Here is a 1068379-nt window from a genome sequence, read left to right as displayed (position 1 = left end):
GTGCACTTGTGTCCTCTCATCTTACCCCCTACATAAGAAATGGGTGGACCTCAGTGAAACAAGGTATGATTGGGAAGCAGAGATCTACTACACCTGTTCTTTTAAAAAGACTAGCAGTGAGTTATTTCTATTCTCTTTGGCATTCCATCACTTAGGTTAATAGAAATTGACTGCTTAATAAAGATTTATGAAATGTAATTAATTATTAGCTTTGAATGGTTTTGTTTCCCCCACTGAGGGAATTAATTTTGTTACTTGTTCTCCAGCTTTTGTGTTAAAGTCAGCTTGATTAGCTGACAGAGAATTTCAACTTCAGGGAGTTGCTTAAGTCCTGCCCTCTTCTTGATGCCTGGCAAAAACATATGTGATCCAAAAGGTGCAAAGACAGAAGTCACCATCAAGCATTGAGAACAGTCTAAGTGTTTGTACTGTTATTTGCAAAGTATGTCACTATACTATTGTAAAAAAATACATTGCCTTAACTGTCAAAACAATATAAGAATACTTATAAACAAAAAGAATATACTGAAGTATAGAATAGCATGTGCAAAGTATGTCTGTAGATTCACAGGCCCTTTTTCTTTAAATAAATAGTAAAAGAGGAGTTGAGAGCTGTTAGAAAGCCTTACAAAGTTCTCTTTTGCTCTTGAGATTGCATGTTCTTAAAAATGTGTGTTTTGTGGGGAGAGGTTCTGCTGTTTCATAGTATAATAAAGCCTAAGAGGAAGCATTATGCTTGTTTCTTTTAATAATCATTGGAGAGGGGATGTTTGGTTTTTTTAACATATAAGCTTTTTTATTTTTATTGCCTTTAACTTGTAAATTTATTTTTGTTTTGTGGATAGGCAAAATGAATAGCAAGTTTGATTTTAAGAACATCAGTTCAAGTCAGATGCCCATTATGGGTGATCTTCAGAGACTTCTTAGCCAAGGAGAATATTACCCTTTTTCTCCCTCAGCTCAACAGGGATTACTCATTCATTTATTCTCACTATTATTGTTCTCTGTTTTGTTCTCTCACTAGTATTGTTCTCTGTTTACTACACATGTATGGACATATTTCCCTTCTCTGTATAGACTTATTCTGTTCACACTTTAAAGGCAGTAGTTCAGAAACCCAGCAGCAGTGCTGCAAATTAGAGAAGGACAAAGAGTTATGTTTTCACTCTCCCTTGTCCCTGCTCTCCTGTAGCAGCAGCTAGGACTGAAAATTTTTTCAGCTAGGACAGAAAAATTTATGATTCTGTGCTACCTCATTAAGGTTTTTAGCCATCAACATCAATTCAACCCAGTCAAAATCAAAGCCAGTCTTTCCCGGGCAATCTCCCACCACTTGCAATTTCTAATATCCTTGCAGGGACTATCACGACCCTGCCTGTCACCTTAAGCACTGGCCAAAGAACCCTGCAGGACTCTGGCAACAGTCTACACTCCTGCTATTCCACATTCACAGTGTGTCTAAAATATATGAATTCTATCTACATGAAGAATCTCAACAGTGTTTTTCATAGGGTTTCATTACCTTACTTAGTGATAATTGCAACATCCTTTGGTCTTGGCTTGATTAATTAAATCTTGCATTGTTGGTACACATGCAGAATGTTGATGAGCTATGAGTCTCCATTTTCAGGGTACTTTATGATTTATCCCTGCTTTATTTATCAGACCTCATTTACTACAAAGGAGATAGTTGCTTTAACCAATCAACCCAAGAAAATAACCCCATCACTGACTCATTTACATTAGAATAAAATTTTAAAATAGCCTTTGTTCCTTTTTTACATGCTGTCTCTCACATTTTGGAGGAGATTCTAATAGACATCCACAAATTTACTGCACTGTCCTCCCTCAAATTCCTTCCCTAGATCACATTTTTTCCCTGATGGCTGTCAAAACCAAATCCTGAAAATGGTACATAACATATGATTCAATTATACTTGTCAGCTTATTCTTACCTTCTTGTATTTTTTGTTTTTCTCTCTCTGTAATTTCATTTCTTACACGTAAATTACCTGGGATCTTTCTCTGGTCTGTTTTAGTACAGCACCTAGCAGGATTCTGGTTCATAACCAGGTCCCACTAACATCACAGTAACACTGACAAAGACAGTAAATCATCAGAACTGTCTCTCCTATCACCTTTACACTAAGAGAAATGTATGGTAATGATACTTAAGAGGTTTCTGACCACAGTAATCAGATATCCAATGATTTTGATTACACAAGAACAAGTGATATCCAGTCCTCCTTTATTCTTTTTCAACTTCTTTCCCTTCTTTTCATTTATACGTATTCCTGTCTCCTTATTCCACATTCCCCTCTCTCCTCACCAACACAGTACACAAGCTCTAGTCCACCTAGCCATGAAATGTATCGGTAACATATTCTCTGATAGATCATATGGCAAATGTCAGCACTGATAGGGCTTTTTTTGTTGTTGTTGTTCAGGTTAATCGGAAAGGGAAATCAATTTCTATCCATAACCAACCCAACTGTGTGATCACTGGCCTCTGTGCTGTCAATCCCTGTTCTCCAATGCTCAGTGTGATGCTGATAGTACACCAGGTGCCCATGTCCCCACAGGAAAGAATGACAAACTTCTGGAAACTCTCACAGCAGCCATCCCACAGGAAACATCTAGAACTTACCAGGTGAGTTAGCACTGAGAAGGGTTAAATATTTCTCTGAAGAGTAAATAAGAAATATGAATGTATTTTCCATTTCCATACAATGTTTTTCTTCTTTTAAGGTTCAGTTTATTAACAGACCTCATATTTGCACTGACTCTTTGTCTCAGCACTAACATCATAAAGCTGGGAGAAACAAATTTCAAGTATACATCTTTTGGCCCTTCAGGCCAATGCTACCCACATGTGTATAGATAGGCAGTGGCTATGAATACTTAATAAATTTTTTGTAAATATATCAGAAGCTGAAATCTGGTAGCAAGATTGAGAGTATAGGATTCTCAGAGAATAAGACAGTGGAATAAAGACATTGTAGAGAAGCCAATGTCCTTTGCCTCTGTTCTGTGCACTGCTGACCAGCATTTCTTCCAGAATCAGATAGAGGCTCTCCTCGAAACTTGTGGAACTCTGTTCACAGCAGAGATAAGCACCGCCTCAAGTTAAAACTACTAAATTGACATTCCTATTATTTAGAGCTCTGTGCCCTGCCAGAGTACCAACAATGCCTATTCCAGCTCTGGCTGAAGCTCATCTCTCTCTTGAGATCCCCAGAAAATACCAGCAATATTGAAGTCAATGCAGAATGCAAGAACTTTGGCAATTGTCACAAGAAGGCTCCCAGCCCCAACAACCCACCAAGTAATGCAAGTCTTTAGCAAATAGATATAAGGAGTTCAAGTTGACGAATTAGAAAGTATCACTTGTGCTGATCTCTCTCAAGACAAAGGTTTTGTGTGCTTTGAAGAAGCTACACTTCTGTTTATCAAAATAGCTGACTTGCAAACTCCCTACAGAATTTCAGGGCAATGGGAGTGACGATGCTAGTCACACCATAGCCCTGATAAATTTTTACAAATCAATAAATAACATATTACTTATGGCTTGGTGTTTAGTTTTCCCTTCTGGTTGGGGTTATGTTCTTAAATGGTTCTTTTTGACTGAGTTCCAAAACCCACTGAAAAAATACAGAGAAAAAGACATGGCACAGACCGTGCAGGGACAGACAACTAATAAGCGAAGAGGACAAAGTCATTTGATCCATTCAAAGAACAGAAAGAGAAAGCTCTTGAGATAAATCCTACACTAAGCAGTCAGACACGCAGAAGGCTGTTTGGTGTAGCTGAGAGAGACACAAGGAGAACAGTGAGGGTCAGCAAAAATGCTTCAGGAAGTCCTAAGAAGAACAGCACACACAGATATTTCACTAAAAGTCAGAAGGGACGTCTTACCTTAAAGTCACAATTAGAAAGGAAAATGGATGGTTAACGATGCTACTCAACATTATCTAAAGTTATTTCCCTTAAGTTCCAAGCAAACATTTTGTCAGCACAGGAATTGATTGGTCTTTAATTCCCACTCAAGCCAACTCAGCTCTCCCCTGAGCAGAGGCATATCCACAGGGAGAAGAAAAAACCAAAATCACATGGCCAAGGCTCAGTGCTACATGTACTTCTTTTCTCTGCACTCAGGAGCTCCCATCTTCTCCCTGGCCATGAGTAGCAGAGAAAAGAAATAACTCCGTGCACATACAGCAGAAAAAATATGAGGGAACTAGAAAAATATAATTTTGGAAGAGGACAGAACTGTGACAATTATTCTTTCAAGAAAAACCAATGACGAGGTAAAGGGACGACTGAAGAAAATGTAAAGTGAAAACTAGCACATTCAGGTTACACTTACAGAAGGTGTCAGACTCAGATTTGACTGAAAAATCAGCACAGACACATCTCTGGTTAAGAGAAAGTATAGATGGTGAGAAAGTAAGTATGGTATTTATAAAATTTCTTAATTGATATTTTCCTGCTTCAAGTATACCTACAGAGCCACCATTCTTCTGTTGCCAAAGATTAGATCCTTGTACCAATTTCAGGACATAAACTGACCTGACATGAATCTCAGCTCCTGAGTGCACAGGAAACATTACTATTGATTCCATATTCTACAGTCAAGATCCAGAACTAGAATCTATATTTTTCTTTGCAGAATAGACATCTTATTTTTCCAGTCCATTCAGCAGTGTTTCAATACCTTGCAGTGTTGGCTGTTACTCACTATTGGCTTTCCTACTGATAGGCTTTAACTTTGGATTTTCTTTTATATTATTACATCCTCCCTGTTCACTTCATGCTTAGACAGAAAGCTGTCTGCACATGGGACACTTACAGGTATCCCTGCCTCAGCTACTTGAAAGAAGGGGACCAGTCTAAAAATCAGCTTCCAAGTAGGAGCACAAAGAGAAGAGCAAAAGCGTAGAAAAGATGAAAACTAGGAATGTATGTTTGTCAAATGAATCTAATATACTTAGTTTCTGCTGCTGCCTTTGAAAAGTAAAATGTTTCATATTTTTGTCTTCAGAAAATATAGTATTGCAACACATTTTTAGGGTCACTGTGGTTTTCTGTATGCTTTAATGGATTAGGAAGCTGAAGAATAGAGGTCGGTGTTCCCAAACTTTGGTTTCTCAAATGTTCATGGCTCTTGAAAGACCATTCCTTCTGCCCACCCTCCCACCTTCTGGGTTTGCAAAGATGGACAGTCAAGCAAAAGTGCATGAACATTCATGCTTCTCATGCAAGCAACTTTCAGAACATTGCAGTGGGACAAGTGATACAGAGAAATATCATGTAGTGGGCACAAAATCATATTAACACAGGGTTTATTTCTGCCAGTGAACTTCTATAAATCTGGGCAAATCACTCTTCCTATTGTTCCTCAGCTTCTTCATTTGTAGACTAGGATAGACAGACCTCTCTTGAAAATTCAATGTACTAATGAGAACCATTATATAAGGATTTGGTATTGTCATTACTGTCACTATTATCTAGACACTAAAAATATTGCTATTCTATTGGAATATTGAGCAGAATTTTTGACAGAACGTACTTGCTGCACTACAGATCATTTTCAATTTGAGCAAACTAAGTATCTGCTGCTGCTCTTGCTACCCATCACTGGGACATTTCTGTGTAGTTCACAGCATGTGCAGTATTTTACTGAAGTTTTGAAGCGTAAGTTCTGCACATGCACAGTGAACTATAGGAGTTGGAAGACACTGTATACTTTCCTCCAAATGAGCACAGAGGACATACATAATTCACAATTTCTGAGGAGACAAATGTCAATCTAAAGTTCCTTGGGAATATAAATTAACTTAATACTCTTTGAGGGCAGCTCACATGTAATCAGATTCCAGTCTAGGATGCTGTAAGAAACAAGTGGTGGCAAATTCAAATTCTAGATAGCACACTTACTGTGAACAAGAATGAAATACTATTCAACATACCTGGAAATTCCAACATTATATCCCATGGGGAAACAAAAAAATCTAGACTCTGTTTATCAAAAAAGCAAAGTAGTACTTACTGACAAGGAAGAAACTTTCAGGCAGTCCCTGACAAAATGGTTGTACAGCATATTTTCTGCTCCAGGGGCAGTAAGTACTTGAATGACACATGACTTACGAAGTGCTGCTGTGCAATACAAGAACAAGTTTAAAATATTGCAAAAATACAGATCTGTAACTGTATTTTCACTATCATCTACACACAGACTGGGTGCAGATGCTTACCATCAGTGAATTCACACTAAACTTACACACTAGAAGTGAAGGTGAAATGAAAATTGTACAACGCTGGTAAATTGATGATACAGATTTTGAATATTCTTAGATAGAGTAAAGCGGTTTGTATTAATCAGAACAATAATTTTGCTAGCACAGAGATAATAACTGAATAATGTATCAAGATATGCTATATATACTAACTAATAAAATGGAATGCAATAAATTAAATATTTAATTAGGAATACCTCCCTCATAAGCTAAATGCCACATCTGGAGAAGCATTGCACACTACCTACAATGATACATTTAGTTTGCATTCAAACAACCTGTCTAGATGCAAACACTAAGGCCATCAGAAATAACCTCATCCTAAGGAAAATGTTTAAATCCATCAAAATACAGGGATCAGATACCCAGGCACATTTTGAGAAGAGTGGTTTTCAGATGGGAAACAACATTATTGAGTTATACTCTTTTGAATTCTCAGAGCTGAATTGCTGCTAAGTAAATGCATTTGTCCCAATTACAAGCACTTGTCACAGCAGAAGATAAGCTGATGAGCCAGGACTGGAGAACTAACAAAATACTTTCGCAAAGATTTACTTCATGCTGCGGTAAATGAGACAAAGGTGCCCACGAAGCTCAGGACATTTGTTCAGAAGTCACTGATGTGACAAAGCAAGACTAGAATAACTACTCTTGAGCATTGTTTCTCTTGTCTGACTGGCCAGGTAGAAATCGTCCTTTGCCTGCAGAAATCAGGATTAGTCTGAGAATATACTGTGCTGCCAAACGTTGTCACTCTTACATGCATAGTACCTTAATATGTGGTGATGTTGACAGAGCTTGAAGAGACAGGGTGTGACAAAGGACTGCTGCGCCATGCAAATGGAACTACTATTCAGCCTCAGTTTACTGGAATCCCATCTAAAATGCTCTCAGGTAATACTGCAAAGAACAAAGAACTTCAGATTATTGTGTTTCCCAGACTACAACAGTGGGAAGGATGAATTGCCTGCATTGCAAGTGCAGTAAAAAATACCTCTTAATTGCTGTGCCTGGAGCAAAGAAAAATAACTCAGCATGGATGCTTGCTGGCTTACACACCAAAACAGTCTTATACTGAGCTGATTCAGTAGACTGGTATGCAGTGTTGGCTCACTGAGCCAATAGTCTGTCAGCTCCTGTGAAAGAAAAATTACTGCTGGGAGAATGACAGCCATTAAAGGTCCTGCAAGCAGGAGAGCTACCAAGCATAATGTGTTTGACTACACTTTTCAGGAAATACTGCGAAATAGAGCTGTATTCGTGCAATATAATCCAAATCAGTTTTTGCAACTTTCTATCAAGATGCAGGCTCATGAGAATGGTAAAGAATTGGCACTGCAGCTTACAGATTTATCCAAGGATAATGAAGACCATCCATACAGGTTCACATAGCTATGTGGAAATGATTATTCTGTTACTATCAAAACAACTTCTTTCTTTCTTAAACATGATTGTGTAGCTGCTATTGCTTTCTTAAAGGCAATTAAGTATACCAGCTTTGCTTATGGCAACATATCACAAACATATTTTGGTGCTATCTTCCATAATTCACTCTCACAAATCAAGCAGCTATGCCTCCGTGGCTCAAGAGGTGTTAATGGAAACCTGTTGGCATCTTATAAGGAAAATATTATGTAGGGGTCAGCATGGACTCCTACAGAGAATCTGGATGACATACCTGAATTTCGTCTGTGCCGTGACACTCCAGCTTTATGCATAAGAGGAAATGACACAAGAAGGATTTTTCTGAGCATGTTTCTCAAAGGAAAAAAGTTGGTCTCAGTTTCAGAATATTTCCAATAAAACTTACACAGTTATAGATCCAAATAAAACAGATTTTAAGCAACAATTCAAATGCTGAGGAACAACAGACATGCTGGCTGGCAGTTAACTGCCCCAGATATTATTTTTAATCTGCTGAAAGGAAGTTTGAAAACTAGGTGAATATTCGAACAAGGGTTTTAAGAAGAATAATTTTGAAAGTGATTCTGCCTTTCATGATTCAGACATTCATGTTGTTAAAGGTACAGCAGAGAATAGCAACAAATCTTCTTGTGTCAGTTGTTAAAATATAAGAGGGGTGTGACGACCCTTAAGGGAGGGTTGTCACACAGAGATGCACAAACTAAAAACCTATGCCAAATAAGACTGTTAAATAAAGCATAGCATGCAAGATTATGTCAGTGAAAACTTAGAAAAAGAGAACAAGAAGGAAAATGATGATGTTGTTTATGTATGTTTTACAATATCTTACAGCTGCCTAACTGCACATCTAGTTTGCTTTCAAGAGAAAGATTTATTGCATTTCAGGTTTATAGAATATGTGAACAATATACTGTATTATCACAGTTTTGGTTGATAAATATATAAAGTTTAGGTTGATAAATATATAAAGCTCAAGTTATACAGTGCAGCATTATCAGATCAGAAGGTCTCGTCTTTAACACAATTACCACTACTATGCTGCCCTTCAGGAAAGATGATCACATGTGGGGAGAACCTAAAAACCACAAATGTTTTATTTCAATAGGATTTACCACCTAAATATTTTCCTTAGGCAGTATCAACCTTTTTATTGGTTCTTTTTGTTGCTTCTTCCCCTATTTTATCACAGATGTCTGAATTATCTCATAGGTTTTTATTTCTTCACAAATAGAGGAAGAACAAGAATCAATAAACAGATACAAAGAGACAGATAAGGTAATTGCTAATTTGAGTATAACTTAATAGGGGAAGTGAAAACAGTGGAAGAAAGATAATTTTTATTACCCATTATTTGTCTGGATTAAAAATAGGGCCCCAAACTGTTACATTAACAGTCTCACTTCTAGTTTTTATTTGAGGCACCCATCTTCTGGGAATGATTCCTATTTTTAGGGTTGAGACCCTGCATTGAGAGATGAATAATATTCCCAGAGTTGAGACCTCTCTTCTGGAGATTAACTTTTTTCTACAGCTGAACTTCTGCTGGCTTTATGACCCTATTTGTAAATACTGTGACCTTACTTGGAGTTGTACAGTTTTGGATTTGAAGGATTAAGGAGTGGCAGAGGACACTAGATACTAGAGAGGAAGATGTTTTGGCCACATAGATGAAAGTGAATACAGAATGAGATTATTGGAGAGGAAGTAAGGAATAGTTCTAGATGCTATCAAGGAGACAAGCCTAACTATGCTTGAATCCTTAGAATTTGTTGTCCTAGTTCAAGGAAGGCTGAAACGAAACTGGATTGCTGTTTTTATTTCAAAATTCAGGGTTTCTGTTGCTGGGTTGTGGAGGCCAAGAATTTTTAGGGATTTTTTCTTGCTTAATGCAGAATTTGGCTTATGAACTTCTGTGTTTTGCACTCTTCTTTGAAACACTATATATAACCAGCCCTACAGGTGGACTAGTACTCCTGTTACATTTTTTCAGATGACTGATGCATGTGTCCTACTTAGGGTTAAAACAATGACCAGATTTGTAGTCAGGAGGTATCAGATTGCTATAAATCAAACTGGAAAGTTCATTGGGAGATGCTGTCACTTCTCCTGAAACATATGAAGAATATACAGACAAGGTTTGAGCAGGAAGGAGCTCACTTTCACTCATATTCAGTTAAAGGTGACATTTAAATGTGATTAACCAAGGTATAAGCTAAAGGCCAAGGGAAAAATTCCTGTGAAGTTCTCAGAGACAGGAGGAAAATAGTCTAATCAGGTAGATGTCAGACATGAAAGTAGAGAGATAAAGAGAAGAGAACACACTTTCCCAAAACTGTGCAAGAATAAAAGATCTAGAAGGGTAATCAAGATAATAAAACAACCAAGCAACCAAACAGCAGAAAGGTCAAGAAAGAGGATGGAATACAGACTCTGCCATCAGGCAGACAAGAATGCTTTAGGGATTGCATAAAAAATATTTTGGCAAATAAAGAGGGATGATACCTGCTTGGAAGGTATCCAAGACGAGATGGAAGAGAAAGTACATCTGCCGTAGAATGGATGTTCAGTGAGTTTAGAGATAAAGAGTTTAGAGATAAAGGGGAGGAGAGTAATGGGGCAGACAGATGGGGATTACTTCTCCAGCCCACTGACATAAGCACTGTGTCCAGTGTGGCTCTTCTGACAGAACTCCTTTTTTCTGTCTCTCTGTACAACCATTCTTGGGCTGTAAAGCATAAATTCAGTTCACAGTAAGATAAAAAGGAATTTTTACCTGATCCTTCAGTGATTTTTCATTTCCCCTCCAGAGGGCAATGGTTTCAAAGAAAACATTTTGTCCAATGTTTGGCCGATGCCTCAGCTTGAGTCAGAATCGATTTTTTCTTTTCTATTGATTGCAATCAGCCAGATTTAGATTGATAAACAGTTATATCTGCACCTTGCTCGCAAACAGTGACACTAATTAATGTCAAATTCAATTCATCAAAGATGAGCATTTTCTTTGTTAAAAAATATTTGTCTGTAGAATGAACGCATCAATCTTTTGTAATAAATAAAGTAGCCTAAATACGTTGGTTCTGTAGTTGCAAGCATGCTTTAATGTTTCCATAATCCCAAATAGTAAAATAATGGAAAAATGTTGGTTAAAATCAAAAAGTTAAAAGATCCAAGGTCACAAAAGGTACCGCTTTAATATTTCTTTTCAGTTCCTTTCTGCTTAAAAATAATAATTGAAAACATTGAACAAGAGATGGAACAGAAAGCCTTATAGTACTTTGGTAAGTAATTTTCTCAGTTCTTTTAAAAGCTGTCTTAGTAGATCCTCATAGGAAAGATTAATCAGCTAAGACAAAACAAAGGAAAACTAAAAGCTTTGATCTTACCAATCATCTCTCCATTGTTCTTCCTCATCCTCCCATTCACTTTCTTTATCTGTATCTTTTCTGTTTTATTTGCAGATTTTGTTAAATTCCAGCTAAAATGTTGATTTTCTGACACTAATGTTTGTGTTCTCAGTGTACCACCAAATAGCACCCACAAGGCAAAATGAACCATCAGAGCTGTCTATTTAAATGATTCAACACAGAAAGGTTATCTGTGTCTTTACAAATAATGCTGCTGATCTCTATTGTGAATCGTTTTCAGGTATGACAACTTCTTGGCCTGACAGAGTATTTTAATCTGTTGGATAGAATTAGCCAAGCACGCCTCATTCAAATGCCTTATGAATGGATTTGCCAGCTGGGCAAGGGCTAATATTAGGTTTTGTGGAGGCCAGAGGGAGGAGATTGGTTACCAAAGAAACAAACAGATCTTTAAGCAGATATATCCAAGAGTTATCCCAAGCTCAGTCTTAACCTGGTCTGGTAACCCCTTCTGGCAAAAAAAAACACTTCAGCTACAGATGTAAGACAGTAAAGGAGGGAATGTAAATTCTAGAACTGATGTGAATCCTTCTCTGCTCTATGACAAATTACACACCACATTGAAGAAAATTCCCTTATCCTGGTTTAAAAACTGGCTAGTGGACAACATGCAAATTGGAGGCAATGAGATTTTTTGTGTGAGGAAGTACAAATGCTGTCAGTTGTGGGAAACTGCAATAAGGCTTTTTTTGTCTGATCATCCCAACCTTGGATGTAGAAAAGAAAGTTAAACTAGTGGTCAGTTAGGATGAGGATGACAACAGTAAAGAGGCAACTGATGAACCTACCTACTTTTTGCAGTCATTATAACTTCTAGGCAAGTATCATATTTTGAAAAATTCCTCTGGTTCTCAGGTCTTTTGACAAAGTGGTTTGAAAAAAAGATTCACATGAACTTTCACCATTTTCATATGAAGGTGAAAAGAACCATGCTTGGTGCTGCTCACCCACAACTTACCAGTGTCATTTTTCCTCCCTTTCTATTTCCCAAGTAAATAATTCTGCAGTCCAACATTTGTATTTCCTGCAGTGCTGCAGTTGTGCTCACTTGACACAAAGACCCTCATTATTGATCAGAACAGAAACAGCTGATTAAACGCAATTACAAGGCATTGCTGCTCTGAAAACAGCAAACAAAAAAAGACATCCTGGGGAGTTTGAGCCACGATATGAAAAGGTAGAACACTTTCAGTTTCCTTTGCAGATAGATGGACAGGATGTACCTCAGTGTCAGGTTCAGCTGGCCTTTCCATGCAACAAGAAAACCATAAAATTATAAAATTGGCCTTTGTGTCTGTCTTTATAACGGATCCAAAAGAAAACATAGTATAAGGTACAACTACAGAAAGTCTGGATTTCACTAAGAAGAATGACACAGAGTTAAATGACATAAATTTAAATATGGTTAAACTGAAGAAAGGAGAGATGGACTGAATAAGTATCTCTTTAGGACTTTTTAGTGATCTAAGAATGCCTTTTTTTACTTGTCTTGTTATATGGAACATTTCTTCTAATGCCTCAAGCAATGATCTAGCCACAGGCAATGATCTAGGTGGGCTAGCCTGAAAAACCAGGGGAGTGAATGCACTTTGCAGTTCAAAGTCAAACTAAACTGCAGCACGCTGAAAATATGTTTCCCTGTTTCTGTACAACGCAGCCATGGATACAAACCACCCGGTAAAACTACTTTTAACCTCCTGTTCCCTTAATTCTTCCAGACACTCTGTCATGGGTACCTTCTATCCCTCAGCTTCCTGAAGGCAGACTGGACTCTCAGAAGAGATAAACACTTTTTCACCCACAGCAGGCTCCAGCCTGGCTGAGGCATTCAAGCTTGGGCTGCGGCTGCAGCAGGAGTACAAGGGGAGCGGGGCGATGACAAGGAGTGTGGAGGGAAAGGGGGCTGCAGTGGCCTGGCGCGGCCGGGACACGGGACAGCTGCGGCGGGCAGGAGGCGGCAGAGAGAGCCGTGCTAGGGAGGTGGGAGACGGCGCAGGGAACAGACTGGACTGCAATGGGCTGCCCAGGGAGGTGGTGGAGTTACTGTCCCTGGAGGTGTTTAAGGGAAGACTGTATAGGGCGCTCAGCGCCATGGTCCAGTTGACATGGTGGTGTTCGGTCATAGGTTGAACCCGACGATCTCAGAGGTCCTTTCCAACCTAGCTGATTCTGTGAGTCTGTGAGGAAGGAGATACGGCAGCACTGCCACGTCTCTTGTGTCCGCTTCAGCCGAGGGCACCCCCGCCCGCCCCCCAGCCCCACGGCAGCCGTCACGGACAGCCCCGCACTCCCTGCCCGGCTCCGGCCACAGCGCGGCGGCCCCGCGCGTGCGCGGCGGGACGGGGCGGGGCGGCGGCGCAGGGGCGGGCGCGGGGCCGGGCCGGGCTGGGCGACGGCTGCGCAGCGGGGCGGGGGCTGTGGCTGTGGCTGTGGCCGGGGCTGTGGCCGGGCGGCTCCGCGGGGACGGCGCGAGGCGCGGGAGACCCCGAGTTCCACCGGGCGGCCGGGTTGGAGCGTGTCAGCGGCGGCGACGGACGGACGGTGAGCGCAGCGCCCGTGCCTGCGCCCGGCGTGCGAGCAACAGGTCCCGCCGCGGGGCCGCGAGTCTGGGCTGGCCGGAGCCTCCCCGCGGCCACGGCGCCCGCGCAGGCCCGGGGGTCCGGCCGGGCCGCGGCCAGGACGGACGGCGGGGCAGAGCGGCGCTCGGTGGCTCTCGGGGCACAGCGCCGCTCCCCGCGCCCCGCCGGCGACGGCCCGGGCTGTGTCCCGGCCGGGCGGGGCGGCCCGGGCGCGGCGGCTACAGGTGCCGGCGGCGCTGCCCGAGTGCGGGGGGCGCCCAGACGGCCTCCCGAGAGCGGCTCGCTCCCTCCCTCCCTTCCATACTTGGGTGCCTCCCGGGAGCTTAGGCCTGGGAGGTGTAAGGAAACCTCCCGCACCTAGCTGTGCGCTCTCTGCGTGGTTACAGGGAGTGTTTTAGCGAGGGGGGAAACTTGAGGGCCCCTTGTCTGCGCTTCTGATCCCTTGGCAGCTCTGTGTTTGGAAATGGTGCCTCTGTAAAGACATGGCTTCATTTTGGTTTATGAAGGGCTAAGTTAAAACAGTTTAAACGTGGGCGACTTCCAGTGCGTATTTTATAGTCAGCAGTAGTTAGAGGTATCCCGGCTCGGAACAGCTTTTCCGAAAGGCTGTAGTGATAATGCCCTGGCGGTGCTGGTGTTTTCCTTACGGAGGGACCGAGGCGGTGTGGTGGGAGAGACTCCACAGACAAGCAACAAAGAACGCGGTGACTGTGAGCTTAGTGAGACAGACCGCATGAGAAGACTAAATTAACTTGTAGTTGACCTTTTTGAAAAATATTTATAAGAATGTTCTTAGATGTCTCCCATGAAAGAGATCCACGAAAAATAACTTAATGAGGAATATCACAAGGGGTAAATATCAACCAGTGTTATGAGGGTTTTTTGTACATGATGATATATCAGTGACTGCAGTCAGACTTCTAACAAGTGACTGGTGATCTTTTTGCTGCTTCAGTGTACAGCTTCCTATGCCTTAAAGAGACCTCTCTGCCTTTTTGGAGGATTGAGGTGTTTTTACTGACTTTGTAAAAAATAGGATATCTTTGTATTGTCTTTAGACATCTGAGTCCACAAGCTTTTGGTTTTAATCTGTCGTCGCAACTTTCACATGCAGTATTTTTTTCTTAAGATCATATTAGAACTGTTATTACAAATCTGAATGTCAAACACTTTAGTGTCTGGCTGGTTTATACAGATGTAAACTCTTTTCCAATGTACTGTGATCAAAAAAAAATTCAATATTTTACACATTAAAATCTTAGCTGATGGTTAGTATGGTAGTTACTTTTAACAAGGCATCACAAACATTACAGCACTTTGAAGCAGTGTAGCAGAAGGTTAATTTACATTACTGTTAATAAACTTACACAGAGTTAAATGTTAATACATGATAAATGAATTCTTTTCAAATTTGTTCTTTCAGATTTTACGTCCTTCCAATGTGTGTCACGTTGTCTTGCAATGTATGGAATAACAGTGATGGTAATTTTTTCTGCATAGAATTAGGTGATGGTAAAGACTGTAATTTTACTTAGTTTTTATTAGATTTCTTCTCAAAAGTTCTGAACTTACTTAGGAATTAACATCAAGATATTTCTTCACTAGACTGATTTATCTGCCTTAGGAATCTGCAGGAGTTTCTCAGGCCATTGAGGGGTGACAGGCATCTTTAAGTACCACAGCTATATGTGACTTAGAAACTGTGAAAATGCAGTGTAGAGGTTAGCGTTCATACCAAGGGCTATGGACACAGAAAGTTTAATGTAGTCTGAAGTTCATATGCATCCATTTATTTTCGCATGTAAATAGTTACATTTTCCTAACACCTCTATTTGCTGCTTTTTAATTAAAATCTCCTGCTATAATTTGAAGTTGCAGGCTTTTAAAAAACCTGCACCATTTTTGGATGCAAATTCTGTTACGATGTATCATCAAAGGTTGGAACTTAACATCGCATGCTAACAGTTGTAACTACCTGTTTCAGCTACCATTTGTTTTTTCCTAATTTTCACTTTTAAGTGCTTCCTTTTGCAGAGTTAGCCTTTTAGAATGCTGAAGGATGAAATTTCAAACAGTCTGCTACTTCTTAGATAACAGGATTTATATTTGTGTTCATGTGTCGTTTAAAATTTTTAAATGTTCTGTCAACTGACTATTTTAAGTACTTTCTCAGTGTGACAGGTAGCGTTGCAGAAGGGCTTGACATTACGGTATTCGGAAGACTAATTACTGCCTTGGTCGTGCATTTGGAAACCTCAAGACTTTTTGTAAATATTAATTAAATAGTGCTGTCTTGTTTTCTTTTTATTAGTGGGTAAAGAGAGGCATTTGTATATTTGAAAAGGTTTGCAGCCATGTCTGCAATAGAAAACTCAGTGGAAGCAGTTTACATGATGGTTTAACATCAGTTATCCTGGCAGAATTACTTTTCTGATGTAGTTATCTACTTTGCAGCTTTCTTCAATACAGCTATTCTGACAGCAGGAGAATTTTATGTACACCTTCTACTTCCTGCCCTCCCAGTATAGCTAGGCAAGCTACACAAAATGTCTTAGGTATAGTTCAGGATAAAGTATGAAGCAGGAGAAAAAGGAAGTTATAACTGAATAAATAGTTTATATTGAAGAATATTATAAAGTAAGTTTTTGGGGTTTGGTGGTTTTTTAATCAGAGGTAATCAGGTGTGTCTGTGGTAACAACTTGTTTTATACTGCTGGAGTGTCTAATTGCACACTAACACATAGCTGTGTGGGAAGAAAAAGTGCTGTAGCTCTTAAGGCTTGCATCAGTTAAGGTAAAAAGCAAACAGCAGTACCATTGGTAATGCACACTTCTACAAGGAATACTTTTCTTCTGTGAAGCAGGAAACACAGAAAGGCCTAATCGTGCACACTTATCTTTTGGCAGAAAAAGGATGTTGCATTTCTTTACAGGTGCGTAAATGGTTTAAGTACCTGCCCAGCATGTTGAGATTTGGGTTCAAATCCTCCTGCTTTTTGGGGGATCTGCCAGTTCCCAAAGGGAATGCCTAAACCACCAGGTCACTGGGTGTTTGAGCGTGAAGTGCTTTTATACACCAGGCAGTTTTATTCGTGAAGAGTAATATTCACTTAGGAAAAGAGTGAATGGCATGTGTAGCCCAGAGAGTGGCTTCATCAAGTACAAATCAATGATATGGACACAGATTTCCTTGCTACAGGCAAAGTGTAGAAAGAGTAAATGAAAGGGATTCTTCTTGGTAATGTTTTTTTTTTATCTCCCCAGCATGGCATGAAATTCTGGAGACTTAAATCTCTGATCTTTGTTTATTCTTGGCTAACTTGGCCGGTTCCTACTAATGTTGAATATTAGATATTTGAACAGCACTTATAACATGCCCTTTTCATTGTAGGGCAGAGCTTGGTTGCTTATCTGTGGGTTGTGGAGTCTAGTAGGTGGCATAGCATTTAGATTCTCTTGTGGATCTAATTCTACTTTCTTATAAGATGCCAGATAATTGGACAGAGAAATGTAACTGTTTTGACATACCTATGCTTATCATCTGTTGTATTAAGATTATCTCAGTATCTTGTGTTTCCTTAAGTGATTTGCCTGTTGCATTATGTATCTGTTCTGGTTGGCCATAATTGTCTTCTAAAGAAAAAGTAATGAGTAAGAAATAGTTAATGTGATTTTATGTTATCATTTTTAATACTTGATTTTTGCCTCTAGTGTTTTCTGTTTAAAATTTCGACCCTAGGGTTAGAGAAAAGGCTTGAAAGTTAATACATGTGACCATGGAGCTCATGGTTCTTATTGAATTCACTATACTTTACCAGCATAGATGGTAAACTTGTCATGTCTTGCAGGGGTCTAACAGAAGAATAGATGTTAGGTAGAAATTCTGGGAAAAGATAATTCTTAAGAAAAATGAAACAGAAACCAAACTCTAAATTTCATTCTTGTATCGGGATTCATCTTCTGGGGAAGCTGTTGAAAGGCCATTCTTGATTATTTGGCCATAAGAGATAATTTAGAAGACTCAAGTCTGGAAGTTTTTTTGGGGGAAAGCAGTTTAAAACTAGGAATGATTTTTGGCAAGGATATATTCAGACAGCGAAGGGATCCTTTACAAAAGGCATTACGAGTACTCAAATGTGGCAATAGTCAGTATGTTAGCATCTAAAGTATCAACCTGTGTACATGAATTAACGGAATAGTCAGTGTGAATTGTCTTCTTTGTGTAGTGTGAGGTTGTTCAGTGGTTTCTTCAAGCACCTGAGAAGGTTCAATTCAGCAAAACAATAAACCTTTGATAACTGCGAAGTGCCAGTGCAACCTCAGCATCTGCTCTTTGACCTGGCAATGGTGCTGGGAGGTGGCTGTATGCATTCGGAGTCTTTTTCCAAGGATAAGTGTATATTTTTATAGTCAGGAAGGAGATACTGGAAAAGTATTCATTTAGATACCAGTGGTGTTGAGTGGAGTTCCCAGTACAAGTGTGTGAGCTCAAAGGAGGACAAGGTAAGCCAATGCCTAAAAGTCACTTCTCATATTAACAGTATATTATAAAGAATGCAAGTGATACATATGAGAGCTGTTGTTAGCAGTATGATGCCACAGAAGTGACTTGTCTTTATTGAGGTGTATACTAGAGAGGAACTTTATTTAAAGTTCACCTTGTTCAAGGCTGAAGGCAGATAAAATATAACTGGCATGACATCTTGGTGAAAACACTACGGAGAGAAATTACTTTTGATGTTTCCCTGGAGCCAAATCTTGATCTGGGTTTGGGTGGCAGAGATCAGCAAGTCAGCCCTCATCTGAATATTCAAATGTAAACCCAAGCATTCTCTTGACTGGGATGATCTTCACAGTTAAGGTCAAATGCTTTGGTAATGCCTTCTCTGTTAATCCCTTTATTTAGAAGGTGGTCTTCAGTGTGGCAGAGGAGAAAACTAGGGAGAGAAGCCTGTTTTTCTGCATGGTGTTTGTAGTACTGAGTTAAATTCTTTAGCATAGCAGATACTATGACAACTTCTTCTTTAGAATGTGATGCCTTTGTGTATAAAGCTAAGGCCTCACCTTACATGCTGTGTTCCTGCAGTGTTGTGATTGAGAACTTGATTGTCCTTGTTTGTTTTGTTTTGTCAAATTGCCATTTACTTGTCAGGTACTGTTAATGAAACTTGAGGTAGATTAATCATAGATTAATTCAGTGTACCTTGGCTAAGAAAATTCAAGTTGCTTTTGTAGAAAAACTGTGTTACAGATAACTGAATTGTGTGCTGTAGAAATTAACCACATCTTGTATTGGCTAAGAGAGCGTGTTGCTAATTCCTCTGGTATATCTTTCTAAAGGTTCTCTCATCTCTGAAGGCAAGCTCAAGCTTTTGGGTTAAGTATCAAGCTTTCAAACAGATGAGGGTTTGGATTGTTTAGGTGTGTATAATTTTGATTGTACTTCTTATGGATGTATATCCTTGTTTTCAGAGAGCAAATCTCTTCTTCCTGGTGTCTGAAAGGCTGTGTGATGTCAGCAGACGAACTCAGTCCTCTGTTAATGGGACAATATAGCATTAGTGGACATCACATGCGTTCTGCAGAATCAGTTCCTGTAGGATCAAGTGATGCTGGAGTTGCTTAGTGCCTCTATGCAGTGGAATTTACATTTTGTTCGAATGGTATTAGAAGTCCTCAAATGCAGGAGGTAAGGAAATTGGGTTGAAATGGAACTGGATATATGGTGATTATTGTACAAGAATATAAGACAAGCTCTTACCATTTTTTTTCAGTAATCAAGATATGTTCTAAATTAGTAACCTAATTACTTACAGGGAGGAATTAGCACAGTGTCTTAGCGTAAAGTGAGGTAAAAGCTGATCAGCTTGACATTGTCTTCTTGGGCTGCCTGACTAAATGACTTATGAGTCCAGCAGTGTTGATTTTGTTTTTGACAAGCGGAATAGTCTGTTTCGCACATTTATTTTTTAAGAGTATAAACAGCACTAAAAATCCACGTAAGCCTAAGCTGGTTTTAGATTTTTAGACTTTTTCTGCTGAATTATCAATTTAATTCTTGCTTGTTCACAGAATATTAATTTAGTGTGTGTTGGGCTCTTCTCTTAAGACTTAACCTATTGTCATCAACCACTTTGTGGTCAAGTGTGTTGCTTCAACTGGTATGATAAGGGCTAGATGAGAACTCAGAAGAGACAAGTTACCTGGCTTCAGTGGAAAGAGAAGGAGAGTGGAAATCTGAGGATTCTGCAGTTGAGTAGACACTTTCCTGCCTTTTAGCTTACTTAAATTTCTTCTTTCTTCATGAGCTCATCAAGCAAGATGTAAATATTAAGGATGAAAGTGTATCTCAAGGAAAGCTGGGAATTGAAAAAGTAAATGTCACTTGTCCTTCCTCCCAAAAGAAAAAATCCTGGATCTTAGGATAACATAACAGGCAAAAAGCTATTCAGCTAAAGGCTGGTTATTTTGGTATAATTTGTAGGTCATTACTTTCTTTAACTTTTGCTAGGTAAGGAGAGGTAAAAATGAAGTGCAACAGAGAGCTGTTTTTTCTTGACTGAAAAAGAGGACGTCTAATTATATGATACTTTGAAGCAGCAGTTATTTTTTGTTTATAGATTATGAAGTATTTTTTAGGTTAAACTTTCCTTTTTGATGTCTTTTTTATCCAGGCTAGTAAACCTACTGCAATTAGTGATTAGACATATGATCAATTTTGAAGAGTCATGATGTACTGTTTTTCTTAGATCTTTCCTGGTTTAGTGTGAACTTATATTTTTGATGCTGCTTTTTTTGGCACATTATCTGTTGCTCATCTTCATGCATTCTTTCCTTCTGCAGACCTCCAAACATGAGTCTTTCTCAGTCTCCTCTCTCTAAATAGGGAAGATGGACAATATTGGGAAGGAAACAAAGATTCTGTGTGCGGGTCACGTAATTTCTTTACTCTGTTAAGTCTTGTGATCTTTTGCTTTCTCATCATGTTATTGCCTTGTGTCTTCAGGATGGATTGGCTTGTAAAACAATACCTATACTTAGCATTTCTTTCGTTCTGCAGTCCTGGTTCTCCTTTTGATCTTCTGGTGCTTGTGTTCTCTTACCTCTCATTACAGCTTTGATATATTCAGGTACCTGTTCTGTTTCAGTGGGAATATTTTTCTGTAATAAGAGTGACGTTGAGCAGAAATACTGCTTTTAATGGGACATAATGATGACTATTATCTAGTGCTGTGCAAAGCAGGGTAGTTCAGTGCTAGGAGTTCAAGAAATAATTTTAGTGAGTGGTGGGATGGTTTGATATTTGTGAAGTGCAATTAAACTGAACCAGACTCCTTGCTTTTATAGAACTGTCAAAAAAGTTATCTTTAACCCTAGTGTCTGTTTGTTGTGCTTTATGTAGTGTGACAGCCATAAAGCTAACAAAATGCTAAATGTATCAGGAAAGGCATTAAGATGACAGAAGCCATCGTATTGCAGCTATGCAAAACCCTGCTGTCCTCATTCTTGTGTACAGTTCAGGTCTCTGCATTTAAAGGAATACACAGGAGAAGTAAAAAAGATGAAAAAGGGCAACAAAACCAGTCAAGGGGTGGAGCCTTGCAAGAACAGACTAGGAAGATGGGAACCCCTCAGTTCAAAGGGGATGTGATTGAGATTTTAGAGAAAACAAACAAAAAAGGCCATGGAGGCAGTGGATCTCAAAAATGCAGGATGCAGTTGATTAAAATCATAGGTTTGAAACAGGTACTCTTCAAAGCTGTTACCTCACATACTGGGTGCAGAACTACTGACATTTGTTGTCATAGGAATTTGTGGAGGTAACCAATATCAGCAAGTTTAAAAATGGGGTTATACAGATTTCCAGACAAGCAGATCCATTGACAGATATATTTAATCATTCATAATTGAGTAGGCAGGGACGTAGCACCATGCAGGGACGACGTCCTGCAATAATTGAGCTTCTGGATGCACAAGTTATCCCTAAACAACATGTCTGGTTGCCACTGTCGGATGGAGACTTTTGGGGCTTGATTGACCATTGGTCTGACACACCAGAGGGGTTCTATGTTGTTGGTAGAAACCATGTTTTACACCTTGCTGAAATTTGTCCCATAAAAATATGGTAGATATCTCACCCAGATGCTGTGCTGGACTACAAGATTGTAACAAGTTGCTTTTCTTTTTTTTTTTTTTTAGGTTGGTTAGTTTTCAAAAAGGGGGGACGTGAAGAGCTGGAAAATCTCAATTAGAGATTAACAAAACAATACAACAACAATATAATAACTGTGGATTCTTTTCTGCTAAAATGAAATGCCATATTTAGGATTCTGTGTTGATGGCTCAGTTTTGATCAGTGGCCAGTGTGCAAAGGGGGGTAGGGCCCTGTGTTACAAATGCATCTGCATGATGCTGAACTTCTGTATGATGCACTTGTTTGAAAAAGCAGTCTTAGGAGCTGAATACCTCAGTTGAAGTTGGGATGGGGCAATCTGCAAAAATTAAGTTAGACCTGCTCATTATGTACTAAGCTCTTTTTCAAGCTTCGAGTATGTTTTTCATGGCTAATTAGTGGTTCATAATTTATAAATCTTATGTGAAGTAAACATTGTATGTGTTTCATTTTAATAAAAGCTACTAAGGCAATAAGAATTTTACTTATTAGGTTGTATAAAATCTGCAATAGGACATCTGTAGTGGGAGAGGATTAAATATTTGCATATATGTTTTTTTAAATTTAAAAACTTGAGTTGAAAACTTGAATTTATGTATACTTTGTCCCCTAAGCCAGTCTCTGACTTCTGTTGGTAAGAACTTCATACAGTTTCTCCTTATGTCAATATTTTTAAAGTCTTTTCTATACAAATATTTAATGAATGCAGCTGCATACCTAAATGGTTGGGTAGTAAATGTAGGCTAGTTTGTGTTCCCTCTTAAGTCACACTCTTGTCAAATCTTGCAAAGATATTTAATGCTGTTCATTTGGTATTGCATGTGTTAGTGCTCCCTACAAATTCTGTTGTTGGGACTTCATGTGATAATTAAAATTCCATACAGATCTTCAGTTCTTAATTCCTTAAGGCTGATTTGAAATTGAATATTTAGCCTTTTAAGTACGTAACATGACTAATTGCTGCCTGTTAAACCTAATAACTAATTGTTTAACAGTTCACATTGTGCTTCTGACACTTTTTGGCGAGAGCGTGTTTTTATTCTGGAATGGATTTGTGACAATTGGCACAGCGATTCTGGCTACTTTAGAAAAAATTTAGATTGCAACTATAGCTCTGGGAAATCTGATTTGATGTCAGTTTTATGCCTTTCTCTGCGCAACTCCTCTGCTCTAGTTCATTTGCAGAGTTAACAGAACTGCTTTTTCCTTGCTCATTACAGTTCATACTGTGTTCTCTGACTGAAACTACCATGCCAGTCTTAGCACTGAGGTGGCTGAGGTGTCAGCACATGTTTCTTCCTGGCAATTCTACTTTTGGTATCAGTGACTTCTGATGGGAGCAGAGTCTACAGCTGAGGATAGTAACTTAATCTGCTACAACAAGATTTGCTAGAGCTTGTCTATCAGCATGTTTAATTTAAGCTTGCTGTTCTTTTAGTTCAGCCCCTTATGAACCTTTATTTTCTTCTTTATTGAAAAAAATAAGGCAAGGAGATATAATAATTTGCCTTATTTTATAATCTCTTCACAACAAATTCCCTGGTTAGCTTCTGACTTGTACTTTGAGCATATTACTGCTGACCATTACACCATTTTAGGTTTCACAGATTTGTATGCCATTATATTAATATATTCGTACAGGTATGTTTCTGAAAATTTTTGTTTAACAAGTAAACCATCCAGAAATGTACTGTATCAATTCAATATACGGAACCACAGGGTGTGCAGAACCAAAAGCCAAATAGAGACATAAAAAAGTTTAAGAGTCTTAAAAAAGTTTAAGACATACTATTCTACGACTGAAATATTGTGCATGGGAGCTGTGTGAATAGGTGCTTAAAGTTTAGAGGAATAAGAAAGCATTAAAAGTATGTTCATGGGTTTAGCTTGTTAAAACTGAAAGTTCTCTAATAAGTACCCCTTGTTTGTATTCAGAATTCCAGAACTGATCTTGAAAGAGTATAGGTGCATACTTAGAATGATTTGAGTTAGTGGAGCATGAAGGTATTCATAAATCTCATTGACCTCAAATAATAGATTCTGATTTCAATACTTAATTTGTAACATGATTTTTTTTCTGTAAGTAATCATATTTTTCATCTGTGAATGATAACTAAGTATCTGGAAATAATTATATCTCTTTTCATAGATTTAGAATTCAAGAATAAAAGAAATTATGAATGCTGACTCTGTTGGAAGTTCTCTAGATAAATCTGACTAAATAATTTTCTAATATAAAATGTGAGCTTCAGGTAGTAAATACATCTCAGATAGATAAATATCTTTCCACAAATTGGTCAATTGGAAAAAGGCATATGAGCTTTTGGTTCAAGTTTCAAAACTCCTGGAAGTGGTGGACTGCCTGTGGAGTTACCTAAAACTTACCAAATTGTGGCATATCTAAACCTTCCTAATTTTGCTTTATTATTTCTGCTTTTCAAAAATAAATTTTGTTATTGCAGACATTCTGGCCTTGATAGTGCTGGAACAAAAGCCTCTGCCTGCATTACTGAGATCATTTGCAGTCTCTGGGGAGAACTACAGCTGCTCTCAAATGCTTTCTTTAAATTGAGTGGGATAAAACCATTTTATTAACAGAATGTCTCTGGTAAACAGATGTGTCATAAAGATAAAATGATTGATTTGATTTCAAAAATGTAAATTTCTGCACCTTTGAAGCAAAAAATTGTAGACATCACTTGAAAAATTGAAGACATTATTGTAAGTATTGGGTTTCCTTGGTGATTAGTCTGTTGTTTCCAGTGATAATCATCAATGGCTGTTGCATTGATCATTTTCAAATTTTCAAGTGGATTTAAGGTTATAATCTGACCTAAATTGCATTGTAATAAGTGTTTGAAGTGACAAAACAGAAATGATGAATAATAGCTAATTTCCATCCCAAAATTAATGTAGCTGATCGTAAAACGTAACAATAAAGTTTAGAAAGTCCATCAAGACTCATTGAAGCTCAGATATACCTGCTTTGATTTGCCTCACTAACACAGTTGGTTGATTTGGCACTAAAGATTAAACCCAGTGACCAGTCTTGCCAGTTGGTTGTTCTGAGTATAGAATCGTAGAATATCCTGAGTTGGAAGGAATCTCCTGATCCTATACAAAACACCCCAAGAATCACAACATGTGCCTAAGAGTGTTGTCCAAATGCTTCTTGAACTCCAGCAGGCTGGTGCTGTGACCACCCTGGGGAGCCTGTTCCAGTGCCCAGTCACTCTCTGGATGAAGAACCTTTTCCTAATATGCAACCTAAACCTCCCCTGGCACAGCTTCATACCATTGCCTTGGGTCCCGTCACTGGTGACCAGAGAGAAGAGATCGGAGCTTGCTCCTCTGAGTAATTGCCATGTGAACAGTGTTGCATCTCTTGTTCAGGAGGCCAGTATTCTTCTGACATTATTTGAAAAAGTGCCTACTATTTTACATGCTCAAGTTCCAGACAAAATGGTGAAGTCACCATAGTGTTCCTGGCTTCTTTGGGAAAAGTAAATGGTTTTGGGGCTTTTTCTGTTTTTTCCATCTATGAAAAAATATCAGTCTTAAATACTTCCTTAGGATAAGTACCCATGTTCTGACTCTGCAAAATTATAAAGCATGGTCTTTGAACCTTGCTTTTTTTTTGTAGTATCAGACAGAGTGCATGTAACAAGTGCTCAAAAGGGGTGCTGAAAAAGAAAGTAATATGCAAAGCTGTTAGTGAAAAATGTCTGTCTGTGAGGCATTAGGACAATCATCAGAGGAGCTGCTTTCAAGTAAGGTACCAGTGCTGTTCACAGTGTGCATGCTGGGTTAGAAGCTGGGCTAACCTGTTGGGCTTTTGAGAAAACATACTGCTTCATATTTCTGCTACCCTCTCATGAGGAACTCTAAGCCACAAAGATTTGCTGTTGTACGTCTGACAAATGGAAAATATAAAACCATAGCATCTGCTGTTACTTTTGGAACTTTCTTACTATGACAAAATAATTCCTGAAATGATTTTACTGGCCTCATATGTGGCATTTCAAATCTCAGTTAAAATTCTTTGTTAGTATTTTCAGTCTACCCAGCTTTGCCTGAAAGACCGTATTCAGTGGCTTTATAATTGGACTGTTTGGTGTCTGTAGAAACAACAGTTGCGTGTTCTAGTGAATAAAAGAATTTAAGGTTGGTGCCCAGACAGTGACCTGTCACCTGGCCAGCACCCTGCAGAGCCATAGTGCCGGATGTGCTGGAGTGCCAGGGAGGGAGCAGTCTGTTTTCTGAGAGCCCTTGTGATTAAAATGCAGGTGCCTGAGCTAATAAGTTGTTAAGAACTTGGAGAGCCTAGTTAGCATAGCAGGGACAGAAATTAAATTTAGCATGGTTTATTAATTTTAGGCCACGGTCAGTTGTGCTTGACCCAAGAACTTCCCAGTGTCACTTGATTTTAGTCCTCTAAATTCATATCTACAGTCTTTGCTGCTATGCAAAGTCTCTTACTGCTCTCTGGGACTACAATATTTTTATTTTAGATTTAAAATGGATTTTGCTTCAGCCATTATACGGAGTGGTACTTTGAAAATTGTGCTAGCAAACTGTTTTTAATTGACCTGTGGTCATGTCAGTCCTCTTGATTATACTCCCTCAGTCCTGTAGTGGAAAAAAAATTTACTGGTTAAAAAAAAATAATTGTTGAGACAGTCCGAGGTCCTGACACCCTTCCCCTTGACATGAGGGATGAAGGGAGCCAGCAGCATTACCCTAACAATATATTTGCATGTCTTTTTCAGTTCACACAGCTATTTGGTTCCTTTTGTGCACTGGCTTTAATAAAATCTTAAAGACTTTTGTAAGCAAACCACTTTTTTGCTCTTAACGTTTGTCGAATAACCTTTTATTTAAAAATGCATGAATTAACTTCTGTAGCCTGTTCATTATCTGTACATCCATTTGTGTATTTCTTTTGTTTCGTGTGTAAATCTTGTTGTGTCTTTCTAATTTACACTACTGATCTCTAGACCCTTCTGGTTCTTTTAAGAAAATAAGGAAAACCTATTCTGGGTGAAAGGTTTGCATTGTTTCCTTACATAAGAGAAAGCTGAAGTGTTCCCTGTCTTCTATAAATTATGTTGATTCATTTATCTTTATGGAGACTAGTCTAGTTTCTTTTTTTAGATGAAAGGATCAAATATTTTCCTCATAATGTGACCTAGTACGTTTAAGAAAATGTCACTGACGGCAAGTAATTTAAAATAATCTGCAACATTTCAGGTAGACATCAAGAAAACACTGCTTAAGTAGTGGTCTTGTTTGTATTGGGTGACATTATTGGCTTGCATTCTAATAGATTCTATAATTCTTATTTTTGCCAAAGCCCAGAAAAATCTCATTTGTATGTGGGACCCAAAAATCCTAATCTTAGTCTTAAATTCATGTTTGTAAAGTTCTTCTAAAATGGAGAAGGCATATACCATGGGGTGCATCTCTATTCCTGAATCATTTGTTGCTGATCACACAGCACAGTTCTGGAATGGTTTTGGATTTTATTTGTTCTATCACTTAAATACTCAAGCACATACAATTTTTTGTGTGCAGACTTGGTATGATTTTTTGGGGTATAAATGGTCTACTCTATACCAAATAAGAGTTTATAACAGTTAGGTTTTAAAAATCTGTAAGTCATCAAAAATTGCAACTGTTTTGGTGATGGAGAGACCACTGTTTAATATGTAGATAATCTCTCATGGTCTCAGAGCGTTTTGCTACTGAGAATGAGAGGTATCTTTCTCTTGGGTTTATTTTCAGCCATTTTATTCCAATAAGACACCTCATGGAGAGCTCTAGTGATACCAAAGCCAGTGTAAAGGTAAGTGGGGAAGGGAGTTTTGGCATAAGGTAAAAGGTGTCTCCATCTTGCAGAATCATATCCTAAATTGAAGTGAAAAAACTGGTCGGAAGAAGTAGAGGCTGTAACTCAAGATTGTTCTGAAACATGGATATATGTGCTTGTTGAGGCATGGGTTGTGTGTATTGCTGCACCCTGGAGGTTTCCAGCTGTGCTGCTCCAGTGCATTGTGACAATTTGCTGCTGGGAAATCTTGACAAAGTATGTTAAGGAAAACTAGTCTTCCACTTGAGGTCAAGGCTCCTCAAATTGCTAGGTAAAGGAAGGACCAAGTATTTTCAAACGTAGCAGTGACGAATGCACAGACAAGTAGTAACTAGAGTACTTGCAGCCTGTCAGATGCTGTGGTTAGGGTCTGGGTAAACCTGCCTGTTTCTTAGGGTCACTGCAGTGAAGGTGTAAGAGTGTTGTGCTGTTGTTACATACAGCTCTAGTGCTTCACAGTGATATTCAGAGTTTTGTCTTCAAAATTTGTTGCTTTTTCTTATTACTTACAAGATAAATGCACCAGAGTGGGTAGTTTTAATTTTTACATACGTAACCTTTTCAGTTTACTTTTCATCACATTTCTGATTCATACCTAAATCAGAGAAAATATGCTTTATTTCTTTCTTTCTACTCCCCTGTCATAGAGAGGAAACAGAGTTTATCTCTTCCAGTAGACCACAGCTTTCACTCTTTTCTGTTACCATTTGGCTGACCTCTTTGATCTGAAAAACTTTGTGTAAAGACAGTGGCAGCTTCCCAAGCAGCATACTGAAATGCTGATATTGGCCCTGAGCCCCATATCCAGTTAGTGTTCTTGCTGTCTGTTCTGTCATCTTAGCCTTGCCCTTTGACACTGGATCCTGCTTTTTATATAAGCAGGGAATCTAGAGTACTTCTACCTTGCTATTCTTTTGATTATTGCTTGAATGAAAAAATTACTCTGGTTTCTTCAATAATGAGCTACTCTCTGTATCATTTGGTTCTAGACTCTTCCTTTTTTTCTCGCCATTTTCCTCCCTGCATTTTCATTCTTTTCTCTGGCTTCTCTCAGAGAAAAACAAGTTGGGTCCTCCTTAGCATTTCATATTGTGTGCAGCTTCTGGTGGTGGTCTGGAGCAGCAGTTGAAGTCCTGACACCTGGTTTAGCAGTAGGGCAAGGCTGCCACTTTTGGGTCAGAAACACTAAGAATATTTCAAGCTGTCCTGACTGTTATTGGTGGTGAATGCCAGTATTTGTGGCACATTTTAGTAATGATAGGATAACTTCGTAATTGTAACAGTTTCCGGAATGCTTCGGTATCATAGTGCCAGTGCAGCCTTGTACATAAGACTGGTGTTAGGTTAGTGATTTGTCTCCATCTCTAGAGGAAAACACCTGTCTGTGTGGTCTCAGCATGAGAGGGCAGCATCCAGGATTCTCGTTTTGCTGAAGGACTTAAGTAATACTTTCACTCAAAAGTTCACATTTTTACAGTTACATAAATGTGAATTTAAGAAAGAAATACCTTATGCCCAGTGTTACAGTTCTTTTTATTCAAAGGATTAGTATAGCAAAACCTGTTAAAGACTAATTTACTGAAGACTTTATTATTTAACCCAAAGGAGAACTGCCAAATATGCTGCTTACATTCTTAGATAAGCTTAATTAGGAAAATTTGGCTCTAGAGTTTTGAATTTAATAGCAGTTTGTGTTCAGTTGGGTGGCATCATTATGTTCTTATGAAGCTCAAACTTCTAATAAGTGGGTTCCAAAGGGGTGATTCTGGAATGAAACTAAATAATGATTAAGTCACTGCCATCTAAAGTAGCTATAAATGAGACAGTTTACCGTTCACATCTTCGGGATTTGGGACACTGAGTTCCTTCTGATTCAGAAGTACCTGATGACCGAGTTATAGATATTGGGGCAATAAAGTGTTGTTTTCTTTAAAGAGATTTTTCAGCTGTGTTGGTGTAATGCTTATAAATGTGTTTGCATCACTGTTATATGTAACTTGTGCAAGCTTAATCTTTAGGTGTTTGTTTAAGCGGTTGGGTGTGTGATGGATTCTTCCAAGTATTGCTCCGTAAATGTTTTGAAGGTATTCTTAATGTTTAGTGCCCTTTTGTGTAATACCTATGCAATTTACTCAGTGGTAAAATGCAAAGATATCCTGCATTCAGCAGTCGAAGGTGGTCTTACCTCTCTTCCTATTTTCCTGTTACACATTATTTGAATTGCTGAGTTCTGATATTAGCACCAGGAGGAAAACTGTTGTAGAGAAGCTTTCTTATCTTGCATCCATTAGATTTTGATTCAGCTTATTTTTTATGCACACTCATTTCAAAGCGACATCTAAATAACTTATCTGTTTTCTACTTGTCTGTTGAGGAACTTGTTTCAGGGGTGACACAATAAAAATGCTTGAAAGATAAAGCAAGGACAAGAATTTTGAACTCGTACTTAAAACTAGGAAGACTGTTTCTGGATTGAGATTTCCATTTTCTCTTGCTGTTACCATTTTCTTTATTACAGTGGGTAGTAGTAGATAATATGAGTTTTTGGAACAAGTTTTAGTTGTCAGACTATGTCTGATAACTTTAGTTGTCAAACTATTTCATAGAGTTCTAATGATGCGACAAAATTTATGTTGAGTTTTGAGATTTTTGGGGGTTTTGCTTTTGTCTTTGTTTTCTAATGAGTTACTGGGTGTTTGTTAATACAAGCAAGTATTAGTATGGGTTAACATACATTTCACTATTTATCCATTTCACTGACAAAGAATATTAAAGATAACTGAGATTTTTTTTTTGTATAAGAAACAAAATGCAGTATTCAGCTTTCAACTCACAAGTTGGTGAAGGGAAGAAGGCTTTAAAGATGCTACCAAAGAAAGAAAAGATTTTAAACAGAGTTTACACCACCACTGTTTGAAGAGTCATCTTCAGCTTGATTACTGTAAGAATTGAGTTCAAATGATGTGTTGGAAGTTCATTACACTAAAAGATTCACTCCTTGATCTTAGGCAAAGAAGCGTTTCAGCTGAATTGCACTTTCCTAAGTGTTGAATCTTTGTTTCTTACCATGATTTGAGAGTTCTGAGGAGGGTCTTAGATCACTTAGCTTGCCAGTGTTTTTCCCTGACTTGCATAGTGATGTTTAATATGTATTAGTTCAACAGCTCAAGTGATGACATGGTTTTCTGGACAGGATTATTGCACCAATACATACTAAAAAAATTTGTCTGCCTTCGCATAGAAAGGAGTTTTACATTCTTGTGAATTTATCACAAATTTCTAATGTTTTCTTAATAAAAAGAACATGTACTTTAACAAGGTTTCGGAAACCAAATGTACTTTCTTTGATTTAGTGAAAGACTGGAACTGTGAAAGAGCTCTGCAGCCACAGTGCTTATGTTCCTGAATTGAGTTTGCAAAGTGAATTCGTTCCTGTCAGGATTTTATCTTCATTTGTGTAACGGATTGCTAACATTAGGCCCAAGAGTCCACTTAGATTTAATAGGAGACTGTTTTTATGAGGCACAGAAAGTCTCTACAATGTTATGTCTTTATAGCCTTGTGAAGCTTTCTCATGCATTTTTATTATGAGATCTAGTTATTTACAGAGCATTTGATTTTCACATCCCATAGTGAAATTTTTGTAATATTCTACATAAAGTATTTTTCTATGGGTTTTCCTTGTGGTCTGTGTTTCAAGTTACTAGATGCTATAAGTTTGTTCATCAGCCTTGCCTTATAGTGTGACTAAGAAATCAGCACAAGTTCTTTGGTCGTGGTTGAAATTGTTCATTCAAGTTTAACAGCTCATTGGGATAAATGCTAGAAAGAGTGATTTTTAATTTTTGTCCATTCCCAAGTTGTTATCCATATATAAATTCCATTTTATGCCTGAGGTACTATTTTTTTATTTCTGTTAGTGTTCATCTAGTAGGTGTGCTGTTTTATGCCTTCTGCTGCAAGTACCCAGAAAATTAAGATTTATCTGTTATTGCTGTCCACTGAAAAAAAAAAAAAAAAGGCGTTTTCTTCTGAGTCCTGGATTCTCATCTGGTGTGTTTATACTATTTACACAAAGGTAATAAGTTGAGAATACTAGCTGAGTATCTTAAAGTAATGAATGTGCAGAGATGTTCAGCTGTTGAACTCACCATGTTAAACACTTGGGTGTTTAATTTATCATTTTTATTTGAGAGGAAATATCCTCAAAGAGAAATGCAAGTTTTGTGGTGCTTTACACCCACAGTGTTTCAGAGAATGCTTTTGAAGAGAAACCAATACTTTCTTTTAACTGTCCTGTTCACATAATCAGGAAGAGATGCAAATGGTTGTAGGTGTGTGGTTGCTTTTCTGTGGTGGGTTTTTTTTGTGGATTTTGTTTGTGTTTTTTAGGATGAAAAGAATGGGTAGTTGTTTGAGATGTTTTGAGGGGTGAGGGGAAGTGGATGAACTCACAGAATATGGTTCCATGAGGTGCAGTCCCATTTGGAGTTGTCCCTCTGCTGCTGGGGTGAGGAGTTGCTGCTTGTCTCTGTCCTCACCTCTTTACCTCCCTGGTCTCAATCACTTACTCCTAACCCTTGTGTCAGTCTTTTCACCTTTCAGAGTATTATGATCTGTTTTAGCATGCAAATTTGACCAAAACCGGACAAACGAAAGTGTTTTATGACATTCTGCAGTCTTGTTGAATTAAAATGCCTTAGTGATGGATTTGACAGGCTTCGAAGCTATGAGAGAAGGTGTTGGCTGTACAGCCCAAAAGTGGAGAGGGTAAGGGAACAGTCAGGAGGTATGAGACTGCAAGTCTTTAGCAGCAGCAAACTAGCACAGCTTAACAGTCCAAACAATCATACTGACAGTATCTTTTTTTGGTTGTTGTCATAAATTCATGATCTATGAATTCTGTTTGGAAGGATGCAAAAGTAGGGCACACTTGAAAGCCTAGTCAGCTTTGTTCTGTTCTAGCAGTCGGGGAGTTAGCTGCACACAAACATGAATTATGTGAGTTCCCTCAAGAAATTACTGAAATGTTTGCAATGTGACTGACACAGTATTAAGAAACTACAGCACTGCAAATTCTGAATAGTTGTTTCAGTCTGCAAAATTCTGAGTTCTGACTTCACTACTTGCCTTCTCAGGAGTGAGAAGAATCCCAGCAGGTTTCATGGGCACAGATTCAGTTAAGCATAATCCTCAGCAAACTTTGACTGTCACCAGTCGGTTCTTTGGGGGTTATATTTGCCATAGTTATCCATTCAACTTATCCTGATTGAGGATGATTTTTTTCTTCTGTAGTAGCAAGGGCTTTTGTCATCTTCATCTTACAGGACACCTCATCACAGTTGTAATATCGAAACAGATATCATAGGAAAAAAATCAACATGCATGGCTGGTAGGCCTTGCTTACAGTGTCTTCCTGAAAAATCAGCTACAGGTTATATTAATTAGAAAGAGAAAACCTTAGGGAATTATGTCCATGAAGAGAAAATACTTCAGAAGGAAAATTTTAAAATTTATGCAGCAGTTTTTTAGGGATTTGCTCAGTGAAACAGTCACCATTATCTCAGATGAGCTTAGGAATGAAAAACTTGGGACATCAGAGATCTAAGTAGCTAAAATAGTTTGTGGTTTAGGGTTTTCTATCCTATAAATAACAAAAGAGCTCAAATGAAATGTGGTTGTTCTGTGTTTGTGGTATGTAAGTGACTGTGAGTTCTGTGAAGTGCAGAGATCATCCATTAGTTGTATAATTTTGTGATTTATGTTCTGTTTTTCATAATGTCAATCTCTAGAAGTCTCAACTTACTTTCATGGAAAGAAAAAAAAGAGTCAGAAGATCCTTGTCCTCTCCCCTCCCACATACCTATGAATAGTACAGGGCTAATCAGGTTAAATCATTAGGGAGAACTTAAAAAAAACTTAAAAATTACTGCTGACACACATTCAGTTAATATTGCAAAATAGAGTTGAAAAGAGCCTGAGGAGGATGGCCACATGAAAGAAACTAGCACATGAATCTTTGTTACATAATGGTGAGAGACTTTTTGTTTTTTTGAACTTGCAAAGCCTATAGCTCAATCATATAAAAATTAGAAGACAGTCTTGATCCCTGTATACTCTCTGAAGACTGCTGAATTAGATAGCTAATGTTTTGGAGGTTTTGGATGAAAGCTTTAGAGAAATGGCTATGTTCCCATTTTCTTTAGACTATGTTTCTAAATATGTTTATCGAATTCAGTGGGTACTGGAATATTAAAACATAAATAAGGAAGAAATTTATCTTTCTTTAGAGTATTGTAAATACCGCTTAAGGATAACTTGCTATGGAGGACTAAACTAATACCATTTTGTATGAATTTAAATGTCAAATGAGATGGAAATTATGGAACTTCAATTGTATCTTCAGTTTAATTTGGGATTAGTTTAGTTTCGGTTCAGTCACCTCTTTGAAGTGAAAGTGTCATATACATACTAGTACCCATGAACGTTTACTCTTACTACTGAAGCAGTGGCAAGCATTGGCATAAAAATAACATGCTAAAAATACAGAGATTAAAATGAGACCAGGGTGCAAGAGCCTGAGCGAACAAGGATACAGTTTGAAAGGGATAGGGGAATCTTACTAGAGAACTAAAATAGCAGCAATCTTTTTAATTTCAGAAAGAGTATAATCCCTGTTTAAAGCAAGGACAGGCATATTTACTTTTAAGACAATGAAAGCTGAAGTCTAAACTGTGAATAGGTGATAAGAAATGACTGTCTTGTTATCATGCTTCTTGCTGCCCTGTGAGATCTGTTAACAATCCCTGGAATTCTAGGAATTTCTTTAGTCTTCATTTGTTATGCTTGAAGGTTTCTAAACATTTTAAGTAACTGCTAAATGAAAGTAATTCCTTTTTATTTTCACTGTTCTGTCATCTTTTCATTGCAGCCTGGAGACATCCATCTTATCTACTCATATCTATGTATAAAATAATTGTTTCTTGTCACAGGGATTGTTGTTGCTAAAGAATTGATTAGATATGGATATTCAAAAGTATGCATAGTTGTAGCCTATTAATCTAAGCTATAGTGGGATGCTAGGGTGGCATATCTGTGTGCTGCTTTGGGGTGATGTGGTGTCAGACCATTTAATGAGCCGTAGTTTGGATGCTTCTGTGAGCTCCTTTTTGAAATAGCTTTGTTCCTTTTTTTCTCAGGTTCTCATTAATTGCTGCAGAGACTGCCCTCTGCTGTGCTCCTCACCACAGTTTAGGGCTTGTCAGCACCTAAGTGTTCGACTATGTCAGGGCTTTATTGAGAAAACAGATGGCAAAATATGTACAGAACCTAAATACTATATCACTGAATTGTAAAATATGCTTAAATGACCTTGGCAAGAGTCTTTAAGTTTTTCTGTCTAGCTGTGATTTTTAGCAATAACCTCCTTGAGGCCTGCTCAAATTTGCTTCTGTTGTCATTCCCTCTCAGCCCAGCTGAAACTTTATTCCCCTTGCTGTCTATCTTTCATTTGGTCTAAAAAGCAGAAATTAATGATGATGTGTAAGTGGTTGTGTATATTTTAAATTAAAAAGGAATTATGGCATGTAAAATGTCTATTCTTAGTGTTTTCAACAGTTTTTAATCTCAGTCAACTTTGGAATCACTTTAGTTATTCATGTAACTGAAAAAAAAAAAGTATTGATAAATGCAGTAGAAAGCCAGATTTGTTACAACTAAAGAAAGCTTCCTGTTTGATCTGTGCTATCACTTTTAACTGATTAAAGGAGCTCACTACTGCGGTACTAACCAAGGAAGGTTGTTGCTAATGGAGTGTGCAGCGTATGTTTTTCACAGAGAGCTTAGCAAGAATTTAAATAAGCTTTAATTGTTCATTCCTCTTCATATTACTGCTGCAAAAGTATCTTCCATCTGTTGTACTGCAAAGGTGCAGTTGCTGTAGAGAGGTCCCGGGGATGTGGATGTTGATTTACATGATGTACTTCTCCTATCAATGCATGTTTTTTCATGAAAACACTGTTCATATGTCTTTTGTAGGGAGTAGACCTGTGTCTTTTGAAGTTGATAATGTAGACTGTCCAGTTCTTGAGCTGTCACTTTTTTGATTGGTGCCACTGCCTTAACAGATAAACAAGCCTAATAAAATTAAATGTCTAAATAGACCACAGTTGTTAAATGTAATACCAGTGTGATACAAAAATGCGCTTATAATTTCCCAGGCTTGCATGTTGAGCAATTTGTTAATAAAATTTATGAAAGTGGAATCTAATCTTAGAACCTCAGTTTTCAGTTTCATCAATTTCTTTGTGCTTTAATTCTTTGTGCTTTAAAGTTGTAAGTTAACATTGTTATTTCAAAAGTGCTTTGTTATTTAGAAAGTGCTAACGATGATAATTACGTTCATTTTGAGGCATTAGCCTTTTTTGCTGTTGATCCACATATCTTGCACATGTTAAGTGAGCATGGAATGTTAAAACCTCTTGGCATGTCTGAAAGCCCTTTGAAATTCACATTGTACAGAGTTACTGTGCTTGCCAGGTGTAATAGTGAACTCTGTTCTGAAATTACTAGAGCTAAGAGTCAGCCGGATATTAAAGGAAGAGTTTTCTTCCAATACCAAGTCTATGCTGGAACATCTAATTACAGGAAAGAATAGTCTAAATAATAATAGTAGACTGAAAAAAACAACCTGCACCAGAAGTCACATTCAAGAATGTGTTGCAGAGCTACTGTAAAGATAATTATTTTTTCCATTAAATTTTTATTTTTTAAATTAAAGAAAAAAAGTATGAAGTTATCAGAGGTTTTGTAACTTTTACTTGTTTTTGAAAAACATCAGGCTGCTCCAGTCTGTACCAGTTATTTCAGGTACTACTAAGCTTCATAGGAAATATTGAAGTATTTTCTGTCATAAAGTCCAGTCTTTAACTCTCATCAGATACTGATGAATTTTATGCTGTGTAACGTGATTTGTGTTGTGTTTTGATTTATGTAATTGGCTTCCAAGTCTCTTATTTTTGGAGATTCACTTGAAGAAAAAAATTCACCACTGAAGAAAAAATGGTGCATGGGAGATGATGCAAGGAAAGCTGGGAATTATTTTTTGTTTCTACACTGAGCTTCCATTTGTGGAGGTGTTTTACTTTGTTATTTTGTAATTTTTACGACTTAGGTTTTGCTTCCTTAGAAATCTGAAATATTGAGTAAAAATACCAAAAGGCACACCATTATGTGAGCCATTAATATAATACATGGCAGAAATCTGTAGCATAATTTTATGCTCATATTTTATTAGTAATTCAGATATCAGGAAACATCTTGTATGTGATTTTAATCTAACTTCTAATTCACTTCAGCAGCCTAGAATTCATCTTCCAGTTGTTTTTAATTAATGTTTTAATATACCATGTCTCTCATAGTATATGGCTTTAAGCTGATGATAAATCTTTTGCACTGTGCTGATGTTAAATATATATTTTTTGTGTTTATATTATAATTACAGATGTAGGCTGGGCTTTTATACTCTAATCTGTGCCATAACTAATGACATTCAGTTGGAGGTAAGCACTGAACTTCTTGCAGTCGTTCAGAATTTGTAGCTTTAATGAATTTTACAAAGGGAACTATCAGATCTAATCATACTTCTAGCACTGAAAGAATTTTAAACACCACCGAAATGTAACACAAAACCTCATCCTCCAGAAAATGTCATTTTTGCTCTTTGGAAGTTGCTGAAGCAAAACAAATTTAATTTTACTGTACAGAATTTAGTTGTTAAAGCAATTAGGATTGCTATGCACACCAGCCACAGTCCCCAGGAAGCAAGTGAAAATGTAAACCACTTTACAGCACTTCTGTTGCTGTCCCTGTCAGTATGTATTTTATACCAGCATCTACGTTGCACACAGTTATGTATGTTTGTTCTTTGACAGAGCTTTCAGGGTCTGTGCTTTGTTTTGTATATTCAGGGTGTTTAAAAAGATGATAGGAACCTGACATTGTTAGAACTCAGCATGAAGAATGATTGGTGGCTTGTAAAATACAGTATTTTTGAGAGCAGCAGGTATAGTTAGCTACACAGTAGTTGTGGTTTTTTTCTTTAATTTTGCTGGTTTGAACTTTCATCAGAAATATGGTTTGTTTGCTGTTTATAATTACTTCATAGTCAGAATCTGATGATGATATTACTTCATAGTCAGAATGTGATGCCTGATGGTGATCAGAGTGACTGAAGTGCTCTTTCTCAATGGCTGTACTAACATTATCAGTTTATAAAAACTCTCCTCTGTAGGCCAAAAGTAAAAGTAATCTGTGAAGAAGAGACTTTCACATGTGCTTTTCAGGACTGTGTTGGTAAGACCTGTGATATGAAGTTGGACAGACAGAGCCATAAATCTCCTTTGTTTGGAAAGCCCTACATGTCATGTGGAAACCCTGATTCCCCAATTAGATATCGGCAGTTCAAAGGAAGATGGTCAAAGCCACGATTTAACCCTATTAAACTTTAAGCAACCAAACTCTGTGTAATAGAGACTTGTACATATCTAGAAAACATAGAAACTGTTACTACCAAGTTCTAAAGTGGAAAAGAATTCTCTTAATTACAAATGTTGTTATATAGATTGTACATACAAAGTAGTAAAAATTGTATTATAGAATATGTCTGTAAATTGTCCTCCATAGTTCTAAGTATTAATTTAGCAAAATAAGCTTCTCTTGGCATGAAAAGCTGTTTTATTGGATGATCTGCAACTTGCAGAGAACAGACTTGGTATAACAACTTATTGCCACTATCATGGAATTTTTAAAATTGCAAAAGAAACTTTCAGAAAGAAAAGCCAAGAGTTTCTGAAATTATTCATCGTAAGACTTTTGATGCCATGCTTATTGCTTAGAATAAAATTTTATGTTCCTGGTGCCTGCCTTAAGTTGAATCTTATTTTTAACCTCAGCTACACCACACCCTTAATTTGAGGACCAGGTTAACATTTTATCATTGTCATGTCTTATATTTTACAGTTTACATTCTTAGGACCATTGTAGAGAGGGACTTCAGAGATTATCTGAACTTTTTTCCTTATGTGCTTATTTCATTTGTCACAGTTGGGCAGTAGTATTTTTCCAGAACTCTTGGAGATGAGGCTTTGTGATGGCTGACGCAGACTTGAGACAGTAGAAGGAAGAATGGGCTTGGGCTTGGAAGGGGTCACCCATTTTCAGAAGTTCTTTGATTAAAGGAAGTTGTTCAGCATTCCAGACTTGCAGCATGCCTATGTTTTTATGGATTACCAGCTGGTTATATTTGGGGGACCTGGTTTTTATGTAGTTGGTTTGATGTTTCAGTAACATCAAATTTTAGGCTGCCCGATCCGTGATATTTTGTATCATCTGTTGTATTATTGGAGTGGTTTTTTTGCTGTACTGTTTATTGCTTGTTTCGGAGGTATCTGGCTTTCTGGGAAATCTAAAATACTTTGTATTAATATTCCGAAACTCTTTTAAATTTTATTGTGGTTTTCTGACTATTGCTGTAAAAGTGTGACTGCAGGAGAGTTCTCATTTTCTGTAACTTTTGTTTCTTTCTTACCTGATTGACTCAGATCTTAAATACTGAAAGTAAGCAGCTATTATTACAGACCACTTAAATGTCTTGGTTACCCTGTTCCAAGAATTTATATACTCTTTGTGTCTTGCATGCAGCTTATACTGAAGTGTAAGCAATGTTACTAAAGTTGCCTATTAATATTTACTTCAGACTATATTTTTGTTTCTCTGGTCTTCAGTGCTTATTACTAAACTAAAGGGGTTTTAAATCTTCTCGTTCTATATACAAATATTTGAGGTTTAAGTGTGCCCTTTTTTAGCTGGTACTTTTAAATTTGACGGAGGAGATGTAGCTAATCTCACTGTAAATATTTTTGATTAGTTATTAAATATTTGCCATCCACTTAATTTTCTGATGATTCTTTCTGATTAAGATTCTTTAGTGAGTGTGACGTCATTTAGCTTACACGTGCTTGAGTGTAAAGTTGCATTTTACTTACTGCATATCCTCAGATATTGGTTTTGACTTTTTTAGTGCTGATTAAATGGATATTATTCATTCCCTCAAATTGTTTCAACACCTGTTGGTTGTACCATATAGGAATGTGAGTTTTCTTTCAGCTTGTCAGAGTTGAAAAGAGATGGGTGTAACTTTGAAAAGTCTTCAGACAAGCTATGACCAGTACAATGCGGATGAAAAAGAATTTCAATTAATCTTCCACCCACAGTTAAATTAGAGTTCTTTGCAATTTTATTGTACCTAATGAGACTTCCTTTTTTGGGATTGGTATTTCTGTACAGTGAAGTTGCCCTTTCAGAAGGGGAAATGTGGCTTTCTGAGGATCATTTTGCTTAATTGTTATCTGCCTTTCTCTGAATTTGAGACTGTTTTTTTTTTAACATGGTGCTTTATATTAACCCTGTCTGAATGCTAACTTTGTGATTTTATTCTTTGAAAAGCTGTTCTTTTTAAGTTGGACTTTATCTGAAAGCTTTACAGGCACTAAATAATTGTGAAGTACATGCAGTGCTGGCCCCAGTACCATGCAGGTTTTGATCGACTTCTTTGTTGCATGTTTCTTTCCTGAATGTGGGAATGTTGAACATATCAATGCAGTACAATTAAGTGTCTTTTAAGGGCCAAAAAGGGATTTTTACTACCATACAATGTTTTAATTTAATTTTCTTCTTCAAAGATTTTAGTAATAACTATTTTAGTATTGCCTAGACAGGAAACAATTACAGGAAATTGTTTCAATGTTGCTGTATGTAGCTGTGTGCTACTCCTTATGAAAATGAGAAGCTGTACTTACTTAGAATTGCAAGCTGGCAGAAATTTGCGTAGGAGTTTCTATTGCTGCTCCTCCAAAACATTACTATAGATATTTAATTTTTAACTTAATTACAACATAAGTATCTTTCTCTTACTCCTCCAAACACAAACATTTAGTTTAAGAAAGTTGGTTGTTGTTTTGGGGGATTTTGTGTCTCAGTGCTTCCAGTGTATCTAGTGTATAATAAAACTTTGAGATATTTTCTAGTATTTCCTTTCAGTAACTTAAAAAAAAAGATTAAAAGTAACTTGGAAAATTAAGTATATTGCTGGTATGGTACACAACTATCTATTAATTTTATGATGTTACATTATCCTCAATCTAATTGAATCACTGGCTTTGTAATACAGAAAGGCAATGTGGTACAAAACTCACTGTTATATGTAGTATATTCAGGAGCTGAGTGGTTAATATTTATCAAGACAATTAAGTTCTTTAGCCCGAATCATCAGAAATAAGAAACCAAGTTAAGATGGATGGGGTATAGTGGAACGTCACTACTTAACTGTAGAAACTAATTGTTATTCTCTGTCAAATCCGTACATCCGTACACCCACACAAGGATTTTTACTCTTGTTTTTAATTCTTCCTGCTTTAATGCATACCTGTAGGAAGTATTAAGAGTAGCTGCTAACCAGAACTGCCCAACCCTTTTCCTAGGACTTTATTTGGAAATGTGTAAGTGCAGTTCCAGACCGCTTTATATAGTATCTTTTGGAAGAACTCTATGCCAGACCTGTCTTCTCTGAACCTGGGAAGCAATGTTTACATAAAAATGCCTCAATTTATGGACAGTAAATGCAAATATCTTTACTTGCATATAACATCCTAAACTACTTATGAGTATGTTGTTTATAACAAGTTTTTCACATTTAGTGTTTCTAGGATTGTAAGCATGGTTTGTGTTAAAATTTTTTAGAATGAAAGAATAAATTCAAACTGGGTGGAAATGCTCAGAAAACTGCTGGTTTGCAATTGTGTTAAGTACAGAATCGCCACTGCTTTCACTGGGGAATGTAAGAGGCTTTAATATTAGTTTAAACAGTGTTCCTTTTCTAACACTGGCACATGAAGTTTACTAAAACGTGTGAAAAAGATTTATAAGGATTCTGTAGTTCTTAGTAGGGGAAGAAGTGCTATGTAAATGTGGACGAAAAGTTCCATTGTCCCGATGCCTGGGGACCTTAGGTGTTTTCTTACTAATGCAGTTACTCATTAACTTCTTTTGAATATCTTTCATTAGATTTTCCTCCTGGATGTTTCTCAAGCGTCTTGTGATGGAAGGGAAACATTTTTGAATTTATGATGGATTTCACACAACATCATAACGAAAACTGGCCAAATAGCAGCATTTGTGTTTGAAGAGCATAAGCGTTATTACAAATAATCATGACAACTTCTCATATGAATGGACATATCACAGAAGATTCTGACAGTGAGACAAAAAATGTGGATCTTGCATCTCCTGAGGAACCTCAGAAGCACAGAGAAATGGCTGTTGATTGCCCTGGGGATTTGGGCTCCAGGATGATGCCCATGCGGCGGAGTGCTCAACTTGAGCGAATCCGTCAGCAACAGGAAGACATAAGGCGCAGACGGGAAGAAGAGGGAAAGAAGCAAGAACTGGACCTTACTGCTTCCATGAGGCTAAAGAAACTAGCACAAATTCCTCCTAAAACTGGTATAGATAATCCCATATTTGACACAGAAGAAGGAGTTGTTTTGGAGAGTCCTCATTACACGGTGAAGACACTAGGTAGGTAAAATGCAGTGAGTGGGCTAATGGAATAAATATTTAGTTGATGTTAATGTTCTTTTAGGCCACTGAAAACCTAAGTCAGCTGATTTTTCCTATACGGATTTAAAGTCTGGTCCTTTGTATTTTTGGTGGCTTGGGTTTTTTTATTTAGTCAAACATGAGGCTATGTGCCTCAGCAAAGGGGCTTTTCAAAACTGATGCATTCAGGAAACAATGAAATACCCTGTAGATAACTAATGAATTCGGTCGATGTCTTTATATTCTTAAGGCTGGGGAAAACAATGCAAGTAATACCCACTTTTGTGGCGTTGGATGAGCCACAGACCAGAATAAGCAATAAATAAACACAGATTGTCATTTAAAATAAAAATACAAGAGGTTTTAATATTTTAAAGAGAAACATGCTGGTAGTTTTTTTCTCACTCTGTGTTACATTGTGAATTGTCATCTAATATAAATGTCACACCAATACTTCTCTTAAAGTTGATAATGAAAATCTGCTTACCTTGGCCCTTAGACATTGATGAAAATGTAAAGTCAATAATTTTTGAAGAAGTAGATGCTAAAACTTTCCATTTCGTATCTGTCATTGTTTTAACTGTGCTTGTGTAGAAAAAGTTTCTAACCTTTCTTCCTTAAACGTAAGTATCTATTAAAATAAAATACGTTGTGTCACTGGAGTGAAAAAGAGGTATTTGGAGTTTGTAGGAGTCCAGTTCAGATTTCCAAATCTATACCTGTTTGGAGATCCAAACTGCTTTAAAAAGGCAGCCCTTTCTTTGGGCTGCACTAAACATTCTTGCAATTTTTTTTCCTATTGGCCAGTAGTTGAGAACACAGAGTGAAAAATAGCTATGGAATTGCCAATTTATTCTTTTTTTACTTCATCTATTTGTGTGCCCAAGCAACACTTCTGCTAAAGACATGTCTCAACTCCATAGCCTCTGGTAATCCTTATTGTACAAATCCCTCTTTAGGAAAATTTAGATTAAAAGGGTCATCAGGAAGTCATCCTGTTCAACCTCCTGTGGAAAGTAGGGTCAGTTACAAACAAGGCAGGTGTGCCTTGTTTTAGTGCACAGCTTGTCAGCTTCTCTCTGAGACATCTCTTCGTAAGAAGCAAATTCCCTCATTAACTTTGTGAAGTGTTAGGTATTCGATTGTGAAATTCGCTTCTTAGAGGGAGCACGAAGCAGAAGATGCAAAGATGGACATCAAACAGTAGAAGTGACTTCAGTTGGGACTTGCTTAGCCACAGACACACAGGTCAATATTCTCACCTAAAAGACGTATCTTCAGAAGAAGCTCTATGGATTAACACACGCACACACACAAAATAAAATCAGTATTGTAAAAAATACTGAACAAGGGTAGTTTAGCACCTCCATAATTCACTAGCACCTGTCCAGGCTTATTTGGGGTTTTCTAATCAAGCTCAAAAGCTCTGAAGACTTACTGCTGGAGGAATTGGAAACTGGAACTGCAAAAGGACAGAAAGAGTAATTCGGAATTAGAAAGCTGGGGCTGGCTTTCATGGCTGAGATGCTGAGAACTTGGAGGGAGGCCTAGCGGGTAAAACAGCTAGCCATGGAAGCTAATAGGGATGAGAAAGGAGTAATATGTATGGGTCTGATATGCTTGAGAGCCAGTAAGGAGTTGGAATAGACTGAAGCTGTTTGAACAGAAGAGATAACGGTGAAGAAATGACTGTGATGATGAAAGGTGGGTTTTAAAATCTTTCAATGTGTTAAAAAGGGTACAGGCTGCAGGAGAAGCTGAGGGATTGTCAGAGAAAGTATTTGTGAAAAGCTGGAAGGAGGAAACTAGTTTTGGCTCAGCAAGTGTAGAAGGGGGGAGATTGGTGTGAATCAAAGTAGGATTCTGTGAATACTTGATGTAAGAAAAGAGAAACACCAAACACTGGAGACAGGAAGAATACAGAGGTATGTGGAAAGAGGTAAATTAGGAAATAGCAATATATGATATAGGATGCATCTTGAAGGAAAATGACTAGGTGATTTTTGTCCACAAGAAAAAAACTTTACTTTTGTAATTAAAATTTGGTTCTTGTCATTGTTTGGATCGGATAGACTTAAGATTGAAGAAGAGAGGATTTATAGTTTAGCACTCTGTGAGCCAGCAGTGTGCCCTTGTGGCCAAGAAGGCCAGTAGTACCCTGGAGTGCATCAGGAAGAGCATGGCCAGCAGGTCGAGGGAGGTGATCCAGTTCTTCTACTCAGCCCTGATGAGGCCTCACATGGAGCACTGTGTCCAGTTCTGGGCTCCTCAGTACAAGAGAGACATGGAGCTCCTGGAGTGGATCCAGTGGAGGGCAAAAAAGATGATTAAGGAACTGGAACACCTCTCATGGAGAAAGGCTGAGGGACCTGAACCTGTTCAGCCTTTAGAAGAGATGACTGAGAGGGGATCTCATCAATGTCTATGAGTATCTAAAGGGAGGGTGACAAGAGGTTGGATCCAAGCTCTTCTCAGTGATGCCAAGCAATAGGGTAAGAGGCAATGGGCTGAAAATGATGCACAGGAAGTTCCACCTGAACATGAGGAAGAACTTCTTTCCTGTGTGAGTGACTGAGCACTGGAACAGGTTGCCCAGAGAGGTTGTGGAGACTCCCTCACTGGAGATATTCAAGAACTGTCTGGACGCAGTCCTGTACCACGTGCTCTAGGGTGACCCTGCTTGAGCAGGGAGGTTGGACCAGATGACCCACTCTGTGATTAAGAGTGGTGCTTTTGATTGTACTCAACTGTGATGTTGAGTTGTTGCAAACATAGGAGAAAATAGTTGTAAGTGAAACACTGCGGTCTTCTAACATCTATAGTCCCTAAAGAATGAAAACTAGGTTAAATTTTAAATTTAGCTTGTGCAGTAGCTTGAACTCTTCCAAAATTTTCCTCTACTATTAAGCATATGTCCAGTTTCTGGAGTAATCTTTCTAACATCTGACACTAATGCTGAATTTCAAAGGAAGAATATTTTTTTTTTCCCGGAAAGGTGTCTGTTTCTGGTTAGTATCAAGGCTAGGGATATTGTCTTCTCCATATGTATTTATATACACATACACTCACAGAATAATACAGATTCGTAGAGGGGATTTGAGTCCATTATTGTTAATACTTTTGCTTTTTTTATTCAAAACCTGAATTAGGCCAGATTTTTTTAAATTTACGTATACAGCTTTTTGGTCTCCAAGGAACTTACTAGCTTATAACTTTATTAAAAAAATAACTGCTAGCATGTGAACTTTTTGTAGTTGTCTCTTTGGTTTTACTGAATTTCTGATCTACACTGCTCCTGCTCTTTCCCTCTTTCCAGTTTTGCTGTCCAGGTTAGAGTGCTTAGTCACTTTCACAAATCTCTGAGCTTGATTAGAAAACCCCAGATAAGCCTGGACAGGTGCTAGTGAATTATGGAGGTGCTAAACTACCCTTGTTCAGTATTTTTTACAATACTGATTTTATTTTGTGTGTGTGCGTGTGTTAATCCATAGAGCTTCTTCTGAAGATACGTCTTTTAGGTGAGAATATTGACCTGTGTGTCTGTATTTTTAATTTTAAAAACATTTTTTGAGTGCCAATGTCTAATTTGGCAGATCTTTGCCAATAATGTTTTCTTCATTAAAAAAAAAGCAGACTAGATTAAACAAATCAGATTTTATTTACAAAAATAAAGGAGGACACTTAATCAAAAGAATTTTAAAGGGCATGTTTATTATCAAAACAGTATATGATTTAGACAGCTGTCTCAATAGAAATAACATTCCCTGCACCTAGAACATGTGCATATAAGTATTTAACAGACTTTTTCACAGCAGTACGCTTCTATAAAATGTAGACTCTTTTTGTTTGCTACAGTTCATTCAGGTAACTTAGTTAAATGAGTAACTGTCATTTCACGGAAGTAAATCCTTTCTGACTTCAGTGAATTTTTTTTTAGGGGAAAAGCCGGCTATTTTTTTGCTTTTTATACCTTGGCCAAAACTTATTTATAAATATGTTATAAGTAGACTTTCAGAAATATTGTTTTATCCAAACCTCCTTTTTCTTAGCCCCATGATTCAAGTTATATTTGGAGAATTAAAGTGATGGCGCCAGCACATAGAGTACTCTAGAGGTCTATAAAAAGGCTTGGGAATGAAGATATTGGTGCTGACATATAATAAAACCCATCTTCTTAAGCTTGCTGTTCTTAACTTTTTGTTTGAGGTGATAAACAACATTTATTTTCTTTTCCTTATTTTCTAATCTAACGTTAAGCTGTGACTGCGGGTCCTCCCCTGCAGTTGCATACTTCTGCCCTGGCAGTCTTTTGATTAATGCGTATATTGCACAGTGCTCAGTCACATTCCAGCCATTTCATAGTCTAATGGAAAAAAGGCTGCAACACTTCTTGTAAAAGAAGACTTGACAAAAATCAGTATTTGATTGCTGATTGATCTACGATTAAAAAATGGACTTATTCTGCAAAAGAACCCTGACTTTTCTGTGAGTAAATGCAGATGTTAGTCTTTTTCTGAACTTCTTTTTTCCTCAAGACAACCTTTCAACAGGATATAGCTAGAGATGGAGTCTTTCATTACCTGGCTTTTTTTTTAAATTATTGTTATTTTAAAAAGACCAAAACCACCAAAAAAAACCAAACTCTGCACCAAAATCTTATCTGTAATCTAGAATTTAGAAACAGGAACCTAGAGAGAATTAGGCATGCATAAAGCCAGATTTGTATGTGGGTTTATGTGTATGGTTTTTTTATTAAACAAGTGACTAGGAAATTGCTGTCTTTTGAGGAATATTTCATTTCACTCCTTTCAAGCATTATTTCTCTTTTATAATTGTGCTGAGGGGTATATTTGTTTGTTTTTTTGTGGTGGTGGGAAATCACTTGGTATAAGGCTTTGGCATCCAGCAGGTGAAGCCTCACTATAGAAAGGAATTATATGGGGAAGAGAGTACTGTGGTAGTTTGTAAGAAAGGGCAGCACAGAAGGAACTAGCAAAGTGCTGAAAAGAGAATATATAAAGGTATCTAGGAACAGGATGTCTTTGTTATAGATACAGTGTAATATGTCTTTCTATATGAATTTATATCTTATATATGTATTAGAAAGAATTATGTGTGTATATGTGTATGTATTTGAATTGTCAGATATGTAAGGAAGGAGAGACAATTCAGAAATAATGGAATAAAATAACAACTGCAGGATGAGTTAGAAAAAGTCCGTTTCTTCTCTAGCACCTCACTGCTTTTTGAATCCAGCAAAAGTAACAAATAACAGAATTTTGAGTTGATATGTTTATTAATTGAATAGGTATCAATGGGAGCTATACAGTAACATCTGTTTTACACATCTTTTTTTCTTAATGCTTGAAAATAGTGCCCTTCCTCAGACTTGAGAGAATGAGTTGCAGAGATGCTTTAGTTCTCTGCATACTTCACTAGATGAGAATTTTGCCAGCTGACATCATCCTATTTAGCAAATATTCTCACTTGCAGTGTGTTCTTTATCCTTCTCTCCAAATGATATTTCTCCCCATGTGGTTAGCAGTATATTGTGTACACAATTTCCTGGTGAGACATTGGCTACCTTAATTAGTGTTGTGAGTTGTACTGAATTTCACCAGTGGAATATCCTGCACAGCTGGTATCCAAGCTTTCTGTGCAACTACTGTCCTTTGTTCCCTTGGTGGTTACAGGAAGAAGCCCTTGACCTGTGGTGGGTAGGATGTTTTTAGCGTGTGTGAAATGGTTTTGGAGGGGTTTTTATTACTTTTTTTTGTTGTCCTGTAGACAGTAAAGAGTAGTAGCTCTGGCTTGTTTGTTTCCTTTTATAATACAGAAGACTAACTTGCAAACTTAGAATTGGCAACAGATATGTAGGTATGGTTTGTCCGAAATAAAAACCATTAAACTTGTTGGAAATACATATTTTATTAGGTCATATGGTTTTCATGTGCCCATTTATCAACCATTTTTCATCTTGTTCTTGACAGTTTTGAATCTAGGCTTGTGTTCAGTGGACTGATGAATTCGAGGTTAAAAATATGTAAGGGAAATTTCTTAGCAGAAGTATTCATGTGAGTTAACAGAATCTACTGTGATTTTTTCATGTAAAAAGCAACTTAGTTGATGTCTTGATAGCGTTCCTAATTATTTTAGCTCATAATGAATAAATGAAGGTTGCTAAAACTTAAATCATTCTCAAAGCTGATATTTTGATATCAGTAAGGGAGATGAAAACTCTCAGTTGATACTGAAGTCAAAATTTGGGATTTTCTTTGTTGTTCATTTTTTAAAGCCACCAATATTCAAAAGTTCAAACTTACTTGCATTTATTAAAATATAAGATAGCTGACCAGCCTCTTGTGGCTGAACAGGTTTTTTTCAGATAATGTGTGTTATTTCAGGCTCAAAACATCCACTGGTTTTTTTGGTCTGCTTGAGGATTTTTCACCTGGGTTTGATTCACATTCCTTGTGTCAGGTGGTTTCTCAAATACTTAATACTGAGAAGTGACATACTTTGCACAAATTTGGATTGGTTTAAAAAAATATAAAAGTCTTTGAAAAGCACCTGTAAAGCATCAGATCAATTCTTGAAACTCAAGAATGTAGTACATGAGTAGTATTTACAAACATATAGAAACTGGTTATTAAGATGTAAAATATTTTATTGCCCCAGCAGAACCCATACTCGTGCAGGTAAAAGATATGGACTTTTCTCTGGTGTAGATAACTTTCAAAACTCATAGATGTTCATACATGATATTTTTTCATTGTTTTTATTTTAATGTGCTAAGACTGAGCATAATTTTATGTTTATAAATTGAATGTAGTTAACTTATCAAACACACATTTTATAAGTAGGCAATATTTGGTTGAGATACATACATATCTGCCACATGTGGCAGCTGCAAATGGAAGGGTGGATCAGTGAATATTCAGTGCATCAAGATTAGGTTAGCAAAGTGGTTATTTTCATATTGCAGTGTAGTCCCTCTTTCACATTTAGCTATACATGAGCTGCAGTTATGGGATCTTTCACGTATTAGCAATTTCTTTTGTGGAAGAACTGCTCCTGCAATAGGAATTTAAATTTGAGCAGTGTATCAGCTTTTTTCTCTCTTCCCTTACTGACTTGAGGGTTTTTTGTTTGGTTTTTTTCCTACTTTTGTAATTCAGTTACATTCTGCTACCAAACATTAGAGTGAATATGGATAACTAATAAACTTGCATACATCACTACTGATTTAAAAACTGAACAGCAGTATAAATCTTAATATAAACATTCCTTAATTATTTATCTTGATAACTCATATCCTATTTGTATTTTGTTATTTCTTACCTAGAAGTGGAAGAACTGCTAACTTCTCTTAAGCATATCCAGCACGTTTTGGTAGACCCTCAGAGCCAAGAGGACATCTCGCTCATTTTACAGCTTGTCCAAAATAGCGATTTTCAGAATGCATTTAAGATACACAACGCTGTTACTGTGCACATGAACAAAGCCAGTCCTCCATATCCTCTCATCTCCAATGCACATGAACTAGCACAAGAGGTATGTACAGTATGCATCCCTGTGATATATGTGAAACCTATAATCATAGCTACTGCTGAAATATGTACTCGTCAAGCTTGTCCGAGTTACTGAATGTTGAATATGAAAGGAATTATAATAGTCACTGATTGCTGTATCTGGTTTTTCCAGATTTCCAAACAGTAACCAGAAAAATACTTTGGGGATAGGGACTCCATTTTTAGCATGGATAGATATGTAACAGAGAAGGTACTATGTTTAAACATAGGAAAAAGAAGCGATTGTGAAAATTTAACTCTCTTACCATCGATATTCTTTGTTTCAAGTGTTCAGGGATTGAGTTACAGTTCTCTCTTACTGTGGCTTTCCTCTGAATTGAACCATGGTTCTTAGATGGGGAAGCATCTCTGAAAAAACAACCACACTGGAAACAAGCATTCTGCTTTAAAGTGAGCAACATACTTAATTTCAATGTTTTAATTACTGCTGTGATGGTCAGATTACACTTAATTTTTTGTCTGACAGATGACAGCTCTTTTATAAGATTTGATGTTTTTTAGAAATTGTTAAAATATTCTGAGGGATTGCTCAGTAACTTTTGTCACAATTTTCCTGGTTCGTGTATATATTGCAGTGAAGTGTGGCTACATCTGAGATGAATACCTGTTTGTTAACTTTGAACTAGGTAGCTTAAATACCAGTATCAGTGCAAGTCTAGCACTGTAGTTCAGCAAAACCAGATCTCAAGGCTGGATAAAGGCTCCAGCATTTAGCACTCGGTGAATCAAACTGACTCAGGTACACTGGTTGGGGTATTTCAGTATGGCAACAGGTTGTGGGTATTGGTGGGTGGTTTTGGTTTTGTTTGTTTGTTTTAGTGTCTGGTTTTCTTTCTGCATGAGGCATTTTTTTTCAACAGATTTTTCCACTCTCCTTCCTTTTTCTAGACTTTAGCCTTGTAAGTCAACAGTATTGTAGCAAGTTTGAAGTTCTTTTGCAGAAGAAATCACTGATTCTTGAGGGACATCATTTAAATGCTATCTAAAGCTGCACTTGCTGATTAAACTGCAGCTTAGGATTTTCCTGTTTAGGTTTGTCAGTAAGACTGTGCCAAAACCAGGTGGGAGTATTTTACATATGAGCTTCCCTCCATCTTATTCATCAGCCTGTAGGCTGCTTCAGAATCCTCATTAGGCTTCTTCAGTGTCTGGAAGTCTGAAGGAACCTTTTCAGTTAACTTCTGTTTGTAAGCTACTTCCCCAAACATCCACTATACTTAGGCCTAGTTTGGGATTTCATTCAATACAAGCCAGAATTTTTGAACCTCCTTTTGTAATTACAGATTTAACTCTTAAGGCTTAACTCTTAAGAAAGCTGTTTTTTCCCCTTTGTGAATATGATGTCCTTTTATTTGCTACTTAATAGAAGTTTCCAAGAAGAAAATATGCCTAGGAAGACTCTAGGTCTGTTTTCAAAATTTCACATTCCTCCCCATTTTTCACTACCCCTTACCTTCCCAACATATTCTTCTCTTTTTTTCAGGTGATTTGGTAAATCCTAAAATCAGAAGGTGGTGCAAAGCCAGTTTTGTGTCTCTTACCAGTCCATGAAGAAGGTTAAGCAAAAAGAAAATATTTCATTAATCCAAAGTTTTTAAACCAACACAATTTGATCATCACCTGCAAGACTATTACATAAAAGGCAAACATATCACTGCACTCATTTTGATTCTTCATCTCCCATCCCTGTCTTGTCCAGCCTTGAAATTCCTGAAAAGTCAATATTTTGCATATGTCTGTCCCCGTTTTCAGATGTAATCTAGTTTCCTAGTGATTCAGCTTCTCATGTATTTAAGTGACTTGTATTTTGCAATATGTTAAATAACATCCTAAAATGATAGAGCCAGAAACTCAGGACAAATATTTCTGTGTCTGACAGAAGCGTCTCAAGAAGGAGGAACACCTTGAGGCCTTCATTCACATCATTCTATACTTCCTTGTCTTGTCTGAATAGAAGATCTTATGTTTGCTTTTCAGATCTTTTATTCATTTTGGAAAGACTTCTGTATTTGTTATGGTAGCAGTATGGGAGGAAGTTATTTCTGCTTTAGAAAAAGTTGGTGGTGTTTTTGTTTTGTTTTGTTGGGGTTTGTTGGTGGTGTGTTTTTTAACCCTGACAGTGTGTCTATCTTGCATGCCCAAGTTTTTTCTTGTACTCTGATTTTTTGTTGTCTTTTGCTTTTTCCATCCCTGAGCATGGGTATGGGAAGCTCCCCCAGAAAGCAATTCATTTACTTACTTCAGGGTGTTTTTGAAGAGACATTTGCAGAAGCCTGGATTTAAGATACTGATAACATCTTCATGATAAAGCCACAAGACATTACAAGGAAGAAAAATAGCAGATACATGCATGACATTAATTTTAAATGGCAGGTAGTGCTAGTGTGCATATTTTAGTGCACAGGTCATCAGTGACAGTGTATAACTCTGAAACTGTTTTGGAGTGTGTGCCCTAATTTAAAGCTGCAGACATATTTTGTTTGAGGCTATGTGCTGTGGAAGAGAAGAGCTCTAACAGGCAAAGACAGTTTGCAATACAATTTCAGAAGGCAACATGAAGCATCCTTGCTTTTAGAACAGAAGTAATATTAGTTACGTAAGTGTACTTTTTAAAAAAATTTTCTAGTCCTCTTTTGAAAATACTTAAAATTAGTAGTACACCTGTACAGTTAACTTTTCCCGCCAATTCTGATAACCAGACAGAAATAGGTCAAGACTTTTCCTTTTTTTTTTTAAAGAAACTTTAATTGAATTAAAAAGGTGGAATGAAGCACTTGAGCTTAAGGAATTTATTTGAGAAAAGCTTATCTTCATGTAATGGGGTGTAGTCGAAATCTTAAATAAAAATAGCCAGTAAACATCAAGTGTAATTAAACTGATTTTAAATCCATTTAAACTTGACCAAGATGGGGGCAAGGATTATGGGAACATGGTCTGAATCTTGACCTTGTGAGAATATTTGATGCAGCATTCCAGACAGTTTATAATTTTTGGCCTGTAACAGGACATACCAAATACCTTAAAGATGTTCTTGGTATTAAGTGTACATAATAGGTTCAATTTATATAGGCTATGTTTCTAAATGTTTTGGATTTGTTACTGTTGCTTCTGCAAATTCAAGCAAATAAACCAGATCAGTACTTTTGAGGGGATGCACTGGAAGCTTTTAACTTCTGGTTTAAGTGCACTAATATGTGTATGTACATTCCATCCAACAGTCCTGCTCACCTGAGAGTAAACAAAAACAGGATTTTGCAGGTGCAGTTAAATTCTGAATGTTTAATATCACTCCAGCACATGCCTCCACCATACGTGCCTCCAAACTGTGGTGTGTATAGTGAAACCAAATTGATAGCTTTTGGAGGGCTGCTTGAACTAAAGTTAACATAATTAACAATAAAAACTATTCTGAAGAGTTAAGAAAATACAAGCATTGCCACATATTCAGTGCAATTAATGCTTTAGGTGGTGTTTTGCTTCTGGAATGACAGGCTACTTCAAATTTCTTAGTCTGATAAAGCTGTGGGATTCATTACCATGAGTTACAAAGGACTCTGGCATGCAGCAATACTGGTGTGATAGGTGGTGTATTTGGCAGCCTAAAGCCTTCCTGGCGCTTCATTAAATAAACAAATAAGAGATGTATCTTTCTCTTAAAGAAGGGAGGAGCCAATAAAGTTTTGAATAATCAAATTATTCAAAGACGAAATTCAACTTGAATAAAGGATGTTCACCACACACAGAATAACTGGTTGAACCAGGTTGCTTTCTTTTCTACTGCCAAATCCCCAGCCTCTGACCTTGCATTCAGAAGGTCGTCTTGCTTGCAGGACTTTCAAGTTGCTTTCTGAGTAGGCTTTCCTGCAAAAAGGTCATAAAGATTGGATAAATAAGGCTTTAAATTAAGCTTCTTGTGTCTTCTTCAATAAAGGAATTCGAAGACCTTTGAAAGTTAAGAGACCTTAAATAAGCCTCTATGAGAAAGTCTGTTGTATAGAAGACTCTTTTCTGTTTACACAGGGCAACTTGTTAGTGAAATATGTCCTTTACAGAGCTCTGTCTGCTATGTGACACTCTAAAATTTGCTCTAAGCCAGGCATAATAGCTTCCTGGCTAATTCAGAGGTATGACTGAAGTCCGACGTCTGTGAAACTGACTTCTTTCTGTTCTCTATGATTTTAAAGAAATCACTTTAAAATAATTTAAATCTGTCTTCTTGTTTGGCTATTCTGAGGTAGACTACATTCACCATGAGATATGCTCTAGGGATGTCAAAAGGAAGGCATTAGGAGGTTATGCCAGGTTTATTGCTAAGCATGGGAACTTGTTCCACGTGGCAGTGTTTGGTTGGCTATGTGAGGATCCTGCTCCATGGAAACAGTTCATTTAGAGGCTTCTGCTAGAATTTAACATTTTCTTGACTTTTCTCAGTACTGCCATCTAGTTGCATCCAAGAGAGTTGTTAGCATTTCTGTAGATAATTGCTTCTAGGCTAGAGGCTTTCCCTTGGATGTTGCTAGATCATACAAAATGCTTTATTTTCTCTTTGAAACTTTTAGTTTCTCAATTCTCTGATGGCACGTTACCTCATCTGTAGGAGTAAAAAGCTCTTGGAAAAAAATGTTTTCTATCTCTGAAAGCTGCTCCTCTGATATGTATAATCTGCTCTTGACGTGTCTGTATTCATTTGTGCTGTTGGACTTGTGTGCCTTTGGTCAGATTAAGCCAGAGGATAATGGTTATGGAAAGTATCTTCTTCAGCCTCGCCTTTACATAAGGAGGACTTCCCTGCTCCTGGCTTTCTCTATGAGCATACCAGTATTTGCAAGAGATGATGGCAAGGCTTGTTTGGTAACTGTATGAGACAGAAAGCCTATTTTGGCAATGGAAGCTGCTTGAGCAAAACCTGTCCTTGTGTTAAGGTAGATGATTTTGGAACCGGCCAAAGAAACCAGGTTTTCAGGGAGGGACTTCTTGAAGTTTTGCTTTGTACACTTGAGACAGGAGTTCTGGATGCATTGCAAAACCTGTCTCAGAATCTTTGGCCTTGATGTTGGTGGAAATAGTTTGCGTAATAAGGATATCATAGTCTTCTTTTAAGGAAGAGACAGGCTTGTCACGTTAAGAAATTACTCCAGTTTAAAAGCCCAGCATATTCACATAACACATTGTGATTGATTCCACTAATGTGAAATCACTAACTTTCACTAACTTTCTAGAGTTTAATTCTTTTTGTGTGCATTTTTGTGATACCTGAGCTCATTGCCAGTCTCTGGTATTGACAAATCTGTGTGATATACTGGGTACCAGCTTAGATTTGGTAGATAATTACTGAGGCAAGATGTGCTGGATTAGTCCTGTGGTGTCATTGCATGTTTTCCTGATGTGTACCAGATTAACTTCAATCTGCAGCCATTGTAACTACATGGATATACTTTATTTTCAGTGAAATGAGTAATGGGAAGTAGAGGGTTGTGCTTGAGTAGACAAGGGAGAGTTGATAAATCACTGGGTAGATTGAGAGTTTTACTACTTGATTTCTTTTTAGGTACAGTGTGTTTTGAAACCCAGCCACCATAAGGATGGACAGGAGCTTAATGCTTTGCTGAATGCCCCTCACATGCAGGTAAAACAAAATGAAACTTCTAATCTGATGGATGTATTTCTTATTGCTGTTTTCATTTGCAAAAAATAAGTTATACTGTCTTGGGCTGACTGGGCAAGGATGGATTTTATGCCTCAACCTTCATTTTTCTAGGAAGAGGTGTTTCCAATTTCCAGAAACCAACAAAAATTTCTAATCAAGTGTAGTTTATTATTATATTTAGCCCTTGCTACAGTCTACAAGTTTTACAGGATAATTTGCACAAAAACAATGTAGCAGTTGATCAGTAGCAACAGGGCAACACATGAGCTGCTTTGCTTATCTATGTTTTTACCTTTGACAGCTGTTTCATGCTTACCATAGGATGCATAAAGGGACTTTTGTCCTGGGGTGGTGATGTAACTGGTTTTCACTGCAAAACTTATTATGTCTGAATCTGCAGTCGCATACATAGTAAACTAGTGTCTGGGGTTTTTTGTACAGAGAAGCTAGAAGTACAGTCACAGTTGTGTTCAAAATTGCTTTTTTATTATTTTCCAATTTGAAAGAAAAGTTTTGAAAAGCAGTAGGTGCTACATAGCTGTGATAAATTATTTTTTTTATTGCTTGAGTCAGTTTACAGTATTCTATAACCTGCAGAGACTATTGGAATTGCAGAATTTCGTTGAACTGTACTATTTTGTATACATATCAAGTGTGACATTTTCTGTAATTGAACTGATTTTGTTTAACACCAGGCACTTTTACTGGCTCATGATAAAGTTGCAGAACAAGAAATGCAACCAGAGCCTATGACAGATGAAAAAATTTATGAGAATGTTGGTGTGTACGGAGGGGAGACGGTTAAAATAGTTCGCATTGAGAAAGCTCGGGATATTCCATTGGTAAGTACTGGTACTCACTAAGTTATATGTAAAGGAAGTAAGCTCTTTTATCCTTTTCAGATTGCTATGAAACTTTTGGAATTTGAATGTGAAGGTAATGTTTGACTTGTAAACACTCTTCCTCCTTCCCTCCAAAATGAGAAACAGTCACAGACGGTAAACCTGTGTTTAACTTCATTTAGCAGTAGCCATATGAACATGTAAAATCTGTTCAGCTTCTGTAAGCTTGGATTTGGACAGATCTTCTTGACATGAGTCACTATACCAAGCTTGGCTGAAGGGGAGCTTAGAGCCTTGTGCCAACTGGGTGTGAGTTTTTATGGTTGGTTGGTTGGTTTAGGGTTTTGGTTTGGTGTTTTTTTTAGTGATATCATCTTCTGTTTGCATCTTTCAAATGAATGTTTCCTTAGGACTATGTTTCTAAAAAAAATAATCTTATGGTGCGGAGCAATTAAATTCTTCAGTTTTTAGTGAAGGAGTTAAGCAGTGTTTTTCTGAATTGGAGCATTGGGTGTATACATCTGAGCTGTTAACTTGCATTTTCTTTCAGCATAGTTCCTTCACTGTCTTGGAATATATACAATAGATGGCTTTGAGTTTCATATATATAATAAATTCAGAATGTGTTGCTACTATACAGGGTGCTACTGTTCGCAATGAAATGGATTCTGTTATCATTAGTCGAATAGTGAAAGGAGGTGCTGCGGAGAAGAGTGGGCTGTTACATGAAGGGGATGAAGTTCTGGAGATCAATGGCATTGAGATTCGTGGAAAAGATGTCAATGAAGTTTTTGACTTGCTGGTAAGTTGAAACACTTCTTATTTTCTGTGCAACAAATAGTCATTTCATAAGTCTAATGCCTGTTCACTCTACTTGTCATTTTACTCATATTTAGCTTCAAAAATATTGTCATTCTAGTAGCTGGTGTTTATACATAAAGGGCCGTTTCAAGTTTTCTTTCTGATGCATAAGATGATGTTGATAAGTATAATGGCAATTATCTGCAAAAGTGAAGCCCACAAATGTGGAAGAACCAAGCTGTTATCTTTAGACTTACTTCTAGTGATTTCTAAGAAAACCTTTGTTTAGCTCTGAAAAGCCATGACTTTTCATCTTTGTCTTTGGTTGAGTCCACAATTAATAAATGTGTGGCTGTGTGATTGTGGTAGTGTGTGGCTGGGATGGAGGTAATTTTCTTCATAGCACTTTATATGATGCTGTGTTTTAGGCTGGTTTTAGGCTGAAACAGTGTTGATAAGCACCAGTATTTTAGCTGTTGCTGAACAGTGCTTGCACAGTGTCAAGGCCTTCTCTGTTTCTCACTCTATGCCCTGCCTGCAAGTAGGCTGGGGTGAGCACAGGGCTGGGAGGGGACACACTGGAACAGCTGACCCAAATTGACCGCAGTGATGTATCTTGCCACATTATTTCATGCTGAGCAGTAAAAACTGGGTGGTGAGTGACTGCTTTTGCATTACTAGTTGGGTTGGGGTTTTTCTCCTTCACTTGTTGAACTGTCTTTACCTTGACCCGTTTGATCTTCCGATTCTCTGCCCATCCTGCTGAGAAGCGAGAGTGCATTAGCAGCTAAGTGCTTAAGTTGCAAGCCAGACCAGACTTAACCCACCACAAATTGTATCACATGGGATCTTTACATGACTAGACTTCTTATTCTTTCCCTCCTGATAAAAGCCCTTTTGTCTAGCAGTTTGCTAACAAAGAGATGTTTTTCTGTTCATTACACCATTCATGACAAGAATTCAGTTGAAAAGCAGCTGGGCAAAACTGCAGGCAAGAAATCTGTCAGGAATCAGTAAATGCAGAGGTACTTGTTTTCAAAAAGGTCCTGTGAGACAGAATGTCAAAAGCTGGCAATTACCAGTATTTTCTGTTGCCCAGTTGCACTTGCTTTCTGTTTTCCCTGACACCTACTATGGATCAGTGTCCAAGATGGGACACCTGGAACTTAACTATGAATCTGTTGTCCAGTTGGCAGCAGGCAAGACCATTCTGTCCAAGTGAAAACAGATGCAAATGACAATTCTTTTTGAAGTTAATTTATAACTTTGACACAAAACATTGGAAATATGAACAAGCACTTATTTAATAGGGTTCTTTGGGGGGAAAAAAGAGAGGAAAAATACATTTAGTAAATCTTCAAATCACTTAGTAGATTTATGTTCTACATACATACAGAATCAGGAAAAGACCTGGGTTCTGCTCTAAGTTGTGTCATTGTAGGAAGAACAGGCAGCAATATCCATAGATGAAATTGTCTTATGGTACACTAAGACACTAGTTTTTAATGGACAATTTTCATCTTCAGTTGGACTTTTTTCTGAAATTTGCTGATAGAATTTTTCAGCTAATTCATGCAATGAGGTCAAGTGGAAGGAAGTAGAGGAAGAAATGTGTGGAGTTTGGAGGTTTTTGTCAATTGTTTTTGATTTTTATGCTGTTTAGAAAGATTCTTACAGTTCTTTGAAAAGCCTTCGATGTCCATGTGTTTTTTGGATCAGAGGTACCTGAGATTCTTTATATTCTGTAATTGTCTCTGTTTCCATCTGTTTGGGTTTTTTTCAAGCCATATTTAGCTATGTCCTATACTTCTGAAAATAGTGTTGTGTAGGTGATTAACAGGTAATTCAACTCTGGCAGTTTAGTTCTCTGCAGAGACCTTATTCTGCTCCTGAGCAGCTCCTGCAGCCTAGGGTTAAAGAATAAAAGGTTTCAAGCCACAATACATTAGTATAAGAGAAAATTACTTGCTGAAAATAAAAAAAAATAAACATAACCGTATGTTTATATTTCTTTAAATATATTTTTAATACAATTAATTTAAAATAATACTTTTAATTCTTTATATGTTGTCACTTGTATTTTTTAATGTGGAAATAAAGTTTTAAAATACTTTAGACCCCCCAGAATACTTAAGCACCGGAGAAGGAAATTACTGACCTCCTTAGTTTTGCCTCATTACTTGCTAGTCAATTGATAATAAACTACATGTGACTTTAGACTATTCACATGATCACTGTGAGATTATATACATTCCTCATGGAACTGTGCATGCTGACTGAAAATAGTGGATTTTCCTTTCCCACAGCCTCATCATGTTATGTTCAGTTATATTTACTTTTTTTAAGCTTTAGGTCTGAATTTTTTGAGATACATGCATTTTGCAAGGGTGACTACAGTGTTGATATCAAGTACTTCACATATGCAGGATTTGAGTATATTAGTTACATTTTTAAACAGTGTTTTGCATTCTTTAATAATGCTAACAGCATAAAATCGTAGTAGAAATCTTTAGATTTGAATCTACTGTTCCATTTAAACAATTCTAGAAAAATAATATTTTTAATATATTTTTTCTTCCCAGTGTAGATCCACTTGTTGGTATTTTTGAACAGAACAAGAGAATATTGTTATCCATTTCTCCTGAGTCTCTGCTTTACAGAATTCCAGCTTCTCCATTTCAGATAGAAGCAGTTAATAGAATGCTAGGCTTTTAAAATCTGAGTATCAACATTTGTCTTTCTAGCCTGACAGAATCACTGCATCTGTATCTGTACTACGTATTTTAAACCAGTTAAGGGATAGATGATGCGCTGTTAGGAGCAACCCTTTATGGGGATTTTTAAAGCATTTCCTAAAATACATTATTTATTAGAATTCCTAAGGTTAAACCATATTTTGATACTGTATATGAGGAGTGTATTTTTCCTCTCAGGCCGACATGCACGGTACTCTGACCTTTGTATTGATTCCCAGTCAGCAGAGCAAGCCACCTCCTGTGAAGGAAACAGTTGTAAGTAGCTCTACATGTGTTCTTGTGCTTGGTGATACATAATTTATTTTACCAGTAATGTGTAGAAAGTTCTTCACTAGGTCATTTACATTGTGGAACAAAACCAAAACTTAAACATTTAACTTGATTTGTTACCAGACTGACACCTGAATTAACTGTTGAAAATAATTGATGTCTTAAGCTGAAACTCTCAGTATGATTTTAACTGAGTTTCTAAAATAGGAAGAAGTTGTAAAAGTAGAACTTTGTGTGGTTCTGAATTTATTTTGAATTTACGAATTTCTCTCTCTCTATATATATATGCATGTATGTATTAAAAGAAAATGGATCAGTGGAACTTGCAAATATGCTTTGAGAGGAAAAGTTTGTATACTGGAAGCTTTGTTTATTATCTTTTTGTCTAACATACTTTTCTTGAGATGGTTTTAACAGTTTGAAGAAAAAATGCCCAGACATTAGTGATTGGTGACAAAATACTGTACAAGTGAAACTTCACTTAAAGCCCAGGATATTAGTTTCAGTCTGTGTGTTTATTAGGTATTTTAACCAATTAGAATATCTCTGATAATTTTTCAATGCAAAGAACTTAAAATCAGTAGATTGGGGCGTGGGGAGGTTGCCTCCTGAAATGGTGAGGAAATTTCATGGAGTTTAGAATTACCGAGAGTTAAATTCAAGCCTTTATGTCCAACCTAGCAAAAGTGTGTCTTTTCCATTGCTCACATAGGTAATGTTTTCATTCCAGTACTCCTGTATGCCCCAGATAAAGTTTGCATTTTATAGAATCTTGGAGGTTTTAATATATTGGAGCTCCAGTGCAGTCAAGGAAGAGGGGGTGTAATTCTTCAGAAGTCACTGGGGTGGTTTTTTTTCTGATTTTACATTTGATCTCCCACAGATACATGTGAAAGCGCATTTTGACTATGATCCCTCTGATGACCCTTATGTCCCCTGCCGAGAGTTAGGCCTGTCTTTTCAAAAAGGCGACATTCTCCATGTGATCAGTCAAGAAGATCCAAACTGGTGGCAGGCTTACAGAGATGGAGATGAAGATAATCAGCCGTTGGCAGGCCTTATCCCTGGTAAATAAAGCTCTAGAAAAAGCTTGACAGTTCTCATAGCCACAGGAGCTGTCAGGTTTTCAAAGACTTGTATACCCTTAAATATCCATTGCCTCAAATGTCTGTGACACTGAACCTTTTGCATCAGAGCCTACTGCTGGTTATATAAGTCACTTAAAAGTTGACTTTTTAAAGGCATCGCTACGTTATTGCTGTTAAACCAGAGTAAGGCTGCTGCTGCCACTGCAGGTCACCTTTCAACAGCTAATGTCCTCTTCCTTTATTCCTCCACCCTGTGGGGACTCTGGATTCAGAGTTCCCTCTGGCTGCAGCAGAGACAGGGGACTGTAACCCAGTTCTCTGGAGATGGGTGCAGCTGTGAGGTTTCTTACTTTGTTCAAACTACTTGATACAGTATCTTTTTTTGGTGACTTTTCTGTATATTTTCACTTACCGAAGGGCTTTAGTTGTTTGTAACAGTCAGGCTTTCTTTCTCATTGTTGAGGGCGTTCAAGTAGCAGGGTTTTCAGAGTTTTGACTTCAAGTCAGTTTATAATTTTTGCATTGCAATATTATTGTGCTCTAGTCCATTTAAGATCTGCTGATCGGTTAAACACAGCGAACAAGAGACTTTTCAAATTCCATAAAATACCCCACTGTTACTTTATGATGTTTGAATAAGTTGAGAGAAGCACTGATTTAAATATAGGCTAATGTTTTTAAACTGAAGTTCAAAATATTTCATATAAATAGAACACATTTGACATACAAAAATAGTTAGAAAACCATAGCATCATGGTGGGAAAGTGTAGTCTTTCCAGGCTACAAATGCTCTGCAAGTCTTTCTTGATTAATATGTTTTTTAAGTATTAAGTTCTGTAGTAATTTTAGTTTCTCCTTTTAAATTTTAATTTCTCTTTTAAAATTTCTTTTGTATGTTTTATTCTACTGGACCCTTCAGAGATGTAAAAGCTTAGGAAAAAGTCAAATGAGTAAGTCATTATGAAAAAGCATGGACGTGGTTTCTAAATGTTAATGGCTCTTGTGCTTTTTCGGGTTTTTTTTTAATGCATCAAGGAAAAAGTTTTCAGCAACAAAGAGAAGCAATGAAGCAAACCATAGAAGAAGACAAGGAGCCTGAAAAATCAGGTTGGATATATGTTTTCCAAGGGAAAAAAAATCTTTTATGGAGGTGCTAATTAGTGATATATATGGAATCTTGTCATTGTGGAATTGTAGAAAATTATTCTGTTTTTTTGTAATACAAGTGGGATGATTCTTTGAAAGTCTTCATGTAATTATGGGTCTGAATTTAGCACTTAGTTGTATAAATCACATGGGATTTTTCATAACTGTGCAATGTAATTAGGATGATGTAGGGAATTTGGAAAGCCCCTTTTTTCTTAAAGAATTTTATCTGCCATGACTCAGTTTAAGTTCTTGACATGAGTATTTGCTTAATACACCAGACCACTGTAATCAGCAGAAGGATATTATGCCTTTTCAAAACTGCAGAATAAAGATCCAGATAGTGGGTAGAATAGGAGGATTTTTGCTGTATGGGTGTTTGATTATGGTGATTTTTGTTTTGGAAATAAAATTTTCAGGAAAACTCTGGTGTGCAAAGAAGAACAAAAAGAAACGGAAAAAGATTTTATACAATGCAAATAAAAATGATGGTGAGTAACATGTTTTCCAGAATATGTGTAGTTATACACATATAACTATAAAAGATTCCATAACTAGCCTTGTGAAAACAATTGCTTAAATTCAGGATATGATGTTAGAAGTAATAGCTGATGAAGTTCTCTGTGAGAGCAGTAGTATGTTTTGTTATAGCATTTAGTGAAAGATGTAAAAGAGGTGACAGGATATGTAGGGTCATTTAGTGTCTTTAATAAAGGCCAGATTATAGGGGTAAAAAATAGATAGCTTTTTAGGCATGGAAGCACTCATAATTTTACAATAGTGAATTAATTCGTTATGGTTTTGTAATGTCATCTCACTCTGCCTAATTAAGTTTAGTAAACAAAAACCTTCTCCACAAAGATTTTATAGGCTATTTATACTATATTTTTACACAAGTACTTTGGGATTGGGATGATTTTTGTTGTTGTTGGGTATAAAGTGTTATTCTTATACTAGATACTTGTTCCTTGGCAAGAAAGTTGTTTCCTGAATTTATGCTACTACTTATGTGAGTAATAGTAAGTGAAGACACATTTTCTTTCCCAAGAAAGGGAGAAAAAGAAGTCTGATCTTACTGAGCAAGTGATGGTCTTTGGGGTTCTGTTGCTTTGGTGACACAGAGATGCTGGGCAGAGAGTTCGGGAACTGCCTGAAACTTTATACTGCATGACAGGCAGTACATGCAACTGTTAGCGAAGTATTTGTGACTGTTTTGTTGTTCTCTCTCAAGATTATGACAATGAGGAAATTTTGACCTACGAGGAAATGTCACTGTATCATCAACCAGCAAATAGGAAGCGGCCCATTGTCCTGATTGGCCCACAGAACTGCGGCCAAAACGAGCTGCGGCAGAGACTTATGAATAACGAAGTGGATCGCTTTGCCTCCGCAGTTCCACGTAAGTTTGACAGGCAGATAAGATTCTGTATTCTAAACACTGTCTGCAGACAAATCCTGTTGGGTTGAAAATAGTAATTAGGATCCTGGGGGCTGTGAGCAGTATATATTGAGCTCTTGAAAAATGGGCAAGGAAGGTGACCTCTTGTATGGCAAAAAATAGCTTTGGTAAGTGATTGCAAATCCAGTGTCTCAACACAGTGTTATAAAGACATTATAAGGCATGCATTTATTCCAGTTTGCATAAAATTGGAGTGAGTTACAGAAGTGTAAAAAAGAAACTGGTATATAGGGCAAAGAACTTTTAACCAAATGTCCTGCATAAATTTAAGTTTAGGTGGCTTTAGTGCCTTTCCAAACTACTTATATTTCAGTGATGATTATATTTTTAATGTCTCATGTACCCTAGATTATGTTTACAAACAGCTTAGCAATATATATTGTTATAAACAACTAATGGCTGTTTTCACATTCAGATCACAGCTGCCAGTTAAAACTATTCTTTTTGTAGTTTACTACTTTTTTACCCTCTAGATAATGTAAGTGAAACCTTTGAATTAAGTCTGACGACTTAATCTGACCATGGACATATATTGTATAAAATAAAATACGTGGATTTCTTGGATATTTCATATGTTGGTGGAAGTTTTTTTGCTTGATTAGCAACATTTCTCCTAAGAGAAATGCTGATTGCTTTTCTTCAGTTCTGCAGGTGTATCACTCTCTCAATGTCTTTTTTTTTTTTGTTGCTCTTGCTTGTAGATACTACTCGGAGTAGGCGAGAGACTGAAGCAGCTGGCAGGGATTACCATTTCGTTTCTCGACAGGCATTTGAGAGTGACATAGCTGCAGGGAAGTTCATTGAATATGGAGAGTTTGAAAAGAACCTCTATGGTACTAGCATAGACTCCGTGCGCCAAGTAATCAACTCAGGCAAGATATGCCTTTTAAATCTTCATACCCAGGTATGGCAAAAATGTTGCCTCTCGTGTTTTAATTGTAGAAGCTGCTGTGAGAACCTACAGAGCTCTATTTGGTTTATATAAAATGAGTGTGTTTTCAAGGTCCATATTTATTCCAAGCTTTCTTTCAGTGATGTTCAGTTGACTATACAGTGTATTGTACAGCCTTCTTGTTCCTTGCTTGTAAATATGCACATCTTTACCCGCTACAGGTATTAGGGGCCTTTTCACCAGCTTTAAGTATCTGGAAACTATCTGAATTAAAAAGATGAATTAAAATAAGATTTGTGTCTCTCAGTCCTCCAATTATTCTGTGAGCTCTGAGGTTTTTGAATATGGAGAGGAAATTGTTTGTGATTATACTTGGAAAGTGTTTTTTGGGACTGTTAATGCAGTTTCCAAATCCAGTTCAGGATTAAAGTATATGACATCATTAATATTGAAAAGCTGTTTAGCTGTGACCTTTCGGTTATGGAGAGGAAAACTATGCTTGCAGACCTCAACTTGGAAATTTAGTCAAACATGGGAGGAGGCAGAGTCCTGGAACACAGCCCGTTTTCTGATACACACGATATGTGTGAGGTCTGCTGCTGTTGTAGATCTGCAAAAGAAGCCCTAAAACTCAGACACATCAGTAAAGTCTGGTAGTATTGAAGCTGTAATTACTCAACAATTAGTCATCACCAGTTGGAACCATGTGATACTTTACTAGAATACCTTGTGGGTATTGCAAAGCATGTCATAAAGTGAAAATTCACAACTCTTTAAAAATTTGTTAAATTCTGTGGCTAAAAAATGTGTTTCAGAGACAAGTTGTTTGTCCTGAGACACAGAGTAGGCCTTTTGGAAAAACCGAATGACAGTTTGTATTTCTTTACTTCCTGTCTCTCAATATAAATGTAACCTGACAAAACAAAATGCTATGCATACTGTAGTAGTGTATCTGATACTTGTATTTTAATTTTCAAACAGAAAGGGTTGAACTATAGTCTTTCAAGTAAACTGTAGTATGTAAAGACTCTTCTCTCTGTTCGAAGCTGATACCATTCCTTAGCATTCTAAGGACACTTACCTCAATGCAGATGACTTTCTCTTTGCTTTTGGATACCAAAAGATCAGTTCCTTCAGTTTAGTTAAGAATAATATTCTTGAACAAAAGTAAATGTTTCAGTTCTGTGAAGCTGAAAAATGTTGGAATATCAATTTTGTAGGAAAAGGTGACTTAACTGTGAGTGGTGATGATAATACTGTTAATTAATTATATTGCTGTTAATATATTGTACAATTTTCGTGTTTGAAGAGTATATTATCAATATAACATGAATAATGCATCGTTAAATGCCCTTTTCATGGGTGGAACTGTTAAATATTTAATAAATCCTATTTCTGCAGTCACTGAAGACACTACGTAACTCTGACTTGAAGCCATATATTATATTTGTTGCACCACCTTCACAAGAGAGACTACGAGCTTTATTGGCCAAAGAAGGGAAAAACCCAAAGGTAAGGTGTCCTACACGTCTTCTGAAACCATGTTGGCTTTGGTAAATGTGTGCATTTTCTTTGGAATTGGGACCCAGTACCTGACAATTACCACTGCAGTGAAGCAGTGTGGTTGGGATCTGTGTGTTCCAGGTTAGTAGGCAGACCATACTAAAGGAAGGGTTCAGGATGCTTTTGTCTAATGTGATGCAAGAGGTATTAGAAATGAAAATGCACTGCTAAATCAGTAATCCTGGGGCCCAAGGTCTGTGCATTGGGATCCCTGCATTCGGGTACCAAAATATGAACTTTTATTTCAAAACTGTGGAAAACCCAGCTTTGTCCTCAAGTAAACCTGGGAATAATTCTGTGGAGCAAAGGATTACTGTTTTTCTTTTGAGAATTTACCTGCCCTTGGGAAAGCATTTGCTTGAAAATTCGAAACTATTCAGATAAAATTATTTTAATGCTTGGTCCTGTAGGATCACTTTTCATGTTCAGCCAGAGTCATACCCAAGATTTGAACTTATCCAGTTAAGATCCAGTTTAGTTACTGAGAAGGTAGTTCTGCAGAATGGACTCAAAAGCCATAGATTAAACCAGGACATGTGAAAGCTCAGAAAGTTTCTTTATCAGCTTATGATATACAAAGTGCTCATTGCTAGGACAATGAAATAGCTTTTCAACTGAGATCTACCCTGCGGGGGTTGGTGGGAGCCCTTTGCTACCATGGTATCTTCAGAGTACTGATTGAGCATAATGTGGTTCATACTGAGGAAAAACATTCTTCCCAGCATAACTCAGAGGGACTCCTGACATAGCTGTTGGTCAGGGATCAAACCTCACTGTGTTTCGTGGCTGTGTTTTTTTGCTTACTTGGATGCAAGACCTAGAAGTCCATTAAAGTCCAAGTGTTAAAAGAGAGGGATTTTTCTTTTTTCCTTCCCCCCCTCACCCTTGAGTCAAATGGAATCATAGTCTTTAAATGGGTGTGTTTCCTCCTTCATGTTTATGCAACTAATGAAACTTTATTTTATATAAACATTGCATCTTATGTAGGTTCTGGATTCTTACTGCAGTAGTCAAGGAATCCATTTGCAATAAAAAGGAATACATGTCTTGGTGTTAAAGAATGCCTGTTTTCTTTCTGATTAATTGTATTGGAGTTGTATTTATTTCAAGGGGGTACATGCTCTCATGTTAAACCCCCTCCCCAATAAAGAAAAGGGTACTTCTTGCATGTATGCTTGTATGTCACTTTGATTTTATCAAGAGTATATAATGACTAAGAAAAAAAATCTTAAAGGCCTGAAGTCCTTTTTGAAATTATCCTTTCTAGAAAATTAACTCAAAAATTATACCTGAATATTCCTTTATACAATAGAAAACTAAGTTGTGGAAGAGGAAAATAAACACACCTCTAGTAGCTAATTGTAAAAAAAAAAATCTGAAGTGAAGCAAAACATTTCTACTTCTCCCTTTGTATCATTTATCTACATCTGCAATATTCTTGCTTTTGACATAGTCCCTTCCAGCTCCTAAATGGTGTTTTTCATTTCTCTGCAATGTTATTCACTGGGTGTTATGGTGATTTGGTCAGCTTAAACATTTAACTCTCCCTGTGGTTCTCACTGCTGTTTGTTGAGCAGTTTTCACCAATGACAGCTGTCGCCTTCGGCTGTTTGGCATTTGTAGTGCTGCACCTTCAGAGGAATGTCGTCTTGTTCTACACCATTCAGCCTTTCTCTCACACTATCTCTGTCACCTCCAGTCTTTTTCAGAAAGGATAATGAGCTTAGCAACCTCACTTATTTTTCAGAAACATGATTTAAGAACCTCAGTAAGATCAGTGTTGTGCAATGAGCAGTGCTGGATCTTCCTCATTTTCCTCAGCCGGGGGCAGTTATTTACAGTTTGCCACTTAGGGCAAATCAAACAGGGTTGTCTTGAATGTCCTTAGCTTTCAAATATGTATCATGGTTCAGTGTTACTGTAAACTTTTCCATGGCCAATAGCAACACCATGAGAGTTTGTGTAAAAAAATTGAGTTGTTACCTTTCCCTACTCTGTTACTGTGAGAGGCTTGCACACCTACACTAACTCTGTTTTTGATTGCAGCCAGAAGAGCTGAGAGAAATCATAGAGAAGACAAGGGAGATGGAACAGAACAATGGCCACTACTTTGATACAGCAATTGTGAATTCTGACCTTGATAAGGCCTATCAAGAATTACTTCGGTTAATAAACAAGCTTGACACAGAACCCCAGTGGGTGCCCTCTACCTGGCTACGATGAGAGCAGTTCCAAGGGACAAGTGGACTTTGATCTAGTTATCTTTCCAAGGAGATTGTGTGTAGGCCTGCCCAATTCTAGTATAAATGCATGTGAGCTGTGAGCTCTACACCTCAGTGGCTGCATCCTTTGCCAGTGAAATTGCGTATTAACGAAAAATACGCTACTCAGCTTGTGAGCCAATTTAACTGATTGTCCAAGTTTTCTTTCTCTGTGGTCTAGAAATGGAGACTATGTCAATACTAAATTCTAAGGCTTTAGATAGATTTTTCTAGCAGCTACTTTTATACATAAATCCACCTTTTTTAACCTAGTCACCCTTACAACAAAGATTTTAAGTGTGTTTATGTGTATATATATATAGTCCATGATGTCACATAGTTATAAATATGAATATTATTTAACACTTAATGACTTTGTGGGACATGATGCTAGTTCAAGAGCATTCTACAGATCACTGGGCAGAGATATAATCTACATGTGAAAAATGTTAATATTAATGAGAAACCTCTCCTGTTCAAAAAATACACAGAATGAAGATGCTGCTCTGATCTGGGGCTGCCCTGTGAGGCTTGAGTTAATATTTTAATTCTCAGACATTCCACTTTCTAATAGCACTGTAATTGGAAAATGTGTATAATGTAAATATTTCAATCCTTGCATCTTTTTAGTCAGACTTTTAAAATCAGATTTAACTGCACAGTAATTTTAGGTCCAAAGATGACTGTTATATTGATCTTTTAGATGTGATATTTTTATGATATTTTCTTTAAAACACTGATTGACTGATTGGAGCCACTGTTTTCCAAAGATCTGTAGAGATATTTAGAAAGGCAGAGCTTATATTTTTGTGAAAAGGTATAGTTATAAGACATGCTACTTGAAAGTCAACTAAAATTCTCATGTTTTATAACAGAATACTGACTAAAATAGACTGATGTGCTGAACACTGGAAGACAGCGTGGTTTTTTAATCTCTGCAAATGGTTCATGTTGTGGCTGTTGGACTAATGGACAACTAACTGGAAGTCAAATAGCTGAATGTAGCTACTATGTTATGAGTATTTTAATTCACTAGCCAACTTATTGTCCTGCGTTTGCTCAATACTGCAGTGAAAATATGTGTAAAACACTGGTAACTGACTGAGAAGTCACAAAAAAGGGGAATATTTTTAATGGTTCAAACAAAACAAACCAACTTGAAACAAGGGAACAAAAGGCAAGGTCTGTCTGTATCCTGGTGCATTCTGCAAAGCAGATGGGAACATCTCTGCATCCTCAAATTATTCTGGCTGTGAAGGTTTAACTACTAAGTCTGCAGTAGGGCTGTTGTTGCTGACCCTAACTGAATAGTAGTATCATGGCTATTTTGGTTTTGGGTAGCACAAAGAACCTTAACTGTGAATATCTTTTCATTTTAGCCGTAGTGTTTCCTTGTTCCTACAGGTAAAACACTGGAGTTATGTCAGTGTGTAGTTCACTCCTGTCTAATGTTGAAGGATGAAAAAGTAGTTAATGTTTTCCATTCTATCTTGCATATATTCTTTCTTCAAACTTAATGGAACAAATTCATACCTGTAGCTAGAGAGCTCAGAGTGTAGAGCAGATATAAAGAAATTGTCAGATAACTATCCTAGGTACTGAACAAATATTCAGTACATTTTTGTATTGAAAAATGGAAGGATAGAGTGCATTCCTGTCTTGTTAGAAAGCAGATTGATTTGCTAGTTTAATTAGTATTTACGGCTGAAAGGCAATTAAGCAATTAGTGGGGATTAGTAATGACCCTTCAGAAAGAAAAAGGGGTGCAAACTTGAATATCTTTAGTTCAAGTTAGTGTTAGAAATAATAATGGATATTCAAAATAATGGCTTTTTGCCTCACATTGCAGGCATGTTCTCAGTTTCATCCATAGTTTATGAGAACTACAATGTTCAGGTATATTGGATATACTTTATTGATTCTACCCATTAAGAAAGATGATTGCCAGATGTATTAGGCTTCTGGGTATTGACTGTTTCATAGGTGGACAAGAAGGTGGGAAGCAGTAAAATGTGTGTTGAGTAAGGGTAACCTAGCTCAAGTTACATAGGTGCTGTCTAAATTCTTGCAGTCACAATCAGCTCAAGGTGGTTGCTGAAGTCCCATAGGTATTCAGTGTTCATAGGCAGCATCAGTCTCAGTAAATCATGCCATTAATATTATTTCACCAATGTTTGTCTCCCCAGTTTTTCTGAAATGTTGTACAGAATGTTTTTTTACAAATGAGCTTTTGAATGTAGACTTAAAGCATATTGCTTGAAGTTCAGCTTTACTCTTAATTCCCAAGGCACACAGTACTTGTTGACGTCCATGTAGAGAGGTGCTATGATAGTTTATAACCGGTGTTAGCAATGTATCCTGCTGACAGGAGGGGTTTGAGCAGCACTGAAATAATGTACCTGGCTGTCAGTCTGCTGTCAGTTTGGACCTGGAACTACCTTGTGTAAGAAATCATTGTCTCTAATGAAGAATGTGTGCTAGTTCCCTCGAGAGTAAAAGAAAATATGCAGACTTCACTGATGAAACTCTTTGACTTTATCACAGGTTATGTAGTGAGCTGTATCAGACTGAAATGAGGGTATCTGCATTTTTACCAGTCCAGATTTAATTAAAAATAAATGTTAGCTGAATTGCATAAAAGAATTTTTGAATGTAATTAAATGTGACTTTTCAAAATATTAGATAGGGGGTTTCATGCCTTAAATAATTAAGGTAACTTTACTGAGACCTGTGGTTAGCCCCACTTGTACTTTTATACATGTATCTGCACTCTGTATTTTGAGACATCATGAACTGCACACTAATGTAAAAATGTAAAATATTTCTAGATTTAAAATAAATCACTGTACAATTTTATTTCTCATACCGGATCTTCTTTCTGCCACTGTGCTGAATGTGTGAAACATGCTGTGACCCATCAGTGCCCTAGGGGATGTCCTGTGCTCCTTCTGACGGAGAGGTAACAACATGTCCAACATGTCTTTCTTTCAAACTAATCTGTATCTTACAACAGAGTATGGCCTTACTGTTCAGCTGTGCTGTGTTCAGCTTCAAAAAAGAAGAGGCCTTGTGCTTCATACAGTTCTACAATGACTTTTAAAGGTGTTAGTAGAAATTCATTTCCTTGCACTTACCTTGCATCTGCAGTTAAGTGCTGGATCATGTTTAAAACAAGATGCTTACCCTGAACAGACTGGTAGTACTAGAGACAATATACTAGTGTTAGCTCTGGGGCGTGTTTGGTTTGCTGATTGCAATCCAATGTCTTCAAGAACAAAGAACACAACCATTTGTGTTCAAGAAATAACTGGACATGGCCCTTAGTGCTATGGACTAGCTGGCAAGGTGGTGACCAGTCAAAGGTTGGACTCAGTGATTTTAGAGGTCTTTTTCAACCTAAATGATTCTGTGATTCTGTCTTTAGGAAAACACCCCTTCAAACTGAGCAGAAGTTTTATTTTGAAATCAACACAACAAGCTTTTAAGACCACCATCTTCTAGCAACTTGAGCCAGACGCCGGGTATTTGAACATTTAAAATTTACACTTGTTTCTAGCACAGACAGTACACTAGTTGGCAGAACCTCTAATTAAAACCGTAGATGTTTTAGGCCAATGGTAGCAATCGTGCAACAAAAATATATAACAGAAGACTGTGGATTTCATCAACAGGTTAGAAAACTGAGTTTCCTTTACTGGCATTTGACTTCAGCTGTGCCAATACTGGCTTTAAGCAACTTGAACATTAATAGCTCAGCAGTAAAGAATATTACATGCATCTCCCACCCTAAGCGACATTTTCCTCCTCTTGTATGAGGAAGGGGAGCAATTTAAGAGGAATCTGATTAGGCAAATCCAGCGCCATCCTGCAAAATATATAGCTATCAAAAGTCATTGTTACTAAGTGAAGAAACAGGCTGACCACAGAAGGCTTGCCTGGATGATAGTAAAGCATCTGACACATTTCTCCTTTTCTGCCTATGCTATAGTCAAGTTCCCAGATTTCTAATCTCCCAGGAGAAATCCACAATCCATTCAACTCAAGACCTGGACACCAAATGAGAAGCCACATAAGTATCTTGTAGGCAACATGTCTTGAATTATATTGTAATTGGACATTCTGTATTCTGGGCCCCCTACTCCATACACAGCAACTGTGCAGGGTTACTCAAAGAGAAGGTCTTCATCCTTCTCCTCTGCTAAGAGATTGGCTGGTTCAATTTCCCCACCAGCAGCCCTCCGCAGCTCCCGTTCTTGATCAGATTTTTCTTTCAATACTTTTTTCTTTTCCTGGATCTTCTTTAGCCTGCGAAGAGAAATCAACTTATCTGTGAAACAAATACATTTTCATAAAACAGGCTGGCAATAAAGATGCCATACAACCTGGATATGATAAAGCTGCCTGGAAAAGTTCTCTGGGAAATAAAAATTCTGTAACAAATGGCAAATTTGGCAAAATGGCAAAAATAAAAGGCTTTTATTGCTAGCTGCTGTAATCGAGAAACTTCATCCAAACTATAAATTATATTTTTGACTCTAAACACTGCTCTGTTTGTCTTTAATGAACTTAATTCCTCTTTCGTTCATTCCAGGTTTGACATTATTTGCTTCAGGTAGCCCAGAACACTGACCTCTGTAGCAGAGGTGTCTTTAAGGCAGAACACCTCAGTGTACTGTATCACATCATTCCCTCTGGAAGAATGATGACAGCTATGTGCAACTTAGTGGTAGGGATTCATTTACAAGTTTCAGACAAATAATTGCAGATGCCCAAGTGCCCAGCTCTGAAAACTCAACATGCAGTAAGAATGAGGTCCTGTTTACTTGTTGCCAGATTTGGTGAATAGTTCTCCTACGTCCCTTCTTAGGAATGGTCTATTTCAGAAAGAGACCAGTCTAGTCTAGATGTTTACCTGTAGAACTCCTCTCGTTCTCGTTCATCCAGTTCTGTGATGATATAAGAAAGAGTACGCTCGATCCTGGGAATAATCACTAGAAACATAAATAAATAAGTTTTTGGACTGCTGTTATATTAGCCAGGAAGTTATATAACAGAGCGCACAGATGTTGTTTGAAGTCAATCTACTAATTATTTTGACAAGGGGAAATTTATGTCTTTCATGGAAGATCATACTATTTTCTGATGGACAAGTACACAGAATTGTTTTCTTTAGTAAGTCCAGGACTAAGCTAGGACTCTGAACATCATAAAATCTCCCACAGCGTGTTCTTTTAAAAATGCAATGGAATCAGTAAGCACTGATCCCTGATTGTTAGTAAGATTTGTTTTTCCCATGGAAGTGGTTAAAAAAAACCCTGCAAGAGGTGGGCTAAATTTGAATTAAAACTATGTTCTTTCATCACATTCTTTCAGAAACTTCTGTTCAGTATAGCACTTTTACTCACAGAATTATCTAGGTTTAAAAAGGCCATCATGAAAACAAATATTCAAATATAACAGTATCACAAGGGAAGAGATAAGACACTAAACATAGCTTTAACACCCAACTGGACAAGCTATGTGTCAGAGTCCCTTTTTGAAAGGAGAAAGCTGTTATCAGCACTACCAGTGTTATTTGGAAGGCTGCAGAGGAAACCTTTTCTAAGTCAAATTCTCAAGAGTGATGATAAGCTGCAGTTAAGGCCTGCATGTTCAAAGGAACCAGTCTATGGAAAACAGTACTGAAAAGGACGGTTTAGAAACACAGACTGAAATAAGTTATTGCGTACACACAAAGATGATTAAATCTAAGCTATCAAAAACTCAGAAGGGAACTTGAAATAATCAAACACTGCAGCAAAAGGAATCACAGCAATATTCTGGTTGAAGTACTACTTAAGAAAGGGCAAGAATTAAATTTACAAACAAGAACAGGAAGGATAAAGAATCCACATCAAAGAAGAATACCAGGGTATTGACATAAGGACTGTTCCATCCAAAATCAAAAAAAAGTCAACAGCTCCTCACTGGGCAACAGTATTACAATTTTAAAGTTTATTAAAGTGATTTAAAGTTAAATCTATTTTGAAATTATTTAAAGTTTATTATGCTAGCTATTGGAACATCTTAACACTTAGAAACATATCTTTTGCCTCTAGTCAACAGACCTGACCAATTAAATCAAAGTCATTAGCAGAGATTCCAGAATGCATTTGTGAAACTTTTGTCCTTTAGGTTCTCAATACGGTTTCCTGATTACTTTTTTATGTTTGCATATTCATTTATCTATGTGTACTCCATTCTACTGGGCTTTTCATTTTTTTCTTTCTTGCAATATGTTTCATTGTAATGCTTTCTAGAAAGAGTTCTTGAACTGCTTAGAAATTCTACTAATAAGCAAGAGGTCAAATGAGTGGCTTCCATGACCCTGATCCTCATTTTGCATGGAGACAGAAAAATGTTATGCATCCCAAATGGAAAATACTCACCATGTTCAATTGCATTCACACGTCTGTTTGTTATTTTAATGGCTTCGTCCAAAGTAATAAAGGATGTCTGATGGAATAGGATTAAATAATTAATACATAACAAGACAAATTCAGCATTTCAATCAATTCTTCACGGAAAACTGAATAGCACTTGAAAGCCAAGTCTGTAATGTAGCTTTACAGACTATGTCCTTGAGAGAAGCAGAATTTTTTTCCACCAATGTCACTAGCACACTTCACATCAGCAGTTACCCACTCTCCAAAGAAAGTTTCTTCCTAGTATTAAGGATAAGGCCTTCTTTGAAGTGGTAATTGTTTTATGGCTGAAAAAGGTTTGCAATTTTGTACAGCACCGAGACTAGAGTATGCTACAATTACTGAGACATGTTACTTTCTTTTCAGAAAAGTGAGAAATCAATGATGCCCTTCTTTTTTTTCTTCCCACCAACCTGTAAGGAGGCCAGTTCCACAAGCAGCTCCACAGCTTTGGCATAGTTCCTCTTCAGCTTAGCTAACTGTTCTCCACCTCTGGCCAAGCCAGTCAGCTCATAGCCTGAAAAAAAATAACTTTGGTTACTATTGCTACTATAGTATTTTTTTACTAGATAAAATTTAATACTTTACAGCGATACAAACAGCTCAGCAAGTGAGAAGCTAAAGCCTTTGCCCATTAACAGATTATCTCTATAGTGGTTTATGTTACTACAGATCATTGTTGTGCATGTCCACAGTAAGACTTAGCAGTCTCAAAATCTGGTACCTAAAGACAAGTCTTCTCATCTGAAAAAGTCACTGATTTAGAGAAGTAAAATTCACTGCAGTCCTTAATAATCCTTCCACGTCACAGGAACAGGGCAAAGCAGCAAAGGAAGGAAGTAAAGCCATGCCTATGATGTAAACTGACTTACTACCATCAAGACATGACAAGTATTTTTGTATTAGCATGGAATTGTGTAAATATGTGCAAGACAAAAAACCACTTGGTTTGTACTTACTGTCCCCTCCTTCCTGGTAATGCTCAAAAACTGGCAAGGTTACACCTGACAGGAGTGAACAAAAATGTAAGAGACATAAAGGGCTACAGATTTGTTAAGTACCAATCACTTTTACACCCATTTGCTTCCAATTATGTAAGATTATTTTTCAAAATCTTCCTATATGGCTTGGAACGATTGGGTCATGCTGGTGCTCACATATAACACAGAACTTCTGAATTGTGTTCAGATCACAGAGATCTAGACCCTGAAAAATTCAGGGAAGTATTCCAGTTTGTTCAGTTTTATTATCTTTCTGTTTGGTAATGTATTCTCTTTACTTAAGGAATATTTTAAGCATTCAGTCATCTTTTTTGTTTTCTTCATAGACAATTACTGATATTTAACTGCCTGAAATTTATTTAATTTTGGTACTTAATTTCCCAATCTATTTTTCAGTAAAGCTCTATGGAACTTATACTTTGTCCAAAAATCTAGAAATTGGACACATTCATTTACACACATTCATTTAATTTTATGAGGCAAATAACTAATTATAAAAATCATACACTGTATGTGAAAAAAACCCTAACCAATTACAAGTGTTCCTACTGTTAGATAAATAAGAGAAAAAAAGATGAGGAGACAGCATTTGGATACATTCCTGCATACTTCCAAGTGTCCTTCCACAATTCCCTTGAGTCAAAACACTCATGGCCTGGAAAAGTCACCTGCTACATTGTCTTTCTTAGCTCTGATCTTGACTTGTGCTTTGTTCACATTTTGGATCACAGTGGTACTGTAAGGAAGAGAACATACAGGAAAGCTGAAGTAGTTCATTAAGTCATCATTATATACAAGATGAAGCAGTTACCAAATAGCTGTAAAGACCTGGAAATTGTTGTCAGCTCAGTTCTCTATGCAATTCATTGTACAGACTTTGAAGCTAACACAGAAGCTTTGAAAGAAATAGGTTTCCAGCAGTGTCTGGAAATGTAAAAGACACAGAGTCTGTGAATGTAACTTTAAAAATATCTTAGACCAAGTATATAAAGCATAGCTAAAACTAGCCAGTTATCTGGCAAATTATTTTAATAACATCGAGTCTAATCAACCCGTGAGACCTTTTTCTCAATAAAAGTCAAGAAACTTCAAGGCTTTAATGCAGACCAAGGCCACAACACTTTGTTCATTTTAGTTTGTATGTATTTGTTCTTTCAGAACATCAGTCAGTATGTTTACCCACTGACTAGGACATAAATAAACTTGAGCTTGTACAACAATTCATCTTGAAAAATTCTGAAGTATCTCAAGGTCTTCCAAGAATACGTCACTGGCTAACTCTTCTGCCTAAGTCCAGTTTACTTTACAGGGTGGAATCTGACTACTGTTTACAGCTAAACACTGTGACTAGTTAGGACAGGAAACAGAACAGCACCACATCCAAATGAAAGGCCAAAAAGACTTTTCTTCAGCAGCACACAGATTACTCCTGTGTCTGATCACTCAGTTCTCCATCAGTTGGTAGTACCATCAGCTGAATCATTAACACTTCTCCAACTTTATTTCACAAGGTCTAAGCACCCTTGAATGAATTACACAAACACCCTGGACAGAACTGTAATCTATTTAAATACAATTAAAAATATCCTACTAGAGGAAAAAGATTTGTTTCCCCTCTGGCATACAGCCCTCATGAACCCTAGTGAGACAAGAGGTCAATGAGACAGGAGATTAGAACAACTGGTAAAATCACTGTGTGACTTTCTGGGAGAACACAGATTACACCTGTCCTTCAAATTCACAAGCAAAACCAAATTAACAAATACCACAATACTCTGCTATAAATTCTCACTTCCCTGCATATTTGATTCCAAGCTGCAGAATTCAACACCTTCTCAAATCAAAGACTTTTAGGTAAATTCAGTTAGTCTTTCCACTTTGTTTAGCTTCCAATGGAGTCTATGTTTTCATCATGCAACTTATCTCTCTCCTGCAGTGATGTCTCCCACCTTTAGCTAAGGGAATTCAGTTCATCCTGTCCTACCTTGTCCACTGTCTTTTTTTTCTTTTTAAAGTGCATTTAAGAACTTTACTTTTTCCAAAAGAGAAAATAATAATTTGTCAATCGCTCTTTCCCATGGGTATGACATCTACAAGCTCAGCAACCCTCACCTGAAGTCTCCTGCTGTAAACTTTGCCTCAGCAAGTGAAAAGGCAGCTTCTCTCATCACCTCACCCATCAGCATCTTAGTCTGTTTAAAAAAATTAAAAAAAAAAAAAAAAGGCAGCAAATACAAGGCATATCATTACTCCTTTTCCAGGATAAATAACTAACAGCATAACGAGAAGAAAACTGAAAGAAATTGAAGAGAGTGAGAAAGTTCTATGTAGATAGCTTACTTTAAACTGCAAATTGTAATTCCCAGGTGACTGGCAAATACTTCAGCTATTTCACTGATCCAGCAAAAGATTTGCCTGTCTTCATAAGCATAAGATTCTATTACATGGGGGTTAAATCACAACAGTAAAGTGGCTCATTAGGAAAACACTCTTTCTTCACATTGTATGGAATACTATGAGAAAGGTGAAGCTGTTTTTCAACATACAGATGTATGCAGCTTTGTGAAGCTGCACTCTCCTCCTACTCCATTTTTTCCCAATTTTTTACAGATTTGTAGTCCTTGTAGTTAAAAAACATGCTATTGAGAAACAACTGCCTTTGTGTGTTAGACAATCTGTAGGAAACAATGATACAGAGTGCTGAGAACTTGTCTACAGCATGGCAACAAAGCACTACTGCTAACCATGGATATTGTAGCAGTTGCAGCCAAAACAGTACAGCTAAAACCCACCTGGCATGGTGGAACACAAGACATATTAGGCTCGACTGTGTATCTTAGATTTGTCATCCATGTTGCAGAGGAAGAAGCAGGGCTCTGTTTCCTCATAAAGGAACAAGTTCAATCTGGACAAAACTTCTGCTTGCTAGTGTACCTAGTCATGCAGGAAACATTACACATCTGCAGTGTACTCTTAAGCTGGATAAAGCAACAAAAATGGGGCTACAGAACATGTTAAAACCACTCCTAAACTATTTGGCAGCATCAGAGCAAAGTCCCTGTAATGTAGAAGAGATGATAAGGAACTTGGAACACAAACCAAAGCAGAACCTAAGACTGTCTGGAAAGAGGTGAAGAATATTAAGTCTTCCAAAGTTTCTATATCACTGCAGCCAAAAACCCCATAATTCTGCTCATGTGTCCTCAGTAGTCTCGCTTATAAAAAACAGGTTATCCACAAAGTTGTTCTATGTTCCAGCCTACCTAATGAAGTCAGCAGAACAGGAATGCAAAACTGAAAGGACAGATTTCAAATAAAGCAAGCCAAACAAAGGAAAATTCTAATTTACCTACCTCAATAATTTTCTTGAGGATCTGCCTGAATCGAAGTGTCAAAGCATCAGATTTTTTTTTTAAGAGGTTACGACCTGTTTGGGCTCCTTTTAAACGAGCCTTCATGATGGTCTGAGCCCTGTTAAACAGAGGAATAAATAAAAACGTTCTGCATCATCTGAAGGGATTAGGAAAAAATTTATGCAAAGTTTTCTGATGTGGATGTGACTGAAATTATGAAGCAATCAAGAAACATCATTGCAGCAGAGCAGGTTGGCCACTTCAGGATAGGGTTTCACGTTCTCGTTTAAAGTCAAGGGAATTTATTATATTTATCTCCATCATCAATGAGAACTACAAGGTTATTATCTGTAAAGTCAAAGATCATGGAAAATTGATGAGACATTTTTCAGCGCTTCCATAATAGGTAATAAGAGTTTTCATTTTTCTTGATGTCTTACAAGTACCAGAAATCAAACTACCCCAAAAGCCCACTGTTAGTGTGACACTGGTATTGCTTTTAAGCTCTTTTACCACTATGTCACCTTCTCAAAATCAGACAACACAGCAAATTCTTCATGTGACCATAACTGTTGATGCTGTGTTCTGATTTTATAGAGCAAGACGATACAGCAGTTGTACATTCTGGTTTGAAGAAAGTCAGAAAGTACCATAATTCCTTATCTTCATATGCTGCATAGGAGATTTACAAGCTATTTGAGACAATCAAAGGCAGCAACAATTGAAGAGGTATATTAGTGAGTTATCTGTAGTTTTGCATATCCTTTCTATCAATAGCACTCTTGAAGGTTCCTTGTATGAAATTATGCACTGAAGAAGGATCCAAACCTTGCTTCCCTCTCTGCTGTAGAGTATCTTTTACTCTGAAGAATCTTTTTGATTTAAGTTAACTAGAATAGCAGGAGTTATACTACAAAAAGGACAAGCTGTGCTAACTTAAGCTACCACTGTGCAGCCACTGTGCACAAAGGACAACACTCAAGTTCTTACTTCCACTCTGACCTTGGAAAAAGTAAGTGTAACTAAGATTCTAGCTACACGTTACTGTCCACATCTACTGGCATGTGATGAGAATAGCTCTATTACCATCTACCAAATACTTATAACTGAAAACCACAAACACTTTATGAATGTTTATGATTAAAAACAATCAGAGTAAAAAGGCAACTTTACTTTTCCAACCAGCAGGTGTCTTGAACTAACCTTGAACTAACTTGTTCCTTCTGTTCACCACCTGCCAGAGACTGGCCGACCTTCTAGTCTGAGTAAGATTTCACCGGCTCTGAGAGTGCACTAAACAACATCTTGTTTACTCTCAAAGAGACTGAGCAGTTTCTGAACTGATGATATCCAGCACAGAAGAGGCTCACATCAGCAAGCCACTTCATAAAGATTAAAAAAATTAAAAAAAAAAACCAAAACCAACATAAACAACAAAAAAAGCAAACCTTGTGAAATTCTCTTCTGTCAGTTAACAAAATTAATTGTTGCAAACACAGGCCATCTTTATTTTACCATTCTAACTTACATTCCTCTGGAAACACCAGCCACATTATTGGTCTATTACCTCCTTTGAAGCAATGCTTGTAAATATTAAGCCTTTCTACATGAACACTCTCCTGTCACAGTGGCAAATCAGCCCACAAAACCAGATACCTTTTAAAAGCAACTGAAGTGCCCCCTCTTGGACGAGTAAACTGAATGAAAAGAGTGCTACCAAAGAGCAGGAGTGAGACCAGATGATTTAAGTGTATGCAATAATTCATTTCTGTGTATGTAACACTTTATTCCTGAACTAAGTTTCAAAACAGAACCTTTACCATGTAATGTATTAATCTTTCCATATAAACTGTCCTGAGCTCACACACGGGGGAATAGTTATTATTCTATATTTGAGGTTTTCTGTCCTGCAAGGCATGTTTTTATAAAGATTACATGCAGGCATCAACTCACTTTTTATGCAAGATTTGACACAGCCTTTCATGTTAAAGCAAAGTCTTTCTGTCCTGGAGGGTTCTAAAAAGAAACTGAACAGCATTATTAAAACAGCAATTTTGTTCAACTGTGTTTGTTCCAATGTTGGCAGCTTTGTAAGCCTTGTCAGGAGACATATGATCTAATGACAAATAGTCTGCTGTCAGGATCTGGAAAATTACCTGACTGTCCACTACACTTTGAGCATTTTACTTCCTTCTTTTTTAACGCTTTATGGCCAACCTCTCGCACAGCAGTATCGTCTGTTGCAAAGTTAAGGGAAGCTATGGCTCGATTTGTCCATTTTCCCTTTACCCACACATTTTACAAAATGTTCTTTGTTAAGTCAGGTTTACGTAATGGCATGATTTTAAATACCACACCCGGCATGTTTGTGCCGGACCCCTCCACGGCCCTCTGAGGGTTGACAGAGCTGATGTGGAGCCTAAAAACAGAACCTGAAGGAGAGAACTAAGGGCGGCCTCCGAGTGCTCGGTCACGGCACCGCGGGGGAAGCGGGCACACAACGGGTGGAACGACGGCCAGCGCCGAGAAGCCCTGAGAGCCCCGCGAGCCGCCCCGGGCCCCGGCGCTGCCCCAGGCCCGGCCCCGCGCCCCCGCCGCCTCCCTCTCGGCGCTATCCCGGCCCGTCCCGGCGGACACTCACATCCGCGAAGGGAAGATTTCGATGCGGTCCTTGCCCGACATGACGGCGGCGGAGCCCGGTCCGGCTGTCACGGCTGTCGCCGCTGGGGCCGCTCCGGCGTCGCCGCCGCCGTCACGTGACGCGACCCCGCCCCCGCGCGCAGGGCAGCAAACCCGGATGCCTGCGCGGTCCCGCGCGCGCCGCCGGCCGTCACGTGTCCCCCGGGAACGACGAGGAGGGGAAGCGATTGGCTGAGTCCCCCGCTCCGCCCACCGCGCGGGGGCGCTCGACGGCGCTCGGCCCGTTCCGGCTCTGCGCCGTGGCCCCGGCGGCGGCGCTTGCGCAGTGGTGCGGCGGGGTGCGGGCGCACGCGGCGACAGGAGCGGGGCCAGCGCGGGACCCCCCGGGCCGCAGTCACAGGTACCGCCCGCGGGCACCGCACACGGGCACCGCCCGCGCCGCACCGCGGCACCGCCCGGGCGGGGACGGGCCGGGACCCGCGCAGTTCAGAGCCCGGCGGGACGGGACCGGCACCGCGCCCGCCAGCCCTGCAGCCGGCGGGGCCGCGTGTCCCTCGCCTCCCGCCCGCGCCGTGCCGGCGATGGGCATTGCCGGCCCCCTCTCCGGTGCGGCGGCCGTGGGGCAGCGCCCGAGTCGGCGGCGCTGGGCAGGGCTGGCTCCGTTCCCGCAGGGGTGGCTCGGCCGCCAGGGCCGAAGCCTCGGCCGAGGCGTGTCCAGTTTCGAGGAAAGATGATTTCCGGCTCCGGCGCGGTGGGCGCAGTGCTGTTCCTGGGAATCTTCCACAGAAGGCCAGAATAAAAACCTTGTGACTGTGGAGAGAGGAGTAACTGTGACTGTGGAGAGTGCTGTGTGTGCAGGGCGGTGTTTATCTGCTCTCGTTGTGGCCTGGGGTTGTTCTTTGCAGCGCAGCTTCCTTATGCATCCTCTAAGTACCTGTAGGATTGAGCAGAGCTGCACTGAGGGGACTAGAGAAGAGAACTGGAAAGTTTTTATTTGTACCATTAGAGTTCCATATTCAACTTCCCATTACATAAAGTTATACAAAACCTTTAGAGGAATGTTTTTATAATCCTTTACCAGTCTGTATTTCACTTTTCTGAAAGTTAAGAATGGAAATAAGAGTGGACAGTGTTCTGAATTTTGTGGCCATGTGTATGTAGCATATGGCTTTACCATCCTACTCTGTTTTTAAACTTTTGTATAGCTAGAAAACATTGGTACTGCTGTAAAGATCAGGACTAAAACTTCAAAATGGTGACTACAACAAACCTTCTAAAGGAGTGATGCATTTGACTCTGCATCTTAGGCTTCTACTGCTGTAGAAAATTTTCTGTGTGAAACTTCAAGGCAGAGACAAAAGAAATTGAACTAACCTCATTAGAAGTTTAAAAGCATGTGGATTCATCATCAGAAAAGTGAAGCAGTTTAAGCATTTCTTCTTACCACTACTTGGTTATGAAGTGTTGTTTCTGCACTGTTTTTTTGAATGTATAATAAAGGAATCCGGTTTTTTTCATGTAGTTTTGGCAGTTTTTTTCTTCCCTCCTGACTTGCAGTCTGTTGGTGGGGTGCTTTTTTTTTGTTTTTTAGTACTTCATTCAGGCTAGGCTAGTTCTGTTCTGATTAATGCCTTTGTTTTCTTTGCTGACAGTTGGCCTCTGGAGCAGGTCTTACAGGATTATCCCAAACATCTTATGCTGAGTGTAGAAAGTCATCCTCTGGAGTCTGCTCCTCCTCAGTACTACAGAAACTTCCCTCTGCCTCTTATTTTCTTAGCCTCACATGCTGTCTTATTATGTGCACACAAAAACCTTCATGAGCACTGCAGGCTTCTTCTCTCCCATGTCCTCCTGCTCTTACAAGCCAATTGAAAATATTACACAACCTTGTGAATTTAGATGAGTGTAAGTGCCACCTTTCCACCACTTGAAGCCTCTCCAGTGTGCTGTGTTTAGGTAGTACAACAGTTGAAGTGGATAATGAGGTCTGGGTAGCAAGCTTTTTCTACTTTAGTGCAAAAAATTTGGCATCTTAGCAAATGATCGTGGTAATACTACTTAAAATACTAGTTAATTTATTATGTAATTTCTATTAAAACCTGAGCACAAGCCTTATCCTAATTTGCAGTCTTTTGTGTTGGTGTTGTTCTCTGTCCTCCCCTGTCCTTGCTGATTTGTTGCCATGTTTGTAGGAGAAGGCAGTGATGTGCTGTGAAATAAAATCTTTGGGATTTGTGCTTGAATTCCAGAATGCCGGGACTAAGCTGTAGATTCTACCAACATAAATTTCCAGAGGTGGAAGATGTAGTGATGGTCAACGTCCGCTCCATTGCTGAAATGGGCGCCTACGTCAGCCTGCTGGAATACAACAACATTGAAGGCATGATCCTCCTCAGTGAGCTGTCCAGGAGACGGATTCGTTCCATTAACAAACTCATCCGCATCGGGAGGAATGAATGTGTTGTGGTCATCAGGGTTGACAAAGAGAAAGGTATTTGGGGATATTGTGGGTATATCAAGATTGAATTCATAGAGAGAAATGCAGATAAACCAAGCGGTTTAGGTATTTGTGGGTTTTATCAGGGCTACTTATTTTTAGGGCACTTAAGCAAAATAGACCATCACTGTGCCATCTGATACCTACGATCCTTCTTCTGATCCTCTATGTTCTTTGGGAATTGGCTTAATGAAAGTGATTCATGTCAGTAAAGATTTGTTCAAGTGGGTCCTCACCAGCTCAGTAAATGAACCAAAGTGAAGAGGAATTTTCTTTTGATATCTTCAAGTCTTAACCAAAGAGAAGGATCATATGCTGTATAGATAAAAATCTACATTTTTAAGCATTTAGTGTTCGCAGTCTGTCCTGTTCGTTAACAAGTCTCAAACCTTGTCAATAAAATAGATGACAAGTATGTAATTATTGTGCCACATTACCTCTGTAGGGTGCAAGCTGATATTGTACAAGCAGCTTTGTCTCTTCCTATCTTTCAAATGTTTGAATCTTTGATAAAACTTTTAAATATATTTTCTATTTAGAAGATGTTGGATTTTGATAATACTGTTCCATGCAATCTCTAAAATCTATATCCAGGTATAAAGAAATAATAAAGACTGAGCACATCTCCTAGAAGTGTTACTGTTGGTGTGATGTTTCTCAAGTAATAGGCTTTTCTAGAATACTTCTGAAACTGCAGTTAACTCTGAAATTCAGTATTAAATGACAGGATAAGGAAAAGCAGAGAAGAAAGAAAGACAAACATAAGCTTATTTCAGATAGATCTGAAGTGAAATAAGTTTCCGAGCATCTCTAATGAAAGAATACTTCCTTTTACAAGTTAATTTTATTCTCATACTAACAGAGAAACACATCTGGAACTCACCTAGTGGTCTTTTATTGAATACATGGAGGAACCTATAATTTGTGAGAAATAAGTGAAGGCCCTTTCAAATTTAGAAGAGGTGGTACAAAAGAATTTTTTACATGGGCATTTCTCCCAAAAGGGTATCCAAGAAATTAGAGTCCGAATTTCAGTCCAAGCCTATTTTATTAGGAAACCGTTCAGAGCTAAACAGGTGGAGTGCCAGCCTTGACTGAAATTGCATTGAACACTGCAAAAATATGCATTAAACTTGCTTCTTTGTATGCTGCTATGTTTTTTTCCCCAAACTGTGTACAGCAATATACAAATGGATCACAAATTGCTGAGATATTATGAAAATTAGTTCAAAATCTGCAGAGAAAACATTTAAGGCAGTAATTTAAAGAAACACCATACAAAGTATTTGCTATTTTAAGTATTTGCAGTTGAAAGAAAAAATTTATATCCTAATTTGGATCACAATTAGTTCAAATCCATTGAGATTTGGTCTTGTTACTTTCTGTAGCAACATATAGGGATAGTGTAGGCAAGGGGCAAATCCTGAGCCAGAGTGTTTATGAGTTTCTCTTGAAGCAGTCAGACTTAATTTGCACTATGGCTGACACTTTCAAAATCATCTTCCTCAATAGGTTATATTGACTTGTCCAAAAGAAGAGTATCTCCAGAGGAGGCAATCAAATGTGAAGACAAATTCACAAAATCAAAGACTGTAAGTTGCGTGTCTGTATTCAGGCACTGTGTATTTCCAGCTTCTTTCTTGAATGACCAAAATGCACAGACATAAGATAATATGAAAATAAAGTGTTGTTCTTGTCTATTAGGCATACTCTAATTTTCATTTATGCATGCAAGGATATATAAGCAGTTCATCTGTCCATGAGTTCTTTGGTAAACTGCTTCTTAATTAATGAATAGATCAAGAAAGGTGTCAGTTGAAAATTTATGATGTAAAGGGGTATATTTAAGTGATTTTATTTAAACCCAGAAGTATAGGCTGGTTTAGCACACTGTGGCAACTATTTATTGAAAAGGCACACACATAGCTTCAGTCTCCCATCCTTACTGCTGTATGGTCTTAGCACTTCTGAGCAGAAATTTTTGTCTGTTTTCAGTATTCGTTTTGGTTTTTGTAACACTCCTGTGTTCCAGGTTTACAGCATCCTTCGCCATGTTGCTGAAGTCTTGGAGTACACTAAGGATGAGCAGCTTGAGAGTCTGTTCCAGAGAACTGCCTGGGTATTTGATGACAAGTACAAAAGACCGGGATATGGTGCTTATGATGCATTCAAGCATGCAGTCTCGTAAGGACACCTTTTATACTTCTAGGGGCTTATTTCAAATTGCAGAGAAGTGTTTCCTGAAATAGAACTATCATCACATTCTTTTGGGTTGTTTTGTTTGGGTTCTTTTCCCAGAGTCAGTATTGAGAATATACTGATCAAGTAAATCTAGTAAATTTTTTTATCAGTCTTCCAGTTGCTTATTGTAGGTTTCTCTGTCTTATTGATTTTTTTCAAATTCCTGATTTTTATTGCTACAGATGAGTCTGTGACAGTTCTAACAGGAAAAAGCACTGATTTTGGTTTGTCTGTCAGAATTTGTCTGTCCCAAGCAGATTTTATCAGAAATATCTAGCTCTGTGTCTGAAGATATTTCTGTTCAGGGCTGATTGTCACTCTTCCACTGCCTGTGCAGTGGAACAATTTCTTTTTTAAATGCAACGAACTGGCTTGTTACTTCTCTACACTTCCAAACTTAAAGAATGGGATCATGAACTTAGAAATGGAAATTTTAACAGAAGGAGATGAAAATTGTGATGCTAAGGAAATATATACTGAGATAGATTGCTTTTATATTTTTAATAGTCTGATATTGTAATTTTCTTTCAGAATTAAAGTATTTGGTTTCCCTCTAAAGAATCTGTTGTGAAATTGCCAATCCAAAACTAGATTTCTCAATAAACATTTTTAGTTTTATGCCACATGAATTGGAGTTGAACGCTAGATGGCAGTAATAAAAGTTTCAGAAATTGTGTTGACTTTTAGGAAGTAGGAGGGCACTTGATGGTATTTTTAAATAGCTTAAAACCATCTCTGTGTTTTGGAGGAAGAGACAGCTTGTGTCCTCGTTTAGACTGTGTTTTGTTTCATATAATAATAATTTTCTGATGAGAACAAATTAATTGGTAAAGGGCAAATCTGGATACAGTGCTGTAAAAGGAATTCCAGATAACTCTTACCTGATAAGTACTTAGTTAAACACCTGTATACCAGAAGAAAAATAACCACCCTATAGTTACACTGGCTGTTTTAGGTTTTCTTGTACTCAGAAAAATTCCTGAGCACAGGCCTTTTGTTGCCCATTTGCTATTCAGTTTGGAGCACAAACTTCTGAAGCTGTCTGTTCTCAAAACATCTTTCCATCAATAATGCCTTAAGATTTCTGACAATGGACTGCAATTTTTATTTGTTCATGTTGTGCTCCTACATAAACATATAACAACAGAGCAGAAAAATGTGGATATTGGTGCCTTCTTATTCTTGCTGAAGTGCTGCATGAGGTTTAGCGTTCCCTCTAAGAATTTGACTTACTGTTCCTTTCATAAAGATTAGTGTTTTGGGGTTCTAGACAGCAAAAATTGGAAAGTATATTTACCTTATGATTAGTAAAAAATTAAACACTGGGGACCTATTTGGTGAAAGCCTACCAAGAGCTTATGAAAGTAACTTGAAGATTTAACAGGATCGTTTGTAAATAAAGCAGAATTTGTATGTCACATAAATCACTTCTGCCATACAGGTTCATATTTTGATGTGTTAAACCTGTCATATTTTTTGATTCTGTTTGCTTGTTTGGCCCTTCTACTATCTCTATTGAGTATACAAAAACATGAAAGATGATGATGTATTAGCAGCAGAGACCAATCTCCATTACTGCATCTGGGTTTTGGGCTGTTTTGTTTCATGTTTGCCTGCTGGTAATATTGTAGGTGGTCTGGAATTTTTTTCAGAAAACTGCCACTCTTATCTCTGCAGAACAGCAACGGTTTTTGTGAGGAGTTTTTTGGTTATGTTCTCAGTTTCAGATATATTTGGGATAAGTTTAATACAGCAATAGAAAATTGACACCACTTCTTCAAACAAGAACTGCTAATTTATACTGGTGAACAGGAGTTTGCTTTTGTGATCTCCGAATTTTAAACTATTAGCTTGCAGTTTAAAGATCCGTTACTCTTTCTTTAGCCAAGAATGTAGCCAGCAGATAAGTATCTGTCTGATCCAGTTACTGTTAAAAAGGAGTACAGAATAACATGGAATGAGTATGGGTTACTTTGTAGAATGACAAAAATCTTGTGTTTGAAACATTAAAATAATTCAAACCCCCAAATTTATCATGGATTCGCTTTCATGTGATATGGGTTTATCTTCATATTGGAGGAAACTTAAGTATCAATAGATACTTGTCTCATTCCATGTATCATATACAAATGGAGGTGGACAAATGTCATTCCTTTGCTTTTAAAAAACTTAAAAATCATTCAGATGATTCCTTCCAGGAACAGATTGAATAAGGTACTTATCTGCTTTGTTTGCCGATAGAAAATATTTTGAAAATAGGTGTATTTATTTTCTTCCAGTGTTTCAATGAGCTCTTTAGAAACTTCCCTGTTTTGTTTGCGTAGCAGATATCTAGGATTATTTGCAAGAATATAGAAATAGTCCCTGAAGTTAATGTTGTGTTATATTCCACTCCAGTATAACTTCTGTAACATTGCTTTGCTTGGCTTAGAGACCCTGCAATCCTGGATAGCCTGGATCTGACAGAGGAAGAGAGACGTGTATTGATTGACAATATTAACAGACGTCTGACACCACAAGCAGTCAAAATTCGAGCTGGTGAGTTCTTCCCAGATGCTCATTGAACACATCTTGATACTTAGTGTATCTTGTCGCAAACTATAAATCCAGTTAAAACTAGTGGTTTGTAATGCTGATATTTGAGTGGAACTGTTCAGAATTAAGACACCTTAATCAAGGATTGCTTTCAAAATGTCTCTGTGGGTTCTACCCCAAAGTACAAGGTGATTTGGCTTTTATTTTTCCTCCAGAACTGTGGATTCCTTGGGACACAAAGTGGTAGTCATGACATATTGCATTGGCACACAATGAACTTAAATATTTTATAGTTATTGTTGCATCTACAATATTCTTTTTCGTTATTCAGAGTTTTAAATTAATTGATTCCCTGACAGGATGATTGATCTCTGTCAGCACAGCTACAGCATATATTTTAGCCACTTGTCCATGGACATATGAAAATGGTATTTCTAGCTGGTTGATTGCAAATCATTCAGCAGAATGTATCAGCTCAAGCCTAGCACACCTCTGATGTATTCGCAAAGCGTATGAGCTAATTGTGTCTCTTAATAATTCAGTATGGGCAGAAAAAGCACAGGACTGCATTACTTAGGAAGACATACTTCAAAACTGTAAATCTGGCTGAACAGCCACTTGCTGTTAAACAGATAGTCAGTGTATCAGAGTCATATTTTTACCCAGATTGTGAAATCGCCTCTGCTCTGCAAGGATATATTGAAGAGCATTAACACTTGTTGATTACTGTGGAGAGAAAAGATAAGCCTTATCCACATGACACTGAAGTCAAGAAGAGAGTACAAAAAGTAAGGTCATGAAAAATTCCCTATTACTTTAGGCTGCCAGGACTTAACATAGGCTTCAAAAATGTAAGTAGGATTTGACTGCCCTGAAGAATGAAATTGCTAACATGAATAGCACTTCATTAGTTTTGAAAATAAAGTTACTTGATGAGCATGTGTTCTTACTTCCTTTGTGGTACCTATTTTGTTCTGATGGTCTAAGTCACTGTTCATTTTGTCATCAAGACAAGTGTAGAAATTTGCCATTGGCTTCTGTTCTCATCCTAAGGCTGATTGGAATGCACCTCTATGAACTTGTTTCTTATAGCTGAGAATTAGCAGGTTGCTGTGAGTCACTTGGAACTGAGACCAACTTCTTTGTAGCTTAGTCTTGTACCACTGCTACATAGGTAAAGAAATCTTTGTCTTTACACTGATCATGGTATTACAGATACAAATTTCCAAACATCTACAAAAAGCTGTAGCCAGTTATCATTGTAACTGTATGTTAATATAACTTACCTTTTAAAAAGAAATTTTAATGCTCCTCGAGTGATGCCTCTCTGCCTCTGTTGTAATTGCTGAGAGAATTCCATAAACTTGTGCATGTGTTCGTTTTCAAGTTTCACTTTTCTTGATCTTTCATTTCTCTGGTATTTATTACTTTTATATCTTCATCTCTCCATGTGAAATAAATTCCTGTTGAATTTATTGGATGAGAAGTGACTGAATGTGGGTGTATAATTTTGTATACTGGCTTTTCAAAGCACAACATAAAATGTTATATATCTGAAGAATTTATGAACACCTTTACCTCAACTTACGAATCAAGGAAGTGAAATACCTTCCTCAGATTTGGGAGCTACTGAGGCTCACATTGTGGATAAACACTGGTTGCTAAAAAGATTTAAAGTTAAAAAGCTTTAAAGATTTTACAATTTTTGGTAACCTTAAAGTTTCATTATTTGTATTTCTCTGTCCTAGATATTGAGGTGGCCTGTTATGGTTATGAAGGCATAGATGCAGTAAAAGAAGCTTTGAGAGCAGGCTTGAACTGTTCCACGGAGAATATGCCCATTAAAGTAAGTGCCAGTCTTAATAATGGAATCAAAAGCAAACTTTTCTGATGCCCTCAGGTACCAGTAGCATGCAATTGCTTGTCTCAATCACCTAAGTGAGCGTGGGGAGCCATGTGCCTGCTTTCCAGTTCTTCTCTAGCAGGTCTGTAACACACTTCCTTTCAGCTATCTGCTGACAGTTGTTCCTATAACTGTGCAGTGGCTTTCAAAGTTCCAGAAACTATTTATTCTGTTCAATTTGTTGAAGTCTAGTATTGGCACACTACACACCTCCTATTCCTTTTATGCAGCCTTAAGCAGGGAGCAATGCATTTTATTTTCAGGTATAAGATTGTATAAGAAAAGGAAAGTTTGCTCCACTTATGTTTGACTGTTGATAGAATGGCTACTGTAGCCAGGCCTGTTTTTTCTTCCCCAACAATTTGAGGATATTAAGTGTATTACTGAATAAGTGTTTTTAAAAAAACTTGAAAGTACTCCCTTCTTTGAAAATTCTTACAGTAGTTTCTTGTAACAAAAGAAAAAAATTACTTATTCAGTCGTCATAAGAAATAGTACGTGTTGTAACACCTTTAATTGTATTATCTAAATAGACATATCAACATATCATTTTTGGCTTTGTTACTGAGTTTGCTTTTTCCCCCCAATCCCTACAACATGATAGATTAATCTGATAGCCCCTCCTCGTTATGTGATGACTACTACAACACTGGAGAGAACTGAAGGACTGTCTGTTCTGAATCAAGCCATGGCTGTAATTAAAGAAAAAATTGAGGAGAAGAGAGGAGTCTTTAATGTGCAGATGGAGGTGAGAACAAATTACATTCTAAAATACAATTTTTTTCCTTGCAATATTTCTAAAGTAGAGCAAGATCAGTAACTCTACAAGAAATTGTAGCGAAAAGGTATTAAAGAAAAAAACAAACCTGAACTTCCATGTTCTTTAAATAAACAAATGGCCAAAAATTCTAACTGTCTGAGTTTTGTTGTATGACTTGGTGATATATTTTATCTCTTGCTTTTTATGTGGAATCAGAGTCTACAAATACATGTGATGTTTCTTTGACTGTTTACCACGTGTTTTGGTTTGGTTTTTTTCAGCCTAAGGTGGTTACTGACACAGATGAGACTGAGCTTGCAAGGCAGTTGGAAAGATTGGAGAGGGAAAATGCTGAAGTGGATGGGGATGATGATGCCGAGGAAATGGAAGCCAAAACTGAAGACTAAATGTTCTGGAATACTTAGAAGAGAGACCACATGAAAAATTAGAAACCCCATTGCAAACACTCTGGACTAAATGTTTTACAGTATTGAAAACTTCAAATGCAAATACTTGAAGTGTTTTACTGTTTTAAAAAGACCAAAATGTAAAAGGCTCTTCTAAATATCCTTTGATGCAAAAACTTACACAAATAGAATCCTTTGAAAGGAAGGTTCCTAGTCACAGATCTGTCCAGAAGGAGTTTGCAATCCCATGCTTAACACTTACATACATAAAAATTCCTAATTGGTGATTACAGCTCAGTGCATCTGTTAATGATCTGTCATGGGAGCAGCAAAAACAAGCAAGCTGAACAGTTCTATTCAAAATGTATTTCAGCAAATATTCAATAAATTTCTGGGCTATGTAACTCCAAGGTTTTGGCAATTTTTCTCCTCTTTTGTCACATGGCCTAGAGTGGTATGAATATAAAACCTGGAACAGTATAATCAATGAGTGACTCCCTTTTAACATGGAAAGGTCTTTTTGCTTTAAATCAAGCCAAGAATGAGTGGAACAAAATGTTTGTCTTGCAAGTTTGTTGATGCAGACTTGTTTAAATGAGCATTTCCTTTGTTCATCATCTGCATTTATGGACTGAGAACTTGAAAAGTTTGAAAATAGCTTGTTACCATTCCAATAAACATAGCTACTAAATGAAAAGTTACATAAAGTTGCACTTTGATCCTATAGCTGAATATAGCAGGAACTTTAATGAACTTACTGATACTTCAAAATGGGCAGCACTGTCTTGTGACCTCACTGCTGCATGACCTTCAGTTCTACCTACGCTAAATCCCAATTATACTGGACTGAGCTGTTCACTCTAGAAACAACCTGTTTATCTTCTCTGAAGAAGAGAAACAAGATATGCTTTCTAAATTGGAATTAAAAAAAAAATTAAATCCTGTTTTCCTTGTCAGTGGTAATTGAGGTGGAAGTGTTGGGCTTGTTTAAGTAACCTTTCCAAATTGCTAAATTTTTAAACGTGTTCGTATATTTTTTTTTAATTGTCATGTTGCATATTACCCATCTCCTTTTTTTCTTAATATTTTGTGCTGCTAGAGGAAAATGCATGAAAAATTAGGCTTTGAGCCTTAAATAGGAATTTTTAATACTGCCACAGTGCAAACAATATAATTGCTCTGTAGTGTTGGTAACAAAAGGCATTCCCAAAGGACGTATATACTGCAATCCATGCTGGGGTGTCAGGGAAGTTCACGTGTACCCAACTCTTAACAGTAATGCAAAGCCAAGAAGGTCAAATAACTTTCAGTCTTTGCAGAATGTGAGAAAATACTTGAATGTGCCATCACAGAATGAAGTAACAAATAGTTTTTAATGGTTATTTTCTCAAATTGTCTTTTCAACTGCTGTGTATGACAGCCTTGTTGTGATAATGTAAATTTCCTGTTTGAACAGCTCTTCCAAACTGTGCCCGTTCACTAAAATAGTGATTTGACTTCCATTAAACACAATAGGTGGGTACTCAGACTAAATAGCGAAGTATTTTGAAACTTTGTCACCATGTGATCTGCATGGCAAAATAATGCTGTAAAGAAAAGCACTGAAAAACCAGCCGCATGTGCTCCAAGGAGGGAAGGAATGCTGTCAAGGGATTACATTTGTTACAATTTCTAAGAGCTGTTTCAGTGTGTCAATAGGTGAGCATTGTTTCTGTCAGTAACTTAGGCAAAAGTTTGCTAAATTTTTTTCAGTGGCTACCAGAGCTTTTCTAATTAGAGCTGGAGCACTCTGGTGGGCACAGTTCTGTGTCAGGTTTGAGTGCCTGAAAAAAATGACCAAGATGGTGAGGGCAATAACAAAGCAGGTTCAACTGAATGCGTTTCAATCACTCACTATCCTGACGTAAACCCAGATTCTCCTGATTCGCTCTCCTGAGCAGATTTTAACCAAGAAGCTTAAATAATACAAAAGACAACCCGGTGAATCCCCCTCATGCGTTGCAGAAGCTTGAAGGAGGAGGTGTAAGGTGGGTGTTCCGGAGGCCTTTCAGCAAGGGGTGCACAAGGGAGTGCTGGGGGTCAGCTGTGCTCCATCACTTAAGGACATTAGAGTTGCTGAGATGATACCTTCTATCTCAACCTGTCTCTTTTTTATTTGTGGAACTGCCTTTGCTTACCAAGTGCTTAAAATAAGGGTCTGGGTTTTGTGTGAATGCCTTTGTTGAGTTGCTAAAGCTGGGTAGCACATTCCTGCTGCTCATTAGGTGCTGTGCTGTTGACTCAGTTGTAATCACAAGGCCAACATCTCCACTTGCACTCATGTAGTTAATGGACTAGTCAATGGAAAAGTACAGGTATACCTGTGGACAGGGCTTGGCTTGATGTGTTAATTGTAAGGATCTCAGCTTGACTTTCATACCCCAAATTAATTTTGTAAGATTGACAGCTTGGGAAGAGTTTTACTTACAGCGTCTAATAAGGACTCATTAATAAAAAAAACCCCTAAACAGGGTTACCAGCTCACAGTCCAGTAACACACAGCCCAGTATCCTGTTTCTGGTGAGGGGAAATAGTGGCTGAAGAAGGGGTGCCCTGCTTGCTTGTGGTTTTTTTCTTTAGGTGCAGTGGAGCTGGCATGTTATTCTTCATAGCAGAATCTGAACTTTGGGGTTTAATTTCTGATAGGTTTTTTTTGTTTGTTTGTTCCAGAGCCTAGACAATTAAACCACTGTTTCCAAACACTCCACCTTTCTACAGTTGATTCTGAAAGTGCTGTTATATCAGAATTCTTTTGAATGCTTGTTTTCTTTCACTTTTATCTAGAAATGTTTCATCGTTCTTTGTTTTGATGTGGTTTGTTTTCATCATCTTTCACCCCTAATCCACTAAGGAACTAAATATTTAATGGAGTTTACACTGGAGGGCAAAGTCCTGGCACTTAAGAAGCTGATTTGAAAAAGCTGGTATATGCAATGCCCCATGTGACACGATGCTGGACACAGCATTGCAGAGCATGCAAGGAAGGTTTTCTTTTGGTCAGGTTCTCTTAATCAGCTGTTCGTGGCTTCTTGAAGGACTGGCTGGGAGGTACCAGCAATGTCTGCCAGGTCAGTCAGCTGAAAAAACAGTCTGCACTCAGAGCTGGCTGCTCCTGCCCTCCTCTGGAACCCTGACTAGCTTCCTGTGGTCTTGAAGCTGGCTGGCTCTTCCTGGCCATTCTGATGCATATTTTATAGTATACAAAGTATTTTGGGGTCACTTTGAATGGAAGAAAATGTCAAGCACTCAACTGTTCTTGTTGTTATAATAGTACATGGACATGTGGAAAACACTCTAAAATGGATCTGAGGACATGGGTACTCCTCCTTCAATGACTAAGTCCCACGGAAGACTTGATATCGAGCTCCCTAGGTTTATACAGATGGAATGAGTCATGTCCTTTTCCAGCAGAGGAGTTCAATGCCAGAACTTGCCTCCCCAGCCCATGTGTGAATATGGCAGTCCAGATCTACTGACTCATTTTACACTGTATGACCTTGCAAGATCTGTGTTTATTCAGCCTCAGGGAGCAATATAAGGGCAGTTTTTCAGCCTTGATTAAGTACAGAATGAGAAGGGGGAAGGGGTGTGTATGTATGATAAATATGCAAAGTGTTGAAGAAATACTTAGAGTTATTGAAGGAAGTGAAGGCTCTAGATAATAAAAGGTAGTTGATACAAAACCTATTGTTTAATGACCAGCTAAAACAATATTTGCTTCACCATTCACCACCAGTTTGACAATAGAATTCTTTGTTGCTAATTTTAGTTTTGCCAAGATTCATCTGCAGGGCTGTGGGTGGTCTGCATGCTGGAGAAAAAGAGCTTGTCAGATCCTCAGCAACGACTGGTTATGGAGCAATTTTGAGATCACTGTCTGAGTGAGAGCCCCCTGCAAGCTCCTACCTGCCCTCTCTAGTATGAAATAGCACTGTGTAATAAATTGCCTGCAGTAACAAGTTGAACAATGTAATTCAAACCTCAAATACCAAACTGTGGAACACAGTATTCCTGGAGCTGAAGTGCATGTCCAGGAAATGCATGCAGCAGTAATGTCTTGTATACGTAGACTCGAATTTTCTTCTTTTTTCTCCAGTTTAATTCTGATGTACAGAACATTGTGAGCTGAAAATAATCTTCTTTATGTTCTCTGCTTACTGCATCAGCGTTTTTTCCCAAAATTCTGCTTCTGAATACAACTTTTTACATACACACATATATATATACACACATACAGATAGAGATTATTTTTTCAATTAAAATAAATACATTCAGTTAATTTCTGCTTTATTTTAAGGCAAAATAATATTTTTTTAATTACAAAAATTTCCATTGATAACTTTTAAAATACTACATACCAGCAGCAAAAAATACTCTTCTAAGTGTTCTATTAAACTTACTGTACTTACTTTAGGTGAACTGAAGAACAAATATACTGGGCCATGACTTATGCAGCCGGTTTCATCGTGGCTGACCGCTTTTTTCCCCAGAGGCAAAGGGTGTACAGTAGGAGCTATGTAGGTAACTTCCATATGGGTCACCCTGCTTTTGAAATCTCAGCCAGCATGTTTTTTCTTTATACACAATCAATTTTTCTAACTTCAAGTAGTGTTCAGTCACTTGTATTTTCATGATCTCTGCAGCACTGTTCTCTGGGTTGTCTCCTGTATGGTGTCAGTTTCAATTCTTCCGTGTCTTGCTATTCCTTACTAAAAATTATAAAAATGCCAAAGAGATAAAGAAATTATTTGTTTGTTCCTTTTCCTTGGTGCATGAAAATGTGCCCCGTAATATTTGAGTCATTTGTCTTACTGACCTTTGGACTCTTTACATAGCAACAAGTGCTTTTGTTTATTTGTTATATTCTACCTTGTACTTCTTATCACAGCCATAGCTCTGCCCACATATATCACCTTAATTTTAGTACAAGTCAGGGAATGCTAACAGTACAGCAAATTATTTCTGAGCAGCAGTGCTGTCTGAAATACTAATACTGGTTTATTTCATCAGGACAAAAGACAAAGTCTTCAAAAATGCAATAAACATCTAAGCTTGTATTCAGACACACAAAGGCACTCTGTTTCAGAGGTGCTCAGGAGGTACAAGAGGTCACTGCACAGTGCTCACGAATCAGACTGCCTTACGGAAAGCCCAGTTATGTACGGATTTAGGATATTAGGTTGAGAGTCTTGGTTTATATGTCCAGAGGTCACTGAAAGTAGAGCAGGCTTTTAGGTGCTCTGGTCCTTCTTCAGTAAAATAAATTTCTAGCAGAAGAAGTTACTGTAAGCTTTGTAAAAGTCTCCTTGTAATCTTAATATTCCACATGTTATACAGCATGCTGATCTGCAGAACTCCTCTGAGATGTGTTTTTTAGATAAGAAATTTTAAGAAAGTTGATTAGTCTGAAGTTTTGAGGGATGCTATTTTATAATTCTACTTCTCCCTCCCATGCAATACCTGATTTGTCATCATGTAGCTACTTATATTGGCCAGTGCATTCTGTGTAGGTTTTTCTCTACTAAATTCTGTGAAATTCTTTCAAGGTTTTTTTAGGCATCCCTTTGTTTTACTTCCCAGGGGGCAGGTAATGTATAAGCCAGCTCACTGCTTAACTAATGTCTCACAGATAGGGAGGGAGGGAAAAAACAGGGTAGGGAGAGTACGTCACATTGAAGGAGGAGGGGAGCAAAGAAAAATGAGCTTTCCTAAACAAATCATGTGCAGAGGGACAGGCTGCCAGTGCTCAGGCAATCCTCAGCGGTGGCTCTGCTCTATTCCCTGCTGGCCATGATGCAGGAAGAAGCTGGAGTCCTGAAGGAGGGCTTCCTTGTCAAACGGGTAAGTGCTCCGGTTCCCCTTCGTGTGGTTCTACTCAAATGCGGAAGCAACCCCTGAGCAGGGACTGGATCAAGCCAGGACTCATGGCAAGGCAACCCGTTGGGTGCTGGGTTTGAGGGGCTCCTGCCTTCTCCTGGGAAAGGAGCTCCTTCAGATTTGTGCAGATGCCTGCCAGGGGAGCTGCATGAACTGCAGGTGTTCACTACCCACCCTCAAGTTTCCCTGTGTTGGCATTTACCCAGAGAAAAGTGAATTAGCTATCAGGATTGCTCAGGTGTTAGAAAGCCAACATGTCTGCACCTCGCCCACACCTCTGCAAAGAGCACATACGCGGCAGCAGCAGGAGCGACCATGGGAGGACTGAGAGAGGGGAGATGTTTTGACAGTCTCTTAAGATAGCTTGTGCCTTCTTTAGTGATCCAGCTGAGCAAGGTTTCCCATTTCATACGAGAGAATGGAGAACAGATTATCCTCTTTGAAGGGGCTCAGAGCAATGCAAACATAAAAATGCATTTGAAATAACTTCTTTCTTCCACAACCTCAAGCCAAAACGTGGTGAAAAGAGCTGAAAGATGGTGTCACAGATTTCAGCCTTCCCAATGTTTCTCCCCACAAGATCAAGTCAGTTACAGCTGGGACACAAGAAGGCAATTTAGGAAGTGACACAAACTGCTCTTAGTACCATGACTCTGTCTCAATGATTAATATGGTCCTTGATTTCATACAAAAAATGTGATTCAGAGGTTTGTTCAAAGCTTTGCCACGCCTTGGGAAATGCTTTTCTACAGTACGTGGCAGTGTTTCTGGTGCTAACACGAAGGTAATCCTGGTCAGGAGCTCTCCTGGCAGGGCTCCTAGCCAGTCAGGCAGCCAGTCACTGGCCACATGAAGCCATGCTCTATGTGGAGAAGGGGCTATTCCCCTTCCTCCCTTATGCAGAAAGGGCAGAGCAGTCCCAGCTCTTGGTCTCTTTTCTGAGCTATAGTTGTATTTTTTGGCTCTTAAGTGACTACTGAATTCAAGATGGGAAGCCAAGGCACCAAGTGCATGAGAGGAATAGGTTATCACAGCACACTAAACTGTGACTGCCAGCAGTCTGTACAACATCACTGAGACACACAGTTTGATAGGACAGACACCACAAAGAAAGCAACTAAGGGAACTGAGGGAGAAGGTCTCCAGGGATCCAGAGAGAAAAAAGGAGGAAGGGGTGGGATCAGGTAAAGAAAACAGAGCTTTCTTAAGAAGAGAGCAGAAGCCAGGAGATGATCTAAATGGATTATAAATTACTGAATTATGTATCGTAATGCATTACAAATACAAAATCAATGTGTGGAAGTCAGATAAAGATAAAGCAAAAAAAGTAAGGCAGCCTCTTGAAACAGCGAACATCTCCAAGAAGGAAAGAAAGGAGCCATAGCAAAGAACATGCAGGAAAAATGTCCAAGGGACTTTACAACACAGGATACAAAGGGAAGGAGAACAAACGCAAATTAGATAAACTGTATTTAGTATAGACTAGAAGACGTTGGATCTAAAATGCCCTGGATTTTAGAGACTCATTACCCCACCTTTACTTGGAAATTGCTGAGTTTCCCCTTCATTCACAGATAATTAATGAGCTTTGACTCCTGCCACAACTGGACCTTACATTTTCCTTTCTTCTAACCATGCCCACCCTCTACCAGGTGCCAGAGATTCTTCTACCCCATGCTTTGCCTGCTGACTGTAATATTCCACTGCCTGTAGAAACACAAGTCAGGTCTTCACACGGCAAAGCTGGACCTGACACCATCTGACAAGACTGAGCCTGCCAGTGCCAGCCCCCGCTGGTTTTGCTCATCCTTTAGCCAGACTAAAGAGACCTGGGGGCTGTTTACAGAGAGGAAATAGGAGGTTTCGTCTGTATTTTGATATAACTCAGGAGACACTCAACAGCAGCCTTTATTCAGGCTTTTGTCAGTAAAAAACATATTTCTTTTGCAGGAAACAGTAGCACATGGAATGTTTTAGCCCAGGAGATTGGAGGCAGGTAGGATAGAAATTAACTACTTATTAGTAGTAAGAGGGGAGGTAAGGAAAAGCTAATTCATCAAGCAAAGCATTTGCAAAACCACTTGGCATCTAGAGTCACAACAAAATGAAGAAAAAAAAGACTTCCCCTAGGGTCACTGTAAAAGAGGAATTGGTTGTCAAGAGCCCTCACACATCTTGTATTTAGCCCTGTTCCTGCCTGTACTCTCAGCAGACAGGTGTGTACCTAAATGACAGCTCTTTATAATTCATGTGAGTTTTGCAAGAAACAATTCTTGCCATCAAAGAAGTTTTCCTTGCTGAAAAAAGAGCAAAGCACTTTTCTATTGTTCTGTGATTTTTATAGTGATGGAGCTGTTCTATTTTGTTACTAAAAACGTGTATTTCAGGGAGAACAGGACTCATGGTGACTTTTTGTGTTTCTTTTCATACAGTTTCCTGTTAGTTCATGGTATTTTCACAACAAAACAAAAAGAAGGGAAAAAAAAGAAAATATGGCAATTTCTCTATGCTTTTGTTAAAGTTTGCTATGTGCATTTCTTCCTTTCTAGGGGCATGTTGTTCGTAACTGGAAAGTGAGATGGTTTGTTCTGCTTCAGGATAAGCTGCTGTATTACAAAATTGAAGGAGGCAAGAAGGAGCCTTCTCCAAAGGGCAGGATCCTTTTGGATGGCTGCACTATTACCTGTCCATGCCTGGAATATGAGAACAGACCGGTATGACTGAAAATACATATCTCTTCTCGATGTCACTCACTTTCTAACTTCTCACTAGTCTTTTCCTCTCCTTCTGACTTCTTTGATTACTGCAACCATACCACTGGGGTGCTTTCAGAATTTGGCCCAGCTAAAAGCAAGCTACCATTAGCAATGTAACCCAGACAGGCAATGAACCCCCTCTTTGTGTCTTTGCTCTTCCCTATGCCCAAATGTGAGTCACAGTCATTAACAAAAAAAAAAAAAAAAAAAAAAAAAAAAAAAAAAAAAAAAAAAAAAAAATCACTATTCCTGTGCACACAGTTCATTGAAAAAATGCAAATGCATCAGCCCAACAGTGTGCAGAGAGAGGATATGAACAGTTCAATAAAAGCTGAGGATGGGAAAAAGGGGAAACATTATCTATGGTAGTTGCCTTAAAACATAGCTGTATCCATGGGGTGCCCCCAGGCTGGCAGATCAGACTCCCTTTTCCTTCATCAATGGCACATTGCTGCTGTAGAAATTTTACAGCAAGAGGGCTCTGGAATGTAAAGTACCTCCTGCACTTCTCTGCTCGCCCATGGATAGCGGCAATACAGACTTCCTCTGCGTGGGGCCAGAACGGAAATGACTGGAAGTTGCTGATTATTTCAGGACTTCTCATGGCAGAAAGAGCCTAGGGATGGTTTGTAGTTGTTGAGACCTGGATGTAAAAAGCTCCACAGTCAGCGGCACACTCCAGTAATCCATTCTGTGGTCTGCTCTCTTAAGTACTGCGACCTCCATGGATGTGAACCATGCTTGGAATTGAAAATCCAGGGATTTGAGGGGGATGGTAACAAAAACACAAAAAAAACCCCAAACCCAGAGTTGTGCCCACAATCCTTCTGAACAAGAATTGTCCTAAACTGCTCAGCTGGGATCAGACTTCTTTGTGTCTCTTTGGCCAGTGCTAAAAGAAGCAAAATGCAAGAGGAGGGAAATAGCTAAAACAATGTTATTGCTTTGCACTTCTTTCTCCACAGCTACTAATCAAACTAAAGACAAAAACCAATACAGACTATTTCCTTGAATGTTGCTCCAGGGAGGAGCGTGACTCCTGGGCTTTGGACATCACTGGAGCTATTCATGCTGGTCACCCAGTACAGGTACAAGAACTTCACAGAATGAAGAACTCTTTCAAACTGCTAGATAATATCAGCCTCCAGTAAGTGTATGCCATTTCTCCTTCTATTGCTCTAGTTCACAAAGCACCTGAGCTGATGGATGGGGAGGGTCAAGGGAAGCTCCACTGCACTGATCCACTCCCATGTGGCCCGGATGCTCTAAATTGGCTGCCCTGTCCTAGGTTTGCACATATTTTTGCCAGGGGATGCACATTTTCCTGACCATCATCTTTCGGGAGTATGTGGATTCTGCACCAACACCTCACTGCTGGCTTGGAGACTGCAGTGACTCCCTAGTCAGCTGCAAATGTTCTCACTGGGGAGATGTATTACCTCAGAAGATGAATTATCAGGGAAAGACTGGATAGTGACATTGTTCATGGCATGTTGGTGAGCTTTCAAAGCTGGTAGCTGGAATCCAGAGTAAGATTTCATGTTAAACAAGAGGAAATAGAGAACTGATTAGGACATTGAAAAATTTCATTAATTTTATTTGTCTTGAGCAGGTAAATCAAGGCTGACTATAGATCAGTTTGAAGTACTTTAAATTGTAAAATACTTCGTGAGGCATCTTGTTTAGTGCTGCTGTTGGGAGAATGAAGTTTTCCTAGAACTTATTTAGGACAAATATTCTGGGGGAGTACCTAGAATGCTTCTTATCTTTATACGGGTAATTATGAGGACACCCCAGGAGCTGACAGAAGTACATGGCAATTTCTGCCTGTCTTTCTCATCTACTGATGTGCTGTACTCTCGCTTACAGTGACATAGTGGAGAGAATGTATGACAGCAATACTGGAATTAAACTGACCCGCAACTTGGATCAAGGCAACAGATATAAAGAGACCTTCACAGGTACACCTACTGCAGGCAAAGAGCCACCTCACATCTGACATGCCACACTGTAGAGGCAAGGGAGCTACTATCCTGTCTTTCATAGTGGGATCGGTTGTGGCCCGGTGGTGCAGCCAAGCTCTCCAACACCTTTCTCTCTTGGCTCTTTGGTTATATGGAAGCGCTCATAGGACCCCACACAAGGTCAACCTCGCACTTCATTGGCAGCCTTTGTGATGGTGTCAAAATGTTTCAGCAAGTGAAAACATGTGGCAGGAGACCATCTGCCTTGCCTCAGAAGAGCATGCTGTGTTGGTATGAAAGCTGCCTTTATTTCTGCAGGTTCTTCCCTGGTGGACTGGCTCATTTCCAATAGCTTTGCTGTGTCACGATTCGAGGCTGTCACCTTGGCATCCATGCTGATGGATGAGAACTTCATCAGGCCTGTGGGAACCCGCAGCACTGAGGCCATGCGCTTCAGCGACCCCTCTGAGAAATTCCTTGATGACTCCACTGCACTGTACATGTTTGTAAGTGATGCAGCTGCCAACAGAAGCACATCCTCTGCCCCCTGTCGCATGCTTGATTTGAAACAGTGGTGAAGAGAACACATAGAGCTTGCAATCAAAGGCAAAATATGCAGGCTGAGAAAGTAAATATGCAGAAGGATCATCTCTAGGCTGTTAGTAGTACTAACACTGGCACATTTGCTGGAGGCATGTAGCTACGTGGTTATGGAGGCATCTACAAATTACATAATTAGGCATTAAAAGGGGTGTGTCCCTGGAGTGCAGTGCTGTGTCTGCATGTATCGGAGGCCATGCTGCAGTTCTGCTTCAACTCAGGGTCACAATGCATGTACACGTGCTTGTTAATCTTGGGACTACAAGGCTTAGCAGCAGAGCTATGGAATAGAATTAGCTCAGGAAATATGGGCTAAAAACAGCTCAAGGAAAATAAAATGCAGAATTTTGTACTTAAAAGTGTGTTTAGATTGAAAAAAAAATGAAACCATCTTTACCCTATCTGCAGGCTGAGAACAGTAAGAAAAATACCAGTTCCAAGGAAGAGGTACAATTTAACATCTCTGAATTAAGTGGCACAATTGTGAAGCAAGGATTCTTAGTGAAACAGGTAAGCACAGTCTTTGAACCTGCACTGGGAAACAGAAAAAATGACAGCTAGTAGGGTTTCTTAGAGAATAAATGTGATTTACACGAGCCAGGCTGAAGAGTGGTGGCCAGTAGAACTAGCTTGCCTGTCAGAACTACTACTAGAGATCATGCAGTGAAGAGGATCTAGTTTTAAAGAAGTGAGGTATGGAACCTGCTGCTCAGGCAAGATTAATTGGATATTCTGTATATATTGAGTGTATACTGAAAGGTACAAAACAGTATCAGAAGCAAAAGTCCCACATAAACTCCAAATCATACCAGAGGCGTTACATTCACTTTGATGCAGAGCCACTGTTCTCTGGTTTAACATATCCCGTCTGGGTAGTGTGAGCAGTGACGATTCTTTGCTGGCCGCAGACAAATTTCAAAGCTGAGTAGTTTGCCTTTTCTATGAAGTGGATATTTACCTGTGGGCAGTCACTCGTGTACATGGGGGTGCTCTGGTGGCGGTGAAAGCTGTTGGCAATAATTGTTTAAAGGATTGGTCTGCAAGATTTAATTTCTGACCCTTGCTGTGAACAAGATGAGAGGCAATCATGCTGTTTCAAAGCATAACACAGCCACCTGCAGATGGAACCCCACCTGCACTGTATGGCCACATTCCTCCTCTGGAGCTTTGTACCCAGAGCTCTGACTTTGGTGTTGTGCAAACTGGATCACCAGATGCTTCCCAACCCTCTGTTCTCCAGCTGCCAGTGTGCCACAAGGGTTGCTGGGGCACTGGGGGATCCTCACAGGTTGGCAGGGCAGCCCCTCCATCGCCATAGGACATAAGAGCTGTCCAGGAGCTTCTTCCCATGGTCAGCAGCAGCAAGGGGCAGCCCCCAGAACCTCAAAACCAGAGCTGCAAAAGGATCTGACATAATCCCTTCAGAGCAAACACGGCATGAGTTTTTAATCTGAGACCCATATTTAATATTAAAAGCAGAAATCAGGGATATATTCATTTGGTCCTGTCACTTTGCTTTCTTAGTTCTCAGCGCAGGGAAGGAAGAGAGGAAGGAATTATCCATGTGTGAAGAAGGAAGATAAGCAGAAAATTCTGGGAACTACCAAGATGTCAGGAAAGATTTTTCTCTGTTGGCTCCAAAAGCTCTTTTTTTGGTACATATTTATGTCTCCCCTACAGCCTGCAGGAAAATGGCCATTTCAGGGGGTGGTAACTTTAATTCTTCCATTTTTCAGGGGCACAAGAGGAAAAACTGGAAGGTGAGGAGATTTGTTTTGAGAGCTGATCCTGCTTTTTTGCACTACTATGACCCCACTAAGGTACGTGACTGGGAAGTTACCACCCCTAGAAATCCTCTTGAAGACCTAAATATTATAATGAAAATACAGTTATGCTGTAAATATTTCTCTCATACAGATCTCTTTCTGGGTTCCTCTGTCCATTTCCTGGAGAATTAGACCTCTCTGGCCTTACCCTAGGAGGTGGACCTTGTAGGATTTTGTATCTTGCATCTTCCATCCTGTCTTTTTCACAGTGAGATTCCTTTTCTTTAGCCAAGGGGCAGAAGTCTTCTTGTAATTGGTCTTTTGCTGTACCCACACAGTCTGGGACCATGGTCCTGCAGGGATTCTTCCTGGGATGTGATCTTTCTGGGCTGATATCCCACCACTTGAGGGTCATACTGGTACCAGGATTTTTTACATTCTCATTCTAACATTGAATAGGGTCTCCTTGATGACAAAGTATTTATAGGAATTTCTACTACTCAGTTTTAAACTTGCTCATGGAATAGTAGAATTTATTTTCATGGATATAACAATCAATATGAGCAACCCAGACGCATAGGGTACTACACTGCCTGTTCCTTTGTGTTTTTTTTTTCCAATGGAACTCATCCTTATCGTACTATAAACTCAAACTGCAGAACCTGAAGGCAAGAAACAAGAGCACCAGCCAACTAGCGAAAACAGTCAGATTTTTCCCATACAGTCTCACAAAAAGCAGCAAGCTAAAAACTTACAGAAATATATATATAATATTCAATGTGTGTTGTTGATAAAACTATACATAAATTTGAAATGATTGCCTACCCTTGTGCTTTTAACTGATCTCCCCCATGCCCAGCTACCTCAGATAAACATCTACGATTAAAACAATATAGTAATGCTTTTAATTATATGTTCTAATTGACTTTTTTTGTGACATGGATGTGTCATGGGTGGAAGGACTGGCATTACATCCCCAACTTCCTAAAAATAATGTATGTGCTCTGGGAAGTTATTCTAATGATATTTTCTAGCTAAGTCTTGTTTCCCTTTTCTTTGCAGGAAGAAAACAAGCCAGTCGGTGGATTCTCCCTCCGAGGCTGCCTTGTCTCAGCTCTAGAGGACAACGGAGTCCCAGCAGGTAAGCACAAGCCTCTAAACTTTTGTACATACATATTTGTGATACAGCAACACAGTCTTTAGGTATGGGTTTGTGCGTATGGCTGTTTGTATGCACAAGTGTGCTGTCCCTTCATTTCCCTTCACAAGCAGGAGAAGAGGCATGTCACAAATCCCTGTGCTGCTGGGTTGTCCACACCAAAGGGGACTTTTTTTAGCATTATTTCCACATACTTTGGGCGTTTCCAAGGTTTTATGGGCTTTTTATGGGCTTTTCTTAGTTATATGACCTCTGAGACAGTCCTAAGACACTGATTAATATTTCAGAGTTAACAAACAAAGAGGAAACACCTTCATTTTGGATGTTGTTTAATTCAAAGTTTTGAGGCATCCTCTGATGCCATCGCTTTTCTGCATGTCCTCTCTGCTTATGCTATTACCTCTTCCTTTTTGATCTGCTAGAATCCAAATGTAGGGGAGACATAAACACAGCAATACAAAAACCAGTTCTGCGAGAGCATATGCTTAGCTTAGGCAGTTGTCTAAAACCTTGGCCTCGCAGATGAGTGTTTCTGCTGTGAAAGCAATTTATTTTATGAGAGCAAGAACAATATGCGGATCTCAAATACTGAACATCTTTTAAAGAGAAGGTCTAAAAAAGCTTTGGTCTGGAGCAGGGGGACATGATAGACAATAGATTTCCCTGCTAGGAGGAACCCAAATATGGGCAGGAGCAAATCTATCTACTGTACAAACTGGTAGGGAGTTCATCCCTCCAGTGTATAACTCGAATAATAGTCTCCATCTAAAGAGAGACTACTGTACATTTGTTGCCTAGTGCACAGTAGTTCATACAATCTATGGCAGGAATGTCTGTACTATATCTTTATTTTCATGGAATCACAGAATCATCAAATGGTTGGGGTTGGAAGGACCCCACCAATCATCTTGTTCCAACACCCCTGCCACGGACAAGGTCATCTTCCTCTAAAGCAGTTTGCTCAAAGCCCTATCCAACCTGGCCTTGAACACTTCCAGGGATTTTGCAGAAAGAAAATCAAAGATGCAAGAGCTTTAGAGGTCTTATCCATAACAAAAAGAAAAGATTTGATTGCGTAATTCACTAAATTTAAATTCTTCCCTATGAAACTTCATATTTGCCAGAAAACCTTTCTCTGCGTACTGTCCTGATTTTTTTTTTCTCTGCAGGAGTGAAGGGCAATGTGCAAGGCAATCTCTTCAAAATCATCACCAAAAATGACATTCATTATTATATCCAGGCCAGCTCCAAGGCTGAGCGAGTGCAGTGGATTGAGGCAATCAAACCACTGACATGAGTAACGTGGACTCCATGCCAAATGACAAATCACATTTGTGACCAAGTTTTCTGCTCTCATTTTCTGGGAGTATTGTTATCCCTTTGGTAGTCTATTTCTGTTATTTGAATTACCATAACACTTAGCAATTCCTGGTAGACCAGCATCCTAGGCGTCTTAAAGTCATATAGACCGAGAATAATTTTCCACCAAGAATTTACCGTCTAACAAAAAGACAAAAGACAATAGGTGGACACAGACAAATGGGGCTTTACAATGAAATGATGAGATACAATATTTCAAGATAGAAGAAAAGAATCTTTTGTACAAGTATTCAGTTTATACCTGACAGATCCACATTGTGCTTTATCTTAAAGCAGAAATATCTTGCTCATTTCCCCTCTATAAAGGGGCTCATAAATTAATTAGTTAAGACTGAAACATCAAAGTCATGAAAGGTGCTGATGTCTGAGGCTGCCTTTCTTGGTATACCACACGAATCTTGTGCTAAGCCAAAATCCAGCTGCCAGGATAATCAGTACTGCTAAACAAACAAGGGATCTGTCTGTCCATCCATCTGCTTTACTGTTTGGCTCTCTGTTAGACTTGAAAAAACCCAAAGCATCTTCCTCTCCACTATACAGATTGCTCTTGTGCTGGTGATGATACCAGAGCAGTACAAGATCCTGAGTATCAAATCAGACCAGTAGCAGTTCCAGGCAATTGCTGGTACTGAATATATTGGAAGAAATCACTCAGCTATAAAAGCGAGACTTTTCCTTCGATTATCATCATAAGTTCATTTATGTTGGACAACCATTTGGACTGAGAATTACAGTAGCAGATATGGCTATTGATTTTTCTATCTTAGGTCATTAGTTCTTCCATTATTTGTCTACTAAACTTGTCTTTGATATCATTAAATATTAAAAAAAACTAAACCCCAAAACCAGTGCATTTGAATATCCTGTGCTCTTTAGAGATATGATTTTTCTCAGAGGGCAGTTTGAGTATATGAAAAATAATGGTTTCATTCACTGTAATTTTAGATTTATACATAAACTGAGACACCAGAGGGTAAAATGGAATGTAGGAAATTATTAAAACACCTGATATACTATTTTCATAAAATTCCTAGTTTTATCTTAGTACCTGTATCTGACAGCCAAACTCTTCAGAGCCTTCAAAAGCCCTCTGAAGGCAACATGCTATATCTTCCCTGAAGTCACAGAGGAATTTGATAGCTCTCTGTCCACAGTTTCATCTCTTCGCAGATTTTATGTTCTCCAAGTTGTGTACTAAAAAAAAGTCTCATCACCAAAGGCAGCATATGATATATGCTTATATATTTATTAGAATAGCCATGTATGTAGGACTTTCTTCAAAAGCTACAGCAATAAAATAACAGCACAATGCTTACATGTGTTCAAATATTTAACAGAGTTTATTTAAAGAAGTTTGCCAGCAAAAATGCAGTTTTAATTAGATACAAAAGTGGGCAATGCAGTTTCAGCTACAGATACATTTCCTAGGCCTGGTCCAGAGAAGACTGTGAAATCCACAGCTGTTGAAACCCTTCAACTCAGGAAAAGCTACCTGGAAGAGACAGGGATGTTGATAAGGAATTTATTGCTCTGTACTCGGAAGCCCAAATAGCTTTGTGTTGATTGAGCAGAGCTTCCAGAAAAAGCAGTTCCCTCCTGACAATGTGAGCCTTGCTGGGGACCATCAGATTCCCTTATTGACTTACAAGAAAATCTCCTGCTTCTCTTTTCTCAGTCCCATTACCTGCATAATGCCCAGTTCTAGTCACAAGGCTAGCAGCCACCCCATTGCAGAAGACTGAGCTCTGTCACCTGGCATGCATGGGAGGTTAAGGAATCATAAGAATGTGAGATACTGCACAGCATCACAAATCTTGCAGTTTGGGAGGCCAAAAGTGTATCTCAGCAATAAGTCTCAGATTTACCCAGACTAGCCATAGCTCTGCAATTGCTGACTGTGTATGAGAAAAAAAAGCTTATATCTCAAACACATCAGCAAATTAAAAAAATATAGTTCCCACTCTCCAGAATCATCCAGAGGAAAGAGATAAAACATTTCTCAGACAAGAAAAAGTACATATTCCTCTGTTCCCCGGTGATATTGAGGTCTCCTCTTTTCAAGCCACTTTGGTAAGCTTGATGTCCCCTGAGATCTGCAAAACTTTAACCAAGTTCAGAGGCTGAATGCGGTGAGTGAAGTCACAGAGCTGCCGTCCATCAAGCAGGACTCGTATTTGCTGGTGTTCACATAAGAGCTCCATCTGCAATGGAAAATGACAGGGGAGGGTGTTAGAGGTCAGCAGCAGGGTTGATTTCACCAGCATGGACTTCTCCAATTGTTATGGGGAGAGTGAAGCACAGAGTCTACCATTTCTTCTGAAATCCCCTAATAAATAACTTACCCTCTGCTGAGATGATACTGCAGAGCTCCTTGCAGGGAGTACTCTCACTAAGATTAGAGAAAGGAATGCATCTCTCCCATCAGGGCTTGAACTGTTGCTGTCTGTGCCATACTAGACTAGTTAACCTGGCAATGTCAGTAGTTAGCTATTTTTGGTCACATAGCCTTCAGCCTTTCTCCCCTCCTTTTCTCTACTCTATTCATAGTACCAAAAAATTACCTTGAACGTATCGCCTGCTGTAAATGGAAAGTAGGGAATAGTCTTCTCTTCTTTTCCCCATTTCCCACCAATTCGTGCATTTCGGGTGATGGATTTCTCACTGAAGTTAACTGTAAATAACAGCCCAACATCTTTGTTTGCATCCACTGGATCACAGAGCAGAGCCAGCGAAAAACTGAAAAAAAACAGTTAAATGACTGGAACTTTCAGAAATGTTAAAGGACATGGTTAACATGACATGCTTTTAAAGACTACAGACAGCTGTTGATTTCATGTCAGACTGGTTTTTAAATGATGTTGATTCCAACCCCCAGCAGACAACCAAGATGCAGGTTGAGAATTGCACCTCTTCCTGGAGGAGAAATGCCACTTGTGTGCTCCCTTCCAGTTCACATTAGATAAGGGCAAGGAGTAGAAAATCCTGTCAGGGCAGCCAGAAAGGTCAAAGAGTAAACTCCTCCTTGACCTTTAATCTAAGTGCAGGAAAACTAAATAAAGCCATAAATTATTAACCTGTTTGATTTTCTTCCTCCAAAGAGCATAGACCTCCAAGAAAGCTTCTGAATTTAGAAAATAGGTAGGAGCGTGTATGACATGGTGAAGCCCCCACCAGTACCTTCACCTACCTCTTTGGGTTGGAGTGTACAATGCCTATGACTGTGAGTTTCATGGCTGGTCTCAGGCCACCTTTAATTTCACCAACATACTGCTCCACCTGCAGGGAACAGCGAAAAAAAATTACTGCAGTGGGTGATGCAGGTAAAGAAGTTTTAACGGCTGCTTTGGTCACCTGATATACATTGGGTTTCTTTTTACATATACAAAAGAACTCAAAAATATTTCTGGCCTGAAGTACTTCTTGCACTCTCAGTATAAATTCTGTATTCTGGTATCTGAGGGAAGCAGGAGGGCTGCCATAACTGAGTGCCTGGTGACAAGGCACTGGCTGCCTGACAGGACTGCCGGCCCCCCTGGGCAGCATCCGACCAAAACTGCTGTCAGCAAGGGGAGTGTCTACTGTCCTTGCTCTACCTGAGTGACCTGTGTGACAGAGGCTCCTGGAGGCCCAGCTCTGGAAACAGCCAGCACTGCCTTCAGGCGACTGATGCCACTCTCCAAGACCAGAGCAGGTACTGCAGGAACTGTGGTGGCCCACGTGCCTCACAAGGGACGGGACCCAGATGGCTGGTACACCTGGGATGAGATGGCAATGGCTGCTATGGTCTGATGACACAATAAAACTCGTTGCAGTGCTCCATGCAGCAGATGAAAAGCATTGTGGCAGCATGATGCAGAGCACAGACTGCATGAACTTAGTGTGCCAGCTCGAATTCGTTACCAGATTTCAGTGGGCTAACTTGGCACCAGCAGGCTTTACACCAGGCCAGGTGGCCTCTGTGCTCCACCATAAAAGTGCAAATCCAACAGAGATGCTGTTCTGCCGCTGCATGTTCACCACACCCTCACAGGTGACTGAAAATCACACTCTTTCAAAGGCTTCTTGGTGGATTTACTTTTGTTTTCACAGAGACCTGTAGCTGCAAACTCCACCCAAAGATCTGAGCTACATTCACTTTTTTCATGTAATTCTCTAACAGCTTTGTTGGTCAGTGGAGGAAATAATACAGGCCATAGCTGCCATGGAAATATTAAAGAGAGAGCTTGGAAACAAGTGATGGGGAAGTTTTGAGACTTCAGTTTCAGAAATGGCTTTAAAATGTAAATGTCAGAATACCACACTGCAGCATGTAATCACTCCTTATGCAGGTTCACTTAGAAAGAAGCTGCTAAAAAACACTAAACGTTATTAGCAACTTGTGTAACATTGATAATATTCCAAGGCAATGCACAACAGACCCTGTTTTAGATAAAGAGAGCTTTATCGTTCCAGTGTTCTAAGGTAAAAATTCAGACAGCTTTGCTAGAAGATCTGCACAACATGCACACATAAATTCAAGACAAAAAAAGTCTTGCCTATACCTCATTTCCTAATTTCAATATATTAGTTGTATCTTCTGCTAAGATGACCTTATGCAATTTATTTTCCCGCTTTGATATTTACGTCCAGCTACTTTTACAGCTTCACAGATATATTAATAAACCTCTAATTCCTAACAAGAACAATATTGGAAGAAATTAATTAAAAAGTACCTTTAAAAATGACAGTAGTACTGCTGATTGTTAATAATGTACATTTACCCTTGCAGAAGTGGGCAGGTGACTCCTGCGGGTATGTTTTGAACTTTGTAAAAAAAAGAAAAGCATCAAGCACCTGACATGTCTAACACAAGGAAGGAGTCTGCCTGTAGGGAGATACTTCAAATTGGATAAATCAATTAGAGTGGGTAATAAGTATATCCCAGGATAAATGAAGTCCATCCTCATACAGTTTCCATGTCCCACTAAAGCTCCTTCCTTGCCTAGAGAAGAGACAAGATACAAAATAATACCTCAGACTGAAAGTATAGGTTGAGAAATTGCTTGTGCAGAGCTGTGCCATAGCAAGCACCATCATTAAAGGCACAGGGTATCAGAACTCAATAGATTGAACAACAACGACATCGTCTCATAAGTTACAGCTCATCTGGCATGGCCGGAGAAAGTTCAGAGGCATGACTGCCCACACACCATTTATCTGCTGATGTGGAGTTGACAGTACAGGTGAAAAATACTCAGGAGCCGTAGGAGGTAATGGTACGAACTCCTGCAGCATCTTATGCGGTTTATTGGTGGGTCCCAGCATATGCACATGGACATAGCTCCCTTCCCGTATTTTCCGTTCAGGAGCCCTGGGGACTCGCTCGGTCACTTACTTTGGCACACCTCTCCTCTGTCATGACCGCTCTGCCTCTTACACTTGCCTCGCCGCAGCACTCCACGGAGGAGTTTTTGTTTTGTGCGTCAGGACAAAAGCAAACAAAAAGCCGGAATAAAGGGAGGATGCTGGGGGGGGGGGGTGTCTTATCTCTGCCAAACACCGGCTGGACACCACCCAGCCCAGCAGCTGAGTCATGGCCCTCTGCACCTCGTCCCGCTGGGGGAGCTCACAAATAACAGGGTGAGAGGGCAGGGGGGCCCGGCCGCCCCACACAGGAGCGCCTGGCCAGCCATGGCTGGAGCTGTGTCTGCACCTGCACCTACACGTTTTTATACAACTCTTTAAAATTCTGTGTGTGTGTGTGCATAACATACTGTATTTGTATATGTAATACATATAAACCCCAAGTCATTTATTTATTGATACCAGTTCTGTCTTCTCTCAAATGAGCTAAAAATAATAATAATAAAAATATATACAGAACTTGCAGAGCTATATATACACCTATATATAGATGTATACATCTATACAGGTCTAGGTGGCTACATTGTATATAAACACCTGTATATGGGTGTATAAGCTGTAGGTATATACACCTATATATGTGTATAGGTATATATATGTATAGGTGTATATATGTGGGTATAGATATGCGTGTGTGTATATATATATAAATATATATGTATATATATGTACCAGAGTGAAGTATACATACAGTATACCTACACGGTTATACAGCTATGCAAGGGATAAATGTACGCGCCGAGACGTGTATATACCCCTGTATGCGCACCTCTCTCTCTGTGTCGGTGTGTACAACTGTACACCCCCACACGCATCTCCCCACGACGGAGGACGAACAGAAACCCCGACGGCCCCTCTCCCTCACGGATCCCCGCGTCCCAACTACGGGGCGGAGCTTCGGGGGGGAGCCAATCAGAGTCAGGCGAGGCCCGAGCCCGGGACGGAGCTGGCGCATGGGACGGTGGGCGGGGAGGGGCGCGGTTAGCGGGGAAGGGCGGGGCTGGCGCTGCTCGGGCTCCTGCGGCGGCGTCAGGCGCCCCAAAGAAAGATGGCGGTTTATTTACATCCCTCCGCGGCGCGGCCAATGGACAGGCGCCTTGCCCGCGTGCCCGCCCGGCGGCGCGGTCAGCTGAGGCGGCGGCCAAGATGGCGGCGGCCAAGATGGTGGGGCTCTGGGGCGGAGGTGCCGGGGCCGTGCAGTAGAACCCAGCGCCGCCGGGGCGGCCGCGCCTGCCCCTATAGGGAACGCGGCATCGCCTGCGCCTGCGTCACCCCTGCCCCTCGTCCTGGGAAGATGCATTCTTTTGGGAGCGAAGAAGCAGTCTCGCTGGAGCGTCTCTTTGGGTTCTTCTGCGAGTGCGTGCGGCATGGGTACTGGGAGCTGGCGCAGGCCTGTGTGCCCCAGCTGAGCCAGGGGCACGGCGATGGCCCTGGGAAGGTGGAGGCAATTCTTCAGGCTCTGGTAGCGTGCCCCGTGGGGGTGAGGTAAGTAAGGTACTGCTCTGGCTGAGCAGACTTGAGTGTGAAGGGAGGAGGAGCAGTTAGCTTAGTGTTGGCTGTGGGGAGCCGGGTAGGATCTGGGAAGCAGCACCTATTTCACTGCTGAGGTGCCTTCGGTGTGTTTAGTGGTGCTGTTATGTGAACGTTGACACATTATCACTGACCAAGAACTTAGCAGGCTTTCCAGCCCACTGGGATAACGAGCTGTGTTCATTTATGTGGCTGACATGGTAATTGAGACAAGCTTAAAACTACTTGTAAGCATTTCAGAACTGATTTTGTTAGATTTTGCTGAAGGAGAAAGAACAACTCTTGAAATTATGTTCCTTTGACACTGGGCTTTGGTTAATTTAGAAATGGAACCACCAAGATGAGCCCTATAGTTATTTAAAATGTTCTCTTGTTTCCAGCTCTTGAAAATCCTCACAGTTTCTAAAAATGTAAACACTAAAAAACTCAAATTATGCTGTCGATTTCCTATTTTTCTCACACCAGAATTTGAAATGCCATTTGTTTTACTCAATCCTAGTTACGTTTTATCAGTGCTTTTCAAGTAGATGCATGTGTAAGGTGACTTTCTGGCACTTCAGGGAACATCGGTATTCCCCCTGTATAATCAGATGATTATACTTCTTCACATTTAAGTTTGTGGAACATTTTGGTAAAGGTTCCAAGAAACAATTTACATTAACAGCAGTTAAAGAGTCTGGAGGAAGGTGTGCACGTGGTTAGATGAATATTGCTAATAGCCATGTCAGCCATAAGCATTTTCAATCTTTTTATCTTTGATAGAAAGGCTATCACATCTAAAGGTTTTAGTTAGTAGTGCTGAGATTTTTAAAGGACAGTAAAATATATTGTCCTTTTTCTTTTTCCTAGTCCCTTTTAAAGTACTGAATATATTTCCTAACTGTACAGACTTTGGGATGTGTATATAAGTACTGGAGCACTTGAAAAGCTGAAGAAAATTAGAGGGATTCTTTGTTTAATTGGTACATTGCTTCACTTTTAGTTTGGGCATAGAGCTGCACTTGGGCTGCTGTGACCTAAACCTTAGTTTCAGTTTTTCGGATAAAAATAGACAGAACAGGAAATAGCAGTGCTTGGCAAGTGGTCACATTTCAGAGAAATCTGCTGAAGTGCTCCAAGAGGACTATACAGACTGAACTTTAGACCAGAAATAAATTTAATTGTTTTGAAGAACTATGCCTGTGGTATTTGGCCAATCTAAAAGCAGTTATTTGCACAGCAGAAATCACTGAGTTAATGTGCAAGCAGCACCAATATTCTGGTTCCTCTTCATTCTTTTCTGTCTGATTTGTTTTCAGCTTTTTAGTTATCTTTGGTTTTATTTTGCACAAAGAAATACAAAAATCAAAATGATCTCTGACAGTGTTTTCCTGAATTTTGGACCTTGTATAATCCAGTGTACGTGCTTCTTGCTTTTGTAGATGGGGACAGAATTCTAGCCCATGGAGAACAGCATGGCTTTGGCTTCTTGTGCTGGAAAAATGGCTTGCCAGGAATAAGGTACAGAAACATCTAGCTGACTTGCAAATGCAGTTTGTAGCTCTGACTTCTAGCTGCCTTCCAAGTGCAAAATGTCTGCCCAGTTGCTTATAATGGAACTAAGTTCTCAAGGTGTCTGGAGACATGCATTGCTTTTACATTTAACAAATTTGCCAAGAAACAACTGTTAATCTTCACACTGGAGAGAAAAATTGTTTTGGTTCCTTTTTCAAGATATCAGAACTTGGCATTTTAGCTTTGAGCATTCATACAAATGAAAAGCATGAGTGTATCAACTTCTCCATTTGTGTAGCACCCTTCTTACATTAACAATGAAATAGCTCAGGCGTCAGACAATTCTGTATAAGTTTTAGATGGTGAGGGATGTGTGTACTTCTTTTAAAATTAATTTGTCCGTGTCACTACTTAGGCTTGCATTTTTTTTTTTACGTTCTGAGGAATTGATGGGTTTGTAATTCTTGATAAAGTGACACTTATCTCTGTTTCCAAACGTATGGATGAATAAAATCAGCTGGTGTGAAAGCAGAACCTAGTTGCGGAATAGCCTTTGACTGAGAATAAGGTATCTTCAGAGCAATATTTCACTCTGCCTCACAATGTTAATGAAACAGCTAAGATAGATTTATATGGTAATGTAGATAAATAAAAGCTTTATTGACTAACATCTTTCCCATACTCATATATGGTTTCAGAAAACTGTTCCAGCTGTTCTTCAGAGAGAAACTGAATTTTTAGTGTTCTTGGAAGAACTACAGAAGGATATTTCTGAGGAAGTCCTAAAGGTGAGCTACTTCTGTGCCCTGTTTCTTCTTGTTAGTTATGCAGAATGTCCAGTTATGCAGAATGTGGGATCGAAGTTAATGCTTCTTGCTAACTTGACTGCCTGAGAGGTTAATGTGTTAATAATCTTCCAGGCAGTTGAAAGAGTCTGTAATTCAGATCCCTTTCTAAAGTTAATCCAATGTGCCTGCAAGCGATTTCTCTGGTCAGAGTGGAGGCTGCAGGCAGGCAGCACAGGTTTTTCTACATGGTATTTCTAACACACGTCAGTCCTGACTGCAACTACTTGCCACAGTTTTATATCTATAGACACCTGTAATAATCATAAACCTAAAACCCACTGTGAGCTAAAATAAACTATAGTCAGCAAGCACATTTTTAAATTATGTCTATTTTCTTTTATTTTTCTCCTGAGATCTTAATTTTCATCTCCTGCACACCCCTTTACCCTGTTCCTGGAAGTTTTTGAATGCTCTACTGTTATCAGTAGTGTTGTTTGGTAATTGGTATGATGTGTGCTCTGAGGTCCAGGACCCATTTTTACATTACTAATTAATACATGCGGACTGATTTATTTGAGAAATGCATGGAAATATGCAAAGATGGATTAATATAAAAACCAAGTATAGAGCAGAAAATCAGGAAAATTACTAATTATAGAACTGCCCTAATTTGGTGTTAGTTACAACAGATTTAGGCCTGTGTCTGAATTTGTGTGAAATGTCATAAGATGTTGCTTCTAGTCCTGTAGATTCTAACTCTTTAAAGATTTTTTTTTTTTTGTTTGCCATTTTCAAGAGGAAAATGGGAAGTTATTATATTCAGAAGCTCTTGGTAACTTTTAAATATGAATAAGGAAGAGATATTCAATACTTTCCTAAAGATACAGAACTAGCAATTACAGGATTAAAACAATCAAGATAAACTTGAATGTTGATTAAAGTAAATCTCCTGGAAGTCTGTTAGTGAGTAATGAAGTCTGTGCCTGTTGCCATCTAACCTCCAAGGTCATGAATGATTCCACCATTGTCCACAGTGTCCACCAGCGTTGCACAGAAACATGAGATTCAGCAACCTCTTTGTCACAATTACTGTCAGAGGCATGTTGGTAGATAGAGCTATGTTTTGATCCAGCAAATGAAAAAACCTGGGTGTTGTTGACTTCTATTCTCATTTTTTTATGCACACCAACCACCTCTCCCGAGTAGTGCCACAAGTGCTGCTTAAGTGATATTCAACTGGCTTGTCCCTCGCCTTCCCACCTGTTACTGGGAGAGCTAACTGGGATTTTTTTTGTTTGTGCTTGTTTTCCCATTCCTTGTTCTCGATTGTAGGTATGCTTCTGTTAGGAAGAAAAGTTATTGTTGCTTAAGAAAGAAATGGCTTCTGAATCTGTTGGTCAGTTTTAAACAAGTTTGGAAAATTGATGAGGATGATGTGGTTGGCAGATAGATAGTATGAATCTGGATAAGTAGGATTAAAAAAAACCCCACTGATCATTATGCTCTTAGTGGCTTATGAAGTTACATCAGTATATTGCTAAGAGGTGCCTCAGCCACCCCATAGGGACTGCCTGTGACTTATAGTGTACTTGTGTGTTATAGGATTCTTTACATTTTGTTACATATTCAGACATATCCACTCTTCTAGGAAGGACATTGGATAAGGTGGACCATAAAAAGTGGATTTCCTAGGTAGTACAGTGTTTCCAAATTGATTTATCTGTTTGCTTTCAAGTTTCTTCTATTTTTTAAAATAATTCATTTAATATATTAATGGAGTCTAAAAGGCTTACTCTTTTATTATTTCCCTACCAGGAACTATTTGAAGCATTTGAGTGCACCCAGAACGAGCACATCACAGACAGCAAAAGAAGAGATGACTGCTCTCACAAATTCAGTTTGGATGTTGCTTCAGCTCTCCGGAAGCTTTTGGTGCGGGCTCCCCAGAGGGCAAAAGCCCTGCTGGAGTTCTTCCAGGAGGAACAAGGCACACACAGCTCTTCACTCCAGCAGTATCGTGCTCTACAGAACATCTTCGTTGAATTTCTTTGTGACTCCTTGAAATCTCTGCAGAGGCTCCAGGGCAGTTCTGAGATTTCAGCCAAACTAGATCAAAGAGAACTAGTAGATACAATTTATGCTGCTCTCAGTATAGTGACTTTTGATGTGGAGCATCAGGCAGATGAAGTAAGGCACCTATTCAGGGAGCTCTTGGATGTGTGCTGGGCTGAGGGAAGCCCACTGAGGGAGGAGAAGCTACTAAGCTGTATGCTGAGGAAACAGAGCCATGGTCTGTTAAGCCTTTATAGCAGTGTTCTCACAGAAAGAACAAGAGAAAAGTTTTTGTTGTCAAAATCTATACAAAAAGGTTTGTTTCACTTTTTGCTTTGTTTTAATTTCCTGTTTAACAAAACCAGTAAGGCATTAAACAGGCAAATTGTCAAGAAGTCAGGCAGTGTTCTTGCTAAGGAGCCTTAATAAACCACAGAATCTTGTGAAAGTTGATGCTAAAATGATCCTTAAAGCAAGGAATTGGCATAGGAACACCAGTTCTCTCTCTACATTTCTACAGTCTATGCTATCTTCTTTTCTGATCACTTCCTTTACCACCCCTCTATTTCAATCTGCTCAGCATTTCTCTTGATGAAGACCTTGCTTGTAAGAAGATTGACAGTCCTTAGGTATGTAAAGTATGACTCCAGCTCAGGGTCATCCATGTTGGAGGATGTTCCATTTCTGGCCAGTAACAGTTCGGTTACCTCAGTAATCCCAGAATGTTCAAACCCCTTAATACTGGAAAAGTAAACTTCTGAATGTGTAAGGAGATGTGGAGTGGGCTGATATCCCATCTGGAAAGAAGATGCAGTTTGATTACCTGCTCACTTGTCAGAGCCCAGCTGTTGGTTTTGTACCAGCCATAACTTCACAGCCTCTGTCTAGCTCCCTATGACTGGTACATTTAGTTGTAACTCGATGATCCTGATGGGTCCCCTCCAACTCAGCATATTCTGTGAGGATCTCAGCTGAAACTGAAAGGCAAGTGATGCCCATGATCTTGACAGTAAAGTGGCAGGTGAGTGTGCAAGGAGGAAGAACTAGAATGCCTACCCTCTTTTACTCACCTCTGTACACAGAGGTGTAAGTCAGTGCGGTTTGTATCCTTTCTTCTCCCTTCACTCATAGGGGTTCCTGAAGGGAAGTTCAGGCTAGTGCGGCCAGCTCTGGCATTTCTGATAATAACTACAGTTCCTGCTTCCTCATGGGGGAAGAGAAAGGGAGATCCACATTCCTTCACTCTCACTTTGCACAGATCTGAGAAGTTCCTGTGCTGGACAAGTCCTTGCTAAGGCCCTGCAAAGCAGCACAGCATCTCAGAGCACAAGAGAGAATTCACGAAACATACAGAGAATATGTGTATGGCTAAACAAAGTCAGGCAGGGTGATCTGAGCTGATGCAAACAATCTGTGTGCTCAGCAGGCTCTTGCTATGTTAATGACTGTCCAGACAGTTTCCTGGTTTCCAGTCTGACCTTTTTATCAAATTTTTCTGCTTGGCCTTCTTATTTTCCAGTAACAATACTTGAGAATCTTAGCTGTTAACATGTAACAGCTGGTTAGTGTTTGAGAAAATGTTGAGTGTTTCTCAGTTTAAATCAGTAGCAATTATGCCTCTGTTAAAGATACCCCTCTCTACTGGAAACATGTTGTGATGTTTTTTAGGTTCATCTGAGCAGCTGGATACAGAGCGAACTGTGATGAGTTTGTTCTCAGATCCCATAGAAGCTTCTTCTTGGAAGACAGCCTATTTCTACTGCTTGAGCAGCAGCAAGCACTTTCTGGAACAGATTCTGGTACAGCCATAAAATCATTAACAGGGAAACCCAATGGAGGCTAAAGTCAGTCCCTGTATTGATCATATCTTGGTGGTGCACAGCAGCATTCTGTATTCATACAGTGTTTACCAGGGGTTATGACTAATTGGAACAAGGGGGTAACTGGTGATAACTCCCCGACTTGCATCTGTGTGATGAACATAAAACAGCTAGTGAGATTTTGGGAAAAGCTCATCTTCATGCAGACTGAAGATTAAGTCTTCAGGATTTAAGAAGTCCCGTGTTCTGCTTGTAATTTTGTTGGATACTCAATTTACCTTATTACCTTGAACTTGTTACTTTGCTTTTCTGATGCTGGTAGACTTGGGGCTGTGAGATTAGTTTGCATGGTAGATTATGTTTTAATTTATGTTAATAAGTTATGTTTAAAAATTTATGTTTTAAAGAGCTTGAAGACCTGATGAAAAATAGTGTTTGAAATTTATTGATTCGAATGTATTTACATAGACAGAAAAAGTAAAATGCAGAGAGGTGGTCACTATTAAAATGAGAGTTTTGAGGGTTGAACATATTTCCACTTCGAAGTAATATGCTCATAGAAGTCTCCTACATAATGTCCTTGACAGAGACATAATCACTAGGAGGAATGTAAAGATAATGTAGAGTGAGTGCGAGTTGGCTCTTTAGTAAGCTTTTGAAGTGATGTTTTTTTCCTTAAGACAACTTTACTGATGAGTAATCTGATGGTTTGGAAAATGTAAGTTCAGGGAAGTTCCAGATGCAGAACTTCCCTATTTTTGAAGCTAATATTGAAATGGCTACTTGCTTACATAGTCTGCCAGTACTATGGGTCTCTACATTCTGGAAAAAGAAATACTTATTCCTTTTGTTTTCTAGGTGACTGCATTAACTTTACTGAAAAGAGAAGACTACTCAAGCCTGAACAGTTTGTTGAGGAGAGAATTCAACCCCCTTAGCCGTCTCTTGGTGTTGCTAGGATGGACTCATTGTCAAAGCTTGGAATCAGCAAAAGCATTGCTATGGACTCTACACAAAACTCAGGTGAAAGAAAGTGACAGTATCCCAGTCTGAGTCCAGATAATGCAATTTGGTTGCAAAAATAAGTAAAACCACGTCTTCAGTGAGAATGTTGGTCTTTCTCAGAATGGGATTTTAGAAAGCTAAGATGCTACAGTTATGTGTAGGTAACATAATTGGACACTTTCCTTCCTTCTTTTTGGTCAGCTGTGAAGGGAGTGTGATTGCACAGGAGACTCTGAAAGTTTCTCATGCATAAACTCTACAGCTTTTGCTGTTAACAAAGAAAGAAAAACAGCAATGGTTGTTGATGTTTTGAAAAGACCTGGGGGTCTTTGTTTTGTGTAATTTCCTCCAGTGAGTCATCCTTGGATAGTGGCTAACTCTGGTCACAGCTAGCCTGAGTTCAGCAACAGAGTAGCTTGGAAATTCCCCATACTTATTCTCACAGTGAAATGATAAATTACAAGAGTTGTGAGTGGAAGATCCACCTTGTTTGTGGGCAGCCTTCATCTGTGCAGAAGAGAGGGTGCCAGCTCTGAGGGTGTAGTTGCACTTCAGATGAAGTCTTCTGGCTGGCAAGTGGCTTAGACGGCAGAAGTGTGGAGATGATGAGCCTTGTGCTGCTGGATCATGGTGTAGATTGAGGCTGATATTGCCTTAAGGGAGTTATTGTCTATTCAGTAGCCTCTGCAAAGTGAAACTTTGAGGTCTGATTTTAGCAGGCAGTCATCTTTAATAGAAAAGCACATGGAAAAGGAGAATAACTGTCTGCTACTCAGTATGTCATCTGTTCTAATACATGATTAGTTCTAGAGTTTTTGGATTGTTACTAAGAAGCATTAATTTGCATTTTGAAAGCTAATCTTGAAAACAGATGTAGCCACCTTTCCATGGTCTGTAGATGTGTCAGGGGGAGGCTGACTGACCTCTATGTTCCATCAGAATAGCCCTTCTTTGCTGACTTTGTAATTAAACTGGCAATTTTCTGTATTCGAAAGTTATTATCTGGGTAAAGAAGTCTTAGGAACATACCATATGTGACACAGGCTTGGTTCTACTGTCTGATTGAGGGATTTGTTGTAAAGAGGTTCTTTTATTTGTCTTTCCGTTTAGGATCTGTGCAATGATTCAGTATTGAAAGATTTTTGTGATGGGCTGTGGGCTCATGTGGAAGTTCTTGAATGGTGCATGCAGCAAAACAGGTAAAGTGATGAGAAAGACTTTTTCCAAACTGTCTTGCCAAATCTACCTATTAGTTTATGTATGCAAATAGAAAAGGTGTTATTTTCTTGGCTAATCATCTGACAGTGACTCTATATCACAAAGGCTCGAAATTGCTTCATGGGCTGCAGTTATGCTCTTTGTTTTTCTTTTTAACTGCAGTAGTTTGGTTCAGTCAGAATTAGAGTGGTAGTTACGTCTTTAAACTTGACTGAGATCTAAATCTGTGCCACCTCTTTGTTCTCTCTTCTAGTATTACTGTCCCAAGGAAGGTTCTTTTGCAACACTTGCACAGTCTGGATTGCCACACTGCAGTGTACTCTCTGCATCATCTCACTAATCTTCTGGCACTGAATGAAGACGATGTTATTGAGCTTCTTCAAAAGGTTCCTGCTAGAGACCAGGGTAAATGTGCAGGGTAAATGTGTAGGGTCGTGAGAACACAGAAAACTCCCGATCCATCAAGTGTGTATACTCAGTATTTCTGCCAGGAAGAATCTGTTCTTTTGACCTGCTTCTGTGACTGTGTAAGATAGTGTTTATCAGCTGTTTTGGAGAAGAAATCTAGAGAGTATGTGGAAATTATTTTAGAATTCTTTTAGGAAGTAAATTGTCTCCCAAGAAGGAGTTATGAGATCTCATAGATCTCTGAAAGTGCTTCAAAATGGTAACAAGACTTTGCATGTGTTCCTAAAATGTGCTGCTCATTGTAACTTCTATACTGTGTAATACCCTTAGTTTGAAGTGTATATGTATGGTTTGGATTTCAGTCACCTCTGCACTCAAATTTAAAATCAAAGGGCAAAACCAGATGAAATAGACAATATCTCATACTACAACATCTTCATTTTTGAAAGATACAAAAAAGTTTTTTCTTTCTTCTAATAATAAGTGCTACCAACTTTACTTCAATATTTAAATCAGTAAGGCTTACCTACAGGCTGTGTTTACATAACTCCTGCCTCACTTCTCTCACCTTCCCATGTTCTACTTGGGTGCCTAAAATACCTGAGATTACTAAACACGTTAGTTCACTTAGAAGTGACTCTCCCTGGACACTCTGGATTGCAGCCTGTATCCATGTTCAGCTGCTGCTATTTTAAGGCTGTTTTCTCTTAGGGCTTCTGAATAATGATGTAGAAGCTCAGTCTTCCTGTGTGTACTAGAACCTAAGAAGCTGCAATTCTTTGTGCCTTATTCCTTCTATGGTTTGGGATTTGTACATGTGTAATTTCAACCCGAGTTGTGTAGAGAGCTCTCAGTGATGGATCTTGCACAGATCTTTCCAGGTTGCCTAGTGGGAAGCAGTTTTGTCTCCTTCCAGTATCATATTGTTGTGATGTTGGTTCCCAATTCTACTTTTACAGGTTTTGGTGTTTAAATTATCATGACAGTTGTCTTGAATAGTCTCAAAAGATGTAATGATTGAGACTCTATATAGATCTTAATTTTCAGTGTCCTGCTTTTTGAAATTATTTTGTTGCTGCTGGTGTTGGTTTTGGGTTTTTTTAACCAGTTCTTACATTTTATTTCTCTTCTGCTTAAATTCTTTCAAAACTTCAAAAACAGGAAGAGGCAGTCCCATCATATCTTCTGGGAGCTGCATGACTGTAGCAAAATAACTCTGGCTGTGGTTTCTCTTCTTTTTTTTGTATCACAGTAATTTATGGAACTAATTAATTAATGGAAGATAAGTCCTCCTTCTCTTTTCAACTCAGTGATTATTGCAAAATTCAGATAATTCTATAAACACAGTCTATTAGAATCTCCTTTAAAATAATCTATTTCAAAACTTAAAAGGAAGAGAGGAGTCATAAAGTTTTGATTCATCTGACATGGTAGTGTTAACAGGTCTCCTCCCCTCACCCCACATACTTCCTCATCTTCCCCTTCTTTCTCATAGACATCTGTCAGCTGCATTACTGTAACCAAAGTAGTGGTATTGGTAGACACTTGTGTTCAGGCCATGGGTAACACTGGCTTTGATCAGTCACACTAACAAAAGAAATGGTGGACAGCAATTTCCTCATGAGTTACAGTATTCAAGAATAAGGTGTTAGAATTTCTGGCATAGGAAGAAAAGTGCTTATCGTTAAAGAATAGTTCTTCAGTATTGGTACAATGAAAAGGATTAATTTAGATGGAAATACTGACAGAGACTCACTGCATCCAAGTCTTTCCACATGCGAAGCAAAAGTGTATTAAACTTATTTTTTATTACCAGTGTGTATCTTGTAGTATCTCCAGCTAGCTATTTCTCTATTTTAGAGGATTGTCAAATATCAGGCTTTACCTACCTGAAGTCCTCTTAAGACATTGGTATTGAGAGCTTTTTGGGTGTCTACATATGAATGTCAAGCTGCTGGTGAACTGTAGGATTTCCATGGCTGTGTGGGTTCTGCAAAGGTTTCATACTTGGATGTTTCCTCAGTTCTGTCTATACTTTCCACCGTTGTCGCTGTTTAGAATGACAGTGATAGGGAATAATGGTTTCCAACTGTGGTCTCAGTCATTTTGTCTTGGCTGCTCTGTAGTTTTCAGAAGTGTTCAGACTGGTGCTTTTTTTTGCAGTCATGCTCAAACCTTGTGGAGGACAGTGCTGAAACACTTTCTAGGTTAAGTAATGCTGTTCAGTCCCGGGGTTTGAATGCGGACATTATCAGTACATTGTGCTTCATACTCGTGCTTCATTTAAAAAAACTTGGCTAATGCTTTTCCTGTATGACAGTAGGCGGAGGGACAGTCTACCCCTTGTATAAGAATACAGGAGAGTGGATTCCAAGCACCAATTTAACACCCTGTGTGATTGTGTGTGGTTGTCTTTTGTTTGTTTGTTTGTCTGTTGTGGGCTTTTTGTCTTTTTTAACCTTTGTACAGTAGTTGGATAATTCATAACAGAATATTGTGTGACTGGGTGAAGGGGATGATGATGTGACTTTTACATAATTTGCAGTTCTGCTGTTCTGTTGTACTAAGGGATCATTTCTGGCATGTGATACTTTTCCTCAAAAAAAGGGAGAAGTGCAGTACTTCTCTAAGTCACCTTTAGCATAAATGTGTGAAGGAGACTTGTGGGACTGTACTTTTTCTTGAATCGATTGCAGATTGTGTTTGATCTCTATGGCCAGCCATTGTGGGTAGAATCAACTGTGATACCTGTTTATTAGCACAAATCTGTAGCAGTGGTGGTACTCTATTCTCATGATGATCATAGCCAGTCTACACTGTCTCCCTACTTATCTACTGTGTACTAGAACACAGAATTCTAAGATGCTGAAGTGACAGAGGGTTTGTCCCTCTGTTGTAAATGAAGCGTTATAGCTTAACCACATACTTCTAATGAGACTCGTTATGAGCAGATTTTGGTCATTCTGTGCTGTAGCCAGGCCCTGTTACACAAATTCAGAGAAAATTTTCTTTTTAGAAAGGTATCCAGACCTGACTTTTCTGTGCCCATCTGTTGTGGGTTGGGTTGTTTGGTCTTTTTTCCAAAATTAACAGTGAGATAGATCAAAGATGAGGTGGAAGTGACACTGAAGAAGAAAGACTGGATAGATATTGCTGTGCAGGAACTGCAGGAGAAAATTAACTTTTCTTGTCTACATCCTACCCCCTCACTGCTCTAATTTCCCTCCACAGCAGCAACACTCGCTAACACCCTGAGTCAGCAGCGCAATCTGGCGCTCTTCCGAGCGTTTTGTGCCATGAAGTATGCTATCTATGCTCTCTGTGTGAATTCACATAAGCATTCCAAGTGCAAGGATTGCATACGCAGCCTTTTTGGTCATATCCCTGAGGATGCAACTTCTGAGGAACCAGCAGGTGAGTGGCCTCCTTTCTCAGGTTCAGTAGCTTGTGCTTCTCCAATTGCTGGGCTCTGAATTGGAATAATGTTGCACCCTGTGTACATATGGTGGTTTTATTCAGTGGGCTATGGATGCTTTGCAAACAAGCATAGTGGCATTTCTTTGAGGTGCTGTTATCTTTAGTAATAACAGATATAAATAAGCTACCTGCCTTGTTTTAAAACATTTAAGGTAATTGTCCAAAAACTACAGTGCAAAAAGAAAGTGATATAGGATGGTAGTGGCAGGGATGCTTTTGCAAGAGCTTTTGATTTCCAAGAGCTGAAACTGAGTCAATGACTAAAATGGGTGTAATCTGAATTTGCACATCATTGAACAAAGTGATAATTGGCATTACTCAGAGGGAGGAGGCACGCTACCTTTTTAAATGTAAAATATTGGACATATGTTTACTTGATTTGTGGAGGAGTGATTTGGTCTGAGCCACTGGGACACTTTCCTCTGCTAGGATTTTCTTAAAAGGAACCCCTGAAAAATGTAGTAAATGTTCTTTTCTTTTTTTTTTAATTATACAGATTGGTCTTCAGTATTTCCTCAGTACATTTTGAAGTGTCAGCAGTTTTTAAGGAGCATTCCTGCTCCTCTGCGCCTGGAGGTTTTGGAGAATATTTTCTCCTTACTTTTTGTTTCCTACAGTGATCTCCATACTGAGACTCTTCTACCTGAGGACTATGCAGAGGATGAAGACCTTGACAAAAAGAGTACTACTAGGACTGTAGAAGGCAGTGCTAGTTGTTGGTCTTCCACCTCAGAAAGTCCACAGCACCTAATAGAGGGTGAAAAGAAGTTAGAGGGGCACCTGCTGGCTGCACAGACAGTTCACACAAATACCCGAGATCTTTGTGACTTGATGTTAGGTGGCAAAAGCTGTGAAACCTCTAAGCTGAGCTACCTGGATCTGAAACACTTCACCAATGATGTTACTGGATTTTTAGTGGATGATGTGGCCATGGATGCCTTCCTCACATTGCTTCTCAACCATCTGGAAGAAATTCAGAGTTCTCTCCCGTGGGACTCCAGTAATGTGCTTCATGAAGAACTGGAGCTTATTGAGTGCTTGAACCTTTCTGCAAGCAGAGATGCCTTTGGAAATCGCATGTTACAGTTTTCCAAATACCTTTCTGAAGCTCACTGGCGATTCAAGGTGGTGATGAGTAACAGAAATGCAGGTAGGCTTTCTATTTTGCACTTTCTGATATATCAACCCTGTTCTTTTACAGCTGTCCAGGCAGTGATCTCATTCAGAGACTAAATTCCCTGAGCATCTTACTGAGGGAGCACATTCTGGCAGATACTGGGAGAGTGACCTAGTTGAAGATCGCTGGGTTCTTGTAGCATTCTCCAACAGGAGCAATCTCTATGCCAATCAGAAGTTTGGGGTTTCTGTTTTCCCTCCCCTTTGTGGACACACTGCTTCTGTTTGCTTGTCTTTCTCCCGCTTCTTTGTCACAAGTCACAGTACAGTGATATGAAGACACATGGTGGTGTTAGATCTAGTGCAAGCCAAATAGTCTCAGCTCTTTTCTGGACAGTGTTGATTTAGCCTAGTCTGGAAATTTTAGGAACATGTAGCAGAGTTGTTGACTGGGTCAGGGTTAATACTACCCTGCATTACTGAAGAACCCAGTTGCTTCAGCAAAACAAGTCAAACTCTCTCTTTTACTATTATAATTCTTATCATTTTTGCTTTGTTTCTAGCTCCTTATATACTTAAACGATAGATATTTTTCTGTATAGTTGGAATCATTTATGTTGGAAGAGCCCATTAGTACTCATGAAGGATGTGTGGAAGGTAGAGTATGTTCCAAGCAACTTTGGATGTGAATGTGAAAAATACACTGTTGGTTAAATTGCATCAAAATTACAGCAAGGTGCTGGTTTAAACTTTACTGCAGAAGAGCTCTTAGCTGAGATAACTCTGTTTCCTTTGGAGATTTGCCATCAGAGTTCTGCCTATGTAGATGTGCTGCTAGATTCTTTAAAACAGACAAATAAGAGTTGATGGCCATTTGGTAATGTTTTTGCTTAAATCTTTCACAGAACATCAGCTTGCAGCCTCCAGGAGATACTGCTCTTTAATCAGGTGCTCCAGCCTTAGGAAACGGAGTAGATCTCGAAGGTACAAGACAGGTAGGTTGAAAAAGTGACTTGGAGAAGACATCTCTGAAATGCACATAATTTTGCTGAGCTCACAGCTGAATGCAATTAGATTTAATGGCCAAGGAGTAGAGAACTAGATTTATTTATGTTGTTTTTCTGACTGGTTTGAAGTATCTTAGTACAGTCCCACTTGGATTGAGATTGTTTTCCTAAAGCTCACCTGTTTAAATAATTTCTTCCATACGTAGTCTGATTTGGGGCAGGGGAAGACTTCAACTACAGTACCAATTTTTCCCTTTCTCCACTCCAATGACTGGTATATTTTCTTTCCTATCACAGTATTATCTAGGATGTGAATTTGCAGGAGTTTGTGGTGTAAATTGACAGCCTTAGGAGAAAGTTGTGTTCCTCACCATTTCTCTATTTAGCCTTTAAAAGGCATGTCTGGTTTTGGAGTGGCATGTTCCAAAATAAGAAGCTTTAAAGTACCTAATGTGAGTCAGATGGGCCACCCCAACATAGTCTCTTGCCCAGCATTTTCTTCAAATCAGCAGTTTTTGCATTTACCCTAGACATCAGTGGTGGCTGATTTGTGAGATACTCTTGAGGTTGCCCAATCTTTTATTTGCAGTAAGTTTTAATTACCTTTTCTGGAAAAAGTGCATTTAATATGCTGGTTTTGATTTGTTTGCGTTTTAGATGGGAAAGAGGGAATTTCCAGTCCGTCATTAGAAGGTACAAGTAGTGAGCTAAGCACCAGTACCTCAGGTATTAACCCACAAAAGTAGTATTTCTTTGTCTTGTCAATGTGCATGATACTAGTCAAGTATTTGCTTGACTAGTTAATGTGAATTACTGCTCTATGCAGGACAGAATTATAACTTTTCACTTCTCAGAGCTCCCATTTTTGGCTGACTTTTTCTAGTTAGAATAATATATATGTCTTCTTCTGGAATAAGAAAATTGGATTTTTCTTGCAATCTGTGGCTTGCAGGAAACAGTATGCAATGTAGTGATGTGCAGACCATCAAAAAAGTTAGTGGACTGGTAGCCATGTAACCTAAAACATGCTTAGGCATGATGGATTGATTTAATAGGTCCAATACTTTAGACTTCTCCCTTTATCCAGATTGAATCAGTGCCCTAGCACTGCATGCATGTTATGTAATTGCTGAACAATGTTACATTGGGCTGGGATCCAAACTGGAAGTTCTGACCAAATAGTGAAATATTATGAGTGTTTAACAAGATGTTGATCTCTTTACCCTAAAACTTGCTTGTAACTCTGCTCCTATATTTTTGTGTTAAATATATGAAATGCTGTTATCTGATAGTTTGCTGTTATCAAGTGAAATGTGTTTTCCTTGATATGTACTGATTAATTCTCTCTTGCAGAGGGAAGTACCAGTAGTGTGTCTGGCTCGAGTGATTTGGAAAGCAGAGCTAGACCACATCAGCAGAACCCCCTCATTCCTATGATGCTTTCCCCTCCAGAATCACTGTTAGTTTCTTGTGTTTTGAGAGGAAACTTCTTAGAAGCCCATCAGGTAAATGAGTTGCATGTATATTTTGATTTTTGAATGAAGTTCCTACTTCTTCTGCATTTAGCAAGCACAGGGCTGAAGCATCTGCATTCCAAGTGAAAGAATGACTTCAGAAGTAGAAGCAAGTAAAAGGAACAAAGATATTGCAAACCAACATCCCAAGGATTCAGGTGGTCTTTTGCCTTTTTATATAAAAATACTTTTCTCTAAACCTGGGTTCTCAAAGCATGCCGATGTTTGATGAGAGCTAGCCAAGCACAGTGTTTCAGCTGAATGAAGAGCACAAAGAGCTCATGTGAAGCCTCATGAGGAAGCAGCGTCTGAACTGCTTTTTAGTCAGTGATTCAAAACCACAACATTCTGCCACTTGTAAGCTTGGCAGAAACATGCAAACGTATTCCTCACCCAAAGCAGAGCCAAAGTGGAGATTACATTTATTTGACAGAGGTATGTTTTGAGGCTAAATTCATGGTATTGAAAACGGACAGAAAGACTTGAAATCAACAGTCTGCACATTTGTAGTTCTTTGTTCCCTGACAACATACCTTTGTCTGTGTGGCTTTTGGGTTGATGCTCTAAAAAAACATCTTGATGTGCATAAATGATTGGATCTTCTGCAAAAAGCAGTGACATGGCTAAGTTTCAGATAGCCGTATCAGAGCAGTTAAGATCATTTAAGCGTTGCATTAACATCAGCTTAGTGCTCAACCCATTAGTTCTGTTTGATGCCAAACCTGCCACTTCATCTTTTCCCTACTTGCAGGGCCAAAGAAGCATTTTATTTTGCTTTGTTGCCTCGATTTTCAGTATCGCTGATGATAAAGAATTTAAGCTTGGTTTGTGTTCTGTTGTTTTGATAACAGGAACTTGCACTGCTCTGCGTAGCTACTCTGTGTTTAAATTTCTAGAAGGTATTCCTTCCTGAGTAAGAATTTGTTTAAAATAGTTTACTTGGGAGGGCAGGCTTAATAGATTTCTCTTGTTACATAGTGTATTGAAATTGTGAAGAGTCATTTTGAAAGCTGTGGTTTATGGAAATTAATTCAACACTAGCCCTGCAGCAAATAATAGCTGAGCTTTATAAAAATAATTGAAAAATGTCTCTAAGGTCCTTTTTTTTCAGGTACTTAAAACTCTAGAAAAAACCCCCACCATTTCAGCTTGTTGTCTGTGGGGACATTTTTCAGTTAAAGTACCTGTTTTATTTTATTCCTTCATCTCTAAAAGCCACTAAAGTTTTCTGACCTTTGAAAACTTCTTTTGACATGCTCCGTAATTATATCTATTGTTATTTTTGTAAGGTGGCTTTGATGTTTAATCTGGATACTTCCCCTTGCTATGGTGAATTAGTCTTCATGGAGCGCTACCAGGAGGCGGTACGAGAAATGGCAAGAGTGGAGCACAACATTGAGAATCAAGTATCAGATGGCACTGGAGGCATCAGGAAATCTGGCAGTGGCCGTTCAACTCTGCAAGCTATTGGGAATGCAGCAGCAGCTGGTAAGGACAGGGCTTTTTGAGTTGTTCTCATAAAAGGTGAAGTGGAAAACAGGAGAAAGCAATTTAAATACTTCCAAAATAAATAGTGTTTGTTCAGAAGAGTATGTGCTGGTTCTTTGAGTCAAAAGGAGACTAAGGATGCTGAAACTTGCTGTTGATGCCAAATTAATTGTATCCATTCTATGGTGTTTGGTCCATGAAGCAGGCCACCTGCTTTCTATAAGCATTAAAAATAGTAACCCATGAGAGGATCTGATATAATTATGCTGTTTAATTAGTGATTGTGTATTTTGATGACACATGTAGGTATGGTATTTTATTCCATCTCGGATGTTACTGATAAATTGCTTGCAACTTCTGGAAGTCTTGCCCCTACCCTCCAAGAAAACTTCTGGATCAGGAACATCCAGCTGGAGCATACTGATCCTCTGCGGGAAGCCCTTGAGGACCTCAGTCCTTCAGCAATGGCAGCGTTTGACCTAGCTTGTACTCAGTGCCATCTTTGGAAGACGTGCAAACAACTTTTGGAGACAGCAGAAAGAAGACTGTACCACAGCCTGGAAACTCGGGGTAGGCTTTTGATTTTTGTGTTTATCAATATGGGCTTGGGAACAGAAAGTGTCTCTCTGTGCTGCGTCGTTTGTGCTAACATTGAGTTTTAATTAAATCTCATTTTGTACTTTCATGTTAGCTTCTCCTTTTTCCACTCCTAACTTTAACTTTGTCTACTTTTGCACAATGACTGTTCCAGGCCACCGACCTGACTTTGTCTTACTGCACTCTGAGGGTGTAAAAGGTTTCCCAGCAGTTCTCCAGCAAATAAGTAAAATTCTCAACTATTCCTGCACATCACAAGGTCAATCCAAGCCAGGTAGTGTACTTTACTGATAAGGCTTTCTGCTGAAATGTGCTTAAATCAAATTTTTGCCTTCTGTTGCAATGGAAATTCGAACTTTCCATTTTTTAGCTTAACATTTAAAATAAAAAACAGAGGGGGGAGATGACCCAAGCTCAATTCTGAATAAACTTTGAAATGCTTTGAATTTGTTGTATCATAATACAGTTTTGGTTCTGTGGGCCTTTTTCTATGCAAAACATACTTCTTTCTTAGTTACAGTTGCCGTTTCTTTCTCCCTCTTTGTAGAGTTCTCAGATGAGAAAATAGGGAGTCATTTTCGATGCAGTATTGTAGACCTTCTGCAAGCTTGCTATCCTGCCTTGACTGAAGAAAGTATTACTAATGAAATTGTTTTATCACAAAATCTGGATCAAATCCTAAAAGCACTGACACATGTTGAATGTTCTGTGGGTGAGTTATTTTTGTGATCATGAAGACTGATATATGGCTCTAAGTTTTTGCTTTGGCCTTTCCAGGCAGCAATAAATCTAGTAGTAATGCTCTTTGACATATGCATGAATATATATTTTAAAAATCATAATTGCAAAGTGTAAAATTTATCTGTAATTCTTATATTCTGGGCATTAGTTTTCAAAGCTAAAGTTCTGAAACTTGTCAGAGAAATTATTATTTGTCCTATTTCTCTTCAGTCCTAGCAAGGAATTCTTTAAGTGTATTTTAATACAGCAACTTATAGATAAATAGGTGTACCCTTACTGTTTTGTTTTTGGTTTTTTTTTTTAATAAGAAAATGGAGATAAACTTATAAAACCTTTGTAATATCATAATACCTTCTAATTTTCATAGAGCTTTCGTAAAACTTTTCAGAAGAAGTCTTCCACAGTTGCTTTTTCTCACACCCCTCTTTACTATATAGTGCTGGTGGTTTTTTTCCATTGTTTTTCTCCCATTCACCAAATTTCTAAATGGCTTTTTGGTGTTTTTAAAATATTAAAGAGCAAAAATTTAAGTGAGCTCTAAGAGCTAAATGTTGTGGAGCACAAGGACTGGTCAACACCTATGTTTTAAAATAAGTGTTAACAACACAGAACTAGATATGTTTTGGGTCATGGTTGCCAATTTAGATGAACTGAAGATTTATTCTGCTGTGAAAACTTCTCTTGCTTTCAATTAAATTATAATGCTTGTACTGAGATCTATAATTGCAGAGAGAAAATTAGCCTAAAGCATTTCTCTCTCTTTCTCCCCAACCTGTCACCCCCCCTTCTTGACATTTAATCCTTGAATCTTGGATGTACGTCTGTTCTCTTCAACTAGACTCTAAAGGGAGTCTTCTTGGCACCTTGATGGAGCAAGGCTCTCTCAAACCTGCAGAGCTGGAGAAGCACCTTGTTTGGAATCAAACACAGCTTCTGCTGAGAACTCTTGACCAACATGCCCAAACCATGCCAGAGAGCAATACACAGACAAATTTTGTGAAGGCCTTCCTTGACTACATCACTACACTGGCTGCTGTTGTGCTACGAAGCCTGAATGCAGAGCTAGGTAAGAGGTTTCTACAGAAAAGTCTGAGCTGAGGTGCAGGTACCCAGACTGGCCTGATTCTGGAAAGTAATTGTGCAAAAACTGTTCCTTGCCAAACGTGCCTACTACCTGTGCATAGTCAGATCTTTTGATTTCCACTGATTATTACATTTTTTCAAGTTTGTTTCTTAACATCTAGGACACCCACAGCTCAGATAAAAATAGCCGATGGCAGCAGGAAAATGAGAACAGATTCTGCACTCCATTTAGACAAAACAAACAACCCCTGACCTCCAAAAATTCTTAGCACTGCCCTGTAAGGCGAGATTGATTTTCACATGCAGTGGATCAGCATACTGTACACTTTACAGCTTTAGAGACAGCGAGTGCCCTTCTGCTCCACAGGGATAAGCAAAGAATGTGTAGAAGGCCACGCAGAGGTAACTAGGCAGAATTTTTTCATAGAATCAGCAGATGATGGTTGTCCATGAAAAGGAATGCACCATTAGCACTTAAAGCTGTCAGAAGAACAGAACAACTCACTGTGCTAGGAGAAAAAATGCTTGTCTGTTTTTTAAAATTGACAGTAATTGAGCTGCACTACTGTAAAATACCACAGCACTGATTTCAGAGAATACCTTCCCAAGAGAATAAGGAGAAAGGGTGAAGATCCATTTACAGACATGCTGGTTCAGTTCAGATCACTGCCGTGCCAAATGTAACTTCTACCTGGACATGATTCAGTCCTCACCGACTAATTGCCAAAGCCAAAAATTGCACAATATTTAAGGGCTGTGTGAGTTTTGGGGAAATTTTATTGTACTGGAAGATAAAAGGTAACTTATAAGAATATGTTCAGAGTTACTTGACATAACTTGGTAGAGGATACAAATGCTTTTTAGCAATTGTGGCCAGGGTTTCACTCCTTGTGTAAAAGTAGCTGTACACCTGTGAGTTCCCTCTGCCTTTGCTAACTGACTTGAATAGAGCATGGTCTAACTGATGTATATCCAGAGGCTCCTCAGAAACTAATTCTGCACATTCTCTACCTCTCACCAGAAATATATTTTTGTGCAAGTTTGAAGTAGAGTTGCTAAACTGTTTGAATCTAGATCTTGCTTAAAGGCCCTCCAAAGAATCTTCACTCTGCCTGTTTTGGTAATAGGTCCAGTAAAATGTGAACCAGTGGTGCCACATTTGAGAGGCATATCATAATCACAAATGCCTTGCAATTTACTCTGGATTTTACCACTCTAATGTGAATTTAGACCTCTGTGAATTTATTCAAAGTGATTTCAGACTCAGGCTCTTAAAATTTGTGTTTCTAAAATAAGAGTTGGTTAGTACATTAAGTGAATGTATTTGTATTATAATAAATATTCTGATTTTTTTTTAAGATATATCTTCAGAAGTTAAAGTGGGGAACCCTTTCATACTGTTGCAGCAGAGTCCATCTCAGCTGCTTTCCCATCTTGTTTTTGAGAGGCAAGTTCATCCTGACAGGTTGGTGCTTTTCAGATAATATACTTCTGTACGTTATTTTGGTGTTCTTGACTTAGTACCTCAGACATGATTAAATTCTTCTCTGGCTACTTACCACAGGTAGTACAGGTACAGCCTGCTGTGTCTCACCACCTCATCACTTGATGCTGCAAGGATTAGTGTGTAGGGAGGGGCTTAGTCACTGGCTTCTCCACCAACCTGAAGATTTTTTGATAGGGAAAACAGTGGCTCCATATTTTTAACAATTACTATCTGTTGTGAAGTGAGGATGCATTTATGTGGATTTTTTTTTTAACCGAATGTGTGACAGTTCAGAGGAGTGCCCTTGCAGCTTAGCAATGTAATAAAATAAAATAGACCAGTAGGGCTTATTAAGAATACCGGGCACGACTCTTGCCCTGTTTTGCATTGATAAAAGTCAATGTTTGAGGAGTAAGTTCCTTTTCTGTAAAGGAATGTCAGCATAAGCCCTGAGTTATCGATATTGTGCTCTATGCAATTTTTTCATACTGAGTAAAAATGGGATATGTAATCTTTCCCTGTATGTACCTGGGAAGAATATTAGGGGGCTTGTTTCTCAAAGCATTTAAAATATTTATGAAAATATGTAAGTGTAGATTGTGCCGGGTAAGCCAGTTCTATTTTCAATCCTACAGACTTTCTTCTCTCCTGGCTAAAGAAGAGTTGAACTTGAATGTGCAGCAGGTTATTGTTAACTGTTGCTGTGAGCGCCTGTCCTTGTGCAGTGCAAGGCAAAACAGCCAGGCAAAGTCTCTTCTGATGAACCTCAGCAACTTGGCACACCATTGTGCCTACCAGTGCCTGCCAGATGTTGAAATACCTGTTCACAATTCTGCAGTGACCTCTGAGGATATCTCCACTCAGGCCCCATCCTCTCTGAATGACTTGAGCCAGCACACACTGACTGCCTCCTCCCTGGACTTCCTAAAGTCTCAGTCGAAACTAATGGCCACAGTGGCATGTCTAAGTGCATCTAATATACAGAAAATTCACAAATCAAGTTTGTCTTGGATGGAGTTTCGGGGCAAACGGGAGGTGCCCTTAGGTTTGGAACAGATTTCCAAGGAGTGTGAGGCATTGTTGAAGCAGTTCCCAATATTGGAACGATTTTTTTTTGCTATGATTGAGCCCCTTCAGAATCAAGAGGAAGGTAACAGTTTGGCTACTGTATTCTCTGGCAAGATATACATATCTCTGGTTCTCCTAGGATTACATTCCACTACAGCTGTTAAAGTATTAGCGGAAGTCTTTGAACAAACTCTCGCTGCAAAAGATTGGGACAGGGCTCTGAAAGTCTTGGATCTGTATTGTCAGGATGTGGAGGAAGTGGTCAATGTGAAGGATGCTGTGCTGAGCTGTGCAGCTGCTGAAGGTAAGAAGGATTAAGTCAGACTTTTTTTACCTTCATCTTTTTTCTTTTTAATGAAGAATGCAGCCTGGATCAGGAAGTAGAAACTGAAGTAGTGGTCCTTGGGCAAATCCAGAGATGGAAATAGATCCTTTTCCTTTCTTTGTCCTGAATTTTCTTTCTCTGATGGTGTACTTTCTGTTTTGCAAATGTGCAAATCCCGACCAATTTAGTACAAGAGAACTGGAATGCATCTGTGGTGTTATTTTATGTGAAGAGCTGAATACATCAGGAGACAGTGATCATTGTACTGTTAAAGGAACATTTCTTACAGCAGTATCATTGTCATGCATGGATAATGTGTCCTGTGAAAGGAGGTGCCTTTTGGAGTCTGAATAGTAAATATCTGATGCTAACTTTGGTTACTTCCCACAAATCTGATGCTTGGGATGACTCTTACATAAATTTTTCAGCCCTGTACTGTTTTGGTGGTGTGATCCAGCAAGGCTAGGGATTTATTTTTATTTTCCAAATTATAGAAACTGAACTTCAAACTAGTGTTTTGTTTCCTCCACAGATAAGGATGGTTGGCAATACTTGTTCCCAGTAAAAAATGCCGTGTTGAGAAGTAGGCTGGCCCTGCGCTGTCTGGAGAAATGGCCCCTTGATGCCTGTTTGGAAATCCTAGCTTATTGCATCTCTGACCAGGGTGTAACCAATGAACTGAAAGCCAGTCTGCAGAGCAGGAAGAAAGAACTTCAGGTTTATCAAAAGGTACAAAGTCGTCGTTCAAGTAACCAGTGAGATGAAATAGGCAGCAGGAAGCTAATATGCTTGCCCTCTGAAAAGTTTTAGCCCTTCCTTTGTTTTAGATCATGATAGCTTTTCAAGTCTTTCATTGAAAACAGTTCATGTTAAGTAATGAAGTATCCAATTAACACTCAGCTTTTTCCTTTGTAACTGTCCCACTCTCCCATTAGCATTCAGGTCTGCAAACGTGATTGGATGTAAACATTTATGTGAGTCTGCTTGTTTTGCAAAGTATTTGTTTTTTCATTCTATACAAATGCTACAGCCTCTATAAGCTTTCCATGGCAATCCATAATTATATAAGAGACATGCAGACAGTGTACAAGACTAGTGGTCCAACGACTGAGTTTGTATTGCAGTCAGTTCTTCTCACTGCAAGGTAGTGCAGATACCCAAGTTGAGTCAGACAGGCTGGCCTGGAGTTCAGCATGGACTGAGAAGCCAAACAGAGCAAAAAGAGGAATCATCCTAGCTAAGCTCTGTCTAGTGGGGGTTCTGCTGACAGTAGTTGTCTCTCTGGTAGTACCAGCAATGTCTGCAGTGTACGTGTACTTTTACATCCATAATTATTGCCATATAATCTTTGAAAAAACTTCGCTTATAAATGTGCTTTGTAGACTCATGCCTCTGAGACAATTACATAGTTTTTTTGGAGTGCAAGGGCATTTCATCATCCCTAAGATGATGAAAGATCATTGTGGGTCTCCTTTTTGACTTTTTCTTTCTATGAAGCAGCTTTTGAAGTGATCAGCTCAGCTGTTTTCATAGACTATTGATTGCTGTAGATTAAGCTTTTAAAATTTGTGCTACTCTAATATTAACTTTTTCAGATTTTGAATGTGCAAAATGAACCACTGTGGAGTGACTGGCAGGATCTGAAAAAAGCCTGCAGTGATGACCCCCAGACTGTCATGAATATCATTCTGAAAGCAAAGGTTAGGCATCATTAAGTGAATTTTTTTGGAGTAGAATACATTAAACTTTGAGTAGATGAATTCATTGAAATAGCATCTTAAAAAATGGATCAGTGGAGATTACCTTGGGAGGAAGGATTTCTTTACTCAGTTCTGTGCTGCAGAAACACATGCAGATCTGTGTTTAATGTCAAGATTTACATGTACCTAATAATTCTTAAGTTATAACTCTTACTCTGAGATAAAACCTTTTCTTTTCTTTTACAATTTTGCAGATTTTAAAATAGTGTTACTATGGGCATAATACAGCCTTGATTATTAGGTAAATGCTAACACTGCAAATCTGACTGGTTTTAAAAGTGTCTCTCTAAAAAACCAACTTGCTTACTGTGAGATGAGAAGGTATTTTCAATGCAAGCTGTGGCTGACAAAATTGGCTATCATCTTCTCCCCCTTGTCAATGTAATTATTTACTTTCTGCATATGGTAGAGGAGTCTAAGCTACAGAATTTCTTGGAGTTGATCAGAACTCTGGGAGAAACAGCTGTATCAGGAAGGGCAGAGTTTGTCCTTTTATTTTTATTTTTTACCTTTTTTTTTTTTTTTCCTTAATTCTTTAGGATTATGAGCTGTGTGAGGAGTGGGGACACTTATATCCTGTCCCAAGAGAAGACTTGATCAACCTGCACCATGAGCACCTTCTCCACTTACTGGAGATGGGAGACATGGAAAAAGCATTGCAGGTAATAGTAAGACTCTCTCAGCCTTATTATCCACAGGTCAGATAAGTTGACAGCTGTTTTCCCTGCCTTCTTTGTGTGTGTTTTCATGGTCTTTTTGGTTCCACCCTTAAGAGATGCTATTTGCTTAGATATGCTTTCAGGATCCTGGCTTTCCCCTGTTCTACTTAAGTGAAAATTGAGCTCGGCAATCTAATTCTTGGACCTTATAGCTTAGTGTCACTTACAATGGATGTAAGTGGAAATACAAGGCTTCTTCTGTTTGAAAAATAATAATGAAATGTGTCTGTGCTGCTCAAGTAGAAGAACCAGGAGCGAAACTAATAACATGAATTTCTCAGTTGTGCTTCAGTGCCCAAATTAGTGAAATGTGAATTCTTTTGGTTTTGGTAATCATGAAGCTGTCACTTATAACAGAGTGTGTAAAATAAAGTGAATGCTCTCTCAGCTTACATAGCTTTGAAAATACTCTCGAAGCAAAGTGAAGACTTCTCATCACTGCTCCTTCTGTCCTATTCCTTGCGTAATTTTTTTCTTCCTTTAATTTTAAAAGTATTTTGATTAATAAATGGAGAAAATAGGCAGTGAGTAGTCTATAAATGGATTTTTTAAATCATCCTTATGTATATAAGACACTTGTACCAATTAATTTGCTTGCTGGAACATTGTAGGATAATAATGTGTCAGGGACTGCCTTTATAAGGCTACCTTCCAGGAATGTTATAGAGTTTCAATGTATTTTGTTTGCTTTTGTAGCTTTTACAAAGAATTGAAGACCCTAGTATTTGCCTTGCCATCAGTGAACAGTCCCTTGACCAGCATCCAAACTTGGCAGCCTCTCACTTCTTGGCTGATTACCTCACAGCTTACTTCTACGCGAGTTTGACAACAGCACGCCGCAATGAAATCCAGGCACTCTACATAGGATCCAAGGTGAGTAACACTCTTGCACTGTGGGATTAATGGCAGTATAGAATTGTATAAGTAATTTTATAATGCATAATATTGTCATAATATGAAAAGTCTGTAGGTATTACCAGAGCATTCTCACCATATTGGGTCTAAGGTCCTGAGTCTCAGGATCCAAAGGAAAGTTAGAGATGCCTTAAAACTTCTCTTCCGCTTCTCCATCTTTGCAGTATGAACAGAGCAGTCTTGTGTTTGAGTTGTAGGGAGTAGAGGAACACACAGACTAAAAGAGGGTAGGGTAGAATAAAATAAAATTGTGGTGTTTATCAGAACAGTTGCTATCTTTGTCCCAAGTGAAGATACTTGGGACTCAGCTGATACTCAGCTTACTTTCTGTGTCAATAACACCAAGTGTCCTATATATGCCACCTGTGTGGTGTCTTTGACACTTCATGTTTCTCCTGAGTGCCTTCCAGAGACAGACAGTATCACTCCTTTTTCTGGATGGCCATTGTCTTTGCAGGTTCTGTGCTCAGCCTGGGAATAGATGCATTAATCAGTACATTACCTTAGTTGAATGCTTTACATGTAAACAAAATATAGTGTAATGTCGGTTTTGGTGTAGGACTACAAATAGCAGCTCTCTCCAGTGTGTGCCACAACAGTATTCTGCTGGGCTTCCTGTGTCCTTATTTGTTCCTTTTGAAGACATTATTTAATTTGAAAAGTGTTCATATTAACTGTCTATCTAGAGGAGAATTGCTCTTATTTTCTCCTCTTAACATTTCCTCAAATGATGGAAAGATAAGGATTGGGCTCATATGCTTTTTATAAGCTTATTTTAGTAAGAAAATGTGCTCTACTCTCCTACAACATACTTGTCACGGGGTCACAAAAGGTTTCTACTCTTCAATATCCTCTGAAATGAGGCAATGTTTTATAGAATAGAAAGTGGAAACTGAGTAATTTCTGCAAATCCACTCAATAATTTATAACAGAAGTAGGAATGGGTCTGAGAAGTCCCACCTCCTTTTTTTTGGCCTCCAGCTGTTATTCCGTTCTCTGCATAAGCTACTGTGCTAGTTTCTTGTCAACACAGATTTGAAGGTGTATAATTTTGTCATACACTTTTTTCTTGTGTCTCAGGTGCTGCTGACTCTACCTGAGCTCTCCCGTGTTAACTACTTCCACCTCTCTTCAAGGCCACTGCTCATGCTGGAACAGCTCCTCATGAATATGAAGGTGGACTGGGTAGCTGTCGCTGTGCAGACACTGCATCAGCTCTTGGCTGGGCAGGAAGTTGGTTTTACTGTAGAAGACATTAACAATTTGCTTTCCAAGTATGCAGAAAAAGCTCTCAACTTCCCTTTCACATTAAAAGAAAAGAGATCAGGTGACTGCCTATCAGAATGCTGTTTTTCATTTTGGAAAGAAGGGCCAATATCCCCCCAGAATCATTTCAGCAGTCATGCCACAACATTTTTAGATGTGTGCCTCCAGTCTCCCTCTATCTCAGATCATGTTCTTCAAGTCTTTGCCTTTCTTGTAAACAGATATTTTCAAGGACCAACAGCTTCAAAAATTTCTTGGACTTTTCCTCTATTGCTCCTTCTTGGGGTTTTCTTTTATTGCATGATACTGATCAATTTTATTTTATTCTTGTTTAAAGTGAAGTCACTGATTGACTTAAGCAGTTCTAAAACCTGCAGCCAACTGCATCTTCCCTCAAGTAGAATGGGGATTGAATCTTCTGTAGTATTTTCTCCTACCACAGTCCTATTCTTTTTTCTCATATAGAAGACTTTTAAACTTGTAATTCTGTTTAACATTCTCAATCTGGTTCTTCCTTCTGGTTTGCCAATCCCTTTTCATCCAGGTTGTCTTTGGTTCTCCTACATTTGGCTCCTATTAAGGTTTTAGGGTTGGAACAGCAGAGGGTGCTACAGATCCAGTCCAGTGCTTTAAGTGTCACTGTATTAAAAATATGTGTACCTATCTATATCTATTTATACCTACAGATATGGTACCAACTTGCATTATGCCAGTTTCCGAATGTTGACTTCATTTTGTGATTTAAAGATGCAGCTCTTTCTAATGTAAAAGCATCAGACTTATCTATCTCTTCCTGCCAAATGACCCATATATTTGAAAGTATGTACATTCCTTCCACTGCAGTGTGAAGCTTTTTTTGCCATGAGGATCTTGTGTCAACCAGTTGTTTTTACATCTGAGATTTATTCTCTGCTGCATTATTCCCGTACCTATCAGTAATCATTGCTTTGATAAAGATCCCTTTCTTTGTTTTTTAGGTAATTGAAATTTATATAGTTTTGCATTAATTGCTGTGGACTCATTTTCATGAAAACAGTAATTTTTAATTGCATGAATAGTCTTGTGTTGTGCTGACATTCTTATGTACTCCTGTGAATGGATTCCTCTAATCTTGAAAACAGGTAGATGTATTTGGCCAGTGTTGTCCTAATTTTTTTTTCCTTTCTTCCCTTTGTCCTAGATTCTCTGATACGTATCCAAGAAAGTCTCAATCAGGTATTGGAGTGTGAAGCATCGTCTAAGTCGGGATCATCGGAACTATCTCCTGTCAGCTTTACTGGTAAGATAAAGACCTTGGTGCCCATCATGGTTTAACCTCAGCAGCACCTAAGTATCACACAGCTGCTCACTCACTCCCCCCACCAGCCCCTTCACAAGTGGGACGTGAAGGAAAATTGGAAAAGAGTAAAACCTGTGGGTTGAGATAAGGATAATTTAATAACTGAAATTAAGTTTAATACAATAACAATAATGATGAAGATACTGATGATGAAAAGGGATATATGAAAGTGAGGAATAAAACCCAAGAAAAACAGGTGCTGCAAAATACAATTGCCCACCACCCGCTGACCAATGCCCACCCCATTCCCCAGTAGCGATCAGCCCCTCCCAGCAAATTTTCCCTAGTTCGTATACTGGGGATGTTGTTCTATGGTCCTTAAATTTAGGTTTTTTCTGTGACCTGAGGAAAATAGCACACCTTGTTTTTTCTGAGAGGCTCCACTTACAGTTCTTATACACAAATAAGTAGAAACTTAAGCAATTTAAGCCAAAACAACTGAAGAATATTTGTAGCTAGGAAGCAACCACAAATTCTTCTATAGGTTCTGTTCAGCATCTAATGCAAGAGGTGCTCTCTTTGTAAGAGGTGGAAAGCGTGGGTAGTGTTTTCTGGTACTCAAGACCCCATCACACAGCTTAAATCCCATTCCATGCTTTTCATGGCCTGGCTCATTTTCAGGTGTAACCATATCTGCAAGTCCCAGAGACAGGAGTCTGCAGCAGAATTTGTTTCCTCAAGAATTTGTGCCTCCTGAGAAGCCACCACCGAAGCAGCAATGGATACCTGATGACACTGAAACGATATGTATGGTTTGCAAAACTGAACGCTTTACTATGGTAAGGCACAAAAACAAAATACAGACAATCCTAGAACTGTGACCTTAATATGAACGCTTCCTCATAATCTCTCTTAAGATACACTGGCTAGTTTAAGCAAGGTTATCTGCATCACCATAGGCCTGATAAGATTGCCAGTCCTTTGATATTTAACCTTTAGTTTCAATTTAGTGTAGTTGAGGAGTCTGGCAACAGTTAGCTCCTTTTAGAGTTCTGTGAAATGATAGAGCCTAAAGAGGATCTGGTCATCAGAGAGAAGACAACTATGACATCTCAAAAATGTGTAACAACAGCAGTATTAATATTTCAAAAGGCTGTCTAGTTGACTGTGCTGGTTGGTAAGAAATACCATGATCATCATATAATTCAGGTTACCAGTATAGAAAATTAAATCTTTGCTGTTGGTTGCACTTTTCTAAAACGTACTGTTTCAGAGTATTTAAGCAACTGCATTGGTACTCTAAGGGAGAAGATTAATTTTTAATCTTGCAGGCAATCTGTTATCTTCTACTGCTTAGAAACAGTACTGTTTTCTCAAAGTAGCTGTTGCTTCTGAATTTTGAAACTACTGAGATGGTGTCAGAAAAACAGTCTACAGCTTTCTAACTTTTCCAAGAGATGATCTGATTGTGATAAAAATTGGGACAATTTAAATAATGGAAAGCCCAAGACTGCAGCAAACGTATTTTAAATACTGGCCTTTGGGTTTTGGTTTTTTTCTTTGCCATGCCCTCTTCAGAAAGGAATTGTAACAGGGAGAATCAATCATTGTGTAGTTCTGAAAAGCCTTATCCTGCATGATGTTTCCTCTCTTCAAATGGAGTAAGTTTACTCATGAGTGGAGATAGATACAGGAGGGGACTTCAGTAAATTTTTTGTGGCTCATCCATAACCTCTTTTGCTTAGTTTAACAGGCGCCATCACTGCAGGCGCTGTGGGAGGCTGGTGTGCAGCTCTTGCTCCACCAAGAAAATGGCAGTAGAAGCTTGCAGAGAAAATCTGTCTCGTGTGTGTGATCAGTGCTATGGCTACTGCAACAGAGAAGGTCTGCCTGGCTCAGTGCAAGACACAAGCCGGTGAGTCTTTCTGCTCAAGTTCTCCTCAGTTACATGTACACAGCAGAGTACGTGAATGGAATGAGAGAGGCATAAGCATTTGGTTTATCTGGATAATATAATAACATGAGTTTTTTGGCCTCCAGCTGTTGAGATTTCCAGGTTTAATAGGTGTGGGAATGTTCCTTGCGCCTCAGTTTACTTTTCACGTTAGAAAGGACACTGGAGAGCAAGACAAGTCTTGAATTCTTTAAGCATCAATTAATTATTAACTTAAGAATTGAATGCTTTGATGCAAAACATAGCACATACTGCTACAGTGTGACAAAGTTTCTTGTGGTATACTCCGTTCCTGGATTAGCATTGCATGTTGACAAGCTCTACTGAACATATCAATGTTTTAATGTTATTCCTTAATCCCTTGATTTTTGACTCCTTGAACCCTTGGGGATTAAAAAGCAAGTTTGTGATTAGATAGGCTTTGAAACTGCCTTTATTAAAAGGGACAGCTGTGATGACATATTTTCATGATGTGGTTGCTTTAAACTGAGAATAGGACTGAAATTTGTTGTGAGTATGTAGGTCAGCTGCTGAGAAGTGCAACTGAAAAGAGTTTTACTCTCTGTGACCTTGAGCAGGCTTGACAGGGTCACAGAGTAAGATTTGCTCTTTCCAGCCACGCTTTCAGGTGCATTTCCTCTTTTCCTAGCAAGCCTGCAGATAGCAGTAACCACTATGGCAGTATCGGCCGACTTCCTAGGAAAAGAGCAATACTGTGCAGATCTGAAGAGGAACCTGTGAAAAAACAAGGAGTCACTTCTAGCTGAACCAGTTTGCATCAGAACAGTTGCTTATGCTGCCATATTAGGTCAGCAGAGCCTAACTGTGAGCTTGAATACCACCTGTCATGTTTTAATTCATTAGTGCCTGGGTTTTTTTATATTCACCATATTTGTGTATCAAAACCAACTGCATCTTAAAGACAGAGACCCAGATGCCAAAGACTTCATTTTAGCTCTGACGTATCCTGATACTGTGCAGTTCTCATTCTCAGTGTCTGCTTTTTTATGATGTGTGCAGCTATAGTACTATTCCTACAGAAGGTCATAAGAGCCAGTTACTTAGTGCAGTTGCAGAGGTGGGATCTTAGATTTCCAGACAGAAGGGGTAGTGGCAGGGCAGTGGGTTGGATAGGACAGGGAGGAATAGATGTTAGATTTTTACACAACAGTGTTCTGAGAAGGCTAGCCACAGTAATGTCTTTTAAAACTGTGTTTCCCCCAGTGTGCTGAAGTAGGCATGATGGTTCTTTCTGTCATTTTATTGCAGAAAAGAAGAAGATCAGGACCAAGTGGAAGGTAAGGAATGGAGTAATGTTAAACCTCTATTTTTTAAAGCTCCTCATTAGCAGTTAGAAACTGGAAGCTGATACATCTAGAAATATCTAGTTGCAGCTGAAGAGTGATCAAAACTTCAGTTACATAATATCACTGATGATTTTTGCATGTACAGGCTGAAGGGAGCATTCCAAACTTCCATAAATTGAGGTTTAGCGGAGATGTCTGAACAGTATTGAATGTGTTGGATGGCTGTAAAAGATAGGAACTGAAAAACAGCTATTGGAGTATGCACTTTGCATTCGAGAAACAGTCAGAGGCTGTGATATGAGTAGGAATTAATTATCCCACTACAGAGCTGTTCTGAGTGGTTCTCTTTTTACAAACCATGACAGTACAATTCTGAATACTACTCAGTGTGCTGTGGTGTTTTATACCCCATGCTGGCTGGACGTAGCACAGAATGAGGCCCCTCTCATGGGTCTGGTTGTGTCCTGAGTTCCATTTCTTGTGCTGGTTGTGTGAATATAGTAATTTTTCTTTAATGTCTGTTTCCACATCTAATATGATAAAGTGTCAGGAATAATAACAAAATTTAATTGACTTCTTTTCTCTGCCATACCAGAAGGTATTTACTGTATTTTTTCCTTGTTCTAGTGTTTGAGGTCATTCTGCAAAATTTTCCTACACCGATGTGAAATTCTGTCAGAACAAGATATAGTTATTTGAAGTTATAACAATGACATGAAACATGGTGCAAAATCTGCATTCATGTGTGTGCTACAAAGCAAATGAGAATATTTTTCCTCACTTGTTCCTTTTTCAAGTATGATGGACTATTTGAGCATTTTTTCCCCCTGCTGTTGATGGAAGTTTGCGTTACTGCTACCTTTGTTTCAAGACTGAAACAGCTAAAATGCAGGTTTTGAGCTGTTGCTTCTGGTTAGATCTTTCTCTTAGCTTGCAGCATTTCTACACATTACTGGACCTAATATGATCCGTTCAATAAGAGTGAATAAGAACAATGTGGAAATCCTCAGATTTAAGAGGGAAAGAGTTTTATTTTGCTTTTCTGACTTATGTGATGCCATTGTGAAGAAGGCTTATTGAATGTTTTCAAGCCTGGTTTATTTTTGTTAATCCAGTTTCCTATTCAGTTTAGAAATGGGTGGAGGGGATGCTGGCTTTTGGTTTGGGGCTTGTTTGTTTATTTTTATTCACCCTACAGTTTTAGAGTTACTCAACACTCTAAAAAGTTATGTGAAATCTAGATCAGTAAATTTTGAGACTTCCTTTTTTTTTCCATTTTCTTTTTCCCCCAGGAGGAAGTTGATCAGGGCAAGTTGGCGTTATTCGCCATTTCTTGGCATTGTGAGATTGGCCATTGTTTTTTTGGAACCACGGTCATAAACTTAAGCATCAGAGGGCTTGTGCATTCTCACCTACACTCAGATGACAGACAGTATTTGATTTGAAGCTATTCTGGGTTATGAATTTCAAAACAGATATTTCCTTAATCTGCAGGAAAGAAAACGACTTTTCACAGAAATTAAATGTCTTGAGTCATTTGGTCAAAACTCCAATTTTCTGCAGTACTGTTTTATATGAAAATCTAACATTAGAAGTTAGGTCATTTTCTCACAATCTTTTGGCTTAAAGCTCCTGGACTATATGTTCAAATAACCTGAATTATAGAAGATAGAAGCAGTTTTAAGTCAATTTAGCCTGTTTTTCTGTTTCCCTTTTGAGCCAAAACCCACAGCTCTCATATTTCCACTTGCCTCCTCAGAAATATTTAATGAGTTGTCTGAGGGAAGGCTAAAGAGTGGAGTTTCCTGTGCTTGATGCCCAGTAGGATAAGAGTTGGATAATCATTTGAAGATGTGTTACTGGAACCAGGTTTTGGTAACAGTTATAGTAAGTTTAGGTACAATTTGGCAGCCTGCTGAGGAATGGAAATATTTCTGTAATCTGTGTGCTGGACATATGATGCTGGTAGGAAATGACACAATGAGAGGATTATAGACAGCAGTTGCAGGACAGTGTAGGAATACTCTGTGTTATGTGTCCTTAGCCAGGTTTCTTGCTTCTTGTACAGGGATTTTAACTGGTGTTTTCTTTTTTGCTGCAGAAACTTCTAATAATGAATATTCCACAGTGGTGCGAACACCCAAGGCAACTGAGCTTGAATGGATTTTTTCCCTGAATGAAGAGGAGAATGAAATTGTACGCAGTGAATTTTATTATGAACAGGTGAGAAAGAGAATGCAGTATAAGCAGTTCCCTGGAGAACTACGTTGATACCTATATTTGTCTGTCTTTCCTCAAATTGTCAGGCTCCCAGCTCTTCCTTGTGCATTGCCATCCTTAGCCTGCACAGTGACAGTGTAGTGTGTGGCCACCAACTGATAGAACACTGCTGCAAGTTGTCCCAGGGGCTCACTAATCCTGAGGTGGATGCTGGTCTCCTTATGGACATCATGAAACAATTGCTCTTCAGTGCCAAAATGATGTTTGTAAAAGCTGGAAGGAGCCAGGATCTAGCTCTCTGTGACAGGTGACTTAATCAGTTGTTCACTAGGATGTATTGAGATACTGTTGAGAGCATTATCCTTTTTCACTGGGAGTGGAGGGTGGGAGGGTTGTTTTGTGTTTGTACTGTGGACATTTTAAACAAGAAGTTCATAATGTAATAATAATATAAGAGTTCAAATAGTAGAAGTTCAAGTAATATGACCACTTAACAGTTACTGAGGAAATTCTCTGATTAGGAAGAAATTATTCACAAAGACTAAGGTAAATATTTCACTTCTGATATTGTGTATCTGCTTTCAATCTATATTTTAATACAGGATTTTAAACCTGTGCTTCCTGTGAATGAACATTTTACACCTCTTCAAGTTTTGTCCTACAGAACTTGAGGTGCCAGGTGTAATATATAAATTTCACATGTACTGTTTTGATTTGGCAAGATAGAGATGGTGTCTGCAATTAGCATGTTACACTGAACATGGCAAAAAACCCTCAAACAATAACAAGTGGTTTGAATGGGATAGTATGATGGATAGAGAAACCTGGTACACTGGTGCTTAGGAACCACTGTTCTAAGAGATGTCATTGACATAAAGTTCTTTACTGTATGATAATAGTGAAAGTGTATGTATTTGTTTAACCTCTAGCTACATCAGCAAAGTGGATGTGTTGAATATTTTGGTTGCTGCTGCCTACCGTCCTATACCGTCTTTGGATCAGATTCTTCTCCCAGCAGCAGTAACAAGATTAAGAAATCAGCTTCTGGAAGCAGAGTACTATCAACTAGCTGTAGAGGTAATGCCAATGGAGGGATGTCAGTGTTAATGCCTCTGTACTGGCTTCTGTTTTTCTCCCTCCTGAATTCAGATGGATATGATGTGTGAATGGACAATATTTAAACAGTTACAAACTGAGATTAAGTTTGTAGACAAGGAAGAAATAATTATCTGGACATGAGAAAAAATTTCTGAGAAGGGAAAATCCTGCTGTGGAGCAGGCTGCAGAAGGGAAAGGTAGCGACCTTGCTTTCTGGTACAGTTAAGGTTGGAATGGACTAACTGCAAGAAAGTCATTAAATGGAGGAATTTTGCATCCAGTAGAAGGAATGAGACATCCTTTGTGGCAGGACTTTATCTGAAGCTTGTATGTTTGATTTTATTTGTCTGTAATCCCACAGCAGACAAAAGTAAGGCACCTTTTCTGACTTGGAAATCAGCAATGTTGACAAATCAGTGCATCAGAGCTCATCTGGTGTAGTTTATCATATTCTATCTTCCTCCTACTCCCAGGATATTGTACTCCTGTATGATGGCATTGCAATTTGTTAAGTACAGTATTATGATACTACAAACAGGATTATGATTTTTTAAGGGGTAATAAACAGATGACCTATATGAATAAAAAATATTAATAAATAGATAACCTATATGAATAAAAATTGCTCATATTTAAAAGCAGCTGGTCAGCTGAAGAAAATCAGGAATAAATTTTATCAGCAAAGTTGTATGAAATAAAAAATATCCTGGCAGTTCGTGAAGCGTCTTCTGTTGCTTTTTTTAAAACCACAAACCTGATGAATTCTGCTCTGTAAAAATCATGTGCTTTAGAAAAGCACATGTGAAAATGTCATGTTTTAAAACTGATGAACTGAAATTCCCAGATAAACTTGTACGATAAAAAATACTTCCACATTTGGAGATCCTGGGTGTTTTGGTAGTTGGCCTTTTGTGCCAGTAATATGGTAATAATCGGCATGAGTTTTTCATGTGTTTTTTTACTGTTTTTTTGTTTTTAATGGGAAATGCACTCTAAGAAGTGAAAGGTCACAATCACAGACTGTATGATAAGCTAGTTTTCCTATTTTCTGTGCTGGGACTGTGTTGCATTACATTTTTACATCATTTGCAATAACAAATTATTTTGATTTTAGGTTTCTACAAAATCTGGATTGGATCCAGGTGGAGCATGGCATGCCTGGGGCATGGCTTGCCTTAAAGCTGGAAATTTAAGTTCAGCAAGAGAGAAGTTTAACCGATGTTTAAAGCCACCTATGGACCTAAACCAGCTGAACTATGGTTCAAGGCTTCTCCAGGATGTGATACAGTACCTGGAGGCCACGGTGAAGCCGATACTCATTGCAGTAAGAATCTTCTGTCTGCTCTGAAGGGCTATAGCAAAGCCAAGTAATGATGTTTTAATACACATCTTATAGCAATGCATGTTGCAATATCAGGTGTTAGGGGTTTTTTCCTTCTTTGTCGTGATTGCATATCACAAAACAAATACTGTTGAAAAATTTGTTAGGTGTTTCATCACAGGATTTGATAGTAATTTGGGGCATACTTTGTGGAGGGGAAAGAAGCTGTACTGCTTAACATGTTATTACTACAGTTTGAGGAAGCTAAACTCAATCCCTGCAACATATTGTGATTCTACACTGATGCAGTTTTTCTACCGAAACTCTGATAACTTTGCAGGAATCCAAAGGAGAATTTCAAATGCTGCCCACTCTTCTTTTCTCATGAAAAAACACAATTACATGGTTTGGAATTAGCTCTGGAAGTCCGGATTAGGGACCAAAAAATTACTTTTAGGATCTAAATAACTGCAGAATCATAATGATTAAAGACCACTTAGTAGTACATATTTTAGGAGAATGAAAAAGCCAGTTTGAACTAGGCTATTAAGTAGCTGTAGGCAGTGGAATTGTGTTTAAATAAGCCTTCTGCTTGTCCTTGGAAACAGCCATGCTGGCTACAGCAACATTCAGCACCTCTGTTGATAGCAGGGTTCCAATGTAGTGTTTATGAAAAGCATTACTGGATTCTCATCCCTCTAAAATAATACATATTTTAAAAACAACAATAACAGAAATGCTTTAGGGCTGAGTGACAAGACCTAACTGAGAAGAAAATTTTTCTCTTACCACTTGTCATTGATTCTCTGTGTTAACGGCAGGATGATGATTACTTTGCCACATTGAGGGAACTTGAAGCAACACTGAGAACAAGAAGTCTGTCTCTGGAGATGATGTGTGAGGGGAAGATTCAACACAACAACTACTATCAGGAGTGCTTGTTCTATTTACATAGTTATGGCACTAATCTGGCAATAATAAGCTTTTATATGAGGCATGACTGTATGAGAGAAGCACTGCTTCACTTGTTAAATAAGGTGAGTAATTTAATTTGCCATCACTGAAACTGAAATTTGAAAAATGGTAATGAGCATCATGTAGTGTTCTGGGTAGTTTTCTGCACAGGAGTTTTCTGAGGTCCTGAATGTTGTTATACAAACTATCCAGTGACTGACAGTTCAGTCACATGAAAAAACAACTTTGATCTTTATATCTCGTGTTTAATCTCTCTTCCACGTTGTGTTGAAACAGGAGTTTCTAGAGAGGAGAAAACTCTGCTTCTTTTTTTTTTTTCATAGATGTTCTGCATCAACAGCACTTTGTCTTTTTTTTCTAAAAAGCTGAATACATGGGACTGTTGTCATACAGTTCAGAGGACATGGAAAATTTGCCTTTGAAATATGTCCTCTATACCAGTTTAAATTTGCTTTTTAAAAAAATTGCCTATTTTTGCAATGTTGGTGACATAACTTTACTGGTTAAGTAGTAGACTTAAAAAATTCTCTAGGCATACAATTTGATGGGTAAGTTTTGGGCAAGGAAACTGGTAGTGATCATGCAAACTAGAGAGCAGAGTTTGTTACCCTGAAGCTGTAAGGTACTGAGCTTCTGATGAAACATTTTGCAGTTGGTTGGAAACATTTTATTTGTATACTTGTATCTTATTCTGAGATTTAAAACAAAAAAAAATCAAAAAAATGTCATATCAAGTTTTTAGAACATATATACAGGCCATGTTGACACATATTAATGTTACTATGAAAAGAAACACATGTGAGGCTGCATTTGTGAGACCATAGTCAAGAGAACAAGGGGAGTAAATATCCCCCTCAACTCACTGCTTGTAGGGTTTCATCTGGACTACTGTACCCAGTCGTGGGTTCTGAAGTACAAAACAGACACTGTCAATGTGGAGCAAGTCTAGTGGAAGGCCACCAATGGCTGGGGGCCTGAAGCACATGATGTAAGAGGAGAGTGATAGAGCCAGGTTTTTCCAGGTGAAAGAGGAGGCAAGAGGAGACCTATGTGATGTTTTCAGCTACCAAGTGGGTGATTAGAGGGAAAATAGAGCCATGCTTATCTCACATGCATCCAGTAAAAGGGTAAGAGACAGTGGACACAGTCTGAAGCAAGGGAGATTCCAACTGGATATAAAAGAAAAGTTTTGAGGTTTTTTTCAGTGCATGTATTTAGACATGGGAACTGGGCTGCAAAGAGGCTGTTGAATCACCCTACTTTGTCATGCTCAGAACTTAACTGGACAGGTCCAAGAACAATGTGACCTAACTTGGAAATCATTCTTTGAGTGGTGTTTTGAACAACATGACCTTGAGAGACTCCTTTCAATATAAATTAGTTATTAATTTTATGATCTCTGTCACTTAATACTCCTTTATGTTACATAAGGAAAATAAGCTACAGTGGCTATGCTTCAAGCTAATTTTTGTTTGTGTAGGAATCCCCATCAGAAGTGTTTATTGAAGGGATCTTCATTCCAAGTTATGAAAGTGGAAAACTGCATATGCTGGAGAACTTGCTGGAAACCATTGATCCAGGATTGGAGAGCTGGGGAGTTTACTTGATTGCAGCCTGCAAACACTTGCAAAGAAAGAACTATTACCATATTCTGTATGAGCTGCAACAGTTCATGAAGGTAAGTTGAGGGACAGTGCCATCTTTTTCAGTGAAATGTTGAATACTCTCAGACTTTGGGTCATTTACTTTGGTGTAAATCTCTGTGCTGGACAAGTATATTTTTGCTACTTTACAGTCCTGAAAAACAGATAGAAAGGCTGAGCCTCACTGAAGCTGACCTGCTGTTTGTGTCATAGATCTGACACATTGCAGTAACTTAACTGTGCTTAGAAGAAAACAGAGCATTACCTGCTTTGTGTGAGCACTTTAGTACAATGATTAGTTTGGTCCATGTGATCTGCAGTACATTTCTTCTAGGATCATGTCCGTGCTGCCATGACCTGCATTAGATTTTTCACTCATGGAGCAAAGTCTTACACTGAACTGGGAGGAAAACAGACGTGGCTTCTAAAGATCAAGGACCACCTCAAAGTCTACCTGCAGGAGGTCTCAAGAAGTTCAGGAAGGAAAAAAATGGCATTCACTTTCCGGAAGAAAATGTCTGCTACAGATGTGTCGAGGTATCTATAAACAAAAAGTTGAGTTATAGGAGAGGGGAAATTCAGGCTTTAGACTCTTTTTTTTTTATTGATTGCATTTAAGTTGGCTTTAGCTAACGTGTGCTGGTTGTGCCTGACCCAAATCTGACTTTTATGTAGTTATAAGTATAGGATTCCCATCACTTTTTCCCCCAACAGCCCAACCCAGGAGGTTGTTGATTGTTTCTACCAAAAATATGTCTGTGTATCAGATTATCTTCCTTTAATTTAAAAACCAAAAACTGTACAGTGCATAGACAATTATACATTAATCTACAATTTTTTTTCTTTTTCTCTTCCTTTCCTCTCCAAAAAGCAAGCAGCTTTATGGTGCTTCGCTGTCTACTGGAGTTAACTCACAACATTCAACTATGCACAAGTTATAGGTGCTAGAGATAATAGAATCCCTGTATTCAAAAATCAAAGTGTAAATTTAGCCAGATCTCTCATGTACTTGAGGTTTTATATCTTGGTTTCCTTAGGGGCTTTTTTCTTTCTTTTTTTAGGCTAGACACAAACTTGGGGGGGAGTGTGTGTGATGAAATGAAAAAGTGGGTGTGGATATTTATTTGGAATCCAGATTGTCTGGCTCACTTCTTTGAAATAATGTGAACAATTGCTTAACTTCAGCTTGTCATGCATGTTAAGCATACAGATCTGAAAGGCAATCTCATTGCTGCAGACTTGGCTGCACAAAAGACAAAGTCAAAAATAACTAAAATAATTCTTTATATCTTCTTTTGAAATTTCTTGAAAAAATTAGTAAGTTCACATAATTAATAATTGACACTTTCTCTATTGCAAAATAAAGTCAGAATTTTCTCACTCTCTAGGCACATCAATACAGTTGATCTGCAGATGGAAGTAACAAAATTCCTGCATCAGTGTGAGAGCTCAGGAACATCTCAAATGACAGGTTCCTCCTTGCCCACACTCTTTGGAAACAATAACATGAAAATGGATGTTGCTTGCAAGGTACTTACTGCTATTTTAAAGACAGCTCTATTTTCCATCAACAGTACTAACTTGATATGAAGGTTGAAGCATTTGATGGCTGGGGCAGCCAGTTGTGTTTTTCATGGGCAGGTTACTTATGCATGCATGCAACCCATCATTTATGAAAAGTTCATGATTTTCCTCAAAGTAGCAGAGAACATGAGAACTTGGAGCTCCTCTCCTCAAAGTTCCAGTTTTCAGAGGCAGAGGATCCCAAATACAAATAGTAATATGCCTTTTGATTATACATCCTATTGTGTTCTGAAGCAAGGCAAATACTGCTGCTATTCTAACCATTCTTAACTTTAGCTCATCTCCATCTCTAAGTTGCCTAACATCCCACAGGGAATCAATCAGTATGTGTGACAATAGACCCTATATTTGCTGTACTTGTTGGGATGGTGCTGTTTCCTGTTGAAGTAATGCATTGTCTTTTGACCTCTGGGCAAAATCTGAATTTGCATTAATATTATTTAACTGTATGTAATGAAAAAGGCATGTGCACCCCCAGACTTGTCTGTGCCTTTCTTTTCAGGTCATATTGGAAGGCAAAAACATTGAGGAGGGGTTTGGGATTGCATTTAGAGTTCTCCAGGTATGGAAAAGCTTGATATTATTACAAAACAATATTATTACAAAGTAACAATTACAAAGTAATAATTACAAAAGCAATATTATTACAAAGTAACTCCTGCAAGTAGCAATTGTTTAAACAAAAGCCCTTTTTTTTTTTTTTCCAAAATGTATTTTAAACCCCAACATAAAAAACCTCTTGTGAAGAAAAGTCACAAGTTCAAGTTTTATATGTCCATGTATTTGGAGGAAACTTGGTAAGGAGATTAAGATGCTGCTTCAGTAGGACATGTCCAAACTAATTGGGTCCTACAAAGGAATTAAGTACAGCTTTTCCTTTGCTGTACACCTTGTTCAGTGCCTTAACGCTGGCAAACCACAGTCATAGATGTGTGTGGGGAGCTCTGACATAGTAGCTCTCTGCAGTTCATGAGAGCCATGCAAAGACACAATGCATACATAAGGCCAGGGCTATCCCTGTACTATTCTCCTGATTTGAGACAGCAAAGCTGATTACCTGGAAACTCTCTGGGGATCTCTCTTTCTTCATATCTGGGTAGAAGTTGAGGTACTTATCAGTCAGCATAGCTCATGAGCCTCCTAAGTCTTCAGAGTGTTTTTTATCCATATGGTAAGATGGTAGAGGAGGGCTACTTTTGGACAGAGGTGGCACATGGAAAGAGTATTTATGGATGTGGCAGGCCCTGCTCCTTCTTTCAGGGCACAATGTACAAGGCAGAACACCTGTTTGTAGTGAGATGAAGAGCCTCAGAAAAATAGCACTTCTTAGCAGCAGCAGTCACTATGCCCCGGTAAAAATGGAGCGGCGAATCTAGCTGCCCAGCATAGCTTCTGTTTCCATCCTTTTTTTCTTGCCTTATTCATGGCGGGATCAGTCCGCAATTTTTATCATCTCTTCCTTCATATGGGAGCTGGTCAGTTCATATGTACAATGGTCAGTTGCCTCCTGTTTCTTGGAGTACACAAAGGGTGACTGCTGGTCAGTGGCTGGAGAAATGTAGTGTGAACATACTAAATGAGGGAGAGGTGGGTAGAGACCTAGGAAAGATCTTTTGCCAGAAGAAATAAAATTGATTTTTTGCCACCCTGAAAAGAAAGCGTTAACAGCGCTCTTGTTCTTAAGCAAAATTGATTTTTACCAGTCTGGTTATAGAAAACCTTTCAGCCAACCCTGAGCGTTAGTGACTGGAAGACCAGAGGCTCCCAAAACAGCTTTGACTTTTTGGAGCATGGTGTGCTATTTTGTCTTTAGGAGAGATTGTCTCAATTGTATAGACTCTCTGTGAGAGAACCTGCTGAGAACATTAAACACGTTGCTCCACTATTCCAACTACCTCTAGGACTTCCAGCTGGAGGCTACAGAAGTGTACAGCAAAGTGGCCAAGCAGCTGGTGAAGCAGCAGAAGTACAGTGAGATCCGGCAGCTCCTGAAGTGTGTCAATGAGTCTGGAGTGGCAGCAAAAAATGATGGGGATAACATTATCCTGAACTGTCTAAATGAGTTCAAGAACATTCCCGCTGAGGTAATTCCATCCTGGGTTGTGTCCCTTTTGAAGTAAAATGGGTATATACAATACTGCCTGCAGGGAAATCTGGTGCCTGTGCTGCTCTTCTAGTGAGTTTTTCAGATCTTCTGGCTCCGTACTTTGTGCATAGCTTAAAGATGGGAGTGCATGGTTTGCCTTATACAAGGTACTCCGAGAGGAAACAAGAAGTAGCTGTATCATGCTCCTGCCCTGCACTTCCCAAATGAATACCCATGGTAGGGAGAGAACCTTTGCTTCACAACATCCTGCCAAATGCTGCTGTTTGGAGTGGGAGGTGTTCCCTTCAATGGAGCTTCCCTGGCTAACTCAGAGAATGTGTCAAGGCAGAAGCCTTCTGCTTCCATAGGAGACAATTTTATGATTCCCTTTGCCTACCACAGTTTTTTTCCCATCACAGTGAAGGAAAGTGCTGCACTCTACTGTTCTATTAATCAGGTTAGGGGACACAATCCACCCTTTGGGTCAGGGTGGGCCATGGGGCCCAACTCCTGCTGGGGTGTAGAGAACCTACAAATTCATTTCATGTAACATGAGCCATGTCCCTGGGGGACTCCCAGGCTCATAGCATTCTCTAGAGATACCCCATAGACATGGAAGGCAGGAGAAGCTGTGGTCGAGGGAAGAATTGGAATTTTTATTTTTTTGTATTTTCTACATCTGTAGCCTTTGCAGTTGGGACAGTGCAACCACCTGCTGTGATCTCAGCAGCCCTTTCTGTTCACAGGGATTTGATCTCTGATGGGGTAGAGATTTGCAGACTATTGTCAGTTTAAATGTGAACACCTTTTCCCTTCTTTGGATACAGGATCTCGATAATCTGATTCAGGATATGGACAGTGATGAAAACAAGGTAAGTAAAAGTACAGTAGAGGAACTCTTTTAGCAAGAGCTGAACAGCCAAGTCTTGGTCTACAGCCTGTGGGTTCTCTTTCACGATCTTTTTCATCTTCATGCAAGCCAGACTTTTGAAGGCTACTTCCTAGATTGTAGAGATCGTAGCGAATTCCTCAAGGCCCTGGTGTTTGTGACTGTAGAGCTGTGACATGAAGGTACCAATTGGTACTATCCCTGTTAGCAACTTCAGAGTCCTCAGAGTGAGAGCTAGGCATTTGCTGTAGTGAGAGGAAAAGTGTTACAGAGGGGCACGTTGGTGGGTTTTTTGGTTTTGTTACTCAACTTTTCACATAGGTGCATGCAAGTTTCTAGTAACGGCAGACAGCTAATGATGACCATTTCAGCTTACTGTTTCAGGATTATACTGTTTTATGGTGATCAAGAGTTAGATGGTAAAACTTCTCCAATTTTGATTTTTTTTTTCTCTTAGAGGAAGTGAGGCCTAAACTACTTTGTTTCTTTGCTAGCTTTCATAGCAGCTGCCCAAGCCACTGGAAAGTCACACATAAATATGTGAACTATAGATACATGTTTATAGAGGTGGCTGTGGCTCAGCGTTTGGGGATTCTTGTAGATCCTGAGTGGCATAGCTGGGAATGAAATCTTAAGATTTGTGACTGTCCTTTGTCCTGCTACAAATGGGCTTTTAATTGTGCCTTTCTGTAAGATCTATCACTGAAAGATGGGAGCTGTTCTAGAAACAGCAATAGAAGAAAATGACAGGTTTAGACTCCTTGCTATGAGGATATGGTAAATTAATGCACAAGATAGGATTCGTGATGCTATTTTCAAGGTCTTACAATAAAGGAATTTCTACAAGACACAAACGTAATAACATACAGCTGTCTGTCTGCCTTCTTCATTGGGATTTGCTTCATGCCATGCTCTGTTCAGTAATATGGTACTACTACCACCTTGTAATACAGACTTTTGAACTGGGTATTTCCTATGAATCCCTCGCTTAGGCTTGTCCAGTTACTTTACTACAGATTTCTAACCAAGGTCCGATTGCCTCTTCTGCTTCAGATCCAGGCCTACGTGATGTGTAACAAGCTGCGCTCTGCCTATCTGGTCTCGGTGAGGCAGGAGAAGGGCAGGGCGGTGCAGCTGGTGCAGCACGTGCGGCAGCTGGCCGAGAGCAGCGGCGATGACGTTGTGAAGGCCATCTGTGCCCAGTGGCTCTCCGTGCACCAGCCCAAGATGAAAAATCGGCTTGCCCAGGGCACCAGGAAGTAATAAGTAATTGACATTCGCCATCATACAGGAGGAGAAGGCTTCGAGACAGCTCAAAGGTTTCTGGTTCAGTACTTCTTGGTAAAATGGAAGTCTCTTGACTCATGCTGGTGGGAAATGGATGCTGCTAATGTGCCTTTGGTGGGGAGGGAACTAAATTACAAGTGCCAGTCCTGTATTTTGACACAGTCACTACCTCAGGGTGTTTTTTGACTCTTTTTCTGACAGAGGTGGGGGAGGCAGTTTCAAACTGAACAAGCAAGGATTTAGGTGTATGGAGAGAGCACTTCTCTTTCTGTTTCTGATTTTGGCTTTTGTTTTTTGTTAGTTTTTAATTTTTTGGGGGGGTTGATATTTTTTGAAAAGCACTGAACTTAATAATATGGGCTTTATTTTTAATCCAGAAAACATGTAGAGAGGAGAGAAAAATTTTATCAACTCAATGTAGCCTAGAGGATAAACTTTCTGATTATGGGTTTCCTGTAAAATTTTTCAAGATTGGAGAGATCTTTGGTTACAAAGACTAAAATTCAGAGATTTTTTTAAGCCTCTATACAAACCATTGCTACTTTTTTTTTTTATTCCCTTCACTAGTACAATGTACCCAGTTTCTTTAGTTTGTTTGAAAAGGTAGGAACTGATTCTTTATAGCCGGTTTTGTACTTACCAGTCACACTGTGTGATGTGTGCCATACATATGGCACTTCAGCCCTTACTAGATGAATGAAGCTATAAAGGGCATATGCTGTAAGGGGAGTACAAAGGGAAAATAAGCCTTTAAAATATCTGAAAAATCATGTACCTCTTTCTTTGCTATGGCAATACCCAAAAAATTGTTGTCATGCAGCTTTATGACTGAGTAGTTGACAGTAAACTTCCACAGTTTTTCATCAGGTATAGCAGAGAATATTTGATAAAGCAAGCTGTGGCAAAATTTAACAGGTGGTCTTCTATCCCTGTCACACAGGGATTTATTTATTTATTACCAGGATAATCTGTCCCTGTTAAGTACAATAGAACACCAAACTGGACCTACTGTATAGACAGGCTTTGCTCTGGAAGTGTTAGGTTAATCAGTTTTATGAAAAAAGCAGCAGTCTTCGTGTAATGGCCGTGTAATGAGGGATGCTGAAAAAAGCAGCTGCTTCCCTGCAACTGTGATTGGGACGTGAAAAATTGGCAGAAGTGTGGTAGACAGTAGTATGACCTTCAAAAAAAAGAAAACCAGAACAAAACATGGCGTTCCACAACAGTTTGTCTTTACTGTTTACATGTATTTCAGCAGAAGTAGGAAAACTAATTCACTTTTTTGTTAAAAAGTTGTTTACTTCAAAAGAAATGACAGGTTTTCTGAAGTGTAACCGAATTGTAAATAGTTTTATTACATAAAATAATTGAGACTGTCAAGTAAGAGTTTTGCACTAACCCCAAGCTCACTGTAATGAAAGAACAGACTTCCCTGGTATTGGAAAGGATTCGGTCCATCTTCAGGGTTTCAAGAGCAGTGCCCCACTGACACAAACACCTCTCTTTGGAGGCACTCTGCTCACTAGAGCAGAGCTAGAAATGTCTGAGTAAAGCAGTCAGAAATGACCACATGGAGCTTTCAGAATCCCTTGACCACAGATTTACGTTATCTCATTAGTGAGCAGTACTAATGAAAGCTTTTGTTTCCTTGGCCAGACTGACGTAGCTTTCCATCAGCTTACAGCTGTTAGGCTAATCCTAAAACGTGACACTACCTATGTCTTCAATCGTTTTTAAATCTCTAATTATGGGGAGGAGGTTTTACTGCTTGTGGGTATCCAGATCTGCATTTCCGTTAACACCTTCTTTTCTGCTCGAGTTCCTTCAGCTGTACAGAGCACAGAGAGTGGAGTTTGCTGTGCAGACATGTCAGCTCCGTACCTGCCTTTCTTCCTGACCTCTTTGCACTGTACCTGATGCACTTTATATAGTGTTTGCTGTAATTTGATGTTCTTAACCCAGAATCATAGGGATCTTTCTCATACCAGCAGAACCTGGAATTTTGATCCTGACTAACTGCCTTGTGTCACGAGTAGTGGAATTATCAAGGGGGTTTGAATTTTTGTCAGTAAAAAGGGATTGACTACTGCCAGTTAAAAAGAACTTCTCTGTTAATGACTAAGGTTTGTTTACAGTGATAAAAGAGAATAAAATATTGTGACTGTTAATGTATCTCCTGTTTAATTTTTATTTCAGCATAGCTGGGGGTCTCTTTCTAGATCTGCATTTTGCTTTTGGCTAGGCTTAGCAAAGTAATTAGAAGGGGGATAATTTTTCTTTCATGCCAAATCTGCTACCGTGTCCTCAACATTTAGATCAATTGGAACATCACATCTTTAGAAGTCCTCCCAGCAGCTAGGTAGCTAGTTCAGCCTCATACGTGTACTCAGTAATCCTCTTCAGAGAGCTTTGCTAGTTAATCTAACTCTTCCTTACAAGCTTCCCTTTGACACAGCTAAATGAGCTTTAGTTCCCTCATTTTTTTACAGATCAGCTGAGAAGTATAAATGACTTGCTCAAGGTCAAAATGAGTGGTTGTCTCTCTATGGAAATGTGTAATTTAATATGTCTTAAGTTAAATCTACAGTCAGACTTCTTTGCAGAGAGAATTGACCTGCAAGGGCAAAAATATTTCACGCTAGAGACACTTTCTGCTTTTTAAAAAATGGTTTCTCTTGCTCCTGAAAACTACTTTCAAGATCAGAGAATCGCACAGAGAAAGCAAGCCTAGTCTCCAATGCTAGGTAGCATTCTACTGCTACATTGTAGTTGTTGATTTAGCTTCATAATCAGGGTGAAGTGGAAAGAGGGAGGGGAAAAAAGGTAGAGTGACAAGGAGGAACACAAATGGACTCTGAAATGTTATCTGAACTGAGTTCTCTACATTAGTAAGGCAGGTGCAGATAATAGCAACACCAAATAAACTGATTCAACATTTCTGAAAGAAGATACGGTCTCCTGTTGTAAAAGGAAAATAGCTTTATTTAGTATTGCTCAGAGGTAGCACAGGACTGATCTGCATAGATAACATCCAGACAGAAAAAAATTAGAATTAGCATTTGTTTCCCAAAACTGGCAGTTGGTCAGAGTCGCAGGCTCATATGCAAGTCCAAAAATTTCCAGACTTTTTTTCAGAAGCAGAAGATAATCCAATGAGATGTGGCACTTGGTCTCTGACTGCTTAGATCTTTCAGAAATAATCTCTGATTATGGATCAGACTCTAGCAATTTGCACCCAAGTAGCACTAGAGTTCCAAGGGAGCAATCCCATTGCTATGTGGACTGACCCAGCTGCCCTGTGGAAGTGCAAGCTGTGTGGTCCTGCTCAGGCAGACTGCCAGCCACGGCCAGTAACTGCTGGGCAGACAAATGGCAGGATTTGTCTTACCTTCCTGTGCTGGAGCTGGCTCAACCGTAATACCAAGATAGTCCCAACTCCTGCTTCAGCTATTTAGCTCGGCAGTTTGGTGTCATTTAAAGCTCAAGTCTCAGCTGAAGTTGTTTAATATTTTTTAACATAGTTTAGATGTTTTTTACTCACTTGGTCTCTTTTCTAGGTTCTATAGTCCTTTAAAGTGCAGCTGGGGGGGGTTACTGTGACAATTTTTACACCATCTTTTGCTCAGTGTTTCACAGGAGAGATGTTGATTTCTTTAATAAGATAATTTGGCCATGCACAATTCTGACAATCCTGCAACTTTTAACCTCCCAGTCACCTGCATTGAAACCTGAGTTCTCGGAAGATATGCCCAGCCCTCAGTGAACTTACTGCAATTAGTGGGCACTTAGGGCCAAGATACCTCAGTGGCTAGGCTCCAGCTACTTAGAGAGAAAAACTATTCCACTTAGAAACTTTACCTATTGCTTGGCACAGAAAGGCCCACACCTGTTTCTGTGTGCTTGAGAGCATTTGTATTGCATTTACTTGCCAGAAAATCTAATATCCTAGAGTACTTTCACTCTGCCAGGTCAAACTGTAGGAACTGAACATAACCTTAGGTAATAAGTTTAGAGTCCTACCTTTTTACTATTGCTGTTAGGAAAAAACCCACAATCGAACTTTATTTAAGGTAATTTTTTTTTCTTCACAATCTAAACCTAAGACTCCAACCTCCCTTTCTATTCTAAAGCCAGAGGACAATAGCCTTGGGCTGCTGTGTGAGATACCCAGCAAAGGTTGCTCCCTGTATCAGTGCTTTAATTCTCCAGCTAGGAAAAGGGAGTGATTGCTTACAAATCTCAATTCTTAAGTGTAGTATTCCAGAAATTCAAAGTAGGTTGTGCCCATAGAGCCATCATTGGGGCAGCTGAAGTACAGCATTCTGCTCCTGAGGTCTCTCAGCAGTGCTCTTCCCCAGAGAAGCATCACAGGTACACAGGAGGTCTGCGCTGCTCAGTCCCACTGGATGCCAAGGAGCTCACAGCTCACACTCCAGAGCTTCCTTGCTGTCTCGTCATCCCGGCCACGTGGAGATACGTATGCTGGCTGGCAATCACTGTAAGAGGAACATTCTTTTAATTCGTTAAGTCAAAGATCTCCATCTGCATTAGCACACTGAAATGTCTGTGTTAAGATAAGGGAGTTGCTTTCTATCAGTTTAGTTCAAGACCAGTTGAAGAACAGTGGGAAGCTACACAGCAAATGAGCAAGGGTTGGTGCTAAGCCACCATGAGAAAGCTTTTAAGGAAGAATCTCTCCCAAAAGCACCAAGAACAAGTCTAATTTTATCTGTTGTTTTAACTCTTAAAGAAACCTCTTTAGTTTACATTCTCATTAATACCACTAAAATGGGCTATTAAGGCTAACCAAGCTTCTTCAGGGCACCTTTTCTAGCAAACACTACAAAAAAGCCATTCAAACAGCCCTTCATTCTAAGCTATTTATCCCATCCTATTCATCCCATGATATGCCCAAGAATAATCACACTGTAATAACCATGCATGGTTATCCCCTTTTCCATTATCCTCTGAACTGTGGCTCCTTTCTTCTCAGCACTCTGTCTGGAATAGAGATCCTGTGTTCTCATCTGTAATGCTAGATTGTGCAATAAGTGGGAGTTTCAGAGCACAGAGGAAATGGCATCTTGTAAGGTTTCCATTCAGCCCAGTGTTTTTAGAACAAGTGCACAATCTTTGATGTTCCTGAAATGACTCTGGTGTACTCTACCTGTCTTCTTGTAGCATGCAAATTCCTTTCCTAATGTCTGTACTTGTGCTTTATACTCTATTGCCTGGAAAGTGAAAATAATTTTAGGCTAGTCCAATGTTAACTGTGAATTACTGTTGAAGCTACTAATTTCCCACCAAGTCCAAAACTCCCTTTTTTCCTGAGTTTAAAATCCATCAGTTTTCTGTACTCCAGCACATAAAATGCTACATTTTTATCCTGGGATGGACAGTCATTCAGGGAAGATTAAGACATCTATTTATATGTTCAAGTCTGATTAAGATACTACAAACTCCCAAATAAAGATCAGGCAAAGTCATTACAGAGACTAATCTGGTCACGAATTACAGGAGGAAAGCTCTGCAAAGACACAAAGGCTCCAAAGGCATCCATGGGAGGGGGGTGAGGGGAAGACAGAAAAATTTTCACATTCATTTCCCAAAAAATGAGATTGTTACAGTGCTCTACACCCAGTGGGAAGCTGACAGACATATCTGCATGAATCTGTTCAAATGGCAGTCTTCAAATCTAGGATGATGATGATTTGGAACTGCTCCAGGCTATAGCTTTGGTGATGGGAAAAGCCATGACTGTGCAGGGTCCTGGAGTAAGTCAAAGTAGCCAAGAAATAACAGGTTTTGTAGTGGGAGCTACACAAGACCGTTTGCAGGATAGAGTGACAAGCATCCCAGCAGGAGTCCCTGCCAGCTCGTGGGTCTGTCACGCTGGAGAATCAAATTATTTTGTCACATGCCAGACCTGAAAATCTCACCTCCTAGCTCTACAGCTCCATCAGCCCTCACAGCTACCTGGGAGCACAGGCCCCTTCTGCTCCAGTGGGGTGAAACTACAAAGAGAACCGAAGTGGTCTTTCCAGAATTGACTCAAGTGACCTCATTAACTAAACAGTTCTTCAGAAAAGTGATTTTTCCCAAGTCTCAGATCAGATTAAAGCTCTGAGCATGTGACAGCCATTTCTGTACTTTGATATTCCCGGCACTAAAGGACCTGCTATTGCATGAAGTGTTACACAGGTCAGGGATTTTTTCTAACACAATTGCAACAGAGCTGGCAGGGGTAATGTTGTAGTATCTGTCACCCTCAGTCTTACCAGGCAGCCTCATACCCAGTCCCTTTTTAATGAAGAATGAGAGTAACTCTCATATTGCCGAGCCAACAAGGTAGCCTTCCACAGTGTATCACTTCTTCAGCTTGCACCCACCTGAAATACTGTCCTGTCACAGAGTCTAGTTCCTCAGCTACTGCACAGTAGACACTGGTCTGAGCTCCTTCCCAAGGTGTCTTCAGGAAGAAGGAGAATATCTTCCACAGCCAAGTCATTACAAATGAATGCCGGACCAACTCAGAAGAGACAGAACCAGGATGGAGAGCATTTGCTGTGACTTTAGTGCCTATGGCAAAATAAAGTAGTTCAGGACAAATCTATATGCATCAAAGTGTCTTTAAAAAGATATATATATACTCTTCAATTCTACCTGCAGATATTCTGTAACTTAAAGGAGGAGTCCAGACTTGGATATAGAGAGAGCTAAGTGAAGTCCTCTGTAGTTACTGCTTGCTGAATGTCACAGATACACTTGACCTTTTAACCAAACCAGCAGTAGTTTGGTTAAGGCCTGAGCCCTATCTGGGCCAAGAAGTTCTCTAGGAAACCCACAAAGAGGACAGTGAGCATCAGTGCACAGGAATTTGGAAGAGCATTATGCAGTTAACACAAGTAGCATGTGGCTTTTCCAAGACTGATTTATCAAGGAACAAAGAGAGTTGTGGATACAATGACTCTCATGTGTACCTTTCCCACTGTATGCAGTTTGACTACCAGCCAACCACTTTATTCCATGAGTATGACAGCCAAAGTGAGCCTTCTCTGAGCTCTCCCTACCAGGCAGTGTGACTGCATGGTGACGATCTCCCCTTAAGCTGAGTCACTTCTCAAGGTTGCTCCTCAAGGCAGAGACCTTTTCGCAACAGCATACCTTTGGATGAGCCCATCTGGAGCTGAGCCCAAACTGCAACTGGACTGCACACCAGGTGACTCTCCCCTTGATCATGGATGCCTCTCAAGGTTCCTTACCTGAGACTAAGAAAGCCTTCCTTACTCAGGCGGAGAGATCCTTGCTTGCAACAGGTCCTCAGTAAGTGACTGATGGCATGCTGAATTAATACTGAGGAAACATTACTAATCCATATAGCTACTCAGTATTAATTACTATAAACTTTGTATAATTCCATTAGACATGAATCATTGTCCAAGTCTGAGACTAAGACTGGACCTAGCCACATCTAGGCTCCCTAAGGAGTTTAGAAAGCCAGGGGGTCCAATCTGAACTTCATGACTCAACAGGAGGGTCTTCCTTACCCTTTATGTTTCTAGACCTGTGTGAATCATTCTAACTCAACTTTTCTTAATAAATTTCTTCCACGTAGTGAGTAATAGCGTGAACCTTGCCATTGAACTCTGTTAAGTCATACTTTTATGACATCATGTTAAAACCACTGTTGCTAATACCTTGATGGTGATTCTTTAAGCGTTCTAAATTGCTCATCTGTGACACTGGAGCAGTTTCCATCAGGCTTTCGAGAACACCTGTTTCTTTTGATTTACTCTAATAGTAATTTCCTAAGGAAGACACTGCTTCTGTTTTAGTAAATAAATACTACTTAAGTTGATGAGTGAATGACATGACTGTGACAGATGCTGTGACTTAAGAGGTAGTGTCTAGTCTTATGCTTGTTCTACCACCCACCAACATTTAAGGCAACTGAGTGTGCATTAGCTTTTCTATTTGGAGACTGCAGTTGTAGTTCTGTTTTCAGCTTCCACTCACATACCACAACTGTCTGCGTGGATGCAGCTAGTTTTTGACAAGCACCAAAGAAAAAGGAGATACATTCAACTGTGCCAAGCTACTAAACTCTTCTGTCCTGTTGTTGTAAAGACAATTAGTGTTCTAAGTCTCCTGGTTCCACAGACAGGAGATACCTTCTTCCTGCAAAAAGCTCTCAGTGACACCTGCCTCAAACCATTCAATTTCTGCATAGTTGATTTCCAGACCTCTCTTCAATCCACTCTCCCCATCCACAGTGCACAAAAACCCAAGCAGAAAAACACTCCACTTGGCTCTGGAACTTGCCTTGCAGCCGCCTCGCCAGCTCCCGGGTGAAGAGCACGTTAGCCAATTTGCTGTGACAGTAGGCGAGGCCACGGTTGTAGCTCTTCTCACCATGGAGATCATGGAAGCGGATTCGGCCTCCGTGATGAGCCAGCGAGGACACGTTCACTATGCGGGCTGGGGCAGACTGCTTCAGACGCTCCAGCAGGAGGAAAGTCAAGAGAAAATGACCTAAGGGTGAGATGAAAGGTCATCCTCTGAAGGGTCCCCCTGCTTGCTTATATGTTGTATCTTACTGCTGCCCTCACTTCAAGACCAGGAAAAACAAAACCCCCTGGAATTAACAGCTAAACTTTTCTGGGGCCTTCAAGTTCTGCTCCTCATCTTCAAAAAGTTGGAGTTGTCATACATTTCAAAATGTCCCAAGTAACATGTACAGATACTTAAAATGGATCCATGATAAGCAAATACACCACATTGCATCTCCAGAACTCTAACTCTGGCCTTCCATCCTTCCCCAAGAAGGAAGAATGAGAAAGAGAAAATCTGAAAGCAGGATTTTCCTTTGGAATTTCGCCACAGATATTGGTGTTGAAAGACGACAATCTTTTAGGTCCTTTCCAACCCAAACTATTCTGTGATTCTATACTGAGTACAAACATGATTCCACTGGCCTTACCAAGATGATTGACTCCCATATGCATCTCAAAGCCATCAGCAGTCTTGGAATAAGGGCATAACATTACCCCAGCATTATTAATGAGAATATGGAGTTCCTTCTCCTCTGCAAGAAACAACAGACATCCTTAATCAGGGAAACAGAGAATGAAGAGAGACAGCACAAGTCAGCCAAAAAATGGCTTGCTGTCTGAGTTGCAGCCACATCGCCATAAAAAAAAAAAATCGGATAAGTCTCCTACCACAAACTAGCTCATGGCCTCTGACCTGCCCCTGCTGGGAACCACAGTACCCAGCATGGTACAGAGATACACAGGGCAGGGATTTAGCATTGGCTAGAAGAGCAGATGGCAGTCCTTGGTAAAATATTTTCACTGAAAAGAATGATCTAGAGACTGTACCTGCTAGAAATTTCTCAGCAAACTCGCGGATGGACTTCGTATCAGCCAAGTCCAGCTTTTTCACAATGACTTGCTGGTTCCCTGTCTCAGCTCGGATTTCACTGGCTGCAGCTTCTGCCTTTGCAATGTCTCTGCAAGCAATGATCACCCTTGCACCTGCAAGGAGGGGAGGGGAGAACGACAAGAACAGAAACATCACTGGAGCACACTGGATGATCAAGGCTACAACAAGCAGGCTGACTATGCACAGCATTACGAGCAATATATTTTTTCTTTGGGGAACTGGCATCAGTCAGGGGAGCAGCTGGAAGGGACAAAGCCTTTCCTACTATATTGTAAGCTACGATTCAACCAAAGGATGCTTTCAGACCAAGAAGAAACATCTGAAGTGCCTCTGTCCAGGTTCTTCCAGGTCAGGAGTATGTACTACAAGACTGGTATGAGAATGTCAAATCAGGGGCACATAGAGGTACTTGGATACCAGCGTAATTTCTAAACGGATTGTGAACAGGTAGTTTAATCTTCTTATCAGTTACCCAAAAAAACAAATTAGCTTGAAACATGAATAAGTAAAGCATACAGCAGTGGACCTACAGCATTTCCCAGCTTCATACAAGCAGAACCCAGTGATAACTAGGAACTTCCCCAGTCCTGTCAAACCAGTTGCAGTGCAGAGCATTTCCATGTACCCAAGGCACATTTTTGGAGTTCAAGCAATGAAACCAGTTGAGGAACTGGGGACTTGCACCTCAGTAGTTACAGCCTCTGGAAGACCAACACTTGGGCTCATCTGCAATAACTCTGGAATCAAATTGACTTCAATGTAAGCATGAAACACTCCTCCCTTAGGTCCAAAAAAGGGACTACTGACACACAGGCACGGCCACTCCAGCTGCACAGGGATGCCTGCTGATGAACTGTGACTTGCCTCTCCGTGCGAGGTCTCTGGCAGTCTCCTTCCCGATGCCTGTGTTGGCTCCTGTGATTATCACCACCTTCCCCTCCATCTTTGCTGTCGACTTACACCGTCCTCCAGCGACATACCTCCTGCAAGAGGGGACGGCACCTGTCACCTCAACCTCCTTAGGTGGCTAGGGCCGGGGCTAAGCGCCCAGAACCGCGGCGTTCGCCCCAACACTGGGGCTCACCGCTGCGCTCAGGGCCCCGTGGGGTTCATGGGCGTCGTCACCCGGGGAGGCCGGTCACGGCCGTGTCGCGACCGTGTCGCGACCGGGGCATCGGGAGCGCGCCCCGAGCCTCCCGCTTTGAAGAGCCAGGCCCCGCCCCCCGGTCCCGCCCGTGCGTCAAGTGGGGCCACGGCTCCCATTGGCTGCGGCCGCGCGCTCCGGGCCTTTTGTCCAATGGGCTGCGCCGCCGCGCCCGAAGGAGAACGCGGGCCCCGCCCCCCGCCGCCCCTCCACGAGCGCCGCCGGTGCGGGGCAGGGACAGACCCAGGGGAGCGCCGGGCGGGGGGGGAGGAGGGCTGGCTGCCAGGGCTGAGCCCCGTGCCCCGAGCATTCCAGCTCCTGCCGTGAGCGCCTCAGTGGCACCGGAGCACTGAAGCTGGGGAAGCCTGAATGATTCCTGAGCGCAGCGCGGGCTGGAGAACGGAATTCCCCCTGTTCGCACTCCCACCACACGCACACGCACGCACACAGACTCACACGGGCGGGCACACCCGGTCGCCCTCAGACGCGACGCGCGCCGCCTCCGCGCCCCTCAGCACCCGCCGCCGCTCCGCGGGGCCGAGCGCGCGCGAAGAGTCGAGGCCGCGCTCGGTAAGACGCACCTGATGTAGGGCGCTGCCACGAAAAGGAGGACGGGGACGGAGACGGCGGCGCCCAGTGCAGCTCCCCAGCAGTTGAGCATTGCTGCCGCCGCTACCCGCGCTCTGCCGGCGCCCGGCGCTCCGCTACCACACCACCGCCCTGCCCCGCCCCGCCCGGCACCGCCCGCCCGGGACACGCCCACGACACCTCGGGACACGCCCCTCGCGGCACGCGGAGCGCTCCTGAAAAAGCCGCCGCAGCAGATGTTCCCGGGGTTTCCGGTGCCGGACGCTCTGCGAGTCGTGCTCCCCGCTGCAGGAGTGTCCCCGCCGGGAGCACCCGCGCGCAGCGGGAGGCTGGCCGGCTTCACACCAGCAGTTCGCTGCTCTTTACCCCGGGCAGAGCACGGCTCCGACCCGCGTCCCTGTGTTCATCCTGAAGCCGCAGTCATACTCGGACTCCGCAATTACTAAGCCGCGAAGTGTCTGCAGAGGCAGCGCAGCGGCGGCTGTCGGCGGCGGCTGTCGGCAGCGGCTGTCGGCAGCGGCGCTCGGAACACCTTTTTCACACCTCCGCCGAGGTTTCTGTTATTCCCCCTCGCAGAGCGCAAGCAGTGATGCCCAAGCGGGTAGGGCCGAGGCCCGGGAGCAGCAGGGCGGCGCCGGCTCCCGGCGCCGGCTCCCGGCGCCGGCTCCCGGTGCCGTGTTGGCGGCGCCGGCTCCCGGTGCGGTGTTGGCGGCGCAGAAGCGCCCCCGCGCGGGGCGGGCACTCCCCCCGGGACTGCAGCTCCCGGCAGGCAGCGCGGGGCGCCCCCGGTGCCGGAAGCGCCGGTCGGGGCGGGGGACGGGACTGGACCGTCCGGGGCAGCGGGGTTATGGCGGGCCGCGGGGCGGGCTCCTCGGAGCACCTGGAGCGGCTTCATGAGATCTTCCGCGGGCTGCACGGAGACCTGAGGGGTGTCCCCGAGCGGCTGCGGGGCAGCGCGGCCGGTGAGGCGGGGAGGGGGCGGCCGTCCCACGGGGCCGGGGCGAGGGCACGGGCGGGGCTGCCCCGGGAGTGGGGCTCGGCCGCTCCCTTGACATGGCCGGCCCGGTCCCTGTCGCCGGGGCCGCCGTCCCTCCGACCGGGACGGCCTCGCCGGCTGCGGGGCCGTGTCGGGGTCGTTCGGGTGCTGCTTGTCAGACAGACGTGTCTGTGTAGCCGGGGGGGCAAAGTCCCTCCGAGACACCCTGTGTACGGGGAGATTTGCAATTGCAGGGATTCGGGACTTCGCTTTGGGTAGCACTTGCTTGGAGGGGGCGGGTGGCCGTGCCAGGTCTGGCCTCGCCGTGTGTTGTTTTCAGCTGCTGCCGTGTCCTGGTGGCTTTGCAGGTGTGTGCCTTTACTGTCCTGGAGCAGCTCCTCTGGGCTGGCAAATTTCAACCCCAGAGCCAAGCGCAGCCGTGCTGGGCTCAAAGCATCGCCTCTGAGGTGGTGGTGTTATTTGGATGTTGTTTTGTGCTGTTTCTAGTTGAACTGGAGTTGTTTAACATGGAGAAGAGGAGGCTCAGGCATAACCTTCTCACTCTCTACAACTATCTGAAAGGAGGCTGTGGCCAAGTGGGGGTTGGTCTCTTCCACCGGGTAACAAGCGGCAGGACAAGAGGACCTGGCCTCAAGCTGTGCCAGGGGAGGTTCAGGTTGGACATCAGGAATACTTTCTTCACAGAAAGGGTGATTAGATATTGGAATGGACTGCCAAGGGAGGTGGTGGAGTCACTGTTCTTAGAGGTGTTTAAGGAAAGACTGGATGTGGCACTGGATCTAGTTGCCATGGTGGTGTTCACTCATAGGTTGGACTCAATGATCTCAGAGGTCTTTTCCAGCCTAATTGGTTCTGAAACAACTGCAGTGCCCTTGGGGTTTTGGGTTTGGAGTTTTTTCCTTTGTGTGTGTATGTGTGTGTTTGGCTCGTGTTTAAGAGCTCATTGACAGAATTAAAATTAGTTTTTACTATCACAAGTGCCCACAAGCATCTGTAGGGAATTTCTTTACTGAAGAAGGTTTATGTTTTAAATTACTCTTTTAAAAGTCTGGTTTGTGCACTTCGTATCCACAAAATAGAAAAAATCTATGTATCTAGCCACTCAAAGTGGTATTGGAGCACAACCTGATTTTATGGGTACTCTTTATATCACACCAGGGGCAGAATACTTCTCTGTAAGGCTTTGTGCTTCTGATTCAGTTCTCGATATTTGCAGTGTTCTGAGAACCGGAAAGGGAAGTGATCTGACAAGGGGAATTTTACCAATGTGACTGAATGCCTCTGGTTTAACTCTTCTTATGAGAAACATGATACATGGCTGTCATGAGCTGCTGTAGCTCAGCTCGGATTTTGTACCCCAGCAATGGGTAGGGGCTGTCATCCATGCTCTGCTCTCTCATCTCATTCTCCCACAATTGATGAATTTTGTGTAAAATCATAAAAATGGTTATCCAGAATATACCAGGCTGTGCTAGATAACACAGGCTATGAAAAGCTTAATATCCTGTTTCTTACCTGGCTTTCTATTTAATGAGTTAAATTCAGGGTCACAGACCTTGTCATCAGCATTTCCAGAAAGTTTGATGCAAGAAAGGTGTTCAAACCTGCAAATAATTTCAAAACTGACTTAATTTCACCAGGATAAAAAGCATAAGAGAAGAAATACCCCTTCTGGTAGAAATCAGTATTTCCCTGTAGAACAGGGAATGGTCAGTTTCTTGGTGAAATAAAACTTTGTCTCCTTGGAACTGCAGTAGTATTGAGCAATGAATTCTGAGCCATTGGCTTAAGTGCAGTATTTACAGGCAACAGATTTTGTAATGCTTTTTTTGGAATTTTTTTTCCCCAACAGAACTTTTAGACATGCTAAGGAATTTTACTGTGACTGTTCTGCTCTTTAAATTTGTTCCTGAAAAAATCCTGATAATATTTTTTGAAAGTGTTTCTAGGAGAGTTTAAGATAAATCAGGAATTTGTCTGGTGTAGACATTCCACTCTCCTAATGTGTTTAGTTTGCTTCTTTTACTTATGGGAAGGGAAGTATATCTTTATTTTTTGAGTTATCTGATCCTGAAATATTCAGGAGATGATAAAAGGTAGCTTGGAATACTCTTTTAAGATGATTGACACAGTCCAAAACTTGAAGGAAGACAGAATCTGTAGTCCTTGGGATGTCTTTGAGGACCAAAGGTTTGGAAATGCTGTTTCGTTCTATATAAACAAGATGACAAATTCCTAACTGTAGAAACACTTTTTTTTTCTTCTAAATTTGTAAGAAGCATTTTGAACAGCCTGAATCATTTCAAATACAGATATTTTCCTCTAAATTATTTCAGTTCACTGTACTTTACTACTGAATCTGTTCCTAACTGATTGGAAATAAATCAGGTGAATGCTGATGAGCATGTGGGTAGCACTGCTGTGGAGTGGGTACTTTTGCTGCATCTGTCTGTGCACTTTGAGTCACAGTTCAATCCAGAGGGATGGGAACTGAACCATTCAGTGTGTTCCAGCATTTCTGTGCACTGGACAGATCCAGCAGAACGCTTTCAAGCTACATTGCCAGATTTCTTGTTGGCTTATAAACGAAAAAGTTTCGAGCTGTTGCTGCTTGGCTTACCTAAACCACTCGGTGATGCTATCCCTTTTGGAAGCTGGCATTTCTTTGGCTGCATGTTTATAAGTGCAGCATCTTCTTGGTCCGTGCAGGGGACACGAAGCAAGGAAATGCAGCTTTTGCAGTTCTGCACCGGGTTTCCACGAGTTTGAGGCAGCAGTGGGTTTAAGAGGGCACTGCTTAAATTGGATTAGTGAAATGACCTATATGAAACAAATTATTGACTTTTGAAGGGTGTTTGTCTGCACTTCATGATTTCGCTTGCAACCCAGCTACACAAACAAGGGCATCAGCACAATTGCATATGGAAGAAGTTGAAGAGAGTGTATTTAGGAACCTTATAAGTCAGCATTTCCTCCTGAATAAACTAGGATGTGAAACTGTATTTCCTGATACCAGTTGATGTCCTGATGTAGCTTAGTCTATAATAATTCCTTGTAGTAAGTGAGAGCATAACTTCTGCTTAGATGATGGTTTTTAATTCTGTCTTAAGTTCTCTACAGTTCAAATTCTGGGGCTTAATATGAATTTGAACTGAGAAGGAAAGCCTATAGCTGAGGTGTGTTGTGTATGTGAGAGGAGCTATATAACCATGTTCTGATCACTTCAAATTTTTTCCTATTTTCTGTTGAGAGCTCAGTGGTTTAAAAACTCCTTCTTTTGCAGAGGACTGTGTTTACCAAAAGGTATTATCAAATAAGTTTTTTTACCACAATGAAGTTTTTGTAATGTTGTATTTCATTTTGCCTTTAATCAAATTAGAGGAATTTTACCGAGATGACAGTCTACATGTTTTACTACCCAAAATTGTACTTAAGACTTGATTATACTCTTCTGAGAGAGATGAATTAAGCTAGGTGGATATTTGTCAGACTCCTGATAAAATTTGGGTTCATTTGCAGTATTCTACAAGAGCAATCTGGTGTTCATCTTCAATTTTTTTGCAAAAGCTTACATAACTTGTTTTGTCTCCATTGAGATAAGGGAATTTTCAGATTTATACTTTCATTGATCGTGGATGCTCGAGAGATACGGTAGATTTTTAACACATGAAAAATACAGATCTTAAGGTTTTGTTTAAAAATAGAGTAACAGCAGTGAAACCCATTCTTTGGTCTCCAAAGCCCTAGGCACATGGATCTTAGTAAATGACTGTCTCAAATAACTAAAATGTATAGTTTTGTTGGCTGATCCAAACAACTAATGTCATTCCAGAAGAGGGAGGCCTTTGGGCTTTAATCCATGAACCCGAGGTGATATCTTGATGGCATCTTTTATCTCAGAGAACTCTAGAATGCTTACCTCATGTACTTGGGTACCTTATGACCATGAGAATGCAGAGTACTGGGTCTGCCAGGAACTTCAGGGCTCACTTGGAAATGTAGATTGACTTGATGTTCTGTTCAAATCCAAATTATAGTTTCAGCCTTCAGTAACCTTGCCAAATACTCGCAAAAAATAATAAATATTTATGAGCTGTTCACTAATGTGTGCTGTTTGCTATTCTTCCACGCTGTTTTTCAACATGCAATTCTGTCAGTGGACGTTGGGGGCAGTAGGTCAGAAAAATATTTCAAGTTTGGAAAATTACTTCTTTTGTGTACCAGAGGTAGTGGCCAGCGTTTGGAAGAGTGGTTTCTGCTCTCTTGCCCACTCCCTTTTGAAAAGTTATCATAAGAATAGGCTGTTCCTGTTTGAGTTGAATTTTGACTTGACGTCTCTGTAATCAGCCACCTGTAGTAGCTTCCTTGTTTTTAATGGATTGAGTTGGAGTTCTGTTGTCATTTCTCTGTAGTTTATCTGATATACTGCTTTTTCTTTCACAGAGGAGAAGAAAAAACTGGTTCGAGAATTTGACGATAAACAGCGCGAAGCCAATGAGACGGTAAGTGTAAGGCTGGGCTTCCGGCCTTCCTGACAGTGGAGATACTGTGGCCTTAAAAGGACAGTACATCCAAATGTTAATTTTTTTGGGTTCTATTCTGGCAGGCAGATGTTTTATTTTTTTAATGTTTGATTAATTGCTCTGATAGGTGTGTCTGTGTTCATCAAGACTGTTGTATGTAACTGTATAGATACATAAATATGACAAATATTCTTATGTGCATTTTGAGGGGTTTTCGAGTGCTTGGTTTTGATAGCACCTCTGCTTTGTTGAACAAAGGAGAATGATGGAGGTGCAGTTAAAGTTGCTAGAGATTGTAGGGCAAGCATGTAGAGAATCTGCTGCTTGGGGTTTTTTCCCCCTAACGTTGGTTTTAGCCCATTTGATCTTGCTAAACTAGTCTGATAGTTAAGTATCAGGGACCTTGAATATTTGAAACCTCTATTGTATATGCTTGCTGGACAGCAGGTGATGTGGAACAGCACCAAAGCAGCCATGTGACTTGTCTTTTTAAGCCAGACATTATGGATTAAGCTTTCTTTTCATATTCAGGTACTATTTGTTAGGTTGTTTTTGAGTCACAGCTGAACATGATACTTTATTCCCCTAACTTCTGGGGTTTATTGACGGGTATCTGTGTAGGTGATGTATGAGTTGTGGAGCTCATACTATGAGAGAGCTCATGTTGGCATACAGCTTTAAGCACTGTGAATTTGTTATAGCTGTCACTAGAAGTTGATGTGAAAATTCGTGCATCCAAAATCTTAGGGTTTGGAAATCCTAGCTCCAGTTGCCAAGCTTGGATGTTCCGAGTGTGAATTCAGTGGCATGGCTACCTGTGCAATGGATCCAGATGAGGAGAAGGCTGAGGTACTCAAAAGCTTGTTTACCCCAGTCTTCAATGGCAGCCTCACCTTCCCACACCTCTCGAGTGAGTGGACTGCAAGATGAGGATTGGGGGAGCAAAGTCCTTCCTTTAGGGCATGACCAGATTCATGACCACCTAAGAAGCCTGAATGTGCATAAGTCTATGGGACCTGATGAGATGCATCCTAGAGTCCTGAGGGAATTGGCTGATGTGCTAAGCCACTCTCCATGTGTTTGAAAAAGTCGTGGCAGTCAGGGGAAGTGCCAGGTGACTGGAAAAGGGGAAACATTGCACCCATCTTTAAAAAGTAGAAAGGAGGGCCCTGGGAACTGCTGACCTGTCATCCTCACCTCTGTGTCTGGGAAGGTCATGGAACAGATCTTCCTAGAAGTTATGCTAAAGCACATGGAGAACAGGGAGATGATTTGAAACAGCCAGTACAGCTTCACCAAGGGTAAGTCCTGCCTGACCAACCTACTGGTCTTCTTATGAGCAGTGATTCCCTCAGTGGACAAGGGAAGGGCTACAGATGTCATTTATCTGCACTTCTGTAAAGCCTTTGACATGGTCCCCCACTACATCCTTCTCTCTAAATGGGAGAAAAATGGATTTGATGGGCAGACTGTAGATGGATAAGGAATTGGTTGGATGGTCATATTCAGAGGGTAGTGGTCAACAGCTCAGAGTCCCGATGGACATCAGGGACAAGTGGTGTCCCTCAGGGGTCTAGACTGGGACCAGTCTTCATTAAAGACATAGACAGTGGGATCAAGTGCACCCTCAGCAGATTTGCAAACACCAAGATGAGTGGTGCACTTAACACACTTGAAGGACAGGATGCCATCCAGAGGGACCTGGACAAACTTGAGAAGTGGGCCTGTGGGAATCTCATGAGGTTTAATATGACCACGTGGAAGGTGCTGCCCCTGGGTTGGAGCAACCCCTGGTATCAGTACAGGCTGGGAGATGAACAGATGGAGAGCAGCCCTGCCAGAAAGGACTTGCGAGTGCTGGGAGATGAGAGTCTGGACATGAGCTGACAATGTGCACTTGCAGCCCAGAAAGTGAGTTGTATCCTGGGCTGCATCAAAAGCAGCGTGGCCAGCAGGGTGAGAGAGGGGCTTCTCCCCCTCCACTCTACCCTTGTGAGACCCCACCTGGAATTCTGCATCCAGATATGGGGTCCCCAGCACAGGAAGGACATCAACCTGTTGGAATGAGTCCAGAGGAGGGCCATGAAGGTGATTAGAGGGATGGAGCATCTCTGCTATGAGGAAGGACTGAGAGAATTGGGATTGTTCAGCCTGGAGAAGAGGAGGCTCTGGGATGGCCTTATTGCAGCCTTTCAGTACCTAAAGGGGGCTACAAGAGAGCTGGAAAGAGACTTTTTACAAGAGCATGTAGTGATAGTACAAGGGGTAGTGACTTTAAACTGACAGAGAGTAGGTTTAGATTTGATATTAGGAAGAAATTTTTTACTTGGAGGGTAATGAGGCACTGGAACAGGTTGCCCAGAGAAGTGGTGGATGCCCCATCCCTGGAAGTGTTCAAGGCCAGTTTGGATGGGGCTCTGAGCAACCTGCCCATGGTGTAGGGTTTGGAACTAAATGATCTTTAAGGTCCCTTCCAACGAAAACCATTCTGTGATTCTGTCTGTGTTGCACAGATGTGATACAAAGCTGATACCCGTTGTATTATGGGCACTGAAGAAATGAGGCTGCGCACACCATTATTTGGTTTTCAGGATTCTCTGCAAAGCCCTCTCTGCATTCCCTCTTTATTAACCTCTTCAAGTAAACAGCACCTGGTGTTGCCATTCAATTAACTAGAATTCCCAGGACTTTTTGCAAACTCAGTGTTTTGATTCACACACTTCTTCTCAGCTCCAAAGCCAAAATAGTCCCTTTTGGTTCTAATCAACTGAATCCAGGTGCATCTGGCTGAGCTTGATCCCACATTGTATAAATGCTTAAACTATAAGAAATTGAGAACTGCAAATTTTGAAGTTTAAAGTGATGTTTCAGGGAAAAAAATGCAAGCACTTAAGCTTGGCAACTTTTTTTTTTCTTGAAGCGTTGAGTGTCTGAAAATCCATGTGGGCCGAACAGCGTTGTTGTCCTCGTTACTAGATAGAGGTATAGGGTTTCAGGTTAATCCCCCTCACCCAGTCCAATAAAAACATATGAATCCCTTCATCTGATGGTGAGTTTTGAGTATAGCTGCTGCTGAGAATAGATTTGGTGCTTTAAAAAATAAACATACTTTCTTTTGTTAAAGCTGCGTGAAATGGAGGAAGAACTGAAGTATGCTCCCCTGCCTTTCCGCAACCAAATGATGAGCAAAATCCGAGCGTACAGAAGAGACCTGTCCATGTTCCAGAGAGAGATGAGAAGCACAGATTTGGGAGTGGGCCATGGAAGTCAAGGCGATATAAAATATGGAATCTTCTCCACAGAAAATGAACAAAGTGTGAGGATTAGATGTAAATTTTATTTAACTTTGCTGTGATTGTTTAAAAACAATATTGCAGATGTATTGTTTACAGTTTTTTCTACTTTAAACCACTTCTGTGCTTTTATAACTCCCTGTATATCTCTCTGCATGTAACATGAATATCTCAGGCAGGAGAAAGAACACCTGGAACTCAGAGGAGAGTTTTGCTGTTCTAAAACAAAGATAGGAGTATAATCAAAATGGAACTCCCTGAAAACCATGCAGTTAGTAACTTGCACAACATTCTGTACTGAAATGCTTCATTTAATCATCCCCTACAGAAATGAAAACATAAAAGTGATGCTACTGACTGAAAAAAAAGGTTAACTTACCTAGTTTTAGTCTCCAAAACTCTCAAAGTGTGAATCATGCATTGTATAGGTTCTTTATAGGTAAAATTCTCTTTTAAGCAATCTCAGTGTAAGTAATTTTAAGAAAATATAAGAACTCTTGACCCTCTTAGCACTTTGTTCACTGTGGTTTTGCTGCTACAGTGCAAGAAATATACCAATTTCTTTGTTTACCAGATATGCATAGAGATATCTGAGCTAGCGAGACTGAATCTCCTCATTATTTTCAAAGTGCTGTGATCTGTACAGAAAGTTCATGGAGGTGAGCTCTTTGTTTCTCTGCCCTAGATAAGGAAGGTTTGAGGGAGGCTTTTTCCTTGGTATTTCCTTCTGTGGTAGCTTGGTAAATTTTTGCATTTGATTCCTCTTGACTGAATCCTCTAAAACTTGAGAGCAGGGTGGTAGCTTTCTGAAGCTTAAGAAAGTACTTTATTTTGAGCTACCTTTTGATCCCAAGGTCAGCAAATATTCCTTATCCTCTAGCCCAGGCTACTGGCACGAAAAGATCTTTGTTACTTAGCAGTCCATCTGTTAGTGCTGTTTGTTTCTAATCCTTTTGACTGTAAACTCTTACTGATCTCCCTGGCAACCAACTGTGAATTCACAAATAAGGCTGACTTTAAGATATGAATGGAAGGACAAGGTAGCATCTGAAAAGAAAGATACTATTTTCATGTAAATGTTCTTTGATGGAAAAGTAAATTGTTGCAAAGGCAGTTTTTTGTAACTGTTTTAACTCTTTAGAAGCATATACTTTTTTGAGATTTAACCAGATTTGGCCATAATCTTACCATGTAGACAAGGCTGTGTCAAAATTAACTGGGCCACATCATTTAACATAAGAAGCATGTACAGCTAATACAAATGAATGGCCTATGGAGTCACATCCTAACTTTTTAATATGTCAGAAGCCTAATACTTCTGTCTTTGTGCTTAATAGTTAATCTTACATTATTTTTCAGACTAATCTGCAGTCACAGAGGGTGCTGCTTCTCCAGGGAACAGACAGTCTGAACCGAGCCAGTCAGAGCATTGAGCGCTCACACCGGATTGCTGCTGAAACAGATCAGATTGGCACCGATATCATCGAAGAACTTGGGGAGCAGCGGGAGCAGCTGGAACGTACCAAGAGCAGAGTAAGCAGGGAAACTGTTGGCATGGCTTTGAAACAACCTGATGGTAGTTTTGGGGGAACTGTGTGCCAATAATTACTCTGAGGCACTCCCCTAGACATAGTAATCCAATGGGATGTTTCTACAAACCAAATCCAGACTGCCACATTTCTGTGCTGTCCTCATTAAAAGGAAAATAATTACTGTAGAAGGGCCCAAAGCACAGTGGTCAAATGTCTGCTGCTGTGCCTGTACAAGATTAGATATCAGACCTATAAACTAAAAAAAAATAGCATTACTGAAAATATTACAGATTAAAAAATTGCTGAGGAGTTGCCCAGCACTAGATTACTAGTAAAAGTTTAGATCTAGGAAGCAAATTTAGCAAGTTTTTGTAATTAAATTAAATTTAGTAGAAGTATCATGGCTAGGCTTCACGAACGAAGATTTGGGAAGGCTCTATCCACATTTGCTACAGGCACGCTGGTGGCTTATGAAGCCAATACGTGACAGACATATCCGATTGCAAAAGGCACAGCAGAAAGATTCCTTAGATGGTGTATTCTGCAATACACGGTTCTTTCTGCGTTGCCTTTTTTCCTCGAGAGTAGAAGTATAATTACTTAATTACTATCCTTCCAATATTTGTAGGGAGGGAGAAAGTGGTGTCAGACAAGATGCCTGTTCTCATCCTTAGTTCAAGACTCTGTTTCTACTATAAAAGCTTCAAAAACTGCTTCACTTATTTTGTTTACACATATATGCAAAACTGAAAATTTGATTTTTGAAGTAACAAGCTGATGGGAGTTTCTGTGTGTACAAGGGATCCTGACTGTAAAGCTTTTAGGTGAGTGACTTGTAGGGGGATGGCTGAGTTTGGCAAGTAAGCACACTCAGCCAAAACAAAAAGCATACCCCTTTTCTTAGAAGTTCTCTCTACTCATTTCAACAAAGCCTGTAGCTTTTTCATCTGTCATTTCAGTCAGAATTTGATTTGTCCTGTTCCCAGATTTGGGTTGGAGAGCAGGAAAGGAAATTTATCCTAAGATTTGTAGGTGTAGTTTTTGTCCTTTTTCTAATAAAAAATATTACTGTCCTTCAGGTGTCTCAGTCTATCAACAGATTGCTCACAGAAGCATGGAATTGTTTAGGTTGGAAAAGATCAAGTCCAGCCATTAACCCAGCACTGCTGTGTTCATCACTAAACTGTGACTTGTATTGTGACCCTTTTAGGCAATGTGTTGCTAGATTGTGTGAACCACACGTTTCAGCTGGAAGCAGACTTTCTTCTTGTTTGTTCTTTCATAGTGAAGACTGGAAATCTACTAAGCTCTGAATGGGCTTGGTAGCTTTCTTCCCAGCTTCATCCAGTCCGTCTCAGTGCAGAGTAACATACGTACAGGGCCAGTTTTCCAGTTGAGGGCAATAGTTTAAAGCACAGAGGAATTGTGCAGGCAGGTGTCTGTGATGTAAGACCTGGCTTACCCTTCACTTCCTTAGGTTTGGAAGTGGAATAGCGAAATCTTACCTGGAGACCACACATCACGGATCCTGCCTCTGTCTGTGAGGCAACACCTTTTTTAGTTGGCTATAACCTCACCTAATTACATGCTTCTTAATAGCTGACTGGATACAGTTAATTTCTGAGCATTACAAAGTTGAAATGGATCGTCTGTTAACAGCTAGAGCTGCTACCCACTGGGTCACTTAGACCTATCAAGGCAACACAGTTCTTTCTTTGCTAGAAATTGAGAGGCATTTCAAAGCAGTTTGATATGCACTGGGAGGGAACATGTCAGTATAATTTTCTTATATTTCAACTAGAATAATGAAATGAAATTTAATGAAAGGAGCTAATTTCTGATATTTCTAGATTAACTAAAGGGGCAGAAAGAGGTCCTAAGTTGCATATCTTTGTATGTATCTCACAAAAAGAATACACAGAAGTCTTACTTTCTCCTTAGAAAAGAGGCAGTGATTCCAGATGGTATTGTGTGCAGAAAGCAATGTTGTCTCGGAATTTTGGGAGTATATGATTATCCTTGGTCCCATTATTAATTGCAACATTTCAACACCAGCTGCTTTCAGGTACATTTTTATAGAGCTGGTGTGTTTGTTCAGCTGATTTCTGTCCTGTTCAAGTAACTTCTGTCTCTTCTTAGTTGGTGAATACAAGTGAGAACTTGAGCAAGAGTCGCAAGATTCTACGTTCGATGTCCCGGAGGTGAGTAGCATGGCTGACAGCCGCATGGATCATTATTGCCTGCTGGTTTTAGAGGGAAAAAAGTAAGTGTAAGTGTCAGCTGGGACCACAGGGAGGTTTTAGGGAATGTGTAAATATGTGTGCCCACATGCAGATGCTAATTTGTGTGTTTTCCTCCCTGGTAGTTACTTACAGGCACTTGAACACTACTGAATTATGCTGCTAAGTCAGGATAATGTGAAATCTTTAACCATCCAAACTGTGGTGAGGACACAAGCAAGTTACAGTGAATTGCTAATGGTGACTTTAGGTGCAACTCCTCCTTATTCAGGTCGGAAAAATCGTGCCATAAATCACAGCAGCATTAAGCGAGTTAGATGTCTGATGACACAGACAAATCTGTTTAGGCCACAGCACTGCCCTAGAGTAGCTAGGCTATCCTATGAGACACTCTGAGTCTCATCATATACTATTTTGATGACTAAAGCCTTGGATGCTTAAGTGGATTTGCAGTTTCTTAACTATATTGTTTAGTTGGCCTTACAAACCAGTTCATGGATTGTATTTCCAGTAGGTACTTATCCCCTAACAAGCTTTCCTTTACAGCCATTGCTGAAGGAAGTTACAATAACTATAATTTTCAATAGTAAAAGTACATTATTATTTTGATATTTTAGTTTTATTTCAACCACATAGTTCCAGGGAAAAGCACTGCAATGAGAGTTTTAGCATTTAAGTGACTTTATGTGACATTAAAGGATTTAGCATTTAAGTGACATTAAAGACTTCAATTGTTGTTTTCCTCTTTGCTTAATTGAATGAGTAGGCACAGATAGAGCAGTTATCTATCTTTTGTGGGGCAGGGGAAGAGGGACAGAACTGCTACTGTTGAAATAGAAGATTTAAACAATTTCCAGGAAAACACAAGTAGTAAATTGCTCTTTGTCCCCTTCTGCTTGTTAAGAGCTATTTGAGAAGCACTGTGGGGTCTAGCTGAAACAGGGAGTATACTTACAGAAGGCAAGATGGTGATCTAGATCTAGAATCTACTTTCATAAACAAGGGGGGGGAAGCTATCTTGGATTTTTATTGATTTTTTTAAATTATTTTTTAATTCCAGAATAACCACTAATAAGTTGTTGCTGTCAATTATCATCATCCTGGAACTGGCCATCCTAGGAGGTGTGGTCTACTACAGATTCTTCCGCAGCAGATGAATCTTCATGATGGAGATGAACTTTTCCACTGTTGAGGAACAGGATGGGCTGTCTGTTCCCTTTGATTGTCTGAGGATTGAACTGAGTGGTGAGACAGCACATTCACCTGAAACTGTACTGACACTAAAAAGACAGAGAATGGGAGTAAAAGGAAAATGCAGAGACAGACTTGAACTACCGGTAAGATTAATAAGAAGGTAATAAATATTTTATTGTCTCATTTTGTATATACTTAACTAAATGAATAAATTTTGGTATGTAATAAAGTAGCCACCAATCAATGGAAAAGCTAGTTTATTTAAAAATTGAGAAGTTAACAGTATTTGCCAAGTGTTGACAATCTATCCACTGAAGTGCCTCAGCCGAGCTCTGCAATGTCCAATATACCCACTGCTTTGGGTTCTTAAATCCTCACTTGCTCTTCACTGTCAGATTCATCTGGAGAACTGGGTGTTGGGAGTCCATCAAAAGCGGTGTGTGCTCCTTCTCTTGTCTGCCCAAAGCACGATGCTATCACATCAACTGCAAGACTAGCAGTTGCATTCACTGCTTCTTGAGAAGCTCCAAGCAATGGATTGACTTCAACCATGTCTACAGCTGAAAGCATTCCTGTGAAAGTGATTCACAGCTTCATTACTCTGACAAAGGGTACAACATCCTGCAAGGTCTCTTTAGTAGCCTTTTATTCATTGCAGCAAGTCTGGTATTTGGGCTTGTGACCTACTCTACCCTTTGGACAAGTCAGACTGGCTCTGAAGTGAGGGATTAGGTTATTGTTCTCAGATGCCAGTTTGTGTTTTTAACTTGGTTCTTTCCTACATCACCACTACCTCATCCATTCATGCTTTTAGCATTCAGAAAAACTAAGTTTGATGTTCCATACACATTTATGAGAGGAATGTTTTTTAATTTTGTTTTCTCCCAGTCCAAAAATGAGGGGATATAAAAAGAGATCTCACCTAGTATTCTTTTGCCATCCTATTCATGATTCTATTGACTCTAGTGTCTGGCTGTGATTTTTATTTCCTTCTTTCACTACAAATAACATTGTTTAAACACATTAAATAAAATCTCCATGGCATAAGATGAAAAGTCCTCATATATCGAGTCAACTGCAGTATATTTTGTGAAAGCTTGATTTGTTAGCCTTGAATCCTAGAATGGAACTTCAGACTGTTTAAAATTGTTTGCACCCATTTTTTTATTCTCGATCCCCCTTTTTACATCTTACCTCATGTCTTTAGGATTAGGGGACAGTATTACACATTTCTGACATTAGTTGTTAATATATTGTGTATTTTATTTCCTTTTCCTAAGTTGAAGTTGTTGATGGTTAAGCTGCTTCCAACACCAAGGGTATTGCCCAACCATAGGACTACTTTTGCCCTTACTAAAGGCTGAATTGACTTTACAGGCACCTTTGCTTTGACTACATTTATCTTATGTAGTTATGCAGGAAAAACAACCAATACGAGCTCTATGTATCTTGTCCTGTCCTTGCTTAGCCCCATACTGCTGTTCAGCTCCTACCTGTGTTGTGTATTTCCTCTGTGATGTACATGCCTTCTCTGTAAGTTAATCCACCTAGAACAGGAGTCCCCGTTGCTGGAGCCAGTGAGGGATCAAAAGCATCAATGTCAAAACTCAGGTGAATTGGTCTCTGTCTCCTGAGACAGAATAAAACAAGAAAAGCAATCTCAGAACCTTAACTTTTTCTGCTTGCATTTCCTACTGTCCAGGCTGATCAGCAAAGTAGCACTGAGCTCAGTGATGCTAAAAGCTTCCCCTATGCCCTATACCATGTCTCATATACATTTAAAAGGATTCTTTTTTTTAAATATCTTTGGACTCTGAAACATCTATTAGCTCAGTACACATGGGGAAAACAGAAGTTCATCTATCTAGTTTGACTGAGCATCTGCTCAGGTGTGATTTGGTTGAAGATAAGTACTTTAGTTCTAACCACTTTATCTGATATTTGTCTCCTTAGTTGGAAAAATGTAGAGAAATGTATGATACAATCCAGCCTTTTCTCCCTTTGTACAGAAAGCCAGGGTGAAAGGCTGAACCACTGATGTGCATGGCATCTAGGATGGAGGAAGCACCAAGCTTGAGGATTTCACTAACAGCTCAGCAAGATGAGCATTTTTCAGGTCCATAGTTGAAGACTGCCTCCAAGCCATACCATGTAGCCTAGCTGATGAAGAAATAAAGGATAATTTTTAACCTAAAATGTTAGTTACTTACTATATCAAGTCTGCCAACTGATGACAGCTTAATAAATTGGACACTGCTTGTCATGAGTTATTTAAGTGATAGACTGTACTTCCAACTTACTGCAGATGCTCAGTAGGGAGAAGCATCTGGATTAGCATCTTTTTTACTTGGCCCAGCTGCAGCTAGGAAAGGTGAGCACACCTTTAGAAAACAACAGCATGCAGCACAGGTCCTAACCTGTGGTGAGAGGTTGCCCTAACTCTGACCCTCTCCCTGTTCCTAGACTATCATGATACGCTCCCTGACTGGGTTCCCCAAACTTGAACAAGGTTAGCAAAGACAGCAGTAGTGAACTGCAGTAAGGGAGTGGTTACAGTGAACTTTACCAGCTGCACTGAAAATAGCAGCCACCACCAGGACAGCATGGGTGAGCACAGTCTAAGGAGGACGCCTTTAAATGCTTCCACCTCACGCGCTAACAGCTGAATTTGAGTTACTGTCAAGTTGCTATATTATTTTTTAAAGTGTAATGGGTATCCTGGACTCTGAGTTGATTCAAACATCAAACTGCAGAAAAATGCAGAATTCCTTAAAAAACAGAACCAAAACGTATAAAACAGAGCCCCAACTGTACTCACTAATGTAACCTGTCTCATAGCTTTTTGCCAAACACTGCAAAATGGTTGCAGTTCAAGATGTGGAAGTCGAGGACTAAAGACTTTGCAATTTACTGGACATTGTCACAGTTCTGTACAGCTGCCTGACATCAAGTGACCTTCACTTAAATAACTTTCAGGAAAGTAGATATTCAACAAGAGTAGTTTAAATCAGATAATAGTTTGTTACCTGCCCATCAGTTGTTCAAATGTTCTTTCCATAACTTTCCGAATTCCAAGGCGATCAATATCCCTCATGGAAAAATACTGGATGTCATACTTCTTCAAAATATAGCTGTTAAAATAATTTTTTAAAAACAACTGTTACCAGTCTAAGCTTAAATCTAGCAATGCTTGTGAACATGATTTCAAGCTCATGATTTCAGCCTTTACAAAAAACTCTTTAATCTAAACCAACTTACTATTCAGCAGGATCCACATCCCTCAAACCAATGTACACAATATCAGATGCTGAAAGACAGGGCTTTATCCAGGAAAAGCCAGGAAGTTGTGGTACCTGAAAGTAATGGTTTGGTATTACATTAGTTTAATGACATATACAACAAAACTGTATTTAATGCTTCCCTCAGAACTTGGTATTTATTTATATCATCCTTTCTCTGTCTAAACAGAGAAACTTGAGAGTGGCATCCTGATGTAATCAGTCCTTACTTTCAACTCAGGTAAAGTGGTACGACTTTACCTGAGTTGAATGTTAATGGTGAAGTTTTTAACTCTTCTACATTCTCCAGTTTGAAGAAGAGGAGGAATAAAAAGCCCAAATCCACAAGCAGTAAGTAATTATCATCAGTGAGTGTAAGGGGGAATGATAAGAAACTAGATACCCAGATGCAGATCACTTACCCAGTGCATTTAATGGCAGTGATGTGTAACTTACCCAGTATATCAGGCTTAAATGGAAAAATGAAAACCAAGGCACCTCTATGTTTTTAGGAGAACCACCAAAGTCATGGAAACTTTGTTCCAAAACCAGTATTAAGAATGGACAAATTCAAAGTAAGAAGTTAAAAACAAAAAAGATTAAAAAAATGAGCAGGACAAGATGTTGGGCCTCCACAGTGGGCTACATCATACTGGTTTTAATACAGAACTGAAGAGAGCAGATCTAGGACAGCAACTGAAAGATTACGAGATCACAATTTTTCAGCTTTGGTAATTAAGTAGTCATGTTATGCAATATAGAAATCATTCAGTTAGTAATATCTACTAAGTTTAGGAGTGCTTTAAATTAACTCATGTTTCTCTTCTTCTCCCAGCTCTGAAAATGGCTACAGCCAACACAGCTGTCACACAGCAAGGCGGTTTTGTTTCCCTCTTATACTTCTCAATTACTAATTTTATTCTAGTTACAATATTGGATTTGTTTTTGAAGGCTAACCCACACATAGCTATATTTAGTTACATTGGGATTAAACTGGCACAGATTATGAAAGTATTTGTTACTCTGGGGCAATGAATTCAGAAGAGGGATAAATGGAGACCGCTACGAAAAATAATTCAGGTTTCCAAAATGAACAACCACAAAACCCGTAAACTGAGCATAGTATTGATAATATTGTCAGATACTCTCTAGTGTCAATGATTCAGCAGATTTAATACTGCCAATTTTAAGTACACCTCTTTGACTGTACATAAATAAAACTGCCTTAACTGCCTTTGGCAGGCTGTGTTTTTGCTTTGTTGCAGTAGAAAAGGAGTTGCTGATAGTAAAAGCAAAGGTGCAGGCATTTTCATGGTAAGGTATTAATAGCAGTTTGTGAGTTTGAATGGTTCCAGGAGCCCTGAAGCAGTCAGGAAAGGAGGACAGTAAATTTTTTTGTCCCATTATCGACTTAGCTGCTCTACTACATGAGAGTGAGAGAGTGAGCCACATGCACTTGTGCACACATATCATGGTTTGCTCCAGAAAGTCAAGGCAAGTATTAGCCAGGCAAACTATTGGGCAGACTATCGGCAAATGATTGACCAGACAAGCTGAGGCACATTCTGCTACTGCTAAACAGTTGTTTAAAAATTTATATTGTTGTGGAAGCCTTGTGGTACCAGCAGGATATATGTTGGTTTTCCTTCCTCTAAAGAGGGTAAGAAAACCCCCTGAGTGCACACACGTTTGTGTAACTGCACACCCAGATCAAGGAGCTTGTGTCAGATGCTTCTGCACAGCATCCTGACTGCTAGAATTTAGGTGGACTTGTGACGAGATATCAGAACCAGCCCCATGCCTGAGTAGCTTGTCTCTAAGCATAGCCCAATCTTACTCTTTGTTTACTGCTGCCACTGGCAAGAGTCCTGCTCCCCCACTGACCCCAGAAAGCTCATAGTAATCTTTTAGCATGTTGGGGGTCAAGGGGAAATATAAAAAAAAATTACTGCTTTTCTGTGTTGCTCAAGAACTGGAGCTCAGCACACCAGAGATCAGTAATGGATACAGAGGAAGCCAATTTCTCCTCCTTCTTCAGCTATCAGAGAACAGTTTTGTTCTGTTCTCACCAAACTGTTCACCTTAGGTGAGCTCTAAAATTCACAAATTTTTCTCTTGCTCTTCCTTTGTCTCCTGCAAAAGTGGGTATAGTTGCCAAAAAGAAAAAAAATCACCCCCTTTAAACTTATGGGCAAGAAACTAGAAATACAGTAACCTTTTATATTAACCTTGTGTTCTGGGGGTACTCCAAAAAGCCCCATTAATTTTGCATTACTTTGGGAATTCCAAATTGTATAGACCACACAAGAATTACTAGAAAGAGGAAAGTATGTAAAAACACCAAGTGACTTGTGGATGGAAATCATTCAAAAGAATTTGCAGGAGAAGAGCAGAAGAGCTTTACCATACAACTGCAGTATTGCCATGCTGAACAGGTACTAACACAGCAGTATCTTTAGTAGCCATAAAGATTTTAAACATGCTTGATATTGTTTGGAAGAGGCATACTTTCAGCAACACAGCACCCCCAAATTTATCAGAGAGAAAAGAGAAATCTAACAGTAATAACTAGCAATGCAGAATGCCAGAATAAAGTGGCCAGGTTTTCTGCAGCTCCAGCATCCATTCTCAATATGCAGTTGCTGATCCTGCTCCCACTCTCCAGCCTAAGCTTCAGCAGAAGCAGATTGTTGTATTTAAGTCCCTACTGCAAAGGCCTCGGCTGCCACTGCCACGTCTTCAGTAGATGCTGTAGGTTCCTGAACAGGGCAATACAGCCAAGCCAGAAAGGGTTCACAGGCCACAGGTCAACCTACTCTTAAGCATCTTGACAGCAGCAAAATCAGGCCATGCACGTGTCCCAGTAAACAGCTCTTTTTGATAAATTTGACCTCTTTCCAAGACTATCTCTTTAAAAGCACACTGTAAGCAGGTACAGCTGTTCTGATTTGTAATATTTGCCAGTGGAGACAACACCAGGGACTTGATCATGCAGGAGCCGGCCTTGTCAGGCCCCAAGGTTGTCAAAACATGGAGGAGCCAAACTAAGCAAAAGCAGTGTGCCAGATATACAGGAACCAGCTGTCACTGGAGGTGAGCTCAGCACAGCTCTCACAGGCTGGCCTGGGGGGGAGGTTCCTGCTCATTTGGTAGCAGTGCTGCCGTTGCCCAGCCTGGGCAACAACTCCACTCATTCTGTAGAAGCAACGCCACAGTCAGCTGCTGCATACAGCTGGTGTGAACTCTGGCTCACTGTACAGCCCACAAGGGGGCCAACATCATACAGGAAAGCTTTTTCTCATTCTTGTTTTTAAGTGTGTGTATCTGTATTTACATGTGTGTATGGCACTTGTGTGTATGTGTGCATGCATGTGCACATGTACACACACAACAATACATGGGTTTTGTTGTGCTCAGATAGAAAAGGTCTGCATTTGCAGCAGGTAAGAAAGTACCTTACACCAGAAATGGTAAAATGTTATGAGGATGCCATACAGGCTAACTGTACAACCAGGACACTTACTTTATCTTGAAGCTCTCTCAAGAGAAATGAGAGAGGTTGTCCATGGAGGCTTCCAGACTGAGTTGTGAGAGGCGTGTTGATATCAGCATGTGCATCCACCCAGATCACTCCAAGGTGTGGGCACTGCTGTGCATGGCCACTGACGGAACCAAGTGCCAAGCTGGAAGTACAGTAGCAAAGTCTTTAGTCACCATTTCTCCTTCAGAACAACTGCAAGGACAATGGGAAGTCTCTGCAACTTCAGTCAGCCATATTGTCATGTTTGCAAACATCAGACAGGTGTGACAATTAAGGGTGCATCCCATACAAACTGCATGGCATGCCACTGTCGTGATTCCAGGAGACTCCCAAGTAACTCTACGGGACTATACTCTTAGCTCTCTCTGCTGTCAGCCTTCCCACACTCTTAATTTTCACCTGCTCTAGATCCAAATAATCTAGAAAATCTAGTCTGCTATTCACCCATTTTTCATTCTAGTCATGACACCTCCACCCACAATTCATTCTTACATGCCCTACTTTCTTCAACCAATTCTCAGGCCAAAGGTTAGTGAAAAAGAGGAAAAAGATTCACATGTTATAAGATCTATAACAAAATTGTCTGCGTGCAGGCATTACAAACCTATCCTAAGAGCTGATGGGCAAAAGAGATGTCACAAAACATTCAACAGTAAAGAAACTAAAGCAGTTGCTATAAAGAAACCTGATGACACAAACCTTCCCAAACAGGAAAATCTCATTTGTATGTCTGCAGATCACTGACCAGTCTAGAACTAAGCAGAACTGTCTTAGAAGGTCAGGTTTTTGTAACTGTCTTCTATGTTCCACCCTAAAAGCCCATACCCTATGGTATTGCAAGGAAATTACCCCAAATTGTAAGTCCCCTTAATTTTTAATTAAATTCTTACACTTCAAATGTCAACCTGCAGCATGAACCACTACTTGCTTTTAGTTCAGCTCACCTGTGATCACCTCCTAGAGTCACACATCTGTGTCCAGCAGCTACTGCTCTGCTGACAGCATCAGCCAGTACCTGGCTGGCCAAACCCACCGACCGAGGATACAAAACCAAGTTGTTGTACAGTTCATCGTTGGGAACTTGAGTGAAATCCAGATCTCCAAAGTCATGCACTTGGCATCCTGGGAACACAGCAGCAAAAGGAGAAAGTGAGTTACTTAGGTAAGTTCCCAGAAAAATGTTCAAAATGAGAAAATCAGTTGGGAAAGTATGAAAGGAACAACAGGAAGGGAATGGATCCATTTGACTCTTTGCATGCCCTTGCAAACTGGCACAGCTTTCTAGATTATAAAGCTTAAGACAACATTATCACTTTAATTTAGTGATAAGTTAAACTATGCCAGTCATAAAAAGTCACTTAGAAGAACAGTTTGGGGTTTTTTAAAATTATTTCTTGGCCATTTTTAACATGAAAAATTACAGTTTGTATTGCCATCTTCCTTCCCATTTAGATAGTATACAGCCTTAAATGAGCTCAGCTGCTCAAAGATGCTTAGGACTACACGTTTCACTAACTACATCCAAGTCCTAACAGTTATTTTCCATTTTCAAGGCCCAAAAAAATCCAGGCAATTGTATCACGAAGCTCCATCTTCAGATCAGTGTAAAACAAAGACCCAACCATGCCATCTTTCATTGCACTTTAAAGAATTGGTTAAAACTTTCAAGGCAGGCCACACATAGCAGATTCTAGCAAGTGTGTTTAGAGAAGTATCAAGTGTTCAAGAATTTCTTTCTACTTTACCCTGCCATCCTCCCTGTTCCCATTGTAGGGCAAAAAGACTTGGTTCAGCTTCTGAATAAAAAAAGCCATTAGTTTCCTAGGATCACATCAGGTTCACCTTAACATGTGGCTATGGTAGAGATAGATGGACAGAATTTTGGGGTCCAAAATTCTGCGATCTTGTCCACTTTTTGTACACATGGTACTTTTATAACTTCCTCTAATTATTTTTATAGAAAAGCCTAATCTCTGTTAAAGACATTAGATGGCTTCAGGTTTTGTTACTATCTTCTTTACTACTATCTATTATTTTGTTACTATCTTAGGGTTCATAAACCTTGTAGCAGTTTCTTTTCTCAGCTTTGTGCATCCCTCTTCTTTAAGCCCACTGTTTTTATGTGCTTGCAGAGGACAGCTCAAGTTTCCCAGGGTGATAAGGAATGTTTTCAGTCAACTATACAAAGGCTATCTGATAGCCTGTTAATTTCAGAAGTACATGCTAATCCAATACTCAAACATTAATATCTTCTCTTCCTACTATTTGTTTTAATTGTGCCTAGTGTTTTGAAAACTAAGATTAAATGACCTTAGGGCAAAGGGAAAGCTTAGTGAATAGATAGTATACAGACAAAAAAAATTCATAGTACGTGGTTAAACCATGTATCCCAAACTGATTAGAAGTGTGCATGCACCCGTGCACATTTTTTTTGTTTGATCAGATATTAGAGAGATGAAATCAACATGCACTTTGTCTTAATGCTTACCAAACAAAGAAAAATAGTTCATGTCAAATTATTAATTATTGACGTATTCTCTTAGCTTCTATTTACACTCTCAGATATAAGTCCAAAACTTAAAGACCTGAATTGTTTTCCATTTCATCTGTCTGCTTGCATGTAGTTTTAAGAAATAAAAAACTTAAACTTTTTCAACTACATTATTTTGCACAACACAGAAATTGCTCAATGAACAGACGTGCTGTAGTGCAGTGCAATGTCGTGGATCTTGCTGTTATTTGGCAATCAGTGGAAGATTTTATGATGTACCTGACCAAGCAATATCCTCTTACTTTCTTTGTAGTAGGGGCAATAAGATACTAACACTTATAAATGAACAGCTTTCTAAATCCACACAGAAAGTTAAGATGAAGAATATATGGAGCCTTTTAAAAGACTGTAGATGCAAGTCCTGAAAGCTAGAGAAAGCTGTGGGCAGATAGAAAAGCCAGCTTTCTTACATTCATTAGAAAGCACAGTATCCATGCCATTTGTCAGTAAAACAGATTAAGTCTAGCCAGAATTGAAGTTCTTTTAAAATGAAAGTGTACCATACAGTACTTACAGAGTAAACACCACAGATATTTTGCTAGTAACTAAATAATATGAAATTAAATGTGATCAAAAGTCTTTTGTTCACGCTTTCAAGCTGTAACAGAAATTACATTCAAATGAAAAATATATTCTGTTTGATCCATTAGTCAATTATCAACAGCACATAATTTATAACACAGAAAATTTATAACAACCAAATCCATACAAGTCAGCTCCATCAGCACTCTAGCTTAAGAGGAGATCCCTTTCCCTTTTTGAAACAAAACAGCAGGCCTGAATAGTCTATTTCTGTTGCAGGAGTGTGAAAGATATCAGGGAGATAAAGGTGCAATCTGAGTATGAACACACAGTATAGTTCCATAACTAAGATGCACATATACACAACAGTCCTGTCAGTATGAATGACCAGCATGTAAAGGCAGCACCCTCTCTTCTATGGCTTAGGAGTGCAATCCCCCCTCTGACTGAGTTTCATCAACAGCGCTACCTGGTGGCATATTTCAGCCAAAAATTAATAAATTAGCTTGAAATAGTTTGTACAGTAGATCATTCCCAGGTTAACTTCTTTTGACCAGCACAGGTTAGGGAAGGTTACACAGGCATTCAACCAGCAGACCAGGGGACAGACTGCAGTCATTTATCTGGCATGCACAGCCAGAACCAGAACCTTACCTGTATCAGGTAAAAGAAATCCACATTTTTCCTACTTAGAAGCCTTACTCAGACTTAAAGGAAAAAAAAAAGGTAGAAATACTAATTAAGAACATACTTAAGAAAATAAAGCTCCCGGCCTGCCTTTTCAAATAAGTTAGTGATGTAGTACTGAGGCTCAACTCGATGATGCTTATAACAGGGGCATAAGATGTCATACAGCTTTGCTAAAAAGCAAGGCTAAAGATCACTTCCTATCATCTTAAGCAAAATACACACAGTAGGCAGCAGTTACTACAGTAATTTCCCTGCACAGATTTAGAGACAACTTTCTTCTGTAAAAACAGGTGGCATTTAACTGGAAAACATCTGGGCAGCAGCAGGGAAAGCCTCCCCTCTAGTCCTCTTCTACTAGGAAACTGCACCAGTGACAGATGCAGCAAACTGACAGTAGAAGATTCAGCTTTCCAAATCCAGGCTGTCTGCTGACATTGCCCCATGGCACCCTCCTGTAACAAATATAACAACTCTACAAGGCAGCAAATGGGAACTGGAACAAAACTACATGGAACATGATATAGAAATGGTCTCCCAACACTGCCAGTATACACTGGATCTTTGTGAGCTGGACATTTAAAAAAGTCCTAAATTAATGGGAAAAGTAAATCTTTCCTCTTCAGGGTGAACTACTTCAAAAGAATCTGGAAATCTCAGGTAATAGACCTTAGTTCATACTATGTGTTATATAAAGCTGTTTACATGAAAGCATCACTCCTGCAAACTGTTTTCTCATATTATAGACCCATTTATCAAATCACCAGACACAGAAAGGCTTTTTCAGAAGCAATGACTATTATGAACAATGTTTATAGACAAACTTAACATTTTACTTCCTGTGAACAAAACAAAGTTAACATCCTTTTCAGTGTAAGTCTATTGGCTTATGGTGCAGACTTTATAATCATTTCTCAGAGACACTGTCAAAATGTTACACAACAGCAAACAAATGGCTCAATTCATTATGAGGAGTGCATTCAGAAAGGTTTTTTTTAAAGACAGTTTTAACCATCCAGCATTATCCAGGGCCTGTGCGCGTTAAAACTATACAAAGTGCAAAGTTAGGCTAGCAACTAGGTTAGCAAGGTTCTTACTACAAGAGACTCAGAGTTCAGCAGCCTAGTTTAATCATAACCTTCTTGCTTGTAAGTTCATTACACAGCATCTAATTCTCTTTAAACTGAATACGTATCTGCTGAAAGAAATCTCCTACTGGATACAGACATTGGTTAAATAGGTTTCTGTCATCTCTAAAATTTCACTTCCTAAAAGGCAAGTTCTTGTCTAAGCAATTCCCACCCATTTGTAATTTTGAAAGGTCTGGTTTAAGACAAAGTTTCTGTAGTGTATACAACAGTAACTAGCAAACCCAATTCCAACTGCTACCATAAGTCTCTAGTCTCAGGTTGTCCCTTGTATGAAATGAGGAAAAAAAGTATTTTGCCAACCCCAAATCAAGCAGCCACCTCATTTCCCTTTGAAAACTGCTTGTAACTTTAATCTCTTATGAAATCCAGTGCATTTGACCTGAAGAGGTCTTCAAAAACGTCAGTATCAGCTGTTGGGAAACATTTGCACTGTGGCTTGCATCAGAGAGAAGGGCGTAGCTATTGCGTCTGCCACATGACCAAACCCTGCACAAATTCTAATTCCCTTCAAATAAGCTTAACCCAGAAGCAGTTCCTGATAACTAGAGCACAGTGGGGCACTTATAGCCACAGAGAATCATAATGCCAAAACAACTTTCCTCAGCAACAAGCACCTTGTGCTTTAGGTTGCTACAGAAGTAAGTAGTTATTATATTAGTTAACCCAGACAGGTAACACCTGAGAAGAAGGGAGAGCAGAATATATCAGAGATTACTAAGTTGTCTTCCTCCCTCTTACCAGCTGCAAGAAACTAACCACTAATCTAATCACTTCACTTCTTCCTATTCAAATGAAACTTAACTCATTACCTAAGTTTTCCCTCTGTCATCTCTCTTTGTGCCCCTCCCCAATAACTCCACTCCTTCAATACCATTCATAGTAGTAAAAATAAAACAGCATGGGATCTGAATTTACTCCAATCCAGAGAGAATTATATATGTGCAGAAATTCAGCTGTCATGTATTAAAACTAATTTTATAATATAAAAGTATCAAGGATGAAGGGCATCACAATAAACCCAAAGAAATACAAAACCTCCAAGAGCTCTGTTCATTGGTCCTTGCATCTAGTCTCCCTTTATTGAAAGATCAGAAAGAAATAATCAGTTCAGGTTTCCTGATCTTCATCAGCATAGCTTAATTTTTTAGATGTATTTAAACAAAACCGATACATGGAACAATTACAGTTAAAGCACCAAGTGACATTTACCCCAAATTAACAAAGCTTCTTTTAAAGCCAACTTCATAGATAATTCATAAGCTCAACTGTGCATCAGCCAAGTGGGAAAGGGAAAAACAAAACTGACATAAAAATCAAATCAATGACTGACACAAAGCCTTTTGTTCGAAAGCAAAACCAAGCAGATTTACACTCCATCAGTGTGGGGAAGGGAAGATAATCAGAATCAACCTACTGCAAGGACTGCTGACTCTATACATTTTCAGTGTTGGCATTTTTCTTGTAACTTCCAAGGCTAGTTGTTATCATGCAAATATCAAGGGGTACAGCATTCAAAAGGGTAATCCATAACTGCTCTCAGAGCACACTTCTCCAGCTCTAGAAGCTTAGCCTCTCGTGCTCAAGGCAAGCTAGCAGATGAGGTCTGTGGGGAAGCATAACCTAAAAACAGCCTCGGTAGAGGCCTTCCCAAAACAGCTCTCCTCCAAAACCCCAGCAGGGCTCCTTCTGCCTGCCTGGTCATCAGAGGTGGTTCCTGGCTGCCTTCCCTCATGGAGTGGAGCAGCACCTGCCCCGATGCATTCTGACAACTGGCATCATTTCAATGATTCATTGCAAATGAACCGGCCCATTTGGCTGTGCTTTGATTTTTGACAAACCACTGGTCTTTGAAGCTAACCAATCATAGCTAATCCATGTTTGAGAAGTAAACAAGAATAAGAGTGTCTTGGATCTTTATCTATCCCTGTATATGAAAAAAAAAAAAAGATGTAACTTATTCTAGTTCCAAAAATAAGCTACAGTACTACATAAGCATGTTTTACTGCTATTATTAAACAGAATTGTTTAGGCATGCTTGTGTCTAAGGGAAAGAAAGGAAAGAGGACTGCCATTTACTCATTCTGTTTCAGGGGAAAAAAATGGGGAGGGAGAGAGCATGCCTGGGTAAAAAAAGTGCATTCTTATTTCTGCTTTGTAGGGCAGAAGACCTAGCTGTTAGTCTAACCTCTTCATGCTATATCCAAAATAATTTTTTCCCTGAGAATGTCCCTAGCAAATGAATACTTAGCTTTGATAGTACTGACACCAGATGCAATCAGAAAAAAAAAAAATACAAGCAGTAGCATTTCTTATCTCAGCAATGCAGAGATCTAACTAAACAACATGTTGCTTAAGTGCCAGCAGTTGATTAAAATTTTGTCTGTCTCCCATTTCAACTTTATCAACAGCAGAAAATGTGAGGACAGTCTAAAAGAGCCAGATCTTGATGCTATCTACACAATGAATTTAGACTTTATTGGAATTCTACAGATTAGAGATATTTGACTAATGTCTTTACAAGCCTAAAATACTGAGTTTTTAAGAGAAACAGTTGAGGTAAGAGCTAGTGCTAAACTAGAATCTAATCCAAGAACACTGCATTCCTGACAGATCTTGTTTCTAACATAAATGGGTCTTTGTCAAACTACAGACTGTAAATGCAATCTTAACTCAAATATAGGCAAGCAGAATAATACAAATATCGAATTCTTCAGGGATACAGGCAGCTCTTTGAACATATATTTACTGGATGGACTGATGAAAATTATTTTCCCAACAATGCAGCTGTAACTCTTGCCACTGCACATGTGCTGAACCCCAGTACCTGTATGCATAATTGGTACATAATCAAAAAACTGCTTATCTTCCTCCCAAACTCTTCACCCAAGAAGATTTAGGTGGAAAAAGAGGAGATATATGTAGAATAAGCTGCTTCATGATTTATTGTTAAGACTGAAACTAACCATATGGGCTATGTTGGTGAGACAGCAAAGTTGAATTCTATTTTTGGGGATTAGCAGCTCCACTCCTCTTTTAAAGGAGGTTACTCCTTTCTGAGTCACTATACTGACCTCATGAAACCTATTGCTCCCAGAGAAGAACTTTTTCTGGTCAAACAAAAGAATAGTGAGATGACGGTCATTCTCTGTGACAAATCTAGTTCTACTCTGTGTGTAAGCCACATGTCTCTGCAGTCCACCAACTTGTCAAGCCAGCAACTCAGATCCAAACTTTGTTAATCAATTCTATAGTAATCCAAGCCTGACTAAACTCAGCAACCCAGCTGTATCCAGCTCTAAATAAAGAAAAAAAAATTTAATTCAACAATCAACAATAGTCAACATACAAGAATGAATGCTTGGGAAGAAATCGTACTAAAGTTGTTCCCATGTTAGCAAGAGCAGAGCAGAGCTGCTCTAAGTCACATCAGGTGCTACAGAAGACACAGCAGCTATCCATTATGTAAAAAAAATTGAGAAAGATCCTTCTTTCCTTCAAGTAAGAGGACTAGGCAACACTCTGGATTAAAGTTTGATTAGATACTCTGCCTAATCTGCAGCAAACAGGAGAGGTCCAAGAAATTCTTACTTTAAAAAACTTCATACTTAGCACCTTCTATAGCTTAGGTCAAATGCATCTGTCACTTATCTTCCCCACTCCTTCCCACCAAAAGTCCAAGAGACTCCACATACTGCACCTATTTCTGTTTACTGTCAGAGCAATACACAGCCCTACACGCTTTTCTCCCCCATGCCAAGGAGTTATGGGTCTCTATTTCCACGTAGCACTTTTACTTCTTTGGCAAGATGGAAGGGTCCTTTAAGGTGATAATATTTTAGTTTCCCTTAGGAGAAGAACAAAGCCAACAGACAAACATCACCAAGGTGAATAAAAATCCCCATAGGCATAGTCAGTTATATCTTAAATTATCCCTGCTAGACTTACACACCCACTGTTTTTGGCTTGGGAGCTGGACTCCTGCTACAGTAACTCTCTTCCCGAGTACACCTCCAGCTACTACCAACACGTAACAGTGTTCTCTCTGCTTCTAACAAGGGGATAAAAGTCAAGTTGGTGGCTCAGATTCATCTCTGACAGTCTGGTGCAGACTAATGATAACATCTGCCTCAGAGCTCCCTCCTCATATTTCAGCCTAAGCATAAACAAGCCATTCATAGGCAGTCACTACTTGAGGCGGTGAAGAAGTTACCATACCATGTAGGTATAGTCACACAATCTTTCAAGGGAGGGATCCCCCCGCCCCCCAAAAACAGAAAACAGAATAGTAGCTCAGAACACTGCAATAAGACTACGAAAGAACAGAAATTAGGATAGGGTGAAGGGAACAACAAAATCGCCTCCCAGATACACCAGCCAGTGAAATCAAAGCGCAAAACAATGCAAAAAGAGGAAACAGAAATATCTCACTCTCTCTGATGTGGCTTGAGCACTATAAACTGAAGTCACTGAATCAGGCACACATGCATATGAAAAGCCATGTAGCTGCTCCATATTAAAAGTAACAAACACAGTGCATGCATCTCACTATCTGAATGCTACCTTTTAGAGGACACTCCAGAGCACATTCATTTTATACAGGTCGAATTGAACTTGAATTACAAATGGAAAAATTAATAAATCAAACTTTAAAATTCCAGGCAAACAGAAGAGTCTGATCACCAGAAATCTCTTCCACTTGAAACAAGGCAAGAGCAATTTTGACAGTTACTATTAATATAGAGTTTTCATTACAGGAACACTGCCTGTTTCCTCCCGCTATACTTCTTTAGACTGCCCAGAATCCACCCTCACTCTTCTACTGGGAAGCATCATTCCACATCTGACCTCACGCCTGGTTCCAAACTTGTAATGACAAGGAAAATCAAAGTTATAGCATTCTCTCACATCCGAGGAGGGAATGAGGGCATGCAGCAACAAACACTTTCCACGTGCACACACACACACCGTAGACCCTATGGTCACAAATGCTTCAAAATCAGCCAATTTGACAAAGACCTCTATCTTAGATAAATGTTATTTCTTTTTAGTGGAGAAACGTGGTCTGCTGCAGTATAAGTTGCCTGTTCCTGGAAAACAATCAAGATCTCATGAAAATTATTAACTCTTGTAACAAAACAGATAAATAGAACATCCAAGTTAATAATGAGAATAATACTGTGGCTCCATTGCCTTCTTCAGAGTATGAGAAGAAAATTATAGTGTTAGAAAGACAAAGCAGCTGAAGTTTTACTGCCACTTCAGCATACCACAGCACTCCAAGTAATGGCACTATCATCACAGTACTACAGCCAAAGCTATGTTGCCAACCCAAGAAAGAAAAATAAACAGCCCCCACACAAAACCAAGCATTTGTTAAGTAAGTTTCCATGAACAATATGGAAATACAATAGAAAAGGCTACATGGTAGTGTCCTCCTTTATCTACCACCCTACCCTCAAGCAAATTGTTTTTGCTCTGTAAACCATTCCTCCGTGCATGCTGGTGACTGCCATTGTTTCAGGATGGGTCCTCACAGTAGAACCTGTTCTTTAAAGAGCTGCAGAGATTTAAGCAGCAGTAGACCAACCCCAGCTGACAAAAACAGACCAACCCTACCCCAGTGGAAGAACATGCCAGCAATAGGAAACTGCAATTGCAGAAGGAAGAAATTGTAAGGGAACAGCAACAAAATATCTCCATGTGCATTACTGATTGATGAGCAAACAGTCTATAAGCAACTAAACAGTCAAAGTATTTTTCACCTTCCACTTTTTTTTTTTTTTAGTTTAGCTTGCTTCATTTCTATCCCCACAACATTTTGTCACTGGAGTCCAGAAAAAACCTTGAATTCTCTTTTCTTTCTGTCTTCTACAAGTTCCTTTGAAGTGAGCTTATGTCATGCAAATGAGAGGGCTTTTTCTCCTAGTTTTTAAATTTGTCGGGTTTTGTGGTTTGGTTTTTTTTTTCTGCTAAAGAATTCTTACAAAATGGAAATATTAGCTCTGAACCACTTGAAAGAGAACTCCAAGCCTTCCATTATAAAAGTCTGTTATTAATATGAAATAAACTGTTGCCTACAGTCTTATTTTGAGTAACATCCTCCTTTCAAATCTGGTAACTTGCTAGTTTTAAATAAACTCTAAGCTCAGTAACTATTCCAGTATATAAGACTTCTTTTAGATGCCCTCTTCAACATTTTCTGAGCTTATACATCATGCTCAGCAGAATTCAAATATTGCCAAGGACAGCATGTGTCTCTACTTTGCACAAAACAAGACAGGAAGAGAATGCCTACTCGTCTCATTGCAAATTGGGACTTTTCAACTTGTGAATCACAAGATATGCAGGATAAGCCTACAGGATTTACCAGAATAAGGACTACACATAATAATTGCTTTTGTTTTAAAGAGATCTTAAAATTCAGAATAAAATCGCTAGAGGATTATTAGGATTATTATCTCTGTATGCATCTTAACTCCACTGACTAACCCCACAGAGAGCAGATAACAGTTCTTTCTGTGGTCCAGCCCTGCAATCCATCCCCATCATACAGTTTTCAGTTAACACTTCTTAGGTTAAAGATTCTCCAAGACAGAGTTTGGCTTTAGAAGTTTCTATCCCTCATGTCCTGTTTCTAATAAACTGTGATACAGTTTTCTGCAGGTCTCAGCTTGTAGAAGGATTAGATGGAGAAGCTGAATCACAAATAAGTGCATGGGTTTCCTTGCACAAAAAGACCAGAAACTCTCCATTCACAAAGTGGTATTTGCAAGTTTTCAAAGTAAAGCTGCAGGCAAGACGTCATACACAAAACTGCAGATTTCTCCAGAAAGCTCTGAATTTCATCACCTGAAAGCATACAAGCACTTTAGGAACAAGCTACGTAGCTGGTAAGGTACATGGGAGAGAAAAAAAAACCAACAACGAAAGAAAAACCCAACCCCCCCACACCTACACAGTGTGAGAAACAGAGGATCTCGTCAGGGGTTACTTTGCTGGATGCACAGAGCGCACACAGCGTTTCGAACGGTCTCTGGCTTCTCCAGCTTCCCGGGAGTCACCACGGGAACAGCACACGCCCCGTGTGCCGGTGCAGCGCTCGCTGTGCGGCACAGCCGCTCCCGGCTCCCCGCTGCTCCCGAGCAGCCGGAGCGCATCGCTCGGGGAGCCGGAGCATCGGCCTCTCTTTGTTCTAGGGGACCCCGCGAGGCCCCGGCGCGACTCCGCCGGGTGCGGAATGCGACAAAGCCTCTCCCTCCCGGCACCGCGGCCAGGCTGCGGGCATCGCCGGCCCCAGGGCACGGCGGGTTCCGGGGAGAGCTGGAAGCGGGACCCGTCTCCCCGCACCCCGCAGCGAGCGGTTGAGTCACGCTTTCCCGAAAGGGGAGGGGGGCGATGCGGGCATCCCCGCAGTCCCCGCCGCCACCCCCGCCCCGCCGCGCCGCGCGGTGCCTCACCGAGCCCGGCCAGCCGCTCCACCAGCCCCGCGGCGCGGAGGGTCGCGGGGCCGTGGTCCACTCCCCGCCGCTTCTGCGAGACAAAGAGAAGGGGAACGCGTCAGACAGCGCTGCCCGCAGCCAGGCGCCCCCCGCCCCGCGATGCCCCGCGATGCCCCGCGATGCCCCGCGATGCCCACCTGCCCCCGGGACAGCGGCGCTCCCACCAGCGCCACGGAGCGCGCGCGCCGGGGCGGCTGCGGCGCCGTGTCCGCCCGCGTGCGCAGGAGCCGCGCGAGGCCGCCGCGCAGGGACATGGCGCGCGCTGCCCACCGGTGCCGGGCGATGCTGCCGCGCGCCGCTCGCGCGCCGCTCCTTTCACCGTGCCCCCCCGCTCCGCGCGCGCCGCGGCCCCGCCCCCCACACCCCCGCGCCGCCCGGCCAACGGCAGCGCGCGCGCCCGGAGGTGTGTCCCGCCCCCCTCCGCGGCGCACGCGGCTCGTCCTGCTCCTCCCGCTGCTCCTCCTGCTGATCCCGGGGTTTTTCCACTCCCCGCCGCCTCATCCCGCCGCCGGTGCGGGCAGGGCTGCCAGGCCCCCGCGGGGCGGCGGTGCCGTTGGCTCCCCCCGCAGCCCCGTCGGTGGGGCAGGTGCGATACCGGCGCCCCTCGCGCTGCCGGGGGGACAGGCAGGGAGCGGGGCAGGGGGCACCCGCCGCGAGGGCTCGGAGCATAAGCGGGATCTCGGCCACGCAGAACTCCCGAGAGCTTTCGTGCGGGAACGCTGCTCCCTGGCTTTAGTGAAGGAAAAGCGGGGTGACGCTCCTCATCTGATGACCTTGATAACACAGTGAAGAGCCACCTCTCCAGCACCTGCCTCGAGTATCTCGTCTCGGGGGGTCGTGGCCTGAGACGATTCTCAAGTCTGAAAGCTCCAACTGTTCCTATTAACGGCATATTTGAAGGATGGTTAACAAATTATTTCAAAACGAGTAAAGGCCCTTGTTTTTCCCCTTTGTGACAAGGCAACAGGCCTCCCACTGACAAATGAGCAGTCTTATGTACACGCTTGAAAGGAAAGCTGACAGTGTTCATGAGATGACAGGGCACAAACGTGGTTAAACTGGGACTTGCCACTGATAAAAAAAAAAAATCCAAGCAAACTTTTGCTTTTTCCTCTTAAGATTTCCAAGTCCTCTCCTTGCCTCTGCATCTCAGTAATTCCCCATGTGTTGTCGCTATTGTGAATTACCATTACGACTCCTCCAGGAGCTCATGTTTCTTTTCCCTTCTATCAATGACCTTGCTCTTCACACTGCTTTTACCTCTTCTACCCTGTACTCTGATTTCTCTTTCCCCTTCTCCCTGTCCCCATCTCTGAGGCTGTCATACCAGAGCTTATTTATTTCAGTCCTTCTCATCTTTCTTCCCTCTTCTAAAAACTTATAACACTGTTTTCAATTTATTACTTTTTTCCCCTTTCACTCCATCCATCAACTTCTTTCACCCTCTTTTGAACTTCAACATTTTCTCCTTCATTTCTGCAGTTCATTGCTTGCTGTTATTTTTTCCCTCTCCAGGTCAGCTCACCTTTCCTCTTCAGAGTTCCAGACCATCCTTCCATCTGGTCTCTTGTGTCACAGTGAGATCCTGGACATACGGCATGAGTGTCCCACTAATGCCAACCATCACCCACTCCTCCAGACCAAACAAAGACCTTGGTAGTAATTCTTTAATGCCCCTTGGTTTCTCATCTCTGTTAAAGACTCCTTTGCTGCCTCTACAAGAACAAGTTAATAGGTTTATATATATAGTATCTACCCAAGATCTCTGAAGATATTGTGAATGAAGAAAATTGCTCACAGAAAGATGGCACCTGCAATTAAAGCTAAGACTCACTCCAAAACCATGAGAGAAGGGAAATAATAAAAAGACCAAGGGAGTCAGGATGGCAGTTTGGAAGTTACAGAGGTGTAGCTTTATATCACTGCCAGGTAAGTCACATGAAGTAATAACTGAAATGCATTATAGAGAACACAATACAAAGACTCATTAAGTCTGTGTATGCAAAGCCAAGTCTCCAATTCATTATGTACTTGGCAAGGAACCAGAAAACACTGCTTTAAACTCTGAAAAAAAATTACTGAAAAAAAACACTCAAAAGAGCTTGTAGCTAAGCATGGTACAGACAAGAAAATACATTTACGTAGTCACAAATGGTGAAGACGAATGAGGGAAAGAGAATCTTCTGGAGAAGGTTGTGAGGAAGCTTCATAGCAACTTTCCAGTATCTGAAGCAGCCCTATAGGGAAGCTGGAGAGGGACTCTCTCAGGAACTGTAGTGATGGGACAAGGAGTAATGGGTACAAATCTCAAAAGGGGAAATTTAAATTAGATATTAGGAAGAAATTTTTTACTGTGGGGGTGGTGAGACACTGGAACAGGTTGCCTGGGGAGGTTGTGGATGCCCCAACCCTGGCAGTGTTCCAAGGCCAGAGTGGATAAGACCCTGAGCAACCTGGTCTAGTGAAAGGTGTCCCTGCTCATGGCAGGAGGGTTGGAACTCCATGATCTTTAAACTCCATTCCAACCCCTTAACATTCTATGATTCTATGAAAGCCTCCGTCTCTTCATCGCGGCAAGAGATACACACAGCACCACTAAAACCTGTGTCCTTTAAAACTGATATTCAAAAAACAGAGGGAAGCGGGCAGTGAATTATCAACATGTGCAAAGCGCGGAAACTTCTGATGTCATCGCGATTAAGGACAGACGCCTAGCGAGGCTCAACCAAGCGAGACAAACCCTCGGCACCACCCCGAGGCAGAGGGGGGCCGGGCGCGGCGGGGCGGGCGCTGCTCGGGAGGCGGCCGGGGAGAGAGTGCCGGGCCTGGAGGGCTTCCCTCGGCTCAGGCTCCTCCCGCACGGCCGCGGTAACTCCGTGGGGCCAGGCCCGGCGGGATCGGCCCCGCCCGCCGCTCTGGGGCCACGGCCGCGGCTCCGCCTTCCCGCCATGGCGGAGGAGCAGCGGTTCCGCTCGGCCTGCGGGGCGCCCATCGCACTGCGGCGCCGCCAGCACAGCGCGTCCTGCCGGGAGCTGGCCGTGCGCGGGCCCCGCCTGCAGCTCCGCTCGCTCAGCGCCGCCACCTCCGCCGTCTGGCTGGCGGCCTACGGGCTGTTCGCGCTAAGCGAGGTACCGACCCCTGCTCGCCGCCCTCGGACCCCTCCGCGGATCAGGCACCGAGCGGTGACCCGGCTGCACCCCGGAGCCGCCGTCCCGCTGGCACACCGGGGCGGCCAGGGGCGCCCGGGGGCCTCGGCGGCCGCGTGTGTCCCCAGATCCCGCCGGGCTGGGGGAGCCGCGCAGCCTTCGCCGAGCGGCGCCCGGAAGATGGAGGGCGGCCGGAGAGGTTGGGAACGCGGTCATCGCGTTTCCTGGGCATTCCCCCGCGCCCTGGGAACGCCTGGCGTGATGGTTTCGTGATGAAAAAGAGAGAGCTGTTGCCAGCCTGAGGGCCGCAGGCTGCCACCCGCCAGCCTCTAGGGGCTTCTCGAGTGCCTCTCTTGGTTTGTAGCCTCTTGATAGATAGGGTACATATCCGAATGGGTGCTGAGTGATGCCTGGCGCATGCGTGTGAGTCCACGTAACAAGTAATGGCTATTTGAAGAAACAAGTTGTGGGAATCTGGAATAAAGGATGTATTGAAGAAGGTGATTGTTAATTCCCAAAAGGAATTTTCCAGAGTGACTCAGAGAGCACTGCACCATGGATGTCATCACATTTCACAGCTGAGGGAAAGATGTTGGCAGTACAGATTTCAAAAGCTGCTGATATCTGAGCTAATACCTTTGGATTTATCAAAAACTGGACCCAGACCAGTTATCTCCAGACTGAAGTCAGTAGCTTGACCAGAGAAGTTGGTCACTTTGACCTGTGCTTTGACTGTTGCACATTTTTTCAGTAATCTTTCCCAAGCAATGAAGACAGAGATTGCAATGTGAGTCAGTTAGCAGGCATCAGATATGAAAAGATGGTTTGTGTTCCTCTTCCTGGAAGAGAATCTCTGTTCCAGTTTCATATTTTACAAAAGCGTACACCCCAGCCAGTGATTACCACCCGCTCTCCTCCTGCTCGGCTGACCACTGCTCATGCAGCCTATATGCAAGTGACTGCAATTCTTCCTTCCATTAGGAACCAGATCAGAAAGTCTGAAGGTGTCTCTCTCTTTGTGCGGATTTCAGTGTCTGTAGTTCATGACGGGGTTTTTTTCCATGATAACAAACTTTTGGAGTCCTGTATGTTTTCCAAATCTATGGCTTCCTTAGCTCACATAGTGGCCCGGGCGCAGCTTGAGTGGTAGGGCTGTGCAGTTCTGGTCCTTCAGGAAGTGTCAGTTAGAACTTCAATTCATATATATGTGGTCTGGAGCTCTCTAAAACATGTCCCAGAAATAGATTGTAGGTTGCAGACCTTGAGAATTTATTACAAAGTCTTCAGATGACTTACTGGTGACTATAGTTTCATCAGTTATATATTAAAATGTAACAGCAATCCCGAGATTGCAGCATGCAAAAGACATTTTTGCCCTGAGACAAAGCACAGGAGAGTGCAAATGTTCTTTAGATTGGTGTTTAAGGCAGGAAGAGAGTGAGGTTTGAACAAGTTTAGACTTGCAGTTCATAAGAAGAAAACCACCAGGGCAGTGGTTTTTCCTGGAGGAGGGTTCTTTCCCTTTGAGAATCCACCTTCGGTTCTTTCACAACACTTCTTTGTCAATGACATCATCCCTATAGACATTGGTATTTTACACAGTCATTGATACAGCTAGCTTGTGTTGGTTGAGATTTCTGCACTAAATTTACGAGAGAATAGACTTTTCTCACAGTTTTCAGTTTCAATTCCCAATTCTTTCAATCCATACTGTGAAGACTGATTTAAATCTCATTACACGTGTCAGCCAGCCCAGTGGATAAAAGGGCTGACTCCACTTAAAATTGCTTAGTAACTGTAGCTTTAATGTTTTAATTTACTGTGCAATTCTACTTTCTCTAAAGCTATGTTCAATTAATTGTAAGACTAGACCTCTGCCTTTGCTTGGCTTGTGTTACAGAATAGTGTGGTGCTTTCTGCCGCAATCTTCATCTCACTGATTGGCCTGATCATATACCTGCACTTCGTCAAAATTGACCAGGAATCCCTGTTGGTCATTGGCTCACTCGGCATTCAGGTGACTTCATCCTACGCTTCAGGAAAAGAGAGCACAACCTTCATTGAGATGGGTCAGGTGAAGGATGTGGTTATCAACGAAGCCATCCATATGGTAATGATACACAGCCTTTCTTCTTGTCTCTGTAGGCACACTCACATCCATTGTATTTTCATGAGCATGGTTTACCAGAGCAATTAAACACAGCACCATCCATAGCTTTACTGACATCAGGAACTTTGTTTCAGATTTCCCCCTTTATTTTCTGATCTGTTTTCTCACCGTTAAAGGAGAACTCAAACCAAAGGAAAAATCTCAAAAAGCCAAATCCATCCCTTAGACAATGCCACTGACATTGAGCTAATGATTTTAGTTCTTTACATTATGCTGTTCTCACAAATCCTGATGGCCAACTCTGTATGTAGTCAAGACAGAGATGAGGAGGTAGAAGACACAAATGATGATTTTTCCCATTGCTGGGGTTTTCTGCAAAGCTCCTGTAGAATAGCAGACCTTACCCTTCCAGCATATGCGTGTTCTTTTCAGGTTAAAAATTTAATAGAAAAAAAACACAGGTAAAGTTATTTTTTTATTGTGTGAAAACTACAGATATAAATTGGTAGACTTGACTGTGGCCTGGGATGATTGGCTTTCAACTCAGTGAGTTGAAACAGTTCCTCTTTCTGTGCTAACTCCAGGCAGTTTGATAGCTTTTTCAAACTCCAATGATTGTGTCTGTTTGTCTTGTAGCAAAAAGTTATCTACTACCTGTGTATCCTCCTCCAGGACCCTGAAGATCCTCAGGGAGTATCTGAGGTTGTGCCACTCTTTCAGGTGAGTTTGACTGACTGGTGGAAAAATCCAGATCCGTGGTCTGTGTGTGCACACCAGTTGTCCAAACATATCTTTATTCCACTACAGATAGCTGATTACAGTTGCCTTTCCCTGGCTGGGCTGTCAGGGTGGCTGGTATTAGAAGCCTCATAGAACTACGTCCTGGGGATGTTTTTTTCATTTGCTCTCCATTCAAAGAACAGGGAGTTGTGTCAATCTGAACCCAGCCAGGAGTTTGCATGAACTAAAGTCTTTGGCTCATGTAGGGTACTGAGGACTCATACAGCTTTCTGTGTAGTCCTGTGCTCAGTGTTACCATTCTTTATTCTTCTATAATTTACTGTGCAATTTTAATTTTACTTTCTCTAAAGCTGTGTTCAAATAATTGCAAGACCAGAGGTCTGCCTTTGTTTGGCTTGTGTTACAGAATAGTATGGTGCTTTCTGCTACAATCTTCATCCCACCGATTGGCCTATGGCACTGTGCTGCAGTTGATTTTTCTCTCAGCTCGGTGTGCCAAAAGTGTTCATAAAGCCTCCTTGGCATTGGAATGACTTCCCCTCTCTTATACATTGACAAAGATCACAGGACAAGCTGTGACCAATTTGCTTAATGTATAATAACTTGTTTGTGTTACCGTTACCCTGTTTCCCCTTTCTCTTCTCTTGCTAACTTATTCTGACTGTTCATAATCCCATTTTTGGGATGGAATTTCTTTGTGTGTGTTCATGCCTAACACAAGAATGCCCTGAACCGTTGAGTGGTGGTAAGCAGTACAGAGGTACCTCACTTTTTAGACCACTGAGCTGTATAGCCCTCTCTGTCCTTAATTCATCTACTGTTAGTGACTATCATTTTGTAATCTACATACAGTTTATGACTGGATAGAGTTAGTCTTCTAAAAACTTACAGGTATAAACAGGCTATTCCATTGATTCTTACTGCTAACTCAGTCCCACAATTGTAAAGACTATATTACTAAGAGTAATATAAATTAAATATTTCACACATAAACGAGGGAAAGAAGGGATTTGCTGGAAATCAACAACAAATAAATTCTAGAGAGCTGCATTCAGGAACCTGGTTTTAGATATGCTCATTTCCAGCTTCAAAGAGGCTACCTGGCATCTGTATAGTTTCTTTTTTTTTTATCTCAACTCTGAACAGTTTTATTTTCATGGAAACATCTTAGTACTGCTAGAGTTGACTCCACCAGCAAAGGAGGTACAGAACTGTGGTAGTTTGCGAGTAAGTACCTGTCTGTAATTCTTACTTTAACGTGCAAGTTAGTATGTTACTTAGTTTTGAAGAAGCAATGATTATTTGGCTGTATTGTGTCACCTTCATTAGGTTCATGTAAGTTGTGTCAGCCTTCAGAAATACAGTTTCCCGTGTCACTGAGCCCAGGGCCCTTCTGCACTGAATTGACCTTTTGTTCTCTTAAGAAACACTTGCAAGGAGGCATTTGATGGACTTTACACAGTAATGCTGTTCCGGGAGCTCAGAAGTCATGGGATCATAGGGACTGTGGAACTGTGAAACTTTCACCTCCTTGCTGGTTTTAATTTAGTGCAGTTTAGAATTGATGAAAAATTATTATCCTTTGACCACCACTTGCTGTTTGTGTAAAATTAATTTATGTTTTCAGTTAACCTTCCATTGTTCTTATGTTGACAGTACTAGCAGAGGCCAAGGGTCAGATGTCTAAACTCCCTGTCCTGAAGGTGGATTTTTCAGGGTGGAGGTCTTCTAGGATGGTAGATCCAGTGTATGGAAATCTGCTCTTCATTAGTCTCTAGAGGGAGTATGGCCTAACAGATAGGGTCATGGGTGGGAAACTGTGGATGTTCTTCCATGCTGTCACTGTGAACTGTGAGCTGAGAAAGGAGTGGCTTTCAGATTTGGTGAGAGATTCAGGCTAACTGCAGAATGGTGCTGCATGTCTTGACCTGACAACTTTAGGGACTGGTGTTTTTCATCACAGAGCAGGTTATGGCTTATGGAATCACTTTGCCTTCCTGTATCACCAGCTTACATCAGACACCTCCTGGAGTCTGGATTATTTCTCAATGAACATGTACCAGTCTCCATTGACTTGATGTGAGAAAGCTCACGAGCTACAGGTGTCTTACTGTTGCACTCCGTACACATACACACTTCTGCTAGCTTTGTTGGCTGTCTCCACATTCCTACCTCTGCCTGTCTCACTAGTGGGAAGTTACAAGCTTTCCTGTTCTTTTACAGCCAGTCCAGAACCTGATTCTCTGTTGTTTGACTTCTAGAGCTCCAAGCCGCGTCTGGACTGCTTGATAGAAGTGTATAAAAGTTGTCAAGAAATCCTGGAGCAGAGGAAGACAGCTCCACAGTCAAGTGGAATAAAATAGCTGAAAAAAAACCCAAACAAGGGAGCAGACTTCCAGCAGAACTCAGAGGGACCCATGGAAAAGCAAGCAAAACCACCCCATGGCTTTCATTTATTAGATGAGTAGAAAGTGGTGCAGTGATGTTAGGGCTAAAGGCCTGCACAGCTTCATAGAATTGTTAGAGAAAATGTCAGCTCAAGCACAGAAGTGAACCTTGAAATCCTCTGCTATGAAGACAGGTGAGCAGAACTTTTTAGGCTTAGACAGAAAAGAATTACAGAGAAATGGGGCAGAGGAAGACAAAAAAATGCATTGATTGTTTACTTTTTTGTGCATCTGAAAATTATGCTAAAATCATAATGTAACTTTGTCTGGACTGCCAAAAAGATGCATTCTTTGGTTGCTATTTAACCCTTTGTTTGAAAAAACCACTCTAAATACCAAAGCTGTTGTGTAGGCTGGGATGGCAAATTACCGATCACAGGAGAATTTCATAAGGACAATTACAGAAAATGAAAACATACTGTTGCATTCAGTTACGTTTAATGAAATAAACATAAAAGAGCAGACTTACCTCTTCAGGGATCTGCTTGAAAGAGTCCCATGGGATGGGGTCCTAGAGGCAAGAGGGGTCCAAGAAAGCTGACTGATAATTAAGGATCATTTCTTCTAAGCTCAAGAACAATCCTTCCCAATGAGCAGGAAGTCGAGCAGAAATGCCAGGAAGACTGCATGGATGAACAAGTTGCTCCTGGCAAAACTTGAACACAAAAAGGAAGTATACAGAATGTGGAATTAGGGACAGGTAACTTAGGAGGAATACAGCAACACTATTCAAGATGTGGTTAGGACAGTTAAAGACTGTCTGGGGATGAATCTGTTGAGGGATGTCAAAAGCAACAAGGATGGCTTCAGTAAATACTTAAGTATCAAAAGGAATACAGGGAAAATGTGAACCCATTGCTGAATGGGGCAGGGACCTGGTGACACAGAACATGGAAAAGATGTGGCATTAAAAGGGCCACATCAATTACTCCAAGAATATGAGGCAGCTTGGAGGCAATGTGTTGTTGAAAATCATGGTAATGACAATGTGAATAAAGCTTTATTGATCTGTGCTCTTGGGAGTAACTTAAAGTTGGGAAATTCTTCTTTGTTGATAAGCTAAAAGTCTCTGTAACCCTTAACTGGTATTTTTCTCTCTTTCTTTTTTTTTTTTCCCATGACTCCTTAGAAATATAACTGAGCTAAACCCACAAGTTGGCAGGAACCTGGGGTCATGCTTCATTTGCATACAATGCTGTATTGTGCTTGTCTGCATTATCTGTAAATAAAAGCATGTGTCAATATACCATCATGCAATAGGGTAGAGATAAGGTGATTTGGTTTTCTACCCCATGCAATAGGGTAGAGATAAGGTGATTTGGTTTTTTTTCGTGGTGCCATGAGGTTTGAAAGACACAGGTTAGCTCATGTCACAGGAAGTATTCTGGTTGTCCAAGTGAAAGGCAGCAGCTTGGGGATGTGCCACTGGCTTTTGTGTCAGAAAATAAATGATGTCTCAACAGAATGAATGGAGTCTTAGGCTTAAGAGTGTGCAGTGAATGCTGACTATGCTATAAAAATGCCATGAAGTCCTCAGAATGTGCACTGAAGAAATCACCAAGAAGCTGTGTCACAGGAGGAAGTCTGAAAGATTGCTTTAGCAATCTTTTGAAGGAGTGAACATCCTGTGCCCATAGTTTAGTCATCCACTGAAGCTGAGAAATCAGCAGAGGGAAACAGGAATCAGACTAGGGCAGGTTTGCACTAGGTATGTGCCTGGATACCAAACACAATCTTTGTTCATTTTTGTTTACATTGAGAATATTTTGGCTTTTAAAATAGTTTCTTTCATTTTAAGAATAATACAGTTCAATTCATGATAGCTGCATTTTATTAAGAACAAACAGAAATCTCACAGTATATTCCAGGCAGCCTTCTATATACACACAGCAGTTAGGAAAACAAAGGCTTTTGTCGTCTCATTCTATGCTCCATCAATAGTCAAAAGCATTGATTAAAATAAAAAACTGTTTTCTCTACCAAAGAATCATACAAAACAGATATCTACACTGGGTGGGTTGTTTGTTTGAAGACAGGTAAGCTATAAATAGGAGGGGTGTATGCATCCATCAGAGTGGGGTGGTCCCTGAAATACTCAAGTATTCGTGAATATTTTTAAGAAATAAGGAAGGAAAAGAAGTTCTATATGTCACGCTTCTCAGTTTAAAGTGCAGTTATGGCAGAAAATAATGAGCTTCAGGACAGCTCCTGTTTATTTAACATCTCTGCTTCCTGTTTACCCTGGTATGAGTCTCTGAGGACATGAGTGTTAACACTGTAAGGAAATACAGCCTCTGAACTGTGAACTGGAGACTTCTATGCCTTGAGCACCTCCAGCGCTGATGACAGCTGGGACATCCCACGGCTTCAGCCTATTCTAAAGCAGCTTTGTCACTGGTGGGATACCAGAAGCAGGCTGCCAAACAGACCTTCAGATACAGGAGAACTTGTTAGGCACAGGTGTGAGTGAGGAGGAATAATACTTCATGTATTCAAACTGACATAACTATACTGAGATCACTCTGTGTGTGTGTGTGAGAGAGAGAGGAAATACAAACTACTATCAGGATATACAGTCGCTTAAAAGTATCAAAGGGAAAACAAAAAAGACTAAATACCTTCTTAAAATTATTTTTGGCTCAGAAAGCTACCCTCTTCTGTACCTTCAAGGGATGGTCTTTAAATTCATAGCAAGTGGCAACATTACAGTATGTGCAAATCAGGTCACTGTTCATACAATCTTTTCCTGTCTTATGTCTGCCATAGTGTTTCCATAACCCACCATGGGGTGGTTTGGGGTTGGGTTTTTGTTTGTTTGGGGATTTTTTTTATTTTATTTTTTGTTTGTTTTGTTTTGTATTACAAAGAACAATTTTTGTCTGTCCCATACTCCTAATTTGTGGCTTTGCCCCCACCTAAGCATGAAACAAAAATGTATCAGCTTGATGTATCAGCTCCCTTGTGTGCATTAGTTGGATGTTTCAAGGTTGGTGGCAGGTACTAAAAACACTGGTATGGTTGTTTTGTTCATTTGCTTTGTTCATAGCTTTGGTTTGCTATTACTGAATTCATTCTAGTGGTTGGGTTCACACTGTTTTAATTTGGGAAATTTGCCCAGGAATGCATAATTATTATGAAGTTGCACATGGTACTTTTGAAAGTACAGTTATTTTTCCTTAGCTTTTTTAGAATGCTTATCAAAAGAGCTGAACTCAAGCTACGTAGATTTAGATTTTTCATCAAGAATTGCTATTTTTCTTTTACTTGTTTAAACTTCAATAACCTTCTCAAAACAAAGTCCCTTTGAAACAGATAAAAAAATTAAATCTACCACAATTCTTTAGGAAAGTCAGAAGAACAGTACTTGAGTACACACTTGCTGACTACCTCCTCCTTGCTTATGGTAGCATGAAGGAAGCAGGAGTTTGAAAGGAGCAGCTTCTGTCAAGTCAGAATGGCAGACCTTATTTGGGAACAAGATCTGTTCTAGTTGCTGGAAGACAGAAAAAGTACAAAATTTGCTTGTCTTGTCTTCCCTTGTCTGAGATAATGTGCAGTTTCAAACACATCTACAGTGATTAGCAGAAAGTCCTTGAAAGTGCTTGTCTGACAGTGGAGCATGGGACACAATCAGCCCTGCAGCATCAATTTAATGTTCATCTATTGCGTAGAACAGTGTCAGCTTCTAAAATGCATCAGTCCTGTAGGAGCTGACATGCTCTGACGCTGTTCTAGTCTCAGTTGTTCTGAGTCCTCAACATCTAAAGACACTAGGATTCCACTTTCATTTAAAGTTGAAAACATTCTTAAGTACCACTGAACTCTAATTCTATACCCCCTATTTCAGGTCTAAAATCACCCTTGACTTGCATTGGAATTATTCTTGTCAGTTTAGTTCCTCTTCTTTCTCAGTAATGTCTTTTTTCATGTCTGGAGCAAGGACTTGGAAAGTTTCTGTCTTCTGCAAGCTGCAAATGTGAGGGATCAAAGAAAATGTATGTGTTTCTACAGCAAAGCAGAAAGGTACGAGATGGAATAATCAGTGTAAGGAAAGAGAGCAGATGTAATGTAACTGGAGCACTGTGCAGGTAAATGACCTGAGGCATGGTATTTTGGATGGAGTGTGTCATGGAAAGGAAACTCCTGCACAGTCCCCCAAAATAACTTCCCCCTCCCCCCCAAGAGAAAGGACACTGCCTCTACCTCTAAGGAACTTTGTCTATTATTATGGAAAAAGAATCAGAGTCCACATTAAAGTAGTGGTGTGTAACCAGAAGAATCATAGCTCATTTGGAATGAGCCCTCAGAGCAGGGTGGGCCCCTTAGTGCTTCGGGGCATGGAAGGAAAAAAGCACCGATTTTCAGTCTCCCAGAGCTTCTTAGCAGGTGTTTTGCTTTGGGAGGGCTGTGTAGAAGACAGGAGTGAAGGTGACGAGCGGTAGTTAATGTAGCTGGCAATAAGAAGTGTTGCTTCAACAATCTGGGGAAAAAAGAAAATGATTAACTGTAAGTCAACTAGAGGTAAAAGTGCCCTTTGATTTTTAGAACCTATTTGACTGCCTAACTTTTATAAATGGATTTCTCACATGGAATTGTTCAGTTTGGAAATGAAAATCTGTCTGTAAGAGTTAGGTAAAGTAAGTCTCGTGGTCAAAGGTTCCAGCTTACAAGGGATTTGTTGAATGTGTATAGCTAGTGCAGTACTCACAAGTACCAGTCCCCAGGGCTTATACAAAACACCCAGTTCTGATGCTGCCAGCTGGACAGAATCTCGCTTTTCATTTTGTAATTACCTTAGGAACTGCCATTGTGAAGAGGAGTTTTTCAGTGCTATTTTTTCCAGAACTGTTTTCTTTCATTTGACTGACTACAATCATGAAGTCATCTCGACAGCCTCCAAAGGTCAGCACAGAGGAGTATGAATAAGAGACCTTCAGATGCTGCAGATAGAGAATTTGAAAAAGTCATAGTTCTGTAAAAAGACCAAAATGCCCATCTTATAATAATGTATTAATTTACATTGCTGCTTCCTGCAAGAACACCGGATCTCCAGCAGTAACATGCACTACAGGCTCTATAGGTAACAGCTGGCAGAAAAAGCTCAAGTAACAATTGCATTTCTGTTTTTCTCCTGGCTCGCTTGATACCTCAATGATTCATAGTCCAAATTTTGTTATATCCCAGATGGTGGTAGCAAAACACACATTACTGAGATTTTTGCAAAGATGTATGAGCATGTTTGCTAGCCTACCTTACACTGCAGCTGTACTTTTCCCTTGTCTATGCAGTGTTCAAACATAGCACTGACTTCCATCATCTGACTTTTACAAATTAACTTCTGGATCCATTTGAAGTTAAAGACAAACTTTTAGTGACTTTCAGTGGACTCGGGAATGTCTTTCTGGGGCAGGGTAAGGTATTTTTCTCAACGTACCATTGTGTTATAATCCAGTATGCTGATACCATCTTCATTCACAGCTATCCAGACTGGACAGTCTTCCAATGAGGAAGGCAAAATAGGCTAGACAGAAAGAAAATTATTAATTCAGGTATTTCTTGATGACCACAGAAAGATGTTTCTGACATAAATGTTGGATTCTAAGGATAAAGTGATGATGAGAAAGAATCCTATAGGCTTACTGGTGTGACCTGGTTTGATTTTTAAGAGGGCTTTTCTCAAAATTTGGAATAATATTTTCAGATTTACATACAATTTTCAGAGTAGCAGCACAAGAGATACAAGGATAACAAAGGCTTTGAGATTAATTAGATTCCATTGGTGTAGTTAAAATGGAAGGAAATGCTAGGACAGAGCAATAAAATGCAGCTCTGCTCTGCACGTTTTTATACTGCTCCTGTTGGTCTGTTGGTTTCTGTAACACCAGGGCACCCAGTACCATCACATCAATGCAATTTCATTTCCTACAGAGTCTTACAGACAAATGTGCATCAATTATCTGTTAAAGATGAGTTGTGATGGCTAATGACATAAATCTTTCCTAGGAATCAGCAATTACATGGCTATTGCCATAGGCTTTGCTGCTTAACTGTTGAAAAGTTATAAAATATGCTGATCGTCAGAAATACCAACATTATTTAAACTGTGGGTGGAACTATTCTGTATTCTGATCCTTCAGCATCCATAACTTCAAATACCAGTAACTACCTCTGCTTTTACTCCTGACAGTAGAAATAATTATCTTTTCAAAAACTTTTTGTGTGTTTACTCAAGAGGTCCATTTCATCCTTAGACTTTATTCCATAACTACAGCAGCTTTGACTTCAAAGCAAGAGATATGTAACCATGAAGAAGACCTAGCTCAAGCTTTCAACAGGGGAAGTTTCTGCTGGGATGGGGAAGATAGTTAATGCCAAAGTAAGATTTCTCAGACAGCTGTCATGTGCTAAGACATCAGTTCAGGCAAGGGTGATAGGTACAGAGCTCTAGCCTGAGATTGACTGAGGGATGGACAAGCTCCTGGGAGAAGTATTCTCTCCAGATATTCTTTGCTCTCCTACTGATGCCTGTGGGCTGGCAGCTTACCCAGTACATGCTTCAGTTTTTGTTTCTGCAGCAGGACACTAGCAGTGTTTGCCTCTCTCATGTGGCAAGGAAAGCATCCAGCTCTGTGTCAAGCAGAGAACAGGACTGAAATACCCCTTGTCCTTATAGCTAGCATCAGCTGCCAGGTGTGACTTATGGAGGACTCTTCCCTTCCACCCCCACGGTGGTATGTAAATAGTATTTTTTAAACTATCACTGCAGCTGTGCTGACCAGGGAAATTCCTGCCTAAGCAAGCTTTGGCAAGGTTTGTAAGGACAGGTAGTACTCTGTATCACGATCAACTGACACAGCCACGGAACCTTCAGTATTTATTTACTGAACGCTAGCAACCCCTAGTGTTTAGAACATACTTGCCTGCCTTCTATTTCAACCTATGTGGTACCAGAGCTGTTTCTTCAGAACAGAGTATTGTTCAATTTTTTCCTTTCCTGAAGTAGCAGCATTTTCAACCCAGAGATTGTAGGTATATTTTTGCTCAGGTAGTTCACTCTTGGCAACAGAAAAAGGTGTTGTCCAGTTACCTTAGCAGCAAATATTTTGGTTCCAAAGAGAGGCCATTTCCGGGCCACCGTCAAATAAATTCGAATGCATTCTGGTGGAGAGCATCCCTGCAGCACCATCCACTTCATTGCCAGCCTGTCTGTCAGTTGCCTTTCAGAATCCAAAATACAAGACAGTATTATTTACTAATGTTTTCCAAGGAAAGGTGTGTAAAATTATAACAGTTAATAGATGTACCTCTTTACTCCAAAAGGGCTCTTCTACACAGCTCTTACAGACAAGGCTGTTAGCACTATCAGTTAAAAGGATTGTACAACATGAGTTTATTTTCTCTACTTCCATAATTATTTTATTACTAGTTATACCATAATGCCCAGGAATCCTACTCACATATAGGTTGCTCACTGGTATATATATTAAACAACTGTAACTACAAACACTGGGTCAGGTGTTATAGTAAAACCCTGTAGAGCTTGTCTTCATATGCAGTTACACTCTTGCCTTCCTCATACCTTGCTGTAGTATGCTCTATATGGAATGGCAATATATATTAACTCACTCTTGATTTGGCTCACTAGGGTGGTTTGGCAGCTACCTCGCTACATGCAGATGGAATTTGCTCCCAAAAGGAGGTAACTGTGTTAGCTACACCACTGCATTCCTAAGTAGCTTAGGTTCTGGAATAAAACCATTCTCTCACTTTAAAACAGAAAAATCCGAGATCCGTGGCAGCGTCTGAATTCTGTACTTGAGCTCTCTGCACTGTGTGTGAGAATTTCCAAGTCAGAACATCAAAAAGCCCTACCAAAATATGTCCTACCAGAACTACTGCATGGCCTGAAGCAACTCATATGTGCTGGCACTATGACTCATTGCAAATGTTAGGCATCTGGATTCAATCGACACTTGGGGAAAGGGTAAAACAAAAACTCAGGAAGAGAATTCATCCTAGGCTTAGGTTAATTTGTTGGAACTGAGATGCCTAATTTGGAAGTGAAAGACATAAACTTCTTGTCTAGGGGAAAATTAGTTGGTGATTTGGCTATTTTTGTATTAGTTTTTCTTTTAAGGGAACCTTTTCCTGACACTTTTGTTTTGTTTAAGTTTCTACATCAAATAATCTTGACAGGGCTCCTTGAAACTACTTAAATATAAGACAGAATTTTGCAAGTAAAAGCTGTTTTCAGTGCAAAGTTTTGAAGAACCAACAATTTACCTGAGCTGTTCAGGAGTAATGTTTTGCTTGTAGTGTTTGGGGTAGAATTTATCTAAGACCTGATGGAGAAGATGCTGCATTTTTAATTGTGATGTTCCCCCAGGACTTGAAGATCCTGATCGATCCAAATCCCCATATTCCACCTAAGACAACATTATTATTTATAGTGCAACAGAACTATGGTGTTTTTAATGCACTAGAACATTCCATGAATTCCCATACCAATAACTACTGTGTTTATTAGTCATGCAAAAAGACATAGTTAGGCTGGGGAATTTTGTTTACAGATTTACCATAGTAAATATATACAAAAGAGAACTACTGAGAACATGACTGCCCAAGGAATTATTTACTGATCTAAGAAAGTGAAACAAGATCTCAGCCAGATACTTGTAAGGAGACACATCCGTATAACTGCCAGGCTTTGGGGGTTAATTTCAACTGGCCAATTAAAACAACAGCACATTTGGACCACATGCCCAGGTTATACATCTCAGTTTACACTGCTTCAACAAATACAACAATCAGTTTCAGCTCAGTAAGAAATTATTATCCTGCTTATCATGGCCACAACCCACATTGTGTGTTTTATGTGGTAAAATGCTAAATGCAAACCTGGAGGTCTAATGGAGGATCCTACAACATGCTCATCCTGAGTAAGAGGGTACTGGCAGTGCAACAGGGAAAGTTTTTACTCTTAATGGAATTCTAGCAGTGGTATTCTAGTAGTGGTACTGTTTCCAGATCTCTGCTAAGGTACTAATTGGAGCAGTTTAGGTGATATTCCAGCCTGGCTGTTTTTTCCAATATTTTTCTTGAGAAGTAAAGGACAGGCACTCCTAGAGCAAATTTCCCTACAGCAAAAGGTGTTCTAACATATGTATACTGGTATAATGTATTTGGCATGGTGCATCTCTGTATGTGTGGTGAGAAGCAGCACTTTTGATGTAAAAGGTAACTGCTTAGTCAAAGATACTCAGTGTACAGCTGAAGGAAGACAACAGAAAGGATTTCTGCCCACAGCCATACTCACCTGAGCCATCAGAGCCACCATTTCCAGAGCTAATTCCTTATTAACAGGAAACCTTCCATTGGCTATTTCATTGCTGACTTGGAAGGCCAGTAGCAACCGCTCACGGTCTGTCTCACCTTTGGCCTGGCTCCGAAAATATAGTCTAAAAAGTAGAGATGATTGTAAAGGTAAAAAGACATAGTGAACTGAAAGTACAGCTGGGAACTTTAATCAAGGTGAGGCAAAATAAAAGTGGGTTATTCTTTTTTTTATTGAGGGGGTACTGGACAGATTTGGAAGCTGAGATGCTTACATTATGAGCAAAATTTGGGCAAGGAGGCTTGAAACAGCCTTTCTAGCTTTGGAAGCTCTTTGAATTCTGTAAGACAACCACTTCTAGACAGTGAACCCTTATTAAACACAGTGTCCATTGGTCCCCATCAAGCACAGGCAGGCGATCTTTAAGTTATGGCCTTCTGTGCTTATCACAGAAAAGAGAACTACCTCTGCTCTACATGTATAAGTTTCTACAAGACAGCCTTGTAGACTTGCCACCTTGGATTTGACCATTTACACTGAAGACTTATTAAAAAAGTCTTCAGTTTGCTTCAGCAGGAAATAAGAGACTCAGCAGGCTTTATTTCAAAACTTAAAGAAACATGCTTGTACATCAAAGTTTCCTACTATTTTTTATTCCATCCACACTTGCAATTTTTTTGATGTGGTATAGCAAGATTACTAATGGGGGTTAAGACACCAGTTTGGAGAATGCTTCCCAGAACCATTCCTTATGCATGCCAACTTACAGTGCATACCACCTAATTCAAATGTTAATTTAAAGCTGCATCTATGGCTATCTATTCCACAATACTGCATGAGATATTAATTCCAGTGGATCAGTTTGTTTATTTTTATGTCACTTTGAGATTAACAACACCATTAGGACCATATTGACCTGACACATCTCTTATCAGAGTCTTTGGTGTTAGAACAGCCCAACCTTGGAAATACCTTATCAAAACATCCTTGCCGTCCAGTCTGGGCACATTCCAGTCCAACAAAATAATATTTGTTTCACGCCTGAAACAAATACTGCCTTCAAGGTCAAAAGCAGTAATTTCTGCTTCCACCTCTATTATACCAACTAACAAAGTTGACAGAAGTTTGTTTCCACTATTACAGTCAACAAAATCTTCATATGTTCAATACAGAACTTTGTCTCTTTTCAGTTTTGGAGTAGCCTTTGTTTTGCCTGCACAGAGGATTCAAATGCAGAACGCCATTCCTTGTTCTCGTACAGCTCTTGATTCAGTGTAATTCAGAATTCTTGTCTGTATTATAAGTGATGAATTTGTTCCAGTTTTTTATTTAGATCTTTGTCTTGTACTTGCTTCTCTACCGTCTTTCATCATCTAACTTTTAACATTTCTTTCTTTATAAAGTTTGGGCACTGCTACTACATCCCTTCTACAACTCATGTGATTTAGAACATTGTTCTTGTATCTTTTTCATCTTTGTGATTGTTCACTTAATTGCAAGTTGCAGCATATTTGTTTTCACTAGTGATTTTTCCTCTAGGTCTCTCACATTATTAATTATGTTTTAGGATCTAGGCAAATGAAATTGTCCAAGTATGTCTTATTGTACTAGAGCCAGTTCTTAACTCTTTTTAAGTCTATTCTGCTATTGCAAAGTGTTTTGGGTTTTACCTCTAGGCCATAAGCTTTTGTATATGTAACACACAAAATTCATCACATCTCATGTAGGTTTTAAATGCATCTTAGCTAAAATAGTTTTGGCACTAATGATACTATAAGTTTACTGGTCATCTACAGAGATATATGCAGTCTAGAATATTTTATTAACAGCACTAGTGAGGCCACCTAACAAACAACAGTACCTGTTCTTATAGGTCAACTTCACAATTCTTGTGCCACCTTCGTATTTCCCAGGGTGCAATTCTTTTAAGGCTTGTTCCCATTTAGAAATGACATCACAGATCTTTAAAAAATATGAAGGAGAGAGGAGACACAAACTGAGATAAGATGTATAGCCAAGGCTTGAGGGGAAAGTAAGTGAATGAAGTGTTGTGGAACACAGAAGATTAAAGAAACAGACTGGATCAGCATAAACACAGCCAAAAGTGACAAAACACTTTTTTCTGTTACACAATATGTAAAAATTAAAGCATTCCAACTGAAAACTCCAGCTCTAATGTGCAGGGGGGCACGTTTAAATGAATTCTGGTCTGGTAGTAACTCTTGTGGTTATGTCTACACTAGCAAATAGCAAAGCTCAGGAGGAGCAGATACGCACAGAGAAACACCCATTCCTAAATCTCTATGCCCACACTATATGAGTTTTAAAGGATTTTCCACTGGATTAGCTTTAGTCTGATTAAGAGACCTGAAAGCTCACTGCTATTTTGGGTCACACCTTCCAGTTCATATTTCACATAAAAGGAATCAATTTCATGCTCTCAGGTTACTCCTTAATGTGAGTCAAAGTGTGGTTAATAGGAATGATTGGTAGGTTTGCTTCAGAAGTGCCCTCCCAAGCTAGACTAAAGCACTAATGTATTCTCTGAACAGTAGCTGTCTACACCATGGCTAAACCAAACCCTTGGATGCAAATGTCCAAACTTTGGTCCTGGATTCCAACTTTGTAACTCAGACATATTTTTAGTAATAACATGGTTAATTCAGTTCCATTCAGCTCCTATTGGTTATTCCAGTCCTTTTCTAAGTGGTTTAATGAAGACCCCTACTTCTCTTTTGATGGCATCTCAATAAAAGGAATGTGAACATAAGAATCCACATGAAATACATAATCAGATCTCTAAACCTCTCTTAAGAAGCTATTGAGATTGCCTTGGCAAGTAAATGATAACTAGTAAAAGTAATGCCTTTGATTGTCTCAAGCTCCTTTGTTTACTCTGATACCTCATCTCTCTAGATGGTGGTCCAATTACAAGCAAAGCTCCAGATTATCTGATCTATATCAGGCCATGAAAGCAAACAATTATTTTGCCAAATAATTTGGCACTGTCTGTGGCAGTTTCCTTTTCAAATCATCTAATTCAAAGTTATTGGTATCTTCTCCCTCTGTTGCCTAATGTGAGATTTTACACTGTGTAACACTGATTGTTTAAGTTCCATAGAGGTATCAGTCTATTCAAAGTTGCCACTACAACTATTCTTCCATCAATTCTGTATGACAAATTATTCTCCCAGATTTGTACTAAAATCTGATGTGTCTCATTCATGGTGGCTAGCCTACTCAATTAAGGCAGTCATTCAGCTGCAGCATGGGTAAAAATCTCCATATGAAAGACACAGATGTTAATACTTTATCCTGCTTTGCTTCTTCCTTGATCGGAGGCACTCTACTCTTAAGCCATACTCAGCAGAGCTTTCTGCGCTAAGTACATCAACAGTGAAAGCCTGAGTTATCTGGAGACAGCAAGGGGATACTTCATAATCCAATAGATGGAATTTATGTAGACATGCCAAAAGACTCACAGCCTAACATAAATTTGTCTCAATTAAGAGTGTCACATTTGATGTCAGTTGTGATATCATGCTCATGCTGACTAGTTCAGTCATATTTCAATTTTGTCATCAAGACAAATTAAACTTTAATATGTGCTAAAATCTGAGTTAAAGACTTTTTTAAAATTGACCAATTTATCATCTGCTAAAATTAGAACTTGCTTTGTATTAAGAAGTCTATCAGATTAGACTGAGCTAATTATAGGATCACCGGATCATTTAGATTGGAAAAGACCTTTAAGATCTGCAAGTCCAACCATTAATCCAGCACTGCCACGTCCATCACTTAACCATGTCCCCAAGTGCCACATCTACATGTCTTTCAAATTCCTCCAAATACCACCACTTGCCTGGACAGCTTATTCCAATGCTTGACAACTCTTTCACAGAGAAGTTTTGCCTAATAGCCAATCTAAATCTCCCCTGGAGCAACTTGAGGCCATTTCCTCATCCTGTCACTTGTTACTTGGGAGAAGAGACCATCCCCCACCTCCCTACAGTCTCCTTTGAGGTAGTTGTAGAGAGCAATAAGGTCCCCCCTTAAACCTTCTTTTCTCCAGGCTAAATGACCACAGCTCCCTCAGCCACTTGTCATATGACTTACCCTCCAGACCCTTCACCAGCTCCACTGCCCTTCTCTGGACACAGTCCAGCACTTCAATGTCTTTCTTGTAATGAGGGGCCCAAAACTGAGCAGAGTACTTGAGGTGCAGCCTCACCAGTGCCAAGTACACAGGAATAATCTCTTCCCTGGTCCTGCTGGCCACACTATTTATGATACAGGCCAGGATGCCGCTGGCCTTCTTGGCCACCTGGGCACACTGCTGGCTCATGTTCAGCTGGCCATTGACCAAGACCCCCAGACCCTTTTCCCCTGGGCGGCTTTCCAGCCACTCTTCCTGTAGGGTTGCATGGGGTTGTTGTGACCCAAGTGCAGGAATTAGTATCTCATCTGTGAATATTAATCCAGATAGACGATATCCAACTTTATTTGATCTCGATTCATTAAGAAAAAATTATTAGCTATTTAACAGTTTATTAACCATTCAGCAATTCTTCAAAGATGTATACTGAAGGTAGCGGAGGGGAAAAATAAATACCTTCATGTTGCCCTGCAAACAATGTTCCAGATTCCTGCCAGAAGGATCATCTGTGAAGAGAGAAAATCCCATGTGGGATGGCTTCCTCATTCCTGTCTCCTGGTTGAGTCGCTGGATGAATTCATCAACTGTTGAAGAACCATCAAAACCTATAACCTGCAATGAAAGAGGAATTAACTGAGGATACAAGAAAAATTCAAGAAACATGACACTGATGGGTATCACAACTAATGAAGGCTGGTTTTCTACAGATTAATGTCTCAGGATTAACTGCCAGCTCCAGTGACAGCACTATTGTCTCCCTTCACACCGCATTCTTTCCCATATTGAGACACTTTTGACATCTGTCCATTTTCCTCAGCTATCTTTTCTTCCTAAGACCTGTAGAGCTGGGGCTGGATTCCTTTCATTTTCTCAGGGAAAACAGCTAAAATGACAAGGAGGAGAAGTAATGTCTATCTCCCAATATCTGATATGTGTAATTACCATGGTTCCACCCATATGAAGGAGGCAGGTTATGGTGCAGTCCTCTAGTGCCCAGAAGAAGGGCAGCTGTGGTGGCTCACCTGGTAGGTTCCATTCATGAAGTGCACTGGGATGCTGAAGGGGAGTGAGTGGTGGTAGGGATTTCTTAGCAGGATGGACACAATCTCCATCCGGGAGGGCTTGGCTTCCCGCTCTCCAGCCTGCACCGTGCGGTCTACTGATCTCTGGCAGTAGATGGCATACTTGCCTATTTCACTCCTAGGTGAAGAGGTGGAGAAAAACACGAACATGCTCTAAGTGCCATGTTCTCTTCAATTTCCCATGTCATGACAAAGCATTCCTCCCTCAGGCTTTTTCTCAAGCAAAGATATATCTCTGTGCAGGTGTATTGTTCATCTCAACAGTCTAACAGCTCAAGTGAAAAGCTACAACACAAACCTGAGCTCCAAGGACCTGTAAAATTAAGGTAGACAATGGACTCTCCAGGAAGCACAAGAGCATTCCCTACTTCTAGGTGGACTGGACATAGTATAGGAATATTCTCTTCTGTACCCTACTGCCACCATAGTATCCGTTAAGCCAAGACTTGTTCACCCTCAAACTCGCTGTCATGCCAGTGGAATTTAGTTACTATTATATCAAATCCTGGTAAATATTAATAATAGATTGTAATGCATTAGTCTCACAGGATTACACAAGTTGTATTTATCAATTTACACGGTTATGCAAATTATAAGTTCCATGTATTAACCCTATCTGCCAGTCAAGAGACTTGACAGAGATTCAAAGCAAGCTTAGATTTGTTGATAGTTCAATAAAGGATAGGTATAGTTTACTGCCTACTAAAGAGAGTGCACCATTGAACAGCACCAAAAAAATGTGTCTCTAAAGCCAAGCAGGAACGATCAACTATACCTTTTAAAAAATGTTAAGAATGTATACACTGAATAAGTTTTGAAATGGAAGGACTTATATAGATTTATAATCATGCCATTACTTTGCGGGAGAAACTAATCCCATTCAAGATGCCCTTAGCAGCTCAGTACATGATTAAACCTCTGGTTAAATCCCTGCAAGCAACATGGAAGTCAGGAGTTCTGGCTTTTCACTGTAGCAATGTATTGCTTACCTCCCCAGTAATACGTTTGGACAATTTTCAAATAGAGAATCTTGCTTCAACAAGAACCTGTTGTGTCTGGCTTCCAAATGCTCCTGAGCCCTGTTGTCTTCTCCCCTAGAACTCTGCCCCACTTTGCTTCCTCTTTAAGAGACTGGATATACTCTAAGGTCACCTTTCATGAAAAACAATACCTAGAATTAAGATCTAGTATAAGTCTAGACCATAGACATTATGCAGTGTAAACATTCGAGTATCTTGCTTTGCTGTATGAAATGGAAAGTATATCTATTTAACTAGTCAAGAAACAGCCAAAGAGACATATGTATTCCTAGAGCTAGGCAGAAGGAACCAAGCTGAGTCATACTTAGCAACTGCTCTAAATCTAATGTAAACTACAGATGAATATAGACACGTTTTCATATAATTTCTGGGTTTTTTTTCTAGCCCTAATAATTGTTTCATAGCTGGATTGTGTAAATAAATTTCCTCTTTGCTTCTGCTTAGAGGATATTTGTTGATAAAGGTACTTTTGGGCTAAGAACCTGGTAGACCATCAGCATAGTAATGTTTGAAACTTGATTAAATAGATCAGTTTCACAGAGCCCAGCACATCCTTATGAAATTCAATAGTCCCCCACAGCAGCTTCACAACTGGATTGAATGGGCCAGTCTGGGAGCTGGTAATGCACACAGGTTTGAAGAGATGGTTTCTAATCCTACACAAAAGATCCCTAACATGTTGTCTTAGCAAACAGAGAGAGAACCTGAACATTGAGGAGAGCCCAATATCCATATTTTCACTTTTGAGAAGAAACTGCAAATGTGAGGCAGCATTTAAGAAAATAAAAAAGACTTGATAGGAGGACACAGATTTCTCTGCAGTGCCAGGAAACTTGTGGCTTGAGTTCCAAGGCAGACTTAGAATTATTATTAGAATATGAATATTTGTTTGAAAGGAAACAACTCTTTTACCTACGGCTTAACAAGAGTATATTGTTGCAACAGACAACTAGACATCTCTATCTGTGACCTTCACCCTAAGGACACAGTGAGATATGTTGAAGATGAGATCAGCATGGAAACTAACTAAGAGCACAGCATGAACAATGGAGAAAAAGTTACTGCCCTTACTGTAGATCTAGTACTGTTTTCTTTCAAGGGAAAATGGCAACAGAAAACATTTATTTCAGTTCTGTTAGTTTTTCCTAACTTTTTACAGTTTCCTGAGATGTCTTCTGCCTCACTTTTGTTCTGTCAGTATGCCTGCTAACCTGACAGCAGAATGTTATCACCTAATATTTGAATAATTAATTCTAAATAATTACTTTGATCTGTCTTTTATCAATAAAAGAAAGTTGCTGCATTAGGAAAACATGTCCCTGTGTAGCTCCAGTTATATCTGCAAAAAGTTCTTTTGCAAATATAGGTCACTCTGTTTTGTGAACTAGCTTAGTCTAAGTGACAAATTAATGTGAATGACTGAAGGGACACAGCTTTATACCAATGGAAACCTGTCCTCTCTCTCAACATGTTTTTGCAGGTGTGTGTTACAAATGCTTCCCTCTTTATTTGTTGTGGATGCAAAAGGCAGTCGGCTTAGCAGAAGAAAATGCTGTTGCAGTCCTTACCTGGGGTCTGCATGTCGCTGCAAGTGCTGTTTGATGTACCAGAGGAAGTGATGTTGAGGCAGGAACAGAGGAGCACATAAAGCAAGGAGCTGCCAGCACTGTGAACATAAAACTGGATATCATCCTTGTTTTGTATTTTGCTTCAAATTAGACCCATTATTCTTTAACCTGATTTTAATTTCTCATTTGAGCTGGGAATATTATAAATGAGTATGCCCGTTCATACTGTAACTTATTTATTTAATTTATCCAGTAATTATAGTGCAAAATTCAGATTTCATGCTTAATAGTAATATTCACGATTTGTGTTCTGTTGATTATCTAAAATGGAAGACAAAATTAATACCATGTGACAGTTATAGCTAGCCAACACAAGCTATGAATTTTGATTCTGAATATGGTCTGAACAGACCATTTGCAACTGGTAAATGGTTACATTTAAACTAAAACTTATTTTGCACATGGTTACATTCTTAGTGTTTTTCTGTGCACACCAATGCTGAGACTCTCCTTCCTCTAGCACACCTTTAGCGCTAGCACAATTTTGTGAGAACCAGTCCCATTGCTAATTATTAAAACCAAGGAATTAAATAGCAGTATTTGCAGAGTGGAGGTAACAGAAGAGGAGCTGACCTGAATGACTGAGTGGTTCTGGGGTTGTCGGCAGCTGGTCTGTTTAACAAGTTGACAGTAAATTTCATTCTGCAGCTCAGTATGGGTCAAGCAGACCTGCAGTGCCGTCTGGGCAAGCGACACGTGGTAATCAATAGAGGATGCCTCCACGGGAACGTTGATGAACAGCTGACAGGACTGTAAAAGAATGGAAGTTAGTCAATGCCATGAATACAGCAACTCTTCTCTGGTACTTTCCAGGCCAGGTTCTTCAGATGCGTTACAGACAATTTAATAAATAACCTTGAGAGGAGGAAGGAGAATCAATACTTAATTCCTATTCCTACCTCTTCAATTATGGCAACTAGAAAATTCACTCAACTTCCCCCAGTCTGAAGAACTTACAAGTCAGCAAGAGAATCAAGGGGAAAATGTGCTTTCTGCCTTCCATGCCTGTGCTTTACCTTGCTCACACTGTCCAGTCCTACTGCTGATCTTATACTTGTAGAGTGCAGAAATGCAATCTCCAGTGGCTTCACCACTGGTCTTACTGAGTTTGCCAGTAAACTGTTTCTATTTCCTTCAATCCAACTACTGGAGAGGAAAGAGGAAGATAAAGCTAACTTTGAAGGATAAAGTTTGTGGGGGACAGTACTCCTAAACCCAGATTACGCACAAAAAAATTAAACCTCCAAAGAATGAATGACACCTAATATTCAACTATCCTATTGTAATTAAATAACCCAGCAGGCTTGTCTAAAACAACCAATAGCAACAGTAAACGTGAAAACATGACCAAATACTGTTGTTGCCCCAACAACAGAGCAAAATAACTGAAAATCATGCAATGTCCCTTTAAGTACCTTAAAAAGTTTCAGAGCTTCAGTCTGCAGAGCCTCCGATGGCAGAGTGGTGAGGGATGTATGCAACCCGTCTTTACTGTAGCACAACATGGGATGTTTCCACAGAGGAGAATCTGAGGTAGGAGACGGGCAAAAACATGCAGTGTCAGAAACAAAAGAAAGACAACAGTGCCGATGTTGACGAGGAGCCTTGCTGAAATGGCAGAGCACCCAAGGAAGCAGCACTGCACTAGGCCATGTTATTTGGTGACACTTCACTGCTTTCAGCCAAGCCTGCCATAGATAAGGAGTCACCGGCAGCATTAGCCATCAGCAGAAAGTATTGCCATCCTCAACTGTGCTACATCAGATCTTCTCATCAGCTCTTCTGGTAAGAAGCTGTTCAGCTGTGTGTTCAAACCAGAGACACAAACCCTGCCAGGGCAGCTGCCTGCTGGTGTTCTTCTTTTTTAGTGCAGGTCACTGTTCAACAGTAAGCAAGGTTCACATATAGGTCCAGGAATATGTGAGTGTGCAGGAATAGAGGATTAAGTACGAATGCATAGGTTAATACATATTTGAGAACATGGTGCATAAATATACATGCATGAGCACGTATCAAAGATGAGGAGGAACAGACAAACATGGATGTATGTGTAAGGGTTTATACATGTAGACAAACAGATGTGAAGGTAATTGTGTGTGAGTGTATTTAGAGGAAAGAGCATGTGCTTGTATGGTCAAGATTCCCTGGAAAGGAAAATCAAGACCAACAAAACCAAGAAAAAAATCCCCCTCCAGTTCTTTATGTTCATTTGAATTAACATTACATACATTTCAGAGGCTTTGATAAATGATGTGACAATGAGATGGACTTGTCTGGGAACTAGGGGAGAAGGACATTATATAATATGATGTACTACTGAAATCCCCTTCCCTCACCTTTGGCTGGATTAAAACTGAAAGTTGAAATTACTCTTCTTAATACTTTGCTACCATGGAAGAGTTTGTGGTTTCTACTTACTAGGGTCTCCCTCTGCATCCAGTAGTTTTCCAATGAGTTGCTCGTATGATGTGCCCACTGTGGCATTTCTGCTACCAGCTGCAACGGTCAGATGGTACAGCCAGGTATTCTAGGCATAAAGATGAGAACAGTGTGGGTCAATTCAGACCTCTTTTCTACAAACAGGTTCAGCCTGTATGACCCCTTTGTTCACTATTACCAAACAGACTCTTCTCTCCAAAAAAAAGACTGTCTTTTATACCTTCTCCTGTTTGGTGCGGATGAGTAAGTATGTGGGACTCTGGTCCTGTGGGTGAATCACCAGTGTACAGTGGGATGAGAGAAATCCTCCACCAGTGGCTTCATAATCCTCATCAGAGTCACAGGAACGGTCTACTTCTTCCACTTTGGACTCACGCATAGGCAGATGCCCTAGGGGACACTATAAGGAGCAGAAGTGAGTTAGATAAGTGTAGCTAGAGCAGAAGCGAGTTAGATAAGGGTAGCTAATCTTCCAGTATAGGCAGGGAATACTGGGAAAGAAAAGCCAGATCAAAATGTTGGCAGTTCTGTAAAATGTAAGGAATAAATAATAAATTTGGTGTTTAGCTAATGTAATCTTGCATTTCTATAGAATTTCTTCTCTTTCATAAAGTGTGACACTTAGAAAGTATGCCACTACTTTTATTATTTTTCTTGGGAGAGCATCTACAGGTCAGAATGAGAATATGCAAATAAAAAGATGGCTTTTCCCATAAGGTACTGTTTTCTTCCCATTACACTTGATGTCAGTTACTCAGTATCTTGAGCCACTGTTTTCTGATCCTGGTGAGACTTTCTGCTTGCTAATGGAAAATTAGTACTTCTAAAATTACATAAGTAAGTAGATTAAGATAAAGAGAAGACATCTGCTGTGCTAACTCTGGAGGTCAATCCCAAATATGAACAGTATTTCTTGATATTCTAAAACTTGGGTTTTGAGATCACCAGGACAAAGCAATGTACTATTGGCCCAAGCTTCCAGAAATAGAAGGACATTCTACTAACTAAATGACCCCCCTTTTCCCATATTGTTGCTATTAATTTTCATGACAGTATGCAGATATATCAGCTGCTGTATTAAAGTCTGCTCTAAAGGCTTGACAAGACCAAATGGAGAAAGTGAGTAACAAGATATACAGTGATATGAGAAAGTTCAATCACTTGCCTTTTAAGTCTGCTGTCATTCTAGTTTAAAAAAAAATAAAATCAGAGAAAATATTGATTCTCTTTGTGGAACAGATGCTGTTAGAAGAGGAAAAGTACAACCAAGGAAGAGCTTGAAGCATGAGACACAGAAGCAGTAAAAGGAAAGAAAGATTCATGAGAAATGTGGAAAAAGAGTTCAGAAATAAAAAGGGAAAAAGGAATTACTTTATCTTCATGATTTCGATAGTAGTAGAAAGTTTTTCCAATCAGTGCACACCAGACCAGCTTAGAGTGACCATGCTTGACCTGTAAGGAGGACAAAGAAATACACGCTTTTAACATCAGCAGTGTTGGTGGAACAATTTTCTAGAATTTCAACTTCCAATTCAACTCTCCCTTAAAACCTCGCATATGTTATTTGTCTTATGCTAATATAAAGCTTCTCTCAAAACATACAGGGCACCACTTCCAAAAGCAGGAAAGTAAATCTAAGTAGATGGGACATAGGTGCTTATGGAAATGGGTCTAAGATTTTGTGAAGTATTTTACTCATTCATAATTTATCATTTCTGAAATACAATATGAAGAATTTCTGTATTCTGAGATACAATATGAAGAATCACCTATTTAAAATTATAAAACCAAATCAGTTCTTCTCACCAGGAAAAGACCAGTCAACCTGTAGTGTGGAGAGCAACCTGTGTTGCAGACAACCAACCTTCAGATGCAGGTTGTCTTTAGCCATCTTAGAAGCTAATCAGAAATATATTAAAATATTCATAGTAACTTGCAATGCAAAACTAATCTATGGAAATGGTATAAAGCATAAGAATTCTCAGCCTTTGTACTTTGCACTAATGTACATGCAGTCTGTTACGACTGGAATAAATGCTAACCTAGAACTATACAAGCCATTTCCTTGGAACTCTCCAAGTTACAGACCAACTAAATGTGACATTTAACAGTTCCCTGATTTTTTTGCTGTGATATGCTGTGAATTCTGTTGAAGAAAAGCATACACAAGCTAGGTATTTGTTATTACTTACTATTTGACAAAGTCAGTATCTTTCAGTAGCCTTGTTTGTCTCATTCCTTATCATTTATATAGACGGGTTTTTTTTGAAATGCAGAAATCTACTGACACTTTTCTTTCTTCCCCTACTCTTATAGGGAGTATTGAAATACTAATTTCTTGCTCACGTTTACTGTACAAACCAAGAAGCTGGTACACTGTCAATGCTGATCTAAACTGAATAAAGTACGAAATATTATTTTACCTTGGTTAGCCAACCTTTCACAGTAGGTTTATCATCACTGTGAGGAACACCAACAGGACTGGTCACTTGCACTCTCAGGATACTCTGTAGGACATGAATCCATTCCTCTAGGATGTTGGGTGAGTCTGCTGTCAGGAAGTAAGTCCTCTTTTCTGTAACAAGCTGGAAGGAAAAGGAGTGAGAAAATATAAATCTGCACACCTACAAATCTTTTCTTCAGCTGCTGAGTTTCTTTATCCCACAGAGATTTTTTCTTTTTGGTCATTCAGGAGGGATTTTTTGAGGGTAAGAAAAAAGGTGCTCATCCTCAAAGCCCAAGTGAAAGAAATGAAACTCAAATCAATCAAATTCTCATGAACTCTCTTGCTGTTTCTCTTGGATATTGAGGCTTTATGTCCTCTCTCATCTTTTCTTGTTTCTCAGTGCTGCTGCTAATTTTTCTATTTAAAGGTGTCTACATAAATGTGGGGTTTTTGCTGCCTTCACTTTGTGTTGCATTCTGCATTCACTACCTTGTGACTCTGAAAGGAAAGATGCAATGAATTTAATAGCATTAAGTCTTAGCAACTTCAATTCCATAAGAGCAGAAGGTAGCTCACAGGTCAGGCCATGTGCCTTTCAGAGTATGAGAGAAACTTCAATGCTGCCTTTATAATAAAGTCCCCTAACATAATGATGTAAAACTGAATCCACTGATGGGCTAACTTCTAGTACTTCAAAAGTAGGAATCCAACACTTCAGATGTTTCTTCAGATACTCCAGGCATGTAAAATCATGCTAGAGATCTTGTAAGAGTTTTTCAAAAAGAGGAGAACCTAGGTACTATCTCACACAGCCAGTGAGTGTGTATGGTTATCTGCAGGATAAAAAGCAATGCCTACCTGGAATGTTTGGGACCCTTCACCTCTGACAATTTGGCATGAGGAATTCAGCTCCATCTGCCCTTGTGGTTTGCGGATAACATCGCTCTGAGGAAAGAAAAGCAGTTTTTTCAGCGGGAAACCTCAGATGGATCTTAGAGTACTTATATAGAGCATAATATGCCTGTGCAGGTCAGAGTCTGCATTCATGAGATGGAAAGGACAGCTGAAGCCTTCCAGGTTGACTATGAGACAGTGTGATCCCACTGCAACGATGAAGCAAGTCTCCTCAGTAGTGGCAGACAATATAACAAGGGTAATGGTGACAAATACTGTCTTATGAAGTTCGAATTGGACATTAGGAAAAAAATCCAAACCACCAACAGACTAAAGCCTTTCTCACTGGGAAGGCAATACAGTACCAAACACGTACCAAGATGGTGGCTGAATTTCCACCTTTAGAAGTTTTCAAGACTGGGCTAGATAAAACCATCTACAGCTGATGACAGTCCTTCTTCAATGTGTTAGTTGGACTAGGGTCTTCCAGAAATCACTTCCAACAACAGTCTAAATTCTAAGTATTTATGAAATTATATATATATATATATGAATATAATATATATGTATAATCTGCTTGTGCATTCTGATGGATAAACCCAGTGTCAGAAATAAAGGTGTCCTGTGCCCTACGATGTATTTTTTCTTGTTAGAATATGACAACTGAGAAAATGAAAAAGTTGAAAATCAATTTTCTCAATATTCTTGACTTGTAAGCTAATATGTGTATAAACACAGAAGTACTGTGTAATTATGCAGGTATGGAGGAAATTACTGTCCAGAAGAAAAAATTGTGGAAGGTGAACATCCCTAAGTATAATTCTCTGTAATGTAGCTAAATACAGCAGAATAATGAAGGCAAACAATAGCAGTATTTTATCATACATACAAATATTGTCTGCATGACAATATTTTCAATTTTATTTTCAATTTTACCCTAGTTTTCTAGTACTTCCATGTCCATGCAGCAGGGTGAAAAATGAAAGAATCTAGCTTTCTTTCCCATGGAAGCTGTAGTTTTCCTCAGAACCCCATGTACTGACTGATGAGTATTTCTCTGTGCCTCCAGAGAATAGTAAATGTATCCCAGTGACTTACCGGAGACTTGTAGTACATGATTTGTCTGTTTCTAAGAACAAACCATCGTCTCTTCCACATCTTTACCTGGCTGCCCATTTTGAGCAAGTAACCTGATTTCTCCATGGGTTCCTGGAGGGCAAAAAACAAAGCGGAGAGGAGATTATCCTGCACCTCTCAAAATACAAATGAAGGTGAGCTGAAGTCAAGCCCAGACGTTTTCTGCATCTCCATCATTTTCTGCTTTGTTTAGTAGCAGCCATCAAAGGTCAGTGCTCTCTGCTCAGCTTGGAGAGAGTCCTAAACTATCTGTGTAGCTGCAAATACCACTTTGTGTTGCTTTAGTAAAGAAAGCATCTGAAGATAATTTCACTGGTTGTTTGATGCATTGTAAACTTACTTGTCCTCCTACCAAAGCACTGATTTTCCAAACAGAAGTGAAGGCTGTCTCTATGCCATGATTAGACTCCTGTTCCTTGTCTGCTTGATCTCTCACATTCAAGAGTACAGAATTTAATGCTACCCGTGTTTGAGGTTTTTTTCTAGGCCAAAATATTATATCCTGTCTCATTCCTTCCTCTGAATTTCCAAACTTGTTTTGTCCCAAAAGTGTAAGGCCATCATTAAAGTAGAATATGACTACAGGAAATCAATACAGGCCATCAGAAAAGAATACAGCCCTTGAGGCACATACTTTAATCTAACCACATAAGAGAAATTGCACCTTCTTCTGAAACATCAGATAGTGTCTTTTGATACCTACCAGCTGGACCAACAGCCCAGTCTGTCAGAGCACCACTTTGCAGGGGATAACTCAATATATTGTAGTTATGCTTTTTCAAGGCCAAGGCTCTGTTTGCATTCCTTTACAACTGTAATGTAGTAAGACTTACAGTGCAGATGCCACCATCAGTGGAATAGGAAGATGTTCGCTGTAGCTTATGTTCTGGCTCTGAATAGTCATCATCCAAGGAATAGGCATCAGGAGGGATGGCATAGTCACTCTCAGAGCTCAGTGAGGACATAGATACACCTGTTTAAAATAAAGGAAGGAATGAGAATCATGGCTAGACAGAAGCATTCACTGAACTTTTTCCCACTCTGAAAAAGTTTGAGTTCACCACTAAGGCTTTTTTTGTTCAAGAAGAAGAAATCAGATCAGACTTTGGAAACCCAAATCCCATTAACCAGACTTCTGAGAACTCTTTTCCCTAGTTACACAAGTAGTGAAAGTGAGTTTTGGATACTGACAGTGAAATAAATTTATTGTTGAATAAAGACAGAATAAAAAATATTTAAAAAAAAATAAACAGACCTGTTATCTAAAGGACAGACAGATTGTTTGCAGCTCTAAACATCCATTATAGAGTCTAAAGCCCCTCAGATTCCAGCTAAGGAAAAGGCTCCCTCACTAACAATGGGGCTTTGCTTTCTGTGAATCTTCCACCAGTGGTCCTTGGCAACGCAGAGATACATCAGCCAATGCATGCAAGTTAAGACTACATGAAATATGATTCTATTTTACTGACTACCAATTATAATGAAAATTCCATTTGAAGATCCCATTTAGTCTTCCCAGCAGGTAAGAAAAAATGTCCTAATCAGTACGCAAAGTACCTGATGCCTCTCAAAGATACAAAAGATTTCCTTACTGGTCAAGCAATTACCAGCCAGTGACAAAGACAAAAAAAGCATTTTCTTTACTATGCCAGTACTAGTTTGCTTTCAAGGAAAAGTCACAGAAAAGGTACAGACGACTGGATATGTGATGAATTTGGGAGATAATCCTTCCCACAATCTAAGTTTAGCAATTGCCTGAATGGAAATCTATCATCAGTAAAAACCACCTAAGAGAACAGATTTCTACTGAGTAGCTGTTGATGTCTGCACACATTCTGGGAGAACTCCTTAGTAGCATCACTGTGGCTGAACATTTGCTTGTCACTGATGATGCTGTTCGGGGCATCTTGCCTCTCCTGTCATGACAAGAGTTCATCCTGCTCAGTAGCAATACTCCCACTTTACCTCTTTTCACTGCACGAGGGCTGCCTGGCATGCTAGCTTTCCTGTTCTCGGATCCAGCAGTAGAAGTCCTTAAGCTGGCATGGGAGCCACAGTCATCATCAGATCCTGAAGATTCATCTAAGAAAGGCACGTTGCTGATCTGTGTGGCTTTCTGGAAAATAGACATGTTAGAGACGTGTTAGACACGCTGTTGGTTAGCGTGTGAGAGAAGAGTTTCTTCAGGACAATCCCTACTCAATAAGGAGGCAGAGCAATCAATGCCCTTCATTTTCACAACACCTTGCCCACTTCTCCCCTGGGGTTCTTCATTTCCTCCCCTTCTGGTCTGAGAACTTCCATGCTGGACTGTCTAGTCCCATCTGTTTGGGTCTCCTCTGGTTACGCCCTCATACTGTTCCACAAGCCCTGCACTCCATTTCATTCTTTAGGCTGCACCCACCATCACCTCTAGGTTTCTACAGCCTCATAGTGCACACTGCAGCTTCCTGGATCAAAACTGCTGCAGTGTTCTGTATTCCTAAACACATTTATCATTTGCTAGTCCTTCGGCATTCTTTTGGTGTCCAGTGCTTCCCAAGATTCTCTAATTTTCATTCCTTCGCTGCACAGCTTCATCCTGTTTTCTCTAAAATTACTAGCAGGCCTGGACCATGCTTTTCATAACAGGAAAAGTGAGGTAACTCCTTACCCCCTTCAGTGTAGTGTAGACTGGCACAGTGACGTTTCTGTAGATAAGACAGGTAAATGGCCCAGAAGTTGAACACGAGAAATTGGAAACTGGAAAAATTCAGAGAGAAAGCAAGAGAGCAAATAATACAAACTGGTGAAAAAGTTAAGGTTTCAGTGGAGAAGCATATCAAGGATTGCCATCCTGGAAAATCTGGCCTCAAAAAGGCCAAGGAATGTGTTATTAATTACATACAACTCCCACAGAGAGCTGCAAAGTTCTCTCCATTTAGCCTGTAAGATGTCTTACCCACTCCATGGTACAATGGCAATCTGGTGCCCCATGTCCAAATAGATAAAAGCCCTAACAGGGGACAGTGATGGTGAATAAGACTAAAAGCAGGCCACAGACACGCAGAGGCAGAAGAGTGGCTACAAAAGTGATGAAGGAGATAATGGAATCCCTAAACATGTCACAGAACAAAGAGGCACAAACAGCCCAGTACAAACCATTCCTGAGATCAGATGTGTCCTCCTCCAGTCCTTTCTTTATCATGGCTATCTGTGAGATCAAATTTACTTTGAAAACAGGGAAGGAAATGAAGACATGTGAACAGCCAGAAGCCCAGGTACCACACTGGCACCATAAACCCCCTCTAAGGATGGATCGTGTCTAGAACTTACAGCATCTGGAAGTATCATTCACCATGGCCACTTCAGACAACCTCATGCCAGACTTGGCCACAGCATAGATTCGGCTCTCCTGAAACAATAATACCACGAACAACAGTGATCAGAAAAAAGGTGATTCTTGCAGAAAGAAATGCTCATGTCACAGAATCACGCCACAGTCACACCTTTGAGCAGGAAGGAGGGGCTCTCTGAGATTGCTGTATTCCACCCTATGTTGTGTGAATGACCATTAGTGGAAGCATGCTACTCTGTGTGAATCCCCACAGATATGGGGGATTCACAGAGATGATATCACAGACTGGAACACCTACACACAATTATCAATAAATTACTATATCACAGCTTGGAAAAAGATGGGAGTTTTCCACTTTATAAACAATGCTTTAAAATGAATAAAGAACTGCCACAAACCAGGACAATTTATTGAGTCACCACCTGCAAGGATGCTCATTCTCTGATAACGGAATGAAAGAAATGCCTGGAATGATCTCAATAAGCCTGTGTCTCAGTTATAACAACATACGGAGCTTTCAGTTCAAAGGCTCTCCAAGTGCTTCACCAATTGGTAACAATTCCAGCGGGAAAACCCAAATCTGTATCTAAATGCAGTATTGTGACTAAGACATTAACCATTCTGAAATGGATAAAATCCAAAGCTAGGAAATCTCTTGCTGCTCCTAAAAGCATACAACCAATCACTATGAAATAGCAGACAATACATACACATGGAAGTACCTAAGACTGCAAAGTCAAGTACACACACAAAAAAAAAGAAATTACAGAATAAGTATTTTCTGTATGTATTTGCACTGAAATTTAGTTTCTAATGAAATACTATGTGAATCTTTTTCCCCAGACAACTCCTATTCAGGGAATGTAATGGATATTTCTTACTGATTATGCTACTATTTATTATTCTATTCATGACTTACTGTTACTTAAATTACTATACTTAAATTTGCCCTACTCAGATACATTTACTTGATTCTAGTCTGAAGAAAAAATACTGGATTTTTCATGTGTTACTGACAATAATAATGCAATGCTTCACAAAAATTAATAAAAAAATTTACATTAACCCTGGGAGGGACAGTGATAGGTGCTATCAGAAGAACTCAGACATAAGTTTTTCAGAAGAACTCAGACATAAGTTCTTTGAAGTACTGAATAACTTTGGAGTACCCATTTCAAGATGTCCAAGATGTGACTTTTTGAGAATTTAGCATCATATAACATTGTAATGAAAACAAATTAATACAGTTGCAGCACAGAAGTGATCAGCACTTCTGTAATCAAATTTAGTTGCCAAATTCAAGTTAGACATTCAGAAGAATGTGTGTGGAGCTGATAATCACCTGTGAAAAATCAAGCTTAAGAGACTAGAACTTTATATGGGAACTCTAGATCAGAGACAGGAATAGTAGCCAATCTCCGAGTCATATTTCCCTTCTTCCAAGTGAGTACCCTGTTCATTGACATTTTTCTGACTTCTGCAGCAAATGAAACAGACATCTTGAAAAATTGCAGTTTCTTTTACCACACTATCCACCTTCACTCCCAGCACAGTTCCATATTATGGACTGAAAGAAAAGAAATTCCTTTGGAAAAGCGGATGTGATTATACTGGGGTTTAAATTGGTATCATAAAGGATACAGCCAAAGACCACAATTAACATTTAGTTTTCCTTGAAAATAAATTTATAAAACATAAGAATTAACAATGAGTGTTTGACTTTGCACCTTCAATAAATCACTTGTTTGCCCATGCCTTTTAAAAAAGCAAATAAAAACAACAAAATCATCTCTTTTGATACTACATTGATTTCCACCAGGTTAGACTAATGCAGACTTTGGCCTCTTTAGGAGCCAAAGTTGACAGAGTCCCTTGGGAGTCAGTCCTGAAGGGCAAAGGGGTCCAGCAAAACTGAACATTCTTCAAGAAGGAAATCTCAAAGGTGCAGGAGCAGGCCGTTCCCATGTGCTGACAGATGAGACAGTGAGGAAGACTGGCCTGGCTGAATAGAGAGCTTTGGCTTAACTCAGTAAAAAAAGTGGAGTTTATGACCTCTAGAAGAAGGGGCAGGCAACTTAGAAGGACTACAGGCAAGTTATACAGGGAGAAAATTAGAAGGGCCAAAGTCCAACTAGAATTTCACTTGGCTACTGCAGTAAAAAACACTAAAAGATTTCTATAAATACATGAGAAACAAAAGGAGAATAACAATCCTTTATTGGATACGGTAGGAAACATAGTGACAAAGGATAAGGAAACAACAGAGGTACTTATGCCTTCTTTGCTTCAGTCTTTCACAGTAAAGCCAGTTGTTTTCCAGGTACCCAGCCCTCCGAGCTGGAAGATATGGACAGGGAGCAGAATGAAGCCCCCACAATCCCAGGAAAAATGCTCACCCACCTGCTAACACCACTTAAACACGCACAAGTCTATGGGGCCAGGTGGGATCCACAGGAGGGTGCTGAGGGAGCTGGCTGAAGAGGTCACTGAGCCACTGTCCATCATTTACCAGCAGTCCTGGTCAACTGGGGAGGTCAAAGGTGACTGGAAGTTGGCAAATGTGACACCCATCTATAAGAAGGGCCAGAGGAGGATCTGAGGAACTACAGACCTGTCAGCCTGACCTCAGTGGTAGAGAAGGTCATAGAGCAGATCATCTTGAGTGCCATCACACAGCATGTACATGATAACCAATTGATCAGGCCCAGCTGGCATGGGTTTATGAAAGACAAGTCCTGCATGACCAACCTGATCTCCTTCTGTAACAAGGTAACCTGGTCAGTGGTTGAGGGGAAGGCTTTTTCTTTTTTCCAACCTAAACAATTCTATGACTAGCAAACAATCCAGCTAACAAGTAACTGAAAGCAAGAACAACAAACCCCTTTCTCACATACTGTAAGCAACAGGACATGTATACCACTTTACCAAAGGCTTTCACAAAATTTTCCTAATAGCAGAAGCATACCATGAGATAGGAATGCTGAGATCTAATCCATGTATTTATTCTAGTATTCACAGATTTTTCTCACTCTGGAGCTATCTTGTCTGCTTCACTGCATTTATGAGTAATTTTTCTATCTTACACATGTGACAACAGAACTAAGGACTAACTTTTGATGACCCATAATGATAAACCACAATGCAGCACCTCTTGACTTCCCTTTATATTCCTGTATTTCTTGAGCACTAGTTTTTTCCATGAATTTTTTTCCCCTTATAAAGACAAAAGGAGAAAAAAAAAATTGTCAGTGGAACCAGCATGCCCCTGTCATGCTGGAACTGTCAGACTTGGTGCTTCAAGAATGTAACCTGTGATGTCCACAGGTAACAACTGCTTGAGCTGTTGTAGCCTAACTCCTGGGCACTACTCAAAGATAAGCCCCACTTCTCAGCCTGTCGTCCTTGCATTTCTTACCCATGATGGGAATCTGTGCAGCGGTGGTGTTGGAGGTTTACCTCCTGGGTCAAGTATGCCAGCCTCAGAACTCACAGCTTCTCTCTGCCCTGCAGGTAAGTCCTCACACGCTCTAGCTTCTTCCCTCAGCAGTCCACATTCTGTATCCATCTTCTCCAATACTCCATCATCATCAATATCTGTCTCCTCCACGAGCCCATGGCAGGCTGGAGGGTCTGTTATGGGCTGGAAAGTGCTAGTCTCTAAGTGCATTACATGATGGAAGGAATTAGCCCCTGGCTGTGGTTGGCTGTGATGTCTCTTGGCCAGTTGAATACTGTCTCTTGGTGTATTGGGTGTTCGTATTTTTGGAAAGGTCATACTAGTCCCAAGGCTGCATTCCCTCCCTGCACAGGAGGAATGTGCTGTAACAGTTGATGTTGACACAACCAGGGGTGGTTCAGCAGTCTGGAGATGGCCCTCAAGCATGCTCATTATTTCTCCTGAGGAAGAGGACTCCAGCCGGTGGGAGTGGAATCTGGCACTCAGATCATCAGAGAAGCAGGTGCCATCAACACCCACTTGTTTCAAGGTGCTCACAGCACTACAGTTTTCTTTCAAAGATGACTGGAAGGTCAAAGCCTCAAGAATTCTTGTGGTCTCAGCTGGAGGGTCCACTGATACAGGATCAGAGCACCCTAAACTGTGTTCAGAACTTACGGCTGGAAATACATCCTTCTCTGTGGAGAGATTCCAGCTTGATGGGTCAGACACAAGCTTCAGCTTATTCTGGGAAAGCAGAGATTTATCCTCTCCATTCTCAGTAAAGGTGTCATTGGCAAGGACTGTATTTGCTGAAGAAAGGACATGCTTGGTAGGTCCTGTCTGACGCACCTCTCTGAAACCAGATGCAAGGAGCACAGATTCCTGGTCTATCTTCTCAGTAAAAGAGGCCTGTGATGCTCTAGGCTTCAGGGAACTACAGTTCCAAAGAGATTCAAAGGGAGGAATGCTGGTCATATCTACAAGGGAGGAGAAGATATGGTTAGGGCATTCAAATCCTTTAATGTCTTAATTGTTGCTTCCTAGTGTATGTTCATGCCAGTTGTATTTCAATAACACCCTGGCCTGGTTAGGACTATACAGAACAGGAAAGAGATTGCTGAGCACAGTTATAACAAAAGTGCTATACATTTATAACTGGGAATAGCACAGAAGAGATGAGCAGGAAATGATTAATCACTGTTTCTTACAAAAGTAGAATTAAGGGGTGCCTAATGAAATTATCAAGCAGCGCATTTGAAATTTACAGAAGGAAGGGTTTTTTCCAGACAAAAAAGGAAATACAATGTTGCAGATATGCCAGAAAAACTAATGTATCAGTAGTATGGAAGCTCTGGCCTAGAAATTTCCTAAACTACTGACAGCAGAAGCTGGAAGGGTAAATGGAGAGGAGGGCAGGTTTACTTGCAGTATTTCCTACACTCTGTCCTGAAACATCCACAACCAGCCAGGAGATGGGATACAGGCCTAGGCAAGCTTTCAGTCTAATGCAATATAACAGTTTTTACTCTTACCTATATACAACTATGTCTCTTCTCTTAAAACAGCCATGAGAAGGAAGTGCATTTACCACACAATACTGTCAAAAAACATCCAGGTGGCCAGAACGCTGCTTAGCATTGCTTTTGGCTTTAGTGGACTACAGTGTTTTAAGTCATCAAATAAGATGGTATGATTCCACCCTTCCCAAGGGCTACATGAGACTTCCAGGAAAGGTATGGATATCTTCTTAAGCATCACACCAATCAGTGAGGTTACTCTTTTCAAGAATTTCCCTAGAGCTTTTTGCTATCCTTTTGTGCTATATGACCCACGCAGTGCTTTTTGTCACAAAGTTTTATAATAGTTTCTTACATGATTTTGCTGTAAAATCTTTTTTTTTCTTAGTTCTTTCTCTGTCCTTTCAGTTGCTATATTAGAAGATGACATAAAAAATAGATCCTAGATGGCTTCCATTGTCCTTTTTCTATTTAGTACCCACACTTTATAATTCTTGTATTTTTTCCTTTCCATAATCACCAGATTTAAAGACTATCTCAGTTCTACAATTTCTTCTGAATAGTAGCTTTAGGGTATGAGAAAGTGTGGATAAAACTTGGAGTGGCAGAGGATGTTTGACTGATGTTGGCATTTATACACTGCCTGACTGAAAAAGCACCAAATCATTAGATGCTTTAGAAATTGCGAAATATGGGTGAGTGTGACTCTGCATAGGTATCGCTGAAAATGCTGCCTTAACATCAAACTCTATGGGTGTTGCTTAACCAGCAACGGTTAAGGAATTAGGAAGTAGAAACAAACTGAAGACACAAAATTACAGAGGGAAGAGCAAACAGTAGAATACATTACTGTTGACAGTGGAGAGGATGAAACCTGCTGAGAAAAAGACAACCATGAGACCTTGGTGCTTGAGTCACAAGGAACTGAATGTTAACAAAGCTAACACATACCACTGGCACACAAAAATCTTGGCACACATTTCCCCTGACCCTGAGGTAAATCATTAGTGTAGACTGAAAAGAGGCCATTCATTTTAAATATTGCTGGTATTTTTGCAGCCTCCTAGATGTGACAGGAGATTAAGAAGAGGAAGCTGTTACTATTAGCATAGCAAGCAAGAAGAGATTTGTCTCTCTGCAGAGGCCTCTGACTTCAGCCTGGCATAGTGAGACTAGTGAGGCATAAGAGGAGAGGGCAGTGCTGTTTACTGCCCAGAGAGTTGGGATCCAGGGAACACTTAATACCAGATTATTAACGCAGCTTACCAGGCATTCTCCTTTTGTGAACAGTCAGAGCCAGAGGGGATGAGAAAAACCCAGTCATAAAGCATTTCGCTAGAAATGTGGCAGGATTTAGAAGGAATTTTGCCCTATTCCCTTGCTGTGGAGTGATAGGAATGGCGGGAAGACTTCTGCAGGAAAGAAATGCCCCCTGCCTGCATGCCCAGTGAAGTTCTGGAAACTAGCTATCTTACTGTGACCAAACCAAGCTCATGAAAAACTAAAAGGAAGAAAATCGTTAAGAGAGAATTTCCTCTGCAAAGTGTGTTGCAATGAAAGGTGCTGAATACAAGCCCTGGAGACTAAGTTTTTCTATCTGTCCACCAGAGAAGAACTGCAAAAGCCCAAACACCATAAGCAGCTTTCTCCAATCCAACCTGATAGCACAGAGGATCCCAGCATCCTAAAGGCAGACCAGACATCTGCTGCCTTGGATTATTCAATTACTCAGCTCACGTGACAGCAGAGGTTCTGTGGGGATGAGAATGACTCACATGTGGAAGTAAAGTGAAATACCTCAGGGACTTCTCCCCTCCAGCACTGAAGTGAATGTACTTTACTACGTACTTCAATGAATGCTTCTAATTCAGGAGCTCAGTGGCTTATTTTAATGGCAAAAGCAGATTTTTAAAAAAGGGTTCTGTGTTCAATCATTAGTGGGAAAACAATTAAGAGTTTAAGGCAGGTAAGCATGGTATTCCCATCTTAAAAATAGATCCACTGAGGAACAGAGCAATTCCACTGCTTGCTGTTACACGTGTTAATTTCTGACAAAATTAAGAATACAACCTGGGAATGCTAACTTCCACTCTTGTGGTGGTTACTAGGCTACAATGCCAGGTGAGCACATTTACCTTGCAACGTATCCTGAAGGGCTTCAATTTGCTCCATCAGCCTCTGATTACAAGTTTTCAGGTGGTAATTCTCTAGCTCAAGCTATGAAAAAACAATAATAAAAACTGAAATATAATGCAAAACTGTGTGTGCAAGTGATCCACTATACAGAATATGTCTTCATCTTTACCACATTCAAGTGTCTTAACAAGGAAAAAAATGACGTGTGAGTCTACCAGTCATCTTGAAATCCTTCTACTCAGCAGCTGCACTGGACAACCCACTTAAACATTTAGCTGTGCTTTCTCAAACAGCCTCTGCATATACCATTGTGCTTCTCAAACAGGCCTTCTAATTTACTTCCATAATATTGTTTATCATTTACTCCTGTTGCAGAAATAACTGTCACAAAAGAGAGAATCAAAAAAAGCATTACCCTGAAGGAGCGTTTTTCCATCTCACCCTGTATATAGTAAAAGAAGGGGACCAAAGAAAAAAGCCAACAAATGTTAAGGGTGCATTTACATTTCCAGCTAGGGCATGAGAGATTCTTTGCAAATTTGCCTTATGCCTTTACTTTAAGTGTCTCAGCATCCATTCTTAAACACAGCAGTGGTGCACCCAGACAGGCTTCCTTCTTGATGGCAAAGTTGAAACCACACCTGTGGTGCTGTCTAGAGTAACCCATTTGCAACACAGACTCCAAGTTCTCCAATTGACAGTGCTCCACTTTTGCGTGGTATGCACCTAGAATCAGCATCTGGCACAAACTTCATTGGCAGTAAAGACATAATGTGAATGTATGGCTCTGGATTCACAGCAGACCACACCAAATTAATCCCCGTGCTTCCTTCTTTGTGCTGCACCAGTCAGTAATGTAAATGCACCTTAAGTTATCTCATACAGGAAAATGAAAGAGAAGCAGCCCAGCAGCTTGATGAAATATCTAGGCAATTCAATGATATTACAAAGTCCCATCATAACATAATTAGTGCCCACAAAGACTTCTTCTTCCAACTTCAAGAAATTCCCTTTCTGGCATAAACTGGGAAATACATGTCTTTAACTTGGAATAAAAGACCAGATAGCCCCACTCCCAGTTGTAAACTATTACTGCATCTTCAAAACTGCATGCTGACCACTATCTTTGTTTTTCTAGAAGGTAGGCCCAGATAGAGGCACAAGTCCATTGGATGGATAGGACAGAAAGGTTAGAGATGAGAGAATACTGGGCAGTAGGAAAACACCATTAGTCAGAGATGGTAAATTAAGGCAGAGCAAAGGACATGTTTGTGTTACAGCTGGTTTGTCAGAAAGATAGAAACTGCACCCAGAGAAAAAAGGGAGAGGCAGAGGAAAGCGAGGTGAAAGCCACTTGTGACTACTAAATCTTCTTCAGAGACTGCTTTTGGGCACTGGTGACTTCACGGTCATTTATAGTTTGCCCAATAAAGTCAATAGCCCTCACCCAAGAGTGATGACCCTAGCTCTACAACAGAGTATGCATAGGGCCAAGCAAGCAGAGAGCCTCTGTGGCAGATTGACCATCCTCAAAGTACTGTCCTATACAGGAGCCCACTGGCAGTGCAGCCACTGTACCTACTCACAAGCCTTGAAACTTGGCAGTAAGCTAGAGACTTACCTCCCTGAGCTTAAATGTTACCCATTCTTTGATCTTGGCAGCTTTCTCTTGAACAATTTTCGCTTCTTCAGTCCTCAACTGTTTCTGTGCCAAAAAACCAAACCCAACATTACACACATTAGGAGAATACAACAAACTGTTGTCAGTAAGTTACTGCACCGGGAGCGACTGAAACACTGACGCTCCCATTCCAGATATAAGATTTAAGACTGTTAATTGGATATTATTATTTAGCTGGCCTTTGAAAAAAATCAAGCTCTAAGTTGTCTTACGTGGTCTCTAGAGTTAAATTCAGAGAGTTGTTTCAAGAGTTTGTTCTGGAATAGCAAAATCCAGCTCAGGTAATGATTGCTCACCTACCAGAGTTTGAGTACAGTCTGCAACTTTTTCTGTTTCAGATGGTTTTGTAATGTTTGCTATTGACATCTGTAGTGTTACCCCAGCCTACACACACATTATTGCCCACAGTTAATAAGAATTAAGCAATGCTTATAAGTGTTTTATAAAATCTAATCATTCCAAGCAAAAGGGATTCAACTGCTGTAAGCACAGGTGTAGGGCACGGACTTTCAAGATACACAAGATGGAAACTAATACCAACAATGTATTTAACACACACACACACAATATTTTCATTGAGAAAGTAAACTAGGAGAAAAAAAAAAACAAAACCAAAAACCCAGCTCCAAAACTTGACCTGCTAGGAGGTTTTCAGATGGTGTAAGTGGTTGTACCTTTACATACCCATTAAAACAGGTTCTAGTCCGCACAGAGGTGTTATGGCAATACTGTTTGTTTGCACAATGAACATTTTCCCCCCAAATATCTGCCTGTGCAATATTGCTACATCATTTTCGCAGCTGTGTTTTCTCAGCCATGTTTTTAACTTTTCTGGAAATTTCCTTTGAAAGATGCTGGATTAATACCATGAACATCTGAAGCCTTCTGTTTATCTCCTGTGTAGCTCCATCAGAAGCAACATCACTGAAAGCTCTCCTATCTACATAATGATTTAAACATCTGCAAGAAGAAATCAGTTCTAGGAGCAAGGGAGGGAGGGAGGAGGAATATATGCTACATGGCACATTCAGCTCTGGTTTCTCCAATTAATGGGCAAAGACTTTCGGTAGCTCTTGGTGGTTTCCCTGCTAGATTGTCTTTTCCTGATGTGAAAAAATACTGGTAATTATGGTAATAAAAATGTCAGTGCGTCCCCCCACTTTAAGTTTTTCAAACTGATGAATACCATATAAATACACAGTAGACTGTGCAAAATTCCCCACATCCTCACATCACTTTTAATCACTACATTTATCACCACGACTGCACATTTAAATGTTCCTATTCAAGTATGTTTGCTGACTTTAAAACAGGCCTTAGCAACATTATAGGTAGTAGTAACATTTGTAGTCGAGCATAATGAAATAAAAGCAATCAAATAACACGCTTTAAGAAGAGGATTTATTTAGCTTTTTTCCCTTTTATATGACTGTGTGTGTTCCTAATCATCAGGTCTCAACCTCTGCTGGAGTCAGAATACTAGATGTGCCTACAGGTCTGAAATGATCTGGCACATATAGTAGACCTACCATCTCTGAATATCTGTCATACGTGAAATGGCTTTGAATTCCTAATGACCTGGACTAGTCTCAAATCAGGGTCTAAGAGGTAAAAGATTCAGAATATTACTATGGTACATGGCAAAGTGCAATGCCAAGATTTTATTTAGGGTCCTAAAGTAGAATAGCAGTATGACACCATCATTGTCATCAAGCTCAGTAAGCCCTGCTTCTAAGCAGAACCAATTCACTTAGGCATGGCACCCATAGCAGTTATTGTGCTTTAAGATCCAAAGGCAATTAGAGATTCTTTGTGTCCCACACTATTGTGTGGTCCAGACATGACCTCAGTGTTCTCTTAATAACACTCTGAACTCCACAGCTTTTCCCATCCTAGTGAAAACAAATAGGATGCCTTACAGGGATCCTTAGTGACCTTCTAGCATTGTCACCATCTCATCCCATTCTGAAACTAAACCAGTGACTCTGACAAAGAGTGTTTCTTCTCTGGAATTGCCAAGCTTTGGCTTTCATTTCTAGAATCTCATTTTGCCTCTTGCTGCTGGGACAGGAAGATTTCTACTAACAGTCCTTGAAATAGGTGTCAATTAGTTAAATGTAACTCAAATGGCCGTTTTTTGTTTGGTTTAAAATTCTACTGAACTATTTCTATTTAAAAGTAATTTACTTAGCAACATATAGGAATACCTCATTCCTCATGTTATACAAACCACAGAGGAAACCCTTTACCAGAGCCAAAAGAGAAGCCCTGCTGTAGAACTAGCTCCTTCCTTCGACCAACTGAAAATGGAAGAGACTAAGAAGTATCCATATTGGGAAACAGCTGCTCTTTTACAATGAAGACATCTGACGAGAGATCACAGAATCAACTAGGTTGGAAAAGACCTCTGAGACCATCGAGTCCACCTTGTCTACTAGACCATGGCAAAAAGTGCCACATCCAGTCTCTTCTTAAATGCCTCCAGGGACAGTGACTCTGTGACCTCCCTGGGCAGCCCATTCCAATGCCCAATCACTCTCTCTAAAGAACTTCTTCCAAGATGAACTATGTTAAAGGATTGCTGAAGACTGGGAAGAGACCCTTCTCAAGAAGCAGCATAAACAGAGTCAGAGATGGGCTACATAATGATTTTGTAAAGCAATCTATATGCTAGGAAGCCAGGGAAACACTGTGACCAGATGGTAGCATTACAATTTAGGGTCTCAACACTAACATAAGGAAGCCCTTTAAACACATTGACCGACCCCCTATAATGAAGAGACATGTACTACTGAAGTAGAGTGGATGTTCTGTGTGAAAAGGAAGAGAGGATCTCGTACTCAGCAGGCATCATTTTAGAGCTGATCTGAATGCAACTGAGAGGCTAACGTGCAAAAAGATATAATCCATACCTTTGAACCACACATTACAGAATCTCTCTAACTCATGAAAGCTGCAGGTCTCCCTGTAGAAAATATCCCTACCTGTTTTGCTAGCTCTGTCTCCAATCTGCTGATCAGATCCTCTTTTCCTTGCACTGTGCCCATCAGGTCTTGGTATTTCCTGTACAGGGTGCTGTCTGATTCACAAATCTTCACATTGGCTAGTTTTATCTTCTCTTCCATAACTCTGACCTATAATAATAATCAGAAGGAGATTAAAAAAACCCAAACAAAACAACAAAAAACAAACCAATGTGTTTCAACAAACCAAAAGTGTTTCAGCAACGTCTGTCTTTCTGACAAGTGTTTTCTCCAGACCTACTAAGGAGTTACCATGTTAGATATTTCAGAAGATTTGCCTATCTTTGAGCTCCTGCCAGTGCCAACACTTTTTCATCTCAGCGAGAGAAACACCACTGTAATGCTCCTTCACTACAAAGTTTCAATGCACTAAAATCTAGCTGCTGTTGAAGCATTTCAGGTTTTCAGAAAGTTTTTAAAATCTCTTTGCTTTCTTCAAAACCTATGTCTCTCAGTAATGTCACTTCATTTTACTGTTACTTCATTCTATTGCAAAGGATTAAAAGACTTTATAAAGATGAATTGAATCCCCTTAACTCAAATGTGCTAATTGCAGAATTTGATGATGGGAAAATATCTGGTTCCAACACCAGCTTCTTCCCAAAGAAGCTAAATCTGTAAAGAAACCAACTCCAGATACCATTAATTTAGCATGAATTTAAAACCAGAAAGACAAAACGCAGGCAGCAATCCGAGCACATCTCTGCAAGAGAGTTACTCATGCTCTGCTGAGCAGCCTACACTTCATACTTGCAGAAGCTGTGTTTTGTCCTCCTGTCTGCCTGTATTAGGCAGAGAAACCTACTGCCTCTTCCTCATATTGAATCAGAAAGGTAGGCGCCCAACATCTGAGCCAGAAAACTAAGCCTGCTGAGTCGGATGTGTTTTCATTAGAGTTTAGGGTGATTACAGTAAAAAGAAATGGCCCATCCTTTCTGTCTGATGCCCAAATGCTGACTCTGTACTAGAGGCTCAGCAAGGGGACTGCAAACATGTGATTTCCTTAATTGAGGTTGGCAGCTACAGGGAGTCCATTGAATTAATAAATCCAACCCCCCAGACTCCTGGAGAGAAAGATAACAAGGGATTTTGCACTTGATGTGGAGCCCTCTCATTTGTCAGCTGCTTCTCATTCATGGTGAATGTACTCATTAGTGAAAGGGAATGGTCCTGCTCTTATGCTGTCACTTCTTCAGGCTGTCAGGCAGCAATGAAGTATTTCTCTAGGAACACTTATCTCTGGATGTGGATAAGGCTGCTGTAAAGGCAAACATTGAGGGTTGCTAGTCTTTAGGACCTGCCAACATATGGCTACAGAACTGCTGGTGGCAGGTGAGTGAAGGCAACCCTCATTTCTGCAGGTGGCAGGTGAGTGAAGGCAACCCTCATTTCTGCTACATCTTCCCAGACAAGTTCTCCCTTTCTTGCCCATTCTTGGACCTGGATTTGACTCGCTCTCCATCTTCTCCCTTGTTGTCATTGCATCTTACCATATCATGGACACTGTCCTCCTATCATTCAAGTGTCTGCTAGTATGAAACCTTCTTCACTGGCCTGTGGTAATAATTGTATTTCCTGCTAGTGCTGTCACAGCTGTCATTTTTGCCTGCATTATGTTACCTTTGCCTATCTTGGTTGGGTGTGAACTTACTGATACCACTCTCAAGAATAATTCTTGTTCTTGGTTGGCAGTTGCTGATCTAGCATAGAAGCCAACAGTGTGGTATCTAGACATAGCATCTTTCCTATAATTAAAATGGTCAGCAAAAAAATCTTGATGTCAATATCAAACTGGCATAAAAAAAGTATGTTTTGCAGACAGAATACCTTTCCCAGTACTTTAAGTTCTTGATTCCTAGGCAATATGTTTCCCAGTGCTTATAACACTGCCTATTCAGTCCTTCACTACTGAAGTCATCTTTGACAGCCATTCTCGGCCATCCTGTACAGCTTTTAGTTCTGTGCTTTAATCTCTGACTCAATGCTCAGTCCTGCAGCCTTGTCCAGCTGGAGGGAGCTGCTTCACTTCAAACCTTCTCTTCAGCAGCATTCTGCAGTGATGCAAGAGCCCAGACCACTTAGCCCTTCTTGGCTCTTTTGTTTCTATAATACTCCTCACAGTACAACAGTCTGCTTCCCAAAGGTCCTTTGTTCTTTATAGCCTGTTCACAAGATGAAGTCTCTCCCCTTCTCCATTATTCAAGAAGCATAGAAGGACTAGCTTAGACAACATGCCTAATTTTGTAGATGGTTCCAGTAACAGGCAATGAATCCAACTCACTGTTTTTCTCCATGGGCTCCTAAGCCAGAGCAGTAATTAACTATAAAGAATGTCCAAAACAAGTGATAAGGGTGTGTCTGCAAAACCTACTTCTTTCATAGAAGCTTCTCTACTTGTAGACAAGTCCTTACCAGTACTCTTAAGTATTTGTTTTCTGAGGACCTGCCAGGTAGCTCTATCTTTGTGCTTTAATCCCCTTCCTTTTCCATAACCAAGCACGCCTATCACAGACTAGGGGGTAAAGGCTGTGATGCTGAGAGGCAGATCTAAGGTGCTGCTTTTCACTTAGGGTCACAGCTAAGGCTCAAAGACTGGCAATTAGACCAGAAAACCCATTCACTACTGTAAATCAATGTTTCCCTAGCAGGGCGTAGCACGGCAGAGTGCTGTCTGTATGCCAGGCCAGAAGGAACTTAGAGGAAGTTACTGGTGGATTTGTATCAAAGCAACCATAAAAAAATCTCTTACCTGTTTCTCTGCCTCTTCAGCTCTTTGCTCTGCTTCTATCACTCTCTGTTCCAATTCCTGCATCTTCAGAGCCAGAAAAGAAGATGGAAGAGGGGGAGAGAAAAAAATAAATTAACATCACCTGAAAATTCACCTGTTTTACTCAGAAATCTCCCATTTCTTGTGCAAATCTACAGATTTTCTTTGGCATCTTTTGGGTTAACTGGACAGCTCTGACCAGGGGAAAAAAAAAAAAAAGCCTTTGATCTTTCCCAGTCTTCTACTCTACTTTGAATTTACCGGAACTGTTGTCTCATTAGTGAACTTCATCATTCATTACATGGGTCAAAGGAATAGTCCCAAAGTCTTGACCTCAACTCTACAATTTACACACCATGGGCTGTCCCTGCAAGAAGCCTGTCTACAGTGCACCATTATTCCCTGATTTTATTTTAGCTAGGATTCATTCACAATGGTAAATAAAAATTAATACATCTTGGAAAGCTCACGGCAGGTTCTCTATGATGCCACATTATGACATATGAATATTTTGCATTTCCTTCAAAAGCATCATAGGCTCATAACTCATAAGATTAACAATGATCTTAACTTTCCTATGCTTCTTTGCAATTTAAACAGCTTTGCAAACTGACAATTCGGTGATTTCACATCTGAGCATTGGTGCTATTGAAGTCAAAAGACACTGAATAGAATTTTATCCTAAATGTACATAAACCACTCCACTCTCATGAAATGTAGATACCCCCCATACCTGGGGTTCCTCTAATAATTTACCACTAGAGCCCATTTTTTGAGTTTTTGTTGTTTTTTTTTTTTGAAGCAACCTACTATCCAATTTGGTGCTTTCAAGGTCATCTTTCACGATCTGCCCTGCTTCGACGGGTCTCAGATTTAAGCCCAGAATTATGAAATCAGTGACACTAAGTACCATCCACTAAGCTGCAAAATTTGAAGAATTTCCAGCACCTACTTGTGTTTTACTACAGAAAGAATGACACAGAAGCACCTTCAGAAGATTAAAAGAATCAAGCTTCAAGAAGAAAACTAACTATTAAAGGGAACTGAGCTCCTTTTTTCTCCAATGCATTTTACAGTTCTTGATAATGCACTGGAGTCAAGTATTCAGGTTGGTCACTAAAAGGACCAAACCAGTACTTCTGAAAATGAGACTTGTTCCTCTTGGGTTGATCACCCAGAATGGATGTGGCAGCATTCCTGCCTTTCCATTTCCCTTTTTCAGACAGCAACAAGACAATTCTTCTTTCCATTTGCACCCATTGATCATAAGAGCAGATTGACACCTATCAACAAACATACCAGAAAGGTACATATATGCAGACATCTCAGTAGTCATGTAACTAAAAAAGCAATGACAAATTCAAACCATGAAGATCAGAAAGTGACACATTTAGCACGATACCTCTCAGGTTTACTTTTTCAGTAGAGCAATTAAGGATATCACAGTCTATGTAGCTTAATATCCAAATTAAGGATGCTTGCTTGGCAGAGGATCAGAGAGATGCCACAGAACACTGCACAGACAATGCCACTCTAACCAAAGACTATTAAGAGTCTTGGAGGAGACTGAGCTCAAGGCAATCTAACACTCAGAGCAGTGGTCTGTGCTACAACATGAGTATGTGTCCCTTAGGAACAGTGATGTACCCATGCATTTATCTGTTAGTCTCTGGGTAGTCACCACCACAGACAGGTAGCAGCAAAATATATTGGCAAAAGACAGATGCCAACATAACTATTATGGAGACATAATACACTTTATGAAACAAAGGCTGTTTAAGACAGTAGCTTCAGAATCAATGATCTCCATTAGTTTTCTGATTAATTGACAGGGTCTACATTCACAGCACAGAAGGAACTCTGAGCCTTTTTCCAAAGGTGGGCAATCTCCATGAAAGACTCAGGTTATTTTAAGACAGTACTGTTCTGACTGAAAAACTCATTGTTGTCCCAGCCTCATGACAGTTTGCTTTGCATTGCTAGCAGTTCTAGATCCTGATCAGGATAGAGAATGTATGTTGGGACCATCCCTGATCACTAAAAAGTTCTTTTGCAACCAGGATGACTTGGCTACGTTCCAGTCAAATCAATTACTTTTGTCACCCTAATTCCCTCTGTAGCCTTAAATGAACTTGTACTTTTCTTAACTTCCTGTACTACATTGTTGGGTTGTCCTACTACTACGAACTGTGTTTCTCATGTACACAAAATTATTATTTTGCTCATCCCCAGTGTCAGTGGTCTTACTGCAGCACATTCAGATTTAATACACCCATGCTTGTAAGGCTCTTTCAAATCCCTCAATGAATTAATAATAATGCTTGTTACTTACATGGGTCCTTTCATTCAAAATGCTTTATAATTTGACAAATGCCACTCAGCAAGGTGACCCAGGTCATATAAAAAACTTAGTGACCATGCCCAATTCATTAAACTCTTCTCCCAAACATCAGCCCAGACAGTCTGTATGGGAGAAACAGGACTAGTTGAATAGCCATGCTTGCACAACACAAAAGAGCCTTTTTCCAAATGTTCATTGCTTATTGAAGTAAGATAAAAGCAGGTTAAATGTTACCCAGATGGCCCTTCTAAAAGCTGCAAAAGATCCTCCAATCAACCATTCACAGAGGCTTTCCCTCTCCTGATGGCTCAGAAGAGGCTACATAAAATTGAGTGAAAAAAATTTCTGCATGTCTCAGCTTCCTTTTCCTCCTGTTGTTCTGTTCCAGTGCTCACTCCTAACCAGGCCAACTTGCTGCCAAGGCAACGATCTACTATGCCGCTCACCAACAGAGGAGTATCCCTTTTCAGTGTGTGTGTATGAGACAGTCAGAGTGAAAACAACTGCCAGTTTCCAAGGGGAATAGATCCCTGCTAATGTCTACAACAAGGTAGGACCCAGGGGCCTTGTGCCCTATGGGGGTCCAGCAGGATGGCAGGGCTCTGTCAGGGAGACCAGGGGCTGGGGTCTTTCTGCTGTACTGACCAACAGCCAGGCTCTGCCCAGCTTGGGCAGCTCTGTTCGATAGCTGAGACCAGGCTATCAACGTGGAAGTTCACACCATGTGAACTAGGGCACTGGCGGTTAAACCACTGGGTTTTAAATTCCTCATGTTCTGAACTGTGATCTAGATTATTCAATCTAAGCGGATTTTAAAAATCTCAAGTACTTAAATTGTTGGAGCACATTGTACTACCAATGCCAGGCGTGAGTGGTTGGGGTTTTTTGGGAGTTAAAATAGTAAAACTTGTCTTTAAGTAATAAAATTAGTTATAAAGAATAATTTAAAATGTGGGGGATCAGGTTTCCAAGCCTTTCAATCAGTAACTTCCAAACCCTTGAGACAACCTGGCTGGTAAGCAAGTATCACACCACTGTTAACATTGTTCTTCACTTTCACCATCTAAATCACTTTTTTAAAAAATAATTTTCCTGTTGCTACAAACCATATTGGGAGTATCTCAGGACAATGTTCACCACAGGTTGGCAACACAGATTCAAACTGTGCCCACTACATACTTTTCCAAAATCATCCCCCCACACTACCTCAAAAAACCTTTTTTGAAATGCAGGACTCTCAAATAAGTCTGAATCTCTTGATTCTCTCAGATAGAACAGTGAGAAAAAAAAGATTAAAAATCACAGTTGCTATAAAAATCTGTGATAAAAATCCCTGAAGCTGGCATCACTATTGAAAACCATTTACTTCCTTCAGTTTTGCATCACTGGCCACCTGAGCGGGAGAAGGATGCAGCACAGATACAAGCCCCTGTTGCTGTGACTGCTGGGGAGCCCTGTGGTGACTGAGAAGGGAAGATCTCTGAGCAAGTTGTTACAGACCACTTGGGAACCTGAGGCAGAGGACACTTCCCAACAACAGTGTTCAGCATGAGCACTCTGTGCGGAGCAACTGCTCTGGTGCCTTGAGTCCACCTGCAGCAGGAGGGCCTGCTGGAGCTGCCCCACGGTGTCTGAGGCTCTCCCCTTCCCACATGACATTCAGAGAACTGCAAGCCTGCTAGCTCTTTGAACCTTCAAGTAAGCCTACAACAGTTCTGTACAGGTAGTTATAGAATAACCTGATCACTGAACCAAGCTATTCCTTAATTTTAACAAAGGGAACATCGCTTTGACTGAGAGGCTGGATTAATGGCAGTCAGGTCCCTTCCTTGAGGAGCCCCCTGAAGAAGATGAAAATTTCATTCTCTGCCATGGAGCCCCTCCCTAAAGAAATAGTCAAAAGATACCTAGCAAGTCTGTTCTCCAGAAAGAAAGTCTTCTACGTAGGTTTGTTTTGTGTGTGGGTAGTCAGAAAGCTTCTCAAAACAGATATTAAGAAAGCACAAGGACACAGATTCCATAACACACCAAATGAATACTGATTCTCTTTACCAGACCTGGGCCGCATCTATAAATTATTTTTTTAATGTGCCTTTATCTAAGTGGACTTTACAACTACTTTCAATGTTTTTCAAGGTAAGTAATCACCAAGGTCCACCTCAGAAGCTACCTTGAAGAGATGAAAAGGGTGATTAAAATTGCATAATTCATTAAAATATGATGGGTAGAATGAATCTCATACACTATATGGCATTACTAAAAATGTAATTACAGTGAAAGCAAGGATGAAAATTACTCCACTCTGAAGTAGCTGACATTTTGATGTTTTTACATCCAAAATCAACAAACAAGAATATACACACAGAAGTTATGTAATACAAAATAGGGCAAAAGTGAGTTTAGAACGTATCTGTCATCAGGTACAGTAAACTGTACCTAGTTGTACAGATTTTAATATCATTAGTAAACTGTGACTGAAGGAATCTGTTCTCACTTTCCAACAGTAAATATTTGAGCAATATCTGAGCAATCTTGGACTGGACTGTAATAATGTAAGCCACATTTGGAAAAAAAAGAAGGAACCCCACAGCAACCTACAAACTTGGATTTTATACAAATTTAGTGAAAAAGCTTTAATTCAAATTGAAAAAAAACTCAATCTAAGGTAAAGAAAAAACACAAAACATTCACACCATGATGAAAACAAACAAAAGAGAAAACTCCAACAAAACCCTCAAATCTTGCCAGTCCTCTCCCCTAGGATGTAAACAAATTCACTGAGTACACTTGAAAGAGATTAGTAGGAGATGCCTCTAAAACCACAGATGCTCAGCAAGTTTCTAATATTCAGATCTCGAAATATCTGGCCCTGCTCCTCAGCATCCCCAGAATGTTTTGACTGGATATAAAATGTTATTCTAACACTATGGCAATACATGTACCCTTGTCTAGTTTTTTAACATTATAGCATAATTTGCACTCCTATAAGCTTTTCTGTTGCCAGCCAAGTCCCAATACTGATGTTCTAACCCACAGCATCCATCTTTGCTCTGCAGCTGCCTCAGTCACTTTAGATATCCAGAATCTTGCTGATATACTGTTTTCCACCAGAGTCCAAATACTTGGTGATTTTGCAGTAAACAAGGCCAAATTCTTATTTTCACTAATAAAGAATTTATTCTCACCACTCAGACAGGCACATCTCTGCATCTTGAGTAATAAGCAGAGTGCAAAAACATACTGTAATCGAGAAAGAAATCATTACTGCAAGTAACAGTTCTGTTGGATACCTCAGCACTTACAGACTTTTTGCTTTCATGTCATAACTTATTGCAAAGCAGAAGTCATCACCACTGCCTCACCTTCTCAGCTAACAGCTCTCGGATCTTGCTTGCCTGCAAGCGGAATTTGAAGAGCTGGGACTCCAACGCAAGGCATCGCTTTTGCCAGTCCATACAGCTGCCATTTTCCAGTGTGAGTTCTGCCATTGTGAAGTTAATCACCCATTTAGGATGTCATCTGAGGTGCTCCAAAAAACCTACAATATAGAAAGGAAAAAAAAACACGTATTTTAGAAGGACAAACTTATCACCCCCTGTGTCTAGTCTTCCTAGACTAGGAACTTATCACCCCCTGTGTCTAGACCATCTTACAGAACTGGTAACAAAGGTCATTTCTTCCCCAAGCAGAAGATGAAGTGGTACTATCCCAAGTTATCGATATTGCCCTCTGCCAGAGGTTACTCTTAATGGATAAACTTTTACCTGTAGAGTGAGTAAATAATTTACTAATGCATCATACTGTATATTCCAGAAACAGCCTTACCGCTACCCTTACAGTCTTGCTCAGCTTCTACCCAGAGATTAGTAGCTTTACTTCTGGCTTCTTTGTACCAGTATGGTACCTTTGTTCTGTTCCCTACACTTCTCTTGCAGTTGTCTGAGAACAAACACCATGTCTGTGGTACTCCTGTTGGCTCTGAAACCACACTGACTTTCAGGTAGAATTCCTTCTTCTATAGCGGGTATGAGTCTGTTCAAGAGTATTCTTGCCAGGATTTTGCCAGCAATGGAGAGCAGAGTAAAACCACGGTAATTTGAGCAATCTGATTTAATTCCTTTCTTCTTATACAAAGTGATGATGACTGCATCACGTAGGTCTGATGGTAGTTCGTCTAGTTCCCAACAGCGCACCACAAACTCGTGAAATTTGGCATGGAGTGCAAGGCCCCCACGTTTCCAGACTTCAGGTGGAATAATAAGGCATTTGTGAACAAAAAGGTTTTTAAGATCAACTCCGTGTCTGTAGTCCAGCAGCCAGCTGTATTATTCTACAATAATGAATGTTTACATAGCCAGAACAGCTATTAGCTCAACTTCATCAAAACAATTAAATCCTTGTTAAAGGAGCTTCTCACCTGCCCATAGACAAACTTGCAAGTCCCAGGCTGTGACTGACCAAGGAACAGACCAAGACTTGAGAGAGAGCAATGAAGTCACTCAGCCTCATTGTCTTTACATCTGCCTTTGCAGAGTGGAAAAGTTTAAGATGCCCCTCTAGTTGTACCCACTTGTCATTTGCTCCTAAGACTTGAGATTCAAGTTACCCTGAGAATATATAATAGTGTGAGAATACATAACACAGCAAGCCACTCTATTCAGCTATATCTCTGATGTTCCAAGTTAAGGAAGACACATTTTATACCCTTTAGCTACAAACACTACCTGCAAGTTATTTTATGGACAGGTTGCTTTGTTCAGTAATAGAAAGTTTCCCAGACAGCAAGTTGTCTACCTTTCCAATGAATATGGAACACTATTCCAGGTCAGAAGGCAGGTTTAAGTAAAACAAGGCAAAGGCACACTCATGTGTCCAGCACTGCATCACTGAAAACATTCTGCAACAGGAAAGAAGACCACTATTCTACAAGCAGCACACTTACAGTTTTACAGAAACAAAGGCCATCCTTTTCCACAGCCCGTCCAGCACATCGATCTAATCTCTAGCCCTAGCTCCTTGCCATGCATTTAACCAGGTTACCTTTGGTACCCATCTCAACACTGTATGGTTTCCCTCTAAGGTATTGCTATCAATAGTCTTTCCCAAGCCAAAAGAGGGCACTAAGTCATGGAAGGATGCTACACCACCATAAGTTTGTTTACAGCTAACTCTGTTTTGTACATAATAATTCAGCTCTCAAATGAAATTTTGTTCTCTTTCATACAAGTATAAAGAGATTTTAGTCTTTATTCATAAAGCTTAAGTTCAAAAAGGACATACAAATGAATGGGATGAACTCTAATGGCACAAAGCAAAATGAAACTGATGTACCACACAGCTTATGCCAGAGCAAAAGTAATTTTCCCATATAGTCCATAACTTTTGGTTGAACTAAAATATCCTATTCTGAATAGGAAGTCTAAGACTGGGATAGATATCCTGAATCATTACACCTCATTCCTTATCACTATGGACAACTGCATCATATAATCCCTTTCATAAATGAACACTCTCTTCCCTAGAACTGTGCATGCAGTTTTGCTCCCACTGTTCCTGTTGTTCTAGAACCTCACCCCTCTAACGAGCTGCCTTCCAGTTACCAGCATAAATATAATCATAATCAGCCTGTATCTGTTCATTCTTGTAGATTAGTGCCCTTCAGCTTAGTTAGTATTTTTCCCCTTCCTCATATTTACCCCTTGATGTGTTTGTAGATATCAAAAGCTTCCCATAAGAGACCCGATTTTGCAAGGCTAGAGATAAGGGGCTCCTCTAGTCTCCTAAGAAAAGCTCACCACTCTCGCTCTGCACCTGTTCCAGCTTCAGACCACATCATATAAAAGGGCCAGGTTTTATCTTTCTCCCTCCCCTTCACAGTCATGGGTGACCACAACTGCATCTGAAAGGCAACATGCACCCATACCAAAGCCTTGTGTAAAGGCATTTAGCACTTTCCATCATATTATACTGGTGGTCGACATTCACAGACAAATTGACACAACTGGAGCAGAAGACTCTCAGCTGGCTTTTCCTTTGCAAATGCCAGACTTCGGAGTGCAGGAGGGTAATTACAATGGCACTAGAACAGATTAATAAAGCTCATGTCTGAGTCAGATCTCCAAAAGATCAATATTCTCTGTACTGCTGGCCATTGTGGTATCACACAACAGGACAAGAGACAATGGGCAGAAACTGATGCACAGGAAGTTCCAGATAGACATGAGGAAAAACTTCTTTACTGTGTGGAGTCTCCCCCACTGGAGATATTGAAGAACCGTCTGGATGCAATCCTGTGTAATGTGCTATAGAATGACCTTGCTTGAGCAGGGAGATCAGACCAGATGGCCCACTGTGGTCCCTTCCAACCTTATCAACTCTGATTGCAAAATTCAACAGGCCCATGGTTACCCTGTGATTGATTAGCATAACCATATCTTTTCCTCCTCTGCTGATTTTAAAGAGTGCTCTTCCAGGTTTTATGCCCACTTTATTACTACTTCTAACGCACAATTTTACTTTGAGTCATTAGATTAATCCCCTCTGTCAGTCAACTGTTCTAGTAAAATACCTACCATCTAATAGACCCTTCTTCACCACTGTGTTGTCACATTCTCTTTTCTCATTTGTCTATCTTACCATTCTTCTATTAATCCCCATCTCCTCCACTTAAGCTAATAACTTCCCCATGTGTCATCATACCAAATTATTTCTGAAGGCTAGAGACTAGAATTACAGCTTTTCCCCTCTAGCAAAAACCTTATGCTTTTTCAGAGAAAGATTTTGTATCACAATGTCTGATACTTACTCCTAAATTATAACTTTATTTACAAAATTTATTCTGAAATTTCTTTTACTGTTAAAATACATTGTTCCTTCTCCCCCATTCTCCTGAATGTAAGCAGTTTGTCTCACTCTCTGAATTACAGTATCAACTTTATTTTGATAGACTGACTTTAAATCCTTTCTGTTGGATCTGCCATTTCACATGCCTTTTTTCATAATTCTTAACAGTCTTTATTCACTACATTCTTTGATTCCCCTGCCTTCCCAGATATTGGTCCTTTTCATATCAGATAGAGAATTTATATGGTTATCTAAACCATATTTATATATTTATGGTTATACATTCATATAAAATTTATTCATATGTCTTTTTTCCCCTAGACATATGAATAAGTTGGGAGTCAGATATTTTCAAATTTCCTCTTACTTTAGGAACTTGGAAAATAGGAAGCAGCCACTTTTTTCAAACAAGCTGAGATTTTCAAAACTTAATTCTTAAATGCACACAGCTGCTTCTTAAAGAGCAACTTGATTTTCAGTTCTAAGCATCAAACATATTAAACTGCCAGTGAAGATAATGGGAGCTACGAAATCCTTAGAACTCACTGGGGGGGAAACGACTGAGCCAAGTGCTAAATGCAGTCAAAACTATAAGTCTCATGCATGTATCTGTCTGTTTTGACCAACATCAGAGACAGTTCTGACACTAAATGTAATATACAAAACAAATATTTACTTGGAGTGCCCATATCCAGTTGTAATTCTGATGAAGCTAAAATTTATACCAAGATGTCACATGGTTGTTTTTTGGGGTTTTGAGGTTTTTCTGAGCTTTGGGTTTTTTTGTTTGTTTTTAGACCAGGATCAAGTGATTTCCCAGATGTAGGTGGATCCAGACTAGAATTCACAACACTTCAGAGACTTTGTATGTTTCCATCTGAAATGCCCTTTAAGAATAAAAACAATTAATCAACATGAAGACTTTCAGTTGCAGATATAAATGCAAGTAAAGTGTTTGCACTTTGTTCATTCAGTGCAAACAAAGAAGACAAGTGAAACACTATTTCCATATTTCAAATACAAACGTCTCCTCAGCTCAGCAATCAGTTTATCCAGGCTGTCATAGGGGATTCAGTCAGCACAGGAGGACTGCAGTTCTGAGCACCTGCCAGTAATATGCACCAGACCCTGCCTGAACACCAGACCTGAATACTGGTCTAACTTTTAGCTACCATCTTACTATAAAAGAATCAGTAGAAATGTGATAAATGTAACACATGAAGGGAGAGAGGTTTCCTCCGGTGTCACTGCATCAGCACCAAAGGGGTCAGCAGTATGGGCAAAACTCAGTGGAGAAATCCCGTACTATTAATCAAATCCCTGTCCACAGCCACCTCATTTTCCACTTCATAACCAGTTTCACCCCCCAGCTTTTTAGCCCTGAGGCCATTGGAATTGTTCAGCCACACAGTCATTTCCCGTTCAGGAATGCGGCCTGGGATGTGCAGAGCATGGAGGGGAAAAAAAAAAATAACACAAAAAGCCGTGAGAAGGCCAGGGCTTGTCGCGAGCCGGGGAGTGGAGAGCAGGGAATAATTTCCCCTCTACATTAGTGCAGGTGGCTTGGCTACTAAGAGTGCCAGGAGGCGGGAACAGGGGCTCCCGGTTGTGCCATTTTACCTGCGGAGGTCTTGCCCCCTACACCGAAGCTTACCGGAAAGGCAGAAGAAACCGCAGGACTCAGACACATTTACACTTGGGCTGCGTTTTCCCCCTCGTGTGGCCATTCCTCCCCCCATCTCTTCCACGCCTCTTCAGGGCCAAAGTCCCAGACCCGAAGGCAAACCTCGGTTAACAGAGATGACACAACATCACCTCCAGAACGCTCCCGCCAGTCCCCTTACCATCACCTTCGAAGAAAGCCAAGAAGGGGAAGAAAGGCTGTGACAGCCAGCCCCGCACAGACCGGCCCTCCAGAGCACTCGGCCGCCCTCTCCCCGCCCGGGGCGCCCCCCCGCCCGCGCTCACCTTGGCGGGCGCGGGGTCCGTGCCGGCGGGGCCGGGCAGGGCAGGGCAGGGCAGGGCCGGGCAGGGCAGGGCAGGGCAGGGCAGGGCAGGGCGCCGGCGGGCGCAGCCGGCGGCCTCCCGGGGCTGCCGGCCCGCGGGGCTGGCCCTGGGCGCGGCGGCTGCGCGGCGCAGGGCGGCAGGCAGGTGCCCGGCACGACTCCTGTCCCATTCAGCACTTTGCCATTCCCTCCTTGGTTTCCCTCGAACGGGAGAGCCCGGCTCAAATATCAGAGCCGGCCCTCCCGAGGAGCGCAGGAACTGACATCACCCGCCCCGGGCTTTTAACCCCTTCTCGGGCTCGGTCGTGAAGCAGGTGGGGCGGGCGGCGCCGGGTGCCGGGGCAGCCCGGCCCAGAGGAGAAGAGCGGCAGCCACGCTCTGCCGCGGGCGGAGACATCCTCCTTTCCACCCACCCCGCACCCTCAGGGGTTGTCACCGAGTCTCCTGAGATCGCCCTTGCAGTTACCTTCCAGCCCTCGGAGCCGATGTTCCCAAACAGACCGCCAGAGTTGTGGTGTTTTTTCGTGGAGCAGCCGGGCAGGCAGCTGCCCTCCACACCAGCACGCTGCCCTCCACACCAGCACGCTGCCCTCACCGTCCGCTGCAGCCGTGAGGGGATGGTGGCTCGTTCCAGGCTCCAGCCGAAGCACCCTTCACTGCTTGTAGGCAGTCCCAGGGCATGAGGTTGGTGCCGGGATAGAGATTAAAATCTAAGTAGTGTAATGACACCTCTCCTGACCAGAGGACACCATCCTGCCCCACGTACTTGTGCTATCTCCCATATGAAATGGCTCAAACAAACAGGTCCAGGGCCTCAAGCATTTCTAATGATAGCTGCCAGCACACAGAATATTTTATTCAGTCATCAGGCCACCACGTATAGAGCTACTTCACATGCAGCAATCCCTTACATGAATATACAGTGACTTACCAGAATTTATATTACGTGTGTTATACAAAGACCTGGTAATCTCGCTGCCTGTTGGGGAAGGGCTGCACCAGAATGATGATGTCTTGAACGATTATGAGAGATCCACGAATGCTCTGAAACTCTACCTCGGTTCCTGTTGAGAGCTCAAGCAAATGAGCTCTCGCAAAACAAGGCAGGCTGAAATAAACAGGCTTCAACAATCTGTGGAGGAAGAGGCAGGAGAACTGAACAAAAGTATCTCCTAGTACAGTAAGCAACACTATTCACTAGTCCTGGTTAAACAAGATCTTAATTGTTCTGTTTATTAAACTTGCATTGTAAATTCTTTCCTCGTGTTGATAGTGTGCTTTCACTGATGTCTCAGCAGAGAAACAGTGGGTATCAAATCACTTACTGTAAGCACAAATGAAAAGATTGATGTGAATAAATGGTTAAAATATAAAAATATAACTAAAAACATAAGGTCAAGATTTGGACACTGGAGTGAATAAAGGCAGACTCTGAAATCTATACCTCATTATCCAAATAAATAGTCAGATTTCCAAAGACTCTGAGGACGCTGCAGTTTCCTAAAGATGGTTTTGGTTTAGATTTCTTATCAATTTCCAGTTTCATGGGAATTTGGTTGAATGAAGTTGCCTGTTCCTTTCTAGCTAAAAGACAAAGCATACATTATGGAGCTGGTTCAGGCATAGAGCAGGATAACACTAAAAAGAGGTGGCTGGAGAGCCAAATGGAGACAGGCAAAGAACTGAAAAGAAATAGGCATCTGGTGAGGAGCTCTCTCATTTGGCCAGCTGAGCAAGGACAGGCAGGAATATAGCCAGAGATGGAGCTGGCTGTTGGGACAGTATCACCCAAAGAGATTTCTCTGCCAATTCCCAGTGTAAGGGACTCCAGTTGCCTACAATCTGTATGTTGAGTGTGAGCCTGTATTAATCATTATTCCCAGTTATCAAAGAATTGTAATAAATAACCAGAAGCAGCACAAATTGTATCTCCCTTTAGGTATTTCAGAGGGCAAAAGCTAACTTCACCCTTTACAGAATCCCCTCCTGAACTGAGGCTGACCAAAGACAAAGTGGGAAAAGCAGCTATTCCCTTCATGTTCCCCATCCTATTCCTGCTCCTTTCAGCCACAGCATGCAAACACAATACTTCTTAATCTGAATTTTATGAGGTATTTTTATTCTTCCTTTAAAGGCACTGGTCAAGTTCTCTCATTTGCACCAGCAAAGCCAACCAGATCGTATCACTTACTGAAATGTCAATCTGGCCTTGTGTTTTTCCCAGGCAATGAAGCTTGACTGCCAGGACATTCCTCAGCCACTGAACTTTATACAAAGTACCTCCCCAAGAATTGCCTGCACACACACCTTGCTTTAACCCCTGGAGGCCCAGAACCACATCGGCACTCACACAACCTGCTGCCGTGTATTTAATGCAATTATTCTTCAAAGCCGTGCCTCCTTATGTCTTCTGTTGCTTCTGTTAAAGTATTTTTAAAAATTATTATTAAAAAAAATAAAATTGTGGCTTCCATTAAACAATGCAAATAGAAAAGTAGTTTGGAGTTCAGATGGAGAAGGTTGTAAGAAGAGCAAGTAGTATCTCATTGTTCCCAAGTGATTTCCCTCGGCAGTTATCTTTAATATGGCTGCTCAAGCACTGTATATCTGGTCTTTCCAATTTGCAGACAAATCATTCAGCAAAAAATAAAATTTACTATAAACAGCAAATATCTTATTAACAAAACAAATTCACTGGCAGATCCAAGAGAACTAGTACTGTTAGACTATCATTATCACAACTCAAGCACAGGCTGCTTTGTTAAGAGGACCATATCCAAGATACCGAAATAGAAGGACAAAGAGATAAATGAGAACGAGATGTCAGAAGATGAGAGCAGAAGAAACTCTTTCTCTTAGTAAGCAAAATTGTCACAGTTCTGCAGGTGGGAGAGAGCATTGCGTTCCAGACACAGCACTGCTGAAAACTTACCAAAGGGGCAAGGACACCAGCCAGACCAAAAGTCCATGCGTCAGAGCTCCACAGAAGGCTCAATCCTATGTGGGAAAAAACTTGCACAAAAACAAGACAGGACCTTGAAACATGTGTTTGAGGTACTTATCTCTCTCCACAGGCAACTTAGGCTTCATACTAGTTCTCTGAATTCCACTGATGTTACAGGCTTCAAGATGTTGAAAATAGCCTTTGTGCCTAATTCCTTTACTCTCTTTCCCCTGGGCTTGCAGTGTGCTGACAGACAGAACACAGACTTGCAACCCCCTGCCTTGCTTCCCTTCTAATCAGCAATGACAAGCTCATGCAGCAGAAAAATAAGAGACTGGCAGCTGTGGATCACCTCACTGCAAACTAGTTGCTCGTGGGAGGACCCAGTGGGAGGGCCAGGAAACCATTGCCCTCAGGTACTTTGTCAGCTGGTTTTGATTGCATTATGGTCATCTTGTCACACTTCACACACAAAGACACTTATGTCTACTATTCAAGCCAGAATTTGAGCGAGAGCATATGTTTTATATATACAGTCTTGACTGGCACGGAGCAAAACAATGGAAAATTCCCATTTTCCTTAGGGAGTCATCCCAGGGGCAACTTCAGTGTTATTCTCAGTACTAATAGCTCTCCCCTTGCTTCATCTCTGGATTTCTCCAGTTCCGGCTTCCACATACCAGATTTCATTATGTCTTTTCCTGATAGAATAAGAAGCCATCAACTATCATTAAAGCAGCCTGTGATAAAAAACTTAACTTTCTCTTCTATAAAAACACAATAATTAATGTTTTCTAATGCTTGTATTCTCATTGGTTTATCTAGAACATAGATTAGACAACTGGTGCTTAAAAAGTCAGTTTGGGATTGTTATCAGCATGTTGGTGTGTACCTGTTCAACTCCTGTTTCAGAGTGGGGAAGAAAGAAGGATGGCATGTGGGAGTCTTCAAGCTGAGAAGGAAAACAGTCCTTGCAAGTATATTTGTTTTGTGTGGTCTTTTTGTGCCTGGCATTGGCTGGTATGCAGCCCAAAACGTTCCCACATACCACAGCACTCTTTGAATCTGTTTCTGAGTCTACAGCCTACAGCAGTAACTGCTGTGCAACTGCTACTGTACATGATGTATGTCACAGGTAAACTGTGTCACGTCCAGATGCTGCAACTATGCAGACAGAGATGGCTCAACAACACTCACAAAACTGAATGTTGTTGCCCTAAGGTTGAGGGGCCTGGCTGCTCATGCTGAGGTAAAGGAGGCATTGAAAGAGGGTGGTGGAGCTGTGACAAAGTGCTGGAAGGAATCGTGAAGATCCCTGGAGCGTTGCACCTGTGGCTCTGGCAGCCCCGGTGATGTGAGGGATGGCCACAGTTCTGCTGCAAGAGAGAGAGTCCATATCCCTCAGCCCTTCCTTGAGAGGCAGCAACAGGTCTTTCCCTTTCCAGAGAGAGGGAAGCTCGGGCAAAGTAGGCAGCAGCCTATGGTAATTTTGCTTCCCCAGGTATCCTGTGAAATGTAAATAGGCAAATACCTATCTACAGAGTTGTCTCTGGAAGCACAGTGCAAAAAGCTGCACCAGAGAAAGAGACCCAAACAACATGGGGGAGCAAGGAACTGATTATAGATTACTGGTTTGAATTCAAGCCAAGTAAAAGAAATATCCTCTGGTCAGCTACCCTCTGACATGCAGCAGCAGTGACCGCTGTATGGACAGACTGGTCATCTCAGCCCAGTTCTTAAACATCACCTGTCTGAGGCACATGTTTATAAGGAGTGAGTGCTGAGGAGGTAATAGTGGGTGCTGCAGGTCACCAGAGGAGCTCCATGGTATAGCATAGACCCGTATTACTGCTGTTGTTCATTACAGTTCTGCATTGACCCATCACTGCAAATAGCTTCTCAGCACAAAAACCTAGACATGAAGAGATCATGGGGAGTGAACTCGTGTGTCTGATCCTCACTAGAGTTTGTGAAAAGAGTTGCTGGATGGAAGAGGCTTGGGTAGGCCAGGAGAAGGTGTTGTCCTTGTCCATGGCAGAGCTCGGGGAAATACCATTTCAAAAATTGTTAAATCAATACTCTCAGTAAAGAGGAAAGCAGGTCCCAGCTTGCCCTCTGCTGGGTGCTGATCCAAGAACTTTGTTGGGCACCTGGGGCAGCTCTGTGGTCAGAGCAGGAGAGGCTGCAAAAGACAGCCTCTGATGGAGGATCCCTGCATCTCCATGACCAGTAGGGTGGCCTGTACTGGCTGGGAGTGGGGGACAGAAGACACTGGTAAAAGATGGCACTAGTCTGTGGGAAGGGTTTTGGCTGCGTTCCAAGTCTTGCACTGAAGTCATGCCTACAGCTGCCAGATGTCAGGATGGGGTGTGGAGAGGAACACGGTTCCCTGCCCCAGGACTCCTACTTGCAGAGCCTATGTTGCTGAAACCAGGGAGGAGGCTGTCCTCCATGGAGAGCAGGAGGCAGGCTGCATTAGCTGGAGAGGTTTTTGGCTCTGTTCCTGGTCTCACACCAGAGCCAGGCACACAGCTTCCAGATGTTTGTGATCTCTGCTCTGGGATCTTTCAGGTTTGTCAAGACATTGCATAAAGGAAGGAATTATTTCACTTCCACATGGAGAGTGGAAATGTCAAGAGCCCCACAGAGATCCCTCTACCTGCTTCTCCCAGGATGGGTCACTTCCAGGGAAGGAGCCTTGGAGAGGGTTCTCTCTCTCTGCAGATGAGACCCCCGGACAATGCACTCTCAGAGCAACAGTTGCTGAGCTTCCCTGGCATGACTCTGTTCCTGGCAGTTTCCATGGTGATCCAACAAACCAGCAGAAAAGTACAGATATCTTTTGGAAGACAAATAACATAATGTGATAGTGCATATGCCTGGGGAGGGGAAACAACCTCACTTTCATACTGTCAACTGAGTTCTGGGATCAGTTCTGGGACTTGCCTCCCTACCTCCCCAGGTTGTCAAAGAAAGCATTTTTGTACCCTTCCCAAAGAGCTCAAAGCAGTAACTCCCACTTGTAGGTGTCACAAGCTGCCATAGGCAGGTTCAAATGGTATTTCAGATTGATTTTAATGGACAGCACTGGCAAATGATGTCAGCAGGCAGCCCAAACGAGCAGTCTCTGATAGTATTTGGATTGGATGGAGTTAGCAGGAAGTGCTGATGAGGAGCCCAAGATGTACCACAACAGGGCCCAGCATGCAAGCACATACACAGGTATGATCTCAGAGGTCCTTTCCAACCCAGCTGATTCTATGATTGTATGATTCTATGACATACCTGTCAACCTAAAGAGAAAACCTGCACTCTGCCCTGTCTCCTGTCAGGTCTGAAAGCACATGGCCAAATCTCAAACCTTTCTTCTTGGTCATAGAGAGAAACTATCCAAATGCAAGAACAAATGCACAGTCTTACCACCACAGTATCATGCCACCAAGACTTCAGCCACTTCCCTCAAAGTCTCACCCTGCCCTCGGCTTCATTACAGAAGCAGTATTAGCGAGCACACTCTTCCCCATGCAGTTTGGAGGTGCCTGCCTGTCTGATACCCCCACCCACCCCCTTGCACGCAGCAACAACTGCCAAACAGCACAGCTGCCTGGATGAAAGGACATGGAGGGAACGGGTGGATGGGTAGCTTTTCCGATCTGCATCATTTTTGTGATGCAGTTTACAGTTTCCAGAAAATTCTGGAGAAGGGGAGGGGTAAAAGTTATAAAGGATAATATGGCTTTCAAATACAGCCAACATGCATCTAATTTTGTGTGCCTCTGCCTCTGGGCAAAATGTTCTTGGCTTGGTTTCAAAGGTGCTGGGAAATTCAAGGGTTGGGTATCTCTGAAAACCCATTTCAGGGTGTCTGCAACAGGGTGATCTGGAAAAGGTGCTGTTTTTGAAAATATTATCTTAATTTTTTTTTTTTAAATTTTGTAATTTCCTATCAATGAACATTCCTTGGGATGCTCAGGGATTGATTTAGTACTTGTCTTTATGTGCTGTCTGAGGCAGAAATCCTTGTAAGAGAAATGGCACCTTAACTGTAGATTTCAGTGGTGCTTGGATTTCATTGCACTGACTGCATGTAAGAGATGTAAGAGACTCCCACTGATTTCCTTGTGCTGTGCTCCCTTGCCCAGAATCCTGTGAGTCTGCAAAGGAGCTTCTGAAGTTGAGGTCATTGCCTGGCCTCTCCCTCTGTCCGTGATTGCCTCCCCTGCTCTGGGGCAGCCCTGTAATGTCAGTCCTGGTGTAAACGAGTACTGTGTCTCCTTGCACCCTCAGAAGCCCATGCCAGGATGCAGCTCTAGACAGACAGCTAATTAAAACAGCTCGAGCAGCTCCAACACAAAACTGAGTTAGGACCTTCTGCAGAGAATGTCATGGGTAATTTTTAATTATTTGTTTAATTAGTGTTAATTGCACACAGTAGGAGGTCAGAACTCAGCCTGCAAATGCTCAGTTGGCTATGAAATGTGAGTTCCCCAGCCATTCTGGAAACACCAGTCGAGGAGCAGGAGAAGGAGGGGGATTTGCACTTGGCTGTCATGATGGCAGTTTCATTCACAGCAGGTGAATGAAACTTCGGGGACATTTTTCTGGACCAGAAGGAGGAGGAGAACAAGAACTAAAAGAAGCTCATCTGAGGAGCCACCGAGGGGGTTAGTGGGCGCCTTGGGCCCCCTCTGCACTGGAGAGATCTCAGCCACAGCTTCCTGGCTGCCCAAGGCATGGGCACCACAGTCCCACAGGCAAGGGCTTGCTCTAGGTATCTAAATTGGGGGTGTTCAATTCAACCTTTCCCTTTTGGGGTTTTCTTTTTGTCAGAAGTGTCTTTAACATTTGCAGCTATTATAAAATATACTGATAATTTTATGTATCCGTGTTTGCATTTTTGTATAATAATGTACCTCCGCTGCATACATATCACACATTATCTGTAAAACTGCAAAGTGGCTCATACATTACAGCACTAAGTGTACTCATAGCAGCGTGGAATTCCTATTGGGCTATTCCAATTATATCATCATAATATCAGCTATTACATAAATCATGAGTTATGGGGACTGATATAGCAAGTTAACAGGTCAGTGAAGGCAGGGCGGTTTTAAGAAACCAGCTATGTATCTTGCAAAGAAAACCTTGTAGAAAAAAAAGCTATGGAATATCATCAAATTAAGCCCTGGAAGAGACCGTTTTTGGAGCAGCGACTTCTCTTTAAAATCAGCAATAGTACGATGTGCTCCCACCACCCCGAGGAGCGGCAGGACCCCGCTGCGGCCCCGCCCGCCGCCGAGGGGCCGGGCGCTGTGCTCCGGCGCCACCTGGGGGCGGGAGGCAGCACGGCGGGCGGGGCTCCGGCGTGTTCCGTTTTGGTCTACCGAGGGGATTCCCCAAAAACGAGGGTCCTGAGAGTGGGCAGTGCCTTTGGCTGGTTTCTGCCTTACCAGGGAAACAAACTTCCCAGTGGGAAAGTAAGGCATTGCCCTCTGACAGACATAAACACAAGCTCTGTTAATTATATCTAATAGAGATCTTTCTTCATCTGGAATAAGTAGAAACCTTGGATCAGACAAACACCCAGGCCGTTCCTAGGGAGCATCATGGGGATAGAGCTCTGAGGAGAAAGGGCCGTAATTTGTTATGTTATGGGCTCTCTGTTGGAGGGGTGCTAAGACTTAGCCCAGACCATGTCTCTGATACACTGGATGCACATGCTAACACATAATCTTGATTTAGCAGGCACCTGAGTAATTATTCCTAAAAAGCAGATAACCATGGGATTGTTTTACCAGATAAACATATGGGACTTTGTAGGGGAATTGAAAAGGTGTTCCTAAGTCAATGATTGCATGCACTAGCTATATTCAGTTCAGGCATTAGTTCAAAGAACCTTTTTCTCTTTGATGCAAATAAGCAAAGCATCTTAAGACTTTTTTTCCCCTGATTTTCATTACAGTTGGACCCACTTCCACTCTTACAACAGGTCAAAATTCAAGCCTGATGTTTCTGTACAAGCCACTTGTCTCCTCTCAGCCTTGATTTTTTTCTCATAAGGGCAAATTGACATGAGCCATTACCATTTATATTTGCCCAAAGATTATTTAGCTTCTCAGAAGACATCACAGAAATAAAAAGCCTTATATTAAACCTTTTATAAGTTAAGAACTTTAACAAAATATTTTTGTGCTGGATCAAAATTATAATGTCATTCTTCTAATAAGCAAAATAATGCCACCATTACCACAAGGAAGGGTTGCTTTTGCTTTTAAATCTAGGAGAGCTTTTGAGCCTGTACTGCTAACTTTACATTCCCTCTGCAAAGCACTCTGCAGCCTTACAGAAATGCAGAATACGGACTCCAGATTTCTATAATCTTGTCTGAAATCAGTGCCCACAGTTTTCTATCTGGGCTTAGATTGATTAGATTTATGTTTAAGGTAAGCCTGCTGCCATAAAAAGTACTGTGTGAATTGTAGCCATGTAGGCGTAAAAGGAGAGAGGATTCAGGACATCTTCCATCACTTAGCTTGCACAGGTTCAAGCAACATCTGCCTGCTTGCAAGAGGTTATGTTCACATGGATTTGTGACTGAGTCACGTCTTACAACCTCTGCAGGGTCACGTCCTACAACCTCTGCAGAAGAGACAGCATGTTTTGGATAGCACCAACTATGCTACTCCTGAAAGTCCATATTCGTTCCTCCCAGAGACCAAAATCTCTGGGAACTGCCCTGAATTTCCAGTAGCTGCTTACACCATTATCACAAAATCAATCACAGATGGTGCTTTTGATGCTGGCAGGTTGGAAAAAATAATCTCTTGGCTTATATCCTGAGCACATTTGATCTGGACTGACTGGGTGGAATCGTGACAGCCCATCATCTTGCCATTGGAACAGAAACACTTTCCTGATTGCAACTAACCCTAGGGCAAGGATGAACATTTTCCTTTAAATAGCAAACTTCACCCTTAAATAGTTACACTTTGCCCTTGCTGTTTGGCTCTCTTGCATACCAAAGACTTAGCTCTTAGCAACATGAAATCCAATCCTAATTAGCTACTGTTAAACAATACCACTTTGTACCACTCTCAGAATGCTAAGCTCCTATTCTGGGGGTACAGAGGAGGGGGAGCATTTTGTAGCAAGCTCAATGCAATTCAAGCTTCTTTCTGTGAAATTTGATTTTTTTCAAGTTGAAAGTAGTCCTGTGTGTTAAACCCGAGCAACTCCGTGTAAGTAGAAGTAACACCCAAGAAATTAAAAACTATTAACCAAAGATAGCCCAGTGTAAGCACACAAAACTGCTGTAAGAAGTTCTGAAAAATTCAGCAGTGCCATAAATTCAACATAAATGGTGCGTGCTAGACATGAAACTTGGGCATAAGTGGTCAGGTGGTATAATTCCTTTCAATTTGCCACTCAGCTGGAGAGAAAAACGTGTATCATTTACTCACTGGGGAGTCAGTGAGCATATATGAAATAGAGCAACTCACACATACAAATAAGCCATCTTCTGCATTTGCATCAACATTTCCAAAACTTCCCAAGACTTTTAGTACCAAAAGTAGCTCTGTTTAAAACAAGACAACTCTTTGAAAAGAAGCAAGGTTTTGGCATACCTGACCCTATACCTCAAACAGCTGCCCTTTCATGTCTCACTGCAATATCAGTGTATTTTCTGATGACAAAACTTCCCCATATGACTGTTTAATGGATCCATTGTTAGAAACTGTTCATGAATATATGGACAGGCAAATGAATGTCAAAGAGAAAAAAATAACAGACTTCACACTGAAACCTTACAAATATTGAAATAACTGACCATCTGAACATATAGGGCTGGCATTTATTTATTTATTTATTTATTTATTTATTTATTTATTTATTTATTTATTTATTTATTTATTTAATTGCAGGCCTGGAGAATCACTTGCAGAAAGCATCAAGACCTATGTATCTCCCTAGAATGAAAAATGTACAGGATGACACATGCAGCTCTGCCCACCATAAATGCCAGTGGCTAATGATGATCATTCAAATGTGGTTTTGCATAGGGTCCTTTTTTTATGCTATTATAAATATTTTCCTCACAGGATAGTCCCTGGATTCAAGTTTCTTTCCTGGTGCCATCTGATGATACACAGAATGACAAGGCCAAGCTGTTTTTCTTTTCATCCTTTCAAGAAAGCTTGTTACAATCTGTTTCACTTACTATCCTTGAAACTTTGACCTCATTTCCATCTCACAAATTTACTCTGCATAACATTGTTATTCACAATAATGAAGACTGTATGATGACCCCAAATAGATCTATTTGCTTTGAGTTCTAATATTTTATCATTATGTAGAATTCCATAATTTTCTGTACATTGTGAAGTTGTGCAACCAATGTGTTCACATTCTTTGAAAGAAGTCTTCATATCTTTTAAAGTGAACAAAAGAAACACTCCTTGAAATGGGTTTGGTGCCTATCTTAAAAGGAAAAACTCCACTGTTATACGACACATTCCAACCACTGTAGGTAAGTATAAAACAACCTGGAAAAAAATTTTCCTCAAAAAGCTTTGCTGAGATAAACCTAAGGCTGCAGGTTTTAGTCACTGTAAATTGGATTGATCTTGGTCCTGTAATATAACATTCAGCAAAGCTTCCTTTTTCAGATCCCAGTGCCCATAAAGCCCTGGAGTCGGGGGCTGAAATTTGTTGAGATAATTCCAACACGTTTTGGTCTTTTAAACTCACTGAGTGCACACATGAAGTGCATTGACCTCCTGCTCCATGGGGACGCAGACAGCTCTGCAGAACTGTTGTTTTCCTCAGATGATAGAGCTAAAAGACCATGTACTTAGCCAACTCTGGAGTCTAAGGGCTAGCCGATGGAGTTGCTTCCAGATAAGATTTTTGGAAATTATTCAATGTCATGCAGAAATCTTTATTAGCTTCTGTCAGTGATAGAATTTGTATTTGTTACTCAGCCTGGTAACATGTACTTTTTTTTAAATTATTACCTTTGGATACCCAGATATCAGCATAAAAGCCACAGATTGCTGCTCTAACACTGTAAGAACTTTCTGCAGATAAGTTTTTTTCCCTCTGTCATCCAGCAGGTGGGAGAAGACCAACACAAACAGTGAAATATAGGGTTACTGGGTGTATTGTTCCCTGAGGATGTCTGGTTTGCTTGTGCACAACTCAGGGCATATCCAGTTGCTCTAATTTTTATACAGCTATCTGCTGGCCTCAGGGAACGTGACAGAGCCATCTTTTTACTCTCTTGGAAAAAAAGGAGTTGGATGTCAGAGTGTCAATATTCAAAGGGACACAGGAAGCCCATCAATGCCTGCTGCACCTTGGAGTTGCCAGCTGGGGTTACAGGACTGCTGTCAGCAGGACGGGGCAGCTTGGACAATGACTCATCTGGCTGCATCTTTTCACTGATTGTGTGCACATCAGTTTTAGACATTTTTAAGTTTAATTCTGTAAACATACCTTCTCGGGACATCCAGAAGGCATTGTACAGATGTGCCAAAAATGCCCTGAAAAAAGATAATTAGCACAAGTCTAGTGAAGTTGCTTTGCCAGAAGGTCTTGACTGCTGAGATGCTCACCTGGTAATGAGCTTCGGTCATTTTTCCCTATCCTGATCATGAGGTAAGGGCAGTGAGAATATAGAAAATGTAAAAATTGGCAGAAATTTCCTCACCTGTTTTAGCGTGAGGAAAAAGAAGTGGGGCCTGTGATTTCCTAGTTTATCTAAGTTTTATTTGTGGTGCAGTGAGGTTTGCAAGTAACAGCTAAATGTTCACAGAATTATGAGCACATAAATGTTTTATAGGCAGTGCGATACAGTTAATAGTGCTGGCTCATGTCTCGAATTATGCTAGAGAAACAGCTTATTTGGGGAAGATGTACTATTTCTTTGTCCTTTGGTCTTATCAGGGGGTTGAGAAGAACATCAATTGATGGTGAAGTCTGTACCTCTGAGACTGGCTAATAAAGAATCCTTAATTGCTTGTATTAGGATAGATATCCCTTAAGAAAAAAGCTTACTGATAATGTAGCTGACTCCAAATGGATTTTATAAGCTGATATCATCTTTGGCTGTGTTAAAGTATGATAGAATATTTCTGCCTAATAGCATGCCCAGTGTTACAACAAAATTTAAAATGGCTTTGAACCAAAAAGCAACTATGGATTTTTTTTCTGAAAAAGCAAAATTCAGTCCTGACACTTTTACTCTCAAATTACTCCTCTCTTAGCTTGTATTTTTCCTTTGGAAGGATGTAAAAGAGGACATTTAGTTCCCATTTGCAAAGACAACTATGAGACAAACTTCTGAAAGCATTTAATGGCCTAGGTGTGACAGAGGTCAAATTATGAGAGTGAGATTTACTTATGCATCAGAGCCTAATTTGGGCTTCTTTCTGACTCTCATTTGACCAGTTTAGGACCTGTCCCATGTAGTCAATCAAGATGTTATGAAACAGAATGTACCTAGTTTGACTGTCAGTTTGGGATTATTTTGACTGACATTAGCTACCCAGGAGCCAAGAAATGGGCCTGAACTACTCATCTGGCTCCATCTATCAACAGTGGGGATAGAGGAACTTGTTTGCTCTCTTTAGGATGGAGCACATCATCATCCAGAAGTGTCCGGTTCTCACGACTGAGTAAATAGGGAATTACAGCAGTACTGTTAACAACTGGATCAGTCCATAGATGAAGAGTCACAATTAATTGTGCAGATGATTTTCACAGCTGGGGATCTCAAAGGTGCATCAGGACCTTTGCTCATGTTCAGCTCACTTGATCTGGTTCTGTGCTTATATTTCTGAGGTTGATTTCTCATTACCAACATCAGTTATACTCGTTGTAACTGGAAGTTTTGCAGGATGTCTAGGATTATTTGGTATCTGGAACATCATTTCTGATTTCTTCTAGTATAGAAAGTCCTATAAATTATGGGTTTAAAGATCACTGGACTGAATATTGTTAAGGTAGCATTCATAGTCAGTGTCATATCTGATAATTGCAGATTACAATATGACAGAAAGTCTCATTTCTTTTGGACATATTATGAACTAAATATTCTACAGGACTATGTATTTACTTAATCTCATTAAATTTTACACAAAAAGTCTCCTTAATAACTTTCCAAAATGAAAATTTACTTTTTAGACAGTATCATGGCCTTCCCTATGCAGTCTATGCTATCAATGGGGAGCTTTGCTGTATAAGATACAGATGAATATTTGATGAAGTAATTATTTATTTAGCATATCTGAGGAGAGAGATGGTCTTTATCATGTGACTTTTCTTAGTAATCAAAGAGATTTGGGACCATTAGACTCCTACCCCACCTGACATGTTGACATTTGTTAGGATCATGTGCTTATTGTGGGACTGCTACCAGCACAGTGACAAGATCTGAAAGCAAAGGAATGAAAGGAAAAAGCTACTTTTTAAAATAGTGCAGTAAACTCCCTGCGTATCACTTTTGTGTATTCTTCATCATATGCATGCATATGGCAGCTGAAATAGATGATGAGATTAGGTGGCTGCTTGTCCAGGTTTCTGGATATTATCTTCAGTCCTGTGTGATGAACTTCATACTTCTCTGGGCCTGAGACTATCTGGTTGAATGGGAAAAATATTCCTAAGTAATGCATTCAGAAAGTGACATAAAAATAAGATAACAGTGAAATATCAGCTAATATATTCAGTGAACGCTGCAAAAGGACTCTGCTTGTAGTGAAACTGTTGTATAACTCATATATTCATTGTTAATAAGAAAATTAATTGATGTTAATTCTTAAGAAGAAAGACATTCATATATTCATTGTTAAGAAGAAAATTAATTGAACCAGCATTCTGAAAACTGCTGTAATAATTTATACAGTAAAATTTCTTGGTTTAGTTTATCTGCACTGAAGAAGTAAGTAAAAGAGGAGTACAAGAAGGAGAGAGCATAAAGAGGATATGCTCTCTCTTAAGTACAACCTTTGAGTATTTTGGAATTATTAGTAACTCAGACCCACAGGTGCTTTGATGTGCATAATGGCTTAACGTACTAAATAATAACAAAACAGAAGATACTATTGTGGAAGAAGAGTCTCTCAGAGACCACTGAATCAGATTAGAGAACAGGACAAAACACATCAAAGCTGAGGAATAGAAACTCAGGTTGAAAAATATGGCAGATAACCAAAAGCTGTTTAAGAGTCACTGGATTTTAAAAAGGTCCCAATTTCCTAAGCATAATAGAGAACAATATTGTTTAAAATGCCATCATGGATCAATGTATGAAGTGAAGGCATGGTTAGAAAATAAAAAGCCTACATAGCAAATGGTTAAATGGGAAATATTTAGCAATCATTATAAATTTATATAATATAAAAATAGACAAAAACGACAGCAGAGGAAAATCATCAGCTGGCAGGCCTTAAGGCACTAAAATGAGTTAAGAGTATATTACGAACAACAGAAGTCTTAACAAGGGTACATGCTGCTACTTGATGCAGATGATGAAATTATAATGTTGCAGAAAAGGCAAATATTCCAGACATATTTCTATTGTACATTTGAAAAGAAGAAAGATGATGAATTTATATCACATAAGCTGATGAAAAATTTTCCACTCTATCAGTGACCAGGAGGAATGTAAAGTATGTACTGGGGGTAAATATTTTAAAATCAGCAGGTCTGGTTGGCTTACATGGGAATACTAATAGAGCTTATTTAACTGATTCTCTAGCCTGTTGATATTGATATTTCATAAATCCTCTAATAGCAAGAAAATAGCAGAATACTAAAGCAGTGTCTGTTCTATGGCAATATTAAAAAAACGGCAAAGTCAACAATCACAATAGATGTGCACCAGCAAGGCTAATGGCAGTTCATGGAAAAAAAAAATCAACTGAAAGAGAATTCTTTGATGAAGAATAAGAAAATGCAGATATGTACTTCCCAGCCTCACCATAATCTTGAAAAACCAAAAAAACAACCAATAAACCAACCAACCAACCAACCAAAAGAATAATTTAAGCATCCTGCCATGAGCAGGAAGATGATTAGCGTTGCTCTTAAAGGTCTTTCTAGCCCCACCTTATGCAGTTCCATAAATAGATAACATGGTAACCAACAGAGAGTCCTCACTGGACAGGACTGAATACATGTACGGGTTGTGAATTCTGCTTGATTTTATTTCTTAAACTGTTTTGTCACTGAATCAGGAGCAACACTGCACATTTCTATTTGAATGGCTCCCATTCTCAGAGAAAAACAGAGGACACAGGAGGGTTGAAGCACAGGGAAAACAGTCTAGGCAAGCTTGTCTGCTGGACATGGAACAGAATAAAGCCATGTCACCTGTGCTTTGCAAAAGCCATGTATTAGGTTCAGTACTATTCAGCATTTCCATCATTGCCCTAGAAGTAAATAGAAACTCACTGCTGATAAAATATGCAGGTATTAGAATCAAGCCTGGTGGAATGGCAATGATGAGCATTTATATAGGGCAGGCTGTATCACCTAGCAGATCACACATGTTCAAGCAGAAAGCCTTTTACTCCAGCCAAATGCAAAGTTATGCATGTGGGAATGCATGTGGGAGCCAGATAGGAGATTAGCAGATGTGTAATCAGAAACTCTACCTTGGAAAACAGCGCTCTAAAAAGGATCAGGGTCATCAGAGTACGGAGCAGTTTCACTCCAATGAGATACTGTGGTAAAAAGGGTGAAATCCATCCTTGAATACATAAACATGGGAATTGTGGGTAGAAGTACCAAGTTGCTTTTCTTCCCTTTGTGGTACTCATGAGACTAATCATATGCAGGATATTTATTTTCAAAGATTGTTGAAAAGCTGGAGAGGGTGCAAAAGAAGCTTGGCAATTATTCAAGATCTAAAGAAAGTGCCTTATTTTAGAAACCTTACAGTCCTCAACCTGTCTGACTTACTGAAAAGGAGATGACTTGATTTATAGCTTGATTAATGAATTGGTACTGTTGGAGGCATAAAATACTAGCAGGAAAGGGCTCTGAGCAGACTAAGTCATACTGAGGACTGAGTGGAGGAATTATTAAGCCAGACAAATTCAAGTGAAGAATGAGACACAGAAAATTATTAACTACTAGAGCAGGCTAATGTGGGGAATTCTTTGTCTACTTATGTCTTCACTGAAATGAAGACATTTTTTATTGTCCTACAGTCAACTGCAAATTGTCAAGCATGAGTTGTAGCTTTTGATACTGGAATATGTCCATGAAAATTAATGGTTTATGATATCTAAGAGGTCATTCTAGGTGATAGTAATATCTGAGATTCCATTATGCTGTAGGAGAGATTTATAAATTATTATGATTATGTCAATAAGCTAAACATGCAACTTTCTCTCTGTTCTGCCCTTTAAGTACTACCATTTAATGATAACGAAATGAATTAAGGTTGCCAAGATAACTAATAAAGGAAACTGGAGGACTGTAAAAGTCCATGATTGATTTTCTCTCTCTTTAGACATTCCAGCATGTGGTCACTTTACCAATTGGAAATTGGCATAATACACTGGAAATATAAGTTACTGGGTGACTTCCTTTCCCCTTCTTTGTTCCTTTGTCTAGAAACTTCTCTCTTTGGCTGTGACATGCACCTATAATAAGTAAGTAACCTGGCCTCATGCACACATTGTATTAAGAAAAATAGCCAAAGTATTTTTTGAAGACATGAATGGAAGTAGGCATGCTAAAACTAAGTGCTTACTCAAAAAAGTAAAAAACATAACCCAGAAAGATTGCCAGAGAAGACAACGTTTTTGACATTATTTCAATGTTTGAATATTGGAACCTCCATTGCCAAAGTGACATTTGATGTTTGGATCACCAAAACAAAGAGGCATGAATTGTTGCTAATTTATCTTGGTAAACCCTGTAGTAGCAACCTCTATATTTGGGTGTCTAAATGCTTTTAAGAAGCAGGCCTATGGGAACTTTCATTCTATATAACCCCAAAGCACTTTAGAGGCCTCCATGGCTCTAGTGCAAAGCATGGGTGATACTCACAGTGCGCAGCATTTCAGAACAGCAGTTAAAGAAGGGAACTGAAGAATGTCATCACTAATCAGATAGGAAAATTTAGTGAATGGAGAAAGCAGGGTAGATAACTTGCATTTATAGTAGACAGCCTATCTGACAGATTTAGCCACCACTCTTGCTGCTTCAGCACTGTTTGTGAATGTTTTTTGTTAATCTTAGATGTTTTTGTTATTCAAAAACTCCTGGCCTGTGGAATGTTCTTGAGCAGCTCATTGTGGATATTTGAAAAATGAAAGTAGAGAGTTGAAACATGATTTTTAGCTCTGAATCACTTTTATGAATTCCTTTGACACATCCACTCTCCAATAATTTCAAATCTCAGAGGAACACTTTTTCAATTTCCTTCATATTATGTAATTTCTCTCAACCTTCTTCATTTATTCTCTTTTTTATATTGTAACCTTGTCTTTTCCATCACTTCCTCTTACCCATTCCCCTCCTCTCTCTGGTTTGTTATCACTACTTGACTGATGTTTGAGAACTGTATTGTGACTTGGAGCAGACATTTGTCAGTTTACTGTTGATCAGATCACTTTGCACTTTGTCGTGTTGTGTAAATAAAAAAACAGGTTTAGAAACATTTAGTCTCTCAGTTATATTTTGCAGTATAATATGTAACAGAGATATTGTATGAAATAAAATTATTTATTATAATTATCCCATCTCTGGCAATGACATTCAAAAGCATTTTAGGTAAATCATGTGCCTTCTCTATTCTCTGTCTCAGTTTCTTGGCTGGCTCAGAGTACAAGATGTGTCAGTGAAGTGCTAGCATCGGGTTGTTTGACATTTTAGAAACTCTTCAAATGTAACACCTCTTTGTTTATCCTGTTTTCCATTGGCTTGTCTCAAAGCCTTCTAGCAAAGGCAGTGTCTTTCCTCTTTCACAGCTGGGCAAACAGGAAAATAGAGAGGTGAACTTGAGGACATTGAGAAGGCCTGAAGCATGTCTGTGAACACAACTCAAACCCAAACCTCCCATCTCCTGGCATTTTTAATGGGAAACACATCTCCCCAAAACAGATTATTGGATCAAGTTGGACTGTACATGTGCAGTTTTGTAAAGTGGCTTGTCTCTCCCCAAAACTATGTTTGCATTTTGTTAAACGTGGCAAAATAACAGAAACAGAGTTACCTCCAAACACTTTGGGATTTGTAATTTCTACATATATAGTATTTGCTTTTCTTCTGCCCCTGAATCCAGAATAGAAACCATGAGGGATTCTTCTATTTATTTTCATTAAAAATTCAAGCAAACACAGGCTTACTTAGCCAGACATCAGTCACATCTCAGGTAAATCTTGCCTGCTGCTTGTTCTAGAAGTTTTAGGCTGTTCTGTTCCGAAGGACCTTTCTGGAACCTAATCCACATGGAGGCAAAGATGGCAGAAGGCAGCAGAGGACACTAAAACTCTGCTGAGCAATTTTTCCATCAGTCCAAAGAGATGATCCCTGAACAACAGCTTTGACAGTGCCTATAAAATAATATCTTACTAATATTCTTTCCCATGGATACCTTGAACAGAGCAGCCCTGGAGAGGGCTTTCCTAAACAGGGTATTGTGACGGTAAAAGATGCTGCCATGCTTTGCTGCATGGCACTTCAGTCATATCTGTTAGGAGTAAAAGTTTCCTATCTGCAGTGTTTTATTTCGGAGCCAGGCTCTCACCAACCCATAAAGCATGGCAGGTATCCATTACAGAAAAATGCCTTGAAGGAAAGTAGAACTAAATACTCAAGCAAACTTTACTATTATAATCCATATCTAGAGGAAAGAAAATGTTCCGAGTAAGGGAATGATTTCAGCAATCCTAGAGAGAAAGGCCAGAGTTTTCAAAAATAGCTCTGGGTTCCTTGTGGAACCTACCTAGGCTTTAATATCTTGAGGTTGATCCCAAGAACAGCACCTTACTGGCAGAGACTGGCACACGCATGGTTAAATGAACAAATGTTTAAACATCTTCAGTTTTGGGCAGAGATAAGTCAAGAACCTTTGTGGACTTAACTCCTGCCTCTTGTTGTGTTTTTTCAGGAGTGATGAATATGGTGCTAGTGTCTGAAGCCACAGAAAGAACCCAAGCGCCTGATACATGCAAAAGAAAGAGGAGGAGAGGAACCATCAGACTAGGGAACCTACTCCAGCTTGAAGGAATCATGTTTGAAAATTTCCTTCATGTTTTCTCCAATAAACTCACCAGATGAGTGAAGGCAGTGAAAATCCATGGCTTGTATTTTTTTCTACCAGCACCAAAAGCAAGAAGAGACAAAGGAAGCAATTTCCATGCTACTGCATGAAGACCTATGCAAGCTGATCTGAGACAGCACGTGATTTTTGGTGTTCTTCAAAATCCACTTCCTACTCTGTGGATTTGACTAACATTTGTCACCACAGTGACTGGGGTCCCCTCAGAAAAAAAAAAATAAATTAGTTCCTTCTTTGATTTCCTTGCAAGCCTCAAGATTGCTCTTTGTTCCTCAGTTTCCTGTCAGAGAAGCCCATGTTTTGGTTGTACATCTGTGTGGGTGTGGGGTTTTTAAATAAACACACAGCATCTTCTCTCTATTCTATATACCCAAGGAGAGGCCTCCTCAGGCAAAGAGGAAAGAAAGAGCCAAACTTCCCCAAGGAGGGAAAAACCCTGACTCTAGCTTGAGAGGTTTTAAACAATTGTGATGAAGTTTTTCATGGAAGTGTTTCCTTCGATGCACTGGCTGGCCTAAGTCATACTGAATCAGGCCTGGGTAGAGAGCGAGGAGTGTTATAGGGTGAGATTCCCATTTCATTTGCTACAGAACCGGTTAGCATGTAGAAAGTGAGTCACAAAATTAGGCTAAGGATGACTTAATAAGCCAGATAGTTAAACTCTGCTCTGGAAAGATGAATCTAATTCTTTATTAGTTCCTAAGCAGTGTCAGACAAGCCACTTGAACTAAATTGGTAAGATTAATTTCTAGGTGCTCCTTTTTCTAGACAGGGACTGGATTTACAGAAGAGATGAGCATCCACAACTGGAATTTAAATATAAGGAGCCATATAAAACTAAATTCTCTGGGGAAAGAGAGATGCTATGAATCTAAAATTTAGGATTCCTTTTAACTGAAACATGCCTGAACTTCAAAGCCCAGTTTGCAGAGTGAGATCTTACCTCACTGGGAATGACTACAGTGGCAGCGATACTTGTGTTGCACTCAGATACCAGTGTAATGACCACATTAAAGCATTCCTGAAGATCTAAGTAACTTTATTTTCAGTGTAAGAATATGCCACAAATAAAACACAAAAATGGATAAGTGAGGAACTAGCTTGGGTACTGCTGCACTGCACTCCTTAGTGTGCCCAGATACAAGAGTAAAGCAGAAAAAAAGTACGATTGTGCTACTTTCCAAGATGTTTCTATACAATCAGGTGTTATGCTGGACCCAAATGGAGAAATCCTTCCAGAACCAGCCAGGCTGGTGCAGAGACATCTGAGCTGGTTTGGGGCACACATATAGAGGACCTAGATCAGGTGTTATATATGATCTCTGTTATTTCAGAAAAAGATAACACACACATGAAGGAATTATGAGACCATTGATAAGATCAGCTGCATCTCCTGTGCCTGTTCAAAAGTGGCTGCAGAGAGGCTAGAGCATACTTAAGTCACCACAAACTCTTTTCATCTTGGAGCCAGTTTTCTGTGCACGAGCCTGGATACTCTGCAGAGAATGGTGCTCTCTCCCAGCACCAGGCCTTGGGAGCTCAAGCCTCCTGGTGAATGCCTGACAAAAGGGCACTTCTAGAAATTGTCTCCCCTTTGTCCGCAGGTATCATCCTACTCCCATTTTCACTGTATTACAATCTCAACTTCATTATTTTTTTATCTTCCATTACTAGCTCAGGCTGAAAGAAACAAGGCTGGAGCAGCTACTGCAGCTGGGGAGAGTTGAACAAGCTCTCAGATGTACAACACCACTACCAGGTGCTCGCTCTGGCATTTCTCCCTCCTGTCTGTCCCCTCAGCACAGTACAGTGTTTGTCTTCATTCCCCTCACCCTGCCTCGCTGCCTCGTCCTTCCTCCCTTCTTATTCTGGGAGCCCTCTCCTTTCTCCTTACCTCCTCCTTCCTCTCTCTGCATGCTGTGACTAGACAGGAGAATACAGATTTGTGTATTCCCTAGACAAGGTTCTCATTTTTTCCAGTCCATCTTTGGTTGTTGATTTCTTCTTCTCGTAGGTGAGTATCTCTTAGCTCTCTTCTTCCTCTCTGACCTTTTCTCTGCTCCTTGTAAAGCATTCTCTCCTCTCATGCTGTGAAACGTTGATGCTGTCTCATACTGTGAAATGATCTCTCTCATGCTCTCCCTTGACTATACCTCTAGCACAGTCCTCAGTGCATTCTAATGGATGCTATTTCACAATAAATACATAAGCACTGCATCAGGCTGCTGTCTTCTCTAACTGCCTATACTGATATGGTGTTTTAAAGGTGCTTCTTAGGACATCAAAGATGCCTTAGCTATCTTAACATTTTTCTTCTCAGCTCTGTTGAAATTTATATAATGTAATTGTGGTTTTTTTTTTCATCCAGCTTGAGGTCACTAGCACATGCAGTGCTGCCCTAGCTTGCACAGCTCGGTTGCTGAGGTAGGGCTAGCTGCGTATTATTCTCCATTTCCCCTTTAAAATGCTCCATCTTTCTGAATCTCCAGCTGTCACAGTGAGATTGTGCAATCAGGTGACTTGGTGACAGGCTGGTTTGCTGCATTGTGGCATCCTCGGAGCAGCTACAGAGGTTTGTACCCAGAGCTCCCCGGGCAAGCGTGGAGGGAACGCCAGACAGCAGCCCGGGCGCTCCCAGCTTATGCAGAGCTATGCACAGCCGCGGCAGGCTTTGAGTGTGCAGCGTCTGCTGGCCCTGCGGTTCTGGGGCTGAAGGAGCAGCCTCTCAAGAGAATACCTACCTTTGACAGAGTCACTGCGGCCAGACATCTTGAGAATCCTTCATTATAATTGCCTTGGAGCCTGTACAGATCCGATGTTGCCTCATCATTTGGACCATTTATTATTGATACCACAAATGCTGAGTCATTAAACAGAGGTCATAAAAACATCCTTATTCTGCTAAAAACATTAGCTCATCATTTCTGGTACTACAGAAAGCAAGAGAGAACCAGGAATCCTTGTGCCTGCGAGAAAGAAAATGTGGACTGCATCAGGGGCCTGGGAAGACCAGAGAAGAGCCCAAAGTCAGTAGCTCCTTAGAAAAAGCAGGATGCTGGTTAAAGATGGGTCTCTGGGCTCAGGATCAATTGCCATTTCTGAGTTGGTGTCACTTCAGGTTACCATTTTAACCCAGGATATGTTATTTTCTCTCTCTGTAAAGGGACAGAAATAAAAACCTCTCTCACTTCTGTCTGAAGACTATAGGGCACTTCAGAGGCACTAGCCAGCTACTCCTCACTGCAGAGAGCCGCTGTTACTTCCATTTTTTCAGAGGGAAGCCAGAGGTACAGAGGAGTCATTGGTTTGCTTGCAAACCGTGGTTCAGGATTGCAATCTCCTAATTACTAATGGCAAAGAAAGCCATTTTTTTCTTGTGTTCTTGTGCTGCCTAAGAGTTAATGTAGCCAGAGAAGGGATTTTAGTTTATTTTTACTGCTTATGCTTTATTTTCTCAATCCTCTTCCTCGGGCAATTTTCTGAATCTGAAGAGGTCCTTCTGGGTGGAAAAACACATTTTGCTGAGATTATGTTTCACTATTTTAATAGTGAAGCTGCAGACAAATACTTCTTTTGATGCCTATATTTGATTTCCTTCACTGCAGGGATGTCCTGTCGGCGTCCAGATCTAACAACAGGCGCGTGGGGGTTACATCCCTCAGCCAAAAGGGGTGGGGGTGGAGTGCGGCGGTTATTTGCTTTTTTGTTCCGGATTTCTTTAGAGGAGTACGTATGAAGAACCGGTACCGCAGGCTCACCAGTCAAGGAGCGCTGTGCCACATCGTGTCCCCAGCCACAGCAAACACTTCATGCGTTTGGGGAGCTTTTTGGGCAGGGTGTTCCCGACGCACACCTGAGCACACACCGACAGGGTCCGGTTCTCTCGGGGGGACGGGTCCCTCCCGTGGGTCCCTGCCGTGTTCGGGCTCTCTCCCCCCCACTGGCCTCAGGAGGGGCCCCGGGCCTGCGGACCGAGAGGAGCAGCTGCACCCCGGCTGGCGGGCGCGGGGCCAGCGCGGCGGCGCGGGGGAGGCAGTGCGAGGCAGTGCGGAAAGAGTTAAGGGAAGGTGGCGGGGCAGGCTGGCTGTCGGGAGCGAGCATGTGCAGATTGAAACCGCATCCATACTACGGGCGAGTGTCACTGGCACACTTCACCTCCCGCCGGCCGCGGGGCACCCATGGACACCGGTGAGGCCACGGGCCGCGGCCGGCCGGGCGGGGGGGCCGAGCGGCGGCACCGGCAGCTGCCCGCGGTCGCCGCTGACCTCACGGCCGCCCCGCCGGTGGGTGCGCGGGGCCCGCGGCGGCCTCCCCGCAAGCCGAGCGGCGCGGGCGATGCGCTGCCCGGGGCGGAGGGCGGGGATGGCGCCCGGCGCCGTTGGTTTCGGTTTCTGGCGGCGGCAGGGCCGTGCCGCCCCCGCCGGGCGGGCGCCGGCCGGAGGGAGACAAAGGCGGGCGGAGAAGCACCGGCCTCCCCGCCGCCGGCGGGCCCCGCGGGGCCACCGGGCATCGCGGTGTCGCCCCCTCTCGGGGAGCGGCGCTGCTCCCGCAGGCCGGGCCCTGCCGCCCGCGCAGCCCTTCGGGGCGGGGGCGCGGTGCGTGTCGCGGGGGTTTTGCTTGGGAGCCCCCGGCCCCGGCTGCGAAGTTCTCGGGGCTCTGGGGGAGCAGGGTGGAAGGGTTGTTGAAATCGAAGGTGCTTTTCACTGGAAAGTGCCGTTTTTGACAAAAGGAATGTCTTGGAACATCTTTTTGTATTGATTGCAGCAAAACTTTATTCCAGGAAAGGGGAAATAGTTCTGAGGCAGCCCAGCATTTGGAGAGCAAAACTGGGAGGTGGAGGCTGGCTCTGGTCCGTTCAGTGACTTACCAGCAACCTTGTGAATGACTCTTGTGTGTAAAGACCAGAGATCAGGGATACAGATAATACAATCAGCTAAAAAATGAGAGTTTTTACTTTTTTTTAAAATTTGATCTCAGGATGTTCGCTGTTATTCAGTTTCTGGTATGGAAAAATATTCAGAATAGCTGAATTTTGGCAAAATAGAAAATTTGATTTCTCCTGTCCGCCATTTACGCTGGAGGTTTGAAAATTGTCTCTAGGATGCTTAGGAGCAGGGATCCTGGGAGGCTGCTCTGTCTTACTCATCTTGAGCTGGAGCATTAACTGGGACTTCCTAGAGAGCGTTTTGCATTGCTGGTCCAAAACTACTGGGGATGTACAAACTTGTTAAGCCTCCTAATTACACAGCAGACGCAGTAAAACTGTTATGTGAAGTACTTCATATTGTTCTCTGGCATTGTTTGTTTGACAGGTTTGTCCTGTTTCCCTCTTAATTCTGCAAAAAAAGCAGTCCCTGCAGGAGCTGATTTTTTTTGCAGGCAGGGTGGTAACAGCTCCGTGACTGCCAGAGCTGTGTGCGTTGGGGATTTGCAAGAATAGATTGCCCAAAGAGCTCCGTTCTGGGGTTTCCAGGAACACAAATGCAATAATAATATATGTACAGCATCAGCTAGAGACGGGACTAGCTGCCGTTTGGTGGCAAATAGGAAGTCATGGAAACAAAAACTACCATAAATTATTAGGAAACAGAAAAGGAAGACTTATTGACATGGAATCCTTAATGCCTGTAGCCACTTCCAGCCAACACTGAGGAAAACTGTAGAAAGTCTGTAAGGTACTCTGATGCCTGTGACAAGTCCCGAAGGTCCTTCCTGAATCCCAGTGCCTAGGCCCTGTGAGAAGGTATGACCTCTTCCATGCAGGAATGTTGGTTTTTCTGTGTTAGTTGACAGCAGGTTGCTACTGTGGATAATTAAGATTGTTCACTTAATTTGAAAGTAGGTATTTTCTCCCTGAGAAATAAATGCTTTTTGTGCATATATCTGAAAATTTTTTAGTTCTGTGTTGAGCCCCCACTGAAGAACATGGGTGTCTCCCAGTTTGTAGAAGGGGACACTGAGGTACAGGCATTTCACAGGTAAATGTCAAATTGAAAGACAAGAGTTAACTCCAAATAATTTGGTTTAACTAGTAGCTATAGCAGCTTCCTAAACAAAGATCAGCTGAACTGTTAACAAGCAGCTTATTCAATGTCTGTGAAACATCCTGAGATCCTCTGATCACAGGCGTATTGAAGAGGGGGGATAGCATAGTCTAGTGGAAAGGAAATGGAGGGACAAGCAGATATTGAGGTAGTACTGCTTGTGACTGTATAACTTCTTGCTGAGGCTCTGGCAACACATCCATAGACTTGGTCGGTATTGCTGTTCCCACTCTGCTGCAGGCTGATGGTGCAGGAAGAAAACAAGCTGCTTCCTTGAAGAGTTCAAGCCTTGGCATTCTTGTGGCAAGATCCTGTGGCAGTTTACGAAATTGTCAAGGGGGTCTAAAACAAGAGGTATGGATAGCATAGACGTGGGTTGAGGGTAACCTAGATCTCTGCATCCATATGGAAGTAATACTTGGTAGTGGGGACTCTGCAGTTTCACTGACAATGTCATAATGAGATGTGATGCCAAACAGGGAAAGGCAAATTTAACCTTGAAGGGAGATGCAGGCTTCTGACTTTGAGTGTGACAGGAAGAGGTTTTTGGGTAAGGTGATGAACTCAATAGCAGTGGAGCCTTTAAATTAAGATATCTTTTTACAATTTATGCTTTAATTCAGCGTCTTGGAGAAGTCCTAAGGAGTGAAGATGTAGGGATCCCTTTGGCCTTGTAATTTGTAAATCCGTTTATTCCCACATATCAAGAGCTGGGGAGAGGAGTTGTTTTCCAGCGTCATAAATGTGCTTCTAGTGCCTGACCACTTGGTTAAGACAATGACTGTCCTCAGGAGATCAGGTGTTTCAGGGCTGCTGGTAGGCACTGCATTGTGTCCAGGAAGGGTGTTTCTTCTCATGGTGTAATTAGCCAGATTAATTTAATTTTTGCCTTCCCCCAAAGCATTAGAAATGAACTGAAACCGGGGACTAAGCATACCAGGAAGAAGGACGTCTGGGGGGAAAGTGGGGGAGAGGGAGAGGAGACTGTGCACTCTTCCCGAGTCGGGGGAAGACCCCCAACTTTTTGCTATCTTCACGTTTTGTTTGTATCCTCAGAATTGTAGCTATTGCAGAATCTGGGGCCAGGCTTTGTAGGTTTTCTCTTTGCAGCATGGGATCAGTCACTAAAGGCCATCTGTGTGACACTCATTTGAACAGTCCTTTGCCAGTTTTAGACTTGCCACCATAGCTGTGATGTGGTTTTTTGTGCTCTTTGTTCGTGGTATGCACATCTAATCTCCTTAGACTAAAGGACTTCTGTCCTTATCCAAGTTGCTGAGCTGTGTTGCAAGAAACTGCATGAAATTTTAATAAAATGGTATGCAGGATGTTTGACTAGGTTTTAGGCAAAGGAATCCTTTCTGTTCTTAAACTGACAGTGAATAGAAGTTTTTCCTCATGGAAGATGATTGGAAAGCATCCTGAAAAAGCTTCTAAAAAGGAGAAGCTTTTATATATTGGAGAGGCTTAATATATTGGGGAAGCTTAAAGAGTGGTGGCATAGAGGAGACCTTTTTGTTCTGATGATGAAATCATAGAAATAATGGGAGATGTTATTGTTGCAAATTGTACCTTTGTCTTCAACAAATGCCATGTTTAAGAAAACAGAATTAAGTTTTGTTGTTTTGTTTTGTTTCTTTTTTCAGTCTCAAGCAGCCTGCTATTACATGGTAAGAGGAGAGGTAATGATGTGGCTAATTAGAGGGCAGCAGTGCTTCATTCCTTAGGGCTTTTTATTCTGTAGAAAATGGGTCAATTACTTAGAGAAATTGTTTGCCAACAGGAGGCAGGAAAAGCCTTTATTCCCACTCCTCACCTTCCTTTTGTGAGAAGCACTGCCTACCTCCATAGCAGTTGCAGTACCTTGCCAAGCTTTCAGATGTCAGAGCCATGTCCTGCATATGGGGAAATGATGAGCAAACTTGTGTGGTCCCTTCTGTTCTGTGTGTGCCTGTCTAGCTGCAAATGAAGCAGTGTCCAACAGTGTTCCTGGGTTGTTCCTGGGGTGAAAGAGGTGAAGTTGAACAATACAAGTGGGAGTTCTGATTCAAAACAAAATTTGCTTAAGGTGAAAGGTGAAGTATGGCATATTTCCTTGCTTCTTTTGAAAGAAGTTTGATCATCTAGTTAGCTAATGTTTTCCAGCACAGAAGGTATTACCTGCTTGTGGCTTGCTTGGTACAGGTTTGTAAATGATCCCTTTTTGCTTCCCAGATCTGCTTCCTGTATGTGTTTTAGTATTCTCTGATGACTTTATCACCTGACTATGCTGATTGCCCTTAGCTCTACAGGCTCAGGTGTAGACTGGGTGGGGGAGCAGAGGGCTGGTTAGCCTTGTACGTCAGAAATAAACTGGTCTACTTCTCACATTTCTATGATGATACGTGAGGCAGGAGTATGCAGATGGTTCCTGAGCTCCTAGGTAGGGTGGTTGTGCAGGCGACTACAAGGAGTCTTGAAAGAAAGCCAGACTGGGCAAAGGCTTTGGCTCTGCAGGAACAGATTACCAACATCTGTGCCAATTTGGAACAACGCTCTCTTTCTGGTTAGTCAGAGCCCTACATTCCTGGTTGTAAATGATACACCCAATAATGTCTAGTGTGAGCCAGAGTCTATGCACCTCACAGTCCAGCTAAAATGAGTGTAAAAGACTTTGCAGGTACATGCTGCTCTTTAACACATCCTTGGAGGCAGCTAGACTGCTTTAGAGGTTGGTTTGTAGGCATATCTGAATGAGCATACCTATCAGTTACTATGTCAGAAGTGTCTAATGATTGCATAAAAGAGGGAAGTGTTTTATGTTACCCTTTTGTTTTGTTCTGGATTTTTATTGGTGTCAGTGCACAAGAGTTCACCACAACCTTATTTCAAAACTCCCCCGCCCTCACATGCTTCTGTCAAAGCTGGATTAAATGACTGAGGGAATCTTCCCTACCACAAATGCTGCTGTCTTGCTTTCATTGCATAAGATCCAAGCATTAGTAGTCACTAGGTAAGTGTTTATATCATAGCCTGGTGAAGCTGCTGTTTGACTCCTTCCTTGCTGGATCTTTGCTCTCAGGTGTGCCATATACTGAAGGTAGCCTGTATGAAAAATTTCTCTGGAGTACCTTTCTGTCCTGTTTTCTCTGATTCTGCTGGGAGCATGAGGATGATGAAGTACTTCTGAAGGGGGAAGCTCTCTCTTTAGTATGGGTAGCTGTGGCATAGTGCCGTGTGTACTGCCAAGTGCCTTCTGGGGATGGGGAGTCTGTTTTGATTTTTTTCATTGTGAATACATGCATATGCTGGTGGAGCCAAACTCATTTGGCTCCAGCAGCCTAGTCTGGGCTAAGTCTTGGCTGTGGCTGTGCCTATTCAGAGCTCTCGGTGAAATTGTTTGTCTCTGCTTATGGCAGAGTATGCCTGATGATAGTGGTATATTTGGCTGTTTCCTCTCCTGCTAACCAACATAGGAAAGCCAGGACACTTGCTTAACACATGGGACACTTTGACCCACGTATTTTCTTTGTATTTTTTATCAGCAGAGGTTTATGGTAAGGATGCTTTCCAGTAAGTTCTAGAGAAAGAGTTATTTCTTTTTGTCATTTCTGGTATTTTCAAGATGTGTACAGTTTCCCCTAGTGGCATGATACATACCATGTGATTTGGTTTATTTTGATCCAGCAGTTCTTTCCAAGGCAGATCTCACAATTAATCTTTTAATTGGAAGTGGACTTGCACAAGAGCTGCAGGATGTAGGGCACAGTTTATAAAAATGCCCGAATATCTACTATGAAGAGAGGAGCTGCTGTGAAGGTAATGTAATGATTCTTCAGCAATGTTGAGCTTGGCTATTGTTGCTTTTGGTTTTCCTTTGCCTCTTAATACTTTACCATGGAGATGAGATATTGAGTTTCCAAAACATCAGCCTCAGCCACTTGAGCTGACAGAGGTTAGCATGGTATTTAAGAGCACCCTGAGCAGCTAAGCACTTTCCATTCTATGCAATGGAACACTCAGGTGCATATATAAAGAAGGCAGTTCATTATGTTATATTATATGCCACATAACCTGTGGATTTACAAAAGGTTTACTTCTAGAATCTAAGTCCTCCTGTTATATAATGATAGCCTTTTGGAAACAATGCCTCACTTTAGTGTTTTTATTATAAAGCATTACTGCTCACCAGAAGGGCAATTAAACGCTTACTTTTTCATAGATTAGCTAGAGTGTAATTAGTTTTCAAAGATCAGATCAATAACTAGAGCATGTTGATTTCTAAAAAGGTCATGCATGCACATTTTCTGATTTCCCTCTGATTTTTATGGTACAAACTCCAAGAGCTGCGATAATGCTTAGTACTGCAAGTTGGGATATGCTGCCTTGTGTGTGGGGTGGTGGGAGTAGGTTTTTGTTTTCTTTTTTTTCTTTTCCCAGCTATATATCAGACACAGAAGGTGGGAAAGTGTCCCATTCTGATGCGAAAAATGTAGTTTTCTTGGTTTGAGATCCTTGTTTGAGAAACAAGGACTGGACAATGTCATGACAATGATGAAAATTTGCTATGCTTTGGACCAGGGCTTAGCAACATTTGGGGTATTAAAAAGCTGTAAGTGCTAACACCAGCACTTCCACTGCATCTTTCATTTGAGAATCTCTCTGTTCTTAATGAATTTTCACTGTGTCTCTGTGAGGCTGGTATTATTAGTGTCATTTTGAAGACAAGTAGATATAAAATGCTTGTATAAGCACATTCAGCAAGCCAGGAAAAGGCAGGAATAAAAATCAGGAATACTAATGTTTCAACTTGTTTTTGAGGTACAATCTTGTACTTTCTTTTTTTTTTTTTTTTCAGAAAATAGACTCAAGGAATTAATTTTGGTAGCTTTTTTCTCCCCTTTTTTTTCCCATTGGGTTAGGCTGCATAAAAGTGAGACATTATTATGCAACATATCTAAGTGTGCATGTGATACTTGAAAAAATGGTAATCAGATAAGTTGCCAGGCAACAGTACCCTGCCTTCAATTACCAAAAAGCCAATGAGTGTGCTTTCATGATGTAACATGTGCTCTCTACTTCTTCATAAAGAAAGTGTAGGTGGAGTTTTGTAAGAGTTGCTCCTTTTTAACACATCTCCTGCTTAACCTGCCATATTGCAAGATCAGATTTGACACCAGTTTTATAGAAAGGTATTCACAGAACCTGAAATCAACAACAACAACAAGTTAGATGAGCTCTTAAAGATAATGAAAGGTACGTGAATAAATATGAGTAAATAACCATCCTGTCCCATAGCTCATTCTTGGGACCGTGAAAAATAAGAAAATGCACAAGAGATTTATGTTAAAAGGTAGATGGCAGGAATACATGGCAAGCTGTGAGAAGTCTTAAAATGTTCAGAGTGGCCCATTGGCCCAAAAATGTTGAGAGCCATGGTAATGCATGAAAACATGAATGTAAACCCAGCTGGTTCATTTTGATTGCCTTAGCAGGAGCAGAATGAAAGAAACATAAGCAGGGATGAGTGTACACAGAGGAAAAAAAAAAGCGAGACTAATACTGTCAGACAGATCTAGCAGCATGAGGGAATTGGATTGTGTGTTTGTTTGAAACCTGAGTTTAATTTTTTTTTTAAACAGGTTGCAAGATAGCAACAAAAAATAAAGACTCTTCGCAGTTATTTTAAATGCATTTTTGCTTTTGGCAGTAAATAGCCACAGAAGCATTTGCAGATACTGTAGTTGTATGGGGATGCCACGCATCTGCCCAAGCCTCTTCAACTACTGGGTGGTGGCATGGCTTTTAAAAGAAATATGAACCTCTGGAGGTCTAATGTGCTTCTCAGGGCTTTGACAGAAGTTTGGAGTAGAGACAGGGGACCCACCTGGATGTATCTGGGAAAGGATGCACATAACCTTGGAAATCACTTGTTTTCCTTGAGTAACTGCAAGTTTTTGCTTTCCAGAGTTGGTTTTTCAATTATTTTGTTGTTGTTGTTCCAGAAGGAACAAAAGACACTTTCATTTCAAGAGGTGGGGGACTGTGTAGCAGTGCGTGCCCCAGGTGTCCCTCTGAGGTAGTTCAGTCCAGTGTAGGAACAGGTTCAAAAGGCCTCATCAAAAGACATGGTGGGACTTCATTTGAAAGGGAAATCTGCATCACCCTCTGTGCAAGTCCTGCCAGAGCAGGGTGAGTTTCGGAGAAGACACATGCTCACTTTCTATTTCCAAATTTGGCACTTTTCCCCCAGAAGAATCCCAGATAAGTCGTGGAGCAATGTTGTGACTTGGTTTCTTTGTTGGACAGTTTATCGCTGGATAGGTGCATGGATCCGAGCTTTCTTTTTAGAGCCCTGTGGAAATAATGAAGAAGTGTAAATACTAAAATAGACAGTTGAAGGGACACACTACTAACCAATTTCCAGTCAGGAATTTGCTTTCCTTTTTGTTTGTTTGTTCTTTGTATTCTCATTTGATGAGCACTACTGCTAAATTATGCTCATGTGCAGTCCCCAGCCTGCTGACACGAGGAATGTTGGTGTCTATGTCAGAGGAACAGTCAGAACATGGGCAAGTTTTGGGAAGCCTGAGGTTTTAGGTTTTAACTATTTTTATATAGGTAATTGAATGGTCACACTGTGATTGTTGGGAGTTTGTTTGTTTTTTACCTCTACGATAAACATTACACATTTTTAATCATTAGTATTTTTACACAGAAAGTTCATTTATATACAAAAGGAAAAACAAATCCCCTTTTCTGAACACCTTAATCTTCGTATTAATCATGTGAGCTTTAAGGTTGAACCTTTGTCTTCAGCTCTACTGCTCTGCTCATGTCTATTATGACATAGTCTTTGCTAATAAAGATTTTCTTCAATGAGTATTTTCTTTCAAGTGCAGATACACGTGTGGCTAAAAGTATAGTTTATCAATACTTGGAGTTCATAGAAATGAAGTATTTTGTGAAAGAAGAACTTCTTGCTGCTAAGTGGTGTGCTGTGAGCCAAATCTGGGATGTGATACAGCTGAGAACTAACAGGCATTAGGGTAGCATGGGTGTAGCACTCAGATGGCTGATGAGTTCCTTGATCTGGTTCCAGGTGAAGCCCCATGGATGGCCTGAGTGCCCATGCCAGGAAAAGGGGTGAATTGAGTGGAACTGCATTGTCCTAATGTTAGATTGGCCTGAAACCTTTTGTAATGTTCATATTTCTTGTCGAAGGAGTTGGGAGTGTGTTGCAATTGCTTATTTTGTATGAGTTTGTTCTTCAGTCTTTTACATATCAAATTATATATACGTATATCTGACTATGTAAAAAACATTCTCAGTGTTCTTGTGATTCTAGGCAAATGCTTTTAAAAATTTTGTTTGCATGTGTCTGATAAAGAGTTCAGTAGAAACCTATATCCAATGGTGACAAAATGCGTATAATGAAAATAGATAACATGCAAATAATTTTTAGAAACATCAAAATGACAGTAATTTATACCAAAGCTAGATAACAAACAAGTTCTTTCCCAGTCTGATATACCAACACCTAGCTGTTGAAGTAGAAACTAATTCTCATGATAAGAGAAACTCCAAAGTAGATACAAGCCTTGGTGGATAGACAGAAGGTGCTAAATGTGTCTCTATAATACCCATGTTACATTGATTTAATTAGTGGTTTTATGCTATTCATTGCTTTGTTAATCTTGGTGGGAAGGTTTTTTTGGGAGGATTAGTTATTTAATCTGCATTTTTAATTGGAGTGTTTTTGTAGTACAGTGTCATGTAAGTAAAAACAGTGTAGGTGTGGTTTTTGTTTTGTTCTTTTTTTTTTTTAAGAAAACATTTCTCTTGAATTCCTCTTGGACTTTGGTGCTCAAAACCTCTGCGATTTAGTAAGATAGCGTGAAGAGCTCATTTGTTACACAGTCTGATGTGAGTGTCCTTGCTTTAACTTCTTCATATGCAATTAATCCAGAAAAATGCTAGTATAGACAAGTACTTGGATTTTAGGGAGGCAAAGTTAGGAGAGAGAGGATGGGGGTGAAAAGGAGTAAACAGTGGGGCTTACTTAAAAAATTGAGGGATTGGCTGGGAAAATAAAGTAATTTCTGACAGACCCTTGAAGGGTTAACTGAGACCTTGGCTGACATGGGGTAGCAGTGAAACTTTGGTCACTGGCTCCAGTGAAGTTGCTCCATATGTTTGCTGTGGCTGAAGTGAAGAGTAGAAAGGCTCAGCCTCACCAGAGGAGAGGCAGCTGTCAGGGAGCTGCCCTGGGCAAGGGGCTGGTACAGGTGCTTGTCTGCAGGCTCTGAAGAAGTCAGGTCTTCCAGGGCCCAGTGTACAGGAGCTAAGCTATCCACACCCATAGCTCTTTCAGTGTTTAAAGCCTCTCTTGCATTGTGCTATGTTAAGATTAAACTGTACTTCTTTGGTTTAGGAAGGCTGTCTGGTTGGTGTATTAGCTGTTGGTCACATACACCTGGTCTGAAAGCGACTGGCGTCTGAAACACCTTGGACCTGCCAAAGGCAACCTAGTCTACCTGTGGATGCTGTGAACTAGGAGCTGACCAAAAAGTGGGAGAGCTCCAGGATCCGTCCCTGGAAAAGGTAAGGTCTGGAGTGTAAAACTGGTTGGACTGCACTTGTAGACCAGAAGAACAGAGCAGTTCTCTGAGTACAGAGCTGACTGCATTGTAGATGAGACTTTGAAATTTAAGTATGTAGACTGTGAAGTTATTTCCCTCGGTTTAGACTACAAGTTGTTTTCTAGAGGTGTAAAATCTCCATTTGCATACATCACCCTTGTTTTCTGTTTACTTTGAGTCACATCATTCTGATTGCTTGTAGTTTATAGTGCCAAACTTTTCAGTGTTATTGTCTCTTTAAAACCTCACACTCTGTTAGCCTTAGGCAGTTAAAACAATCAGGACAGTGGAACAGTATCTCTGAGCTAAACCAGAGCAGTAGGTAAAGAACTGAGGGTTGTTCTCTCCTGTAAAAGCACAGGTGTGAGTCAGATGATGAGGAATCTATTCCTGGCCCTAACAAGCAGTGCAGTCTCTGCACCTGATTCACCAGTGTGTTACTCTACTAATCTTTTTAGCCTCATCTTGCCACTCTCTTGAGTGCTGTGGCAGTCTGTTACATTTGCACAGACTGCATGTAAAATGCTATCAAATTGAAAGGATGAGAAAACTTGATATTGATTCTGGTAGATGAGCTGGACATTGTGGGATCAGAAGAACAATCTCCAGACCCTGCAGCATTTTTTGCATGCTCTGTGTGTCTGCAGTATGTGGTGTGGTGCCCTCGCAGGACGTTAATCATGCTCTGATACAGGATGCAAGGGTTCAGGCTACAGTATTGTTTTCCTTTTGTAGATAAGGTTTCATGGGTAGGTTGTGCACAGTCCTTTAACTGGGAACTCACTTTGAATATATAGGTGCTGCATGTATAAAATTCAGATACATGTAGCACCTTCCTCCCTCAGCCTGTCCTGTCTGTGGTGTCTCATTACCTTCTCTTGTGGTAGTGCCCAAGAGATGCTGCGTTGGGGTATTCTGTTGTTCCACTGTTGTGGGTATTCTTGCTGATAGACCCCTGTCCCTCTCTGAGACTGGGAAGGAGACCCAGTCAGCTGCTGAAGAAGGCAGCAGACTTAATTGTGGCAGTGCTAACGGTGTGGATAAGCAGGGTCAGCTGCTGCCTCGAGCTCCAGCTGTGATTTTGCTGCCCATTGTGCAGCTGAATACAGGGCTTCAGTTGTTCATCAAGTGTCATCTGTTGAGCAGTAAAGTCCAGACCAGTGCTGCAAAGTTATGACAAAGCAAGTGTCAGCAGCTTCCCAAGAAGGCTGCTGGTGATGAACTGAGCCTTGTATGAGTCCAGCAGTTTTGTCAGTGATGCAGTCATGAGTATTTCTGAAGAAAGCTGTGTCTGGCAAGCGCTCTGCTGTATGGTATTAATGCTGTGAGTAGAGCAAATGCTGCTTCTTGCCTGCCCTCAGGAACCATCAAAGTAAGTGCAGAAGTCTCCTATTACTGTTATAACAGAAAACGGAGTGCCATATGGGCACATAGAAAACATAGATCCATTGGCAGCAGAACAAGACTATGAATTATTCATTCCTCCAATGCCTCCTGTATGTTCCATCTACTCAGGCTGTTCAGGATGCTGTCTGCTGGAGTTGCAGACAGATCTGCTGCCAAAGTCATGGGGGCATGACCCTGCAGACTGTGATCACCACTCCGTTCAGCTTGTGCTTAATGAAACTGGCTTGGGCATTGTGACATGTTAAGAACATAGAAGTAACCTTTGAGCACCCCATGGGCTGTTGGTAGGAATTCTTGTAACACCAGTGAATCTGGAATGCATCTGGTGATGCCAGCCTGGAATTGTCTGTGAGGTGAGGGCAATGAGTTAGGACCAAGATGAAAGCCCTACCTGCTCTGGCCCATTATGCAAAAGGCAGGTAGGAGGGCTGCATCTTTTGTGTAGTATTGCTTTGGGTTTTCTAAGTGAACTTATACTATGTCACTTTGTTCCTAGCTCTGTCTTGCTGAGAAGCCAAAGTGTCCTCTGCTAAAAGTTCCCTGAGCACAGGCAGGATTTTTCTGTCCATGCAGAGTGCTTTAGTGGAGAGGAGTGTATTTTTATGTCTGCTTGGGAACATGTGAAACACTTAGTTTTTCTCGACTCGTTGACTAGTGGGCATTTTTCTGTGTAATGGTTGTCAATTGGCAGCTGAATGTGAGAGGCACTGAGGACTTAAGAAGCTGCAGAGACTAAATTCTCCTCCAACTCTTCCATGAACTGCTCTGAACTCAGGTAAGAGGTGCCCAGTGTGAGAGAAGGTGTTGCTGATAGTTTGTTCAGAGGCTGTTCTTCAGCATAAAATGCACATACTTAGATGCAGAGGAGTTTTAAGTATTTTTTGCTTTTTCTTTCCTAATGATTGGTATGAAGATTCCTTCAGCCACTTCACATACCCAAGCTGTACCATGCATGCCATACTGCAGATTTTTGAGCATTTTTCCCTATTTTTCTTCTACAGCTTTTAGAGTTGCTCTTGGCTATTAGGCTTTTGCTGAGAGGTGTTCAGATTTTTAGTGCAGGAAAAGCTACCTGTAACTAGCAACAGCTGTAGAAATGATGGGCTTCTTAAAGGAAAAATGTAACCCTTGCATTTACAGCTGTCTTGTAATGTGCCCTACTCCATTTTGAGAGCACTTCAAATGTTCTTAAGAGCTTTGCGGAAAGGAAGAAAATGTAACTAGTCAAAATAAGACACTGTAACTTGTGTTCAGAACAGTTTTCAGCTTCTGGTTATGTCAGCTAGATGGATTTGCCCTAGAGTGAGTCACCTCTGGAGTAGTCCAGAAGCTGAGGGAAGGTGTGGAGGCTAAGATAAAATCCCAGACTGCGTTTGAAGAACCTCACTGAAAGAAGTGGTGAAAGCATCCAGGGGGAAGACTGCTGAGCTGAGTTTAGAGGTTGTGTAGGTTTCCCAAAGAGGGCTGTCAAGGACGAAAGGATTGCCTCTGAAGCAGGTAAAATGTGTTTGTCGTCCTGTGGTCTTGACCAAAGTAAGAAGGTGATGAACTGGAAGCATACATTTTTATTTTGTTTTTGATCAGTGAAAGAAATAGACAGACAGAGCAGGCAATGGATTTGTGGTTTCCATAGTGATGTAGCTGTGGAAGCTTTTGTATGGCAGAGCTTTGCCCTCATTGCAGTCACACTTGAAGGCTATGAGTGTTCAGGGAAATGTAAATATACATCAAACATGGCAGTGGCTGAAAATGCAACTGCATCTTTGTGATTTGTTATGTTTGCTATGTTATCTGAATATGTACATGTTCAGAAGCTCAGCTTATTTCTTCTTTATCTGAAACAGTGTATCAAACTATATTGATACCACAGTTCTTTCTGCACCAGGCAGTGATACGTTGACCTTTGTCCTTTGCTTTCTCTCCCGTACTTTCCCACACATTCCAGAACACTGATGCCTGTGACTCTGCACCTACACTGATTTCACACAAACACTAATCAGGAAATGTACACCTAACTCTTTCAGGGCATGCTAACTGATCAGAGTACCGCCTTGTGGAACTTGCAAAGCGTACTTCCTGCTGTTCGTAGCCATCAATTTGCTTGTTCCTGTCATCTGACATTAAATCATGCTTTATTTTAATGGCCACTTTGAGCGTGTTTTAATAGTCAAAATACATGACCCTTGGAGAATATTTCCATATGGAGACAGCTGTTTATGACTGTGAATGGTTGAATTTAAGAGCTTTTTATTCTGGCTTTCAAAACAAGCTGGAGGTGGAATTTTTCAGTTTCTTAGTGATGAGATTACCAGTGGTAATCTTAGAGGTAGAGGAATGAAAATGCTCAATGTGAATACTGGATGCATACATCAGACAGGTGCCTGCTAGTCCTGCATACCCACTTACATAGTTTAGTCTTTGTGGTTCATGGGCATTTGTACTTTGTCTTCTTCCATTTTACTGTAGTGGTGCTGGATGCTTCTCTTGCTGTCTCCCTAAACAAATCTCCCTTACCTTCAGCATTTGTTTTGCTTGTCTAATGGATGTAATGGGTCATCTGTTCCCTTTATAGAAAGGAATGTTAATTATTTTCAGAAGGCTAATTAGGTTGCTAATGAGAAGCTCTACTGCAGAAATATTACCTTTAATTACTCATTCTTAAGTGCTGTACAGAGAAGCTTATTGAATGTGCTGTTGAGTACAAATTCTTGTATCTGGCTTAGAGATGCTCCTTCAGGCTCCCAGAAAGAAATACTTTGGTCAACTTGGGAATCCGTGTGACACAGATGACTGAGCAAATGAGACTGGTGCTGAGAGCTGCCTAGTCATGCAGCCTTTTGACTCAGTGTCAATTTTGTGCTTCTGTGACTGGCTGCAGTTGCTCTTTGTATTCCAGTTTTGCTTGATGACTTTTGTCGGTATTGGTAACCAATTGTGCTACTTGCCAAACCAATCTATAATTAGTTGCAGCCCTCACACCAAATAGTTTAGTCTAATTATCCAGATGGTAGCCAGAAGCACATAGAGGTGCAGTGACTTGTCCGAGGTCATGTTGCAGATCACGACAAACCTAGTAATAAAGCAGAGGTTTTGTCAGTCCTGTGTTAGTGCACTGCACTGTTTGGTCCCTTGTGTCTCTCTTAGGGCCAGCAAAGCTCACAAGACTTGTATCAGTTTGGATATGGCTTCATGAGGCAGCACATCTGCTCAACAACCCCATCGATGTATCTACCTTGGCACTGACTTAGGAAGGTCCTTTTGCTTCTCCATCTGAGTCCTGGCTTCTAGTTGCTTCACTCCTTTTTTTCACCCTTTGTTGTAGAAATCTCAGTGCCTTTTAGAATTGCCCTGGGAGAGCTACTATATTCTGGATGATGTTTTAGTACTCCCAGATGAGAGTTGGGGTGGATCTCTAACTTTCCCTGCTTTTTGAGTCCTAAGCCTTCATGAAGCTCTGCAGAAGAGCTTTGCTTTTTTGTAGCATCCCCTGATGTCCAGTCCAATTCCTGAATCCGCTCTTAGCCAGACTCTTGGAATTCTTTACACATGGTGGCTCTACCAGCCAGTGGGGGAAGCCTGCTGAATGGGGCTGCTTCCATAAGAAAATGCTCCTTATGCTTTTATATACTGATCATTGTAGACCGGTAGGTCTATAGTAGGAGAAGGAAGGAAGATCTGTCAGTGTCGTGGATGCAGTGCAAAACTTCATATGTTGTACTGTGCTGTTTAAGTGTCATTAGTGTAGGTGACTGAAAAGTGACTTAGACATAAGAAATACCCAAGAAAACTATTATCAGCATGGGATGGCAAAGTCACCCTCCATTACTCTTCAGGAACAGATGTGGACTGCTAGAACTTGTATCTGTGCTCCACATATGCAGCACTGTCTTGGCTGAGGCATGTTCATTTAAAAGTTCACTTTGCATATGTAGCATTCATGTCCTTACAGCTTTGGGAACTCTGAGAGACAGTGAAGGTACAACAAAGCAAATTGGTTAGCTGCAGTAGGTTCTAAGTTAGTACAAGCCTACGCACAATGAGCATGCTTAAAATGTTAACACTTTGAACACCTCGGCATTGCTATGAACTGTTGTGCAAATAGAAGCTTATGTGTAATGTGATGGGTTTGTTGTTGCATGTGTCATGACTAGTTATTATGGAAGGATATTTAGATTGCTTTACACATGGCAGGAGATAAAAACGTAAATTCTTACTCATCCTGCCAACAGTGTATTGCTTAATACCTTGTGATTGTCATAGAAGTCCTTGCGTGCTGCAGGTTTGTGTACCTCTAAAAAGGAATGGACAAGCTGACCAGAATGTGTAGCTCCAGGACTACCAATAGTAGATGCACAATTCAGGCATGAAATGACAGCTCTTAAGCATCTTACATAAACAGGGACAAGATAACATATGGTGCCTCTCTGGATCCATTTGCTATGGGTCACCTGATGCTCTGTTTGTTGAGCAGATTTTAAAGATAGTTTAAAAAGAATTTAGGGTTTGGGGGTATTGAAGAGGGTTATTTTTTGGTGGCCAGTGTGAGCAGTATCAAACCATTTTACTTAAAACGGACGACTTCTTTTCTAGTCTTATCACAAGACAGTTCCCAACACACAGATGAGAACTGGCATCTCTGTCAACTGGCATTTTGCCCAGAGGCATGAGGTACTTATTGTTGCCCTGAAGGAAAGCAAGATAAAGAAAAAAATCTTGTTTGATAAGACCTGAAATTACCCTATGTAACCTCAAATATTTCACCCAGGTGAATAAATCACTGTTGTAGTGTAGAGTGCTTTAAGCATCTCTAAGTAGTTACTGGAAAGATGCAGGAAAGGTAGCATCAGGAATGCTCAAACTCCACTTTTGTCTTCAGGATGTGCCCATGTCTAGCTACCTTCACAGGATCTAGTAACTACAAATGGGAGCCTCTAGGGAGACAAAGCTTGTAATGAAGTTACCTTTGTTAAGTGCCTGAAATTAATTTGGGCCTCTGCATGTGTGTGTGCATAATATGTTTATATGAAATTCAAAAGCTAGTAAAACTGTGCCATGCAAATAATTAATTTGTTAGAATGGTATCATATTCCAGCAAGAGTGTAAGGCAGATCACTGGAGGCTGAATCTCAGCAAACAAGTCACTGCCCGAGTTGCATTTCAGTCAGTGAGAGCTCAGTGTCTGCTCAAAGGGGGGATATCGGCTCCTCACTGCTTTACTAACAACTGTGCCTCCTAAAATAACAACCAGTTGTTTAGAGTATATCTTTAAACTTTTCATGAGATGGCAGAATGAAAGCTGAAAACATAAGTTGGGAATTAAAGGCATCACAAATGAAGATCTGGGCAGAAAGTCCCTGCCAATAAATAACGTGACCCTGGGAACGTCCTGCCTGTTTGGAAGCTCTGTGGCCAATCATTAAAAGGGCAGGACACTCTTGTGTGATTCAGGACAGCCAGCATAGCTTGACCAGGGACAAGTCCTGCCTGACCAACCAAGGGGCCCTCTATGACGGAGTGAGTCCATCAGTGGACAAGGGAAGGGCTGCAGATGTCATTTTTCTGGACTTCTGGAAAGCCTTTGACATGGTCCCCCACTACATCCTTCTCCCTAAATTGGAGTGACATGAATTTGATGGGTGGACTGTTTGGTGGTTAAGAAATTGGTTGGATGGTCACATCCAGAGGGTAGTGGTCAATGCCTCAGAGTCCCTATGGACTTCAAGGAACAAGTGGTGTCCCTCAGGAGTCCATATTGGGACCAGTGCTATACTCTGCCCTCGTGAGACCCCACCTGGAGTACTGCATCCAGCTCTGGGGTCCTCAGCACAAGAAGGACAGGGACCTGTTGGAATGAGTCCAGAGGAAGGCCACGAAGATGATCCAAGGGCAGGACCACCTCTCTGCCGGGAGAAGAGAAGGTTCTGAGAAGGTAACCTTACAGCACCTTCCAGTACCTAAAGAGAGCTGGAGAGGGAATTTTTTACAAGGGCATGTAGTGATAGGCCAAGGAGTAATGGCTTGAAACTGAAAGAGAGTAGGTTTAGATTGGATATTAGGAAGAAGTTCTTCACTGTGAGGGTGATGAGGCACTGGAACAGGTTGCCCAGAGAAGTTGTGGATGCTCCATCCCCAGAAGTGTTCAAGGTCAGGTTGGATGGGGCCCTGAGAAACCTGATCTAGTGGAAGGTGTCCCTGCTGATGGTGGGTGGGTTGGAACTGGATGATCTTTGGGGTCCCTTCCAACCCAAACCATTCTGAGATTCTGTGATTTTTGTCCCCGCTGTCTAAATACGAAAGGACAATTACATGGTAGCTGAGTAATGTTTCAGTACATTGAACTGGTACAGTTCAATGAAAGGAAGCCAGTTGAATTGACCATCCATTAAAAGTCCTCTACTGCCTCTGGATGAGACTCCAGGATGGCAGGTTTGCCTCCATGCTGCAGAGTATGGCACAGCCCTGGTTGTTTTCCTTTCTGGTTGTGCTTGCTAGGCCCCCAGACACTCTCAGCTGAGAGTGTCCTGTCTTTCATAGCATTCAGCTGCTGGGCTGCCACGAGACCTCAAAAAGCCTCTTCTGGGAACCAGGTGAAGTCTGTTTAGCTCCGTATTCCCTTCTCTGCAAAGAATAAATGCAATATGGTTTTCTAAGGAGATGTAATCTGTTTTGCTGAATCAACTGATATTGCAAGGGAGGTAGAAGGGACGCAATAAGTTACAGATACTCAGACCATCTTGGGCTTGAAACTGTTTGAAGTTGAGTATCATGCTTCTGTCTCTGATCTGACCAAAACAGTAAGATCAAAGTTACTGAAAACATAGTCTGGATCTGCAGTCCTAATTATTCCTGGCATAAGCAGTTTTTGTGGATCCCAGCAGTGGGGAAAGATTGTGCACATCACAATCCCAGCTGGATGGAGACACTGGGCCATAGGTCAGTGCAGATAGTCTGGCTATATGCTGTCATTTTCCCTCTGCGTGCAGCAGCTGCTTGGCTTCAGACAGAAGAGAATGCTGAAGTAAACAAGCACAGGGAGCTCCTGACTGCAAAGCAGAGTAAATTTACTTTAGTAAAACTAAAATTGTGTCTTATATCAAGAGAAGCTATTACTAATGTAGTCTTCTAAGCAGTTATCTGCAGAGAAACAGTCTTGGTTTACCTTCGCATCTGTTATTGTCAGTGGTCTCAGTCATGAGTCATAACTTTTCTCCCAGTGCTCTCAAGGTTGTTTTTCATCCCAGAGTAGCTTTTTGGTCCATATGCCCTCATCTTCCTCTTCCCATTATTCTATATTGCAGCAGCTTCAGCTTCCAAGCTAGTCTCTCAGAGCATCTCTCCTTAGCCAAGTGTGGATCTATACTGCCAAGTTAACCTTGCCACTGAGCAAAACTGATTGTTTTTTCCAGCTGCACTGATTCTACAAGCACTGGTGCAGGAAGATGATGTGGTTCATCTGCTCTGATGTAACTTTCCTAAGTCTGTTGCCATATTTGGCCACAGAGAGAGTTTTTAGGTGCCTTCCCGATCTCTTGACTTCAGATGTCTTGCCCATACCTGAATGTTGCCTCTTCTCAGCGATTGCTCAGCAGTTTAATAATGAGAGGAAAATAACCTCCCTTTTCCAGGCCATTTTCTAGCCCTGTTAAAGGTTCCCAGCCAGGCTGGTTTGAAGGAGTCTGTTAAACTGGGGTTTGTCGCCAGAAGAAATATGGAATGATGTATCCAGATTTTATCTTGTCACTGTAGTAGCTGTGTAAATCTATGGATCTTCATTATTATCTGCTTAGGTGATGTTAATGATTAGGAAACAGTGATGAGTTTACTTCCCTGATATCTAGCCCCTACTAGTCTTCTGCTACTAATACACTTAAAATTTTACTTGTCCGTTCTTCTGTGTTTCCCTCTATTCTACAAATACTCCAAGGTCTTTGTATCCTACTTCTTTTAATTCCATATTCTGTTCTCAAGGCAAGGTTCTTGCAAAGCTTTTCCCAAATAAATTCTTGCCAGCTTTTTCTCTCTTTCTGTGCTTTGGCTCACTGGGTCCTATAGAAGCCCCACAAATATGGTAGTAATCTTAAGACCCAAGCAAGAAAATTGCTCTGCCTTCTACTGCAGTAGCTCTGTGTGTGGTAAATGTCTTCTGTGCAGACTGACAATTAAGTGAAGAGGTGAGTGGTATTTTTACCTCCTTGCTGAGTTTAGGATTAGAGTTAGCAGTTCTTAAGGATTTTCTTTTCTAAGGTGGAAGCTTAATTCCTTTTCAGGTGTTTAGCAAGTAAGTGGTATTAACATGATGCAGTTAAATTCCATGAGTCCTGAAGCAGATGCATGTTAGCTGTTACTCACAAGAGATGGTTTAGATTTAGAATTTTTTAGAAGGCTGAATATGTAGGATCTGAGAAAAGGATTGAATAGGAGTGGGGTCTCAGCCATAAAGTGATAGATCTATAAAGCAGTCCAAAGCTGTGATATTGTGTTATTTCATGATCTGGGCTCGCTGTACTATTACAGGTAAATTCCTGGACTTCAGGCATTTAGAATAGTCTGAAGCAACTCTGCACATACATATTGACTTTTCTGTCTTAAGGAACCCAAAGTCTTACATTTAGGTAGACTAATAAATACAGACAAGTTTTGAAAATGCTTTCCTGTATTGGAGCAATGAATCTGTTGGTTTTATTGTGGAGACTGTTTGGTAGGGCATGGTCATTTGGACACACTGCAGTCACAAAAGGAAATGTGAAAGAAGGTTATAAACACAATATTAAATGGATCCACTTTCAGAGGGGCTCTGTAAAGGCTGGAAGTGAGCATACTCTGTAAAGTTGTGATACATAATTGGCAGGCTGAAGGTAGGAATCTAAATCCAGTAGTAGTGGTTGTAGTGTTTGTAAAATGTCACCTCAGCACAAAAATGAAAAAAGTCAGAAGAAGCAATTATAGGGGGAAAAAATCTATCCCCTTCAAGTAGAGGGGAAGAGAGGGCAAATCAGCCAATCAATAAAGACAACGTATAAAGTTGTCTCTATATCTTTATACATTTGTACATCTGTGGATAGAATTAAAATTATGTGGATGTAGCAGTTTGATTTGCCTTCATTAAAGCAGTTATCTGTGGTGCAGTGCAAACCAGAGCATCAGAGAACAGTCTAGTTCTGTGATTTGGGAGAGAGGTAGTAAGAAGCTCAGAAAGAGTTGGAAAAGAACCAAGGTGACATCAGCTCAGAGGAGATATGGGGCATCCTTATGACCCAGCTGCCTGGCTCATTAGCTGGAGTGCACGAAGCTGCAGCCAGGAGCATGTGTTACAGCTGGAAGAACAGCACTGGGAAACACTCCTGGAATGTTACCTTCATAAGCTGACTGATTAGAAAAAGAGGAAGCTGTAGGATACAGCAGTAAAAGCTTATGGACCAATGCTGAGTTAAGAAATCAATGTCTGAAGAGATAAGAAGCTTCCTTGAATGGCAGGGAGAAATATCCTAGCAAATACCAGTTCTGTGTGGGGCACAAATGTTGAGTTATTGCTTTTTTTAAAAAAAGCTTGTGAGTGTTCAACTTGCCACCTTTCAGAAGACTGAGTTTCAGTCACATTCCCCTGTGGGAAAGCTCTTGTGCTTCCTTCTTGGGACACACAGCACATAATCAGATTAATGAATCTGACTCAAAGGGAACTCATAAGCAGCTGAACATTAGGGGTTTATGGCAGATCTGATGCTTCAGATTTACAAAAGAGAAAAATGACAGGTGTACATAAAACATGAAGATGTTGTCTTTGTGTTTGTAACCTGAATGCTAAGGTTTCTGATACCTTGAGGAAATAACAGTGCTAAAAATGTAAGCCTTCTTTTGCAAAGATGTAAATAACAATGGAAGTACCCAACACAGTGGAGGCGGTATGTTTGCTGTGTAGGACCTAGGCCTGAAAACCCAAGTTTTGTTGACTTGTTATTCAGGCCAGAGAAACTTGACTAGTCTACGAAGACAGATTTACCCAAGTGATGTGCTTACAGGCTGCTGCTTGTTTTTTCTGAATTGAAATAAATCTGAACAATAGAGTACAAAACTCAGCGCTAATTTATTTGCACATACAATATATTTCCACTGCTGATGACATACTGTGCAAGCCAGTGATAGCATGATTAATACCCATGCTATGCTAATTGATGGGCACTAGTGGGAGAAACTTCTATAATGCTGGCTCCCTCCTCTACAGTGGTAATGGAGAGCTCTGCCTGCTCCTACAGCAGGGTCCTGGCTTCAAAGTCTCTGCTTTGTGCTGGAGCCACTTCAGTGGCACTTGGGCCCTTGCTGGACACTTGCTTGTTTGAGAACTGTAGTATCAGCAAATGCTGGGAACTCAGGGCAGCTTTTCCAAATAGGGAAGGGCAGCAGGTAAGGTACAACAGTCTTACAGCAACCGACTTGGAGAAGGACATGATCTTACTTGAAAGAGATGCTGGGGTGATTTGGGGTTAATACTTCTAAATGTAAAGTTTGGACTCAGTCATTTTTCATAGATTTATCTTTCAAGTCTGCTACTTGCGTGACTCTTGGGAGTCTTAACTTTCATCAGGATCAAAGGAAACATCCCTCTTGGTCACTGTAAGTAAAGAGGTGCTGTCTTAATTTGTTCTCAGGTTGGAGTGGTCACTGTGGGTAAGTGTGTTTGGGTAACATGATGCTTTGTGTGAGGCAGGCCATGGGAAGTCTCCACCTTCTGCACTTCAGATGCCATTCATGAGATCACATTAGTTGGAAAACTGTTCTTTAAACAAACAATGCCTTCATTTTTTCTCTTTGTTCTCTGAAAAGCCCCCCCCCCCCAAACTCCCTCCCAAGAAAACCCTACCTTTCTCCTTCCCATTATGAAATGGTGCTTCTGGGCAGCCCACACACAGGCATTACCGGTAAGAACTACGCTTCCCCATCCCTTTGGCTTAGTCTGGTAATTGGATTAATTTAATCTCCTTTTGTCGTCATTCTTTTTTACTGTATTCCAATTCTCTTTGGAACAGATTTGAAAGATAGATGGGGATCAGAGGCTGCCTGCAGGTATGGAGTGAACTGGGCAAGGGAACAAGGAAACAAGGAGTGGCAGGGAAATGATGTGCCTTCTAGGGGAAAGAGACAAAATGAGGGGAAAATGCAGATAAGAAATAGACCGTGCTTTCTTACCCACAGTACCTGGAAGGGATACAATGTGCATCCTGATGGAGGTAGAGTCCAGACAGAGAAGCAGCAAAACCAGATGACTAGTACATTCAGAACTGACCAAAATCCCAGGGCTCAAGATCCATCCTGAAAGCACTGAGAGTCTGTATTTGGAGACGTCTGTGGAATGCTTCTATCTTAATTGCAGGGCTTGATTAATCGATCTGCTGGAACTATTCCACACTTCAGTACAGTTGAAATTCTGTTTTCTGAGCCACAGTTAATTGAGGCTCTCAGTTATCTGAAGGATGAATATCTCCTCAGAGTTATGACTTCAGCACATAAGTACCACTAAGACTTTACTGTATAAATCTTTAAACACTGATGAACTAATGTCTTGCGGCCAAATCTAGCACTTAGTGTTCTGTACACATTTAGCGTTCTGTAAATCTTCACTCCTAGGGGCTTGAGTGAGGTTTTCTGTGAAAATGTTTAAGCCAGGTTTGCAGCATATTCATTGAATGTTGCCCATGGTTGCAAAGGCATGCTTGTTTGGTGTTTACTCACAGGAAAAAGACAAAATAAGAAGAATTAAATTTAAAAAGGTATTGCCCAAAAATGCGTGTCAATTTGCACCAACACATCCTTGTATCTACTGTAATCTTTGCTAAAGCATAAAAACAGATATGCATCTGATTCTCCCAGTCTTAAGGAAGAACACAGTAGCTACAATGATATGCCAATGAAAGTAATTAAAATCATGAAGAACGGTTAGTTTTACATAAGTACTGTTTGGGTAATAAGGGTCTGAGGCAGGAGAATACAAGTAGAGCTTATGAGCAGGGAGTGGCAGGTGCCCTTTACTTCAGCACTGTCTGCTGCTCGCAGTCCTGTCATTTGGAAAGTATCCTACTACATATGTACTCTTTCAAATTTCCAAGTAATTATGACATGTAAATAGGGTTATAGATGTATGTAAGGCATTTCTTAGAAATACGAACATGCATGTTATGGAACTAAATACTTCAAATATGAATTTGTAAAATAATACTGTGCCCTAATTTTTTAACTTCCAGAAATAACTAGGCACTACAAGTAAGGAACTTGCAGCAGTAGTTCAAGTTCATCTGTGGTGGATCAAGTAGCTGACACAACTTATAGCCTCAGGACATCACTAAGAAGGGGAATTGTCTCATGGAGGTTTTTTATTTCTGTTTTTCTTTTATTGGCATTTCAGAGTTAATTCAGAGTTTCTTGATGAGTCTCATTACACCCATCCAGAGGCTGTGAGTCTAAATAATTCTGCTGGATTAGAGGGAATAAAGACAATCTGCGAGAGACTTTTTTAAGCAGTTTGGCTTGGTAGCAGGGAAATGGGCAGAAAGCCGCTGCAAAGGAGAGCTTGAGAAAAAAATGAGCCAGGCATCGCTCAAGAATTTAATCAGGCATGAATACAACATCCACTGATGTCTCCCCTGCAGTGCTTGTGTGAGACAAATCTGCCGTTATTTCTTGGTCTACCATCAGCCCATTTTTGAATCACTTCCCTCTTGCCTGCCTGGGCTGCATCACCTGCAAAACCAAATGTGAGTATGGAGGTGCTTCCCCTTGCACAGAAGGGTCTAACATGTGAAGTGGGGCAGTCTGGAATGTTAGTCCTTTCTCCTTGCTTGGTCTGGTGCATCAGGCTTATCTGTATCTTACCTCAACCTAGGGGATTGTTAATATCTATTTCAGAGTTGAAATTCTAAAATATAAAATGTAATCTTGATGCTGTTATAGTATTATTTTCTTACCTCTGTAAGTCAAACTCCTGCCCTGATCACAGAATCACAGAGTGGGTAAGGTTGGAAGGGACCACAGTGGGTCATCTGGTCCAACCTTGCTGCTCAAGCAGGGTCATCCTAGAGCACATTGCACAGGATGGTGTCCAGACATGTTGAGTATCTCCAGTGAGGAAGACTCCACAGCTTCTCTGGGCAATCTCTTCCTGTGCACAGTCACTCAAACAGTAACGTTCTTCTTCATGTTCAGGTGGAACTTCCTGTGCATCAGTTTGTCTGTTGCTTCTTGTCCTTGCATGGGGTTATTCTTCTTCAGGTGCAGGACCCTGCATTTGCCTTTGTTGAATTTCAGACAGTTCTCTGCCTATCTCTTGAACCTGTCAAGGTCCTTTTGAAGGGCTGCACAGTACTCTGGGGGATCACCCACTCTTAGCAGCTTTTTGTCATCAGTGAACTGCTCAGGAGGCACTCTGCGACTTCATCCTCTGAACCAGATTTCTCGGATAAACTCAGTCATTCATATACTTCCCCCTGTTAGGCTTGTGCTTGTTTTCTGTAGATGGAGGGGACTCTTGGCCCCTTTGTTGCCAGCAGAGCTATCCACACAGACAGGGCAACTGGGGGAAGGACTGCGTGTTCCTCAGAGATGGCCCGTGTGTGGTTTCCATAGAGCTTCCTTTTTCTTCTCTGAGCAAGCTAGAAAAGAAGGTCCTGCTAGAGAAAGAGGGGAAAATTTTGTGCTAGTTCAGGCTTCCTGATAACATCAGATTAGAGGATCTATTTCTACTTTAGCTATTTAAAATATAATTTGCTGCTGATGGAAAGCATTTTCAAAATTTTGAATTTAGAATCTCCCTATTTTCCCCAAAGCAGCAGTGTGAGAAGCCTCAGTGGAAGCATGGCCATCCACGTGCAGTCTTCATGACTTGTTTGCTCTCTGCTGAGACAATTGCGTAGGTGGCAGCTGTGTTTCTGGTTTTCAGGAAGCCGTTGCCCATCCCACTCTAAGTACCTCAGTGATAAATGTCATTTGTTTTCCTCAGGAGACTGAATAACGATCATACATTCAGGGCCTTTTGGTCTGTATTACTGTCACTGCACTAAAAGTCTTGCGTCACCAAGTTCAATTATCTACTTGAGGCTTTTCGCAAATCTGCATTTCTTACTGAATCCAGTCTTGGCCTTCTGTTTGGATGCTTCTCCCAGTAAATGTCATGCAACTGCTTTTCAGCTTGATCCTTTTATCATGAATTGCTGCCCAATAGACTACACTTTTCTCCTTTACATCCCTCATGAGACCTTCTAATGCAGTATTGCCTACCCAGACACCAAACAGTTTGGTGTGGCTGGGAAATAAGATGCTTTGGAAAAGCTGCAGTTTTAATTGTTTTGTAAATACTCAAGTGACTTGTAACCATTAAATTGTATAGTCCCCAGCTTATGCAGTGATGTGCTGTGGCTTGTGGTAGCCCTCCTAAGTGTATCCTCCATTCCCTTCTGTGTCTTACTATGTACTTTTTGTTTTATTTTGGATGAAATATTTTACAGGAGGAACTGTGATTTGTGGATTTGCTTAGTGCCTAGCACAGTGGAACCATTTTACATTTGGACTGCCACAGTTTGGCATCTGCCCTTTCTTGGGATGCTTTTAATCACCAGGATGCCTGTGAGGACTCTTTCAAGCATATTGTAAGAAGTAATTACCATCGGAATTGGGCCAACTGGGCACATGACAGAAGGCAAATATTGAGACAGTGCCAGTGCATTTATGTTTGCCTCTTTGCAGTTGTGGTGAAAGCCATGGAATTCAAAAGAAGTCAACAGTGGTCTTTGCAATTGGTTAATTTTTACTGTAGATGTCCCAGACCTGATCTAGACTCAGTTACTAGACTTCTAGTGTAGTGACTAGATATTTTCCAAATAGTAAAAAAGAAACAGAGAATAAATAGATTTTTATTAAGTATATGGTATAGAACTAGGAGAGAGAAATCTTCTTTGAATGGAGGAAATAATGTAGGGTAGAACCAGATGTGGATTGTTGACTATGTTTCTGTGAGTCTTTGGCTTTTGTAGGGAGGCGTAAGGCAATGGAAATAATTGGTGAGGTGATCCTTGGAATAGGAAGGGAGGGACTGAGATGGAAGGACCTTCTGCGTATCTGATTCAACTTTGTGAAGAGATTTTCAAAATTACAAGGAAAATCTTATAGAGATAGCACTGCATGCTGTGAATGCTCCCAGCTAACAGTTCAAATACATTTCATGTAAGGCTGTAGAGGGAAGTACAAGGACTAAGGACCACAAGCGGAAAAGTTAGAAAGCCTTATAGAAAAGAGAGAAAAACTATACAATCCCTTGGCAGCTTGGTGAAATCTTTACAATAATTTTCTTCTATGGAGAATGACATTATGTATTACATTATTATTACATTTTACTTTGTTTGAATTATTAAACTGTTCTTATCTCAACCCATGAGTTTCACTGTTTTTTTCCTCTGATTCTCTTACCCATCTCATTGCAGAGCAGTGAGTGAGTGGTTGTGTAGCACTTAGTTGCTGGCTGGTGTTAAACCACGGCGCCTTCTTACTGCTTTCCTTTAATTCTGTACCTCTCACTTTTGATTTGTTCTTGAAATTATGTGAGAATGGAGGAAGGATATGAGGATTCAAACTCCTAAGCTTAACAACTGTGCTGGCAAAACTAACCAACTAACATTACACTGACAACTCATTCTCCTCAGTTGGCAGTGCCCTTACGCATCAGCTTCTTGTGGACTATGTGGAGATACACCTCCTCTATATTTCTCATGTGCTACCTCCTCTGCTGTCTTGCAGGGTCTCTTGGAACTGAACTGTTAGGAGACATGAGGGAATCCTCAGCGATTCTTTAGTCTTTCACCTCCAAACTGACACTGTGCTGTTGACCTATATCTGTAGCATCTGATGATGTGTAAAATGGATTGTGCCATTAGAAAATGGGTGTTTGTTCAAGCACCCACATCACATGAACTGCCATGTTGGCTGTGTGTCCATTTAAGAGAGGAGTGAACAGGTCGTGGATACAGCTCTGTCCTTTCCATTTTCAGTATTCCCCTGTGCATGTCTTCTTTATGTTCGTTATTATAGTTCCTTTTTCCCTTATAGAAGTTTCTCTTATTTCATCTCCTATTAGAATTCCAATCATACTGCATCTTAATACTTTGTTCAGAGGGGCACTGTGTTTACAGGGCAGGGTGGGAACAGTCTCTTTCCAGATGGCATGGAGTGACTGCACATAAAGTTAATGTAGTCCTTTCCTAGCACATTGTGCCACAGAACTGACAAGTGCAGAACCAAGTTAAATAGTGCCTGATAAAGAGTCAAGAGAAACTCAACTTGAAAGCATAAGTTTCTAAGAATGAAAGAGGACAAATTCACCCTGTAATGTAAATCTGTAAGGCTTCAGTAAAATAATGCTTATAGTCACGTTGTGTCAGTGACTGTACCATGGCAGACTTGTAAATCTCTACAAAAAGTAAAACTAATTGTGCTGAAACAGTTCAGTCATAAGCAAACTGTGCCATTTCAAAACCTCTTCACCAAATTTCTTCCTGTATACACAATTAGAGTTTGTTCTCATTTCCTGTTTATCATGACTACCTCTATCTAGGCTCAGCTGTTCTTTTTTTTTCTCCTCCTTTGTGTTTTGCATCCTGAAGCCAAATCTGAATGGATTTCAATGGCTGTCCTGTGCTTTTTGACTTGGTATCAGGCAGTCTGACACCATAAGAAAATTATTTTTCAAACGCTAGCCATACAGTGCATGAGTTCTTCAACAGACAGAATAAAAGTTCAGCTGAATAACGAGTGCAAGATGTGGTGTCTGAAGGTGTCTGAAATTTGCCCCTCCAGTTCCCTTGCTGTAGCTCCCATCAAAGCTGTGTTTTTCACTACAGCAAACATTTTGGGTATAGAGACTGTAGGTGACAGCTGGAAAGGCCCAGGTTTTCAATGTTGCGTTCATCTAATCTATTCCGTATTAGAATCAGAAAAGTAAGGGACAGTGCTGTTTCTTGAAAAGAGCAAACAGGTGGTGTGTGCTCCTTTTGAGATGACTGTGTTTTTCTGCTGACTTGCAACCAGTAAATTCTTTGGCAGCCTCACTCCTGACAAAGACCCTGTACCTGTCAACTCTGTCCTTATCACGAATGCGATACCAGTGGCATCCTGTTTCTCAGGCAGAGCAGTTTACGTTGTTCAGGCCCATTCTAAGTCATGGAGTCTTTTAAAGTGCCACTTTTCCCCAGGACTTAAATGTGTTGTGGTAAAAATTAGACAATTTAAAATTCACTTATTTCTCATATTTATCCTTTGTGGGTGTTATGAGTTTCTGTGTTGCCATCTGGGGATAAGGACTTGTGACACCCTTGTTGACTCCTCTCTCTCTCTCTCTCTCTCTCTTCATTTCAGAGTGCTGCTGAGGTGAGTGCAGAAGAATGGCTGCGGCAGAACCTCTGACTGCTTTCTCCCGGTGGTACCTCTATGCCATCCATGGCTATTTCTGTGAGGTGATGTTCACAGCTGCCTGGGAGTTTGTGGTCAACTTCAACTGGAAGTTCCCAGGCGTTACCAGTGTGTGGGCACTATTCATCTATGGCACCTCCATCCTTATTGTGGAGAAGATGTATCTATATCTCAAAGACAAGTGTAACATTTTAGTGCGCTGCTTCATTTACACACTTTGGACATACCTCTGGGAGTTCACCACTGGCCTCATCCTACGCCAGTTCAATGCTTGCCCATGGGACTATTCCCAGTTTGATTTTGACTTCATGGGCCTGATCACTCTGGAATATGCCATCCCATGGTTTTGTGCTTCTTTCATCATGGAACAGCTGGTGATCAGAAACACCCTGCGCTTACGATTTGATGAGACTGCTGAGCCGGGGGCTCCCACCGTCCCCGTTGCCTTGGCCAATGGCCACGTGAAGACAGATTGAGCAGTGACTTAGAATCACACTTAGCAGTCTGGGAGAGCCCAGACCGCTAGCATGGACTGTCAGCTCTGGCTCCGAGGTACTGCTCCTTGCTGTATGATAAGATTCATAAACCCCATTTTTCTAATGGGGGTGTGCATGGGATATACCAGAAAAAATGGAACCAGTAGATTTTCTATGGATTTTACTCTTTGGGCTCCAAGGACCAATATCAGTTACCTGTTAGTTAGGTCATTTCTGATTTTAACTTATTACAGATGAAAGCAGTCCTTTTGCTTACACTTTAACGTGGAGAAAGAAGAAAAAGAGATGCTACGGTGGAAGTGCGTCCAAAAAGAAAAACACCTAATTATTTGATGGTCATGGACACGCCAGCTGAGTTAGTGATTGGCTTACTCCATTAGGCAATATTCAGGTGCTTGCTTGCAACCAATACCTCCTGTGGGACCTGAGATGCTGCAGGAACAAGGAAAATCCATCTGCTGTTGTGAAGAACCTAAGACTGGCAGTCTGCTGGGGAGGTAGATGGTGTTACCCTCGCCAGGTCCCATTGGCCTCTCCCCAGGTTCTTTTTTGCACCATGAAATAATCTGGTGCTGGACATCTTGCTGAATTTATACAGATCTTGTACTTTTTGAAATCTCAGTCCTGATACTTACTAGAAATTTTTTCTTTTTTTCTGTTTTTTCTTTTTTTTTAATGAAGGTCTTTTTTGCCAAGTGAATTTTACCATAATCTGTGCAATCTGAATCTTGGCAAAAGGCGCAAGAAATAGTGCAAGTCTTCCCATCTCCTCTGTACTCCCAAAGTAGACCTTGCCTAACAGTCTGCTTCAGATTCCAGCTCCCATCTCATCCATGCAAACCTTGTAGAGACTATACAGGCCACAAGAGTTTTCTGCCTTCCTTTCCAGGGATTTCTCTGTTTCTGGTAATGTTGGTGACTTATTCTGGCTGCAGCCCCTTGTATTTGGAGGTCAAAACCTTCCTGTGGCTAATGTATCTGGGATTTGGTCCTCTAGCACTGACTCTCATGTCCCTTCAGCACTGGCAGGCCTTGGCTCAGTTCTGCCCAGTTTTCTCCTCAGTGTATCAAGTGGATTTGCTTTTTCTTCCCAAATTCTGCTTTAAATAACCACAACCATATTGTCATGACAATAATTGGAGGCAGCAAGAGATATACCATGCTGCCTGATACATTTATTAAAAAAAAAAAGAAAGCAAAAAACCCTTCTCTGAAGAGCACTTAATTCTTCATGGTCTGCTTGAATGAGACTTTGAGTTAGGGTACAAGAGCAGCAGTAGAGAGGTGGAGCAGAAGGGAGTGCTGTGGCTTCACTGTGGAACTACCTGCACTGGGGACAGTTTGAAATTTAATCTATTGGGAACACCTATGGAGTACAAGGACAATTGTGGTACAGGGAAGGTTTTTGATAGTGGCAGCCAGAAGTTCACAGTTTACTCAGGCAAGTCTTGGCTTTTGAAGTTGGCAACAAACACAGAGCTTCCAGCTGTCAGATGTCTCACTCCTGAGCTGGGTTATGGGGAAGGTTTCTGTAGTTGCCCTGTAGGGCCAGATTAATTTTTTGTGTTCTTCCACCATAGTCAGGAGAGCTGTACCAGGGATCAATTTGGCTTGAAATGCAAATGTGTTGTGGGATTCCACTCTTGTTTTGGGAGTAGTTGGGCTATTTCTGTGTAGGTCCCTTGTCTCTAGTAGGGGGGGCTCAGCTGTGAACCTGCTTCTTGCCCTGCGGCAGCCATTCCTGAGAGGAAAAGCAATGTTGGCCCTGTGAGTTGAATTGTTTCTTGGTTCTGCTCTTATGAAGGCAGTGTTAATCCTTTTTTGTATCACACAGAGAGCAATTATTTTATTCCTCCCCTCCCCTTTCTCATGTGGCATCCATTGCTGGCAATGGACACAGGAAAGCAGTGGTGCAAGGAGTTAATCAAATCTGCCCTGGGTATGCAATGTCTCCTGAAGCACTGAGAATACTTAGGTGGATATTTAGAGTCTCCTTTTTATAGTTCATTAAATTAAAAGAGAACAAACACTGAACAGATAGTTCTTCTGATGCTGTGATGCCAGTATTATGAAATAAGAAGAATAGTATGTAGTTTGTCAGCCTTGTTGGTCTCAGGCATATAGACCCAGGCAAAATAGTCACCTGACACTGTACATGGAGTTAAAAAAAGAGATTTGTGCATGGGATAATGTAGAGGAGCTGTACTGGAGCAGAACAAGAATTGCAAGGTGCAGATGAGAGTGGGATCTCACCATTTTGGCCCTGGTTCTGTCAAGGTTATCAAACACAGTGTCTAAAGCTGGGTTGTCCTCTCATAGCATAGCTTAAGTGTGGTGTTGTGCTGCCTCCTACATCACCCCCACATCATGTAAAACCCTCAGCCTCATAGAAACATCCTTAGGATCCCTGCTTTCTCCTTAGCTGTTAAAAACTTTAGAAAGGTTAAAAGGAGTTAGCAGTGTGGTTTGGAGGAGTGGCTGTCCACAGAACTAACCTGGTACACAGTAACAGCTATGTGTCTGTTATTGTCTGTACTTCAGAAGGTCCCAACTAAATGCCACTGGTTTTGCTCAGTGGGGTAATATTTAGATGCTCAAAATATGGAGGGGTTTCCCAGCAGCATCTAGTATCTAGAGCATTATCCTTATTGCCTGTGTCATTGTAACAACTGTTTTGTCTGCTTTCCACTGATGTCTGATGTGTACCACCCAGCTATTGCATCTTTATAGAGTGGTAATTTATACCCAGAAGTGCACTTTACTTGCAGCTTGCACACCAGAAACAGAAAAGGACCCGTCAAATTCTTAAATCAATTAATTATGTATAACACCACATACCTAATGCAGCAGGATTAGCCAGACTTCTCCGTTCTGAGCAACATGGCTGCAGTCAGAGCTTCGTCTTTTCTGCAAAATCTCCCTTTTTAATACATGTGATGCTTCTTACAACATCTTGCAGAAGTGCCCAGAGCACATTACCAGGATTTTGGCGGCAGCTCAGTGAGAGCTTCAGAGCTGGACTGAAGTTGAAGAGACATTTACATTAAGAAGAAAAAAAAACGCACAAGGCCTAACATTTGTTGTATGTGTATCTTCCTCAGTAGATTAAAGTTGCCTGTTTTGAGTTCACCAGCAATAAAAAAACCTTGTGATTTATCTACCTTGTCCTAACTGCAGCAAGGAGACAGTGACCCATCTCTGCCTTTCTTTTCCAGGGGGTGGTGGGATATGGACTCCAATTACCCCAGGGTTCCAGTTTCACATCTGTTCTCTTGCTTATCTCTTGTACGGTCCACCCTAAAGGATCTCAAAGTACATGATAAATAAATACAGAGTCTGGTGTCCTGCACAGAAGAGGCAGTTCAAGCATTACTGTGATGTCTATTCATACTCCAAATATCTTGCCAGAGGGAAATGTTTGATTTACAGCAGGACCAGATGGCATTTTGGTCTTTGGTGTTATAATTGAGGGAAATGTGTACATATGTACCAGGTACTATTGCGTCTTTGGTCTGAGTGCATTTTGTAATTAAAGGAGAATAATCCAATCAAGGGTTTGCTTGACTAGTCCTGTGACTATAAAAGGTAAAAAAGACTGCAGGGCTTTAGCTGTTTTGAAAATTAGGAGGCAGGTGACTGAAGTCTTGTGTTCAGTAGCATTGCTCTGCTGCTGACTGGTTTTCTAAAACCTGCACAGAAAGAAAGGGGATTTCTTTGCTTACAGAAACTTCTGCCCTTTCTGTAAATAAAACACGAGCCACCACTAAGATGTGAACTGAAACCAAATTTTTTTTTATTTTAGTTTATCCTAGGCCCTGAATACATGCAATATGCCCTGTATTCAAGGGGGAGGCTTGCAGACCTGAGTTCTTTACCTCCAGTCCTTCTGCCTGCAAACTGCAGCTGAACCACCTGAAGGGGGCACTACTCTCTTCCCCTTCCTTCCAGCACATCAGCAGCTACCAAATCCCTCTGTGGTCCATCCCCTGTTGTAGAAGGAAATTTATCTTCTGGTCCAGCTCCTTGCTAAACCAGAAGCTCTTAGTAATATGCATCACCTCACCCAGCTGCTTTGGCACCTAATGACCAGGTCGGATCACACAGCAGGTGAGAATGGATGAGTGTTGTCCTTCTTTGGCAAATGGCCTTCACTTGAATCTGTCTTTCCTTATGCTCCTTGCAGTGTCCTGAGCCAGCCACTTGGGAAGGGACTTTCTCTTCATTTCACCTTCTGCCCTAGGAAACAGAGCAAGCTCTGCTGCTACTGGAGGGCCTTGGCACCACTCAAGGTTTTAAGCTAACACAGGTCTATTTCCACTTGGGCAGGGGAACACTGATTTTAAGAGCTGCAAGGCGCTGGTCTTCTGGCTCATCATTAGCAAGTCTCCTACAGGTCTGACAGTGAATCTGTACCATGTGGAATGGCTTACTTCTAGGATGGCAAAGATTTGCTCCATCAAGGGTTTAGCTACTTAGTTCGCTGCTTTGTGAACAGAGTGAAGTTACAGAAGCAGATGGTGCCCCCAGTACCTGCTCTGCTTTTGGCCCTGGGCAGCTAGCACAGATGCCAAAGGAAATAGTGCTGTTTTGATAGAAGTCCTAGGGAGGGGCTAGGGATGCACTGGTTATTTTGTGTCCAAGGGCACCACTTCTTCAAATACACAGTTGTGCTTTCCCACTGAGATCTTCACTACCTGCAGCAACTCAAGTGTTGTCTGCTTGCCCCAAAGTGTATGATTGCTTGAACTTAGTCTGAAGTAGAAGGAATGCTTTAAATCTCTAGTCCTCTTTCTCTTTGGGCACTTCCCAACTTACAGTTTTGTGGCAAAATACATCACGTAGGGATATGCAAAGCTAATGCTCATTAAGCCAGTATAGGTACTAAAAGCCATACAGCGCTGTGCTCCATCCTGCCTAGTAATCATGCTGAAAAGCAGAATACCTTGGTCCTCAGGGTGTGCTGCCATTTGCCTATACCACTTCAGCACCTGAATTATTACAAATGCCTACTCAGGAATGCATTTTGCCTTATAGAATGTACTCTTAATTCCATGCTTAAGAGGGAGAAAGACTGAGATCCTATATAAGTTTCATCACTGCTTGTGATCTTACTTGTTTAAAGTTTCAGCTACTTAATTGAGACCCTGGAGACCAGCTGTGGAAAGTGAATTGTTAGAGCTCTGGAGCATGTCACTAGCATCACACAGCTGCACACTGCATTGCACGGGGTGTGCTGTACAGCTCCAGTGCAGAGCCAGGATGGGCTTCCACCATACAAGGACTGTGATGAGTAGAGGGGGTGATAAAAATGCTGCTGATAATGGTGGCAGAGCAAGGACTCGTGGTGATGTCTGCATTCCCAAATCTTCAAGATCTGGACAGGCTGGAAGAAGCTCTTCCCTATTCTATTTGGCACTTCTCACAGGTCTAAAGCAAACTGGCATGTTTTTTATTTTAAGAGATGCAGACTATTTCCTTGACTCCTTACTCCGGAGTCTGGGTGGCTCACTCCTCCTTTTGTAGCCACTGGATTTTCTGATATGAATGTCCTTCATTAGTGTCTCAGAAAATACCAATTTTTAAATGGTAATCCCAAATGCTTGACGTCAGTTTGTATTTATGCTTTAGTCAATTCAGGAGCTAAAGACCCTTAAGTATCTGGTGATGCTGTTTGTTTATACTGTTGTGTGGCATGCTGTCCTGCTTTAATGCTATAGTGCAGAAGAAAGAGGAGGAAGTACAAGCAATTTGCTCTTTAATAAAAATACGTAAACATGCAGTTGAGACAATATTTATTAAATATCTGAGCTGAGATATGCATATGCTTGTAATCTCTGGCCTTTCAAATATGGGACACTTTTCAGTGCAGAATTTCACTTTCCATTGTGGTTAATCCCCTTTGCAACATCTATATTGCTGTTTCAGTGTGGTTCTGTATCTAGTATTTTGGGAATGAGAATAACAGTATTTGCCTCTTTTTCACTTTTCACTGAAGGATCTTTTAAGTGCTTTTCACAAACTAGTGAAATAATTCTTACTTCTGAAGAATTAGTGAAGTATGTCAGAATTAACCCCAAACAGCACTGACCAGGAGCTGATGAAAATATTCTGACACAGCACTGATGGAGCTGATGAAAATGTCCTGACAGTTCCCAGATGGTCATTTCAGTCCTGGGAAAGGGAGTTTTAACGCTTTACCTGTCAACCAAGTTTCCAGATTTTAGGAGTGAGTTAATAAAGTTCCAAGAAAGTTGGGAAATTGGGAAAATGCTACCTGGTTTCCACCATCTAAAGCAGTCCCAGAAATGATCACATTGTTCTTTCTGCCCAAGTTAAAGCCAGTACATGAAGGGACTGTCAGAGCCGATAGGCAGCCTTGTATAAAATAGGACTGATTTCCCTCTGTCTGTTACATAATCCCATCTCCATCAGTAGAGTACTTTTGGGTAAATATTGCTAGGGACAACAAGCTATGTTAAAGGCTAAACTGAGGTGACCATCTGCTCAACCAGCTTGTGTTGTTGCAGTTACTGCAGAGCTTACCTATTATGCTGTTTCTGTTGTCAGACCTCTCATCTGATACTGCAGCCCTTCCTATTGCTCCTCTTTCTCTATCATCTCCCTTGGGGCATTCTGTCCTTCTCCATGCTTTACCTCCACTAGAAACCCATGCTGCAATGACAGGTATCCTGAGCCTCCTATCTGAACCCCACCTTGGGCAATTCTAATACAAATGCTGTGTTAAATGATTGCTGATGAGCTGTATCTTCCATTGAAGCCTACAACAGCTGCAGTCGTTGGTGCTTTGGAAGGCAGAAAACATTTTACACACTTGCCTCCAGGCACAAGTATAGCAGCAAGTTTGCCATTACTGTTCAGTGCATTTGCTGTACCTTCCAGACCATGTCTAAGGCAAACATGTCATACTATCCTGCTTCATCTTTAAAAGAAAGGGAGTTACCACCTGGGGACCTTCTGGTGTCTTTGCTAAGGTTTGGCTTCCACTCTGTATGCACTTTGTTACTGCTAATGAGAGCAGCCTGTCAAAGCCACCCCATCCACTCCTCTTCCTCAGCTAAAGTACGGACCGAAAGTACTCCCTCCCACCCAGGCTACAATGCTGATCCTAGACGTCCTGTTCTTCTGCTGCTCCATCTGTTGGCCACTGATACCTATCTGCTGTCTCTAATCTTAGCCATGTTGCAAATTCTCCAGGCTAGGCCTTGCTTTTTGGTTGTCACATTGATGCGAGCATGTCCCCAACAGGATCTGTAATTGCTATGATATCATAGTAAGCATTAAAAAAAGTTTCTTGAAATTTTCAAGGATAAGAGTAAACATCCCAGCTCTGTTCCACTAATAAAACAGCTTGGCCAAAATGTCCGAGAGGCACCTCTGTTGACCATTTCCATCCAGCCTTGTCTGCCAGCATCATGCAGAAAGGCAAATTGATGCCAATCACTTGAGCATGCCAGGAACGCCAGTGGAGTGGAGCATAGTGGCACACTAGGAGTCTCCTCCCTGAGACTACTCTTCAGATGACACACAGGTGTACACACTAGCCAGATGCTGGCATGCTCTAACAAAAAAGATTTTTAATGTTATTGGATGATCAGCTGGATCTTCAGCAGAGGCTGATTGGAGTTAGCCTGGTAATGATAATGATATTTTGGTTGACAAGTGTGATGACAAAGCACAGCAGCCCTTTGATCTCGCAGTAAATGTAGCACGGTGCTCCACAGTGTGCTTATCTTGGGGCTTTGTGCAGCATGACTGCTGAAAGTAGCACAAACACCTCCAAACGCCAGCATAGGCTGCAGTTGTCCTGGCCACTGATCTCTGGGCAAGAGTGAGGCATGCACTCAGCATGAAGCTTGTGGTGAAAGTGGTGTTGCCACTACACTGTCCCAGCAAAGCTGCCTGTGACCTTACAGCTGCTGGCAAAGCCAGCAGTAAGCCTGGCCTTGGCTGCTGTCATGTATGGTTTATTAAACCCTATTTCTCTGCTTTAATTTCCATTGCCCTTCCTGTCCTTCCTCTGTGCCTCAGCAGCTGCCTTCTGGCAAGGCCTTATTGTCTGTTAGGGCCTTGGTGTTCATCTCAATTTCCTGGTTTACATCTGGTGACTTAATCTTTGCCACTTGATACTTTTTTCTTGACTGGGGCTTCACAGCACAGTTATCTCCAGCTCTTTATTGTCACTTTCTCACAGCCACTCTGTTGTCTCTCCTCCTCCTTGGGAATCCCTGTTCAGCTCAGCTGTGTCCTCCATCTGGGCACACACATCTGGGCACACACACACAGCTTTTACTGCCATCTCCTCTCCATGTCTCAGACCTCTGCCTCCCTCCCAGCTTGCCACTATCTCTCTAGACCGCCACTTTTCTCAGTTCCTCTGGCATCTCTTCCTGAATGAGTTACCAACAACTCAAACTGCCCATAGCCACGGTGGATTTCTGGTCCTATATGGCTTCTCATGTTTCCTGCTTTTGTCTTTTCTCCCTGGCAGACATGTAACAAGTGGGAGAGGCAGAGACATCTTTGGCCTTGTCTTCTGCTCTTCCATATTCGCCTGGCCTTTATGTCTTACTACCTTGTCCCTGTCCCCTTGAGGTCTCCCTGCTGGACTGGTGCTGGTGTTCCGTATACCTGTTTCACATTACTCCTCCTGTACACAAGATGTTTTCTTCAGCTGACCTGCTAGAATGTGCCCTTTTCCCATGCTAGTCTGTCTTGCCAGCCCTACAAAACCCAGCAAATTAAATCATCTGCGTATCTATTTCACATATTTATGAGCAAGATACTAATCCTTGCATAGTGAAAGGGTCATATGTACAAAAGGAGAAATGAGGACACCAGCAGTAAAGGGAGAAGTGGGGGAAGGGAAGACCAGGACTGAGAGCAAGGTCAGGACATATTTCAAGGAGATGAGTTTTCAGTGTTGAAAAAAATACAGAAAACTGAAACAAGAGCAGATCAGAGTATCATTGGCAAGCCACACTGATGTTATTTCCTTGCTAGTTCTGTATTTAAGCACTCACTTTTTCCTGCTCCCTGCACCTGTGTCTTCAGAGCAGAGACCAAGTCCTCCAACTAGCTCAGAAAAATGTATAAAGAAAAAACAGGAAACACCCTTTTCTCTGTCTTCTGTGAAAAGAGACACCTCTCCTTCCCTTTCACTCCCAGTGGGAAAGCTGATCTGTCAGACTGATCCGTTTGCCAAGGCAGCCCTCCCAGGCCTCCTTGCTGAATGCCACCGTGTGAGTAGGAAAGCTCTTTCTGGCTTCCCCAGCGCAGCTCATGTGCCATACGGGTCCCAGTGGGCAAAGGATTCGCACGTGATGCCATTACAGTGACCTCCTGAAATGGCTCCATTTCCCATCTGTTGTGTGCAATTACCTTCCTGTGACACAAAAGCACGTGAAATGTCTGTCAGATACCAAAGAAACCTCTCAGGCTGCAGCTGTGATAAAATATCCCTCCTTAAAGCAATAGAGAGAGATTCTTTTGTTCGCAAGAGCTTCTTTCAGATTAGGCTGGGGTATTTTATTGTCCTGTAAAGGATTCTGCAATGAGTGAACTGGAGATTTGGCAGTTGCATCCCTGTCGTATTTTAACACAACACAGACAGCAGATGCTCCAAGAAGATTATATTTCTTCATGTGCATTGGATCTCCAGGGAGATTACACATTCAGGGTCAAGGGCTTTAGGGGGCTGACTCTACAGCCCTGCAGGAGGATTTTTCTGTTACCAGCAAAAACTATCTGTAAAGCACAGGGCATTCTGCCAAGCCTTCTATATGGAGTCAGCAGGAAATGCTGCTCCCAAGAGAGATTTTACCTACAGCTATGTCAGGGATAGCTTTTATTATAATAATAGCAGTTGATCAAATATCCCCATTGCCACAACACCTTGCAGGCCGAGTATCGGGGCTAAGCCTAAACAGAGGAGCAGCAGTCACTCATTAAACTGTTAAAAGGTTTCCTGTGTGTGGAAAATCTGCCTCTGTAAAGACAGGCAGAAATGGACCCTTCGTCACAGTGTGGTGTTTTTGAAATGCATATATCTTGGCCAAAAGAAAATCATGAGCTGGCCAGCTCAGAAGACCATGCAAGGGAGACAATTATGTCCAAAGATGCAACAAAAGCCTCCATGGGGTTCTCACTGTACACACTGACAAGACAGAGATATTTTAACGAGGCTTTACAAAGAACCTGCCTCTTCCTACTCCCAATCTCGTGTGACCATTAATTTATCTGCTTTGTATATTGAAGGATTAAGTCTGAGCAAGCCCTGCTAAAATAGGAATTTCCACAGGATTTAGCAATCCAAACCTTGACACCAACCCCTCTAAAATCCAGTCCTGAGAATATCTGTAACTATCAGTACAATTCAAGTGCAGATACAGGCACTCCAGGGTGCCAGCTCACAGCCAGAGCGCTCAGGAGCCTCTGGCACCAGCCTGGCCCTGCACACGAAGGGGTACTCACCCACGTTCCAGCAAATGCTGAAGGTGGACTGTCCCAACAGGGAGTGCTTGTGCAGCCCAGCTGTCTGCAAGACAAAAGCATACACCAGCACAGACATGGGCCTTCCCACAACTGGTTTCTGAAAAAAAGGAAAAGATAGTGTCCTCAGTCCAGAGTAATTTCTCCATTGTTCTGTGTCTCATGCAGTCACTCATAGCTTGCAGGCTCAGTGTAAAATGCAACTAAATCACAAATGGAATGTTTTGTGCTCACTGAATGGTGAAATCAGTAACAGCACTGGATGAAAACCAAAGGGAACGTAGACCTCATTACTAATTCTTGCCTCAGACAAAGCCGCTTCAAATTTCCATGAGTGTTTTCCTAAGGAAAAAACGTTAACCAAGGACGCCAGGATTTACCTCAAGTGCTGAAACCTGCACAAGGAGCTGCTTTTCACAGGTGCCCTCTAGAGCCCACAGAGCCATATGGGGCATCGGTATGGCTTTGTAGTGCTGCTGGCCTACAAACATGAATTGCCCCACTATGTTCCCCCAACCCTCATGCACAGAGTTTAATGGTGCCAGAAACGGTAAATGTCAGGAGGTGTTTCTGCTGTGGAATGTAGAAACTATGGTTAGATAAAGAAATGATCACAAGAGAGGCTGCATATATATAAAGGAGCCCTTAAATAAATGTCACAACTATCCCTCATTTTTCTCTTTACCCTGCATACAGCTGTCATGTGCTATAGTCCCCTTGCAGGGGAATAAATCGAGGAATGAAAAAGGATGGTTCAGGATGCCTGTCAGAATGTGTTTTCCTGGCACCTAGCCCACCCCTTTGCTAGGGATCAGCAGCACTGCAGTAGTCAGCCTCAGCAGACAGAGGGGTCAGGACATCCCTGTGACATCTCCTAGAGGAACAGGAGGTCTGTGCTAATTCTCTGAGCTCCCTCTGTCAGCAAACCAAATAGAAAAGCCACATTTGGCCATGACATCTGATCTAGACTTAATCTTTTTCAGGCTCAGGAGTAAATGAGTTTCTGAGGGGTATGCCTGGAGCACTGTTATTGAGAAGCAATGTAATAATAAATTTCATTTTACCAAGTCGTCAGTCCTCCTGCCTTGGTGTACATGAACAAAGTCTTGCTCCTCTTGGATTTCCTCCACAATTTTGTGGCTGAAGTGGTGGCAGCAATTTCCTTTTTGCTCCACATTTTAAATAGGCAGAAGGAAGAAGAGGCACTTGTAAGCAGGGGACGTTAGCAGTGGGGAGGAGAGACTGAGAGAATTCATGCCCGTCCCAAATTACTTTTTTCCGTTTCTTTTAAAATATGTAGTTTTGAAGTTATGTGTTGACTTCAGTTGTTGACAGTCTGCATGAAAAGAGCTGATGTGTTACTCTAGGCATGTTTGGCAGATAGGAAGACAAGCTATCCAGTTAAGATGAGCAGCTAACCCACAACAAAGCTTAATCTCCAGCCAAAAGCTTAATCCAACAGAAATGAAACATCTGCCCATCTTGGGTACTCTGAGATGGAGACAGAGGTCTTGGTTTATGGGTGGCTCCAGAACTGTTCTTCGTCTTCTAACTTTTCCCAGAAGACAAAGCAGAGCATGTGCACTTGCTCTGTGGTTTAGGTAAGAGACTGTGGTGTGGGGTGGCAGATGCCAGGCTCTCAGAATTGGAGCTACAAAACCTCAGAGTGAACCATACATAGATCTAGTACAAATCTTGCCCTTCTGCTATTTCTGGCTTTTCTCTCCCAGAGTCTTTTTTCATATACAGCAGATTGAAAACATTATCACAGGAATAAGAGTGTGTATACTGCTTTTTTGACTCATTTCTGACCTCTCCTGCTTTTTACTATTCCAGTCCTGGTTTATAATAGAAAATTGAAAGCCCAAAGATTTTCTTCACATTTGACATTCATTCACACTCCCAGCTTCTTTTTCCCCTGTCAGATTAAAGGCAGAGAGAAAGAAACAATCAAAACTATGCGTTTATAGTCTGTATTTTTAATACCCAAACCTCTGTTCTTATTCTTGCTTTGTGAAGCTTTATTAATTTCACTGACCTTATTGTGGATCCTCACCAATGCAACAAGGAACTCAACTGCTATATTGAAGGAGTATTTGTTTTAAACATGACATTGAGTATTAAGACAAACAGGTCTCATGCTCATCTGCCCATTTCCCAGCCCTGATGACTTGTCTGCATTCCTGATCTTATCATTCAAGCCCAGATATTTGACAAGTGACCAGAGATTAGTGACTCAAGTTTTACCAGGCTGGGACATCTCTATCCTGATTTTCTTCAGATGCCCCCAGTTAGAAATATGTCAGCTGTGCAACCCCTGGGCTGAAAGTATTTCAGGCTGGAAGCCCTAAAATCAAGCCAGCTCATATCGGAGGCTTTTAAAAATCATTTTGACTTTGTATATGAGTTGGTGAGTCCCTGCTTTGAGGTCATGGAAACATGCAGTTCCCAGTAGAAGCCAAATGAAAGCCAGTTGAATCAAACCTTTGGTGCCATACAGCTACTGAGTCACACAGCCCAGGATGCAGCTGTCCCTCCTGATGCCATGACAGCCCACCTATGATAAAAGTGATGAGTGCAGGATGGCTCTATCTTCTGTCAATCTCAGTGGCACCTTTACTTATGGTGCATTTTATTTTGCAAGGCTAGGAGTGTTCTCATTTCGTGTTCTTTCCCTCTTGGGTGTGAAAACTCCTGAGGTTTGGGAAAATATTCCTGCAATGACTGAATTGGATTGGACTCTGATGCTTCATGTAGATTTATAAGCCTATATCCTAAAGACCACTGAAACAAAAGTTTGGTTGTCAGACAATTAACAGGACCCTGGTTCAGCAAAACAGCTAATCATGCATTCAGCTTCTTGCTGTACAAATGTCCTATTTTACTTCAATTAAGTATAGGATTAATTTCCTGCATAGCTAATTTAATATAATTTGCTGTAGTGATTTATTTAAAAAATAGATATGTCTCTGTAAAATCAATTTGTCATGGGTAGTCAACTAAGGGTAAGGATAATGTGGTCATAGCTATGGCATCATGCCCAAACAGTGAATAACAAACATGCTTGCCTTAATACTGTCTCTAGAAACTGAGTTTGTAGTAGTGCAGTCTTGGGGTGATATTTGAATATATTATTGCTCTGTAGATAAGAAGCACCATGCTTCAGGGTAAAAAATAATCACCACAGAATTAACTTGATCTCTTCTTTCCTCTGGGGTTAAATTCTTCTATAATTATCCCTAAGAGATCTCTTCCATCTGTTCACCAACACTGCTAAGACACAGGACATTGGGTCTGTGGTTTGATCTTGTTTGAGACTACTGAGTTCCTTATAGGTGGTGTGTAAAACCGAGTGACATTCAATTGCAGGGCATGAAGATGTCCCATTCTTTTGGGGGCAAGCAGAAAACTCTAAGGCACAAACACTGTTGGAGTGGAGACCTTTCCCTGCTTTCTCTGCCCATGTTTGGTGGTCTCTTCTGTCTTCCAGGCCACTCAGCCACCTCTGGAAAGTTTAGCAACATCTTCCGGGGAGGATGGTGAGGGTGTCTGGAGCAGTTTCTTTTGCAGTCCCAGCCACAGGGATCTCATTCATTGCTTTAAAAATTAGTAGAATGAAAAGCATGCAACAGCCAAAGGCCCTAGACTGAAACAATTAAAGGAATGAAATGTTCCAGGCTTTGTTTGCTTGCTGGTTTGTGTGTTTGTTGTTTGAAATAAGAGCTATTGGGCTCAGTTCAGCTGCTGGGTTACCAGGACGATTAATCTGTAACATCACAAAATGAAGACTCCTTTTCCCACATTTCTGGCAACTGCATAGAGATGAGTGTCTGGGATCTACCCTTCTCTGCTAGTGTTGTCCAGGCAAAAAAAGCTCAGCTCAGTAAAGTTTTATGACAAGGTAACACCTAGCTGATCAAGGGAAGCCAGTTGATGCAATCTTTCTGGACTTCAGTAAGGCTTTCAATACGTCTCTCAGAGAATCTTTCTGGACAAAGTGTCCAGCCCACGGCTGGATAAACACATCATGTGGTGGGTGAGCAATTGGCTCATGGGTCAAGCACAAAGGGTAATAGTGAATGGAGTGACATCAGACTGGAAACTGTCACTAGTGGGGTTCCACAGGGCTCCATCTTAGGCCCTGTGCTCTTCAACATCTTCATAAATGACTTGGACACAGAACTGAAGTGGATACTGAGCAAGTTTGCAGACAACACAAAACTGGGAGGAGCTGTTGACTCCCTCGAAGGCAGGGAGGCCCTGCAGAGAGACCTCAACAAATTAGAGTACTGGGAAATCACCAACCATATCATGTTGAACAACAGGAAGTGCCAGATTCTGCACCTGGGATGGGGCAACCCTGGATGTATGGACAGACTGGGCAATGAGATGCTGGAAAGCAGTGCCATGGAAAGGGACCTGGGGGCTCTGGTCGTTGTCAAGTTGAATATGAGTCAGCAGTGCCCTGGCAGCCAGGAGGGCCAACCCTGTCCTGGGGGGCATCAGGCAAAGCATCACCAGCCGGTTGAGGAAGGGGATTGTCCTACTCTGCTCTGCACTGGGGCGGCCTCACCTTGAATATTGTGTGCAGTTTTGGGCACCACAATGTAAGAAAGATATTAAGTTCTTAGAGAGCCCTCCAAAGGAGGGCAATGAAGATGGTGAAGGGCCTTGAGGGGAAGCCATGTGAGGAGTGGCTGAGGTCACTTGGTCTGTTCAGCCTGGAGAAGAGGAGACTGAGGGGAGACCTCATTGCAGTCTACAACTTCCTCATGAAGGGAAGAGGAGGGGCAGACACTGATCTCTGTGGTGACCAGTGACAGGACCTGAGGGAATGGCCTGAAGTTGTGTCAGGGGAGGGTTAGGTTGGATATTAGAAAGAGGTTCTTCATGCAGAGGGTGGTTGGGCACTGAAACAGGCTCCTCAGGGAAGTGGTCTCAGCACCAAGCCTGACAGAGTTCAGGAAGTGTTTGGACAACACTCTTGGGCACGTGGTGTGACTCTTGGGGATGGTCCTGTGCAGGGCTAAGGGTTAGACTCAATGATCCTTGTGGGTCCCTTCCAACTTGTCATATTCTGTGATTCTGTGAAAGTCCACTGGCTTGCATTGTCTCTTTTCTCCACTGAAGAATTCTGCGTATGGAGCGAGGGCTGTACCTGAAAGCAGCAGATGTCCTACCCTAACTGCTAAAACCAGCCACTGCCAGTGCTAGTTTCATGATGTTTGACTCAGGGTGTGATGAAAAGGGGTACACAGTGGACTTTCACTACTGGTCACTGGATTTTTCTAGTCTAGTTGCAGCTTCTCAGTAGAGGCTGGCTGCTGTAAAGGATCAAAGGATGACATGTTGGATGTGCATGTCCTCAGAGAACTGGTCTGATCAAAGGGGAATCACTGAGCTACTGTTTGCTTCCATAGCTGGTCACAGTGAAACAGATCTGCTTCACAGGACAAAAGTCTAAACATAGCTCCAGTTTCTGAGTAATAGGGTGTGTTGCAGTTTTTCCATGCTTCAGAAATAAAAAGCTGCACTGGGGAACCTAAGGATTACCTCAGTCAGATATTACCTGCTTTGTGCAATGCTCCTAAAGGCCTGCTGCTGTGATATTTGTTGCTTTTTGATCTATCTCAGCATCACAGGGAAAGCTGCAGGAAATTCTGTGCCGAGAGTGGCAGGGCCTGGTGATTGCAGAGAGCACTACTGGGACAACTGCAGAAACCTCAGTAAATGGAAACTCAAGACAAGGCAGCAAAAAAGGGTAAGGCACTGTCGAAACAGTGGTAAAAACAACTCCACATAGATTATTAGGTTGCTGCTGTACCACTTCATGGGCTTCTCATCTAACAGAAACTTAATGGGAAATATAAAAAGCCCAAAGACTTGAATGACTCCTGCTGTTGCTCTAACAAGAAAAAGCTAAATGAAGTAGGAAGCTGATCTTGGAAGGTAATCTTCTTAGATGAGTACAGGCTAAAAGTGGAATAATCCCTGAAGTCTCTCATTTCATTTGTAGTAGTTTGGGCTGAAAGCAAATGCAGCTGAATTTTTCAAAGCTATACTGTGCAGGTGGGTCTGCCCTTCTGCCTGCAATAGCAATGAATGTGGCTAGTCTGCTTTTCTGTAAAAAGGGTAGGAGGTACAGATGCTCCCTTTCAAAAAAATTCTACATTGATGCTGAATATTTCTGAAATAGTTTTAGGGGTGATGAATAATTCTGGATTCAGAGGAGGATGCGTGAAGAGGCAGAAAACAGAGAAATGTTTTCTACCTGTCCTGAGGAAAAAAATATTCTTTTTTCTGGATGTAAAGGTGTGTGGTGAGACAGGTCTTCACTAATATCTGAGAGGATTCGTTATAATTGGGTTTTCCTCCTGAGCAGGAGGAAAAAGATTAATTTTCTAGGGAGAAGCATTTATCTGGTCCATCGACTGTTCAGAGGACTTGGGGAGGGGGAGAATAAGAATAAAAAGATGGTCTACTTTTTCACAGGTCTGTTCTTGATGTGTTTATTATAGCTGGTGATGACAGCAAGGTTCTGCTGAACAGCTTGTAGAAACAACAGAAAGATGGTTTCCTTTCCCTCCATCTCACCCCTGGAACAGATGTGGCTGGCAAAATCTCAAGTTGAAGGAGCTTTGCTAAAGCTGTGCTCATATGGATGGCATGGAATATAAACCATTTTTAACCAGGGTGCAGGCCTCCTTATGACATCCCTTGAATTTCTTTTTTTGAGATGGGGGAACCTCAAAGGATTGGAAGTAAATCTCCAACTCCTTTGGGGAGACAGCAATGGAGAGTATACTTAATTGGAGGTTCCTTTGTGTATTGTTATTGAGCAACCTCTTGGGACCTTAATCCCAGGAAAGCAGGGACTGATCTATAACTGTTTTCTAATCTCAGGAGCTTATGAGTAATTTTTTTTCTATTAAAGAATGTAGTAGGCATCAAGTAGATAACCCCAAGGAAAAAGAATATATTAGACTAATTAGACACTAGTCAGCAAGCATAAGGTGGGGAATTGCTCTGAATATCTGGATTACCCTTGTGAGTCAGAATTGTTATATTCTCAGCTATATTCTCTTAAAGTAAACTCTTTTGGGGCGACACTTTCACAGGGGTAGGGGAACATTGCTAATTTTAAGGCAAGAATTGATAGTTGGAAAATAGTAATAAACCTGAGGATTGTAGTCAGTATCAGTGAGCTGATACTGTGTTAGTAATTATATGAATCACCTGAAATGTTCCAGAATGGAAACTATTATCTGAAAATGCCCACAAAAGGCTGTGTTGGGTTTGAGGAAGAAACTTTTCCGTGGATTCTGTTCCAGAAAGCAAAAATCTTGCCATTATCTTTTCAATTGTAGACTTGCAGAATTCCTAAATGCTGAGTATTTATTTGGGTAAGAACTGATAAGCATTTCATCATGTGCCCTTCAAATCAGACTCTGTCTCTTTTTGCTTGCCCCTTAGAAAGCTAATCACCATTCCCTTTTTTATTTTAATTGGTGTGCTTGATGTTAGATCACTCTGTTTCTATGAGACAGCTTGCTGGTGCTGTTATGCTTCGCCTTTCTGTGTGTCTTTCTCCAGTGCTGCCAGTTTAAATGACCTTCTTAAATTAATGTGGTGAAGCTCAGTTCTTATAAAGTAATCATATCTTAGCTTTTTAATCCCTTCTTATTATAAGTTCCAGAAGCAGCAAAAGGCTTAGACTAGAGCAGTTCTCTGCTGTATCATGCCTGACACTTAAGTCTGTTGGGTTGGCATTACTTACTCTGTTTGCAGACTAAATAGGTAAAAGCAAAACTGAGAAGGAAAACAGATACCCTATCGTGAAGGAGCTTGACCAAGGTCACACAGCAGAGCTGTTTGCAGAGGGCCCTGATTCCCTAGCAACTACTATCCTAGTCAGATATATGGAAGCTGTGGAGCTGCCTGCTGTGTTGCTGTGTATGTGAACACGTCTCTGATTATCCTCTGAATATTATTTCTCTCAATTTACACAGAGAAGACGGTGCACAATTATTTGCCAGTGGGTTTAAAAGTGTATCTGCAGATCTGAGAAGCAGAGAGTTGAACAGTCATGACACCAGCGAGAAATGAGATTCAAAGCACTTGCAGGAGAGCTACCAGGGTATATTGATTTTGCTCATGAATTTTTTTAACTACTTGGCTGCTAAGATTTGCTTCCCTTGCTCAACATCCCAGAACAGTTCTTTGGTTTAATACAGGTATTCTGTTTTTGTAGAAAGTGGAAAGGAAGCCTGTTGACCTGGAGCTGAATGGCAAGCCCCAATGCATTTGTGGGAGGAAAAAAAGTCATCAAGGCAATCCTTTTTCTTGCACCTCAGGTGAGAAGGTCAGGCTCCTGCTACTCCTGTATTGAGGAGGAAATAGTCCATGAGTAGTCTATGACGAGTTATACCATGGTCATGTCCTCCTGTTTACACGGAAACTAAACTGCAGCAACAGACATCCTTTCTCTTTCCTTAGACAGCTTTTCTCAGTTGTGACTTACATTTTTCAAGTCAACTTTTAAAGGTCAACTACACTAGGAGGAGCTCTTCCTCTATGCCATCTCTCCCTGTTCAGCTACCTATTCACTAAAGCTCTGAGTTGCTTTTGTGTGGGCTGCTTCTTATATCTGTCTAGCTTCTTATATCCTCTGGATTTCTTTTGGGTATGAAAGAAACACTGATTGCACTGACCCTTTTTGACACTACAGTTTTTGGGCATTTCATGATAGCTTCTTCCTGTTTCTCCTTATCACTCGTTTAGAAAAGTGGCTGAAATGTTCTGTATTTTGCAGCTTTGCTGTGGCATTTCTTTTTCAGAACAGACAAAACCTGGGCCATGCAGTTCCCAATGCGCAGTTTCTCAGTAGATGTCCAAGATAACATTGCCCCATTTTTTTTCTTCAATTAAGTTTAATTCTTTACTAGCAACTGAACGCACGCGTGGCATTCTCCATGCTGGAGACTTTTGGGGTTTATTGACGCTTTCTATGTGGAGGACGGCAGGAATATCTAGGGTACAGCACGGGAGCGCCGTGCAAGGCTCCTGCCTCGGGGGAGGCGCTCAGTTTCACGAGCAGAATGAACAGTGAACACCCCTTGAGCCTCTCCTTCCCCCCCCAGAGGAGCGGGTTCAGTAGGGCGCTGCCCGGCCAGAGCCGCCGCCATCACAGACCCAGACTCCCCCCTTCGCTCCCCCCTGAAACTACCTCTTCCGGCATGCCCCGCGCGCCGCCTGCCGCCAGGGCTGCGCGGGGATTGGCGGGAGCTCAGCCAATTGAGAGCATGGGTCTGGCCCGACGGTCCCGCCTCCTCGCGCCCGCCGCGGGGAAGCTTTGAAAAAGTTCTCAGGTGCGCGGGGCCCGCGCTGCGCCCCGGGAGGGCGGGCGGGTGGGTTTGTTACGGCTTGGCGGGGCCCGGCGGGACGCCCCCGAGTCGCGGGGGTGAGGCTGGTTTGCGGCGGGAGCGCGTTTTCTGGTGCTCGCGGTGCTGCCCGGGGCGAGAGAGGGTTGGGCTGGGTCTCCGGCTGTAGGCGCATCCCGGGACCCCGGCCGATGGGGCGGGCGGGCGCCGTAGCCCGCTGGGCTGGGCGGGCGGGGTGCGTCAGACGGTTGGGTTTGCTCCTGTTTAAGGAGCGTTTTCTGTAGACGGGGCGATGAAGTTCCCTTCTTGTGAAGATGTGGAGGCCTGAGCGTCTGCGAAGCTGTAATAGTTTTGCATCATGGCAAATATTTACAATTTTTGCACTTACTGCATTACGAAATCTTTCGTCTTGCCTAAATGTCTGTATTAATTGTATTAATACTAGGAATGTCGCCTAAAGAGTATGTGTTTAACAGCGATGTGCTCAAAAACACGTATATATGTGTTTTGGGTTGTACTGAGCCAAACACCATCCCGTGGGGTTTTGTTCAGTAGAGTGGAATGACAGAAAAAAGAGGACAAATATACATAACTGAGGGGGAGAAGGATCCATAGCTGCAGAATAGTCTTACCTGCTACATAAAATAGTCTTAAGGTTTATCTGAGATAATCAGGTACTCTTTAATCAGGAATCTCAAAAATGCAATTTGCTTAGGTCTCAATTACAGTAAACTACAATTGTTGCTGTCTTGGTGCAGTGGTATTTTTGTTCATTTTTTGAATAAATAATGTTGTAGTTATCTTCTTCATATGCTCAGCTTTGGTCTCTGGTTTCTTTTACATTGGTGGCTAAATTAAAGAATTCTTTATTGAGTGTGTTTGGTTTGTAAGGTGTACATAGAACATTACGAGATGGGTTCGACTGATCATCTTGACTCTTGCGTGCTAAAGTATCTTTCCAGCCCTTCAGGCTTTTTGTTCTTTTAACACCTGTCACGAATCCTGGGTCACCAGAACCGAGTGTGTGTTCTAGCAGTATATGTTCTAGGGCTGAATGCTTACTGTGGTTGCTCTGCAATTCATGTTCAGGCATCCAAAGATAACTCATTTCTTTCCAGTTCAGTATAGCATGAGGAGTTCTTATTCAGCTCACGACTGAGTAATTTCCAGCTTTCTTACATCCCAGAAACACCTGCCCTATAAACAGTGCTGACTCTTCCATTCTGATTGGCATGATCTCATACGTGGTCAAATATGAGGAGATGTTATTCAACGGAAGTGCTTTCAGAGTGGTAATATAACTTAATGTGATGCAGACTTACGGGGGAAATCTGTGTCACATTGTATCATTTATATATACCTATATATATGCACACGTGTGCACACTTTCCTGTTCTTTAGCAAAGAGTGAGTGAAATTGCACAGTCATATTCAAATAATCTTTCAAAAATTTTTTTTTTTTTGTTTGCTATGCAGGTTGAGGAGCATGGCTGCTAAGAAACTAAGAAGAGCACAGTTGTCTCAGGAGCTGTGTGAGAGGCTGAGTCGCTGTCAGATCACTACCTGTCAGGTGAAAATGTTATTTTGTTTACGGGGTATTTTTTTTTTGTGGTTGGTTTTTATGTTAGTGGTGGGTTTTTTGTGTGTGTTTGTGTTGTTTTAATGCATGTGGTGTTCACTTTTTTGTAATTAAACAGGAAGCCTTACTTTCTGTGAAGTAAGGGGCATTTCAGATACCATCTGGCCTGCTGCTTTGTAAAAATAGAGCTTTAAAATGATAGATGCCTAACTAAAACATTTAAACTTTTATGGACTTACTACCCCTGTGGAGGTAGGGAAGCTGTGGAAGCAGCTCTGCAGAGAAGAACAGCTCTGCCCCTCACCAGGGCAGAGAGGGGGCCCTGGTGGACAAGAAGCTGTCCATGAGCCAAGAGGCCCTATATATATGCATCATATATACAGAATCTCTGCCTAGCACTGCAATTTGGAAGACTTAAATTTGTTTTTAATGTGTTTCAGGCGGGCAAAAAGGTGTTATCTTGTTGCAGTTCCATCACACAGATCTTAAATGGTTGGTCCTTTTATTCCATGTCTTTTAAAATGTGAATGCAACTTCTTTTAGTATACTGTATGAGGAAAAGGTGGGAGAGATACAGCATAATAGTGTATAACGTGGCAGAGTTGGTAAACCTGTGGAATGGGTACCAGCTGTATATAGATTGCATCAGTTTAGTCCCCAGCCTGGATTCCTAGGTTGAGCTCTCTGAACTGCTTTATTATCTTTCAGGACTTTTTATGTCTTTCCCTCTTGGAGCTAATGAAAGTGACGGGACAGAGCTACTATGAGGTGCAGAAGCTTCTTTGTAAAGTCAGCCGAGCTTGTGCTCCCAAAATGCAGACAGTAAGTATACTTGTGTTGATACTGTTTTTGATAAAATATCAGGGAAAAACCTGAACATTGTCACTCATCTTTTTAACCAGGAGGCATGGAGCATCTTGGTTTTATTGCACAATGAAGTAATATTTTCGGTTTTAAATTTAGATCTCTGACACACTTTAGTTTGATGCAGTTACATTTATTAGGTGCTATAGCCTCAAGAGATTGTTCAGGCTTGCAGCATCTGTTCTGAGTGCAGTAGGGAAATAGGTTATCCTCTCTTGCAATCCAGCATGTAAAAATTGCTTCTAGTTTGGATCCTGCAACTAAAAAAACCAACAAGTTGTTTAATACAGAAAAAGACTAAGAGTTTCAGTATGAACTGGTTTTAGATATAAAAGTGGTGCCGAGAAGTGAAGTGATCCTGAAAATAATTTCTTGAGGATTTTTTCTAATGAGCTGTAGTGTGTGCCTTACTCTACAGGTAAGACACTCTGCTGGGGGGAATAAGACACTCTGCTGGGGGGAGTGCAAGAAGGAAACACAGTAGCTGCAAGGCAGTGGCTGGATTTTCTTTTGGCAAAGTGGAAAATGATGAATGGTTAGAGTACTACACAGGTTTATTCAAAGACTTGGGACTCTTTAGCAAACCTTTCCTTCAACCCACGTAGTTTCAAATTGGTAATGAACGTCAATGAGGGAGTTTTTGTTTTTAGATTTCATGTGAGGGTTTTGTAATGGTCATTAACCATACATATATTGTTTACTTATTTAGAATTTGGATTTTTATGGGTTAAAAGCAAACCTTTTTGAATAGGAACAGAGAAAACTTCTGTCATTTTGTTATTAAAAGCTTATTATTTAATATTGTGGTGAGGGAAATAAAAAAGACTAAAATTTACTCTGTGAGATATAAATGGGATGTAAGTGTGATGAACTAAGCAGACTATAGTTGAAGATAGGAGTACTTTGCTCATTGGCAACTGTTGTCATACCAGGTTGATGAAAGCAAGTACAAGTCTCCTATTTCCATTAAAAAAAGGCATTTTCTGATTTGTTTGTTCTCTTTTGTTTTTTTCCTCCCTCCTTCCGTAGGCTTATGAAATGAAACTAAGGAAGTCTGTCAGTCCCTCTTCAGCCTTTTTATCCACCACGCTGCATAGTTTGGATAGAGTCTTGCATGGTGGAGTACCTTGTGGGTCCCTCACAGAGGTAACTTGTTTAATATATGTTACTTCAGTTGAGCATTCCACCTAGAAGTCAAAAATCACTCCTTCACTTTACTTTAAAAAAAGTGAAAATTTTCACAGGAAGTTCAGGAGAATTGTTGGCTGGATTTTGCAGTGGGAAAGTTGCAGAACTACAGATTACATATCTCTCTGTCTATTTAACTGTCACTCTCTAGACCTTGGATAATGCTACTTTTTTTTCTTTAAATTTTATTTACAATTAAATTGTTCTAGTATCTGGGTTTCTCTATGGCCTCATGGAAAGTGATAACGTGCATAGTTTCTATAATCCAGAAAGGTGGGATTTGTGTAGATGCTCATAGGAGTCACAGAGTATTATAAAAATACAAAGATGCAATCTCTGATTGCATTAGGAATTTGCTGACCTGCAAATGGAGTTGGAGAAACTTATATATTGGAGAGACTATCATTATATGTGTGCCCTGCTCCTGAGTTATTCCCCAGACTATCTGTTGTAGGTTCTTGTTAGCGACAAATCCAGAGCTAGACGGACGCTTTTATGCAGTGTGGCCGTACTTGCTGTCTTAAAGTTCTGAAGTCAGCTGTGCCCTGTAGAAGACCTATATGTTGTGTGAGTCATGCTCTGAATATAGACAGGTTGAAACAATTTTTTCCCTTGAACACTTTAACAGTCCTTAATAAGTGCTTTTCTTTGTAGAGGACTAAAAGTGAGAAGTTATGAAAATCATACTGTGAAGAAAATAAATTTTTTCCACACCTCATAATCAAGCTAGATTGATTTTGATCTCAGGTAGAAATGACTTATGAAAACAGATAGTGACTTAAAACATACTAGTGTTTAAGCAACACTGAGTTTAGACTAAACAGTTTCTGCTCTAGTAAACTCTTATGTAATGAGGGGATATTAGTTTTTAAAGATTCTGAGTCTTTCTTTTTGTTTATGATGTACAGGAATATACACCATTCAGGTCATAAAAATGTTTAAGAACACATACTGATTAAGAACTTATATTGATCTCTCATATCTAGGCCTAACTTTGTTGTCAATTTACTATAAGAAATTTGGATCAGAAGAACTTAAGATCAACACTGGGAGTCTTTAAATTCTGGGAGAAATAGCTTGCTAAATTCAGTTTAATTGAAGAAGAAAGAGCTGTTCCTGTATGTAGTAGTGTGGTATGCATGGTCCTGACATTGTAACTACACTGCTATTGAGGATAGTGCCTTCAGCAGGAGATGAATTTTTACTTGCTGAAAACATTTTTGTCAGCAAAGCAGTGACTACACTAGGTGTACTTTGATATCTTTTCTTATCTGTTATTGTTCATCCAGTGAACTGATGAAATAGCATAGTCCATGTTTGAAATGAAATGATTTCCAGGATTTCCGTGTGGTCTGCTAACCTTTTTTTTCCTGAAGGCAGAGAATGGCTGTTCCCATGCTTATGTTGCTTAAACGTCTGAATTGTGCTTTAGTTGAAATGCAGGGCCACTGCTGTGCAAGTGGGAGAAAAAAGTAGAATAGAGATGTGTCTTTTCTGTGATAGGACTGACTGGCTCATGAGTGGTGCCCAAATATTTGGAGTACTGAATATGGAATATTTGTTTCTGCTTAAAAACCAAGTGGATGTGATTTTGGGTCCACAGAGACACACAGTTATTTTACGAGGCTGCTGTGATGAATATTTGTCTTTGTTTTTAATCCTAAATTGGAGCTATTATTCAGCAATCAGTGCGGTGTATCTGACATATTCTTGCATGAAGACCAGGTAGAATGGCTCAGGAGCATAACAGAATTCAGGCTTGCTGATTGCCATGTTCTTGGCATTGCTCCAGAGGGAGATCTGGGAAAAGCAGTGGTTGACATGCTGGGAGTTTTAGGGGAGCTTAGCTAACCTTTGACTTCTAGGTTTTGTGTTGGTGTTTTTTTCTTTTTTCCTTTTTGTTAATTTTATTTTGAAGTAAGCTAACCAAGCAGTTGATCTTAAACTGTGGATGTCAAATATAATTTTCCTGAGGTGGTATAAAATAATGCTCTACAGGAAGTTCATGTGAATGCTTAGTTTTGCAGTGCTGTATATATTGTACTACTTTGTAGTGTGGTCGATTTTCACAATACTCAATTTTAATATTTTCACCTCAGTGTTTCCTTAAAATACTTATCTCTTTAGATATGAGGAGATCTGGGAAACTTGCTCATCTCTATTTTAACAATGGTCATACTCTCTATGTATCATCGTATTTAAAATTAGTTGGGGGGAATTAATATATTCAAAGATAGGCTGAACTTTTATCTAATTGTAAATGAAAAGCACTGCACCAGGAAAGGTGTTTCACTTTAAGTTTTCTTCTGAAAAAAAGCTTTTGAATGTTTTTTGTATTCTAACATATTTTGGTTAAGAGTGAGAAGACCTGCCTGGTGCAGTTCTCTTCAGTGGGGGATCTCGCTGATGGACAGCGATGGAGATGTCTGTACAAGAACTACCAGCACTGCGTTCTTTCACCTGTACCTTGGGCTTGGTTGACAATACTGATACATAATAACTACTTAGTCAGAAATATCATATGGAGAACTAGGTAGACTCCAGGAATTAGATTAATAACTCAAGAGATTAGAGGTGTCTAAAAAAAAAATAAATATGTATTGCTTTTTATTTGCTTTTCAGGTATTAAATGTAAAAAGTTCTGTTCAAAAGTATGCTGGTGCAGCATTTACTTCCTGACTGGTGTGGCTAAATCATTGTCTTTCTGTTGGTTTACCCAGCAGTAATGGTGGCTGGAAACTTGGAATTTGAGTGCAAGAGCCACAAGATTAAGACTTGTGGTGGTGTCTTCTACAGCCAAAGCTGCTTGTGTTTTGAGTACCAGAGGGATTTGATTTGTGTTACACTGTCTCAGACCATTTTTTTTTCCAAACCACTATGAGATTTTAAGTAGGAAATTAAATCATAGCTGAAATTCTGTGGTCAAATGTCAGAGCTTTAGGCCAACTCGTATGAGGAAAAATTAAATTAATTACTTTGTGAATATTGAAGAATTTAATCTCCTGGTAGCTGAAGAAGAATTAGCTCCTTGTGACTTCATCCAAACCCTCCAGGTGTGCCAGAGAAAATAATATATAGCTTATTGAAAAATAAAAGTATATTTTATTAGGCAGAGGTAAATTAAAAACTGTTGTAGTCTTCACATTTCTATTTGGGTGATTTTTTTTTCCTGAGCAAATTCAGGGTAAAACAAACCAAGCAAACTTTTTGCTGACATTCAATTTAAATTATATTAGTGGAATTTTAACTAGGATGGTAGTGTTCAGAAACACTTGCTGAACCTGTAGTAACTACAATAAAATGTAGTTTAAAACTGTTTACTGTGGATTATTTAAAAGTATGTTTTAATGCCCTTTAAAGGAATGCTGATGAAAGATGAAGTATTGTTTTTGGGAATAGAAATGCTCTCCTGCTCAATTGGCTTGCTTCCTTATACTAGCTTGTCCTGCAAAGTTCCTTCTCTTTCTCTGATATGATGCTCATATCCTCAGACATTTTAATAGCAACTCTGCTAAATTAGTTCCTGCATCAGCCACTGAAACGTTTATTCCAGTGCACCTCCCAGGCAAGGCTGAAATTACGGGCATTTTTACAGGATGTCCTCACAGTTATCTAAACATTTTATTTTAACAATTGGATTGATGCCCTCCCCTCATTCATTTCAAGTCTTCTTTTTAACCAGAAACAGCTGGTGAGGTTCCTTGGCTATCACAGTCTAAGGAATGTGTATTGCCTCTGCATTTTTTAATACATGCTTTGGGTTTAGATTAAAATGCAGCAGCCATTGTTGATATGATATTCTGTAATTTAAGTGCACTGGCTGAAGGACAGATAATTGCATAAATACGACTGATTCCTGATCTCCAATTCTCTAAATGCAATGTGTGCTTCTAAAAAAAAAATCATCTAAAGCTTCTGTTGCATCAAAGCTTCAAGTCGATTGACTGATATGGCTTGGCTTTCAGGCCTTGTTTAAAGACAAAGATGATTAAAGGGATTTTAACCAACTGTTAACTGTAGCTAATGCGGTCCTTCCCTGTAAATTTTCTGTGCTTCAACTCATGCTGCTGCTACTTAAAACCATAGCAATATTGTAATACCTAGTGGTTAAAGGGTGTCTGTGCTTAAAACCAAACTCTAGTGTGTGTAGTCTCAAAAAATCAGTTTGATTTTGAGTGTCTCTGTTTTAAGGTTTCTTTTTGGTAATACTAGGTGTTTTGAGGAGGTATGCTTCATTTTGGAGTTTAATTTCCCTGGAGAGGCTTGCTTTTACCTATTAGCATCAGAATGAACCCATCGCTCTGTTTCTAGTGCCTAAAGTCACTCAGCTGTTTTTCAGCCCTCTTAGTATTTAAGATTTCATCATCTCCCTTCCCAGAAGCAGTTACAATGTGGGATTATATTTAAAGACTCGCCATAGTAGTAATGAACTTACAATTATCTGAACACAGAGCCCACCATTCATTTACAATCTCTGCAAAATCTACAGTGGATAAAGAACAGCAGACTGCCATCTCTAGTAGAAAAATATTGTTCTCAGAAACTGGTGATCTCATCAAACAGTGTATTCTTTGGATCCCTGTGGTTTTTCTCTCAATCAAAATCGTACTGGAACCTTAACCACAGGGGGCTTTCAGTGAGCACAGGTGAAAGCTTAGAATTGGCAAGCTGGTCTGGATCACTGAATGGTGTTGGTGTTGAAATATGGTAATAGGGAGTTAACACCAATGAAAGAATACATACTACAGAGCAGAGTGTAGTCTCTGGGGCAGATAAAATCTGTTTTTGTATATATATGGTTCACACTGAACATTCAGATTTTACAGGATATAAGCAATTATCCTTGTGATTTCCAAGGGAGACCTGGTTTAACCAAAGTAATGATGATTCCTAAGCAGTCATTTACATCTGTGAGCTCATTAGCTCTGGACTTTGTTTTCAGCTCTAAAGGCCGTTGGTGACACCTGAATGTCAACTGTGAATCGTCTAATTCTTCTCTATTTTAGAAGGTAGCACAGGGATGGAAGGGAACTAGGTGTCTCTAGGGAAGATCTTGTGAGTGAGGGAGAGAGTAGAGGACCACAAATTTGAAAGGTAATAATGATGTCAAAAAAAATAAAGTGCAAGCATAATGCTGGGTCTGTAAAGCTGTTTATTCTTCAGTGGATGAGTCTGACTGCAAAGCAGTAACTCAAAGTTGCTCTTTCTGGGTTGCATTCTGTCTTTTCATGTCTGTCTCCTCCTGTGGTAGCTGAAGGAGCAAAATTTGAGTACGGTCTGATGGGTTGAAGATAAAAGTACAATTATGTAAAATGAATGTTATGTTACTAATCTTTTTTCTTCCAGATAACTAGCCCACCAGGTTGTGGCAAAACTCAATTTTGTATTATGCTGAGTGTTCTGGCTACACTGCCTCTAAGCATGGGAGGACTAGATGGGGCAGTTATATACATTGACACAGAGTCTGCATTCAGTGCTGAAAGGTAAGATGCAAAAATCTAAAGTATACACTTCTTAGGACCTTTTATCTTGGAGCCTTCAATTATTTTCTGAGCAATAGTGATGCATTTTTAGATACCTGTGGTAGTTATTAACCATTCCTCTGGTATATGCAGTTATTCCATAGATGTTGAAATTAATTTAATAGAATGGTTTGCTCACCTTCCTAATTTGAATGATGTTTGCAGTTTCTGGTATGGCAAGGTGGATGGCATGCTCTTCAATTTATAGATGTTATTACCAGTCTTGTACCTGAAATCTCTCTTTGCAATTTAGTTTGTGGAGTTAAGGGGAAGGTTTTGAGGATGTAAAGGCCCCTCATTTTGACTACAAAGGAAACGGAGATTTTTCGGTGAACAGTAGGACTGACATAGCTAGTTTTCCTTCAGATTTCTTTCCTACTTCTGAGTGGGACCCTGTGTCCTTCTGCACTTCTGGTTTCCTTCTGAGTGAGCTCGCATTTTTCCTATATCCTTAGCAGCTCTACATTACTATACTAACTTACCTCTATAACATCTCTGATTTTTCTAATGTCTCCTGCTTGGCCCATGTGACCGAAACTGCTCAGCTGTGTACTTACAGTGTTCTGAATGGACAGGAGACACTATGTGCTGTATTTGCTTGAGAGAACAGATGTATGCATGTATTGGTTGCCACTCTTCCCCATGTTGACTGAGTGATTAACTGTTGAAATAATCCTGCAGTGTTTCATTAAAGGTAGCTCTAATTTACTTTACTTAACTACCAACTTTTCTAAACAATCAGGATTTAATATTTTTTGAAATTTCTATTCCTTTTTCCCTGTTGTTTGGAATGAGCAAGTTCAAAAGTTCATAAGGGTCTGAGAGAGGACAAGAAGTACAGTAGTCACATGCTTGCTTGTGTAGAAAAATGGGCAGAAAAATATTCTTTGAAAGAATTTAGATATTTCACATGGTTTTGTAATTATAGCCGTGGCCTGAATCTGGAGTATCAAAGCAAACCTGTTTGCATTGTTCATTCATTTGAATTTATGGATGACAAAGTTGGGCTTCTAACCCTGTTTTTTATCAAGTTAATTTCACAAAAGTTTGAAGTGTAATATGTCAAAGAAAAAAAGCTTCAAGCAATAGCTCTGCAAAATATGGTGCTTCCCCCCTTACATAGCACTTAGGTTTCATTTCAGATCCCTGAAATGTAAATAGTAAAAAAGAGTAGGACCCAACGAGTGAGTTAAGACTTGTTGTTTAGAAGTGAATGCTAAAGAAAAGGAAATCAGGTGAACATGAAAATGAAACTGCTGAAAATACAATATTACATAGAATGGAAATGTGATGAAAATAACATTATTACTAAGGATGAGTATATTTATGTATTAAATCATACATAGTATTACTCAATTGGAAATGATAAACACAATTTCCGCAGACTGACTATATCTTATACTTTCTGTGTTGCAATGTCTAAGGAGCTGAACCAGCATAGTGAGGGAGGTGCATATCCCCTTTTAGTTTGTATATGTTAGACTGCACCTAGATTCCAGGTCCAGTTTTGGAGTCTCAGTATAAGGAATACAGGACAAACTGCAGGAAGTTCAGCAAAGGATTACCAAGATGGTTGGGAGCGGGAGCACTTGCTATTTGTGGAGAGACTGAGGACTTGTTCAGTCTAGAGGAGAGAAGGCTTTGGGAAATCTCACAGAAACCTTCTCTTGCCAATAAGGATGGCACAGTGATGTGTGGCAGGGGGACAGCAGGCATAGATTGAAATCCATTTCTGTGCTGATATATGGAGAAGCTTTCTAATTCCTGACTGTCTTTGTGGTAAAATAAAGGTTGTCCAGAGAGGTGGTGCTGCCTCCATCTTTGGAGGCTTCCAAAATAGGTAAAGACTCAAGAAGTGTATGCTCTAACTTAATAGCTGACTCTATATTGAACAATTTTTTGGCCTAGAAGTCTCATGCATTCTCTTCCTAACTTGAGTTTTCTTAAGATTCTGTAATCCTGTATTATTAGTAGATGGCAAATAAAAGATATTTTGGTTTTATTGTTGTTCTGAACACCTCAGATAAGAAGGCAAATCATAGAGTATTCATTTAATAGCATCTTAATTTAAAGGGCTAGATGGAGACATTTAGCTGGCACTATTTTTATAAAAGACAGCTGTAACAGTGCAGATGTTGTCTGTCATTCCTCTTTGTCAGAACGTGGACAGTAGGACAGGTAGATGAAAGGGCTGTAGTAAGTCTGGAAATCAAAATTGTTGTCTTCAGTTTTGTAGTAGCCAGCTATTAACTGAAAACATGCCAGACGTACTCAGAAAGTCTGAAAAGAATTTGTTAGGTTGGCTTTTTTTGCTAGTCATACTTATTGCTTGTGAAAAACACTAGGTACAAATTTCTGTGAACCAAAGCTGAGAAGAGATTATCTGGATACATAATGGATCTGCCCTGATTGCAGAAAACATGTTCTGTGGAGATTTTGGTCTCATCATGACAAACAGGATTTAGATATTAAAGAACTTTGAACCCACCTGGAACTCTTAAGAGTAGTGCTGCAATCTTGGCAAGATTTTCGTGTGTGGCTTTATGTTGTTCAGTATAACGATGTTCTTTGTGATGTGCATGCTCGTTAGGAAGCACAGTGAAATCTCATTTCCTGCAGACTGTTGAATGGTGGCTCACTGTTGCCCAAATGATCTGCATGATTAATTGTGCAGGTGGGCAGACAAAATTCTGTCTCTGGAAGTTCTGCAGGACAAGTTTATGCGTAATAAGTAATGTATTTAATGAATGAGAATCAGGCTATTAAATTGTTTGCTCAGGGTAGGTGTCTTAACACTCAAGCTTAGTGCTTCTATTTTTAAACCAAATGGATTTTAATTTTATTTTTTTTTTCCCTAAAATAGCTTTAACATTACATATTTTAATGAAAGGGGTCTAAATCAAAAGCATTGAGATAATAACAGTAAGTTGTGCCCACAAGTATAATCCACTAGAAGCCACTCAATCTATAGGTGGTGGGATATGTCTGCTTAAAATACAAACAATTAAGCATTTTCTGTTATTAAAAAATAAAACTTTCATTATGGAAAAAAATTTCAGTGTGCAGATTATAACTGTGATTTTCAAAGTTAAATTCTTGGATCATCTCTTTAAGGACCTAGATAAAATTGCCTTGTGTTCAGAGGAGTGGAACTTCTTTCCAATGGCTTCGTAGGGTTTGTAGGCAGTCAGCATTTCTAGAATGCATACCATTTAGTTTCCTCAATGATTTTGTGTATAAAATACAATTTAACTGCAAATTGTTTAGTTTTACGTCTATGAGATTTTTTTCAAGTCATAATTTCTGAATATGAAAGTATTTTGACAACAAATAAACAAAAAAAATCCAACTTCCTCTAACTTCATTCAGTGTTATCACCAGTTATCTGATATGCTTCTTTAGTCTACTCTGATAATAAACAGTGATATGCTTAGCAACTGTAATTCAAGGTTTTGAAGGCTTATGAGTTTCCTAATAAGGTAATGGAGAAAATTTAATCATGGAATTCCACATTCAGTTCTATCAGTAAAGCAGACACTTAAATGCTCTAGTAATTTTGTTGTATCAAGTCATGCCATTTGTACCTGTGGTATCTGAATGGATAGATGTTCAGTTGTAGTTGCCGGGCAGCTGGAGCCTCAGTCACTTTGTGACACAATGCTGTTTGGTTTCTGTTTTTTTCGCAGTGTTCTAAAAAGTGGCTTTTCGTAACATTTTATAAGCCATTTTTACAAATAGGTAACTGGTAAAACAGAAACAGTCACCCATCCAAATGACCTTATTTGTGTTTTTAAGGAGAGATTATCTGTGAAAATATTTTCACTTTGTCAGATAAACTTTCCATATATGTACTGCTTGCATAAGTACTTGAAGTCAAACTGGGCTCTGTTCTTTGCAGTCCTGCTTCTATGTTGGCTGGATCTTCTGTTTCTTAGCAGCTTGTTAAATTTTTGTGGTGACACTTTATGATTTCACCACAAGATAAAGGTGAAAGGGAAGATGGTTTGAGTTGGAGACTACTATTGTTTAAATGAAAATAGTATTTAGATACAATAATTAGAATAGGAGAATGTTTGATCATTGAGTGGAACCTCTTGTATAAAATTTGAAGAACTTTGCATTGAGTAAAAACTTTGCAGTTTCCTTCTAGAGGAGATATTCTCTTTCCTTGTTTACAGACACATTATGTCTTTCCCTTGTGTACCACTGACTGAGCATCACTGAGAAGAGAACCTAACTGTTCTGACTTCCAGTATTTCAGTCTGACTGATAAAGTATGCCTTTCCTTTTTAGAAGCTTTCCAGTATTACTTGGTATCTGCTTATGGTTCAGAGGTTTGCTGTGTTTGCTTCATGAATATTTGATGACTTATTATCCTACATTATTCTTTTTGCTGTGATATACCTTCTGGTTTTGCTTTTTTTTTTTTTTTAATAGGTTGATTGAGATAGCAGGAAACAGATTCCCTACTTATTTTGACTCGGATGAAAAGGTGTTCTGCATGACCCGTAGCATTCACCTCTATCGAGAACTGACCTGTTGCAGTGTACTACAGAGGTATTCTTTTCCAGAGTTTAAAATAAAAATACAACACCACTTTGACTTGATTGTCTATAATAATATTTTTTTTTTATATCAAAGTTTTATGAAGAGTAATTAATTTATTTGAGACCTTTTCATGTGTCTCCAGCAAAGTAGCACTGCAGAAAGATTGACATTGCTCTTTTCATTTCATAGCATGTGACTAATCTGGTTGATGTTTTTAAATTTCTGGTAGACAATTTCTATGTCATCTGATCCCTGTAAGCCTTTAAAGGGGATGTTCATGAGGCAGGTCGTCTCTTGGATTGTGGAGGGACCATAGTATAAGAGTTGTATTGTCCATCGAAGAGGATCTTGTTCCTCCAAAGCACAGTTTCCTTCCAGGAAGACAGGAACCCTTCCAGCAGCGGGAGGAAGGAATTGTTTAAGAGTCGTCAGCATGAATCTTGATGTTGGCAGTGTTGTATTGTCATGCTGTTACCTTATATTAATTTGTGAACATATTTTGCAATGAAAATTAATTAAGTTATATTTTAGCATCATACTATGTGTTTTATGTTAGTGAGAGAATTATTCTAAGGATACTTTTATCTTCCAATGAAGCTTTATCAGAGAACAGCTAGTAGCATATTGTAGAAACATGGAATGTCTTGGGTTGAAAGGTACCTTAAAGATCATCTAGTTCCAACCCCCTACAATGGTGAGGAACACCACCCACTAGATCAGGTTGCTCAGGATCTCGTCCAGCCTGGCCTTGAACACTTCCAGGCATGGGCCATCCACAACTTTTCTGGGCAAGCTGTGCCAGTGCCTCACTACCCTCTGAGTAAAGAATTTCTTCCTAATAACTAGTCTAAATCTCTCTTCTTTTAGTTTAAAATCATTTCCCCTTGTCCTATCACTACCTGCTCATGTAAAAAGTCGCTGTGCCTCTTATAAATAAGCTCCCTTAAAGTACTGGAAGGCTGCGATGAGGTCTCCCTGGAGTCACTTTCTCTCCAGGCTGAAGAAGCCCCAGCTCTCTCAGGATGTCTTTGTGGATGTGCTCATCACTGTAGCCCTTCTCCTGAGGACTTCCTCTGGTCCATGTCTTTCTTGTGAGGACCCCAGAACTGAATGCAGTACTCTAGGTGGGGTCTTAGAGAGCAGAGTAGAAGGGGAGAGTCACCTTCCTTGACCTGCTGGCCACACCTCTCGCTGCAACCCAGGATATGGTTGGCTTTCTGTGCTGCAAGCGCACACTGCCGGCTCATGCCCAGCTTTTTGTCCGCAGACCTCCAAGTCCTCTGCAGAGCTGCTCTCAATTACACTTTCTTCCAGTCTGTACCCATCTCTGGGACCACCCTGATGCAGGTGCAGCTCCTTGCACTTGGACTTGTTTAACTTCGTTAGGTTCTCACAGGCCCACTTCTCAAGTTTGTCCAGGTCCCTCTGGATGGCATCCATCCTTATTAACAAATTAGGTGTGGAGGTATGCGGAAATGTATTTGACCTTCTGCATACATAGACACCAAGGAATCTGGAGTGGACCATGGGATGCATCTACTGCGAGCTAAAAAGCACAGTTTCCACGTCCACTTTACTTGCCATCTGCCATTCAGGGGTGGTACAGCATAGTCTTGCTAACTAGAGAGTCTTCCAGATCCTCTCTTTTGGAGAGATTCTGTCTTGAGTTATGTGGACCAGTGAGCCTCAGATTCCTTTCCAAATCTCTTCAATACATGTAGATGTTAATGGAGGTGGTGTGTGAGGAGGGAAAAAGAAGGGCTGCCTTTCAGCTTATTAGAGGAATCCTTTTATTTAAACAATTTCAGAGTTATAAAATGGTTCTATTGTGTAAGTAATGCTATCAGTGACTTTCTTTTTTTCTTTTTTTAGGATTATGTCTTTGGAAGAAGAAATTATTTCAAAGAAAGTTAAACTCATAATAATTGACTCTGTTGCTTCAGTTGTCAGAAAGGAGTTTGACACAAAACTTCAAGGCAATCTGGCAGAGAGAAGTAACTTTTTGACTAGAGGAGCATCAGTGTTGAAGTATTTGGCAGAGGAGTTCTCAATACCAGTAAGTTCTTCCTCCTTGCTTAAGTTTTTACCTTAGACTATGAAGTCATAAAATTGGAAAAGAATGAAAATGACAGGAAGATGAAAACCAGAAAATTATTCTAGCAGGAATCTTCAAGCAGGTACTGTTACAACCTGCCCCAGAAAAGTGGGGGGGTTACCCAGGTTCTTATTAATAAATCTCTTGGGGTGGATTAGAGTGAAATGACACTGAAAATCCATGTTTGAAGACATATATATGTAGGGTTTATTTTAGAACAATTTTGTTTCAAAGGTAAAGAGGTACATTAGCATTTTGGGTGTTATCATCTATACCTATCATTTATAGCAATATGGCATAAAGATAACCTTAAGGGAAAATGCATCATAGGTATAATGCAAAAGTCCTCCAAAAGCCTGCAAAAGTCTCCTGGCAATCCTATAATGCATAAATCATTAACCATTACAGTCTCTGACAGGTACCAGTTGAAAAATAGTTGGGAAATGGAAGAACAGTAACTGTTTTGCTTCTTGGTTTTTTGTGGGGGGGGTTTTGTTGTTCATCTTTTTGAACTGGTCCCTGAAAGGTCTTGCCTTTTAAATAAAATATTTATAGAGCTGTATAATGACATGTAAATACACAGATGGAAAGCTTGTATATTTTTAAAGCACCTGTTGATTAGATTTATCAATTTATTCAATGAAAACCCAACTCTATTTTCATTTATCATCATCTTTAATAAACATTGATTGTTGGTTGGTTCTGGAGTATTTTAAAGATTTGCTAAATTTTATGTTACAAAATAAAATCTAAGTCCTATTAATTGAGAATTCTAGGAGGGCCTTGGCTAGAGATTTGCACTCTTGCAAACGTGGATCCCTAAGTAAGGCTGTGTATGACTAACGTGCAAAATCCAATGTCAGAGTGTTATGCATCTGCAGATGTTGGTGCATACTACAAATCAGTCTGCTGTTGCATACATTGCAACAGAGTCTCAGAGGTTCTCATTGTGAATAACTGTGTTGGAATTATTTCAGATGTTTTTACCTACCTAGAAAATCATAAATTTGGGACTAAGAACATTAGTAAGGTCGCAAAGTGATTTAGATAATTAATAAATGGGACACATAACTTCATAGCAGAATCAGTGCAACTAAATACTAAGTTGGGCAACAAGTTTGGAGTTGATGAATGATAGGATTTGGGTTTGAACTTGAAGTCAATCCTTTTGGCTGTAGCTAAAGGTCTGGTAAAAAATTTTGAGTAGTTGAGCAAGGGAATTGACAATTAGGAGGTATCAGCTATACCTGTTACTGGAGCAGTACATCTGGTGCTGATAGTCCAGGAAGGATGGTGAAAAATCAACTTCCAGAGAACAGTCTTGAAAATGGCTGGGGGAATGAAGACATAAGGTGCTTTCTTTGTTTAGCTTAGCTAAGGAAATGTTAAGGGCTTCTTCATTAGTTAGTGTGCACCTACTTGGCAAAGAGATATTTGATAAAAGCTTCTCTTCAGCTGACGCAGGTGTACCACAGTTCTGTGGTTGGAAGGTGAATTAAGCAAGTTCAGACTTCAAATAATGGGTGTGTTCTTACTGGACTAATTAATCATTGGAATGCATTACTACACATAAATAGCTGCTTATCACTGAGTATTTTTTCGTGGGCATTTCCCCTCCTGCATTTCTTAAAAAGAAAGTGGGTTCAAGTAGAGTTAAATTTGGGGAAACCCTGTGCTACTCTACTGTGCTGGAGTTCAGAGGATTTCAGTGCTGTTCTTTCTGTTGGTGTTATAAAATCTGTTTATGATTATGTATGTTTCATGTCATACAGATATCATATTTCATGATGTGAGGTTATAGAATTTGACCTGCAAAAGTGACTAGCACTCATAGTTTTTACCAACTCAAGGGGAGCTGTTTCAAACCCAAGTAGCTCTGTCTGGTCTACAATATTTGGAAAAAAGTTGACCTTAATTGCATCAAAACTGATGGTCATTGTTTAGTAATCTCTCTGCACCTCTATTGTCAGTTTGTAAAATGGAATAACAGAACTGTTTATTGAGAGGATACTGTGAGAATAGAGTCATTACTAGTGAGAAAGCACTTGTACTGAGTCCAGGAACAAGATACAGATGCTCATTGGAAAGTAGCAATTGCCATCCTCAGTGTAAAATTTAAATAAGTTGTAGTAAATTAAACCTTAATCCATCTTTTGAGATGAAAAAAGATATTGAACATATTAATTGAATGGTACCATCTTAGCCAGTGAATGAAGCCAGGTGAAAGTGGTGTGTGATTTTCATTTTTTGCTTGACTTAATGTTTTTGGGTTTTGGGATTTGTTTTGTTTGTAAAGTACAAAGAAAAACAAAGCTTTTTTTGTTGTTGTTGTGTATACATATTAGTAAAGCATAAGCTGTTTCTCAAAAAGTGAAGTATAATACCTGGTCTCCTTTTTTTATTTTTTTTTTTTCCGTGTAACTTAGCGGTAAGCCTGTTTTCATCCTCGGCATTATAAATGATACCAGAGCAAGAGGCAGCACAGGGTTTGGATCACTTATGGTCTATTGACAGGTGACCAGGCAGCCATAGTGATGACTGAACAGTCACTGAAGCTTCTGCCTCCATGGGGCACTATGTAGGAATGTCCCGTTTTCCCTTTTCCTGCACAGAGCTGTGACCAAAACATACTTTTTTTTTCTGCCAGGTTTGGTTGGAACTAGCCAGTCAGATCAAAAGCAACTGCTAGAAATTGAGAAGGATAACTTGATTATTAATCAAACAAAATTAACTTTCTTTTACTCTCCAGTGCTTTTACTTTCTATGCTAGAAAAGTCCAGAAGCCTACAAGTTCCACAGATAATATTTTTCCCCCTTTAGATGCCACATACTCCATTTAAAAACTAAAAATTTACTTGATATCTTTGATCTGACAGCAATTAAATCTGTCACAGTCAATTTTCTTTTCATACTCACATCTCATATTTTTTTAGTTTCAGTGCTTCACAATCACTTACACATTGTGCTCTGTAAACTTTATCCCCAATGTTTCCATTTACTTTAGAAAGCCAGACGTTTAGCTAAATGTATATTTGGTTTTAGGTTGAGTAAGTTTTTTCTTCTCTTCTCAAAATCTGTTTATATGCACAAATTACTTGACTTCTGCAGTGCCTTTTCTGCTGTCTTTGGTTAAGTGTGTTTAATTGCATTGTCTCAGCTTCCTGCAGTAAAGTGTCCCTTGATTGAAGTGCTGCTTTTGGCAGAGGGGGAATATTCAAATTGTTATTTTCTCCCATATGGCCTCATTCTTGTTTCTGTTTTATTCTGTTTCCACATAGATGGTTTCTTTGCACCTTTGCTATTGCTGTTCTGATATTTGAAAATATTAGTTTATGGAGAGCTAAACGTATTCCAAAATGAAAGATTTCTGAAGAAAAGTTGTTTAGATACCAGTTCTCTTTCAATTGGTAATAAATATGTAGGTAGTTTGAAAAAATGGATGGTTGATTTTTTACATATGTAGCAACACTGTATACCGACTTTTCCAAAATTACGGGGATACATTCAACTTTCAGATGAATTTGTCTGGACTGTAAGCTGCTGAAATGCAAAATTCATTTTTATACTTTGCTATTAAAAGGTATGTTTAATATGAGTGTTAGAGAAACAGTAATTGAATTATCTTTGCAAGTTTTTTAAATCTAGAATAAGAGAAACTTATTTGCAAAGCTTAGAGAACTTAGCACAAACAAAATGTTCCATTTTGAAATTTTCTAAAAAGAGAAATCTCTTCTATATTATGCCACATTGAAACATGTGTTTCTTTAATGAGAAGCTAACCTTAACAGAAGAAAACATTTTGGAACTGAGTTACCAGAATTTTACTAGCCGTACTTAGGCCAGATGTGGTTCAAACCATTTCTAGTGGTAAGAATTCAGTGGAAAGTCTGGATCCTTTTCTGTTAAGCTGCTAATGTTTATGTATGGTGTCTTGACACTCAAGTTTGAAGTGTATCTTGTGTTTGTATGTGTGTGAACTTGAATACCCTCCCCAGCTGCTAATAGAAGCATCTTTTTGTTTCTGCATAATCACACTGAACTCCTGGCCGTCTGCTTGCTGTGAAAGCTTGAGGTTTATGTAATAATGTAATTCTCCTTTCAGTCTGGGACTGCTACTTGCTTTGTTCCTTTGCTTCTCCCTTCCATATGAGTAACTTTTATGCTTTTTTTTCCATGAAGTTTTTATATTTCTCTAGGGAACAGCGTGAAAGTTAAACCAGTATGTGACTGATTAGAATACACAGAGCTTGCAGAATTTTATTAAGATAATTCACTGGCTTCTTGGAGAAACTGAGTTATCTCTGATCAACTCAATAGGATGAAAAGATACAAGTGTCTTATGCTAATCATACTGTGAACATTATCCACAGAAGCATAAATATTTAGAATAAGGCAGATACTGCAGAATTTGCTGACTATATTCTCTGTATGAAACAAAGAATCTTTGAGTAGCCCTAACTTTGTTTTAAGCCATGGAAAACAGCAGTTAATTTGTTTCCTAAGTCAGAGAGAGTACTTCCAAAACTAACTTTCTTCTATAAAAGACAATGCTTGTTCTCTTGAAGATGTTTCGCTTCCCCTGCACCAAAACTCATCTTGGTGTTCATGTCCTCGTTAAGTGGTGAACTTAACAACATGAGAAAATTGTTTGTGCTAGCTGTATCAGAATTTTTGCTTTCAAACACACAGTATTTTGGTATAAAACCTAACCTTGTTCAGTGTGCTTCATCAGTTTAAATAACAAATAGTCTCTGAAATGAGTGTGGTGAGGCACTGGAGCAGGTACCCAGAGTAGTTGCGATGCCCCCTCTCTGTAAGTGTTCAAGGTCAGGTTGCATGAGCAAGCTGGTCTAATGGAAGGTGTCCCTGCCCTTGGCAGGTGAGCTGGAACTAGGTGATTTTTTAAGGTCCATTCCAACCCAAACCATTCTATGATGTTTAGATTTCCTACCATGTTATACTTAGCAGTACTTTCATGCCCAGAACTGAGTCTATAGCTTTGGGGTTTTTAATTAAATATTATAGTGTTACCCTTTGTTTTCTTACAAATGCTGGCTTAAAAAATAAGTGTCAGAATTTCACATACGTTTAAACACTGCTGTTTGTAAAGTGTGATTTGGAATGAATTTAAATTTTTGTTGTTGTTTACTTGGGAAACCAAAATGGTTAAAGGGGACTTACAGAGTAGCATTCTTTCTTTGCCCTTGCTAAAACTTCATAAACCCAGTTTCTGTTGGCAGATTGTTTATGTTTCAATTATCCTTCCACTCCACAGTACTGAGCAAAAAATACTTTGGATAAAAGGCAGTTAATTCAACTGTTAAGTGCTATTAGAGTGGCAAAGTTAGATGGTTTTGTCTTTTTGTATGTTTGTTAAAAATTATCTTCGGAGGGCACAACTTTGTTTTAGTTTAAAATGACTTTAAAATGTAATTTTAACTGTCTTCAGTACTGCTGCCATTTGCGTTCTATTTTATGTGTGTCTGGAGAATATATGTTGCTGCAGTTTATGGCCCAACACAGTGTTCCTTTTGGACCATCTGTGCTCATAAAATGTTTAATACTGCTGAGGAAAAGGAATGAGAAATGGTAGAGCAATGTTTCCTGTTTTCATGTGGTGACGAAGTATAGAAAAGGAGGTAGTTTTAAGTTATATGATACTTGAATTCAGTTTGATTTTTCTTTTAAAGTATTCCACTTTTTCCATTTTACAGTGCAAGTGACTTTGCCAAAAGCTATCATTCTACACAATTGCACATATGAAATTATGTAGAAGGAATGGACCAGGATTAACATAGGAGAGGGACTTGAGAGGAGTGAGATTTTAGTACCAGATTCGTTTTTGATCTGTTATATGATTATGCACAACACTTGCTATAAAGGAGGGCAGACACTTTTCCTAATATCTGCCTTGACTTGAGTTTCTGAAAGACTTCTGAAAGACTTCTTCCGAAATAAATAAACAAACAGTTTCTTGTATCTTATGTCCTTTTATGCCTTGTATTGGGAGTTTAGGGTTTGACAAGATGTACTGTTTTGACTGTATGAAAAACTACCTGAACCTTTAGACCAATAATTTATTTGTGACTCTGCAGAAAAGTAGTTGTATTTTGAGTATTCAATTCTTCTGTATTTTTTCATGTGCTACCTCACTGTCCTTTTATTTAAACTGTAGGTTCTTTAGGAATATTTCTGCATTCGTGTAATGTGTAGGTGAAAGTGATTCTAGTCTTTAGACAGGATAGCAGTGCAAGGAATAGTTGACCAGATTACAAGTTGTTAGAAAAATCTTACCTGTACGAGCTGAGTGATTTGATTTCCAGATTCCCTAGGGTTTGTTTGCTTTATGGTTACTCAGCCCCAAGGTTTCTGGGAATAATGAGGACCTGCTCTGCAGTTGTTACTCCTAAATACTATTGTACCAGTCCCCCTGAGGCATAAAGGAATGGGGATAAAACAAAATTAAGATTGAGCAATGCATGTCTCTTACAATATAAATGTACCCAGAGATCAAAAGTAAAATCTTACTTTCTTGGAAACTAACGGTAGAGATGATGGTAGCAATTCACGCTTTGTGTTGTTTACAGGACTGCTTTGTGAGAATATTGCAGTTGTGTGGAACCAGGTATGCTGTTGGGGCTGCTTTTTGATGCAATGTGATCTGGAAGCAATCTGCTTGCTGCTGTTAACTACAGAACCTGCCTTTTGCAGTCTGCAGAATTTCCTCTCTTTCCACTTGTAGTTGGATGATAATAACAGACAGACTAAAAACCGTTGCAGCTAGATGGTTGATGATCCTGTGCTGCCTTGAAAACAGGAGTATCTAGGTTTACAGAACAAGCTTTTCACTGCACTTTTTCTTCTACTTTTGAGGCTCTTGTGCATTAGAAGAGTTCTATGTTTTGCTCTGGTTTCGCTACTCAGTTTTGTTTGGAATTGGAATCTCTGAGCTATAACATATGGTATCCTGAGCAACTTCCTTCTGATTTTTCTACAAGAAGACTCCATCTTCTCTATTGAGAACAAGTATGTTTTATGTCATTTTTCTTTGAAGTTTCAGCTAGGTGTTGATTTATTCACACTAATTTTCTCTTTAAAGAAGAAAATCCATCATTTTAACACCAAGCATTTTTATTCATTTGGCAGAAGTTTGCTATAATCAAACTGAGGGAGATCCATTCCAAATATGGATTCCAGTGAGAGTCCACATGATTTCAGTAACTTCATCAGAACTGTCACGTTTCCTCTTGCTAAAATGCATAGCTGTCTCACATTTGAGAATATAGTATTTCTGTTGTAATATACTAGATAAACAAAATTAGATTGAGAGGTTTTTATTTAATACGACGGAGCAGTCATCTGCAAAGTTTTAATTAGACAGGAATGAATGAGATACTGGTTTTGTTGGTGAGACTACATCTGAATTTTAGTAGGATGGTATCTCTTTCCCCCTCAGTATTTGAATAATCTAGTTTGGATGAGCTGCATTGCCCACTCCAGCATAAAAATCACTTTATTTGTATTCAGATTCCAGTATTTTCCATACTTTACTTTTGTATTTATTATATCTTGTACTTCTGACCTAGGCAGAGAGTACTTTTCTCTTCAGCGATATCTGAGGTTGACTGGATTCCTGGCAGTCTGTGGTATTATGTTTTTCATGATATGCCGGTTAGCAAGACCAGTTTAAATAGATGAACTAAACACTGTTTTTTCCTGCAAAACCCCTTAGTTCTTGAGAGAATTAGAATTGCTTACTGCTTAGATGCTTTTTGTAACTTCATAAAGGTCTCCCCTAGGGAAAAGGGAGGCTTTCTTAAGGGCGCAGGCACATGCTGGTGCTCTGGGTACTTCTCAAGAACACTAGTTTAAGGAAACTGGCTTCAGATGTTAGCAGTCTTCAAAATACAAAACTGAAGTTATTTGCCTGTAAAGCTTATAAACAATACTAGCAAGGTACAACTGGATAATTGGAAGTTATATATAAGGCAATGTGTTTTTCTCTATCAGTCTTAAATTTTTGCATCTCCTAAAGCTGGCATGTGTTGGGCTTGTCTAACTTTCTCTGGTTGCATGGAAGAGCTCCATGTCACAGCTCCTCCTGGCATTGTAATGAAAACAGTCATACTTGGGCAGTGAGTACAAAGTTTTTGAGGAGGTACAGAGCATATGCACAGGACTAGTATACTGTGTATTGGAGCAGGTATGCTCTATTCTTTAGCTTTTGTGATGGAAGCTGAATGGAGCTGCTAGAAGCAAAAAGAGGCTGCTGCAACATTTTGTGAAGCCTGCTCCTGCTTGTCATATTTTGGAATAGCAGATTGACAATAGTAAAGGAGATAGTTACTGGCTAGAGATATTGTTTGGGGTTGGCAGCAACGCTTACTGCCATGTCTCTTTTTCCAGATGACTTAAGGGAGTCACAGTAGGGCTACCACTAGCCAACTGATGAAGCTGCTGCCTGGAAATCCACTGAACTTCAATTGTCATTCTGAAGTTGCCCCTAGGAAAGAAAGGCTACTAGATACAAGCTGCAAGCAAAATAAATTATCACTCGAAATCACAAGTGGCATGTGGGTAGTAGGTTAATTGAGCCTACTTACAGAAAGTGTGAGTAGTCCAAAATCAAGAGGTGGTCAACCAATGGCAGAAATGAAACAGCAAAAAGGGAATAATGCATGTTTTTTTCTTTTCTACCTGCCTGTTACTTGATTTCACTATCAAGTTTGCTACTGGTTTATGCTTGCTGATGAACCTGAACAAGGATGTAAACCAGTTAAAGAAAACCAAACCAGAATTAAAAAATGTACTGGTCAATTGTGCAGCTGAACAGGCACTAAGGTAGGCAGAAAGAAGGGGTAGGAATATGTGGTTTCTGGCAGCAGCAAAGATTTTGGATGTAAAACTACATATTCAGTAAAAAGGGTAGTATGAGCAAAAATGATGACCAGGTTACTACTCCGAATGAGCAGAGAAAAAGTATGTTAGGTGCTTGGAACGTTTTTTAAACTAGGAAGGACTGTTTTACACACCATTATTATGATGCTTTGTAATTTGACTAAAGGTGAGCAAATGCCTGGTTGCATACAGCCTATCCTTACATTGCTTAGGGCTCTAGTGTATCATTAGGTCAGTGTCCTGGTTTTAATCTGCACATTCTGGTTTTAAAATGCATCATAATATGCTGTATTTTGAGTTATCCACCCATAATGAATTATAGCTGAGATCAGAAATCATGCTGAATGGTAGATTTTCAAACCACAGTATTTCTTCCTGTGCTAAAATTCAGAATGAAATGTATAACAACCCATAAAAGCTTGTACAGTTCATAACCTGCTTGTGTTCCTTTCATTATTAATAGTTTCATATCCATCTGTCAGCATGCTATGGTTAAACTATTACCAAAGTTTTTGCAGCTGTTGCTTTAGAAGTCTGTATAATGTAGTTATCTACAGATCCTGGTTTTTGTCTACTAGTGAGAGGAAATTTTACAGAGAACTTACTGAATTGTCCAAGACTGTAAGTTCAAGTCTAGGTGAAAGTCTGTGATCTTGATTTGACTTACTTGGCGTGCGGTACTTTCCTGCTCTTTCTTTTGTTTGGACTACATTGTTTCTAGCAGTTGTTTTGAGTAATAGTGGTTTGTTTAATCTCATTAGAAGTTTTATATGTAGCTGTCGTACTCCTGTATTTTGTCGTTCTATTTTTAAGAACATTTTCTGCAAATTACAGTTGCTGATTTGATCTGAAGGCAGAGCCTCTAGAGAGATTTGAAAAGAATGGGTCTATGGGTAGTATATGTGGAGTTTTTTGTTTTGAGGCACTCTATTAAAATGTGAATGAAGATGCATATTGTTTGCAGCAAAAATAGCTATTGATGTAGAAAGTAGAATGTATGTAGACTACCAAAGTACTTTGTGTGTGATACTGACCATTTACTGGAGAATAACAGTTCAGATTATTGCTAAAACAAAATATTTTCATACTAGTTACTTGGAGACACAAAGTTTCTGGAAGTATTTGTGTGGTCCAGGACCTCTCTGTGTGTGTCTGCATGGTTTTTAAAAATTCCAGTGCTGTCAAATTCCAAAGACCACAGTTTGTAAATCACAATAGATACCTGCTTTTCTCATTTTTGGTGCCAGGCAAAATCTATTAGCATAAATATGAAATTTTTGTATTATTAAGCAGTATTTGTGTATATCTACAAGATTTTTTTTTGTCTCCTAGAATAACATAATTTTTGCTGATAGGATATAACGAAATACTTGAATTATTTTAAAACCCAGTGATAGGGAGTAAATTGCATTGTTCATACCTGACTGTCCTAACTGCATTTGGTCTGGTCATTCACGTCTGACTGGATCACTAATATGTCAGACCTCTCACCAGTCTAATATGGTGGCTTTTGAAACACAACCCAACAAGTTGTGTTGTGTTGTTCCATTAATTTCCAAAGCCTTAAACTTGTTTTCATGCTAAGAGACAACTGTTACCAGACCTTAAGTAGTAGTAAACTGGTCTGTTACTAGGCTTGTATTTCAGTGGCTTTCATATCTTGTTTGCTTGTTTTTTCTGTTGTCTGAGTGTTCCTCCATGGGGTTTGGAGTTTGAAAGAATGTCTTTTTGATTATTTTAATGCTCATTTTTACTTTAAGTGCTCTATTTGCCTTTAAATGCTGCTATTTTGCAGTTGACTTTGCAATTATTCCTTCTGAAGGAATAATTGTTCAGGAATAATAGTTATGCGTTTCTCCTCTCAAAGAAAAACAATCTGTGCAGAAGGCTGTACTGTTTCTTCTTGGTCCCTGCCACTGAGTCTTTGGATGATAGAGGTAAGGTTTGCATACTGGTGAATATGAATTGTGGGTACAATGACTTAGCTGCTCCTTTTTTCATAGAGCTCTCCAAATATAAGGAGATACTAAACAGAGGGGATCTGTGAAGAGCAAGGAAATGAGAGCTTGTACAGCAATACCAATTACACAACTTAATTTGCTGTTAACAGAGTACAGTAAACTACTGGAACTCTGTAAAGTTCACCGATTTATTTGGGATCAGCGATGCCGCATGAATGGTAGATGCTGCTTAAAAATCTGAACCAGGCCCTAGTACACTTGTAGAGCCTTCTGGAGTTTGGAGCAGAAAATATGAGAATTTGTAGCCATACCTGAAGCCTATGTGCCATGCAGATCCTGAAATTTATTCTGTTAAATCTAGCTTTATTATTTATGGTTTTGGGTTTTTGTAACTGTGATTTTCTCAGGTACTGAGAGTGTCTGAAGAAATGCTGTGTGATTAACAATGATCAGTCACTTTACCCCAGTTCAACTGAAAGATTGACAACATTTTTTAGGTAAAATATAATTTAGATTTGGTCCATAAATTTTGCTAAATGTGAAGAGAAAAACTCAAGGAAAATAAAATTTCTGTGGTACCAGGCAAAGATGCCTGGTTCATGTTACTGTGCTATCAGTGATAAAAGTCATATAGGTTGTATTCCTGAGGTCTAAAAAATACACAAACTCAATTATTGTCATGTGCTTCTGTCAGAAACTATAGATGGAATTACAGTGTTAAGGATTTTTTTATCAATGCAAAAATTTTTTCAATAATTTATGTACTAACACAGTCTGTGACCTCAGAGTATTTCTATTACTTCATCTTTTTTCTTCAGTAAATCTGTTTCCTAATTCAGAGTTATAACTGATGAGGTAACGGTAAAGTGAGGAAAGATTGATAGGAAGTGATGTGAAAGTTTTTTTTATTAGCTCAATTAATGCAGTCAGAAAAAGGGAGAGCTTTTCACTAGAAATCTGAAGAGGGGCTTCGGAAAACCTACTTGTCAGTTGGTCTAATAAAGGAGAATATTTCTGCCTGTAAATATTCCTTCATCTAGTTTAGACTCTGTGGAGTTACTGATGAGCAGTGTGACATTAAGCTTTCCTAGTTTTACTGTGTCATATAATCTGAAAATTTAATTTGTGTTTAAATTGTAGGCTTGTAATACTCTGTAAGACACCAAATGCTTGTATCTCTTTGTATCCCTTTGTATGTGAGTGATCTAGTAAAGCACACAGTACTGATATGCTTAATCATTTGGCATGAATGAATTTCCTTTGGTATCCATTCTCCTAGTGTAGGCATGTGGAAGTTCTAGCAGAAGAATAAAGATAAAGGAATTTTTTTTCTTAAATAGAAATACATGTAAGTAATTTTGTAGAACAGCAGTTCATTGTTTGTTTTGATGGCACTGAAATGGAAGCAGAAAGCTGACATTTCTCCCCTTCCCTGCACCAAATTTTAAAGCAATTGGGGTTGAAAACTGACACTGAGACCTTCCTGGTTTTTCGCTGTCCATTACCATGGTTGGTTTGTATTCTTGGTGCTTCATCTATTGTATGTACCAGTGAGAACATCTGTCTTACTCCTAAAGGTTTTCTTTTTCCTTTGCTTCAGTATGTACCTCAGGGAGATATCTTCAAATAGAGTCCTGTTTTGCAGATAAATGTCTTTTATTGGTTTGTTTCTTTTCTTGGTTTGTTCCTTTCTCTTATCCCCTCTAAATTCCAGTTTAAAGACACCTTGAAATCTACCATCTTGTTACACCAGTCACAATATTAAATCTAATTTCAATATCAAGAGCAAGTTTTTCTTGGAAATGGTGAGGAAAGTGGCAGCATAAATTAAAGTTAAACCCCTTTGTGTGATTTTCTTGTTAGTCTTCTTTTTTCTACTCCCCTTTTGTACGTTCTTCATTTTATCTATTTAAGGCTGAAGAGCTGTTAGCCACATGCTTTTACATCAGCCATTGATTTACAGTGCCTATTTAGTCATGGTTGAATTTCTTGGATTTTTTTGTTTTCTGAAATAAGCACAACCATGGTGTCCTGGCCAGTTAGGATGAAAATATGTGTGGCTGAAAAATTCAGGCTGTATTCAACAGACTTAACCAACATATAAAATATTAGTGAGTCTGAAGGCAAAATGTAACTCATAATTTTTTTGACAATGCTGTAGACTTTTGTATATGCATATGTATACGTAATCATACACAAATATGCACCTTATGTTACCTTTTTTGTTCCTACGGAAGCATTTGTGCAGCTATATAGTGAATTGGAGTGGGGAACTGATCCAACTGAAAAGTGATCTTTCAGGTTTTTTGCTGAAAAACTTTTTCACCTGGATGCAAGGATGCAATATATTTGTATTTTGACTTGTTCACTTGTATTCTGCTGTAGTTCCTACACCCTTTTGTAAAGAACAGCCATTTTGCTAGCTGATCTTTATCTTTAAACTTAGTTAAGCTTGTAGCAGCTTGTGCTTTCTTGAATTCATCTCTTCCCTGCCACTTTTTTATTTTTGCAAGTTTTTCTCCAGTCTTTTGAGACCTTCTTGAAGGCTAATGCTGTCCCATTGTAGTCAGTTCCTTTCATTTATGGTCCTCATGCACAAGCATTTAGCAGGAAGTGCAGGGGACTTTTAGTGCTGCTACTGAATGTTTTGCTGTGGTTTATTTGTTCCTCTCGCTTCAATTAGAGCATTAATTAGACAACAGATGTGTTTTTCAGCTGTATGGGTTAAGACTTAACTTAAATGTACTAATTCCTCTCAGGTGGGTTTCCTCTACTAAGATAATATAATATAGTGATGGCAGGTGATTTGCAAGAAATAATTTTATCAAGGGTTGCTAATTATACTGAAACTATAGGTACTGACTCCGGAACTTAAAAGATAAAATTAAATCCCTGTGCTAGAAGTCATTGCAATCCATTTTTTCTACATATTTTTAGACATTAAAATATTAGCATTTACATTAAAATATTAACCATAGAAATACTTTCAAGAACTGGAAGCAGATTTTATATTCTTATGGGTTTTTTGGTTGCTCATTCTGTGTAAATCGCATAAATGCTCTGGTAATGTTGGTAGAATATGGAGATAATATAAAAAGGAGCTGACTACCTTTTAAAAGAGCAATCACGGGCATTTGCTGTTTTACATTTTTCTGAATACCAAATATATTGATAGTCTGAATTGTTTTCTGTTATTTATTTTGTATTGCATCAGCCCATTGTCATTAATTTTGTGTTCCATCAATTGCTTTTCAGAAGATGTTTATGGCCTTTTGATAGGAAAACATAAGTTCTAGTAGCTAGACATTGAACTAGAAGTTGTTTGGATTATGTTCTTAGCTGTGTTGTCTGGTATCTCCCCTGGTCCAAGTTTGACATGCAAAGAAAAAAGAAACTTTAATGAAAAGGCCTGTGGATGAAGAATTCTCTCTGTGGCAAATACTGTTTGCTCAATGACTGAAGTAAGTACAATATTCCTGCTCTAATGTCCAACATACTGCCCTGTAGTGGCTTTGGGTATTTTATTTCAGAGACAAAGGTAGCAACCATGTATTTTGTATAGTGCCTGATTAAATTTGCTTTTGACTGTGATTGCTGTTTGGCTATTGCTTATGGAAAAATGGTATTTTTACAAGCAAATCAATTATGTTAATTTAGATTCTTACAATAAGTGTCTAATCAGTGGTTGCTGGAGAAATAATAAATATAGGTAGAATAGTGAAGAAGCTTAATTTTGTATGTTGTAAGTTAAATTCCTTCCCTTGTTAAGATTTTACGTAGTTGATTTGGCTCAAGAACTTCAGTATTGCCTTTGAGATCAAATACAAGGAAGCCTTAATTACACACTTGGGTTAGACAGAGTACTTTCTTGGCTGAAATATGTGCTGATATTTGTTATTCAGTGGTGATTTTTTTTCATTATGCAAACCTTTGATGCTCCCACTGACAATATTGGCTCTACTGGAATTTTTTCTGCCAGTTGGTGAAGCCTTTCTTACAGAGCAGCATCCACAAGGTGGTGCCTTTTCATCACCAAAAGAGAGAGGAACTTCTCTTTACAAAGTTCTGTTGGCTTTCGGCCTGTTGCTTGGCAGAAATGGGAAATTCAGATACTGAGGTGAGTGTATCCTTTTCTCCCTGAATATAAAGTGAACGCTGTGATTCTCTGGGTTTTTTTCCAGCCTTTGTGGTTGCAAGCTGACTGTGATGTTCAGAGGTTGAGAACTAGAAAAGAAAGGCAGTGGCTTAGAAGTCAAAATTGAGCCGTGTTGGCTGAATCATGAAAAGGTTTTCCCTAAAATACCGAAGTTGTACAGGTCAGGGAGGATGTATGCTGCCAGAGAATCTGGTGAAATCGTGCCTTTAATGACAACAATTTTTCTGTCAAGCTCAGGTCTGTTGTAATTATGCAGGAGCTTGAAAATGGAAGCATGTGCAACAGTTTAGGCAAGTGCTGTGGGGGGTGGGTGAAGGGGACCTGGCATAGCATTGGCAATTCTCTTGTAGTTACATCATAGATTATCTTTGTAAGGTGAATTCAGTTGAAGATGGAGCAGCTGGAAAGTGTTCTGAAATATTGTTCTCTATTGCAGAATAAGACCTGAGAACAGAAATATTATAGAGTTTTTCACATGACCTATATGTAATTCCCAGCTGTGAACCCTCTGGCAATGAGCATGAAATCCAAAACACAGCTGATAGCTGTTGTTAGATCAGACTGAACACTTGAGTATTCATAGCATGGTGCTTTAGCAGACGTTGGAGTACATCAGAATAATTTGGTTTTGAGATCTGTGCAGGGTCCTCCTCCTAGCTGTGTGTGCTTTCAGTTACAGTGGTAATCAGTGCTGAAGGAGAACCAGGTGTGCACCAGATTGTACCAGTTTTCCTCCAGAATAATGAGCCTTCACCCCTCCATCTCCCTTATACCTCTCTGCCAAATTTCCTGCTGTAAATTCGTCTTATGTTTGTCTTTATGTACCTTGTGACCCCTTCAGAATATTTGTGGTATTTTAAACCCTGAATTGTGTGCATGACACAGTGTTTAGTTTGGAAGCAAAGTTTAATCACACATACTGATTGTGGTGTTTATTTTGGAACCAATAAGTAGGAGGCAACCTTTTATATTTTATTAGTTTGGATGAATTCTCCCTGTTACTTGATAACCACGTATAAGTTTGAACTAAAAAAAAGTTCATATTCAATGGAATGCTGAAACACATATGGCACTTGAATTCAGCCTCTCATTCACTCTGCGTTTGGATTCTGTTGGACACCTAAACTCTTCGGGTATTTATGGTTCAGTGTGGTGATAGTGATAGAGTGGCTGTTTTGTTTTTAAAGGATTGTGTATCGTTCCTCTTTATGTTCCAGTGAAGCTGGAGAGGGAGCTCTTCTGGAAAGAGCAACATCCACATTAGAGGAAAGTCTTTTTATATTTGTTTCTTCCATCTGCTACAAGCGAAGGGAGCTGTGTTTGCAGAGGGAGGTTACAGCTCTGTAGCCCTGGCCTTATTTTGTTTGCTTCCCACATGTCTGCATTTACAGCAGAGTAAGCAAGTGTAAGAAGGGGGTTTGCTACTCCTCATGTCCTGCCATCTACCCCTAACATCCCAGCGAAACTACTCCCATGGTCTGCAGTTAATAGTGCATGTGGTGGTAATTCTAGCCCCAAATCTTATCTTCCTCTGAATGCTGAGAGGCCTGGGGAGAAAAAGAGCATGAGTTTCCATGAACCATCTTTTAATAGAATGTGATGGAAAAGGATGTAACAGAAAGCTGAAAGGAATTCACCAGCAGACTTTATTGCAGCATTGCAAGGACACCTGTCTTGAGTATTTTGACTGCTGAAGGAGTAATTTTGATGCAAAGTTCTGTAGGTCATGAAATAGCAGATATTGTATGAGATAGTTAAAACCGTGTGTTGTGTGAATAACTCCAAGGTGTATTTTTTCCTGTAATATTCTCCTTGTGTTTTTTTTCTCTAAGAAGCTTTCCTTCAAGGGAAATGTTGGAATTCTCCCCTAATAAAACAGTACACTTAAAAGATTGATAATCCAGGGATTTTTGAAATATCACGTGTCTTCTGTTCCAAGCCCCTGTGTAGCAAAATGCAGTATTATTTTCATGACAGTTATCTGGTGACTCTTGGCAAATGCTGTTCTCTGCTGTTTGCAGTAAGTTTTTTTCCCCCCCATACTGATTACCTTAACCTTGTGAAATAAAACAGAAAGTTTTAAGAGCATAATCAAGATGAGAGGAAAACCAGGCTAATTATTTGTGGGTTTTGTTTGTTAGTTTTGTTTTTAATTTAATTGAAAATATGAAGATCTGCTTTAGATCATTATATTAACTTGAATTCCATACCTTAAAGGTGACTGTCTAGTCTTCCGAGCATAGTATGTTTGTTAATCTGCATGGAGGACAATACTTCAAGATATGATATCAAATTTGGCATAAAATTGATGAGTTATTTCTGTATGATGTTTTTGGCACTGTCTTCCATTCCACTTGAGTGCAGACACAGTAGATGACACTTGAGTCATTAATTTTATGATGTAGGAAAGAAAGCCAAACTCAGTTATGGAGTTAGCTGCCTGTAGCAATAGGCACATTTTATTGAAAGAGCAGCTTCAGAGATTTGCTTTCAGTTAAATACTCGGAGAAAAAGAAAGGAAAACATGCACAAATTCTTTTTCAGTACAAGCAGGCCATCTCCAAGTCTTTGAGTTTGTTGAAGTTTTCTAAAGACAACTGGGCAGGACACGATCAGTCTGAATCATAAATATATAGTGCCAGATTCCCTTCAAACGTGTTGCCGATTTGGTTTTGTAATCTGTTGTCTACAGCATATTCTCTAATAGAAGTTCTTTATTTATTTTCTTCTAGTCTTGCTTACTCCATCAGAACATTTGTGATGCGACCTCTGATAGCAGGTGAAAGATAAAAATCTGCCAACAAAGTGGATGTCTAACAATATCATCTTATTATCAGAACAATTTGAATACCACATTCCTTACTGTAGCAAAGTTTGATAACCAAGGTTGGTAGTTTTGCTAATCAAAATGTGAACATTTGATTTAGGGTATTCCAAAGCAATTGCCTTATGCTGCGTTTGATGCTGTACCCTTAGACAGTACTGTTTAGTCATTTGTTTATTCTCAACATTTTCAATGCTAGCATTAGGTAATGGACTGACAGTCCTCAGAACTGGAGCAGCAATACAAACTTCTCCAATAATATCCTGTCAGAATGATAGTTCACAGTTCATTCTTTCTTCTTATAATATTCATTTTAACAAGGACGGTGTTGGACTTGAACCTAGAATTGAGCTTCACTTATGTTGTCTTCCTGTGTTGTTTTATCACTCCGCCTGTTCCAGGTTTTAGGATTCATAAAACTGTTTGAATGCCAAAAAAGGATATTTCTTTACTAGAGGACAGAGTTCTAACTTTATCTTTCATTTTGTTTGAACCATATTTGTCAAGTAAATAGAGACATTTATGTATGCTTTACTAATGTTTATGTGATTGTCCCTATACTTCGAAAAAAATGCTGCATGTTAGGTGGGTGTTACTTGGCATGGAGTTTGAACAGAGTGGCTTGCAGGGAGCTTACCTCTTGGTTTGTTTTGCTTTGAGTATTTGCCAGTGAGTTTCATCTCTCAGTACTGCTCTTTCTGACTGATTGTATGGATGTGTACTGGACTGAAATAGAAAAGTGTAGGGAATTTTATTTGAGGGTGTAAATTATTGTAGCTGCTTGCTAGCATGGTCTCTTCATCTCATGATTAGGACAAGTCCGCTATGTTGTAGCTGCATCTGTCCTTAATTCAGGATGCTCTATTCAGGTTAGAGAGTAATTAAATCCTTTTAGGAGCTAGTCATATTTTTTTCCTTCCAAGAAGCCAGCTTCTTCCTTTTTGATTGAGTTTCCCCAGCAGGAGGTGCCTTTTTGCTTTGCCAGTTGGAGAAAGCCCACATCCACTTACAAAGACCATACTGGAACTCACAGGCATTTCATTTTAATTCCAGGCAACCATCCCTTTGCTGCTGCCTTTGGAACAGCTCAGCTGTGGAAGAAGTGAGCTAATGTGAAGTACTTAGTGAAGCCCTGGGGTTTACAGTTGGAGTAATTAAGGAGAGGAATTGCACACCCCATATTTGATTTTTGTTTTAATTAGTCTTCCTTTGATCTATTCCCTCAATTTAAATTTTAAGATTTGAATCAACAACCTGCCACAATATATTGCTTAATTCGTCTCCTTCTCAGCCCGTAGACAGATACAGAATATTGTTTATGCTTTCTGTTTTTTATTTTGTTGGGAAAAGTTTTGGCTGTCACTCCTACTTCCTGCTTTCTACTGGGACTGTTTCCATCTCTTGCATGTTCTTTTTTCCTCCATTCTCCCCTCTCCTCTCCCACTCTACTTTCTTTGTCCTCAAACATCTTCAACTTTACATTCATTTTAGGATGTAGTTCAGAATTGTGACTTTTAGAAATCTGCTTCAGGCATCTTCATAGATTCTCCTTCACTGTGAATCAGTCCCACCCCTTCCATGTGACTCTATTTGAAGAGCTGTCTTTGTTGCTGTTGCCAGTTGCTTCTGCACTTCTCTGCCTTGCTGGATGAATCAGCTACTTTTAGTTCTTATATGAAAAATCCGTGGTTTTTTTTTTTTTTTTTACTTCTGCCTTGGCATCTCAAGTGCCCTTTCCTATGTTAATATATTCTATGTCTCAGTTTATCATCATGTTGCTTTTGTGATACAGCACAAGAGAATTTTCACATTCATTTTTCACATTGTATCTGCAACTTGGATTTTAAAGCATGCTGAAAGTCTACTGTGATTGTATTACTGATGAATATTCTTTGTTTTTCTAACAGGTTTGGTTAGTGTAGTCTATGGTTGTTGTGCAGGACCTATTTCATGGAAAGAAACTACCAGCTTTAGAAAGAGAATGGCAATTTAAGTCAGAGGCATCAGACCAACTATCATTTCTTGAAGAAAAGAAATGAAAACATTAAATCAACATAAAACAAATACGACTTTTGTTTTTGAAGTCTTATCCAAAAAAGTTTTCCTGCCAAAAAGCTGCTGGGCAAATATGGTGAATGGTATAGGAGCCTGGTCTATCTGCTTTGGAAAAATAAAACTTTATATTGACATTACCAGGATCTGAAGTTTGCTTCTGGGAATTGGATATTTTAGAATTCATCTAACTAATGTTACTATTAAACTTTCATTGTCTCTGAGCGAACATGTGCCCTTTTATATTTTATAAATAAGCAGAGAATGTTTGGAGCATCTGATACAGTTTGGGACGCAAAAAATGGTAACGGATACATGCTGTACTTGTGATCTTTATTTGGCAACCAGTCAGTCCTTTTTTATTTTTTTTTCTTCAAGAGAAGGAGACTGTTGCTGATTTTTTTCCCCTGATAGTTTGCCTGATCAATGATACAACTACCTATTTTTTTGTTCCTACTGCAATGTATATATTTCTGCTAGCTTTTAAATTTTCCCTCCTTTGTGTTTCCTGTTTTGTTTCAGCCCCTGAAAATCAACAATGCAACTGTCCTGTGGCCAGTGGAATTGCTTAGCAGTAGCACCTCATCTAGTGCTTTGCCTTACTTGTGAATTTTACATAGTTACTATTTATTTTAATAGCAGCAGTACAAAAAATACATTTTGTCGATTTCTTTAGTTTGCTTATGTAGTTGCATCCATTGCATTTTGAATTAACAAAATAAATAGGGGTTGTATAGGAATTCTCCTCAAATGTAGTGTAATCTAGCTAGAGATATTTTTTCTTGTCATAGTTAGGACAGTTTCCAGTAAAATTGATCTTTCTTGAGATTTTGAAGAGCAGCAATGAAATAGGTAATAATTACCAAAACTACTGGCTTGGCTTTTTCGGATTTCATACCCTATTGTATTTTTTGCAAGTGCTAGGTCACACTGGGTATTCCATTAAACTGTTGCTTTTGATGCAACATATGCCTTTATTTCAACAGTTCTGATTACTCTTAATTGTTTAAGCTGGGATTTGTCATTCACACTGAAGCTATTCTTACAATAGTGGCTCCCAACAGGTGACACTGAGGTGAAATTTTTGAATGTGGTTCCAAATTACATAAAATCATATTTGAAAAGCTCCAAGATAAATGTAAAATTGCATCTTTACATATCTTGCACATGGAAATGACTCTTGTTTATCATAGAATATTGCAGACTGTTTGCTTGCTAAAGACTCTCATAATCCATACCTAGTAATGCAAGTGATGCTTTACTGCCACTTTTAAAGAATTTCAGTCCAGGTTGTAGCATGGCTTGGAGGGCAGTAACTGATCTTATTGGACTGAGGCTTTCCCAGTCTCTCTTGTAATTTGAAGTACAGATGATAGTGTAATTTGAAATACAGATGATGAGTACTGAGTAGCTGATCATATATAAGTGTTGGAGAATTGAGTGGGGTAAGGCTTGAGACAGGATAAGGAGTAGGAGAAGTTTCTACTCTGCCTTGCTTTATATCTTACCTTTTGAATAAAAGCTGGTTATAAGTGTGACAGCCTTTCTCAGAAAACTGCGTGTAAATGCATCCCCTTAGACCAGAGATCTTTGAACACAGCACTGAAGAAGAGGCTGAAGTATACCTAGATTGTACTGATTCTATTGTAACTGAAAATCAAGAACTAAAGATAATAGAGTCAGATGAGCAGGTTCAGCCCTGATAAAGGAATAAGTATTTTGTACCATTGTCCATTCCATCACAGTACGAACCTAAAAATAAAAAAAAAGGCCTGCATCCAGAAGGTTGTTCCAGATGCTCACCAGTCTGTTGATTCTGCTCTTGATAACTACAGGGGTGGGTAGCTGGAATAATGTTCGTTAGGCATCTTACCACAAAACTTTGTAGTCTGTAAGAATTCTTTTCGCAGTTTCTCTTTTGATCTTGCAGTCTGCTATATGTTAGACCTGAAGTACTTGAAGGACTTATAGTTTCTTTGGGTATAGTTTTGACTGTCTTACAAGCTTTCTTGAAGAAGCACTGAGATAAGAGACTTGCAAGCAGAATGTGGGGACTGAAAAAGGAGCTTCACCAAAGGCTTTCATTTCTGGGAAAAATAAGAATGGTTAAACAATTAGTTGTCCTACAAAATTCCTTTTGACTGCTTGGCTTTTGTAAGGTCCTTATACATTCACAGTTGCATATCCTAAGCATTAAAAGCAAAACAAAAAAAGCCCACAATCTTGTAAATAAAATTAATTCTATCAGCATTGGAAAAAAGGGAAAGCAAGAAAAAATTGCTCCTGTTTTAGATCTGAGGAGGCTGAGGAAGTACTGCATTATGAATTTTTTTGTTGTTGTTGTTTTTACAGACATGCAGGACAATATTTTTCTAATAATAATCTTTAAATAAAAGTTCATAGTATTGCCATGTTGAGTGAGTGGGTTTCATTCCAGGTCTTGAAAAAGGAAGAATGAGAAATGGTTATGTTGTTATTTTTTTTCTGCCTTGATGAGAAATCACTTTAATACAACATGAAATATTATATAATGCAACATGAATAAATTCTAAGTGATTATGGAGATTCAACAAAAATACAAAAAATGGAGCATTTTCCAAAATACAGGGAAATTTCAGATTGTTTGGATGAAGGGATTGATCTCTCTGATGTATGGCATATGTAAATTTCTGTTCTCTCTGTTTGATCTGTTATGGAATAAATTAGAAAGAAAAAAGAAAATGTAAGCTAATTTAAGGAATGTGCTGTTTCCCCAGTAATTTGTCTTTTTCTGTCTAATCTTGGAAAGCTATTGGCTTGTTTCATGAATATGCTGCAGTATAGAATTCCATGGGCAAGAACACCTTAAAAAAAAAGACATGGGAGTTTTTTAATAACATGATGTGGATTTTGAAGATTGTATTAGCAGAACATACTTTTTTAATCATTTTGAGACAGAGAGCCTCCCTTTTTTGGCTGGGTGAGAACAATATCCATGTATTACTTTTCATATGAGATCAATAGCTTTTAGAGTATTCTGCTTTGGAACTAATGCCCAATTTAATTTAACTTTCATAGCTTTTCTTAGCACCATGCAAATTAAGTGCAAAACTTGTTTAATTATTGTGGGACACAGCAGTGGATTTGGTGGGTTAGGAGAGGATGTAATTAAGAATTAAGATGAGCAAAAACTTAAAGAGCTTTAAACCCGTATAAGAGGTATAATTCTAAGATTTAGGGGATGGAAAAGAGAGTCTCTTTTCCAGAAATTTTGTGAGAGTTGATATAAGGAGGCAGGAATTACTTGGTATTTCCCTTTTCATGGCACGAAAGCCATGGTGTGTTGTGGGTTTCAATGTGGTTTTTTGGAGGGATTTTTTTTGCCCCCCCCCCCCTTTTTTTTTTCTTTTTTTTTCTTTTTTTTTTTTTTTCCCCCTTCCCCTTGTGCTCTTTCCCAGCCCTGGGATAGCCCATGCTATTAGCGTGCCTTCCGATCCTTTGCTTTTGCTTGGTCTGGCCACTGTGGAATGAATGCTGCACCATTCAACAAAATGTGTTAGCTTGGGTTCTGCAATACACTTCCACTTTGTAAGGTGATATGTGTTACCTTGTTTTGGTGGGGAGCTAATTGTCTGTGTGAGTTTTTATTTATGGAAAAGGAGTCCTGTTTTTTCCCCTGTAAGAAGTTCAATGTCCTTGAATGCATTTGCACTGTGCTACAACAGTAGAACTACGCAGTAGAAATACTGGCTGTGTCAAATAGCTTGTGCTTATTTCTATCTTGCTGGCATTATTAGGGGCTTGGGTACTTCAGTAAGTGTCATTAAAAGAGCAGCTTTTCCACTAAGGAAAGATGCTGTTGAATAGGTGCTTGTCTTCACATTTGTTGAAGCATATTGGTAAAAATAGGTGGGTTTTCTCCACCCATTTGATCTTAGATGTAAATATATGGGCCAGCTTATACACACAGTGACGTGCAATCTGAGATGAGACAGGCAGTCAAGTAGTGTGCACAAAAATATGACCAATGATTTGGTCACTTCTGTTGATTTCATTAGAAATGCCATGATATTGTTCTCTAGTCAGTAGAGGAAACTTGAGTTTTCAAAGTCACGTCTGAAAGATGTTCAAGTGGTAAACTCTACTTGGTTTCATCTGCACCCTGTTGCAGATTGAAACTGTGGTTCCACACAGTCTCAGTATTTGAAACTTGAGGCAGGGAGATATCGGTAGCATGCTCTGTAGCATTTAATGGAATGACAACATTTTGCTTGTAAATCTAGTTAGATATCAGCTGGTAAATGGAGAAGGAATGAAAGACAATGGAAATGCTGTTTTCATTTTGAAGTATCATATACTCTTCTTGTTTTGAAATGCAAATAGCAAAGGGGGATTTAAGAACAATAACAAAATGGCATTATATATACCCCCTGCCCCGCCCCAGACACTTTTTTCAATACAAAGCCGATCTTTTAATATTTCATCAAGTGCCCCGAGCCTTTCATATTCAAGCCAGACTGGCTGAGTGGAAGGTTGAGAAGAGTAAATAAAGGGGTGGGAAACAAAGAGGATGTGTGTATTTACTTGTTAAAGATGTGGAATTTACAGATATTAAAGCAGAATTGGCCAAGGATTAAAACGTAAAGGAATGTAGAAAAAGTTGTGCTGCTTTAGTTCGATGCTGTTTTCCCTGTGGGCATTTGAATCTGGTTGTTTTTGTATAGTTGCAGATGATTTATCATTTCAACATGCCCAGTGGGCTAAACCTGAAAATGTTTCATAACAAAGATAACCAGAATAAATGGTATATGGATTCTTTATTCATTTGAAGGTGAACCTCAAAGTAAACATCACTGGGTTCCTGAATGTTTAAGTGGTACTTTGCTATGTTTGACTAATGGGTGTTGTGAGTTTGGGAATTTCAAATAGCAAGATGGATTTCATAGAGAATAACACTGAGTGAAACAGTGGTCTGTCCAACAAGATTTCTTTTAATGTAGCTTTTTTGATTGTGTAAGTTGCAAGGTTGCAAGTGCTCATTTTTCAAGAAACCCAAGTCTCTTTAAAATGTGTTTAGATGCTTAACATCAGTGTTTAATCTCTTAAAAATATTGTCGTGATTGAGAGATAGCCCACATAGATGATTGTTGTTTCTTTTTTAAATACAAAATAATTTGAAGATTGTAGGAATTGGGGGGAAAAAGTACATACAAGACAAATGTGTGGCCGTTCATTTATCTAAAGGTAGGATATTCAGAAATAAAATTACTGTTGTACTGTTGCCTAAGTATTGTGACCTGCCCTGAAGTTACGGGGCAATGTAATTTCTCTTCAACTTTTGAGTACAATTTTCACCTTTTAGCAACAAAGCAAAAGAGCAAGAATATTAAGGTTTTGCTGTAGATCATACCAGATCCTTTAACTTATCATTTGACTCTTGAAAATAATTTATGTTCCTTTGCTAAAACTTGGTAACTCAACCCTAAATCATAGTTTATAGTCATCAGGCTTTACATTGAAATACTTGCATAATCATAATCTGTTTGTGGCTTTTATTTATTGCAACAAGCAGTATTCAACACCATTAGTATATTTTATAAGTGTTCAGATAAAGGAGGGCAATTTTTAAACTCTAAATTCTGTTGTGGGTTGTCTGGTTACAAGGTGCATATCAGTCTTGAGATTATAAAGATAACAAATGTCTCGTTGTCCCCCTCAGTGCCTTAGATTCAAGTCCTGGTAGTATAGTGAGTAAGCTCCAAATGTTACTTCTTATCCATCTGTGAAAGTGTTTATTATAAAGTAATTATGACTGTTTTTCAGAATGTTTATCTTACCTGTAAAAAATCAGAAGTCTGTCAGCTAGAACAAAAGTGTCATAGAGAACTCTTCTGTTTGTTAGGGCTGTGGTTGACCCAGGTTGGGTTGAGTTTTGCCAGTTTGGATACCTTTACTTGTTTTAAACTCCACTGGTTGTGATCAGTGGCTGTTTCCTTTCATCCTTCTATATGTGCTGCATATATTTTATAAAAGAGATTGGGATAGCACTTCTACTGTAATTTCAAACTAGAATAGGGTGCCTGATGGACAATTAGAAATGTAAGTTTCTTTTAGGTTTTTTATGTGGAATTGTTAAAGCAGACCAGATAATTGAAGAAGTAGGATGGGAGGACCAAAAGGATGATGTCAGTAGTTTACCACATGCTCAGTTTGCTAGAATTTACTCTTAATGATTGACTTTTAAAGCAAACTTTGCATGTCCTTATGCACACACATACACTTCTACTACAATGGAGAACTTAACTGGCTGCACAGAACCTGCTGGGCTTGTTTAGGACTTGAAGCAACAAAATGATTTGTGATGCTTTGCAGCACTGTTAGCCCTTGGGCATTTATTGTGTGTACACTGTCCTGTGTAGAATGTAATATGCAATATGTAACAGTAGTTGTGTGTACCTATATTGAAGGAAGGGAGTGTCCTTGATTCTGAAGTCTGTCTGATTTTTATTTGGAGATACCATTGGCTTGATGTGCCGTGTGTTAGTGAAAGAGGTATATTGATGTTAATAAGAACTGTAATTTAGACTTCTTTAGCTGGGGATAAACAGATCTATACAACACATTGCCTTACTATGGTGCTGAGGTTTTACTCATAACTCTTCCATACAAAATATTGTAGATACCCAAACCAGTTACTGCAGTTTTCATTTTTACGAACGAACTTTACAAACTATGAATTTGATTTCTAGTTCCCACCTCAGACCTATCATCCCATTTCATACAGATGAAAACTGCATACAGTGTTAAATATATTTCAGGGGATTTGTACTGAGTTGGTTGACCAGGAACTCCCTCTAATTTTGATTTATCTGTGCTCAATATGTATAGACAAGCAGATTAAAATAAATGCCTTGGATTAAATTTGCAGAATGAAAATGAATGGTTCACGGTAAATGCATCCATAAATATATTTGGGTAGATGAGGCTAGCAGCAGGGATCCCAGTTAGAATTAAGAAGCTGTGTATCAACAGTTCTTCAGTTTGTAGTCTGTTTGCAGCCTGTAGAGGAATGAACAGAAGTAGAAAGTTATTTCAAGTAGTGCTAGAGAAACATAAACAGGTAGCATCAGGCCCATCTGGCAGTGAAAGACTGACTTCTATTTCTTACCAGTATCCTGTCCTCTAAATTCCCATCAACTGAGAAAAATCTTTTCTGCCTCTGATACATGGTTTCTGTGTTTTTCTTTATTATGCACTAAAGTCATCTAAGTCATTACTTGACTATTCTCTCATACATTGAAAATGTGTATTCCTATAAAAGAGTCTGAAATTGTACACAAGATAACAGTAGTTTTATTTCTCGGAATACTGTCATTAACATAATTGGAAACTAATATAATTTGGCAAAGTACTTAATTTTCAAATGTTAATAGCAACTCACCAACTTACCTGTACTTTTGTATAAACAGATAAATGTATAAGGAAGTAGAATAATGGAGCAAAATACATGTCTGCTGAAAGATATATAGGGCAAAATCTGACTTCTTGAATTTAGCAATGTTAAAGAAGTTTCTAAGTCAGTATCTTATATGAAGTCAGTATCTTTTCATGGAAATTTTGAAGAGTTACTTTTGTTGTTCCAAATTTCTTCTTTGATTTAATTAACTATTATGTCTCTGAACTTTATTATTCAGTATTATGAAGTTAGGAGCTCCTAAAAGATCTATATTTGTTTTCTTCAAGTACAATTTCACCCTAAATGGCTTGCTTTTACTCACAGTTGTTAAATTTTGGGTTTTTTTCAAGTCCTATTCTTACGCAAAACCTTTTCCTTTTTGTTTTGAGGCCTTCAGTACCATTCGTTTGCATCTAGCTTTTCTTTTCTTGGATTTGTTTTCATAGAAAGAAAATTAAAGTTTAGGTAAAAAATTACTTGGGGGAACTTGAGAAACTTTTCTTTCACTCTTTACTGTCAAATTTTTTAGTGTTATTTTTCTCGTCCTCTCACGGTGTCCCACCACACCCCTACCATTCTGTTGTAGCATTTACTGTGGTTTCTACCCCACCCAAGAAGTATTACTTTACCACTCTATTACATGTGATAGGTCATGGGGTAATGGCTTTTAACTGAAAGAGGTACATTTTCTGATTATGTATTAGGCAGAAATTTTTTACTGTGAGGTGGGGCACTGGAACAGGTTGCCCAGAGAAGTGGTGGATACCCCATCCCTGGACGTGTTCAAGGCTAGTTTGGATGGGATTCTGAGCAACCTGGTCTAGTGGAAGGTATTCCTGTCCATGGCAGGGGAGTTCGAACTAGATGATCTTTAAAGTCCCTTTCAAACCATCCTATACCTATGTTCTATGTTCTTTTAGTTTCCAGATTAAACTAACTGTGGCCCATTAAAACCAACAGGTTGTCTTTCCTATTTCAGAAAACCTAATGCAGATGAATGCTGTGCCATTGGAAACTGGCACGAGTTATATTGCTCTTCAGCATTAGTTACATTGCTCTTCTGGCTAAATAAAGGATATATAAATAAAAGTGTGATTTGAATAAACATGATCAAGATAAGGTTTGGAATTTGCTATTAATACTTTGACAACTAACCACCTTAGTACTCTGTATTTCCATATATGTCTAAAAATAAGCATGTTAGATTCTTACTGATGATTTAAATGACCCATACACCTTTGTCAGACCAGGTCAGCATCACCTGATCATGTTTTGATGATATGGTGTTATTTGTTATGCTTAAGTGTGCTGACAATTTACTGCATATTTATGTTTGTTTGAAAAGTCTGGTCATGTTCTGCCAGAGGATGCCCTAATTTAAGTGGATTGCCAAATAAGTAATAAAACACAGTCTTTTTCTCAAAAAGCATCCAAACTTTTCAGTGTTCCTGGTTGGTATAAATGGTTCATAAATCTGTTGGGTTTTGGAGCTGGGATAGCCTTGGTTGTCATATCTTCTTTTAATACCAGGTATCTCAGAAATGAGAGATTGTTTTCAAGAATTAGTTTGATCTTGACTGCTATGCTAATTTAAATATAAATCAGAAAAGTTGCAAAAAAAATGTAGAACTTGACATCTGCCTACAGTTCCAGAAAAATGCTTGGCATCTACAATGTGGACTTGAGATAGAAAATCTCTGTTCTAGAAGTTACTAAAAAGAAAAGACATCTGTCAATACTGTTTAGAGGAGATAGTAGCAACTCTGAAAGAATTTCACTTGTAGAGATCGGTGAGGGTCTAATGAGGGGAAAATAATTATTAACTTCAACAAACAGATTAACAAAAACTTCTTTTGGTAGATATTCCTTTACCCAACCACTGTATCAAACAAGATATGGTTATTTTCATCTTAGTCCAAAGTTAAATACTCTACTGTTTTCATTTATTTAAACTTAAATAAAAAGTTAAATACATTAAATATATTTGAATAGATTTGTTGGACTTCTGTGGGAAAAAAGTGATTTGATTATTTGGCAAACATGCAGCGTGATAGAGCTGTAAGAAAGCAACATTTTTTTACTTCTAGTTTTACTTTGGATTTTCAGGCAGCTAGGAAATATTGATGATGCATTTATTTTTTAGGTAACTTAGGAGCACTTGTTAGCTTGGACTTGATGCCATGTTGTGATCAGCTTTGGGTGTGGATAGAAAAAGCCTCTGTTAAGGGTACAGCCTTGTCACCTGCCTGCAAGAGGTTATATAGACATATGTTGATTTGGTCCAATACAGCTTGGTTATTCTGTTTTGTGCTAGCAGCCTGCCTGGAAGATGTTCTTTGTCCTAAAATAGGCTTTCAAGTTCACTGGGATTGAAGTATTACTTAACAAGTGCTAAGACTGTTTCAGGAAATGATGAGACTCTTGGATCCCCTACCACATTGGATAAACTTAACATTCGAGGAAGAAGTTTGCAAGTCCTTAATCCATGAAATGTGTGAAGAGCCCTGCTTAATGCATCTCCTAATTTCCCAAGAAAAAAGTGAGCTTCTTCTCTCAGATGTTTAGTGCCAACAAAATCATGGAATAAAATGTTGTTCACAGTAAAAGCAAGGAGACAGTTTAGGGAAAAGGCTTCCATTTAAGGAGATCCTCTGCAACATCCGCTGTGTCTTTCCCCTCTGGCCTTTAAGGCTTTGAGGATCCAATGATAATATATTTATATTAGCATAAGGTGGAATATCTGCCTGGGGTCTTATTGCCTTGTAACTCATGGTTAGCTTCATGAGTCAGTGTCACTGGATGTTGTCTTCTGCAGTGATCAGTGAATATGCTCTTCACTACTGTCATCATAGGTAATGGGGTTGGGAAAGATTCCAGCTCTGATAGCAGACCTCCCTTTAGGCATTTTCCACCTTGAATACATCCTTAATTATGTGCTCCAGGTGTCTCAAATACAAAAATGGAATTTCTGAGAAACAAACCTCATCTTAAGCAAAACTTCCTTCACCTGGGGTTTCACATGTCTTTGCTGAAGGCGTGTTCTGTTTTCTTTTCTTGTAAATGGCTGAATAATTAACATCACTATCTTGACTTGTCACAGGTACAGTGAGTGAAGAGAAGGCTCTGGTAATCACTCACCAAAGGCTTTTTGAGCCAGTCTGCGATGACATGAGTGTGAATTAGGCCATAGCCATGTTTTACTACTATGTTACATTATCTGTTCCTTTTAAGGTGCTTCACCTTGTATCCCCCTCCTCTGCCCCTACACAAAGTTCAAACACTGGCAATATCCTGAACATCTGTAACATAGCTGTCTGGAACTCCTTGCATCCTCCCAAGGTGACATTATGCAATTTCTGGGGCCTCCAGAAAATGCTTTCAGTTTATTTTGTCTAATTTCAGATGAAGTGGTGGCTACGTTAGAGCTTCTCACAGGGGCATGTGTGACACAGGATCTTGGAGAAGAAAATTACATGCATCTCAGTCACTAGAGTTCTTTGTGTTGTGGTGCCATGTATCCAGATCTGAGTGTAGTCTCTCTCTTTTCTGCCTGGTTGTTGTATGGAGAGGGTGGTGACTGAGCAGAATGATAGAAACATAGAGTAGTTTGGACTGGAAGGGACTTGAAAGGTCATCTAGTCCAACCACCCTGCCATGAGCAGGAGCACCTTTCACTAGGTCAGATCAAGACCCATCCAGCCTGGCCTTGAACACTTCAGGAATGGGGCATCCACAACTTCTCTGAGCAATCTGTTCCAGTGTCTCACCCCCTCACAGTATCTAATTAAGAAACCTACTCCCTTTCCCTTGTCTTATAGACAGACAAGGTATATGCATATTAGTTGGATACATCAGTCCGAACACAAATATCAGCACTCCTGTGAATGAATTGCCTGCTCGTGAATAACTTCATAATGAGTTTCTTACAGTTCAAAATAGTGCCTCAAAAATGTTTTTGATCGAAAGTAAGTTTACCTGAGAGTACCTAATGTGATGAATGCAACGCATGGTCAGGGTCAGCATTCAGCATGTATCGAAATATCTGTAACTGGCTAAGTTAAAACCACCTTTTAGGTGAGTTGTTGTCTTGCTATTTTGAATGATACAGTGCAGTGTGGTCTAATATTCCCCTTTGTCTTTTTGGCCACTTCTTATTTTTTGTGGACTAGTTAGAGTTGTGTGCTTTAATGCTCCTATGTGTGTTTATTTGTTGTGCTTTTTTAATGCATGTAAATGAAGTGGAAAAGGAACCACTGGAATAATCTAATTCCTGTGACTGGAAAGAAAAATTGAGTTTGAAAAATAGTGACTTAGAGTGAAACTGCTTCTTTAGGACTCTGGATTTCCTGTACAATTTCAGTTTGTTTCACAGCCTTAAGATCAATTAAATGGACCTTGTTCGATATTTAAGTTGTATTTTTAATAAAGGGGGGAGAGGTATGGGAGGTCTTTAAAATACTACTTGGGAAGCAAAATGTTTTGGCTTCTTAGTTAAGTATATTTGGCCATTTATGTAACAAAAAGATGGCAGCTGCTATTTGTCAGATAGTCAGAAAGTACTCAGAAGGAAAATACTCAGTTCCATGAGACTGGTTAATCTGTGTATATCTTCCATCTTGATAATCACTCACCAAAGGCTTTTGAACCAGTCTGTGATGACATGAGTGTGAATTAGGATATAGCCATGTTTTACTACTGTGTTTTGTGTATCTGTTCCTTTTAAGGTGCTGAAAGATTGGGAGAACTGTCTTAGAAGGCCAGGTCTTTGTCTATCATGTTGTGTTGTGGTTCCTATTCCTGAATTGCCCTGATGTCTTCTCCCTTGGGATCCTGCCTTGTGTCTATATCCCCAAGTTTTACATAAGAAAACCATGTGAAGTGTGGAGGGGAAGATGGTAATTTCTAAAATTGAAAACGAGTGAATCTTCATAGTTAGAAGCAAGAGATAGAGGGAAAGGAGATTATTAGCAAAATACTAGTGGTGACCTGGGAATATTGGAAAATTAGCTTTTATTGCAGAACAGAAATTTTAATATGTGCTAATAACAGAAGAAAGGGCCATTAGCCTGCAAAAGGAGGGGAAAGAAGTGATAGATGAACTTGGTGCATCTGTTAAGATGGAGGTGATGATTTGAATTTGCCTACTTACATTTACATACTTCACTCTGGATAGAAACAGTATCTTGAATTCATTTGTCATTGGGTTTTCTGGACTACAGAAACATTTCAATGTAGAAGTAATTCTGATACACAAAGAGCAATATGTGGTAACAGGCTTATTTTTTATTTCAAAGACGTCTGCTTTATTAACAACACTTGTGAAATGTGATGTTTTGCAAACAGTATCCAGAATAACTAGATATTTAGCATTAATGAGAGTGTAGAAATGAAAAAATTGTGATGGTGTGGGGTTGTTCTTGTGTGGGGTTTGTTTGTTTGTTTGTTTGTTTTTTTGGTGTCTGTTCATAGCGCCATTGAAATCTCTGTGGGAGTTCAAGTTTGATAGATTTGGACAACATACTATGGATTTGGGAAGCAATTTCTAGGTCACAGGTAAGTAGCACTGCCTGACGTTTTCTGAGAGGAGATTAAATCCTCGTAAAACAGGGAGTTAGAGCGTATACAAATTCAGTTTAAATTTATAGGCAAAAAGTATTGCTTTAGCCAAAAACATATTCTTGCACGTTGATATTTGAGGAGAAACTGAGACACACATATTTTTTTGGTGTTTGCCAGCTTATTTGTGAGTGGTGTAGCAAGTTTTGTGTGCCAGCAGAATCAGACAGACAAATGATTTCTTTGCTAATATTTCAGAGCTACTGTCAATCTTAACCCAAAAATTCCTTCTCTGGCAGTTTTAGACATTCTCTGGAACTTCCTTTTCTATTTATTTCTATCTGCTGTTTTCTTCCACATGAGTACATATGCATGCCTGTTCAAAGCAACTATCAGCAAAGGAATTCCTTCTTTCATTCTCCTAAACCTTTAGTTTTGAGCACCATTTATAAACCTTTGATTAGGTTTGCATGAAACCTAACCATGTTTTTATAATAGCTTAAACACAGAATATAATGCCAAACTTGAATGACATTTGATTAATTGATTACAATGAAAGTAATATTTCAGAATTTTTTTGGTGATTGTGGGGATGGATGTGATCACTTAAGAAGTCAAAGGATTTTTTTCCCTCAGAGTAGTGCTGTAGACTCTGAATAGACAACTAGATTTCGTTTTCTCCCACATAGCTAGTAACAGTCTGCCTTCAGAAAGCAGATCAAAGGATTCACATGTTGATGTGCAAACTAGAATAGTGTCCATGCCACTTTTCCAAAACCAGCTGACTGCAACTGCGGTGTTATAAGAACACCTTTGTAACAGGTTGTTTTGCAGTCAAAAACAAGACCTTCATCATTTTACTAGAAACATCAGGTATGAAACAGGATTTTTCTTACCTCAAACAGTTACAAAAATGAATAGTTTTTCAACTGCTATATGAGAAAAAATTTACAGTTGAAACAACCCTATTAGCAGCATCCCTTTTGATATCTGTATTGTTCAGAATTTACATCCTACTTTGGTAGTTTTCTGGGAAAGCAGGAAAAGTGTAAAAATATTTGCTTAGAAAATGTAAGCAGGCTGAGCTCTGCATAAAACTAAGACATTTTTTCTGTGAGTATGTAATGCAAACCAGAAGCTCTCCCTGCACATGGACTTCTGTTCTGTAAATTTCAGGTTCTCGAGGACCTGGTGTATAATCTCTTAATATTTCCATTTAGGTGAACCAGCTTTGGGTCAAGCTTGGAAGCAATACGGTGAGGGCAGTGGTCTGTTTTTGTATGTGACTAACTATTCAATACCTTCAAAAATAGCAAGAGGACTTGTTTCTTAGTCTTGTAAAGTCCATTGAAGGCAAAATGTGGTATTTCTGACACTCATGTACCAATAAAATGCTTTATTGTGCCTTTTCTTGATGACATTCTCTGTTGAGTTGACCCACCCCAGCAGCTGAGCACCCACCAGCTGCTTGCTTCCTTCCCCTCAGAGGGAGGGGGAGAGAGCTGGAAGAGCAAAACCAAGAAAATTGCATGGGTTGAGGTGAAGAGAGTTTAATAAGTGAAGGGAGGAGAAAAAAGAATAAAAAGTGATGGAAAGTCATTAGCGTACCACTGCTCAGTCAGCATCCAAGCAACATCCAGACCCAGTAAACATACTGAATCTCCAAATGACTGTACTGGGACGTTAGGAAGGATACCTCACTTCTCTGGTAGTGTGTACAAATAATGACAGCTAAGATCAGTCAGACTGAGATATGGTATTTGACACAATTTGATATCTTATTAGTATTACTGTATTGTTAAGATTTAAATTTCATCTGGATGAGACTTTGGAGGAAGTGTATTGGGATAGGATTCTGCTGCCAAAATCAAAAGGGTGAAATGGAGAGGGATTTGCTTTTAGGCCGTTAATTTAAAAACAGATGTGATAGGTAGAAAGATGAATATGTTTTGCTATTTGAGTGTTGAGTCATTACAATATTTTGGGTAAGTTTCAGACTAGTTTCTTTGTGATTGGCATTCACATCTCAGAATATTTTCAGCATTCATGGAAAGGGAAACTTGTTGATGAGCTGAAGCAAAGTTGACTTCCCTTGGGCATTTGAGTTGTATTAGTGGGACACCTATTTTGCTTTTGCAAAACATGATTTGGGAGTGTCATTGTTGAATTTGTAAGCACTGGCATTTTCAAATTTAAATATTTAAAGTCAGTTATTGAATTAAGAGACTGAGTGCATGACTTGAAGATGTGTGATCTCGACTTAAAAATCAAGATGTTGACATTTATGTATCTACTCCTGTTTTGGTGTTTTTTTTTTTTGTAACCTGAATTTTAACATGGAAAATACTAGCCAGTTTTCACAGAGACCTTGAGGGAGTAGGGTACTGTATTTTTATTAAATTGTTGTTTTGCTCTGTAAAATATTTTGCAAAGTAAAATAACACACGGTAATTTCTGTTTTGCTAAAATATTTTATCTTGGGATCTCGACATGCTGTACAAATTCTAATGAATAAAACCTCCTTTCACTTCTGTGAAGCACATGGTGGTATTCACATTTAATGTATGGAATGGGACCCAGATGTATTAACTTACAGTCCTGTGCCATAAGCAGCAAATCATCTCCTCTCTTCTGTTTTTATGTGAATCGTCTCTGCTTTCCAACTCTTCACTTTATGAGACTTTTAAGTGCACAGTGCAATGGTTTACTGTTGATCACTTTTCTAACATTTTATTCTAAATGAAACAGCCCTGCAGGTTATGAGTTGCCAAATGACAGAAAACAGGAGGTCCCCCAAGTTCAAGCTGTTTTAAAGTCTAAATATTTACAATAAAGAAAATAATTAAGTGAATGGTGTCAGACGGACCTGGGTTTTACTGTTAAGCTGTCACCAACTCAACTGTTAACATCTTTGTATTGACAATTTTGTGGTTGCTTACTTTAAAAAAAACAACCAACGAACCAAACCACAACTGTACTGCATCACTGTTGAACTTGCAACTAACATGAAGACCTGTCCATTTTGGTTTTGTTTAATATCTCTTTTTTCAGTTGCAATGCCTAGTGGTGTGGCCATTTTGTGTCCACTAGCATTGTTTTGTAGCATTTGTAGCATTGTTTCAGAACTGCTGACTCCACAGGTTTGAATAAGCTCAACACATCTGTGATGTCCTTTAAAGCTGTAAGTAGAAGACAAATATCTCTTTCTGCAGTTGTTCTTATTGTATGCTAGAAACATTTACAAAGATATGCATCAGAGATTAAGGTAACTTCTGTACTCTATTAGATGTTCTTGTGGAAGGGTCTTTTACTGGTGACACTGCTCAGTGCCTGCTTATCTCAAGTTCAGAGAGGTGTAGATGTTTTTGGAGATTCATCCTTAATCTGCAGAAAAAACAGATGTCGGATATATATACTATTTGCAAGATTTTAAAGCAGTAGCTTAGAAGCCCTTAGGACTGGGGTATTGGAAGAAATTCTACGTGCGTCATCAAACACAAATCTCATTACATCCTGCTGGTGTACTATCATACCTCAGCTAGCTTAAACTGACACCAAAGGGGGAAACTAAGAGCTTTTTTTCTCAGATACTTGGACTTGTTTCTTCTTCCAAGGAATGGATTTTAAAATCTATCTTTTTGGTAGATAAGCATATGCAATCCTAGAGTAAAGAATTACTTCTGCAAAGCATTTGTTAAATATATTACTACTATAACTACTACTACTACTCTTTCCCGTCACTATGAAGCAACTATACTTTATTCAGAATACAAAGTCAGGTAGAATGATGAAAACACATGCCTTTTTTAATTATTTTTTTTTTTTAATTCCCTCTCTTTAATCTTTATGTAACTGAATGACTGCAAGTGCTGGTCAGTGAATTTTTGTTAAGAAAGGATGAGAGGAGGAGCCAAAAGGTAAGGGAGAAGGTGAAAAGCGAAAGTTTTCTGTAAGGACAAGACTTGAGAAGAGAGAAGGCATTTACTCGTGAATTTTTTCTAGAAACCAGTCAAATAACAGCTTTTAACAACTGTCTCTCTATAAGCCAATATTATCTTCAAAGTTTTCAAGCTTAGTTGCTCCTAGAACAGCAGCTCCATGGTACTAAAATTAATGTGTTGCCAGGAGTCTTTGTGCACCCCCAAGTCTCACTGGTCTGAGTAGAAGCCCTGGAGATTGGGATGCTTACCTGAATGCTCACATCAAAATGACAAGCTTCACATTTTCAGGGTGATATTGATATGACTGCTATTGAACATTGCTGTATGTGTGCCAGTATAACAGGATAATTTTGAAATAAGAGGGAGCGAGTGGGCATTTGGCTAGTAACTTTTAGTTTCTAGCAGAAAAGCCTCTACATTTTATTTCTTGAGAAGAGTTGGAAGAAGAGAAATGGAATGGTATATCAGAGAAATTGGTAGTTTTCTGATGTAAACTATTTTAACTTTATCTGCATAAGTTCAGTTGATAGATCGTTCTGTCTGAAGCTCCCTAACAGTTTCTTTAACATATTGAAAGATAAGCTAGGCTACCAATGTTGCATAAACAATCCTTTTGATTTTTTTTCTGATGCATTTTCTGAAAAAAATTTTGTCAGAGTGACTTGGTGACAAAAATATTCTAAAAACATTGGCTGTATTTAAAGGAAGACCTTATGCATTTTAAGTGGGCTTTGTAACTACTACTTCCTTTCCTGGCACATTGATAATGCAGTGTGGTAATAACAGCATTGAGGCTCTTTTGTGAATTAGAAATCAGATAGCTGATTGTCTGTATGTATTGTCTAGTTCTGAGTAAACCTACCCATCAACAAGTTAAGGATGGAGACTTTTCTCACCTAGACAATGTTCATGGTCCTTATTTTCTTTGATTTGCATGGTTGACCTAAGGGCAACCAATTCTTCACACTCCCCAGCTAATCTTAACTTCCTTAGATAAAAATGAAATTTTAATTCAAGACTTTCAGCACTCTGCTTTAACTTGTTTGGTTAACAATTGCTAACAATCTAGAACTTGTTGTTCTCCTTCTCCCATTCATTTTTAAACTCTCCAGTTGTTTCTTATTCAGATGTCCTTCTTGAGGATTAGGTTTCGTTGTCTGACAGGAAGACTTTGGATTTGACTCTTCAAAGCCAACTGAAACTTCATTTACACTGCACTTTGGTCAGGCCTGTGGCACTTAATATGAAGATTTTCCATCCTGTTATGAGCTATGCCAGTCAACCATAGGCAAAATATATGAAGCTACCGCTCCTGGGGATCTTATGTTGCTGGGGTATGTTGTGTTTGTAAGTTGCTGAGTTCATGAGGAGGAAAGGCTAGTTGCTAATTGTGGAAATGAAACCATCTCTATACTGCTTTTCACTTTTTCTTTTATCCCAAGAAGCAAAAGGCATAGTATGAAATCTGAAGTAGGGAATATTTGCTACAATTCTGATGATAACAGCCAAACTTTGACTGCAGGTTTGGACTTAGCTCTAAGGAAACAGTGTGTCCTCAGAGAAACAAAAAGTTAGGGAATTATCAGTAAGCTTGAGTAAGATAAAGCACAGCCAAGGAACAATATGGCTGATGTGCAAAATCGTCAGTGGTATGACACTTGAAATCTGAATATGTTTGATGAACAATTTACTTTTGCTTTAAAATAAACACAGCAGACAGTAAATTTAATAATGAATGCAGTGTAGAAAGCAAGCAATAACCCAAAGTACATTCCCATGCGCCCACCTTATATCTAATTAGTCTGAAATGACCAAATGGAACTAACTGTACAAATGATTCAGGCCTCAAGCAAATGCACCTTCCTAAAAAGTTGACAAATTCTCATAGGCAACCTTGTTTCCCTTCCAGTTTTGAAAGATGGTGTAGAGATTGCAGGCAATGAGAAACGCAAATAAAAAAGTTTAGCCTCTGAAATAATCAGAAGCAACTTACTGAAATAACAGCCTTTATGAAGATGTTTTGTGTACTATAGCTATGTAGTGTATTCCAGTAAGATTACAGTAACTACTTCAAGTTTTGCTGAAAGTATCTTAAATGTGCTCAACCCACCATAAGCCCAATTAGTTGGCACTAAATGAGGGGAAGTATATTTCTCCTGAGATCAGGAAGCCTAAACTGCAGCTGTTGTCTATGCTGTGTGTGTGAGCAAAACTGAATAACCTCCTTTGCCCTTGTGTTTACGCAGTCTTAAGTCAAAGGAAAGCAGTTTTCCTGTAACATATACTTGATTGTACTTCTTTTGATGGTTAACTTCATTATTTATGCTTTTTTTGTACCAAGTCCAATTAAAACAATCAGATTCTGAACAGGCTTCTGTCTTGATTAAGAAATGTATTTATATGGGGTAGCATATGGAAGCACAACCTGTTAACAGCTGCAAATTTTGTTGATTAAACTAGGTGCAGACAAATTTACAAGAGAAACTGTTCAATGAAAAATTCCAGTTCACTGACATACAAAGGTATCCTGGCTATTTTCTTACCAGTTTCCACAGTTTCTTGCCAAGAATAATACAAAGTTTCTTGCAAAGTGTTGACACTGAAGGTTCTAAAAGTGAAATGTTTTATCAATCATTTTGAGTTGTCTTGATTCTCTGTAAACAAACATGTCTGCCTGTGCAGACACCTGGAGATACTCTTAGCCATTTCACACCCCATTCTTTCAAGCAAGCTTTCAGAGATCCTTGTGTGGCCACAGCAAAGTTCGTTTGCAACATATGCTGAGGTATATGCACCAACACATGCACCACAAGATAATGAAAGTTACAGGACATAGTTGCCTAATTTTTGTTCCTTACAGACTTTAGTGAGATTTAGGGATTATACTTGCAACACGTTTTGACAGGAAGACCGTATGAGTCCTGACCTTGTCAAGCAAGACTTTAAATATTTTGAAAGTTTAAGATATTTTTTTATCTTACAGTTTCAAAACAAATTGCAAGTAAATGTTCCTCTAAAAATCTGTTTGATATAAAATAAATTAATCTAAGGATAGGTAAGTAAAGCATGGAGAGCATAAATTACTACTTCAAAGATTACAGAGTCAGTGGCAGACACAGCATTGATGAAATAGTTGTGATTGTCAGAATATTTGAATCTCAGGTTAGCAGGGAAAACAAATACAATATGAAGTGATAGTGTCAAATATGCAATGTTTAAAACAAGACCAACTTTTTCACTTGTGTATAAATGTCTGTGCTCATCTGTGATTATTTGAGTTTTGGTTAAAATACAGATACAGAAAACTTTCTTGAATTGCTGCTAGGAGCTTAATAACCCGCTTTAATGTCCTGAAGTGTGTTTGCAATGCTCATAAGTGAGTAAATTCAACTGCTGTAGTTGCTGCTCTGAACTCATAAATCAGCCTGCAGGAAAAATTTCTGTTGAAGTGCAGTGGTACAAATGGAAATAAAAATTTTTATAGATTGGAAGTTTCTAATTCTCAGGGTGGGGTTGTATACATAGAAGCTTAAAAAATACTCTTAAGAATCTACTGAAGTATTTGGTACTAATTAAGTAACTATGTCCATACGTATAAAGAACAGGGCTATACTGGAGCCAAGGTAATAAAAGTTAGAGTTAAATGTCGAACAAATGTAATTCTTACATTTTATTCTTACATTAATATTCTTTATTTTGAATTATAGTTGGAATTTTTGTTATTCGGTGTGTATTACAGAATAAACAAGTGTGCTTCATGAGGAACACATTATTTCCTTTTCTGCTTGTGTTTTTGTCTAATGTCTTTCAAGTAGAGAGAAATATGTATATATACATATTTTTCTTTTTTTTTTTTTTTGGTTGGTTGGTTTTTTGTCTGTATGTTTTTAAATGGAAAAGAATCTAATTGATGCAAATCATATTTGTTGAATAACAGATTTTTAAAGGAGAAAATTTAAATATTAGAGAGCACTGTGGATAAACTATGAAAAGGACTCCCAGAACTAAAGCAGTATTCTGGTCGCTAGTTAAGAAATAGTGAATTTTTGACCTGAAAAGTCAGCTATTCCTATCTAGCCTGAGCTCAAATGAATCAAAACAATGGATAAATATTAGTCATCTTAGTAAAGCCCGTGTGAAAACAAATGTAAAACTGTGTTTAAAAATATCAAGGCACTATTGAGGGTAGTATCAAAAAGTCAAGAATTAGAGAACTGGAGATCAAATTTTTTATGCAACCTTAATTTTTCCCTTTTGGCATTATGAGATAATCTAATCTTACTATTGTGTATTTTACATATCTCTGCCTCAGTCTGTTCAGGGAATAGGCCTGCTTACAGTGAAAGACACTGTTTTCAAGATTGTTGCCTCATTGGTTGCAAAAGTTGTTTTTTCTGAAATAAGACCTGATCAAGACAACTGAATTCTTCCTTTGAGAATCAGATATGCCTTTGGTTATATAAGTATACTTAAGGATTACTAAACCATTATAAGGAGAGCTTTCACAGCTGAACATTAATAGTACATCTCAGTTTATGTGTGCTTGGTTTGTGAGATTAAAAGTGAAGTGCTCACTTTTCAACTACGTTCAGCAGAGGCTGTTCTTTTAATAAATTAAATGTTATAGTGTGCCATATTAAACTGAACAATCAAGTCCTGAGGGCCTCAAAGCAGGCACCCAAAATTCTTCACATTAATCAGTCTGTGGCTCCATTCCCTATCTGTAAATGGATTAATCCATTTCTTGGGACAGGGTTATTGTGAAGGCAAAACAGCTGGGAAGCATTCAATGCAGGTTCCAGTCACTAAAGAAAAGAGCAATTTGGTGTTCAGAAGAGAACTTTATCAGTGTGCAGTGAGGGCTTGGGTGACAAACTTCAGAATGAAGAGAAAACAAAATGAGTAATATTTTGTTAACAGCCATCCTTCACACTTGTTGATTGTCTTTTTATAGCCTTATTTTAGATCTCATCCTGGAAAGTTAAAACAAAATAGGTCAAGTTCAATAAAGTTTCATGAGACTAAAAATAAATTATAATGGGAAAGGCTAGATAGCAAAGGGGGCTGACGCCCTCATCTGTAATATTGTTATATTGTCACTGAGATGGAATTTTCCTAAGCAAAAGCCTTGTGGAACAAAGCAGTCTTGTAATTCTGGCATATTGCTTGAGTGTCAAAAAAAAGGAAAGTAGGCTTTCCACTTTGTTAAAATTTTATGTATATTATGAACTTTGTGACAGATGGTGGTTAGAACTCTTTCTTTAGCAGCCTTCCATTATATCTAGTTATTGTTAGGACGAGTATTGTAGGTAGAGTTATCATCTTGTCTTAAACCATCTAAGATGGACAAACGACTGTAATGTTAAGGGCGGGAGAACTTGATTTAGATTAAAATGCTAGTAAAATGCAGCTTGAATAGCTATGTCTCTGCATTCTGCAGCACAGAGGATAAACTGTATTTAGGACTGCAGAAGAAATTAATATGATATTTAGTGTCTCTTCTGATTAGTCTTATATTTTTTCAGTTCTGTGCTGTGGTGCTTGTGAAGCCTGATGTCAAGACACCATTTTGATTCTTTTGTGCTTGAATCCTTAAAAGGTTTAAAAAGTGCTCATGATCCAGAGCTTTCGATTCTCTTTTATTTAGTAGGTAGAAGGAGATGTCATAAGGTGAACGGAAATTGGGAACAAGAGAGAGATGGAAAAGACTTGTTCTTGCCTCTTGAAATAATGACTTGAAACTTTGTGCGTTCCTAGGCAAGAGTTTTTCCTTTTGCAGGTTAGGTTACAGGTTATTAATTACCTCAGATTGCAGATTAAAAAAATAAAACCACTCCACAATAGCTTTATCTGTAATTAGCCACTGTTAACCCTCAGTTGTGCGTTTGGGAAGCTTTTAATTTTGCTAATAATTGTACAATATGAAAGAAATATCCATTTTGAGAACATCTCACCAGTCACATAAGGCAGCTTAAAGCTGAGACTTGCAGTGTACTTAAAGCAAGAATTTTGCTTCCTTATATATGAGAATTGAAGCACATGTCTCCTAAGAAAATATTTTTTACAATACAAGTTGATTTATTGAACGCTTTTACAAATGACTTTTTTTTTTCCTCTGAATGATAGTGATATTAAAATAATGTAGGCCCTTCTTTGAAATGAAAACATGAAAAGCTTATAAATTATGCTGCTGTCAAATTCATTACTGAATTTGTTTACATGTTATGATTTATCCTGAACTCATCCAGATGTATCCTTCACTGCACATACTGGTACCTGCATTAGCCAAGACAAAATGCAGTGGCAGCTTAATGCTTGTGCTTCCCTTTGGGGAGAAGAACTCAAGTTTTTAGGTCTGAATTATTTTGCAGTATAAAAGGAGACACACACACACATTTCATACCATTCTGAGCCCTATGCAGAACTTCACCAATCTGCCAAATTTGTAAATAAAAATATTTTGAGTGAGGTGTGTGCTCACTTACTGTCTGCTCTCGCTCTTTTGGTTAGCACTGCAAATCTTACGTACTGTAGTGTGCACACATAGTACAAGTCAGAACAATGACTTTAATCCTCTCTTTCTGAAATAATGCTTTGAAAAGTTGAAGATCCAGGATAGGAAATGTGATAGAGTATTTTGTAGTGGTTTGTTATCTCGAGATGCCAGTGGCATGCAAACTGTGTATATGTTTTACTGTAGTGGAAGTGATTCAAGTTTCAATAGTGACAATAGTCCTGTAGGGGTAGATCTGATAGATCTTGTACACTGAGTGATGGGACCACATCATACACATACTGGATGACTGGAAATTTGCTCTGTTTAGAGATGTCATCTGTCACAGAGTTGCCCAAACAGCTGCTCTGATTCTTTCTTTCCATGTTAGGTTGGTATGAATAAGACAAGGGCCATACAAAACCAGCTTTCTAGAGCCATCTGGAATCTGGTTACTCCCAGCTGCTGCAGGTCAGAGACTAACTGGTCTAGTGTTGGCAGGTTTAGTGTAATGGTCTAAGAGGAAATCATTGCTATTGTTTGATCTTCCTGTACTTATTTCACAAGCTTTCATATACCACTTGCTAATCAAGAATGCAGTTAAGTGCAAAGAGAAAGGAAGTAGTCCAGCTGCTATTGCATTAATCAAAGCACACTAGGAATTTATAATCAGCTGTATAAATAGACTTCACAATAAAACCAATCAGTGTAGTGTCACAGGAAGTGGAATCGTGTACCATCTGTATTCTTCTTCCCCTCTGAGTGCATAGAGTAGTATAGCTCTACATCGTTAAATCTGTTTGATCATCTTTGCACCACAGAAGTGTGAGCTACGTGAAGGGAAGTCCACTGGAGATTGCAGGTGCTGGGATGTGCTGCCTTCTGTCCATTGGTCTTAAGTACTTGCTGGAGCAGTTAATTTTGATCCTGTTGATCTAACAGTGTTTTTGCAAAACACTCAGCAATTAGTCTCCTATTTTTCTCTCTTGCAGTCTACTTTAATGCATCAGGAGATCACTTCTACGCAGTCTTTTTGTTGCCTTCTCACATGTTGCACTCCTTGGCCCCTACCTGTCTTGTTCCAGGGAAGAAATGTCAAGCAATGGAGGATCATGTTTTACTCTAAAGGAAGAACAATTTAATGTTCTATATTACAGCAGAGGGAAAATTTGCATATTTTTTCTCTTTGTGCACCTGTGTTCTGCTTCTGTGTTGTCTGTCTTAACTGATTCTGGAATTAACAGGCCACGAAAGGGAGTTCCAATTACTTTGGTTATTGCATTCTAATTACTGTGTTTACTACATCTTTAGATCCTCAGGGTAATAGGTTTAGGTAGGACAAGATCTGTGGATCTTTTGTTTTGGTGATCATCTTGTTTTAGGCAGTCAGGGCATTGAAAGATTTTAGTTTGCCTGACGTTCCTAACTGGAAGAAGTTGAAACTTGTGTTAGTCTTCTGACAGAAGACTTCTCTACCTGTGACTGACTTGTTAACAAAATTAGGTTTTGGAATTCTGCTAGCTAGGAAAACATTAGCTTGGTGACACTACTTAAGGTTGGGTTTGGGTTTTTAGTACTTCGGGGGGGGTGGTGTTGTTTTGTTTTTGTTTCTTTGTTAGTTTTTTTTTTTCCTAACTGCCTCTTCCTGTTCTTAGGCATTTTCTCAGATACTTTCTCAAGATATTACAGCTAATTGCTAAACTGTGTCTATTCCTTAACATCTCCATTCTATAATCTGCAATACGAATGAGGTGATGTTTCTTATAATCATGTACATTTTGCTCTGCAGTGGAGTCTTTACCAAAGGTGTCAGTTTTTTAGTTCTTTCTGTTTTAAACTAAACTATGGTATTAATACCAGTTAATCTTTTCAAATACCATCCATGAGTTCTTTTCACTGTTACTTTTCTTCTTGCTCTTAATCTTGCTTGTGCTCATGGAGTAACCTGGTAATAGATAACATAATTTTATTTCTTCTAAACTGCGCTTTTTCCAGCCAACCAATCTCATTGTTAGGATTGTGAATCATACAGTTGTACTCTGTGTCATCCACCAAACTGTAGGGTTTCAAATTCACTGGTTGTACTTCTTGATAGAGCTACTTAATTTTCCTGGTGACAGTGTTCAGGGCTGTGTTTATGATCTGTTTGTGCTTTGAAGTTACACTCATAGAGAAAATTAAGAAAAAATACTGGTGTATTTAGAGCCTAATTTACACCATTGTGTTTTTTACTTATGTGTGCTTTTTCCAGCCAGTCTAATTGCTTTTCTAGGAAACATTTCAAATTGCAACTCAGTCTCATAACTTCATGTCTGAACAGCTTTCAGTTCTTCATTTGAAGCCTGGTGAGAAAACACAGTCCCCTTCTCTGGGTGAATGTTAATACTTTTCATGTCAGTAAAAGCTTCAAATCTTTCAACTTTTTTTCTTCATACTCTTCTTCATTCTTCAGACATTTGCTCTGTGTTGGGCTGTCTCACTTGCAGAATTGGCTTTCAAGTTGTAGAAAGACTTCTGAGAGAAGGTAAAGCAGAGATTTTATACTGCTTCAGAGCCTCCATGTGTGTTTGGATTTGCTCAGTTCTTACAAATGGTCTAGCCTAATTTTGGTAGGGAGCATGAGCTGTTGCAGTCACCTTGTCTCTGTCCTCAAGAAACAACTCTTTCATAATTATATCTGAAAAAAAACCCCAATGAATCAGTTGGTACCCTGGTACTTAGGTCTCCTGGCTTGTGATAAGGATTCTAGTATGTGTAAATTGAAGGCTACGCTTTTTGTTTTTCTTATAGCAAAAGTTTTCTTTGGAGATCTGTATAGCTTAGTCTCAAAATCCATTATCTGGAGGTTTTTAGTCTCATCCTTTTCCTTCCATGCTTCGTATTTTCCTTCAACTTCGTTTTCTTTTGGTTCTCTATTTCACTTAGATGCATGCTTATTTTTATTTGCACACAGACCATTCATAAATAATTACTAGTCTGTAATTTAATAGCTTGAGGGTAGCATCTTTTGGTGCATGCATGAAAATGGTTTCTCCATTCTCATTTGTAAATGCAATAGGTATATATACATTCACAATGTACTTTTCTGCTTTTTATAATATACATGTGAAATACTTGGTTCTTTTATGGTGCCTTATATCTTTGCTCGAGTGCTGGATGTTTTCAATATTTATATTGGGTATGGGTCTTGGTGGGGTTTTTTGTCTCTGGTTTTTAAACTTCACCTCTTTTTTCCCTCTGTTTATCCTCTCTGTGTTTATTTTGCTTAACTGTGCTCATTTTCAATGTTTGCTGTCATCTCTGAGGCTTTCGTATTTGCATTTACCTCTGCCCTACTGGTGCATTGCTGAATATTTGTTGACATAGCTTTTTCTTAGTATTCAAGTTAGTAGTATAATCAGATTCATTGGCCTCTGATTTGTAACTAGAATGTACTTCTAGAAATGTAATAATAGCCAATTTTTTCTTTGTTAATTCAAAGTTCTCTTTTACCCCAGTAACATGAAATACACATTGCATTGGACTTATGCATCACCCAGCAACAACTGCAGGGCATATTTTCTGTTTAACCTGGTTTTACTTGTCTCTGTGCAACCTACTTAAAGTTTAAATTCTCTATGTTTCAGTGATTACTTTAGCTGTCCTAAAATTAGTGTCACTAATCATGCAAAATTATGGAAATACAATACAGACTCTCTGTAATCTGGAAACCAGACCAGGCTGTGGTCTTGCTTTTTATTATCTTCATCAGGTTCTTGCCTCTCTGAGTGAAAGTCAAAAAAGAGAGTGTAAATCTGCCATTAGACTTGGATCTCTTAATGTTACAAGCTGCTTCATAGCATTTAGGTCGCTCATGTTTATAGCTCGCAGTTCTGTCAAAAAAAACCCATTACAGTTAGCAATAGTAGGCGCCTTCACCAATAGTTTCTGGAGATAAAAAAATAAGTAAAAATATATAATCTGAACACTTCGGTTTCTTTGACTCTGTAAAGATGGTTCTTTTGGGCAATGTGGAGGCAGGAACAGTGAGATTCAGTAGCTTTAATTAAAATTGCCTCCATTGTATCAGATCCTTTGTATGTACAAATCAATCTCCTGGAACATCAGGCAACTGGATTGTCTTTTACTAAACGAAATGTTCAGCTGAAAACCTTGTGTGATGTTTTCTGTGTAATCCTAGCTCTGGATCTGACATATAATGGTGATAAAAGTCTAGTGTAAACAAGCACAAAAATACTTAAGGAAGTCATAGGAGTAATATAACTCAGGTCTTCCTTGGGTCACATTTTTCAAGTTTTACTTAAATTTAGTGGGTTTTTTTATATAAATAAGGCAAACTACAGCTGTAAAAAAAAAAAAAAGAAAAAATAAAAAGGAGAGCAGATCTCATTTCTGTCTTTTGAAATAGGCAATCATTCTTGACAGATTAAAAAAACAAGTTTTAGAAGTTCTGACTCCTTGTAACATTGCTGTCACAGTCAGTCACCACTAACACACCATCAGAGATTGTGTCCATAACAGTGCAAAATTGTGTTACTGCAATAGAACAGTGGAATGGGCGAGAGCTTGAAGCGTGCTGTGTGCTGCTGGTGCTCAGAACTGCAGAAAGCAAACAGGAGTGAGCTGTAGGCTGAAATTAGAAGTTATTTGTCTTATGCTCTGTAGTGGGTTGACCCTGGCCAGATACTTGGTACCCACTAAAGCTGCTCTCTCACTCTCCCTCTGCAACTGGACAGAGGAGAGAGGAAAAAAAACAGCTAAGAATTCATGAGTAGAGTTAAGAGCTGGGAGAGGTCAGTGACTGATTACCTTCACAGGCAAAACAGACTCAAAGTGGGGATGGTACTTATATTTATTACTAGCAGGATAAGAGCCAAAGAGTGAGAAATAAAACAGTCTTAAAAACACCTTCCCCCCACCCCTCCTTCCTTCCACGTTCTCCCTCCTCCCCCCCAGAGGTGCAAGGGGACAGGGAATGGGGTTTACGGTCAGTTGTTGTTTCTGCCGCTGCTCAGGGAGAGGAGTCCTTCCCCTGGGAGGCAGTCCTTGATGGACCTCTCTGGCGTGAGTGCATCCCTCAGCAGCAGTTCTTCCCAAACTGCTGTCCCGTGGGTCACTCCTCCATGGGGTGCAGTCCTTCAGGAATGAGCTGTACTGACGTGGGTCCCCCACAGGGGCCACAAGTCCTGCCTGGGAAAAACCTGCTCCAGGGTGGGCTTCCCTCTCCATGAGCCGCAGATCTCTGCCAGGACCCTGCTCCATCCTGGGTCTCCCAAGGGGTCACAGCCTCCTTCATGCGTCCACCTGCTCCAGCATGGGCTCCTCCCCAGGCTGCAGGTGGGTCTCTGCACCCAGATGGTCCTCCATGGGCTGCAGGGGCACAGCTGCTCCACCATGGGCTGCACCACGGGCTGTAGGGGCCTCAGCTCTGGCGCCTGGAGCACCTCCTGTGCCTCCTTCTGCACTGACCTTGGTGTCTACATTGTTATTCCCATGTTCTCACTCTGCTCTTCCCTGGCTGGAATTCTTTCTGTGCCACAACCTTCTGTTCTTAAATATGTTATCACAGAGGCGTTACTATTACTCTTACTTGGCTTGGCCTTGGCCAGTGGCAGAAAGCCCATCCTGGAGCCAGCTGGCATTGGCTCCACTGGACAGGGGAAGCTTCTAGCAGCTTCTAAAAGAAACCACCCCTTTCCCACCCCCTTCCCCCCCCCCCCCCACTACCAAAACCCAGCCACAGAAACGCACTACATGCTCCTACTTACCCACTTGGTCACTATCACTCTGACATAGAATTAGTGTGGGGATATTCATGGTTGAACATATGAACATGTTTTACCTTTTTTCTGTACATTTTCATATGGAAAGTAAGACCTTAAGGTATCTACAGGTAGATAGTTTTGTTAATTTGTTTCAACATTTTCATGAAAACATTATGAAAATGCTTACATCGGATCTCATCTTTTCCCAGAAAACCCTAGCCTGTTTGGATGATGCAGTTTTATAAAACTGGTTATCATAGAAATATAACTATAGACTGTGTTTCTGAAGTATATTTGTTATGTCTTTTTCAAAGAGCATTCTGTATTTTAAATACGAAGAATTGCCTCTGATTTTTGGTGCTTCAGTTTTGAGTTGCTGCTTCTGTAACACTTAAGCAAATAAGAATAGATTATATTGAGTATCTTCAAAGGCTTTTGCCCTTCAGGTTGCCTCCATGATTGTATTACTGCCTCATCTTGTCCCTGCTTTTCTGTTTTTTCTTCTCTTCCATCTCTACTGCTTTTTACATTTAAACAGTAGAGTTTTTGCACAGTGGGGATGGTCTGTCTAGTGTGGCTAAGAAATTTGTGTTTCAGTGGGGTAAAACATGTATTTTTAAGAATACGGGCATCTGTGTGCCTTTGTTTCATCTTGATTTTTATTTGGCTTGAGTAATGAAAATGAACTGATCTGTTTCAGTTTTCTCTGTGGTCAAATTCCTTTAACTTTGCTTTTTATATCTCTCTCTGTTTTTGTCTACAATGCCAGAAAATTAAACCCAACCCTTTAAGTTAAAAATAAAAATGTCACCCTTCTATTCCTAATTTTCACAGGAGAGATTGTGGCTATCTTGCACTCTATAAACTAGAATAAAGTTGAAATTTGAAGTCCTTCCATCTTGCTCCTATTGCAGATGTATTTTAAATGCTTTTGCATGAATTTAATATTATCAAACTGTAGTGTGTTATTCAGTCTCATTTATTACTGTTTTTATATGTAAAAGACCTCATCAATTTAAGTAATCCTCTAGGTAATGTTTTGCCTTACTTGTTTGTTGTTTTGTAATTTTGATAATCTCTGAAAAAGTTGTAATTACAAACAAATACTTTCCAAAGATACCATGGAGCCTTTGTAAAAGTTTATCGTATTTAATTTCTGTTGGGAATATTTTCTGCTATAAATTATAATTCAAAATTTTGTGCCAACATCATTAGTTAATAATTGGCTTACCTACATTAATACTTAAGCTTTTTTGTACTTAAGTAATTTTTAAAAAATCTGATCTAAATATGGTGAATAAAAAGAAAATTTGTATTCGTAGGAAGCAAGGCTGGATGTTAGTGTAAATTCGGGGTATTCTGAGAAGATGACTTAAGTAGAGTTTGACTGGTTTCATACCCCACTGCCACTTGTCTAGGGGTACAATTTGGACTGTAAATAGAAGTTATATTTTAATATAACTTATAATAATTTTTAATTCTCGCAATCTCAGCTATAATGATTGACAGATATCTAGGTTCCAGGATGATGTGCAGAATGTTTTGTCTCATTTTGTAAACGAGACAACACACACAGCTGTGCAAATTCAGTTTTTTAAAACGTTCTTTCAGACATTTATTGGAAAAGTGACTTGATTGTGCATAATCCTTTTATGTTACCTTGTCTCCTGGAAACAATTTTCCATTTTGAAGTGCTTGTGAATGTGTCATATACCTTTCCCAGGCACCTAATTTATAAGTGTCAAAAATATGTTTTGGTTTTCAAATAGAACAGCTGATACCCCGGCTGACACAATCAGCCATCTTGACACCTCCCTTGGAAAACAGCTTAGTTTGCAGAATTTGCATTAATCCATGGTTAGTTCTTCCTTTTTTCAAAATAATTAATAGTCAGTAGTATGTAGGCATTGGAGTCTTCTCCCCCACAGCTTTTATATTACTATCTTTTATTCCTATGGCTGAAACAATCTACTGTGCTGAGCATAAAAGCATAAATTGGTGTGACAAGATAAAAGATACTGTAGAACTCATACATATGGTAATATTCCTAAATCTGATAAATATATTAATGTATATATTATATATATTAATGTATAATGCAAAATAAGTGATATGTAGTGTTCTAAGTTGCCTGGACCCATGCTCTTCATTATTGTTTGAATCCATGGCTAATGAATTGTACAGTAGGGTAAAAATGGTAACAATGAGTTAAATTTTATACAGTTGACTGCTTTGTGACACTATCTTTTTCAAAGGTGTGCATAAGCAGGTGATATTCTTTAGATGTCAGTGTTCTATAAAGCCTAATCCCACTTTAACTTCTTTTATCATACGTGTGCCTATGGAGATTTTCTTCTTGCTCTGACATCTTTGTTTTCATGAGAGCACTGCTCTCCTTTTATGAATTCAGTAAACATTTTAATAAGCATGACTTTGTTCTGCTCTTGGGGGAACTCAGACTTGGGGTCTGTTGAGAAAGGTGAGCAAAGGTCTTTGGATGTGCCAGGTCAGCAATCTGTGCATGTTAGGACCGAGAAGTGCATTAAAGAGACTGCAAGTTTAACAAGTCAGAACGTTTTCACTGTTTTCATGTTTATCAAACATGTCAAGGAATGTGATCACAAGGCCTTCCACGGATTAACTGCTCTTGTTTTTTGATTTGTTTTTATTTTTCTGGTTTGAGGTTTTTTTTGAAAACTGTGACAAAAGCCAAGTTCACAAAAGCCAAGTGCATCAGTGTTTTTGTATCTATGAATGTTAAGAATGCCTGGCTGAGCTTGGAGATATGTTCTGAATGGCAAGCAGAGTTCTCTCAATGTGTAATCACACCCTGCAACTGATGGGGACTTAGGCTTTCAGAGATATATAGTATTTTGGCACATTTCCTCTGACCAAAGGTCTGGAATTAATTTTCTGTAGAGTCTCTAAATATTCTTCTGTAGATCAACTCATCATTAATACTCTGAAACATGCATGTGATCTGAGCAGCGACTTCAATCCCTTTAAGCTTGCAAGTGCTATCAAAGCATTTTGAATACACTGGCTTAGCACAAGAGCACAAGATTTTGAAAATTAGAGTGGACGAGTTCTCTTCCTACCAATATTGAGCTAACCAGAAAAGGAGACAAGACATGAGGGAACTCAAACATATGAGAGAGACACCTGTACATAGAGGTCTGCTGCAAAATGGGTTTGATGTCATAGCTAGCTTACTCAAACCTGACTTGGGATTATTGAGCAGACTGATCTATCCCCCTTAGTGGTACTGTGTACCTTTTTTGGTATGAAAGTTATAAACAGGATGATGGTAAATGAATTGAAAAGTGTATCTCAGCTATCTAAAGGTGAAAAAAATATATAAGCATTGTAATAGGTGGAAGAGTTTTCTTGATTTTTGACACTTTTTTGATTTCCAAGAGTTACATTCCCCAGACTTCATAGTTTGAACTCATATTCCTGTAGTCAAAGACACAGAATCACATGTATGTATGTGTGTGTGTGTGCTCATATACATGCAAAATTACCTTTGAATTTCTGGCCAGTTTCTGCCAGATTTGGTAGAAGATTCAAAAAAAAAGTTCTTATAAATATGGTGAAAGGAGATGACCCACTTAAGAAGGTGAGGAAAAACTGTATATGCCCCTAACCATGAGAGAAGATTCAACAGGTCATCAAAGCTCTTAACCTATTGCAAACAAATGAGCAAAATATCCTGAGTATAGTATAGTGTGTTCTGGCTTTACAACTTCTGGAAAAACAATTATGCATTCTGTTTGAAGAGCTGATTTCATGCTTCAGGAAAAAAAACTGTGGAATGACTGTAGTCTTTGCAATTAATGTAGGAATATTGATGTCCTGTTGATGTTAGCGAGTATAGAAAATGATCACATCTTGTTTTCGTTTGCAGTGGTTAAAAAATCAGTCATGTTTTTAACCATAGGCTTGTTGTGATGAAATATTTAACTTTTTTTTTCCATAACATCTTTTTCTTGTTATTTTGGCATTTTGAGGGTTGGAGTTTTTTTCTTCAAACACATTTATGCATTTATGTGTTCCAGCTGGTAGTTCATATGCTAAATCCATGAGACACTTTGTATCCTGCTGTCTTTTCTCTGAGGGAGAAAGGGCCGCATATGAAGGTTGTACTTGCAACCCGTGCTGATTCCTACATGTGGGCAGCAGTTGCAGCCTGAGTCACCTGAATGTCAGTGTATTAGAATAAGGTGGAGCTGGACCTTCTGTTTGTGCTTTTGGCTTTGCTCTTTTATCTGCTTACTTTTGCTGCAAGGTTGGGCAAGCTTAACTAGAGAAAGAAGTATTCTGTGCTTAAGTCTTTGTCTAGAAAGCTGAATAATAACATTTGTGAACACTGAGTGTTAAAATACTGTTTGGATGCTTGGTAAAGAACAGGGCTTTTTCCTGTAGCAGTTTTGAAAGAGAATAAATTTGGCCAATGTTAGTCAGAAATCAAACTATTAATGAAATCATCAAATATAATTTAATATTTATTAATGCCTAGAAGATACTAATGTAACTTTCCAGATTAAGGTAGGAAAGAGAATTTAAGCATGCTATAGATTGCTCTAGGTTAGCACATCTGTTGATAGGATTGAATTAAAAAAAATAACAGTTCATATTCAGTGAAATCTGTCTGTACCAGGTATTTTAGCATCTCCTGAGTGCAACCTGTAGGTATATATGGTTCTTGCTGAAATGGATCTCTAGTATACACCATGCATGAGGATAAAAGAAATATTTGCTATCAAAGTCTGCTAGAGAAGTGAGAGTAGCAATAATGCTATTTTTTCTCTTATCTAACCTATTTCATCTGAGGAATTCAAAGCACTTTAATACAGTTTAATTAAGCTTTAAAATGTCCCTCTGTTATGGATTGATTGTATTCCCTTGTTTACAGATGGGAAAAGTATAGCTCAGTCCAGTATTAAATGTTTCAAAGTGAGCTCTTAAGAAGAGCCAGTAATAAAACTCCAGGAATCTTAAATCCCAGTTTTCTCCTTTAAGCTTAGATCCAGCAAACACTTCTGCAGGTGTTTTAATTTCTGCACTGCTTGCATGCTTAACACTAAATACCTAAATGAATACTGGTAGGAATGGGGACATAACAATTTGGAGTCTTGCATTTTTCAGTCTGAGAAATGTAAAATGCCGAACATATTTGAGGCTGGTCTGGGGCTTTGCATTCTAAAATATATATTAATAAATAATTCTGTGGGAAATTATTCTAGATAAGTGATTGTTTTCTTTTAAAACAATAATAATCTTCTTACTTCCTACAGATCAAAATGCAGAAATTTGAAATATATAATAAAATGCAGTTTTATACAAGTTGGGCTTGGAGTGGCTTAAGGATCGAATAGTGTGTAAGTTCCCCTTTATGTTGTCAGACATCCATACAGAAGAGTTAATTGTGCCAAAGGAGTTGAACGCCCTTGAAGATTGGCTTACTAGAAAATGTCATTAACAGCATCACAAATAGTCATGCACTTATGCCCTAATAACAAAAGTTTATTTTGTGAAGGTAGTGGTAGGTTATCATTTGGAAACAGGGAAAGTAGTATTGTGTTGTCTATTGGACTGAAACGTTCATGGGTAAAATGAAAATGTGATTTTTAGAAGAGGTACATCCTACAGATAAAGGGAAGTCTGCATGCCATCTCATAAGACACTCTTGAGACGTTGTGTAGAATTTGTTGAGAAATCAACAGCGTTTAAAAGACCAAGAAGAAATTAGTTTAAAGACAAGTTGCAACTATTGTCAGGAGTCTCTCTTGAGAGGAGACTGAAATCCATTTGCTTGTTTACTGCACCAAGTTAAAGATATGACAAGACATGAACATTTGGATTTTCCCTGTGCAGGAGAGGTAAAGTATAAGCTGGATTCCTCTGATGGTACAAAACACAACTAAGCTAATTAAATTATGCTTATTGTGGAAATTAGAATTGGTTATGCCATCAGTTAGCAGTGGAGCTGTAAATCTGACCAGAGTAGTGACTTTTAAATGTCCTTTGGTCAGCTTGAGGAAAGTACTGTATTTTGTTGCAGCTCTGATAGTAGGAGACTATACTTAAATATCTCAATAGGCATCCTTGTGCATTAATTTTATAAATATAATATAAATGTTCCATAAATACTGAAGAATATTTGGGAATTATGTAGTACCATGGGGCTAATTTCTAAAACAGCATTGCTGCTTTTTTAATACTGCTGCTTCAATCTGTTTAATTTCTGACGTGTGTTCACCTTGTCCCAGTTGCCTTAACATTTGTTTTCGGACAGCTGAGAAGCACTAGCAGTGTGGTTTGCCAGGACTGTGCATAAGTGTCTTTCAGCCCTTCCTATGCTTCCTGGGTCATTGCTGAGCTGCTACCTGGTGTGTCTGAGAGCCATAGGAGGCCTGCTGAAACAAATGTCCATTTGCTCTGTGGGTTTGTTTCAGCAGCTGGCTTTGCCATTCTGTGTTGCAGTGTGGAAATGTGATTGCAAAGAAGCAGGCAAGAGACCTCTGTCATAGAAGATCCCCCGGTATTACTCTGGCAGTAATACCCACACACAGGGCAGTTTGTCATCATGGCAGAGCTTTGAAGCTGTTGAAGAATCATTTAAAAAGAAGAGAAAAAGTGATTGGTCATCTTCCACCCAGTCCACTTGTCACAACAGTGCCAGCTGTTTTTAACGTTGTTTGTATTTTAACTGCAGCTGATGTTAAATTAGTGGAATAGTAACTAAAATATAGTTTATATGTCAGAGAAGTGCTTTGCAAGGGAGGCACCTTTTAAATGTCTGACTATTAATGTGAAAACAGACACAATGATCTCTTTTTTTTTTTGTTGCAGATAAGTATACTTTTAAGAAATAGTTACATTGTGATATGAGAAAAGGAAGAAAAATGTTTTTGAAAAGTATTGTTAAGTTTACAAAAAAGAAGAAATTAAATTGTGTAATTATTTAACTATTGTCTCTTTGGTGATCGTTATATACTAGTTTATTCCCAGTTGAGCTGGTAACCAAAAATGCAGCAAAGAAGAATATTTTTGTTTGATATTGCAGCAGTGAAGAATGATACACTCCATTGTGTTTGACCCAGACAAAAGGGTGGTAGAGTCGTGGAGGAAATAATTCAGAATCATTGGCAACCCATTTCACAATTGCTCATATACTGCAGGGATAACCTTTACTCATACGTCATGCACATCACACAGAAGCACCATATTCTACTTTTGCCTTTTGGCTAGGATCTCAAGTGCCTGATAAAATTTACAGAATCACACAACATTCTGAATTGGAAGGGACCCACAACAATCATCGAGTCCAGCTCTTAAGTGAATGGCCCATACAGGGGATTGAATCTATGGCCTTGGTGTTATTAGCACCAAGTTTTTTTTTTAACCAACTGAGCTAGTCTCTGGGCCATGGCAAAGGCAGAAGTTTTCCCGTGAAAATGCTCTTTGGTAGATATTGTTAAGGTAGCGGATGTAAAAGCATCCAGATATTTCTGTATGTCTCTATTAGTTTGTAACCTTCAGGCATCCTCTACAGTATGAAAGAGGAAGAAGAAATAAAAGGTGCACCTACTCCTAGTAGGATTGTGTGGCAGTAAGGAACATGGAATGGTCTGATGGCCTTGTTATTTCCATGACTACTTGGGTAGCTGAGCATTTTGTTAGTGCAACAGTAGTGCTGGTAGTACCCAATTGCTAGTGAGATGTAAGAATGAGATATATACTGTGTGTTACATACTCTGTTTCTGAGTCCTGCAGTTAAGAGGCACCAAGTGTCGTTTTTGTCTCCTCTGCCCAATAAGTTACACACCATTTATTCATGCACATAATTTAAAGATTCAGATATAGTTGCTATTGAATGTCAGATACATTTTCAATTCCTTATTCCTCTGATTTATGGTCAGTTTAAAAGTGAGGGTATACTGAATTTGCATCACTTCACTAAATTTGGGGGGTATGCTGCTGATATTTCGAGGCTGTGATGAGTTGGGGACAGAAGCTGAATCTTGTGGTATGACAGGACAAAAAGAGAATGCAGCTGATGGAGCAGTGTGCAGACATACCAAGTTGGGTCCTAGAAGTGCACCAGATTTTTCAAGTTCACTTCGACACTGTTGTCCCCACTCTGTGTCCCTTCTGTAGACAGAATTTTATGCAGATTGCCACATTTAATTTTAATTTTCTTTGTAATTGGTTCCTACCACATCTTATGAGAAATTGAGAATAAAATAATACCTAATACTTGTGTTTCAAAGAAATACTGATCACCCATCACCTGTGAGAAATACAGCATGTAGAGTTACGCTATAGTGGTCAGGTGTGTGTGCAGTGTTTTTGAAAAAGGCTGTTCTTAGGGGAGGTTTTTTGTTTTATTGAAAAGGAACAACAGTGAGGGCAGTTATCATCTTGCCAAACCTGTGTTCTGAGCCAAAATTGACATTATTAGGTTATAAGAGGCCCAGCAATTTGAATAGCAGCAGCATTCTCCCTACCATGTGACTTGGTGAGAAAACAGGGATGTAGCTGAAATGAGGGAATGAGGAACATGGCGTCTAACAGGGAAGGGAGAAAATTATGTATTTTCCACTTGGGTTGTATCCAACAACAACAAAAATCTAATTTCCTTTTGCTTCTTTCGGTAACGTAACAGGAATCGTAAGTTACAGAAGTATGGAGAAGTATAGAGAACAAAGGTACAAAGATGGTGAGCTGGTTTGACAGTGTCTGTAGTCACTTGTGCAGTCAAGTCTGTCACAGGTTCCCCTGCCTCACCCCTTTCACGTGCTGGTGGACCCAGACTACTGTGCTACTTTTGAGTCCTGTTAGTAGCTGCAGCAGCCGCCTCCCTGATTCTGTGGGAGATCATCTTCCGGGAAGCTGACAGTGGATATGTTTACCAGCAGGAACTGGGCACTAGAGTAAATTGAAGCAAGATTTCTGTTTTTCTTCTGCCTGAATGAGTGCATGAAGTGTTGAGGTGGGACGTCATTCAGGGGAAATTATAAATCACTTGATTTTGTCTTGGTTATGATGTATTAAAACCTGCACTGTTTTCTTACTTAAAATAGCGTATTTTCTGTTGTTTAAAAATGATATATGTGTTTGAAAATAATTTGGCTTTAAAAACTAGGTCATACCAAGTAGACTGACTCTACCTATTTTTAAATTTAAGTTTCTTTTCTACAGGAGTATGTAGAATGGTAGAATGTGACTAAAGCTGGGAACTCCTTAGGCTAGTGTGTGTATACATACACAAGATGAGGTGCTTTGTTCCACAGAATGCTTGCAGTCAAAATGAATATTGAAATTTGGGCTTCTTTTGAAATCCCAGTTCATACAGAGAAGGAAAAAATACTTGTTTAAAAATAGTCAGGACTAGAATTTAGAAAACCTTAAGAGATGGGTATATGTGTTTCAGGACATATGCTCTTTTATTTCTTTAACAAGAGATTCACATGCTGAATTGATTACTCCATAACTGTTTCCCATGTAATTTCTTATGTTTTTGGCTGAAACATCTCATACCAGTTATTGTAGAGATAGGATACTAGACTCAGTTGGAAAGAGTTGTTGGGTTTAGTGAGCCTTTCTTCTCCTGTTTGTGGTCTATTGGAATCCCTCCTTGGGGCTGGCACATGACTGGAGGATGGGAGGTGTAACCTCCACAGTGCCTCATAGACTGCCTAGTCTCTGACTCCGTTTTACTTCAGCCCATCTCACCCAGTCTCTGTCCTAAGGTTAAGGTTTCTGTCTGTTCTGAGGGTCCTATTAATGTTTCACAAATATTCCAAAAGTGAATGTAAGGGCTTCTATGTGAAGCAGTAAGACATTTACTAAAGCTTTCTAGAACATTTCAATCAGTCTTAAGATTGAATTTAGTTTCTTGGGCCAATTTTTTTTTCAGACCTAAAGCTGTGCTGGAAGCACTTACTGTGATACAGACGAGAGTTTAAAAATAAATCTCTCAGTTTTCATTTGAATGGAAACTCAACTGGGAAAAAGTTTCACTACGTGCTGAGTGATTGCAAAAAACGCCTTTAGAATATTAACTTTATCTATAGATGTTTCACATACCACTTCATTAGCATTGAATCCCAAGGAGTCTTTCTATTTGTGACTTCCAGAACTGGAATTTCTAGGGATGAGGTGGCAGCTATCAAAAATACAGTTAGAGCTAATTGTGAAATAAGTATTCTATTGGCACAGATGACAAGAGTTGAGAAATACACACTATCTTTTATCTGTGCATTTCAAATCCCTTTCCAGATGTGCTAATTAGGCTTTCTAGATAATTAGATATAACTTACAAATAAATAATGGGAAATGACTTGCCTAGTATCACATAGCAAATCAAAAGCTGCCTAAAATGAAATCTGAGACCTGGCTCCACATTTCCTGCCATCAGCATGCAGCCAGTCTGTAGGTCCTGACATTGCATCTAAGTAAGATGCATTTGCATAAGTCCATGGAAAGTTGAGGGCTTAAATTTTCAGACTTCTGTTCCAGCTTCATTGTACAGTTATTTCAGGGTTGTTGCAGAAGAAGAGTAGAGCTTTTTCTTTGCTGAATGAAGTAATGGTTACTTAAGAAGGCAGGCTATGGCAAAAGTGTGGGGAATGGCTATGTGTTCCTGTAACTAGGTGGAAGTTTTGACTTTGTTGAATGGAGTCCTGCTTTGGGAGCAGTCTCTGTGTTAAATAAACAGTAGTTTGATGTTACCCTAACACAACAGATTGCATTATCTGAGGCACTGTGTGTGCTTGAATATTTTTGTTGGGTTTTTTTTGTTTGTTTGTTTGTTGGTGGTGTTTCGGTTTTTTTTTAGTGTAACTGAAGATCACAGTGATCCTGAAATTTTAGTATTTGTTCTTCCTGATAATTTCTTAATCTTAGGGAAAAAATGTACTGGTGTTTTGTCAGATTACCCCCCTTTTGACTGTCCCTTTTGAATGTCCTCTTATGAACTCAAATCTAAACTATTTTTCTTGGAGTATTGATGATAGTCATAACCTGTTTATGCTGACTATACTGAAGAATGGCATACTCCTTTGGAACGGTATGCATGGAATTTGTGACCTAGGGAGAGTGTTCACGTGTAATGAATTAGGGTGCCTGTAGCTCTTGCCTCTGAAGTTCCAGTGTGAAAAGCAGGCTGCTGACCATAGAAAACTCACTGGTGCACTGGAGTGTGTAGTGACACTCAAAAGCAAGCAGTAGGTTTTACTTTGGATACTTTCATTTATGTTTGAAATGAACCTTTTAAAGGCTTAAAGCAAAAGGTTTTTTTCCCAACTGCTTAGTAATTTGCTTTGATGCATGTGCTTGCGAGACCCTCTGGTGGCACCTTTATACAGTGAGCAGGGCTAACATGCTGTATTGAGCCCCGCCGGAAACTGGAGGTGTTTGGAGTTGAGAAAGAGACTCCCAGCTGGTGACATTTTATCCAGTTTCTTTGAAGTTTTGGGGAGAACATTTAGGAAATTCAGTATACTTCTGTTCAGAGATCTGCCTTACGGAAGCGGAGAATTCATGTTTTTATGTTACAGGGATCACACAAAAAAATAAAGATGGCATTTTTCATATAGCAAGACTAAGAACAAAATGTTGGTATTTGTGAGGATAATATTTTGGCATAGGCTAATCTTATTATGGTAGGAGTAATGATACAAATTCTGTATTCTCTTAAAAATACACTTTCTTAGTATTACCTTTAAGTTTTAGTATTACTTGATAGTAGATAATAGCATGCAAAAGACTCTTTCAAATCTTACTTCAGCATTGATAATTTTTTTAATTAATAGGAATTATGTGTTTGCATACATAAGCATAAATGTTACTTGGCAAGAATTACTTCTTACCACATTGTTCTTAAGGTGGATGTAGAAAGGCAAATCAATTTCTCATGGGAAAAGTAACATTATGAAAGTATGCAGCAAATGAGAGTGTGAATTTAAATAATCTGTTGTTAACCAAACTGAGTGGTGAGGCAATGTGAACCATGATGAACAACGATAAATTAGTTTATCTTGAAGACAGATTCTTTATGATCAATACAGACACTGCAAGAAAAATGGCACTCAAAAGCTAGATTTTTGCCAATAGGTTGCCAAGCAGCTCTTGTGCATTCTCTCTATGGGGACACTGTGATTCTACAGTTTCATGACTTATGTTGAAAAGATTAAATAGCACTTGTATTAGAGAGAGGTCATTGTTGAATCCCCATTTTATAGTGACAGCAGATTCTAAAACCTTTCCATAAAATGATACCATGTTCTATCATCTTCACTGGTGCTACTTGCTGAAAAAAAACTTACGGCTTAGCACAAATAAGGATTGCAAATATGTGGCATTCTTCTTACACTGACAGAACCAATGCAGTTGCAAGAATCTCTAGTTGAGTTTTGATACAGGATGGGATCCTTTTGGGTAGCAAAATATATTAATAACTTAACTCATGATGAAAGTTCAGTTCTGCTCTCTGATATTCATGAGATGAGGACAGCCAAGCAAAATTAACATTTTGTTACTGCTGGTAGTAGTCCTCCGTCTTTTTCCTCCCTTTCTTGTTCTGATGTTCATCTGATCCCTTGGTAAGTTGATTGAGGTTACCAGCTGGCAGAAGGCTAGTTCTGGATGGTTCTGCCAGTGAACTGACTTACTGAAGGGTCACATGAATCAAAGCTGATACAAGGAAGCATCAGGAATGTGTGGAAGGGAATGCTACCAAGGACAGAGTATGGGACCTGTTCTCTGCAGCAGTTGATCTGTTACATCAACTCAACTGAGTTCCTCTTACTGGACCTTAGCATCTGACTGCTTTGAATTGGTCTAGCTTTCAAAATGCCAGTCTGTAAAATAATTGGTGTATTCAGAGAGGTGGATCCACCTGAGAAGAGTAATGACTAGAAAATTTTTCAGCCCTACCAACAATTAATTACTGTCAGCTTGGAATAATGGGCTTTTTACTGGTGTGCTGAATGACTCTGACTTTTTGAAAGTCTTGATGGTAAACAGGAGAACCGTTTTACTTTCAAAGCTTATATTTCTCATTTGCTAGTATTTCATTCTATGAAACCAATTCAGTTATTTAATAATTACTTAATAATTAATTCAGTTGTTTCAGTCAGTGATATCGTTGATGTCATGTTGCAGCACAAACATAATGTATGGGTTGCTGGTCTTTGCAGAGTCATTCTTGCCCCAGTTCTTCCTGGATTGGGATCAATAGCAGAGTTCTGCTACATGTGCTGTTACTGTACCGAAGAAGTATGTGATGTCTGTCTCCTTAGGCGATTCAGAATTCTTTAATCATCTGAAGTCACAGACTTTTTATGTCGTCTGAAAAATTACGTATGTTTCGACTCATATAAGATATACTGTTGAGTACACTGTGTTTATCCTGAAGCTCTTGAGTGGGAAGTAAAAAGTGCAGAAAGAGTCAGAGGCTTTCTGTTCCTTAGAGCATCTGAGTAACAGGTGTTCTCAGTGCCAGTGATTGCAGTGTGCCAGAAGAGTAGTGGAGCTCATGCTGACAGGCTTAGTTTTTTCTTTTTATTCTAAGGCCAGATAGAAAAGTATCAAGGGAGTCTGCCTTTTATTGACCTTCTTGTTGTCTGTGGATAGACAAGAAGTTGCATATTTCCCTTTTGAGGTTGCAAAAATACCTTTGTTGACTGTCTTAAATAGGATTTTAACATATTCTGCCTTTAGAGTTAAAGCACTATGCTTGCATTATACTGGATTGTAGCCTTGCTGCTATGACCCTGTCTTTTCATTATCACATTACTGGTTTTCTTGTATGTCCAAGTATAGAGGTCTTCCATACATTAGTTATGTTATTCTCAGTAAGCATTTACACAAATGACAAGGCATGGTAAATAATCTTTTGGGGTGAGTATTTAAACTTAACAGGTTTGTTTATGTGATTAATAACATAAGCATATGAAATTAAGCTTTGTGTCTAACTTCTAGCAAAAGCTTCTTTCAAAGAGCCCACGAGTAATAGGTTTGTTCAAGTGCCCCAGAGCAGGACCGAGAATGAGGAATGTAGTGTTGATTGTGCATATCAGCAGTGCAGTCTTACCTCTTCCTGCAGTGGCTATCCTGTTGATACTCATTTAGGAATGATTCTTCCTTGCTTTTTATTCGAGAAACTGGGGATTGCAGTTTGCTAAAGCTTTTCTCTGAGACTGTTTGTGTTTCCTGACTACATGTGTCCTACAAACCAACACCCTGTGAAGTCTGTCTGAGTTTCTTGAATTTTTGATTAGAGGCAAATTCAGGTATTATCTCAGAACATCAATTTTGGAGGGATTTCACAGGTAATAGCTGTATTGACAATAAGTAGAGCTAGTTTTGTGGTGACAATCTATGAGTAGGAGTCATGAAGTCTGAAATCTATTTCTGCCTTTGTCCTAGACTTAGTTCTTAATATAGACAAGTTACAGCATGTCACTGCTGTGAAATAGGGGTCATACTTGCCTACTTAACAACACTGGAAGTTTGCTACCCTCTCTAAAGAAAGAGGGTTGTAAAAGAAGTGCAAAGTGCCATTCCAACTCTATTTGCATTTCATTTGAACTCTGGATTTTCAGAGTGAAGGAACATGAGTATCTGTTTTATTGTCTCAGACCCCTTTGGATCCAAAGTAATCTTTTTCCATCTGGAAAAAGACTTTTTTTCCACACCTAAAGCTCCCAATTTTTTTTTTCTTCTTTCTCATGTATTTTGAGAGCATTCTGATGTTGCTGTATCTGCCTCAGTTATGTAAATAAAGTGTTTTCTTGCTGGTACTTTTGAATTTTTGTCTAATATAATTTTTTTTCTGTGTTTGATGTGATTTAATTTCTTCATAGCTGAGCCTTGGCTGCTCTGCAAGTACAGCAGTAGAAGACATGGGGGCAACTGAAACCATTTTACTAATGTATCTGACTTTTTGTTGTTCCGTATTAAAATATGAAAATGGGAGAGACTGATGTTAGTATCACTTTTGTCTTTGTATTTCTGCTCAGTGATGACATTTGAACTCTACAGATTGAAATGTTTTATACCATTTTTGCTGTTGGCATAGAGATTTTGAAGCCTGCAGGTATATTTTTTCCTTTTTATTGAAGTATTCCTTGGTTTAGCTTTTACAAACTTTCCCACCCAACCTCTGTTTTATTCAGTGCTTCAGTGCTGCTTTGCTCTACTCTTTGTATTGATCAGAAGTGAGGAAAACAAGTCCTCAAGTGTTCAAAATACAGAAGTATTGGTTGTACTTTTGATACCTATTGAAACATGTAATGCACTGTGCTCTTCACAGCTCATCTTTTATGACTCATTAGCACCTTTTGGAAAATGTTACTTCTGCTAGGTTAGGGGAAGGGCAAGGGAGGAGGGGGATCCCTCTTCAGCTTTTTCTTGTGTTTTGTTTAAGCCTTCTGTGTTTATAATGGCCTGGCTTGAAGGCCGGCACCTTCCTGTGGGTGCTGCTACCTATTTTTAAAAGACCTCCTTCCTTGCATTGAAGACTTAAAACGTCATACTTTGAGATTAACAGATAAAGGAATTAACAAGGCTTCAAACAGCCTCTTGATGGAACAAATATGTTTGGGCACCTTTTTGCAGTGTTAGTAAATTGCTGGAAGTTTGCTCCTTATGCTTTATTTTTTCTACTTTCTTTGGACTATCTTGATAAGTTACCTGTTTCTGGAGTAACAGATTAGCAAATTACATAAATATAAAAAATAACAGTTTCTCTTTTTTTGTGGCTTGGGGTGCCTGGTAGGAGTTTAAAATAACAAACATCCATCAGTGTTGTTTTCCTAGTTCAAGTGACAACTGTTTGAAACATCTGCTGTCTAGTGGAGCATGGATAACATACTTTATTAGAAGTCACACATGTGGAGGCTTGTATCTGAGCCAGTGTGTTTTAATTATTTTTTTTTAAACAAGCCATGCTGCTAATATTTGCTCATAAACTAGGCTTTTGTCTGATGTCATTTGGCTAAAGGGGATACTATATTCTTCAACATTTGTGAAGCATATAGGTATATGAAGAGCAACGAACTGTGCTGTAAGCAGCCTGTCATATTATTCATTCATTTTTGAGCAAAGCTTATTGCTGCTGATCTTACAAAGCGCTCCTAGATCTTGCCTATGTCTGCCTTTAGAAATGGGGGCTGGCACGAGATAAACACAGATTTTGATTGGACTTCTAACGGCATTGTTTATGCTTACTTGTTTCCTACTTCCTCTGTTGATATATTAGTATAAATCACTATAACTTACTTGAAGGAAATGGAGCAATGTTGAGTAACAACTGCTAAGAAGTGCAAAATCTAATAGATTTTCACAAAGCTTTTAGTTGTGAAGAGACAAAAATACTGGCAGCTGTGAGGAACTTTGTATGCATCAGTGAGGTAAAATGGAATAATACAGTCTTTTGTTTGCCTCTTTCAATGGTTTTGAAAAATTCATCATAATTTATCAAAAGGCAATATCTCAGTTTTCCATCTAACTCCAGGTCCTAGAGTCAGAATGCATTGAATTCAGAGGAGGAAAGGGATTTGTAGGGAGGATGGTTTTCAGCTGCCTTTGTTGCCAAGGACTGTTTTGGGGATTTTTTTGTTTGTTTCCTGTGTGTGATACTACAGCTATCTTAGGCTTGTAGCCAAAAGGTGGTTGTGATGCTCAGAGATCACCTTCCCATTTTACTGTCAGTATGCTTCATCTCCCTTCAGCTTCCTCTTGAGCATTAGAAGGCAAGAACACCCTGATGGTGAAGTGTCTCACAGCCAGATTGCCACTATTCTATACAGCAGAATCTTTCCAGGTGATTGCTGCTTTGCTGAACTTGCCAGTTATAATTGACCCTTGTCTCTGAAGCCCGTGCCTTCTGTTTCTTGTCTTCTATTTCTGTGACTGAGAAGGAAGAATGAGGAGCTGAAATTAATGCTGGCTCTCACTACTTATGTACATTCAGCCCTTGTTCTAATGTCTCTGGAGGCATTGGCATGACTCATTAACTTGTTAATTCTAATGATGCTGAACTCTTATAGATAAAACAATAATCTACAGGATTCTTAATGTGAGTTCATTTTCATGAACCTTTCCCTTTTGTCCACAACATACAGTGATTACTTCAGCAGTTGGAATATTTGCCTCCCAGTTGACCAGTGGGCTCTTCAGCCAAAGGGTGGCAGACTTTGTTATGGGGAGGGGCTAGTGGCAATGCTTGCTGTCAGCTGTCTTTGGAGAAATACTTCAGTTTACACTGAGAACTAAATTCATGAAGCTGACAGGGGTAGTAGGCATGGCAAGCCCTTCTTTCCCTAAGTTTTTCCCATAGAGCCATGAGAATCCTCCTCCCTTGTTGTTAAGAGGCTCTGGTTTGTAGCAGTTCTCCCTCTGCCAGAAATTGAAATGTATTGGGCTAACCAGGGGGAGTCGAACAAAGAGAAGTGCTCAGTCCACTGCAACTCCATAAAACTAGGCTTTATCATGTTGTTAGCAGTAGCTATATAATGGTCGTCTCTATAACAGTATTGCCTTTAGATTGTGCTCCTTTGGTGGTTTGAATGTGTATTGACAGCATAATCCTGTACATAGCCAGAAGTGTCTATTTTTGAGATAATCTAATTTGTACTTGCTGTGTGTTAGAACATGTTCAATGACAGAAGAGTATTTTGGTGGCTGAAGGACAGCTAATTAATTTTGCTATGTGAGGACTCTTCTGTACTCCCCAGCATTATGTGCAGATTTAAGAGCTGAAGCTGTGCTTCAGTTTTTCTTCTAAGATAGGTCATGTAGGCATTAATGCCATTTACTAAATCAGTTTAGGCAGCACTATTTCCTTCGGCCCTTTTGTGAGCAATGTAAAGCTGCCAAGCTGTAACCTGTGCTAGCAGTGCTTTATGTCATCTGTCAATCTCTGTGCTAAGTATTCTCATTTTCCCTCCCAGTAAGGTTGTTCCCTTGTTACTGAGACTATTACTTACTGACAAACCTAGAGAAGGACCTGGTGATCAGTCTTTCCAGTGGAGGCCTGGGAAAAAATTGGGATTGAAGCTTCTTGCAAAGCTGGTGTATAGACCCAGTGCTGTCCTGGTTGCAGGTAGGACTTCTAGAACTGCAGTTCTGCTTCATTAATTTTAAAAGTTCCAGTCCACCAGGACATCTATTATATCAGTAGTAGCCTTTGTGTACCATTTTCAGAAGAAAACATACCTCTGAAGGCTAACTGTGTGCATCCTCCACTGCTATCATGGATGGACTACAGCTGGCAGCTTGCTGCCTCTGCAGAAGGGTGGGGGAGAGAGTAGAGAGTGGGGGGAGTTGGGAGTAAAAGCAAGGAAAAAAATGCGCATCAAGACAGAGACAGTTTAAGTGAAGGGGGTGAGGGGACACCACACCAAACACCTCCCCATGCCATTCCCCCCCAGCAAGTGATGCAAGGGTAGTCACCACCAGTGGACAATGGCTGCTTTGGGAAAACTCACCCCCCTGCCCTCCACACCAGACTCCCACTCCATTTTATGGCTGAGCATGATGTTAGGTGGTGTGGAATAACTCTTTGATTGATCCAAGTTAGCTGCCCTAGCTCTGTCCCCTCACAACATGACAAAGGTGACAGAGCAAGACAGAGAAAGAAGGCCTTGCTGCTGTGTGAGTAGTGTTCAGCAGTGGCTAAAAACACCTTTGTGGCAGCAATAGTGTTTTGTTCACCAGTCTAAAGCACAGCACCATATGCACTTTGAAGAAAACTAACTCCATCCTGGCCAGACCCGGTGTGTACTGTTACTGACCTTGAGGCTTCTTTATTTCAGAATTTCCTGAGAGACAGGTGAATGAGTACATATTGCTGGCCAATAAAGGTTCAAGCATTGCTCAGCATTGTAGTGTATTTAATACAGTAGTTGAAACTAGACCAGATTCTTGGTTTAAGATGGGATTAGCTTCTAGAATAGTTCTATGCAGTTGCAAGGATCTGAAAACTAAGATTCTCAAGTTCAGTGTTTTCCTTGTAGTTTAGTCATTATTCAAATTTGAGTGAAGTTTTTATCCTTGTAGTTTCAGTATCCTCAACTATGAAATGATGTTGTTGATAACACTCAATTCTTAAATGTGTGGTAGTAGAAAGGTAGTAATACCAAAAGAAGAAGCGTTTGTAAGAATTCTTTATTTCCTAAGAATACCAGTCATTAAAGAAACCCCCAACACTGTTGTTATTATTCTTGGAATTTTTTTTCTGAATGGGAAAACATTCTTGGGAGATCTCCGTGAATTTGCAAGTTTGTCTTCATCTTGAGACATTTGACAGCAATGCCAAATAACACTGCATCTGTTGTTAGAAGGGAACCTGATACTGTTATTGTTCCACTTAAATGGAGTTCTGTGAGGAAATGCCAGCTCTCTTATTGAGGAAACTCAAGCAACTGGAAGAGTTTTTGGTTTCTTGCGTTACTAGCTGCCAAACAAATAGAAGAACTCATTTAATCCAAGTATGACAGCTTACTTAACAAGCATCTGAAGGAGTGAAATATAAATGAATTTTCCTTTGCAGGGGAGATTTCTGGAATGTAAATCACAAGTGAGAAACATAGTTTTTGAGCTGGTAGAGTTTATGTATGTAGACAAAAGCCTATTTCTTTCCAAGGATAATTAAATGGATGTAGAGTGAGGCACTACAACATTTCACTTAGAATATTTAAGTGAGAGTAAGAGCAGTTAGTTTGGATCAACTGCATTTCATGAAATTCAAAAGAAATTTCCTTGTCTTTCATAAACTTTTTCATGTTCCTTTTACCAAATCTTTTACTTGTATATATGCTGGATAGATACTATATGGCATAATTCACTCACAAAATCAGAGGAATTGGCAACTTCAGTTGACTTGGGTGACAAACTATCTTGACGTTGGGCTGATTTTCAGAGTTTGGGTTTCTTAGAACTGTTAGCTTGACTTGTGTCATTCAGTTACTTTAAATTAAATTAATTTTTGGGCCCGAGACTTGAAGCAAAACAAAAAAAGGAAACTGTTTTAATGAAAACTTGGAGGGAGGGGATCACTACTTTAAATTTAGGTTGTAGTAATTCACATAGAGAGACCAGCTTGTAGGTTTTGAAGACTCACTGCAGTTGGGTAACATTAATTACTCTTCTGTAAGTCATACAAGCACAAGTTTTAGACATGTTTCTGTTTACTTTTCTTGCAAGTGTGAGATATTTACCATTTAAGAGGAAATAAAGAACCTGGGAATATTTATGTAAAATCAACAGTGTTTAAAACCTTTAAAATAGGTTTTAGCTCTTCACATTCTCTTTTCAGCCTAGTATGAAACTTTGTACCCTAAAGTATAGGGTAGACCTTCTTGTAAACAAAGAGCTTTGTGATGCATTGGCATGAAAAATATTATGGAATTAACAATAGCATTGTTTGGTTTCGAGTGCTAAGAAACAAGTATGTAGTTGATATTGAATACAGCTAAAAGTAAATTTCACTACTTTTGATGTATGCTAACTAGATATAGTGTAGGAAGTGCAACAAAACACATATGAATTTTATAATCTAAATTGATTGCTAATTTTGTAGCAGCACTCACTTGACTGTTGCAAATTTCCTGAGGATTAAGGAGCAGATGGAGTTAACTGACTCCTCACAGTCAGTCACTAATCTTAAGGAGTTGATTTCAGTCCTTATACCTAATTTCATAAGATTCAGTGAATTTTTATTCACTGTATTTATTGTAGATATTGTCTTTATTGGATATATTGTATTTATATATTATGTAGAGGGAGGAGGATGAACACAATCTTGGCAAAGTTTCAGTGGATGGTTATCTCCAAATATCTGTGCTTCAATATCAGCAACTAATTAAACAAACTACCTTTCTCCCATGGTAGTCAGGAATTACATGTAGTTGTGTGGCTGTATTTCTCTGCAGATGCAGTGTGTCTCAAATACAGAATGTTGCATGCTCAAAAGTCATGTGCTTGTGACTACCGTAATTTATCATATCAAAATAATAGTAAAAACTTATAATGTATTTCTGCAAATGTTACATGCAGATTTCACTGTGTGCCCTTTCATGCTGCTGTCACTACAGAACAGATTCCTTATCCAACCTGTCTCAAACAGAATGAGCTGGGCAAAGGTTTAGGACTATCTGGTCCATCACGTGTTCACTGGACAACCAGTTCATTAAAACGGGGTCATATGTTCCACTAAAATTGAGACAAGTCCAAGAAACAAGCCAGTGACATCAGCTGAATGAGTTAATTCAATTTTTAGTTGGTATTTTTAAGATCAAGAAGTGTAGAAGTTCCAGTATTTCTTGCCAGGTCCCATTTAAAGGGCAGCTTCTATTTCTGTATGAATGGAAGTTCTGGTAGATCAGCAGTCTCAATTAGTAGACAGTGGGAGCTTTGAACCAACCGTGTTCCTTTGATAAACTGATTGGAAGGAAGGAATTTCACTCAAGGGAAACTTGGTTTTATGTTGTCTTTGTAATCCTAACTATAGTCATCTTTAAAACAGATAATTATATCTTTGTGTTCCCAAGTGTACTAGGTGTTTTGAAGTCCTTACTATGAAAAATAACTCAGATATGTGAAAGGTAGAGGAAATATGTAGTGAGTATGATTGTAGTAGGTCAGTAGTTAATGGCATGCGGTGGAATGGCTTTTATGGTTTTCTTAGGCTTGGGTTTTGATTTTTTTTTTTCTTTTTGTGCATGAGAATGGCCAGATTTGGGAGAAACTTCAGGTGTGTTAAAGAAAAAGGATTTTTAAATAAGGCTAAGAGTGATAGAGATGAGGGAGTTTGAGAGAAGAAGTCTGTATGAATAGCTGTTTGTGTAAGGAGGTCTGGCAGAGGAAATGTGCTTTGTTGGTTTGTCATCACTTTCCCTACCTTTTCCTCTTCCTTTTCTAGTCAGCAGTCATTTTCTTTCACTCTTGCTGATCCCTCTCAGCACTTGGAAAGATGCTGGTAAATAGGCAGAGAGCTGCCTACTTTTTTCCTGGCAGTTGTGTTTAGCACTGAGCTTTTCTGGGCTCCCAATAAGGATACTGTTCTCCAAGCAAGAACCATGGCTTCACAGACTCCAGAGCTGTCATGAAAGACTCCTAGCAGGAGGGGAGTGCAGGGGAGGGTGTGAATCTCTTCAGGATTTCTGGCTCCAGAAGTTACTTGTTTTATGGAAGTAGTACTTCCAAAATTTTTCCTCTTTCCTTTATGGGTAGGATTTGCAAGTGACTTGATGTATTTTGAAGTATTTAATTTTTCAGACAAAACAGGAACTGCTTTACCTCTTGGTAATATCACTGTTGACATCAGAGACAAGCTTCAGTGCTGGTATAAGGAGGTGCAACTATATTGACTCGAGAGCAGTTGAACACATATTTGCCAGAGGTGAGTGTCTCCTGTTTCCACTCACATAACAGTTGGGTAAATAATGATGCACACAGTTCTCATAAGGGGATTATAGCAAAGCCACAATGGAGTTTATTCAGTTTTGATAGAATCAGGTGTCTTCACTTTATAGGCTGATAATGTGATTTACTACCATACCAAAGATTCAGGACTGAACCAGATACAACTCGTTTCACTTGTGCATACAGAGCATTTAACTGAGTTTGAGATATGTGTTTTCTGTCAGCTCATTTATGAGTTATTTAGTGCTGGCATGTTTAGGATCAACATCCAAGATCCTGTTGTTTCTAAAAGGATCTAAATTAAGAGCTTGTGATGCAGCAGTTTTTACTGGCATGGGATATATACAGGAGTGAAAATAAAATAATAAACTTTTCTGCAACCATGTCTTAAGTCATATTGGTGTGTTTATTTGGGACTTGGTATGAGGGGGTAGGCAGGGGGGCTTGTCTTTCCCAAGGTCTGTACACACTTCATTAGGGTTACTTTATTTATATTACAAGGTCAAATGTGATCTTGGTGCACAGGCCTCCGACTTAAACAGAAATTCCCTTGATTAGTAGTGAGATTTTTTTTTTCCCCCTCCCAAGTCACTTTCTGTCATCTGGCCTGATTGAAAACAGGCAGAAACTGGCATGGAACAATATTATGTCATCCTTTGCTTATGTTTCCTACCCACTCATTCTTTATTTTAATGTTATATGAGGTCTTCAGCAGAGTGTGACATATTGTTATAATTACATCATTTGGAAATGTGTTTATTCCCAAGAGTTGTAATTTGATTTAGGAACTGTTTTCTCTGCTTTCAGTCTGTTATTCATAGCATGGCATGACCATCAGGCTTCTGCAGCAGGACTTGACACACCACTTTAAATATTTGCAAACCAAAACACAGGAGTCCATTGATGCATGTGGGAAGGAAAGAAGGAAGCGAACATGATTTAAGATTTGATAAAATTCTTGCAGGCTGAATAAACTTTAATAATACCGTGGTAGTTTCTGTGTAGAGTATTAATTCATTCATATCTCTTTGCCACATAAACAATGCATTTTTATGAGTGTTTTTATATGTTTCTGTAGGGTACTTGTAAAGGAACTACATGTCTGGCCCTTGGCCTTGTGCAGTGGGAAGCAATAGCTCTTGAGCATGGTGGTTAAGAAAATTGCTGTGACTTTTAACCATGTTTTTGGATGCCTACAGAAAAACATATTTAATTAGAACTCAGAAGTCAAGGAAACTGCAGAATAGTGTTCAAAACATTTCAAGATCTGTTCCATGAATTAAACAGCTGTGTAAATGTTGGCAAGTCCCATTTTTATGATCGTAAGAAGCAGAATCCCATGATGTTCATCAGGCATGGAAGAGCTGCTACCAAAGGTATCAAGACCCTCCAGAGATGTGAAGTTTAGATTTGGTCCACATTTTTGAGTCTTACTTTTACACAAAATATATGTATCATGACAATATGTCAAAAGACCCAGATAAAAAAGTACGAGCTGTGCCTTTAGAAAGAGTAAGCTAAGGCTCTCCCCACAGCGTTGTTTTACTGTCTTTGGTGATGGTTATACTGTTTGCTTTTAAACTTCCTGCTTAATAAATATTGCTAGGTTTTATATTTATACATGCAAAATGAGAGAGAGAACATGAAAACAAATAAATGAGTTAAGGCCCACTAATCTCATCTTCTGTAACTAGTTTGAGATTACTCACGTGAAAGGAACTTTGTAGGACCATATCTTGGACTGCGTTTTGCGTTGTACTGAATTATTAAAGCATTACATATATACTTCACTTATGTTTTCCTACAAGGAAGAAACAATTGCCACATTTTGATCAAAAGTTAGAGTTCATGCATGGAAAAGGAATAGAGCTTAACTTTTCCTACACTTGATTCTAAACTCGACCAGAATAAATTTGTCTCAGTACTGAGCCTGGGCAGATCAAAGGTGGCAACTCCTGACTTCCCGTTTTTCAAAGATACCTGTCCTGATGTGAAGAAAAGTCATCTGTGGACTCTGCAGTGTTCTTAAAACACGTACATCCCTCATGGGGAGTTTTGGCTGCTCTGCTGGCCTAACACTCCTATCAGTCAGCCTGCGCAGCCATCAGTGGCAGTTCATCTCTTACACAAAAATGTATTCTTTAAGTATAAGAGTTGTTGCTTTATGCAAAATGTGTTATGACTGCTTGCTGCCTTTGTCTTGTAATCCTCAGGGAACAATAATGTTTACTGGGGTCCAAAAGAATGGACCTCTCAGAGCAAAGTAAAGGTCACATTTATGATTAGATCTGCATTTCCTCTTCTGAGTGCTAATTTTAGTGGTGGATCTGTGGTGTCGAAGGGAATGCAGCTGGTTTGGTGTACTTGGACCATCCTTTCCAGCTCCCTTGCTGCCCTGTGTTCAGAATTGGGGAGTGATGGGAGACATGTTTCAGCAGACCTCAGCTGTTGCAGTCTAAGACGCTGAATCCCATGAGCGTAAAAGCATATCCTTGGAGAACTTCAGGTCAATAATCTTAGTTTCTGACATTTTCCAGCCTTTTAAGCCATTAAAAATTTGTATAAAAGTATGGGGTTTTAATTATTCTGCTTAGCAGACACTTTGAATTTGGTCATCTGAGTTGCTGTGTTCTTCATCAACTCAGGCAGACATTAAAATTCCTCTTACCCTGTGTCAAACTCCTTTTAATAGGATGTGGTTTTGCAGCTTGGGTTTTGGGTTTTTTTGTCCAAGCATAGGAAACAAATTCAGTGACACATCTCATTTTTCAGTTTACTCTTGCTTACACTGATTTTGTGGTGGATTTCAGAGTTTTCCTGGAGTTATTTGTTCACGAGATTTCCAAGTCATAAATGAAGTGATTGAAGAACTTCATCCAATGTCTGCATAGGGAAACCCCACGCAGAATCCTGTTTTTCTTCTGTCAGAGTCTTGCAGTCCAGGTGCATGTTTATGAATAGGCTTTGCTTTTGTATTTCTTGGAAAATGTACAAAAGGGGTTAGGGTAATAATTTTCTTTTTATGTACTGATTGCTTCTAGGCACTTTTTGTATTCTGGAAAAGAATTCCTCTTGCCATGTATTTTTATGTTTCTTCTCTGGCCTTTGTTCTTCACTGTCAGTTCGAACTGCTGATGTAAATTACCTCTCTTTCTTAAACTTGCATTTTGCTTTTTTAGTTTTCACTTGGGAGATTGTTGTGGGAAAGGTGACTAGTTTCAGACTATAGCTTGACATACCTGCATTAAATTTTGACTCTGAAGCCAGAGAAAATTAGTTATTCACAGTCATTCTTACAGGGACAAGTTGAAATTATTTTCAGAGTTGCATAACAATGAAGTGAAGCACAGCTGTTGGAGAAGAGCTGGCTGGAGGCTGGCATTAATAATTCTGATGTTATGCCGGGTGGGAACAAGTGTGATGCTTAATCAAGAAGTCTGTTTTGACACTGTGAAGTAACATCAGAGGATATGACTGTTAAAGAGAAACTATTGAAATTAAGTGTAGGTATTTGAAATAATATGTTTTTACAATGGCAAGTAATTAAGTTGAAAATTAATGCCAGTGTCATTGCAACTAACAGAATCTAAATATATTTGAGTTTCTTATGCTAAAAAGAAACATTTTTGTAAACAACCCCTTTCTTCCCCTAAACTCTTAAATTAGGTTTTTTCCTCTGTTTTAAAAGGATAAATATACAGGATTAGTGCTCTTTCAAGTATTCTGATGTTTACAAAAGATATCTCAGTGTGTTGCTTTCTTGAATCAGGGCTAACTGCCACATGACAATTGTAGTAGCTCATGTCCTTGAGCTTAAACTCTCCCTCAGAATTTTTATTTACAGGCTAAGGGACCATGAACAAAATGCTTTCTTTGAGATTTGTGTTTGTCTCAGGTAAAATGGGACACTGGTGTCCTTTTAAAAAAACTATGCTATTAAAGAGCTATTATATAAATAGCTAAATGCAATTGTGCATTTGCTATAAAGTCATTAAACTTTTGTTGCTTCTTTGCATATCAGCGTGGAATTCATTCTGCTGAGATCTTAAATCTACCAAAAATGTGTTTTATCTCAAAATATTTTTTTAAATAATTTTCTTCTATGAAATGGTGATTTATATTAATGTGTAGAATTTGTCATTGTCACATCATTTCTGCTGTGATAAAGTATTTAGAAATTGCTTGCTGGGGATGCTTAATGGACTTCATGGTCAGAGTGGGTCAGCAAAGAGTGGAAGTTCTCTGGTGTATTTTTTTTCTCGTCTCTAATTTCTGGAGTTAAAGTCGTGTTTATATGTTGAAAAGTTGTAGCAAGTAATTCTAGATAACATAGTTACATGAAAAGGTTACAAAGAGTGTGAAGAAATGTTCAAGTCGCAGAGCGGGTTACAGATCTCTCTTAATTTTGAGTGAGATGCAGATACACTTTTGCAATAGTCAGCTTGTGTGTATTGACCAAATGAATCTCTTTTGAAACAGTTCACTAGAATAAATGGGGGTTATATGAAACTTCATTTGATCTCCTCAGTCTGGTCGATAAATGCATATCTCTGAGCAGAAAGATTACATAAAATTAATAAACCCCTTTATTTTAAAAAGCATTTTAAAGTAAACCCTTATATTTCTCAGTGTCAAACGTATTTATTATGTTTTGCATCAAGATAGTTTACTAGGTAGGAAAAGGAGGGGATCTTAACTTATGAACAGAAGGCAGCTACTTGAAAAAGCTGTAGTTTCTAAAGGTAAAACAACCAGCCACTAGAAACTGAATTTTACTGCCTTTCAAAATGAAGCCTAAGGCTCCCTGTAGCTTCAGATTATCACTTTTCATGTACATACCTAGTTCACATTGAAATGTTCTGGTATTTGTAGAGGGTTTTTTTTGAGGACAGTATTTCAAAAGCGCTGAGGAAGAGCAAAGCAATAATGTTGTTCCTCAGATGTTTACCTCACGGAAGAATGCACTGAACTACACAAATATTGAAGAGGAATATGTCCAAAACCCCAGGCTTTCCAGCCTTGTGTTTATTGTCATCCTCAGGCTCTTGGCTAATTTCTAGTTGTGTGTAATGTCTCAAACCCAGGGCTCTAATTCAGAGATAATTATCATATGATCAAGCTGTAGTTGTTATTTTAGTGCAGATTTGGGAAATTAAAGCTGACAGCTGTTTTCCAGCTGCATTTCAGCTGCACTCCATTAAAAATAAAATAGACCAGAGAAGCAGCAGCAGCAGCTTTGCAGTTTTTTCCATCATTGCTGAGCTCGGTGAACTTGCCTTATCTGGTTGCCTGTGAAATATTTATCATGTGTCTCTGGAGCCCAAATAAATAAAGCAGGAAAAGAAGTTTCAGTAAATAGATGGAAAGATTGAAAGTAGTAGACTGAACACACAAACATATGTATGTGCATTTGGCTCTGCTGAATATGTAAGAGATCAGCTATTAATTGCTACTTTAATGTAGGGTGGATCAGAGGTTACTAGAGAGGACGGTTCCCTTTATAAACCAAGTTCAAGATACATTCAGTAACTTTCCTGTCATGTCTTACTAAAAACTATCATATATCTGATATATAGAAAACAGTTTAAAAATAGGCTGTGAATTTTCTAAAAGGACAACATAAGTTTGGTCAATAATTACTAAAGCCAGAACCCCTATTCCTTAGGCAGGAATGAAGTTTTTTTTATGTTTGAGACACCAAAAAAAAAATAAAAAATTGGGGCAAAGCTGAAAGTTGGAGCTGTAACTGATTGCTCTGTGGAAATGCAAAATGTTCAAGCTCTGCAGATACACTGACAATCTGGACTTCCTTGCTAAAATTTAGAAGTATTTGATCATCATAGGGATAATATTTTTCAAAAGTTGCCAACTGATTTAGGAGCTACTGATGTTATGGCAATATCCTGTAGTATGTAATTATTTTGATGCAGAGTTTTCTAATATATGCTGAATTTTTATTTAGGTTGCTTAAAGATCTCTGAGCATATATATCTGTGTTTTAACTGAAAAAAAAAACCCCAAACCAAACCAGTGGTTGTGTTCTCCTAATCCACCACTCCGGTCCGAATTCATGCACGTGGTACAGTCAAAATGTCTGTTTCTTTGATAACTGGATGAAAAATTTGTGGTTTGGGTATTTGAGAGGAAAGTATCAGATGTTTGTTTTCAAAGTTATGACTGGAAGTACTTAGGAGGTGATGCTGCAGAATTGCTGATCCTCAATTTTCTCTCCAGCCTCTCCAGTGCAGAAGAATGTGTTTTCTAGAGAAAATGAAGATGCCATTCCTTTGGGCTGCTCTTACATGACAATGAGCAGTCTAGCAGCAGCAGAAGAAAAAAAATTGCAGTGGCTCAGCTTTGGAAAAATGGCTGATGAATGATTGTGCATCTCATTTTTCTTCTTGATATCCTGTAATTTATCTTTGAAACTGCAGAATATTGATGATTGAATCAGTTAAAGATATAATAAGTCTTCTAGTCATCTTGTAGTGCCCTCTTTAACTACTGCACTGCTGCATTATGTGAGGGCAGGAGTTAAAAAGAAATCCAGCAGCAATGGCATGAGGAAGTGCTTTCTGGTTAGGGAACACGTGGACCACTTTGATAGGAAGTATATAACTGACAGTTGAGCAACTTAGAGTGAGGCTGATGAGTAATGTCCACAAGTAGTATGTACATTAACATGACTGGGGTCTTGGCACCTGAATGGCTGCCTCTGTGTCTTTCTTTGCTGGAGGTTGCAAGATGCATCTGCAGTGATGCTAATGAAGGGGAAAAAAAAAGGTGTAGCTTAAGTTAGCCCTTTCATTTCCTTGTTAAGCACTCCTAACTCATGCGTGTTAACAGAGAAAAATTTGGCACATTTGAAACTTGAATGGTTTAATAACAAAATAACTTATTAAATCAAAGACACTTCACAGAATTTGAACTGACTGGTTCCACAGTACATGAAGCTCCCTTTTTTGAGAATTGTTGCTTTTTTTTTTTGTAATTTGTAGCTGGAAATGTTGCAGCTAATCTTATGGGATTCACAATTGGCTTTTCTCCATGTAAATTCTTAGGGTTCTTCTGTAATGTGTTTCACATTTAATAAGTTGTAGCTATGTTTCTCTGATCAACATCTCTAGTCTCAAGCAAGGGAAGTGATCCCATCTTCTGAGTTAGATTTGTGATTGACCTATTTGTCTTTCTCCTGCTCATTTTTTCCTGCCTAAAAGACTAATTATCTATTGTAGACATCATCATGATGAATCCTAGTTTCTTTATTTCAACAAAAACAGGTTAAGTCTGTGTTGACAAATATTTCATTTGGGTATTTATTTATTTATTTATCAATATATTTTAGTAACAGCTGTTTTACTGCAAGAGAATAGCATGGGTTTATATCTAAGACCAATGCCATGCCTGTTCTTCTTTATAAACTGTCTTTGGAACACCATACAGGGGATGGAGAGTTAATGATTAGAAACTTGACAGAGGGGATTATGCCCATCAAACTGAGGAACTAAAGAGCATGCGCATGGCTTTCTGTGTTGAATGTACGTATATCAACATGATAACGTTTTTGCTTCCATAAAAACGTGTGAAAACATAGACTTTAGTGATGGAAAAAGTCTATGAGACTTCAATATATTCTACATTTTTCCTTTCCAATCCCAGTCAGACCAAGACAACTCCCATCATGCTGCAGTCAGTGAGATGTTGCAAATTAAATAACTTGGCCACTTTTTAAGAGAGTTGAATTCTTCAGCCATTTATGGACTTGTATGGCTGAGTAGAGCAATGTCAGTCTGTAACCTCAAGGAAGTCTGTACTGTAAAAACCTGGCAACTTGGGCTAAGTCTTTCAAGTACAGAATTCAGTCTTATTAGTGACAGACTAATACTGGAGTTCTCATATAGCCCTCAAATTTCAGACTGAAGTTTATAGTCAATGGATGTTTCTTTGAACATTTCCTCATCTACGGCGGTTTCTCCTTTTGAAGGCTTATGCATATTTCATGGTAGGTTAGCTGAAAAGCGGGAGCAGCCTGTCTCACCGGAAAGAACAGATCTTGTTGTGTTGGGACTTTAATGAATATGTTGCAGAACATTCTCCAGCTGTTGCCCTCAAGAGGAAAGTTATCAGGGTCTATTGAGAAGGCAGAATTATTTTTTAAACCACCAAACTATGTGCTCTGATACCAAGCAGGTGAATTTATCTGTGAAGCTTAATAGAAACAATTCTGATACACAAAGGTGGAAAATTCCTTAAATTTGTTTAGATCTGATGTGACAGGATAGCTTCTGTGGAGTAGAAGAATATAGTTTCTTGCAACTTTCTTGCACTTCATTGTGATTTGTTGCAGCTTGGGAAAAGTGGGTGATGATCAAGTCAGTCAATGCAAATGTTGACTATATTTTTGTCTCCTTATTGGGTACTGCAGCACTTCTGTGAGTAAAATCTTTGCACAATCTAAGGAAATATGCATGTGATCTTGTCAACATACTTCATCCAACATTTTTGTCTTGGTGCATGTGTTATGCTCACTTATGTTTCACTTCTGATTAGACTGTAAACTCATTGTGGATGACTCCTTGTTCATATAGATTTTTATATAACAGCATAAAGCAGTCTTGTTCCTTTTCAAATAGTTTTACTCATTTGCAGTGTAGATACTGCATTCTGCTTTTCAAATCACCTAAGTTCCAAGAGAGTTTTCAATTTTATCTGAACATAGACCAAGGCCTCCAAAACTATTCTTTGGTATCAGCATGTGTAACAGATGGAGTGTAAGATTCTACCTTCCAACAGTCAACAGATTAGCCAGGAAGCCAGTTCTTAAAAAGATTGTTTCTTCTTATCACATGACAAGATGCTGCTGCTATTTGTTCCATTAAAGTGCATAGAAGCCTGAAGATTGGGATAGTTTTACATTTGGAATGAAGGAACACTTACCTCAAAAGAAAATACAGTTTAAGCAGTCAAGATAGGCAAAGTGGAAAAATGGCAAAGCCACTTGTCGTGTGTAACCGCTTAATATGACTAAAGCAGCTGCTTTTGCTTGTAAAGGCCTTGTCACATTGGAGTTTTTATCAGGATATAGCTGATATTGCTGCTATTGTTGGAGAGTTAAGATGATGTCTCAGCTGTCTGTTTGCATAGATTAATTCTTCACTTCAGTGCCAATTCATGTTAAATAAATTATTATTAAAAAAGAATTAAAATATTTATGTATGGGTACTCACCCATTGATCACTAATGGAGATTATTTGGTGTTGGTAGTGTTAGGCAATTTCTAAAGTTGATACAACCTAAATTCCAAAGTTGTCAAAGAGATTGGTGGTGGGCTGGAGTGATTTCAACACAGTGCTGTGAGACTGAGACTAGAGTTAAGGAATTTATTTCAGCCTTCTGTGCAGAACTGGCATGCTGTACTGTTCTGTAGAAAATATGTATCTGAGCATAGGCCTTAATAGCATGAGATGATCCATGACTTGGTTTAAAAGGACAGATGGGCTTAGCAAACTTTTACAACCAGAAAACAAAAAAGCAAGCTAGGATACAGATGAGCACTGGAGTATTTTTTCCAGCCATGAATTTAGGAAAAGGGATTCTTGTGTCCAGTTTGACAGAACTAGGTAGAAAAAAGGTTCAGAAGAGAGAAATAGATACAGGTACTTCTCTATCTACTGTAGTCTTTTTCACACTTTATGTATTTCATTCCTGCACTGCTGTTTAAAAACCTCAAAGAAGCCCCTAGATTTGTGAACGTGTTGAGTAGTAGATGAGATGAGTTGCTTTTTAAATTTGTTATAAAGCTTTATTAAATCATGAAAAATCATGAGAGCAGTGGACATAGAGCTAAGGAAGAACAGCTTTAATCTCTCTGTGAGTGTAGTTTAGCTTAATCTGCAATAAGTTTAGCTTAATCTGCAGTTGTGGGAGATATACACCAGCACACCCCAGGTGGGGAAAAGGTGGTTTTATCATGTAGCATTCAGGTTTGTTCAGGTTGTAAAGACTGCACAGTGTCAACACAAATTTCTGAGCTACTGATAATTGCTGAGGAGGAAAACTGGAGTGGTTTCATTAGAGATCTTTGGTCATCTTTTGACTTTAAAGCTCTCAGAACACTGTATGAGAATGGTTACTATAGTTTGTTGAACTGAATACAAAAAATACTTCATAGAAGCAGATTGGATTTCTACACCATTGGGGCAGTTGTCCATGAATAGCTCTCCATTTGCCTGCTTTTCTGAGGAGCTGAATTGGAAGGGACTCTAGGCCTTCTGTTTTTATACTTTTTGAAAGTATTACTGCAAATGTTTGAGTGTAAGCTGCTGTTAGCTACACCTCATCCTGTGAAGCTTTGTATCTTTCCTCCGTCACTGTTTCCTTTATCTTCCATTTGTTTCTGTGAGGTCTTGATGTCATGGGCAGACCGTTGCTGCATGTTTAGCTATAACAGTACAAGAAATTACCCCAGTGTTGCTTGTTATTATCAACAAGTTGGCAAACAGATTGCATAAATACCTTCAGGCCATTCATCAGAAAGTCATCTGGGTTGACTTAAATGAGAGTTTGCACTGAAGCAGATGCAGAGCAGTTACATCACCTGATCTGTTAAATCAGCTGTAGAGATGTAACAACTAGGGACAGAGGTTAAACTGCTTTCCTGTTTCCGAAAGACAGGATTTGTCTTTGTCCTAATCTAACATTGACCTATTCCTCAGCTATATCTGGCTTGTGAACAGGGTGTAGAGCAGCACAGTGAAAACTAATTCTGCTCTCATTCATTGCTCTGTCCCTGTTGGAACCCATCCTAAAAAGAAGATCTTTTCTCAGTTGTGGACAACTCATTTTATAATAAAATAGCGTAGAAATAATTCCCAGATAGGAGCTTAGCCTGAGTATTGAAAGCCATGTTATATTTTTAATTACAGACAGTATTTTTATGGATCACTAATATTTAAAAGGCACAGCTTATTTGTTTTTAGGTATCTGCAAGAAATATTATTGTTTATGCAGCTGAAGTTAAACTATGATCTGCCCTGGGGAGAATTTGGGTACAAACCAAAGGTTTCATGGGATTTTGTAAAAGAGACAGGAATGACCTCAGCCTGTTTCTCAGGACAAATGTTACTGTGCCAGGTAATGTTAGTGATTGTTGCTCACAGAGCCACTGCTCTGTCTGTTTGGAGTATTCACAGAATGTATTCCATCCCATTTAACAGACAGATTTCTTTGCTCGCGAAGACTGGCCATACATACATACATACTTAACAGCCTGTAAGGAAATATAAGGATTTTTTTTTTTATTTGCACTTGCTTTGTTCTTTGATATATTGTATGGTGCAGTTTGTTTTCTCAAATTAATGATGACTATATGTTACTGTACAGTTTGGTAGCAAGCTTATTTTGTTTGGCTGTTTGTTCTGAAGTGTAAAATCAAAATAAAATTGCATTAAAAAAATTCAAATTATTTTCTACAGTTCTGTGCCTAGCACTGGCTTGGCAATAATAACAGCCTGTTACTGATTTCCCTCTTTTAATTTTTTTTTTTAATTTCCCCTACTTGCCATGTATCCTTTCTCATGCTGAAAGGATAGCCAACTGTGATATTAGCTTGCAAAAGTTGTTTCACTTGGAAGGAAGGATGCAATGGAAAGCACAGTGGTCATTTCTTAGCTGGTAAAAAGAAATTGTTTTAGAGCTTATGATACGAGGAAATTATAATTTGAGAAATTTTGAGCACTCAGTCTTTGTGTTACCTGATAAATGTACTTCCTTCAATATATTGAAAAGACACTTAGATTACATTTTATTGTTATGTACCATCTGCATGAGTTCTACTGCAGAGCTATTCCAAGAACAACTCTTGATCCTCCCTCTTTAGAACTTGTATAAAATGTTCTTTCACATTATGATTGCTATATTTTGTACCAATGGGCTTGAAAGGTTCTCATTCTGGTTTGTTCTTGTTGTTGGTTTGGTTTGTTTGTTTGGGTTTTGGGTTCTTTCTTTCTTTTCCTTTTTTCCCTTGCTTTTTTCTTGGGGTATTTGGTTCTAGCTTCTTGTAGTATGTACTCGTATCCTTCAAGGCTCTACCCTTTCCACTGTCCATTTGTGGTCCTGTGATAGCTTCCCTTTTGAATTTTGTCTCTCAAGGCTTGAAGCTTTTACGCCTGTCATGTGCTGTTTTTTTTCAAATCTGAAACTGTTCCGGGACCTTGTACGGCAACTCAGACTCAGTTCGGTATTGAAATCAGTGAGCATCTTGACCTGACTCCTCCCCTGCATTACAGATATGCTGATGTAACATCTCCAAGACACCTGAATGAGTCTGGGAAACCAAATAGCTAGAAAATAATTAATCTTTGTATTTTTGATCAGGGCTGCAGAGCTGATCTAGCCAGTATGTCTGGAGAACCCCGTGCTCTTGAATGTGATGTTCCCTCGGTTGCCATATACATTTCATTCTTAGAGGGGTTTATTCCCAACCATAAGTATACTTTTGCAAGAGAAGTGTAGGGAACAGAACAAAGGTCTCCATGTAACCTTTGTTGACCTCACCAAGGCTTTCAATACTGCAGAAAAGGTCTATGGCAGATTTTGGGACGCTTAGGTTGTCCCCCCAAGTTCCTTAAAATGATCATCTCACTCCATGAGGATCAACACGGCCAAGTCAGATATGGTGATGCACTTTCTGAGCCCTTTCTGATAACTAATGGTGTGAAACAAGGCTGCGTTCTCGCACCAACCCTATTCACAGTCTTCTTCAGCATGATGCTCCAAAGGGCCACAGCAGACCTCAATGATCAGGACGGTATCTACATTCGATACTGTACTGATGGAAGCCTATTCAACCTAAGGCTACTGAAGGCCCACACCAAGACCTTAAACCATCTTGTCCGGGAGCTGCTTTATGCTGATGACGCCGCCCTTGTTGCTCACATAGAAGCAGCTCTGCAGCGTTTAACATCCTGCTTTGCAGACACTGCTGAGCTCTTTGGGCTGGAAGTCAGCTTAAAGAAGACAGAAGTTCTCTATCAACCAGCACCTGAGGAAGTCTTCCATCATCCCCATATCACCAATCAGAGCTCAAATCAGTCCAGCAGTTTAATTACCTAGGTAGCCTCATCTCCTCGGATGGTAAGATTGACGGGGAGATAGACAACAGGTTAGCAAAGGCCTATAGCGCCTTCGGAAAGCTTCATAAAAGAGTTTGGCAAAATAAACACTTGAAGAAAAGTACCAAGATCAGTGTTTACAGAGCCATAGTGCTGTCTACTCTCTTATATGGATCTGAATCTTGGGTCATCTACTGCCACCACCTGCATCTCCTAGAACGCTTCCATCAACGCTGCCTCCGTACAATCCTAAACATCCACTGGTCAGATTATGTGACCAATACATCTGTTCTAGAACAAGCAGCAGTCACAAGTATTGAGGCCATGTTGCTGAGAACACAGCTGCGCTGGGCAGGGCACGTCTCCAGGATGAAGGACCACCACCTCCCTAAGATCTTGCTTTATGGTGAACTTGCCACCGGCTGCTGCATGAGAGCAACCCCAAAGAGAAGATACAAGGACTCCCTGAAACAACATCTCAGCCTCGGCCATATTGATCAATGTAACTGGTCTACTCTGGTCTCCAGTTGGGAGGTCTGGAGACACACCATCTATAACGCTGCTGATGCTTTTGAGAAAGCACGCAGGATCACTCTTGAGGAGAAAAGACAACGCAGAAAGAATCATGTCTTGCAGAATATACCACCTAAGGAGTCTTTCTGCTGTGCCTTTTGCAACTGGACGTGCCTATCTCGTATTGGCCTTTTTAGCCACCAGCGTGCTTGTAACAAACGTGGGTAGAGCCCTCCTCAAATCTTCGTTCGCGAAGCCCAGCCATGATGAAATGATGAAGTATACTTTTGTGAAAGATGTGCTACAATAAAATATAGTTCAGACCCATACTTACAGTTGTGTGTAACTCCCAAAAAGATCCGTATTGTCATCCAGTTTGACTGCAACAGTGCAATGATGTGTGTTTCAGAAAGCGATTTGCAAGCATTTTGTCTGTCAAGGAACCTTCAGAAAGTGTTTTGTTTGTGTCTTTCCTTTCAAGAGTCAGGGAAAAACTGACATAATAAGTAATTATTATCTGCTGGCCATATCTAGGCTTCATGTACTCTTTTCCAGAAGTTTGCCCTTGGGAGTATTATAGTTTTGGCTTTTAATAGCAGAACATTGTAACAGTTTTTCCTTGTGAACTGATATGGTTGTTTATGCTACGGAATACATGTACATGAGAGGCTTTGGTGAAATTTTTAGGCCCTTATTGTAGTTGAGTGTGTGATCTTAGCTCTCAGTAATTTTTTATCTGGAATTCAGTTACTATTTTGTACATTCCTCTCCTACTTCCATGCATGTTCACTTTAAAAGTTATACTTTCAATAGGCATTTTATGTGCATACATCAGTTACTCATGTTTTGCTAGTACCATTTGAATGCACTTTTTTCTTGCTTTATTTTGCCTAATTCTACTTTGTTTTATTTATTCTTGTGGCCCATTTCTTATTTGTTTAGTATTGTTCTAAACCACTGCAAAGTTTGTATTGCTCTAACCCTGAGATTTATGACTTCTGGCAGGATTTAAGAATTGGATTTTCCTAAACTCCAGATTAGAAGTAAGTCAGGAGTGCAGCAATATATGGACAAAACCAGCCAGAGGCTGAACCTTGAATTCTTGTAACTATAGGATGGAGTAAGAAGTTGTTGCATACAGCTGTATTCATTTCACTTTTTACCCAGGCTGTTGTGCACTGTTACTGTGAGCTGCAGAAGAGCTGCTCTGTTCAACTCCAGAGGTACTTAAGTGTGTGTTTTCAGATCACTGGACATGAAAGGCATGGCAGAAACAAAAGTTGCTATTTTTACTTTTCCCCTCTGTATAATTAATTTCTCTTTAGGGAAGTATAGCAAGATAAGAATGTAACTCAACAGAATTGAGGCACAGGAACATATGTCCCACTGGTCAGCATTACCCCAAACAAAAATATTTGAAGGTGGAGGAAGCAGAGCAACAGCAAGTGAACTGTGTGCCATTCTATCCTCCTGTGCTTAAGAGCAAGCCATGTGTTTATTGAAGGAAATGACTTTGCTGAACTAGTCCCAGTGCTGTTTCAAGCCAATTGGTGATTACCTTCTCCACGGGGATCAAAATGAATGTGTTACATTTTAAAATAAGCTGCTGCTATTCAGAATTTCTGTTCATTAGTTGTTTGTTCAGCTGGGCTTGACAGCTTCTGTCTTAACTGTGCAGAGAGGCACTAGCTCAGCTTTAGTTTGGCTTAAGTTCCCCTCCGCTTTTCCTTCTCACATTAGTGTGTGTATTTTATTTCTGATCTTGAGAACAGTAATGTACAATGAAGGATGTCTATAAATACTGAATTTAAGTATAAAATGAATTGACATTTATTCTGTATGGCTGCAAAAGAAATAATGCACGGATTTATTGTGACCTGGGAAGTCCTTCTGAATTTCTGAATACTTAGCCCAATCCTCAAAAAAGTTTCTGGCTTGGAGCCAACTAGTGTGTAACCTGGGGAGGGGAGGGGAGAGGAGAGGAGGGTCGGAGATGAGAGGGTCGGATTGGATCGGAGAGGAGAGGATAAGATAAAAAAGGTGAAGTCAGATCTTGAGTGTTAGTTCATCTACAAGTTCGAAATTGCCCAAGTTGGATCTGGATTCTGATCAAAATCTGAGTTTTCTCAAACTGTGGGGGACATGGTGACCTAAGTGAACAGGCTTGGACATTCGAAGGAGAGTTGTAAGGGTCAAGTCTGTAATACTCCTTAAATACTGGTACACTAACTTCTACATTTTGGTTCATGTGTGCCTTTTATTTCATTATCAATTAGTGCAACAAGACAGTAATAACCAATCCTAACATCCACTCTAATCCAAATTGTTTGATCTGTGCTGAAGTGGGCTGCAAATACAGGTAATTTTGTCAAAGAACTGTGCATGAAGTATACAGCTTTTGCTCATGCTCTGTGGAGGAAAAATTGCTATCCACAGTGAAAAGTAAACTGCTGTCAGTTGTCTAATTGAAGTGGTCTCTGTCAACCCAAGATTATTTTCTTTGTTTTCTTGACTGGTTATTTATCATTGTTTGTAAAGGAATGGACAACATTTGTGGAAATTTTTGATTAGGTGACAGATCTTATCACTTATACGATGTCATCAATTCATTCTGCTCTGTCCGTGTTGAAGCTTAGACATTATGTAGGCAACACAATAGAGCTCTGTCTGGGTGCATACAATAATGTTTAAAAGATTTTAGATTAAGTATTTTTAGATTAAGTATTTTTGGTTTGAACATTCTGGTAGCTGAGACACCAAACCCAATAATGAATAATGCAATAAGTAGGGATTTAGGTATTCAGACAGTATTTTTGTTTTAGCTTCTTGTCCCTCTCCTCTGTTTCAGACAAAGGATAGGATTCCTTAGTGACTGTATATGGTGAATAAATCATCTGGTGGAAGGTCTGAAGTACATGCAAACTAGTTCTAGTTCCAGTTTAAAACAATTTTGTAACTCTCTAAATACCCTCTGTAAACAAAGCAAAGTAGATACAATCTGAACTGTTGGTTTCTGAACATACAGCAGAGAAGATGACAACCTAATCAAAATTCTTATTAAAGAAATATTACAACATAAATGTCTCATTATCATTGGGTACTGTTGTGGATATTATCTGAAGGAGATAATGAATGAGAATCTCATTGCTGCTAGGCTCTCAGCAGATGATCATGGTCATGTTTGTTTTCCAGACCTAAAGATTTGTGCTTCCAGCAGATATTTAACCGACTACATAAATTAGTAATATGAGAAACAACAGAGGAGTTCCTTCATTTTATAATGTATACATTAGATTCCATAAAGGATGACTTTCTTGAGTAGGGTTGCATTTCAGAGGTGAAGCAGAGTTGATGTAGCTTACTTATTGAGGTGTGAAAAAACATAAGGAAGCAAGTAATTACATTTTGTGGCTCATACAGTAGTTTTTTTGAGTACTGTGGTAGGGTCTAAGAGTCCTAAGCACTAAGATCTGAATATTGGTAGGTTATTACACCCCAGAATTTTTCTCTGTTCAATTAAAAAAGTCGTTGACAATGCTGTCTGTGAAAAGTCAACTTGGCTTCTTTAAACTTTGTAATAAATATACAAACATCATCATGGTTATCTGTCATTTTTCTACCAGAAAAGTTTTGTGATGTATAAAGTAGTGACTGAGTTAACATCTCGATTCACTGTATGAGAATACTTTCTAAATGTATGATTGAATGTGGGATATCATCCATCAATGCTTGGGAGTTCCTCCCAGTTTTGATAAACTGCATCCTTTCCACATTGTAGAATGACTTGTTTGAAAAGCCTCAGATGTTAGTTTCTCTCTCAGTAGTCCATATCAGCCTCATCTTGTGATTGATGTGTTATTCTGCACCCCTGCTTTGTGTATATGTAAACTGATTCTTCTCTGCCATTTCCTACGCATCAAGCCTGAGCCCTGCTAGTGCAGGAAGAGGCCAGCCTGGGAGCTAGCTGCCTTGGTCTTTCAGGATTTTTAGGTGCAGATTGGCCTGCAGATTTGTGGCAAAGGCTTTGTGTGTCTTTTTTTTTTAAATGTGTCAAGGAGCAATACCAGTGTGATCTGGAGGGGAGGATATTCCAGTGAATGTGGTAAAGTGCCAGTACTAATATATTCAACAGTAGTGCATATGCTGGGGTATATAGTGTGAAAAATACTGCCTTTTCCACATGTGATGGATCACTTTTCCACAGTGATGGTGATTGTGTTTTAAAGCAACTAAACAGTGCCTTGGGATGATCTCTTTTACAGATATAAATAAATAAAAACTTACTTACAAGTATGCTGCCAATTCCCTCACTCTAGTTACATGCTGTACAGCCAAACATTATTCTGGATAAGTGAGGCGTAGTCACAAGACTAGTTCAATTTCCCACTGCTTTTCAGTATTAGATATTCTTCAGTGTTCTAGTAAACTTATTTATGAAGAGATTGGATGGTTGTGAAAATTGAATTGAATATAATATGTGGAAAAAATGCTATTTACACAACACAATTTTAAATGGATTCACATTTTTTTGTTATTGAAGTGCCATTAAATGCAACAAAACAACATTAAAAAAACATTAAAGATATAGAATTTAATATTGACCTTGAATCTGAAGTGTGACATGAGTAATTTCAAATTACTAGTGATTAGTCTTTGTAAATGTCTTATTAGGCTTGTATTCTATAAAGATTATACAGATGTTCTAAACTTTACTAATATTATTCATGTTTATAGTTAGAAATGTGTGTTACGGTGTAAAGGACTGGGACCTTCTTATCACAGCAAATGTAGCAACAAGTCAGTTTTGCTTACTGCTGCTGTGCAGCTGGTTGCTGGGGGCACTAAAGATGCCATCTGAGCAACCAGAGTGGCATTGCATAAGCCTATGTGGTGTCTAACATCAAATATCCACTGTACAGTTAAAGCTTCACAAGACTTTGAGATAAGCCGAGGTTAAATGTCCCTGGTATTCAACACAAACAGTGTTGTTTGTGTTAACAAACTTTTGTTTGTTAACACAAACAAACTTTTGTTCCTGACAGATGTTCAAGGCAGTCTTTGTGCACAGTGATACTGTTTTTTTCATTTCTCTCTTCCACATTGTATGTTTAATCATCACTATTATTTCCTTCAGCATTACAAACCTAAATTTACTGTCAATTCATGACCACAAATAGCTTTCATCAGCCACGATGGCTACAGCACAAAGCTCTGTGTGTGGTGGTCTGGGAACCTGGAGCACGCTTTTGTGCGAGCTGGTTTGCCATCTTTAGTTCACTCAGAGGCACCTGCCCTGCAGAGATCAGTGAAATTAGTTTGACGAGTACAAAGGAGAGAACTGGCCAAAAGGTAATGGATTGCTGACGCCTCTAAGCGCCCTGTTTATGTAAGTAAAGCAGCTCTTACCTTTAGTAGTTAAAATAATTAAGGTGAAGACAAAAAAGTCTGACTCCCTATGAGTCAAGCAGTTAGTTGAATGAGCAGCAACAATTAGCAGATATTCAAAATTTGGTCCAAACAACTTTCAGCAACAGATTTGAGGAACAAAAATAGTAATTTCTCTTTACTAGGAGCTAAGTCAGAAATTCCAGTTAAATTCTTCTTGGGTTTGGTGTTTTTTTTGTATTTTACTCAGCTGATGTGCAGGTGTAGAGGATTTTGGCCAAGGTTTCAGTCATTGGAGACTACAGTCATTACTAAAACTCCTGGGCACGCATTTCTGTTGGAATGCAGCTGATGTCATGGAAAAATGGGACCTTTTTGGTAACCCCTAACAACCAGAAGTATAGTAAACAGTAAGTATTACCTCCACTGAGATACTCCCTTTTAAAGAGACTTGTTAGGATGGTGCCTATGTGCCAAAAAATATAAACTTTTACTGATTTAATGATGTTTTTCCTAAAAGCACCAGCCTACTGCTGAGGTTTAGCTATGATTTTGATAGGCCTAATAAAACCAGAAATAATTCTGTTTAAATCTTAAAATACCCAGCATTTACTGTTCTTTCCACCACCTAACAGTTTTATCGTCTTTCACATCAGAAATCAGTGTTGGCATATTAGTTACAGGGGAAATAGCACTGTAATTTTCATTATTTGCAAAACCTAGGTTTTTTCCAAGGTATATTTTCCATCTGATTAAATGAGTGAACTCATTTTTTTTTTCTTTTAGAGTTTTGCAGAAATATAGAACTGGTGAAATATTTTTAATATTTTGTTTATTTTTTGAAAGTCCCTCCTCAGCTTCAAGTTGTGCATTCTGCTTTGCTTTCATAGGATTACTGATGACTTCCAAGATAATTTAGGTGTTTGTCATCTGAGGGCCATTCACTCCTTTACATGATTTGTGTGTTTTCTTTTCTATTCTTCTGTTGATAGAAATACCAACACCACACCTGTGAAAGCCCCATTTTTGCCACCTTGCAATATAAAGCTTCACTTTCCTTTGTAAGCAGACAGTAACATGGGGAGAGGCTGAACAGCCTAAAATACAGCAGCACATTGTTTTCTAAGAGCCACAGTCTAACTCCTAGTACACTTTTTGTGATTAGACATTGCATACATTTGGGATTCTTTGGCTTAAGCATTGAGGCGGTTGTTGGTTTCTTTCTTCTAAAGGGGAGATGCCTGTGTATAAATCATAGTTGTCACTTAAAGATACTTTTGGCAGGATAGAACTAATGCTGTTTTGCTGGCCTCTCCTTAAGCCATGCTTTCCTTGGACTTAGATAAGGACCTGTGTAGTAACAGTGGTATAGGACAAGCTTTCTTGCTGCATACTTGAAAAACTTAATTTGCCGTAAACTCGATGTTCCCTAAGATAACTGTGAATTGGACTGTAGAGATAGGAACAGTAGGCTACCAAAAAAAAAATTGCTGAAACATTTGCAAAATATACAGCTGTTGTACACAGGGCTTGAACATGTCTGTGGAATATTAGGCAATATTAGGAGAGCAGACGGCATTCTTTGGTGGTTCCTTGTTAGTCTCTTGATTTCCACTCAGGCTTCCAGCTCTACGAATTTGGTCCTTGGACGTATGGTACAGATGGTACAGCACTGTCTGTGACAGGCAGTTGCTTTCTCCAGTGTTAAAGAAGCCAAATAATGAACTTAATGGTTGTGAGATTTTTCTTGGCAGCACATTTACATTGCCTTTTACTTTAAATCATCTCAGATCTTTGCTATACTTCTAAGTAGTAAAAGATTGCAAGCCTTAAGCATTTAGAAGGTGAGGGAGAAACCTTAAAAAATAGTAGTTGTTCTCAGGGTTTTTTACATTGCCACCTTTTTGTAGGTTTTTAGATATTCATATTTTCCACATTTTTCTTGTGCATTTTAGGTTAAACACCGTATTATTAGTGTTATGATTCAAACAGGATTCACATATCGAGAAAAGTGCCAAAAATCAAATATTCAGCATTAAATGAAAAGAACTCATTCTGGCAGGACGGTTTATAACCTAAATGATTTCTTTTTTTAATAACACCATGTTCTAGTTTCTTACAGGTGTTTATATATGACCATACTTTGTTAATATTTTCTAATAACTGTTTAGCATTTCTATTCTCTCAAGTTCCATCAAAATCTTTCATCACTCCTTTCAGAAATACTTCAGTTTTTTTCCCCTGACTCAGTGTTTGACATACTAACTAAACAAAAAATTTCTGTTTTAATTCTGATGGTTGTTGCCTTTTGTTCTGTGGTCTTGCTCCCTAGATACTAGCAAGTTGTACTGACCTTATCTTCTCCAGTCATACTTTTTAAAAAGGAATTAATAGATTCTCTAAATCATGGGAGAACAGTGACTAAAACATGCAGTTCTTCAATTTGATGTTTTCAGTTACTTCCCAGCAAGCCAATGTATTTGGAACTAGGACTGACATTAATTGTCCTGAATTTTTCTTCCAATTCTCCTTATGCAGAAAAATCGCTCTCTGCTTCATGAATATTATCTAAAATGAATGTTGTTTTATAAAATGGTAAGGCCAGAGAATACAGGAAATAAGGTCATGTGCATCGTTTAATGGTGGATTTAAATGAAATGCAGGTAATTAGTAGTTAAAATATTTCTTTATTAACACTCAATGCAAAAAAAATTAAAAATTCCCAAACCTCACCAAGAAAGTGACAGCCTCACATCTCTTTGGAAAACAGAACAGTTCTTCAAGTTGGAGTTCAGCTAAGAGGTCTTATAGAGAATTGGGAAGTAGAAGTCAGTTTGTTCTCTCATGATTGTGTGTTCATTCTTCAGTCGAAGTATTTTAGCAATTCTGATTATGAACATAACATGGAACGTGACTAAATGAAGAAGGTGCTGTTCTCACTGTCCTTTTTTAGTGTCTAACTGTACATACAATATAGTTAGGTGCTGTGCAGTTTTCTCTTACACTATTTGCTAAATGCAAGTAAAATGTAAAAAGAATAAATGTCAGTTTACTCTCTGTAAATATTATGTACTTGAGCTGTATCTCAAGAAAGAGTGTTATTTTCCTGGATTTCTTTTGGTTTGTTTGATGCTGTTCAGAACAACAGCATCATTAATTTGTTTGCTGATAACCCAAGGCAGAGTAGTTCTGCTCTACTCTATCTCTCTTGTTCATGCTATCTGTACTCAGGAAAAAATTGTATGGATTATCTTAATATAGTGGGAGCTTCCAATGAAATTATGGCATTGAATTGTAATCAGCACAAGATCTAAGACTATGGGAGACTACATCAAGAAACAGAAATAAGCAAATACTGTTTGGTTGATGTATTTGTATTCAAGTGAAGACGAGGCAAAACCTTCTGTTGAAGGTAATGAAAATAAACTTACACGTTCTACTAAAATTTTCATTTCAAAAAATATATTTAAAAAATGAGCAAATTATTGCATGTTTGCTACTGTTTTTCAGGTTTGTCTTAGCTAATGACTCTTAATTAAGTTAGATTCCAGAGACAAGGAGTTTAGAGTTCAAGGTGGCTTGACATGTCTAATGAGAGGGAGATGTGTTCGGTCTTTTCTGGTCTCCTAGTCTCTTTTGGCTGACGTATACCTATGATAAAATGAACACTTCTGCAGAATTTGAGCTTAGATTTCTGGCAGCGGACATGTAGTTTTCCTAGTACTGCCTGAAGCGTTTCTTTTCGTATTCCAGTGTTTCTTTTCTGATTCAGGTGTAGGTCCTTTCTGTCTGCCCTGTTCTTACCTGTAAGTGTAGTTGTCAAAATCTCCGTACTTCATTTCCTGGAATGTTAGTCGCTTTCAAATGAAATAACTGAGTACCTTTTGAAATATTTTCCTTTTAGGGCTTTTGTATTTCTATCCTCTTGTAGATATTTTTTACCTCTTTATTCTTTTTCTTTTATCATGTCACTTGGAGTATTTTTCTTTTTACTCTCTCTAGCATTTTGTGAGAAATCTTGATAGCTTGATCCTTGATTCCATTGCCTTTTCTGGATAATCTTTCTTCAATTTCCATTTCTATACAGACCATGACAAGATCTTTTACTTTTCCTAGGACTATCCTTGTTGTCCAAAATAAAGTCTGACCCTTTCTTGGTGATATTTTGCAGGCTAATCTCTGGGTTGAAAAGTTCAAAAGGCTGCCTATCTTCTCCATCTCAATCATCCATCCATCTTTAGCTGCTATGGACAAAATCTTTGTTCTTGTTTGGGCCCTAGCTGCACCTTTGTTAGAGACTTTTACACAAATCCTCATTATCTTGGACACACCTGAATCTCACAGTTCTTTTATTCTGCACAATTAATCATAAACACTGCCAAGAAAAAAAGCTCATGCCTAAAGAGCTCCTTTGTCATGATACCTGTTAATTGCACAGTACTGACTGTAGACAGGCTGTGTTTTGACCTTGTCTTTGCTGCTTTTTTTGTATTGTATCCCGAGGACAAGGACAATCTGGAGGTGACAGTAGTTGCTGGAGACAGATTTGCAGTAGTATTTTTAAGAATGTAGTTAAGTTGTTTGCAGATCTGGTAAGTAGCTTGCAGCCAGTGTAATTTTGTTACCTGGTAAACACTGACCAAAGGTCCCATATTTGTCAAAATTACAGCTGTTCCTATGTTACTAATAAATAAAATAAAATACTCCTTTTGATTTCTTTGCCCAGGGCCAGATACAATATTTCAGACACCTAATGTATTTGTCTTGTGTAAATCAGATGACATTAACAAAGCTGGCAGATCAACTTCATAAACACCATAGTTAAGTGTTAGACTAACACTGCAAAAACTGAAGGAGTTACATGTAATGTTAAGCAGTTTCTGAAAGGTAAACTGTTTATTTGTTGGTTTAGGATGCTTCCTAAGTTTGTCCAGCAGTTTGGGTAGCAGCTTCATTTCTAGTGAATTCTAGGAGAAAAATGATTATTTGAAAAGTACCACCAGCATTTAGGGAGAGTGTATGTGCATGTGAGCTACAGATTTTAAATGCTGGTGAAAATTTTCATCTTGCTCTTTGGCATTTCTACCCCTGTCACTGCTCTAGGGACTGCCTCTGGGTGAAAAAGGTGTGAGGCTGCTATTACAGGCTTCAGCTTTTGCCAAGACTTCCTCTTACTTTGTAGGAAATAGCCTTTGTACATCATATATATAACCTGTAGTAACTTAGGAAAAAGACTGGTTGACTGAAATTATTTCTAGTCACAAAAATTCTACAGTGCATTTTGTAGAGATAAATCATATCTTGCAACAGGAATATCTACTTTGGCATATCAGCACCTTAAGAAAGAGCAAGCAGTGGTTTTCAGGCTGGGTTGGAGCTAAAAGGTACTTTCAATCTGACATGGGTCAAAAACCAAAGCTGGTTTTGTAAAGATGGTCATGACAGTGCAATGATATGTACAGAAGAGAAATGGTACCATGTTTCATTTCCGCTGATGATAGTTCCAAATTGCCGAACAGTTGGCAACTTTTGCTAAAATGGTTGTTAATACTGTATCTTCTAGGTAGTGAAGCATCAAAGTTAGCATCTGTAACTGAAGTGAGAATTTACATGTCACCCTGTTAATGTTCTTAGTCTCTAGCTAGTTGTGGAAGAACTTCATATGAAATACAAAATATATATGTATATATAGAAAGCTTTCTTTGTATCAAAAGGATTTAGATTTTCTTTTAAAGTTAAACAAGTCCTCTTGTATACATCAGTGTTTTAAGTACAGCTCTGAATGTTATTTTTAACTAAGGATTTTGGGGATATTTCAGCTCACAAGATTCCGTATGTAATTCTAAAATAAAAATAAAAATCTCAAAGAAACTATAGCTTCAGTAGTTGTCCAAATCATTCAGTGTATATGCTAAAAGCACGACATAATAGAATGTTTCTACTGCTTCCCAGAAAATAATATCCAAATCATCTCACTTGGTCTTCAGATCGGGCACTATATGTCCTCTTCTAACAACACAGTATACACTGCTAAATAGAAGTCAGCAACTATCAAGCAGATCCATAATCCAAGGCATGAAGGAAGCCGACAGTCTTGCTGGCAGTGCTGCCTGTATTTTGCCCCAGCATCCCTGAGCGTGCGTGTGTGTGTGTGTGCACGCACATGTGGTGTTAGGGGCCTGCAGTAAAGCACACTGCAAATAAAGAGAATACCCCACCCTGTTCTATATGAGATTTTCTGACTCATGCAGCTGCCATCCACATACTCCTGTAAAGTCTGTGATGTTTATCACTAGAATGTTTCTCTGTAATTTATGTTAAGTCAGATAGAGGTCAGTGTGCCCTGTCTGAAGCCTGGATTTGCACACCTCTGGCAGTTTTAATAAAAGACTCTCATCTTTTGTCATATGTAGGTTTACTCTTGCAAACTTGTGACAGGCTAAGCAAGACTGAAATGCATACTTGTTTTGTCACGTGAATTAACTTCTGAGCACAATAGTTCTGAGTAGATGTGTCATTTTTCCCCATTCCAAGGGCTATTTGTGTTTTGCTTACTAGCAGTCAGCATATTATTAATGTCAGTTGTGAACGTGACTACAGGCAGAAGCACTGCTTCAGTGCCTCATAAAACTGAGTAACCGATAGGAGATTGCTTTGGACTACCAACACCATAAGTTTTCCAAATAATGTTTTCTGAATTTAGGATGCACGAACTACTGTTCTTTTATCTGGCTTAAATATCTAGTGAGATTTTATCTGAAGAATATTGGGTAGTTCTGGGAACAGAGATAGAAATATTGGTGATAGAAGGGAATTGTGCCTCAAATATCAAGCAGAGAGGACAGTGCCTAAGACGTGTACCAGTATCTTCTGAAAGGTTTTTACCAAAACTGTGCAAGATCTTTTAAATAAGGAATTAATAGAGGCAACTGCTGCTCAAAATGACTGGTTTACACTGGCTACCTGTAGCAAACTGGTTTAAATGAGGATATTGTGTCATGCTAGTTGGGGAAGAGAGGAAATGGGAGCAGATGGCCTAATTCTTCATTTGACCGTGGGCCCTAAAACAGGAGTGAAGGTAACCGCGTGACAACTCTCATCACCCAACAGGTTGCAGAGTACTGAGCATTAGAGTGCCAAACTCAATGTCTATGCATACAACGCTGTGTAAGAGGTTACTCTGAACTTTCTGTCCTACCTGTGAAAGTTCAGATATTGGTCATTGCTAGAAGCAAGATCACTGATTAGGTGGTCAGTGCCCTGGGTTATCCTGTCTTTGTGGTTCTGAGGGTCATGAAGAAACATCAGTCAATAAAGCCAAGAGCTGTCACTACTTTACAGGTCAGATTTTGGTATGCATCTGTATTTGTTTGACTTCCTGAGCATCAGTTCTGCCTTCTGTATGCCGTTTGAAATCTGGAATTTAGATGATGCAAAGCAGCAGCATTTAATTTCTCAGGGGTTTGGCTTCTTTTTAAAACCCAGAACAAACATATTTCGAGTTTTGTGTCCCTTTCCTAGATTGTTTGCTGGGCACTGGATGGAATGTTCCTACATACCAGCAGAGGACTTCACATTAAACATTCATTTTCAAGCTCTTTACACAGAATTATTTAGGCTGTAAAGGACTGCTTGAGATCATCTAGTCCTATGCCAAACTTCCTGCGTCATGCAAAATTAAGCTATAAATAGACCGATGTTGGCCAAATTTATTATCAGCCAGTGCTGTATGCTTTTTCTTTATCAGTCTTTACACTGGGCTTTTCAAGAGGCACACAGTAAAAGAAGCTGTAATTGTAATAATTGCAGGAAAGTTTTAGAAATTATTTTTGAGGTGTCACACCCTGCTGAGCAGTCTTTTATTTGATGTACTTTCTCAAGTTTACTTAGATTGATTTAACAAAAGCAAGATAGGCAGTGTGTCAGTGACAAGTGGCTAGTACAAAGCATTTTGTACAATGAATTTGGTGTTCACAAGGCCAGTTTTTCCAGCATATCAGAGTTTACATGTGCAAAACCTTCTGCTGTTTCAGTGCTGGGTTCTTTGCTCTGCCAGTGAGCCTTGGTCTATTTCTGCTTTGTTAAATATCTTCCTCTTGCAATACTAGTTCAAAACATGCTTCAGGAGATCAATGTAGTAACTTGGATATAAGCTGGATGTTAATATTGAAGTTTCCGGCACCCATTTTATCCTTACTGACTCCTTGCTTGTGGATTTGAAATTCTCAGTAGTGCTCTTGGGATAATCCAGTCTGCCCAGTTGAGTATATGCATCATGAATGCTTTTTCTGCAGTGTGATGATGGATCACACTTTTGGCTTGTGTGCAGTCTTAGGTACAGTCTTTGGTCATCAGGTTAAGTGGAGCTCTCACAGGTATTTGGAATTGATGTCTTCTACTAGAGAGGATTTTTCAGTCTGCCATTTGCTGCAAACACACATGGGGTGTTGTCATCCCCATGACTGGTGAGCTACTGACACAGAGGAGGACATGGTGATGCAAATGGCAGGGGTAGTAAGGGGCTGCTTATTGTGGCCATGGTGTGGCCTAGTCAGTTGAAGCCAACTTATAAACTATAGCTGAACAAAAACACTTGCAGTCAAAAAAAAAAAGCTATTTCTATTGAAATAAAGGCACTTTACTGATATCACTTAAGGACTAGAGTCTCTCTCCCACACCCTGACTAGATAATTGTCACTAGTGAAGGATACAGGCTTTTGGTTTGAGCTATAGACTTCTTTCTCCAATACCTTTTAGTAGGTAGACACTAGTTTATACAATGTGCAGTACCCTTGCATTTAGGCTACCTGGAATGATCTGCTGGAGATTTGCCGCATTATTGCAGACAGTGCCTAAGATTGCAGACATGGTTCCTATCAACTGGGAAAGAATAAGTTAGAGAATATTTGGTTTACATTTGAGGAGTGATCATTCACCAGCTGGACTGGCGACTCCAGCTGCAATGTTGTTAGTAGTCAGTATAGGCAATATAAATGCAATAAAGCATGTGAAAGAAAGAAGTCTGCTTTGTAATCAGGCAGCTTTTAAAGATAGCGTTACAGCTAATGTTCAAAGGTTAACCACAGACCTTGTGTGCTGGAAGTTGATCACTTCCTGTGATAGTTTATGTTTTAATGTGTATTAAACAATACCAAAAGCAGCAGTTTTCACCACAAGAACACGGTGAACTCTCAGACTTTCTTACAGGCCATCCAAAAGAAACAAATTTAGTATTTTCTCTTAATGGTGGTTCCTAACACTGTTTGCCAAATGCTGCCCAGTTCCAGACTGAGGTTTGGGAATCAGCGCTATAGAGTCATTGAAAAAATGTTAGGAAGATAGTGAGCCTGAGTCTGTAATATGGAAATAAGAAAACAAATCCAGACCTGAGGACGTTTGACCTAGAGAAGGATTCTCTGTTATCAAGGATCATAGGTGTTACTAGATGGCCAGATGCATCAGCCCCTAGCTGCTCTGCTGAACTGGATGCTGCCCCTGTCTTGCAAAGTTGACAGCTGTAAGACTATGGTGTATAATTAGCAACTTCCCTATATGCAAGTGACCTGATCTGTGTCTCTAGGCCCAAGGGGGGCTCTGAAATACCCACTGTATTTGTTCTATTTTGAAATGAAGGTGAATCCTTTGGCAGAGACCCAGTGGAAGTGTCAAAGATGGTCACTTCCTGCACTGCCATCAGTGAATGCTGCTAGGGGCTTTTTTCCTGCAGGTCATTATTTCAGAATCAGATGCGAGAAACTATTTCTTTCCTCCTGCCTTTCCTGCTTCTCTGTCAGCCTCTTCTAAGAAATGCCTGGCACTTGGCAAGTTGGTTTGGCTTTGCACATCAACCTTCCTATTTGAAGCTACATGATCTCAAAATGGTGGATGAGAAGGAGAGAGAGTGAGCAAAATTACACATATACCTACCCTTTTGTAGAGCTGGTCTCAGGCTAAGATGAAGGGCTTGGGAGGTTTGAGAGCTCCTGGGTGCCTCCTGCATTCTTTTCCTATGGTGTCATTTCCTTTCAGCAGTGTGTTCAAACTCACCTGGGTGTGTTCACAGGTAGCCAGACTAGTATTGTGAAAGAGAAATTAGACACTTAACCTTGGCAACAATCAACTCCCATAGCTTGTTTGTACATCTTTGTCATGCATTTATTGTCCCTTGTTTGCTCACTTCTAAGGAAATTCTTTTTGGCATTTTGTCAGGTTTTCATGAATCTGAGCAACTGCAGAATTAAATCGTGAGGCTCAGATGCAGAGGAGGGATTAGTTGCTTTCTTTCCTTGGCAGTTCACCTGTACAAACATGTATTGGGGATGGGTGGAGCTCAGTGGTAATGATAGCGTCTTAGAAACATAATAAACAGGTTTTGTGTAGTGTTTCTTGCTAAGAGACTGCTTGAAAATCCCCTAATCCTGTCTTCCAGACTGATAACCTTCTTGTCCTCAGCAGAGCAAGGAGAACTGGGTGAATTGCTTTGCTCTTTGTGTAATGAGTGCTGAGCCCTGCAAAAAAGTAACTGGTATCTCCCCATGCCAATACATGTCAGGGCAAATAACCCCAAGAACAAACCTGGCTATTTAACTGTTGTGCTCCTTGACAGAAAATGGTGAAAGCCATCATCTTGAATGCACGAATTCTCTTGATTATTTTAATCCTTATTAAAAAGGGTGTCTTTTCCAGGGTGACTTAACTAGGGCCCCTTGCTTTGTATGTCTTTTCTGTGTACACATAGTGCTTTGCAAAACATTGGTGCCTGCTTAGCAAAGCATTGCTTGCCAGCTAATAAAAAGAAGCAATTCACAGCTATTGAGTGTTACTTAATCATGTTGGAGTGAGGCTTGATCTATGTGATTTCAAAGAAAAAAAAAAAGTGGAATGTCACGTATCTGGTTCCTTTGTGTACACAAGAATACTTTTCTTGCCTATTTTGCCTTAGGGGCTATATCAGAAGCCAGATTTGGGTCTGTTTGAAGCACTCCAAATTGACTTGACTTTACAATCAAGTTCTCCTTATCTTCTGCAGCAATGAATTGCTTCTCTAAAATTTCCTATGAAAACATTTTAAGAGAGCTCAAATGTACTTAGGCTGAAGTTCCAAGGAGCAAAGCAAGATGATGTACTAATCTTTTAACCCGGTGCTTTCCTCTTGTGACATACCTTTCTGTAGTTTCTGTGTTCCCTTTATCCAGGGAAAAAAAAAATCCCTGGATAATCTCATCTTCTCCCCTTTGCATTGGCTTCAGTGCTTTTCTAGTCTTCCATGAGCCATTGTATGCATGAATGCAGAAGACAGTGCATGCAACAAAACAAGTGGTTAATTTTCTGAAGGGTTAGCATGCTGGAATGGCTCAGTGCAGGGTTCAGTGAACAGAGAAGTTAACATAAGCAAGTGGAAACACTTGAATAGGGATCACACTTGAATAGGGATCATGGGAGGAAGATGTCCAGCATTTAGAGAGCCCTGAAAGTTGAAATTGATTCCTGATGTGCCTGTTGATGCTGCTATCAAAGATTCTATTTTGAGATGTCATTTTCCTGTGTGAACATAGCGGATTTACTGAAACTGCAATTAGACAGTCCTATACTGTTTTGAAATGCATATTGCTCCATATGGTATCTTTTTGGTGTCCTGAATAATACTATTTTGATTTCATTATTGCTGGTATTTTTCAGACAGTGTCAGAGAATTTGGATGACTTGTAGCAGTAACCTTCCAGATCAATAACTACAGGTAGTTCTGGTACTGGTTGTGGAGTTAATTACAAAGGTAGATATTAGCTCCCTTCCCTGTGCTGTGCTTCTCAGCCCCTTCAATGTCAGCCCAATGCCAGCCCAAAATAGTTTACTGAAATAATCCAGGCTAAAAATAACCTTCTGCAAAAACGTGGCATGAGACAATAATGAGTAGCTGAAGGTAAGTAAAGCTGGCAATTTTTCAAGCTTGCTTTGCTGCTGAAAAAGAAGCAGCATGTAACTGCCCCTAGAGTTGGTCATTCCCATCCATGAGCAGTGCTGAAATGGCTGTAGCAGTCTTTGTGGTGTCTTCACCTAGTGCTTACTGGTGTCCTCCAAAAGGTCCCTTCTGTGATACACTTCTCCCCTTTTGTGTTCAGTTTAGTTGGTACAACTCTTTTGAAGGCCACCTGTGAACTGGGAAAAGAAACATAAATGAATTTTAAAAGCCTGTATAGAAATGAAAAGAGATGGGGTTAGTTTAAATTTTGACCAGTTTCCCAGCTTGGCACATGGTATTGCAGAAATAGTACTGATGTGAGCTGCTCAGGTTGTCAGTGCTGCACAGGGAAACATCTGTGGAAGCACTGCCTGAGCCTGTGAGGGTGTTTGATAAATGAGGAGGTCCTAAATTGATGGAATTGTATGTTAAAACTTAAAAATATTAAAAGCATACAAGTAAAAGTGGTATACTTGACTGTATTTTTGCCATTTACTACCTGTAAAAGATCTTCTGTCAGCCAAAATGCTGTGCACCCAGTTTTACTTAAGTCTAGCCTACGTTATCTGAACACTTCCAGGAGTGGGGCATCCGCAGCTTTTTTGGACAACCTGTTCCAGTGTCTCACCACCTTCACAGGAAAAAATTTCTTCCTTATATGTAATCTAAACCTACTTTCTTTCAGTTTAAAGCCATTGTCCCTTGTCCTGTCACTACAATTCCTTATAAAAAGTCCCTCTCCAGCTCTTTTGTAGTACCCTTTAGGTACTGGAAGGAGCTATAAAGTCTCCCTGGAGCCTTTTCTTCTCCAGGTTGAGCAAACCCAGCTCTCAGCCTGTCTTCCTAAGAGAGCTGCTCCAGCCCTCCCATCATCTTCATGGCCCTGCTCTGGACTCGCTCCAGCAGGTCAGATCAGAAATTAGAGACAATTAAGTGCAGCATTTCAATTGTTAGACTGGAAAACCAGACTTTCACTAAAAACTCTTCTCTCACATCTAAACAGTAATTATTTTAAATTGCTCTTTTAATAAAAAGACGTGTTTCTGTAAGTGCTGTAATTACTCTGTGTCCAAATTCTGCACTCAAGAAAAGTAACATTTCCCATGAGCATGGGTGTTAATTGTCTTCCATCCATGTCTTGGTAACATTGCCTGCTGAATTTTCTCAGGATTTCATGTGTTTATAACATTCTTAATTTCTGCCTTAAACTGTGCTGTGATGTTTGTGACTGTAAATATGCAGTGCATTGGCTTCAGCTTTGTTTCATGACCGTTTCTATGGATTTGTGTTTGTTTAAAACAGTAAAGATTGACTCGACATTACTCTGAAAATTATTAACAGTCTGTAGGCCATTACATTATGAAGAAACCAAAGCGCACTTTGAGAGCATTTACTTTTTTCTCTCAGCATTGCTGAAATACAAAATACAGCTGTTCAGCAGTGCACATAATATTTGCTGGCAGCACCAGGTAAAACCAAACAATACAGGAGAAATGCAATAATGAGAAGAGCCTCAACTTTCTTTTTAATAGAAAAAGCTTTTTGTATCTCTGCATACAGCTCATAATAAAAAGTATTAGTGTTAAAATGAGATAAAGCTGAGCATCAGAATTTTGTGAACTACTCATAACCTCTCAGTATTGCTGTTTTCTAGTATTTTCAATGTATTAATTATTAATATTTTGTGTGTATCTGCTTCTCGAGTCAGTGTATGTCCCTGAATGCCTGTGCTTAATACTCCATTTATATATCTAAATCTGCAGTGCCCAGTTGATATTCATAGGATATATAAAATGGAAATGTTGTTTTAACATTAATTGCAAATTGTGTTGCCTTGTCCATTGTTTTCCACTCCCACATCAGCTTTTTCTGCATCTAGGTTAGATAAGCACATGGTGGGGATGGTCAATGTAGGTGCTTCTCCTTCCGTTGGTGTCTTGCATGCCTCTTTGTGAGTAAATATAGAAACCAAAATTGCTTTTATGCAGATTAGTTTTTAGAGACATCTGTGAATAAGTAAATGGTAAATGATGTCCTTTAATTGAAATAGTAAGTAAAAATACCCTAAGCCTCCAGAAGCTGAGCTTTTTTTGAGAGGATTGCCTTTATTACTGTTCCAGGTCCAGCTGAATCAGCTGTGATGTGCATTTGTTCTGAGTACCTGTCTCTTGTAGAGAGAGGTCTGTTAAGGTTAGAAATCAAATTCTTCTCTTTTATACCAAACGAATTGCTGCTTTCTGCTTGCCAGAGGAACTACTTCAAAACGAAAGCAACCCAACTCACAGGGAGTTAAAATATTTTTGTCTTAAGTCATCACGTCTGGCCGAGGAGTGACCTCAGTCTTCTCCTGCTCTGAATCATTTTTGAGAACCCACACGGTCTAAATAGACTGAGTTATGTTTCAGTCCCAGAAACTGTTTGTCTTTTCATGTGTCCTGGCTAAATGAGTACAACCTTGACATTGTTAGAAAGGGCACAGCTACACCCAGGTACTGTAGGTGTAGTAGCAGATTAACCACTCTAACTACTTTCATGTGTGCAATCTTTCTAATCTTGATCAGGTGGCCACGTTCCTTTTCTCCTGGGGCACGTAGGCAGAGCTTGACTGCTTTTTTAATCCTGAGGCTGTTTTTATGGTGGTAGGTGCAGACAAAAAAAAAAAGTTTCAAGGAGTTAAAGTATTGTGTACAATGTGGAGAAGGTTAGGCTGCATTTATAGGAAAACCCACAAACAATATGTTTGAATTAAAGGAAGTTATTAAAGTGATGCTTCAAGAAATGTCTGAGAGCAGTGCTTTTCATACTTGCTCAACTTAATGTAAGGCATGATGTAGTCTGTTTGACAAAACTAGCACAGAGTTTCTGGCAGTAATACTTCAGAGGGAGAAGAGATTCTGAAAACAAAGAAATTTTCCTGAGTGTTGTATTCTTGCATTTATAACCAAAACCATAAGTTGCACAATTACAAAACTTGGTGGTGAAAAAGCTAATAATGCCTTCCCTTACTGTTAACCATTAGGGTATGAATGAGAACTTCCTTTCTTTTAAAAGCAGAAAGGAGAGCTGGTTTCTTCTGGTACTTGCGAGTTATAGTAATCCTAATTAGGGTGTTTCAACTTAGCGAAGAGTGTATCTTTTGGGCTTATTAGTTTTGCTTTCTGTTTTGCCAGTAGAGTTTAAGAAATTCATTAGTACCTCCTTAGTAGCTTCCAGCTTTTTGTTTTCTTCTACAGGTTTATGATACTCTTGCCTAAGTTTCATTGTCTGTGAAAGGTAATAAAAATTACTTGAACAGCTTCATTTTCTTTAACTAGTTTTCCCGAGCTTATGGTTTCTTGTAATGGGGCTGTGCTCTACTCCTCCTAACTTATGTCCTCACTTCATGACATAAATCCAAAGCATATCCAGGAGCTCTAAGATACAGTCTAACTAGCAGTGCCAAAGTCTAGTGAAGGAGTCTGTTGTAATGTAACATGAATATATTAACTGAATAGCTCTGTACTGTGTGAAGTAAGGCAATAAAACTATAGTTTTATCATGCTTGTAGTTTAGAAGAGTAAACATAAAGCCTTCAATTTAGAAAATAACAGAGGTCAAATACAGTAGTGGTTGCCATTGGAGCTGCTGTAATGTTGCTTCTGTCATGTGAAACAGCTACCTTATTATACTCTTCTGCTTTATACTTACACTTTTTTTTATTCTTGTGATATCTGAGCACTAAATGATGTTAATGCCAGTAAGCTTTTAATGCTGTTACTGACACCTGTTTCACGTGACTTATTCTGTTCCATATGTCGGGCACAAAAATATTTTTTCCAGTTTTTGGTGGGCTGGTTTTTTTTGTTTGTTGTTGGAGTTTTTTTTAGACATCATCTATTTGGGAGTAATCTAATAACTGTTTGTATTAGTGACGTCTAGCAGATACTCTTTATACACGTTCAAGTGTAAGACATTCCTAAGCCTAAAATTGTAGAAGAAATCTCCGCAAGAGCTGTAACCAGACTGTGATTCTCATGTCCCTGGCACTTTTGCAGTAAAATGGACAGTAAGGAACAATAGAGACAAGTGGAAATACCTCAGGATCGAAAGTATCTCTTTATAAGCATACTTTTTTGCTCAGCAGGGTCTGAGAGACCCCAGTGCTGGCCAGCCAAAAGGCTGTAGTACAGTGCTGATGCAGAAGTGTCCAATGATCTCTGAGACAGTCTAGTAGCATAATATATTTGCAGTGTGGAGTTGGGGGTATTTCTGGGAAGGGAATTGGCATTGAAGTGCAGTAATGTGGATTATAAGAAGTTTTCATTGGGTCTCCCATAACCAAATCAAATGCAGCTTTCAGTGTCAGAGATAGTAAAGATAAAAGCTTTATGTGTATAAATAAAAGATCTGGGTTTATCTTGTGCTTTTTGGAAGGTATTCATTGTCATTAACATTTAAGAACATTGTCCTGTACATTTAGTCTGTTAAATAAGAGATCACTGGGAGCAGAGGGGTGGAGCAGCTGACTAGTGAAATTCTGTCTGTTTTGCTTCTCAAATAGCAGATCTCTTTAATACAGTCCATGTGTTCAGTCTTGCTTGCCTCTAGGTGGTAGAGTTTTCATACTGGGGGAAGTAATCATTTGCAAATAACTTATTATTTTGCAATTCAGTACTAAGAGGTATGTGTAGGGTTAGCTAAAAAGGACTCCTTACCTTTGCACTGGGAACAGAAAGCTGTAATATTGGGGGTTACTAGTTTTGATTTGATTTCAGTGCTCTCATTTACTCAGTGATACAATCACCCTCTTTGTAAATGCAGTTCATGCATGAATGGAAGTGTGAACAGGACCGAAAGCAGGTGTTTGTGTTACAGAGGGGAAAGTTACAACGCTATTTATAGGCTATTCATTTATTATTTAAGTTATTTGAAATTGTTTCATAAGATAGAAATTTAAGTAGAAAACAGTGAAGTCTAGCTTTATCTAGAGGACTGGTCTCAGCCCTGCTGCAAACCTGCACAATTAAACAGATGTTCACAGGAGATTAATTGTTTCTTTTATTACTTTTTGGCTTACTTAGGATCTGATTCTGTCCCTTTTGTAGTGCCTTATTCAAGCATTAAAGTTAACCATGGATATTCTCCATAAGCTTGTGTGTAATGGAATTATTTGGCATGCAAAATACTCCTCAGGATTGTGGAATTGGGTCCTTTGGTGCTATAGACAAGGAATCACAACTCACAGGCTTCTGCCTGTGAACATTAGCACTGGATAAGCACGGCCAGCCAGTAAATAGATTTGATGTCTTTGCTTGTCCTATACTAACTGTCATGTCTGGAAATACATGGGGTGGGTGATACTTTGGTTTGTTCTTTGTTGTCTCCCTTCTGTCTCCTTTAGCTTGTTCGGTGAATGTGCCAGAGTGAACCTCTTCAGCCAACGAAAATGTGGGAAACACATGAGTAAAATTTTAACTGATACATGTGAGTACAACATGGATAAGAACTTTGTTGGAACCATTTAACTAACAGCATCGATTCCTTTTTTCTTCCTTTTCTTTTTTTTTTTTTTCTAGAAGGGGGTGGTTGGTTTGGTCAGAAAATTGACTAGAACTTATATTAACTTATATATCATGTTGGAAATCACGTATGTTTGTTCGACTTACAGAGATAAGTTTTTGTGTAGATTGGATCAGGAGGACATGCACAACTTTAAGAAAACAATAAATTCAGACTGTTCTTCTTTCTTGAATTAATATTTAATTTTCAAGTGAAAAATTGTTTCATTACTGGTGTGATGTCAGATGTGACTCCATATAGAATTTACAGCCTGATGGTATTTTGACAGGCCATTTGACCACATGGATTTGTAAATTGAATATGTTAGACAGGAATCATGAAGGGAAAAAGTGATGGAGCCTCCTCATGTCACTTATCCATTTGGTTTTCTGATAGAAACATTAGTTCTAAGATACAGCTAGGTTCAAGAGGGGAAGAATAAGCCATCTTTCCTAAGAAGTAGCTTTAGATTCTGAGAAGCACATCTACTTAACGATGAGAAAGAAAGGCATAATTCTCTACATTAATGTAACTTCCCAGTATAAAATTACTTTTAAGGGATTGTTTGGAAAGCTGGTTAGCATTGCAGTGTGTTATTTTTTAAAACCCTGTTCCTATGTGCTCTGCTTTCCATGACACTGTTCTTTAGGGACAGCACATTTGTTATAGGAGGCTGAATTGTTTCCTTTTGCAAATCCTTACAGGCTCTGAAACTCCCACTGGCTGCTGTCCAGAAAGAAAGATTTGTGGGTTCTGCCCAGTGTCTGCAAATGTGTGATGATATTTATATTCCTTGAGTTGTTTTCACTGTAGCTAGATCTGGTAAAGCACTTGTGGCTTTACTGCAACTAAAAGACTTCTGGTAAAGTTTGAGAACTTAGAAATCAAGTGTTGTGCTTGAAGAGATGTTCTGACTGCCAGTGCATCCCTGGGTGGGAAGGGGGATGATCCTAGTTACACATAAGCTCTTTCAGAGAGGGGCAAAGTCAGCAAGCCTTTAAAAAAAGAATTAAAACTTCATTTTTTTGGAAAGCATAATACTATTTAAGTGTGAACAAAAAGCAGAATATTGTCTCAACTGGGACTTCAAAAGTGATTCACAATTATTTTATCTAGTTCATTAAAATCTAGTTCATTCTGCACAGCTGTATAGTTGTGTTGACTCAAAAAGTCTTTCACAGATGGGACTTTTGAAAGAAAAAGCTGCCTTTTTCTTCTTATATTTTTCTAAACTGGTGACAACAAAGAGAAGGGCAGATGTTTCACTTCCATGTGTACTTTCATGTCTTCTTTCTCTTTTCCTCTGCAAGAAGCTTCCACTAAGAAAGGGGGGGGGAAAAAAGGAAAAAAGACCAATGACAAAATCTCTTTGTTCTCGGAAGCATTTCCAAACATAAAAACAATACCAATGTAATGCTTTTATAGAACAATTTTTGCTTAAATTTTCAATAATTCACTTGATCTTCATTAGAAATGTTTTCATACTATTTACTACTTCCTCCAATAGGGCTTAATTGAATGGTTCTCTCAGATTTTTCCATATGGTGTTCCCTCCCCTCCCCTCTCCTCTTTATGTAGCATAAAGAAATGATGGTCATGGCCCCTTGAAACTTTGTCACCTATGAGTTTGAAAATCTACAGAATAATTGGTAGATTAGCATACTGTGCAGGCTTGGCCCTGTTCCTGGCTTTGCTCTATGTTTTCTGTATAGTCTTAAGTGATAGCAGTGGTCAGCCTATCAGCAGGTTTGCTAATTTCTGAAACAATACATATGATGACCTTAATACCAGTGATTTCCATTTCTATTTGAAGTCAGTAAAGCCTGTCTTTGAGATCATTAAAAAGATGTTTGTACGTGGAAATAATTTGCTTTGAATATTTTCTTCTAACTTACACTTTTTAGAGTGGATCTATGGCATTACATCTAGAAGTCATTTGTATTGAATAAAGCATATGTAGCATAAGGCTTATTGGCTCAGTTCAGTATGCATGACTGTAATGGGCTGAAGATCCAAGTACCAGTGAAAGGATGTGGTAAATTTTTCTTGGAGCTGGCAAAAGTTACTGTATTTGGAAGTTTTAAAAACAACTAGGTTGGTATACTGTAAAATATAGTGCAGAGAAGGCAGTGCTTTATTGGTAGAGAAATAGGCTGATTATTCCTGTAGGCCTCTCTCTGTACAACTGATGAAGTTGTAAATTATAGTTATTTTAATTTACCTTCATTTCCCTGATTTTGTTCATGACTGAAGTTTCATGCTAGTGAAAATGGCGATCGACATCTCCTTGTTTAGTTTCCCTTGTTAAGTGCAGAGTGAAACTTTAAGGGCGTAGCTAAAAAAATATTGGTTTCCCCACCTCCGCCCCCCCCAAAGAAAATTTGCAAGCATTTGACAGTAGGGCAGAATAGAAAAGTTATCCTGATTGTGTAAGGCCAGTCTTTGGCTGTGCGACCCTGAGAACACTTGAGCAGTAGATGAATGCCCGGTACTATTGACTAGATAATGTTGTTCTACCCTGTGGACTGTAGACCGACTTTCATGCAGACCAATGGTGTGGGGCTTTCCCACACTTGCAACATCACTTGTTTTCCAGCCATATGACATGTCTGGTGAACAGAAGTTAAATTGCAACTAGAATGCCCTGTGCTGAGGTCGGTCATCAGTGGGCAAAGCTGCACTGCCCAAGTCAGCAGTGTCTGTCCACACAAGTCAGCCCTGTACAACACAGTCATTTTGAAATACTACACTTTGGGGCTATAGCTGTTACTTTCTTTTAGCTGCAGATTCATAACCCTCCCCTCTCCAGCTTGAGTTTCTGGGACATCTTCCTGCAGCAGGTGTGGCTGAGAGGGCATCTAGGAGCTAGAGGAACTGGGAACCTGATCTAGTCTGCAGAAAGCGTTTTAGTGGACTTGGGTCAGGTGCATGAAAACAATCAGGCATATGGATGCAGATGGACACAATTGTGCTTGATTCAGGCTGATACCTGAAATATGTGGATGTTTGTGCTTTAAGACCCTCAGTCTGAGAGCTTGCTGAGGGGCCTGCTCCAGGGGTCTGTGTATACATGTGTTGTTTTCAGTGAGGACTTAGAAGTCTGTGGTTTTGTTTGAATCTGGAGCTGAAGGGTTTTTTAATTCATTTGCAGCCCCTCAGCCTTAGAAAAGGCAATTACAAGTGTTGAAACTTCGACGTAGAAATTGATTTAATCCAATTGGAGTCTTCTAGAAAGTTTGTCCTGTGGTTAAAGCTACTTTTTTTTTTGCTTGATAGCATTGAATTAAGTGCTTTGGAAGGTCTGATCTGTTGGCCACTGCAGTTTTCTGTGGTGCCGGCCTAGGTAAATATTTCCAAGATAATAGCTTATGTTTTAAGTCTCAGTCTACTTTTGTATTTTTGAGGAGTTTATGTAAGTATAAATGTTCAAAAAGGTGTTTCTTATTTTGTCAATCCCATGTAATCCAGGATCAGTTTATAGTACTGATTACTACATATTACCAGTTCTGACCTGGGAGGAAGTGCACAAGTAAAAAGAATAGTAGAATAGTTAAATTATTTTTGTGGCATAACTTGGTGGTATTTGGAGTTATTGGGAGACTCCAAGCCAAATGGCAGTGTATGCTATCCCAAAAATAAAGGTGAAGCTGATTGAACATCTTCATTATTATTAGAAGTAGCATGAATTAAGGTTGAGTGAATTTATGATACATATGCCTGTGTAGATATGATGCTAGAATATAAAGGGCTAAAAGATAAAAGTATTATGAGCTGATGTTTTCAGTACTGAGACAGGACCAGAGCTGTGCCCCCATGAAGAAGGATGATCTGGTTTTGTGGTACTTCTACCATTGTTGTAGTGCTGTCTCACTGAGTCTCAGCTTTCCAAACCTCACTGCAAGTAAATAATACCTCTTGGGTAGTGAGTGCCTTACGTTGTTTTGTGTGCTCATCCTGCCAAGGGATCATAAAGTTCACTGGTCGTTTTTTAACTATAGCTTTGGGAAACACTGTGGGGTCACAGAAGGCAGTAATGCTGCTCTTTGATGTTTATTCTACCTGCTTTTCCTTTTTAATAATCAGAGCGGGAGGAAATGTGTCAGATTAGCTGGATGGCAGAAGGAATTCACTGAAGCGAGAAAATTGAATTATACTCAAGTTTCAAGCTTCTGAGTTGGAGTCACAAAGCAGTAATCATCTTCTAGTTGTTTTTAATTATTTATTTTGTGGCACTTGGCTGTGAAGTGCATACTGTGGGTTAGCCTGAGAAAATGGGCAATGTGATTGAGGCCTTGAGCAGTGTAAGCATTAACAAGAACCTTTCTGTTGTAGTCTCTGGTGTGTTTGATAAGACCAAGGGGGAGAGAGTGAATGAAGCAGGATTTTAAGTTGGGTCTGTGTGGTCTTCACCTGTAGTTTGCCATTTCAAGTATGATGCAGCTTGCTAGCAGCTGAAATACTTTACCAAATGATGGCAGTTTTCTGTTGTGATATAAATGAGTGAATGTTTGACTTCATGTAAGGCTTTTAAGACTCCTTGAGTCTTAGAGCAACATTAAGCTTTCTTTTATCTGATTAAAAGTTAGAGAAGGACGCTGAATCTGTGTCTACAGATCACGGTATCTCACAAACTGTGTGGCTGATTTACCTGCCAGGTTGAGCTCTATGTGGCACATCTTTTTTTATGTCAAACTTCACATGACTACACAGAAGCCTCTGATATCTCTGTTTCCTCCAATAAATAATGCTCCCTTGCGTCTCTTCCCCTATAACTCTTAAGGGAATCCTGGGAAGGGAAGGATACCAAGCCTATGCTGTTTACTGAACCACTTAGGTGAGATGAATCTGAGCTTCACCCTCCCCATATTTTGGTCCTTAACTACAAGGAGGTGGTAATGTTTTATGACTATATAGGAATGGATGGCTGATTCTTTAAGCTGGATAGGATTTATGTAGTTCTTCTTTAAGATAACATGTGTACCTAAGGCTGATGAATAATGGGCCTGGTTTGAAAAAGCAAATATGCAAATATGTGACCATGTATTAGTTGGGCATATCAAACATGCATTTGAGACATGGCTTTACCAGGATGACTGATGGGACTACAAATGCATTATTACTGCTGCAGAGTGTGGTATCCAAAGTCTGTGTCACTGATGTAGGAACAGTGCAATACGTGTTAAAGTCTGTGTCTACACAGTGTTTTGGAGTTTTGTTTCTCCTTTGGAAATAATGACCTTTTGTTAAGTAGGTCCAATTCTGATTTTATTGAATTAACTAAATACCAAAACCACAGTACACTGAAATGTAGCAGCTGAGCCTTAGGGCTAACTTGTCCAATATCAGCTTCTCTGGCATCCATCTCTAAGAACTTCAGTCAGTCAAGAAATGCCTTAAATCTGATGTTCAGTAGCTCCTTGACCTTGTTACAGGTGAAGTTTCTACATGCAATTATCTGTTAAACTACACAATGGGAGCCCTGGAACAGGCTCCTCAGGGAAGTGGCCACAGCACCAAGCCTGACTGAGTTGAAGAAGCATTTGGATGATACTCTCAGGCACATGGTATGACTCTTGGGGATGGTTCTGTGCAGGGCTAAGAGTTGGACTCAATGATCCTTGTGGGTCCCTTTCAACTCAGGGATCAACTCACTGGGATTCTGTGAAATGATGTCTTACCCAAGAATAGCTTAGAAATCTGCAAATAGAGGAGTCAGCAAGTAGAGAAGGAGTTGTGTTACTGATGACTGAAGAGCATGTTTCTACTAACTCCAGAAGCAGCTGTTAGAAGAACTTTAAAATCAATTTTTTCTTTCCATTATTGAAAATGAAAAAAGCCAGGGAAAATCCCATCCAGAAATTAGGTGGTGCAAATGAGATAAGGCAAATTCAGGATCACGTGCCATAAACAGATTCTAAAGGAATCTAACATACCTACCTTAATGAATGTAGTTGGTAAGGAAGTTCGAGAGAAATAGCTCAGCCAGTTTCTCAAGTACAATGTGCTCTCCTGTTGCCACTTTCAGGGTCAGGGTGCTGGTTAGATAAACCATTGGTCTGATACAAGTGAAACTACTTCCTTATGCACTGGATGCAGTAGACAGAATTGCATTGGAGCTATCTGCATAGTTGTTCACTAAAGGTCTTTTGGAGCAGGATAGGCAGGTTGAGTGTGGTGTCGGTCTGTTCATCTGGGGTTGTACAGTGCAGGATGTAGAGCACAGTCCTGATCTGTGAACAGAGTTTATGGGTGCCAACATAATGCAAATGTTATTGGTGGTGTGCGGATCTACATACTGGACTGCTGTATGGGCCAGTGTGGCAGAAGCAAGATCTATTGCAGCTGTAAGTGGACCCGAGAGAGAACAGTGAAGAGTCTGATTGTAATCCATTAGAGCACTGTTTTGGAATAACATTCCTACATCTTGCTCAGAGTGGTATTCTGTGCAAATGGAGATTTTTTGTAATTAACATCTGTATATAAGCTTGTGCATGGTCAAGAGGAGTACCATCCTGACTGTATTACAGAGACAGGATTCATTTTTGCATGATCTTAAGCAGTAAGAGTTTTCCCTGTTTATTTTTTCACTCTTCAGAGGCCAGAGATGAACGGAAGGGCATAGAGAGCCTGGATTACAATTTATGTCATAGTTTGACTATGAGAACATTTTCTTTTTGAAGTGAGAGTTGTAAGTTTGAATCCACCTAATATAGGCAGATGCTTATAATCAGCTTCTGGGACAGATGTCGGCCTTCTGGGCCGTGCACAGGGATCAGTACTTGCTGCTGGATTGGGATTACTTGACTAAGATTGCAGGGGTTTAGCAGCAGCCTGAACGTTAATCTACAAACCACATTGTCTCATTCTGGATACTATTTTTGTGTTAGCCTTGAGCACGGTGTTTGATTTAGTACAGTGTTGTTGCAACATTTGTGTATTATTCAAGCAGTTATTAAAAAGTAGAATGAAATAAAATATTGTGTTACAAGACAGCTATGGATATGAACCAAGCAGGTGATCTTTTCCAAATTTTTCCTGAGTGCTTCAGTGATTCTATAGATTTGGCAGTTCTGATAGCAGTTGGTTTTAACAGTTTCTGTAGCTGTACCAGAAAAATGTTTGATATATTTGATACCAGTAATTTGATACCTCCTAGCAATCAGATAGGCCTGCCTTATGGTTGGTGTTGAACTACAGAAATATCTTAAGTATAAAGGATGTTATAATATACATGAACTAGATCCTAAGAAAGTTTATCTTTTCAAAATGGAAAGCTCTAAGATCTAGGAGCAACCATCACTCTTTCTTTAGTGCCCTCACGGAAAATGTGATTAAAAAGTGACAAGGAAAACATTTCAACTGGTACTAAATATTTTCTTCTCCCTATTGGCTTCCAAAATTCCAATCCAGCATTTATATAATGTTATATGATTTAGCTGTTGAGAAGCTGTTGAGAAGGGTATGTCAGCATGTCCAGTTTAGAAGTGTAGAGAGAGAATGCTTATGTGGTCTATGCATTACATTTTAAATCCTGTTTCTCTTGAACCACAGACTCAAGTCCTGGTAGGGTTAACTAAATCCTCTGCCCTTCTGTAGTAAATATAAGTTGTCCAGTGCCCTAAATATCTGCTGATCTCTCTCCACCGTTTATTTTTTGTCAGTGCTTTTATTCACCTTGATACTCTGTTACTGTGAGGCATTTGTTGTGGATTTCTTTTTTTAAAAAAAGCCATATGGTAAACTCTACTCAATTGCTGTTGGGCAGTTTTCTCTGACGTAAATATAAATGATGAAATCAATCTCCAAAGTACAGTTCATTGTAGAAGAATAAATAATTTCTCTGTTGATAATCTTGGGGTTTTTTACGCTCTTACTGTCTATTATCCCTCCTCCTGTGCTTTGTTATTTAAAGAAGATCTGCAGTTACTTCTTTAAATCTTTAATCAATCTCTTCAGTCATTAACACTGACTTTTGTCTTTCTTTTTGAACATTTTCCTAACAAGTTTTCACTATCCTTTTCAGACCCAACTGGGGCTGGATGTGTTGTCTGTTCTAAAGCAGCTTTCTCAGTGCTACAGTCAATCTGAAGTGCTGGCATTGCCAGGTATCAGGTTATGAGTTTGCCAAATAATCCAGGAGAGAGGGAATGGGACGGGGATAGTGTTTGGAAGAGCAGTCTCTACAGAAACACTTTGTATGTAGGACATTCCCATTATGGTGGAACAATAGATCTTGGGATATAGTTTTAGAGAATCCTGCATGGTCTAAAGTCAGCTTTTATGAGGAAGTATGAAGCCAAGGCCCAGACTAGTTGCTAAAGTATTTATTTTAGTCAATTTTTATACAGACTTTTACACATTAAGTTGATGTTATATTTAAGTTGCTGAATTTTCTTTACTTATATTGTCCTTGCTATAAAAAGTATGGCTTTTGTGATATCATGGCTGGGCTTCGCGAACGAAGATTTGGGGAGGGCTCTACCCACGTTTGTTACAAGCGCATTGGTGGCTAAAAAGGCCAATACGAGACAGGCACGTCTGGTTGCAAAAGGCACAGCAGAAAGACTCCTTAGGTGGTAAATTCTGCGGGACACGATTCTTTCTGCATTGTCTTTTCTCCTCGAGAGTGATCCTGCATGCTTTCTCAAAAGCATCAGCAGCGTTATAGATGGTGTGTCTCCAGACCTCCCAACTGGAGGCCAGAGTAGACCAGTTATGGTGATCAATATGGCCGAGGCTGAGATGTTGTTTCAGGGAGTTCTTGTAAGCTTTTGTGATAAGCAGTTGGATAACATGTATGCTCTTGAAAAGCAGCTTTCTTCTGACCTCAGGGGTGGCTGTACTTCAGTGACATTACAGAACTTAACGTTTATGCACAGCAGTCATCTTATAATCTATCTCCAGGTGTTAAAAAATAAAAATGCCTATTTATCTTACATGCTTCTTTTAGGTTATAATTCTATAATGTCTTCCACTGAACAGCTTTATTGAAAAAATTAGTGCCATCCTCTCTCTTCACAAGCTGCTCATATTCTCTCTGCCTTCAAGAGAATAGTGCTGTTGATCTCCTATTTGACATTACACTCATGTAAAATGCTAGCAGAAACCCAGCCTACAGGAAGCCTATGGAACTAGGCCTGTATAGTTTCCTATTTTGGGATGAAAGACCTGTAGAAATTAAGCTATCAGTATAACAGCTCTTGGCATGCTGTGTGTTTTAATTCAAAGCAGTTTCTTTAACTAGTACATGAGCAATTTCAGATACTAAAATAGTTTTTGAAAGTGCTCTCTCTCCAGCTGTTGACAAGGATTACCCTGGACTTACCCTGTTTGTAACAACCACAGATAATATGTATGGTCTGTTAAAATCAAGAAATACCCATCCTTAATTTCTGCACATATACTTTAAGGGATATACAAGCCCCACAGAACAGGACTGACAGAAGAGAACAGTTCAGTGACCTTCCTCTACCCTTCTTTCACAGAGCTGGATGTGTATATTGGCAAATGATTCAACAGCTTGGTCTTGCTGGGGTTTTGTTTTTAGGGTTTTTTTAATCGGATTGCATTGGTGGGGTTTTTTCCCTTTTCTTCAGAACCTTATCAAATTTTATATTTGCACTGCTTTGTCCACTGGTTAAAAATTGTATAGCAGCTGAGTCTGATGATTTCAGAAAAGCAGTATGTGTCATAACAAACTGAGTTCTGTAGTATTCTATTATAAATTATTTTTTAAGTATTTAGGCTCATGGTTGACTCATCAGTCTTGAAATCTTCTAATCTTGCCCAGAGAGATTTGGAGAAACTGTTTTTGCAAGCAGGAAAAAACCATTGTGCAAATGTGAATGCTGGTTTTTCTTTATTGAATTCAGACAAATATATTACCTCTCAGGACATTAGCAATTTATTTTTCACCTCTGCTTTAGAATTAATAGCTTCAAAATCAGCAGTTTTGCCTTTAAAATATGTGACCCTAACAGATTGATTTCCTGATCAGTACATTTACAGTGTGTCTAGAGTACTGCTGCAGACACAGTTGCAGCGTTTGTGGGCATATCCAAACCAGCAACCTGCCCAAGCACCCACGGTTTCCAGCAAGCCTGAGCCATGTGCCCTCCAGCCTCTGCTGCTCTGCTCTCCTCTGCCGTTGTTGGAGTAAAGCTAGCCACCAGCGTGCCTGCTTGTGGTGATTGCAGTGAAGATACAGCTTTAGAATTTGTTTAATGTTGGTTGCCTCTTGTGTTTGTTATGCCTTGTTTTTGTTTGGGAAATTTGTTTCTGAAAAGGACTTGAAGGAAAATGTAAGTCAGTTAGGGTCTTCTTGCAGCTGGTCAGGCCTAGATATATTTTGACCAGCTTTGCCAGGGCTACTGGGAGCTTGCTATTGCTAGACTAATATAGGTTAAGAATATGTGTTGTTAAAATGTCAACATATTTAAGCACCTAGAAATATGGTCTGCCCTCTGAAAGGGTTCATCATTGATATGCATCATCAGACGGATGAAAGAAGTTTCCTGTTGATTCAAGGCTATATACTGCTATGCCAAAACAAAAGAAAGTATAGCTAAGCAAACCACAGTAATTTTACCCTAGTGCATCCTTGCCTTTGCTGATTTTTCATTAAAGGATAGTGAAGTGTGTATTTGTATGTTACATTTCTGTGTAGTAGTAACTTTTCTTTCTTATAACATCTAGAATTCTTCACATTTACTGTAATGACTGTATACTGAATACTGAAAAGCAATCACAAAAAAATCATGATCTCCCAGACACATGACCTTCTGTGTCAAACATGTGTGTTCAGCAAGTCTGAAAATGCATTTTTTTTTCTGCTGGTATGACATGCTCCCTCTGTAATTTTGAGAAGTCAGGTATATCCTTGAAAATTGGGGAAGTGGAAGGGAACAATGCAAAAAATTGTAACTTTGATCTGGGACTGTTTATTCCACAGTCATTGCAAATAATATTTAAGATTAAAATATTAGAGATTTGTAGGAAAAAACTGGTTTTCTTTCTTTTATTAATCCTATAGATTTAGTCAAATCAGTATTTTTGTCTGGATACTGAGTGTTCCCATGTAAGTTTTGGTTTGTGAAAGGAAACTCACAAGATTTGTTGAGAACTCACAAGATTGTCTAAATTCTTTATTTCAAAATTATAAGCTACTAAGCAAAATCTTAAAAGTAAATAACGTGAATGTTATTTCAGTATTAATGTTATTTCAGTATTCATTCCCTGATGCTGGAAACAGAGTACAATCCAGCTTGCCTTTGTGTAGTTGCTTTGATGCGTTTTGAGCAAACAGGAGTTAGGATTTGCTTTTGCTGTTCAACGGGGGCTGAAATATGATTTAAAATTGCTCAGTGAGTTGGTATATTGAATTAAAAATATCTAATAGTGCCATTTCACACTATGGCTGTATACTAAATGAGTGTTTTTCTTTGAAATAAAAGGAATTTATGGTGGTGCCATGGAAAGGGACCTCAGAGTCCTGGTTGATGGGAAGTTGAATATGAGCAGTGCCCTGGCAGCCAGGAGGGCCAACCATGTCCTGGGGGGCATCAGGCAAAGCATTGCCAGCCGGTTGAGGAAGGGGATTGTCCCGCTCTGCTCTGCACTGGGGCGGCCTCACCTTGAATGTTGTGTGCAGTTTTGGGTGCCACCGTATAAGAAAGATATTGAGCTGTTAGAGAGTGTCCAAAGGAGGGCAATGAAGACGGTGAAGGGCCTTGAGGGGAAGCCGCATGAGGAGTGGCTTGTTCATCCAGAGTGAGACTGAGGGGAGACCTCACTGTGGTCTAGAGCTTCCTCATGAGGGAAAGCAGAGGCGCAGACACTGATCTCTTCTCTCTGGTGACCCAGTGACAGGACCCGAGGGAGTGGCATGAAGCTATGTCGGGGAGGTTAGGTGCAGGTTCTTCACCCAGAGGGTGGTTGGGCACTGGAACAGGTTCCCCAGGGAGGTGGTCACAGCACCAAGGCTGACAGAGTTCAAAAAATGTGTAGACAATGCTCGCAGACACATGGTGTGACTCCTGGGGCTGTGCTGTGTAGGGCCAGCAGTTGGACTTTGATGATCCTTGTGGGTTCCTTCTAACTCAGAATATTCTGTGATTCTGATATCCCGTCCTGAACCCCTTTTTAACTTGAAGTTCAGAATGAAAGCATTCCAGGTTAAGGAAAAGCAAGTCTGCCTTTACCATATGGTTTCCATTAAAGGTATTTGCGCTTGAAAAGTCTGCATTGTATTAAATGCAAAACACCATAAATGCTGTGGTGTTTGGCTCTTTTTCAACAGGATAACCTTTGAAACATAATTCCTCAATGCGGAAAAGCTGTTAAGCATTGTTGTTCATTTATTAATAAAGGTTTATAAAAAAGCTTTCACTTTTCACAACTGTTATTAAAACTAATTTAAGGCTGGCAGAAGTGTCCCAGGTTGGGCCCTGCATGGTCACTCATCCCTCTGTTGAGCATTTAGTGCTAAGATGAAATTTATTTAATTTTTTTTAGATAATAACTTTGTATAATGTCAGGTTATTTTAGGATCAGGTCCACCCAGAGAAAGAGATCAGTGCTGTAAGTTCCTGTCTCCAAAGCTGGTACTCACACAAGGGTGAATTGTCAGAACAGGGAAGATAAAGTCACTGTTTGTCCCAAGGGCTGAAATCTCTGCTTTCTTTACCCAAAACTGAAGGACAGAGCCAGAGACATTGCAAACTTTCCCTCTCTGTTATACAAACTTGCTTTTTTCTCTTTCTGAAATTGTGACTAGTTCTGTAGGAGGGAGAGGTTTAGTCTTCAGTTTTGTTTGGTCCTTTGCCTGTTGAAATCTGGTAACAAGGGCAGCGGTTGGTGCCAATTGCAGTGTTTGGTTTTGTTTTTCTGTCATCCTGAGAAATGTCTAGTACAAACTGGACCATGACCACCCACTCATTTCACATGAGCCACGGATCACTTGACAGATGGCAAAGACTAAGGAACATAGGATTTAATACAGCAGATCTGTCTGTCTTATGCATTCTGTTTAGCTCAAAATAAGGCACCACTTCCTCTCCTGCCTTACTCACCCTGTCCTTGCGGTGGAGTAGTGAGCAGAGAAATACTTCCATGATGACTGTGGCAACTGTTTATATTCTGAGGTATGAGATTTCATTGTCCTTATCGGAGTTTGTGTAAATATGGTGTTGGTTTTGGTTAATCAACTCTTTTCCTAAAGGAACACTTCATTATAATGTTGTCTCAGGCTGACTTCTAGCAAATAAAATTCCCCAAGCTCCCCTCCCCTGAAAACCTTTGCAGGCCTCGAGTGAAAAGAAGTATTTCTGTTGCTGTGTAAAAACTCTATTGAAAAAGGTGGTTTTTAGTAATGCATTTTGACAGTTTGCCACACATATGTCAGTTTATTAGTGATAATATATGAAGGCAAATTAACGAAAAATACATACCAATTCATCAAAGTACAGCTGTCCACTCTGCTTCTGTCCAAGCTGAATGAAATGCCTAAAGTAAGGCTGAAATCTTGCTGGATAAGATCTTTTCAGTAGACCACAATGCTGATCCAGAAAAACTCCCACTTTGAATTCAGTCAGTCTTAACTTATGGTCAGAGTCTGTGCTTTAGGTCTTTTTAAATCATACTCTCTGGCAAGACGTTGGTATTTTTGCTTCATGTCTAGAAAACGTAGAGAAACAGTTAACACAAACCTCGTGCATTAAAACCGTACACATTTCAGTCACCCTAATTTTTGCAGTTCACATTTCTTAGGGAAGAGTTGAGTATGTTTTTCAAATCTCCTTATGCTTGCCAAAAATAGTTGAAAAAAGGGAAATTTTAAAATTATTCAAAGAATAATTTCTTCTACTATTATTATTGGCTTAACTGTTGAGAATGAAGGATTTTAATTTGTTGGAAGAATAGAAGGAGAGAGCAGTGCATGTGATGAGCTCACACTGACCTGAGATTTGTGCCTGGAGGCCCTCTGTAAAAAATAGCATGTCCTTTTTCCTGACCTGCATGGCAGCTTCACAGTTTCTAACACTATGGGGATATCTGTGTCCTAGTGATCATGTAGAGTAGCATGAACTTAAAAGCAAAGCTCTGAAATGCTCCACAGAGGAGGAAGTGGAGTATGTGGCATGTTCATGTGATGAGTTTTTGCTAGTCTCCCTTACCTTACAAATAGACCATTTGATAATTACAGTTTCTGTGCTAGACTCATCATCACTTCTAAATAGAAGAAACTTGAGTGATGTCCCCTGGAGCTGTTTAAAATGGAGATAAAAATTGGAATATCTTTGCCAGATAGGAATAGTTACAGTAAAAGTTGCCTTTCTTAGTTGAGAGTATTGTTGCTGTTGATAAACCTGAAATTGGTGTTGAATCCAGCCAAGCTTAGAAGCAATCCTCTACTTTGCTTTGAGGAAAGAAACCCCTGGTAAAAGCTGAAATCAGCCTTTTGGCTAGCTGCTCTTGCTTGTAAGTGTTGCCTTTGCTAAGCTCATCTGTCCTGATCTAAAGCTGGCTTTCATTTGTGTCTGGGAGGATTGCAGAATGCTAGACAGAAGTTGCAAGGCACACAGGACACCTTGCAACTTCTATGAGTCTTGTGTGTGTTCGTAGAGAAAAGTTTGGAAGGGACCATAGGGAGTCATATCACTCTGCTCTCCCAAATACAAAAGTCATGTTTAAGTGTACTCATATCCAAGCACTAATGGGGAGAGGAGACTGGATTGTTTGCTGAATTTAAGGTCATATTGGAAAAAGAGGAATTCCTCACTGTGATTCTGTGTGAGCAGCTTGCAAGGGAATCAGGAGCCAAGAAAGCAGTACAGGATTCATCCTTCTAGTCCTCTGCACTGATCAAAATTGCTTTGTAATTTGAGGTGATGAAAACTGTCAGGAGCTCTTACCTGATAAATTCAGCCTTTCTTAAAGTCTCTGAGAAGACTCTTTCATCAAGGTCAGCTGTTAAAAAGAAAAATATAAGACCCAGTTTAAGTAAAATCATTGCCACTGGTTTTTTACTGATTTTTTTTCCCCACTGGTAGATGACGCGATAAAGTAATGAATACTAAGTATCCCTTTCTTTAGGAGTGACCACATTGTCCAGTGTTATGGATGGTTCCATACTCCAAAACATATATTGGTATTGTGAGCTGTAAAGAGTGAACCTGCAAAGTCTGGAGGAAGTACTGTTTTGAATCTCTTTAGGATGATGATCCCTGGCCTTTTCAAATGTGATTGTAAAGAGATCTGCTCAATAAACAGGACTACTGTAAGTCAGATTAGCTAGTTTGAAGGATGTAATGAAGAAACAAAGAAAGAGTGGGCAAGGAAAACACTTCATTTTCCTAAGTTTAAATCCAAAGTCTAATCTTAGCAGTGACTGTTCACTCAATCAAAACATAGTAAACTGTGTTTAAACCTCTGGATCACTGGTTATTGCTGGGTGATATAGGTGCACAAAAATTACAGTCATCTGGTTGTTCTTTCATGTGTATGTGAAATTTGTTGCAGATCTTTGGCAAAGGTTAAAAATGCCATCATTTATTCAGCACTTGAAGATTTAATGTTTACGAGAAGGAACTTGGCCAGAGGTAGTTTAGCAGCTCTGTGATAAGGTACCATGGAAAAAGATTATTTTGCTCTGTCCCTGCTGTAATTAATCTATGTAGTGAAGCTCTTGTTGTCTAAGACTGTAACAGTGGCAACATTTGGAAACAATACATTTCCTTAAAAAGTGAAAGAAATTCCATATATAAAGTCTTTATGGGTCTATACATATAAAAATGTGTTTTAACATTAATATGTATATTTAAAAATAGATAAATATGCAACGGATAAAGTGAGGGGATTTTTAAGTAAGAGGTCTCAGCACTGCAAGCATATTATTTTAGCAAAGGGAATGATATTTTGAGGGGCAGGAAATTCTTTTGAGTTGTATTTACTTGGGCCTAAGGGTGTTGCTTTGTTTCATCCATGTTTTCATAGAAGAGTTGTTGAGTGCCAGCCCTCAAAACTACTGACTTTGCTTCTTTCTCTTCCCTTTAAGTAATGCAATGCTCCATAGAACCTTTGCAGTTTAAGACATGGAAACTAAGTGTAAAATCTACGATCATTTGAGTGCCATGTCTCTCTTAGAGGATACATATTTATAATACTTCCATGTGATTTGCATGGATGAGCACTAGAATGACAACTAGCATCCTTTTTTTTTTTCCTCTGATATTGGCTAAGTGCTTTAATTACTTTGAGGTTCTAGAAGGCACAGAAGTCAAGCACCTTCCCTAGCTGCTTGTATTTTTTCTCAGCTTGACAATGGAGTCTGGTGCAAGGTAACTCTTTGTTGCAGCAAAAGTAAATCTGTGTGTTGACCTGCTGTTTTCCTCCATACCATGTCAGTATCTAAGGTTGCAGGTCGATGTGGGTTTTCTTTGAAGCCTGACAAGATGCATTGTGTGTTAGCTTGGTCTTGGCATTGCACTAACATGTTTTCCATTCTTCTTGGACCACAGGCACAATAAGATTGTGTTTGCCTGCAAAAGGTCATATAGCTGTACCCTGTAGATCTCTTGGGCTGAACATCAGAGCATAAATGTAGCATCAGAGATAATAGCCATTGTCTATCTGTCTACTGCTCCTATCACAATATTGAGAAAGAAATAACAAAGCATCCCAGTATTATCAGTCTGTGGAAAGCCCTGGCTTTCCAAATGCTGCAATATTTGCTTTACAGAGACTTAGAGCAGTTTTCTTGCAGCTTTTAAACCTCTTTATTTTGGTTAATCATTTTCATGTCCTGACTCATTCGATTTTAAGGAAATAGCTTCAGGTCCTGGCTGCATTGCACTATAGATCAGGCAAGCTAGATAATAAATTGGCTTGTTGTTGATGTGTAAAGAAATGGAAGCACTGCCAGAAATGTCTAAGCAAGCTGGCCATCTCAGTGTTGGCATACTGTTTCCAGGGGCTGCTGTGAATCAGCCATGTATTCAAAACAGGACATTAATTGAAAAGCTTTTTCATAACTATTATGAAATGTTTGTTTTCACATTTTTCAGGCCCTGCAAGATGTATTTATTAATAGGCTACTGCATTTACACTTTCTTTAATGAAAGTTACATAATGTACAAGTAACATAGCTATACCACCTAAGGATGTGATTTTTGTCAGAATTCTCAAGTAAGGTTGATTCTGGACAGTAAAGGGGTGGGTGACTGCTCCCCCATGAAGGGTGAGTGTGTGGGTAACAAACCTGTGCTCAGGAGCCATTGCTGGCAGTTTGGTTAGAGGTGTTCTTCCCTCTAAGTCAGGTCTGAGCCCACGTTCTGGAGTAAAAGATTTCTGCTGGACAGGGTATTTGATTGATGAGCTGCAAACCCATGTTTTTTACATCTTGTGCTTACCAAAACACCCCACATTTTTTGCATGGAGATCTAGGTGTTCCAGTTAAATCCTGAAAGAGCATCCCTGTTTTCTTCCCTAAAATAGTCTTCAGATTTGACTTGGCAGAAGGATTTTTGCTTTCTCCTTCATAAATATTACACTGTATTGTAGTTTAACAACTCATTCTTGCTCACAGCAATGTATGGGGTTTAGCAGCAGTATAATTTCTTGACAGTGTATGGTAGTTGATGCAGCATAATGAAATTTTTCAGTGTATGAGAAATTTTACATAGACCATAAATTCTGTGTGGCTTTTGGATACTTTTCAATGCACTGGACAACAGAACTTCTGTTACTCCATCTTTGTTCTACTTCATCAGCATATACACATCTCTTAGTGTATATATATAATAGAATAAATAAACTAATGGATGAGATCTTAAGAGAAGCATTTCTTATGGACTTAGTTTCAGCATGGTCAAAGCAAAGGGGAGGTGGAGGAATTACGATTATCTTCCCGATGTGGCCATGTCATGAATTATTTTATTGGACTCAGAAATGGACAGTTGGATTGCATTTAACACTCAGTTGAATGTGGACTGTGTCAAAAATGCCTTTGCTCTTACAAGAGTCTGTCATGTGTAACTTCTGCACTATCAAATGCAAGAGAATTAACATTTTAAATCACTGGAGGGCTGGGACGTGCAGTCTAGCCATGATACAGCTCTGAGATGTCATCTTTTTGTGCAATGTCCAGGTGTGTTTTCTTCCAAAACTGAAGTCCCAAATGTGATTAAAAAGAGGTCAGAGAACAAATTAATCACATCATAGGGTGTGGCCTTGGTAGTACATCTTGTTTTATCAGTAGATGATCTGGCTTCAGGGCAAAAGTGTCTAATTATCTGCCTTGTTGAAAGGGACAACAATTATAGAAACAGGGCACTGCAAGGAATAACATTCCTTATGGGAATTCCTATGGGAAAATACCTTATGGGGGAAAAAAAACAAGTTCGTCATGTTAGAATGCAAAAAGACAGGCTGGAAAAAATGGTAGTTGGCTTCCATCATGGCACAGACAAGGAAATTAGCTTACTATAAAAACTAAAACATCTGCATGAATTCTTAATATAACAACTGCATATACACATGCAGCAAAGGATAAAAACATTCAGGAGCAGAAAAAAATATTGAGTTTTTACAAGATGACCTTCCCTTTTAGTACAGAAAACAGAAGTCTGAAACCAGACCTAGTAAAAACACCTTTCTAAAAAAGAATTATATTTAAGCATGCATGTGCTATTTTGCGGGTTTATTTAGTATTCAGTACAAAGGAAAGAGAGGCCAAGATCTGTATTAGGATCTAGCTCTGCTACAGATTTTCTTTTCCTATCTCTTAATCACTTTTGTTATTCTGCTTCAAGAAACAGGGCTAATAATATTTAGCATATAGGGAGGTGAAAGTTGATGGGTCTATATAAATACCTTAAGATCTAGTTAAAGTCTCCTTCCCATGATATGCAAATTAGAAATAGAATTTAATTTGGAAATGAAAAGCAGTAATTAATGTTGCGACTGCTCACTGGGCTCACGAATGAGACAAATCTACTAGAAATCAAGGAAGCAAGGGACAAAACCACTTCTGAGCTCATCTAACTCCGCCAACAGGTCCTTCCTCCCTTTTCGAGAGTGCAACTGTGTGGGGTTTCCTGCAGCAGGTGAGATGCTCCTTCATTCAGGGACTGCTGGAGCACTGCCCTGAGAAGGACCAGTGGTGGAATGCAGAGTCGTTGTCTGGAGAACTAATCCCTGTACTTGACCAAGAGGGAAAACAAAAATTGCTGGGAGGCTTCATTTGAAAGAGTGTGAAGCTGCCATGCAGGTACCACTTGCAAAAAAAGGGTTGTACGCCTGTCTAATGTGTAACAGGCAATAGGATATCAAAGGGATGGAGAGCCTGAAGGAACAGCTGAATATTCATAGTAAATGGCAGTGGGCAGCTGCCAAACTTTGCAAGGTAGAACAAGCTTTTAGTAGTGCTCTAAAGGAAGAGTAGACTGAGTAGATACGTTTAATACAAAAAGTGGTTAACCATGCTGTCCTGTGATCCCCCTCCAGTCTCATGAGCTAAGCAATTTTAGTCTAGTGCTGTTTGGATGAGAGGCAACTCATGGCTCTCTTGTCCTGTTAATATGAGAAAATCTTTGTACGGTAGGGGATGCTTGTTTTGTGGAGTCAGGGTTTCCTTCTTCAAAGAGAGATTATTTTTGTCTTGCAGTTTGGGTAACATTTAGAGTTGTATTTTTCACAAATTACAATAATTAAAAATCCAGAGTCATTTTTCAAGTGAGTGGATCATCTTTCAGCAAGTCACTCTGCTGCCCCTGACTTTCCTCTGCTGGCTTTTTGGATGTTCCATTGTTTTCCAGTCCTTTCCATAAACTCTTCCTATACTACTGCTACCTGCCTGCTGTGGAGACAAAAATTTAAGCATGTGCAAAGTGATGGGCAACATAAGAACACCGTAGGATGTAGCCACGCTGGTTCTGTGAGAAGGTGTTTTGTGTAGCCTAACATGGGGAGGGTGGCACTTGTAGTTGCTGTCCTGAAAATAAGCTGGCATGAACTGCAGCAGCAAGGCTGGGATGGTGACCTTCTTGTCACTGGCTTATTGGAAAAGGACTTTGTCAAGTTTGCTAAATCCTCAGCTGTACTACTAGAACTGAAGGTGTAAGAGGAGTTACCTTTTCAATATCGTTTGTTATAGTTTCTCTCCTACTTAGACAATCAATGTGGACTGGTGAATTTCAGTATTTCTTTTAACCTGTTCTTTGTTTTAATATTGTAATCCAGCAGTGTTCGGGATTATAGTTTTCAGGCTAGAAGGCTTTAGGCTTTTCCTTTGTACCAGGCTTTCCTTCTCACCCCTGTCCCCCTCTGTCTCGGTAATAAGCATCTTTTGGGTCACAAACTCGAGAAGTCAACAAGAGAAATAGATTCTAATATATTAATAGTTCATAATTAAGAATCAGTTTTTTTCAAAAAGGAAGTATCCCTCTTTTTTATTAGTTTTTTTTGTTTATTGAAAAGATGCATTTAGCCTGGAGCAGAGGAGACTCAGGGGAGACCTCATCACTCTCTACAACTACCTGAAAGGAGGTTGTAGCCGGGTGGGTCTTGGTCTCTTCTCCCAGGCAACCAGCAGCAGGACAAGAGGGCATGGTCTTAAACTGTGCCAGGGAAGGTTTAGGTTGAATATTAGGAAAAAATTTTTTACAGAGAGAGTAACCAGGCATTGGAATGGGCTGCCCAGGGAGGTGGTGGATTCACCCTCTTGGAGGTTTTTAAGATGAGACTGGATGTGGCACTTAGTGCCATGGTCTGGTAACCACGGCGGGGTTGGATCAAGGGCTGGACTTAATAATCTCAGAGGTCTTTTCCAACCCTGTTGATTCTATGATTCTATGCAAATATCTAGTATATCCATAAATGCAACAGCAGGTGGCAGAATAACTTCACTAGAAGTTGGTTTCTTGGCATGCTTGACTTTTTTTCAATGAACTTAAGAGAGAAAAACAGATGCCTCTATGTGAGATGTGACCAATTGGTATTCTAGATAGTTGTCTTAACAGAGAATGTAACAGGCAATTCCCAGACATATGCTACAAGGTTTTCTGCAGTTTTTAATCTGATTGTTTGCCTTCTATTTCTGTAGAATAGTTAAATGCTTATTAAAAAGGTTTCTGAAGAGATTGTAAGTGGTGCCTTGCTGTTGCGGAACAGGCTGTGTGTTAGTCACCAGCTGAAGTGTAGCAAATGCTATTTTCAGAGGAAGTGTATCTATGTAAATATTGCATACACATAATCCTTTCCTTTTAGAGAAAAGCATTTATGTAAACATATTGCCATGAAGTGTATTGTTCTGATGAGCAGTTTTGCTGTCATCTTTGAAGAAATAAGCTCCCTGGGAAATTACTAGTAAATCTTGATTAGCGTTCTTCAACAATCGAAGCCTAAAGACTGTGTGAAAGATGTATCTTGTGGATTGGAGAATGGAGAGGGTGCAGCTGTGAATTGCATTTAATGTCTCATGGTCTGTTTAGCAGCTCCTTGGCTTTCTCATCTGCATCTCCCTGGAAAAAAGTTATAGCATTCAAAATTACAAACACCTCCAGACAATACCATTTAAAATAAATAGGATAAATAGACAGCCTATTAGGTAACAGCTTCCTTCACTTCTCGCAAATAATATGATGGTTTGAGGTATACATTGGGTTATAGCCAGTTTTTCAGTCATGGCTGGCTGATCTAAAATGTTGAGAACTACCAGGACCAGAAATAAGGATGTAATGAAATGATATTTTCCCACGTTGTAGCAATGGAAAAGAGCCTAACGTAAGGGCAATTACGATTTTTGTTCTCCTTTAAAGGTCTGAAATCACAGTAGTGGTGGGATATTATTCTCTTAGTTTTGGTCCTGGCATGACCTCTGTGTTAGGGCAGACTCTTTTATCCTGTAGTTCTGCAAATATTCTATGCGCACAGTAACTGGCTGCTGAAAGGAGCCATCCCAATCTCCCTCCGTCCAGACAGGGGAACTGCTTCAGTTCTTTTGGTCCTGTTCAATTTATGACCACAGAAACATTTTCCTGCACGGAATGGGCAGCAGTTCAGGGATGGAAATGAGATACAGGAGAGGGCAGGATCGTTTCTTCTCATTTCAGTCTCATCTTACACCATTTAAAACATATGCGAACATATGTAAAACTACAGTCTCATATAGTGATTTTTCTGTGTAGAAAAGATAGTAGAAGTCATAAAGATTAGAGTTGTGGGGTTTTTTCCCATAATGGATACCTATAAAGATGTCCCCAAGGCAACACATGAGCAGTAGTTGTGCCAATAGTGTGTTTCCGTATTTTTGAAACATGTCTAATATGGTTTTATTAAAAATTAATTCCTATTCAGATGCCACTTGATATTATCTGCAGTCGCTGAAAGTGGCCCACACACAAAAATGCGAACCTCAAAAGTTAATACAGATATCTCAAACTTACATAAATTATCTTTATTTTACAGTGCAAGTATTTAAATGTAAGATGTTCACATGTAATAATACACTCTACAAATTGACATTCTGAAGGAGAAGGAAAACGGTTAACTCCCAGATACCTGAGGTCTGATATCTTGGCCCAAATGACATCTCATTGCACATTTGGTGAGTTTGTGGAGTTCTAGCAAGGCCTGAGAAGAAGGGAGTTGCAGATGGGTGTTTTATGCCTACACATATGAGGGAATTTTATTTTTTGTTGTGAAAAAAGTAACGGGACAGAGCATAAGCATACAGATGGGCAAAAATATGGTGCCTGTATGGAACTTGGGCATATTTGTGTGAGTTGTGATGCAGCCGTTTTACAGTGGAATTTTAAGGAGTTCATCCACTTGAATGTGAGTTTTGACACAAATCTTAGGTGTGTTTCAGGCAACCCTGTTGATGCATTTCTCTATAACTTGCCACTTTAGTTTGATGCTCTCACTCTTGGTGGTACCTTATCTCTGTTATTTGAAAATAGCTGTGGGATCAGGATAAGTATTTGTGTAAGATTCTTTACTGAGAACTTATTTAACAGAATCATATTCCTTCTGTAAGTGATCCTTATCCCCTTTCTCTTTTTTCTTGCCAGCAGATTCTTTGTTTACTTGCTTTAGATGTGCATCAGAAATTTGTTTTGGTTTATGTCTTCATTTATTTGCTTTTTCAATTCTGCTTAGCTCCCTACTTTTCATTCTTACATATCAACTGCTATAGTTTATTTTCCTCTCAATCAGCTGTATTAGTCTGAATATTCATTTTCTAAAGTCTACTTGTGTATTAAAAATAATGTTTACATCTTTCACTCTATTCATTATTAGGGCTGTCTGTGTTTTCTGAGATGTAGTCCTGTAAAAACTGCAGGTTTTTAAAATTACTTTTGAGCTGAAGTGCTTTTAACCTCATCTCTCATTTCTGAATATAACATCGCTAGGCTAGCTTTTGAATTTTTCAATCTGGGGTCACTAATGTCAGATTGCTACATGCTTGTGATGTTTCCTGGTAATGCCAAATATCTCTAAAATGCTTAATGCTGACCATTGATTACAGTTTGTAAATGAAGCAATTAAAAGCAATAATCTTAATAGACATAATTACCTTTATTTTTGGTAGTAGTGTTGGTGTCATTAGTCTCAACTTTTATGCTTATTGTCCTTCTCCTGATGTATGGAGGAGAAATACAGCTCTACATATAACCTCATTATATTCTCATGGCTTGGGTTTGTATTCATGAGGACTCAACGATAAGGTACGTTCACTGCTATTCTTTCATTGTAATGTTACTGTGATCTACCTGAAACATAGTTCCATCTCTGTGGCCAGATACTGATTTTTGTTCCATAATTTTTTTTTTGCATACATAGTTTGCCTAAATCCTGCTCTGTTGCTGCATCCTCCAGTTTAACACTATTTCCTTTAAGCTCTTAATATTAGTCTGGTGAATCTATGTTTATTTTTTAAACGTGCATATTTAAAATATTTCCTTACTTGAAACTTACTTGAAAGCACTTTGTTTCTGTGATCTCTGTCCATCTTCCAGTTCTATTATTATGCTTTTTTTCCCTTGAAATACTAATTTTTATGACTGTGTGCAATTCCATAGTGCAGTAGCCAGGCTAGTTGCAACTTACACTTGCAAGAACATGCAGCCTCTGCCTCAGACTGCATTTTGTCTTTGAATAACTCTTCTGCATTCCAGTATTAAATAGAATGCTATGAATACTGCCAAATTTTTTTCCATGAACGTCTGATTGAATTCTTTGGTATCAAAGAATCAGGAAAGCACTTAAGCATATTTTAATTAGTGTTTTAAGTATATACTTAAAATTGAGTACATGCTTAACTGCTGCCTGAGTAGGAATACTTGTTCAGATTGTTCTTTGGTTTTGTCTCTCCTCCTTCTGATATTTTGTTTTCTACAAATTTGTGAATGCTCTACTATTAACTGTTTCTGGGCCTGACATTTTATACCATCTCCAATGAACTGAGAAGAAATTTTAGAAAAGTTTGTTAGACACTTTCCTTAATGCCTTCTGCTGCTTTCAGTGAACATCCTCTTTCAGAATGGAAGACTGCCTTGATGGTTCTGAAGGGAGATAGCCTTTTTCTGGTTTACAGTGAAGTGCAAATGTTTTACCGACTTATCAGTTTTGATCAAACCTATGTTAAAAGAATACTTCTGGTCCTGGTTGTGTGTTCTAAACTGTTTTTGTCTTTGTTTCAATAATGTTTCTGAAAGTAGATGCAGTCAAAAGAATGATTGATGGGAAACAAAGTTCACAAGGGCCAAAATGACAGTGGCAGCAGGTATGTGTGCAAAATGGTGATGTTCAGCTGGGAGAAGGAGGAGAGGAAGACAAAAACATCCCTTTTGGGATATAGCTCTTGGAGCATTTATGACTAATTCCTGATCAATGATTTTCCTGGCTGTGTTTAACTTAAAGTTAGTTTGATCCAAAACTACAGAAATTTTTGTGAAAATTAGAATAACTTTCTAGTTTTGCATATCAGCTTGTTCCAGTATCTCCAGTGACCAGTCTGAGGCAAGTGAAATGCAGCTGGGAGTGGAGATGTGCAAAATTTCTGCAGGGTTGTGATTTATCTGGCTTTTCTCCAATATGTCCTCTTTTTCTGACTAGAAACCTCTTAACTCCAAGGAAAAGAGAAAAGTCGGGACATGCATCATGTCTTAGCTGCCTAACTTCCAGATAGACACTGTGTATGCCAGACTTTGTAGTGCATGCCTTATGTCCTAGACATGTCAGATTTGCTTTTATATACTATGTAGCAAATATTCATACTTTTTGCCTATTAAAGATGATTTGTAGGTCCAGACCTCTGGTAGTATTGATTACTCTCTGTTCAGCTCCACATCCACTGTTTTTCCTAGGCAGCTGAAAGTGTTAAGATAGACCTGTGCTACCATAATTTCAAGATGTCTATAAGGTACTTCTGTAGTATTAATACTCTTTTTGTTACTCATTTGGGTTATACGAATTGTCTCTCAATGTTCCTTCAGTTGCAATAATAATGAAAAAAAAAAGGTGAAGCAGAATCTGTTCTATCTTTGTGAAACACTGATGTAAACTGTAACTGTATATATCATAGAATCATAGAATATGCTGAGTTGGAAGAGACCCACAAGCATCATCGAGTCCAACCCTTAGCGTTGTGCAGGACCATCCCCAAGAGTCACACCGTGTACCCAAGTCAAACGCTTCTTGAACTCTGTCAGGCTAACCCTACTTGTTTTCTTGCCAGTCTGCAGCTTTTTAAAAGCTGTCTGACACTGAGAATTGTCACATGGCCTCTAATAGAGAATTATTTCAGAGATTACTCAGCTACAAAAATTGCACATAAGCTATCATTATCTTTGAGTGGTGGATAAACCAAATCAGAAAAGTGTAGAAGTAATTTTTTAGTCAGATCTATAATTCTTTCTGTCATGTGAAAACTACTAGAAAAGTTCATTTTGAAGATTGAAATAAGAGTATACTGTGTTCTGCCTGGTCTTTTTGGTAAATGAATGTGTTCTTCTCCAGAAGTACTTTCTTTCCTGCACAGCCACATAGTCCAAATATGATGCTGTTAAACAACAGTCTGAACAATTTAGGCCAGTCTGGCTCTGAACTCTTTGCTCTGAAAATTCTCTTTCTTTGAATTTTAAAGCCATCAGCTAAAATGCCTTCCTTAAGCGTACTTTTCACATTCTAACAGACTGTCGTGTAGTTTCCTGTTTTCTTTCTAGAAAAGAAAAGGTAATGGTAAACCTGGGCTTTGTGCTTTATAAAATTCAGGTGATAAAATTATGATAGATCAGTGAGCATTTATAAAAACCCACAGTTATTGTTCCCTGTAACCATTCTTCAGTTACACAGATTTGCTGCCTTTTTATTGCTATTTATAAAGACCTGTTAGATATTAATGCCCTTTAATGCTGGCAAAGTCTCCCAGACTCTTCTCTTAATTTTCTGTTTTGAAAAATGCATGGAATAATTCCTGTCTTATGTTTTTGGAGATTCAGGATCTGACTGAAATGCTTGAGAGCCTCTTTTGAAAAATGTCATTCAAGGGCACTTTTTCATTGTGTTTGTTTTTTTGTTTGTTTTGAGAAGTGCTGTCATATATATGTTTGGTTGTTGTGTGCCTCATATGTATATGATCTGAATAACTGCTTGTATGAATATATATATTACATTTAATTATTACCATCCTGCATTACTCAAGCATTTTACGGTTTAATAGTGTTGAGTACTTATTCAGTCTGAAGGTAGTTTTTATCTCAATTCATATTTTCTCCATTTTTTTGCACAGCCAGTTTTAGATGCAGGCAAAGAAAACAGCTGTCCAGGAAGGCAGCGTGGCAGGGTTAGCAAAACACTCCCAATAGTGGACAGACATAACTGCTGTGTTCTTCTGCCTATGTTTGAATGCTGTGTCCCTGGTTTGAGGGGGAAGACGGAAGGAATAGTTGTACTAGCATGGAGCTGAGAGGCATTGTCCTTCTTCAACCTACACTGTCACACTGCAGGGCAGGGGTTTCTGAGTTCTGGCTTGACCTGGGGCAGAGGAGTTGGGAAGGGAGCAGAGTGATCATGCCCAGACAAGCCTTCTGACATGATAAGATCTGGGCCAAAGAGCACTGAGCCTGTACATACTGCTTGTACATGTGTATGTCATAAAAGTATGGTCATAGGCTTTAAAAATTAAACTATGTCATGGCCAAACTTTTTGGTAAACTGGATTCGTAGTGCAAACATCATCATTAGTTAACTTTTTCCTACTTTGCATTACAAGTTCTCAAGATTTCCCTTTGCATCTCACAGTAGTGGTAATCTGAGGTGTTTCATGCACTCTTGTTACTGTAGTTATTTCAGTGTTATAGTAGTTTAAGAAAAAGCTTTAATCTCCAAGATTGGAGAGAATCTGTTTATGACACAAAGCAGAATGCAAATAAGAATATAGTCTTATATAATGCATTTTTAATCCTTTATATCCTCAAAGTGCTACAAGTTATAAGGAAAAAGAAGAATTTTTCAAGGGAAAATGACCTTGCTAATTTGCCTAAAACATCTTTCTAGTTTTCCGGGGCCCAAAAAATAATGCTGTACACTGGCAAGGTGGAGTTGGCAATTATCTGTGTCTAGATTATCTTTTTATCACCTATATCCAATGCTATCCCCACAGAACTTCAGGAATATATCTCAAAAAAGCTGGTAGTTTAGTACTATCTGTGGACCTTGAGCTACTGTGACCCAGGGCCAGGAGCTGCATTCAATGATCCTTGTCGGTCCCTTCCAACTCGGTATATTCTGTGATTCTGTGGTTTAGGCATTGCTGAGTAGACAGGACTGAAACATAAAGGTCATATCCAGCCTTTTCTCAAATTGAGAGGCATTTAGATGTGTTGGGTTGAAGTGGGTCTGCATTCGTTCTTGAGGCTGGCCCTTGGTGTTTGTAGTCAGGATAGAAACTATGACAGAATGAAGGGTAAGTCCTTCTATTGACAGTCTTTGCAGATGCAGCTCTCAGTCTGTAGTGCCAAGAGTCATGGATGGCTTCTTGCTCAGTGAAAATGGCTCTTCTATTTATGGCCTCATTCCTTGAAGTGTAGTGAAACTTGAAGCACACACTTTGCCTCCGAAGCAGCAGTTTCCAGGGCTCTCTGCCTTGCCATGTTCTAGATGTGCCAGTTCTGTTCCTCCCATTTATATTTGCTGTCGGTATTCCAGGCAGTGTGCATTCCTGCAGGAGGTGTTGTATTCATTTTCCGTAAATCATGCCTTCTCTGTAATTATTTGTGCCTTTTCCACTCTCTCTCTGAAACTCCAGTGTAGACTCAGCTCTGGGTGAAGCTCTTGCAGGCCACAGTTTCCTCAGCAACAATTCTCTCTTGGCTGTTGTGATGGAGTTCGGACTCAAATCTAGGCAATCACTGATATTTTCTTCAGCCTGTTAAAAAGGTCAGCTTTTACATCTGAGATGGAGTTTGTTATTTCAGCTCTTTTTGTGTGTGTGTGTGTCTTACCCTGTGCTTTTGCAGAGAGGAACAGAATATTTTTTCATGCTGCTTATACCAATATACTTGTATTTTACAAGTAGTGCAAAGTCTGCACTTGTTGATCTATTTGCACCCTTAAGAATAGCTGTTATTTGCCTTTTACTCGCACAGGAATGATCTGAGTTATCCAGTTCAGAAAATAACTTAGTACAGGCCTAATTTGAAGCTATGCTGCATTGCTGTTATTTTGTGTCTTTGCTCCTCTGGAACTATTCAGGACTCCCTTCTCTATAAAATAGCTCTTTAAAACACCCCCAGTAAGCTCAAGAGAGACCAAAAGTTGTTTCCAAGAACACAGTTCCCAGCTAACATTTAAATAATAAGCTGGCATGTATTTGCTATTTTCTGTCTATTTTGAATACAGTGCTAATTAATACTTTACAGAATGTTGTACAATATACCAACAGTTGAGCTACAAGTAGTTTTTTCAGATTTACCACTCCCAAACTTGCAGTGCAACCCAGTGATGCTTTCAGTCCCAACTCAAGCAAAGGGGGAGGATTTAAAAAAACACACTGACACCTCCCCCCAAAAAAGCCAAAACAAAAGAAAAAGGCCCATGGGTTTCCTGGAGGGAAGTTTTAAGAGTTTTGTTGCAAGACGTGCAAGCCCATACATTGAATGTACAGTGGTCAGTTATTACTGCCAAATTGTATCTAGACATTGCCCAGCTATACCACTGGAAGACTCTAAGAACACAGGATGGTTTTAATAACACTTCATGCAATGATTTCAAAGCATTAGGAAAGCAAAATACCAAATGCCACAATACTCTTGTGAGGTAGGCATTATGCCTGCTTTGAAAACAGGGCACAAAGAATTTATTATATCAGTAAGAAGTTGTAGCTACTTAGCCTCAGAACCAGGATTAGAAAACATGCGACTGGACTTCTGCTCCCTCCTGTTCTCTCTTGAGAATTAATTGAGGTGAAGATTTAATAAGAAAAAAAAAGTCTGAACTGGTTGTTTCTCTGGAAAGGTATTTATGGACAAAAGGATGAAGGTGGAAAGAGATAAGTCCATGATCATGTTTTAGTTTGGTGTAACTCCTTTAGAGTCAATAAAACCAGACTTGCATTAAATCTTATGCAGTCTAAAATAAAAACTGAGTAATATTAATAAAATTTAAAATAAGAACAAACCTTGTCAGGCTAGTTTCTACACTAAAGTTGTTATCTAGTGTTCTGGAGGACAAGATAAGTCTAAGAGGCAGCTGGAGTATAATCCATCCATTACGTGATGTTCCTTGCACGCATGGAATTTTAAAGCTTGGTAACAACAGATAGGGTTATTTTAAAAAGAAAAGTAACATTTTTGAGGAGCAATTTATTGTAAAACAAGCCATAGTCAGTTATCCTAATTAGACCCAAGGAGTAGCCAATGGCAAAATAATTTTATTGAATTGATAGCTCTACTACTGAAAGTGCTTTTCTAATTGATACATATTTTGATGATTGCATGAAGCAGACAGCATAACTAAAAGAGTATATGCCATAACTGCCCTTCTGCCTTCAGAAGCTGTACATCTCCACACTACACAAGGTATTTTTCAAATTAGCATCCACCTAAATATGGAAGAATTTTCACTGAGATCGAGATATAATTGAGCATTTCTCTTTAATCTGTCACACACTCTGCTCTGCTATTGCACCTTGCTTTGAAGTCTAGGGATCTTGCATTGAATTATTTTTACCTTTTTTCAGGAACTCCAGAAATACATCCTATCCTTCTCTGAGAAAGTCTACTGGGTCACTATTCCACCTTCAGCATGCCAATCCTGGCATGTAGCATCCAATAGCTCCTACCCTTCTGCCCCACACCCAGTGCATCTGAAGATGCACTTCCAGCTTGACCTGAAACAGCTCACTGGTTTTTTTGCTCCTGATTTCGCACAATGTTTGATTATACACTTCAGTCCTATCCGGAAATTCATTTCTAGTCTAGGCCAGGTTTCCCATCTGTTTGCCCAGGTATCTCACTCCTCACTGGAAGAAGCTATTCCAGTCATGAGGCTGCAGAACACCTACTGGCACAACAGATATCTCTTCTGTTGACTAAAACATAATTTGCTCCTCTTAAATTTTTCTCTAAATTAAATTAATGAAATTCATTTTGTAACATTACTATCTTTGCAATTTTTTGCTGAACTCCACAATGGTGACTGTTGTGGTTTCTTGAGAAAGACTTTGAATGAAGCAATTACAATGGGGTCTAAGGAAAATGCATGATCCTATGAATTTTAATAGCAAGTCTAAGAAATTATATTTGAAAATTGCTAGCTGTAGTGAACAATTAATCTAGAGCTGCTGCAAAGTTTCAGTTGGTTGTCCAGAAGACGCTAGCTGTTTTTCGCTGCTGCCTGTATCATTTGTAGGATGCACAGCAAATCTCAGATCTGACCTAACTTTGTTCGCTTGGGTTAATTTGAATGAGGTGTAAAAATTGTTTAGTTAAGTTTAATTCCTAAAGAGCAGATGCTTTCTAATATTTCTTGTGAAATATCTGAAATCCTGTACCATTCCCAAGGTTTTCCTAGAGTTTACGATCGTTGAAGGTGCCACAGCCTGTTTTTATTCACCTGACTTCAAATCTCAAAATTTCTGTAGTCCTGGTAACAGCTGTAAACATAAATAGTGTACCCAAATAGCTGAATAAATATATTATGTTTTGTTTTGTTAAACATTTACAAATATTTACATAAAAACAGAGGTACCAACAATAAAGAACAGTAATGCTGGTAGACCCAGTGTCATTTCCAGTGGAACCAGTGGAGCTATTCTCAGTGATCACCAACTTCCCAAACAAATTGATAATAAAATTTTAAGAATAAGAGGAACACCTTTGTGTTTGAATTTGTTTGCTTTTGACAAAATTTCACTGTTAGCAGTCTCATAGTTTGATTTGTGTATCTCAGTTAGTATTGGGAAAAGGTTTGCCAAAACAACTTTGCAGGATTGATCCTCCTTGACACAGAGACGAGAGAACATATTTCTACAGTGCCGCCTTATGCATACATTTAAGCAGTGATATCGAGGACAGGATTTTTATCCCAAGAGATGAGGAATTAGCTTGAGTATAGTTTCATGGGCTCATGATTTTGTTTAGACAATCTCAAATATTATTTTTCTTTGGCAAAGCCAAAGGAAGGGGAGGCGTCATGCTGTGGTCTCAGCACAAAAATGATTCCTTGCATTTTTCTGAGCTCATTTTCCATCCTGAGTCCTAAATTTCAAAGAGGTTTCTAATGATTCATACTTCCAAGGAAAATACACTCCAATTTAAGCAAGTTGGGTTGGTAAATAGAAATTTGTCATTTTAAAATGTGACATAAATGTCAATTTTTTTGGGGAAATACAGACTACCTATATTTCCTAGTGAAAGAATTTAGAAAAAAATAGGATACGGAGGCTGAGACAATGCCACTGAAATTCCAGAACGTCTTAAGCCACAATTTATTTTTTTGCTCCCCCAAATATTGAATAGAAGAAACTTGGATGATTTTTTTCCCCTCTCCTCTAGGTGATAACAGATCTGATATGTTTGGAAAGCAATCATACACACACGTTTGGGCATGGTTTTTTTTCTGTCTCGTGGACTATTTATCTGTGAGTCACAGACTTTTTATTTTAATGTGCTTTTGAGGAAGAAGCACTTAGGATAATCTTACTACTGTGTAAGAAGGCTTCCTAAAATGCTATAGCAGTCTTCAAAGAGTGCTAATAAAATTTTGTAACACAGTCCACCATTGTGCCTTTTGTATAGGTTGCATTTATTTATTTATTTATTTTTAGGAAAATTTGCTTGAGAATAACTTAGTTTAGAAAAATGTATTGAAAATTATAAGTGGAAGAATGTTAAAGGTTGAAGCTCTTAATTGGCTAACTTTGCAGGTTTAGGAGACTGACAAAATATACCCAAGCAATCTTCCTTTGCATAAAAATATTGCACTGCATTAGAGGTATGTTGATATATTACAAAGCTCAAAGGTTAAGTGGTAAAATGTCAACTTTCGGTCCAATCAGTCTAAAAGATGTTGACTGTGAAAGCAGTCAAACAAACAGTACAGCAAAAAAACACTACCTAGCGTTCAGACTGGATTACTCAACTGTACTGGTTTATTTTGTCTGTTTGTTGCATTTTAAGGAAAGCTGAAGCTATCAATGGTTATGAAATATTATAAATATTTCTGGTAGAGAAAGATTACTGACTAAATTGCAGGTTGGGCTAAAAAGGCGCAAATGCAATTCAGTGTATGAAAATGTCTGGAATGAAATGTTAGTATATATCTGCAGCTTGTCATATGTATAATTCACAGCTGTTCATTCTCATTGTTCTTTCATACCTTTCTGAGCCCTGGGTCACAAGGAAGGGAAACTGATGGCAGCTTGAGAGGCTGCTTGTTTCAGCATCTGCGTGTTTTGTTTTCTTGATGACTTCTCCTTTTTTACAGCCACAGCAGCTATAGAGGATCATAACTGAATTTTGTTAATAAGAATACTTTGAAATCACCAGTACAGCATTCACTAAATCAGCCATAACCGCACTAGATAATGCTGTCAGTGCTGAGTTTGTTTTGTAAAAATTATTGGTATATTGATTGTCGGGCTTCTGTGCATTATCAGTTATTACCCTAATGCTCCACAGACCTGTCAAATAGGTTTGGGCAAATAGGGAGATGGAGTTATATATCCAAATTCCCTGTTACCTTGTAGGTAGGACCTACTGACTGTTACAGACACTGAAATAAAGCTATATGATTATCTAAGCATAGTCATTATAGGTAGGTCTAAAAATCCCATCTGTGTCTGAGCTACCGTAACACATCAAGAAAACTCTTTTAACAGGCATGGTGTAAAGCATTCTGTGTTCCCTAACATAACCATAGGCTATCAAAGATTTGCTCCACTTCTGTAGTGCTGATAAAGTATGTTGTGTATAAAACAACGTAAGCCATACGATGGCGTTAGCAGTTACCTCCTTGTAAAGATTAAATGAATAGACAAAAGGAACAAATATTCTAGCATATCCTAAAACTGCTTTCTTCTGCTTCCACAAGGCACCAAGGAGCAGTCTAAACTAACACTGTCCTCACTCTAAAAATGTTGGCATAGGGTCATGATGTGGGATAAGGTAGAGCTAGGGAAAGTGTTTTAAAAACTGTTGAGCAAAGCTGTAGATTACAGTAGCACATTGAGCTGATTCAATTTGTATCCGAGACTCACGGAGTCTCCTGTGACCCACTGGTTTGAAGGCTTGAAGGAATTAATTGGAAGGAATCTGAGGAATTAGTGGAATTAATGACATAAAGTTGTGCCTTGTATGCCATATTTCTCTAGACTTGCATGTGTATATTACTATAAATGGTCTTTCTGATAGGCTTGTCAGAACATCAAAATCAAATAAAAATGCTGGTACACTTACTATCAACTTGAAATGGGCCATGAGACCTAGGCCTTCGTTAGGAGTATTTCATTAGTTTAGTAGTGAATAATAGATACTTCTCCAATTACTTTATATTCATATTGAGTTGTTCCTATTGACTTGTTGCGCTCCGGATTAAGCTATAAACTGCCCAGAGCGGTTACATTTTTATTTAAGACTTTTTAAAAGCCTTTTGGTTCGTTGTAACCTCTAATTAGAGTCTGGAGAAAGAGTCACACACTTTTCTCTAAGAGAAATTCTTTTTAATTTAGCGAAAAAAATAAGATATTTTGGCAAAAGATTTTTACAGGAGTAAAATACAACCAAGAAAAAGCATTTCACTAAAACATTCAGCACAAAGACCCATTCCATAGGAAACACCCACTAAAACAATCCATATACCAGCTTTAGTAAAACACAGTTCATTGGTTTTAAGTTACCCACAAGAGAAGGAAAAGAGTAAAAGAAGAAAACATTAAAAGGGATAAAGAAAGAGAGAGGAGAGAGAGAAAGGAGAGGAGAATAATTACTGACAAGATTCAATGATTCACATGGTGCTGGTTGGAGAGGGAGTGGAGAGAGGAGAGAGATCACATGGAGTCTCGTGTATTTATAGAATTCAGTTTTCCCTCCCAGGCAGGATATCCGGTCAGTGCCTTCCAGGCCGGAGTGAGTTGTGCTGTAGCAGTCACAGGCTGCAGGGGTGTGGTGTGGGTGTGCTGCCAGGCAGGTCTGCCTTGACTGACAGCCCGGCTGCAGGGCCTTCAGCTCTGCGTGGGCTCCAGGCCTTGCCTTCTGGCTCTGTCATGAGCCCTCAGCACAAGCCTGATGTGCAGACCTTACCATGGACCTGCAGGTCCAGGCCCAGCCCTTCCCCACATGCACACACACATTCACAGTGAGTTGGTTCCAACCCATATCAATAATTCAGTGAGATTTGGATCTAGGATCTCACACTTGTTAGGAAAAAACTAAATATAGACAAGTGTAGAAAAACCACAATATAATAAACCCAAAATATATAAAGAATTATGAATATATAATTTGCTGTATAGATATTAGATGGTCCTGAGGTATCCTAGAGTGGTTAGGTGAGTATGAGCCCTTCCAACTCTGTTCTCGCAATCAGGATTTAGGAACGGTAGTAAAGGTTTGTGGTACCTTTAGTCAATTTGCTTAGTGTCTGAGCATCTGTCTCTACAATAGGGGTAACAATACATTTATTCCCTCAGAAGGCAGTGAGATTTAATGCCACAGAATTTGTGTAGGTCTAGGTAAATTTGAAGTGCTGGATGAAACAGGGTAGATGCATGGCAGAAGGTCTGAACCCAGCGAGTGAAAGAGCCTTCATTCTGTTTTCTGATCTAATGAAAGCTAACTAGTGCCAATAAATTGAACTAGGTTTTTAATTGAGAAAAAATTTAGCATACATTCTGACGTCCTTGAAGTCTTATGGAACGGTAGGAGACATACTCGTCTCTCCTCTCAGCCTGGAGCATGCCGGAGCAGAACTGAAGTTGTGTACTACTTTGCTGATGTTCCAGCCAATCCAGTTTCTTCAAACCCAAACAAATTAAGCCAACCAAAACCCTGTTGCAGAGAACAGCATGCAATCCAAGAGTGATCTGTGAATTAATAATTTTATTTTATTTATTCTATTACAAGACAATTTGACATTCATCGGAAAACTCCCTTTTAAGCGGTAGTGTTTGCTGCTTTGAGGATGCAGCAGGTTTTGACTGTAAAAGTTGCTTGTGAATTACAGTGATTTCCTGTCAGGTACTTTGTGTTGCCTCAGCCAGTATCAGACCAGTCTCCTGTGGTACATTGCTAGCTACGCACAGGGGTAAGCTCATTTCAGAAAGCCATCATTAAGCAGAGGCTGGAGGGGAGGGTGGAGGAGAGGGAAGGTTCTGCTGGAAACTAACATGGAGCTTTGGGCTACTGGCAGGATATGAAGGCAGGCAGCAATCCCTCTGTGTGGGGGGTGCCTTACACATGTTTCTGTAAGCAGGTCTGTACAGGCTGCTGAATGTGAAGGCCTTCCAGGCACACAAAGCTTTCACACCGAGCAGCACAGCACAAGGGTGCTCAGTGGCGTGGATTTTGAAGGTTACATTTGTGTTGGCTGCATTCCTTGTTCAGAGAGTAATAAGGGCTGAAGACCTCAGGCTGTCACGGGGTGGTAGCTATTTCAACTTGAAGACGTGTAGCTGCCTGAAAACAGCATGCTTTTGTTTTGCTTTGTTTCTTTTTTTCTTCTGGTGGAAGTTTTAATTCATTGTGAAGCTTTTTAAGCAGTTGGCAGGGATGTTAATAGACACTTCTCCAGAAGACTTATGGAATAGAATTGCATAACTTTGTACTTTTCCTGTGCAAAGCAGAATAAATTCAATATAAATACAATTGATAATCTCTGAAAGATACCTTAATTTCTTCCAAATCTTATTTATACTCCACGAAATCTGATAACTATAAAATGAGCTCTGTTGCTATGAATTGCTTCACTGATGGAGGAAAGAGGAGAACCTTGGGTAGAGATATCATGGCAAAACAGGAGCTCTAATAAGGTTGCAGCTAGCCAGCAATGTGTGCTGAACAACAGATCCCTAATCTTTTAAAAGGTGCTTGTGAGCCTTCCAGAGAATTGTGCTTTCTTATTTCTGTGCTGTTAGACTGTTTATTGCCTTTTGTTTCCTGGATGTGATGAAAATAAGTACAGCTGAAAATAGATGCAGCTGAAATTCCTCTGAAGCAAGGCCAGCACTTGTTGCTACATTGCATGTAGGATTAGGAAGTGTTTCTCAATAGATTTCCAGTGGCTTATGTGTATATATCTTTATTTAGGAAATTGTGCCAAATTCTGGTAACATGGGTTGAAATGTGAATTGTAACAGCTCTCAATCAGCCTAGCTGCTATGTTGTATCTGAAAATAGCCATCTACTTCCCTCTAACCTGTGTATCACCATTACCAGCCTATGCCTCTGTCATATTATAAGCAAGACAGCTGTAATTGGTACCTTGTCTTTCAATTGATTTAGATTAGCAACAGTTGTTAAATGTGGGCACTTGCCTATTTCTTATGCCTGCACTGAAGACACTTCATGCTTTCTTTGGTAGCTACAACCAAAATAGTTCACATTTTCTAAGAATGAAGATATGTATATATATTTAATCTCCTATCATTATAACAGTTGTGATATAAATTGTTTGATTTGGTCCTGGAGCCCAAACAGAGCTGTCTCAATTGTGCAGAGGGTTTTCACAGTAAAAGCTGCTCTCCTGCAAGGTGAGCCCCTACAGCTCCTGCAAGGTGCTGTAGTAGCTGTCTTCAAGCACTGCAGTACCTGTGGGCACTGAAATTCTCTCTTTAAAACTCTTATTTTGTTTAGGGGCTCTTGGTATTGCATTCAGACTTTTCCTTTTTCTGTTTCTAACTCCCTGATTTCACAAAAAATGCTCAGTTTTAAGCAAGTTTTCTTGTGCATATTAGGTACAAGTTCTGCTGAGGTCTTGGAAAACTTTTGACAGCTTTTGTGGCTACTGATGCTGAAGAAAATCTCCCTGAAGAAACAGAAGTTGAAGAAAAAGCCAATTCAGTGGGTAGCTTAGATGAAGATCACAAATACCCTATTCCTATAACAGATAGTGGTAGTTTAGTGTTCTTCCTTGAGCAGACTGTTGCCAGTCTCGAGGAGTTGTAACAGGTTTTCAAGGAGAAGGCTGTGGTTCTCTCATCTGTTTGAAGTATGCTGTTTCACCCCAGTTTTCTCACTGTTCCCTTTTTCTGTTTCCAGAATTGCTGGAAACAGCCCATCTGGCTTTGTGGTACTGCTTGGTATACTATCCTTTAGCTAATGCCTCCACAGTAGTCACTATTGTTTCAACCCGTTACTTGAATGCCACATTAAAAGCTCTGTGCTTCAGGGAAAGGGAGAGATGCCTTCTCAAGAATCAGAACTAAGATTGTCTAGGGATCAATAAAACTTGCTTTCCTTCTCCTCCAGCGTGTAGAGTCAGCATCCCAGCCACACTGTCACTTTTACTTGGTGCTCTCTAGTGACGTTGCTTGAGTACAGTGAAAACCACAAAATACATGGACCGATAAGGGTGGAGTAATTTGGGATTATTGCAAGTGTCCTTGTGCTTGCTTTTCCAGCTCAACAGGAAGCCTTTAATAAGAATTTTCCTAAATAGTGTTGCATGCAAAATGGGGAATTCTGCTCCATTCTTTTAACAAAGAGCCATTTCATGAAACAGTGTGGGTTTTTGCCTCTTGGTAAATTCCAGAAGACTTTTTACCTTTGCTGGTTACTGATTGATAGTTCTGTGCTGAGCTCCCTTTAATTTTGCAATAAACTAACAAGGAGACTAAGACCACAAGTTTACAAAAAATGGCTTATTTACTCAACTGGATTTACAAGGATGACAAAGTCAGATTTAGTAGCTTCAGTGTGGTCTAGGAAGGGCAGGAGGAGTACTTGAAAAATTGTACTGTGTAAATAACCAAACAAAAAATAGTTTGCTTATTCTTCTGTGTAAAGTTCTTAGGCCAACAATCTCCCAGGACCTGCAGGAACTTTCTCCATATGAAGGAACTTGGCTATTCCCAATAAATAGGAGTGTTAGAAGTTTAGGCACATTAAATTAGTATTCTTACTTTTCTAATGTGCTTCCAGAAAACTGGCATCCGCTGAAATCACATCAGTGGAAAGTGACTCTCTTTTTACAACAACATACAAAGAAGAGGTAGAGGGGTGGCTCCAACAAATTATTCTTTGAGGAACTAAGGAACACTCCCAAGTCAAGTGCCCTTGTCCTTATGGGGCTTGCCAGAAATTAACTGGGAGCATCACACAGCTGCTACAACCTGGGCCAGAAGGTTCCTAGAAAACCTGGATGACAGCTTTATGGAACAGGTGTTAAGGGAACCAACTCAGAAAGATACCCTCCTTGATCTGCTGCTTGTCAGCAGAGTGGATCTCGTGAGCAAAGTGGACACTGGTGGCCGTCTTGGCCACAATGACCACGGAGTGATTGAGTTTAAAATTTGTTGGCAGAAGGAAAAGTGCCAGCAAATCCTCAACTCTGGTCATGAGGAGAGCAGACTTCAGGCTGCTCAGGGAATTAGTAAGTAAGGTCCCCTTACTTATTTTACTAAAAATATTTTCGCAGGTGCTGGGGTAGATCAGTGCTGGTCACTTTTCAAACATCACCTCCTAAGTGCACAGGAGCAGGCAGTTCCCAAATAGAAGTCAAGCAGGTGAGGCAGAAGACCAGCTTGGCTAAGCAGGGATCTTCTCTTGGAAATAAGGCAAAAAAGGAAGGTGTGTGCCCAGTGGAAGCAAGGCCAAGTGATATGGGAAGAATACGGAGATGCTGCTTGCTGCTGTAGGGAGAAAATTCATGTGGCCAAAGCTCAGCTGGAGTTGAAGTTGCCAGAAATGTGGGGGACAATAAAAAGAGTTTCTTCAAATATATTAGTGGCAATAGGCAGTATAGAAATATCATCAGCCTGTTACAGGGTGAGGAGGGTCACCTCACAAACAGGGACAGACAAGGCAGAGATGTTTAACACTTTCTTTTGCCATCTTCAACATGGATGATGGACCAAGGGGGTCTCAGTGCCCTGAACTGGAGGACCAGAACTGTGAGAATGATCAACTCCCAGTCGATCTTGAAATTGTGCAGGATCTGCTGTTCAAGCTGGATCCCTGCTAATCTATGGGGCCTGATGGGATTCATCCTGGAATCCTCAAAGAGCTGCTGATGTCATCTCAGAACCTCTCTCAATGATTTTTGAGCAGCCTTGGGAATCCCGAGAGGTCCCAGCTGACAGGAAGCTGTTGAATGTTGTCCCAGTTTTTAAGAAGGGCAAGAAGGAGGATCCTGGAAACTGCAGGCCTGTCAGTCTCACTTCAGTGTCTGGTAAAGTTATGGAGAAGATTATTCTGGGAGGTATTGAAAAACACCTGAAAGACAATGCAGTGATTGGTCACAGCCAGCATGGCTTCATGAGGGAGTAATCTTGCTTATCAAACCTGATTTCCTTCTATGACAGGGTAACCCACCTAGCTGATCAAGGGAAGCCAGCTGATGTAATCTTTTTGGATTTCAGTAAAGCTCTCAATACACTCTCTCACAGGATCCTTCTGGACAAACTGTCCAGCCCACAGCTGGATAAACACATCATGTGGTGGGTGAGCAATTGGCTCATGGTCAAGAACAGACGGTAACAGTGAATGGGGTGACATCAGACTGGTGACCTGTCACTAGTGGGGTTCCACAGGGCTCCATCTTAGGCCCTGTGCTCTTCAACATCTTCATAAATGACACAGAACTGGACTGGATACTAAGCAAGTTTGCAGATGATGCAAAACTCGGAGGAGCTGCTGACTTCCTCAGAGGCAGGGAGGCCCTGTAGAGACCTCAACAGATTAAAGGACAACCAATCAAACACCAACCATATGAAGTTCAACAAGGGAAGGTGCCGGATTGTGCACTTGGGATGGGTCAACTCTGGATGTATGTACAAACTGGGAAATGAGATATTGGAAAGCAGTGCCACAGAAAGGGACCTGGGGGTCCTGGTCAATGGCAAGTTGAATATGAGTCAGCAGTGCCCTGGCAGCCAGGAGGGCCAACCCTGTCCTGGGGGGCATCAGGCAAAGCATCACCAGCCGGTTGAGGGAGGGAATTGTCCCGCTCTGCTCTGCACTGGGGCGGCCTCACCTGGAATATTGTGTGCAGTTTTGGGCACCACAGTATAAGAAAGACATTAAGCTGTTAGAGAGTGTCCAAAGGAGGGCAATGAAGATGGTGAAGGGCCTTGAGGGGAAGCCATATGAGGAGTGGCTGAGGTCACTTGGTCTGTTCAGCCTGGAGGAGACTGAGGGGAGACCTCATTGCAGGTACCGATCTCTTCTCTCTGGTGACCAGTGACAGGACCTGAGGGAATGGCCTGAAGTTGTGTCAGGGGAGGTTTAGGTTGGATATTAGAAAGAGGTTGTTGGGCACTGGAACAGGCTCCCCAGGGAGGTGTCACAGCACCAAGGCTGACAAAATGCAAGAAGCATTTGGACAATACTCTCAGTCGCATGGTATGACTCTTGGGGATGGTCCTGTGCAGGGCTAAGGGTTGGACTTGATGATCCTTGTGGGTCCCTTCCAACTATATTAACAGCGTTGTTGACTTCTGGATTAATCACAGAAAAAGCAATGACCTGTCTAAAATATGAATGCTGTTTTCCTTGAGAACTTCTTTTTTTCATCTTTTTCCAAGTATCAGCACCTATAAAAAGTGGCAAAGTGATCAGAAGAGTAGGTTGTGGGGTTTTATAACATATCTAAAACTAGGAACTTGAAAATGTGTTCCCACTGTCTCTTTGTGTTTATCTCCAAGTTTTCTGACTAAGAAGGATTCTTCTTTTTCTCATAACATTTCTAATGGTTAGACAGGGTTATTTTACAATCTAAGTTTGCTATGCTGAAGTAAAGATTTGAAAAGATTGGGAAATTGTGTGGTCCATCATTTGTGTAGTATTTTAAGTAGTAGACTTTTTCTCAGAAAGGGTTTTGAAATCTGAATCTGAGTGAATTTATAAAGTGTTTGTAATTCTGTCAGAATTGGAAGTCTGAGGACTGTAAATTTTCACTTGTTAAATAACTAGCTTGACCAATGGCAAATGAATAGGCTCAAAGGTTAAAGGCAATGGTTCACTGAACTCCATAGCAGACTGCATGAGGCATGTTTCCAGTGTTACTGAGCTGTTTAGCTGACCTTTTCGTCTTTTTTCCCCCTCTTTTAGCAGGGGAGGGTGTTTTACATTCATGCACAGTCAATGACTAGAGAGGCCCTACACACTTCATTCATCACGAAGTAGAAACGGAAAGGAATAGCACAACTTCCTTACCTGTTGCACATGTCAGGACACAGCTGTATGTGTGGAGAGATGTGCTGTTTTTTATGACTCTTAGTGGTAATGAAAACATTTTGTTCCATTAGTTCATGATGGAAATAGGAGCTCCTCTTAAAATAGTATGTATTTTTAAAATACAATGCATTTTAAAATATTATGTATTTCAGTATTATAACATCAAAATACCATGTAGCAATATTCTCACTGTTGAGTGTTCTGCTGGAAGATAATAAACACGTGACTGGCTTTGAATCTCTTAAGAGGAAGCTGTTCTTGGCTGGTAATGATGTCCAGTATCTGTCAAAAGGAACCACAACAGAGGCAACTTTTCCTCACCTACTTAGCCTGAGGACTTGGCAGGTCTCTTGTACCAAAAAGGTTAAATCTGATCTAGTTCAGTGCAAGGCAATCTCTAGTAAGTCTGCCTGGAGTTGCCACTCCAGCATGTTTCCAACTGCTGTTTAGCAGTGAGAGATGGTTTCTTTCAAGTGTGGCATCTATCAGACCAAAGGGGGATACTCTAGCCTTCTTTTTGGTGGTTTTTAAGATATGGCATCATTAACATCAAAACTAGCATTGTAGTTTGTGCACGCATGTATGAAGCAATGTGTGAGACTCAGCAGATGCTGTCCATGCACAAATGTGATTACTCATCAGAAAGTCACACAGCTGTTTCACACCACATCTCCTTTGTCTGCCTATGTTTTTTCTCCAAATCACACACAAGTTTAACCATTCCCTCAGACACTTATTTGCAACTCTCTGAACACATCAAACCATTTCAAGGGATAGCAGAACAGAGTGTAAGGATATCTTTCAGGTTAGTGAAGGAGACTTTGGGGGGAAAATTATTTTCTTTAGATGTGCCACTGGAATCATGTGATACCAACATTCAGGACTTCAATTTGAATGCCTGTAGGACTGGGGACTGCTGAAAATGTAGAGTCTTGTTTAAACGGCACTTTTCACTGCCAAAGTGTTTGTGACCAAAGTTTTACTCGTGGAAAAATAAAGATGGCACTTTCCAGTAAGGGCACATGGTTGAAATTTTGACGATAGATATACACATTCAGAGGAGTTTGCTAAATCTGACTGGAGCAAAGGACCAGCATGTTTTCTTTTTTTAGTGACCCGCGGCTTGTTTGATCTAGTGAGAGTTTAGAGTAATTTGGATACTCTCAGAGTGAGGTTCAAACTGTATTATGGTAGGTACACAAAGATATAGGGATGTCTCTCTGTCTGTCTGTCTATCTATCTATCTGATAATAGGTGTAACTATACCTGATAGAAGAATTTTGCAGTAAGTGAGGCTGCAGAAGTGTGACAGGGAATTTGATACCAAATTTAGTGCTTAGCTAACAGCCTCTTGGCTTGTACTTATGGGAGAACTGAATCTCTATGTTGGTTCTGCAGGCTTGCAGTAATGAAGAATAATTTGCGGTTAATTCCGAAAGAAGCATTCTGTGCATGCATATGGCTTCGTCCCAGAGGAAGTGTGCTTATTCAAGATAGTATTTAAACATGTATTTAAGCAAAAGTTTAACTATCAGTGAAGTTATGGAGCCAAGAATATGCTGAATTCCCATCCCTACATCTAGAATATTAGTACTGAATAGTTATTGAAGGATACATCAAAAATTGAAATCTAAGTTCAGAAGCATAGCTTGAATTAAACATAAAGGGGAAGAAGATTTTCAGTCCTACAGCTAACAATGCTGTGGAGTTCCCAGTTAAAGAAGAGGGCAAAAATCTGAAAGATTTAGAAAAAAAGCAGTTGAAATATTTTTGTTGTTCATTTTTCTTTTGATTTTTTTTTTAAGCCTTTAGTTTCCTTTGAAAGAAAGCAATATGAAATATGGTATGCTTAGGTATTTTTTTCTATTAAAAATGTTCCTTAAGCTTCGTAATGTTTCTTTAAAATGTGGTGCATAAATAATAAAATACATGATGACACAGTACAGAGATTATCTTGGCAAAGCCTGGCGTGACTGAATCACAGAGCTTGATGCTTGTGAATAATGTGGTCATTGCAAAAGTGTGCCAATGAAAGCTTCATACCTCACCAGTACGTGTGTACAAGTTTGTTAGTGCATTCTGTTTCAGCACATTTTCTAGTACTGGATACCATGGATAACTGGCTTTTTTGACATGGTGAATACAAAGTGAGAATAGTTTCAAGAAGGAAGGGTCTCACATCCTATTCCTTATCCCTACTGACTCTTGGACGCCTACTCCTTTCCTTTGCCTTGAACCAGTTTTGGTGCTCAGTTTATCGCAAGGACGAACTAGCTCAATAAAATGAAAGATAAGTACCGTGGCAAGAATAAAGGAAAACATGACTTTTTTCTTCTTTGTTATTAAATTGAATCATTTTACCTTGATACCTTATGAACAGGACAGCCATCAGTGGCTGCAAGGAGTTGTGTGTACCAGGCCCTTCACTGTCTGCTTTTGGGTGCTTACAGGTGCGTGCAGCAGCTCAGGGGGAAAACAGCAGGGGGATGTAATGTGTTTCTTGTGTGTTTGCTGTTGGCAGTATTGCAAAGTGTACCTTAAGAACCTTAGCCAAGGTGTATGACCAAACAAGCCTGTTACTTACCATGTTTGTGTTCACTGCAGTCGTCATAAATGCCCAGTCCCAAAAGGCACACCCTGGGGTTAAGCTTGGCAGGGTGATCATGGCCAGCTGAAGTTTGTCCACAGCTTGTAGTCAATTGCGGAAGAGCATGAGGAGCATCCCTATGGAGTTCTAAAGGTCTTGAACTCCTGTTGAGTAGATGAAGATTTGACTTACCCACTTTTCAATTTAGTCCTCTTGATACAGTGCATAAAGCTCTGAGACACCATCGTGCTGTTTGCAAGCACAGATATGGGTGGGCTGATGTGAGCAGGGAGGTGGAGTTGTAGTCTTGGTAAAGGTCTCACACTCCAGCACATTGTTGGCAGCTCGTGTCATGCTGCCTGAAGAGGACATAATATCCCTCAGCACCATCACTCCAATTAGAACTCTGCGATCTCACACAGCTTACGTGGGATCTTGAAGTAGAAAAAGAAAATGAGGAGTGTGTTATATCATAATGCTGCAAGTGTTAGAAAGCAAGAGGAAGCCATCATCAGAGGGAGGGAGGAGCAATGGAGGGAAGAGCAGAGAAATTCCTCTTCCTTTTAGCAATGGTAAGATATTTATTCCAGTAGCATCCACAGAGTAGCATGTAGGATTCCTTTCTCTCATATTCCTGTGTCAAGTATAGCTGAAGACGGGCCATTAATTTCAAAGAGAGTTTGTTTGGAGCAGGGTCTGTTCTCAGTGCAAGTAGAAGGATCATTTTTCTTAAAAAAAAAAAAAAACAGAAATTTACTGTTATTGTGGATAGTGCAGCTGCTTAAAGATCCAAAGCATTATGAGATAATTGTGGTTTCCTATGCTCTTCCCTCTGTGGTGTTTGCAGTGTTTGCCTTAATGCTTTCTGTTACTAGAAAACAGTACATGTTTAAGAGCGCAAGAAACTGTTTATCCCTTGCAAGCATGTCAATTGCACACGTGCTACACTGAGTGGCTCAGCTTGTGCCTACCCTCCACCGGCAGGCACGGGGAACCCGTTGAACCCCATTCGCGATAGGGATCGGGGATTGCAATTCTTCCCCGTGAATGAGGAATTCCCAGTAAGTGCGGGTCATAAGCTCAGGTTGATTAAGTCTCTGCCCTTTGTACACACCCCAGGTAGGGGTTGGTCGCTTCTCCCAGGCAGCTATCAGTAAAACAGGAGGGCATGGTCTTAAGCTGTGCCAGGGGAGGTTTAGGTTGGATATTAGGAAGAAATTCTTTACAGAGAGGGTAATCAGGCATTGGAATGGGCTGCCCAGGGAAGTGGTGGATTCTCCATCCCTGGAGGTTTTTAAGACAAGACTGGATGTGGCACTTAGTGCCATGGTCCAGTAACCACAGCGGTGTTGGATCAAGGGTTGGACTTGATGATCTCGGCGGTCCATTCCAACCCAGCTGATTCTATGACTGCTCATGCTGTCAGAGGAGAGAACTGTGTAGGTACTACAGTCTGTTGTTTATCAGAATCTTGTGATCCTGCAAAACACTCAAAAATCCTCTTGTGTAGTGATAGCCCTGTGACATTTAGTAATTTTGCACTTCAGAGCAATGGGAGTGGATCCCTACAGCACCTCTCTGCATGGCATTTTGTTTCAGCCAAAGGAAGGAAATGTGTAAGTTGTCTGGAAATTACTAGGGAAATAGAATTCCTATTTGCCTATGAAGAAAATGGTGGTTTCTTGTAAGGAACATCAAATTGTTCATGGAAGATGAACAAACGATGAATGAAGCTCTTCAGAACAGTAGTTTCATTTTAGCTGGCTATATTTATCAACATCCTGTTGTTTAGTATTTCATCTTTTTAACAATATCCCTTTTCCTCCACTTCTTGCAAATATCTCTTTCAGTTGCAGATAGTTCTGAGTGTTGAAATTACCTGCATGCTATGCCTGGAGGATTCCAGTCCTGGGCTTTTCTCTGCCTTCAGTAGCTGTAAAAATTAATTTCCCTTCACCCTTTCCTTCTCTCTTTGCAGGTTATCTTGACAAATCAGATTACCACATCGCTGAGCAATGGCCCTGCGATCCAGGCAGACCTGGTGTCTCCAGCTGATGATTTGTCCCTGTCTGAAGGTAAGAGATCCCTCTATCAGAACTGAAACTCTACACTGACACAAATCCACACTGTAATTTGCAGCCTTCTGTTGATATACAGGGGTCTGAGAGAGTCGAGTTAGCAAGTCTTGCCTAAAAGAGTCTGGAAACAAAATTATTTTTCAGTTTCTCTGAAAATCCATTTATAAATAAAAAGCAAGTATGTGGACTAACTAGAAGGATCTGACACTTTCTGGAGCCTAAGAATGAATTTTTGAGCCATGTCAGTTCCTCAGTGTTGTACTGTCTTGCACATGCGTTTGAGTATTATTTTCTCAGTCTTCTGAACCTGCTGCAAGAGTAGATACACAGGCTAGGCTGCAAATTTCACCTTCTCTAATTATTATTAGTGATTCCAAAGAGAACCAACTGGTCAGAAAAGAAGGAAAGCAAATACTCGGTCCTGTCTCTTGAATTATGCTTGTCTGGTTTTCAAGTACAGTGCCTCAGACTGCATCTCTATGTTGTGTGAATGTAATAGGAGGGCTTTTGTGATGCCATATATTATTTTACATCTTCAAGTTTGTTTTTTCTGCACAGAATTAGAGGCAGGCATGCTCTTTTTGGGTACTAGTGAGGACTCAGTGTACTAGGAAGAAAAGTTAATTCTAAATCAAGATTTGCAAAGTAATATAATAAGTTCAGCTTTCCCCACTTGCAAAGAATAGTTAGAGTACCCTCAGTCAGGGACAGATGCAAAAAGTTTGTTATTTAGAGTTCAGTTCATGCATAGACCCAAATGTATGATGTAAAGCAATGTTTCTCTTTCCTGCAAAGACGTGATAATTGCATGTGGACTTTCCACTTTGTATAACATGCGTATTTCTGCTCTTTCTCTCCTTGCTGCACTTTCTGATGATTCTGATCAGCTTATCTGTGTTCTAGTTGATCACAAACCCTCTTAAGCTTCTCTGACTTAACACAAGTACAGCCTGGTGGCAAAAACAACAACCAAAAAAAGTGGTTAAAACTGACATTACTTCTGCAACTCATTTCAGTGGACAAGAGAAAGAGGTTGAGGATAGGTTAAACAGAGTGTCAAAGAGTAGCAAGTAACTTCAGTGCAATGCCTTAACACTGATTGCTGGGTTTACTTCATAATTTGTCAATAGGAGCTTGGTAAAGCACGGCTCATTAAATCATTTTGAAATTGCGCTTGTAGCTGTGGTTGGCTCTGTCCCTTGACAAAGTATCTCTGAAGTTCATTGCTTGGATACTGCTCCTTACCTCTGTCAGAAAGAGTTGAAATTCGGTTACTAGATTTGGAAGAGGAAGGCATAATTTTTCACCTTTATGATTTCTTGGCATGAAATTGTGCATCATCTCATTAAATGCTCTTGATCACAGTACTTGTGGTTTTCCTTGTCTTTTAGAATTGCTATGTATGAACTTTCTCTGAAAAGAAAGGCGTAGCTGACTCTGAAGTTGAAGTAATAACAAAATATGTTCTCAATAAAACATATTTTCGTCCCGTGGTTAAAATATTTGAAGATACTTTGGAAAAAAGCATGGAGAAGTTGCAGTCTTTCTAAATTTCCCAGCAAATATGAAAGATTCTTAGTCCTGAAATCAGGACTATGCAAGAGACGGTATAAAGATTTTTGTAGCAGTTACAGGTTATTAATGAAGCTATCATGTCTTTAGTTGCTATCATGTTTTAGTTGCCTAAACTACCACCATTATTTTTCAGCTTTTAACCCAAGAATGAGTTAAAATGTGTTGGTGCTGTGTGTGTGTTGTATTATTTTGTTGCTCTCATTCCTTGTTTTTAATTAAGGATCTGAAGTGGTAAAATGAGCCAGCATCATAGTTGCTGAAAATGGAAATTTTTGTTTTGCCACAGGACAAGAACAGTACAGTCAGTAGCAGTGCAGGCTCCTTCAATAATTCAAGTTTTATCAAGGGATAAAGTGCACAAAGAGGATATGTTGCAGGGTCAGGGATAAGAGGGCAGATTTGTGACTGAGTTCTTACGTCATTGTTCCTTGTCACTCATCACCAACTAAAGCTGAATTTGAACCAGTGACCTAGATGTGAAAGGACCCATAACACATTATTAGTCCTGTAAGCAACTCAGACTACTTGGTTTGTGTATGTCTGATAATGTTGTTTTAATCCTATCTGAAATCAGAGTCCAGTCACTGTAAATGGTTTGCTAAAAGGGTAATCTTTCTTAGGGAGAGGCAGAAATGAAAATTTCAAACTGAATGTGCTATTAGAATGAAGTGGAATGTTACAGTGTCTTTTGGTTTTGCTTCTGATTGTGCTTGAGAAGAGAATTGCTTGGGTTATGTGTTAGATTAGTCAAGAAACCAAGAAAGCTGTTCATCTGATGTGTGACAGAAAGTTAATCTGATGAACAAGCTGAAAGGACATGGTCAAGCTGTTTCAGGCTCAAAGGTTGTCTTCTGTAGAATTGTAATCTAGTGCATGAGAACTTGTGTCCTAAAAATATGTTAGGTTTTTATGAGAACATTAATGGCTTTGTAAAAGCAGTGCTGGCTGTAAAATCCCACCACTTACGTACCAGTATAAGAATTCATGAACTGTTTGTTGGTAATTTTTGTAGGAAATGATTATGTCTAGCTAAATTCCCAGATCTGTGCATACTTCTGCTTCAAGACAGATAAAAAAATGCTTAGTTTGTTACAAATTAAAGTGATGAATAAAACACAAAAGTTTCTCTGCCCATGGTCTGAGCTCTTGCATTCATTTGGCCTTTACATACTTGCCAGATTATCATCTGAAGGAGTTAAGACTAATAGTCCAGCTCCAAAATTCTCAGAGATGTAAGGCTGTCGCTTCTTCCCTGGGAAGCAAACTCAGTTTCTACTTGTTACTGCACCATTCTTACATAGCCATCTCTCAAACCATGTCATCACAGGAGATAGACTGGAGGATGATTGTGAACACTGCTCTTTCACTTTCACTCTTGCTTTATGAAATAGTCTCTGTTTAGCTCTTCTGGTCAGAGACAATTTCCAGTTTGAGAAGCCTTAAAGTTGTTTTAGATTGCAGGGGTGGTCAGACAAGCCCAGGACTATCACAAGAACTAATGCTTTATTACTTAAACATAAAAAGTAGCTCTTACCCGATTAAAATTTTTTTTTAATAATTAAAAAAAATAGATTTAAGCTGCATTAGGCTAAGTGAACACTAGAAAGGGAATGTAAACATACAGAGCAAACTATTTTGCATGACTGTTAATGGATATTTTTAAACAAGTTATCTGTGGCTGTGACTGTACTATTTTTGTTATTTTCACATGAATAAATTTTACCTAACGTAAAAAGTCTTTAGAAATTAATTCTAAGCCTGTGTGTTAGAGTGCTAGCTGGACAGGGAAATTTGTGTGTTTCATTTGTGTGCTGCAAAGAGATAAGACAGTATGACCTACTTGAGGTTCCTTCTAGTCCACCAGTGCCTGTCTTATTAATATATCTGCCAGCTGCAAGCTCTAACTTCCTCTCACAGACATAAAAACCAAACTCAGTCTTTCTTGGAAAAAGCTCAGGAGTGTGTTGGTATGAACAAGAACAGTATCCCCCTCACAGCATGTACAAAGTGTCAAGCAAAAAAATGAATGCTGTCTTGGGCTTCTTCAGTCTCAGCTAGTACTTTCAGATATTTGTTTGAAAAAGTCAGAATTATTTTGTGTTTAAAATTGTCTGTAAACTTGTGCTAGCTCTGGGGAAGCCAGTGTTCAGTCTTCTGCCATTTGTGCTCATCAAGCAGTTTGTCATAGCATTGTATATTTTTAGTGCACAGTGTGAGCAATGAGTTTAGTCTGACCTTTTCAACTTTGTTGCTCTGATCTTGAATTCTTTTAAGCTGTTGAGCAGAAGTAGGCTTTCGTGTTGTGGAGACTGGAGAAAACTAAGCTGCCATAATATCTCCCACCCACAGGATTTTCCTACTTTAGCTTAGGAGCAGAAGATCTGAAGCTGGAATCTTTGGCTTCTCTTCCTTGCTTTGCCCTTGATTTCTAGTCATATTGTGATTAAATTGTTTTATTCTTCAAGCCTCAGTTTACCATTTTTTAAAATTTGGGGTTATATTTTTATTCTTCAGCTTTTTTTTGCTTTCTTAATATTTCAGGGTATTCCTGGGGGAAAATAATGAGTTGACCTCTTCACCTCAGAGTAAGATCAGTTCTGTAGTTTATTACTTCTCTCTCTTCAAATCCTCTTCTTTCAGTCGTGGTGCCAAATGGAGTGAAAACACTGAAGGAATTATCAAGTGAACTGAGGAGCCCCCAGAGATCAGAGGCTGTTGGTTGGTTTTGGTTTGTTTATTTATTGATTTATGTGTGCACTTAATGCTTAGGGTTGGATCTGCAGGTGACTTAATTAAAATAAAAAAGAATATCCTGTGAGAACATAAACTTACCTGTTTTGCAGGAACTGTGAGCTTACAGATCAAGCAGCTGTTAAAAAAGTTTCTAAAACACTTCCTCCTTGTAGTTTTAAAGCTAATGCAGAATAATGCATGTCCTAGTGAAATGCTCCAGCATGATATGAATTTAATTGTTGTGGAAATTATCATAACACTTTGGCATGTTTTAGGGCTTTAGTGTTTTAGCTGAATGCTCTGTAAACTGATTGCAGCCTGGTTTACACAATTTTGCTTGAAAGAGAAAATAGTTTGTCTTGGATCATTGAAGCAGTATTGTTAGTTAATTATAATACATTTTTAATAGGACAATTCATAAATTAATATCCTAACATTTTAATATGAATCCACTCTGACTTTCTGAGACCCAAGTATTTGGAAATACCTACTAAAACCCTTTAATTTTGTTACCATTATATAATCTCTGTCGAGGTCACTGGGCATGTAGAAACTCAAGAACCGTGTGGCATGGTATATGTAAAGTCTTTTGACTGTGACCCCTCATGTGGATCCTGTGAAGCTTAATGAATTTTAAATATGCAAAAGGCAATGAGTACAAATAACACTAATGCTATTGCCAGATGATTTGGAAGATGAATTCCAACAATTACACCATGTCTGTGCATACTAAAGAGTAAATTTCCCAACTGAGACTAGTGTGCAGGTGTGAATCCTAAAGGCTAAAGCACATGCCTGAAAAGGTAAAGAGGGGACCTTATCAATATGTTTAAGTATCTGAAGGGAGGGTGTCAAGAGGATAGAGCCATGCTCTTCTTTGTGGTGCCAAGCATTAGGACAAGAGGCAACAGGCAGAAACTGATGCACAGGAAGTTCCATCTGAATATGAAGAAGAACTTCTTTACTGTGCAGGTGACTGTGCATTGGAACAGGTTGCCCAGAGAGATTGTGGAGTCTCTCTCACAGGAGATATTCAAGAACTGTCTGGATGCAATCCTGTGCAATGTGCTCTAGGATGACTCTGCTTGAGCAGGGAGGTTGGACCAGATGACCCATTGTAGTTCCTTCCAACCTTGCCTGTTCAGTGATTCTCTAATGGAGTTCTCTTCTTGGTTTATGGCTTATGAAGGTAGGGAAGGGCTACAATATAGCATATGCCTTCTACAGTTATAATGATACACGGAAGTGTAGTGAGATTTACCTCTGTGTTTGCTTTGATATTAATTACTACTTCTCACCTGATGGTTTGGTTGCCACTTAGGCACAATGCCAGCTACCCTCCTGTGATGGGACAGAACAGCTCCATGAGCCACAGGATTCTGCCTCCAAGTCTGAGCCTTGGGCGTTGTGACTTTAGTGGCAGAGTTGATAGAATTATTTAACTCACTGCTTCTCGTTCATGTGAGCTCAATAATGGAACAGCTGGAATTGTTTCTTTCTAATCCTTTATTTTGGTGCTGGACTTCATGTCTCAGCTGTCTTTTAAGAAATTGTTCCAGCATAGACCCTGTAACCCACTTCACCAGCCAACAGTGCTGTGGGAAGCCTTTTATTCCTTCAGTCTGTTCTGTCTTTGAGTTACTTCTCCAGCTTCAGACCTTTCATGATAAAGATTGTTAGCCCCACATACTCTCGAAGGTGAGAAAGGAGCTTATCTTCCTTCACCTGCTAGAAGTCAACACAGTCCATCTACTTCAGGGCGGGTAAACAGTGGGCACTGAAAAAAAGGGGTGACCTTGATAAAATTCATTAATACATGTGGGAGGGAAAAATGCACCTCCTCAAAATACAATTTGATTCTTGTGCTTCCACTGTGTTTGTGTTTCTTGTAACTCTGTGCTCTTAACAGTAGTAGAGTCTGCCCCCCAGTGCTTCAGTGGAAAGAAAAAAGCCTTTCTGGTTGTTGAGAATGCCACAAGGAAGTGCACCATCGTTACAGGGCCTGGAACAAATGATATTAACCATTAGGGGAAATGATACTGTGATTGTTTCTGCACGAGGCAGGGTTGCGGTGGTATATGGAGCAGTTAGATTTCACAATAACAGTGGTCATGTTAGCCTGTACTAATTTTGATGCTATATTTCACTAAGTGGGAAGTAACGACATAATAACATCTAGCCAAATTTTAATGGCTTTTTAATCAAAAGATAAGTCTCTCAGTAAAACATTGTTACAGAGACTGTATGTGTCTATGGAAATGTCAAGCTGAATGACATGCATAATCACTTGATATAGACTATGGAAAGGTTGAAAACTGTCAGCAGGAACACTCAAAGACCTCTATATATCAGTTTAAGAGAATCTCCATTCATCATTTCCTAATTGCTATGATGAGAGAATACAAAGTTTTACTGCTTTGTTGTGGTTTCTTTCTGAAGACGTGATATGACTTACAACCATTAATCAACAATTTGTAATCCAGAAAGCCTTCAGGTACATTTGCTGGGAATCACTCATCTATGTAATTAGAAGCACGATAACAGAAGTGATTACAGTCATAGTTGAGTGGTTAGGAGTTACCACCTCTCAGCTGCTAAGTAACTTACCTCGGCTGAAAAGAAGTGCACTGAGTACGTGTTACACCTTCCAATGCAAAGTAGAATGGGTTTGCATGAATCCTGCTGCACACACCAGTTTATTCCTGTGTTCCTGTAACTGCAGTAAGCTTGAGAGCATGTATGTGTCAGTCAGTGAGTTTCAGTGGATGGCATATATCTGTAAAGCATTGTAGCAAGATTGCAGTTGATCATTTCCTTATGCCCTAAAAATGTTTAAAAATAAGATTAACTCCTTCTACAGTGTGGGTGAATAATGAACTTTTTCTGTGGTCCTGCAAATCAGTGGTTCAATTCAGAAAAATGAGACATGGTTTGGCTCTAAATTCCTTCTACAGTCCTGCATTGCACTTCAGTGTTGGTGGAACTGCTCTATACTAATTTATCTTTCAAATTACATTGTAAAAAATGAATTCAAGGGTAGGAAAGAGCTAAACAGCGCTTGTCCCTGTGCACAATGACCAATTAAATTCTGTCTTAACTCACTGTGGATTGTCCTTAAATCTGTACAGAGGTTGAGGAAAAAATATTAAATTAATATTTATCATTGAGTAGCATTTAGTCCCATTTCTTCTGGAGTTTTATAGTACCAGCAATGGATCTTTCTTCTCATAGAACTGGGAAGGGATCAGAAGGATTTTGATTTATGGGAAAACATAACTATGGGAATCATATTTGGGGCATTACATGAAGCATATGGCTCACCTGCAGAACTTGAACCAGTTAGAAGTGACCCTGGGTGCAGTGTTATGCCAAAAGGGAAGGCGAGGGTGAAGGGACAGAGGATACTTTTAGAGTCAGTTGCCTGTGTTCGAGTTGCAGTTCCAGCTGGATTTCCTCTGGGTTTACTGCAGGATGTTTGAAAAACTGGCTCCTTGTTAATCTCAGGCAGCTTCTGTGATTGATGATTCCCCTTAATCGTAAAAAGAGCACATGGGTGTTTCTGCTTAATTTGTGTCTATTTCCTGCTTTATTATTGTAATAATGATTTATTGTCTTAAATTATGGAAGTTTTATAACCTCTTAGCCTTTTTTGGAGGTTGAAACTGGGCGCTCTGGCATGTGAATGAACTTCTTCCCAGTGGCAGTCTACTCCTAAAATGTTACATTCAAACCCAAACATAACATGATAATAAAAGACAGTATATAGTTGGTGCATTACCTCTTAATTTAATTGAAATAGGGAGCCTTGAGTATGAGCAGATTTTGCATGCTTCACAGAGACAAAATTAATCTAATCTGGATTTTGCTAGTCTTCTCATAATATCAGTTATACTAAAAAATAAAATTAAGAAATATTTGGAGAAAAGCAACCCAAGTGGTCACAGTGCAGTACAGAAAGATGGGTGAAGAAATGGTAGAAAGAGGAAATGCCTGGAGCTTAACTAAAGGAAGGCTATGTTTACATTAATTTCTGCTCTCCTAAAATGTCCTGCTGTTGCTCCAGTCTTCTAGGCAAGCCACAGTCTACAGAAGATTCCTGCATGAGCTGGTGCTTAACTACTGCCAGAAAGGGTAAAAAAGACAATGGCTCAAGTATGAATAGCTGCACTATTAACAATGGAAAATTTGTCAGGAAAAGGCAAAACAGATGCTACTGCTGGGTAAGCAGCCATGATTCTTTGGGAGTAATTTGAGCCAGTCTGATACCTGGCAGGGGAGTTGTTGTTTCAGGATGGCACATGGATATGTAAGGCAGTAGTTTGGGCATGTTTTAGCTGACTATCCGGAAGTTGTTTCTGAGCGTGAAATCTGTTAGACCAGCTGTTCCCAAATGGTTTGTGTTTGTGCCCCTGTTTCTGGTGGTGAACTCACCCCAGCCAAGCTTGCGACCCCAAATACTAACATAAACAATCACATCTCTGTCAGTCTTGTGACCCCACTCTGTGTGGCTGTGACCCTGCTGGAGGTTACAACCCCTGGTTTGGAAATTGTTGGGATAGACTGTCAAATAGTCCTGCTGGGGGAGCACTGATATGCCTCATCCAGGCCAGGATCATCACAACAAATGCCTTCAGATCTCACAGTAATTTGTAGGTCCCTGCCACTAGTTCGAGACTGCAGCTTATTAGAGCTGACATGTCACTTTGGTACATCAGGAACATCTTGGAGATCAAAAGGTCATAGTCCTCCCACGCTGCCGCAGTCTTTCTTCATGGACGTGCCTCTTCGTCTTGCTTCTCCGTCAGCTGGCTGGCAGCGAGCCCCGGCGCCTTCATGGCGTGGCTGATTCGGCCACAACTGCTGGATGTGTACCAGCTGCAAGTTCTGCCCCAAGCCAGCCTTTTCAAAATGGTTCTCCCTGAATACTCCTTGCCTTAATGAAGGGATTGATGTCTATCTCTCTCTGCTGAAATAATCAAAAGCTGTATAGGGAACTGCTAGTGGAGGTGGGCTGAGCTTTCCTCTATATTTTTGTAAAACTAATCCTGTTATTCATATACATGTACATATGAACACAGTCATACAGATGTGGGATGCTGATGGAGAAATAAACAGAAGGTTTGTGTGATTGCTGGTGTAGTCTGCAAAGACTAGGGTCTTTGATAAACCATGCAAACAGTCTCCTTAACATAAAATGCTAAGTTACAGATGTCCTAATTAGAGATCTGATTCTTAAGCTTTGTTCTTTTTCAATTTTAAATGGATTTTGTGAACAAAAATGAAAATAGATTTCAAATTTGCTTTTTTGAAAGCATTTGTTACCATAATTTAAAGTAGTAACATTTAAATAGCTAACTGATAATTCAAGGCCATTGACTTCATAGTTTACAGTCATGGATATTTGACAGTGGCGCCGTTACGTAAATCCAACAAGGGGAGGAGCCTGCAACAGATAATTTATTTGAGGCACATTTTTGTCAATAGATCCTGGAAATTGCCAATGATGACAGGAAGGAAAGAGGATGAAAAATATCATTTAGATAAAAACCTGCATTGCATAAAATTAGCCCAGAATTCAGTCAGTGTAAGTCTTGTGTCAGAGCTCTGTGTGGAGTGCTTTGTTTAAGGATGTTGCTGGACTGGTTTTCTGCTAGGCAGGTGCATAGAAAGCATTACACTAAATATGAGAACAGCAAAGTCAAGTTGTGGAGTGTGTAAGCCACTCAAGAAAATAGAAAATCTTATATTACAGGCTGGTTACTGCACATGCCACTCCCAAATGAAAAAATTGTTTGAAACATCGTCTGTAACTTGATTGTCCCTTAAGCACTAGTTACGTGTCAGAAAATGGAGTCTCCTTCATCTGTCCAGGTTGGATTTGGTGCACAAAGAAGCATATCCAATTCATAGTACCTCTTAGGTAATCAGATTAATATTTCCTGAACTGAATTTACCCTTTTGATACTGAGTCTTTCATATGCCATGTTTCACATATCACGTTCTGTTGAAGCTCTGCGGCTTTTCAGTAATTTCCTTGAAATCTATATGTGGTATGTCTGCCCTCTTTTGAGCTGTTCTTGGGACATGCATCAATTAAATATGTTTCTGGCACTCTCTTAATGGCATAGTTTCCTTGGGGTCAAAAAGTGCTCCAAAAACTGAGATAATTTGTTTAATTTAAAAGCAAAAGGGTATGGAACTACAATTTCAGGCTTCAACATCTATGTTCCTGTAGCTTTGAAGGACTGGGGAAAAAATCTTGATATCTTACACACAAAATAAATAAATTTTTGAGTTCTTAAATATCTGATTTCGTTCAGATTTTTGCTTCCCTTGCTTACCTTTTAATTTTCATTCCATTTTTTAAATGGTAGATTTTCAACTTGTCAAATTTCACTGTTTGTTGGTTTTGCTTAGCAAAACAGAAGGCTGGATTTTGTTATCTGGGTCTAAGGAAGAACTGTAAGTGATGAAGGATGGTTCTTAATTAAAATTAATAAAATACCAATCTGAATACAGAATTCTGTTTTAAGTCATTGAGGCTTTTGGCTCTAGGACATTCTGGGAATGTATACTGTATAGGAGTTCCTATATTTTTTCAAGTACACTGAAAGTAGAGGTACATAAATTACCATGTTCTACCAGATCGCTCCAGTAAGAGTCATTCTGTGCCTCAGATATCTTTTAACCTGCATCTGCAGTGGTGTTTCCATTGAGATTTTTGAATCAAGTCCTCAGTGATCTTTGCTTGCTGCATGTTTGTTCATTTTGTGGGATGGTTTTGATGTGCACCAACTAGAGAACTTTTATAGGAAATTAAACAAGATCCGGTAGTGCTCAAAGCCATCGTGAAGGCAGAAGAATCTAAGCTAACGGCTGGTCATCAAGCCACAGTCAGAGCAGGGATGTTCTCACCAGAGCAAGTGAGTTTGGAACAGAACAATGATGCACTTACAGGGTAGCTGTAGGGGGATCAACACCAACTCTTTCGGTCATCTGACACTGTTGTGCCAAATTATTCGCTATCGGGGACTTGCTTCTTAAATAAAAATATAGAATGTTTTCTCTTGTGTGTTTTATGTAAGTCAGGCAATACAGACCACTTCCAGAGATCAGTAGGAGGGGTTACTAATAAGCCGTAATGCCCACTGCTGACTTGTGGTTACTGAGCTCAGGTAATGCTTGATTACAAGAAACAAGAGTATGCGTTTCAGCAGGGTAACAGCTCAAATCCTTGCTGGTAGGATTTGACAAGCTCGTCTGTGCTGAAGCCTGAGCTGCCGTGTCTTTTATTTACTGTTGTTTATGCTATGAAATATGACATTTTGCCTGCCCTTGGCCTGTAGTCACATCTCAGCTGCAATAAGCATATGCCCCAATGCCAAGTTCCTGGATCTGGTCATCCTCAGCATCTGCTGATGAATGATCTTTCATAAGTCTCACCCACCTCCCTTTTTCCTTGCTATTTCCTCTGTTTTAACTTCAAACTGATAATGTTGATGTTCCATTTTAAGACTTGAAACGATGGCTGTTATGTTTGAGAGTTATGTTACCCACTGAAAACTGGTACTCGCTGAAGGACAAGTGACTAAGAAGATGGGCCTTTTAAGCTTTAGAAGTCTGTAAATCTTTTCTTGTTAATGTTCGGTTGGAATGAAGTTTAGGATAAACTTTAGTGCTTTCAAGCTAATATAGTACCTTGTCAGTGACCAAATCTGAATCTCAAGGGGAAGAGTTCACGGTGGTTCAGGTTAAATGCCAAAAACCTCATGTTCCTTGGAGTCTTTAGTTTGTTCTGCTGACTGTTCACCAGAATCCTGCAAACTAGCAAAGACTGGTCACATTATTTTCCTCCAGGTTAGTATGAGGTAACTCCAAACAGCATGGGATCAACCTGTCAAGTCCTTAATGGCCCTAGAGTTTATTGTCATGGCTTACGGTCAAAACCTGCCCAGTTCTTCTTTTCCTGAGGGTTCATCTGCTTCTTAGTCACCACTGTGATGGTCATGTGAGCTAGCATGAAATGAGCTGTTGAGATCCAGAGGGTTCCAGCAGCAGATGAGTCACAGAGGCAGAGGTCAGTGCAAGCTCATCTTTCTAGTATTTACCACCCACAGTGTAAATATATCCTGAGATGAACCTGCCTTCTGTTTAAATGAAGCATCTTTTGTCTAGATGAGAAGATCCTATGTGTGAGAAGAGGCTCTGTCACCTTAATGCCATTCTAACAGAGTAAAGGACTTTGAAAACTTATTCTAGTGAGCTGTGGATTTCCCTTAAGTAGAGATACCTTGTTTTCCTCAGTTTTTTTAAGAAGATATTTGACTGCAGCAGGCTGAATAGTAATTTTGAGCAAGTTGAAGTCACATGGAATAGGGTAGGGTAGCTCTGCCCATGCGATATAGATCAATTTTGAGTTTATTATAGCTTCAGCCCAGGATTTGGTGATTGTTTTTTCTAAGATGGTAGAAAGTCACCTACACTTTGATGTAGTGCAGCTTTTAATCAAATGCATTTTAAACAAATAAATAAATGATTAAACCTTGCTGTGTCTGTAAAACACTAGATTTTCAGCAGACTTCAACATTTTAAAGTACTTATTTTGATTGTGCTGAAAATTTTTGGGACAACTATGGCTTCCATGAAAACAAAAAAGTGTTTTATCAGAAGTAATATGTTCTGTGGGGATATGTTTTAGCTGGTAAAATAAAAATCTTGAAAACAATAAAGGAGACAAGGCAGAGGTTTTTGATCAGAACTAGAGACATGCTGCACAAAATGACATCTGGTTATTGTCTGGATGTTTCTTTTTTTCCTCTCTCTCATAATCGTAATTCTTGCACCCTCCCAACCAAAAAATGTTGTTTCACAAGGTTTTACCTTTGCTAAACCAGTGAAGAATAAAACAGAAATAAAACTGTTTACCAGTTGACCTTGCTTCTTTGTTCCATATGAAATTATGTGGTGCTTGTCTTGCATTTTGAATAGGTAGCTGTGGTATTGGCATGCCGTATTCTAATCACTCTGATAAACAATTCCTTGCTAGTGGTTGCCTTGCATACAGTGGTCAGCAATTCCTACACTCAATGATGCCATTGAAAATGTTTGAGATTGCTGCCCGGTTTCAGCAGTTTAATTTTTAACGATGTGTTATTGCTTCAGAATTTAATAGCTGTTTCTGGTTATGATGAAGTTGGTTTAAACCTGCAAACTTTTTAAAACTCCATTTGTCGCTTCCTCCTTGCAGTGTGGTTTCCTCCTTTCCTACCTTCAAAACATTGTGGTCCAGGGTGTTGGGTGAGGTGACATGTCCTATTTTACACTCAATTGGAAAAGACTGCGTCATGGGCACTTGAAGCTCCGTGGGGTTTTCTTAGTTGAGATGCTCAGATGTGGCTTCCTGTCATCACCTGATTACTTTGAATGCTAAAATGATCTTGTTACCTTTGGTATTATTGTCTTAAACTTAAGAAGAGAACAGGCATAGGTTTTAATGTTACCCCTGTATACTGCCTGTTGTGCAGTGAGCACAGTGATGATCAAAACATTACACAGCATACCCTCATAGTAAACCTCAGAAGAAAGCCTCTTGTTTTTCTCATGGGCTGCTTCTTCTGCCTTTCCAGTCTTCTCTCCATCTCTATGGACACGATTCCATATTGATTCAATTAGCAAGGCAATCATACTCTTATTGACACACAGGTCTTTCAAAGATTAAATCAAGACATCAAGACCTAGTTATACCAATCCATGTCAGTAAAAAGGAGCTTTGTGGAATCATGTGATGCCCTGACTGGTAGTGGTCAGTATAAACTTTTCAGAGCAGAGACTTGTGCCTTCAGTGTCTGAGCATCCTGTTTCTATTACCTAAAAAACCAAATGGTGATAATTTCTTTTGTCCATTTTTATCTTTGTCTCACTTGACCACGTAGTAGCAACAGAGTTGATATTAATAGAGTATCCTTCCTCTTCCCTGTTTCCAATGACATGTCTTGTGCTTGCAGGTTCTGCAATCAAAATTGTCAAACAAATAGACCAGGAAACAAAACTTTGGATGTTTTTCCAAATCTCTTAATTCACCAGCCTCTAAAAATGGCCCTGCCATACTTTCCTGCCATTTCCCAATTCCTTGCAAAGGGAAACATTAAAACCATGTGTTCAGTTGGAGGGCTCACGGACAGCTTCTTGTCTGATGGAACTACAAAGTTCAACATACCAAATAGTGTCATTCATTGTTTATCCTCAGAATTTTAGCAGAAATGTGTTAAACAGTGCTCAGCAGGATCGCTGTAGCCTACCTGTTTGAAAGCAGCTATTGATTTGGGGTACTCAGGTTCTGGAGTATATGTTAAAATGGCTTGAAGGGCATAAAGGTTTTCTGATTTGTTTCAATTTTGGGTTGTTGTTTTATGTTATAAATCAAGACTTAAAGAATCAGACCCTTCACTTTAGGCTTCTGGATAAATTGAAGTATGAAAAAATGTTTTCCTGTACATTTCTTCTTACTTTTAAAAGAACTGTACTTTCTTCTCTTGTCTTCCCTTTTTCTTTCTATGATAGTCCTTAGTAACACTTTGAGGTACTTCTGTGTTTTCTTCTGCATTTTTCTGACTGCCTCTTTCTTTCTTTCTTTCCATCTACAGTCTGAACACTACAGGTTGCCCAAAGCAGTTGTCCTGTCTATATCATGAATGGTTTTCAAAATCTGAATGTCCATCTTTGGGCAGGAGGTAGGACAAGAGACCTCCTAAGGTCCCTTCCAGCTGGAAATGTTCTAGGAGCCTATTTTTTGTTCTAGGAGCTACATTTTTGTCTGTTCTGTACTTTTCTTTATTACTGTCATTTTCTATATATACTCTTCTTTGTTATGCTACATTTGTTATACCTCTTTATTAATTTATACACAGGGTTACACATTTTGATGAATCTCTAATATGTACTTGATCTATTAACTGGGGACTCTTTCAGAAGACAAGGATCTTATTCTCCTAATATCTAAACCCCTAATTATAAATCTGCGTACTTTGTGGCTGTTAAATGTGCTGATGGTTTGAAGATTATCTTTTCTGCCAACTCAGGTTAGTAAATACTTAATAAATTCTGAAATGGAATAGTGCTGCTTGATGGCAGGAATAGAAAAATACTTTCTCTTCTGGAGCCCTCTGTCTGATTTCAGAATGTTTTGAACAGAACTTGAAGAAACTGTTTTTTTTTCCCCAAAATCTGAATTCTGCAGATAGGGTAATTCTGTTCCTCTTGAAATGAGCAATGAATTTTTTAATGGAAAAACTGCATAATGTTGGTAAGCCCCAGCTGGTGATTAATAGCATACATACAGACCTAGGACATCCCAAACTTTGGCCTAATGAGAGACCTGGCCTGCCAAATCTTTTGCAGTACACATCCCCTTGTAATTCACAGCCCACTTCTCTCCTCTCATATTAATCCCAGGATAACATTAAACTGCCAGTAAGTTATAGCCTTCAAATGTTGACATTCCTTGAAAAAATAACTGGGTGTAACATCAGTGATGAACTTACTGTAACTAACCAGATGTAACCAAGGTGTGTTTAAAGAGAGTGTTTTAAATCCCACCTCGTGGTCATTTTCCTAACACCTAATATAGGCAAGATAAAAAGAATTTTGATCCTTTCAGAGTACTGACACAAACAATTGTGCCTTCTACTTGCATCTGTAGTTAGGACTGTAGTTAGGACTGTACTTTTTAATAGATTTTAGTGTTACTGTAAGGCACTAAGCTAAGCTCTCTGCAAACCATAGTCTCCTTCCTCTTGTCCTTAGACTGTCAAACACAAGCAGCAGTTGACACAAGCTGTTCTAGTGGTTTATCATTATATTTCAGCTTTCATCTGAAGACTCCACATTGAATCAATCAGCATGGAAGCTCAGACTCCCATTTAGTCCTTTGCTGAATTTCTAAAGTTGTTGTGAAGGTCATTGATGATGTAGCTCCTGCAGTGTGTAGTGAAACTGGTAAGTTGGCAAATTAATTTTGCATCAGACTGTAAACAACTGTCTGATGGTTATAACATTCAGCTACTACTGATCTGTACTAGATGTAAACCAGTGACCTAAAGGTGAAACATTTCTCCTAGAGCTAGCTGGTTTCTTGACTTAGTCCAAACTAATGACCCAGCAGTGAAAACTGTATTTCACTCCATGGCCAAAGACTGAGTCAGAAACTCTGAGTAACCACAGTCGATAGACCAGTTTTTTGAGCTTTAATGCACTTGGGCAGAAAGTGCTTGGAGAAATTGCAACAATAACCTGGCAGATAGACCTGATTTTCTGACCATCTCTAAGAGTTTCCACCAGCAGGTTCCCTGTGGTTCTAGACTTAAGGGCCTGTGTATGATACGTATATATATTTATGTGCATAGGTGTGTTTATACCAAGCTATTTTGATACTTATATTAGTTTATTTCCTTGTTAGTGAAGAATGAATGTGTATGTAAATGAAGGCTTTTGCTCTCTGTCCAGACTGTTCTCCCAGCAGGCTTACTGATAGGATAATCCAGTATCCGTGAAGTTAGTCGGTGACAGTTCTGGGGAACCTGCTTCTGGCCTCAGAATAAGTCTTGGAGGAGATGGGTCGCTGATAAGGAAGTATCATGCTGTTTACACTCACATGCTTGTGCAACCAACATTGCAAAAGGTAACAAATAAAAGATAATGTAACATAGTTTTTAAAGTTTTACCTTTGGCCTTTGGGCTTTACAGATAAATATCTGATGGACCATAGGTGGACCTGGTATGTCCATGTGTTACGTGCCTCTTGACTGTGTTTTCGTTTTCAAGATACAATCTGTTGCCCTAAAATGCAAGTTCTAATGTATACTGAAGACAACTATAAATGCTTGTGACTAAAAACAGTTAATAAAGTGGGTGTCCATATTACCCCAGATGTCCAAATTATTTGAAATATTAGTGCATACAAGAATGCTGGGATGCTAGAATGAAGGGGCACTTTCCTTCTAAATACCAGCAACTACTAGTAACTTTTTTTAAGACTAATTTTCGTTTGTGAATTTAATTCTGTGGAATGGTGCCAGATCCATTCTATCAATGCGATTGATGGTTTCCCATCAATTTCCGAGATGAACAGCAGGACTGAAGGCTTTCCCCCTTTTGACTTACAGCATACTTGCATGCAGCTTTTATGGGACATGTTCGTGGCTTAATGGGTTATTCCATTTCTCTTCTTGTCTGGTTTTTATCTCCTTTTTAAAGATTAGCCAACATTCTGTGTAGTTCTACCATAGCCAAATAAAGGCAATGTAAATCAGAGGAAAGAATGGAAGTTTGCACATACAGCATAAGCAACAGCCTTAAAAACCATGATAAAGAGATTATCCTGGGGTTGAAAAGCAGTTGAAACTTTCTCAACAGAAGCTGTCTTTCTAATCAGCTCTGGCAAAGAGTCTCTCAGTGGGATCCTGATATGCTTTATCAGGATTGCCAAGTAGAAAGGAGGAATTCTGTTTATTACTGTACCCAGGACTGGTAAGCTTCTTCTGGAATTTGTATTCAGTTCTGATTCTCAGAGTCTGAGGAGGATATAAAGATACGAGGGGAGACCACAAAAAGCAGTCCATGTTGTAGAAAGTCTTTTCCATATAAGGCTTTAGGAGTCTGGTGACAATGTGAGATTAAAGAGGTATTTATGCTTGGAATTGCTATTTGGCAGTTCAGTATTCTCAGTTGTGTGGGCAAATGTGTAAGAGTGTGCAGTTACTGGAAGAAGTGGTAAACTTCAACCTTAGAAAGGTATAGCTTCCTAGCAGTATGGGTGACAACTTTGGAGCAGCTCACCTGTGAAGCTGATAAGCTAGTTATTGATATATTTAAGACCACATGGAGCATCTGTATAGAAACACTCTTTAACCCAGTTTCTTAGGGTGTAGACTAGAGTAGATGCTAGAAGAAAACTCTGCTGGCTGTGTGTGCTGCCATGATTTTACTGTAGTGGAAAATGAGACTGGAAAACAAAAGGCCAGCTAAATGCAGTCCATTCGGTATGTTTTATAGATGAAGGCATAGAACTTTTTTTGCAGTGTAATCATTGGGTTTCTAAACAGCCTTGTCAGAACCTGGCAAAGAAATGCATCTGTGGAAGAAATTAAGATCTGAAGTCATCCTAAGGCATGAAAAAAAGTGCATACTTACAACTCTGCACTTCACTAACAATACTTATATGAGTTTTTCTATAAGTTTTCATGGAGAACTCTTTCCTTTTTTTAGGCATTATGCCTAAGGAATAACTTATTCCTGTTCACTCATAGCACGTTAGTTTCTGCATGCAGTAACATGTAAGCTTGGTGAGGTGCACAAAACAGCCTTGTGTATCTGTGCTTTCTTCTGAAACATGCCCTCACAGAACTTGTGGGTTTTTGAGAATGGATGAATGGGTGCAAATTACAGTTTCCGAATATATAAAGCAGAATTCTTGTACACATAGTTCCTGTGGAAGAGCTTACCTTTCTTTTTTACTGACTCTACAGGCACAAGTTTTCATAGCCTCTCACTGGATACAGCTTTTCCTGGCCACATGCTGCTCAGTTCTTTGCATTTGTAGTGGAGATCAAAAGCATAGAAAGCTCCTTTGAGCTGTGGCCAGTAATATTTACAAAAAAAAACATTCACTGAGACACTGGATGGCTCAGGAACCCCTGTGTGTTTGCCAGTGTGCTGAATGCAGAGGGTTCAGATGGAAACTACAGGTCGGATTTGGAAGATGTGGGGTAAGGTGTGACTGCTGCACTGTTCTTAGCAATTTGAATTGATTGCTGTCAGTGTCATCATAAAAGTTTTTCACTTGTGATCTATAGACATCAAAAATATGTTCAAAATAATACCTGCCTCTAACTGAGTGGGATTTCTGAATTGTTCTGTGGCCATCAGTGACTTCCGGAGCAATAAGTAAATGTGTTTATCTTTGCTCTCTGGTTCTGTATAGTTTGGCAGACTTAGATCATTGGTGTGAAAAGCACTGATCCAGTACAGAACGAACTCCTGATTAGCCACTTAGGTAAAGTGGGATTTTATTCTTTTCTGGTTATGTGACTGTCAATGGGTTATAAAAAGTCACCTTTTTTGAGGACTGAGTTCAGTTATCTTTTAAGCAGAGGCATAGTTCAAATAAAATAAACCTTTGAAACAGTGATGGTGTCCAAAAATCTTTAAATGCTGACACTGTAAATTAACTACATGTAACTGCTTTGCTAAATCCTAGCGAAGGGGAAAAGCTGAGAAGAGAAGAAACTATAATATTTAAGTTACTTGATCCTCGGGAAGTGCTTAAATACGTGAGCAAAGCATCTTAAGCCTCATGAATTTATGCATTTATTTTCAAACTTGGGAGTTTGACAATGTAACTGTGTGGAAGGCTCTGGCACACAGAGGTGGTGTTCCAAACAACAGAACAGCATGTTCAGTGATCAGGGGAAACTAGTCCTGTAGAGAAGTGAAACCAGAAGGTCTGTACTACTGACCGACTGCAGAGATCTAGCAGAACACATCTGTCAGCATCACGTTACATATCACAGAACCATGTTAAAATATGTCAGTAAACATTTTGTGAATAATGAGCATGTCCCAACATCTCCTATCAGTCTCAAGAGCCTGATCAGTTACAGGAGGAGGAGGACAAAGAATGTATGGTCTGGGTTTCCCTATCAGATTTTTCTCCTTAGCAGAAATGGTGGTCACTGTAAATAGCTTGACAATAAGAATAGTGATGATGAAAATAGCTGCTGTAAGCCATGGCTCTTGAAATATTTGCCAATGTGTGAGTCCCCAGTGCTCTAGTATTGTCAAATTGCAGCCTAGAACCATCAGGACTGGGCTGGCAGCCTGGAAGATGATCCTCAGAGGGAAAAAAAGGAATTAGTCTTTAACACAGTAAAGTAACATCCAGCTTCTAATGGACATGGGTTAGATGAAGACATGTTGATGACAGGAATGGTGGTCTGTGGAAATGCCTGTTAGGCCAAGCTCTCTCAGTGGGCTACAGAGTAACTACACCATAAACTGGTAAAGAGGTGGCAGCAACTGAAGCAGTATGTACTCAAAAGACAGTAGGTTCCCAGCTTATTAAGATTAAGAGCTTTAGGACTAGAGGAAACCCTTCTAGTCAAAGAACATAGCCCAAATGCACAAACCTCTTTGAGAACAGGTAAACTCTGGTTTACACCTATAGATGAAGGTGTTGTGATACATTTCACAAATTGGCATATTCCTTGAAGTCCCCATTTAGGAGCTGGCTCTGGTTATTTGAAAGTAAAACATTAAGTTGGTTTCTGGATCAAGACATTTGATAGAATTTGGAGTAGTCTAGTAGAAATACGTGTGTTCTCCATATTATGTCATGTTAGGACAAGGAATGTTTTTACCATGGAACCATTTAAAGCAACAGGAATGAGCCTTGGATCCTGCCTTGCCAGCTGAAGAAGTACTCAGGATCTCACTTGGCAATCCATGACTCATATAAAAACTTTTGCTAAGACTGTTTACAGAAGTGAAATTTTTTCAAATTAAGTACTAAATCAAAAGATGGCAAGCATAAACCACAGCAGAGACCCTCTGGATTTGTCTTTCCTTTGGGTGACCAAATTTGATGTGTTTTGGATTAATGAGATGAACGTAAAGGAAGCTACTAAAAGGGAGAGGAAATTTTTGAAACTGCTTCATCCAGTTCACCCTGAGAAAGCACAACTTATGTCTCTGCACAAGTGTTTATACATTCTGACTTGTGTAAGAACTTCCGCTTGAGTATTTTTTTAATTTCTGAATCAAAATTAAGTACCAGCTACAATGCTGTAACCTTTAAAATGTTCTGTGAATGAAGATGTCTCTTTTGAGGAGGCATGTTTCTTATTCATCAAGCCTTATGTTATTTTGGGTTGTTTCTTTTTTCCCAATAAGTACCTCATAATAAAAGCCAAATCAAGCCTACATAGTAAGAGGAACTGAAGGATCGCAAATGAGAAGAGATGAAGGAATTCTCTGTCCACTCAAGAGGAACTGGGTACTTCTTTCTCAACACTTCTTTTCCAACATCACCAAGCCCTGCGATGTTTGGAAATGGAATTCAGATTAAAAGTGGCCTTCCTTTGTGATTTTTGTGCATTCAGAAAGAAGTTATCTGTCCTGCAAATTACATATTCTTGCTACATCTGGCAAGAAGGCAGGAGAGCCAGCAAACAGAGGCTGTCGCTTGTGTCTTACTGTGAATTAACATCTCATTTTTCAATTGGTTTCCTGTTATCTGTCAGAACTCTCTTGTGCAACTTCAGTTCCTCCAGAAATAACTGTCTCTCCTGAGTATCTCATGGTGAAGTGGTGGTTTCAACTTCCTTTTGACTGAGTTCCAACTTGAAGGATAATGGATCTTTCTGTTCTCTTTGGTTGCTGCACTCCGTGCTCATCTTCATAATTATTACTGAAATTGCAGAAAGTGAATTTCTTTTCCAGTGCATGCAATAGTCTCCTCAATGTCTGTAAAGATAGTTTAAAATGTTCAGTTACTAGCCTGACTGTGTTACAGATTGGGTTCATTGCAAGTATTATTATTATTTCACCATTGTTCATACCTGATCATGTGTAAACAATTCCATATAGAAATGCACCGTCATCCTTGTCCTGAGGAATCTTTTCAGGAAGTCAAGGAGGTGAAGTTGTAGAGGACAAAGCCATGTACCACAGAATGCTATATTAATATATTTTCAGAGAACTGAAAACTATCTGCTTAATAGAGATAGTTTCTCCAAATACGATTTTTTTTTTTTTTTTTGTTCTGGGCCATTGAAAAATTAGAAAAAAGGAAAAAGGAAGTTACTTAGTAAACTTAAAGGAAACTCTCTGCTTACATTTGTAAAGCCTTTTACTTAGCTGCTTTGGCTGGTCTAAAAACATTTTAAATCGCACTTCCATACTTGCTCAAGCTAGGCTTCTTCAAAAGACAGGAGTATCAAATTCTAATTGTGCAGTTATCTTTCAGAATACATGTTCTTCAGGAGATGGGTGTCTGAAACAGCTGTGACTTTCACATTCCATCAACCTCTCCTAAATAAACACAAAGCTGTTTTAGTATATAATAGAAGAGATAGATACGTATGTGCCTGTGCATATGTGTATGCATGTAGGTAGATTAATTGATAACCACTCAGAAGTCTTTTGCAATTGATCTTTTGGGGCTCTTGGGGCAACTTGGGTGAATGATCATTCCTTTTATGTTTTTCTTCAGAGTTGTTATGCATATTCTGAAGGATATGAGGGCAGTGTATCATTTACTTTATTTTATGAGGAGGAACTTTTAAAAGAGAAATAATATTAGAGGATAGATCAATCCAATAAACCTTCTAAAGGAACACTCTAATATGATTAGGTCTGTTTTTACTAGCCTGTGTAGTATCAGAACTAATGACAAAGCTACTATTACATAAGCACACAACTGTTTGAGTAAGACATATAAAGCTGCATGCCATCCAAACCTTTATCACTGTAACAGAATTAATCCTTTGTACACGCAGGCTACTCTTTTGCTCTGTTGGATTGTAAATGTTGCTAATGATAGCCCTGCTGCCACCTTACAGTGTATAACTCTTGCATACAAATGTTAACTTGTATAAGCACCCCTCTCTTCTTCCCAGATTTGCCATTTTCATCTTTTTTTTCTCCCTGCTTTTTGTTTAATTTTGTATTCTTAAATGTGCTTACTACAGAGAGGATTTAAATATGGATTTTTTTCTATTTAAACACAATAGTCTGAAACCTTAGGCCTCTTCTGATGAAAAGTATTTTTGTTCTCTACTAGTGTAACAGATTCCATGTGTCCAATCACAAAAAACGCCGTATCATCTTCAAATAGATAATTAATCTATGATTTTAGGGTGCTGATTCAGCACTGAATGTTAGCAATGTTTAAAAACACTGACTTTGCAGAAAAGACAAACCCACAAAAGCAACTAATCTAAACTTCAGTTTTGAAGTAAGTCAGTACAGTGTTGTGCAAAATGACTGGAAGTTTTCTGTTGAATGTGGATCTGGTATTGTGTTTTTATGAAAGGTGATGAGGTCAGACCTTCAAATAATAATGGTTGCAATATAATGTCTTCATAAGTACTTTTGTCAGAGGACTAAGAAGTAAGAGGGTAAAAATATTGCATTCATAAATACAGGTTTTTCTAGTGGTAGCATTGGATTTCTCACTGTAAAGCACTTTTCTTTCTGACTCTACTTGTCATCAGATGCAAAATCAGGGCTGATATTACATTAATATGCGAAAGAAAAAAAACAAAGAATCTTCCATACTGGAGTTATTACACATTATCTCTTCCTTTTTTTTCTCACAGTTTAAGAATTTCAAATTAGCTAATAAATTGGTCAAAATTCTAGAGTCCATCTTCTGAAAATGTAAAGGATAATATAAAATGCTCACAGTCACATGCTGGTAAATGACTCTGGTCCTATTTATGATTTACCCATCATAACAATTGTAGATTCTGCATCCCAGCCAGAGTTGTGCAAGGGGAAAAATGAGACAAAGCCCATTAAGGTCTCAAAAAGTTAAAAAGTGACTTTTTTAATAGACATGATCTTCTGAGCATGAAGGGCAGAAACGTCAGCAGAAAAGAACATATATATATTGTGAACTGGAAAGAAATGGGTGTCTTTGAAATTTAATCCCTTGCTTTGCCCTAAATCTGTAGTTTTTAGCTTCCACCACATGTTTACATTGGAAATCTCTCTTTGTGCATATAGAGTTTGTTCTCTTATGAAATTACATCTCAGGGGAAGAATAATTTAAAGTCATTTCCATTTGTTATGTCTATGCTGAACTAGGCTATTAGGAGCTGTTAATGCTGGATAAAATCAAACCCTACAACTGCCTTCATCTGTGGATTACAAAATCTGTCCAACAAATTGCATGCTGATACTAACAGAATAAGGAACTATGGGCAGTTTCATATAGTAGCCAGCACTGGCATCATTTTATAATGTACCGAACATCATTGTTGTGCTAATGATCACTGATGTACATCTGACTTCACTTTAGGAAGGCTGAGTTCTTGAAGTTTAAGTCTTGAAGTTTAAGATGATAGCCAATGTAATTTTATGTTTCTAGGTTAGGAACTATTGCTGGACAGAGCAAGAAAACATGGGGTTTGGGTTTTGTAATTCTAGACATAGCCTCAACTTATTTTGCATAATTATAGCCCTAAGCAGGGGACAAGTTGTGCACTATGCTTGAGGAGTAGCCACAGCTAGCACTGAAAGTTGGAGGTATGTCACTAAGCTGAAGTTTTTCTTGCTTTCTATGCTTTGTCAGGAGAGTGATCGGTTATGGAGCAGATCATCCTAGGTGCAATCACACAGCATCTACAGGATGGACAAGGGATCAGACCCAGCCAGCACGGGTTTAGGAAGGGCAGGTCCTGTCTGACCAACCTGATCTCCTTTTATGATCAGGTGACCCGCCTGGTGGATGAGGGGAAGGCTGTGGATGTGTCTACCTGGACTTCAGCAAAGCCTCTGACACCATCTCCCACAGCACACTCCTGGAAAAGCTGGCAGCCCACGGCTTGGACAGGGACACTCTGTGCTGGGTTAGGAACTGGCTGAAGGGCTGGGCTCAGAGACTGGTGGTGAACGGGGCTGCATCCAGTTGGTGGCCAGTCACTAGTGGTGTCCCCCAGGGATCAGTGTTGGGCCCAGTTCTGTTTAATATCTTTATCGATGATTTAGATGAGGGGATTGAGTCCACCATTAGCAAATTTGCAGATGACACTAAGTTGAGGGGGAGTGTTGATCAGCTGGAAGGCAGGAGGGCTCTGCAGAGGGACCTGGACAGGCTGGAGAGTTGGGCTGATTCCAACAGGATGAGGTTCAACAAGGCCAAGTGCCAGGTCCTGCACTTTGGTCACAACAACCCCCTGCAGCGCTACAGGCTGGGCACAGAGTGGCTGGAGAGCAGCCAGGCACAAAGGGACCTGGGAGTTTGGATTGACAGGAAGCTGAACATGAGCCAGCAGTGTGCCCAGGTGGCCAAGAAGGCCAATGGCATCCTGGCCTGTCTCAGGAACAGTGTGGCCAACAGGTCCAGGGAAGTGATTCTTCCCCTGTACTCAGGGCTGGTGAGGCCACACCTGGAGTACTGTGTCCAGTTCTGGGCCCCTCAGTTCAGGAAGGATATTGAGGTGCTGGAGCAGGTCCAGAGAAGAGCAACAAGGCTGGTGAAGGGACTTGAATACAAGTCCTATGAGGAGATGCTGAGAGAGCTGGAGTTGTTTAATCTGGAGGAGGCTCAGGGGAGACCTCATCACTCTCTACAACTACCTGAAAGGAGGTTGTAGCCAGGTAGGGGTTGGTCTCTTCTCCCAGGCAACTATCAGTGAGGCAGGAGGGCACGGTCTTAAGCTGTGCCAGGAGAGGTTTAGGTTGGATATTAGGAAGAAATTCTTTACAGAGAGGGTAATCAGGCATTGGAACAGGCTGCCCAGGGTGCATTCTCCATCCCTGGAGGTTTTTAAGGTGAGACTGGATGTTGCACTTAGTGCCATAGTCTAGTAACCACGGTGGTAGTGGATCAAGGTTGGACTCGATGATCTCAGAGATCCTTTCCAACCTGGCTGATTCTATGATTCTACGTACCAGTGGCTTATTTTAGCTATGAATTACCATTTCTTCATTGCTTCAGATAATAGCTTAATGAATGGTATGTTTGGGAGCCAAGAATCAACCCATTCATCTTTACCTGCTCCTCACTCACTCTCTGACCAACAGTTTTAGCTTATTATGAATAATCAGGACTAGAAGAAATGAACCGTTCTTCACAGTGGTTAATAATTATGGGCGTTTTATGAGCTTGCACTGTTTTTAAGATGCTCCAGTTCTAACTTATCCAGAGGTCAGAAGTTGCTTGCCTCATTCATAGAGATGACCTTGGAGTTGAGCATGTAAAATCTGGTCCTGTATCCTGTATGGGAAATACAATAGGGAGGAAGAAGGAGAGGATTATGCACATTAAAGGTTTTGTGTACATGACAAGGGGTTTTTTTGTCAGAGCGAGGAGGAAAAAGAAATCTACTGATTTCCAATCAGAGCTAAGTCAGTGATTACCACTGATAATGGGGAACCGTTTTTTGTCTGCCAGATATGACTGTTGATTCTTCAGTAAATGCTGATTTTTAGTACACATTGGTTATGTTGTTTGCTGTGGGGTGCCCTTTCACCTTGGAGCACTCTGTCACAGACTTCACCTTAAGGTCCATAGGAGAAACAGGGAGCTGCTCACAAAGTCAGTGTGGCTCCAGTGGGGCAGCTGCAGGGTTTCACAGTGAGCAAGTGTATGAAGAGGACTAGGAAGCATAAGTTCAGGTACTTCTCTAGCTGTCAGCCACAAACATTTGATGAGGTAAAGAAGTGCATGATGTCACGTATGTCTCACGTATCAGAACAAGAAGAGTACTAGATGGGAACTGTGATCTTGAGTCTGTTTCCTCAGCTGCTCAATGGGAAAAAACACTTGTACTGTGAAGGTATTTATCTAGCCCTTTATGTCATGAGGCAGAAACTTTTCATTAAAATATCTGTAAATTCTCCAAAGACCTGTACTTCATATTCAATCTGTGCTTTAATCCTTCTGATTTTGAGTATATGCTTTCAACAGCATTCAGAGGAGGGCTAACTTTATAATTCTTGAATTTACATCTTAGTAATTTTGAAAGCATAACTTAACATTCAAGTGGGAAGATATTTGTTTCCGTGATGTTTTATTAAGCAATTTTCTTTTGGTTAACGTCTTTTACTTTTTTAATTATAGAATGATTAAATTTACCTCATATTGTTTTGAATTTCTTCCTTTTTTGAGGGTAAAAGCAATTTTGACAGTAAATTTCAGTGTTGAATAATGGGCCTGGTCAGGAGGAGTTATCATGCATTCCTCATACTACATCAATAAGAATTGCAACATTCACTTCAACAGAAGTGGAGTTATTTTAATTGTCTAAGTTATATATTGAGCCTTTAAGAGTTGGATTACACAAAATATAGAAATCACTATCAACTGCTATGTTTTCCTGTAAAGAATTGAAAAACTCAGGGTAGGCAGATATTTAAAGTTAAATATAAAGTTGCACATGAAGTTCAGCTGGAATGTTTCGGCCAATTGCCTTACTCATTAGTGCTCATTTATAAGTTTTGAAAATAATTACATATTCAACTCCTTGAAAGTGTCTTTTTAGAAAACAAAATTACAAATATATAAAGAATGCTCTGTTCTTACATTCTTTTCTTAAGAGTTATTGTTTTCATTTGTTGTTTTTTTAATCAATCCAATACAAATAGTGTGGTATGTCTGTATAAACTTACACACTTAATTTCTGGCGTTCCTCCATGTAATAAACTGCGTTTGCCTGGGAAGGATAACCTGGATTATGAAACCCGGGGACTGCTTTTCGTATAAGGGTGCTGTGTGCAATTTTGAACTTGTGTCCAAGACAAAAGTTAATGAAGAGGGAATTAATCTTCCCTCATGCTCACTTGATAGAGATCACAGACTTCAGGTTTTGAGGAGACAGAATAAAAAAGATCTTTCCTGACAGTGGCCACAAAGCTTAAATTATTTTATTCTCTAGAGACCCAGAACTCATTTGCAGTTTCCCCTCATTTTAACTCAGGACACTTCAGTTTCCTGCTTAGTTTGTATCTAAATGGATTTTCTTTTATATTGTAGATCGTTGTTTGTATATTTTTTTGCTAAGGGTTATTATTTTTTCCTTTAGCTGCTGTCTTGGGAATTGCCTGAACAGTGATGCTTTATTGAAAAGGATTATGCACTACCTTGGCTAGGGAATCCCAGAGGAAGCAGATACCATATAAAATGAAAACACGGTGTCTCCAGTTTGCCACTTGCTGAGTGTTTTAGCAGTGATCTACTTGAAGTAACCTTGTGGGAAAACAAATTTTTAGTGGTTCTTAATATCTGCAGCACCACTTGCAGTGACAGAACATGGAGAATCCCTGTTCCTGTTAGTTGGACAATCATAGTGAATCTTTGAGTCTGGCACCCAGCTGCTCATGTTATACCTTTTTTTTCATTTGTTGGATTGATGTCCTCCATCAGTCTGTAGACCAGCTCAAGTGTGTTTACATTCCTTTTGTGGCCTTCACCAGATTTTTGTTCAGTGAAGCACCTTTGAGACTATCTAAAATTTTTCTGAAGACGTAAGTCTTCAAATTTGCCCTGAAATTCCTGATGGAATGAGGAAGACTTCATTAACTATCTGGCTCATGTTACCTGGCTTAAAGAGAAGGGGCCGTGGTCCTTTCAAGTTGCCTGTTGCTGTGTCACTTCTAGTGGACTTTTCTAGTGTCTTAGCTGTTTTAAGCTCTATGTTTCTTTCCTGGAAGAGAAAAAAACATCCTGGTAGAATCATATTTTCAGAGATCATGTAGCCATTTCTTATGGAAGCTTTGTGGACAGGAATGGCAAAGATTGCAGTGTATCCTAAGATTTTCTTTCCACAAAGGAAAGAAGTCTGTGAGTGGCTGAGAGGTCTGTGTTTCAAAATACAACTGGTGAGTATGCTGTTGTTAGGCCATGATCAGGAGGAGGAACATCTAAGCAGTTGCTTCTCACTGAGATACACTTTTTTGCCTTTCCAAGTCTAGAGCTGCAGCATTTAAACGCATTTGCTTCTCCCTTGATAGCTGATGTACGTACCAGTGCAAGAAACAGAAATCTTGGCCAGTATAAGTTTCAGTCTGAATTCTTATGAGGCACACCATTGATGTATCAGTCTTTAAGTCACTTCTAGACAAATGAGCAACTAGTCTTGTCTTGAGACAAACTAACAGTTGCATGCCTTGTAGTTGTCAGCAACAGCTCCTAGCAGGCCAGCAGTAGGGAAAGGTCTGAAGTCAAATATGGAGAGGAGCTCACATGTTCTGATTGACCTCTAAGCAAGTGCTATCACATGGTTTTTCATACTGGAAAAATGTAGTCTATTGCTAGAAAAAAATCGTCATCATCCTCTCTGGATTGCCCAACTTCTTTTATAGGAGATCTGAATTACTATTTTATTGTGTTTCTGAGTATGCAGTGAGAAAAAAAGAAAGAGGACATAGGCACATGAGACAGAAAGAACATGATTTGGAGAGAGAAGAAAGAAGAAAGAAGACTGACTCCCGGGCCCTTTTGAGAGTTTGAAGTTTGCTACTGAGCCCAGTATATTGACCCAGGATGAAGAATGCTGCAAACTGTAAACTTGTGTTTCTCAAAAAGCATGCCTCTCTAGTCAGCTGCATCCACTCTTAGTATTATTGTAAAAGGTCTGTTCTCCAGAGTGATTTGATTCCCACAGCCATGGGCAAAGGTACCTATGCATCTCTTGTTTGATTAAAAAGCTGGATGGTTTGCTGGTGACTGTAAACACAAACAGCTGCTTTCTGAAGCCACACGAAAATGAGAGCCAGATTGGTGCTTCTGCTGCAGGACAGAGTTTTAAACAACTCACTAGCTATTTGGGAATATTTTCTATGGGAAAATAATTGGGGTGATGTTAATAAATGCTGAATAAAATGTGTGTGTATTTAGCTTACCTTCAGTCTGCCCTGATTATTTTTGATGCAAGCTGATCCACCAGTCTTAGAGCTGAACTAAAGCAACTTAGCTTGTTTCAGGAGGCTTTAAAATACAAGTAAAAAGAAGAACTGTACAGAATGAGTCAACACTGCTTATTTTCCATTTTGTAGTGACTTTGTTTGCATTAGTCTGGGGAAAGAGGAAGACATGGTATTGGGGACCCTATGGTGGCCTCACTGCATTGAATTCTCCTTAGATTCTCCTTAGGCTTGTTTTGTGTATTTTTATGATCATGCTTTTCTACCTGCAGAGTACATAAGCAGTGTGTAACTGTGCTCAAGGATGTGGTCTCCTGGGTTTCAATGTTTATATTTAATCTAGTTTATTGTTCTTTGGAATTAGTTAATCTGAAGGTTATGGACTGCTTTTCACATGTCACTGTGTAGCTATTGTGTTTAGCAAATATTGTTTCATAGATTGTGCAATCATTTTAATTAACTTTGTTATGTGTAGGTGCTTATTGAAATGACCATCAGCAAGATAAATAGAAAACATTACACAATTCTTACCTGAGACTAGTAAAACCAAAAGGTTGTGAAGAACCCTGTTTACTAGTTCACTACTTTTTCTTCGTGTGATTTGGTTTTCATTTCACTCTGAATGGACGGTGAAAACCACTTGTGTAATTATTGTTTGCCAAGAACAGGGAACATGGAAAGCTGTATATAAAGCCAAGTTTTATTATAGAGGTTTAACTTCCTATTTCTCGGATGCTGGCTCAGACCGTGGTTGGGTTCCCAAGCTGTCAAATACAGTCCATGTATTTTATATATGGACATTGTTTACATATGCATACAAGTATTTTCAGAAGTATTCTGAAGTTACAGGACTAGGCATCTGGAGACCTGGCTTCTGTACATGGCTTTACCATCAACTTCCTGAAGGACTTAGGCAAAGTTTGAAATTGGTTTGGTTTTTTTTTTTAACACAATTACATTGAACAGTACATAATCCTGTTCTGGGAAATAACAAATGCCACTACAAATCTGTGCTGCATTGTGGATTCCTCTCTCTCCTGATGGATTGTGAGAGTTAGGGCTGTTGAGAGCTCTTCCAGCTTTTTACTTTCCTTGCTACTTGACTCTGTGTCCTGGACGCGTTTTACTACTTTTAATCCAAGTTTGGTTGACTTGAATGTGTTTAGCCCCTGACCAGCTATAAGGGCAGTGCTTCTCTCCCTGTCTCCATTTTTCACTTTGCAGTGTAACCTGTGGGTTATAACAACCCCAAAGCTGTCATTCTGCTGATTTCCCTTTTATGTGCACTGGAGATAATGCAGCCTTTCTAGAGAGACCACAACACTTGATTCATTGATGTTGTAAGAACTGTCAAAACCTTGTGACAGAAGCGGAAAATTTTGTTGACATTGGAAAGAGAGGTGGCTAGAGCTGTAGTCTGGGTTCCAGCTGCAGGGGTATTTCTATTAACTAAAAAGGGATTCAGAACCTTATACAGAGCTGGTTTTATGAACTTAAAATAATTAAGAACAGTTTTGTTTAGCCCTGGGTATTTCCTGAATGCCTTTGCAAGTCAGACAGTGTAGTGCTGGGCTTAAGAGCCTGGTTTCAGCTTGAGTTGTATTAAACAAAATAGCCAAAGAGAATTTATCATGGAAAAGTATATTAGTGTTTTTTAAAAATTGTGTTACAATTAATGTTGCTATTGGTAATGCAGCTATATGCATTTTAATTAGAAATATCATGTATTTTAGAGTTGTCTAAGAAAAAAACCCAACTTGCAAATTCAGTTATCTCCATGCACTGCCCAAGTGTGTGAGCATCTCCTAAATCTTCAAATACAGAAATCATGATAGTGATAATATTCTCTTCTTCTTCACCATGTAAAGAAGATGGTAATTTCAAAGGTAGTTTACTGCATGAACTTTCTAGTGTTATGGTTAGAGGTTTTGAAGAAATTCAGTGAAAGCTAAGTTGAATGTCGTCTATAGTTCTGAACATAGTTATATATCTGCTATTTTCTCTTGGTCCAAGAGATAGTTCTCTCCCTGGTGCAATCTCCTCTTTAGCTCTGGCAGCCTGGTCTGACTGTAGGCACTGCAGAAATGATTATTCCCGTAGTGATATCCAAATATCAAGGCAGAAATCTTGAATCAGCTGCTGAGTGGAAAACACAGGTTTTGTGTTGATGAGTTAGGAGAAATTTATATTTCTGAACCAGTGGATTTCCCAAAGATGCTGGACTTCAAGTCTTGGTAGATTTTAGTCTGATCAAAAATACTAGTCTTGTTCTCCAGAGCAGAGTTGAATATAATAGAGGGTAGTCTACTATTTAGGTGTAAAAGACTAAAGATTGATCAAATGACTGGAAGAAAGGTTATGAGGAGCAAGCAAAAAAAAAAGAGAAGACCAGAAAGGATAAATGAGGGTGTTTTGTATTCAAAGTAGTATGGGGAGTGCCTGTGCTTTGTCTACTGTTTAATTCACCTTTGCATCTCCCAGTATCTCTCATAATCAGAAACTCAGTAATGGACATTGGGATAAGCATTAGCTATAGATACCTATTGCTTTGTGTGCTACACCTATCCTTTCTGTCCCTTTTCCTCAGTGCTTCATTTACTTATCGTTGATTTCTCTTTTGTTTGTTCCTGTCTACCCTTCTTCCAAGTGAAGCAGGATTTTTTGTTCCTTATTAATGGTATGAAAAAATACAAATGAAAAGCAGAAGGTCTGAAGCATACCTTCAGCCATTAAGCTTGAGTAACCAGCTGGGCAGCCAGGTGGGAAAATTCCTTGTGCTGGTGGGGAAGAGTGTCTTGCTGTCTCAGCTGAGGTTCCAGTTTTGTTGCTGACTGGGCTGCAGCAGGAGCTGGAGGCACGCAAAACACCTCCGTGCCGTGTACAGGGATGGCATGGTGGGGATGTTGGAAGACTGGAGAGTGAGGATGCTGGCCCTCCCACAGAACCCCCTCCCTCTCCCCCTTCCTTTTCTTTTGCAATTGCACACAGCGTTGTGGCTCGGAGGTCATTTGTTTCCCACAGCTTCACAGACCACTGTAGCAGAAAGGGAGACAATGGTCCCTTACAAGGGGTGATGTGAGGCCTTCTTTCATCTCTAATAAGCCCCTTCATTTGCACTGTGAGGCCTGTTGTGTGTTTGTGTGCATGCACAGTTCCAGTGTGAACCACTCTGCAGCTTCCACTAATATAAAGCATCCAGGTTTTTTGTTTTGTTTTTCAAATGGGCAACTCTTGGCATGTTACAGCCTGAGGTGGGTTTTCTGTTCAGCACAAGCACATCAGGAGACATCCCTTCTTCTTTTCACACAGCTATTAAAATCTAGGGCCCATCTGGTCAACATCAGTTGTCAGAAGGGCTGAACTCAGAAAGCAATGAGAGGAGGGGGGCAACTGTCTGTAGCTCCCCTCTGCTGAACACAGGCTCTTTCTGTTGCTGTACATGGGCATGGATACTGACTGAGCATATCAGGAGAGCCCTGTGAGAACAGCCACCCTGTCAATGCAACAGACTGTCCCATCACAGAATTTGCAAGCAGAGGTGCGGTTGGAAAACATTTTCTTCTCCATTATCTTGCTATAATGAGTAGAAAAGAAAAGGGAATATAATGAAATTTTAAGGAGCTGGAGTTTGGAGCAGTGATCCTTCTGGTCTGAGATACCATTTTACTTGTGTCTTCTGCCTGATCCTTTGAAATTCCACTCTTTGAGCCACACTGAGTCTGGAGAACTTTCTTGCCTATATGAAATAGGAAATTTTTACCTGCCTTCTGTGCAGCAGAGTTTGTGCTCCAAGGCAGGAAACTGGTTCTCCCTTGTTTGAGCCTGTATTCTCAGAGTAGGAAAGTAAATTCATGCTGGTCATAAATTTTTCCTGCCCTCTGCCCCCTTTCACACCCTGTGCTTAGCCTAGACTGCCTTTTTCTACAGTTGATTCAAAGGGCTCATTGTGAGGTCCCATTCTAATTCAGTATGGGCTTATCTTAGGAAATGGCTTTGGTAGTCCGAGGCTTCTAAGACTTTATGTCTTAGTGTACAGTATTACTTCAGCCACAGGGAAAAAAAGTCCTTTTTCACCTGTCTGTGTGGCTGTGGCTATACTTTGCTACTTAACATAGTGCAGCCTCATGTTTGGCTCTAGCACGCCTGGATGTAGTAATGCTCCTAGCATGAACTTCTGCTTAACCTTGAGAGCTGGCCTCACTTTCTTTATTTTACACAGGTTATCTGTTTAACATACCAGAGCCTGGAAAAGACATTAAAGTACAGTAGGAAACGATTATGCAAAATAGACTCAGATTTCAGCTATACTGTGCTGCATTTTTTCCCCACAGAATAAGTATTCTTCTACCTGTTGGAAGGGTTATATTACAACAGACATTTCAGTGACTCTGACTGAGCAATTCTGAGCAAAGGTCAAGACCAATTTCTCAAAAACTTGAGACGAAACTGAGTGGTCAGTCAGATGATTCCAGGCAATGCAACTGGACATCTAGAGACTTCTTGCCTTTTAGGAGCTGGCCGGCTGAGAAGTCAGTACACAAACCCATTTTCCTGCACTATGCAGATGAAAATGAACCACTCTTTTGAGATTTTCAAATCCATGAGATAGAGCAAATGTTAAATCGCCTTCAGAACAATGTTTAGTTGATTTTAGTGGCAACTAGCAGACACTCCACAATGCTACAGTGATTTGGTCTGTGAGAGACTGGGAATTTTAGGGAAAAATACAGGTTAAACTTCATTGAAAATGAAGAAATGGACAGTCTTTGGAGAAAGAGTGTCTTCCTGCTGTCTCATAAAAATGAGTGTCCATCGTTAGATACTTTCAGACAGGTATGGAACAGTGATAAATAAATGAAGGTAGCATGCAGCATTAAGCATAAATATGTTTGTATGTCTTCAGTTTTGGTAGATATGAGATGAGAGGTGATGTGCAATATCTGAATGTGGAGGAATGGTGATATCTCCAAGACAAATAACATTTTTCAGAGTTTTTCATACATTTATACATACTTTCAGCTTCCCTGGACTTGGCAAGTAAGATGCCACAGTAATGGAATTGTAACTTGTTGTCTGATTTCACCATGATACCTATAAATGTGTCACTCTTTTTCTGCTCAAATGCTGTTGCATAACTTCTTGCAGCAATTATTGTCTTATGGAATATATTACTTGACTGTTTTATTTGCTTGAGCAGCAGAACACCAAATGCCCTTTTTTTGAGATGATGGAAGTACGGTAGCTTCGTTAAGTGATGCTGGCATGAAGTGTATCTAGTTATTTCACTGATTGTGAAATTAATTGAACTGTGAATTAATTAAGCTGCTTATGAACATGAAGCACATACCTCTCTAAGAGAAGTAAAGAGAAGTGGAGAAAAAGGACAATAAACCCCAATTATTCTAAATCCATTGACAGTGGTGTTGCAGAGCTCAGCTAATAGGGATTTCAAATTGCTATGGCTATATTATCTTTCTTTCAGTGTAAAGACCCAGCAATCTTGTGCACTCTATCTGAGAAGACAGGTTATTGTTTGATTTTAAGGTGAAGTGGAGAAAAGCCTTGAAACTTGAGAATCTCCTGGGAGTATGAAGAGGTATTCCTGAGAATATGAAGAGATATTTAGTGACGATGTGCTAGAGTTTCCACTTAATCTCCACAGCCCTGTTAAAGCATAAAAATATCCTTCTAAATGATTCAGAGATGATAAAGAAGGACTACAAAAACCTCTGCAGTGGATTTTACAGAAAATGATCAACACAGTGTAATAAAAAACTCTTAAAAGTTTTTTAAAAACTAGTGTAGTTCATGGAGTACAGGTGCAGTACATGAACACGTTACTGTCCTTTGCTCTCTGGAGTTTCAAGGAGTCTTGAGAGTCTTGTGGAGTCTTTACCCATTGTACTTTTCAGTTGGCATGCTCGCAGAAGGAAAACACTAGAGTTGCTTAGAGCTGTCTATAAACTATGCAGTCTTACCTGAGAGACCTTCGGGTATATGAGACGTAAGAGATGTGATGCCCTGTGAATCAGTACTCAATTAATTTTTGCAATATTGTTATTCTCTCTGAGTCCAATTTTCAAATATTTAAAATACGTTGTTTTAATGGCTCTGTAAAGTCTGTCCTGTGGCTTCCTCACATGACCTGAAGTGCAGTATGCTCATTACTTTTTGCTGTCCTGTCTTCTTCTCATGATGCTCCAACTCTAGCTAGTTTACCATTCCATGCTGTCACAGAGCTCAGCTATCCACCCCACTCCATTTCCTGCCACTGTCCCATTTCAGTCTTGTCTTCTCTCTCTAATTTCTTTTTTCTCTTCTCCTTTCCCTTTTCACTGGCATATCTTCTTCCTTAAGCCATCCAAAAATAAAGTGGATGATTGTGCAAAATGCATATTCCTAGGTAGCAAGTGGCTGTTAGCTATACCACAGAGAGCAATGAGATGTTCAGAGTGCAAAGTAAATGGTAATCTGAATACTTTAAAAACTGGATTACAAAGGGGAAAAAATGAACTTACTTTTAGTGAGAGGGCTTGAGATATACTTGGGAGAGCAACTTAATCACAAAACAGCAACTTAATTTCTTTTTTCTCTTTATGCGTCGGAGTGTCATCTACAGACAAAAAAAATCCTCCAGTTAGTGTGTTTTCCATTTAATCCATCCAACAGTCCCCTTTGATGAGGATATGTTTATTCTGAGCAGGGTGCATGATTCATCACCCTTGGGAGATGAGATTTGGTGCTGATCTCAGACAATTTATCTCCCCTTGCTCCCTGCCCCCTCACACCCCCCCCCCAAACGGGTGGTGTGAAGCAACTTTTTACTAGGAAATTTCATCACTGATAAAATCTTTTAAGGGGAACATCCACCACATTATTACTTTCCATACCATAGAGAACTTGTGCTATTGGGTAATGGTGAAGTCAATCTATTAGAAGTTAGATTGAACAAAGCAGCAGGCAGAGTAGATGCTGAGAAGTGTTACTTTGGTGTGGAACCTCACTGAAGCTAATAAAAAGTAGTCTTGTCCTGGGTGGGAGTGGGAGAGATGCAAAAGAGGAGAAAAAAAAAAGAAGATACTACTACAAACACCTGAAAATTCAAAGATCCCTTGAGACTGCAGTTTCTTTATCTGTGGGAATCAGCTACATAAGAAGAATCTAAATTGTCATTTTGGAAAGAAACATAGCTCTTTACTTTGCAGAGAGAGTGGGATGTAATGTTCTGCTGGGAAAATAAATACATGCAACAGATTTCTCTACCATCCTGGAGCAGGTGGGATTTACAAGTCCCACACATGTATGTTTGATGCAATTTTAATCAACTAAATGAGGCATATAAAAAGAATGAGTAGTCAAGTCATTAACATTCTTGTCTGTTGTCCAGCACTGTCCAGTATGAAAGGGAAATAGTTATAGCTGAGTTGATAAATATTTATTTTAGTGATACTTATTTCAGTGGTTTGCTCAAATGGCGAACACGTGTATCCCAAGCAACGCATTCTTCTGAGCCAATGCTGAAATGGTGCGTGTCCTTCACAGTGAGCCACTGCTGCTAGATACGCCAGCTTTAACATGGAAAGCAAAACTGAGAACAAAAACCTTTAAAATCATTTAAGAACTCATGCTAGCAAAAGAAAAGCAGCATGTTAATTCCATTAATGTGGCAAAACTCCCATATGAGTAATAACCAAGACTGTGCAATGTGATTGTCAGAAAACCCAAAAGGTACACAAAATTTATGTGTGTGTTAGAATTCATTGCAAACTCAGTTAATCTGAGGGCTCATTAGAGTGTACTTAGAGCAGCCTCTGATTTTATGGCTTTATTTAGTAGTGATTCTATTTGGATGAAACTGTATTTTTCAAAAGAACTTCAGTTTAGGTTTTCCAGGATATTTTTGAATCTGTAACTTTAAAAGATAAATCCAGAAACAGCAGCAATGTAGTGCAAGTGCCTGCCTTGTAGTTACACACTTCATAAAAAAAAGAAAAAAAACTCTACCCCCCTCCAAAGCTCCAAACTAAGCTTTTGACTGTTGTAACAGATGTCTAATAATCACTCTATATTGTTGAAAATGTCTTACTATAACAAAGTTTTTGCTGATTTTTAGGATAGGTACTCAATGTAATAAGTCACCCTTGGGACAGAATTCACTGCATTGTTCTGCATATATTTATATTCTGTGTTTTTTCTGCCTGGTAGATATGAGTTGTTAAATACAGTTTGATTCACTTCTTACCCCAAGCTGCTAAACAGTACAGCTGTAGAGCTGCTAGGCATGTATTGTGTTACAGCCTCAAGTACAGCAATCAAAAGAAGTGAATTGTGTACTATAGAGAATGTGTAAAGGAACTTTATGCAGGGACTGTTCCAGCATTTATGGTCAGTTTTGCTTTATGTTCATCATTCTTTTTCTCAAATAAAGTTTGAGTCAGAGTACATGAAATCTAAAATATTTATTTATCTGCTTACAGATTAAAGATGGAGCTGTGAAAGACATTGATTTGAAAAAAATCATAACATTTAAAGCAGTAAAACATTAACACAGTTACAGAGAAACATAGTTATTAGCCAGTTGTTTTTAGAATATATTTACTAAGATTCAAGAACACTGATGGAAATACCAGAGCTATGTTGTGAGAGCAAACAAGCTTTGATATTTTCCATTGATGTACCTCATTTATGTATATGGTTTCAAAGCTAACACCAAATTTAGGATGGAAAGGAACTGGATTCTTCCATTCTGAAGTCACTATCAACACTGATATAAATATTAGGACTGTTTGATGTGTTTTGAGTTTGATATGTTGCTGTATTTGGCCCAGAATGCATGCAATTTTACAAGAGAATGAGTCAGTTTCTAAGTATATCTCACTGCAGAATTCTGTGCAGTAAATGAACTCTTACTTCTCCTTGCCAGTTCCTGAAGGTGGTGAGCTTGCACTTGTAGACAATAAAACAACAGCTTGAGAGCACTAGGTTTTGCTGGAAAGACTTTGTCTCCTTGTTTCCTTTCTTTTTTCCATAGATTTTTTTTTCTCTGAGGAACAAGAAAATCCTATTGTAGCCACTACATACCTTAGTCTTTAACATTATATTCCCAATTGATTCATACCCTACATGTGTTTTGCTTTGGATGTGACAACACACTTGTGATCTGACAAATTCCTTTGCAATGCCTTATTTACTCTTCCCTTTGTGTTTGAGCTGAGAAGATACCCTGCAGCTATGTTAACCAAACTCAGCACTATTGCTGTATGTTGTCAAGTGGAAGACTAAAGCTGGTATATTTTGCACTAATTTGCACTAATGGCAGCATCCTGCCTCTGGCCACAGCTTTCGATACCAGTCTCCATTCTGTGAACAAGAATCTAACAGAGACTGTGCATTTATAAAGTACAAAGCAAAATACGTTGTTTCGTTGTAGGTTTAACCCCACAGTAATGCCTTTGGAGAGCATACTAGTACAATTAAGTGTATTACTGGTGTTTGAAAACTGTTTCTGTACCTTTTGTAATTTCATCAGTTGCAATGGTTACTGCTTAAATAAGTCACTACATCTGAAGAGAAGATCTAGAGAAGCCAGTGGAGAATGACTAAGTTCAGTTTTTCATGAGTGTTCTTGCTGTAGTCAGCGGTGAGTGCTAACTGGCTCTTATCTTGCCATGTCTTGTAAATAAAGTAGGATTGGGCTGAAACCATTGTGATAAACTTTTGTTGTTCAGTAAGCATCTTATTTTCTGCTAGGTTAGCTCTAAGACAGTCACTGGGAGTGGCATAAAGAGGCACTCTTTTTGCTGAAACGCTGTCTTTCACATGAAGTCTGTTATTTTCACCTTTTGAACACACTGAAATTCTTGTAGCGCTTCTTGCAAGAGATAGGCTATAACATACCTTGGCTAAATTCAAAAACCTGATCATACAAGCCCAGCCCAAGTAATCTGGGGGAGTTTTTTGCAGTGCTTGCCTTTAAAAGAAGGTTTATATTTATCTTGCCTTGAAACATACCAGGAAAAGCGGTAAAGTTTGTTAGTATTCCTACAGAATTTATGCAGCTCTTCCTAGGCATTATGTTGGTTTTGCCCTGTAACCTTTGAATGGCAACAAATGTGTTTGAGCCATAACTGTCTCTATACTGCATGTACAAAGCATGTCCACATTTAGGGTCAAGTACCATGAAAGCAAGTGCTAGTTCATTGTTAGTAAGTACCAGTTCTTTCTAAGGTACTCTAGGGGTACATTATGTCTGTACATAAGCAAAGGTAAGGGTTGATAATTTATCAGAGATGAAATACCCCTGTTTCCCAATTTTCGTCAGGCCTTTTATAATGTAAACTGTTCTTGCAAATTGCCTCTTCCTTCTTGCAAGTCATTTGGTTATAGTATGAGAGGTCTTTGTGCATTGTCCCAGCCTATAGTATGAGAGGTCTTTGTGCATTGTCCCAGCCAACAATGATGTTGGAGTAGGAGACTGGTCAGATGACCTGGAAGGCAGTTATGTGAAAGTTTCCGAAACTAAAAGTATGACTCCAGGTAAGGATGAAAATTTCATACTGGGGTGAAGGGAGGGAAAAGGGAAGGGCACTTGAAAGGCAATTGATCTGCTTTCCAGTAAAGGATTAAGACTGTGTTTCTTTGTAGTAGGAGTGACTGGTAAATTATATTTCTTGTTGTGCACTAATTTCTGAGTTTTCAGAAAGTACTTCTAATTGGAATGAAAAAACAAAAATTTAAGTGTCTACTCAGAGTTGCTACATATTTTTTTTAAAAAAATGAGACTGTAAATGCCCTCCTCCATTCTTACACCTTCTAAGCTGATTTCTTGGAGGTCCTAGGTCCTCAGTCCAAAGCCATCATCTGGGCAGGTTGCCAGAGGGTGAGCTGGAAAACAGCAAGATTCAGTATGGCCTGTGTCTGTCAGAAGATTTACTGACGTGTACAGGTTTTCACAAAGCATTTCATCTTTAGCAGATTGACTGATTTTAAAAATCAGGTGTGGTTTTGTTTTGGGTTTTTTTGGCTGGCTATGGTTAGGAAATATTGCCAGCGTAGTCAGTGTTGGAGTGTAGAATATACAAGTTCTCCATTTGATTCAGTGGGCATGAATTGATTCAGTGGGTTAGCCATGGCTGCAAGCTGTTGATACACTTCTGTTCACCAGAAATAGCTGGAAACTACAGATGTAAAACTGTTTCAGCAACTAGGCCCAAATTTGCCCCCAAAGATGTTCCTACAGATCTTACTGCCTGCTGGAATGGATGAGTGCACATACCTATCCACAGATGGTAATTATAAAGCTGTAATACAAGTCTGCAGTTAGTAGCAAAGCTTTGAATCCAAGTACCCCACTTTTGTAAAGTGAGCACATAAGAGAGTGCTTCCATATTCTGCCTTTTGGTGCATGAACTGTTGTTTTAATAACAAGTCATGTTTCACTGAATTGGAAAGGTGAATTTCTTGACCTCGATAAATTCTGCTGTATTTCCATAGTAGCTTGATATTGTTGGCTGACTTCAGAAATACATGGTGAATATAGTTATATGGCCTCATTTTTGAGTGGACCTCATATTATGAGCTTTATTTTACCTAAGTTGATGGTACTAACAAGGTCAAAATTTTAACCTGCATACTGTTCCAAAATAAATTATGGAAACCCTATTACTTGTTTACAGAACCAGTTATTTAATTTCATATGATTCATTTTCATTCAGTATTTTTTACAAATTGTTTTGAGGATTAGTCTTCCTTACTGAAAAAAAAAATATTATAAATTAGGGAAAGAACAGTCCATTCTGGTTATCTAGTTTGAGCAATCATAAATCTCTTCCAGTAATTACTTTGCTGGGAGAACCGAGGCACATTTCTTAGAACCAACATAAAAGACTTTCAAGAATAGTTGACCTCCAGTAGGTAGCAAATATCTAGACATTCTTTGTTTGTGGGTGAAAGCTTTGCCTGTAGATGCCTCACATCATGTGTACCCCACTGACAGTAATGGAGGTTATAGAATGTTGTAATGATCAACAGTATCCTACTTCTTAAACATTTTTATATCTCGATTATAGCATGATAATTAAATGAAGAATCTTGTTCAGTTTAGAATTATAGAATATGTAATGTAGTTGATAAATGTAGAGCATGTTCATTTCATATCTGAGTGGTACCAAACCACGCTACCTAAGCCGTCACTAACCAGTATTCATCCAGCATCTATAAAATAGAGAGCAGCAAGAAAACAAATCTGGAAGGAAAAGAAAATCTAGTGATAGCTCACTTGCAGAAGGCTGCAGTTTTCCATAACTCTTCACAAAAGGGTGAACTGTAATTACTGTTCTTGTTCATTTGCTTTTCAAAGTCAGGGGCTCAAAACCATAGCACAAGTTCTGCTTGAGAAACATGTGTGGAATTCCCCAGAGACTGTACTCCATCACAGCGCTCATGTTATTTGTTTTACATACTTCTAGCCCAAGTGTGAAGAAATTTGAATTGTTTCAAAGTGTAACATAATCAAAGCGTAAAGTTTATGCCTCATGTAGGATAGGCAGCTCCAGAAGAGATGGAAAAGCAGCAGTTACTTGTTTTTGCTTTGTGGGATAGATGGTATTCCCATTATATTTCTCTTTTGTCACATCACACAGAATGAACTTGCCCATGGTGTTGCTTTACACAAGCATAAGTCAGTTGACTTCACTGATTACAAGACAGCAAAGTCACAGTGCTGTTTTTTGGAGAGGATGGGTTAAAGGTATATATGAAGTAGAAATGCCTGTAATGGCATCATTGGTCAATGACTAAACTTGCTTTACTCTCTGGCAATTAGGTTATGCTGAAAAACAGCCATGTGCTTCAGATCACTGGATGGGCAGCTTAGCAAGTCACCCCCCAAGTTCTATTGTTGAATCTTCAGAAGTTCAATGCAACAGTAGTATAGAAAGGATAGAGATGTGTCACAACTTATGGAACAGTCCTTGCAGGGTGCTACTGGTATAGTCATCAGCCAAGTAGCCATTGCCTTGGTGAAAGTAACAGACTAAACCAGTGTATTATTTTTCTCATGAAGCATATGGTGCTATTTTCATATATCAAATAGTACTGTTTATTCCTAGGTTAGCATAGTGTGACATAGCACTTGCTGCAAATCATTTTTACCATCTTTCCTTTACGTGAACACAGCTGCTTTTCAATGCAAGTTGCAGTTTTTCAAGATTTTGTGTGACTAGACCAACTTCCAGTTGTGTGTTGAGTAGTGTTTGTTTTTTGGAACTCAGTCTTTTTTTTCATTTTCCTACAAAAAAACCCCACATCAAAACACCTCCCCAAAAACCAACTGTACAATGTGGAGTCCACTTATGGTCAAGTTTTCATGTAAACACACTATCTATGTTAAAAAGTACTTCTGTCCAAAACAATGTTCTTGGCCTAGGTGTTGAAACTCTAAAGCCCAGGAGTTAATTCTACAGACACAAAGTCAAGAAGGATAAATTTGCAGAGATGAACTTTAGTGTATAATTATATAGTTTACTTCTGGAGAGGGGCTGTTGACCAGTGTCTGCATTCTGGACCTCAGAAGCTGTTTTAAACACACTGGGTTATGGATTTATGCATGCTTGAAAATGAGGACAATGAACTTCAGTGTTCCCTGGAAAGCCAGTGCACCACATGAGGAAGCTGTCAGTAGGCTCAGCTGCTGGGTAGGAGTGCTACAGGACTGTGTGCATCCAGTGACCTGACACCCAGCTGCACTGACTTGCTGCTGGCTGGGCAGAAAGTGGCCAAGACAAGTATTGCAATATCTTGTGGCACTGAACTCAGTAGACATGGTGAAAGTAATATATGTGGAGCTGCTCTTGGAGGCCAAGCAGCAGTGAAATCTAAATGCATTCCTAATCTTTGGAAGGCACAAAGGAAAGCACAAATACTGCTTGATAGAGTTAAGACAGAAATGCTGTAGATAAACATGTGGTCAGTGCCTCCAGTTCAGAATTGTGTGAACATCTGAGCTTCTGTTGTGGAGTTAATCTGGCAAAGTCTTTCTCAGTCTGCAGAGAACTGGACACGTAAAGGTGGAGGTGGCATTTCAACTCCAGGATTCAATTCTAGTAGAGCACTTGATTCCAGAAATTGAAGTTTTAGAAAAGGTGTGGTTGAGTAATGACAGTGTGTGACTCTTTGAACTGTATTTGTACAGTTTGAATATTTTCTCATACAATCTCTGTGGCAAGTTCTGGAGATTGTCAGGACTGCAGAGCAAGTCTGAGAGACAAACCCTACCCTGTTCCTTCTCCATCTCCCCTCACTGTCCAGATTCCAGTTTAATACTCTTGGTGTTACTATGGGATCAGTGACTTCGGTGACTTCGAAGTATTTTCTTTTGTCTCTTACAAAATAACAACAGCATGGCAGCATTGTGGAAAGAAACAGGATGAAATGTAGTTTTCTGAGGAAAAACTGTCCTTTGCTCAATAACCACTGCTGCTCTCTGCACCACTGGGCCTTTCAGCAGAGTTTGCCATGGAAGTGAAGATGCAACTCATTGAATGAGGAAGTACCATCCAAATCTTTGTGAGGGAAACCAGCTGATCTCTCAAGTATCAATGATTTATTGGTGCTAGGTGAATTCCACTTGCTCTGAAGTCAGCTCAAGCTTACCTGTGAAGCACCACACATGAGAGAATTCATGAGAGAATATCCTGTGTTTCCAGTAATTATGTAATTGCATACAAGTGCTTTCTGCCCAACTATTCATTAGACTGTCTGAAGCGCAGTCTAAAGGGATCACCAAAGAAAGATATTTTCTCTCCTATAATGCTAGTAAAAATATATTAACCTTTACCTTTTTTTGTTTTTTCTTTAGAAGAATTCAGTAGAATTTAAAAACTTAGAAAGTGTATTGACAAGTACAAGACCTTGTTATCAGGCTTTTCACTGAAATCCACTGAATTAGTTCCTTTGGACATGCTGAATCTACTTCTGAAATCCTCTTGGCTAGTGAATTTCTTTCCACAAAAATGAAAAATAAATCTTTGTACGTAATTGAAAGTAATCTTTATTCTAACTTGGTTATCTTTCAACCTTCGGCAGCTTCTTGTTTTGCAGAGTTAAGCTTGCTAACATCTCTGCTTCAGAATTGTTTCTTGAAAAGTAGGATTTAAAAGTTAAGTAGAACTTCCACAGTTCTCATCTCTCCATCTTCAGCTGTGGTGCCCAGTGATGCGCCTCAGTGTGGTTGTCCATCTTTCCTCTCTCTCGTCTTTCCACTTCTCACTGTGGTACCAGGATGTCAAAGGCCTCCCGGAGTTTATGATGAGTGGGTCTGAGTTTTGTGCTATTAAAAAACCCATAAAATCTTCTTCTTCATGGGTCTGTTCCACTCACTGTATATCCAGTTGTGTTTTCAGTGAAGGTGTCTGAATCTTCATTCATATGCAGCATCATGTTGCCCCTATGCAGAGTTGAGATACTGTGCCCTGCAGGCAGCATTGGTTTAAGGCTGGTCAAAGGCAGCCTGTCTTCCAAAATTAATTTGGACGAGTTTGCTTAAATGCTTACATTTCAGTCTTGGCTCTATGGGAAGTACTAAGACATTTGCTGCATGTTCTAGTCATGCTTTATTGGAACATGGTCACAGAGTGGCATCCTTTTCCATGAGGCATAGGTCTGTCACACAGGGATCCCCTATAACACTTCATTGAAGCTCAGACTAGAAAGCTTCTTTTTAATTTAAAAAATAAACAGAACAACAAAAGACTGTGTATTTGTTTATATTGCATAGCTTTGGAGATCATGTTTGTACTGCTAGTATCTCATATGATGAGGCATCAGCTTTCCTAGCTGAAGTGTGTTGTCCTGCTGACAAAGTACTTGAAGGAATGCCCTTATGTTGTTGGAAATGACACTGGTCATGCAGCAGGGGGACAGTCTCCTGTTACAGTCCCTAACAAGCCAATGCCCGGTGGAGCTGCAGTGCTGGTGAAGTGAGATGTGCCAGCTTCTGTGCTGCGACACAAACCAGATTCCCAACTGCTGGTAGCTGCTGCCATCTTGCAACACTTTGAGTGACAGTAGAAATGCTAACCCTCACCACTTCTCTCAATTACAGCCCAGGCAGTTATTTCCTGCCTCCTAAGAGGCAGCTTAGTAGTTGAGATGCGATTAGTGCTTGTAATTTCCTGGCCTCAAATCTTGACCAGTGGCTCTGTTTCATCAGTAAAAAGAATTACTTGCAGTCATATGTTTTTAAAGTACATTGATTAGGTTTATTCTTGGGGGGGGGGGGGGAATAAAAGCATGTAGTGTTTCCATACCTGCTGTAGGCCAACACAAAGCACTTATAAAAATCCCACCAAGACTGCTTATACATATATGGGATATGTGCTGATTTTTTTCAAAGCAGATAAAAGAGGTTTGAAGGGTCAGAAAATGTGTGAATCACCTTAATTCTTTAATTTTTAAACATTTCCTGTAGATCAACAGGTACTTGGGGGGAAAAAAAAGCTGCATTTAGACTCAGTTTTGTTCTCTTGGCTATTACAGCTGTCATAAGTTAATTCTCAAGTTGTTTTCTCGGCAAGAATTTTTGATAGTGGTATAGTATAACGAATTAAGATTGACTCTCTTTTGAAATTTATAATCTTGTTGAAATGACAGAGAGCTCGTGTGGCATAAAAGGTCAGTTGCTATGTTATATATAACTTCTTGTTTTCATCTCCTACTGTTCTTGCAGGGAACTAAAAATGTTTTAGACAACAGATGTGGAACACTTAAAATATTTGGAATGTGTGGGAATATGCTGAGGGACCACCTGTCCTGCAATGTGAAAGACAGAATCGGTTTGTGAGCACTGTTTGTTACACTTGCAGTGAACAGAAGGACTTGTACGCTAAAAGTAAAACAGAATGAAAATTATGGGGTACTAAGCTGACTTTACTCAAGGAAACATCAGGAAGGAAGTTGAATCCACAAGTCCAGTGCTTATTAATACTTAGCAAATAATCCACATTTGAGATTCCCTTAATAAGTATAGCCTGAAGCAGTTACTCAGCCTCAGGAAGCTCATGGTTAAGAAGAAAAGAAGCAGAATTTATCTGATTTAGCCTAAAATAAGGTATTCTATTTATTGTTTGACTACTTCTACTAGTCAGATCCTGTCTATTTAGTTACTAATTAACAATTACAACTAGTCATTACAATGGCTATTCTTTTTGAAAACAACAAAAAACCACAAACTATTTACATATTGTAGAAAACTATGGTTTTGATAATTTTGGATTGCTTTAGAGGCTAAGGATGTTGAGGTCGTTTGTTCCTGGTGTCTGTTTTTCTCCATTTTTACTACTTATTGACTCAAGTTAGCAAATGCTATTTCACAGATGAGGGAACAAAGGCGCAGATAGGATCAGTATGAAGCATTTGCATTTCTTCATTTGGAGTTCTGGCATGTGAGCACCCACTGTTCCTTATTATCTTTTTTCCTTCAATGATTTTTTAAAAGGAGGATATTAAAATTGAGATGATAACTCAATAATTGTTCCCCACCTCAGGGAACAATTGTGAAGATAGTTAATGTTTATACCATTTGTCCCTCTTTTCCTCACTGCAACTGTTGCATGAAACTACCATTACTCTGGTTCAGCCTACAGTGCAAAGGGAAGGTATTGCTCAGTGCTTCTGCCCATAGGCAAGCTTCAGCTGGGAAACAGTCAGTACATCAGGCTCTGCTTTAAACATGAAAGTGATACGTTAATCAGAAAGAAATTCAGAAACTGAGATTCATTCCCCATTCTATGGACTTTGGAAAGAGTGAAGTCTGGTTATGCTTCATGGCCCAGGTCTCTCTCTAAATTTTGAGTATGAATGTGAAGCTGTCCTTCAAAACCGAAATCTCTACCTGATAGCACATATCCACAGTTGGTGAATGAAACAGCTCTTGATGCACTTTCTTGGTGACAATGACAGAAAAAGTCAGGACACACATTAGCAGTGCTTCCCACAGGAAGGAGTACAATTCTCCCTGCCCTTGGATATAATGGCTCACTACTGTATACTATGCAAACAAATTACATGTACTGTGGGAGCCACAACTTTAAATTTCTCAACCTTTTTGCATGCAAAAATCAAGCATTAATTATGTATTTTTACATTTAGAGTTCTTCCTTTGCTGGAGGGAGATCTCTGTGATTAAAGGAAGCAGTTTTCATTGAGCCAGACAAGCTCTGATCTGTCCTCTTTTTCACCTCCCCGGAGGGCAAAGACCAACAGCTTGAGGGTGACCCCTTCAAGAGGTTTCACTGAAAAGGAAGATGAGAAAGGCTGGACAGGCTCTAATGCTCTGCACTGGAGCCAGGAAAAGGCAGCTGTTTCTAGCCTTTCTGATGTTTGGGATTTGGGTTTTTTTGGGTTTTGTTTTTGGTTTTTTTTTTCCCCTTTCCTGGTGGCTGAGATCTAGGCTTGCTGCCATATCTGTTTGTCTGTCTGTCTCATGTTGTTTTTCTCAGAGAGCTTCAGAGGCCAGTTGCCCATAGTCAGTTGCTGGGAACAGAGGTTGTTCCTTGTATCATCTTAACTCTCCATGCCAGTGTGTGCATGCTTGAATAGGAAACAGCAAGATCTGTCAAAGTAGCCCTTTTCTTTAGGGCTTTGAGGCTTCATTCTCCATGGCCATCTGTTCCCTTTCACCCTTTTGGACAATGTTGCTATTTGAAACCAACCACTCTTTGCTCTCTCCCTTTTCCCTTACCCTCCCCCCTGCCCCCCCCCCAGATCTGGGAAAAAGGGAAAAAAAGTTTCTGGCCCTCACTGGCTTCTAGAGCATTCAACCATTTTTTAGTCCAAGGACTAAAAGTGGTATTTTGCAATTTTTTTATTTTTCACTGACTTTAAAAAATATAGTACATCTCAGGAGAGAAAAGTCCCTGCAGTCAAAAGATCATTTTAGATTTATGCATTACTCTCCACAGAGCTCTTTGATGTCCTGTCACTGCCTGATGCAGACTACAGTGAAAACTTGGCACATCTTGGAATATTTTGCATTATAACAGGAACGGAAGGAACCTCCTATAGTTAAGACTGTATAACTGTTTCCCTTCTAACCGTCTGTCTTCAGTCAGAAAAGCTTATCAGGATAAAATTTTCCAGTCTTGGTTGTTTTCCAAAATTGAATTTATTTGCTTAGTTCAGATAAAGTGAGTCATTCCTTTTTGAGAATGAGATGACGAAAAAAACGCATACCTTCTCCACGCCAGGATGGGTGACTTGTGTCATGAAATGGGGGACTGATTTGCTGAGAACCTCCTAGAAAGTCTCTGTCAGTCACAGAGTGAAGCCAGACCCCTGTAATCCTCAGTCATTTTAACATCCTCTGTATTATATACTGCCTCTGTGTGTATGTGCCTAAGTACATAAATATATGTGCATTTTCAGCTTTGTAATGAATCAGTTCTGAACAGTGAGCCCTGTGGTGTCTGCATGTACTAAAATGTTTTGTCATACATCATAAGTGAGAGGGAACACATTTTCTATACATGGGTGTAGAAAAAATATGAACATGCCCAATTAATGTATGTTCAGAAGCTACTTCAAATTGTGATTGTGAAGGTACTCTGAGTACTCAGATGCATGTGCTAGGTCTGTGTGTAGGGTTTGCTAAGCCAGTCCAAAAGATACTTTGTTAGAGAAGAGGTTGCATCCTTCAGCTTGTGTCACGGACTTCTATAAGCTGAGACCTAGATACACTCAGTGAGACCTATTTTGGCAAATACAGACTTGTGGTTAAATACCAGTTAGGAAATGCCACAGTCAACCCTGATGAGATTCATTATGAGAAATAATTGAGTCCATCATTCTGTGTTTGATAGGCAGAGTTGAAATTGCACACAGCATTTTTTACATTTAGTATTTCCTAACTTTTACGTTCGTAGTCATACAACCACAACATTTTTCCATTTCAGCTTTTGTGATGGATAGTATTAACAATTTGGCCAAATCTGAACTCCAGATGTGAACAGCTGTAATTTGCAAACAATCATCTCTGGCCCTCAAATGTTTGGCTGAACTCTGTTTCCATGTTGCAGGCTGAAAGAGGATTGTTTCCTTCTGGAATTTCAGTTTTGATAACTCTGGCTCATGATCCAAGCTTTATAGCTCTAAGATTGTTGTTTTTATTTGTACCTAGAGGGAATTGTTGCAACTGTAATCTATGGTACCAGTGTTAAGAACACTGAAAGCTAAATTTTCAAAGAAATTACGATGTTTATCATGCAAAGTAAAGCAGTTTGCTTGGTTTGAATAACAATCTCAACTTGAAGTACTATTTAACACTGATTTTTAAACACAGTCCTTATGGTTGACAGCCCCACCCTGGAGTCTTAATTATTGCGTGTTTCCACCCTCTGTATCAAGAAGTCACTGAATTTGAAAATTATTCTGAAAGAGGACCACTACTGAAATACTCCTGTGCTCAGGAGTGAAAAGGGTATGTAACTTAATTCATTAATTCAAATCCATATAACTAGGCTGTGATCAGAAATTGTTACTCTCTAAGGCATTTTATGTTGAATATATTGAGAAAATCCACCACAGAATGTCAGTGCTAGTGTTAATTGAGCAAACTCAGGTGCTGGCAGTGATCCAGCTGTAGTAGTACGATGTTCTCTGTATCTTCCTAGCAGAATATATTTACCAAGGAAGACCTTAGTGCTTGTTTAAAACTAGCTTGCATACACCTACTGTCCTTCTCCATCTGCCGCATAGGCATATCATCCGCCTACTCCTTGGGAGATGGGCAGCCATGTCAGAAACACCCTGGGTAAGTTAGTACTAGTCAGTGCTTTTATCGGTCACTTTGATGGAGAACTCATTGTGCAGCAGAAACTGGCCTCTCTCCCTCCTACCCCCATCACCCTTCCTCACCCTGACTCTCAAATGTACTCTAAGGTTCATTTGCAGATTGACTCCTACCTTGCCTGGAGTGCCGCTGCTTTTGCCTGCATCGTGTCAGTTTTCTGGGTATGAGAGCTAAGTTGCCATGACACTGTTTCTTTACCAGAACATATTTTATGGGAAAAAAATGTAAACTGTGGGAATACAGTCTGCATCTCAGACCACAGCATCCTAACACAACCATATTGCTGTGAACCGCATTCTGAAAGTCACTGCAGTTCCAGAGCTGCATCTCCCTCTCCTCCCCCCAACTTGTATTAGCTTTTGTTCCACCTTTCTGGGATTCAGCCATTTAGACTTCTAGGCTTTAGGCTGTTATATTGAAGGGGTGAGTGTGGCAGCTGGCTTATTTGGTTCTAGTCTGGAAACTTCGGAAGTGGCAATTCCAGATGGTGGGTAAACACTAGCAAAGACTGATAAGTTTAGCAATTGAGATTAACCATCCTGGGAAAATCAGATATGATAATGCCATGGCTGTGTAGGTCAGAGGGCCAAGGCTTGCAGAATACAAGGCTTCAGTTGCTCTGATAGTGCGATTCTAAATCTTATTTCTTTATTCAAGCATTAAGGGTCCTACACACGTGTAATTCTAGTATTCTGCCCCATCCCTCCTACATACCTTCTGATAAATATCACAATCTGTTTAATTCCCAGAGGGAACTTAACCTAAAAAGATACAGCAATAGCTTGTAGCATGATTGGTGAGGTGATAATTAAAAGCATTTTCTGGATCACAGGGCCCTAGCATTGCCAGATGCCATGATTGGGCAAACTTTGTATTTCAACCTATGCATCCTTTATAGGTGCATGCAGGCAGAATTCCATACATGGGTTGTTTGGGACTTTTTTTTCTCCCTTACCTGAATGGTTTGGGATTTTATTTTCTAGTCTTGTAGAGACAAGAAGAAGTGACTGTATAGGAGAGTTTGAAGGAAGAAGCTGCTTTACGTTTTAGTGGTGAGTGGTGTGGGAGGAGAACTCTGGGTACAAAGAGAGTTGTGTAAATTAGTCTAATTCTAGATTTTAGAAAAAGAGAGAATTTCTGACAGAGCACCATTAGAAAGGCAAGGAGGTTGAGCTGAGGGGTAAAGAATTTATCGTTGGTTACAGAAAGTAATTGACTTAACCGATGTCTTCTACTTAATCTTCACCATCCCTTCCACCAAAGCACTACATGTTGAGTCATTTGCACAGCACTACAGCAATGATAGAGGGCTGGAAACTCATCACTTTGTGGTGTGGTGTCAGGCTACAGAGGCAGAAGATTTTCACCAGTGTAAAGGAAGTATCTGTTCCCAAGGATCTCAACTCCACAATTCTCTGATTTGGACCTTGTTTCAGGTTCTATAAACCACCAGCTGTATTCCCACCTCCACAGATCTCCTGAGACCTGATCATTTTGGTCATGGCTGGTAGCTTTTCTGGCAAGAAATCAGACCAGCTGGATTTTTTCATTTCTTAATGCCAATTCCTTTTTTAGGTGAGCAGACAGGAGTCTCAGTACTAGCATATGTGTGCTTCTCTTTCTGTCTGTTGCTCTCTTTCTCAACTCAGAAGAGAATTGACATGAACTCACCAATGAGTTCAATGAGGGAATGAGAACCTCTGGTGCAAAACACACCAGTAACAGTAGGCATGCCGGTGTGGGATTAAAAGCAAACCAGTATCTATCCAGTTCTCTGGTGGACCCTTCCTATATCTTGAGCTGGATAGAGGTCCCAGCTGATTTTTTGGGGGTAGAATAATGGTTAATATTACTTATTTGAAAAAGCTTCTGATGTTTCATGGAGAATACTGATAGTCCTTACTTATACACAGTTTTTCTGGCCTGTCACATATTTTGGCGTATTTTCTCTCATCCCTTAGAGAAGAGTCCTTGTAAATGGGGAATAATCATCAGCAGCTAAGAGACTTGTAATCTGCAGTTCTCATGAAAAGAACGTCTGTAAGTCAGGAACTGTCTTTTTGTTCTCTGTTTGTTTAGTGGTTTGCATATTGCAGATGAGAGCTCTAGGAGTTGTCACAATAGAAATAATGAATGACTGGAAAAAAGACATAATAATGTGAAAATAATGAAAAACTGGAAAAGACTTTAGTCTTGATCTAAATCAGATTAACCCTGTAAAAATCACCCAGAATGTGTACACATATACATAAAAATAATGATAAACAAAACAGTGTGAAAACTCACCTATTTGAGGCATATGAGATAAATAAACCATGTTGTCGAAAATGAGAAGTGAGCTTGTTCCCTTTCTGTCACATTCACTGCTGTGTCCCTCAGAACTTTGCAGCTAGAGTCTGTAACCGGTAATTTTTGGTCTCTTGATGATGACGACTGAATCGGAACAGTCTGTTTAGTGTAATCTCGAGTAGGCATTTCAGTGCCATGGTAGTAGCATAACTACAAACTAGGGGTGGTCAAAAAAGTTTCCATTGAAACAGATTTCTTTTTTAACTGGGGATTAGTGGGGGTATACACTTCACTGCTTTGTTTGCTAAGTATATTTTGATGACTATGCTATTAAAAAAAATACACATCATTGATTACTAAACATTGATTCCAACTTCCAGCTAAAATATTTCTACTTAATTTTAATAAATATTTGAAGTAAAATGGAATAATCTGGGGTGGGGTGTGTATGTATGTGTGTGTGTGTGGTTTGTACAGATTTAGAACTGGGAGTTTTTTGGGAGTAAAATTGCCAGAGTGCCCTCTCTTAATAAAAGGAAGAGAATAAGCATTTTAAAAGTTAGAATTTTCACATCTCATTTTGTGGCCAAGCTTGATTTCTTACAGCAGCAAGTGTTTTTCCTGCCATATGTCCTAATAAGTATGTATGAAGTCAATGCTGTGCTTTAGGATCTATCTTGGTTGACCAGTGCAGAGAGTGAGACGGTCACCACTGTAGGGTAAGAGAATCAGTCACCTTTTGACTGAAAAAAAAGCTGTGGAGAGGGGCTGCAAATGGCAGAAGCCAGCACGTGGGAGTTCGAAGAGCGCTGTGGTTAGTTACTTCACAGATGAGTTTGTCCTGTGGGTTGTTTTTTTACTGTGTGATGGGTTTTTCCACCATTGCATATTTTTGTACTTGTACTTTCTGAGTAGGTGAGGATGGAAAAATACATTAGGGGTTGAAGGGTTTTTTTTCTTTTTTTTTTTCTTCTGGTCTTATTGTTAGAGATCTGCACCAAAAATACAGACTAAATGCAATGCAGGTGAAAAGCAGTGATCTTTGAGCTCGGCCAGTCAACCAGAAAGCTGCACACCCTGAGCAAGAGGGAAAGTACTTTCATTCTTATTGCATGGTGTGCTGTTTTTGTTGAGCTCAGTAGTTGAATTCTTTATAAATATTTTCTTTGTACTTTCAGAGAGTTTTTCCTTCTTTTTGATAGATCAGGCTTTTATCAAGGTGGTTTGATGTCACAATTTGAAAGATTTGGGGACTGTTCTCCGTTTTGTTGTTTCTCTGTCATTTAGTGCATCGATCCATTTTTAGCATTTGATGAGAAAAGATTTTTAAATGGCTGTATGTGGCATTCATCTCAATGACAAGGAAGTTACTTAAAGGAAGTTTGTTTTGATTGCATTGATGGGGAGAAACGAACAAAATTAATCTAGTCTTTGTGTATAAGTAGACCCAAGTGTTGCCCAGTTCATCTGACAGCTCTTTCCTGGGCACTGGAGCCCAGTGCAAGCCTCCTCTGCTTGGAAGCAGCACTGCAGGCCTCAATTGAAGAGTCACCCTTTCTTCTTTGCTTTTCCCCTGGTTGTGGAGAGGCAGTTACTTTGCATCTGATTCAGACCACAAGCAGCTTTATTTTCACTTGTGACAGCTGTTCAGTGAGATTGAAGCAGCCAGTTCCTCCTCTCTGCTTGCAGTCCAGAACAGATACAGTCTCTGCTGGTGCCCTAAAGAGTTCAATATCCCAGGAGACAGTAGAACAGACACCTCGTGCAGTCCTTGGCCTATCCGCTGATGTGCCCTTTGAAGATCAATTTAATGCTAGTTCTTTTTGTGTGAGGAAGAAGGGGGTGTTTACAGGAATTGCAATCATCCATTTTCTTTGAGGTGAACCAGAATACATAAAACAGGGAGTTGTTCAGAGGTCCTCTGACAGCCTTCTAGCACGCACCTACACCTCCCCATGCTAGGATCCCATCTCTGTGCTTCTGGACACCTACTCCCTTTTCCCACATACTGCATCCATAAGCTGAGATCTGCCAGCTTTCCCTCATCTGCATGTCAGACCTTTTTTCTTCCTCTCCCTGGTCCCTGTACTCCCTGTATCACCTCTGACCTGAACAGAAACCATCATGCCAGCAGTGACTGGAGTAAGAACCATGCTTTAAGCAGACTGGAGAGACTGTAACTACTGCCTGTCAGCTGATTGCACATTGCAGGCTCTGTGGAAGCATCCACTCCACAACATGGATAAGCGCCGTCATGTCACAGCTCAGAGCTGTTGCTCCATGCCACTGTGAAGTATTTCAGGTTGGAGAGTTTGGGGACCTCTGAGCAGAGATCAAAGTCTTATGAGCCTGTTTTCTTCTTGGGCCAATGTTGGTCCAATACTCCTATTTCTAAATATGAAAATATCATGGTTTGGAAGCACAAGGCAGTGTGTGATGAAAAATATCACTTTCTCTGAACAGTGTTATTTATCTACTTCCTTTGTCCACTTCATTAATGACTAAGTAGTGGTTGAAATAACAGAAAAGATAAGTCCAAGGTTTTTTTAAGGCCATGTTTCAACATAAATCTGTTTTCTTAACATATCCTCTTTCCTTCCTCTGAGACATTTACTATCTTTTTGTGTTTAGAGCAAGAAGAAGGAATGCAGCATGTGTTGTCACTGCCCTTGAACTTCTTAGCAAAGCTGGCACTGCTTCCTCCTTGGTTTACTTCACTTCTTGTTTTGCCTCTCTATCCACCTAATGCATCAGTTCGCAGGAGGATCCCTTATAAAATGGAAACCTTTCCAGTGAGGCATTTCTTTCCATCCTGTAAAAAGTCTCTGCTGTAAATTTGTTCCAGGTTTATTAACTACTTTGCACCAAAGTCATAAATTTTAATAACTTCTCAGAAGAGGATTTGCCCTCTTTAGATAGGGGCTGACACAGTATGGTACAGCACACTTTCTCCCATATAATAAAATAAATTACAGCAATTAGCTTGTTCCGCCACAAGCCTTACACATATAGCATATCTGTTCATTTTGGGATAGGCTTTAGGCCTGGAAGGAATGCAGAATTAGGAATTGCTATGGAGTGATGTCTCCACAGTGTAATAGCAGCAGGTTCCAGACTTTTAACTGCATAAATGCCTGGCTCAGGGTTGCTGTTACTCCTTCTGTTACCTAATAGGAGAGATACATGATTTGAGGGAAGTTTGGGTATGAATTTTGTGGCTGTTTTATGCCAACACCAGCTACTTCTGGAATGTCTGGGCTCTTTGTAGTCAGGAGCCTGCAAGCAAGAGTGGGTGAATTGCTTCTTGATGGTGTGAAGTGGTGGCTTACAGGGGTGCAGTTACATCAGCTGTGAGGAAAACACCTCCACACCCACCAGAACTCATGCTTAGTTCTCTCACTTGAATTTAGTAATTCCTACCCATTTCTAACAGGTGGGAAAGAAGGATTGTGTTGACTGCAGCTTATTCCATGAGAGGATTGCAAGACTTTAAAGCTGCTCCACTGTCTTATATTCTCCATTATCCTGTTTGTACAATAATAGTATTTCACTTTTGTGGTGTTAGCACAAACCCAAAAATTTGTAGAACTTAATGAACTTAATTAAGTAAATCACTTTGAGTCATTTTAAGGGAATGAAATACAGACCTTCTAGCCCCTTGCTTTAACACTTGTGTTTCCTCCTCCAGCTGGCAAATTAAATACAAAACGTAGATGACGAGTAATTATTCTTGTTAGCACATCCACCTTCCCAGTAAAGATGGGTTACACTAATTAACAGAATAGCATTCCTTAATACTGAAACTTCCAGTTAGGTGCTCCTCTGATGAGTTATTCAGGTGGAAGTTTGCTGCTTATCAAGATATTTGTTTTAAGTAAAGAGAAGCAGCCATCCTTGCTGGATGGCACAACTATAGCCTGTTTTCAGACTAGAACAGATGTTCTGGAGATGCAAGTATTGTGCACATCGGAGTGAGCTCCCCTGATGTGGGAAGTAATTCAGGCAAGTACAGAGTCCACTCATTTCTTTTGTAGACCTTTAAAGACCTAATCCAAATCCAGTTGATATTAATTGAACCTTTTATTACTTGGTGCGGGGGGAAGGTTTGAGGTCTTCAGCTAAATCCTGTAGTGCACTGCAATCATTCCAGGCCCCTCTCTCCAGCCTGCTGCTCTCCTCTGCCTAATGCAGTCTAATAAAGTGTCCTTCCCATTGCTTGCAAGCTACCAGCAGTGATATAAATAATTATTATTACTGCATGTCTTTTGGTCTTATTCTTTACTGGATGTTTTTCCAAAATAAAAGCTTTAGTGGATGAAGAAATTATGATTCTGGTCTGAACAGTTGGGGGAGAGGCGAGGAGTGAGTAACAAACCCCACAACCTTGCAAATGTAAAAGTAATGAAGAGTTTTAAACCTCAATCTTCCAGAAGCTCTGCTGGGCTGCAAGATGACTTTGACATCTCAGTAAGTTTTGCTTCCAAAACCTAATACTTATAATTTAGATTTCTACATTAACTGTTACATTGCTGATAATTTTGACAGAAACATAAAGCTGTTTTATTGCAGAGAAAGTATCTGGTCTAACTTTCATTGGTTTAGTTGACAAGGATTTCACTACTGTCCTGGGAAAGCAATTTTGTTTGTTGCCCAATAGATGACAGGAAGTTACCTGACTTGAAATCTAACTGTCTCTTACTCACTCTTGGCTTTTTAACAGTATGGACTGTCTGCCTCAAACAGTTCAATTTTCAACTTGCACATGATCATTTATACCCACATAACTAGGGTTTTGTTTTTGAATTTCTTGGGTTTGTCTGACTTGCACTATTCTTGAAGTGTCCTTTGAAGTACAAACAAGTCACCCATCTATCTGTTCATCTTACATAGAATTTGTGATAAGTAAAGATGACGGTCTTAGGCATCCTGCCTGCCTGCATATGTGTATGTGTGTATGTATGGATCTCTGGTTGTGGTATGAGAAAGCTCAGGTGCAATGGCATTTCAGCAAGCTGCATCGTGTGGCATTATTGGAAATGCTTCTTTATGTTGTCATTGCTGATTGCAGCAAAGTGCATTTTCCTTTAGGGTTATATAAAATTCATATGATTTCAGAGACACCAGAATGGTAGTTACAGCTAAGGGGCTCCCTTCTTTGCAAATCTTAGAAAATGTGTAGGATGCCTGATGGCATGAATCAATATTCTGATTTTTATGTCAGGGTATTGTGGCAGCACATTCTGCTCCTTTAGCTTCCCTTTTTGTTATGTCAGTATACACTGTGACTCTGCTAGCCTGCTTCCCTCTCCTCTGTGCTTGTAGAAAGCTGGCTTGCTTGGGGATAGAATATCTAAAGAGGAAAAGACAAGTGTCCCCCATGCATGGTGCACCTCCAGATATTTAGAAAATGTACTGGTCTCTCCAAGAAGGTAGGTACTACTTTGCAACAGCTCTTTAATTCTTGGCACTTTGTCTAGGTATCAAAGGGTGAGATGGAGAACTCAAACTGTGGCGTTATAAATAAACAAGAAAGTTAGGAAATTAATGTAGGAGTGCGATCTGTTAAGTACCGCTTGTGATTACCTAGCTTAGGGAATGATCTGAGATGACTGATTAGAGTTTCCATGCCGAACCCTTCTTTGTGGCACAGTCCTGATGCAGTTTCTTTCATTTTTATCTTCAGGGGCTTCTGTAAGTGGGAAGAAGGATTCTGGTTGTGTGACAGCAGCCCTTGGCAACACGTGGAGTCACAGCGTCAACACCAGGCTCATACTACAATATCATGACTTGCCAAAAAGACAGGTGAGAAACAATGAATAGAATTTAAATAAAGCTACACCAGCAGTGCTCGGTCAGATGGGCTGTGTCCTTCAGCCTCTGTGGTTATTCTAGGTGTGTTGAGAAGTTGGCACTCTAGAGCCAATTGCTTATTTGGGGTGGGGGGTAGTCAGTGTCCTTTGCTTTTAAGGGATGGCCAGTGTCTTCCTGTGTTAGGATGGGCTTATCTGAGTCACAGTTGGCACAGGCATACAAGTTCCTTGAGCTTTTAGTGCGTTCCACTAGTGCATTGTAGAAATGAAAGGTAATCCTTAAAGAGCTTACCTGCACAGGGATTTTGGGGCAGGAGTAGAAACCTTTTACTGCCATGATTCTTTTGCTGTCATGCTGACTGCTCTTTGTGCCCAGTTTCAGCTGTGACTGTTAGGACAGGGAGCACTCTATCTTCTGTGATTGCTCTTTGTGAGTAAAAGCTTGCTGCTTGCACCAGCAAGCTTAGCTTTGAGCAGTAAGTATGGCACCAATTTTCCAGAAGTATGCCTGCAAATAGGAGAATGTTGAACCCTTTTTGCTAAGAGACTTTATGCTTTTGAGTGAAATATAGTAGCATTCTGACTGCAATCTTCACCTCTTAATTTAGAAAACTGTGGAAAAACTAGGACACAAGACATTTGGGGAATGATTGAGGGAATAAGGGGGTTTTTGTGTTTTAAAAACACCATAACCCCTGATTTCATCTGTCCTTTGGGATATCTGTGGTTATAATCTATTTTGGCTTTGTCTGTTCTGTTTTTGTATTGATGTAACTCTTTCCAAAGGCTGTGACCCTCAGTCTTAATGTTATTGATTTTCTGCCAGTTAAAGTAGAGAGCTGTCATAAAAATTGCTATGTGATATTTGTACCATCTTACTTCTGTAGCATTACTACCCATGTGCATTCAAATTGGTCCTCCTGGCTTTACTGCCACAGCACAAGGTTTCTCACTTTTTGGTTGCCATCTTTAGAGCAAGAGAAGAGGAAGCCATCCTGTTTTGTTAGAAATTTATTTATTAGAGGTAAAATTATAATGATAACACTCCTGTTCCTATGAGTAGTGGGGACAGTGGTAGTCCTCTGGACTCTGAGGGAGGAGGTTAAGTGTGTCAAAGGAAGGTAGAAAAGGCATCTTCTGGACTCGCTTCTAAAAACCATGCATAGAAATGTACTTTCTGCTGCTGCTCTTAGAAGTTCTTTTCTGTTCTGCTTCTTATTCTGGTCTGTAATGAGTTCTCCTTTTCTACAAAAATACTAGGTTGTGCAAAATACAAAGCTGTTTGCAAATTTCCTGGATTGCTTTGGAGTTACATGAGAGGTGGAGTTGGCCGAGGGTAAAGGGCAGGAACTGGGCCCTGTGCTACTTCATGATGCACAAAGTCAGCTAAAAAGGATTAAGAACATTCCTCTGGTGGGGGAAAAAGAGAGCAGTTTTCCTAAAGAACATTCAGATATTACATGTAGTTTTTCCTGATTTTGTTTGAGAAGTGACAGATCACAAGGGTATGAAAAGTTGTGTTCAAGTTTTTAAAATTATAATCTGCTTAGCAGAGTTTTCCTCTCTTCCTGACTGGATTTATCAGGTGCAGCACCTTTCTTAAGTGTGAAGCCATGGGCTCACTTTTTTTTAATTAGGCAGAGAAACTAAAGCTACAGTGAAGAAAAACAACCTTAAAGTAAGTGTTAGCATATATTATTAAAAGCAAAGTAATTTGAAGTAGAAGTATGATAGGTCTGTGAAGTCCATGAATGAAATGGGATATGTCCACAATATCCTGTAAGTATTTTCCTCTTGCTGGTATCTGTGTCCTTTTCTCAGATAAATTCTCTTTTCTTAAACTCACAAAAGTCTTTCAGGTAGACATGCAGTTTCCAGGAAGGCATCAAGAGTCACCCTACCTGTAGCAGCACTGTATTGATCAAATTACTATAATTGTGTGCATGTATGGTCCTTTTTAATTGTTTTATACCCACTTTCAGAACTGAACTGTGGATAAGGGTGCCTCAGTTCTTGAGATGCCATTTCAGTCATCATGAGGTGGTTCTGCCAGGAGTGCTTTGAAAATCAGCATTTTTTAAGGAAGCTTAACATGAAAATCTAAAAATTCTTAAGTCAGTAATCACATTTAAAAATTCTCATATTACTGTATTAAAACAAGCAAACAAACAACGCAGAAACCCGTGATTATATGTAGTCATGGTTTTGAAGTGAAATTTTGCCCTGAAAAATTACTGAAAGCACACAGTTGTTCCAGAGACTTTAGTGAAAAGTAGTGCAAAACCAAGTTTTTCCTGCTTTTCAAAATTTGTAACCTTACAGAATCAATAGTATACAAGGAATACCCTGTGTTTTCATAGAATTATTGAATATGCTGAATTGAAAGGGACCCATCAGGATCATCAAGTTCAACTCCTGGCCCTGCACAGGACAACCATGTGCCTGAGAGCATTGTCCAAATGGTCCTTGGACTCTGTCAGGCTTGGTGGTGTGACCACTTCCCTGGGGAGCCTGTTTCAGTGCCCAACCACTCCCTGGGTAAAATACCTTTTCCTAATATACAACTTAAACCTTCACTGTCTCAGCTTCATGCTGTTGCTTTGAGTCCTATCACTGGTCACAAGAGTGAAGAGATCAGTACTTGCCCCTTCATGTCCTCTCATGAGTATGGTGAAGATTGCAACGAGGTCTCCCCTCAGCCTCCTCTTCTCCACACTGAACAGACCAAGTGACCTCATACAGCTTCTCCTCATTACTTCACCATCCTCATTACCCTCCTTTGAACGCTCTCTAAGAGCTTAATATCTTTCTTACATTGTGGTGCCCAAAACTGCACACAGTATTCAAGGTGAGGCCACCCCAGTGCAGAGCAAGACAATCCCTTCCCTCCACGAGCTGGTGATGCTTTGCCTGATGCCCCCCAGGACACAGTTGTCCTTCCTGGCTGCCAGGGCACTGCTGACTCAAATTCAACTCACCATGGACCAGGGCCCCCAGGTCCCTTCCTAGAATCTCATTCCCCAATCTGTATGAACATCCCAGGTTGCCCCATCCCAGGTGCAGAATCTGTTACTTGGCCTTGTTAAACGTCATACAGTTGGTCATTGCCCATCTCTCTGATTTTTCAAGGTCTTTCTTCAGGGTCTCTCTGCCCTTGAGGGAGTTGACAGCTCCTCCCAATTTAGTGTTGTTAGCAAACTTAAATGCTTTTGAGTCCTGTGTCCAGATTGTTAATGAAAATGTTGAAGAGCACTGGGCTGAGGATGGAGCCCTGCAGAACCCCACTAGTGACTGGACACCAGCCTGGTGTTACCCCTTTCACTGTAACTCTTTGTGCCTGACCTGTGAGCCAGTTGCTCATCCATCATGTAACACGGTTATTCAACTGTATGCTGGACATTTTGTCCAGAAGGATGCCGTGAGAGACAGTATCAAAAGATTTGCTGAAGTCCAAAAGGATTACATCTACTGGCTTTCCTAGATCAACTAGGTGAGTTAGCCTGTCATAGAAGGAAATCAGATTCGAGAACCACAACTTCCCCCTCATGTAGCTGTGCTGGCTGTGACCAATGACTGCATTGTCCTCTAGGTGTTTCTCAATACTTTTCCATAATTTTACTGGGCACTGAAGTGAGACTGACAGGCCTGTCGTTTCTGGGGTCCTCCTTCTTGCCCTTCTTTAAAATTGGGACTGGGGTCCTCCTTCTTGCCCTTCTTTAAAATTGGGACAACATTCACCAGCTTCCTGTCAGCTGGGACCTCTCCGGTTTCCCAAGACCACTCAAAAATCATCGAGAGAGGTTTTGCGATGACATCAGCAGCTCTTTAAGGATTCTGGGTTGAATCCTATCAGGCCCCATAGATCTATAATGATTCAGCTTGAGCAGCAGATCCTGCACAATTTCAAGATCGACTGGGAGTTGCTCATTCTCGCAGTTGTGGTCTTCCAGCTCAGGGCACTGAGACCCCCTTGGTCTATCAGCCATGTTGAAGACAGAGGCAAAGAAAGCGTTAAACATCTCTGCCTTGTCTCTGTCCATGTTTCTGAGGTGACTCTCCTCACCCTGTAATGGGCTGATGATATTTCTATACTGCCTATTGCCATTAATATGTTTGAAAAAACTGTTTTTATAATCCCTCACATTTCTGGCCGGCTCCAACTCCAGCTGAGCTTTGGCCACACGAACTTTCTCCCTACAGCAGCAAGCAGCATATTTGTATTCTTCCCATATCACTTGACCTTGCTTCCACTGGGCATACACCTTCCTTTTCCTTGCACAGTGGACACAATTTTTTCTTTCAAATGCTAGAATTCATTCTTTATTCACTTGACCTCCCAAAGATGCTCTTCCTGGCTCTACTTTCCCTCTTTCTTTCCCTGGAGGAGGTGCCGCAGTGGTGACAGTCTGAGGGATTTTCTCTCATTACATCTGACTTCCATGGTAGTAGAGTCAGTGCACTAATCTTCGATGCAAAATCCCGCCCATCAAGAGAGAAAGCACCTCTTGAGAAGCACTTGGCCAATGTTGGTATTCTTCAGAACATGAACCAATAATGTAATTGTTAAGGAGGATTCAAGCAAGTGGTTTTCCAGAACCATAGTATCTCCTGGACAGGACAGCCTACTGGACTACTAGGTGCTTGTTTTTAGTCATGCAGTATTTGTTTCTGAGAAAGTTCAGGGACATAGTCCCTGTTCCTAAAACTTTGAGGAATGCCAGGGCAGCAGGTGGCAGAACAAGTATGCAACAAACTAGGAAAATTAAGCGTAGAACTCCTGTACAGTTGGGATTTATTTCAAATATTAAGTAAAAAGTGTCTTTATTTTGTTTGTCCAGTAGACATTTTTGAGCCAACTATCCCTTTTTCCACCCCACCCTTCCTATGTCTGGTGAACATTAATAAGACAGCAGCCAATTCAGCAAAGTAATGAAATTTCTGGGACATCCTGCCTGCCTTAAAATCAATTGGGTTTGCTTTATTGCTTGGGTAGGAACAGGTTTCTGAATAAACAGATGAACTTTACTCTTCTGCCTCCTTCTAGAAGCCAGTGTTCTGGTTTTTGTTTCCTCCAAGACAGAAGCAACACCACTGAGGGGGGCAGAAAGAGGTTTACAGTCTGCATTTAAAATCATAATGCCACCAAAACTCACAAACGTGGACAACAGTAGAAGTCTTTTAGCCACTGAGGTGGAACTGAGCTGCACAATTTCCACAGCGGCACAGTTGCATAAGAACTTGGGAACGTGGGAAAAGTTAATTGTTTCGCACAAATGCCATCATGAAGGAAATTATTTCTATGGATACTGATACTTGGTTCTCCCTAATCACTCTTATAAGTACACAACATTTATTTTCCTGAAATGCGTATGTAAACATGCAGACCCTTCAAGTTTGGGCTAAAACCAACGGGGCTGCACTAGAAACTATCAGACTCCTCAGTTACCCCGATGTGTATAGTTGTCCTTCTTTCCTGAACTGTAGTCAGCAGGCTCCAAGGTTACGGTTTTCATATGTGCTCAACTGTCTTTAGGGGTCAGCATGGTAGGGTTTAATACATTGACATGCTATATTTAACATTTTGTTCTTGTCCATTGGAGGCGAGGTGCTGGATTAAGTGAGATACTGGCCAGATCTGGCATGGCAACTTCTATGGGCGTGGTTTATTTTATAGTTTTCAAGGCGTTTGTGACACTCATAATATTGTGTTAATGTCTGTAATGTGCTTTGAAATTCTTAGATGGAAAGTGCACATAGAAGTGCTAGTTTATAACGAATCAGTGTTTTCCTGTGGTATTTTCAAGAGAGAGCATTTTGAATCACAGAATCATTTAGGTTGGAACAGACCTTAAGTATTCTAAGATTCAACTCCATCGAGTCCAGCCATTAACCCAGCGTTGCCAAGTCCACCACTAAGCTGTCTCCCAGATGCCACATCTACATGTCTTTTAAATACGTCCAGGGATGGTGACTCCACCATTTCCCTGGGCAGCCTGTTCCAGTGCTTGACAGCCCTTTCTGTGAAGACATTTTCCTAATATCCAGTCTAAACCTCCCTTGGCACAACTTGAGGCTACTTCCTCTTGTCCTATCACTTGTTACTTGGGAGAAGATACTGAGCCCTACCTTGCTACAACTTCCTTTCAAGTAGTTGTAGAGAGCAATGAGGTCCTCCCGAGCCTCCTTTTCTCCAGGCTAAACAACTCCAGCTCTATCAGCCACTACTCATACAACTTGTGCTCTAGAGCCTTCACTAGCTTCATTGCCCTTCTCTGGACATGCTCCAGCACTTCAATGTGTTTCTTGTAGTGAGGGACTCAGAACTGGACACAGGATTCAAGGTGTGACCTCAGAAGTGCCAAGTATGGGGGATGATCACTGCCCTGGTTCTGCTGGCTGCACTATTTCTGATACAGGCTAGGATGCCATTGGCCTTCTTGGACACCTGGGTACACTGCTGCATCATGTTTAGCTAGCTATGGATCAACACCCCCACATCTAGTCACTCATCCCCCAGCACAACCCAGCCCTCCACCTTATTGAACCTCATACAATTGGCCTGTCCAGATTTCTCTGTAGACCTTTCCTACCCTCCAGTAGATCAACACTCCTGCCCAACTTACTGTCAGCTGCAAACTGACTGATAGTGTACTTGATCCTCTTGTCCAGACCATTGATAAAATAGGTCTGACCCCAATACTGAGCCCTGGGGAACACCACTAGTGACCAATCACCAACTGGATGTAGCACCATTCACCACCAGTCTCCAGGCCCAGCCATCCAGACAGTTTTTTACCTAGCAACGAGTACATCCGTCCACACCATGGGAAGCCAGTTTCTCCACAAGAATGCTGTGGGAAACAGTGTCAAAAACTTTACTAAAGTCTAGGTAGACAACATCTGCAGCATTTCTTTCATCCACTAAGTGGATCACTTTGTCATAGGAGGAGATAAGGTTGGTCAAGCAGGACCTGCCTTTCATAAACCATGCTGTCTGGGCCTGATTCCCTGGTAGTCCTGTACGTGTTGCATGATGGCACTCAAGATGATCTGCTTTGTGACCTTCTCTGGCACTGAGGTCAGGCTGACAGGCCTGTAGCTCCCCAGATCCTCTTCTGGCCCTTCTTATAGATGGGTGTCACATTTGCCAACTTCCAGTCACCTTTGACCTCTCTGGTTGACCAGGACTGCTGGTAAATGATGGACAGTGGCTCAGTGACCTCTTCAACCAGCTCCCTCAGCACCCTCCTGTGGATCCCACCTGGCCCCATAGACTTGTGTGTGTTTAAGTGGTGTTAGCAGGTCACTGAGCGCTTGCCCTTGGATTAGGAGGGCTTCATTCTGCTATCTGTCCCTGTCTTCCAGATCAGGGGTCTGAATACCTGGAGAACAACTGTTTTTAGGACAGATATGGGCTGAAGCTTTCAAGATGTGCTAAGTGAGCTGTTGGGTAAAGTGGTAAAGTGTTCAGGTAAAGTGTTTCAAATGCATAAGTATATGGTGACTCATTCTTAAAAAAACAAAACAAAACCCCCTTATCTCAGTCAGACTGATGCCAGACATAACTTTTGTTGTGTCCTTGGTTACAGACCAGCTGTTTTGTCTTGCTCTGCTTACTATCCTATGAATAAGCCCTGAATAAGCATTCCAGAATTATAACAGTGAAGTAACCGTGGTACTCCCTGGACTGCGGAAGGGCTGGAAGAGAGCCAAGGGGAGTGGGGATCATGTTTTACATTTGTGTGATTTGCTAAGGCAAATTGTCATGATTCTTTACCTTATATTTTTTTATCATTTTAGTAAAGCAGTTCTTTCAAAATGTACAGATGTTTGGCTGTAACTTTACTAGTCATTGAGAAAATATATTAAAAATAGAAATAATGTAACTTGCTGCAGTTGTGATGGTTTAAGAGCAAAAGTGAGATGGTATTTATCTCTCCCTTTAAAACACTGAACTTGGTTGTTACGTGGATTCTGTAGATGTTGGATAGCTGTCCCATTTTAAAGATAAGAGCAGGTGAGGTTTTCGTCTATAAAAAAGGGAAGCAAATAAATGCCAAAAAAGTAAAACAATTTTAAACAAATGAAGTAGGCTGTGGAGAGCAAGCATACAGCAAGTACTACACCAAGTCTGGAGTTAACACTTTTTAAATTTTGCCTTAATTATCTGCAAGGTAGCAAATGCAGTCATGCAGTTTGAAAATGGCATACAACTTTTATGTGTTGAAATATAGTGGAAGATTATAGCCTCATACCATAAAGGGTTCTTTTCGCTTTGGTGAGATGGTGAAAAAGAAAAGGCAATGAAATGTAGTCAGACAGAACATGTACTAAAATCACTCTGAGATGGAAAGAGTAAGGTCTAATACAAATAAAATACAACATGGGTGTGTTTTCTTCTATTAACTTTGTAGCAGTTACAGCTACCTACTCAAGCAAATAGAGAAGAAGAAGAAAATGCAATGGAAAAAGTATTTTTAATAGCCTTAAACATAGTTTTGGAGACAGAGGAATAGGACAGAGATGGCCACTATTGTTGAGAAATGTGAACAGAAAGCTTTTCACCTGCTTCAGAGGGAGCAGAGGAGAAGCTAGTTCAGTTTTTGACACAGAGGCAAGAAAGAGCCCTAGAAAACTGGGCAGTGAAATCAGTGTTTGGCTAAAGGAGGTCACCAAGGATGCGTGTAGGTTGCCCGTCGTTATGGGTGAGGCAAGAAGTATTGCTTTTTGTGTTGTATTCTGCTGAGCTGGAATTTGGGGAGACTCAGAAGTCCGAGAACCCTGATCAAATCCAGAAGAAAACTTTGTGTGTGCATTTTTAGCAGAAGTATTAAGACAAATGAAGTGCCATTCAGCAGCTGTGATATGTGTTGGGAAGACTCATCTCTATATGCTACATGAATAATGTGCATTGTACAGTAATTATGTACATAGTGGAAAACTTGTTTTTTTAAGTGTTCAGACATGAGTAGATCTGCAGATGGCAGTGGACAATGAGATCCAGTAAGCAGTGATAGAAAAGAGATGTGGCTATTGGAACTGCTGTGTGTATCTGTTCTGAGCAGTCTTCTTATGTAGTATGCTTATCATATGGAAAATCAGCTCTGTGAACACACAAAGATATTTTTATAATTTTTTTTGAAGATAAGGGTGATAGTATGGAGTCATGCAAGGAGAAAAATAATGGAAAATTTTACAGAAAAGTAGATTATTTTCAGGTAAGATTAATTTTTTATGGTTCTCCATTACAGAGTATGCTTCTTTTGAAAAAACAACTGTGGAAAGCATGTATTTGATACATTGCGTGTGTCTGCAAACCCTTCCACTTAAAGAGAAATGTTGGTTTTTTCCTAAGATGCAGAGACTTACTTCAGAGACTTTTGCCTCACCTCTTCTATCGTTTGAATATTTTGAATCAAGACACAATGAAAGGTTGTTATGGCCTCAAATTTCCATGCATCTATACAAACCACATCCTTTAAAAACATAAACAAGCTTATGTGTTTTTTCTGATTAAAAAGGCTCTATACTGATAACCCTTATGACAGAAATCTTTTGCTTATCCATAGATCGTATACAACCATAAGCAGCAATATGATCTTGAGTTGCATGAGAACAGTATGAAACTGGACACAAGGCATAACTGTAGCATAAACAGATGGTTGTTAACATAGTATGATACTGACTTAATCCAGCAAAGTGCCAAATGAAAGGATGCCATAAAAATAGAGCCAGTTCATTAACGAGTGTCTGGAGCTCAAACATCACTAGGTGACTTACTTTCCTGACTTGAGTGTTTGTTCGTGTCTCTGTTTGCAGCAAGCTTCCTTCTTAATGGTCTTGTGAAGGATGGTCATACAATATAACCATCACCATAGCCCTGTCTGCTTTAAATGGATCTGGTTTTATGGCCCTCTCCTCTTAACAGGACACTTTTTAGAGAGAAATATTTCCATCGTTCTTGAGCAAGAATTCATTTACTCATGTCTTATAAAACAGTAATTTGTTATCTAGGGATCTAAGTAGAAATGAAGACCTTAGGTCAAACAGAAAAGAGCTGAAGAAGAAAACCTTTTTCTCTGTCATTTTTTAAATAAGCATTGCAGGTTTTTTTCATGAGGATTATTCTAATGTCAGATGGACAGCAGTAGCAGCAGCTGTTCAAACTTCAGACTCCTTGACCTGTAGTTCAAAGCGTCCTAAACAGAGAAGCAGGAACATCTCTGAGGCAGAGGCAAACTCAGTCATTAAGTTATACTGAGCCTTCCTACTGAGGCTGGTGGCATAGGTGGGTACTTTCTGGTATCTTGACTGACAGATCAGTCAGCTCTCAGAAGAGACTCCTCTTTGGTTGCTGCTAACCTACACCAGTTACAAGTTAACCGTCTCATATTATGTTATATTTTCAAATTACTATCCAAGAGCATTTGCAGACTGATCTCTGCAATGCCCTTGGCAGGTGCTCATAACTGAGGAAACAGAATCATAAGTAAGTGTCTGGCCAGAGTAAATCCTCTGCAGCTGGAAGCAGAGCTGGAATCTCTTCACTGCCATTAAGTGCCAATAAGCTTGATCTTGCTCAACCTCTACTGCCTTTGTTTTAGGCTCTTACAAATCTTTATATCTCATTGTAGGATGCAGTTCCTCAGCTGTGAAGGTACTCCCAGGGAAGTACTTCCCTCTCCAGTTTTCTCTGTAGATTAACTCACCCTCTGAACTGTTTTTCACTGTGGTCACTGACTTTTGTCTTGAATCTCTCTCCTTAGCATGCAATAAACTTTTTCTCATCAGTGTTCACCACTGATAAAAGGTTAGTGAGACTGAGGCTGAAGCTTTATGGCAGAACTTTCTCACTGCTTCCTTGTTTCCCGTTTCTGTTGTTACTATAGGTGATTTTTCTAAGCCTCAGCTCTGGAAGTCACCTTAAATTCCTGTCTCTCCTCTTTGCAGACATCAAAACTGTTCCAAATTGCAAGTGCCCAAGAAAGACAATAGCTAGCACTTAAACTTTTAGATTGTTAAAATGCTTGTCTAGCCTCTTATCTCCAATATTGGTTAATGCAACATTTCTAATATTATCAACACTTTTTTCCCCCTCTTTCAAATGCACCACAGAAAATAGAATTGTTACTTTGATGAAACCTACTTAGTCCCAGTGATGTTATTGTTTTAATTTTTATGTATTTTCTCAGTTCTGTAACTGAGAAAATGGTCTTTTGCCATGGTCTAATTGATAATTGTGCACCTTCATGTTAATCAGATGGCAATTCTCGGAAATTTGGGCTATGTCTCCTTTTTTTTACTGAGAATCACTTAATGGTCAGGATGGGAGGGGTAAGATTACTATAACAAAATCTATTCTGAGTATAAACAGAACTTCAGTCTGTGGTGCTATTAATCCAACACCCTTTACAAACATTGTATTTTCAGTTAAGTAAAACAGCATAAAAATGGGAGAGAGAAATAACCAGATATAACTTTCAGGTTCTGATCTGAATTGTCTGAAGAATGCTCTGTTTGTAAGCTTAAGTCCCTTTGCACAGAGGGAATGAACACAAACTCCCTTCCTGTTTATACACAATCGCTTTTCTGGTTTTGAATTGACTTCAGTGTGAGTTTTCCCCTCAAAACAGAGTGGAATTAACCTAGGGCAGATTCTCTCATCAATATCTGAAGTGCCATCACTCCCAACATCAGAGTGGCAAAGGCGAAAGTTGTTTATCCTTGGAATGACTTGGCAAATCCCCCTGCCTCCTATCTTCTACCACATCGTCGTTTTTTTCTTTTTTTTTTTTTTAATTTGAAAACAGAGAAAAGCAAACTAAAATGCCTGATCAAATTTAAGTGTTTATTGTTCAGAAAAGTTCTGCTAAGTCTGTCTTGGAATGTAGTATACCTAAAGCTTTAAGACATTCTTAATAGTGAAAAATATCAGAATATCATTAGGAATGAACTGGACAACATTAAGTAATGAAAATATATTAGGATATAAAGTTGCTAGTAGAAATAATCTGTAAAATAATATTGGGTATTACAAAGGAGTTTCTGTTTTACCTAAGGAGCATACAAGCTCAAAGAGATGCTAATACTGGGGTGGTTTAGTTTATTACAGAAAAACTAATTTAACAGTAATGTAATTGTGAAAAGGGTCTAGGCTATCCTAGAATAGATCAGGCAAAGTGTTTTCAAATGAAAAGTGTTTGTATCATTGTGGAAAGGCGCTGGGCACATCTCTGCAATACTGGAAATTTTTGTTCAAGCTACTTTCTGCTTACTTCTCTATCTACTTTTTTCCTAGCTAAAGTCTGTGCTAGATAGAATATGTTTATCGACATAGCAACAAGTTTGAGTTGTTTCTGGTAAAAAATGTAAACCTCACATAAAGTTTTAAAACCAGACAAGCTTTGACATATTGACTTCGGTGGGCAAAATGCATGGCATCTTGTGTGAAAAGGTAGGGATCAGACATGATTCTAGTGTTCAGGCATTACAACTTTTATGATGCTCCAAACATATTAGGGGAGAATCATCTCAGAAGTTTGGATATCTAGGATATTATACTCTGAACTTGAATTTTTGCTTGTTTTATGAATCTTAAATCATTGTACTGTTCTAGATTAACAGCATAGGAGAATGACAGCCAGTGAGTGATTTTTAAAATCTACTGTACAGAAAACAGTGTAGTTTTTTTCGGTTCAGCCTTATCAGTATATCTACCCTGAGCAGGATCAATTCATCTAGAGGGGTTTGCTCTACACAGACTTTTTAATCTTTGATCTCTCTAATTCCTGTGCTTTTAGCTGTGCTGTAAAAACAGGCTGAAAAAGAAGAAACTCTCTTAACTGCTTAGAAACTGAATACAGACTTCTGACCCACTTTAATGAATAAAACCCATTTTGACATACCACTGCCTGAGATAGACTGCACTTTGAAACAGAGGGGTTTTTATCTCCAGTGTTGCAGATGTAATGGGAGCTACCTGGCCAACTTTATCACGTCTACCCATCATATTGCATCAAATAATAAAATATATAATTTTCACAATATTACCTTCCCTTGGACTGATTGTTGTAACTGTTGGAAAAATACAATGGGATTTTAGGTCATCCACTCTAATGGGAATGGAAAGGATGTGTCCAGGAGGTGGTAGTGTATTATAACCACATGGTGGAAACCTTGGAAGATACTTGAGACTAAAAGGTAAAAGGCATTATGAATAGCTACCTGAGCCATCCTACTTCCAGCTCTCACAGGTAGTACTTGTGCTGTACTTTCATTAGGGAGAGATTTGTAAATTGCTCAATCCATGTTGAAGTTCAGTATTTCTGACAGACTTGTGATTGATGGATAACTTCAACTTTTCAGATACTGGTAAGAAGTATTGTAAAGTACAGCCAGTTAATGAATTATTTCTTCCCCGAGTATTCATATTGCAGCAACACTAAATTGAAAATAACAAACAAGATCACTTGTCAATAAATTCCCTTGTCTCATCAAAAAAAGTGACAGACCTAGGTTGCAGTATAGCATGAGTCAGTACTGAAGTTCTCCACTGGAAAGAGCTCATTTGATTTATCTTGGGTTTGCAAGGCCCTTTTACATTTGCGTCACAGGGATGGTTCATGGTCTCTCTTATCAGTCGTTTCCTACAAGTCAACCCGGAATCTCTGGCAGAAGTTCTTGCACTAGTCCTGAGTGAACAATCAGTCTTATTTTTTTCTGCCATTTGATTTAATTTGGCTGTGCAGATATCTTGTGCAGTTCAGGGTGTTTACATACTGCACAGCATTGAACTGGAATTTATGGACTTCAGGTCACAAAGACACCTGAATTGGCCTTGTACAGAGCTGACAGTGGTCTGAAAGGTTTAGTTTGGAGTCTGAGCCAAAGAAACCTTATCATGTCTGAGCCAGCACTGTCATTTTTTTCAGCAGATTGATGGTTCTGATCCAAGTTGTGTGTTTGTTCTTCACTGCATGTCACTGAACTTATTTCTTTCAACATCACTATTTATCTATCTAATAATAATATGAAACTCTGTATCCACAGTCATTTCAAGCTACAGATAGAAAGTCACCTAATCCCCTCTTATGTTCTGTTAATATTTCCAGCTGGATGTGGTACATATATCAAAAACAAGAGAAAACTACTTTTCTCCATTTTTCATATATTTTGTCTTACTTCTCACTTGTGATTTTATAATGGCTATATCAGTCTTCATTTGAAATAACTGAGCAAGCTGGAAGGAGAACACAGAAGTGTAATAAGCAGAAAAAAAGCAAAGAGTTTCTTACTAATCTATTTCTTACTAATCTAATACCAACTATATTTAATTGATATTAAATATATTAAAAAAATACTAACAATTACTGGAAGACATGTAGTAAAGGTTGGCATTTGGGTGCCATTGCAGGAAAGAAGAGTTTGAGAGAAATTTTTTTCCCTGCAGTTATGCATTTTCTTTGTAATGTCTACCTTTTTGTCCTTTGAATGTAACTAATTAACTTTTGTGAAGTTCATGTGTAGTTAGGATCCCTAAAGTCTGAATTTCTTAAGCATAATTCCTATGCAAGAGAATATCTAAGAGCTGTAAATGCTGCTCCCAGTAATTTTGTGAAAAGACTGACTATTACATCTGATCTTTGCTTCTGTTTCTTCTCTGACATATAAAGGTTTATTAACCTACTGGTTGTTGTTTGGGGCCTGTTGTCATAACCTGATGGGTTTTAAAGCAATGTTTCACGTTTTAAAGGGCTGACCAGTCTTCAGTGCATCTGTGCCATGCACTGGAACAGGAATGTTTGCCTTCATCTGGTGGGGCATGTTGGGCATCCCCTACCCTGTAGAAATGTAAATGAAGCCTCCTAAAACTGTTAATGTTTGTTAGGGAAAAGTTTTTCAAGAACTCTTATTCAGCAGTTGTACATTTGGCAATACAGATGATGTTTACAAGACCATCTAATCTTTCTATGAGCACATTGTTTTCCAATTCCTTGGTAAAATCTCTCCAATAATGTTCTTGCTAGAGAAAATCTGACTCTGGCAGAAAGATCATAATTAAATTTTAAATTAAATTTATCACCTTTTTCTTAACACTGGTAGAGTGTGACAGTACTCCAAAAGCACACTTATAGCATCTGTACGTATAAGCTCACAGATCTTTAGCATGATCTTTTTCTTGTCTTTGTTGTGTGATGCCCAGTGGACTCTAAAATACACTCTGCTGAGGCTTTATGTAAGATAATATTGCTGTCTCTGACATGAGAACTTAGCAGCGTTGTGTTAGCTTGTCTCCAGTGACTTGACTTTTATGAACAGAACAAAGTGAACGCACAAAAACGGTTGGAAAGAGTTTAGTGCTGCTAGTGTGGGTAAAAAATATTTATGCTGTGGTTCAGGACTTCAACTTGGTTGAATCCCAATCTTTCTGGCCTAAGTCTTGTATTTTAGGATTATGCCTTTATATCAAGGAAATATGAAGGACACTTGTTTCTACTGAAGTTCAAAAACAATGAATGCAGACTGGGAAGAGCACACTTGTGATGCTATTTTACAATGGATTAATTTTATTTCAATTTATAAACAATAATGTTGGTCTTTTTCATCATTTAGAAAGCCAAAAGAAAGTAAAAGAAGGAATGAGTATTGTCTAGATAAAGATTTGAGACAGATTAGAAACAGGCATCAGGGTTGAATTTAGAGGATACTTCTTTATCTGTAGAAGATAAATATGTGGCTAAAATTATTATAGATACCTGAAGAATAATAAAAGTAATGAATCATGATAGCAATGCACATGCTAATTACATCCTTAAGAATGTATGTTCCTTATGTTGTGCTGCTGAATTACACCAAGCTGATTTACTCCATGCAGTGACAGAGGCTCATCTCTGAGCGTGTGGCTCCATGGAGGAGAAAGTGTGCATATACTGGGCTTCCGAGCTGTACTCCCCACTGGTCCCATCTCTTCCAGTCAGGTCTGGCAGGCTGGATGGAAGCAGCTGTGTATTCTGAGAACTGCTCTGGTGCTATTGTACTGGTACTCCCTTAGGAGGGCTTCATGATTTGGGACTCATGATCTCGAGGATAAAGCAGTGTTCCAGTATGTGTTGTGAATAAATATTGTATCCTTCAGCCTTTTTCTTATTTCCAGAACCCAAGTGAAAGCTACCACATAAGAGAATTCCCATGGGAGCCTGTGTTTATGCTACTCAACTACTTTATCCAGCCACAGCACCATCTTCAGATCCCTTTTCCCAGCACTGTTTCATTGTGGTAACCAGGATGCTCTGGCTGACTGGCTGCTTTCCTGCTTAGTAAAAGCTACAAGCATTTTCTCCAGCATTACCCTTCATGTTGGACAATTATCAGGGCTTTGGGTCTCAAAAGTGTTATAGCGTAGGAAATCTTCGTGGCAAAGTTCTTGTGAAGTTTCCTGGCCTATGGAGGACTCTCCACTGGGAAAATTAGGAGAGACTCGGAAACAGAAAAGATGACAAATTTAATTTTACAAACTAGGGAATAAGGCAAATGGCAAGAAGATATAAAACGCTTCTGGGAAGAGGAATTTCATAGGATTTGTTGTTACATGAACTGAAAGGAGCTGATTGGCCCTACATGCCATGTATTTCACATTGGGGAACTTTGACCAAAAGTCTGACTTCAGCAAAGTATACTGGAGGCAGCCTAGTTTTGTGTAGTTCTCTGGCCATGTTGCTGCAGTTTAGACACAATTTGGATACACATTGGCACTGCATTTTCTTTACCAATTAAAACTTGAAGGCACCCAGTGGTTGCCTGGGCAGTGCAGTTCCTTTCCACTGAAGTTATTGTTGAGTTATGTACATCAGTCCGGAAGAGGCTCTCTGGGTTTGTAGGTTCAGGAGTCTGCTCACAGTCTGGGAGAGGAGAGTTAAGGAAAAGCAGCGTTTTGTTGGATTTGCACTCTTGCATTCAGGACAGTTGTTGCTCTGGAACACATCAGGGCAGTTCACCTTGTAAAGTTTTGGTTTTGTTGTCTGTGATTGTCTTTGACACTCATTTGAGGTTTTGATGGTTTCCTTCCACTCAAGTTGTGTTTATTCAGTCCAAGGATATTCAGAACTTCTCATTATAGTGCCTGCAGCTAAAACCATGTCTGAATGGCGCTACATGTTACATGCTGACCTCTCTCACTTGAAATCCAATGTTTGGCACACCACAAAGACTGAAACAATTTGCAGACTGGTCATCTGTTGCTAGCAACTGCCTGGATAGGCACAGCCAAAACACATGCCTTTTTTCTGGTTTTATGAGAGGGGGAGGAATTGACCCCACTGGATATTTGAGAAAACAGATAGCAGAGCTGTTTCTTATTGATCCCTCTGCTGAACCCTCTGGATAGGGTAAAGTAGGTACCTCTGGAGCTGTACCTACCTGGCAGAAAATTAATACAGTGAAGTTGCTACAGGTGTCTTATTTCCATATATGACTTTCATAGTTGCTTAATAAAATAGTGGCAAAGTTAGGAAGAAAACTCATAAATCCTGGCTCCCAGTTCCTGGCATTGTGCACTGTGAAAAAGTCCTTTATATGTATATATATATTGCTTTTATAAGAAAGACCTGAAGCCAGCCAGGTATAGCAGGCCTGAGATTTGCAGTCCTCTTCCCTGGACTTGCCCACTCCCCTGTTTCTCTTCTATCCTTAAAGGATTCTTGGTTTTCATTTCTATCTCCTTCTTTTGTTTGTTTTCCTTCCATTTCTTTCCTTTGCAAGTATCGAATGTCTCCTGCGGGAGTAAGCCCAGCCACATGTGCATGCAATGATAGTTTATTTTTATTGGAATCATTGCCTGTGACTGTTATTCATTACTATAGGAGGAACTGCACTAACAAACTGCTCTGAGATATTTTTTTTTTCTGTTGTAAAAAGTCTTGTTTTGTCTGTAGACATTGAGAGTATCCACTGATATCCTTAAGATATTGAGAGTTTGGAACTCAGGCACTAGTACTGCCTCCTGAATGTCCTGTTGTGTCTGGGGTCAAAAAGCAGAATCTTAGCACCTCTCAGCTTCCTTGTATGATGGTCAGCTTTTAGGTCAGCTTTTCAACCATCTGTCCATGTCTTTGCTACCTCAGCAACTCAATTGATCTCTTATTGGGGAAGAATTTGTGGTTGCACAAAGTGCAAGCACAGTCACTGGCTACTCTTAGGAAAGTAAACATCACCTGACCAGGTCTGCCTGTGATGAAGTGGCTGATTCAGAAAATGCAAGTAAAAAGTACTATGAAATACTTCTACCTCACTTGCACTTGTAGCCTTGACACTGGATAAATAATCTTCACTTTTTTGTTTTCAAGTTATCACACAATTCTGTGTCACTGTAGGCAAGACTACTGTGTACCCCATCTTTAAGGCCATGTAAGGAATTCCTGATACTTCTTTAAGGTCAATCAGTAGGATAAATAATAAAACTACTGATAGTTGAATTAGGAACATATGCTTAACATGAATGTAGGATAGAGATGTAAGCAGCCTGAATAATTTCACATAAGAAATACAGAGGCATAGAGTTAATTTTTGCTGATTAACCACTGCTGAGAGTGGAGCACAGAGGAGGAAAGGTGAGTGATCTGCTTAGGCTTACCCAAAAGAATATAGGATCTTACCTTAAAAGTTATTGCTAGGATGAAACAAAAAGTCAATAAGTGATTTATCTGAAATTTTCTATTATCACATAGGTTCATGATTTCTAGAGATTTGTTCTAAATATTTCAGAATCTTTGCTTCCCACTAGTGCTCTTATAATCAAAGGTAGTCTGACAGAATTTGGCTGAGAAGGCTCAATATCTTTGATATTAATTTAAGTGTCATGCTGATATTTCAGCATAGATATTTCTTTCAATTCTTTATCCCATACTGAATCCATCTCATGTTTTCCCTCAGGCTTTTGACAACTTTCATTTCATTAATTTTCTTACTCAAGTCAGTGCCTATGGTTGCTGTTTCCCCTGCAAAAATGTCTTAAATGCATCTGCATTTCTCCCTTGCTCACTTTTTCTTAAGATGAGAAATAGGGAATTCTTGGCTTTGCAGTCTTAACAATGTTTTTTAATATATGAAATCTGTATGCATCGCACTAAAAAAAAACAAACAGATGTGCTGCTACTTTTGAGGGATTGAAACAACAGCAGGATGGTCAGTTGCCTTTTGAGTCTGTTCATTTTGCTGTTGTTTCCAGATGTGGGCTAATGGGCATTTCTAGGATGTACACATAAACTCTGCTTGCCTACTTTTCTGCACTAATTGCTTTGAATTTATGGAATGTCTCTCATAAAGTGTCTCTAGCTGCCATTGTTGCTTTTCATTAAATTAGTAGAAAGGAAACTCATTCTTAAACAGTTTCCTTTGGGTGGAATTTTCCTGTGGGGAAAGGGGAGATACAACCCATTTAAACTGCTCTATAAAGAGTTTTATTGAGTTGTGGCCCATTAACCTGGCCTTGATGAAAGTCCTTTCAAGCAGCTGGACTTCAGAGAACCACATCTCTCAAGTGCTGTGCATGGCACAAATTAAATTATAGTTTCCTAAGAAATCATTTTAATCCAAATGGTGACTGGGTTTTAATTATTTTATTTATTTATTTGTTTATTTATTTATTTTAATGTACGAAAGCGGTAGGGACTCCACATCTACTACCAGTACTGGGGAATTTGTAGCACCACTTCTCATAGTTTACTCTCTAGTACTCAAGACATCTTAAGCATCCCTTGTTTCAATCCACTGATTTTTTTTTTCTTTTTTTTAACAGGGAGAATACATGTGTGAGGTCTAGATGTTTAGGAAGGCTGAAGAATGATTGTGTATATCTTTTTTTCCCTTAACTTGTCTGTTTTACCTCTTTATTCCCAATAATTGCATAGCCTGCCCAGCCTGTAGCCTTTCTTACTGACAAGCATACAGGTGCAGACAGTACTGCTTGAGTGGCTGACCTTTCTTCTGCTTGAAAGGGGAAAATTTCTTCATAAAAAGCTTTTCCTTGCAACCAGATTTGGACAAAGATACAAAGCAGGGGATAATTGTTTTCATAGGAAAACACAAGGCCCTGATAAAGTCAAACAAGCTCTACAGGGATTTGCTTTAATGTGATTTGATAGCATATTATTTGGATTTTGGTACTGATAGCAGCTGTAAAATCTTTAGGACTGTATTTAATTTCTCAACTTCAATTTATGCAAATGCATAAATTATTTTTTTCTCCACTCTAGTAAAGCCTTTTTAAAATCTATAGATTAAGTACCACGTATAAGCAAAATGTTGTTTTCCCAAGAATCATTTGCGGTCAGTGATCAGTAAATTGTTTATATGTATGTCTTGCGAGCTTAGTAAATGATTGCAGGAGACTGAAACTACTTTTTCTTTTTTTTCAACAAAACAAAAGGGTCACTTTTTGTTTCTGTAGCAAGGGGCATTTATCTCCCAAACCAAAGCAAAACCTGTTGTGAGACTGAAGCCTCAGAGAGCTCCAAGGTCTAACGGGCACTAGTGTTTGGTAGGACTTGGCAGAAAACACAAGCATTTTTCTCCTACCTTGTAAAAAGCTATCCCATTGCCCTGAAGGATGCTTCAATGTGAAGAGTGGGCAGGGAACAACTGGTATAGTGCTTTGAGAAGCCTTGATGCCACTGCAGCATTAGTGCCCATTAGGGAACTCTTTGTTCTCTCCTTGGGTACCTTTCTGGTGGGCTGGAAGCAGCATGAGCTCTAGGATTGAGAAAGAGAGCTGGCCCTGGGAACTAGGTTACAGCTCCTGCTCAAAAGTGAATGATCTGCAGAATAAGGACTGCTGCTTTAATTTCTAGAATATATCAAATTCCTGTACACTGGGCCCAAGAAGAAGCAGAAGGGAGGGCAGAAAAAACAATTATGAAGTCTGCTGGGATATCTGATGCAAAATCAACTTTGATGTTTTCCTTACTGAATTTTTCCTGGGTTCTGTTGCAGCTGAAAAAACAATACTTCTAATCTACAATAAGAAGGGAAATTCTGGCATGAAGATTGTCCACCCAGTCAATTTGGCACAACTATGGGAAAGCTTTGTTTAGCTTAGCACTGATTTTATTAGTACATGAGTCTAATCAAACCTTGAGAGATAGTCTTTTCCCTGTTGAGTGACGCTGTTGATGGTGTAGGCTGCCTTCTCAATTCTCAACTATGCTCTTCTGAGTGAATGTGGTGTAACTGAAGAGTTCTCCTGAAATGCACCAACTATTAGCAATGCTTGTTTATGCAATAGGAAAACAATATGAATTAGCGAAATATCCCAGCAAGCCAACTGTTGTTTCAGTAAGGCCCATGAGCATAACGAGAACCAGACTCCCTTCACAGGGTCTCTTGTATTCAGTCTGTAGATCTGAATTACAAAATATGTATTGACTGTAAATGTGGGTTTGTTTTTCATTCTGTCCTTAGTGTACGTCAGTACAGCAGATGAGAATAACGTAAGTCTAGGAGAAAAGGAAAGGTAAGAAAAGACTTCACACAGAACAAAATAAAAGGAAGAATCCATTCACTGATAAGAAACTAACATACTTTAAAAGAGTCTTCAAATAGCTTTATTCATGTTCCTCAGTCATTGTAAAGAACCAATTTCATATAATAGTATCTGCAAAAAAATGGCGATGACACTGGTTGTCATTCCAGTCTAAATGGAAATGGTGTATTTAAAGGTAATACAGCTGATTTTCCCAAGTATTTCATTGAAATATCTTAGTTCATTAGTTTTGTTGAAATAATTAGTTTTCCATTATAAAATATAATTATAAAATATATATTTTTTTATCATGTGAGAGCTCACAGCTCAGTCAAAATCATCTTATTATTTCCCTGTTTGGTAGTTTATCATCATGGCATTTTCATAACTAATTTGATACAAGACTACTTCATCTTCCTTTTTTTTTTTTTGGTAGGACATTGGCTTGATTTCTGGGATCAGACTACTTCTGAAAGTCATCCAATACATTTTCCAATTCATCACTTTCCTTGCTATTGACAGGGGATGTTGTCCCAATAATTAGTATTTTCTGCTGGGCTTCTGCAATCAATTTCTGTGATTCATCTCTTCCATAAAGCCTATAAACAATAAATTGTTAATAAAAATGCTTTCCCTAATTAAAAAACAAACTTTAATGTACAATTTTTCTGCTGTCATCATCAATTCTCTCTAAGCCTTTTGTTTCTCAACTGTTCTGCCTGTGTCTCATTCATCTTTCTTTATCTAATCTAATGGCATCTACCCAGTTTCTATTCACTTTTCATCAAGGTGATATATTTCCTCTTTCACAGGACCTTTGTATTCTTAACGTGCCTCATGGCAGAAATAATTTTTCAGTTTTTAATGTTTATTCTCCATTGTTGTCAAATAATAGATAATTATTGCAAACTCCTTGATGGGGAAATGTGATGCTAGAAAGGAAACTAAGATTTCAACATTTTGTAGAGGTAGGACTTGGCAAAACTCGAAATTGCCTTGATTTTTACTTCTCTCATCCATCTCTATCACTCGCATTCTGTAGGGACAGCAGCATAAGAATAACTGCATCTGGATTTTACATTCCGTTCCAGAAGTTCATGGGTAGATCACGGATAGCATCCCAAAAGTACCATAGATAGGATGAATTAGAAAGACTCAGTACTGTTTCATTAATTTTCTATGTCTATTTTCTGTTAATTTCACTATTTAAAAAAATAATTGTTGTAACCAAAATGCCTGTTAATTTCTTTAGATTGTTATTTACCATTACTGTTTACTCATCTCAAAATGCGTACTACTTTTGGTGCAAATTTTGACTGCACTGAAGTGTTAATAGGAAAAAATTTCTGGTGAGGTCTGTATTTCATCTTTGATTCTGTGATTAAATAGCGCTTATCACTAAAGATGTGTCTTTTGCTTATCTGGCTAGGAAACAGCAGTAGATTCCTTTACATGCATCAAGAACATTAGTGGACTTCTATTCTCCTTTCATTTCCTGAAGCAAAAAAGGAATTGAGGAAATCTTTTATGTTGGACTGAAAATTTAGGTTCTTAAGTTTTGAAAAGTAAGATTGCGGAAAAATGTTTGTGTTTCAGCTTGTTATTAAAGACTTCTGATTCAGATCTGTGTCCAGATAATATACCTTTCTGTACTCTCTCCAGTTTTTGGCCAGGAGTTAATTGAATCAAGACATATAGTTAAATATATGTGAGTTTTAGAAAGGCCTATTCTGGCTGTGCTGTCTGCTTCAGAGATATCCTGGAAGACCCGTCCTGTTCTCCGTATCCTCAGGTGGCTGCTTGGAATCTTAAGGAGAGGAGCAGATGAGAAGATTTTAAATTACAAATTCTGTATTTAAAAAACAGCAACTTCTTCTTGGTTTATTCACCACAAAGATCCTTAGTTGCATGTGAACCGTCAAAGGACATTTGTTTGTTCCAACTCTGTTAGTTCTATTAGCATAAAAGATATAGGACTTGAGAGACTTAATAGGTCGTGGAGTGCACCTTAGGCACTGCTTGATATCCCTTTCACAAATATTTTAATCTGAATCCTAAAGACAAAGATTAACTTTTTTAGCTTTGCCTCTTTGAGCTGAATGCTCTACCAGAATCTCACTTTACTGGTTATGTTCTTTAAAATTTCCAGCCAAAATGTCTTCATGGCTGCATGTTTGTTCTTCTGCCGGTGTTGCCAGTGTGAGAAGCATTTTTCTTTCTTCCTGTCCCATTCTCTCATTTCCCCTCTCCCCATTCATTTACACACGTAGATACAGTCAACCTCCATTTTTGCTAGATTCCCTGAGCTAACTTTTTCTAGTGGCATCTCAGATGAACACTCCATTCTTCTCACAAGCATACAGCACATCTCTTGCAGTTTGAGTTCATGAGTGACCTGTACAGTACATGGTCTTCCAGATTAAAACTTGCTGGTGGCTTGTACAGAAACACCCACATATTCCTGGTTTTGCCAGGTGTATGTGGTGGTGCACTGTACAACTGGATCCACCGTTGTCTTGCCAACATCACCTTATGGGTCAATAATCTGATGAGGTACTAATATACCCAGGAAGTGTCTTCTTTTCAATAACTGACTGTTTCCCTTTTTATCCTACAGCTTCTATGCCTATGCTTGTTTTCTTCATTATCAGTTCCCATTTAACAGTGTTAAAAGCTTTTAACATCCAAAGAGATGAGTTCAAATTTGTATGAGATTGCTAAAAAAAATCAAAGGAGGATGTCAGGTATGTCTGACATGCCATCCATGTTTTGTTTTACCCCGTTTTCCAAGTCTTTAGTTCATAGAATAATAGAATATCCTGCATTGGAAGGGACTCACAGGGATCATCAAGTCCAACTCCTGGCCTGAAGTATTGTTCAAATGCTTCTTGAACTCTGTCAGGCTCAGTGCTGTGACCACTTCCCTGGGGAGCCTGTTCCAGTGCCCAACCACCCTCTGGGTGAACAACCTTTTTCTAATATCCAACTTAAACCTTCCCTGACACAACTTCAGGCTTTTCCCTCGGGTCCTGTCACAGGTCACCACAGAGAAGAGATCAATACCCTCCCTTCCACTTCCCCTACAAGAAGTTGTAGACCGCAATGAGGTCTCCTCCGGGCTGAACAAGCCAAGTGTCTGATCTCAGCCACTCCTCATCCAGCTTGCCTTCACTGTCCTCATGGCCCTCCTTTGGACACTCTGTAATAGCTTTGTCTTTTTCATATTGTGGCACTCAAAACTGCACACAATATTCAAGGTGAGGCTGACCCAGTGCAGAGCAGAGAGGGACAATCCTCGCCCTCAACTGGTTGGCGATGCTTTGCCTGATGCCCCCCAAGACAGGGTTGGCCCTCCTGGCTGCCAGGGCACTGCTGACTCATATTCAACTTGCCATTGACCAGGACCCCCAGGTCCCTTTCCATGGCACAGCTTTCCAGCATCTCATTCCCCAGTCTGTACAAACATCCAGAGCTGCCCCATCCCAGGTGTGGAATCTGGCACTTTCATTTGTTGAACTTCATGTGGTTGGTGATTGCCCATCTCTCCAATTTTTCAAGGTCTCTCTTCAGGGCCTCCCTGCCTTCGATGGCGTCAACAGCTCCTCACAATTTAGTATCATCAGCAAACTTACCTAGTATGGCTTTGAGTCCTGCATCCAAGTGATGTTATTCTTCTCTTCAAAATTTCTTCTAAAGCCCTGCATGGTACTCAAATCAGGTTGCAGGGCTCAACTCACTAGTTTACATTTTTTTCCCTTCCCTTTGAGGACTATGTTTGCTGCTTCTCAGTTATGTTATATTCTTCAAATTCATAGATACATGACAAAATTAGCTATCAAACCTAGATTCATATGCTGATTCTTGCAGTGTTTTTCCTATAGAGTTTATCTACTTTCTGCTGAATGTGCTAAGCTCCTGGAGTTTTCTTTCCATTCATTTGATATTTTTATATCTATGTGTGTCAAGGTTTGAGATAGTCCCCAAATCCAATTCCCTAGTTCCATCCCCCCTCCCACATCTCAACCTAATGTGAGATGGGCTTTTCCAGACAAAACACACCAGACTCAAAGTGGGGGAAAGGGAATATATTACAATGACTGTACAAATAAATACCATATCACATTATACACATGATTGCAACTATCTCTACCATGGCATATAGTATTTACAATGGATCAGATCTCTTCTCCCCTCCAAATAAAAGTCCAGGAGGGAAAGAAGGACAGATCCCTTCCAGTCCTTAAGCAGCAGGATCTTCTAATGCAGCAGGTTCTGTCTCTCTTCTCCACATGCAGCAGCTGATTGCTGGCTTTCTGCCAGCACTCAACGAGGGAGATATCAAATTCCCCCAGCCCCATCGCCTCACAACCGAGGGGTCTTCCGTGGACTTCGTAACCCCAGACAAGGTCGTATCACCACGTCATATCACGAAGACACAGGGGGGTCTTCGTGAAGGTCTGGTATCTTCAGGAGACTCAGCTCCTTGCTTGCAGGGCCTTTGTGCCCTGTCTCTCAGGCTGCCACCGCGGCAGCAGTGCGAGGGGGGGGGAGCCAAGGTCAACTCCCCCTGCATTCCATCTGGCCGTCCCGGTCCAGCTCCCGGGACGCTCTGAGCTTCTCAGCTCCTCTCTCTCTAGTGCTGCATACTCCAAGGCTCCTCTAAAATAGGAGTCCATGTCCCTCTTCTCCAAGAGGGTCTCCAAGGGAGTTTTGGGGGATCTGGTACAGTCTTACCCCAAACTCTGTCTCTCAGCTGCTGGTTCTCTCTCTCTCCCTTTCCAGGAGTCTTCTCTGTAGTGCTGCATGTTGCTGTTGCTTCTGCTGCTCCTTCAGTTCAGGTTCTTATCTCCTGGCTCTCTGCCACCGTTTCTCTGGTCAGCGTCGGCTGCTGCTCTGCGCCCATGGAGAGAACATCTCCCGTCTTAACTGCAGGCACCTAGCCCAGCTTTATGCTGTTCCAGGTCCCTGCAGCCCCCCAGCCAGGGGCTGGAAGGGCCCAGAGGGCCCAAGAGGGCCCGAGGGGTTCAGAGCCCCCTTCCTCGTGGCTCACAACATGGCCACCTCTCCTACAACCAAACCAAAAACTACAACTCTTCTCTTCCGGTCTGGTTGTGATATGTTTACATTTCTGCAGGAGCGCCCATTGGGTAGAATTTCAAAACTTCTAGAGGTTTCCACCCCTTGGGGTCTACCACTTCTCAGCCTCTGGGGAAAATCAAAGTCCAAACCACTACAATGTGATATAGATAATTCCCGTTATGTGCCTCTTCTTCTTTTTCAGTATTGTCCTACTTGTAGAAAACTGATTATTTCTTGAATTATATCTAGAATCCATTTAATCACTATCCAATGTCATTTCATGATAACTTCAACTTTTATTTCCTTTTTAATATTGTTTATATTAAAATTGTTGATCTTTCCAGGGTCAACATTACCTTGATTTTTGGTAATTCTTCTTTTATACCTTCAATTCCTGGCCTTCAAAACATAATTTTCTTTTTTTGATATATATTTCCTTCTATGCTTTATGAATTCCTTGTCTATATGTAAGAACCTACTTTGTGTTGTCTATTCCAACCAGAGGATGGTTTTCAATGACCTTTTACAGTTTTTTTCTCTTTGGTTGAAAAACAAATCTAAATACATATTTACTTCTTTTTAAAAAATGTTATGTTAGTGTAGAGTTTGGTGTTATAAAAAAGAATTCTATGTGCTCTATCCGGTTCTGAAATACGCAGTCGTACTTTCAAGATTCTTTTTCTCAGTAAGCAAACATTCAAAATAAAGCAATACCTTTGAATATTCTGAGCTGTTCCTGTTTCACTAAGAAGGAAGCTAATTCAGAGCCTCAGATGTAGCTGTGCATCTGTGAAAGGCAGCAGCCTTTGAGAGGAACCCTATGATGTGCTGCTGAAATAATGTGATTTATTATATTTTTTCATTTCTATACTTAGTTATGTACATATTGTAACTGCATAAAAATGCAGCAACACAATATATATATGGTTATTTGAATGTCTATCCATGTGCATGTGTAACCTCTGTGTGCCTAGTGCACATATAGGTTAGTATTTATGTGCATAGAAGTGCATGGAATGCCAAAAATTTGACCTTAGACAAAAGATTTGTAACTGTTTCGCTTCGCATATTTCCAATTAAACATCCAGCTGTTGTGGGAGGTTCTACCTGAGTGTTTGCACAGTTTTTCCACCCATCCTCCCCCTCATGTTCTCAGAGGTGAGGGAGTGTGCAAAGCCCCTGGAGGCACTCAACTTCACTCTTCTTTCCTCCTGGCAGAGTCCCCCTCCTGCTGTGCTATTGGGAAGTGCTGGCTCTGGGGATAATGACAGGCAAGAGAATTTGGGTTTTGTCAGGGTGCATCAGGGATGTGGGATATGATGTGCCCTTTTCTCCAGAAGATCATCCGAGAGAGAATGGTAATTAACATGGAAGAGGGGAAAATGCAACTACAGGAGTTTTCCTACTTGGGGTATTCACAAAGTTTGTATCACATCCTGAGGTGATTTTATCACCTTCATATGGCTGAAAGGAAAACACTGACATTTGGACTGGTCTGATGTTTTCTGGCTGTATTTGTGGTCTTCACGTACCTGCCTTTATTTTTCATATTCAAAGAAGAAGGGAGATTCTTTGGTTTGGTTTAAATGCTGAAAACCATAAAACTGTTAGCTAGCTGTGGGTCATAATGGTTACATTTGAAGAACCAGATATGAGGATTTTGTTTCTTCAACCTGTATCAGAATCAGATGAGAAAAGAGTTGCAAGACTAAGCATCTAAGCATGGTCCTGTCTGCAGATTACATACAAATACAAATGAAACCTACCTACTCTGCAGACACCCTTAGCATTTCAAGTGCTACAGGAAAGTCACGTGAGCTGTGATACCGCAGCAGAATTTGCTGCCAAATTCTCTGGATACTTAAGGACACTGCAGAACTCAAACTTCTGGTGCTTGATATTGTTATTCTTACTCTTAGGAATAAATGTCCCGGTCCTGTATGTCTGTGAAGTGATTCAATACTGTCTGACTTTGCAGGGTGAGCACGAAATTGTTGCTTTCCTGTAGTCTCTCTTGGGTTTTGTAAAACCTGCTCAGTGTTTCCCCACTGATTGTTAGGCACCACCAACCAAAATTTATATGCAGTGACCCTTATGAATGCTTGAATGTTTGGCAGAATTAGGGCATGACCTTTGGAAATAATGGGGTTTTTTTTTACTTCATTTGAAATCAGCAGGATCTGCTAGGACCTCTAAAAATGAGATTGTTACTGTCTGTAGTTCTAAGAAATCTGTACTTGAATGTATCTGACAGAGGGCTGCCTATTGTGAACTGTGAGAGTGCAATATCTTACAGGGCTTTGGAAATTTAGGGACTGAGGTGTTTGATGGTTCCACAGCATGCTGCTCAACAAGCCTCACAGATGGGGTAGATGAAATCAGTGCACTGAAAAAAAGCCAATGGGTCAGCTCTGTGTCCTCAGCAGAGGCTCTACTGAGAGGATCTCTTCGGATCCTTGCTGAATGTCAGCATGAGCTGAAGGGAAACTGTCTACCCAAACCATGTCCTCAGGCCAGGAAGGCAGGAAGGATCTCCCAGACACAGCCACTGCTGGGAGGGCTGATTTCCAGACATCGTCCTTTTCTAGCTGTTGAAGAGATGAGCAAGAACCATGTTTCAGGTTTGTTCAGCAGCTCTGCACCAGAGGCAAAGCAACAGCGCATTCTGTGCTTCAGCCACTGCTGCCAGCAGCTTTTGCAGGGCCACACAGGCACCAGCAGATCAGTGTTTGTGCTTATCACGCTCTGGGCAGAATGTGTTAAATCTGTCATTAAAATGTCACTTTCATGTAGGTTCATGTAACAGAATGGGGATTATTTTGAGGCAACCTGTGAGAGAGCAGTCCTTGGCAACGAGCAAAAATCAAACAGCCAAGCAATAAAGCCTGGCACATTTGTTTGAGTTTGCCACCTGCAGCTCCCACATTCCCTACCCTGCCAACAAGCCCATTTCTTTGTCTCCAGAGCTCTGCTGCAGTTCATCTTCCACAGAGGATGGTTCTTCTGTAGTGGAGCCAGGGAGCTTGGGGTATTTCTGACCTGATGGTGAATGGCCATCACACCCTAATGCCAAGCTAAATTCAATTGTGTTATACACTGTGAGGGAATTCCAGTTCCTATTTTGATATTCCAAAGACACGATCCTTGGCTAAAGCTTTGCTTGGTCAATACCCCTTTTGCAAAAGAGGACATCCAGATACTTGCAATGGCATATTACCATCCCTGGTGTGGTGACCCATGGGGTGGACATGTTGCTTCCACGGTCTGGAGGAAGTTAATGGGTAGAGTTCTCTGAGAAGCCAAGGGAGCATATCTGTGGAATGGCTAATGGCAATTAAAAATTGCCATACACAGTGGCAGTAGCAGTTTTGCTCAAAATTGTCTCTGAGTGCAACAGCCTGAACCAGCAGGAATGATTAAGCTTAACGGGATGTCAGTAAGACAAGCAAAACTTACTGCTTTCACAGCAGTGTTTTTTTAAGACCTGTGGGTCCTTTTAAAATTGTAGTATGGTCTATATATGTGTATGAGAAGACCTCAGTTACTTAGAAGTGACAGGGCTAGATCAATAACTACCATGTTATTTCTGAAGTATGCTTTACTACTTCTGGAAGTTAAATTTGGTGAGATTGTTTTACAGATTTCAGCTTTGATCAGTGTGTTATAAATATGTGTGCTTATATGTTATGTTTGCTTTGCAGCTCCTGGTCGCTAAATCGCCTGTTTCTCCATTCTCCGCTTTTTTCTACACCATTGAGAAATCAGGCTTGGTTCTTCAGGGTAAGACGAGAGCATTGGTTGTTTTGCCTTTTCAATTAGTATTTTAAGCAGACTGAATGTAGATAACAGCAACTATTGTTGAAAATGGTGCTATTTATGACTAATTAAAGCCCCACGCATTTAAACAGCCTGTTTGACAAGGGCAGCCTTGTGCTGCATTTACTGATTTGTCTTGGATTACACTAAATTAGTTTTTCTATATTGCCATGGATCTAGGAATGGGCCCTGAAATTATTAATCAAGGCTCCCTGTTTTTCTTCAAGGTAAAGTGAAATGGTTCTGGTAACATTGGTCCTATGGGATCGATTTCTTCAGGAAAAACATACCCATCTATCATTAATAACCTGCTCTAATAAATGTCTCTTCTTTAGCAAGTGGCTTGACATCAGTAAAAATACAGGAAATTAATATCTGTTTTCTAAATTTGTGATCATTTTAACGCTAATGCCCCATGGTCTTAAATAATCCTCAGATTCTCTGGGATATGAGGTAGTATACTGAAAAGCTGGATATTACCATCTTGATGGCAGGGAACTAGGATTCCTTGTGGCCATGTCTTAAATCATGTACTTTCAGACCACAGCAAAGAAAGAAGTTCAGCTCTTCCCTTCTTTTCCCCATTTATCCCAATAACCATCTGCTTTTTGACAGACATTCATAGACCAATTTTGTTGAGTTGCTGTCTGTTGATACGCAGCCTGGCTCCTTATCGCTGCATCAGTTTAACAGACTAAATAAAACTAGTCAGTGCCTGTTAGCTTTTGCTCAGAAGAGACAGTGTGATATGCAGCCATGGCGGTAAGAAGAGTGAGTATAGCTGTTTCTCAGGTTCCAGTGATTGGGAGTCACTGATCCCATGAGTGACTAGGGACATTTTAAGGGATGTGAACAGTTCTTTCTGATTGCGTGTTTCTCACCTTCAAACAGGCCGTACCATACCAATGACATTTATATTTCCTAATGACTCAATGTGCTTACATCTCAGGTGATGCAAAATGTCAGAAAACAAAAGAAATAAAAATGTTTTGTGGTGTGTTTTTGCTTCCATTTGATACATCTACATAATGATAATGGGGACAGGGGTCCATCCAGTGTTTCTAAGCCTTTAGATACTATATTCAGTGTATTATTAGATAGCATTTTGGGCATTTGATCTGCCTTATTTGGTACCAGTAATTGTAAAAGTCTATTGGAACTAGAAAAAAATGTTATTACTTTAAACTGAGGTTACTTGCAAGAGTTGGTCTTGACATGTTTTGTTTCAGTGTAGGGCTGAAGATAAGCTACTTTTCTATCTTGGATGTCTTCTGTGTTACATAGATGTTTCTGGTTATTATAAAAAAAATCAGTTTCCTTCTCTGTCCTCAGGCAGTAATGTAGTGAAACTTTGGGAAAGAAAGTTTTCCCATTTCAGAAACAGAGAGCATTTGTTCAGAGAGGATGTTTTTTTTTTCAGTTCTTTTCTGTGGGCCATGAATATAGCTTTCTCAGGACTGAACCCTACCTTTAAAGAACAAATGGGCCTGTTTACACTTAATGATGTTGGAACAGCACTTTCTGATAGAAGGGTATCACTGTATTAGGAGTGTGGCAATTGCTGATTTCCCTAATCTGTATGTTTCTGGGGTGTAAATTTAAAACATCATTTGCCATTTTTCTAAAAACAGGTGAAATACCAATTTGGATTTCTTTAAATAAATGATATCTCAATATCAGGCATTCTTTGTACATTTTGGAAGGCAGCTAGAAGCTTGTCTTCGTGTGAGCCTTCTGTTACGTTGACTCGTATCATTGTCATGGCCAGTCTTCGCAAACGAAGATTTGGGAAAGGTCTCTACCCATGTTTGCTACAAGCACGCTGGTGATACGGGGCTTTGCAAATGCGGGTAAGGCCTTCGAGCCTGCACAGTGGATTTTTTAGGTGACACAGTGTGCGCTGAACTGAGCCCACTCTTTAATCCTAAGGTTCATCTGCCGGGGCCGAGCGAGCTTGGACGGTGGCAGCGAGGTCCTCAGGATGTAGGTTTAATTAGAGTGACCTTCTCTTAGATGGATGGCCTTACAGGGCTGAACGAGCTCCATCTACCCGGGTTTAGAGTTGTTCTTCTCTTCTGTGTGTTCCGGGGCTCCCCCTCTCATCTCCCACGATGGCACTGTCCGCACAGGCGAAGCTCCCACTCTCCCACTCCTTTCCGTGCCCGGGCCCGAGCCATTACATTGACTACACCATTATGTTTCTACTTCAAATATTTTTCTCCAACACGGGTAGCAAGGAAGGGCATGATTCCCCTGATAATGTGCCTCAAGTGTTTTAGAAGAAACTTCTAAGCACTTACATGTAAGCCATCTCCCGGACCTGTGCAAAGTAAATATTGCATGTTCTCATCCCACATTTCAGTGATCATTATTTCTGTGGAAAGAGGAAGTGAGCAAATCACCAGGAAATGGCTGGTTTGGATTAGATGCAGAAAGTGGCACCAGGCTGCCTTATGCAAGAGAAGCTAGAGTTTTCCTGGGAGTTGTAGTTGGTGCTTCTTTCCAAAGGAAAGCTGGATACAAGGTAAGATGAGAGCAAGGTAACTGGCCATGGATCAGCTGGTGATGGAGTATCTCTGTGTTGCTGCTTAAGAGACATCATGTAGCACTTGCAAGTGGAATCTGTCCCACAGCCTGACTGCAAATGCAACTCTCCCATTCAGGCTTTGTTGTTTAATTCAGTTGGTGTCAGGAGGTGAGCACATTCAGTGTGGCTGATGAGAACAAGTGGATGGGTGTGGGAACTGGTGAGAAGCAGCAGCTGGCTGAAGTGCCCAGGATTCTTTCTTTTTACTCAGGGGGTCCCATCCCGGGACCATTAACCAATAGGCCATAAACAAATTGATATCGGAAAATGTGGCTGGAAGCTCCTTGATTAGCGAGGGTGAATGGGGAATGAAAGACAAAGTGAAAGTGTGATTTAACAGTTCCACAGGCAATTTCCATTGCCACCTCTGAGGGATTAGGATGTGTGGAATAGGCTAAAAAAAAAAAAAAAAAAGAGGAGTAGCTCCCTCCCTCTTTGTTCTGTGGACTGGAGGATAATAAAACGGCAGGAGAGGCAGTGTGGCTAGTTAGGGATTTCGCAGACTGCTATTTGATGCAGTTTAAGGAGCCCTTCTGCTATTGTTGCAGTTAAAATGAGAAGCGGAACTGTTCTCCATTCGCAAAAATCTCCAGCGTCCTCAGGAAGAGGGCTGAGAGCAAAAGGCTATTAAGATGGTAATGCTGCCCCATTTGGAGGAGTGTATCAAAATCCTCTTTGTCAATGTAAATCGCTGTTCTGTTTCCCTGGTATCTTTGCATCTAATGGCCTCTGCAAGCACAGAAGTTTTTGGAGGAGACCCTAGTGAAGGCAGATCTGCTTCTCTTTTATTGTCAGAGGAGATCTCCAGGCTGCCCAAGGGTGCCATGGAGAAAAATTCTTTGCTTTCATAAACTTTAAGTGTTCAAGGATGAAGAGAATCCATTTACTCACTCACTCTTTAATTCCACGTTCAGACTAAAGAAATTAAATTTGATGATTCAAAAGCAAGATTGGACAGTCAGAGATTTAGCAAGGAAATTCTAGAGTTTCCTCCTTTAGTTGCTTCAGTATGCTCTGTGCTGTGGAGGGAGTGGACTGCAAACCCAAAAATATCCCTCAATTGCCTTTACATTGCAATACAATGTCATGTCATGTACTGCCATGCTGTACAGTGACACTCTGTAATGAACCTAATTGTGAGTGCAGAATCCAGTCTGTCAGCAGACAAAGAGGCAGAAGCCTGGATCTAAGCACTACAAAATATTCAAAGTTTAACTGTCAACTTGTGTATGCTGTTTAAGGACTTGCTGTTGCTTCCCTATTTCAATATACCAGTTAAAGTGAGTGCAGTTATATTGTTAAAAAGAAAAATAACAATAAAAAAGCTACAGATTGCTTAAGAGTGCAAGTCATAAAATGATTTTTCTCGTTGGCAGTGATATAATTTCTGATTTGATTGGAAATGATTAGCTGGTAATTCTGTTCCTAGTGTATCAGTCAGAAGAGATTCTGAGCTGTTCTTGCCTGGTTGTAGTTTTCTTGAAGTTGGTGTCAGCAACACCTGTATGTAGCACGTGGAGGGTTAGGTCAGCTGAACTAGAAGATGCCACTTAGCCTTGCACACACATATGCAAAAAACATAGGCTGAATAAACTGATGTCAGTTTTAATCTGTATTCTGTAGGTGATTATCTGAGTCTAGCTTTTGAAGCAGCAGTGTTCTGGGGTATAAATACAAGCAAGCAACAAGCCTAGCTATTAGCAGCTGATAACTCTGCTGTTTGTGGAAATCTCATTCCATCTTATTTAAGTAAATGCCTTCTGTTACCAAGAGGATGGTGTTGTGAAAGAAGACAGGGAACACGGTGGCTGCTTGCCAACTTCAGACTCTAGTGGGATTTTTAACTGAATGCTTTAACTAAGTGATTAACATTGCTCTTCACTGAAAAAACTCAGAAGCACTGAAAATGTAAGGCAAATTATATTAGTGAGCTAGGACTTGGTTTTGAGTAATGATTTATTTTCATAGGGTTTAAAGATAGGTAGAATTAGCAATTCATCCAAACTGACCTCCCATATATCATACATGTTTCTTTCAGGTACCTGGTAACTTAGATTACACTGAACTGTGTCTTTTAGAAAGGTATTCACTTTTGTTTGAAGACATGCCAGTACCTGGTTTGCCTTGATAGTGTTTTCAAGTTTTAGCTACCTTGCTGCTAAACACTTGTTCTGTATTTCAGATTAGAATTTGTCTGCCTTCAGCTTTTAGCCTCAGTTCTTCTCATGACCTTCAATGCTAAATAAAGCTCTGTTGCTATCAGATGGTTGCTATTTTTCATGAGTCTACTTGGCATTGTGATTTCTCTATGCTATGCTATATTTTACTCTTCCTTTTGAAAGAAAGTTATAACTCTGTAAATATAACCTCAAAACTTCTGTGTATCATGCTGACTGGCTCTCCTCACTACTCAAAGAAAGGACAGAATACTTTGTATTGCTAAAGGGAAGAGTTTAGGTTTTGTGCCACAAGATGGGATGATTAGTTAGTTGATTATTCCACCCTTTCTCCTGCCCTCTTTTCCACTGCACACAATCTGTCTTAATACAAACGTGCTCACTTGCATGTAATGTCTTATTGAGACAGGTAACTTCTGATAAGTAGAAACAAAAGAATGTGGCACTTGGCAGAGAGTGTCCTAGGTTTCAGAGTACTAAGGGAAAAGTTGTAGCAGCTAAATCTAGGGAAACCTTGGTACATTAGTTTCATTTGTCCCTAAAGTAATGAAAGAGGCTCATTTCAATCTCAAAATAGCATAGGGTCTGGGTTTGTAGTGCAGCACGGCAAACTGTCTCCAAAGTGCTATAACTAATTTATGTGACTGAAGCAAGTGAAAAGTGCCTCATTTTATTTTGTAAAGAATCGAGTAGTGAGGTAGAAAGGGAATTCTGAAAGAAAGGGCAGCATTATTTGTATTGTATTGTGTGGGTTTGAACAGTAAAAGACAATTATTTACTGCATCAAAAGCTTTTATTCAATTGAAGAACTGTAACTATAAAGTGACCTTTGTCTGAAGCAACATGGATATAATCTGTAAAATGAAACAGGGTTGTACTTGATGTGCGAATGGGTGGAAGACAGATTAATGGGAATAGAGTTGTGCATTGCTATTGAGATGGTAACAGATTTGCAGTGCCACTGGTGATTTCCAGCTCTATTGGAGGCATAAAGATGAACTGATCATTGTTAGGATCTCTGTAGGGTGAAACCGTTTTTGCTGTATTCCCCACAGGACACTGAAAGTCTCATGCTATTTCTAACAGGTTAGTAATGATGAGAGCAAAAAAGCACTATCAGTCAGGTTAGGTCTATCCAGGCAGTAAGGCATGTGAAAAATATAAAACTCCTATCATCCCAATGCCAGCAACATCTCCTGTACAGATGTAGCTGACATCAATGAAAACATCCTTTTGTTTGGGCAATTCATGGCATTTTGAGGAATGGATTACTAAACCTGACCCAGGAATGGTGTTTGCTTGGGTGAGGGTGTCCTCACTAGATGGCTGTGTGGGAACTGCTCTACTGCTCTGCAGCAGCGTTGGCAAAGCCTTGCTGGAGTAGCCAAACTCAGGGCTATCAAAAGAAGGAGGTCAAAGAAACAAAGCACAGATGCAAAACCAACTAAAAATGTTAGAGAGGGGAAAGGAAAATATTTTACTGGTGAAGGAGAACTAGAGGCATCTTGGGTTTAGATCCAGTAGAAACAAAATAAACTGCCATTTCAATAAAATTAAATGCTTCTGTCTGCAAACATGAACTTTCATATAGTAGCCTAGTAGATAGCAGATTAGTAAAGTTTCTGGCCATACTTTTTGCTGTGAGCTTAACTTGTGACAGGGTATTATGCTGGATAAATCCAGTTTAGCACAATGTCTTGAATTACCTGCTTATTTTTGAAGATGCTTGTAGAGATACTGAAGACGCAGTACTGCTGCCTTGCACTGAAAGCCAAACATGTCCCTAAATGCTTTGCTAGAGTGCAACTGAAGTGCCAGCATTTCATTTGTCTGAAGTTCTACTAAGTGTAATATGCAAAACACCTTAGTGCAGGCAGTGGGTCAAATCTGTTCTCATTTACACAAATGTGAAACAAAACTAATTTCTTTTAATCCAGTGTTGTTAAAACAATGAGCTGAAGAGTGTAAATCTGTTCCCCTCTTTTCAAGGCTGGCATAGGCTTTCTGGGACAAAATGATCTCACTTCAGAGAAATCTCCTTACCAGGCTCTCTAATGAATTCCTGATCAAAGTGGGTTGCTCCCCTGGGTTTTCAGCATAGTGCTAAAGCAAATGGCCTTTTTTCTAAAAGGCTTTTAACATAAGGACTGAAATTGTCTGTTGATTAGGGGTAGTATCTGTGATTTGTGGCAATATATTGTTCTGGGAACTGAACATTGTAATAAAATACCAAGTCTCTACTAGTAATTGCCTGGATTTAATGTAGCTGTTACATTTTTCAAGCTACAGATTTGTAGAATAAGGTCAAATGTACCTAAAATGGACTTAATGTTCTTAAATGAACACAGTCATGAGTAGGAAGCCAAAAAAAAATCTGTTCAAAAACATGTTTTTCAGCCAGAGTAAAGTCTCGTGCTTTTGTGTGCAGCTTATGAAAGTAAAAGGCAATTAGGTCTCGCTGTGATTTATTCCTTTCTTGCATAGGCACGACTGGATTTCTTTTGTTATCCTCAAAAGTTATGTCTGTTCTGGCTTCACCACTAACGCGTTTGGTGAAGCCGTCACTACTGTCATTTGATCTTGTGAAATGATAATTAGCAATAGAGGACCATGACTCAAATGACTTAACCTTGGTAATACATGCAACTTTTCTTTAGCTGTACGAATTCATGTATTCTCCATGTTAAAATCTTATAAAATCTCTGACTGTACAGCCTGTTCACCAAAGAGAAATGCTGGACTTTTTATTGTTCCATGTGCTGGGGAGGGGAGAGTGCTGTGGAGATCCTACAGTTGCCTACGGTTTAAACCAGGAAGTCTCCAGAGTGCAATTCTTTGTAGACAAGCACATTTGAATAACACTTCATCTAAACTAGAAAACTTTGCCTGAGGGGGAATGTACTAGCACAGGGATAATGCTTTACAAATAGGGCTTCCACTGCTTTGGCCCCAGTACTGTTTTCTTTGAAACTTTCTCTGTTTCCAGAATTAACACATGCAGAACAACCTCAGGTATCTCTGTATCTGACATGTTGACTTGCCCTGTCTTTGAAACTGGAGCAATCACAGATTTAAATGATCTTCTCATATAACCTTAAGTCTGTCTTGAAAACATGGAATAGGAATATATAGCACTTTAACAGAAACAGACATGATAAACTCTCTCAGCAAACAGTTTACTTCAAAAGCTTTTTTCTTTACAGTCATTCCCTAAAATTAATAATATTGGGCTATTGCTGTGAAGTATTTTCTGCAATGTTCCTTTGAACTTTAGCACTGCTCCTCAATGCTTACATTGTAATTAAACCAGAATCTCGTCCTTTGCCATTCAGTTCTGTGAAGACCCCTGAAAAATTTGTGAGATTAAATTTCAGGGCCAGATTGAGTTAAAACAGGGATTATAGAGACGAAAGAGGCAACAACTTTAGTCAGCAGTTTGCTGGAGCCTGGCTGTTCCTTGATTTGCCACCTGAATAACCCTAGAGGGTCTGCCTTAGGCTTCAGTGGAGGCAAGGCAGCACACGTATAACTGCAGGGGTGCAGAGGAAGCAAAGGCAAATGATATTACAATTAACAGTTCAACAAGAGATGTTGTTGAAAAGATTTTGCTTTATTGTCCACTGAATCTCATTTTCATTTAAACTTCCTAGTTTTTCCATTACAGAAACCATCTCCCATACAGTCCAATGCCCTGTGAAGGTGCACTTTCCAGAAGTAACAGCAGAGATGTGAGGAGTGATGTTTCTAGAAAATGTTGGGGAATATTGGATTGCTATCAAGTAGGCTGAATAGAGTGCTATATGCTGTTGTGGAGACCTTGGCTGAGATATGTCTTACTACTCAGTGAATAGGCTTAGAATAAGTAGGCTGATATCCAAAGTTGTGAACACCAAGTATTGCACTCCTAAAGATTTCTGAGTGAATTTAGGAAGGATATTCTTGCTTAGTAGCATATAGAAAACATCCCATTCCTCCTTCAGGCTGCATATGCTTAATGAAGGACTTCAGCTTAAGGCATGTCAGGTGGGAACTGCACACTACATCTTTTACTTCTTGCCATATTATGCTGTGAGTGAATTACCTAAAGCAAGGTATTGGGCAGCCAGGCACCTACATTGCAGCTGTGAGTCTGTAGACCATATCCTATCTGCCAAGGCATTTGCTGAAGTTCACAGAGGAGCAGAACATCCTGTTTGCCTAGTTTTCTTTTGTCTGCCCCATACCAGCACAGGGAGAATATTACTGTATATCTTTCCTCTTCTGCTCTGAAATTGGATCACAACACTCATGATTGTGTTCAATAGCTGGAAATGCTGAGGATATCCGATTGCTGAGGTCTCTTATTTTAAACACCACATGCCAGGAAAAGCATGTGGGATCCCACCAGCTTAGCACTGGAGGGTGCAGGATGCATCAACAGGAAAACCAAACAAAACATGAAGTGAAATTCATTTGAAAAGGAATGGGACTCATATATAACCAATCAACCGTGTTTAAACTCCTCTATTCCACACAATAGACTTTTATTTACCTTCATTTCTTCTGAATATGCAAACTATCTTAAACTGATTTTTAGAGCTGCAGCTGTCACCAAAGGCAGTGGGAGCTGTAGGTGCTTGTTACCTTTGAAAATCAAGCCAATGTATTCTAATGTGGTAGCAAAAGCCAAAACCGCTAAATCAGGATGGTTAAAGCATAGCTTTGATAGTCCTGTAATATGATCCTAGCCACCTTCATATTTGATACAGTCAGGGCCTCATGGTGCACACAGCAGAGTTCAAAGTATGTTGTTTCTTCTTTGCATTTCAGCCCTCCTTCCCCAGAACTTCATTGCCTTGCTTCATCACTTCAGTCCTTCCAGCTGAGTAATACTCATTAGAACGTTATTGAAGTTTAACAGAGGTAACTTTTATTCATCCAGAATACTTTATTTTCCTTGAAAAACACATTTTCTCCCCTTTTTTCTCTCAAATGTGTGTTAGGCTGAACTGGGAAATGAGTGGTCACACAACTGACCCATAGTCTCCAACCTACAGTAGCAGTAGCAAGGACAGGCAGACACCCAAGGCACTGTTTGATTTTCATTAGAAGGACTTGTCGTGCCCTAGGAAAGGTTCCTAAGTGATGGACAGAAATCAGAGCAAATCCAGTTTTCTCCAGTGTAGAATGAACTACATTCCACTGTCACATCTGAACACACTGGGAGAAGGGTGTCTCTCAAGCTGGTCCCTGCTGTCTGGGGAACGACACCACTTTCTGCTGTATCACTCAAAGGCACATAAACTGAATCTGCAAACTCAAGGCGGAAAAAGAACCTTGACTGAGAATGAAGCTATCTGCCCCAAATTGCTCCTCTTCCCACTCATGACTGAAACAACTTTTGCCTCCATACTCCAGAAGGAGATGGTCAGCAAACTGCTATCCAACTTAGACCTGCACAAGTCCATGGTGCCTGATGGGATTCAAGTGCCAAGAGAGACACTTTCAATCCTTTACCAGCAGTCCTGGTCGACAGGGGAGGTCAAAGGTGGTTGGGAATTGGTAAATGTGACACCCATCTATAAGAATAGCCAGAAGGAGAATCTGGGGAGCTACAGACTTGTCAGCCTGACATTGAATTTGTCCACCTGTGTGAACAAAGTGTGAAAAGTGAGCGATAATGTAGTAAACTTGTCCAAAACAATTACTTGTCCAAGAAGAGTAAAAGTCTGCAGGAATGCACAAAAGATAACTGTGGTAAACTGGGTTCGCCACCTCTCTGTACCAGATCAGAGGGTATGGATTTTGTCAAATTACTAAAGGCCTTTTTGACCATAAAGTAGGAGATGTGACAGAGAGTGGTCTGCTGCTGACATTGGTTTCAGGAAGTGTGAACAGGTGCCTGGATGTTTTCAAATAAAGTATATTCCAGGCCTAAGCTGTGTTCCTCATGTGCACTTCCTTTAATAGTTGCCAAGGATTAAGTTGTTTTGGGTTTGTTTGTTCTTGGTTTGGTGGGGTTTTTTTCGTAGTGCTCAGAATCAGTAGCTTAACTGGTTCAGAGAAAGCTAGTTTTAATTGGTCTTCTGTTACTGCTTGCCTCAGACTGGCAAGTCTCGGTTCGTTGGGATGTCTTCTTTTTTCATAGTGCCACATATTGTTGGTAAAATAAGGAAACTTGAAAACAGAGGAAGTAGAGGTAATGTTGATCTTGAAACACCAGCTATTGAAAGGTCCATTCAGGGTTTCCTTCAAAACAAAACCAAGTGGTAAGATAATGCTAACCAAGGCTGGGTGCCCAGGAGAGCATCATAATGAAGCATCCACTGTTATTGTTCAACTCAGTGTTTGTTCTTCATGTGAACAAAAGGAAGGAAGAGCTCTGCTATCAGGCTGGAGAGGAAGGAGTCTTTGTTGCCCTTGGCTACCCTAACTTTAAATGTGAGGAAGCGCAGGGCACTGCAATATAACCTTTCTGCAGTATTAAACGAGGAAAATTGATAGTTCAGGAGGTTAAGGGTGGACACTCTGTTTATGTAAAGACTAGACTTCCCTTGCATGACAGCCCCAAATCAGGTATATCAGTGCTAGTATTTATTTAGGTCATGTGAGGTTTTAAAACCCCTGTTTCCTCTGCTTTTCTGCTTCTCTGCCATTTGGTTCCTCCTCTGCATTGTTGCTCACCATTAGAAGCAGTAAGAGATGCCATTTCCTTATTGAATGTGACAGGCTTTGGGTGTCCTGAGTGTGACGTTCACTCATGTTGCTGAAACATCAGGAATATATCTGCTAGAGACTGAGTCAGGCTTACTGTACTTTTCTGCTCTTGCTCCACCCATGGAGTGCTGCCTGCTGAAGTGGCAGAATCCCTGCCATCCCTCTCCTCATCCTTTAAGTCATGAGGCTGACACACTGTCAGATTAATGACTAAGTTTACCATGCTCAGAGCCATTGTTTCAGATTTTCAGATGACTCAGGCAATGATTGTGTCATCAGCTAAGTTCAGGTTAAGATTTAAAGATACCCCTTGCCATCATGAAAGTTTCCTTAGCCTGCCTGTGCATTAGTCTTACTCTGGCTTTGTCTATTCCATGTACCAACTCAGCATATCCAGAGACACTGGAGAAACAGATTTACATCCCATTAAAGGCAATACTCTGGTGTTAGGATGTTTGAGAAATGTGGATGCATATTTTGATTCTGATAGACAGAATTCATTTCTCATATATGATGCTTTAAAATTTCTGGAAAGAAAATAAAAGCAGCCCACAAATTCTTATCAGCTTTGTCTTCCAATTCGGGGTGCACCCCACATTGGTTTCCTGTTAATTCACAGGTTACCATGGTGTATGATGTACAAAATGACACTTTCACACATTTATGTTAGAGTCTATTTCCATAATCCCGGAATCTAATTGTGCTCACAACAATATGTTTTGTGAAGGCTCTATGAACATTACTGTAGACAAAGCAAGAACTTTATTAGATAAAATAACCTTGTTTTGTTTAATGCAAATTATCTGAGGACATGTTGATTTGTCAGAGTGAAAGCATTTGATAAGAATGCAAAGAGAATGGGGAGAATCCCATGAAATTATTGAGAGGGTCAAGTGAAAGAAATATTCTTTAAAGGGTCATAGTATGTCAACTATATACAAAACTGTTGAAGGCAGGAGAGTTAGGGCCAAGCTCAAATTAGATATGCTTCTTGTGGTTTTATGTATGATCAGTTTGTGTGTAAAACCACGCTGGATACAGGAAGAAATAGAGCATGTACTCCATATTACCTTGTTGGTATTGTGGTGCTATAAAACCACTAAGATTAACACAGAAAATGGAAAGAAAACTCTGAATATTCTGGAAAATTAAATTAAGAAAAAAGATTAACTCAGACCACCCACCGAAGTAGCCTTCTGAAAACAGATTGATCTTTAATTCACATAGTGGATGTGAAAGCTCAGTAAAATGCTGAAAACCCAGATGGGCCAGGAGCAGAATGACTCTGCCCATACTTGTTTTTTTTATGTTCCTAGCATCTTGAAGTGCGGTGGTTCTTTGAAGAAAAAAATTCCAAGATTACATTTGCACATTTTAGTCAAGCCACAACAAGTATACTCAGTTTAAAAATACAAATGTTTTGCGTTTGTTTTGTTTTCCTAATTACTAACCCTAGAAATTATTTGTTTTTTAAAAACTAAAAGAGCGTCTTTCCTTCTCACATATCATCATGAGTGGTTTTAATAGATTAAATTGTGTCTTCCTTGCCAGTAAAAACAGTTGTCTTCAGTTATGCCAGTCACAGTGGCTTACATATGCACTTACAGTTCTTGTACTTGGGTGTTAAAATAAAACTGAAGAGGCACAGAGGAAATAGCATTTACTTAGGGTTTTGGTGGCCCATTTGCTGAACAGAGCTAGCAAGGCTGACTGAGTAATTAACATTCATTAGTGCAGTTGAAGACAATAGATGAGCTTCTGAGTACTGTCAGAGAACAATTATCTTCAATAAAAGTAGGTGCTGGTTTGATGCATCTGTAATTAGAACTGCCTAGCACTGTGGAAAGGGTTTCCTTTCCTTCCCAGGGCTAGAGGGCTTGGCAAAACCTCCTTTGGGATGAAACTAGAGCATTTCTCTGAAAGGCTTCTTGAGTAGAGGAAACCCTATGACTTTCTTTATAGAAACTGTTTTTACTACCATCTATATACATCTGTTTGTCTGTCTATCTATTATTATAATTTCAACTTGCAGAGTATGTAAAACAGGAGCTACCCTGGCCACAGAAAGGGAGGTGCAGTCCTCACGTGGCTCCTTTAATGGAGTTTCTCATTAATGGACTAGACTTGATAACAGAACAGTTTGCAGTGGGAGAAAGCTGAAACCTGTCTGCACGCAGATAGAAGCCTTTTATAAAAGAATCTTGCTAAAACAACTAAACCTGTTATCAGGAAGAAACTTTTTCAAGTGGACCAATCTGACAAAAGAAACAAGAATAAATAAGGCAGTGTTACTGAAAAACAGTGTTTCTTAAAGAAGCAAAATGGCTTTGTTTCCACAAGTTAGCAAGATGGATATTGGTTGCTACAGCAGGAGTCTAATGGCATCAGTCTAATTCACCAGCCTGGTTGTTTATTTGTAGGGCTACGTTCAGTGAATGTTTCAAGCACTCCAGGAAGAAAGGAGAGACTGAGGACTTAACTATGTTTTATTAATATTCTCTTTCCAACACAAATCACACTGAAGAAGACAACAGATAAATCCTGATTTCACTTTATTATTAGTTGTTGAGATATGCATTTATTAGAAGAAATGAGAAACAGATTACACCAGCAAACACATCTGGCCTCAGACTGGCCTTCAAGTCATCCAAAAAGAAACACAAAGTATGGAGTTGTTTACAGCCAGGCACTTAAAATCCCACACAGCTGCAAGGGTGAGAGGCAGCAGAATAAACTCTCAAGACAAGCTGACAACAGCTCCACTGCTGGGGTGCCCCTTTTGCAGACAAGACAACAACAGATGAAGAAATCTTGAGAATGACCCAGAGCAGTGCTCATTAGTGAATGAAGCATAGGCAGGAAATGGGACAAGATTCCTTTTGTCATAGTTTTTCACCCAGCTGTCCGCCCGTCCCACAGCCACCCACATGCAATCAAATATAGTCAAACTCCAGAAAAGTTATACAAATAAAACCTCCAGTGATTGCATACAGACTCCTTCCAAGTTACATTTGCCCCATTAGCAAGGAATGAAAAATTTACTGGGTTTAATCCAGTCACGTTTATCACTGTAATTGAAACTTATTATGAGGGGTTGTATTCAGGTAAAGCTGATAGAACCATGTAATTCCACTTACTCATGTTGTCTGTCCATCTGTTTCTCTGCATATTTACTGTTTATTATTGATTACTAGTACTTTTACTGTATCTGTTGCCCTTCTTAGGGCAAAGCTGTGATTTTTACTTTATACAGGTATATACTATCTTTTTTTGTGTAAAACAGATGTGTGTGATTCCCAGAATGAGAGCGTTAGCAAGTAGAGAAAAACATTTCTGGACTTCTGAAATGGATTCTCTGTGGAATAAAATGCTATTTTGAAATTTTTATGTTATCATAGTGACATTGAGACTCCAGCTTCTTGGGACCTTTTATTTGTGAGTACAGCTCACTTAAAATTTTGCTCATAGGCTATGAAAAACATTTTGTTTTTCTTGTGGATTGAAAGCAGGTTTTTATCTATATTTTTCAGCTGGAGTTAAATATCAAAAGTCTGTTACAGACAATTCTATAACTCTTGTTCTTCCAAATGGCAGCCATCTTGTTGCTGTGCTGTGAGTAGTTACACTCTACTCCTGTGCTTCATGTTTGGCTTTGCTGCTCAACCATTTTTAAATTTTTAAATGACCATTTTTAAATGGAGCAGGTGTGTATGAGCTGTTCATGAGATTCCTCTTAATGGAAACTTTTAATGCATCAGCACTGAGGTTGAGCATCAATAAAAATGAGTGTCACATTTGCAGCCTATAGCAAGTATTTTTAAAATCATGCATTCATGCAGTCTTGAGCCATCCACAGTCCTGTGATTGTGTCTGGAGTTCCAGGTGGCATAAAGCAGACATGGAATTCAGGCTGGCATTAAGTCAAAAAACTAAACCAGCCCCTTCCCACCCAAAATTACCTCAGCACCAATCTGAGGCAACTTTCTCTAGGTTCAGCACCTCTGCTTACAAGTCCCACTTGAATCAGTCCACGTGAGTATCATGGCATTCTTTCACACTCAAGAATATCTACAAGGAGCTAGTCTAAGACCAACTTATTCCACCTTAGCTACCAGACAGACCCGAGATAAAAAGAGGTCATAGTTGCTATCAAAGTGATTTTAAGTTTAACTGGGAAGGGGTGCTGCAAACCATCAGAACAGTCCTCGAGGCATCTGGTTTATCACTTTTGGAGTCCCAGTAATACCTCTTCTGTGTTGTTACAATAGTAATGGTCACTATCAGACATTACTACATCTCCTTTTACCAGTGTGTCTGGATGCAGTATCACTAGAGCTTTTAATTGTGTATTTTTCTCCCCACATCTCTCATTTCTCATCTTTATTTGGATCATAATCTTATTCAGCAGGTCAGCTAATGGAGAGCAGATTTTTTACTCATTCTGGTTCTTCTTTTCCCTCTATTTATATAACACACAATTTGTAATCTTTTTAAAACCAAAGAAGAGAGAAATCTTGAGTTCATCTAGATTAAAATCAGCTGCAGCCTATTAATGGACTCAGCCCAAGACTGAGACTTTAGGAAACAAAAACACTGGACTAAATTATACTAAACTGGCCTCTGTCAGTCAGAGGGGATTCATATAGCGAAAGGAAAGGGGAAAGGGGGGGAAAGGGAGAGTATCTCCATATGGTTTTAATTCATTTTTATTCTCTTCCTGAAGCTAATTTACCCAACACAAAGGCTCTGTAGTGGGAAGCCAGCTTTTTAGATGTTTGGCTTTCACTGAAAAACAACTCAGACCTGTGTGTAATCAGCCAACGTTTAATGTAAGTATTTTGGTAGAGGATATTTCAATTACATATTAGAGTCCTTTCATCATCTGTCAGAGTGTATCCTGAAGACTCTTGGATAATTGATCTAACTCCTCCATTCGTTATGTCCCCAGAAACAGACAGTGAATTGTTTCATTGAAGAATCAGATCAGCAGACATATGGGTATGTCGAGCCAAAAGTACTTCCACTGTCTTTGCACTTACAGAAGGCAGTTCTCTAGCTTCTTCTGGGCATAAGAGCCTTTGCCACTGAAGTAGCAACATACTGTTTTTTGCTGAAGGGAAAATACTCGTTGATTCTATTCATCCTCTTTGCCATTAAATCTTTTTTATTGCATTCTTAGCCCCACTAGTGTGTGTAGTCCTCTAGCAACATGCAAAAAGTTATGTCTTTGCCCTAAAAAAGCCAGACAGTGGGTGGAAAAGTGAAGGAAACAGGAAATTATTTGCATGATTATGTTAGGCACAGTCAGTCTTTGGTTACAGCGTTCTTGTACTTAGTAACAATAATTTGTAATCTAAGCAAAACTAGAAGGCAGATGGGGAGATTAATGAAAGGACTAAGATGGAGAAGGGAGTGGAACTGGGCCTTGAAAGGAAGGGTTGACTTGAGACAGTAGCCGTGCATGTATGGCCTCCCAGTGTTTCAAACCCATGTGCAAATATTTGTTATGGTAAATGAGTATATGCATGGCACGTATCTATCAGCGGCTAAAAAGCCACAAGAATCAGCACCAGTTGTTCACTGCTCTTTTAAATGTGCCCTAGGAATGAGTAACATAAAAAAAAAATACAGTTTTAAGATTGAGGCTCGAGGATATCTGGCTTCAGCTGCTAATTCTTGCCAGTTTTTTGCAATAATGGACAGAAGAATTTCACCATGTCCTATTTTTGGTCTTCTTTTCTAATTTACAGAGATGCTGAAATCTTCAGCATTATATGAAGGATGCTTCATTTCTACAGTGTTAAATACATATAGTATATGTATACATATAGTATGTACACATATGGTCCAGTTATTGCATAGTTATCCTTAAAGTCTTATGTTTACTTATCTGGGCATTTTTTCCAAAGTGAATTTTGCATGTTCATGGCTTTCCTGCTTTATGAGTCAATTCAAGCAAAGGTTTAAATACATATATAATCCCTTATACTTTGCCTGACAAATAATTTCTCACATTTATAAAAGGTCATCTGGAGGCTAGGTTGAGCATGGGATTCTCTTGTAGGCTTTCTCCTAAGCACATGCTGTACCTCCCCCATCAGCACCCAGTTCACCTCCTGTGTGCCACAGTGCTCTGAAAACAGGCCAGAGCTTCTGCAGAGCTTTTAGGAATTCCACTGGGTTTTTTAAGGATAAATCAAGTTTAAGTTGATATACTGGTGCTGTGAAAAAAACTATTTGAATATCAAGGTGAAGGACTGGAAATCTTATTAGCATGTCCTGCCCGTATTTCTTCTTGCCAAAACCTAGGGCATGATACAGCTGAACTAAAGTGGCCTGAAGGCTTTTGGATACTGTAAGGTGTTTCACTGTTTTCTTAGCCCTTCCTCAAATGCTGCTATAAGCAAATTAGTCCGCTATCCTTTCCAGTTACTTTGTTTTGTTCTTTTGCTTTTATTGTGTCAGTAAGTCTGTTATTTGTCTAATGTTCAGACAGGTCACTTCCTCCCCTCACCCTAACCTGTTAGATACTGATGACTCCAAGAAAAGTGGTTAAAACTTTATTCAGAAATAACTGGAAGTAATTAACCACCTAGGACTTGGCCGGAGATTTATTTTAAGGCTCAAGGTAACATAAGAATATTCTGAGAGAGTAAACCTAATTTTGGATGTCTTTGGATGACTTTCTTTAAGAAGAAACCTGTTCTTAGTATTCTTTACACACACAGACACACCTCTCCCCTAACAAAAACAAAAAATAAAATAAACAGTTTTATCCTTTTACTATTCCACATGCTTTGAGTGACAGCTAGCAAATTACCAAAGAAATAATTACTATACTTTGATGTAGTAAAAATTATATCAGTAACATTGACTTACAGTAAGCCTCACATGGTAGGATATGCTTCATATGTTGACAAAGATACCATATTCATCCCCAACACTTTTAGAAGCAGAGCTGCACTACTCATTGGCCTAATCTCCACATTTGTGGCATCTGTTCTGTTCCCATGATTCCCTTTGTCTTGTGAGGTCCAGACCCTGCACAACCTTCGTGTATTTTTGTAGTCTTTTGTTTTTAGCAATTACTAAACAAAGAGGTATTTAACCGTAGCCTTATTTAGCTTGAAAGGAAATGTAGTGCTAGATTGACCAGTTTCAATAGCTTTTAACCCAAGACATAACAAAAAAACACAGTCTTTTTCTTCCATTGATTCCAACCTGAAGAAACCAGATATACTCAAACAAAAAACTCAGGAGAAGGATGCGGTTCAATCATTTCAAGGCATCAAGCTATGACGTATTTTTGAGAAACCTGTTTTAGTGTGTTTGCAAAGTTGGGCAACTTATGTTGCTTACTCTTGGTTCCCACCATAAAAGTTGTCTTCACAGTATTAGAGTTAGAAATGCTCTTTTGAAAAGGAGAAGATTCGAGAGCACAATATTCAGTTACCATTTTAAAAAGTTTTATCTTGATATTCTACTCTGACTCTGGCCAATTTGATCTTTTTTTATCATGCAAAATGGTGGTAAGGTCTTGATCCTGGAGGTTCCCAGGGATGTGACACAGCACAAGTATATGTTACCAGACTGAGCTCCAGTTACCCGTGCACTGTTAAGGGCCTCCAACACTTGCTCACATTTTACCTGTAGCGAGGAAAAGGCTCACAATTTTTCAATTTTCAATTCCATAAAGTTCGTTGCATAGAGGAAGAATATGGAGAGAGAGAGAGGCATCCTGCTTTCATGTTCTTCTCATAGTCCTGTAACTGGCTGCACAAAAGCACGGGCAGCCACACGTGCCTAGGCACCCAGAGCTTGGTGCTCTTGAGCACACAAGCACACGTGCACTTACGTGACTCAGAGTTAAGTTTCACTCCTGTCGTCTGGTGGCTGTTACAGAACAGGAAGCAGGGCCTGTTGGGAGGATTTATTTTAAGAAGCTGTTATGTGATTTTGGTTCCTTTTGGCTGCAGTGTTCGTTGTCAGCATATGGCTGCTCTCTTGGGGATGCTCTGAGTGAGCTGTGTGGCTGTCATTGTTTCTCATTTGCCCTCCTGTGCTCCAAACTTAGTGTAGTTTCACAGTGCTCTGCTGATTTGTCAGGTGAAGCTCCTTGGGTTCCACTTCTCAGATAACCAGCTGTAGTTCACCCTGTCTGCTGTCAGACCTGTTCAACTTTCTTTAAAACTATTCCTGCTAGTGTAACAGTCTACCAGTATTTTACCATGAAACATATATCCTTCAGAGAGCTTCTGCATGTGTGATGCTCTGGGGAAACTACAGGCAGAAACTGCTGTACAAAGTGTACATTTGCTCACAGTCTGAAACAAGAATAAAAGGCAGAACAATATAGATAAGCATCCTGTAATATGATAGGGATTTTATTTCTACCTAATGGTAGAAATACCATTAGGAGGATCTTTATAGTAATTCCAATACTTTACCTGTAATACTTCGTAATACTTTCAGAAATAAGATGGCTTTAATTGTTCTAAGAGCTCCAAATAATAAAATTGTTCTTAACTTGGGACTTTTGCTGCTGGTTTCTCTATCAGCTGTTGAGGAACAAGCCATGAGTTCTTTCTTATCACCATTGCCTGGTGGGTGAACAATGTGTTTGGAGTTCCTTGGTGTTGCTTTTATTCTGTTGGGGAACATTGGCGTAGAGCCTGAAACAAAATGGTGGAGGAAGAATAAAGGCATTTGCTTTGGTCATCAGCAATTTTCAACAAAGCTGACGGCTCAGTCTGGTGGATTTGCCAGGAGTTGGTTGTATTGTATATTGCTTTCAAGATTTTCCTGCTGGGCAGCACGCACTTTGTGGATGTTTTGTGCTCACAGGCTTCCAAGCAATGTAGGCTTCCTAGTGTAGGTCAAATTCCCTTACACTTTCTGTCTTCTTGCTTACAGCACTTTCCACAAGAGTCTTCTAATAGTATCACATTATTTTTTGTTTTCCTTAATTACTAGTTCTAAAAAATCTGTCTCGTACTCTTTGTAGAGAAACAATCTAGTCAATAAAGCAGAAATTGAAAAACAGTTGGCTGTGTTAATAGAGCTCTGAGAATCCAATCATGCTGGTTTTCTGAGTGTAGTTAGCATTTCACTTTGATGCTGTGAGTCCTATACCTTCACCCTGTGAAGGGTGAATACAAAAATAGAATGTTGGTGGTAGTCCAAACTTGATATATTTATCATTCGTTACCTGAATTTCACATACGTGCAGAACTGTGCTTGAGATTCCACAGGAGAAGTTTTCTTTTGAGGTGTTTGATTTGGGTTGGATCTATCCAGAAAATGCCTTGTGCTGTATCATTTGAATTTTGCAGGGTTTTTTATCCATCCGGAAATAAATTTCCTGAAGTTCTGAGTGGAAAAAGGTGAAATAAGATAGAAGATGCTCATGTAGACAATTTCACACATGTTCAGAGGGTTAGTCTTCAGATTTTTGCCAAGTTTTATATGAAAGATTGGTCTGGCTCTGATGTAATCTACAGTGATTCATCTGCTTCTCACTGTCTCCCAAGAGGGTGAATTACACTATATATCTCCAAGATACACTATCAACACACAGACAGAGATACACTAGAAAACATACTGTTCTGAGATCAAACCCTTTCCGTGTGATAACTAGCAGATACATTGAAATGTCCTTTCTTGGTTTTCTAGATTGTCCATTTTTTACTTCCTCTGCCTGGAAAAAGGTGAGGCAGAGAGACAAGCTTGCCAGTCAGAAGAATAAGTTTCTTTCCTGATATGGAGCACCATAGTTGGGAAGGTTATTTTCTTCTTCCTGCTAATTCCCTTGGCATTTGTGTTGTTTTCCTCAGATATTAGCAGTATCAGCTGGAAGAAATGGTCCTATTTGAGATAAAACCTTATTTATTTCCCCCATCCACATTTTTTTTTTTTTACTAGACAAGAAAACTGTCATTTGAAGAATAAGAATCAGGTTTCTATTTCTACATCTGTGTTTCTCCCCAACATTTATCTGTTAATTTGACTGATTTGCAGCCCTTCTTCCCTTCCCTCCTTGCTGTTAACTAATAGACTTTGGCATTAAGCCAGCCTTTCAGTGCACACACCACCATGCCAACGAGAATGTGTGCAGCTATTCTGTCTGCTTTGGAAGCCTACAGATGCAGCCAGAGCTAGAACAATTCCCGTATTGATCCCGCACTTGTCAGTTAATCCGTCATAAGGCATGGGAATCCTAGCCCCTTCCACATCTGCCTGCATAACTGCAGGGGGAAAACCAATTCTCTGAAGCTCTCACCAGGGAACAAGAAAGCAAAGAGAAATGAGAGCTTGCTGGGAGAGAGGGCTGTAAGCTGCTGGGCCAGAGGGCTGTGAGATTGCCTACCTGTTCCACCCTTTCCCCCCAACTCCTTTTCATCCTCCTGCAGGTCAGCAGGATCAGGTTTATGTTAGCGAACCATGAAGCTTATCAAATAAATGTTGCAGCAGCAGGTGTTTGGCTCTCTCCACAGGCCAAGTCTAACAAGGTTGATATTGTGTCTGTGGCCAAAGTAATGCAGTAATTACTTTTCTGGGCTTGGAACCCCCAAGAGGTTTCTGGGAACCAGTTAGAAAAACAAACCCTGCTAAGAGCAGGGAATTTTTAAAAAGGAACAGTGGTGCTCTCTGTGCCAGAAGGAGAGGACAGGCATTTTGAGTGCATCATCCAACACAGTGCCGCATCCCCTCATAGGTTGCTCATGTTACAGGGGCCTGGAAAGTGCTTGAGTTTGGTTTCTCAGGTTGGGATGGGCAGCTTATTTTGGCCCACGGTGGAATGTGGAAAGGCAGTTGCTTTCTATAAAGCCATTAATGTGTACTGCAAGAAGAGCGAACCCTAGGTTGGGGGGGCCCTTGAGTGTTTGCAATTCTCTCTGTATAATTCAATTTGACTTACACATCAGGAGTTGCATAGCAAAGCATTCCCACTGCTGTCTGTTTCTTACTTTTGAGCATTTCCTTTGTAAGCTTTGAGAAACCGAGTTACGGACCATGATGCCACCAAATTACACCAAAGGAAGAATGAGATCTCACAGCACAGCTTTGCTGTGCCTGTGTCCCTTTATCTCATGTAGTCACTTTAAGGCCAAGGAGGTAAAAGTTAAAACAGGTCTGTACAGTGATTACATTTAGAGGCAGCAATCTTCATCATTCTTTTTGAAAGAATATTGATTATTTGGGCCAAAGCTTTTTCCCTGTAGCCGATTATTACACATGATAATGCCTCTTACCACAGGCAATTTAAGCCAGCTTAAGTAATTGCGAAAATGTCCTGAACTACTGGAAATTTCTTCTGCAGCTGTGGTCCAGGAGAACAGAATTTGACAGTGAGAAGAGAAAGAAAGTAAAACTGATTAGAGATTCATAGGATTGCCCATTTGACTTGAACCTCATAGGTTTAAAAAAATACTTTTTTATACATGAAGAAACTCTAAAATTCTTACTGCCTATAAGGAATTCTTTAAGGCATCCTTCTCTGCTGTTGCATCAAGCTACCAAGCAATGGCTTTGTAGTGATGAATGAATTTTCCCAAGCTAGGAAAGTTAGCATTTCATTAATGTCTGGCAATGCTTTCCCATTTCCACTGTTTACATTAAGCTCTATTTTTGCACATTACTTTGCATTATGAAGGCCTGGTGCCTTGGTGACAGTCCATAGATACCATGCCATTTGCCCACTGTTCTTCAGTGCTTCATGCTAAACTGTTTTATTCTCGGTATGTTTGCTGAGCATACTGTAACTGAGTGTGCTGTAAAAGCCCTGCTATGAATGCCATGGCATGCTAGTCCCCAGTGTTTAATTTTGTGCTAGGAATACTGTGCACTTGGAGGCGAGTGCTATGAGTAGGTCAGACACCTGCTTCTTCAAGGTATTCAGTGACTTTCCATAAACACTGCCTAGTGTAGCAAGTAGTGAAAAATTGCTGTACCAAGACTGCTGGGAGGGAACATACTGGAATTTGCCTCAGCATTATTGCTTTAAAGGCAAACCTTAGTCTGCTCTTGAAAAATGGTGATAGGGTTCCTTCCACAGAAATTTCCCTATGCTGTAAATGCTATACAGATCAGCTGAAAATCAGGCAGGGTATGTACGTCCTAAGATGGCCAAGATGGTGCTTATAGAGCTCACTACTTTAATCTAGGACACATTTGCACAATGTAGACATTTTGTTTCATTTAACATAGTACTTTAATTTGATTTCTATATATTTATTGTTGAAACACTTTTATGGTATTTAGAAGACCACACAAACCAGCTTAACTAGGACAGATTTTTTAATCATGTATTTTGCAAACATTGTCATTTGGAGGAAGGTTGTCATTTGGAGGAAGCGTTGCTGCAGAATTTGGCCAACCTGCCTATCTGAAGTCTCAGATTCTGAGAGGAGACAGAGGCCCATATATTTATTATACTGTAAAAAGCAACAACCCAACTATGGCTGACTATAAGAAATCTCTGCTGGATAGGAATGGATCAGCAAGATGCCGTTCAGGAACAAGCTGTACAACAATGTTAAAAAGAGGCTGAGGCATGATAGGATTGGTGTTGCAGTGGCAGAGCTATGTATGAGAACCTCACACATGACTTATCAGTGTTCACCTGAGTGTAACTGGACATGAACCAGAATATATTTGCTATTAATATTGCAGCTGTGATTTTTTTCTTTTTTTTACTTTTGTGATTAGAAGAATGTGCCAGCTGTGTGTGTGTGTTCTGGCAGCGGAGGGATGAAAGTGCTTACAGTTTCCATATGAAAGTAAGAGCATGCCTTCTCTAGACCCAAAACATTTATGAAAGTACTTTATAAAGTTTAAGAAATAGTGACAAAGAGGAAAATAAATAGCAGTGGATTTGACCAAGGTATTTTATGGACTGTGATGTTTTGTGTAGTCCTCTGGAAAGACGCGGAAGAAATCTTTTGAAGGTCATTGATTGGAAACAATCTTTATTACTGATCAAATTCACCTTTGTCAAAAATATGGTTATTTAAATATTAGCATGTTTTACTCCCATGGCACAAAACTGATTCAAAGACTTGATCTGATAGATAAACTGTTAAATGGCTCATTAGATTAGATAAGGGAGTTGGAATGTATTTGATGTTAAAATGGCATCCCTACATGCCATAAGAAATCTCTCTTCATCTATCATCCAGTGAAATATATTACCTGAGTATAGGATGCCATCTGTGCGTTGTACAGTCTTCTGAAGGCTGGGAACTGGTTTGGACATTACTTTGTATTTATTACTTTTTACTCCCAGTGATAAAAAAATGTTGTATTGGCTATAAAGAGATGAAAACATGTTGAAGTTTTCAGGTATTGGTAATAGACACCAGAGTTCTTACTTAATAGTCAGTTTACAGTAAGATCTGGGCTACATCTGAAAGAAGAAAAAGGGACTGCTAACCAACCTGAAGAGAGTGGATTTCCTTCCATTCTTTAATGGAGCAGATTATTCCTGGCCTTTTAACACAGAAATTGTATCCATGAATGGAGTTACACAGCCCCCTGCAAAGACTGTCCTCTAGCATAAAATACCTAATATTGTCATTTTTTGTCAGATTCCAGAAACAAACTAATGGTGTAACTTACTTGACAGGATGCTAAAAGCACATCTATCACTTTAATTCATTCTTTTTTCCTTGATTACGGTCTTCTCTTACTCCATGGCCCAGATCCGTCGAACTTATTTTTTCTGTAGCCCATTTCCATTCATGGTGTATGGTCAAAACAGGAGTTTAAATCTCCAGAATCAATCTTAAGCCCTTAATACACCATGTGATTTCTGACCCAGCTAGGACTTGGATCTCACAGCAAGAAAGTGATATCAGTCTTCCCGTTTCTTGTCTGAACTTGCTGAGAGCCACTGTGGATACATGTCAGAGCAATAGCGATGCAGCTGGTGAACATGCCATCTGTGTTTCCAACAGGACTCCTAAAAATCAAAACAAAACAAAGACTTCTTTCTTGGCTTGAAGAATTGATAGTGAGAATTAAAAGGTTTTAGTTGTAATTTAGGTTTGCATTGTATTTTCTAAGCCTTTGATGAGCAATGATAGCCATTGACCGGTTACTAGCATGATGTATGTGTGTATTTTGTGCTTGGGAGCCAGTCCTGATGTGACTGTGAAGTATGCATAGACACTGCCTAGGCACAGTTTTTCTTCTTATGGGTGGGATTGTGTATTGAACATTTAAGCATCATTTGAACACTCAGTGTTGCTTGAATGACTTGTCATACCCCTCCTAAATCTTTTGGATTCTCAACATGGGCGATTTTTTTTTAGTGACCTGCTTTCAATTAAAAAGTGATAAAATCAGCCCTCAACAAGTTTATCATGAACTAATTTCAAGTGCTCATATATTCCAAAAAGTAAGGCAACAGTTAGAGGCTCTTAATAAAACATGAAGATATGAACCCCTAGAAGAATCAATTGGGAAGGCTCTCTTGAACAACTGCCTTTGAAGAGTTGCTTCTTGTCATCCCCAAGACAACTGGTTACCACTATGATTTAAAGTCTCTGGAGATAGTGAGACTATTTTTAGGAAGCATATTCAGCAGAAATTAGATAGTACTCAGGTCTTTACATGGGTCAGTCTTAGTAGCCTCAAGAATGCATGCAAAACTATGTGGCGCTTACTGTGAGACTCAGTCTGACTTTGTATTTAAAAAATTCAAATGAAATTTCAGAAAGTTCTGACTGGAGTGCTAAAAATTTCTATGTTGATTTTTGGGAGCGTGAGCCATCTTATAATGGTTCATGCAGTTAATGCTAAAGAAATAGGAATTTTGAGGTTCACCTCATGGGAAACATATGAAGTCTGTAACAGCAGAAGGAAGACCAGTGTGCCTGGAAATGATAGATTCAAATTTTCCTTGTTAAGCTATTAAATTTGTCTATTTTCCTCTTTCTGAAGTTGTTTTACGTATATCTTTTTCTATGCTAGTTGTTGAGTAAGTGGTGAGATATTAAAATATATGTCTCTATATATAAATATCTACATTAGTAAGACAAATGTAGATTAAAAAAAAAATCCGTATATTTTTTGGATTAATAGTCTTAGCCTACTGTTAAGATTTGTGTTTCCCAATCGTTTAATATGTTGGAAATTTAATCAAGGGGTATCAAAGGATACACCTTTGGCCAGGGGAAAATAATTTAGCAAAGAAAAGGTAGGAATGGTAGAGATAGGAAGTCTTTTAATATGCCCCCATGAGACAGGACAGAAAGAAAACAAATGCAAAAGAAGACTAAAGGAAAAAAAAGAACCATAAGGGAGAAAAAAATTAAAGAGTGGGGAATAGAAAACTGGAATTAGGAAGGAACCTCAAAAAAAATAAAGCGTAAAGCTTTGTCCATGCTGCCAACAAATCTATTTTGCTCAATTTTGGCTAAGCTAGATAAACATTTTTTCTGGCATATATAGGTGATGGCCCGAATTTGTTTGTTACAAGTAGGTTGGAAAAAACCTTCCAAAAATGCTTTTGCCTAGTCTCATGAATTGTGCTAAATCATATTTTTACTCTGAGTCAAAAAAATTTGGCCCCGCAGAGGCCAGCTAAACACCAAGGCAGATCAGACAGTTGGATTTCACAGCTGTTTTTACATTCTGTGGTTTTAGCTGTGGGGATGTGGCGTAACTGCAACATCCCGTGAGATCTCTGAGGGAAGAAGGACCCCAAGGTAGCATTCTCCAGCTCTGCCAAACATCAGGAACAGCATAAGCAGGGAGATTCAGCACTCAATGCTCTTGATGCCTGTAGTGTAAAATCACAACAAAAATGCCCGCAGCAGAATATAACACAAAAAAACCAAAGACACGGACAGTCAGTGTGAGTGTGCTTGTTCTACACAGCACACCATTCCAGTGATTATGAACATGATTTTATTATTTCTTCAATGTCTAATCTCCTACTGCTTCAATTTGTCTGAATGTTGCAACTCGAACCTGTTTGTTTTAGTTGAGCTGAGAAAAAACTGGGCTTGTAAGCACGAGTCTAACTCCTCTTATGTAAGTTCCAGCGTGTACAGAAGAACTAATAAGGGATGTGTTACATGGATTCTGGCCATTAGAAATATGGTCTATATCCGTGGTCCTTAGGACTCACAGTGCTCCATGGGACGTAGGGCGTTAGTTTCGGGCAGCTAGCTAAAGGCATCCTTGTCCTATTCAGCCATATTTCTCTGACGTGCCTCCGTTGAGAGATAATCAAGGAACAATGGTGAATTGAGCCACTCAGCCTTATTTTTCTGACAATCTGAGTACCTAAAGATCCTTGTGCTGTTACTGGTTGTTTTGTGATAGCATCTGTGACCCCTATTCAGTATCCAGAGCTCCACAATGCAAGGCAGTGTGTGCACACAAAGAATAAAAAGATGGCCCTTGCCCTTGCTGATTTCAAATATGGTTTATGGTTCATCCAGCAACTCAGTACATAAAACTGAGCACCAAAACTAATGGTCAACAAAATCACAAACCACTTGAAAACAAACTTAGCTTAAAAAGACCACGATCACCATGTAAATGTTGTCCTGTCCTATACTAGAAACATTTCTGACTTTTGATTGGCATGTTGATAAATTCCTGCAACCAACATCATGTGACAAAAGGGCTAACCCAGCATCCAGCATTCCTAAGTGCTCATAAATGGGATCACACTTCTTCACAAGCTCTTGGAAAGGGAAAATATATTTTTTAATTGTCGTATTGGCAAATAGGAAGGGTAGATAGGGAAAACCAAGAAAAACATATTTAGTTGCAGTAAGTGCCCAAAACAAATACCAGTGCTTTATGAGTGCTGGAAACAATTTGAGCAGTCCATTTTTCTTACAGAATTATGTAGCCATAAGCCATTCCCAGTAGATGAACAGTGCCCACCAGTCTTTGCCAAGCAAAGGAAAAAGGGGAAAAAACTTTGCACTTAAGTTGCTATGGTCCTTTTTGGGTTTGCAGTAGTTTTGTGAAGCAGCGTTGGGAGTCATTTGTTCTGTTTTCAGCAGTGTCCTTGACCATACCCCCTGCCAGTAACAGGACCTTTAAGTCCAAGAGAAAGAAAGAACTTTTTTTTTTTTTTACCCAACTAGCAGAGGATGTGCTGAGCCAAAATAGAAATAGCAAGGTCAGGTCAGGGCAAGGCCCTGCATTTCATTAGCCAGGCCTAGCTAGGAGTGATTAAATATGTACAAGAGGCTTTGAATAGATTCAGGGAGGAGGGATGACATTGTGGAATACAGAAAAATCATTCTTTGGTGCTGTCAACTGACTAAATACAGGATGGTACTTAATTAGAGAGATAAAAAGAATTTGTTCTAATTATTTAAATTCTGTAGAAGAGAGGGAACTTTTTAAATTTTCTGATGAGTGTTTTGAAGAGAAGGAGAGGAGGGTCTGGACAAAATGCGTCAGCCTGGCTTAACAGAACCCAGATAGCCTCGAGATACATGTTGACCTAGCCTGTAGTTCTCTTGAGTCTAACTTGATGAAGGCTCAGTAAAAGGACAAAATTATATTGGCAATGAAATCAAGGCCCTGCTAAATTTTGGAGGCGCTTTGGCTAGAAACTGATGACCTTCAGAGCACATTGCACTGTCTGTTTCATCCGACATGTTAGAGAATTTGAAAAGAATGGAGCTTTGAAGCCAAAAAAGTACTGTGTCAAGTGCTTTGGCTACCCAGCTTGAATTTGCTTTTGAGGCTGCCTGACTTAATTGACATTTTATAGCTGTATTGTAATTCTTGTATGACAATAGCATTGTTGCATAGGCACCTAGGCACTGAACGTCCACAGTTTGTAGTCCTTTCCTTAGAAAATACCAGCCTAGTTGGTTGAAACTAGAATATATTTACATTTGTTTGGAGCACCAACAATAATGTCTTCGAAAAATTTCTAGGGGCTATTTTTTTAAACCAGCCCAAAGGAATTTGAATTTCCGCTTTATACTTCTGAAAGATGATTCCTGCAGCAGCATAATACTCCTTAGTGTCATGTTGGAAGGTCAATTCTGAATCAGCTGGGGATTTCTGCATACTCATTTTTGCATGAATCTATCTTAAAACAATGTGAAAGCCAGGATTTAGTTACGGTAGTGCAATTTATGTATCTAGACACAGGTGTATTTACAGTAATATAAAGATATTTGTATCATACTGGTTCTTGTTACTGAAACAGTATATTTTTCTTTCTGGTCCAGTGTGTCTGGACTGCCTGAAAACTATTTTCTTGGGCAGTGTTGTATCTTCTTTACTCTATTACAGTAAATATAAGGCTTATAAAAAATCTTTTGGTTTTCTGGAAGTCATTTGATAGTCGAGCTGACATTAATGGTCTGTTTACTGGCAGAGGTATATAGTTTGATTTATATGTTTTCATGCAAAGATGTTAGATTGACAGCTCTGGGAACAGAAATACTCAACTAATTGCCCAGACATGCAGTATATTGCAAACTTTGCCAACCTTTCACAGTGATAGTATCTTGATCCTTGAGCATGAGAGCATATCTAAGCCTTCTGAGGGTATTCAGTGCTGAACCCAATAGGCCCAAGAAGTACTTTTTGTTAGCTCTCTTCATGATTCACGAAGGTAAACAATGACTGTGAGTTTCTTTTGTAAAGCTATTGAACAGCCAGCCTGGCAATAACAGCTCCAAGTCAGAATTAACAAGAGCTATGTTTCAAGCTATGGTAACTTTATTCTGAAAGGCTGCAGATCCCACTTTCCACCTCAGGAAAGTGGGATCTTTCCAACCCCCCGTCATTGTATCTCTCCCTGCTGTTCCATTGCCAGGAATGACCAGTTGTGGGCCTGCAAGTTTGGGTCACATATTCGTGGATACTTCTAAACTAGCACTAGTGTAAATTTAGTCTCTGAGGCTTAATCAGAAGCAGTATTTGTCAATAGATGGTTGCTGAATCAACACTGCTGTTCCCAATTACCCATCACAGCAAGTTCTAACTGCTGACTGATTGTGAAACTTCTCATTCTTTCCCTGACCACTCCCGCATCTGCTCTTCTCCTTTTCAGGTTTTCCCCCTCCTGCTCCTCTCACCCATGACCTTCCTCATTTCCCCTCTCCTTCCTTCCATCCACTCCTTTTCCATTTTTTCCTCTCCCTCCTCATATCGCTTTCATTCCTTCATCTCCCCGTTCCTGCTGCTCTCCCTTTCTTCCATTACATTTTTCCTTCATATGTCCCCATGTATTTTTCATTTTTTCATCTTCCTGCAGCTTCCTATTGCCCTCCCCTCATTGTCACATGGAATAAGTAGCGGTGTTATGAAGATGGGGATGCTATTAGCAGCATCGTATTAATCTATTCTGCATCATTCCTCTGTCTTGTCCTCATAGTTTCTTCTTACTAGTTGCCTTACTGGTGATGTATTAAATATATAAAATTTTATTCTTTTTTGTTCCTTTTCTTTAGAAATCTGGGGAAAGGAAGGAATAGGAATCTGCTTATTTGTCCTTTTCTCATCCCATGAAGCCAAGGTGGTTCGACTGTGGGCTTTTTCTGTGCATAAGAAGGAGTAGAGACCCTGCCTTGAAAAACTTGGCTTTTTTTTACCTTCAGGTTTTCTTCCAGACCCTTTTTTAAGTGGAAAGGAGTGATTTTCTTGTATCACCGGCACTCTTTTCTTTCCCTCCTCCTCCCTGCCCAGTCATGTCCCTAATTAATTGAATTCCCTATTAGACCTTTTGTGAGTCATTTCAATTACCCATTAGTGAAGCAGCCTGGGATTTCTGCTGTGTTTTCACTCATCTTCCTGGAATTTCTCTTCTCCTCCCTCCCCCTCCTTCCCCTTTTAGTCACTCTGATCTGTGAAAAGTATTAGATGGACTTCAGTGCCGAGTGCCTATATTGTTTGCAGGCCCAGCTGCATACTTCTACACTCTGCCTTGTGCGTCACAGCTATTCATCTTGTTTTGTACTTGGCTCTGCTGCAGATGCTGTAAATATGGTAATTTTAGATTCCCTGATTGCAAAGGGTTGCAGGGCGGGTCTAAGTGGTAAGAGCACTGTTTGATTTACACTAGTTCATTCTGGTTTCTTAGAGTTTGGAGTTTTAACGATACAACCAAACTGAAACATGGTTGTAAAGGCAGTTTCTTTTTTAGTGCTAGGAGAAGGATACATGTGAGGTTAGCTTTGTGTACCAACATACAAAAGCGCTGCCCCAGAAACTCTAGGGAGACTGGAAAGAAAGCAGGAGATAACTTCTCAGGTTATTATGTAGAATGCCTTCACACACAGATAGCTGCAAAACATGGATGGATCTGTAAACTGCAAAAATGGAAAAGATCCAGGACAGAAAACTGTGAAGGGCAGATCTGTAAGTTGACAGAAATGCCATCAATACTGAAGTACTGTAGACTTATGGCAATCCCTGAAGAACAGCTTATTTCTAGAAAATTTTTGAAATACTGGGTAGGACTGTAACAGGTAACACATATTATATTTCTGAAGAGAAGAAGGCAGTGATAAAGCTAGCTTGCTAAACTTATGATGGATGCAGTGACTACCTGAAATCCAATATATGGAGAATCACATTTCTATTCTGAAATTGAATTTGTGCAGCACATGAATCTTTCAAGCTTGGGGTAATTCTCAAGTGATACAGAGAGGCAAACAGTATTGCTGGGAACCAACCTGTTGGAAATGTGCCTCACGCATCCCAAGTTACAAAAGTAGTTTACAATGCTCAAGCTATTATGATACTTTCATAATATTATGATGCTCGTCCCTGTGAGGTTAGCGTATTTCAAGACAGAAGAAACTTTTGATAATCAGGCTGTTGTGAGAAGGCTCTCTCTCACAGCTTCCCAGGGGGACCTCATTTGTTGAAGTGACGGGAAGCGAATTTATGAGGGTTCCCTGCACATCAGTATTCATAGGTACTTTTTTTTTTTCCTCCTAGCTCTTTATCCAGTCAAAGGAGAAAGGAAGGGAATGTTGTGAAAATACCACTCGGTACAGACACATTAAGATGTTAGTAGGAGACCTACTGGGAATTATTTTAACTTTAATGTCTTGAAATCTTGGTCCCCCAGTAGGCAGCAGTGGATTTCAGAGCTTCATTAGATGACTCTGGAGTTCTGCCTCTTCACAAGGTGACATTACTTGAGTTGAAACTGTAAAAGAGAGAAAGGAGCTAGTGAAGAGCTGTATATGTGAGCCCCTTCTTTCTTTATGGGACATGCAGCAGCAGGGCCCATATCACTTTATCTGAAGTTACCAGGTCATGGCAACACCTTGCTTTAGCTGTCTGTGGTATAGCTCTATTTTCTTGCACACATTCCATTGCTAGTACCATGTTACAAGGTTTTGTCATTTGACAGGTCTTACACCTTTTCCTTTCTTACATATCCTCTTAGATTAAGTATTCTGCTGCAGAGTTAGCATGGTGAGGACTGCTACCCAACTTCTGGGCTGAGCGGCAGCAGCATCTGAAATGGAGCTTTGGACCTGCTGTCATTTTGCCTGATAAGCTGCCCAGTGTGTGCCAGAGGATACCAACTGTACCAGGGATATTGATTGAATTCCCCATGCTCTAGGCAGCTTTCTGCACCTTTTTGTAGTAACTCTTTTCTTTTCCCAAGAGAATACAGCGGGACAGAAGACTTCTGCTGCACTAGGCCAAGAAAAGAAGCCATTTGTCCCAGCACAGAGCTGGATCCTTTATCACTGACAGGATAGCACATATACTGTAGGAGAAAACTCTGTTAGCCCTTCCATGCCAGAGTATCTGATGTTCATTTTTCTTTACATGGGACCTTAATTCTCCTCCTATAATGTTATTAGATTTCTTTATATGGCTTTTGCTGCTGCGTGACACTGCTTGGCTTCTACAAAGTACTGCTGTGTTTTACTCCAAAGCTGTTTGTGTCTTAGTAGCAGACAAAAACCTGACAACCAAACTTAAATGGTGTAGCTAGTTCAGTTGGTTAGTAAAGGAGCTGCAAAAAACTGAAGTTTATTGCATTCCTAACCTCTCTTGCATTTTTCACAGGTAGGTCTGTGTATATAAAGAAATCCACAACTTCTGGAAAATACAGTCCCATGTATGTAAAATACAAGTTCAAAAATACTTTGCAGAGCTGGACTCAACACTATGTAATGCAGAGAATTCTCAAATCTTTCAGACCTGCCTAGACCTTTCAGGAACTTCTCAGTACTTTGTTTTGTTCCCAAATTAACTTTGCTCAAGCACTACCTCAGCCCCATTGGCAGCTCTTCCCATCTCCAAGTTGCTTAGTACACATGGCAGGTTTCAGGGGTTCAGGCTTCATTCACATGCCACTTGGAAGTGCCCTGGCATGTAAGTTCACAGGGTGAGCCCATTGCCAACTCTTATCCTTCCCCTAGCTGTTGCTGCATTGCCATTTGATGCATGAGCACAACATTGAAAAGTGTGTCTTACCCAGTGTTCTTAACTGGGTTAGTGTTTGGGTGTGGGTTAGTCTTTGAGCCGCGTTAATCCAGTTTCCTAGATCCTAATTCTGTTCTAATTCTTCTCTAGAACAATCTAATCTACTTCAGTGCATCTGTTGGGTTGCAAATAGCAGGTTAAATCAAATAAATGAAACACAGTCATTTAACTGGGCATGCAGTGTACAGGGTGAAAGTGGGGAGAAATCTCCCTCTCATTGATTCTCTTCCTCAAAAAGAACTTGTAAACAGATTTGTTTCTTTTTAAAAATAAATTGTTAATCATGCTACCTTTTTTTTAATCTAAGCAGCTGCATGGCAAAGGTATGGCCTAGTCATCCATTTCTGCATTGGGTTCGTATTTGATTTTGCAAGCAATCAGTGCTTGGAGAGAGTCAGTTTGCATTCCACTCTCTCTCTCCATTATGTTGTGTGCTTAGAGGGGTTTGTGTGGGCTATCACACTTGGCTCCCATGAGATCCCACATCTGGTAAAGGACAGAGTGTATGACCCCACTCCCAGCTCTTCCTTACTTCCAGCCTCCCCCCATTATCTGAGAAAGTTAGACTAAAAGCAACATGTATGATGGCAAAGGTCCAAGTTTGAAATGTGTCCATTGTATGTGTTCAGTTCAAAAAAAACATATCAAGGCAAGTGCAGTCCTTACAAGTAGCACCCCTGGGCCTTCTTTTATTCCAAAGCAGAGATATTTACCAAAGGAAAAGAGGGAAGTGATGGGGTAACAGAGTACACATGTTGTGAAAATATGCAGGCAGAGACTGAAGAAAAAATAACATTCTGCCACAAGTAGCTGCCTTGTTCCCCAACTTTTTTTTCCTTCAGATTAGAACCAGTCATTTCTTGTGCTCTTTCAAGCACCTTCTGTGGTTTCCTGACAGCTGGCTGGAGAGGATTGAAATCTGGCTTGAAAAATGGGCCATGGTCATGTTATTTTTGAGAGAGGAGAAACAAAAAAATCCCATAATGGTTGAAGTTCACAGGTTTGAGTTTTGGTGGGTTGTTTGTTTTGGGGTTTTTTTGTAGAAAATCAGTGTTGGATATTTTAATATATAACTTTAGTTAAAAGTTATTAATAAAAAACAACTACAGAATCAGCTCTTCATTTCTCTTTCCTCTGTTTGATTTATAATGGCAAGCAGTATTTCGTGTGGAGTAGCCTGCCCTTTTTCTCTGGAGTGTGAGAGGAAAATGTTCAGCTTCATGAAAGGGTATGCTGGGGGTTTCTGAAAGTATTTTTTTGTTTGTTTGTTTTTAAGGATACGATAACACTTCTTTTGCAAAAACTGTTTCATTAACAGAAAGATAAGTCTGAGCAACAGCCTGCAGGCTGGTATTCTTGATCCCAGCTGTCCTGACCTGAACTGAAAATACCAATACATTCCTAGCTTTACATTCAAGCAGATGGCTTCTGTTAGGAGTTATAAACCTTTCTGGTCTTTTGTTCTTTTGCGAACAAGTTCTCCTTTTAAAATATTTTAAAAAGAGAATACTGAGTTCACAGAACTGGTAACTTATTTGACCTGAATTTTAGGGCCCAAGGCTTCCTCTAGGGATCAGGGTTCGCTACCCCTGCAGACAAAGGGCACAGCCCAGAAAGGTAGTCCTGTCAACTAGGTTTAAGGAAAGAAAAGAAAGAAAGCAGAAGCAGAACGAAAGGTACAAGAGAAAAATGTCAGCAGGAGGCAGCAAGTAGAGAAAGTCAACTATCATGCCCTGCTATATGAGGAGAGTGAAGAAAAAAGTCCTGCTATAGTAGAGCATGAGGAAGATGAAAGTGTTGACTGACTCTTGACTTTTGAACAGATGGATGAACAAACAACCCCAGGCAGTTATAGAGCACAACTGAGACGTTTACAGCATCACAGGGAGTGGAGGGACTGAATGAGTAGAGAACTGGAACCGTGTCACCTGACCAGGGCATACTCTGCATCAGCAACTCTGCATCCTCCAGGATGTCTTTCAGAGCATCTTTCTTCTCTTAAATTTAATAGTGTGTTACAGTCTGTTCTCCAGAAGAACTAGAATAGGGTCAAAGGAGAGTATTGTCAGTGTTGTCCAGTCCATCCATAACACTTCTAGAGACTCATTTAAGAGCAATTTTAATAAGAGTGTTTTTTGTATGGTGAACAGACATGTTCTAAGAACTGGAATGGAAACCCATTACATACAGTCCATTCACTGAATAAAGGGATTTTTGATGGGTAACAGAGATAAAAATAGTCATCAATTCTTACTCACAGCTAACTCCTTAAGAGTGTGAATAAGCAGCACAGTCTAATGGGTAGAAGGTGTTTGTGGAAATGAGAAGCTCCTTTTTAATGTTTGCTCAGCTCTGGATTTTTTGAATGACAGTGGATAACGTCAGTGAACATTTTCACAGAGTAGTTAGTAACGTTGAACTACTTTGTGAAAATGTGTGGGATAATTAGTTATGAATGTTTTGAAGATATAGATTTCCATATTTCTGGTAATTGATTGTGACAATGCATCATACTGTGTGGTTTAAAGGAGATCTGTTAAATTAATTAAACAGATGAATGTGTCCCTTCATATCCCTCATGTCCATGCTACAAATGATAAAAGCCCACCAATAAGAAATTAAACTGAGTCAAATTTTCTTATCACGTCACCGAGTTGCACTGATTTCTTTGAAGCTATGCCCATCACTAATGATTTGGCTTACTAGGTCCAATGTCTTTATAAACAAAATTTGTAAGTATGACATTGTTAATTGAGAGGGTCTGCTGTCATAACCTATGTCTTTTTTCATAGATTTCTGCACAAAAATCATTTTGAAAGATTATATTTTATAGTCTTCAGTTGTAGAATGAGCCCTTTCAGTGGTGTTAACGCTCCCACATTCACACCAGAAAGTTGACTTGGCTTCTAGAAGTAGTACTGCCAAACCAGATTATTCCTACTGTGTAACTAGTCTTCACCTGTTTGTTGTTTTTTTTTTTGTATGAAGCATTAATGAAAGAATACTTCTTGGAATAATTTAATGGCTAGAGGAAGGTAGTGCTATTCATGGCTTTGCTAGGTAGTAGCATAGGTACACTCTACGATTATTAAAAACCAGGGCAAACCACTTTAACTATCTGTAAAGAACCTTCCCTGTCAGAAAAATGGATGTAAGAATATTACCACTTGTGCTGGTTTCCACTTTTCAGGTTTTGTTACTCATAAGCTGTAATGCTTAATGCTCCAAATCACTAGCTATTCTTATTGCAGCATAATTTTTTTAAAAAGTCTCTCTTTTTTTCTGGTTTTGGTATGATTGACTGTCATACCAATAACACTGTTTTTCATATGACATACTGTACTCACTATTGTTTGGAATCGCTATTAGAACATTTGACAATAACATTTTCTTTCTGAACTTACTTGTATTTTTTCCAGCACTGTTTTTTTTCTTTTCTTTTCCTGTTTATCTAAAGTAGCTGAAGGAAAAGGACACATTGCGTCAAGGCTGATAGGACAAGAATTAGACCTACTGTATGCACTGATTGCATTCAGGCTTATGAACACTTCCTTTCTCCTCCCCCATACTCAAAGCCAGCTCTGCTCCATTCTTTGGGGCGGGCAGGATGTTGAGATTTACAAGGCCTCTACTCTTTCAAGTACTGGGAGACCATGGTACTTTCTAATTTTTTTACAAAGCCGGAGCCTGAGGGAAATAGGTACAGTGATCATGAAGATGGAGAGCTTCATATTCTCCACATTTCAGGTGGTGTGTTACCCTGGGAATAACAGTAAAGGAATACGAAGTTTGCTGTCATTTGGTGCTTAGGATTGGTTACAATTTAAAACTTGGTTTGTGCTTAGTGCAGAGCCAAATTCTGAACTGATTTGGTCCTACTGCAAACATGTTTACTCCTGCGTGGGTATGGGCATACTGGAAGAATTCGCCCTTATGGAGTTGCAAAGAATTTGTTAACAGCTGGAAATCCTACTGGTTTAATTTAAGTAAGTTTAACAGGTTTACTGGAACTTGTGCCACACCCATGTTCATTCTCTGTTTAAGCTGCTTTTCACTAAGTGCTTACATAAGGGTTTGCAATAGTTTAAGTAAATTGGATATAAACCGTGCATTTACTTGAAGCAGTGTAATTTCCCTGTGTAAACAAGAGCAAAGTCAAAACCTACAGACAACCCTCTTCCTCTGGACACAGCTGGAAGGTATTGCTGAGGCCAGTTACCACAGTCCTCTGTTGGCCACCTTCAACTGCTCAGCCATGGATGGGGGTTGTGTACGTACTCCCTAGTACATTTTGGGGTGTAGTGTAAAGGCATATTAGCTCAAACCACTTGCTTAAACTGATGTGACAAATCCTGCCTGGAAGTGCTCACAGCAGCGGGTCTGCCAGCTGCTGGGGAGACAGCAGCTCTGAGCAGGGTGGCAGATAGAGGCAGCTGGAGGGCAGCAGTCTCTCAGACTAGGGCAGCTGTTTGCAGAGTGAGCATCTGCCCATCGGCTAACTTGCACACAAGCTAGATTCCCTTCCAGCGGCTTATTCACACTTTACCCCTTACTAAAGACTTCAAAGTTGATTTGATTTACGAGTCAATGAGCATCAACTTCTATTCACTACTGTGCCAATACTCAAGTTGTCAGAAGTCATGAGATTTGTCTACTGTAAATTGTTTCCATTTCCCAGTTAGTGCAGAATATTCAAGAGAGCAGGTTTCAGTTCAAAATCCAAAGGTGCTCCACTTGCCATTTCTCTTCATGATTTCTTTACTGTCCGTAATTCTGAATCTAGAATGTTTTTCCACTGCTACTTTTCAGTTTCACTCTTTGCTTGGTTTCCCATTGTTGACCAAAAGCAGCCTGTTTTCTTTCCACTACCTTCAGTGGAAGTGGGTCAGGGCCCAGTTACCTCTATGATAACCAGGGAATATCTTTTATAAATATCTGAAAAAGCACTTTAACATTAAGAAGGAACATGTAGGAGCTCATATGCTGCATTCAGTAGTGACTGAAAAGTGGATCAAATAGTTTCTTTCTGTGTTTTCCCAAGGTTCAGCTCCATAGCAGTTTAAACTGCTCAGTCTGCTGTGCTCCTACTCCCTCAGCTCCCAGCTATGTGTTCCCCTCTTCTTCTGTTGCTCTGGTATTGGCACTTTTCTGACCTGAATAGTTGCATGAACTGGCTTAAACTGGCTGAAAAACAATCCTGGGGGATTTTTTTAGGCCACTCAGCTGAGACTGGTTGAAGGTGCCATGGAACTGCATCTTTAGATAATCGTGCATCAGTTCCTCTAAGCTTTCCAGTTACATAAGAGTCTGCTGGCTGCTGCTGTTTCCAGGACAGTTTGGTGGCCTGTGTTTCATAGCTGACTTACAAATGCAATTCCCCATGCAGCCAGACCTTCCGTAAAGATGAAGCAATATATATTCTTAAAACCACTGAAAAGAGTGTCTAAGTTAATTGCTTTATAGGCAGTTTAACATCATGAAGAGTTTGATTTCAGTAGAATAGTGTAAGTCTACAGACCTACAGTATTAGACATTTGGCTCTATAAGATTGGATCTATTTTGTCTCTAACAGTCACTGACAGTTTGAAGGCATTTGCCTTTCAGAAGTCTCTAGCAAGAACAGGGGTTAGAGTTCCCTTTGCTGTAGTCTGTTTCTTTTCCCTCGCAGCAGAGAGCAGTTGATCACCTTGATTCCCTACATGAGGGATCCTCACTCTGTGTTGACATACAAAACTTTGAAGCAGCATACACATCTAGAATGGGACCTAGTACTTTACTCCTCATCTTTAGTCTTCCTGGTAAGAGTCAGTGGTCCAACTTGAGGTCAGCTAGGGAAAACCACCTGGAACCTTTGTTGTTGATGTCAGCAGAGAAGTCCCAGAGTGAATGGTCAGAGCCCATACCTCATTCCTGTCCTTAGGCTTCCTCTGCCTGATTCACTGACTATGAACTGGCAGACAGTGGGGAAGCTTGTGCTGCTGTTCATCCATCACATGGATGTTAGAGAGCTCCTGATCCCAACATTCTTAGGACTTTTTATTTTTTAGCAACCCTGATTTGCAGGCAGAACAGAATGAAAAACTTCAGGTAATCCTGGTTTGTTTTTGCTGTGTTTTCTCTATCTATTGAGTAATCCCTGGCAAAAGAGGATGGTAAGGAGTTAATGGATGGCTGTGTTTGTAAGCACACAAGCATGCACAGTTACACCAGAAAGCAATACCAGAAAGCATTTACAACCAAGGCATTGCAGACACATGAAAGCCCAGGTAGTGACCTCCAAGGGAAGTCCATGGGTTAAGACCAGTGCAGATATAAGCATGGAATTGCCCCTGTTATCCAGGGAGCAGGAAGCATCTGGGTATATCAATGTATCCTAAGTGATCTGTTAAGGAGTTTAAGGTTGTTTTCAATGTGTTTGATCATTTGGACATTTGGAATTGCTGTCACCTTATCATTGATGGGCATGCAGAGATAGTCACACAATGATTGTTGCAGTTGTCTTATATCTTCCATCATAAAATACTGTTTTCATCTAATTATAATTTACCATAGCATTTGAGCCAAAAATGCTTATATAAGGGACTTGTTTCTGGATGGTTTTGATGGAAAGTTTCTTCAAAAAGTTTGTATTGAGTTTAGGAAGAAAGTAATTGTCTTACAAGTGTTGACAGCAATTCTTGTTTTCTTAGAAGCTCTGTGGCCTCCTTTTTTGAGTACAGATTGCACATTATGTATGGGTAAATGGGGTGTTAAGAGAAAAAAAGGAAAGAAGTTTTATTTTCACATGAAAATTTGCACAGGTAGTCATATTCTAAGCATGTTCTAGCACAAGCCTGAGTCCATTTTCTAACTTTTTCTAACCTTTTTCTAACCTTTAAGAACTGTTGGGTCACTGGAAGATAGTATTAGGACATGGGAAGTTAAGCTGTGTCTCCCATTTCACAATACCCCTCTGGGCATCTTGAAGGAACTGGAATGGAAAGCAGCAAGCAGCAAAATCAGGACAATGATGAACTGGGAAACTGTTGAAGCAGAAGACTGTAGAAGTGACAGCCACAATGAGGTTTAAAATTGGTGTGGCATAAGAGGAGATCCATGTAGGAGGATAGAGCTTAAAAGGACTCATTTCCAGACCTTAAATGTATGCTGAGGTTTTTGAATCTCGCTATTTCACTGCTGCATAGCAATTGGTTGACAAGATATTTGCTTCATTTCCCTCTTATCTTTAGAAAGAACACTGTGCTTGGAATTAAAAGTATTTTTATTCCTGTGCAAGGAATTAAAAGTATTTACCTTAGATCCAAAGCTATCAAAACCCTAAAAATACCAGCATTTTTCTTTGATGGAATGCAATTTGACATTTTAAATTAATAGGTGTTTGACAATGCTAATACAAAACCTGTTGTTCTGATTCTAGGATTTGATGTCTAATACAACTGAATCTCAGTAAATTTGGGGGGAAAATGCCATGTAGGGCAGCAAGTCCAAATCCTGATGTCTATTCTGTGAAAACATTAAAGGCATAGGTGCATTAAAGGCATTTGTGAATTGTCTAAAGAAAGCAGTTGAGTCGTTCTGTCTAGAATAAGGGGACTTCGGGTGAACTACAAGGCAAGACTTCTATGTAAATAACAATTTAAATTTTAAAGAACTCTTTGGTAAAATTATATCTACTTCTTCAGTACAAACGAGTTCATGGTAAGGTCATCTTTTTACTTTGGTAATAACCACATTTGTTTCTTTCCCTCAATTTCTTTAAACTTTTGGAGTGCTTGTGAGTGTAATTTGAGTTTGATGTATTTCTAGCAATCACAGAACTTGCTTCAATCTCTGGCTATTCTGAAATGCTGTGTTTTGATACTGGCAGCATTTAAACCCTTCTCATTTTCCCCCTAAAACTGGAAACTATCTGTTGATTTGTGAGGGGTAAAGAGTAGTCTGAAATGATAAAATTGTCTTAGGAGACTATAAAATTTATCATGAAATTAAGTTCTATTAGCATATAGAATTGCCTTTGGCTTGATTGCATCTCAGAGTTTACCCAAACATACACAAATAGTTTCTGGTTCTAAGAAGTGCATAGACCTCAGCTTTACATATGGCCATCTCTCCAAACCACAAGTCACCAAAGAATGTCGGTGTGATGTTTGGCTAGTTAAAGAAGGGCAGCACTCCTAAAGCAGACTTGTGGTTTTATCCCTGCAGTAAGTAGACTCAAACATTAGAGAGATTATTTTCTTTTACATGTATTTTAATTTATTTTTTTCCACAGTCTGAAGCAGCAGCACCTGTGTAACCTTATTTAACTGCCTTCACACATTTTTCTTTCCCTCAGCTAATATTCTGCCAAAGTGACAAACTTTCCTCACTTTTGAACTGCAGAACATCATGAAAGCTGACATTTCTCAGCCATGTCCAATACTGTAAGCCTTCTATGCGCTGTTCATTGGGAGCTGTCATTTTATTAATACTGTAAGAACATGACTGCTATAAGGCAGGAATAAATCTTAGAGAGAAGCTGTTGCAACTTGCTAGAATTAAAAAAAAAAAAAAAAAAAAGGTTGATACATATAACAATCTATTGTTTGCTTAGCCCTGAGTCTTTCCCAAGAATGGATCATTACAGATAAGTTGCTACTGTTCTGTGATAAAGAATTTTTTCTCCAGTAAAGGCTGTGAGGAACATATATCCATAAACCTGAATTCAGCGTTAACAAGAGGAGCTTGCAATTATGTTTCCTTACCTTTAAGTTGACAAAAATTTAAAAAAAAAAACAACAACAAACTACTGTATGTTACAACCTTTAAGTCCTCATTCATCATCTGGGAATCTGAGGGATGTTCATTCAGTTTTTGGCTTCTCGGCTCATTTTGCTAATGAGAATGCTGCTTAGGCTGGGATATTTGAAACCTGCTTGTAAGTTCATCAAGGACAACAGAGGCCTGACACTTGCCACATATTTAATTTCTACTCTCTGGGACTCTACAGAAAAATTATGATAATCACTGTTTCGTCTGAACTGAGGAATCTTGTCTCCATTCCAGTTCATTTTCCACTCACAACAATCTATCTTCTGTCTCTACAGTGATGGCAGTTCATAGCAAATTATCTGCCATGTGGATAAGTGGCACTCAGTACCTCACTTGCTGCTCTCTGCCATCTGGTGAAACTGCTTTGCTATCTGTTACTTTTTATCCAGCCTAACAGAGCTGACTGTCCCTGGAATGGCCTAGAGTTGATTTCAAAGAAACTCAGGTCTGTGAAAAGATAGGTGCAAATTCCTAGCAAGAGAAGGCAATTAGTAGCCAAATTCAGTCTTCTTTTGAGTCAAAAATACCTGCCTTCCAGTGATCAAAAATCTTATTTTTAGGGTGACCAGCCGTTTTGTTAAAGCTCTTACTAACATAGAGAGAGGAATTTGTTAAAATACTAATTTTATTTCATAGTATCACTTTAAACATGAGCCAACTCTATGTTTTCCTGAGAACCAATGAGGCTTGAGATTTTTTTAATTAAAAACCAGCTAAGGTGGGGTTTTTATTTCATTTCCCGTTGAATGCGTTTAAAGCACCTCTGTCTCCAGCTGGCTGTGGGAGCAGAGCCAAACCATAATGGTTTTGAGCCCAGTGTGTGCATAGAGGAAAGGGTTTTCACCTGATTGATGACTCTAAAAGCGTTTGCAGCACAGAGTGCTGAAGCTGGTAGGACTGGAGTTGTTTAGAAGATAAGAGAGAGTGGGTGGATGTGCTTTTCAAAACCTGGCAGTTCTTCTCTGTCAAGTGCTGTAAATGGCACATGAAGGGTCTCGTTTTGTTGGCTTGTGGGCACTCTGCTCCATGAAACCTTTTGAAGTGGTTGCAAGAGGTTCAAGATGAGGCTGGTTGAATTTCCTCACTGTCCTTTACTGTGGCCTTACAGCCATTCTTTCAGCTACGCTGTCATAAGTTTTGTTACTGGGCCTAGCTATCCTTTAGGACTTTGTAGGAGTAGGCCTGAAAATTGATCGTCCACTGTGTATTGCTTAAGGATGCAAAGCAGTGTGACACCGAAACACCTTCCACAAACTTAGTGTCCTTTTCAACTTTACATAACATTTACTGCTTCTCAGGCCTCATATTGCTCCTGTTTTAGCCTGGATTTCTTAGGAAATTCTTAGTATCTCTGCCTGATCTATTACACAATGGCTGCATTGTCATTTCCTTAGGTATAAGATTATTGACCAGAGGGACTTAATCTTTGCTTTGGGGCCTTGTGATCCTGCAGTCATCTTTATAGCACCTCACTAGTGGGAATGCTTCCAGCATTATGCTGTGGAGGAGAAAAGGAAACATCTTTGTAAAGGAGTCTGCTCTCAATCATCACATGTGGGTAGGAGTGAGGTGTATTATGTTCAAAGTTCACAGGTTCAAGGAGCAGGAAAGAGGATAGGTTGTTAAGCAGAATGTGAAATGGCCCCAGGGTTGCACTTTGGAGGAGTTGACTTCTTTTTGAGCGGGGAGGACAAGACATCCTTAGGAGTACTTAAAGGTATTAAAAAGGATAAAAAAATATGGAGACTAGAAAGAGGGGAAGGAGACTGAGGAAAGGACAAAGGGCAGGGTAGCACAAACCTTGCTTATTGGGATGTGTGCCTGTAAAAATGCGGCTGGATATTTGAAAATGTGCTTTTCTGTATGTTTTAATGTTCCTGCTTCTCACCAGCTTAGAAGCTGCATGCATGGCCTGTTTCATGATAGATTAGTGCATCTGTGTGGAACCATAAAGCACAGACATGCTTGGAGATGGCCAGGTGGCAAGAAAAATTATCTGAGCTTTATCAAAAGCCAAAGATTCAGGGAGACAAACGTTTGGTTTCAGTTCTGGGCAGATGCTCAGGTCAAGTCTTATTTTGTCCAAACCACTTCCCCTACCCTTAGGCATGATATTTTCAGAGTGAAAGGACAGGCAGAGCCCAAGGAGATTCCAGAACATGGCTTGTTTGCAGCTGGCTGTACACAGCAACAAAGCAAGACTCGCTCTTCTCCTGCGGATATAGCGAGAACTTGGACTTGTGCACGCACACAGAAGCATGCACAAGCATGCATGCGCACACACCAGAACAAACCAGTTCTTCTCTGTCTGCTGGGGAGGCTTCAGTTACAGTATCTGAAGCCAGATATTTCATTTAAGCCATTCGGACTCTGAGTGCTGTAGCCTTGCCTGCCTCCTTCCTTTCTCAGCTCCCAGCCAGAAAATCCTCCCCCTTGCCGCCCTCCCTTTCCAGCACACACAACACAGAAAGCAAAAACCAACCCGAGCTTGCCTTTGCAGCTGGGACTTGTCTGCCAGAACACACACATGTAGGTCATCCATGGGAACTCGGCAAAGTGTTGGATCAACAAGAGCACTGGGGGGTGCAGGGCAGGGGGAGGAGGAGGGATGAAATCTTTTTTTATCATCATTATTATTATTGTCTGCTTTTTTAGAAAGGAAAAGGAAGAAAGATTACAGCAGCTTTTCTATCAAATGAAAAGATTAGCATGCCGTGGATGCTTTGCAGGGGCGTGATGAGATTTGCAGCAGATGAGTTGGTTGCTAGGCAATGCTAATCAAAAGCAGGCTTTCAAAACTTCTGTGCTGTGTGGGCCCAAAAGTTATCTAGCCTCCCTCCTGCAGCCCCCCCCATCCCTCCCACCCCGCCTTCAACCCCATGCAACCTCCAAAATATTTATAAAATCCTCACCAGGAACAAGAAAGACAGATCCTGGGCTGGGCTTTTGACAACTCGCTCTTCCTAAGCTGCCCAGGAGACACACACACACACAGCTTTACTGATTTTCTTTTCCTTCTTAGAAAAGTAATTGAAAACAAAACGAAAAGCACCAAAAAAACAAAAACAAAACAAACAAACAAACCTACCCACAAAAAAAAAAAAAAAGGAAAGAAGAAGAAAAGTTAGCAGTGGCTCCCGAAGCAGCTTGGTCTCCGATTTCAGAGTTCAGTCAGAGTTTAGGGCCTGCCTCTGTGTGTGTGTGTGCCTGTTGGGGGGTAGGTACATCTTTGTTTTTGATTTCTCTCCATGCGTTTTCAAGCTGGGCTCTAGCTCTTCCCCTCCTCCCATCCTGCTTCAAGCCTTCTTTCCCTTTCAAGGCCTTTTGACACAATGAGTTTATTTTCCCATGCTCCCTGTGAAAGCTAGGGTATGTGCGTGAAAGCTGCAGCCTCAGAGGACTCTTTTAAATACAGAAATTGAATGTTGCTGAAGTTACAGACAGGGTTTCTGCCATTTTTACAAATGACCCGTGTCTTGCTCCCCTCCTCAGAAGTGTCAGCGTTCTTAGCTATCTTACCATATGTCTCTCTCATTTGTTTTTTAAAGTGAATTTAGTGTTAATATGACAGCATTGAAGACCAGTGTTTACTGTTTGCTCCACACTCTCCTTATTGCTGTGGCTAGTGTGCTTCATTCCTAAAGCAAAGTCCTTTTCGTATGAGCAAAAAAGGATATTTCCATGGTCAGTTCTAAGCCAAAACTGCCAAAGAAGCAGCATTTAACAAGGTCTAATTCTGAATAATGCAATGGAGTAACATAACCCTGTCATGAAAAAGCAACTCTTCAAAGTTACTGAGCTACCTTGGGGCTCCAGTGGAACCTGCAGAAGCAGCACCTCACTGCACTGCCCCCTTTGAGGTTTCACCTATCCCCTGACATATTATATCACATTGAATGTGAAGGGCTATAGTCTCAGTTTAATGCCAGTGTTTCATAAATGCTTCTGGGGAGGTAAGAGGTTAGTGTGAATTGAAAACAGAATTTAAAATTACCATGAAGAGTGAATACGAGTCTCGTATGGTGGTCTCATAAAGGTAGTCCAAGTTCAACCATTAATGATCTTGGTTGAGGTCTGCAGAAGTCAGTGGCACTTGGCTTAATGAAAACAAGAGCCTGTGGGAGTTTTGTGGGATTTGTTTTGTTTTGTTTTGTTTTGTTTTAAAACATGCTGGAGCAGCTTTGTTTTTCCTGGACTCTTTCTCTCTGATGCCAGTAGGAATTGTTAATCAGTAAGAAATTCCTTGGGCAGCTGGATTTTGTGGGGCTGCTGCAGTGACCTGTTTAGATCATATTTCAGATGGCAGAGGCCAGTATGTTCTTTTTATTTCCTTTTCTTCTTTTTTCTATCTTCAGCACTGTTTTAGTCAGTACTACATGGATAGAGAAGATATTAAACCATGGTCCTGATCATATGTGATCTCAGGACACTCCTTCCAGAAGTTAATCTCTCAGTTATCAGTTACGGGAATTTAGTTTTGCTTCCATAAATTCTCCTGCTGTTTCAATTAAATAGGGATGGCAAATTTCTAAATGCTTGAGAATACAGCCAGCTGCTGTGTGCAGACTGAGGGATGACTATTCAGGTAATGCTCTGTGATTTGAAGTAAGAATTTTGTTCGTGCAGGACACATCACAGGACATGTTAGGGAGTGTGGTAAGGGCAAAGCAACCACATACCCTCCTTCCTCTCCTTTGTCAGGCCAAGCAAAATGCCTGAATTGTTCCACATTTTTGAAACCTGGGTCCAGACATTCCAAGTCTGCGTGGACTTAGCTGCAAGGTGTTGTTGACCATTAGAAATGGAAAATTGTTTTTCATGTTTTTCCTAAGCTCTTGTGTAGTGCCGTCTGGCATGGCTAACTGCTGCCCCTAGCTCCATTTCAATCATGGATATAGGCATTCCTTTGTGTAGCTTGGTCTTCTTCACAGAATCACAGAATATGCCAAGCTGGGAGCGACCCACAAGGATCATCGAGTCCACCTCCTGGCTCAAGCCATACTAAAAGTCACACCATGTGCCTGAGAGCATTGTCCAAATGCTTCATGAACTCTGTCAGCCTTGGTGCTGTGATCTCTTCCCTAGGGAACCTGTTCTACCACCCAACCACCCTCTGGGTGAAGAACCTCTTTCTAATATCCAACCTAACCCTCCCCTGACACAACTTCAGGCCCTTCCCTCTGGTTCTATCACTGGTCACCACAGAGAAGAGATCACTGCCTGCCCCTCCTCTTCCCCTCACAAGGAAGTTGTAGACTGCAATAAGGTCTCCCCTCAGTCTCCTCTTCTCCAGGCTGAACAGACCAAGTGACCTCAGCCCCTCCTCATACAGCTTCCCCTCAAGGCCCTTCACCATCTTCATTGCCCTCCTTTGGACACTCTCTAAGAGCTTAATATCTTTCTTATATTGTGGTGCCCAAAACTGCACACAATATTCAAGGTGAGGCCGCCCCAGTGCAGAGCAGAGCGGGACAATCCCCTTCCTCGACTGGCTGGCAATGCTTTACCTGATTCCCTCAGGAGACGGTTGGCTCTCCTGACTGCCAGGGCACTGCTGACTTATATTCAACTTGCCATCAACCAGAGCCCCCTGGTCCCTTTCCATGGCACTGCTTTCCAGCATCTCATTCCCCAGTTTGTACGAACATCTGGGGTTGCCCCATCCCAGGTGCAGAATCCATCACTTGTCTTTGTTAAACTTCATGTGGTTGGTGTTTGCCCAGTCCTCTAATTTGGTGAGGTCTCTCTGCAGGGCCTCCCTGCCTTTGAGGGAGTCAGCAGCTCCTCCCAATTTTGTGTCATCTGCAAACTTGCTTAGTATCCACTCCAGTTCTGTGTCCAAGTCATTTATGAAGATGTTGAAGAGCACAGGGCCTAAGATGGAGCCCTGTGGAACCCCACTAGTGACAGGTCACCAGTCTGATGTCACCCCATTCCCTATTACCCTCTGTGATTGACCCGTGAGCCAATTGCTCACCCAGCTCATGAAGTGTTTATCCAGCTGTGGACTGGACAGTTTGTCCAGAAGGATCCTGTGAGAGACTGTATCAAAAGCTTTACTGAAATTCAAAAAGATTACATTAAGTGACTTCCCTTGATCAACTGGGTGGGATACCTTGTCATAAAAGGAAATCACATTGGATAAAGGGGACTGTCCTCTCTTGAAGCCTTCCTGGCTGTGAGCAGTGACTGCATTGTTTTTCAATACCTCCCAGAATACTCTCCTGTAAAGTAAATAACTTTACTGGGAACTGAAGTGAGACTGACAGGCCTGCAGTTTCCAGGATCCTCCTTCTTGTGCTTCTTTAAAAACGAAACACCATTCACCAGCTTCCAGTCAGCTGGGACCTCTCAGGATTCCCAAGACCACTCAAAAATCATCGAGAGAGGTTTTGCGATGACATCAGCAGCTCTTTGAGGATTCCAGGATGAATCCCATCAGGCCCCATAGATCTCTAAGGATTCAGCTTGAACAGCAGATCTTGCACAATTTCAAGATCGACTGGGAGTTGATCATTCTCGCAGTCATGGTCCTCCAGTTCAGGGCACTGAGACCCCCTTGGTCCATCATCCATGTTGAAGACAGAGGCAAAGAAAGTGTTAAACATCTCTGCCTTGTTTCTGTCCCTGTTTGTGAGGTGACCCTCCTCACCCTGTAATGGGCTGATGATATTTCTATACTGCCTATTGCCACTAATATATTTGAAGAAACTCTTTTTATTGTCCCCCACATTTCTGGCAGCTTCAACTCCAGCTGAGCTTTGGCCACATGAATTTTCTCCCTACAGCAGCAAGCAGCATATTTGTATTCTTCCCATGTCACTTGACCTTGCTTCCATTGGGCATACACCTTCCTTTTTTTTGCCTTATTTCCAAGAGAAGATCCCTGCTTAGCCAAGCTGGCCTTCTGCCTCACTTCCAGCATCTGGGAACTGCCTGCTCCTGTGCACTTAGGAGGTGATGTTTGAAAAGTGACCAGCACTGATGGACCCCAGCATCTGCAAAAACATTTTCCCAGGGGTAATTCCCTGAGTAGCCTGAAGTCTGCTCTCCTCATGACCAGAGCTGAGGATTTGCTGACACTTTTCCTCCTGTCAACAGAGATTTTAAACTCAATCACACCGTGGTCACTGTGGCCAAGATGGCCACCAATGTCCATTTTGCTCACGAGATCCACTCTGTTGACAAGCAGCAGATCAAGGAGGGCATTTTTCTGAGTTGAGTCCCTTAGGACCTGTTCCATAAAGTTGTGATCCAGGTATTTTAGGAATCTTCCAGCCTGGGTTGTACCAGCTGTGTGATGCTCCCAGGGAATTTTTGGCAAGTTGAAGTCCCCCTTAAGGACAAGGGCACTTGACATGGGAGTGTTCCTTAGTTCCTCAAAGAATAATTCATTGAGGTCATCGTCCTCAACTCGTCTATAGCAGACTCCCACAGTGACATCCACATCATTCGTTTGCCCCTTGATTCTTACCCAGAGGCTCTCAACTGTGCCATTGCCAACTGTGAGCTCCATACATTCTAACCCTTCTATAACATACAGTGCCACCCCTCCACCTCTTCTGCCTGTCTGTCTCTCCTGAAGAACCTGTAACCATCCAACGGGGCACTCCAGTCACAGGTATCATCCTGCCAAGTTTCACTTATGCCAGTGATGGTCTCTGGGACTGGGCCAAACCTTTGAGCTGCTCTTGTTTGTTCCTCATGCTGTGTGCATTAGTATAGGAACATTTCAGGTATGGTACACTGTAACCAACACCTCCTGAGGAAGATTGAGGGATCCCATGAATGCTTTTTTTCTCAAGTTTTGGCACTCCATCCCATCGCTCATCACTGGTGAGCCTTGTTTTGTCCCCTTCCCTCTTCCAAGCCTGTTTAAAGCTCTGTCAATGAACCCCATTAGTTCCTGTGCTAGACCTCTTTTCCCCCTCTGATAGGTGCATCCCACCAGGTATCAGTAGACTAGGTGTTGAGTAGATCATCCTATGGTCAAAAAACCCCAAATTTTTCCAATTACACCAACCTTGGGGCCACTCATTGACCTGATGGATCTGTCTATTCCTATCAATATTATTCCTTGTTACCAGAAGAATTAAGGAAATTACTACCTGTGCTCCTGATCCCTCTACCCATCATCACAGGACCAGTTTCATCACTACCAGTTTGAACAGCCGATACTTTGATATTTTCTAGAATAAAAAGTTATGTACAAATGGAAAATAGGGGCATCTCTGGAAAGAAACATTATCTGATGTTGTATACTCTGAAATCAAAACCCAGCAGGCACCTTTCCTACATGGCTTTGCTCCCACCAGAGTGGTGTTCCAAAGCCATATGCCCACTAGGGTCATTCCTTATACTGCATGTCTTAGCAAGCAGCCAGTCAAAGTGCTACAAAAATACTTTGTTCTGTGATGTCAACAGAATTAGTTAATGAATGTAAAACATGGCCAGTTTGCATTCACATGAGTGCATTTTCCACTTTTGTACTAGCAACTGCTGAATTCTGACCAGTGAGGTTCTACCAACAGGCTGGTCAGTAGGGAACTCATTTGATGGTCACCTCTGACCACTGTACATGCTATATCTTGTATTCACATATACAAGAATTCAGAAAGAAAGTGCTAGCCCCTCCAAGTAAAAAGAGCCAGACTCTGTAATTTATCTGCATTTACTTTTGGGAGATCAAATTGGGATAAATCTGGTGAAATATGTTATCCTGTAGTTTTCAAGGTGTTTTATTTGTTTAAAGAGTAGCTGACACATTTCAAGTGTGTAGCTGAAAGCATTCCTGATAGCAAAATTTCCTTTATATAATACTTGCCTGTTTGCCCACTGGAGTCAGTGGACTTCCTAGGGGATAAGAAAGGGTGCATAACAAATTTGGGGGTAAGTACTAGCCAATCAATGCAAGCAGAGCAGTATTTGCTGATCAAGAGATAGCAAAACATTTACATTTCCCCTAAAAAAGTGCTGTGTAACTGAAATTTGCTTTGGATTTCTGGTTCCATGACTGCCATTACTGTCTCTACTGATTGTTTGGAGAAGGTCCTCTGCAGTTTCACACACAGTCAATTGATCATGAATGAAGCTAAGAGCAGTTATTAATCTTACTGCCTGGTTGCACTCTAAACCCCCTTCTAATCCTGCCTCTGTTCTCTTAGACAAAGAATGCAGTGAGATGAAGGCAGGATCAATGCCAGCATGGAGCTGCCCTTTTTAGTAGTTGTCGTGGCAGGGTTTTGTGCATCAGCAACAGTGAGTGGTTCTCAGTGTACTGGGGTAGAAGGGAGTGAAGATGAATTAAAAGGGTCAGACGTTGTGCTCCTGAAGGGATGGCAGAATCCCATCCTGACTTTCGGTCTCTGGTGAATTTTTCGGTTCCTTGTATTTAATGACTGACCTAACGAGACATTACAGCGCTAGTGCCCTTTGGAGTTCCACGAAGAGCTCAACACAAGCTAAGAAAGGGTGCATTGTGTCTTTGATCCAATGGGCAGTATTTCACAGGCTGGCAGATTTAATAAAATCTCAGAGGAACCTCAGCTCATTTTTAAGAGGCTTAACATTGAGTTAAAATTTCCCTTTACTCCTGCATTGTTGGAGACCATTCCCTTCTTGTGTGCTGCCAGAGGACCTGCAGGGAATTGGGACTTCATGAGCCCAGATTGGATGTAGGCAGCTGGTTGAGACTGGTTAGAAATCTGCAGGAGGAATAGCGGGATGCAGGAAGGTTTCTAAGCCTTTTTGTGTTTCTGAGTCTTTGAAGTCATCCAGTGCCTCACATGCAGTGTGAACACTTTGCTCTGCACCTGAAAGGAAAACCAAGCTACTGATAAGGCCTTTTGGTCAACCATTTTGAACTGTGTGACATGAAAAGATGTCTAATACCACTACTTCTAGTAATGTTATTCGTCCCACCATCAACACTAAGCTATCCAACTGACTTCACAACTAGAAACATGAACAAGTTCATTGTCAGGAAGTCCTTCCCTGATACAATGTTTATAGGCATAGCCAGAAAGCAAGTAATGAAGGTGGAGAGTATCTTACAAAGCCTGATAAATAGATCCTTAGAGCTTCAGATAGTGCCACAGTTGCTTGTTTGAAGCTAGTAATATAATGAAAATAGCAAAAAGTGGGGAAGAAGAGCAGGGAGTGAGGCAGGCTGGAAGAGATCCCATCAAGCAGCAAGCTTTTTGATGTTCAGTGCTGAGAACTGGGAAGCAAATCACACTGTGCCATTTTGGAGTACAGGTCTAGAGCAGGTCAAAATCTGAAAACTGATGAATACTGAGAACTGCAGAGTTTGTTTTCGAACATCTGAACACTAACCACTACTCTGTTCGCTTCTGTTATTGTTATGAGGTGCTGGTTGTGGATTGCATGGGTAATTTCACAGCAAGAGTTCCAATGTAAGCCATATGTTGATCCTTCAGTTTAACTTTATGTAGAACAACTATTGCTAGGAAAATGTTAGTGATTAGTTTGAGGGGATGAAAGGATTTTGCTTAGATCTTCAAAAGTGCAGCATAAATATCTTTGAAGTCCCAAGCACTCAAATATTAACCTTTTTTGAGAAATAAAGTACAGGTCTCCTGGTATTTCAGTCACCACTAACTTTAAAATAGAATCCTTTGCAAACTCAGAAATTCACTGCTAGGTTACTACCCACTCTTATGGATGTGGCAGGCTGCTGGAGTTTTGGATTTTCAGCAAAAATGGAATCTCCACCCAAGGACTAGTAGTTAAAATTTTTATTGCCATTGATTGAAGTTTGGCCTTCTTGGTGGATAAAGCTTCGCATACTTTAAGAAGTTTTAACATGAGCAATTAGTCAAAATTGGCACCTGAAATGATTGGAGATGGGGAAGAGAAGGCTTCAAACCATGCTTTATAAGAACTTTTGCCAATGTATACTTCTCCTGTAATATAGCAGCTGAGGCCCCCCAATAATTGATCCTTCTAAGATCCAGCAGATCCATGTTCCCTTCCTGCTGGAAAATGCAGAGATGAACAAAATATAGTCTCCACAGATATTTAAGATAACTCCTTTCTTGAGAGAAGACAACAGAGAGGAACAAATGCTTTCAGGAAGAAGAAATTGCTGTTTGGAACTGATATGTCTAGGGGCACTGTTGAATATCAAGAGAAAACAAAATTAAATGAACTATCACAAAGGAAGAGGCAGTCATGTAAAAGGCAAAGATGATTTGTGAGATTTTGCAATAGCCTCCCAAGGGGAGCAAAGCCTTTTGCTTGAGACATTTAAAATTAGACTGGACAGAGCAATGGAAATTCAGCGTATAGGCCCCCAATGGGACAGCGTGGATAAGCCACTGCGTCTCCCTTGGCATGTTCCCTTACTCTTTTGTAACTCTTCCTGAATACCTCCATTCCAAATAATCATTTGCCTTCCCCAGGCACCCATCCTGATTCTCTCTTCCTCCCCTTTTCCCCTTTAAGAAAGGAGCTGTGTTTGATTCATAGTGTCAGCTATCTTCCAAGCTCCAATCCGGTCTCAGGGGTAGGAGCTCATGGGGCTGATGAGGGTAGGAGTGATCAACTGCAGGCTTTCCTGTTGCTGAGCTTGCTGCAGGCCTGACCGTTTTTAAGACCTCAGCAGATGTTTCTGCTTAGAAACTATTGGCATCTTTATGGACTGTTTTTTCCATTCTTCCCTCCCGGCCTGTGTCCCAGCAGCAATGAATTATGTAAGACTACATTCTAGCCTTTTCTTTATTATTATTTCTGTAGATGTATCTCAAAGAAGTACATCTACAGTTCTCTCTTTACCTAGTTTTAGATGTGTCAGCTTTCTCCTTGACCAAAACACCCACCTACCCTTAGAAACACTTATAGACCTCTTTGTCTTTTTTCAGATACAGATGCCAAAAATATAAATACAAGAATCTTAATTCCTGGCTTCAGATTCAAGATATCTCTCACTGTTCGTACTGTGGTTTTAATTGATATGCCTTTTACTTAAAAGTTAACCCCTTGCTATGGAGCTGCCTGTATTTGTCTCTTACTGCTGGTGCTTAGAGAATGGTAATTAATAACAAGTAATGGAAGGAGATTTAGAAACTTCTGCTGAAGCTCAAAACGGCTCCAACAAGCATCATCCCCACCTGGCTTAGTGGTTTAGCTGTCAGTTATTAGAAATGAACACATTTCAGACAGTTTCGAGTAGAATAAAAGCACTGGGCTGGTTTATTTGCACTGTTGATAAGCATTTGTAATCCTGCAAAATACGCGCGGTGTAATGCATGAGGAGCACCTGAAGCAGTCTGTGTAGACTTAACCCTTTTACATTATACAGCAGAACTTCAAAGCTCAAAACTGGCTAGATTAAATTTCTTAAAAAGATGATGTAAATAATATGTGTAAGACCACATGCAGATTACTTTAAATTGGGAGACAGAAAAACTTTCTGCATTGGAAAATTTGGCATGGCACCACCAGACTCCTACTTGATTTCAGATGTAATATAGTAGCAGAAATAAGCTGTTTCCTTCTTTGGGAACACACTACTAGAAGGAGACAGAGTAGTTTAGCCAGCATGCCACAGCCAAATGTAGGATTTTCATGCAGGCCTATGTTTAGTTATTACAGCAAAGGGTTGCTGTAAATCCTCTTGATGCACTTAGCAACTGAATTCCCACTGGAAGAAAAGCACATCTTTGCCAATATAATACTCCTATTGTTCACCACCTCACACTCTTTCTGTGACTGTGCTGCTCTGACAAGGCACAATGTCGTTGCAAGTGGTCCTCTTAGCATTTTATTCTTTCATCAATTCAGTGCTGCTGATAAAAAGTTGCTGAGTAGATTACTTCCTTTTATTTACTGTGTATGTATACTTCTCTAGTAACAGCCAAGCAAGTATATGTTGTCCTCCCCAGGTGCCTCTGCACTGCTTTTGCAGGACTGTGAGGGCAAGAAAAAAGACTCAGTCCTTTCTTGGTACCTTGTCAGAGACTGCCCAGCAAGAGAGGCAGTGTATTTGTGGGTGTGACGTGACTTTGGATCACTGGGACAGGCTGGACTGGTCATCTGGCCACTGGGGCCCAGCTCTGAAGAGAGCAGAGTGCAGGCACTGGATGCAGCTCAGCTGGCCTGGGTGGCATGGACTCACAAGAGCCCCCACTGAAGTCTCCTGCATTTTCCCTTCTGGAATTAGAGAGCTGAATCTCACCTGGTGAGAGCTGAAACATATATACAGTAGGAGAACATGAGTTAAAGTTTAATGGCCCCCATCTTTTTCCGTCTTTCAGTAGAAAGCAATACTATAAGGATTATGAAGTCAACCAGTGCAGCATCTTTTGTCAGTAATTGCATTTGTGTGTAAATTGCACACAGGAGGCATTATGGAAAATGAGGAATTTTTTTAAGGTTCTTAAGTATGTATTTACTGGAAGATAGTGCATTGCTGATGTGAGCAGGTATTTCCCTGGTTTTGAACAGGGAATGCCATTACTGTTGTCAACATTTTGTTCACTAATGTAAAGAAGAGACAATGTCCTAATGTTCGGAGAGCTTGACATTGCACAAACATCTTTGATGTGCATCCTCACTGCTACCTGGTTTTGCTGTTACTGTTATTTTTAAGACGTAGTGCTCTACTGATAAAGAGAGTGACCACAAAATGGAGAGACAAGATCTGAACACAAGAATTCCTGTGCTTGTTCCTTTAGACCATGCTGTTTTCCTTAGGAGAGTTTAATTCACTTCAGGATCCAGGAGAGCTATGAGCCAAGCTATGAGCCATTATCCACTAACAAAAATCTGCAATAATGGCAAATGGAGCATGTAAGCTGCCTTGCCAAGGAACTTGATACTCTCTTTTCTCAGAGGTCTCTGTGCTGAAGGTCTCCCCAGATCTCTCGGTGTTTAAGTATGAAATCTCGTAGCTCTCTAGAGCCCATGAGTGACCCCCTGGCTAATGGCTTTTTGCCAGTCCTGTTTTGTATGGTTATATTGTTGGCTGACACTGCATTTTTACAGTTCAGTTTTGTTTCTCATAGTCTTAGAAGTGGCCATTTTTACTGTCAATAAATACATCTCTTTGCAGTATTCTCCTGGCAGCTTGATGCTCACAGACTATAGGGAGCTGTAAACAACACTGTTTATACTTTCTGCTGATACCAGAACATTAGCATATAAATAGGGGAGAGATTTAAACAGGCTAAAACAACTCCAGCCTGGCCTATTGGGAAGGGCGGACAAGCTGCTTTTCACTATCCTTGCAAAGGATGTCAACTTTTCTGTGGGACTATTGCAAGAATGAAGGGCTTAAAGAGATGGGAAGCTTTTATCTGACAAAAGAAAGGTCGATGAGCCTTAGAAATGCAGAAACGGACTGAATAACAGTCTGCCTGTTGGGATTTCCTTGTAAGCCCTGTTGGCGTTAGTGTAGGCATGTGAAGGGAGGGAAATTACTTAAAATCACCTCAGAGCTGTTGGGTAAGACCTTCCTTTAAACGGGAACTTGCAGCAAAGTCTTAAAAATATGATAATTGCACCTGGAATGAGCATATCACTTTAGAAAAAGTTGTTTCATTTACCTAAAGAAACATATCATGTGACCTTTAGCATTTTTTAGCTGCACAGTATTTTAGAAACATGGTACAGCCAAATACTAAACCAAATAACTTCCCATATCTTATCTATCTATTCAGTTACTAAAATTCCAGTCACCTTTGGCACCCATGAGAGATAGGCATGAATGCTGCAGTTACTGTCAAATAGTTTGAGTCCTTTTTTCATGCAGCTGAAGTTTGGTTTTATTTTTTGTAGTAGAATATGTAAAACAGTGTTGACAGAAACATAGATAAAGGGAGAAAAGAGGTTCTAGGTTAACAGTCCATTGGAAACCAGAGGCCAAAACAAGGAGAAAGAAAAACCAGAGATGATGATTCCAGGTGAGAAAGAGATACTATGGGATTGTAAAGAAAGCTGTCACATGAAGAGTGTGGTTGAAACTGTGAAACAGAACTTAACTGTGTTGGCATTTGTCGTGGGCTTTGCAGATGTGCCTTAGTGGCACATAGACCTTTGGAGATACTTCATTTCAGGGCTGGAGAACTTTGTGTGGAGCAGTCACTTACCCCATTCTCCTTCCCTCTTCTGCAAGGGGGAATGTTTGTGGTGTTGATTTTCCTCTTCAGAAGCAATGAAATTTTGTGTCAAAACAAGAAATTTCTGTAGTTGTTTTGTACCATCACCTTTCTGCTGTGTCTAGGAAGAAAAAAGTTGTTTCAAAGTTACATTCCCAAAACTGGAAGAAACGCTGTGATTTGCACAGTTCTTACTACACAGAAGTTGCTGCAGGAGTGTCCCATGTAAGCCACCATAAATGTGGCAGTGAGAGGGGTACATGAAAGTGGAGGAGATTGAAACTGGACTGACTTTTACCCTAGGCCTCTTCTAGAGCTCTTCATTTGCCACATCTGCATTTGGTCTTCCCAGTGCCCTGACTCATAGACCAAAACAAAGCTCAAGTCCTGAAGTAACTGGCAGTGGTGGTAAAACACAAGTCAAAAGCCACTTTCCAAAACAAACTGCAGTGTGCATGCAAGCTCGTGCCTGTGTTCAGGTGCTAGTGTAAGCAGGAGGCAAGCCTGCTGGCTTTAGCACAGCATACATTGCAGTGATTGAAGTTTAGTATCTCACTTTTGTCAGGCAAAGGTGAGATGAAAAAGACAACTAGTTCTTGTTCAAATAGTAACCTTAATACTACTAGGAGTAAAACTGTGCTTTGTCTTGGGGTTAGGATTCCAGTCCCATGGGTTTTATCAGTCTTTAGTGAGTATGGCCCTGGAAAAATGCTCTTAATCTTGTGAATGTTCTGGATCTCTGTTGGGAAGGAGATGGCTAAAGCACCACTGTCCTGGTGACTTGAGGGAAAGGTTAATAAAGTACCAAGGGTCCTGTCTTCAAGGTAGGTTTGTGAGCCAAAGACATAGCAGAGGAGAGGAGCTAGAAAATGCATATACAGCTCTCTAAGTTAATTTGTTTAAAGGATGTTGTGCCCAAGTGGCAGAGGAAGAATTCTGTTAAAACCTGGTAAATATGGAAGCTAAGCTGAGATGCTCTTTTCTAGTGTGGATCTCTAGCACTGGAACAGATGAAACAGGGGTTGTGACAGTGGGACTGAGAGCTGCTTGGCCATGCAGTCCCTATGCTGGATTTAAACATGCTCTGTATCAAAGTCACTATTCTTTTTTTCTTGTGCCCAAAGATCAAGAAGCAGAGGTAAACAAACCAGAGCAACACTAGGCATTAACACTAGCCCAAGATGGAGAGATGATATCTGGAGCTGAGCTATATTAAATGTTCTCTCCTTCTTCATACACTCAGTTTATGTTATTTGCAACAAGGTCAACTGGAAGTTTTCCCTTCCTCAGTCTGATTGCTGCTTGTAACCTCGGCAGGTCCCATTTGGTCTCCCTCAAAAAAAAAAAATCGATAGGCCCTGTTGTATATACTCCTCTCACCAGAGGGCAATGAAGTCAAGCCTGTTAGTATAGGACCGTCCAGCATCGCATAAGCGATGCTCCCTGTGTTCTGAAACCCAAAGAGCACCACCTGACTTGGCAACAGTATTTGAATAGAAAGGTGGCACTGGATCAGGGTGACTCCAACACAACAGGTGGCACACAGATAAGCAGGCTGCCCCAATTGTCCCAAACCAGCATGGGATACTAGTGGGAGGACTTGGCAACAATCACTGCAGGAATAACTGGCATTCACACCTAGTTTGTGGCAGATAAACTTATCTGCATCTCAGTAAATTGGCTTCCAAAGTGGCTTTAATAGTCTGCATTAATAAGCCAGATGCATTGCAAAAACAATGGGGTTTGGATGCAAGACACTTCCATTTCAAGCAATTGAATTCCACCTGCAGCACAGTTCAAGTGCAGAAAAGCTGTGAGGGACAGAAGGCCTGCAGGAAGCCAAATGGGAAGAGAGTTGAGCATGAGCTGCTGCTTGTCCTTGGAGGATTTTAAAGAGATCTGACTGAATCAAAATTGAATGGAAGAGGCTAACCAATGCAAAGAACTGCATTTGTAATGTCTTCATTTTTCTGTTACTTTTCTGTATTCTCTCTAGAGGGCTGCTTTGCATCTCACAGCAGTAAGCAGCTCGGCCAAAGACAGTCATTTTATATTCCAGTCTGACCCAGTATTTTGCAGAGTGCCAAACAACTACAGTGTGGATGCCTCAACCCTCCCCCCAGCCCAAACACACAGAGGAGCATCTATGCAAAGCCTTACAAAGCCTTTCAAATGTCCTGCAAGTGGGACAAAGATAGGAGGAAATGAGATCGCTTCTCAGATTTCAAGAGTCCATTTAAAAAGTATACTGTGTGGGTGAACTGGTGTTCTCTCCAGCAGGCTTTGGGAAATGAAACTTTTGCTTTTGTGTATTAGCTTGACTTTGATGCAGGAGGCCCATCACAACTACTATTTAACATCTGACTCGGAGACTCTTGGAGGAGAGCATGAGTAGAGGGTGTTTCAGGGGGGAGTGACTTTCTGTGAAGCTTTGTGGCCAGGTTGCATCTAAACCTGAGTCTGTTCAAACTGATGATCTTATTTCTGATCATAGCAGGCTGAGAGCAGGACAGGCTATGGAGGATCAGCTCCCACTCCCTCCAGGAGCAACTGAGTGGTGTGTCGCCTTACAGCTCTTGCTCATACCTGTGCTGTGGTGAAGGATTTCAGCCTCCGAAGCTATTGATCCATCACCATGCACAAGCACAGAAAGTGTATTTTCTGCAAAAGCGTGACCTGGGAAGATGGTGACTTGGCCAGGCCAAGCTGGGGTGCACCCGCTGTGCCTTCCCTACTTGCCACTTGATAAATACCCCACTCCTTCCCCCACCCTCCTGCCCATTTTCCACAGCCAAGAGCAGACACAAGGGGACCCTTTCATCTTGGCACATCCCCTTGCTGATTAATGTGATGCAATGTTCCCACAACACCACCACTATGCTGGCCATGTAATTAGGTGGGAGATAATGAATGCTTCAGAGACTATTCAGGCAGCAGTGCCCACCTCCCCGCTGAACAAACTCCTTTCTCAGCAGTGAAGCCAAGTGGAAGGAGCGGCAGCAGAATTGCCATTGGTGCTGAGCTTAATTGTGCAGGAACGGAGGGCTCTTGCGGCAGAAAATAGAGTAAGGGCCAGTGTGGGAGAGATGGGGAAGTGGGTCTACTCTGGTATCTTGGGGCCAAACTTTTTTTTGTGTCTTTTCATGTGTTTGACCTTGTGGCAGGAGAAGCCTTAAATGTGCACATCTCTGGTTTTGTATGTGTGTGCCTTTTTTGTTTCAAATCATTAGGGAAAGCCATCATTTAATAAGCATAAGAGTCTGTCTTCTCAGTAACCCAGAGGCAAAGATGCTGGTGCTACTTAGTGGCCTTTGAAATGTGGGAAACACACTGGGAACACAATAGGCTTATTCTCTTTTAGGGGGCTTTACAGTTAAGCTGCCATTGTCTGGCTAACATTAGCAAGAAAGATATTCCCCTTTCTCCCCGACCTCTATGTAGACTCTGAGAAAACAACCAATTGGTTTAAAATGCACTATCCAAATGCCTTCAGATCATGTGAGAATAAAGCCAGCAAGGAGCTGAAAGTCTGTCTCATCAGCTGGAAGCCAATGAATCTGCTGTCAAAGGTCTTAGTAGAAATTAAGTCCTCTGCTCAAATTGCTTTCTGCACTTTTTTATTATTTGTTGATGCAAAATCTTTTTAGAACTCATACCTGACCATACTACCTACTAAATGTAAGCAATGCAACCTGCTGTAAGCAACTGGTAAAACTCATCATAAACTGACTTCAGTAGTTATAAAAATAGATGAGTAACCAAAGTTTTGTGCTCAATGCAAATATGCAGAAAGCTGTTGGTGATAGTGATGAAGGAGGGAAGCTCAGTTAGTGTGTGGATTAGGTTAATTTCTGAGCAAAAGGTCACTGGAGGGTGGAGTACATCAGAAAGAGCAACTTACAAGTTATAAAATAGAACGGTTCATATGTACACTCACATTTAAGCCTGTTTCACTCCAACAAGCTCTAAAGCCATAATGTGCCCTTTTGTAAATAAGTACATTCCCAGGCAGACCCACTGATCACCCTACTGAATTAAGTGACAGGGTCTTTTGTGCATCCCTTCTTGAATGACAGATGGGTACGAGTTATATTCTATTGCTTAAACCCATTTTCTAATCAAGTTTTTATACAATGTGCTGCATGTAATTGCTGCACATTTTGACTCTGCATAAGATGATACACAGAAAATTCTTAAGCTTTCCTAGTATCTGCAGTGTCAAGAAAACAGATTTCACTGAGAATCTTCTTATGTTGCAAAGCAATAGTAGAGTTGTGACAGAAAAGGAAAATTCTGGCAGGGAGAACAGCTTTTACAAAAGAAAATCAGTTCCACTGACCTCTTTACAGAGCTGCCCAGTGGTGTGCATAGTCATGTGCCTCCATGTCATACAAACACACTGCACTCATTTATGCCATGCTGTTGTGTCCCGAAGCAAATGCACATAGTCTTACTGTAACCCTTGAATCATGTGTCATTTATTTCTCCTCCCTCTGTCACATGCACAAACACAGCCTACAGGCTCTATGTATGAAACAGAGAAGGGAAACAGATGACACGTGATGTGAGCATTACAGTGCTTCTACAATTGGTGGTCATAATTTTATTGGTGTCAGACACTCAATGGTTAAGAGGCAAAAGAATTGATAGTACAGCTAAGGAGCCCAGTTGTTAGTGCTCAGAACTGGGAAAGAACTCTGTACTGAAAGGAGATTCAAATATTTTCCTTCTACCTACACTATACATGGAACACTCTAGCAAGAACTTAGGTTAATGCTTATCTCAGTAGCACAGTGTCCTCCAGAGGAACATAAAGACTGTTTCAGCATTGACTCTGATTTGTAACCTGTACTTATATTGATGAGTGCCATTCCTGTAAACCAATCAGGCTGAGGTAAAGGTATTTGATTACCTTACTGACAACTTGAGGAAACATTCTGTAGCAATGAACATGTTCAACACGTTTCAGTAAAAATGAGAACAAGCACAACTTGTGCAGGATCTATGATACCAGCTTACTCTCCTAAAGTAAGGTATCTCCTTGTGATCTCTTTTTTCCCTCTGCCTGAGATAGCAAAGCAAATTGCATCAAGCTCCAGCATGCACTGCACATCTGGCAGTGGATTTTCCAGTACAAAAGCCATTCAGTCACCAAGAGTTCAGTGACATGACCTTTCTCAGAGCAACCCACAAAGAGGTTGGCACTTCTAGAATTATGTGATTTTGACAACATCTGGAGTTCAATTGTCTCTGGTAAAACAGATGTTTTACTTCTGCTGATCGCAAATTTCTCCCCATGTTCACTATTCTAATTTCTTTTTCAAGTTGTGTTCAGCCAAGAAATGAACATAAATTTTCTTGGAAACTGTTCCAAAGAATCTGCCATCTGAACTTCAGAATGATTTGCTGCTTTACTTGCTCTTGACAGGCTCTGAAACCCCTCCAGGTCTCTAGTTGGGAGAGAATTTCTTTTGCATTTTTTCTCTTGGCCCAAGTGATGTGAGGACCATCCCAGTGAAACCCCAATATTGTAGTAGCAAGGAACAAGGTAAGGGAACAATATGTCTGTGTTTCCCTTGCTGCTATTATAACAAGGAAAGAGTAATGCAGACACCTATGCTCTGAAATTATGTTAAACCTGGACCATATTTTGGTCTCTTATGCCTGTTGCAAAATAAATCAAAGGATATGTTAGGTAAGAATAATGATGCTGGGTAGCACCAAGATCACAGAGCCTTTGCTGAACTCCTGCTGCAGCTTGTGTAGACTGATAGATTCCTGCAGACAGTATATGGTGTGTTAAGAAATCAATAGCCTAACAGTTCATATTCACTTTTCATTTGATGTGCATTTTACTCTTTTACTAAGAGTAAAAGGCTAAAAGAAGCTCTGTTCTGGCACAGCATAAGGGGCTGACCAACTATTTCTGGACTGTTTCAGAGTTGAGGAACATTAAGATGCACAAGAAATGGAACCAGGAGAAGGAAGCATGATCAAAATACCTCTCCAGCAAACCTCAATGGCTAGGACAGTGTTTCCACACAGCTCTGAGCAGGTGTGGGAACATTTGCCACTTGTGCCAGGCACACAATCTCAGAGTGCTGTGGCTGTAGGATGACAATTTTGCTGGGAAATAGAAGAGAGAAAGGGGAGCAGCAGGAAGCCTGGCATGGTGCTGAGCTCAGTCCTGACTCTGCACACCGACTCTGGCATCAGTATAGTCCTCTGCCTCTGTGTTTTCTGTCCTCCCATGCCCAGCACAATACTAGCCACATGTGAAACTCTTGCTGACTCACACCCATTGCCCAGAACAGTCTTGGCTTTCCCTGTGTTTAGTTCTTTATGCAGCACTGCATGGTCATATTCTTGTACAAAATCCTCTCTCCTAAGTGTTGCTATTTGTCACTGTCCTACCTTTACACAAAGGCCCATTCCCCTGCTGAAAAATGTATTTCTATGAGTACTAAGTACTTCCTACTACTGCTTCTTCCTCCTACTAACTTGTTCCCAGAATTAAAGTTCCCTACTTTACAAACAAAGTGGAGTACCCTGGACCAAAAAGAAGGCTGTTGGAAAACAACACAATGGCTTTAAATAAGCAACTGAGTAAGCAGCTGTAGGGGAGGGAACAAAAGAGGGGCAAAAGCAAGCGTATAGCCAGCTTCTGCACTTGCCAGCCACAACAGGCACCTGTTTTGGCAGTGCTCAGAGCTCAGTAGTAAGGGGACAGTAAAGAGTTAAAAAGGTTTTCAGTGAAAGCAGGCTTACGAGAGAAGGGGGTGAAGAGGAGGAGCAATCCTGTGCACAGACTTTCCAGAGCCTCCAGAGATCAGTAAACCCAGGGAATCACAGGCCTATGCTTAAGATGCCTTTTTTTTTTCCTTTTCTCTTAGATGTTTTAATTTAGGTGGTTGGGATCTAAATATATAATGATTTATCCTAAAACTGATGTATGGTAACAGGGTATAACTTGTCATAGCAATCAGAACTGCAACAAATGACCAAAATTCAACCATCAGATTCAGCCTAAAATTCAGCCTGATAGTAAGAGAATCTTAAAGTCATATTCAGTGACAAGCGGTTATTTGCTGTGAGTCACCAAAATATTTGAGATCTGACAAGGTACCAAAAAAGCTCAGGTATTCACCTATATGTTTTACACTTATATCTTACTGGTCCCCGTTAGCCAGCCTTTCTCTGGTTTAATTTCATCTCATTACCCAAAGATAAGCCCCTGTGCATTTATTTTGTTAATGAAATGCTGGCTCTATTGGAATATCAGCTCTGTAGGGGTTGCCAGGACATATAAAAAAGAACAGCCATAAACTATGTTCATTATTATTGCAGTGCAATGCCAGGTCTAGTACTGCTTTCAAAAAAACAGATGAGGGAGAATAGAACTTCACATGTCCCTGACCTGTCCAGAGGGACAAAACAGAGAGCTTTTATTTTATTTGTTTCTACAGTGACTCACTCTGTAGTAACTGGGTTAAAGTCCACTTAGAAACGAATAGAACAAAAGGCCTCCTGTTAGTGCTGGATATTTTCCCTCTTCAGATATCACCAGAAGGATTTATAAAAAGAAAAAAGAAAAAAAGGCCTCTAACAGAACGCAGGAAACCACAAGCTTATGGGAATGTAGCAGCACTTTGGAAAGGAAAACACTGCCTCAGACTTTCATCTGCAGGGCTGGTTTTTTTTTCCCCCCATTTTTTCCTTACCTTCTTTTCATCTCCTTGCAGCTAGAAGCATTTGCCAGGTCAACACATAGCCTGGAGAAAAGGCTGGTGAGGAGAGCAGTTAAGTTGCAGGGGGTCATTGCCAGATCCCAGACAGAGAGGGAAAAAATTGTCTTGTGCAGATCACTGTAGTCTGCAAGGGGGCTCCAGCACAGAGGGAGAGAGCTTTGGTGCAGCTGTGGCTTGCAATAGTTGCTTGCCAGACTGAGGGTCTTAACAGGGTCAGAACCCTGGATCCTAGAAGCTGTACTACAACGGGGAAAAAAGGGGCTTTTTCCTAATTTTTATTTGGTATGTCTGGTCTTTTTTTTTTTTTTTTAATATAGCCTAATGACATCTAAGTAACAAATTACATAATGTTCTCTAAGATATAAAAACTATCTGAAATGCTTTCTGCCTTCCATTCTAAGTATTGTCATGGCATGCCTATGTTTTCGTTATAAAGAAAACATTTTCCAGCATTCACTGAATTTCATTAATTTTAACTTTTTCCTGAGAAATGTGAAGTGACAATAACAGAGAAAGCATGTTTAAATCTTATGTTGCATATAAGAATGAACATTTTATCAAATTTTCCAAAACTTCCCAATCTCCGCAGCTCCCAAATCTGAAGAAAATTGCAGTTGTCTAAAATTAAAAGGGAAATTGAAGTTAAATGTCATTTCTTACCTATAGCTTTAGCTATTATTGTGATCCTAGTTTGTACAAAAGATTGTGTTAATTTTTGTTAAGTGATCTTTATGTTGACCTAGATCGGGAAACAGCTTGGTGAATAGTGTAATGAGCAATGCGTTGGGTGTAAGGGAGGAATGGGAACACATAGCCAGAGCTGGACCACATAAACCAACTGTTAGTTTAATTTAGACTGCTGCAGAACCATAATCTTAAGTGGTAAGCTTTTGAGTGACTTGACCAAGACCGCACTGCACATAAGTAGTTACTTTATTTAGTTAGCTGACTGATTCCGTGCTGAGTTAGAGAAGTTCGTCTGTTGTATTCATAGTAAATAGGTAAACAGAGTTGACCTTGCCATGCCTATTTCGCTGAAAACTGATGACACTGTGCAGAAAATTCTGTCTTTAAAACAAATTTCCAGCCTTAATACAATATGAATCAGTTGCTTGTAGTAGTTGGTAACGTGTCATATATGGCGTCTCCTCCCTAGGCCACTTGGGCTGGTTTCCATATCAAATAGTTAAAAGAATCAAAAATCAAATGACTGGTTTTCACTCATGTGAAGTAAGTAGTTGTAGATCCTAGTAGACAAAAAGCATCTAAAAAGCATCTAAATTTGAATTCTTTATCAGCATTTCCATTAAAATAAAAAAGTTCTTTTTTCTTATACAAAGTCTCCTGCCTTAGCCTTCCCCAGGCTGAAGAATTTGAGCTCTCACAGCCTCTCTTATATGCCAGCCCCTAACCATTTTAGGGTCACTCCACTGGACTTCACTTCAGCTTGCAAATGTCTTTCTTGCAGTGTATGCTGTAAGACTGGACACAATATAGCAGTCTTTGTTAACGAACACATGGTTAAAGGCTTTTGCCCTTAGTGTGATCACAGCTAGTCACAGTTTAAAGCATGTTTTCAAGCCTTGTCCAGAGGTAGAAAATTAAGTCTGACTAGGCAGGATGTTTTAAAACACAGTTGGGACTACTGACACTGAAAAATTCCAGCATCTTACAACACATGCTAACACACACACTATTTAGCACTCAGAGTAGATAAGAAGGATGACTCTTCCTACCTGCATAGTTTTAAGTCCAAATCTTTGGAGTTGGCTGTTTTCAGACATAATTTAAATTTAACAGTTAAATTTAGCATCATCCCAGTAAACAGATGTTCTAACACAAAACCATATTCCACTGTATCTGTGCTGACTTGGAGCATGTTTGGTAGTTTGCAGTTTATTACATGATGCACTTTGATCTCATCCTTATGCGTCAACTGTCCAAATGGAAATGGAAACATGCTGCTGGTTCATAAGGGAGAAGGCTCGCACAGCTCTGGCTAACAGGGGTTAACTGCAGCAGTCACTCTCTGCCGTGTCACTGTAAAGGCATTGCATCGACACATACAAAAAGGCACATTCATTGCTTTTTAAGGTCCAAGTCTTGCTTGATAACCAGCACTGCCAATACCAATGTTCACAGAGAACAGGGAATGGAGAATATTCTCTGAAATTTTTTTAAGGTTCAGAGCTTCTAACTTCACCTTCCTGAGCCGAAAGAGAATCTTTTTTCCTCTGCACCATCTGGTATTGCTCTCTGGAAAACTTCAGCTTGGCCTACGCCCTCCTCAGTCCCTGAACTTTGTAATTTTTCAGCTGCCAGAAGCACTAACTGCCCAGTTTTATGTAACTCCAAATATCTGCAGTGGAGCTGGAGAATACACACATGGAGGAAGTTTTGTGGCTTTTAAGCTATGCCCAGAAGTTTGCCTTATTTTTTTTTGGTGGGAGGGGGAAGAACAGGAATGCAGTAGGGGTATACACAGGACTTTTTGAAATAGAACGGAAATTCTGTCTGCTGTGAGGGTAGGTGTAGGTTTGCTTTTGAAATTCCCCTTTTTTGAAAGAGGCCTGAAACACATTTCAGGGGAGGGGTTTGCTATTATATTTGATAAGTGTAAATACATCAGTAATAATTTTTAGAGGTTTTCAGTTCTTCGTGTTTGTTGCCTATTGCTGAGAGCCAAATCTAACTTGTAACAGCTATCGTCAAAGTCTGTATAGGCAAAAACGACCAGCAGTTTTCCCTAGCTCCAGCTAACAGCTTTGCAGATGCTTATGCAGTGCCTGAGTTTCTGCAGCCAAGCAAAGTAAATGGACATGCACCTTTTGTGGCACTTGAAGCTTTATATGCCAGTACCACAGAAAAAATGGCAAACATTCAGACAAGTTAGGTGGGGCAAAGGAGGCTGCATTTACAGGACCTGTAACCCCCTTTTCCCACATTCCCTTTTGAATTATTTGCAAACCCCGAGTCAATTTTGTGTTTGCCATTTCAAAATAAATATTCTGTGGTGGTTTGGGGGAGGGGACTGTGTGTGTGAAAGAGAGCAAACTGGAGGAATGAGGCTTTAGCACTGTAGTAACAAAACAGCAAGCAGCCTATCAAGCCAAGGACAACCCTGCAACAAACTAGCTATCCAGACCTGTAATCGCAAGTGACTTAGCAATAACAAATCAGTGCATGCCTATGGGTGTGGGAGAGAGATGAGCAGAAATGAAAGACATACGTTCCCAGAAGAGTAGAGAAAGTGAGCAGAAAAACTAACGTGTGGAGGAGGTAAACAGGAGAAGCATGTACTTTGATTGTGTTGTTTGTGCATGTACATCCTAAACAATTGAAGTTAGAGCTTTCTTCCCCTTGCCTACAATATGCAGAATTTCATGCATCTGCTAAATGTTGAAACAGGAGCAAAAATCAGCATCAGTTCCTCTTGGTACAAAAATAAAGCTGCATGAAAACAACAAACTGTTAATAAACACAGCATCTGAGTCAGAGTTATTATCTGCAGGCCCGTTGTGGCAGTGGTCTGTAGCCAGAGGAGCCAGAGGCAGAAGCCACTGCAGTCATAGGGGGATGAAACTAAATCAATAAAAAAATGGAAGCTTACAGAAGTAAGCTGTCAGTAAGGTTAGTTTTAAAGGGATGTGGTTAAAGATAAATATCAAACTGTGCATAGCAGAGCTATGTTAATGAATTGCAGTCTTTCCAGTGACAGAATCGGAGTCCTTACTAAAGCAAAATTGTAGATGTGGAGGTATGATTCTCTTGCCATATAACTGAAAGGTTATCTCGCAGTCTTCTCACAGGTTGCAAGACTGTCTTCTTAAATGTTAATAAATTGGAGCTTTTGGTTAGGACTGCTGTGTCTCTCAGGGACAGGGAGTGGCTGAAACATCAAGAGAAGAGTGGACATGCTTACAAAAACAGTGATTCATGACTGTGTGTATCCTCTGTCCATGGGAGAGACAAATATGTCAGTGCAAACAGAACTGCTGCTTCACAGTCCTTAGTGAGCTTTTTTTTTGTGACTCCTCTGGGACTGTGTTGATGCACAGCCTGTGTGCTGGAGGCTGAATTGGTTCCCAAGTGCACTTAGTATTTAAAGACATTAATAATTTAGGGCTGTCTGCCACAGCTTCATTTGATGTGATTGGAGCTTCTGACCTCTCCAGGCTCTAATTCCCAAAAAGCAAGGGACTGGAGAGCACAAGGGACAAGGCATAGAGAGCGCCCAGCTGTGGAACACCCTACATGTCAGGGTATGACCATGAACTCTAGGGAGAGCCTTCCAAAGGGACTGAGATTAGTGTTTGGCAAGCACAGGAGTTATTTTATTGAAGTCCTACTTTTTTATCAAATGTCTTCACCATGTTGCTATTGTGGAGCCAGAGGGGTTAGTGGTCAGAACAAACAATGTTGTTACTGCAGCAGTCCTGCTTTCTTCAAATGTCTTCTCGTGGCTTTTAAGGGGCTTGATGAGTTGTTGGGTCTCTGCCATGTAAACAGAGCCCCTTACTTAGTGCTGTTTGGTGTGTCCTTAGCCAGTGCCAGGCTCAGAGGGCAATAGAACAGACTCAGGAGGCTCTAATGGAGATAATGACAATGCTGGAGTTTACAGCAAAGGTCAGGGACAAGAGATCAGCCCGTCTTTGGGGGAGGCCATAAATGGCTGTCAAGTTCAGATTAGGGGAAGGAGCAAATGCATGTATCTGTTTTTTCTTTTCTTCCAGGGCTGACTTGGGAGGCTGAGTGACTGAAGCCACCATACACTGAACGTTACACATTACAGCTGATCAAAGCTGTCCAGAGACTTTGGTTGTGTGGAAATGGGAAGTGGTGCCCTGTTGTGTTGTCACATTAAAGGCTTTTTTCTCTTGAGTCAGATTTGAGCAGTGCATTGGCATAGGACTCTTTCCCTTTCCACCCTGCCCATTCCAGCTGGCTCAGGGCTCTAGAGTTTGGCAGATATATTTTGGGCTGGGTACATATCAGCAGTGTCCTCCCTCTCTTGAAATTCTTAGTTTTACTTGGACTGCTGTTGAAAGAGTGGAGTTATTTGTGCAGAGGATGAGGAGAACTGAAAAGAAAGAGGAGGTCGAGAAGTACGGCTTAGAGCACACATCCAGAGCTACTCCGTGGAGGGTGAATGGAATGGTAGAAATTACAAAGGTGGCAGGTTTATCTTGTGATGCTGCCAAGAGGCAGAGGTCCAGAGCCCTTGCCTCTCCCTGAAATTGCACAAGAGAGGTGAGCTCAGGATCCCTCTTACCCTCCAGTGTGGGATGGCTGTGTGAGAGGTGGGTCCTGGTGAGGCACATCATTACCCTATACCTTCAAGGCCAAAGTTTCCCAGTGTCCCCTTTGGCCTGGGAGAGGTGCCTGCACAGTGGAGGGCAGTCTGTGCACCATTGCAGCCTATACCCAAATGCTCCCGGCTTTTACAATTGCCAAGTGGAGGAAGCCAAAATCTGCTTTGCTTTATGGTGCAAGGACACAGCTCAGAGGATGTGAATATATTTTTCAACACAGCAAATAGTCCCAGCTTGTGAGGAAAGGGTAAAACATAGTGACCTCATTTCAACAAAAAACCTCATCCATCATGCAGAGAAGCAATTAAAAAGCATGGCAATGAAATGCATGCCAGCAACGATCTTCAAATCCTAAGTCACCTGTGCCCAAAATAACCCGTGCCTGTGCCCATTCCAAGGAAAAGGTAGTGCTTCATGTTTTCCTCTTTCAATTTCTGCAGCCTCTGAGTTCTGGGCAGCCAACTTGCTTCTTTGGGCTTCCTTATAAGAGGCAAAGAGTTAATTTCAGGAAAAAGGAGAATTTCTCTCTCTTTGGATGATAAAAATGATAAGGAAAAATCCCAGTGTGCTTGGCAGTATTGGGAATGAAGTTGTTGTGTCCCAGCTTTGCATCCTGGAAATTAGCACTCTTATAACTAGGATCTGTAATATCTTAAGTTGAAAGATGATATTCCAAAACTGCAGGTAGCACATTCTTGTGAAATTTAGTAGTTGCTCTCGGAAAAGTGTTTTGTAAATTTAATTTTTATTCCCTTTTCCTTACTTTTATTTGGTTTCTGTTTCTCTTTCTGCTAAACATGAAGCAATGGATTCAGAGCTCTAAGTTTTGGGACTGTCAGACATGTATTCAGATTTCTAATTTGATTCATGCAGCAAAATAATGGGTTAAATCAAAACACACACAAAATCAAACATTCCTGCGTTCTAAGAAAGTTTTGTTCCAGATCCAGATATCATATTGAAATTAAATTCTTGCTTCTGCTACCAGCCAGAAACCATGGTGAGATAAATGAAATCAGATGGGGAAAAAAAGGAGGCTCAAATTCATGGCAGAAAAAATCTTAATGTAACAGTGTATCTTTGGCTTCCCTGTCAGGGAAGGAAAGAAAGGAATATTTCTGTCTACTCTGCTTTACAACTGTCTACGTATGCTAATGTTTTTTGTTTTCTTCTGAATGAGTTGACTTTTGCATGAAACAGACTGTTGGCATGATCTGGTACAAGAAGCCTGTGTTATTGTCTGCCTGGCCTCTCCTACTGGGCAGATCAAACATGGCTCTCAGCTACAATGCTTCCTGCCTTCACTGTCTCCTCTCTGTTACTAGCAATGATGAGCTTGTGTAGGAGCTGTTAGGAAGGCCTCGAGTGTCACTGTGACCAAAGTTTCACATATTCTGGAAAGTGGACTGTAATGTCGAGGTGATGACAAGGCCAAACAAAGAACCTGATGGAAGGAATAGGTGGCAGGGGAGAGGGAGAATGAACCTACTAAGTGCTTATCCATAGCAACCTTATGTAATCACAGGCAGGAAAATTCAATTCCAGTTATTTGTGTTTAAGTGAAAAAGGAAGATAAAATCCAGTGGCAGAGAGGAGAAAGTACCACGCATCAGACTAGAGTGGAAAGGAATATGTAGGTGATTCCTGTCTGAGGCCTTGGTTTGTGTATGGGGTGGTACAAACCACTCTACCCCCCCCCCCAGCACCTTCTCAGGGTCACAACAAACCTGAAGGAGTGCCCAAAGTGCCTCTTCAGCCTGAGTTGACATGCATGGTGGCCTTTATCCCTATTACAGGAACAGTAGTAGGTAAGACTCAAGACGCAGAGTCACGCAGCAGGTCTGGTCACCTGTTGTGACTGTTGTACAAGGGTGTGACTCCATCAACAGCAGGAGATCTACTCTGACTTGTGACTGTGTGTGAAAGAGAAATTAAGCCAAGTAAGTCCATGGCAGAGCGGAACACACAGTTCAGGACTTCCAATGGCCTGGTGCAACCTTATGTTGTGGCTTTGCATTGTTTCTTTCATCTATATTGGAAAAAGTGCACACGTGCATTGCAATGAGCAAAACCTTGACAGCATTCTCACTTCCCTTGCGCTGCCTCAGCTGGCACCTCCCCTCTCTATCTGGGCACAGATTCTCAATGCACAAGGAACCACAAGCGCATTGAGGCTGCACTGTTGCAAGCAGAACAACACACAGTCACGTCAGAGGGGACAAAGTGCGGAGCCCTCTCCTCCCCCTGCTCCTGCTCCCGTTCCCAGGACAGACGCTGCTGTCAGCTGTCTGTTACTGCTGGTTACCATGAGGCTCGTCCCTGGGTCTCCCAAAGTGCATCTTAAGTTTCTGGCAGCAGAGCTTGGAGGACCCAGAAACAGACCTTCTGCCTGCTCCGGCAGCTCCACGTTGTGCCTGCCTAGTGTTGACCTTCCTTGCCCTCCGGCCTCTGGCCTTGCCGCCCGACCTTGTGGGATTATTCCTGCTGTGCCTTCTCAAGGAGAAGGCCCTTCAGCTGCTGCTGTAGTGTCAAGGGTAACTGAGAGGAAAGAAGAAAATCCCCCTTCGATGACTTGCTTTTGTGGTGGGCAGTAATCCATACCTGCTGAAGCGCCATTGGAAAAACACGTTATCCCTCTGTGCGCTGACCTCCCCTAGGCTGCTATCTTCCCCCCACATCACGCTCTCAGCTGCCCTTGTTTCCAGCCAGGAGGGCCCTTAAGATACCAATTCCTGCCTATTCTGCCCTATTTTCTAGTTTTGGTCTGAAGAACAATATTGGAGGTGGGATTTTTGCTGGAGTTTATCGTTGCCCTATCTTCATCTGCTTGAAAGACTGACTGCCAGTAATGGGACAAGCCGCTTCCTTGGTTACTGCACCACAGGCCACGGGTGCTGGAAGGGGGAAGCAGGGGGGATTTTTTGTTTGTTTGTTTGCTTTTCCTTGAACCGTGAAGTTCTGGGCAGTGCTGAAGGCAGGATACAAGACCTGATGGACAGGATCTGGTTTTGCACACTCTCCCTCCCCTCTTGAGGAGTGGGGCTTGTGGCCCCAGCAGTCTTTTCAGGCCTTGCCAGCAGGGGAGTGAGAACTAGGCCCACAGATTGCATCAGGGCTCTTTTTTCTGGTCATACTGGTTGGTTATAATGAGAAAATACTCCAAATTCCTAGTGAAAAATCCTTTCTTCCTTTCATTATTACTGAGCCAGACAAGTTAAGCTAGCACCGGAGCCCTGAATGATGACTGGCTAGTGGTGTACACAGCAGTGCCAGGGTGGGAGGCAGGGCTCCTGAATCCTCACCCCAGCATTACTCTGTGGTGTTTTATATAAACCTAAAAAAATAGCTAACTTGCTGTACATTCTGTCTGAACATATCTGGGCATGAAACAGGATCAGTGATACAATTCCAAATGTTGTTTAAAAGCTCAGTTAGCTAAATGAGTAAAAGAGACCTTGCAGTGAAAGATACTGAAATGCAAAGTGGTGGAACTGTCTCAGATTTCATTTCTGAGTAAAGCTGCTTTCAATTGCAGCAGCAAGTACCTTTAAAATGTGATTTTTTTTTTTTTTAATTTTTTGTTCCTCATCTTTTGTAGAAATTTGATGTGTTCTAGACAGTAGGTTGGATCCAAAACAGATAAAGACTTCAATTCAAGGTGTCTTGCCTCACCACTGAGGTATTTGCAGTGAGCTGTGACTGGAGGTAGTCAGCAACACAAGTTGTTCTGGAGAATGTACTGGTTAAATATTATTGGTGGACTGTGAAATGTAAACGAATTAATATTTAGGAAAGATTTTATGATTTTTCAGCTGCAACCCCAAGTATATGTTCACTGGTTAACAGACTTGTCACTGAGGCATGAAGACACTCTATCCAGTCCTCCCAGTCTCTGAACTGAGAAGATTTATCTTCATTTGTGTCTGAGTTGATTTATCTTTGCTTCTTTCTCAGGGTTTTTTTTTTTCTTTTTTTTTTCTTTATGATTTGGATTATTGCTTTAACTCCTGAGAACTGTGAGAAGCAGGCTTTCTTTCTTCTTAGGAGGGGAACACTAAATTTCCTACAGAATTGGTTTGATCAATATGAAATTAACAGGGAAACTAAAGTGCTCATTCTTACTATAGGTGCACTTCATCTATGGGGTTTTACTTAAAAGCAGAATGAAGAATAGAAGTTTGAGGATCCAGGATCTGTGTATGTACTATATTGCCAGTCTCTGTCCTGTTATGTAGAGATAACCTTCAATTCCTTCTCTATATGTTTCTCATTTCCCCTTTTATTTTGTGTTTCAAATCACATAGTTTTCTTTAGACTTCTTTAAATATTTTAAAAATATTCATTAACCTCTTAGTAATCCTTCTAGATAAGTAAATGTCGTTTAACAAGAAAATCTTTTAAAGGTGGGAAATGTGAGGTAGAGAATATTAAATAACACAATTATTTAGTGAATTCAAACATATTTCAAAACTTCTAAGTACTTTTGCTTGTCAGCCTGTATTTTATACTTTAATATCAGATAAACTTCTTTGGACATTCTTTAAATGAAAAATATTAACTGTGTGATGGTGGGCAAGGAGCAGATAGTGAACATTGGGAATTCCAAATACCCATCGTATCTCCACATGGCCCGAAGGCCAAGTTTTATGTTGCAGTATTTCCATTGATTTTTGAAATCGTTTTGAGATATTTCCAGATGTTTTCATTGAAAAAGATGCTGCTGAAGGCTGAAGCCCAGATCACCACTCCTAAGATACAAGAGCTTCATGGAAAAAGATCCTACCCTTGTTTCTTTTGGTGCTTCTGTGGCCCCTATCAGCATAGTATCTGAGCATCCTGAATGCATTTGCAAACAGGAATAACAATGACAAACCTCTGTCTCTCTTTTCCTTCCCAGCCTGTAAGTGAAATAGCTTGATTTGCTCAAAGGACTTTTTTCTTGTGGGTTCTAAATATTTAGCTGTGGTTTTGCACAGTTTATCTACTGTTCCATTACTCCACTGCAAGGGGAAAAAAAAAATGCCATTTCCATTATTTGGTAGAACTCAAAAAGCCACAGTGTTATGTGTTCCCTCTAGTGAGTCCCATGTAGAACTTAATCAATACCATTCCCAGAGCTGTGCATTCATGGCTTCATTGATGCACAACCAGGATTCGGTGTTGTGTAAGCCATGTATGATGTTAGAAGAAGGCTGCTCTATATGTTAGTTGCAGCCATTCTCAGGATGGGTGTGGAGTTTTAATATTTGCTTGTAGAATATGCTTGAGAAATCATTATATTCCCTTATTAATACTCTGTGAACTTGATAAAATAACACTATGTTAAACAAGGGTCATTTTTCTCTGTTATCTCTTTCTTTCTGGCCTAAACATAAAGCATACTGTTTAATAATCAGCTTGATTTTTCATTCAAATTTGTGCTTTCTCTTTTTAGATAAGAGTGGGTACAGCTCCATGTTTTCCACTTTAATTGTTGTTTAAAAAGCACTGTACAGGATTGAAAAGGAGTTTCCTGAAGACACTGAAATTTATGACCACTATTAGCCCTTTCCTTCAGAGAATTCTGAAGATTTATCCCTTTCATATGTCAAATTTCTTATATTTATTTCCCTGAAAAGATCTGAAGGCCTTAAACTGAGCAGGTCATCTGTATGGTCACTTGTGCTGGGGGAGGTGGCTTATTAAGTAAGCAAGATGCTACATAGCAAGTGAACTCAGAATTCTTCAAATCATCCCAAATGCAGTGCTTACTGAAATAAAGCTTGAGGGCATAAAGCTGCACATCACACCATGATCCCAGTCCTCAAAGTTGTACAGTTAGGTGTTCATGGCCTTGAACATTAGAATGGGACCATGTTCCTTAAAAGTCACAATGTAGATCAGCTTTTTTTGGCTGTCACAGTTGTTTGCATTTCCTACATCAGGAAGGCATGCAGACCTTAATGCTCTGTGCCACTGTGACAGCAGTCTGTTCTTTTGACACAGCTTGATAATTGCTAGCATGGCTAAAATTTCACCACTTCTGCCAGCATCACCTGTTTTTCTGTGGTTGACTAAGCAGCATGGTTTTTCTTTGGCTTTTATTTGAGCTGAAGACCTCAGATGGCTGGGACACAGTGCTATCTGTTTGTAAAGTGAAGACAGTATGTAGTTAAGTGTCATAAATGCTCTCCTGACATCCAAGGGTGCTGTTTCTCACACATTTATACATGTCTTTTGGTATGGGAAAGATAACTGAGCCATATGGGCCTCTGTGGTTGCAGAAGTGTGTCAGTGTATCATGACCCTTTAGAAGGAGAAGGAACATGAGATGAGTCTTGGTCTTTTACATTCATATGCAGCGAAGTGTTAAACTGACACAGTAGCATTTTTGATCATTACACCTAAAAGCTGCTGAGAAATGCTATTATCTGAATACTTCCTGACCCTTTCCTCATAGTACAAAATAAATTTCCATAATAGAAAATATTTCTCTTTCAGAAGTGTCATATTATTTCCAAGTTGCACAATCTAACAGTAGGAAAAAGTAATTAAGACACAGTTTCAGAAACAGGATACAGATACTTGTCTGAATGTATCATGTGCAGTAGGCTTTATGAAACATCTGGCTTTCCCGTAAGAACCTCTGCAATGTTTCCAGTTCCCTTATACCCTTAGAAATGTAACATTTTCTTCTGTTGTCCAAAGAAAGTTCCCATAACTAATAATAGTTTTAAAAGTCTATCAGTGTTTAAGTGGAAACTTCAAAAAGTGCTTTTCTTTTGTAAGTTAGTTCTGCCAATATGGCAGTTTTCTGTCATTCTTTAGTGAAAATGCCATTAGTTTGGAAACAGGATATCTGCCACTTCTTGCCTGTGTCTGTGTGTTTGTGGTATCTGATCATAAGCAATTTCTGGTTTGGGAAATGTTTCTCCTTCTTTACAAATTCAAGAACATACAAATATTCCAGGAAGAGTCTGCCTGCTCATATGTACAGAATGGAGTACTCCCATCGCTGTTCTCCTAAGTCCTTTACACCCATCTGTTCTGGGACCTATTTTGAACTCACTCTTACTATGGTAAGAATCTCTGAATAACCTATGGAGGCTTAGGTCAGTGGCTTAGTTTGCCTTTATTCTGGCCTACTTCTCACTCATCTTGCACCAGCCTTATTTGCTATTGTGTACGCTTTTCCACCATTTCAATAACCTTTGCCTTCTTTTACCTTCCTTTCTCTTTGTCCATCTGATTCCAGACACCAGCCCCAAACACTTCCTCTCTACCTACAAGGCAAACTCTGCTTTGTTATGTACTTGGAGTATGGGAGTACAAATCTCATGAATTATAATGCTACATCCAAATATTGGTCAAGATGCTTTAGCTTTCATGTCTTGATTATTTCCCTGGGTGGCTAAGCAGGAAAATAATTCCTGGTTAAATGTGGGCTTAATTAGATGTTGGTCTGTGAGCTCCAACATTAAAAATACAGGCAACAATATGGGTGCTGAAGAGTTTAACCACAAACATCTCTTTTAGTGTCTCTCTTATTCTTTTAACTTAATTAACAGAAGTTAATCTTCTAACTTTACAACTTAATAGCTCTACAACTTAGACTGTACGAAAGACACCCCAGCAGATCTTCTGAAAATGTAGTTGTGTATTAATATAATTATGGCTAAGAAATTTGCTTTGTGCATTGGCATAACAGGAAAGTAAGAATACTTTGCTCTTACCAATCCCTTGGCACTAAAGCATTCAAACCCTGCAATTTAGCCCTTGGTCCTGTACTCGATCTGTATGCCTCACATCCTACAAATGAGAAGTTCTTTTGCCTGAATGCATAGAGCATTGCCTGGTTACAGCCAACACATTGTAGCCATAGAAAGAAGAACTTCACCAAGAGCACATACAATTATCCTCATTTTACAGTAGACACTATGTAATACAGTATATGGTAGAATGTGGCATTAGCCAAGCCAGGGGTTCCTGGCTCCCTTCTCCCTGGTCTAACAAGTGGGAGCTGTAATAGCAGTCTCTGCATCCTTCATTTGCAATATGGAGAGGCAGTGGTAGTGGTCCTTTAAACAATCCTCTTTATACTCGCTGCTTAAGTCAAGGGAGATGCAGAAAACTGTAGCATGAGTAAGAAAAGTATTAGTTTTCTAATTCTTTCATGCTTAATTACTTTTGCTATTCATCACAACATAAATAAGTGTACTTATACATCAACAACTAGTTGCCCACAGCACATGCTCAGCCTTTCATGACTGAAGTTGCATGTATGTACAAGACAGCAGAAGTGAAATGACTATGAGTCTCCTCAGGATTTATAAATGAGGGAGGACTTAAAGGGTTAAGAAAAACCCTCTGCATATACCTGGTGTATAAAACTGTCATGTAATCAAATGAGAGGAATGCACTCCACTATGTACATTAGCAAACACTATGCAAGCTGGCTGGCAGAGGTTCAGGGTTTTCAGTACTGCCTTGCACTACAAAGCCCTTCTTTGTACTCTCAGCTCTGTTTTAAATATCTGATGACTATTCCACACCATGTTAGTGCCAAATCCCCAGCTTCATTGCAAACTCTTTACAACAGCATATTGTGGGCAGATTGGATAGGGACGGGCTGGTAGAATGTGGGTATCTCCCCTTTCTTTGCTTCTCAGGCAAGTCCTCTCACCAACTCTGCCCTCTCCCTGTAATTCCTGTAGCCCCTTGTGCAGCCACCTGGATAGTGTTCAAAGCCAGAAGAAATCACTTGGGTATGCAGAAATTGAACTTGGATCCTGACATGGCAACAGCACTCCGCAAGTGTGCATCAGGATGGGTGTAGCTGAAGTTCAGCCAAGGAAGAGCAAATGAATCAAAGAGTGTTCTTGCAACAAATATTTTTGTTGAAACTTGTTGTGCCTATACTGTTGTTGGCTGGATCTTGCCTGAGCTTGCTAGCCAAGTGGTATTGGGCTTTGAAAAAAATTAGATGAAAGATTTCCTATGAACATGCACACAGAAAGGCAGGAAGTGGTGCTGATGACTCATGAGATGATGATGTTCCTTCTTGATTTGGAATTAAAGTACTTCCCTGGAAGGATATTAACACAGCAGCATACAACTCAGCCTCTGACATCAGATGAGATGTTAAGCCAGGGCCTCATATCCTCATGCTTTTTAAGGATGCTTTTTCATAAGACTTTTACCAATATTTTAGTTAGTAAGGTGATGTCCTAGCTTTCTGTACAAAGTAGAAAAGGTAGCTTTCTGTGGTATTGTCTTAACTGCTACATTCTGTTCAAGAGATGCTTTTTCATTCTGGGAAAAAAATGTTGCTTGAGTACATGAAGATGTACAATAAAGATATGCATCTTCTTCTTGGTCCTAAACCTACTAATTCTTTTCATGAAGAATACTTCTGTTTTTCTGGATAAACATAGAGTTAGTGTTGTTGCCTGCAATGCTTTGGGATTTCTGTGCACAGACGCTGGGGTAGGAAACAAACAGTAAGCTTTTTGAGTTAAGAGGAGATTTTATACAATATCATTTAAGTGGTGCTGCCCACTTTTGGCAGCTAATGTAAGAAGAAGCTAAGCTGCTCAGTTTCCCATTCTGTTTCTTGTTTCCCTTCCTGAAGCTCCTTGGCATCCAGTACTGGTGTTCTGGAAACTCAGCTGTGCAGTGGGTGGCTATAGTGCCTTCTAAAATAAACAAACCTATTTTAATTCAAATTTCTTTATTTCACATGCAAATATTTCATTGTAGACTCAGAAACCCTTTCTAAAGTAAAACCTGTCTATTAAGGGCCACTTGAAGGTGCCTTGTAAAACCTTTGCTTAATCATTTAAAATCCATGAAAGCTAAAATCATGGAAAGCAAGGTTTACAGCACTGCAGAAGCCTTGCAAGGCTGTATTTGCCACTAAAGCAATTACATAATAGTATAATGGATTGTATATCAGAATCCTTCAGGAGACTTGCAATGTCTGCTTAGGCTGTGCAAGTTCAGACACTCCTGTTTTTGCTATGTTTGTTTCTCTAATACAGGACTGAGTACAAATAGGAACTAATTTCTCTATGATAAAGTATTAGTACGTGGTGAGGGGGTGTTATTGTCATCTTACTCAGAAGGGATACAATGAAAGAGTTGAAGAGGCTCTCAGTGGTATATAGAAGTCTGTACCAGTGTATATAGAAGTCAGAAATTGAATCCACATATTGTACGATCCAGCCTTATTCATTAAACTGTTGGCTCTCATGTTGCATACTACCTCCTATCACATACAATGTCCCAGGAAAGTTCATAAACAAAACCCTGTTCCATTAGGCAGAGAGTGTCTCATTTCTTAAGACTGTAGCAGGGGCTATGAACCTATGTTCCTTTTAAAGAACAGGAAGAAAATACCATGGGGCATTTTTAACGTTCTCACAGAGTTTTGTGGATATTAGTTTAATAACTAGTATTTTCCTGAAGAGGAATCAGTTAGCCTTTTATGATATTTCCAAGAGATTCCTGCTTCCTTTCCTTGCTCTGGCCTCTTTGCTGTCACCTTGCAGAGATAGTCCTTCAGCAATATGTAGCCATCCGGTGGTTCTTGGTCCATTTACCAAACATGAATAAGCAAAAATCTTCTCCTTTGGGTACTGTATTTTGTCTTTCAGGATTTTCCAAACCTTTTCCTCCCTCTTTCCCCATCTCTACATGTCTTTAACAGCTTACTCTCAGCCTCCTGCTTCAAAGCCCTTGCACGTACCTAGTACCCACCTAACTGTTTTCATAGTAGTGCTCTAGCACATCTGGCAAGGACGTATGAACTCTGTCATTTTGTGTTGTTTGGTTTTTAAGTCTATTATAAGTGTACTTATCTGACAACTTTGACCATTTTAGCACAGAGACGTAGTTATCTTGCTTTTCCAATTTTAATACTCACTGGAAGAGATTCACGGAAAGTCAGAGTTTTGAGAGACAAAGCTAAGTCCAGTACCTTACTCTGGAGGTAGTGCCTGTATCCTTTCATGCAGACTGTCAGGAAAAAAAGGTAAAGTCAGAAGTGGAAGGACTTAGGAAATGTTCCAGCTCTAAAATGCTCCAAATGCAAAATTATTTATTTCTCCTAAGAAGCAAGTTGCTCTTTGGGGGAAGAATGCAGCTGGCATTAACCAAGGGAACTTACAAATATCTACACCAAAAAAGGAGCAGTTAGACTAAGTAAAAAGAAGACTATGTTTTAAAGAGCTAACTGCATTTTGTTAGGAATGACTGAAGTAAGCTGTTTTCCTGGCAGTTATTGTTTGGTGGAGCTGAAAGAATGAGCCAGGTATTATGCCATTACTTTGAGATGGAACATTCGGGAGAGATTAAGTAGATTTACTCACTCCCAAAATAGTTTTGGGCCTTAACTCAAGCGTAGGGAATTCAGCAATGAATGCAGAGCTAGAGCAATCAGGAAGGTCAAGAGGGACTCTTGACTCAGGGTGATTTGAGCTGAGCAAGGGGTTATCACTACATGCAGAAGTTCTCTTTTTACTCCTACTGAGGCCTGTGTGCTCCCACAGCAAGGGTGCAGGTCCCACTTACTTTCAGGCAGGTTGAATGTCATATGGGTCTTGCTTCCCTCTCTGATTTGGTTGTGTCTGGAAACGGCTTCTTGTTGCCATTCAGAGAAAAATGCAATCTTGATGAAATCCAGCTGTATCTGTCCAGTACTACACTGATCCTGTAGAGTCATCTGCTTCCTTCCAAACCAGAATCTCCCTATTTGCTTTCCGACCTTACCTGTCACAGTTGCAGATGCTCTAGTAACTACATATCTCGCCTTCCAAACTTTCTGGCACCTAACATCTTGGGCTTTCCTCTGAGCTGCTGAATATTTTGGCCCAATCCTTCAGACCCATGGGTTCCCACATAAGTCAGTCATCGCATAGTGTCAGCACAGCCAGGCTCTCTCTTGTCTTTTCTCCAAATACTGAGAATAGATCTTTTATAAACTGATAGAATTTGAAGAATTCTTCTGCTGATTGGAAGAAGAGCAAATGAATTAAAAATTCCTAATATGCACATGTAATAGAAGAGCACCTCAGTGTAATCCCAACAAAGAGCCCCAGCTCTGCAGAAGAAAAATTTCACTGGACTATTTAAAGTGGAAAGATCCTTCCCTTCTCTCCAGTGTAAAATACATGCTTGCTAATATGTGGGATGTGCTGTGTGAAGATTTATTTACTTTGAGAGTATGAATATACTGCACTGAGGAAGAAAAAGATTTCAAGTAGTCTTTCTCCACTTTTTTGGTAAGACAGCCACTGTATCTCCCAAGATAATAAGAGTGCCTGACACACTGAGCAGATAAGCCTTGAAGGATGTGAGGAAAGCTACTATACTGGGATCAATAGCATACTTTTTCCTTCTGTAGCGTGCAAACATTTGACCTGATTTAGACTAGAGATTCCTCATCTGCTTCTTCCTTTTTACTTGTCTTCAAAGAACATATAAATCCCCGTATCTGTTCGTGCTTATGGGTAAGTCCCTAAGTATATGTTTCCTTGGAAGTCCCATCTATTTTTACTTGGGAAATCCAGGAGAAATTTAAGTGGAAGTTTTACATTTATTCCATTTATATTTAGCTGAAATACCTACTGCAAGCAGAAGAAATAGAGTTTTACCTGTGACATGTGAGTTACAGTGTGCTCCAGACTCTGCTGAGGGTACCTCATGTCATTAATAGAATGATACATATTTTTATGTATTTCTAGTTTTTTGAGGGACTCTTACAGAATAACACTTCCACGTAACATGTGGAAGTAACACGTAACACAATAACACATTTTGCTCTCTGAGATGCACATTTTTACAAAGAGAGTGAGTTGGGGAATGCATTCAAATTTTTCTTATTTTAAACAGGAATTAATTTCCTTTGGTCAAAATTATAAGGAAGCATCACCTGACAAATGAAATTATAAGGCTGATCTTTTTCACAAAAGCTAATGTTTTGTTCCTGAGACATAGTCTGTGTATATACTACTAATGTAGTGCTGACTCAAAGATCATTCATCTGTAGGAGCAGCAGAGTTGAAGGTCAAGGAATAGACTCTGCAGGTGTCTTCCCCCAGCTTTCTATACTTGCTGTGTGGTGCAACCTAACCTATTACATAAGTGAGAATTTGCTCTTCTGATGAATGTTAATGATCCTCAAGGATTATATTGTGTTGGCAGGGATGATTTAGAAGGATTCAGAATGAATTTGAGAGGCAAAAGGCAGCCTTCATCTACTGCCATATGTTGGATGGTGCTGTATGGCTACAAAAGTATCTGATCCTTCTCCAAAACATTAGTGATACAACTGCTCTCCAGTATTCATAGATAAATCAGCAAGGAGTACATATTTTCTTTTACCTTTTGTTCCTATTTTTAAATGGATTTGAACCTATGAAGAGTACTGGAGTGATTTCACTCTTCTATTCCAAAACCAAGATGAGTAGAAACCACATGAACACAGACTACACTGCCACAAAGAGAAGGGCATGCCTTTTCAGTTGGCTGATAATCTCTGAGACACAGCCTAGAGAAGGCCTGGCTTATGATTTGGTCTTCTTTTACTGGAAACAAGAAGAGGAAAGGAAAGTCTGTGCTGTTGTCATTGGCAAAAGGACAGCACACCAGCATTTAAAGAACTGACTGCAGTTACAAAAAAGAAATAGTTAAGATGGTGGCATGGTATCTTTTTTCATCTCCCCAAAAAATCAAAACACACGGTAAGTGAAGTCCAGTATTAGCTTGGAATGATTTGGACATATCACAGAATCACAGAATATGCCGAGTTGGAAGGGACCCACAAGGATCATCGAGTCCAGCTTCTGACTCTGCACAGGACCATCCCCAAGAGTCACACCATGTGCCTGAGAGCATTGTCCAAATGCTTCTTGAACTCTGTCAGCCTTGGTGCTGTGACCACTTTCCTGGGGAGCCTGTTCCAGTGCCCAACCACCCTCTGGGTGAAGAACCTCTTTCTAATATCCAACCTAACCCTCCTCTGACACAACTTTAGGCCTCTGGTTCTATCACTGGTCACCACAGAGAAGAGATCACTTCCTGCCCCTCCTCTTCCTCATGAGGAAGTTGTAGACTGCAATAAGGTCTCTCCTCAGTCTCCTCTTCTCCAGGCTGAACAGACCAAGTGACCTCAGCCCCTCCTCATACAGCTTCCCCTCAAGGCCCTTTACCATCTTCATTGCCCTCCTTTGGACACTCTCTAAGAGCTTAATATCTTTCTTATATTGTGGTGCCCAAAACTGCACACAATATTCAAGGTGAGGCCGCCCCAGTGCAGAGCAGAGCGGGACAATCCCCTCCTTCCACCTGCTGGCAATGCTTTGCCTGATGCCCCCCAGGAGACGGTTGTCCCTCCTGGCTGCCAGGGCACTGCTGACTCATATTCAACTTGCCATCGACCAGGACCCCCAGGTCCTTTCGATGGCACTGCTTTCCAGCATCACATTCCCCAGTCTGGACCTTGCCCCATCCCAGGTGCAGAATCTGGCACTTTCCGTCATTGAACTTCATATGGTTGATGATTGCCCAGTCCTCTAATTTGGTGAGGTCTCTCTGCAGGGCCTCCCTGCCTTCGAGGGAGTCAGCAGCTCCTCCCAGTTTTGTGTCACCTGCAAACTTCCTTAGTATCCACTCCAGTCTCCCTGGTGTTGAAAGAAGAACTGCACTCATGTTTAGGGACACATTCATTTTAGGGAGCTGCCTGAAATCCATGGAGTTTCAGCTGGGACTAATATGACCCTTGCCTCTGAGTCAAATTGTGCAGTCACCCAGTTTATTGTATCTTTAGAAAACTTTTTGCTATACCAGAGATCCCTCAGGATCTGTCAGTGAGTATTTCTAATGTCTGCTCTACCTGTTCCTGATAGGATCAAAGCACTATACTGCTGACAACTCAGTGCATCCCAAATGCAGTATTGTTTTCAACTTGTTTGTTTGTTTGTTTTGGGTTTTTTGGGTTTTTTTTTGCTGTTGCTGGAATAGCATCCTAGAGAATGTATCTTTCTGGAGTAGAGAGGTAGTGCTGACCTTTAGACCCAGAAACCTACCCCAGTCTTACAATACAGTCTATAAAAGGGTGCTGTAGACAGCCCTGGAGTGAACACAAGATATTAATTCACTGGAGCAGTTGTGCTGCATCCTGGATCATGAAAGCAGAGCTGGGGCCGTTTTAGAGCAGCAGTCAGGTTCCAAAAGGGAATCTAGGCTTTTATTTTTCATACTACAGTCACCTATTGTTTTGTTTCTTGTTTTCCTCAAGATATTTAGACATGCCAGGTGGGCAGGAAAGTGAAAGAGTGGGAATGCCAGCTCCAGGCAGCAGCAACATTCCCAGGTACTCTGCAAACTTCCTCCTCGTAGCTCTGTTCCTGCCATTTCACAACAAAGCTGTAGCTCCTGCCTGTGCATTTGGTCCTGAATCTCACAACCAAAGCACCTCCAGCCTGGCCTACACACATTTATCTAATTTCAGTGTGTAATCCCACACAGTGCTGCCAGATCATCTCAAATTCGGTGAAGAGAGGTGAGGCCAGGATGTGTTTTAAAATGCAACTGTAAATAGGGCTTAATTATACAATGTTCTGTAATGATTTTATGATAGCAGCTGAAGGCTCACGTGATCCTTCATGACTTTTATTTCAGCTTGGATCCTGCACAGAAATCAATACATAAGTACATAAATGACACTTCACAGCTTCAAAAGGATACTGTTAATGAAACCAATATATTTAGTATTTGTTAGCTGAAAAAACCCCAACAGTTCTGATTCTCTGGTCTGTTAAGCCATGTGAAAGTATAAAATGGCCTTAGAATGGTCAGCTAACCAGTAGAGAATTCCTCCTGCTTAGGGTTTCATTGATGAGAACAGCCAGCTGCCAGCTGCCTCCCTTGTAGATGTGTATAAGAAAACAATATGAAATAAAGCCATGTGTACTTTATCTTCTGCTGGATTAATATTTTGGGGTAGTCCTGTTATGAATGATAGCTTGGCACCTCAGGGGCAAATATCTGCAAATAGCTTCTTTTCTTGTGCCCTAACTTCTCCTCCAACCCTCTGTCAGAGAGAGTGGAGAAGCAATTTTTACTGTATTAAAAGCATTTAAATAATTTCTGTTATCAAAGAACTCATACCAGACCCACATAGATTCAGAAGCTGATATTATGCTATCATAGAAGTCCTGGGACCCCTTTCTTCACTGGTATAATCCACAGGGAGACATTCGGGCTGTAGCATGGATTGTTTTATAGACTCTGAATACTGCCTGAATTCACATGCCAAAAGTTCCTTTTATAGCACTCAGCATGACACCTTTCTTCCAGGTTCCAGACTGCCCAGAGCAGATTGCAAAGAGTCACATGTGTACACTCAGTTTCCCATAAAGGTAATCTAATGGTAAATGGTAAAATCACTTTCCTGACGATAGAAGTGATGGTTATCTAGTGTTTACATAGGGGACACAGAGTAAAAAATGTTTGGTTTGTTTTTTAGAAGCATTCTAGATTGGTATCTTCAGCTTCCTGAATATAACCTGCAGTGGGAGGCTCCTCTGCAGCCTCACCAAGTGCAAGCCCCTAGTTGTGTCTTGCTTCTTCCTATGCAAAACCACTGTGATAGATTTTTATTTGAGAATTTACCGAGAAGGTGGAGCGATTCATGCAAACTGTTTGGTACAACAATATGTGTGAACGTGTTTCTCTTTTCTGCTGCTAGTTGTGATCTTCCCCACCATAAAGTAGTACTCTTTGGGGCTGGTAGTGACCAGCGGAGACACAGAACAGTAAAAAAACATGTTATCTCTGCAAGAATAAAAAATACTTTTTAATGCATATGCACCTTCTGCATATTAGGAAAATCTGTCTGCTGCTGGTGAAAGTTAACAATGGGTGGAGATGAGCCACTGGTGAAAAAGTTTTCTGTTCAAGGGCAGACTGGGACAAGGAGTGTTTGGCACTACTTAGAAACCAGAAATCTGCAAGGCTGCTGCAAAATCACATCTAGTGCCAGCACATGCTATTGGCATCCCCTAACAAGAGCAAGTGTGCTTCCCAGAGTGCAGAAGGTGTCAGCTATGTAAGGGCCCTCCAGGCCTGCTTTCTGCTGATCACTGTCAATACTATAAATAGATGCTCTGGGAGTTTGTTTCAGGGAATATTTTGCAGTTAGAAGGTACCATATTAATAAAACCAGGGATAAGTTTGTAGCCACAGACTAAGGCCAAGATTTCAGAATACATTTCATCATGCTTTGCTGTTGCTGTTACTGTTACTGCTGTCCTACCTACTCCTCTCCCTGTGCTTGTTGCTGTGTAAGCTGTGATCATACCTCTGTGTGATCATGAGGTGAGCCACATCTGGGAACATTAGGGTTTTAGATGGTTTTTGTCTAACCGAACTATCCCTGAATCCATTTGTTTCCTTAATTCAGTTCATACCACAGCTGTGTAGGGAGTTGTGCTACACCAAGGCTGAAAAGGGGCACCATGCATGAATGTGTGGCTTTTGATTTAATAAAAAAGAATGTAAAATAATAAATTTGAAAAATCTTGAGTCCATAAGCTACTCATGTTTCATGCCCTCTATCAGGAGTGCTAGTTATACAGGCAGATTTCTGTTTTGAAAAATTAATAACATGCTAGTACTAATATATTGGAGATTCATGGAGTATGTGTTGAATTCCCAGGAATGCTCATCTTGGTTTTTAGCAAAACCAGAGGGAGTTTTTAGGTATAGCAAGTGTATTATAGGAATACTTATAAGTATTTGTATTTATTATTCCATTTTTGGAGAATCACGAACAAGAAACAGCCAAATGCTCTTAACCAAAGATATTAATTTTAAAATGTGTGAGGGTTCACTTTGTGCTCACTTCTTTCAAGCCTTTTCACACCATTCTGGTTTTATACAGCTCATGGATGAGTGACATTTTTAGCTTCATGCGTGCTAGTATCTCTCGTGAATTAAGGTGACATGTTGATGGAGCACATTACATTTTCATTCCTACCTAGATTATACCAAACCAGGAAGTGAATATCTAATCTGTTGGTATAAACCTTGCTAATAAAGAGCCTGATGGAGTTAGAAGAGCTGAGCTGGAATTGTTTTACCACTGTTGTTCTCCAAGGACAGGTTCTAGACAGTGCCTTGGATAAGCTGATCCTGCTTTGTCCAGTTCAGTCTTACATGCCCAAAGCTACAGGGGTTTTTGCCTTTTCCTCTGCGAAGAGTTTATGCTTTTGGAGCTTTTGCTGTGCATACTGTCCGTGGGAAGTGTCTGCTCACACCTGTGGGAAATATACAAAGAAAAGTGCCTTTAATTGCTTCTGGAACAGTACAGAGAATTGTTTAGACTAGACTTACTTTTCAGATCTGTGCTTAGAGACAGAGCTGACCTCTGCCAGAACTACAAAGAGCACCCAGCTGAGGCTGTTAACATCTCTTAGGAAACTACTCAGGAACGAGCCTAGCTCACTGCCCAGTGCTGTAGTGATTACTGTAAATCCTCTTCTTCTGCTGACTTCAGCGGGGTGTTTGCAGACAGCAAATTCGAATGAGACCTCATACCTCAAAGAATGTAAAACATGTATCAAAATCTACTCGGTTATAATAGCAGTTTTCTTTAATAGCTTTCATTTGTAATACCTCAAACATACGTTTTTCCTTAAAAACAGGACATGTGTGGCTGCTCTGCTTGAGGGGAGTGTGAGGAAAAGAAAGCTCCATGCCAACTCTAATAAGAGCGGTAGCATCTTCTTGTCTGTTGTTTTAGGCACTGTAATCTCACCTAGTGGGACAAGTCAGCTCACATTGCAGAGCTGTGCTCCAGTCTCTGCATTTGCCAGTTGTGTCCTTATTTCCCCAATCCTTAGAACAACTGAAGGATGGATACAATGATTTATATTACTGTTTCTACCATTGCCCTTGCAGACTGTATCATAGGCATTGCTACAGTTTCTGTTGCTTGTTACATCTGCGTAGCTGTTACCTCAATCTCTACCTGGGTCTCTAAAAATGTTAGCTGATCTTGAAGCCAGATGGAAAGTGGCTGCTGGCTTTTGACTTTCTCCCAAACTGCCTATTTCAGAAAGAAGTCTTTTTTTTTGGGGGGGGGGGGAGGGCCTGTTATTTGTAAGTACAAGCAAAGTACGGACTGATGGCTAAAGCAGCCAAATCACGGAAGGACTCCGTGCTTCTTCTCAAAATGGCTGCTGCTCTGGTGTGTGCTTTGAAGGCAATAATCTGCTCTTTGTCTGGCAACTGCAGACAGAACTCAGCTTCTCCTCCCAGCTCACAGGCCCCAGATCTCTGCTGTCTTTCACTAAGGTTAGGGAATTGATGCCTGTGCAGAGGTAACTTTTTCTTCTCACTTTTGATATCTCTTGGATGCCACCCATCATCTCTTGGCAGCACACTGCTGCCTAGAAGCTGAACGCCAGATTAATTTGAACACCAGAAAATAATTTGACATTTATGTATATAATAATCTTTTTACTGTTTTGTCAGTAATACTGTTTACTTTCATCCTAGTTATCCTTTAACCAGCATCAGTGTGCCTGAGATCTGTGCCTCAGTTTTAATAGATTACTTTTTTTATTTGAGATGTCCCTTAAAGTGCTGAAGATAAAGGCTCTGAGATCCTGGGCTCTCAGGTCTGAGAAACTGCCAGGAAACAAGAGTGACACTGAAGAGCTGATGGAATGTTTAAATCAAATGAAGGACAGAACAAAAAGTGTAAGTGATAGAAGGGGAACTTGATTGTTCAGCACCTTGTTTTTATAATGGCAGTGAGGAACTTAGAAAGTGTTACACCATTTTCATTTTGAATATACCACAGCTATGAAAGGTAGCCTTTTACTTGGTGCTTGTTCTGTTTACAAGTAGGTGTAGGAGAACACTCAGTAACCTAAACACGCTTTGCAAAGGGTTCATAACACATTCATAACTGAGCACTGTAATGGAGTACCCTTGCAGATGCTGTTACCATATGGAAAAAGTTTCCCATGCCCAACTGAGGAACATATTTAGGCATTTCAGCCACGTAAAGGAAATGAATGTACAGCAGAGGTCAATGCCCTAACTGTTCTGTGCCAGAAATTCTTAGAGGTGGTATTTATACTGAAGTATGCATTATCTGTAACGTGTTTATAAATATGTCTGCTAACTCCCTACAGCATTTCTGCTTGTAGAAGCTCTTATAATAACATATTCCCCAGGGTTTCATTTATCCTTCTCCCGGCCTCGTCGTGTTTTTTTTATTTTCTTTATAATTCATTTAATTGCCTAACACTTCCAACTTAAATTTTGTTCTTTTTTCTTGCTGTCTTTTGTTCCTCTATGCCCCTCCCCCTGCAAATTATTGCAAGTCATTGTGCACTAAATATAGTTCTGTTTTCTGCTTTCCAGATGCTGAGAGCTTGGCTGCCATCCTTATAGCATTCCAGCCTAATTCTCTCTCTGTCACACACACAGCTATTCAAAGCAAATTTATTGAGTTTAACATATCAAGAAAATCCTGATAGTTCTCTTTGTAGAATAGTGATTAAGGTTTAGTAAAACTTACTAATGTTAAATTTTTGCTAGGTTTATGCTCAATTGCTGCACCCCACATTCATTGCTGTGATGGCCCGATATATGATTCTTGCTGACTTATATATTTCATAAAAGACTTAATCTCTACAAACATCTGACTGTGCATTTTAATTATTTAGATTGGATCTAGCCAGGCAAATTTTACTTCTGGTGCAACTGCATTACACTGGAATATCAGGGCCAGTTTCAAGGATGTTTCAGCTCAAAATGTCTGAGTTCCACAGCAAAAGTCAGTAGAGTGGAAAAGTATAAACACATTTGAGCCACAGCTGCAGAATCAGTTTGGATATGATTAGAAACTTACTACAGCTATCCAAAGCAATGCTAATTTTCAGGAAAATTAACTTTCTGCTCTATTTCTTTTGTGATCTGGTGCTGGTACCCTCATAAGAGCTGCCCATCAGGCAAGCGACTGTTCTGATAATGATCAAGTAGTTCCTATATAGAGTATGTAGTGTTCCTAGCTTATAAAGCAGTTTGGATTAGCAAAAGGTACAGAACAAATCTGTAGTTCTCATTTATCAACAATTAGTAGTGCTGTGCACCAGTGCAATATTTTTTTAATTGGAAGAATCCTAATTTAAGATCCGTATTTACACTGAAATTTGCTAGAACCAACATATTTGGAACCTTTATCCACTATTGAAATGTAGCTGTGGTACAACATGGCAACTGTTTAGGGCAGGAAGCAAGGAAATTGTTGTGTCTAATCAAAATTGCAGTAGGAATTGATTGGAAGAGCATATTTGCCCCTGTTCTGCCAAACACAGTGGGCAGTCCTGATTGGTGCTTTGGCATGCTACTTTGATACAAATGCAAAGAACTATTAGTTTCAAGACTTGGTAATACACCAGGATTAAATTTCTCTGCAGTCTTTTGTAAACTGCCTCAAACTCTAACCCTCAGAATATTGCCTTGTCCCACCACTAACCCCCTTCCTGTAGCATCTGCTCCTGAGAATTGCAACAGCCTTGCTAGCAGTGAGATGGGCTGGGAAAAACAGAGGACTCTGGCTCTGTGCCATTGCTTAATTTCCATAATGCTTACTTAATGTCATAAACTTACAAAGCCTACAAAACATCGGCAAAGTTGTGAGGCCAGATAAAATCTGGTTTGTGGGATCTGTGCAATGCACTGCATGCTCTGTAGAGCTGATGAGAAGCAGCTTCCCCAGAGGTTTCTAACCCCTGGGATTCCAGGGGAACTGTGGTCCCAGGTGCTGCTTCCACAACTGCACCACAGCAGCTTGCACATAAATATTGGTATCAGCCCGTGACTAGCTGTGCATCCACTTCCAAAGAGGCTGCAACAGCCCCCACCCAGAGTCTCTCACAACACAAGGAGCATGTCATTCAAAACAGAAAATAGCTGTAGTTCAACACAGGGTTGGTGGGAAAGGATCATGCAGGACATGTTACAGAAGCTGTCCTGGCATCCTGCTCTGCTGAAGGCTGGCTGGGGAAGGGGTGGGGGAGGCTGAAGACGATAGCTGTTCTCAGAGCCTAACAAGGGGCCACATTGTTCCTGGGCCTATCGGTTGGTTTCTGATTTACCCGCAGCCAATGTGCCATGATCAGATCACAGCTGGCCCAAGGATATGCTTTCCAGTGCATTTAGTGCTTGGAACAACCCCAGGTTTCGGGAACACATGGTGAGGAGGAGGGGACAGCTGTGAGACAGAGAAGGGAGCTTGTTTTTACCTTCCCTCAAGATGAGTTTTTCTTTCATAATTTGATTGTGTTAACAGCATTCCAGGTTGTAAAATTAATTTGGAGCCCAACTAGATCTGGGTGAAGGGCAGACAGAGGGAAAGGAGGGTAGAAGAGGCAGTGTTTGCTTGCATGGCTGCATGCCCCCACCAGCAGTGCCCTCTCTCACCAGTCAGCTGGGCAACTGCTCATGACACATCATAGATGGATCCCTAGTACTCAGCCTGTGTCATATTTCTGCTCAGAGCTCTAAGATAGCTTTGTTTGTCTCTATCCTGGAGGTTGTGTAGCTGCTACATACCAGTGGGATGTATCTGGCAGTAGCTGAGCTTCCTTGTATGTGAGCAGGGACTGACTTCATGGCTAGAGAGTGGAATGGCCTGAGTGTGACTGGGGACAGAGCCGGACTTCAGTTCCAGGCAGACCTTTTCATTTATCATTGCAGCATAGTGCTTCTGAGTGATTCCTGACTTTTTTGTTCCAATTTCCTGTTAAACAATAACACTTGATTCCTCACCTCCTATCCTAAGCTTCCCTATGTTTTGTAAACAGTTTTGCTGTTTCACCTAGGAGTAGCTGCAATTCAGGGAGGAATGAAGTGGTGCCTGCCTGTTTACAGGTCCTTACAGCAAATCTGTAATCTCCTTGTAATCCCCCAAGTCCTTCACTTCCCAGCAGGAATTTTCATCTCTCCTTCCCTATCTTCGAGAGCCAACCTGGGAAAGGCAATCTCTGCTCCACTGTTCCACTGCAGAATGTCAGTAACAAACTACATCTTGTTAGGGAAATCTGCAGTTCTCTACCTACAGTCTATACTTTGTAGACATGTAAGTACTTCAATGTTTGAGTAAAGTTTATCTGTTCATCAACAAAGGTAATAAGCCAACTTTTGTCTCCCTCCCCTTACAAGACCCAATTCTATAAGGAGTCATAGAAGTTAAACACTGGAAAAGACCTGCAGTGTAATTAAGCCCCTCTCCTAGTAGTGTAGGGGTGTTCTCAGATTTTTATTGTTATGTCACCCTGGTTTTAAATGATCTCTTCAGCATGATTTGTGCATTCTCTTGAAATATCATGCTCAGCCTAACACATCCCAACATCTTAAAGATTTTCCTGATATGATTATCTAAATGGTTCCTCTAAAAATTGATCCAGTTTCTTTCAGTTAAACCTTTCCTCTTCTGCAGTGTGGTTCATTCTACTGAAAAAAAAACAATTCCCTTTTCCTTTAAAGGGGCTAGTGGGACAGCCAGTCTGCTATTTGGCCTGGCTGCAGTCAGATCTCATTTCTCAACTCCACCCTTCCTCTTCTCTGAGAAGGAGGGGCAGTCTTCATATTTTCCCTTTAAGCTGAGCTATGAAAAAGAGCTGTTTGCCAGAATCTTTCACCTTGGCCAAATACCCTCACAGATGTTTTCTACAGCATAAACAACGCAGCAAAGAATGTCGGGGCGTGAGGGAGTCACGGTAGTTGGGACGGGAGAGATCAGGCTGGAGAATAACAGCTCCGGCCACTTGGCTGTAGTTTGCCTTTCAGAAAAGCACAAGAACTGCTCCCACTGCTCAAGGAGCAGAGCCAGCTGTAAACCATCCACAGCTTGATTTAACGTGAGCATTCAGCCGTGCATCTAAGCATATGTAATGTACACGTCACCGTAGCATGTGTGCAAATTAAAAATAGTGATAAATCTGGCTGGTAAGACCAAGTTCTCAGCTGTTCTTCAGCCATCTCCCTGCTCAGAGACAGATGGTGCCAGCCACTGCAGTTGGGAGAATAAGAGGAATTGTAGGAAGAATTGTGCTGTACATTATGCCATACAAATGGGAAGATCTGACTTCACACTCTAGGGCTAAAGTTGTATTGTTAGTAGTGTCCAGAACTTCAGAGTTTTATCATGGACTTTGCCAGCTCTAAGTGTCTATTGACTACAGTTGTGTCAATTAAACAGATTATAGATCTTGAGTACCACAATGTCATCAGGTAAAAGAATTTGCTGGAGCAAGTGAAAGATCCTGAATTTTGTTGGGGCACAATACCACTTTGTCTATTCTGGTATATTTTTGAACTACTAAAATGTTCAGGTGACTGTGTAGTAGATTCCAGCTGCAGATTTTGAAAGGAAACGATTTGAAGGAGATAGAGGCAGGAACCATTAGGACTGACAACTTATATGAGAAGGAGGAGCTGCTCTTCCTAACACAAGTATTTCTAACTGATTGAATGCAATGCATAGCCATGAGTCCCGTAAGGTCCTAGTGAGATTCTGACAGCAGGAGATAGTGGCAGTGATGTGGCTGTTCACCTAAGCCTGTCTTTTGACTCAGAATACTGCTCTGGGCCATTGGAAAAGTTTTTTACTATAAACAAAATCAGTTCTTCTTTAGGAACCTTGAAAGGAAATTCATAATGACCAGTGTAAACCACCTGGTGCAGATGAGAGGCATCAGGAATCTGGCTAATACTTAAGCAATTGAAGGCTTGGGAGGGAACATCAAAATCTCTCCTGTCTCCATACAACTCACAAAGAACATATTGGTTGTGTTTCAGTATATCCCAGAGGATCAGTTTGTGAGCCCTCCTGCATATTCTGGTGGGTAGAGAGGCACCGAAACAAAGGAGACCATGGTTGGAAAGATTTGCATATTAAGGAAAAGAATATGGAATGTATGTATTATGTGTAGCAAGGCTGTGGAACTAATGGCTTATGACAGGGATACAACTATGGAATTAATGTGATTTGGCAGGCAGGCATTAATATAGAGTGGACAATTTTTGAGGAAGCAGAACAGGAACGCATAAAACTAGTTGAAGCTAGTCTCTTGCATAGGAGCTGTGGAGAGAAGGTTTCTTATATATGCAAGAGTGGACAGAGTTTATCCCTATGTAATTATTAGGAAGTAGATAAAGATCTTTATTTGTATTTGTAGTGTGTGAGAAGCTTTTACTCTCTACTGGGTTGACATGAAGAATCCTCTTGAGCATGCATCCTGCTGTTTTGTGTAGTTATGATTTAACTGCCATCATAGTCTCATTGTTTAGGGCTCCTAAATATATTTAGGCTTCTCTGTGGAGAAAACTGAGATTAATATATTTGTGACTATCAAACGTGTTGGAGATAAATATAACAACTGTGTATAGCAGAACACAAGATCTACTGCCCTAAATACTCTCAAACACCCTTAGAGGGTGATGGAGTTGGTTCATGCTTCATGGAGGTCCCACAAAGCATTGGTAGTCCTGCTATTAGGGTCATGTCAGCAAAAAGCTCCTGAGAAACAGCCCATGTTAAAAACATCACAGCATTTTTCAAAATTATCTCATTCTTTAAATATTTTTCTGTGCCTGTGTAAGGTCTCAAGATTCAGACTCTTACCAAAGCATTCTCAGCTGCTCAATATTTGTTCAAGCTAATATACAAGAGAAAACAATCTCTGAAACATTATTTATAGTCATTTGGAAGTCCACATCAGTACATGTCACACTGATGTACACTGTGGTTAGGGCTTTTTTCAAGGAAAAGATTTTCTATGGCACATTGGTAGCACCAGATGATATCCTGTGGTTGTTAGATCAAGCTCCATTTGTTCACTGTGAGTTGAGTTGTACTCCTGGCAGTTTTTAGAAAACATAATTCATTCAGAGACATGTTCACATCTCAACTTGCATTTGCTAATGGAGAAGTTCTTACCTGGGGTGCGTATTCTGGCTCTGCCTATGTCCGACTAGTACATGCACTTCTCAGATTCTGTCATTTCTGCTGGACATCTCTGTGCTGAAAGCAGGGAATGTACTGGGGTTATGAGAGAGATTAAAGGACTGGCAGAGATGTGGATATTGCAGCAGTATGTGAGCTGGCTCTGACCTGTGGGGGAGAAATGTGGGCCAAGAACAAACCAGCAAGAGCTATGAATGAATGAAGTGTGGCAGAACTGTGCAAACAGTGTTTTTGTGGAAAGAATTTTGTCTGTTCTGTGCGTATTTCTACTATGTCCGTCAGCTTGCATAGGACTGTCCCCACTGAATTATCACCTTTTGCATGACTCCAGCATGTTCCTGCAGCCAGTCCAGTTTGGGATCTGCTTCTCTGTGTAGTGGAAGAGTGCAGTCTCTTCTGGTCTCTTTAATGTGGGAAGCAGCTAAATATGATTGTCTTTGAAGCAGGAAATGAAAAGTTAAGGTATATGCCAGCCTATAACAGCCATAAGCCTACCCTCTTTGAGCAACGCCTCAGCATGCCGGTAACACACACTAGCACAGTTGCTCTCACCACTGCTACAAAAGGGTGTCACAGGAGCCCTGCAGGAGGCTAACACCTTTTCTTTGCTGAAGCCTTGGTTGCATAAGGGAATTGAGCAGCATCACTGTTCCACAAGTACTACCACCTCATTAGCAGTATTTCGCCATATCTCTGGTGTTCAGTCTGTTCAAAAGGAGACTACATGTAGGTATTGGGAGGCCTCCACTCAGACGCTTAGTTTGCTCCACATAAACCATTCCAACCATTTCCAGCTTGGTAGATGTTACCAGCCATGGCCTCTCACCCTACAAAATCCTTCCAAAACATGGTTTGTCAGCTCAACTCTGGGATCCAAGAGACATATAGCATCACAGAAATGTTAGTTAAGGAGGGACCTCTGGAAGTCTCTAGGCCAATATCCTGCTCAAAGCAGAATTGTTGCCAGCACTTAACAAGTCAGCTGTGACTTTGTCTAGCCAAGTAATGAAAAAAAACATGCGAGGATGGAGATTGCACAGCCTCTCTGAGTAATCCATTCCAGTACTGTACTTCTCATTCAGTGAAAAGTTTTTTTCTAATGTTCAGTGCAAACATAATAGGAGATCCTCCATGCTTATATTGACATATCTGAAAGACCCAGAAGTGGAATGAGACATAGCTGATCCTATGAAGTTCATATCCATCTTCCGCCAGCACAACTCTGCCATGTTGCTTCTGTTGTTGCTTTCACCAGTCATTACAGCAATGTGTCACATAGCAAACAGAGCTGTGGCACAGGCAACTAAAAACTGGACCTGAAAGCTGATGAACAGTATCCAGATAGTAGGTTGTTCACTTGGACATCTTTTGAGTCTACTGATGGTAGAGTCGCATTATTCAAAAGACCCGGTACAGAACCAAGGATGACCTGTGTAACACTGACCACAGGCTCTTCTCTGGTCATTCGGCCTTAAGCATAATGCCTTATACATGACCTAGGGAATTCCCACAAAGTGGGATTTGAAGATGTTAAGAAATGGAGAATATGAGAGTACTTTGGCATTGCACTACTTTAACTTGCCAGCAGACTTTCTGAGGAGCCAGATGCAGTGTTGGAATGGAACAGAACTCATATTGCTTGTGGCACCTTAGTTTGGAATTTTATGGCTTTGGGAGGAAGGTGTTAAGCTTCAGCCACTTCTCACAGTACAGAATGGCACAAAGCAGCACAGCATAGCCCTAGAGTGTGTCTACTACTAAAGCTTTGCAGTATCTAATACAAAAACAAGCAGTGAGTCTTTTTCATTCCTCTGATTGCATGTGCAGACATTGAAGTCACTCCTGTGCTGTCTTTATGTGTACAGGAAGCTTTGCTGGAATTTCAAAATTATATCCCTTGCAGCTCTAGTTTCTTACTAGAAAGCAAGATTATCTTGAGAGATGATAATAGCAACTGAAAGTGGTTTTGCCTTCTTGTCACCTGTCCCACTCCACTGTTAGACACTATAAACTGTTGCTGTGAAATTTTTTGATGAATGAATCAGTTGCTTCTTTATTTACTAAACTAAGAGTCCTCGCTTTAATTTTTTTATCAGAAAGTTTCCCTTTTCTGTACTCTTAGAAATAAAATCACTTTCCTTTCATGTCCAGAACTTCTGAAGGAACAACTTCAAAAATGTTTTCAAGATGATCCCTGGTTGAATCATCAAAATCACTTCCTGCTTCACCCTCCACTCTCCCTGCAGTTCTCTCAGTCACATACCTGACCTGAACCTAATTAGTTTGTGAGAGCGAGAAAGTTTGCCGCCCGCGGTGTGGCTGTGGGCCAGGCAATCAGAGTTCTCTGTGCCTGGTACTGTAATTGTTGTGAAATCTTGCTTGGAGGTTATTCTGTTGTTTGGGAATTTTTTTTCAAGAAATGTCCTGGAAATGTGCAGGAGCACATGTAGGAGCTCAGAGAGTTGACTCTTTATAGGCCATGGTACCAGAAAGATCTCCATGTTCTTAACATTGCTGAGAACCAAAGTGGATCAAGAGCACTTTTATTTCAAAGAATATTTAAAAAGAAAACCTTAACACATTTTGTCCTGCTTTTACAAAAGTCGGTAGCATTTTGTATGGTCTGTTTATGACTCTTGTCACACAGCAGAGCCTTTATTATGTCCTCAGGAATAGTGCTTACGTAGCTAGAACAATAGGACTTGTTACTATGCTTCTCTCTACCGGCATCAATAATGTAATTCCACTGGTTCATCTCAGATTTAGCTAGTCTTCCTCTTACAGTCTGGAGTTCTCAACTTTGCTAATCATGTAACCGGGTACAGTATACTTGTTCCCCCAGTCCTTGTGCTCTATCAAGCTGGTACCCAATCTACATACTCTCCTGAATCTGTTGGTGCCTAGTCCTAAATATTTGCCAGAATTTCCATACAATTTACCCTGTCAGACTGTCAAATCTTTCCTCAGGCAGCCCTTTACCTGACACTCTAAAAGTACCCCATGAATTTCACAATTACTTGTACTGCCTACTGTCTGGACGTTCTGCTTTGGAAGTTGAATCTTTAAGGAACAGAAGCTGCAAACAGCTTTTTGTAAGTCGTCCCCATATGTTTTTAACAAACATTGCCCACAAAGTAGATAGAGTACAGTTCTACATCCATTCCAGCTAACCTAAATCAGAGCTGCTATTGCCTAGCTATGCTCCAGTGTTTCCTCAACAAAAACAATGTTTTGTATCTGGCCCTGGAATAGCACAGATCAGGGAGCTAAACTGTATGAAAGTTAACACTACTAAAAACCAAGTTTTGACCATCCCCTCGAATAATTATTGCAAGGCTGGATGAGCATCAGTGCAGGTACAAGAAAGGAGATGGAGGACTGTGGTCAGGGGCTATAGGAGGCAGAGCTGATGCAGCCACAGTTTAGGTCAGATTATACTGTCATGGAATCACAGCCTTTCTCACTGGTTTTCATCCTTGTCTGTTCTCAATGTAAGAAGCACTAAAAGATTTGGTTGTAGGGAAGTAATCAGATTATTTGATTTTTGGATAAGGAATCTCAAACACAATCAGAATTAGAGATTATACTTATGAGGTGCGTGTATGCCATAATTGAATTTTCAACATTAAGAGTTCATTGCTGATCTGAGTCTTTAATCCAGTCTACTACTAAAATTAAAATCCAGAAGAAATTAACATAATTCCTAGGAAGCCAGTGGGAGTTATTTGTTGAGTTGAATGTAGCCCTAAGAGTTTTCTGAACTTTAGGAAAACTAACAAATAATTTTTGTTGTATTTGGTTGGATCCTAGTTCTGTTGTCAGCACACAAGTGTGTGAATAATTAACATTAAAACTACTGTATCAGTGATTTTATTCCAATTCTCCATGGATCCATCAGTCAGTCCACTGACTTCTAAGCAGTCTGCAAAAGATAAATGAAAACAGCAAAAACAGTGTCAAGAGACTAAAATTCACAACATGGTGGTCAGGCACTTCTTTGGAAAATGCCCCCTCTTCCAGGTTATTTCTGCAAATGAGAGACCTAAACAGCAGGGAAGAAATTATCAGTTGCAGATCACTATCTGATGTCCAACCTCAGGCTGTTAGGGATGTATGGGAATCAATCCCATCTGATAGCAATTTAGGCACTGTTATAAATGAGTTGTTTCTGTAAAGGTCCTTGAGAATGGATGACTGCATCACAAAAAACAGCTTTACATTTCGGATTAAATGGATTGATGATGTTAATCCCAACAGAAAAAGAAGAAGAGGAAAACTGTAATTGGAGCTGAGCAATCCTCTCAGCTCTGGAAATCGATCCATTGGTTGTGAGAATGGTGGGACAGGTTTGAACTGATCTTGAGCTTTCTGTATAAATAGTACTCAACTTTTTATCAACATTTAGTTTTGTTTAAAAGTGAAGGTTGCAAAAGTTAAGTTGCATTAAAAGGTCTCCAGTTCTAGAAATGTGCTCTTACCTTTTCTGTTTGGAAATACTTGTTTATCCAGAACAAAAAAATTCATGGACAAATTCTGCCTTCAAGATCTATGAGTCTGATCAGTGTTTTAAAACCCCTGCAAGCAATGGCTTTGTTTTTCTCCAGAAGTCCAAGAATAAGCTGGTTTTGCTATTTTTAATCTACCAGGAAATATGCAAAGAAGAGAGTTTAATTGCAAACAGACCAAACCTTATATAGGAAATGGGTATGTCCCTCAGGGGCACCTAAAAAGTGAATGTCTGAAATTAAATTCATATTCTCTTCTCCCTTGCTCCCTGAAGCACGTACTCTTGGAATGAAAGGGAAGGCTTTAGGCTAGCAACATATCCCAGTAGTTTCTATCCATTATAACACTCTGGCTATCCTAATATTCAATTAACAGATGTTTCCCAGCATGTATGAGCTCAAGGTGACTAGTTGTATGTCTTCATAATGAAACCATTAAAGAGAACAGAGAAAAATTAGAAAAATAGTGGCTCCATTTCTAGGACCATAATTTGGTTACCAGAGAAAAATAAAGCAGGAGTATTGTGATTCCAAATTTCACCCACACTTTTCTCAAGAAAGGGCTACCACACCCAGCCAACAAACAACAGTAAAGTCTCACTTCATGAACACAGTTCCCATCACCTGCCCAGTGGTTCTGAAATCAGGGTTATCTTTTTCTCAGCTTCCAAATATTACATTCTGTAATGGGTAACGTATAAGGTTCTAAGGTGCAAATAGCTTCACTAAAAATTTCCCCATCCATGGAAAAAAGGGAACAACTTTTTTTTTGTATAGACACAGCAGCAAACTCTGACTGCAGTGCCATTTTAGTGCTAGCTCTTCCCCTAGAGATTGCGTGACCATTTAGCACATCACATATGTATCTGTATGTGCCCTACAGTGCCTTGTGGAGCTTGGATAAAACACTGCCCAAATCTGTGTGTTCTTTAAAGTCTGGAAGCAAGCCCATCCTAAAGCTTCTCAGATAGTCCTGTGTGGTGCCTACTTCCTTCAGTGCAGAAAACTTTGTGATGCCCCATGTCTCTGCTGTGCTCTCTGGGCCACAGTGTCTCATGACTCTGAATCCTAGTCTCCATGTTCTGTGGTCTTATAGCTGAAACTGTCTAGGTAAAATCCAAAATGCTGAGTGGCCTGCCGACAAGAGTGCGCACAGGGGTCCCAAGAGCTGTAGATTTATTGCTTGTAAACCAAAAATCATCTTGAAAAAAGAAGAGATAAAAATAGATGAGGAGCTTGGGGACCGGAAAGGCAGCCAGTGGAGATTAGATACACTGCTGGTTGACTCATCCAGCATGTTTTATTGTAGCACAGTTCCAATAACAACTGTATTATTTCAGCTTTTGTGCACTGAGCAGACATTTGTTTTGCATCGAAGCTTTTTCACATAAATGTGCTCCATTTTTCATTTCTTCTTGTATTTCCCAGCATTTTGACTGGCAGTGGGAGAGTTGGTGGCTCCAAAGAGTAGTGGCCAACTTCTCAGCTGGTATAAATCAGCAACACCCCCTGGTATTTAATGGAGCTATGCAGCTTTGTACAAGTTGAATCTGTACCAACTGTTCTTTTAAAACATGTCCCACCTTATAAAGAGCTGTGCTTTCTTCAGTAGTGGATTCTGAAATTAATGAGTATTGGACCAGCTGCCTCACACAGAGTGTGCAGCGCACATCTTGGCAGGATCTGCATCCTAATGTGTGGCTTTGTTCAATTGAAGGGACTTCTTTGCAAGGGCCGCTAGTGAAGAACAGCCTGTTGTGTCCTCTCTGCTGGTCCTGGGCTGTGATCTGCTGCCTTGCAGAAGATGGGCACACAGCACATCCACTGCCCACAAGCTCAGTGTCTCGCAGTGCTTTTAGCCCCTTCCTTACTGCGATTCATTAAAACCCTTCTGGCCTGCATGTAAGTGGCTATGAGGAACAGTTAAAGTGAAAATATGGGGAATGTGTGTCAGGCTTTGTTAGCTGTCCACAGCTTGCATTGTGACTTGAAAAGTACTCTCCTGCCAACTTGAGCTCCATTCAGAGGCCCAGGAGTTCTGTCAAAATGGGTTTGGAAATGACCACAGGGAAGGAGGAGATATGAGATCAAGTGGATCTACATGTACGGTGAAGGCTGTGCATTTGTTACAGCATGGTGTTGTTTTGCAGCTCCTAGAGGGTGTGCAAACTGAAGGAACACTTTGGGTTCTGTGCAGCTTTTCAGAAGAGAGCATTTAAAGGTGAATTCATGAGGCAGAACCTAGTGATCAGGTGGCCCAGTTCTCACTCAGGTTCCTACATCTCTTATCAGCTGTTGAGCAAGCCAGCTTCTGCCAAGTCAACAAGTAAAAACTCGATAGCTATATATTTTTACTGGGATTTTGCTATGGTTTTAGTTGAGGTGTTTGTTTGCATGGTGCCTTCATCAGTTTCTCTGCACAAATGATACAAAGTGTTATGGACAGTGTTGCTGTGCTAAACAGAAAAAATGCCTTTATCCTTTCCATTGTTTTCTTAGCATCATGGAAGTGGGAGGGAGAATCTGCCAAAATATGACTTTGTTTCATCCGAATCTGCTCCCTTATAGGAAGCTGTATGATAAGAGGCTTTTTCATGGCCAAATTGTGAGTAGTGTGTGTAAATTTTGAGACTGAGGCAGCCATATAACCAAAAAGAAGGTCTAAATTGATCCACAATCCATTCCTGTAAATGCATATGAATAAAGTTACTTTGTAAGTAACAACACAAAAAAAGACTTTTTTTCATAAACTTTTCAGGCTCATGATTTCCTGATGACAGTCATTTACAGGAATAAATGGTAAGGTACCATCAGCTTTGTGTAGGATTGAGATAAGTTTGGGTGTGAACAAAATGAAGACGTCTGTAGAGGTAGAGCTAGGAAATAAATGTGTGGGAAAATTGGACTGAGTGAGAAGGCGGCAGGGAAAAGGAAGTCACAGTACAAATTAAAGATTGCAAGTAACAGGGCTGGATGCCAAGAGCCTCAGAAAAAGAAAAAAAAAAGTACTTGATTAGCTAAACTGTTTGCTTTACTATATAAAAGACTGACCTCCTCAGGGAGCCCTGAGCCCTGGCCTCCTGGGAGTCTGAGTACGTGTGAGTGAGCTGCTGCCTTGCTGATGGCAACACAAATGCTCCAGCACCAGTCTTCTGCCTCATGGATTTCCAGGTGCAAATGCTTCATCTGGCAGGAGCTCTGCCCACATCAAGCCGACAGTGTCTTAATGTTTTATCCAGCCTGGCATTATGTATTTTCCTTCTTTTCCAAGCCGCTGCAATAATTCCAGTTCCATTAGCTATGTGTGAGCATGTATGTTGAAGTGAACCACTGCCTCTCTGAGTAGCTGTAATGCATGGGCCAAGAGTGGCTTTCAAGGAGAGAGAGGAAGGACAGAGCTGGCGTGACAAGCCCATGCCTCCAGCAAATTGCAGAACCCAGTTCTTGCTACAGCAGCCAGTGGGGCTCCCCAGCTGTCCACAGCTCCTGGACACAGAGCACTGTCCAATGTACATTGCCCTCATTGTCAGTCCCTGCTCCTCAAGGAATCCTTCAGCCTCAAGTCCTCTGCCCTATACAGGACGTGCTCTAGCAGAGAGATCCTTACAGCAAACCACCAACCAAACCTGAAACATTCCACCTTAATACAAATGCTCATTAATGTCATCATTAGCATTACCTGCTGCTATTGATGTGGATATTATTTCTTCTCCTAATCCATTCCCAATTCCATCACCAAGTTGAATCATTGCTTCAAAGTGGGAAATTCAGGAGCTACAGAGCTATTGTGCTTGAGGACCTGCCACTTGTGTGGGTGTGCTTTTCAGCCTTGCTGATACTTTTTGATTGTGAGTTGTTCTGTCCTAGACACACTGTGAAAGAGGAGCTATCATGGACAGCGCTGTTCCAAGAGCACAGAGGGGAAAGAGTTATTTATGGAAATGCTTTTATCAGCATTTCCCTCACTTTTACTCGCAAAATTGTTACTTACTGTCTAAATGCCCATCTTCCTCCACTCTGTAACTGCAAAAATCAGTTACATAAGGGAGGTTAGCTCATGAAACTACTCTGTACAATTCAATTAAATAATATAAAAACTGCAAGAAAAGAGGATCTTTTTAAAAGCAGAGGATGGAAGAATTGCAGGGCTTCTTTGTAATGGAACAAGATCAAAACAACCAATATTTAACATTTATTAAAACTTCTAGAAATGGACATTTCTAAACCCCTCTATTATAGGAGAGTTTTGTAATCCCAATTTTACAGATAGGAAGACAAAGATGATGTTGTACACACAAGGCCTCTTGAAGGCACGTAGGCATAGAGCTGAGTTCCTGAAACAGAAACGTGTATCTTGGCACAGGACTATACCTCACCATCAAGAGCTCAGGGTTCTACTTTTTCTTGCAAATCTGCAATCACATGGGCATATAGTTGCAGGTCTTTTCTATAAACCAAAGCTTCTCATTTACAGATAATCATTTGCTGTGGCAGAGATTGCTCTGTCTGGCCTTCAAAATGCACGGGGTTGCAGGGTGTGCAAAACATACATGTATTAAATTGCTCTCACTGTCCTTGATTGAGTATATTAATAAAGGTGAGAAATGTCAGGTGGAAGCAGTTAGCAGGGGCCTTGACAGTGAAGTTTCTGAACATGTGAGATTTGCTGTGCTTAAAGGTGTATGCCAGCATCCTCTCTGAGGAAGGAAACAGATTTTAAGCCCAAATGAAATAAAATACCCCAAGCAAGCTTAACTCAGGAAAGTGAGAGAGCACAACACCAACAGCAGAGGGGCATCGCAAAAAGAGAAAGATACAATATCAACCAGTTTCTGTTCATGGTGCACTGTTTATCCAAGAATCTCCGGAGTCTTCAGAAATGCCAGTGAACTCGCTATACACCTTGTTGCATGGCTGAGTGCTTCTGTCTGCACATTACAGGCGAAGAAACAAAGGCGCAGGAGGCCATGCAGCTCACCTGTAACAACAGTAGCATTACATTTTGGGTGCAGCTACATTGTGCAGTCAGCAGATGCCTAATTTAGACCTCCTCTGACATCTAGTTTCAGTAATACTGCCCAGGCCAAAGACAGTCCAATGCTTTTGATCTCCTAAGTAACACACTGCTTTTAGTCCTTTTTGCAGGATTCAACAAAAGGGGAGATAAAATCTCCAAACTGTACCAGAATTTGAAACTGTTTATATATAGGTTGGTTGTTTCTGCTTATGAGGTGGGATATTCAAGAGTCAGGAGAGCATCAGAGTAGAAGATGAAGACAGCCAGGAGCCTGAATGCAAGGTGACCATCATGCAACAGAACACAGTGCCTAGGACATGCTACTAGTGGGTAAAGTACACCCAAAATTCAAAACCATGTTAATTCCAGTTGTTAACTGGACAGAGAGAAATGGAACATGAACAGTATCTGAGCACGAGCTGGCTGCACACACGGGAACAATTTCCATCACAAGTATTTACTTTGCTGGCTTTTCGAACATGTCAGACTGCTGTTGCAGCATAGAGTGAAGACATTTGGAATTGCAGTGTGATTGGCGTAGCATAACCATGAAAACAATAACATGAAATAAGAGTTTGTTGCTTAAGTAGAGTGAATGAAACTGATTCTGTAGTGTTTTCATCTCAAAGTGCAGGAGAAGTTTGTTTATAAATTGATTACTTCCCCATGGCTCAAATGCAGTTGTCTTCATTGTGCATCCAGTGCATCCAGGCTGGCTGTGAAGGATTTGTTTTATTATGCATCTGGTTTCATCCAGCTGTTCATAATAAAATAAGAACTTTGTATCACCTCAATCGGATTCTCAGACTGGAAAGGGCAGTTATTAATGCCAGAGGTCCTAAAGTCACAGTTTGCCAGGATAAAATTCAGACAAGTTGTGCTGATATGCAGTTGCAAATAGTTACAACCAGCATCACATAAACTGTGCTCAGTGGATCCTGAGGACTGGGCAGTGTTGCTTACATCTCTGGAACTGGAACATCACAGCTACAGTTGTCAGGGAAGCTGGTTATGCTGTTCTAAGTTGTTTGTGCCTTGACTGTTTCTTTACTCGCCTTTAAAACCCCCATGATTCCTTGAAGATGTTAGGGAATTGAAAGACTGCAAGAATGAAAATCGTTTGTGGTTTTGTTTTTTGGATTTTTTGTTAAGCAAAATGTCAGTGATTGACTGACTTCATGTGTTCCATGTTGATACCTGGATATAACAGACCTAAACTAGATCACAACCTAATGCCACACTTTTTCTGATTAGTAACCAATTTGTTTTGGCACTACTTCCTATCAACTCATTGATTAGGAATAATGGAACTAGATTGGTAGAGCTAAATCTTATTTTCCTCTGCCTGTTTAGTTGTACTATCTTATAGTAAGATTACTTCAGGGAAGTACAAATGGGAATCAGGAGAGTTTATATAATTTTTCCTAGCCAGGATGCATTAGTCATACTTCACCTGAAGTCAGAACAAAGCTGAGAATATTCTCAGTGACAGACACATATACTTCCAACAGGGTTTTATTCCCATTGCGAGCAAAAATTTTTAAGGAAATCATCACATACAAAGTCTAGCTCTGGACTTTGCATCATTGGTTTTTCATCAAATGCTCTAGGGATTAAGTTTGAACCTGCCAATTCCCTCCCAATCTGCAAATCATCAATTTGTAACTGAAAAAAATAAATCCTGTATTCATAGTAGAGGGGGCTTTGCCAGGCCATTTTGGCAATCGCAGTAAGTGGGTTCTGGTCAGTTTTCTGAAACAGTCTTCTCATTAAAAAAAAAAAAGACAGGAAACTTTTTACATTCATGGACAAGTGCCAAATCCTTCCTCTCTATCCAAATGTATGGACACTCAGCTTTTCTTAGCATTCATTGCACAGAGATTACTGATCTCCAGTTTTGACCATATAGCTGCAAGAGGGTTAGGCTAGTTCCCTTCTGGAGACAGCTCTGTTTCATGTAGTTTTAATATACTTCGGGGCTGCATCCCCTTTATCCTTCAGTCTCTGGAATTGTTAAACTTTGTAGTCAAAGCCTACTGCCAGTCTTGTTACAGCAGAGCCCTGATGTTCTCAGGTCATGCAACCAGGTTAAACACACAGCTCCTATTCCAATGAATCCTTGTAATCATCACTTCTGCACCCAGCCTAGCTTCTCTCTAACTTTATTGTATAGCTTGTCCAGGATTTCAGAACTCTTTTGAGAAATTAACATTTTTTTCTGTCTAACCCAGCTCAGTTTCTTTTCAGGACAGATCTGAATGTGTTATTCTGTTTTTTCTGTTATTTCTTTCTGCTGATCTATGTAAATGCTGAAAACTTGGTACATCATCAAACATCTGCAGTATTTTTGGAGAAATGTCTGAAGTTTGGTGAAGCAATCCAAATCACCAGAACTGTGATTCTCAATTTGCACAAAATGTGTGCTTTGTTTTTTAAGGGATTCTGCCAGACCCTTGACACATGAAGCGTAAGAAAATATTTGGCATCAGCCACTTCCCCAGAGATTTTTCCTCATGTAGGTAGTGGAAAATGATCCCTCTCTACACATGTATTCAATTCTTTTAGGTCTGTTCCTAAGCAAAGGTTTAATCTTTTTTTACCATATTTATTCTGATGGTTCCTCTGTGCAGTTTATAGTAATGAATATGCTCACTTCCTTTTTTAGTCTCTGCTACAGGGCACAGGAAACCATGCCAGTGTTGTAGATTGCAGAGCAGCCCTCAAACTCCTTTTCAGTTACTTGATACCTCAGCTTTCCAAAGAGAAGGGCCTTAGAGAAGGCTGAAGAATGGCTCCCACTTCTCATACATCGTGTTTTTTGAGGCTATTTTGTACCTGTCTGTCTGAATTTTAACCTCCTTGCAGAAATAAACCCACCACTATTAGTCCAAAGTTTCACCTGTTTCCTCTGTGGCACAGCTGGTGCTGCCACTGCTGCTGGCAGCACACAGGCTCCTGTGCCAGTGCCCACCCTCAGGCCAGTAAATGGCATGTTTTCTTTATCAAAACTATGGGAGCACTTCACAGCTCAGACACCTCCCTTAGCCCAGTGTGCCCCTCCACAGGGCTCAGGACCACTGTCCTTCAGGGTATGCATCTCCAAAGGATGACAGGACCCTGCTTGCATAGACACTCTACCCAACCATATGCCCAGCACTGTCCATTACTGAGAGGAAACTCAGGATTTCTTTGCGCTGAATTACAGGGTTAAGGGCCTGCTAAGAAGCTTGGATGCACAGTTCCTCTTCCCTTCCAGTTCAGGGGAGGTTCAGGTCCTAGCCTATCTCCCGTTACCTGGGAAGCTCAGCAAAGCAGATTTACAAACCAGGCCAAATGCAAACAAATTTAAAACTCCATGGCCCCTTACTAATGGGACTATACGGTGTCAGATCTCAATAGCTCACACTTAACAGCCATGTCATTATGGAGGATGGGCACACAACTGCTGTTAAAAAGAGAGAGCTCAAGGAAAAATAATAAAAAAAAGACAAAAGGCCAAAGGCTTAGGAGACCCCTGGTTTCTTTAATGGAATTAGAGCTTCCTTTATGAATTCCAGGGTTAAATGCTGTAAATGTGATTCTCATACTCCCTCTCCTCACCAAAGAAGAAAGATCTGCTAGACACATGTTTGTAGCAGAGAGGGGGAAGATATGACGTGACTCAAGAGCCTGGAAGGCTAAGAGGAGTAGATGGGGGAGAGCTCTGCAGCCCTTGATCTTTGTAAGATTTACTGCCTTTGCCTCTTGCAAAGATTTTTTTTTTTCCTGGAAAATTCTAGCTTCTAGCAATTTAAAAAAAAAAAAAAATTTGGCTGGGGCAATAAACAAGATCTTTGAAGGGGGAAGGAAGCCAAGAGAAAGTCAGGCCCATTAGTCACACAGCTGCATTTCCTGTCACAAAGGACCCCAGCTGAGTAATCACTCAAAATATGCTTGTTATTTTTTCCTATTTTATTTCAACTTTTAGTCTGCCAATATCTACTGTAAGAAAAAATTAAGACAAGAAAAAGAAAAAGTCTTTTAGCTTTGAAGGGGAAAACAATGTAGAGTCAGACACTGATTTACATTCTTTCTTCTTTTCTTTAATTTTCATAGCCTAAAAACACTTCAGTCATATGAGAGGAATGTTGGTAGGGTACAGTGGATCTGAGACAGTCCTGGTGTTTTCAGGGCATATAATTTCATCAGCAGCGTGGGTGTCAAAGTTCCTAGGCTACATTTTCAGCTGCTATCATTAATTTATTGTACAACCTTGATGAGTCGCGTATTCATTTATCTGTAATTTATTATGAAAAGTAAAGATGATAATAGCTTCTGCACAATTGTTTTGTCAGGCTTCATTAATGGTGCTTATAAGTAATGTTGGGTCTTCTGATTAAAGTTTTTTAGAAGTAGTTTTCTAAAGGAAAATACAGTCAAGACTAAAAAGAAATAAAATTTAAAGCAGAACATTCCTATTACTAGATTCTAAAAGAACTTATGTAAAAAGACATGAAAATAGGAACAAGTGTATGAAATAGGAGGAAGAAAATCTTGGTGATGCTCTCTTTTGAGACACTCAGAGGAAGAAAAATACAGCAAACCTGTAATAGGGGACAACCCCCTTCATAATGTTGAAAGAGATTGGCTATATCAGCTCCCCCTGCCTGCTTCTAGATCCTGGATTATAAGGTGCTGGCTCTGGTCAATCTGGTACTAACTCCAAAAAGAAGCCACAGATACATGACGAAAGTAAAGCTGAAAAACCTTTGCTTTCCCAGATTGCTGCAAAGAAAATACCTCTTTCATCAACAAGCAGAACTCCAAAATATGAAACTCTGCCTTTTATTTACTCAAAAGTAATGAGTATGGTGACCAGGCCACCTATAAAGAAGGGCCATAAGCATGCTTCAAGGCACATAACAGTTTGTAACTTACATTCCTGACTGGGGTACCTGAGTATATGGCTGTGTGAAAATGATTGCAAAGGGATTACAAATATCTGTTTGGATTGCTGTCTAAGCAGACAGTAGATGATTGTAGTTTATGCTACATAATAACATGACTTCAAATACTACACAGAAAATGAAGCATACAGTGCTTACATTTGCATGTAAGTAACTCGTAATGTCATATAATTCTCTAATTTGCACACATTTCATACCACAGATGTGCAATGTTTTCAAACCACGATTTATGAGCAGATGTGATCTACACAGCAATATAAATCATAGCTTCCTAATGCTAGTTAAAGGCTGTAAACTCAAACAAATGTGAGATTTACACCAATTTATTTTAAGAGACACTTTGAAAGACTGTGTACATATACTTTTAAAAGCAATTCAGAATGATTGTTTATGCATATTTACACTGAATGGAAAAGTAAGAATCTTCTGAGTCTTGACTCAAATGTAAAAAATCTGCTCTAGATTACCTTTATAAATGATGTTCAGCCTTTATCTTTCCAAATGGCAGGTGAGGCAAGCTGTGCTCCTCAATGGGCACACAAGAATATACTCCCTGGTTTGTGGTCAGAGCTAGCACTAGGTCATAGGGGCTGTCTGCTACTCTCACACAATATGACTTTCACTGCTACATGTGCCAGTCTACTGGATCCCCGCATCATTTCACATTCTATGCAATAGCAATAGTTTTTTATGTCCCTAAAACTGTCTCTGCCACAATGATAAAGGCCGTTTCCAATGATTATTGATACCTATACAGATTTGAAATCATATACTGGTATGTATGAATGAATGGAAATTATTTGTTTGCAAGAGTAGCGTAAACTTTGTACATTTCCTTTTATGAGTGCCACCTTATTTGATAGTATTTCCTATACTAGTGTTGTAGGGATGTATCAGTATAAATCACACCAGCTTCTAATGCATCAGACTGTATAATAAATAATAACCACCTATTGAATGAATTATACTGGTAATATATACTGGGCACCAACTAATATTTTTCTTATTATCTGCCTACCTGGTTATCCTAGGAATTCGTATGGCTCTGTAGCCATGGTATTTGAGTATCCTCAAACCTCTGAACCTCTGATGTACCTGTTATCTCCATGCAGGTCTGATGCATATTAGTACAATTATTCCTGTATAGGTATGTCACTAAAGTCCTAAGATGAATAACTAAGAATAACCTCAGAAGTCTGTGACCTCTTAATTCATTTGCTGGCTGTGAAGAATTACTCTCTCTCTTGCATAGATAGGAAGCTGAGTCATAAAAAACTAAATTTACGTGCCCATAAACACATAGATAGCAACAGAGATGGAATCAGAACTGATGGTGTACAGATCCTCAGTCCCTGTCTGGTTGCATTTTCTGTCTCCTGTCTTCAGTGATCATACTTGGTAAAATAGCTAGCAGTTGTTGCTCTTCACAGTGCAATGCTTCTGTGATGTGTGTGAAGTGGACTTGGCAAATAATTGTTTATCAAAAAGTTAAATTAATTGAGTAATAAGGCAGTTGCTTAGTACATTGACAACTGAATTTGTCAGCCCTCCTACTAAACGGCTGCATGAATCTGGGCAATTACTTCACATGCTGCCATTTTTCTAATTTAATATAGGGATAATAACACACTTGGACATCCAGGCATAAAAATCACTGTACAAGGCTGTTCTGCTTCTCATTTAAGACAATTTAATGAGAAAAGGAAAGGAACAGGGAAAATAATACATTTTTCTATTTAGTTTAATGGAGTTTCTGTGGTACAACTCAAAGATCTCACTCTTGAAACAGAAGTGGCTGGTAAGGACATTTTAGTTTTAAGTTTTACGTTGCCAGCAGACATTACTGCAGGGCTGTTGTGCTAGGCAGGGTGTAGCCTCTGCAGCTGTTGCTTAGGGGTTCTGCACCCCTTTCCAGTCAGCACTGGATGGAGTTCTCTGGGTCTATCTCAGAGCTGGTTTTCCTTTCCGCCAAATACAGTGTAGGACTGTGGAAATGGGCTATATGTAGCAGATGTGTAACTTCACTCTCACAGCAAAACTGACTATGAAAGAGTTAACCCAAGTAATGGCAACACTTCAGTAAAATTGAGGGAGGAGGAACTTGAGTCTCAAGTCTTAATAAAATGCAGGTGTTTTATTGTTAAGTTAAAAATGTCTTAAGACTCCATCAAGCATTTAAAAATAAGAAAAAAAAATGTGCTATTGAATAAGAAACTTGGAAAGGCAACAACAGGCCATGCAAGGCTTCTATAGAGAATGCAGCAGTCGCTGGCTAAGGCTAAGGGAAAACAAAACATAAATATTAGCTGAACAACACCTCTCCCAACATACATCTGGCCTCTGAGGTATTACACCTGGGATTAACTTTTGACATTTTTCTTTGCACCATTGTGACTTTGCTGTCTTACCAGCTTCGTGCAGAGTATTTATACTCATTTTTCAACCTGTCTTCTTGCTTCCAAGTCTGTTTGGGGTCTCAACAGGGTGACAGGCACTGCATTCACAGCATACAGAAAGGTCTGCTACATTTGCACTTGCTTTTATGTCAGGGATAGGTGGGGGACACCAAACTGGTTTAGAACAAGCTAATAAAAAGAAGTTGTAAAGAAATCACTAATCACTGTTTTCTTCTCTTTCAATTCCCTCTCCTTATCCCAAGAAAGCAGAAAATTTGGGGGGAGCATTTGTCAGTAAATTGCACTGTTTAGGTCACAGAGTAGATGGATTGCACTGAACTTTGACCTTTAACTTCAAGCTCCTTATGTATTTGGAGAATAAACATAGTTATGACTTACTAAAGGGAAATGCAACATGAAGAACCAGAGAAGACTGAATGTACTTATGGTTGCCCAAGGCTTAAGATTACTGCATCCCTATGGGCCTTAATTAGTGTCATGGAGAAGGGCTGGGTATTTTTGGGAAGTATGGTGAAAATAGTTAACTAATTGCTCTCCATAAAATCTCAGCCCTGGGAGAAAGTCAGGCATCCATTTTCCTGGCCTTAGTCTTGGTGATGTAAATCAACTGTCGCTGCTAGAGGAGAAGGACAGAAATAGTCCATGGAGTACCTGATAGGATGGAAAACAAGAGTAATTTGGGTTTTGGTGCAACAGTTTCACAACTGCAATACAGTAGGAGACAGAGAAGCAACAGTGAAGACAGTCATTCTGCCAGTCATTTCATTTAGAAGACTGACAGGTGAGATATAAACAGTACTAAGCAAAAAATGTAAATGACAAATAGAAAAGTCTAAGGCAATGAATAAAAGTTAAGCTGATGGAGCTGTGGAACTTATAAATCTCAGTACTTGCCAGCTCTCGTTTTATATGGAGCAGAGCGCTCAGGGCAGCTTGAGTAAATAATTCAGAAAATGAAACAACAAAAATCAAAACCCGCCATTATCAGAGCAGAAACCCAAAAAAGGCCAGGCTGTGTGCCCTCTTTGCGCCATTGTTCTGTGTCCTTGCTACAGTCACTGGGCTATCTGAACTGATGGGCTGGAATACAGGCATCAGACAGACATCGCAGAGATGAAGGAGGGTGAAATGTAAATCCTTCTTCACACAACCCTCAGAATAAACGTTCTTTACTCTCAGCCATCATCAAAACTAAGTGTATTTTTCAGAAGCATATCCTGAAGATGCAGTGGAATTGCAGACTATATCTCAAGAGAGGGTCAAAAAGCAGAAATCTTCACTAAGAGTATCTCAAAAATCTGTGTAGAAATCTTTAAGTTGGCCTGAATGTGCTCAGGATCAGGCCCTTGAGGAAAGACGTCTCTATCAGCATTTGTTAGCTGCTCCCAATTTTAGATCCTCCCTGGCCTCCTTTCCTCCTTCACTTTGTAGGACTGCTTTTCATCCCACTCCTACTCTTCTTTGCAGTTGCCAGTTCATGTTTCTAATGTCAGCAGTTCTCAATCTTCTCAGATAACCCTATTGTTGTTTGTGCCTTGCTATGTAAGGGAAACAACCCATGCTTTCTGTTCCCTTGTAAAAAGTCACTGCTGCTCAAGCTCCAGCAAATCTAGGCCAGCCCCTGCTCTGCACAGCCTCCACTCGAATCCAGCACATCAGACTGCAAAAACTGGCAATGTCTCTGGTTTCAGGTGGGGAATAGCCACGGTCAGTGTTAGAAGCATGGGTTCTTTATTATTCGTCGAACTGGCCTTTATTTTTTCTTTCTTGTCTTACAATTATATTTTCTGATGTATGTTGTCTCTGGGAGCCACTGAGAAGTAATGGACAGATTTGCAATAAAATATGTACAGCTAGGTCAGAGTGTTTTAAAATTAGTTTATATCAACTCTGAAATAATAGTGATGTCAGTCATTGAAAAACTTAAGAGAAGTACTTTATACTAGTACTAAGCATTAGCAGTAATCACTAGTGTTAGGCCTCTTGGTTATCCTTGCAGATACTGCTGACTCTTCCATATCAAGAGAAAGAAAGATTCTTCCTCTAAAGAGACTCACGACTTTACATACTGTAAAATTGTCTTGTATTTGACTCAAAGAACTGACAAATAACCTTTGCATCCTGTTTCCTATTCCTTCATCTTTGCATGATGAAAGTTTCCCTTCCAAATTTCATTTTCCTCATGTATATTTATTTTAAATGCCTGAAATGAAAACAAATTTCTTTGCAGCTTTCTTCTATACATAAACAATGTAGTTAACTACTTGGAAAACAAGCAAAGATCCCCATCTATAATAATAATAATAATAATAATAATAATAATAATAATAATAATAATAATAATAAGCTAATTTATCATGGAGGGTGGCACCAAGACTGAGACTCTGTCAATGGCACAGAGAATAAAAAAGATTGATTTCAGAATATTGAAGACCAAAGCCTTTACTTTCATGCTACTCTTCCCTATAGCATTTTAGTGTATTTTAAGAAATGGTTAAGGATATTTTTAGCCTCATTCTCCAGTTTTGTAAGTGGAGTAAAGAAATGTCTCCCCTAATTTATTTTTTATTTCTTCTAGCCTAATCTAAAAGGTTTTAGCATTGTACCTTTCACAGGTGATCTGTAGCTTTTTAATGGGAGTGAAATTCCTGAAGCGTTTACATGCAGAGCAGTAGAACCTGATTGCCTTCATTTCAAGGCTTAGAAATAGACTTAAAGGGCAATGGTGCAGATGCCTCCACCCAAGCCAGGGCTCAGAAGGGATAGGTACAAGTGAGTACAAAACTGTTTGCTTTCCCTCGCTTTACTGTGGGATACTCACAAACATTTAATTAAAGCTATTGTATGCATGCTTAACTTGGAGATATCTGTAGTTCCTTGAAGCCCTTACACAGGAGCACCAGAGAAAATACAAGGGAGTCACTGAAGGAAAATACAAATGAATTAGAAAAGCATAGCAACCAAAGAATACATTTCCCATAATACAACAGTCAAAGGTCATGAGATCACAGATGCTCAGTTGCTCATGCATATCATCTATTCTCTCCACTTGCATGCTTGCTCCAAGAGGGCAAAGATTTAATGAGGATGTGGCTAGCTTTAGCAGTTCTCACCCTTCCTCACACCCTGCATCTCAAAGAGCATTGAAAGCCTCTTTGAAGTTGGAATAGACAGACATTGAACTGTCCCAGTGCACACATACAATCTGGGGTTTTCTCATCAGGTACAAAAATACAAGGTGACTGTTTTCTTCCGGCTGTCCTGGATGTGAACAAAGCTAGCGAATCAAAGACTTATTGAATTGAGGAGTGGAAAGGAGTTTCTCCATTGCATCTGTCTTTTCAACCTGCAGTAGCCCTTCTCAGTCTCACCGTTTCTATTAGTCGGTTCATTTTATCCAGCTCCTTAAGAAGAAATCCTGTTCAGACAAAACAGCACACTATTTACAGGAAGCTTGGCAAGGTCAAAAAGTGACTGTAAAACCGATCTCTTTTTAAAAAACACATACAGGATCTACTCTGATGTAGATACTATTAGGACTCAGCAATCTCTGATTTGCTATCTAGGCCTTGAAGGTGGTTTCAGAGTCAGATTTGTTAAACTTGGTGACATTGTAAGTGTTATCACTTGTCATTAGCAGAGCTACCTCAGTTGCTCCAAGTCCCACTTAATCTATGCAGCTCATTACCCACAGCTTCTGACCTACTTAGTCACTTCCTGTCTTTATTTTAACCTTAGAGCCTCTTTTCTATGTTGGCCTGTGACTGCCATTTAATCTTAATCAAACTTCCTTGGACTTCCATTACTGTCAAGTACAGCTTCTCTCACCATAATGCCCACCATTCTGAGTGTAAGAAAACTGATTTACAGCCAACAGTCTGCTGCTTCTCTTATGCTCTATGTTCATCTTTGCTTTGTTTTTCTTCCTGTGTTAGTCACTCCTTCCCTCTTTTCTGACACATTGTGCTATGCATTCTGTTTCCCTCAGTCTGTCAGTGGTTGAGATGCTGCCCTGCACACCTTTACTGGAGAGATCTGTGCCCAGCTACTGTATGCAGATTCAGAAAAAGCTGAAGAAGAAATTGAGTTGGCCACAGGCTGCTACAGAAAGCTTGTTTAATACGCCCTTGCTTCTGACTAGAAATTATGACCTACTCTGTTCCTTTATGCCTTGCTTAAGAGCTACTTATGCAAAACACAGATGTTTCATCTACACCTCCCCAACCTAGCATCTTCCCTGCTACTTCAGGGCAGTTGTTAACTGTACAGAACTGTGAGGTGGGTACCAGCTTAAGAACTTTCCTAGTTCTCACTGGTTCACTCATGCTGCAGTAATATGCCTTTGAAATAGACTTCTTCAGCCAGTTTCCCTCCACGACCAGAATCCAATTTAAAGATGTTAATCCAGTACCATGGTGACTTTTGTCTGACAGGGGCACTTCTGAGCTGGTGACGTCTGTTGTTTTTCAAGATTCTTTCACTAGCACAGAGAAGTTCAAAGATGTGGCCCAATGCACTTTGAATGTCAGATACAAAACATTTGATGGCAATGGCATCTCTGTGTAACACATAGGAGAGATTTGTTCAGTCTCCTCCCACATATATTCTCTCTCCTGACTTTTTTCAGTATACCCAGTTCTGCTATTCTCTCCTCCTCCTAATTCTGTGCTCATCAGCTTTTGGGTTTTGTTGTTATTAACATATGGAGGTTATATGATCCATCACTGAGTGCAGCCTTGTTCTCTTAATAAGCAGAAAATACCATACATTTTGGAAGGAGGAATTAGCTACAGGCTGTTCTCATTAAGACTCTCCTTCAACTTAGCTTAAATTTATTTTTGAACTGCAGTCACTATGCATTGCAAGTTGAAAACAACCACTTGAGCGCTTTCCAGCGAGGCTTTGAAAGGCCCTGATACTAGGCATGGAGGAGAGATAAGCAGCACATTGCAGTTGTAGTATCACTTTAGTATCAAGGGCAAGGAGTGAATGGAAACATACCCTCCTTCTGGCACTGCCTGGCTCAGGACGAAGGGAGAGGAACAAACAGAGCAGCTTTGGTTCACAGGCACTGCGGGAGCCAGCAGCCTCTCAGCTGATGACAGATTAGACTCAGGGCCTGGTTAGTGGGAAGACTGTGATTAGACCTCAGCAACATCTGTCTCTAGCAGTAAAAGAATCACTGCTGCAGGCTGCTATTTTGTCAGCAAACTGTAATTATACCAGGAACCTCATTCCTGCTGTTTTTCTCAACAACTTAAGAGAAAAAAAAATGTGGGTGAGAGTGCAGGGAAGCAGAAACTGTGAAAGGAGCAGGAAGGAGACACCTGTTTATTTTTGTTCAGCTCATTCCAATTATTTTCTCAGTTTCTTAGATGTATGAATCACAGTATGAATCACAGACTGGTTTTTCCCAAAGGTCAATGCCAAGGTTTAGCTCTCTGAAGGTGTCCTGTCATTCATCTGAAGCTGATAGCACACATCCTCTCTGTGCACTTATGCCCCATGGCATCTTAGAGGAGTGTGGTGGTGCTTGCAGAAGGTGCCACATCAACCTCTCCCTGGCAGTGTCCCCTCTCTCCTTCCATGGGAGTGGCAGTACAGAGTGCCCGACTCTGATCACAGCTGTTCTCAGGACATTCCCAGGAAGGTATGGCCTGGGCAGAAGTGTGGGATATTGGAGACTGCTCAGGGTGAATTTGAACCTTCCTCCCAAAGGCTCTGTCTAGACTAGGATTTAGGAATTTGAACTTCAAAAATGTTAGGTTGTATATAGTAACTCTGTTTTAAAAGATATAGAAAAGGCAGCATAAGTTTGAACTTACAATAACACCTGGTAAGTTTGGCCAAAATAACAACGTCAAAAAAGATCAGGATTTCTTTGCAAGATTTCTCTGCCAGAAAAACTTTTTGTTTTTGCAGTTGTAACTACATAGAAGCCAGTTTGCCATTAGTGTTTTCTTTGCTCAGAATATAAGAAATAGATATTTCTCCTCCTCTCCTAGAATTAAAATCTAAGAACGGAGTTTGCCAATATAGCTTTACCATCCAATACTTAAAATGTAGACAAGGTCAAAATTATTAAACTACTCTACGTACTTCTTTCTTAACTTTCCTCAGATCATTAATGTGACTGTTTAGTATACTTTGAAGGCAAGAGTGTCTTGTCTATGCTACATAATTTTATATCAACACCATACTCGTCTAGAAGAAAGCAGAATTGTTCCTTACCAGTATGTCTGCCCTCCATCCCACAGCACATCTGGCAGCAGAGCCAGGGATGAAAGTGTGGCAGCAGGAACTCGACCCTTGGGTCTGAAGGCACAGGGACGCTGCCTGTTGGCAAGCATAATTCTATCTCCAGAGCCAAGTCTCTGCAGATACTGGTGGGAAAGACACACATCTGGAGTTGTCTAGAATTGGCATAAATTGCTGTGGACAAAGAGGAGAGAAAGGAAGGGTTAGAAGGAAAGTGGAAAGAATGCCTCTTGCACATTCCACTTTCTTTTCCATCTGCTTGTGTGATGTTGCTGTGAGCTATTAAACATCTGCAGTACTCTGTCCCAGACAGGACTGTGTTTCAGTAGAGATGGAGAATGATCTCTGCAGCTTAGCGCTTTGGGAGTCCCCTTGAATAGAAGGGGCAATAGGAGTAATGTTCCTCTGATTAACTATTATGCTAAATACATTTGGGAACCCAACATTTGTAGTAGTAGCTAAGATGCTGTTCTGGCTCCTCAGACCTGAAGCCCCTGACAGGCAGTGGGTACTGCTGGGTGCTTCTGACTCACCCCTGTCAAAGTAGGTGAGTCCCCTCTTGTCTTTCGCCTTCCAAGCAGAACCTCCCAACTCTCCTGAACTGGATCCAAAATTCAAGGAGAGCAGATTACTCAAGCAAAAGGTGTTTGCAGACTTTGAGACTTTGCAGCTTGGGGAGATAAGGATAGTGAGGGAGGACCAGGAGAAAGCAGAGTAGGTGTACAGTGACTGCCAAGACCTGTGCAGAAGAGCATTTTTTTTGCATCCATTCAGACGCTCAGCAATTTCCTGCATTTTTCCTGCAATCAGCATGCTCCACCTGCTTTTACTTAACCATTTCCTGTTTATGGCTTCCAAAAACTTTCTGGTGAAGTCACTAATCTGTCATAAGATCAGTCTTTATAGTCCCTTTTGGGCAAGCTTCACTCACTTTTTTTCTCTCTCCTCAGTACACAGACCTTTCAGACTAAGGAGCTGTGTGCTGTGTGTACATGTCTGCATGCATGTGTGTGTGAATGCAGTCAATTGTTGTGTCATGAAACTATGTGCTTCCTCAACATATGCCCTTTTTTAGTTCTAATGCTTGCTGCTTTTTGCAAATTTGAGCAAAGAAACAAGCAGTAGCACTGAGGGCTGGGGCCCCTTTCTGTAGAACAGAGGGCTCCAGATATTTAGAGGAAGTATTCTTCCCGTTACTTTCAAGCATCTAAGAGCTCTTCCACAAATGAAGAATTTGTTCTCTGGATAGCTTGCCCAAGCTTCAAATTATTTCCTAACTTTGAAACAGTGACGCAATTTCTTCTAGTCTGCTGTTCAGATTCTCAGATGTGAAAGGCAAAGTGTGAGGAGCAGGAAGGATCAACCAAAGAAAAATAAATCTCTTCTTTACAGTGTAGATGGCTCCCACAAGTCCCCAACACACACTTAGTCATATGTCCTGTAGGAATCACTGGAAAAGCCTGAATACTTCAAGTCTGCTCTCCTTAGCCATCCTATAGATAACACTACAGCTCCTACTAAAATAAAATCTATTTGTCACTGCTTTTTCTGTTTTTATTTCTCTTCTGGAGCAGTGAAAATAGATTCTTAAGTGTCCTCTCCGATTCTCATGCTCTTGCACAGTGCTGCAATGTTTGGGTTGTGGTGAACACTGCAGGGGAATGTTCCCTTCTTAAAATAAATCATGGAAACATTTCTGTTGGAATCAGGGCTTGTAGGAGTTTATTTTTGTTTAATAAGAAGAATGTCGGGCCAACTCTGACACTATATCCCTTTAAAGGGAACAGGCTTCTGATGCATGTCAGCATATATATATTGACATGTGTGTGTGTGTGTGTGTGTATGCACACACCAGTATACATACCATTTACACTGATATAACTGAGCACTGAAATAATCCTATAAGAATGCTGGACGTGCTGGCCCTTTCAGCACACAGATCTGCAAATTACTTAACTATCTCTACTCATGTTAGTGTACATCAGGTTGCTTACTCTGCTGACTTAGGTGTGGAAGGGGTAGGTCTGTAAGCATGCACTGGCACTGCTGCTGAGCCGTTTCACCCTTTGGTAATGAGGTTGATGGGCTCACACTCAGATGTTTCTGAATATTTTAACAAAAACACTAAACCCACACTTCTCGTTTTAACTGTAACATAAACATGTACAGGTAGCACTTCTGTATGGGGTAGGAGATATGGTCTGGGCATCACTGATGTCCGGGCAGCTGTCTGCTGTCAGCATAGCACAACCCCACTGGGATCAGAGCTTGCTGAAGTATCCTTCAAGCTGTCTATGAGCAGCTTTTGAACTTTCATCAGGAAAAGGAAGCAGTTGTTTTCTACACAGAAGTGTCTTTCAGATTGGTGCAAGTATGTAAAATGATTACTTTGGTTCCCATCCAGCCCAATTCATTCAATATTTTTTGTCAGGGTACTTGTCATCAGTGGCATTTACCCAGGGTGAGTCACACCTACCCAGGCAATGATCTGAGAAAGCCCTCAAATCTTTCTCATTTTCATTTTACAGGGTACAGCCCTGGTAAATTCATGACTGTATTGGACCACACAGCACTTTATAGAGCAACTCCTTTTCTTCTAACCAGATTTCAGCCTAAGAGGCAACTACTTCCAAAAATGATTCTCAGGTCCAGTGCCCGTCTTTGTTTTCCGAATGTTTTTCACCACTCTGCTTTCTGGTTACACTGCAAATTTAGGTCCACTCAAGGTATTTTTGCCTCCCCCCTCTGCCCCAAAAATGAAGGAAAGCTGAACTGTATGAAAATGTAGTGAGAACTGAGACCCTCAAGGAAAATGACAAGAGGTGTAGAGGACCTTGCAAGACACTTTCCAGGAAATGGATGGAAGGTTCATCATATGAGTCACTGAAACCTTAGATGACTAAATTCTTGAGGAATAAACTGTCAGGAATATGATACTGGTCAGGACAGTGCAGGGGGAGAAGAAAACTTCTTAAATAGCTGTTGTTTGGTTTTTTGTCCATGATTCATTCCTGAGGAAATTGCTGCATCTCTGGCCAGAAACAGGGCAGCATGCACGCAGTGCCAGCCCTCCTCTGCAGAGGCAGCAGGCAAAGCGTGCTGGGGTGCACAGCCCTGCTGCTTCAGGCACAGCACCCCTGCCCAAGGGGCTGAGAGGGGATCAGGAGCGCTCCATGGCTGTCCTGCCCAGGTGAATAGAGTAAGACAGGATCACTAGTGCTCATATACCAACTGAATCAATTAACATCATATTTTTGTATACTAGCAGGTATGAAACTAAGAGGAAATGAAGGTTTTAAAACTCTAATTCTAGCTTCTTTCAAAAAGTTTTCTTGCTCTACCTGCTCCAACCAGTTAACCAAGTTCTAGCAATAAAACTGGCCTAAAGGTAATAAGATTTTAAGCTAGTAACAGCAGAAGCAGTCAGACACCCTCCACAGCTACCTGCAGAGGAGCTGAACCAGCATTAGCAGCAGTGGGAAATGTTTGCAGTAGTATCTTGAGTGTGAAGAAACCCCAGTGTTCCAGCATGCCACTGCCAGTTCCCATTTTGAGAAGTTTGACCCAAGCATTTACCATTTCAGTATCAGTTCTGTGTCTCATAATGCTGTTTACATAATGATTGCTCATTTGGTTCCCATTAAAATCATGGCATTTCTTCTGCAAACCACTGCTCGTAAAAATCTAGCCACCCAGTTTCTCTTTAGATTGTAATATAGGAAATAAATAGTAGGATGCACACTGTAATTCTCAGAGAATGGGGGGCTTTTTTTCCCCTGTTGGACATATAAAGTTCAGACATTAGGAGTACGAGTGTGAAAGATCTGTTAAGGATTGGTGAATCCATCTCCTGCAAAAACAGTGTAGTTACTCCCTGGCGGATGTTCCTCAGGTATTATATTGATAAAAAGAGAGTCTACAGCTCTCCATAGTCAAAGCATCAAGAATCCTCTTAAAATTGGAGAAGTGGTAAGTGAAGTTCTCTCAGGCCATCCCAGTGCTGCTATACTTTGAGGCAGTGCAGAATGACTCCTTGTATTATATATACCAGCACTTTGAAGAACTCAGTTTCAAATGTCTCAAACAATGGGGGTTTCACGGCTTCCTGTGGGAGCCTGCTCTGCAGCCTAACTCATTTTACCATCTGGAGCATTTTCCTGAGTGTCTGCTCATTTAAAACTTTCTTTTAATTGTATACCCACTATTTCTTTTTAAAGGTGACTTATCAAAAGTTTCTGTTGTGTGAAATTCACGTAAGGTCATACTTTTTTTATTTTTTATGAGGATCAAGAAAACCTTGAAAGATTGATGGCTTCTTCTCCTTGCTTTTTCTTCCTCAGAAATAATAATAAGTAATTAATAATGTATTACTGCTTTTCTAGCTATTCATCTCAATGATTTTCAAGGAAGGTCAGCATTGTTGTACTCTTTTTACAGATGGGAAAAATTGAAGCACAGGGCAGGAAACAACTTGCCCAAGATCATTCAATGAGTCTATGGCAAGACTTGGATTTTTAAGCAGGTCTCCACAGTACTGCCCTACTTTTTTTCTACTCTTTTTTTTTTTCTTTTTTTGGCCCAGTCTCATTCCCTTTGGCTTTGTTGGAGTACCTAGGAAGGACAAACTTTCCATGAACTTTATTCAGAATTGTAATATTGTAACTGAAAGGTCAGCTTGTTGAATATTTAACAGTTGCTATCTTTCCAGTGTGTTGGTCAAGCATCCTAATTAAGTAGTGATAAATAAAACCAACAAAGCATTTTAACAGACTGATTCAGTCCCTAGGGCCTCCAAGCTGAATTTCCTTCAGCTAGCCTGTGTTTTCCAAGTTGCAGATTGTCCAGCTTGAACACAGTATATATCAAGCACACTTTATCAGTGCACTGCAGAGAGATTTCCTTCCTTCTCAATGCCACCATGCTTACTTCACATGTTGTATTTCCCTTAGCTGCGGGTTTTGGTAAGCACGTTTCTCAGAATCTGGGTAGTTGCTGAATTATAAATCTTCCAATTTGGAATAATAACACCACAATGTGTACAGCATGATATACTGGGTAGGGAGCCGAGCCCTGAGCAGGCTTACCTGGATATCAGAAGCAGTCTGGCCTTAGCAGCACAGAGCTCTCCTTGAGTTTCTAGCAGACAGGGTGTTTCTCCTACCTGACTGTCCAGCCTGTCATTTCAGTGACTATCTTTAGTGGGACAGGATATGCTTAAGCACATGGTAAGACGAGTGTTGTTCCTCACCTCCACGTGGAAAGGTGAAGGCAGTCACATCTGTGTGCTCGCAGTCTGGTCTGCAGGGGACTTGTAACTACCTCACACTGATCAGAGACTAAACTGATAGTGCCCACCACATGCAAGGTGTAGCACTCTGTATGGATTGAGAAATTAGTGCTGTGGGTAGGCCAGAGTTATATCTGAGGGGATAGCACACAGATCTTCTTGGCTTCCAACCGTTCGCAAAGTATGCCAGAAGTGAAGTCCTTACCCTCTGAGTTACTCCCCTACTGCTCTTTCAGGCCTCCTTCATTCCAGGTATCATCCAACCAGCATCTGAGGATTTACCAAAAGCTACAGAACTGCTTTTAGGTCACTAAGTACATTGTCTTTGCTTTCAAATTGAGTTTGAGAAATTACCAGCAGTGTCAAGCTTATGTCTCCTGGCCATGTGAATAGAGGAAGCTAAGAAGTAACAGTAGATTACATAAAGCAGGGAAATCCCCCTCAAACTTCTCCCAGACTACCTGGAACTGAAGCTGATTTGCATACATACAGTACAAATAACTTTGCAATGGCTTCTAGCCCCATGAAAGGGTTACATGTGTTCATCTGTAATCCTTGAGGCCAGTTCCACCAGTTGAATCACTCAGAGAAGATAAAAAGATTGAATCAGAGCTTGTATAGAAATCTAAGCAGTTTTATATAGCATCAACCAGCTTCACATGAGGATACAACTGGGTGATGCTATTCCACACAAAATCAATGGGAGCTGTTCAATACCTGTTAGTGACTAGTAGTTATTCTAGAAAAAGTGCAGAAAAAAACTGCCAACCTATCTTATGCTTTTTAATTTGTGAGAATGGATGGGTAGTAGTATCATACTTCCACTAAAAGTGCAACTAAACTTCCTATATAAACCCTGTTTGGTGGAAAATGGACCTTACTGTAAACCAGAAAAAAAGCTATAGTACTCTTGTAGTTGAAAACTATGGTCAGCTGCTTTACAAAATCTGAGACTCATTTGGCCAGGAATTCCTGGGTGATGCTGTTCAAAAAGCAGTGGTGTTAAACAGACTTCCAGAACTCCTGTGATTTTTTTAAACATCATGGTTTAACAGAAACAAATAAGTGAGCAGAGGAGGAGGAAGACTGAGACACATCTTCCTTTGACAACTTATGTAGTAAGCCTTGTGTTTCTTTTACAGTATCACCTGTGTTAATATTAATAACATCATGGCCTGTTGCCATGAAATACCCTGCTTTTCACTCTCCTTCTTTCAGCTTTATTGACTTTCTTCAAAGTTTTGCTACAGAACAATAGGAATCAGCCCAGGTATGAACTGGCTGTTCTGCAGAGTCCTTCAGGTACCTGAGGGGTCTGTGTGCTACAGTGGACCTTGTCTCACTGGGTCATCTGTAGAGACTGAAAAATAAGTACATATTTGAATAGGCCTGGGATGCCTTGCAATGCAGTTAATAGCAGCAAACATAAGGACATGAGATGATCTGACTGATGATTAGTAGCTTGGATATTTTGGTCCTGATAACTGTGTGTGTTTCTGCAGTTTGTGTTCCTTTCATCAACTAGCAGGTTGATCAGGAGGGCTTTCACTTTGTTTTTTTATTATTTCCTCTCACAAGCAACAGTCCATTTATTACATATGGTGTCTAATCACAGTAATATGATAATATCTTGTATTTACGTAGAGAGCTTCATCCCAAAGCACTCAGCCTGACATGGACATGGGACTAAGATTAGAAGAGGAGCAGCTCATACTGGTTAGGAAGCAGGCTCTGCTTTCAGCCTAGGTATTAATAAAGCATAAGGAGTGGAGCCATAATATTTCCAAAGAAATTTGCTATTAGTTGTAAAATATATTGGTATAAGCTGTGCACTGTTTAACTCTAGAAAATGTATTTGAACTGTAAATATTGGGGTTGAGGTGTCTGTCTTTATTGTGTGTTTCAGACGGAAAGGATCAAACAAATTTAATTTGGGAAGGAACCAATCCTGCCCTGCAGCCCATACGAGTGAGGAACACTGCCTTGAAAGATACTTTACTTAGTGCTACTCTACCTAGCACTACTGGAGAGACTTCAAGCAATACATCCAATCTATAGAAAGACCAATGGAAACTCCCCAAAGAAAAGAATAAATGACGACATTGTTTTTCAAAAATCTGTTGAAGCATTCTTCTTCTTTTGTCTCTTTGAAGACTAACTTTAAAACCAAATACTGCTCTTTGTATGTATGGGGCCGCACTTTGCTCTGAACTTATGAAAAACCTGTATTTTGTTCAAGTTGATTTAAGTGACTTAATAATAAAAGCCTCTGAACAACACACATGCTACTGAAGAAGGATAGGCCACACGTCCCTTCCTAATTCACCTCATCAATTTGGAGAAACCAATAGTTAAGCACGTGAGTGTCCACAGCTCATAACATAGTGAAATGTACATTTCTTTTCTTTAAGAGAATGATAAACCCCCTCATTGGTGTGATTAAGAAATGATAGCACAGAGAGCACTTATTCCTGTAACTCACTTGAAAATCACCTGAGATGATGAAAGAGTTGCTAATAGCTGGGCTCTGACAGTTCAGAATGGAAGGAGAACAGGTAGCAATCTGAATGGTAGGAAGATCACTGTGTATTACAGCTGCTTACCTTCCTCTGTCTTCAAAGCACTTTTAAAGTATTCACACCATGACTGCAAACCACAGAACTATTTACTCACTTTACAGACTTAGAGAAAGTATGAGTTGCTCAAGGCCATTGAAGGCATCACTGGCTGTACTGTGACCAGGATCAGGCTGTTCCCAGCTCTCAAGCCCAAGGAAAAGCCATGGGTTCAGTTAGTGCCAACTGCCAATGCACAAGCACCATTGGCCCGAGAGGTTGGTTCTGTCCTCTGCTGTCACAGGGAAAGCCTCCCTGAGCAACTGCTTGAAAAGCAGAGTAACCTGTACAGAATGAAATAATACCTCTGCTTGGGTACAGTGGCATGGATTATTTCAATAGCTAATAGCCATCCCCCCTGCCAGGATGTCTGTTGAGTTCACTTAGTCCATGACTGTGAGTTCTATCCATCCTAGATGTCTTCCAGGTCAGGAAGACTGGTGTGCTGTTGGTTGCACCAGGAGCTCCTGACTGGTGTATTTGAAGCAGTCCATCCTCACTGTCAGTGGTAGTTATGACATACAGTAGCAATGTCATTCAGCAACCAGTATTACTTATGCAATTCAACATTACAGACTGTTCTCACCCAAAAATCAAATCCCCTCGAGATACGCATCGTGTTTCCCTGTTCCTCTGCATCATCCACCAAGTGCACCCAGGTCCTTGAGCAAAAAACAATCCCACAGAATGGTTTGTCTTTTCTTGAGGCAGGACTAATCTCAACTGTCTAATCTAACGCATTTCTCATATGCACCACAGGGACTTTATCCCCTTTTATGGTACATAGAGGTTCTGATTGGGCAGAGCCAGTTCAGTTGGTAGAGCCTCAGGTGTTAACTAACCATTGGTAGAGCCTCGGGTGTTAACGAACCAGGTGGCTTTTGCTAAATTCCAATGTTTGAAGGTCCCATTGCTTTCAATGTGGTTTTCAACAGTCCATTGTACCATTCAACTTTCCCAGAGGCTGGTACATGATAGGGAATGTGATATACCCACTCAACACCATGCTCTCTGGCACAACATGCCTGCAAACCACAGAACTACTTCCTTACCTTACAGGCTTTTGCTGTTTGCTAGGCAGTCTTTGGGTGATGAGAGAGTTCCTGGGGAGCACATGGCCCCTGTTAAAAAGTACTGCACACCCTTACTGTGGCACTGCAAGAGACATGGAAGCTGATGTTGCATCACTCCCAGCCACCAAGCAGGATGGCATGGAGACAGCATATCTGCAGCTATCTACTTACACACCTGCTCATGCAGCTTTGGGCTCTCCTTTAACAAGGAAGTTTCCATCACAACAAGGAAGCTACTCCATTTCAATAAGCTACTTATAAAAGCTAATACATTTCACCTTGGGAAGAGCAATTTTCCAGCTTCAGTGTTACCAGTTTTGGGTTTTGAAGAAACCTTTGTAATATGTCATTTTAATTTTGTTTTAACTAAGATTCAGATTTTACTGAGGGTGTTGCACTACTGGCCACTCAAACCCTGCTGAACTTGCTTGTATCCATTTTATCTGGGTATCTTGTAAATATTTGGTAGAACACTCAGACAGAGAAGTGTTTTTGCTCTTACAGTCACATGCCTGGTTCCAGGACCTTTTGGAAGCACAAAAGACTGAAAGCAGGGAAAATTCCACTGAGATGCATTAAAGTCTCCAGGGAGCAACTGCACTCTGTTTAGACTGAAATTTCTCATTGCTGACTCTCCCTATTTTAGAAAAACATTAAAAATATAGAGGGGGGGAAAGCTGGTGGGTTTCATTGTTATAAACACCAAAATGTTTTCACTCATTTCTCTTATGTTGCAGAACCATTGGCAGTTGGAGAGGGAGATAATGCTCTCTGCGCTACCTGGGAAATTTCCATCCAATTTCTAAAATGTTTTACAAACATTAATGAATTAAAGTTTAATCCCCTTCTCATCCCTGTGAAGCAAGTACAGTTTAAAGACAGGGCTAATGAGACTAAAATAGTTGTGCCTTGCTGAAGTCACGTGGGCAGCGTGGTAAGAGGACTTGGGTCTTTGAGTCACAGCTTTCTAGCTTATACCACAGAAAACACACATTCCCTCCCTTTTTCAGGCTTGCTGTACTTCCCCTTCTGGGATATGGTGAAAACATGCTGGCATCACACCTTGAGACAACCTTTGCTTTTCCCTCTTGAAACAGAGAGATTGCTCACAACTGCTGTCCCATGGAATTAAAATGTTGAAAAAATCAGAGAGGGATGTGAGGTGAGGGAAAAACAATCAAGTCACTGCTCTGTCTGCCTTGGGCATGCTCTCCTCCACTACCAGTGGAGTTGGTGTTCTGTCAGGAGCATCCTCAAACATTTTTTTACGTGCTTCCATATAATATTCAGGCAGGTCTATGGTAAAAATGCCATTATCAAAGAGAGAACTTGACTGACAAGAAAATTGGACAGATGAGCCAATAAGTCACTCCTGTATTGAATATATGTAATTTCATTATACTTCTATATGTGACCTGCATTTCTTACTGCTTGTTATTATCAGAACCCTGTAACTACTGCTGCAGCCATCTCTTTCACTTCTTCAGAAAAGAGGGATAATCCATCAGCCAGTTCCTCTCCAGTGGTATGAGAGGTTTTTACTGGGGGGATTAATGGTCAGTTGAAGAGAGCTGTTCCCGACAGGACTGAGCCAAAAACAATGTGCATATGAGTCATGAAGTGGAAAAGAAGGAAACAAATCTATAGATTCAAAGTTTTTGAATTATTTCTTTTCCCTAGCTTCCTTTGTCCACACTGATCAATAGCCAGACATGCAAAAACTGGATATATGTTGATGGTGACCAGTGTAAGCAGAACTGAAAGCTACTCCCACTGAGCAAACAAACCTGAAGTCAGTCAGCCCCCAAAACCAGATCAGTGTGTACCAGCTATTCCAGCCCTTGTAGGTGAGAGAAGCTGGGAGAAAAATCAGATCACAGTGCAGCAGCCTCCTCTTGTCTCTCCTGTGACCCTATGGTGTACCTCAGCCTTTGGCCTCTTCACACTATTACCTTCTGTGGTGAGGCCCCAGAACCGGTCCTTGGGTATGCTGCTTCTGTAACACCCATCCCTGCAGAGGATCTGGACTCACTGCAAATGCTGTGCACAGTGCTCATTTCATTCCTTGCTGAAAGGGAGCCAGGCCTGAGGTGGAACATGGCAAGCAGTTCGCCGCACCTGGCAACTCCACACAGCTGCTGAAAACAAGCGAGGAAGAAAGCAGTGTACAAATGCAGGGGAATTTTCACATAGGCAGGATGTAATTAGCAGAGCTGGAATTTGGCCAGGACACTGGGGTTAAAACACTGGCTCACAGGTAACACAGTGGGATCTTTCATAATTCAAATGCTCAGGATCTCCCATTTCCATTTTACCTGGAAGATGTCATAAGACAGTTCCCTATTTAATGTCTCTGGGCAGCTCTTGAACATCTGACACAAAGGAAGAAGTGTCTAAATGGTGCTGCACCTGCAGCGCTTCTCCGCCAGCAACTGCCCACTGTGAACAGCAGCTGAAAAGATCACATCCTGACAGGACTATGGCTGCATCGCTGTAAAACACACCTCAGCTACCTCCATGCCTTGGGTTTCACTTCACCCCTAACTCTAATTACTCAGTTTTCAGGCTCCAAATCCCTACCAAACAGAAGGAGAAGATGATAAAATTAGGGCAGTCCCTCGCACATAAAGCACAAAAGAGAGAATATTAATAAGAGCAGCATTACATGCTGCTTCAACCCTATTCTCTGCCATTTGAAATAGTACCAGATAGCAACTGGGCAACAGAGAATTTAGATTAAGTACTTCCCCCCAGAGCAGATGAGTGAGCTTTTCCAACTGGCCTTGCTGGTGATAGAACGTTAAGAGCTTGTGCTGCCTCCTTCCTTCCGGCAAGGAAATCACGTTCAAGGCAGCAAAACATTTTTTTCCCCTTCATGATCTCACTTTCTGTATAAGCAATCTTTGTGTTTACTACGAGGATGTTGCATGTCCACAAAAGGTCAGGGAAGTCATTCATGAACCTCAAGTGTGCAAAATCTACACAATGTTTCTACCATGATGTGGCCCATAGTCTGAAATAGAAATAATTGCAAACCTCTAGCCCCTCATCAGTCAGACCTGCAGACTATTTACAGTCAAAGAGCTGACTTCCTCCATGTGATGCAGTGCACGCAAGCAAAACAAGAAGTGTTCCTGCCATCCAAAAAAGTATAATCTCTGCATCAGTAAGTCATGAAAAAGGGACCCCTTCTATGCCTCTGAGGGGTCCCCATAGCAGATTTTGGTTTATTTAGGGTTTTTTTTGTATGCCCAGGGTGACGTGCAAGTCCCCCTCTTTGTCAAGTGTTCCTTAATACAATCACCAGCCAAACTTGACGAGAGCAAGACTTACTCCAATGACAAAGTGAGCTGGGGAGAGTAAAGTATGGGCAGCTGCAGGCAACAGGAAATCCAGCACTAATAAATAAAATGTCTTATAGCCAGAAAGAGGAAATAAACAGCGGCAGCACAAATTGAGAGGACAGAAAAGAGGAACACAGCATAACTGTGGCATGGGAATCACTGCATTACAGTGAGCTTATTTTACAGAATGTTGTCCCCGTTTATTATGTGTTCAGACTGCAAAAAAAGTGGGGGAGTTGGGGGACTGTTCAAAGAGAGGGTCTCTATCAGAAGTTGTCAACAACCACTGTAATTAAGGAAGCAGCCAGAGCACACACAACTGGAGCCGCCGCCAAACTGAAATGAAAGCATTTTTTGTTTGCAGCCATAGCCCCGAAGGATAATAAAAGATGGTTCTACCCTGCCAAGCGAAGAGCTGCAGGGTCACCGTTTCTAGATGGCCCTGCTCCCATCTTTCCAAGATTACACATCGTGGGGAGGCAGCAAGTCACACTTCCTAAGTGCACTTTTGAAGCCCATGCCTGCACACCCCATCTGAACTGCAGCCACCTGGGGAGGCCAGCCATGGGACAGGTGAGTCCCAAACCACCATGGTTACAATGGATGTGGAACCGCCTGAGCTCTGCCCCTAGCCGACAGGCTGTTCTGACACTGCTTGGTTCAGATTGCTGAAGCAGCAATCCTGAATTTTTCCCCCTTGCACTTGGCTGTGGCTTGTGCCACGGCCCCACAGCATTGCCACCACCAGTGGGAGCTGCCGCATTCAGAAGAGCTGCACCCCGCTTTCCTGCTGAAGGCGGCTGCATTTAGGAGGCTCCCTGATGTCTTGACAAGGACCTTTGTCCATGCGGCAGCAGGTGCTTTGGAGCAGCAGGTGGGTTGGCAGAGCCGAGAAGGTTGGCACAGACCTTCTCAGACCATGGGACAGTATCATGACGCTTTCACTGGTGGCTGTAGAAACTGGTGTGCAGGTTCAGCGAAGGGAAAGAAGTCATTCAGAAGTTGCATGCATATTTCTGAATTCATTCATTGAGTGGCATTTGCCTTTCATCCTCCCCCTTGAGCCTTCTGTGCATTGCTGGCATTCTCTCCCAATCCCATGTAATAATTCCCAGGACTCCACAAGCCACTGCCTGCCAATGGAGCCCATAGTCACTGGACTGCAAGCCTGGTCACATGAAAAGTTACACGCAAAGGTTTAACTCTTTCTCCTGACCCCAGCCCCTGTTCCTGTGAATCCCCTGCAGTGTTTTCCTAATCAGGTGCCAGGGAAGCTTTGCACCAGGCAGGGTGCTAAGAAGGTGACTATTTAGCTGCAGTATTTCCAGAGTCTTTGAGCTCCCTCCTAAGCTGTAAATAAAAGCAGTGGAGCCAGGTTTATGTCTGACAAGGCTGCCATTTAGACCTGAAGCAAAAAAAGAACTTTTCAACCAAAGGCATATTGTGGTTGCCTCGCTTTCTCTAGCCCAGCTTCCATACTAATGGTGAATTGCTTCATCAGGGTATGGAAATCATTTCCCAAACCCCATATACAGGGTACACAGCTATGGTACAGTATAATTTTAACCTTCACTAAATATTGACAATATGTCTGTTACTAGGAAGTCAAAAAGAAAATACAGTCCTTTCCCTAAAGCCTTCCATTACCAAATTCTAGATGATAGTGCAGGTATTTACTACATCACACAAACTGTGAAAGGGATGACATGTTTTCTTTTGCATCCCTCCTACCTGTGAGACATCAGAGAAAAAACATGCTTTTGGAGAATCTCAAATGGATCTTCTATTAAATGTAGATGAAAAACAGAAATATTCAAGGGCTGTTTCTGATATATACGGGCAGTTACAGTTGTTTCCTTGCTATCACTGTTATGTGAGGGAATGCAGGTATCTCCTGCAGAAAGAATTCTTGTTCTCCACCTGATGTTTTCACATAGGATTTCACACATGATGGCGTATGATTCATAACTTGCAGCTCAGCTTTGGGAAGCATGGGAATTGTGTCTGGCGGTCAGGGTTCAGTGTTCATTTCATCTGGGTTTCATACAGCCCACAGAAAGACAAGCCAATTGCACCTTTGAGCCAAACAGCTGGATAATCAAACCGAGTGTTTGGTTTCAGTCTTGGGTTTGGTTATTTTTTTTTTTTTTTTTGAGAGGTGAGGGGTCCAGCTGGTTATGAACTCCAACCTATACTTACATTTTTATGGCTTTAAGTAAAATGACCATGGCAAAGTTGCTGTCTATTTATATTGGTCTGACTTAAGCTCCGTCATTACCAACATAACTTTCAAAAACAAACAAAAAAGCCCCCAAATCAACATATTTTTCAAATTCTCTGCTTTTCTCATGCATGCAAAAGTGTAAGCCTGTTCTGCTTGACTAACTGGCTGTTTGATTATTGCTTTACATTATGTTACATTCTTTAATTCGTAACTGTAAGCTACCAAAATCATAAAATCTGAGTTCTAATCTCACACTCAAATGTAACTACTGAAAAATTACTTGTCTAACTCTTTAGTATATATGTCATTTAACAAGCTTTGCTTAAATTGTATATTCCCAACTCAATACGAACAGGAGTTGAGAAATCCTGCTTCTCCCAGATGAGAGCATAATATAGGAGTTACTTTTCTCACTGAAAAGCATTAGCAAAATAGGTGCATAAATACTGGGGTTTAATCAGCCAGTGCTCTCTGTTTACTTAAAGGAAAAACTTATTTAAACCTTCAGGAGAGATTCAAGATACCATTGAGAATGGAGACAGACCTGAGCACCCGAATGGTAATATGTGTGTAGAAAAAAATACAAGACGGTGATGTCTGTCCCTGTGATCAGCTGGCATTGCCCACCCTGCCACATGACAGCCAGGAGACCAGCAAGGAGGATTTTCCATTTTTGGAAAGTGCAGTGAAATGGGAGTGCAGATTGATCTCCAAATTGTCTTTCTTTCTATAAAGTATTGTCTTCAAGATACTGCTTGACATTCATTCCGTCAAATATTTTGACAATTTGAACAAATAAGTAGGAAATGGTTTTGATTTTTGGCCCCAGTGAGCCATCTGTGAAGAAGAATAAGTAGTGCAGCATGTGCTGTGTCTCTTAAATACTCTTCTTTGCCAGAAACACATGTGGTGTGTTTCCCAGGCTGTGGAAAGGGTTATCATTTCTGGTCCACCAAGTCACCCGTATCTCTCCACATACTGTCCCCAACCCCACATCAGTCTGGGTTGAAAGGGAGCATCCCTCTGAGTTACTATACTGTTACTTGTTTTGAGGGAGAGGGTGCATGTGCATATAATACATTACTCTGTGCATGTTTCTGAGAAGTGTTGTATTTGCAGTCACTTTACAGTGGCACGAAAGAGCAGCAGCAAGCCAAGGCAGTGCATACACAGGCACCTGAGAGGCAAACCTTTATGCCTCTCTGCCATGCCCTGCAGAGCCTGGCCAATTTGTGCTAGAGTGCTGCCACAACACACCTTCGGAGGAGCCCTGGGCCAGGGCACCACTTGGCTTGTGGAGATGCCAGAAGAGCTTTTGTCTGTGCTTTCACTGTGGGTTTAAGTAGTTTGATTAGCATTTGGGTCAGAGCACATGGAGCAGCCCCGGGTGGGGTGGGAGAAGTCACACTGTGAGGCCACACTTGAACATGGCCACTTTACTGCACCGCCCTGGGTACAAAGCCTACTTGTGGGGCGCGTCCCGTCGTGTGTCACGCTTTGGTTGTCAGTGGCATTTATGGGTTGCTGAGGGGTGACACAATAACCTCTTTATGCTTAAAAGAATAGTGGAGGGAATCACGGGAGACCATTGGAAACATAGCGGCAAAGAAGTGGTTTGGCTTTTGTCTGTCCCTCAAGGTAAGGTGCCCAAGCAGTCACTAAGATGCCTCTAATGTGCTAGAAGGACCACAGTAAAGCAGCATCAAAGGTGAATGCAGACTTCAGGTATGTGGATGGGAGAGGAGTTAAAAGAAATACCTGAGAAAGACCCCATGTTACCTCTGTGATAACAACATGATAAAACTGCTTATTTGGGGTAGTTTTATAGCAGCTCAATCTGAAGTCTGGGCTGCCACAGCCTTGTGGCCCCCACTGCCTTCAACACAAGAGTAGCCAGACAAGGAATCAGCTCAAAGAGCTGATAAGTCTGGAAATTAAACTTTGGTTTTTAATTAAAAAAAAAAAAAAGGTTTGCTTTACTAAACTGTCTGAAAGTTTCATTAAAAGATAACTGAAAAAATAAAAATACTAGAAAAAGGCCAAAACAGACAAAAAATTGAAAAAATACTAATATGGACTATAAAACTAGTTAAATCTTTCTTACTGTATCTATCACTGTCTCCTTTGCCAGCCCCTCATCCATCCACTCCACAAAGCAGTAAGCCTAAATAATTCAGATATGCTAAAGCAAAGCTACTCTGAATATGACTTCTAGCCTAATAAGTCAGAGCCTTATCCAGTTCCCATGAAAAGCATCAGGAAACTTTCCTTCAACACTAATACACATAAGATTGCATTGCAGAACAACCACGTAACTTTCAACCAAAAAGTGAAGTTTTTCTAAAGCACTGATAAAATATTCATGCAGGAGAACGTGGAAACTCTGACTGGAGCAGTCCCATTGCTAAATATATTTCAAGTGAGCATAATCATTTTTGGAGCCACACTCGTTCTCACTAGTGATGTGTGCTCTAAGGGGAAAATACAAAACAAATGTGGATTTTTTTAAAGGAAAAAGTGTTGATAATTTCTTTATTATGGATGTGCAGTAAGACTCCCCCTCTGCTGCTGGGAAAACCAGTTTCTGCTTAATAAGCATTAAAGCATATCCTAATTTTTAAAAAGCATTTGTTAGGCAAAACAGGGCTTTTTTACGATGCTTTCATTTTTTTGCAATTGGAGTCTTTCTGTTGATGCCAGCTGCTTTAGTTGTAGGTATTTTCTGGGAGGTGGTGTCTGTCAGTAAGTCCCACGTGGGTGTCCCCTTGGCTATCTCTCATAGCTGCCTTTCTATAAATCACAGCATATTAAAAAAAGGGGGGTAGTGCTGACATGTGAACTAATCCCCACATCAAAGAGAGCAACTCTCCCTCCTCCAAACACCCGCCCCCCTCTTTTGCTGGGAAAAGTCTAACGCCTAGAAGGTGATTTACACAAAACTTCATCCCAGTTGTTAGGAAACTTGCAGTGCTGCTTACTCGACAACTGCAGAAGAAACCTGGGAATCAGGGTCCACAATAGCTAGCCTGCGGCTTGCAGCATTTGGCAATTCAGGAGAGAAATAAAACTGGCTTGTTGCAGCAAACCTGTGTATATGTTGATTGCATGGCAGGATAGGCATGTATATAGACAGATGTAAACGTGACTAGTAATGTGGGTCTGTATGGGCATATCTATATCTGCATCTGCTTACAACTACTTGTATAGGCACAAGAGTACCTGTCCTAGCACATACAAGAACACACAGAGAAATACCTTGCTCTCTATCTGCTAGAAGCAAAGAGGGCCAACAGGAAATATACATTAAAAACAGAAGTCCATGTGGGCATCCAGTGGCCAAGACATGGAGAGGGCTAGTTATCTTAAAGTATTCATTCCAGCTGTAGGCCTGCCTTTGAGATAATGGTTTAAATGCTAGGAATATATGAAAAAGGGGAATGCTCTGTATAAGACAGGATTAAAGCATATACTCACTGCTGCCTTTGCATTTGCAAATGCTCCCTGTGCACTGGCTAAACACACAAGATACCTCCAAATAATGGTCTGTCTTTGGAATGCAGCTGAAGGGAGGAAAAAATGCCTCTATCTGGCTAGATAACTCTCTTTTTCCAAATTAATGCTGAGTCTGTGCCTGTGCTGGGCACACATCCTTCAGACATACCAACAAAACATATGTAGCACAGACAGAACTATACTGGTGGTTCTGGATTCACAATCAATAAGCAAAAATACCTGCCCCTTGTGAAATTAGCTGTGGTAAAGTGCATATGTATGCATTTAAACATGATACTTCCACCAGCATCACTGCTTCTGGTAGATTAGTTTAGCTTGCTTGCCACTCTCTTCTCCCACCACCCACACAGGCAGGTAGGGATGCCCTGGGTCCAGCATGGCCCCAGCCCACCCAAGTCATCCCTCGCCCCAGGCCAGGGGGCCGTGAACACCTGTCTGCATAAGTCTGTCTCACTGCCAAAAGAAGCACATGAGGTTCATTCCTAGTGCAAGAGAGTGAACTGGAGTGGGGAACGGAGGTAGATTCAAAAAAAAGCATCCTTTTGATAAACCTTCGTTGATTGTGGTCCAGCTGCACTCATCAGTCCACTTCGGTGTGATTGCACAAGAGCTGAGGAATAGAAGCAAGTAGCCAGAGGCAGTGAGACACCAAGGCAGCTCCCGTGTTGGTGGCAAGTGCTGGCTTAAAACATTCAAGCAAGTACAGCCTGAGGGAGAGCATCAGGCATGCCAGGAGCCCCACATCTCCCACTCCACTTACAGGAAGGGCATGGCACACACTTTGGGGGGGTGGGGGAGGGAGGCAGAGTCCAAAGCTTTTGTTATTACAGTTACATGCTCCCTCCACATAGATGTGCAGCTCTGCATGTGTCTGTGCCTGTCCCCCGCCCTGTGTCAAGTGGAGAGGATGTGAAAGAAATCCCAGCGTGGTTGCACCTTCACCTCCAGTACTTGGAAAAACAAACACAGCCATTCTCCTGTTTGTTGATTTCAATCAGAGTGCTCCTTCCATTACAAAACCATTTCCCTGCAGGCAACAGGCTAAAACCTATTTGCTTATTACTCTGCAAGAGAAAATTATGGTTTCAGGATGGGTGCAGTCTTCAAGCATCTTTTCTCTTGATAGACAGATTGAAAGGAAAGAGCCCTCCCAGCTACCTCTCAGCAATTGTGCTGTGCTTCCTTGTTGTGCATAACTTTTCATGTATTCTAGCTCAGAAACACATGCCACATGTATCTGTTTCTCCTCTTCTTGAAGTACACATCTCAGTATGGGAGAGCTTTGTGCTCAGAAAATTAACCAGGTCCTTCATCACAGGTATTTATATAGAGATGACTGTGACCACTGAAAGCTGCAGCCAGAACTGCAACTCAAAGGATGCCACCCCCCACCCCCACCCCCACCCCCATCTATAATTTTCAAAGCCAAAACCAAACACTTCTGAATGAAGAGTAAGTTTCCTCCTGTTGCTCAGGCTAATGGCTTCCCCAGCTCCTATTTAGGAGTGTAGATACCAAGCCAACTTTTGGAACTGGCTCAGCTAAGTTGGACTCTGGGTGTGAGATACATCCTTGTTTGAGGCAACCACATAGGAAACATATCACAAGTCTCTTCTAGCCTGTTTTTATTGATGAGATGCACCCATCGGCAGTTCCTAGTGCTGACTGGGACAATTCTGGATGAAAACTGCAAGAGGAGGACCAAAGTTTATCTAGAACTGGCACCAGTTTTGGTGCTTGGCTGAATTTGCTGTTTTTACTGAGTCCAGAGCTCTTTGTTTATTTATACCAACACCACCTCTCCCTGCAACCCCACCACCCCAAAATAATACAACTACTCTCAACTCCTTTTTTGTCAGGTTTAATCGCTTCGTTGCCAGCTGGTCTTTTAGGTGGCAACTCTTCTGGCTGTCCTTTTAGGTGGCTGGCACTTTACCTTCCTCTCAAATCCAAGCCAACTGCATTAAAAAGTGAATTTACATTGCAGGGTGATGGTGGGAGGGTACCCCAGCAATGTCAAAGGAAAAGCAGATCAAAAAGAGCTGTTAGTATTGGATATGTGGGCTGTCCTTTCAGCTGCTTTGGGCAACATCCTTTCAGCACAAGAAAAGCTCAAAACAATTTGGTTAATCTGTTGTTAAACAGAGAGTCTGATGGGAGACAGGTCTGTCATTGTCTGGGCAGGCATTACCTGTCTGTAATGGCTGTGAGCTTCTTTGCCTTTTCCCATCATTTCGTATCCATAGTGGCAAGTGAGTTCATGGATCAGCACCTTGCTGGCCTGGAACAGACTGTCTCTCAGCCCTGTGATGCCAGGACTCCTTCCTTCTGGCTGCTCTAGGGAGAAGCAGGAGCTCGTAGTACAGGTGCTACATAACACAGCATACCTGAAGGCTGTGGCAGCCAAAAATCTCTCTCCATAACTCTACTATGTGAGGTGGTTCAGACAAGCATGGAAGCGCCTTGCAGGGCACTCACTGGCAGTGGCCAACCTGCTGCTGGTGGCAATTTCAAGGAGTCAGGACATCAACTTGTGTCCTGAGGCAAGAGCTTTGCCATGACTTTCAGTTGTAAGTCAGAATATAGACACAGAAGAACAGCTTGACCCATGCTAAGGTGTGGGCCCTCCACGACTTCCCACAGCACAACTCTGAATATCAAATAGAAACAGTGAGTAGCCCATAGGCCTGCTAGCCTACAGTTAATTTACCACATGAGGAAAATCACATGTATACTGCTTCCATCTAAAATTAATCCCTCCTTCTGGTCAATAAAATGGAGGTCCTTTGTTTTCCTCAGAGTGGAGGATCCCATAGACCCCTACAGAATAAAACAGCTATTCTTTTCAAAATTTAACGACATTACTTCTTTTGTGTTCATGTATCACATTTCAATGTCTTCTAAACAAGAGGGAGCTTAATGTTTTTGTGTAACCTTGAACTGGCTAGTACACAACTTTTATTGCTTCATCCTTGAGCTTCCATGAGCTACATTATGTTCTACTACGAACAGAACGTCCTGCTTAGGATTGTGTGGCACATGCTTCAGTTGCAACAGCTTACTGTTGCTTTCTTTGGCTGTAGAGGGTCTGCAGGTATGTATATGTACATATATGTGTATATGTATGTATATGTGTGTGTATGTGTGCATTTCTAATTATGAAATTACCCAGTGAAAATTTCCAATTCTGAAAATTTTTATTTAATTTCCTTCCTTCTCCACTGCTTCTTGGCTAATCCACTGACAGCTCTAAGGAGAGGTTAATTCCCCTCTCTGTGACTCATTTCTGAGGTCTCCCAGGCAGGATTCAGTATGATGATGTCAGCGTTTGCTGCAAGAGCTGTTTAAATGTCTCTGCACGTAGCGGGGAGTGAAGCGCTGATTTCAGGCAGTAGCGCTAGGAATGGCAGGGTTTGTTTAACATTCACTGGGGATCTTCCTAAAAAGTCAATGTGCCTGCCTACGGTTTTGTGGACTGGCTGAGCATTACTGTGCAGTTGTTTTCAGCTTTTATTTTAGTGTATGAGAAGCACTGTCCTGTGAAAAGGGAAAGAAAGGGAACTTTCTGCTTTTGGTTTAATGGCAGTCTGTAATTTGATTTTAAATTATCTACTGTCAAGCCTTTCACAAGTGAATCCAGCACACATGCATTTTCTCCGTAACAAATTTGACTGTCTGGAGAAACAAAGGCTGATAATTAAGCTCACAGCAGTTGATCAGGATGGGGCCTAGGCATGGCCTAAAACCTCAGCAAGTGAGAGCCTTAATTTCTGGATACTTATCAAAAAAACAAACCTTTGACTTGGTGCAACTTGCCCATTCTGGATAATCTGGCTCTTTGATTCCCTGGGTAGGCTGCTGGGCTGTCCTGCGGGAAGTTGGCACCTTAGTATGCCAGCAAGGAATGCCAAATGAGCAGACACCACTCCAGAGTAACCAGCCATGCCAAATAAAATGCATAATTCAGCAAGATTATGGTTAAAACTGGAAGATCTATTTCTTTCCAGCCAACACATGAGAGCCCAACACCTTTTGTACTTTGAAATACCACTAATTAATATTTATCAGATGTAAAATGTGACACTAGCTATTTGGTACAGTATGCCTTTAAGCACCATATTACTATTCCTTTTTAAACATGGCTACAGCCAGGCAGACTGAGTTGGGTGATAACAAGTATCAGCAACAGCAAAAAAACCGCTCAGCTGGAGGCAGCTTTTAAAACCCATCCAGGCCTTAAACTGGCCTGTACTCTTTGCAAGGCAAAGCCCATTAGCAGAAGACTGGGACAAGCCACCTTACCCATGGCTGCTTACACAGCCACATAGTTTAATAAAAATAATCATGTAGTGATTTTTTCTGGTGGTGTCTTTGCTCTGAACTCACATGGGTGTTTGGAAAGCGCCTGTGCTCATATCTCTCCACCATGACCCTCTTTCATGCTAGAGCTCAGCTGCCCATGGGGAGGTGTGCCAGGGCAGGTGAGCCATGCTGTGCCTTGCTCTGCCATGCCTGGGTAGAATGGGCACCCTCACTCCTCCCTGCTGAGTTGCACGTGGGGCATGCCAATTGCATGGGACCCTCAATTGCACTTGCTCTGTCACTAAGAAGCAAATCTCTTCGACCCCTTGTTGGTGCATGATCCTTCTGTCTTACATGTTTGACAGTGCTGGTACCTTGAGACCACTGTGGCAGGGACTTCCCAGCAGTTTGGCTCCCAAGGCTGCAGCCTCTGGATAGCTTCTACCCCAAATGTATGTCACATTTCCTTCCAGCAAAAGCAAAATATTTACACTAAGCCAGGGTCACCTGGCGGCCACTCGCTATCACAAGCTGGAAGTGGCTGTGATTCTGTAAACGGAGGGGTGTGAGGGCGGAGGGAATTAGTGCAGGCCTCCGAAACAAATGATGCAGCTGGCTGGGGCTGCTGCTGGGAGTGGTGGGCACTGAGGAGATGGGTGCCAGACAGGTGCTCTCAGGGCAGGATGGGGATGGGCTGGCAGCAAGGCCTGCGGTTCAGGGAGAGTGGGCCAGGATGGCAATGGCAGGACGGAGCCAGTGCCAGGGGCAAGGGAAAGCAAATTTGCAGAGTCTGGACAAATGTGTCCAGTGTCTCCACCAACCACCTCTCCCACCAGTCCCCGTGAAGCCCCAATATGTTCAGTACCTGAGGTTATAGCCACACCAACCTCACTTCTTTACCTGCCTTCAAGGAGCTGTTGGAAATACTCCTGTTCTGCAGGAGTGCTTTGGGCCCAGTTAAAGCATCCTGGAAGTTGCTGGGCTAGACTTGTCGTGTGAAAATGCATTGAATTCAGTGATTTAAACTTGTAAACTTGAACTACAGGACTCACAGCCCCTGTATTCCCAGACAACCAAGAGAAAGGGTGGCAGTTTCCCACTGTAATAGTTTGCACACAAAAGATCTTCCTCCTTTCCACCTCCTTGCGGCCTGAATCTCTCCCATATGCTGCCAAAATTTCCTTTTTTATCCCATATTACACTGCTGATCAGCACCTGAAAACTCTGCTGTGTACTGTAACACATGCATACAAGTCATGGATAAAGTGGTTGACAGCTCCTGGCCACCTACCCATCAGATACCACTGACTTCTCCTCAGCTCCCTCTGCCCTTCTCCCTTCCAGGCATTTGCCTGAAGTGATGACCCATGCCTGGGTTTCACATGTGACCGATGGCATGTGGACTCCAGAAAGCCTCCATTAGGTGGTAAACAAAATGGTGGTTGTTTTGCATGCCTTGAACCAACTGCAGGGGCATGAGGACTCTGAGCCTTCCCAGTGCCTGGGCAGCTTCAGAAAGACTTCACTCATTTGTGAAGATAGATGTGAATGTCAGGCATGAGCCACAGTGGAGATGGATGGTTCCATCTCCAGTCCCTCTGATTAAACAAGTCTGTAAGGAGCAGCAGGGAGTTTTGAATAATCCCACAAACTCTTCTGCTTTTGTTATGCTGCTGCCACTCTCCCAGCAAGGTTCATGTGAAAGCATGTGGAGTAACCAAAATATTAAGAGGACATGGCAGTTATTCTTGGCTGTCTAACTGCACTTTTTGCATCCAATCATTTTCCACTGGCACTTCTCGTAATGATTATCACAGTGTCAATATCCGAGATGTCAGTATTAGACAAAAGCTGAAGAGGGTGGCATTTGGCCACTTGGGATATATGGTTTTCCCCAGCTTTGCAGAGAAGTTGCTTTATACCTATTACTAAGCTATTAGGTATGCAAGGCATAACTATAGCAGAAGGGGATTTCTGTGTGGGAGGAACAGTATGATTCAGATTGTCTCATCAGCCTTGTGAAACAAAATGTCCAGTCATATGCTTTTGTGATGTAGCCACTCATTTCTCCGCCTTTATTTTGTATATTTAGCCATAACCCCAGTGCACTGGGACCTGGGAATCAGCAGAGCAAGCTATGGGAGAATTGGTCAAGAAAACAGGAGTCTACATACAGAAGCACCAAGATGACCTAATACTCTACTAGCATTTTCCTCAGTGGGAGGGATGTCTGGAGCATGGCAAGGGGAAGGAGGGATCGAACACAGTTCTCGAGCATTTAATTACCACCTCTTGTAACAGCTCCTTGAGAGAGCTGGCATGGGAAAGTGGTAACAGGAATGCTATCCCAGCTTTGGAAACTTGCCTGCTTCACAAGCAACCCAGTATCTGAAGCATGGACACATGGCTGAATGTTGTTCTCATAAGCACTGGTGGTTTAAAGGGGTTCATTAATGCATTTGAGGTAGAAGTTGACTGTTGCTGGATGATTATTTTAGAGCAGCATTCAGGAATGTACCAGTCTTCATTTTCTGGGATTGCAAAGGAGGATGGCAAGGGTAGAGATAAAACACTGATTTCAAGAAAAGACATTCTAAATTGAAGATCTACCTGAGAGTCAATCTCTATCTTACAGGGAAAAATACTTATTGGAACACTGCACTTCTGCATTAAATATAAGGACTGTTTATACTTTTCCTCCCCAGAAAATTCAAATCTAAGGTAAATCAAAAGAATTCCTGATGTTTTAACATATGGAAGTTCATAGTGTAGGTATCAGCTTGCTTTTCCCAGGGATGTCCCTGATTAAAATCCAAGTCATCCATAACAGACAGTTCCGTATTATCAGGGACCACAAAAAGCAGAATGCATTCACGTGGGGACTGGGCCTACTCCAGACATCACTACCAGTATACAGAGATTTGTTTTTAGCACATTCCTGACAAGACAAATGGCACACAGGACGCAAACACTCTTCAGCCTTCTTAAAGGCTGGCTCAGAAAGCCAGAACTTTGCAGATTCAGTGTGGTGTGGCAGCCTCATATCTCACTGTCATTAAACACAGAACTAGCACGAGTCTTTGCATACTTTCATAGGCTTTACACATTCTTTTCACGTGTTACTACCATGAAAATTACACTATTGTAGATATGTTTTTGTGAAGCCAGATAAAAGGCAGCGTGCACATTTTCAGTACTATAGCCACCCTGAAGAAAGGGCGGGGGAAGAGGGCAGGCTGCAGCTTGCTTTCTTAATAACATGCAGAACCTTTAAAGCTCAGGTTACAGTAAATATTGTGGCTCCAAACTCCGGCTATGAAGCAAATAGCCCAAGGACTCTCCCTAGAACTGTAGTGGCAAACTGCAATAATGTCTGAACTGTGATAAGGGGCCTCTGTGCCAAAAGAACCTGCTGGTTATAAAATATAAAAAATAATGCTTTTTAAATAACTAATGTTAAGATCTCTTATATCAAAAGCAACGTCATCAGCAGGCATCACCTCACCTCCTTCTGGAAATGTCTTGAGGCTGAGACTTGCCCCATTTCCCTTTGTTACAGCATACAGATCCTAACTGATTGCAGCTTTTGTGCTGTTCTTTCATGCACACTGGCTCACTGTGACCCACTGACTGGTATGACCCACTGACTAGTATGATCTGGGCCTTTGACATGTCTTCTGCCAACCCGTGCAGCCCAAGGGAGTGCTTTAGGGAAGACCAGACTGACCACTTCTCAGGTTTAACCCGGTAGGTTATGAGAAAGCTCCTGTAATGTCTTACTAAAGGGACTGAACTCTGCAAAAGACCATGAAAAACATAACTTCCAAGGAAATGAAAGGACGTATGATATGTGCTAAACCTCAAAAAAATAAGTTGAAAAGTGTCAATGGTTTTTCTACTAAGTTTTATGAGGGACTGCAATTAGGCCATGCTGCAAATGGTTTAATGGGGCAATATCCAGTAAATAGATAAATTAAATTATGCCAGCATGAAGAGGTCATTCTCTTCAGAGCACCTAAATTCTCCTCCAAATGGCAGTACCTCCTTTTTCCAGATCCGTATACAACATGATTGTTCAGGGCCTTCCTAGAAATGAAAAGGCCAATTCTTCCTCACCTTACTCTTTCCGTGAAAACATATATGATGAGAAACCACACACACATGCACATGGGTTGGTGTGAGCCCCAGTGTGGGCACAGGTGATGTGTCTGAATGAATGGACACACAGAAGTCTCTGTATAGGTAAGGTTTACCACATGTGGTGCTGGGAATCGCATGCATGATTCCAGCTAAAAGCCACAAGATTGGCTGAAAGATGTTGCACTGTAAAGATCCTTTCTTGTATGTCAGAGCCTTAAAGTTTTGTGACATTGGGATGGTATAAGCTGTAGTTCAAAGATGAGACAGGCTGCAGGTTGGAAACAATTTCTAAATCATTTTGTGCAGTGGACTTCTACAAATATGCCTGCAGCAGACCAGGGCGTTGGATCTAAGTGAGTCCTTATTTATCTGATTTTTCTAATTAATGCCTGTTTCACAGAGTGGTAGACAAATCACCATCTTGCCCTAGTTGGGTATGAGCCTTATATCCCCATTTTGCTAAAGACAAAAATGTCCTTGTTGCAATTTTAGGTAGGCAGATTCTACCCTCACTACATACTGGCCACAGGTTTTCTTCAGCAGAGCTCTGGTGCTGTCTTGGTGCTATCTGTTGGGAGTACCCTTGCTGAAATCACACAAAGGATCGTGTGGGTCCCTTCCCCCATGTCGAGAAAGAAACTTATGCCAGGTTAGGTAAGCTGCAGATGGAAAGGAAACTGAGGGCATATGGAGTAAAAGGATAACAGATTCTTATATTGACTTTGATATTCTGCAATTGTTTAAGGAGAAGGCAATGGGAGCTTTGTCTCAGGTATAAGTTAAACATTATTTTAGAACACTGGTTTGAGAAAAAAAGTCTTTTTAAAGACATTATTTGAAGAAATTAATTCATTTTACATCAGCAGAATTCTTTAATATTTTCCTTTCTGTGTGGTCTTTTCTCCTATACTATTCCCACTCAGACAATATATTTTTGATGGGAAAGTAGTCATTCTTTCTGCTTTTCCATTCTCAGTTGACCTCCTTAAGATCTCCCATTGTAGATTTGCATCAGGTTAATATCATGGTAATTTCTAGCTCAAGTAAAATCAACAAACTTCCTCTCTCTTCTTTCCTTCTCCTCTTTAAGGCATTCTAGAAAACCCAAGTACCTTGGTGGCCTGCTCCCTGCTCTCTCTCCCAAAAATGCCTTTCTTAATTGTTGTGATGTTAGCTCCGTGCAAGGATTTTTATCTGCACTCCTTGGTGTCTGAGTCAGTAATTCTTGGTTCTTGCCAATTATTTCATCCCCTCTGCTCCTGTGATTTACGCAAAGTTGGATGGTTGCAGGTGGAGATGAGATCCTCCCCAACTTTTGCAGGTTTTGCCTCCTTTGAGAATGCTGCTAATCTTTGATATGAGGATGGGCACTAGGAGTAAGGCTGATAGGGATGATCTCCAAACTTGACCTGGATGGGGAAATATGATTCCCTCAGAGATGTTTCTTTTGACAAGACTATAGGTCTAGTGTTGTCCAGATTTCCTGCAGCTGGATGGTTCACACAGTTATAAATTGCTGATTATATAAGAAGCCCTACTTTTTCTGAAGCTCAGGTGGCATTTATTTTTTTATTCCCCTCCTGAATGCCTTGGTGAGGAAAAACAAAACAAAACAAGACAAAACAAACAACAAAATACCCCAACCAAACAAAAAAACAAACGAAAACCAAACAAAAAATCGCCCAACTCGCAAATCCATGCCAGTTTTAGCACCTTTGCCCTTATGATTGACAACTTCCCTCCACTGCAGGGGTAAGACCACTGCAAGTGGGAATTCCTTCTCCTGAATTAATTAAATCTGTATTATTATTGCCTTTGATGTACTGCCATAGGAACAGGAATGAGCACTGGAAAACCTCCATTTTCGTGCATTTCTTACACAAATAGCTCTGGACAGAATATTAAAGGGATCATTTAGAATATGGTGGGCAGAAGTAGTCCCCTCCCCAAAGCTGCTCTTGAGGCTGACGGTCTCTGTGGAAACCGCATGGGAACAGTTACAGACCTCTAGTGGCTCTGTTTATATAGCTCATCTGGGTTCCTAATTGCTCACCAGCACAGTATTTTAGAAAGCCGTATAGAGATTTCCCCTAAGGATTACGACACAGTGTCATTTCATCTTCTCTGCATTTCCCATCCCAATATCTGTTTTTGTTTTATTTTCCTCACCATAACATCTGCCCCACATCTCTGAGAGATTTCACAATTGGAAACCTCCTGTAAATGATGACATAGAGTTGAAGGACTTCCATGTTTGCTTTCTACTATTTTTTTCAAGGGACTTTGGGTTAGACATCTCTTTAAAATAAGCATTCTTTTTTTTTCTATTTATATACTAACATTTGTAAAAGCTGTCTTTGGAAACTAAAAAAAAATTAAAATAAAATAAAATAAAATATTTCTGTGCTTCCTTCTTGTACACTTTTCCACTTACCTTCCATTGAATTCCTAGAGAAACACAAACTTCTGTTAAGTGCTTGCATAAAATAATCTTTAGCAAGCTGTGTCCCTAATGGCCTGCAGGGACTCCAGATAAAAAACAATTTCTCACATTTCTGTTCCCCAGCATCGACAGTGTGGCAGCTTTAGGGCTACTAGTGCCAGCCTGTGTCACTGGTGCCAGGGCTGAAGGCTGAACTGGCCTCTGGTTCCCACCAAAATGGAAGCAAGCAGTCTTGAATTATATGGAGCAGGACAGCCAGCTCTGCTTGGCTATACAGGAGGCTGTGACTGGCATGCAATCCTAGGAATAGTCGGAGTGACAGACTTTCAGCTTAACAGACTGTTTTATACTGATCAATCAAGGTTAGTGTCACATACCATCACCATGTAAGGACCAGAGACATGCAGATAAATGTGAGATAAAACATGCAGGACTATATTCTCACAGTTCAAGGACATCTGAGTCTTTAGTGACTTCACCTCTCACTGCAGCCTTTTTCCTTGGAATCAGAAAGTAGTGCACACAGCTCCTGCGGGACTGCTCTTGGCTCTCACTCACCAATGAAAGCATTGCACACCACAAATGTGGAGCAGTCACAGTGCTCCACAACGTCAGCCTTGCTTCCTCCAGCAGCCAGGAAAGAATCAGAGATTTATATGGCTGGGAGGAATCTCAGCAGGTAACTTAGTCCAGACTCATGTCCCAAGGCAGAATCATTATACTTATGTCACACTTGGCAAATGCTTGTCTAACCTCTTCCTAAAAGCCGGATGGCCATTCCACACCCTCCTCAGATACTTCTCTCTGTAATTATCCTTACTGCTTGCTGCCTTCTAACATCCAGCCTCAGTCTCCTTTTCTGTACTTTAAGCTCATTACTTGTCCTATCCATCATCTATATGGAGAACAATTTATTCCCCTTTTCTTCCCAGCCACCTTTCAAATACTTGACAGTAGTAACCCCCTAGTCTTCTCTAAACTTAAAGACGTTTGTTCTTTCTTCCCTCCTAGTTTGTTTTTCAAGACTTCTGATTATCCCCCAGTTGTTCTCTGGACCTTGTCTTGAGGACAGTACCCACAGCTGGACATCACACTCCAACTGCAGCCTCACAAAGAACTGAGCAGAATGGTTATTTATGGACTACATTCTAGTAAAACATTTGTCCTTTTTGCATTAGTAATTAACTCATATTTGGACTGTGACGTGGAACATCTCTCAGATCTTTTTATGCAGAGTTGCTACTTGCACAAAAATTCAGTACCCTATATAAATAGAATTAATTATTCCTGGTGATGTCCATGTATAGAAACTGAGAACTGTCGTTACTGAAATTAATCCTGTTTTTAAGGCCATTTGTCTAAATACTTTTTAATTGTAGCTTTATATTTCAGATTACCCAAAGTACCTTTCCAGATCTGTGGTAGCCAAAAATGTAATATTCTCTGTTCCATTGTCCAAACTGCTCATAATCCCCTTAAATCAGACTGACCCGGTAGAGACTCCTAAGCAACTCTTCTTTGATCCATCATTCCATTTTTAAAGTATAACTAATAACTAATCTCTTTGTGCAGCTTTCCAATCAGCATCCCATCATCCCAGACAAGCTCCATCTACCACAGGTTCCCTTAATTAATTTGCTTTGGAGTATCATGTTACTCTGTGATGAAAGCCTCACCACCATCAAAACATAGGAATACTATTGCTTCTCCCTTATCAACTGGGTTTTTTTATTCTGTCATGAAAGGAAATTTGACCCATTGTATACAATTTGTTTTTGACAAATCCATGCTGGCCATTATTCATCTCTTTGTTTTGTTTTAGGTGCTTACCAAAGTTTGATTGTTTGTTCCAGTATTTTTCCGGGAATTGAAGTTAAACTGAACAATCTGTAATCCCTGGCTCCTCCTTTTTTTGCCTTTTAAAGACCGGAACTACGTCTGCACTTTTCCAGGCTTCCAAGTATGATCTCTGGGCTCCATAATATCCCAGGAGCTGGGCAAGGTTACACCTAGAGCTTTTGCAATTAAATAACTGGCTGTAGCAACTACCGAAGGATGAAATTCATCTGGCCCAATTGACTTCAACACTATCTGAAGGATCTTCTGATCTAGTCTTTGTTCTAGTTTTGTGATCTCACCCTCCTGTGTCATTGACATCGATTGTAATATTTGTCTGAAGTGATAACAAATGCAAAAAAGGTATGACTGGGACTCTAGCCATGAATGGTCTGGAACCTTTCTTCCCCACTGGGCAGTACGTTTTCAGTCGCCTACATCTTCCTCTTGCTGCTACAGTAGTGATGGAAAAACTACTTGTCATTTTAAAGTCTCTTGCTCATTGGCTCCCATTTTGCTGCTTGACCTTTTTGTGATTTTGTTGTAATATATCTAGCCCAGCTTCTACGTGCTCATTTCCCTGAGGCTGAGATCAAAGAAGAGCTGATGATTTCTCCAGGTGGATCTGCTGTTACACCTCCTATGAACTCTCTGGTTTTTGGATAGCTGATGCTTGTTGCTGTTTTCTCCAAGGTGCTTTTTACATGACTAAAACTTATTCCTTGCACAAGGTCCAAAATTACTGCCTTTAGTTACTGAGCAAGTGGCTTTAATGGAATCACTACTGTTTTTCTTGGTCTAAGAAAGACCAGAAGCCTGATCTTTGTTTCCATCTCTTACCAACTGTTTGGCTCTACCTGGGAACATTCAGTCTCTGCTGGTCAGTTTTTGTTTAACCTCCCATCCTTACCATAAGTGATGGGTGTAAATAACAAAATTTTTTAACCCAGATCTGAACTTTACGTGGTCCCAAGTGCTGGAAATGTTTACAGACAGAAGTATTCTTCAGGTTCATCTCAGCTGGTCATTAGAAAATCATCTTTTCTCATTTGGGTACTTTTTTTTACTAACGTTCCTTACCTGACCTGCCAAGCTTGAAGGCAGAGCAGACTAGGCTGTTGAAGTGGGGAACATGTTTTTATTTTCATATGTATGAAAAACTTACAATTCACTAGTAATGTAATCACACTAAAATCACACCTGCCCAGAAACTCTAACTTACTTTTCCACTGTCACATATTCTTTTCACCAATAAAGATGCTCAAAAGCTCACTGCTTGAGGAAGCTGAAGCTGTACCACAACGCTGTAAATACAGCAGTTGCACTGCTTTAACGGTGCTCTTTCAAAAGAGCAGCATAAACAGCCAAAAGGGGAAGGAGTTCAGCCAGCCTCTCTGTTGCCCAAGAGGAAGCAAATTTCAGAAAGTGCTTTGGTTCCCTTTGGTTATGATTCACCAAAAATGAACAGCTAAAACGAGTTGATAGTAAGGCTGTGCAAATAGGGACTTCCAGAAGTGGAGACCCAGAGGAAAAAGCAGAGAAAGCTGGCCCTGTGCCTAGCTGTGAGTCGCCTTCCTTCCCATTCTGCTGCTTTTGTTTTCAGGGTTCCTGTGCATTTTGCAGTGTCAGCCAGTTGTCAGAGAGAAGAAGACAGACTCTCACGAGTTTTAGTTATGTCTCAGACCCAGGCACCTCCTAGACCCTACTCCGGGACATGTTCGCTACTACTATCTGCTGTTAAACCAAAGCAGTTTGGTTTAGATCATGAATCAAGTAACAGAATACCCTGCTGATAAACTGCAGTATATGGAAACTTACACAATATTTGTGGTTTGTTAGAGGTTAACACTAGAAGTAGCAAACCATAATGGCTGTGTTGCCCTCTTCTAACAGAGTTCTTATCCATCCTTAGAGTAACAATTTTCCTTGATAGAAAAATTACCTCTCCTCAGGCTGGGCAAATTGCACCATTAGCACAGTATCCCCCTGTTCAGCCACTCTTAATGTGCCTTCTGATCTGAATTTGTTGTGCTTTCATCCAGTGGGTCTTGTTTTGACTTGTTTTCTTCAATATGCATAAATTATGTGTGACTCATATGTAAAGACAGTGATACACGGCAGCACATAATGTATCACATCTAAAAAGCAAGACTGTGACAGTGACAGTTCCAGTTTTTATAAGGAATTGTTGGAGACTACTCATCAAGAAACAAGGCAAAAAACATTATGCTTGGAAAGAAGGGAAAGAGATGTGTTGTCAAGCTGTCAAAGATAGGTACAGGGGCATTAAATCCCACAAACAACAGACAAGTTTTCCACTGTCCTGCACATTACCACTGTTAACATCAGGTGCAAAATGAGTATCAGGTGACATTAAACCAGATAGTGCTGTAGAGTAATGGATGAGACTGCAAGAAGACTATAATTGCCTCTCTCTCCATCTTTATTTTACAAATCCTTATCACATTGAGCAAACAAAGCCCCACTGAACTTGCATGTGCTTGCTCTGCATGAGACCCCAAATGAGTGGAGATGAGTGTGGTAATTGAAGGAGCAGCATGCTACCATTTGTGCGCCCACACACATGAATGTATCACATCAAGGTTAATGGAAGGTCCCTAAAAAGTTTCTCCCTACCAGTACGTCCCATTAGCTAAACCTATGTTTATGTGAGGAATGCATTTACTGATTCAGATTATATTAGCAAAACCAGCCTAATTGCTAGCATGGGTCAGCCAGGCAAAGTAAGGGACAACCGTGACATCCTACTCCACCATGTCTCATCATATCTTTGGCTACAGTCCTGCTGATGAAATTTGTGATATAAAGACCGGAGGACACAGAAATGAGAATGGGGGATGTGCTAGATGCCAAACACCTGACCCCTCTTTAGAGGGAATCCTTTAGCAAAAAAAAAATATTGTCTTACAACAGCCTACACAAGGATGGGCTGATACCTGAAAGAGATTAAACCAGTAAAGCTGTACTAAGGCTGAGCTGCCATATGTAAAATCCATCACTCTATGCAGCAAGGATCCCTGTGTGCTCATATAGCTGGAGGGGAGGGGAAACTACTCGAAGTAGGAGGAGAAATTAATAAAAACATATTTGCACATTTAAAGGCTGCTCTTATCTTTGGAATAGCTAACTTTATTCTTTGCAGTACAAGTGAGTAGTCCACGTCCCTAACCTGCACAGCAAGAGGGGAATTCTTGGCCAGAGGGAAGTATTAAAGTAGGGAGAAGGACCTCCAGGCAAGGGAGGCTAACATATTATTTGCAATAATTGATTGCTTTATAAAAAGGACTATGAGGTAGCTTTTCAAAAAAATCAACCTCCTTTAGGGTCCATGCAGGAAAGGATCAAGCGAAGCCATCAAGAACCTGTGAAAAATTTATGCTAGGGCTGGTGGAGTTTTGCAGAGAAAACATGCCATTTGCCACTGCTGCCCCCATTACAGTGCCCAGAGCTGTGCTGGCCAGCAGGGCTGCAGTCAGACCACCCCTTTCTGTACCTGCAAGAAAGTGAGTGCTCATCTCCTGACAATATGAGTAAGAGGCTGTATGGGGCAGGTGCCCACTTCTGTTTTGTGGTCCATTGTTTATGCAGGCTCTCAAAATAGAGCTCTGATAAGCAATCTGGCTAATTTTCAGATTAAAGGAAACACTGCAGTGTCCATTACTGCATTCTGCCACTGTTCATGTTTCCAGCAAGGGGTTAAGGCCTACCCTGGTTTCTTCTGCTGAGCACAGACCTTCTACAAAGCTTCCCTATCAGCCTGCAGCCTCTTGCATTCTCTAGCTCTTCAAGATATCTGTGCTCACTGAGACATGCTGTGGTGGGATTTCTCTGCTACTGAGGCAGCAAGCACTGGCCACAGTCAAAGGAAAGGCACATGCCAGAGATCCCAAGAAAACAACTGTGTGAGGTTTAGCTAGGCAGCACTTTGTTTCAATACATGGATCTTTTCAAATCACATGCTTACTCTGGTTTTGTAAAGTCTGATGCAGATCCATTTTGTAAAGACTGAAGCAAAACCGTTTCCAAGGCAAACATTTCACATTTGCATTCATATTTGATGTCTGTCATCTCTGAGGTCCATGTGTCCTATTTAACTTCTATCTTGCTATTTCTCAGGAGGCTGGATGAGCCAAGAGGAAGATATGGTAGTGGGCTATGGGACTTCTTTCACCTGCAGCCTGCACTTCTCTCAAGCAACACCCTTTGCTGAGGCTTCAGCTTGCTTTAGAGATGTTTAAAGGGTTGATTTACAAAAACTCCTAGGAAAACAAGTATACATTTATGTCTATCAAACACTTTTCAAGGAAATGATCCCGCCCTCCCCCACTTCAATAAAAGAGTTCTCCATCATGGGGGTGGGGGGTGGCAGGAGAAAGGAAGTGAAATAAGATAAGTCTGCTCAACTTGCCTCAATTTAATGAGCTCCTCCAGGCCTTATCATTCACCGTGTGCTTTCCCTCATTGTAAACTTCTCAGCCTCATCAAAAAGAGCTTCTTTTTTCTTTTCTTTTCTTTTACTTTTTTTTTCCTTAAATCTGACTCTGTTTGATCAGCCCTTTCCCCTTTCTTTCCACAATCCCCCGCATCACGCTGGAGCTGGTACCAGCAGAGCATGTCAGCATGCCCTAGCAACAGAGAGATTAAAGGAACTACCAGCTCCAGAGGACAGGCTGGCTGGGACTTACTAATTAACTGCAGTGAAAGAAATGAATGAGAACAGCCTTTTCTTTAGGGCAAAGGAGGCACTAGAGGTGGATGAAGGAGTTCAGCTTCTCCTCCCCCAAAACATGTGTCAACATTCAGATCAATCCTTTCTTAATAAGACTTTCTATATGTATGGGGTTTGTATGGATGGGAAAAAGCTGACAGCAGTCAAGCCTGATGCAGAAATACACTGGTGAGACCAAAGACAAACCATGGATGCCCCTGCCTCATGTCCAGCTCCCTTACATGGCTGGGAACCGTGTATCAGATGCTGGTCACTCCTGAGGGGCAGGTCATGCATGGGATGTGCATGCCCCAGGCTATACCCCTCAGGCACCAGTCAGTGTGCTATACTGCTTTCCCAGACATGATGGGGCTTGTGGGAGGGTGGCAGCAGCAGGCTCAAAGCTGTGACCCTCAGGAGAGCACACGGCAGGGCTGTGAGAGATCAAAGAGTGGCTCAGCAAGGGAGGTCAAACAGGTCCCAAATCTGCCACAGAGCCAGGGCTCCCACACAGAGAGAGAGGTTGGACCCTCCAGGGGTTTGTAATGAAACATGAGCAGTCCTCCTTTCCCCTTCAAACCTTCGCATCCTCCTGGACTCCACCTTTAACAACCATACCCAGGAACGTCAAGCTACAGGTTCCTTTCACATCAAGTCCTCCTCAGAGCCTGTCCATTTTCTGTCAACTATAGCCTCTGCTGGTAAATATCTTCTGAATTATGAAATATTTATGTGGGCTTTTTTAATCCTTTTTTTTTCTCTTTTTACACCGTTACTTTTTGTTGCTGCTTACGGGCATTTTGCTCGGTGTGGAAGTGAAACTGCTGAAATTCCTGTGAGCAGGGCAGGGTGGTTGGAGTTCCTGACCCCATCAGGAAGCACCAGACACGATGACAGGCAGCAACTTCTGGTAATTCTCCATCCCATTTTGCTAATCCAAGAAGGCTTAGCCAAACTGAGTAAGTTTTTAAAAATCCTTGTAGATTGGTGGTTTCTTCAAACTGAATAGGCATCTCTTTGCGTGTTCTCCAGTAGAGCCGCTGGGATGGGGCCTCGCTTGTGCACCCCACCCCTACCAGGCAGGTGGAAAAGGGGAAGCCTGGCCATGAGGGCTGCTGAGTCAGCCTCCAGCATCAGTCTGTTTCCCATTTTGCTCAGCAAATCCTGTAAGCCCTCCTGCAGAGAGTGCCTCCCCAGAAGCCAGGAAAACCTCCCCCGGTGAGGTGAATCTGGAGACCAGGAGCTCTATTGCCCAGTCAAACACAAGAAACATCAGTCCACCATTCAAGATCCCTGTCCCACACTTATGCCTGCCAAGCCCCATGGGGCTGGAGGCACCCACACAGTTTTCCCCTGCCAGGACACAGCGCCTGAAACAGGCAGCGTGGCTATGGCAGCTGATGACTTGTGGGAGGACAGGGTGGGCAGATGGGTTCATGATCCCCACCACTCCCCTGGGACACACCATACCCTGTGTATCACATCAGGAGACACAACGCTGGGTATAGCATGTTTGTGGCCTGGAGAAGGGTTAGATGATTAGTCAGCTTTTTCCCACTTCTGCTGTTAGCAATACAGGAGTCTCCCCAAATATACTGAAAAGGGAACTTTTCAGTAAAAGTTCTGTGGCTCACTTTGAGTGTGTTATTTTCTCTGAGAAAAGGCTGTGCAAAAATGGTACAATCTTACAAAACAGAACTGTGCCTTTGCATTTTTGGCTTTGGATCTGCTGGTATAAGAGACAAAGTTAGATTTTATTACATTTTATTTTTTTTTATTTCTTCTAGCCCTGCAGCACCAACACAGACAAGCTATGTAATGAACTGCAGAACCTTTTCTTTCTTGAGCACCAGAAGTGATTTATTGTTTTTACTGTATACTGGTCAACCTTAACTTTGCTAACACACTGTAAGTCATATATAACATTTTGTAGCTTTACAAAACTTGTAATTCTTTTTTATTCAGGTGTGCTGCTTTCCAGAGTTAATCTCTATGGACTTTAATTAAATTTGTGTAGCCTGCTGTTGACTTCATCTTCTTGAATTTTGCAGGACTTTGCCATATGTATTTGTATAGAATCATTTTTCAGCTCAGACCTGTGCTTGAAATCCACTACTGCCTGCAACATTCTGGTGCCTGGGAAGGGAGGAATGCTGCAGAGCTGAAGGTCCCCAGTGGAAACACAGAAGGGTTAACTGGATACTGCCTGCAGAGACTATTTCAGGGACTCTTCAGATCTCAAGTGCTGAAAAGGGACATGAAACAATAATCCCTTAGAGAACATGCTAAATAATTCAAGTCTAGTTAAAAAAAAAAAAAAAAAAGACAACCATCTTTAAAACATTTTGTTGTAACAGTTTGGCCTTTCTTAATAATATAGCTTTGAGGAACAGGCTCTCGGGCTGCCTTCCGAAAATCCTTGTTATGGTATTTAATGAACCCTAGGGATCATTACGCTATAAATGTGCATCGTGTTTATATAGATGCATTGGGCAACCTATTACAATGCTAGGGGTTAAAAGTCATTTCCTTGGATTCCCAACCAAGATAAACTCGTCTACACCCTGAGGCGAATAGTACTTAAACCTGTATTTGTATAAAGAAGGCAGTCAGGTTTTCCAGCACCTGGAGAATGGGCAGACTTATCTGTTAGTTATCTCTCACGTTCGGCTTTTATATGTAAATTTGTCTGCAGGAGCAGTAATCGATAGTCAATGTCCTCTCTGTCTCAGGTCTGGGCATTGCAGGCCAGCATCTGCCCCACTTGCAGGCAGCAGCAGCCCTGCAGCTGGAGGGGCAGCCCAGCCCAGAGAGCCCGGGGGGGAAACCAGGCTGGAACAGCAGCCCTCTAATCATGTCTCTCTTGAGCGAACTCTAGGTTGGTTCCCATCAGACCACCAGGACCTGCCGAGAGCTGGGTTAAAGTGGTAAACTCTTTCCAGATAGCACACACAGAGGTAGTTTACATCCGTTTTAAACTGCTTAAACTGCTTTTTGATCAACTAGATTAATACAAGGTAATGGAATATTCTAATAGTACCTGAATTAAGCAGGATATTTTTAACACATATGTGTGTATAAACACATCCACCCACCCATGGAAACATAGCTGGGGTGATTCTGTTAAGTTTTCTGAGAAAAGGACTGTGGGTTGAGACCAAATGTGGAAAACATTACCCAGAAAGTGTTGAAGAAAGAAGGAACAAAAAACCCCGATGCCTCACGTGTAGTAAAAGTGGCTGCTACATCCATCACAGACACACAAACAGGAAACAGTTTCCCTCGTCATGCCTTGGAGAGACTGCTGGAGCAAAACACAGTGCCTTGCAAGACTGAGAAAAACCACAGTGGGATTTCAGACAAGATTCACCAAATCCAGATCACCTCATATCAACCAGCTGCCACAGAGGGGAACAAAAACCAACTGCTAGCAGGCAGCACACCGGGGCAATGAACAGTCCTGTGGAAAGAATTTTGGGGTTTAACCATTGCAGGCACTCAGACCACCTCATTTAAAAGCTGTAGTGTGCAGTGTAAATAGCTACAGAGTGCTTTTCCTCCCCGACAGAACAAGTTGCTTCTTGCTTCCACCTTCTTGTATTTCTACATAGCCCACAGGCAAAATGGAGTGCAGTAAAGAAAGCAGAGGATTCCTTCCCAGCATCAAAGGGGCACACACACACACCCACCAAACTGCATTTCTTGCTAGCGGCTTCCAGAGCTCTCTGTGCAGCTACTTGCCTCAGCCTGCTCTGTTCACGAGCACACAGAGGTGTGTATGGCTGTTAAACTAGCATTACATCACCTGGGATGCTGGAAGTCCGCTGCCTGGTTCCTCACATGGGGGACACGGGGCTCCACCTTGGGTGTCGCTTTTCTTTCTTCTTTATTTCATTGTTTGTGGGAAGGGGTGTTTTGCACTTTCAACATTTGCTTCCAAGAAAGGATTAGGTGTGATGAGTGGTGGGTGGATTGCACACACATTGCTGTGTGAAGGAAAAGGATCCATCTGTAGGAATGACATGCATTGTTTATTAGCAGCTTGCATGACCCCAGAAATTCAAAGCAACGTGCTGGAAAGCAGCAATGCAATGACTGCGCAGAATTACCCTCTGTGTAGTGACAGAGCAGGCCCAGCTTTGGGCATTAACACGGCTCCAAGGACAACAGTTCATTTCACATCTCTGATGGAAAGCTTTTGTATAGTCAAGTATCCACATGAGATTAGAATAATAATAATCTCTTGCACTTCAGTACAAAAAATAGGGTGTGAAATCAAGCAGCTGATCAGTGATCAGAACTATTACCACACCAAGTCCTCAGTTGCTTTATTCCAGTCAACAAACTAAAAAAATTTGATGCAGGCCTTAAAACACCAGGAACATAGTTCTTCATCTTGCTTTTACCCATAGAAATGTGGAATGTCAATAAAACTGGTATTTTTCTGTCAAAGACCTGTGGAAACTTCTTGCCTGGATGGAAAGGGGTGCTAGAGGAAACTGGGCCAGCCCCCAGCCCCCAGCCCCAAGCCTAGAGAAGAGAGCAGCTCAACCTCTGTGAGCTGGTGAGCTCTGAAGCACTCATGGGAGGAAATAGCTGCAAAAGTTCCTATTTATCAGTGAAGTCAGCAGCTGCACCTCTGACCTATTTCACCAGGCACACACACCAGTTCTACATCAACGTTAGCCCAGTGACGTCAGTGGGATTACTCCATTCCTGCATTAGATAAAACTTGGAGGAAGATGCTCTTGTGACATATCTTGTTGCCCAGACACCCTTGCAGGAGACCAAACTCCATTTTTGCTGTTTGTTCATTTTATACCTCAAAGTATTTGTCTTTCAGGGGGTCTCAGCACCCAGCCGGCATGCTGCCCCTCAGCATGTGTGTTTACAGCCTCTCCTATGGAGAGATCCCAGTCAACAAGTGACTGAGTTGCAATGACTGATGTACCTAAGTGACACAAACACCAGTGAAAGTGCACTGGATTAAGGGCTGCTGGGGTGAGATGGGGGTGCCAGAAAGGCCAGGGAGCCCCACCAGGAGCAGGGACAGTGATTTGTCTGTAGCACCGTGCGACCATCACACCTTGTCACTTCTCAGTCAGCCTCCACAGGACAATGCCAAGGCCCTGCAAGGGTGAGCCTCTGGGCTCCAGAGCTGAAACAGGGTTGGAGGAACTCATCCACAGCCTTGCTTGTTAGTGGTGTGCTGTATGGTCTTTCTTGCTTTTGCCTCCCAGTTGACCTATTTTCTTTGTTTTCTCTGTTTTGTTTTCTTTCATCTGTTTTTCCTGCTTGATTATTCTCACGCCCTAACCTTTCTTTCTGCTCTGGAAGTTCTTTCCTTCTGACCCTCTAGATCCTCTGCAGTTCCTTTACTTCCTTGCAGCTCTCCTTGTTCTTCTTGACATTACCAAATCACACGTGTCCTTTTCCTTCTAAGCTTACTCCTTTCCTGTCCTATTTTTCACTGCTTCAGAATTTCCTTCTATACTCTTCCTCCATTCAATCCATTTATTCCCATTTGTCAGTGGGAATCTTCAGCCAGCTTTTCAGCTATCAGTTATGGTAATGCTGAAAGCCAGGCCAGCAGAGCATCTGGAACATGTTAAATGAAGCAGAAGGTGAGATTGGAAAGATGGCCAGAAGCAGAGTGAGCTTGTGGTGTCAGATCAGGGAGATAAAACCTTTGGTTTTAACTGGTACTGCTGCCGATAGCAATGTGGTCTACTGCTGCCAAAAGATAGGTGTGCCTCCATGCCTCAGCAGGCAAGCCAAGGGATGTTCAAACCTCCTGCAGAGAGGCTCTGAATAGGCTGTATAGGGAGTTTAAACCATTGCTGTTGACTAGCTGTTGCATTAAATTATGCTCAGAGCTCAATAAGAATCAAACCCAAGTTCCTATATTAAGAAAAAGCCAGGCTTACGTTGCAGGTGAAACCATAACTCAGTCCCTGCCATGTGCACATTACAATCCTTTCTTGCCCAAGACCCCGCAGGAAGCCTGTTGCAGAGCAGTGCTCTGAGATGTGGGACAATATCATGGGGGCTGGAGAGAATCCTTCTGCCTTTACCTCTCATCCTGTGCCTCAAATAGGGTGGGTGTCTTACAGAGCAAGGAGTATGTTATCACATAATTACAGGCTGTGCTATGATACATGCTCCCAATGTAAGAGCAGAATTAAGGCTGAGCAAGCAGTTAAAAGCACCATTACATCATTAGACTAATCTCTCCTTGGCTGGCCATGGAGGATCTCATCCTGTTCCCACTGAAGCCAAAAGATCATACCCTTTATCGGCTTGAGTGGAAGCTGGCTTGGCTTGCCCCAAGGCTCATTCATTGCTATTAGCTGCTAGTTGAGGCTGTACCCTTGAATGTATTAAACTTTTCAAGCATAATTCATATACCACACCTAACACACTTTGATTCAAGTTGAGACTTCAGCCTGGGTGCTGTGGGTAGTGGAGTGTGAGGGGAACTTGCTCTGCCACCATGCTTGCCCTACCTGTTCAGCCTGTTGAATTGTTAATTGCCTTCAGCGGTTGCTTGTAGCTGATCAGGAGGCGAGGAAGGGCTGCTCCTGCCCTGCCCAGCCCACAGCCAGCTCGTTAAGTCTGTTTCCCCACCCTAGTGCATACATGAGAGCAGGGCAGGGGCAGCTGGACAGTCAGGGCTGGGATGTGGTGGTAGGTACTCCCTTCCCTATCCCCACTGAGCTGTGCCTCCCCAATACAGCCAGCAGCCCCCAAGCTGCCATGGGACAGCAGAAGTAGGGGTTGAATGGATATGTGCACCACCTCAGCATCATGGTGCAAGGCTGGTGCCCGTGCTCCTTCAGGCTAAATGGCTTCTGAGCTGTGGATTAGTTTCCCAAAGCAGATCTCCTTACCTTTACCACTTCCCCAACCTCTCTGGATTTCCTTGCAGGACATGTGCCTAAATATGTGCATTTTTTTCACTTCTGCATCCTTCATTTTAAGTCCAAAATGTAATTTTTGAAAAGGGGGCGAATGTCTCATATGTAAAGAGGGTCCTCCAGCAGGAGATAACCTAAAGGCAAGCAACCTTCACATGTGAATGCATCTTAACCTCAGCTCTTATTTGTTTCTTCCAAATACTGCATGCAGTCATTGGAATTTTCCTTCACAACAACCACACAGGTGGCCTTTTTATCACCTCAGGAAACCTCTTACTATTTCTGACATCTCTGCCTCCATGGTTTCCCATGCTGCTGATTTCAGAGTTGCACATCAAAGTGATGAAGACACACCTCGCTCTGGGGGACAAAGAAGCATTATCGCTCCTAAAAAAATCATGTGCAACCTGTCCAGTTCAGCCACTACCCTTGAGAAACAAATTACTCCTCAATCTGACAGACTGAGGATGCTTTTCCTGTTATTTCATCTGATGTTTTCCCTTGTTTAATTTAAACTGATCTGTTTTAACTCTCTTTTCTTGTATCATATTAAAGAACTCCATAATCTTTTTCTGTTTATCCATGAAGGAATGGATGAGGTCATTTTATATTACTCTTCACACCGTTGTTTTGAATAAAGAATGCAAGTGTTTGTGACTCTACAGTTGGCACACATAGAACAGAAGGGGAGAGGCATAAAGTAGAAAACAAACAAACACAACATAGAAACTGAAAGGAAAAGGAGTGGAAAGGGCAAAAGAGAAACTCAAATTAAGAATATACAAAGCATATGTACACATGTGTGCAAGTTCATGTACACCAGCATACTCAGGCACGTTCTCATGTCATCCGAGAAGCCTGATGTCAAGGCAGATGTTCAGCTGTTTCTAATGCATAGCATAGAAAAACTCTAGCTGAAGAAACAGTTTGTTTTAACAATGAGTCATCCATGAGAAAAATGTGGGTGTAGCTTTCAGGGAAGGGGTTGAGGGAGGCTTATGAACTCCAATTTTGCAAACCCCCATATAGAAAGATGCATGACGTTGATCAAGACACAAAGTGAGTCCCTCCCTCCCTTCCAGACATGACTGAGGGTAATCAGCTCTCACTGAGAGCTTGATTGCAACACTTGCCCTGTGCTGAATCTGTCCCGCCCATGAGAGACCCCCAAAGTGAGGCTGAGAGAAAGCTCTGGGTTGACCTCACCACAGTAGCCCCAGGCTGATACCAGCCCTAGGCAATGCCTAATGTAAGGACCAACCTGTATTGGCCTCACCCTGGACACTGCTCATCACCTGGAATTTTTTCCAACCCTTCTCTGACCAAATTTTTATACAGTTCTGACACATCAGCGTTTATGCTCGTGTTCTACCTAAGCATCAGTTGGTCTTGAGGGCCAGACTTCTGCTGATGGATAAATGTTTTTAGATCTGGAGTCATTCAGATTTCTTTTGGTGTCAATGAGACCAGGCCCCCAGACCTGAGGGTTTCCTTCAACAGCACAAGTACCGAACACATACCTGGATCCATTATCCCAGCACCTCTGTAAGCAGAGGCTGGGTACTGTAAACAACTTGTCAGGTTGTGAAATGCCCATTGATTCTCCCAGGTGTAAACACCATGGGAAGAAAGGTGGCTATTGCTTGGGAGTGACAGCCTGAAGATTAGGCTTTCTCTGTTGGCTATCCAGTAGCCTTCCTATAGGAGTTTAAATTCAGATTTCCCAGTTTTCTCACCGATTATCTGGAGTGACTAAAACAGACCAGACTTCCCTGAAAGGGCTGAACACTATTCATGGGTGCTGCACTGACCACTCTGGTGATTAACATCTTTCTGGTGACTGACAACCCATTGACAACCAGTGTTATCTTAATGTTAATTATTCCTTGGTGTGATTCAAGGAGGCACAGCCAAGAATGGCAGTATAAAGTGAGTAGCAGACCACTTACCAGGACATAAGGTATAATGGTAAAATCTATGAGAGTGTCAAATTGTCTTCTGGGGAAAAGGTAAGGGTTTCCTCGGGCTAATTAAAAAAAAGGACTGACTGATAGGCACCGCCACCAATATTTTGCAGGCAACAATGCTTTTTGGCTTGTTTAAGATGGACTATCTGGTTTCGCAATGGGGAAGCTGACTCTTGTAATTCTGTTATACCTGTGTAACTGTAGAGAAATGCTTTTTTACTCTAATTACATTATTCCTTATAAACACCAGGATAGTGAGAGAGTATTTGTCTTTTTGTCTTTTCCGTCTGTTAAGTTCCATGGTTTGTGATTCACTTTAGAAAAACAAGAGTGGTTATAAAAAAAAAGAGTTGTTTTCAGCTGTGTGGTGATGAAATACAGTAACTGAAAATGCTGTGGGTTTTGAGGTTGGATTTTCAGATTAAAATATTGTTAGGTTCAGGATAGAATTGGCTGGCAAAATGAGTTACAGTAAGACATTGCGCTTTCACCTCTAGAAAGCTGAGTTCAAGCCCTGTTTAAGATCATAAAACCAGTAAGTAGTTCAGATGATTAACAGTTTCTGAAGGAGCGTGAGGTAGGACAGGAACACCCAGGGAACAGGGAGGTCTGGTTTGATTCTCACCACCAGCACTGCTTCTTTGGGGTCCCAGCTGCAAGCAAAGGAGGGCACTGTGAAGGAGATCTCTTCTGGTGCGGAGACAGTGAGCAAAGATCTGCATTGCAGGAGATGCTGTGGGTCTGGATGAGGGCTGTGCAGCCACGTGGTCATGGCAGGTGCCACATGCTCCACATAGGCCACCCACGCCAACAGCAGAGGCTTGATCTTATTTTGTGCTGGTTACCTCAGTCAGTCTATGACAAGCAGGCATGACCCTGCTACTTCTGAAAACCAGAGCAACATCTGAGGCTCTTGGGCATTTCTTCCTATCTTAAGTATCCAACTCAATCCTTAAATCAAGGACACTTCAAGGACATTTCATTTTGCAATTTGTTTACATTAAGCATCGCAAGCTGCTGATTCAAACAGCCAAGCTGCAGCAGAAACACTACCAGGAACCCTCTCAAGTTCATTTTCCTCATAGGTTTTCAGTTTAGGCTATCTTAACAAGATGTGTACTCTCATCAAAAACGCAGTTCACACACATGCAGGCCAGAGAGCTGTAATCAGTTTCAGTGCCTTCCAAACTGCTAAATGCAAAGCGGTGCACCCAAGCCGATTTGCGCCTCTGCTGTGGAGCTGCCAAGGCCAAACCCCTAGCCAAGTATCACTTGAAATAAAGTAGAGATAGGGTGTAAGTGGTACATCAGCTCTGATCTGGGGCTCTGCAGTTACTCTAAGTGCAGTTAATGCGGTTACTGTTACCAGAAGGTTACAGATCTACCCACAAGTTAATGGCTGTGTTCAGATCTTATCTAGTTATCTGAAAATAAGACTGAGCTTTTTTCATAACATATTACCAGCTACTTTCTGTTACTTCTGGGATTTTGTAAAATACTGTCACAAGGTTTTTTATTTTGTTGATTTTTTTAATTCCTTAATTTCAATGATTCCTAGAACAAAATGAGAATTTGGTCCAATTTGAACTCGAGTACCCTTTTGCACTAAAATGGTTTTTTTTAGCACTTGTAGAACTTCCTTCACTTTCTAAAGTTTATCTGTAAGCTCAGCTTACACGGGAAATTACAAATCCAATCAAACCCATTCAGTGTTTTCCTCGTCCTGGGGAACAGACTCATTTCCCCCACAAAAATTGAGTGTCTTCAAAATTTGGCATTAGGAGTAGCACTGGAAAACTAGCAAATTCAGACAAGTCCTGGTAGGGGTTTCTCACATCCCAGCATGTCCCAGTGCCCCTGCAGAGACATTTTCTTTTCCAGCAAGGGTGCTCCAGCACAGACACTCCCGCTGCCAGTTGCTGTGACAGAGAGGGAGAGTCAAATGCTCATTAAAGCCACTTGTGGGCCATTCAATTTTTTATGGGAAGCAACCAACACCCAAAACTGCACCTAGAAACCAGTGAGCCATAGCACTATGTCCTGGAGGGACATGGGCATCATATACTTCCAAGGAGAATTTGTCCCTTGAACAAATGCACTGTGCTTCTGCAGTGGCTGCCATCTCTGAGAGACCTCAGGAAGGACCAGTGCAGCAGTCTTGCTCTGCCAGATTGTGAAATGTGGATAATGCCCTGTCAAAGGGCAGCATTGCAAAACTGTGGCATGACACAACCCTTTCCACCAGAAAGCTTCCCAGTGTGTCATTCACTTCTGCATTGCTTTTCCTTCCACTACTCCAGGTTAAGTCACTGTTTTCCCAGCACTCTCCATAACGTTGCACAGCTCCAAGGAGGCTTAAGGTGTTCTTGAGAAGCATCCAGGCTTGGCCACTGGTGGACGAGGATTCACAGATTAGATGGCCTGTTGGTCTAATCCAGTACATCCTTGCCTATGTCCGGGGACGAAGTTCCATTTTCTTCCTAAATATCATTGTTTTGAAATGGAAAAGCAAGGCAGAGCATTCGTAACTGCTGAGGCAGCACAGACTACTCACCCTGACAAAAGACAGGGTGTCCCCAATGGTGCGGCAACACTTACTTCCCTGCCCCAGCAGCTGCAGCCTCTTCTGCAGCACAGAATCACAACAAGCAGTGAGAGGCACTGTGGTTACAAACACACAGGACGGCCCATTCCTGACATCCTGGCTGGCATCAAGGGGAGGATGATGAGAGAGCAGCCTGTGGAAGGGATGTGGTGCTGCCAGCAGGCATCCCACACCCTGCTACTAGGCCCCACCTGGCATTGGCACAGGGAGCAGTGCTCCTGACAGACACAACCAGCCACAGCAGATCTCCTGTGTGTGTCAGGATGCATTTCCCTCAATGGGGTCATGACACTCTCACTCTGCCATTTTAAAAGCGAGAGTGATGAAGGGGAGGTGTCTGTGCTGAGGGCTCCCAGTTAGCTCTGATTATGGCTTTGATGCCAGACACAAGGTACAATTCCTATTACAGCTCATTTCTATGTGCTGTTGTTTAATCTAAGTGCATCAATGCAACCTCACATCACAGGCATGTGAGTTGAAAACCTCCAGTTGGTTCTGAGTCATAGCCAGCACCTCAGTGGTAAATTTGGATTCCAGTACAACTGGATCCTGACACAGCACAGAAGCCAGGATAAACTCCAGCACTGAAGCATTGCATGCAATCATTGGAGCCACATCCACCCATTGCAACTCCTTGTGACATGGAAATTTTGCAGAAAACGTCCTGATGAGGACCTTGGAGGGGAGGACAGGGCTACTCATGGTGTGTATGAATGGCATGGGCAGGAAAGGACAGCATGAGGGAAGGAGGGAGGGAGGTGCTGGCTCAGGACCCACCTGAGCAGATCCCACACAGTCACTGGTCCTGCCTTAGGATGGCTCCACTACAGCAGTGTGTACTGTCTCCTGTGTGCAGGGCTAAAAAAACCCAAAAGGCTCCTTTCAAGGCAAAGGCCTTGCATTCAGAAAGGACTTATATTTCTTTCTCCCAGCATTCCTTTAAACTTTTCAGGGTTTTTTTTCACTTGAGAATACCTCAAGGGAAATTCTGAATACCTCCCTCTATGGGTCCATTGGTATTTATATCTGAGCTGCAGTAGCAGAGGTGTGTGAATATTGGTTAATATTCCAGGCAGATCTCAAATAAAAAAAATTGAGTTTCCTCATCAAATGGAACCTGCCTCCTTCCCCCGACCCCCTCCAAAGTAGTAATTCTCTATTTCTCTATTCAGGGGAGCACACAGGGCTTAATCTGTTAATTTCTTTCTGTTATTGTCATTTAGAAATTATTACAATTCAACCAAACTCTATTTTGAAAAATCACTCGAAAATGAAAACCAGTATTTAAATGCTGCTGCACCTAAGCATGGCAATGGTCTTCAGCATCTTCTGATAAAGCTACTTGCAAACATGATACATGTTTTTCTAGCTTGAAGTAGCACAGAATCAATTATCTGCACAAAATGTGACCAGTGCTACTCGAGATTGTTTTCTTAGCACAAAATTATTCAGGTAACACTCATCAAAAACGTTGCCTTGATATCAAGTCCATGAATGCAGAAGTGCTTTGTTTGATCAATGATTCACAGCATAAAAAAAATCAGCACTGACTTTCCTCCTCTGTTGTCAATGCAGCTTCTTCGAATGGCCTGGGAGGCAGCCAGGGTGAAGGAAAACTCTGTTTCCATGACTCATCTATTCCTGGGCTGCTGGGAGATAGCCAGCAAGTGGTCAATCAGTGATAGTTGTCATAGGGTGATGTGAATGCTCAGACCATCAGCATATTTCACAAGAGCCATTCAAAGGTCCTTCTTCTTCAAGAAAGCAGGACAAGAAATTGTCTCTAAACCTGAAAAACACCCGTATTTCTTACCAAATCCCTATATCAACAACCTTCCACAGTGTCATTTATTTAAAAGTTATTTCTTTACAGTATTTTTAGCAATGATGAGAGTAAATCAACCAAAGCATTAACTGAATAATATATCAGGGCCAGGTGCATGTCAGGAATGTATATATCAGGCAGAAAAAAAACAAGTGTGCTTCAGAGTAGGAATATTTTAGAGAGTATTGCAGGAGAAGATATTTTAAAATTATGCCATCTTCTTATCAAGTCTTTCTGTAGGCCTTCCCCCTCTGGCACATTGTGTTCTCAGGGCTCCTTAAAGTTCATAAAGACAAAGAAATATGTTTAACAAATTAGACAAAAAAATATGTCTCAAAACCCACTATGTTTCCTACACTTGTTCTGGAAGGCTTCCAACAGTTACACAACACAGCTGGATTTATCTAATGCTCTATCCTAAAGGGTGGGCAAGTCTTATTTCCATCAGACCTCTTTCCAGCCTGTCCCTTAAGCCAAGCCTTCACTGACACAGTAAAAAAAAAAATCCCTTTATTTTTGGGTTTTTTTGGGCAGTTTTCAATGCTTTACACGTTGCTGAAAGAGCTCACACTCATAACCTGACTGGTTAGTCATACCGTGCCCATCGCTGCTGGAGATAGGCAGCTGTGATGGAGGGTAAGAAACCAGCAGTTTATGAGAGCAGCGAGTCCGGGTGAGGATACAATTACTGTCCTGGAAGACAAGGCCTCTTCTGCAAAACAGCTCCCCAAATCCATGCAACAGATGCAGACATCTCAAAATACCCCAGCACCCACTGGGGAGTGTGGAAGTCTGGGACCTCCCCCGCCCGGTGTCACAGCAGGCAGTACGGCCCACCATGCCATGCATGGCCCGGGGGGTGGCTGCTGCCTGAATGGGGGCTGTAAATGGACACTTAGCATCCATGTGCTGGATGGCCCTACTTTTATTGCTATGCATGCATTCAGCATTTAAATCCGGCTATATTCCCTCTGAAAGCTTGCATTGCAATTAAAAACAAACTAACCAAAAATCAAACACTAAAAGCAGGGGCTTTTTAAGATCAATTTTGTAGTACAGTGAATTTCAAGCAGGAGTAGGCTCACTTGTTCTAGATACTGTACAAATACAAAGGCAGTTCTCGAGTGAATATGGCCCCATAAGATCTACTTTTGTCCAAGGCATAAGGAAGCAGCTCCAAAAGGCTGGAAATCTTTTTCCATGGTGCTGTCCAGGTCTGAAGTAAGTGGGGCATGGTAAATCTATGCTGACGTAAATGAGAGAAGGTGTTTTGAAGAACCCAGGACAGGGAGAACAAATTAAAACCAGAGAAGTCTGGTGAATATTACACAAGAAAACCTTTCTCTATTTCTGTTTCTTATTTTTGTCACTGCAGAAATTCCCCTCATCTTAAATTAGAGAAAGGAGACCAGGAGGCCAGGGCTGGCATTCTTTGCCTCGGTGACCCAGCAGTAACCAAACAAGGAGACTGGCAATGTGAGTATGAACCAGCCATCTTGAAGCTTAGGATCCGGAGATTGAGAGCTCCAGGGGGATAAACAGTGGGCCTCTGTTTCTGATATGGGATGAACCCAAACCTCACAGCTCCCCATGACAATTATCTGGGGTCAGCTGAGAGGGGGACTCAGTACCAAATCATCAGTGGCACTGTTTCTCTCCTCCAGGCAGTGACATTGGGTTGATTTGGCCTTTTCTTTCCACTCTCACAAAGCTACAGAAAGCCGTGGAGCAGACTTCTTGGACTTGCTGAGGACAAAAAACTCCTTTGCTTGCTGCATCCTTTTTCTAAATAGCATTGATGCCTGTCAGAAACATTCTGAAACATTGTTTGGATTTGATTTCTATATGCCTCTTCCTCTAGCAAAGTGCCTGCAAGTTCAGTACAAACAGATGAACGGAGTCAAGCACAGCTCGTAGCCTCGTTACATACTTCAGTCTTTGCTCTGAACTACTGAGGTTTTGGATGATGTCACTCTGGTCTCCTGAGGGCTGCTGTTGTCATCAGATAGTGAGGTCGATAAGGCACATGTTATGATGAGGCATGCTGTTTGGTTCAATCACAGTATCGTGCATGAAGAGGAAAGCAAGCAGTGTATTTCCTGGTACAGTACCTTGATAAGGCTCTTGCTGCTTCATAGGTATTTCCACCACACTGTCCTCTCTGCTCAGCACACTGACAATCAGATTGCTGACAATCTGAAAGTAGAAACAGTGCTAGGGTGCAGAACCCAGCTCCTCCACCAAAAACGTTTGTTTCTTTCTTTCTTTCTTTTCCTGATCTCAATTTCACTCTCTCTTTTTTCTCTCTCCTTTTTTTTTTTTTTTTTAATTTTTATTTAACCATTTCCAAAGCAAGTAAAGCAGGACACAGAACAGCTGTTAAGAGCTGGATAAGGTACAGTCAGTTTCTGGAGCAGCTTTTTTCACAGTCCCTCATTGCCCAGTGCATTTAGAAAGCACCTCAAATCTAGCACAACCACTGAGTTAGGGGCCCTTGGCTGGGTTTGGAGGCTCCAGCTCCTCCCAACAGCATTTGTTTCCATACTGCTCAGATGCTTGATCTTGAATTGTGGTTTCTTCCTCTCTTCCTGGCTTACTTCATACTGAACATTATGATTTGTTTTACTAGCAGACCATAGACTGATAGCAGTTCAAGGACCAGTTCCATGTGTCAGACACCACTGAAAAGGAGTTGGTACACTACCTTTACCTGGAGCTGGACTGGATTTTACTTTTTTAGTATTCATGTTTCTTGTCCACTTTTTGTATTTTACTTAGATGGAGCAGAGGAACAGGCTGGATCCCTGAACACCCCTCATTGCCACCTGTGAGAAAGAGTTATGGCAGCCCTAGTCCTACCAGTGGGAGCACATAGAATAGATGTGCAAAAGTTGAAGTAATCCACACTTCTGCTAGCTCTAGCCTTTTCACAGTTAATCTCTATGTACTAGAAAAGGGGAAATAATGTATTCTTTTTAAATCCTAATTGTACAAATTATCATCTTGGACCCCACTGTCTACCAGTTTTTAATGAAGAAAGAGCCCATATCACTACCTAAACTTGCTGACAGAAATAAAGTGCAGGTACCATTGCTGGAACAGTGTCTACCTGATTTTGCTGGTTGTTCAGCTCATCTATCTTTAAGGGTATTTACATCCATAGTTTCTATATTAGCAACTAAAATAAGATTTTATTGCATTTTTTCCCTGTAGATACACTAGGCATCTAATCCATCCTCTTTCCTTACTACAACTGGAAACCAGATTCTTGTTGCTGAAATCCTAACACAGGTCAAGACCAATTCCTAAAATCACCCATCCTGCCTTTCAGCTTCCAGATGAGACAGATGTTATGGGACAGTATTTTATTGCAGTACACCCAGAGGTAATTTGACATCCCTAAGTGAGGATCATCACTGCTTTGTCAAGGGGCCTCCTTTCCAGGGCAGAACTTGATTCTAAAATGCTGGTGATGTGGTGGCCACTGGTGAGGGATGCTGGATGGTTTAAATAACTTGACAGAGTTATTCAGAATGGTGAAGCAGCACATGGTGAAAGGCTTGCTGTGTTTTCCTATACTGACCAACACTAGGAAACCAGGCAAGCCAGCTGCTGATAGAAAAGGAAGATGACCATTTGGGATAAAGAAGAAGAGGCTGTTTCTTTCCCCAATGTATGTTTGCCCCTTGGAAATAAGCTGATCAGAGAGGCCACAGGGAGGCCACAAGGCCAAACTCTACAGCTGAATTTTTTTAAAGCAGATAATTTTATGACCGCTGTTAAGAGATGTAATTTATGTAAACCAAGACAATGGTAAATGGACACAAATCAACTTGTGTTTCAAAGCTTATGTTCCCTGGGGATGGGGAATAGTGTTACTCCTTGAGGAAGGAAAACTGAAGGGCAGGAGCATGGTTTCCTCTGAGCACACTGGTGGGGGCCTTGTGCTACCCCAGCCTGACAGTGGAGTGACTGCCCAGGGATCCTGGGTGTCATGAAGCACAGTGCTAATATCAGAGGTAGATATTAAGTATGCACAGTGGGGATAAGTTCTGAAGAACCAGGAACCCACCATCATCAGGCTGTGTGAGGGGAGCCAGGACACCCCACAGTAATGGAGCAGGGCCCCAGTTGGCAGCACAGTGCCATGACAAGAGGCTGATTCCCATTGTATTTCTAGCAGAACCAATATAATTCGACACAGTGCTTCTCTCCTGACCTCATCCCAGATTAGGCCAGGAAGGTTAAATTTACTATCTCAAGAACCAAAGGCAGGACAGCACCACTAAGTGCAGAACCAGGCTGAAAATGAGAGTCCAGGGTAGGTTTAGGACATGCTATTTTCTTAGCAGGCATGGGAAGAAAAGCATGGAAAGGTTTGGAAAATTGTGTTGTCTGAGAACAGGCTGGGGAAGAAATTAGCTGGCAGGAAAGCTGAAAGGTGAAACCACATGTGCCATTTTGCAGGCACTTCACCTGGAAGTTTGGCTCCAGTCTCATTAACCAAAGGTGATGGGACACAAAATTAGTAGCCACAAACCTCTGTAGGAGACATTCGGGTTCAGTATTAGGTTACATATAGAGAGGTTAAAATTTCCTGAGCATTGAAACTGCCTGACAAGGGAATGCTGTGGACACCTCAGTGCTGGAGACATTCAAGGCTATCACTAGACAACTCTCTGTGCCTGAGAGGTGGTTTGAGGATAATGAGATTGGTCCTGTCATGGTTAAAAGAGAAGGTCTGAGTGACTCACTAGAAGTCCCTGCCAACCTGGATGATACACTGATAACCCTATGGACCGCCTGTCTCCAGCCTCCATCAGGACCACTGGACTCCCACAGCTGCTGCCCTCAAGTTCCTCCAAACTGTTCGCTTTTGAAACGAGCTATTAAATGGTTTGAAAAAATCTCCAGTTCTGTTTTCATCCCCACTGAAAGTGTTTTTCTGCTCAGAGAAATGCTGGAAGAAGAAAAATACCTTGGTCAGCAGATTCAGTCTATGAATCCAAAGCCCACATTACCTAACTTAGGAGGAAAATTATTTTCTGCAGCTCCCCTAGCTATTTCACCCCTCAAAAGGGGGTGAATTTGGTTTGTTCTTGGTTTTTTTATCTCATGATAAATTTTAAAGTGTAATAATGGGGAAAATAGTGTTATTTGTAAACACAGCACAGAAGACCTAAGTTTGAGAGAAAAGAAACAGGGACCCTCTTTGCACATTTTCGACGCCATCCTTTTTCCAAGCAGGAGTGTACCTTTTACACTCTGCTGTGGGCCTTGAACAAAAAGTTTCCTCATATCTTGTGACTGTAACTTCTTAGTAAACCAGGACTTTCCTAGTGCCCAAAAGCCCTACCAGCATCTCCAGAGCTGTGAAACACAGTATATTCTCTCCATATAGCATAATTAGGGTAAATAACAAAAGCTCCCACCTAAGAGTGCTCAAGAATCTCTTTATAGCAAACACAGCAAGAGCTTCAAGAGCTTCATTGGCATGTGTTCCATATTGCTTAATGTCTCCTTAGGGGCTGTGGCTATCATCCCAAGCAACATTTCTATGGCTTGCGTGGCTACATCCTTTTCCTGTGAATCAACGTTGGCATCTGCTCATCCAGAGTAATCAGGAGAAATATTTGCTGTTGCCTGGAGACTAAGACAGGAGAAAAAGTATCAGGAGTCCTGAATTATTTTTGCAGGTCTTTCTCTGATACTGTGCCACTGCCAGACAGTCCTCTTCACCTGGCAGTTGTATATCTAACAGGGTTTTAAAACCTGTGGTATAGGTACGGTTATATTTGCCAAGTGCCCAAAATAGCTATAAAGTTCTCCCAGGCCCATGTGCAAAAGGCATCATGTAGAAATACAAAATACATCTACACAGGCTAAGCAGACTCCATTTGTCAGCATCATCATTAATTGCACTTTCTGTCCTCTCTGGGAGGGAGATAAACCCCCAGAGACAGCAGGATTCCACTGAAAAACACCCGTCTGGCTCATTTGCCGAGCAGTGGTCTGGTAATACCAGAGGTACGGCAAACATACCGTACCTACGGCCTTGCCTCCACCCAGCTGGTGTGGTGGGACTTTAAATACACAGAGAATGCTGAACTCCGAAATGTTTCCACCGACCAGTTGTTAAAACTTTTCACATCCCACCAACAACTGCTCACATATGTGGGGGATGAGAAAACTTCCTTCCACCCAGAGGTGGAAGAAAACTCTGGAGCTGGCAGTCACGTGCTCCACAACAGCCTTACAACCCGCAGGATCCTGCATGGAAAAATTTCACTTCCATGTGTTGACTAAGTTAATGTGGTGGGGATAGTGGGTGGACATAAAATGAATTTGCAGCTGGAGCCCAGGCAGGGAGAACTCCAGTCCTCTGTTTGCTCAGAAAACGGCAGCTTTGACCAAAACCCAGTCAAAAAAAAGAGGTTAAGGCAGTGGTAATTAAAAAAAAAAATAAAAAATCAAAACCGGGGGGGAAAAAGCAGCAAAAGTGAAACAAAGCCTCTCTGGAAATTAAGATGCGGAATTCAAAATATTTGCAGTATAATAAACCCAGGCGAGCCCATAAAGCGGCACTAGCCAAAAGGAGCTCTGTTCTGCCTACGAGGAAACCCGAACCGGCGTCACGCCTGGCAGCAGCCGCCCCACAGCCCCGCTTCCTCCCCATCTCATTGCAGAGTTGTCTTGCTCGCTGCCCTCGGCTATGTTTAACGCAGCGTCTGTTTCCACTCTAACCCCTTCAGTTTGGAGGAGGAGGATATAAATCATCTGCGGAGCTGCCCACAGGGCTTAGTCACAGCAGGTATTGGTTTAGGGTGTCTTAGAGGAACTATTTCTTTTTTTCGCTGAAAGTATTCTAGGGAATAAGCATTGGCTTTGTGAGGAGTAGGCTTTGCTCAAGGGGCCAAGGAGTCTCCAAACAAAGGACATTTTACATCACCAGGCAGAATCATCTTCTAACATTTTGGACTGAGCTCAGCCTTGAGGGCAAGGGCTGTTCCACAAGTTCCCAGCAGATGCTTGAACCGTCCCCACTGAGCCAGTCTCACCATCTGTCCTGGTGTTCCTAGCCCAAGAGACCCTATACGACTAATATCACCCCTTCCTTCCAGCTGAACTCCTTCCTAACACTTTTTGCTGCTTTCTTCCTGTTTATGGCTGGTTCACACACCTGAAACTGCTTCTGATACAGGTTACTCCTGACCCCTCTTAGCTGGGGCCCAGGTAAGGAAGGCACCATTCTTCACTCTTAATTTTTTTGTCTATTTTCCCTTCACCCACCACAATTTTGCCTGTCACCAAAGCATCTGGTCACTCAGCACACCATCTCCCAGCAGGAGAACTGCCTCACCAGCCCCACTGTGGGGTACAAGACCCCACATCTTGATGCCTGCCTGTTGTAGTGCAGGGCATAAGGAGCCTCCCTGAAACACAAGCCCTTCTCTCCCTCCCAGGCAGGTACTGGGGCTGTGCTTTTGTGACAGTGTCACCCCTGGACATGTCTTCAGCCTCCAGCCCCCGCAACACCTCCAGCACTGGAGCCAGAAGCCTCTTTGTTCACACACTGACCACAGCAGCTTCTCCCAAAGCCTCTTTCTCCAGACTCAAGCACATGCTAGCTTTTCCCAACACAGACCACACAAATTGCAGCAATTAGCAAGTGTAAAGGGCATGCTGTGGTTTTTGCATGTATTAGTGCATCTTAAGAGTCATGCATATCCTTGGGCATAGTAATCAGATAGTATCCAGCAGGCTGCATTATCCAGACCTTCCCCTCAATTTGATGTCCCTGAGCCCCACTGGAGAGACTCAGTTCATTACCCTTTATGCACTTGAACAACATTAGTCTTTGGACTCAAGACAGCATGGCTTCTCTCTCACCTGTGCTATCCCCATGCTCTGTGGACTTGATCTATAGCTCTTCCCTTGCTGCAAGTCTCTAATGGTGACCCCATCATTTCCTGCCTCTCTGCCACCTCCCCTCTGCTGTGCAAGGCATGGCAAAGCCCGTTCTTCCTTATGTGATTTGCAGCTGCAGCTCAAAGTTCTGTTCACAGACCACTGCCTCACTGCATAGGAACCATACAGAATGAAAATTTGTGCCAGCTTGTAACAGTCCTCCAGGCATATTTCTTACATTTCTTTCCCCTTCTGCCTCCCAATTTCATGACTATGCTGATGAGACAAACTCAGTGAGGACCAGGAACTTTGACCATTTTGAATTTATTTTTTTTATTTTTTGTTACTTGCACTCTGGCACACCATATCTATGTACAAGTGATACTAAACAAAGGTTAGCAAAACTAGGCAGTTAAGTTCCCAACTGCCTTTAAAAACAAAACCATCAGCAACAACAAAGAAACCCTATCTGACTTTTCATCCCTTACCTACAGAGAAGTTTGGGGAATGAGACAGCCTCTGCTTCTACAGCCCCTGACTGCAGAACTGAAAGTGTTTTGGTACAAAAGCCACAGCTAACTCATTGCAAAGGAGTGTCATTAGGACACATAAAACTGTTGTAGGAATTAGGAAGGAGGGAGGTAGCTAGCAGGATGGAATCTGAGCCACCTGGAGCTCTGCAGATCAAAGTCATCACATTATTCAGTACCAAGAGGCAACTGGCACAGACAGCCATACACACTGGCTCTGATTTTCAAGACATATTGAAGGTGGATAGCACTAGACTCACCTGACTTCAAAGCCAAAAAACAGCAAATGCCTGCAGCCAGAGGCATGGGCCAAGTCTCCTTTTAGAAGGAGCCCATAGCAAGCACACATGACTACGATGAAATGTATGTGAAGAGCAGCAAGAGCCACCACAGGTGTCCTCCTGCCCCCCCAGTAAGAACTGTAAGTGCAATCTGTAAAGCACACTGAGGTACAGTTTGCCATGGCACCTTCCATGGGATGACAGGTATCTTGCTCTTTTGGGTGCTTCTCTCTGCCCTGCCACACTGAGTATGCCAGGAGCAATTGCACCAGGCCACTCTGAGAGTCCAGTGCACTAAAATCAGTAAGCCAGAGCATGGAGGAGCCCTGAGTCAGAGGAATGTGTGCCTCAAAACTGTCATGACAGGAAAAACTATTTATACCTTTCTGAGCCTTGGCTAGGCTATTACCAACCATGGTGAAATTCTAGGGGACACAGTTTCTAATTCTATGATGACAGCACGGACAACTCATCCGTAAAAGCAAGAAAGAAGGAGAAGTCTCTCCAGAGTAGCTGCTGCCATATACCCAAGCTGCAATAAATGCTAATGGTATCAGATCAGGCAAACCCCTGCATTGCTGGAGGCTCTTGCATTCTGTTCTGCTCTTCTCTATCCCTTGCATGACCTAGCTCAAGGTTAGTTTCAAAAAGCAAGAATGAGAGAGCATGTATCATTAATAAACTCACAGAAGAAAAATGGTGCTGGCTTCCCAGAACCAGTGTACTAGAAGGACAAGTACCATGAGCAAAGACCTACTTTTAGCACAGCTTCCCAGTTGTTTGTCATACCGATAGCACTGTGCAACTGATACAGCTATTTCATCAATTATTAACTGGGCAAAGGCTATTTGTTTGAAGAGCTGCACAGAAAGTCCAGAGTGGAAGCAAGCAGTTTCAAGCTTCACGTGCATGCTCTGCAATAGGCTTGGAATCCTCTCCATATCAGGTACATCTCACTCTTCAGAGACTGACAGCTTGGCTTCCAGCAGCAGGGAAGGAAGCACACTTGGGTGCCTGCTGCAACGGCAGTCTCGCAGGCGGAAGCCCATCCCTCACATGGGGCTCTTTGCCTTTATGCCCAGGAGCAAGGCTGTGGTCAACAGTACTGCTCAGTCGGCCATAGAGCTGCACCCAAGGCTCTTGTCTCTCGAATCAGCACGCAGACCACACCACATGCTAGTTACATCAGTATCTGCCAGCAAACTCACCATACAGCTTTTGCAGTGTTCAAGGGAAGCAGCTTCTACCAGCCACGCTCCTCTTCCTCCATCTTTCCTCCACCCAGCTCACCTTTAGTGCTACACCACAGAAGTGTGTTGCACAAAGCCAACAGCTGAGAAGGTGCACTGGCGTAAGCCTTGAGGTATCCTACAGCTTTTGTTTGGCAGGAACTTTTCCAACATGAATTAGGGAATCTCTCCTGAACACTGAGGCATGTTAAGACAATTGAAGGATCAGTGGTTTGGCAGCAATATTCCAGCCCTGATTTGGAAGCAAAAGCTTGCTCGATAGAAAAGCTCAAAGATAATAACACAAGACAAGACTATGTGCAGTGCTGGCAAGGAAGTGTTCCGAAACAAAACCAATGGCTTTGGAAGTTTCTGGGATTGCTGATGCTTCAAGATGTACAAGGGCTTAAATGCAGACAGCAGTGTAATGTGTGCATACAATGACTTTGCTGGGGGCTCACGTTCCTCTCCCACGTGAACACCAAACAGCCCTGCTGTGCAAGCAGACCAGTACCACTAACAAGTCAGAACTGATATTTGGTAACACTTCAACATACCACTTTAGCCTTGCTCATAACACACATAAGCTCTCCTTGAAGGGGAGGGAGCTGTGCAGGAACACAAAACACACAAGGAACAAAAGCCAAACCAAGGTTTAAGCCACACTGATCAGAAAGAACTTTGCGGGAACAGACCAAGCAACACAAGATAGGAGGAGCACTCCTAGGAGGAGACAGAGAAGGTTAGAGGCCACCAGGGCAGGTCACATCAGATATTTGCTGCTATTGATCTGCGCACCCATGCAGTTGCAGGGCTGGTCCACTGAATCAGTGAGGGATGATGGAGGGATGCCTGAGCACAGACTGGGCACCTCAAGGGTCAAGAGAAGGGAAGCATCTGCATTTGTGGGGTTGTCTAAAACCAGTCCCTCAATTTTTGCAAGTAAAACCAGCTCCACTGTCAGTTTCTTGAAAAAACTTGGGGTTTATTGATTTAAACTGCAAACAGTCATTACAAAAGAGATTTTCTTTTAAATAAACTCACACAAAGAGGAAGAAAAAGCAACGTAGCGAACAGTAATGGGGAAAAAAAAGTTACATTCATTTTTCTCTTTGTGCCAGTCCCATTCACCTTGGCAAGGAAAATTCCAAACTTGGAATACAGAAATGCAAAGACAAACTGTATTTGGAATGTCTTCAGATAGGCACTTTGAGCCCAAGGCTTTTCTCCTTGAAGAATCTTTACAATAAAAGGAAGAAAAAGGTCTTCCTTCCATGCTTCTCACAACAGAGCTCAGGTATGTACATTCTAAAGCCCAGGCAAGACCTGGGAGAGGGGAAGAGAAGGAGAAGAGAAAAGGCAAAGAAGCACATTAACTCCATTTGCAGTCCAACACAAAAAAAAGGGAGAGGGAATTCTAAAATAAATAATCCAAACACAGTTTTTGCATTTTTTTAAATTAATTTTTCATTTTTTAAAATAAAATAACCAAAAAAGTGTAAAGTTACAAAAAAATGTCATTGTAGTATAATATATTAAACTGTGGGGAAAAAAAAGGAAAAAAAGACACTTCACAATCTTAAGATTAATATGGAAGATCATAATTTAAACATAAAAGAATATATTCTATGGATTCATCATCCCGATAAATATGAACAAAATTAAAAAGCATAGGTTTCGGCAATAAATACGTTTTGATAAGTTAAATAAGCTTTTTATATTGTTGTGCAGTGACAAGCAAAATTTGCTCTCCAATTTCTGAAAAGTTATACAAAATTAAAAACCCAGAAAAAATAATAAAAAGCTTGGCGTGAGTGCTCTAAGATAGATCTAAAGTACTCTAGAGCAAAACCATTAAAGCTATGTCTACTGGAACTTTGTTTACACGAACTTGTGTGTGTGTGTGGAATGACTTCTGTTGGCCCCACCCCCTCTCTTCCTTTATTTGTTTTAAGATGTCACATGTATACATGGGGAAGTTTTAGCACCAAAATCAAGTCTCTCATAGTCCATCTTTTTTTTACTTTCTCTCTTTTTTTGTGTGTGTGTTTTGTTTTCTTCCTCACAGTCGAAGTCCCACTCATGTTACAATCTTTGTCCGTTCTCAGCTTTTCTTCCCGCAGACCTGAGCAGATCCAGGCAAGATTTAGTCTTTAAGGGGAGAGGAGAAAAAGGACTGGATGTTAACGCTTGCCCACATGCCTGCAGTCTAGCAGAAACTGGCCAGTCAGGAAGGGACTGGGAGAGGGTGATGCAGTACATGGCCAGTGGAGGGAGCTGAATTCGGACATTTCCTGCACATCTGGAAGTGCACAGAGCTGCTGGTGCCCTCTGCAGCTGGAGAGGTAATACAGTCACAGTGAAAGTGTTAAAAGGCACTAACTTTGTAAACGTTATTGCTTTTCATCGTAATTTGGCACTTAAGGTTTAAGCCAGTGGGTATATGGCAGGCAGGTGGACATGTTAACATCCAGCTCAGACTACTTGGGAGAGGGTGGGGGGAGTTCAGCTTAACATCGTAATAGATGTGGGGAGGGGCAAGAGGAAACCCCAGATTAGTCGTCGGAGATGGAGAGTCTGCTGAAGATGGGAAGACGTCTTGAGGTGTCCAGGATAGGGGAATCTGAGCCGCTGTGGCTGCTGCTGGAGCTGCTCAGATAGCCCTCCTGGTCAGAGAGGGAGTCCTGAGGACTGGGTGGCGAGTCAAACATGTTGGGGGACTCGGACATGGGCCTGAACAAGAAGGTGGGAGGGGGGCTCCCGCCGGGCACCTGCACCCCCATGCTGGGGGCGAAAAGACTGACCAGCTCCTGGCTGGAGAAGGTGAAGGGGTTGCTGGCGCAGTCAGGCAAGGTGGGGGAGCCCAGCAGGTCGTCGGCGCTCAACATGGGCGGCGGGGTGATGGAAGTGGGGCTGTCCAGCAGCCCGCTGGCAGCAGTGCTGGGGAAGCCGGCAAAGCTGAAGCTGTGCTGCAGGCGGGGTCTGTCGGCGACGGCGGGCTCCCGGCTCCCCGCCACAGCGCGGCGCTCCTCCGCGTTGTGGATGAAGTGGCAGCGCGGACCGTAGGGGCAGAAGCCGATGGTGTGGAAAGTGCGGCAGAGCTCGGTCTTGTACTTGGGGTGGCGGGTGAGGCTACGCAGCTCGTGGATGCCGTGGGCGAACTGGCACTTGTCGCCGTACTTGCAGGCGCCGTTCTCCTCAAAGGGGCGGCACAGCTCCGTCTTGTAGCGGCTGGAGTTGACCTGTCCCCCGGGCTGCTTCTGCTGCAGCAGGCGCTCGCCGCCCTCGGAGAAGGAGCGGTCCCGGAAGCGGCTTTCCCGGGGGCTCAGCATGGGAGCCGGCTCCCCTTTCAGGCTGCTGAGGAGCTGGTTCTGATGAAACTTGGAGTTGGGCAGAGTGACAGAGTGCCTCCTAGAGAAACCGCCGCCTGCTGGGGTGCCCACCGCCTTCCTGTCCAGCAGGCACCCGCTGACACCCGAGGGGCTGTAATTCAACATCTTGTTGCTCTACGGGGAGAAAGGAAGGGCCGGTCACTGCCACTGCCACCACCTTCTTCGGCGTCCCCATGCAGCCCTGGGAGCGTGGCACGGCACCTCACCGCCTCCCACTGCCGCGGCCGTGGGAGCGGCGGTCGCCCTGCCCTGACGGCTCCCCCGCTCCCTCCCTCCCTCCGCAGCCACATCTGCTGCAGCCCCCTTCGCCGCTCCACCCGAGGGCCCCGGGCCGCCCCTCCCCGTCCCTGGCGCAGCGCGGTCACGGAGCGAGCGGAGCGCCAGGCGCGGGGGGGCCGCTGACAGCGCCCGAAAACGCCGCGCGGCTGGAGCGCTTTCCTGGGAGCGCCCCCGGGGACGGCGGCGCGCGGGAAGGGAAGGGCAGCGCGCGGCGCGGCGCCCGCCCAACCGCTCCCGCCCAGCCCCCGCCGCCCCGTGCCCCGCGCGGCCCCGCGAGGGGCGGCCGAACCCCGCGGGGACGGAGCCCGCCCGGCCCCGCGGCAGCGCCGCCGCCCGCCGCGCCGCGCCCGGGCGTGTTGAAGCGCGGCGGCCCCAGGGGCACGGGAAGGATACGGCCCCCCCGCTCGGCGCCGCGGCCGAGCCCGCCAGGAGTGCGGGGCGGTTTCCCCATTCCGGAGCGGCAGAGGCGGGAAGCATGGGCGGGAAACCCCCGCGCCCCGATGCCCGTGCTCGGTCCCCGCCCTGCGCCCTCCTGTCCCTTGCTCACGACCAGAAAACGGGGAAAAAAACCCAACAAAACAACACGAACCCCAAAGAAGCTGGATAGTCCCGGAGTTGGTGGCGCAGCCCCCACCGGCCCCCTTACCTTGCATAAAACTTCGCTCAAGTCGAAGATGGTGGGCGACACGAGGGCTGTGGACATCTTCGGCAAGCGAGGGGGGAAGCGAGTGGGGCAGCGGCACTCGGACACGAGGAGTCACGGCGTGGGTAAGGCACAGCCTCCAGCGCCCCGGCTCGCAGCCTCCCCCCGCTGCTACTGATGCCGCCACCAGCCCACCCAGCCGCCGCGCTCGCTCCTAGCTTCCAGCGGGTCGAGGAAGGCTCAACTTATAAAGTTTCGGACTTACCCCAGGAGGAGGAGCCGGCGGTGGGAGGAAGGGGAGGAGGTGGAGGAGGACAGGGTGATTGACACCGCGACTGAATCACCCGGGCGGGCAGGCCCAGAAAAACTTTCGGGAGGAAGGAGGGAGGAGGGACGGGGGGGGTGAAGAACGCGAGGCGGCTGCGGGGGGGTGGCTGTGCCGGCCGGGCCGCGCCACGCCCCGCGCTGCTCCGGAGGGGGCGGTTGTGTGGCCGCACCGACTGACTCCGCGCGCCTGTGCGCGCGCGCGTCCGCGTGCCTGTGCGGTGACCGCGAGTGTGCGCGCGTATTTGCGCGCGCCCCCGTCCGCGCGTCTCCACGTTGTGCGCGTGCGTATCCGCGTGCGCGCGCGTGTGTAGCGCGGGGCGCGGCTCGGGGTGGGCGCGCTCCCTTCCGCCCTCCGCGCGGTGGGGGTAGCGCGCGCGGCTGTCCCGTCCCGTCCCGTCCCGTCCCGTCCCGTCCCGTCCTGTCCCGCGCCCAGCGGCCGGGCCGGGCCCCGCTTCGGCGGCTCCGCGCTCGCCGGACGTTTTTTCCCGCGAAAATCCAGTGGGGTTCGGTCTGCTTGGATTTAAACTGATCGAATCTGTGTTCGGTGCGGCTGCTTGCCCGGAGTTTGTGCGCGCTGCCGGGCTTTGTGTTGACCGCCCCCGCTCCCCGCCCCCCATAGCCTTACTCCTTTTTTCCAGTTTTTAATGAAACCTGGCAAGTTCTACAAGGGGAAATAGCTTACATCCACATTAATTTAAATTGTTAAAATACGCCCTTTAAAAGGGCGTTTGATAAATCTTGCCTTTGCTCCCCAAAGAGTCCTCTTCCGGTCCCCAGAACTCAACATTGTAAAACTGAAAAAGAAAAGAAAGGCTCTAAGCAAGTAATCTGTTCCAGGTTTTAGTAGACAAAGTATGATTCAATGATTCATTCTGATCTCGATGCGAGGGGAGGGAGGGGGAAGATGGTGGCAGTTTGTGTAAAAATAAAAATGAGCTGAACTGCTTAAGGCTTATCAGTACCAGAGTGCCTCAGCTCCCAGTCTCTGCCCGTTTATCCCCTTTAGTCCCAGCTGAGGCGACGCTCTTCCCAACTATAACTTCAGTGGGTGTTTCCCCTAAGGCCGAGCAATGGCATCTGGGCCCTCTGCCCCGCGCAGGCGGGAGAGGGGGGCCCAGACTGGCGCTGCAGGCTCTTCCTCCAGCCCTGCGATTCTGCTTGGCTGGGAGAACAGAAACCCCTGAGTTCGGCTGCAGAGCGCTGACCCGAGCAGCCATTTAACTGAAAACTTCAAACGAATGATCCACTTCCTCCTCTGTTTGCTTTGGAGTCGCGGGATCTGGACTTTGCACTGGCAGCTGATCTTTTTCCCCTCCTTTGGTCTTCAGGAACAGCCAAAATAACCAACTGAAACCCCCACAGGCTCAGGCTATTCCCGATTTCTATTATTATTATTATTTACTTAGGGAGAGCAATCGGGTTCCTCGAATTTCCTTCTCTTTATAGTTTCTTTTTTTCCCCTCGCCTTGGCCAGAAGTGAGGAGTAGGGGAGTGAACAGCCTATTATTTTCTGCAGTTGTTTACTCGTTCTGTAGATGGTGCTTGTTCCCAGGGCTCTGAGCTTCTCTATAATTAAACCCATTTTAATTGTTAGGTTAGAAACGTCATTTCGGGGACTTTCCAAGAGTTACCGAGAAAGCCAGCCGAGATAACTATTTCACTACCGAGTCGCTCCCAGCCTGTTTTTTGCGTGGTTCCTCCCTGTCGGCCCACCAGGGTGCAAGGCTGAACTCAGTGCAAGAGAGACGAGAGCCCAGGGCTGGCAGCTCCTCTACCAGCACAGCCGTCCACCCCTTGCTGCTTTTGTGTTATTCGCTTGCACCGTATGCATTTGTTTTGGAAACTTGGGGTTTAAGGTTGCACATTTCCATGGATCAAGCAGCAAAAGCTGAAGCTGAGAAGGAATTTTTTTCCAGTGATTTAGCTTGGCAAACCCCGACTCCATGGTGGTCTGCCTTGCATTGCCTGCGCACATGCTCGTTGAGAAATTTAGCTGCTCGCCCCACCTCGTGGCTAAAAGTCAGAGCCCTCCGGGCCAGAGTGGGAATTTGTGTGGGCATGAATTCACACCAAGCAGAGGAATGAAAAAATCAGAGCCTTGCACCACCCGCCAGAGCCGTGCCAGAACTTTTGATAAATGCAAATTGATTAAGATAGGTAAATGAATAAATGAAAGTCGATTATTAAAGAAGATTACTGAAAAAGTGAATGAATGCAATGCCATGCTCACTAGCCTTCTCATGTGGGTCAATCTGTCCAGGCCCAGCACATTCCAGTTGGGATACTATAGCTGGGCATGGGAAGTGGGAATAAATGTCTAGGACCTCCCAAGCCATTCCCAAACTTGTCCTCAGCACCAGAGCAGCTTCTGGAGCATTCACCTTCCCTGGTTCCAGTGCAAGCAGATGCTAAACTTGTCTCAAAATACAGAGGGATAAGATTCTGCATCAGACCTGTATACACATTTAACAGTGGAATTAAGAAACACTTTCCTGAATGAGAGCTGAAATAGTCCAGAGTAGCTAGAAAATGGGGAAGAAACAGGGGGCAGTGAATGAGATGATAAAGGCAGGAGTTTTAAAGGATTCGTTTTTCCAGTCGCATGTGTATAAAACTTTGGGCTCGTTGGCACATGGTGCTGTGGAGGTCAAAAGTATAAACTGGGTCAAAAAAGCAATTTGACAAATTTATGGAGGAAAAGTCCCCGGAGGTTTACTAGAGGCAAAGGGAAACCTCTGCAACATGTTGCTGGACAATGCACAGCAGAATTATCACTCTCTCATTCCCCTGTTTTCCCCCATTAGCATTGGCTGCTCTTGGAGGAAAACCACAACAGACCTTTGACCTGATCCAGTTTGATTATTTTTACATAGTTAGGGTCTACTTTTCAGCTTTATACTCTGTCTAACCCTAATGGGCTTGGACGTGCGTGTGCCTCACAAATTTGGGATTAGCTGTGCAATGTCAGATTGTTTGGGACAGCCAGGAGAAAAGCACTGGGAAGTACAAATCAGCGCTGTCTCGTCCTTGAGCCGCTGGGCACTGTTTCACATGCTGGCTTCTGCTAAAGGCTGGAGAACAGTCTCGTGGGGTGGCTGCACTGTTTGCCCAGTTTCACTCCCCATCAGGGTACTAAGAGGTTACTTTGAGCATCAAGTATAACCTGAATCCAAGTGCCAGCTTTGTCACAAATATATTTGATGATGGTACAGCTCCCATAGCAACAGAAGAAGGTTGCTATCTTAAGGCACCTGCACTTCATCTGGAGCTGTTTGGCAGTAGAAAGTCTGCAGGTTTGCTTGCGTCAGAGTTACTGAGCAAGAACATGAGTACAAAAAGTCTGAATTGTTGAAAACAAGGCGGGGGTGGGGTGGTTTGGTTTGTTCCCCCTCCTACCGCTTAGTTCCCAAAGTTTCAAGGTAGGAAAGGAAGTGCTTTCGTCATGAGCAAGGTTTTCCCCTGTGAGTTTCACATGATCTGGGCACTTCACTCCCTTGCTCACATGGGAATCTTCAAGTAAATAGACATGTCCTTTTTGTTTTGGTGCTCTGGTGTACAGAGGCTGAGGACAGAGCAAGGACAAATCTCCTGCTTTTAATTTTGCTGAGGGTGTAAAATGAGTCGAGGCTTTCTGCAGTCACTATTCTATTCATATCTTTTGTGTCCGATGCTATTTTTGTTGGCTGTGCCCCTGGAGGTGGAGGTGTGGAAGTGCGTTTCTGCTGGTCTTTGCAAGCGGTGTAGATGTTTCCTCTGTTCCAGGCACCACCTCAGACGCTGCGGCCTTACAGGAGGAGTAGGCGGATGTCAGCGTGGCCATTTCTCACCTGTCTGTAACTTTTTAATACTTCCTTTTACTTGGCTTTGCATTTCTTCCATGGAACGAACATCTCTGGGTAGCCACTGGGAGGTGTAAACGGCTTGGGATGGAAACCACAGCTTGTAGGTGCGCCCTCTGCCAGGCTTTTCTGGCACCCGAGGAAGCCCAGTCTCTGCCTGCTTCCAAGCGAAATGGATATTACCAGCTGCTCGGTGAGAAAACAAATTCACAGAGATACAGGAAAGTGTGTTAAGTTGGTGGGAAGCAACGGGCATGAGATTCCTGGCAGCTCGGGTATGTAAACATTCATAAAATAGAGAGTGTGTGCATGTGTGTACTTTGTGGTAGCAGGAGACCGAAGAATTCAGCTCCATTATTTTTGCTGGAATTGGTAGCAATGGTGCCAGACAAATATTATATGCCCTTAATCCTCCTGACTTTACACCTGTGAATGACCTAAAGACCATCCAAGGTGATCTAAATTACAAGACATCTTTACTAATTAGTAATGGGTTTTGGGATCTGATTTGGTTTTTCATAAAGATGGGTTTCTGTTTCTCAGTAGCTCAGATGCTGGGCTACCTCTGGGGGAAGTGAGGGGAAGTGGAGACAGGAGGTGGAGGTAATCTGTGACCTCTTCTGAAAATGTCACATGGATGTGACTAGCCTGCCTCAAATTTAGCACTGGTGCCACTGACAAGACACTGCAGTGGAAAAAGCAGAGGTGTCCTTTTAGCAGACGCAGGGCAAGGAAATTGGCTGAAGTTAATGGATCTAAGTTATAATTTCCAGTGGAAATACTAATGCAATTAATATATTTCCACATAGCAGGACAGCAAGTCCGTGCTAGTGTTTAGCTGTTTGTCATGATTGCTCAGGAGACTGGCCCAGCCACATCCTGGAATCTGTCCAGCTGCACCCAAACACATGCAGCCTGTGTGAGGGGTGGGAGCAGGGCTCAGACACAAACCACTGTGCCAGTAGATTTGAGGGGCTGGAGGAAAAGAGCATCACCAGGACCGGCTGCTGCATGGTAGTGGAAAGCAAAGGTGGCTGAAGAGGAACATCTGCCCCTCTGACCCTGGCCTTGGTATGGGGCTGTTACTGTACCCCAGCTCTCCGGCAGGGCACCCACCACCCTGCCTGGGGTCTGCACACTCTGTCTAGACACAGGGCACAGGGCTGCAAAGCCCAGCACACCCCTCACGCAGTGCTGCAGATCTCCCTGCTGCCCATTTGCTGCTGGCACCTACCTACCACCTCCTGCAGAGAAACCTCCCTCTTCTTAGGGGTTTACCTGTTCTCAGTGAAGTTACAAGCCCTCTAGGGCAAGAAGCAAGTCTCTTCTGATCTCCTCCCTGAACATGCCGCAACTGCATCAAGCTAGAGAAGGGATTTTCAATCCTGCCAGTGTGGTAATGGGAGCTGAGAAAGTGCCCAGCCAGCTACAGCAAGATGAGGTATGGAGCAAGATGTGTTTCTCATCACTGATGGAGCAGATCCATGAAGCAGCTGTTGTGGAGAGTGGTGTGCTATCCCACTGCAGGTCCCCAAAGCAGCACCCCATCCCCCTCCCTGCAGAGAGTCCACACACATGGGACAACCTGCACAACCTGGTGCCAGCACCCCCTTTTTCTTCAAGTCTCAGCTGAGCACGTAGGGGTCCTGGGGTCCCCAGCATCACTGGTGGGCCCAACCTCAGGAGCTGATTATGGTGTACAGCAAGGGCATATCTTCAAATAGGTGCCCTTAACCTGGCCTAATCTGCACATCTGCCGCGGCAGAGAAAAATCAAATATCTCTCACCTAAATAAATTGTTGTTCAGGTTAAGGGAAGTGCCAGAAGCTTTAAAGAAGCTGTTGGCAGTTTCCAGAAAAAAAGGAGCAAGTGACACCTGCTGCACATCAAAACAGCTATTGCCCATGTATCAACAGGGTAGTTATGCATGTAACAAATGATCAGGGACATGCAAGCACAGGTCTCAGAAACCAGGACAAATTCCACATTTTTTTCAAATCCTGCTTCCACAGTCCCAAGCCCATACACAGCAGGGCAATAATGCAGCACAGTGATTTCTGTTGGCCTCTGCCTATTTCCAGCTAGAGCATCCCTGGCTGCTGATTTATTCAGCAGACATCAACCAGTGGAATGTTTCCATGATATTTTCATCAAAAAAATGTGCTAGGACTAAGTGCTTTCACCATTTTGTTTGTTTATTTTTTAAATGAGGAAGTCTTAAACTATTCAGGATCCTCTCGGGTCATGACATTTATCTGACATGAAGTGCTGGTGTCAGAAGGTGCTGCTTGCAGTGCTGGTGGCTGCTTAACCTCCAACAGGCTTAGTTGTAACTCTCTGAAAAATACCATTTTGGTCCTTCGTGGTGGAACTCATTATAACCTTGTTTCCAAACACATGGGTTGCACTCCACACATCTTACAACTGCATGAGATATTTGCATTAGGGAGGCAGCTTGCTTTCCCACCTATCCTGTTCCATCAAAACACATCTTTAGCACCAGGCAGCCAAGGTCATCTCCTTTTCTTTTTTTGTGTTCCTCCTGCCTGCTCTGAATACATTATAATACAGTCTTCAGCTCCACTATTATATCTTTTCCCACAAGACCATTGCCTCATTCAGTCCTCCGTAGGGAACATGCTTTCATCTCTGCCAGCTGGGCATGGTTGGAGCACCCCATGCCTGCAGAAGCTCCGTGGGGAGAACGTGGAGGCGAGGCTTTGCAGATTCCCATGCACAGAGGATGGAGGAGTTTGGTTAGGTCCAAATCTGGTAGGAAATTTCCAGGGAGCCTCTCCCACTGCCTCCTTTGTCAAGCCGGTAATGAAGAACATCTGTGAGGATGGGATTCCTCTCATCTGATTTTAGGTGCCTAAAAGCTAGGTATCTAAACCTAATTAGTTGGACAGGCTTCCTGCATAGTCAATGGAGACAAATAGGCACCTCTAGTGTATGATTCATCTCACATATCTTGAAGTTTATCTTGAGAAGGGCTGACTCACCCGACAGCCAAGCACTGCTTCTTTTCCGTGACTGTAAAGGCAGGTCGGCAACATGTTGAGGACTTGACAAGTACATTTTGGATGTCCCAAGCTGGGTAAGGTGAGTCCTACTCCCAGCTGCGGCCGTGTCTGTTGAAAGAATCATCATTATGCTCTAGCTTGCCCCCTTCCCCCCTTGTGTCCCACAGAGGGTCCATTTCCAGCCCTGCCCAAGCAGGGCTGGGTTTTAGTCTGTCCAAATCATATTATCAGTCTTTATCACATTATCAGACCAAGTTAAATATTTATAAAGCACCTAGGGGCAGGGTCCATGTCTTTCTTTTGTTTGCGTATTCCCTTGAAGAGTGAAGCCCCTGTGTTGGTTGCAACCCTTTGCAGACTGGTGCAATACAGCACCATGAGTCGCCGTGCTAATCTGTAGGTCTTGACAAAATGCAGCCGGGAATGCAGAAAGAGCTCATGGACATTGGGAAATAGGCAGGAGTGAATCATAAGAGTCAGGAGAAGCAACTAATGTGTGGGAAAAAGGCAAATGTGCTACCTCGGCATAAACATATAATAAGGAAGTATGTAATAATAATTATTGTTATTGTAATACGGCCTGGGTGAGCATTTGGAAAAAAGATATCTAATAACTGACAAGCGACATGGCTCGGTTTGTTTTGATCTGAAATTCAAACAATGGTTGTGTTTATAAGGCAATAATACGCAGGGCACAGAGCACTGGCACCACACCAACTATGCACTCCTCAAGTTGGGTTTATATAGGTCATGCCAAACAAATAATAGTGTTCTTCAATATAATTACTGATTCATTACAGAAAGAGAATGTAATCGAGTCTGTTTGGATTTCAGGGAGGCGTTAGATACGGTAAATTCATATATTTGAACTTTTATTGGGAAAGCTTTGTGCGATCGCCTAACTCTGCTCCTGGAGGAATCAGCGATAAAATTCCCACTGCTGCCTGCCCTGGCAGCCTGGGATCCTCCCTGCAGGCTTCAGCAGTTGCTCATGCTCCTGCTGGCCTTTGCAGACTCTTTCAGTGCCCTTTGAAGCTCTTCACAGGTAAATCGGGAAGCTAAACTACTGCTAGACTGAGACCCAGATCCAAATGTGCTGGACATGGCACTTATCTCAGGCAATTGCACCCACCCCTTGATCCTGGGCTCACCACGGCCCCTCCACTTCTGAACCTCCTGGTATATGGCCGACTTCTGGATGTGTCTCTTGAGACGCATTATTTCACTGTTATTTCAGGGGAAAGCAGCAAAAGATAAAGGACAGGATGGCCTGGCGGTGCCCACCAGCTCCCTGGATGAGAACACCCTAGTTTAAGTGGCACACTTGGCCACAGGAGAGTTAAACTGGGTTGTCCTCATCCTGGGAAGATGTCTGTGGGGTTGGGCAGTGGTTGGGCCATGCTGCATGATGAGAGGGTGCTACCAGCACTCATCATCAAAGGAGAAGGGCCAGGCTCAGCTGATGGTGAGGGATGATCAGGGATGCTGCTCTGGAGCCTTTTGGATGGCTTTGCCACATGGCATTCCCTGCTGCAGCACTCTGCTTTCCCCAGGAAGACCTGGGCAGCCCTGCACCAGTCCAAGGTGTTTCCTGCTGGCCTCTGCTCTGTATGGACCCTGTACAGCACACAGGGATGGATGATGGTGCCCAGAGTAGCATCCTAACACCCAGCTGCTGGGACCAGTGACGGGACATTGCTCTGCATGATGCCTGGACTCAAGGGTTTATCCAAGAAAACACAAGGCATTGTGACACAGTCTTGGAGTCAGCATGTGTCATGTCCATGACCAGCCCTGCTGCTGCTCCCCACAGTGCGAAGGGCAGAACCCCAGTGTCCTTCTTCCTGCTCTGCCCCAGGGAGCAGCTGCCTTTTAAAAAAAGGCAAGATAGGGCATAGCATGAGGCTTCCAGAAAAACAGGGACCATGCCAGTCACGTTGGTGGACCGGCAACCAGTGGAGGGAACACTGGTCAGTTGACTTCTGTGAGTCCTGAAGAAGTCCATCAGGAACAAGTAGGACCATAGTAATTTATGCTTTCAAAAGGTTTTTTGATAATGGCTTTTCCAAGAATGAAACAAACTTGGCAGCCATGGGATGAAAAGTCCTGTCATGGATTGAATATTGAGTCAGAGCTAATAGGCAGGAGGAAAAATCCATTAAAAGTAAAAGGCCAGTGTTCCAAACAGGGAAGAAAAGCTTACAGGGGTTGGAGGGGGTGGTGAGGCCATGCCTGTCAGAGATGAAAGCGGCCCTCTGAATACCATTCCAAAAATCAGTAAAGGGGGAAGAGGAATAACAAGGCAACAGCATTTGCTGCCAACAGAGAACCATGTATTATAATTGCAACTAAGACTTGGCAGGACTGGAAGGGACTCCAGAAGATTCTAACTAAACTTGGAAGCCAAACCACCATGACAGAGAAAGTTCAGCACACACAGATGCCAAAGCAAGCTGTTTTGGAAGAAATTGAGCAAGCCTCTTGCTCTGAATTAGAAGTTGGCTGGTGGGGGTCAGCAGTGGACACGGGCAAGGACTATTCAAGCATTGCATGTAAAAGACCTGCTCTGAGGGTCAGCATGAAAAACATGTCATCGTATAACCTGGGCACACATCACTGTCCATGTCCGCTTGCCCACTGTGAAGCAGGACCTAAAGAAACACTGTAAGATGGACCATACTGAGTCAAGAACAAAAGTCCGCTAAAGGCAGCACAGAAGAATAGAAATGTGATCAAAGGCAGAGCCGAATGGGGGACTTCTTCCATGAAGGGAGGTTGAGGAGTATAATATTTCATTTGCACTAGGGTTGCAGAGGTCTACAAAACAATAGTTCCCTTAAGTAACAACTGGCTGATGCTTTCAGTTTATTTGTACTTTGCAAGTTGAAAAAAAAGATGTAAAGGTGCTTTTAAAAATAGTTGCAAGGGAAGTTACTCCTTTGCCACTGGGCTGCCTCTCAGTACTGTTCCCTGCTGGGTGAGATCTACTGACAAGCTCATACCTGGCCTGAACTCAGTTGCCTCTGTGTGCCAAACCACCCATAGCAGCATACTCGTTCAGGCTGGGTTTGCTGACACCCACTTTTGCAGAGGCTGGATTCAACTGCCTTGTGGGCAATGTCCAGCCCTCGGCGGCAGCTGGCGAAGCACAGCCTGTACACTGAAAGCCTGCTTACATCAGTGTCTGGCTGTCATGGAGTGGGGACCGCATTCCAGGGACAAACATGGTCCCTGGCAGGGTGTGGTGACACCAAGACCCGTGCAATAAGAAACGGAAGGAGGTTGTGTGTGTAAATAATTTACTAGTAGACCTAAATGTTACCAGGCCTTTGTTTATTTTTATGAAGTCAGTAAAGAACCACACTGATTCTGAGACTGGAGTTTGGGGACCAGAGGCTGCGAGGTGACATAAAGCAAAGGCATCTGTCCTCTCTGTGCGGGAAGGCAGCCAGGCTGGGAGGGGACAGATGCCTTCTGAGTTTCCAATTTTTCCTGCAAACACAAACCTTTGTGGAGAAACTAGAAAGGGAGAAGTGCAATGCATATACAGGTGACTGCCCCAGAGAGGTAGGAGCTTTGCCACATGATCTGTGGATGACCACGGAGGGGAAATCGTTTGCTGAATGATGCCTGTCACTATTTCAATCGGTATTTCTGGGTGCTCCCAGCTGCCAGTGCTGTGCTGGGAGCCTGGGTTCATGGAAAGGTAGGGTTTTGGCTGAGAAACAAAAGCAAAACCTGGACTTACTGTCATCAAAGAAGAGCTAATCATGCTCCTCACAAGAGCAGACACACTGGGGCTGGTGTCTGGGCTGCTGTATAGGACAGGTGCTGATGGGATGACATGAAGTCCTGTTCCACAGCACAGTTACCTCAATGTTGCCAAACCCAGGCAGCCTTGGGAATCAATAGCAGGATGCTTCCTCCTTAGAAATCATTTGCTTTCTATAAGGAGATAAAAGGTCTTGCAGACACGTAGACATTGATTGCGGGCTACTGGGGAGGAAGAGGAAGGTTACTTCTCCTACTTTACTGCTCTTTTTGTTCTATAAAACTCTGCTCCATACATCATGTGGTTGTAAGAGAATCTAATTTTTCAGTTAAGAAAAGCATTCTGTTCCTGCTACCTAGTGCAGAGAAAAACGTGAAAACTCTGGAGTGTGAGTCAAAGACTAGAGTCAAAAGCAAACATACAGAATTCAACATTATTGGTTTTATTTTATTTTTTTTTATTATGTTCTTTAGGTGACTGGCATTATTTTGGAACCCAATTCTCAAACATCTGGGATTAGCTCTCCTGGAAATGTGAGGATGTGGGCCCTCTAGTGCCACTTGGAAAATGTCAGTATTCCAGCCCACAGTCTGCAAGGGAGGTGTTATTTGGCAAGTAACTAGAGCTTAATCAGCAGTTTGGGACCACCTTCAAGTGGTCAAGGAGAAAAACAAATCAAATTTTCTTTTTCAGGTCTCCTGCATTTGGCTGGTCCAACTGGATAATAGGTCCAGCAGTAACTCCTAGCAACAGGAATTCTTCCCCTTCAGTGGTTGCTTGATGTCCTGTGTGGAATGAGAGTTCAGCCAATGGTATAGGCACTTCTTAGTGGACAAGTATCTACTCATGTAATTCTGCAGTAACTGGTGTCTCCATGTCTGCCATTCTCCCTTGCCAGCCCAGCAGAGATAACTGAAGTTACCTGGAAATAAATTTCTCCATCAAGTGTCCTAGCTGAGGCTTTGCTGCAATAACAGCACATGCACAACTTGTGGTGCTTAGTTTATCTTTGGATGGACAATTGCTATCTCCAGGCCTACAGAGTAAGCATTGTTAGATATATTAAAATAATTTTTAAAAAGTCTTCTGACTCCAAAGTTCATAGCCTTTCAGTTTATGTATATCCAGCTGGGAAATCATGCCCACTAATTTTTACTGAAGTTTGCAGTTGATTGACCCACCAGTACAATGCCAGGATGCTGGGTAGACTTGTACAGCTCCTCCGAAGTTCAGGTGCATTCAAAATACATGGCTCAAGGATGACCAGTCTGTTACCTCTAATATCATTGATGGCTAAAACACCTACAGATTCAAGCTGTAGTGGATATGACAGTGTCTGTTGCAAGTGGAGCTGTTTCAAAATGCAAACCAGAATTTCTAAGTGTCACTGAAATGCTGAAGATCCATTGAGGAGCAGGTGTGGGGTGGTGGATGGTAAAGGCTTTTTTAGTGAAACTGTTCAAAAGAGAAAGTCTGCTGATGAAGGGGGGGTCCTATGGTCACCTCCAACAGTATAAGCAGAATGAAAAGCAGCAGCAGCAGCAAAATCCAGTAATGCACCAAAAGATAAGTGTCCAGCCTAAATCAGGCCAACAAAAATATCTGTGCTGGTGAATTAATATGCCAGTCTACACCGTATTTCCTGAAGCAGTTGAACCCTTAGCCATGAAACTCATCCCAGGAAGAAGGGCTGTTGTAATGACAATGCTATAGAGGGGGTTAGATCTGCCTCCTAGATGAGCTGTTTACTGTTATGCATTTGTGAAATGCATACTTTTCACAGAATCACAGAATCATTAAGGTTGGAAAAGATCTTCAAGATTATTGAGTCCAACCTTTGAGCAAACACCACCATGTCAACTAAATCACAGCATTAAGTGCCAGATCCAGTAATTTATTGAATGCTTCCAGGGATGCTGACTGCAGCACCTCCCTGAGCAGCCTGTTCCAATGCTTTACAACCCTTTCAGTGAAGAAATTCTTCCTGATGTTCAGCCTGAAACTCCCCTTGAGCTTGAGGCCGTTTCCTCTCCTCCTGTCACTAGTTGCCTGGGAGAAGTGGCTGACCCCCACCTTGCTACAACCTCCTTTCAGGTAGTTGTAGAGAGAAGTAATGTCTCCCCTGAACTTCCTTTTCTCCAGGCTAAACACTGCCAGCTTCCTCAGCCACTCCTCATCTGACTTACTCTCTAGACCCTTCACCAGCTCTGTTGCCCTTCCCCGGATCTGCTCCATCACCTCAACGCCCTTCTTGCAGTGAGGGGCCCAGAACTGGACACAGTACTCAAGTTGCAGCCTCACCAGTGCTGAGTACAGGGGAACAGTCACTGCCCTGGTCTGGCTGGCCACACTATTGCTGATACAGGCCAGGATGTCACTGGCCTTCTTGGCCACCTGAGCACACTGCTGGATCATGTTCAGCCACTGTTGATCAGCACCCCCACATTCTTTTCTGCTGGGCAGCTTTAAAGCCACTCTTTCCCAAGCCTGTAGTGCTGCATGGGGTTGTTTGACCAAAGTGCAGGACCCAGCACTTCACCTTATTGAGCCTCATACCACTGGCCTTGGCCTATCAATCCAGCCTGTCCAGATCCCTCTGCAGATGCTCTCTGTAGTATCAGAAACAGTAAAAAATAAGTGTTTCAGTGTATGTATGCACTGGTGAGAGTGCATGTATTAGACTAAGAAGAGTGTGCATATTTGCATGTGTGTGTGTTTGTGCTGGGTTAAGGACTCATGTATGTGCATGAGAATAAGTGCTAGTGAACATATGAACAAGTTACTGAGTGGCCATCATGCATCTGCATGTAAGCACCTGAAACTGCAGAAGAAAAAGGGTGGGTAGGGCTGTGTGAGTGCTCATTCACTGCAAGTGCTCACTGAGTGATTTTTGCCAGCCGTGGGGAGTGTGGGTCTGTACCAGTGGGAGGGCAGAAGAGCAGCAATGTGGGTACAGGCACCAGGGTGTGTGGGAAGGAAGGCGAGCACCAGTGCAGGACAGCGCTCAGGGCACTGCAGTGCCAGAGGGGAGATGCAGGAAGGCCTTTTCCCAACTGTTTCTACAACATGGTTTGACTCAGCAAAGCATTAACATGGTAAAGAAAAGTCTAGAAGGGCTCCTGCCAGCTACAAATAGAGCGATCAGCATATACAGGATGTGGTAAGAGCTAAAGGCATCCCGTTATTAACTTCACTTTTATTTCTAGGGGATTCACTTCTCTGTTCTGTTTACTATTTGGGAAGTGAAATCTAAGATCATGGTACCATTAAAAAAAAAAAAATCTGTCACAGCTCATTTGTTTTTCTACTTCATTGTTTTCCTTTTAAAAGTTACTTTGCTTTTTCTTGAATGGAATTTATTGAAATTGCTGGTAACACATGAAGTCTTCACTCTGTTTCTCTCCTGAGAAATTATCTAATTTGCTCTCATTTGAAACTGTTGACTCTGAGGGGAGTGTTTACACCTCACAATGTGCTCACAGTATGGTGCAACTCGAGCAGAGGAAACAGCACGGGTTCCTCCTCAGCACAGCCAGAGCTTGTACACTGCTCACAAGGTGCTTTGTAAACATTTATTCATTCTTGTACACACGCTCCCTTCCCTCCCCCATCAGGTGAGGAAGTATTATTGTCACAATTTCACAGATGGAAGAAGTGAATGCACATAGGTTTGGTGACTCACCCGCAACCACTGAGGCTGATTTAGAGCTGAGGTGTTAAGCTCCCAGCCACCTAATTTAACCCAGCAGGTCACGTTCCCACCCAGGGCTGACAATATAGGTAGTGCCAGCTCCATCTACCTGCCACCCACTTGTCCTGTGAAGCAGTAACACTCATCTCCACGTTTGCAGAATGAGATCAGATTGTTGTGGCTTACTCCATGTGATGGTGTCATCAGAGCGCAATATATCATTACGATATCATGATGTTATTGTGCCTGAAACTAACGCAAGGCCACGCAAAGAACAGAGGTAGGCAGTTGAAAATCAGCAACCATGTACTCCTCAACCACATCACACACACACACTGTTACCAGGGTGTTGGTTGATTCCACCATACTGCAAGGATCTGCAAACAATCTGCATGCTGGGCAGGATCTCCCCACCTTCACTGCTGGGGTTTGGGTTAATTTCTGCCCTATACAGTCCTGGTGAAAATGTCTGAGGTAGGAAAGATGGCTGCGTGAGGAGGTGGAAGGAAAATGGTTGCCTCTCAAGTGGAAATGGCTCTAAAAGCACATGGTCAGAAGATAAATATCATGGTCCCAGTTCTCCAGTGGGGCTAGTTGTTTTTAAGTGCTGAGCACTTATGGGAAACTAAGCCTTCTAAATGTGGTTCTGTACAAGCACACAAAAAACCCCAGAACAGAACCGTCAGTGTCACATCACGACTGAACATCCAGGCCCACATGTTGCCATTGTTTGATTCTGCTTTGCTATTTAAAATCCTCACCTATGTTGTTATTCACTCCCACACAGAATCAAGAAAAACAACAACAATAAAAAACCCCCACTCCTTATCATCTTCATTTACTTTTCACACTGTTTACATGGGGAATGATCTCACTCATGCCTAGCTCATCCCAGACGACTCAGATTAGTCAGTTCCGCTTTCTGAGACCGGCTCATTTGGCTGACTGGGGCTCAGACCCTGCAGGATGCTGCTGCACCCAGCGTCACACTACGGAAGGGGAGGTCAGCTTTCCCTGCACGAACCTTAACTTTCATTTTTAAATAAAACACATTGTATTTTCATCTTTGGAATATAATCTTTGTAACAGGCCATTCCAATGACTCTAGTGTTTCTTTTTGCCACGTGCAAAATTTGTTTCCATTGCCACGACAAAGTTTGCAGAAAGATCCATCTTGATTTCTGTGGGCTTTGGACCTGCCTCACAAGGTCTGGTACTGCATCTGCTGAGAGCAATGCCAAAACGTCCACTAATTTCAAGGTATGAGAAATTAAGGATCTCAAAAGTACTTGGGAGGGGGAAGAGAATGCATTTGAATACCAGGATTGTTCAGAGGCCTCCCTAAATCTCTTCCTACCATGGTGTGTGGTTTTGGGGTGCATTGGGACTTTACACTTGTAGAGAAATGGGTGAATCTTGAGCATCTAGAAGGAAGATGGATTGTTCTTCTTCCTCTGACCCTCCTTTAGGAAGTAAGTGCCACCCAGACTGTGCCAGAGATATGGGTTGTAGAGAGTCAGGATAACACCCTTCTGGGCTGTTGGCTCTGGAGTTGAGGTTTCCTTCTTTTCCTGACTGAGGGTTAAATGTGAGTTTTCCTCCGAAATCAGGGCAGCCAGTGCTCTGACCAGTGGCAGGAGAGCATAGGCTGGCATGTAGAGGAGCCTCAAGTCAGCACCTTTGTCCACAGAAACAGAAGACCCACTGTTGTTGAACTGGCAGAGAGTTAATCTCTTAGTTAAAATATTACTGGGCTCTACCTGCTCTTATCCTTCCACAGTGCAAGGGGCAAAGGGCTCAGTAGGTCAGCTGGCTAGTACCTCACAGCAACTGCAGGGACCCGGTCAAGACCCAGAGTTTGACCTGTGCCTCCTTGGTTAGATCCTTTTCCACAGTTCATGTAATTCTTTTATAGCCCTTGTTCACGCTTCGGTATGTTTCATGCTAAACAGAACAAAGGAAGAACCCTGGAGAGAAGAAAGCCAAGGCTAAAACTAGGTACGGTCAGCACGTCAGTTGTCCTGCAGTAACACTGAGTGCACAGGATGCTCAGGAGGGCAGCCTCAGCACTGCTGGCTAGGAGAGGAAAGTCCAGCCCTTAGAACAGTGAAAAACACAGTGCCTAGATTTCAGGAGTCCCCAGTAGGGAAGGCAGCTGTGCCAGCCGTGAGAGACAAATAAAATGCCTAGTTGAGGAGTCACAAATTCAGCGCAAACACCCAGGCAATACCTCACCTTCTTCTCCTAAGCGGCATGCAGCCAACAACCCCTGGCACAAGTAAGCAGAGCCCTGGGCAGCACTGGGCTTGTTTGTTGCTGGCATTGCTGCTGTGCCTACCCCAGCCACAGCAGGGGCTCCCAGACCTAAGCCACCAAGACTGCAAGTTACAGTTTTGCTGGCCAAAAATTTTCTAAATGGGAACAGCGAGCAATCCTCACTATCTCTTGCAGGTTCCAGTTCAGCAATGTGAGCTACACCCATTCATCTAAATGCAGAATTAGCTCTGAAACTAATGATAAGGTTTTAAATGCCGTCACACAGCTAATTTATTTCCCCACTGTCCCACAGTGCTTCCCAGGTGCTGAAAAGCTTAGCTGCCAAAATCTCTATGGCCTCTGCTGACAACCTTAGCAATGCAGCTCTGCATTACACCATCTCTAGTATTCATGTGGGCTCTGAGTGCTTTCAACCCTTAATGTGCTGAGCCTCAGAGCCCCCAGCAGTGGGGGAGGGGCTGTTCCTCTCCTGACACAGCTGAGGAGAAGCAACTTCTCTCTGCTTGCAAGGAGAAGTGGGTGCTAGGGCACCACCATCAGCTATTGCCTCATGTCTTTCATGTGTGTCTTCCCTCCCAAGAGCAACATGCTGTACCTTGATGTCAGTGGAGTTACACAAGTGTGAGCTAGGTGTGATACCACACTACAACACATTGGCTGTGAGGAAGGCACAAGGTCATTCCCCCCTTGGGAAGAAGAGGGAAGGACATGGGTGTATGTACACACACATGAGCATACCTCGGTGGCTGTGTGTAAACATATGTGTACCGATGGAGTTTCCACTGGGAGACGTGCCCCATGTGGCATATGTCTGTTGAGGCAGAAAAGCATCACTGCCCCAGTTCCTGCAGCAGAATCCTTTTTATAAACCAGACGTAACTCCAGAACCAAAAATACCACCACAGGGCAGCCTTCCTGATAGGTGGAATAGTTTCCTCTTGAGAAGAAACCTGGTGGAAATCCCCTTTAGAGACATTTTTAACTCTGCCAGAAAATGTACAATGGGAGTGACTGCTTTAACTAGTGAGCTGACTGGGATGAGCTAATGGGTTTTTCCATCTCTGGTGTCTAGTTCCAGGGATTTCCATGAATTGCTGTCAGGACAGAAGAAGGCAACAGATTGCAACTGTGGGATCTGCTGTTTCAGCTCCACTGACACGTCATTCCCCCAGGACACCCAGTGACCTGGTTAATCTAGTTCTTTGCTTCTGACTTCTCGTAAATGATTTATCAACTGGCGTGGATCCCTGTTTGCTTAAGGAGGCGTGTGACGACCTCTAGCAGACTGGCTGCACTGAGCTACTGCCTGCATTTGGCACCTGGCTGCTGGTCCCAGCTCGTGACCCTTGGCATGGGGAGCAGGAGGACGGGGCTCTGGTGGAACTTGATGGCAAAGACTCATGCAGGGAATGTGGGTGGTGTTTACAGGGTTCTGTGGAGAGCCCTGGTGACTAAGCTGTCAGCTCATCAGCAAAGGCGCTTGCAGGCCTGCCTTGGCCTGCCCTGACCCTCATGATATGTAAGTCCTGACTGGGAGAGCTGCCTGTACAGACTGTGGGGTATAAGCCATGGGAAACATCAGCTGCACCAGCACCAGCCTTCAGGTCCATGTACTCCAGAAAAAAAATAATATGAATATCCATCGCCTGGTCCATCCTCAGCAACAACACAGTGTCTGAACCAGATGCAGCTCTAGAGGTCTTTGTCATGCAGACACATCACCACATGCAAAACTCTAAAGCTAAAAAGAAGAGAGTACAGATCTAAACTCAAGCGCTCAAGCCAGGGAGATGAGGGATGATCTTGCAAGCTTTACATCCTGCCTTTGTAAGTGAGGCTAAAAGAGTGTGGAAAGAGCTCAGATACCACAAATTGGGCACCCCCCTAAAAAATTGTCTATGGGTAACTCCCTGCCTTCCCTCCAGGCCAGTTATTGCTGCTTCCTGCTCTGATTGTTTCAAATCCGGTTATCTTGAGTTATGCCTGTTCTGGCAAATATGGGGCAGCAAAGGGGAGGTCCTGTTCTCATCAGTGCTGTATACATGCCACAGATCACAGAGATTAGCATGGGAAGAACAGCTCAGATGAGCTGCTTGAGGCAGGTACTGCGGAGCTTGCAACAGAGCTGTGTACCATTTAGAAATATAAAACTGTTTAACAAAATCTTTGTCGTGGAAGGTACAGGGCTATATTGAATTTCCAGATGGCTGGAGGCTGTTACATAGAGGCAGCACCCAGCAGAAACAGAAGCTGAGAAAGCCTACTCCTGCACCAGCCTGGACAGCCCTGCTCCCAGGGGGCACAGTGTCACGCCACTCAAGGGCCACACATCATCATGGAGGGCTGGCTCAGGCTGCAGCGAGGAACCTGTAGGCAGAAGCACTGGGTGTGTTTTCTTCTCACATAAGGGTGGATCTGGAGCAGCTTTCAGTTTCCTGGGACCTGAGAGGTGGTTTTGTTTATAGCCCAAGAGGGTGGAGGATGCTGCTCCTGTTCCCTTTTTGGGGGTACGCCACGAGCTTCCTTGCCTTGTGCACACATGACATGCTCCCACTCTGCACCCTGTACAGCAGTGTTGCAGGAGGACAGTCAGCTGGTGGGATGTGTGAGGGCTAGTTCCACCTCACCAGGAGAAGTATAGCCACCCTGCGGCTTAAAAAACCACATCCCCAGAAGCGTATTCAGTCTAGGCTGAACCCACATGCCCTATGATATCCCAGTCATAGTTGTAGAGTAGAGAGGTAGGACAGGAAAAGAAAGGAAGGCTATCAAATTATCACAAAGTATATTTCCAGCCTTTTAATATGAGTTGACATATTTTAGGTATAACCTTCAATGTGAATTCCCAAGTGCTGATAGATATTTATATAGGTAACTCAGGGTTCAGTCTTAGTTTCAAGCCCAAAGTCACTGAATGTTCACACCACCTCTTCCATATACAGACTTGCTCTCCAAATAGTAAAGAAGAGCCTGATCCATGTAGAAGTTATGTCCTTAGTGGCAGCACAAGTACTCCTGGCTCAAACCTCTTGGCTCTGCAAAATCAAACAGGTTTACTGAGGACAGCACAAAATTAGGGTGATGCAAGTGCAAGACTCCCCAAAAGCATTCCCCTGTCCCTAGGCACTGAAACAAGAGCTGAGTTTTCTCATTGACCTCTTTTGTTGCAATGGCACATTAAAAGAGCACTCAGTCTTTGGCAGAGCCAGGACTGCAGCCTTTTTCCTCTCATTTCCAGTCTCCCAGATGGGGGGAGAGATTGTTTCCAGGTGCCTGGCCTTATTCTGGTCCTGGCTATACAAGGCCATTTTCTGGTCCATTTTCTGCCTATTCCAAAGGGATTTTAGTTTGCTTTTTTTTTGACCACAACCAAACAGATATTTTTATTGAGCTGTTCACACAGAAGCCATTTTATTGAGCTGTTCTGGTTGTGGTGTGCTAAAATCACCGACCTGGCAGAGCAGTTCAGTGCAAAACAGAGAGAAGTCACACACCTCTCAGCTGGGTCTTACCATAAGAGATCCTGCTGGGATGCTCTGGTCAAGATTACATCTACCTGCCATGTAGTCAAGGCATCTTCCTTTAACACCACTGTTCTGGGAAGACTGGCTCAGAGTTAAGAGGCAGATGATCCCAGTGTCTTATCCAGGTCCACTGCTGATGAGGTTCACATTAAATCTACTGGCAAGATCTAACAAAATTGCATGCAGAAGGGAACAGTTATGGATGAATAGACGTTAATAACCTGCTTTTCTTGGACCTGATCCAGTATTCACTAAAGGGATTTCCACAAGGAGTAGTAGGATTCTTGCAAGTTTTCTTCTGCTTTATTAAAGCAGAAGAAACCCCCAACAACCAATTGAAAAACTAGCTTAAAAGTTGCTTCCTCTTCTTCTTATATATTTATTCTCCTTTCTGCTTCTTCCTGGCGCTGGGAAGAGTATATCCCACCTCTGACAAGCCTGTGATCTGAGAACTGCCTGTAACATGAGAAGTGCATTTCTGAGCCCCCAGGTTTGTTGGTTGTGGAGAACAACTGCCTGAGCCCTGCTCCACTTCCAGGCTTGTCACTCATAACAGGCACCGGCTCAACAGAATTACACACCAAGAGGACATTCTTCCTATCTTATTATCACCTTCCAAAACTGTCAATTAAAAAATGTCACATTTATGTACCCTCTGGGTGTCATCTGCCTTGTTTGCGCACTTTGTTCACGCAGGGTTTTGCCACACACTTCCCATAAATTGTCTGAGGAGGAGTGTTGCAGGTATCAAGGCACTTAAAGATGCTGTCAGAGTGTCTGATTGAATTTCAAAATGCATTGCTTCTGCTGCATTTTGATTTCAATGCAAGTTGGGCATGTATACCCATCTCTAGGTACTGAATACCTTTCAAGTCTGGTTGACAGTCTCAATCCCCTCTTAGACTACAGCACTTAGCTCTCAGGGTGTTGAGAGGATGCAAGAAGTGATGATTATGGATTCTCAGGAAATATAAAAATGGGGTATTTCCAAGTAAGTTAACTAAGTAACTTTTAAGTCAATTAGAAAGACAGTTTATTAACACTGTCTGCTAATACCCAGCTTTGACAGATTCACGTGATTCCCACTGCCAACATCTCCAATAAGGAAACATTTATGACCCTTCTCCTTAAAAAGGCTTGTTTTATCTCATCTAAAATAGAGCATGAAGATAGATCTGTCGACATTAGTGACATTAACTCTTCCTTTTGGCCCCGTGCTTAAAAAAGAAAAGAAACAGTCAAACCTTAAAATGGAAAGGGAATCACATAGAGCGGCTGTGGCTGGGAGCCATTAAATGCTTGACTGTAGTTTTTCATTGAAACAATAAAGCAATTTATTGTACAGATAGCTTTGGCAAAATGGGGTTTAGGTTCTTATTAGGCTCACAGCCCTAAATCCCCAAAGGTCAAGTACAGTATACTGAGAAGACACTGGCTCTCCCCACAGGAGAGCTGCCAATGCATCAGGCAAAGCACAAACCAAGCGTGTGCAAACATGAGGCCTAATGGAGCTGCTGTCACTCTGCTTTGATTTTCATGCAACTTCAGAAATGTCAGGGTCAATTCCCAGATTAACAATTCCTGGTCCATTGCAGGCAAGTGTGGCATCCAGAGGCGGGCAAATTCATAGTCCTCATTACAAACAAGAAGAGAGAGAAAAAAAAAAATCTAGTTTGTTTGCAATGCAGTCTTGACTGCCTGTAGGTTTAGGTCGGAAGTACTCAGTGTGAGGCCTGTCTTTATGCCCCATTTTGGAAAGGAAGGTGTTTCTGTCTGTCTCAGCATGTTGGGGTGTGAGCAATAGGGCTGCCATCTAGAGGCCAAAGTGACCGTGGACAGCACATTCCCTTGGACAGCAATGGCACTGGCTATGACCTGCTCCTCTCACTACCTAATTATAAAGGATTTCTGATTTCTAAATGAAACTGCTATAGTACAAAGCACTTCTCCATCCACATCTCTCATTCAAGAATTGTATATCGTGCCTTAATCCATCCATCTTAAAGTGGTCTATGTAGATAATGGATGCATCCATCACAGGGATGAAGGACAGTATGAAATGAGATACAAAGCAGAGTCTTTCAGAAATACTTGAGGGGCCCTGAAGAGCTCTAAGTTTCTGGCAGTGGTGTTAAATGTGTGATATTGAAAGAGTTATAGCAGGGAGTCTCAAGTATGGGACAGGGTTTGTTTCCACTTAGGCACATCAAGCTCTATAGCCTCAGAGTGAGCATGATTTTCTGCTTGTCCCATTGCTACTCCTCACTATTGCCAGGCTTTGAGAGAGTTTGCTTGGGAAATGCTCCAAACCTGTATCTATTTTGGCTCAGAATGTGCTTTTCTCCCATCCCTACAGAAATCTCATTCCTCTCTGACAACAAGGTGGGGGGAGCAGGTCTGCTGAGACCAGCAGCAAGCTCTGGGTACCTAGGCCTGGATCCTATTCTTCTCAATCTGTTCCTGAACTGAATATTGCAAGTCAAACTAATCCAAACTCCGGGCAACTGGAGCCAGTCTGTAACTTGTCTTGGTGGTTACAGCCTGTATAGAAAAGTCACATCACAGCTGTCACTTCTTTCACATGGCTGCTTCTCATCTTCTCTCTCATCTGGCTTAGGAATGGCCTCTCCCCTGAGCATTTCCCTACAGCAGGCGTAGGAGTCATTTAGTACAGACAAATGTTAAAAGGAACCAGGCAGAGGACACTCTTGGCAGCCTACTGCTCTCCACAATGACCTATGGTAATCTGAAGTGTGTTAAACCCTGCCACCTCCCACACACCTTGAGCACCTGAACATGTTGAAGTGGAGCAGGAAGGTGAGGGTTGGAGGGCAATGATACCCTGGCCTTGCATCTGGAGAACCCCAACAAAAGGCCCTTGCAAAGCCCTTTAATTTTCCTTGCACGCTGCCTGCCCTGCTCCCTGCACCCACCACATTGCAAAATCCCCCACTGATGTGACTAAGAGTCACGTTCCCCAGCCTCAGCATCGGTTTCCACCTCTCACAGTCCTGAAATGGAGACAGGGAAGTGTCAGATGCTTTCTCTTCTCCTTATCTATGACTCTCTGACCATGGGTGTTTTAGAGTCCAAGGTGCTGGAGGGACCTTTCAGTCAATACTGTTACGTGAATGGTTAAATAAAAACAGACCTGAACCTCACGAGCACTGCTTACATCAAGGAAAGGGGAAGTAGCCACTGACTCCAGCAAGCTCTAGCAAAGTTCTGCAAGAGGTGGCTAAAAATAGGTCTGCCCCTACAACATTTCCGTTCTCCCTTTGACACAGTCGCAGCTTTCACATCCCATCGGCCTCGCTGTTTCCTTGTGGCGGGCTTGCCTCACGCCCCAGCGTCACCCGAGCAGCCCTTCCTGCACGCAGACAGCCTCAGGAGCTTTGAAGTGCAGGCTGCTCCCTCCCACCCTGCTGTAAGGGAACACTTCCCCTGCCCTCTTTACATCTACCTCGGTTGCAAAGGAGAAGTGGGGCAAGCCCCCAGTGACGGTCTCATCCTAAAAGGACACTAAAAGTCCCAGAGGTACTGAAGACCAGAAAAGCTTTCCACAGTGGAGTGTTTTCTCAGTAAATGAAATGGTGAAAAGTGTTTGTTTGAATACCCTGGAACATTCCCAATACTGCCTTTTGATTGTGGTACTTATTCTTGGAGAACTCAGAGCTGAAAATGACCTGAAGCTGCTTCTTGGAGTAAAAAGGAAAACAAGTGAATGCAGGATAGAGAGGAGAGGATGTGAATGGGAACTCTTCTGAGTGGTCTGAGGCTCAGACGCCCTCGCCCCTGGAGCCTGAGAGGTGGCTGTTAGCCAGCCAGTGATATTGTGTGCATGTTGGACAATGACACGTGGAAGCTGGAGGTGCATTGGCAATGCACTGTAGGAAGAGCAAGAGTGCTGTTCCTGAAAACAGAGCCCAGAGTGGATGGCCATCAGTGTTAAGCTGAGGAGGAAGCAACAAAGTCTGTTAACCCAGATGAAATGGAGACTGTTGAAAACTACTGTTTGCCCAAGGTTTTCCAAATCCTGGGGAAGTAATGCTCGTGGCAATTTGGGCCAATTGGAAGCTCATTAACATTTCTGTCTTCCCTGCTTTTTAGTCCAGCAGGTACCAGAAAGGGCAAGACAGCACAGACTTCTGGGGAGAAAAGTGGGATCAGGAAAATCCAAGACCAGGGCTTTGCCTTCTTCTCTGAACCATGAGACAATTAAGCAGGTAACCACTTTGTTGCCATGCTGGAGATGCAGGGGTCCAGACAGTCTGGAAGCTGGTTTACTCTTCCACGAGTTTGGAGTCTGGCTGTTCTGGCCTCAAGCTCTCAAGCAGAGGAATTGGTTCTTGAAACTTCACACTTCACAGAGTCTGATTCTATTTTCAGGTAGCAGGGGTGAACCAAGAAAGCCAGCTGAGTTCCCTTGCTGTAAAAAGACCTATGATGAGGATGACTTGGCCTTCTCCAGGGGTGGCAGATGCTATCTTAGGGGAGCCTCTGTGGAGCCCTGACATTGGCAGAGGATTGGCATGTGGAGAGGCTGCCTTGAGGACTTGGCTTGGTAAAGGCCAGAGGTCTCTGGAGTGGACCAGGGAAAGGCACACCCAGGGAAAGAGCCCCCAGCCAGCCCACAGGACAGCCTCCAGGAGCAATAGCCCTGTTATAGGCTGCTTTGGGGCACTGGGTGGTAAAACATAGCAGAAAAGCAGTCCTCTCAGAAGTCACACCTAGATAACAAGAAATTTTCTCCAGACCAAGCCAAAAGTTATTTCCTGGAGCCTCTTTGTTACCAGATTCCTTTGGAGAACTGGCAACATTCAATATATACCTAATGCTGTCTAGACACAGGGCCATGGCAGAAGGGTGTAGCCCAGTTCTGGGCAGCTCCTCCGGGTACACGTGTGTGGGGAGAAGAGGAGAACGGGGGTGGGAGTGGCTGGTTCCTCAGCAGACAGTTTTGTTTCTCAGTCTAGTGCAGGAGAAAAGCATTTGTAAGCTCTCGCTACTTCTAAGGCTTTTTAACCACTCCTCTCAAGATTAGCCTGTGTAGGTTTCCTGGGTGGTTGGTTTGGGGTTTTTACTATTGCAATTTAATACCTGGAGCTTAATTCAACCTCTCCATCTCCCACCCTCGCCCTGCCAGAGGTCACAAAGGTGGGTAGCTCGGGCCCTTGGTGAGGCTGTGACACTGTGTCTCTCAGAAGCTGTTGCAGGGCTCTGGAGAGCTACTCCAGGGCCACGGCTGGGCTTGAGAAACAGGTCTGCAGCCTTTCAGGTCAATCCTCAGGGTGGCCCTCATGACAAAGGGCTCGAGGCAGTGCCAGGAAGTCAGAGGGATGGGACCCAGATTATCTGTACAGACAGACATGGGCTTCCAGCAGGTCCTTCGAGAGAGCTGCACACGGCTCACCTCGGTTGATTTTTGAGCCCCCCCGCTGCTGCTCCCCCACCTTTTCTTTCTGCTCTGCTGGCAAGTGAATGTGCTGAAAACCACATGGGGGGAGGGGAGGGGGAGGGACGAAGTTTCCAATGCTCAAGTCAAGGATGTTGTTATGGGTTCTTTGTGTGGGTGGGTGGTGGGTGGGTGTGTCTGGGGGCGGGTTTCCACAAAGGCAAGGGCTGGGGTCACCAACGCGATTTTAAGATGATTGTGCGGTTTCTTCTAGAAAAACTGTTTCCTTGAGGCGGTGCCACAGCACCATCTGGCGGGGGACAGCCAACCGCGGGCGGGACGGGGCTGCTCGGCCTCCTTTGCTTCACATGATGTGTCCCATAATGTGTGATGAAACTCCCCCCTGGGATCGCACGGCAACCCCGTTGCCCTGAGCTCCCACCGCTGATGCATCGCACAGACCGCACTGTGGCAGTGAGAAGGCGCATGAGCAACTCTAGACCCCAGTCCAAGGCAGCACTGGCTGTTATGTCACACCACAACTTCACCGTAAGCATGAGCATAACCCACTGTCACCGCACTCCTTCTGCACATACAGCTGTCACTGTTGTTCGGGTAGCGCAGGCAGTAGGAGGGTAGGAAAGTGGCCAACACAAATTCCAAGGTTTGTGAGGCCTTAGCAGAGTTAAGTAAATTCACTCACAGGTGGTGAGTTGTTTGCAGAGAGATTTGGGGTCTCAAAATATACTGTGATCCATTCTCTCTGGGATATACAGCATAGTACGATAAGTCTGGTGCTCATGGATAAGAGATACGAGCTACTGGACTAAAAAAAATTCAAGAGAGTGTGTACAATGAGCAGATGTGGATTTGAGACCATCCATGTGCCAGAACTGGGGAAAGATAAAGAAAACAAACAAATGGAGGGCAGTTGTGGGCGGAAAGCTTGCAGCAAGCATTTTGGGCAAACCTGGAAAACCAGTTTACATGATCAGCAGTGGTTCTCGCACAGTGCTAGAAACAGGCTTTTTTTGAAGGAAAAGAACAAAAAAACTTTTTAAACATGTAAGAAAACTTGTATTTTTGAGCATGCCACTTTTCGGTTAGGCATTCACAGGAACTGGCAGTGATGCAGAGAGCATGGCAATGACCATATGTGTAAGAAACAGCACAGCTACTTGCTTGTACTTTTTGTTAAATAGCCAGTGTGATCTGAATCTTTACTGGAAAAAAGACATAGAAGGAACAAAGCCAAGTGCAACCAATACCAACACTTCAGATTGAAGAACTAGATGGGGTGTTTACCAGATCTCCAGCTCTGGTAAATTCCAGCTTTGGCCAGAGGCTTGAAAGGGCTAGGCTGTCTAGAGAGGCCATGACCTTATCACAGTCTGTTTTGGAGAGAGAGCTCTGTCTGGTAGCTGGAATGCTGCTGGCCTGGACTCCTGGTAGCCTGAGGCACTTGGAATATCCCAAACAGAAGTCACGGTGGTAAGTGGGCCCTAGATCCACAGTCCCATTCACTGAGTTTAAGGAATAATTCTTTTAGCCGTAGATGTGAAAAGCAAAGATTTCATCCAGTTTCTTTTTTTCCCTGTATACCTTTTCTTTACATCTGCTTCCTGTCATTGCAGTACCAGCGCTACTGCCACCCTGCCCCCAACTAAAATCTGGCCCAAATTTTAACAACAGTTTAGGGTACCTCTGTTTTGAAGCTCTACAGTGGGAGTCTTTTCAGACTTTTTATTAACTTCAGCTATACCAATGGGTGCTCACTTCCTTTAAAAGAGTGTTGTACAGCACCTTACCTCTATGAACCACAAAGTACTATCCATGGGCCTCTGGTAGTCAAGGAGAAATCAATTGCCTTAGGACACCAGGCTGTTGGGTAAAACAAATCCAGCATGTAGGATCCTGCTGAACCAGATCTCAGGGTCTCCAGTAATGCATCACACCTACATACACACATACGGAGAAATTCTTGGTCTGAACCAAAACATCTGCTCTAAGCATATTGATCTGGATATTTCCAGTTCAATCTGCCACTGCTAAATGCCCAAGGGATTTCTAGAGTGGAAAAGGAAAGAACAGGGAAAGACCACATTCATCCCTGGTTACAGGAAAAAGCCATCACACAACACAAAAGTATCATTCATTACCAGTGAAACTCTGTCTTATTGTAAGCCCTTGAAAATCTTGAAAAACAGGTTTTGCCATACATTCTTTGCTCCTTCATCACTCCCTCATGGTCCTCGGCCCAGCAAATCAATAGTAGTGAATGTCTTTTGAAATTCTTGAGACTAACCCAGACATACAGAGTTGCCATTAGCTAGTGTTTCACTACAGTATATAGTTTGGCCTTGTTTCTAACCCAGGTCCCCAGCCTGTTAACCCTTGCGTTTTCCTCTTGGTGCTGACTCTAACTTAAGGCCTGATTAGCTCACTTGGGTTTCTGCTATATCCCCTCCTTTAAGCTGGCATGCATGGAGCACTCTGCCATAGCTCTCTGCCAGGTATAACTGCTGGCTAATCGTCGTTATTGTTCCAGTAAATCACCTCGGGGTGAAAGGTTAGCAACTCTTCTGCAGGTTTGCAAAGAGAAGGGGTGAAGGGGGAACTGGTTGCAGAGCTGGTACAATGGGAAACATGCCCTCAGGTACTGTACGCACAGAGCATTTAGTCTGCCAGCAAACAACGGCTATGGAGTGAGAATGAAGGAAATAGAGAGTAAATTGCGTGCTTCCAAAACCCTTGTAAGAAGACTAACGCCACTTACGAGCTGTACAGACTCAGCTCTAAGATCAGGGTGCAGCAGGAGGAGCTGACAGAGCAGAGAAATTCCGCCCTTGGCACTCATTGTCTTCGGCTCTCTGCTAGAGCAGGAGCAGAGTGCTACAGATGCAGATCCTGGGGCACTTCTTCCTACTCGAAAGCTGCTACTTCACCTCGTTATTGAAAGGGAAACTTTTTATGCCCTGAGCAGAACCAAACACTTTTCATCCCGTTTCATGGTTCCAGGAGCAGAGGCATAAGGACAGCCACTGGATGGCACGAGCCAAACCTGTTCCATGAGGAATCCTGGCCTTCCCGGCGGGCATATTCCTTCTCCTCCTCACTTCCTTGTTTTGCAGCCACAGGTGAGCACCCCCACCACTTGCTTTCCTTTTCTCATCAGTGAAGCAGAGATGTGATGTAGCCAAGTACAATAAAGTTTATCCTCACAAACTACTGGGATATCCTTGGATGAAGAGCCCTGTGTTAAACTGACAAAAATGCAATTAATAATAAAGAAGTGCCATAAACATCACAGAAAATACACTCTTTGGGGTGTGATGCAGCCAGTTACAGAAAAGCAGCTAATTGCAGTGCTCAACTTCCAGCTGTGCCCTGTGCTGCATGCTGTAAAATAAGTCTTCCCCTGGGAGGAAAATGTCCTGTGGTAAGAGAAGCTCAAGAAATGCTGGACAGGAGGAGAGTGATGGGGTTCTGCTTGAAGACTGACTACTTGGAGTACATGTGGCAGGATAAAGTTAGGAAAAATAGGATACTTGTGTTTGTGAAGGAGGCAAACAGAAGCATCACAGGAGAATTACAACCCAGGAAACATTCCACTTCCTCCCTCCCAGAAAGTGCTGGAAAAAGCAGCATTGCAGGAAACCCAAAAGGACCTACTTTTTGTGATGTCATTGAATTGGCTTCTGGAGTATCAGAGGAACGTCAGAGCTGGCATAAGAAAAGGGGGAGACACAGGGATAGTAGCTTGTCTTCCCAGCAGCAAGCCGCTAAATGATCTCAACCCTGTGGCCTGGTTGCACTCACAAGGAACCTTTGAATCTAATATAAATGTATCATTTGTATTGTCTTATGTTGCCTCCATTTGCGGAGGAGAAATTTGTGCTTTCAAGGATCTGGTTAGCAGAATAAGGGGGGGAGTAATGACAGATTTACTTGCAGATGCATCACAACTTCAGAGCTCTGTTCCTTTCAGCTTTGCAGGGCTGGGAGCAGTAGTTTTCTGCCAGTTGGAAGGGATGGTTCCCAGCTTTCTCATGGAAATCATAAGATGTTGGAACACACTGATAGAAAAGATATGACTTTAATACAGTAAAGAAGCCTATTTACAGTTATCTTAAAGTGGAACTTCCATTTCTGTGCTCTGTGAAGTTGGAAGTAAGGCACCTGATATGGGTAAATAATTTGTTCCGTTGTAGTCTAAAAATGTTCTGGTTTTAAAATAATTAGGTTCTCAGAAATACACTAATAGTTGTTCTGGTTTCAGCTAGAATAATTTTCTTCCTAGTAAGTGGTATAGTGCTGTGGTTTGGATTTAGGATGAGAATAATATTGATAACTCACTGATGTTTTCAGATATTGCAAAGTAGTATTTATCAAGGACTTTTAGGCTTCTCATACTGTGCCAGCAAGGAGGCTAGGGGGGCATGGGAAACTGGGAGGGGACACAGCCAGGACAGCTGACCCCAGCTGACCAAAGGGATATCCTGTAGTATATAAACTGTTGGGAAAGTGACCAGGGGCTGGCGCTTGGGAACTGACCAGGCATTGGTTAGTGGGTGGTGAGCAACTGCATTGTGCATCATGGGTTTGTATTCTTATTCTTTCATCATTATTATAATTATTTTCTTCTATTTCTATCCCATTAAACTCAATTATCTCAACCCATGAGTTTTGACACTTTTACTCTTCTGATTCTCCCCCCTGTCCCACTGTGGGGGGCAGTGAGTGATCAGCTGTGTGGTGCTTTATTTGCCAGCAGGGGTGAAACCAGGACAACATTCCAGACAAGTTTCATACTACATTGTGTTCCCAAAATTCTACCAAGCAAGTCTGTGTCTACTAATCAAGTTGTCTACTTGACTTATAGGTACCATCTTCTCACAGGAACAACTTCAGTTTTCTTTAGACCTTTTTGCTCTTCAGCAGAACATCAAATATTTTTAAGAAAAACCAACAAGCACTTATCTCAATTTATCTCAGGGTCATGTGCTGGAGGAAATCTCTAAATTTGAACTGTATGAAGGTTGTATTCCTGTCTGTGGTCTCGTCTTGACACTGAAACTGCCACCTGTCAAAACTCAAAACTCCCTGTTTTTTCCCTTCATGGCTTCTATCCATCCCAGTCCCTCTTCTTTCCTCTCAAGACTGTATTCTTAGCTTGCAGACCACCAAATAAGTATTTTATTCAGGTTGCTGAACTGTTCTTTTAATTTAACCCCTCTCCACTAACCCATATGCCCCAAAACCGCAAATTCCAGACTGGGTTTGGCCCAGGCTGAGGTCAAACATGACCAGCTTAGAGTGGTACCATGAATTACCCTTCATTAAAGCAATTCATTAAGTGTACACAGTCGTAGCTCATTTTACGTGTCAGATAAGGTTGAAACTTTACTCCCCAATGAAAAATGTAGTTTTCATTTCCAACTCTACCACGTGCCAAACAGGGCTGCGCTGCTCTGAAATCTGCGCAAAATTGTTAAGACTTCCCGATATGAGTCTTGAGGTTTGAGTTGTGTTTTTGTTATTTTTTTTTCCTAAAAGAAAAAAAAAATCCCATTTGCTATTCATAGCTTGTCCTTTTTAAGAAAAAACAAGTCTGGTGGTGACACAGCAGGAAAGGGGGAGTGCGTGACATCAGTCCACTGGTCCGCCTTCTCCCCATGTATATTTTTTTAAGGACTTAGGCTTTTTTTGATACAGAAAAAGTCATGGAAGTCACATACACAATAAATAAAAATTGGGGCTTTGAAATCCATTATTTCTCCAGGCACCAAAATTAATACACCAAAAGGAACAACTAAGAGTCGAGTAACCAGGGACTCAACCTTTCCTTTAAGAAAACTGGTTTTAGCTGAAGATTCCTATCCTTGCCCTTCAAATAAATATTGAGAAAGCTGCAAAGTTAACCTCTAATATTCTTAGTATTTCAAAAACTTGCCTTTTCCTCACCTAAACACCTTTATGTATCTTAGGGGAACAAAGAGCCACTGCTTGCCACCTTAAAAAACATAAAAAAAAATTAGTGAGGTCAGTTTCCACTGTGTCACATTGCTTTGGTAACACCACCCTACAATCTGCAGCCCTTAGTTACCTGTTGCTACATTTAGAAACCAGCACTACAGTTAACTTAGATGCTGCTGTGCTGGCAAAGATGTTTAAATCACTACTGTGCCAGCACAGAAAATAAATACTGTCATAGGTGTTCCTGCACTAAACCACTATCAGTTCAGTCACATAGTTTAAAAAACCCACTTCTAACCATTATTAATAGCAACACAAATCTATGGGCAGACTGGGCCTTAGGTTCAGAAATAAGCTGTGTGTATTTATGGTTGCAATCATGATGATGATGCTAAACTTGCTTATAACCTCAGGGTGTTAGGGGAGAGAAGGGGAGGCTGGTTCTTAGGTCTATATTCATCTTACTGTTGCCACTGCTGACTGAATCAATGGAAACTTATGGAAGGGAAATAATATTGTACAAGAAAGAATTAATAAAGAAGATCTACATTCGCTCTACATTTTAACAATATGCGAGGTAAGCACTGAAGGTCTCTGATGTTGGACTTGCCAATCTCAAAGGTACTAGGTGAGGCAGTGGACATTTTGGGGAATTTTTTTGGTAGCCTAACAAAATTACAAAACCAACACTGACATTTAACACAGATGAGCATACTCCAGCTTTCCCAACAGTCATATCTAGTAAGATTCCACTGCAAAGTGATTTCTGTCTAGTGTTCCTTCTGAACTGCTAGAATATTCAAATCACATCATGCCAAACATGCAAAGAATCACAGAATGGTTTGGGTTGGAAGGGACCTTAAAGGTCAACTGGTTCCAACACTCCTCCTATGGGCAGGGTCACCAGTAACTTGGCTCTATAAAGGGTATCAGCCTTGAAGCCTTATATGCACAGAAGTTGTGTGCATATTTATAATAAGAATCTCTAGTACAGTATTTCAAAAGTTTACCAAATGAGTTTACCTACAGAAAGATTCCAACACTTACGGCCACTTGGTTGTTGATTCCTCTGCTGAACTGGTGGAACAGAAGGTATCACACAAACCTGTCTGCAAGGAAAGAATATTCTGCCATCCATTCAAACAGCCACTGTTGGCCATGACGGTAAAATCCTATCCTGTCCTGTTAGTCAGATCTCGTTACTTACATGTCATAACTTGTTTCTAGCTTACATTTTGCTTGCTTCCATACAGGTATACCTTCAGATAAATTTCTCTGTGATCATGTTAGAAAGATTTTATGAAGTAAACAACAAACACTATTAAACGAAACTGCAAAGTAAGCCAGAAAAAGGTTTGATTTTATTAGGAATGGTACATTTAAACACATGTAAGACTTTGGGATTAATTTACATATTTTTTCCAAAAACGTTTCCCTTCTTTAACGATACAGAAGTTAAAAAAAAGTACCTAATTCCAAATTTTAAGAACGAACAGTATTTGCAGTGGAAATTTCTATTAATCAAAACAACTGTGCATTCAGGAGATTTGACTACACTTTTCCTGGGATATTTTTTGCTGCTCTCGTTACTAAAATAACCTTCCTTTCCATCAAGACTATTGCTAGTCATACACATGTTATTCAGTATCACACTTCTGGGTATGAAAGCTATGTCACTCTTATAAACATCAAAAACATGGACATGCATATTGACATTTCTGTGCAGTTTTATGGAATCACCTGTCAAATAAGGCCTATACATACAATACCACATACTAGTGAATGACTGTAAAATTATTATAATGGATTCTCAATAATCCTGACATTTGGATGGTATGTTTCATTTTAACAGAAAATTCCAGCTTTCATTACTGCTTAACATTGTATTGATTCACTATCCAAATGAGCAATATTCAACTAAACAATGTGTATTCCTGAAAGTCTGTTGCAAATTAAGCATATTGTCAAGGTCATGTAAAGCTGGAACTTAAAACAGCCTGTTAAGCCAAGCAACAGGGAAAAAAGGGAACTCTAAACTAATTTCATCTGGTCCATTCATTCTCACACAGAAAAGTAGCCACAGAACCTTAAAGGATTAAAATCTATACTTCCTGTTCTCGGACTTAATACCAAGGACAAAAGCTAACATAGTATTTTGGAAGTCAAAGGCCTTGGAGGTGGAGGGGAAAGTGGGGGCAAGATAGGGAGAAAGCAGCGTATTGTCTCATCCCATTACCTCAGCATTATGTGTACATAATATATCTATGATAGAAATGTTTACTAATAGCAGGGAAAAAAATAAAAAAGACTTCCCACTCCAGACTTCACTGAAAGAAGAAAGCTGACAGCCAGCCCCTCCTCACAGAGATGGCCTATTTGATGACAGGCACTTTGGCAATGTAAGAGGAGGTCACCCTTTCATCATGTTAACTCTTCCCCTCCCAGTTCTCATATATAATTTGTCTCAAGTCTTCGAGAAACTTGAATCAAATTAAATGCTTTAATACATCTCTTAGAGCAGGTTAACTACGGCTATGAGCAGAGCTCGACCTAGAACGAGATTTTCTTTTAGAAGAAGAAGGAGATGGGGAAGAAGCTATCAAGCTGGAGCGGTGGCTTTTGTGGGAGTAACTCTTTTTAGGAGTACGGCTGCGAGAACGAGACCGGGATCGAGAGCGAGATCGGGATCGAGAGCGAGACCTGGACCTGGACCTTGATCTTGACCTGGACCTGGACCGGCTGTCTGATCTGGAAGATCCTGTAGACCTGGACCTGCTGCGAGATCTTGAGTAACTCCTTGATCGAGATCTGCTTCTAGAGAAACACAATTAAAAGCTGTAGTCTCGACTCCTACTAAATTTAAAGCAATCAATTAAAATTCTCAACTACTTGGTGTGCACGGCACATCAATCTGAACACCTGAATGCACTATTCACAGCATTCAGTTATTGCAGAGTGCTGCTAGACTTTTGTTATGCTCCATCATGACAGTATCTTAGGCCAAGGCTATCCGGAACTGCTGGCCTTAATTCTCTTCTGTTTTGGCAAAATATGAACTGCCGAATAAAAGATGCCTCCCCCCAGCTCCTGCCAGAAGGAGACAAACCAATTTTTAGGCATTCATCAAGAAAAACACAGAAATGAAACTTCATACCTGTGGTGTTTATTCTCTCTAGAAATGCCCATGAAAATTAGTAAGTTTCTTTCTAGATGCTAAAAAAGTCTCTAAAGGTGTGAAACACCAGCACACTTTAACGCCTAAAAGTTTAACACCTTAATTAGTAATGCATCCCATTTTTCATGGAAAGAAATGGATTTATTTTTAAGAAAGACAATTAAAAAGCTCAGCCAACATGTTTTTTTAACGACTAAGTGGCAGAACTGCTTTAGGAATAATGCAAGCAAGCTAATTGTTTTTCTTTCATTGTCACAAAAAAGCTGGCCTTAAGAACTATTTATCAACATTTCACAGGACTGTGAAACAACCTTCCATCAAATTAAAGGTTTTTAATACCAAAATGTATAGATTTTTAAAAGTTCTTTCATTATAATATCACATTTTGTCTTACAAAAAAATCTTACTCTCATCCAAAAGTGTTCTATTTACCTTGTTTCAGCAAGTTACTTCTTATCTTAATCTGTTTACATTGCTAGAAAGTGGTTCTGTGCAGTGATATTTAGCTTGGGGACAAAAAATTAGATAATAAAACTTTGGCATCAATACTACCCAAATCCCTGCCCTCAGCAGAATTTTATCAGGTCAGGTGACATACCTATGCCTTCTGTGGTCTTCAGTCAGTTTAATTCTGCGTCCATTCAGCTCAGTGCCATCCAATTTTTCCAGTGCACTCTTCATGTCACTGTAGGATGCAAACTCCACAACCCTGTTTAGCATCATGAAAAAAAAAGTTTCAGAGAAACCGAAAAAGGATAACACATCTGGCCCTATTTCAATCTCTTGATTCATGGCTTGATGTTTTATCTTCTGAAAACGAACTTTTAACTTGGTTAACAGCAAAATATTACACTAACAGTACTAGCCACCTATACCTTTCACATCTATACTTTTAACATTACCAGAACTCTCATCTGCAATGAGACACAATGCAAGAAGCTACACAAACCTGCACCAGTTGAGGAAGTATCTTTCAGTCCTCCACTAAACTGCGTTCCAAAGCTGTCCAAGAAACAAAATAAACTTGCAGATTCTCCTGCCCTATTTAAGAATTTTTAACAGTGAATACAAAAAATTCAGTCTTTGTACTTTTGTAGTCTGCAGAATCAGGAATGGAGAGCAGGCAAGTAGGTATTCTCTGTGGAGGTTGGTTATGTTCATTTCCCATGACTTTGACTGTTGAAGCAGTGCAAACCAGGCACAGACAGGAGGTATTTTAGTCTCAGGAGTCAACTCATAAATGATTATATAAAAGTAAGTTAAAGACAGCTTAATTTAACTGTTGAAAAGTATTCTCCCTTTCCTTTCTGCTTTCACACATTGTTTTCATGGTAGAGTATGGAGACTTGAGTTCAATACTGAACTCCTACTTTCTGACTGATTGTTTTTTGTGTTGTTTTGGTTTTTTTAACTGGACAAATTTCAGCATCTAAGCCACAACACACATTTATATTTCATTTCTTTTATATCACAAGAATAATTGTGCCCTTAACAGTTTCGGTTATACAGATTTAGACACAAAGTGAGCTTACCCTTCATTCCTGTTGTTTCTGTGAGCATCCACATAGGTGACCTCCCCTGCCTTTCTCATAACATCTTTCAAGTCCTGCAGCAAAAGTTAACATTTTAGTCTTAAACATGACACAAATGAGTCAGCTACCAGTAATACTCCCCTAAAGCTTTCTCTGCTAAAACTGCTTAATGCTTTTCAATTTATATGTATAAAAATATACATATAATTAAAAAAAAGTTTTTGAAACTGTAATAGCAGCTGCATTTAGAAAAGAGCCCTCATTTTACAACTACAGTGAATAAAACACTGCTTTTAAGATAATCCTGCATCCCAAAAACAGGTGTTATGAAAACACAGTGCAATACCTAAAATACCAACATGTGCACTGAAATTAGAACAATAAGAGATGAGAAGCACCATAGCATAAATGCAGATTTTCATAACTAACACCCCAGATAAATGACAATCCAATATATGTAGACAAATTCATCCTATATGCTCACCTCCCCCAACTTCCCAATAAAATTAAAAGCAAAACCGTGTAATTACTATATGATCAAAAATTTTCCAAAGGGAATGTTTTTTCTTAAGTTTCACTTGAATATCTGTCACACTACAGTGTCACGTCAATAGAATCCTCGTATTAAACTTAACAGAGGCGAAACACGCAGAAACAGTAAAATTACTTGCTTAGTAATAAATAAAGCACAAACAAATAATGCAAAAGGTCACAAAAAAGCTAAACATCTGTATAAGTTAAGGCAGCACTTTTACCAAACAGTATCTGGTATTTTATAATCCCAGACTACTTACCGCAAAACGCCACAAGTGGCAGGTGATATAAGAAGGTACCTTAAGCAAAGAGTTGCTTGTCCAATACCTAGCTGGCCAAGAGGAACTCTCTTACATGAGAAAGGCAGAGTGATGGCTCATAGCAATATGCTTCACGGAGGTACCAGAGGCCCTGAAAGCACTGGACATAGTCTCCAGTCTCCAGAAGTGGCTAAAGAACCCGAGGATGATCTGTGCTAGCCAATCGAGATCAAACCCAGGCAAACCAAGATCTAGATCGCCAAAAAACAGGAGTGTCATAGGAACCAAAAGGAAAATTCAGAACAGGCCAAACCCTAGAATTTCAGCCACTAGAAAACCCCCAAATCTTTGGTTCTTTTTCCTCCACACAAGAAAAATGAAGGTTACCCAAATCAAGGTTGTTAGAAGAGGTTCAAAATGCACTTGGTTAGAAATATGCTTAAGGAAGAAAAGACTACAAAACAAAAAGCCAAGAAAAACTTTAGAACATTTGCCACAGAATATGAGAAAGCTTAATTTTATCTGGTATTTTAATTAAAATTCAATAGTTTTGTTAAAAACTGGCATATGCAAAGTAGTAATTTTTCTTGTTTCACAGGTCTTACTTAACACAAAGAAATAGCAATGAAAAATAGGCCCTATAGTACCATTAAAAACAATACTTCCAGTGTCCGTATGTTTACCTCAGTTTAGAGATTTTGGCTCTGCTCAAGTCAATGAGAGTTTAACCAGACCAGGACTGGTAAATCAGAATGAAATTTAAACTGTTAATCTACATAATTATTTCCTAATTCAATAACTTTAGGCTTTAAAATTGAAGCTGCCAGTCTTGTCGCACTATATGCTGAATCCTAAGAATCATCAACATGAAGTATCTTTTGTAATAGCAATGACAACGTGATTAAGATGCTGGCATTATTGCTCAAAACAGGGTAAGTGTGCATGTGTTATAAAAGCTAGACGTTCTGTTATTAAGAGGATTGTTTTGAAGTTATCTAGTTTTACTTAACCAGTGTAACAACCAAATTTTATCCTAAGTTTACTGTTCTGATTCACTTTAAACAGCACAAGAAAACCCTGTTGTCCTTCACAGCAAAAAAAAATAAAGTGTAGGACAACCATAAATAGAACAAACACCTATTAAAAAATACATCTTGATGTAACACAGACCTACTTTTCTCAACTGTTTGAAAATTCACAGATACTGAAGAACTAATGAGGGTGGTTGGAAAGCTCTGAACATGCAGAAAAATACGTTCGTTAAAGTAGGAGAATTCTAACAGTTTGTCTACTACTTAGAGATGAGATTATCTATTAACAATTTTGTGGCTTGGTTGTTTGTTTTTTGTTTTGTTTTTTTTTTTTATATCCCAACATAATAACTTCTAAAGGAGACAGATGTTCTCAAAGCATGGGGATCTGGACACACCAAAGATGAAATTAGGTGCATAAGTTTTAAAGCAAGGTTCTATACCAACTGTGCTTCCTAGCAGCTCAAGGATTAGAAGGGAAGAATAATGCCACTACTGTTAATGCATTAGCTATTTTAACCTGTTGTGTAAGTAGCATAGTTAGAAGTTAAAACACTATAGTCAGTATCAAAGTAGTACAGCTTCAAAACTAAATGCAGCTTACATGTGGTTGTTAGCTTCAAATGATGTCTATTTAGGCAAATATCAAGAAGTCAAGTTTCTTATGCTAACTTATCATATATTTAAGTCATTAAAACATTTAATTAGAATACTTAAGATTCACCAGTATGAAATCTGAATTGGACAGGCTTCAGATTAAAATGTAAGTACACATAAAGCCATTATAAATATTCACAAGTAAAAGAAACTTAAAGAAATGCTAATTTTTTTTTTAACTTACAAATTTAACACTAAACACGATTTATTCTCCTTGACACTCCACTACAGCTTACTTCTCTGGTCCCTACTGTCGTTTCCAAGTGACAATCTCTTCATAAATGTAACCGCGTAGCAAACCCAGAAGATATTTAGATTAAATCCACTTGCTCATCACATCAACTCAGTTTTTTTTTTTAGCTATTCAATAATTAACACAACTGTACAATTATGAACCCTTTGAACCTGTGATGCAGAAGATAAACAAAATTAGTTCAACTGGTTATCTGCATGGACTGCACCCAAACTCTTATGAAACAGATCAGCAGAGCTCCAGGCAAGCTGAGCAGCCTCCTCGCGGGGAAGTAGCTTCAACACTGAGGCTTTGAACATTCAACATCATCTCCTGCATCTTTCAGTACATTAATTAAAGTCTCTTTATATTCTTTGAATATAGATTAATGAATAAAGCTTAAAGAGCAAGAGTAAACTCCACTATTCACTCACCTTTCGTAAATAGCATCTGTTGCTATGCCCTTAAAAAGTGAACTTTCTATATAGACTGTATACTATGCAGAACACAACTAAAGGAATTGATTATAGGGCTATTCTGTTAAAAGCCAGCTAGATATTAGCAAAACATTAGCAAAGGGTGAAAAAAACAAAAATGAAAGGTGGTAAGAAATCTTCACATGACAAGTACTGAAAGTCTGGGGGTTTTTTAAAAAAATATCTACAGTAAGCATACTTGATACAGTAGCTCTCTTAAAATTCCCTCCATTATAACAATGTATTACCAGACTTCTCAATCATGCATCAGGTCACAAAAGTATTTTGCAAACCATATGAAATGACTGTAAATTTCACTCAAAACAAAGGCATGCACTTCCAGGTGTAACAATACAAAAGGATGATATGACATTTGAATGAATGTTATGCTTCAGTATTTTAGAAACAATCTAGAGCCTTTAAAAGTTTTATTAGTTGGTAAACACAAGTAAGGGAGAATCATTTCCCAACTACAAAATCTAGTTATAGAGCTATTTGAACAGCTATGAAACAAAAGACTTCTTCAAGTGTTGGAATGCTAATTTTTAGCAATCACTGAAGCTTTTTGTTCACATTAAATATTTATGATGGCTTTATTAAGAAATTAGGCTGAAAGTAGTCCACTTATAGGGTAGTAAAATAAGGTGTGAAAAAAAGATAAGATGCTAACTCACCTGCCAGCTGATACGGGAGGAAAGATTTTCAACAATGATCCTGTGTTCAGTACGGACAGGAGGTCCATATCGGCTGGAAGAATTCAAAGGAAAAAAAAGAAAAAAATTCTCCAGTGTAAGGAATTTTGAACTTAAGAAATCTGACATTTTCTACAGGTTACTGTAAGACTGAAGTAATTTCCTGGTTGCTGGACTGCAGACTTCTCCCCAGTCAAGAACATGTTTAAGTCTCCACTACTAGAAGCAAGCTGCTACATGGGGATTAAAAAGAATTTTGATGAACTTTTTACCAAGGCAGTCAATATAGTTGCCATTTTTTTTCTAGATACACCAAAATAAATGTCTGGTAGAATGAAAATAATATAAAGAGATTTAGTTCAATTTTGGTATTTGACCTGCTTGGCTTATACTTATGGAAAAGACAATCTTTTTTTCTATCTTTTTTTATGCTGTTCCATTCTGCTTCAGGTCAGGGGGCTAGAAGGCACAATTCAAAGGCATTTTAGTTCATGCTTCTAAATTCCAAATAACTTGTTAATATTTTTAAATACCACCATGATCTATATTAGGGGTTTTTTTTGATAGAAATATTCCTATTTCAGTAAAATGAGAGCTAATGAACTGGTTGTCCTGAAATAACTATGGCATTTTACAGTTCCTGAATGAAAGCTGATGTTTTCAATTTAACAAAAAATTAAAGACCCTCTCAAAAATGAAAATGTGGCTTGAAAATATTCATGCAGGACAGTAAAACATCTGGAAAGAATGTAAATCTGAAAAGAATACCCCTGCAAGTCTTTTCTGCTCCCAATCCTAGTCATTCTGAATAGAAAGAGATTTGAGAATTACGGAAAAAGGTATGCCAGTCTTTTGGTAAGTAATGCAGGATTCTAACAATGACACCACTTTGTTTTACTAGAAAAAAGATTCAAGAATTGAGAGCACTGACCTTAGAGAAAATTATTCTCATCTTCTCCTCCTACAGAAACACAATCCTAAATTGTGCATATTGATTTGTACACTGAAGCACAGGCAATTTCATTTCAGTGCATACCTCAAAGTGTCCAAATTTTTTTCAGAACATCCGTATCTTCCAGGTATTTTAACAGAGGTCCCAGAGTCACAAAACTGGCAGGCTGTCTCATTTTTCCATTATAGCAAACCACAGTCTCTTCCTGTCTGGCACTGGCAGTCTGACATCATGAACTGACTATAGCATCAGATGCCCACAACCTTAAATCACACTTCTTACTTTACAAGTCCACTTTTAGCCGGGACCTCAGACCAATCCTACTGCATCAAGGTTACTGCCACTAAGAAAAACGATCTAATTAGCATACTTTCATATGCAAATCATATGTTCTAGACACTGGTTTGTAACTGGCAGCAATTCTGACTTTGAAACAAAGATTTCTATCCATTATATCTTTATCTTTCTTTCAATCTCTATTCTGCATAGGCCACAGCTATAAATGTTTCTACAGAGCAAACTTTTCCACACGTTTTTACTTCACACAGGCAGATATAAAGTACAAAGATGTAATGACTAGTTGTGTGGTGGAATATATTCAAATCTGCAGAACTTTCACTGCAAGTTGGTGTAAGGTTCACCACTGGCTCAAATCATTGAAAATGAACAACTCCACAAATACTGCGTGTCCACTAGAGGTATTCTAGAGAAGAGCTATGTCCTGTTTTTCAGATTCTATCCCTCGACAGAGATTCTCCTTTAGTAAGGCACCTGCTTGGTCAGCAAACTTACTCAACTGGTATCTAAACACTTCTGCACGTGTTAGTATCTTGTGCCCTAGCACTGCTCCTTTTCTAGCCTGTGCTGACCTAAGCATTTTGATAACCATACAACTGGAAATGTGAAAGCTTGGTTAGACAGTAAGTACCTTGAACTGTTGCTCTACAATAATTCTACTTAGCATGTAAGCTCAGTTTGATGACAAAAGCTTCAAGATGCTAAGTCTGGCATTTTTCTTGACTTAGTGTTAAAAACAGCCATTACAACTGCAGCAATACTCCTTCACATAATTTACATGATGGTAGGAAGCAAGACCAACGTAGTGCCTACAATACGGCAAAGGAGCATTTCATAATATGTTTGTGAACCTCTGTGAGACAGTTAAACAGCTTTAAAATCCACACTCAAAGAAGGCAAATAATAGTAATGGACCTACACAGTTTGAGAACGTATTTGTGAAGCTATACAAGAAAAGTGCTGGATCCCTTAATCACAAGAAGAAAACAATTTTTCACTCCAGTTCTTCAGTTACTGTGTTGGGAGGAAAAAGAGTCCAGACCACCTACCTAGATCCACTCTGAGACTGATAGTAACTGAACCGTTGTGAGAATCTCCCCCTTCCTCTTCGGGCTCGAGCATGCTCAATTGTGACCCTTATGACAGGAACAAAATGAAACAGCACATGAAAAAATAAACCAATGAACTTCAAGTATTTGACACTGACTTAAAAATCTTTCACAATTGGAAGCACATGTGCACAAACAGGAATTATCTTGCCCTTGCAAAGAATGATTTATAACACAATCACTGGCATTTCTTAAAGAGCCAGACCAGTGGGTTTCTCTTTTCTCATTCATATCCCTCAGATTTTTCATGAAAATTGTCACAGGTCTGTAATTTAGACTGATACACCTGAATTTGCTTAACTAGAGCCCAAGAATAACCACAGAGACAAAAGAGTACCAAAATAAGTAACAAAAACCTAATGACCTAAAATCCAGCTTCCACAATCATAATAAAAATTACAGTAACATACAATGACCATAGTCCCCATTGCTGCAAACTGAAGGGCAACGCTCCAAATGATGACAGGTTTATCATCTTATTTTCTGGTCAACAGACAGATAAATAACAAATAAGTTTAATTCCCTCTTACTAATATTTCTTCTAATAACAAGACCCTGAGTTAGCTTTGAAAAAGAACTAAGTGCAAGTAGAGAAAACAGTCAGCCCTGCTCCAAACCACTCTTCCTCCAGTCCCAAACTAATCTCTGTCTTATAGAAGACTATAGCCTGAATCACCATGAATGTCTTTAAAGTATCCCACCACAGAGCGAAAAGAAATGGGCATCAGAGTACAAGATAATACACTGCATTTGGATGCAAAGCACTTTTTCTGTTCTTAAGGGAAATTATATCACGCTTACCTTTCATCGCACAACTCTTTACCATTTAGTTCATAAATTGCATCATCAGCATCCCTGTGGTCTTCAAATTCCTAGAAAGAAAATAGGAATAAAAAAATCTTTTCCCTCATGTTATATGCAAATACTAGTAAGTATGTGTTCTTTATAAATTTTAGATTTCTGCAGCAAGTATCACCCAGAACTTTGAACAAGAAAGTGAATTCATAGTACATTTATGACTGAAAAGCAAAGGTGTTCCTATTCACAACCCTTTCTTCTCCTTCCACCCCACAAACTCCTTTTGCCTCTCTCAGTTGTTTCAGTATAACTATTTGCAGGACCTCTATAAAATAAATTGATTAAATGACCTGGTTTACTACAGATGTATCTAAAATACTTTTGGGGAGAGGTGGAGAGAATTATTTCAAGGCATACAGTTTAAAACACAGCTCTATATACAGGGAAATCCTACATAATAACATGAGCTGATCAACTGCAAACAAAAGCAGGAGATTTGTGCACTCCCAAAATCCTCTTAAGAGTTCTGGGGCTAATTCAGTTCTTACTGAATTGGCAAAGAAAGAGTAAACCAGAAAAAAAGCCCTTCTAATTTTTTTCTGAGTGAATTCAGCTCACTAGCTGGGCAAAAAGGTGCCCTTGTAAGAAGAGTATGAAACATAAGCCTGTCTTCAGCACTGGCCACCTGCAGGTCCAGATTAGCTATAACATGCATAATTCCATATAGTGTTCCAACGGAATCTCTCACTTTGCTTTTGGCAGAAATGCTGCTTTAGTCAGCCTGAGTAGCCTCTGCCCACTATCCAGCCCACTGGTTCTTGCCAAAGCTATTTGTACAGCTCTGCAGGAAACTAGGTCAAGAAACCTACCCAGATGAAAAATAGCACACTTTGTGCAGGAGGTGGGGTGAAAAAGACAGTGTTGTTTTTCAAACAGATCAGCTCCCCAGGTAGGTTCATTATGTGGTTGTACAACTGCAGGAACGCCATGTGAGGCAAGGGGACAAAGGAAAGAAATAATGCAGAGAGAACAAGCAGCTGGGTAGGGACTGCTTGAAGCAAGTGTAGACGGAGAGAAAAAATAGTGGAACTGCAGCTTGTGAGCAACGAACAACAGAGAAGAAGTTTCTCAAGAAAGTGTTTGCATAACCGTAAACCGCTTTTCAGAAGCAATACTGGCTTAATCAATCTTCCCCATTCTGCACTCAAATCTGTTTCACTACCAAGTGAAACATCACACATCTTCGCATGATGCTGCAAAGATTATCTTGAGAAAATTTAGGCCTAGCATTTAACAGTATCAATAGTCAGCACCTACAACTCCCATTATTTCACCTAGTTTCTAACAAAGTGAATGTCTTCAAGTCTATCTAGCTTTATGATCTGAAGTTTAAAAACATTACACCCTGAAATCTACAAAATTTAAGTAGATATAATAAGTTTCACAGAACAAGCAATGATTTCAATCAAGCACAATGAAACATGCTTTTAACACTACAACAATGTTCACTTGGTTTTGTGAGTGGCTCTATAAATACAGATCTTAAATAACCAAACCCAGATGAACAGGCAAAAACATGGCAAGGGAAGTGCCACAAATGATGCCTTCAATGTGTTTATAAATTAGACGGATGACAGGATCAAGTGCACCCTCACCAATTTTGAGCCTGACACCAAAGTGGGAGGAGAAACAGATATACCAGAAGGAAAAACCATCCCACAGAAAGACCTTGATAGGCTGAAAGGTAAGGCAAACAAGAATCACAAGTTTTAACAAAATATAAACATGAAGTGCTGCACCTGAGTTAAAATAGTCCTAAGAGCAGAACAGGCTGGGGGTTGAGTGGCTGGAGTGTAGCTTTGCCGAAAAGGACTTGGAAATCCTTGTGGAGAGTCAGCTAAGCATGAGTCAGCAGTGTGGCCTTGCTACAATGAAAGCAAACCTCATCCTGGGCTGCATAAGTAGGAGCACAAGCAGCAGACCAGGGGATCCAGTTATCCCACCCTACTTGGCATTTGTTAGGCCACACCTGGAACACTGTGTCCAGTTTTGGTCCCTCCAGCTCATGAAAGACATTGAAAAATTGGAATGAGGCTAGCAGAGGGCCACCAACACTGATCAGAAGGTTGGAGAACAAAAAAAGGTTGAGAGAGCTGTGTTTGTTCAACCTGAAGAAAGGGCAGCTCCAAGGGGATCCAGTCAGAATCTTCCAAAACCTAAAACACAGTTACATTGACAACAGAAATGATTTCCTCATATGGGTGCAGAGTGATGGGATGACCAGGGGGGAGGATGGGGGGTGATGGGGGGATGATGTGGAGGGGGGGGAAAGGTTTCTTCAGTTGAAAGGAAAAAAAATTTTATCCTGAGAACAATTAAAATTTTTAGATAAATTTATGAGACAATTATTCAATCTTATTAGTGAGCTTTGAAAGGAAAATGGTTCTGCCTGGGAACCAGAGAAGAGAGGAGGGAGGACTGACTGACTCGCTTACAGGAGTTGAACAGAAGTTGTTCCTGAATGAGTCAACAGCCCTGCCCAAGAAGAGAAGAGCAACACTCAGGGAAAGGGGATTGAGAAATAGCGGCAATTGGAAAAAGCACTCTAAATAAACCCAGGCTCACGTCTAGATCAGCCATTTACCTCCGGACTTTAAGAGACACATATTTACCTACTGGCAGTCAACAAGAAGTAGCTCATACTGCAGGGCAACCAGGAACCAGCACGTGTAGGCATTAAGGAACAATACTCATACAAAGCTAAAGTAGGCAAAGCCTGGTTTTTTTTCTTTTCCTATAACTTCACTCAAGGGACTGATCTTGGCAGAAAGAATGGCATGTAAACCTGCCACAGTGTGAGGGCAGTATCACCCTTTCCAGTTTGAACTCAGTGCTGCAGAACAGCTAATTCTCAGTTCTCAGGAGGTAATATTTAAGAGATGGGCTGATCCTGAGTCAATCTGGGAACCCGCAGAACCACAAAATTTGGACAACAGTTTAGGAGCATAGAGCTCTAGAATGCAGTGCCAGGAAACTGAAATCCAATGAACCATCTGTTTCATTCAACAGTGTGACAGACACATAGGCCCTGTTAACATGTATTGATGGTGAATGTGACTAACTTCAGCTACAAGAATCAAAAGCTGTGCTGCTTTAGTCCACCAGCAAGCACCTGTTATACCTGTTGTTTTAGCCAACGACTCTGGTTTTATGTCAGGCCGTGATTTAGAGATACGAGCAAGCAGACTTGTTATAAGACAGCTTATAAGGAGTGAGAGAGGAACATAAGTGGTTCTGTATAAACTTTTCTCCAGATGAGGACTCTGTAAAATTTTGCACTGCCATAACAGGATATTTATACAGTCTTCAGAAATGAGAGATAAATTTTAAATCCATGAAAGCCTTTGATCAAACAATGTATTTAATGAAGCTAGAATATTACCAAGACTTTGAGCAAAACTTGGACTGTAATCCCAAATTCTGAAAAGCGGTCTGAAATGTATATTAATATTTTCCATTTCCAATTGCAACTATTATTCTTTCAATCATCTTCCCTTCCTTGACATCAGCCTAGCAAGTTTAGTATCTACAAGCAAGAGGAAGGAAAACAAGGTTATTACTTACCACAAATCCAAATCCATTTTTTAGATGGATTTCTCGTATGCGACCATATCCTTTGAAGAATTTCTCCACATCCCGTTCACGAGCACGTGAGCTCAAGTGTCCAACAAAGACACGGCAGCCACTCATCTTAAAGTTGATGCTAAGAAAGAAAACAGCACTGTTTATCAGATTAACAAACTTAAAATAGGGTCATTAAGATCACTTTTACATCTCAGAAATCTTAGTTTAATAGGATTTGATTTTACTGTCCTCCAGGTATATGTTAAAACCCCAATTCTCTATATCAAGAGAAGTGAAAAAATCCTGTCTTGCTGACTTCTGCTAGAACCCACACAGAACTCCCCATTTTCTCCTTTTTAAGCATGTAACTTAACGACTTCTTATACCTGAAATAACATTTTTGTTTGCTGTCAGACTAGTAAGATTTTTGTATCACAAAGCATGAAAGAAAACCCTAATCTATAAATTAAATTACTGGGCTAGCAGCAGTTGAAAAAAAAAAAAGAACAAAACTGTTATGCTAAACATTGAAACATAAAAATTTTGCTTTGACCTGGAAGAACTGCTGCAATAAAAGCTGTATTAGCATAAAAGAGATAAACAGTCATCATCAAATTGTTTCCATTTCCAGTAACCATAAATACCTTATTTTAACAGTCTGCCAGGTTCTGAAAAAACATTTTTTCATTATGAGATTTCAACAACAGCAAAAATTTAAAAAATCGCTATTTTGGATATTTGTATTTTCAAAACTATCTACTGATCTAGGATACATAATTTGAGACACTTTATGAAAACTCCATTGCTTACCCTGAGGTGTCATTTTTTCAGTTTATGTGATTTAGAAATTTTTTAAGTTCTTGTAACTGGAAAATATTATTTGGCTCACTCAGTGAGCTTGCTGTCATACAATAAACAAATAATCTAAGCTGTACGGAATGAAAATATGATGTGATTTTGCCTTACAATACTGGGCTGTAAAGCAGGCAGAATAAACAGACAACATATCACATTAGCTGTGAAAATAATTCCAGTCAATTTGGATACAGTATTTTGAATTAGTGCGATTTAACGAACACCCATTAGGTCTCTTTTGATTAGTTTCTTTACTCAGACTCGCTGTGCCATGTGAGAAGTGCCAAAATTTTGGAAAACTGGGTACTGGGCTTTTTATGGGGCAACGGGTTGAACTGTGACAGCACTCAGACTCGCCTCAGACATCCCCGAACCAAGACCTGAGGTGACGGCTATTTATTTAATCACTTTCATGTGGAAAGTTTTGTGCTTCCTCCACAACGCTGCCCTTTGTAGCCATCCTCTCCTTTGTGCTCACACGTGCATTTTAATGCCCACACAGAAATTCAGTTCAGTGGGCTGGTTCACCTCCCTCGCGAAGCGTGGAGTACCCCGGTTTCCCTGGTGCACCCCTACCACGCAAACACTGGGAAGGCCAGCAGCGGGTACTAAGGGAAAGGCAAGCCCTTGCAGAGAAAAGACAGCCTTACGTAACCGTGTGCTTTAAAACACGGCAAGAATAGCCACTCTGGCAATAGCGCTCATTTGGGGAGCAACACAGATTTGAAAAACTAAAACGACTGCGTAGCTGCTGTTCGGTATTTTCAGCTGTAGGAAAACAAGGTGGGGAGATTAATCGCAGAAGGAAATGAATACGGGGTGGGTGGGTGGAACTGACCACCACTGAAACTGTCACGGACAGGCGAAAGAAGTGCGAACAACTCGCCTGCGCGTTATTTACTCAACCATCAGAGACTACAGTCGCTGCGAGATCTATATTGACACTTGCAAGGCGCGGAGCTTCACACGTTGTTCCTACCGCAATCCCACCGAGTTCGCTCGCTGGCGGCTCACAAAATAAGGAAAAGCCGTCGAGAAGCACGGCCCCACAGCAACCGGCCATCTGCTCCTCCCTCCTTTCGAGCGGCCGAGATGGGCCGGGGCTGCGCCAGGCCCGCCGCCTGCCCAAGGCAGGAGGGCCCTGTGCACAGGCCCGCCGCCACCGCGGCGCCGGCCCACGCAGATCCGCCGGCCCCTCCGGCTCTTCGAAGCTTTGCGCTCGCCTCCAAACACCGCCGGCCCCCGGCCACCCCGCCGGGATCAGCCTTCCCCGCCGCGGGGCAGCGATGGAGCGCGGGGCCTGCCCGTTCGCGGCTCCACCGAGCGCCCGGGCCTGCGGCGCCGCGCGGCGCCAGCGCGGCCTCCGCCCGCGGCTCCCCCACCTCGGCCCGTCCCCACCCCACCGCGGGGCCTGGCCGCCAGAACCCCACCGATGGCTCCCCGCGCCCGCCCCGGCCTCCCCCAAGCCGAGGAGGGGCCGCCACACACCGTCGCGGAGCGGCGAGTCCTGCGGGCCGTGCGGAGCCTCGGTGCGGCCGCGGCGACAATGGCTGCCGGCTGCTCCGACCGCCGCCACGCCATTGCGCCTGCGCTCACCCGCCCCGCCCGCGCCGCGCCGCGCGGCACCACGGGAAGTGTAGGCGCGGAGGGGCCGTTGGGAGGGACCCCGGGGATCATCCCGCTCCAGCGCCAGGTCCTGGACACGGACACCTCTCACCAACCAGGCTGCTCAGAGCCTCACCCAACCTGGCCCTGAGCATTTCCAGGGATGGGGCACCCACAGCGTCTCTGGGGAAGCTGTTGGTGCTGAACTGCCTCTGACTTTTGACTAAGAACGGCAAAAAAGTTGGGTGTCACTTCTGCTTAATAAGTGGGGGAGCAAAGTCACACGTCCAAAGAACTCATCTGAAGTGTTACACTTAGCCACTCAGTTCTGCCAATAAAAGGTTGCTGTGGCTAGCCCCTTACTACCACCTTCTTCTCCTCTTCAGCGCACAGAATTGTACTGCTTTGGATAAAACCACAATACTGCTATAATGTCACTGACCCCAGAGGGAAACCCTGGCTGGGGAAAAGTGGCTGGTGAAGATCCAGGACTGCAGGGCAGAAGCAGTTTTTCCATGCATAAGCAGCACACTACTTTCCTGGTTTATCAGTACTCACTTAGTGGAATTCTTAGTGTCATTAATGACATTTTACAGTATGATGATCAAGATAAAAACTGTTACCTGTTTCTTCAGTGTAGCATAGCTTATTAAGTCTTCACTGTCCAAGTACTTTAAAATATAATGACAGTTTGGTTTGCCCATTTTCCCCCATTGTCTGACAGCATCATGTCTGTATTTCCTGCTTTAACTTGGAGTAAATATCTTAGTTACATTTATGATATTGTATGTCAAATTTAGGCATCGTTGAAATTTACTGCCCTCTAATTATTCTTCAGGATGGAGATAACCTATACATTCAACATCCATGTAATAAACGGAATCTTTTAGGTTGGAAGTGACCCCTTGAGATCATCTGGTCCAATCCCCCAAGCTTGCCAGGACCTTGTCCATTCAACTTTTTAATATCTCCCCAGATGCAGGCTCCACAACCTCTTTGGACAACCTGATCCAGTGTTTGACTACCCTTAGAGTAAAAAAAGTGTTTTCTTGTGTTCAGATAAAATGTCATGGGTTTCAATTGTCAGTGGATGCTAGTGAGAAGAGTGCAGCTCCCTCTTCTTCATTCCCTCCCATTAGGTATTGGTACACATTCAGCCTTCTCCAGGCTGAACAATCCCAGGTCTCTTAGCCTCTCCGTATATTAGAGATGCTCCAGTCCCACAGTCATCTTTGTGGCCCTGTGCTGGACTTGCTTCACCAAGTCCATGTTTCTTTTATGGACACAACACTCCAGGTATGTCCTCACCAGTGCTGCATAGAGGGGCAAGATCAATTCCCTTGACCCTCCAGCAGTGCTCTGACTAATGCAGCCCAGGATGCTGTTGACTTTTATCACAAAGCAGCTGATGTGAACTATTATTTAGTAAGAAAATGGAGGAATGTGACAGCTGAACACAGCTAACTGTGATTAAAAAAGAAAATGTGGGTGGCTGTAGCTGGTGCAAGTATGCCTTAGAACTTTGAATACAATGTTCAGTTGTAAGGCTGTTTTACTTCTTTATTTGATAAGACTGTCCTGGACACTCAAAATGGCAACACTGTGACTTTCTGTGCAAATTCTATGTAGGTGGCAGAGCTGGACTATTACAGGAGCAGCAGAAGAGTCTCTGTGTGCCTGTGTGCTCGAACTGCTGCATTATGAAGCTCAGAAGCAGAAAAAAGCTCCTTAGGTGGCAGTCTTGGAATGGTATGGGAGTAGTAAGGATTGGAGTTACTGGCAATAATAAAGATGTCATACTAGAAGCCCAATTAAAGCTTTTTTGGTTTTATCCTGCGTCTCTGCAGCCTCTGGGGTCGTGTCAGTGGGAAAGAATGCAGCTGTGTGTCTGGAACGCAGCTCCGGCTGTTCCAGCAGTGCCTGAGCTGGGCTGGAGTCCTGCTTTCTCTTTCTTGGTTGTGGACACTCTGCATGGGTGGTAAAAGGCATGAAATATATCATTAGGAGAATCTGTAGCATTACCTCTAGTATACGGGTAGTGTTTCTGGAAGCTATCACACACAAAGTCAACTTTAGTAATAAAGCTGTGTTTTATTTCCCTCATTATTTTGGTTGCACAAAAAGATTGGTCTCTCAGAAGCACATCTGAAAGCCCACTGGGAGCTACTAGTGTTCTGACTGCACACCTACAAATGTAAACAAATACTTATCTGGAATCAGGATACTTAAAAACCACAATCTGTTTATTGCTGGGATAAATGAACTGCTTTCTCACTTCCCTGAAGAAGACATTTTATTTTCTCTGTGACAGAAAGCAGGATGCTGTGGCTCAGTACCACAGATTAAGTACTATGTCCTACTCAAGTAAGAAGTAGCAGGAGAGAAATTCTTCATTAAAGTGATGGTGGTGATGTTTGAATGTGCTTAATAATAAAGAAGGTATAAAATGCTTTCTTAATTCTGCAGTTTAAAGTAGTCCTTGGTTCTAGGCAAATCTGTACAACGAAAGCCACAGGGTCATACAAAAAGCCACAACAGCGATTAAAGAACTAGATCAATGGTCTGGGAAAAGGTTTTAAATAGTTGTAGGATGACTGCAGCACTTAGACTGGAATGTGACAGAGCTGGGCCCAGTTCATTGCTCCACTGTGAACCTTCCTAAGGACCACAGGCAAGTCATTCCTGACTGGAGACAATAACCCTGAAGCACCTAAGAGGTGCCAGCCGTCCAGAAAGAATCCATTCAAGACCTAGAGCTATCTTGTACAGGACATCTGGGGACCAAAAATGCCCGCATGCTACTGAATGAATGAGAAGTTGCTAGGAAGCACTGGGGAGAAGTGTAGGTCTAAACATCCTGCCCCTACTCAGTATAGATGCACCTCTCTGCAGCTAGGAAACCAGAGCCTTGTTCCACTTGGGAACCAGAGCACGGTCTTGTCTCAAAGAAGAGTGCCAACATCTGTTTCTAGCAAGGACCAACTAGGACTTGTTCTTTTCTTTGGCTGCCAAAAGACATGTTCAGACCAACAGTTACATTTTGTAAAATGGCCTATTGTTTAAAATACCCATTACTCTGGAAGCTTGGGTTTTCTGTCTTCCTCAGATTGAAGATTCAGGCTCCCACCTGCCAAAGTGTCCTAACCACAGTGTGAGCCTGTGGTGGTAGAGGAGGGAGGCTCCTCTCATTCAAATTTTGCCACTGTGGAGCAGAAAACTGAGGGAGAGCAAGTGTAAGGAGAGACCTAGTGGTTGGGGTGCTGGGAAGGGCATCCTAGGGCTTGTTTCCCACCCTAAGGGTCTTTATCCTTTGACTGCTTAATAGGAAATACCCAAAAAATACCTCTGTCAGGGACAGAGAAGCAGCATTCTTTCTGCAAACTGAACGCTTAAACCATGAGGATATGGATTCATGCTTTCTCTCCTATTGCTTGAGTGCTTATTTATTTCAGAGAGAAAGAGAGTGAGGCTGAGGAGATGTTCCCTGGCCCAGCCTATTAGGTTTTCTCCTGGTTAGGGTGTAGGGCTGGGAGGTAGGGATGAAGCATTGAACCTGTGTTCCTCTCCTAATGTGAAGATATTTTAGGCAATTAGGCTTTTATGGAGTAAATGGGTGGCAAACCCACCTTGAGACTTTGCAAAGGAATCCACCAGCCTTGCGGGTTTGTACTGGTCTTTGTACTCAGGGTGAGATTTGTGGCCCCCAGGATATTGTGATGTGGGGTATTTGTGAGAGGAATGCTCGGGCCCTAAAGAGGACTGTTACAGGGGACCAGGTGTCCAGCAGTTTCAATGGCCTGTTCCAGCCTGCCCCAAAGCAGAAACATAGGTGTACAGAGAAGGCTTAGGTGCAACAGGGAAAAGCCTAGTGAGCAATACCTCCAGACTCAGGCAGCAGCTGAACAGAGACTGTTTGGATTGCAATTGTAAATACAAGCTTTGCGTTTCTACCTTCTAGTGACATCTAGCCCTTTTCCCCCATGTGCCTTCTTTATTTGCACAGTGGGAATACCACTAGATGTTTCCCAAAGCAGTAGTGAGAGATCATGCTTTTCCAGACAGTATCAGGATCAGGGTCACTGAGGTATGACAATAGCTAGAGTTCCTCAGGATTTTGCTCGAATGCTTGCTAGGTCACCAGGATGTGAACTGCTGACTAATAGCAATAAGGTGCAAACAGACTTGCTGAGGAGAGATAAGACAGATATGGGAGGTTGTGCAGTTTCTGCCAACATATTTTCTTGCATGTATGTCCCAGAAATCAAAGCAGAGAACAAAACTGAGAAATTATTTCCCGACTCTTGTATGGTGTTCAAAGACATGGGAGGAATCCATTTCAGTATCTTACTGGTGAGATGTAGTCTATAATGGCTCCGAGTCCTCAGAATATAGAAAAGATTATTTTTCTCCTTGCATTTCCAGTGGGTTTAAATTACTGAGATTTAAATCTACTTGAAATAGCCTTAGAGAACATCCTTCCCTGTACAAGGTGCAATCGTCCAACTTTATTCATCACAATGACTGACTACTGACTGCAGCACTGAGCACATTTTCTCAGTGCCTGAAGGGGAATGTTCTGATTACCTGTTTGCATCAGGACATGTCCTAGCCTTTGCTAATCTATGTTTATTATGCTAAGACTTTCCCAGTAGCTTAGAGATAATGCAATGGATTTTAAGGGTTTACACAGTAGCAACCCTTTCAGTAGCCAGAGTCACCTCAACAGTTTAATCAATTCAACATGATTAAGATTTCTTCGTACTTGGCTAGTCTGTCCTACCCCAGCATCTGTAGTGCAAGTAATGTTGTACAAATAATCTTCTTGTTATGGTATGAAAATTGTACCTGCTTTCTGGTTTTTTAACAAGTCATTTTAGTTTGAGCTGTCCCTTTTCACAGCCATTACAAACACCCACCCACTCTTTATTCCTTGCCCTCTCCATTTTTTTCCTGATAAAACCAGTAAGTCTGATTCATCTGGATGGAATTTCCATGGATATATGGAAATATATCCATATTTGAAACCAAGTTCATTAAAGGTTGCAAACCAGTTTCCTTTCATTGTCTTCTGAGACTCCTGGCTCTGCTCCTCCACTCTGCTTCAAACCAGATGCTGGCAGCACTGAACACACACACAGTCACAAGATAGGTATGAGAGGTTTTTGGAAATGGGGTTGACATTCTGGCAGGCAAGACAGACCCACGTTTTTTGAGCACTGAAGAGTTTTTGCCCCTGTACTGTCAAATAGTCAGGCTGAGGCAGGTACTGAGATCTCAGCAGCCAAAGATATCAATGGTCATGAAAGGTATTTCTCGGTTAATTTCTTGCAAAAGCATTATTTCAATTTCCATGCCTCAAAATAGAGAGTATGGCAGATTGACAATAATGGTTTACCCGTTATTGGAAGGTGTGAGATTAAGGTGGATTGTCTGCTGCTTCTGTTCTTGGCAGAGGAAGGGACAGTCACTGAGCTGCAAACAGCTGCTTCCAGAGATTAATTTCATCAAGGCTGATGTCAGGACTTGGCTAAGGAATGGCATGTTAGCTGCAAAACCATGAGCCTAATACCAAAAGCTGTTTTCAGATTTCAGCATCTTAACTGCCAGAGACTGTTAGGCCACATGGTTGCAAGATAAATATTGTGCTGCACATCTTGCAGCATCCTAGCACTCCTCCTTGTGTGCGATGGGAATGGGGAGGCTTTATCTACAGCCAAGAGAGAAAGACCAGGTCATGTAAACTCCAGCCAATTTGTCAGAGGCCGTGCCACCTGAGAAGAAATACTAATATATTTTAGGCACACCTATTGTCAATATTTTTAACTCTATTCAACTACTCAGAAGCTTTCAAAGAGATAACCTATGCTGTGTACATTAACACATGGCAATGGAATCCCATTCTTAAACATCCCATATCTTTGAAGAGGACAGTCTAATTTGTAGCAATGTGGCAGTGATATAGCTAAAAATGAGTCTAGAGTGGATTAAATACTGATGTGGCTGCAAGTCCTACATTACTGACAACTCATATCAACCCCTCCAGACTTGTCAGTATCATGGTTTAAAAATAGAAAGTTCAGCTTCAGCTCAACTCCAGCCCTCATTAACAACACAATTATAAGTTACATGAACTGTCTCTTCTTAAACCTTTGAAGACAAACTATGGTGAGTGCAGTCTGGCCTTATCTATGTATGAAGCTAAATGGCATTTATTACCATGGTCCCTGTAAACTTGTTATCCAGCCTACAGGAGAATACAGATCTTAGTGTCTCCTGTAATTAGTGTGGTAGCAGATATTAGCATCCCCTCTTCCATATACAATAGGCAGATACTGTCAGGTTGGGATACATCACAACACGTTGATGTGATTTTTACTGCGTCCTCCTGAAGGTCAGGAATTAACCACAAAGCTGTGCTGAACCCCAACCCACCACATACAATGCCTTTCTCAGGACTTAGCTAGTTACACTTCTAAAACACTTACTTGAAACACGTCATGAAGCAGTAATGTAGTTTTTGCTCCTGACCCTGTGTTTCCTAAGAAAGTTGTGGGAGGGCAGGAAATGCACCTGTAATATGAGATGGCTGGAAGGATTAGCTGCTTCCCTTGCTGATTTTCAGGCACATGACTCACTAAAGGTCCCAAAGGAGTTGTTCCTAAGGCTGGTTTCTTTTCTATATCCAACAGAAGGATGATCTCTAGAGGAATTTATGATGTCAAAAGATGTGGTATCAAAACCAGTGAGATATTCAGTGCTGAGCATGGAACAGTGGATTAATTTTTCATAGAAGGTTCAAGACATGGTGGTTGTTTGTACAGATCTAGTAACTAATTCTGTCCTGGTTTTTAAGGAATAACAAGAATATTGTTCCTAGCGATATGGGTGTATCAGGGATTTAAAGTGGTCATAAAGCTGTGAAAATTCCAACACCACTCACTAAAAATGAAAAGGTTATGGGGCAAGGAAGTATACCTTTAAAAGTACTGTAATTTCAGTTAAAAACATTAATTTTGGATTCTCTTCATCATGTTGTTTTAAACTAAATAGGGTAAACAATTTTACTATACAAATGAATAAAGTCTAAAGTTGTTATCACAAGAATTTTTTAATATGGTTTGTGACAAGCAATATCAAAGTTATCAACTCTCAAGCTTCATGTTCTGAAACCAGACAACGCTCAGGAACAAAAAAAGTTGTGCACTGATAACATAGGAGGCGTATTGTATTTTTTAATTAAATATGAAAAAATGAGCTGTGTACATTATTTTTTCCCTAGAAAACACAGCAATTTCAAAAGTTTATCATAAAATATCTTCATGAAATGAGTGAACCAGCAAATACATGCACTTGTGTGCCTTCCCCCCTCCCAAGATAAATGTGATAAGAGAGACATATGCAAATGTAATAGTTAACAGAACAGGTGGAGTTTTGTCATAGTTTGGTTCATTTTGGAAAGGATGGAATGTAACATTGTGCTTGACTTTCTATGTCACAACAAAAAATATTTGGTGCAATATTTTAACATTTTCTTTTTAAGCTTCAATCTGGTGGAGAAAAATACCTTTTCTATAATAAAATATGTCTGTTCTTTTTAAAACGTAACTTTTTTGCACAAAATAATTTTGTAAACTGTTATTTCAAGGGCAAGGTAGGTGGTGCCATGTCAATGTCCTCCCCCCCTACTTAAAAATGTGATCGATTATCTGAAGCAAAAGAGGGTAACACAAAAAAGAGCAGAGCAGAGGTTGCTTTGCAAAGAGAAAGTAGGGTATGTTGGACGGGGGAGAGGGGAGGGAGCGTGTGGTGGGATAGAAGAAAAGTTAAAGGTCACTTTCGCCATAGAGCGCTGTGGAGAAGGACATGTAGTCCAGGGCACCGGGTACAGCATCACGGCCATTGTAGGGTGCCATTCTAGCAATGCAATATTCAGCTTGATCAGGAGGCAGTTCCCGCCGTAATTCATCCACAGTGATGTAGTTCTGCAATGAGGACAAATGATAAGGCAATCGTTACTTTCAGAAAACTGACTTTCCTCAGAGGGACAACCACTCCCTCTCCCACCAGGGCAGCAGACAACACTCAGGGACAGGACCCCAACAACTACGCTGGGGACATATACCCACACAGGGAGCTCTCTGCGCTTACGCCTTGGGAGGACATGCTCTCGCTCCCTACCATATGGACAAGGAGGAGGTTTTTACAGTAGAGAGAAAACTTGGTTTTGCAGGAGAGATGCCAGCGCACATAAAGAAAACACCTGGAGGTAAGTAAGGTAACTTGTTAGTTTAAGACTGTGCCTTCCTGTTGACAGAGGAGGTCCTGCTGAAAGCAAATGTGAGGCAGCAGTAATATAATTTGGATGCTGTACCTCACCAGCAGGAGGTAACAACTGCTTGTGCTGCTTGAGAGTTGCCGTTCCCTCTCTTCAGAACAAGGGAAGGGGCCATCCCCTCTAGCTCTTGCTGGTGGCACCAATGCAGGCAGCAGACAAGCAAACAGTTTGTATTGCTTCCACAGTTCCAGCAACAATCCTCGCCTTTCACTGCAGACATTTTTAATAAGCAAGCAAAACTTATGGACACTGGACTTCTGTAGACTCACTGCACTGAGCTAGCTAGCTTGGCTTCTCTCCATGCAGTGGGCAACAGTAGTTGCCTTTTTGCTAATCAATATATTGTCTTTAGCTAACTGACTCATGGGCATTTTCAGTCTGTCTGAACAATAGTTCAGGTTTCACACCATCCTTCTCCCTCCTATGACTTCTTATTATTTTTTCCCCTTGCTTTTCAGTTTAATGACTGGGTAAAAGGTATTTTTCTTCATAATGAAATACTGATTCATGTTATAGTCACCAGAGCATATTAAACACTGACAAATATAGTTAACATACTGTACAGAATAAATGAGTTAATAAGTAATACTGCATCCCAAAGTACCTCAGTGATTAGTTGATCTGAATAACATGGAATTTTCAGGCCTCAAAAGACAATAGAACTGGCTTCAGCCAGGTAGATGTCTAAAGGACTGGTATCAGGGGTTTCTACATCATGATTACAAAAAGATTCTTAGTGAAACATAGAAACCAGTACTGGATTTAAGGGCAACTCATTATAATCTGAGAAGTGGTATCCAACTTTTCATGTGAGATAAATAATTAGCAAATATAGAAATACGTTAATATTACATGTACATATTATTTGTTCAGTTACATAAAAGATTAGTGGGCATGTAATAAAAATAAGATTACATATTCTTTTATCAGCTGCTTCCACTGATGATGTAAATTCAGAAAATTATCACTTTTTGTATCATCCCCTGAGTTTTCCTACTTTCGATCAATTTCTGTGATTAAAAGATGCTCCTCTTGCAAATACAGCATATTCTCAATGAAAATCCATTGGTTGTATAACAACTGATAGTGACACATGTATATCTGAGAAAGGTCATCTCAAGTTTACAGCTGTCAGTAATTAATAGTTTTCAAGACTAATCAAGAACCGTCTGTTGAACTTATTCATTTTAAAATAACAAATCGCGACCAAGCTCTTAATTAAAATTTTAAAGCAAGAGTGGGCAGCAAACTTCTGACTGAGAGCTGAACAGGACTTTTGAGTGCCTTGGCAGGCTGCTCATTAACCCACGCTTTAACCTTGCACTCCTCCAGCACTACAGAATGTTCCTGTGAAAATACCGTCCACACTGGAGAGTGCTTCCCTCAACACTTTCTCTCAGAGACGAGAGAAAAAGGAAAGCAGGAGCCATGCAGATGCAGGAAATGAAGGTGTGGAGCCTGACCTTATCTCCAGCCAGGATCTTGAAGGAAGCCATAACTTGGTCAGCAGTATCAGTATCTGCTGTTTCCCGGGACATGAAGTCGATGAAGGCCTGGAACGTCACTACACCCAAACGGTTAGGGTCGACAATGCTCATGATGCGGGCAAACTCTGCCTCTCCCTGGGGAACAAGAGAGTTATGTAAGCCTGGACATTTGGGCAGCAGTGCTACGAAAGTGAGGAGAAACTGTTCAGCAGCCCATCTCACAGCTAGAAAAACAAAGCCAAACAGAAACCACCTTTGCTTATTTTTGTAATCAGGATGTTCTTTTTTAGCTTGCTGTTGCATACAAATGCTTCCCATTCATTCGTCCTTTGGAATAAAATATTGTCAACTGTGCCCTAGGATAACATCCTGCTCCATCTAGCTCTAGGACAACACTCCTATCATGGAACAATATCATACAGACTTCAGAGGAAGACCCAAATTTCTCTATACATGTTGTGCTAGATGTCTGTAGCAGTATTTGAAGATCTGCACTCCTCAAATCCTTTTACTTTCATTTACTTAAAGAGAACTTTTACAGTTTTCTTCAGCTGACAAAACAGAAACCACTAGAGAAATGTCTCTGGGATATTTCATTGTTATCTTACTCATATTTACTAGGCAGCTTTGGAAAGAAGGACTTGCATATCTGCAGTAGCCCAGGAAAGTAGTTTTTACAGGGAAGATCTTTCAGCAAAGTTTTGCTACAGAAGCCAAAACCTTGTAGTGCAGGTTTTTGCATTCCTTTTTGCATATAAACCAAGATCATCTATTCTCATCCCTGGGACTTCCCGGAGAAGGAGGGGAGAGCAGAGCAGAGTCTTCTCCTGGGAACAGGCTCTCCTAACACATCTAGAACAGTATACCTTCAAGAGTAATTAAGGCACCTAATCAAATGTTACCATGTCTTGGCATGCTACACCGAAGAGTCTGTATTTATCCTGGGCTGACGAGTAAGATGATTAAACACTGCTTTGACTGATATCAGGAGCAAAGACACTGAGAGTGCAGCTGAATATGTTTGCACTCTTCTGCCCTTTGGTGAGCATCAGTCTTTGGTGAAGCTCTTTCTATTAGTTGTCATACCTGTCAAGGTGCCACATGTTACTTCTCTGAATATTCAGGTACTCTGGTGAGGAAAAAAGTCATGGGGAGAATGACTGGAACTTGAACAAATGGTAGGAATGAGAGGAGCAGTGTTTTGAGTGTATTCAGAAATGAGGTCTTGTATACACTTCACAATAAGTTCAACTGACACTCAGGGCTGGGGGAGGTTGTGTGTGCTGTGCAGAGTGCAGGTATCAATATGAGGAAGTTTATTGTTTCTTCCACTGGTAGCTACACAGTTTGATAAATACAATTGTTATTTGAACCACACAGGAATTAGACAATAATTTCCATTTTTTTTTACCTTTAGCTACCACTGTGAGACAAGAATTTTACATGTACAACTAAGATTAGTTTTAACATCCATTGCTGATAATATTGGAAAATAAGGCTATATTTACCTTGATTCACTACACATTCTCCCTTTATTTTTGAAGGTGCCTAAAAGAATCACTTTGAATAGGAGTGACAGAGGGCTCTACATTACCATATTGTAACCCATGGAGATAAGGCAGGCTCGGAAATCTTCACAATCCATCATACCAGTCTTCTTCTACAGGGAATGATACAAAGATGGAAAAAGCCAAGAGAGAAAGGGGAGACCAGTCCAGGAAGAAGTGAACCCATAGGAGACATTACAAAGAATGAGATTCAGCAGGGAGAAGATGGAAGAAAGGATTTACAGGACAATGAAAGACAACAGAGGAAAGGTAGTTTGTGAAACCATGAAGAAGCAAAGGTAGGTTTGGACATGGAATTGTTTACACACAAGAAACATATTGATGATGAAGAAAAGGAATTAAGATCTCAAGGAAGACAGATTGAGGGATGGACAAGAAAAGTTTTAAGTGACAAAGAAGTAAATTGAACAGTTTGAGGACATAAAAGAAATTCTCCCAAGACAAAAAATTAGGGAATTAAAAAGGAATAGGTATCAAAGTACATTTAGAGAGGAAGCAGTATAGAAAAGTGATGTATATATAGTCCAACACAAGAACAACGACGGATTAAGACAAACAAGAAAAGAAAGGAAAAAACTGTTATTTTTTCACAGTTTAATATCTGTCTGTGTTCACCACTAGCATTCAGTACCTGTGCATCGTTTCCAATATCGTAACCCAAGCTGATGAGACAGGCTTTGAATTCCTCAGGGCCAAGTGTGCCGGAGTGGTCCTGGTTATGCGGTGTGCCAGGCAGCAGGACATGCAGTGCCAGTGGGGTGATGGTGTGGGGCAGAAGGAAGGGAGACACAGAGAAGTTCAAAGGGAGGTGAAAGGACAACAAATAGGTGCACCATGCAGTGGGTGAGGAAGAGGGAGAGGAAGAATGACATGCAGATAGAAAGACAGGGAAGAAAAATAAAAGTGCACAACATTAGATATCACAATGACATTTCAGGATGTGCTAAAAATGCTCTTGGAACAGTTCCTTCTCAGAGAGCTCATCCCATCTTGAGAGCATTTGAATGACAAAAACAGTTGATGCTCAGAAGCCTCAAGATATCAATCTCCCACGTGAATCACTTGCATCACTGCTTGTTATCCAGTGTCAAAAGCCCTGTGTTTCACTAGTAACCCGGAGTGCAGGTAAGCAGGCAGAGGCAGTGGGAAGCATTGCCTTAATCTTATGGTCAAAAGTTCCACTAAAGGAGTAGGTGAGGGCAGGTATGTTTGGCAACACACCCAAGGAAGCTTAGCTGTCAGGGCACCCCAGGAATAGACAAAGAAAAACAGCTGAAGCTCAGGGGAGCAGCATTATGGCTGTATTTATGAGACCTGCACATGAGGTGGAGCTTTGACTGGTAAAGCTATTTCAAGTGCTCAGCTCTGCAAACAGCACGGATGTACAGCACAGCACAACATGGCTTGGCAGCTGCTCTTCCTTTTGCTCATGCCCACTCCCCCAGTGTTTGGATATACCAATCAAACAACACACAAGCTACCACAGGAACTAAGAATCGCCATCCACCCCGCAGCATTTTAGCTCAGGACAGCCTCCAAGCACTAAAGACCCCCTGTGTGCTGCCACCATCTCTTGCCAGATCAAGGAAGCTACAGACAGGATGGTGGGGACAATTTTAAGTGACTTTCCTCAGAAGTTTCAGCTTTTAAAGTCAATGTCCAAATCAAATAGACAGTTGAAGGTGGGAAACTCATGTTCTGCTCCTTCAGACTGTTGTGAAGGAAGGGGCAAATGATATGAAGGTCAAAATAAAAATCTCTATAGAACTTTATGGGTCTCTCTTCTAAGAAAAGAAGCCATGATTTATTTTTCTTAGATAGCTAGAGAGGGGCTGAAATAGCCAGTGTTAAGCAATTTGAAAGTGTTGCCAATCTCTGAGGGCAGGCTGCCCTCAGATATACCAGCGATCATATACCAGATATACCAGAGATGGCATATCAGAGTGGAGAACAGATGGTCCAAAGAACTTTATAAATCAAAATAATAATGTGCTCTCTGGAGAAGATGGGGTAAAAGTCTAATTACCTAAAAAACCCTTCAAACCTTTCCATACTTTAGCTTTACCAGGAAACGTAGCAGTTTCCTGTGAAGATATACTTCTCCCAGACTAATGATCACTTGGCAGTTTTCACAGAAATGACTGCTTGACAGCATTTTTAAGAATAAAATATCTTCTATTGATCTTATTTTGTCACGGTGACTGCTTGTTTTATTGCACTGTGCAGTCTACATGAAAGCTTGTAGCTTACCAAGCTGCAGTCAGCACTGACTTACCCTGTCAAAATGGTTGAAAGAAGCCCGGAACTCATTCATCTGTTCCTGGCTGATTCCTTTGGCATCACGGGTCAGAATCTGGTTTTCCACTTCGTTGATAGTTCTAGCAATTGTTGTTAGTAACTGTTCCCAGCCCACTCGGATATGCTGGAAAAAGAGGTCAGGACAATTTTAAAATTAAGAAGTTGCTCTTCAGCCTCTGAGGCCAGTGGATCAAATGTGCTACTTATTGCAAACTAAATGACCCTGGTGTCCAAGGCAGAAGTCCATTTTCTCACAAAAGCTTCCTTCTCATCTGCAGCGTGAGCCAGCCAGATATTTAAAATCTGAATTTTGACCTAATAAAATACCAAGGAGGCCAATTCCTGATCTTAAGAAAGACTTGGTCCTATTGCAAAATTCCTTTGCCTAGTCAGAAAGGCTCCCAACATTTTGGGGGCCTTTAACACAAATGAGAAGCAAATCCAATGCTTCTAGGACTTAGTCAAGCAAAAAACCCTCCTTACCGAGAAAATAAATAAAACACAGTGCTTGGAAGACGCTGGCGCTCTACTGTCTCTCCTGTTGCTTAATGGAGATGGCCAGAAACCAAAAGACAAGTTCCAAAGGCTGTCTGTGTTCTGCTGGACTCATGTTGAACTCAGATTGCTCCCAAGAAACCTCATGTTGTCAACAGAAATCCAGTCTCAGATTTAAAAAAACTTCTGTTGGACTTTTTTCTTCTGCCAGGCTGTGGCAGCTCAAAATCATCAGCACTTTCCTTTCTAATCCCAGCTAATAGGCTGCCACAATAGAGTGGCAGGAGAAATGAGACCTAACAATTTTTCAAGCAATACTATTGATCTCATTCAGATTGTTTCTGCTGTCTATATTTGGAAGTGCATTGGAATGGATTGGCATGAAGTACAGCAAGGCAAAAATGAAATTCAGTGACATGTTGTTGCATGCTTGGCCACATTGTCAAGCTCTCTATTTTTCTAAGAATCAAAACACTTTGCCTGAGCAAGATGTCGCTGACACTACCTGGCCACAGCAGATGAGGGTGTCTAATCTGCTGCCAAAACATTTACCTCCATGGTGTAGTTGGTGTGCTTGTTATCAAAGATAAGTGCTTCCTGGATCAGCTGGTGGTCTCCTTCCAACTGGTCAATCTTTGGTTTGTAATTCACAATGCTTTTCTCGTATTGCCGCAAGTGGTTGAGCTGGTCCTCCAGGGTCCCGTGCATCTCTATTGAAATGCGGCCAATCTCCTGCATTAGCAAAGTCAAAGGAGTTAAGACTCCACTGAAAGGACAAGCCTCAACATGCTTGACATTTATTGCAGCGATTTCACTCTCACACAGGATGATGATTCAAAAAAAAATAATCTCATGGAGCAGTTACTTCACATAAACTGAGACAGTGTCAGCAAAAAATTCAGCAGAGCCCTGATCATTTTCCAAGTGAGGTGAATCACATAAGATGTGTCTAACACAAGGATACATAAGAAAAGGAAACTGCAGTCCATAAGCTAGTAATTTACCAAGCCAGATCTTTTTCTGGTGTACTGTCTGCCACTAACTTAGTCCCTTCATACAGACATATTTCTGTAATCTCTCTCTTCTTTCCAGCTTCTGCTATCAGTAATAGGTTCATATTCTTGCATTTCATCAACTCCATTTACTTCAACTCAAATCTTACCTAAAAAGAGATCTCCCTTAAAAATGTCTCCTCTGAAGATATATGATATGCTAATTGTATTTATTTTGTCATGTGGATCAAGACCATTGCTGTGAAAGCAATTACACAAACTATGTCTCTGATCTAGAGTTTTTAACTTGCTGAATATAAACACAAATCTTAAAATACCAGTGTTCCCCATCTTAAGTCATGCTTTTTGTCTGGTACTAAAGAGTTACAGGGAGAAAAGTACAAGCGCTTCAGTAATCGATATCAATCTTGGGATTCTTTGTATTTTCTATGATATTTCTCTTACTGCAACTTGGAAGAAAGAACGGCTGTGACAGTGGTCAAGAAAGATCAAGGATAAAATATCAGTGAAGATCACAAAGGAAAACAGTGTTTCAAAATTTGCAAAGCACTACCTCCATCTTGGTCTGGATCCAGGGTCCAATGACATTGGCCTGTGCACCAAACTGTTTACGAAGTCGTTCATTTTGCTGTTGGCGAGCATGTTCTTCCATCAGGGCTTGATCCCTTCTGGGAACCAACTGCCGCACCTACAGCAAAGCATAACAAAGTGTGCAGTTTAGACACATAAAGGCATGTGTACAGTAAATGTAGAGGTTGCTGCACGGGAGGGAGGAGTAGGTGTTTGCACTGAAAAGTCACATTTAAGTCACGATGGGCATGGAATGTGAATGCTATCTGCTGTAGGATGCACACTGCAAACTCATCTCCAGACATGGAAGACGAGAAGAGGCTTCCATTCAGTAGTTGTGTTTTGGCGGCTCATGTTAACTGAGTTGCAGGATCTCACTTTGGCGATTTTGTTTTGTAGTAAGAATCATCACCACAACTACTATGGACAGTAGCTACTCTTTTAAGATTACAGCAAAGAAAGGCTACTTGGCTGTGGAGATAAAACATCTGAGGAGTTGAATGATGACAAAGGATGCTATTATACTTATTTGCAGGTCAACCGAAGACTGAAAACCTCAAAGCTTTGAAATTTAGCATCTTTCATTTAAAAATAGCATGTAAAAGGGGTTGAAACACTTCAGGCATTTGTATCAAAGATCTCTTCCACTTTCCAAGCACATGGCAATTGAGCCAAAAACAAATGACAAAATTCCACTAAACTCAGCAGTAAGTATGAGGGGGTAACTGCAGAGTAAATAATCCAGTTCCTGGGGCCCCAGTGGTTGAGCAGTGACATTCTCCCTCGCTAACTTGCAAGGTTGGAAAGAACTCACATGTTCCCATTTGCCATTGATCTCATGTGGGGTGATTGTAGTGTAAGGATTCGTTCCTGCCATGTTGACATGGTATGTCTGGACAATCTTTGAGACTTCATTGTGGATTCCCAGAATGGCCTGTCGCTCCTTGTCAGCATCTGGCAACGTGGCTTTGAACTGCTCATGAGCTGTGGTCAAGCCCTGCAGAAGGAAGGCAGCAGCAAAAGGAGGGTAAGAGCATTACTTACGGAATAACCTCTTCAGCAAATGGATGACTGCAGAAGTGATTGCAAAAGCTTACATATTCCCAGGATACAAAGCAGTCTACTCTAACACACTTTTCAGGTTCTCTCAGCATCACTAAATGGGCTGTTTTAAGTAGTAAAATGATATGAAGTCTTGTTTTCCCTCTGTTTCTGTCCCACGATGACCAGTGACCGAGATCACATACCAAAAAATTGTGGAATAATTCTGTCTCATAAGTTAGAGGGAACTATTTTTCCAACACTGCTCAGTAACTGCCCATCAGCTCTCTTGGGAAGAAGATCTGACTACTACCATTGCTATAAAACAGTCATGTCTCAATAGTTTAAATGCGCCATGTTTTTCTTCTCCCACTAAATAGGTACTTATTCTACATCCAAGGTAACTCCAAATGAGTAGAAGGAGTCAGACTCAGTCTGAACAGAGTCAGTTAGAACCAGGTGAAGGTCTTCCAGCCAACAGCAAACTCGCACAGGCAACACATACTCCTGCTGTTGGAAAACAGCTCCTTCTCCCTGAACGCAGCAGGGCCTTTCTGCTCCCCATCTTGCTGTGGTGCCTGGGCTGTGCTCCAAGGACCGATGGTTTGGGCATGCTTGCTGGTAGTTTGTGGACAGTTGACAAGCCAGTTGGTCCTGGCTCATCTTCCACTGCTTCTACAGGCCTTCATCCTAGCAACCTAGAAGATCAAGTCTAGGGAAGCAAATGCAGGGAAAGAGGCAGCAAAATAAATGGGAAACAGGTGTGTGCAGGGATAACTGAGGGAACAGTGTGGATAGAAGAGGGAATGAAAGTAAACCACATGATTAACCACTCTCTCTCACAACACACACAGTGCAACTACTTTTTGTAAAATTCCTTCCTTACTTGGTGACTCATTACTTTGCAGCTGCTGCACAGGCTATGGAGATGTAATACAAGCGTAGGGGGCTGGGAAAGATATTGCAAACAGTCACAAAGAGATGACAAGTGTTTAAATGCTGTTTAGGTTTGTTCTGCTTTATGAAAGACTTAATGAACCCTTGTTTGGGAGAAAAGGATGGAAGAAACAACTAGCTGCTCAGTAACTATGTCACTACTCCTCCGCCCCCTGGCTGCATGGTATTCCCTGTTGGTCTCCCATTTGCTGTCTCACTGATGGTCACACTGCTGTCAGCCATTCTGGCAAAGACTTGGATTCTTTTCATGAGGCCATCAAGCAGGAGAAATAGAAGTCCCCACTGCAATCCAGGAAAGAGTAATTCCTGCTCTCTGAGGTTTGAAAATTACCGGTAGATAGCTCAAGTTGCTTTCCTAACACCCTTTCAGAAGGGGAAAAACTAAGATACTGTCTTTGTTGTCTTACAGGAGGCAAGACAACTTGCATTTCAAATGGTAATTCAGGACCAAAGTGGTCAATTCTGATTTTTCTTGTGCTCAGTACCGAAAACCAGCTGGTAGCACAACAACTGTATTCACGGCACATCCTATCACGTAGGACCAAATGACTCAGACGTGACATTACATGGGAGAACTGACCTGCAGACCCCGAGAGTAGCACTAAGTTTTGCTCATGTGGGTTAAGAAAAATTCCACAAGACCTGAAAAGATTCTCTCTATTTTCAGGCTTCCATTAATATGCCTCTGGAATTACACTGAAAAAGCTGCTTTCAGTTCGTTGTGTCCAGCTAGGGTGGTGTGCAGGTTTTTGGAGAAAATCAAGGAAAAACATACTCATTTTTGTTTCTCTGGGTAAGGCTGTCTCAATAGAGCAGAAGCGCCAAAGCATCACCTACAAATTCATCACCACTCTGAATGCAGGAGACGCCCAACTTCTCTCTATCCCAGCCTAACTGATGCAAACGACTGCTCTGTACCTGGATCTCCTCAATGGTGTGAACAATGAATGTGTCCTGCAGGTCCTCCATGGCCCCTTCCATCCAGTTATTGAAAGGGGCAGCTCGTTTGGCATATTCCAGGTACAACTGGTCAATTGTTTCCAGTAACTTCTCTGTCCTCTGGGCATGCACCAAAAAAAAAAAAAAAAAAAAAAAAAAAGAAAGAAAATCAGAAAGAGGTTAGAGAAGAATAATCACATAGATTTATGAGTTGTCTGAGCTGCTCCTTCTTTTCAGACTTTTTGGTGTTCCTAGGATAGCACTACTGTAAAAATCTCTCTGTTATTAGAGATTACACACAGGATAGATTTTTTTCCTCTGAGAGAAATAAAATAAATCTAAGATTCTTTGAAATAAAACAAAATAAAGACAGTCTTTTCAAGCAGAGTGAGATGACAAAACACTCAAAAAAAGTAGAAATAAATCAATAGCCTGAGCAAACAAATGGCACCATAATTGGGCTGGAAGAAAAATAGCCTAAATATACTGAAATGTAGCCCTTGTTTACAGTCCAGGGTGTTCTAGGAGTTCACAAATGAGCTGAAATTACTTGTACCCACAGCAGCTTGCTTCCCACAAATGACCTATCAACATAATCCTGAAGGTCCAACTTGTAATATGTCTCACCTCTAAGGCTTCTCTACGTTTCTGGGTTAGGGCACCCAGATTATCCCACTGATCACAGATCTTCTGGCACCTGGCATTGACACTGGGAGAGTCGTAATAGTCCAGCTCACTATAACAGGTGGGGAAAAAAATGACAAGAAGTCAAATAAAGACCTTGTGGAGAAATATGAGAAACCCATTAAAAATCTTGATCAGTCTTGAGGACAGATTCAAACAAAATGCTCATGGTCTCTGCAAATAAAGTGAAGATATGAGTATTTAGTTTTGGAGACACTGCATGTTATAGTACATCAAACAGCACAGAACAGGATCCCCAAGGCCTCAACAAATACTGAGGCTGGCTACCTGATGGGAATAACCTGGCACTGGGGGAAGGGAGTACAGACTTTTGCTCTAACGGGGAATAAGCAGATTATGAGCAGAGCAATCTGCTTCTGCATTCTGCTTAAGAACATTACGCAGGCTAACCACCTGCATCTTGTACATCAGAATGGAAAGCAAATATTTTATTAGGAATGCTAAGAAACTTCTAAGATAGCTATAGGATTTGCATACCACAGGTGGCAAGGAATTATTAATTACACAATCCAATAAATTTATTTAGGACAATCTCAGAATAAAAGTGTAGGTCTCTCCTATTTGCTTGACAGGGATTGCTTTACTGACATATCTATAGGCTGGCACTCATCGAAGACAGGCTGGTAAAAGTATGGTTGGGGAAAGGAGAGTACAGGGACAAGTTGAAGCATGTGGTCTTGCACTGCTTTGTGCTCACGGTTCTGCACATGGTCAAAGAGGGAGAAATCTGCAGGCAGAGGGAACTGGGAAGTGTCAGCCTTGAAAGAAAAAGTGAGTGATCCTGGGCCATCTGATGAGCATTTTTCTAAGCAGTAATACAAGTTATGCTCTTGCCTCCCCCCAGCCTTGTTTCTTCATGCCATTGTATTGCCCTCATGAGGTGTGTCGGCACCACTGTTGGTGGAATCCTCCAGTAAACTAGTCAGGAAACTGATTTAGGCTAAAAATAACTTCTTTGCTAGGTTTTTAATCCAGATCAGTTGCTTGATCTACTTTGCTGCAGAGCAGCATTGCATATGAAAGAACTCCTTCTGAAAGTCTGACTTGTAACACACCCATGCTAGACCACTACTGCTGGGGAGGGGAACATGCCATGACCCCAAACATGCCTGGCACTGTAGCTGCAGTGGCTTCCTCCAGACTTGCTGCATCAATCTGGCAGTGTATCTCTGGGGAAGAAAAGAGCTTTGCCATGGTTTTTCAGGGCATGGCCTCTTTGCTGAAATGGAAGACGCCTTTTGCAAGAATGGCAGAGCCTGCTGTTCTCACACTTCGGAAGAAGTACCTCGTAACCTCTCTCACAGCTTAGGCCTCAGTCTTCCCTGTTGCTCTTAGAACTGCAGCTGCTTTGGCTAACATGTAGCATGTCCTTTGGAAGTGACAGGTCAGGTAATGCTTGCTGACTAGCCAGCCTCAGTTTTAATCTTACTGACACGGAGGATTGCCTTGAACCCTCCTCCTGTTCCAAGGTCAATCCTCCAGTGGACAAGGGAGCAATTGTGTAAATATGTGTTGTTAAAGGAGATAATGGTCTTGATCCAGTAATCCGAAATTTTTAGAGAAAAACAGCTCTTCAGCCCAAGAGTACTGATCTCAGCCCAGACACTAACTTTAGATAGACCAGTGTGATATATAAATCTTTTTAAAATAGGAAACAGAGCCAAAACCAAGTTGTTCAGACTGTTTTTTGCCAAGAAAAATGCAGGATTTCAGAATCTCTCTGTGCTGCAGAGACTAGGTTTTTACCTGCCTGCTACCTCTAGCAATTAGACTCCTACACTAATGAGCCCCCATTTCTCCTGGTAAGCTGTATTACTCCAGGAAAAGAAGTGGAGTGAAGGTTTCCAAGCTGGAGGGAAGCAGAGAGAGAGCTGAGTTGTTGTGAGGATGCCCTGGAGCAAGCGCTGAACAAAGTGCACACAGTGCAGTACTCCTGGGGCAAAGGGTGAGGCCACGATGGGCTCAAGCAGGTTTTTTTCTGCTAGAATAAGGAGGATTTTTGTGTTAAAAGAGAGCAAACTGAGAGCCTGCTATCCTCTCCTCTTTCTTTCTGCTCCTGGAAGAGTATGACAGTGTTACAACTCTGAAACCTAGCAGGTGCCAGTAGCAGGTCAGATTCTTTAGGAAAGGGTTCACAGCAGCATAATGAGCTGGCAGAGGATGGAAACTTGGCTTGGGAATATAATTCTGCCACCTCCTCAACAGCACCCACAACTCATCCGTTTTCTGGCCTGCTTTTCTGGTGTGTCCGGATACTGGAGAGCAGTATCCTAGATACTGTTTAGAAACAGAGGAAATTCCCAGCATTTTTGCATGGGGATGGATTTATAGCTCTCCAGAGGGCAGAGGGCAAGACTCATTAAGCCTCCCTGGCCCCAAGGACAGACATGCACTGGGTTGCCGTACTTCAGCTCTTGTGCGATTGCAGCAATCTGTTCCACGCGGTCCTGGTGTGCAGCCAGGTCACTCTCAAATGCCTCGTGTTTCTTCAGCAGGGCCTTTATCTCCGAGAGGGTTGCAGTTTCATAATCCTTCTGCTGCAGCATTGCTTCCTTACCTGGGGAGGGAGCCAAAGGACAGAAGAATGAAGGACAGGACCAAAACTCCCCAAAGCCTGCTCCCTGCCACCCAGGCAGCCTTGGGGACCCTCAAAAAGGCATCTACCCCACTACAGCCACCCTGCCCGAGGCTTGTCTCCATGCCTGTTGGCCTAGAGAAGCACAGTCCTCACTTTCAAACAAGGGGTGTGAGTTTGCCATTTAAAACAGAGAAGCACACTTAGTGCTGAGAAGCACACTGAGTAGCTCAAGCCAGCACTGTCACAGTTTACACTGGACTTGTCTCAGCATGTGCCAGCTGGGGTATGCTGGTCCTGTAAACGCCAACTGTAGCATTTACTGTACAGTAACTTTGCCTCGGTCCTGTAGGTGCTCTCTTCTATCCAAAGTTTTCACTTTGCCACCGTTAGAGAATGCCAATGTTGACTGTATGATGCAGAAGAGAGATCACGCTGGTTTTCATATGCTATTTTCTAATAAAATAAGAAATATATCTAGTCTTCTTGAGAGGAAGCTCTCATGGAAGGACCCATGCACAATCCACCTTTTCCTCCCTACATAACTGACAGCACTGTGTCAGGTAGTAGGAAGCGTGCAGGTTGGCATTACCATCTGTCCAGGACTCATGAATGGATGCCTTCTGCCGGAACTTCTCTGCCAGGTGATCCAGCCTCTCTAGCCTCCGGATCTCATTCAATAACCACTCCTCATAGCCCTTCTCAGCCTGCTCTAGGCCACCCCAGGCATTGTTTATATCCTAGAGACAGAAGCATGAGAAGAAAAGGCAAGTTAGAAGCTGGAAGGAAGAGGTTCACCAGCATTAGTTTCAGTGAGCTATATGGTTCCAACTGATTGGAGGGAGTGAATGTGGACTTTTCATCTCACAGCGTTCTGCAGACTGGTCAGGGAGACCAAGTGCCAGACTTAAGATAAGTGGAACTAGAAGTGTCAAGATATAATTGTCAGCAGAAAAATGCCTCTCTAAATGCTTCCCTACGTGAAACTTTAAACAAAATCCAAACATTTCTGAATCAGAAAGAATGAGAAGCACCCAGACATCTCATAAAGACATGCAACTTGTGAAAAGCCTCAGAGTCTGATTTAGACACAGGGAAGCAATGACCACTTGATCATCTCTTATGGCCTCATATTTTGCAGGGTTCCTCCCACAGAGTAGCTCACTCCAAAGGTGGGCATGCTCTGTTCCTCCACAGGCTGAAAGGGAGTCTCATTTTTTAGGCATGATTGGGGTACATACAAGAATTTCCCCCCACTCACCGAGACCATTTTCCCTTCTGAAGGCATGAAGGCTGGCCGGTTGCTGAGCCGCAGCTTGGTCTGCAAGGTGTTGAAATTGATCTCTAATTGGCACTTCTCTTGGACCTTGGGGGGCTTGTGCAGGCGGCGGTAGTCCCTGAAGTCCTCCAGTTTCTGCTGCATGGCTTGCATGGTGTTCTCTGGGGCCCGGTTCTCCAGCCAGGGGATGGTGCGACGAATCCACTCCAGCAGCTGGAAAGAGCAATGACAAGAAGTCTTGAAATGAAAATTGTGTTAAAACTGCAGATGTTGCTCTGATTTCATTAGAGACCATTTACTTTATGTTCGCTGTCAGAAAGATTCTGCCACTAGCAGGGCTTGTAAAGAAAAGTTTGCCAGCTTTTTTGGAAGTACATTTTCTTTAATGAGCAGCACATTCCCTTCCACACTAAGTACCACTTGTTGCAGCAGTGCCAATACAACATGCTTAAGGCACAGCTTTTGCACAACCATGACCAAAACTATGTCCTCAGATTATGCTAAAGCCTCAGAGTTTTGCTGGACTGTTGCATAACTAAAAGATAGTAAGTCATATTATCTCCAGAAGGATCTGACAGGAGAAATCAAGTTTTTGCCTTTGGTTACACTTTTCACACTCTAGCTTCCTCAAAGTCAGTGATGCTGTTTGAACAGATCTCCTCAGTGAACCTATCTGGGGAGCTGGCAAAATGCTAATGCAATGGGTGGTCTGTAGTGTGAATAGAGCAGCGCCCTATGCTTTTCAGATGAGGCTGAAACCAGGCTTATGGGCTATGTTTGCCCTTCTGTCATCCACCCTCCCCTCCCTACTTATCTACCACAATCATACTCCAGTCTATATTTGGTCTTCTCTGTAGTTTCACTGCTGTCAGTTTGTCAGCCTTCTCAGTTAACCAAAGCAGACTCCAGGTCGTATCTGACACAGATTCTTTCCAATTATCAGCAAATGCATATATCTTTCCCCAGTTATCTCTAACTTCCATTCTCTCTGATCCAATTCCTGACTTCTATACTATATCAGCATACAAGTTGTATGAAACATGTAATGAAGTTGTACAGTCCTGAGGAATGAAAGTTAAATCAGCTTGATTTTTCCTTCAATTTTAGCATTTCTGTGTCTGCTTCTAATAAACTGAGAAATTCAAAGGTGCTCTATGGAAGCTTTCTGTTTTAAAGTAAATTGCTCTTGCCTTTAAGGTAAGTTTAATCTTTAATTATTCTCAAGTAGGAAGGGCAAAAAATAATTTTCCAAGGAAACTAGCAATGGGCCAATAGCATTCTCCAAGATTAGTTATCGGCATTAAATGCAACTTCTTTCTGCATACCACCACTCAGAAACCAACACCTACATCACTGGCCAGTTTTTCGTAGTCTTCCATGAGCTGTTCATTTTCTTGGTTGACTGCCAGCACCTTGCAGATACGATTTGCTGCTGTCTCCGCCTGACAAAGAGAAGAAAAACAGAAGAAGGGAAAACTGTGAAAAAAAGCACAAACCAAAACTTACAGCTTAGTTTTCTGCTACGTACCTGCAGGTAAAGTCTCCTACCCTTGTCTCTAGTAACCTGTCTGTCCTGACTTCTTTGTTTTCCATCTGACCTTCTATAATGATTTATTTTTCCCTTCTCAGGTGAATACATTCTTTAGAGATTCTCAGCTCTACTGATTCCACCCTATACGTTGTGGGATAACCAACATTTCTATGCCTTTTCTGAAGCTGCTCCTACAAGAGGGCCCTGTTGTTTGCTTTCTACCAGAGGGCCCCTGGCTGCCTCTTCACAAAGACAGGGGGTTTCTGTCAACACCTTCACTCTTCATACCAGCATTCCAAGCTGCAACTTGGTTGCAGTAACTGAGTGCTGTCAAGCTGATGAGACAGTCTCCATATGTTTATCCCAGGAAAGATCTACCTAAACAGAATTATCTGTAGACTGGACTTTTGGAAATTTGTAATTTTGTTTGGAAGATAAAATGGTAGATACTGCTCTTAACCTTAAATTCTGCCCAACAGAGCTGTCTTCCAGCTTTCTCTGTATTTCTGGCACTCATTACAGGGCCACCTCCTCCAGCATCTTGCCACATGATACCTTACCATGTAGTCAAGGTCTCATGATCCAGCTGAGAAGAGGATTTTTTTTCCTCCCTTCCTGGGTAATCTTTCTGCTTACTGTTCCAAAACAAGTCTCACCAAAAAAAGAGCCTATTGTTCCTATTTAGGTTTTGGTTTTTTTTTTTCTTTCTTTCCCTTGAGACCAAAACTTTATTCTCTTGAGGGATATGAACACATTAAACCATTAATTTGGAAAGTAAGGATCAGAAAAATCCCAGCTATGAACTCAGAAGCAGTCGGTCTGCCCTGGAGTGTCATGCATGTGTTTGGTATGGAGAACATACAAGCAGGCTGATCCTTGCACAGCCTGTATCTGTGGGTATCAGCTCCCTTTATCATTATCATGGTGTGTGCCATGCCACAAAGCCTCAGAGGATGTGCCCCTGTGATAGGTGTCAGGAGATTGCTCAGCACCCTCTTACCACAGTACAGCTGTTGCCCTGGTGCCTGGGAAAGGTGCTAGAGGCACCCACAGGACTCCTATGGAGCAGTCCTCCTCACAGAGGCTAAATAGAAATAAGGAGGAGAGGGTACATGCCAGCATGTACATGCCAACAGACCAGTTGTGAACACTGTGTCCTGCCTTAAAACTACATTTGGGACTGATGCCAAAGAAGTTTTGCTGAGCTTAGAGCTGCTAAATTTCAACCTCTTTCTATTTTTAAAAGACCTTTTATTATCTGTTTATTCAATCTCCAAGGACGTTTCAGAAAAATCCTCTAATTTTTGCAGCTGATGTGGAGCAGCAAGAATAGCAATAAAACCATAGGCTGTACAGTGATGTATGGGTTGCTAAGGTCCTAGGGGACATGGCAATCTTATTAATTTGTAAGAAGATGTAAAAGTATCAGTCATATGCCCCTTTACTAAAGTGGACCAGCTAAGAGATACATAGATATCAACTAATTTAAAACACATCAGAGAGACCTGTACAGGAAAAAGAGCAATTTCACTTAAAAAAAAAATTGCAAAAAGTGCAAACAATGGTTACATTTAAGAAAGCTTGTACTTTGATCTGTTTTTACTAAAGTTTGTACTCTAATGGAGTGCTTCTGATATCCAGAGAAACCTATAGACATGGGATCAAACAGTATGTCAAAAAGACACTGCCAGAGCCCTACCACGATATGCCTGGTGGCTGCAGGGAACTGGGAGTACAAAATATTTATCTCAATCACTCCAGAAGAGGTGTTCACTGCAAACTCTTAACTTTCTTGTTTTTACACCCCATGGGCTCACTGCAGCAGCAGCCAGCTGTGCAGGCAGGACCCATTTCGCTGAGGCATATTTACATGTATCTGACGATAGATTTTCTCCAGCTGCCCAAGTTTAAATATGTGTGTCTATATACGCGTGTTGAACAACTGTCCAAACACAAAGACCCTAAGAATGTCAGCAGTTATGACATTATTTGTATTATCCTAATAACAGAAATGTAGGGGCTTTCTCTCTCCTACCAGTACTTGCCTCCCTATGATTCTTGCCTACTCTTATTACTGCTCTATGCGATAGTGTGCTGTTGCTACCGCCACAGGAAAGGCTCTGTGGCCACTATCACCATTAATGTCACGAGCAACACAATACACTGACTTGTTTTGAGCAAGGTAGAACAAAAGAATCCCAGTGCTTTCAGGCAACCTTCTCCAATACACCCCACACTGCTGCTAATGAGTTGATCTGTGGTGATGACAACCTCAAAACTGAAGTAAAACACTTTTAGGTAAAAGAAGAGTGACACAACAAGATGTTCACATGAGGCCAAGGCAGCTCCCCCTACAGTTTCATTAGTGGAGTTGAAAAAGCCATTTTTGGCTTCCCCACACTGCTTAAGGCAACAGTGCATTTAGGATGCTCATGCTGGCTCCAAAAAAAGACAGGATGCTCACAAGGCATGGAAGGAGCACTGAGAAGATGCAGCATCCTGGGGTCTTGAAGCTGCATACCTGTATTCTCAGAGAACCTGTGTGAGCTCATCAGCTTCAGTGCAGCATTGTGCTGATATATTATACTACTTGCACTCAGAGACTTTGGGGAGGGCAAGTCCAGGACGTTCTTCTTGAAACCACTCTGTTGTGCATATGCATGTGCTGTCTGATGGAATCAAAATGGAAAACTGAATAGCCAAAATAGCAGTAATATATCTGACTTTTGTCTTTTCTGTACTTCTCAACCGTAACTTGAACTGATTAGGATAAGAGTGGAGTTTGCCATCTCTCTAGTTCATGGATCCCAATCCTTCTGCTGAAGTGAATCATAAAGGAAGACATTCCCACAGTGCACTATGTAGGGATGCCTGCCTGTCGCTGTCCTCTGGCCTCAGGGGAAGATGCCTGCCTGCTGCTGTCCTCTGGCCTCAGAGAACCACTCCAGAATAATGTACACCAAACACAATCTCTTAATAAAATGGTAAAACATTAGTTAGAAATTTTCACCCCGGAAATCAAGTTTACAAAATATTAAGCCAAACAGTAGTTGCATGCATTTAGTGTGAAAATCAGAAGCGGTTAGAAAACAAGCAAACCAACCAAAGCAAGTATACCTACAAATATATATATATATATATAAAAATGGCACAGAGAAAAAGCAGCCATCTACACACACGTCAGGCTGAGGACCCTGTACCTTCAAAGGCTCAGTATAAGAGAGTGAAAGAAGCAGAAAGCGGCTCATGGGACTTCCCCTTCAGGACTGGTGACAGTAATGAAAAATCTGGATGATAAATGGAGTGATATCACAGTAAGTCACCTAATTGTGCATGAGGGTAGCAACAGTAATATCTGGGCTGGGGCTTGTACTCAGTAATCACTTTGCATTTGCCTGGGGGTTTGAATTTCTGTCACTTATCAGCTGGCTAATGTACACCTAGGGTAGCTCCAGAAAGGAGCTGTGCCCCTCCTGCCACAGGACAGTTGAGTTGCTGGCCCATCAGGACTGCTAAAAAATTAATAAATTATTAAATCTTCCCTGTAAGCAGTTTGACTACATGGGATTGAAACTTCAATAACTAAGAAGCTTCATCTCTAGTTCTTGCCCCAGCTACTTGGTTCAGGTCCTGAGGCAAGTAAGGGGTTGTTTTCAGTTATACCAGAAGACCTAGCATCCACCTAAATTGCTGATGAAATCGCTGCTGAACAGGTTTCCAAATCATGGAATGGGTGCAAAGAGAAGAGGAAGGGATTGGTGAGGGGCACAGCTGGTCCTGCAGCAGGCTACAAACCCTCCTCATATTGTGGTTTGCTGTTTCCTCAATCTGGAGTTCCTCAGGTTAAGCAGACAGCATGGAGCTGTCCCTCAGGGGCACCTGGCACATAGCAGGTCTCATCATCAGGCTGGCATGAGTTCTGAGACTACAGTCTTCCTGGGCAGGTATCAGCTGGCTGGAGCTTGCAGACTGGTCTTAAATGTTTTGAACAAAAAACCACAGGATCACAAAGCAGTATCCTAGCAGAAAAGTCATGACTACACAAATTATGCCAAACAGGCAAGTCTACTGCACTGCAGTGGGTCATATTACCAGTTCCTTGGAAGCAAGACAGCATCATGTAATTTATATGAAACTGGGAAGAGAACAAAAAGCTTGAACTAAAGAGCTGCTCCTTGGAACCTACTACCTGCATTTACCTTCTGAAAGCCAGTACCACCATGGTATCTGCATCAACATTGGGACCATCAGCCCTGCTTTGCACAAAAGAGATAGAACCTTCTGGGAGTCAGGTTAGCCCTCAAGCTGGGCTACACAAGGACTGTGTCTCAAATAGAAAAGGCTTAATGAGAGAAAGAAGTTGTGGCTGGGGGAAACAGTGAGATTTTAACTATATTCATAACATGAAGAATGTAGTCTTGGGCTTTGGATTTTATTGTTCCAAAACCTACAATCTGAAATTAGCAGTAATCTTGTGGAAAGGCCATAGCCCAGGCAGGCTACGATATGAGGAAAGGATGAACCTTTTTCTCCCATTCAAAGGATTGCAGGGAAATTGCCATTTTGGAGGAAGTTTGTCCGAAGGAGATCTGTGACTATTAGGTTCCCAGTGTCTTGATGTCAGGCAAAGACACTTTGGAGTAAAGAGGAAGCAGAAGAAGGAAGGAAGGCCTGAAGCTACAGAAATGGGCAAGGTAGAAGAAAGAGAAATATAACATACAAGTGGTTTGGGAAATAGGAGAACGACCAGGGAGAAACAAGGAATGGAAAAGCATTTGAGTCTGGGAAAGCTCAAGACCTGGTAGAAATGAACTTTGTGGCTGGAGCACAAAAGCGCTACATAACCAGCTCACAGATGATTCAGCCTAGGAAAAGACCTAGTGGAGGCTGGGTGTGGAAGGCAGGATGGCAGCCCAAGAATAGGCTGTCATTTCCTGGAGTGGGTGGATTTGATTGTGATACTTTTGGATGCACACTGCCTGGCCAAGACAATGCCCACTAGTTACTGAAAGGGTACTGCCTCTGTCAGAGCAGACATGCATTCATTTTTCAATGTCAGCTTTACTAAATGCTTTCTCCTCTGCTGGGATTTGAAACTGGAGGGAAGGAGCAGCTCAAGTCTGTCTGAAAGGACATTTACATCACTTCTCTAACAAGACTACAGATGGCACATCCAAGTGAATACCTGGATGCATTGGGCTTCCCTGCAAATGCCCTGGGGCAGACAGGGAGTCTGGCGCATTCCTCAGTGGAGAGGAGCAGTGGGCAGGGCAGGGTGAGGGGAGGGGTTGTTAGCAGTAAAGTCTCACCTTCTGCGCCCCTGAGAAGGCGTGGTAGTAACATGAGACATAGGTCATTATGGCCTTCTCATCCGGCCTTAGCGTGCCTATAATATCTGTGCAGAGAAGGAAAAGAGGTTGAAAGGATAAAGTAAGAAGCAGCACATAGGATAAAACAAAACAATCATGGGTGGCGTGAGAGAGGGGGAGAAAACTTCCCATCATGCATTGCAGGACAGGCCAAACAGATTTCCATGCGGAGAGCTGGGAATTCGGATCAGAAGATGGCTAGCAGTGTTGGCTTGTGGCTCAAAGCGGCACCCCTCCCTCCCCCCCCAATCCAGGGGGATCCTGAGATGGGGATCTGGGCTCTGCACCTTCACAGCTGCGGTCTGGCCCAAGGACGCAAACAGGTTGTTTGGAGGTCTGAACGCCCGCGCTCAAGGCCCTTCTGTATGCCGAGGAGCTGGAGATCAGAGCCTTCCTACACAGTGCACTTCCTACACAGTATCTGCTCTGCTGACGCGCACTGCCTGTTCCTAAGGCACTCAAGTACAGGCAGCTGCTTGGTTTTGGCAAGAGATGTGTACAAGGTTTCACCCACAAACTGTTTTTCTGAAGTGATTCCATTACCAATAGGAAAAGGGCTAAGACAGAAGCAGCAAGGACTTAACTGCCCAATTTCCAACACGGTGGGTGAGAAAAGAGGAAAAAAAGAAACAAATGAAAAAACCCAGGCATCTCCATCATGATAAGCAATTCTCTGTTTGCAAAATCACCATGGATGTACTCGTTAGACATGCTTTGTCAGCCCCAGGTGAACTGGGACTGAATTTATGGCACAACTTGAGAAAACAGCAGGTTCAGACCTTGAAGCAAGGGTGCGGGAACCTTCAGCATATGTAAGGCAAAAGATAAAGCTTTGGGTATTCATTAAACCCTTCATAAAACCACTAAGTCAGCTCTGTTTCTCCATCTTTGAAAAACAAAAAAAAAGTGAATAAGTATCTGTATTGTTTCCCGTGGGGGCAGGCTGCAGTTTCCTGCTGGGCAAAGCATCTATGTGGTGGTCTCCACCTTTGTGAAACCAAGCATCCTAGCTCAGTTTTACCAGAAACAGGAGGTACAGGTTCTTGGCCACTAGGACAGTGGTTCATAAAGTAAATGGACAAGGCATAGCTCCCCATTGCCTTAAATTTGTGCGCATGCCAAAGTGTGGCATACCTAAGTGCCACTGGAAGTACTGCTGACTACAGGACAATGGAACTCCTGGCTCCCCTGCCCCATGTATTATATCTGGGGCACCACTTTGAACCAACAGCCAACTCTACCAAGAACATAATAATAAAGATGCCCGTAGCTAGAGAGGAGAGAGAAAGAAAAAAAGGTTTGGACATTAGCAACGGCACCAGGTGTGCTCTGTGGAGGGAGCTTGGGATCCTGCGATACCTTCTGGGCTCCTGAGAAGGCGTGGTAGAAGCTAGAAACATAGGTCATGATGGCTTTCTCATCAGGACGGGCAGTTCCAACAATGTCTGTCAAAAAAAACCTCACGTTAAGAGTATAATCAGCTGATGGGAGGAAATCAAAGGAGAGGTAGAACCACAACTGTCCAGGAGGCCTGCTGGGGTATATGCTTGTCATAGCAACTCCACAGGGCTTCCCAGCTTTCCCCAGAATCCAGGATCACCTTTCTGGTTCCCCTCCCTTATGATAGAATTTCTTCCAGTCTGGCCAGGCTAATGCAGCTGCATGTCAGCATGTCTTGTGTCACAGCACTTCCCTGTTCCGAGAACATTATTGTGAATGGTGGATTGAATTAATCCAAACTGGTAGCAGGTTGACATGACTTTTATAACCATATTAAACTCCAATTCTTCCATGCAGTTCTGTTCTTTGGGAAAGATCCTTTCTCCCTTCCTTTCCATGCCTCCGACATTCATTTCAATACAATGACAGCTTGAATTTCAAGTGGCCCTTTCATTAGTTTCAGGGGAAACTCAACACCTCCAGAGATCAGAATTAATGGTGTGGAGGTATGCACATTAGCTGGACTCCATGAGGAAGGAGAGTGATCAGTAAAGAGCAATGAGAGCTCCTGCCAGGGTCCTTCTTCATCGCTGCTAGCTTTGCTGAGATCTACTTATTTTGGAGGTGACTTTATTTCCTACAGAATAGCAAGGAAACATTTGAATCTACTCTGGAATCCTCATGGTTTTTTTTTTTACTTCAGCATGATGAATGCAGGGAAAGCAAGACTCATCTCTAGGGATGGGAAGTACTACCTAGAAATACGAACATCCTAGTTACTGAAATATAGGTTCACTAGGTTTGGCTGTGCTATTCCCACCTTTCCTCTTTGCTTCTCTCACTCCTTTATTTAACAAAAGTCTTTAACTGCTTCTCCTGTCCAACCCAAGACGGCTTTAGGCAAACAGCCAACAACCAGTGAACTATTTCAGTCTGTTGTTTGTACTCCAGAGTTACAATCTTCAAAATCTACTGCCAAGCTGGTCCTGACAAGGCTATGAAAAGTAATCCTTGCTGTCCCAGTGGCCCAGGGAAGCAGTCATAATCAGTAGGAAAAGCATCTCTGAACAACATGGAACTCTGCCTTGGTCTCCAGACCTAGTCAGTGAAGGATTTTCATGCCAAACACTTCCGAGTAGTCAAGAAGAAGCAGTTTAATAATAATAATAATAATAATAGCAACAATAACAACAACAACAATAATAATATCATCATGCCCTCAAAAGGAAGAGCACCAGCAATGTCAGAAAGAGCCCAGAAAAAAAAATCTGGAGCAAAAAGAACACAGTCCTACACCATACATTAACTCCTTATTTGGCCTGATTCTTCAGTCAGCAGACTGTATAGCCAGGTGTTACTCATCTCTGCCTAGCACGTCAACCCCATGTTAAGATCTCCATGCCAGACTCAAAAGACTGAGGGGCACAGGAGGAAGAGGGAAGCAGAACATGTGACTCACTATTCCATAGTAGTTTTTTTCCCTATACATTTACTACATGGTCATGGAGGGAGCATTCAGAGGTTACTGAATTCTCATACAAAAGAAGTCCACCTAGAAGAGTGGAAAATTTCTTGAGAAAAGCAAGTTAAAAGCCATTGGGTTCTACTGTACCTTCCGCATCCAGCATCTTGGGAATATCCAGATATTTCTCAGCCACATCAAAAGCTGTGTTTAGATTAGTGAGAGGATCATCCTGGGAAAGAAACAGAAGCAGAGCATCAGCATCAACTTATAAGAATGTATACAGTGTTTCTCTCAAAAAGAGCTATTATGCTTGGTTTGGTTGAGGTAACTGTGCTGTCCAGACAAAATTATGTTTGAAGCCTCATGTAGCAGGATGAAATAATTAGTTTTCTTTTGAAAGCAGAGCCTGGAGATTCATGACAGGATAATTAACATACAGTCTATGTACTTGCAACAAGAAGGAATAATACATTTTGTCTCGAACATAGTTTGAAGTAAAATTAGCTTCACATCATACTGACAGTAAATGATGAGACCATATCTCACATTTACATCTCATATTTATATTAGGCTTGCAACTTCCATTTTAAAGAACTGCAGAGTAGTATATCTGTTAAAATATCTAAGCAATACTAAAATAGTAATGCAACATCTGCAACGGGTCCTGTCCTTAGCTAGTGTACAGTTTGTTGAACACCACTTGAGTGGGAGGAAGAGAAATGTTTTAACAAATCTCTACGAAATAAATACATATAAAAGTACCCATTTTGCCTTGGGTATTGTTTTTCCTCCTGCACAGGACTTGTAATTTCTTTAGTACATTTCTATTCCTCTCTCTATAAATCTTCTACTATGGCAGGGTACACTTCAGATACAGACATCAGTACACAATAATCAAATCCTAAACACAGTTAAATGTGACTTATGATCATGAGTAATATCACAAAGGTAAGTAGATTTTAAAGAGCAAGACAAGAGAACATGAAACACCAATGTCACTAGAAATGAAAGAGCTCTGCAAATTGTTTCCAGTATTCAAACATAATCAGCAATAAGACACCTGCCAACCCGTATGAGATCCTCATACAAGCCTGTTCCTATATTCCTGAATAACTATGATAATTATTTTGAAGGATCAATCCACTTCATGGGTGACAAATAACATTTGAAATATCAGTTTCTACTGTTGAAACATGTGGTTTCTGCTGGATGAAAAGTTGTGCGCTAACTGCTAATGTTTAGACACCTTTTTTTGGTGTCTTTTGGCAGAGAAGAAAGATGGGGTGGTACTCTCCATATTGTCATTTGTGCCATTTACACTGAGACCACATAAAAAATTAGGAAATAAGAAGTATAATTATTTTGCCTTCTTCTAGAGCAGCATCCATGTTCCGTTTATTTTCTATTTGAGATCATGTGCCTTTGCTTATTGCATTGACTTGGAAGATTAAGCTGTGCCTGAACTCTAATCAACAGGCAGTTTCCTTTGAATCCACCCAGCAGGAAAGATGAAGCTAGGCAGGCTTGGGCAGACAGGGTACGGGCATGTATAAAACTTCCTTTATGGCACTGGCCATTATGTAGTCCTCAGATGACAGCCTTCATGAGCTAGGAAACTGAGCTGTTCTGAAAAGCAGTTTCCTACAGTATTTTCATAGAAATCAATGCATTTATTAAGCTGGCATCCCATATCAGCATCATATTCCTTCAGGTGAATATCTTCAGTAGAGAGCATTGTTTCACCTACTACAGTAAATCACAGAGGCCATGAAAACAGACGTGACCAGTGATCTGTATTTAGTCCACTGGAACAAATCAATATTAAGCAAGGAAATGTTGCACAGGCATGCTGTGATGAAGCCAGCAGCTATCACACACAGTAACAGTCTCAAACAGTACTTTATTGCTATATAATACACTTCAATGATGACTACATCAGATATATCTATATCCACCTCTTTGGAGCTTAGCAGTGGTACAGGCAGTGGATTTTTACTATCCACCAGCCACAAGGAACCACCCTATGCCATGGAATTAGAGGCTGGTATCATTTCAACTTCAATCTACTTGTCTTCTGTGCCTGCTGTGGAGCCAAAGTGTAACCAAAAGCCCTATTTGAGGAGGTGAGACTAGCTGGTATATAACATATCTTGTTCACTCTATGTGGACAGGTCCTCCATTTAGGAAGAAAAATTAACAGCATTTCTTTCACTCAAGTGCAGGAGCATCCAGAAATACCAAGTGGCAGCTCCCTTGACAGTCTTCCCCCTAGCCCACCTGCCATTTTCTACATGTGTCAAAATGTCACCACTATGTAACAAATTTCAACCTATGCTGACCATGACAACCATGGGGTTGCTAACTTCCTTATAGATTGTTTAGTATTAACACAAATCCTTCCTTAGCACAGACCCATCTGAATGAGATGCCTGGAGATCTGTCAGCCTCTCCTGGAGGAAAGGGAGGAGCAAACTCAATGCAGATAGCTTTCCTATCAGTTTGCAAGTAACAACACCAGGAGCAATGTTGCCAAAGGTTAAAAAGAAATTTTAAGCTGGAAGCTGGGAGAGGTTTCCTGATGGGAAAACTTACTGGGCTTGGGCAGTCCCAAAGGAAGGGCTGGAAGTCTTAACATGTGGGAAAGTGGAGACTCACCTAGATAAAGCCAGCACATTTCTACCTCATATGCAAGAAAGATGTGTGATCACAATGTCTCTTGGGGAATGAAACTAAAGATTGCAACACTTAAAGCAAGCTATCTAAGTCCAAGACTAGCTCCGAGACAAGCAGAGAGCTAAACCCAAGTAAGACCCTGTTCCCTGTAGGAAAAGCTTCACCCCTCAAGGACAGTAGAGCTGCTCATCACAAAAGCGATACTTTTTCATGCAAGTGACAGAGTTTCCCCAGGGCTTGTCCAAGACTACAATTAGCATCTTAAGTCCTATGAAATTCCTCCAGACTCAACCACTGTCAGTTCCCATTGAACAAGAGCTAATCCTTATTTCAAATCACCTGTTTCAGTTGACAGCGATGAAAAGGGATAAAATAATAAAGACCGGCCAGGCAGCTCCAAGCCTTGCACTGCAGCACCATGGCTGCAGGTACACTTTAGGGACCCAAAGGCCAAGTCACCTGTCCCCTAATTCCTTCCACAGCTGAAACACACACCCAAAAGGGCACTGACCCAGATGAGGTTCTGCAGAGGTGCCTCAGTTGTCATTTCATTTACATCACCATAGCAGTGGCAGAAGCACGAATAGGAACAGTAACTTGCCAGGCTCTAGCTGGGCTAGCCACGAGGAAATGTGCAGTTTTACCACGGAGGAGTTACTTTGTTTCAATGGTGGCAGACAGCAAACCTGCCCTAAACAGATGCCGATCTGGCACATTCTCTGCTTTTGCTAACTAAAGACTATCACAGGTCTTCATCTTTCGCCACAACCCTAACTGACACAGGGACTCTTCTCTCTTCCCCCAGTTATTTCCAAATCCTTGCAGCGCACAAGGTTGCTATGGCAATTATTGCAATGTGACATAAAAAACATCTTCTATTACTTAGCAATCAGGAAAGGAGATGGAGGGGGAGGAAAATCAAGAGAGAGCAAGCACTTACTATATCTGCTAGATTTGAAGACACTAGGAAAGAAATCCAAAACTCATGTTTTCAGGAAGATTTGTAATAAATGCATACAACACAGCAGTACACTGTTCTAAGCAGACTGTGGTATATGAGGAGGTGTCAGAGCCATCAGTCAGTCATTATACTTGATAAAATATCTTAGATACAGCTCATGGTTGAGCTACAGTCAGGGGTAAAAGGAGGAAGGGAAATCCCATCTTCTGCATACCTCTCACTTGGCAAACCATGAGCCGAATCCTGAGACCTTATCTACAGTGAGCTGAACAACAGCAGACAGACCTGCACCGAATTGAAACTATCTAACTAAATAAGCTGTGGTGTCAGGGAATCACTGACACCAAGCTAGGTGGACTTGCACCTTTTATTTTGAGTCCTGGACCATACAAGTAACTTTACCTAGGCAGCGCACATATGTAGAAAAGAATTGTGCTTGTTCTGCTAATATAGCCAAACTAGAAAAAATAGCTAGGAACAAACTCAATACAAAACAATGCTGACAGAATAAGTGCCTAAATTTTGGGAAGAAGACATGGAGCTACTCCACTGGCTACCTTTTGCAGGCATACACTGCCAATACAGGGTTGGTAGCATAGACACAGCCTCTGTGAAAGAGCAGAAAACACTAAAACTGCAAAAGAACACTGCCCAGACAGGAGGTAAAATGCAGAACTGTGAGCAGGTTGGACTGATTTCACCTATCTTGTACCTGTGTGTGTGTGTACACAGAAACACATATAGCATTGCCAAAGGTGCAATTGAGATGCCAATAATTGCTCCCTAGAGCTGGAAAAGAACTTGAGGTGGATCTCTAATCTACCACCCACTGAAATGGCTGCTTCTCAGCAGCCTTTTCCGTGTTTATACATTCCACAAATGCTTTTCAAAGATCTAGCATAAAAAAGGCAACTTCCCTTCAGCACACACGAATTGCCAGAACTAAAGGCTAAGCTTTGAGCTAAGTTCTTCCCAGCTATTTGCTCAAGATTTCAGCTGTTGTAGAGTTCTCTAACATACATTTAATCTTGTGCCTTTGGAGTAATTGAGGCAGAACAACAATAAAAATTATATAGAAAGAGTGAGAAGACTGCAGGAAGGCAGAGGGAACCTGATGAAAGATGGGATCAAAAGCAAGCAGAGATCAAAAGATAGTGGTTTCCTTTAACCTTACTCCAAGTAGGAGAAATCTCTTCCCATGTACATTAAATTTGGTTAGAACAATCTCTCTACCTTTCACCTTAAAAAGCTTGCAAGTAATATCACCAAATAACTCACTTTCCTTTACTCTGTTTTTGCTTGGGTTTGGCTTAGGGCTTTTTTGATAACAGAGAGCACCGTAGCATTTAGCTGGCTGGGTTTGTCAGACACACATTGCTTAGCTGCTTTATTTTCCCAAGGCTGGGCACTGAAAATGTCACCCTAATAATTCCTTTTTTTATTGCTGTTGTTTATGTAAACAGGTACAGTCCACACCCCCCCATTTATTCACCATATGCTGAATCCAGACACTAAAACTGATCAGATAATATAATTAACTGCTCTGCAAGAGAGTAAAGATCTAAAAGGTTATTGAAAAGCAGATCAGGCATTGTACAATTCATTGCCTCAAGGATGCAGCTAATTTGATTAGGTCATTTACATTTTGTCTATTCTCACAGTGATCAAAGAGCCCAGGTCTGCTGGTGATGGGCTTCTACGTTTATTTCTCTAGCTAACACGTACGCATTTATAACACCCAGCCCATAAGAGCTGATGGACAAACTTTTTGTGTTAACCAGTAACAACACATGAATTATGCTCTTGGTGGCATTTCATTCCACATGCACACAGATACAGTGAAACTGGATCTCAGCATAATGCAGGATAAGAATCCAGTTTGATCTTCCATTGCATTGCTGGGTCACGACACTGCTAGAAGCACAAACCACTGAATGGTTATTCTCATCATCCACTTAACAATCTTGTCTCCAAAAAACACTGGAAGCAAACTTTGGAGCAGCTTGATATCATGTTACCAGTGGCAATTTTAAAGTATAATTGAGCTTTTTGACAAATGTATTTCTGGCACCTGGTACCTACATGCTAGGAGAAGCCTACTACTGCAGATAACTCAGTGCTAAGCTGGAAGCATGTGATGTGTCCAGTGAGGGGACACAAACTCTTCAATGAGCTATTGCACTTGAACACAGGTAACTGGTTTCTATCCAAGTGGGCACAGAAATTTTAAGTCTGATTTGTCTCACTAGTCTGTGACATTAGCATAGAACTAGTCTCACACTTGGTGTTACTGAGTTTGCCAGCTTTTGCTCATCAGCTGGGATTGGGGCATGTGCGTCTCACACAAAGCAGTCTGAAAGCAGGGAAAGTCAAGCAGGAAGCTCATTAAGTTCATGCTTCACTAAGAAGCCTGAATGTACTGATTCATCCCTCCTTCCTCCCCCCCCCAGTCCTGCAACTGCCAGCTTGTGCTGAAATTCTCCAATTATGTTTATCAAGCTAATTCTTCTCCCTCTTTACTTCCAAGGAGCCAAGCATCTGTTCTGACAAACAAATTGAGTTGTACCTTTCGTAGCTTCCCGTAGTCAATGAGCTCTGGACGGTGTCTATGAATTAAAGCACAGAAACCAAGGCCATCCTTCCAACTACAAGAGAGACAGAAGAGAGAACAATGAACACTGCTCAGCCAGGGAGACACACAGTGATGAGCATGAGGGAAGGCATTGGGACAACTAATTCTGGTTTAGTTTCTAACTAACAGTGCTTCTGTAAGTGCTAGGAAGGAGGGATTGTCTTGTATGTGCATGAGACTACAACAAAGATTCCTTTCAGTCCCTACAAAAATCCACTGCGATTAGGACTTGCCCATTGAATTGCCACATCCTTTTTGGCAGTTCTCTGTGCTGAAATCTCTGTGCATATCTTGTGGAGCATGTGAGGACAGGTATAGAGCTCAGGATTGAAAAAAGGAGTAGACACAAGCCCTAAAGAAGGAATAAATGCATTCCTTAGGGAAAGGGCAAATGTCCACAGCTAGCTCCACTACAGTACTGGATAGCATGGATGGCAGTCAAGCTCTTAAAAGTGTTTTACATTTATATGATTCATATATATTCCTATATATATTCAACTCTCCAAGATGTGCTGGAAAAGCACTATTATGCAGAATCTTCACTGGAACATCTGCCAGTTTGGAAATACTAAAGACCAGAGCAAGAAAACCTCTTATGCCTTCCCAACTCTCCCATACTATGAAAGCTCTGAGTGCAGTCCTTTTTTCTTGGTTCCTAAAGTGTTTTGAGTTTTCACAGTGCAAATGCTCTCTTGCTTAGCCCACAGCACATACACTGCTCTCTGAGGACCCAATGGTCTGAAGAACTTCATGAAAGCAGCAATAGTAACCAGAATGAGGAATTGGGATATAGGTACTCGGATCCTCTTAGAATCTCTGCCTTTAATTTCCTCTCTGGACTACACTGTTACTATGTAATGCACATATGCATTGCCTTGGGAGGTCTGTCAAGAACACTGTTGAATACACTGAGAGATATAGGAAAATAATAGAGATTGTAAAGCTAAGTTCTTGCTTGTGACTCACCTGATATGGAAGTTCTGGATGTTTACATTTTTGTAGGGGGCTGTCTTCCTCTGACACCATAACAAAAGTCCTTCTTTAGCAGATGTTTCTGGTGAAAGAAAGAAAACACAGCAATGAACTCATTTTCTTAGAAAACAGGAGCCTCTGGAGCATATGCTAGAAAACAATCATCAACTTCTCTTTGGTAGAGACTGCACTGAATTGTGCTTTATTTAATTTCACTTGTCAGAAAATTTCTTGTTTGGAAGAGTCTACTGGGATAGCTTTGTTACTATTATTTTCTTAATGAGTTTCAGTAATATGGAGATAGCCTTTTGAGACCAGACAGTCTTGTAGGACTTGTATGAGATAGGTCCATTTTCAGTGCTAGTGCCTGAATCAGCCTGCAAGAAATCCAACAGATTCCAACATTAAAGTTGGTTTTCAGGCTTAGCCATCCTTTTGAGCTACCCTTGAAATCTCTTGTAAGAGAAGGATGTGAAAAACTCTTCTCAGTATACCTGAACCTGGCCATAAATGTCACTGAGATGACAAGGCAGCGTGGGAAGGGTAGCTTCCTAGGATCTTTCAGTGACTCACTTAAGAGCACATTTTGGGCCTTTTAAGTAGCAAAGCCATTTAGTTGTTCGTTATTGAACACTGGCTGGAAAGAACTAAAATTTACCTTCAACTGAGATATCCTGAATGGCAAAACGAAGGATGATGGTCCAGATCATTCCAAGGGTCATTTTAACATTGCCATCCACAATTTCTATGGGAAAAAAAAGGTAGAAAGAGAAGAAATAGAAGACATCAAGCTGCAGATACAAATCCTTGTAAAACAGGAGCATTGGGGAGCATTTCTTTTTGCAGATGGGAGAACTGGCATTCCTGCTAAAAACTGTTTTTCCTTGCCTTCCCAGATGTTCTGCTGGTACAGCTCAGTACCCAGTACTCAGACTGGCTCTCTTGCAGTATAATACTGAGAATAAAACAGACACAGATGATCCCAAAGATCAGGAATAAGGACCAATTTAGATCAGTGTAATTTCCCACAGGGGCCTAAAAACACCTTGTTCAGGTTTAATTACAATTCCTTGGAAGTCATAGAAGCCAAACTGAGAAAAAAAAAGCCTTCCTTCTCTTACTCTCCTGTGTCTCCTCCAAGTCACCTATATAACTGCCCAAGCATAATAATACCAGAAGAACCAGTGAGACTTCCCAGTGCAGATGAGCTCTGACAGCTAGTTTTGTCCTGTGAACAAGATACCACTAAGAAAACCATGTAACATCAATATTTTAATTTCAAGCAAGCCTAAACGTTTGCCATTTCAAACAAGCCTAAATACATCAGACTGCCTGTATAGGACTTCTTTCAGTCTTGTAACTGCCAAAGACACAACAGAGCATTTCTCAAAGTACATGCATCCTGCTGGAAGTGGAAGCAAAGACTCCTGCTGACCAGTCTGCACAGACCATAACAAACTATGATGTTAAGCAGATTGTGATTTATTGCTCACTGGACTCCACAATATAAATGAGCAAGGGTCAACAACTTGGAGCTTTTACAAGGTGACTGCTTGCGTGTGTGAGGTAGAGTCTGTTTAGGATGGGGATCAAGGTCCTGGTGGGAGGCATTTGGGCCAATGCTGGCCCAGAAAGGGGCTTCCACCATGTATAGATTAGAGCCAAACAGTCCAAACAGTGAGCAGATGGATCTTAAGTGCTGATACTCAGCATCTACAAAAATTTCACAGAGAGATATATATACACACGTTAGAGAATTTACAGCCTTCACATTTTTGTATAGTGAAACTAGCTGAGCTGCCTCCTCCTACTCATTCTCTAGCAGGTTCCTGCATTGCAGGACCTTTCTCAAACAACTGACAAGTTAAGAGTATTTTCAGCAAGAAAATGGTTAGAATTAACCCACTCTTTGGAGGTAGAATAATTCAAGTCCCGAGAAGGCTGTCAGAAATCTTTTGTACTCCTGTAGACACCTCTGTGCCACTGCTTCCATAAAGCTGCCCAGCAGCAACAAATTGTGTTCTGGGACAAGTATGAAGTTGCAGTATAGGCAACTGTCACCTGTCTGGATCCTGACACAAAAGAAATAATATTTGAATTTTTCCTTTTAAGCTGTTAAAATACCCCTTTTCTTCTTATGAAAAAAACTCAAAATGTGAGTCTCGTATTCAAAACCAACAGACATGCAGCACACACCCCAAACACATCTTTTTAGGTACCATGTCTACCTGGTCCAAATTCCTGAAAGCTTGTGATTTACTGATACATGTCACACAACTTACAGTGTAAATTAGAATGATAAGCTCCACTGTCCTTTGACACAAACCTCCATTAGGGATTTACAGACGTAAAAGATAGAAAACAAGACACGCTGTCTTGTTTTACACCAGTAAACCCCTGTGTTTGCTCCTTTCTGCACTTCAGAGTACACGTACATACCTTGGTGGGGCATCAGTTTGCCCAGAATTAAACAGCCAACAACTTTTCACTGCAGTACAAAAGAACTACAGTTACTGTTGCTGGCATAAAAAACCTATGCTTGCCTGTTGACAGTTTTCTCACAAATTAATTTTTTACAGGCATTTTAGGGTCAGGGGTTGTCTGCTAGGCTGATGCAAGAAAATGCCATGTGATGGCAAGTATACTCAGTTCTGCACTTCCTGCATTTTTTGCCCCTACAAAAAAGCACTGCAATCAACTTAAAGGAAAATCCTTACTATTGTTACAGATACTTGAGATACTGCAGCTAAAATATATAAGAAAGCATCTATGTTTTCAGCTTGCTTGTTTCGTTCATGTGATAGATCTTTGTGGGGATTTTCAAAAAGCAAAAAACCCAATGCTTTTAAAAACCACAGCAGTTGGCAGGACTCCCCTAGGATATATGTAAGATCTGAAACTAAATAGAGCTCTCTATTTAAATGGGCTAGATTAAAATCTGATGACAATACTTTAATGCTGAAAACGCTTCATGAACACTAATAAATCAATCAGTGAGCTGAAACAGGTAATTAGTATTACTGTTCCATGGATTTTAATTAGAAATAAAGGTCAAGACACTTACATAAAACCAGATAGCTCTAAGTTGCTAATGTGGCATAAGAACTCAGCACTCTGCTCTGGTTACATTGTCAAATTCCAATTTTATAAAGTTAGTTGGTGGAGTTAAGGTGGAAGCACCCCTTCTTCCCAGTCCTCTTCACTACATTACTCATTTAAAAAGGAAGATGTACTCCCTGCTCCCATCTGATTATTCCTTAGCAGTGAACCAAAACAAAGCTGCTCTGGAAGAAATACAAAGTATTTCTACTGCTTCATCTCTATATATCATTTTCTTTTTCTTGATATAGAGAAAATTCACCACCTACCAAGCAGATACTGATGTCAGTGAGATTACTGAGTGATTCATCCCAGGATGCACATTTAACAAGCCACACAATCCCCAGTCTTTTTCTTTTTCTCTCTTTTAAATAGAGTTGACAGAATTTTTATTATTTGTTGGAAGCAGGCAAGCATTTTTCATTTCTAGTGCTAAAAAACTCCTGGCAACCTGATTACAGTCAGGCAGCCTGATCAGAAAGGCCTTATGCTCTTTGGCCCTCACTTACTTGGTTTTCCACCCCTGCATTCCCCAATGCTAACCTCCTTTTCCTTGAGGATCCCTTCAGCACTCTTCAGCTGCTGCCAGTTTCTTTCTAATATAGTGGAATATGGCCAAGAAACAAAAGTGAAAAACGTGGTTGCAAAACAGGTTTGCATGAGGCTTTCTGCTTCCTGGTGATGAAGAAAAAGAAACTCCACAGGAAGTGTTAAAAAGTTGAATGTAACACTACAAAGCTAGAACAATGTAATGTTTAATTAAAGATACTGTGTTTGTTCCCTGCTGATATAAGGAATGCTCAGTAATGTGAGAGCAATTCACATATTAAAAGGCTAGCAATCACACAGTATCTTCTGCCTGACTGTGCTTTCCAAGTGCTCTTCCTAGGCAGGATCTCTGCAAGCACCGTCTGCACTTCCTCCACCACCAGCAGCTGTTGTCGGAACAGCAGCAGCAAGCACATGTTATTAATGTGATTTACATTCAACTTGGGGGTTGATCAGTTGCTGGCTAAAGCTGGTGAGGCATCTGCGTCCACTGGAAGGAAATTTTTTGTGTCAGTGAATATGCTTCCACCTACCTCCCATTACTGTACCAAATAACACGAACTAAGTATGTAAAAACTACAGTACTCTCATCCACTTGTTTGACAACCAATTAAGGATCTGACAAATATCCAGTCCTCAGGAGGAAGCCTGGCTGGCTATAGAGATGTGCCTTTTAAAATGCCACCACCTTTTTTAAATGCATGAACTCATTTTGAAAAATGCAAAGATTATTAAGATTACTTTTCTGCCATGGCCTGGGTAGTTAGAAGCAGAATACAATACAGAAACTGCTATCCTCCCCCAGCTACTTCTGAGCTGCCCATGAGAGCACAGCCTCTGGTTACCTATGGAGAGAAGTTGTTGCAGGGTATGAACAACTGGCAGGATAGCGTTATGATCCGGGAATTGGAGACATAGAACAACAACGGTGACTAAATCAAGGCTATTCTGCATTTTGTTTATCCTAACAAGTATCCATGACCCTATCTTCAGAAAGCAAGTTGCTAATGATGGTCCAGTCAGATTTAGGACAGATAGCTGGCATTGTTGTTAAGGGTGTACCTCTGGAGTCCCTAACTGTGAGTGGACAGGACATAGGGACAAATACAGTGCTGTGTTTCACTCACTGACATGGAGGGACCCTATTTTCCCCCACTTTCCACTGTGTCTGCTTGCACTGCCTGGTGCTTCAGTAGATATTGTGCTCAGATGAGACTTCTACAAATGTTGAAATCTCTAAGTTTTATTTTTCCTTTCACTTTCACAGGTGAGAATAGGGATCAGTTTATTCAAAGTTATCTGTATGTTGAAGGGAACCAGATCTTTTTAAGAAAGCAGCAACTTTCTATACAGATTAAAAATAAAACAGTTTTAGGGTCACATACTTGACCTATTCAATCTCTTAAATCCCAGGATCATTTGACATTACAATGGAATCTATCACATCAAAAGAAGGCTTCTGAGGTGTCAGATGACAGTGAGATTTCAAAGCAGATGAAAACCATTTGGAAGCTGCACCAGGTTAGTGTCTTCCTTGATCCAGATTTACACTTATATGCTGAATGCTAGAACTACTTTGATTCTATGGACTCTGGTTAACAAAGTGTTTAGAATAAAATAAAAATAAAAACATAAATAAATAAATAAATAGAAGCCAGGACATTGATGGCCAATGTGTGCAGAGAACTATAGCTGGCCTGCAGATACAGGACCTTCCTGCCCAGCAGATACCCAGAGATGGAGCAAGACACCCTGAGGTAAGGAGTGTGCTGTCCTAGACAGTACCACTACACTGCTGCTGGATGGTGGTTTTCTCCTCTGGGAGAAAAGCCACCTAGAAAACTTCCTAGATCAGTCCAATCTGATTGAGGCATCTACAGCTTATTTTCTTGGTGCAGAATTATAACTGACTCATCGGTTTTGATCTTCTAGCTTGCTGCTGCGTGATGTCTTCTTAAAGTCTGGAAGTAAGTCCTTAAAATTTATGCTCCAGGAAGGTTTATAATCCCTTCTGTGGACAGAATTAACTGTTGTGCTGTTTAAAGTAAAAGTCTATTTTTATAGCTGATGTGCAATTTACTGTACACCAAAGACCTAGATGGGCTGGGCAGAAGCCTCTGCACCAGGTTATATTTCTTGCTGACAACCAGAGTGGCCTGGGCTCAGTCTGTGTGCAGGGTAAGCACTGGTGTTGGGGAGTCCATGATGTGATCACACTTACATGTCCCGAGCTGGCATCACTGCACAGGCCCAAGCACTCTCTATAAAAATCAAAGTTAACCCTTAGTCTAAACTTCAGTGCCGTGCTACTTTTGGTAGTATAAAGAAATCCATGTGTATTCACCACGTAGCCACATGGGAAACAGGACAAAGGAAAGCCAGGAAACATTTGGCAGGGCAGGACAGGATCACCATTCAGACTGATATGAAACACACTTCTGTCTCAAAATGGCACCTCAGAGTCTATTTCTGAACAGGGAAACTGCTACAAAACCATACTGAATAACTGGGCCCTAGTGATCTTTGGTCAGAGATCATTTTACTTGCAAATAACTTCTACGTGCTCTGAGGGTACAGTCACAGCTGACTAAGGAGTAGAGAGCAAAAATAAAATCCAGCGGAAAAAGAGGAAAAGACAAACTAGTGCCAGGGAGCGCAGAATCAGGAAAATAAAAAAGGGGAATAGAGCAGGAGAGCAGGAAAGAAAGGTAAACTTTGCACATGCTTTAGACTCCCAGAAGGATTCAAATGTCTGTCTGAGATCCAAATGACAACAGGAGCTGTCTAAAGGTGGAAGACCTCTCACTCCAAGTCCAACTTCTAGCTTGAAAAGGGTCCCACATAGATATGGACTATTGTATCAGACACTGGATGATACAACAGTATAATCAATACAATGATCAGACATCAGTCTTTTTTTAAAGGCAAAAATGACCTTAGATAGGTATTTGTGCTACATAACCAATACTCAGGGCCAAAAATAGCCTCAGGGTGCTACCACTGGTTTGGATGGAAAATATCAATATCATTCAGCCATTTGCCTCTTATATTTTGCTCTTCTATACCGAACACAGTAAAGAGGTGTCTGCAATGTCCTGGGACACTAGTTCCAAATTATTCCAAAGTCTCCATGAATTTAAAGCAGCATGTTGAGGTAAAGGTCTCGGTAAGATAAACATAAGCACCTGCAGTAGCAGAGGTATTCTGCCTGATCTGACATGGAACAAGTGAACCATAGAGTGGGTACATGTCTTGGACATGCCCCAAGAGCATGCCTGAAAGGCCAAAATTGGCGACAGCACACTGAGACTGCACTGACCTCATGAGCTGAGAACAGGCAGGGCTCAGCCCCGTAGCTCCAAGACCCTCCCAAAGGAGGAATGCCCATCCAGAACAGTATCATGGGCTCATTTCCTGGTTGTGTCATGAATTTCCCTAGAGAAACCATGTATTTCCATCTGCAAGGTGGAGATAACAAACCTCCCTCATTTTCCACGGTCACTGTAAATACAAACCTAGAAATACCATAGAAGTAGAGTGTTTCCACAGCAAGTGACAACTTGAGTCCATAGGCAGCATTTACACACAGATCCAGAACAAAGCAAAACAAATGTCAGAAAAACCTGCAAGCCCTTCTGGGTCTTGGGTGACATATCTGCAAAACACTCACCATCTTTGCTAAAAAGACAGAAATCCTACACAACTGCCTGCTGCCTGCTTTCTGCATGATCCACAAGTTCTTCTTGGGGGCGTCCCTTGGTGCTGCCCACAGTGATCTCTACACAACAATACACAGACTTCAAGCACCCAGCTTTCTGGGGTGCACAAAAAGAAGACTGGAAGCCCTGAAAATTGGAATCTCTGAGGTCTTTGTCCTATGCTGGGGACTGCACTTGGCTTTGACCCATGCAGTGCCCTACAGCAACAGGCGATCTTCCCCAGCAGCTCTGCAACTAGCTAAATACTTTCCTTCTGCTATGCTTCAGTTGAGACTTTTCTTCATTTGAGAAAGAAATATCTCAATTATTTTGTTTCTGCCACTGCCCAAAGTTTTTCTTAACTCATGAAAACCAGAAGAAAAGCAGGAGGACCTGATCCATAAGCCCAAGTGGGAATCAGGTTTAGCAGTCTGGTGTGAAGGCAGGATTTAAATCCAGAGTAAAGGCCTACCATATCCCATTTTTAACTCGATGGCTTATTCTACAAGAACACGGTAGGGCTAGGGAGGTGCAAAGGGAAATGACATGCAGCCAATAAGAAAGATAATGACTAAGCATAGCTTGGGCCCAGACAAACCAGCTGGTTTCCTTACCTTCCGCTCCAATAGATACTAGTTTGACTCCTTTGCTGGCAATGAAATCCAAGGCCTTGTTCACATTGGATATTTTGTGCACTCGCATTTTGCCTCTTTCAGGTTTAGCCAAACGTTCACCTAATAAGAAAAGAGGAAAAAAAAAGTGTTACAAAACAATTCTGAACCTGTTTTTCCCTGGTGAGTGTTTCCCATGCTGGCGGCTCCCATGGCTCAGCCAGGCAGAGAGCATCCTTTCAGGACAGCCACACTCACAGCCCTGGACAGCCCTAAAAAGACAGAAAAGTATCTTTTGTTGCATCAGATATAAGTTAGTAACACAGAACCTGTCAGAACCTCACCTTTTCAGAGCAGGTTTGTATCAGCGGTGAAAAGGTCAGCTGAAACCCCTCTGAGCTAGGCAGTAGAACTAACCTTCACGAACCACAGATGAGGAGGATGCTTGGAAACAGCACAGATTTCCCTCCCTGACAAAGACAAGTGAGGAGGTCTCCTCCAGCATTTGCAACATCCAATTTACAAAGCAAATATCTCCATGGAAGTCCCTACAGTTAAATATGAGGGTGATCTTATAGCTTGCCTTTTCTTACCCCCATCCAAGAAACAAACCTCCTGCCTCTCTGGTCTCAACACCGAATGGCCAAAACTGCCTCTTTCAGGAAATAAAATAATTCTTTGGGAAGTGGCTTTATAACTGTCAGGACTGTCATCTCAACTCCTTTCCATTAAGTCTGATGTATTTCTAACTCTACACAAGGTCTCTTACACAGCTGTTCATTTAAAATGTTTATAATGAGGCACAGAGAAGGAAGCAGCCTAGCCCTGAGGTAAGAGCAGGTTAATCTCTGATAGAAATCAGTCTTAGGATAACAACAGTTCCTGACTGCAACAAAGCTGAAAGACTTGGAAAAGCATTTTCCTGACTGTATTTATTTGAAAGAGTTGCATTAAGTGCAGTCATGTCCTTCCTGATAGGCTGCTTGTAATTATGCTCACAGTCTACTTTTACTAACAATAACCCAACACTCAGAGTAAGCAAATTAAAGCTTGGATGGACAGGTGGGCTTTTCAAAGGAACCTCAATTAGAAATATAACTAGATGCGATATCAGGAATCATCTGTGTGTGACACACAACACCAAAAATGAACAGAATGTCCACTTTCAGATCGCAAGCTCCAGAATACAAAAACGATCTAAAGAAAATCCAAGCATGTTTTGCACTTTAGAAAAAAAAGGTTATAATTAAAAAGAGATCAAATAGGCAAGTCTAGGCAAGTAATTATTCACCTGACCTACTCAGTTCCAAAAGTCTCCTGCTGTATCTTGAATTGAATATTTAAGCCCATGCCTGTTAACTCAAAACCTTTATTCAATGCTTAAGTGTGAGAAAGAAAAGTACTTGTCTTGTTTCCCAACACAGGTGTGAGGAAAAGCTAAAACAGAGAAAAAATATTATCTCCATAACCATGCCCTACAAGAAAAAAAGGCTGGAAATTAAAATCCTAGAGAAATGTTTCAGTGGTTACTGTAGGCTGGTGTCATTAGCTCTTACACTTAAGGATAAAACGAGATTAATTTTCAAAATGGAACACGGGTGTCTGGCAATTTAAGTAAAAAAATGTATTTTATGCTCCTACCTCCATTCTAGGATTAAAAAAAAAAATCTCTTTTACTTTAATGGAACCTTAAGTACACATCATGGTACCTTGCTTTATTTTTGGACAATGCTAGTAATTCTAAAGAACAGTTGAAGCATTTTTTGTGACAGTTTCACAATGACATTTATACATTTAGTTTTACAATAGACCTAAGCAGACTTATGCTACCAAATGTCAACAAATGGGCTGAGCCAGCTAAAAAATAACCATTTTTTTCAGCTCATGTGACTGTAAACTAGCCTTGCAAAAACAAAAATAAAGACAAGCGATTAGGTTTCAGCTGGAACAGCAAGCTGATCCAATTCACCTTGTGGCCGCATGTGCAATGCCAATATAGGGGGAGAGCAGCTGAACTGCTCTCCCTGAGGCTGGGAAGAGCAGGATTGATCCCCCTGACAGCAATGCTGGTGATTGCAAAATTGCAGTCTCCCTTTCTCAGATTAGAATCCTTTTTTTGTGTACTTTTTAAGTTCCAAAACCAAGTGGCTATTTCCTTCAGACTTGGACTTTATTACAAATTTAGTTTTCCAGAAAAAAGCATCACCTGGTTCCATGTCATATATTATTAATGATGTAGACTGTTAAAAGGAAGCCTGCTAGAAATATGTTCTACTTTCAGCTATTTGCATCATTGCTTTATTTCTCAGTACTTCTCCCAGCTGAGAGAATGAAAATGGTCTACTTGCTTCCATTCTCTGATCCTCATGTACTAGCCCAAGGCTGTACTTTAAACGCTAAACAATGCAAGGATGTGTTGGCATAGAAGTTGTTTACTACAAGTTCATTTAGGAAAAAATTCAATTAGTCCCTCCTTCTGTTGGGAGGGGGAAGAGTCTTATAACTTTATTTTAAAAGTACTAAATGTCAGTTTAGCCTTTTTCAGTCTTGTAGTATTATTTTTAAAATGGCTTTCTCTGGGGAAGGAAACACATGGTGAAAAACGGAATTGTATCTTTTGGGGCAATTTCTAGGGGAGGCTGCAGTTGTTACTTCCAGCAGGAGAGGACCTGCAATGAGGAAGTCCCAGGACTATCTGTGGAACTTCTGCCAGTGCATAGAGATTGGGGAACCAAGGGGCTCTGGTGGAGCTGAAAGAGGACCTGTCAGCAGCACAGCTCACCGCCAGAAGGTACTAGGCTGACTAAAACTGAAGCATGCTCCTCTTGCAGGTCATCACTGCTTCCCAACTTTGGGAAACTGCATCAAATGGGAAAACTGCTTCCTACTTGCCCTAGCTGCCTGGTAGCAATGTGCTCCCAAGGACACACATGAGGTCTGCCCTGAAACAGGTCTCCCACAGTCCCAGTGACAAAGTCCCTCTTCCACCATAGGGCCTCCAGTAGCTTCCCTCATGCAGGCTCCATCCTTCCTACCATGGCAGGGTGGCAGCAACCACCCCACAGCAGGGGCAGAGGGAGACAGTGCTCCCTCCCTCACTTCCACACATCCCATCCATACAGCCAGGTGGAGGAGGCACTCAGCTCTGCATGGCTCTCAGCCAACCTGGACCAGCGCTCTCATGGCTGAAAGCTCTTCTGGCCATCATCCTCTGGGTTAGAGGAGATCAGTCTCACAGAGTAACCCTGCTCATGCCAAGTTCCCATCAGCAGCTCTGCAGCTCCCCAGTATATGCGAAGAGGAAGGTGTGAGCCAAGAGCTGAAAGGCAAGGCCAGAAGCTGGAACTAGAGGGCTAATAGTCTTCCAGGGACTCACCCTTTTGGCAGATGATGAGTGGGAACCACGGCAAGAACTTACAAACATCAGGAGACCCCCACATGGTGCTCCTCAGATGGGCTGGTGCTTCCCTAACTACAGACCAAAAGGGCTGCTAGTATAGCCAGCAGCTGTATGATCTTATATGATCAGTGGGGCTCACAACTGATAATGGAACTGCCAATGACAGAAATGAAATGGGGAAAAAATGTGCTACATTTATCTTCTTTTGCCACTGTACTTAGGAGAACTTAGTTCTACCTTCTGCTGTCTCTAGGGAAAGGATGCTCAGTCTTACGTGTGTGAAGGACCATGGTCTCTGGTGGGATGCAGTCCCCAGCTGCTCTCCGTGCATTTGCCCACTCATCTAGCAGCAAGTTGCAGGCACAGAGCTGCTCTGCACTGGGATAGGTACATGCTCTGCCCACACCACCTGTGCAATTGGAAGCCACTTGCTTCTTCTCAAACTGAGGCAGATCTGACAGGCCCTGCCAATGGGCTCTCAAAGGGACAATAGGAGAGGAAGAGTGGGAGACAATGCAAGGAAATTAAGCAGTGTGAGACAGGAGACCCCCTGCTTTAGCACTGAGCCTTATCTGCCCTCTCCTCTACATACTTCTCTCCCCTTTCTTCCAGTTCAGTGACAGTATACTGATAGCATGTTCGCAGAAACTGGCAAAGAGGAAGGGGAAGGAAAGAAAAGAAGGGAGAGAGGGAAGGCAGTCCGAGTGCTTCTATCATGGCCATTTTGGAACAAGCACCAAGGTCAGGAGTGCAAGGGTTGCTGTAACTGGCTCAAAAGCCACCAAAAGACAGTCTGTGAGCATACAGTCCCAGTTTCACACATACAGTCTTACTCTCTCTTAGTGCCTCCCACAACACTTTACTAAGGTATTTATTTCAACAGCACATCAAAAGGGATTACTGCTTATATGAAACAATCCCTGGGAGATATCTATCTAGTAGTGGGACATTTGTGACTCGGAGTAAAAACAAATACAATCTAATTTGTTCATGCCACTGCTTTTATTTCAGACTGAGTTTTTTGAGATTTTGCTTTTCTGGGGGATTTTATTTTCCCATGAAGGCTTGAGCACTGAGTTCAGATTAAAACTAGAATGGAATGACTTCAGTCACAGCTGAAACTGAAGAACACAAAAGATTTATTGGTTTGACTCCTCTCTTCAAATAACTTCTATCGTACTCCCACTGCCATGTGGCTTTGGTATGATTTGCCAGTGCAGCATTCCCACACTTCCCAGAGCTGTTTCATCAGCCCTGCCAAGCAGTAAAAGCCATTGCTTGAGCCTTCACAGGAAGCAGTGCATTCCTGACAGGCAGAGAAAAGCTGAGCGGCAGGAGCAGGAACACAGTGGGCAGCCTGCACAGGCCATGAGCTTTGGAGTACATTTCAAAAGTACATTAATGGTCACTGCTGGAGACAGATATTCATCAGGGAGAAATTTGTTCTGAATCAGGAAGCAAAATCTGCAGCATTACAGCCCTTGCAGTCCTTATTCTGCAAGAAAGGAGGAGGAGGACGGATTTCACCACAAAGATGCTTGAGAACTTGAGAACACCACACATAACCTCTCTCACCTGAAATGACTTCCAGAAGTAACATGAGTTTAAGACCATCCCTGAAATCTTCCTCTATATTCTCAATCTGTGTCCCAGCCTTGCGGAGGTGAGAATTACACCATGCTGTAAATGTCTAAAACATAGGAAAGAAAGCAAGAAAAAAAAAAAAAGCAGTTAGCAATCTTCACAGAAACAAAACAACAGTTCACAACCAAAGCAGTGCTGCTAGGTACCATGACAAAGGTTCAAATCTCATTAGGTTATCACCTTTCCACACGATTTCCTTGTGGACCACAAGGGATACCACCTCTAAATATTCAAAGAAGTTGCAGGGTGTTCCCACAAAAGAGGGAGTCTGAATCAGACTGTCACATTACAGCTCCAGCACATCTGATTTTCTGGAGAGGCTTCTCATTTTCTGTTTGGTTTAGAATACCTCGAAACCGATTTTAAAGCATGCTCAGATTGCTAGGGACTCCAGTGATGTTAGATGACACATATTAACATAATATGAAGGAGAACAGAGAACAGCATTTCAGATCTTCTGGTCTCTAGACAGGTGCTTGAGAAAAAAAAGAACCATTCTTATACATCCAATTGCCTCTGGTCTACTCCGCCCCAGCAAACACCGCAACCCTTAGACAGACAGTAAGGGACAACATGTTGAGCTCCTCAGCCACATAAACCACATCCCAGCAGTGTCTGTCCTGCTGCCTCCATTCTCACTCACTAGCTGCTGAGTAGACTTCCCTACCCTGCGACTGTCCCACCTTCTCCCCCACCCCCATCATGTGAAGGAGTAAATACTTTCTGAATAATGATGCTATTATCACTCATTTCAGAAGAAGTGCAGGTCCTAGAAAGGATATAAGTAACGATTACTTAGCAACACTACTGTCTAGCACAGCTCCAAACTCCCACTATTTGAGAGCCTCTGGCAGATGCACCACTGCAGCCATCTCAATAATAAAAATCACAGCCACTCTGTAATTAGTGATATTGTGCACCACCACTGGAAAAATAATTTGAGTTTGAAGTGTGGGACAAACTGAGATACAAACCACAACATAGCCAGTAGTACTCAAGCTAAACAAAACTCTTTTGAAAGCACCTTCTGACCTCAAGTGGTCAGGATAAAAGGACCTCTCATATGAGAGAAATTAATTCCACCACAACAGATGACATGACACATTTTCTGTGGTTACAATTTGTAAGCCCATGCTCTGAACAATGGGCATGTGGGGCACTGACTGGGGAGAGACCGCCTCTTCCAAGAGATGGGATAGTAGGGATCATCTCAAAAGAGCACTGTGAGAAAGGGTCTGAAAGAGAAAAGTGCTGCCATTTGATGGTCAAAACACAAGTAGCAAATATAAAACACCTTAGACACCTCTGTGTGGCATAGAGTTAAACAGGCGAGAGAATCATAGAGCCAAACTTGAAGACGCAGAAGCTGTTTGACACAAAACTACTGTTCGAAGAGTAAATGGTAGAAACCAGGTCTTTTAAAGAGGACAAGTTTGTTCAAGTGCTAACAAATGCATTTCACAGTGTTTGAATAGGACACCAAGTAAACCCTTTCCTTTGTACAATCTGATAACCCCTCAATCACTCTTTAAATAGAAGGGTGAGGTTTCTCAAAAATAACCAAGCTCAGTGCTACTACAAGAAAACTCTTCCCTCCCTCTCCCAGATGTGATCTGAGAGCCAATTCAACTCACTGACCCAGCAAAGAACTGTTTACTTTCTTAAGGCTAGTCTTCTGTTCAGTAGTGCATGGAGACAGTTCAGCAGAGTCTAACAAGCCTCTGCAGGAGAAAATTTGGCATACATGGGCCAAGCAGGAGGGTGGAGTGGACCACAGCAGCCATTCTGTCTTAGGCTGCTGGGGAACCACAGAAGTAAGGACTCATACTGAAGAATAGCATGCCAAAAATTTAGAAATACTTCACGACTGCTTACACCATGCACAGGATTTCAAAAGAAACATTACCCTGAATGGCAAAGGGTTTGTTTTCAGTTGTATCAAAGCTGCGTTTTCACTACTAACCTGCTTTCATTTGAGTTTGCCAGATTACAAATAGTGTGGCAGAATCTTTACTTGTAAAAAGCATTGCTCAACAGCTGTCGAGCTTCCCACTGCTGTGCTCTGTCCTTGCTCTCCACTGGGACTGTGGGATAGAGCAGGATAACAGTGCAGCTGTAAATACTTTCATGGCAATGGCCCTTTAGACAGATGCGTGTATTGTGAAAGTCTGGGATCTCTTTTTTCAAGATGGCCTGGTTTCCTCCCAGATTTGGAAGACTGGAAAAAAAGAAGTGTAAGACATTAGGCACCTTTTATTGCTTTTTCTTGTTAATCCCCTGAGAAATAAAAGAGGTGTGAGGTTTTTTTTTCAAATAAGAGTGATTTTAATTGAAAAAGGGCCCTGTATCCTGAAGTACATCCTTTTGGCCCTATATTCTTCATTCTAGTGCCTGAGCTGTATTATAAGAAGAAAGGTTAACTTATTTGGCTCCCTTTTGCTGCCAGGTTACTTCACTCCTCCAGAAGGGCAAATGAGAGCAGACACGCTTTCAAATGCTACATCATCATCATATATCAAGATATGAGAGCATGTTATGTCAGAAACAACATGGGTGTCCATGAACCACCTTCTCATATTTGGAAAGCAGACAAAGCAAGATACTTAGAGGTAGTGCCTGGTCCTGGGTGACATTACAAAACTTGTATTGACTTGAGAAGGAAGCCTGAGATCTAACTCACAGGCCACAAGGCTGCACTTTTATTTCTTGTATGACTTCACTGAAATAATTTTAGTTTTGTTTTCCATCAGCCCAAAGCAGACCAGAAAGCTCTGCTTTAAATCACTGATAATCCTAACAGAGCTCAACAGGGCATCCCTCTGCACAGTTTGAGAGTGGAAGAGGGTGAGCAGGTCTACATTTCCAATGAACACAGATGAAATGATATGCAAATCTTCTAAATTTTGCATTATTATAAAGCCTGGCAAGATAGCTAGATCAGTGAAAGTATTTTTATTGCTGCAAAAGTCACCTAGGGCTTGAAGGAAAACAAAGTCACAGAGCCAGCACTCCAGGTTCTCTATTGGAGCCATCTCCATCTCATCATGACCTTAGACATGCTGCAGTGAAACAATTCCGCAAAACATTGCCATTAGCCATGAGTGGCAAAACCAACACCTCAGCTTTTCAAGAACGTGGATCATGAAGGGTTGATAGACAGAACACACACTTCCCACTAGATAACTCCCAGATGTGCAGACATTTTTCCAAGGCATCCTTCAGGCTCAACATGAACTCCAATAAGCATAAAACCACGAGTAGCACAACAGCATATGCAAACAGCAACAATCAGCAGCCCAGTGTGAATGCATTAGGCCATTTTACAAGAAAGTAGGATTATGAATACTTTTAATAACTGCAGTGGGACTCACAAACTATATTCTTCACAGACCAACCCAGAGCAACATCTATCAAAACACAATCATCAGAAAACAGTTTTATGTTGCATTTGCTGCATATACTGCACAGGGGTAAAATATCTTCTTACTTAAAAGTAGTAAAATGGAAAGAGATTTGACAGACAGATAGGAGAAGCCCAGAGAAATGCAGCGGGGGGGGGGGGGGGAGGGGGGCAAAAGAAGGGAGAGCTGAAATTTTTGCTGTCCTCTGGGTCTCCCAGTCCTAGCAGTCTTGTTTAGACTCATTTTTACTGCCTTGGCTTCACGCATCTGCACAGGATACTTTTTGTTATTCTAGGAAACCTACCGAAACCACCCACTCGCCCCATCAACCTTCTGGGCAGCACAGCCACTCCTCCCCACGCCCTGAGTCACATATAATGCTGGCAATTGGCTTGGGTGGCTGCTAAGCCCTGATGTGCTGCCTGTCACCAGCAAACAAGTTTTCAAAAGTGGAAAGGCCTGTCAAGAGCAGCCAGCCAACTTTCTGGTGCAGGTCCAGCCCTGGGATCAGCCAGGCAAGAAAAAAAAAAACCAACACCCCACCCGCATTTGCTGGGGTGAGGTGAGTTGCACCCCAGTTCAGAGGGCAGAAATACACTGCCAGGTGCGAAGCTGCTCTGAAGCAGCAGATGTGCTTCCTTGCTGTCTGCAGACACAGAATCCTGGAGATTATTCTCCTGCTTACTTCTAACTCCCTGCCCCAAAGACAAGAAAAGAAATACTCAATCTTGAGGCTTATGGAAATTTCAGAGGTGGAAAACTACTTACTGTTAAATAATAGCACAAAAGCATACCAGCAAAAGCCTCACACCATAAATTTTCTATGGTAACTGCAGAAGAGGTGCAAACAGAGCTGTGTTTCTTGGCCCTTGGATTTTTCCATACACTTCATTTCATTTTTGGACACATCAGACCACCAAGGCCCCCCCCGCAGGTCTCCTCTTGTTCAGTGTTCACAATAGAGGATGTCTGATGAAGGAGCACGTGTGAGTTTGCATGCACATGGAAATGCATTTCTCATTATTGCTCTCTATGTTCCCTGCTCCCATCTAGCTATGATTTGTAGCTTGCTTTTTTTTTATATATTTTTTTTAAACACCCCAGCTTCATCAGCAAGATCCCTGACACCAAGATCAACTCTTGCTATTTGTGTGCTGGGTGCTGCATGAACAATAGGACCTTCATATTCTACCACAATACAACCTGTCAGATAATAAAAAGAATAACAAATGTTACTAAAAGCAAGTAAATATGATTAACTGTTCTGCTGCCTCAGCATATTTACTGTTAGGGTATCCTTTATAAGCCTACCTGCATACCTATTTTAACAGGAATGCACTTCCTTTCTCTCACACAATACGAAAAGTCCTTGCTTCTTCACTGTATTAGCCCTTGCCCAGTCATGAGTTAATTAAAAAAAACCAGCCAGGCGACCGCTAAAGGTCCTGCAGCCAAAACTCTAATGAGATACCGTCTCCAGCTAGCTCCTTCCAGGTATCCCTCAGTCCTGCCAACTGCAAACCTACCTGTATTATTTGTGCATACACATATGCACTCTCTGATACTCTTTCGTACTTCTCAAACATTTGCTTTTGTTTCTGAAAGCCAATAACCTTTCCTGTCCATGCTGTCCTTTCCAATTTGAGTACCTTTCAGGAACTAAAGTGGCTCAGGCAATATTCCTGAAACCTAGGAAAGTGGGACAGTAAGTCAACATTTTAAAGTTTAAAGAATGCTTCTGCCTGAAAAGCAGCAGTGCCGTGACACCATTCAGAGTAGATCTAGAGAGCTCTTTGCTGCAAGAAAACATCATAAGGCACTTCAGCTGCTGAGCAATTTCAGCAATGTAAATGTCAAAGCTACCACAACCATATAAATGACAGATATTAAAAAAAACCCAAATGGGCAGTTTCATCTCTTTGTGGTTGCAGCAATGACATTCCAGCTTTATCTGACCTTTACAGATGCTCTTTACTTCTCTCCTTGCTAAATCACTCTTCCATATAGCCCTGCTTTCCATGGGTGAATGTAAACTTTCTGACACAGCCAGAAGACTGCCATATTTGTGTAACAGCCCTGGAGGAGCTGTAACTGAGCCAGAGCAGTGCTGTTTGCCTTCTTTCTGACAGAAGAAAGGTCTGGCTTAAGCAATCAAAGAAAGAATTCACTGGAGCAGTGCCTCTCCGGACCACCACCACTGTGCTCAAAGGGAGGCAGTGTTCACAGCCACCATGGCACCCTCCTTCCTTGTGTTTATGCTGGGAGATGAATTTTAATCAAGTATTTCAACACAGCTCTGCTGTTGAGATGTGTCCACAAAGGTTTGGCTCCTGTTAAGAAGGGTATGGATGGACCTGCTAGCACACAAATCTCAGCCTAGTAGCACAGTTTTATGTTGTCTACACGTGCTCTGCAAAGTGAGGTCTTGAGTAAGCTGAAAGCTATAGGTGCTAGCCCAGGCTTTCTTCTGGTGTTGTAAGGGAAATGACAGCAGGATTCCTTTCCAGTCACCAGAAGAGAAAGCAGGATATTCAAACAATACATCATACACAGCTGGAAAACAAAATCAATTTACCCAGCTGCAAATACTGCACTTCTGGTAGTCATGTACAGAGCAGTGCATCTGGGCTTCAGACTGCACAGCCGGGCTGCGTTCCCTGTCTGGCCTGAAAGCAAACCCTCCATGGCACCTGCTTACTACAATGCCACGCATTCAGCACAGGACTGCCGAGACAGATTGGCTAGTTCTTGCAACAAATTCTACAGCTGAGTCCACGATGCAAGGAATTTTATTTAAATGAAATTATCTGTAACAAGGACTGAGGCAATCATTTAATAACTAATAGTTTATTAAGAGCAGCCAGAAAACTGCTGCACATACAGCTTTTTCAAGCAATACGATTACTAATAAAGCAAGTCCAGCTGCCCTAAAATGGGATCCTTTCCACCTTGGTAGTCTGGAAGCTGAATATACTGTATCAATTAAAGAGGATGCTAACCCACAGTGACCACAAGTATCTCTCTCTTGCTCCTTGAACAGACAGACTAGGCCGTCATTAGCTTATTAATTGGAAGGGTTTGGACTGAAAAGCTGGGCAGGCCATGAAAAATAAATCTCAACAATCTCGTCTCAGTTTCCCTTCACTCAGCATTAACTCATTACCAGCACTACCTCCCAGGCTCTGATGTGATTTTCCCTTTCTTGATGGTACTGCTCTGACAGTTTCTGTGGCACCCTCTTCTCCAAATCCTCCTTTTACATCTTAAAACACTTGGAAGAACTGCTGGGGTCTCGTGGGTGGCTGCTTAACACCCTCCCCACACTCAACACAGACTCAATTGACAGGCTTGGTTGCAGCTTCTTTTCCTGTCCAAATCTGTGATATAAGCTGACAAGGAGGTGCTCATTTAATTGGGGAGTAATTACAAAGTAATCCTGGATCCTGTTGACATCCTGGCACATGGCTGGACAGGACAGATCACACCAACAACCCCAGTGAAGAAAACTGGGCATTGAAAGCACCCCTCATGAAGTACAACTGGCCCACTGAATACCTTTGGTGTCCACATGCTGCAAGTGACAGAAGCTTTATACACATACATATTAGTGGTTTTCAATGGTGAGGGAGGAAGTGCAGACCTACAATAGCCTTCACTTCTGTATACTACACCTACTGGATTAGTCCTTGGTGTACTTGGATGTCTGCTAGGATGCCCAAAAATAGTCACAAATAGCTGTCCTCTCCCTGTAGGAGAGCTCCAGGTATTGGAGATCCTCTACACACACCTCATCACAGGTCCAGGGAGCCACCCAAAGTGCCTTTTATTTGATCTTGAGTTAAAAGTCACCATTTGCCATACTCTCCAATTTCATCTTCTAACCTGAAATACCTCCAACATTGCTTTGCATTTGAAGGCACAATACAATTTTGAAAAGAAGAAAGGCATTTGATAAACCCTTTTGGTATTTATGTTCCAAGCCCACTCTCCAGGACATGGGTTTGTGTTGACGAGTTACACTATCAGCAGGTGACCTCTAAAGAATTACATGTATGATGCTCAATTAGATGAATGCTTCACAATGAAGAGCTTTGCTTTCCAATAGAGTTTGCCTTTTAAAAAGGCTGAAGGAATTATGTGGATATTCATAAGGAATCGTTACAGACACCCGCAGCACAATTTCTCCACCTCCACAAAAGGAATTTAGTACCACTAGCATCAGCAGTAATGTCCTGTTCTGGTTTAATTGCAGCTGCTGAGTTCCAAGATGAAAGACAAAACATAGCCCACACTGCTTCTGAAGTGCTACGCCCTGAAAACAGGAGATTGTACCATGCGTTACCAGCATCCACGTAAAGAACCATTTGGTGACTGCATAAGGAATTACCGAGGGTGAAAAGGCAAACTGTAAGTCTACTCGCATTTTCAACTCCAGGGCACAGCCCCTGCAACTTGGAAACACAGAACTCAGTCACTACTTCTTAGCCACTTCCCAAAACCCATCTCTCCAGCTCAGGATGAGAACAACACTACAGCAGTAAGAGTCCCAGCCCTAAGTATAACACCAGAAGCCAGCATTGATCCCATTGGCAATGTGAAGCTCTCTGCCAAAGCCTCTCCTTGTCCAGAGTAGCTAAGAATTGCTGCATAGGGAAAATAAACCCTCCTGACAGTCAGTTCATCCTTTCGGACACTGGCAATGAATCAGCACATCACTTGCAAGAAGTGCAAGTAATTCAGTGCAGGAGTTTTCATTGTTGTTCAGTGGACTACAGTTCTCAGTGTCTTGCACAGGTTTTAATTCTCATATCCCAGAAGACAGGACAAAGAAAGAAAAAGCCAGAGTATGTTCCGCATTGGTTTTTAACCGGTGAGGTATTAACTGCTTTGGAGTCAGAACACTCCCTTTTATTAGCTAACAACGGGCTTAAGTGGTGAGGGCAGAAATCTCCATCCAGCACACTTCCTGTCTAACACAGAGTAAATATTTGTTCTTCTCAACGTATTTGTGCATCTGGAGCCTTTAACTCCATTTCTGCTACAGAACTGCACCATTTCAAGATGAATCTGCTTCTGGCATTTGAAAGCTACTGACCAATTAATCAGTGAGTTGGCTGGCATTTCAGATCAGCAAAGTGTAAGCTCTCTTTATCCCTGAGTTACCAGGGAGCACAAATAGCTAGGAACCTAGCAGAAGCCTTCAGACATGCAAAAACCACACAAAAAAAACCCCAACAAAACACACAAGGATATCAACTGGCTAGAAGTAAGGTCTTTTAGAGTTTATCATGAAGCTCAGACTAGCAAGACTCTTCATTATGCTCTTCTCTCTCCTATGAAATCAGCTCATAAATGTCAACTTGCTTCAAGCTCTCTCATAAGAAAAATTAAACAGAGCTTGTCTCTGCATTTTATATGCTGAGTTTCCCAACTGCTTTACAGCATTTGAAGTTATAATGGAAGAAATCACTTTACCAAGCACTAGGATGCAACTGTTTATAGACTGAAAAGTGGCAACAAAACAATGAAAGCCAGACTGATTCATGGAGGCTGAACTCCAACTGCTCAGTACACGATTGGGCCAGGACACCAGGAGAAGAACCTTCACAAGCAGCCTTATGTCCCTGATGGCAGGCCTGGCACTTTACATCTCACCATCCAGTCAAACGCTTTCAGAATGTTTATCCAGACCCAGTACTGATTTCATCATGAGGTGTCACCCACCTGAGCCCAGGAAAAGGCTGGGGGGAAGACAGCAAACACCTGGCACTGTACCACAAACCAAGACATGCAGTTCCATGCCAGCTCTGGCTTTCTGAGAGCACGGGCCAAGGGTGGGAGATGTCTTTCAACTTGAAGCAGGTCAGGGAAGGACCTTCCCTCCAGTGGATTCACATTGCTTCACAACTGCTCTGATGAAGACTTGTCTTGAGCTTCTGCCCTGGTGGTGGTGGTGGTGGTATCAGTTTATACTAAGTCCACGAAGCCAGCAGTGCAGGAGCTGATCTGGCTGAAAGCCCTTCTGCAGTGCAGGTTGAGAGACATTTGGGATTACCCAGAGCTTCCTGGGAGGATTCACAGGTGGTGTTTTCTATGTGGCTCTTTGGTTGTTTACTTTGCTGATGAAGGGGACGGGAGGAAGAGGAAGTTACAGCTTCATTTATCCATGCTTTCTAAATGCAGAACTAAGTAAACAGGTTGAATAATCGAAACGACTTAACGTATTTGTCCACTGCTCTGTATGGATGCTGCAAAATTAGCACAGAACACTGGCTGGGCTTTACAGACTGCAGAACTTTAGTGACTCTGCAGCTCTGGAAGATAGAAAAAACTTGAAATAATCTGATTTTCTAAGGTATGATGGCAAGTGTTCTGGATAAAAGAACCTATAGCTGCCTTTCCAGTGAGAAAGGCCCCCAAAGCAGTGTCTGGCATGAAGCCTGAGAGGTCCCTGTCAAAGACCAAGGAATCAGAAGAATACCTATATCCAACAGTGTCTGAAAGCTACATGGCATAGATGTACTTACTATGTGTTTAGGCTTTACTCCCATCACCAGTAACACAAACTCTTGGCTAAAATATACAGAAGAAAAGTAAGACTTATGGATACATTTGTCTCCTCGGCCATCATCACTGTCCCTGACGCAATGTGCTGTCAACATTCAGAGCTCTCATGCTCATTTGCAGCTGTGAAGCACAATCCCAGCTCCAGAGGATTCACCTTTTGACCAAGATCTGCAATTGTTAAGATCATTCACTTGAAATGGGATTTTCCAAAATTAAGAAAATAGCTCCTGGGACAATATGACTGTGATTCACATGTGCTACCAAAGAAGAGGTAGGGATCTTACTGTGGTAGGGACTACCATACACAGGGTGAAAAGCTGCTCTGTGCTCCAAAGCACTTTCAGTATGAGACCCAGTGATGAAGGTGAAGACAGTGCACCTCAAAATAAGGGGGCAGTGTTAGTCAGGATGCCTGGCAGTGCTCTCAGCACACCCACAACCTACTTCTTATCACCTTCTATATCAAGATCATAGTAAATTAAAGAGAGGTTTGATCCAGAAAAAGACTGATCCTATCTGAAGAAAGGAACAAACAGTTCACAATCCCTACAAGCTACGTAAATGTGTCTGAACTGCAGCCTCCCATGCAAGACCACAGGACTGATTCCCTCACGCTCCAATGTTTGGAGCCATCACCTTGTTCTCAATAGCTACATCTTGCTGCCATGGTGCATTTTGCTCTAGTTTAGTCCACACAGTTGGCACTGGCAACCTAACTGTAGGGGAAACAAAAGGACTGTGCTTGTCTATAGCAGATCACTCCTAATTGAGAGAGGTGGCACAAACAAATGCAAGAAAGCATTTGTTTGAAAATGCAATGAGCAGACAGTTGGCATCAGGGGCTGATAGAAGTGTGAGGTGACCTCTCACAGCAGAGAGATAAGAATGGCAGAGGTGACATAGGGACTTGAAAACAAAGACAGGTACCCCATATTTAATAAGGTGAAGAAAAGGGTGCTACTGAAGTGACATGAACTGAAGGGCATGTTTAAAAGTGATAGATGACAAATTATTGCTGCAGCTGTTTGGGTGAGTGTGATTGGATTGCTTCATGGAGGTCAGAAAAAAAGAATGTTGCCATTACTCAGAAATAAGATAATTGAGAGCCTATGTGGGAGCTGTATGGGAGGTTCATCAGCCATTCTGGAATAAATAAAATGTCAGGTCAGAGTAGGGAATGTCACATCTATTACTGGATGAAAGGATTTAATTGATCTGGGTGAAGGCAAGATACTGAATGTTTATATAAAGGCACTACAAAAAAAGTTCCACTGCTAATCCATGTGACCAGTAAATGTCTTTCAAAAGGCAAAACACAGAACTGAGGCTTGGGAACGCTGAACAGGGACCACCTTGACTCCCCTTCTCCCTCCCATCTCCACCCCTGCAACACAGACCAACAGAGAGACTTTGAAAAGGTAGAACTGCTCCTCTATCTATCCCTTAGTAGATGTGCTCCTTTCACTCACACAGAGCAGCAGGAGTTGTCACTTTTTATAGCTGTTATGTCTGTGAAGCCAGCACAGACAATTGGGATAGGGTTGAGATCTGCACCTTCTCATGCATGAAGGGAAGGTAAGCCTTTACTGTAGCACAAGCTTGCCAGTGTGTGTCCACTACGTGTCTTACTGAACCTGCAGGCCTTCAGCAGCGCACAGACAACCATGTCAGAATGATCAGATGCTCAGTGAATTCCTGGGAGTTGACCACAGGCATCTCACCTCCCAGGCTGTAACTCTTCAGTGGGCTCACATATTTGTACAGTTGTAAGTTCAACAGTTTTTTCTGTTATAGTTAAAATAACCAGCATGTGAAACCACTAAGAACAACACAAATTGATACAGATCAGCATCTGTGTGTCCTGTGGTTGTGGGAAAAGGTATTTTATAAGGTGACAGCCATATTTAAAATTGAATTGCATGGTTATTTAATTTCAACTGGATAGCAAAAGTGCTAAAGCTTCTGTGGGTGGTGAGATCATGAAGATGGTCTTTTCTGAAATCTTGAGACATATTCCTTGATGAGGCATGAATATGTCATCTAAGAGCTAGGATACAAAAGGATTTAAACTATCTACAGCAGTACTGAATAGCAGGCAATTTCTCAGTGTACATCCCAGCCCAAGAAGGGGTCAAATTAGTGAGCATCTTCATGGGCCTTATGGCATTTGCACACCACTGCAAGCTTCTAACACAGACTTACCACCACATGCACTGCATGTGATGGGATCTCCTATTTTCATGCAGCATATATAGCCTTCACTGGTACTGAGGTGTGCTTGAGTGATCTGTGCCAAGTCTGTGGGTACACCTGGACAGCACAGTGAAAAACAATGTAGAGGTGTCTGAGTATCTAAGCCAAGGTACCAGAAAGAGTGGTGGTAGGAAAACACAGCTTGGCAAGGGCTATCCAATGTAGAGGCTGTTACAGGGGTCCAGGGCACAGCCCCCTGTAGAGATTAGCACTTAGCAAACATAGGAACTGAGGCTCAGTAGTGCAAAGACAGGGAGTTCAGGTCAGGTCTTCCCAGCATGTTGGGTTCAGACCAGGATGGAGATCTTAAAAACAAAGTAACAAAAAAGGGCGGTTGAAGATTAAACATTATGATAGAGCGTAACTACAGCAGGAGCTTTGTTCCAGACTGCTGTGGTTCAATGTTTCAGAAAACCCAAGAAAGTAGCAATTGAATTAGGAGAGAGAGAGAGGCAATGCCGGCTCAACCAACATAACACCAGGCTGAGGACAGCACAGCACTCTCCTGTGCTTCCTTCAACTTGCTGTCTTTGTTCCAAACTCATGCTCCTTTGCCCTGCTCTCAGTCACCAAGACTCCAGGCTGGGAATCTAAGGAGAATATGACTTAACTTTGAGGGGAATGTAGTCTTTAAAAACTTACTTGATCTCATGAGCAAAACCTCGTATTTTTATCTATTTTTACCTTGATTATATTGTCTTGAGACTGTTTATATAGTTTATCAAAGGAAGAAGAACTATCTAAAAGAAGTCAGATGTGGGATTGATATCAAGGACTACAAGCAAAAGAGAAACATTCAGGTTTGGATTTTCTTTGATCTATTTTTCAACCTGAACCATTAGCAAAGGCAGTTTCAATTCCCACTAGCATAGTAGCTCTAAGCTCATATCTATTAGTATTGTTTATTATTTTAAAAGGTTGTGCTATGGTTTTACAGTCTAATTTTCCAAAACTTTCATGAAAAGGAAAAAAGGAAGTGAGACTTTTATGACACATGCACCAGGGATCTGCAATACTTTGGGAGGGTGTTGAGCTTGTTAGAATAGCTGCCCTAGGTAAAGCCCGGGAAAGGCAGTCAGCAAATTTTCTGGACTTAACGCAAAGGCTACCACAGAGAATGTTTCCAGTGACCGCAGGGAGCTGGGTTCAGGCCCCGCGCTGTGAGGGAAAGTGGCAGAATGACAGAAAAAGTCTGATGACTCCCAACCAAGTCCAAAGAAGCCATAAGGAGCTGCTGCATTATTTAAAAGCAGACATGCAGAACACTTTACCAGATACTACTGAGAAAAATTTGATCTCTTTTTAAACCTAGTAGCAAGATTTTTGCCATCCTGATGACAGGAAAATCTAAGGGAACATAGCGGGAAACACACTGCAGAAGGGAGGAAAACACTGATATCAGCCAGTTTGGCCCAGCAGGAAATGTTTGCTGTTTCTACTTTTCCACCTCAAAGAGCTGGAGGCTTGAAACTACGTTCTCTGAGAGTCAGAGCACAAAGGGACATAAGGACACAAGTTCCAACATCGATGCCCTGGGCAAATGGACATCTCCATTGACTGGTGAGGACTTGGGGATCAGCCCAGGACTGCGTTCTGTATTAAAAGTCATACTCTGCTCCACAGTCACCCTCTAAAGACATGCGACAAGCCCAAATGTAACAAATTACTACTGTGTCTGTCTGGGGAAATTGGCACACAGGCCTGTCAGGAAAGCATATCAATAATCTGAAGGCAGGAGCCGGATTTGCAGCAATGGCTGAGGACAGAGTGTGATTTAAGCCCTAGCCACAGATATGTTCAAATTCTTGCATTTTCTCATTTCTAGGAGATGAGGTCAAAGAGTTCACCACAAGAGAGGACAAATGATGTAAACTGGATGGTGAGTGCCAGCACTAGGGTTTTTTTTTCCACTGTGCTCCGCACATACCCAGAGCCTTTCCATTTATAGGAAAGGCCATTGGTATAAAAGATGCATTCTTCAGTAGGCTGGAGGAGGCATCATTCTGGGTATAAAAATGTTAGCACTGCTGCCAAAGCTCAGTTAGGGGATGAGAGCAAAAAACCCCAATGTTTTCACTCGTGAAGGAGGAGTTGTCAGATGGGCAGAGAACTGGAAGTGAAATTCGAGAAGAAAAATCATGTATTTTCCTCAAGGAAAATGAATGCACCTCTGAGTTTACAGTGTCTTTGCAATTTTTAATAAAAAGAGCTAGATAGCTTTTTTTTTTTAAACCAGCTCTATGCTGGAAGAAAGAGGATTGGAACAATTCTTTTTTGCTATGACAAAGGTCTCAAGATGTGCATTAATGCAAATATCTTGGGAAAGAGCAAAGATAGAAGAAGAGTAAAATCGCAGCAGAACCAAAGTTAAAATTAAATTTTTATAGACAATTCTATATTACTTGTTACTATTTTCCCTTCCTTTCTGTAGTTCCATTTCAATCCTAAACATAGTCCCAGATATTTTCTTTTTAAATAGTGCTCCCAATCAATAGGTACAAATGCAACCCTTTTAGGAAAGCATGGAGCGAGTTTCAGGATAGCTCTGACAATTTGAGATATCTTTTTCCTGCTCTACGGAAAAGGGTCTGTTTACAGCAAGAGTGCATACAATAAAAATACTTTGTCACAAGTTGCAGGATTTTTCTCTGGCAGTGGAGTTGGGATGTGTTTCAGGAGCTGTAGTTCCATTTTCTTTTGCTGTGCGTGAACTTGTTTAAAGGCATCGTCCACAATAAGCTTCCAAGTAGGATGGTATTTTACAGGGTGCATATCATGGGAGATGAAATTCCCTTTGGAAACCACTCCAGATATACAAATGAATTCTTAGCTGCATACCCAAATGTATTTTGCAGAAGGGAAAGAAAACTGGCCAAAATGTTGGGATTTTGTTGTTTCCAGGATCTGGGTTTTTTGGCTGGGGGGTGGGGAGGAGGGGCCATAATCAAAACAAGAAATCACTCCAATATCACTCTCCCCTCCCCCCCATGGAAAACACACACACACACACACACAAACCCAAAACCAACCAAAAAACCCCAAACAACAAAAAAAGCCCCGCACTATAATACAATAAAGAGTATATGCATTTTTGGCCAAAGAACATTTCTAACAGTTTGAGATGGATTGGCCTTTTGCAGTAATTGCTGAACATCCCCCTACATACCAGCATTTCCCAAAGCATCATCAAGGAACAGGGCACACACATACTGCTGCCAGTTTTGCTATCAATCATGCAGTTCCTGAGTGTAGTGCTAGCAAGCTGTCCCCAGGAGAACAGTCACTGGAAAAGGAACATGGCAGCTCAAAAGATGGAGGTTTGTTTAAAGAGGATGGCAGAGAGGCAAGGGCAGGGTTTAAGTTTCAATTCATCTGTAAGGAGATGCATGGATGACCAATATTTGAGGTGACTGATTTGAATGGGGTCAGGCAAAAATTAATTATTATTTGCCTTCGCTACTGTTTAAAGAGAAGAGTTAATGAAAATTGCAAGACGAGAACTGCTTCTGACTCCTTCTGGGACAGAACAAGGCAAAAAGGAAGGCAGGGACTAGTTTTGTGTTTTCTTGGATGGGAGAAGTTGCAAAAATAGCTGGGAGAAGAATTTATTTGTGTTACAAGTTTTAATCTCAGTCTGGCAGTGGTGGCAACAGGCTTTAGTCCAGCAGCAACTGAGGAGAATGACCACAACAAAAATCTGTATTATACAAGAATATAAATACAGAATTTTCCATTCTCTTCTTTTTGCCTGGAAGCATATGGCATCTATTCCCAAAAGTTTCAAATAGCAAACACTGAAATGATCACTAGCTCTGTGGGCAAGGAATTATTTTTTCCACAGCTTCGGGTCTAAAAAAAATTGTATTTTATCCTTGAACATGATGAAATTTACAATACAAGATATATTATCAGGTGATATGTTCATTAAGTGAATTTTTAACCTCCCTGTCCTCCAAACAGAGCGCAGGAGCTAATTGCCAAGTCCAACGGCTGTACTTTTACAGCATTCATGATCAGAGGTGCCGTCAGTCCTTAAGAAGATACACTACAGGATGCACAGGCTACCTGTGGAGGCGAGCATTTGCATGGATTACCACAACCCTATGCAAAGCACTACCTGTGCAAAGCTGTGGTACTTTCTGATGAGCAGCTCACCCCACTACTACTACTGTGTTCAAGTTTCCTGTGCTGGGCTCTGCTGAAACTGCTCAGAGACCACAAACCATGCTTTAATAAACAAAACACACACACACAAAAGAGAAATTCTACCACAGCTAAAACCCAGACATCCTTCTGCTCTTTCCACCTCCCACACTGAGCTTCAAACTTAGATTTACAAAGATCAGAAGTGACCGGCTCTGTTAAATGCATTAAAACAGCCAGGACACGGATGCATCAGCAGTATTAGTCTTCGTACACAGCCACCGGTCGTATGTCTGCATAAACTCATAACCGGAGGACTATTTACTTCCATTTCTAGGCTGAGCAAGATGGGAAGAAGCCACAATAGTATGCAATGTTGGAGAACCATGGAAGATGGAGTGCTATGCTCAGGCATCTCAGCCCAACAGGGCACCCCTCTGCTCTGCTCAACAGCTGAGATGGGATTAGTTAAGGCGGCCAAAGGGAAGACATGGAGATAGATGCAAGGCATACCCTGAGCCCAGAGTTCCTGAGAAATGAACAGCTTGAGCACTCCCCTCGCTATGCACCAGAGAGCTTCATTGTAAACACACCATCTACTGAGGCAAAGAGCAGTAATATAAACCAGATGCTATAGGGAATTTTTTCCCTCTTCGTCTGCACTAAATTTAAATACTGAGCTCTTCTTTTGCCAATTGGTTCTTAAAGGGCCTGTATGCTGCTCTTCATCTCTGTACCACTTGTTTGAATTTAACAGAGAACTCAGGAGCACTCCATGCACTGCAACCACCCCAAGAAGCATGTGTTCTTCCTGAAGTCTTGAAGGCTGAGACCTGGCTTTCCAACTAATACACCAGGAGCCCTCACAGCTCCTGAGAGCTGAGAACAAAGAGAATCTTGCAGGTGAAATTATGGCCCTAGAAAGGTTTCCCTATCCCTGAGGTATGTCCTACTTGTGGTCTTTATCTTCTGAAGAGAGATGTGGTACAGTCAACATAGGAGCTTAATTCCCACTTAGACAAAGCTTTCAAAAATTGTAGCAGAGCTGACCAACACAAAGAAAGCCCCACCAAGAAGTTAGTTTAACTGTGGTGCCAAGAGCAATCCATTAACCTTCTATGCCAGGTGACCAAAATGAGTACCCAGTCACAGGCCTTGCCTCCCAGGCAAAGGAATGGAAATCCATTACTTCAGGAAGTACTGTCTCATTGCAAAGGGCAGGAGCGGACAACACCCAAAGAGTACTGCCCCTCCAGACAGCAGGCTCTACCTACATTACCACCATCACACTCAAACAAGCCGCTGCAAGAGTACAGCTACATTGACTGAACCTTTCGCAGGCATTAAGTCAACACCATCCTCCTAGTGAAGGCTTTAAGTGATCATGGCTAACCATTAAAATGGGATCCAGTTGAAACAGCGCTGAAAGGAGTGTCCCAGTCTCCTCTCCCCTTTGCTGGGCTATTAAAGCCCACAACTGCTTTGGTTATCAGTAGGGCTTTTTTCCCAGGAAGCTGCCTTAGCCTCCAAGCACCACTAAACATCAGCTGTCCTTGGCAACTCAAACAAATCAATAGTAATGAAACAGGCAACGTGCCATTCTTGAAAGATGCAAAATAATGCTAGTGCACACTTTCCTACATACGGTTGTATTCAATTCCTAATTGCTTTCACCTCTTCTTGAAAAGTAATGCCTCACCCCCAAAGTCAAATATTAACCTATTCGTTCTTTGATAACAAGCCATTCAACAAGCAGTGGTACTAACCAGTTCTGGCTCCCTACACTGCCCCAGTGTGCTGGTGTTTAGGTAAGGAATGAACCTATTTGGCTTTTCCCATCCTGCCACACCTCTAGAAATGAGCACACAGTCTGCACCTTTTGTCTTTGTTGCTCAGCTTTTGACTTATTTCCCCCAACTTTGCTGTTACCATTGACCTTTCCAAGACAAATAGCTCTCCTGAAATATAAACTAGCTAGAAGATGGAAAATGAAAGTGGCCAGTCTCCATCATGGAGACAACTAAGGAGGAGGTTACACACCATCTCATACAAGCAAAAATATCACCTGATGTAATTGCTAGTGATAAAGAGGATGATCAGTAAGGTGTAAACATATTTTGTTTTACACAGCCTAGCTATGAAGAACTAGATGTAACCAAAGACAGCTGAGTAACATAATGACAAAACTCACTGATGATAAATCCTCAAGGATTAAGCTGTATTGGAAAATCTTACTAGATCCTAAATTAATTCAAAATAAAGTTGGACAAAACAGGGAAGAGCCACCAACTCATACACTTAACAAACAGCAATACCGCAGACAGGAGACTGCAAGTACAGGTGAGGAAAGAATGGGATGAACAAGAATTATGGACATCACAGTAAGAGCACACTGCTCCATGCTGTGCCTGCATGCAGAGCACAGTGAGGTCCTGAACCTGCACAACGAGGCAGCAGGAACAAAACATTTTTGTAAGCAAACTCCTTAAATCATCTGGGATGTTCAATTTAGGAAAGAGCAGAATACAATTATGCAGCAATTGTTCCCATACCAATACAGCAGATATCAAATTGGACTCAGGTGAAGGTCAGATCAATACTCTGTGGCTTACAGTTAGTTTGTTTAGCTCTTTTAAGGCAATACAAAGGAAATCTCCCCTTTCCTGCCCCTCCCTTGCCACTCTTGAAAAAGACATTGTCAAGGTACAGTAATAATTGTGGAAATCTAGACTTTCTGTGGACATTGTGGTTGCATATTAACTACCCCTGACAACAGCAGCTCTGAGAGCAGCATAGGGAGGTGCCCTTCTCTCATACACATAAGCGAAGCCATTCAAAGGATGGGGTACTTCTTACCTCGTGTACTGCAAGTTTTGAAATAGTCTTACAAAGATACTAATTTTGGGTGGATATCAGAACCAGGATGCTTCAAAAAGCAGTGCTTCAGCACCCCCTATAAAACAGGTTATCAAAACCACTGTGAACCACCACAACACATTATTTGCCTAAACTGAGTACGCATGCAATCATATCTCTAATCCATATCCTTCCTCAGATTTTTTTCCTTTCTAGGAAGCTCTGATCTCATGTGAAAGGTATGTTGTTTTAGTTACAAGGTCCCCAACTGACATACGTTGTTCTTGAAACTCTGTCCGGAAGAACTAAGTACAAGGATGCCCGCTGCTTTACACTTGCACAGGGATAGCTGGAACCACTAATTTCACCTAGAAATTCTTCAGGACACAGGTACACCTTGTTTCCTGAGATGCATAGAATGATAGAATAGTTTGGGTTGGAAGGGACCTTTAAGGGTCTTCTAGTCCACCCTCCCTGCAGTGAGAAGGGACATCCTCAACTACATCAGGTTGCTCAGGGCCCAATCCAACCTGATCTTGAATGTTTCCAGGTGAATGTCTCCAACCACCACCTCTCTGGGCAACCTGTTCCAGTGTTTTATCACCTTAATTGTAAAAAACTTCTTCCTTATATCTAATTTAAACCCTCTCATTTAGACCCTCTCACCCACATTGCAAAGGCCTGGGAGCTGTGCAGCATGCCTTCTTACATTGCCCCATTCACTTCTTGAGAGACACCATTTGCTTTCCACCAGCTGCATAGCCTTTGGAAAAACAGGTGCATCCAAGTAGCACCTTTTTTTTAAACAGTTTTTTTTTATTAATTGCAAGGAATAGTGAGTCACTAATGATAGCACAGGCTTCTCCAGTGTCTGCCTCCTCCAGCAGCTTTGGAGGGTCCCCAGGGCCTGTTTCACACTGTGCTCATCAGCATGGCGATGAAGGAGATGCAGGAGGGATCAAGTACAAAAGCTACAGCACAGAACAACATGCACCCCTTACTACCACGACTTAAACTCCACAGGTACAGCAGGGCAAGGAGCTTGGAGAGGCTCCCACTCCTGTTGTGAAGGATAAACATGAGGTCTCTTGCCCAGAGAAAGGCAAATTATTTAAACAAGACATGTCACTTGAGGGTAGGATGAGGTAGCAGGGATTCTACCTTTATTCGGAAGCTACTGCTTGCAACAAGATGTCCTTCCTGATAAGGACACAAAACCCATATGAGGCAGACAGAGTGACAGAACTGCAAGTCCAAGCCACAGCAAGTGGCATCAATGCTCATACCAGATCTGCCAAGACCCATCACAATGAGGGATGACTCCTCCAGCATCCTTCCACCAGAAGGGACAGGACTTGCAGAAATATTCTGGTCTCAGGTAGGAAGCAACTTTCAGAAAAAGAAAACACTTTGCTGAAAACAGTTTCCTGCATGGCCTGGTTCAAACATGGAAGCTCTCATTTTGGAGAATTTCCACTTGAGCTATGTTGTCACCCAAGCAAAACAGCAATTACCCCCTCCCACATGATATACATTTGAGATAGGCAAGGAAGAAAGGGCAGGTACTGAGGAGACTGTGTGCTGGTTCTAAATGAACCTTGGCCTGTAAGGGCATTGAAAGTACTACAGAAACCTCACTGCAACACTGGGATACTGGGAAAAAGAAAACCTTCACGTCAAGACTAGGTAAGCAGTCTGGGCAGACTGTTCCTAAGCTGTACTTTGACTCTTCCTTCCTTACATAATTTTTCAATCTATTTTTTTTTGCATAAATTTAATAATCAAGTAAAAAGCAGTCTGCAAGGCAAGTGTCAAGCACCCTCTCACAGATAACCCAGTAGAAAGGCTCCCACGCACTCTGAGGCACATCTGTGATGTGCCAGTTCAAGGTAGGTTTCTTTTGCCTTTAATCATTTCTCCCATGAATAAGTAACATGAAAGTGCTCTTACCCTGATAGTATTTGTATTTCGATATCCAACTGCTACTCATATGCCTCTCCTAAGACAGTCTCTTGTAAAGATTACAGCAGCAAGGGCAGGAGACATCAACACAGACACTGCTCAACATAAATGCTTAAAGCAGTCATTTAGCTTAGTGCCAATTTCTTATTTCAGACTTTATGCCTAAAGACTGCTGGATCAGCCCCCTTCGTGGAGACTTTAAACACAGTATTCTCTATAATATGTGCATACCTACACATGATGCAAGGCTATGATATAGCCTACTTTGCTGTAGACTCACCCTCCATTCAGGTGGCTCCACTGCCAATACTATTGAGCAAGCACTTCTGCAGACAGCATATGGTGTCACTCGTCATTTTGCCCTATCGTGCTCTGTACTTAAGAGTGGACACAGCAGTATCTCATTCATGCTTGTGCTTATATCACCATCAACCTTGGTGTAATTCCACAGGAGGGAAATCTCAAATGCAGTATTGGTTACAGTCCTCTCAGGAACATCATTTATTTTAGGGAATAGTTTCATGATGGAGAATGACTCAGCCAACCAGCTTTCTTCAGTTACCATGGCTGGATGGCCACTCAAATTCTTCACTGGTGGTAGAAGCTACTACCATGTCAAGTTCTTTGACCCTGCTGCCTTGTATTGGTAACCTGCCTAGAGATATCAACTATATACAAAAAGCCAAGCCAGCAAGAGCACCGACAAAGCTCAGGGATTAGACTGAACTTGCTTTGATGCTTATTCGCAAATGCTCATATTCTTACATGTTTGTGTAGGAAAATGCCAAATCACTTAGTCACAGATAACACGTCAGAGTACAGCTCATCTCCTACAAAGAGTGCCTTCCATAATCTCCATTCCTAATTTTGCTGTTGCCTGACAATTTTCCTTTGCAACAGTTGCTAAGCAAAACATTTGCAGTTCATCTTAGTCTCACAACTGACACATAGTGACTATGTGTAATGGTTACATAGTAAAAAATGCATGGCTGTTGAGCATGGTTCATTTTCTGACCTACTCTTCTCCCCCCTCCCAAGATCTATGACACTCAAGATATTTTATTCCTTTGCTAGGGAATGCTTAAATAACTTCTATCACAATATATGCATGCATGGATACAGTAGGAATAATAAAACTAGCAGAACAATGCATCATATTACATTATGAAAACAAACCCAAACAAGCCACTGACAAGAAATAGGTAACTTGAATGGCAATTCACGTGCAATCCTGAAGTCATCATTGCCATGATGTTTGTTGTCTGTTTTCTCAAATAAAAATTATCTGAGCCAGGTAAGGTGCATACACATGACAGACAGCAGTGTAAGTTACCACCTGGAAGTCAAATTACTTTGATACAAGCAGTCAAGGAACATTTACCGTCACTTGTTTCAGAAGACCTAAAAACCTTATTCCAGAAATGTCCATACATGGTCTGTCAATATCTTTGGAAAAAGGTATCTTGTCACTAAGACATCCACCATGAGTCTTCTAATCAGAAGAATTTGGGACTGTTTCTGGAAGTTCAAGTAGCTTTCTGTTTCTCCTACAATAATGCAGTTCAGTGTAAGATCAATACAAAAAAGTTAATTCAAGAGAGACACAAACTGCTATTTTTTAATACTTGTGGCTAAGAAACTGTACCACAGGTTAGCAGCCACAGCCAGCACTCGATAGAATAGGAGGCAGGAACTCATCTCCTTTGTGTAAAAAAAAGTCGCTGCAGTTGAGAAAAAAAAGGAGGGCCCTTCTGACATTACTAGCAGATATATGGACAGGTTTATTTCAAGCTTGTGCTTAGATCAGAAAACCTCTCCTAATTCCCTTCAAGAGTTCAAGAGTTTCCTAAGCAGGTAGACCTCAATAACAAATAGAATGGTCAAGAGAAGTTCTTTTCCATTAACATTGGTTTCATCACAGAGAGGGGAGAAAAAAGTACAACTCTGTCCTTCCTCTTCCATGTTTAATTCATATAAACTTTAATCATGGATAATGATGGTGTGACTTTTCAGATAACACAGAAAGAGGGTGATGGAAAAAGATCTTCGGAAATACTGAGAAAAACAGACTTCTGCAATCTGTGTTCAGAAACAGCAGCAATGCAGCTTGCCAAATGCTGAAGCTCCAGAGAGGACAATGCAGGTTTTTACAAGTGAGCTGCTACTACACTGAAGGGAAAAGTCTCATGTTGTGTATGTGCTTGGGCAGAAATGAGTTTGTGAGGAGAGAGAAAGAAACAGAGGGACTGTCACCTTGGGCCCCATGGAAGTTTGCTACACTTATGCCCATGCTGATAGCAAGAATAAAGCATAGACTGTGCCGCAAAATTACACCTTCCTTCTTATCCAAAGCCACACCTCAAAAACTAATATAAATTTTACACTTAGTTCTCCACCACCATCACTGCTTGTATTCAGCACCGGACAAATCGCTCAATGACACTCATCCAAACCCTTAAGCCAAGGTGCACAGTCCCATTTCCCTGAACAGTCACTGCTGAGCCGGTGCATTAATCTCAGACGAGAGTCAGGCAAAAACTTCCTTTAGTAGAAATCAAGTTAAGGTATAAGTGGACTCCTGGCAAAACTCCCCTGGCTTCAAGCTTACACCATGGATAAATGCAGTTCAGTCCAATCCAGTCTTTGTCCTAAAACTATTTTTCTGCTCTCCCCATAGCTCCCTTTGAAGGCTGCAGGGAGAACCACATCTCTGCAAGAGAAATGATGGCAGACTGCATAGCTTCAGAGGAATACCAAAACGAAACACCTTGTTTCAGGGTCTCTTGTTAAGTGCTAATCATCCAGATTTGGATGCCAGCCCCGATTATGAGAAGTATGTAGTAAACAGAATCATGCCATGTGATATGTGGGCTTAACCCTCTTCCTGCTGGCAGCTGCACGTCACCACAAAGTTGCAGTGGGAACAGCAAAACTATCTCCAGGAACCAACTGGCCTTTTGTCCTCAGCTTGCTGCTTGCTGCTGTCTCCTCTGAAGAGCCACACAATGGAAGGTTGCAGAAGGATGTATGCAATTCTGACCACATTCAGCCCCCTGGAAGTCTGCTGTTTGGTGATTTACCCCACCTTTATCCAAGCATATGGCTGGGCAATATTACATGCAGCCTCACAGGGAAAAGGGTATGGATAATTAAGATCCCGCAGTGGGAGGCTCGAGCTGATCTTGCCTGTGGGCCAGGAAGAAATAATCCCACTCCCAACATGCTGAATAAACAGTGAGTGGGCTTCAATAACAAGGGTACAGTTGTCCCAACCCTTTCCTCAGCAAGCAATCACACTATTGTTACACTCCCCAGTAGGTATTGGCCATCACCCAGGGACACAGTGGCTGCCACACAAGCATCCAGTGCAGAGCATTGCACACTGTTCTCCCACTCCAACTGCTGCCACACGTGTCATGCAGTTATGACCATGCAACCCTACAGCAGCACCCACCACAGGCTGCAAAAAGAAAGTGACCTGAACCAGCAGGCTAGCAGATAATAGTAATGAATTTCAGGCCCTCTCTCCCATGGGATTCTCTTTCCTTCCACTGGATCACATATCCTATTATCAAGGCATGTAGGACCTAACCTTTGCAAGACTCTTGCTTCCTCTTATGCAGTCAGATGGCCACAGAGCATTGTGCTAGTAAGGGAAACATTTTCTTCCTGCAGAAATAAGGCAATCCAACTCTACTTTCTGAGTTTTCACAGCATTAAATTCAACTTGATACTTAGCAAGCCTAGCTACACTTATTAGTGGCCCAGGACCTCTTCACACCCTACCTCCTACATCCTACACAGTGTACTGGTAACTGCCAGAGGAAGTTAGTCATTTCCACGTTAGACTGTCTCCCATGCCATGAGCAAGCCAACTCATTTCTGCACACAGGTAAGTATTGTTAAGTGAATTAGAATTTATTTCTACCCTTCTCAGCTAGCAGAATAGCTAAGCCTCTTGCGTTTGCTTAGCAGGCTACTCTAGCACTTTTTTTTCCTGACTTCCTGATGCTTAAGAACCCAACCCTGATAATTTAGAGCCTGTCTCCAGCTCTCTGTGTGGTTTCTCTGTATTTAGGACTGTTGTAGGCTGAAGTCTACCCACAAAGACTCAGCACAGCATCCTGACATGTTCATGCTGCCGACTTTGAAGCAAGTTAGCAGAACAACAGATGTCCATATGAACAGTGACAGGATAGCAAAACCAGATCAAATTAGAGCACTATGCATTGGATAGAGAATAAAGAGCCAGGTACCCATCAGTAGAGCCACTACAGCAGAGCATCTCCCTGTTGTCAGGGAATTCCCATTTAGCTCACTATAGCAGCAACGAGCCCCTCACTGTAGTAGCAAACAACCCCCGTTACATTATTCCTAAAGGGAAGCACCAGCTCCCAGGAATGAGACACCAACCCACATCACAACCCTTTGCTCCCAAAACACCCTACAGCAGCCTTGTCCCTCTTTAAAGATGGGTATCAGACTACTGGTATCTGTTCATGGAAGAAGTTTGGTGTTCTGCAAAGCAGCATGGCAAAGTCTTCAGGTTTTGATCTTTCAAACTTGGATGGCTAAAGACTGCACTTGCTGAGCAGCTTTGTTTCCTCAAAGCTTCAGCGGCAATCTCTACAGGGCCTAAGAGGAGGCAGCAAACATTCCTGCATAGGCAACAGAAGCAGCTTCTTTCCCAGCTCAGCCGCTGCTGCGCAGCAGTTCTTTGAGCAGCCATTAAGCACTCTCTTCCAGAAGGCAGGAGACTGCATTGGACCTGAAAATGAGACAGATGCCAAATCCCAGTCCAGGGCCAGTGCTTGGGGACCCAGGCAATGTCATGTTCAGAACACAGATGTGCTGGGATTTATTTCCACAGCAAAAACAGTCAAGATTGGGTTTTTTTCTTAGACTCTCTCCAGTTCTTTCTTGTTCTCTTGCTGCTCTGTCACTGTGGAGAGAGATCTAGGTTTAACTCTATTATTGTATTGGTAAATTAATTTTAACGCCGATTAAGTTCTTTCATCTGGCTCACAGTTCATGTCCATAAGTAGCAAATGTTGGAGCAATGCAGAGGCTGTGCCTTGCAAGGGGAGGAAGGAACAGCTATTTCTCAAGCAGCTATTGCTAATTTCAGCCCCCTTATTCTATCAAGCCATAAGCACAGTCTCACAGCTTTCAACATGACTTATTTGTGTCAGGCAGATTTCCATTCCCCACTCCAAAACCCTTCCTTCAGTCTCAGATATCTTGCATGGCTAGAGGTGGTTTTAAACTGCATTCCTACCCATGGAGAGTTTGTGGACACTTTTTTCTTTTCATATGCAGACTAGAACTATCACCTGGACCAAGCTGCAAAAATTCAAGGAATTTGGGCAGGGCTTAAATAAAGTGAGAAAGCATTGCTTTGCTTTCCAACCTAGCAAAAGGTATTTAGAAGCCTGGAACAAAGCACAGACCTCAAGCTCCTTTGGCTGCCAGGAGCCAGGTCCTGTCTACATTTGCTGCAGCTCCAAAGGGATTGGTTTCATGGCTGACATTGCTCATTTTATTGACAAGCTGCCATTAAAGTGGGCAGTCCCACTCTGCATTTACCCTTCACTTTCCCCACCTTGACACCTCCTTCTCTTAACCTTAGGCTCAGCGGGATCAACTCTTACCTGGCTGAAAACTCACTTTTCCACAGCATATGCAGGTACTGATCATGAGTGCATCCAACTGAGAACAAGTGACAGATAAGCACAGTCAGACTGGACTAAAGATTGTAAAACTGCATCTGGAGTGAGTCTTATCCCAAGTAAATTAAATAGATGAAGAGAGAACACTCAGCACTTGCATATGCAAAAGTTAAATAAATTAGGTGCGAAACATAAGATTTGTGTATTTGGAATCATCAGGGACTCAAATTTGAATATACCTTATGTCACCCTCTGGCAAACTTTCTAGAATACACTTCAAAGACAGCAATTACACCACCCATTTATTCATCCATTTTGTAAGGCTGTAGAAGTAGCAAAGCTGATAAGCCAAAAGCAGATAAGCACTACATAAACTATATTATAAGCTCTGAAATGCATTATCCCCAATATACAGATGTAAAATATTTTGCCCACTAATCACAGAATATGCTGAGTTGGAAGGGAGCCACAAGAATCATTGAGTCCAACCCTTAGCCCTGCACAGGACTATCCCCAAGAATCACACCATGTGCCTGAGAGTATTGTCCAAATGCTTCTTGAACTCTGTCAGCCTTGGTGCTGTGACCACTTCCCTAAGGAACCTGTTCCACCACCCAACCACCCTCTGGGTGAAGAACCTTTGTATAATATCCAACTTAAATCTCCCCTGACACAACTTCAGGCCATTCCCTCAGATCCTGTCACTGGTCACCACAGAGAAGGGATCACTGCCTGCCCCTCCTCTTCCCCTTACAAGGAGTTGTAGACTGCAATGACGTCTCCCTTCAGTCTCCTCCAGAATGAACAGACCAAGTGACCTCAGCCACTCCTCATATGGCTTCCCCTCAAGGCCCTTCCCCATCTTCGTTGCCCTCCTTTGGACTCTCTCTAACAGCTTAACATCTTTCTTACATTGTGGTGCCCAAAACTGCACACAATATTCAAGGTGAGCTGCCCCAGTGCAGAGCAGAGTGGGACAATCCTCTCCCTCAACTGGCTGGTGATGCTTTGCCTGATGCCCCACAGGACACGGTTGGCCCTCCTGGCTCATATTCAACTTGCCATTGACCAGGACACCAGGTCCCCTTCTGTGGCACTGCTTTCCAGCATCTCATTTCCCAGCCTGTATGTACATCCAGGGTTGCCCCATCCCAGGTGCAGAATCCAGCACTTTCTCATTGTTGAACTTCATACAGTTGGTGTTTGCCCCGTCCTCTAATTTGTCGAGGTCCCTCTGCAGGGCCTCCCCACCTTCAAGGGAGTCAACAGCTCCTCCCAGTTTTGTGTTACCTTCAAACTTCCTTAGTATCCCTTCCAGTCCTGCATCCAAGTAATTTATGAAGATGTTGAAGAGCACAGGCCCTAAGATGGAGCCCTGTGGAACTCCACTAGTGACAGGTCACCAGTCTGATGTCACCCCATTCACTGTTACCCTCTGGGCTCGACCCATGAGCCAATTGCTCACCCACTACATGATGTGTTTATCCAGCTGTGTGCTGGACATTTTATCCAGAAGGGTACTGTGAGAGACAGTCCTGAAAGCTTCACTAAAATCCAAAAAGATTATATCAACTGTCTTCCCTTTATCAACTAGGTAGGTAGGCAAAGCAAGCAGGAAACAGTGGGTAAATTAAGTCCCAGTTAGCTTGATAGAAACGGGCACATCTAGCTAATACTTCTCTTCTGCTAAGATGAGAAAGTTGGTGGTTTTTCTGGACACTGCAACTTCATGACAAATTAGCACTCTTACAAAACTGTGCTAAGGGTTCACATGAGAAGTCATAGGAGAATGTGACTTACCAATCCACCAAACAAGAAGGTCAGAGGGGAACATAAACCCAAGTGAGCTTTGCAGATGCCTCGCTCTTCACTACAGTATGGACAATGCTCATTCCCAGAGGCATGCTTATCCAAAGGACATCTCTTACTGTGTACTTGTGTACTGTGTACAGTGCCCCAGCACTGATGAAGAGCTTTGCTCTTTGCCTAGAGAGCTGTTCCTTTGGATGGGCTGTGCACCCCAAATCCACACCTTCAATTCCCAAAGCCTGACTGCACCCAGTACAAACACTATCCCAAGCCTTCCTGCTGCTGCCCCACTCAGAAGCAGAGCAAGGCTTGCTGGAGCCCAGTGCCAGTGGGGGACTTCCAAATAACCTCTGAAGAACAATGACACCACCAGAATAGTCTCTACATGAAAGAGATGAAGATAATTATTAAAATCTTACTAACAAAAAGTTTAGAATGTCTTTTCAGCACCACATCATTTTGTTAATGTATCAGACCATGAAAGCCAACAACCCACCTAAGCAGAACAGCAATCTTCAATCCAAAGCATAGGATCACTGAACACAACGGCAGAGTAAGATGGGAACAGAGATTTCCCTCCCCAACTCCTGTTAATGAAGGTGAGACAAGGAAACAAAGAAGAGGAGGAGGTAGAATTTGGGATAAAGAAATATAGGTAGAAAAAGATATCACGGAGTACTACAAGATGCTTTAAACTTAAGCAAAATTTAACAAAAGTAGCATGGTGGTGATTTTATTCTCTAGTTACACCCACATCAGAAACACACTACCGAATACTGCTCTGCTACTGTAGCAAGTTGAAAGGGTGTGGAGAAAGCAGACATCTGAAGCTAAAGATGACAGAAATACAGAAGCACCACTTTGAAGTGATCCATCACTAGATTTAGTCCTGAAGAGAGATTGAGAAGCACGCGGTCAGGGTGTACTGATAGTGGCTGCATCAGCACCTAAAACCAACAACCAGTCAAACCCATAGTGCGTTCCAAATGAACATGGAACTGAAAATCATTTCTTTGACTCAAGTGCATTGCATGGAAGTACTACAAACAGGATGTGCTGAAATTGGCACAAGTGTCTTAAACACTTAAAAATAAAAAAAAAAAAAAGGAACATTTAAAATCGGTTACCATCTTTTCAGTGTTTTTGGCCTTGCAGCATCTGGGAACCACACTCACAGGTCAGAGTTCTGTGGCACAGGGAGATGTACAAACATGGAGCAGAAACATGGTCCCTTTCTCTAATTACCCTGCAAGCTAGAAGCCCAGCAAGAGACTGCAGAAAGATGCAGGTAGAGTGCAAGGCAACAGGCAGACTCTGCTCAGGCCAGCAGGCAGAGATCTTGGCGTATCACAGTGCCCACTACAAAAATCTCTGGCCACTGGCACCCTAGACTTTCTTCCCACCTTACTGACCACTCTGACTGACATGGCAACAAGTATATTTTCAACCTTTCGCACAGCTCAGGGACAACAGTAGATTTCTGGGGAAATAAGGTAAGTATATTAGACAGCAGTGGCAGAGGCTGACAGCATGCATAAGGTCCAAAGGGGTGAGAACATCTCTTCCTTCCTAGGCTAAGTCCAGAGCACATTGAACAAACTCATTCTCATCAAAGGTTGTTTCTCTGTTCGTTTCACTCGCCAGGGCCATGCTGCACACAGTGCCTCTATTGCCCAGCACCATACAGGAATGAAGCCTGGAGACATTGCACAATAATTGCTCAAGAGCAAAACGAAAACCCTGCATAGGGAGTGGGTTTTGGGTGGGTAGGTTTGACGGTGGTGCTAGTAGTGGTGTTTTTTTTGTTTTGGGGTGGTTTTTTTTGCTGTTGTTCTTTGGGTTTTTCTGAAAAACCTCCTCCTTAGGCCAAAAAGACTTTTCATTTTTCTGACCCCATCACAGGCCAAATATTGCAAACAAATACCCTGCTCAGCTACTGCGTCCAGTGTGCCTGCCAACTGACACCTGGCAGCTGGGCAGATAGGTATTTTACCACTGCAGGGCCTTTTCTTGCTGTATTTGCATGTTCTCATCCACCCTCACTCCTCCTCATCCAGCAGGGCTCTCCATTTTAAAAGTTGCCCACACTTGATCCTCACCATGCCCCTCCTCCTCCCCAAGAAGGAAGAGCTTAAGTTACAACAAGCTTCATCTCAGGAGGTAAACATGAGGAAGCAGAACAGAGACAAGCATGCTGGTACTGCCCTCTTGTCAGGGTATACCAGGGAGAGTAGGTGAAGCCTTCAGGAAAGCTGCCTCACTGCTCCCAAAAGGAGAAGTGGCTGAAGAATGCAGCGAGAGATGTGTCTGCTTGGAAATCCCAAGTCCTGCAGAATCAATCTGCAGGGCTAGAAGCTAAAGTGCTTTGGCTTTGCCTGTGCAGCTAGTAATTTGGTGGGTGGAGGGCAAGAACAGGCACCGTACACAGGACAAGAGGGTAGCCTGACAGCAAGGAGACATCAACCCTGCTGCGACATAGCAATTTTCTACCATGTATAAACCAAACGTTAAGTCCTACTACATCACACCTTCAATGTCACCAGCTGCCCTGCAAGATCCACCCAACATCACGGTCTTCTGCTCCAGCTTCCAAAGAGAAGGCTCCTTTCTGACAACAGATCACCACCATAAGCGCTAGGCACACCGGCTCACATCTATGGGGCTCCTAGACTTCTCCCTGCTGTGGGAAGGCCACAGGGCACCAGCTGGGGCTTGGCACAAAAGGCAGTGTGGCAGCTGTGCCAGGCTTGCCCTGTGTCCCCTGCACCCACCCCTGGGCCATCGGCAGTAATTACCTCCCACAGGACTGCAGGCAAAAGTTGTTCCAAGCTCTGCAAACAGAGGATATTATCTTCAAATGCTTTAGTTACTCTAAGCAGTTCACTAATTACAGTAGTAATGGTTGGATTATGGCCAGTTAACAGCTTTAAAGAAACAACCCATTACAGGAGGGGGAGGAATATACTCCTTTGGGTTTAGGATGGAAACAGATTTCAGCAGTCCACCCCGTAGGAGGCTCTTAGTAGCTGGCTGGGTCAGACTACTTGCAACAGGCTGCGACAGCACGGAGCAGTGTAATGTGTCACTAAATGATACGCTGGCTCATGAAAATTATCAGTGTTGGAGGAGGTGCGTTTGCAGGAACAGAAGGTCTTCTGTTAATACGCTGGTCCTGTCAGCTTCACCACCTCTCCATGACTGGACTGAAAAGACATGATACAGGCAGGTGTGTGCATGCTAAGTTACTGACATAGTATCATGCCTGAGATGCTTTGTTTCAGCACGCAAGGAGTTGTGACTACAGGCATTTTAGAAACTCTTTAGCAGAGACATGCTAGCTCTAACCAAACAGCCTCATACAAACACCCACACTATCAAGAGCCAAGAACACTCACCAAAAAGAGCATAAATTTCCTTTCATTAGCAATTGCTGCCAGCATTGGGAGGACCAGAAGTCCATACAAGAAACATGCAGGTAGGTTCCCTGCACACCTGCCACACACATCTCCTTCCTCTTTTATGGCATCTGACTACAGAGCAGTCTGCAGAAAATCAAACTGGATCAATGAATCCCTGCAAAAAGCCCTATCCCAATGCAGAAACTGCACAAGAAGGACTGCCAACTCTGGAAGATTAAGTTTTTTGTGGCCATACCTTTTTTGAGGAAGGCAAGACTCCCAGATACACAGTCTCCCCATCCTAAAGGGCACCTTCCACAAAAGAGGAAAGCAATATCCTACTTCACAGAAGAAATCCCCAGTGCGTTGAAACCACAATGACAGGAACAATACTCATTCACAGATGACTACCCTGATGGTACTGCCAGCAATATGTCATGTCCCTGCAGGTCAGGTAGCTCTGCCTAGCCAAGGAAAGCCAAACCCTTGCACCACAATAACCCACTTTTACTTCTCTACTCGCCCTAGGAAAAGCAGGTCCCTACACCTCTCACCAGCCCTCACCCACAATAGCCAGCCCTTAGTGGTGACACACCACTATTGGCATCCCCTGCACAAGCTCTTCAGTGACTCCCCTTGCCCCTTCCTCAGGAGTATCTTTCTCTGCTTGGTCTCCTTGTTTTCTTTTCCTTCAGAGGTCTTCAGTTGAGGACTGGCAGAAACTGAGCTTGGTATCACCGGTTGGAGAGCGAGGATTTCTGCCAGGAGAAAACCAATGGATCTGGGCATCTTGCCCAGAGTGAGTTCAGACTTGGCTCACCACAGCTGGAAGTAGTCTCATCCCTGGCCAGAGTTCCCCAACGGCCCAACAAAACCCTTGGGAAACAGCAAGTTTCCACATGTCGGCCACTCTGAAACAGACTGGTTCCTGTTCATGAATGTACTCCCCCACTGCTCCCACCCCGCCTTCTCTGCACTGCGCAGCCACCTCCAAGTGCCACTGTCAAAAGGTGCTTGATGAGCAAGCACTGACGAAGCGCAGGGTCTCACGCTGTGTGCAGAGAACCAGGTGTGCCAATAACAATGCTTCCTCTGGACAGGCTCCTCTTGTACAGCAACACTACAAGCAGAGCTAGAGGGACGGCAGAAGCTTGAACAAACGTACCCCCACACTCCTTTTGCCACCACACCCTTGCACTCGAGCTACTGCTCTCCCCTACTTCATTGGTGGGAGACCTCCACATCTCCCAAACCAGAGAAGCCATGTAGGAAACTCACCTGGAAGCATAAATATGCTTAAAAAGCAGGAACTGATTTTGGTAGCAATCAAAGTTTTCCTTAGGAAATTAAGTGCTTTCCGTTTTGATAAACCCTGGCGTAGGTGTGGTCTAAACAGCTTTAAACAGCCTCTTTTTTTTGACATTGTTTAGTAGTTAAGAAATTACCTGGCTTTGTTTTCACCCATGGAGTCAAAATTTAGAGCTTTCTTGGGTTTAATACATTTAAGTAGCAGATCTAACTCTTCATCTACTGAAGGGTAGATTTAAATAAAGTGAGGGGGATTACAGGTAAGGAAGTACATTAGATAGCAAGAGAAATTCGGCTGCTGTAGTGCCACGGAATCTGGCCAGGAAACAGGGCTCTAGGATGTACACATCACTTTCCATGATGAAGAAAAGAGCACTTAGCTGGGATGCTGAGACCATACATGGTTCTCTCACTCTCTCTCATCTCTCAGAGGCCTTTATGGGCTAGCTCCTGCAGTGAAGATGTAACTTCCATTTACAGCGGCAGTGAAGTCTGAATGTGTAGCATCATATGTTGCAGTGAGGAGTAGCAAGTGTCCTGGCTGCCTGATCCAAAGGCCATGGAAAGCAGAAGTCCTTCCTCCACTGCCAACTGGCCTTTGTTCGGCATCTCTGTAGGACACGGGAGGTGTCCTCAGTGTTGTAAAAGGAAACACAAGTATTCTGTGTGAAACTTCTCCAGCCACCCAGCACTGTGCTCATGGAAGGAGCAGAGTGAACCAGTTGCACATCCATGTTGTTTTGTGTGACAGAGACACAAGATTTCACAAGGTCCTCTAAAAAATGAGGGCCACGCACAGGACACATGAGCAGAGCCCACCTGTGCTATCCTGAAGGACAGGCAGTAATGCTCAGTCACTGCAAAGTCAAGCAGACTGCCAAAGTAGCAACCAGCTCATCCATCAAGTCATCCCTGCCTTCCCATTGACCACATAAGCCATTTAAGAGGATGTGGAAAAAGCTGCTGCTTAAGAAATCTGCCCTGCAGCCTCACCTACCTATCAACTATCCACACTGGTGTGTTTCTGTAAGACTGCCCACTAGCTCTGGATTGCTGGTGTTCAGAAACCTACTTGAAACCACTCCAATCTGAGTGACAGACAGGTGCTATGGAAGCACACAACGCTGGTGTCCACTGGAGCCAGTGTAGCCAAGACATGGTCTTTTCACTTGCCAGTACTTCCCATCTTGGCTCTAATACAATAGGAAGGCCAATTTTGCTGTCATTTCTCACCTCACAGTGTTGAACACATTTCCAGTCTACATGATAGAATGTCAAATTGAGAACTTATCTGGATGAGAGACCAAAATTCTCTATGCACACATACCCCAGCCCTGCCAGTGGGAGCTGTTTCAGAGCGCTGAGGTTTGAGAATGTCTCTGCAGAGCCTCATTTATGTTGTAGTGCTTCAAAGGAGCCATGGATTTGGAAGAAGAAGAGGAGGACAACTGCAGGTAAAGGCATGAGGACAGCAAGCTGCAGTACTGGTACAAGGGTTGGCTTGCAAAGGCCTGACCCGACCCTTACCAATAGGGTACACTCATTGCCAGCTGAGCGGGAAAGACACAACGACAGGAAACCAGCACGGGAAAAAAACAGTTCTGCTTTACTGCCTAATAGGGAGCCAAGAGGTAAAACTGGCAGCAGGCCACACCACAAACATCCTATGACCAAGTTCTGCTCTCATGCAGAGGGGGAACGAGACCGGGGAAGGCAGGGAACAAGAGCAGGGAAGGCAACGGCAGGAGGGGAACAAGAAGTGAGCTTTTTTTTGTTAATCATATTCATGATTTGCATTAAGCATTTTCATGATTTGCCCAAGAAGACCCCAGTTCTGTCTGAGGGATCTGGGTGACTATTGGGAACCTGTATGTCAGTGTCACATGCCAGGATCAAAATAAAGTGGTGGGTGGCTCTACAGACTTCAATAATAGATTTCTCTGGCATGACCAGCACCAGATAGACACTACTGCTGCTGACAAGTTCATCTCACCACTCTACACCAACTCATCCCAACAGATCCAAGCTCTGGGTAACATGCTTCAGCCCCAAAATCCCAGAGTTAGAGCAAATCTTACGCCTCTATGAAGAAAAGGTAAGTGCCTCTCCAGCTGAGGTTATGTTTTTCCTACCCTAGCAGTTGTCAAGCATATTATATGTCTTTTACCCCCCTTTAGGCACAGTTCACATATGTGAGGGGATGACAGTTGCTATAGAAGATTTGTAGAAGTCATGCTAAGCACATTCCTTATGGTAACCATCATGTTTCCAATAGTCACACATGGCAAGAAATCGGTTGTATATTCTCATACAAAAGAAAACTCTGTTGCACTCTGTCTTCCATCTTCTCAAACACCATTTCTTAGATTGCACAAAATATCTCTAAAAAAATCACAGCAGTACATCCAGCAAGCCCCTGGGGCAGACACAACAAATTAAAGTGAGACAAGTCCACCGTATGTTGTATTTTTGCAGCTTCCCAACATTTCCCTAGACAGTTCTTCAGCCTCTTTTCTACAGTGACTGCTTTCCACACCTCATTGTAAGAAAGAGCACAGCCATTCTCTTCTAGCGTAAGCGCACCCCAGAGAGCAGCTGAGGTGTCAGGCACAACAGTGATAATCCACAGGCAGCTGGAAAATACTCTCAGTCCTTCCCCAGCACAGCCATGCAAGTTTTCACCATCTCAGTCACTGCTGCTTGTGCCAACCTTAAGAACTTGAGGTCAATGTTTTCAGTGGATTCCAGTGAGGCAGCACAGAAAAGCACACAGACTCACAACCTGGCTGGGGAGGCCAACTGAACCCTGCTCCTCCTCCAGTTAAAAACGCATGAGAACTGCACCTCTCACACAGCACACACGAGAAGAGCAAAGTGCCTACACCAGGAGCAGCTGGGACCTCAGGGCTGGCAAGAGCAGTTATCGTTCACTGGTTCACCACTCAAACACACATGGCTCTAAAACTGTGATTCCAGTGTTCACGAACACGTCTACTGAACAGGTTTACCAGCCCACATTCTCAGCTACATCCAGTTAAACTTGAATTATAAAGCACCTGGTTCCTTCTGAGGGGACAAGTTCTCACCAGACAGACAAGAAAACTGGTTTCCAAACAGCTTCTACTTAAAGATGCCCTAAGTGGCACACAGATGCCCTAAGCCATGAGCACTGCAAGCAGGCAAGTGGTCAAGGCAGAAAATAATGTTATCCTCTCTAGCCTTTGCACTTATGCACAGGAAAAATGTCATTACTAAATCACATGCACAAGAATTTAAACTGATTGCCTGAAGCAGTCAGCAAGAAATTCCCCAGACAGACACACTTTACATCACTGGGCTGATAGCTGGATGCCTTTGAGGTGTTTCACCCTTCCCTAGAGGATTAGAAGGAAAAGTTCAATACAGTTTGATGAGTATCATATGCTCATAAGTTGATCCTTGGGATCTATTATAGAGTCTCCCTCAAAGAACATGGTCTCCTCTAACCCATGCCTACTTTCCCTTAGTTTCCCCCCTTACACAGCATTCTGAATAGGAGGGAAAAAGAAACTGTGATTGTGACTTTTACATTTTCTCAGAGATAATAAGTCACACTCATACCACCTGATCTGAGCATGCTACCAGCAGGCTTGGAGGTGGGGTGTTTCCATGAGGGCTCTGCTTAACGGATACTTTCTATCATTAACAACCCCATCTCAAACAGCACAGCAAAATTCAAATCATAACAAGAGCAGTAAGACCTGCTGGATACAGACACAGTAGGGTCACAAGACCTATGGCTTTTTAGGTTACTGTATCTTTACATGCAGAGCACGGCATAGAGTGATGAGAGGGGTTCTGGGAGACTGCAGTTTCTAACAGGGAATTTCTGTAAGTTCATGAACCACTGTGCTTAGTAAGCACTTCTTTAGGGCAGAAAAGGTGCTTCCAAAGTTTGTGCTATCACTGTTTCAGGAGCACCACAAATCTGAACAGTGCAGTTCTCTCAGACAGAGATATCATTTATTGCCACATTGCCACAGAGATGTCAAACCTGATGAGGTAGAGCAGCACTGGATAAGGACAAGGACATTTATGTCCATCAATTTTATTTTTGTTTTAAATAAAGAAAAGCGTTACTATCATTCCCTACAGCATTTAAGTTACATATGGCTGTCTTCTACATGCTGCAAATGAACACTGCTTCCTACTCATATTGTCAAGACAGCAGCTGTCAGGTCAAAAAGCAATTTGGCATTTAAAGTTTCCCTGCTGGCTCTTCGGTTGGAACAGTTGCTTCAGGTCAGATTTTAAAATAAACCTGAATGAGGTGTACCTTGAGCAACCAGCTCATGAAATGAGAGTGGCCAATGGGAGAGTCTGTTGCATGGAGGGCCTGAAGGCTGACCCCTACCAGCCCCCCCCCGCAACAACACCAGCTTCACCCCAGTGTCATTCCTGACCTCTCTGGGATGCTCAGGAGGCAGTGGATGGAAGTTGCTCTTCTCACCATTACTCTTGACCTCACCTGCGAAGATGAGGCAGGCATGCTGAGCACCAAGTGGTTCACCTAGTCCCTCATGCCAAATCCAGCTCCTGAACCAGCCCGTCAGGAAAATATTAACACTGCAGCTGGCCATTTGTCATCAACTGGGAGAAATGTCCTTGTGGGCATAAGTGACAATCTCTTGGCCACTAAACACCCATGTGTGTATTTTTTACATGGCAAGCTTGTCTATCTCGACAGCAAGGTGAGTCTGTTGCACTGGCTTTCAGCAAGTTTTGCTTTGTAACACTAGGAAACAGAAGGATCAATCTTGTTATGCCTTGGCTAGTGCTACTTGGAGGCTTGACTCCAGACAGGAGAGAAGGCAGAAGAAAGAAAAGGCTATTAAAAGAAACTACTGAGATGAGTTCAACAGTTCAAACTACTGAGATGTAGTTCAAAGGAGAAAGTATTTTAATCCCCAGAAGAGACCCCCTGCTCCTGCACAAAAGATTGTGCAGAGGCTTATATCAGATGAAAAGTAGCTGAATTCATTCTGCACATTGTATTTTTTGCCACTTAGGAATAGCAATGCTATGACAAGCTCTTTAAAACCTCTTAGAAAGTCTCTTCCGATAGACATGAAAAATAGGCTTCATATGGAAAGCTGCTTTCCTCCCAGAAACTGTCATTTTATTCCTACATCGTAAAACAGTAGCTTCCCAGGAAGAAACAGGTAGGAAGAGGTGCGAGACCATCATTTCTTCTCTGTATCATATTCAAGAGGCTAGGCTTCACCCTTCAAATATGAAATTCACTCTGCACTTTGCCTATTTACCTATTGCAAAGCACCATCCAAAAGAGCAAAGGCTGTAATAACTGTCTCAGTGCAGGGAGGGAACATACAAAGCAGCTCCCAAAAACTCAGCAAACTTGTCCTTATAATGCTCCTGTAGAGGCTGTTACTAAAAATCAGTAGATGCTCCCACTTCTGACATCCACCCTGAGTTCTGCTGAATCCGTGCAGCCAGGAGAAGGGAAGCTGGACGTAATTCATCTTTGAGCAACATCTCTAGACTGCTTGCTTCCCAAGTTTCAATTAGTTCCAGCAGCACAAAGCCTGGCAGGATAGCACTGTGGCACAGCCATACCCAGCCCACAGGGCCTTACTGAGCCAAGACACAAAGGGGATGGGTTGAAAACAGCCAGCAAGACACAGACACTTCTTGCACAGACACTTGCTCACTCCATTACTGACCATGTCACCACTTTAGACGTGCTGTCCCTGCTCCCAGAGAGGGCCCGAGCATCAAACTTTCAAGTCTGCCTCACTGGCTGGCTTCAGTGCTATAAATACAACAATAATTCAGTAGTACTTCAATCAGACTTAGGTGAAGGAAAACCTAAAACACTTGAGTCAACCAGAAAAGACTGAGCCTGAAGAGAACCTACACAAATACTTGGGAAGCATGAATCTCTCTTGTTCATCTCCATAAGCTATTAACTAACATGTACTTTAATGAACATTTATATTTAACTACTGCAATGATTTCATTTCACAGGCAAGAAAGAGTGACAGTTTTACTGCACCACACATCCCAGGCTTATGCTTGGTAGATATTGCTACCTCCATACCTCTGAAGGAAGCAAGCCCCAAGACCCCAACAGGGCTTTTAGTCACATTCAGACCCCTGTGAGAGAGGATCAAGACTGTCTTTGATATCTGCACAGCCTGCCCAGGCTGGGGTCCAGTCATCAATCCCTCTGGGGGGTCATTAACCTGATGGGCTGCAACTGGGAAGAGCCATCACTCCCAGACCTGATCCTTCCTAACTACAGACACCAGAGGGGTGGGTCCCCATAAAACCATGAGCTTGCACTCGTGGCTGAAGGGAACAGCTTCAGTTGTCTATCAGCAGGAAGAGAAACAATAAAGTGATCTCACCACCAATAACTGACATTTAACCATATAGAGCCCTCCCGCTCAGCAAGCTGGAGAGTGACTCCCAGCACATCAAGTTCAACTGGTAGCAGTCTACCATCAAAAGAAGTTGGCTTTGATTATTCTGAAGCAGATGTATTCATTCCTTAAAAATCCCTCTTGGCTTCTCCCCTCTGCACAAGTAACCCAAGTTAACAGAGTAGCTCTCTGTCACCCTCTTGTGATAGGACCAACAGGACTTAAAGTCTCCTGGAAGGAGGTAATATTAAAAGCATATTTACAGCATGTACCACAAACTGGGGTTTGAGACTTCTTTTGAATCCAAACGTTCCACTCCTGCTTCTGACAACCAAATCAGTGTCCCACTATACAGAAAATATTTTACCTCACTCTGCACCATGAAAGGCAAAAAAACCCCACAGCATGACAACCATTTCCCTTTACAGCCCATGAGCAAGGCTGCCCATCTCGCTCTGGGCCCCACTGGCTGTTTCTAGATGTATTGGCCAGACGTAGGCGTAGGCCTGGAAACAGAGTTCGCAGCCAGGCAGAGCTTTTGAAAAGGAAGAGACTTCCCTCCTCAAAGGAATAGAGCTCTGACTTCCGATAAGCCATCCAGGACTCACACCCCAGATCAAGATTACATTCCTCGCTTTTCCTTTGTTGAAACATAAGCTCACACACTATCAACTCTTTCTCCATTAAATGCCCTTGTTTGTATACTTTACTTCTTATGCTCTCTACTCTCACCACTCAAGATCCTGAGTGAGGAAACCAATGACAGAAGGTCTGTAGATATCACCTTCGATTAACTCATCAGGCTCCAGGGGAAAGACTTCTAAGCGGCACCATTTCAGACAGCTCTGAACGGGAGAACCTGAAAACCCATAATCTGGAAGCAGAGGAGTGGGGGAAGAAAAGGGTTAAAGAGGAATAAGCACCTTCTCACTGGTGTGTTATCCTTCCCAGTTGTTCCCAGCTCCTTACAGAAAGCCCTGCACATCAGGCTACACTATATATATTAATATATCATCCATGTATAAAAGGCAATATCATCCCCTCTCGCATGGAAGGTTTGGGGTTCTCCTGCCTGCTCGCAGCTCGGGAAGCGCAAGGCGCGATCCAAAAAGAGCCAAGAGAGAACGAGTGACTGTCTGGGAAGCTCGGCGGGAGCCTGCTGCACCCCGCGGTGCCCCAGCCATGCCAGCACGAGTGCCTTTCCAAATTCTGCTTTATTGTTGTCTGATGGAGTGACTAAAACGGAAATGTTTCGGGGATTAGGATTCCTGAGTGATCTAATACAGGATGCTTTTGGTTTAAAGAAGGAGGGGAAAAAAAAAATAACTAGCGAGCGGAGCTCCTCCTGAGCTCCCCTCCCCACCGCCACCCTTTCGGTTTAAAAAAAGGGCCGAATGTTACCATTTTTGGACATGAGCTCCGCGCAAGCCCTGCCCTAAACCACACCATTCAAACCAGAAGCCAATTGCCGTCCCGCCGCCGGCCGGCGGGGCCGGGGCGCGGGCGGCGGCGGGCGTGCAAGGGGGATGCGGTGGGGCCCCGCCATCGCCCCCCGGCGTGCCCGCTCCGCCCGGCCGCACCTGCGGGCCAGGTGTCGGTGACAGGGCGGACATCTGTTGCTGTGGGGGCCCTGCCGCCGCACATCCCTCCCTCCCTCCCTCCCGGTTCCGCCATCACCTGCCCGCCCGCCCGCCCCCGCGGCCCCGCCACGCCGCGCAGCGCCGCGCCAGCCCCCGGCCGAGCGCGCACCGGCCCCGCTGCGGTGGCGGAGGGGGCGGCGGGGCCGGGTCCCGGCAGCACGGCGGATGGGCGTGCGAGGGGAGAGGACAGAGGTGCGCCCACCTTCCTCTGCTGCTTCTCCCAGGCTGGGTCGAGGAGCAGGTCCCGATCCCAGTCCTCCTCTGGCTGCATGTAGTCGTTAGTCTGCTGCGGGTCGTAGTGATCCATGGCTGCGGCGGCGGCTGCTGCTGCCCTGCCCGTCCCGCCCCGTCCTGTCCCGTCCCGCCGGTCCCGCGGCTGTGCCCGCTGTGCCCGTCCCGGCCCCGCGGCCGCTCAGCCCGAGCGCGCGGCGGCGGCGCCCGCTCCCACCTCTCCACTCCGGCCGCGCGCAGAGCCGCGGGGGCGCGACACACCGCCCCGCCCCCCGCCCGCCTCCGCGCCGCTTATTGGCCGCGGCCCGAGTGGCAGAGCCCACACCCATCAGAGATAGCGCTCTCTTATTGGTTATCTCTAACGTCCGTCATGGTGCCAATCAGACCCGATAGGCTGTTTACGGTAGCCCCGCCCTACCGCCATCACCGCCGACGCCTCGGCGGCGGGGGCCGAGGCCGCGGGTGGGTGCGCTGGGCTGGGCATGGGCGGTGGGGCGCGGTGCGGTGCCGTGCGGTGAAGCTCAGCGCCGCTTTCGGGGCATTTGTCCCGCGGCGGGATGGGGCGCGGGATGGGGCGCGGGAGCCTGTAACTGAAGCGCCCTCACAGGCGGTACGGCTGAGCGGAGCGAGCCCGGGCGGCATTTTACGGAGAATCACAGTATCACAGAACACTCGGAGTTGGAAGGGACCCACAAGGATCATCGAGTCCAACTACTGGCCCTGCAGAGGACCAGGAGTCACACCATGTGCCTGAGGGTATTGTTCAAATGCTTCTTGAACTCTGTCAGCCTTGGTGCTGTGACCCTGGGGAGCCTGCCACCCCTGGGAGTGCCCAGCCACCCTCTGGGTGAAGAACCTTTTTCTAATAGCCAACCTAAACCTCCTCGACACAACTTCAGGTGTGTCAGGTCCTGTCACAGCGAGGATAATTTTGTGTGGCAGGGCTGGTGACTCATCCTGCCGGCCCCGGAGTGAGGGTGCTCAGACACAGCCCTGCAGTCAGGCCGCTGCTCCACTCAAAACGTGGCTTCCTTGTGGGGTCCCACAGGTGTGCCTGCACTCAGAATGCAAAAAAAAAAAAAAGACCATTTTATCCTGTTCCTGACTGGTAACCTCTTGTCAAGGTTGGGATTGCCAGCTCCGGCGGCTGAGGCTTCACACCTGGAGTCAGCAGGTGCAGCCATGGAGCACCCAGCACTGCGCCAGGGCCTCCGAGACACTCCTGCTGCTTTCTGGCCACAAATATCCTGTTTGACAGGAAAACACTAAACTGAAGTGTGTTTGGCTCATCGAGGAGCTCCCTAGTAGAGAAACACATCTTAAGGAATGTACTGACATGCAAACACTTGACGCAAACAAGTAGATGGGGAAAAAAGGACAGGAGAATTGTTACTTTCCCCTGGTCTCACTGAGAAGCACAATGACATCTCTCACAAAAGTGAGAGGAAGCCCAAGGAAACACCATTCCACAACACCATCCAGAGCAGAGTAAGGTTGTGTCCCAATTCATCCACATGCAGAGGAAGCGGAGAGTTTAGGCCCTGGAATGTGGAAAAGAGAGATTCTGAGAATGGACGAGAAGGACACTGCAAAGCATCAGGCTGAATTGAGCAGAAATGCTCCACATCAAGCAGTATTTAGCCCTGAGCTCCACTTGCAAGAGGGGAATTTTTCTCCTGATTCTTAAGAAACATTGGAGGTGAAATTGGATATATTCTTTCACTTCTTGGCATAAATAACTGTGCAGACTGTAATGGACAGATGCTCTCTATGGTACTCTGTCTTCATGTGTCGTATGATGCTCCTTATGTACGCTTGCAGACATCAAACCCACAAATATAATTATCAGAATTGCTGTGCATTGTTCAGAGACTTGTATTTACTCTGTGATGCATCACTTGAGATAGAAAGATTATTTAAATATGTAAATGCAGTCATACTCATGATTTTCAAAAGAAATGTAAGATGTCACCATTTGGAGACCATTTGGGAAACCAGGCTACTGAGGGCATTCCAGCTCCAGGGAGCCAGAGCTGAGTAAGCCAGAACTACCAGGCACTTCAGAAATCCTCCTAGATGTGCTTCATGATGAAGTGCCAGGGAATGAAAAATAGTCATGTTACTCTAGAGAGCTGGTAATGGACTCAAAAGAAACTTCCCCCACCATTCTGCACTGCAGAGAGGTGCAGATGATGATGGCTGTTTCTTGAGGAGCAGGGTGGAGGAATTTACATTGGGAAAATAGGTAAATCATTAAGGTTTGAAGAGAAAGGGCCACTTTTTATATCTTACAACCATTCAGTGAACACCCAGTAACAAACTGTGAATCAACAGCTACAGCCTAATCGCATGATAGAGACAATGAACATGTATAAAAGTTTTGCATCTTCTAATTTTTATTATTTATCAAGACCCTTTCCACATGATGAATGTGGAAGAATATGGGAATTGGTAAGATCTGGGGAAACAAAAGGAGGAGGGAAGGAAACACATTCCTTGAGAAAAGTTCTAGGCTTTGTATTTTAAGGCGGGGGGTCCTACTCTACTGTTTCCCCACCCTTATACTTTAAGAGCCCATTACTGAAAGCCACATTTCCGACCTTCCCAAATGTGGTGAGTGGTGTCAGCTGCCATTTAGTGAGTGGGGATTTTCATCATTTTCCAGGAAATGCTGAACATCATGGAGATCCAAGCCTTAAGACATGCAATCCATTCCTGTGAGGCTGAATCTTCTGGATGCTACCTCTTTGGTTCCTAGAGTTGAGTCACAAAGCAACTATCCCCATAGTCATAATGTTGTTTATTCTTACCTATGTAAAATACACCCAGTGATCTCTCTTATGAGGGCTGGTGATACTATAAACAGAAAAGTGTTTTTAGTTGCCAATATCCTGTTCATGTACTTATTCTTGCATGGGGCTGAGGATGAATTAGACAATTTAATGTACACCATCAGTGCAATAAAATATTAAAAAATCAAGAACTACTGTGACGTTTCTAGTGTATTAGAGCCTCTTTCCTAATTGTCCCTGACATTTGTATTTCTAACTTCCTCATCCTCACTTCTCAAAATTCTTGCCTGGATTTCTGGGAAATATCTTAATTTTTCACTCCTAAGCCCATCCCAGCTTTTCACAAACTCCTTAACAAAAGGAAGTGAGTGTTCTTGGCCAGAGCTTTCTGAACTTACGAGCAATAGTGAGGATGGGAAAAAAAGACTTTCTAAACTTGGGATAGTTCCCGAATCCACTTGACCTTTGCACTTGCAAAGAATTGTACCAGCACGATGAAGGGGAAGAGATGAGCTTGCAATAGGAGAGGGAAGCACAGCAACAAGGGGAGCTACAGAGGCCAGTGCTGCTGATGGGAGAGGTGTCTGTAACCACAGCAGTACTCTGGTTTCCCCTCCTTTCATTACTGATTTCCTTGGGTGTTATTCAAACCCTGCTAGACCAAATGGGTCTCCAGTATGGTGTTTCTGATCCAATGAAGGGAGGGTGGGCTTTTTGTAGGCCAGGGGACAGAGTCACCATGGGAACAGTTGGATGTACATCCTACTTCTTCAGCCTGAAACAGAGGAAAAGAGGAAGGAGCCCAAGGGCACTGGGGTATTTCTGGTTACTGTTTGCTGCTCCTTCTCTTTGTGCTCCACTTGTTAGCTACAGGTTGCAAGCTTCCCTGGGGACATACGTTCTTTCTTGCCAAGAACATCCATAAGCTTCTATGATTAGGTCTGGCAGGTGAGCTTGGCCACTGTACAACAGTGAACAAGGCTGTATTGAAGTGGCCCTTGAATTTTGTTTTGGGAAGTCTCACAACTGCGTTTCAGTCCCTATATTCTGCAGGTACACAAAAACTTTTTTGCTCTGGGATTTGGCACTTAAATTTGAACTGCGTGTTGGGCTGTTATGGTAAAGAATTTAGCAAGTTAAATTCTTTTCCATAATTTCTACTTGCCCAATCCAGGACACATTACCAGTAAGAACTCAGCCCCTATGAAATGCAGACATTAATTTGGTGGAGCTCAGTGGGAGCTTCATGGGAACTAGGGAGGGAGGGGCTTGTGCCCAGAAATTAGGTAAAACTTCTGCTTTTAAGAAGTGCCATGGAATAATTGCCATGGTCATCCAGGGATAGCTGGAAATGAGGCAAAAAAAAAAAGGAACAACCAAGGCAGGAATGCCGTGCTTAGAGGAAAGAAAAAAGCGGCCCATATGATGTCCCCACTGATCTGGGATATGCTGGGTCCCTTACAGTTATAGCTAGTATGGTTAGGGCATGCAGCAGTAGGTCACAGTTGTTGCAATAATGTGTCAGCCATCCCTGCCTGACCAAACCCACAACTGTGCTCAGGTATGTTTAGAGCAAAGCGCTTTGGGAGTGTTTGCTCAAGCTTTCACATGCTGTTGCAGTGGTCAGTAGCTGTCTGCAGACCTTCATCTGTCCCTCCATGAGACAGTTTTGCACAAGAGAAGCATTCCTGGGGGAAGATCTGCAGGATATATGAAGAAGCATATGAAGATACTGCTGCAGAAGTGCACTGCCAGATTGCTCTGTGCTGTGGTCACACACGCCCTCCATCCCTGACAAGTTGCAGAGAGCTGGTGTAAGACCTGATCATGCATGAAGTTCATTTGCTCACAGTTTTTTCTCTGTGCAATGATGCAGACCTGGGAAACCATGGAGAGTGATGGATGGTAGAAATCTGATACAATGCAAAATGCAATACGAGCAGGCCAGGCATCTACTGCAGTCTAATTCTAGGCGGAGCAGTCCATGGTGTGAGATTTGAGGCTATGTCAGTTATTTCTGCAGAGCAAACACAGAAGAGCAGACATCAACAGATATGGAGCAGACTGTCCTGTTAGCGGCCAGGGAATGCTATGCAACTGCAGTGACATGGCAAGGCATGTGTGCTATGTAGGCAGATGCTAATGCCAGAGCTGCAGCTTTCTCAGGCCTTCCCCCAGGAAATCCATGTCCAGAAGTGCAGGTACAAAGCAGTGCCATTTGTAGGACATGAGAAGCAAACCTTCTGTTCCCCTCAGCATTAGTAAGGCTGTGGATGGAGTGCTGTGTCATGCTTTGGGTGCCAGTGTTTAAGAAAGATATGCATCAGTTGGAGCGAGTCCAAAGGAGAAAACAAGAAGGATCAGAGGTCTGGAAAACCTGACCTTTGGGGGGAGACTGAAAGAAGCAGGCTTTGTTTAGTCTAGGAAAGAAAAAATTTAAGTGAGACACAGTAGCAGACCTCAAATATGTAAAAGTTTACTGCAAAGTGTAACACAGTACACCATTTGCCATAGCCACTGGAGAATCTGCTAATGGTCAGGAAAGCAAAGCACTTGACGAGACCACCAAAGCAAACTGCTGAATCTCCACAGCTGGAGATTTTAAAAAACAAGTAGGACAGCTACAAGAAAGGCTTAACTTTAAGGACAATCCACCCCACCCTGAGCTTGGAAGATGAATCCTGTGTCATCTTTGGGGATCCCTTTCCCCTGTGTTTCATAACCCTGCAATACAGTTTCAGAGGGTAAGACAGTACCATGAAACAACATGGCATGCTTGTAAAGAGACTAATGATGGAAGAAAAGTATTTACAATGGTAGAGATATAAAAATGTAAAATCAGACATATGGAACCTGACCTAGACAGTCTCATCAGATGCCCATGTGTAAAGCACATTGCAGCATGACTGCTGCAGGAACTTGACTCAGCTGAGAGGTGACTAAGGTAAAAGGGGCTGTGGGAGAAAAGACATTTATGTACACTTACATGGATAAAAACTGCTTTAAATCCACTTGCAGCTCTCTCATGAAGGAAGTGGCAGTTCTCTTATGTGTTACAGTTACCAGCAAAACTCACCATCAATACTCTAAATGCTCACAGGAGATGCGTCACTCACTCTTGGTTTTGGCTTTTAAATGCACCTCTCATGGCCTCTCCATCTCCTCATGCTCTTAGTATCAATTGTTTATTTCAATAGTGAGATGGGTCACAGTGACATCAAACTGAAAACTATATTCACAATCCATGCTCGAGGCTAAGGCTGTCTTGGGAGATCAGGGAAAAACAGATGAGGTTTTCAGTTTCCTGTGTACAATGCCAAGCCACTCGCCTCCACCAGCAGCAGAGGTGGCACAGCTTAGCACAGCATGGTGTGGAGGAAGACCTCACTGCTTTCAGAATAGTAGTTGGTACAGCTGGAAAGCATACCAACAGCCTTGCAGGCATGTCAGCTTTTTCTCAGCATGTAGTGGTCTAGCAGTGAGTGGGGAACATGCTGCTGAGTCAGCGAGGCTGTGATCCAAATTCAGACTTTTCTCAGAAGTGGAGCACACACTCTGAGCCTATGGTCACTGCTCCACTACTTTGCCCTCCAAAAGTACACTTGCTGGAGCCTAAATCTATCTGTTGTACAAGGAGATATGGCTGTGGGCTTTGCTTAAAAAGTCCCTTCACCCCATTTCTCTGGAGGGTGCAGGGAGCACCTGGGTGGTCAGCAGCTTGCCTGCCCCTGCAGAGCAGGTTAATCTTCTGTGTTCCACAAGTAAAACCTGCTGCATAAAAGCAGCTACGGCTTATGCATACCTTTGTACAGAAAATCATCTTATGTTCATTATTCTTGTCTCCTAACTAGCTCATTCTCCTTGCTGTTTCTTCTCCATACAGTGGGAGCAAGTGTGCACAGCTACCAGAAATCAAACTGCACAGTGCAAAGTTATCTCCTGCATCAGAAAGCTGCTTGTTTAGGAAGCAGCAGCTTTATATTTCCAGTAGCTCTTCTTTGCAGAAGGTGACACTTCTGGAGCAAGATATCCAGAGCTGTAAAACAAGCGAGGAAGATGCCGCCGCACAGCACCAACAGCATACAGCAGGGGCAGCCACTCAGCAGGAAAACTAGGTAAGCTGCTCTCCCCAGCTTCCTTTAATGTTTTCTCTAAGAGGAGGCTCCAAACCAGCAGCACAAGCCCTGGGCTCTCCTGTAGTGCTTCGACTTTCTGAACCATGACTACCCACTCATGCCTTCCCTCCAAGCCTATCATAAAATCAGCTTTGAAACAGCAAATAAAGAGAGATGTGAAAAACGTAGACAGTAATTTCAGGCCAAGGGAAGTAGGCCCTCAGGGCAGCACAGGCAGCACTGCATTCAGGCTGGGCTGCTGCCTGTGTGCAAGTTCCAGTTGTGCTCTCTCTGGCTGTAGCCCAGCAGTCAGAGCCAGAGCTCAGAAGTCATGTTTACTTTTCAGAGTTTGTCTCATAAGCAGGTCGTCTGCCATTCCTGGGAGCTCTTCCCCAGGCATCCTGCTGTCCATTTATATATTCTGCCTTTTTTTTTTTTTTAACCCCTGAGAAAACCCAACTATTTCTTCAATAGCAGAGAGGGGAGATGAATTGGCTGAAGAGAAATAATATAAAGTGGTGGAGCAGACCTCACATTAAACCTGAAGTCCAATCTCTCATGTCTTTTGTTGGACCAACCAATTAACCCCTATGGGTTGGTACATGTTTCTTTCCTGAATGACTTTTTTTTTTTTTCTCTTTTTCCAGGGCAGGCATCAAGCAGACCCCTTCCCTGCAGTTATGCTCTTGTTCCAGGAAGGGCAGATGTGGCCCTGTGAGGGGTGCCTGGGAATCAAACTGTAGGCTTTTACATGACATCATCTGAAGCTTTAAACAGAGGTTTAGTGCAGTTGCTGTCCAGCTCAGCAGTCTTGACTGGGTCCTCTGGATAAGTGGTGCACACACACCGGATCACCACAGCACTTGTGGACTGAACTCCCCATTGCTCATTCTGTCTCTCCCCAGCTCCAGCAGTGGCTGGTGCTTGGTGTGATGACAAAAGCCGAGTGTCCCTGGTGGGCCATGCCACACCCTTACCCCAGGTTTCACCCACGATGGGCTGGTGCCTGGCCCCACGGCGCCTGGCCGGGAGCTTGAAAGTTTTCACAGCCATCTATGGTAAGGCTGTCTCCTGCAGGCCGGCTTGCCCCCCTGCAGGAAAGGTGGAAACCTTCCAGCCTTGTATGGAGCATGGCAGTGGCTGAGCAGCAGCGGGATGATGCTGTCCCACTGGCTGAGGGGTCCCAGAGCTCCACTGCCAGCCTGGGGCTGGCTCCCCGGGCCAGCTCCCTCCTGCAGGCCCGGCTCTCCCTCCCGAGCCAGAGTGAGGGGCTGTTAGGGCTGAAGTTGAGAAATGAAGGGCTAGATTCAAAGGGGGCAAGAGGAAGAAACACCAAATGGGGAGTCTGGGGGTGGGCTTACTGCTCCAGACATCTGCACTGTTTAAATAACTGTGTAGATAAAGATGTGCTGCTTTATATTGCCCTTCAGGACACAGGCAGAAAGCAGTGGTACTTTCCTCTCTGGAAAGTCAAAGCTGCCCTTACAGCTCCCCTGGGTCTTCTACTGATGAAAAAGGAGGGCCACTTGTTAACACAAAGGAAGATGTGGTTTACTCCTATGTCCAGGCCAACAGCAAACTCACCATCATTATTTCTGGCCAAAAATACCCCGAACATCCCTACCCCATCTTCTTCAGAGGGCAGAAGTGGATGGGGTTTCAGCACTCGCACTTTCAACTGACCAGGAGGCAGCCTGCATGGCAACACTTGGATCCACTTGGGAAGAGGTTGTTGCAGCCTTGGCATGTGGCTAGTACACTTCCTCTGTCACTGAATCACTGGCCCTATCTCATCTGTCCAAGCCTTCGCTTAAAACACCAGTACTGGATGGCAAACATTTGCTTTTCTTCAGTCTACAGAGGAATTGGAATCAATTTCCATGGAAATTGCCAGAGAAAGGCTAAAAGGCTAAAAGGCTGAAGTGTCATCTTCCCACAGCAATGTGCTGCTTTGTGGCACTCATATCTTCCAGAGGAATGAATCTCACAAAGAGAGGTGGCAGCTGTCATTTGGAAGAACAGAACCAGTCCCACTTGCAGAGGTGGCCCTGTGGCTGTTGTGTCTCCAGCATTTTTCTACTCAGTCAAGGTCATTTCTCCATCTGAGATGCTTGTTACTATGGTGTCCTCCTTCATCTTAGCATTTTGGTGATATATCTTGCTGGTATATCTTGCTTATACCCACAGCTCTGAGAAGCTGATCCCAAGCAGGGACCACCACCTCAAAGTCATTGGACCAGAAGTGAGGACATCCCCGCCTGGGGAAAAGAGAGATGATGAGAACAAGCCAGAAGGTCAGTGTGCTGGACAGTCTCTTCATCTCTTCATCTCTAACTTTATATTTTTTTTTAATTACTTCATCTCACAGAATATTTTTACTGCAGTAATTCCTGTGATTTCCAAGGCTGCAAGTATTTGGAATTAGAGTTATAGTCTGGGCCAGCAGAAAGATTCCCATAGTTGATGACAGTGCACAGACCCTGGGGCAGAAAAAGCATCAAAGGTTTTTCTCTTACAGTAATCATTATGCAGGTTATGTATGTTGTACCCAAATGTTTATGGCTGGAGAAACTGAGCTAATGAAGCATGAGCCTCTAAAACTTCCTTGTACTGTTGTGGTAAAGGGCCATAGGTGCTCTTTACTCACTCTCATAAGGTTGAGCTAAGAAAATCATCTTTCAGGTACTGCATCAGCTGTGAGTTTGAAGAGTAATGGTGAAAATAGAAGCCTGTGAAGAAAAAGAAAGTGCCCCGGTCTTACTGTAAGACTCAGCAGCTCTGCGGCTGAGTTTGTGGCACTATCCTGTTCTTCTGAACACCCTTCTGGCACCCAGCATCTCTGGGCCACACTGTTCACAGCGCTGAAGTCTAGCAGAGGGAAATTGGAAATGCCAAGCTACTGAGATTTTGTGAAATATCCTAACAATTTCTAATGAGGTCCTGTTCCATATCCTCCACTTTTATAGATGAACTTAGATGATTCTCAGGATACCCCACAGGCAAGAACCCTGGATTATAATCTTCCTCTATAGCAACACCCACATAAAAGAAAAACCCTTGCAGCATAGTCTACCTGTCTGTGGTGGTTTGTTCCTTTTTGAATAGTAAGTAGTTTCTGAGGGGGAAAATGTGAAAAAATTAAGAGAGCTGACAATTTTGTAAAACGAATTGACAATATTTGTTTGTGAAATATAGTGAAGTATGTTATTTTCTACTACAAATCATTACAATACTGACACACAGTCCTAATGGTCACAGCCATCTCAGATACAGAAATCTGCTCTCAGAGAAGCAAGTCTAGTTCTCTGCTGGTAGACCTCGATCTACAGCTCTTAAATGTATTTTAACCCTCCTGTTTCTTTCAGATCCAACCATACTTAAGTGTACCTCGGGTATATTGAGTACCTGGTACACTGAAGAATAATGGAAATCAAAAATGTGTGAATATTTGACTAAGAATACAAGGGAACTTACAACAAATTACACTTTTGCCGACCTCTGCCAAGGCATTGCCAAATTCAGCCCTAGCACTGCACAAATACAAACTTGGTTAATTAAGGGGGTTTGCTGGGAAGTTCTGGTTAAGTCCTCTCCTGACAGCACCTTGTTGTGGGTCCTGTGATTCTCAGCAGACAAAACTGGGAAGTAATTTTCATCATAACTGTGCATAGACTCTGTTCCACATACTCATAATTTCTGGAACATACAGCTTTGGGATTAATCATATTTCCAGGCTCTTTATTCAAGAATGATTTTCTGCAAGGCAAAAAAATAACCAAACATCCCCCTTCATCTTCTTGGATCCCTGAACTGCCATTCTTTGAATGACAGACAATGCAAAAAGTACACAATTGACACTGTATAAAATAAATCTAAGTACTTCATCACTTGACTCAAGCAAGACTTGATTTTGGACTTTGAAAGGTACCCAGGTCTCCCTTGTGCAGAGTTCAGTTTAGAACCATAGCTTGACTTGAATGAGAGGAAAGCAGAGAATATATAAGCTTAAGGTTATTGGAATACCACTTTATAACATATTCAAATAGTGTCTGCTAATAGTAGAGCTGAGCACATCTCAGAGCATTGTGACATCTCCCTGCACGTCCCCTCTGCCCAGGGGCTTAGGCTGGGGCTGTAGAGCTGCTGGAACAGGCTGTGCGGGTCTTGGTGAAAGACATAAATAACTTCACTCTTTTCAGATTCTGTTTTCTCAAGCCATCACATTAGCCACAAATTACATCGCTTTAGCTAAAAATAAATGTAAATATCACGGGGTTGTCTGCAGACATCTGGTCTTTTTGTGACTGGTGTCCGAGATCCCTATACATGAAAAACAAAGTGTAGAGCACAGGACTCCCCCTTTTCTCCACGCTTTTGCAGTTTATAGTCTCTGAACATTTGTCAGCTGAATTGCTGAGTTTCCTCTCCAAGGCCAGTCTCCTTGTTTGCCCAAGACTTTCAAATAGCTCTGGGGAGAGAAAGCCCAACCCCTCCTGTATGACCACCACAGAGGAGAGGCGAGTCCTAGCCCAACCATGCAGGGGCATGACCAAGGCTGGTGACTCTGGCACTTCTTTTGCAGTACAGCAATGGCACAACATCTTCGCTAATGCCAGGTGTTTTGGAACGAGGCCCCTAACCCTTATTATTTTGCAGCATGACCCATTTCAGTGAAGCTGCATCCCAGCCCTTGGGCACTCTCTGGGAGTGACTCCCATTTGCATCATAGCTTTTGCACTCAAGTAATGAAAACTTTCACAAGTGGAAAAAAACCCCCAAACCTCCACACAACAGTAGTGGTAATTCTGGCAAGAGCAATTTTAAAAAGAAGGAGAAATAGAGTCCAGACTCAGTCCAAATTGTGTATGCCCAATACCAGAACTAGCACTACCTTGAACAGGACTGAGCGCTGGCTTCTTCCTGATTCACAAACAAAGCTATAGAAGAGGCACACCTTGGATTTACAGCAGTATTTTCTCTTGTACCTGCTTATCTGCTCTGTTCATTCATCTGTGACTTAGCATTCATATTTATGAAATCCAGCCCATCCAACAGGTTTCTGGGAGCATACTCACAGCATATTGCATACATCTAAAACACCCTGAGAGGAGAAACCTGCTCCAAGAGCTTCTTAAACATCAATAGACTTCAGCTCTGCCAGAGCATTGGTGGGAGAAATTAGAGACGGGTGTAAACGGCTGAAAAATTTCTTCTGCTGTTCTCCAGTCTGGTTCAGCAGAAGTACCAATCTCCTTGGAGCAAACTTGTCCCTCCTGTCAGCAGGTCTGTTTCCCCCCATCTCTGCCTGCACAGGCATCCCAGAGACCCTTAGATCTCCATGGGCCACTGTTGATGTGGATGTTTCAGAGAAGGGGCTGTGGTGTCCCCTGGGCACAGCCCTGTGCTGTGTGTGGCACCCTCTCACATTAGCACCGTCCACTTTTATTAGGCACAAGATGACCTTCAGACCAGCCTGATCCCAGTGTACATCTCTATTTTCAAATAAGCCCATGATGGATGCTCTGAAGAAGGAAGAGGGCCAATATCTGCCTTCCACGTTCCCTGGCAGAGCAGAAGCAGAATTCACTCTACACTTAGTCCCACGAGGAAAAATTCAGGTCTTGCATTTTGATGTACAGCTACAGACACGTTTCTCACTCCTTCCAGCTCCAGTAGGGAGTCTTGGAAAGAGTTACCACTGCAGGGTGTTGCCCTCAGGGAGGAAATGCACATGCATGGACTGCCAGGTGGGAGACACTGGCTGAACCACTAGGCTGGCGGGTTGGCTAGTGTGAAGCTCCATACCAGGGGATACCCTGGCTCTGTTTAAAACCAAAACCAGAAGACCACATCAGGTCCTGAGCTTATAATTCCAAATGGCATTAGGATCTTGAATCTCATTCTGGTTTTACTGCCTGTGAAAGTTCAGGACAAATTTTTTTGCAAACCAGTAGAAGTCTATCATTCTTGAGTACCATCAGGAAATTCAGGTTGAAGGGAACCCGAGAGGACAGCTGATCTAACCACTGACTCAGAGCAGGGCCACTTTTGTTCAGGCTACTCAGGCCAAAAAAAGCTGGCTCCCACTAACACTCTCTTTTTCATCCTATCTGCTGGCTGGAGAGACTGGAGTGTGTTCTAACCACATTTTAGTCACACTAGCAATGCAAAAACCACTGCAGCTCTGCCCATTTAAAAAGCCAGGTTCTGTTTTGCTTTTTACCCTGGTTTATAGGAAAATGGCAATTGGTAAGAGCTCAAACTGTCCTCAGCTCCACCAGAACAATGGCCATTGTTCTGGAAAAATAGCAAGTCACAATGAGCCCCATTATGCTACTTCTAGTGCCCATATTGTCTTTGATGAAAATAACTCAGGGCTATTCTTTAATAAACATGCTCTGAGCTCCTCATGAAGGACAAACTCTTATAATAAAAAAACCCCATGCCTGAAAAACAGTATATGCCTCACAGCATCACAACTACAATACTGCTGGGGACCTCTTCTTGTGGTACCTGGGTTTTACTGTGGAGAATTCCTGGCCAAACAGAGTGCGTTGGATACTTCCTGAGAACTAGGTGAGCATGCTGCCCTTCACTCACAGCCCTCTGGTTTTGCTAGGAATCCTGTGCCTTACTGGAATACATGGACCAGGGAAGGGACCATGTGGTGTCTGCCTTTCTATTACAGTGCTGAGTGGGGTAAGTAGCATTTTTGCCAAGCACTGAGACCAGCTAAAAGGACTCATGTGGAGGAGAGGCTGTAAAGAGGTTATTAAATATGCAGAAGCAGTGACATGAGGGATGAAAGCAAGAGGGTTTTGGTGGCAAAATTAACCAGGGAGCATGCAGAGAGACACCGTCTAAAGTGACATGTCAAGAGAAGCTCAGGACCACACAAGCTTCTTGCAACTCTGCAAGATGTATCTAGCCAGACTTTGAAAAGACTGTGGAGGAAATATCTGGAATTTAACACTTGGCATGCCTATATTGTATACCAAGAAGTAGTGTTTTCCTCTTTGCCTGTAAAGGAAACAAGCCATTTTAAAACAAAGGTTTAAATTGTTGAAAAATCTCTTCCAGGCAAACTTTTTGGGTGTCTGCTAAGAGGCAAATGAACTGTTTGATAACACAGCATCTTCCCCCACTGTATTTTAAGAGGCATAGAGGCTCCAAAGCACAAAATAGGACAGAAGCAAGCAGGCAGATTTTCAAACTCTTGGCTCCTTTACATCATTTCCTTCTCATAACTCATCCTGTGTGTTATACCTCTGACTTGCAATCTCTGGCTTCCTCTAGATAAGGGAGAATTTCTCCTTATGTCACGTGAACTTCTTAAGTTTTATCAACAATCTCTCAGATAAAGGGCTCACGTGAAGCAATCCTTGCTGAGCTCACATTCCTATCTTATAACACCAGAGCACGAAGCTTTCCCACCTTATAAGGATGAGTTCCACTGCTTGTTTGAAAGCTGCTGCAACTGCTTTAAAAGATTTTGCAGCCTGAGTATTGCAGAAAGAAACTTACCTCGTACCTGCCGTTCTGGATTAGCCAGCAACCTGGCATTCTAGGATGCTGTTTTGCCTGCCAGAGCAAAACACAATTGGAAGGTTATGTTATAGACTTTTATTTTTTGTGAACAGATTTTTGTCCCTCTCTCAGCATAAGCCAGTGCTGGCTGCAGTTAATGGAGCAAGTTAGAATATTTCTGCAGTGATTCAGGAACTGCTTTCATGGATGGGAATTCACTTCCCCAAAGTCCACTCTCCTTGATGATGATTGAACTCCAGGCTCTTGAGTACATCTGCTACTGGTGCATTGGCATTTAAAGTGAAGCAGAGAAACCAGATGCTCTGTCTCCTGCTTTATGCAAAGCAAGAAGGAAGTGTCCCAAGAAACACTGAATGGCCTCTGTTGTATGGAGACCAGGCTGCCTGTTCAGACTTTTATGCAATAAAATGGACATCTTAAAATTTACCAAATATGCAGTTTAGCCTTTTAATTTTCTTTCTTTTTTGTTTCCAGTTTTCAGGTTACAAGTCCTTGCTCCACTCATAGGAAAAAAACAAACCTGTTTTAGAAGCCAAAGACTGGGGAGGAGGGGAAAGATTCCCTCTCTGGCAGCTCTTTTGAACATCCGGGCTGTGATGATGAAGGAAGCACTACAGCACTACAGATCGTTTCATCACAGGCCACGCTGTTCTCACGAGGCTTCCTTGTTCATAGCAAGGAAAGCTTAAGAGCAGGGCTGCAGAGGGTGTCAGGCTTCTCTTCCACTGCTGGACAGATGTCGGGCAGTGCAGTGCTGTCCTGCAAGAGCTCAGCTGGTCTCTCCTTTCCTCCTCTCTGAATTTTCCTTCTAGCTCCACGTGTGTGAGGTTCTTAGTAGGACAGGTCAGGAACAGTAGAACAGTCCTCAAGGGTTACACTGAATGGCAGAGAGGCAGAAGGGTCATCTCTGGGTGGGAGAATGGGTGGATCAAAGAGGTGGAGGTTGGTGTCCAATTCCAATTGCTTCAGCCAAGACTGATACCAGGAGAAGAGTAGGTTATTTTTACTTAAACCAACAACAGAGAAGGACCCATGATATTGTTCTTGAATGGGAACTATTTAGAGGAATAAATCATCACCATGGAAACGGGGAGCTTTGCCAGAACAAGGCAGGAAATGAAGTGCACAGAGAGATACCGGAGGAATTTTCAGCCATGATAACTGCAGCAACTGCTCATTTTGGGGTTGCACCTTTGGGCCAGGGGACCCCAAGTGGCCTTTCCAAGCTCATGGAGCACAGGGAGTCAACCAACCTAGAAGCCTGTGGGATGTAGCACCTCTGCAAGGCTACCCACCAGCGCCATGTATGCCTGAGGTGGGATGTGAAGAAGAACTAAGCCTGCAACAAGAGCCTGCAAAACAGCTTTGGGAAGTAAAATTAACTACACAGTGATTAAACCAAAATGAATCCAGAGGGCTTGAAGCCTTGAAACATGTTATCAGCCTGGCTGCTTCTCTAAGTCCTGATTAGATTCACATGCCAGTTCTTTATCTTGAAGTCCTAAAAGGCAAGGACAAGGGCTTGGCTGAAAGGCAACAATCCCTTCATCACATTTAAGAATTTCTTATGTTACCCACTCTCATCCTACCACTAAAGGGAACCCCCCATTCTTGGCTGTTTGTGTTGTCAGGGAGGTTGACTCCTGAGTAGATCTTTTCACTCAGTATGATTTTGGCCCTTTTTGAACTATTTCCATGCTCCTGAGTCCAACCTGGAAGCTGTCGTCTACTCCACTGCACTTGAAGCCAAGCAGGATATATGGGCCGCTGCTCTGTGTTGTTCTTTATTGTGTCTCTTCAATGCAATTCCAGCCATGAGTGTGCAGGTAGAACCAAACTTACAGGCACATAAAACCCAGGAAAGAAAAATCCATTTGTATAAAACAAGCTGGAGAAGATACAGCAGCAGAACTCCGGACAACATTATTGTGGCCAGAAGGCTTAGGAAAGCCCAAAGGAGCAGCACCACCACCAGTGAGAGAAGAATCAGCAGCCTCATCCTTACTTGATTGCAAGTGCAATAATTATCTGGCCTTCTTGACACCTATCCTAATGTTTCATATTGTGACAAGAAACTCCATCACTTGTGCACGAAAGCCAGTCTGCAGCAAGGGTGCTGGAGACCTCAGAAGTCACCTCAGTTTAAGTAGAAGTCATCTGTCAGCGAGTCAACCTGGGCTTGCTGTCATATACTCATGTCTGTAACCACTTCAAAACCCATCTTGAGCAACAGCTCTCAGGTATGATGGTAAAAATATTCTTGGTGTTCAACACATGGGATCTAATGCCAGTCACAGATCCCAGGATAAGTCCTCGGCAGCTTAGCCCTCCAGGTGGATTGAAGTGAAGTTGGGAAACCTGCTCCATCTGAAAAGCAGCTGTTTTGTTTGGTGCTTAAGTATGGCGGGTCCTTGAGTTCAGCATTGTGCGTCTCCTCTCCTTTTATGGGAGCAGCAGCCCCACAAGCACCTTGGAGACACATCATACCAGAGCGCCTGCGCTGGTCCTCAGGGCAGCTGGGCTGCAGACCAAGCCAAGAAGGCAGCAGACCAGACGAAGGCTAATATTACTCTTCCCAGAGGTTCAGTAGGTCACTGCTTCATCCTGTGAGCAACTCCAAATTTCAGGGCAGTGAGAGAATTGTTTATATTGGCTACTTGTACAAATGCTAAAAAAAAAGGGTATTATGGGACTTCTGTTCTTTAATTCCAAAAAGAAATCAAACATGTCTAGACTCTTGCATGCATGTGGCTTTCCTCCAGGCTTCTCCCACCTGGAGCAATAAGCAGGCTGGAAATTCTCCACAAAAGAGTTTTCAACACCCATTTTAAAACGCTCTCACCCTATGCACACTAGCCAGTATTGACCAGTCAAATTCTATTAGGAGGCAATGTCAGATAGGGAAAAAGTTTTCAGGCACAGGTCACAGAGACCCTCTGTCATTTCCTCATGCCCTTTCAGCTGTGGGAGACTGAGGAACCAGCTGGCAGCTCACCTGTGGCCAGAGCTCATGCAGCACAGGAGGGGTATGTGGCTGCCTGCCTTCCTGCAGGGAGGCTGTGGGAGCAGCATCCACGCACGGACTCCACAGGGGCACATGATGCCCTCCTCCAGCTGCAGGTCCATTCCCAGGGCTTTGTCCCTGACTAGACCATATGAAACTGTTCAGTTGTGGGGCTTTTTATTGGTGTTACTTGGTGAACTTGAAATTGCTGCTGACAAAAGTTTCAGAGCTAGTTGTGAAGAAAGATTTTTTCCCTTTATGCAGGAAGCTGCCCAAATTCAGACTTCATTCATACCAGCTCACTGAGGAGCCATGATGGCAGAGGGGGAGGACCAGCAGCCAGGGAATAGGTGCTTTGCCCTTGCAGACTTTACAGCCTGTTCTCCTTGACAAGGCTGAAAGCCGGAGAGGTAGGAGGTTTGTGGGAAAAAATTAGCAGAAGGGACAAGGGAATTGCTGTGTTGATTGAAGCCTGAGGTCTACTTGTCTGGCAGCAGCCCAAGTAAGGCAGTTCAGAGGGAAGTGGAGAATCGTGTAGTCAGGCAGATATGAGACTGTCATCTGCCATAAGTCATTCTTGGCCTTTTGTGAGGTTTCCTAAATCTCATAAACTCTGAAGCTCAAGCTACCATGACCTGTGTTATGTTCAGTCTTCTTGCCAAGGTTACCAGTCCCAAACTTTTCATTTTTTCTCCTTCTATTAAAGGCAAGGTCTTTCTTAACCCAGCACTGTAGACATTTGTCCAGCAGAGGCTGAGGTGAGACACCAAAGTATCTGCATAACCAGCTGGAGTTGGGAACAACCACAGTGGCTGTCTCTGGAATGCCCCAGGGCCTCAGTACCTCCCTTTTCTTAGTAAATCTACAGAACTACTTTCAGCTGGTTAGCCTGCTTGTCCTTGCTCACAAAGCCTTAACTCTTTGCCTTCATCACCATCATCTAGACTTTCCAGAGCTCCCAGGCACATGGATAGAGAGTTTAGTCCAATGTGGAGAAGAGGCCCAGAGAAATAGGCAGTGATTTTCACAGTTCTCAAGTCCAAAAAAAAAGGTCCAGATTGTCATTTTCTGGACATGATGCAATAGATAAATATTTGAGAGAGATTTGAGAGATCTGCTCCCACAATGGTGAAGAGCTTCTAAACTCAGACAGCAAATTTAGTCCCCGAATGAAATATTGCTTAGCACTGGTGGAATGTTACTACACAGCAGTGGGGTGTAAGTAGATCTAGATCATCAGACAGGAATTTTTCTAAAGCTATAAAACTTGAAATAAACAGAGAGCTGGGGTCAGACTAGGTCAGTTCCCCAGGCTGGGGACGACTAAGGAAGAGCCCCCTTCTCAGGAAGGGGGTGCTGAGCCCATCTGCTGGCAATGTGTTCTGCCTGAGCACGTGTGGAGAGCTTGGGTCAGTTTGCACGGCTGAGGGCACCAGCCCTGCAGGTAGGTTGGGCAGACCTAGTCCTGCACTTACACTTGACATATTTTCTAGCAGCTATTCACAAGGAATAAAGGTAGAGGAGATCTCTATTTGGTATTTTTTGACTGTGTCCACTGCAGACAGGTGAGGAGAGGGGCTTGGACTGTGCCCACATTTGTTGTCCAGAGTCCATCTCCATGAGAAGAGGGCCACCCCTACCTTGCTTCACCGCAAACCCACTTTTAAAGACACCAGGCTCAACCCTTGGCAAGCAATGATTTATTTCCTGAGAGCCTGTGTGTGCTCCAGCCTGAGCATAGAGCCCACTACCTCCCTGCTGGCTGTGTCAGATGGCACCATGGCACACAGGCTGCAAAGTGCCTGGGGTGAGATGGTCAGCACCTGCCCAAACGCCAGTACAAGTGTTGGGGGCAGGAGGCCCTGATCCTGACTGCTCAAGGGATGGAGAGGACTATCATTGTTCATCCAGCAGTGCACACAGGCCAGTGCTGTTGCACCCACCCTGCTGCTGATTTACCATGCTGGAGGTCCACACCTCTCCTCCCTTCTATTACCACAGTTGTATAAACGCACAAGCAGCAACTTCTCAGCAGGCCTCACGCAGGCCCCCACAGTAGGAGATTCAGAAACCATCCTTGCCAGCTGCCTGTGACCACAGTAGTCCAAGACCCATCCTGCTGCAGCTCCTTGGTGCTCTGGGTGTGCTGCCTGCCCCTCAGGGCCAGAGTGTTACTAAACACTGGGGAAGGCTGGCCAGGGCAGGATGGAGGGACGGAAACACTTTCTCCCCTGTGGGATGCTCATACATGAGGTTTTCCTCCTTCTACAGCAGGGCCAGATCCTCTGCTGGGGTGGAGGCCACCCTAGTTTGGCAGCAACTGGGGTCTCTGACACAGTACGAAGACACAGACTGCAGATGGGCTGTGCAGGAGCAGACGTTTCCCATCTGGTGGAGCTGACAGCTCTTAGGCGGGTGGATAACACTGTGGTTACACAGATATGCTACATCCAATCAGCTATTCATATATAATTCAAGATGTATGTGATGACATACTTTAAGTCCTATAGAAGAATCCAAGATACGTATGAGATTACCAAGTGCTTATTTTAATGGATTATCCCAGCCCACTGCCTTGGTGGCATCCTCATGCTCAGCACTATCCATATCCCCCGTCCAGCAGTGCTCCTCCACCACTGTGATTTTCCATGGCTAGGAACAACCTGATCAGAACAATATAATGAATGGATAATCATCAAAATCATCTAAAAATTATTTCTTTGAGAAGCTGAGTAATTTGATCAGATAATTCCACCCTCTACCAACTGCCCAGGGCCAAGCACATTTGCTTTCTTCACCAGCAGGACATTGCCTTGCTAATATTACATGAGTTATAAAAGGATGAATGAGCGATACCTATAATTTGATTCCATTTCCTGCATGGAAAAAACATAATTAGATTTATTTAAGAAAAGAAGAACAACTAAGGTATTATTCATCACAGAGCAGTCCACCAGAAAGTGTTACAGAGAAAGGAAAAAAAGCCAAGCGCCAGAGTCAACTCTTTGAGTTGAAGTAATAAAATTTGTCCAGGAACACTCATAGATCTCTCACTAACACTAATTCAGCCTCTTCCTCTGTTTATGCTATGATGAATTCTCTGACTGAATAAGTCAGCTCCCCTATCATACTTTTCATAAGAAGAGAACTTAAATCAGTTCCGTTTGTTGAAGGTAATCAAGTACTACCTTAGGCAAAATCCAAGTTTTTGGAGAAAAGTCCTCAAGCTGCTACTTTTCATAGATGAGCTGATAACAAACTTAGTGAACAAGAGCATGACTGTTTAGTGAATTAGTTCACTATTTCTCAAAAAGTTTGAATGCTACCACAGAAGTATAACACAGAAAACACTCTGAAATAAAAATATTTGTATATCCCATCCTTCCTCCCCGTTTCCATACAGAAATGGATGACATGATTATTTTCCAGAGAGCTGTCTGTATTCATAGACTTGAAAACATCAGTTAAAGATTGGACTAACAAGAAGTATAGCCTGAGGAATGAGATGCTGAAAAGCAGTGCCGCAGAAAGGGACCTGGGGGTCCTGGTTGATGGCAAGTTGAATGTGAGTCAGCAGTGCCCTGGCAGCCAGGAGGGCCAACCCTGTCCTGGGGGGCATCAGGCAAAGCATCACCAGCCAGTCGAGGGAGGGGATTGTCCCGCTCTGCTCTGCACTGGGGCAGCCTCACCTTGAATATTGTGTGCAGTTTTGGGCACCACAATATAAGAAAGATATTAGGCTGTTAGAGAGAGTCCAAAGGAGGGCAACAAAGATGGTGAAGGGCCTTGAGGGGAAGCTGTACGAGGAGGGGCTGAGGTCACTTGGTCTGTTCAGCCTGGAGGAGACTGAGGGGAGACCTCATTGCAGTTACAACTTCCTTGTGAGGGGAAGAGGAGGGGCAGGCAGGGATCTCTTCTCTGTGGTGACCAGTGACAGGACCCAAGGGAATGGCCTGAATTTGTGTCAGGGGAGGTTTAGGTTCTTCACCCAGAGGGTGGTTGGGCACTGGAACAGGCTCCCCAGGGAAGTGGGGAAGGAAGCCTGACAGAGTTCAAGAAGCATTTGGACAATACTCTTAGGCATATGGTGTGACTCTTGAGGATGGTCCTGTGCAGAGCCAGGTGTTGGCCTTGATGATCCCTGTGGGTCCCTTCCAACTCATATTCTGTGATTCTGTGAAATGCCGTGGTCTCAGCACATTGCCCCAAGTGGTCCCTTGGAAACAGGATGCAATGATGTTACAATCACATTTGCACTTATTTCCCACCTCCTTCTCTGGTCATCATTCAGCACCGGGGGTACTCCTGCTGCTGTCTGCCAGGGTCCAGGCAACTGGACCAGCCAGCTGCAGTACTTTAGGAATGACATATGTGGGCTTAATGTAGCTTCTGATGGATACATGCAGCCTAGTCATCTGAAATGACATTTGAAATGCATTTCCAGGAGTTCCTCTCTCAGCTTGCCTCTCCAGTACATCAGGCAGGTGCAGAGAATAGGGCTCTGCAGAACGTTATGCATAGCATCATTAGGTTCCAACAGGAAATGGGGCTGTCCAGTACAAGATTTACAGGGACTGCTCACATCTCCGTGGTACACCTGCAGAACAGTCAACAACACGCAGCCACCCAGACACAGCGCTGCAAGCAAACATCTCTCTGTGAGAAATCCCCAGTTTTGACTTGTGCTGCACAAGACAAGGTGATCAATAGCATGGCAATCAAACACATGAAGGGTTGGAACTGCTTGGAGTCTGGTTTCATTTCATTATCCTGAAAGATTTTAGGAAAAAGTAACATTGACTTGTCTGTTTTATACCCCTCAACCATACAAATTCCTGCCTCTCTGGCTGTTTTCTTCCCATAGACAAGTGCCCTAGGGTGGGCTTCTTGGCACAACAGGCTGCAGAGCCGTGTCATTCTCAGTGTCTACCCTTCCTGCTCGTACTACAAGGCTGCGAAGGACATAGTTACCCTTGTGCATATTGCCCAACTATTGATAAAGATAATACATGTATCAGTACTCATTTCAGGCCATGCCGTCCACCAGAAGTGTCTCTAATGATTTGCTGCTTGAGGTTAATGTTGGTTAATGCTGAATGCACTGAATGTGTATTGCTCTAGTGTAATAGAAAATGCTTGGACCTTTGGACATTGAAAATACCTCTACAGTAGCCCAAGCACTATTGCGACTTCCACATTTGTCAGCTGGGCTTGAAAATAAGCTTAGCTCAACACAATCCATTTTCTATGCCATTCCCTATCAGTTTGCTCTATTTAATTAGGCATGATGATATTTTCTTGTTTCTTTTTTAGGTCTCATATCATATCAAGTCTTCTGGCATTCTGTTGGCACAAGCCAATGGAACTGGAATTAGGTCATCCTGTTTCCATGGCTGCTTCCCAGTCCCTCAGTGCTTTCCTGAGCATCAAGGCTTATTACTACCCCCACACACTATATTAGCAGTTCATAGATCTCTCTGTGTGGTTAGCTGAAATTATCCACTCCTAGTGGTTTGAAGACACCCAGCAAGAGTTGCAGCTTTTCTCACTGGCTTTCCTGAAGTGGGGGCACGACACCTTGAGGTTCTGCTGCATTGCTGCCCTCCCTGTGCTACTGCAGGTAAGCTGCACTTTCAGCTCATCCTGGGAAAACAACAGGTTCCTTCTGATCTGGATTTAACTGAACACTCTTACTTGCCCTGTGTTCCATTTTTTTCCTTTATGACCTTTGTTTCCCTCATTGTTTGTCCATGTTTCCTCGTTTCTAATTCATATTTATTGCAGTGAACTTCCCCTTTTCACTGTTTGCTAATTATAAATATGTATTTTATTACTGCATTTACTGTCCCCAAACGCAATCTTATTTGCAAACCACCAGTACCCAGTTCTCTTGGTCTGGCATTGGGACTTTCTAGGGAAACATCCTAAAACCATTTTAAGTCAGGGCTGGAGGGAACAAAGCCACAGGTACTCTGGCAGCTCCATTATACGCTGCTACCAGCAACAGTGAAATGGGGTCTTCACATCCTGAAATCAAAAGCAAGGGTGTCATAACAAGTGGTATTGGCAAGGGAAAGAACTGGAGTCCTAGTGGCCCCCCTTTCCCTCCTTCCCCAGTGAATCACTCCTCCATAAGGCAATGCTTTTGTGGAAGTGTAACCAGATAGTGTTACCAGGAGGTCTAGGGAGGTGATTCTCCCCCTCTATGCTGCTCTTGTGAAACCCCACCTGGATTACAGTGTCCAGCTCTGGGGCCCCCAACATAGGAAGGATGTGGACTTGCTGGAGTCAGAGAGATGGAGAATGTCTCCTGTGAGGAAAAGCTGAAACTCTTGGAGCTGGGGTTGTTCAGCCTGGGGAGACGTTATTGAAGCTTTCCAGTATTTAAAAGGGGCTACAGGAAATCTGGAGAGGGACTTTCTACAAAGGCATGTAGTGATAGCATAAGGGGCATCTGCTTCAAACTGAAAGAGAGTAGGTTTAGATTAGATATTAGAACGAAATTTTTTACTATAAGGGTGATGAGGCACTGGAACAGGTTGCCCAGAGAAGCTCTGGATGCCCCATCCCTGGAAATGTTCAAGGCCAGGTTGGATGGGGCTTTGAAAAGCCTGGTTCTGGAGGAAAGCGTCCCTGCCTATGGAGTGGGGTTGGAACTTGATCTCTAAGGTCCCTTCCAACCTAAACCATTTTGTGATTCTGAGAGCTTCCTCTCTTACCACTGATGACAGGGATCAGAGCATCCCTCTTCAAGCCTGGCTCCCACCAAACACTCCTGCCGGTCCTTCTGGGATTTTTCTTGTGAGTCAACAAACGCACTAACCCAGGAGAAACCCATTAGCTTTCCACTGGCTTTGGAAGTTGAACTGGTTCCCATAGGAAGCCCAGCAGCACAGGTCTGGCTTCCTCTGTTCTGGAGAATAGGTGTCCCCTCTGCAGCAGTTTCACAGTAGCAATTCTCAGCTGTTCATGCAACTATCAGTCTCCTTTTTGCTCAGAGTTTGTAGTTTAAAATGTTTTGGGGTGGTTTTCTTTTTTTGTTGTGTGGTTTGTTTTTTTTTTTTGGGGGGGGGAAGGCTGTGTTTTGTTTGTTTGTTCGTTTGGGGTTTGGTTTTTTTTTGGTAGGTTGGTTTGAGTTTTTTTCTTCTCCAGCTGCAGACAGATTAAATCCTTCCCTTTAGGCAGTATAACTGCATAGTATGATCAGCTGACTATTTCATTTGGTTTAAACTTCAGAAATGTATTCAGCTAAGCAATACACTGACTCTAAGTTCTGTAGTAATTTTCATATGGCAAGAATAAGACTAAAGTAGGCTTGCCCTTGGGCTGGAAACAAACACTGGCTTTGGAGACTACAGCATTAAATTGGAGAAACATCAAAGGTATTTCAGGCCCAGCAGTAGGAGACCTCAAGATGTGTCACTCAGACTGAAGCCTTCCAATGTTTGTGCAGATTTTCAACTTAACAGCATAGCAAAGTGATTAACAAGCCATTTCTCCTGCTGTCTGCTGTAATTTGTGTGTCTCTAGCAAGACAATCTACTGTCCCAGCATGTTCATTAACTGCTGTGAAGATGGGCCACAAAAGATCTGCACCTTTTGCGTCTCTATCATTAGTGAAGGAGAAAATTCACCCTTCCTGGCCAAATAGAGGGGAGATGAGAGGTGAATAGCCCTCATGCCCTTTGGGTGACAAACTGTAAAATTTTGACTTTAGAACTATGTGTAAGTAAACAAAAATCTCCACCTAAGGCTGTAAATTGCTTCTAGTTTTCTTCAGATAGATTATCAGTCAGTCAGCCGTTTAGGAATTCAAAACATTGCTACAGACTTTCCCAGATTAAAAATAGATCTTCCACATCATCAGAAACATGCACAAGTTAAAAAAAGCTTCTTTTATGGAAAGTCTGGAGATCTGCCCCATCGGACATGTTGAATCACTCTCAGTCCCTGAATTAAAGGAAATGCAGGACTGCTGTTGTCGTCCCTGCATGCACGTAAGTGCATTCCATGGCAAAGTCAGTGTATGTGAAAGACAAACTTTGGGAATAGAGGACTTATAAGCAGCTCAAAGCAGGTACATCTCTCATTCCAAGATTGTTGAAGCCTAGATCATCTTTCCTTTCTCTCTCCCCAAAGCTTAGATAGGTGGGAAGCAGACTTTTCTCATGCTTTGGAAAAAAATGTATTCAAGGATATAATTCCAAGCCAGGAAATGCCAGATCTGGCCATAATATACTGGAAATGTCACTGAAGCAGAGCAATGCGACTTTCTGAGATAAGAAGTTTCATTTTTGCTTTCTAGCTACCTGACACTGGTAGTCTCTCTAGGTCCTAGAGAGAAGGAAAATGTACATGATTTCTTGAGGAGACATAGAAACCTCAGGAAGGGGAAGGGGAAGTCACAGAAGGCTCTGTTTCTTCTGCAAGGATGTATTTTTTCCCTCATTTTAATAGGCTGCATAAAGATGACCCTGAAATACAGTCCCAGAACTTCCCTCCAAGATCCAAAGGCAGACATGAACTTAACCCAAGGTGCTTTCCTCTAGAGATCTTTCTTCAGCATGTCTGAGGCAATATGAAGCTAAAACAGACAGATAGCTGTAGAAAAAAAGAGGCAGAATCAGCTGGTCAGAACCAGGGACAGCCTTGCTACTGGAAACCATGCTGGCTGCAGATGGAAGTAGTGATCCCAACTGGGTAACACACCTGTGGCCAGCCTGTTCAAAGAGTGATGTGAGGCCTGGCTGTGGCTTCTCACTTCTTCAGATCAGTAATTTTCAGCTGTACAAGCTCAACTGTGATAAGTCACTTCTGTTAACATATTGCTGAGGCTTTTAGGAACCAGACTCATTCGCACCACATACTTCTTAACAGCCACTGTGCAAATGGCCTCTTCAGCAAGGGCACAACTCTGATCGGCTCTGGAAGCAGCAACAACGCCAACCTACACCTGCACAGCTACTCCAGAGCTGCTGACAGACACATCAGGCTAGAACTGAACAGGAAAATATTAATGAGATGGAGGAGCTGAGCCTGCCAGCCATACCCCAAAATGAACAGCTCACTGGCTCGGACACTCACTCAGGAGGTAGGTATTATGTCTCTACGGGAAAATAATAAATAAAAATCATATCCACTCTACCCAATTTGGAAAGGACCATTCTACTACACTTAAGACAAATGGCATGCATACAAGACTGGCTCAACATCTCATTCTTGCTCTCTGGAATAGAGATCACACAAGGTGGAGATGGGAAAAAGAATCCTCTAGCATTTTCTTAGGAAACCATAAACCAAGAGAGCTGGGCTCAAGGCTCTGCTCCAGGTATTTGTGGAACTGTTTCCATTCCCTTTGCATTTCAGACAAAAGAACATACCCCACTCCTGAATAATGCAATATGCTGATGCTTAGGATGCTCAAGTGAACAGCAGGAGGCCCAAGTTCAAGTCCTTGACTTGAATCAGGCAAAGTACAAACATCAAATTCAGACTGCTTATTTCCTGTGACCACAGAACACACCACATCTGGGACCTTTCTGCTTTTGACCTGCACAACCACTTGAGCAAATCTAGAGCCTTCATAAGCACTGTAGGGTGTTTTTGTATGTATGCACTGGGTGAGGTGCTAGTTTTGGTTTGGGTTTTTTTTGTTTGTTTGTTTGTTGTTTGGTTTTTTGTTGGGTTTTTTGTTTGTTTGTTTTTTTGTTGTTTTTGTTTTTGGGGGGGTGTTGTTTTTGTTTTTTTTCCCCCTAAAGAATTGCCATTTTCTCAGATGCTTGAAACAGAGTTCTTGTTCATAACAGTATAGCATTAGCTGGGCTAATTAGTGGAGCCCAACACAGCTGCAGGAGTTCACTGATGTGTTTTATAAATTATGTATGCACTAGAATTAGCTTATCAAAGAATTCCTAAGAAGGCTATGCATGTGCACAGTAATTCAGCTGTTGCAGCTATTTGCATTATTCTGGTACTCTGCCGACCCTGCAGCACAGCACTGAGCTTCCCAGGTCTAACCAAGACATTCAGAGAATCTGAGTGGGTGAAAATGAGAGAAAGCATCAGGTGTAAAGGGCACCTCTGTCAATAGCAGTGTCTGTAAAAAGGAGATGAAAGCTCACTAACATGAAGCATTTTAACTCAATGCGGTAATAACAACAATTCTGTCTTGTTCTTGTCTGTAATAAATTAACTGCAAATGAAAGCAGCCAAGACTTTAGTAATATCAGGCCACATCAACTTCTGATGGCCACAGTAAGCAAGAGATATGTTTACTAGGATGTGACAATGCAGGAAAGTACAGGATTTCAGAAGTGGACCTAACTGCATTTATCTTCTTTAAATATTGGAGGAATAGTGATTTTCTAGCTACCAAGTGACATGGGTTATAAATAGAGATTAGGACCAAGTTTCCATCACTTATTCTATTATGAAACTTAGGGTGAAAAAATCCACTGCAAATGGATTGGAGAAGAAAAGGTTCAGAAATAAGTCATCCTTCTCAATTATTATTCCAACTGAGACAGGCTAAATTTCAGAACATACTGCAAACAACTGATATGTCCATGGTCAAAACCTGTGCTCTTCCATTCTCAAGGCAGCTGTATCTTTCTGGACATGCTTTGTCTGCAAGCTGCTTCTAAACACTTAGTGTGATCTCCACTGAGCCACTCACCTTGGAGAAGACTCACCAGCTTTGGTAAGATGATCATTTGAGAGCGGGAAAAATCTCAGATAAACTTTGGTTGATAGATCTCATATTCTCCTCTGAAAGCAGCCCAGATAAGCCTTGGGCTTGCTGCTTCAGAGGAAGAGTCAGCTTTGACTCTCTCACAAACAGGTTGGCTTGACATTAATGCTTTAAACAGAAAAAGCTGAAATAAGCAAATACAGTCTGTGAGACTGTAGAAATACAAGAAAGAATTTCTTTAAAGATCAAGAATTTCTTCAAAGATCTGGGAGGGTTTTTCTTTCCCACTAAGATTTTCTGGAAATGAACTGTACAAGGCGGCCTAGCAAATTTCCTGCCATAACAAGCTGCATGGTAAGTAAATAGTGACTAACAGGGTAGTTCAATATTTACACAACCTTTTCGTTTCTAAGTAAATGGCAGATTATTAGGAAGGTGAAATCTCTTCATATAAACTTGTAACATTTTCCACTGAACAGCTTACTCTTTTCCCAGAAAGAGGGAGTGACAATCAGAAGAATACACCAACACTCTTAAGGAAATTGCCTGCACACAGCACAGCGAGCAACCCAGTGTAGGTGGGAGAGAGCAATGCATGGAATCAACAACAAAGCAAAGCAACCTGCACAGAGCAGCTCTTCTCACTGTTGGCTGCCCGCGGGAGACATGCTGCTGCTTGCTTGCTTTTCTTTGGTCTTTACCAGACAATGGAGCTGCCTACTGCTGATAGCACTTGTTCATGTGAGAAGGTGAACGCACTGGTTCAGGTGCTGCAGTTCTTGTGTGCACTGAAATTTCCTGTGAACAAAAGGTTAAGATCACAGCCTGCCTTCCCCCTCCTGCTTGACAGAAATTAGAAATAACAAGGATACAGACAGCTTGGGAGGCTGTCTTTGGGAAAACCACAGCAATTCTTTATGTTCAGAGCCTATACAGGAGCATGCAGTGAGGTTGGATTAGATGACCTCCAGTGGCCTCTTCCAACCTTACCATCCTGTGATTCTGTAACACCAAATCTGGGAGCTTTTATTCTGCTTCTGAAAACAAACCAAAGAACAGAAAGTGAAACACAAGACATTTGAGAAAACACTGGGAAGTGATGACAATGTCAAAGGAGAGTAGAGATGCTCATTCACCAGAAGTGATAGATGAGAAAATTTTCCAATATAAAGAACTTTTAAAAAACAAAATAAAAAAGTTTTGACTCAGCAACCCCAAGATTTTGGCTAAAAAACAGCATTTACAATAAGATGTTTATACAACCAAGGAGAACACTCCCATAGTGATCTTGATTGCAGTGGTGTAAAGTATAATCAGTACAGAATTATTTTTTAAATAAGGTAATGATGTATCAGAGCTTGCTCTTATTGCCACTTTTGCTTGTATTTGCGAACACCCCTTTGCCTTTCAGCCATCTTACATGCTTCTTAAACACCATCATATGCTTATTCCAAGTTCTCACTTGGCAAAGCAGATCCAGAGTGGGCAGACAGCCTATGGAACACAGTAGTGGTAAGAGAATGTTTCAGGTCATGTTCTTCACTCTCCCTCCCATACCTTTCCCTCTCAGCATCCCTTCTGAAGTGCTACTCTACTGTCATCATGTTTTAACTGGGCATCTTCCTACTTTCCCCAGCCACCAGGGAGCTGTGCATATGAAATATTTATTCTGAGGCCAGTGCTCTACAGCAGAGTACTGCTAGAGTTGTACTGAAAGCAAAAATATCCTATTCCTTAAAATAAACTAACTCTTCCTCAGTACTGGGCTTGAAAACCTTTGAGAATTACTGGGGTTAAAAGAAGCGTCTCTTTCTGTTGTTAGCACTGCAAAGCACATGCACATAGTTTTTACGTCCTTTATAGGTGGGTTGTTTTCCCTTCACACACTGAATCCTTTCACCTTGTTGCTAGGGAAGCAAATACAATTCCACCAATTCCAACATGCCAGAACTGAGATGACTCACTAGATACTCCATTGAAAACAGCACCCAGGCAAGAAAGGACTCTGTCCACCTGAACAGTACTCCAGTTCATGGCAGCCAGAGCTATGCTCTTGCCCACGTTCTGATTGCCAGGCTTGGAGACCCAGTTCTCTGAAGCTCTCTGTTACATGCACAACTCTGTTGAATACATCTACCCAGTTTTAAATACTAACAGCAGAGTGGTGAAAAACCAACCCTGATCTCCAATCCCAAACCGTTTTAAGTTTTGGGCTAAGAAAACTGGACCTTACCGAGTGTTGCTGTTAATATGAATCTGTTACGTTATCCATAGCTCTGCTATTTTCTCTTTGGCCTACTGCTTCTCAAAAGTAAGAACACAGAGGAAGGGGAGGGCACAGTAAAGATACATCCCAACACTCAGAGCCATATTTTAATAATAATAATAATAATAATAATAATAAATTTCTATATGTTAAGATCACAGAAAGACATGTTTCAATGCCTGATTTTTAATAGCCCTTGGTTAGAATGAGGCCTACAGCATAATACCTGTCTCTTGCCAAACAATCACATATCAATATAGTGATGACACTGTGTTATTCAGTTCTTTTCTTTAAAAAACCCCACAAAATTGAATGTCACCATGGGAACAGTCTAAAGTTTATTTTGGAAAGAGGCTCATTTCCTATAGCTTTTCTGTTGGCATAAAAATAATGTCACTGACCTGTATCAGAAGCAAGTGCTTTATGAAGTATCATCTTTAAAGATACCAGCCAGTTCTGAAAATATCCTTCCTAATGGTTGCATTTCTTTAGTTTCTGAAGCAGAATAAAGGGCCCAGAAAGGCTTCTTCCCTGTTTTCCTCAAAAAGAAACACACTCCCAAGCTACCACCAGTGTGATCTAATTCCACCATTCTTCAGCCTGCCATGTGTAGTAAGTGTCAATACGGAAAACTTCCTCCTTAGATTAAACCTTAGAGCAGTCATCCTGGTTGGCTGGCTGAACAAATGACACATGTTCACACAAGAATAATTCAGTCAACCATCTTAATAAGGATTTACTTTAAACAGAACCTTGTATGGTACACTAGACTCAGTCTCATTAAGGAGCAAGTTGGATTTTTACACAGCATGAACCACTGGCAATCTAAAACAGACCCACTTGAAGAATGGAATGGAGAATCAAACACAATGTTTCAGACCCAAGCTCTATGTGCCTTTAATACTTGCATTTTCCTTTTCTTTTTGAGAGAGTGCACACTACGACAGACATTTGCATTTATCATGTTTTTAACTTCTTTTCTAAGGAAGAACTCTCTGAATCTGCATCTTCCAACTCCACTCTGTGTCTTTTCAGTCCTCCAAGAGATTGAGTGCTCTCACTGCCCGCAGGATGCAAGTCAGCAGTATCCTCTCTTGTGCTCACATTGTAGCTGTTGGAGTCCATTTCAGACAGGCAGCAGTCTTTGTGCAAGGTCACACCCACCTGTACAAGGTTGCCATTATCAGCATTTGAGTGCACCTGTAATCCTTGCGTCACAGTCTCCTGCTCTCCAAAACTCTGTCCGTTGTTGAAACACGAAGGGTGAAGATGCAAGTGGCCATTATTGTAGTTAACACAGGAGGGGTCGAGGCTCCTCTCCTCACTGTCATCAGTCTGGTTTCTGGAGCAGTGACCTGACATGCTACAGATCGTGACAGTGGAGAATGGAGGGACCAGTGAGTGATGGCTTGATGCTGGTTGACAATTCTGACTATTTTTCTGTTCCACAAGTCCTGCAGTCTGAATGCAAGGTTCTTCAGTACAACTATTTAGCCCTTTGCAGTTAGCTTTTCCATTGAGCTTTTTAGTCTCAAAAGAATGCTCTGTACCTCCACTGCTAGTGTCTTCAGATGTGTTATCTTGACTCTCCATCCGTCGCTGATTGTCACATTCATGAGCTTGACCATTACTAGAATTTTCTATCACGCCACATTCTTTTGAATTTTCTCTGCTTTCAGCAGAAAGAGCTGAGGAATCTTGAGGAATTACTGAACTTAAGTTCCTAGAATCTTCCTTAGTTAGTGAGCGTGATGCACTGTGCCTTCCACTGGTTCCTGGTTTCCCTTCATCATTCTCTCCATCTCCTCTGGAGGATTCACCATCTTTACTAGCTGAATATGATATGTAAGAATAATGAAGCCATTTGTAAGCTTTGTAAATCTTTCTCTCCACTGATTCACTGTCTGAACAAGGAGACGTCCTTTCTTTGAGAACTTGTTTGTTGGCCGAACTCCTTTCTGGTGAAGAAGCTGGAGAAGAAGAAAGATCATCTACTTTGATCTGGGGGTAATCATATATGTCCTCACCTATGTAGGGGGTTACATTCTCCGTGTTAGTGCTAGTCCTTTCCTCCTTTTGCACCTTCTGGCGTCGCCTCAGTGCATTGCGTTGCCTCATAGATGTGCGTCTTTCATTCAGTTCCTCTTCATCTTCTGTACTGCTGCTGCTGCTGGAACTGCTGGATTCGTTCTCAGGACTCGGGGACGGCGGCCGTGGGAAAAGGTCTGTATCTGGTTCTGCCTCACAGGTGTTGTCATCAGAGTCAGACTCATTGGAAAGGGCCAGAAGACGTTTATCCTGATACTTTCTCAGTGCAGACAGCCTCTGCTGACGGGAAGCTACGTCTTCTCTGGCTGAGGGGGATGCAGTCGATCTTAAGGCCCTTAAGTTATAGGCAGTTTCATCAGACTCTTCAGCCACATGTGGTGGGGAGTGATGCAAAGAGGTGGAGGACTCTGACTCGCTGTAAGCGGAGCGTTCACTTACTCCTGCATGGAGCTGCAGGATTGTGCTCTCACTGAGGTCGCTGTCTGAATCAGAACTCCAGCCCTCGATTTCCCGGCGTACAAGAGAGTCAAAGAAGGCCATCATCCGTGGGTCTTCTTGGACTGACTGGTTGGCATAATCATGGGACAAACCACTACCACTGTTCAACACAAGACTGATGTACTCTTCATGAGTGTAGAGGCAACGTGAATCATCCTCAATTCTACCATCCAGGTCCCCTGTGCAGTCAGGCTGCTTGTAGGGACTCCAGATCTGTAATGAAAAATGAAACATATATCTTTGAATGCATAAATTATTATAAGCTTTTAAAATGGAACAGTAGCTCAAATATCCAGAACAACTGCAAGTTGCAGACTGTTTTTACTAATTTTTACCCCTAAGACCCATACTTACAAGTATTGCAGAGATGCGGGATTTTTACTTCTCCTTTACAAATGTGTTTTTCCTGCATTTATTTCACCTATCCAGAACCTAAAAGCTCTCAGGCTGCAAATTATCCATCATTTCAGTAATTCATTGTGTAATAATTTCTCCCAAATTGCAGGGCTGTATTTTTATGTAATGGGGCATGCTTATTCACCAACAGTAAGAATAGTTTGTTGCCTACAATACAATCTCAGCACTACTGAAGGCACTAGTTTCCCAGGAAACTAGAGTTGCTTGTGTGGTGTAGAGTAATATTTCATCCAGCTGCATAGTCAGTCGCACCTGATCAGCAGGCAAGGAGCTGAATGTACGGGGATGAAAATCAGAGCTTTAGGGAACAGTTATGAAGAAAAGAAAGCATCCAACATCCTCTGAAGACACAGCAGCAGTTTCAATGAGGAGAGCTGAAGAAGAGTTTTCCTGAAAGCTACTTTTGAAGAGTAATGATTTCACCAATAACAACAGTCTTTACTGTGCTGTCCATCTAGCCTTCTCTCAGTTTTCCTGGTGTGGAGAAGGAAAAAAATAAAGGCACACAAGAAGATCCACCAATATCCCTAAGAAAATGGTAATCCATAGCAAAAATAGTAGTTGGATCTCCTCATCTTTCTCAGTTTTACTCACAGATTTGGGAGCAATGTGATTATGGCAATCCATGGACAACCACCGTCTCTTCACTCTGGATCAATGGTTAACTGGATGAACAATGCCTTACCATAAGCAGAGCCATTATGTAGCTTAGTCACAAAAATGCCCTAATGTTCTGCTTATAAAACATCTGATTTCAGTCATGCTTTAGTTTTACCATACTAACAAGCTCAGAGAAAAAAAATTCTATGCCAGCTGTCTGTACCATGTTGGCCTTTGGGGATAAGCTTTGGCAAAAACATCTAACTCTTTTCCCAACAGAAATTAATCAAGTTTTGTTACAAGTAGACAAAGCTGTTAATAAAAAGAGCGTTTTGCATGTCTAAATGGGATAATCAGCACTTATCTTACAGATGCCTAGTTAACACATGCAACATAATCTCACACTACTATGACAAGCAGTATAAAAAAAGCCCACAAGTAATTACGTATTCACTGAGATTTTCAACAGTGTGCAGTAAAACCTTACACCTTTAATAATGGAAGCAAAATGAAATAAATTATCTTGCCACTACTTGTCCAGCACAGCCAAATTTAAGATGTACAAGTAAACTTCATTCTGGAATCCTCCCAAACCTGAAAGCCTTTACTTAGCATCCTTTGTAATTTATGTTTAACAGAGCTTCCACATATGATCTAGCTAGATAGATAAAAGAGATACTATTCAAAAACTAAAGTGGGCTGCAGATATAACTTCTTCTGCAGACAATCATCAAGCTGCCTTTCACAGCAAAGGTAAAGGAATTTTAGATTGCATTAGTCTGTTCCTAGGAACATGCCTCAATATCAAAGTGTATTTGCTATTGGTACTTAATTGCTATTTTTATTATTTGCAATACTTAAGCAAATTCTCTTCCAGTACAGTTCATTAATATGACATTTGAAACCCGAATGAAGACAGTTTCTGTTGCTTGGTTAAGCACCGCACTTATGAGACACATAGCTCAAGGGACAAGCATCAGGCCTGGATGAAGATAACAAAACCCAGTCTAAGTCTACTATGTACAGAATTCCATAAACCATACTTAACCAGTTTTTTTAACTACTCAAGAGTACAGAAAGAATCTCTCTTCATTCTCTGTTTCTCAGGCTTCACTTTCTAAAGTCAGTGTAGGAAAGAGCCTTCTCTCAGTGGATTCAAGAGAGAGATTGCTGATTTGTGGACATACCAAGATTTGGTAGAAAAATAGAACTCTACTGCTCAAAGGACTATCCTTGAGTTGCTGCCTTCCTGATGATTTATTTAGCACGTGTTCAGTACCTTCTCTCACAACCTGTTGGATCTTTTCCCCCTTTGTCCCACTACTGAGCATATCAGTAAGCAGATCAGATCTTTTTGTGTTTAACAGCATATACCTTCTTTTCAATGCTTCATACTGTGTGCTTGGACAGATAGGCCAGCATGCCCCTTCCTAAAATAGCAGCATTAGATTGATCACTAAGTTTTATAAAACTTTTTTTTTTAAGCAAGAGAATTAGATTCTCTATGAACCAATATAAATGAAGAGTGGGAGTCTGCTCTGAAGTCCCTCTGGGAAAGGTCTGTTTTGTAATGAAGTTCATCTAAAAAGGTACATAAAGTGTGTGCAGAGGTATTCTACATCTTTGTTAGCACTACCACATCTTTCTGCTCACTCTGCATGCATCAGAGAAAACAGAGCAGTGTTAAATATTGACAAGATAGCTACAAAGACTTCACAGTGAGGCTTTTCCCTTCCAAGCTAGATTTGTTCACAGAGAAGGTGTAAATAAGGAGTAAATAATAAAGAGAAGTCAAGAGAATTCAGGAGAATACCTGTTTGTCTCTGGACAGACAGTTGTCTGGAGGATCAGTTGTCTCTGGAGAGACAATCCCTACAATTTAGATATTTTGCTGTGAGGGAGTGCAAAGGCCTGCCAGAGTCCCAAAAAGAAACTAGACTAAGAATCTATCCTTGGCAGAACTAGGAGGTCTTTAAACTGACATCAACTGATCCAGTGCTCTTTGTGCATCTGAAATGGTCTTCATTGTAAATGGAATGCCTTTGTCTTTTTCTCATCCTCTGACTGATGCCATGTTGAGGAAGAATGTGAACAAATTGGTCAAAGTAAGTTGGCAAATCATCCCCCTGAAGCAACAATCTATCATGAAGTTCTTTCTCTGTCAGAAGATTGAGGAGCTGAATACTGATTGACTGATGACCTGAGTACAGACATAAAAATAGGAACAATAACAGAAAAGGGGAATACAAAACTGGTTCTCTACTTCAGTAGAGATGCTTCAGACAGCATCTTTGAATTTTTGGCAAACCCCCAAATTTTAAAACAAAAAAGTAGTTATGCCTGTAGCATCAGAATAATTAAAACCAGCTATATTAGATTATCTGATTAGGCAGAGGCAACTAGTCACAATTATATTAATCTGTCACCATAGCAACATGTTCAAATAGACTTTGTTACCTCTGAGATACTGATGGCTTTTAAACAAATGGGACCTACAACATCTGAGCTCAGTTACACAGTATTACATTTCCAATACAAAACAGAATTTCTTTTTCAAAATTGCTATGCACTTCATCTATTTTATCTTTCCTGGAACTGTCTTCTAACTGCAGAATTCTCTGTGTCCTTCCTCTAAGCCTCATACATCAGAACGAATGCCTCATTCATTTCTCCTGCAATTCAATCTGTTTTCCTGCCAGCACATCCCAATGTCTTGCACAATTAATTGAGGGGAAAGTGGTATTTTTCTATTTTATATTGCTTTTGCCCATTGTGGAGAATGCTTGCTGCAAATGTTAATTTGAGTTCACAGCTGTGCTTTTTCGTACAATTTTACTGAGGTTCAAGTTTCTGAAATGGAGGGCAATGAGCAATTCATCTGGGTTGATATGTTCAGAAGACACTATATGGATCAAGGCTTCTAGTGTTCTTTATTAATGAGCTTGTCGAGTCTTATTTTTGGTCCTAGCAGAAATCACTGAGTTACTGAATTGTATTCTTGTGGGTGCTTTAAAACAAAACAAAACTAAAGCAAAAAAAGCACAACCACAATAGTCAAACCCATTCTTGTGAATACTACTCTTTTCTACAGGGCTAGACCTGAGATGAATTTCTATCTCATTTGCAACCAGCATTAAAATAGCAAGTGTGTTGGCAGAAGTACATGGAATTATTGAATGGCTTGTCTGTATTATGCCTTCATGCTGGTGCTATTAGTTTCTCCCTTCTTGAAGTACTAAATTTAGGCCAGCTAGTCTAAAAATTAAGGGTTCAGACAAACAAGTACTTTCATACACATTTTAATTAATCCCAAAGTTTCTATAATTGAGGGAATAGAATACCAACCAACCACAGTGAAGTTATCTTTTGTGATTTAACTTCAGAAATTTTAGAAGACACTTAAAGGATAGTAAAAAGGACACTTCTTAAGAAACTGATTAAAACAAACAAAAAAAAACCCAAATAAAAATGAACAAAATAAGAAAACATAAAAAACCTAACTACTATTTTTATTTATGGCTCTTCCTCTTGTCATCTCAACTTCTCTAAGCAAGCACATCAAGCATTTATATGGGGGAAAGAAAGACAGCCATGCTAGTGAAGGACTTGGGTTCCCAGTTGTTTTCAATGCAGTAAATGGCCCCTCAAAACTTCTGGTTATGTTTTTCCTGTTTTACCCTTCTGCTAGTAGCAGTTACTAGTCTTCAGCCTATCTATAGAAGTAGCTGGAATAAACAAGAAATCACCACTGTATGGTCACCCATAAACTGCTGTTCACTAAAACAGTACCTTTAAAGACTGAAGTCATGCAGATCAGACAAGAGATGAGCATTAAAACAACCTGATCCCCAAACAAGGCACATTGCAAGCTGGTTCAAAAGCACATACAACAAAAAGGTACGACATTCTGGCTCGCTAATAAACTTAATACATTAAACACCTTTTCCTTAATTTGTTTCTAGCTTGCAATGTTTGGGGAATTCAGTTCCTTCAAAGCAGCTACACGAGTTCCATTGCACATACTGCGACACAACAGGCGTTCTCTTCTAAGGAAGCATTGAAGCAGAGGTGCTTTGAAAGAGTTACACAACCTGTGACTGGAGCCTTAATCGAACTAACCTTTTAATCACTAGGCAAAAAAATGCCCTGCCAAAACCCTAGCAGAAGTACACAAAAGGAACACAGGGGATGTTTATACCAATGCTAATCCAACAGTCTAAGCACACTCATGCAGGAAGGATTCACGGGGTGAAGGGTCAGCAGATCTAAAATCCAAAAGGGAAAATTCAGGCTGCATGAATCAGGGTCCCAAAACAAAAAAAATGCCTCTGGCAAAACTGTTGTTAAACAGTGGCACTTTGACTGCTTGGAAATGGTAAAATCAGTGAACTGCTAAGACTGTTCAATGCACTTTTGTTCAAAGCCTGTATTTAACAGATTTGTGATCAAACCTGTCAGGCAGACACAGATGAAGAACAAAGTAGAAAAGCAAACCAAAGTTCCAGTGGAAGACAGAAGAGAAGGAAAGCTGAACTACAGTCAGAACCCAAATGTTGATACTAGCTGTAATGGCAAGTGATGCAGTTGGGCACTGGGCCATGGTCCCAGGATTTTGGGCCAGTTCAGCTCCATAAGTTGCAGATCACTAAAACATTCCTTCGCAGGACAAGTTCACTCAGTCAACTTGTAGCTGGCTAAAGCATTTACTAATAATCTAACAACCTTATTTACAGACACATGCAGGTAAGATTTTTACGAAGTTATTCAACAAATAGAAGCAGCAGCAGTTCTTCAAAATTAAATGGTTATGGCTTCTTTCATCCTGTTGATAGACCTAAATTATAGCAAAACATCTATGGCAGCAGAATGCAAATCACATCAGTATAGCATAATCCTCTGCCTCCCCACCTTCAAATAACAAAAAGATTTCTGCCTTGCTTACACAATATTGACTCTCTTTCTTTAAGGAGTTTTAAAACCTAACAAAGTTTCTTATCTCTTTCAGTTCCACAGAAAAAAGTAAAAAATGTCTAAAAATGGTATACATTGTAAAGGATTCAGAAAAGACATATTGTGAAAGGTGTTAAGAGTCTTGCTTCCTCTGGAAGCAGAGGAACAGAAAAGGTATGTTGAACTGATTCACTGAACAAATATGTACAACAATTACAGAAGGGTTCCTGAGGCATTATTTGGGCCAAATTCAACTGGGTCAGGCTAGGCTAAGACTCAACGTTAGTCTTTGGAGATATTTTTATAAAATTTTAGACTAGAGTACCAGAAATTGTAGATCACGTTACACCTGTGATCATACTCTCCCAAGAAGGACTGTTTTCATGATACTTCAGGTATGTATGGAATTAAACTGGAGAAAAACTCCTTTCTCAAGATAAAAGGCCAGAAAATTCTGATCTTATCTCCTACCTCTGAAACCTTTAAAATTGAAATGAAGTTTAAAGGTGAAATGCCCAATTAAAAATTTGCATTGGTTTATCCAGCAAAGGAGACATTTTACAAATGAATAAGATAAGAAGACAGGATGGGTGTGGAAAAGAATGACACTGAAAAAAACCAAAGCATTTCGTCCTGAAACATTGAAAGAACACATTTTTTGACAACTAATCTTACCTTTATAATCTTTTCAACACCAGAAGAACAGATCATGTAAGTGTGAGGATTAAACCGGACTTGGTTTACAATTGACCGATGACCTTTCAATACCATAAAAGCACCATTGACGACCCTGCCAATGCCACCTAGGGGAAAACAAGCACACATGGACATGAATAATTAAATCTTCATATTACTTTCATTCATAATCATGTAAAGTCATATTATATGTGCTTCAGCTTTATTTTTCTATATTTTAAGGCCTGTGTTGGGTGCAGAATTCCAATTTTATGAGCAATGCCCCTGTGAAAAGCTACGAGCTGGCTGAAAAGCATCCTTCCTGCAAATTAGGACTTGGAGGCTCACTTTGATTCATTTAAACAAACAATGAAGGTTTTTGACCTCATATGACAACTATGTGGATAAGAACAACATACATAATGAACTCACCACTGAAACTGTAGTGCCAGAGGCATGGCACTACTCACAGTTTGGAAATTTGAAGAAGAGACAAATAAAGAGGTTGACTTTCAATAGTTATACTATTTTTCAAATTTATTTTTTAAATCAGCAATGTATTATTGTCACAGTTGACTCTAGTCTGATGGGTAGGAGGGACCTGAAATAACACATCTGAACAGCGGGTTATATAATTCTTTGTCACAAGGCAGTGAATTAGCCAAAGTGGAATGCTTTTGTGCTAGCGGTAAAACTCAAAACAGAAGGCAATTAACTTTTTTGCTTGGTCATTGACTCTTGCTAGGTCTATACACCAAAGCAGAAAACTGTCACACAGCAATTTTTTTATATTCATAGATTTACATGATTAAAATTCCAATTTGTTAGAAAATACACCTGTGTATCTAAATAAACAAATGTCCATCAACATGCTATGATTAACATCTTCAGTGAAAGAAAACCAAACTTTCAGAAGATGGGAAATAAAAATACTTCGGAGGAAAACCACCTTGTCATTTACAACTTAAGCAGTTCTCCTATTTGGGTACATTTTTTTCTGTGAAGGTTCAGAGGTACATTCTGCCTTCAGCCACTGGAGCAAGATTTCACCAGTGTAAGTAAATTTGACTGAGAAGTAACAGAGTGGAGAGCAAGTTTATTAAACGACGAATTGGGCTCTTTTGATTTTCTTTTCCACTTTATGAGATTTTTCATGTCCTTTCGTCCAGCTCATCCTGCTAGATACTTATGGCTGATGGCAAGTTGCCCTACTCCCACAGCATTCCTTCCAGCCAGATCAGAGTTGTCAATCCAATTGTATCTGTCAAGCCAAAGTAGATGGTTACATTAAGACCAGTTCTCAACATTTAACTTGACCTAGGTGACAAATGTTCCAGAAAAGAGACCTTGGGAATGAAGAGACAGTTTGCTTAGGAAACGTTTCCAAGTTGGGAAGTAATGCCTAAAAAAGTGTTAACTATCCATGGACTCTGACTGCCTGAATTCTGTACAAAACAGGAAATATGCCCTACAAGTCACTTACAAAAGAGTCAGAAGTTAGAAAGACAAAGAAAGAATTATAATGGAGATGAAATACAAATTTAAGGCATCGGTATCTTGGGCTGCATTTCTCAGTCATTCATTGGCCTTCCATGGTACTGTCAGCAGCGTGAATTAATCCATGGTTATTTTCCTAGCAGAACAGTGAAAAGAGTTATTTAATGCCAGAAGACACTTCTTGAATGTTTATCAATACACTGAGAGCAATTGGATGAAAAGTGCTCAGCATGCCATGTCTAGAACACAGGCTCCCTAGGCTGTAGTCAAATTCAGCCAGTTTCTGAAACCCAGAAAGCCAACTGTATCTGGGGCTGCATCAAAAGCAGTGTGACTAGCAGGTTGGGGGATGTGATTCTCCTCTGCCCTTGTGAGACCCCACCTGCAGCACAGTGTCCAGTTCCAGGCCCCCTCGCACAAGAAAATATGTGAAGGTGTTGAAGTGGGTCCAGAGCGGGGCAACAAAAACGATCAGAGAGAAGGAACACCTCTCCTACAAGAAAGGCTGAGAGAGTTGGGGTTGTTCAGCCTGGAGAAAATAAGGCTCTAAAGAGAACTCATGGCAGTTTTTCAATAAAGGGGACTTTCTCAAGAAAGACAGACTTTTTTACCAAGGCCTATAGTGAAAGGAGAAGGGGCAACGGTTTTAAGCTGAAAGAGTGTAGGCTTATATTGGATATAAGGAAGGCATTTTTTTTTTAAATTAGGGTGGTGAGGCACTGGAACAGGTTGCTCAGAGAAGTTGTGTTCAAGATCAGGTTGGATGAGGCTTTCAGAAAGCTGCTCTCATGGAAGGTGTCCCTGTCTTTGGCAGGGGTGTTGTAACTAGATGATATTTAAAGGTCCCTTCCAACCCAAACCATTCTGTGATTCTGTGATTTTATGACTCTGTGAAGGAACTGCAAAACTTTCTGATTTTATATTGAAGTTGCCTAAATTCCTTTTAAGCAGCTAACAGTAAATTCAGAGGAAGCATAGTAATAGAACATACCTCACTCCTCTTAAAATGAAGGTGAAATTCCCTACAAAGCCCCTTAAAAGAACTAACTGCCCAATTACATGAAATTGCCCCAGGAGAAGTACAAATCTTAGCAGTCAGCTTTTACTAGTGGTATGGGAGGTTTTAATAATTTAAACCAGAAAGTACTGATTCCACCAATACTTTGATAATCTTTGTGTCAAATATAACAGACTGTCCTAGAACCTCATTGTTGGACAACTTCTTGCTTGATGCAATTTTAGTCTACCAATTCCTATGTAAGCAATTTTAGTCAACCAACTCCTATGTAATCTCTAAGTAAGTTCTTAATGCAAAGCCTTCCACAGCCTTATCCTGACTGCAGTTCCTTCATTTTATAGGAGCCCAGCAAAGTTGGCATCATATTACATTAGTATATGTATGGCAGATATCTGCCTGTGTCCAGACTTGTCTGGAATCCCCCTGGTCTCTCAGCAGAGGTTCAGCTGCAGCCATTCAGCTTTAGCCATCTCACAGTGTGAGTTAAGTTTGCTCATGTCTGCTGGCAAAAAAAAAGTGCATCTGTACATTAAGTGGAAACTGTTCAAATTCCTGAGGCTATCTTCCTTTTTTGCATGTAATAAATTCTATTTCTCTTCGCTGTCCTCACTAGAAATAGTATTTTCATTTGCATTGTTTCAGCAGAATTGACCTCTGCTATCCCAACAACACTCAAATTTTCCTTTTGAGGTCTGGGGTTTTTTTAGGGGAAGAGGGTGTTATTTGTTTGCTTTTAAATTTAATGGCATGCACAGGTCCTGCAACTCAGCATGGCAGCTTTTATATTCTTAGCTAGCTACCACAAGTATAAGCAGTGTTTATACAGAGGCCATTAGTTTACATATATGTTATTTATAATATATATATAAAAACCCCTTAAAATCTTCAGAGGCTGATTATGCCAATTTTAGAAAGTTTCTAACTTTACAACCTCTAACTACTGGATGGAAGGGATGAATATGTACTGGCTGTTTTTGCAATACTACCCCAAATTGCTATGCTTAATGGCAGTCCTGAGTGGTTTAGTGTTCTAGCTGTGCTGATCAACGGGTTTTTTGGTCTGCTTTTATTTGATACACAAAGTGAAATGTCAAGGAAGTCCCTCTTCATCTATACCCTGCAAATAAGTGTTCCAAAGAGGAGCAATACAAAAATCTCAAAAAATCCTTTAACTAATATCCTATTATGATATCTGACTAGTTGAAAGAAATAACTTATAAAAGGCTAAATCTGAAGTGTATATTTTAAAACAGACTTCCCGTACGCGTTTGACAAGAATACCATGGCAACACAAAGCCTATCATACAGACAGAAGGAAGGAATAATACAATGCTTTGAAGTAGTTGATGTCTACTAAGTAGTCAAAGTGAGTACTTCTTGTTTGCTTTACTATTTTGTGTTTTAAATGTTAGGCTAATGATATACTTCTTAATTATGTGGTTTTGTAAATATTTGTGTGAATGAATTGACATGACATATTGTGAACATGCTGGATGGTACATCCCAACACATTTTAAATAACTCAAGTAAATTGTAATGAAGGAGAGTGAGTTATTTGAACATCATTCTGACTTCCACTACACGAATTCTACAGCATGAAGCAGTGTTTAGAAAAATCCAGAATGAATTATTTGAAGGACAAGGAAAAAGCGAAAGTGATAAATTTTTAGGAAAGTGCTCTAATGTAGAAACCCTGTAAGAATGTAGAACAGTCTCTAAACTAATGGAAGATGCATTGTATCAAACATTAAAAAACCCCATCAAATTGCCAGAGAACTTGTTGGGATAAGAAACTATCATCCACTGGCTCTGTAACAGATTAATTAAATGACCGCCTTAAGAAGTCCTTTCTATCTAGGACAGTGAAAAAGAAGTTCCACTGTTTGTTCATATATGGTAGAAAGATGCTCCACAGACTTAAGCATAACTTCATACAAGCCTTGTTAAATTACGCAAAGTGCTGAAAACTCCTGAGAAGAACCAGATATTTGCAGCTGCTGCCAGTCTGCCATAGCATACCATTCCACTGTAGTATTTGGCACTACAGTAGTAGCTCATTTAAAATTAATTTAGTTTTCATTAGTAATAATGCAGGACACATTTAGACCATAGGCCACTGCTTTGCATTTGAATCCTATGAGGTCACGATGTGCTAACAAAGAGAGACACTGTAGTTTGGAATGTAAATGCACAGCACAATGCAAGCCAATATGCATAGCATATGGGGCCTCTGCCTTCAGTGCAGCAGATTATGATTAGACTCCTTAAAAGTCTTTCTCTCGTCACACACACACACCCCTGTGTTTGTTTCATACAGTGGATGCCAGTAGATGGCTTTGCTCCTTGGAAACCTGTCTGCAGAGAAGCTGGATTTAAATGCATGCACTTACTTTTGCCCTGAGAGCACAGGGTGCTGCAGCATACCTTCTACTGGGATCAGGAATCTGACTCCAGCTCTGGCAGCAGTCAGAGGAACCGAAAGTTTCTCAGCAGCACAGGCAAAACTGACTTTGGTCACATTAAATATGGAGTGAGAACAGCAAGGGATGGCCAAGATCCCTTCTCCTCCCAGTATAGTAAAAGGAGACACAGTAGCACTACTTTCCATAAGAAAGCAGGTCCAACTCCATTGTTAGAGCTGGAGCTCCAACTGCTTCTTTTGTCATCTTTGAATATCCTCTTCACCTCCCAGGCCAGGTGAAAGGATCAGCATAGCCTTGCAGAGCTTTAGTGAAAGCACAGGGAGCAACTGGCTGACTTCAGCACCTGCCTCAGACAACATGCTCTTCTAAACAATCAATAACTTTGCCTGGCCTTTGCCTAGAACCAGCCCCACAGTGGTCTTGTACCTCTGTGGAGGTTCCAAAAGCCAAAGAGAAAAGTAATATTTAAACACGTAAAGACAATGCAGAAAGCTGTATGGTAGAGGCTATTTTTGGATGTATATTTTCTTCCTTCTTTTGTTGCTTCTAAATATCTGCCATATGTATCTACACCTTATCTATACCAATCCTCCCACTGTTGTTATCACCAGTACAGCTGAACAACAATATGAAAGCTAAGACAAAATTACTACAGAAATAAACTTTGGCATACCCTTTCCACTCTGTTCCCCTTCCTGGTCTGAGAGACACTGCTTTTTCAGTATGCTTAATTGCATAGGTCTCAATGCTTTTCACAATGTTATTGGAATGATGCAAATTACCCCCACCAATTATGCTTTCTGAACACAACAGAAATAAAGTAATTGAAATTATCATACAAACAATAGCTGTTTGTTTCTTGTTTGGTTGGGTTTTTTGTTTTGGTTTGTTTTTTATGTGGTTGGTTTTGGTTTTTTTTAACAGAGGTGTGAAAACTGCTTGCCTCTGCATTTCTTTTGTAATGGTAGCTGCAAACATGTTCAATACAATGAAGAGGAAGGATCTTTGGTACTATCAGATGGCTAGTCGCTAGGGACTAAAGCTTCTCTAGCCTCTCCCAGTGCTCAATGTTGCCTTCAGTTTTCTATTCCTAAATTATTAAGCATGCTAAGGCTGGTGAGATAATCATTCGAAGATGCTGAATCTTCTCCCACTTGTTCACAGCACTACAAAGCACCCAACATTGCCTTGTTTTCTGATAGATGCCATCTAGCCAGTACATTCCACAGATCTGTGGTATTATTACAATCCACATGACATGAAAACCAGTCTCAATTTCACTGAATACAAGAACCTTTTCTACAGTGCCCCACCACTTACTTCCTGTGTTAATTAAACAACTGTTCCATAGCACACTATGGTCAACTGACTGACCTGAAAAAAGAGACAAAATACCATCCTGAAAGTAAACCAGTTTAGATTCCAAGACCACACCTCAAAAAAAAAAATCAGATTTTTTAAAAAATACAAACCTTGTAGAGCATGGTCCCTATTGGGTCAGATGGCTTCCCTGCATCCCAACCCATGCATGTGTGCACATATATAAAATATCTCAAAAATAGATGAAGACGTTAAGAAACATTCTATTATTTGTTATTTGTCTTCACTTATCCACCGGGGACTTTGAGAACTTAAACTACAAGCTGTCTCCAATGAGATAATCCTGTTCAAATATTGTGAAAAGATCTATTGCTGAATTCTATTGCCTAAAGAAATGTCTGCATTTACAAAGACCAAGGGGGAGGAAACAAAAGGAAATAAAATTGCATCAGTTCTGCTGAAAATATGTGCAATTACTTTAGTAACCAGACCACAATGACAGGCCCTTTCTTGCTTGCAGTTACAGTCAAGGACAGAATTAAAAAGAGGTTTTGAAATGCAGATTGCTGTTCTGATTTAGTGACAGCCTGCTCACATAAACTGAGGGATCCCCAGTTGTCTTCTCAATCACAAATAAATATTGTATCCCTCACAGAGCATCTTGGAGCAATATTTCAAAAGCAAGAGACAAGCTCTGAGTTGCAGAGATGATTCAGAGTGGCGAGTGAGGAATGTAAACTCCATTTTGCAAAACACTTGGTCTACTAAGCCCTCTATTACCCCACAAGACATGTCAGGTTCTGCCTTTAACTGGGGTTTTTTACCTTGTTTATAGGAGTTACATTTAAATAATGCCTGAAGTGCTTATATGTTAACAGGCTTGCTGGGCAGGTCATGTAGGACTGATGTCTCTTCTCACTTACAACCTGCCTTGGAGTCAGGTAAAAGCTGTGGAAACTCAGGACTGCTTTTCTTCTGCCAGACTAATGTATTAACTTTGCTAGGAGGTGTCTCTGAAGAAAACTGGTACACTTTAAAGACGAAACTGGCTAAAAAATTCACCAAACATTTGGCAATTACTTCTGAAGTACAGTGGAAAGATGGATAGTACTTGGACAGAGAAGAAAGTGGAAAAATTAGCAAACTATTCCACCTTTAAGAAACCACAAAAGGTGGTAAAAAACCACCCAACCTTCTTGCATAGGAAATCCTGGCCTATTTAGAATAATCTAAGACTATGGAGAGAGACAGTCAGTAAAATTCTTCAATAGAATAGCTTTCTAAGCAATTTAGGAAATATCTTTTTTCGCAGACCTCCCTGCCCAAATTCTACTGGCAAAATACCAACACAGGTAACCATGTTCCTCCAACTTGAAATGTGTTTGCAGTTGTCTGACTGGTGTGATCCTTCACAATTTTCTTCATCTTTTGTGCACTAATGCTGCTAACCATTACATAGCTAGTACTTGGTGCACCTGTACTTAAGCAAAATAATTTATTTCAGAGTTATTGTTAAGAATGCAACTCTCTAAAAAGATAATATGTTTGTGAAAAGCTCACTATTTACAAATAACTGATACAGTTTAAGAGTTGTATCATAAATATTTATAGCAACACAATGTCTGAATTCAACTGGAAGACAGAAAGCAGTGAGATATTTTTGTTTAAAATACCAACAAATGGTACAGGACATTACATTACCCTGTCTAGTCTGTACACTATTTTAAGTGAAAGACCACATTCCACCCTCCCAGGTCACAGACCCTAAGGCACTCCTATTTTAGCTAGAACATAGGAACGAGGAGTTTTCCGCTGAAGCAAAAGCCTTCCAAAGTCTTCATATCCCTACAGCAAGACTCTTTATCTAAGAAGGAAGCACAGTGACATCTCTGTCTGACAATTATTCTAAACAGCAGGAGGAGATTTAAGAAAGTGCATTTCATCACGTTCAAAACAGGCACAGTCCTTCAAGAAGAGCTGAATGAAGAAAATAATAGCTTCAATAAGCCTATCACAGGTGATTTGGATGGCCAATGAGTTATTTGCCACGGAAGTGGAATCTTCAGGTCTAACAGAACAAAGCCCATTAGTTTTGCTAAATGTTTCAAAAAGAGAACTGCTCGAGTTACAAGACACTAAGACATACACCCTTCTACAACAGGATTTTCTCATCCATTAAGCAACAATGGAGGGCAACTGATATTTAGTAATTCATTTTGTAACTGAAATGTTGCAAATGTACTGACACCCTTCCTCAAGTTACAAGAATCAGAAACAAAAAAGCTGAACAAAACACATATGACATTGTTTTGTGGTAAATCACATATTAAACTGTAAATTGGTTTGATTAAAATGTATCAGCTATTTGTAAATTGCAACTTTTTTGGTAAGCATATATCTTTTTCACAGAGCTGCATCCTTAATAACAACTCTGAAATAGATAATTTTGCTTAAGTACAGGTGCAACAAGTACTAGATGCAACTCTGTGCCAAAGTCCCACTAAAAAGTTTGTAATTTGCAGCTGTCTGGGAAAAAGTTTTCAAGAGCATCACAGCTATATAAACACAAAATCTCAAATCCAGAATTTACAAAAGAAGTCCGGACAAGTATAGTGACATGGATAAAATGTAGTTCTATAGTCCACACAATAATCCTTAAGTAGCAGTAGAACAGTGAAGGCCAAGCTACTGGTATATTTAGCAGGACCATCTTCAGGACTTCTGGATTGCAATATGAAATGTTGGTTAAATAAACAACACCCCCAAAATTAGAATGGCACTTTCCTCAAAACTCTGTCATTAACCAAATCTTTTAGAGGCTAGTCATCCTCTCAGCTGTGGATTATACAGCTGTGATTAACAACCTTGAAAATGAAACAAAGTATTTTCATTTTACCTGTAACCCAGCTTGTAATTGTCTCTCACTAAAGCACTCAAGATCACAGGATAGCACTCAGTTGTACTTAATATCACTAAAATGTAGAGTTTAAACTGCCAGAGCCACTAAAAATAGAAATACTAGTACATTTTCGAAAGTCTTGACTCTTTCAATTAAGATTTAACACCCTTGTAAAAGAGCAGTGATTTGTTTCAACAGAAGAGAGATGCTGACGTTGTATGGCTTAGAGTGTCATACTGCCAAACTCTGCTAGACCACATCAAATTAAGCATTGACCCATTGTGGCATCAACAATACTACTGTTACATCTCCCACACATTGCTGCTTTTCTTTACTCCAACACCTCTCTCCTATACTTTCTTACAGGGCTGTGTTAATGCTACTTGCTTAGAATGTCTGCCCCAGCATGGGAACGGGTCAGAAGTGAGTTAAAAGAGACCATTTCCAACAGCTGAGAGCGCTCCTCCACTCAGAAAGTAAAAAAGCGTAACTCCTTTGCATTGGAAATCCTGGGAGGATTTTGGTGTAAGAGGAAAGAAAGGGAAGGAAGGCCAATGCACTGGAGCTATAAGGAGAACCCTGTGAACATTTTAGGCTGCAAGCTTCATTATGCAATGAATCATCATCATGTGAGAAGGAAAATAAACAGAAAATCATTACGATAAAACGTTCAAATGACGTTGGCCACTGTAACCCAGAGACTGGATTAGGCATTTGTAAACTCTCCCTTATCCAGCTTTCCACAGAATTACTCTAGATTCACAGGGTGAGTGAGAAAAGCAATTCTTTCCAAAAAACAAGCTAGTATTTGTCAGACACCTGCCCCTCTGCCCCACTCCTCCCACAAATTCTAAACCAACAAAACTTACCTGCTTCTGGATCTGGAGGAATCCTCCACATATACAAATTGAAGTCATCAGAGCCCGAAAGGATGTACTGTTAGGAACAAAAATAAAAGCAGCTTACTACAAAGTATCACCTGAATTATGTTATTCTACTATTGATCTAGTTTCTCCAAACCAAAAATGAGAAAAAAAGGATAATTTGCATCATTCTTTGCACATCACTGATCAACTTACCTTTAAATGGCGGTGAGGTACCAGCACAAAAATGTTGTATGTGTATAAATGGATCAAAATTTAAAAGCATACTTCACTAATGCCTACGGCCCAAAGTATATGTTTGCTTTGCTAAATAAGGCTATGAATTTTGGTTGGCTTTAATACAAGCATGTATAAATCACACTATCTTGCAGCCTGCAACTCTGGTCTTTTTTTAATGTTGAAGTATTTAATCCTTTTTTCTCATCTCCTGAACTACCAAGGAAAATGTCATGAAACATATACCTAAGAAGAGAGTATGTCCATTACACACAAGCACAACATGTCTGGCTCATCAACTCAGACCACCAAATGTCAGTCACTGAAGATAATCTTAAACACCAAACAAAACCAAAGCTAAATATTCACTGTCAGCAAGCCTCAAGTGATTTAAACCCCCCTCTCACATTTATCACACTATTAATTTTTTTCCTGGTCATAGTTACTCTGAAGAGATAAAAGGGTGCCCTTTTCAACAGTGCATGAATGATAGGCAATCTCTTTATTGTGCAGAACTTCAGGCAATATGCAATTTTAAGTAGCTTCATACACTACAAACATGGAATGGAATGACAGGTGACATTTGACATGGTAAAAAGCTTATGCCTCTCAGTTCTGAGAGGCCACAAACTGTGCCTTGTCTACATATACTTACCCTCCAATAAATGACAGGGAGTACAGTTTATTTTTCTCCCAAATTAGAGATGAGATGACATGGTAGGACCTAAAGCAGATTCCAGTTCCAGTTATACTGGTGTAGACACTGTAAATCTTTAGCTCTCACCTGACTTCAGGCTGCTGCTTAATCAATACAGTCAAGAAGCTGGATTTTTCATTTTATTATTGTCATTACGTTAGAGGGAAGGGAGAAAAAGAAAGTCATGGAGCAGATTTGTCCCTTTTCTAACCTTTGATATGAAACAAGTTCTGTTTTGCTTGGCAAAAATATAACTGGTTTCTGCCTTTCATTCACCAGGGATACATAAAATCATCAGGCAAACTAACATCAAGAAGTGAGAAGACAAGTCCTGGAATAGCACAGGACTGAGAAGCAAAAAATATATGCTAACACTGAGAAAATGGCTATAAATTTGCCATATTCTGTTTGCAATACTAATTACATTAGTGCAGTGTTTGGATGTTTTCAGTCACAAAAATGCAGTAACCAACCACTAAACCCCTTCTCTGGTTTCCTACTATCATAATCCAACCATTCTTTTTTCTCTCATTTTTAAGGATGCAGGATGTGAGTAAGCTCTTATGAATGCAATTCTGCTCATTTGCTGACAGGTAAGAGGCACTGATCAAACAAAAGGTCCTTTAAAAGCTTGTGCACACTAGTTCAGCATCACTCATGAATCCATACTTTCCAAGCCAGAAAGTTATTTCTACAAGTTCAAGCACTTAGGCAGTTTACCTTGCCAAACTGACCTGACGGTGCCAGGAATTTGTGCTTCCCCTTTCATTTGACTGCTCATAAATGTTAGCCCACAGCAGCCTGAGTCACTGTGCCAAAACTCCACATATTAGGGCTCATACAGGAAAGCTCCCAACAACGAGACAGAAAACATCTCTAATACGTTTTGTTAGAGAAGAAATGCTATGTGGAAAAAAAAGTCTCATTTATACAGAGACGCCAATTGTTACTACTTATTACCAAATTGTGTTGTTGAAGCAGCAACCAGTTTGCCAAAGACATATGATGAAAAACAGAGGCTTCTAACTAAAACACCTAGAAAGCTCAGTAGCTTGGATTTATGACCATGGCACCTTTTTTTCCCCCTCCCCCAAACCAAACAAGTTCAAACAACTCCTCAATATGAGAGTAATTTAGCACTTTACTTCATAAACCAAACAAACCAACAATGACAGGGCCCCAAAGTGACAGATTTCAGATATCCTGCACCAGACACACAACACAGAAAAAACACATGTACATGCAGGGAAGGGAGTGTCTGTGAGGTTTCTTCAAATCTGCTTCCAAAATTATTTGCAGAGGAACACACTATTGTGCAGGAAATCTGGTGTATCACTGGCCACTGAACAAGAATATACTAGCTGCAAAGACCACTGATCCCAGTATATTCTGTCTTGCTTCAGAGATAGCAAAATTTAGAGTGCCTTTGCAGTGATCTGGACTAACGGCAATCTGATGCACTATTAAGAATGTAAACAGGAGGTCAAGACAAGCGATTATTCCCCTCACCTGGCACTTTTGAAGCCACAGCTGAGGTATTGTATCTGGCTTGGGTCTCTTAATACAAGAGTGACACTAACAAATCAGAGTGGACAAGAGGGCTGCTGCTGCTGAAGGCATGTGACCTGCAAGGAAAACCTAAGGGGAACTGGTCTTTTTTAGCCAGAAGAAGAGAAAGGGAAGGGACAGAGTGAACCTCAACAGTTTTTCTCTTGGAAGGAATACTGAGCAGCCAGCCTCCTCTTAGAGGCATGCAGTGGACACTCAAGAAGAAACAGTCACAAGCCACAGCAAGAGAAATTCCAGCTAAGCACAAAGGAACAGCATGTTCAGGAGGAGTATAACAAACACTGCAACTTAGCCCTAGGAAGGTGGTGAATCTTTACTCATGCAAATCCAAAATTTACCTGAACAATTCCCTGAGCAACCTGACCTAACTTTCAAGATGCTCTCCAGCAGTCAGGTGATCTCCAGAGCTCTCTTCTGACTAATTTTTTTCAAAGATTGCTGGAGTAAAAAGGGAAATAATTGTCTTAGTGGACTGAAGTTGGGTTTTGGGTTACGGGGGAGAGGAAAGAGGAAGGGAGAAGTGGGCAGTGACAGGAAAATGCCCACCTGAAACCTCTACACTCCATCAGATATCACAGCTTCACGAAAACACCAATGGGAACACAAACACAGGCCACAGAGACAGAGGCAAAAACTGCAGTTCAGCACAAAGTCTTGCATAAATTAAAGTGATCACAATCGGGGGAATTTAAAGAAAGAAATTTACAAAATGCCTAAAATAGGTCGCAAAATCATAGAATGGCTGAGGCCGGAAAGGACCTTCGGAGGTCATCTAGTCCAATCTCCCTGCTCAAGCAGGCCTATCTAGAGCTGATTTCTCAGGATTGTGTCCAGATGGCTCTAGTATCTCCAATGGCAGAGATATTCAATCAAACTATCTCAAACTGAGATAGTTCATACCTACTTAAAAGGACCATGAAGTCCTTCACTTCATTATCATTTCCAAGCCTAATGACATTTGCAACAATCAAACACACTTGGCTAAAGTATTCTGGAGCGAACTAAGAGAAAAATAAGTAGGAATGAATAAAACATCTGCAATGCAATTATATTCAGTCCTAGAACAAGCTCAGCTCGGGACCTGAGCTCTTCTGGAAAAGTACTTATGGCTTTAATCTTGACACTGAGACACCAATCAGTTTGTGTGAAAAGCATCAATTGATAAAGTAATCTACATGAGTTTGATGTTGTAAGCAATGGCCTGCAAGTAGCAAACTTTTTATATATACTTAAATTTTATTTTGATGTTAGTTCTGACAATGAGTACCAGAAATTGATCATATTCCACAAAATGTTCAACTATTTTGTATCCCTGTGATTCCACTGCCACCATGGTAGCAGCCAGCATTGTTTTCTGCTCTCTTTCCCTGTTAGGATACCTCTAGGGTACATGTTTTCCTGCTGTTCTCACAATATAGAATTGAATCCCCAAATGCATTCCTTTTCTGGTGGTCCTTTTCTGTAAGACTAAGGGATGCGGGTCTGAGAAGTAGAAAGCGACTTTTCGGACCAAGACCAAGAGACTGCCAGAAGACCAACCTCATGACTGCAGCTACTGCAAGAACAATTTGCCACAAGAAGCTTTGAGAGCAGACACCCAAGCTGCTAAATTCAAAAACATGCCTCTTCCATGACATTTGAAAAAGAAACTCAATTCCAATTAGTACTCTCTGCACAAGACAATGGGAACATAAGGCCTCTGGAGAGTACAGCTGGCTTGATGTCACTAGGACATTTACATGACCATTTGTGAAAATTTTTCTTTGATGCATTTATTATTAATATAACAATAAGCCAATAGTTCTCCTCACTATTTCGAAGCTGGAGAATAAGGATTAAGAAAACGAAAAAGCCAGTCCCTAGTGCTAGAAAAGTCAAAAGAAATAATTACTATGAAGTGCACCAAACCATAGTTAATAAGGCTGAAATCCTGAGAGAATGGAAGGATTTGTAAAGGAAGGAAAAGAAAGAAAAGAAAAAGAAAGGGTTGGGGTGGGATAGATGAAAGAATGTCATACTGCATAGACTCCACCTTAATCATGAACAATGATTTTTGGTCCTGAGGGGATGTTGAAAACATAAGTCATAGCAGAGTACCTTCAATTCCCTCACTTTCAGAACAAAAGCCCAGATAATTAAATCACAGAGGCAAGCCAGGGGGAGACAAAAACATGTGCATTCACAGTTACACCTAAATGGGTGAGACAGCAAGCACTCTCCTCCTCCCACCCTCCCTCCTAAAGACAAGCTCCAAGCAGAAAATAACGTCAAGAACCACTGCAGTGCTGAATTAAGAATCAGACCAGACACTGTGCGAGGAGCTCAAATGTCTGGAGGGGACAGAATCAACATTAAACCCACATGTTTCATTGTCAGCATTTTTGCTGCTGTATCTGACCAGGACTTTTGAAATCAACATTTACAATATTCATATGTACATGAGATTAGACAGAAAAAACACTTGCTGTTAATATTGGAGTTTTTTTAGAAGGGCAGAATCAGCTTCTATGTCTAGCTGTTAGCAACAATGACAGGAAAAGGTTTCCAGATGACTATGAGCTGCTGATTCAGAAGTTTGCCTTAGAAGGAAGAAAACTCTCAGGCCTGATTAGAATCTGCTGCTGGGAGAAAACACAAATTAAGTCTGAGTTTCAAGTACGCATGAAATGCTTAAAATGAACTACCATCAGGAATCTGAGAGAGTTATATTGGACTAGCGCTCCCCACTCATTCCACTGTAACTCTTCTCATTTTTTCTCTCCCCAAGGAAATCACAGCAGTTGATATAAATAAATGGAGATTTAATCTGCTGCTACAGTCTTGTAATAGTAGCATTAGCATTGCATTTTGCAGAGTACCACCACTCTGGAGAATTTCCTTTTTGTTCTCAGCACTGCCAGTTTGAAAGCTTTCAACATCCCATAAGCTACATCTCCTCAGGAGCTACTGAATGGATTATTTCAATAAAATTGTATCTAAATCAAACCTTATTTTACTTTGGAACATCCACATTCCCTGCTTCCATAAAATGTCCTATTACTTACGACATATATCAGAGAGATTTTCGAGCTTTTGGCCCTAGATAAGGGACTAACAGATATGGATCATTTTTCCAAAAGTATCAGCAAGTCTCTTGAATGGCCCTACTAATGTAGGGGAGAATAAGAAGAATGTAGGAGACTTTGTCTTAAATGCACAAACTATAAAGCACCATCACCATATAATTTTAAATGGATGCACAAGACCATGGGTAATGGCACAGAAATTATCACCATTTAAAAAGTGATTGTTGCTAAGTTACTAACAGTAAAATGCTTGTTAGAGAGACTCAAATCCCATGCTGCTTTTTACAGCTTTGAAAGAGACTCAATTCCCACTCACTTGAGCATGTCTGTCCTTTACTGAGAGGGGCCAATGAAACATGGGGCAGAACAGATCAGAACAGGCAAATTTTTTCTCAGGCTTTTAGTGAGCCATCCCTTATCTTCTTCAAGTAAAAAGCTACATGCTGGGGAAGAAGCACAGAAGTATCCAAATTTGAAACGGGTATGCTGCTATGCACATATCCTTTAAGAGGCAGGATGTACAGGCCCTCCATATATTACCTGTAACATAATATAACTCAGAGGTGGGGTGTAGGCTTTTGGTTCTTTTCCTACGACAACAGATAAAGAATCTGGTTTAGTGGCAGTCTGCTAAGCTCAGGTATTAATTCCTCTAGATCACATGAGATGAGCTGCCTTGCACATCACCTCTGTGGTGGGATATACACTGATACTCATTGAGGAAACCACAGTTTGACATGAAGCACCACTGAAGTCTGAAAAATATTGTTTGTCCAAAAGAGATTGAAATTCATAGCAACCAGCACTTTGGAAAAGGAATCAATTTACATGAAGAATATAAAAACTGTGTATTTTTCCAAGGAGGAAAGGTTTCCTAAGTAAACAGGGCTTATGGTATTTTGTTCTTTGTGGCAACTCTCCGTCTCCAAGAACTTTTAAGCCTAATGGCCAATTTCAAATCTGATAGAGGACCTGAGGATTTCAGAATTATGGACTGTTCAGAAATATTCTTTTGCAAAAGGGCAGCCATCACATAGAAGGGAGAGAGATGCGCTGTGATTAGCCACTGAGAAAAAAGCAGTACCATAGTTACACTCCACTAACTAAACATCAGGAAACCCAGATGTGAACTCATCTTTGAACCCAGCAAAGTCTCAGTGATATCATGACAATCTGCTTCTCATGGAACTATTCCAAGAGGGATAAGCAAGCTGTAAATAAAAAAAAGCAAAAATCAAGAAAGGTCTCCTTACATATACATGTATAGTTACATGTGTTTGCATATATATATATATATCACAACCATGAACACAGGTCTTGCTATACAATACATACTTTACATAAAAAGTGTTTGACAAAACACGACCAAATTTTTTTTTTTATAGCTGCTTCTGGACCTTTTGTGGTGTCAAGACTGCTCTACGCATCTTCCTTAAAAATGAGACTTCCCTTGTTATTTTTTCCATGTTAAAAAAAGGCTGATAAATTAACCGTTTGATCATAATTTAGTGTTAAGTCTACATTTCCTGCAAGTAGAAAACCCACAGATTTGTTTTCAATTCATCTTTCTATTGCTAGAGTACCCACTAACCAGAGGGGAAATAAGGTAAGGACATAACTGTGGAGGAGAAAAAGACTATTTCCTCTTTAAAAAGCATCAAGAAACAAACAAGCAAGAAAAGAGCAAGACCATACAGCTTGTTTGAGGAACTCAAGAAAAAACCAAAATCCCCCACAGAACAAAGCACTCCTTTTCTTAAACAATTAAGAAATAAACAAGAATTAGTCAGGTATTTCCATCTCTTTGCCATTCCTGATCTTTCTGTCAGGCTGGTACCTTTATGTTGATCAATTCACGTTTTTAGTATGGAGTTCTCACTGAGAATAGCTTGAAAATCTGCTCTAACGACCATTGCTGACCTCCTCCATAGGTATGTTCCCATGTACAAGCCTTGTGCCAGCATAGGAGTCCCTGACAGAGCAGGGGTCTGATTCAGTAGCTGCAACAGTAAAACCCCATACAAATTGCCACGAGTCATTCAATATAGTATTCTCACTATGTATTTCAGCCAGATTCTGGCTGAAATAGGGGTCAGATGAGTGCGAGTACAGACCAAGGAAAGTACAGGGCCTCTCCTCTCAATAGTATACTGCCTTCTTTGTACCCTCAGACTGCAACTGCAGTCAGAGTGGCTGCCTCTTCTCCTTGTAGCAGCTCTCACTGTTACCAACTAAGAAGTTCTCTCCGAGACAGTTAACCAGGGTGTTCGGCTAGGAGGACAAAGTAAAGAGCAGTCACCCCTTCAGGCTACTAACCTCTAATTCCTATCTTTCAAATCAAAAAACTAAAATAGGAAGAGAAATAACTGAGAAAGGTCTCTTTGAAATGTGTTTTCGAATACTCATGGCTAAGAAAATAATTCACCAACAAGAAAGGATATCTACGCAAGCTTTTATCTTCTGCTTTATAATAACTTCTGGGATGCAAATGATGTCTTTTTTTTCAATTTAAATTTTTTTCTTTAAATTTAATAAATTTAAAGAGGGCTCACAAAATTGTGATATTAAGAAATACATTTGCTTTGAAACCATGTCTTTTTTCATACTATCCAAGACAGCAGTTTGCAACCTCCACTGTTTGAAATGGTTTTTCAGGAAAGCCGGAACTGGCACAAAGAAGAGCTTAAAAGTTTTCCAAATGAGTCTGAAAATCAAACAGGTATATCCAAAGGCTTTTTTACAACAGACGTTTTGCTCCTCAGTAAGAAGCATGCCTGTAAAAGCTGTGACACAGCAGACTGGAGAAGTACAAATTGCTTCTAGTACATAAAATTCAAAGCCAAAAATTTGTATTCCCACTCCCTAAATCCCTAATCTTATAAGCAGCCAACTCTGTGTGGGGCAGTTTTAAAAGCTTACAGAACCATCATTGGGAACAATCCATCAACATTTTTACAGCTGCCTTTTTGCCATGCAGAAAGGCCACCACGGTAATTTTATTAATGAAAGAAAGCAACCTAGAAATCCTTACTGAGGATTCCTATGGCAGGGAAAATATTCCTATCACATTCCAAAGAGAGTAACCCGTTTATCTGAGCATATGAAGGAGACTCTTCTGTACATGGCTGAAACTGCATATACCCCAATTGCTCTCTTCTGTCTTCTGCAGACATCTGCTACTTTACTTTTTCAAATATACATTAAATCAAATATTAGTCAAAATCCTCCAGAATTCATAGTTGCTTTTTCAGTGTCTACTAAAGGTCTACTTTTAACAGCTCAACAAGAAGAGCACCCATTGTGTGTCATTTTTAGCAGTGCATTCCTGCTCACTCACCTTCCCTCCCTCTCCCCAGTTGTGTAAGAGGTGCTACTAAACTGCAGATCTCCTGTGACTAGGAGGAACACGTAGCCTGCAAAAGTCAAAGTCTCCTGAATCAGAGTTCCATTCCACCAGAATTCAGCTTCAGTATGGGTCCTTTTGGACTTGTGCATTACTGTCTACATGTCTAAAAACCTCTGTCAAGGTCTACAGGGCTGCAGAAGAGAATGGAAACAGGAAATAGGGCTGGGAGGATGCACCAGGAATGGGAGAAGAGGCAATCAGAATAATAAGGGTTAAAAAAAATTCATAGCACCTTCTGTCAAGACCTTGATTCTGGAGAGACATTTTCAGTATGACTACCCCATGTCGATTACCAAAAATAATGGGGAAGAAATTACTACATAATTTCACAGCCAAATAAATCTCATGTATGCATTGTATATGTATGCAATGTTATGTATATAGCTGAGATTTAAACTGCTGTTTAGATGAAGCAAAAAGCAAAATACAATCTCAATAGTAATTCTTGGAAGAAACCAAATTTAAGACAGAGTAAGACACTGATTTTCTTTCTATCCAAGCACAGCAACATATTTGCACATCAAGCGCTTTTCATATTTTAAGAAATGCTGACTGCAATAAGCTACTGTTCATTAAGAAGTCTTCTGTGCACAGGAAGCCCACAATACATTCTCTAAAAGAATAATTCCCTTTCTTCTTTTTAGTTCTTAAATCTAGACATTGGTAAGCACTACCTCCCGAGATAAAAGACCTTTAATTTAGATGACACAAAGTACACCACTGAAGAAAAGTTCTATTTCTTTACAAAGGCAATATACCACGATACAAGACCACTGGCACCTATACAGCTAACCTTGTTCTTGGAAGAGTTACATTCATGTAATAATTCTGTCCTGTGATAAACTGCCTTGTCCCTAACCAGGGCTATTTAGAACACAGATTTCAACATAATGAAGGCTGTAACTTTATAGGGAGTTGGAGGAGTCTTGCAGTACCATGAGCAGTGCATTCCTGAAACTCTCCTATACCAGTGTAATGTCAACAGAAAAGGCTGAGTGGTGATGTAATGTCTGAGGGCATGCCAGAGTCAAGCCACTTTTTGTTGGATTCACAGGGTACAAGTTATTTCTCCCCACCCCCTCTCTTTTAAAGCAGGCAATAGGCAGTTGATTTTACAACCACAAGTGTTATAGAGCCTCATATTATCTACATGGGCAAAAAAAGGAATGAGCAGACAGCATTCATCATTGTGACACAGGCAACAATTCTTGAGCAAGAAAAGCTTTTGGTCTATTTTAGTTTGGAGGGTGATTGTGTTTTGTGGGTTTTTTTCTTGGCCTGTTTTTGCTGCTGCCCATCACTATGGCCTCTGAGCCTCCTCCACTTAAAAATGCATTTGGGTACCTGACGCCCTTCAATACTTTCTGTATCCTCAGATACAAGAAGATATTTTCTATACCAGTCTAGCAATTAAAAATCCTTAGCATTTAATCAACATTTCCCAAATTCTAATGCTGACAAAAAGAATAGAAACTCGCCCAGCACCCTAGCATGACTTGAGATTCTCACATATTTAATATTTGTATTTAATCAAACCCTTGTGCACATTAGGGTAAAGTCGTGCACATTAGGGTTAAGTCAGTGGGACTAAGATGCATAAATAAACTGCTTTTAAAATTCTGGACCTGGATGCTCATACCAGAAGGAGGGATAAATTACAGTCTCACACAAATCTCTGCGGCCAACAAAGACAGTGGGAAGCTGAGAGTCATGCTTGATCCATCTAGCCTACATTACCCTTCCTCCCTTCCACAGCTGTATGACTCAAGTGAGCTCCTGGACAATGCAAATGCCATACAATTTTGAACCTGTTTATCTACCACCATCAGAGCTCACCTTCAAAGAATAAAAAAAATCGGTTTCAAGTGAATGAGGTCATTACACTAGTGACATAGACAAAAGAGAGAGTTTGAGGGAAGCAAATGAAGGCAGTCATAAGTGGGTGCAAATAAAACACCAGTTAAACAGTGCCTCATAGGCTTTGTTTCTCTTTGGGAGAAAAAAGAAAAGTATGGCTTTGGCATTCTTAGGAAAAGTGCTCATATATACTGTTCATTGATTTTCAAATGAGGTTCACAAGGACTAGGACAATAATGCTTTTGGAGGAAAATGATAGTTTGCAAGGCCACAAAAAGAAACAAAGCTGTTCATTCTTTAAGACCCCTGTCACTCAGTTTGTGTCCCAAAATACCTCAAAACCATATAAGCACTTCAGAAGGCTTCTTCTAAACTTAAAAAACCAAGAAGATCATTGGCGTTACCAAGTGAATCTTTCTGTGTTTTGTACCATAAAGCATTACTGGTATATAATTTTTTGCTAAGAGATTTCAATCCACTTGCATCAGAGATGCTCCAATAAAAGGAGATGGTATACAGCTTACTGCACACCTTCCCTCTAGAGTAACAAGTTGGGAGTTCTGGATCCAAGTCCTGTTGAGCACCTGTCACAATCTGCGAGCACTAAAAAAGTGATACTGAAAAGATTAGTATAGAGTCTAACTGCCATCAACAGACAAAACAATCAATCTGTTCCTCAACTAGTAGTCTGTGCTTTATTTATGCAAAGAAATTGTATTAATTTAACACACGTACCTTTTCAAAGTAAGAGTAACACATCTGATCATTATGGGAACTTAAGTATTCCGTTTCTTAAGATAAAAGGGTGATCTCCAAGACAACTCTTATGTTGTGAGCTTGCAGTTCAAAATCTGCTCATTTCTGCCATACCAGAATCCAACAGCTCCATGTGCAACATGGTGTTATTTACAAAGGCTCACCCAAAACTAAGAGTTATAGGTTTTTAAACCATGATGGTCATGATTTATGAGAAAACTTCCTTTGAGTAAACCATTTTCTATGCACAAACTTCAGAGAAGTATTAACAAAGCTTGTAGTTCTATGAGGAATTGAGTCTCACAAAGCTTAAAGGCCATCTCTCCACCTCTCACCCACCATCTGATCCCTTCCTTATATCACATTCAAATGCTCTGAGCCCCCTGAGTGTCAATACAAGTCATTAACCCAGAAAAAGAAGTAAGTGCTGCTGCAAAGTTAGGAAGTTGTATCAGTAAAAGGTCTTACATCACCTCTACTGGATGAAAGGCCTCTCCCTCTAAACAGTTGTTTTTTTTTTCCAATGCAACTGCATTCTAAGCACTGCTGAGTTAAGGACATCCCTTCCTCATTAGAGTTAAAGTATAGAATAGAAATGCAAAATTATCAGATGAACTACCTGTGCAGACAACACATAATAGTGAATACATAATTTTGAACACAGGAGAGTCACATTTTTAAATTACTAGGTTCTGTGTAAAGGGTTAAAACCTAATTAGTTAAGACAACTTAAAAGAGAAAAAAATATTAACTCAGCAGTTTAATAAAGATGAAAAATCGAAGACAGGGAACATCAGAGGTGCGATGTGAAAAAATTGCTGAAGAAGCCTTCCTACCACAAGTGCCACTCACAATTTGAAAACAAACTTCTTATCCTTAGATCATTTAAAATAAGCCTTCACCCACACAAAGTTTTGATCCCACAAGGAAATACAAGCAAGGAATTCTATGGAGCTTACTTTGCATGGATCTCAAATAAAAGACATTTTTTATTAAGGCATAGGACATCAATAGCAAAAGGGAGAGCAGACTAGAACCAGATTAAATTGGATACAGATTTATTTCTTCTTTTGATGAATTCTGATTTGCAGGGGTGAAGACTCATATACATTGTGCAAAAGCATACTAGTTGTATAGAAGAGCAAAACTCAAAAAATATTGCAATTTTTTTATTCATCTTTTCTATCTTATAGTCGGTTCCAACTCTTACCTTCTTTTCTCGATACACCTGGAATTGGAACTGGGTTCTCTGTAAAAGGCAGTCCTTAAGGACTATCCATAGTGCTGACAATCTTAGTCACTGAATTTGAACATTACTGGACAGTTCTAGACACATGGAGTTGAAGCATGTGTGCCATTTTCTGACTTCATTATCTTTTTTCCTTCCTTAGAAGAGGACTATGAGCCTGTGTCTAAATGTCAAATTCCACATCTCTCTAACATTCCCTATTAAACTTCATCTTCCCTATTAGCTTCACATAGCTTTATAAGACAATATAAATGTCTTTTGCTCTGATTTACAACTCATTAGCAGCATTATGTGCTGCTACTTATCTGAACAGAAAGTCAGTCAAGCCACCAGAATACCAAGTTTTTTAAAAATGCAGGCTCCTGAAGTATTGCATCAACCTGGTGCAGAACAGATATGTTCTTCCTGTTAAAATAACACCATACCCATAAGAAAATGGCTCATAAAGCAGAGGGCTTTATGAGCCCTCTAGGGCTTTTATCTACATCTTCAGTAGCAGATGAGAAGCTAAACTATACATCAGAGTGTACACAGGTCTACACTGAGTTCCAGAGGAGAAGAATAATGAACCACAAATTGTCAGTGGTTTCCTTCTTAAACAATACAAGTGTTTTCCCATTCTTTATAGTAAACCATTAATTTTTTCTAAAGATGGTTTCGTTATCACATTTTCACACTCCTGTCGAAAACTATGCACAACTCAGAAACATTGCTCAAGTTCAGAGACGTAAATGTATTTCCTACTTGCAATCTGAAAGAAGCTCAACTCTGCCTCCTGCAGCAGCAGCAATAGAATTAATGATCAAATTCTGACTGCAGGAATTTTGCTGATGACAGCAAAGAAATTGTTGGATCATAGTTCTATACTATCATGGCTTGAAAATATATTTTTTGTCCTTACACAGTGTTAGTGGTTATTAGATATACAACTGTCCAAAGACAATACTGGGCTCTAGAATCATATGAATTGCTGTTAGCCACTTTATATGTGACCTATTTCTCTGTGATTAGTAGTAGGGACAAAGTCCTGCTTCAGTAAAGCAACAGACTATTCCTTCCTAAGCACCTGCCATCATCACTTACAGAACACTGAGCTACGAAGACCTATCCTACCTGATCCAGTAGTACAGTATTAAAAGAGAAACACTGTAATTTGAAATAAGATTCAATAACTCTATATATCCACAATATTTACATTCTGTGGCATTGCCTCTACTGCACTCAGTAGCAATATTGAAATGCAAGGTAAATGCTTCCTTATTATATGTAGATGAGTAGAAAACATCATATTAATTGAACCCAAAAAGCCTCTGCAAATATTTTCCTTCTGAATATTATCTTCCAAGTAAGTATTAGATTACATCAAACAAGAGGTAAAATTTATTACGTACTTTGTTATTTGTTTTCCTTCTTTCACAGCCCACATGGCAAAACAGTTCTGAAGAACCCTATATGTGTCTTGTCTCTTGTTTTATCTCATGAATCAGAAAAAAGCCACCCTTACAGAGGTGTTCTCAAACACTCATGGGAACTCTGGAGACTCGGGACAACATCACTTGCTTATTACCTGATCACGATCACCTGCAAAACAGCAGCTCTTCATAGTACATGAGTTGAAGTAGCCTTGGTTGTCAAACTGGAAGACAGGCAGCCGGCAGTGGATGTCGTAGAGGACTGGGGGAAGGCGCCGACGCAGAGCCAGCAGCTGGGTCCCATTACTGTTGAACCGGACACTCATGGCACTCTGAAGGGAGAGGTTTCCACCATAGCGAAGAAGTGAACTGGGAAAAAACAGATGAAATAAGTGAGATGGGCCATACATACAAACTGAACTGCTTAAAGACAGAACTTTCTTTAAACTGAGTCATTTCAAACACACAAGTCCAGTAAACTATAATCTTATTTAGTTTCTGTTTCAAAGTATCAATTCCTGAAAAAACTTAATCCAAAACTTGAATGACAAACTATCAAAATGTATGACTCTAGAGTCTTCAGAACAATAAAATTAAGGACTATGAGTAGTTTTGTTAATAACAAACCCATTTCCTGAATAGGAGCAAAGTCTGACAGAGCACTTAGCCTTAAAAAGGCTGTCCTTGTACTTCTGGGATGTCTGCCTTTGAAACTGACCCTACCAGCACCCAACCCTCTTTGTTAGCCGGTGCTTGAATCCAGACAGTCCAAACTTTTTTTAACTCTGCTCTGGTAGCAGATGGCAATTTCTCCTATTGTAGATGGTATGACCATTATCTCACTTCTGGTTTTATTTACATCTCTACAGGGCACGTGAGGATGTTTGAACTCTACAATCAGTTCCAGATGTCTTAAATAAGGACATCTTATGAAGGAATTATTGCAAGAAATGCTAAATTAAGTCACTTAGCTAATCTCAAAGTGGCTTCATCTAAAAATACTGCCAAGTAGGCAAGACAATTATGCTGACAGTGTTACCTAAAACTCTCACATGCCTGAATTAGCTAGTTTCCTTGTCCCCTGTAAGGCTATACATTCAGAGCTGGAGTATTTGTATCTGTTCTTATTGACATACAGAAGACAAAAACAAAGGGCCACAGGTTTCCAGGCTCTCTCTTTAAAAAGTAACAGAAATGAAATTTGTTCCATCCAGGAACCTAAAGATAACCACAGCATACCTGAAATGCAGCTTGTATTGTACAGACTTCTTGGTTTTTTTCAAAGACTTTGTTCAATCCCTGTACTTGAAGTGATTGTGTGTATAGAAAGGAAGACAGAGATGGAAGACATTTTGTCCCTTTTTGTTTAGTGATCACTGAAACCTCCCTAAGAAATATCAGAGCTCAACATTTTGTTAATAGGTTTTGAGCAATAGCCATCAAATCTTGTTGGGAGCTGTGACTTTTATGCGCCTTCTGGACCAGAAAAAGCATGCCAGCACAGAATTTGCAAATTCTAGAGGGAAGTTTATTCATAGATTTTAATGCATAATACTTTCTGATGCAGCCCTCTGCCCAAACAACTATGAAAAATGAGTCACTCCACACTGATGGAAAGCCACATTCCATGCAGGTTGAAACATGCTTTATTACATGAGATACTGTAAAGTTAAAAAACCATTGTTCCTAAGCCAGAGCTAAACAAAATCAAAACAAAATAGAAGACTTCACATAATGAATGCACCAGAAATACACTGCTCTCACATACCTGCACTCTGTGAACAGAACAGTCAAATCCAGGGTGCCAAAAAGGCACCAGAAGTCACATTTTCAAAGTCAGCTGACTAGTAAGACCTTCAAGCTGGGCACCAAAACTTCTGAACACCTGTATCAACATGAACAGTCCTGGTCTCTCATGTTCTCCTCCTCCCAGGCAAAGTTGCTGAGCTTCTCTTAATAGCATTAAAGGTTTTTAATAGAAACATGAAATAATGTGATAGTAGAAACTGTAACCTTAGAGACGAGGATTTAGGATTCCCCTCATCAGCCTTAGCTTCTGTTATTCAAGACCAATAAAGTATTAATCCAGCTCAAAATACTCAGTCAGATGTTAAAAAGCAAAGTAAAACAAGAAAACCAAAACACACATGACTGTTTTGCCTCCCTCTCTCCTAATATGTTTGAGTAAGCCATTTTTTTTCCTATGGAAGTTTCCACTTCCTTAAAAATCCTGACAAATAAACTAAAACAACACAACACCCCAAAAACCCCAAACCAACCAAAACCTCAACTAAAAAACCAGGCAGAAGAAATAACCCCAGATTATCTTGGTTGAGAAAAATCATTTTTCCTATACAAATATGTGAGTTCTCCAACATGGGTAAGAAGGTCATAACATACATGCACCACTCAGACCTAATGTTAAGGTGCAGCCCCTGCTGCACCAAGCTCCTCTACTCATTACCAGTTTTCCTCCTTAATCCAAACAATAACCTAGAATTCTCTCCTGCCTACAAATGAGTGAGCCCACCAGATGCCCTATACTTTCAAGTCTTCAGGCAAAGTTTCCATAGTTACTCTTATTACGCTCTGCCTGAAATAATTTGAGATTATATTTTATAGTAACAGTACTGTAATATTAAACTAGCTTCCATGCTGCTTACTGATGTTTCACAAAGCTCCTGTGGCAGTCAAAGTTATCAAAGCAAACACCTCTTGGAGTTGAATTCTGTCTTGTATTGCAGTAACTTTAGCGTAACAAAGCTCTAAAAGAGTATTTTACTTCAGAAAGCAAAGGAAGTAAGAGAGACTACAACTTCAGAAAAAATGATCATATACACAAATAAAAAGTCTAGAATTAAGGAGCTGCAGTGTTAATGCTCCTCAAAAGATCCATAGCTTTGACTACCTCGTACCCTTGCTCTTCCACATGATTGAGCCACACATGCAATGGAAATACAGCTCCTGCTGTAGTTCCTTGCACATTTGGCTCAGACAAAAAAAGAAAAAAACCAAAAACTTCAAACCCCACACTAATACAAAAGGCAGTGGGCTAGTTTGGCTGATGCAGAAGGAAACTCTACAATAGTAATTTGTCTTACATTTGCAATGTAAGAGTGACATGCTGATGACTTTCCCCACTTGCCTAGATTCTCATGTCTCCAAAAGTCAGACTCTATAGCTCCAAGTGCAGCATTTTGCAGTACTATTCACAAGACAATGGTTTTCTGTTTTCCCCACCCTGCTGTGTCTTGATTGCTTCCTCTCTGCCTCGTTGAAAGGGTTTGTTAAATTAACTGCACAGTGTTTTCCTTTAACAAGCTCTGAAAAGAGGCAGCAGGTAGTCAGGTGGAGATGAGATGAACAAACGGACACCAGTCCCTGCCAAACATCCATTTCCTGATCAAAACAGAGGAAAACTATTTGCTCTCTCTCTCCTCCTAGGACAGAACATCTGAGAAATATGTTCAGGAATATGAGGTGGGATGTGTACAGAGGGAGTGCAGCTCATGGTTCCATCTTGGTGGAAAAGCTGTGCACCTACTTCTCAAATAGAGGACACATAAAGGATTTGAGAAATCTCTCTTGCTCTGCCTCCTACTGCAGGCAGTGCACATGGTAGCAGTATTGAGAACTGAGGAACCCCAAGACTTCAGTAGCTTCCATCACAAAATTTAGTTGATTATAGAACAACCATGCTGGCTTTAAGAAAAAATACTAATTGCCTGAGACATCTTCTAGAGTATTCCATCTCCATAAAAATTGCAGGAAAAGGGCAGTGAGCCATATCCAAGAAAGAAGCTGGCAGAAGTTATTATTTACCATATTAAACCACTATTAACACTTATTAGTATTAAGGAGGAGGTCTGAATCAAGAAGCCATAGAGATCTTCAAACTAATCAGAATCAGAGCTTTTGCATTTTATTTTTTTTATGTGTGGGGAGGGAAAAGGAAGGGGAGCGCTGTGCTTAAGCATGTTCAGTGCTCAAATGACTATCACCACTTTCCCAGTTGCCCTGTGGTGCTGCTCTATACCTTTAGTCAGTGATGCTTTTGGATATTTCCACATAATAGGGTAGTGTAGATGTGTTTGGATATGTTGCTCATGTTAAAGCTGCCACTTCTGTCTGCCCCTTATTGCATGCTCCAACAAAGAAATTTCAGAAGCAACACCTTCTTGCAGTTATTAAAAAGTTTCCTGATGCATCACACTCAGTCCTCTTCTCTTGAAGACACAGACCATGACAGCTAGTGAGAAATCTGAAGGCAATCCTAAAGGGACATCTCTGAACAAGATGGACGCCCTTTCTGCCAGAGGCATTATCTTTATGAATCCAGAGCCAGACTACTCGAATTTACTCTGCTTCCAAATTTGGCTCACTCAGACAGCTATGGAATGCTGATGTTGCCTGCCAACTCTGGAAGCAATACAGAGACGCATGCACATCTGAGTTCTTAAAAAAGTCATATTGTATGATTAAGAGAAATATTTAGTCCACAGATGGAACATTACAATCCAAACACACATGTTGGAGCTGGAGTGAGACCGAGGAGGGAGACAATGGACGGTTATATGCAATATGGTCATTTCCATAGCTGGTTATGCTGCACACAGGCAGCACACAAGTGTTAACTAAATACCAGCTCAGCCAAACAATGGAAGGCTTTCAATCCAAGAGTAGACCACTAATGTAAATAAATCAGTTTCTACTGGCAGCCAGTGGGATAAGGGAATAAGTAGTCTAACTGCACTCAGAATTAGCAGGAAATGTCTACACCTGAAACAAGAATTTGTCTCTCTTCCTCTCTCCTCTTTTCCAAACAAAGAAGCTGTTACATCCTTTTTTTGAAAAGTCGACTGCCTGACTGGGAACATAAGCTTAACCCAGGCTATTCAAAAGTGAGTTTGGCAGAAGACAGTGCCCTTTAAAACTGAGAGAAGATTAGTGCCTTGGTAGAAATAAAATAAATAGATGGATTAAATAAAACAATTGAATAGTTCCTACTGATAAGCTACAAATCTGACAATGAACTTCAGTACAGATACCATCCTTGGGAAATGGGTGCCATTTAAGAGGGAAAAGGAAGGAAGAAAATGAGGAAGAAAGTATTAGTATCATAAACAGCAGTGAGTGAAACTAACTTAATGAAAGAATGACCTTAAAAGGAAAAAATGAACTGAATGCTCATAACTGATACACACCATTGCATACTGTGTTTGTCAGCAATTTTGTAACCACAAAATCGCGGAACTTTTAACTGTGCAGAAAGAGCTGGAATAAAACTTGACAAACAGAATTTTGGCTTGGAAAACTGCAAAAAAGTTAGGGGTTTTATTTGAAAGTTATTGTGTGTGTAAAAAGACACACAATTCATATTTAGTCTGAAGCAAATACTTAGAAAGGGTCAAATTAACCAATAACAGAGAAGCGCAATATCAATAATCATGCTGACGTTTTTAAAGTAGATTATGAGTCTCACGATAATCTCAAAATAGTTTCTTTGAAAAGCAGATAAATTGTGTCAAAGTGTATGGAGTTTCTCTATAAGTATTCATAAGTGTTAACAAATCTGAAGGAAGTCCATCAGCGTCTTAAGGTTAAAAGGTACACAAGCGATACTCAAGATTTTATAATTTTTCACTAACAAGCTCATTTTTCTAAATTCTGCCATCACTACTTCTGATTATCTCACTACCTTTACAAGAACTGTTTCCAAGAACTATATCACCCAGAATCCTTAACAGGAAGTAAGACGTATTTGTTTGGACATTAAAGAATAACCAAATAAAATAAATGCTGTGTATTACTAGCAAAACTAAACATCTTTGCTTTCTTTCAAAAAGAAAATGCAACTAAAATAAACTGCATCCACCAAGATTGGAAAAGTACAGAATTCAAGGTGAAGATTCTGCATGTTCAAGAATGGGACATTCCTTCTGCTGTTTACTGTTAGCGTCAGGAACATGTAAACTAATTTAAAAAAAGAATCTCCCCATCATTAATAAACTTTCATGCGTGGCAAGCTCTAAGCTGAGCAAGCTCTAAGCTGAGCAGAAGCTTCACTTTTCCCTCCAAACTAGGAGGGCAATATTTTAATTTTTTTTAATAAGTAAGGTTCTTATCTGATAACTGTCTTCAGAAACTGGAGCCTTAAAAATGTCGGACATCACTATTTAAGTACCCAGAGCAGTCAGAACATGTAATAGCAAAGGCTTGCATGGTTTGGCCCTTACGACCTACCTGAATCACTGAATGTAGCTTCACCAGTGATCTCAGGCAGTTCTCCAGGAAGCATTATGTTTTCCTTTATTCTGCCTTTATACACAGGAAAATAATTCAAGAATTTCAGTATTTTGAGGAAGATGGCAAGAGCAGAGGTGTAAAGTATACAAAGCTGCCCCTCTCATCTTCATTACTTTTATCCTTTCAGGATTTAAGGCTTACTTCTGCCATCACAGAGATTGAACAGTAGCAAATGATGACTAGAATAAATAAATGAACAAACAAAAAACCCCTGTTTGTCTGAATGTTTCACATCCTCCTGCAGCTCTAGCTCTAGCCAAAACTAGCACCTGTTTTAATCTTACCACAGACCTGTTCCCAAACACTCTCACTGTCCTAGGCTTGTCCTCACTACAGATCTGCAAGTCAGTGTCCTATTTTCATTCTCTGCTTGAATCATCTAGGTGTTACTGCAATGTAAGTAATAAGTGACATGTAGTAGGCATGAAAATAGTTTTTCAGGAAAAAAAAATAAACCAAACCAAAACAAATTTAGCCAGACAAAAAAAGAAAGTAGAGAATACAATCTAAAAGTCAACTGTCCAACAGCCGCATGCAAGCTACTTAAAAGACCTGATCATTTCCATCCTTTTCTCATCCCTAAATTCTATGGTGAGAGTCCATTATTCAGCCTGTTCAGAAATAGTACCTTGAAGGATGGAGTACAGACTGTGACAGAGAAAACTGCTCAGCTAAATCCAGCAAAACACAAAGGAGTAGGTTCCATCAGATAACCAGATAGAGAAGATGCAAATACAGCCAGACATGGCATGGGAAGATGACTTTTAGGCCAAATAAAGGAACAGGAGCTGTTCCCAAAAGGAAGCATTCACCAAAAGTCATTATAACACAAAGAACAGGGATACCAGAGAATGTTACCTCAGAAAAATAATCCAATTGTAAAAGTTGGTAATTACTCCTGAAGAGTGAAATCGATTTTCACACCTTACTGTCTATGTAAAAGCAGTCACATGTCAATACTGCAGTCCTACAATGCATTTTTTCCTACACATTTATGAGCTGCAATTGTTGTCTTGCATTAGGAAAACTGAGTAAACATCAGCCATAGACTTATTCTCTTATCCAATAATTTATATATACTTACTCCCTTTCTTTTCTCTAGTGAAGCTGCATGAATTTTTAATTCTTAAAAGCTACACAAGCTGAAATTAAAGATAAGAGCAGCAACATGGAAGTTGCTTTCTTTTGACAGAAAAAGTGGCAAGATCCAAAATGCTCCTGCAGTAGAAGAGTTCAGTCTTGAATTAGTAAAGCTTTTGTCTCTAGCAGGTAAAAAATGAATGTAAATTGCCACGTAAAGCTAACTGAATGCAACTGCACACATAACTTTGGATATATCAAGTTGGTTCCACCACAATTTCCCTTGGACTGATGTTTCAAAGACTAATTCCCTTGTCTTACAATAGGGTTGAACAAACATTTCAAATGTTCCCCTAGTTAATGCACTAAGTGGATCTCCCCCTCGATTTCAGTCACCAATGTTTTTTTTGATTTTTTTTTTTTTTAGCAAAAAAAGGCTTCTCTTTTCATTCCCTCCACATTGAAATGAGCTGTAGAGGCGATTATGGCAAGACTTAGACGATTACAAACCTATTTCCTTAAGAAAGCAGGCTATAAAACCCCATTAAATCTGAGATTCTTTTGAACAACAGATTATACTTTTTAAATTTGCATTGGAAGGACAATACAAATTTATGCTTTAGAAAGACCTGGGTGTGAAAGTATTTCAAAGCTAACAAAAAGATTAAGCATCATGAGGCTTTTGAAGTAGGCAGTATTCCCATTTCTCTGTACAGGAAAAACCCAGGGCAAGAAAGGTCAACCAACAGACCTACCCAGCACTGTGAAACAAAACCAGGTTTCTTGACTTCATGTTTACTGCATAAAGTTACACATAGTGTTGAAAATTTTAAACCTGAATAGCACTGCTGCTTCTAGGAGCAAGCTGGATCCGACAGAGCAAAGGGACAGTATCCAGCTTAAAGTGCCTGACCAGAACAAAAACATTGCTAACATGGGGATGCTGATAGGTGTGAAAAAGTTTAATATTCAAATCAGAAAAACCCTGTGCATCTGATGGAGGGCTAACTATCAGCAATGGATAGTGTGATTTTAACTGGTGAAGTTTTGAGAAAACTAGTCAATCAAGAGGGAAAGCTGAACGGAAGAGTTACCATAGCCCTCTCTGAGAACAATAAAGAATTAAAAGCTGAACTACTAACAACACTCACTCTCTTTTATTATAAATTTTGAACCACAGTTCTCCAAAACTTGGTTGTGTGTCTGATCAACAGATCCAGGGATGCTAGAGGAAAGCCAAAAATCTTTCTAAATATACTCCACTGTCGTGGTTTGAGACCCCCAAAAATCCAATTTCTGAGTCCAAGCCCCCCCTCCCACAACTCACCCCAGTCTGAGAGGGGTTTTTCAGACACAACACAAGACTCAATATGGGGGGAAGGGAACTATATTACAATTATTACATAAATAAATATTATAATACATTATATACATAATCCTAACTATCTCTCTTATGATAAAGCAGTATTTACATTGGATGAAATCTCTTTTCTCTCTAAGAAAAGTCCAGAAGGGAAGTGTATACATCTAAAACAGAAGCTAAGTGAGAGGGCCCGTACCATCCCAGTAAATTCCACAATAAGGACAAGACATAAAGGTGGGAAAAAGAGACTACACCACCTGTTTTCACACATTTAAATACCAGGCAGTATTTAGCAGACTTGCACAGTTAAGTATTTCCAGACTATCTATTAGATGGTGGTCACACCAGCAAGAGAAAAGATTTCTTGCTTCAGAGTAAAAATACTTAGCAATAAATTCACTAATTGACTTACTTTGCAACCTTAGGCCGCACTTCTGTCTTTAAAGAAAAAAAAAGAAGAAAAAAGCATCAACTGACTGAAGGTGACAACCACAAAAAAAAGAACTCAGTATGCAGAAAAGTCAGCAGCATGACTAAAGTCTTCCTTAATGACTGTCACTATCTCTCTTTGCCCAAAGTCAGAAAGGCTCATTTGCAAGTACTCTCTGTTTATCTTCAGTGAGAAAACAGAAAGAAAGGCAGGAGACTACCTTAGATATTTCTAGCCCTAAAGAAGTAATTGATTTTGGCTAAACCTGCAGCAAACAGTTTGGAGATTTATTTATGGTTACAATAAGAAATAAGCCAAAAGCCATCTCAAAAAAACCACTCTCCCAGATGCCATTACGGTTCAAATGTTCTGTCAACACACCTCGAAGATTCCCAGAGAAGAATAACTCAATCCCCCCAAATTTAAGCAACAGTCAGTTCGCTTTCTATCACATTAAAAGAAACTTTTAAGAAATAATGGAAGACAAATAGGGGAAAAAATATCTAAGTTTAGGTTCTGTGTAATTTGGGGCAAATATGCCAAGTTAGACCTGGTTAGGAGAGCTTCAAATTCTAGGTTGAGAAACAAATTGGTTGAGCTGCCTCAGTAGCCACAGAAGCATAACAGATAAGGCTGGTACAAGTGTAGGATGAGTTCTATTTCCAGTGTGAGAAGACAAATAGTTATTTGAACTATTCGAGGTAGTGTGGTTGACCCATATTGGTGAGTGCCAAAATAGCACTTCAAATTTGTTATACTGTAACCTAGCTAAATGGATTACTTTGAGCAGGATCAAGTGAGTCAAAATTCACAACAAATGGTTCAGTGGGGAAGGGAAAGAAATGAACTGATAAGCCTGACAATAAAAAAGTGGTTGCCAAGATACACACATTTTTCCTGCAGTCATTAATACAGTGCTCTGCTCAGAGCAGGATTGACAAAGGTTTCCAAACAGAAATATTCAGCACACTTCTACTGTACTGAAATAATTTAAACAAGTAGTTGCCAATTCAGTGATGTAGAGAACTCTTCCACCTTCAGGGGCTTTGGGAATCCCAAAGCATTCACACTGGAAGTGATGAGAATCACCAGCTTCTTTCCTTTACATGAAAAGTCAAAACACAAAACAGTAAAATTAGAACCTTAAATGTCCTCATACTATTCTTGCCATCCCACTCCTAAGCCATCATGTAACATCTACAGATTCTACATTAAGAAAATTCCCAATCCACTAGTTATAGCTTCTAAGGAAAGAGCACTGAACTGTCAGAAGTAAACTCTGTGGTTGGCCCCTGAATTAATATCCCCTGCAACACGATCAGCAACAATACTGGATCCTGCACTTGCCCTTTCCAGAAGCTCAGTATTTCATCCAGCATACCAGACATCTTGGTAACACACAGATAAAACTAGGCAACAGTTCCTTTGTGTAGTGAGCTCAGAAAGGCAAGCTTGAAAGAATAAAACTCAGCATGTGCATGAGCATTTCTCAGAAAATAACTGCTGTCTCTGTTCTTCTGGTATGATCTTTAAGAATCAAATATCTTGAAGGTATGAGCCTAATAAATAAAACTGGCAACGAGTGGAGACCTCAATCTATTGACTTGGACTGAGTTACAATGCTAGTTTTATGACCTTAGAATACCTTCCACATCACCACACAGGTTTTCTAAAGTCCTCTCTGTGCAACAGGTTACAAATATCATCTGTGGTACAGAGAGAGATGCAAATGCTCATCACCTCCCTTTCCTCCCTTTTCTTTGCACATCCACTCCAAAAAAAAAACCCTAACAAAATGAACCATGCCTCTACTCAGAGGTAGTACTTGTGTCTCTTTTGCAAAGATGGTCTACCTGACATGCATCTAACTAAACTCCAAAGAACTGTTCCTAAATTGCCTGTACTTCTGGCAGCTGCCACTTCTATTTCAAAACTGCAAAGGCCTCATGAACCTGAAACCTAGCTTTTCCAACTACATATCAGGGTGTCAATCTGACATACACCACCTGCAAGACTTTTATATCCAACAGTGTTTTTCCTCTTGCCATCAGAGACCACCGATTCAGAAACAAAAAAGTAATACTCATTAGGTATTTGAAAGGCTGGGAACGAAATGAAATAAGTGAAACTACAAATCAAAGCAATCAGGATTTTCAAAAGAACTGAGTACCCGTGATTTCCGATCCATGTGGACGAGAAGTTATGCATTCAATAAAGAGCTTTAAGAGTTGGATTGTGTTTTTTTGCAGCACAGAGACTAAGCTGAACACCTAGTAATTAGCACTGTTCAAGAAAAAGCTCTGTTCAAGACAAAGACTTTAGAGAACACAATCATTTGGAGACCAGCAGCACAGTGCACCCACATCTTCAAAGTCCTCCACACACTGGCAAGATTAACATACCTCAACATTTATAAACACACTAAGAAGAGTCCTCCCTGGAGATCCCCCTGAATCTAATTAGTCTATTACAGGGAAGAAATTTCCATGTCTATATTTTGCTTACTATTTAATTAGCTAATCACTAGATGATTCACTGATATCTGACGAGTATTCCTTATCCAGAAGTTGGGAATTTGTTTCCTCTAAATTCTCAATGCAGGAGGCAAATTTGTTGTTGGTTGAAGCCCACTAAGAAAGCTTTCTTGATTGGTGTTTTTTGAGACACAAATATTCATTTGAGAAAAGACACAAATATTCATGTGAGATTAAAAAGTTTGCTAAAATAGGCTCTGAACTGCAGTTACTTCTCAGCCAAGACAAAGAAAGAAATTAAAGCTCAATTAATGCTCCTGTTTAGTTTTGTCTGTAAAGCCTTGATGGAAAACATTGAAATTGACACTCCTTTAACTGGAGCTTATTATGATTTGTATGGTCAAATTAGCTTTTAAAATATGCCATAAGGTTTACAATCACCAAGGAATACCAGGTGTGCCCAGATTGTCAAGGATTTTTTGAACTCATCATTGGGCTTTTTGAACTGACTTGTAACTATGCAGACAGCATAAGTCTCCTGAACTTTCAGAAGAATCTTGGAAAGGTCTATTGCATGTAAGCATTTCTACCTCCCTCAGAGTTGAATTCAGTCCCCCTTGAGTTAGGGGGGACAAATGTATTCCCAGATCCCAAAACTCAAGTCTGGGGTCCTGGAACCCTATGTTGTACTCTAGGAACACAGTAAGTGAAGTGACAAGAAGAAACACTTTGTGCTTATAGTTTATTCTTATGAAACACGCAGCTTTGAAAGGTAAATCACCCCCAACTTTGGTTACGTTTCACTTCTATTTTGTAAAAAGCTTGTAAGGAACAGGCTGATAAGACAAAAAAGACGAAGGTTAGTGTAGCAAAAGAAACTGAAGCAAGTAAACAGAACGAACAGAATGCCACAAACAGCTGAACATATCTAATACTTCACTGCTCCTCAAATGAGGAAGGTTTTGTTTCCTTCTCATGTCCTGTTTGCAGCCTTACAGGCCTCACTCTCTCTTCTCCATCATTTATGCTATCTACTGGGCCCTCCTTGAAGCAAGTACAACTTGCTAGGGCATAAGAAAGCTACAAAGCCTTTCCACCTTCATTTTCTAACTTCTAAACATGATGAGCTGGCTCAAAAAAACAGGTCAAACACAGAACTATGCAATGAACACAGGAATGAGGGCCTATCTAGTTTTTAGATAAACCCATCCTAGGCTCACATAAAATGCCCCAACACATGTATTTATGACCCAACACTTAGCATTTTAACCCTTGAACTGGACACACAAATGGATCCCAATGTGCATAAAGTACACGCTCAACACTCCTATCACAAGCAGAACACACTTCTGTGAATAGCCTTTTTGTAACATGAAGACCAGTTTAAAAATGTGATGGTCATTAATAGGACAAGACAATATAATTTTGATCTCAAAAACTTCCAGATTAGTTGCTCTGAGTCAGGGAACATAGGAAAAGAAAGCTTTAAGGGCATAATTATCATATTTTCTTAGAGGAAAAAAAAGCAGTCTTCTAATTTCAGTAAAAAGAAGATTAGCATGGGGCTCCATGGAAAAGGCGAAGGGAGAACATGAGTCCCTAAAAATAAGTGAAGTTACATAGTCTTTGCTTGACATATTTGCTTGTACTCCACCTTGCTGAGTTGCTCCCAGCAATCCTGTAACAATATACATTTGCAATACATATTTTATTGCAAACAATTTAAGAAGCACAGACCCGCCTTTTTCGATTTTCTTAAAAAAAGATTTTCTTAAAAAAAGGCACAGCTTCCAGACCCCATCTAGTGGCACGAACGCCTTACAACAGCCTCATCATCCGAAACCATATTTAAGGCTTTTCAATGGGCTGTTTTTGAAAAAGAAACAATACACGTGATTTCAGTTTAACGTCCACCTGAAAGGCTAGAAATACTCACACATTCTAAAAATAGCAAAATAATATTTCCTGAATCACTAGTCAACTTGTAATCATGCTGGAATTATATTAGCATTATATTAATAGCCCTTCATATGCTATTTTTGAGGAGCCAGCCTACCACATTCAAATCTTACTAGTTACTAGCGTAGAAGCAGGGAATCTCAATTGCTGCACTGAATCTGAGACAGAAGAGATATCAAGCTGTGAATGAACTCTGAGAAAATGCAAAATGAATCTGACTCTGTATCCTGACTCAGTCAGCAAGACTAATCAAATTATGACTATTTGAAGTGAGCTAAACTTTCCACAATTCAGAGTTGTGCAACTGTCTCTAAATTTCTCCACGCATGCCAAGAAATGCTGGCTTTTCAATTACTTCCCTCACTGTACCAGCCGAGCATAAAGCACTCCCAGCTTCCCATTAGAAAGTTAACCAATTCCACAGCATATGAATAAAATCTGCTCATAATCAGGACTTTTTTCCTAGCCCTAAAAGTATTTCAGTTTTAATTTGTAGAGGTGTTTAGTGTTGCCTGACTATAGAAGTGGGTAAAATCAACTTTCCTGGCTGGAGGCATGTAACAGCAAGCTAAGACAAATTCTCCCAATAACCCAATTGGAGAAGAGCCACATATTTTAGAGCAAAGTACCCTGATGTAAAAATCCTCAGATTTTCTGGATAAATAAGTAGATGCAGCTTATTTGTTTCTGACAAGCAATGGAATCTATATTTGAATTCTCTAACCTACAAGGACTTCACTACTCCATTCAATATTTTGAAGATTTAGAGCTATTAGTTTAAAAATGCACAATGAGCCATATTCCACTGACTGCCATACAAGTTTAGACGTTAACAGCAAATCTCCCCTTTTCTGACAGTGCATTATCAAGCTGAACAGAGTCAAAGAAAAACTTTACTTCACCTGAAGACCCCCTGCTGATTAAAACTAGAAATTCATCATCGAGCCTGATTCCCTTCAAATGAGTGAAATACTGTGGATTTATCAAACCTTACCTATATCTGTAAAAAATATTGCCACACCAGTGCTGTTGGCTGCAATACATGTTATGTGAAGGTATTGCTAGCTACAGTAGTGCTACTGGCCACAGAAAGTCAGTCTTTGGAATTTCAAGCTTTTAATTTGCTGGATTTTGCAGCTGAGCAACAGCAGGATTCCTCAGAACAGCCTCCAGCTAGGAAGCACACCACATAGTGCCTGCATCAGTCTAACTCTGCCTCCATTCAAGAACTGACAGAGAACAGGACAGTAGTTGGGGTATGAGTTTTACATGAAGTGTTATACTAGCAGCAAATTATTAACTACACAGAACCATATTTCCTGTACTGGAGGAGGGCTGCAGCCCTGCTTAACCCACTTGAAATAAAGACTTTGGCAATCCACAGCAAACACCTAAAATTATCTATACTTCTTCCCCTTCTTTTTACCAACTCAACCTCTAATCAAAATTCCACTACCACACATTGTGACAAAACAACTGAAGCTTATCTGATCTACAAATTAATAAAATTTTTTCCTCATAAGACATAATGAATCGGCTCAAAATACATTAAAAACAAATTCCATATTTCTAGATTAGCAAATTAGATCTACAGAGACCAGTGGAAGTTTTGGCAAATGCTTTGTTACTTTAAAAAAGACTAAAAATCCAGTCTAATTTCTTTAAATATGAGTGACTCTGGTTTTGGCAGCCCACTAGAAGGACACGGATTATTCTGAATTGTCCTCTTTCCTGAGAGTTCCCTGGGAAAAAAAATGCAGTGGCAGCAGAGTAATTTAGGGCCATTTTCTTTTCATAAGCCAAGCATATCCTGCCCACCTTGTTTTGGGCACATCTCTATTAAGCAAAGGAGGAAAGCTAATGGCTGTCGCCGCAAAATGGCAGGTGAGGGCAGACTTATCACCTGCATTCATTTATGTTACAGCTTGCTCAGCTCAAGTCTGAGACTCTAAATATAAGACAACAGCATATACTCTGTGAGGAGCAGCCTTTCTCTTACTATTCACTTTTCTGAAGGTAGGCTGCAGGCAGGAAGCATGTGCCTATTTTACACAATGTACCACATGTAGTAGGTGCAAAAGCTTTAAATTCAGTGTTTAAGGGAACAGCTGCCTGGTACACATGGTGTGTGCCCAGCTGTACAATGAGAGTGTTGCACACATTTTCCTGCTTTGGGGAAAGTGGTGTGACCTATCCACCTCAGAATTTCAGCTCTATAGTCACATCCACATTAGACTTTTTAATTGGACAGGTTTACTTTGAACAGATTAGGACCAGAAAAGGGTAGCTCCTGTCCATCAGATGTAAATATACAAGCTTCCAGTAGTTTAATTTATTCAAGGCCTTTAAGATAACCTAGACATTAAAACATAAGAAACCCTTTCCCTTCTTCTTTCATCATTTAAAAAAAAAAATCTTCTGATTTGTCAAATGCTATTAAGACTTTTATACTGGTGCTACTTACTTGCCAAGAAGCAATTAAATTCTGTTGTAATTATTTTATATTTGGCATTTAAAAGAACAATGCCACAATACAGCTAAAAATGTGTGTCCTTAAATTTGAGTAAAGACTATTGTCCCATACAACAGTAGCCCCAACTAGCTCACAGTAAGCCTTTCGCTTTGTGGTGAAGATCAAGGAAGAAGGTAGGATAGCATCCAGACTGGAGATCATCTGAGTTTCCAAGACCTGATAGCTGCTAACACTCCAAGCAAATGCTCATTAATACTTTTATATAAATGATGAGAAACTTCTGGAGATCAGTGTCTTAGTAAGAATAGCTAAATATTGTAGAAAGGTACTATTTCTGCTATTAGAAAGCAGTTGTTCAAATTTGTAATAGAAGAATTCCTTACTCAAGTAATGTGCTCCTGCATATACCAGTGTCAATGTTTATATCGCTAATGATATTTAGAATAGAATCATAGAATCACTTAGGTTGGAAAAGACATCTATGAAAAGTGAGTCCAAACATTAACCCAACACTGCCAAGTCCACCACTTAAACATGTCCCTAAGTGCCATGTCTGCACATGTATTAATATCTACAGGGATAGATATTCCTGGGCAGCCTGTTCCAATGCTTGACAGCCCTTTTGGTGAAGAATTTTATCTGATATCCAATCTGAAGCTCCCCTGGCACAAACTTGAGGCCATTTTCTCTTGTTGTATCTCTTTTTACCTGGGAGAAGAGACCGACCCCCACCTCACTACAGCCTCCTTTAAGGTAGTTGTAGAGAGTGACCAGGTCTGCCCTGAGCCTCCCTTTCTCCAGGCTAAATGAACTCAGTTCCCTTAGCTGCTCCTCACAGGACTCGTGCTCTGGACCCTTCAACAGCTTCATTGCCCTTCTCTGGGCACTTCCACTCTTTATTCCTGTTAGCCTTATATAACCTTTCCAGCTACGTGGGTCAATGCTATTTCAATTTGCTACCCAAGTGAAAGACTTCATCTAAATTTTGCATTCATATAGGATTTACCAACATAATTCCTTTTATATTGCTACTCTGAGAATAAGTGTCTGGAAAGAGAAATGTTTTGGTGCAACTCCTTTTTGAAAAAGAGACCAACTCGTGGAAGTTCTTTAATCATAGAAATAAGGTAGAAGCTGAAAACCAAAAAATCCTGCAAAACCAGTATGACTTTGAGGGGACAGGAGGTAGAGAATTCAGGAGTAAAATTAAGCCTTGGGAAAAAGGGAAGGGTGGGGGGAAGGTGGTTTTGAGGTGTTTTTTTTTTGTTTCTCGTTACCCTCTTCTGATTAGACTGGTAAAAAATTCAGTTAATTTCCCCAAGTCAAGTCTGTGTTGCCCATCATGGTAATTGGTCAGTGATCTCTTCCTGTCCTGATCTCGATCCATGAGCCTTTCATTATATTCTCTCTCCACTGTTCAGTTGAGGAGCGGGGTGGTAAAGCAGCCTTGCTGGGAACCTGGCATCCAGCCAGGGTTAACCCACCACAGATTATTATGATAAAAAAATGAAAATTTTAAATCTGAAAGACAGATAAATACTTCAACAGAAGCTTAAATACTCATACATTCCAAACTCTGATATCGGACATTGCATACATCCACTTTAGAACCCAGTCTAATTACATTTCATGCTGCAACCTTATTCTCTTCATTTGTTTATAATTCTATTCAAATCTGGAAGTACATTATACAGCCAAACTGATTATCCAGGTGTCTGTATTATTCAGGAAGTCATACAAAACTCATAAGCACTGAGTAAAAAGCTGCCTTGACCACAATCAGTCAGCCACTGAAAACTGAGCTGGGTAGGAAAAACAAACTGTGAACCAGGCAATACCCACTGCAGCTTCTTCCAGTATTAGCAAGCCAGTGCTAAATACAATGATGAGAACTTGACACAACAATCCAAGTTAATCTGCAGTAGTGAGGCCAGGCAGCTCTGAAGAAAATCACTTACCTTAACATGAAGATCTAGCCCCATTTTAAATTGAATTAAATCACATATACGAAGAAGAATGTTAATTATGCAAAATAATCGATAACCAACATTGTTATTAACTTTGTTCTGAATCTTTTCTTACCACCATATGTTCTGATTTGAAAAAAAAAGAGTAGCATGCCATCACCTCTCAAGTGAAAGAAATAGCACAAGACAAGCACAGCCAGATCATACCTCTGAGGTTTACGAATATCCCAGAGTCCCACACCTTCCTTAGAGTTGGCGGTAGCCAGTAATCTGGGTTCTACTGGATTAAACATTACACTGTGAAAGGCTGATGGGTAGTGTGCCAAGCAGAAGGGCTCTGTTGAAAAAGTTGAAATTTCAGATATAAGAACAAACAATGCATACAACTGCTTGACGCAATGACTTTGGCAGCCTAATATGGAAACAGCATAACAAGATCTGAAGATATGGAGGCATGTTCAAACCATTTCTCAACCTGACACATCCAAAGCAATATAAAACCTGAAGTTTTCAAATCCATCCATGTGCATCTTAACTCTGTCTAAATATGGGAAAGGATATATGATGAATTTCAAGACATCATTTTGCTTATGGAAGGTTATGAGAGTTTAAAACTAGCTAGTCAAAGATCAAATACTTGAATCTTCTTAAGGTTCACGACCAAATGGTCATCTGATAGGGAGTAAGCATGGGGGGAGCTTCTGAAAGATTTCTGGCAATATATGCCTGAAAGCTTCCACAGCCACTGATGGATGACTGCCCAAACCAGAAATGTAGCAGCAATTGATTATATGGGAGAATAATATTACAAGAAGTGAAATAAGTTTGTATGGAACTCAGCTCAAAGCAAGCTGCCAACCCTGGGGAAAGTAGGCTTGCCACCTCCTAAGTGCTGTACAAGCAGACAAGAAGGGTGTTCCTCTTGCACAAAAAATGTTAACAGTTGGCTCTTACTATTCACACAGAGAAAAAACATGCTCATTCAGACTCTCTCCCTCTCATCAAGACTATGTCCTGCTACTCTACCCTATTCATTCTGTCAAAATGCTGTCTCCATGAAGAGTGGGGAAAAGCCTTGACTCTGTCATCCTTCTATCTTTCTGCTAGCTTTTACAGCTTTAGACACAGTCTAATTCTCTTTGCTGTGTGTATCTTTTATGGCATGCTGCCACTTTTTCAATCAACTAAGGAGCCAGAATCAATGCCTATTTTGAGCCAGGGATTATGCCAGACTTTCCCATTCACTGTTTGCTTTGATGCAACTCCTGTGTTGCTCATGTGCTTGGGAGACACTTATCTGAGCCACCACGTGCAGGCACCCTTAGCCCTACATGCACCTCCAAAGGTACTTAGTTTTCTTTCCTCATATACTTGTTATGGCATATAAAACATGGTTAAACAGACAATCCTCTCAAATTTCCAATACCTTATGAAACAATTGCCTATCAAGCAACTGAGACACAATGAACATTTACTTGTCTTGCCCTACCTGTATCCTCCTCCTCCTCATGTTCTATTGTGGCAGCCATTTCTTCCATATTCTATTACAAGCTTTTTCTTATAGGGACTTTCCTCTTCAGGGTTCATTTAACAGTGATGAAAACAAAGGTCTCTAACAACAGCTGAAGCTCCATGGCGCTATTAATTGTTGTAGGAGCCAGAGGTAAAAAGCAGAACAGAAGCCAACTTCTGCTCTGCCAGCCTGCCTCAAGGTTTTAGAAATTGCCGTCAGTCTGCTGGCAGCTCCAAATAAGGTTTAACACTAAACTGACTTTTTTTTTTTTTTTTTTGCATCATCAAATCAGAATCCTGCTGGGACATAAGAGGCTGTGTTATTAAAATGGCAGCCCCCAGTGAGAGGCAAAGGCTTGTGTTAACTGAGTGGAGAGACAAACAACATCAGATTGCCAAATAAAGGAGTTTCCCTTTTTAAAATAAACTTTCAACTTATGTACATTTTTTTAGTCAAATTATTGTCACTAATTACTGGTGCTTTCCTTCACACCTTTATAATAAAGAGCCTGGCACCACAGTTTTCTTCTAAGATATCAAAAGTTTCAGCCTGTCAAAGAGAGATTACAGGAGCTAAACTAATGAGGCACTAAGTCATTTTAATGAAAAATAGGGGAATTACTTTTTTATTGTTCTTTATGCTCATTCACAATTGTAGCTTTTATACACTGGAGTATGAACATGTTTCTCAAGAGAGCAGCTCAACAACATCTCTAATGAAAATTAAATTGGGTTTATAAAAACTACTGCAAAAATCACTCAGAAGAAAAAGACAGGGAGAAAGAGAAGGGAACAAAACTCCTTTTCCAACCTCTTTTAATGCACTACTTTAAACTAGGAGGTTATTTGTAAGATTTTAATACACTGGCCACTCAGGGTAACTAACTGTACTCACACTAGCAGGTTTAGTGCCTATTCTCATGAAAATACCCGTGCAGACAAGGGGATTACCCAGTGACAAGCATTATACTGTAGTAAACATTGGCAGGGCTCACATATAAATGCTGACTCAGAACTCCTATATAAGCATGCAAAAGCCCGTTATTTAAAATTCAGAGAACCTGAGACAGAACTCCAAAAAGCCTCAAACTACTATAACCAACACTTCACACCATATTCACGGGTGCAGCCTTCTCTTCCAAAGTCTTAACAACAGTAAAAGCAGTAACAAGGTTTAATTACAACAAAGAAAGTAAAATTTAATTTTGTATAATCTCAAAAATTCTGATTAGATTGGAGATTAGCTTATGATACTGAGCAGCTTCCTACAGATGCATTTAAGCATCCAGTCCTCCTGACCGTTGACATCCACTGTCAGCAACAGGTAGTTGTCCTAACCCAAACAGATCTTTATAGTGCAGAGTTTAGGAGAAGGCAATAAAGGAACATTTCACCATTTTCAATATGGAATTTTATTTCAGCTGTGAAGGAAGGGAACCATATTCTGTACTCCTGCAGATTGCTCTGTGTTCTTTAGGATGAGGTAAACTTGAAGCTTCATTTATTTAAGTGTTACTTAAGTATTCATACACTGAAATTCAATTACTGTGGTATTTCTCTCAAATTTATGTAACTATAGTTCTAAACTGAGATTCTTCAACCTCAAAACTGCAGCTGCAAAAACACAGGTCACGGTGTTTTGAGAAGCTGCAGGTTTGTTATATAAATCAACATCATTCATCAGTTCTGTTTCAGAAAACAAAGACTGAAGTAATAATTCAATTTCCCTGTTATCACATAAGGGCTCTAAGTTTCCATACAACCAGAAAACATTATGTGTAAGTGTCTTAGGGTCACAGGGAAGTATATAATTAGCTTTGGAAAACTATTCAAATCAAAATGACAGCTTTCTAAACATCCAAAATTTCTTTTTAGCCCAGACTATAGGAAAAAAACCCAAACCCCATATTCCTAACTGATAGTAAGTTTTGAAAGATGTTGTCATTCCCTCCACTCCCCCTTTACTCAAGTTAAAACCTATTCAAACCAAGTTCTATGCTAGCCTGCACTGTATACTGGTACTTTATGGAGTCATTTAAGACAGTAAGACTGAACTGAAAAGACTTGCCTATCACTGGGCAAAAGAACTAGGCCTCACTTTCACCCTTTTCCAACACTCACTGTCTCGACTGTCCCTGATAAACATATTTTTTCTCTTCCCTGCCTTGCACAAACTCTTCCTCAATCAATGATCTTTTCCTTCTAGAGATCTTACCTCCATGGGAAGACTCTCGGATGTCCCAAATAAGAACTCGGCCATCATCTGATGAACTGGCAAAGATGTTGTCATTTACTGGGCTTACTGAAAGGCCGTACACTGCATCTTCATGGGCAAACACATCCAAGGTTTCAGTGCTGGAAAAGAGACACAGTATTATCATTCTTCCTTCTTTTGCTATTGTTTTAAAAAGCAAAGTATTTACAGCTTTATCTACCTAGTAACACTTAGTGATGAAGTTTATGCAACTTTCTAAGAAGACCCTTGTGCATAACTCAAGTGAAAACCAAACAAAATGCCCGTGTTCAGTGACTAAGACATCATGCTATGAGAAAAAAAAATATCTCAGACCAAAACCCAAACATTAAAAACTTTAGATACTGCAAGATGCTATGGAACTCTCGTTGTGTTAGATCAGGTCTGGGAGGAGGCAATGGGAAAGGGAAAGAAGCCTTGGGATCTGTGGAGTAAATTTTTACTACTTAATGTAAAAAGGAAAACAAGACAGAAGTACACTCTTTAATACAGGCCTCTGTATTGTCTAGAAGTTCAGTTGAAGCTCACAAAAGACCAACTTTCCACATGGCTTCTTAAGTAAGTTTTCTTGGTTTTTCTGCATAGACCAGACCTATATTTTTCCATGTAGAAAAACCAGAAAAAAAAGAACAAAATTATTCCCCCCAAAGTACCTAGTTTTCAGCCATTCCACAGCTATAAAAAAAAAAAAAAAAAGCCCATTCTCCATTCCTTTCCCATCTTTTTTAATCATTTAAAAAGGAGGAAATAGTGGTATGGAGAGGCCAAAAGCCGAAATACTGAGTCAGAATATTCTGGGATTGTTTTATTTCTTTGAAAAAGCCCCTTCATTTCACTAGGGAATACACTTTTTATGCTATCCCTATACCTCATGGAAGCTCCACCATAGAGATCCACATAAAATCAGTGTTTTACTCACATGGCAATTGATGTTCTTAGTGACAGACCTACTAACTCTGTCTCATGGACCATTAATAAAAAGGCAAAAAAAGCAGTAACAGAAAAAGCCATTTAAAATGATGAAAAAACAGTTGACGGACCAAGTGTCATCATTCAAGAAGACAGAGTAACTTTCCATAGAAATCAATCACAATTTAGTGTGTCAGTCTACTAAGGTTTCTTTCAGAAGATCCCACTAATAACCTTAGAGGAAAGAATTATGTATGTGTTACAACTGGACTTAGCATACCTAAAAAAAACCCCTGACAATGAAAGCACATTAAAACCACATACATATCAGAAAGACTAACATCTGAGCAAGACAGAGCAGGAAAAAATGTGTTATATAGAGAAGTGTCAAGGACAAAGACCTGGTAAAAGCTTAAAAAGTCAGAACGTGATAAACACCAGCATCTAAAATTTTGACATTTCCACATTTAATTAAAACAACAAGAAAAACTAAATGCCAAACAAAAAACATCTCCCAACAAACAAACACCTCTCCCAACCAAAACTCATACAAAACACACACTCCCAAAAGCCTTACAACCAAAAAAAAAACAACCCCCAAACACCAAACAACACAATATTCCTGAGAAAGCATCAGAACAGTAGGAAAAAGTTACTTTTGCCCAAGTACCGTACAAGATTTATGCAAGAAGCAGACACAAGGTATGATGGAAGGCAGATGTACACTGAATAGTTCAACGCAAAAGGCTCTGGACAAACATAGCAAGAAATATGTCCAAATTATGTTATTTAAGCAACTCAAAAAAAGTAAGGGTTTATATTTCTCTGTTCTTATATATACCTCTTCCTGCTTTTAATTTATACTTGATTTTCTTGAGTTCATGTTAATTAAATGGTCATTGCTTAGAAGTTATTAGTACAGACCAAAATTTTATAGTTTTTTATACCTCAAATGAAGTAAGCTCAAAAGACATGATGTCTAGAGAATTCCAGGCCAACATATTACCATTACTGTATTATTTATATTTTGACTAACAGCCTAATCTCGATGTAGCACAACAAAGCCTAATTCCCAACTGGTTTGCAATTTTGGTAAAAAGTAAGCATCAAAACAAATCTGCTTCACATTAGTGTGGAGAATCCGGCAGCTGCAGTCAAAGTTTTAAAGCTAATTAGGTAGACCAAGCACTACCCATCCTAAATACAAGTCAGGTGAGTGTGTTGAAAAACAAAACATCTGTATGTGCCAACACTTGTGTACGTGCCAGAATAATCTGGCTCTAAATCTACTCAGAACGTACTATGCTGTTTGCAGGAGAGCATATATATTTAATAATCATTCTCTTCTCTGAGGTCAAAATGATACAAAACCCAAGTGCTGAAAAAAATGGAATTATGAGGAATACTTCATTCCCAAAATGAATTTAGATAAACAAGAAGCAGGTTTCAGGATTAAAACACCGTGCTCTTATCCTAGACCATTAATCAAAACAAAAAGTGCCTCCAGTGAGTTGACATTAAGCAACTTCTTAAAGCAGTGGAAATACAAACTGTGTATTTACCTTTCAACATCATGGAGTATAACTTGCTCATCATTTCCTAAAAAGAGAAATATAAGCACTTAACAACATGTTCCAGTGGTTAAAAAGCATTATAGTGAAAAAAAATCCAAACCAATTTTTTTTTTTAAAATTTTCAATTTCAAAAACAAAACTGAAGCAGAGAGAAGACAAACTCAGTTTCCAAGTGGTTAGCTCTCTGCTCAGTTATGTGAGAGGCTCCATGTCACATTTCCAGTCATGACCAAATGTACCAATACGTTCCATCTGCTACTGCTCAACAAATAATTCTATTTAACTGTGCTACCAATCATTCTTTGTTCAGTTTGAGCTTGAGTTTTGGGACATCTGCAGTAAAGAGAAGAATATTCCATGAAGCAGCAGGACACTTTTAACTCTCATGAAAATACATCTTTCTTCCCACTCAAAGGATACTCCATAAAAAGATCATGGAAGTGAAAGACACTGGGCTCCCAGATCAAATACTGCCAGCTAACGCTATCAGCGTCCAGGGTTTTGCAGCCATCATGAAGGCAAGAATGTGACAGCCAATGCAATTTCTTCTATATTAACAAAAACCAAATCAAGTAACCAGACAATCATGTCATTTTTCTTTTATCACATCCACTGAATACAATGGAAACTAACCACATGTGTGCAGGCTAAGAAGGTCAAAGCCACAAAGTAATTCCAATAGCTCATGCAGCGTTTTTCAATCTATAGCAGTAGAATATTTTTCTTTAGTCTCTGTGCTGAATATTAATTTACCTAAATTTGGCACCTCCTCTTTAGAAATATTTAAGGACACACACACTTTTACATTTAATTCAGAAGAAAAGAACCCAGAAAGCCCACAAAGTCATATTTTTATGCTCTGTATGTCGTTTTAGTTGTGATATAGAGTTGTGAAGCTTTCCTAATGCATAACAAAGCTAGAGCTATCTGTCACATCAGGCCTTAGGGAAACAAATTCAGTTCCCTGTAGCTTTATTTCATCTTTTCATATACCTAACATTAAGTGCAAAATAAAAAAAGGTCCAAGCAGTTTACTAGGAGGGGATCTTTCATTTCAAATGCTGCTCTACTCTCAGTGTGTGTGGACAGAGAAGGGCAACAGTATTCTTCAGGGATGGGAACTTCTTTGGTACTTTGAGACAGTTTTTCTCCAGAGATTACATGCAAAACACTGTCCACTCAGTTCCTGCCTTCCATTTTTGTAATGGCTACTTGTGGTGCTTGCTCCTTCAAAGGAAAGAGCTCTGAAATTCCTTGGATGCAATCCAATTTCTAGTGAAGTGGAAAATCCCTTCTCCTCTGTTATCAAGAGCTGCTTTAGGGAAAGGTCATCAGATTCTAAGTCATTAGTCGTTGGCAGTTGTTTATTTACAGAATAAACTGAGTTCTGTGTGCCTTGTGCTAGTTTCCATAATCTAATTCTTAGTTCTGGGGGTTTTATAAGTATTACAGTTTCCATAATTTAAATACAACTCCAAATTCAGGTGTGGGTGTCTGTGTATCTATGTGATAACCAGTAGACCTTAAGTCCCACAATTCTTTCAGACCTTTTAAGAATCTTCCAGAACATCACTGAGTGAATAAATATAGCTAGCCCCATTTTACTGACAGAGATAAAACAGATGGTACATTTAGGCCATGCAGCAAAATGACTCTTTACGAGGGATCCAAGAGTCAGACTCACAGCCCTTGCAGATGAGATCAATGAATCTTGATGGAGCAGCTGAAAGAGTTCCTGACTCCTCCAATGGAAATAATTTCTGGCAGAGGCACAGTGGTTTTATGTAAACTGGAGGAGGAAAAAGAGATGAGAATGGCCAGTTTGTCTGTGCATCAGCTGTCACAGCTCATATAACCTGGCATCTTAGCAAAAACCACCATAATTAATGATGTAAATCTTTAACTGCAGGTGTTAACTTCAGTGGCAAGGTATATTTAAGCCACTCTTTTGCTTTTTCTGTGTAAACAGCAGCCTCTGACAGCAGGGCCCAATGGACAGAGGGCTGAGCTGGATATGAGAAAATACCATTCCAGCTGGTCCAGCAAGATTTGGCACAGTTCACTCCTTGAATATTCATGTAAGGTTCCATTTGTATGAGTTCAAACTAAAGTAAAACAGACTTTTGCCCAAAATTTCATGCAGGTACATTCATTTGAAGACAGCATGGAGTGCTGTCTTTCTCATAAAACAAACGGCAGTCCCCAGAATTAGAAGACAGGCATCACTACTTGACATTTTTGGGGTTTACTCCACCTGAGAAGTGTATCTGAATCATTCCATCCTTCAAATTTGACACCATCTTAAGCTTTGTCATGCCTTTTTTTCTAATGGATGTTATAATTTTAACACAGCATTGAAGGACAAGAAGCTTCCATCATTCACATGCACTTAGACTCAATTTCTAGCCTTGATTTACAGTTCACAAATCTTGGTTCAAAAACGTAACAAAGGGCTTTGATCAAATAGTCTCATAATATCCTAAAATAAGTCTAGCTGTATGTTAAAGGACATTCTGTACAAATTCTTGTCCTTCTGTTACTATGACAGATAGAGGAAACAAAGTACTGCAGAAAATGACACTTGACTGCATTGACAGTCTTTTTCTTCTCAATTAAAATTTTCCTCCTTACCTCAACACTTTAAAAATCATGCGGTGAAATGAACCTGAATTATAGGGATTATTAACCCAGAACAACTTTATGTCCACTTCCCTTATGTTAGTTTTAAGACTGAATTAAACTTTCTGTTAAAAAGCAGATTTATATTAAAAAGAGATGAAAAATATCAAGGCCTATCAGTGTGTGCCAACAGTTCTAAAAGGCAGGTGCTTACCTAGTGAGGACTGAAATGGGGTCTGAAAAAAAGTGATCCACCAATAGATGGCAATAGTCCTACATGAGCTATCTAAGGGTGCATTAAAATCAGATTGTAGCAGCAAAGATTTTTAAGCATCAGGCTTGAGTGCCAGAGGGAATGTAGGGTCTGCTCTCAATACAGCTAAGAGGGAATATCAAAGACAACATTCCACAGTCTGTAGCAAAAGTAGGGGCAAACTGAACCCAGGATTCTCATGACAGTTCAAGACAACAATGCAGTAACACCAGGGTTTGAGAAAAGAAGCATGACAAAATTGAAAATGTTGTGCTAATTAAAGAATTCCCTGTTTCCAAAGAAACTTCGGTTGCTGATTAAGAACACCTTCCGGATATCGCCTGGGGCAGGTTCTCACTCATGGCTTCTACTGCAAAGCATTCACAACACATAGTCCTGTGAAATCAGGGTGCTCTTCCTTCCTTACCTCCAGAGAACACTTTTGTATTGCCACTGTTGAAAGCTAGGCAGAAGATATTAGAGTGATGCTCCCCTTTCAGTTGAACTGGTTTGACTCTTGAATGGATGGCTTCTTCCATATGCCAAAGTAAGACCCGGCGGTCATCTCCTCCTAGAAGAAAGAAAGGGAATGAGCATTACTGCCTGAGCCATGTGTAAACTGATGACATTATTTAACTGTGCAGCTATTCATAAAAGGCTTTGCTAAAACCCTATTTAGCATAAAAAATGTATACCTTTTTGGATATATAGACACACATTTACATTAAGATGTCATGCAGTCAGGAATTCCGTTAAAATAAATGAAAACATAGTAATCAGCATGAAAAGTTTGAATTAAACAGCTGCCATTCTGCCAACGCAGAGTGACGACCTATAGGAACCTGGAAACTCAAAAATGTACTGCTACATAAAACTCTGTGGCAAGCTATAGATGAATTACATGCCAGATTAACATATGCATGTTGGCAAAATGCTTCTATACCAACCCCTTGGTGCCAGCCTTGCTTACACTATTCATAAAACAGAAACTTTTTCCCCCTTACAGTGACAACTATATCTCTTCTAGCAGTCTTTCCAAAGCCTTCATAGTATAGGTTGCCTCAGGACTGACATGTGGCCATAAAAAGATTTTACTGAGGCATTCAGAAGTCTTCAGCATGCACGGTCATGTCGTGCTTCTAGATCTGTAAAGGTTAAGACAGACATTCTGAGGTGAACTCCTGACAAAGAGAGTACCTGGAGAAAAGAAGTTCAACTCTCTCTTGCTTTACAACTTGCTGTATGTACTTCTAATTGCTTGCCTAGTTCTCAGTTGAGAACTCTAAACACAGATATATTGAAGTGCCTCCTTCTCTGTCTGATAAACAGTCAGATATAAAATGAGTATTAGACTGTTTGTGCTTCACTTGCATTAAACTACTATTTATTAGGAAAAAAAAATCAAGATACTATTGTATTGGACAGCATTCTCCACAGCAATTTTGAATGCCTGTAAAATCTGAATAAAGCTGCTTTTTAAGTCAGACTTAAAATATTTTTTTGGTATCTCTCTTTAATAACAAATTAAAGTCATCGCAAGTCAAAAATGCCACTGGAAACATTCTGATTTCAGTTAAAACATTTTACTGCTTCTTTGCACAATCAAAAGCATAAACTCAGAGCCATCTGAGTTGCTATCCAGAGGGAAAAAGGCATGACACAGAGACAAAAAGAAACCAAAATCAATTGGCCTGCTGTTTACTTACAGAAAACATAAATGCATAAACAGAATTCATTACTACTATTGATAATCAGATTTCTTTAAATTTTTCACATCAGATGATGCTATTAAGCATTTTTCCCACAGAACTGAGTTATGTCAAACATCCTATAAGTTAACAGTCTCTCAGCCTGTGAGTCTATTAACAGATTTTATGACACTTTGATGGACAGTACAGCTGCATGTTATGCTTACCCATGCTCCCTGAGATTGTGTATTCCTCTTCCTGATTTTGTACTTCACAGAGCAAACGAGAGTACATGACAAAAAGATTTGTGATGCATTTGATAACTACTGGGAATGAGTCAAATCTGATGGATCCAGAAACTCACAGTAATTTATGGTCAACTAAACTAATGGAAGCTTATATTTCTTTCTGTCTAGAAATAGGAGAGACAGTTGTATTTGCATCCTAGTGATTGCGGACATAATAAGTAATAAGGAGACACAGAAATACATGACCACATCAGTCAAGTTAAAATCAAGAAGTAACTGTCACATTTAAAAGTGGCTACTTCCCAAAGCTGCCAAAAGCCATATCCTATTCTTACCACTACCTGGAAAACAATTTAAGCAACATTTAAGGCTAGTGAACACCAACATTGCTTCTATCAAACTTTATTTATTGCCTTCTGTAAAACATATTTCAGGGCAAAACATTACATATTGTTGTTAATTGTTCCCATAGCAAACCAATTTGCAAAACCACTGCAATAAGTTTACACATCCTCCTACCTGACAGCACAGCCAGCTAGGTGTCCCACTTTAACAGCAAACTCATAATCATTTTCACCAGCCACTGCCCAGATACAAGAAAAATAATGAAGATATCCATAGAAAACAAACATCAGTGTGTTTTCCAGCACACATACAGTACGGTAGGAGAAGGATAAATTGTAACCTGTGCAGAAAAGTCTTTGACAGTGTGAGAAGTTGCCACTACCTTCTCTTTCGGAAGTTCCTATACCTTAGTGCTTGTTTCTCCTGCCTCCACTTTGGAAAGGACTCTTCCTACTGAATAAAAATGTTTCTCTCTTCCCAGTTACCTAGATCTCCATGAGACTTTGGTACAAAGGGTCCCACTATTGAGTACTCCACACTATAGCGGTCCAAGAACTATGTTTGCCTTTGTGGTGGCACAGTCCACAGTTTAGGAGCTTTTAAATATTCCCCATACTCATGCAATTCTGTCCCTTCTCCATCTACATATTGTCTTGCACTTGTCTTTGAGGACATCTACACCTGTTTCACCCTCTCATACTCCCTGAGACATAAAAGTTTAATAAAATTATAATGTTAATTGGGTTGTAAGTCTCTAACCTTCTAACTCCAATTCAGCTATTCTAGAAATACTTCTGACTTACGATCAGTTCCACCAGGAAGAAAAAGTTACCCAATGTGTTGGGCCACAGAGGATTTACGGCAAAAAGGCACTTCAACAGTCTCTACATCCTCATACAAGAGAATAAGAAGTGTTAAGTCGCAGGTAATTACACCCAAGAAAAGGCAAGGTTTAAGTGACTGAAACCAGGAAAAGTGTAAACCAGCAAATGCAATCTTTGCTACCCAAACCTGACTCTTACAATAAGAGGGAGAAAGGAGGGAGATGCACATGTATGGACAGGTACGAAGGGAGACAGCAAAGAAAATGTGAACATGCAGAGCTTTTACGCTCTGTAGAAAGGAACCATGATTCATTGCACAAAAAGTGCATGCACATAATGCAACATAAGTTACAAGTCTGAGAATTATAGGAAACTATAGCAGGTCTATAGCATTCATTCTGTACAACAGAACAGCAAATGCTGATTAACTAAAATGTTCTCCATTTACAGTGAATTTATTGTGCATATACATCAATTCTACGACAACGGAAGCAGAAGCCACTCAACACTTTTCAAAAACCACTGGACTCACTGAACAACCTTGTGATAACTCTACAATACTCCCCCAAAGGAATAATGAAATAAGTTTGTATGGGAAGAGTACCTTCTTAACATGATACAGGGCATATACCAACAGCAACAGGTTTAATACATATCTGGGAAATCCAAGTCCATGGCTTCATAAGAAAATACCTTAGTCAACAAGGCTCCACATGCGGATTTTCTAGAAATTGAAGACCTGCAAAGTCTTGAATTCGTAATTTTTCAGTCTGTGGTGTCAGAAACAGTAAGTCTGACAACTACAAAGTGGAAATAGCTTCACTTTTATCTTATTTTGCAGATTCTGTTTAGGACTGTATGACTGACAATTTGAAAAGTAAAAGTTTGTGTGACCCAGCTAGGAATTATACAACACCATTCTACAGTTACTTTTCTGAAAGGAACCACATTTAAAAGATTTAATTAGTCAAGTACCTCAGTGCTCATTATGGGTCAAACCTGTTTCTACATTCAAATCTAAAGAGAGACAGGAAGAGAAGTCTATTCTTTTTGGGTCTAAAATAGTTCAAGGGGGCCAGAACATACCCTCACCAAAGTAAATCTATTCCAATCAGTGTCTGCATAACTCATGAAACACACGAGTTCTTGAGTACTAACAGAAGCACTTCAAAATCATACCAGTCAGGACTTAAAAACTGCAATTTTAAAGAGCATTAACCTTGCTGATTGCAGACAAAGCTCAAGACCACTACTCCTCTTTGTCTCCCCATATACCAGCTCCAGTCACTGAAGAACCTACATGGCAAGTGGACAACACTTCTAAATCATAACAAAAACTATTACTCTTATTGCTCATACCTACTCCAGAGGTTGTATGAATCACAGAAAGTGGGACTGTATGGTATTTCAAGTTGATCACTTATTTGGCCCTGGACAAAGGCAAAAAGCTAGACTTTGTCAGAATTATTCCCAGTAGATACATCTCTAGTTTGCTCTTAAAAAATCAGTGCTGAGGTAGATTTCATACCCTCCTTAGGCAGAGTATTTCAGTTCCTCATTATCCTTGTCATTAGGCAGATTGCCCTAATATCTAGCCTGAGGGTGCATTTTGACCTTACATATAATCCCACTCCCCCTTACCATGTGCTCCTGCTATTTTCCTTTTCATTGAATTCACTGACGATTCAGGCAGGGATGAGTAGATTAAAGAAGCTGACCTGACAGAAAATCAACTGACAGACAAAAAAATCTCTTCTTCCCTATTCTATCCCCCTGATCAGATGCTTCCATCATACCAGTTTCTGACTTTAAATTATAAAAGTGCCACATTACAAGCAATGAAGAGGAGAAATAAGTGAATGAACTACAGAATGAACGGCAGGTGCCAGATCAAACAGCATCCTAAAATCTTTCTTCCTATAATTTTGGACTACTTCTTTGTCCTATTCCCAGTAGACAAAGAAGAGTTTACAACTTCATGTAATAATAATTAAGAACACCTTTATGCAGCTTAGGACTTGCATCCCTACTCAGCTGTTCTCTCTGTAAACTAAATGGACCCCTTTCTTTCAGTCTTTCATTCTTCATACCCTCTTCTGAATTTTCTCTAGTTTTGGCACATCTTTCTCAAAACACAGTGCCCAAAATTGAGCACAGCACTCCATTTGAGGCCCCAAGAGCACAAAACAAAGCAGGTTTACTTCACATGCTTTATCATGTCTGACAATATTTATGTTGTGATCTATTGCATTTGGATCCTCTTCTCTATGACTATGGCCTAGTTGCCATAGTGTATTTGTAGAGTTGACCATTTTTACTCACATGATGTAGTTTGCACTTGTCCCTATCAAAACACATGATATTTTTTTCCATGTGATGTATCTTAATTAACTTGAAATTCAACTCCTATCCTCTGAAATTATTGCTGCCTTATCCTGATATCTTTCCTGAGAAATTTTATAATTTCTCAGAAATTAATTAAAACATGATGTAGTAACTTGACGTAAGATCCTTCCTTACACAGAATTCTGTAGGATACAATGAGATTAAAATCAAAGGTGTTCCTCTTTAAAACATACTTGATACACAATCCCCTTATTCAGAAGTAATATTCCACTACCTTTGCTAAAGTCACCTTGTTCCCTTCTTTTAGGCCCATGCTCCTTCAGATTTACACAGCAACTAAATGACAGATCAATTTCCAATACTTTCTTGCATCCTCACAAATTTACGATCATAGAACAGCTATTAATTTTTGCATTATCTGGTAGGAGGGGAAAAAAGCCAAGAGAAAAGGAATGCTGGCATGGATTAAGTAAGCCTCAGATTACAGTACTTCCCAGAAGTTATCTTGAAAGTGCAGTTTAAAGTCAGCAAAAAAGTGGGAGGTTCTGAGAAAGATACTCATGTTTGTAAGAGATAGCAGGCATGAAAAATGAAAGATAAACAAATAGGAAAACATATCCACCAAACCTGAGGATGGGAGACAGACAGTCTATTACACAGACCAAGTAAAGTTGATTTTCAAGAAGTTAAATTGCAGAAGGAGATGCTTGGCAAATGTGAGGGAAGAAGTCAGATGCACACCATTGCATGGTGATTTTAATTTCCATGCATGGACGGTCATGTGTTTCTCAAACTGTTAAAAGAAAAAAACACCATCTAGTAAATGAAGCATTGCAAAGACACATTTTGCCCAATAAAATCTTTCAACTCTATCCAGCAACAAGTTTTAACCAATTTCAACCCACTTACACATTTCTTATATGTTAAGCTTTCCTCTTCCCTTGTGTCATTCTACAGATAGGCCTTTTCTACTTGTTACACTGCATCTTCTCCTGAGTGTCCACCTCCTCATTCCATTTATTTAATTTTTTTTAAATTCTTGTCCTTATGTCTGTCTCTTCTAGCACTCATGTCCCAAACTATTAATCTCTCTCTCTTTCTCCCCCTCTATAAAGTGACACTGTTGAGTTTCACACAGGCACAGCAAAAGCCTACAAACTGCCCCCCAGCTCAACTTGTAGATCTCAACTTTTTTACTTGAAAATATGGTTACGGACAAATTTAATGACTATTAAATGTGCACTTTCCAATACAAGATTTGAAGAAGACACCTAAAAGTTTCAAACATGCTTTCAGAAGGCCTGCCAAGGCTTGTCTTCACTGAAGTTCTCTCCAAAATCCTAGCAGGAAAATTATCTGGAACTGTAATATAAACTCTGTTTAAGCAGTTTAAATTGTTTACTGAAACAGTAATCGTTAGCCTTACAGATTTGCTTCTGGGAGATAGATTTAAAAAAAAAAAAAAAAAAGGTGGGACACATACCTAAGGAAAGCATTCCAGCCAATAGTGATGAGAACAGCACTAATTTGGATGCAGGCTAGCATTTCAATGGCATCAGCATAGCCACTACCAATGCACTGTACCAGCTGCATTTCAACCATCTCTAACAAGGTCTAAGTTGTTAACAAGTCAATTAGCCAAAGCAGACTTCTTTAGATTAAGAATATAGATATTACTTAACACTGAACAACTGAAAAGACTGCTTGCACTCTCCCTTTTCACACATTCCAGTATCCCTGTTAACTCTCTTAGCTGCTGTAAGCACAGATGGAAGCATCTAACATCTCATCCTTACCTCAGCACGCTGACTATTTTGAGGGAAGAGAGACCCACATGACATCTATTCTAAGGCTTTATCTGCATTTGGAAGTCTTGTAAAGCAACTCTTCTACAAAACTTCAGAGTAGAGGCAGCTTATACCCTTCCTTTACCTTTCATCTGAGCTCTCATCATTGCTTTTTTCCTGCTGTTGCTATTTCTCAGAGCTTCAAGATCAAGTATGACCTTAAAAAGGAGTCTTTTGAGTGTAATTTTAATGAAGCTTGGTCTTATAATGACATGAAATTTAAGACTATTCATAAATCTTTTGACTTTTAATTTCTTGGTTTTGACTGAACCACAGAGCACCTGCTTGCTGTTCCTATGGCACATAAAACATTCTAAATCTTATGGTCACAGATAACATGAACATTTGTTAAGAAGTTACCATAATTAGAGTTCTTCATTTTCTCAGGGCATCAACACAAGGTCATGCTTAAGGTAGCCTGTTCTTGACTACTCCAAATATGTGCACTGCTAATACATGTAAATTAAGCCTTTTTTTTTTCACTTGCTTGCTACCATTTATCTCCTTGCTTGCTATTCATTTATCTACATATGGAGGAAAAGCTTACCCCCTTTGAACACTCTGAAGCCTTACGAGAAGTTAGGAAATTGAAATCTGGACATTGTTTGAAAGCCTTCCTTTTAAGTATGCTTCTTTAGATGCCCAATAGCTGGGAAATCTGCCTCCATTCTCTCACTGCACCTACCTTGACTCAGGCAGTTTGGACAAAATTAATTCTTAAAAGTCCGTTCCAGTCCTCAACTTTTTATGCTTCTACCTAAAGAATGGATGTCAACATAGGTAAGTGCACTGATGATATGACAAGACCTGAAGTATCTCCTAAAGCCTTCTAGAGCAAGAAGAACAGAAAATACTGATGTTGTTTCCATCACTTATTATGGAAAATAAAAAAGAAACAATAGTTACACTTGAATTCTCTGTAGCACTTTATAAGTAGAAATACAATGCTCTATTTTCTACTGAAGAAGGACCAGTGCAAACTGGCATGCCAACTCTAGCACAAATGGGAACTTTAGAATAGGTGAATCAGCATTCCCTTCCAATACACATTTATATACATATATATGTGTGCATGTATACACATGTATACTCACAAGATAAATGGATGCCTATCTCATAAGTTGCATGTGCATAAAGATAAAAGAATCTCCGACAGTAACACTAAGACCCTTCATGGACACACATTCCAGAAACCCCTGGACTTATGCTTGTAAATTACTTCAGGTAAGAATGTTAAATTTAGGAAGATTTCAGTGTATCACCTTCCACTCTATGTTTATGCAGTGTTTCTATTCTGTCCTTGCTTAAAAGTAACCAGTCATAATAACTTTTTATTGAATCCTCGTGTTATTTCTGCAGTTAATACTGATACCTTTGTGTGATACAGTCCACCTCTGCCCAGACACCACAAGAAGGCAGTAAGCTGCCCGCTCAGCCATACCCCCATCACGTTCCTTAGTAGCCTCTGTCGCTATTTACAGGGTGGCCAGGCAAAGCCGAGGCCCTCTCGCCCCTCCTCCACCCCGTGGTTGGTAACCAGGCCATCACCCTCCTGCAAGCGGAGGGACCACGCTCAACAAAGCTGCCACGGCCTTGTGCCAGGGAGCTCTGCGATTCCCCCGAGGGCAGCCACTCCATACGACCGGGAGTGGGCCTTTCCCGCTGCTGCCCGGCCCCGGGGGAGGAAGCTGCCGGCAGCCCCAACCCCAGCCGGCGGGAGAGGGAAGGCAGGCCGCTCCTTCCAGCTCGTTCCCCCTGGGGGTGAGGGGCGGCCGGGACAAGACGGCCCCCGACCGCGGCCTGCGATGGACACCGCACTGGGCGGCCTGGCCCTGCCCGGGGCGGTGCGGCACGGGCGGTCCCTCCCGGACCGGCAGCTCTCTCCCCCCCACCCGAAGGGTTCTGCCCCTCGCAGCGGGGCGCAGGGGCTTCGGGTTCGGCGGGAGAAGGGCGCCGCGGCCCCTCAGCGCCGGAGCCCCCGGGGCGCCGCCGGCAGGATCGGCCCGCGATTCCCCGGCCTGTCGCTAAGAGCCGCCCAAGGAGAGCGCGGCCTGCAGCGCCCGGCCAGGCCCCGGCCTCAAGTTGCCTCCTTCCCCCGCCGCCCCTCCGAGCCCGGAGACGGGGAAGAAGGAAGAGGCACCTGCGCCAAGCGCTGCTGGGGTGGGGGGAGGCGGCCGGCCAGCGAGCCCCGCAGCCCCTCCCTGGCTGGGGGTACAGAGCCTTTCCCCGTCCTCGGTGTCGCAGCTGATGGCAAGCCCTCGCCTCCCTCCTAACTGACAGCATCTCCCAACCATGGGTCCCTCAGCCCCGGGCAAGCAACAGGGGGGACACGAAGTCAAAAAACATCACCACAGATATAATTCTTCCCCTCCCCAAATGCGCCCTGCAAGGGGAGGGAGGAGAAACAAAACAAAACCCGACTCCCCTCCCCCAAAAGATGTGGTGGGGTGGCCCCAAAGTGACCAGACCCTCGATTAAACAGATCCAGTTCCCCGCCCGATGCTGAGCGGGACTGCAGCTCCCCCGGCCAAACTCGGGGCCGCCGCCCGCCCCCGGCAGCGATCGCTGACCCCCGACCCGGGGCACGGCGCTGACAAATGTCACCCGGCGCCCACAATGCGCGCCGCGGGGTGGTTTCGTCTCCGTCGTCGTCCCCCCGAAAATAAGAAAATCCCCTTATATGGGGAAAGACAAGCGAGCCATCAAATAAAAGGGCACCCCCAGCTTCCAGCCCCAGCGCCCGGGAAACACTCTAGTAAAAACTTTGTCCAGGGCTCCCCCCTCCCCGATAATAGTAGAATTTAAAACCTGTCAACCATTTTAGATCCCTAGTTGGGAAAACATCATTCCCGGGCACCGGTGGATTTGGGAAACGTCTCTGAGCAGCGCCACCGCGGCTCCCCTCCCCCCGGGCCGCGGGAGAGGCGGCCGGGCAGGAAGATGCTTCCTGGGGAGGGGGTGGCGGGAGGGGGCGAGGGACAGGAGCGTTGGCTTTACCTGAGACCAGCCACTGGCCTCCATTGTTGGAGAATTCAATGGCATTGACACAGCCGAAGTGGCCCAGGAGGTCCTTCTTGTAGAGGTTCCTGCAGCCCCGCAGGCGTCTTCGCTGGAAGTCTTGGGTGAGCAGGGGGTCCCCCTCCAAGCCCCGCTGGGACAGGAACCCCACCACCGACCGCATGCTGCCCCCCCGGCTGCCTCTCCTCCTCATGCTGCCGCCTGCGCCGCTCCCCGCCGCTCCTTCCCCCGCCGCCCCTTCCCCCGCCGCCGCCTCCCCTCCCCCGCTTCCCCCCTTGTTATGGTTATGATGATTTTTCTTTAGCCAGCCATGGCAGAGAGGTGTTAGACACTCCGCCGCTTCCTGATCCCGCTGGCTCCTCCCCGCTCCCCTCAGCAGCTGATCCTCAGCTGCAGCCCGCGCCTCTCGGCCCGGCTCTAGCGTGGCGCCGCCGCCGGTTAACTCGCTCCTGGAGCGGCGCGGCGGGACGGGCGCACTCGCCACCCCGAGGAGCTGCGGGGACGTTAACGTTCGCCACTCCGGGGGCGTGTGGGGGACGGGCACGGTCACCACTCCAGGGACCTGCGGAGAGTAGGACACGGTCGCCACTCCAGGGGCTTGCGGGGAGATGGACGCACTCGCCGGGAACCTTTGGAGGGAAGGACGTGTTCGCCACTCCCAGGACCTGCGGGAGGGACGTTAACGTTCGCCGCTCCGGGGATCTGCGGGGACATGGGCACACTCGTCACTCGGAGGACCTGCGGGGGCCGGGCACACTCGTCACTCGGCAGCCCTCACTCGGGGCTCTGGCTGCCGCCTGCGGCCCCGCGGCTGGCAGGGAGGTGGCGGCGGGCGGGCAGGTGCTCCCGCGAACGGACGTCGTCCCTGATCGCGGTGAATGGGAAAGGAGCCTTCCGGAGCTCCGGCCGGCCCGCCCGCCGTGGGGTCCTGCGGTCAACGCACCGGAGGGAACATGAGGGGGAAAATACCCCAAGTGCGGGCGCGGTTTGCAGTGAGGCTTGTCCTGTGTAAATGCTGAATGATTTCTGCGGGAATCCAAAACATTACGGCTTTAGAATTCATTTTGTTTAGGGTTTTTTTTTGATGTTTTCTCTATGATAGTTTTTATGAGGCTGTCAGAGGTTTTACTGCTTGCTTCCTGCTCCTTCCTGAAAACAGGAGGGTTGCCCATCCCAAGTGAGTAGACTCCCCTGCAGTCCCAGAAGACTGTTGGAAATATAGAAGAATTTTCTTCTCTTACCCTCCAGTATCAACTAAAACTCAAAAGACAGCCAGCTAAATAGGTGGAACTGATCTGATGTCCGCTATTAAACAACATTCCAACCTTTATGTTTCTGGGGAAAAAAAAATCTTTTGTCTTTCACAAGACCCTGTACCTCACATGTAATATCTGATGCCATGTCAGACAACAGGAGTGTCATTCAAAGAGTGATGTCCGTGAGGTGCTGCACAGAGCTCCCAGTCCCACCTTGCAATGTCTGACTGAACACTCTCTGCGCACAAAGTCAGCAGCTTGAAACTTTCAGGTCTGCATTTCCCCATAGGAATGAGGCATGGGTGAACTGGCACCAGTATCTTGGGGAGATACAGATTTTGGAAGGTGAGGAATTAGCTTGACAGTCCCAGCCATCTTTGTGTGCCACTGCACCGTCTGGGAATTAGGAATCTCTAAACTTTAATACAAGCAAACAGAAAGACCCTTCCTGACATAAACTGTGATATGGCAACATTACTGAGTACTATTAGACTTCTGCCATGTTCCAGTGACAGTTTTTCTGTAGAAATTAAAATTATTTCATTATAGAAAGTCAGTTCAGTGCTTTGGCTTTCTTCCTGGTTAAGATTACAGAAAGAACATGAAATCCTATAAACCATGCCTTTTACTTGACAACACTATAGCCTTACTTTTCATCATCATGGCTGGGCTTTGCGAACGAAGATTTGGGGAGGGCTCTACCCATGTTTGTTACAAGCGCACTGGTGGCTAAAAAGGTCAATACGAGACAGGCACGTCCGGTTGCAAAAGGCACAGCAGAAAGACTCCTTAGGTGGTATATTCTGCAAGGCACAAATCTTTCTGCGTTGTCTTTTCTCCTCAAGAGTGATCCTGCATGCTTTCTCAAAAGCATCAGCAGCGTTATAGATGGTGTGTCTCCAGACCTCCTGATTGGAGGCCAGAGTAGACCAGTTATGTTGATCAATATGGTCAAAGCTGAGATATTGTTTCAGGGAGTCCTTGTATCTTCTCTTCAGGGCTCCTCTCATGCGGCAGCCGGTGGCAAGTTCACCATAAAGCAAGATCTCAGGGAGGCGGTGGTCCTTCATCCTTGAGACGTGTCCTGCCCAGCGCAGCTGTGTTCTCAGCAACATGGCCTCAATACTTGTGACTGCTGCTTGTTCTAGAACAGATGTATTGGTCACATAATCTGACCAGTGGATGTTTAGGATTGTACAGAGACAGCGTTGATGAAAGCATTCTAGGAGTTGCAGGTGGTGGTGGTAGATGACCCATGATTCAGATCCATATAAGGACGGTACCTACATTTGATACCGTACTGATGGAAGCCTTTTCAACCTAAGGCTACTGAAGGCCCACACTAAGACCTTAAACCATCTGGTCCAGGAACTGCTCTATGCTGATGATGCTGCCCTTGTCGCCCCCACAGAAGCAGCCCTGCAGCGTTTAACATCCTGCTTTGCAGACGCTGCTGAGCTCTTTGGGCTGGAAGTCAGCTTAAAGAAGACAGAAAAATAATAGCAGATTGCCAATCTGTACTGCTCAATGAAATATTCTCTCACATGACCATATCAGTTTAAAAACCAAATTTGTAAGCATTTTTTTCACTCTCTGATTCCTTTGTTTGAATTAATTTTGAATATAACACCTAAGGAAATTTTCATAGTCTATACTGGTAACATCTTCCTTTGAAAATGCCAGAGTGCTGTTACTCTCCAGAACACATACACTGTTGTCCTGAGTCATGCTGAAGTAGCACCAATGAAGCATCTTTGTCTGCTTTAGTAGGAACCTTCTGCAGCTTGGAATGGAATCAAGGCACTGACAGTAGTTACTCAAACAGATCTAACTTCATCAAATTGCTGTTGGGTGGGACATGTTAGCAGGTGGGGTGCTGTACTGAGATGGAACGGTACAGACTAAACTGGATTGAGCCTGGACAGACTTAATGGGCAGACGAAGTCAGGGTTTGTTTGTACACGCTTCTTGGGCAGCTTAGTTCTGCAGGATGATTATAGTCTCCTCCATACCTCAAAACCACCATGAAATAAAGCCCCCCAAAAATGTGTTGTTTGGAATTTCAACAAATAAGCAGTAGAGGAGAGAAGTCAACTGGAAAGGAAATGAGAGACAATTAACAGAGTTGTAGACTTGTTGTAGATGCCCTTGGAAATGAAGGTAAGTAAATAATGTTTCATGCAATACCAAAGAGGGAACTAGGAAAATGCTTCAAATAGGGAAGTGATGAAGATGATCTACCTAAACAATCTTGGGTTGCAGTTTCAGATTTGCTTATTCCAAGGCTGTGCATAGTCCAGTCTCCCAGCAGTACTAAATTGATCTGGATCAGGTATGGACACGGTGTCACATTGCTTTCACAGTATCTTCTGTCCATGCTACAGAGTTTTTGTTCTGCCTCTGGAAGGACTGGCAATAACTGATCTGGCTTTAATATCTGCTGGTACAAAGTTATCCCTTCAACATTTTTTCCGAACAAATTTGAATTGGTAGAATGAGTTAAATTCCAGTAGTCATTTCCATTTGATGTCTGTGGTATATTTGATTATTAATAGGAGGCCTATGGTCAGCTTTACTCTATTGTCAGATCATGACATTTAGAGCAGTCCATGGCTGTTGTGTTATGAGCTGTGTTGGTTAATGCTGTAGGGAGACGTATCAGGGCACTCTATGTATGTCACCAAGAGAACTAAACAAGGCTTTTAGCTGCATGGATGGATCAAAGGACTTTGTCTTGGAGCTACCATATAGAAATATGTATCCTGGGTGCTAGGATCTACAAAGAGGTTTCAGTCAGACCTGACAGTTGACAAACAAGCTTGAATGGCAGGTAAATGCTATCCACACATACACACAATGCAGATAATAAGAGGGCTTTCAGGGAAGAGTTCTAGCTCTGATAAGCTCTAACTTCCTGCTAGTTATCCACAGAAGAGAGAAAAAGAGTATGATTTGAGCTTGGATAGAGAGAGATAGCTCTGGGGAAAGGAGCAGATCCACAAATCATCTGCAGAGAGATATTAATTTATTTGTATTTCAGATGAGATAACTCAGAGATAATACGAGACCATAAAAGGAGAAGACCAAGGATACAGCTCTCTGAGAGGCTGTCAAACACTTGGAAGGCTTAAATAGGTAAAAAGAAAAGTAAGTGAAGCATGGTCGATTGTGTCAGGTTAGAGAGAATGAGCTTTAAATACACTTTTTTGAGTTCTGCTGAACTTTTGAATGGCTTTGGTTAATCTGGAGCGGAAACTGAGAAGTTTGGGCACTTATAGTTGGATGTCTGTGGACTGAGTCAGAGAGAGGGAGCATACACTTAGGAAAGTGGAGCAGAGTCAAGGCTTTTATTAATTTATTTATTTTTTTTTTTGAAGGCAAATAGAAACAAATGGAGGGTAAACCAAGAAGACTGTATCATATTTTAGCCATATAATTTTTTAAAAATAATTGTCCTTGTGTTATTCCTTCTAGTGAAAATGTGATGGCTTCTAGGCTTTTTTCCTTTTGCTTACTAATTTCATGGACCAGAAAGATAGAAAGAACAAGGATTGTTCTCTCAAATGTATATTTGACTCATGAAAGTGTCCCAATGAACGCCAAAATCAGCACAGGCTAGTCTGGAGTGCCCAGATGAGAGCTGAGTTTTGGGAGTGGGGGGGGATATACACTTAGCAGCCATAAACTGTGAGGCTGACTGAATGTGCCTTCTGGGCTGAACCACTGGGATAAGTTAAGTGCTCTTCAAGAAATGGAATTAGCTTCTACATAAATAGTGAAAAGATTTGGCAATTAAGAAAAATACATTGATGATGATCGACGCTAATACAGCTCATCCTCATGGGATCTGGCAGCTTACATACCTCTGAGAGTGTTTTTTTCAAATTCTTTGCAAACCCTGCAAACTTTGGCAGATTCCTGCAGTGAGCAACCACTGACTCATCTTTTGGCTTAGGATGTAGTTTCACTGAGGTCTGGCTGTATGGTAAGTTACTACAAGGAGTTAAACCATGAGAAATCTCCAATTTTTTTCTGTGCTAGCTTTCCACTCGCTTAATTCCTTGAATCAAACTGGCCACCAGCGTTTGCAGAAGTGAGGCTGTAGAAGAATGCCAACAGGTAGAAGAGGGGAGCAGAACTGCCTTTTCAACAGAAGCTAAACCTTCTATCCACCTTGTTGCAGTGTGAAACTCCACCTGTAGGATGTAGCTTCACAGTTGATTGAAACTGATCTCATTCTGACTTCTTGAGGAAAGAAGAAATCCTACTGCCTCCCCAGTATCAACCCTCTTAAAACAAACCTTGCTCAAAATGGCTTGTTTGCACATGTAGGTACGGGGTTACTAGCATCGACAGGAGAAAGATAAATCACACAAGGAGTTGAAATGCGAGTTCGGTTCTCTTTTGTAGCTTGGGATGGGGCCCCAAAGAGAGTGTTATTAATGAGCTACTGGAGACAGTAGGTACTGGGGACAATGAGCTCTCTGCTCATTTTCTGCTACCAGCAATTTAGTCTTGACTGGAGCCTCTTTCCTTTGATATTCCACAATCATTGATTTTCCTTTGAACACTGAGTCATTTACCCTGGTCTTCTCCCTCCTAAAGGATGAGCTAATATAATTATAAAAATAATTTTTTTTTTTCTGTGATCAGCAGAACAAGTGAAGCCTGGTTTCCTATGGACTTGTCCTGATGTGCCACTGCTGTGTGCATTCTCATATGTATATGCAGTGTCTGCACATGCTTGTCATTTTATCAGTGACAGCTTTATTACGACCTGTTTCATCGATTTGGCTTTTCACTTCATTTAAGTTACTTTTGTACAAATTTAGATGGAATTGAGCAATGGTTTAAACATGCTTTCTTGGCAAGGAAAGTGTGGGAAATAATGGGACCCACAGACAGAAATACCAACAGACATTGTAATTGCATAAGCCTTCTTTCCTTAAGAAATCAGGCTAAAATTGAGTCCTTTGACAGAGACCTCTGCAGAGATCTCAGATTATGCTACAGAAACAGAAAAGTAAATCTTGCTATTTACCATGTAAAGGCTTCCAGTTACCTGCTGTAACAGATTTCTTATACATAAGGCTAAGCCAGCAGTTGGTGTTTACTCACTTGGTTACCTTCTCTCAGCAATGCCCCCATCAGGTATTGGGAACTTGTTTTGTTGTTGTTTTTTTTTTGCCAGAGTACACTCATGCATCAGTTGCTTTCATTTATTTTTAATTCAATCTTTATACTTGAATAAATGGCTATGTACATAGCAAGACAAGCTGTTAAAGATACTTATGGTTTACGGGACTCTCTAATGTCAGTGATGACATGAAAAATAAATGCTTTAAATGCAACCAGGGATACAGTCCTGTTACTTGGAGAAAAGCTAGCATCTTCTCTTTTAGACTTTTATTATGTAATAAATGTTGCGGTATTTTATTGCTTTTTTATCTATTGTAACTGTACACTTAAACTTCTATTACTTTAGAAACTAAAGTAAAAAATTTGTAAAAGGAAAAACTGGCCTATTTCAAAATTTTGTGTGGATGCCAGTTTATTAAAAATGGGTCTGGCTACAAACAATCTTTGCAGATTTGTTTGGTATTCTGAGCTCATCTTGAGCTTTGAGAGAGTTCTCTTAAGAATGCCTTACCTGCCCCACAACAAGGGACCTGCATCCTGGAACCCAGACAAACCATCTTCTTAGGTCTCCTTCCAGTCACCTGGGCCTTAAACAAGTCTGTTGTTTAAACAAGTCCCCAGGTGTTACCTTTTTCCCTTGAACTCGTTTACAGCCAGATTAGTCTCCGGATTCTCTGACCCATCATTACAGAAATGTGGGTGCTGGAGCAAGGAAGCAGGGAGCGAGCAGTCAAATCACGGTACAACAGGAAATCTGGGACTATCCTTCCAAGTGGCCATCCAGGTTTATGCTAGACTACAGTGAACAAACAGAACAAAGCATTATACCTTGGAGGGTGGGAGGTGTGAAGGGAAGAGAGAGGGAAAGAAGGAGGCAGAACATGTCCACCCGACTACAGAAACTCAGTTACAGCCAGACCCCTCTAGTTTTCTCTCCTGAGCATCCATGTGATGCACTTTTCTTCTGAGCACAAGTTGTGTGAGGAGCTTCAGAGTAGTGCTGGCTCCTGCTTGGTGACCTCCATTTCAGCTGGTCAGCTGTCTGGTGCATTGGAGCATAGGGGATGGATGGAGAGGCTGTGTCCAGGTCGTGACTGTAAGGCAGATGCAGACCTTCCCTGTTGAGGAGAATGAACCAGTGACAAGATGTGCGAGATTGCAATGCTTTGTAACCCCTAGTGGATTAACATAAAAAATGGATAAAAATCTCTTCACTGTAGAGGAGGACTGAGATGCTTTGCAGAAACACTTATTATACAGAAGCTGTAACTCTGAAGTATAAAGCATTTGTGCGCTCAAAATACAGATACAAGTCAATGGAAAACAAACTTCGCTGGTGTGACCCCACCACCAGTGAGACCTGACATGGTCACACCATGTTGGCTTAGACCAGGTCCTTAGAACAGTACCTGCTCAACCTTTAATAGCCTTGTCATCTTCTTTCTGATTAAGGGGAGGGCCTTATTTGCTCAGAAAAGGGCTCTTCTGGAAATCATTTGTGTTCCTTTTGTGCTATCAATAGGTCCATACAGCATTCTTGAGTTAAGAAATAAGAAGGGGGACAATAAAGATTGAGCATTCACTTACAGATGGAAAAAAAATACTGCTTCTACAGAGATTTTCCCTGATGTCAGCCATTAGCTGCTTTGTTGCACTCCTTGGATAATGTGTCTGCTCAATGCCAAGTCTTTGCTAGGGAGATCCTCCTTCTCTGATGATTATAAGTAGCAAAGTTAAAGCAACATTTGATGCTGTCAAATTGTTAAAGCAATCTTTCTTGTGGGTTTAATGTCTGCTTCAAACAGACACTGCTAGCTGGAATTCTAACAGCACAAAAATTGGGAAATATTTGGAATTGTAAAGGAATTGTAAGAAATTGGGTGCTCAGATCCTTTAATTTGCAACAGAATTTGGTCTGGAAACGTGTTTGCTTTTTGACAATGATGGCCTCAAAACTTGATGATCATAACCCTGACCATAGCAGCTGCCTGAATACTCATTGTCCCTGTTTTGCAGTGTCACGTTTCTAACGGTCGTATTTTTCCACACGCAAGGGAGGAACAATTCTCATGATTATTCCTCTGTTAACTTCTTGATACTTACCGCTCGATTTCCCCCCTCTTTGTTTTCTTCCAGTTTGCCACTTCGAGGTGGCTACGCATTCCTATTTATTTTCCTGGCTGCCTTTGTTCTTCCCGTTCTCTCTGGTCCCTGCTGCCCGAGGGGCTCCCCTGTCCTCCGGGTCGGGTGGCTTCCACTGCCCCGCTGCGGCTCGCTCCTCGAGCCCTCCTAATCTCAGACAACAAGCCGCTCTTTTCACTCTCCTGAAAAGAGCTCGCTTTTCAGTATTTTTGCCAGTGCTCGCTGCCCCGGCTGAAGGCACGCTGACGCCTGTCCAGGTACACAGCCGCCCCAACACCAGCTACCGTACAACATGGCGGCGCCCGCCCCGCCGGCACAGAGGAAGCGTCCGCCGCTCTAAGCCTCCCGGTGCGTGTGGCGACTGCCCCGCGGGGGGTTCCTGCCGCCGGACGCAGCCGTTCCGCGAGACGCAGGCAGCGAGCGGGTCGGTGGGCGCCCAGCGAGGCCCGCGGGCGGGCGGCGGGGCCGGGCGCGGGGGGGAGAGGCTGCTCCGCGCGTCCCGGGGGCGGCCGCGCCCGCAAGTGGCCCGGTACGCGGTCCGGTGCGCCCGCGGCCTCCCGCCTGCTCCCTCCGTGCCGGAGCGGCGTCCGGGCCTCTTCCCGGGATATCCCCGGGCGAGCCTAAGGCGGGCAGCGCCTTTGCCCTGGAGCCCTGGGCCGGCCCGCAGGAGCGTTCGGATCGGGCCCCCGACCTTGGCACCGCTGCCCCCGGGCTGGGCAGGGTCCGTGTTGTCTCATCGGGGCTTCCCTGCCCCGGCGGGATGGGGCATCCGCACGAGGGGCTGCCTGGGATCACAGGCGGGAGGGGCTGTAAGGGCGCGTGGCCCTGCTTGTGTTCAGCCTTCTCGCTCTGTTTAAGAGGCGGGAGGGAATTACTGTCACTTCGCAGGCGTTTAGGCAGGTGCCCGGCCCGTGATCGGGGTTCTGACAGCGGTTCTGCAGAGCTGTAGCAGCACCGACACCAGAACTTCTGCTTGTGTGGGGAGAGTGCGTCAGGGCAGCCCTTTAGAAACTACGCGGTGGGTTGGGAAGGTGGGGATGCAGGGGCAGGATTGATTTCAGTTTACTGAAGGGGTACCAAGCTTTTATGTGATAGAGGGTTATGAATAGATGCTGCTTCTTTAGAGCTTTTCAATGCCTGAAGAGCCATTTGACCCTAGTATGGATGTGAATGTAATGGACAAATGCCTATTGTTTACTAATGCATGAACCGACATGCTTATTCTGCAGCAATTCCATCTTGCCCTTGTTTAGGTTGATCTAGTTCCAAACTGGACTAAAAGGTGTTGGTAATAACCATGACTAGTTTATTTTTGGAATATCAGAGTTTGTGGAAGCATCCAGTTCCACCAGTATAAATTAATGCATTCCCTTTAAGGTTTTCCGTGGTGTAGTCAACAGCAGCATTCAGTCTCCTGTTACTGCTCAATCCACAACTGCAGTGGTCTGTCCCCAGACCCCCCAGTCTAAGTGGGTCCTTCTTCTGTCAGGATCACAAGTTGTGGCTAGGACCTTGCTATGTATACCATTGCATGTATTTAATATCTCTAAACACATTTCGTTAAGTTGTCCTTAATTTCCAGCTCTCATTTTTCTTTGCAGGCCATGATGAAATCCTACAATGCCGTTTTGTGTGGGTGAAGTGAAGGGATAGAAAAGGAAATTAAAAAAAATGCCCAAGCAAACAACAGTGACAATAACATTGGCGACCCTGCTGGGTGTTGCAGTGGGAGGCCTGGTTTTGTGGAAAGCAACCCAACGTCGGAAAGGAAAAGCATGCCATAGTAGTCAGCAAGAAGAAGCAGCTATAAAGTCGGGAGATGAGAAACTCATTAAGACAGAGGATAAGGAGGTGCTTTCCTTCTTCAGATCTCCCACCTTTTCCTGGGTAGAGAGGACCCTTGGTGCAGACATAGTGATAGTTTCAGAGCAAGAGGAGTGGAATCGTGTTGAACCATTGCTGAAGAAGGAGCTGGAGAAGTGGCCGGTGCTTGGAATTGATTGCGAGTGGGTGAGTGATCAAGAAGCGCCTCTCCTTTAGATTGCAAATTGCAATAGTGAGGGTGGGGTGATTCCTTTGTTTAAATGGATTTTCTAGGACTGTTGAAACTGCCTGTGGGATTGTCTATCCTGATAGCAGTGAAATAGCTGCTAATTTTGATTGCTCTTACCTTTAAGTATGCTATGTTTTTAATTAACTATTTACTGAGCTCCTGTGGTAAATCGACTTTACTAAATATAGTGATAATTGTATGACTAAATATAGCATTATGTGTTTTGTGTACTAGCTCTTTGAAGGTAATTTACTAGAAGTAGCTTGGGTTTACACTATTTTAAATCCGGCCACATTTTTAAGAAACAATATCTTAAGTATAATAAATCCAAAAAGAAGGATAATACTGATACGTAGATAAAACTCACCGGGACAACCAGAAAGTAAAGTTCCTCTTTTCCTTGTACATTTGCATGTCTGATCTCTCAAAACAGGCTTTAAGCCATTTATAAAGCCTGTCTTTGCCATTGTTTTGGCTGGAAATTTATTCACCCCACAGTCATTACTGCAGGCCACAGTTAAACAATGAATTTGCTGTAAACATACATACATATATATATAAATATATATATATATATGTAGTGGGTGGCTTTGTGCTGATGTGGATTAAGAAATGTGTCTGATTTCTTTCACCAGCTCAGCTATGAGGGGGAAGGACGAAAAGGGGAAAGATGCTCTTGTAGGAGTGTGGCAAGAAGTAGCTTGCCACTGTAATACTGTGAAACAGATCACATAATTTGCAGTGAAATTTTAGAGACGTAACAACATTTGACTGATGAGTATTTCCTGTCTTCAGTGGCCTCTTTTGCAATTTGCTCCAGCTCCCGCATTACTAATAATACTGTAACCTGGACTCCTCGTTCTTTATTTCATTACAGGTATCTGTGGAGGGAAGAGCAAATCCTGTATCCCTGCTACAGATGGCTTCTTCCAGTGGCCTCTGCATTCTTGTTCGGTTGCCCAGGCTTGTTGCCAGTGGACAGACTCTCCCAAAGACCCTGTTGGACATCATGGCAGATAGTACTGTGTTGAAAGTTGGGGTTGGATGCTGGGAAGATGCTTGCAAGCTGCTTCATGATTATGGCCTTCCAGTCAAAGGGAGTGTGGATCTGCGGTATTTAGCCATGAGACAGCGGTAAGTGCCTGAAGACAGAGGCAGCTCTGTTGGAGGCATCATTTGAGTTGGAAATATTTTTAAAGTAATTTGCATATGCTGAATGATATCAGTCTGAAGTTCTCAGGGTGACTTAGAGAATGGGCATTGACAGCTGCAGCCCAAGACCATGTCATGCCTCTATTCTGTGGTCTTAATGGAAATGAAATCTTCATGAGGATTTCATTTGCTAATTGTGTCTGTTAGTCTTCTCATGCAATACCCTTATGCACTTTTCTGAGTATCATGCTTCAGCTTTTAAGAAGTCCAAGCACAGTGATGTAATGCAGTGAAAGTGATCACTGTGTCAGCAGATGTTTGAATGCCTAGAAGTGTGGGCTGCATGTGCCCAGAGCATGTAAGTAGAACTGCTGAATTTCAAGATTTCTTGAAAAATTACTAAATAAACCTGTTCTAATTTTCTCTTTTAATAAAAATGTTTCTGTGGAAAGGTTACAATTATGATGCCATTTTTTTATCCTTCATTCTTCCTAAAACAAAATGTTTTACTTGCCTGTATTCTTCATGTACAGTTATATGGATGTCTAGGTGTGGTATTAGTGATCTGGGCCATGGGTTGGCTGACCTGATAGTGCCTTTTTATCACTGAGGATGGACTTCTTGTCTCTAGTGGCCAGCATTCCTCTGAGTCATTCCTGGCTCTTTGGTTCCTCGTGAATCCCTAGGGCTGGCGGTCCATCACTTTATGATGGAACTCTTTAGTTCAGAAGTGAGTATTTCAGAGGCAAACACTTCAGCCTTGACTGTTTTGCATATTGCAGACACAAGATAATTACTAAATCTAGAAAGGACATTTTAATAGAGGGGAGGGAGAGGGCCTTTAAAGCTGACAGGAAGCTCTCTGCTGTTTGGGAGTCATGCATCATGTGCATTATGCTCTGGCAGGTTCAGGGTCTATGAGGCCATCTGAATTTATATGAGTGTATACTTTAATTTTTAATATGTTTGTTTCACTTTCTTTGTTAAACCGAAGGAAGGATCTACTTCACAACTGCCTTAGCCTTAAGTCTTTAGCTGAAAAAGTCCTGAACTGCCCACTTGACAAATCTCCTCATGTGCGTTGCAGCAACTGGGAGGCAGAAGAACTGGCACAAGATCAGGTGTGTCTTCCACTTCATTTTGGTGTTTTGGGAGGAAAAGTAACCTTCTTAGTAGAAAAAGAGGCTTTACCACAGGGAGATCTGAACCCCTTCAAGGTCTGCCTCAAAACCTTATGTGTGACTGTGGTCTAAAGTTAATTTCAGGCTCTCTACCTGCATTTCTATTCTTTTCCTTTTCTACTGTTCTCCCTGGATACTTGACTGTTGTTTTCCTTTAGTCCTGAAAGAGCTATAAGGCAAGATCCCTGGAAGAAGTGTTTCCAAAACCTCACCTTTTTCTTACGTTCTTTTCTTCATTCTGTAGCAGTCAGTGCAGACACTGGAAACCTTCTTTAGAGCATTATAGTTTCCCTGATTGCTCAGTTTCTTTAGTCAAGCTGCAGATGTCTGCGATATCAGTGACCAGTAGAGGGAGTGACAGGACAAAGAACCACGCTGAATATTCGTAGCCAGGGGAGGGCTTGGTGGGGTAGGAGGGTGTTTTAGGGCCTGGCTGATCTGAATTTTTTCACTCCCTTGCACTTCCTGGGGGCACCCATGAGTACTTCAAGTCTGACTGACCCTAAAAATGTGGGGTGTGGTGATGTTATGACAGTGGCACTCAACTGGCAAAACTTTGAACTTCAAAAGGAAATTAATGCAGCTTCTGGCTTTACTGTACCAAGTGTTGAAGACTAATAATGTTTGGCAGTATTTGCTGTTTGTCCGCATCTAGATGTCTGTGCTTTTCTGCAGATTCTCTATGCTGCTAGGGATGCCCAGGTCTCAGTGGCTCTGTTCCTCCATTTGCTGGGATTTGCTGGCCTCCCTGCTACATCTGAAGGTGAAAACTCTGTCGCTGCTTGGGAAAAAGCATTGGGTAAATGCCGGGGCTTGGTGGATATCCCATTTAGAGGAAGAAAGAGTGGCAGCACAGGAGAGGAGAAGAGTGGAGATGGACACTCCCCTCAGAAAACAAAGAATCGGAAATCTTGGGTGAATGGCCAGCCCTCTGGCAATCATCAAGTGAGAGATCCACGGAGGCAGAAGCGAAAGCCTCTGGGTGTGGGATATTCTGCACGGTAAGTATATGAGCACACTTTACTCTTTGCACTGCAGATGGAAAACTTTGAATGTTGCCTCCTGCTCTATTCATTAAACAAAGTGGGTAATATGAGCTAGAAAGGAAATGCAGGACCTAACAGTCATGGGAGCCAGATCCTGTTTCTGTGTTCCTCATTTCTCTCTAGGTATTAGAAGCGGGGCAGCATTTGGATCTGTACTAAGTCATGAGCAAGTTAAAATGTTGTCTTCCACTTTTACCCTTCCTTCTCCTGTGGAAGCATTAGCCAGAGAGAAGAGTCCCAGCAGGAGGTGTTATTCCTGGGGTGTCCTGCACAGGGCCAGGAGTTGGACTCAATGATCCTGATGGGTCCCTTCCAAGTCAGCATATTCTATGATTCTGCTGCCTAAACAGCTGTGCCTTTTCTCCTCCAGGGAAAAGGTGGCAACTGCATAGAGCTTGTCCTTTTATCAGGATCTGCCTTGTGGATTGCTGTTTGTACTTTGCTGTCCCATGTCACTATGGCCACAGAGATGGCAGGGTACTGAGCAGAGATGAAAGCTGAGGTACCAGAGGGCACAGGAAGGAACAGTCTGTTGTAGCCCCTCTGTGTTGGCCTGGGAGAGAGAGGAGGGAATGGTACTACTTTGGACTTGCAGAGGCAGCTGTTGCTGGATTCAGGATCACTGTCTTTGCAGGTGATTTTTGGGAGTGGATCCTAAATTCTTATGGGCTTTTGCTAATGAGAGTTCAAAACTAGTTGGAGAAGTCTCTTTAAGAGCAGTGCAGTGGAAGATGTGGGGAGCTAGTATGTTTGCTTTTGTTGGGATACAGTCTAATAAAATTTGTCACTGGATATATGAACTAAAATTGTATGTAATTATCATTGGGAAAGAAAGCCAGACATTTTAGTATTTGTTTTCTCCTTTTTAAGTTTATTGGATTGGCAATGGAGACATCTTAATGTAGTCAATAATATTGATTTCATTAGCAGTCATTAACAGTGTTGTGTTTTATGTAGCAAGTCCTTCCAGGTTTTTTTTTTAATTTTTTATTGGGAGGCTGTGTCATGCAAAACAGGAGTACTGCGTCTCAGGGGAGGATTAAAATTTAAACAAAATTGCTTTCCGAGTTAAATTGAGATCTCCCCATATTTGTTTATTTATTTTTTGTTTTTAACTGCGCTTGACTTCTTGAGAGATCTGTAGACTCAATGTTTTTTATAGTATTTACAGCAGTGTGACTCTGGTCTGTAGTAACACTGGATGTGGTTTCAAAAGTAATTTTCCACTCTTCCTTTCTGTTTAAGTCTGTTTAGGTTTAATGTTTATTAATTTAAAGTTGGCATGTACTGAAATTGTCATGGTGACTAAGTTGAGCTGTTGAACTGCTCAGTGGAAGGGACCTCGTGTATCATTGTTCTGTTGGGTTTTTTTCCCCTCATGGACCTCAGAACAAATCCTTCTGTCAGATTATATAGCCTGTGAATCAACCTTTTAGCTGGTAGAGCTCTGCTGACTACAGCTTATACAATCTTGGTGGAGAGAAGAAAGGAAACTTTTCCTCAGTGTATTGTGATGTGTCTGGCCAGTTCCAACTAGGTCCTCTCTAAGCCCGATCTGTCCACTCTTCAGTTTTGTTTGAAGGAGATTGGCAGAGTATGGAAACACTTTCTCCAAAACAGTGCCCTTCCACACACTGCCGCAAACCACCAGAGACTGCTCCACCAGAAATTCTTGTCCCTACCACAGGTTGGGGCCTGTTTTTGAGGGCCTCAGCTCAGCTTTGTTGTTCTCATGGACTCATGTGTTTGAGTCCCCAACTTTTGGAGACTTTTTGGAGCATTTCTCTTAGGTAAGTGAAGTAATTGCTATTCACACTAAGTTTTAGAAAATTTTTCTTAATAAAGGTTTTAAATACAGCCTTAGGCAGCCAGTCCTTGAAACTACCTCGCCAGTAAGTTGACACTCTCTTTGAGCTTACTCTTGGCTCATCATCCTTTGTGACTTCAATTTTCTTTTGTTTTCTAATTTAATTTTTTTTAAAGGCTGTCATAATTGATGGCATCTCTTGAAAATTGGGGTTCAGAGTTACAATTCTGTTGGCAGCAGGAGAGCAAAGATAGCTTAGAGTTAGTAAATGCTAGGTAAGTTTTAGATGTACTGCTTCCATTACCAGCAGCCTGTGCAGTCTCAGCAGCCTCAAGTGTGTGTTTAGGGGCACTCCTGTGATTTGGAGGAGGCTGTGTGAATTGGAATGTGGCACCAATGGCTACAGAGAGCTCTGGGGTTTTTTGGCATGTTATCATAGTTGCTGTAATGCTGTCCTTGTTTCACAGAAAATCTCCACTGTATGACAACTGCTTCCTGCATGCACCAGATGGACAACCCCTGTGCACTTGTGATCGCAAGAAGGCTCAGTGGTATCTGGACAAGGGGATTGGAGGTAGGCATACCAGATTTTCGGGTGGTATTTGAAATACAACTTGTCTTCTCTCCTCTCTTCTCTTCTTTGTTTTTTAGATAATGGAGCATGAATGTTTTGTATCCTCTCTTATTGGAAATACTGTTTGGGATTTGCTAGGATGACTCTTACATTGTAGCATTGTTATTTAAGCTTTCAAATTCAAATTTGTTTTGAATATTCTCTCTTTGCCTTTACCCTTTTAGAGCTAGTTAGCACAGACCCCTTTGTTGTGAAGCTGCGGTTTGAGCCTTCCGGACGTCCTGAGTCTCAAGTTGATTATTATCTGACAGTCAAAGAAAACCTGTGTGTTGTATGTGGCAAGCGAGAATCCTATATCCGGTGAGTTGTTTAGTGGATAGGGAAAAACTGCATCTTTTAAAACAGAACTGAGGTCTGCATCTAGTTTGGCATCCATAGCTTGGTTAGTGACCTGAAACATTATGCCTATTCATGTCCTGGATGGGCTGTCACTATTTGAATGCTCTGTAGCTGTATGTGACTGGGCAAGTTTGAAAGTGAAGAGACCGGCCTTTTCTCTGAGGGGAAGGTGATATCGATCCTAGGAAGAGCAAAGCTCTCATGGAACATGTATATGCTCCAGTTTGAATGAGGGGGGCAGCAGTGTGCTGACACACACTGTTCAGGTGGCGTCCTCTTCTGAAAATAGTTGTTCTAGTCCTTCTACTAATTAATCCTTATATTTTTGAAAGGTTTAGGTGAGCCTGAAGCTCATGAGGTCAAAAGGAACAAGATTTTTGTCTTTGCAGCTGCTACTGATTAGTTGAGAAATATACTTCTCATAGAGCATTACTTTATTTTTTTTTACAGTATGAATCTTTTTCTTTTTGATTGAAAGGGATGAATCTTTGGAAGGGGAAAAAAGAGAAATGCAGAAAATCTCTAGAGACAACTACAAATAAAAAGAATCAAAATAATGTCTTGCTGTACTAAGATCTTGATCCTGGTAATCTTTGTTTTCCTAGACTTTAAGTTTTAGGTAACACTTTCTAGACCAGGAAGAGGAGTAACTGAGGAGTAGCAGCTCCAGACAAATGTAATGAACTGTCTGTTTTGTCTTCTCTAGGAAGAATGTTGTTCCTCACGAATACCGAAGACACTTCCCCATCCAGATGAAGGACCACAACTCCCATGATGTGCTCCTACTCTGCACATCCTGCCATGCCATTTCCAATTACTATGACAACCATCTCAAGCAGCAGCTGGCTGAGGAGTTTGGTGCCCCCATCGGCTCCGAGGAAGGTGTGCGTCTGCTGGAGGACCCTCTGCGCAGGCAAGTGCGCTCGGGAGCGCGAGCCCTGCTGAATGCGGACAGCCTGCCTGACCCCCGAAGGGCAGAGCTTCTGCAAAGCATCAAGGACTTCTTTAACACAGAGGCAGTCACACCAGAGATGCTCCAGGAAGCAGCTGGTCTGGAAACCAGGTATAACAAGCCCATCAGTAGGTGTCAGATTTTGGTAATTTATATTGCATTTCTTACTGGTTTTGGTTTTGTTTACATGCTTCTCCCCGCAACCCAGCAGTGATCTGTGAACTGCAGCTCTTGTTTCTTCCCCTCTTTCCCTTCCTCTTCCAGCATCTTCTGTTCTTGCTCTTCATCTTCCCCTCCAACACTTTATACTTCTTTTGAAGGACAGATCAGGAAGAGAGGTTGAAGGACAATTATATCGGAATTCTTCACTTTCTCAAAGCCTCCCCAAATACCTTTTCTTAATGAGTATCTAATCTCTATCTGCATGAAATTGGTATTTTCTCCTTTTTATGCTCACTGTTATTTGTAATATGCCAATGTTATAACTCAGAATCTATCCAGGCAGAGAATTCAGTGGCAGGATCTGGAGGGTCATACAGTTCTTGCCTTGAGAAATTTGCAGTCTATATCCTAAGGAGCATGTAATGGACCTAAAGAGCTTTGTTTAGTGTTGCTGTCAAAGAAGAACACTCTCAGTTCAGAGAAACCAGCTTCACAGTGTAACTGTGTTCTGGAAAGCAGTCTGGCATTGAAGCAGAGCTTAAAACTCTCCCTCTTGGTTAGCTTACCATGTGTCTGTAATTAAACTCTGCAGCTGAAAGTATCTTCAGTGTCTTGCTGTTCACTGGAGACAGATCTAGAATCTGACAGTGGGCTTGCGTGAACCTAAACTCTGCTTATGTCTTGGCAGGATCTGCAATGAGAGCTACATGCCACATGGACTGAAGGTGGTGCAGTGTTTTGCTAAAGGAGGCCTGCGCTCCCTTATGCAGTTGGAAAGACGCTGGCGGCAGCACTTTTTGGACAGTATGCAGCCCAAGCACCTCCCAGAGCAATGGTCAGTGGATCATAACCACATGAAGCTAATCCGAAAGTATGGGGAGGATCTTCAGATTGAGCTGTCGTGAAACTAACTCCCTGAACTCTGGATAGTGTCTAATGAACATATGTAACTGAAGATGAAAGGACTATTTTTATCTCTATGCCTTCACTAACACCTGGGTCTGGGTTTGCAAACACGTAGCAGTAGATCTGCCAGATTTGACATTTTTATAGAGTTAAATTTGACAGTTAGATCCATTGACTTGAACTTTCAGATGGTTTGGAATTTTTAATCCTAGTCTGTCATTCACTAGTTCAGTGCAAGAGTGATATACTAAGGGAACTTGTCTTCTCAAAGTGACTATGGAGAATTATTTTCCTCAAGCCTCCAGGGTACTTGATGCCTGCAGACCATCTCTCAGCACAGAGCGCAATATATGAACTTTTCCACACTTTCTGACATAAATTTGTGCCCTTGACTTCACCTTTAGAGTCTCTTGATAAAAATCTTTCTTTGTTTTCAGTGCAGTTGTACTCATATGAGTTCTTCTTAGAGAAGACCCCCTGCCAGAGAGAGATTTCTTGTTTGGAACTGGCAAAGAAAGCTTACTTTTTTGCAGATTCTGAGGTGTATCAGCATTGCAGATAGGCCTGAGCAAGTTTCCTCGTGGCAGGTGCCTGATGAGAAGTAACACTGACTCTGGCAGTATGGAAGCACCCATGCCAAGTCTTTTGTTAAACAGCTTCCAGCAACACACAATTTATAGAAATGTTCTTTCCTAATTCTACTTGTCTGTCTTGAATAGTGTGCACATGCCTGCAGGGCTGTGATCTTGTTGGCATTACAGAGACAGGGTGGGATGACTCCTATGACTGGAGTGTTGGAAGGATACAGGCTGTTTAAGAAGAACAGGCATGGAGGTGTCTCACCTTCTGTGTCAATGACTGGCTGGAGTGCATGGAGCTCTGGCTGGAGTTCATGGAGCTCAGCCTAGGGATGGATGAGGAGTCAACCAAGAGTTTATGGGTCAGGATTAAGGGAGGGCAGAGACAGGTGACATTATGGTGGAGGTCTGCTACAGATCGCCCAACCAGGAAGATTGAGTGGATGAAGCTGTATATAGACAGATAAAAGCAGCCTTGTGTTCACAAGCCTTGGTAGTCATGGGAGACTTCAACCATCCCCATATCTATTGGAAGGACAACACAGCAGGGCATAAGCAATTCAGGAGGTTCCTGGAATGTGTTGATAACTTCTCCAGAAAGCCAACCCCATCCTGGGCTGCATCAAAAGAGGCATGACCAGTAGGTCAAGGGAGGTGATCCTCCCTTCTATTCTGCTCTCGTGAGACCCATGTGGAGTACTGCATCCAGCTCTGGGGCCCCCAACATAATAGAGTGTGTCCAGAGAAGGGCTACAAAGATGATCAGAGGGCTGGAACATCTATCTTATAGAGACAGACTGAGAGAGTTGTTCAGCCTGGAGAAGTCTCTGGAGAGACCTTATTGCAGCCTTTCAGTACCTAGAAGGGGCTACAGGAGAGCTGGAGAGGGACTTTTTACAAGAGCACATAGTAGTTTAATTACCTAGGTAGCCTCATTTCCTCGGATGGCAAGATTGACGGAGAGATAGACAACAGGTTAGCAAAGGCATATAGTGCTTTTGGAAAACTCCACAAAAGAGTATGGCGTAATAAACACTTGAAGAAAAGCACCAAGATCAGTGTTTACAAAGCCATAGTGTTGTCTACTCTCTTGTATGGTTCCGAATCATGGGTCATCTACCGCCACCACCTGTGTCTCCTAGAACGGTTCCATCAACGCTGCCTCCGTACAATCCTAAACATCCACTGGTCAGATTATGTGACCAATACATCTGTTCTAGAGCAAGCAGCAGTCACAAGTATTGAGGCCATGTTGATGAGAACACATCTGCGTTGGGCAGGGCACGTCTCCAGGATGAAGGACCACCACCTCCCTAAGATCTTGCTTTACGGTGAACTTGCCACCGGCTGCCGCATGAGAGGAGCCCCGAAGAAAAGATACAAGGACTTCCTGAAACAACATCTCAGCCTTGGCCATATTGATCAACATAACTGGTCTACTCTGGCCTCCAATCGGGAGGTCCGGAGACACACCATCTATAACGCAGCTGTCTCCTTTGAGAACGCACGCAGGATCACCCTTGAGGAGAAAAGGCAACACAGAAAGAACCGTGTCTTGCAGAATATACCACCTAAGGAGTCTTTCTGCTGTGCCTTTTGCAATCGGATATGTCTGTCACGTATTGGCCTCATAAGCCACCAGCGTGCAACAAATGTGGATAGAGCCTTCCCAAATCTTCGTTCGCGAAGCCTAGCCATGATGATGACGTAGTAGTACAACAGGGAGGAATGGCTTTAAACTGAAAGAGGGTAGGTTTACGCTTAGATATTAGGAAGAAATTCTTTATTGTGAGGGTGGTGAAGCACTGGCACGGGTTGCCCAGAGAGAAGCTATGGGTGCCCCATCCCTGGAAGTGCTCAAGGCCAGGTTGGATGGAGCTCTGAGCAACCTGGTCTAGTGAAAGGTGTCCCTGCCCATGGCAGGTGAGTTGGAACTGGATGATCTTTAAGGTTCTTTCCAACCCAAATCATTCTATGATTCTATGAATAGCTCTCGGGGAGTACCTTTTCAGATCAGACTGAAATGAGTACAGGTTTCTTAAAAGGAATAAGAGGAAACAAATTTAAATTAAAGACCAGCATCTTTTAAGAGAGCAGACCACATATGGCAAAAAAATGGAAAATCTGGTGTTCTGTACCTGGATTTGGCATGCATAGTGGTGAGCAGGTCATACTTGCTCCATTCTCGTTTCCCTACCTCTAACATGGGACTAACAGTACATAATTATCTCACAAGGGTGTTGTGAGGCTTAATTAATACATGTGTTTATAAAATGCTTTGAAAATATAAGCTAGTGTGTGCTAATTATTACTGTTGGTTTTTAAAATGTGCTGCTGTCTCACTTTCTTAAATACTCATTTTTTGTCTGGTGCTAGACCTTAGTTAAATATAACTTTTTAAAAATACATACTCGTTTCTGTAAAATCACTTCTGATGATTTTGATTGCATGAGATGAGTGTGCTTCTACTGAATGATGAAGCTCTTATCAACTTTTATATGTCTCTGTAAAGAAGTTTCAGTAAAACCCTTATCTTACTTCACACTACTGCGTATAGTGCAGTTGACCCACATTTTATTATAATGTTTGGGCAGAATCCTGGACCTGCTGTGATCATGGCTGAAACTGTCCCTTATCAGATAATTCAAGAAATTTCACAGGCCAGAGGTGAAAATCCTGTTTGTAGCAGAGACTGGTTGAGTTAAGTAGGAGCCGTGGAGAAATGGTACATTAATGTCATCCCAGAGGAACAGCATGAGGAATCAAAGATTCATGATAAATACTACTTATCAGAGAGCTGCAAATGAGACCATTTTCATTATAAGGGCAATTTTATTTCTTTCCTGTATCACTGGCAGGTCTTAACAAAAACTCATCTAGCCAAATGTGATTTGTCTCTGTGCTCATTCACACAGCTGATTATAATCTCAGCAAGAACCTCCTGCCTACAGCAGCAGCTTGGATATAACTGTTTCTCTCCAAAGCATTTTAAGCATGTGTTCAGATAGTGCTATATCCTGTCTCCATCTGATCAGGGTGTTGAGAGCTCTTTGCATGGCTCAGAAGCTACTTTTCAGTCATCGGGAATATAAGGTGTATCTCACATCTTTGTTCTGCTTTGTTTTTTCTCCCTTTGTTCTGATGTAGGAACTGCTGATAAAACTGGTTTGTTTAATGGAACTGATTGGCTGACCACAGGGTTAGGGTCTTTTCTGTTTATTGAGACAAGAAAATAATGTTGAGACAAGAATTGGACTATGGGTTCTCTATTGTTAAGAAGCCAGAGGTATCATTGAAGAGGTTTCTTTCCAAATCACTTGTTCAGAAATAGGAAATGGCAAGGAAAACTTACTTCACAAATATTTTATAAACTAAGATTCTTTGCTATTTGTATGATACTCTTAACTTGCATGATTTTAAGTCAATCTGAAAGAGGAGAAGAAATGATCTATTTATTGTGCATAAATATATTATTTTTATATTATTATGATTTTAAATTTTCTATCAGTCTATAGATAAAACTTCTTTGTATGTCTTCATTGGTAATGGTTACATTCTGTAAAAATTTACTGTTTTACCAGACTTACCACTTTTGAAGCTCTTTTTTCCTTTTTTTGCATGCCTGCCTTTTATTTCTTTCCCTATGTCTCACCCAGTCCTTACGAGTCCATCATTCCTTACAGTAACACTGGACCTCACCCTCTGAATTTCCCTTTCCAGTGCTTTTCCTGATCTGTGTATCAGAGATCAGCTGTGGAAGAGCCCATGCTAGCAGCAATACTGTACTTCTAAGCAATGTGATAGCAAGTTTGCTCAGGTATGTTTGAATAATGGGTTCAGATGCTGTCCTTGGCCTGGTCATGTTGATCAATAATGATGGCTACAGATCTACATTTAAAAAAAAAACAACTATTTTTTTCTCAACCTGAGCTTTCATCTAGGTTGCCCCAAGTATTTTACCTTAACTAGGACCCTCCTTCACTTAACCATGTACATCCATTTTGTCTGTGAAGGGAAAGAATTGCAATGCCTCTCTGTATGGACTGGGTTTCACAATATGGGATTTTTCTTTCTGTTGCTCGTCACTTCATATCTTGTTTGTCCAAGATATGCTGCCAGAGATGGGGGAGAGGAATCTTCCCTTTTTTCCTGGTGCTTTGTGCCACCTGCCTCAAAATGGTTCTTTCAGGTTAGTGGGTACATGTTTCCAGAGGCAGTCTTCTGGAGTGGGAGTAGCAGCAGCCCCTGTGGCAGATTAGTTTGCCTTCCCCTATGGGCTACAAACTGATTTCTGTCTTCCCAAACACTACAGTTTGTGTTTTTCTTGATTTTTCAGTAACTTAGACATTATTGCAAGGTGCAGGAATTACCGGCTGAGCAGCATTTTTAATAGCCTGTCTGTTGGAGATGCAGTAAGTCCTGCATTTTTGAGCAGATCATATATGACATGTTAATTATGCTGCTGACAGACTTGGCATTTGGAGTGCCTTGGTTTTCCTTCTTTGACAGTCTTTAAAGGTCCCAGCTGTCACATTTGTGACTGACAGGACTGAAGACAACATATCCCTGTGGGCTTCTTGCATTTTTCTCTGTTTGGTATTCAGTAATGGCAAGGATGGGAAGCTCTGTTCCTGTTGCATTTATTTTGCTCTGGCTCCTTAGGGAATATCTGAACTCTGAACTATTTCTAACATGGTTTTGGTGTGAGTGTTTCAGTGAAGGCAATGTGGTTAGCCTTGAGAAGTACCTCATTGCCTTGGCCTTGTGCCTAAATGGCTTTGAGGAACTGGGTCTATTGCATGTATGGAGGGAGTCTCTAATGAGAAGCCACCAGGATCCCTTGCCAGTCTGCAGTGTTCTGTACTGATTTAGAGGCACCTCTAGTCTGAACCAGGAAATCAATTCCCATCACTGCTCCTTGATCTCCTCCTTCTATCAGGCCTCCAAAGTAGCCCAGACCTATATGACCTTCTTCATTCCCACAGGCTGACATAAACTTTATTCTACTTGGTATTCTAGGGGAGTACGTGCCACTTTTAAAGTCCTTTCTCTCTCTTCAAGTATCATGTTATTTGTACAAGGACTTTTCCCCACCCTCAGGGGTACATTGTTCGGGAGAAGGGCAGAGGCAGTTTGAGGTAAGTGCAAAGACAACATACCCAGCTTTCTCTGGGAGTTGTTAAAGGAACCACAGTGTGTCCTCTTGTATTAGACCTGCATTAAGGGAGTTTTGTTAAATGCTTTTACAGATAAAGAGGGTAATGCAAGAGCCAACGTGGTTAAGCTTAGTAGAGGAAATCCCCCCCCAAAAGCCAAATAAACATGCATGGAATGTAATTTCTCATATTCAAAAGAGATTCCTCTATCACTGTGAATTCTGCCGTGAAGAGCAGGCAGCTCTGGCAAGGATTTTCTGTGCCAAGGTTAGTGCTGCATCCTCTCTTGCCACTTAACTGTAATGGAGATTGTTTCTGTCTTGAATTAGCCAGCGTAATGCTACCTGGGGTCTCAGTGGTGTTGGTCGCCAGGAAACAGAGCAAAACCATCTTTCTTTTGTTACTTTGCAAGCTATTCGATAAGTTCAGCTTTGAGATGGAGGGAGTAAAAATAACAGAAAAAAAAAGAGAATGGAGGCTTTTACTGTAAAATAGAGATGTCATCTTCAGATAACAAGAAGCCATTTCCTTGTATGGGAAAAACTCCAGCTTCCGCTATAGATGATGGAAAATATGGTTTCTATCTTTCTTTGCTTAAAAAATTGAAAGATTGTGCAGTAGTTAAGGAGCAAAGAAGGCATTTATATATCGACATGAATGTAACAAGTCTGAGAAAAAGGTTCTAGGCAGCTGTCAGGAATGCAGGCCTAAGAGAAAAACTGCCTGTCCAAGCTCCCTTCACAAAAAACCTGCTGCTCTAAGAAGCTACTTCACATTGCAGCATACTTTGTAGGAATTTGACATGTATCTGTTTCACATTGATTAGCAGCAAGTCCTTTCCAACTGATTGTCCTTTGAAAAATGTCAGACAGTACTTTGCATCAGCTGAGACCTGCCAGTTGCTTTTCCTTTTTACCATGACTATGTCCAGGACTTTTAGCCGTAAATAAAAGCAGAGGGACTGACTGCTGGGGCGTGTGAAAATATGAGCGGGACTCTCTTTCAATGCACTATGAATAAAAGAATCATTATCCCTACTTGTCTAGCAAGGGCTATGGAGAGTTCAAATCTGAGCTATAAGTATGTGTGCATAGACTTATGTCAGATTTTTGCTATTCAGATAATGTTTTCCATATGTTGTAAAAGCATTACACTATCTTCTGTCCCCCTCTGGTTCTCCCGTGATATAGGAGTAGCAATACTAGATATTGTTCAGCTGCATGTCTCAAAGCACTGTGTTAGTGTTTTAAAGACCAGCTCCATTTTACAGATATTTTCCCCACACTAGAAGAAGAGTCGGTCCAAGCAGTAAAATTGGAACTTAATAAGTCCTTACAGAGCCCTGGGAAATATCAGATTAGACCGCCCATCTCTTTGCGTACAGAGGAAAAAACGGCCTTCAAGTATATGTTCTGTGCACCACAGGTCATGCTGAGTGTTAGACCCTCAAGAATACCCAAATACCGTTTTTTTCTCTGCCTTGCAAATGAGCACTGGGACTCTTAGTGCCGCTGGGCTCTGGCACCATTAGCTCCATGCCCCCAGTTCTGCTCCACTGCTTTCAAGGTTTCCAGTGTATAGTGAAATATTGGAGCACATAAGTCCTCCCGCAATTTTGGACAATGAAGGCAGCAGGTTTGTCTAACAGGTAGATAAACCTAAGAGCTAAAAAAGGTGGGTTATCTGTATTTCACTCAATTGGAATAATCACCAGTTAAAACAGAAAAACTTCCTGCTACCCACCATCCTTCTGTTGGATGTGTTTTGCTGCCAGCTCTAGCTAGTCAGTGGGTTCATAGCAAAAGCTTATTTTTCATGATGGGCTGCAGTAGGGGACAAGGAAGAGAAGTTGCTGTAGCTAGCAGGTTTGCACTTGGGGCATAACGTCAGTTGTCTCTTGGCCTGCCTCGCCCTATCCTTGGAGGGAAAGGAGCTGAAGGAAGGCTGAATGGGATCCTTGTCATTCTCACTATCTCTTTTGCTGAAGACCTGCCACTCTGGAAGTAGAGTCCTGTGCTCTGCAGGGGACATCAGTGTGGAAATGTGGCTTATGAACAAAGTCCAGAACAACTGAGTTTGTCTAGAGGAAACAAAGAACTGAGAGACAAGAAGGTAAATAAGATACATATTGTGGTGAAGAGGAGGGAGATTTTTGTGGTCTGCTTTCTAGTCTAGCTAGGACAGGAGGCTATGGACTTAAATGTCAATGAAGGAGATGTGCTAGTCATGAAGAAAAGCTTCCTTAGGGTATGCATTGTTGCATGACACAGGTCACATTGCTTTCTTACAAGCACACCGAGTGGCTCCCCAGCTGCAAACCATCTGTGCTGCCCACTGACAAACCTGGAGGTGGTAAAAACTAAAATATTTTAGCTAACTCTGTCCATGGACATTCTGCTCCCCTCCGTGCTATGTGCCCTCAGTCACCTGCTGCCAAGACAGACATGCAGAGCTTCTCTCTGAACTACTTTAATTAACGTGCGCCGGCTCTGGATTTTTACAGCTCTTTAAAAAGTAGCTGTAAGTGGTATCTTGTATCAGAAGGAGGTTTTATATCACTGCTGTGAAGCTTGACATTGCTACTGCTGAGGAGGTGACCTTGGCACATGTTCCCTCCCCTTTGCTCCTCACACTATATGTTAGCACCACACTTTGTGCTTCCAGTCGAATGCTTCAAAAAACAACACAGAAGTCAAATGAGGATTTTTTTTTAATAATACAACTTAGTAGCTTTCCAGTAATCCCTGCTCCCTTGAGAAGAATTACAAAAACAGACCTCCAGACCTAAACAAATTTTCTCTTGTTAAATAAGTGTTCATTTTTTTTAAATCTCAGAACTTCACTTAGGGGAGACAGTGGAGTCTCACCAGCCTTATTTTTCTATAAAATCCCTGTGAGTTTGTTGGGGTTTTTTGTTTTGTTTTGTTGGGTTTTTTTCCCTGAGAAGTTCAATGGAACTGCTGTACAAAGAAACAAATTGTGCTAGAATCAAGATGGGAATTACATGCCATTAAAACCAGCATGATTTTCTCACTTCTATCCTTAACAAAGATGAAGGGGAGAGCCTGAAAAACACAATTGAAGGGAATTACAAAAGTCATGGGGTGCTGTATGTTAGGCACACCGTAAAAAAAATACCCCATATGATCCTTGAGGATGGAGATGTAGGAATTGCTGCACTGGACTGAAGCTGAAATCTAGTTAGTTTGAGACAATTTCTCTGACCTTGGTGTCAGTAGTGAGAGTCTGGTTCTCCCTAGGTAGTTTGTTTTTCACACTTTATGTTCTCAGGGTGAAAACTGATTGATATTTCCTGTGGTAAAGAGAGCTAGGCAGAATTTTTGTAGCAAGCCTCCTATCACCAAGTGGCAGTGGCTGCTTTGCTGCTTTGCTGGAGCCGAGCTGTATGGTCAGCAGAATTTATTTTCACCTTCCCCTCTCCAAATACATGGCAGTGAGTAGACTCTCAATGAGTTGCCTGAAAAATGCCACCTAAAGTGACTGTATGTTTTTCTACAAACATGAATTCCCAAAATGCATTTAGGGTTTGAAGAGGGTGGAGAAAGACCCTGATTGATACAATACTGCTTCAGGTTGCTTCAGAAAGGCTCCTGCATGGAGGGACTGTCATTTAGTTAACAGTGTGTTTTACAAGGAAGAACTTCAAAGTTGTCACACAGAGTGATCTTTGACATGCTCTATTCTCTAGCTGGCTCTTTGTGTTTTTAAGGATGGGAGATGCAGAGAGTAATGGTAAATGTAGTGAGAGTGTGAAATGAAGCGCTGGTGTTCAGGCAGATTTGGTGCTAACAAGCTATTTTGCATGTTTTAACAATAAAGGTTGGATGCTCTAGGTGTGCTGGTTTAGTAAGTAAAAAAGGGCTTATCCACCCTCCTTCCTATATTTTTCAGTGGCTTGTGGTGATAGTGACATAAAAAGATGTTATGGAAACATATAACCATACTTTCCAATTACAATGTGTGGCAGAGGAGTAGGAACTCCCTCTGTGTATGTGTGCTAGCCTTGGTGCTCTGCAGATTTGACATGGAGGAGACAAGGAAGGAATTCGAGCTGCTTTTGTGGTCCTTATTGCCCCTACTGAAACTGCCTGCTCATGAACAGCTGCACTGTGCAGACAATACACTTGTAAGGTGGCTTGTTCATGTGCCAGGTGCAGAAATGGACAACAGTGGCAAAGAGACAGATGAGCAGATATCACTTGTTCAGTCTTGAGGAACACCATGGCTGTGTCTTCAAGAGTGAAAACTTAAATGTCAGTGGCCCTTTCTAGTTGTGCCTGTTAATGCCCACTGAGATGCATCAAGTGACCTATTTTCTAAGCCAGTATAGACTGTCTGAATAGGACCTTCTGGATGTATTTGTCTCCGTCATGATAGGTAGAAATTTAGACCTTGCTTGCATAACATTAATTATTATTTTGATTAGAGGTAGATTTTTGGATGGTCTTTTTGTTTATCTAACTGAAATTTGATCTGATGGTGTCAAGGGGGGTGCAGAGGCCTGTTATATGTTTAAAGCTCATTGCCCTGGCAATGTAGTGCTATTAACACCTCAAATCCAGCATCTGTGTCCATTCTGAGTGAGCTGCACTGATTTAATGCTATCAGTGTATTAAAGCAGTATTACTTGTATATCAACAAGCTCCTCTCTCTTTTAACAGTGAATACATGTAGTGAGTAAATTACATTTTTCTGACAAAAGAGAAGGCATTAAATCTGTGTCTCACCTCAAGCTCCAGGCGAGGTGCATTTATGCACTGCTGGCAGCCTGGACCCCTGCTGCAACCCAGAAAACTGGTACAAAGGAGCCTGCTGAGGAATTAGGCACTGGAGTGCCACTGAACTGAGGTGGACGGTTGTCACAGCACCAGGGACCAGCCTGCCTCGGGAGCAAAGGAGTAAGAGGCAGTACTGGGGAATGGAGCTCCTCTGCTTCTCACTTCAGTCATTGCAGACCTCACAATTTCACCTTTTGCTCCTGTTCCTGTTAAAATCATATCAAGGAGACACAAAACACACACAATGAATGTAGGAAGTGCGTCACTGCTCCTTCAGACAGCTCCCATGGGGAAGTCTATTCTTATCACTTGTAAAACCTCAAATCCTTAGAAAGGGCTGCTGATGCCCTTTCTGATGTAGGTAAGCTCATGCTTCAGCAGGTGGGGTGGTGGTAGGGCATTGCATCTCAAGTGCAGTGCAACTGGAAACAGTGTAATACGGCTGGAAAAAATTATTCCCGATTGTGGCACAACAGTTGGATTTTGAGCAACAGAAATAGAGTGAGATTGGGGCATTTTGAGGAGACCAAAATTCTGAACAAGATTTTCAGAGCCACAGCTGATCAGTCTTCAGAGACAGAAGAAAAGTGCTTTCCTGTCTGTCTGTCTGTGTCTGTCTGTCCAAATTTTTCATTTCTGACTTCTCTGGCATCCATAAACTATATTCTGAATCATGCTCAAAGCTGTGAAATCCTGACTTCAATAAATCCATATCCAAAGCATTACACATGGGCTGAGGTCAAGAAACTACAAAATCAGCAGAGGCATAAAATTAAAAGTAACTGAAACCCTTTCTGTATCTTGATACACTGGCTGCAGCTCATTTATTGACTTCTGCTCAGTCTGGGGCAAAAAAAATGGGCACCTAGATGAATGTGCATAGTCTGCCTCAGTTCAGTCTATGGAAGGCAGTGCCAGGTTGCTGGTTCCAATGCTTTATTAGTGAAAGAAATGCAACTGAGCCAAAAATTAATTGCAAATTTTGTTATTTATACTGTAGTGGCTGGTGATCTAACTATGGATGGAAATTTGGGTGAGCCCTAGCTCATGATGAATGGACAATGATGCCATCACAAATAATTTCTGTTGCAGATGATTTAAAACAACTTCAGATTTAGATGGATATGGTGCTAGTTGCACCCCAGATAGCAGTTCTTCTGTCATGCTTTTTCCTCTCCCACAGGAGCCCATATTCACCAAGTTTTTGTAAGGCAGTTTTTGTTCTGCTTTGTCTGCCGTAAGAGAAATCCACCTTCTGTTCTCACTCTTCTTCCTCACCATACAAATAATATTCACTTGCTTTGTTAATTGGACTCTTTCCTCTTTCCAGCAGGCTTGTTCTGAAGCAGCCAGGGCAGTGCTGAGTGTTCCTGTGAGAGGAACAGCCTCCTGGATTTTCCTTGCAATGCATGGGACACCTGACTGAGGAATTCCTGGCTTTCCCCAAAATCACTCTTCTGGTTAGCAGTCTCTTGTGGCACCTCCCTCTGAGACTCTGTGAGGCTGGACTTTAATTCTTTAATTTCTAGATCCAATGGATATTTTTTGTTGTGTTTCCCATTTGTCATTCTCAGCTTTGCTGGTCCAGACCTTCCATTTCCTACCTCCTTACATCACAGAGGGCCCTCAGACTGTGTTATTTAATGACAGGGCTAGTTTTCTGCTAACAATCAGAAGACACATCTCTTCCCTCACTGTTGATTACACTCTCACATGGCTTATTCTTAGCTCTTTCTTTTGATCCAGGAGCTATGAAGAACATTAAGGAGGATAAGGCAGGAGGAGGGAGATGTGAAGAAGTGGAGTGTTTGTTTCTCTGTGCATGGGGAGATTGCAGAAGTTCCTGAGAGCTGGAAACATGTCAGAGCAAACTCATCCTTCAGAGCTGGTTGGGGGCCAAATGGCCCTGTGAGACACATCTGTCCTCCTATGGAGCTCCTCCCTGCACCTAATGATAAAGGGAATCTGGTGCCTCCTTCCCTCTGTGTCTGCTGCCCTCAGCTGCCCTTGGGGAAGAACTGCCAGGAAGGGAAGAGCTGCCTCCCATCACTGGGGACACAGGTACAGGGGCTGCTGCCGCCCAGCTGAGGCAGGAACACAGCACATGAGAGCCCAGCATGTGTCTGAGGTGCTGAGATGGTGGGGTCTGAACTTGCTGTGTGCTGGAGTTGGGATAAAGCCTGCCTAGCTGAGCCAGCTGCTTGGAGCAGAAAAAAAACAGGGAATGAAGTAGGAAAGACCAGGATCACACCTATGTATGGTAACATAACTGTTGGCAGGCTGAGATTGCATATACTGCACATGGGGCTTTAAAACTTGGGCCTATCAATATAGCTATTTTTGTCTGTATAGATTTTACTGCAGTAAAAGAGCTTGTAAGTTCTTCAGTATGCCATTAAGCAATATGATTATAATTGTTGCACAAAGCCTTTTTCATCCTCTGTCTGTGGGGAAAAGTATGCTGCAGTGGACACATTTGTGGAGGAATTACATGTGCAAGTAGTTATATATTTGCTAGAGATGGCACATTTCTTGGATCTCGCTGTGACCTTCAAACAGAAATGGTCATCCTTGCAATGGTTCTTAGCTCCTGTGGGAGATATTTTCCTCGTCTTCAGCCAGCACCAGAAAAAGTGGTGTCTGCTGTAAACTTGAGTTGACTTAAAACTAATCTAAGGGTGTGAAATGTGCAAGCATGCATATGCATGTCATGATGTATCTCTGTATCTGGAAATACTGCAGTGATGTGCTGAGCATCTCTGCAGACATGCAAGTGTTCAAATGAGAGTACCACTTTCATTTACAGTGGCTTAAGCAGTTTCTCCCCCTTCTCACTCTGTTTTCTGACTGCTGTGCTCCACAGTGACAGCTCTTCATTGCCAAATCATGCATTCAGGTACTGGAGACAATTACAAGGAAAAATGAGGGGTCATTTTTAAATAGTGAAATTTTTTACTTCATAATTCCTATCCCCTCTTATATGCAAAAGTGGTGGAGGTCATTTTGTTCAGCATATCCAAAGCATTCATCTATAGAGGAGGATAAAAATATTTGCCCTAAAATGTGACTATTTAAAGAATATGAATTTCACTTTCCCTATTACTATTACAAATGTAATCTTTATTACATTTCTATATTATACAGTGTGCATTATAAAAGTTACTTCCTAATGATGAAATCCTTTGCCTTTCAAGGACAGATAAAAAGTCTGGGACTCCTCCATTTGGGGAAGGAAAGGTTAGCTGAGAGGGCAGAAATCATGGAGGCAGTGAATAAGGTGAATGGAGAAGTGCCATGCACCAAATTCCACTGTTTGGGGTCCAGGGGGCAATTGGTGTTGCATGTAGGAGGTTCCTTTACAACATATAAAAGATAAAAGTGTTGTTGTGCAACATGTAGTGAAGTGTGGACATTGTTGTCACAACAGGTGGTGGAAGCAGGTGCTATTAAGAGGTTAAGAAGGTGAATATTTAAATGTATAGGCTCTATTGCTATAAACAGATCCTATAGGGAATGGAAGGATGGCATCCCATAAAAGAGGAGCAGGTATGCCAGGGGAATATGAAAGGGACAGACTGCAGGAAGGGGCCAGGTTCATGAGTTCTCCCTGAACAGCATGTCTTGAGACAACTTCTGGAGACAGGGTAATAGGACAAAATGAACCATTGGTTTCCCTCAATTCAGTGTAACTTATGTTCTTACTAGTATGTCCCAAATGCTACATTTTCTAGCAGTCCTTTGGGATGTTTTATAATAGACAGCCTCTGGTGTCAGGTGTCTTCATGGTGAGGCTGTCAGCCAGCTGTCACCAGCACTGAGGGGTTTTGGAGAAAAATTCTGTCCTCAAGTTTGTACCTTCAAATCTCTTTTCACTCCATGGGACCTGATCTGCAAACCAGGGAGCCCCATGTGCCTGCTACAGAAGTTAGGGCTGGAAAGGGTCTGCAAGTGTGGGGATATGAAACAGGGATGATGTAAACTCAGCTCCCTAAAGCAAATGCTCTCAAAAAGCTCATTACCTTTGGCCAGAGCCAATTGCTCCCAGCACCTTACAGCATCAAAGTCAGGCCGGCTGCCGTGGAGGTTACATGTACCTGCACTGAGATCCCAGCTGCCTTCAGGGAGTTGGCTCTCACTAGTGCTTCTCTCGCTACCCTGACTGTCATTTTACTTTTAGTGCTTCATTAACTTTGGGTTGCAATATGGCACAGGTCACCTTGACTTTCTTATCTTCCCATGCTGCCTCAGTGATTAACCTGAGTGTAGGAGAGAAACACTGAATGTTAATACTGAAACCCCAATAAGACTAATGAGAAGAGCTGGGCAAGGAGAGGTAGGTACATGACACACAAGCTGCTGACCTGTCCCAGTACCGGCAGCAACTGGGGGCTGGAGCTGTGCAGGGATTTAAATTCCAAGTCTTCCCAGGCATAGCTGTCACTGCTGAAGTTTTCCAAAATGACCAGACCTGCATGATCCTAGTTCAAAGGGTTCCCAGCCTGTATGAGTTTCTAAAGTTGTGAAAGAACAGCAGCTTCATTTCTGCAAGATCTTCAAAATAATTTAGCGGCGTGTTTGTGGAAGCTTAGCAATACTGGGATCGCTGTTTATAGAGAGGAATGCTGTCAGGCTCAGATTGTGTACCTTTTTCTTCAATCAAAAACAGTGCCATGTGGATGGTGTTGTCTGTTCGTTGCCCCATGAAGCCCTTGGTGTCTTCCAGACTGACATAGCCGCTTGCTGACCTGCTGCAGGTCAGCAGTTTATACCGGCTGCAACTCCACCAGGGCTGTCATCTCAATAAATATTCTTGCCATCCTTGATGTCTGCTTTACCCACCTCCCTGGGAGTAAAGATGTTCCAGTATAGCACAGATGGAAATACTAGAAACTTATAAATATTTAATATCTTGTTGTTCCTGGATTGTAGTCCTGACATTACAGGCAGGGATGTCTGATGTCCTCTGGACTCCAACCCCTTTCCTGGCTTTTTTATACACTCCAGTTGCCACTTGGAGACAGACTTTGATGCCAGCAGGGAGATTATGGCATCAGGCTTGCTGCAGCAGCACTGCAATGGCTCTGGAGTTGACTGATCCATCACTCCTATTTCTGGCCTCCCTTCAGCCTGGAGTTTCTCATGCTTAGTGCAAGGGCTGGAATGTTTTGGAAAGTTTTCCATTAATTGCCCAAGGCATTTTCAGTAATAGAGCTTCAAAAATACATTTCTGTGATCTTTAGGAAAGTTAAGCATCTTTCATTGCTCTATACTCAAACCCAGTCTGCTGTGCAGGGTGCAAGCCCCTTTTATGGGATGTGTGAGAAACTGGGTAGGATATTTTTCACAGGTTATTTCCCTGATTGTTGTGTTTTCACATGGAATTCCTCTGTAGTGGAAGACAGGAGTTTCATCATTTTACCAAATGAGCATTTCAAACTGCTCCTCCTTTGCAGCCAAGAAGACTGTTACAAGCACTAACCCGGTAGCTACATTGAGCTGCAAAAGCCTTGAATTTCTGAGGATTAAATTGCAGTTCAGGTCACAGTCAATGCTGTGATGGGATGCCAGTAAAGGAGAGCAAATTGTCATCTGATTGTAATAAAAAGATTTTATTGTTAATTAATTCTGAGTACCATAAAAAGTGCTATGTGCTTTACCATGAAGGTGGGAAATAAATTCTTATCCTAGAAAAGATGCAGCAAGGAAGAGAAGTAAATGATTTGAGGTGAGAAAAGGAGATAATAGTGGTAGGAGGGAGAGCAGGGCTCACAACATGAATCAAGTTGATTATACATGGATCTCCTAGTTAATAAGTTGTATTAATATGTAATTATAACTACTTAAATATTTATTCTGTTTCTGCACTTTTAAAAGATTGTACAATGGGTGTATGAATTTAGAGCATTGTTCTGGGCTGTTGATCATTCCTGTCCAATTCTGCCATAACACCACTCCTCACTAAGGCTGCATCTAGTCTTGTGGTGGCAAAACAGGTGGGTTACCTTGCTTAGAGGGGATTAATGGCACTGTCTCCTAGGGGGTAGAGAGCATGTCCTGAATCCCAGCTAACCATCTCTGAAGATTTTCCTGGCTCTTCCATACTGTCTTGCCACTGTTAGCCTTCTAGCAGGTGTTTTTCTCTTCATACTTGAAAAGCACAAGTGCAATGGGGAACTGTTAATTACAGCTCACTGGGAATTCTTCTGTAAGCTCTCATTTTCCTTAAGAAACATGCCCATGAAAGTAATGTTAAGATTACAGTGACCTTAAACAACACTTAAGACAATGTTTCATTGTACAATTTAAAGCAACTGAAATCCTGGTTTCCAGTTAACTATACGCTATTTGACTTAATTTGGCCCTAAGTCACTGTCCTCCACCACCTTACTGTTTGCACACTGACCAGAAACAATGTGGCCCGGAACATATTTCTGTCCTGGCCAGCAGATATGACACCCTAGGCAACTTATCTTCCATCAAATCCAGAACTAATTGGCATCCATCATCTGTACCTATTTTGATTGAGCATCAGGATAAATTAGGGATGAAGCCCCTCCTAGGGGAGAAATTTATTTGACTGGCCTTTTTGTGGTGCCTGTGGCAGTGAAGGGCTGGAGACTACTTGAACAGTGTCTAGCTCTAGGCAGGGCATGATCAAGACAAGCTGTTACACCTTGCAATTTCCCAATGGTGTCTGAGGCCAAGGATGTGGAGGGTGATATATGACCTGCAGCACAGCAGTATGGACTTTCAGAAGCCCACACACATACCCATGCCCTCTGACCAGTATGAGAAAGCTTTCTCAGACAAGGAGAGTATTTCAGGGAGTTTAGGAATTTGGCCAACGTAGATGAGTAATGCAGGTAACATTTTTCTTTTCTAACTCTTTTCTTTTCAACAAGAACATGGTAGAGGATAGCATACTCTGTCATCTTGGCATTATGGTATGGGTAAACATGTCAGAGGTTTATAGGGGTACGATTTGGATCTGAATGAAGAGCATGGTGAGATGTCATGGTCAGACTATCAGAGGGGCATCTCCTCCATTATGGGGAAAGAACTTCATCTCTTTTGGCCCGTTGAGACAAACATTTCCCCTTCTCCCTCATTTTTTTGAACCGAAATCAGGGATGAGCTGTGAGTCCTCTCCCTTCAATAGGCATCTCTAACATGGAACTGGAAAAGAACAAGTGTGCTGTGGGCTTTGTATAATCTTGATTTGATTGGTTTATTATGTGTCTCAGGTCACTTCTCTTACGGCATTTATTGAATTAGCTGGTGCTTTTGCAAAGATCAGCTGTGAAGTATTATCACTGTTAATATTCACTGTATGTCTACATTGCAGATTGTGTGGTGTAGACATTTCCATGCCAGACTGTTTCTGGTATTCTTTTCTATGATGGGGATGGTTCTAAAATCTGAATGCAGCATTGCAGCTTACCTAAACAATTTATATTATCAGAGATCCCTGTAGAACATAAGGTTTGAAGTGTATTGTCTTTTAAAAGAAAGATGAAATTCTGGAGCAAAGCTTGATGATCAGAGATTAAATCATTGCAAGTTCTGGCTGCAGAACATGAAACCTTTGTTACCAATAGCTTGGACCTGAGAGCTAGTCCTCCTGCAAGTGAGGTATTTGGGCCCTGAAGATGAAACATTGCTGTAGACATTTCCAAAGCATGTGGAAGCCTGGTGCTGCCTAAGTGCATGTCTTTTCAGCTGTGCTGGAGGTCCTTTCTCCTTCAGGTCAGTCAGCTCTAGTGCCGTGAGCAGCATGCCCTAACTCTCTTCAGTTCAAATAGGTCCCAAAGCTTAGGCAATGTAAATAATGGATCCTTGCAAATCTGGTTTGTCTGTGCTGAACTGGATACCTGTGGGCATGGTGAGCTGCTCTGCCACCGGCTCAGAGGGTGAGTAACTCAGTGCTTTTGCTGTGCCCTTTGCTGCTGTTGTGTGCTAGAGCGGAGCTTCCCTACCCTGCTTGTTTCTGGCAATTCCCTACAGCCCATCCCTTGAGAGGGATTTGGGGGTCTTCAAATTAAATGGTTAAATTATGTGGGTTTTTTTCTTATAAGTAATGAATTAAAGAAGGAAGGCAGTGATTCTTCACAGGAGAGTTCCTGTCACTCATGTAAGTTGTCAGCACACCACATTACCCAGGTAGAACAAGTAAACTCAGTGGTTTTAATTTCTTGGTGCTGTTTTCTGAACTGCTGGCAATGCTCTGGGAATAACAGGATGTGATGGGGGCAGAATAGCAAAGAGGGCTTGGCAGTATGTCTTGCACAAGTGAGAAAGCACTACTAAGAGCTTGGAAGTCTCCTTTCCAAGAGCTCATCGATGACAGAGAGCAGCCACGAGTACACAGTCAGCTTTCAGGGCTTGTGTGCAAGATGCTTCCAGTGACAAGGGTCAGCTGGATGCAGGCAGCTGCCCACTAAACTGCGCTGTGGACAGTGCCTCCCTATCCTGTATGTACAGTAGTTAAGTGCCAACACAGCCTGAAATCTCTCCTGAAACATTCCTCTGGGCCGTGATTGCAGCTCTGAAACAGAGCAAGACCATATTGCACTGCTCCCTTGATTACCTGGCAGTGCTTTGCACCTGCTTAGCATAGGGGTTGATGGCTGTTGCTGGCAGGCGGGACCAGTCCGGTGGGTGTGAACCAGTACTGTAGCATGGACAAGGTGCTGGGATTCATTAGCAGATGGCAAATGTTAGACTGCACTTGCAAAACTGAAGTTTCACAGGTAAATGCTGTGAAAATATGATTCCTCTGGCCCATGTCCTGCATAGGGAATAAAGTGCAAGGTGTCATTCCTCAGAAGATGGTATCTGCTCTGGACAGGGAAGCATGCTCCAAATGGTGTCCTTGTAGAATCTGAAGACTCTGGGAGCTGGTTTTTTTCTGAGCAGAAAAAGGAGATGCTGGGTTGACCCTGCAGGGGACTTGTTAGAGGCTTGGCTGAGGCCGAGATGCTTGTGCAGTGGGGATCTCCATTAGGATAGTTGGAAGTTGAGTAATGTGGTGTGAGGAGGCAATGGTTACTGCATGGCAGCTTATAGGGTGTGCTAAAGGGGTGGGGTGGGGGGGCAGTGCAGGAAGAATGGCTGCAGTGGAAGGGGGAAGCAGCATGCTTGGAAAGGCAGGAGGAGGCAGTCTGCTTAATTCAAGTGTTGGGGCAGAGGATTTTCTCCTGTTTCACACTTATTTCTCCACTGCTGTTCGTAATTTGCTTTTCTGTAATGAATTTCACCAAATGGTGAGAAAAGATTAAGAAGAAATCAAGCAAAGTCTGGTATGATCTACACAGTGGTGAAAGAGGAGACAGCTAGCTCTGCTGTCACGTGGACATGAGCACATCTTACTCTCCATCTTTCCTTTTTCTGAATCCTTGGTACAGCTCCTTTGCCTCTCTTCACATACCTCTGCAACCCAGGCAGCTGCTGGATCCAAATGCATGTAGGAGAGCAGATGCACTTCTTTTGGTAGGACTGGGAAAGAGATTGAAAATAGTGGGAGCCCAGCTTCCCCAGGTTACTCATACCACTGGAATAGGTTTGGACTGGGCAGCTTGGACTAATTATGTTTTTGTTGATCCCTTGGAGGACTTTGTTTTTGCCTTAAAGTCTCAAACTTCCCCTAGCCACTAACTATTATCAGCTGGCCTGGGAAGCTATGGTGGTTGACAGGTCATTGGGAAAGGTACCTTGGAGGATGTGAGACGCTTTCTAACATCTTTCTGTGTCAGGAGTGCAGTGTGCTTTGCAGGGAGGTTGGTGTAGAGCAGTCCTGGAAGTGGTGGTTCTAGAAATAGCATTCTGCCCTGAGTGCTAGCACGTACAAATCTGATGGATGAATTTTATACTGTACTGTACTTCAGGAAACAGGCAGTGTGCAGGTAAACCTGAAGGGGCAATTTAGTAGGGCAAATTGTAAATACATTTAGAGGAATTTGATCAGGAGGAAGGTAGGGCAAAAAATTATTTAGAAGCCTTATTGACATTTTCTGTACTATAATGCAAGTCCCCTAATCCCCTCATCAGGTGCCTTGGAAGCACTCACATTTTCTAAGCATTTGTCTTCACTGCTAATTTTTATTGCTATCTCCTGCTCTCACAAGCTACCTTTAAGCTGTAGCTGCACCACAGCTGCACTGTGCCTAAATGAAGCTTGTTTTCTCAAGCTGGATGGTCTGTTGCTTAAGCTGCCCTCAGGGCTGAATTCAG

The 1068379-nt window shown here is 41.0% G+C and overlaps 18 protein-coding genes and 7 long non-coding RNA genes across 68 annotated transcripts; 11 read left to right on the top strand and 14 right to left on the bottom strand.

Annotated features, from left to right (window-relative positions):
* The first annotated feature begins 13552 nt into the window (after window positions 1-13552).
* On the top strand, window positions 13553-71595 carry PALS1 (protein associated with LIN7 1, MAGUK p55 family member). The gene is made up of 14 exons (XM_064658354.1): window positions 13553-13687; window positions 41889-42401; window positions 49768-49976; window positions 55563-55640; window positions 56357-56503; window positions 57144-57305; window positions 60238-60315; window positions 61214-61397; window positions 62454-62525; window positions 62984-63055; window positions 63796-63963; window positions 64725-64927; window positions 66317-66427; window positions 68525-71595. Exons 2-14 carry the CDS (start codon window positions 42035-42037, stop codon window positions 68699-68701), a joined length of 2028 nt encoding a protein of 675 aa, XP_064514424.1. The 5' UTR covers window positions 13553-13687; window positions 41889-42034; the 3' UTR covers window positions 68702-71595.
* A 579-nt stretch (window positions 71596-72174) lies between these two features.
* ATP6V1D (ATPase H+ transporting V1 subunit D) lies at window positions 72175-82348 on the bottom strand. The gene is made up of 9 exons (XM_064658372.1): window positions 82199-82348; window positions 79558-79675; window positions 78317-78396; window positions 76873-76940; window positions 76163-76207; window positions 75617-75720; window positions 75168-75234; window positions 73652-73730; window positions 72175-73044 (listed from the first exon to the last, which is right to left on the bottom strand). The coding sequence occupies exons 1-9, from the start codon at window positions 82237-82239 to the stop codon at window positions 72903-72905; spliced, it is 744 nt and encodes a 247-aa protein (XP_064514442.1). The 5' UTR covers window positions 82240-82348; the 3' UTR covers window positions 72175-72902.
* Window positions 82349-82486: 138 nt separating this feature from the next.
* Window positions 82487-92950, top strand: EIF2S1 (eukaryotic translation initiation factor 2 subunit alpha). The gene is made up of 8 exons (XM_064658371.1): window positions 82487-82597; window positions 84447-84688; window positions 86207-86286; window positions 86727-86878; window positions 89367-89473; window positions 91219-91316; window positions 91978-92121; window positions 92415-92950. Exons 2-8 carry the CDS (start codon window positions 84448-84450, stop codon window positions 92538-92540), a joined length of 948 nt encoding a protein of 315 aa, XP_064514441.1. The 5' UTR covers window positions 82487-82597; window position 84447; the 3' UTR covers window positions 92541-92950.
* A 5312-nt stretch (window positions 92951-98262) lies between these two features.
* On the top strand, window positions 98263-109396 carry PLEK2 (pleckstrin 2). Its single transcript, XM_064658364.1, has 9 exons — window positions 98263-98420; window positions 101006-101170; window positions 102178-102359; window positions 103082-103173; window positions 103495-103682; window positions 104185-104286; window positions 105513-105596; window positions 106605-106683; window positions 107871-109396. Exons 1-9 carry the CDS (start codon window positions 98370-98372, stop codon window positions 107996-107998), a joined length of 1071 nt encoding a protein of 356 aa, XP_064514434.1. The 5' UTR covers window positions 98263-98369; the 3' UTR covers window positions 107999-109396.
* A 2-nt stretch (window positions 109397-109398) lies between these two features.
* LOC135415903 (galectin-related protein A-like) lies at window positions 109399-114537 on the bottom strand. Of its 2 annotated transcripts, none has more exons than XM_064658374.1 (4): window positions 114254-114537; window positions 111269-111357; window positions 110643-110817; window positions 109399-110282 (listed from the first exon to the last, which is right to left on the bottom strand). In XM_064658374.1, exons 1-4 carry the CDS (start codon window positions 114437-114439, stop codon window positions 110139-110141), a joined length of 594 nt encoding a protein of 197 aa, XP_064514444.1. In that variant the 5' UTR covers window positions 114440-114537; the 3' UTR covers window positions 109399-110138. The 2 variants fall into 2 exon arrangements, with proteins under 2 accessions (XP_064514444.1, XP_064514445.1); XM_064658375.1 differs by lacking the exon at window positions 114254-114537 and adding an exon at window positions 113456-114014.
* ZFYVE26 (zinc finger FYVE-type containing 26) lies at window positions 114518-162172 on the top strand. 5 transcript variants are annotated; one of them, XM_064658341.1, is made up of 41 exons: window positions 114518-114969; window positions 116436-116514; window positions 117207-117296; window positions 119112-119664; window positions 121017-121147; window positions 122027-122191; window positions 123284-123372; window positions 123645-123796; window positions 127034-127213; window positions 127773-128426; window positions 129298-129387; window positions 130057-130125; window positions 130753-130904; window positions 132203-132401; window positions 132708-132971; window positions 133153-133272; window positions 133546-133710; window positions 134578-134805; window positions 136182-136287; window positions 136944-137680; window positions 138234-138430; window positions 139297-139401; window positions 140001-140123; window positions 140877-141053; window positions 142176-142422; window positions 143542-143640; window positions 144322-144479; window positions 145386-145555; window positions 146864-146892; window positions 149003-149124; window positions 149208-149428; window positions 150051-150198; window positions 151334-151543; window positions 152362-152577; window positions 153996-154193; window positions 154493-154695; window positions 155547-155688; window positions 156245-156304; window positions 157644-157826; window positions 158656-158700; window positions 159771-162172. In XM_064658341.1, exons 1-41 carry the CDS (start codon window positions 114533-114535, stop codon window positions 159978-159980), a joined length of 7923 nt encoding a protein of 2640 aa, XP_064514411.1. In that variant the 5' UTR covers window positions 114518-114532; the 3' UTR covers window positions 159981-162172. The 5 variants fall into 5 exon arrangements, with proteins under 5 accessions (XP_064514411.1, XP_064514410.1, XP_064514412.1 ...); XM_064658340.1 differs by having other exon boundaries at window positions 127031-127213; XM_064658342.1 differs by lacking the exon at window positions 130057-130125 and having other exon boundaries at window positions 127031-127213.
* On the bottom strand, window positions 160347-171675 carry LOC135415898 (retinol dehydrogenase 12-like). Of its 5 annotated transcripts, XR_010431329.1 has the most exons (8): window positions 171174-171318; window positions 170313-170431; window positions 169385-169540; window positions 168985-169089; window positions 168327-168536; window positions 166394-166583; window positions 164239-164500; window positions 160347-162962 (listed from the first exon to the last, which is right to left on the bottom strand). XR_010431329.1 is itself a non-coding variant. In XM_064658368.1 (7 exons), the coding sequence occupies exons 2-7, from the start codon at window positions 170389-170391 to the stop codon at window positions 164398-164400; spliced, it is 843 nt and encodes a 280-aa protein (XP_064514438.1). In that variant the 5' UTR covers window positions 170392-170431; window positions 171361-171675; the 3' UTR covers window positions 162966-164397. The 5 variants fall into 5 exon arrangements, 4 of the variants coding, with proteins under 4 accessions (XP_064514438.1, XP_064514437.1, XP_064514436.1 ...); XM_064658368.1 differs by lacking the exons at window positions 160347-162962; window positions 171174-171318 and adding an exon at window positions 171361-171675 and having other exon boundaries at window positions 162966-164500; XM_064658367.1 differs by lacking the exons at window positions 160347-162962; window positions 171174-171318 and adding an exon at window positions 171547-171675 and having other exon boundaries at window positions 162966-164500.
* Window positions 171676-171686: 11 nt separating this feature from the next.
* VTI1B (vesicle transport through interaction with t-SNAREs 1B) lies at window positions 171687-187155 on the top strand. 3 transcript variants are annotated; one of them, XR_010431331.1, is made up of 7 exons: window positions 171687-172142; window positions 176621-176679; window positions 179825-180016; window positions 181353-181526; window positions 183665-183726; window positions 183891-183969; window positions 184826-184913. XR_010431331.1 is itself a non-coding variant. In XM_064658370.1 (6 exons), the coding sequence occupies exons 1-6, from the start codon at window positions 171770-171772 to the stop codon at window positions 184920-184922; spliced, it is 957 nt and encodes a 318-aa protein (XP_064514440.1). In that variant the 5' UTR covers window positions 171755-171769; the 3' UTR covers window positions 184923-185210. The 3 variants fall into 3 exon arrangements, 1 of the variants encoding a protein (XP_064514440.1); XR_010431330.1 differs by lacking the exon at window positions 183891-183969 and adding an exon at window positions 186969-187155 and having other exon boundaries at window positions 171755-172142; window positions 184826-185102; XM_064658370.1 differs by lacking the exon at window positions 183891-183969 and having other exon boundaries at window positions 171755-172142; window positions 184826-185210.
* ARG2 (arginase 2) lies at window positions 185200-204479 on the bottom strand. Its single transcript, XM_064658363.1, has 8 exons — window positions 204326-204479; window positions 204147-204219; window positions 192723-192900; window positions 191761-191920; window positions 188218-188312; window positions 187986-188090; window positions 186453-186589; window positions 185200-185531 (listed from the first exon to the last, which is right to left on the bottom strand). The coding sequence occupies exons 1-8, from the start codon at window positions 204440-204442 to the stop codon at window positions 185326-185328; spliced, it is 1071 nt and encodes a 356-aa protein (XP_064514433.1). The 5' UTR covers window positions 204443-204479; the 3' UTR covers window positions 185200-185325.
* Window positions 204480-206846: 2367 nt separating this feature from the next.
* On the top strand, window positions 206847-214097 carry PIGH (phosphatidylinositol glycan anchor biosynthesis class H). Its single transcript, XM_064658376.1, has 4 exons — window positions 206847-207316; window positions 209235-209444; window positions 210081-210164; window positions 212447-214097. Exons 1-4 carry the CDS (start codon window positions 207137-207139, stop codon window positions 212546-212548), a joined length of 576 nt encoding a protein of 191 aa, XP_064514446.1. The 5' UTR covers window positions 206847-207136; the 3' UTR covers window positions 212549-214097.
* A 348-nt stretch (window positions 214098-214445) lies between these two features.
* On the bottom strand, window positions 214446-269141 carry PLEKHH1 (pleckstrin homology, MyTH4 and FERM domain containing H1). 9 transcript variants are annotated; one of them, XM_064658347.1, is made up of 31 exons: window positions 265841-265875; window positions 264549-265722; window positions 261824-261926; window positions 260392-260567; window positions 254671-254733; window positions 251883-252032; window positions 248839-248922; window positions 247217-247298; window positions 243541-244541; window positions 240104-240182; window positions 239442-239530; window positions 238754-238904; window positions 237622-237761; window positions 236750-236860; window positions 235616-235702; window positions 234735-234896; window positions 233683-233763; window positions 232532-232711; window positions 232291-232399; window positions 231288-231400; window positions 230446-230622; window positions 229813-229910; window positions 227145-227322; window positions 226579-226734; window positions 223828-223928; window positions 221949-222090; window positions 220916-221058; window positions 219720-219849; window positions 218067-218153; window positions 217426-217572; window positions 214446-217112 (listed from the first exon to the last, which is right to left on the bottom strand). In XM_064658347.1, exons 4-31 carry the CDS (start codon window positions 260515-260517, stop codon window positions 216936-216938), a joined length of 4344 nt encoding a protein of 1447 aa, XP_064514417.1. In that variant the 5' UTR covers window positions 260518-260567; window positions 261824-261926; window positions 264549-265722; window positions 265841-265875; the 3' UTR covers window positions 214446-216935. The 9 variants fall into 9 exon arrangements, 8 of the variants coding, with proteins under 8 accessions (XP_064514417.1, XP_064514418.1, XP_064514419.1 ...); XM_064658348.1 differs by having other exon boundaries at window positions 265527-265722; XM_064658349.1 differs by lacking the exon at window positions 261824-261926 and having other exon boundaries at window positions 265527-265722.
* A 21076-nt stretch (window positions 269142-290217) lies between these two features.
* On the top strand, window positions 290218-323288 carry TMEM229B (transmembrane protein 229B). Of its 2 annotated transcripts, none has more exons than XM_064658378.1 (2): window positions 290218-290309; window positions 319582-323288. In XM_064658378.1, the coding sequence occupies exon 2, from the start codon at window positions 319608-319610 to the stop codon at window positions 320109-320111; it is 504 nt and encodes a 167-aa protein (XP_064514448.1). In that variant the 5' UTR covers window positions 290218-290309; window positions 319582-319607; the 3' UTR covers window positions 320112-323288. The 2 variants fall into 2 exon arrangements, with proteins under 2 accessions (XP_064514448.1, XP_064514447.1); XM_064658377.1 differs by lacking the exon at window positions 290218-290309 and adding an exon at window positions 300631-300748.
* RAD51B (RAD51 paralog B) lies at window positions 300643-770930 on the top strand. 9 transcript variants are annotated; one of them, XR_010431327.1, is made up of 13 exons: window positions 340293-340440; window positions 341498-341591; window positions 342309-342422; window positions 343494-343610; window positions 348999-349135; window positions 353612-353731; window positions 355595-355778; window positions 510305-510401; window positions 514620-514697; window positions 569174-569292; window positions 599595-599673; window positions 662980-663099; window positions 726977-727186. XR_010431327.1 is itself a non-coding variant. In XM_064658356.1 (12 exons), the coding sequence occupies exons 2-12, from the start codon at window positions 341508-341510 to the stop codon at window positions 727126-727128; spliced, it is 1281 nt and encodes a 426-aa protein (XP_064514426.1). In that variant the 5' UTR covers window positions 300643-300748; window positions 341498-341507; the 3' UTR covers window positions 727129-727186. The 9 variants fall into 9 exon arrangements, 8 of the variants coding, with proteins under 8 accessions (XP_064514426.1, XP_064514428.1, XP_064514429.1 ...); XM_064658356.1 differs by lacking the exons at window positions 340293-340440; window positions 662980-663099 and adding an exon at window positions 300643-300748; XM_064658358.1 differs by lacking the exons at window positions 340293-340440; window positions 662980-663099 and adding an exon at window positions 339954-340009.
* LOC135415886 (uncharacterized) lies at window positions 451550-460672 on the bottom strand. 2 transcript variants are annotated; one of them, XR_010431323.1, is made up of 4 exons: window positions 460371-460672; window positions 457512-458504; window positions 456276-456420; window positions 451550-454818 (listed from the first exon to the last, which is right to left on the bottom strand). It is a non-coding gene; the product is annotated as an uncharacterized LOC135415886 (long non-coding RNA). The 2 variants fall into 2 exon arrangements; XR_010431324.1 differs by having other exon boundaries at window positions 451550-454775.
* LOC135415885 (uncharacterized) lies at window positions 515793-522841 on the bottom strand. Its single transcript, XR_010431322.1, has 4 exons — window positions 522651-522841; window positions 518034-518241; window positions 517320-517488; window positions 515793-516489 (listed from the first exon to the last, which is right to left on the bottom strand). It is a non-coding gene; the product is annotated as an uncharacterized LOC135415885 (long non-coding RNA).
* LOC135415907 (uncharacterized) lies at window positions 624190-662060 on the bottom strand. 2 transcript variants are annotated; one of them, XR_010431334.1, is made up of 3 exons: window positions 661891-662060; window positions 632198-632323; window positions 624190-625129 (listed from the first exon to the last, which is right to left on the bottom strand). It is a non-coding gene; the product is annotated as an uncharacterized LOC135415907 (long non-coding RNA). The 2 variants fall into 2 exon arrangements; XR_010431333.1 differs by having other exon boundaries at window positions 632214-632323; window positions 661891-662057.
* Window positions 710004-725658, bottom strand: LOC135415908 (uncharacterized). The gene is made up of 4 exons (XR_010431335.1): window positions 725032-725658; window positions 719757-719957; window positions 718527-718644; window positions 710004-716943 (listed from the first exon to the last, which is right to left on the bottom strand). It is a non-coding gene; the product is annotated as an uncharacterized LOC135415908 (long non-coding RNA).
* Window positions 770931-779515: 8585 nt separating the features above from the next.
* ZFP36L1 (ZFP36 ring finger protein like 1) lies at window positions 779516-783008 on the bottom strand. The gene is made up of 2 exons (XM_064658365.1): window positions 782869-783008; window positions 779516-782057 (listed from the first exon to the last, which is right to left on the bottom strand). Exons 1-2 carry the CDS (start codon window positions 782923-782925, stop codon window positions 781107-781109), a joined length of 1008 nt encoding a protein of 335 aa, XP_064514435.1. The 5' UTR covers window positions 782926-783008; the 3' UTR covers window positions 779516-781106.
* A 3706-nt stretch (window positions 783009-786714) lies between these two features.
* LOC135415906 (uncharacterized) lies at window positions 786715-795140 on the top strand. Its single transcript, XR_010431332.1, has 2 exons — window positions 786715-787306; window positions 794300-795140. It is a non-coding gene; the product is annotated as an uncharacterized LOC135415906 (long non-coding RNA).
* A 20888-nt stretch (window positions 795141-816028) lies between these two features.
* On the bottom strand, window positions 816029-832517 carry LOC135415884 (serine/arginine-rich splicing factor 5-like). Its single transcript, XM_064658339.1, has 8 exons — window positions 832402-832517; window positions 830059-830197; window positions 826438-826508; window positions 825577-825663; window positions 823261-823333; window positions 819397-819470; window positions 818463-818573; window positions 816029-817503 (listed from the first exon to the last, which is right to left on the bottom strand). Exons 2-8 carry the CDS (start codon window positions 830182-830184, stop codon window positions 817212-817214), a joined length of 834 nt encoding a protein of 277 aa, XP_064514409.1. The 5' UTR covers window positions 830185-830197; window positions 832402-832517; the 3' UTR covers window positions 816029-817211.
* A 7090-nt stretch (window positions 832518-839607) lies between these two features.
* Window positions 839608-927692, bottom strand: ACTN1 (actinin alpha 1). Of its 6 annotated transcripts, none has more exons than XM_064658327.1 (22): window positions 927458-927691; window positions 885756-885870; window positions 880784-880903; window positions 873482-873568; window positions 872818-872905; window positions 871786-871864; window positions 865733-865814; window positions 864040-864125; window positions 857130-857222; window positions 855763-855993; window positions 855094-855241; window positions 854333-854483; window positions 851849-851957; window positions 851201-851341; window positions 849099-849281; window positions 848268-848402; window positions 847254-847433; window positions 846184-846330; window positions 844540-844620; window positions 843935-844000; window positions 842317-842475; window positions 839608-840500 (listed from the first exon to the last, which is right to left on the bottom strand). In XM_064658327.1, the coding sequence occupies exons 1-22, from the start codon at window positions 927560-927562 to the stop codon at window positions 840342-840344; spliced, it is 2745 nt and encodes a 914-aa protein (XP_064514397.1). In that variant the 5' UTR covers window positions 927563-927691; the 3' UTR covers window positions 839608-840341. The 6 variants fall into 6 exon arrangements, with proteins under 6 accessions (XP_064514397.1, XP_064514396.1, XP_064514401.1 ...); XM_064658326.1 differs by lacking the exon at window positions 864040-864125 and adding an exon at window positions 862621-862706; XM_064658331.1 differs by lacking the exon at window positions 844540-844620 and having other exon boundaries at window positions 927458-927692.
* Window positions 927693-927906: 214 nt separating this feature from the next.
* On the top strand, window positions 927907-930469 carry LOC135415878 (uncharacterized). The gene is made up of 2 exons (XR_010431319.1): window positions 927907-928242; window positions 930152-930469. It is a non-coding gene; the product is annotated as an uncharacterized LOC135415878 (long non-coding RNA).
* Window positions 930470-958612: 28143 nt separating this feature from the next.
* Window positions 958613-1029057, bottom strand: DCAF5 (DDB1 and CUL4 associated factor 5). 3 transcript variants are annotated; one of them, XM_064658322.1, is made up of 9 exons: window positions 1028827-1029057; window positions 1018959-1019102; window positions 1015648-1015684; window positions 1013138-1013277; window positions 1009618-1009747; window positions 991514-991727; window positions 977117-977183; window positions 967091-967218; window positions 958613-960661 (listed from the first exon to the last, which is right to left on the bottom strand). In XM_064658322.1, the coding sequence occupies exons 1-9, from the start codon at window positions 1029038-1029040 to the stop codon at window positions 958862-958864; spliced, it is 2874 nt and encodes a 957-aa protein (XP_064514392.1). In that variant the 5' UTR covers window positions 1029041-1029057; the 3' UTR covers window positions 958613-958861. The 3 variants fall into 3 exon arrangements, with proteins under 3 accessions (XP_064514392.1, XP_064514393.1, XP_064514394.1); XM_064658323.1 differs by lacking the exon at window positions 1028827-1029057 and adding an exon at window positions 1027970-1028432; XM_064658324.1 differs by lacking the exon at window positions 1028827-1029057 and adding an exon at window positions 1019729-1019883.
* Window positions 1028851-1050600, top strand: EXD2 (exonuclease 3'-5' domain containing 2). 7 transcript variants are annotated; one of them, XM_064658338.1, is made up of 9 exons: window positions 1028851-1028951; window positions 1038986-1039394; window positions 1040315-1040571; window positions 1041584-1041710; window positions 1042446-1042771; window positions 1045091-1045197; window positions 1045422-1045557; window positions 1046303-1046659; window positions 1047399-1050600. In XM_064658338.1, exons 2-9 carry the CDS (start codon window positions 1039056-1039058, stop codon window positions 1047613-1047615), a joined length of 1866 nt encoding a protein of 621 aa, XP_064514408.1. In that variant the 5' UTR covers window positions 1028851-1028951; window positions 1038986-1039055; the 3' UTR covers window positions 1047616-1050600. The 7 variants fall into 7 exon arrangements, with proteins under 7 accessions (XP_064514408.1, XP_064514405.1, XP_064514403.1 ...); XM_064658335.1 differs by lacking the exon at window positions 1028851-1028951 and adding an exon at window positions 1037537-1037641; XM_064658333.1 differs by lacking the exon at window positions 1028851-1028951 and adding an exon at window positions 1037639-1037732.
* On the bottom strand, window positions 1035309-1037438 carry LOC135415883 (uncharacterized). The gene is made up of 2 exons (XR_010431321.1): window positions 1037346-1037438; window positions 1035309-1036360 (listed from the first exon to the last, which is right to left on the bottom strand). It is a non-coding gene; the product is annotated as an uncharacterized LOC135415883 (long non-coding RNA).
* Window positions 1050601-1068379: the final 17779 nt, after the last annotated feature.

Source organism: Pseudopipra pipra, chromosome 6 (assembly GCF_036250125.1).
Source record: "Pseudopipra pipra isolate bDixPip1 chromosome 6, bDixPip1.hap1, whole genome shotgun sequence".
Lineage (NCBI taxonomy): Eukaryota > Metazoa > Chordata > Aves > Passeriformes > Pipridae > Pseudopipra > Pseudopipra pipra.
Note: the sequence above shows the minus strand (reverse complement) of the source record. Positions and strands in the feature narration are given on the sequence as shown.

Excerpts from the sequence above, each read along its gene's own strand:
- ATP6V1D (XM_064658372.1), bottom strand. The coding sequence starts at position 82,239 with ATGTCGGGCAAGGACCGCATCGAAATCTTCCCTTCGCGGAT. Across the intron at positions 76,941-78,316 it reads TTTACAGCAGGAGACTTCAG|TACCACTGTGATCCAAAATG; the intron begins GTGAGGGTTGCT and ends TCTTCCTTACAG. Across the intron at positions 75,721-76,162 it reads TTACCAGGAAGGAGGGGACA|GCTATGAGCTGACTGGCTTG; the intron begins GTAAGTACAAAC and ends ATTTTTTTTCAG.
- ZFYVE26 (XM_064658340.1), top strand. The coding sequence starts at position 114,533 with ATGGCGGTTTATTTACATCCCTCCGCGGCGCGGCCAATGGACAGGCGC. Across the intron at positions 117,297-119,111 it reads TTTCTGAGGAAGTCCTAAAG|GAACTATTTGAAGCATTTGA; the intron begins GTGAGCTACTTC and ends TTTCCCTACCAG. Across the intron at positions 123,797-127,030 it reads GGTTCCTGCTAGAGACCAGG|CAGCAACACTCGCTAACACC; the intron begins GTAAATGTGCAG and ends TTCCCTCCACAG.
- PLEKHH1 (XM_064658351.1), bottom strand. The coding sequence starts at position 260,517 with ATGGCAGAACTCACACTGGAAAATGGCAGCTGTATGGACTGGCAAAAG. Across the intron at positions 236,861-237,621 it reads CTGATGGTGGCATCTGCACT|GAACCCATGGAGAAATCAGG; the intron begins GTAAGTCTTACT and ends TTTGCCCTCCAG. Across the intron at positions 223,929-226,578 it reads GTTTGCAGGGCAACATGAAG|ATCTGTGATGTCATTTCTAA; the intron begins GTATTTATTTTT and ends TATTTTTTAAAG.
- PLEK2 (XM_064658364.1), top strand. The coding sequence starts at position 98,370 with ATGATGCAGGAAGAAGCTGGAGTCCTGAAGGAGGGCTTCCTTGTCAAA. Across the intron at positions 101,171-102,177 it reads TGGAATATGAGAACAGACCG|CTACTAATCAAACTAAAGAC; the intron begins GTATGACTGAAA and ends CTTTCTCCACAG. Across the intron at positions 106,684-107,870 it reads GGACAACGGAGTCCCAGCAG|GAGTGAAGGGCAATGTGCAA; the intron begins GTAAGCACAAGC and ends TTTTCTCTGCAG.
- LOC135415903 (XM_064658374.1), bottom strand. The coding sequence starts at position 114,439 with ATGCGCCAGCTCCGTCCCGGGCTCGGGCCTCGCCTGACTCTGATTGGC. Across the intron at positions 110,818-111,268 it reads GTACACTCCAACCCAAAGAG|TTTTTCGCTGGCTCTGCTCT; the intron begins GTAGGTGAAGGT and ends GTTTTTTTTCAG. Across the intron at positions 110,283-110,642 it reads CAGCAGGCGATACGTTCAAG|ATGGAGCTCTTATGTGAACA; the intron begins GTAATTTTTTGG and ends TTTCCATTGCAG.
- LOC135415898 (XM_064658366.1), bottom strand. The coding sequence starts at position 171,253 with ATGCTCAACTGCTGGGGAGCTGCACTGGGCGCCGCCGTCTCCGTCCCC. Across the intron at positions 169,541-170,312 it reads CAGAGACCTCGCACGGAGAG|GTGCAAGGGTGATCATTGCT; the intron begins GCAAGTCACAGT and ends CCCTCCTTGCAG. Across the intron at positions 168,537-168,984 it reads TATGGGAGTCAATCATCTTG|GTCATTTTCTCTTGACTTTC; the intron begins GTAAGGCCAGTG and ends TCTCACCCTTAG.
- ZFP36L1 (XM_064658365.1), bottom strand. The coding sequence starts at position 782,925 with ATGTCCACAGCCCTCGTGTCGCCCACCATCTTCGACTTGAGCGAAGTT. Across the intron at positions 782,058-782,868 it reads TGAGCGAAGTTTTATGCAAG|AGCAACAAGATGTTGAATTA; the intron begins GTAAGGGGGCCG and ends TTCTCCCCGTAG.
- DCAF5 (XM_064658322.1), bottom strand. The coding sequence starts at position 1,029,040 with ATGAGGAGGAGAGGCAGCCGGGGGGGCAGCATGCGGTCGGTGGTGGGG. Across the intron at positions 1,015,685-1,018,958 it reads TACAAAAGTGTTCTCTGGAG|GAAATGATGAGCAAGTTATA; the intron begins GTAAGGAAGGAA and ends TTCTCTTTTTAG. Across the intron at positions 991,728-1,009,617 it reads GATATTCGTAAACCTCAGAG|TTCACTTCTTCGCTATGGTG; the intron begins GTATGATCTGGC and ends GTTTTTTCCCAG.
- TMEM229B (XM_064658378.1), top strand. The coding sequence starts at position 319,608 with ATGGCTGCGGCAGAACCTCTGACTGCTTTCTCCCGGTGGTACCTCTAT.
- LOC135415884 (XM_064658339.1), bottom strand. The coding sequence starts at position 830,184 with ATGAGTGGCTGCCGTGTCTTTGTTGGACACTTGAGCTCACGTGCTCGT. Across the intron at positions 826,509-830,058 it reads AAAATGGATTTGGATTTGTG|GAATTTGAAGACCACAGGGA; the intron begins GTAAGTAATAAC and ends TTTTCTTTCTAG. Across the intron at positions 817,504-818,462 it reads GAAGACCACAGAAGGCATAG|AAGCAGATCTCGATCAAGGA; the intron begins GTATGTCACCTG and ends GTGTTTCTCTAG.
- PALS1 (XM_064658354.1), top strand. The coding sequence starts at position 42,035 with ATGACAACTTCTCATATGAATGGACATATCACAGAAGATTCTGACAGT. Across the intron at positions 56,504-57,143 it reads AAGCTCGGGATATTCCATTG|GGTGCTACTGTTCGCAATGA; the intron begins GTAAGTACTGGT and ends GCTACTATACAG. Across the intron at positions 63,964-64,724 it reads CTTTGCCTCCGCAGTTCCAC|ATACTACTCGGAGTAGGCGA; the intron begins GTAAGTTTGACA and ends TCTTGCTTGTAG.
- RAD51B (XM_064658355.1), top strand. Across the intron at positions 342,423-343,493 it reads GTGCTCCCAAAATGCAGACA|GCTTATGAAATGAAACTAAG; the intron begins GTAAGTATACTT and ends CTCCTTCCGTAG. Across the intron at positions 514,698-569,173 it reads CCAGAGATCAGAGGCTGTTG|GGGCTTCTGTAAGTGGGAAG; the intron begins GTTGGTTTTGGT and ends TTTTATCTTCAG.
- ACTN1 (XM_064658327.1), bottom strand. The coding sequence starts at position 927,562 with ATGGATCACTACGACCCGCAGCAGACTAACGACTACATGCAGCCAGAG. Across the intron at positions 846,331-847,253 it reads ACACCAACTACACCATGGAG|CATATCCGAGTGGGCTGGGA; the intron begins GTAAATGTTTTG and ends CTCTTTTTCCAG. Across the intron at positions 844,621-846,183 it reads CTTTCAACCATTTTGACAGG|GACCACTCCGGCACACTTGG; the intron begins GTAAGTCAGTGC and ends CCGCATAACCAG.
- ARG2 (XM_064658363.1), bottom strand. The coding sequence starts at position 204,442 with ATGTCCCTGCGCGGCGGCCTCGCGCGGCTCCTGCGCACGCGGGCGGAC. Across the intron at positions 188,313-191,760 it reads TGAGAGAGCTTCAAGATAAA|GTACCACAACTTCCTGGCTT; the intron begins GTAAGTGTCCTG and ends CATTACTTTCAG. Across the intron at positions 186,590-187,985 it reads TTTGAACAACTGATGGGCAG|GAGACAGAGACCAATTCACC; the intron begins GTAACAAACTAT and ends ATTCTGTCTCAG.
- PIGH (XM_064658376.1), top strand. The coding sequence starts at position 207,137 with ATGGCGGAGGAGCAGCGGTTCCGCTCGGCCTGCGGGGCGCCCATCGCA. Across the intron at positions 207,317-209,234 it reads GGCTGTTCGCGCTAAGCGAG|AATAGTGTGGTGCTTTCTGC; the intron begins GTACCGACCCCT and ends CTTGTGTTACAG. Across the intron at positions 210,165-212,446 it reads AGGTTGTGCCACTCTTTCAG|AGCTCCAAGCCGCGTCTGGA; the intron begins GTGAGTTTGACT and ends TTTGACTTCTAG.
- EIF2S1 (XM_064658371.1), top strand. The coding sequence starts at position 84,448 with ATGCCGGGACTAAGCTGTAGATTCTACCAACATAAATTTCCAGAGGTG. Across the intron at positions 84,689-86,206 it reads CAGGGTTGACAAAGAGAAAG|GTTATATTGACTTGTCCAAA; the intron begins GTATTTGGGGAT and ends CTTCCTCAATAG. Across the intron at positions 91,317-91,977 it reads CGGAGAATATGCCCATTAAA|ATTAATCTGATAGCCCCTCC; the intron begins GTAAGTGCCAGT and ends ACAACATGATAG.
- VTI1B (XM_064658370.1), top strand. The coding sequence starts at position 171,770 with ATGCCCAAGCGGGTAGGGCCGAGGCCCGGGAGCAGCAGGGCGGCGCCG. Across the intron at positions 180,017-181,352 it reads CCACAGAAAATGAACAAAGT|ACTAATCTGCAGTCACAGAG; the intron begins GTGAGGATTAGA and ends ATTATTTTTCAG. Across the intron at positions 183,727-184,825 it reads CTACGTTCGATGTCCCGGAG|AATAACCACTAATAAGTTGT; the intron begins GTGAGTAGCATG and ends TTTTAATTCCAG.
- EXD2 (XM_064658338.1), top strand. The coding sequence starts at position 1,039,056 with ATGCCCAAGCAAACAACAGTGACAATAACATTGGCGACCCTGCTGGGT. Across the intron at positions 1,045,198-1,045,421 it reads TCTGGACAAGGGGATTGGAG|AGCTAGTTAGCACAGACCCC; the intron begins GTAGGCATACCA and ends TTACCCTTTTAG. Across the intron at positions 1,045,558-1,046,302 it reads AAGCGAGAATCCTATATCCG|GAAGAATGTTGTTCCTCACG; the intron begins GTGAGTTGTTTA and ends TGTCTTCTCTAG.